Source organism: Cetorhinus maximus, chromosome 16, assembly GCF_964194155.1.
Source record: "Cetorhinus maximus chromosome 16, sCetMax3.hap1.1, whole genome shotgun sequence".
NCBI classification, from domain to species: domain Eukaryota; kingdom Metazoa; phylum Chordata; class Chondrichthyes; order Lamniformes; family Cetorhinidae; genus Cetorhinus; species Cetorhinus maximus.
This window is the reverse complement of record NC_135894.1, coordinates 63,460,619-64,614,051: the sequence shown is the minus strand read 5'-3', so window position 1 is coordinate 64,614,051 and position 1,153,433 is coordinate 63,460,619. Positions and strand designations below refer to the sequence as shown.

Below are 1,153,433 nucleotides of genomic sequence, written 5' to 3'. Positions count from 1 at the left end.
CAGCTGAGCCAAATTCTGTCCCTAGTTGATGTCACATGCAGTTTCCAGGAGGAGTCACTGGATAATTGGTTGTGTTTTTTTCCTCCCTCCTGTTCTAAGTCTAAGGGCATTCCAGCTAATTGTGTCATTACCAAGTATCCCAGATAAGATTAGCTAACTTAGCAGTAGATAGGAGACCAAATCAGGTCACATCTTGTTCTCTGTCTCAGTATTAAATGAGGTGCTATATGTATGTTCTGAGTTATCAGTTTCATATTGTATTGGTTCTTATTATAATTATATTCACACAAAGTGAGAATTAATGCTCACATTTCAAAGCTACATTGGATGTAACTGGCTGAGCATTCATTTATTAATATTTCTTAATTTCTTTCAGACAGTAAAATGACTACAGGGTAAGACTCAAGATATCAGAATGGATCAAATTAAGAAATAATTGTAGTCCAGGGATTTAGTTGTCTAATTAGAAATTATATTGTCTTAATGAAAGGAAATAGTGCTGATATACAACTAGAGGGAGTGTAATATGCTGATGGGCACGAAATTTCTCTTTACTCTGTTCATTTTAACTTTTGATATGTTTCATTTATTTTATAATTTCTGTGGAGGGGTTTCAGAATAAACATTAATTTGATACATGAAATGTGAACCGGTTCTATTAAGACTGGTTAAAAATAATTCCTCCTGTCTTTCTCTTTGTACATAGTTCCACCTGAAGACACCATGTGGTAAATTGGATCAGGAGTTTACTCTTCATTGTGAAAATGGCCTTGAGGAATCTTGGAACGACAGCAGGTTAGATTGTGTACTGTTTGAAAGGATAATGAGTTAGATTTTGCAGTGAACGGCAATCAAATGTTGGTTGAATGTGCACTTGTCAACAGACTTCCTATGGGTGTTAGCATAGCAAGTACCTGTAAGCCATCCAAAAAGAACAGTGAGACTGAGCATCTGGGACCTGTGGGAACAGGGCAAGCACCTGTGCATTTCCCTAACCAATAAGACTGGAGAATCATTAAGGAGCAATACAGAATCTGAACCAGAAAGCGTAAATTGGTTTGTTGAGTTCAAGGTCAAATTAGGTGCAGAAAATAAACTGTGGGAAAGAAAGACTGGATTAAGAGGGAGAGAGAGAAGATGTTTTAAAAAAACACTAACTACAATTATCTTCAGAGTTACAATTAAAAAGACTAACATCTCAGCAATTGAAAATAAATCTAGGCCAATGTTTTCACTAAGAATGTTTGCTATTTGTGGTTTATAGTGCTCAAGCAGTTTCATATGACATTGTGCCCAATTGAATTCTTCGTAACACTGAATTATTAGGAAGAACAAAATAGCCAATTAGAACACAGCTGTAATAATGCAGCATAGCTGCTATTTGAAACACACACGTGAGTTCCCAATCTAAGTTTTTACATAGCTCTTCAACATGAGCGAAACTACCTCCAGGATGGACCACAGCCAGTTGCGGGGAGCTATGAGGAAGATCAGGTTGAATATGACCTTTAGTTCCACGGGATCAGTCAAGCAAGAAATTCACACCACAAAGAACAGAGCCGGTTCAGGTTAGTTGCTCGAAATGTCCAGAAACATTTACCCTAACTCGCACACGTAGGAGTAGGTTGCCTCTGTTTAGTTTTTACCCAACCCTTTGGGAATAAGACCAATGGGTGTCATAGAAGGGAAAGTCTCTACGTTCCCGCAAGCTGAACTCCTTGTCCTCATCACCGGCGATTCCACTACAGAATTAATTCCAGGACCTGGAAGGGACACCAACTTCCGTTCATCATACTGCACCTGGGGATGCCAGGCTCTTGTTTAATGGTAAGCGACTTCCCTCATTGACCGTTCAATAGGGTCGAGGTACCTTGTCCCTTGGTCGCCTGGCAGCTGGGCAAAGTTCCAAAGGTGGGCGTAAAATCACTGGCTACCCCATGCCGGAGGTACGACTCTCCTATTTTTTATGACAGTTGGCAGACCTTGGGCTTCATTATGGCTATGCTCAGCCAGTCGAATCCCGAAGGTCACCACACCAAGTTCCAGCAATGTGTTGATCGACCCCCTCGGGACCATTGCCAGTCTAGGCTCGACTCACTGTGTTTCAGAACAGCCAAGGTGACCACAGCTACAGTAACTAGCTCTCAACAGCCACATGTTTTTGTAATGGGGAGGAAGCTCATTAGCAACTTCTGGCTTGAAACACCGACATAGCAAGCTCCAGGCAGCATGAGGCATTTCAGCCCTACCCCCTCACAGCTGGATGTTTAATCAGGGAATATCAAGGCCAAAAGAGACATAGGGCAGAATTCTCTGCCTGCCGGGCGGGCAGGCCCGACCCAATCTCCAGTGGGCAGGGAGCCGATCCCCGCCGGAGAAATGGGCCCTGCCTTAATTGGCCCGCCCAGCGTGACATCCGACGGGAAGCGCTATGCTTTGGATTCCCCAAAAGCGAGAGTGCGCTCTTTCACGCATGCACACGAAAGAGCGCACATCTCCCTGAAGCTAAGTGCTTTTCTGCCTTAGGGAGATTGCTGACACTCAAAACATTAAAAATCAAAGAAAAAAATATCCTTAACTTGCCCCCCTCATGTCACAATGTCACATGAGATGGGACGTGTTCATAACATACACTAAAACTTTATTAAACTTTTTAAAACCCTACATGAAACCTCATCCCGCCGGTGGATGAGGTTTCATGATTTTTCTATTGCCCGCCGGGGCTCCTGGCCTGCCCACCAACCTTAAGGTTGGACGGGCAGGTCGTTTAATTGTTTCAATGATCCTGTCAATGGCCTCAATTGGCCAGTGACAGGTCGGCGGACGCGCAGCTGATTTTGCTGTGCCCCCGCCTTCCTGAAAATTTAAATGGGGCGGGATGACATCGGGGGTTCCCCCCGACGTCATCCCACGTCATTTTACGCATCAGCGAGTGGGCCCCGCCCCTGCTCGCCAACGGCAAAATTCTGCCCATAGTTACTACCCGCTTTCTCAGCCAGTCGACTACTTACCTACATTAAACAGGGAAAAGTGCTTAGCCTAGCTTCGACTGAGATAGTGAGTGGAAATGCACCATAACAGCCAAGATAAAGGAAAATAAGATTTGATGGCATTATATAGAAGGACTGCTGGAGGATATCAAGCACTGAATATGCATAATTGAGAACACTAACAGCCACGTTCCCCAGAAGCAAAGGGTGTAGGAGGCAGAGCAGGAAGTAATCAAGGCGGTCAGTGGGTTCTCACATACCCAGCAGACATAGAAAAGAAATTAGGATGAAGATGACTGACCTTGGGATAATTATAAAGATGTGTAATTTCTATTACTGTGAATGACCTAATTGTACCATATGTAGAAATGATAAGGAGTGACTGCCAACTGTGCATGGTTAAAGAACTATGGAATGAGAGCTATTTAAAAGCTGCACAGCATTTGGCAAAAATGAAATATGTATTGTAATATGTAATATAGTTATTGGTGTCAAAATTGTCTCAGATTAAGAAGGCTCTGCCCACTTAATCTAGAACAGCAATTTTTTACTGCCTTCCCATTACAGCTTCTAGCTGTCTTTTAAAATAATTCCACTGTCCTGGAGGTGAGTTCACCTGGAATTCCAATGCAGCTTCTGTGCACTGAAATACCCCCTCATATCTACCTGTCCTAGATCACCTCTTCACACACCCAAATTTGTGCCATTTTGTCTTGCTGGCCACGAGCATTTTGGAAGACATCTTTTTTTTGGAGTTTATGTTTCTTGAAGGTTATTGTATACCTCAACAAAGACCTCTCTGAGATGTCTTTTTTTGTGTTCAATAGTCAAGCTTAACAGACATTTCACCTACTTCTTGACTTTGAAATCCAGGATCAACCTCATTGCTGTCCTTTTACACTTTTTCCAGAATTTTATGGAATACGCACAGCCTATATGAATTTGGAACAGCGCGGCATCCAATTAACTTTGTTTATTGCTGTTTCATACAAGATGTGGTCAATGATGAGTTAATTAATATTCTTTGGTCTCTTTCAACTTGGTCCTCAACAAACTCTCTCTCATCCATGGAGTAACTTTCCCCCAATTTTTACTTCTAAAATGATATACCCAGCAATTCCCTTTATTAAACTTCATTTACCACTGATCAGCCCATATGCAAAACCTCTGTTATTGTAAGATTTAAGCATCCTCCTCTGAGACCACAGTTCCACCAGATGAAGCTTGTCAATTTAGTTAATTTTCATTGAGGTTGCAATTCAAGGCTATTTACATTTAATAGGAACAGGAAAATCCCAGAATTTATCGGCCCCACCCCTCAGACCCTCCCAATCAGAGGGAGGCTATTCAGCCCATTGTATCTGTGCCAGATCTTTGGTGGAGCTATCAATTAGCCCCAATCCTTTGTTCTTCCCCCATAGCCCTGTCATTCCTTCTCCCTTTAAGTATTTATTAAACTCCCCTTTCAAAATATCATTGAATGTGCTTCCACCACCCTCTCAGTGAATTCCATATCCCAACAACTCAATGACTTTATTTTTTTTAAATCCTTGTAGCCTCACTTTAAATCTGTGTCCTCTGGTTACCAATCCTAATATCACAAATCCGTTTGTCCTAATCTCACCAATTTGAACACCTCTACCGACTATCCTATTAACTTTCTCTACTCTAAGAAGAACAGCCTCAACTTCTCCAATCTCCCCATAAAACTGCAACACCTCACTCTGGGCATCATTCTACTAATTTTCTTCTGTACAGACTCCAAGGACTCGACATCTGTTCTAAAGAATGGTGCCCCAAATCGATGATAATACTCCAGCTGAGGCCTAACCAATGTTTTATAGAGGGTTCAACTTCCGTATTTTTGTACTCTGCCAAGCCAAGGATCTCATATACTTTTTTAACAGCCTTCTCAACATGTCCTGCCACCTTCAAGGATTGTGTACATACACCCCAAGTCTCTCTGTCCCTGCACCTCCCCTTTAATATTGTACCACTTAGTTTATATTCCTCATTCTCCCTACCAAAATGTATCACTCCGCAATTCTCCATGTTAAATTTCGTCTGCCTTATGCCCATTACGTTAATCTGTCTATGTTCTGCTGAAGCCTTACTATGCCCCTCATTGTTTACTACATTTCCAAGTTTCCTGTCATCTGCAGACTTTGAAATTATACCCAAGTCCTATATAAGCCCAATGGTTCTAATATCACCCACTGGGAAATATCATTGTATACTTCCCTCCAGTCTGGAAAAGAGAAAGTTCACCATAACTCTCTGCTTTTCTGTTTCTTAGCCAAGTTTTTACCTATGCTGCCAGTGTGCCTTTAATCCTGTGGGCATTCATTATGCTAATTATGTGTATTATGTGTGGCTACTTCTTCCGCAATGTATAGTGCAAGAGCACTTTTAACTGAATCTGAAGAAGTGCAACAAATTGATTAATATGCCAAATATAAGCTTTGCTGTCCAAATGAAGGGCCAAATTTCTGAACCAAGTCCAATGAATGAAATTTATTAGTTGCTTCACACAATGCATCATTACATATCAGATACAATTTTTCTTTACTTGAAGAGCATAATTATACTTGGCACCTGAAAACGCTTGAGGCACTTCTTCAAGATGTAAGCAAAGTATAATAAGAAATAAGGCAATAAGGAAGGCAAATGGAATTTTGGCATTTATTGCTAAAGGAATATAGTATAAAAATGGGGAAGTGTTGTTGCAACTGTACAAGGCATTGGTGAGGCCGCACCTGAAGTACTGTGCACATTTTTGGTCCCCTTGCTTGAGGAAGGATGTAGTTGCACAGGAGGTGGTTCAGAGGAGGTTCACTAGATTGATTCCAGAGATGCGGGGCTTGTCTTATGAGGAGAGATTGAGCAGTTTAGGCCTATACTCGCTAGAGTTTAGAAGGATGAGAGGAGATCTAATTGAGGCATATATGATGCTAAAGGGGATAGACAAAGTAGACGTGGAGCGGATGTTTCCCCTTGTGGGGCATTCTAGAACGAGAGGCCATAGTTTTAGACTAAGGGGTGGTAGATTTAAATCAGAGATGAGGAGGAATTACTTTTCTCAAAGGGTCGTGAATCTGTGGAATTCACTACCTCAGAGTGCTGTGGATGCCGGGACGCTAAATAAATTTAAGGAGGAGATAGACAGATTTTTAATTAGTAACAGGTTGAAAGGTTATGGGGAGAGGGCAGGAAATTGGAGTTGAGGCCGAAATGAGATCAGCCATGATCGTATTGAATGGCGGGGAAAGCTCGAGGGGCTGAATTGCCTACTCCTGCTCCTAGTTCTTATGTTCTTTTGTATATAGTAGCAGCAGCAAAGGGTTTGTGCATTATGCACCAGCATTCTTTTCCTCTATGTACTCGCTGACAGCAGAAGGGTACAGGACCAATTCTGAGCTCTGAAATAGTGGATAAAAGGAGAATGCAGAATGGAATAGAAAGTTATTTGAGGCTCAATACAATGCCTACCAACCATACCAAGCCCTGAAGCTTCTGAACCATACATAACTACTCGAAGTTCTCCTAGGAACACAGAACCTATTCCCCATGCCCTGGGGAGCTCTGCAGCCAAAATCAAAGTGAGGAACAATGCTGCCAATGGAAACCAACAGCAGGGAGCTTCCTCGGGGCTTAACATTTTGCCATAGTAAGTCTCAGAAAATGGTTCACTTATGCACAACTTGGTATCTGCCAACAACCTGCCAAAATTACAGGGGTGGAGCAGGAGAAATCTTGAGGAAATTCCTAGCACAAGTCACTGCTGCACTGAATTTCTGCACCATTGGCATTTCAATGGACCCACTATAGACATGAGCAATCAGCCACTATGCAACAAGGTGGTACATTTCTAATGTGACTGCTGCTCTCGATGGAAAGGCGCACCAGTTCATCCAGGTCAGCATGGAACGGGAGCAAAGGGGTCTTTTTTCTACCAAAATCAACAAAAAGGCATTTTTAATTTCATCCACATTGCCATCCATGCATTTCATCTTAATCTAAGGCATGACATGAATAAGCAGTCATCAAATAAAAATTGTACACATCAATGCAGACTCCTCAAGCCAAAAAAGGAAATAGTAGGAGGGATGATGAGAAGCTTAGTCAAAGAGCTGGATTTTAAAGAGACTCTTAAAGGGGGAGAAAGAGGAGTTTCGGGAGAGAATTCCAATGTGAGGAATAGACTACTTAAGGCACGGCTGTCAATTGCTGGAGCAAAGGGAGGGGAAGATGCACCAAAGTCTAGAGCAAGAGGAATGGAGTGTTTGAGGGATGTTGTAGAGCTGAAGCAGATTCCAGAGATAGGGAAGATCAAGGCCATGAAGGGATTTAAATACAAGAATGTGAATTTTGCATTAGGGGAACCAGGAGCAAATGTACATCAGCAAAGACAGTAGTGATAGGTGGGTGGGACCTGGTGCAGGATAGGATTTGGGGAGAATATGTTCTATATGACCTGAAGTTCATGAAGTGTGGAAGATGAGAGGTTGACCAAGAAGCCATTGGGATAGCTGAGATAAGTGAAGTTATGAAGGTGGACGTAGGATATCTTTGTAAGGGAGAAGGTGTGTGGGGAAAAAGTTTAGTTCAAGTTTTAGAAGGATGCCAAGGTTACAAGCAGCCTGGTTTAGCCTAAAATAATGGCCATGGAAGGGGGTGGAATCAGAGGCAAGAATATGGAAGTTCACAGAAGGGACCAAAGATGCTGGCTTCAATCTTCTCAACATTTAAATGGAGGAAATTGGGTCTCCCCTGCTCCTGGCTCACAATCACAAACAATTTGACAACACAAAGTGGAGGGGTTGAGAGCAATGGTGGACAGGTAGAGCTGCGTTTCATCAGTGTCCGGTGGAAGCTGATCTTTGGGTGATGTTGCCAACAGACAGCGTGTAGAGGAGATAGCCAAAGATAAATTCTTGGAGGACTCCACAGGAAGTGGCATGGGGACAGAAAGACTAGACAACATTTGGTTGATCTGGCTACAACTGGATCATTGAGAGTGGAACCAAATGAGGGAATCCCACTGAAAGTGCCAACTGAAGTTGGAGGGGGATAGTGTGGTCAACTGGCAAAGGCTGCAGAGAATCAAGGAAAATGTGGAGAAATAATACACCACAATACAATCACAGATGATATCATGTATGAGTTTGGTTAGGGCTGTTTCAATATTTTGGCAGAGACTGAAACCTGAATGCAGAGATTCAAACATAAAGCCAAAATTGCCATATTATGTAAGTCTTAAAATAGATTAGACAGCCAATTTTTTAGGCATTGCACAGCTCTTTAAAACATCCCACATTGTTAAAGGCTAATGACAGCATATACTTGTAAGGTGAGAAATGCCATGATTGTATTGAACAAAAGCTTTTCACAGGGAGCTTCTTGATTAAATTACCCTTGTTGCATAGCTGATCACTTTGCCCAAGCCAGTAATTTAAGCCTGTCATCGTCTGTATGCGAATTTGACTCTGACCCACACCAGACTCAGTGAGCTAAGAAACACATGAAATCCAAAACTGCCAGCGCTGTGGGAACAAAACAGAAATAATCCTTCATTCCAAAAAACTGCAGTGAATAGAGGTTCACAGCTTTTATCATCCTGCAGGTCTCTCTAGACCAGATTCAGGTTTTACTGAGGTAAGCGACCGTCACTGAGAACAATATGGCTACCACAAATGCTCTTTTGAGTGATGGTAACCTTTATCCTACTGGAATATTTTTGAACCGTAGCGATACAACAGCACTTGACTTATAAGAACAATTATAATAGAGAAGTAAAAAAGGCAGCAGAAGGAGATTTTTGTATATTCTCCCTCAAAGTATTAAACTAGTTATATGTTTTGAAAGTCGTGAAGTATTACTCTAAACTTCAGAACAATACAGGTAGGACATCAGCTTTAGCTGCCCCAGCACTCTGAATCAGAAGGCTATGGTCCTGGCTTCACTCTTGAGACATGAACTCATATCGGCTGCCACTTCAGTGTAGGACTGAGGGAGTGCTGCACTATTGGAGATGACACCTTTCAGTTGAGAGGTTAAAATTAGGCTCCATCTGGCATCTCATGCAGATAGAAGCGATCCCATGGCATTTTTTGAAGAAAAGCAGGAAGTGTCCTGTCCAATATTTATCCCTCAACCAACAACTCTAATCCAGATTGTCTTATCGTTGAACTCATTGGGCAGGATTTTGCCCTTGGCAGAGGTGCCTGGCAGGGTGGGCGGGGGCAATCAGCTCCGCACCATGATTTCACGCGGGCAGGCCAATTAAGGCCCGCCCTGCGTGGATCACGAGTGGGCCTGGGGAGGAGGGAGAGCCAGGCCTAGCGCGCAGTTTGCGAATGCGCGCGAAAGATTCTGTGCTGAATATACAAAGCTATTGATCAGATAATGCTCCTGTGAAGCATTTTGCGATGTTTTTATGTTAAGTTTTTTATGTTCAAGGTGCTCTGTAAAATGTAGTTGTTGTTGTAATTAGGATAGGTGACTAACCACACGGCCAAAAACGTTTCTGGAATTCTTTCCCACAAAGAGCCCTGAGAAGGCGATGGTGTGCTTTCTCATTAAATCACTGCATTACTTGTGCTAATGGTGCTCCATAATGCTATTAAGTAGGAAATAACAAGTTTGTTAAAGAATGGTAATATATGTCCTAAGTAGGTCAGCAGTCATCCTGACATTTCTGATATTTCTGCTTTTGGCCTTCTAGAAACGCAGGTCTGGGAGCTGCTACTAAAGTAAGCTTGATGAGTTGCTGCAATGCATTCTGTGGATAGTACATGCTGCAATTGCAGTGCACCAGTGGTGCAGAGGATAGATATTGAATCTAGTAGCAGAGCACTAATCCAGCTGACTTATTGTTCTTCAGGTTCTTTGGTGTTGATGTAGCTGCACACAACCAGGCGAGTGATTGTTATTCCATCACACTATTGGTTTGAGCATTCTAGATGCTGGAGAGGAGAGGTCAGCAGCCAGTTATCACAGAGTTCTTGTAGGTATGTTGTTTGTCCTACTAAGCATTTGGCTGTTGGGGATCTCAGGTTGTTGATTTTGGTGCTTTTGAAGGTCAGAAGACAATGAATAGACTTTTCCTTGTTGAAGATGTTCATTGCACAGCACTTGTGTGGTTATTTCACACTTGTCAGATGAAGCCCTGTTGCTAATCTTGCTACAGGCCACACATTTACTAGAGAGATTATGAGCACAGTCTAATCAACATTGAACATTCCCGACCTTATGATGGGAAGTAGGTAACTAATGAAGCAATTGAAGATGGTTTGAGTTCAGGATACTGGTCTGAGAAATGTCCGCAGCAAAGTTCTGAAACTGCAATGATCATGTCCAACAACCATTTCCATCTTCTTCTGTGTAAGGCTCAACTTCAGCAGCTGTGTCATTTTCTCATTGATCTCAGTTTTGCTTCAAGTTCCTTGGCATTCAACCAGGAGAGGAACCATTTGATGTTGAAGGCAGTTACTCTCTCATCTCTTGTTCTTATTCAAATCTGTGTTTACTCAGAATTTGTTGTGTTAGTCTTGTAAACTTAATGACATCGTTATAGGGCTGATTTTGCAGGATGGCACAGAGTTACACTCAGCAAGAATGCAAGTAACAAAATCAGTCTCTTTCATCAACAATCTATGAACCACATTGCAATTGAGCACACAGCAAAAATAGGTCAACTCTTTATGCATCCTCTTTCAATGCTTCACCTCACTAACCCAGGAGGTGCAAACTTTACATGAGACTGCCTGTTCCATTGGGTCTGGGGCCAAGACTAATTGTGGGGGCAGGAGAAAAATAACAGTGTTGGATAAATGCTCCAGAGTTTCATTTAATTTGAATATCCAGGATTCATTATCCCTAATGATTGTAAAATGTATCATGTATCTATCTACATAAATATCTTGCAGCTGATACATGTGTGTCCCACTTAAAATTGTCAAAAATATTTTAAAATTAGAAGGGCAGTCACTTCTTGTGAGTTTATCCTGTCTTATAACTTGATGCATATATGCACCTGTAAATCTACATATTTCTCTCACCAACCGCAGTTAACCCCTAATTCACCTAATTGAAGGAGTTATATTTTATGGTAATAAAGGTATTCGGCACCTGGAAAGTGGGATCTGACATTTTATGTTACCTGGTGTTATTATTAAACAGGTTGTTTAACATTTCTATTCTTATCAAAATGGTTCATTCGCTGACTTAGAGAAAGGCCTTGACGAATTGTGATGCAACCTTCCTGTTTATTCAGAAGGTTCAGGGTTAAGCAGAATAACCTCTTTTGAAATAAAAGCATAGTCAAATTTTAATCATAGTACTGAGTGTTGAATCCCACAAGGTGCCAATGCATTAAAGATGACTTTAAAATTATTTTTAATGAGTTTGGTTAGTGTACCATTGGTCTCTCAAGCAATTATGTCAGCACTTCCAATCACTTTATTCCAGTGCTGAGCCTACAATTTAGAAAAAGTACTCAATCTAAGAATAATTTTCCATGGTAATAGAACATGACATGAACCAGTAGAGAAAATACATTGCAAATTAAGCTCCATGGCTTGTTTCTGCATCTATTATTAGTTACACCCAATTTTATCCAAACAGAATTGAATTGGCACTAATTATTTTTTTATACACCGATTTGTGCTTCTCCGCTAATTAAAAGCTTTTAATAAATCTGCAACATTTAAGTTTCTAACAAATGTTTTTGTTTGCAGGCTTCCATGAACACAAGTCACACCATTTTATCTTTAGCTCTTTGAACTTTTGAGACCAACAGTGTTTTCTAACTGCTTTTGAAATATTCTTACCTACAGGCTATTTTATGAATTTATGTTCTCATATTTTTTGAGATCAAACAATAAATTTTCACAATAAGCATGTGCTCAAATTTCTGATATGTGTTCCTGGCACGTGAAATTCTGGACTAGGACCACTTAAGGTGATGATTTACTCCAATAATTGTAATACTCCTTGGTTTTAGTGCCATCAGCTTTATTATTATTTAACCAAGAATCCATTTTACAGTTAATATTCATACTTTTATCATTGTGAAATAAATAGTACTATTGACTTTCAGTATTCATCACTTTTGGGAGATCTTGACTTTGTGCAGTAGTGTGAAACAGGTTGGCAGTCCGCTTTACACTTCTCCCAATTTTCTTTTTATGTCCATTTAAGTCCCTGTTTCACCATTGCACAAGGACCAGATCCACTCCTTTGTTCCAAGGACAGAGGAGTTTGGAAAGCTCTACAGTGTATTGTAGCTGTGCAGCTGCATTTCCATAACATCTAGCAAGAAAAGTTGCTCCACAAATTTAAGGCAGTGGTTACCCTAAGTCGCTTCCTGGAATTCTCTTCTGGTTAGAGTAGTGGAGGCAAAAGCTCTGGAGTACTCAAGACACTGTTGGAAGCCATGATGGAATGACCCTAAGTTTCTGTGGAACAATTGGCTTAATGGATCCTCATCTGTATTTATCCTTAAGATCTTTAAGAATCTTGCTGATACACTTGTTGGGGTGTTATTTCCCTCAGGGTAATAATTTGAATGAAAAGGTAGATGTGCGTAAGCACTTGACAATAACCAGCAGGAAGAGGTAAAATACATTTTTCAATTAATATCCTACTGTGAATCTTCCTCTCAGCCCAAAATGGGGGTTAACATATTACATGGGCAAAAAGAATTCCTCATAATGACTCAGAAAGCCTTTTGAAAGACACTGCTGAGAATATATTGTGGAATTGGAATTAAAAAATGGATGACCCATGTGGAAGAGATTAGCTATTTAGCGAAAGGCATGTCTCAAAAGTGCATGTAAAGAGTTCAACCAGTCTTTGCAACAAAATCATTATAATATTAGATATATTTTAATAACTGTGTAGTTCTCATTAAATGTTTCAAAATAATATTCATAACTGCAATGTCTATACCAGTGAGAGGTATATCAACACATATTTAACTGGACGAACATTTCGACTACGCAAATAATCCAAGCTGACATTCAAGGTATTTTCACAACTCAACTCAACATAAGAAAGGAAGAAAGTTTGCTTTATGAAAAGATAGGAAGAGGCTGATGGAGCAGGAAAGTTATTTTAATAGGCTATTTCCATTGACTGAAAATAAATTGGGAAAGCACAAGTAGTTTACAATTAAAGATTGGGTGATGTAAAGCATGACTGTTTCATGACCCAGTGTGTCAGGGAAATGGTGCTGATCTTGAACTGGTGTTTATAAACGAACTAGGCAACTTGGAGAATATGGAAGGCATGGCATCTTTTGGGGAGAGTGACCATAGAATGTTGATGTGACTTGCAAGTTCAGGAGTCAGGAATGCAGCTTTAAAAGCACTAGATTCAAAAAAGTGAGAGAGCAACTAAAGCAAATTGATCAGATGAGGTAGTGCAGAACGCTTTGATAGAGGATCTGCAAAAAGACCTTTAGAAACACAGGTTAAAAATTCTGCAGGTGTTCTCCTGCACACCTCTTGCAAATTTGATGGAAGAGCGATGGAAACTCCAGGAAAAACATTTTCCACCGTTTACGTGTCTTTGCCACACTTCAACTGGAGAAATGGGAGAACTTCCAGGAAAATGAACTCCTATCATGCAGACATTTAACACCATAAGGTTGAACTTGCTGTCTGAGTACATGCTAGCAAGCTCAGATTAAGTATGTATGAACATAAATGGATAAATAGGAAATGGTAATGAAACTAAGAGAAAACATGGCTTCTGCTGGGAAAAAGAGAAAGGGAATCCCTGGGATTTATAGGATCATGCAGAAACAAGTTAAAATGGTATTAGAGTGACCTAGAAAATAGCACAACTACAGAGACAAAGCATAATAGCAAGAAACTCTTCCAGTACTTAAAACAGTAACCAGGACATTAATAGAAACGGTAAGAATCATAAAAGGTGTGAATGCACCTGAAACAAGTAAGTATAGATAACACATATTCTGAATTACTTCTTCTAAATATTCACAAGGAAACAGATTGACATGCCCTCTCCAGACAGATGAGCTGAATAAAAATAATAACAAGAAAACCACATGGGAATGGATAGATTTCTGGGCCAGAATTTTCCCATTGGCGTGCGGGGGCAGGCAATGTTCTCCGATGCGTGCCCGCCATTAATTAATCATCCACTTAAGGCCCTTGGGGCAGCAATTGCCTGGTATTTTTCAGGGCCCATGCGATCTTCAGGACATCACACGGGCACAACGGGCAGGCGGGTAGGTCACAGTTATATAAACCTCATCCACAGGTGGGATAAGAGGGGTGACTGAGGTCACGAGTGTTATTTGGCAGACATTTAATTGTGAAAGTTACTGATACTTGCCAGTGTGAGCAGGAATACTTCAAAACTCTTCACAGCTGCTTCGACAGGAGTAACAGCCCTCAGGTCAGGACTCTTGAGTAAACATCATTTCTGGAGCCTTGCAAGGTTCAGGAAGCCTTCCCTTAGCCTGGGAATGGGAGTTGTGCTATCCACTGGAGGCACCTCCTCTGAGGAGGCAGGAAGGGCCAGAAGGGGGAGGAGACCAGGAGCCCACATTCAGCCTCCAGGGGAGCCACCTTTGGGAGGAGAAGCACAGGCACAAGGGGCGCAGGGCCAACAGGAAGTCCAAGGTGGAAGGGGCCACGGAAGATGCCACTATTCTGCTGCCAGGGTGTACAGGCAGCAAAGTAGCTACCTCAATATGTTTGATGTGCAGTGCCGAAGGAGGCTCTGTCTCTCAAGGGAGACAGTCACCTCCATCTGTCAGATAATAGGCCTTGAGATCTGCACCAACTGTGTGGGTGGACACCCCATGCCAGTGGCACTGAAGGTCACGGCTGCCCTCAAATTCTATGCCCCCAGCTCTTTCCAGGGCTCGGTGGGTGATCTTTGTGGAGTCTCCCGATCAGCTGTCCACACTTGTGTCAAGCAGGTGACAGATGCTCTGTTCAGGCGTGCATTGACTTTCATCCACTACTGTTGGGACCAGGCCAGCCAGACCGTGCAAGCCAGAGGCTTTGCATCGATTGCTGGTTTCCCCCACATCCAGGGTGCAATCGACTACACACATGTGGCCATCAAGGCATCAGTGGGTGAGCCCAGTGCCTTTGTCAACAGGAACGGCTTCCACGCCTTGAACGTGCAGATAGTGTGTGATCACAGAATACAGATTTTGCAAGTCTGTGCAAGGCACTCAGGCAGTTCCCACAATGCCTACATCCTCAGACACTCCCAGGTGCCGAGGCTCTTCAATGCTTCAGTCCGGCTGGATGGATGGCTGCTGGGCTATCCCCTCAGAAGGTGGCTCATGACGCCTCTCCACCATCCAAGAACAGAGGCTGGGCAGTGGTACAATAGGAGCCACGGCACCACAAGGGCTGTGGTGGAGAGAGCCAATGGTCTTCTCAAGATGCGCTTCCGATGCCTGAACCACTCAGGGGACGCACTCCAATATGCCTCAGATTGTTTGTCGCTGATAGTGGTTGCATGCTGCGCTCTCCACAATCTGGCGCTGGAAAGAGGCAACACAGTGGATGAGGAACACGTGGACGCAGTTGCTCCGGCTGCACACGATGAGTCCAGCAGTGAGTGCGAGGATAAGCGCGCACAGGGGAACGTGAGGGGGTAAACGCTGACCCAGGCACACTCCAGGGAGGCAGGGACACCCGGGAGGCTTTAATCCAATGAACCTTCAGCTAGCCTACCACAGAGGAACTGTCATTACAAGCCAGGCTTGCAGGCTCCATATTCGATACCTGAGTGCAAAATCTGCCTGGATAGGAACATTAACTAAGGGCCTTGTCAATAAAGCTCAATGTCACACAACTCACTCATAACTTCATGGGTAACCGTCCACCTGCAGAAGTAAGGAGTCACCCTGAGCCATGCTCACATATTAAAATTTAATGATTTAACAAAATGAAGTTCAGAAAAAAATAATGACAAAGGTGTTGCACATCACACCAAGTGGTCATGAACTAATAGTGGGGCAACATAAAAGCACCAGTGAGAAACCCGTGGTGTGCTTAAGGTGCCTTAAGTTTACACTTGTGGGTGCTACGTCTATGTGCTGTCCCCTCACTGGCAATGGAATCTGAGACAGTCTGCTAACTGTGCTGTCCTGTTGGCCTCGATGACCTTGGCGGTCGTCCTCTGGCCCGTGGAGCCTTTGATGACCCCGCCTGGAAGGGAGCAACCAGCTCCACAGCTGGCATCTCCCCAGTCGCCGCAGCCTCATTGGATGCCACGGTCACTGGCAGAGGGGCGGAGGAGCTGCTGCCCTCATCCGGAGCACCCTGAGAGGAGCCCATAGAGACAACACGCAGCTGCTGCACTGACGTGAGGTCACTTCGGACCTCCCCACTCACCGTAGATGGATGGGCACCGAGCTGGGATACTTGGTGCCCAAACCATCTCCCACACTGGTACTGACCAGCTGAGGTCAATGCCACTGTGAGGGCTTGCTGGTCCGTGCACAACCCTAGGAGGCCCTGATTGTTCACCTGGAGGAGACTCTCCATGAGAGCTGCCACTCTCTCCATGGAGGAAGCATAGTGCTCAGCCATGAGGCTCAATGCATCGATGGTGCTCCGCATAGACTCCTCCAGCACGTAGGCCATGCCACATGTACCTCCGCCAGATTCTCCTGCATACCCTGCTGTACATCCAGCGACTGCTGCCTCACAGACAACTCCAGAGGCACATCATCAGCAACCGACCGAGCATGTGCCTGATTCCTGCAGGCCTCCGACTGCCGGTGCCCTGGGCACGCTCTGTCTCTACCCACACCTCAAGCGAGTGTGAATTGCCCTCACCGCTCTGCCCTGGGACACTAGCCGATGACCTAATTACCACCGAGGTGCTAGTATCTGCGCTGGTGCCTGCCTGGCTGAGATGGTGTGATGCTGGTGAGTAGATATGTTCAGGGCCCTCAGGTGTGAGAGGTGGCCCCTCTGTCTCCTCCTCCCAGCCCTGCTCCAGTGATGCTGAAAGGAAGAACAAGGACATTTGATTAGTTAAAGTGGAGACAATATCAATGTGCATCCCTGTCCTCTGGATCATTATGCGCTCATCCTTCCATCGTCAACGGTTAACCCATGTTGCAAACTTCAATCACTGAGCATTCAGCACTGCCATGGCTGCTGGGACACGCATGGTGATCTCAGTGCTCGGCAAAACTACTTCCCCGTGGCACCCCAGCCTCACCACCACCGGTGGACCTGGGTGCATGGTGCCTCTCCAGATCCATGGCCTTCTGCTCGGATGTAGTCATGATGACCAACTGAGCCTGGCCTTCGCCAGTCCGCATCCGCTCGGTAGCACTCTGTGCAGCCTTCTCCTGGAAAGGAGAGAAGAGCATTGATTTGTCCAGCCTGTACCTGGATTCCCATCACATCCCTGCCACCCCAGCCAGAGTGGGACATTGCAGGGCTCCAGTGCCACGTCACCCTGCAGCTGCCACACACTCACACAAAGAAGCCAGGGCTGACCACCTCCCCCTTGCCCAAATGCTGCCTCCATCACATTTGGCACCACACGGTCTAACCTTGCTAAGCAAGAAGGCACAAGCACGTGGAACGCCAGGGGCAGCAGATGGATTGGTGTCCCACCACCTGGAAGCTCCCCTCCCAGCATGTCAGCACCCTGACTTTGACACATTTTGCAGTTCCAGCACTGTGCCTAGGTGCAGATCCTTGAGTTTGCCCCTGAATCTACACTCTGGATGTCAGTGTTACACATGCTGTGGGTGCAGAACCCATCTCAGCTCTGCCCTCTCAGGGTGAACTAGGCATGGGCAATATCTGCTGGCACACCCAGCAAGGGATTCAAAGCTGTAACTGCACTTAGAGTTGTTCCAGTGGTTGGCGGGGGGGGGTGGCGGGTGCTGGAGCCTTGGTGGGTAAGGCTGCCAGTTGTATTAAGTGACCTCTGTCAACATGGCACTCACCCTTCCCGTGCTCAAGAGGCCATTGAATCACTTGCAGCACTGGACCCACGTACATCACACTACGTCATGGGAGCTCAGCCACCTCCTCCCAGGCACATTTGGTCAGGTGGAGGGGCCTCCACCTCTTGTCCCTCTGAGCGAGGACCTCCCGCCGTGCTGCCACCTGCTCCAGGAGGGCAGCTAGGCACTCATCGGAAAACCAAGAGAAACACTGCCCTACTGCCCTACCCTCCAGCCTGGCCTGCTCTGCTGCCCTGTCCTCCAGCCTGGCCTGCTCCGCTGGCTACCCTCCGGCCTGGCCTGCTGTCCAGCAGCCCTCTGGTGAGCCCTTCTACTTACCATTGTGATCAGCCTTTCCAAGGCTGCCAGCGCTTCATTTAAACAGGCCATCAGATTGCCATTGGACCCAGAGGTCAGTGCACTCCCACTACCGCCCGCCCACTACCACTATCCCTGGGAGTCATGCATTACGCTGGGTGGGCCTTAATTAGCCCGTCCGCATAAAATGGCAGTGCAGACCCGATCGTGGGCAGTGATCAGCTCCATGCATGCTCCCGGCCAGCCTGCCCGACATGGGGAAAATTCTGTCCCTGGACTCTAAAGGCAGCAAAGGGTATGGGTAGAGTGCAGGAATATGGCGTTGAGATAGAGGATCAGCCATGGTCATATTGAATGGCAGAACAGGCTCGAAAGGCCCAATGACCTACTCCTGCTCCTATTTTCTATGTTTCTATGGAACTCCTAGACAGGCTAAAAGAGGTCAAAACAACCAAATCCACAGGGACAATTGGTATTTATCCCTCAGTACCAAGAAACTAGAAATCAGATTTCTGAGGCATTGTCAATCATTTATGAGGAAGTCAATGGATAATGGGGGACATCCTAGATGGAAAACAGGCTTGCATAGTGTTCACATAAAAAAGCAACAATATGGTCACATGCAATTCCAAATGCAACAGTTTTGCTTCAATTCCAAACCTCCTTCTTCAGTTACCATATGCCCCAAGTGGGTCTTGGCAACCATTGGATTGGTCCATGATTATGTTTGCCAAAGTACTGCAATAGTTTGCCATTGCCTCCTGCGGTATGGCTGACCAGGAAACACTCCCACTCTTGCCACCTGCCATCAGGATATTGATGAATTTACAGGCTGATAATCTTTTGGCCACATTATGAACACTCCTTTTGTGTTCATCAAGCCCTAAAGTGGGACTTGAACCTGGAGCTTCTGGCCCAGTGGTAGGGGCACTACCACTGCACCACAAGGCCTCCTCGATTATGTACAATGTTTTGAAATCAATTATGAAGAATAGCTGTGAGGATTATCTGTACAATAATAACCTTCTAAACAACAGTCTGGGTAGGCCCACAAGGGGGAAATTCTGCTTGACAAATCTCTTTCACTTCTTTGAGGATTTGACAATCCAATTGTAATGTGGAAACCAGATAAGCTGATGCATCGAGACTTCCAAAAGTCATTTGACATTATTCTACACGAAAAGCTGCAAGCTAAATTCCAACATTGCGGATTTGAGATGAAGTTGAGAATGGATAAGTAATTGATCGAGTAATGGAAAATAATGGGCATTTGTTAGTGGAGTTTAGTCAAGTTGGTGGTAGTAGTGTGCCCCAGGGATCAGCATTGGGGCCAATGCTAATCCTAATTTACTTTAATAATTTGGATTCAGCAGTTGAAAACAAATTGATCTAATGCAGATGATATCAAAGCAGGAAGGGCAATGGAATTGGGATAGACAGCTCAGAGATCACAGAATGAGTGAACAAAGTATGTAAGTGGGCTTGAACAATTACAGGTGAAATTTAATCCAGACAACCGTAAAATGCTGCACATCGAAAGTAAAAGTATCTAGACTCCATGACGTTTGTTGAACTAGCTACAGTTGAAGCTGAAAGAGCTGTAGAAGCCTTAATGGACTCCACTCGATCTGGTTGACCAATATGGAGTAGCCATCAGTGACTGAAATTTACAGCACAGAAGCTGGTATATGCCAGCGTTAATACTCCACAAGAGCCTCCTCCCACCTTATTATATCTCATTTCATCACAACTGTTAATAGAATGTTCAACAATGTAGCCGAAAGAGTAGAAAAACAAGTCAGAACAAATCATAATCAAACTGTCCAGTGCTCTGGCCAGACTGCACTGCACCTTGAGTATTGCTGTCAGTTCTGCTCACTGAGACACAAGGGGAACACTCGATCACTAGAGACACTAATGAACTATGTGGCTGATTCTTTAGTCTCAAAGATGCAAATTATGAAAGTCTTAAGAAATTAGGGCCATGGCTTCTTAGAAAAGAGGCATCTGGGAGAGACTTTAGTGGCATAAAGGTTAATAACATGGAAAACATAACTCTGAAAAATTATTTTTAAACAAAATTTCAGGAGCGCAACAAAGGAATACAACTTCAAACTAGTAAAAGACAATTGACCAATATCAGGGAATTCTTCATACAAAGAGAGATGAGGAATTGAGGGACTCTGATATAGAGTAGAGGAAATGAGACCTTAGAAGTATTTGAGGAACAAATGAAAGCTACAATGTGAGTCGTGTGTTATGACCAAATGACCTTTCTCATCTGCCAGTGTCTTTTGATCCTGTAAAATGTATCGTATAGTGCACAGAGTCTGTCCTTTGAATGTTGCTGGGTGAAAGGAACAATTTAGATAATTTACCTGGTTTGAAAAGGCAAAGCATCAGTGTCTAACAAGATACATGAGGGAGAAAATTGCTGAGTCTGTAGAAATGACGGGAGTTAAGTTGGCTTACTTCTGAAACAGTGTGGGGATTGCAGCACTCAACTAACTCAAATCTCTTTGTTGTGTTGCCAGAAGCATATTAAATTGGTTCTGTTGCTCCTTTAAACTTTTACTGCATACAATCAGTGCTGCCACTCTGTTTATTGACTGCACACATGAGCAGGAAGAAGTAGTGGGGAGTTTCTGAAAAGTGAACCTGGGTTGTTATACTTTGACAAATGGCTGAACATCCAAGAGAGCATCAAAGTTTTGCACTGGACATCTTGGTGGAAGAGATGGAGAGAAGAAACATCCTGTGTCCGCGGTGAAGCAGAAGACTGTCTAGACACATGCTCAGGAGACAATGGGAAGATGTGGAAGCAGAGGTCAATGCCAGAAGTGTTGCTCTAAGAACATGAAGGCAATGCAGGATGAAGTTTTATGATCTCACATAAATTATCAAGGGATTGAGTTCAGCTTAAATGACATATATGTTACGAATTGCACTAATAGCCTCATCCAGTGCTCAATTCATGATGTACCCTGCCTTCATCTACCATCAACCTCGATCAATCAGTCCTAAACCCTTTAATTCATATGCTTTACCACACCATCACACATTTAGCACTGCTGCAAACCTCACACTCAACTCCCAGCTCACACACAACAGCAACTAATTATGATAACCACATCACTAAAACATGCTGCAGGACACTCACTGTCATACTTAGGACCATAGAAGCAGGAGTAGGCCATATGGTCCTTCAAGCCTGCTCCACCATTCAATAAGAACATGGCTGATCTGGTTGTGGTCTCAGCTCCACTCTCCTGTCTGCCCCCCATTACCCTTGATTCCCTTGCCCAACAAAAATCTGTCTAACTCTGTCTTGAATAAATTCAAAGACCCAGCCTCCACCAATTTCTAGGGAAGAGAATTCCACACACCAACATCCCTTTGGGAGAAAAATTTTCTCCTTATCTCTGTCTTAAAAGGGAAATGTCTTACTTTTAAACTATGTCCCCTAGTTTTAGTCCCTCCCACAAGAAGAAGCATCCTTGGGTATCTACCTTATCAAGTCCCCTCAGAATCTAATGTGTTTCAATAAGATCACCTCTCATTCTTCTGAACTCCAATGGGTTTGGGCCTAACCTGTTTAACCTTTCTTCATAAGACAACCTTTTCATCCCAGGAATGAGTCCAGTGAATCTTCTCTGAATTACTTCTAAAGCAATTTTATCTTTTTTTTTAAATAAGGAGATCAAAACTGCACACAGCACTCCAGATGTGGTCTTACCAAGGCCCTATACAGCTGTAATAAAACTTCCCTACTTTTGGATCCAGTGCCCTTGGTTTGTTAGGGCTAAAAGATCTAGTTTGTACATGTTGTTCAGGGTGACCGAGTGAGTAAAGAGACAAAGAACACCAGGAAATCATTGTTATAATAAACACATGCTGTTTATTTACAAACTATACTTGTGTGCTCACAACATAAAACTCTGTCTTCACTCATCAGTGACTAACTCAAGACTCTCCCAAAGAGAGGTAGCCCACTCTACTCTGCTATTGTATAATGAGATCATGTGACCTTATATTACAATACTTGCCTTAAAGGTATGTTGCGTCTCAGATTACTACACCTACTTTCATATCCTGCCCCCCTTGCAATAAGTGCCAACATTCCATTTGCCTTCCCAATCACAGTTGTACCTGTGTACAAACTTTATGTGATTCATGCACCAGGACACTGAGACCCCGCTGTTCATCTCAGGTTACTACACCCCTCCCCCTTTACTGAAAAATACATTTTACAATTTTCAATACATCAAGTTATTTACACGATTCAATTATTTACAAAGTCATCTCTCTAGGGGTTTCCTTATGCGTGTAGAACATTTTGGCTCTACAGCTTCTGAAGTTTTCTTTGGAGTCTCCTTTACTGAAGCCTTCTGCACATCAGGTTCTACAGAGGTTCCTCTAAATTTGTTTCTTCGACTCTTTCAGATACAGTCGGCCCTTCAAATACATTTGAACTTTGTTGAGTTCTTTCAACAGGAAATGTTTATTCAGTCTCGAACACAGGTGGAATAATTTCTGGATTTTTGGCTTCTCCACTTCGTATGTGATCCACATGTCTTCTTATTATCCAATCTTCAACTTTCACATGGGAGGAGAGAGTTCCCGTAACAGCACTTATTTCACCGAACAACCATGCTGGTCCTTCTCTAAATTTTTCACAAACACCTTCTCTCCTATGTTAAATGTCCTGTTCCCACTGTGACAATCATGTCCCATTTTCTGATTTTCCTGCCTTATTTCTACCTTCCCTCCTAAAGTTTGGCATAATTAGGCTCAGTCTCGATTGGAGACAGCACTTCATCAACAGGTCAGCAGGTGTGACACCTGTATCGAATGAGGAGTGGTTCGATAGTGGAAAAGAAATCGTGCTAATTTAGTCGCTATTGAATCACCAGACAATTTCTTTATACCAGATTTGAACATCTGAACCGCTCTCTCGGCGAGTCTATTTGAAGAAGGGTGGTATGAAGATTTCTGTTCTCTCATCTCTGTTCTAAAAGGTCTTCCCTTTACTCTGAGGCTGTGCCCTCAGGTCCTAGTCTCTCCTACTAATGGAAACATCTTCCCCACGTCCACTCTATCCAGGCCTTTCAGTATTCTGTAAGTTTCAATCAGATCCCCCCTCATCCTTCTAAACTCCATCGAGTATAGACCCAGAGTCCTCAAACATTCCTCATATGTTAAGCCTTTCATTCCTGGGATCGTTCTCGTGAACCTCCTCTGGACCCTCTCCAGGGCCAGAACATCCTTCCTGAGATACGGGGCCCAAAATTGCTCACAATATTCTAAATGTGGTCTGACCAGAGCCTTATAAAGCCTCAGCAGCACATCCCTGCTTTTATATTCTAGTCCTCTCGAAATAAATGCCAACATTGCATTTGCCTTCCTAACTACCGACTCAACCTGCAATTTAACCTTAAGAGAATCCTGGTCTAGGACTCCCAAGTCCCTTTGCACTCCAAATTTCTGAATTCTCTCCCCATTTAGAAAATAGTCTATGCCTCTATTCTTCCTACCAAAGTGCATGACCTCACACTTCCACACGTTGTATTCCATCTGCCACTTCTTTGCCCATTCTCCTAACCTGTCCAAATCCTTCTGCAGCTTCCCCGCCTCCTCAATACTACCTGTCCCTCCACATATCAGTGATGAGTCCAGAAAGTTCAATAACAAGAGGTATTCTTGAGGAATTGGAACATCCTTGTCTTTTACCTGCGAGGGTAAATGACTGAGTGCATCTGCATTTGCAATTTGACTTCCAGTCTATGAATAAAAGTATACTCATACACTGCCAAGGTCAATGCCCATCTTTTTACTCTTGCTGAGGCTCTTGGGCGTATAGCCTTGTCTTCATCAAATAGTCCTAATAATGGCTTGTGGTCTGTTTTGATGGTGAAGTGACAGCCTTGCACATATTGATTTAACTTTTTAACACCGAAAATGATTGCCAGGCCTTCTTTTTCAATTTGTGAGTACTTTTTTTCTGCAGTACTAAGTGTTCTCAACCATAACCTATAGGTCATTCTGATCCATCATCCATTCAGTGAAAAAGCACCGCTCCAACTCCATAAGCTGATGCATCACACATTAATGTCACCTCTTTCTTTGGACCAAAATGTACTAGAAGTAGATGACTGTAATAACTTATTCACTTTTGTGAAAGCTTCTTCTTGTGGTGTTTGCCTTGACCATCTCTGATTTTTCTTGAGCAAACAATATGATGGTGCCAGTTCTGTCGATAAATTAGGCAAGAAGCTTCCATAGTAGTTAATCATCCCCAAAAATTATTTCAATTCAGATGTATTCTTTGGTTCTGGGGCTTCTTTAATAGCTTTCACTTTTTCTTCAATTGGATGTAGGCCTTGTGAATCGACCTTGTGACCTAGGTAAGTTACTTCCTTTGCCTGGAATGTGCACTTTTCCTTTCTCAATCTCACTCCAACCTGCGAAAAACATTTCAGAACTTCCTCCAGGCTCATCAAATGTTCCTTTTCTGTGAGTCCAGTCACGAGAACATCATCCAAATAAACTACAACATGGGGCAACGCCTTTAACAAACTTTCCATGGTTCTTTGGAATATGGCGTAGGCAGAAGATATGCCAAATGGTAAACAGGTGAATTGATACAATCCCTTATGTGTATTTATGGTGACAAACTTTCAGGATGCCTTCTCTAATTCCAATTGCCGGTAAGCATGACTCAAATCTAACATTGTGTAAACCTTTTCACCTGCCAAATTAATGTATAAACCTTCAATTTTAGCTAAGGGGTGTCTATTCCATTTTGCAACTTGATTGACTGTTAAGTTATAGTCCCCACATATTCTAATGCTTTGGTCAGGTTTGAGAACAGGTACAACTGGAGCTGTTCACTCTGAAAATTGTTCTGATTGTATCACTCCCAGCTTTTGTAATCTGTCCAGTTCTGTATCTACTTTATCCTGCATTGCATAAAATACTGGTCTTGCCTTCATGAATCTTGGAGTTGCCTCTAGATCTACATGAATTTTTGCTTGCAGCCCTTCAATTTTTCCAAGTTCTTCCTTGAAAACTGAGGCATTTTTCTGTAGTCGCTGTTAAAGTCCATTAGTTCTCAGCTGGAAGATTTCAATCCATTCCAATTTAATTTCTTTCAGCCAGTTTCCTCCAAGAAGACTAGGTCCCTCGCCCGCTACTACCATTAAGGGTAATCTCATTGTTTGACCTTCATAGTTAACTGTGACTTGACATACGCCTTTGACTTGTATGTTTTCTCCTGTGTAAGTCTTTAATTTTTCAACAGTTTCCTCTAAATTCAGCTTATGTTCTCCATGATTCAAGTATTGAAAAATATGCTCTCCGGTCACCATATTAGCTGCACCAGTATCCACCTCCAGTCTAATAGGCTTCTTATTCACTCTCATGGTTACATAGATAGGCTCCGTTCTTCCTACCTTTAAATTATGTAGTGAATAGATATCAGTATTTATTACTTCAGGCATTTCAATGCTGTTTATCTCATTGGGTTTTTGCTTTTCTCTGACAGTCTGCCTGATTCTATCTTTACAACTTCTCATGAGGTGTCCATATCAATGGCAGAAGAAACACTCAATCTTTTTAAATTGTGTTTCATTACAGGGCTGTCTACTTCCATCTCTGTTAGTATTATGCCAAGCTTTTGCTGCTGAGATTTCCTTTCTAATTTGTCTGCTAGCGGTAGCTGCTTCCCGCTTCAGAACAAAGCTCTGCACTTCCGTGCTCTTTTTGGTTGAAGCTCCCCGCCCTACATAGAAGACAGTGCAATTTTGCGCTCCTCGAATGGCTTCTGAGTCTTGCACTGCACCTTCTATTGCAAGAGCAATTTCTTACGCCTTCGGAAAATCCTCTGAATCGCATTTTTGTTTATACCGCACACCAACCGATCTCTAAGCATATCACGGAAGTACCGAACTCACAATATTCAGTTAATTGCTTCAGATTCGCCACCTAAGAAGCAACTGTCTCCCCCGCAGCTCTAATTCTTGAGTTGAATTTAAACCTTTGTATGGTCACTGACGGCTTGGGCTGATAATGATTCTTTACAAGGCTCAGTAAATCCTCAAAACTTTTGGCGTCTGGGGCACTGGGCGCCAACAGATTTTGAATTAATCTGTATGTCTTACTCCCACAGGTGGACAGAAGGATCGCGCGCTTCTTCTCCTCCCCGACAATGTCATTCGCCTGGAAGAAGAATGCGAGGCGAACAACATAGTGAGACCAGTCGTCCAAGGTTGCATCAAATGGCTCTACTCTTCCAAATTGCAGCATCTCTTAGGGAATTAATTCGATGCTCAGAAGGAAATGTTCTTTAACATACAGCTACCGTGCGAGGTATGGCGTGATTTCAGTTCTTCAGGTTTCCTTCGTTTTTCTCACTTTTTATCTAATTTTTCTGTGATTTTTCACGCTTTTACTCTCATTGCCAGTTTGTTGGATCCAGTGCCCTTGGTTTGTTGGGGCTAATGAATCCAGGTTGCAGGCTTTGTTCGGGGTGACCAAGTTGGTACAGAGAGAGAGAGAACATCAGGAGATCATAGTTATAATAAACACATGTTGTTTATTTACAAACTAACTCTACAACTATACTTGTGTGCTCACAACATAAAACTCTTTCTTCACTCATCAGTGACTAACTCAAGACTCTCCCAAGAGAGGTAGCCCACTCTACTCTGCTATTGTATAATGAGATCATGTGACCTTATATTACAATGCTTGCCTTAAAGGTATGTTGCGTCTCAGATTACTACACCTACTTTCATATCCTACCCCCCTTGCAATAAGTGCCAACATTCCATTTGCCTTCCCAATCACAGCTGTACCTGCATACCAACTTTATGTGATTCATGTACTAGGACACTGAGACCCCGCTGCTCAAAGGGAATTCCAGAGAGTCACAGCCATTCATCAATCTGTCTTACAACAGTAGGATTGATGAGGCACTGCGTTGGCGAGTGGTAGCAGCTCCATAGAACATGATCCAGTTGTTCTCTCTCAGGATGCCAGCATTCACATTCCTATTTTGCCATTGCCCTTGTTGTCTGTCCACCAGCCAGCCAGCCCAGTCTGCTGTAGCCTGGACCTAGATGGTGCAGCCTGAAGGCAGGCCCTCCAGTCACAGAGCTGCTCAAGGTTGCCCTCCAAGGCTATCTGCAGTCTCCCCCAATAAGAGCCCGCAGCCTTCCACCATCCACGCTGCAGCCTCTGTGAAAGTATTTCATAGGAGCATTGGGACAGGCAAAGGCACATGGAAGACAGACACAAAGGGAATATACCAAGGATGACCAGCTTATTTTTTTGTGCATTATGTAATGATTGAATTATTAAAATTGGATAGGAATGTGCATTTTCTGATGGTTTTATTTTTTGTGTTATCGGGAGGAAGATTATGTAATGGTTAGTAATAGAAGAATGTTTGAGGTTACTGGTATTGCTCATTAATTATTTGACCACAAAGGGCTCGGGCATCTTTATCTTGTAACCTCCCTTCCTCATCATGTTCCTGTTGCACTTCTGCCTTGTGCTCCTGCTCCTCGTCTGATAGGCAGGGGAAAGGGCTGTTCCCTCATAATGGTGTGGTTGTACTACATGCAGTATACTGCCACAAATCTTGATACCTACTCAGCTGAGTACTGCAGGGCTCCTTCAGAGAGGTCCAAGCGTCAGAAAAGCTTTTTAAGGATGGTTTTCATTCTAGGTCTGCTATACATGTGTATGGGGGTGCCAAACTGGAGTCACGAGCTATGTCATGAGTGGATGACCCTTGTTGCTCAGTAGCCAGCCTTTGACTTGCTATGGTCGGACAAATACAGAAGGCGGACTATCACAGATTGAAAGAATCATGGCTGCTAACAGGATAACAGCATTTAACTGCATGATGAGCTACCTGTGGCTACACACCAGCTGCACATTGAGGGAGCAGAATCCTATTCTGTTCATGAAAATGGTTGCATTCATATGAGACTTCCGCAAGGCAATGTTCAAGCAGTCAATGGCAGCTTGCACCATGAGAAAGTCTGCAATCCATTCAAACACTCATGCTCACTCATCCAGCTTTTCTCTGGCAAGGGGAATGAGATTAAACTGCTTCTCTGTACATAGATAGCCTCAGTGACATGCAATGCAGCAGTGCACTGCAAATTGTGAGATGGTTGCTTTCACCTGCAGTGCCAGCCTGGAAGGAACCAGACACAGAGAGCCAAGGTTACCTTGACAGCCATAGGCAATGCTGTGTGTGGCCTGCTTTGAAGTTGCAATTTTGCCTGCAGCAGTTGATAGATTTCATTCACAACGTATTTGTGAATCCAAGACATGTATTGGTCCTTACTGATGTTATGGTAAGAGAACTGCTCCTTAAAGACCCTCAGAGGATATTGTCTTCTGCTGAGAGGTCTTCTTTCCCACCCCCAGACCTCCTAGCAGCTTTTTCTGCTTTGTGTGGCCACTCTTCATTCTTCAGTCCGAGGAAAAAATCCAGCAACTAAACTGTAAATAGTTGATGACTCCTTTAAATAGCACTGTTGGCAGTGTGTTCAATGTTTAACATTGTGTTCAGCTGTATTAGGTATTGGGCATTGAAATGTGGAATTTGAAAATGGCAGCCCGAATGTCAAATCAGCATTCCACTATGATTGACGTCATACTCTGCATGTTGCCGGCAGTTGTTGGGTATGCGTGCACTAACACCTTCACCAAGATTATGGGCAGAATCGTCCCAGATTTGCACAAAGTGCAGTAACAGGCAGGAAACAAAACGTTTTAGCCACTGGCCGCAATGGCATCTTTTCACGCTGTATCGTTATATGCCCACCTCAATAATTATGCAGCCATAGGAAACACGCTGCCTCGCTGGTGGACGGCCTCCGATTTGCCCGCTATACTGTTAACTCACCGCTTCCTCACACAGGGCGCCATATTTAAATCACAGCTACGCACACACTTCTCAATGCTTGCAGCCCAGGAGGGCACCCCTGAAGACATGGCCCCAAAAGCCAAGAAGAGTGCACCCCCCACCCACCCCCAATTCAGTGACGCATCCCTGGGATGCCTTCTGGACATTGTGGAGGCCCCTCATGATGTCCTCTACCCCAGCTCTGGCCGCAGGAGGCCCATCAGTCTCACCACTCTGGCTTGGGAGGTGGTGGCAGACGTTGTCAGTGCCAATGCTACACACAAGAGGTCAGCCATCCAGTGCAGAAAACAGGTCAATGATTTTATCCATGATGCCAGGGTAAGGCAACAACCGTATCACTCTAAACTCACCACTCATAAGGCCATCGCACATTTACTGGCATCTCACTCACTGCCAGGTCAAGGCACATCATCACTCACTCTCTCACACAAGCCCTCAGATCACCATCTGGCCTCATCCCCTCTGGAGACTACCTCCTCAGTCCTCACTTGAAGCCACTTGCACAGATCAACATGCACCCCCACACATAGTCTGGGATACTCACCTTATCCAGTACAGCCCTCACCCTGCAGCCTCTTCCCTTGCCTGAAGCCACTTCTCCCCCTTCCCTCAGCAAGCCCTAGCCCTGCAGCCGTTGAAAAGCCACCCCCGCCTTATGGCTGGTCTGGTAGGTAGAGGCCTGCCTGTGAGCCCCCCTAAAAGTGATGTGGTGCTGCCTGTGAAGCTTGGCGCTGATGACTGCGAGCGCTTCCCAAAGCAAGGTAGGCAAACAAACCTCGAAGTCCCGAGTGAAGTGCAGCCTGCTAAGTGCAGGCCTTATATATGCTGTTGTGAAACACGTCGGCATGTTTTCCCGCTGACGTGGGTGGACGTTCCCGACATCCGACAGCAGGAAGCATGGCCCAGCATTAACGGGCAGAGCAGGTGATCGCAAACTGGTTTCACAATGGCATAAAGCTGGTTTTTGGCCTTCTTGCCATATTGCCGCTCACACCTGCCATGACGCCCGATGACAATGTGGGCGCAAAATTCCAGCCTATGTCTGGCACACTTCCCATCAGTTTTATTCACACACATCCAATTCCTGTTTCCAACAGAAAGGTTGCTGCATAGCACTTCAAATCCAGCACTACTGAGCCTAAATTAGTTGCCTTCATTTCAAGAATCCACGGAGTGTGGTTATGTGTCGGAGGACTGGAAAGTAAACACTGCCATATTCTTTTTAAAAAGGAACACAGAGTTAACCCAGATAATTTCAAGCCAGTTAGTTTTACATTTGTAGCAAGGAAAATTTATTAAGTCTATCATTATGGATAAAATTAACATTTATCTTGATAAAGAGTAAATAATGAAAAGTAATCAAAGGGGACAACCGTGCTAGACAAACTTTGTAGAGTTCTTTGTGGATGTAGCAGAATTGGTAGATGAGGGAAATTCAATGGATAAGGCACACATGGACTTTAGGAAAACCTTTCGACAAGGTACCATGTCTAACATTACAAGAGGTTAATGGTACAGAATTAGAGTGAGGATAGGAAAGTAGATTAAAATTGATTAGAAGAGAAAAGACAGAGAGTAGGAGTTAATGGCAATTATTTCGTGTGGGTGGAAGTGGAGAGTGGTGTCCCAGAGGGTTCAGTTCTGGGTCACTTTCATTGCCTGTGTGTACCAATGATTTGGATATAGGCCTAGAGGGTAAGTGCAGAAGTTTGCAGATGATACCAAAATGATGAGTATAATTACTTCTGCTGAAAACCAAAAGAAGTGGCAAAGTCATAAGATGGACAAATGGACTAAAAAATTGCAGAGGGAAATCAATGTCAGTAGGTGATAGATTGTAGTAAAAACAGCAGTAGACTCTGAATACAAGTAGGCTTGGGTGCTGTGGAAGATCAAAGGGATTAGGTTATACTGATTACATGGACGTTCAAGTCAGTTCCTTGGTAAGGCTGTGAGAAAACCTCCTAAAATTATAGCTATAATCACAACACGTAGACTATGAAGTCCAAGAAGGAATGGTGAGTTGCGAAACTGAGTAATTTGCTTCCAGCATTAGTAGTTGAAGCAGAACTATGGGTTGAATTGTGTGCCCCTGCCAGAGCAGACTGGCAGGTGAGGCAAGCAGAAAATAAAATCAGATGCCATAGAAGTGGCACCATACCCGTTGCCTATCAACCGCCACTGATATTTTACCAGTAGCAGGGGGTGGGAATGGGGTGGGGGGGTGGGGGGGCTGCAGTTGCCAGGCTTGTTGCAGTCTAGGGGGTTCCCTCCTACTGGAAGCAATTAAGAAGGCAAATGGCATTTTGACTTTAATTGCAAGGGAACTGGAGCACAAGAACAAGGAAATCTTGCTACAATTGTATAGGGTTTTGGCAAGACTGGATGCAGTTTTGATCTCCACATTTAGGGAAGGATATACTTGCATTGGAGGCGGTACAGCAAAAGTTCACTCGATTGGTTCCCATGATGAGAGGGTTGTCCTACAATGAGAGGCTGAGTAAATTTGGCCTATACTGTCTGGAATTCAGAAGAATGAGAGGTAGCCTCATTGAAATATACATGACTCTGAAAGGGCTTGGCAGGAAGTTGTATCCCTCCAGCTGGGGAATCTAGAACACTAGGGCACTGTCTCAGAGTCAGGGGTCAACTATTTAGGACTGAAATGAGGGGAAATTACTTCACTCAAAGGCTTGAGAATCTTCGAGATTCTCTATCCTGGAGGATTGTGGATGCTCTGTCGTTGAGTTTATTCAAGACTGGGATAGACAGATGTTTGATCCCAGGGAACCAAGGGATATGGGGAGTGAGCAGGAAATGCAGTTGAGGCAGAAGATCAGCCATGATCATATTGAATGGCGGAGCAGGCTCGAGGGGCCAGTTAATCTACTCCTGCTCCTATTTCTTATGACTGTAGGTACAGTTCACCTGGATGAATCAAAGCAGGATGTAACAAATTTGCAGCTTTCACCTGTTTTCCTACTTTCCCGTTCCTGAAACCTTGTATTGTCCTCTCTCCCTAGGACTTTTTGTTTATTCTTTCACGGGATATGGACATCGCTGGCTAGGCCAACATTTTTATTGCCCATCCCTAATTGCCCTTCAGAAGCTAGTGGTGAGCCACCTTCTTGAACCGCTGCAGTCCATGTACACCCACAGTGCTATTAGGGAGAGAGTTCCAGGATTTTGATCCAGTGTCAGTGAAGAAACGACAATATTGTTCCAAGTCAGGATGGTATGTGGTTTCGAGGGGAACTTCCAGGTGGTGGTATTCCCATGCATCTGCTGCCCTCGTCCTTCTAGGTGGTAGAGGTTGCAGGTTTGGAAGGTGCTGGCGAAGGAGCCTTGGTGTATTGCTGCAGTGCATCTTGTAGATGGTACACACTGCTGCCACTGTTCATCGGTGGTGGAGGGAGTGGATGTTGAAGATGGTAGATGGGGTGCCAATCAAGCCAGCTGCTTTGTCCTGGATGGTGTTGAGCTTCTTGAGTGTTGTTGGAACTGCACTCATCCAGGCAAGTGGGGAGTATTCCATAACACTCCTGATTTGTGCCTTGTAGATGATGGACAGACTTTGGGGAGTCAGGAAGTGAATTACTCTCCACAGAATTCCCAGAACTCTACCAGCCTCTGACCTGTTCTCGTAGACACAGTGTTCATATGGCTAGCCCAGTTCAGTTTCTGCTCAATGGTAATGGCCAGGATGTTGATAGTGGGGGATTCGGCGATGGTAATGCCATTGAATGTCAAAGGGAGATGGTTAGATTCTCTCTTGTTGGAGATGGTCATTGCCTGGAACTTGCTTGGTGCGAATGTTACTTTCCACTTATCAGCTTAAGCCTGACTGTTGTCCAGGTCTGGCTACATTTGGACATGGACTGCTTCATTGGCCGAGATTATCTGTGCCCACCGCCGTCAGGCTTTTTAGGTGGCGTGAGCAGACAATATGGCGAAAAAGCCAAAAATCGGTTTCATGACGTCATGAAACCAGTTTTGATCATCCGCTCTGCCTGCCGATGGTGGGCCATGTTCCCCGCCATCAGACATCAGGAATCTCATTGTAATATATCAGTATATCATTATAAGGCCAGCCCGCCGGACTCATCCCCCTCACTGGATCGTCCGCCCACGTCAGCAGGAAAACATGCCTACGTGTTTCACAACAGCATATATAAGGCCTGCACTTAGCAGGCTGCACTTCACTTGGGACTTTGAGGTGTGTTTGCCTACCTTGCTTCAGGCAGCATTCACAGTCATCAGCACCAGGCTTCACAGGCAGCACCACATTACTTTTAGGGGGGCTCATAGGCAGGTCTCTACCTACCAGATCAGCCGTATGTTGGTGGCTTTTCAATGACTGCAGGGCTAGGGCTTGTTTGGGGAAGGGGGAGAAGTGGCTTCAGGCAAGGGAAGAGGCTGCAGGATGAGAACTGTACTGGGGAAGGAGGGTATCCCAGGGTATGTGTGTGGGGCACATGTTGATCTGTGCAAGTGGCCTCAAGATGGTGAGGGCTGAAGAGATGCTGTGGTGGAATTCAAACCCATGTACCCAGAGCCTGGGTCTCTGGATTATTAATCCAATGACATTATCACAATGTCACCGCCTTCCCCTTGACAAAGCCATTATTTTGTAGAGAGCTAGATTTGGGAGTTCTCAAACTTTCTGCTGTGATGCGTTTTTTCTTGTTTCTCCAAAACAAAAATGTAAAAAGTGCTTTGCTTTGCATGAGGTGAAATTAAAGCCCAGATGTTAACAGGCAGCCCATTGAGGGGATGATGACAAATGCACACCCATGATAATTGCAGACTAATGTTCCAATCCCATGCCACAGTGGCAGGGGGGTACTAAGAAGCGGGGAGTGACCTTATGCTAGCAAAGTACAATGGCGGACTGCATGGAATATTATGACTGCAGCCCTGAGAGCAACAGACTCCCATGATTAAAAGTGCAAACTTCATTAGGGGACCAAATTTTGCCTTAGTAGTGGCCAGCCCTGTCAGCTTGTTTTTTTCTGATGGTGTGGGTCAAGGTGTCACATTATTGGATTGCACCATTAAAATGGAGTGGACAAAATTTAGCAGCAGCAGGAGGACAACAGGCAGTGGAAAGCACTTCCTTTTATGATAATAATGTGCTTGTTAACTAGTTTGGACAATGCGTTTGGCTTTTTTTCTGTTCCTGGCATTGCAATACTGCAGTTGCAATGGTTCATTTATTGTCTTTAAAAATTATTATTTAATTATTATTATTTTTCTTTCTTTTTCTTTTTCACACCTACCATTCAAGGGAGCTTATTTGGTGAACAGTGAATCTGCTCGTCATAGAGTCACAGAGTCATAGAGGTCTACAGCACCGAAAAAGGCCCTTCAGCCCATCGAGCCTGTGCCGGTCAAACAAGTACCTAACTATTCTAATCCCATTTTCCAGCACTAGACCCATAGCCTTGTATGCCATGGCATCGCAAGTGCACATCCAAATACTCCTTAAATGTTATGAGGGTTTCTGCCTCTACCACCCTTTCAGACAGTGAGTTCCAGATTCCCACCACCCTCTGGGTGAAAATATTTTTCCTCACATCCTCTCTAAACCTCCTGCCCCTTACCTTAAATCTATGCCCTCTGGTTATTGATCCCTCCACCAAGGGGAAAAGTTCCTTCCTGTCTACCCTAGCTATGCCCCTCATAAGTTTAAACACCTCAATCATGTTCCCCCTCAATCTCCTCTGCTCCAGGGAAAATAACCCCAGACATCTAATCTCTCCTCATAACTAAATCTCTCCAGCCCAGGCAACATCCTGGTAAATCTCCTCTGCACTTTCTCCAGTGCAATCACATCCTTCCTATAATGTGGATTCCAGAACTGCACACAATAGTCTAGCTGTGGCCTAACCAGCATTTTATACAGTTCCAGCATAACCTCCCTGCTCTTATATTCTGTGCCTTGGCTAATAAAGGCAAGTATCCCATATGCCTTCTTAACCACCTTATCTACCTGTCCCACTACCTTAAGCTACTTGGTGGACATGCAGACCAAGGTCCCTCTGATTCTCCGTGCTTCCCAGGGTCCTACCATTCATCGTGTATTCCTGTGTCTTGTTTGTCTTGCCCAAGTGCATCACCTCACACTTATCCGGATTAAATTCCATTTGCCACTGATCGACCTATCTGACCAGCCTGTCTATATCCTCCTGTAATCTAAGGCTATCCCCCTCACTATTTACCACCTCACCAATTTTCGTGTCATCCGCGAACTTACTGACCAACCCTCCTACATTCAAGTCTAAATTGTTTATATATACCACAAACAGCAAGGGACCCAACACTGACCCCTGAGGAACCCCACTGGATACAGGCATCCAGTCACAAAAACACCCCTTGACCATCACCCTCTGCTCCTTGCCACTCAGTCAATTCTGAATCTAATTTGCCAAATTGCCTTGGATCCCATGGGCTCTTACTTTCGTTATCAGTCTCCCATGCGGGACCTTATCAAAAGCCTTGCTGAAGTCCAAGTAGACTACAACAAATGCATTGCCTTCATCTACACACCTGGTCACCTCTTCCAAAAATTCAATCAAATTGGTCAGACATGACCTTCCCTTAACAAAACCATGCTGACTGTCGTTGATTAATCCCTGCCTCTCCAAGTGTAGATTAATTCTGTCCCTTAGAACTGCTTCCAATAGTTTCCCCACCACTGAGGTTAGACTGACTGGCCTGTAGTTCCTTGGTTTATTCCTTCCTCCCTTCTTGAATAATGGTACCACATTGGCTGTCCTCCAGTCCTCTGGCACTTCTCCTATGGCCAGAGAGGTATTGAAAATTATTGCCAGTCCCCCTGCAATCTCCTCCCTTGCCTCACTCAACAGCCTGGGATACATTTCATCCGAGCCTGGAGATTTACCTACTTTTAAGCCTACCAGACCAGTTAGAGCCTCCTCCCTTTCTATGTTAATTTCTTTAATTATATCACAGTCCTTCTGCCTGATTTTCATACCCATGTCATCCCTCTCACTTGTGACCACCGACACAAAGTATTTATTTAGAACTCTACCTACATCTTCCAGGTCCACACAAACATTACCACCATGGTCCTTAATGGGCCCTACTCTTTCCCTAGTTATCCTCTTACTATTAATGTACCTCAATCATTAACAATTCATGTTAAAATAACTTTGGATTTTCCTTTATTTTACCTGCCAATGTTTTTTCGTATCCCCTTTTTGCTCTCCTAATTTCCTTTTTAAGCTCCCCCCTACACATTCTAGACTCCTCTAGAGCTTCTGCTGTTTTGATCCCTCGGTATCTGCCATAAGCCTCCCTTTTTCTCTTTATCCAATCCCATATATCCCTCGACATCCAGGGTTCCCTGGATTTGTTGGAACTACCCTTTGTCTTTACTGGAATATGTTGGCTCTATTTCCTTCTTGAATGAGTCCCATTGCTCTGACACAGATTTACCTAAAAGTGGCTGCTCCCAGTCCACTCTGTCCAAATAATATCTGATCTTATTTTGCCATAGAAGAAAAACTAGCTGTGCTTCCCTTTAAATGGACAATACACCCCTTTAAATAGCTGCTGCAGCACTTGGAAATTCTTGTAAGATGCCCTTGTGAATTTCCAAAGGCAGTCTGCTGTGAGATCAGGACTCCACAGATCAGAAGTCCAATGGTACAACTTACCCACCCGTGGCAACTCAACCCAGAACTTGGACCGTGTTAAATTTTGGGGGTGACTTTTTCCATGAAAAATTTGAAATGTCCTTCTCTTGTTGTCCTTTAAATGACAGCATATGGTGTTAATGTACAAGTGCTCAATGTGTTTTTCCATAATTATTCTTTCCAAGGCGTTAATCCATTTATTTTAAGTAAGTGAGCAAAGAGCAGAAAGGAATACTTCACAACTTATTAGTAGTAACCTTCCGGGGTCAAGGGCAGACACCTAAATATTAATAACGTGCAGACATACCACTTGATTTAAAAAAATCTTGCACTTGGATTTATAGAACAAATCTTACCATTTGTTAATAATGTAGCTATTTTTTCCTTGCTGTGTTTACAAAAAGTTAAATTAAAGTAATTGTCTCGCAGATCATTAAAAATTGAAGTTCCAAGCAAGTTTAAAGTCTAGAATTTAATTCTTTGGTCAAACAGGGGCATAAATCTTTCAGAGATATTCCCTAAGGAAAGAGTCAATTCTTGAGATCCGAAAAGAATTACATTGTGATCTGGAATCTAAAACAGGCTATGTTGCTGGTGATTGAGAATGAAGTGGTACTTTCACAAACTTGTGCTTTCACTTCAAAGTTCATCTTAGCCTATTCCCTGGGCTAAGGTTTTTTTTATTCATTCATGGGATGTGGGCATCGCTGGCTGGGCCAGCACTTAGTGTCCATCACTAGTTGCCCTTGAGAAGGTGGTGGTGAGCTGCCTTCTTGAACCGCTGCAGCTCATGTGGCATAGGTACATCCACAGTGCAGTTAGGAAGGGAGTTCCAGGATTTTGACCCAGCGACAGTGAAGGAATGACGACATATTTCCAAGTTAGGATGGTGAGTGACTTGGAGGGGAACTTCCAGGTGGTGTTCCCATGTATCTGCTGTTCTTGTCCTTCTAGATGGTAGTGGTTGTAGGTTTGGAAGGAGCTGTCTAAGGAACCTTGGTGAATTCCTGCTGTGCATCCTGTAGATGTTACACACTGCTGCCACTGTGTGTCGGTGATGCAGAAAGTGAATGTTTATGGGATGGGATGCCAATCAAGTGGGCTGCTTTGTCTTGGATGGTGTCAAGCTTCTTGAGTGCTATCGGAGCTGCACTCATCCAGGCAAGTGGAGAGTATTCCATCACACTCCTGACTTGTGCCTTGTAAATGGTGGACAGATTTTGGGGGTCAGGAGGTGAGTTACTCCAACAGGATTCCTAGCTTCTGATATGGCTAGTTCAATTCAGTTTCTGGTCAATGGTAACCCCCAGGACGTTGATAGCGTTGGACACCGTGGCAAGAGTTCCTCAGGGTAGGTCAGAAAGGGGGATGTTTGTTGATGACTATAAAGCATTCACAACTCCTCAGTCCATGCCCAAATGCAGCAAGATCAGGATAACATTCAGACCTGGGCTGATAAATGGCAAGTGACATTCATGCCACACAAGTGCCATGCAATGACCATCTCCAACAAGAGAGCATCTAACCATTGCCCCTTGACATTCAATGGCATTACCATTGCTGAATCCCCCACTATCAACATCCTGGGGGTTACCATTGACCAGAAACTGAACTGGACCAGCTATATAAATACTGTGGCTAGAGGAGGGTCAAATGGCTGGGAATTCTGATGACAGTAACTCTTAACTCCCCAAAGCCGGTCTACCAAGTCAGGAGTGTGATGGAATACTCCCCACTTTCCTGGATGAGCTCCAACAACATTCAAAAAGCTCAACACCATTCAGGGCGAAGCAGCCCACTTGATTGGCACACCCCATCCACCACCTTAAATTCACCCTATCCACCACCAATACACAGTAGCAGCATTGTCTACCATATGCAAGATGCACTCCAGCAACTCTTCAAGTCTTCTTCAACAGCACCTTCCAAACTCATGATTTCTACTACCTGGAAGGACAAGGGCAGCAGATGCAAGGGAACACTGCCATCTGCAAGTTCCTTCAGTCACACCAGCCAGGATCTCCAGAATAATTGTGTGTTCTGTGCTCTGCGTAACATTGCTTGGAGCTGCAGGAGGAATGAGGTACAGAACTCAGATCCTCTTTGGGTGATTTTGAGAGGAAAGAGATGATGTGGAGAAAGCTGGCAACATCAATGCAGCACCAACTGCTCAGATTGCTGTCAAGATGCTCTTATTACTGCAAGGTTCAGTAAGTTGACATCACTGAACTAATGTCAGAACCACATGCAACTCTCATTGTGGCCTTGGTCTTGCTATTCTCTCATTTCTTTCATGATGGCATCCTTTATTTCCACTGCCTTTCAAGTAATCTTAAAATAGCAACTTTTCTTTTGTGTCATTTTCTAGTTCAGTTTTCTTCATCTCCCAGAACTTTCCTCTTAGGCTGAGTGTTTTCTCTTCTGAGCTCTATTACATCTGTCTTGCTATTTTTGAACTTTTGGTTTTATTATAATAACAGATCTAACCATATTGTTGTGTTTGGATCCCGGGTTCACCATCAAATGGATATCACAGCATTTGCCTTCATGTCTTGTTCGTAAGTTATGATTAAGCCTGAATTAATGAAAATCTAAGGGCTGTTATCCATATGCTACATGTGACTGTAATCGTAACTTGTGACATTGGCTTATGTAGAATATAATTTAAATCACACAACTATTCAATATCTTTCTTCTGTATGCGCGTGATGTTCTTATTGGATATTTGTCCTGTTTCTGTTGCATATGTATGACCTTTCATTGGTAAGAGTCCTTCCTTTGCTCCACATAGTGGTTTGGTGTCCTCTCCCAATACTGATATTACCCAGATCTGGGCAACCACCTCAATGACTCATTGTAAAACTTTTGTTTTGTGATTCATTGGAATGCCTTTGTTTCTGCATGCTGTGTTCACTTCTTGCGATGACTCACAGTTCAGCCTGATTTGCAACAACACTACTTTCTCAGAATTGACAGGAACTCTCACTTGTTCAAGAACCTACCACAAAGCCTTTGTTTCTCACACAGACGCGACACTCATTTTTCACAAGGACTCAGTACAATCTTTTCATCATTTGGAGGACTTTGCCACAATGCTCATGATTCTTGCCAGAGTTGAGTCATCTCCATTTGCTGCCATTTTCCTGTTACTTATAACAATTTGTCATCAGCTCACACAATCCTACTGTTTGTCACAGAGATTCAGAATGGCATTTTGCAATATGAGTTTCTGAACACTTCATGACGTGTTTGAATGATGTTCCTTTGTCCATTATTTTAATGTAGTTATTAATACATTTATTTGAAATTGCAAAGGATGAAGAAATTAGGAAGTGTGTATAAGGCAAATGGAGTTTGCCATGATGCCCTTTATATGTTCTGCAATTGTTCACTGATAGCTGATCAGCTTTTCATAATCATTTTGTTGTTCCTTTCATCTCTCACAGGAACATAAAATAACATTTTTTCATTTGTAGTTGGTGATGTTAACCCGTAATTTGCTGCAGCATTGCTATTGATGATTTCCATAAGACTGCTGTTCACACCAAGGTTCCAGCACTGAACCACATTGAGCCAAATCTTGCTGAAGTAGGGCACCTCACAGCATGTGTCTTGAGTTAGACTGTCCCCTGCACCCTTCAGCTCGAATATAATTTGCACCATAACTTGCTGGGAGTGTGAGCTGATCAATGTGCAGCAAGCTCAACAGGACATCTGGGATCTTTAGTGAATGATGGGACTAACAGTGCAATTCCTTGAGCAATGAGATATAAGGACTGAGAAAGAAACAGATGAACAACAGGAAGGAGGGTGAATTAGAGTAGGTGACTTCAATGTTAAATCAGGTGCAGAAAGAAAAATACAAAGAAAAAAGGATTAAGAAAGAGATAAAATAAGAGACAGAAAGTGAAAATCAAATAAATTGAAATTTTAAAAATTTTAAAATCCCAAAGAAGCATTTGATACATGCAAAGACTGAGAGTCAACAGTTTAAGTTGTTCCCTTTCTAGACTGGCAGGATTGATTGGCATTGCATTAACAATTAGAACAATGTGAATGGGATACTTATGTAGTTAATTATGAGTCCAACTTTCTGCATTGAGTTTAAATGCAAATAATGTTCTTCGAAATAATGGGAGGCTAATGCCAGGATGCAGTTTGCATGAGACAAGCAGCAGAGTGAAGCAAATCAAGCAGCAGTTCTGAAGGTCTGCATCTCCTCTGTTGATTTGCTGGTTGATTTGTGCATTAATAATGGTGAACATTGTAACCGCCACAGTAATGACTGTAGTAAACCAAATAGTTTGGAAATGGCTTTACCTGGGAAGTGGGTCAACTGTGTGCTCCGGACAGGGTCTTTGTGGAGCCATGGCATCTATCATTCATGGGGGGATCTGATTGTTCCTTATAATATAGAAGAAAATAGCAGACCTTTGAAATGAACTCATATTAAACTGCCTTGTGTCACCTTGAAAGTGCCTTGGCTGTTATCTCCGGCATGTTATTTATAATTGACAAATCCTCAGTGATTACTTCCAAATCACAAGTGTACTTAGAATTATCATTACTTTTCTATTATTGATTTCACATTTCTAATGGTAAATTAAAAATTAATTCTGAGCAGTAATTACTGACAAAGGCTATTATTTGCAAAGACTTAGTTGGGCATTGTCTGAACACAGTAATTCATCAATTTTAAAAACAGCTCAGGGGGAGGATATGATTTTTGTACTCTTAGATTACGTCGTTGACAGACATACAATGTTGGCAACATTTGATGACTGTATTAAGTTTCATCAGTGCATATAACCCAAAATTATCATTTGAAAAGCGGTGTTGCTCCTCCATCTGATTTATTACCTGGTGATTTAAAGCATATCTTCCAGTATGCCATAATTATCCCAATACTAACCGATTTATTGAGCCCAGTTTTGCCCTGCCTTTCTAAAATGGTGTTTTTGAAAGCGGCAATGAAACTGACCTAATGCAGCAAATTGGCCCTCACCACTGTTTTCAATGAAGGGCAGAGTTTGCATTATGATCCTTTTCAGGTTTCAGTGTTGATTACAGCAGAGTTTAAGGGCGGAGTCATCCCAGATTTGCACCAAGTGTGGTAGCGGGTGGGTAAAACAATGTTTTCACGGCGTATCATTCCAAACCCGCCACTTTACTTATGCATTCCCTGGAAACACGCCGTTTTGATGGTGGGCAGGCTCCAATTTGCCTGCCATGCCGTCAGCCCGCCGCTTTATCACACCAGGCACCCCATTTAAAGTACAGACACGCTCAGCCCAGGACTGCAGCAAAGAAGACATGGCCCCAAAACGCAAGAAGACTGCAGCCCTCAAGCACCTTTTGGATGCCTTGGAGGCCCGTTGTGATGTCCTCTAACCCTGCTCTGGCCACAAGAGGGGCAGCTACATTACCATTCCAGCTTGGTAGGCGATGGCAGTGGTGATCAGTGTCAATGCTGCACAGAAGAGGTTGGCCATCCAATGCAGATAAAGGATGAATGATCTCATCCATGCAGCCAGGGTAAGGCAACCATCTCATCACTCTAAACTCGCACACTCAAGCCCATCACACATTCACTGGCATCTCACTCACTGCCAGCTCAAGGGACATCACCACCCATTCTCTCACACATACCCTCACATCTCTTTCTGACCTCACCTCCTCTGGAGACTGCCTCCTCAGCCCTCAACATCTTGAGGCCACTTGCACAGATCAACATGTGCCCCCACAGACAACCTGGGATACCCTCCTTCCTTAATACAGCTCTCATCCTGCAGCCTCTTCCCTTGCCTGTGGCCACTTCTCCCCCTTCCCCAAGCAAGCCCTAGCCCTGCAGCTGTTGAAAAGCCACCCACATATGGCTGATCTGGTAGGTAGAGACCTGCTCGTAAACCCCCTCTAAAAGTGATGTGGTGCTGTCTGTGAAGCCTGGCGCTGGTGACTGTGAGTGCTGCCCAAAGCAAGGTAGGCAAACAAACCTTGAAGTCCTGAGTGAAGTGCAGCCTGCCAAGTGCACGCCTTATATGTGCCGTTGTGAAACACGTCGGCGCATTTCCTGCCATTGTGGGTGGACGATCCAACGGGGTGGGGGGGGTGGGGGGATAGTGGTGAGTCTCATCGGGCTACACTTGTAATGATAAGCTGATGTATCACAATGAGGTTCCCGCCGTCCAATGGTGGGGAATGTGGCCCACCATCGGCGGGTGGAGCAGACAATCACAAACTGGTTTCACAACATCGTGAAACCGATTTTTGGTCTTCTCGCCATATTGTCTCCTCACGCCACCGAACACGCCCGACGCCAGCAGGCACGGAAAATCCCGGCCTAAGCCTCAGAAAATTATCTCATTGCTATAATAGTGATTTGTTCACTAACTTCCATGGATTTTAAGAACAGTGTCTTTAAGGTCAGTGGTCAGGGACAGGAGAGTGTGACTGAGAGTGAGGTAGGTAAGGGGACTCAGAGGGCAGGAGTGCAGAAGTGTGAGCCTCTACAATTGTCCAACAGGTTTGAGGTTTTTTTCAGTTTGTTTGGATGAGAGTGGGGGCTGCAGGGTGGATGAGCTAACTGGCCATGTCACTGTGGTATACAGGAAGCCATTCAAGTGAGGGGAGAAAAAAGGAATGTAGTGGTAGTAGGGAACAGCGTAGTCAGAGGCCTTGATACCATTCTCTGCAGCAAAGAACATGCGTCCAGACGGCTGTGCTGCCTGGCCAGTGCCAGGGTGCGGGACATATGCTCAGGGATGGAGAGAAACTTGCAGTGGGAGGGAGAGGATCCAGTCATCATGGTCCAGGTTGGTACCAATGACATAGGTAGAACAAAGAAGGAGGTTCTGCCATATTCAGTGTGAGGAGCTAAGCACCAAATTATGAAGCAGAACTTCAAAGGTCTTAATCCCTGGATTATTACCTGAACCACACACAAATTGGCATAGGGCAAATCAGATTAGGGAGATGAATGTGCAGCTCAAAGACTGGTGTGGGAGAAGTGGATCCCAGTTCGTGGGACACTGGCACCAGTATTGGGGAAATTGGGATCTGTACCATTGGGACGGTCTACACCTGAACTGTGCTGGGATCGCTGTTCTAGCGAGCCGCATAACTAGGGAAGTAGAGAGGGTTTTAAGCTGAATAGTGGGGACAAGGGATCAAATTTGGGAAGATGTGGTAAACCAAAGAGTAGAGACAAGGCAAAAAAGAAAGGTATTATTACAGGAAATGAACAACAGTCCATGGCAGGAAGGGATAAGGAGTACAAATCTAACAGTAAATCAACAGATGAAACAGGAAGTTATAAAAAGAATAAAAAGATAAAACTAAAGCCTTTGTATCTGAATGCATGTAGCATTCGAAACAAAACAGGTGAACTGAGAGCACACATAAAGAAATAAATAATTACAATTTGATAACCATTACAGAGACATGGCTGCAGGAGGACATGGATTGGGACCTGAATGTTGAAGGGTACAGGATACTTAGGAAGGAGAGGAAGTGAGGAAAAGGTGGCGGGAGCCTCTTAGCACAATAGAGAGGGATGAGCTAAGTTCAGGAAACCAGGATGTGGAAATGGTTTGGGTAGAGCTGAGAAATAGTAAAGGCAAGAAGTCACTTGTGGGAGTTGTGTACAGGCCCCTAACTGAAACCACATGGTAGGGTTGAGCATAAAGGAAGAAATAATTGGAGCTTATCAGAAAGGCACGGCAATAATGATGGGAGATTTTTATTTACATATAGACTGGAAAAGTCAGATGGACAAAGATAGCCTAGGTGAGGAGTACGTTGAATGTTTTGGGGATAGCTTCTTGGGACAACATGTTGTGGAGCCAACCAGAGAGCAGGCTATACTAGAACTGCTTTTGTGCAATGAGATCAGAGTAATTAATGATTTCATGGTGAAGTGCCCCGTGATGGCAGCGGCTATAACATGATTGAATTTTACATTCAGTTTGAGGAAGAGAGGAGTGGGTCTGAGACTAAGTTTTTAAACTTAAATAAGGGCAATTATGAGGGAATGAAAGCTGAGCTGGCGAAAGAGAATTGACAAATTAGGTTAAGGGATAGGTTAATAGAGATGCAGTGGCTAATATTTAAGGGGATATTTCAGAATACACGGAATAGATACATTCCAATGAGTAAGAGAAAGTCCAAAAGACAGACACACCATCTGTGGTCAACTAGAAAGGTTAAAGATAATGTCAAATTTAAAGAGAAAGCATATAATTGTGCAAAGATAGGTGGAAGGCCAGAATATTGGACAGAATATAAGGAAAAGCAAAGAATGACTAAAAGACTAACAAGGAGGTAAAAACTACAGTATGAAAGAAAGCTAGCTAGAAATATAAAAACAGATAGCCGGAGTATTTATAAATATTTTAAAAAGAAAAGAGTTAACAAAGTGAGCGTTAGTCCTTTAGAAAGTCAGTCTGGAGAATTGATAATGGAAAACAAGGAGATGGCAGATGAAATGAAAATGTTTCTTGCATCAAATTTCACCACGGAGGATACAAGTAACATCCCAGAAGAAGCTATAAACCAGGAAATGGAAATGGGGAAGCAAGTCAGGAAAATTACAACCACCAGAGAAGTGGTATTGAGTAAATTGTTGGAGCTGCAGGCTGACTAGAGCCTGGGTCCTGATGGACCTCATCCTAGGGTCTTAAAAGAAGTGTCCAATGAGATAGCATGGGTTTTAATTTTCCACAACACTCTAGATTTGGGAAAGGTCCCATTAGATTGGAAGATAGCAAATGTAACTCCATTATTCAAAAGGGAGGGAGACAGAAAGTGGGAAACTAGCGGCCAGTTAGCTTAACATCTGTCACAGGGAAAATGTTAGAAGCTGTTATTAAAGAAGTTATAACGGGGCACTTGGATAAGCTTAAGGTCATCAGGCAGAGTCAACATGGTTTTGTGAAAGGGAAATTGTGTTTAACCAACTTATTGGAGCTCTTGAGGAAGTAACATGTGCTGTGAATAAAGGGGAACTAGCAGATGTACTGTACTTCGATTTACAGAAGGCATTTGATGAAGTGCCACATCAAAGGTTATCGCAGAAAATAAAAGCTCATGGTATACGGAGCAACATATTGGCATGGATAGAAGATTGGCTGACTAACAGGAAGCAGAGAGTAGGCATAAATGGGACTTTTTCAGGTTGGCAAGATGTAATGAGTGGCGTACCACAAAGATCAGTGCTGGGCCCTCAACTGTTTACAATTTATATAAATGACTTGGATGAAAGGATGGATGGGGTGGTTGCCAAAGTTTCTGATGACAATAAAATAATTAGGAAAGTAAGTTGTGAAGAAGACATAAGGAGGCTACAAACAAATATGGATAGGTTAAGTGAGTGGGTAAAGATCTGGCAGATGGAGTTTTAAGTGGGAAAATGTGAAATTGTCCATTTTGGCAGGAAGATTAAAAGAGAAGCATATTACCTAAATGGTGAAAGATTGCAGAGCTCTGAGGTGCAGAGGGATCAGGATGTCCTAGTGCATGAATTGCAAAAGGATAGTATGCAAATAAAGCAAGTAATAGGAAAGCTAATAGAATGTTATCATGTATTGTGAGGGGAATTGAATCCAAAAAGGTTATGCTTCAGTTGTACAGGGCATTGGTGAGACTACATTTGGAGTACTCTGTACAGTATTGGTCACCTTGTTTAAGGAATGAAGTAAATGCACTGGAAGCAATTCAGAGAACGTTTACCAGGTTAAGACCTGGAATGGGTGAGTTGTCTTATGAGGAAAGGTTGGACAGACAAGGCTTGTATCTGCTGGAGTTTAGAAGAGTAAGCGGTGACTTGATTGAAACATATAAGATTCTGAGGGGTCTTGACGGGATGGGTGTGGAGAGGATGTATCCTCTTGTGAGAGAATCTAGAACTAGAGGTCACTGTTTAAAAATAAGGGGTCGCCTAATCAATGCAGAGATGAGGCAAAATCTTTTCATTCAGAGGGTCATGACTCTTTGGAGCTCTCTTCCTGAAAAAGTGGTGGAAGCAGAGCCTTTGGATATTTTTAAGGCAGAGCTGGATAGATTCTTGGTAAACAAGGGGGTGATAGGTTATTGGCGATAGGTGGGATGCAGACATCAGGTTACTATCAGATCAGCCATGATCTTATTAAATGGTGGAGCAGGCTCGAGGGGCTGAATGGCCAACTCCTGCTCCTTGTTCGTATATTTGTATGTAGAACGATAATAATTGCATTCGTTATTGTCTTAACATTACTTTTTAAAAATCTATTCATTCATGGGATGTGGGCATCGCTGCATAGGCCAGCATTTATTGCCCATCCCTAATTGCTCTTGAGGAAGTGATGGTGAGCTGCCTCTTGAACAGCTGCAGTCCATGTATGGAGGTACACCCACATTGCTGTTAGGGAGGGAGTTCTGGGATTTTGACCCAACAGCAGTGAAGGAGCGGCGATATATTTCCAAGTCAGGATGGTGTGTGGCTTGGGGTAGAATTTAGGGTGGTGGAGATCCCATGCTACTGCTGCCCTCATCCTTCGTGGTGGTAGAGGCCACGGGTTTGGAAGATGCTGTCACAGGAGCCTTGGTGAGTTGCTGCAGTGAATCTTGTAGATGGTACACACTGTGCATCGATGGTGGAGGGAATTAATGTTTAAGGTGGTGGGTGGGGTGCCAATCAAGCGGATTGTTTTGTCCTGGATGGTGTCAAGCTTCTTGAGTGATATTGGAACTGCACTTATCCAAGCAAATGGAGACTATTCTATCACAATCCAGACTCGTGCCTTGTAGGTGATGGACAGGCTTTGGGGAGTCAGGAAATGAGTTACTCACTGCAGAATTCCCAGCCTTGTAGCCAGAATATTTATATGGCTGGTCCAGTTCAGTTTCTGGTCAGCAGTCACCCCGGGGTGTTGATAATGGGGGATTCAGCAATGGTAATGACATTGAATGTCAAGGGGCAATGGTTAGATTCTCTCTTGTAAGAGATGGTCATTGCCTGGCACTTATGTGGTGTGAATGTTACTTGCCACTTATCAGCCCAAGCCTGAATGTTGTCCCAGTCTTGCTGCATATGGTTGTGGACTGCTTCAGTATTTGAGAAGTCTCAAATGGTGCTGAACGTGGTTCTGTATCATCAGAGAACATCCTCAGTTCTGACCTTATGATGGAGGGAAGGTCATTGATGAAACAATGAAGATGGTTGGGCCAAGAACAGTACCTGGGGAGTTCCTGCAGTGATGTCCTAGAACTGAGTTGATTGACCTCCAACAACCACAACCATCTTCCTTTGTTCTAGGTATGACTCCAACATGTAAAGAGTTTTCCTCCTGATTCCCATTGACTCCAGTTTTGTTAGGGCTCCTTGATGCCACACTCGGTCAAATGCTGCCTTGATGTCAAGGGCAGTCACTCTCACCTCACCTCTGGAGTTGAGCTCTTTTGTCCATGTTTGGACCAAGGCTGTAATGAGGTCAGCAGCTGGGTGGCCTTGACCGAATCCAAACTAAGCATCAGTGAGCAGGTTATTGTTGAGTATGTGCCACTTAATAACAATGTCGATCATACATTCCATCATTTTGCTGATGATCAAGAGTAGACTGATGGGGCGGTAATTAGCCGGGTTGGATTTGTCCTGCTCTTTCTGGACAGGAATAGTTGGGCAATTTTCCATATTGCCAAGTAGATGCCATTGTTGTAGCTGTGCTGGAACAGCTTGGCTAAGGGCACAACTAGTTTTGGAGCACAAGCCTTCAGTACTATTGCCGGAGTGTTGTCAGGGCCCATAGCCTTTGCAGTATTCAGTACCTTCAGCATCTCTTGATATCATGTAGAGTGAATTGATTTGACTGAAGATGGTTACAAATGGTTTAGCCTTGTCTTTTGCACTGATGTGTTGGGCTTCCCCATCACTGGGCTCGACAGCCCAACAAATTCACAGACGTCAAAGTTAACAGCAGTACATGAAAGAAGTTATTTCAATTTCCAATTGACTACTCAACAATACATCTTGAAGTTATCAACATATTCCACAAGTTCCATATAAGAAGATTGGAGCACTAGCTGCCACCTTTTGCAATGTGCAATTTTCCACAAAGAAAATTATTTCCTGTCAAGGTACCATTCAAGATTCAGTGATGAACCATATCATGTGGAAAGCCTGTAGTTTCTTTTGTAGGATGCCCCTTTAAGAACAAAATTGGCTGGCGAGTATTTTGAAAGAAATTTAATTGGTTTCCTGATTATGGCATCATTAGTTTCCAAGACATGCCCTGGAATTGCCATCGGGCTGAACAAATAAGAAGCAAAGGGTAAATAGAAAGCTAATTGTAATGGAGTGGGGTCAGCCTGTTTTTCTGTTTGGCAGATCAGATGACTGGGAATTTGTGAAAAGAGGAAATGAGCAAGGCTGTCTCCAAATGAGACAATTTTCTGCTTGGCAGTTTTAGACCAGATCTTGATGTTCTAGTAGGTATCTAAGAATAGAGTAGTGACTGTGTTATACAGTTGGAAAGGACAGATCCCCAAAGACAGGAAGAGGGAAAGATCATAGTTTGAACAATGCCCATTGCTGCTCAAGTGATGCGACAGCCCACCAGGGCATTTAGAAGGATTGAAGAAGAGAGTCTCCAGCGATTCTGTGCCATCAGAAATCTCATGACCCATTAAGAGAGGATTCATAGACATGCACCTTGTGATTGGAAACCATATCCAGGGACTTCAGATGAAATATGGCTGCCAGTGCCAACTCAAGAGCCAAGATAGTTGGATGGGAAGTGAGGGATCTTACAAAATGAGGCTGAGTTAGAAAGACAGATTACACATGGTTCCATATTTGTGCAGGAAGTAATGTGAATACTTGTAACTATAGGCAGAGTTTTTCACTCAGTGTTCAGGCGCACGCCCAACCCGCTCGAGCGTGAAATAGCATGTGATGATGTCGGGTGAGCCTCCTGACGTCATTGTGCACTTCTGCAATCTTTCAGTTGGCAGGCACGCGAGAGAGTCGGAAGCGCACCCACCAACAATTAAGAGGCCTAGTAAGGCCATTAAAGTTGTAATTAACGGAGATTTTTTGTTGCCCACCCACCATTACAGTTGCCGGGTGAGTGAATTGGCCAGGTGGCCTTTGCACTTTTCAGGAAATCTCATCCACGGGTGGGATGAGGTGTCTGTTATTAAATAAAGAAAATAAAAATGTATGGACAGAATTTTCATCTTGTATATGTTCAGGTGAGTGACTCAGATGCATGGGCATTTTTTATGGATTTTAAAATCTGTTTTTATTGCATTTAAATTCTTCAGGCTCCCTGAGGCAGCTCTCTGCCTTCAGGGAGCTTTCATTCTGCACTCCCCCGCATCCGCACTGACTTCAGCACTCAACCTCCTCCTGCCCCCACACTGGCAGCCCTGAGCATTTCAGCGTGCGTTTCACACTGGCTGGCCATTTCTTGGCTAGCCAGCGTGAAATCACGGTCAGGGGCCGACCGTGGGCTGCGGTCCATTCTCCAGCCACTCCCGGGCCTGCCGATCACGCCCACACACCGGCCTAACAATCCTGCCTTATCTGGATCAATTATTTACACTGCAATTTACCTTTTTATTTAAAATACCCTTCACTCATTAATTAATGTTTGCATTCTGTTGACTTTTAGTTGGTTTGTTACAGTAAAAGATTTAAAAAGTGAAATCTTGTCCAATAGTTTTCTTTCTGTTGGCCTGGTGGGGATTTCTTTCTTTTTTAAAAGTGTCAGTCTCTATGGTGATCTTAACAATTCTATATTAGTCTTTTAATAACAAAACTCAGCAACAAATAATGACCCTGAAAATCTATTGCCATTTTACAGTTCCATGCTGTTTGACTGGGGAATACCAGAATGGCTGGAAATTGGGTCTCGGATATGGCAGATCCCATCCTGGCAGCAAAGGACAGAGACAATCTTCTTGGGGAGGGGGATGCCTCCACTTAACTCAAAGAAGACCATTGTCATAGGAGGAGACAGGGCTAGGGAAAGAAACTCCTTATGCCGTGAGTTCCCATGCCGCAGGATTTTCAAAGAACATACATGATCCAGAGGTGACACCCCTGGTCAGATCATCTGGATCTAACTAACAGAGGTGAACTGGGGACTATCTGAGTGCTCAAGCTTGGATTTTAAGAACACTTTAACACTAATTAACACTTTAAGAAGCAAAGTCACTACTACAGTGAGTGGGAGCCTGGGAGTGAGGTGCAGTGTGGAGTGGGATGTGGACCATATATCACCCGCCCTCCCCTAGCTAAGCCACCTCCATCAGGTTTCCTGGCTGTATACCAAAGGCAAGCACCCAGATGCCCCCATAGTGATGTAGCACCTGCTGTTGATGTTGCAGATAGGGGATCTGGTTTGGAGGATTTTAACAGGGTCAGAGGCAAATCTCACAAGTGTGTGTATTCTGAAACTCATGCCTGGGAGTGCCCCATTCAGACATGGATATTCAGGGTCGAGATACTGTTTCACTATTTGTGGGAGAAGAATGTGAAAGTGGAAACACTTCTGCTGATGAAATAGGGCAGGGCCTCCTTTTAGCTTCTTTATGCTTTGATATCTTGACTCACGAAGCACAGATGTTGCACTATAGCTTCTGATAATGGAAATTAAACAACCAACAGCATTTAACATTCATAACAAAAGCTGGGTTTTTCGAATTATTTGACTCAGTGGGTAGCCACCAACAAGCTGACAAAAGTTTTCATGGTTCAGATCAGCTAAGTGCTCTCACCACTTCCATGTAGGATATGTTTCAGGCAACTGAAAAGAAGATCTAAATCAGATTGCTTTTTCCTGTGCATCCAACATGCAGAATTACTGACGGATGGATGGACACTTGGTTAACAATGGAATCTTTGTTAGCAATTGTCGAAAATTGGCTTGACAGTATAAAATTCCAGACTCGTTGTTAATAATTAACTAGACACTGCTGTCACATCAGATCTTCTTCTCGAGTGCCAGGTTGGAGAAACTCAATGTCACCATTGTGATTTTGGAGGGTGGAATTTTAGAATGATGGAATTATGATTTTATTAGAGAAGAAGTGTTATTAACAAAGATCTGATCTTAATAAGAGTTCACCTAATGTTGGTTCCTTCACATTAAAATGGTAGAAATCATATTAAGCCAGAAAAAAAAACAGCGAATCAATAAAAATAATCGTCCTTTTATAAAGGTGCTATAATCTGTACCTTCTAATAACAGTGAAGTAGTAAGGTTTTTTTTTGCTGTTCATTCATGTATTATATTTTCCTACTGGGGCTTTAGTATCAATCAAGAATCAAAAGGACAGTCAAGGAATCTGAAGTCCCATGTTACTGATCTGACAAATTCAATAAAACACTTGAATTTTCAGGTTCAGCAGAATAGTTATTATAGTGTAATCCCATCCCATTAAAAGGATGTCACGCCTTTTGTCTTTTCCCCTATGAGACAAAGGGTAATGTGATATTTTTAACAGCTTTGAATCTTTTAATACCATTCCCCCAGTGATACCTTTTCACTTGAGGTTTATTGCACTGCTGATTCACTTACCCAGAGCTCTTCCTAAGCAGCAAGACGAGAAAAAAGCTTCCACACCTGATTTATGTTTAACCTCAATTTACAAAGCAAAACTTTAAAAAATGTTTTTGGTCACTGTTCACGGAGACATCTTCTAACGTTTTCTTTATTTTTAGACGTTTGCAACATTTAGACCTTTTCCCTATGATGCAGGATATTTCAGGAGGATTCAGGAGCCGAGTTGCTTCTTCTGCAACTGCAGACAAAATCTTCAATTACTATTCATAAGTTTGGATGTTGCACCACAGTTTCAGGACTTTGTGCTATTTTGAAAAAGATAAGCAATTGCAAATTTTCAACTTGCCAGAAAATGAAAAAAAAAAGAAAATGGTTACTACCACTCTGAGTTAGTCGACAGAATGCATGTTAAGTATGATAACAGGCAGGCTGCCATATGATCACATGGTGCAACACATCAAGGAGTCGAGATAACGTTCGATCATGAGATGAAAACCTAAGCAATCAATAAAATATTCTCTTTGCCAAAGTGTGCATTTCTTTACAAGATGTATCACTATATGATTGCATTTTTAAACTTTTCTCATTTACCGTTTCACCAATTTATAGTCTTATGGCAAAAAGTGACAGATGGAGAATTCATCAATCGAATCCCATAGGTTGATGAGCAATAATGGGCAGAATTTTCAGCCTGTTGGGCAGGCGGTGCAGGAGCAGGTGCGGACCTGTTCACCGCCCGCGATAGGGTCCACGGCGCCATTTTACACGGGCAGGCCAATTAAGGCCCGCCCAGTGTGAATCGCAGCTCCCGAGGGCAACGGGAGTGGGCGAGCGGCGGCAGGAGTGCAATGGCGACCCGGCGGCCTCTTTTCAAAAGTTGCTGCAGCCTTTCAAAGGCTGTGAATCATGGCCAATGGAAGGGCTTCCCAGAGCGCTGCTGGCAAGCAGGGGAGGTCAGGGGGACACTGTGCCTCTCGTTTTTCTGATGATTGCCTTGCTGCCCTCCTTGAGAAGGTGGCAGCACGCCTGGAAGTCCTCATACCCCAGGACAGGATGAGGAGGCCCCCCCAACATGATGAAACGTGCCTGGGAGGAGGCTGCGGAGGTGGTGAGCTCTCACGACATGGTGCAGCGCAGCTGGATCCAGTGTCGCAAGCGCTTCAATGACCTGTTGCGCTCAGGAGAGGTGAGTACCATGTTGGCATTGGTCACTTAACCCAGCAGGTAGGCATCCCCCCCCTGTTCCCACCCCCCAGGTCTGAGTGTAGTGACTGCATTGAATCATTGATGGTATGTGTCCTTCGCTGGGTGGGCCAGCAGATATTGCCCATGCCGAGGTCGCCCTGAGAGGGCGATGAAGAGATGGGTTCTGCCCCCACAGCATGTGGTACACTGAGACCCACATTACTGTTTTGGGGGCAACCTGGAGGAGCTACACCTAGGCGCAGTCCTGGAACTGCAGGACATGTCAAAGTCAGGGTGATGACATGCTTGGAGGGGAGCTTCAAGGTGGCATGGCACCGATCGATCTGCTGTCCTCTACACTCAACGTGCTCGTGCTTCCTTGCTATGGAAGGATACAGCGTGTGGTGCCTAATGTGATGTCAGCAGCATTTGGCCAAGAGAGTAGGGGGGTGGGGACAGGCCTAGCATCTTTGTGTGAGTATTTGGCAGCAGTGGGGTGAAGAGGCACTGGAGCCCTGATATGTCCCACTCTGGTTGGGGTGGGCCACCCACAAAGAGAATCCAGGTACAAGTAGCACTAATCAATGTTCTTCTCTCCTTTTCAGGAGAAGAATGCACATAATGCCACCGAGCGGGTGAGGACTGGCGGCGACCTGGCACAGTTGGCGATTCTCAGCTGCTTCGAGCAGGAGGCCCTAGATTTGGAGAGGAGCCATGCGCCCAGGTCCACTGGTGTCGGTGAGGCTGGGGTGCCACGGGCAGGTATGTTTACCCAGCAGTGAAGTCACCATTGTTCTCCCAACAGCCATGGCAGTGCTGAATGTTCAGTGATTGAAGTTTGCAACATGGCTTGACCATTGATTATGGAAGGATGAGCGCATAATGATCCGAGGGACAGGGATGCACATTGACATTGTCTCCACGTTAACTGATCCAATATTCCAATGTCCTTGTTCTTCCTTTCAGCATCAGCGGAGCAGGGCCAGGAGGAGGAGCAGCAGAGGCCCCCCTCTCACACCTGAGGGCCCTGAAGTCTCGGACTCACCAGCATCACACCACCTCTGTCAGGCAGGAACCAGCGCAGATACTAGCCCCTCTGTGGGAATTAGAACATCGGCTAGTGTCCCGGGGCACCGTGGTGAGGCCGATTCACAGTCGCTGGAGGAGCTGGCGGAGACAGAGATTGGCCATGGTGCCAGCAGCCGGAGGACTGCAGGGGACCAGGCACATGCTCAGTTGGTGCCTGATGATGTGCCTCTGGAGTCGTCCGTGACGCAGAAAATGCAGGAAATGCAGCCGGGTGTGTGGGAGCATCTGGTGGAGATACATGAGGCTATGCTTGGCTTGGTCTCCGTGGTGGAGGAGTCTACGCGGACGATCGCCAAAGCAATGAGCCTCATGGCCGAGCGCAATACGTCCTCCATGGAGAGAGAGGCGACTCTCGTGGAGCGGCTCCTGCAGGAGACCCATCAGGGCTTCCTGGGGATGCGCTCTGACCAGCAAGCCCTCACATCAGCATTGACCTCAGCTGGTCACTGCCAGTGTGGGAGATGACCTGGGCACCAAGTTTCCCAGTTCGGTGCCCATCCATCCACGGTGAGCAGGGAGGTCCGAAGCGATCTCATGTCAGTGCAGCAGCTGCCTGTCGTCTCTGCGGACTCCTCTCAGGGCGCTCCGGATGAGGGTGGCAGCTCCTCCGCCCCTCTCCCAGTGGCTGTATCATCCAGTGAGGCTGTGGGCGACTGGGGTGATGCCAGCTGTGGAACTGGCAGCTCCTTCCCAGGCGGGGCCAGCACAGGCTCCACGGGCCAGAGGACAACCGCCAAGGTCATCGAGGCCAACAGGACAGCAGAGTCAGCAGGTTGTCTCAGATGCCACTCCGAACGATGGGGCAGCACCAAGACATTGCACCCGGAAACATAAACATAAGGCACCTTAGGCACACCACAGGTTTATCACTGGTGCTTTTGTGTTGGCCCGCAATGAAGTCTTTATGAGTTGGTGTGATTTTTAACACCTTTGTCATTTTGTTTTCTTAAGTTCCTTTGGTTATAATATTAAATTTAGACATGTCACCATGGCTGAGGGTGCCTCTTTTCTTCTGCAGGTGGATGGTTTCCAAAAATGTTATGAATGTTTTGTTGGACATTCAGCTTTATTAACAAGGCCCTTAGTTAATGTTCCTATCCAGGCAGATTTTGCACTTAGGTATCAAGTATGGAGCCGGCAGCCCAGGCTTGTCCCGTAGGTCCATACGTGGTGTGCTAGCTGAAGGTTTGTTGGATTAAAACCTCCCGGGTGTCCCTGCCTCCCTGGAGTAGGCCTGGGTCAGTGTCTACCCCCTCAGCTTTTCCTTGTGCGTACTCATCCTCGGACTCACTGCTGGACTCATCGTGTGCAGCCGCAGCCACTGTGTCAACGTCTTCATCGTCCACTGCGTCCCCCCCTTTCCAGCGCAAGATTGTGGAGAGCGCAGCATGCAACCACTATCACCGAGACACGATCTGGGGGGTACTGAAGTGCGCCCCCTTAGCGGTCCAGGCATCGGAAGCGCATCTTGGGAAGACCAATGGCTCTCTCCACCACAGCCCTTGTGGTGCCGTGGCTCCTATTGTATCGCTGCTCAGCTTCTGTTCTTGGATGGCAGAGAGACGTTATGAGCCACCTTCTGAGGGGATAGCCCTTGTCACCCAGCAGCCATCCATCCAGCCAGGCTGGAGCACTGAAGAGCCCCAGCACCTGGGAGTGTCTGAGGATGTAGGATGTCCTGGGAGTTGCCTGGGTACCTTGCACAGACATGTAGAATCAGCACACTATCTGCACATTCATCGAGTGGAAGCCCTTCCTGTTTACGGAGGCACCGGGCTCACCTGCTGGCACCTTGAAGGCTACATGTGTACAGTCTATTGCACCCTGGACATGAGGGAAGCCAGCTATGGCCACGAAGCCTCTGGCTCGCTGCCTCTGGCTTGCCTGGTCCCAGCAGAAGTGGATGAAGGTCAATTCACGCCTTAACAGAGCGTCTGTAACCTGCCTGACACAAGTGTGGACAGCTGATTGGGAGACACCGCAAAGATCACCCACCGACCCCTGGAAGGAGCCAAAGGCATAGAAGTTGAGGGCAGCTGTGACCTTTAGAGCCACTGGCATGGGGTGTCCACCCACACAGTTAGCGGGGATCTCAGGCCCAATCATCTGACAGATATAGTTGACTGTCTCCCTTGAGAGTCAGAGCCTCCTTCAGCACTGCACCTCAGACATATTGAGGTAGCTGCTTCAACACCTGTATACCCTAGCAGCAGATTAGTGGCGTCTTCTGTGGCCCCTTCCGCCTTGAACTACCACTTGGCCCTACACCCCTTGTGCCTGCCCCTCTCCTCTCAAAGGGTGCTCCACTGGAGGCTGAATATGCACTCCTGACTTCCTCCCTCTTCTAGCCCTCTCTTCCTCATCAGAGGAGGTGCTTCCATTGGAGAGTTCAGCTCCCATTCCCGGGCTAAGGGAAGGCTTCCTGAAACCTGCAGGCCTAAGAAAGGTTCCTCACTGCAGAGTGCTGACCTGAAGGTTGTGATTCCAGACTAAGCAGCTGGAACGTGTTTTGAAGTATTGCAGATCACACAGGCAAGTATCAATAACTTTGAAAAAACACTATTTGACAGAGCACACTCACGACTCCACTGAGCCCTCTTATCCCACTCGTGGATGAGGTTTATATAAATGTGTCCTACCTGCCTGCCCGTTGCGCCCGTGCGCCAGCCCAAAGATTGCACAGGCGCCAAAAAATCGCTGTTGATTAGCCCCTCAAGGGCCTTAAGTGGCCTCTTAATTCATGGTGGGCGGGCCTTGGAGATCATTGCGCGCCCACCCAACAAAATATTGCGATGGTGCTTGGTGACGTCGGGACACTCGCCCGAAATCACCGCACGTCATTTTACGCGCGGGCGTGCGGGCCCGCCCCTGCACGCCGACCAGAAAATTCTGGCCAATGTTGTACTATGTGATCTGATAGATAGGAATATGTGCCATGTGATTTGTCACATCGTACTGTTGTACCATTCGATTTGATGAAGTATTAATGTCGCGTGCGATTTAATGCGGATTAATGTATCATGTTATTTGCTGAGCAGGAATATTGTACGATGTGATTTGACAAGCAGTAATATTATGCCATGTGATTTGATGTGTAATGACATCAGTTTTTTTAAATAAGTAATACAAAAGAATATTATGGTATCCATATGTTTTGCAATAAAAACAATAGCATGTATCAGGAGTTGCATGATCAGGTTGAGCACGTATTGAGCGCAAGGCTAACATTGTACCCCATTCTCTATATTAATACTTTCACGATAAAAAGCTTCACAGGTCTTGATGATAAGTTTGCAGTTTTTGGTAAATATTTGTCGTGTAACTAAGAGGCGGCAGCAGGAGGAAATGAAACATATTTGCACTTCAAGCATTCAATGTTAGCATTAAGAATAGGTCAAATGTAGAATAAAGTTCAAACTACTCTGGCTTAACATTGCACCTTACCTCTCAATGTACCACATTTTCTCAATTTGTTGATGTCACAGTGCTAATTCATTGACAATTTACTGATTTTGAAGCATCCCTTCTCTGGAGAAGAGAATTCCACAAACTAATGACGCTCTGAGATAAAAAAATTTCTCCTCATCTCAATCTTAAATGTGAGACCCTAATTTTTAAACTGTGTCCCCTCGTTCTAGATTCTTCCACAAGGGGAAACATCCTCCCAGCGTCCACCCTGTCAAGTACCCTCAGAATTTTATATGATTAGTAAGATTGCCTCTCATTCTTCTAATTTCTAATGGATACATTAGAACCTGTTTAACCTTTCCTCACAAGGTAACCCCTTCATCCCAGGAATCAGTCGAGTGAACCTTCTCTGAACAGTTTCTAATATGGGCGGCATTTTCCCCTCAGTGCACTAAGTGTGCTGGCGGATGTGAAAAGGCGCAATGGCATGTTGCCACAGGCACAGCCCACATCCTCTCTGGCCAGCTCAGTGGCTCAGTTTTTAAACTGAGAAAGGACATTGAGTTCCGGCTCTCTACCTCTGGCCTGGGACCTCTGCCTGCACTTGTGTGTGATCTTTCATGTTTTCATGCTGTATCGCCCACTTCCTGCGTCACGGGAAACAGGCCGGATCGCTGGCGGGTGGCCTCTGATTCACCCGCCCTCCCTGTGAGCTCACTGCTTCCTCACTCTGGGCACCATATTTAAAGTGCAGCCGCGCACAGCGTTCTCAATATCTGCAGCTCAGGACTGCTCCACTGAAAACGTGGCCCCGAAAGGCCAAGAAGATGGCATCTCCCAATTTCAGTGATGCCTTACTGGAACACCTTTTGGACACAGTCGAGGCCCGCCACACTGTCCTCTATCCCCGCTCTGGCCTCAAGAGGTCCAGCAAGCTCGCCAACCTGGCTTGGGAGGAGGCAGCGATGGTCAGTGCTAACACTACATAAAAAAGGTCAGGCACCCAGTGCAAAAAGAGGATGACTGACCTCATCCGTGCCACCAGAGTAAGTAAATCATCTCATCACTCTCAACTCACACACTCACAAGCCCATCACACATTCATGGCTCCCCTCACCACCCACACATCCTTGTCATCTGCCCTGGCATGTGCCATTACGGGGAGAAGGCAGGAGAATGGGTTTGAGAAACTTATCAGCCATGATTGAATGGCGGAGCAGGCTCTATGGGCATTTCTGGTCCTATGTCTTATGGTCTTATGGTCTTCTCACATTTTGTCTTATGCAGGACAAGATCACACACAAGTGCAGGCAGAGGTCCCAGGCCAGAGGTGGAGTGCCGGAACTCAATGTCCTTTCTCAGTTCAAAAACTGAGCCACTGAGCTGGCCGGAGAGGATGTGGGCTGTGCCTGTGGCAACAGTGAGGTCGGCAGCATGCACCCACATGAGGATCCTGCACCAGCTCATCCCTCAGACAACCATACTGTGAGTGCATTGTCCTATTTTAGAGTCACCTGCCATATACTAATTACCTCTACTTTCTGTCATAGGAACCTCAGCCAAACACTCGACAGCCTCAAACAGCAAGGCCCCTATCTCAAGCCGTGATGACACCTTGGATGAGGACCCTGAGGAAGCCACAGCAGAAGACCCGTCACAACGCTCACGCACACCCTCCACCAGCGCAGTGACACAGCCCTCGATGGGACTTAGTTCTAGAGCAAGCTTGGGGTCATAACCTGGTGAGCACAGCACACAATCTGATCCACAGGAGGTGGAGGCAGGGACCTCCGGAGTTGTTGACATTCAAAGGAATGCTGAAGGCTCTGATTCTGCTGTGTCTGAGTCAGATGATGAGCCTCTGGACTCAGTCCTAACTCATTGGTGGAGCAGCGGCAATCACGGGAACATCAGGAAGGGATTCAGCTGCACTCCTCAAATTGCAACAGATGATGCAGGATCCGCCGCATTCAATCTGTGGTGATAGGGTTGGCATTGCAATGCACTGAGGTCAATGCTCAATGCTGGTAGGATGATAGCTGCCATGGAGACCTTGAGATTAGTCCTGCACTGCTGTGGGAGCTGCACTCCATCACTGTAGCCATTAGTGGCATCGATCAATGACCAGGCGAGGGGGGGGGGGGGGGGGGGGGAGAGCATGTGGTAGGGCACCTTGATCTCACTCCAGCTGCCCTTTCTGCTCAAGGAGTCTGCCGAGGCCCCTTGGTCACCCATAGGGAGGCGGGCCAGCAGACAGACACCCAGGGCCATCCACCCAGGTGACTCCAGGAGCATCCAGATGATCTTAATCCGGTCCCCTCTTGCTGTGAGTCCATCATCTCCAGCTCCACAGGTCAAAGAGGATTCACCTGCCCCACAGTAAGACATCCAAAGCAGGCCGGGACTGTCCAGTTCTCAGACCTCCAGAGGACACCCGCCAAAGTCATCACAGACAACAGGTGTAGCAGTCAGCAGGCTGCCAGCACCTCTGCTGTGGATGTCGGGGATGCACCCAGACTTAGCAGTAGGGTTAGGGAAGTTAAAAAAATTTAGGAGCACAATGGTGGCACTGGTGTTCACCACATGTATGTAATGTTCACAAATGTAAATAGAATCGCACCCACTTCACATCTCCTCTTGCGTATGCCTCCTTTTTATGATGAGCTGTGCTGCTGTCAATCAGGTGTGATACTATAGTGCCTCCCCCAAATTACCGCAGATGTTGCTATCATGGGCCTCTCGTCTATGTAGTGTGCTTCCATATCACCACAGCGAGTGCCCCTTTCTCAGATCATTCTCGATATCAGTGATGCCTCAACCTTAATGTTAAGTGTGCTTGTGGAAGGAACCTTGTTCACATGCTTTTCAGGGTCATGTCATGTTTGTTTTTGGCTGCGTAAGATTGAGGCAGAGGTGTTCCCCTATCTCGTCTGCATTCTTGAAAGGCGAAGGTGTAGTGTACAAGGAGAGATATGTTTGGGTCATATGTCGTGCAACTCCATGTGCTCTCTGTCATCCGGCAGGATTTTCATGCTATAAGCCCGAACTCAGAGCTTGTGTGCACTCCCGTCTGCCAACCGCATTTCCGACTTTCTAAGTATACACATGCTAGGCTCACCAATAAGTGGGGGCACTTTGCCACCTCAAGGTGCCGAAACTCTGCCCCTCTCAGCCACATTATTGCCCTGGCGCTTGAACCTACAACCTTGAGTATTTCTCACCCTGTAATTGTCTGTATTGCGGCCACAAGGCTCTTGTCACAATGTTGGGATGTAGCATGTGTATCCCATCAGCTAAACACTCATCGAGACATGTAATGCTAATTGCAAATGGTGATATTTAGCTGCCAATAGAGCCTTTGAGCATGGTCTGGAAGCTTACATCGTAGCTTTAGACTATGTTGTGGGGAGCAATGGGACAGGAACGAGGACGTGCTGAAGCTGAGGCCTGCTCTTTATTAGCAGTGACTTGTCACCTTGAGGGCCTCATGGTGTCTGAGCATTTTGGAGTTCGCAAGGGTCAGGGCTGGCCATAAGGGCACAATGTGTGTCCTAAAGAGGAGGCATTTTAATGTCAGGCACACAAGTGATTGGACATAGTCATCCTCAGGTGGTCCACATGCACAGTAAGGTGAGGATAAAAGCAGACCAGCATCCCTAACTGAGAATGCAGGATGTTAATGTGATAGAGAAAAAGGTGACACAGAGGATTGAGTCATCTCAGAATAGAAGCACACCTGCAGAACAACCTCAGCTGTCTTGGCCCAAGCGTCACATATCAGCTTCACCATCGAGGTTACACAGAATGCATTGTCTCATTGCTGGAGATGGATCTCCTCAAGGAGCTTTGTCAGATTGAAGGCAGACAGCTACGAGCCCACTGAGGATAGAGGAACAGCTCCTGGCTCTTGTAGGCTGCTGTTGTGACTGGGATGCTGGAGAGACACTTGAAGAGGCAGCACCTTCTGACGTCTGATGCTGGGACTCCTCCTCCAGTTAGTACCTCATCTCAGCAAGGACACATGCTCCCAAGGCTTCTACATCCTTCAAAGGATCAGAAAGCGTGAGCCTGATGTGTAACTATTCACTCTCACATTGAAGTGCAAGGTTGAAATGAGAAGAATAGCAATGCTGGTATTAATGTTGGCCCATGATGGAGGGCACTTGCCCAGGAGAGTACTCACTGCAACTCATGGAATCTGGTGGTTATGAGGACTTCATATGCACGCCTGCCTCATCTGGCCCATGCTATGGCCTCTTCCCCTGTAGCCTTGACTTCCTCGAACTCAACGCCCTCATGCCCTTCGATGTCCTCCTCATCGGAGGAGACATGCAGCTCCTCCATGTTGACATTTGGTAAGTCTTCCCCCCTTTTGCTGCCTCATCCTGTGCAGCATGCAGCAAACCACTTTGACCCTCTGGGGTCTGCACTGGAGCGCTCCGCCAGATCTGTCCAGGCATCAGAACTGCATCTTTTAGATGCCTATGGTCTGATTGAACAATGCTCAGGTAGCAGCATGAGCATCGTTGTATCTTCTCTCTGCAGGATTCTGTGGCCACCACACTGGTGTCATCAGCCACATCCTTTGTAGGTACCCCTTGTCACTGAGGACCCAGCCCTGGATCCTGTGTGATCCCTTGAAGATGTTCGGGATCTGCGATCTACTCGAGATACATGAGTTGTGGATGCTTCCTAGGTACGTGGCATGAAACTGCATGTTAAGTTTCTTATGGTCACAGACCAGCTGTACATTGAGCGAGTGGAAACTGTTCCGATGAAGCTTTGCCCTACTTGCCCGGCCCCTGACAATCCCACCCTGTCTCCAAGCCCACCATCATGGGGCTGCCAAAAATCAGGCCAAAGTGAAGAGACAGAAAAAATTATAACCGTAAAGTACAATGTCAACCGCAAATTGTAGGATGGATCTGGAAGTTATATGACAGAGGAGTCTGTTGAAGATTTCAATCCCAAGCTGGCAGCTCAGCCTTTTGAACTTTGTATTTATGTGATGAGGAAATAATTTCTCAATTGGGCTAGTTGAATTAAACATCACATACTTTAAGGAATAGGGTCAGAGAAATTGTCACTCTCATCGATACCCTCTGAGCAAGGAGTCATACCACTGCTTGGGGTACTCTCCATAATGGAGCAGCAAGTCAAAAACAACAGATAGGATGACTTCAAGAAACAGCTAAGCATAGATAAATTGCTGAAACTTGAAATTATGCTTAAGGGACATTTGAAAAAAATATGCTGCTAAGTTACTTTCAAAGTTAGAAAGAGTGAACCCCAGTATTTATGTTCAAAATGAAGAAATTGAGGATTAACAAATACCAAGCTCACCAATGACAAAGCATAATATAGTAGATGTAAGACCAGTGAATTTCAATATTATTTATTATAAATTCGAACCCAGAGTGATGTGAATCAAACATCTTAATCAGTATATTGTCAAGTCTTCCAGTGAGTAAATTTGAAAAAAAAAGTAATATAGGGCAGAATTTTACATCCTGCGGGTGGGCACGCACCTGACCTGATCAGGCGTGAAAATGTGCGAGAAGATGTCGGGCGAGTGTCCTGACATCATCGCATACTCGCGTGATGTTTCGCTCGGCAGACGCATGCAAAAGTTGGAAGGGTAATTTATGTTTGAGGGCCAAAGTGGAGGCGTGCTGGGTCACAATTTTGAATTTCCCCGATGATTCCTGCCTCCCACCATTTTCGTCGGGTCAGGAATCATGGCAGTTCGTGATCCAACACTCACTTGAAGTGACAATGGTTTCACAATTTAAATCCCTGCTGGAAATTCAAAATTTCCCTACCTTTGGTATTTTCATAAATGGTTGGATTCCTGAAGGCTGTGGGAACCCTGTCAGCTAAGTCAGTTTATAAACCTTAGGGGAAGCCCGATGTGGAGTCAGGAACCTTTTGGCAGGTACATCTATAAGTTCTTGCCAATGCCTCCTCAGATTTCCCATGCCCCCTCCATTCCCCCTCATATCCCCTCCATAACACATGCCTCTTCACACCCCCATGCTCCTTCCATGTCCCCATGCATCCTCCATTTGCAGTCTCCCAATATCCAAGCATTCATAATGAGGCCATCTGGCAACCGTGTCCACAGAAGGAGAGATGGCCAGAGCCTGTTTTTCTTGGTGACGTTAATATAAATGCTTGGCTGAGCTCCAAGAATGGCTAATGGACTCAGCTCAGCAGGGGTCTGTTTATATAGCTGGTAAGGAAGGGCTAGCTTTGTTTGCTTGACATCTTATTATCTTGTGACAAGTTATTCTTTCTTTGATGTAGCTTTTCAATGTATGTTTGTTTATTTGGACAAGATTAAGAGGTGTGAAGTGGATTAAAGGATTTTCATTGTGACTATGAATGGCTGTCATTGGTTGACACTTTTGTGAGATTGTGAAAGGAGAATTTTTGTTTCAAAGGGGATTTCCAAAGACATTTTGCTGAGTGTGTCAATTTCAGGAGCTATTCAAAGACTTGTCAGACTTTAAATGGCTCAGTAGTTCTGTATATATTGGGATAGTGGATATAGAGGATGCATGGGAGGGGCATGGGGGTAATGGAAGGGGTTATAAGGGGACATGGAGTGGGCATGGAGATATGGAGAGAGCAAGGGGACATGAGGGGGAATGGAGGGATGATGGGGGCATGGACAGGTCATGTGGGTGGGTGGCTAGGGGTGCGGTGAAGGTTTGGTGGGATGTGAGGGCTAGAGGGCCTAACACTCATGAATTGAACCAGGCCTGAGTGCCAGTAAACGAAGGAGGACCTTCCAACCAGCCTGCCCCACTACAAATATGCCTCAGTTTCTGAATCGGGCCTGCCTAGGCAGGCGGTGGACCTGAATCTTGCTCGCCTATGTCTCACAGATACAAAAATACAATGGGAGTGGCATGTGATGGGTCAGGATCACGAAGTAAGGAATTGGCAGTCACCGACACTGAGGGGAATATTAGCCCTTGTCGGCTAACATCAATGATTGATTTTCTTATTGTATATCTAAAATAATTCTAAACACATCTTAAGAAAATATACTTGGGATATTAACTTGCTTCAGTTAAGATTAAAAAGCAAATATAACTATGATCTTGATATTTAGTCACAAGATCAAAAAGTCTATTGGCAGAATTCAGTTAGGGTGGCGGGGGGCTGATGTTTGCCACCAAAACTAATGGCAACCCTCTTGACTTAATCTCCAGGAGTCCCAAAGGAATTAAGACCCTAATTGGAACCCTGCCTCTCAGGCTCCCGGTTCAATGGGGGATATTTAATTCCAGGTCTTTCAGGAAATCCCACCCCCAAGAGCTGCTAGCCAATCAGAGACTGGCAGCTCTCCATTACTGGCAGTGTCACTGGGAGCAGTGGCTGCTGTCGGGAATACACTGGAGCCCTCACCAGGGATCATCACTGGATCCCTGGAGAAAGGGAAGTGAGGGCGGGATGGGAGTTGCAGGGAGAGAATCACTGATGAAGTGGGGAGGGAGTTGGACGAAGGGGCAGAGAAGCTGTGCACTCGACCAGGCTCTGAGTGCCTTTGAATGAGGGATGGCCCCTGACAAGCAAACTTGACAGAGTTTGCTTGTCAGTCTCCCTGCAGGGCAATACCCCTGTGGTGAATATCAGCTGCGGTAGGATGAGGCCCTGAAGTGGGCATTAATTGCCTCTGAACTTGCCTCCTGTTGGGTGGGGGGTAGTAAGGGGGTATTAAGTTCCTCCCCATGTCCTACATCGTCACAAGATAGATACAGGTGAGGGAAGACATTCAATCCATTTACCTGAGCCATTCAGAGAAATAAAAATTTACAACTCACATCAACTTTTAGATCCTGAATAAATTAAAGGTTTTTGTCCACTGCCCTTCCTGGTAGATGAATCCTAAATATCATCATTCTTTGTATGAAAAAATTCCTCCTGACATCCATTCTAAATTTAATTTTTGCTAGTTTTAATCTTGTTCCACTGTGACTTGCAGATTCCGATTGACAACATATTCCTTCACTTACAGATGGCATTTTCTCTCATAAATTCAGGAGGTGAATAATGGCAACGGTTTAATTTCCTTTATATACTATTTTTAGCTTAAGAAGGAAGAAAGTGATTTTGTATACCATCTTATCATGGTTCTCAGAAGGTTGCAAAGTTCAATAAATTACTTTACAATGCAATTACCGTTGCTAAGTAGATAAACACGACAGCTATATTGCACACAATGAGGCCCCACAAATAACAAAATTATTGGTTGAGGGAGGAATATTGGCAGGATACTGGGTGAACACCCTGCTCTTCTTCAAATAATACCATGGCTTCGTGGGAACAGGCAGATGGTTCAGCATTTCATCTGAAAGAAGTGTCTCTGACAATGCAGCACTCGCTCAGCACTGCAGTGAAATGTCAGTTTAGTTTATCTGTCCAAGTACTGGAGTAGGATTTGAACCTACAACTTTTTTACTCAGCTTAACTTATTCTTCATATTTCTTTAGGGTAGCTTTTAAACTTGCCACCTGTGTGTAAAACTGGCCTTGCAGATCGAACATTCATTATAGAAACCATACATTGTAGAAATGAAAAAGAGGTTGTTTCTGTAACAGGTAACTAATCCACAATGCCAATTTACCCCTAGGCAACAGGTCTTTTGTGCTCTATTGTAATCAAGTTGTTAATGCATTCATTTTAAAGACAGGAAAACATTAAATAATAGGCTAAAATAGCAAATAAGAGATTCAATCCCAAATCATTGATGTCCCTACCAAAAACCTGTCAAATGGCAGAATGTTTCAAAATAAGTGATAAACAAGTGGCTCAAACACATACTTTGATATTTAACCACACACAAAAATGTTCATTTTTTTCATACAATTTCTTTACATTCAGATTTTGTTGTGCTGATCCAGCATTCTGTCTCACCCTGCCAGCTGCTGTCAGAAATGTCTTGAATAAGATTCCCAGTACTCCCAAAAAAGATTCATTCTGTGTAAGAAATCCGAAGGATATGATTGTAACATTGTGACAGACTTGTCTTCTCTTATCTTCATTATCACCCTTGTGCTGTTACCTGGTAGCTTATGTTGTCAATAATTTGAACCTGAAATAAAACCAGCAACGCCATATTAAATTTCAAATTTCTTTTTTCTTACAAGAAAGCAATCTTACTTTTACACATGATTGCATAAAAAATATAATTCGAGTTTTTAAAATTTGCACCTTTAACATTTTCTTACAGGCGAGTCACATAATATATACATAACCAAGATTCTAGCTGAATCCAGCATGAATAGCAGAGGGAATTGGGATTATACAACTGTGCAGCCTTAAAGTTAAGTATTTTTTTTATTGAGGATAACACAAGTGTCATGAAGACATATTAATATCAACAAAGTTATTGGAAATTATTTTTTTAAAATAGAGCTCTAGTGGGATCTGTGTCTGTGTGTGTCTTAATTGAATTAAAGCCAGCTAGTCTGGCTGTTTTGACGTATAGTGGTTTTGAGATGTTAATTAGGTAAACGTAAGGAGGGTAGAACATAAAATGTAAATTTGCAGTTGTTAAAAGAAACCATTCAGGACTGCGGGTGAAATCTTACATCTAGCTAGAAGACTCTAAGTTATATGTTTATTTTTTTCAGCTTACTAATAAAATTGGTGGGATGAAAGGAGATTGTTGTTAGAAGAGGTAAAGTTAAAAGCCAAATGATAAAATGGAAAATTTACATTCAAAGAGAAATATATGTATAAAGGAGAAAGGAGATTTTGTGTAAGGTAGAGGCATTTTAAGATCCAACAAGTGTGAGAAGCCTCCAGCCTGTAAGCCTCAAATCTGTCTGCAAGGACCCAGAGCTGAAGGAAGCTCATTTTGAATGCGACTGCCCAGGGTGTGCTTTGCCAGGTGTTTGTTTAAATCTGAGATTTACTGTTGCCTTAATTGGGGCGTAACTGAGAGTCAGATTAATTATGGGATTTTGTAGTTATTATAGTGGTAATTTTGTAGACATATGTATGTATTCACAATCTTTCTTATATTAATAAATGTTTAATTTATTTTTAGAAAAACCTCTTGAAACTTGGTGGTCTTATTACTACTGAATTCAAAGTCTGCATCTTGAAACATACAAATTGCAAAAATGGGCTATGACAGTTGTTTCAAGTTTCCCTCTGGAATTTGACAGCTCAGCCTTTACCATCGGCCGTGTCATAAAAACAAGGAACACATTTCTCAACAGATAGGTTTCTTTGATCCTAAGTTGGGAAATTCAACAATTTTGTAATGCATTTCAGTGATGACTTTCATTATAGGAAATCAAAACTATTTCTTGCTTATATGACATCACTTACCACATTCCAATTTAAATAAACAACCCTATCTGAAGATTGATTAAAGTGAGGTCTGGTTTCTCCATAACTTGCTGTTTCAACATCTATTGCTTTATAGTACATTTGGGCAGCAGCAATGGATATATGGATATATATATATATATATAATTAAACATTTTGTATGTGGAATGGATTTCCTTTCATAAAGCATCACATCTTGTGACTTTTTTATATTAAAATTTATAATGGATACACCCTATGTAAACATTTATAATGAGATTTGATATGTAAATGTTTTACAGTAAGTATCCACTACAGTAGGTAGCAACCTCATTTCTGAGTCAGACACTTGTGTGTTCAAGTCCTACTCCAGAGTTTTGAGCTCGTAATCTGGGCTGACATTTAAGTGCAGAACTGAGGAACTACTGCACGTTATGTCTGATGAGACATTAAACCGAGCCACTTTTTTTGAAAAAGAGCGCAGAGCTTGCAGGGAGGTCAGTTGAAAAAGAGCATGGAGAGCGTGGGGGAGGTCATTTAAAAAAGAGCATGGAGCTTGAAGGGAGGTCAGTTGAAAAAGAGTGCGGAGACCGTGGGGGAGGTCATTTGAAAAAGAGCGCAGAGCTTGAAGGGAGGTCATTTGAAGAAGAGTGCGGAGCTTGAAGGGAGGTCAGTTGAAAGGTGTGACCACACTAATAGGGTTGTATTATAGACCACCCAATAGTCAGAGAGAATTGGAGGAGCAAATCTGTAGAGAGATAGCAGACCGATGTAAGAAACAGAAAGTTGTGATAGTAGGAGATTTTAACTTTCCACATATTGACTGAGACTCCCATACTGTAAAAGGGCTGGATGGCTTGGAGTTTGTCAAATGTGTTCAGGAAAGTTTTCTAAATCAATATATAGAGGTACCAACGAGAGAGGATGCAATACTTGATCTCCTATTAGGGAACCAGACAGGTCAGGTGACAGAAGTATGTGTAGGCGAACATTTTGGGTCCAGTGACCACAATGTCATTAGTTTTAAATTAATTATGGATAAGGATAGGTCTGGTCCTCAAGTTGAGATTCTAAATTGGAGAAAGGCCAATTTTGTGGAAATGAGAAAGGATCTAGGAAGAGTGGATTGGGATAAGTTGTTTTCTGGCAAGGATGTGTTCAGTAAGCGGAAGGCATTCAAAGGCGAAATTTTGAGAGTGCAGAGTTTGCATGTTCCTCTCAGGATTAAAGGCAAAGTTAACAGGCATAGGGAACCTTGGTTTTCAAGGGATATTGGCGATCTGGTTAAGAAGAAGAGAGAGGTGTATAGCAGGTATAGGCAACAAGGAGCAAATGAGGTACTTGTAGAGTATAGAAAATGTAAGAAAATACTAAAAAAAGGAAATCAGGAAGGCAAAAAGAAGACATGAGGTTGCTTTGGCAGATAATGTGAAGGTAAACCCGAAAGGTTTCTACAAGTATATTGAGAGTAAAAGGATAGTAAGGGACACAATTGGTCCCCTTGAAGATCAGAGTGGTCGTCTATGTGTGGAGCCTCACGAGATGGGGGAGATCTTAAACAGTTTTTTTGCATCAGTATTTACTCAGGAAACTGGCATAGTGTATAATGAAGGAAGGGAAACAAGCAGTAGTGTCATGGAACATATAGAGATTAAAGAGGAGGAGGTGCTTGCTGCCTTACAGCGAATAAAGGTAGTTAAATCCCCCGGGCCTGACATGATATTCCCTCGGACCTTGAGGGAGACTAGTGTAGAAATTGCAGGGGCCCTGGCAGAAATATTTAAAATGTCCTTAGCCATGGGTGAGGTGCCAGAGGATTGGAGGGTAGCTCATGTTGTTCCGTTGTTTAAAAAAGGCTCCAAAAGTAAACCAGGTAATTACAGGCCAGTGGGCCTGACTTCAGTAGTCGGTAAATTATTGGAAGGTGTTCTGAGAGATCGGATATATAATTATTTGGACAGCCAAGGGCTGATTAAGGATAGTCAGCATGGCTTTGTGCGTGGTAGGTCGTGTTTAACGAATCTTGTAGAGTTTTTCGAGGAGGTTACCAAGAAAGTAGATGAAGGAAAGGCTGTGGATGTTGTCTACATGGACTTTAGTAAGGCCTTTGACAAGGTCCCACATGGGAGGTTAGTTCAGAAGGTTCAGACACTTGGTATCCATGGAGAGGTTGTAAACTGGATTCGAAATTGGCTGTGTGGGAGAAGACAGAGAGTGGTAGTGGATGATTGCTTCTCAAACTGGAGGTCTGTGACTAGTGGTGTGCCTCAGTGATCTGTGCTGGGACCATTGTTGTTTGTTGTCTAAATCAATGATTTGGATGATAATGTGGTAAATTGGATCAGCAAGTTTGCTGATGACACTAAGATTGGAGGCGTTGTGGACAGCGAGGAAGGCTTTCAAAGCTTGCAGAGAGATCTGGACCAACTGGAAAAATGGATCAGAAAATGGCAGATGGAATTTAATGCGGAAAAGTGTGAGGTGTTGCATTTTGGAAGGACAAACCAAGGTAGGACATACACAGTAAATGGTAGGGCACTGAGGAGTGCGGAGGAACAAAGGGATCTGGGAGTTCAGATACATAATTCGCTGAAAGTGGCGTCACAGGTAGACAGGGTTGTAAAGAAAGCTTTTGGCATACTGGTCTTCATAAATCAAAGTATTGAGTATAGGAGTTGGGATGTTATGGTGAGGTTGTATAGGACATTGGTGACGCCAACTTTGGAGTATCGTGTGCAGTTCTGGTCGCCTAACTACAGGGAGGATATCAGTAAGATTGAGAGAGTGCAGAGAAGATTTACTAGGATGTTGCCGGGTCTTAAGGAGTTGAGTTACAGGGAAAGATTAAACAGGTTAGGACTTTATTCCTTGGAGCGTAGAAGAATGAGGGGAGATTTGATAGAAGTTTACAAAATTATGAGGGGTATAGACAGAGTGAATACGAGTAGGCTCTTTCCACTTAGATTAGGAGAGATAAACACGAGAGGACATGGCTTTAGGGTGAAAGGGGAAAAGTTTAGGGGGAACATTAGGGGGAACTTCTTCACTCAGAGCGTGGTGAGAGTGTGGAACGAGCTACCATCTGACGTGGTAAATGCGGACTCACTTTTAAGTTTTAAGAATAAATTGGATAGATACATGGATGGGAGAGGTTTGGAGGGTTATGGACTACGTGCAGGTCAATGGGACTAGCGGAATAATATTTTGACACAGACTAGAAGGGCTGAATGGCCTGTTTTCTGTGCTATAGTGTTCTATGGTTCTATGGTTCACTGTCAGCCCTCTCGAATGGACATAAAAGATACCATGGCACTTCTCAAAGAAGAGCAGCGGAGTTTTCACTGCTAGTCTTGGCAAATATTTTCCTCAAGTGACAGCACTAAAATAGATTATTTGGTTCTTATCACATTGCTATTTGTGGGACCTTGCCCTGTGCAAATAAGCTGCCAAACTTCCTGCTTTACAATGGTGACTACACTTCAAAGGTACTATATTGGCTGAAAAGTACTGTGGAACAGCCTAAAGTTGTGAAAGATGCTTTATAAATGTAAGTTCTTTACTTTCTTTTACTCTTCGTGAGTGTGCACTTGTTCCCTCAATAAATTTCAACAAACTGGGAGGAGCGAGAAAAGGGGTTAAGGAGATGTGAAGATGATGGGTAGGAGGGAAGAGGATGAGGGAGATGATCGATGCCAGAGGAGAGGTAAGAGGTCAGAGGAGAGGTAAGAGGTCAGGACAAGGGACAGATGATTGGAAAGGGAAAAAGAGCTCATATAAGTTGGTGAGAGGTAGAAAGAAACAAGCAGAAAATTCAGGGAATAAGAGAGAGAGAGAAAACACGGGAAGAAAATGGAGCATTCAAATAAAAATGAAGCTGAGAAAAATTAGTGAATTAAAATAGGTGCTTTGTGAATTTGAATCACCCTTGCACAGAATGCTGAGAAATTACACCAAGAAAAAATAAATTCAAGAAAGTTCCTCAGGATAAATGAATAAATGGTTTTAGAAAAATTAGCAAGTAAGTTGAGAAGAACATGAGAGAAATGGTAGCGGGAGATTCAAAATCACAGACTTCTGCAGACCCTAAGGTGAACACAATGGAATTACTTTTAGTGAGATATCTAACTTCCTCCAGGAAATGCACTCCCACATTACCATCCTTTGGAAAATCTTAAGCAATGCATTTAGAATTGGCATAAAGGGCTTGAGTTCAATTGAATGACAGTCACGTAACATTAGTTGGTATAATGTTATGCTCACAGCACCACCTATAGACCACAATACCATTAGAATGGTAAGCAGGGAAGTGGAGTTAGTTAGGTCTTTGGAGATTCTCTTCAGTACAGGCTGAAAAACTAGAAGGTACAAACCAAAGCACTACTGTAATGCTACTAGCAAGAGATTGTAATTACACCATGACACGTTTATATAGACAATTTCCATTATAAGTATAGATGGAAGAAGTGTGACAAAATGCAACAACATGAAGTAAGGCTTCATAAGTAGATGTGTATGCAAACATAACGGGAGTAATTTTCATCAAAACCTCCTGACAGGGAATTGATAGGTTCATGGCATCTATCTATTCCTTTCACATGGGAATTGTATTTATCTTCTTCTGTACAGCACGTATTCCTCTTACAATGCAAGCAACTCCATATTCAGGTAAAATAATTGTATTTTGATGCAAAGTCGGAGGAGAAAAATATATGCCAAATTTATTATCATAATACAGGCTATATCACATACAACATTCTCAACAACCAAAAATGTTTTGTTACAGAATGATCTCCAGGCTGCTGGTTCCGTTCAGTTAATGAGTACATCCAAATTTCTTAAAGCACCATACATCCAGATAACATCTTGGAGAACGAATGTACTAAATTGCATCACAAGTTGCATTTGAGATCTGTCCAATTAAAATGTCAGATCAAACTTCACTGAAGAACCTTGATCCTATCTCTGAATGAACGGTAATTACAATGATCATGTCTCCTTTGTTTAACAGCGCAGTTTTCATAAGTGCTGCCCACTGAAGTACATGTTAAGGATGTGGCTGATAGAAAGATTCTAAACAATTAAGAGTTTTACAAAGAATTAAACAACCCAGAGCCATCAGCTATGATAGAATAGTGAGTGATTTAGAGACAATCATAAGATAGAAAGATATATTTTACTTAAATGCCAGCTTATTTGAGATTTAATAAGACATGATTAATGTGCATCTTAGACCTGAAGCAAAGCTACATAACTTACTGAAAGCTTTGCTATAAAAATACGGATTTACTTTAGATTTTGCTACAAGTATAGCATTATATCTGTCTTGCAACCACTCTTGACGCTGATTTGATTGAAGCCATAAAGATTTGATTATGTTGTTAGTGCAGTAAAAAGGAAATCAATGACTCTTTAGTGAATTAATTACTTACAGCAGATTGAAGGACTTCGCTAAGCCCCAAGTCACCAAACCTGCACCGGCCTTCTTCTGCTTCATAAAATTTACGTGTCAAGAGGTTCAAGTAATCATTTTTACATCAGCACATAATGCACCATAATATTAGGTTGAGTCACTCTCCTAATTTGAGCTTAGATTTTAATGCACTTTTTTTCCATTAAAACAAACTCTTACTTAATACTTACACAGTTCAGCATATCATCCCTGACTCAGCAAGTAATCATCGACACCACTTATGCGCACACCTGTTAAGTTTAAAACCACAATTGCACCTCATATTTTTCTACAAAGGTGAAAAACGTCAGAGCTGGATATGGAATATGTTTCCACTTTAGTCACACAGTGGCAGCATCATTCACAGCCAGGTCAGGTGAAGCAAAGCTGGATACAGAGTACAGTTCACTCTGCCCTACCCCAATAATGTTTCACAGCCACAATCACAAAAAAAGTAACAATATGAATAATTTCCCTTGCTATTTCAGCTATTTTCCAAGAAAGATTGCCAGCTTAATACTCAGAGGGTTATTGAAGCTATCATAGTAGGCTACTGCACAGAAAACTGTGTCTGGTCACAAAATGGCACATCACATGAATCAAGCAACAGAAGCCTGCTCACCCAATCCAGACAAGCAGTGTGATGCAGCGGATTGGGTATTCAGATTTTGTGCACCAAGGATGTAATACATTGTATGCAAATATGAATCAAATTGGAACTGTGCACTATACATTGGTACAGTACATTGAGCCTTAATCCCTCCCTCTGTATCTCTCTCCTATCCCTCTGTTGCAGCCTCTCCTCAACATCTCTCCCTTCTTCTTCCTTTTTCTCTCCCTCCCTTTCACCAACCTCTTAACCGCTAAATCAGAAATCTGTCTCACTCTATATTACAAGCTTAAATTGAACCAATATTTATGTCACTCATTGGCATTCTATCTTAAAAATGAGCAGCTCAACCTGTGAAAAAATTATTCCTTTCATTAAGTTTAACTCATTTATTGTCATGTCCATGGTTTTTGTGCAAAATGTTCATTCCATCAATAGCTTCAATTATTTAAAAACTTTGGTCATGCCCAACAGTTACTTTTCTGAATGAAAAAAAAATCACCCTTGTTCTCAGAAAGGCACCGCAACTGTGCCTAAATAACATTGTTTTATTGCCCGCATCAATCAACCTGAGTGAAATTGCCAACTTCCTTCAGTTCATTGAGACAGAAGTGTAATGTTTCACACACTATACTTATGTCACTTGCCATGCCTCTTTCATTCATAGGATATGAGTGTTACTGGTTAGGCCAGCATTTTTTGCCCATCCCTAATTGCCCTTATTCAGAAGGCAGTTAAGACCCATTGCTGTGGGTCTGGAGTCACATGTAAGCCAGGCTAGGTAAGGATGGCAGATTTCTTTTCCTAAAAAAGATGCTTTGCTCTCCTCTTAGTGTATTCATTCATCGATGTGCTGCCTGAAGGCATGTCCTTGTCTGCTGATGCTTCATCCTGAGCTGTTCTTCTTGGCAGTTTTTGTCAGTGGTGGTTTGTCATTGCCTTCCACTCTCAGAGACAGGGCAAGGAGGCAGGTCCCACATCTACCATAGTTGGAACAGGAATTGAACCCATACTGATGGTGTTATTCTGAACCACACACTAGCCATCAAGCCAACTGAGCTACCCAGCCCCCTATTTGTATATATCCATCTTGAAATATAATGCACTCTGATGCTTTTTACAAAAAGCCACCACATGCTTGAAACATGTCAGCTTTTGTTTATGATTCCTGGAGTTCAGATGCTTCTACACCTGCATTTGCATATATACCAGATGGCCTTGCCTCAGGCTGCTACACGTTAGCACCTCCAAGCTCTGGCCACTTTCTGCCACACGGGAAACATTACAGGTGTGGATAGATTGGTAACAATGTGATGTCATTGTGGCGATGAGTCCCTGATTATAAGTTCAATGTCAATATGTTTGCTGGGTATTAGCACAACAATGTGGGGTGACCTAAGTTCAGGAAACCAGGATGTAGAAAAGGTTTGGGTAGAGATGAGAAATGATAAAGGCAAGAAGTCACTTGGTGGAGTAGTGTACAGGCCCTCTAATTGTAACCATATGTTAGAATAAGGTATAAAGGAGGAAATAATGGGAGCTTGTCAGAAAGGAATGGAGATAATCACGGGAGATTTTATTCTGCATACAGACTGAGAAAATAAGATGGGAAAATGTAGCCTAGATGAGGAATTCATATAATGTTTTCAGGATAGTTTATTTAAACAGTATGTTCCGGCACCAACCAGAGAGCAGGCTGTACCAGACCTGGTATTGTGCAATGAGATAGAGTTAATTGATGACCTCATAGTGAAGGTGCCTCTAGGTAGCAGAGACCATGATATAATTGAACTTTACATTCAATTTGAGAGAGAGAAGTGTTGGTCCAAGGCGAGCATTTTAAACTTAAAAAAGGGCACATTTTGAAGGCATGAAGCACAGCTCGGTAAACTGAACTGGCAAATTAAGTTAAGGGATAGGTCAATAGAGATGCAGTGGTGGACATTTAAGGGACTATTTCAGAAAACACAGAATAGATACATTCCAATGAGAAAGAAAAACTCCAAGGCAAGGGCTCACCATCTGTGGTTAACTAAAAAATAAAGATAGTATCAAACTTAAAGAAAAAAGCATATCATTGTGCAAAGATGGGCGGCAGGTCAGAAGATTGGACAGAATATAAAAAACAACAAAGAATGACCAAAAGATTGATAAGGAAGGAAAAATTACAAGAGGAAGCTAGCTAGAAATATAAAGACAGATAGCAAGAGTTCTATAGATATTTTAAAAAGAAAAGAGTTAACAAGGTGAGCGATGGTCCTATGGATAGTGAGCCTGAGGAATTAATAATGGAAAATAAGGAGATGGCAGATGAATTGAACTGGTATTTTGCATCAGTCTTCGCTATAAAGGATACAAGTAACATCCCAAAAAATAGCTGTAAATCAGGAATTGGAAGGGAGGGAACAACTTGGGAAAATTACAATCACCAGGGAAGTGGTACTGAACAAATTGTTGGAGCTGCGGGCTGACAAGTCCCTAGGTCCAGATGGTCTTCATCCTAGGTTCTTAAAAGAAGTGGCTTGTGAGATAGTCGATGCGTTGGTTTGAATTTTTCAAAATTCTCTAGATTTGGGGAAGGTTCCTTTAGATTAGAAAATAGCAAATGTAACTCCTTTACTCAAAAAGGGAGGGAGACAGCAAGCAGGAAACTACAGCCCAGTTAACATCTGTCATGGGAAAAATGTTAGAAGCTATTATTAAAGGCTTTATAGCAGGGCACTTGGAAAAATTCAGGGCAATCAGGCAGAGTCAACATGGTTTTGTGAAAGGGAAATCATGTTTAACCAATTTATTGAAGTTCTTTGAAGATGTTATATATGCTGTGGACAAAGGGGAACCAGTGGATGTGCTGTATTTAGATTTCCACAAGGCATTTGATAAGGTGCCACATCAAAGGTTATTGCAGAAAATAAAAGCTCAGGGTGTAGGGTTAACACATTGGTATGGATAGAAGATTGGTGAGCTACCAGGAAATAGAGGGTATGCATAAACGGGTCTTTTTCTGGCTGAAAAGATGTGTGTGGCACAGGGATCAATGCTGGGACCTCAGCTTTTTACAATTTATTTAAATGACTTGGATGAAGGGTCCAAAGGTATGGTTGCTAAATTTGCTGATGACACATAGATAGGTAGGTTAGTAAGATGTGAAGATGACACAAGGAGGCTACAAAGGGATATAGATAGGTTAGGTGAGTGGGAAAAGACCTGGCAAAAGGAGTATAATATGGGAAAGTGTGAAATTGTCCATTTTGGCAGGAAAAATAAAAAAGAAGCATATGATGTAAATGTTGAGATATTGCAGAGTTCTGAGATGCGGAGGGATCTAGATGTCCAAGTGCATGAATGGTTAGTATGCAGGAACAGCAAATAATTAGGAAAACTAATAGAATGTTCTTGTTTATTGCGAATTGAATAGAAAAGTAGGGAGATTATGCTTCAGTTACACAGGGCATTGGTGAGACCACATTTGGAGTACTGTGAACTGTATTGGTCTCCTTATTAAAGGAAGGATGTGAATGCATTGGAAGCGGTTCAGAGAAGGTTTACTAAACTAATACCCTGGATTTGGCAGGTTGTCTTATGAGGAAAAGTTGGACAGACTAAGCTTGTATCCTCTGAAGTTTAGAAGAATAGGAGGCGACTTGAGTGAAGCATATAAGATACTGAGGGGTCTTGACAGGGTGGATGTGGAGAGGATTTTTCCTCTTGTGGGAGAATCTGGCACTAGAGGCCACTGTTTAAATATAAGGGTTCACCCATTTAGAACAGGGACGCGGAGAAATTTTTTCTCTCAGAGGGTTGTGAGTCTTTGGAACTCTCTTCCACAAAAGGTGGTGGAAGCAGAGTCTTTGAATAGTTTTAAGGCAGAGCTAGATAGATTCTTGACAAGCAAGGGGGTGAAAGGCTATCGGGGTAGGTGGGAATGTAGAGTTGAGGTTACAATCGGATCAACCATGATCTTATTGAATGGTGGGACAGGCTCAAAAGCCCAAGTGGCCTACTCCTGCTCCTAATTCATTTGATCATAGGTCTGTACATCCCAAAACAAAAGGACTTCAGTGAAACAGCTATCGATGTTCTCTGTGTTCACCCAAGCTAATCAAACCATCTGTCCAAACACGAAGAGTCAAGTTATGATCGAGAACCCTGCTGGACCTTAAGCCTCTATCTATAACTCTCTCTCTTTTTGATAAGCAGTACAAGGAGAGACTTATACTGTTTCCCAAAGCCTTTCAGTCCGAATATTCACGAGTGATGATAAAACGAGCATGAAGCATCCCTTGCTTTTACAAATGAATCTGCAGCTGCCATTGGAGATGTCCCTCACTCCAAGGCAGACTGCATACTATGGAATCTGTGCAACTGCATCCCATGCATATAAGAATTGGACTTCTGTGCATGTGTCAGAAGCATAACACTTCCCGCAAAAAACTGCAACAAATCTTTCATGTTCAATAAGTGTTCTCCCTTTTAGGGATAGCTCAGAAGTTCCCTGGCCTCACCAACTGTGGATTGAAGCAACTTCACCCTCCGATGGAAGGTCTCCAGTTTTCCTTTTCCACTTCAATCTACTCTTGCAATTCCCCACAAACCAACCTCAAACTGATAGTCTACATCAAGGATGATATTTCTGAACTGTTTGTTGTGAGTTCAATTCAGTGACACGCCAGATGAGGTATCTGTAGGCTGCTCCTGAGTCAGCCTTCATGCACCTGCAAATACATGCAGAGGCAAGTTATGATCCAGAACTCTGCTAGATTTTATTCATAACTACTTATGGCATGCAGCTGATATGATCCAGCAAATGTTCCTTGCTGCCTATGGTTGGAGTAATGAACAATGAACTGTCTGCATTATATGCACAGCCACTTGTCCCCCTGCTTCACCATCTCCAGCCTCCCAAGGATATTCATGTCTTTGAATCTCCACTTTGAAGCCCACTTCCTATAAAATGCAGTCGTCATTAAACTGTTGCACCCTTGCCTCTTGCACCACTCCTGCTTGGAGCTCTAGGGGCCTGTGGGTCTCTTTGATCTTCCTCCTGGGGCTTCCCTTGCTTTAGCTCTTCTTTGATGAACATGTGTATGACTTTATCAATGTCAATGTTGTTCAACTTGCAATATACTACAAACACACCAATGAGCCAATTTGCTTTGACTGATACCAGTGCTATCCAAATATCAGAAACACAGAGCTGGGTTTTATGGGGCACTGTATCCCCACCCCCTGGACTAAAAAGGTTGGGGGAGCCCACACACAATCTCGATGGCTGCCCCACAGCAATTTACTGCTGAGAGCAGCATTAGTTGCTTTAAGGCAAGACTTCTGCCCGTATCAAGAGGAAGTCCCGCCTTAGAGAGATGGCAGCCACTTGGATGGCCAGCAGCTCTCTAGTTCCAGAAGTGCCAGTCAGGAGTGATGGCCACTGCTGGGACTTCAGGCAGTCCCACCACACCGAGGAGCCCAGGTAATTCTGGGGCCAGGACTTTCAGCAAGGGGGATGTGGAGGCTAGGGGCTGGGTGCAAGCGACGAAGAGGGAGGGTTAAAGAGGGGGGAATACCTTGCGGAGGGGTGCCTCCAATGGCCACAAAAGAGGACCCCCCCCCCACTTGTCCGACACCAGCTCATGCAGCTAAAGCTGCCAGACTGCCCACATGACATGGGCCTCAGCCACCGCTGATACGTAAAAACCGATGGGGGGTGGGGGGGTGGGGGGTGGGGGCATGGTTGGGGGACAAGACCTCTAAGTGACCACAAGAACGGATGGGCCAACTGATGCCTCCCCCGCACCCCCACAAAATTCCAGACAGGTCAGAGCAGGCAGGAGGTGGTGGGAAGGCCACCCACTGGATTTTACTTGCCCCATAGCCTTCAAACTCTCCAGTGGGGGAATATAAAATCCAACCCACTGTTTGGGAGGCTGGCAGACTAATCTATTTCTACCTTGAGTACGTACATTGGTATAGGTCCTTTATTTGAGGGCTGAGGGTTCCAGAGAGGTTATCATCAAGCACCTTTGGAGTGGGTCAAACAAGTCTCTTGGAAGCTGACCTACCATGCTGTCAGCTTGGTTCAGTGTCTGCAATTTCTCATCTGGTCTTTAAGTGTCAGAGATGTGGGCTGGATCCCTGCAGCCAACCTAGCTCCTATGGCTGAAAAGCTCGTCCAAAATCCTGGGGCTGATGTCATTCACTTGACTAGGGTGGGTGCAATGTGCCGCCATTCAGCTTCTGTGTCATGTGCCTTGATCCATCTCTAGAAGAAGAAACCACACAAAGCTCCACTGGGGGAAGCATCTCCAGACCAAAGGGACAAAAAGGGTAAAAGTGTCTTGTGAGGGGAGCCAAAGGTTATTTAAAAAGAGATCCTCCACAGGATTGGTTACCTTTCACTCAGGAACACCTGGGCTCTTTTCTGGAACTTCTGACCCAGGGAACTCACTCTAGCTCTCAGCCGAAGTAAATTCCAATGAGAGATCCAGAGTGTCCAAACAGCAAGTTGTCCCAAGGAAACTCAGCAAACTACCCAGGCAGAATCCCTTACTATGGCAGCTTCACAAACAGAAGGTCTACACATGGTGCCCCACTGGAATTTAAAAGGCCAGTCTAAAAAGGGCAGGATTCTTGCAAAAACAGAAAGCAGGCTTCCCCCCTCTCTCACACAGGAATTTTGGAACCTCTGCTTCAGAAGGTCGTGGAATTTAGGACCTGCTCCAGGATTTGGGAATGTAATCTATGTTGCCAATATAGTGGTGCACTGAGAGAGTGTTACATTGTCAGTGATGCTGTCTTTCAGAAGAACTGAAGCCCTGCTAAATTAAATGGTCATAAAGAGATTCTATAGCGTTTTTCAAATGGAGTTATAATGGATTAACCTCTTAAATACCTCTCCTGATTCTAGATGCCATTTATTTAAAATTACTCTCAGGATTCTCCTGATGTCCTGATCAACACTTATCTCTCCACCAACACTTAACAAAAACTGATAAATTGGTGATTCATTTCATTGGTATTTGTGATGTGACCACCACATTTTCCTACAGAAACTATTAGTAATTATAGTTCAAAAGTCAAGGGGCGGAAGCTTCCTAGATTTACACTAAGTGTGGTAGTGGGCAGAAAAGCAACGTTTTACCTGCTGGCTGCAATGATGGATTTTTGCGCCATATCTGCCCAATCCCTGCACGTCCTGCCTCATTAATTATGCATTCCCAGGAAACATGCTGGGTCACTGGCTGGGTGTCCTCAGGTTTCCCTGCTCTGCCATCACCTCAGGCCTTCAGTAATGCGGGCACCATATTTAAAGGCTGCCCCTGCACAGAGCTAGCTCTCTCCAAGGGATAGGAAGCTGCTGGGAGCTGATGGTTCCCAAAACTAGGGAAAATTCTGCCCCCAAATTTAGCGACACCTCTCTTGAGCTGTGGAGGCCCGCCGCGAAGTCCTCTAACCAGCTCTGGGCGAAGACCAGCAAGCAGGGTGACAAAGCTAGCATGGGAGACGGTGGCAGCAGTGGTCAGCGCCAATGCCCTGCAAAAGAGGACAACTACCCAGTGCCAAAAAAGGATGAATGCTCTCCTTCATTCTGCTAGGGGAAGCCACTCTTCTTATCACTCTCAATTCACACACTCACAAACCCATCGCACACCCACAGTGATCTCACTCACTGCCAGTTCAAGGGGCATCATCATTCACTCTCTCACACGCAAGTTCATCTGCCCTGCAAATCATGTCCTCATCCCATCCATGGTACCACTCACCATCCACACATGTCAGCCATCCTTATCATTTTTCCCGGCAGGTGTTCTGCTTACACTCTCTCTATCTGTTTCCATGCAGGACAAGCTGGCTCACAACAGCAGGGAGAGGTCCCAGACTGGGGTAAAGTGGCCCACATTAGATCCCTTATTCACTTTGAGGAACGTGCCATCGCACTGACTGATGAGGATGTGGACCTGCCTGAGGCCGGCGGCGAACACCCATGTATGGATCCTGTACCACATCATCCCTCTTTCAATGCAAATCTGAGCGCTCTCTTCTGTTTTTGACTCTGCTGCCATGCACTAACCATCTCTACTTTAGTTCACAGGGAGCTTTGCCAAGCGACCAACACCCTCAGCCAGCCAGTCCCTCAGCTCCATCCAGGTCCTCACCTCCAGCCAAGAGGTCTCCTCCTCCATTGAAGAGCTGGAAATAAGAAGCCTGGCAGACCCATCGCAGCGCTTACCCACACCCTCCACCAGCTCAGAGACACATACCTTGGTGGGACCTAGATCTAGAGCAGGCTCGGGTTCACAATCTGGTGGTCACTACATAGTCACGACATGTGTCCACAGCAGGAGGAGGCAGGTTCAGCCGAGCTCCCCCAACACCCGGAGGACTGCTGGGGAAGAGGCATCTGTGAGGTCTGAGTCAGATGATGAGCCTCTGGATTCAACCTTCCAACTCATCGTGGAGAGTCAGCAGAAGGCGGGGGAACATTATGCAGAGCTGTTGGAAGCCCTCAACAGAGTGACACACAAGTCGGAGGAGTGCGTCTGCCTGCTCTCTGATGAAATGGTGCTCACATGTGTGCATATGGAAGTCTCCATGGGAAGGATGGCAGATGCCATGGTGACCCTGGTCCAGCAGAATGCAGAGATGTGTGCAGACCTGTACTCCATCGTGGCAATGCGAGAGGAAAATGGGGCACCTCAAAGTCCCTCCAGATGCCCTTTCCCCTCAAGGAGTCATGCGAGGGCCCTCGGGCACCCAAAATGAGGAGGAGCTGCAGTTGTACACCCCTGGGTCATCCACTCAGCAACCTCAAAGACTGTCCATTCCCTCCAAGTCCCCTTTGCCTGTGAGCCCCCCAACGTTGTCCTCGGTCACCGCAGAGGGAGCAGCTGGCCCACAGGAGGTCGCCAAAGCAAGGCAGGCCCCTCAAGGCCTCGGCTCTCCTGAGGATGCATGCCGGATTCATCAGAGGTAACAGGGCCAACCATTGCACAGGCTGTCTCCACCCTTGCTGCGGATGTCAGGGCAGCACCTCAAAGAAGTGGTAGGCATAGAAAAGTTAAGAAATTCCGATCACAGTTGGTTTCACAGGTGAATACATTTTGTCACTTTATAATCTGAAAATATATTCACTTTCACTGAGTAATGTGTAATGTTGCTGTTTAGTTTCATTTACAGGCTTCGGGAGTGCTCCCCCTGCATCCTCCACATCCTCCCCCTTCAACTCCCTATTAACAGTTTGCTGCATGCAGCCTGACCACATCTGATTCTGGAGAGAGAAGTGTGTGTGTGTGACAGAACCTTTCAGAGCCTCATGCAAGCATTGTCCCACGCACATGGAGCTCTCCTCCATCACAATCATCTCAATATCCCGAGCGTTTTCAATGCTGCCTGCTGAGGTTCTCTTTCAGGTGTCCATCTGAGCTGCATCTCCGCCCACCCACTGATCACACTCCCATGCAGCACCTGTGCCCGTCCAACACGAGACTCCGTTCACTTTCAACTTCGACAGCAATGGTAGACGTAGAAATGGCAGACTCCCTCCTTACATCTACCTCCCCAGTTCTTGCATTCCTCCTATTACACCCTCCTCCCCCACGAACTCCCACACCCCTCCTAACCTCACCCCCGACACCTTTGTTTCCTCCCCCCTCCCAACCACACCCCCTCCTGACACCTTCATTACCCCCTCCCGACCTCACACTCCACCCCCCATTACGCCTTCCTCTCCCAGTCAAACCTAGGGCTTCGTCTCCCAACCCCCATGGCACATCTTCCTCTCCCACTCACAGCTGGATCTTCCTCTCCCCCCACCTCACTGATCACCTGTAGCAGCCCATCGCCAAGCATGTGATGCCCCAAAGCAGACCCCAGACATCAAAGGAGACCTCCCACCTTCTGTGGTGAAGGGGTGAAATTAGCTGAGGTTGAGACTTGAGCCGTATTTTTCTCAATAATCAAATCTTAAAACTGTAGTACCACAACTTATCACTAATCATTCTTAAACACCAGAACTATATTTTGGTGAAAAAAAATCAGCTATTATTTTCCTTTAAGTACAGTTCCCCAGGCACCTCCAACCCCTCACCTAAGTGGCAATCACTCAAGTGTTAGCCTTCCTGTGTACAAGTTCTGGAAGGGATGCAAGACCGGAGGAGGTTCCACAAATGGAGCAAGACAAGGCCGGGAAAGCATTTGAAGATAAAAGATGAGGACTTTAACTTCAATGCATTGGCAGGCAGGTATGCGATATACGTCAGTAAGGACAGGAGTGGTGGATGAAAGAAACTTTGTGCAAGAAAGAAGAAGAATCATTTATCTCCTGTTTGTGTGGCCTCACTGTGTGCAAAATTGGTTGCCACGTTTCCCTGTATTTCAAAAGTCATTTATTGGTTGCGAATTGCAATGGGACATCGAGAGGTTGTGAACGGCGCCATATAAATGCAAGACGATTTTCTCTTCCTGTGGATTCCCTCGTGTTCAGCTGGGGAAAAGTTTGAGTCAACAATGCCTTGATTTTGGAAATTCAGCGTAACCCCTCAGAGTCTCAGAGATTTTCTTGCAGAGCCAACAGAAGTGATACAGAGGTAGAACTACTCCATACAGAAGCTGCCCCATTTCTGCAGATGATGTCACTGAGGGGCATGTGGATGAGAAATAGGAGTAGGGAAGTTGGGAACTCTGAAGGTAACTGCAGAGGTGGGAAGAGAAGCTGGAGATCTACTGGGTGGAATCAGACAAGGAGTAAAACCATACAAAGGTAAAATCCCATGGATTTACACAAGGAAGAAAGTGCTGGAGAAGGATGATGTGGTCACCTATATCAAATACTGCCGTAAGATTGAGGCCAAGAAGGAAGGATAGTGCACTGTGATCACACTCACAGAGGATGTCATTAGTGACTTTGGCCAGGGCCATCTCATCAGAGCTGGCGTTAAACTGCACAACACAGGCTGCTCTTTTAACACGGCCAATTAAATCATGGATTCAAACTTCCCTGACCAGGAACAGGAGAATCCTGGTTGAAAGAAGAATAGTTATCAACCATACAGAAAAGTTATGTTGGTGGTAACAAGGATCAACATAAGCAATTACATAAATTAATATTCAATTATCAGTCAGGGAAGAAATGAAGAGTGAGAACAAAGGAGAAAATGAAAAGAATATAAAAGAAAGAAGAACATTTGAAGTAACCATCTGAGGAAAGAAAAATAGAAAAAGGCTGGTAGAGGGAGAAAGACAAAGGAGAGCCAGCAGAAGGAAGGAAAGGAGGAAAGATAAAGGAGCAATAAAATGGAAATTATGCAAACAACAGAAGGGACAATACAGAAAATGAAAAAATGTAGCAATATACCTTTCCACCCACCCCTGAGCTCTGCCCCGTATTACAACGGGTGGGTGAGGTGTCAGCCATCCTGTTCACCCCTACACCTATTGAGGCCCTTAACTTGTCAGTTATAAGCCAAATAAGGGCCTCTTTCCATCTCCACCGCCATAATAATGGGCGGGAAGGCAAAAGGGGATGACCAGCCTGGAACCTTTCCTACTTGGGGTAAAAGGCAGGGAGAAAGGTGGGGGAGGGGCGTGTACCTCCTCTGGGGAGGTCCCCTGTGCCCATTGAGGGCACCTCCCAAGATGGTACCCTCCCTTTGTGCTTAACCCTCAGCTGCTCAAGCCTGACCCCTAACCCATCCCCCCCACCCCCCACCACATCCCCAATCAGGGTCCCTGATTCCTCCACAACCAAAAGCCCCAGACTTACCTGTAAATCCAGCATCCATGGGCTAGAATTTTCCTGCTGGCGATATGGGGGCGGGGCCAGCTTGCCAACAGGAAAATGACACGGAATGACGTCGGGAGGTCCCTTTAAATTTTTAGGAAGGCGGGCGGCCAGCGAAATCAGGCCATTGACAGGAAATCGAGGTCATTGACAGGCTCATTAAGATCATTAAAGACCTGCCCGTCCAACCTTAAGGCTGGCGGGCAGGTGAGGAGCCCCAGTGGGCTTCTGATTATACATGAAACCTCATCCACTGGCGGGATGAGGTTTCATGTCCGTTTTTAAAAAGTTTAATAAAGTTTATGTCGTTTTTATTAACATGTCCCATCTCGTGTGACATTGTCGCATGAGGGGGACATGTTAATAATATTTTTATTTTTCTATTTTTTAACTTTTGTGCACTGTCACTAATCTCCCTGAGACAGCACTTAGTCTCAGGGAGCAGTGTGCTCTTTCGCGCGCATCGCAATAGAGTGCACTTTGACAGCTGGGGATTCCCTCCCCCCCCCGGGATTTCCTCCCCCCCTGCATAGGAAGCGCATAGCCTGCCCACTCAAAATGGCGGCGGGCCCCATTTTGGCGGCAGAGGTTAGGTGTCCGCCCACCGCTGAGCTGGTGGGGCCCGCCCGCCAACCAACGGCAAAATTCTGCCTAGGATCTTCCTTCTCAGGACTCCCTTGTCATCCTAGCAGTGGCCACTACTATGTTCTGGTGCTGCTGAGACTACTCAGCTGTCAGCCAACAAGATTGGTCGGCATCTCTCAAGGGCAGGACCTCCTGTCCCTGAGGGTTGGAAATCCACTCTCAGCTTGTTAAGGCCGCCCTCAGCATTTTATCACTGCAGGGCAGCCATTTTTAAAGTTGGTGAGCTGCCGACCAATTTTTCTACCAGGGGGTGGGGTGGCAGCAATATGCCCACGCACCCCTAAAATTCACCCCCCAGAAATCTAGAGCAGAAAATTTGTGAGAAGTTGCAGTGGTAGAAAACTGAGAAACACTGAGGGACAGAAAGTTGGAGTCAACAGGACAGAGACATCATAGGTAGGATTCATAAATGGATACAACCAAAAAACCAGGAGTCATGAATACAAGATGAGCACCAATAAATCCAATAAGGAATTCAGGAGAAACTTCTCTGCCCAGAGAGTGCTTAGAATGTGGAACTTGCTACAACATGGAGTCGCTGGGGTGAACAGTGTTGATGCATTTAAGGGGAAGTTAGTTAAGAACACAAATGACAAGGGAAGGTAGGGTTTGATGAAGTAAAGTGGGAGGAGCTTATGAAGAACATAGATCATTAGGGCCAAATGGCTTGTCTCTGTCTTGTAAACTCCATGTAATAAAGGCACACAAAGGAAGAAAATTAGTTGCAAATGAAACTTCTTTGGGCAGAATTGTCCCAGATTTGCACTAAGTGGAGTAGCAGGCGGGAAAAAGGATGTTTTATCCGCTGGCTGCAATGGCAGCTTTTCACATCATATCATCCCAATCCCTCTTCATTAATCATGCATTCCCAGGACATATGTCGCTTCGATGGTGGATGGGCTCTGATTCACCCGTGCCGCCATCACCTCACTGCTTCATCACACTGAGCGCCATATTTAAAGTGCAGCCACGCACACACCTCTCAGTGCTTCCAGCTCAGGGCTGCTGCAAAGAAGACATGGCCCTGAAAGGCAAGAAGACTGCAGCCCCCCGGTTTAGTGATATGTCACTCGAGCACCTTTTGGACACCATGGAGGCCCGCCATGATGTCCTCTACCCCCGCTCTGGCAGAGGAGGAACAGCAACCCCAGCTTGGTGGGTGATGACAGTGGTGATCAGTGCCAATGCTGCACAGGAGAGGTTGGCCATTGTCATGAAACTCACATTTTTTCATTGTATTATTGTGGTTTATTGTAAAGTTGGTTTATGGGTGAGTGCAGATGGTTCTGTCTGTGTGATTCAATGGAATTAGAGTCAGATAGACTGCAAGCTTGAAATTATCAAAAGAAGTTAGGGGTAAAAAGCAACATGGATGAGGTCTTAACATATAAGGTGTGAAGGAAATTTGTAATTTTAGATACGTTAGAGAGTTGTTTGGGTTTCAAAGGATGATAGGATATTTAAAACCAACAAGATAAGCAAGGCTAAGCAGTGTGTTTATTTTTCCCAAAGGTACTGACCATATTGGCAACATGAAAAATGTTTATATTTTGGAAAAAATAAATTTCCCATATAGAGCATATGGAATTTACAGATTGAAGAGAGAGAAACATACATAAAGAGGAATGGGGGGCCATGTTGGGGGCCATGTAAGATCTAAAGGACTGTTTAAAATAGTGTTGGGGAAGCTTCCAGCCACTTTAGCAGAAGTCTGCTGTGTCCAGTAACCAAAGGTGGAGGAAAGCATTTGGAATTCCATTGTCGAGGGGGTGCTGTGGTAAACCTGCTGGCTTGCTGTTTAAATTTAAAATCTATTTTGGACTGTTGCCTTAAAGGGGGGTGTGTAGTTGGGAGTCAGGTTAATTAGGAATTTGGGGATTTGTTACATTATTAAGTAACTGTAATCTTACGTATGTGTTTGAAATCTTTTCTTTTGTTAATAAATGTTTTAATTTAGTTTTTAAAATCTCTGAAGGTGTTAGTGGACTTATTACTTCTGAAGTCAGTGCACAAAACTTCTTATAATAAATACAAATTGCAAAACCGTTGTAATGGTGTGTGGATTTGGTCCACCTGGCACACATCATCTGCCACATTATGACACCATCTAATGCAGCAAGAGGATGAATGATCTTATCCATGCCGCCAGTGTAAGGAAACCATCTCATCACTCTAAACTCACACACTCGTGCCCATCACACATTCATTGGCATCTCACTCTCTGCCAGCTCTAAAGGACATCACCACTCACCCTGTCACACACACTCTCCCATCTCCATCTGGCCTCATCTCCTCTGGAGACTGCTTCCTTAGCCCTCACCATCTTGAGGCCACTTGCACAGATCAAAGTGTGCCCCCCACACACCCTGGGATACCCCCTTCCCCAGTACAGCCCTCACCCCGCAGCCTCTTCCCTTGCCTGAGGTCGCTTCTCCCTCTTCTCCAAGCAAGTGCTAGCCCTGCAGCCATTGAGAAGCTATTCCTACATTATGGCTAGCCTGGTAAGTAGGGACCAGCCCAAGAGCCCCCCCACAAAGTGATGTGGTGCTGCCTGTGAAGCATGGCACTGATGACTGTGATTTCTGCCCGAAGCAAGGCAGGCAAACAAACCTGGAAGTCCCGAGTGAAGTACAGCTCGCCAGGTGCATGTCATTTATGTATAGTTGTGAAACACGTCGGCATGCAATCATGCTGATGTGTTCGGGATGATTCCGGTGAGCTGGGCTTTTAATGATATGCAAATATATTACAATGAGGTTCCCGATGTCTGACGACAAAAACACAACCTGCGAGTGGATGGTCACAAACTGGTCTCACGATGTTGTGAAACCGATTTTTGGCCTTCTCACCATATTGTCTGCCCACGCTGCACCCAACACCAGCAGGCATGGAAAATTCCTCTCTTTAGTAATATCTTTTTAAATTGTATAAACACATCTTTTGACCCTTTCCACTGTCAAAACACATATTAAGAAGAGCCACTTTGTGACATAGAGAAATTTTGTGGACAAATTTCAGAATTTCAAGGGTATCATTCTTATCTGGTTTTATTTTGTGAAACGGTTATAACACAGCTTTAAAAAACACAGAATGTGCTGAAGGTTCGGAGTATATGGTGTTGAACATTCTGCAATGCATTTACCATGTCACATGACACTAAATTGACACTAAAAATAGGTAAGTGAAACAGCCCTCAATATATTTTATGCAGTAGAACATTGATGATGAGCAGCAGTCAGCACCATTACTTATTCTCACAGGGAAATCACAAATAACTGGGACAATTACTACAACTACTAAAACACTTGAATAAGTCACATAGAGCTTCATACAACCACCCTTAGCACCCAAGGTACATTACAGTAGCAGCTTTACATAATTCCCAAAATCTAACAGTGCAAAGACCTTTCCTGTTGATTTTTTCCTCCTCATGTACATGCAGTGAACTATCACTTTATCATGCCGCTGAAGGAATCACATTTGACATACTTGTCGTTAAGTATTTATTGAAGGAACTTTGAAAACACAACATAAAAAGGAAAGTAAAATGGAAGGCAAATTCTGTGGTAGTTACCAATAGTAACCTCCCCTCTTCCTCTCACCACCCTCCCTCAAGTTCCCACTGGTATTAGAAGCCAGAGTATATGAATAGTACTCCTTGAATTGGTGCAAATCTCAGCAGTGGGCTATTAAAGACAGAAGTGCTTTGACAGGAAAGTGCAGTTACGATACCATTTTCAGCCAAGCAAGTAGGAGGTGTGCAATGTGATGTGGCAATGGTTGATAAGTGAGCTTATCCCACATTAACACTCATGAGAAAAGACAGGATACTTAATGAAATAAATGCGGTCCACAAATCATTTATATTGCAGTTTCTGACACACTTTGGCAAATACATTTTGGTCACCCTCATTTTTTTTTCTTCTCCTTCCAGATTGTAAATCCTATGAACTACAATTACCGTGATGATAAAGGGTTTTGTGCGTCATCTGCCTGTGTGAATCATTATACCCAGGTAATTATCATGAGAATTATAATTTACGTGCAGGCAGTGGAAGAATAAGTGTGTGGGTGGTGTAAGTGTGAGCACAAAGTGGGAGGGATGGCACATATAGAGAATACACTGTGTATGTGTCAAGCAAGTGACTGTGCTGTCATATTCGATCTGAAAACTCTTTGAGCCATTCAGTTTATTCCCTCTTCACTCTTAACAACTAATTCCTGTATCAGTAAATGCTGCAGAATTACATTTTCTGAGTCTTTTTTAAGGGCAGTGTGAAAAGTGAAGTCATGGGGCAGAATCGTCCCAGATTTGCACTAACTGTGGTACTGGGTGGGAAAAAGGACGTTTTGCCCGTTGGCTGCAATGGCGGCTTTTTGCGCCGTATCATTCCATTCCTGGCACGTGCCGCCTCATTAATAATGCATTCCCGGGAAACACACCGGGTTGTTAGTGGGGCGGCCTCTGATTCGTCTGCCCTGCCATCAACTCAGGCCTTCAGTAACCCAGGCACCATATTTAAAGGGCACCCATGCACAGAGCTACACTCTCTAAGGGATCGGAAGCTGCTGAAAAGTCATGGCTGCCAAAGAGACGAAATATTTTGCCCCCAAATTTAGCGACGCCTCACTCGGGTGCCTACTGGACGCTTTGGAGACCTGCTGTGAGGTCCTCCATCCCTGCTCTGGGTGAAGACCAACGAGCAAGGTCACCAATACAACAAAGAGGCGGTGGCAGCAGTGGTCAGCACTAATGCCCTGCAAAGGAGGACAGCCGCCCAGTGCCGAAAGAGGATGATTGATCTCCTCCGCTCCACCAGGGTAAGTCACTCTTCTCATCACTCTCAACTCATACACTCAGGTTTCCAGGACTCGGAGGACTGCTGGAGGCCAGAAATCTGCTGAGTCCAAGTCTGTTGAGGAGCCTCTGAACTTGGTCATACCTCAGTTGCTGGAGCTTCATAGGTAAGCATGGGAACATCAGGAAGGGATGTCCGCTGCACTCTTCAGATTGCAAAACATGATGGAAGAGTCCGTCTGCCTTCAGTCTGTGGTGATAGCGCCAGCAGGCCATCGCAACCAAGGCCAACACTGGTAGATGGCAGCCAACATGGAGACCTTGGCCGAGGACATTGCTCCTGCACTGCTGCGCAGGCTAAATTCTATCACTGGCACCATTGTTGGCCTCTAACAGTGTCAAAGCGAGAGGGGTGTGGGACAGTTCGATCTCACTCCAGCTTCCCTTTCTCCTCAAGGAGTCAGCCAGGGGCCCTCAGTCACCCGTAGGGGGCAGAATCAGCAAGTGTACACCCCGGGGCCATCCACCCAGATGACTCTGGGAGTGTCCAGCCCAACCAAATCCCCTCTTCTTGTGACCCCAGCAGCTCCAGTTCCACAGGCCGAGGAGGGTCCCATGGCACACAACAGGACCCCTAAAGCAGGCCGGGACCCTCCAGGTCTCAGCCCTCCAGAGGACGCCCACCAAGGTCATCACAGACAGGGCATAGCAGTTAGCAGGCTGCCTCCACCTCCACTGTGGGCGTCGGAGAGCACCAAGACGTAGTGCCAGGGTTAGAAAGGTTAAGGAGGATTAGTTGCACAGCCTGGGCATGGGTGTTAAACATTTGTACTTAATGTTCACTATTGTAAATAAACTCCCAAGAATGTCTCCTTGCTTATGGCTCCTTGTTCTAATGAGCTGTGTTCATGTCACTTAGATGTGAAACCTTGATTCCTGCACAATAAAGGCAGGTGTCTCAGTCCAGGGCCTCTTCATTGTGCTGTGTGTAACCTTCAGACCTAAGTGATGATCCAGCTTCACACTCAGTGGACACATTGATGCCTGCACCTCGATGGTGCTTGACATTGCTGCCAGAATGTCGATGGCAGACATCACAAAGTTCCGTCATTCTCTCTGTGTGCTCTCAACGCCTTTAAGTTGGGGCTGACCTCCATCTCTTCAGCATCTGTGACCAGTGACTCTGTGCTCCTGAAGGGTCAGGTGTGGAAGACTGTCAAAGGATCAGATGCATTTAAAGTTCCATGGCTTTGTCTCCATGATATGACCCTGATCACAAAGTGCAAGCGAGCTGCCCTCAGCCAGACAGCAGTCAGACATGCACAGAGGATATGTGAAGATGTATGGAGTGTCCTCACTGCATGTCATCATCATCCTCCTGGAATCTAGGCACTATTTAGGCCTCCGCTGCATCTCCATGACATGAGCCTGAGCACTGAGGGTATGTGCGCTGCCATCAGCCACACAGGAGTCAAACATTCACAGATGCAGGGTGAGGATGACAGGTCGGTCCTCACTGCATCTCATCATCATCCTCCACAAATCCTGTGGCTATGAGGGCCTCCCGAGCGCGCCTGCCTCGCCTGGCCAGTGTGATGGCCTCATCACCGGCATCCTCATCTTCGAAGACCTCATCATCGTCAACCCTTTCGACATCCCCCTCACTGGATGATACATGCACCTCCTCCAACTCCTCCTCAGCCAGGTCCTCTGCCCATTGCAACACCAGACTGTGGAGTGCGCAGCAAGCGACAATGATGCGTGACACGCTCTGGGGACTGTATTGTAGTGCTCCACCGGATCTGTTGAGGCGCCAAAACCTCATTATCAAAACACCTATCTTTTGCTCCACCAACTTCCGGGTCGTGGCACGAGCCTCGTTGTACCGTCGCTCTGCTGCCACACGGGCATCACCAGCCACATCCTCTGTGGGTAGCCCTTATCCCTGAGGAATCAGCTCTGCAGTCACTCTGGACCCTGAGAGATGTCAGGATGTAGGAGTCATGGACTCCTAGGAATCACGTGCAGACCTGCAGGACGTGTTTGTGGTAATCGCACACCATCTGAATATTCAGCAAGTGGAAGCCCTCCGATTGACATAGTTGACTGCTTGTTGCCACGGAGATCTAAGCACCATGTGAGTGCAGTGGATGGCACCCTGCACCCATGGAAAACCTGAGGTCTGCGCAAAGCACTCTTGTTTCCTGGCTTTCCTGATCCCAGGCGAAATGCACCAAGTTCTGTGCCTTAGCGAAGATGGTATCCGTGACCTCCTGGACACACTTGCGTGTGGAGGCTTGTGAGATCCCACACAGGTCACCTGTGGAGCCCTGGAAGGAGACACTGGCGTAAAAATTGAGCACCGCTGTCACTTTCACAGCCACTGGTAGTGGATGTCCTCCGTATCCCTGTGGCGCCAAATCTTGCAACAGGAGGCATATGTGACAGACCAGTTCCTTAGACACGCGCAGTCTTAGATGACCTTGGTTCTCAGTCACCTGCAGGAATGACAGGCACTGTCTATAGACCCTGGATCTAGCGAGAAGCCTACAAACATCAGTACTCTGTGGATCCTCAGCTGCATCCGCAGCAGGCCCTGCCTCCCCTTCATCTTGAGGGAGGTGCTCCTCCCTTTGCCAAGCCAAGCACCTCTGCTGCTCTCTTCTTCTTCTCCTCTGCTCCCTGTAAGCCATGCGGCATACCACTAAATCACCAGACTCCGTGATCCTGATGTTCTCCTCCTGCAGGATCAAAGAGAGAGACGCATGGGTTAGCATGGGTGTACTAAGAACCTCTCTTAGTTAAAGTCTGAAGGCCACTTCACACATGCAGGGGAGTGCTGGCCACCACTTGGATGACCAGTGTGTAGTGCGCTCATTGGCTGTCTGAAACCCCACCCAGATCTGCCCCGCTCCATTTGGCTGATTGGCAGCAGCTTCACCCATCAAACTGCATGCTGTATTCTCAGCTCAGGTGCAGGCATTCTCCTAACCTACACTGCAAGGCTGAGCAGTTAGCTTGAAGCATGATGGATACAGGTCCAAACCTTAATAAAGACATTGCAAGGGACTGTGAGCATCTCCACCAGTGACTGCGCCATGCCCACCTTTCACAAGGGCACAACTTGCCCAGTCGGCCAATTGCTCTGCTGGCCCCTAAAACGCATATTCATTTGCAGCGTGCCTGAGGGGTGAAAAGTTCTGAAGCACTTGATGGCACTGGACAGAAATGCTTCAAAGGCCCGACTCCAAGCATCTCAATGGAGCTGCAGCTGAACGGTCTCAGCTCCAGGAGAATGTTCACTTTTGACAAGCTTTTCCAAGTACATGACCGCTTCACTCACATCTCTGCCCTCCCCCCGCACCACCCCCCCACCCCCCCACCCCAGGGCATTTGCTTGAGCCTTTCCTTCAGTCTGTCTGTCCTACCTCACACCCCACCCCACCCCACCCCATGCTCAACAACACCCCCCCCCCCCCCCCCCCACCACACCCTCACCACCCGATCTGACCCACAATGTAGTCCTTGTCTAGCACCACACTGAAACTCAGCCGGGAGAAAACAACTTGTCCATGCCCCCCGTGAACGCACAGCACCTCATCCTTGATGTTCTACGGGCGATGCTCACAACCGCTGCGCAAGGTTGTGCGAGCTCACCTCCGACTCCCCCTCGAAGTTCAGGTCACCAGATACATACCTTTTAAAGGCAGTCGTGAAGCTCGCCGTTCTGAAGTCACACCGAGGTGGGCAGTAAATTTGACGTGGGAGGATGACTCCGGCGAGCAGGGCTTAGAATTAGATGCAAATGTATGAAAACGACATTCCCGATGTCTGGTGGTGGGAAAACGCGGCTAGCCATTGATGGGTGGAGCGGATGATCGCAAGCAAGTTTCACGATGGAGTAAAACCGAATTTTGGCCATCTCGCCATATTGTCCCCCACCATGGCGCCCGACCCCAACTGAGTGGGAAAACTCCAGTCATAGATACATTGTCTGCATAAGTAGTCCTGCAATTATTTATTTCTGAATCTTTTATAATATGAGGGGTACATTGTCACTCACTATAGTCCCAGTTTCCAAATGATGACTGGCTGCTTAGTTTCTTTTGTACCTCTCTAAATTAAAGTGACCATGTGGATAATAAGCAGAGACCTGTTTCTTTTCTGCATAGTGCAGAGACATCACCGCCCTGAACACACACTACAGTTAGTATACTACCTTCCTATTAAACTGTTTGATATCATTATATTTGCTTGATGCAATGACAAAACCTTTCCTGTCAGTCATTTTTTTCCTAGTGTGTTCCTAGTTACAGGACAGCTTTTCCACAGATAGTTCTGCTGCCTCTTACATAGCATTCTTTATTGATAGCAAGTGCCTGAATTTTGGCACAAACATTTCCCTTGTCAGTCGTTGAGCACTCCAACCCTTCAGCAAATTACTGAAAATAGCTTGTAAATAAAAACCTTTCATCGTGCTGGAGACTAACATACATTAAAGTATAAATTTCCATTTTAATACTATTCAAATATTCCTTCATATTTTAAACTGGCTATTGCCACAACTAATCTTTTTCCCATTGACCTGTTATGTACAAGGTAGTGGAGACTGATGCTGAAGGTTGATATTTTTAATCAGCTATATATAGAGGCAGAGGCTAGTACAAAGGTCTTGGATTGGAAATTATGCCACCGTGTAAATAACAGTTGGGCCTAGCTGTGCAGTTTATAAGTATGCATTATTTCTGATAAGGCACATAACTGTTTAAAAGTGGTACCACACTGTAATCTTGTAATATTCTGTTTATAGCTGATCAACACTAATAAAATATAGTGTTAGATTTTTAATACTTTGTTCAAGGATAGAAAGCTTGAAGAAGTGGGAGACCTATTTTGTGCTAATGCACATCAGTGAGAAAGGATAGACAACTGGTTTGTACAGAAATTGTGCAGTTAAGATTACTGGCATTTGGATTATGAGTGGTGGGTTTGAGTGTGGCTTATGGGTGGATCTCTTATTTTTAAAGTTGTTTTGATAACCTATCTATTTCTTGAAGCTGATCTACTTTTAAAATCATTGAGCTACCCTTTTACGCTTCTTCCAAAATTTGAATGTTGCAGCATTTTTATGACGATAATACATCTGGTGAACCTCACTGCTGTCAAAAATTGTCCCATGAAAGAATGGGTTCATGTTGATGTCATTATACTGCTCATTGGGCTGTACTCAGCAAATAATAGAAAATTGACAAACCCAGTTTTATGTTTCTTAAGGAAACATTTAGTTGTGGCCCAGTGGTAGCACTGTTACCCTGAATCAGAGTGTCGTGTATTCAAGTTCTACTCCAGATATTTGAACACATAAACTAGGCTGACACTTGAGTGCAGTGCTCTACCGTGGGGGTGTACACTGTTGGGTGAGACATTAAGCCAAGATCTCATCTACCTTTTTTATGTGAAAGATCCCATGACACTATTCGAAGAAATGCAGGGATGTTCTCCCAGCATTCCAGCCAATACTTATCCCTGACCCAACATCACAAAGAAATATTAGGAGAGGGGTGAAATATATTTCACCCCTCTCCTAATATTACTCAGTTCTGTTGAAGGGTCATGAGGACTCGAAACGTCAACTATTTTCTTCTCCGCCGATGCTGCCAGACCTGCTGAGTTTTTCCAGGTAATTCTGTTTTCGTTTTGGATTTCCAGCATCCGCAGTAGTTTTTTGTTTTTATCACAAAGAAATATCTGGTTAGTTATCTCATCACCATTTGTGGGGCTTAGCTTTGTGCAAATTGAATGCACATTTCCAACATTATACCAGTGCCTACATTTCAAAAGAATACCTTCATTGATTATAAAGCACTTTAGGATATCTTGAGGTCATGGAAGAATATATATTCTTTCTTTCTTTTACACCCTGAAACATTGTACATAATTTAGAGATGGTTGACAAAAGTCAGTCTGGAGGTACATGTTACTATATTTTTCATATTCTTTGTGGTATATCCATAACCTAGCATGGCAGAATTGCCATCAGAAAATAAAAGGGTACACTTACTTATAAGCTGTGTAGGGTTTTTGAATCTCTGAATTCACAGGTAGTTTCAATATATTTCTCATCTTATAGGCATAAGAAAGCAGTGAGGGAATAAACTGTATCATTTACACATTGTGAATGAAGGTTGTGTTCATATGGGGCTGAGTGATAAGATTTCATCAACATTAATATTTACAAAATGAAAGGTGTCCATAAATATCAATGCCCACAAACAGGCACCTCAATTGCAGGCCAAAAGCTTTTCTCAAGACCATGAGTCCTGGTTATGGTGACACTGGGAATAAACTGGTATTAGGTGTTTTATTTCAGATTAAGCTTGGGCTAGACTCATTTTCAAATCTGTTCAGCTGTCTGCTATCAGCTATGATGAATTTGTGCTCCGATATTCTACAATATGTTATTAGTTTGCAATGCACAAGGCTTAATGTTCATTTATGTAGTTGAACTGTAACCATGACAACACCATTTATGAAAAATATTAGTTAAGTCTGCTGTCATATCATCTGTTCATCTGTTCAACATTGAAAGTACAGACTATGACTAATGGTGGAAAGGTGGCTTTACTTTCACAAGATTTGAAATTATGTGCTTCTCAGACCCAATTACAGATATTTTTTCATGCCAGACTTATTTTAATTTTTATTTCCATTCCTATTCATGCCCCTGCCCCATTTTACAATCTTTTTCTTCTTTACTACCCCCTTCTTCTACAACATGAATCATTCATTTGTTAAATGTGTAGGCGGCTGACCTGCTCCCGAGCCTCTGCCAATGCTGCCTTTGATCCAAGAGATGTATAAGCCTATTTCACTCTCGTCATGTGTGCAAGGATCCCCCAGTGATTGAAGAAACTCATCAGTCACAGTGGGACAGACAGCAACTGACACATTATATAATAGGTCTTGACTGTGAAAGATGGTACAACTCTCACAGCCTCCCCACTAAGCTTTGGTGCTTAGAGGCAAAACTAGAGAAAAAGCTACCTGTAAGAAGGAACACAACATAAAAAGGTGATCCTTCACATTAAACACACATAACATGCTTGCACCTGCCCTTTCTCTTCAACTGCCACATATGATCATTTGAATAGCGTTTAGTGTTTAGGGCCACCAGGATAGCCAGCCTTTTACAAGGAACTAAGAGGCAATAGGTTAGCATAACTCTGCCATATTTCCTTCCTTCCTGATTCAAATTACAACGGTCTCCTGGCATAAAGTCAAAGGAAATTTAGCCCAATGATTTTTAAAGATGATGACATGTGAAAATCACTGTTTGGGATGGGGAGTTGTAGCCTTTCAAAATATCATACTGCCCAGATATAAGGTAGGCTTTTTCACTCCAATGGAAATGCCTTTTATATGAAAGACCTCTCACAGCATAAAATCACTTTTGAACCTACTAGTTTTCTGTTCTAATACGAGAGCAATGACTACCATTGACAAACTGGAACCCACGTTGTGCACATATAAATCCAACTGGCACAGGCATGATGGACAAAATGGTCTCCTTCTGTGCCATACAATTTTATGAACTGTTCTATCAAAAAGGATTTGCTGTTTTTCAGAGGCTATAAGAAACATTACAGAAAAAGATATACTAACCACAATAGACTACTTTATTTTTTGTTTTTCAATTTGTTGTTTTAGTATCTTGCTGTGTGTTTTTACTTCTGCATTATTTCATCCGTGCATGTATTTAAGCATTTTACCCTCTATTCTTTGGTCTGAAAATCGATTATTTCTGTCTTTGAAGGTGGCAAGACAACTTTATGGGCATCTGTGTCCTTAAGTTCAGTGGGTTAGTGTGATTAAGGGTTAAGCCTCTGCAAGCTAATGTACACTAGGTGCTGAATAAAAATACAGGCTTTGGTTCTTTGGTCCTCAGATATCCAGCTGTAAATGTAAGAGCAAGTGGTGGGGGGTGGGGGGAAATCTTCAGCTAGAGCCCTTGCACTTTCTATGTTGTTTCTAATAACCTAACAAGAAGCACAGCTCATTACTGCTGAGGGATAGAATGTCAACTTTCCCTCTTCTCCACTCCACCAGCTAGAAATAGAATATCTGATTTCTTGGACAAAGCTTCATTGCTCATTCAAGTAATGAACTGAAATGGAAGAAGTTTGAGTGGCAGGTACCTATCCTGTAATTATCTTCCTTTCTCCTCCAGTTGATTTTTGTTTGAGCATTGTGGTAAGGGATAACAGATCCAAGGAAACAATATTTTGCTTTGATGCTTACATAACAATGCTAAATACTGTGACAATGCTTTACGTCCATTCAAAGGGCAGAATTTTATTTTAACAGGCTCACATGCAGTGTGGAAGCCAAAAATGGGATCAAGAACTCATTTGTTTTGTCAGTGGGCTTTGTCACGGCTCTTTAACATAGCCACAGCATTAGCATCCTGCTTCCGGGTTTCTCAACCAATTAGAGTGCGGACATGACAGAGACCCACACTCTTGTTAATGAAGGCTCTCCATTGAAAGGGACTCCATCAAGGGTCAGAATGGCTGCAAGAAACCTTGTTATGAAGATTATCGGAGATAGGGATATGGGAGGAAGACTTGGAAAGGCTGTACAGCACCCCACCCTACCCCCACCACCCCCAACCAGTTCTCAAGCTCTTCCCAGGAGGTCATGCTAGGGGCAGTGAGGGTGGGAAGGGAGGTTCTTTTCTCTGTGGATGGGTGGAAGAGGCCAGCCACCCAGATGAAGCAGCCATAGCAGGAGATAGTAGTGTAGCAGGAGTGTGGTGCCCAGGGAACAGGATTCAGTGTCGCAAGAGGTTTATTGATTTTATTAGGTCTGGCAGGGTGAGTGTCATTAAACTTTCAGGTGGTGCCATCACCCTCTAAATTCCCTAACATCCTCCTGCACAGTGCTCCTCTATTCAAACATATTGCAGTTCCACCTATTTCCTTCTCTCCAGGCACCTCCTCAGCTCTCCATCTCAACAGCCAACACTCACACCCGCCCTCATCCTATTGCCCTTTCATTCCCATCCCTCACAGTTGCCCTCCTCGAATGTTCTCATTCCATCCTCTTTCCACCTCTCACGCTCCTAGCTCCCTGACCTCTCTCGTTGCAGGAGAAGAGAGTGCACAACACCAGAAAGAGAGAGAACTGGAGAAAGACCTGCAGCTGTAGGCACTCTGACTACATTGGAGGAGGTTGCTTGGAAATCAGCAGGGTGGCACACACATTAGGCATCAGCAATGAAGAGATGGGACAGCCTGCAGAGCCAATGACAGCATTAGATATCGCATTGCTGGTTGGCACTTTACGAGTAACTCGTGTTGAATTGACGCCACCATTACTTGAAATGTCATGATATACAATATGTCGAGTTGGAACCCGTTCCCAGTGTCAGCATTAACTCATGTCTTTGATCTCCCACAGGTCTTTCACGGTTGACAGAGGAGCTGCTGCGGGGGCACCCTGAGGAGTGCTCAGAGGAGGGTGAGAGCTCTGAAGGCGGAATCGTCCCAGATTTACACTGAGTGCAGTAGCAGGCCGGAAAAAGGACGAATTACCTGCAGGCCGCAATGGCGGCTCTTCGTGTCCCATTCGCGGCATGCCCCGCCTCATTAATCATGCATTCCCGGGAAACACTACCGGGTCACTGGCGGAGTGTCATCTCATATACCCACCCCGCCGTCATCTCAGACCTTCAGTAAACCAGGCGCCATATTTAAAGGCTGTCCCTGCACAGAGTTAACATTCTTCAAGGGATAGGAAGCTGGTGGGAACTAATGGCTGCCAAATGGAGGAAACATGCTGCCCCCCAAATTTAGCGATTCCTTTCTCAAGTACCTACTGGACAGAGTGGAGGCCCGCCACAAAGTCCTCTACTGCTCTGGGAGAAGACCAGCAAGCAAGGTCACCAATCCAGCATGGTAGGTGGTGGCAGTGGTGGTCAGTGCCAACGCCCTGCAAAAGAGGACAGCCACCCATTGCTGAAAGAGGATGAATGATCTCCTCTGTTCCGCCAGGGTAAGTCACTCTTCTCATCACTCTCGACACTTTCACTCACAAACCCATCACACATCCACAGGGATTTCACTCGCTGCCTGTTCAAGGGACATCACCATTCACTCTCACACACACCTTCATCTGCCCTGCGGATCGAGTCCTTGTCCCGTTCATGGAACCACTCACCACCCACACATGCCAGGCATCCTTCTCATCTAGCCTGGCAGGTGTCCTGCTTACACTCTCTCCATCTGTATTCATGCAGGGCAAGCTGGCACACAACAAAAGGGAGAGGTCACAGGCTGGTGGAGGAATGCAGACTTTGAAAATAGAGTCATCCAGCTGGCTGGTGATGATCTGGACCGGTCTTGTGCTGATGGTGAGGTCAGCGGTGCTCAGCCAGGTAAGGATCCAGCTGTGCAACATCCATCAGACACCATGCTGTGAGTAAGTTCCCCTGTTCCGCAGTCCCCTGCCATGCACTAATTATTTCTCCTTGCTTTCGCAGGCACATCTGGGAAGCAGCCAGGTGGTCTATGATCCAAGTCCTCAACTCAAGCCCTGAAGACACCTCCGAAAAAAAATCTGGTGACATCCTAATTGAAGACCCATCACAGCGCTCACCCACACCCTCCACTAGCGCAGTGACACACACCTCGGTGGGACCTAGTTCGAGAGTAGCCTCGGGGTCACGTTGCACTGTCTGATCCACAGCAGGCAGCGACAGGGTCTTACCAGGTTTCCGGGACTCAGAGGACTGCTGGATGCCAGAAATCTGCTGAGTCCGAGACAGATGATGAACCTCTGGATTTGGTCATACCTCAGTTGCTGGAGCTGCAAAGGCAAGCTCGGCAACATCAGAAAAGGATGTCCGCTGCACTCCTCAGATTGCAAGGCACAATGGAGGTCTGCCTTCAGTCTGAGGTGATAGCGTCGGCATTGCAACACACCGAGGTCAACACTGATAGGATGGCAGCTGCCATGGAGACCTCAGTCCAGGACATTGGTCCTACGCTGCTATGCGGCTGAACTCCATCACTGATGCCATAGTTAGCCTGCAACAGTGTCAACGCGAGAGGGGTGTGGGGCAGCTCAATCCCACTCCAGCTTCCCCTTCCCCTCAAGGAATCATCCAGGGGCCCTCTGCACCCATAGCATAGAGGATCAGGAGGTGCACAGATAAACTCAGTTTGGTGAGTACTAGGGTAGAGATAGTTTGTCTCACGGTGAGACAGACATCACTTGAGTAGGTGCAGATACTGGAGACAGGGATGACAGTGGAGAAACCCCATTAGAGGGTGTAGGACTCTCCAAATCTACTCAGCTGTATGCAGATGCTGTCTGGGGGTCATCTGTGAAATGGGAACTTGTGGAGCAGCAATGAGAGATATTAATGTTTCAGTCGGTAAACCTGAGGCAGCTCACGCCCTTGGAGAGAGATTAGAGGGGTCCATCTGCAGCATGAGTGACATGATAACTCAGGCATGTGCTCTGATATCCACATCCGTGGAAAGAGTGGCCAGCTGCATGGAACATCAAACGCGGTGGGCAGCCAAGTGCATGCTGGTCCAGGTCACTGGCCTGCACACTCTGGCTGCCACATTACACAGAATGGAGTGAAGTTGCACCTCGGGTCTCACTGCTTCACTGAAATGCAGCCAAGTGTTCTCCAGCTTTATGTCAGCAGAGAGGTGCAGGTGGGCCATGAGGGGGAGGTTGGAGAAAGGGAAAATAGAAGTGTGAACTCTTCTCAACGCACCTCCGCCCATCCCTTCCCCACAGACAAAGCCCCATATGCTGCTTCCTACCCCAATGGCCAAATCTGCTCCTGCACAGGCGCATGTGGGACAGTCTTTGGCGGGGCCCTCAGGCTCTCGAAACCCAGAAGACATCTGCCATGGACATCTCATCTGTTGGAGCAGGGGAATGAGCAGCTTGCCTCCAGCTCAGCTGAATCCACAGGGATTGCACTATGTAAGAGTGCTAGAAAACATACTAGAAAGACTTACTAATTGCACAAGAGGATTCATCTGGGTGTGCAGAGCAACACTTAAGGCGTTATGTTGATGTTCATTTCAATGAATGAAACCCTTTATTTGAACACCTCGTTCTCATGGCCCTTACTTTGTTACAACCCCCATTCGTCCTGGACAGTAACCTTCAGGTGAATGGTATGAGCAGCCTTTATGAAGAGGAAGTGGGTGAATATGTTTGTTGGATTGTTGACTGTTGGAATGAATTGTTTTTGTGTGGGGGGATAATGGGGCTGGGGGGGTTGCACAGGGTTTCTGATGGCTCTGTCAGATGTCCTCACACACTCAGGTTAGGGTGAATGGGTGACTTTCTAGCAACCAGATATTCAGCTGCAGGCATCATGGCCGCATCTAGCTTGGATGCCAATCAGTGTGAAACTTGCTCTTCCTTCAGCTCCATTCCCCTCAGCAGTGTGATATTGTGAAGAGCACAGCAGACCATGACAATTTTGGAGACCCTTGATAGGGCGTACTGAAAGGCAGCTCCATATCTGTTGAGGCACCTGTAGCATATCGAGTAAACCAATAGGTTACTGTATTATTGCTCTTGCGGTGATATGGGTCATGTTGCGTCTCTCCTCTGGCTCATTAGTAGGATTCTTTATAGGAGTCAGCAGCCAGGTCTTCCCTTGTCTCTTCGGAGCCAGCCTCTTAGGCTGTGTAGAGAAGCAAACATCTACGAGAAATGTGACTGCTGCAGAATGAATGAATCATGGAAGCTCTTTGGCTGTAACACAGACATAAGCTAATATTCCACTGATCAGAAACTAACTGGATATTGAAGACGTGGAATCCTTTGTGATCGATAAATTGATAATCCTAGCTGATTGGAGACTGCCTTAATTGCCTCATGTGTGCAATTAATAACTCGCTACACCTGTGAGAACAATGCAGCAAAGTCAACAGGTCCCTGTGTGTTTGACTGCCCTCATCCATGGCAAAGTGTATATTAAGTGGCAGCCTTGGAAGACGAGGCATTGGTGACTTGTGAGCTGCATTTATTGGCAGCAGATTGTCACCAGCAGATCCCTGGGAGAAGCCAGCGACAAAGATTTTCAGGGCTGTGGCGATGTTGACGGCCACAGGTGTGTGCCCACCTGGTCCACGGGGAAGGAGGTTGTTTTATAACGGGTTGCAGATGTCAGCAATGACCTGCTGCAAAAACCTAAGCCTCTTGAGGCAACATTGATCTGTCATGTTGAGAAAGCTTACCCTTTAGCTGTAGAACTCCTTTCAGCTGCAGCTCTGTGTCCATCCCCTCTGTCACGTGTGCAGCATGTGCCTGCAGTGAAGGCAGCTGAGGTTGGTGTTGTTGCTGCTCCTGGTGTTGTTTGTGCTGCAGCTATTGATGTGGCTCTTAATGCTATTGGTATAGCTCAGGGTGCTGGAGCTGTTAGCGTGGCTGTTGCTCCTTATTAAACGTCCAGGCTAGTGCTGCAGCATAAAATGATCCTATTTTGCAGTGAAGGCTGACAGCAGGGAAGTGAGATCAGGGTGAGTAAACTCCAAAGTAGGCAAAAGCGCTTCCAAAGAGTTGAAAATAACCTACAAAACAGTGAACAAAAATTGCTGGAAAAACTCAGCAGGTCTGACAGCATCTGTGTAGAGAAAGAGTTAACGTTTCGAGTCCAGATGACTCTTCTTCAGAAGTAAAGTCAAGTAGAAACGTGGTGAAATATATACTGTATAAGGGGGGGGTGGGACAGGTGAAGCTGGATAGAGGGCCAGTGATAGGTGGAGGCAAAGGAGAGATTGCAAAAGATGTCATAAACAAAAGGTCGAAGGGATGTTGATGGTGGTGATACTGGCTAAAGAAGGTGCTAATGGTGACATTAAGAGTAGAAAGCAGAATGAGCCAGTGACAGATGGCTCTAGTGGGGGTAGGGTGGGGGGAGGGGACGGTGTGGGAGCAAGGATCAAAATAGGCTAAAAGGTGGGGATAAAACAATGAATGGAAACAAATTTTTTAAATAACAATAGAAATAGGTGGGAAAAAAATGTATATATAAAAATTTGAAAAAAGGGGGCCAAAAAGGGGTGGGGATGGAGGAGTGAGTTCATGGTCTGAAGTTGTTGAACTCAATGTTAAGTCCGGAAGGCTGTAAAGTGCCTAATCGGAAGATGAGGTGCTGTTCCTCCATTTTGCGTTGAGCTTTACTGGAACATTGCAGCAGGCCAAGGACAGATATGTGGGCATGAGAGCGGGATGGTGTGTTGAAATGGCAAGTGACAGGAAGGTCTGGGCCATGCTTGCAGACAGACCGAAGGTGTTCCGCAAGGTGGTCACCCAGTCTGCGTTTGGTCTCTCCAATGTAGAGGAGACTGCATTTGGAGCAGCGAATGCAGTAGACTAAATTGAGGGAAGTGCAAGTGAAGAGCTGCTCCACTTGAAAGGAATGTTTGGGCCCTTGGACGGTGAGGAGGGCGGAAGTAAAGGGGCAGGTGTTGCACCTTCTGCGATTGCATGGGAAGGTGCCATTGGAGGGGGTTGAGGTGTAGGGGGTGATGGAAGAGTGGACCAGAGTGTCCTGGAGGGACGGAATGCCGACAGGAGGGGTGAAGGGAAGATGTATATGGTGGTGGCATCATGCTGGAGTTGGCAGAAATGGCGGAGGGTGATCCTGTGAATTCGACCTTTTGTTTATGACATCTTTTGCAATCTCTCCTTTGCCTCTACCTATCACTGGCCTTCTATCCAGCTTCATCTGTCCCATACCCCTTATAGTGTATAAATTTCACCACATTTCTCCTTCTCTTTCGTTCTGAAGAAGAGTCACCTGGACTTGAAACGTTAACTCTTTCTCTCCACAGATGCTGTCAGACCTGCTGAGCTTTTCCAGCAATTTTTGTTTTTCTTTCAGATTTCCAGCATCCACAGTATTTTGCTTTTACAAAACAGTGAAATCAGTTTCTCAGTAGAATTCCCGTGAGCACAGCCGTTCACTAAAGCTGGCCACAAGCTTTGCAATTTCCCTTTTTAAATGCTTCCCAATGCTTAAAATTCATTAGCCAATGAATCCCTGCTCTGCTCTCACCTCATTGACCCTGGCAAGATCCAGCTCAGGAAGTTGTTCGCTGGCTGTTAAAGCCAGGATGCTGGGTTAAATTCAAAGTTAATTGACTATTTGAATATTTTAATTACTTGCCCAGCAGCTCCACAGAGGTTCTCTATTCTCCTGCAAGCCTTCCCGGGGTTAAACCCAAAAGTAGGCGGGCTCACGTAAGGTTCCCGACCCACGTTTCAGGGTTTCAAACCCCCAGCCACACCCAAACCCACCTCCCCTTGGTAGCTAAAATTCTGCCAAAGTCTCAGATTAATTTCTCATCATTGTGAAATCCTATTGATCAGTATGTAAAGGGAGCTGTTGTCTCTTGTAATATTTTATAAAGGTGCAATTTGAATTGTGGAAAGATTTATATATCCCTTGCCTGTCACAAGATCATAACACATTCTAACATTTGCCCAGCTTCCCCAAGATGGCAACGTTCAGTTGTCACTTTAGCATAGTCAGTATTTGTGTGGAGAAATTTTGTGGATAGGAACTGAATGCAGCTCCATGTAGGAAACTGCAGAAAGTTGACCAAAAGATTACTGTATCAGGATAAGGAATTTACACACCTGCATATTGAGGAGGAATGTATTCAGAACTACATAGGAAGATAATTCTCAACATTTTTAATCAGTGCCGTGGGGGACAGAGGGTGTAATACAAATGCTTTGATTTTATAATTATTTGAAAAGGAGTATCTGAACCGAAGTGGACATCATTTATTCCTTATACAAGTCCCAAGTCAAATCTGTGAAGTTTTATAGTCTTTAAATGTGGAGTCTCATCAGCAATGCATTCTACTATTGCCCAATGTGTGGTGACATCTGTGCTATGACATGAGATTACACCCAAGACACAAAACTCCATCCATGGTGTTGCTTTTGTGATTTCAAAGAGTGACAGATAAAATAAATGGCACTGTTGCTTTCTTAGCCTCAGGGTTGTAAATATTCAGCCAAGTCCTGATTTAATATGGTTCATTTTTCTCTATTTTAACAGAATAACTTCATTTTTGCATTGCTATGGAGACTACTGTACACTATTAAATACTTTCACCTAAGGTCTGTTCCCTGGCAAAATAAATCTATGAGAAATAATAATATTTACCCAGATAACAGTTTAAACTGCTAAATAACAAGTAGCAACTTGTTAGCTAATTCTTCAAAAAAAATGCCATGGCATATAAGCAACTGCTACAGGATACAGACGAAGCAAGCGTCATCAACGCAACACCAGGTCACCATGCAAACTGTGGGAAAATAGAGGCAACAGCTAGCACAATGTGTAACCTTATCATCTGGCATATCCCTCAGTGCTTGATCACCATAATCCCAAGACAATCTGATTTAATGCAGAATGTAGCAGCAGCAGTCATTTCTTAGAATGGGGTGTGAACCTAATGAAGTTACTACAGTGAACGACATGCACATAAACACCAGAGCAACAGGCTGTAAACAGAGCTTAGTGGTCTAGTAGTCAAGGAATCAAAGGAAAGCACCTCAGCTGCCTCAGTCCTAACCTTTAGAATTCCCTTTTTAACCCTCTCCAACTCTACCTTTCTCCTCCTGTGAGAAACCACATAAAACCTCTTTGGTCACCTGCCTTCATATCTCCTTATGAGGCTCAAAATCAAACATTTTGTCTGATAACAATCTTGTGAAACACCTTAGGGCGTTTTACTCCTTTAAAAGTACTATGGCAAGGCTACCATTTATTGTCCACGCCCAATTGACCTGGAGAGGATTGTGGTAGGGATGCCCACAATGCTGTTAGGCAGGGGGTTCCAGGATTTTGACCCAACGATGGTGAAGGACTGGCGATATAATTCTAAGTCAGAATAATGAGTAACTTGGAGGGGAACTTGCCGGTGGTGATGTTCCCATGCAGCTTGTCTTCTAAATGGTAGAGTTTGTGAGTTGGGAAGGTGCTGTCAAAGAAGCCTTGGCGAGTTGCTGTAGTGCATGCTTTAGATGCCGCCCACAGCAGCCAAGGTGCACCAGTGGTGGAAGTAGTGAGTGCTTAAGGTGCTGAATGGGGTGTCAATCAAGTGGGGTTGCTTTGTCCTGGATGGTGTTGAGCTTGTTGAATGTTATTGGAGCTGCACTGATCCAGGCAATTGGGCACTATTCCATCGCACTCCTGATTATTGTCTATGTTACGATTCCCATGAAGTCCAGCAACTTGTAAAAACAAATTTGAACTTCCAGTGACTGAAGGATCACTTGACAAGATTTCAAGTTTTATGACTTTTACTGTAACAAAGAAATTAAAAACAACATTTATTGAACACCAGGCAAAATTTTTACCTTGTTGGGAGGGCGGGCACCGACCACGATTTCACACTGGCTGGCCAATTAATGAAGCACAGAGCTGCCTCAGGGAGCCAAAGATTTTTCACATTAAAATTAAAAAAGGAAAACATGTCCCCTCATGTGACTGACACATGCCGCAGAATTTTGCCCTCGTCAGGCGGGCGCGGCAGATGGGCCCGGGAGTGATTAGGGTTAGGCAGGTGGGGGATGGGCATGGGTTGGGTGGGGGGGTGGCGGGGGATGGGCACAGGCTGGGGGACACACGAGCATGGGCGGGGGGGACATGAGCATGGGCGGACGGGGACACGAGCACGAGATGTGGGGGGACACGAGCATGGGCCGGGGTGGGGGTAATGAGCATGGGCGATGGGGGGGACAAGCTCGGGCGGGGGAGCATGCAGAGAGTGGCCTGTGGATTCGATGACAGCCTCTTGCAGTGCAAAAATGAGGGCAGGCATTTATGAGGGAACGGTGAGAATGACTGAGGGCACAGTGAGCCGGTAGGGTTGGTGAGGGTGTGATGGTAACGGTGGAAACGAAGGTGAGGGTGGTTTATGGGGACTCGGAGGCAGACATGGAACTTGAGGATGGGAAGGAGGAGGTCGGGGGGACAATGTGGATGGGGGTGGGATTCTCGGGAAGATAGAGGATGTACACGTTCACCTGGACATCCTGGAAAGAAACTGGTTCTGGCTGGTAGGTGACAGTGGGAAGGTGGAAGATGATGGGGGAAAGGACATGACTGACTGAGGGAGGGGAAAGGATGGGGGAGCTGAAGACATACTTAACAACCACCATGCTTCTAAAATCAAAAGAGAGAGAGGACTCTCCTGTTGGACGGGCACAGGTGCTGCATGGGAGTGTGATCAGTGGGTGGGCGGAGATGCAGCTCAGATGGACAACTGCAAGAGAACCCCAGAAGGCAGTAGTGAAAATGCTCAGGACAGTGAGATGGGTGTGATGGATAAAGGCTCCACGTGCGTGGGAGAGTGCTTGCACAAGGCTCCAAAAGGCCCTGCCACACACACACACTCCTCCTTCCAGAGTCACTCATGGTCTGGCTGCGTGCAGCTGAACTGCTAGTGGGACTGGGGGGATGCAGGGGGAGGACTCACAAAAGCTGTAAATGAAGCTGAAAGACGCCATTACACATTATTCAGTGAAAGTGAATGTATTTTCAGATTATAGAGTGGCAAAATGTGTTCACTCATGCAACCATTTGTAATCAGAATTTCTTAACTTTAAGATGGACAACTTCTTCTAGGTGCTGCCCTGACATCCACAGCAGGGGTGGAGACAGTCTATGCAATGTTTGGCCCTGTTGCCTCTGATGACTTCAGCGTGCTTCCTCTGGGGAGCTGAGGCCTTGAGGGCCCCGGCTTGCTTTGGCTGTCCTCCTGTAGGCCAGCTGCTCCCTCTGCAGTGACAGAAGACGAGGTTGAGTGGGTCACAAGCAAAGGGGACTCAGAGGGAGAGATTCCTGAGTAGATGGTCCAGGGGTGTCCAGCTGCTGCTCCTCCTCTCTTTGGGTGCCGAAGGGCCCCGGCCTGACTCCTTAAGGGGAAGGAGCACCTGGAGGGACGTCGAGGTGCCCCATTTCCCTCTTGCTTTACCACTGCAGGAAATCACCCATGGCTACCGTGATGGAGTGCAGGTCTGCGCATACTTACGCGTTTTGCTGGACCAGGGTTTCCATGGCGTTTGCCATCCTTCCCATAGAGACCTCTATACGCGCACATGTGGGGACCACTTCATCAGAGAACAGTGGACACACTCCTCTGACTCATGTGCCACCCTGTTGGGGGCTTCCAACAGCTCTGTGTGATGTTCTCACGACTTCTACTGACTCTCCACAATGAGCTGGAAGGCCAAAGTCCAGAGGCTCATCATCTGACTCCAACCTCACAGATGCCTCTTCCCCAGCAAACCTCCAAGTGCCGGGGAGCTTGGCTGAACCTGCCTCCTCCTGCTATGGACATGTGTCCATGTGGTGACCACCAGATTATGAACCCGAGCCTGCTCTAGATCTAGGTCCCACTGAGATGTGTGTCTCTGCGCTGGTGGAGGGTGTGGGTAAGCGCTTTGACAGGTCTTCCAGGCTGCTTATTTCCAGCTCTTCAATGGAGGAGGTGTCCTCTTGGCTGGAGGTGCAGACGTGGATGGAGTTGAGGGATTGGCTGGCTGAGGGTGTCGGTCACTTGGCAGAGTTCCTGTGAATCAAAGTAGAGATTATTAATGCATAGCAGCAGAGTCAAAAGCAGGAGAGAGAGCGCTCACAGTTGCATTGAGAGAGGGATGATGTGGTGCAGGATCCTCATGTGCATGTTCGCCGCTAACCTCACCATCGCCGCAGGCACGGTCCACGTCCGCACCAGCCAGTGCGGTGGCACACTCCTCAGAGTGAGTTGAAGGGCCCAGTGTGGGCCACTCCACCCCGGTCTGGGACCTCTCCCTGCTGTTTTGAGCCAGCTTCTCCTGCATGAAAACAGATGGAGAGAGTGTGAGCAGGACACGTGACACTGCGTGGAATGTTTGTGTGGCGAGTGGAGCCACAGACAGAATGAGGACGTGAGCTCGAGAAGGTGTGAGCCTGATGGAGATGTGAGGGAGTGTGTGGGAGTTAGTGGTGTTGTCCCTTGAGGTGTGAGATCCCTGTGGATGTGTGATGGGTTTGAGAGTGTCTGAGTTGAGAGTGATGAGAAGACGCTTGGTGGAATGGAGGAGATCATTCATCTTTTTTTGGCACTGGGTAGCTGTCCTCTTTTGCAGGTTGTTGGCACTGACTACCACTATCACCGCCTCCTATGCTGGATTAGTGACCTTGCTTGCTGGCCTTTGCCAAGAGTGGAGGGGTAGAGGATATCACAGCGGGCCTCCACTGCGTCCAGTTGGCACTTTTTCCTCCCTTTGGCAGCCATCAGTTCCCAGCAGCTTTCTATCCCTTGAAGACGACTAGCTCTTTGCAGGGGCGGCCTTTAAATATGGCACCCAGTTTACTGAAGGCCTGAGGTGACAGCAGGCTGGTGTGTTTCCCGGGAATGCATAATTAATGAGGCGGGAATGGTACGATATGGCACGAAAACCCGCCATTGCGGCCAGTGGATAAAACATCCTTTTTCCCACCTGCTACCGTACTTAGTGCAAATCTGGGACAATTCCGGCCAGTGTTAAGCCAATCAAATTTTCCCATTGTGACCAATATAAAGTCTTTAGTGGGTTCTGTAGGACCTTTCCCGTCTGAAAAAAAAAATCAAAACATTATACCTGCAAGTTTAAATTCTGTACATTGCTAAATTACTATATCCATAAATGAAATGACTTATGTTTTTAAATTTATTTTATTTTAGAAAAGAAATACCCCTGAATACTTTCTACTTACTTCCCTTGCCCTCTTTTCCCACTTGCTGCCTCTCCCGCTCTCCAATCCCCTGGCTGGTAATCCCTGTCCCTCCTGCTGCCTGATCCTCCTGCTCACTGCAGACCCCCCCACTGCCACCTGATGCTTGACACCTTTCCCGCTCTTGACCCTCTGGCTCACCACTGATCATGCTCCCGACCTTCCAGTTGGCTGACCCTCCTGCTCCATGATCCTCCTGCTCCCAGACTTCCCACTGCCTGATTCTCCACTCCTCACCTCTCCCGCTTCCCCGCCTCTCCAACTGGCTAGCTTTCCTGCTGGCCAACTTTCCCGCTCACTGCTTTCCCTCTCCTGAACCCTCATTGTGGGCGAGGGCTTGGGAGATGAGTGGCGAGAGGCAGGAAGCAACCTACAGAGTGATAGCAGCTTCAAGTTGCAGGGTTGCGGAGGTATACTGCAAGCTGGAGAGGTAACCAGCAGCAGTGGGGTCAGTGCTGAGTGGGAGGGTCGGGGAGAGAAAAGAGCTGCTCCAAAATGGCGCTGATCAGGTCACGATAATCTACCTCACAACTGGAACAAAACAGCATTATTATGAATCCACAGCATTATACCCGAATACTGGCCTCATTAAAAACACATTACATCAAAACAACTTAAAACAGAGCATCTTAAAGCTAGGACTTACTGTAATCCATTTTACCTTAAATTAAACAGACCGTCCCAAAACATAACAAGCTTATAAGCTTTGTATTTGTAACATCGTGTAGATGATGGAAAGGCTTTCTGACCTGCTCTTGTAGCCACAGTATCAATGTGGCTTGTCTAAATTATTGTCACTGTACTCCTACCACTTGCAGTTAAGAGTGGTAATAGACAAACTGGGCAACAAAGAGGAGGAGAAGGCACATATCCATTCTTAACCACAATAGAGCCCAACATAAACATTTGTAAGGGTCTTCATCCAAAATGATCAGTCAATTTTTTTTGACACATAATTTGTTGGAAATACAAATCTGATAACAGCGCGGTGAGGGGAGCAGGTCATCTGGAACAATACTCTTTCGAGTTATCAACAGTCACAGATTGCAACTCTTTTGAGTACAATCACAGTTCTTGGTTTCCAGGAGTGGGACATGAACCCACAACCCTCTGATTCAGAGGCGAGGGTGCTATGAACTGAGCCACAGCTGACACACAGAAGGACCATCAGTGAATCTCCCTTAACAATGTGGTCTGAGGATTAAGAAATAAACAGAGGAACAATGGGAAATTAGAATGTATGAATTCAGTATTACATCAGGTACAGAAAGAGAAATAAAGAGAGGAAACGAAAGATTAGGTTAACAATAATAGGGAAAAAAATTTTTAAAGGATTAAAAATGTCAACTTTTATGTTTTTAAATACCTAATAATTGATTACTTGCATAAATGAAATTGAACATAAATGTAAATTGCTGTTTCTGGGCCAGAGAAATTGATTGGCATTGTGTTAACAATTATCATATCATTAATAGGGTATTTAAGCTCTTAATTACTAGATTTAACATACTGCAATGTGTTTAATGGGCAATTAATGTGCAAATCTAGCAAGTTCTTAAAAACAACAGGAAGGTTTAGAGCAAGATCATGTTTGTGCAAAACAAACAGCAGAGCATTGTTAATCGATCAGCAAAATCTGGAAGTTTACAATTTTCAGCATACAAAAAGACAACAACAACTTGCATTGGTATAGCATCATCGATCTTATAAAACAGCCAAAGGTATTTCACAGGAGTGTTGAAAAGCAAAATTTGACAGAAGACACATATTTGGGCTGATGGTGGAAAACCTGGCTAAAGAGGTAGGTTTTAAGAAACGTTCAAGGAGGAGAGAGAGGCTGAGAGGCAAGGATTTCCAGAACTTAAGGCCTTGGCAGCTGAAGGCACAGCGACCAAAGGTGGAGCAATTAAAATTTGCGATTCTCAAGAGGCCAGTATTGGAGGAGTGCAGATATCTCAGAGGGTTGTGGGAGCTAGAAGGGGCTACAGAGATATGGAGGGGCAAGACATTGAAGGGATTTCAAAACAAGATGAGAATTTTAAATTCAAGGCTTTGCTCAATCAAGAGCCAATTAAGATACTTAATTCCCTGAAATCATAGGTTAATTGTGCATTAATTAATAATTAAGTTATTACCATTAAGTTATTACACACCATTATTTTTCAAACAAGATTCGGCCCTCTGGTTTCTCAAGCTGGAGTGCATCCTTTTCCTTCTCAACACCTAAGTAAATAGTAGAATGACTGGTTCCGTGGCATCGGTGCCCATGATTCTGTGGACCATCTGTTCGTGGGTGCTGAGATTTGGATTCAGGGTGGTTCTCTGCAGTCATCTGCCTCTCCCTCCTGTTGCAAGAAACCTTCTTCTACAAGAGAGAGAGAGCAGAATGTCAGTGACTGCCCCACATCAGAAATTGGGCCTCCTTCCTGGCTTTGACCTCTCTACACGGTGCTTTCAGGGTGTTGTCACTAAAGTGGGGAGCCCTTTCCTTTCTCTGGTATGCCATTCCTTGTCCATGATTGAAAAAACTCTTTACCAGCAGCATGCAACCTTGCTTCTCTTTTATAGGGACTGCACCTTTAAAAAGGGAAGGATACCCATTCCTTGCACCAAAACAAACTTGCAGTTTGAGGACCCCTTTCCTGGAAAACTCTGTTCTGAAGTGATTGTTTTATGGTGATGCTTAATTGGGTATTAACTCAATACTTACACGCTACTTCAAGAATAAAATATGGGTTTAAAAAGTTGAATATTGATTAAAAATCACACTGTACCTAGGAAAAAATGTAACACATTTATCTGACTTGTTTTGGATTACTTCAAAAATGGCCAAAGTTCACTAGCAGCTTTTTTTGCAGTCCAAATTTTTGTACCAAAAGTAACTCGATATCATCTTCCAAACTTTGTCAGTTTGACGCTTGACAGAGGAATATCTCAAGCGCCATCATGCGATTGGTTCAGTTTGCATAGTTCCTTTTTTTAAATTAAAGTGCCCATTTTTTCAAAATTTCAGAAATCCAACAACTGTCAACCCTAAAATGTTAAAGGAGCTATAATGTTTGGGTCAGGGAGTCAATGTGAAAAAAATCTTTAAGGAAACAATCCTATCAGTCTGGAGTTCCCAAGAGAGGAAAAATCAATTTGAATCTTCCAAGAGTTATTGTAAGTTAGCACTAACTACAACAGCGTAGAAAATATAACAAAAGAAAACCCTATATTTAATTGTTATTTATGTAGGTTAGCTTTGTAGTCAAATTACTTTCCTATCAAGGAATTAAGGGGAAGGATGTCTACTCTGTGTGTGTGTAAATAATAGAGTGAAAGTCAGGAAGGCTCTACAGCAGGCAGACAATTCATTCCACCAGATTACCACATAGCCAGTGAAGGTGAAAATTGCCTTCCTGAGTCTTTATTAATGTCCCTCTGATTATGTGCATATTTCTTAGAGATGCAACAGATGTGGTCACATTACACTAAATCATCCAATTCTGTTAAAAGCCTTTTTAGTGCTCAAAGAGACAGTAGTGGAGAAATTTATAGTTTCCTCATTCAGAGACATTACCTTTTGGCTTCTAAAATTATGGGCAGGCTTTTCACCTTGGCAGTCACACGATAGCTCGGTTGGCGGGCACGGGAATTGGCAGCACGCCCACCGACAATTAGGAGGCCTATTAAGGCCATTAAAGTATTAATTAACTTAAATTTTTTGCTGCCCGTTCAACCTTAGGGTTGACGATCAGGTAAAAACGCCAAGCGGCCTCTGCACTTTTTAGGAAACCTCCTCCACGGGTGGGATGAGGTTTCCAACAGCAAACAAAAATAAAATAAAAAACCTTACATCTCATTCATAACATGTCCCTGCTCACTGATAGATTTAAAAATTCTTTATTTTTGTTTTTCAGAGCTCTTATCTCCCTGAGGCAGCTCTGTTTATCAGGGAGGTTTCCCAGTGTGCACCTGCGCGCATGTGCGAAGTTCCCCATTCACCCTGCTCGCCCTCCTCCCCCGCCCACCACACAGGCAGGCTGAGCGCTGCAGCATGCACTTCATGCTGGGCAGACCTTAATTGGCCCGCCAGTATGAAATCACGGTCCAGCCCCCGATCGCAGGCGGCAGTCAGCTTCCCGACTGCCCAAGCCCTCCCCAGCCGAGCCTGCCCGACAAGGGCAAAGTTCTGCCCTATGTTGTTCCTTCGTCTATCTTGATAGTCAGTTATTGTAAAAGGCTCACAGAGAAAGCTCTAAAGTCAGCCATTAGCAGGTGAACAATACAACACTAGGATGACTCTTCCTCTTGTTTACCTTACTTCCTCGAGAAAGTTTCCATTTGGTATAAACCATCTGGAACCTCCCTGTAACTGCCTAATTAATTTAAGAAACTTATTGGGCAGGATTTTACCGTTGGCGAGCGTGGGCGGGGCCCACTTGCCGACGCATAAAATGACATGGGGTGACTTCGAGCGGAACCCCTGACGTCACCGCGCCCCATTAAAATTTTCAGGAAGGCGGGGGCGCAGCAAAATCAGCTGTCCGCCTGCCGACCTGTCAATGGCCTCAATTGGATCAATTAAGCAATTAAAGGAGCTGCCCGTCCAACCTTATGGTTAGCGAGCAGGCCAGGAGCCCCAACGGCAAATAGAAAAAACATGAAACCTCATCCACCGGCGGGATGAGGTTTCATGTAGGGTTTTAAAAATTTTAATAAAGTTGTTATGGAAATTATGAACATCTCCCAACTCATGTGACACTGTCGCATGAGGGGACATGTAAGGGAATTTTTTTTTCTATTTTTAATATTGTTGAAAGTAGAGGCATTCTCCCTGAGGCTGCATTTAGCCTCAGGGAGATGAGTGCGCTTTTTTGTGCACATGCGTGAAAGAGCGCACTCTCGATTTTAGGCATTCTCTCCCCCCCCACCCCCACACCCCAGGAGCACATAGCATTTCCCTGAGGACGTCACGCTGGGTGGGCCTTAATTGGCCTGCCCATGTAAAATGGCACCGTGTCTCTGATCGGAAGTGCGCCCGCACGCGCCTGCCCATCAATTGCCCCCAACGGGGGGAAAATTCTGCCCATTATGTGGGAAAATGCAAGGGCACATATATGACTATCATTCTATGGCACAAGACTTTAGACCTCTAAGGCACCAGCAGTTTTTTTGGGTAATAGCTCAAATGGTTCTGAATCAGTATGTTGTCTGACTAATAATGGACATTGTGAACAACTACCAATGCAAAGTCATTGAAAGATAATACATTTGTTAAAGTATTTGTAAAGTTACAGTGATATATATTTTTCTTTCTTGCTCTCATTTTTCTGTGGTATTACCAATTTTAACTATCCCCTTCTCAGTTTCCTTCAGTAGTGTTCTCTCTTCCCTCATTTCCTGCTTCTTTACTAATTTAGTTTCAAACAGGGTAGTGGAGGCAAAAACATCAGGGTTGAATTTTCAGCTTATTGTTGTTAATAGTTGAAGAACAGAAAGCTAGAATCACTCTTATTGATGTATGAATCCACCCCCAAAGTAGCATATGAGGAAACTCCCATTTTGTCCTCCACTTGACATCTTCCAATACAAAATGCAGTTGGCTGTTGGACCAAAAGATTCAGAGGTGCTGAACAGACAAGCTTTTTAGTTACCCGCCAATTTGCTACTTCTTCATACCTACCCTGAATTTGACCTGTTCTTCTCAGTAAGTGGCAAAAGCACTTGCCTGAAACTGATGGGGCCTTCTCTAAATGTACAAATTGGAGCCCAATTATATCATCTATAATTGCTATTTTTAAGATTACATAGGATATACAGAAACAGGCCATTTGGCTCAACCAGTTCATGTCGGTGTTTATGTTACACTTGAGCCCCCTCTCAACTTTTCTCATTTAAATCTATCATCATAACTATCTATTTCCTTCTCCCTCATATGTTTGTCTAGGTTTCCCCTTAACTGCGTCTATTTTATTTGCTTCAACCACTCCTTGTAGCAGAGAGTGCCTAGCTGAGGAGTCTAGAAGATGGATTCACAGTCTCAGAATTAGGACTGAAATGAAGAGAAATTCCTTCATTTAAAGGGTTGTGAATCTTTGGAATTGTCTACCCCAGATTGGTAGATTATCTACCTCAGTAGATTGAGTGATTGACACCAAGGAATCATTCGGAGCCAGGGAACCCAGAAAGGATACATTATTCCAAATGGAGTTGTGCTTTCATCTTCCGTATCAGCTACTTCTCCTTCATCATTGTCTCCCTCATTATCATCCATACATGCTGCGGTGCTCCCTATATACTTTGAGCGGTCTTTGCTTTCTTGAATAATTCCTGTAGGCCTGAGCTAAACTCGCTCTAGGCTCAAGCTGCCAACATCAGACATGTTTGGTGCTTGCTCCACTCCCTTCTGAAACTCCTCCTCCTACCCATCTCCCCCCACTTCCCCACTTCACACTTGTGTCACTTCTTCAGGAATATAAACCTGTCTGTACTGGGGTTTTCAAGCTACCATGAGATCTTTCAGCTAACTGCCTTAGTCATAGAATCTTCCTCCCTACTGCTTTATTTCAAGAGATCCTACCTACTGCTACTGATTCAAAGGATTTTCTCATTTATGTTCAGGAAGAAAGTTACTGACACAGTCTTTTTTTAAATTAATTCACAGGATGTGGGCTTCACTTGCTGGGCCAGCATTTATTGCCCAACCCTAATTGCCCTTGAGAAGGTGGTGGTAAGCTGCCTTCTTGAACCACTGCAGTCCATGTGGCGTAGGTACACCCACAGTGCTGTTAGGGAGGGAGTTCCAGGATTTTGACCCAGCAACAGTGAAGGAACGGCGACATATTTCCAAGTCAGGATGGTGTGCATGGATTCTGCATATCTAGCCATTCAAATTCAAAAAATGAATTGTCAAATAGAAGTTAAAGTAAGCTGAATGTCTGCACAAAATTGAAATGTGCTAGATTCCTTTTCAAGCCTGTTACCTCAGGAGGCTGTACCCATAAACTTTGCAACATTGTGTTTAGATAGGCCTCAGCTGGCTGCTAAACAATGATTCAGTTTTAATGTCAGCTACTGATGGAAGTAGATAACAAATACATCTGTTTTGTCATAGACAAACTGCCCTGTGTATGGAATGAGCTTGATAGGTTGCATTACTTTTTCTTGTTGCATGTTTTCTTATACTCACCTTACACGGCTACCGTTTACTTTGTAGACCCACATTGTACTTGATAAATATTGAGTATGCATATGTAACTTGCTTTTCATTCATATGCTACATAAAGAGCAGGCCTCAGTGGCTAGAGGAAGCAGGGGAAGTCTGGGGAACATTTATTCTTGTTCTGGGGAATACTACACGTTCAAGGCAGGGAGATATTAACATCTGGCCTGCAACACTTAAGCAGGGAAGGGAGATACCATTTGAAAACAAGGATGAACATTTTAAACAAAGCAGAAAATGATAAAAAAAACTCAGCAGCCTGGCAGCATCTTTGGCGAGAGAGAGGGTTAACTTTTCATGTCCGATATGAATATTCTTTGAAGAATAATCATATAGGACTTGACACGTTAACTCTGTTTCTCACTCCAATGATGCTGTCAGGCCTGTTGAGTTTTTCCAGCATTTTCTATTTTTATTTCAGGTTTCCAGCATCTGCAGTATGTTGCTTTCTGAAGACTGGGACATTGCTGATTAGGAGCTGATGTAGTTCATCAAGCAAAGGAGGAGGAGTGAAAGGAACTTGGTGAAAGTTAGGACATGAGCAGCAGAGTTACGTATGAACATACAAGTTAGGAGCAGGAATAGGCCATTCAGCCTGTCAAGTCTGCTCCGCCATTCAATAAGATCATGGCTGATCTGACTGTATCCTCCCACCCACCCCGGATAACCTTTCACCCCCTTGGTTATTAAAAATCTATCTACCTCTGCCTTGAAAACATTCAAAGATTCTGCTTCCACTGTCTTTTCAGGAAGAGAGTTCCAAAGTCTCACGACCCTCAAAAAATTTCTGCTCATCTGTCCTAAATGGGTGATCCCTTATTTTTAAACAGTGACCCCTAGTTCTAGATTCTCCCACAAGAGGAAATATCCTCTCCACATCCCCCCTGTCAAGGCCATCAGGATCTTAAAGATTTCAATCAAGTCGCCTCTTACTCTAAATTCCAGCAGATATAAGCCTAGCCTGTCCAATCTGTCTTCATAAGACAACCTGCCCATTCCTGGTATTAGTTTAGTAAACCTTCTCTGAACTGCTTCGAATGCATTTACAACCTTCCTTAAATAAGGAGACCAGTGCTGTACATAATACTCCAGATGTGGTCCCAGAAATGTCCTGTACAGCTGAAGCAATAACCTCCCTACTTTTATATTCAATTCCCCTCACAATAAATGACCACATTCTATTAGCTTCCCTAATTACTTGCTACACCTGCATACTAGCCTCTGTGATTCTTGCACTAGGACACCCAGATCACTAAATCTGAGCTCTGCAATTTCTCACCACTTAGATAATATGCTTCCTTTTTATTCTTCCTGCCAAAATGGACAATTTCACACTTTCCCACATTATACTCCATTTGCCAGATCTTTTCCCACTCACTTAGCCTATCAGTGTCCCCTTGTAGCCTTGTTATGCCCTCTTCACAGCTTACTTTCTTACTTATCTTTGTATCATCAGCAAATTTAACAACCATACCTTTGGCCCCTTCATCCAAGTCATTTATATAAATTGAAAAATTTGAGGCCCCTGCACTGATCCCTGTGACACATTCATCCAACCAGAAAAAGACCCATTTATGGCTATCCTGTTTCCTGTTAGCTAGCCAATCTTCTATCCATGCCAATATGTTACCCCCTATATCATGAGCTTTTATTTCCACAATAACCTTCAATCACCTTATCAAATGCCTTCTGGAACATCCACTGGTTCCTCTATATCCACAGCATATGTGAATCCTTCAAAGAACTCCAGTCCATTGGTTAAACATGATTTCCCTTTCACAAAACCATGTTGACTCTGCCTGATTGCCTTGAATTTTTCTAAGTGCACTGTTATAATATCTTTAATAATAGCTTCTAACATTTTCCCTATGACAGATGTTAAGCTAACTGGCCTGTAGTTTCCTGCTGTCTGTCTCCCTCCCTTTTTGAATGAAGGAGTTACATTTATTATTTTCCAATCTTATTGCACCCTCCCCGAATCCAGGGAATTTTGGAAAATTAAAACCAACACATCAACTATCTCACTAGCCACTTCTTTTAAGACTCTGGGATGAAGTCCATTAGGACCCAAGGATTTGTCAGCCCACAACTCCAACAATTTGCTTAGTGCCACATCCTTGGTGATTGTAATTTTCTTGAGTTCTTCGCACCCCTTCCTATTCCTGATTTTCAGCTATTTCTGGGATGTTACTTGTATCCTCTATAGTGAAGACTGATGCAAAGAAGCACAGGGAGAAACAGTAAAAGCAGCTGGACTGCTCGTCGATCCAGGAGACCCTGCAAGTGATTGGACATTACAGTTCTTAACACATTCCCATTTTATTCCCACTGTATTCAGTGGAATTAGTGCAGTGTGTGATTGGAATTGTCATCCTGTCACATCTGTTATTTTATCTGATTCAGTTATGGGTTTGAGGTGTATCTATCTGTAATTTAAATGATGGGTCCTTTGATGGATCACTGATCTACAGAGTAAGAAGGCTGTGGGGTCAATCCCCTCCCTGTGTGGAGCTATCTGATCTCAGACAGGATGGTCTATAGTTCTTACAGTTTGTTTTGAACCAGCATTGCTTCTTCATTAGTTTGGTAATATGACCACAAGACACTGCAGCTAAATTTAGCAAGAGCCCGAATGATTACAGCCTTGGTTCAAACATGCACAAAAGAGCTGAACTCCTGAGGTGAGGAGAGAGAGACTGCCCTTGACATCAAGGCCGCATTTGACCGAGTGTGGCATCAAAGAGCCTTAGCAGAACGAGTCAATGGGAATCAGGGGGAAATCTCTCCAATGGCTGGAGTCATACCTAGCACAAAGGAAGATGGTTGTAGTTGTTGAAGGTCAGTCATCTCAGTTCCAGGACATCACTGCAGGAGTTCCTCAGGGCAGTGTCCTCAGCCCAACCATCTTCAGCTGCTTCATCAATGACCTTCCTTCCATCATAAGGTCAGAAGTGGGGATGTTCGCTGTGATTGCACAATGTTCAGCACCATTTGCAACTCCTCAGATACTGAAGAAGTCCATGTCCAAATGCAGCAAGACCTGGACAATATCCAGGCTTGGGCTGACAAGTGGCAAGTAACATTTGTGCCACAGAAGTATCAGGCAATGACCATCTCCAACAAGAGAGAATCCAACCATCGTCCCTTGATGTTCAATGGCATTATCATCGCTGAATCCCCCACTATCAGCATCCTGAGGGTTACCATTGACCAGAAACTGAACTGGACTAGCCATATAAATACTGTGGCGATAAGAGCAGGTCAGAGGCTAGGAATCGTGTGATGAGTAACCCACCTCCTGACTCCCCAAAGCCTGTCCACCATCTACAAGGCACAAGTCAGGGGTGTGATGGAATGCTCCCCACTTCCCTGGATGAGTGCAGCTCCCACAACACTCAAGAAGCTTGACACCGTCCAGGACAAAGCAGTCTGATTGATTGGCACCACATCCACAAACATTCACACCCTCCACCACTGACACACAGTAGCAGCAGTGTGTACCATCTACAAGATGCACTGCAGGAATTCACCAAGGCTCCTTCGACTGCACCTTCCAAACCCACGACCACTACCTCTAGAAGGACAAGGGCAGCAGATAGATGGGAACACCACCAACTGGAAGCTCCCCTCCAAGTCACTCACCATCATGACTTGGAAATATATCACCATCCCTTCACTATTGCTGGGTCAAAATCCTGGAACTCCCTTCCTAACAGCACTGTGGGTGTACCAACACCACATGGACAGCAGCAGTTCAAGAAGGCAGCTCACCACCCCCTTCTCAAGGGCAACTAGGGATGGGCAATAAATGTTGGCACAGCCAGCGAAGCCCACATCCCATGAATGATTTAAAAAAAATACCTGTTCAATTCATCTGCCATCTCCTTATTTTCCATTAATAATTCCCCAAACTCACTTTCTATCGGACCAATGCTCACTTTTTTATAGATACTTAAATAAGATGAGTTAACACTCTTACTATCTGTCTTTATATTTCTTGCTAGCTTTCTCTCGCACTCTAATTTTTCCCTCCTTGTTAATCTTTTTGCTATTTTTTGCTGTTCTGTATACACTGTCCAATCTTCTTACCTTTCCCCTGCCTTTGCAATGATGTGTTTTTTCTTTAAGTTTGATACTGTGTGTAACTTTTTTATTAACCACAGGTGGTGGGTCCTCCCCTTGGAATTTATCTTTCTCGTTGGAATGTACCTATTCTGTGTATTTTTAAAGATCCCTTTCAACATCTGCCACTGCATCTCTATTGACCTATCCCTTAATCTCATTTGCCAGTTCACTTTAGCAAGCTCGGCTTTCATTCTCACATAATTATTTAAGTTTAAAATACTAATTTCGGACCCACTCTTCTCTCCCTCAAACTGAATGTAAAATTCAACCATATTATGATCACTGACATCAGGAGTGTCTTCACTCTGAGGTTATCAATTAATCATACCTCATTGCAGAATCCCAATTCTAGTATAGCCTGCTGTCTGGTTGGCTACAGAACATACTATTCTGAAAACATTCTATCAACTCCTCATCTAGGCTACCTTTGCCTATCTGATTTTTCTAGCGTATAAGTAGATTAAAATCTCCCATGGTTATCACCATACCTTTCTGAAAAGCACCCATAATCTCTTCCTTTATACTCTGTCCTACCAGGTAGTTACGATTAGGGACCTGTAAACTACTCCCGCAAATGACTTCTTGCCTTTATCACTTCTCATCTCAATCCACACCACTTCTATATCCTGGATTCCTGAAAGTAGATCATCCCTCTCTAAGGCACTAAGACTATCATTAATTAGCACCCTTCCACTTTTTCTTAGCTTCCTGTCCTTCCTAAAAGTCACATACTCTTCAATATTCTGGTCCCAATCTATGTCATCCTGTAGCCATGTCTCTGTAATGGCTATCAGATCATACTTATTTATTTCTATTTGCGTTATCAGTTCATCTGTTTTGTTTTGAATGCTAAATGCATTCAGATATAGAGCCTTTCATGTTGTCCTTTTATTATTTTTGTAACCTTTAGCTTTGACTGCTGTTTTACTCTTAGATTTATATTCTCTATCTCTTCCTGTCACGTTCTGAGTATCATTTTCCATATTAACATCTTTCTCCCTTGCCTTTTCTCTACTTTGGTTTACAACATCTTCCCAAATTTAATCCCTTGCCCCCACTATTTAATTTGAAACCTGTTCTACTTCCCTAGTTATATGGCTCACTAGAACCAGTCCCAGCACAATACAGGTGTAGACTGTCCCAAAGGTACAGATCCCACTTTTCCCAATACTGGTGCCAGTGCCCCACAAACCAGAACCCACTTCTCCCACACCAGTCTTTGAGCCACACATTCATTTCTCTAACCTTATTTGCCCTATGCCAATTTGCACTTGGCTCAGGTAATAACCTAGGGATTGTTACCTTTGAGGTTCTGCTTTTTAATTTAGTGCCAGCTCCTCATACTCTCTATGAAGAGCCTCTTTCCTAGTTCTACCTATGTCATTGGTACGTACATGGACCATAACAACTCCCCCTCCCACTGCAAGTTCCTCTCCAGCCCTGAGCAGATGTCTCAAACCCTGGCATTGGGAAGGCAACACAGCCTTCTGGACTCTCACTCTTTGCTGCAGAGAACAATGTCAATCCTCCTCACTATATTGTCCCCTACTACCATTTCCTGTGCTATAGTGTCATGGTCAGTTTGCTCATCCACCCTGCAGGCCCCACTCTCATCCAAACAAGCCAAGAAAACCTCAAACCTGTCGGACAATTGCAAAGGCTGAGGCTCCTGCACTCCTGCCCTCTGGATCCCCTTATCTGTCTCACTCACAGTTGCACCCTCCTGTCCTTGACCACAAACAAAATCAGAAGACCCTATCCTAAGTCAGGCAAGAATGGCTCCTGGTACAAAGTATTTAGATAATATTCCCCCTCCCTGATATGTCACAGTGTCTGCAGCTCAGCCTCCAGCTCAATGACTCTGAGCCAAAGCTCCTCAAGCTGCAGACACTTATTGCAGGCATTTTTGCCCTGGATCACACTGGCACCAGGAGCTCCCACCTGCTACAGCCATGACATATCACCAGTCCTGCCATCCTTCTTGTACTTTAATTAATTACTTAAATATATTATTCATTTATTTATTTTCATTTTTTAATACATTTTATTAACCTTACCACCAGCTTGTATTCTTTTGAAACCTTAGGAATAGAATACACCTTGACCAATTACCAGATACTCACAAGTTAGCTTCTACCCCTATAGTCAAGCAAGGACCAATCCCTACAGGATGGAAAAATTAGAAAGGGCAAAAGCAAAGAAGCACCTGCTTTCCCTCCTGCCCTCACTCCTTCCTCACCCAACTCCCAGCATTCTGTTCAAAGTCACACTGAAGTGGTTCTTTATATATCCTGTTGAGATTAAGCAGTGATCTGACCCCAGTTACAGAAAACCTGGTTTAAACTGTTTATTCCTTAATTAGCTATCAGCTCCCCTTATAATGGCGTCCTGAAAACCTTGCTTAAGGCTCGGAAATTTAGAAATTATACAGTAAATTTCAGTTAAATGCTAAACACAAATGAAATGTGGATCTTTACAAAGAGATTAACACTCCCTTACTCATGCAGACTGCCAGCAATCAATGAGTTTTAAATGACCTCAAGTTTACAGAGGGCGAAAGATGGGAGGCTGGCCAGGAGTATGTTGAAATTGTCAAGTCTGGAGGTTACGAAGGCATGGAAGAAGCTTTCAGCAGCAAATGACCAGAGACAGGGGAGGAGACGGAAAATGTTTTGGAAGTGGGCAGTCTTGGTGATGGAGTGGATGTGGGATCGCAGCTCAACTCAGAATCAAATGAAATGCCAAAGTTGCAAATGATCACAACATTATTTCTGAATGGCTTTACAAAACTAATATTCATGGGAAAGATCTACGTATGATCTTCTATCTGTAAACCAATGTCATCAAAAAGCAGAAAAAGTGCCTTCAGGCTTGACTTACTGGCCAAGAAAGAATTTGTATCTGTCATTATTTATTCACATTGAATGAAGTTTTAAACATGACATGTACATTGGTCAGGCGAAGTGAATGTGGTTAAGCATGTCATGTTGTATTAGATTAAATCAACCAGGTTCACCAAATTTATAAAATGTCTTTTACAGAGGGAACAAAAACAAAATTTGACAAAATGACTATGTGTGTAGGACTATGCATGCATCAATGCTAATGATAGCTGTGAGCCATGGTTCATAATTAGCAATTAACTGTTTCCTCTCTCAAGCAGGCTCAATCTCATCCTCAAAAGCATTTTTCCCTCTCCTTCTCTCATGAAGGTGTTGACTTCATTGCTGACATTCCACAGGTGTGTGGTTACCATCCTACGCATTGATTGTAGATGATATCACAGATAAACCCAATCCCAGCCTCACCCAATGTCCACATAAATACATTTCAAGCAGGTTAATAAAGGTTAGGAGCAGCAACATTTGCCAATGAATGCTTCCCTAGCAAAGATACCATTGTAGCTCCCTATTGATGCTCTGGTAAAATCAGCTTACTAGGCAAAACCAAGGATTAAACCTATGATCTTCCTATTTTGTGTGGACTTGGAGATGGTGGATGAAATAAAATATTCCATCTCACACATTTCTGGGGGTCCAAACCTTGTGCCATGATGTTAAATTCAGCATTGAGCAACCTCTGCCAATAGTGCCCCCTATGCTATTTTGGTCCAGGAACTCAATAGGCATCCACAGCATCTGCTTAGATCATGAAAACAAGAATTTGTAATATTTTTCTTTTGGTAATATCATTGTCATATTTCTTGTGTACTGGGAGACAGGCTACTGGGGATTGTAAGTATGGTAATTGGAATAAGAGACAGAGTGACTGCAAACCAACAGTAAGAAGTGGTTTTGATATATTAATAAACCAAGAGGAACTTCAATCAGAACTTTACATAAAGCAATAACAGGAGTAACTTTGATATGAGTTGTTTTAGTTCAAAAGGGGGTATATGCAGGTTGTAAAAGGTGTAAGTAATAAGGTAAAGATAGGGTAAGTTTATTTTTTTAAAAGCCTAAGAGCTAGAGTAAAGAATAAATTTAATCAATTCTGGGAAGAAAGCATTTCTGAAGAGACTGGTTGAGATGATAGAGAGATCAAAGGGAAGGAACACATTTATTTATTTAACACATACTGAAGCCTATGTGAGGGGGTAGTTCTTTAGATCTCCCAGAGGACAGCAGGATAGCTGGTCAGAATTCCTAGAAGACAATGTGAACAAGGCCAGACCTGAAGGCCCGGTTGCCGTCAGCCTCAGAGGATACCCCAAGTGAAACAACACTATGTGGTAAAAATTACTGGAATTCTATAGATTTTAAAATCTATAAGGATAGTTGTTGAGCAGAGTACAGGAAGGTTAGTTCTAAGGTAATTAAGATCTTCTGGAACCGTTTTAAAGTACGGTTTGCTGTATGAAGCCATTCTTGTGTTGAAGTGTAATTGTGGTTTTTTTCTTTATTTTTTTAAATAAACATTTACTGTGCTATAAAATCATCACAAGCAGTTGGGCACATCATTTCCTGATTCCAGAGCCTCTCCTCATAACAATACAAGTTGCGAAAACCGTTTTGGCAGCTGTTTCAAGCTTTCCTTTGAGATTTGGGCAGCTCAGCATTTACCATCAGCCATGCCATAATACCTGTAACAGATCCAGACATAACTAAAACATCATAATAAGGATCCTCCACCTGAAAGTGGACCTTCTTGTTAAAATGCCTGCCTGAGATATGTCAGTGTCAGAGTAGTGAGAAGTTTTGATCACATGCATATCATAGAGGAATAATCTTGCAAGGGTGTGAAAGCTGCCAGAGGTGTGAGGAGGTTATGGATGTAATAGCAAGGAGAGTAGCAGATGCAGAGTGTTGCAGTGGGGAGAGGAGTGAAGTGTGATGCTAAGTTTGGGGAAGAGTGCAGGTGCTTAGGGAAGAAAAAGTTATAAATACTGTGGCAACAAGTAATGCAAGACTACGTAAGCAGAGAGACTGAAGTTAAGATGCTTATATCAGCTGTCCTTGTGAGGTCATTGAACTTCTTCCTACAATGCAGCAATGCAGTCATATCCAAGGAGTGATGCTTCTGGCATTGACATGTTCTACCCCACCTCTCCCCACTCATGCCAGGCAGTTTGCCTGGATATCTTTTTGCCACCTGATGGATGGAAAATGTCACTTCTTCTGTCGACCTCCTCCAATCGAACTTCCACACAACATGAGAAACACTGGGGCGCCTTTCAGCTTCTGCTGTGTCTGCCTTTGTACAGAATCTCCATCACCTGGGCAGGCAAAGTGCACTGACCCTTTATGAGGTGCAGGCTGCCTTTAAGTAATGTCAACAATGTACAGATTTGATACCCTTGATTAGGTGAGTTGCCAATGAAGAGTACGTGTGTAGCACTGGCAGCCCACACATTTTATTTAAGTGAATGGGTAATGCCAATTTGAGGCTTTCTTTGTGGCCTTGTGATTATTTGCGCAATGCACAGGATGCCTATGTATAGAAAGTCACTTGCAGCAATTTTGATCCCAATATCTTTATGTCTAATAAACTATAATATTTTAGACAGGAAAGGCAAGTACAATACAGCTTGATCAGATATAACAGAGGTACTTTAATAATAGATTAATTTGCCTTTCATTTCCTTTTAAGTAAACAAGGTTCATAATATTACGGGGGAGGTGCCAGGGTACTAGAGAACAGCTAATGTGGTTCCGCTATTTAAGAAGGGTTGTAGAGATAAGCCAGGGAACTACAGACCAGTGAGTCTCATGTCAGTGGTAGGGAAACTATTGGAGAAAATTCTGAAGGAGAGAATCTATCTCCACTTGGAGAAGTAAGGTTTGATCAGGGATAGTCAGCATGACTTTGTCAGAGGGAGGTCATGCCTAACAAATTTGATTGAATTTTTTGAAGAGGTGACCAGGTATGTAGATGAGGGTAGTGCAGTTGATGTAGTTTATATGGATTTCAGCAAAGCCTTTGACAAGGTCCCACATGGGAGACTTATAAAGAAGGCAAATGCACATGGATACAGGGTAATTTGATAAGGTGGATTCAAAATTGGCTTAGTTGTAGGAGACAGAGGGTGATGACAGAAGGATGCTTTAGTGACTGGAAGCCAGTGTCCAGTGGCGTACCACAGGGATCTGTGCTGGGTCCCCTATTATTCATCATTTATATAAACAACATAGATGGCTATGTGAGGGGGTAGAATTAGTAAGTTTGCAGATGACACAAAGATTAGCCGAGTGGTTAACAGTGAGGTTGAGTGCCTTGGGCTACAGGAAGATATAGACGGGATGGTCAAATGGGCAGATAAGTGGCAGATGGAATTTAACCCTGAAAAGTGTGAGGTGATACACTTTGGTAGGAGTAATTTCACAAGGAAGTATTCAATGAACGGCATGACACTAGGAAGTTCTGAGGAACAAAGGGATCTTGGCATGTGTGTCCATAGATCTCTGAAGGCGGAGGGGCATTTTAGTGCGGTGGTGAAAAAGGCATATGGGACACTTGCCTTTATCAATTGAGGCATAGGTTACAAAAGTAGGGAGGTCATGTTGGAGTTATATAGAACCTTGGTGAGGCCACAGCTGGGGTACTGTGTGCAGTTCTGGTCACCACATTACAGGAAAGATGTGATTGCACTGGAGGGGGCGCAGAGGAGATTCACCAGGATGTTGCCTGGGATGAAACATTTAAGTTATGAAGAGAGGTTGGATAGACTTGGGTTGTTTTCATTGGAGCAGAGAATACTGAGGGGCGACCTGATCGAGGTGTACAAGATTATGAGGAGCATGGACAGATTGGATATGGAGCAGCTGTTCCCCTTAGTTGAAGGGTCAGTAACGAGGAGATACAAGTTCATGGTGAGTGGCAGGACGTTTAGGGGGGATGTGAGGAAAAACATTTTTACCCAGAGGGTGGTGACAGTCTGGAATGCACTGCCTGGCAGGGTGCTGGAGGTGGGTTGCCTCACATCCTTTAAAAAGTATCTGGATGAGCACTTGGCACGTCATAACATTCAAGGCTATGGGCCAAGTGCTGGTAAATGGGATTAGGTAGATAGGTCAGGTGTTTGTCACGTGTTGGTGCAGACTCGATGGGCCAAAGGGCCTCTTCTGCATTGTGTGATTCTATGATAATAAAGGAAATTATTAAGATTTACCAAGCGAAGACTTTGAAGTGTATTCACTGTTGACATGTAGGCAACAAGGTAGCCAATTTACCTAGACAAAGATCCCAGAAAAGCTTTTGCACACTGTAGCTAGAGTGAAACACTGTAGCCCTGATATTGATAGAAGTGGGTTCTATGTGCTGGGTGGATGGGTGGGGGAGGGCACAGTTTCAGTCAGACCCACTTGCTATGGAGTTTTACTTGTGCTTGTAGATGAGGGTGATGATGTCTTTCCTCATGGATTCTGACATGCTGCCAGCCAGAAGCATATTCTCGTACACTTCTAGCAGGTCTGGGCCCATCCAGTCCCACAGAGCCAAATACAACTCCGCCGGCAAGCCGTCGCTTCCTGGAGTTTTACTCTTCTCGAAGGACTCAAGGGCCTTAGTCAGTTCGTCAGGAGTTAGTGGTTTGTCCAGGCTCTCCCGTGTACTGTCGTCTAAGACCTCCGTGATAGAGGACAGGAAGGACTGGGAGGCCATGCTGTCTGTGGGCTTCACGTCATACAATCCGGCATAAAAGGATTTGCTGATCCTCAAAATGTCGGACTGCGATGACTTTACTGAGCCGTTTTCTTCCTTCAGGCTGCTGATCACAGAGCTCTCTCTGTGTACCTTTTGGAAGAAGAAACGTGAGCACGTCTCATCCTGCTCCATGGAGCGGACTCTGGACCGGAAGATGATCAGAAGGGTGTCTAATCCCCAATCCCAGGGGCTCTTTGGATAGGTGAGGGTCTGATGGCAGGGAAGAAGGTAAGCTTGAGGGGCCAGCGGGAACACTCCTGTGCCACACTGTGTCTTTTCCAGAAAGCAGTCCTCGCCTCTCTTCAACTGCTGCATTTCCTGAGGCCGTCCAAGGGCGAACCTGTAATACAGGCTTAATGTCAGGCTCCCAGCCTCATTATAATATTTATAATGGGAGTGGGCTGGTTACCTCAACCTCCATTAAACCCAAAGGGGGTGAGTTTGGAGTCAGTTTGGGGTCAGGTTTGAGATTTAAAAATTTACATCTAACCCAACCTCAACCCATCCATTTTTGGGGAGTTACAATTACCCACTTTGCAACCTTCACTCTGGTGATTTAATTTAAAAAGCAGCAAAATTCAAAGAAATAAAACAAAAGTGAGTCACTTATGCAACAATAAAGAAAAAGGAAAAATTACTGCTGCTTGTGGTCTCTAATATTGCACATAAAGCTACTGATACCAAAAGCTGGAATGCAGAATAACAGTGGTATTATAGTAGAGAAGAAAATATTAAAATATACATTAAAAAGAATTGAAATAGTCAAATAAAAATGGACAACTTCCTCAGAAAAAAGATATTTTCAGAAAAAGAAACAGGAGATAAAGAAGGAGAGAGAAATGAAATGAGCATTACTTGGGATTTGATACACATTTAGTTTAATATTGAATGTCACTGAGGCTACGCTATTGCCAACCTCAACAGTTCTTTCCTTGTATGACACAAAGGCACATTTGTGGTGCCAAGGTGAATAATATTATAATTATTCCTCTTTAGAACAGCATGGCCTTCATGAATTTGTCTTCTTGTGGGAAGGTTAGTGGTTAGGGTTTTGCAGGACTTCAGTATTCTATTAATCAAAGGTAGTCTTAGCACTTTGTCAAAGTGCTTAGCACTTAGCGTAGTCTTAGCACTGCTCTATGTAACGGTAATGTGGCCTTTCATCTTTCTCTTGGATTAGCATCGAGTTCTTCATCAATGAAATATTGTCATTTCTGAATTCACACTTCTGTTGACTTCACTGACCTCCCAAGTGCACACTGAAAGGTGATAGTTATTGTGTTTTATTGTCTGCCTATTGTAAATCTGATAACTAATACACAACTGATAGAATAGTTAATACTCTCAAGGTCATCGAATGTATAATGATGGCTATACCTTCAATTTCCACCAGATATCATTTGGAGGACTATTTCCTTGACTTCCATAAGAAACAGATAGGTTATGCCTCTGGAAAATTAGGAGTTTTTTGGTTGTGTAGGAATATCTAATTGACTTTTATTAGGTTATCCCTTTACAATTGAGAGAAGTGTTCAGAAAATGAGTATATCGGTTTTGTTATGGTCAACAGCTGGAATTCCTGTCTGTCCTCTCAGGAGTCATTACCAACTTCAACACTTACAAATTCCATAGACATGTTTCTTTTTTTGTAAAAATATACTTTATTGATAAAATATCTTAAGGAACATTACAAAAAATTTCAAAATGGCCATCACAAAAAGTGCAATCATATTCAAGTTTTCCACATAAATCATGTCACTTCCTGAGACACTTCAATGCAATTAAGGAACATTACAGACATTTCATGATGGCACAGCTTCCATAGACACATGTCACCCGACAGCCAGTTCAATCTTTATTAGAAACCCAGTTTACCTCACATCATCACTTCAAAGGGGATAATTAACCAGTCACCTTTAAGTAGGACTGACAAATGCATGCTCCTCACAAGCAGCATGACGAATAGGACAGCTCATCATAAAATTCGAGTACATTTTCAGCAACCCCTTGAACACAAAATAGGCACATAGCATGCCATATCAAACCATGGTTCCACCAGGTGGATGAAATATAAATCGTGGCGGGGAACAATACTAAGAGCACATGGATCATTGTCATGATGTTAAAGCCAAATAATGAAATTATATTATGCACTAGATGCAAATAATACTATATAGTGTATCATTTCTTTTGGCCCCAAAATGATCTCTTCAGCTTATTTACACAACATTGCAAAATGTTGATTTTATTTTTAAACTAAGCTTTTATTTAAGTATTAATAATGTATATTAGCAATGAATGGGCAGTTTTTTTTATTTATAAACTAAAACTGCACACTCCCTGCTCAAACTTGGATAAGCCTTGACCAGAATACTTTCACAATGTAATTATTTTCTGACACACATCAAATGCATATTGTGCCAATGCTGCACAACTGTAAAACTGCAGTTTCTCCAGAGTACTATATTTGAATGTATTTGAAAACTTTCATTTAAGTGCACCTTGAGAAATGTCACTGGATATTCAATTTTTTCACTCCCCAGGAATCCGCTTTTAACACAGATTACATTAAGTACATTAACTGTTTCTCTACATCATTTGTGATATTACCCTGTACATCTGAGTGCTAGAGCCTCCCAGATATCTCTAAACTTGCAATGTAATGTTTAAGGAGGCATGTGGCTTCTCAATATGGCCCACTCGCTGAAACAGCCTATGTTGGAATATGGGGCTACCAGGAACTGCATTCATATTGAACTCAGGAGAAGATTGGATGTTCACTCCATAGAAGGTAAACCCTTCACAAAAATCACTGCTATTATCCATTTCTCCCTAGTACTTGGCAATCCAGCTTGTATAACTGTTTTATGTGCTTTCCTGATTGCATGTGTTCTTGCTGGTGCCTCTCTTAATTGAGAGTGGTGATGGCTTGTGGTTTGTTGATTGTTTCTCTTTTGGTTCACTGAGATGTGACCATGTTCTCCTGGTCCTTTGGCTGCCTCTACCTCTCTTGTTCTCTCTCTCTCTGCTCTTTCTCTGATTTTTGCAGACTGACTTGTTCCTGTCAGGTTCAGTGATGTCTTGGGAAAAACTTGCAACCCGACCGTTCAATGGCTTCCTATGGACTCTTCCCCAGCCCATCTCCAGGGCCTCGTGAATTACGTGGGCCTTGGATCCAGATAGAAATGCTAATTAGCTATTCTCTGGACCCCCCAACTCCATTCTATTTTGCAATTAAATAGACAATTTAAAGTATAACAATTCCTAACACCTCCCTGTGAAACTTGGAGATTTACTGCTTGCCACAGTCATCACAGATGCCCTTGCCATTGTCCACAGATCTGAACCTTCTTTCCAGTAAGACAATCTGCCGTCCTCCACTGCTCCCCCTCCCCCCCTTTAACCTTTAACAAGCAACCCACCCAAGCTTGTTGTCAGGCAGGATACACATCACGTGATCCCCTCATTCCTCTATTTTACCCTAAATTAAAGAGATCGTCCCAAAACCTAGAAGTTTATAAGCTTTATATTTATAACACTATCTAAAGGCATGCATTTCAGCAATTTGCTGAAGCTTCTTTAGCAGCACTTTCCAGAATGTATATTGTGAGGATGACTATTGACAATAAGGTATCAACGATGGCTATATCTATGCTCTCTGACAAAAAAACAGCCTGGTGTTTCTGGACCTGGAAAAATTTATTGATTTTGCTTCCAATTTCCACACCTCCATCATTTTCACATGGTCCATCTCTGACACTTCCCTTTCCTTCCTTGACCTCTCTGTCTCAATTTCTGGTGATAGACTGTCCATCAATATTCATTACAAGCCTACCGACTCCCACAGCTACCTCGACTACAGCTCCTCACACCCCGCTTCCTGTAAAGACTCCATCCCATTCCCTCAGTTCCTTCGCCTCCGTCACATCTGTTCTGATGATGCCACTTTCAAGATGCTATACGCAGTGGCCAGTATAACCTGACAAATGAGACACTGGTTTTGTGGAGAAAAGTACCAGGGGAATCTGCTGTCTTCTAAGGGATCAACCATTTAGGACTGAGATGAGGAGGAATTTCTTCACCCAGAGGGTTGTGAATCTTTGAATTTTCTACCCCAGATGGTTAAAGATGCTCAGTCGTTGAGTATATCCAAGGCTGAGACAGAGAGGTCCTTGGACTCTAGGGGAAATCAAGAGATATGAGGGTAGAGCAGGAAAGTGAGGTTGATATTGAAGATTAGCCCTGATCTTATTGAATGGCGGAGTAGGCTCGAGAGGCTCATATGCCTACTCCTGCTCCTATTTCTTATATTCTTATGATACCTACCATTGTAAAACACATGTGTTCTGTTGAAGGATAAATTGAACTCCTTACCAGGTGGAATATTTGATTTTTGAATCAATCCTTTGCCTTACAACTTAACTTTCTTTCAAAACCAAATATTTGCCAAGATTCTTTTTAAAGTAACAAATTAATGTGACATTAATTAGTTCTGGTGAGAGTTTGTCCTGTTTATCTGCTACACCAAGTGGGGAGATGGGAAGCATTATTCTAGGAAGTTTTGAACTTCAGGGTTTAATGCAGTGTTTCTGGTCAGATTTACCGACTATAGTGGTGAAAGTTTGTGAGCCACTTTTAGGTATTCTCGAGGCTACGGGGGTTACTAAAGTGGGAGGAGCTGCCTGAAAGGACTTGGTGACAGACAATTGCACTTTATCTGGGTACAAGCAGCAGCCTAAACTACCTAAAATAATCCAAACACTTAATACAGTTTAAGCAGCGCCTTTCTAACTGACCACCAATGGGAATTAGCATCACAGGAGACTGCCCAGGATAAGCAGAGACGGTGGAGGTGGTGGAGACTGTAGGACCCCCCTTTTTGACCTGAACATGATGTTTTTGCACACCTACCTCTGCAATCTCACTGACAGCAGAGCAATGCAATGCAGAGCCAACCGCCACCCGCGATCGACAGCGCACCGTGATTTCACGCTGGCGGGTCAATTAAAGCCTGCCCAGCGTGATATGTGCTCGGCAGGGCTGAGCGCTACCTGTGTGGGCGGGGGGAGGAGAGCAAGCAGACCTAGCACGAACTTCCCGCATGCGCACGAGAGAGTGCTGAATAATCTCCCTGAGGCACAGAGCTGTGTCCAGTGCACCTTAGTGACGCTGCATCTGTTGACATCCAGTGTCTTGGGGGAGGTGGGGTGTATTGTGGGAGTGGCAGTGGTTGTTGGGGCAGACCAATATATGCCTTAACATTATTCCCCACAGCAGAAATCCTAAACTTTCAGATTTTACATCATGGCAATTACTAGTTGCAACTTTTGCTGAGAAGATTATGAAGAAACATCAGACAATAACTCAGCCTATGCAACAAGTATTCATTTTACCTCGCTTGAGGACAAAAGCAATATTGTCTCATCCAAATGGAAAAGTCAGTGCAGTGACTTGAACAGGCTGCAAATATTGTCAGAAAATATCTATCCTTTGACAAACTACGTAATCTTCATTTACAACCTCTCATGGCATTCCTTCCAGCTCAGATCCCAGTCCTTTTATCAGCCCCCAGACAGTATTTAATAGGTATAGAGAGGTGGCTCTCACATAATTTGACAATTTTCTCCTCGGTAAGGTATACACCTGACAGCCTATGCTCTGGAATTAAATTATCAGTGGTGATGAGTACAATGCTTTGAGATCTCTGCATTCCTCCAACCCTGACCTCTTGCACCTTTCCAATTTTAATCATTCCAATATTGGCAATTATATCTCTTTGACAAAGCTTTTGGTCACCCATCCTAATGCTCCTTCCATTGTTTGGTGTCAGGTATTTTTCAATAATTGCTCCAATGCCTTAGGGTGGCTGACTACATGAAAGGCACTATATAAATGGCAAATTGTTTTTGTTATTTTTGAATCGTTAACGGGAAGTTATGTCTAATTTTACATCCATTTGCATGCCAGTTTAGTTCAGATCAATTTATGCTAGAATTTTTTTGTGCAACTAATTAGGCTACACAGAGTTTAGAAAACCAGTGTGATTACAATATAATTGAAAGCTACCCTCTAGCATTGTCCCAATAACCTTTGGTTGATTACAACTATTTGTTTTCTCTTAATGATCCATATCGAAGGTACAGCTAATCTCATATTTGGTATTTATTTCTCTGGTTCATATTCACTCAGGGAAAATATAATTTTGTCAATTTCCTCCTCACCAAGCAAACCATAAAGTGTTTTCCAAGCAGAGTTTTTAAACTATTAATAGTAATGCTGACAGTTGTATTGAATTTGGAATGTCTATCACTAGTTCTGAACACCCTTAAATTCAGTTCAATGCACTTCAGTGAAATTAAGGAACCAGCAAGGAATTTTTTTGCTTAAGAAACTCTGATCATTCAGCAAAAAAGCTTCAGTCATCTTTCTTGATTTGTGAAACCCTTTGCAAAACTATCACACACAAAAGATTGTGCCCATATTTCGTAATTTTTAATAGAGCAGTCACTTGAGATTTACAATATCAGCCATACGTACCATAGTCTTAGGCAAGGATTCTGATGCTTAGTGCCCTTCGGTATCCTAAACAACTGAAACAGAGGTAAAGATCATGTGGAGTTGATGAGTGCTACTCCATAGGAATATCTTCCATTGCATTTTACCCATTTCCTCCTCCACATGTTGAGCTACTAATATCGAAATTGCTTGTCAATCCTTATGCTCCATTATGCTAAGTCATAGAGTATTCACTCAGTGTATGGTTGCAAGTACACCATGTTTCTCTCCACTTGCAATTCTTTTGTTATGATTATGAGATTTATGAGATTATTATATTTTGGGACTGTAGCTTTGAATTTAGGGTAAATGAAGAGGGTCATGTGACCTGTTCTGCAGTCTGCCTGACAGTAAGCCTGAGTGATTTGATTGTTATAGATCAGGGGAAGATTTAGCTTTTTTTACTGAGAAGAAGGTGCAAGGTGTTTACACTTAGAGACAATGGCAGTATTCTCTGAGTTTGCAATGACTAGACTCTGAGTCTCCCAAAGTCCCAGAAAGGTGGTGAAGGTATCGGGTTGTAAATAGTTGTGTTGTAAACTGTCCATTTACTTCTAAGATGAAAGATAATTGGGATCAAGGATGTCAAATTACCATTTCTACCTGGATGCAAGGTGAATGCCTTTCACGTTGCCATGCAGAAGACCGCAGAAGAAGCCGCTTTTGAAATCAGGTTACAGGTTTCACTAAAAATCAATGAATATCTCAGACAGACAGCAGTTTCTGTGAGGTCAGCAGCGAGAGGAGGCTGCTCAACTTCGTGAGCTACCACAGCCAGGTGTAGGAGGAAGATGGTCTCTAATTGAAGAGATGCATCCTGCAGCCACCTATGAATTCCAGGAGATTCAACTTGGCATGGCCAAGGGGAAGGAGAATCATTGGAACAGGCATTACTGCTGGTGCTGGATTTAAGGAGCTCTCCAAAAACTGAGGAATACGCCTGGAGACTATCACTCGATGTTACTACAAGATGAAACAAACAAGGATACAGGAACCCATTGGAAGCTGGGAGCAAGTGTGGACTGTGTGCTATAGCACTGTAATTCCATGGAGAGTCTAATGTGTGATAAATATAAAAGGGGAATGTTCCTCTTTGCAGTTTAAAATATAAGTTGCTACACAAAGAAAATAGTATTAAGTGAAGAGTGATTTTAGTCATTTGTTACAGTAAAAGTTTTGATATGTGAAATCCTGCCATATCATTCTTTCAGCTAGTAACTGAAAGTTTGAAATAAAAACCAGAAAAGTGCTGGTAAATTCAGCAGGTCTGGTAGCATCTGTAGAGAGACACACAGAGCTGACGTTTTGTGTCCATATGACTCTTCTTCAGAGTTAAAGAGAAGTAGAAATGTGATGTAATGGATTTTAAAATATGTAAGAGGGGGTAAAGCAGTTGGAGCAATATAGAAGGCCAGCGATAGTTGACAGCTAAGGAGAGATTGTCAAAGATGTCATGGACACAGGCAAAGGGGGTATTAATGGTAGTGGGAGAGAGTAAAGAAGGGACTGATAGTGGCATAAAGGTAAGATAGCAGAAGGTGTTAACAGCAGACCAAGTGCACTGTGAAAGCACAATATAGAAATAAGTGACAGATGGCCAGAGGGGTGGTGGTGGAGGATAAAAAAATAAACAAAGAAATAAAAGAATTAAGTAAAAATTAATAAATCTATAAAAATGGGATTAAAAAAGGGGTCAAGATGGAAGAGAGGGTTAATGGTCTGAAGTTAATGTTAACTCAATGTTAAGTCCGGAAGGCTGTAAAGTGCCTAATCTGAAGATGAGGTGCTGTTCCTCCAGTTTGCGTTGACCTTCACTGGAACATTGCAGCAGGCCAAGGACAGACATGTGGGCCTGAGAGCAAGATGGTGTGTTGAAATGGCAAGCGACAGGAAGGTCTGGGTCATGCTTGTGAACTGAGCAAAGATGTTCTGCAAAGCAGTCACCCAGCCTGTGTTTAGTCTCCCCAGTGTAGAGGAGGCCACATTGAGAGAAGCGAAAACAGTAGACCAAATTGAAGGAGATACAACCGGATGTTTGAATTTCTTTATAAAAGTTGCTGGTCACTACAGCAATCATAATGCACTTAGTGATTAAGCTCACGCCAGTTCCAACCTGCTAACTCAGTGACCTGTCCCGTGCTATTACAGAATTCAAAATCTAATACCATCCATCATTAAGATTGTGCCAAAGAACTGATGCCAAACAGACTGATAAAACTGTCGACACATCCTCGATGGATAATGCAATTTTTAAAATGTATTCGTTCATGGGACCCGTGCGTCCCTGGGTAGGCCAGCATTTATTGCCCATTCCTAATTGCTCTTGAGTAGGCCTTCCTAAACTGCTGCAGTCCATGTGTCTTAGGAATACCATAGTGCTGATAGGAAGGGAGTTCAAGGATTTTGACCTAGCAACAGTGAAGGAACAGCGATATATTTCTAAATCAGGGTGATGAGAGATGTCGAGGAGAACATGCAGGTGGTGGAGTTTGAATTCAATAAAAATATCTGGAATTAAAAATATAATTATTACCATGAAACCATTGTTGATTGTTGTAAAAACCCATCTAGTTCACTAATGTCATTTACAGCAGGAAATCTGTTGTCCTTACCTGGTCTGGCCTGTGACTCCAGACCCACAGCAATGTAGTTTACTCTTAAATGCCCTCTGAAATGGCCTAGCAAGACACTCAGTTGTCTCAAACCACTACAAAGTCACAAAAAAGGAATGAAACCAGACATACCCAAAATTGGGAGAGCTGTCTCACAGACTATTCAAGCAACAACCTTACACAGTCATCCTGATGGAATCATATCTTACAGATAATGTCCCAGACATCACCATCCCTGGGTATGTCCTGTCCCACCGGCTTTACAGACCCAGCAGAGGTGGTGGCACAGTGGTATACAGTTGAGAGGGAGGTGCCCTGGGACTGCTCAACATTGACTTGGAACCACATGAAGTTTCATGGCATCATCTGCTGATTACTACGTACTGCCCTCCCTCAGCTGATGAATCAGTTCAACCATGTTGAACACCACTTGGAGGAAGCAGTGGGGGTGGAAAGGGTGCAGATTGTACCCTGGATGGGGGACTTCAATGCCCATCACCAAGAGTGGCTCAGTAGCACCACTACTGACCGAGCTGGCCGAGTACTAAATGACATAGTTGCTAGACCGGGTCTGCTCAGGTGGTGAGGGAACCAACAAGGGGGAAAAACATATTTGACCTCATCCTTACCAACCTGCCTGCCCCAGATGCATCTATCCATGACAGTAGGAGTGACCACTGCACAGTCCTTGGGAGACAAAGTCCTGTCTTCACATGCCCTCCATCGTGTTGTGTGGCACTACCACCGCGCTAAATGATTTTGAACAGATCTAGCAACTCAGGACTAAGCATCTATGAGGCACTATGAGCCATCAGCAGCAGCAGAATTGAACACAATCTGTAACCTCATGGCCCAGCATATCCCCTACTCTACCATTACCATCAAGCCGGGGATCAACCATGGTTCAATGAACAGTGCAGGAGGGAATGCCAGGAGCAGCACCAAGCATACCTAAAAATGTGTCAACCTGGTGAAGCTATAACACAAGACTACTTGCATGCCAAACGGCATAGCAGCAAGTGATAGACAGAGCTAAGCGATCCTACAACCAACAGATCAGATCTAAGCACTGTAGTCCTGCCACATCCAGTTGTGAATGGTGGTGGACAATTAAACAACTCACTAGAGGAGGAAGTTCCACAAATATCCCCATCCTCAATGATGGGGGAGTCTAGCACATCAGTGCAAAAGATAAGACTTAAGCATTTGCTACAATCTTCAGCCAGAAGTGCCGAGTGGCTGATCCATCTCGGCCTCCTCTTGAGGTCCCCAGCATCACAGATGCCTGTCTTCAGCCAATTTGATTCAATCCATGTGATATCAAGAAATGGCTGAATGCACTGGATACTGCAAAGGCTATAGGCCCTGACAATGTTGCAGCAATAGTACTGAAGACTTGTGCTGCAGAACTTGCTGCACCACTAGCCAAGCTGTTCCAATACAGCCACAACACTGGCATCTACCCAGCTCTATGAAAATTGCCCAGGTATATCCTGTACACAAAAAAAAGCAGGACAAATCCAACCCGTCCAATTACCGCCCCATCAGTCTACTTTTGATAATCAGTAAAGTTATGGAAGTGGTCATCAGCAGTACTATCAAGCAGCACTTGCTTAGTAGTAACCTGCTCACTAATGCCCAGTTTGGGTTCTGCCAGGGCCACTCAGCTCCTGACCTCATTATAGCCTTAGTTCAAACATGGACAAAAGAGCTGAACTCCCTAGGTGAGGTGAGCATGACTGCCCTTGACATCAAGGCTGCATTTGACAGAGTGTGGCATCAAGGAGCCCTAGCAAAACTGGAGTCAATTGGAATCAGGGGGAAAGCTCTCCACTGGTTGGAGTCATACCTAGCAGAAAGGAAGATGGTTGTGGTTATTGGGGGTCAGTTATCTCAGTCCCAGGACACCACTGCAGGAGTTCCTCAGGGTAGTGTCCTCAGCCCAACCTGCTTCAGCTATTCATCAATGACCTTCCTTCCATCATAAGGTCAGAAGTGGGGATGTTCACTGATGATTGCACGATGTTCAGCACCATTCGCAACTCCTCAGATACTGAAGCAGTCCATGTCCAAATACAGCAAGGCCTGGACTACATCCAGGCTTGGGCTGACAAGTGGCAAGTAACATTCATGCCACACAAGTGTCAGGCAATCACCATCTCCAACAAGAGAGAATCCAATCATCGCCCCTTGATGTTCAATAGCATTACCATCACTGAATCCCCCACTATCAACATCCTAGGGGTTGCCATTGACCAGAAACTGAACTGGACTAACCATATAATTACTATGGCTACAAGAGCAGGTCAGAGGCTAGGAATCATATGACGAGTAACTCACCTCCTGACTCCCCAAAGCCTGTCCACCATCTATAAGGCACAAGTCAGGAGTGTGATGGAATACTCTCCACTTGCCTGGATCAGTGCAGCTCCCACAACACTCAAGAAGCCTGACACTGTCCAGGACAAAGCAGCCTGCTTGACTGGCACCACAACCACAAACATTCATTCCCTCCACCACTGATGCACAGTAGCAGCAGTGTGTACCATCAACAAGATGCATTGCAGGAATTCACCAAGGGTCCTTGGACAGCACCTTCCAAACCCATGACCACTACCATCTAGAAGGACAAGGGCAGAAGATAGATGAGACCACCACCATGGGCAATAAATGCTGGCCCAGCCAGCGAAGCCCACATCCCGTGAATGAAAAAAAACACTGAGCAGACACCTCCCACCTCCATTCCTCACCAGCACAAGGCAGAGCCATCACAAAGGAGCATAGCAATTTAGGAAGGATGGGGTGGGAGGGGGTAGGTGGTGAATAAAAAGCTTCCAAGGCTCCATTATATAAAAGTAGAGAGAGGCCAGGGGGATACGCTATAATAAAAGTGTGCTCAATAGAGTAACAAATGGCCCTCCAGGTCAAATCACTCCTCTCCTGAGACAAAATAACTTGTACTTTTACCCTCTAACTGCTATGAGTCAAAAGAGAAGGGAATACTTGCCTCACCAAATCACATCAAATAGTTTTGTAGCTCTGGTAAATCTTTCATTATGATTTATTTGCTGGCTTTTAATATCGTAACTCATCTTTTCTGCTCTTTTGAAAATGAATGTTAAATTACATCATATACTTAATGATGCGCTAAGGATAAAAATGCATTGATAATGTACCCAATACATCATAAATCATCACAAAATGAAACATAAATACGACATGCTACTGGAACAACATGCTTTGATGAATATTCTATGAATGAACTCAAAATGTGGTACTTTGATTCAAAATTTTGACGAACAAAGTCATTACATTAGCTCTAAATATGCTGGTCTTTTTTGATGAACTAATAGAGATCCACCAGGGAACCAAATGGATTATTGCTTTTTTCATTTACCATCATTTTATTCCCAGGTACCTGTGATATCTTGTTGGTAATATTTATAATCCTGGTAGGATATCATGATTCATTTCTAAATTGACATAACTCTACATGTTACACTGGTTTTCTGGAAATTACCTCCTCGCATTTGCAGACCAATAATTCAGCAGAATGGAAACAATGCATCTCTTATCTACAGTACCTAAAAAAACACAACAAAAGCATATAATTAATTAACAGCAAACATGGTTTACTCATTCAATGCAGTATATTTAATTCTGAAAACTGCATTAGGTGTACAGTGATGAAAAAGTAGACATGTAATCATATACAACAAAACATTAAGCTTTATTTTAAGTCTTCATCTTTAGTCAGGTATTACTTGGATTCATTCTTTATGGACCAGGACTATCTACCTGACAGTAATATAAATAAAAGTCCTAAACTCCTGATAAAAACGTTAGTGAGGTGTTAGAACCGGTTTCTGTATCATATTTTAAAGCTAGTTAACAATGGTCAGACCAACATCAGCCAATGGTTGGAGACTGTTCTTTTTGGTCTATTTGAGTGAAGGTATAAGCCAAGAAGTTTCTCTTTGTGATGTCAATACACAAATGTTAAACACATTGGTGGCACCAGCTTAATTTTAAGTGTCTCATTGAAGATCTGCAAACAGGTAAAATTAACACAAGCACACAATAAAATGTTTCATTTTATCTGGGAGCATGACCAGTTTTGTGGGCAGTACTGGCTTCTAGTGTGATTTTTGTTTTAAACTAGTGCAAAAGTTCGCAAAGCTCTTCGCACTGAATGCAATTCGCAATCATTTGCCCTGGCTTGGCTGATTTCAGGTGAATTGAATTGAAAAATAGCAGCTCCATATTCCAGACCAGAGAATGTACATTTGACGCTACGTCACTTCTTCTCCCCTTTGCTCATGGTAGTTAAGGAGGATAGCAATAATTCTTTAAGTTACACCCATTGGGACTTGCTACTGAGTAGCCTAAACCGGGATTCAAAAAGAGGCCCACCCATGAGAAATAGGAGCCATCGTACTGGACCCACAAATTACCCTCCCCTGCCACCTCAGGTCACCTTTCCTCCTTTTTACATACTGCAACTTGGTCCAATCCACAAGGAGCCACTGAATTTAGCCGTTTGTATAACATTCCCTTACGCACTACTGCAAGGTCATATTAATCTGTTTATTTGAAACTGATTAATACTGTGGCTAAAACAGTGGATGGAGTAATATATGCTAATATATTAAGTATCAAGCATTAGAGGGAAGATGGTGGTGCAGTGGTAATGTCACTGGACTCATAATTTAGAGGCTCAGGCTAATGCTCTTGGGGCACAGATTCAAATCCCCATGGTGGCTGGTGGAATTTAAATTCAATTAATAAATCTGGAATTAAAGTCTACTCCATGAAACCATTGTTGATTGTTGTAAAAACCCATATGGTTCATAATGCCCTTTAGGGGAGGAAATCTGCTGCTTGCCCTACATGTGGTCCAGACCCACGGCAATGTGGTTGCATTTTAAGTGGCCTGGCAAGCCACTCAGTTGTATCAAACTGCTACTAAACCTACAAAAACAAATTAAAATGGACAGATCACCGGACATTCCCTAGGCACCAGAAATGACAATGGCAAAACCAAGGCTGTCGACCCTGCAAAGTCCTCCTTTCTAACATCTAGGGGCTTATGTGAAAAATTGGGGGAGTTGTCCCACAGACTAGTCGAATAACTGCCTGACAAAGTCATACTTGTTGAATCATACTCTACGAACAATGCCCCAGAAACCACCATCATCATCCCTGGATATGTCCTGTCCCACCAGCAGGACAGATCCATCATAGATGGCGGCACAGTGATACACAGTCAGGAGGGAGTTGCTCCAGGAGTTCTCAACATTGCCTCCAGACCCCATGAAGTCTCATGGCATCAGGTCAAACATGAGCAAGGAAACTTCCCACTGGTTACCATCTACCATCCCCCCTCAGCTGATGAATCAGTACTTCTCTAGTTGAACACCACTTGAAAGAAGCACTGAGGGTTGCAAGGGCACAGAATGTACTCTGGTCTTCAATGTCCATCTTCAAGAGTGGCTCAGTAGCACCACTACTGATCGAGCCAGCTGAGTCCTAATGGACATAGCTGCTAGTTTTGGTCTTCGGCAGATGGCAAGAGAACCAACAAGAGGGAAAATCCTACTTGACCTCATCCTCACCAATCTACCTGTCACAGATCTATCAGTCCATGGCTGTATTGGTAGGAGTGATCACCGCACAGTGCTTGTGGAAACAAAGTCCCTTCTTCAAATTGAGGATACCCTCCACTGTGTTGCGTGGCACTACTACCGTGCTAGATGGGATAAATTTTGAATAGATATAGCAATTAAAATTTTGCATCCTTGAGGTACTGTGGGCCATCAGCAACAACAGAGCTGTACTTAACCACAATCTGCAACCTCATGGCCCAACATAGACCCCACTCTACCATTGCCGTCAAGCCTGGGGATCAGCCTGGTTCCATGAATAGTGCAGAAGGGCATGCCAGAAGCAGCACCAGGCATACCTAACAATGAGGTGTCAACCTGGTGAAGCTACAACACAGGACTACTTGCAATAGACAAAGTTAAGTGATCCCACAGCCAATGGATCAGATCTAAGTTCTTCAATCCTGCCACATCCAGTCATGAATGGTGATGGAGAATTAAACAACTCACTGGGGGAGGTGCCTCCAGAAAATTCCTCATTCTCAATGATGGGAGAGTCCAACACCAGTGCAAAAGACAAGGCTAAAGCATTTGCAACCACCTTCAGCCAGAAGTGCCAAGTGGATGATCCATCTCAGTCTTCTCCGGAGGTCCCCAGCATCACAGGTGCCAGTCTTCAGCCAATTCGATTCACTCCACGTGATATCAAGAAATGACTGAAGGAACTGGATACTGCAAAGGCTATAAGCCCTGACAATATTCCAGCAATAGTGCTAAAGATGTGCTGCAGAGTGAGTCATGCCCCTAGCCAAGCTGCTCCAGTACAGCTACATCACTGGTATCTACCTGAAAATGTGGAAAATTGCCCAGGCATGTCCTGTGCAGAAAAAGCAGGACAAATTCAACCTGGCCAATTACTGCCCCATCAGTCTACTCTAGATCATCAACAAAATGATGGAAGTGGTCATCAACGTTGCTATAAAGCTGCATTTGGTCAGCAATAACCTGCTCACTGATGCTCAGTTTGAGATCCGCCAAGGTCACTCAGCTCTTGTGCTCAAAACAGCCTTGGTTCAAACATGGACAAAAGAGGTGAGGTGAGCATGACTGCCCTTGACATCAATGTAGTATTTGACCAAGTGTGGCATCAAGGAGCCCTAGCAAAATTGCAGTCAATGGGAATCAGAGGAACAATTCTCTGCTGGTTGGCATCATACCTAGCACAAAGGAAGGTGGTTGTGGTTGTTTGAGGTCAGTCATCTCAGTTCCAGGACATTGTGGCAGGAGTTCTTCAGGGTGGTGTCCGAGGCCTAACCATGTTCAGCTGCTTCAGCAATGAAGTTCCCTCCGTAATAAGGTCAGAAGCGGGGATATTCGCTGATAATGGCACAACGTTCAGCACCATTCATGACTCCTCAGATACTGAAGCTGTGTGTGCCCAATATTCAGGCTTGGGCTGATAAGTGGCAAGTAACATTCACGTCACACAGGTGCCAGGGAATGACCATCTCCAACAAGAGAGAATCCAATGATCTCCCCTTGACATTCAATGGCATTACCATCGCTGAATTCCTCACTATCAGCATCCTAGGTGTTATCATTGACCAGAAACTGAACTGGACCAGCCATATAAATACTGTGGCTACAGAGCAGGTCAAAGGCTGGGAATTCTGCAGTGGGTAACTCACCTCCTGCTTCCCCAAAGCTTGTCGACCATCTACAAGGGGCAAATCAGGAATGTGATGGAATATTCTCCACCTGCCTGAATGAGTGCAGCTCTTATAACACTCAAGAAGCTCAACACCATCCAGGACAAAGTATCCCATTTGACTGGCATGCTATCCACCACCATAAATATCCATTCACGTCACCACCAATGCACAGTGGAAACAGTACATACACAAGATGCACCATAATAACTCACTGAGGCTCCTTTGACATTACCTTCCAAACCCAGGACCTTTACCACCTCTGAAGGACAAGGGCCTGTGATGCGTGGAAACACTACCACCCCCTCCAAACTACACACCATCCTGACTATCAACATCCTAGGGATTACTATTGATCAGAAACTGAACTGGGCTAGCCATATAAATACTGTGGCGACAAGAGCAGGTCAGAGGCTAGGAATCCTGCAGCGAGTAACTCACTTCCTGACTCCCCAAAGCCTGTCCACCATCTACAAAGCACAAGTCAGGAGTGTGTTGGAATACTCCCCACTTGCCTGGGTGAGTGCAGCTCCAACAACACTCAAGAAGCTCAACACCATCCAGGACAAAGCAGCTTTTTGAATGACACCCCATCCACAAACCTTCACTCCCTCCACCACTGACGAACAGTGGCAGCAGTGTGTACCATCTACAAGATGCACTGCAGGAACTCATCAAGGCTCCTGAGACAGCATCTTCTAAACCCAGGACCGTTACCATCTAGAAGGACACAGACAGCAGGCACATGAGAAGACGTACACCTGGAAGTTTCCCTCCAAGTCACTCACCATCCTGACTTGGAAATATGTTGCTGCTCCTTCACTGTCACTGGGTCAAAATCCTGGAACTCCCTCCCTAATAGCACTGTGGATGTGCCTACACCACAGGGACTGCAGTGGTTCAAGAAGGTAGTTCACCACCGCCTTCTCAAGGGCAATTAGGGATTGCCAATAAATGCTGGCCTAGCCAGTGACGCCCACATCCCACGAATGTCTAAATAAAACATCCTGATTTGGAACTATATTGCTGCTCCTTCACTGTTGCTGGATCAAAATCATGGAAGTCCCTTCCTAAGAGCACTGTGGGTGCACCTACACCATATAGACTGCAGCGGCTCACGAAGGCTCACCACCAACTTCTGAAGGGCAATTATGGATGCACAATAAATGCTAGTCTAGCCAGCAGTGCCCACATCTTGTGAACAAATAAATTTTTAAAATACACTAACAATGGAAAAAGCAAATTTGGGGCCATAGCCTGAACTCCATGAATACGCTCAGTGAAACAGGGCAGGTCAGTTAGATGACTACTACTTCTTCAAGGCAAAAGCATGTGGTTTTCTCTTCCATTTTTTTTTCTCTCTTACTCTAACCATTCCCCTCTCTTATATCTAAGCTCCCCATTTAAGTTTTTCAAAGCAACATGCAACCACAGATGGTATTTGTATTCCAGGAAAGTAAAACACTGTACCCATATGCATCTCCTTTACAATGCATGACTAGATAACAGTTTTATCCAATCACCTTTATATAAAAAAATGACTATGATGATGATATTACATATGTCCTAGCCAGTTACATGTAATCTTGTTTTGGCACATGAATGTTGTTATCTACCTCCATTATACTCTGACATTTTTGTCCTCAGACAGATCAGTAAAATTGAATTACTGTGTTGTGTCAAATGTAGAAAACAAGACACTTTTGAAATATTTTTTAGACTAGTATTGCAGCTTTCCACAGTAAAGTCTGAACCTATAAGCTTCATTTATAGAATGCCAAATGATCACTCTGTGTCTATGCATACTGACTTGTCTGTCTTTTATGCTTCTTCTCTGCTCTGGTCTCATGAACCAGCAGCTGTCACCTGGCCCTAATTTTAATTCCAGATGGGTTCTCAACAGGCCGATAGTGAGGCGAATTAGAAATTAACCCACTGCGTCAGAAATGGGACCAGGGCCCAACTTTATTTAGACCTAGCCAGTTAACTTTCTGCCCGGTACGGGTGCAAAGCAACTGAAAATTTTATGGCTTGGAGGTTGCCTGCCAGCACTGGGTAGGTGCTAGAATTGACTTTGGGAGACATTTCCAGAGAAATTCAACTCAGCTAATCACATAAATAAATGCTGAGCCTACTAGAGTAGAACACCTCCTGGCTCCTCGAAGCCTCTCCTCCACAACAAAATTAGTGGGACTGTTCACTGGGACAGTGGTCAGCAAAATTCTCATTTCCTCAAATAATGAAATGATCCATGCCCACACGCAGTAAAAACCTGGGCAACGTAGAACCATAGAACCATAGAAAAGTTACAGCACAGAAGGAGGCCATTCGGCCCATCCTGTCCAAGCCAGCCCAAAGACACCCAGGTGCCCTTTCTAATCCCACCTTCCTGCACCCGGCCCATAGCCCTGCAGCTTATAGCACTTTAGGTGCAGATCCAGGTACTTTTTAAAAGAATTTAAAGTTTCTGCCTCTGCCACCAACTTGGGCAGCGAATTCCAGGCACCCACTACCCTCTGCGTAAAAAAAGTACTTCCTCATGTCCCCCCTACACCTTCTGCCACTTATCTTGAATCTGTGTCCCCTGGTTCTAGAATTTTCCATCAAGGGAAACAATTTTATCCTATCCACTCTATCTATTCCCCTCATAATTTTGTACACCTCAATCAAGTCACCTCTCAGCCTTCTTTGTTCTAAGAAAAATAACCCCAACCTATCCAATCTCTCCTCGTAGCTACACTTTTCTAACCCTGGCAACATTCTTGTAAACCTCCTCTGCACTCTCTCCAGAGCTATTACGTCCTTCCTGTAATGTGATGACCAGAACTACACACAATACTCCAGTTGTGGCCTCACCAGTGTTTTATACAATTCCAACATTATATCCTTACTTTTATATTCTATACCTCTGCCAATGAAGGAGAGCATTCCATATGCCTTCTTTACAACCTTGTCTACTTGAACTGCTGCCTTCAGGGACCTGTGTACTTGTACGCCAAGATCTCTCTCTTCATCTACCCCTCATAGTATATTCCCATTTATTTTGTAATCCCTGTAACTGTTTGACCTCCCTAAATGTATGACCTCACACTTCTCTATGTTAAAATCCATCTGCCACTTTACCGCCCACTCCAACAACCCATCTATATTGTTTTGGAGATTATGGCTATCCTCTACACTATCCACTACTTGGCCAATCTTTGTGTCATCTGCTAATTTCCCAATCATGCCCCCAACGTTCACATCCAAATCGTTAATATATAACACAAACAGCAAGGGTCCCAACACCGAGCCCTGTGGAACACCACTTGAGACAACTTTCCATTCGCAAGGGCATCCACCGACCATTACCCTTTGTTTCCTGTTACAAAGCCAACCTTTTATCCATCAAAGCTTTGGCTGGTAAATGGCAAATAACATTTGTGCCAGACAAGCGCCAGGAAATGTCCATTTCCACAAAGAAAGAATACAACCACCTCCCCATTATATTCAATGACATTACCATTGCTGAAACCCCCAACATTGAAATCGGTAGAATGCATAGTTGAGTAGTTGAGGCTGCAGAGATTATATGGTGAAAGGAAGGCCTTTTTTTATTCTTTCATGGGATGTGGGCATCGCTGGCAAGGCCAGCATTTGTTGCCCATCCCTAATTGCCTTTGAACTGAATGGCTTGCTAGGCCAATGCAGAAGGCAGTTTAGCGTCAACCAAATTGCAATCGGTCTGAAGTCACAGGTAAGCAAATGCAGATAAGGACGACAGATTTCCTTCCCTAAAGGACATTAGTGAACCAGCTGGGTTTTTACAACAATCAATGATTGTTGTCACGGTCACAATTACTAAGACTAGCGTTATATTTCAGACTCATTAATTGAATTTAAATTCTTCCAGTTGCCGTGGTGGGATTTGAACCCATGTGCCCCCGGCAATAGCCTGGGCCTCTGGATTACGAGTCCAGTGACATTAACACTATGTCACCATCCCCCCATAAAGCCTAGGAAGTTGGCAGATTGAAAGTGTAACTATAAGTGACTTGGGGGGTGAAATTTGTTGAATGATACATGCAGAAGAGAGTGGGGCATAAGGGCCTAAGTGGATGTGGGTGGTGAGGGATGCAAGGAAGTGGTCAGAGGTAGTCTTGTCTGTGATCAAGGCCATGGAACTAGATAGGCCACAGAAGATGGTAATTTGAATGAGTGGTTGTGAACATGGCTGATGCCTTTATGTGGAGGAACAATTTAACAGAAGGCAGAAGTGCAATAAATTCAGAAGAAAGATATTCCTCAGCTGAGGAAGGAATGGAGGGTGAATATTGTGGTGAGAAGCCTTGGATGGGTCTTGGTCAGGACTGTGAACAAAGTTGATTTTAAAGGAGGTGTGAGAGTTGGAACAAGCTGAGATGCTCAACACAGGAGTAAATACCTGAGGAGTAGGGGGAGGAGACTAAGCTTTGACCTGGTGATGAGGTGGTTTAGGCAAGGTGGTCAGTGGTAAGTACAGATGAGCAGGTAGGCTTCCATCGAGGTGTCACAACTAATAAGCAAAGATAAGTTGCTATCAAAGCCAGGATGTTATGCAATTGTCCATAATAAGACGATGGATGGCAAGGGCCTTGTTTGTGAGTGAAATGGCATTCTGGAGGAAATGCAGAGAGGGACTGTGATTTCACTAGTAGAGTCCAAAGGGGCAGTGGTAAGTGGAGTGAAGGCCATAGGAAGGAGGATAAAAATTCTCTTTTCAGAAAACTCTTTTGGAAAATACAAAATGTACTTAGACCCTTATGCCCCATTCTCTTCTGCATGCATCACTTTCAATCTGCCACTTTCAATGTACTTTGGCTGCAATCTAGAAAGTTGACAGAGACATCGGTAATAATAATCCTCATATCACCTGCATTCTCACTAGGTAGGTGGATGGTTGCATTGCTATAGTCAAGAACATCTAGGGCATTGGCAAAATGAAGTAATTGGAAAGAATATCCTTTTAGTTGTCAGTCGCTGGTGTAGGAATATTGAGAATCTGGGTGGTAGGTGTCAGTATGATGGTTTTGTGAGCATTAGAGCAGTGACTCATCCCCTCAGCTGCTCCATATTGGCACTGAACAGCAGCGTTGTCATTAAAAGAGACAGCATTGATCTTCCTTGCTGTCACCAGCAATCTATAATTCATAGGTGTATCACATTCAAAATTACCTTAATTTTTCGCACTGTCATTAGGCCTCACTGATTGCATCTAAATCTCCATAAACTGTGTATTTCACACCAATCTATAAAATGTATGCAGTAATTTTGTCAATGGTGAACAATGGCCCCTATTTCTGTGATAAAAAAGTACCACCATTTTCTAGCAGCTCCTGCATTATTTAGTTATTTTCTGAATTGGAAGTCATTTAAGCTCACTATCATTCTTTACTCTCCTTAACAACAATAATGCGCGAACTGTCATGTTGAAACTCAATTTTGTAGCAGAACTGCACTTTCAACATTTAGGGCGGTCAGGTTTGTCAGTCTAAGGAAAAGGAGGCACATCAAAAATGCATTTTAAAAAATGGCACAAAAACGCAAAATGCATGCTGCATGCAAGAATAAAATTTAGTCCAATAACTTTTAAGGGAATAAAATGCAAAGACAGTCCAGAGAACTAACATTAGCTGGACAAAATATACTTCACTGTACAACAGCTACAGACTGGTATTAATAATAGAAAAAAAGTGCTAAAGACGGTTACTAAAGGCACATTTGCAAAGGGGGGTTGTATTTTTCACTCTGAAATTTCTTTGTTCATTCTTAGAATGTGGATGTTGCTGGCAAGACCACCATTTTTTTGCCCATCCCTAGAAGCCCTTCGCAGATAGTTTGTCTTTTCCTTGAATTGAAGCAGTTTGATTCAACTGAGGGTAGTTAAGAGTCAACTCCATTGGTGTGAGATTGGAATCAAACGTAGGTCAGACTGGGTAAGGATGGAGGTTACCTTACCCAAAGAACATTAGTGAATCAATAAGACTTCTATAAAAATTCAACAGCTCCAACTTTTTATGGATGGCAGCATTTTTACTTCCAGACACACATTTAAATGTGTGAATTTGCCACTTCACTGCTATGGCATTGTGTATAACAGATGATATAGATTTTCACTTCAAATTATCAAAAATGTGAAATATTTTAGCCCTCTGATTTGGTGAATAAGCATACCTCACAGATAGGGTTGTCAACCGTGATTAAATGCATTCCTGGAGGTTTCATCACATGACTTGCCCCCACACTCCAGCCATTAGTTGGCCAACACATCAACGTGACGCACTGCCTTCTTATGCCAATTGGAAGGGAAAAAGACTCATTACCCAATTGGATGGCACCTGACTGTCAGCCAAACAGCCTTTTTTCCCCACATTTTCAATATTTTTATATCTGGTAAAGGGAAATTTTCAAAGAAAATGACCGAAAATACCAATCCTTCTAATGTCCTGATGTCTTTGCTCCAGGATTGCACACAACATTGTCTTGGAGGTTGACCTTCAATTCCTGGAGATTCTAGGTCAATGCTGGAGGGTTGGCAACCCTATTCACAGTATCTTTCAGTCTCAGTTGTCCATAAGCGGAGCATGCAGACAGTGAGCATCAAATGGCTTTCCACAGGCAGGAAGGGGAAGGTCACTGATAAGTCACTCATTGTCTTATCACATCTTGTGGCTAATAGCTTAAGAGCAGTATTGAAGGAAAGATGGAAGCAAATCAACCGACCATTCACTTACCCAGGCGGTGATGTCTGGCCTAAAAGAAACAAAGGGTTTTTTTAAAAGGAAAGATGTTCAATATCACTAAAATACAGAGATATTTGGAGCTACTGCTTTGGGAGCAGTTTTCGATGTGGGGATAAATTGCGTCCAAAATTGTGCTAATTTTGAAAAGTCATTTACATTTCCTGAGTTTCTAACTCCTCCTCCTTACATATCACCAGACAGAAAGCCTGGCCTAAACCAGTGCAATTGGGTAAGGTTTGAGAATGAATTCTTTTAATTTTGCTTGAAAAAAATTTTCTCAGTGCCTAGTCCACCACTTGTTAGTAACTTGATTTTGAATAACTGACAATAGCCTTTAAAAAGCTATACAGAACCATTTATTAGTTTCATCGGTGTACACTAGTCAGTTTCTTATTTTTTTTAATTCAAAAGCTTTGAAAACATCTCCATGAGCTTCCTTGTCTGAAAGGTTCAGCCTAATTCTAAGAGTATCCTTGCCAGTCTGCCAGCAGATGAAGGTAATAACTGCTCTCAGTTGTGTTTAATTTAGTCTGGATGCAGGGCTGCATTGCTTCTAGTGTTATTTTTGTTTTAAGCGAGCGCAAAAGATCGCAAAACGCGCTGAATGTAATTCACAATCTTTTATGCTGGTTTGGCTGATTTCAGATAAATTACATTGAAAAAAGCAACTATATTCCAGGCTCGAGAGTGTACATTTGACACTACGTCACTTCTTTTCGCCTTTGCTCATGGCACGTCAAGGAGGATAGCGATAATTCTTTAAGTTACAGAGGAAGATTTATTCCCCCTAATTAATTTATGTACATTGCCATGGACAATTAACAATTTTACATCATTTAATTAACATATAAAATGTTATCCCTACTAACAGAATGAATTCAACTTCCAAGATTTGCACTTAACATTGCCATTGATAGAGTTCAGAAATTTTAGTCGTGTTCACAGCTATGCTTCTGTACAAGCACCAGGGGGGAAAAAAAATCATGTTCACGCTGAAAAGCAAGAGAGTGGAAAAGATAGCATGTCATATTTGATAAAATTTTCTTTGATTTTTAGCCGATCACACAGGATCTGTTCTTCAGAGAAATTCTGTTTGCTGGTGATAAGTGCAGCTAACGGGAAACAAGAAGTTGTAGTCTCATTTTGCCCACCCTACATTTCAAAAATGCAACATTTTTGTCCCAATCATTAGAATATTGACAACTTCGGGGAAATAACTGCCTCTATGAGCTGAACAATTTTCAAAAGCATTCAACTCGCTTACTGTAACACTAAAACAGGCACTAATGCTTCATCAGTAAAGCTACAGAAATATCAGGGATATCATCATTTATTTTCTGGTACTTGTTCATGGAAAAGAGCCAATGTTCACAAGGCCACATTGCACATCCGTAGTGGGTATCTTATTTGTCAGCCGCAACTAAAATTTGCATTTGAAAGCTGTAAAACTAAAATTAAAACATGCATTCATTCTGCAGATTTTGGAGCTGCTGATTACCTTCACCGGCGGGTGGCAACAGGACTGGACTGTGATGTAAATCGGGGCACAGCAGTTACTGTCCCATACTCGCTGACACTCCGGCCTCGCTGACACATCAGTTTTATGAGGGCCTTAAAATAGGCAGACGGCTACCAGAAACAGAGAGACATCTCATTAGCCCATATAAATCGGGGTGCTATTTATTTTCTTTATAGTCCAATGCAGTTTGAAGTACCGATGGACAGATCTTGCGCAGCCGTTGTTGAGGACTTGCTGTTGAGGGGCCTAACCCGTGATTAAGACCCACTCATTAGAAATAGGGGTGGGAGTAGACCATACAGTCTGTCCAGCTGTCGTATTGGACCCGCAAATTACCCTTGGGTGCTGCAAAAGCTCCTTTCGATGCATGAGCTGTGTATAATTTTACGCAAATACAGTGCCTTTGTTTACTAATTCATACTCAAACTTACAATGGTAATCAGCCTACTTTTCAACTGACTAATATTGGGGTAAAATATTTAACTTAACATTACGGAAATATTATAAATGTAAAAATCCAGTCCAAATAGTACAAGTAAAAATTCACCTCATTATCTCACTCAAATTGCACAAATCCATATTAATAATTAAGTGTATTTGTAAATATTAAGAAATTTATAACAGAACAATCATTGTATAATTTGCCATGATTCATGTAAGTGTAAGTGGATGATTATTCTTTTTTATTTTTTTTATTTTCAATTAAGTGTAAGAAAGGAGAAGATGCAGTAGCATTGATTGCATGGGGAATTGCTTTCTTTATAGTGAAGTTATATCTCATTATACATACAGATGTTAGATCTGAGTCCCTGCCAATGTAACAATTCACATCAGTACAAACACAATGGTGTGAAGCACGGTTCTTATCGTAGCCTTGGAATTCTGCCCTCGTCTTTGACCAGAACTGTCAGAGCTCCACTGTGTGACCTTCTGTCAGTCTCCTCTCTGTATTACTGTATGCCTCATCCTTCTGCAATTATTACCAGACTGGTGAAGATCTGGAAATTCAAAGATCCTGACACAGAAAACCATGGTTGTTAAAATCACCATAGGGGAACTGTAAACCAAAATCACCAAATTTACTGAGTGACACCTAATTGAAGAAATTTCCAACAGGATTTCACTTTTTGTAGCTTTTACTTTAACACAAATTAGAATCCACGTAAATTAAGCATGAATTAACAGGCAAATTGCTGTTGGCAAAAACTATAAATTACACATGGAATAGCAGATCATCTCCTAATGATTCATATCACTCACCGCACCAATGTGGCACCATGTCCAATCTCACAGTCTTTCCAACTCAGCATCCAGAACTTGGGATCTCTCACTTTTCTCACTGTATGGATTTGGTCCTCGAGTCACCTGCAGTGGTAGCTCCACTCCATCCAAGTTCCCCGGAGACAGTCATCAACAAATCAGTTCCTGCAGAACCTCCTTAGTTAGGTTTACAACAGTCTTGATGGTACAGATGCCCCTAAGGTTCCTTTGATAAATGTTATTAAACATCTGACTGGCCCTGCCAGGACAGAAGCTTATCCATAGAATTGTTCAATTCACAATCTCTGCTCTATAGCCCTGTCTTCAGCTTTTTGTCCTATTTAACTGCATTGCACACACACAGCTCCTTGTAAACATGCCTTCTCTGTTCTCTCCTCTGCTGCAGTTCCTTTGTTCTTTACACCAGTAGCTTCTTTGTCTGCCATCCACATGGCTTTTGTATGTTACTTCCTTCCTGTCTGTGCTGCTCAAAGATCAAAGGTTGCTGGTCATACAGACCAGTATTTCTTATTATTCAATAAAGTTACAATTTATCCCTTGACAATTGATGCAACCTCTTAAAAGTCCCTTTCAAACATTCTTAGAAACCATTCCAGATTGCACAAACATTTGAAAGAAATTACAAATTTTCCTCACTGTACTATTTCTGGGTCAAAGGTTGTCACAATGTGACCACTCTGATTCCCTCAAATATGTATAAGTAAATGTGAATATAACACATGAGTTGCTGTTTCTAGGAATGACAGTTGGCTTGAATTTTTTGAACTTGGGTGTTTGAAGTTATGTCATGCATCAATGTGTGTTGCCTAGTTCAGGCAAGGCTGCAGGAATCCCAGGTGATCAGCAGTCAAAGTGCAATGCTTTGAGGTGTAACATTGTGCCACAAGTGTCATATACTGTTAAAATTGATACAACTAAACCATGAAGACTTTGTGAAATTGGAAAATTCCTTCCTTATCTATCAGGATGTCTTCCTCACAAAGGACCTTACACTCTCCTGTTTGGTTATCTCTCCCAAGCATCTGAGAAACAGACTTCAAAGGACAGCACTCCACCTTTGTTGCATCTGTCAGCATCACCTCCAGGTTTCTTGAAGGAAACAGTTCTCACTTTGCTGTGGCTGCTGCTGTTTTTTCTTCTCCCCAGTCAGTTCCGTAGTGCCTTTCCAATATTAAACAGGTAGGTAATTAGCTATTGTCCACTAGGGACCGTAGGCATCTCTCTCCATGAGAGAGAGATTGGTTATATAGCTTGAGGGGCACCACTCCACAGCAAGCATGGGGCAAGGTGAGGAGGCAAGCCTCCATGAATTACCACAGTCAGTATGGGGATTGAACCTGCACTGTTAGCATCATTCTGCATGATACTCTAGTCACCTAGCCAACTGAGCTAACTGACCCCCAATATTATAGCCAACAAATGTTGCAAGGTGTGAAAATAAGCAGTTTGCCCATAAGTCATAACAACCCTTTTCTGAGGCAGCTCCATTCATCTCAGCCCCTGCAGTCCACATGCACCCAACATGTGGGTAAGTCTGCACTGGGATAACAAGGTAATATTTTCAATGAGTAGACCTCACAAATTCTCCTGAACCCTGCCAATGGCCCATGATGTAGGATGTGCTTGCAAACTTCCAGTTGTTAGGTCACTGTACTCTGATCACAAGACTGGTCTTGAATTTAATGGCAAGATATTAAACAAGCAATGCTCCCCTTTAAGATTCCTATTGCTACAGGTCTGGCCAGCCACACGTGCTGCACCAAATAGACAAACTGCTCTGCCTATTAAAAGGCAGTGAGGAGGCTGCAAGATCTAGCAAGGCATCAGTTTGCATAAAAGCTGTATGGTAAGGCTTGTACTCACCATTAATCTAGCCTCCAAAATCCAGCTTCACCACAAAATGCAACGTTTTGCAAATCAGATTAAGGAATAAGATCTCTGAGCCATATTTCTCAGCCTGCACTTGTCCCCAGCACTGGCCCACCAGTAGTATTTTGCAAACTCTGCATTTAGATGTCAGAATTGTCAATATTAGTTTAAGACCTCGTGGCAAATAAAGTGGCATTGAGCAGCCTCACTTATTGTTGAAGGAACAGTACAAGATCTCATGATTGAAGCTTAAGAAGATGTCTCAAGCCTGAAAAGAAAACCTGATAGTTATGAAATTTGGAAAGCTGAACTTATCTGGTGAAGTGCAATATTTATATTTGCCTTGACCATCCCCTTCCCACTCCCCTGGACCTATTCTTGTGCTTGTCTGTGAACCATTTTATAGTTAACTGTCCACTGATACTCATTGGCCTGTACCTGAAGAACAGGCACTCAGGCAAAGCCCATGAATCTGGCCTCCCAGCATAAACCATTTTCAGTGGGGAGAGAAGAAAAAAATTGCTCCTTAAGATTGGAATGTTTCAATCGTAAGCACTAGACAATTTGATCCAATTCATTGGAAATTTGCTTCAGGCATAATATTCAGTTGTATAAGCTTGTAATCACTTTTTTCTTATGAGTGGGTGAAGTGAAGAACTCATCTTAAAATTGCAAGGCTTCTTCCTATGGCTTTTCAATATTTCTAATGCATTCCGTTATAAGTAGGTAACATAATCTTTGGTAAATGTCCAAGTATGCAAGATTACAGTTAATAATTTGATCCACTTTTCCATGCTGACAACAAATTATGAAAATATACACTGTAGCTAAGGAAAAAGGCAGTTGGTTTGCGATTAATACAGATCATATCAAAAATCATTAAAGATATTCTTCAGAGCTGCTAATGACTTTTGACATTGTGGGTCGAGTTTTATCCAAACAGAACTGTATGCAGCTGTGACATTGGTAGCAGAAGGAACTCATTTGCAACCAAAGTGGGCTTTACTGCACCTCTTTAATTCAGCGACAGCATTAGCTTCCATGTTTCCCAAGCAATTGGGGAGTGGGGGGCCAGGGGGTGTGGTGGTGGGGAAGTGAGGAGGTGTGGGCAGGATGACACGCCAGATCTGTCTAAGGATGGACACCTAGTTAAAGGGACACCAGCCAGGGATCAGAAAGGCTGAACTGTACTTTGGCTTCAGCAACTGCAGGGAAAGGGAAGGAGACTATGAAGGCTGCTCTTGGGGGATCTGAGGGACTGAAGTACAGTGATGGACTTCAAAGATGGGAGCAAGAGGCCAGCCTCTCCAAACAAGCAGCCATAGATGGAAGAAGCCATGAAAGTCAGCAGCAGGGGTGTGGTCCCACAAACCTGGAAACAGTGGCTGAAGAAGTTTAAGAACCTCAGGAGGGCAGGAAAGCTGAGTGACAGAATACTTTCAGCTGCCAAGACCCACATTCTGGCCACGGTTTTACGGCCGCACTGTGGCGTGTCACTCTCTGGCGGATGCAGCGAGACATTTAAATCTCCATTCAGTTCAGCGGGGACCGTAATATCCTGCCGGTCAGGAGGAGCCGTAAAATCCTGGCCCCTGACTTTCCCAGCATTCTCCTGTACAGCACTCCTCAGGCTGACACATCTTGCATCTTCACTGATTCCTCTCTCACCTCCTCACATCCCTGATCTGAACAGCCAACACTCTCATTCACCTGCATCTTTGTGTCATCTCACAACCATGCTTCACTGTCAGCCTCCACAAACGTTATCTTTTCCTCCTCACCCCATGACCCATTTCCCATACACACAACTCACCGCTCTCTCTCTCGCAGGAGTGCAGCAGTTCAGAGAGATCAGAACCAGGGTGCAGGGGTGTCCAGCGATAGCAACCTTCATGGCTATTGCCAATGCATGTGTACCGAGTAGGAGGTCTTGTTCCAGGAAGCTGCAGATGTCAGCAATGACCTGCCATGACAGCCTTAACCTCCTGAGGCACTGGTGTTCACATATGTTGAGAGAGCTGATTCTCTTTCTGCAAACCCTGTATTGAGAGCCTTGCTTTCTTGAAGCTAGATCTTGGTGTCCAACCCTTCTGTCCTGTGGAATGGCATGTAGCTGAGGAGAGGGCAGCTGGTGGCATTGGTGTTGCCACTTGGTCCTCATCAGACATGCAATGTAGAGCTGCAAAAGAAACTCCTACGCCAAGGTGAACACTGACAGCTGAGAAGTACAGATTAAGGTGCATGAAGCCCAAGGCAGGTGACCTGATTTCCAAGAAGTTGGAAATCAGCCACAGAGTACTGAAAGCAATCTCTGGGAAGTGCTGTGAGAAGCAGCCCCTCACTGAGACATGTAAGCAGCTAGTCAGCTTTACTCTTTGAAGGTTTCCCAATCAGTTTCACTGAAGGACAACTCCTCATTGTGCCGCCGCCTACTTGACCTTTGCAAGTTGCAGAGAGGTCAGTAAACCCAGGCTGTTAAAGTCAGGCTGCTGGCTTAAGTTCTGAGTTAATTGCTTCTTTAAATATTTTAATGACTTGCCCAACAACTCCACAGGGGATTCCTTACTCGACTGCAAACCCTCCTGGGCCAAACATGAAAGTGGGAAGGATCATGTTGGATTCTGGCCCGACGTCAATTCTCATTGTTTTAATACCCTGCATCCACCCATATCCCCTTGGCAGATAAAATTCTGCCCTTCACCGTCAATCTGAGTTGGTTTTATCAGGGTGCAGGATCTTGTACACTGATGAGGAAGTTGGTGAGGATGTTGAGATGAATGAGGATGGTAAGGTGCTTGAAGAGTGAGTGGCACCGATGGTCTGTGTTGATGTCTGTGACAATCTAGCTGATCTCTGCCAGGTGAGCAATGTGCGAAATACAATCATCCTTCATACCCCTGGGTAAGTGAGGGAAAAAAAAATCAGTCAGGGCTTTTACTCTAACTATTATCCAGTGACTACTATTGCAAAGTATGTGCGTACTGTTGACTGATAAAACAGGATTAGGTTCAATCAAGATGACCTCCCTCACCATCGCACTCGAATAATAGCCTGGTGACATTCAGTGTCCCAGCACAAAAATGAAAAATGTCAGAGTGGTGAATCAGGGGGTGGCCAATGCCTGTGAAAAACACCTGCCTGTGAAGATTTCTGTGACCCAACCTTTCTCAGCCAGGGGTTCCAATTCCAGCTGTTGCAGCAATGGGTTAGTGCAGACATCCCTGTGGAAGATCACTGAGCATAGGAGAAGACAAGTGAAGAGAGGACATGACCCCGCCCTCCCCACCCCTTTAATAACTTACCTGAATACTGCAGCTAATTTCATAAAAGGTCTCAAGTCTTTTGGTGTGTTAGTGAGTGAGTGAATGGGCGGTGGGCAAGTGAGTGAGTGATTTGGGTGAGTCAGCGAACGGGTGGGTGGACATTGGGGTGAGAGAGTGGCCAAAAGTGGGTGAGTGGGTAGTTGGGGGGGTGTGGGGGGAGGGAATCAGGTGGGGCGGGTAGTTGGGTGGGTGAGATAGTGCGGGGTAGTCGGGTTGAGGGAGGTAGTTGTGTTGAGGAAGGTGGTTGGGTTGGGGGTTGCTTAGACAGCAGGGCCTGCGGCAGGGGTGCACATGGTGCTAACCACCGGGACTCATGCTGTATGGAGGGCCTGCCCTCATTGGCTGAGTGGCCTGTCAATCTGAATGGTCAGTGTCCAAAGCAGCAAATCTGGCATGTAGACCATCCCGATTGGCAGGCCACTTGACCAATGGTTGCTGTTTTTCTGAACAATCATTGGCCGAGTATGATGTGCCAGTTTCCCCAGTCCCCCCTTTCTTGCTCACCTAATGAGGTGAGGACTTTCCTGTTTCTGTTCTGTTAGAGCTTTCTTCATTTCAGACCTGACTGGAGTCTGCTGGAGCACAAGGAGGGGTAAAGCACTTAGTGCCTCACCTCCACCCCTAGAAGGCCCTTCCTGACCTCCTTCCTCTCGAAGGTGTGTGGCCCTGGGCCTTTTTGAGTTCACTTTAATCTTGGAGATTGAGTGGAATCCTATAGTAAGTAGAGCCCAGTTGATGTTAAGCTATTGTAAAACGTGAAATTTGAGCAGTTAATCTCTATCTATCAAGTGTTTGGTGTACTGGGACCTTTATACCTGGGCCCTTCCCGACCTAACCTCTCCTCTCTCGATGGCGTGTGGCCTCCTCCCTCTCAATGGTGTGATGTGGTCCCTTCCCCAGCTTCTTGCCAACCTCCTCTCTTAATGGTGTGACCCTGGTTCCACTTTGCCTGCCAATTGATTTATAGAGTGCCTTTCACAACCTCACAAACGTGTTTCTCTCAGGAACCTCAGCTACTGTGAAGTATGTTTGCAGTCAATGTTCTTATGTAGGGAATCCTGTCTGAGTGGGGGTAGATAGTCGGGTAGCGTTGTGGGGTGGTGATCGGTGGTGGAGGGAGGGGGGTGGGCATTGGTGGCGGTGCTCAGTTCAATTACACTAGCTAATCACTGGGCAGAAATTTCCCCCCATTAGGGGGGTTGTGCGGGGACGGGCGTGAACCTGATCAGCGCCCCCAATCGGGGCCGTGCCGCCATTTTACGTGGGCGGGCCGATTAAGGCCAGCCCAGCGTGACGCATGCCCGGAAGCGCTGAACACTCCCTGTGCGGGCGGGGGGGGGAGTTCCCTGAGTGGTTCCCCGCATGTGCGCGAAAGAGTGCAGAGATCTCCCCAAGGCACGGAGGTGCCTCAGGGAGATTTGTTTAAGTTATGGAAATTTGAATAAAGGTGGGAAAAAAATTTAGAATAACATCCCCTCATGTGAAACTGTCACATGAGCTGGGACATGTCAATTATTTATTTCAAAATTTTTTATTTGAATAATAAACCCTTCATGAAACCTCATTCCGCCCGTGGATGAGGTTTCATGAAAAATGCAAAGGCCGCCTTAAGGTTGGACGGGCAGCTCAGTTAATTATGTTAATTACTTTTTAACAGGCCTTAATAGGCCTTTGACAGTTCGGCTGCACGCCCACCGACCTGACAATCTAAATGACACGTGGTGACGTCGGGACATTTTACGGATCGACGAGCAGGCCCCGCCCCCAGCTCGCTGACCCGAAAATTCTGCCCACTGAGTTAGACTAGGTATTAACCAGCATTACATGGGTAAGCATCCAGGTAGTACCAATGTATCTGGCCCAAGTTTCTGATATAGATCTCAGAGTCGGAGATAATTGAAGAGGGTCTTGGGCAGCAGAAAATCAGTCCCTCTGAAGTTTAAATGCATAATCGTACATATAAACTGTAATAAGATCTTGTGAATTTATATACAAACTTTTTGCCAAGAGACCTCTATAGTCTAAGAACAGATTTCTTGCTATGCTTAGAAATATGACGAGTTCCATCACCCCTTCAATTAGTGTAGTTCCACATGAATGAAAGTAAAGTTTTCCGGGCAAATTACATAACATAGAATCTAAAGCACAGAAACAAACCACTCAGCTCAACTGATTTTGTCGGTGTTAATACTTTTAATTACCTCTTCCTAACCCCTTAGCCCTCAGTTCTCTTCTCTGATAAGCCTCACCTTAAATCCATCAATGATGTCCATGTGGCCTGAGCTCCACATTCTCACAGTTCTGCTTAAAGAAATTCCTCCTAAATTCTTCATTTGATTTGTGAAATAATTTTCTTACCAAAGTTCCAGTTGTTATATTCCAGAAAGCCAGTTGGAGAAGGATATAACTGAATCCCATCCTTACACACTTTTTAGAAGTATTTATTTCCACATGGACTCTCTTGTGTATACTATTAAAAGTAAGAAAATCATAATTCAGAAGTTTCTAGAATCATGTGAAGAATTATATGCCCAAATGATAGATGGCATGTGAACCTGTGTTATTTGATTGTTCCAATTCAATTGTTGAATTCCAGCCAGATTGTTAGCATTTATATCCCAATCTCAGATGTCAGTGTAATAAAAGCAAAACACTGTGGCTGCTGGAAATCTGAAACAAAGACAGAAAATGCTGGAAAAACTCAGCAGGTCTGGCAGCATCTGTGGAGAGAGAAACAGAGTTAACATTTCGAGTCCAATATGACTGTCCTTTGGAAATTGTTTTCTGTTTTTATTTCAGGTGTCAGTGTATCTGTTTTGAGACCTGCTCACAGACTGTCATATCTTCTGAGGTAGCATTTATGTTTATACTGATCTCCTCCTATTTCAGATGTACTTATTTTGCTCAGAGAGTTTCTTTGTCATACTGAAGATCTTAAAATGATGTATTACTATTTCAGTAATTAACAAATCCTTCCTGTTTTTACTGCACCTTGTGTTGCTTTATTCATCTCATCCAGCTGAAACAACACCAACCGCAACTTGCATTTCCCTATACCTTTAACAGAGCAAAGCATCCCAAGGCATTTCAGAGGTATGATTGGACAAAAATCTTTCTTTTGCACGTGTGACAAAATAACTCACACCTGTCTATGTGAGTCATTTTGATTATTATGCTACAATTCAACCTTCGATCCTGATTGATGTACATAAAATCGTACAAGAGAAAATGTACACACATTTCCAAAAATCATGACATTATATTAGATATTTTAGTGTACCATTTCCACAGAGAAAGGCAAAAAGAGAGTCTGAAATTTGGTACACATAAACTCATAATTGCTGACAAGTATAAAAAGAATATTAGGCAAACACAATATCACTTTGGAGTCTCAGTTTATGCCAGAAAGGTTAAGAAATGTTAGAGCTGATTTGAATTCCTTTTTGTTCCAAAAATATACTTTATTCATAAAATTTGTAAAGATATGTTACAATACAATTGTTGTGGCTGTGCACAAAGCAGTTCAATACAGTGCATGGCATCCACCTACATTGCTGATTGCATCTACATTTACATTATATTAAACATATAGCCCTGTGGGTTTTACACTGATGCCGACCCCTAAGTGTACAATGGCAGGAGGGCTCTAAACTATAGCCTTTTCCCACTGAGCCTTAAAGGTGGCTGCACTATGCTTTTAAGTGCATCCCCTAGCACGTAGTCATTTAAGTTGGAATGTGCCAGTCTTCAGCACTCTCTTCTTGCACTGGGAGACCAGCAAGTTTCAGGGAGACCAAAGAGTGTCTTTCACTGAGTTGATGGCCTTCCAGAGGCAGTTGACATTTTTCTCTGTGTGCATTCCTGAGAATCGTCCATGGAGCACTGAGTCCTGTGTTATGAAACTTCTCATGATGAGCCTCGATTTTAAAAAAAACTGTCTCTTTCCAGACGTTGTTTGCAAACACACATTCCAGAAAGAGATGATGCTCAAGGGCAGCCTGTGGTGATGCTGAGACGTTGGGTCTGCATAAAGGATCTGACAGGGAGAGTCCTCCACCCACCAGCCAAGCCACATCTTGGTGCTTATTTGAAAGGGCTGGCAATGAAGTGTTTAGCCACGTCTTTGACAGTCTGCTCCAGGAACCATCCGGATGGATCCACCAACCTTTTTTTATTCTTTCATGGCTAGTTCAGCATTTGTTGCCCATCCCTAATTGCCCTTGAGAAGGTGGTGGTGAGCTACCTTCTTGAACCATTACAGTCCATGTGTTGTAGGTACACCCACAGTGCTTTTAAGGAGGAAGTTCCAGGATTTTGACCCAGCAACGGTGATGGAACGGTGATATAGTCCACAGGGTCTGGAGAATGTTACGTGCAGATCGCTGTCTGATTGACTCGTGTCTTTTTGCACAAACTTTTCTACGAGGCCATGGCCCAATTTAATGGGGCATTCTGCAGCAAGGTGGCCAGATCTATTCTTCACAATACTGAAGACGGACAGAAGCTCAGTACATAGTGATACTTGGTATTTACATACTGAGCATCTATGTACAGCTTGATGTGGCTGCGCACAAAGGTGGTCATCAGGATGAGGGAAATCTTGGATATGATTTCCCCCCCTTTATATGGAGGTTGATACATGGTGTCCCTGTAGACACGATCCATTTTAGATCTCCAGCTAAAGTAAAAGATGGTTTGGGTGACTGTCACAGCACAGGAGCAAGATATAGATAGACCAGCCCTATGTCATGTACAGCAATACCCAGAGCAGAACTCACACCAAATGACGAGTTTCTTACCCAGAATCAAGAGGGAGCAGCACTCCCACATTCCCAGTTTCTGTTTCAATTTGGCTATGTGAACGGGACAGCAGCATGCAGCGTGAAAATGTTTTATCACTTACCGCTCTGTTTCTGCTGCTGTTCCAGCCGTCACCATCCTAGGTGAGGATCATGGATGGATGGTCGGTGTGCCTACCTGCTTCAGGTGGAAGATTACTTATAAAATGCAAGTGGTGGCCTTGTGACATATACATGTCCCTAATTTGCAGTTTTGAAGTGTAAAGGAGTGGTGAGTGTAGGAAACGCTTACTTTTTTTGTTGGGGCCAGCCTGTCTGAGGGTTCTTCTCACTCCCAGGTTCTTCTCTATCAGGTTCTGACTGTAAATCGGCTCAGTGCCAAAGACAGACAATTTCCCACCCTTCCAAAACCAGCGAGCTGCATCGGAGCATCAAGCTTGTGCCCCACAAACAGCAGCGTAATGTTAACGAGTCACAGGCTTCACAATGACACAGGCCTCATGCTAGCAAGAATAGATGGCCATTGTGCTCCAGTGCTTGTGAAAATCTGCCTATTTGTCAATTTCTGTGCTTGTTGCCATGGAATATTTCTTTCTCTTCTCGACTTGTATATTAATTAGCATTCAAGATACTTTTTTTTATCTTGGTGAGGAAATATAATTTTAAAAATACTGTACTACCATTTAAGCCCCACAACTTAGAAACTGTGGCACCCTTACACAGAGTTCACAAACAGTCCTTTTGTGTTTTATACTAGTCTTAGCCTGAACCCAGAATTCAGGCTTTTTACAGCCAGTAGGCAAAATTGCTCACTAGACTCAAGTCTCCTATGAACTGAAATTAGTCACCTTACACATTTTAAACAAGATTTTTTTTAAATTTACTTCCTAATACAGTTATCAGCATTACAGAATTCCAAGTATCCTATTCACTGGAGAAACAGAGAAAGAGAGGAGACTATCATAAATCACTCACCCTTCACAATTTATAAGCTACGTGCCTTTGGTATTCATTAAAGGACTGCCATAACTCACCTTCACCAGTGAGATACGCCACCTATAAACACACAGCAGCTAATACTGTTTTACAAATTATCTTTTTTTTAACATAATTGTACGTTTATGCTCATGGCGAAGGGAAAACTGCGAAGGAGCTTCCATTATCTGTGAGAAATTGCAACTTGTGGCCTGTTGCACACAAAAAAAAAAGCTTTGCCAGGATAAATTGAACTGTTGTCAAATATGTGAACTATAAACAGCTATTCAGAGCATTTGCTTGATTCAGGAGTTGAAAGTCAGTTACAGGCTCCTTCACTATTGTGCTTCCATTGCACAGGCTAATTATTATGGAATTAAAAATGTGAATCATAACTATTTTGGGGAAGTTACAGAAAAAAACTAGATTCATTATTTGCATTTTTAGTTTTAAATATCTCTGTTGAAAAGTGAGTTTTAAGGAAAGAACTTCAGTTCTTCAGTTGTGAGCATTGCTCCAGTCCTTTAAGCGCCAGAGAGATACAAGGTTCTTAGATGGCATGGTGTGATTTTTAAAAGCATCTTTGATCATGGAACTCAATGTATATTTATTATATTAGCATGTATTAAGACCCATTATATTTTACAATAGGAACATTTTTGTTTTACATTAAATTTATATAGTTTAAGAATGAACCCAGCAATTTTCCATATAGCAAATATTTTAGAAAAATAGTGCTTTGTCAGAAGGCAAAGACATGCAACAGAAGTTCTTTTTGGATATGGCTGATGGCCTTTAACCTTTGGGACCTATGTTTGAAACTAGGCCAGACTGAAGCAATGAAAGCCTCCTCTGTCTGCTGGCTGTAAGGATTTTATGTGAAATGTACTTGAGTACTTATACTCCAGTTGTAAGTGGCCAGGGACACAACAAAAAACTTATCCTAAATTACGGAGGCCATGATTTTCACAGGTGCTGGCTGTCCTCTGGTACACTGTGTCCAAGAAGACAGTCTTCATGTCTGAATCTGAACCATGAACTTTGCGAGGCCATTTTATTGCAGGATTTCACAGCTCTGCCAGTCTTATCCTCATCTGACATTCATGGTTGTGCACACACTTTTCTTTACTGGTCACTGTACAAGAATCAAGAGCAGAAACTCTGCTGTTTATTTCTCTCTCTCTAACTCAGAGACAATGAAACCAGTTGGAGAACCTCTGCTGAGCAGAACTAAATTAGCATAAAGCAAATGTTGAACCTGTGACCTCCCTGCTCTGTGTTCTGTTTTACACTGGACTGTACATTTACCAACTGAGCCAAGAAAACACCTACTATAAATGTTACACTGAATTTTAACTGTATTTTGCATTTATAATAAATCTTATTTATATATTATCTCTAAATGCATATGTACAGCTTAACATTTAAAGCCACTTCAATAGCCTGTTCTAAATATATAATCCTGGTAATCAGAAACAAAACCTGCATCAAGCACTCCTTCAGTTGTCATAGTAACGTAAAAGCATCTGCTACCATTCGACACTCCAAACTTCAATTGTCTTTGTTTATTTCATCTTTCAAAATCTCAGATTAACATGGGTAACTACAATATACTTTACATAATTAATACTGGTCAAATCAGTTATTCATGATTTTAAACACCACACCCTGTTTAATTCTCGTGAAGCTCTGCTACTTTAAATTATGCAGAATGGTAATTCATTGCATTTCTCCTCAAATGATAAACTGTTTCATAACCAAGACATTTGCATGTTTTACTTAGAGAGAGAGAAAAAATCTCCCTCCCACTCACTCCTACAGTTCCTAATAAGTTGCTGTTGAATGAATGATATATGTATACTAATAGAGGGGTTGGAGTCAGTCACAGCCGTTTGCATATTCACAGGGTTCAGGAGATGTCAAAAACAAAGATGTTGAGCATAGATTTTTTGTAAATGCCATTTGAACCCAAAGGTTATATGTGTATATCTGTGGCTAATTTTGACATTGATACCATGTGAGATGAGATGGAATTTGACTGTCTTCACTCTTGGAGGTCAGGAGTTCTGAACTTCAAGGGAGCCATTGAATCTGAACTACCATAAGAAATGTACATTCAGGCTAGCAGCTTGTGCTAGACCGTAACATTGCACCGCCCCTGCATTTGGCAATAAAGTTGGACAGTATACCTTTCAGCATATTGACATGGTTTGATATGCACCAGTGACTGACTGTACAAGAGGATTTGTTATGCAATAAAGCTAACTGTATGAGCAGGGTTTTATACTGGGGTACTTCTGGTATTTGGAGCTTTATGCCACTGTTCTGTGTTAGCAATATAGTTTTTTATATTGAAGTAAGAGTACGACTGAAGATTTGCATTTGGATACCCATTTCATGCCTGTTGCACAAACATATTGATGGCACACAGCAATAACTGGCATTAGTGTTTACTTTTGACGGATATAAGGAAGCAAGTTTTACTCTGCTTCCTCTCTTGACATAGATGTGCTTCCCAGCTGTTCAAGCCTAATGAAGTTGAATGAGTGACGTGCTTGCCAGGCTTATAATGGCGCTGAAGGATACAGGGTGTGTTATAGAACCTCTTTCAAATCCAACGAAAGTACATGGTGCTTTAATGGCTCAGTGTTGGAAAAAGCACCGAAAAGAATATTCAGGTCAAAACTTTTTCAAAGGATGACAGTCATGTGTGTGCGGCAAAATTAAAGTAATGGGCCATGAAATTCATGGAGGCCATAAAAAGGAAAGTGTGCCTTTAGGTGCCCTGCAGCTTCTGATGGGGCTGAGTTACACAGGTTCCAGTCAAGAAGAAGTCCTCAGCATAAATTGTTTAGTTTCATGGCAGGCTGACAAAATGCACCTAACCACCTCTCACAGTGGTAGCCTCACAAAAGTGACAGAATTAGGAAGGTATTATATCATCCATCCTAAACTCTGTGACCTCCACCTTCCTACCTGTCCTTGTGAATGGGTATCAGAGTTTGGCAGGATCCATCCATCAGGGTGGAAGTATTTAGTTAAAGCATCATATTTAGCCAAGGTGGAAACCTGATCATTATCATATTGCTGGATGTGGGAGTTTGCTGAGCGCAAATTAGCTGCCTTGTTTCCTACATTGTAACAGTGACTACACTTCAAAAGTACTTGATTGGCTGTAAAGTGCTTTGGGACATTTGGTGATTATGAAAAGCTCTATATATATATGTAAGTCTTTATTTTTACATCTTACGCTGCAGCTTTTGTCTATCATATACAGCCTTCCCCTTAATGTTGTGTTATCACAGCATCATCTCTCCCTGTGCCAGCAGCACTTCCAAATCAACCTCTTATCCGTTCTTAGCACTAACCATGTCAATCCCTCTTTTGAGAGACTGCTCAGACTTTTAACTGCTTGGAAGCCTTTAAGGAAGGATATCCTGCCTTTACTCTGCTAATTCACTAAATTCTCAAGACTCTGCCATTGTGTCAGACCCTCTAATAGTGAGATTCCTACCTTGTCCCATCAGCATTATTTACATTGTTTGACTCTGGAAATTCTGACAACACCACCCTTCCCCAAATTAAGCAGACACAAATTTTGCACCGCCACAATTATGCTGGTGGAATAGGGCATCATGAATTTGCAGGCCATAACTTTAAATGAAAATAGCTAGATTTTACTTCATAAATTCAGTGAAATCCATTAAGGAAGCAATTTAAACAGATTGCTGATGTTGAATATCTTGAATTCTAAAAAATGTTTGATAAAGCCCAGGATTAAAAATATCTGCATCTAAAATGATAACTATTGGAGTAAAGGATGAACTGATAAATAAAAGAAGACAACATTAATTAATGCTGGTAATAGTTCAATGATCAACAGAATGGATCGGAATCATTCCTAGGACATTCCACTGTTCGTGATATTCATAAACAATCTCAAAAGTACTTTTATGAACTAGATCAGCAAAGCAAAAGCTATGAAAAACATAACTTCGTGTTTTGTGGTCGTGTCACTCCTCAGCATATGTAAAGGGTCAGAAAATATCAAATATGTGCAGGGACTCTGCAAGATTAAAGGTGGAATTACATGCAATTTACAACACAGAGATAGGCCATTTTTGTTGTTAAGGGCTTTCAGGAGCACCTGATTCTGATGTAACTGCTGATATAATTATGATGCAATCTCACCTGATTAAGTAACTGAGTTCTGGAGGGAAGTAAAATTACAACCTTGTGTAGAGTACTGAGATGTACATAGGACTGCAATAAACAAGAATGTTTTTTACGAAAAACAGTCTATGGTAGAATTCTTAGGTTAACAGGAAAATCCTAAAGAAACCTCATCTAGACCACAAATGCAAGACATAACATGGTGGCAGCGGACAATGGACAGAACGTAAAAGATCTAAAAAGACTCCAAGTGAAGGCTGCAGACCTGAAAGACCTACAAATCATTGGGTAAAGGACAAGAAAATAAAAGATTGAAGACTCACATGAGAACTAAGAATCGTGGGTGCTGTAGATACAAGCTCACACACAGACCCAGAGTCCAGACAGCAGTGAGTATAGATCACAATCTACAAACTAAACTACTAAAGCAGAAAAGATCCAGAGCTTAGGACAAGCATGGAGTCTACATTGCCACTCCCCGAAACTTTCCAAAACACTGAAGGTTTGCAGCAGGCTCAACACTGAGACAATTGAAGAGAGAGATCCTCCAGATACAGAGTAGCTTCAGTTTTGCATATAAAGGAACAAAAGGATCAGGTCAGTGCTTTACTGTATGCAGTGGGAGCTATTGCAGACGATGTAATGGTGAGACAGGGAGTCAATGAGGCATCAAGCTCTTATGATGAAGACTCCAGGTATTTGCATACTTCAATGTTTGAAAAAATTTAATAATTGAACGAGCAAAATTTAAAAAGATGAAGCAAAAACTGGGTGAATGCATGTATTAATTCACAAATGACCTGTGCTGGCTTGCAGAAAATTGTGACTATGGGATCCTCCGAGATGAATTAATATGCAATTACATAGTAGCTGGGGTCTCGGATCAAACCCTATCAGATCTCTTGCAAGTGAGGGAAGTTTTAACTCCCACAAATAGCATGACAGACCAAGCTTAGGAAGTAAAATAGAGTAATTGTTCATGGGAAAGTGATGTCCCTTGGAAAAGAATGAACAAAGCCATTCAATATGTTGGACAGAAAAGAAAAAATGCATTGAAGCAAAAGCCTGTGAAATCAGGGAAAAGTGTGCCAACTGCCATCTTGAAATGCTGTCAGTGTGGTGGGAAACCCTGCACAAGGAGGAAGAATGCACAGCAGGGAGGGCAGAGTGACATAACTTTTGAAAGTTAGGACATTTTAAAATTGCCTGCCAATGTAAAATACAGGTAGCTCAGAGGGAGATTGAGAAAATAACAAGGCCACGTCAAATCCAAGAAGTGGAAGAGCCACTGAAATAACCTTCCTAGGATAAGTTAATGAATCAGAAAATAATTAATGGGGCATTAAATTAGAAGAATTCAAGCTAGATATTGGTGCAGCTGTTTCAGTATTATCTGGTGAAGTAAAGTGATTTAAAAATATCATGTTACAGCCATCCTCCATTCAGTTGCAAGGTTAAGGAGTTAGTTAAGAGTGAACACTTGGCAAGATTAAGATACAAGGGTAAAGAAATTAATGAACCCCTGTATGTTATACAGAACCAGGAGTCACCATTATTGAAGAGATAAGCGTGCTTGCAGTTGAGGCTGATTTACAAGGTTGATGAAATTTCTGATGAGCAGTCCAGAAATGTATTCAGAAATGAGTTTCCATCCCTAATATGGAGCTTTGGAAAACTGAAGACAGGATATCATTTAACCCTGAGGGTGGATGCTAAGCCTATATGTCACTTCACAGCAAGGGAGATCCCCCAACAACTCTTGAACAAAATCAAGAGCAAGATTGAATACATTACAACAAGGGATCATCTCTCCATTAACCATGCTGACAAAGTGGTGTTCTGGAATGGTTACAGTACCAAAGCCTAATGATTCGATTAGAAGCTGTGTGGACTTGACTCAATTAAACAAGTCAGTAGAGTGCAAGCTCCACCCAATGGCATCAATGGATGGAAGTGTCGCCAAATTAGCAAAAAGCACCCTCTTCGCAAAATCGGATGCAAACAGTGCTTTTGGTGGTTGCCTTTGGACAAAAATTCCAGAATGTTAACTACTTTTATCATTACTACTTTTATTGGTCATTATTGTTTTAACAGGTTACCATTCGGAATTGCTTCCGCACCTGAGATATTCCAAAGAATTATGTCTCAGACTCTGGAAGGCATGAAAGGAGTAGGATGCCATATGGATCACATCCTCATACAATGTTCACTGAGGGAAGAAAATGACCATTGAGTGAGAGCAGTCCTCAAGGTTCTACAAGAAGCAGGCTTGACATTGATTGACAAATGTGAATTTGCAAAGCCTATGATAAAATTCTTTGGGCACATTGTACAAGCTTCAGGAATTACTGCTGACCTGCAGAAATCCAAGGTGATTAGAGAGGTCCCATAGCCTCGAAGCATCATAGTTACAAAGATTCCTTGGGAGCCAAGTAGGCAAGTTCCTACCAAACTTGGTGGAAATCAACTAGCCATTGTGACAGCTGTTGAGACAAGGTCAACAGTGGTGATGGAATGTGGACCAATAAAATGCTTTTGACAAGATCAAAACTCTCCAATTTTCACCAGAAATTCTAGCATGCTATGATCCAGAATTGCCAACAATTGTAGCACCGGATACATATTCCACAAGCTTGGACGCAGTGCTGTTTCAAATTCAAAATGATGGACAAAGAAGAGCAGTTTATTACACCTCAAGACCTTTCATGGACACAGAGAAAAGGTATGCAACCATTGAGAAAGAAGCATTAGTAGCCACATGTTCTGTGAGAAGTTCACTGATTATGTCATGGGACTAGGTTTAAAATTGAAACCGACCACAAACCTTTGGTTTCTGCTCTAAACCTAAAGGAAATTGCAAAAATTCAGCCTAGAATTCAACGTTTTAGACTGAGATGCATGAGATACGACTCAGTTACTGAGTATGTTCAAGAGAAGTACCAGATGACAGCAGACGCATTACCAAGACTACCAGTGGATGGAGTAAAACTGGGAGATTTAAATTTTATTGAGAAAGTGGTAGCATATACTTTATGCATTATTAAATACTTACCAGCCACAGAAAATAGATTATAAGAGATTAAGCAAGTACAGTAGCAGGATAACAAAAATGCATCCAAATATAAGAATATTGCCAGAATGGCAAATTATACTCCTAACAGCCCAGTACTTCAATACTCTTGAACAGAGAAAACATCTCACAATCATTGATGATTTCTTAGGTTTTAACGACAGGCAATTCATCCCTAAAACACTTCGACTCAAAATTCTTTAGAAAATCTATCATGGTCACTTGGGAATAGCAAAATGCCTAGCAAGAGCCCAGCAGTCAGTTTGGTGGCTAGGTATCAGTCACTCCATTGAAGAGTTAATCACAAATTGTCTTGTATGTGCAGTGAATATCCAGCAGCAGAGCAAAGCACTGGCACTCTCCACTTTTCCTTTGAGGCCATGGCAGCACCTGGGAAGGGATTTATTTGAGTTTAAAGGCAAAATTTTCATCATTATCATTGATTACAATTCCAGATGGCTTAAAGTGAGTAGACTGCATAACATCACAGCGGAGACAGTCATTACACCACTAAAAAGAATCTTTGTGACACATGGCACACGGACATTGTGGTGTCAGACAATGGGCCTCAGCTTGCTAATGAGCTGTTCCATGACTGTGTTCAGGAATATGGTTTCATACATGTGACTATTTTACCTAGATATCCTCAGTCAAATAGAGAAGCAGAAAGAGGAGTTTGAACAATCTAGGCATTGATGAAAAAGAACAAAGAAGTTAACTGAGCCCTTCTTAACTACAGAATCTCACCGCTAAAAAAACGAGATCTCGCCATCAGAACTATTGATGGGAAGATGGCTGCCAACACAACTTCCAGCTCTACAACAATCACTACAATCCAACATGACCTCAGATGACCATGAGTTAGGAAGTGTGACATGCAACAAAGTGACAGTCAAGCTTGTAATTTCAACTTCAGGCAGAGTATGAGACTTGAAATTGCTACAGTAGAAAGAGCTCCACAGCCAAGATCTTATAGAATTGAGATGGACCAGAGAAATATCAGAAGGAACCAAAGAGCCTTGATATAATTGGGAAGGGAACCAATGGGACCTTGGGTAAACTATTCAGATCTGGATGGAAACAAGGAACCAGAAACCAGTAGAAACCCTTCAACCAGCAAGGTGGAAGACACTCATGTCGAACAACAAGGGAGTGCAGGTTGTCCTCAACCGCGAAATGAAATCAAGACCAAGTCAGGGAGATTGGTCAAGTCACCACAGAGACTAACCTTGTGATCTGAGATTTTTAGGGGAGAGGTAGGAAACTGTATGTAGTTGGGATAAAGTCTTCGAGGGAGTTGTAGAGTGAAGGGTTAATGTTAGGAATACCTGATACTGATGTAACTGCTGATGTAACTATGATGCAATGTCACATGATTAACTACCTGAGATCTGAAGGGAAGCAGAAGTACAGCCTTGTGTGCAGTACTAAGACGTACATCGATCTGTAAATAAACAAGAATGTTTTTACGAATAACAGTCTATAGTAGCATTCTTAGGGTAACAGGCAAACCCTAAAGAAACCCCATCTAGACCCCAAACGTAAGATGAAACATATATCTAACCCTACATCATACCTTCTATTTTTTCTCCCTCATGTACCTATCTAGCTTCCCCTTAAGCACCTCCATGCTATGTGCCACAACTACTCCAGTTGGTAGGAAATTCCACATTCTAGCCATTCTCTGAGTAATGGAATTCCTCCTGAATTCTTCATTGGATTTATTAGTGATTATCTTATATTCCTTACTCCTAGTTTTAGACTCCTCCACAAGAGAAAACATCATCCACATCTATCCTATTAAACCCCTTCATAACTTCGAAGGCCTCAGATCAGCCTTCTCTTTTCTAGAGAAAAAAGCTCTGTGTTTACAACAGCCTGCCCCCAAGAGCTACTGGCCCAATCAGAGAGCTGGCAGTTGACTGGGGCAACACCTAGAGGATGAGGCAGATCAATGGGCGTGCATCCTCACAGTCAGGTAAGTGAGGAAGTGGGGCCTAGGGATGTAACAGGCAGTCAAGCAGGCCCCTGGGATGGGAGAGGGAGAATAAAGAAGGTCACTAATGTTGTATGGGCCAAGGAGTGGCTGAGCCTTGCTAGGGGACCTCCAGGGTTTTTCCGGCAGTCTACCTTCGTGGTGGGGACCAATGGTAAAATTCATGGAAATGGGAGGATGTCCTTAATTGGCCACTTAAAAGGCTCAATTGGTTTCTGGGTGGAAAAATGACATGGCGATAGGAAAGTGTCAGGAACATCACGCAACATCTTCCCAAGTAATTTTGCCTGCTTTCCTGTTTCTGATTCCACCCTTAAAGGGCCCAGAAAATTCTGGCCCACATGTTCCGACTTTAGTCATGAGTCTACTAGTGGGTACCTTATCCAAGACATTTTGAAACTCCAAAGATATTATGTCTACTGCATTACTCTTGACTACTTTTTTCTGTTATTTCTTCAAACAATTAAATAGGTTGGTCAAGCATGAACATCCCTTTTGAAATCTATACTGACTACTCTTTATCATATTTTTGGTTTCTAGCTATTTTTTCATTACATCTTTGAGTAAAGATTCTAATACCTCTTCTACCATGGTTAACTGTCAAAAATATCAGTGAAAACAAAATCGAAACCAAACAAAACATTCTAGAGAACAATAAATAAAGTAAATCTAAAAATTATTTTAAAATGCACTTAGCTACCCTCATGGCTTAATAAGCTTAAGCAATGAGTAATTGAACTGTTCAGGCCAAAATGCTTTTGTTTGGTCACCACTTTGCCAATCCGAGACAGTACAACAGCATGGGTAACACAAATGTCTTCAGCACTCCTTGGTTTAGTTTGCAAAATATTTAGGGTTCCTACTCTAGGAAGAGGAAGTACATATACGTGGTCCTTAGGGTAGACAGGATACCTGGCAAAAGTCACTGTCAAAGTTCCCACAGAAAAATTAGTTTCTTGAGCAAGATACTAAAGTAGAATGCTGGACAATTTTCTCACCCTATCACATTGAAGTTAATTATAGCACCTCTATTGAGGCAGCAATACAATACATTCTGCAGTGCATTGATGTACAACTTGTTCAGTCTCAGGGACTGAAGTATATCCATCTCAATGCACAGAGAGTAAAACATATGATTTGCTTTATTCCAACACACAGTAAGAGTTGATCAAGATAAGTCTGTGATGATTTGCCTGTCAAATTCCCTTCCCTCTCTGTAGGAAACCATTTAACCTGAAGCTGAATCATTCCTCGATGGCAAAAATGAAATAAGACAGGAACTCACTGTGTAGAGATTTTCGAGTATGAATCGACATCCCACTGTTCAGATTTGTTGTTCATTTTATCTCTTTTTTATCACCCTGTCACACCATATCTCCCATTATCCCTCCCACACCAGCCTTTATAGCTTTCTATTTCGGAATAGTCACATTATTCAAGGAAGGCATCCTGCCTACTGCATAATGACTTTAATTATTTCAGATTGCTGCTTTATTGCACTTCAGAATGAAGTAAGTTGAATTCTTACAGCCCATATTGACCTGCTGCACACTATTTTCTACATTTCTTTCCAAGTAGAATTGATGAGATGCACTATGGCCCAGAAGTCAACAAATGATCCTTGGTCTATAAACTACATTGTTTCTCAAGAGTAGGAGGCTTGTAAAAATTGCTAGAGAAATATTAGCACCCTGTCTTCAGAAGTGGCAATACTACATTTCCTTAAATTAAATCAATTTGAAGATACAGCTCAGGCAGACCAACATTATACTGATGATGATCTATGGTGCCTATCAGAAAATCATCCATCCATAAGCCAAAAAAAGTTGTTCTTTCCCCAGAAGATATTCTCACACTCCAAACTGAAATCTATTGGCAAAGCCCAGATTGAAAATGAACAGGCCACTGAAAATAATAGCAATAAGTTGAAAACAAAATAAAATACAAGGCAAGTCAGAAAGATAGGTAACTGCATGAGCACAAATCACAAGAAATGATGCTCATAAGCAGTGTAGCAGAAAGATATGTCCAAAGCCTCAATCAAAAGTTGTTTAATTATCAATTAATTGTCAAGTTTGCAGTAATTTGATATATTTGAATGTCATTACAAACATAGGAACATACGAAATAGGAACAGAAGAAGACCATTTGGCCCCTGGAGCCTGCTCTGCCATTCAATAGGATCATGGTTGGTCTGTTTGTGTTTCGAATTCCACATTCCCATCTACCCCCAATAATCTTTGACTCCCTTGCCTAACAAGAATCCATCCATCTCCGCCTTAAAAATATTCAATGACCCCGCATCCACTGCTTTCTAAGGCAGAGTTCCAAAGTCGCACAACCTGCTGAGAGAAAAAAAATCTCCTCAACTCTGTCCTAATTTTAAAATAGTGCCCCCTAGTTCTGGACTCACCCTCAAGAGGAAACATCCTTTCCATGTCCACCTTGTCAAGACCATTAGGATCTTATATACTTCAAAGAAGTCATCGCTCACTCTTCTAATCTCCAGTGGGAACAAGCCCAGTCTGTCCAACCTTTCCTCATAAGACAACCCACTCATTCCAGGTTTCAACCTAGCAAAATTCCTCTGAACCCCCTCCAATGCATTTACATCATTCCTTAAATAAGGAGAGTAAAACTGCACACAATATTCGAGATGTGGTCTTTCCAATGCCCTGTATAACTGAGGCATAACATCCTTACTTTTATGTTCAATTCCTCTCATAATCAAGGATAACATTCCATTAGCCCCCTTAATTACTTGCTGTACCTGCATACTAACTTTTTGCGACTCATGCACTAGAACACCTAGATCCCTCTGTACCTTGGAATTCTGCAGTTGTTCTCCGATTCATTAATACTCTGCTTTTTTATTCTTCCTGCCAAAGTGAATAACTTCACATTTTCCCACATTATACTCCGCCTGCCAGATTTTTGCCCACTCACTCAATCTATCTATATCCATCTGCAACCTCCTTATGTCCTCTCCACAACATACTTTCCTACTTATCTTTCTCTCATCTGCAAATTTAGCTGCCATGCCTTCGCTCCCCTCATCTAAGTCTATGAAATAAATTGTAAAAAGTTGAGGCTCCAGCACAGACTCCACTTATCACATCCTGCTAATCAGAAAAAGACCCATTTATGCATACTCTCTGTTTTCTGCCAGCGAACCAATCTTCTATCCATGCTAATATGTTACCTGCTATACTATGAGCTTTTATTTTCCGCAATAACTTTTGATATAGCACCTTATCAGTGCCTTCCGGAAATCCAAGTAGACAGGCTGCCCTTTATCGATAGCATATGTTACTCCTTCAAAGAACTCCAATAAATTGGTTAAATATGATTTCCCTTTCGCAAAACCATGTTGACTCTTTCAGATTACTTTGAGCTTGTCTAAGTTTCCAGCTATAACCTCCTTAATGATTGATTCTAACACCTTCCCCACAACAGATGTCAAGCTAACTGGCCTATAGTTTCCTGTTTTCTGCCTCCCTCTCTTCTTGAACCTTTCCAGAATCTAGCGAATTTTGGAAAATTAACACCAATACATCTACTACTGCATTAGCCACCTCTTTTAAGACCCTACAATGAAGTCCATCAGGATCTGGAGACTTGTCAGCCCACAGCTCCATCAGTTTGCTCAGTACCACTTCCCTAGTGATTCTAATTTCACCAAGTTCTTCCCTCCCTTCCACCTACTGATTTATAGATATTACTGGAATGTTTTTTGTATCCTCTATAATGAAGAAAGAAGAAAAAATTTGTTCATTTCATCTGCCATTTCCTTAATATCTACTATTAACTCCCCATTGTCACTCTCTAGAGGACCAACATTCACTTTACTTACTGTTATCCTTTTCAAATACCTGTAGAAACTCTTGCTATACGTTTTGCATTTCTACATAGCTTCCTCTCAGACTCTAATTTCTTTCTCCTGATTAACCTTTTAGTTATTCTCTGCCGCTGTTTATATTTGACTAATCATCTGACCCGCCACTCATCTTTGCACAGTTATGTTTTTTCCTTAAGTTTGATGCTTTCCTAAACTTCATTAGTTAACCACATCTGGTGAATCCTTCCCTTAGAATTTTTCTTTATATTAAGAATATACTTATCCTGAGTATTTTGAAATATCCCCTTAAATGTCTGCTACTGCTTCTCTATTGATCTATCCTCTAGCCTAGTATCCCAGTTCACTTCAGCTAGCTCAGCTTTCATGCTGACAAATTTGCCCTTATTTAAGTTTAAAATACTAGTCTTAGACCCATTCTTCTCCCTCTAAAACTGGATGTAAGATTCAATCATATTGTGGTCGCTGCTACCGAGGGATGCCTTTACTCTGATGTCCTGTCACGTTACACAATACCAAGTCTAATATAACTTGTTCTCCTTTTGGTTCCAGAATATGCTGCTCTAAAAAACTACCTCAAAAGCATTCTATGAACTCCTCATCCAGGGTACTACTACCAATCTGATTGTTCCAGTTTATATGTAGATTAAAATCACCCATGATTATTGCCATCCCTTTACCAGAAGCACCCAATATTTCTTGTATACTTTGTCCTACATTGTGGTTACTGTTAGGGTGCCTGTAGACCACTCCCACAAGTGACTTCTTTCCACTACTATTCTTCATCTCAAACCGATCCTACATCCTGATTTCCTGAACCAAGGTCATCTCTAACCATTGCACCAATGCCACTCTTGATTAACAGTGTTATCCTTCCACCTTTACCTAGCTTCCTATTCTTCTTGAATGTCATATACCCATCAATATTCAGGACCCAATCTTGCAGCCATGTCTCCATAATGGCTATCAGATCATGTTTATTTACTTTACTGTGTGCTATCAATTCATCTACTTTGTTATGAACGCATTCAGATACAGAGCCTTTTTGTTATCTTTGCAACACCTAGCCTTGACTGTTGGTGTATTGTTAGGTTTTTTTTCTCTCTGTCCTTTCCTGCCATTCTTTGACCTTCATTTCCCATATTACTATTTTTTTCTCCTGCCTTGACTCTATCCCTTGGTTTGCTACACCTACCCATACTTGATCCCTCACCCCCCGCCCCCCACGCACCACCCCCACCCCCCCACCCCTTGTTTAGCTCAAAGCCCTCTCTACTTCCCTAGTTATGTGGCTCACCAGAACATTGGTCCCAGCATGGGTCAGGTATAGACCGTCCCAATGGTACAGCCCCCACTTTCCCCAGTACTGATGCCAGTGCCCCATGAACCAGAACCACTTCTCCCACACCAGTCTTTCAGCCACACATTCATCTCTCTAATCCTATTTATCCTATGCCAATTTGCATGTGGATCAGATAATAATCCAGAGGTTATTACTTTTGAGGTTCTGCTTCTTAATTTGGTGCCTAGCTCCTCATACTGACTATAAAGAACTGCCTTCCTCAACCTGCCTATGTTGTTGGTACCTACATGGACCATGACAACTGGATCCTCCCCCTGCCACTGCAAGTTCGCTTGACTATGTTAGAATAGTGAGTCATTAATTAGCTTTCCCTGAGACTATTGCTAAATTTAGCTCTCCTGATGTACCAGTAATAAAGCCAGTCTATAGCATCAATACGTAGAAACCATAAGCTCTCAAGTTCAGTCTCTGATATGCACGAAGTTAGCTGGTGCACAAATTGGGGCTTGACATTTGCTCTCCACATCCTCAGCTAGCTAGGAGAAAACCTGCCAAGAGGGAGTCATTTAAAATGTCAGCTAACATGGAGACAAGGAAGCCAAGTTAGTTAGCAATTTAATGGGAGTTAGGTATAAAATCAAAAAGTGGACCTCAAAAACAAAATGAGCTCAGAGAGGCCATGAGAGGAGGTTGGAAAGAAACTGAAGGAAGACAAGGCTTCCACGCTAAGGCAGGAGAGAGTCTTGGGATAAGTTTGACTTTGGGAGTAAGGGGAAAAGGTGGAAGCAGCAGAGGCAGTTGGTTGAATGGTTTCAATCATAGTAACACAGAAGTCCATGAGCTCATCTCACTTGTTGGTGCTGAGGATTGAGGGTAGTAGGGGAGGGCAGGCAGGGGTGGTTTAAGGATACATTTGCTGATAGAAAAAAGAAGCTTTCTTGTACAGAATTATCCAGGAGTAGTGAGCAGTTTTGACAGAGGAGAATGAGGTCTAATAGCACTTGATATGACTCAGCCAGATCCAGTCATTTGATTATGTGCCAGATCCATTAGGTCATTGCGCAGATGAGGGCAATATCAGGGAGAACAACTAGGTTGTGAGATAGTGGAGGCATTACTCTGGACCAGATCATCGAAGGTGCAGGAGAAGGAGAGTGTTTGAGCAGATTGTCAGTTGCAGAATATCATTGTGAATAGAGGACCAAAAGGTGAGGAAGTTGGGTGCTTGAAGCTGGAATTCATAGTTTGTTTTCTAGACTGGAGACAGAAGAAAAGTGGGCAGTGATTGTTGAGCTGCTGCAGAGACTCGTGGTGGAATTGTCCAGTCCCACTGGCATCGGGCATCATGGAGGGTGTAAGCGGACAGTATGGTGAGAATTCCAAAATTCCCTGGATTCTGGAAAGGTTCCAGTGGATTGGAAAAATGCTAATATAACACCCTTATTCAAAAAGAGGGGGAGGCGGAAAGTAGGAAACTATAGACCAGTTAGTTTAACGTCCGTTGTTGGGAAATTGTTGGAACCCATTATTAAGGAAGTAGTAATGGGGCATTTGGAAAGTCAAAATGTAATCCATCAGAGTCAGCATGGTTTTATGAAGAGTAAATCGTGTTTGACTAATTTGCTAGAGTTCTTTGAAGATGTGACAAGCAAAGTGGATAATGGGGATCCTGTAGATGTAGTATATCTGGACTTCCAGAATGCCTTTGATGAGGTGCCGCACAAAAGATTAATACACAAGATAAGATCACACAGAGTTAGGGGTAATATATTAGTTGGATAGAGGATTGGCTAACCAACAGAAAGCAGAGTGTCGTGTCTTTTTCTGGATGGCAAGCTGTAACTGGTGGGGTGCCACAGGGTTTGGTCCTTGGGCCCCAACTATTTACAATCTATATTAATGACTTGGATTCAAGGATAGAAGGTACTATAGCTAAATTTGCAGATGGCACCAAAATATGTGGGAAAGTAAGTTGCAATGAAGAAATAAGAAATTTACAAATGGATATGGACAGGTTAGGTCAATGGGCCAAAATCTGGCAGATGGAGTTTAATGTGAATAAGTGTGAGGTTATCCATTTTGGTCAGAAGAATAAAAAGGTGACTTATTATTTAAATGGAGAGAAACTTCAGAATGCTTCAGTGCAGAGGGATTTGGGTGTCCTTGTGCATGAATTGCTGAAAGCTAGTATGTAGGTACAACAGGTAATAAGGAAGGCAAATGGAATTTTTGCATTTATTGCTAAAGGAATTGAGTATAAAAATAGGGAAGTGTTGTTGCAACTGTACAAGGCATTAGTGAGACCGCACCTGGAGTACTGTGCGCAGTTTTGGTCCCCTTACTCAAGGAAGGATGTAGTTGCATTGGAGGCGGTTCAGAGGAGGTTCACTAGATTGATTCCAGAGATGCGGGGGCTTGTCTTATGAGGAGAGATTGAGCAGGTTAGGCCTATACTTGCTAGAGTTTAGAAGGATGAGAGGAGAACTAATTGAGGTATATAAGATGCTAAAGGGGATAGACAAAGTAGACGTGGAGCAGATGTTTCCTCTTCTGGGGCATTCTAGAATGAGAGGCCATAGTTTTAGGCTAAGGGGTGGTAGATTTATATCAGAGATGAGGAGGAATTACTTTTCTCAAAGGGTCGTGAATCTGTGGAATTCACTACCTCAGAGTGCAGTGGATGCCGGGATGCTGAATAAATTTAAGGAGGAGATAGACAGATTTTTAATTAGTAATGGATTGAAAGGTTATGGGGAGCGGGTGGGAAATTGGAGTTAAGGCCAAAATGAGATCAGCCATGATCGTAATGAATGGCGGGGCAGGCTCGAGGGGCTGAATTGCCTACTCCTGCTCCTAGTTCTTATGTTCTTACATAAGGCCAAAAATCAGTTTTACACCGTCATGAAACCAGTTTGCGATCGTCCGCTCCACTCGTCAATGGCGGGCTGTGTTTCCCACCACTGCACGTCGGGAACCTAATTTCAGTGCTTTAATATCCTATTCTAAGCCCTGCTCGCCGAAATCATCCCCCCACATCAAATTTACCACCACATTGGTGTGACTTCAGAAAGGCAAGCTTCACGACTGCCTTTAAAAGGCGTGCACCTGGTGACCTGAACTTCGAGGGGACCTTGGGGGTGAGCTCACACAACCTTTCGCAGCCCTCCTGAGCATTGCCTGAAGGACATCAAGGAAGACGGGAGAACAGGCAAGTCACTTTTTCCCGGTGGGGACGAGGGCTCCAGTGTGGGTCAAGCTTGGATGGCGGGGGCCAAGCAGCATAGACTGAAGGAAATGCACAGCACATGCCAGGGGCATGTGAGGAGGGGGGGGTGGTTGAGGAAAGTGGCCACACACTTGGAAAAGCTTGTCCAAAGTGAGCATTCTTCCTCAGCTCAGACTGTCAGCTGTAGCTCCATTGACATGCTTGGAGTCGGGCCTCTGAAGCATTTCTGCCCACCTAAGCAATGCAAAATCATGAAATTGTCGCCAAATGCTCCAGAACTTCCCACCCCTCGGGTACAGACTACAAATTAATGTGCATTTTAGGGGGCAGCAGAGCAATTGGCCAACTGGGCAAGTTGTACAATCCCCTTGCACAAGGTGGCCCTGGTGTAGTCACTGGCGGAGGTGCTCACAGCCCCTTGCAATGTCTTTATTAAGGTTTGGATCAGTATCCCTCATGGTTCAAGCTAACAGTGCAGCCTTGCAGTGTGGGTTAGGAGAATGCCTGCGCCTGAGCTGAGAGCACAGCATGCAGTCCAGTGGCTGAAGCTGCAGCCAATTGATCAAGTGGAATGTGGCGGAGGTGGGTGGGGTTTCAGATAGCCAATAACTGCACTGCACACTGGCCATCCAAGTGGTGGCCAGCACTCTTCTGCATGCATGCCTTCAGACATAACAAAGACATCTTCTTAGGACATATATACTAACCCACACATCTCTGGCTTTGATCCTGCAGAAGGAGAACATCAGGATAATGGAGCCTGGTGACTTAGCAGTATGCCTCATGGCTTGCAGAGAGAAAAGGAGTGCGGCAGAGACGCCGGTCTTGGAAAATGGAGGAGCACCTCCCTTAAGATGAAGGGGTGGCAAGCCTGCTGTGCATATAGACGCTTTGCTAGACCCAGGGTCTATAGACAGCGCTTGTCCCTGCAAGTGACTGAGAACCAGTGTCGCCAAAGACTGCGTGTCTTGGGAACTTGTCGGTTACATATACCACCTGTTGCAGGATTTGGCGTCATGGGGGCATGGGGGGGCATCCACTGCCATTGGCTTTGAAAGTGACTGCGGCACTCAATTTTTACCCCAGTGGCTCCTTCCAGAGTTCCATGGGTGACCTGGGTGGGATCTCGCAAGGCATGCTCGGGATGCCCTCATAGCTGCAAGATTCATGGAGGATGATGACGAGATGCTGAGTCCTTACGTCCTCACCTTGCATCCAAGAATGCTTGACTCCTGTGTGGTGGATAATAGTGCACATAAACTCAGTGCTCAGGCTCATGTCAAGGAGATGCAGCGGAGGCCTTAATAGTCGCTAGATTCCAGGAAGATGATTATGACATTCAGTGTAAACATTCCATAGATCTTCACATTGCCTCTGTGAATGTCTGACTCCTCACTTGCGCTCTGTGATCAGGGACATATCATGGCGACGCAGCCATGAAACTTTAAATGCACCTGATCCTTTATCAGCCTTCAGCACCTGTCCCCTTCAGGGTCATACTGTCACCAGTCACAGATGCTGAAGAGATGCGGTGGCCAGCCCCACCTCAAAGGTGCTGAGAGCACACAGAGAGAATGATGGAACTCTGTGACGCTTGCCCATGACATTTTGGCAGCAATGACCGGCACCATCAAGGTGCAGGCATCAATATTGTGTCCATTGAGTGCAAAGTTGGACCATTACTTTGATCTGAAGATTACACACTGCACAGGAACGAGGCCTTGGACTGAGACACCTGCCTTTATCTGGTGCAGGAACCAAGGTTTCACATCTGAGTGACATGAACATCATAACACATATATACACATGTTGCGCCTGTTTCAGCTAAACAAAATAAGTGATAGCCATTCGCTGACTCATTCCTCAGGGTAATGCCTTGACCAATTAGATTCATAGAGTCATAAAGAGTCATAGAGTTTTACAGCAGGGAAAGAGGTCCTTTGGCCCTTCATGTCCACGCCAGTCATCAAGACCCTATCTACTCTAATCCCATTTTCCAGCACTTGGCCCATAGCCTTGTATGCTATGGCATTTCAAGTGTTCATCTAAATACTTCTTCAATGTTGTGAGGGTTCCCGCCTCTACCTTTCGTGCAGTGAGTTCCAGATACCCCCACCCTCTGGGTGAAAAATGTTTTCTTCAAATCCCCTCTAAACCTCCTGCCCCTTACCTTAAATCCATGCCCCCTGGTTATTGACCCTTCCATTAAGGGGAAAATTTTAATCCTATCTACCCTATCTATGCCCTTCGTAATTTTGTATACCTCAATCAGGTCCCCCCTCAGCCTTCTCTGCTCTAAGGAAATCACCCCCAGCCTATCTAGTCTCTCTTCATAGCTGAAACGCTCCGGCCCAGGAAACATCCCGGTGAATCTCCTCTGCACCCTCTCTCCAGTGCAATCACATCCTTCCTATAGCGCAGCGACCAGAACTGCACACAGTACTCGAGATGTGCCCAAGCTAATGTTTTATACAGCTCCATCATAACCTCCCTGCTCTTATGTTCAATGCCTTGATTAATAAAGGCAAATATCCCACATGCCTTCTTAACCACATTATCTAACTGTCTTGCTGCCTTCAAGGATCTATGCACATGCACACCAAGGTCCCTCTGATCATCTGTACTTCCTAGGATCCTACCAGTCATTGTGTACTTCCTTACCTTTTTGGTCCTCCCAAAATGCATCACCTCACACTTTTCAGGATTAAATTCCATCTGGCACTGTTCTGCCCATCTGACCAGCCCGTCTATATCGTCCTGTGGTCTAAAGCTTTCCTCCTTACTATTTACCACACCACCAATTTTCGTGTAATCTGGAAACTTACTGATCATACCTCCTAATTCATGTCTAGATCATTAATGTACACCACAAACAGCAAGGGACACAGCACTGAACCCTGCAGTATGCCACTGGACACAGGCTTCCAGTCTGTTATGACACAGCCGATGGTAAATGCTGAGTTGTTCAAATCCCAAAGGGAAACCTGAAACAACTGCCACAACTGTTTTGCAGTTTGTATTTTTCGAGATTAGTGCCTTGAATTCAGTAGTAATAAGACCACCAAGTCTTATAGGTTTTACAAAACTAGATTAAACATTTATTAATAAGAGGAATGATTTTTAAATACATACATAGATCTACAAATTATAATTATGAGAACTTCTAAACTCCCCTAATCAATCTAACTCCCAGTTACAATTTCGTTAAGGCAACAATAAGACACATAGATTCTAAAAGACCCAGGCAAAGAAACATGATAACCTGAACAAGTCGAATTCAAAGTGAGTTTTCTTAACTTCAGTCCTTTGAAGACAGCAGCTTGAGGCATAGATGCTGAAGGCTTTTCATACTTGTAAGATCTTAAAATGCCTTCCCTTACAAACAACCTTCTCTCCTTTACACATATTTCCTTCTTTGAATGCAAATACCCTTTAGACTAAAGTCTTTGGATTTTATCTTTCTGATAATAAAAGCCTCTCTTAGCACTAAGTTTTACCAATAATCTTTTGGAAAAATAAACATTGTTTCTAAGCTTCACCTGACTAGGTGACACATTTCACTCCCTCTTTTGAAAACAATCTAGCCTGGTTTATTTAAAAATACATATGTTCCCTTGACCCCTGTCTTCTCATACAGTATAAAGTTGTTGCTTCCCCTGACATTGGTATTCTTGCGATTGTCCTGATGAGTGCAAGACGAAAAGCTTCAACAAAATGTTTCTTTCAGCAACACTCAAGTTCTGTACTACCAAATAACTTGTTTTTATTCATTCCTGGGATGTGGATGTTTCTGGCTAGGCCAGCATTTATTGTCTATGCCTAATTGCCCTTGAAAAGGTGGTGATGAGCTGCCTCCTTGAACTGCTGCAGTCCATATGGCTTAGGTACACTCACAGTGCTGTTATGGAGGGAGTTCCAGGATTTTGACCCAGCAACAGTGAAGGAACGGTGCTATATTTCCAAGTCAGGATGGTGAGTGGCTTGGAGGGAACTTGCAGGAAGTGATGTTCCCTTGTGTCTGCTGCCCTTGTCCTTCTAGATGGTAGCGGTCGTGGGTTTGGAAGGTGCTGTCTAAGGAGCCTTGGTGAATTCCTGCAGTGCATCTTGTAGATGGTACACACCGCGGCTACTGTTCGTCGGTGGTGGAGGGAGTGAATGTTTGTGGAAGGGGTGCCAATCAAGCGGGCTGCTTTGTCCTGGATGGTGTCAAGTTTCTCGAGCATTGCTGGAGACGTATTAAATAAATACTAGCAATAAATACAACCCCATCAGCATTTCCCACATCCCAACAACATTTCTTTTTTAAAAAGCTCACACATCTAGAAGGGTCACTCCAATGAATTAGCTGTGAGTTCCCAATGGCTGCAGAACTGTACCCCAGAAAGAATCCGTGTTTTCTGGAATGATGTGGGAAAAATTTGGGGGTAATAAGAAAGTTAAGGAAGAGGAACATGTGTAAAAACATTTGTGATGAAGAGAACTTTTATCAGAATGAAAGGGAGAAGAATATCAGAAAGATCATTTATAGGTTGCTCACCTTTGGTGTTAGCATCAGTGCAAATTCATGCAGCAATCCAGTGTAACCCATTAGTTGTTCAGTTTGAATATCTGCCTCTTCTGTGATGACATTTCATATTTGTACTGCAGGTTTTGTCAGTAGTTGTAAAATTTCTATTTGGAGTGTTTTTTTGGCCTTTTTCTACTCGTTACAAAGAAGATGCAAGATCAACAGTTATATCATAATCCATTGAATTTAGTATTGCTTTTATCTACATGTTTTTACTTAAATTGTAAGTAATGTCTCATACTCTGTTTCCATCTTATGACTGGTTCATGTTGAGTTGCTATGGAAACAGGAAAATGGCTTTTGCTGCAGTTGCTGTGGAAATGATGATACAGAATTGTTACAAGGCACCAGACGATGACATGGGAATTCAGGGTTTTGACTTTGAACATATTTTGTGGGGACATTTGTTCTGTTTTCTCTTAGTTCCTCTTATTTCTCATTAATTAAATTCAATTAATGAGAAACATCACTGAGGATAGATACACTTAATTCAAGTACTTCCCTGGGGAAAAAAAAACCTGTTGAAATGTCTATTATTCAAAAGGATCCATGTTAAGTTATTGGAAACAGTGGCAGCTTTCCGTCTCATAAGACAATAGTTTGCACAGTGAGAGCTGGAGTTCCTCTCCGGGTCAGAAGCCTGAGCAAAATTTATTGGGACTCTGGGCTACCCAAACGTCATTATCCCCTCTCTCAGCCTCCCTTGTTGAATCCAAAGGAATGCAAAGCACTATGTTTGGCACCAGCTTGGCTGTAGGGATTGCTGGAGGGATGACATGTTTGGACATCGGTCTGCTTTTGGGCTCTACTCCAGATTTGCTGTCAGGGTGTACTCCCTTTTCTTTCAACCCTCCCAAGGTATCCACAAGGCAGTGGAGCTATTCATCCATAGCTGAGAGTTTGGTTCTTGTCCAGGGCGTGTCCAAAAGCTGGGACAGCTGGACATTGCATGTCTGTCAAAGGAGGTTTAGAAACAATTAGTTAGCTACCTAACATTGCAGATTTCTTAATCAGAAATGGCCTGCTCAGATGCTCAGGAGGTTAAATTCAATAACTTCTGAAAATCAGCACAAGGAAAGTGATGCATTATTGGGCCTCACCCATTGACTGGAACAAAGGCAGTACACCAACTTTATGCCGCTTGCTGTTTCAAATCATTTTAATGAAAACTGTGCTGTAGATTGGCTGGATGCCTGACCACTTAAAGCTAGCCTGCACTGCTTACAGGGGAGGTGCATTGTGGTAGGAGCAGATAGTCATACAAAAGTGAATCTGACCTTGGAAAAATTGAGGAATGGCACAAGGTGGGAGAGAGCCAGCTCCTAGAGCTTTGGAGCCTGCATTGGAGGCCTCAGTAGCGAAGGTGGAAATGAAGAGATGTCCTAAATCTGCAGAGGGCCAGAAGGCCCTCCAGATATGCACTCAGAAAGCAGCGAAAGCAGTTAGTCATGGAGGTAATGCCAGGAGTCAAGTTCTAAGGTTCTGGATGCAGTGCCAAAAGAGTTCAATGACCTTATACAACAGGCCAAGTTCAGTAAATGCATCTTCAAATGCCAGTTCCTACCAACTGCGCTACAAGCCTCATACACTGCGCAATTTACATCACTCATCTACCAAAACTCTCTCAATCATCAATCAGGCCTCATACCTAACATTCAAATGCTCCATTTCCCCATCACACACTTATGCAAGCTCACACCCATATCTTGCAGATTGCACATAATTCCAGTGATGCAATAGTAACAGCCACATCACACACACAGATTGCACCATGCTCACTGACACAATTTCCCCTTTCTTGCAAAACAAAGTGGTGCACCGACAGAGGCAGGAGAATCTAAGTGAAGCGGCAGTGGTGTACCTACATACCCTGACTCCAAGGAGGAGATGGTGCTGTTGTTAATTGGAACACCCATTGATGTTACCATGGCTAGCAGTGGAGCTGAAACCATGGAAAATGGTAGTATCCTCACATCTAACCCTCATTCCCCACATTTCACTTAGCCTTCGTTCCACTGATTTAAAAATAAGCATGCATCTCTTACTTTCCCCCCACTCTCCACACCACAATCCTACCCTAGTTCCTTTCGGATTTCCAAGACATGCAACCTGGTCAAGTAGTGGAGGAATGACAAGAAGTCAGTGATGATTAAGATGCACATGAAATTTGCTCAATTTCACACTTGCAGCCACGAGTTCAAGTATTGAAACAGCACATGCTTCAGAGCAACGGATTCACTATGCAGCCCTCATGCTGCTTGCGGCCCTCACTTGTATGTCCTGCAGCCCACTCGCCGATCCTCCCACACCCTTCTTGCAGCACCTCTTTCGCTTGTTGAACCTCTCGCTTGCCGCTTCTTTGATCCTCCCACTTGCAGCAACTGTTGCTCCCCTGCTTGCTTTCCCTTGAGGATTCGGGATGGGGGGGTGGGGTGGAGATTAGGGGAGGGAAGCAGTGGGCAGGAGGGTCGTCACTCAGGAGGGTCAGCGAGTGGAACAGTCGGCAAGCGGTAGGGTCGGAGAGCAGGGGGGGTCGGAGAATGGGAAGGTCAGAGAGCAGGAAGGTTGTGAGAGGTGGCGAGCAGGAAGGTTGTGAGAGGTGGCGAGCAGGAAGGTTGATGAGCGGGAGAGTGGGAGTATCGGGAGAGGCAGTGAGTGGGAGGGTCAGAGAGTGGGATGGTGGGGAAAGGCAGTGTGCGGGAGGATCAGTGAGCAGGAGGGTTGGCGAACGGGATGGTAGGGAAGTTGGAAGTAAGCAGAATGAGTTAGTAAGTTATTAAGAATTAGTAAGTTATTAACAGTAAATTATTCAACACATTAGTAACTGTACACTTGATGTCCTGTGTACTGTTACTAATATGTTTATCTTTCATAATCATATTTTGTGTTTCATGTACCAAGACACCTTTTTGAAGAAATAAATCTCAATAAACCTATAAATATTTTTTAAATTCAACTTGTGGCTGATTATAATTTTCCTAGTGAAAAGCATTGCTTTAGAGGATAGCTCAGAGGCAGGGTGAGCACATGGTGAGACAGCAGACGTAATGGACCTGCAGCCAGACAGGAGACAATGGTAGAGCAGATGCCAGCCCACCAAAGGGAAAGGTCACAGAAGAGGTTTGCCGCAGAGGATTCAGAATGAGTACGACGATTGGACAGCCTACAGGACAACACTGATAGGTTTACACGTTAAAATGTTTGGTACATTTGGGAAACCCGCGAGAAAACCTGCGACTAATGTCAAGGAGCCTGGAGGAGTCTAGCACCAACTTGGCACAAGGCTTTCCACAGAACTGGGAATCCATCCCATTCAGAACGCAAGTGGTGTCCAATTCCATCAGCACACTTGTGGACCCAATCATGAGGCAATCTCTGATGGCTGATGCCTCAGTTTCCATTGTGGCACAAGCAACTTTCACCAGAAATTTGAGTGCAGCCATGGAAAGTCAGGCTGATGTCATGTAAGGTCAGCTTGCTGCAGTGCAAACTCTGACTGCTGCCATTGTGGCCATGGATTCTAAGGAAACATGCATGGTGTCACAACAGTCTGGTAATGCCCTCCAGCAATTAACTAGGATCACTGAGGCATCATCCCTGGGATGTGGCAGTGACTCTATGGAGCATAAACCTGCTGACTTTTTTTAGAAAAGCAGCACTGCGCCCCCACCCCTGCCAGCTGGCCTCACTGTTGCCTGTCACTCAGGCAGCCTAGACTGCATTTGCCATGGTTGTTCAAACACAGCTGGGAAAGCGAATTGCCGCATAATGAAAACACCGCCAGGACACCGAGCATTGACCTGCATGATTCTCTGTGTACAGTCATATGCCGGCTGGACATTCAGAGAGTGCAATCCTTTTTGACTCTGGTATAGGCAGGGGTGAAATGTATTGCCCACAAAGTGATGTGTGAGCAACCAAAGGCCCTCTGCACCATAGGGTAGCCTGCAATTCTAGTGATGCCTTGTGCTCACCCCCTTCTGTTCTCTCTGGCAAGAGAGAATGAAACATAGTTAGCCTGGAATGACTAGAGAGTGACAGTGGATGGCAAATATATTGCAAATATTTCCACCTTCCAGCCTGGAATGAGCCAGGTGCACAAAAGGTTATTGACAAGGTCACCTTCACAGCCATTGATAATTCAGTCCTCACCCCGCTCTGAGGTTGCAGTTCTGGCTACAGCAGGTGGCAGATTTCAGTGAGGGTGTATTTATTGAAGAGCAGACATCTCATAAATTATTCCTTGCTGAGGTTTATGGAGGATAATTGCTCCCTAAACACTCTGGGCAGTTATAGCCACCTGCTGAGAGTCCTTCCTACTCTTCCCATCCCACTTCCAACAGCTTGCCCTGCTCTGCATGGCCTCCGTTCATTCTCTAAGTCATGCTGTATTTCAAGGGAAATGGTGACAAGATCACGCATGTCTAGGAACAGCTAATGTGTGCAGAGGCCTTGAAGTCAGCAAAAATTCCGTCAACACCTGCTACACAACTAAATGTAGATTTTTGTAACTTGAAACAACTAGAGAAAGCATAAAACACTTGTACAGTCGAAGAAATACCCAGGTGAAATCAACCAGCAATGAAACTGTAAGCAGTTGACGATGCCTTTAAGTAGCACAGAGTCCTTTCTGCTGTTGAAGGGGCGTTCAGCTGTGTGAACTTAAGAGGATGTCGGCTGGAGCATTGAACTCCAAAATGGCACTGCTCCCATCAAATCATCACTGCATGCTGATTGATGTCATGATCTGCCTGCTTGGCATACTTCTGGCAGCTGTTCACTGCACACGAACCTATGCCCTCATCAGTATGGCATCAACTTGTCCCAAAAGCATGCAAGCACATAAAAAAGGCATTTGTAGCACCCAGGTAACATTCACCATCAATGCCAGTTTCAGGCCAGTGGTCTCTAATGGACTTGTTTCAGCCAACTGTTATTAGAATGAGGTGAATGACATCCTTCCTGCCTGGATGACTGATTCTAAATTTTTCAATGATATAGGCAAGAAAGTGTAAGGATATCATAATAGCTGTTGGAAAAAGACAGATATCCAAACGGTATTTATTAACAGGGACTGCCATAATTTTGAGTGTGCAGTGACGGATAAAAATGAAAGTATATCCTCCCAGGGAGAAAGTAATTTAAATTTATCAGGCATTATGGAGGGAGTATTTTAGATTGATAATACTTTGCTGTCCACAATGATAATCATTCTAATACGATCAGAAATATTTTTTATTTGAAAGTTTTGTTTTTAATTGTTGGTTTTGAAAGTTTAAAAATATATTGGCCAGGACTTTGCACTAAAAATAATAGTGAAGCCAACATTGTTCATGAATGTTAAACAGTAAATCAGACAGCAAGCTATGAGTACTGCACATATAGGCCAGGATTTTGTGGCCCCGCCTTGGTGTGTCCTCCCCCAGCAGAATGCAGCAAGCCATTTAAATCTCCATCCAGTTCAGCAGGATCGTAATATCCTGTCGGGTGGAAGGGGCCATAAAATCCTGGCCATACAGTTAAATGCCAAGTTGCCCTGAACCTCCAGAGTTTTCGCTATCACAGTATCTCACTAAGAGGCTGGCATTGGAACACAGAATGGTGCAATATTGTTGCACTTCTGTGGTAGATACTCACTGAACTCACCATAAAAAGTTAAGGCTTGGCCATTCAAGTGTAAAAGAATTTTTAATGTTCCAATAAGTCTAAATTACTGCCAAACAACATCTCTGGCACTGAAAAATAACTTTTAAAAGTGTGGTATCTCATTCCTGCAAATTTTAATTGTTGGACATATTAAGGAATTAATAATGTAAATAAAAATGCATTTTTCTTACTTTTTATCTTTCTGTCTCTTATTTCCCTCTCTCTCTCTTTCTCTTTATGCCATATTTCTTTCCCTCTCTTTATTTCTGCACACAATTTGTCATTTAATTAATTATTCAAGTGTACACTTCCTGGTTCAGACTCTGCTGGGATAACTTTAACATGGTGAGCACATATGTTTGTGTGCAGATGGGGTGTGACCCAGAAAAATATAAGTGCATCAGGAAACCGGGTCCAATCACACCAACTTCAGAATTGCAGTTGTGTGCGAGCAAACCCCAAGGGAGAGAGAGGTTGACAATTTCAATAAATCAATTCCTCAATTATAGCAATATTAATGTGGGTTTCGGAGTTTAACTTTAGCTCCACAGGTTTCCCAGCTTTCTGGTACTCATCAGTGAAAGCAAAGTGAAAAGAAAGTAACAATGGGGGATGCTAGAATCAATACAGGGAAATATGTAAATAAATGCAATGTATTCACGGCTGCTTTCTTACCTACTTGTGTGAAAGGGTTTGTTCACAGTACTTGGGCTGCGAGTTTACTTTACACACTATGGAGTTATCAAGTACAATTTGGAGGCTCAAAAGTCCAGTCTACACTTTAGAGCTCTGGTCTATCACAGCAATATGGATGCTTCTTATGCCATGTTGTTTTGGACCTCAGATGAGGATCAATTTCAACAGCTGTAGGTGCAGCACGAAGACCAGTGGGAGCTGCACCAGTCACAGACCTGCAGCTCCACAAGAGAGGGGGACAGCAGACAAGTGACTGATTGCTTATTTGCCATGGTCAGCAATCATGCCACCTTTGCATGTGCTGTCACCAGTCAAAATGAGCAGGCACTCAGGATTGCAACGGTGGCTACCTTCCCACAGGTGTAGGGTATTATCCACTAAACATGTGGCAATTAAGTCACCTATATGTTACCCAGGAGTATTTGTTAACTGCAAGGGCTTCCACTCCATCAACATGTAGCTGGTGTGCAACCACAGAAAGATCTTTATCCAGGTGTGCACAAGATTCCAGAGAGCTGCTGATGCTTTTGTCCTGGAGCAGTCTACCATCTCAAATGTCTGGAAGCAGCTGTCAGCTGGTTGCTTGGATGTTGCTTGCTTAATACATGACTGATGGTACCTTTCAGGAACCTGAGGAATAAGGCACAGGAATGATACCATGATTTCCCTATGCACAAAAGGCAGCAATTCACCCAATTACTGCCCCATCAAATCTACTCTCAATCATCAGCAAAGTGATGGAAGGTGTGATCAACAGGAGAAGCATCTTTTTGAAAAAGAAAGGCAGTGAAGTTTTGAATCAGTCTAACTGTACCATTTATACCAAATAATGCTCATTTATCACCTTAATCTTACATTAGGTTAAAATAGGTTAAGTCATAGTCTGATAGAGTGTATGTTATTCTGTCTACCAGAGATAAGAAGACTATATGGCAGCAATATTGAATCCAGTACAGATCTCTTGGGTCCAATAACCATGACATTATAACTGGAGAAACAATCTGCATATGGGAAAATATTATTGAAGTAAGCTATGAAATTCTCTGAGCTACGTTACAGTTATAGCAATGCACTCAAAAATAGTCAAGCGACCAACTGTTCTCACTTTCAGTTCTGATGTGGTGTTATTTGCTAGTGTGAAAGGATCTTGAAAGGAATGTTCACATTACTTTAAGTGTAGGTATTTGCTATGTGGCTCACAGCACCATCTGTTCACCAGCTACTTTAATGTTCAAATCCGTCTACTGCTTCAGGATTTTCTTCAAGGGTAAAGGCAATCCCAAATTGATCCACTCAATGACAAACCCTCCTCCTCAGACCCTCTTTCTTTACTCTTTCTGTTCAAAACTAAGTGCAAGGAGATTATTTCCAAAGTTGAAACTATCCACTTACCTGTATCAGCCTCCCTGATTCACCCAGACCGCAGTCCATTTCTCCACCATCTTCTCCAACCAACACTGGCCAGGTTGCCATTGAGAGTATTTCCTGCTCTCCCTCCAGTCCCCAAAAACCCAACTTCTGATTCCTTTGTCCCTTTCCTTATCACAATTCATGCAGATGGACACTGTTACCTTCTCTGTCAAAACTGCCTGTAATTACACCTCCTCAAAACGTGCATCCACAAACCCTTTGTTCTCTCCAATTAGTTACCCATTTCTAACTTCCATTTCCTCTATAAGTCCTTCAAAGCTCGTTGCCACCACCTAGCTCCATGCTCAGTTCACCTACCAACTCTCATCAATGCAATTTCCCAGAATGCTGAGACTCACCCTGCCTGCCTCAAGCTCAATGGAAGCATTTACATCAAAATCATCCTCCAGGCTTGTATGTCATATACAGGCTGAATCTGGAAAACCTTCTGTTATCATTTACGTTCTAGAATGTTTGTGTAATATGGTACTCATCTAATATCCTTCTCGAAGATAGCAATAGGCCATTCTTGCACATCATTCTAATAGCTTAGGTTCTACTCCCAGTAAATTCCCACACTAACAATCCCTTCAACTTTCTACACTGCAGAGCATTCTTCTTCTGCTGGTTCCACCTATTGCTTGGAGTTTTTATATGCAGTAAAGGTCACTAAAACTTTAATGGCAGGCATTAATCATTTCCATTATTCCTCAACTTTAGCAAGCTCTTATAACCAGGATTGCCAGAGTTTAGTACTTTAGCAAGCAGGAAATGAGTCTTTTGAAACCTTTAAGAAATAAATTTGCCGCCACTACAGAGGGTCTGATCAAAAATATCAGAGCTAGGAAATCAAACAGGCAGGCATGGCCACTGATCTAGTTGTGAATTTAATTGCGATATGAATTTGCCAGGAAGATGCCATTCAGCTCTGGTGCATACGCCCAGTCCACGTGAAAAAGCAAATATAAATGGAGATTTCCGTAACTGTATATTTGTATGCTCTTGTGTACATGTCCAAAATATTATATTGGAAATCATCTCAGTAGCCTAACTCAGACATCATGCCAACCTGGCTATTTTGGTTTTGACGTCTAAAATAAGCAGCCTTCAGGGATTCCTTTGCCCTGCAACACTACTACCTAGGAATGCCACTGATTCTTCTACCATTTCCTATGAACAGTCTGAGTGTCCTGTTGTCAGGTAAACAAGCTTTCACCTGTAATGCTGCACAATGTATACTTCATTTAGCATATCGTATGAGATATATGGTGGAATTGTCCCAGATTTGCACTAAGTGCAGTAATGGATGGGAAAAATTATGTTTTACCCGCCAGCCGCAATGGCGGCTTCTCACACTGTATCATCCCAATCCTGCCGTATTAATTATGCATTCCCGGGAAGAGCGCCGTTTCAAAGGCGAGCGGGCTACAATTTGCCTGCCACACTGTCACCTCGCCACTTCATTACGCCATGCACCACATTTATAGTATAGTCGCACGCACACTTCTCGATGCTTCCAGCCCAGGACTGCTGCAAAAAAGATGTGGCCCCGAAAAGCAAGAAGACTGCAGCCCCTAGGTTTAGTGACACGCCTCTCGAGCGCCTTTTGGGCACCGTGGAGGCCCACCATAATGTCCTCTACCCCCACTCTGGCTGTAGGAGGGGCAGCAACATTACCACTCTGGCTTGGTAGGCGATGGCAGTGGTGATCAGCTGCACAGAGGAGGTTGGCCATCCAATCTATATAGAGGATGAATGGTCTCATCCGTGCTGCCAGGATAAGGCACCCATCTCATCACTCTAAACTCACACACTCAAGCCCAGCACACATTCACTGGCATCTCACTCACTGCCAGCTGTGAAACATGTTGGTGTGGTGGGCGGGTGATCCAGGGTGAGGGGATGTGTCCGGCAGGCTAGCCTTATAATGATATGCAGTTGTATTACAATGAGGTTCCTGATAACTGGCGCCAGAGGGCACAGAAAATTCCGCCCATAGGTAACAGTAAGTTAACATTTCAAAGATGTTGTTGGTGGGGTTAAAGAAAAAAAGATTAGTTATGGCTGATGTTTTATTGCGTCCTATAATTGTAAGGCATGTAGTAACCTTTCTTGTAGTACTTTATTTGGTCAATGAATACATATTACCTGGTATCAACCAATCCAGTAAAATGTTATTCATTGTCAAATGAGTAATTTCTTAATTTCTTTACTGAAATGGGTGAGAATCATATTTTCCTGAACCACTGATCAGTGTGACTGCTCACTTCAATATAATTGCACTAACTGCTGCCTTTGGTCAATATTTCACCTACAACACTAGCTGTTAGTTGTAGTTTTAGACAACAGATCTGTGGGCATCTTATGCATGTGAACTTATACTTTAAAAAGAAAGTCTTCATCTTATTTTCAACACCCAGTTAGCAGACATTGAGCAACTTGTAACCTCCATCAACAATGAGTAGACATGTTGAACTATGAAGCATGGAAGTATCCAGGTGTTATTTTATTGCTGAAAAGGTTTCTGGAGTGCAATGTTTTCTCCAGTGTCCCTATGCCAAGGTAAGCAATTAGTCATTAGGTAGACATTGAGAGCAAGTTTCAAAAGGTCACAATCTTTATTAGTCTGCCAGCAGTGCAAGAGTACCCAGGGGCCAATGTGCAAGAACGGCTTCTACTCTTGGAAGCTTATATATTTGACTTACGCTTTTATTTTGAAAGAAAGAAAATGCCTTCTCCGCATTGTTGATCATTTAGATCAATATTGCCCCAAAGGTCAAAAGTATGATGAATTAATTCATTGGTTAATTCTAAATGCATAATTTTATGGCTGGAATTCTCCCATCCTGCCCGTGGCAGGTTTCATGGCGGGCAGGAGCAGAGAATCCAGCGGCAGGCAAAAAGTCGCAAATCCGCCATTCTAAAAACAGGTCGCAATTCTCCCGATGGTGTGTACATGGCGGGCTGGTTATCCCGCCGACTAGTGGCACGAGCGCCATTTGCATTCATTAGCATTTTATGAGTGCTCGTTAAAACAGCTGCTCATCAGGATCTTGCAACACCTTCCAATCTTCCCTTATGCTGGCAGGAAATTATGTTGGCCTCAAATCCATTTGATAAAGGATGGCACACTCAAGTCAGACCTCAGTTTGCAGATAACTTCAAGGCAAGTGCAACATACCTGCCAGAGCGCTGCACCAGTCTTGTTGCAATGAACGCCGCTCTGTTGAGGCTGTAGGGTTGGGCTGCTCCTCCTCTTTGCTTTCATTGTCCCGAGGAACACCACTGTGCTATGGTGCTCATGCAGGCCTCCGCTTTCAGAAACTAGCGCTTCAACCGGGAGTGGGCTGTGAGGTGAGGGTCAGGTTGATGAACACAATGGGGGCAACGGGGAGGGAAGGCATTGGGATGGCAGTGAGAGGGAAGGGCGAACATGATGAGGGCAACGACAAGCAAAGGCAATGGAATGGCAGTGATGGGGAAGTGTGAACATGAGGGGGGCCTTTCTGGGGTCACCCTCTAACCTCTTATTGCCACAGGAGCCAGCTTAGAAAGAAAGGAGGAATACCTCCTTGTGAAAAAAGCCATTTAAAGCCAATGGCTTCATTCACACTGTTAAAGGGCTACTCAGAGCTCAGTGGCTTCACATCACAGTCGCTGCATCTCAAGAGTAACACATAGGAATGTAGAATTTGGGAATGCAGCAATAGTGAAGGAGCACAGCTGCATCATATATGGCATTCCCTCAATGAGGCCTGCAACATGTTCACCAGATGTGATACTCCAAAAGGATCAAAGGGCATCCACTCATTGACCATGAGCAACTAATTGGTCATTAATTTGCCACATCAGAGATTGGAGCACAGAGCTAGGCTGGGTCACTCATCTCACTTAAACTTTAGCATCTCATGCAGGGCACAAGATGTTACACCTGTGATGCCATCTTTGTCACCTCGATGTGCGTGCTGGTGTTTCAGGGACAAGGCGGCATCAGCCACCATGCAAGTAGGGCAGGAAAACTATGGACCCGTACAGTTTCCAAATGTTTCACCTGTTGAGATTCACTTTCTTGCCCCTTAATGTCTTCAATGTTTAATTTCAGTGAGAAGGCAAAAGCAGATATGGATTCAGGGCTCAATGCTGCCTTTGCCAATGTCCTAATACAATGGAGGAGGCGAAGGAGGGAGAGGCGACTCCATGCGCAGCTCCAGCGGGAAGGACATGGCCAAGAGGAGCCACAGCATGAACAGGAGGGTCAGGAGGAGAGATTCAGACAATGAGGGAGACTCGTCAGACCTAACATTTATTATCCAAGAGTCTCCTATTTACAAATAAGTGAGAGGCAATGCTATGCACTTCTGCGTCCCTCTCGAGATCTGGTACACATGCCACATTCTTCATGAAGACCTGACACCTCGTGTAGTTGGAGGGCATCTGCTGCCAGTGGCTTTGAATGTGACCGTTGCACTTAATTTCTTTGCCTCTAAGTCTTTCCAGGGATCAGCAGGGGACCTTTGCGGCACCTCTCAGAACAAATTGATGCATAAAGGAGGTCACAGATACCCTTTACAGGAAAGCCCATCATTATGTCAGGTTTGCTTTGGATGAAGATAGCCAGGCTTCAAGATTCACCAGCTTTGCTGCCATCTCAGTCTTCCCAAGAGCGCAGGGTGCAATAGACTGCACCCATGTGGCTATACAGGCTCAAAGGCAGCAGCCCCTAATGCTTATTAACCACAAGAGCTATCATTCCATCAATGTGCAACTGATGTGTGATCACGTTTGTGCACAGTACCCTGGGAATTGCCATGATTCCTACATCCTAAGTCACTCCCAGGTGCCTGAGATTTTTGAGGGACCATTATGTCTGCAGGGATGGCTGCTTGGGGATAAGGAGTACCCACTGAAATGCTGGCTGATGACACTGGTGCATTGCCTTCAGAGTTGATCTGAGGAGAGGTATAACACTGTTCACCGCTCCACATACTACCTTGTCGAGCAGACCATAGGGCTTCTGAAGATGTACTTCAGACGCTTAGACCGCTCAGGTAGTTCACTCCAAGAAAAGAAAGGCTTGCATTTATATAGCCCCTTTTATGTAATCCCAAAGCACTTTACATCTAATGAAGTGCTTTTGCAGCAGAGACATTATTGTCATGCAGGAAACACAACCGTAAATTTGTGCACAGTCAGATTTCACAAACATCAGCATGACAGTGACCAGATAATCTTTTTTAGTAATGTTGATTGAGGGATAAATATATTCCAAAACACCAGGGAAAATTCCTTTGCTCTTATTCAAAATGTTGCCATGGGATACTTTACCTCCACCTGAGGGGGCAAATGGGGCTCAGTTTAATGTCTCATCTGAAAGATGGCATCTCCAACAGTGCAGCGCTCCCCCAGTACTGCCCTGGAGGGTCAACCTAGATTCAACGCTCAACCCACAACCTTCTCCCTTAGAGGTGAGAGTGCTGCCACTGAGTCACAACTGACAGCTGAGAAGGAAATTCAGAATCGATTGGAAAGGATGAAAGACTGTTAATTAAACATAAGTGGATGAATTTTCATTTGCTATAATCTTCCTCACATCCCCTCTAAACCTCCTGCCCCTTACTTTAAATCAATGCCTCCGAGTTATTGATCCCTCCACCAAGGGGAAAAGTTCCTTCCTGTCTACCCTATCTATGCCCCTCAATTTTATATGCCTTAATCAAGTCCCCTCTCAATCTTCTCTGCTCCAGGGAAAATAACCCCAGTCTACCCAATCTCTCCTCATAACTAAAACTCTCCAGCCCAGGTAAATCTCCTCTGTATTCTCTCTAGTGCAATCACATCCTTCCTATAATGCATATTCCAGAACTGCACGCAATACTCTAGCTGTGGCATAACCAGCATTTATACAGTTCCAGCATAACCTCCCTGCTCTTATATCCTATGCCTTGGATAATAAAGGCAAGTATCCCATATGCCTTCTTAACCACCTTATCTACCTGTCCCGCTACCTTAAGGGACCAGTGGACATGCACACCAAGGTCCCTCTGATCCTCGGTACTTCCCAGGGTCCTACCATTCATCGTATATTCCCATGTCTTGTTTATCTTTACTGGAATATGTTGGCCCTGTACTGTCCCTTTTTCCTTCTTGAATGTGTCCCACTGCTCTGATGCAGATTTACCTAAAAGTAGCTGCTCCCAGTCCACTCTGGCCAAATCATATCTGATCTTATTAAAATCAGCCTTCCCCCAATTTAGAACTCTGATTTCTGGCCCATCCTTGTCCTTTTCCATAACAACCTTGAATCTAACGGAATTATGATCACTATCTGCAAAATGCTCCCCCACTGATACCTCTACCACTTGCCTGGCTTCATTCCCTAAAATTAAGTCCAGGACCACCCCCTCTCTTGTAGGACCTTCTATGTACTGGCTTAAAAAGATTTCCTGGATGCATTTTAGGAATTCCACTCCCTCTGAACCTATCACACTATGACTAACCCAGTTAATGTTGGGGAAATTGAAATCCTTATTATTACTACCCTATTATTTTTACACTTCTCTGAAATTTGCCTACATATCTGCTCTTCTATTTCTCTCTGACTGTTTGGGAGCCTATAGTACACTCCCAGCAATGTGGTTGCTCCTTTTTTGTTTTTCAGTTCTACCTATATGGCTTCATTTGAGGAGCCTTCTAAGATGTCATCCCTCCTTACTGCTGTAATTGATTCCTTGATCAATATTGCGATACCCCCTCCTTTTTTACCTCCTTCCGTGTCTCGCCTAAAGACCCTATATCCTGGATTATTGAGCTGCCAATCCTGCCCCTCTCTCAACCATGTCTCTATGACAGCAATGAGATCATACGTCCATGTGTTGATTTGTGCCCTCAACTCATCTGCCTTATTCATCAGACTCCTTGCATTAAAATAAATACCATCCAACCTTTCCAAACTCCTCTGTCCCTTAACTGGCCTATAATTTCTATGCCTTCCAGACTCACTTGCTTTCTCTTCTAATTTTGGCTGTGGATCTCCCCCTGCTGAACCTCCTCTCAGGATCCCATCCCCCTGCCAAGTTAGTTTAAATCATCCCCAACAGCACTAGCAAACCTCCCTGCAAGGATGTTGGTCCCATCCCGGTTCAGGTGCAACCAGTCCACTTTGTACAGGTACCACCGCCCCCAGAAACAGTCCCAATGTCCCAGAAATCTAAAGCCCTCCCTCCTACACCATCTCTCCAGCCACGCATTCATCTGGACTAACCTCCTATTTCTATACTCACTAGCACATGGCACCGGAAGTAACCCAGAGATTACTACCTTTGAGGTCCTGTATTTTAATCTGTTTCCTAGCTCCATAAATTCTGCTTGCAGGACCTCATCCCTCTTTCTACCTATGTCGTTGGTACCAATGTGTACCATGATCTCTGTCTGTTTGCCCTCCCCCTTTAAAATGCCCTGCGGCCGTTCAGTGACATCCTTGACTCTGGCACCAGGGAGGCAACATACCATCCTGGAGTCACGTCAATTGCCACAGAAAACCTGTCTGTTCCCCTTACTGTTGAGTGTCCTACCACTATTTCTCTTCCCCTCTTTTTCTTTCCCCCCCCTGTGCAGCTGAGCCACTCACAGTGCCATGAGCGTGGCTGCACTCCCCAGAGGAACTGTCACTCTCACCGTTTTCCAACACAGAAAAACGATTCTTGAGTGAGATGCACCCTGAGGATTTCCTGACTACCTGCCTGACATCTTTCTTCTGACTGATGGTCACCCATTCCCTCTCTGCCTGCACTTCCATAAGATGTGGGGTGACCACATCTAAAAACGTGCTAACGAAACTCTCAGCCCCGCAGATGCACCTCAATGCCTCCAGCTGCTGCTCAAGCTCCAAAACTCGGAGCTCAAGTAGCTGCAGCTGGTGGCACTTCCTGCACACGTGGTCGGTCAGAGCGCAAGGAGTGTCTAGGACTTCCCACATGTTGCAGGCAGTACATAACACAGGACTGAGCTGCCCTGCCATGCCTCTAGCTGAAAAAACCCTTACTTTAAGTTAAATATAAGTAAAAAAGTTAAATTATTTATGTACTTTAAATAAAAACTAGAATCCTTACCTTTCCTTAGCTTGATCTATTTTAAACTGGAGAAAAACTGAAGAAAAAAACTGGAGAAAAACACTTACCAACTACTCACCAATCAGCTCTCACCTTTGTGCTGACATCACTTTTTGAAGCTCCTCCGCACTCATGCTGGTTTTGGTCTCTCCACCATTCTCTCGCACTGTCTTGTGATGTGAGTCTTGTTATTTTCAACAAGAACTGACTGCAGGACACTCTCTTCCCAGACTGCTTCACAACAATGCTGACTACAGGACACTCTTCCCAGACTCATTTCCACATCCTCACCAATCTTTGGGTAAAGAAGTTTCTTCTGATTTCCTATTGGATTTCTTGGTGATTATCTTATATTGATGGCCACTAGTTCTCCCCCACAATTGTCTCTGTATCCACTCTTATCAAAATCTTTTAAAGACCTCTATTAGGTCAGCCCTCAGCCTTCTTCTTTCAAGAGAAAAGAGACCGAACCTGTCAGTCCTTTCCTGATATTTATACCCATGTATTTCTGGTATCATCTTTGTAAATCTTCTCTGCACTCTCTACAGTGCCTCACAGAATCACAGAGTGCAGAAGAGGCCCTTTAGCCCATCGAGTCTGCGCCGACACGTGAAAAACACCTGACCTACCTACCTAATCCCATTAACCAGCACCTGGCCCATAGCCTTCAATGTTATGAAGTGCCAAGTGCTCATCCAGATACTTTTTAAAGGATGTGAGGCCTCCACCACCCTCCCAGGCAGCACATTCCAGACCGTCACCACCTTCTGGGTAAAAAAGTTTCTCCTCATATCCCCCCCTAAACCTCCTGCCCCTCACCTTGAACTTGTGTCCCCTCGTGACTGACCCTTCAACTAAGGAGAACAGCTGCTCCCTAACCACCCTGTCCATGACCCTCATAAGCTTGTAGACCTCGATCAGGTCGCCCCCTCAGTCTTCTCTGCACCAGTGAAAACAACCCAAGTCTATCCAACCTCTCTTCATAACTTAAATGTTTCATCCCAGGCAACATCCTGGTGAATCTCCTCTGCACTCCCTCCAGTGCAATCACATCCTTCCTATAATGTGGCGACCAGAACTGCACACAGTACTCCAGCTGGGGCCTCACCAAGGTTCTATACAACTCAAACATGACCTCCCTACTTTTGTAATCTATACCTCGATTGATAAAGGCAAGTGTCCTATATGCCTTTTTCACCACCTTACTAACATGCCCCTCCGCCTTCAGAGATCTATGGACACACACGCCATGGTCCCTTTGTTCCTCAGAACTTCCTAGTGTCATGCCGTTCATTGAATACTTCCTTGTCGAAATACTCCTTCCAAAGTGTATCACCTCACACTTTTCAGGGTTAAATTCCATCTGCTACTTTTCTGCCCATTTGATCATCCCGTCTATATCTTCCTGTAGCCCGACACTCAACCTCACTGTTAACCACCCGGCTAATCTTTGTGTCATCCGCAAACTTACTAATCCTACACCCCCCACACAGTTATCTATGTCGTTTATATAAATGATGAATAATAAGGGACCGAGCACCTGTGGTACGCCACTGGACACTGGCTTCCAGTCACTAAAGCAGCCTTCTGTCATCACCCTCTGTCTCCGACAACTAAGCCAATTTTGAATCCACCTTATCAAATTACCCTGTATCCCATGTGCATTTGCCTTCTTTAAAAGTCTCCCATGTGGGACCTTGTCAAAGGCTTTGCTGAAATCCATATAAATTACATCAACTGCACTACCCTCATCTGCACACCTGGTCACCTCCTCAAAAAATTCAATCAAATTTGTTAGGCATGACCTCCCTCTGACAAAGCCATGCTGTCTATCCCTGATCAAACCTTGCCTCTCCAAGTGGAGATAGATTCTCTCCTTCAGAATTTTCTCCAATGGTTTCCCTACCACTGACGTGAGACTCACTGGCCTGTAGTTCCCTGGCTTCTCTCTACAACCCTTTTTAAATAGCGGAACCACATTAGCTGTTCACCATTCCTCGGGCACCTCCCCCGTGACCAGAGAGGAATTAAAAATTTGGGTCAGAGCCCCTGTGATCTCCTCCCTTGCCTCCCTCAGCAGTCTGGGACACAAATCATCCGGACCTGGAGATTTGTCCACTTTTAAGCCTGCCAACACCTCCAATACCTTGTCACTCCTTATATCAATTTTCTCAAGAACCTCGCAGTCTCTCTCCCCGAGTTCAATACCTTCATCCTCATTCTCTTGGGTGAATGCGGATGTGAAGTATTCGTTCAACACTCTACCAATGTCCTCTGGCTCCACCCATAGATTGCCCCCTCGGTCCCTAAAGGGCCCTGCTCTTTCCCTGGTTATCCTCTTCCCATTGATATGCTTATAGAATATCTTGGGATTTTCCTCACTTTTACCAGCCAGAGCTTTCTCATATCCCCTCTTTGCTCTCCTAATTGCTTTCTTAAGCTCCACCCTGCACTTTCTGTGCTCCACTAATGCCTCCGCTGATTTGCTCCCCTTGTACCTGCTAAAAGCCTCTCTTTTCCTTTGCATTGTATCCTGAATATCCTTTTTATAATATGATGACCAGACTGCACACAATACTCCAAGTGTGACCTCACGAAGGCTTGTTACAGATTTAGCATGACTTCTCTACTCTTTAATTTTATCTTCCAAAAATAAAGCCTAATCCTTGTTTTGCTTTTTTTAAGGGCATACTAACCACAAATTTTAGTGTTTGGTGTTTTTGCACTCTGCGATCCCTCTGTTCCTCTACCCCATCTAGCCTTGCACCTTCCAAGTAATAAGTGACCTCTCTATTCTTCCTACCAAAATGTATTTGTCTATGTTGAACTTCATTTCCCAATTATTTGTCCATTATGCATGTTTATTAATGTCCTCCTGTAATTTGTTGCAGTCCTCCTCAGTATTGACTACCCCCACTGACCCCCACCCCCCCAATTTAGAGCCATCCACAAATTTAGAAATTGCATTTTGGATTCGAAAGTGCAAATTGTTAATGTAAATTGTGGACAGTAGTGGTCCCAGCACTGATCCTTGTGGAATACCACTTCCCACCTCCAGCCACTCTGAATAACCACCTTTTACTCCCACACTCTGCTTTTTGTTTTGAAGCCAGCTAGCAATCCATTTTTTGGAATCAGAGGGAGCAGCCCAGCCTCATTAAAAGTGATACCTTACAAACAATGGAGTTGAACTGTTCTAGTTCAATATGTTTGTCCATTGCTGATGAAGGTTATAGTTTTCCAATCTCTGTTGCTGATGTTGGAAATGAATAGCTGAATTTTTTTTATTACAAATTAATATATGTACCTAATACATCTCTAATTGCAACATGACTTTTATATGATTACCCAAGACAGCACAAAGGGCAGAACAGAATGCACTAAAGGATTCTTTACATAGGATGCTCAATTTAACTCACAATATTATGTATTAGAGAGGTAATAAAGTAGTATTCAATGTAGGTCATTAGGAAAAAAAAATCAAAATATAAAACTTTTCAGGTTTCCATCTCCAGCTCAATTCTTTCCCAATGCTTCATATAACTGCAATTTATTTTTAAGCATTGAGGTGGTGAACCAGAGGCAACTTGATTTTTTTAAATCAAAGTGGATGGAGAGTGGTGTGTAGAACAGATGACAACTTTCAAACCTGTGTAGCACAGCAGCCATCTCTGCCTTCTGACATTTACAAGGTGCAGTATTAAATGTCACAAGCATACTGGCTATTCTTTTTTTGAAAAAAACATTGCAAAAGAAGTTAAACTCCATTCCCAGTTATGCGATGACCTGCGCTGGGTTGTGATGGTTAGCATTCCCGTAGTCTGGTTGTGTAGAGCAAGATATAAGAACAGTAGGAGAAAATGAACTATTTTACAACACAGATATGAATATGATATGTGTGTTGTACTATCAAGTATTTCTGAATAAATAATGTTAAATAATCAAATTAATTAATAAGGAAACATTGTTTATGACTATAAAAACCAAAATTTGTATCTTCTGTGAAACGTAGAAAAGATAAGAATGTTAAAAAGATAAGCAGTGAGATGAGTATGATTATTGAGCTTCATTTTGTATGTTGGTTGCATTGATTAAAATACAGAAACCCAGAAATTTCATCTGTGAGTTTCATTGCATTTAGGTCAATGTGCCAAGCCCTGCAGTGCATTTATAGAGCTGAATCACCAGGATTCTATTTGTTATTGCATTATCTTGTTTGCTTGTCCATTGGAGGATCTGCAGTGAAAATCTCATGAAAAATTGGAGAAATGTTCTGTGGCTTCTTGGAAATTAGAGTTAAAAAGACAGTTCTGGCTGAAGACTGTAGCAACAAGTACGGAGAGCAGCAGCAAAATTAAGTGGGTTTGCTGCCAGATGACATGAGCTAGGTGGCTCATGTGTTCTTTTCAACAATGGCTTCCTCTGGCGAATAACCAAAAAAGGCACTAGAATAATGGAAAGAAGAACAGAATTTCCATGAGTTTGACCTCTGAACCTTCCTTGAATAGACTGAACACAGAAGAGACAGAATGCGGAATTTGCACGGGAGGAGACCTCAAGGAAAATTATCTCCTGCCAAGTGGAGGGAGGTAACACTGGTACTGAGTGCCAACTCTCTCACCAGCAGAACTGCTGACATGTGGTGCAATAAGTTCAATGAGCTGACTAGGGCAAAGTAATGTACAACATAAAATTGCACCAAAATATAGACATGCGAATAGACAAACTAAAAGTAATGTATTACATAAATGGAGAATAAAAAATCCCAAATGTACCATCACTCTGTTCATTCCCGAGAGGTCCAGCAATGTTGTTCCTTAATTAACACAACTCCTGTAATAGCACTTTCTTGAAGCTCCCAGGTGAATTTAACATTCATTCTGCCAACAATCTCTGGCAAGAACAAGCAAATTCCACATAATTGGTATTCTACTAAAACCACTGCTAAATTGGTAGAAGTTCTACAACAGTACTAAACTTTGACTTAATCACAAAACACCACCTTCTTCATAAGCGAGATCTAGCCTGAAAAATAACGCAGAAGAACAATAGCTCATTAAAACCAAGCAACAGTTGCTGGCATAAATATATATGTTGCAATGGGAACAAAAATGAAGGAAATGCATTGTGTTCTGCCTCACAAAGAATTCAAGGTCACTTGTGGAATACTTTCTGTTCTACAGATTAATATGCAGTGTTCTATTCATTCCTGCATATTATATAAATAATATAATTCAGTAATCTATTGAATTTGATAATCTATTAACTAATCTTGGATACAGAATGGCACATGCTAAATAATCTTTAATTGCATTTCTTGAATCAATGTATCCAGTGTAGCAAGGGTGCAGAAAATACTTGAATAATGAGAGTATTGAAACTAAAGATTTACTGTATAATCTTAAGTTTTAAACTGTAAAGCAATTATTATACATAAAATATTCTAATTGATTACTTTTATTCTTTCCAATTCCTGTCCTAAAGAAATCCAGAATTGCTGACACCTAACTTCATACCCCTTTCTTCCTACCCCTCGCATATTTCCAATATGTGGATGATACGTTTGCTATATTTAAATCTGCAGCTTTTAGCAATAATTTCCTCACATGTCTTAATGGGCTCCATTCTGCGCTCAAATTCACCTTTGAACTGGAGCAGTCAAATGAACTCCCCTTCCTTGACGTACTAGTTGACAAATCTGCAAGGGGGTTCTCAACTACGGTCTACCGCAAGCTTACCTTCAATGGTCAATACACACATTGGGATTCTTATAATTCCACACGCTATAAGATTGGTCTTATCGGCAACCTTGTAAATAGGCCCTGATCCATTTGCTCACCATGCAAGCTTTATGCTGAAATAGGGCGCATCAAAGGCATCCTGCAGGGTGATCCTCAGCCCAACCATCTTCAGCTGCTTCATCAATGACCTTCCTTCCATCATAAGGTCAGAAGTGGGATGTTCGCTGATGATTGCACAATGTTCAACACCATTTGCTACTCCTCAGATACTGAAGCAGTCCATGTCCAAATGCAGCAAGACCTGGACAATATCCAGGCTTGAGCTGGCGAGTGGCAAGTAACATTCATGCCACACAAGTGCCAGGCAATGACCATCTCCAAAAAGAGAGAATCTAACCATCGCCCCTTGACATTCAATGGCATTACTATCGCCGAATCCCCCACTATCAACATCCTGCGGGTTACCATTGACTAGAAACTGAACTGGACTAGCCATATAAATACTGTGACTACAAGAGAAGGTCAGAGTCTAGGAATCCTACGTTGAGTAACTCACCTCCTGATTCCCCAAAACCTGTCCACCATTTACAAGGCACAAGCCAGGAGTGTGATGGAAAAGTCTCCACTTGCCTGGATGAGTGCAGCTCCCACAACACTCAAGAAGCTTGACATCATCAAGGACAAAGCAGCCCACTTGATTGGCACCCCTTCCACAAACATTCACTCCCTCCACCACTGATGCACAGTGGCAACAGTGTATACCATCTACAAGATGCACTGCAGAAACTCACCAAGGCGCCTTGGACAGCACCTTCCAAACACACGACCACTAACATCTAGAAGGACAAGGGCAGCAGATACATGGGAACACCACCATCTGCAAATTCCCCTCCAAGCCACTCACCATCCTGACTTGGAAATATATCGCCGTTCCTTCACTGTCACTGGCTCAAAATTCTGGAACTCCCTCCCTAACAGCACCGTGGGTATACCTACACCACAGGGACTGCAGCGGGTCAAGAAGGCAGCTCACCACTACCTTCTCAAGGGCAATTAGGGATGGGCAATAAATGCTGGCCTAGTCAGTGATGCTACATCCCGTAAATGAATTTTTAAAAATCAGATCATTTCACGCTGTATATCATGCAAACTCATGAACAGACTGTCACTTTCGGCCTTGGAAAATTCCCAGTCTAGCTCAGATTGCATTCTGTCCATTACAGAATCTTCCCTGTTGCTGCACTCATGAAAAAGGCAATGTGATAATGATTACCTAACCAAAGGAATATATATGGGTAAAAGCAAAAAACTGCGGTTGCTGGAAATCCAAAACAAAAACAAAAATACCTGGAAAAACTCAGCAGGTCTGGCAGCATCTGCGGAGAGGAGCACAGTTCACGTTTCAAGTCCGAATGACCCTTCAACAGAACAGAAATATATATGGGATTTGAGATAAACTGTCTCATGATTCAATGCAAAGTTTATCTCCTCCTGGGCCAGTAACTGGTAATTACGATGACTCTTGTAAATATTCAATACAACTGTTCTATTCGTCCATTGCACCTGGTCTATACACTGCTTTGATTTATAGTTAGTATTTGGTACTTTGATTCCTCGGCAATACTTTTGATACCTACAGAGGAAATCCTTAAGCTGTCACATGAATCAGGATATAACAATCAGTCCTCCTAAGTAGCCTCAGTCTGAAGTTTACAGATGAGCAACAGCTTTGCTCCAGCACTACAATACAATTTCCTGCGCCTTCTCAAAAAGTGGTAGGAAAATAATTGAAGTTACCTCTCATGCTCCCTCAGAACTTTTAATTTGTAAATTGGAACACTGTAGAAGGATGCAAACATTCTCTTAGTGTGCCAAGTGTTACCACCACAGTCCTATTTAAGTACTGGTTAAACAAACCAATTGCCCTTAGTTCTTGCTAAGGCCAGTTCTAGCCATATTTGAGTGAGATGCGTGAATCTTCAGACAGATCTACTCCTGACTATCAACGTGTAAGTAAAGGCTTTGGGTATAGACAATAATGTGAAGTGATCAGCTGTCTTCTTTTGTCCACATAATGATAACACCTGTACTGATCGTTTGTGACAGGTGGTTCAGTTGAGAAAAATGTATTAACGTGTTGCCATTTTCTACAAAAGCTGGTACCGTAACAGAAATTACTTTTTTATTGTTTGTTCACAGGATGTGAGTGCTGTTGGCAAAGCCAGCATTTAAGGCCCATCCCTAATTTCCCTTAAGAAGGTGTTGCTGAGCCACCTCCTTGAACCGCTGCAGTTCGTGTGTTGAAGGTGTTCCCACAGTGCTGTTGGGTAGAGTGTTTCAGGATTTTAACATAGATGGGATGAAGCAAGGTCAATTTATTTCCAAGTCAGGATGGGTGTTACTTGGAGGGGAAATTGGAGGTGATGGTGTTCCCATGCACCTTGTACCCTTATCCTTCCAGACCATAGAGGTCATGAGTTTGAGAGATGCTGTCCTGGGTATAAGGAAGGAGCAGTTCATGAGCAGGTTCAGGCTCAAGTTGAGAGATGTGCTGTCACACTGAAGAAGACCAATAGGAATGATCTACAATGGACAGAAGACTCATTGTGGTCTTCATACACTCACAGAGGAACATTGTCCTTTGTAGAAAATCTCTGCCTTGAGAAAATCAGTGCACACAGAGCAATGGCTAAATTTTTCTGTCAAAAGACTAATGGTAGTCACTGTTATTTATGCATAAATAACACAGTAGTTTCAGGTGAGGGGCAGATGGGCAGGTAAACTCAAACATTCAGAACAAAAACAGAATTACCTGGAAAAACTCAGCAGGTCTGGCAGCATCGGTGGAGAAGAAAAGAGTTGACGTTTCGAGTCCACATGACCCTTCAACAGAAGGGTCATGTCAGTTCTGTTGAAGGGTCATGTGGACTCGAAACGTCAACTCTTTTCTTCTCCACCGATGCTGCCAGACCTGCTGAGTTTTTCCAGGTAATTCTGTTTTTGTTTTGGATTTCCAGCATCCGCAGTAGTTTTTTGTTTTTATCAAACATTCAGAAGTTGCTCTCCGAGATGCACTGCTTAGTTAATAGCTTTGTGAAAATGTCTGCCTCACCTCTGAAACACATTAAAATTTGCCCAGTGGATACAATCTAACTTTGTCACAGAAAGTTAAAGGGGTGATTTTTGACAGCTCCTTCAGTCACTAAATAGGTTGTCAGGATGGGGGTCTAAGCTCAAACGCTAGTTTAGCCCACATTTAATGCAAGACACCTTTGTGATAAAATAGTTGAAGTCAGTGCTAGGAACAGCACCCAGAGAATCGTTAAACAACTGATTGCCACTTAAATTGCCTGCTACCACTCATTAAGGAGGCATTTTGATTGCTAGCACTTGACCTAACACTCTCCTAATGGCTAAACCAGTCACTGGTGAGGATTTTCAGTGGTACTTAAAGGCATATCAGCTTTCATTGTTTACTTGCTGCTGGAGGTTTGAAGAGGACTTGGTCTGGGACATTTAGTCAAGATTTCACCAACACTCTATCACCATTTATTCCAGAGGTTATTCACCTAAAAAGAGTGCATGCTCTGCTATTCGACACCCTTTAGCACTCACCAGGAGAAAGGAAGTGGTTGATCATGAGATTCTTTAAGGGTTTTGTTTATTTTCTTTCTTTTCTTCGTCTGCAGGAGAAATGGGAGTAGGTTATGAGGTCAGGCAGAACAGCATCAGCCCTTGCAGGAGAGATAGACAAGGATTTACAGAAGCCCTACAGGCACAGGGCATCCCTCCTCCTCTGTACTTCCTCCACCAGGATCTTCGGTGACTCATCTAAGAATCTGTGCGCCCTCTCTCTCACTCCCTGCGTCATCTTGAAACCTCATGCTGTGTGCCAGCCAGTACACTCCACACTTTCAGTGGAAGTGGGTGCAAGGAGTCCACATATCCTGCTCCACAAAATTGCTTCTAATCAGCACTTGAGTACTAAACCTCATTTATTTCTTCACACATTATCTTGAGAATTCTAAGGTGTACACCTCTTATCTAGGATGTGTAATAATTTGAGTTTCATTATATTTATATCACACAAGCACACATCATACATATATGTAATATATATATTTAATATGCTCCAAAACTATTTCAAATATGCAACTTTTACATGTGATATTTCTGAATTCTCTACCTTATTTGTTGATTATAGAACTTATTTACCTCTTGCTATTTTAATTCTGATTCTAGTTATGCCCAGCTAGTTATGTCTCAGCTAATTTATCCCTGGAAATTTTGAAGTGCAGGATGATGATAAAATATTCTTAAGACATTGTCCAAATTAACATTGTTATTAACTTCTGATGTTCACTCAGTAGGTAAAAAGGACACAATCTGTTTCTTTCTTGTTAACTTCACACTATGCTGTTCCTGTCAGCCAAATTGTCAATATCCCAAGGCTCATTGTTCAATACACAAGAAAAGTTGATCTTTACAGCTCATAACCTGAGTTAGTTCTTTCATAGTTTACATTTGTTCTATTGGTTGATATTACATTTTAAAGGAGGTCAATAAACCAAAGTAAGTAAACTTTTATTATTTTGAAGATGCTTATCTTTGAAGTTAATCAAAAATGTTACAGAATAGCTCTCTTATTCAAGCCAAATCTTCAAAAAGGAAAAATCTTTCATCTTGTAAACCATTTGCCAAAACTGCATTGCAACCATGTAGCATATGGACAATGTCACATGCATACGTCAAACCATGATATGCATGAAAATGTGTTTGGCATCAGGCCTCAAAGTGGAAAAGAGAAGCTCTCATGGCTGAATTTTTATTTTATTTGCTTTTGGGATGTGTTTAACACAGGGCCTTCATTTATTGCTCATCCCTTGTTACCGTAAAGGTCTATACCACTGATTCACTTGCTAAGCCACTTCAGAAGGCATTATGGTTCAATTTGTCTAATCTAGAATGTGGATTAGAGTCAAGCATTGACCAGACAGTTAGGGGTGACAACGTCTCTTTTATAAAGGACATTGTTGAACTAGATCTGTCATTACGTCAGTCTGTCAGCATTTGCAGTAACTTTGTCTATTGCTTGCCCACAAACTGCAAAATTTATTGAAGTCAATATCACAGCTGCCATCATATGGACTTTAACCCATGACCTCTGGATTGCTTGGCCAAAATAATTGAAACTACAGCACCGAACCTTGCCACATTGCAGAAACCATGATAGTTGCACCCAGGTAGGCAACCAGGCCATATGCTAAACATTGTATTTTCCACTTCCCATTCTGTTCAGACTCTGGGGTCACTGTCTCATGGAGTTAACAGTATTCATCCACTCAGACCAAGTTAGTGTTTTTCCACAACAGCTTGGGATTGCTTTGAAGTGATTTGGATTTTTTGCTTATATTGCATTCTACTTCCCTCTTTAACACCCACTTAAGGAGTTAAGTCTTTTTGATAATCCCATGGAATTTTTGAAACCTTATTTAATCTGTAGTGCAGTATATTATCCGTGAATGCATTTGATTTTCTTTGGTTGGGTGTATTATTTTCATGTCAAGGACAGCTGTGTCCTGTACTATCACCTGGAAGTTATTCTACATTCATTAGCTAACACAGGTAACATGCCCAATTGTGCTCAGTTTGCAAATGTGAGTCATTTTTCACTAACCCATATTTTGAGAATCTCAAATTCCTGCCAGTAATAAGCCAAGGTGCTCCATTTGGAAACTTGCATGAATTTTTGCCTGCATGCTGATTGAATGCAATCACCACCTAATAGTTGTTTAAAGTACTTTAATGAAGCTAGAACCTTATCTCAAATTTACGAATATCCTTTTTTGTTTCATTCATGGGATGTGAGAGTCACTGGCAAGGCCAGCATTTATTGACCATCCCTAATTGCCCTTGAGAAGGTGGTGGTGAGCTGCCTTCTTGAGCCGCTGCAGTCCCTGTGATGTAGGTGCACCCACTGTGCTATTAGGGAGGGAGTTCCAGGATTTTAACCCATCGACAGTGAAGGAACAGCTAGTAGTTCCAAGTTAGAATGATGTATAACTCGGAGGGGAACTTGCAAGTAATATTGTTTCTATGCGTCTGCTGCCCTTGCTCTTCTAGAGAGTACAGGTTGCAGGTTTGGAAGGTGCTGTTTAAGGAGCCTTGGTGAGCTATTGCAGTGCATCTTGTAGATGGTACACACTGCTGCTACTGTGCGCTAGTGGTGGAGAAAGTGAATATTTAAGGTAGTGAATGGGGTGTTGATCAAATGGGCTACCTTGTCCTGGATGATATTGAGCTTCTCTTTCAGGCAATTGGAGAGTATTCCATCTCACTCCTGACTTGTAAATGGTGAACAAAAACTCCCAAGAAATGGCTCAGGATGAAGCATCAGAAGACAATGAACCAAGGACCTGCCTTCAGGCAGAGCACATGTGAATGAATGAAATTTATTTATTAGTAGTGTCTTTCCTTTGTTGGGGGAATGGTTGCAGTGCTTGTAATTGTCTTGGTTGCTTTGATCTGTACCCACTTCTACTATTTTTCAGCCTGTACAAAATAGGATCCTTGTACAAAATAATATACTAAATCCCTGAATGGGGCCGTCCACATCTAAGACACTAGCACATTGATGCAGTAATTTTTATTCCAATATTTCCTTTGGGAACTGCAATAAAAGAATGATGCAGTGAAGGAAGAGCCCGTTAAAATAAAGATCTGAGTTGCTTACAATTATTTAGCAAAATTAGTAATTTAACCTTTGAATTTTGGAGAACACCTTCTGAGACATATGAGTCAGAATCATCCAGAACTATAAACAGCATGTGTATACTGGAAACCACTATGATACAGATCTATTTTAGCTATTTTCTGTTTTGAAAAAATATATATGTTGGATGTAATTACGCAAATACTGCAGAATGGGAAATTTCTAAACCACGCACATAATGAATGTTTTCCATTACTTTGAATGTAATACCAAATAACATTCAAAAAAATATTTGAACAAACTGCTGCTTTTCAGACATATAGATATATCCCCTGCTGACCTGACTTGAGACCATGAAGTATGATGATTTTGGTTAGTGCAAATTATACTTTTGCTACATTATGTTCCTTTCCTTTATTTAGTTACACAACACACTGTGGTTTAAATTTATTGTATGAAGCTCTTTGAGCCACTTAACGCATCTATATAAAATATGCTGTATAAATGCAAGCATGTTTTCTTTCTTGCACCTGTTTTAGCATTTTACTGATATCAGTTTGAATTGTAAAATGTGGAGGTTTTCTCTTGATCAAAAATTAGTGCCAATATTAATGTTGCAATTCTGAAACTAGTGAAATCTAGACTGAGATTGCAAAAAGGTATGTTTGTAGCAGAAGTTATTCTGTCCATATTTGTTATAAATCAGAATATATGAATAATTTGTCCTTCATTATACAAAGGAGAAAAAAAACTTGCATTTATCTAGTGCTTTTTATGACCTTGGGATGTCCCGAAGCACTGGAGAACCAATGAAATGTAATCACTATTATATGAAAACATGGCAGCCAATATTCGCACAGCAAGGTTCCACAAACAGCGATGAGATAAATGATCAAATAATCTGTTGTTTTATACACTTGGTAGAGGGATAAATGTTGTTTGGAACACCAGGAGAACTCCATGCTCTTCTGTACATACAAATAGTCATTTGGTAGTGCAGAACTCGAGTATTGCTAAAAAAAGAGGCATGTCTAAGCTTTTTGTCTTGTACTCATCAGGACACTTGCAAGAATACCAATATAAGGGCAAGACAATAATTTTGTACTATATGCAAAGAGAGTGCTGATTGGTCAGCAAGTGGCATTGCCATGAAGAATGCACCACTGATGGTGACTGACAGTTAACTGCCAAACATTCTTTGAAATTTAGACCAGGCAGCTTGCGGCGTTGCCCTGAGGAATGAGTCAGCGAATGGCTGTCACTTATTTTGTTTGGCTGAAACAGGTGCAATGTATGTACATGTTCTTTCTGTCTGCAAAGACCAGGACCCTGTTACTTCCAGTACACGCAAATGCACCACATTGCGAGCCCGACTGACAATCTTAAATTGGTTGTCAGTGTAATTCTTAGCACATTGAGGATTATTCAGTAAATGTCCAATCATGGAATCACATCTGATGTTGGATACTGTGTTTTGAGTTTTGATATGATCCGCCAGTCTTAAACAGCATGTCCCAGCTGCTTTTCATGACAGGCAGGGTACAGACCGTACCCAACCAGCCTGTGCTTGCAAAACGCAAAACACAGTGTCCAACGTTAGATGTGATTCCATGATTGGACAACATTTGCTGAATAATCCTCAATGTGCTGAGAATTACGCTAACACCAATTTAAGATTGCCAGTCGGGCTCTCTGTGTGGCGCATTTGCATGTACTGGAATCTACATATATTACTACACAGAGCCCTGTTCTTTGCAGACAGAATGAACATGTACATATGTTGTATCTGTTTCTGCTAAACGAAATAAGTGCCAACCATTCACTGACACATTGGTCAAGGCATTGCCCTGAGCAATCAGGGTCAAGCTGCCTGGTTTAAATTTCAAACAATGCTTAGCGGTTAACTCTCAGTCACCATCAGAAGTACATTCTCCATAGCAATGCCACTTGCCAACCAATCAGCACTCTCTTCACATACACTATAAATTATTATATTCCCTTTATATTGGTATTCTTGTGAGTGTCCTGAGTGCAAGACAAAAAGCTTAGACATGTCTTTTTTTTCAGCAATATCCATGCTCTTCTATTGAATAGCACAATGGGATCCTTCACATTCGTCTGAGAGGGCAAACAGGATCTCAGTGTAACATCTCATCTGAAAGGTGGCACTTCCGGCTTGCACTACACTCTCCATGCTGCACTGATATGGTGGATTATTAGGAACACTTACAGCAGTTGAGCAAAAATTGCCCTTCATTCTGCAGTAGTCTTAGACAAAGGAGTGAATTCTCCCTGGTTTTTGCGAATTAAGGCAATAACTAGTTACTAAGCTCGTGGTCCTTAGGCTGCCTCGATCTCTGTTGTTTTCTGTGAGTTTCCTGTTCAGTTGTTACTTCTTTTGAATTGCTGAACTTAGATAAGGAACTCACCATGTGGGAAACCTTGAATATGAACAAGCATCATTCCACCCTGCAGTGAAGTAAATTGGTGCAGCAGCAGACTTAGGATGGCATTTCTAAATTTCTTTCAATTGCTTTTAACATGTTCTATGACAACCTTTGAATAAATCTGTGGCAATACATGCTATCTCTGCAACGTTTGAAACTTTAATAATCATAAAAATAATATGGAATAACCAATACCAGTTTGGTCATACTGGCAGTTAGAAAAGTAACTGAATTTTTAAAAATGACAGTATGCTTATATCTGTCTAAGCAAGCAGATCAATGTACAAGAGATTAACTTTTCACCCAGGAGGATTATCCGTCAAACTGTTATTAATTTTTATGGTGCTTTGTTCACAATAATTTTTCTGATCTTTAGAAGGTTCAAATATAAAATTTTGCTGATGTTGAATAATTTTATTGCATGTAAGGAGCTTTTGCTTATAAATGGCTCTAAATATGGAATCAGGAGAGAATTCCTTTTGTAAATCTAATGAATGTTGTGCCACATTTTAAAAACTTCCAAGGATTCTTAAAGAGAAGTAATTTGAGAGATATCTGCACACGTAGGGTGGGATTTTCCACACCCGCCCGCCACTGTGATCCTCTGGTCCCGCCATAAGTCAATGTACTTCTGGCTGGGGCGCCACCTCGCCCGTGGCGGGTCCCACCCACAACGGGGCTGGAAAATTCCAGCCATAGTTCAGAACAGCCACAAATATGAATAAATGCTGAAAGGATAACGAGGATAACACGCACTCCTTTCAACTGGGATTCAAAGCTTCGAACACATTAGAATAAAAAATTCAACAAAATACAAGAGTTTGAATGATTGTCCGGTTAATTTTTGTTTATGTTTAATGCCAGGAACTGACTTTTTTTTTGCTTTTCTAATCCATGGGTAGTGAGGATAATTGCAGTACTCAACTGCTACCCTGACTGAGATCAGTTAGTTTAGCATAGACCAAAGATTGAACTTGTGACCTTTCAGCTCTGGTTCATTTTCACAACAGGCAGTGCATTTTACCCACTAATCAATTGAGTAAACTACAACATTTTCTCGCAGGTATTTTCTTTTTACTTTTGTGTGTGTTATTTTTAAGCTTTACTCTCCTAAGTTTTCAAATTGCCACGAAATTTTAGGGTAAATGAAAAACTGCGAAGCTTGAATTACAAGACCTTATTTTTGGAAATTCTCTTCCTGGCTGACAAATTGCCATTGACAAACTGAAACCAACAGCAAGACACTAGGTTTTGAGATGGCTCTGCTATTGGTATGAGAAATATTGCATGCAGGAGTAGATTATGTTTAATGATAGAGTTGGCAGAATCTGTTTCACAGAATCACTGAATTGTTAAGGCGCAGAAGGAGGCCATTCAGCCTATTGTGTTTAAATGTTTTAATTATCTTAATATATTTAACTTAATTGCACTTGGTCATCTCCATGCTTTAAGTTATAGATTTCTAATCTGCCATACTCTCCTTCGCAACACTTAATGTTCTTGAGGTATGTTTTGAGTCCCTGTTCCCTGAATACACATTTCTAGCCATGTTCATCGATGTCATCTGTTGTGGTTGTCTCATGAAGAGGTCTAAAGGCTTGTATATCAGAACAGTAACTGTTTATTATTAACACATAACTATTTACATATGTACAGTATTCTCCTAGCTATGGTTGCCTCCTTGCGGACATCTACCCCACTCCACTGCTGAACTACTACTCCAGTCATGTGACTCCCTTCATATCACCATATGGGCCATACTGTTTCTCCAGTCCCACATTAACCCTTTCAGTCCTGATCATCCTAATACTACACCTCCCCCCCTAGTCTTTATCCAAATATATTACAAAAACATTTCCATGCCACCTCTACTCACCCCTGCACCCCCGACCCCCAACCCCGCCCCCCCCACCCCTGCCACCCCAAGCCTCTGACTTTACAGATTTAAACAGTCTGGAAGTTTGACAATTTTCCCTGATCATGTTAATTTGACGTTTGGAGGAGCTGGAGTCGGCAGCATTCATCCAGCTAGTCTTGGAACAGGACTGCCCCTAGTCCTGCTGATGAGGCATCCACTGCAATTGTGCAGGGATGGGTTGTAGTGGGCTAGGATACCTGGTGAGAGCAGCATATCTTTGATCTGATGGAATGCTTGCTTTTGGTGTGCATTCCAGCACCATGCTTGTTTCTGGGCTCTGTGACCTGTGCCAAGTTGGGCAGAAATTTCACAAACTGGTTTACCATGCCCAGGAATCTTTGGAGATCCTTGGAATGGATGATAGGGTCGGAAATTCACTGATTGCTTTAGCTTTGTGTGGGTTCACCATGATGCCTTTGCTATTCATGATATGGCCTAAAAACCAAATGGAGATCTTAGAGAACTCACACTTGCCATTCAGCATTAATCCTGCTTCCTGAAAGCATTTCAAGACAGCCTTGAGGCTCCTGTTGTGTTCTTCCATGGACCAGGACATCATCAATGTGGCAGATGACTCCTTTCAGGCCTTGTAAGATGGCTGAAAAATCTCGGGCACCGAGGGAGTGCCGAAAGGAAAACGATTGAAGCAAAATCTGCTGAATGGGGTGAAAAAAGTTGCAGCAATTTAGATTTTTCATTCAATTATACCTGCTAGAAGCCCCTGTTGGCATCAAGTTTCGAGAACACCATATTCTTGGCGAGTTTGGTCAAGCTGTAGTCCACCAAAGATATTGGGTGGATTCCCCTTGCCACTGCCTTTTTGAGTTGTGTCAGGTCGACACAGATGCGAAGGGACCTGTTTGGCTTTGGAACAGGGACCATCTCCGAGCACCATTCCATCAGCTGAGTGACGAGGTGATGACCCCATCTTGGTCATCTCATCAAATCGCTGTTGTACTTGTTTGATAAGCGAATGTGGAATTTTTGGCCTGGTTTCTCAGCATAGTGCCGTATGTTGTCCTCAGGTGCCCCAGCCCAGTGAAAAGGCTAGGAAACGTTTTTTTAAAATCAGAGCCAGATCCCTGCTGGTTAACCTCTTCGACCTTTTGTGAGGTTGAGCTGACACAGGCTTTCATGCTCAGGGAGAGAACTCCTGATTGTGAGGAACATATCAAGTTTTCCTTTTCTGTTTATACTTATATTGAAGTGTTGTTTGCAACTTACCTTTGACCTGGAGCTTGATTCCTTCTGGTCCATATAACTGTGTTGTAAGTGGCTTCAGACATTGCTTTACTAGCCATGGTTCCTTATCCTACAGGACAGTGACACTGACTCTTGTGTCTAACTTAAAATTTGTGAGGTGACCATTTAGAGCATTTCAAAATGTGAATCTAGGATCTTTAATTTCTCACAAGAAGCATTGTTGGTCATTTTCTTGGTGTGCCTTTTCTCTCTTGTTGATTCCCTTGTGATATTGCACACATCTCGAGGTTTTGGACTTGCACATCTTTCCAAAGTGCCCCAGGTGATTACAGTGAAAGCACTGACTGCACTGTGATTGCAGGATACTGCTCACGCCTGTCAGGCCTTTTAGCACCACAGTGCTGGAACTAGGCTCTGGAAGTTTTTAGCAGTGCCCCTTCCAACCAGTGCAGCGCTGTTCCTGGAGGGACTGGAGAGCTGTCGGCCAATCTGATTAGCCAGCAGCTCTCCAAGGCGGGACCTCCTCCCGTCTACTGCCAATCAACGTTTGATAGAGCATAAAATGGGGCTCTTGGAGATGGCAGGAATGTGTTCCCCACTGACTCTTCGGATGGCGGGGGCTCAGCCTTAGTCTGATGTGCAAATCAGGCTTTGTTGTTCATGTTTATACAGGTGGAAGCTACACCAGATTGCTGAATGTTTTGTAAAATGGTGAGATATTAATATCTTAAGTAGGCCAATGTAGTACTTGTGGCAATTCCTAAAGGCGGCTTTGTGACTAGGGCAGATGTAACATTGTAAAGGAATGACACATTTAAGGAGACAAAGGCATTTATTAAAAATAGTATTCCAACAATATTTTCTACAATTATTATTGTATTTGTAAATTTTGGTATGATGAGAACAATTTTTGTTTTCCCATGTATATATGAAAAGTAATGGGAAAATAATCTAAGTATGTGGCTGTAAAAGTTTCTTTTGTTATAGGTTAAAGGGGACTGAACATGCGTATAGTGTCATTATGTGTAACAGATCAAAAGTTTGAACACATAACTGAGAGTGCATAGGTACTGTAGCTAAGATTCTAATGTTGTACCAGAGAAGACCTTGTGATACTGTCTGCCTCTGATGCGAATTCTCATAATCAGGAGAGACAATGTACAGAACATAAGAGATAGGAACGGAAGACCTTACAGCCATTGATTCAATATGGTAATGGCTGATCTTGGGTTTCAACTCCATTTCCCCGCTCACTCCTCATTCCCCTTGATTTCCCGAGAGACCAAAAATCTGTCTATCTCATTGCCCCAAACTTTAAATGTTCATTATTGAAACCATGGGCAGAACTTTCTGCTCATCGGGCGGGTGCGCGTCTGACCTGAACGAGTGTAAAATAACACGCGATGATGTTGGGTGAGCGTCCCGACATCATTGCGCACTCACGTGATATTTCGGTTGGCGAGCGCGTTGTGGGAATCGGCAGTGCGCCCACCGACAATTAACAGGCTTATTAAGGTCATTAAATATCTAATTAAATGAAAATTTTCACTGCCCATCCACACTTATGGTTGTCGGGTGGGCGAAAAGGCCAAGCGGCCCTTGGATTTTTTGCAAAGCCTCCTCCACAGGTGGGATGAGGTTTCGATCAGTTATTTTTTAAAAATTAAAATTTTTCAAACTAATTTCTAACATGTTATTAACATTTTTAAAATCTTTCTTTTTGATTTTCAAAATCTTCATCTCCCTGAGGCAGCTCTGTGCCTCAGGAAGCTTTTCATGCACATACCCACGTGCATCTGCGAACTTCTGCGCTTGCCCTCCTCCCCCACCCCCACCCCCCCTACACAGGCAGCACTAAGCGCTGCAGCACTTGTTTCACGCTGGGCAGGCCTTAATTGGTCCGCCAGTGTGAAATCATGGTCATGGACCAATCGTGGGCAGTGGTTGGCTTCCTGACCGTTTTCACTCGCCCCCGCCAAGCACGCCCAATGAGGGCAAAATTCTGCCCCATCTATTGGAAGACACACGCTTTTCATCATTTAAATAAGTGCTGGTGGGATTTGATTTCGTGTTCCACTGAAATTCAACATAAGCTTGAGGAACAGCACGTCAGCTTTTGATTAGATGCTTTACAGGCTTCCAGACTCAACGCTGAGTTCAAAATTTCAGATCATAACCTCTGACCCCACTTTTTAGACAACAACTGTTAGTGATGATTCTGCTTTCCTGCTTACACATCCTCTTTTGTTTCTTTACATGTTTCATTACCATCTCCTTTTGTCTTGCACCATCATTCCTTTCACCATTTAATTTCCCCTGCCTTTTATCCTATTACGCACCTTCCCTTTTGTTCTGTCCTCCTCTCCACCCTTTCTCTGCCTCTGTACTTGCTTAAAATTTGTTTCATCTCTAAGGTTTTCCAGTTTTAATGAAAGATCATTGACCTGAAATGTTAGCTTCTCTCCCCACAAATGCTGCCAGACCCACTGAGTACTTCCAGAATTTTCTGTTTATATTTCAGATTTCCAGCAAGTGCAGATATTTGCCTTTGTAGTCATAGTAAATGACTGGACACCAGCAGAGAAAATCCCTACTTATCCACAGGGCACAATCCAGGGCTAGCTTTTCTGCCCATTGACTATGAATGAGTGGTATATCTGCTCACGGCCATTCTGACAATGTGAATTTCTTTCTGGAGAATGATTTGATTTGTAGCTCAGACAAACATGTAAATCTTTGACACTGGTGTTGATTTTCACATAGCAGCCTGATATATCACATAATATTTTACTCCTCCTCCTGGTCCACAAATATTACATATAAAAGTTAACAAAGATACCTTGGCCCATTTTGGCCATTCCATGAACTCTCGCCATGTTTGAAAGGGTCGGCATTGGGCATGTATGGGCTTCTTAAATACAGAAAGTAAAATGCCATCACATTGCTGGTGATGTCATCAGGCCATGACTTTAAGATTTAAATCCGACCCCTGGATCACTGCAGTCGGAACCTCAGCTGACATTAAAGTCGGTGAATATAAAATGTTACAGGACAGGAATGATGCAGCCTTAAATTGGAAAGAGGACGCGGATGATTTTAACCATTTGCACACACTGTTCCTGCAGAGCAAGAAGTTTAAAATTAACCCCATGCTTTTTGTATTATGTCATAAAAGTATGAAATCAAAGCGTTCAGCTGTGATTTGGGAGCATTATGATGCACCATGTTACAGAGAGAAGTAAAAGCTGAAACAAAATTAGAGGTTTACAGTAAAAACCAAATTTCTTATCGGTCCTTGCATCAGTTCTCTCTCTCTTCGAGAGACTGCTGTGAAGCTACAGGCCACTGGAAAACCATGTTATAGGTTAGGGATGCAGATTCACTGTTAAAATAGTGCTAAGGGATCTTTTTCTTCCATCTCACCTGAAAGGTGGCATCTCAGACAGTGCAGCACTCCCCAGGTATTGCACTGGATTGTTAGCCTGGATTGTGCACTCAAATCTCTGGAGTGGGGGATGAACCTAACAGCTTCCTGACTCAAATGGGAAAATGCTACCACTGAACCAAGGCCGACCGCTGAGCAACAGAGGATAAAGGAGGAAAGAACATATTTTCTTCCCTTTTAAGGGGCCAAGAAAAGCAGAATTGCTCCACAAAGCTCCACAAAAATACCTAGGCCTTTGCCTGACTCGACTCTTGCCCCCTCCTCCTCCCAAGAAATCAAGAACTCTGCAATACAGTTCTGAAACCATTCCTGACATTTACCTTGTGTACGTGGGGAGCCTCTGGGCTGTATGATTTCCTGCTGCTTCCCATGTGTTATATCAATGTGATACTAACCTTAACTTCCTTGGTTAACCATGGTTGGGTTATCCCTTTCCTGGAATCCTTGTTCCTCACTGGATATATCTTTGTTTTGAGTCATGAACTATTTTCTTAAATGTCTGCCATTGTTCATCAACTGTCTTTTATGCGAAACTCCTTTCCCAGTCCACTCCAGTCAACTCTCTCCTCATTCTTTTGTAATTGCCCTTATTTAAGTTTAGCACAGTTGTTTCCGACCCAAGTTTCTCACTCTCAAACTTAATGTTAAATTCTACCATGTTATGGTCATTGTTTCCTCATGAACCTTTTGTGCTGAGATCATTTATTAAACCTGCCTCATTACACATTACCAGATCAAAAATAGCTTGCTCCCTGGTAGGATCCACAACATATTGTTCGAGGAAACTGTCCCGAATACACTCTATGAATTCTTGCTCGTGGCTACCTCTACCAATTTGATTTTCCCAATCTACATGAAGATTAAAGTCACCCATGATTAATGCACTGCCTTTTTTACATGCCCTCATTATCTCCTGATTTGTTTTCTGTCCTACAGTATAGCTACTGTTAGGAGGCCCATAAACTACTCCCACCAGTGTCTTCTTCCGCTTGTTATTTCTTACCTCCATCCATATGGATTCTACATCTTCCGATCCAAGATCCCTGAATATTTAGTTCCCAGCTTTGATCTCCTCATAACCATGTCTCCATAATGGCTATAAGATCATACCCATTAACCTCTATTTGTGCCATTAATTCATTTATTTTGTTCCAAATACTATGTGTATTTAAGTAAAGAGCCATTAATCTTGCCTTTTTACCACTTTTCCCCTTTGACCCTATTTGCTGCTTTTTTATGTTTGTGCACTCTGTCCCTTCCTGTCATACTCTGGGTATTATTACCTAGATAGCTGCCCTGCAATGCTGTCATATCCTTTTGCTTTGTAAGCCTACGTATCCCCTCTCCAGAACCATCCCCCCTCTATTTAGTTTAAAGCCCTCTCTACAGCCCTAGGTATTGGATTCGCCAGATCACTGGTCCCAGCATGGTTCAAGTGAAGCCCGTCCCACCAGAAGTGCACCCTTCTATCCCAGTACTGGTACCAGTGCCCCATGAACTGAAACCCATTCCTCCCACACAAATCTTTGAGCCACGCATTTAACTCCTTGACTTTATTTACCCTATGCCAGTTAGTGCATGGCTCAGGTAGTAATCCTGAGATTATTACCTTGGAAGTTCAGCTTTTTAATTTAGCTCCATACTGCTCAAATTCTTTCAGCAGAGCCTCCTTTCTAGTCCTATCAAAGTTGTTGGTAGCAATGTGGACAATGACAACTGGATCCCTCCCCTCCCACTCCAAGTTCCTCTCCAGCCCCGAGGAGATGCCCTTAACCCTGGCACCGGCAGGCAACACAGCCTTCGGGACTCACACTCATAGCTGCAGAAAACAGTATCTACCCCCCTAATTATACTGTCCCCTCCCGCTACTATGTTCCTATTTCCTCCCCCAACTTGAATGGCTCTCCGCATCACGGTGCCGTGGTCAGTTCGCTCATCCTCCCTGCAGTCCCCGCTCTCATCTACACAGCTTGCAAGAACCTCATGACTGTTGGACAATTGCAGGGGCTGAGGCTCTTCGAACGCTATCCCTGGGACCCCATATCTGCTTCACCTGCAGTCACACCCACCTTTCTATGATCACAGACCAAATTTGAATTACCTAATCTGAGGGGTGTGACTGCCTCCTGGAGCAAAGTGTCCAGGTAACTTTCCCCCTCCCTGATGTGGCGCAATGTCTGCAGCTTAGACTCCAGCTCCTTAACTCGGACCCCAAGTTACTCAAGCTGCAAACAATTACTGCAGATGTGTTCGCCCTGGATCACATTGGTGTTCAGCTGGACCCACATGCTGCAGCAGCAACACATCACTCGTCCTGCCATCGTTATCATATTTTATTTAATTTATTGATTAATTACGCTAGTATCCCTGCTCTTTACATTTTATTGTAATTCATTTTTTAAACACCAGTATCGATCTTATACTTAACAAGTTATTTTTAAGAAAAAGAGAGAAAAAAAGACTAGAGACCTAAACACAAAAAGTGAAAAAAAAACCAGTGATGTCAGAGCAAAGTCATAAATTGATTGGTTGGTGAGTATCTACTGTAAAGGTCTGTGTGCAAATAGCTTTTATGAATACTTTTAGGAAAGATGTGTAAATAGCTGGATTACAGAAAAATATAAAAGCCTTACACAACCCTTAGATACCTAGAAGGCACAGGAGAAGGAGCTAACTATTGAGTAAGGATGAGTAAATCTACTTTCTAGTCTTCAGTTGAGAATGAATAGTCTGAATGTAAGCTCAATATATGCAATGTGCATCCTGTGGCATGTCGGAAGTCATTGACTCTTCACGTGGCCGAGGCAAACACATGTGGAGGAAGTGTCACCAGCTGCAGACGTTTGAGCTCTGGGTTTCAGAACTCGAGCGACAGCTGGTTTCATTGTGGTGCATCTGCAAAACTAAGAACTACATGGATAGCATGTTTAAGGGAGTGGTCACACCACAGGTTAGGTGCACGCAGCCAGAGAGGGAATGGGTGACTGTCAGATAGCCTAGGAGTACCAGACAGGTAGTGCAGGTGTCCCCTAAGTCTATCTTGCTCACTTACCAGTCTTTCATTTTGGATATTGGTGAAGGTGATTGTTCCTCAGAGGAATGCAGCAAGAGCCAGGTTCGTTGCACCATGGGTGGCTCAATTGCACAGGTGGAGAGGAAGAAGAGTGGAAGAGTAATAGTGGTAGGAGATTCGAGAGTTAGGGGAACAGACGGCGTTTCTGCAGCTGTAGATGTGACTCCAGGATGGTATGTTGCCTCCCTGGTAACCAGTTTCAGGGATGTCACTGAATGGCTGCAAGACATTCTTTTGGGGGACAGTGAACAGTCAGAGGTTGTGATCCACATTGATACCAATGACATAGGTAGAAAGAGGGATGAGGTCCTGAAAGCAGATTTCAGGGAGCTTGGAAAGAGATTGAAAAGCAAGACCTCTAAGGCTGTAATCTCAGGATTACTACCAGCACCATGTTCTTGTGAGTATAGAAATAGAAGAATAGAACAAATGAACATGTGGCTGGAGAAATTATGTAAGAGGGAGGGCTTTAGATTTCTGGGACATTTGGACCTGGTCCTGGAGCAGGTGGGACCTGTGCAAGGTGGACGGGTTATACCTTAGTAGGACTGGGACTAATATCCTTGTGGGGAGATCTGCTGGTACTGTTGGGCAGGGTTTAAACTAACTTGTTGGGGGGTGGGAACCTGAGAAGGAATTCAGATAAGAGAAAAGCAAAGCTGCTAATGGGAAGTAGAAAAGTAGTAAATGAAAGGGGAAGGCAGCAGAAGCAAATGCCAGCATCAAATCGTGTCAAAACCTGTAATAATGAAAAGCACAGAATTAAAGGACTCTGTCTGAATGCACACAGCATTCACAGCAAAGTAGGTGAATTGATAGCACAAATAAAAGTAAACAGGTATGATCTAATTGCCACTACAGAGATGGGTCTGCAGGATGACCAAGACTGGGAATTGAATATTCAAGGATATTTGACATTTAGGAAGGACAGGCAAAAAAGGAAAAGGAGGTGAGGTAGTGCTGATAATAAGAGACAAGATCAGTACATTAGTGAAAGAGAATCTTAGATTAGAAGAACGAGATGTAGAATCTGTTTGGGTGAAGCTAAGAAACAGCAAGGGCCAGCAAACATTGGTGGGAATTGTTTATCGGCCTCCAAACAGTAATGGTAATGTAGGGCTTGGTATAAATTGGGAAACTAGAGGTGCATGTAACAAGGGTAACACAGTAATCCTGGGTGACTTCAATCTATATATAGACTGGGTGAATTTAGTGAGTACTAATGCCATGGAGGCCAAATTCCTGAAATGTATACAAGATGGTTTTCTAGAGCAGTATGTTGAGGAACCAACTAGGGAACAGGCTATTTTAGATCTAATATTATGCATCGAGAAAGGACTAATTAATAACCTTGTTGTAAACACACCTTTAGGGAAGAGTGACCATAATATGATAGAATTTCCATTAAGTTTAAAAATGATGTAGTTCAATCCAAAACTAGGGTCTTAAATCTAAACAAAGGAAACTATGAACGTATGAGGGGCAAGTTGGCTGTGGTGGATTGGGAAAATACATTAAAAGCTATGATGGTAGACAGGTAATGGCTAGCATTTAAAGAATTAATACATGGCTTACAACAAATATACATTCCTTTAAGGCACAAAAACCCAACAGGAAAAGTGAGTCAACTGCACTAACAAAGGAAGTTAAAAATTGTAATAGATCTAAGGAGGAGGTTTATAAAGTTACCAAAAATGTTGTATGCCTGAGGGTTGGGAGCACTTTAGAATTAAACAAAGGAGGACCAAGAAACTGATAAAGGGTGAATATGAGTATATGAATGTAAACTGCCAAAAATCATAGAAACAGCCTGTAAAAGCTTTCTATAGGCGTGTAAAAAGGAAAAAATTAGCAAAGACAAATGTGGGTCCGTTACAGTCAGAGACTGGAAAATTCATAATGGGGAATAAGTAAATGGCAGAGAAACTAAATATATACTTCGAGTTCATCTTCACCGAGGCAAATACAAAAGACCTCCCAGAAATAATAGAGAACCAAGGGACTAGCAGGAATGTGGAACGGAAAGAAATTAGTATTAGTAATAAAGTAGTTTTGGAGAAATTAATGGGACTGAAAGTTGATAAATCTCTGGGACCCGATGATCTACATCCCAGGGTGTTGAAAGAGGTGGCTTTAGAGATAGTGGATGTATTGGTAGTCATCTTTTAAAATTCTACAGATTCTGGAAAGATTCCTGCAGATTGAAAGGTTGCAAATGGAACCACTATTTAAGAAAGGAGGGAGGGAATAACTGGGAACTACAAACCTGTTAGCCTGACATCAGTAGTAGGGAAAATACAAAAAATCTATTATAAAGGTTGTGATAAGTGGACACTTAGAAAATAATGATCTGATTGGGCAGAGTTAACATGGATTTATGAAAGGGAAATCATGTTTGACAAACCTGTTGGGAGTTTTTTGAGGATGTAACTAGCAGAATAGATATGGGGGAACCAGTGGATGTGGTGTATTTGGATTTTCAGAAGGCTCTTGATAAGGTCCCACACAGGTTATTAAACAAAATTAGAGCATGTGCGATAGGGTAATACACTGGCATTAAATGAGGATTGGTTTAAGGACAGAAAACAGAGAGTAGACATAAATGGTTCATTCTCTTGTTGGCAGGATGTGATTAGTGGGATACTGCAAAGATCATTACTTGGGCCCCAGCTATTCACAATCTATATCAATGATTTCGAAGTGGGGCCAAATGTATATTTCCAAGATTGCATATGACACAAAACTAGGCGGGAATGTGTGTTGTGAGGAGGATGCAAAGAGGCCTCAAGTGGTTTTGGACAAGCTAAGGTAGTGGACAAAAACATGACAGATGGAATATAATGTGCATAAGTTTGAAGTTATCCACTTTAGCATAAGGAATCATGGTGCAGAGTATTTCTTAAATGGTGATAGATTGGGAAGTGTTGATATTCAAAGGAGCTTGGGTGTCCTTGTTCATAAGTCACTGAAAGCTAACATGCAGGTGCAGCAGGCAGTTAGGAAGAAAAATTAATGTTGGCCTTTATCGCAAGAGAGTTTGAGTACAGAAATAAAAATGTCTTGTTTCAATTATATAGAGCCTTGGTGAGACTGCAGCTGGAACATTGTGTACAGTTTTGGTCCCCTTACGCAAGGAACGATATACTCGCCCTAGAGGGAGTGCAGCAAAGGTTCACCAGACTAATTCCTGGGATGAGGAGAGATTGAGGATACTGGGCCTGTATTCTCTAGAGTTTAGAAGAATGAGTGGTGATCTCATTGACACTTGCAAAATTCTTACAGGGTTCGACAGGGTAGATGTTGAAGCAATGTTTCCACTGGCTGGCTGGGGGGGTCTAGAACAAGGGGAGACAGTCTCAGAATAAGAGGTAGGCCATTTAGGACTGAGATGAGGAGGAATTTCTTTAATCAGAGGACAGTGAATCTTTGGAATTCTCTACCCCAGGGGGCTGTAGAAGATCAGCCATTGAGTATGTTTGAGACAGAGATTGATAGATTTCAAGATACTAATGCCATCTAGGGGAATAGCACAGGAAAATGACATTGAGGTAGATGATTAGCCATGATCTAGTTAAAGGGCAGAGCAGGCTTAAGGGGCTTAATGGCTACTCCCATACCTATGTTCCTAGCCTGGCCTCATTTCAAGCTCAGCCAGTGAGTTTCCAAATTCACCTTGCTACTGGTCTGCCCAAAATCCTTTGGCACCGAACTAAAATTGGAATTTTTTTTGAATACTTTAACAAGCTGGGATAGTTTAACTTTCCCATCTGATTGATACAATCTGGATTATCATGCTAATGAGCACAGGAAAATCAAAAAAGGGTGAAATGAATGGTGGTGAAATGTCAAATAATGTTTTCATGGGCAAGTAATCAGAAGAGCAGGCCAAATATCTGTTAACTGAATAAAGTGGGGGAAAGTTCTAGAATAGTTCCTGTGTCATGAATAGTGTATTGGAGTTAATTGTGTTGAATATTTTCAAAATGTATTCAGATGTTGAAGATTAATATTTTAGAGGTGGAAAAAGTGCCTTCCTTTTAAATGTTTATACTACTGGTGATGTCAAATAAGGAGCATTACTAACAGTGGTACAAGTGGCAAACCAATGTTAGCTGTTTGCATTGCTGTTGAACAAAAGAATTCCACACATTTGTATTCAGACACATACATGTAGTTCTGCACACTGGCTCTGACAGCCAGTCAAACTTCTTATGATAGAAAAAGCTGGTGGCTGTCATCAGCCATTCAACATTTTACTCATTCCCAACCACCAAGATACCCAACTACCCCAAACACTAGACTCAGTTCCTGGAACCACAGAGAGTCTAAAAGGAGAATGGAAATCAGGTAGGGGGGTCACTATATAACAGAAGAATAATGGAAGGGAATTTGGGAACAAATCCTAGCAAACACCAATTACAGTTGAATATGTGAGGGACAAGTCAAACTCATACACTGGGCTTCCAGCGAATGCTGGAATCTTGCTGAAACGGCCATTTGTTTATCCCTTCTGGTCCGCAACCCTGCCCTCCCCACCCCCTCTCCCTACCCTCCCCCAATCCATATCCAAACATTGTGGAAATCAATCCAAAATGCCATGTGGGCCAAGATCAGCATTGATGTCCCCATATACTCCCTTGCCTGCTAAGCTTGTCCTCAGGGGTGCATGATTCACTTAAAATCCACACAAAGGCACAGCTATTGCTGCTGCTGGCAAGTAGATATATCACCCTGCTATGGCAAATCCCTACTTGTCCCGCCACTGTTAATAATGTTTATTTAGTGATTTCTGAGGTTCCCAAATAATTGTCAATTGTGGTAACACTGGACTTACCTGTTTTCAGTGTCAGGGAATATGCTGCTATAGACTGTTGGGAGTGTCATACAGTGTAATGCTCAATGTATTATTCTGTTGATGCGGTAGATCTGTGTTCAAACCTGAGTAATTCCATTATTGTACACAATGTCTAATTGCTGTAAATAGGAACATTCAGAGGTCAATTAGAGGCCAAATAATGCTGCTCAGTGAAAATGTTTAGATTGGCAGCTTTGGTGAATTTGCAGTCCTTGCCACAAGAAGCAGCAGGAAGTGACTGGTTTTCTTCTTTGGTGCTATTTTCTAAGTACCATTTGTTCATAAAAAGGTCTCCTATCCAATCAGTTCTGATTTATTGTTGTTTTATAAATATAATATTTGAGTTCATCTTCACTCTAACCTCCATTAAAAGAAAGCAAAGAGATAATAATTCGATAAGACAAAAGCAAAATACCGCGGATGCTGGAAATCTGAAACAAAAACAGAAAATGTTGGAAAAACTCAGCAGGTCTAACAGCATCTGTGGAGGTAAAAACAGAGTTAACTTTTCAAGAGCTCTGAAGACGACTCATACAGACTCGAAACACTATCTCTCCACAGATGCTGTTAGACCTGCTGAGTTTTTCCAGCATTTTCTGTTTTTGTTTGAAATAATAATTCAGCATATGGTGAAAAGATTCTGGAATAATCCTACTGATTTAATTTTCACACAAAAATGGGTATGCTGACAGCAATACATTGTATATTACAAGCTCTAACACCACTATTCTCTTAAAAAATGTAATCTTTAACTCTGCATGAACAATTATCAGTGATCTTCAAATACATCTATGATATATATATATGTATAATATATTTATATATAATATAAAAATTTTATATCCGCATTTACATTTTCCCGTTATAAATATCCGTGTCCACATCTATAAAGGAAACTGCTTATGTGAATGTGTCACACTCTAATTACAGTATAATCTTGTGCCTGCAGTGGTGATGTAGCATTTCAATTTTGCTTCTTCCAGCTCCTCAGCCTTTACTGCAGATAATCCAACTAACGGCAATTCTTTATTTCCTAAACTGCTCAAAGTTTTGCTTTTGAACAAAAATTAAAATCTACAATTAAAAATGTATAAAAAGACAAGAACAGAAGTGGCATTAAAATGGGAATGAATTACTTCTTAATGTTCACACAACCGCATCTTCAGCTGTTTTAACAATGACCTTTCCTCCACCATAAGATCAGAAATGCAGGTGTTCGATGAAGATTGCACAATGTTCAGCACCATTTCTCAGTTGACTCCTTAGATGCTGAAGCAGTCCATGTCCATATGCAGTAAAACTTGGACAACATTCAGGCTTGGGCTGATGAGTGGCAAGTAATGTTCACACCACACAAGTGCCAGGCAATGGACACAAGTGCCAGGCAATGGCCATTTCCAACAGGAGAGAATCTAACCACCTCCTCTTGACATTTAATGGCATTGCCATCATTGAATCCCCAACTATCAATGTCCTGGGGGTTATCATTGAACAGAAACTGAACTTGACCAGCCATATATGTACTGTGGCTACAAGAGCAGGTCAGAGGCTGGGAATTCTGAGGTGAGTAGCTCACCTCCTGACTCCCCAAAGCCTGCCCGCCACCTACAAAATTAGGAGTGTGATGGAATACTCTCCACTTGTCTGGAGGAGTGCAGCTCTAACAGAACCCAAGAAGCTCAACACCATACAGGACAAAGCAGCCTGCTTGATTGCCACCCCATCCACCACCTTAAGCATTCACTCCCTCCACCACTTATGCACAGTGGCAGGAGTATGTACTATGTACAAGATGCACTGCAGCAACTCACCAATGGTCCTTTGATAGCACCTTCCAAGACAGCGACCTCGACCATCTTGAAGGACAAGGGCAGCACATGCCTGGGAACGCCACTGCCTGCAAGTTCCACTCCAAGCCACAAACTATCTTGACTTCACTGTCGCTGATCCTGGAACTCACTGCTTTAACACCACTGTGAATGTACCTACACTACATGGACTGAGTGGTTCAAGAAGGCAGCTCACCACCACCTTCTCAAGGGCAATTAGGGATGGACAATAAATGCTGGCCAACGCTCACATCTGTTAACAAATAAATAAAAAAAATGCATTTGTTTATTATCCCTGGCATTACTCACACGAAGACAATGGCCAGGATTTTTCAGTCGGTGTGTGGGGGTTGGCCCGACATGCCAACGCATAAAATGACGGGCGATGACGTCGGCACTGTCTCACGATGTTTTGTTCAGCGGGCATGCGCCAGATTCGGCTGCATGCCCGCTGATAACTGATGGGCCTATTAAGGCCATTAACGAATTAATTACTGTCATTGTTTATGCTGCCCGTCCAACCTTATGGTTCACGTTTTTTTAGGAAACCTCATCCATGAGCAGGATGAGGTTTCCTAAAGCTTTTACTACTTAAATCAAAAATTTATATGAAAAATAAAGACATGTCCCACCTCATGTGAGACAGTCACATAAGGGGACATGTCTCATTAAATTTTTATTGCCTGAAAAAATGTTTTTACAAACCGCTGCAATCTCTTTCGCGCGCATGCATGAAAGAGCGCTGGCCCTGACTCTCCTCCCTCCTCCTGCCTGAACAGGTAGCGCTGAGCACTACCGCTCGCGTCTTACGCTGGGTGGGCCTTTATTGGCCGCTCTCGCCGAGCCCGCCTGACACGGGAAAAATTCTGGCCAATAATTAATCTTGTCATTCCACCTAAAAATAGCTATGATCTTCATGTAGACTGATAACTTTTGAAAAGCAATGAATTTCCCAGAGACCAACAGAAATAACCAAAGTACAAGATTTCATGTTTTAAGACTTATACTGCCACAAACAAAGTAAAATCAACATAGATAAACATTACTTAACAGACAACTAATACCCCAAACTGAAGAAAGGGTACTTTTACATTAACTAATTAAATCAATCCAAATAGGCTGTATGGGATATTTTTACTTTATGCTATGCTTCTGCCAGATGTGTAGCAATACAAGATTAAGTACAATGTTAATCTCAGTTTTGCAGCAGGCTCATATCTCCCTGCCATGCCTGGTTGAATCCTCCACTGTCCTTCAAAAATCATTCCTCTCAGTTTGACTTAAATTTCCGACTTCCACTAGCAACACCAGCCTCGGTGAATTCATTTTCCTTAAATTTCCAAAGTTCCCGTCTGTCCTGATGTCTTCCTTTCAAACAGAAAACCAACTCTCAGCAGCATTCTACTTAGCTGTTAATGCAAAAACAGTTCCTCCTGCTCTTCACAGCAGTAGCTGCTTTTGTTTCTCTCTCTTCATGTCCGTGTCTCTGTCTCCAGAAAGCAGCTGCCCCCTTTTTTATGTCAAGGTGTGAAATCTGTCACTTGGTTTGCAGTAGATTTCAGTTCATATGAGGTGAAATAAATGCTATCACCAGTAATTTCAAGAGGGGCTGTCCCACTAATGACACCACTGAATCTCCACAATTTCCACCAGTCCACACTAAAGCCAGTGCAAAATTGGCAAGTCTTCAACTCTGCCCAAAGCCAATTCCATTACATTGCAAAAGGTAAATATTTTCAATACTGCTGTTCAGTTTATTTGATTGCACTGAAGGTTCAAATCCTCCTGTATAACACCACTGCAATAACCAATTCAACATGATCTAAATTATTGTTTAAAAAGCCACCTGGCCGATATACCACTCTCAAGTATATATTTTTCAAGGCTTATTGTAAAACATGTCACTATTGGGAGTGTATTTCTGCAGCTCTTTGTTCTTCAGAGCTACAGTTGCTTCAGCACTGAAGCCGCATGCTATGAATTCAGGCTTGAATTTTAGCTATTCCATGGACCTGAGCATATCGTAACATTGGAGTAAATAATGTGGTGGATGAGTATAGTTTGGAATCTGATGGCTGAAGGAACGTGCCAATTGACAATTATTATAAGAAGCATCTAGATGCTTAGAAATATTTTCAAATATGTTTGTTGTGTCATGAGGTTTATTTTAGTTATATGATGTAATATGTTAGGGTTGTAGAACTGGATTGAAAGCAGGTCAGTGCACCTGTGAGAAATAATAGTCTGTGTCTTCATCTGAAAAGTTGGGTACTGACTGTATGAATATGTACCTTGCATGAGTCTTTGGTGTGGTGAGATAAAGTTTTTGCATAAAATAGCAGACTACTGCTCTGTTCAGGGATTTGTGATCATATGCCCTCAAGAACAAGGGATGGATTGTGATTTTGTTTTACCTATTTGCAGCTTCTGTTATGAAAATGGAACAGTTGTGCTTGCATGAGTTCACATTGCTGCTTAGGTACTGTCCTTAGAGGATTAGGTGCTGGAATGTTGTCATACTAAAGAGGGAGAATCAGCTTGTGTCTCGGGCTTTTCTCTTTTAGATAGAATGGGAGAGGTGTAAAGTGAGAATGGATTGATACTGAATGATACTGCCAGACAAAAAAGGTAGGGAAAAATAAAAAGTTGACAGACAATAACACAGTTGAGAGCACTGAGAGTTGGACAGTGAATTAATGTGACTGCTTTCAGTCCATGATCTCATCCAGCTTTTATCCCAGGTGTCTTTCAATGGTTTTAATAGAAATCCTTGAATGCTTCAGCAAGAATGAATTTGGAATAAAACCTACACCTTCTCTTCAGAGACAGACCGGAACTTCATCAGAAACATGCGTTTTATTCCCTTTGGTCCCCGAGATTTGTCATGGGATGTTTTTCTGCAATAATATACTATCCAAATGCAACTCATTATTGATGATATTGTCAACTTGGCTACTATTTCTTCTGATTTCCTGACACAGGTATTGGACAAAAAACTGGATAAGGCCCAAAAGGTCACAGGGATTTCTTTTTTATTCATTCATGGGATGTGGTCATCGCTGACTAGGCCAGCATTTATTGCCCATCCCTAATTGCCCTTGACAAGGCGTTACTGTGCCGCCCACTTGAACCACTGCAGTCCATTTGGGGTAGGAACAACCTCGGTGTTGTTAGGAAGGGAGTTCCAGGATTTTGACCCAGCGACAATGAAGGTGCAGTGATATAGTTCCAAGTCAGGATGGTGTGTGACTTGCATGGGAATTTGCAGGTGGTAGTGTTCCCATGTGTCTGCTGCCCTTGTCCTTCGAGGTGGTAGAAGCCACAGAAGGTGCTGTCAAAGGAGCTTTGGTGAGTTGCTGCTATGCATCTTATAGTTGGTACACACTGCTGCTACATGCGTTGTTAGTGGAGGAAGTGAATGTTGAAGGTGGCGGATGGGGTGCCAATCAAGAGGCAAGTTTGTTCTGGATGGTGCTGAGCTTCTTGAGTGTTTTTGGATTTGTACTCATTCAGACAAATGGGGAGTATTCCATCACGCTCCTGACTTGTGCCTTGTAGATGGTGGACAGACTTTGGGGAATCAGGAGGTGAGTTACTTACTGCAGGATTCTTAGGCTTTGACCTGCTCTTGTAGCCACAGTATTTATATGGCTAGTCCAGTTCAGTTTCTGGTCAATGATAACCCCCAGGATGTTGATAGTGGGGGATTTGGCAATGGTCATGCCACTGAATATCAAGGGGCAATGGTTAGATTCTCCCTTGTTGGAGATGGTCATTGTCTGTCACCTGAGTGGCGCGAATGTTACTTGCCACTTGTCAGCCCAAGCCTGAATGTTGTCCAGGTCTTGCTGCATTTGGACATGGACTGCTTCAGTATCTGAGGAGTCATGAATGTGCAATCATCTGTGCATCCCCACTTCTGACCTTTTGATGGAGGGAAACTCATTGATGCAACAGCTGAAGCTGGTTGGGCATAGGACACTACCCTGAGGAATCCCTGCAGCAATGTCCCGGGACTGAGATGATTTACCTCCAACAACTGCAACCATCTTCCTTTGTTCTAGGTATAACTCCAACCAGCCGAGAGTTTTCCCTCTGATTCCCATTGACTCCAGTTTTGCTAGGGCTCCCTGATGCCACACTTGGTCAAATGCTGCATTGATGTCAAGGGCAGTCGCTCTCACTTTCACCTCTTGTTTGGACCAAGGCTGTGATGAGGTCAAGAGCTGAGTGGCCCTGGCAGAACCCAAATTGGGAATCAGTGAGCAAGTTATTGCTGAGGATGTGCTGCTAGATAGCACTGTCAAGAACACCTTTTATAACTTTGCTGATGGTCAAGAGCCGGCTGATGGGGGAGTAATTGGCCAGGCTGGATTTGTCCTGATTTTTTGTGTACAGGACATACCTGGGAAGGTTTACACATTGCCAGGTGGATGCCAGTGTTGTAGCTGTACTGAAACAGCTTGGCTAGGGGCGCAGTTAGTTCTGGAGCACAAATCTTCAGTACTATTGCTGGAATGTTCTTAGGGCCCAGAGCCTTTGCAGTATCCAGTGCCTTCAGCTGTTTCTTGATATCACATGGAATAAATCAAACTGGCTGAAGACTGGCAAAATACTGCGGATGCTGGAAATCTAAAACAAAAACAAAAAATGCTGGAAAAACTCAGCAGGTCTGACAGCATATGTGGAGAGAAAGACAGAGTTGACATTTTGAGTCCGATACGGACTTGAAATGTTAACTATTTCTTTCTCTCCACAGATGCTGTCAGACCTGCTGAATTTTTCCAGCATTTTTTGTTTTTGTTTGTGGTTGAAGACTGGCATCAGTGTTGCTGGGGATCTCAGGAGGAGGCCGAGTTAGATCATTCACTCGGCACTTCTGGCAGAAGATTATAGCAAATGCTTCAGTCTTGTCTTTTGCACTGATGTATTGGGATCCTCCATCACTGAAGATGGGGCAATTTGTAGAGCCTCCTCCTCAAGTTAGCTGTTTAATTGTCCACCACTATTCACGACCGGATGTGGCAGAACTGCAGAGCTTAGATCTGATCAATTTGTTGTGGGATCATATAGTTCTGTCTATCACTTGCTGCTTATGCTGTTTGGCATGCAAGTAGTCCTGTGTTGTAGCTTCACCAAGTTGACACCTCATTTTTAGGTGTGCCTGGTGCTGCTCCCGGTATGCCCTCCTGCACTCTTCATTGAGCCATGGTTGATCCCCTGGCTTGCTGGTCGTGGTAGAGTGGTGGACATGCTGGTAATGAGGTTACAAATTATGTACAATTCTGCTGATGCTGATGGCCCACAGCGCCTCATGGATGCCAACTTTTGTTTGAAATTTATCTCATTTAGTGTGGTGTTAATGCCACACATCATGATGGAGGGTATCCTCAATGTGAAGACAGGACTTGGTCTCCAAGATGACTGTGCAGTGGTCACTCGTACCAATACTGTCATGGACAGATGCATCTGCAACAGGTAGATTGGTGAGGATCAGGTCAAGTAGGTTTGTCCCTCTTGTTAGCTCCCTCACCGCCAGCTAGACACAATCTAGCTGTTATGTCCTTTAGGACCGGCCAACTCAGTCAGCAGTGTTGCTACCTAGCCACTCTTGGTGATGGACATTACATTTTCCCATCCAGGGTACATTTTGTCCTTGCCACCCTCCGTGCTTCCTCCAACATGGAGGAGCATTGACTCATCAGCTGAGAGGGGGTGGTAGCTGGTACCCAATGGAAGGTTTCCTTGCCCATGTTTGCCCTGATGCCATGAGATTCATGTGGTCCAGAGTCGATGTTGAGGACTCCCAGGGCAACTCCCTCCCGACTGTATACCACTATGCTGCCAGTGCTCAGGGATGGTGATGATGGTGTCTGGGGCATTGTCTGTAAGGTATGATTCAGTGAGTATAACTATATCAGGCTGTGAGACAGCTCTCTCAATTTTGGAGGGCATTGCACCGTTGGGTGTGCTGTTGTCATTTCCGGTGCCTAGGTAGATGCCGGGTGTTCTGCCTGGTTTTATTCTTTTTAGACTTTGTAGTGGTTTGATACAATTGAGTGGCTTGCTAGGCCATTTCAGAGGGCATTTAAGAGTCAACCACATTGCTGTGGGTCTGGAGTCACATGTAGGCCAGACCAGGTAAGGACAGCAAATTTCCTTCCCTGAGGGACATTAGTGAACCAGATGAGTTTTTACGACAATGGTTTCATGGTCACCATTAGACTAGCTTTTAATTCCAGATTTATTAATTGAATTTAAATTCCACCAGCTGCAGTGGGATTTGAACCTGTGTCCCCAGAGCATTAGCCTAGGCTTCTGGATTAGCTGCACTCCTTAGCAGGAAGTCCAATCATGTGAGTCTAGCACCACTTAAAACTAGCCTACGCTACTTCAAGCTAGTCTGCACCTCTTAAGGGAGATGATGGATTCTGGTGCAGTAGATGCTGCAAGTGGCTGAGGAAGACTGCTGACCTACAAGAAGAGTGAATATGACACAGTAGGATAAAGGGCATGCTTCAAGGTTGTCTGACGAAGCACTGGAGGCTTTGGGGGAAGAGCCGGACAGGAGGAGAGATTCATCGACCCACAGGATGCCAGGAGGCCATCCAGACAAGTGTTTAGAAGAGAGCAAATAGTAGTGTAACCTTAAGGAACTGGATAGAATGCAGCAAGCAGTTCAATGGTCAAGGTCAGAAATGCATCTTCAAATGCCATATCCTGTCAAATGAACTACTTGCCTCAGACATTGCACCATTCACCACCAGCATGCTTCACTCACTACGAACATTCTCTGTCATACTTCATATTCGTAGCTTCACCTCACCCTTTTATAGGTACTGCTGCTGCAAGCCTCACACCCACTTCTCACAGCTTGCACACACCGGCGTTCAGCTATGACAGGCACATCACTTAAATATATTGCACCACACTTACTGACAAACTTCCCTCTCTCTTGCAGGACAAACTGTCGCACAACTGCAGCAACAGCACCTAACTGGCAGGGAACAGGCCCAGCGGCCTGTCCTCATACCCATGGAAGAGCCTGCCATCATTGGAGTGGCTAGGACTGAGGCTGTGGCCAGTGGTGGGGGTGAAACCATTGAAGATTGCTGTATGTTCCTAAGTAATCCATCTTCTTACATCCCACTTCTCCCTCATTCCACAATCTTTCCTGATTTACAAACTGTGGGTGGTGTAAGCGTGAGCCTTTTACTTTTTGCCATTCCTTTACCCCAATACTAACCTTGTGCCTTTCTCCTTTCAGATACTCAAGAACTGCCACCTAACCTTAACCCTGGTTAGGCAGTGGCGCATCATCAAGACATGGAAGAGGAAGAAGAGACTGATGATGAAGAAGCACTGTCATTTTACCTTGCGCTTGCAGTTACGAGCTCAGATATGGGCATCGAGTGTAATCTAGAGGGTAGCACAGAGGCAGGACCTGCTTGTGGTGGCTCATCAGGAATGAGTGGCCTGCCACCAATGCAGGGAGAAAGGTCCACGCAGAAACTACGTGAGAACAATGTTTCACATGAGTTCTGCTGCAGAGAACTCAGATGAGGAAGTCAAAGGGGCAGCATACAGGACAAGGCTGTTGAGTCTGCACAATAAATTGCTTGGTGCATTGGCAGGCCTGTCAGAAAGCCCGCTGTCATTATCAAGGAGCATGGAGGAGTCCAGCACCAACTTGGCACAGGGTTTGGTGCAGATCTTGAAGCCCATCCTTTCCAGCATGGAAGGCCAAGTCCATGAGAAGACTTGCAGACCCAACTATGATGCAGTGTCTGATGGCTGTTATGTCAGCTTCTATTATAGTGGCTCAAACAAAAGCCATCCAACATCTGAGTGTTGTAGTGGACGCTCAGACTGAGGTCTAGCAATCTCAGCTTGTTGTCATGCAAGCGCAACTTACTGCCATGCAGTTTTAGACTGTTGCCATCATGGCTACGGATACCAGTGATCAAAGGGGTTTGCACAGTACAGCAGTCTAGCAATCTGTCCTCCAACAGATTAGGAAGGTTGAGGCGCCACGCCAGGGGGTGGCAATAGCCCCGTAGAACACAAATCTGTGGTCCTCTCTCAGGATGACAGCATTTGTCCTCCCACCATTGCAACTGCACCAGTTCCCCTGCTATTGCCTGTCAGCTTGCTGGCTCAGACAGCTGCCACTCAAGTCGGGGTGGTGCAATCTCAAGCTCGGCCTTCTAGGCCCAGAGCTGCTTGAGGGCATCCTACAAGGCTATCTGCTGTCTCCCTGACTGAAAATCATCAGCCTTGCACCAGCCATACTGCAGCCACTTAGGTAGCATTGTGTAGAGGCAATAGGCCTAAATGACAAGCACTAAGCAAATGCAGAAGAATGATTAATTGACTTTTGAATGGAATATTGGATGGTTTGATTGATAAAGTTGGTTTGGAATGTTAGCTTTGTACTGGTCTTTTTTTCAGCATTGTACCTAAGAGGACACTGTGATGGTTAGTGACAGAGGGAAAGTAAGTGGGACTCTTGTGGAAAGGGGAATTCAGGGTGTGTTCAATTGCAGTCACATGAGGCGATCAAGGACTGCCAGACCAGAAAAGGAGATGTATTGATTTTCTCCTCCGTTGCTCCTGCCCTTCCCCTTCCTCCTGTTCCTCTGACTTCTCAGCTGCTTGCCGTATACCTGGTGGCAAGGGATGTGCCCTCCTGAGGATAAGGCTGTACAGGATAAAGTAGATGACCACGAAACATGACACACACTGTAGCATGTTCTGCAGGGCTCCTCCAGAGCAGTCCATGCTGCGGAGGTGTTGCTTCAACTCTCCAAAAGCCAGTTCGAAGATATTTCATGTGGCAGCATTGCTTTAATTTTATGCATGCTGCCCATGTGTGCTTGGTTTGCACACCAGGCATGAGCTGGGTGATCTGTGGATAGCCTTTGTTGCCCGGCAGCCACTCTTTGGTTTGACATGGGAACATAGGAAAAGGAGTAGACCATTTAGCCCCGCAAACCATTCAATGAGATCATGGCTGATCTTCGACCTAACTCCATATAACAGCCTTTGCTCCATAACCTTTTATATCTTTGAATAACAAAAATCTATCAATCTCAGATTTAAAAGTTACATTTGACCTAGCATCAATTGCTGTTTGTGGAAGAGAGTTCCAAACTTCTACCACTCTTTGTAGAAATTTTTCCTGATATCATTAACAGAGCAGCAGGTTGGCACAGAATAAAGTAAAGATGACTGACGCCAAGATAGCAGACATTCACTTGCATGATGCGCTGAGCATGATCGCACACAAGTTGCATATTCAAGGGGTGGAATACTTTGCAGTTATGGTGCATCTCTGCATTTAAATGCGGTGCCAGCAAAGCCACGTCTGTGCAGTCAATGGGGCACCCTGCATCATAGGGAAGCCTGCTATCCTGACAAAGCCACATCCACTCTCTGCCTGCTTCACTATGGCCAGAGAGAACATAATGTGCTTGTCACCTCTGGTATACAGCAGTAGACAGCAAATTGGGAGATGTTAGAGATCTCACCTGCTCCAGCCTGAAAGGATCCCAACAGAAAAACATCACAGTCACAGGAGAACACCTTCCTTGCCCTGTTACGAGGCTGCTGATTTTTCTGAATTAGGTGGCAGACATCAGTAAGCACATCCTTTGTAAAACAGAGATGTTGCGCACACTGTTCCTGACTTGGACTGAGGTAAGAGAAATGGTCCCTGAACACCCTGGGTAGATAAGGCCTCCTGGTGAGAGCCCTTCTCCTCCTCCTCTTCTTCCGAGTAGCTTTTTCTCACCTAAATAGTCTGCTCGACCTCCCTGTCATGCTGCAGACCAGGGGAAATGAAAATTACAGTACTCATGACTGGGAGCAAGTGGTCTGTCCAGAAATCTTGAAGTCCAAACCATGGCTGTCACCATGTGTAACACAACTCCCTGTCAACTTCACCAACTTTAAGTAGCTCTAGAAACCTCACAGCACTTCTACTAACTCAGGTGAAACCAGTAGAAATTGATCAGCAAACTAACTTGAAAGCAGTTGCTGACCCCTTTAAATAATGCTGATGAGGTTCCTTTCTGCTGCTAAACTCATATTCAGCTGTGAGCGTTTAAAAGAGGGCATTAGTTGGAGCAGGCAATTTTGAAAATGGCAGTACTGGCTGACTGCCTACTCTGTGTACTCCTGGTGTACATTAAAAACACCAGTGCTAATTCCCTCACTAAAATAGCGTCTGCCACAGAATGAGCTGGAAGTGTGTGCACACAGTATGAATGTCATTTTTGTACCAAGACAGTACCTATGGCGTTGAAACCATGGATGCTATGGAGCTAAATTTAGTGGCTGTTATCTCCAACAGTGTGGGATTTCTGTTTACTCTAGCTGGACACCTTCGACTCCAGGGTCAAGAACTGAAAGGGTGGATGTGGGAATTCATCTATGAAAATAAGTGGATTTGGATGGGTTACGTTGTCCCTGTGACCCAGAGGTGGAATTTTATGGCTCTACCCACCAGCGGGATCTTCCATTCCCACCGAAGAATGGAGTTTTGAACGGCTGGCCGTATTTTTCAGTCCCGCCCCCACCACGATGGGGCCTTAAAATTCCGTGCCAGGTCTCGAAGGGGAGAGAGGTTATAGGACTGGATGTGAAAGCATGACTATAAAAGAGAGAACTTTTGGGTAAGTGGTGTACAAAAAAATGAAGTATCATTTAGCAATTTTGATCAAAGAAAAGGAAAACAAAGGCTCAGAATGCATAATTTTAATGTACAAATTCATGTGAATATAAATTGCATTTAACCCCTCTTAATTGATGCAATACCACTTTTGAGTTTTCAACATTCTTTCATGTAATTATGTACATTTTTCTCCAATAAAAGTTAAGGAATGCTATAGATATCTACAACTTAAAATGTATTGCTGAAAAAAGACATTTTGTCAAGACTTTTAATCTTGCACTCATCAGGACAATTGCAAGAATACCAATGTCAGGGGAAGAACAACTTTATACGGTACGTGAAGAGAGTGCTGATTGGTTGGCAAGTGGACTCTGATTGGTAGAGGCATTACCATGGAGAATACACCAGTTAATGGTGACTGACAGTTAACTGCCAACGGCTCTACCAATCAGAGTCCACTTGCCAAACAATCAGCACTCTCTTCTCATACAGTATAAAGTTGTTGCTTCCCCTGACATTGGTATTCTTGCAATTGTCCTGATGAGTGCAAGACGAAAAGCTTCGACAAAATGTCTTTTTTCAGCAATACTCAAGTCCTGTACTACCAAACGACCATTTGTATAACTCAAAAGGGACATGTCAAGGGGATCTTTGTGTTGCCAGCTTTTTAAGGGGCATATGAGTATTTGCTGGTTTTGCAAGTTGGCATGTATTTAATTTTTCTAAATGCATAAATATATAGAAAATTACACTTAATTTTGTAGCAATGATCAGCCTATTTTGTTCCAAATGCTTTTCAAGTTGTCCTAATGTAGGTTCTAGGCATGTCTAGGCCCTATAGGCCCTGATAATACTTCCCTAAAGTTTTCTCCACTCCTCTAAGACTCTCCTAAACCTTTGAAAAAGCTGTTGGTCACTTGTCCTAATATCTCCTTATTATATAGCTATATTATTCGAAGAGAGTTAGGAACTATATTGTTGTGCGCATGTATATCTAAAATGCCACATTGCTTACTATTGCACCACAGTCTGCGTACCAAATTAACTATGTATCGTTCTGCAGCAGGTGAAATCTGGAAAAAATATACTCTGTCAGTTGCAGTAATTTTGCCTGTAAGTATTTCAAAGTTATGGGAATCACAAGACATAACATGGTAGCAGCAGGTACTTGTGATAAAAACCAAACATTATAAAGGAGATTAATGCTGAACTATATTGAGAAAAATCAACCCGAGTTAATGCCAGAGTGAAAAAAATTGAGTGAGTCATGTATAAATAAAATGGCTACCGCTGCAGCAATGAATGTACAGCTCCAGCTCAAGGTGAATTGGATTAACAGATTGCAGATTGAAATTTAGTTTTTTTTCTAAAAGGCACTAGTGAAGAGGAAAGGGTCAGCTGCATCCTTTTGTGGGCATAGGGGAAAGGTTTAGGGCAATAGCTGGGAGATGAGTGGGGACGACAGTAAAAACCCAAACACAATTTTTGAGAACTTCAGCACATATGTCCAGCCAAAGTCAAATCATTGGAACCACTGACATGAATTTCAAAGCCTGAGGCAGGAACCAGGGGCAGAATTTTAGGTTGGCATATGGGCACAATTGGTGGGCCAGGGAGCGGCTGGGGAACAGACCATCGCCCGTGATTGGCCCCCAACCGCGATTTCACACCATCCGGCCAATTAACGGCCAGCCAGCGTGAAGCGTGCGCTGAAATGCTCAGCGCTGCGGGGGCTGGAGGAGGGTGGGTGCTGACGTAAGCGTGGGCGAGCGCTGAATGAAAGCTTCCTGAAGGTAGAGAGCTGCCTCAGGGAGCTGAAGACTTTAAAGCCACTAAATAAAGTTTTTAAAATCCGGAAAAAATGTCCATGCATCACAATCAGTCGCCTGAACATTTATGTGAGGAAAATTCTGTCCATATATTTTTATTTTTTATTTAATAACGGAAACCTCATCCCATCCTTGGGTGAGGTTTCATCCAAAATGCCAAGTCCACCTGACAGATTCACCCGTACGCCAAGCTTAAGGTTGGATGGACCACAAAAAATCAGGGATAATTGGAACTTTAACAACTTCAATTGTTGGCGGGTGCGCTTCTGACGCTCGCATGCACCCACCGACCAAAATATCACGTGAGCGCGGGATGACGTCGGAACACTCGCCCGAGGTCATCTCATATGATTTTGCATCTGATCGGGTCGGGTGCGCGCCCACACACCAACCTAAAATTCTGACCCAGGTGAACCTGTTGATATTTTCTTAACCAGATTGAGAAATGTAGCCAGCAAATGTAAATCAAAGAAATGGATGAAAGGCTATTAGATCAGCTCATCTGGGGCTCTGAACACCCTGATCTACAAAAAGCTCTGATTACAGGGGAAACTCACAATATTATAGGCTGTAGACACTGCCAGAGTACATAAAGGCTTGGGTAGACAAATGAAGATGCTGACTCCCCAAACGGCTAGCCTTAAGTTAAGTCAACAGAAAGGCAGCAGGGATGGTGCAGTGAAACAGCAACCAAAGAATGCACACCAAGCAGAGTGAAAGATGTGCAAGAACTATGGACAACCACATGAGTTCACAGTCAGAAGGAAAAGTCCTGCACATGGGTTAAACTGTGGAGCTTGTGGAAGGCCCAATTGCTGGAAAAAATGTGCAGGAAAAAGAAAGAAGATGGTAAAGGAGTTAGCAGAGGCAGAAAAACAAGGTGATTGAAAGAAAGAAAAGAAGCCAAAACAACCATACCCTGGAAGACGGTGATGAGTTTGAGGACACAATTGCCATAGGATCCAAACACTTACTTGGAATATCTGGATGCAAAATTTCGCAGAGAAAAGAAATTCACAAACCATTCAGATCAGGAAGATGGTGAGAAATAAGCTCACAATCATAAATCTGAAGCTGAAACTTGATACTGGAGCACAGAGTAACATCATTCCACTCAGCTATATCAGAAGATCTTTCCTGAAAACTTGATAGAAAATGGATACCCAAAGAAAGATGTTCTAAAACCGAGCAACATCATGCTGAGGGCATACGGTGGAACTGGGATTTGTCAGCTAGGAATGACCCAAATCAGAGGGACACACAAAGGGAAAAAACATGAAACAGATGGTCCTGCTATCCTGGGGTCAAGAAAGTTGTGAAGAGCAGCAGCTGATCTCAGTAAACCATGAGGTGAAGGAGGTGTCGCTAGAGGTTGAAGGTAGTGCACCCATTGAAAAGTGCCCTCTGATCAGAAGCAATAAAGAATTGGTCCAAATCTATCTAGAGTGTTTTGATGAGACAGTTGCATGCTTTGAAGATTTTGAGTATCAAAATCACTATTCCCCCATGAAAAAGCACCAAAGAACTGAAAGAAAAGCTTGAAGGAGAGCTCCAAGAGATGGAAAAACAGAAAGTGATTGCCAGAGCCAACAGATTGGTTAAGTTCCATCGCTGTGAGAAATAACATGCAAAGCTAAATGAAAGGGTTGCAGTCAGATATTGAAATTCTCAAGGCCAATTATTGAAAGACACAAAGAGTTCTTGACAGAATAGGAAAGACAGCTAACTCGCAAAGTTCAGGCAGATAAAGAAGATTTCCGGAATCTTACAGCATTCCAAGATGATAAGTTATTATTAGAGAATAAAGTCCCTGACCTGGGAATACTGAAGGTTCAGCATGACATAATGTGGCATGCTGAAAAGGAGCATACAGATGAGAAACTGCATGCTGTATAGTTAGCAGAGAAGGCATCCAAGAGGGAGATCCTGAACCTCAGGTGAAAGCTTCAACAGCACATGCTTGAAATAGAAGAACTTGATAAAGAAAAGAATGACTATGCTGAGTACAGACAGCAAACTAGTGAACTGCAGATGTAGCTTAACACTATATCACAGTCGAAGAATAATTAACTGGAGACCAATAACAAACTGTGAAATGCTGCAGTGTTTAAAAGAAGAAATACGAACTGCAAGAAGCCAAGCAGAACGGGCACACCAGGAAGCTGAAAAACTGCTGGAAGCCTGACACCATAGTGTGCTTTGGAATAGAAACATAAGCTGCAGAATCGTAAAACAGAATTTGAGGAGAAGTACTGCTAGGCCAAAGACCTACTGCAGTGTTTGCTTTAGCTGAGATGAAGAGGCATAACATCCTATTATCTAAGTGACACTGTGAATAATGTTTCTGAGAAAAGAAAACAAGCTATAAAGGACTCTTAAGGTGTTCAGTTTAATTTAAATGTTGATTGTTAATCTTCTTTAGTCTAGACACAATATACAAACAATAATTGGAATGGCATTATATTTTATAAAGAAACAGAGGCACGATATTGTTATATTGTTAGGAACTATATTTTGATGCACATGTATATCCAGAATGTCACATCACTCACTACTGCACTAGTCTATGTACTGAACTAACAGTGTATCACTCCGCAGCACATAATGAGATGGGGAAAAATACACTCAATCTCAGCTGCAGTATTTTTGTCTAGAAGTGTGATTATCTCCAACTTCTGGGAACCACAAGACTCCATGTGTGACTCTATGTAATTTTCTTTATGAAAATGCTCCTGTGAAGTATTTCGGGACATTTTACTACATAAGTGCAAGCTGTTGATTCAAAAAGTTATAGAAAAATACAAAATAGAGCATTGCATTTTCACTTCATTTTTAGATATGCCAAAATCATTTGTAGGCAGGCTAGTCAACTGTGGCTCAATTGGTAGCACTCTTGCCTCAAAACCACTAGGTCCTGCATTCAAGTACCACTCCAGGGTTTGAACATGTAAAAGTCAAGGCTGATGCTCCAGTGTGGTACTGAGGGACCACTGCACTGTCAGAGGTGCTTTTGGATGAATGTCAAACTGACATCATATATGCCTGTTTAGGTGGATGTAAGAGATTCCATGACACCATTTCCAAGAAGAGCAGGTGAGTTATTGTTATGTCCTGGCCAATTTCTAATCCTTAATCAACTTCACAAAATGGATTGTTTAGTCATTCTCACACTGTTAACCGTATTTGTAAGTGTTGTTGGAATATGGATGATAGTCTGTGATGCCAATACAACCAAAGCAGAAGGATCAAAGGGTGGGGAATCATACTTTCCTGTGCTAATTGAGTTCTGATAAAAGGTCATGGACCTGAAAGTTTAACTCGGCATCTCTCCTCACAGAGGCACTCAGGCCAGCAGTGTTTCCAGTATTTTCTTTCTACCATACTCTTTAGCCCAATTGTCCTGTAACGTGTCAATTTTATCAAAAGGAAAAGAAAAAAATGCGTGTACCTACATTTGCAATGCAGTAGTTCTAAATATAACGAGGAACTGCTCCTTTTCTCTAATCTCCCTCCCCAATGTATTGCCAAGCAACACCTCTTCCACCACCCACGCTGCCATTATCAACTGCGTCACGTTTAGTACATGGCTATTTACTGTGAAGCCCCTCCGGGGTCTGCTTGCAGCGATTGCACACAGTAAATGCGATTCATATTTCCTTTTGTTTCAGCCAGTAAGTGGCCCACCTTCACAACAGTCTGACTGTGTCCCCCCCCCCCCCCACTCTTTGTGTCAATGTTTCTCCCCCCTGGACGGGAACAGCTCCAGGAAAAGGGGGACGCTGCAGGTTTAATCGAGATGAAGAATTTTCCGGAACGTGTGTTATCCCCCCCACCTCCCTCCCTCCCTGAGTCCTCGGTGCGCGTCTGACCGTCATTTCCGTCAGGCGAAGTGCGTGCGGAGAGTGAGGGGTGTATGTGTGCGCGCGGGCCAGAGGAGAGCGCCGTCAGCACACGCTGCACCTCACATCGGGGCAGCAACAAGCTGGAGGCTGCGTGACAGAGACACACAAACAGAGAGAGAGAGAGACTCTCTCACACACACACTGAGAACAGAGCCGGCAGAAAGAGCGGGAGCATCCTCCACAGACACTGCATACCAACACACACACACACCGCACTTCCATTAATTCGCACAGAGAGAAAAAAAACTCTTTTAAAAAAAAAAGCAAACACCTTCATTCCCTTAAAGCCCCCCCCCCACCCCCCAAAAAAAAACACTCAATGCTAAAACTGAATTTTTAAAAAAAAAAATCTACAAGGAACGTTTTGGTGGTCATTCTGAATCCGCAATAAGCAAACTTTTTTTTTTGCGAAAGCCTCATAGAAGGCAACGAGAAAGAGAGAGAGAGAGAGAAAAGAAACGTTCAGCTGGGAAAAATCCGCGATTGACAATGTAAAACAAGAGGAATTTCACCGCTACCGGGAAGAACAAGTGTCAGAGCGCTCCGGGCTACGCTCAAAACCATCCCCGCGTCTCATTTTTATTTTATTTACTTGTTTCCCCGGGAAACGAAAGTTCTTCATGGCTCTGATCATGGAACCTGTCAGCAAATGGACCCCGAGTCAAGTGGTGGACTGGATGAAAGGTAACTGTGTATTGTAACAAGTTCTGTAGGATAGCGAGTTCTCTGCTTTTAACCAGGAGCCAGGAGTGAGTGCGGGAGCTAAATTGTTGCATTTTTCAGTCTCCGCCACAGAAAAAGTATATTTTCCCCTTCTCAGTCTGAGTTTATTTAAGAAAGTTATTTTTTTTTTGTGTCTCGTACGTTTTAGAATCAGTTCTTTAAAATGATGATGTGCATTGCGAAATGTTTACTTGAATTGTTGAGCATTTTGGGTGGCACATGTTTTAGCTGGGGTATGAACAGAATGATGTTTGCTGTTACTCGGTTTATGATTTTTTTAAAATTATTATTGGAGACTCTGTAATTTCTAATACGGGGTGGTTTAGGCTAGTCGTTCTGTCGAGCTGCGTGCCAGTGTGATAACCATGGAAACGTCGCTCCCCGCACTCCATTAGCATTGAATTAGGCAATGTGAAGGAAAGCTCTTATGGCAAAACGGTCAGATTTCTCACACAACATCGTTTTATTGGTGGTATCGGGTTTAGAAAACCCGACGCTCACTCCCACCCACCCCCCCGGAAAGCTTATCGACTTCATTTTATTCCTGAATGCTTGCTCAGGTTGGCGGTATTCTCTTTATTATCACTGACATTAAGGGATTTTGGAAACGTTGCTCCCATGGTGGACAGGTTTTGACAGATGAGATGGAGAAGATTATGGTGGGACCACTGCATTACACTGACACACGGTCAGCTTGTGTTTGAGACGACGGGGTGGCAGTGTGATGGAGCAGTTCCAAGAGGGAGCTCTGGTCTTTTGAACTGAACTCACGTCACTTTCATTCCCAGTCCAGCATCGGTCAGTTTGTGGAACGGGTTTTTGGTTGGAAAGCATGACTCTTTATCGACAACTTTTGATGCGTCGACTCCAAAAACCAAAAAAAAAATGCTCCGGAGTGTCTTCGTGCCTTAAAAACAAACTTTGGAGCCAGTCTTTCCCACCATCCTGAATTGCATTTAGGGATTTGGGTTTGTTAAACGGAGCTGGGGGATCGTGCGCTGTTTGTTTCAAGAGGAAGGGTGAATATTCATGCTTCACTTTTTCCTTTCCATCTTGGGTGGAATTATATCCCAGTAGCCAGGTGAAGAAACACCAGCACTGGTGTCAATTTTACGAGTCTACCGTTTAATGTGGACATTTAAAACAGCGGAGAAACACGGCTGATCGCTGCCAGGGTGGGCATGTTACATGTGGGCATGCTGAGCAAATGGGAGTTCTGCACTCTGGTCAAACTGCTTTACAGTTTGTCAAATTACCAAGAATTTTACAGTCCAGAAAGGAGTCATTCGGACCAATAGACCTTCACACCAGCTTCCTATCACTTCATCTCATCCGATCTACGTGTTGAGATGGAGACCACGCAAAGGTTAAGGCTAGATGATGAAAGGGATCAAAACAAACAAAACGGAATATAATGAACATTGAAGTAAAACACAAGGTGATGGAGAGAGAGAGTGCAGCAAGCACCGTCTATTCTGGTCGTTCAATGTGAGATGACCATTCAAAACACATTGAATAGCACAAATTGATTTGGCTGTTCAATGTACACTGAAAATATTTGACTAATTCTGAAAGGAAAAACAGTTTGACATTTTATACTTCTCAGAAAAGCAGGGTCTGCAAGAATACATTTAACATGAGATCTCCATGGGAGAGTAATTCACTATTAACTGGCTCATTTTTAAAAAAACCTACAGTAAAGCAACAGCATAATCATTAGCTATTTGGCATGAATGCCATCACATATTAAGGAGAGATAACACATAAAGTTACTGCTGCCAAAAATGAACATGAGCTACATTAAACAAAATGTTATAATAACATGGAATTATTTCAAAACTCTAACTGTAACTCCCTTTGGAATCCAGGTGTGAGTTATAAATCATATGCCTTTATTGCTGCCACTTGTATTAGCTGAAGGTGTCAATTTCCTCACTTCCCCACATATACCACCAACTGTTAAGTTTTAGTTTAGTTTTCTTTGTACAGTGGGTTTATTTCATCTTTCTGTAGTTTTTCTTCTGAAGTACGAGACCTAGAATGGCAGAATGACCTATGCAATAGACAGATACACCATCATACAACAATAGAACCATGGAAAAGCTACAGTGCAGAAAGAGGCCATTCAGCCCATTGTGTCTGCTCACATTGGTAATATCATCTGATGTATACACAGGAAGAACGATCTTGGTGATGGGTGAACTAGATCAACTATTTAACTGAATTGGGCATCTAAGAAACCCATGGGACAGGCAGAGTTAGCATCAGGGATTAAGTCTCCCAATCAATGCAGATACATTTCTTCCTTTTTCGATCAATTCCTGTCAGTTTTGGAATTCTCAGATGTGAAAAGTGTCAGTAGCCTGATGCCACAATCCTTGACGAGAGATGCATTAATTGTATACAACATTTTCAGTAGGTAGTTTACAAGGGCAGCTGTTCCAATGGAGACCAAAGAACACTTGATTTCAGGTGACCTGATCAGACTAACTGCAAATATAAAAAAAATGAAACAACAACTTTCAAATTCTTGAACAACACAGCAGATTTGCCCTCATCTGTGAGGCGAAGACACAATTTAATATTTTAGGGACTTCTAATGAAGGGACACCCGTGAAAATTTTACCCATCAAGTTTCTTTATTTTCTGATTAAACTTCTGCATATTTTCAGAATTTCTGCTAATGTTTACAGGTTTAAATGATTGAACTCAGTTGAATTATTTTGGTTTCCTTTATCAAAATATTTATTTTAGTTTAAAAATAAAACAAAAGGAAAGTTCTTGTGAAAGTGAAGATAAGAACAATTTTGATTAAATGGATCCCCCACATGTAAGTTACAAAGGGAATCCAAATTAAATATCTACCTCCAGTAGGTATTTGGCTGGTGGGGACGTAACTAATCTCACTTGTAGCCCTATAATATTAAAAGCATGTCTTATAAACGAGATATATGTGTTGGAGTTGGGGTGGATCTTATCAAAAACTTGAGCCTTTAATTTCACACCTGATTATGACACTTTTCCATAATGCTGTAGGAATGTATATAATATTATTGAACACCAATTCTGGTGATGCTTTATTCAAAGTCTATTGGAAGAAAGAGAAGCAAATGCTTCAGTGACCCAGAGGGACAAGAACAGACCATTCAACCCTTTGAGCCTATCCTGCCATTCAGCTGGATCATGGTTATGAATACAATCATGAATTAGGAGCAGGATTAAGCCATTCAGCCCCTCAAGCCTGCTCTGCCATTCAATAAGATCATGGCTGATCTGACTATGGCCTCAATTCCACATTCTGCCTACCCCTGATAATCTTTGGCTCCCTTGTTAGTTGAGAATCTATGTACCCCTGGCTTAAAAATATTCAGTGACCTCGCATGTGGATCCATATCTCCAGCTACTTACTTAGATTTCATATTCCTTAATACCCTTACCTAGCAAAAATCTATCAATCTCATGACCATCCCATTCACCTTGACACTGGAAAATGTAACTCTGTAGACAGGATTTCTTCACCATGCTTCATATGGTTGAAAACACTTTGCAAAGCATTCTGTTGAAGGTGATGGCACTTAAAACAATTGTGAAATGGAAAACTCTTCCAGAATTTTAGCAGTAGCATATCATGATTTGAATCAATTTTTAAACTATTTTGGCAATGTTTGGAATGTATCTTTTGATTCTTGGAGGGTTGATTTGCCTTGTACATGAATGCTTAGCATCCTATTTTTCCATTTTCAAGAAATGAAGTAAAATCAGTTTCAAAATGCAGCTTGTACAATTAGAGCAGCAAGTGGTTTTGTTTTTGAATAAAGTGTTGGGCTAGAACAAGTTGACAAGGTTTGTTTTTCAAAAAGCCCTAATTAGTTTGTTCTTATGAATACTCCCTGGCATTGAGCCAATGTTTACCCATTACACACTGTACAGTAGACACTAAATGCCAACAATTGAATAGCTCCCAGGCAGCGTATGGGCACAAATGGATACATTTGGATTGCCGATTCTTGTGTCGTTACTGATTTTGCCAAAAGGAGTTTCATCATTGTTCAGAAATTCCAGGTGCATGTTGTGGCTGAAGGATATTTGAAATCAAAACCTTTGGGTTATATACAGGCCGTTGAACTATTAAAGTTTGAGAGAACGTTCAAGTTAATTAAAATATGCACTGAATTGATGTTTTTATTTCTGAGAACTGCTAATTGGGACTAACTTTGCTTTTGTGAGAAGATGCAAAATAGTTACAGAGGTAGAGTGACATATCTGCTGTAATACCAGTAGAGTATTCAGGGGGTAAAATCCTGATTTAGTCTTTAACAGCGCTGAGGGGCCGCAAAAAAATATTAGTATGAATTGAAACAGCAAGTTGTGACAAAGAGTTGTTTAAGCAGGTATTTGTAATCACAAGAGTGGTTGGTTAAAATGTGTGAAACAATCTTGGACAATACATTCTCTACTTAAACTGCATCTAATCAGTACAGCTAGCGTTAAGAATGTATGTGTCATATATGAAATAGTAGGGAGTTGTGGGTCTCCATTTCCTTGTGCTATGAGAATTGAATTCCCATGGTTTCTGCTGCATTGTGTTTTGCTTCTGCATCAAATGAACCAACTTGTAAGTTTAACATTAAAAAATATGATCAGACATCCTGGTTTGCAATCAGCTAAAGAACCAAGCAAGATTTACCTTTATAAAAATGAAAATATGAATAAATTGCAATAGACTTTTAAAACTGCCTTTAATTAGCCTTTAAATTGACTAAACAAGTCACATGCAAATTTTTATTTTTATCTTGTAAATCATCTGAGAATTTCTTCATCAGTCACTGACATTTTACATAGATCTGAAAGTTAGTCTGGAACAGATAATTTAGAGAGGGTCTTAAAAATTTGCACCCCACCCCCCAACCCAGTGTGGTATAAGGTATTAATGGGATGTTTAGGAAATAGTAGAACCAATGATTGTGTTTATTCAATTTATTTTGAAAATCCTGTCCTAACTACACATGATTATAACTCAAATGGCAAACTGGTATTCATACCATTATTACAGTTTATCCTTTGCATAACACTTCACTTGATATAAATGACTTTTATTCTGATAAATTTTTTGCCATAATTTTCAGGCAAATGTACAGTGTTTAACAGAACTATTTGTCCTAGTGTGAAATTAGGTTTGGAATATATACAGGGCTGCAATTGAGAAACTGAAATCTAATTCTGTCTTGGGAAGTTAACAGCAAACTGTGAAACACACCTCACATTAGGGTGAGTATTTACATAGGCAAATACTGTTTTAGTTGACTGAGGTAATCCCCATTTAAATTATAACAAAACAGTACGGTTTGCAGTTTAAACATGTATTGATTTCCCTGTATACGCTGATATACTGATATCTCGTAATTAATTGTCTCCTTTCAAATGTCATTTTTCATCAAGTGTACATGTAAACTGACCTGCCGTCAAGCTAAAGTCTAAAGCACATTTTTCTTATCATGCAATACCATTAATCTTCTTGTGGTTCTGAGAGATTAAATCAAACTGTGTAATGTATCATACTATTACTATATTAATTGGATTAAATAATTTATATATTTCTAAAAATATTGGCAAGTATTGTTCTGTACATGTATAGTCGATTTAAACAGAATTCAACCAGAATTGTAGTTCTACCTCTGGAATAACTTAACCTGGTAGAAATTAATACAGATTTACAATTGCTTTCTACAGACAAGTAACTGTATTTCCAAACATGCACCATTTTATATACTTCCTGATTCCTTTCTTAAGGTTGTATTTTAAATGCAAGTATTTTGCAGTTATTTTCAGGATATTTCTTTTTTTAAATGGAGGCTGTAAAATCACAGTCATCTTGATGTGCATTGCTAAAGGATCTCTAAGTAATGGCAAATCATTCACCTGTGACATGCAATTTCTGTTCCATGGCAAAGATGAAGCAGAATCACTTCTGTCAGGCACTTAACTGCGTTACTTGATTATTGGAAAATCAGGGCCACTTTTGTAAATGTGTTTTGGCTTTGTATGTACCCTAGTGTAGTCATAAGCGTTGGCCAATCACTTTTGTAAAACAATTCCTTACATATTATCATTAAACATACTGAGTAAAACGTTAACAGCCGCTGCCATTTGGTAAAATTACAACTGCCTACCAATTTGAATAGCTATTGTGTTTTAGTAGAGGTTTTAATATTGTTTTATTCCCCTATATATTTGTGTTTAGCCTTTCTCAGCCACAGCAAAATACAGTGTTTGTGAAAAAACACTACATACAAATCTTCAATGGGATTAATTTGATAAAATTTGAGTGGCCTTAATATGTGTAATAACAGCCAAAGTAATAAGATGACCCATAAGGGGATCAGGTATTTACTTCAGCTGTACATCAGTGCTACACAGTGGAGTGAAGAGGTGTGACAGGAATTGTCAGTGGTTCTTCTGTGGAAAAAATGACCCTGTTGGTCAAGTCTGACGTAAGTGTGCACATGGTTTTTAGAGCATTTTAGATGTATTCTTGGTGTTATCACCTACACACACCAAATTCAAATTGTGAAGGAGATTGCTTGGTGGGGCAGTTGCTTGGCTTTCTATTGTGTTTTAGCTTAAATTGGAAACAGGATACACATTGGTTCAGCCTCTGGCTTTTGGTTCCTTTCAATTGATTCTTGCAAAATTGTAAGTGTTATTATAGTACATGTTTTCAAATTAATCCCATTGAAGATTTGTATGTAGTGTTGTGATTATTGAGCTGGCGAAACAATCTAGAGGTGGTGAGTTCAAATCCAACCATGAAAACTTGTGAAATTGGATTAAGTAAATTTGGTAATTTGTGGAAAAAATGACCACAAATGCTGCTGATGGATGGAAAATCCCAACTGGTAGACTTATACTCATCAGGGAAGGAAACACGCTGCCTCTAACTGCTTTGGATTAAACATGATTCTAATCCTTTGCCTAATATTCAACCATTAAGGACATGTTTGGTTTTAATGTCCTCTGAATCATGGAATGATAGAATGGCTGCAGCATAGAAGGAGGCCAGTTGGCCCATCGTGACTGTGCCAGCTCTCTGCAAATGCAACTCAGCTAGTTCCACTCCCCTGCCCTTTCCCTGTAGCACTGCATATATTTTCTCTTCAGATAAGTAGCCAATTCCCCTTTGAAAGCCATGATTGAATTTGCCTCAACCTCAGACTCAGGAAATGCATTTCCATATCCAAATCACTTATTGCGTAAAAATGTTTTTCATCCTGTTGCCATTGGTTCTTTTGCCAATCATCTTAAATCGGTGTCCTCTGATCCTCACGCCTTCCACCAATAGGAACAGTTTCTCCCTATCTACTCTGTTCAGACCCCTCATGATTTTGAACACTTCTACCAGATCTCCTTTTAGCTTTCTCTTCCCTAAGGAGAACAACACCAGTTTCTCCAGTCTATCCATGTAACTGAAGTTCCTCATCCCCGGAGCCTTTCTTGTAAATCTTATCTCCACCCTCTCTAAAGCCTTCACACCCTTACTAAAGTATGGTGCCTAGAATTGGATACATTACTTCCGTTGAGGCTGAACCAGTGTTTATAAAGGTTCATCATAATGCTCTTGCTTTTGTACTCAATTTGTAAAACCCAGGATCTTGCATGCCCTTTTAACCACTTTCTTAACCATGCCTGACACCTTCAACAATTTGTACACATACACCCGCCCTGGTCTCTCTGTTCCTGCATCTCCTTTAGAATTTTACCTTTTATTTTATATTTCTATCCTCATTCTGCCTTCCAAAATGTATCACTTCACACTTCTCTGCATTAAATTTCACTGGCCATGTGTTGGCCCATTCCACCAGCCTGCCTATGTCATCTTGACGTCTATCACTATTTTTCTCACATTTCGCTGTGCTTCTAAGTGGACTTTTGTGAAATGGCCTAGCAATCCACTAATTTGGAAATGAAACTGCAACACACTGGGGACCATCCTCACATGCTATCTAAGGATGGGCAGTAATTGTGGCTTTGCAACTGCAAAGATAACATCTCAAAAGCAACAAATCTTAGATAGCTAAGTGGTCCAGGACATTGGGCAGAAAATCATCATGTTACTTGCGTTATACATTATTTCTGTATTTCCTTTTATAGAATCATTTACGGCACAGAAGGAGGCCATTCAGTCCGTCGAATCGATACCAGCACCCTGCAAAGCGTCTCATTCCCCCACTTGGTCGCCATAGCCCTACAAGTTTATTTCTTTCAGGTGCCCATCCAATTTCCTTTTGAAATCATTGTTTGTGTACACATCCACCACCCTCAGAAGCAGAGAGTTCCAGGTCATTACCTATCACAGCAGTTCCTGTACACACTTTAGAATTGTGCCCTTATGTATATATTGTCTCTCCCCATCCCTTCTGCCAAAATGCATCACCTCACACTCCTGTGTATTAAATTCCCTCTGCAACTTGTCTACCCATTTTGCTAGCCTATCAATGCCCTGTTGCAGGCAATTTTTATCACCCTCACTGTTTGCCACTCCTTCAATGATATCCATCAAGTTGAAATCATTGGCAAATGTTGAAATCTTACTCTCTTTTCCAGGTTTAAGTCATTTATATATAGCAAAAAAATCAGTGGACCTAGTTCTGTCTCTTGGGGAACACCGACTTCTACCATCCTCCGGTGCGAAAACAACTATCAAATACGACCCGCTGCTTTCTGTCCTTAAGCCAATTTTTGGTCCAATTGCACACTGGCCTTTCTATTCCATAAGCCTCAATTTTTTAACCAGCCTTTTATGTGGTACCTTGTTAAACGCTTTTTTAAAATCCATATGGACAATATCCACTACATTCCCTTCATCAGCCTTATGTTACTTCATCAAAAAATGCAGTTAGTTTTGTCAAGCACAATCTGCCTTGTTCAAACCCATGCTGGCTCTCCTTAATTAACTCAAACCTCTCCAAGTACCTGTTGATTTTTTTCCCTGATTTTGGATTCCAAAACCTTGCCACCACTGATGTCAGACTAACTGGCCTGTCGTTGCTAGGACTGTCCTGGCACCCTTTCTTGAATTCGTTCCTCTCCAATCCTCTGGCACCTCCCACACATCTAGGGAAGCCTGAAAGATTAAGGCAAGCCCTTTTCCTGCACCCAGACCTCCTTTAAAAACCTGGAATGCAAGCCATGTGGACCAGCCAATTTATCTAGTCTAAGAGCCAGCCTTTCTAGTGCCTCTTTCTTTTCAATTTTCTCAGTATCTATTGCCTCAACCATTAACTCCTCTTCTACTGATATTCTGTCAGATTCCTCTTCCTTAGTAAACACCGATACAAAGAACTCATTAAATATTCTAGCCTTGCCCTGCACCTCTAAGTATGTGTCACCCTTTTTGTTCCTAATAGGAGCCACCTGTTACCACTCATTTACTATTTACAGGCTGGTAGAAGATTTTTGAGTTCCCTTTTATGTTGACTGCCACTCTATTCTCACACTTCCTCTTTGCCAGTCTTATTTTCCTGTTCACTTCCCCTCTCAAAACATTGTATTTGACTTGGTTTTCATTTGAAGAACTCACCTGACATCCATCATATACCCTCCTTTTTGTTTCATCATTTTCTCTATCCCCCTCATCATCTAAGGAGCCCTGTTTTTGGCTCCCTCACCTTTTGCCCTTGCTGAAATGTACCTAGCCTCTACCTGAAGCATCTCTTCCTTAAAGATCACCTATAGTTCCATTCCAGTTTTTGCTGCCAGTCTCTTGTTCCATTTTTAACCTGGCCAGGTCCCTTCTCATTGCATTGAAGTTATCCTTCTACCAACTTAGAAGTTCTAAGTTAGATTGTTCCTTGATCTTCTCCATTACTAATCTAAACGTTATGATATGATTATCACTCTTACCCAAATGTTCCCCCACACTGTGCTGTAAATTACTTCAAGACCTTCATAGTTTTGAAAGAAAAACCTAAAGCCAGTAATGCCAAATGAAGAAAATTCAGAATCTTTAATTCACTTTTCTATCAAAACCTTTTATGGACTTGTGAAGCACAACTTTTGTAGAAATATAAACTTATTGGGTCTGTTTAGGTCCTTCATCAAGGAGTGAGCAGGAATAGCATATATGATTTCTGCTCAGAACTTCCCGTCTTCCATCTGGTGGACTCAGCAGGATTGTTTGGTGCTATGGCCTCTCTTTATATGTAAACTGAGACAGTGATAACCAGTGGGCTATTGGATCATGGGAGGCAGTACAGTAGAACCAAATTTTGTCATATCGCCTGATGTTCGAACAAATATCCTTTTCAAGCAGAGGGTAGTGCAGAACAATCAGGATTGAGAATTCTGCCTCACTTTTCTTAGCTCAGGATGTTGAGGCCTATTGCAATCCTGCTACCCTGTTTCAAATTGGCAAATTCTAGAATAGATTGCAAGATGTAACCTGGGCCTATCTGATCTGTATGTTTCAGCGACACACTACACTACAGAGTGTATTCAACCACTAGGTTAAACTTACAAATGTGCTAAATTGCGTTATTTAATTATATGCACTATTTGAATTTTATTGTTCATTTTTAATTCGTATAGGCCTGTTCTTTGCAGTCAGTAGCAAAGCAAGGGTTCTTGACACTGACCTTAAAGAAAGCCTTGCTGAGAGATCTAGTGATTTATATGGCATGAACTTTACCTCCTCTTGCTGTGCAATGGATTGCGGCATTCTTTAATAGGGATTCCCTTCTGTCACCAAGCTGTTCATGCAGCCAGTCACATTAGAGAATTCTCACAGTCAAGCAAGAAATGAAACCAAATGACTTTAAAAGAATTACATAGGACAAAATAAAGTTTGGATATATAGATAAAGTAAAGGTAGAAACTGAAATATCATGAAAAAAGCTTCTAAAAAAATTAAAAGTTAATTTATAGACCTATTAATTAATCATGATGGCAACATTTACAAATATAAAATTACCGTTTTCAGGGATAGATCTGTTGGTCAACAATAGTTATTACTCAGATCACCATTAAAATTCTGGTTAACATCTGATTGAACAAGGTGTAAGCTTTTATGGAGTTTCTAACAGTTAATGAGAGTGGGTAAGGGGAAGTTCTCATCACATAATTGATTTCACTGATCACACAATACCACTGTGGTATTGAGGGTTCTGGTAGACCAGTGAATGTCAGACTGCAGCTTCAGGATTTCCACCTTAAGTCGCGCTTGCGCTAATTCCTAAAGTTGCGGTCAGTTTCACAGGGGTTGGGGGGTGGTTAATGCCAACAAGTGCTGACTGTTCACCATCAAAAAATCTCTGGGCTATCATCTAGATTTGGATCTGTTGAGAAATATGATGCTCCATAATGTGTAGAAATCCTATTGGGTGGTAACTTGGGTTCGACATGAGTTGTTAACCTCTAAGCCCAAACTGATATGATGAAAGTCCCTATATTCTAATGGGTATAAGGGACCTGTATGAAATGAGTTTGGGCAGTTCTCATCCTGTTGAACCATTCCTAATTTAGAAAGAAACAAGAAGAGTTACACTTGATTCTACATCTGGTGGATTACACCTGACCTGGGAATGCTTAATGATGATGGTGCCTTAAAATGGAAAGAATTACATTCTCTGGCACTAACATCTCTTAGCTTGATGAGCCCATTTTTATAAAAACTGTTCACGTATACTGTACAGCGCTCTTCTGTGTACAGAACATAATTCCGTTCAGAAAATAAATCCTATAAAAGGTATCTGCAGACCATGGTAAATGCAAATAATAGAATTTGCAATGGACACTTTGAAAAAAGATTAGTAAGCAGTCATATGTCCTGGTATGTTAAAGCTACAGTAAAGGTTCACGTCAGTTAAAATAGTTAGGAAGTGCTGGTAGCAACAATTCAAACTGCTGCTCTGGTTGCCACTCTTACTGAGCCACTCTTGGTAAGGGATATTGAATTTCCCCATTCCAGAGTGCATGCTGTTTCCTTGCTTACCACAGACGTTCCTCCAAATGATGTTCAGGTGAATCATTAGTTGTGAGGGTGGGGAGGGGCTGTGAACAGTAGATAATGACCAGCAAACAGTTTTCTCAACATTGTATGACCTGAGGCTATGAGACTTAATAGGATCCAGAAGCAATTTTAAGGACTCCCAGGATCACTTAGATCCCACTGCACTTCTGTGTAATGACCGCTGGTGAATCTATGCTGTTGGTGGGACAGAAATAGTGATGAAGGAATCTTGGGTTATGGCAGGAAAATAGGATTCTGTGAGTGTAGCTGTTTCAGGCTGTTTTGAATAGTCTACAGGATTGTTTTCCCAACTTGGGCACCAGTCCACAGATGTTAATTAGGACTTTGCAGTGTCAACCACAGCATCACTAACAACTTGCATTTATACTCTTTCAAGTTACCAACAGTCACAGATTGCAACTCTTTGAGTACAATCACAGTTCTTGGTTTTCCAGGAGTGGGACATGAACCCACAACCCTCTGATTCAAAGGCAAGGGTGCTATGAATTGAGCCATGCACCTTTAACGTAGTAAAATGTTCTAAGGCATTTCACAGGAGCATAATCAGCCAAAAATTGACACTGAGCCAAAGAAGGTGCATTAGGAAAGGTGTTGAAATACTTGGTCAAAGAGTAGGTTTTAAGAAGCATCATAAAGAACGGCAAGATATGTGAACAGGTTTGGGGAGGGGATTTTAGAGCTTAGAGCCTAGACAGCTGAAAGCATGGCCACTTATGATGGGGTGAAGGAAGTAGGGGTTACACAAGAGACCAGAGTTGGAGAAACATTGTTCTTGGAGAGCTGTAGGGCTAGAGGAGGTTACAGAGATGGGGAGAAGTGAGTCCATGGAGGAATTTGAACACAAGGGGCCAGGGACCTTTAAAAATGGTGGGTGGAACCCAGATCTAGAAGTCCTGCCCCAATTTCTGACAGATCCCATTTTTTCTCAGCGGGGGGGAAGAGGGCAGGACATGATTCACACAGGTAGGAAACCAAGACTCGGCAGGGCCATTTGAAATTAGTGTTGAATTGGAACAGACCCCGTTTTTGCTGTTTTAAAGGCTTTAACCCACAGTTTGGGAGTCATGAATTGATGGAATAGACAATAGCACTTGAAGGGTGGATAAGGTCTGTTTAAGTGTTGTGCTCTGAAATTTTTAAATCCTCAGCTCTATATATTTGAAACAAGAATAGGCTTAAGCTGTTAGTTAGATTTAAAAGAAAGCACCGTTTGCTGCATTGCTTTGATTGGCCATCTGGTGTAGGTTAGAAAAAAAACATGACCACTTGTTCCACAGTTTCAATAGTGTTCACAGATCGGGAGTTTTTTCCCCACTATCAAGTGTGTATGAGTAATGCCTGTATTATATTGTTAGAAGTTTAATTTTTTTCATCTCTACATGGCTCCTGAGGTCTGCCATAGCGGATAATGTGTGAGTGGCTCTGGAGGTAGCATGGGGATATGAGGGGCCAAGTGGGGTATGAGGGGGTATAGGGAGGTGAGTGGGGGGCATGAGTTGCTTGGAGGGCCCATGGCGCATGGGTGGGGGATTGATGGGGTGAGGACTAGAGGGATAACAGCTTCTAAAACAACTGGGATGAAGACCTAGGGAACTGAGGTGGGCCTTCTAACTCACGTACTTTGGCATTTGCCTGCCCTTGTGTTCTGAGGTCAGCGGGCCTGACTCTATCCCACCCCACCTCCCTGAAGTGAAAATTGAGTGTGATGAGGCCCTTAAAACCAAAGAGGGTCTGCTGAGTTGGGAAATATCCCTACTTGAGCTATTCATCTCGGTAGTGAAAATCCGGCCCAAGGACTGTGATTGGCTTAATCCTCACCTGATGAATGTCTAATTTTTTCCCCTTAATTTTGAACTTGGAAGACAAGTGGGGTGTGAGATTTTATGGAGCCTGTAAGGTCAGGAAAGCTGGCATGTGGGATGACTTAATTAGGTGGGATGGGAAATTTTGATTTCCCAGCAGCGGGTTCAGATGCACAGATAAAGTCAGTGGTGTATTTGCAGTGTGTTGAGCATTAGGCCGGCCTTTGTTGGGTTCCTAATTGTAATATATTTGCATTCTATGAATAATCGTTAGGGTAAAACTTCTTTTAGTTACATCCTATCTTCAAGATAAAGTCAGCAGCACACAAGAACCTCATGGCACCCGGTTCATGACTGTTTAAAGTTGAGATGCACCTTGTGTGTACAGTCAGCCGTTTTCCTTGTTCACCTCTATGACACAAGGGAGGGGAATAGGAGAATGGACTCTTGCATGGAGGCTCGGGCCAAGGATGAGGGGGTTTTTGGAGTGGGATCAGGGGCATGGAGGAGTGAAGAGAGATGGGCCTGGTATCCTGAGTGTGGTGGGAGGGTGGTGGTGGGGACAGTCAGTCGAGGTAAGAAAATGATGGCCCTAAAGGGCGATGTCAGTACTCTCCAAAGATGTGTCCATATCAGGATGTTGGCTGGCAGAGTCCTTAAGGGTTTGAGTTCACCTACAGCATTTCAGTTATCTCCACTGAGAGTGATCTCGGACAATGTCCTTTACAATACATAGGAGGGAGGACCAGCTGAGCCCGCAAGTTCAGCCATGTCCCACAGAGTGGCAAGAACAACAATGGACACTAACATGAACATTCAATAAAGATTGACTGAAAAAACACAACATTGTTTCTTCCACAATAAAGAAAATGCCCCATATTCTCCTGTAGCCAATCAATGTTTGCCCATCATGAGGCATACCAATGCATTTAGTTCTTGACTAGGCCGGTCTCAACAACTAATGATGATGCACACATGGCTAAAGTAAAACCAATATAATGTGAAATATTTATAAGTGAAATTTAAATTTGGTAATACACCCGTGCCACCTTTGTGCTCTCAAGTCTTATGTTAATGGCAATGTCGTTGGGCAGGAGCTGTGATGCAGAGTCTCCCTGTTTGACCAGGAGGCTCTTTAATAGGTCACCCGTATTTGCAGCATTGTCAGCTAATGGCGGGTTTCACCAATGAAAAGTTTTCCACTTCGCTAAATTGCACTTGTTTTCCATGCATGCCGCTGGCACTTAGAATTTTAATGATAATCACATGGGAAAAAGGCAAAAAAAGAGAAAGTGGAAGTGTTGCACGGTTCAGGTTATGATGTTGTGAATGACATGCTATTGACAAAATCCCAGCCAATGTATGCAACTGAGTGGCTTGCTCAGCCACTTAAGGCGGCATTAAGTCATCAACAACATAGTATGAATCTAAAACCACCAGGCCATACATAATATCACTACTTATGAATTATTTTGTTCTTTATATGCAAAACATTAATAATTATTGGAAGGAAGTTGAAATAACTGTTGCTCCCAGTATTTAAGAAAAACATGTGGATTTCTGGATTTTGATTTACAGTAACAATTACCTTGCTACCTTATAAATCCAAATCCACTGTGATCTGATTTTTGCTAAAATTAACAATTCATATTATGATTAGTTTCAATAAAATATGGCGTTACTCAGCTTGTAGGATCGTTATGTGATCAATCACAATTTCAAACTGTTCTTGAGAACAGGTCAGTCTTGCTCAGAATAGCTGACATGGTCTAGTCCTTTCTCAAAAGAAGTGCTACATATGATTTTGAATTCTTCTGCAGGCAGTATTTTGCGATGTGTCATAAAAATAAATTATGGCATTAGTTACTCATAATTAGCAAAGTATTGTGGTAATTCTGCTAAATATGATTCATTTTTCTACATTATGGTTTATTAACAAGAATGTTGGCCAAATGTGCCAAAAATCAGATGCTGTACAATTAAGAGGTGTTGTTTGTCCAAGCTGGAAACAGTAGAGACTGAGAAGAATAGTGATGAGCAGGGTTACTCCGTTGTAATGAGTGAATGAACTGGATTCCATTTTAATGTGAGATTCTAGAAATTTAACTGTTTTAAGAATGACAATCTATGATTTCATCTATATTTTGTGAAAGTACAAAACCATCATCCTTGCCTTTCATTTTTGAAGGGACTGTAGTTTCCTATGCTTCAGTTCATCTGTTTATTATGACTCAATAAGGTACATTTTATTAGATGGGAATCTGGACTTTGTGCTTTGATTGCATCTTGCATGGAAACTTCAATCCAGATCCCTTGGTGAAGGCTTGTTTATTGTCGACGACACTCAGCTTGACCTCACCACCACCTCCTCAACTGCTGCACTGTTGCTAAATTATCAGACCGCTTATTCGACATCCAGTACTTGATGAGTAGAAATTTCCTTCAGTTAAGTATTGGGAAGACCGAAGCCATTGTTTTTGGTCCCTGCTCCAAACCCTGTTCCCTAACTATCGACTCCATCCCTCTCCTTGGCAACAGTTTGAAATTAAGCCAGTCTGTTTGCACCCTTGGTGTCACATTTGATCCTGTGATGAGCTTCTGACCTCATATTCGTGCCATCTCTAAGATCGCCTTTTCCCACCTCCATAACATCACTCAACTTTGTCCCTTTCTCAGCTCATCTGCTGCTGAAACCTTCATTCACGTCCTTGTTACCTCTAGAATTGACAATTCCAATGCACTCCTGGCTGGTCTCCCACATTCTACCCTCTGTAAACTTGAGGTCATCCAAAATTCTGCCGCCCATGTCTTAACTCGCAGCAAGTTCCGTTCCCTTACCCCTGTGCTCACTGATCTTCTTTGGCTTCCGGTCAAGCAATGCCTTGATTTTAAAATTCTCATCCTTGTTTTCAAATCACTCCTTGGGCTTGCCCCTCCCTATTTCTGTAATCTCCTCCAACCCCACAACCTTCCAAGGTATCTGTGTTCCTCTAATTCCTCATGTGCATTCCCAATCGTAATTGCTCCAACATTGGTGGCCGTGCCTTCAATTGCCTTGGCTGCAAGCTCTGGAATTCCTCCCTACATCTCCGCCTCTCTACCTTGCTTTCTTCCTTTTAGATACTTCTTAAAACTTTCCTCTTTGACCAAACCTTTGGTTATCTGACCTAATATCTCCTTTTGTGACTCAGTGTCATATTCTGTTTTATAGTGCTCCTGGGGTGTTTCATTACATTAAAGGTGCTATATAAATATAAGTTGTTGTCAAGTCTGAGGAAAGGATGAGTTTGTGTAGGTGGCAGTATGTTGAGTTTTGGTGCAAGCACAGATGTTGCAGGAAGGAGGAATTTTATTTGGATGGTGCAATTTGGAGGTGTGAAGGAACAACAGAAGAGGGAAGAATGGTCAGAGCAGCTTTCAGGAAAAAGCAAGAAAGCTTGCAACAGGGAGAGAGTATACAATGCTTTTTGATTTCTTCATTTAATGGTAAGAGTTACCTGAAGTTTCACACTCAAGGCTTAGTTTAAAATAAGGTCTCCCCAGTGGTTCATTTGGTAGAGGCAGTGAATGAACTATGTATGTAGGGAATGTCCTGAGTATAAATCCCTGGAATATGCTGAGTTGACTGAGAGGTGGCAGTTAGACAGCTATAACTGCCCTAAAATGCACTGGGCTAGGGATGAGGAATAGTTCAGCCAAGGTCCCTTTTTCCTGATCTGCATGCAGTAATCTATGCTTGATGATGCACGCACTTGGATTTTGGATGAAGACAGGAAAGGTCTTAATTTTGACATTTTTAGTTCTTAGACATTTGCATAGATAAACTTCAGTAATTAGAATTTGTCCTTTTCCGTTACAGAAAGAGGTGCTGTGTTGAATGATTGGTGGCTAAATACATTTGTGGGAGAAAAGGCCAAACAAATTATGCAGCTAATCATATGTGAAAATTCCTGAGCAGTTATACATTTTCAGTAAATGTCTTTGTCTTCGTTGTGGGATTGAACTAGGAGATCGCCTTATGTTCATGAATGTTGTCTGGCAGTGGGGCCAGCGAGTGGAGTTGGGAGTGGTCTACCCCCACCAGGATCATTCCAAAGGTGACTTTGATGGACATTTGGGCCAGAAGCAATTGGGTGGCTTATTTGCAGTTAGAGTGGAGTACTTGCGCATGTGGATGAGACAAAGCAAGCTTCAGAAACTGTGTAAAACTCAAACATCTGTTCCCTGAACTTGTTGGACAAATTTCCAATCAATGGTGGAGAGTTTCACAGTCAGTTGTTTTGCACATTATTTAAGTTTTGTTACCTGATTGTAATTTTAGAAATCTGTAAAAGACTTAGTGCGATGTCAGCGGATTAGTGACCAGCAATGTACTTGTAATGCCAACCTGAATAGCCATGAACTTGAATACCTGACAAAGGTTGATTGTGGCTGAACGTATATTCGGGGGTGAAATTGTTAGCTCAAATTGGGCAATAGCAGCTTGCTTTGCATCCAGCCGCATTTTCATTTCCATTGATTTCAGAAGTTTGAAACAAGTTGCTGATTCCTTATCACTCATTTTGTGCTACGCCCCGAGACCAATTTCAACTCTTTCAGTGATCATTGATTTTCCTTTCCTTCTTGATGATATTGCTGGCTGATTGCAATTTTTTTTTAGTTTATGATTGCCTCCAACCTGCTTGTTCACTTTTAGGGTTTCTGTCCTGTCAGTGATATTTAAGATAATCATATCATTTTAATCAGTTGTAATTTTGTTTTTTTATGTAATATTTGAGCCAATGAGGAAAATGTAATATAGGTTCGAATCTTCCCAGGCATGGAGAGGCATGTGGAGTGTTAAATATATTAAAACTCACACTGGGTCACCACCCTGTCATCATCCACCCTCTTCCGAGTTTCTGTCGGTTAGGATTGAAAGTGACTGATCGGGTAAGTAATTAAGGTATTTAAAAACCCAGTTAAGAACTGTTTTACCCCTCAATTTTGGATTTCCCAACCAAGGGACCTGTTTCCTGACCTGTCAGCTATTTGCTGGGGTCACTAAGATGAGTGCACAACAAGAAGAGATTCTTCAGTGAAACTGATCAGCTGGGAAGGTTCTGATCAGTTACACTGAAGAGCTCCAGCTCTGGCCATTGAGAGATCATTCATGCGTTTGTTACCTCTACTTGACTGTTCCAGTGCACTCCTGAGAGATGGTTTTCCCATATTCAACCCATCCGTAAACTTGGGGGAGAATTTTCGCCCCCGTTGGGGGGGGGGTTGTGTGTAAGCGGGCACAAACCCGATCGGGTCCGCGCCGCCATTTTACGTGGGAGGGCCAATTAAGGCCCGCCCAGCGTAACGCATGCCCGGAAGCGCTGAGCGCTCCCTGTGCGGGCGGGGGGATTCCCTGCGTCGGGGCCTGCGCTCTTTCACACATGCACGCGAAAGAGCGCAGAAATCTCCCTGAGGCATCTCTGTGTCTCAGGGAGATTAGTTTAAGTTTTAAAAACCTTCATGAAACCTCATCCTGCCCGCTAACGAGGCTCCTTGAAAAATGCGAAGGCCGCCTGGGTTCTTCGCCTGCCCGCCAATCTTAAGGTTGGACGGATAGCTCAGTTTATTGGTTTAATTCGTTTTTAACAGGCCTTAATAGGCCTTTGACAGTTTGGCGGGCGCGCAGCCAACTCAGCTGCACGCCCACTGAACTGAAAATCTAAATGACACGCGATGACATCGGGACACCAGCCCGACCTCACCGCGCGTCATTTTACGCATCAATGGGCTGGCCCCTCCCCCGCTCGCCGACCCGAAAATTCTGTCCTTGAAGTCATTCAAATTCTGCTGCCCATGTCTTAACTCACACCATGTCCCATTTGCCTATCACCCTTTACTTCCAAAGCTACAATTGGTTCCCGGTCAAGCAACATCTTGATTTTCAAATTTTCGTCCTTGTTTTCAAAGCCCTCCAAGGCCTCATCCCTCACTATCTATGCCCCACAGCCCTCAACCCTCTGAGATTGCTTTGCTCATCTAATTTTGACTTCATGAACATCCCCAATTTTAATCGCTCCACATTGGTGGCCTTGCCGTCAGTTGCCCGGAACCTAAGTTTTGGAATTTCCTCCATACACCTCTACACCTTGCTTTCTTCCTTGAAGATACTCCTTAAAATCTATGTTTTTGACCAAGCTTTTGGGCATTTGACCTAATATCACCTTATAAGTCTCAATGTCACATTTTGTTTTATATTGCTCCTGTGAAATGCCTTGGGATGTTATGTTAAAGGTGCCATATAAATACAAGCTATTGTTGTTTTGTGAAATGAGTTTGCTTGATACTTTAAAATTGGTTCTGCCATGCATCACTTTTAATGACTGAAGTGAGATTTGCCGAGGCCAGTATCTAAAAAAAATAGCAGAGACTGTCTTTATGCTGGTTTCCTGACTATATTAGTGAAAACTCAGCTGAATCTTAAAGCAAGGATCAACACCTTTGAATGTATGGGGAGTTAGGTCACTCAGGGTTGAGTCCCAAGATTTAGGGGCAGAATTGTCTGGGGGAGAAGGTTAGAGGGAGGGGACCTCAAAATGTAACAACAAATATAATGAAACCTGTGAAGTTTAGAAACAAGACTGTCTGTTATGTGTTTAGTAGAATGAGGACTATCAGAGTCAGTGGTCTGTGACTGAATGTTCTGATGGCAGTCTGGAGATTCATGGGGAAAATGGGATTCCTTGAACCTGTGGAGGTCAGCCGATTTACATTTACTAGTGTCAGAAACAGCACACAGACTATACATGCGGATTTGCCAGCACAAGAGTTACGTAGGTGTGTCTTTTGATTGTGTATCAAAAGGGAGATGAAGACAAACTCTACTGCTCAGGCCAGATAGCATCTTCATGAACAATTGAAAGAACTGCCAAAAATAGCTCAAGTCAAGGTGTGGAATTTTTAAGTTAGCTATTATGTCTGTTTTTGTGTAGAAATCAGCAAAAACAGATTAGAGAAGAAATGATTGAAAACAGAGGGCCCTACCTTGAAGTGGTTAGGGCCTGCTCATTTCTGTTGAAAATTTGGCTTACTTGAATATTTTTATGTGTTACCTTTTTACAGTGTGATGGGGAAACCTATGATAAATTGCTTAAGTAACTGACATCTATGGAAAAACAATTCAGTGGTAATCATGCATTGTAAAGCTGTTTGAAAAATTCTAGATCTTGTACTTCAGAAGAAGTGAACTGCACAAGAGTGAAATAAACTCATTATATGTATAAAATTCAAAAATAATCTTCTTGGGCTTAGCAGTGTTTGTTGGGAAGCGAGCAACTTGACAAGTTCAGCTAATACAAGTGGCAGCTATAAAGTTCGAGCGATTTATAACTCGCACCTGGACTCCAAAGGGAGATTTCAGTTTTGAAATCATTCTATGTCATTATAACATTTTATGGTTCTTTGTGTCAGCAGTGGCTGTTGATGTTTCTTTGTCCTTACTATTTGGTGGCATTCATGCAAAATAACTAATATTTATGCTGTCATTTTACTGCAGGTTTAGCGAGATATCATGGGTGGCTTAATACAATGGATTTGTTTTCATGTGTATATCTCACATTAAGGCCTGGATGTTCATCACTGAGGCAGGTAACGGGAGTCGAGTAAATTCCTGGCTTGGCCTGCCCACCTCAGGAGAATGTGCCCTCGAAGGCGAGATCTTCATTGCCGGGGTTGGGGGCGGAGGGGGGGTGGGGGGGTGCAGGTGTGGACTGGAATCAGGCCAGCAGATTCAGGAAAGAGGGCTGCCAAGTGCAGAGGCGGGCTGTTTAAAAGTCCCACCTCAGTATTGAGGGACTTCATCCCAGTTAAATTAAAAACAGAAAGGCCCTCACCCCTCACATCCTCTCATCCCCCAAATACTCCCCATTCCCCATTCATGACCCCCACCCACCCTCCATGGCTGCTCATGTACCTATGCCAAGCTATGTACCTCCACCCACACACCTCATAGCCCATCATGCCCCCTATGTCAAAGTATGGCATCCACCCACATCCCCATGGTACCTCATTCCCTTTATGCCAATCTGTGCCCCTACCCACCTCCATGGCCCCTTATGCTCCCAATGCCAAGCTGTGGCACTTCCATGCTCATTGGCTTACTATACACTGTATAGAGCCAATGAACCCTATAGTGACAGCAGGATGTGTAAAAAAGTCATAAAAATCATTCATTAATTATTATGTTTTTTAAAAACTCATTTCGCCACAGGGCAATATATGTGTCAATACATAATTACAATATAAGCATACATAGTGAGGCTTGGCTGAGAGCTCAGACATCCATTACTCTTGTTGAAACAGCTGTGCCCCAAAGAAAACATCGCTTGATCGACAGCTCTGGCTCTCTGACCTCTGCTGTCAATTTCATAATGTTTATTTACACAAGGTAAAGTAGTTTCAAGGGCTTGTGGTTTCTGTTACTGATACTTTAAAGGGTATGGATGATTGAAACTTTTATTGCCCTGTAGTGAAATGATTTATTTTAAATAGTGGAAAGTAATCAGTGAATTACTTTTTTAAAAGCTTTTTTTAAACACAATTACTGTCACTATAGGGTTCTGTACGGTATATAGTGGGTCAATGGGCATGGAACTGCCATAGCTTGATATAAGCGGCATGAGTGGCCATGGGGGGGCGGGGGGGGTGGTGGTGGTAGAGTGCCATAGCTTGGCATCAGGGGCATGAGAACGACCTTTTGAACTCACTTTTTAAAAGTCCCTTCATGCAAGTAGGGTTCACGACTCCTCTAAGGAGCCATGCACACAACTCTTTAAAAATGTGGCCCGGCTGCATTAAAATTGTGGAGGAATAGAACATGTCTATCTCTGCAATGGAGCCAACCAGGTCAGGAGTGCTGCAAGCGGGCTTTTGGCACAAACCAGCCCGCACCCTTTAAAAGCACTCCCAAAAATCAGACAGTCATCCTGACTTGGTGAAAATCCAGCCCTAAATGTATTCTTTTTTCTGAAAAGTATAAAAAAGCCAAACTATTTTTCCTTCAGGGGTACCCGTATATGCTGTCAACACCTAGATTAAATTGTGCTATTCAATGTGCTCTGAATGATTATATCAGATTGAATGGCCAAATCCAATATTGCTTTCCCACTGAACTGTCTCTTCATCAACTTGTGTTTTACTTTTATTGTTCCGTTTATTCTGATTTCTTTTCCTGTTGTTTTGTTCCCTTCATCATCTAGCGTGACTCTTTCAGTATGTTGGGTGTTCTCTGTCTCAGTAATAGATAGGAGGAGATGAAGTGAGATGAGAGTAGGCTCATGTGAACTATAAACGCCAGCATAGACCGATTAGGCCGAGTGGCCTGTTTCTTGGCTGTAAAGTTCTGTCATTCTATAATTTTTTTTCTTTTCAACTAGTGGCCATTTTACCAATGGAAATACAAGTTGAATTGCTGCTGCTCCTCAGAAGCTGCAACATTTGCTGTGCTCCTGCTTGATTAATGTAGTATTTTAGATTAAACATTACTGTTTATTTCATCCCTACAGGCCTACATTATTATATGTAACTGTCCTTTTTTGTTTATTCTTTCATGGCATGTGGGTGTTGCTGGCAAGGTCTACATTTATTGCCCATCCCTAATTGCCCTTGAGATGGTAATGGTGAGCTGCCTTCTTGAACCGGCTTTGGGGAGTCAGGAGGTGAGTTACTCACCTCAGAATTCCAAGCATCTGACCTTGTAGCTACAGTATTTATATGGCTGGTCCAGTTCAGTCTCTGGTGAATGGTAACCCCAAGGATGTTGATAGTGGGGGATTCAATGACGGTAATGCCATTGAATGTCATGGGATGATGGTTAGATTCTCTGTTGTTGGAAATGATCATTGCCTGGCACTTGTGTGGCATGAATGTTACTTGTGATTTACCAGCCAAGCCTGAATATTGTCCATGTCTTGCTGCATATGGATACAGACTGCTTCTGTATCTGTGCAGTTGCAAATGGTGCTGAGCATTGTGCAATCATCAGTGAACTTCTGACCTGATAATGGAGGAAAGGTCATTGATGAAGATGGTTGAGCCTAGGACACTCTGAGGAACTCCTGGGACTGAGATGATTGGTTGATTGGTCTCCAACAACTACAACCATCTTCCTTTGCACTAGGTATGACTCCAACCAGTGGAGAGCTTTCCCCCGGATTCACATTGACTTCAATTTTGTCAGGGCTCCTTGACGCATCATTGGGTCAAATGTTGTCTGTCAAACCAAATTGCAATTCTAAGAGTAAACTGTATGAGCATGTTCTTAAATGTATCCAACATGAAATTCATTTTAAAGTACACAACTTACTGTTTGTTTGTCTAATGAAAATCTTACCTTTAGCACACATGGCACTTCACAGCATTATATTGGGAGGGAAAGAAATTGTAGTTGGTTGATATGAGGACCACTCTATACCTGGCATCCAATTGATTAAACATGAATATACTAAATTAGTTTCATCCAGTTGGTGAGTACAGATTGCTCAGTTTCTTTTGAAAGCCAACTACCCAAGCTAGTAATTAGGAGAAATCAGTCAAAATGCTTAAGCAATTTTGTGAACTTAATCACTATCTTTTTTTTCAATGAGCTGAAAATATGTTCATGTAACCAACACTTTGAAATAATAAACCCAGAACAAAACTAAACAATTCAGATTAACTATTATTACTACACTTACGAGAATAAGTTTGTTTTGACTCATAGAGCGGAATTTTAATGCTGGCGACAGGGGTCTCACCTACTGGCTGGAGAACCGACAGGAGCCCTGAGTCGCCTCCACTGGAATTAAGTGCCCATCAAGCAATTAACTGGTCAGTGTTGGCCCTTTCTGGGGATTTAGAACCCAAGGGACAGAAATCGTGCTCCCCAAGAGCTTCTGGCCAATTAGGGGCCAGCAATTCTCCATTGTCCATCAGCACCCCAAGGAGCGGTGTCTGCTACTAGTAATACACCCTTCAGAGGCCTAGGATTGATGAAGGACCCAGGCCACAAGTGAGTGAGGGTCGCGGAGAGGGTATCGCTGGCTAGTAGGAGGGAGGGTTGGAAAAAGCGCAGGGGGGGTGGCTCTCAGCGGGTCCCCCCCACCCCCTTTACCAATGCCTTGTCCCTTGGTCAGACACTGAGCACCTTTGAATGAGGACCACCTGGAATCCCGCAAGCAAAGTCGACAGAGTTTTGCTTTCTTGGCTCCCCGTGTTGCAACTTCTGTGCTTGCTGCTGGTTGAATACCAGCGACGGTGGAATGAAGCCCTAGAATTGGGCATTAATTGCCCACTTAAGGGCCTCAATTAGTGTCCAAGTGGGAAGGCTGTTCATGAGCCTTCCTGCTCTGCACTTAATTGGGGGGAGGTGGGAAGCCGACAGGGTCGCCGTCCTATACCCTTGTGCCTGATAAATGCCACCCCTGCCCCCCAAAAGTGTCATGGTGCCTGGAGGGGGAGGGGGGTGGTTGGGCATTAAATTTTGCCCATATACTTGCCTGTACATTTTTATACATTTCTGGAAAATGTGTTGACACAGGCTCATCCTTTGGGGACATGGGTTCAAATCCCACCACAGCTGGTGGGATTAAAATTCAATTAATAAAATCTGGGACTAGCCTCAGTAATAGTGACCATGAAACAATCATTGATTGTTGTAAACACCCATCTGGTTCAATAATGCCCTTTAGGGAATGAAACCTGTTGTCCTTACCTGGCCTGGCCTACATGTGACTCCAGACCCACAACACTGTGGCTGATTCTTAACTGTCCTTTGAAATGGCTTAGCAAGCTACTCAGTTCAAGGGCAGTTAGGAATGGGCAACAAATACTGGCCTTGCTGGAGATGCCTACATCCCATGAAATAAATAAAAGGCTATAATATTGGACATACTATCCAATTGTCTTTCTGATATTAAATCATAGGCGAGTTGAAATTTTCTTCTGGTCAGTGTCTGCAAACCAAAGCTGGCCATCCCCTTGCTGGTTGTCATCCAGTCTGAACCAAATGGTATACAACCTTAGTGATCTCCTTGATCATCTTCCATTTTAAAAAGCATGCAAAGCTGCTACTATTGGTTGGCATGTTAAGCTGTGTACCCCTTTTGTGTTAGTTTTGCTGAAATCATTGACCAAATACTTTGGGCTTATTATTCTGAAATGTGCTGAGAAAAGTAAGATTACCTTCATTTGGTTTAATTTTTAAGGCATTTTTACATACAGGCTCACAGGTCTCCTGCATTAGTTTCACTGCATAGTATAAACAAGCTCAGGTTCCAGAAACTAATGGCAACATGGGCCCATGAAAATGTTAGTCTTTGATTCTGCCTTCATTATAAGACTTTCAGTAATGTAAACATTGGGAGCTGGCCTTGAACATTTGTTCTTTGGGTCTATGCATTAACAACAGAGCTCAGCATGGCTCCTAAAACTAGCTTCCGACAGAGTCTACAACTGAAAGCAGCATATGAAGGTTACTCTTCCAAGTAGGATGATTCAAAGTTGAATCAGTTTTTCGCAAGGAGCATGAGATTTAAGTACAGATGGAAATGAGGAAGGCCCCTTGGTCTATTTATCACATGCATAAATAACTATAACTCTCCCATCAAACATTAAACTGCAACTTGAATTATATAACTCAAGGAATTAGTCACTCAGCATGAACAAGTACTTCCTGACAATCCTCTTTAACTTAAAACACACTTCTTTGGCCAAGTTACTGCTTCCCCCTCCTACATTTCCCTCTTAAGTTTGGCATCTATTTTTTCCTTCACATCGGGGTGTTTTTCCTTCTGTGTTAAAGATTGTTGCTTAACTTGTCTTTGTGTGTGTATATATATATATATATATATATATACATACATATAAATATGTCCTGAAAAAAGATATTCTAGATGAACCTTTAATGTTCCCCTTCGTATCCTGTGCTGCTGCATTAGGTCCTTTCCCACCCCTTTCAGGCATGAAGAGTCTCTGGCACTAAAGAGCAGCCTTATGGCCTGTCTTAAAGTTTACGCTACTGTCTCTTTTCTATCTGGGTGATGAGAATGGAATGTAATAGTGACAAAAACATTGTGTAGTTTCAGCATGACTGCATCAGAGTTCTTCTAGCTTACTGAGTTAGCGGTATAACTCAGTATTCTGTTTGCTTAATCGATTTGTTCTTGCCATGATGACATGGTAGATGTTACGTTTTTTATTAATTAGAGCTCCCTCTCTCCCTCAGCTGGTTCAACATATTTCCTTGAATATGTCCCCTATTTTTGTGTTGTGTAAAACATCTTGTGCTCCATTGCTGTGAACATCACCTGCTCAAGCTCTTCCCATTTGCGAATTTTGTCTAGGGCCTCAAGTTTCATTTCCTGACCATTTCAGTCGACTTGATTGCCACCCTGCTCCACTGGTATAGTGTTATGTTTGAATTTGCTATTATGTTTCTGAATTCACCTCATTCATGAAGAGCAGTATTGTTCAATTTTCTGGTAGCATGTTTTTGCTGGGATTAAAATAGACGATTATGCTTCATTCAATTTGAAAACTATATCTAACTACCCTGAAGTCACTGTCCTAATCACTACTTGATGTTCTCTTTCTCTCTCTCTCTCTCTCTCTCTCTCTCTGTCTTTCTTTCAGCCAATTCTTCACTCATTTTCAAGTTTTACCAAGGATACCTGTTGCCGTAAGCTTGTGTATTAGTCTTTCATGCAGAATTTAATCAGAAACTTTCTGGAAGTTCAGGTCCGTTACATTATAGGATATTCCAGTGTCCTTGGGATGTCGCTTCCTCAAAAAAGATTGAGAATTCCTCTTTCTGAAACAGTGAAGACAGTAATTTACTTGATTGTTTTCACACTGTGGTCCACTAGTTTATTCCTAAGGAATGATTTTATTACTTTGCCGGTTATTCCCACAAGACTGTTAATTCAAGTGTGTTTTGTTGCCTCTTATAATTTTTTAATTCATTTATGGGATGTGGCTGTCACTGGCCTGGCCAGCGTTTATTGCCCTCCCTAATTGCCCTTGAGAAGGTGGTGGTGAGCAGCCTTCTTGACCCACTGCAGTCCCTGTGGTGTAGGTACAGTGCTGTTAGGGAGAGAGTTCCAGGATTTTGACCCAGTGACAGTGAAGGAACGGCAATACATTTCCAAGTCAGGTGAGTAACTTGGAGGGGAACTTCCAGGTGGTGGTGTTCCTATGTATCTGCTGCGCTTATTCTTCTAGATGGTAGTGGTCATGGGTTTGGAAGGTGCTGCCAAAGAAGCCTTGGTGAGCATCTGCAGTGCATCTTGTAGGTGGTACACACTGCTGCCACTGTTTGTCAGTGGTGGAGGGAATGAATGTTTGTGGATGGGGTGCCAATCAAGTGGGCTGCTTTGTCTTGTATGGTGTCAAGCTTTTTGAGTGTTGCTGGAACTGCACTCACCAGGCTAGCAGAGAGTATCCCATCACACTCCTGACTTGTGCTTTGTAGCTGTTGGAGAGGCTTTGGGGAATCAGGAGGTGAGTTACTCACCACAGGATTCCTAGCCTCTGACCTGTTCTTGTAGCCACAATGTTTATATGGCTAGTCCAGTTCAATTGCTGGTCAATGGTAACCCCAGGATGTTGATAGTGGGGGATTCAGCAATGGCAATGCCATAGAACATCAAGGGACGATTGTTAGATTCTCTCTTGTTGGAGATGGTCATTGCCTGGCACTTGTGTGACGTGAATGTTACTTGTCACTTGTCAGCCCAAGCCTGGATATTGTCAAGGTCTTGCTGCATTTGGACATGACTGCTTCAATATCTGAGGAGTCGTGAATGGTGCTGAACATTGTGCAATCATCAGCGAACATCCCCACTCCTGACCTTATGGTGGAAGGAAGGAAATTGATGAAGCAGCTGAAGATGGTTGGGCTGAGGACACTAACCTGAGGAACTCCTGTAGTGATGTCCTGGAGCTGAGATGATTGACCTCCAACAACCACAACCATCTTCCTTTGTGCTAGATATGACTCCAACCAGCAGAGAATTTTCCATCGATTCCCATTGACTCCAGTTTTGCTCGGGTTCCCTGATGCCACACTCAGTCAAATGCTGCCTTGATGTCAAGGGCAGTCACACTCACCTCACCTCAACATGATGGTTTGTTTCTAATCTAAGGAGACATCCCCCATAATGATTAACTCCCTTATTCCTTATATTTGGGTATATACAATTGACCATAGGGTTTTTAAACCTATCCAGGATGTATTTGTAAACAACATCAATGTCATTACTTTCAGCTGTGATATCTGTTATGATGGGTGACCTGCTATTGCCATCTTCTCTAGTAAATACTTTGTGGAAATAACCATTTATTCATATGTTAATTATTTTTGGCCCACTCTCTGTTGGAAGCCTCTTTGCATCCTACTGGATTTCAGTTCTTCTTTCATAACCCCCTTTCTATTAATACTGGAAGAACATCTTGCTGTGCATTTTTAACTGCTGGAGCTGTCCTGATTTTAGTTCCCTCTTTGCCCTCTGATACACTTCTAAAAATAATTTTTCTGGAGATTCTAAGGTGTCTTTATTCTTCCCATTTTTAATAGCTTGTTTATAGTAATCTGCGCTTCTGTTTTCTTTTGACCCACCAGGTTCTAACAAATATTCTGGCTATCTTTGCTTTCTTTCACACTATGTGCATTCATGAAGGTTAGCCTGTCCCAAAGGGACTACATCCTTTACCTTCGAGTTGTCTCTAAAATATAGAATTATTCTACCTCCTTTTGTGTTTAGCGTGCCCTCCATGAACATTTTGAACATTATTATCTTTAACATCTTCCAGTTCTGATGAATGGTCATCAACCAGAATTTTTAACTGTTTCTCTTGCCGTAAATGCCACCACCTGACCTGTTGTTTCCAGCATTTTCTGTTTTTATTTTAAACCTGATTATGCTGCATTTGTTTCAATTATTAGAGATTAACCATGTCCCTGAGGTTCCTGTTATAATTTCCAAACACCACAGCAGTTGAAGCGCTATCATCTTGTTGCATGTTTCCAGTGTTCCAACGTATCAAGGTGCCCAAACTATGCCTGCGATCCAAATCTAGCCCGAGAACTTGGACTGCATCTAGGGAATGAATGCCACAACAGACTGGCTGAGAATTCCTGTCCCTAGCTGGCACTGTGTTAAGTCAGTTAAGAGCAGCAGCAGGGTGTGAGAGGAATTGGCAGAGTTGCTGAGGTAGAAGGAGTTGGGGGCTGTACTGAAAGCCAGCAAGAAATTTGAGGGGTAAGCGAGAAAGGGTACCCGCATGCAATTAGAGAAAGAGAGGGAAATAACAGTATCAACTTGGAGGAGGGTAAAAGGACCTGTATTGTCATGACTTTGGTGAACTGACTTACCTGAAAGGGCACAGGAATTTTCAGGAAAAGGCTGGGGATGGGAGTGAAATAATACTGCACTATTGGGGGGAGGCGGGGGGAGTGGGGGGGAGCTTCTGAGTTTCCACATAGCCAGTCCAACCCTGCTTCATGAAATTGATGAAAAGGAGGAAAAATAGTGTTAGTCGGGAATTGGAGGAAGGTGACAATGATGATGCCGGCATGAAATTTGAAGGTAAGGGAACAAAAGCACCAACATGAACAAATAAGGAAGGTGCAGAAAAGCATGAATACAATCTGAGTATGTAAGTAAAACAAGACCATCTGAAAGAAGGTTAGTTGCTGGTGTTATCATAGTAAGGTAGATTTTGACATTCATCCAGTGGGCTTCATGATGAGCATTGTATGACCCAGGAGAAAATGTTTGGATCTATAATATACCTGCATCATTGTAAATTAAGCCCATTTACCTGAAAATCTTTTCAAGGTCCTTTTCTCCTGCTTTTGAAGGTTATCCTCCACATACACAGTTCCCACCTTCTGATGTGATTCTCTCTCACCATTGATGAACAGTCCCCAGTGAATAGGCATTGTTCATCCTTTAGATTGTTTCCGTCAAAAAGAACTGAAAGTTGTTGTGTAACTGCAGTATTTGTTCAGTGTGGAGGGAGTTCAAAGGTTACAGAAAATAAAGTTTTCAGTGGTAGATTCCTACATGTACTTTATCTCTCTACCTCTGTTTTATTTATTTCATTTCTCATTTCACTTTCACCTGTTAATAATTGGTTCATTTATTTGAGAAATTTCAAATGTTTTGCCTTTAGAGATTTTTATTTTTGTTGAAATGTTTCCTGTTTACTAGTTAACTGTGCCATATTGCCACAAGTTTGATTGCTTTCTGATGCATATTTATTTTAACTTCATTCATCTTTATTTCTACTTCATTGCATCTTCAATTCTTAATAAATTGTCTTTTTTATATGCTAGTAGCATTAGATCTAATCATGTGTTCATATGTGCAATAGATAGCTGACCTCCCATTTAGGCACTGCATAAAGATCCAACACGTTTAAACAGAACCGATTGAAGATTGATGTGTTAATATTTTGTTATTAGTACATTTAGAAGTACCACATTATCTTCAGTACTTTTTTTGTAAATATCTAGGGGCAGGGCATTCTTATTGCACCAACTCCTTTTCCAAAGACTCATGACCCTCTAAGGAAAAAAAATCCTCATCTCTGCCTTAACTGAGCAACCCCTTATTTTTAAACCATGACCCCTTGTTCTAGATTCTCCCACAAGATGAGTCATCCTCTCCATATCCATCCTGTCAAGACCGCTCAGGATCTTAAAGGTTTCAATCAAGTTGCCTCTTATTCTTCTAATCTCCAGTGGATACAAGCCTAACCTGTCCAACCTTTCAACCTTTCAGATCTTCAATCTGTTCTGTCTTTTCCACTTTGATTTCATGAATTCTGTGCTTGACTCTTGGATCTGAAGATGGCCTCCAGGGTGATTGTGGGTGCACTCTAACAACACCACTGCATATGAGAGTGCAGGTGCTCAGCAATCTTGTCTGACATTCTTCACTCACTTCAGTAAAGGTGTTAACCCATTTAAAATAAATTAGTTTGTATTTACGTGGAATTAGCCGAGATGAATTTCAATTGAAAGCATTAATGTTAATCTCTAGCATTATTTTTAATCATTGTTGTACAGATGAGGGCACATTATCTCAGGGCCTCCTCTTACAGTTTATCTTATACTATTGAAGCGATTATTAAAGATATTATGGCAGGGCATTAAAAAACTGCAAGGCAAATTAGGCAGAGTCAACATGGTTTTGTGAAAGGGAAGTCATCTTTAATCATTTTATTAAAGTTCTTTGAAAGAGTCACATGTGCTGTGGATAAAGGGGAACTGGTGGATGCACTGTACTTAGATTTCCAGAAGGCATTTGATAAGGTGCCACATCAAAGGTTATTGCGGCAAATAAAAGCTCATGGTGTAGAGGGTAACATATTGGCATGGATAGAAGCTTGGCCAGCTAACAGGAAACAGAGAACTGGCATAAATGGGTCTTTTTTTCAGGTTGGCAGGATATGATAAATGATGTGCCACAGGGATCAATGCTAGGATCTCAACTTTTTACAATTTATGTAAATGATTTGGATGAAAGAACTGAAGGTATGGTTGCTAAATTTGTTGATGACACAAAGATAGATAGGAAAGTAAATTGTGAAGAGGACTTAAGGATGCTACAAAGGGATGTAGATAGGTTAAGTGAGTGGGCAAAGATCTGGCAAATGGAGTATAATGTGGGAAAATGTGAAATTGTCCATTTTGGCAGGAAAAATAAAAAGGAAGCTTATTATCTAAATGGTGAGAACTGCAGAGCTCTAAGATTCAGAGGGATCTGGATATTCTAGTACATGAATCACAAAGCAAGTAATTAGGTAAGCTAATAGAATGTTATCATTTATTGTGAGGGGAATTGAGTATAAAAGTAGGGAAGTTATGCTTTGGTTGTACAGGGCACTGGTGATATCACATCTGGAATACTGCGTACAGTACTGGCCTCCTTATTTCAGGAAATATGTAAATTCATTAGAAGCAGTTCAGAGAAGGTTTACTAGACTAATACCTGGAATGGGCGGGATGTCTAATGAGGAAAGGTTGGACAGGTTAGGCTTGTATCCACAGGAGTTTATAAGAGTAAGAGGCAACTTAATTGAGACCTTTAAGATCCTGAGCGGTCTTGACAGGGTGGATGTGGAGAGGATGTCTCATCTTGTGGGAGAATCTGGAACTAGGGGGTCATTGTTTAAAAATAAGGGGTCGCTCATTTCATTTAGACAGAGGTGAGGATTTTTCTTTTCAGAGGGTCATGAGTCTTTGGAACTCTCTTCCTCAAAAGGCAGTGGAAGCAGAGCCTTTGAATATTTTTAAGGCAGAGCTAGATAGATTCTTGATTAACAAGGGGGTAGGCAGGAATGTGAGGTTGAGGTTACAATCAGATCAGCCATGATCTTATTGAATGGCGGAGCAAGCTCAAGGGGCTCATGCTTCTAATTTGTATGTTCGTATGTTATACATAAAATGCCTGTTCCTTTACCTCCCCAATATTTCTCTGCAACTGATCATAAAGAGATGAGCAAGAGTATTCAGTGGTTCACCATCCATCCAATTTCTTGACTAGAGTTACTAACTGCCGTTTGGCCAGTCCTTAAGGTCACATGACTGAGACTGAGAACTCAGTGATTCAGTATTCAAGGACTTTAATTCATTTTCTACTCCTTTCTGTTCTGTTGTAGTGGGTTGGTCCACTTTGCTATGTTGCTTCATCATTGATTGCCTGTTTAATGGATTTTCACATAGACTTCCAAATATTCAATTGTAACTCTCAAAATGATTTTTCCAAGTTTTATCAAAGAAATATTTACTATACTAATAGGAATAACATATTGAAAAATTGCGCTAACTACATAATTAGCCTACGCTTGGTAATATCTTTGGAAAAGTTTCCTTTAAAGAATTTTCTTTACCTCACTTTTTCAATACCTCTGCCAATTGCCTTGACCACTGCCATGCTGTTCCACAAATAAGGTGCTTGAAATGCATGACAGTGGCAGGCAGCAATCTCCCTTGAGATTTTCTCTCTCTGAAGAGGAGTAAGAGGAGCCTTATGACTGTGATAAGTAACTTAATAGGTTATTGCAGTTTAGAAGCTGTGCCCTGCCTTTCACAAATTTTATTACAGAAGTTAAAATTAAACCTGAATATTAAGAAATATGTTTTTGATTCTGGACTGTCTTTTAAGGGGTCTCTGTTTCGAATGCCTCATTCACTGAGGAGGCCATCTATAATCATTCCCTGTTGCCCAGTCATTTGCCCAACCCTAAGATACCTTTGCCATCCACCTCCGAGGAAAGTCTTTGCTCGGCTCACTAATTCACTCTAAAACGCCCAACTCCTTCTACTCCGACCATTATGCCACCTCTGCTGCTATGGCCTTGCCATTCTGCATAATCTGTTCAGCATCCTCATTCTTCCCAAATCAGCAACTGACTCTTCCCCCTCCCATTCCCCACCTTTGCCCTCTCAGACAAAGAGCTACAAAGTTAAGCACTTAACTGGTCAAGTCATTTTGGCTCGACTCTGTCAAGAATGGTGTCTCTGAGTCTTGTTCTCTTCAACCAAATCAGTCCAATATTCCAGGGTCATCCTGCAGGGCAAGGGCAAACCAAGGATCTTTTCATCCATGACCAATTGGCCCTGCAACAAAAATCTGAGGAGCGCATCAATTTCTTTGTTTCCAAGTTTTAGACACCTGTGAAGCTACCTCTGCTGCTACCTCCCCTTCCTTAAGATCATTCCATCAATCCCTTCCACCCACATCCCCCCATATTTCAGCCCTAATCCCCTGCATCCCCTGTTTCTTTGCCATCTCTTCCCCCTCCCTTCGCTCCTTGAGTCTCACTGTGAGATGCCATTTCTGCCCCTTGACGTGTTCCCCACTTAATTATCCCTTAATTATTGCCCTTCTGTAGTTACATATCTACTTTCCTGAATGCAGCCTGTGCAATGGCTTTTCTTCCTGTGCATGAAATGTTTATGATCCCTTGTCAGTTATTCCATTCTCTTTCCCAACCACTGACTCACACTGAACCAAATAATTGGAAACCTAGGTGTCATATTTGACTCGGAGCTTAGCTTTTTAAATCATGTGCTCTATCTACAAGCAGAGGTACTTATGTCCACCTGTTTTCACCTCTACCTGAACCCTGCCACTGCTGAAATCTTTATCTACATATTTTTTCACCTATAATCTTATTTTCTTCAATTTTCTCATTTCTTGCCATCTTGGATTCTGTACACTCCTAAATGTTCAAAGTCCAGCCACCTGCACTAGGAATGGCATCTCTCTGTGTCCTCATCCTCGACTTTAAATTCCAAACCAGTAAGCTTGTAGAATAATTCTTAACCCTTGTACAACCATTTGATCTCTGAATTATAACTAAATATGCTGTATTTGCCTGTAATTAATTTGTTTAAATGTTCTCTTTGTTGGGCTCTAATTGCACGGGGAATCCTCTAGTATCTTGCTAAAGTGGCAATTATTCATTTATTAGCAATGAAAATGAGTGCTGGCTGGCTTTCCGACATCATCCGGGAGCCTAATTCTGTTTCCTAATGTCCAGAAAATTACTAACACCAGGTGCCACTGATTGTGATCCTCAGCAAGAAGCATTCACGTGAATTGGAGCTCTCTCTCTCTCACCGTTCAGCTGAGGGCGATTAACCCAGCATACATTGGGAAACAAGTTAATATCTTCTTGGTTTGTACAATCTAGTTCCATACTAGATAAATCCTCTCAGCCATTTTTCAGAGTTCTTGGAGTATGGTAAATTTGCAAAACCCATTCTCATTGCCTTGATTATTTGCTGTTAGCTCCCCGTTCATAAACAGGTGAAAAGGTCAGTAGTCTTAAGCTGTGCAATCTTGAAAGCTGATAGCCCTTTCTTTTAATTTGTGCTTCAGGCTCCACAATGTCATTGTGGAAATTTGAGAGGGAAACTGTAAACAGACCAGCCACTGGCAAGACTGTGCACTCTGCTATTTGAGGGTTATGCTTGGCTAATTTCTGAAGTATGGAGTGAAATCCGGATCCAGATGATATCCTAACATATACGTTGGCAATTTATGGAGTGTAATATAAGCTTTGTAATTTTGATAACTTATTTACAGAGAACCAGGTACTGGGAAGGAATTGAAAATATAATTATTGCTAAGTAGAATGACATACTTCTTGCCAGTGATTAAAGTTAGATACATTCCTAAAAAGACATCTTTTTAAATGTTGCAGAGTTTCATAACTTATTGACACTGTAAACACTGCAGTGGAAAATCAATTTATATCCTTTTAAATTTCCTCCTTCAGCAGCCCATGAGATGGAAGACCATACTTCAGGCTCTTGAGCTTCTGGTTTCATCCATGCTTTCATTAGAAGGCACGAGGCAGAAGTGAAACTTGAATCTTCCTGCAAATCTTCTTGTGCCTGCTGTGAGATAGGATTGTTGGAGGCTTGAGCGCAAGCTGCCAGGTGTCCTTTTGGCAGGGGTTGGTGTATATATTTACAGCACCAATGAGTCATTTAAGTTAGAGATTTCAAGCAGATGACAGCCCTGTTTTCTGAGAGTGCGTGGGGATTAAGGAGGAGGTGATTGACACAAATTTATGCTGTGGGAATATTTTCAACATGGTATTCATGGAGAAATAGGGTGCATTTTGCTTGGCTAATAGTAGGATGTTCATAAGGCAAAAAAGTACAGTGCTGTGATTTTTAAAAAGGAAGATTGTTGACAAATGTTGAAAATTATTTTATAGTTGCAGTTTTTCCATGTATTCTCATAAATGAAAGGAGTATTGTTTTCTGTATGCAGCAAAGCAATCGGGCATTTGAAATGAAAGAATTGGGCTTAACTATGGGATGGTTTATAATAAAATGAGTTTTCTCAATGCTATCAGTTTCCCAACACTGTGGCCCTTTGTTATTTCATCCCTCATAGCATGCTTTTCTTTACTTATTAATTCACAGGATGTGGATGTTGCTGACAAGGGGCAGGATTTTCCCCTCTGCAGATGAATTGCGTTGGCGGGCGGGAAAAACGGCGTCTCCCCTGCCGTCCGCAGTAGCAGGTTTCTGCACCTGATTTTCCACCTTCCGGCTCATTAAATATTCATCAATAGGAAACACTGTAGCACCGACGGGCAGCCTGTGATTCGCCCACCCTGCGATGATATCAATGGGTTATCTCACCAGTACCATATTTAAACCGTATCTGCACATGCATCTTTCAACGTGTGAACCCCAGGACTGCTGCAAGGCAGAGATGGCCCACAAAGGGGAGAAGCATGCAGCCCCAAAATTTGCTGATGCCTCGAAGGAACACCTGCTTGACGCAGTAGAGGCCCACCGAGACCTTCTGTACCTCTGTCATGGCCCAAATAAGGTCCCCAAAGGTAACAAACCCAGCTTGGGTTGAATTCGGTGAGCGCCAACTTCATCCAGAGGAGATCGGCCATACAGTGCCAGAAAATGCATGAATGACCTCATCCATACAACAAGGGTAAGCCAGCCTTCTCAGGACTCTCAGCTCACACTCTCACAAGCCCCTCACATTTCGCAGGATCAAGCTCACACACTGCCATCACAAGGGACTTCACCACTCACTCTTCTTCACACACCTTAACATCTCCATCTCGCCTCACATCCTGTGCAGCTCACAAACTCATCCCGAACACGGCTCCACTCAGCACACGCACAGCCATTCTTATCATCTGCCTCGGCATGCTCATGCTCACACTCTCCCCATCTCTCTCCGTTCAGGCCAAGCTCACCCGTAATAAAAGGGAGAGGTCCCAGACCGGTGGGGGCATGCAGACGTCAGGGTCCTCACCCTGACGTCTGCTCTTCACCTGGCTGGAGAGGACTGGGACCACGCCTGTAACAAAGGTGAGGTTGGTGGTGCACACCCAAGTGAGGACCCTGTACCAGCTCATCCTTCAGACTGCGAAACTGTGAGTGTGTTGTAGTGTTTTGTATTTTGATGCCACGCTGTAATTATCTCTAAACTTTTTCATAGGCCTCTCCATCAAGTTCCCTAGAGACACCGAGAGCCAGCCCCTCATCTTCAGCCCCTTGACACCTCAGATGAGGATCCTGAGGACATAACAAATGAAGACCCTTCACAGTCCTCACCCACACCTTCCAACGGCACAGAGACACACACCTCAGTGGGACCTAGATTTGAGCAGGTTCGGGATCACAATCTGGTGAGCACAGCGTAGATTCAGGTCCACAGCAGGTGGAGGCAGGGGCATCCAAGGTCACAGGCACTCAGAGGACTGCTAGGTGCCAGGATCCTGCTGAGTCTGAGTCACATGATGAGCCTCTGAATTTGGTCTGAAGGTAGATGTTGGAGCTGCAGTGAAAAACAATGGAATATCAGGCAGGGCTGTCAGATGCATTCCACAGATTGCAACGTATGATGGAGGAACCCCTCTGCGTTCAATCTGAGGTCATAGTGCCGGCATGCTAGGACACAGAGGTAAACACTGGTAGGATGGCAGCTACCATGGAGACCTTTGTCCAGGACTTAGGTCCTGCACTGCATCAGGAGTTGAACTCCATTGCTGCAGGCATTGGTGGAATCTATCAGTAGCTACACAAGAGAGGGCCAGGTGCCCCTCCTCCTCATAGAGTCAGCTGGGGGCCCTTGGGCACCCATAAGGACAAGGTCCAGCAGCTGGACATGCCGGGGCCATCTGCCTAGGTGACTTCGGGAGTGTCCTACCGATCCCAATTCCCTCTGCCTGTGACCTGATCACCTCCAGCTCCACAGACCAAGAAGGGTGCACCTGTCCCGCAGCAGGAGGCCCAAAGCAGGCCAGGACCCTCCAAGTCTCAGGCCTCCAGAGAACACCCACCAAAGTCATTACAGACGACAAGGCGTAGAAGTCAGCAGTCTGCCTGCAACTCTGCCGTGGATGTTGGAGATGCATCAAGATATAGCGGCAGGGTTAGGAAGATCAAGAAATAGTAGGAGCACAGTGGCGGCACAGGTGTTCATCACGTGTATACGCTTTCCACCCATGTAAATTCAATTGCACCCATTCCACATCTCTTGTGTATGCCTCCTCTCTGTGCCGAGTTTTGTTGTGGCCTATCAGGGGCCACACCATGTTCCCTCCCCCACTTATCGCTGATCTTGCATTATGTGCCTCTGGTCCATGTTGTGTGAAGCCATCTGATCACAGTGTGTGTCCCTTCTCAGTGCTTCTCTGACATCAATGATGTATCACCCTCTATGTAAAAGGTGTTTGTGCAAGACATCTTGATGACAAATGTTGTGGGTACAAATGATGTTCATTCTTGGCTATGTAAAATGGAGACTCATGTAGCACCCTGACTCATCTGCATTGTGGAAAGGTGAAGGTGTAGTGTACAGAAGAGATGTAGATGTGCATGGAGAAAGGTAACTTCTTCTTTATCTCCATGTACTCTCTGTCATCCCTGGGGGCTGGTGATCTAAAAGGCCATACTCCGAGGTTGTGCATGCTCCTATCTACCTTTCATTGATGCAGACAACATTAAGTGCAGCCTCCATTTTCTTCACATTCTCCTCTCTGTTGGATCATTGAAATAAAAACATGAGTTAGTAGCAATCTCCAAAGGTTCTTTTTCTGTCGCTGACTAGTGAGTGACTGTGGCTTTAAGGGCTTGCTTACAGTATAGGCATCTATTAGCCAATGCAATAATGGCCATGGCTATGAGCACTTTCAGTGTCATTCTATCCTTTCCCCCAACCAAACCACCCACCTACCTTGCCCCATGTCAGTAGACCTACTGCTATGAGATGGACTTAGCCAGGCACTTGGATGGCCTGCATTCATTCTGGTTTATATATTACTCATTCAGTGGACTGAGTGACTACATTCTTTGCATTACACATGAGGGCAGATGTTCTGTGAGGGCATGAGATTCCTTTTGGGGGCCCTGGGATTCCTCTGAACCTAGAAGCTGTGAGGTTCTGAGATGGTGTTTCCAAGAGGCTTCTCCCGCTTGCCCAGGTTCCCACATGATTTTGGAGTCACTATCGCTGAGGGTAATAACCATGATTGTTGTAGAGGGTTATTGCACAGAGATCAATAATTGGAACGAATTAGAATTAATCTCACATGATTGTGTTTTTACAATGATGGCTCATTATTGCCTCTGTTGTAACAGTGATGCTCCTAATATGTCTCAGTTGTGCATTCCTCATCATTTGAGAATACAGATTTCAGATGGGTGCTCCATGGGCCCCCTCAGTGCTGTGAGGCACTCCTCCCAGAAGCCCTAACATCCCTCCCCAGCAGCGTTATTTTTAGTTTCATTTTCCATTGCTTCAGGTTCCAAGATGGTGGTCCTCAGGTTTTATTACGAGATCAGCTTCTACTCTCCTGTGTGACCGTGGAAATCCCTCCATCATCCTGGAGGAGCATAACGTTCAGGGAGCCCTCCATGAGACCATCGAGCCCACCCCTACACTATCTGTTCCCAGTCTACAGGCTACACGTGCCTCCTGACTGTGACTGTGCCATTTGCTGCTGAGTATTATGCCAGAAACCCCGCACCGTGTGAGATGCTGACCACACCCTCCGCACAACATACTGGTTGTTACTGACAGTGGGGTGACATGCTGTTGTTCTCCCTGGTCTGCAATAAGGACAGTCATTTCTAGCTCATATCATTACTCAAGTACTTCCTTAATCGGCTGCCTTGCCATTCTGTCTGGGACTCCCTTGGGACTGCTGCCCTTGACTCTCTTTATTATCTGGCCATGAGATTTCCTTGCCCCCACTCTTCCAATACCACCCCTCCCCCCGTCATGTGTCTGCGTTCAGTATTCCCCGGTATTGCCCCCCACCAACGTCAAGCCTTTGCCCTCCAGCCCCTTCCTTTGCCTCCATCTTGACTCCCCATCTAGTCAAACCTTTAACCCATAGCACATTAGAACCCACCCCCGCCTTCCCACAGGAGGTGAGTCTTTTGCCACAGAATAAGCAGGCCTGCTGTTGTAGCCACAGTGTTTATGTGGCTGGTCCAGCTAAGTTTGTTGTTGAGGTAATTTCTTCATTATTGCTTGTTCATTTCAAAAATATGAATTCTGTGTATTTGAGAGACTTCATCCTTTCCACTCCACAGTTCAACTACTTAAATGTCGCTGTATTAGACCATAAGACGTAGGGGCAGAAATGGGCCTTTTGGCCCATTGAGTCTGCTCCGCTATTCAATGAGATAATGGCTGACCTGATAATCCTCAACTCCACTTTCCTGCCTTTTACCCATAGCCCTTGATTTCCTTACTGATTAAAAATCTGTCTATCTCAACCTTGAATATACTTAATGACCCAGCCTCTACAGCTCTCTGTGACAAAGAATTCCACAGATTCACCACCCTCTGAGAGAAGAGATTACTCCTCATCTATGTCTTAAAAGGGCGCTCCCTTACTCTGAGATTATGCCCTCTGGTCCTAGACTCTCCCACAAGGGGAAACAGCCACTCAGCATCCACCCTGTCAAGCCCCCTAAGAATCCTATGTTTCAATAAGATTGCCTCTCATTCTTCTAAACCCCAATGAATACTGGCCCAACCTACCCAACCTCCCCTCATAAGAAATCCCTCCACACCTGGGATCAACCTTTTCTGGACTGCCTCCAATGCCAGTATATATTTCCTTAGATAAGGGGACCAAAACTGTTCACAGTATTCTAGGTGTGGTCTAACTAGTGCCTTGTATAGTTTTAGCAAGACTTCCCTATTTTTATACTCCATTCCCTTTGAAATAAAGGCCAACATTTGCTTTCCCTATTACCTGCTGAACTTGTATGCTAGCTTTTTGTGATTCATGAATGAATGCAAATCCCTTTGTGCTGCAGCTTTTTGCAGTCTTTCTCCATTTAAATAATATTCAGCTCTTCTTCTTAATTTAATAAGTATTAAATTACTGTATGTGCTTGTGTAAAAGTCGATCCCATGTAAAAGTTGACCGCACGATTTTTGGATTTCACTTGAGCGCAAATCAAGCATGCATGTCAACCTCTCGAAAACATTACAATGTTAAAGTCGGCTCCATGACTTTTGGCCTAAGAAATTGGTCTCAAAAATCCAACTTTTACATGAGTATATATGGTATTTAATAATTGATTCCCTGTGGCACTGCTCACTGACAAATTAGAAGAATATTCAGTCATTGCCTTTCTGTTTTCCATTCACTTTAGTCTCTTTCTCTCTCCATCCTTGTCTCTCCATTTCTCTCTGTCCTCTGACTGCATTCATTCTTCCTCTTATCTTTGGATCAATTTTAAGCAATGATACTGTTACCCCTTTCTTTCCTTCCCAACTCTTTATGTGTGGTAGTATCTTTGTCTTCCAATGTCTTGGTCTATTTTATTTGTCACTTGATATAGGAAATTTGATCCACAGATTTAGCAAGAATCAAAAACCAATGGAAACTATATCAAAGTTGATTGTGGGAAAAATGTTAAGAGAACAAGTACGTACTGCTGGGATTAGAAGGAAATAAAGAATTTTTATTTGTGAATTTTAATTTTTGTTATATATTTCAGGCGATATTAGGGCAATATACTATTTGGCTATTAGAAATTGCTCCTAATGTCAAATGGTCGTCTCCTAGGACAACAATGATTCACTCTTGTTGAGGTGGTGATATCTTTCTTTTTAAAAAAAATAATTGCACAATACAATCTGGGATTTAGCCTTCGCAAAATGGGAACAAGAAGTGAGTAAATAATATCCACAGATCAGTCACGATGCTGTAGCCCACACTGCACTATAAATACCAGACAGGAGGATGAAATTAAATATTCGTTTTTGTCAATTATGATAATCCGTTCAACTGCATGTACGGTGGTGCTTGTTCAGGTCTTTCTGATCTTGACTTTGATTGAAAGATGTTAGGCTATTACTAATATCTACAATCTACATATTTAAACTGATTCTATTTAAGAAATAAAATATCAGCTTTCTCTAGAACACTTCAGGGAATGAAACAAAATTAAACACAGATCAGAATATATGTTAATACCTAGAGAAAAGAAGAAGAAAGATCAAGATCTTTATAAGTGCTAATTTAGCAAGATTGTTCTGATAAGTAGAATAACCTTTGATGATCCCACAAAACATTTTGAAAAATTTGGTATGATCTAAGGTACAGTATGTCCTGAGACTCCCATTCCATAGTAAATGTAAAAGCTATTGTCAATCCTTAATATAAAGAAACACAAAATGTCACTGGGGATCTTGTTTCATTCTATCTATTTGTGTATAAAAAGTTTTTTGTTCATCCTATTAAAGTCAGAAATGACATCCTATGTGTCTGTGACAATGCTAATCAACCCCTCCTTGTCCTTCTTGATCCTTCTGCAGCATTTGACAAGGCTTACCGCGCCATCCTCTTCCAACGTCTCTCCACTGTCGTCCAGCAGGGTGGGACTGCACTCACTTGGTTCCATTCTTATCTATCAAGTCATAGAGTGTCACCTGCAAAGGCTTCTCCTCCGGCTCCTGCACCATTATCTGGTGCCCAAGGATCCAGCCTTGGTCCTCTCCTATTTTTCATTTACGCCCTGCCTCTAAGCAACATCATCCGGAAACACAGCTATCAGATTCAACATGTACACTGACAACACCCAACTCTACCTCTCCACTACCTTTCTCAAACTCTCCATTGTTTTATCACCCTGTACTTGCTAACCTTCATTGGCTCCAAGTTTAGCAACACCTCCATTTTAAAATTTTCATCCTTTATTTCAGATATCTCCATAGTGTTGCACTTCCATATCTCTGTAATCTGCTCCAGCCCTAAGACCCTCTGAGAATTTGTGCTCTCCCAATTTTGGCCTCTTGAGCATCCCTGATTTTAATTGCCTTAGCTGCCAAGGCCCTAAGTTCTGGAATTCCCACTGTCCCCACACTGACCTGCACCCCCCCACCCCCACCAAAATCTCTCTGCCTCTCTTTGCTCCTTTAAGATGCTCCTTAAAACCTTTGTCTCTGACCAAGCCTTTGGTGACATGTCCCTTTTGAATACACAGAAGGAGGTCATTTGGCCCATCGTGTCCATGCCGACTCTCTACAAGAGCAACTCTCCCAGTCTCACTCTTCCTCCTTTCCTCACAGCCCTGCAAATATTTTTTTTTCACAGAGTTATCCAATACTCTTTTGAGTGTCTCAATTGAATTTGTCTGTGACTCGGTGTCAAATTTTGTTTGATAATGTTCCTGTGAAGTGCCTAGGGATGTTTTACGATGTTAAAGGTGCTATATAAATATAAGTTGTTGTCGTTATTGTTACCTTAAGCAGAATTATTGAAGTCATTTTCTTTTTGCCTTCACATCACCATTCTTCTGTCTATTTTCTTGAATCTTTCCTGCAGCAAGCAACTCTGACACTGACTTATGTTTCTCATTTCAATTCACTCTTGCAAATTATTTTCTTCTGCTGCTCAGCACAACTGCATTTTGCTGCATAGAACTAGGCAGATTATGCTGAAAAGTAAATACGAAAGAATGAGGGTAGAAGGAGCAGACGAACTACAAATTGTTTATAATATAGAAAATCTATTGTTGGGTGATGGTTCGTTCTTTTTCGTAGGTAGATAGCATCGGGTCACTATACTATAGCTGAAAAATAGGAGCAGCCGGATCACTTACAGGGACAAATGAAATTGGGCAAATGTTAGATAATTTTCAGGGGTTTTACTAATTTCATTTGATGGGACAAGCTTTCAGGTTGCACTTCGAAATGTATGAACATTACTCAGGAGGGGATAATGGTGCCCCGTGCTTGAGCCTTAACACTCACTGCCTTGGAGTGGAAGGATGCAAGTTCAGTTTCTGCCTCTGTTACATTCCATAGGTGAAGAGGACAGAAGACAGCACTGGGTTAAGGCAAGGCACCTCCCCAAAGGAGTAATGGAAACCTGTTGGACCATTGCAACATGCTTTCTTGCAGTTATCTGTGACATTGGCAGTGGCTTATGTACAGGCTGCAATTCCTCAGTTTGCAGAGGTTTTGTGCTCTGGGGAAGGAATGAGGTTGGGAAGAAAAATCATGGTCCATAAATATTTTATACAGCTTCCCCTTAAATCAATAAAATGACCTTGCGTGGTTTCTGTCAGAAATTAAACATGGGAAGAATTGTATTTTGCTTTTGAGATTTTGTTGCTGATTTTATTTTCCTGGTCAGATACAAATGACTGGGACTTTCAGAATAACTGTCCCAAATATTCAGAGGACTATCATTGTTTTCACAGGACCATAGAGTTCTATGGCACTGCCGCAATAAGCTATGTAATGGAGGTGCAATCTTCCCTTATCAGCTTTCCAGTGTAGAAATTAAGATACTTGAGCTGAAGCTTGGTGGAAAAATGAGAGAGAGGCCTGCCCATATAGAGGCAGAGATGCACTCTGAACGTCAGAACCTCAAATGGTGCTTCTAATCAAAAACATAGAGATGAGATCAAAAAGGTGTGGGCACAAACAAAATAAACTTAGATTTTCCACAGATACAGGAGTATATTTGTGTGTTCAGCAACATGATGGTTTTGAGTTTAAACCTCGTCATATAACAAATTATGCAGCTGAATTCAATAAGTCTAGTCATTTACAGAAATAATTGCTACTCATGGGTTTTAGTTCCTGATGTTGATTTTGCCTTTATGAAGTGAAGGCTAGAAGCTGTTACTGAGGTAAATAGGTGCAACCTGAAGTGAAGTGAATGGGATTTGTATTGCTCGGAATGTGTATCTGAAAGTAGCAGGAAATGGTTGGTGTTCTTTTTTATTTGGCACTTTTTTAAAGAGTGGCCCTGGCATTTTCATATGAGCCAAAGCGAGTAAGGCCACCCTATGATTAATGAAATTTAAGAAAGGCTAATAGAACTTTTAAAGTGTTTATTTTAACAAAGCATATTGAGTTGGAAGACATCCTAATCCATGAATGGAATGAGCCAAAATGCAAACTGAGGTTTCCAGGAAATTATTCTAATAAAAGTCTTTAAATGCACATTAACTCTTTTATGTAAAAGTGTGAGATGTAACGAGAGAAAGAAAGAAAAACGAAAACATTTTAAAATGACGGTAGTACAAAATGACAATCATTATACCATGAAACTTTAATTAACAATATGTTTTCCTGTCACAATGCTTTGTGTTTCTTCATCTCTAAGAATGAAGGAGATTCCCAACTGATTAGTGTAGAAGTTACTCGTACAATCATCATTTCATCCAAGCTCTACCTTTAAGCAGTACCAGTGAGATGAGTGCTTTTTGACTCTTACAGTAATTACCTGCAAAATATTTCAATCTTAGGTTGGCTGAGAGAAGCGGAACACAAACATTTTAAAGCCTGTTGGTGATTAAAGTAGGCATTTCTAGAATTCATGCACCCTCTCTTTGTTACTGCCTGCTCAATTCAGTCACTTCACCTGTATGTGTCTTGCATAATTTTCTTTGATTGTCTTGTTCTGTCTCATTTATTTGTTTTTTAATGTTATATTCCTCTTGCAACTTCCACTTTTCTTGCTGCTTCTCTTGCTATTCCTCATTCTTTTCTCCCTTCCTAATACTGAGTATCTCCCTCTGCCTCTCTTCGCTTGCTCTATCTCTAACTTGGCTTCACCTAACCATCCTGAAAGTAGTTATCTTGTCAAAAATATATTCAAAGGGTTCCAAGGTCCATGCCTGTGCTTCTTTCAAAGTCATTTGGAAAATCAAACATAATTGCTATTCTAGCCAGAAGAAAGACACTCTTAAGTAATTGCATGCTGATACATGCTGGAAATTCTCCGCACAGTGCACACTCCGGTGTTGTAGTACCGCTGTAATTGTTGATTCTCTTAGGTGTCAGTGACAACTCTGGAAGAAATAGTGACTCAAACCATAGAGTTTTCATAGATACTGAGCTCTGTGAGTAAATATAGTTTTTTAAGAAATTCAAAAATATAAAAGACAGTTCTAGAGATGTGTTTTATCCTTAGCGTGAAGGATGTCATTTTCATGGTGTTTATTATGTGGAAAACAAGTTCCAGTAGTTTATTTACCTACTCAGAAAATTAAGATTGCAGCCAAAAGGGTTTACAAAAATAGTTCAGAATGATTAAGAAATTAAGAAAATTAAGAAATCAACTAGAAAAAAATTGCATACTTGTAAATCCAGATTATAGGAACTTGCTGTGGAATTTGTTTATATTGAAGGGCAAACACCAGCAACTGTGCGTAGATTTAACTTTTTAAAGCATTAAAAACAATAAATAAAACAGATGATATGGATGCGTTCTTTTAAAAAGCAGTGATTATTGTGTATGTTTTTAAAAGCAGTGATTTCTCATCTGTGACTCAACGCTAGTAATCTTGCTTCACAATCACAAGGTTTTGGGGGTCAAGGCCCACTTCAGAGATGAGCACACAACCTAGGCTGGCACAAAGTGATAATGACCAGATAATTTGCTTTAGTAATTGAGGTTTAAATATTGTTCACAATACCAAGGATAACTCCCCTGCTCTTCTTTGAAATAGGGCCATGGAATCTTTTACATCCACCCGAGAGGACAAGGGCTGAGTTGCAGGTCTTATCCAAAAGACGATACAGCGTGCAGCACTCCCCCGGATTTTTGCCTAGATTTTGTGCACAAGTCCCTGGGGTGGGACTTGAATCCATGGCCTCCTGACTCATGACTCAAATAAGAATTTTTATTTGAGTAGCAGAAAAACCTCTCAATGCCTATGTAGTAATTTTAGTGTCGGTGCTCAGATTTAAGTTGTTAACACTGCTGCACACGTTGCAATTGCTTCGTTAGCAAGCTGTGAGAACTCAGTTCTGCCAAGACTGGTGGAGTTGGAGGGTAATTGAGGCCTGCTTACACAGAGGTGAACAAGAATAGCTGACTGTCATACCCTCCGTTTCTTTCCTACCTTCTCGTGGAGCAAATGATTGGTCTCTGCATGCACCCCTACTCAATGGCACAGCAGGATCTGGAGGCTGGGGAGCTGTTCGTTTCAGCTTCATTTTATCATGCTGTCACTTAATATCATAAAGCACAAACATATTCCCATAGTGTTGGTCTCTTTTATGCGTATAAAACTAGATTTGTTTAAAGAGTAAAATTAGGTAATTCTGATGTTACTGTGCATCATTGTGGTGGTATTTTACAGAATGACTGAGAAAGAAAAAAATGCACTGTGTAGTGCTTGAAAATGCTTTTTATAACATAGCAGAACCTGGTGGAATTTTTTCATTAAGAGAGGTGGAGCATCTATGTCTCCTCTTGCAGTACTGTAAATTTTTAATGAAGGTTATTTCAGACCCACTCACCAGTGTAAAATTCTCTTCCCACATGAATTGTCACTGAATTTCATGTCTCTTTAAGGTTATTATCTTCAGTGCTCAGTATGAAAAATATAGACTTGTAGTTTGGCTGAGACTCAGCTGACAGCAAGTGATGGTGGCTTGCTGAACACACACCACTTGCTTCTGGTGCAAAATGTCCTATATGCATCACTTAACACCTGTAATTAAACAGTGGAGGATGCTTGGAATTCTTTTTCAACCATAGAACATATAGTTTCTTTTTTAACCTTTTATGATTCAAAAGTGGGAAGCACTATAGTCGAGCAAGCTCCTGTTCTCATCTGACATTAACATGTGAACTGTCGGAACAAGTTGCTGAATAGAGATCAGGAGTGTGAACCTTGTTTACCTATCCCTTTGCTTTCTCACAGTTTATTGAGGTCTATTATGTTCCACACTGCTGCATCTACAGTATCAGCATGGATTATAGATCAAAGTTGGCAGCATTCTTGTCAGTATAGTTCAGCAGCTCACTGACCAGACACTCAGTCAGCCTGGCTTTACCTGTAACTGACCACAGTTGTTAGTGTTGTGTCTGTATTTTGGTGTTATGGATACTGGCTTGGGCAAAAGTGATGTCTGACATATAAAAAAGTTGCTGAAACCTACAGGGAGTGTTGTTGCCTTGGTTATGACTTCAAGGCTTCTGCTCAGACCACTGTCATGGTTGCAGTAGTTTCTATCCCCCTTGGCCTGCAGAATGATAGGGAGAATGAGCAGAGCTGACACAATGGAGGACGAGCTACTCAAAGAGGGAGGAGAAGAAGGGCCCTTAGCAGGAGGCCATATCTACCCAGGAGCTTCAGGGAACAATTTCCCTCTCCCAACCACAGCAAGGAACAGTGTGTCAGACACCTCCACTTCACCAAGGAGGTGCTCACTGAAATATGCCACCTGTTCCAGCCCAAATTACAGCCATGGGAGTAGAGTGAGGACAGCATTGCCGATGGCTGTGAAGGTGACCATGGTCATGAACTTTTATGCATTGGGCTTTTTCCTGCTTGGAGCAGGGAGTATTTATAACATCTCCCAGTTTGCCATTCACTGTTGCATAAGGGAAATGATTGGCGTTCTGTGCAAAGAAAACTGTAACATTTAATTCTCTCTTGTCAGAGTGAAGCAGCAGGGCGAGCACACAACTTCACCAGGATTCTAGGCTTCCCCATGGTGCAGTGTACCATTTATATAGCACACCAGTCATTTTTTAGACATCGCATGTAAGATTTTAGATGTACCACAACTAGAGGGGATCCACTCCCTCAATGTTTGCTGATGTGCCATGCAACTTATCATGCAGGTCAATGATGCTTTCATTCTATGGCAGCCTATTATTGTATCTGCTTTTGAGTCATCATGACAAACCAGGGGTTGACCACTGGGTGACAAGGGCTGTCTGCTGACCACTTGGCTGTACCTGATTGCAGAGCATACTTCATGCACGTGAGAAGCTTGCATATTCTGAAAGGCATTGAGCAGATCATTGGGGTGTTTAAAAAAAGCTTTCAATGCCTGGATAGCTCTGGAGGACTCTCAAGTACTCACCAGATCTCATTCCATGATTCTTTGTGGTTTGCTGCATTCTGGACAAACTTGCATTATGAGGGCACAATCATATGAATATACGAATTAGGAGCAGGAGTAGGCCACTCAGCCCCTCGAGCCTGCTCCGCATTTCAATAAGATCATGGCTGATCTGATTGTAACCTCAACTCCATATTCCTGCCTACCCCCGATAACTTTTCACCCCCTTGTTAATCAAGAATCTACCTAGCTCTGCCTTAAAAATATTCAAGTACTCTGCTTCCATTGCCTTTTGAGGAAGAGAGTTCCAAAGACTCATGCCCCTCTGAGAGAAAAAAATTCTCTTCATCTGGCTCAAATAAGCGACCCCTTATTTTTAAACCATGACCCCCTAGTTATAGATGCTCCCACAAGAGGAAACATCCTCTCCATATCCACCCTGTCAAGACCCTCAGGATCTTAAAGGTTTCAATTAAGTCGCCTCTTCCTCTTCTAAATTTCAACCTTTCCTCATCTGACAACCCACCCATTCCTGATATTAGTCTAGTGAACCTTCTCTGAACTGCTTCTGAGGCATTTACATCTTTCCTTAAATAAAGAGATCAGTATCGTGCACAATACTTCAGCTCTTGTCTCATCAGTGCTCTGTATAATTGAAGCATAGCCTCCCTACTTTTGCAATCAATTTCCCTCACAATAAATGATAACATTCTATTAGCTTTCCTAATTACTTTCTGTACCTACATGCTAGCCTTTTGTGATTCATGCACTAGGACACCCAGATCCCTCTGAATCTCAGAGCTCTGCAATCTCTTGCCATTTAGATAATAAGCTTTTTTATTCTTCCTGCCAAATGGACAATTTCACATTTTCCCACAATATACCATTTGCCAGATCTTTGCCCACTCACTTAACTTATCTATGTCCCTGTGCAGCCTCCTTATGTCCTCTTCACAATTTACTTTCCTTCCTATCTTTGTGTCGTCAGCAAACTTAGCAACCATTCCTTCAATGCCTTCATCAAAGTCATTTATATACATTGTAGAAAGTTGAGTCCCCAGCACTGATCCCTGTGGCACACCACTTGTCACATCCTGCCAACCAGAAAAAGACTCATTTATGCCAACTCTCTGTTTCCTGTTAGCTAGCCAACCTTCTATCCATGCCAATTACACCATGAGTTTTTTTTTACAATAATCTTTGATGTGGCACTTTACCAAATGCGTTCTGGAAACCCAAGTACAGTACATCCGTCGGTTCCCCTTTATCCACATGTGGCTCCTTCAAAGAACGCTAATAAATTGGTTAAACATGATTGCCTTTTCACAAAACCATGTTAACTCTGCCTGATTGCTTTGATTTTTTTCTAAGTGCCCTACTACAACGTCTTTAATAACAGCTAACATTTTCCCTATGACAGATGTTAGGCTAACTGGCCTGCTTTCTGTCTTCCTCCCTATTTGAATAAAGGAGTTGCATTTGCTATTTTCCAATCTAATGGAACCTTCCCCAAATCTAGGGAATTTTGAAAAATTAAAACCAGTGCACCAACTATCTCATTAGCCACTTCTTTCAAGACCTTAGGGTGAAGTCCATCCGAACCTGGGGATTTGTCAGCCCTCAGCCCCAATAATTTGCTCAGTACCACTCCCCTGGTAATTGTAATTTTCCCGAGTTCCTCCCTACCTTCCATTTCCTGATTTACAGCTATTTCTGGGATGTTACTTGTGTCCTCTATAGTGAAGGCTGAAGCAAAATACCTGTTTAATTCATCTATGTCCCCACTTTCCATTATCAATTCTCCAGATGCACTTTCTATATGACCAACACTCACTTTGTTAACTCTTTTCTTATTTAAATAGCTATAGAAACTCTGACTATCCATCTTTATATTACTAGCTAGCTTTCTCTCATACTCAATTTCTCCCTCCTTATTAATCTTTTTGTTATTCTTTGCTGTTCTTTATGTTCTTTCAAATCTCCTGACCTGCCACCTGTCTTTGGGTAATTATATGCTTTTCCTTTAAGTTTTATACTGTCTTTAACTTTTTTAGTTAACCTCGGATGGTGGGCCCTCCCATTGGAATGTATATATTCTGTGTATTCTGAAATATCTCTTTAAATATCTCCCACTGAACCTCTATTGACCTATCCCTTAACCTCATTTGCCAGTTAATTTTAGCCAGCTCTGCTTTCATGCCCTCATAATTGTCCTTATTTAAGTTTAAAATACTAGTCTTAGACGCACTCGTTGCTCCCTCAAAATGAATGTAAAATTCAATCATATTATGTTCGCTGCTACCTAGGGGTGCCTTCATTATGGGATTATCAATTACTCTTATCTCGTTGCTCAATACCAGGTCTGGTATAGCCTGCACTCTCGTTGGCTCCAGAACGTGCTGTTCTAAGAAACTATCCCAAAAACATTCTATGAACTCCTCTTCTACGCTACCTTTGTCCATCTGATTTTTCCAGTCTATATGTAAATTTAAATCCTCAATGATTATTGCTGTACCTTTCTGATAAGCTCCCATTAACTCTTCTTTTACATTCTATCCTACCATTTAGTTACAATTAGGAGGCCTGTACACCACTCCCACAAGTGACTTCTTGCCTTTATGATTTCTCATCTCAACCCAAACTGCTTCTACATCCTGGTTTCCTGAACTTAGGTCACCCCCCCACTAATGTGCTAATACCATCATTAATTAACAGAGCCAACCCTCCACCTTTCACTAACTTCCTGTTCTTCCTAAATGTCATGTACCCTTCAATATTCAGGTCCCAGTCTATGTCATCCTGTAGCTATGTCTCTGTAATGGCTATCAGATCGTACTTATTTATTTCTATTTGCGCTATCAGTTCATCTATTTTGTTTTGAATGCTGTGTGCATTTAGATTCAGAGCCTTTAGTTTTGCCCTTTTATTATTTTTGAAGCATTTAGCCTTAACTGCTGATTTACTCTTAGATTTGTATTCTTTGTCCCTTCTTGTCATGGCCTGTTTATCATTTCCCATATTAATACCTTTCTCTCTTGCCTTGACTCTACTCTTTGGCTTACCACATCTTCCTAAATTTGATCCTTTGTCTCATGATTCAGTTTAAAACTCTCTCAACTTCCCTAGTTATGCGGCTCATGAGGACACCAACCCCAGCATGGTTCAGGTGTAGACTGTCCCAACAGTACAGATCCCATTTTCCCCAATATTGATCCTAGTGCTCCACAAATCGGAATCCATTTCTCCCATACCAGTCTTTGAGCCACACATTCATTTCTCTAATCTTATTTGGCCTATGCCAATTTGCACGTGGCTCAGATAATAACCCAGAAATTATTACCTTTGATGTTCTGCTTCTTAATTTGGTGCCTAGCTCCTCATTCTGACTATGCGGAGCCCCGTTCCTCATCCTACCTATGTTGTTGCTACCTACATGGACCATGACCACTGGATCCTTCCCCTCCCACTGCAAGTTCCTCTCCAGCCCTGAGCAGATGTTCCAAACCCTGGCACTGGACAGGCAACAGCGCACTCTCGCTCTTTGCAATAGAGAACAGTTGTCAATCCCACTAAACTGTTCCCTTCTACCACTATATTCCTTTTTGCTCCCCCCACTTGAATGGCTTCCTGTACCACGGTGCCATGGTCAGTTTGCTCATCCACCCTGCAGCCCCAGCTCTCATCCAAACAAGCTGAGAGAACCTCAAACCTATTAGACAATTGCAGAGGCTCACACTCCTGCACTCTTGCCCTCTGGGTCTCTTTACCTGCCTCACTCGCAGTCAGACCCTCCTGTCCCGAACCAAATCAGAAGACCCTATCCTAAGTGGTGTGACTGCCTCCTGGTATAAAGCATCCAGGTAACTTTCCCCCTCTCTGAGGTGTAGCAGTGTCTGCAGATCAGCCTCCAGCTCAATGACTCTGAGTTGAAGTTCCTCAAGCCACAAACACTTACTGCAGACGCGTTTGCCCTGGATCACAATGTTACCCAGGAGATCCCACATGCTGCAGCCTTGACACATCACTTGTCCTGCCATTCTTAATGGGTTTTAAATAATTACTTAATTATATTAATCATTTATTTATGTTGCTTTCTTATAAATTTTATTAAGTTTCCCACCAATTTGTGTACTATTTTAAACCTTAGGGATGGAATAGAACTTACCCACTTACCAGATACTCACCAAACTGCTAGCTCTTCTCCCTGTAGTGAGGTAAGAACCAATTCCTATGTGGTGAGAAAGATAGAAAAAGGAAACAAACACCTCCTTCCCCCCACCTTCCCCCAGCTCTCCCTCTCAGTTAGCTCAGCTGCACTCCGTTTGCAGTCCTTGCCACCAGCTATATAGTGAACAGTTGAGAAGCATGAGGAGGAGGAAGGGGAAGGCAGAGGACGATCTAGAAGGCCCATTTCTTGCTGAGCTGTTCATGATCAACTCATCCAAGTGTGATACAAGTGACCATAGCCCACCTTCCCCAACTGCCCTGTTCCAATTGGTGCCCTACTGCTCCAGCAGCTTTTCCAATGCATCAAGTAGGCTAATTTGAATCCTCTGCAACAGAATCAGTGTGCACCGTCAGCTGTGGCTCAGTTCATAGCACCCTCGCCTTTGAATCAGAGGGTTGTGGGTTCATGTCCCACTCCCGGAAACCAAGAACTGTGATTGTACTCAAAAGAGTTGCAATCTGTGACTGTTGATAACTCGAAAGAGTTTCACCCTCTGGTGAGCTGACATCCTGCTCTGGCTAGAGGCCATTTGTGCCCAGCATCTCACCATGTACAGATCTCACCTCTATAATATCCTCTAAATTACACACACTATCAGAATCTGAGTTGGTGGCTGCGAGTTTGAGATTGAGTGTCTTGTTTGTCTTCATCATCACTGTCTTTTTGTTGTTTCCCCCACTCCCTGGCCAGGTTGCACTTTCTCAGTGTCTGAAAGGAGAAAAGGCACAAGGGAAAGATTATAGTGAGGCAAAGGTGATAAAATGAGACTCTGGAGTGAGGTGAGATGTGAGAATGAGGATTTGGTATGAGTTTACTGTCATTTGTGATGTTTTCAGTCCTGCCACTGGCCATGGGGTCAGCAATGGGTGTCCCAATAAAGGCCATCATCACCTCCTCCGTGAGGGTTAGGACATGCAGGTGTACTTCTCCCCAACTGGTTAGCTTCTGCTGCCTTTGATCCCGTGCCACCTTGTCTTGCAAGAGGGACTGGTGAGTGATGTAATCTGTTCGGATATTGTGGCTACCATGGTTGAATACCTGGCAGTTTGAGTGAGATGTTGGTGTGAGGCTTTCATCAGTGTTAACTATATGAGGGTGTGTTGAAGCTTATGAATGTCAGAAATGAATCTTAATTGAAGGACATTGTTGAGTGATCAGGGTGTGGTGAATTGAGTGTCAGAGTCTAGTGGTATACGTGTACTGGTGTGGCATATGGCATTTGAAGTTGTGGCCACTGACCTAGAGCACTTGTGTGAGGAGTTTGAACTCCTTCTGGCACTATATACAGGCTCTTGAAGCTTGACACCTGTTATTGACTTCTACAGAAATCTGCTCCCAATGTCTTTTGACCATGTGCCTGGAGGGCCTTCTGTCCCCTTGCAAACACAGGACATCTCTCATGCAACATGCACCCCGTCAGATCCAGCCCAGTGTTTCAGAGAGAAGCCTTGGAAGCAATTTCTGGCTTTGATGCCTAGACAGTAGTCTATGGAGTGAACTGCCCTCAAGTTGCAGAACACACCGATTATTGTTTTAGGCCCCTAAGGGCAGAGACCAGGCAGTGAAGTTAAAAATGATTCTCTTTTTATCAGATTGGAAACATCAGTGGATGAATTCCTTTAGAGTGGAAGGTAGAAAGAATAATGTAAATATCATGGGCCACAATGTCAAATATTATTGCAAAGAAGCAACGTATGGGTTTAATAGCCATTTTTTTTCCAAGCAGTAAAATGGTGAATAATGCTGGATGATTTACAAAAGTCAGAGCACTTGTCGAATATCCTAGATATTATTCTGTCTCAATCTTCCAAAAAGAGTCTTTGTCTGAGATAGATGGATCTTTCATCCAGAACGGCTTCTTTGCCACATTGTATTTCATTAGCTATCTGAATTTTTTTAGGTATCTTATTGTGCTCTTCTGTTAGTACTGCAGTGGATATCTGAGCCATGTGGACCAGGGGACTTTCCAGATTCCATCTCTAGCTAGGTAAATTGGGTGAACCTTAGGAAGATGCTGTAGACAATTCACCTCTGCTGTTCATTTAAGGAAGGGAAAATTACTGGGGATTCTAAATTCCCACTTACAGCTACCCAGTGACTATTTTAGTAGACAAAAATTTGGCAAGTTTGGGCTCAGTTGGCTGTCCCCATGGATCAAACAGCCAGTTATCACTTGCTGCCTAAGATCAAGCATGAAACATAGATGATACAGGATAGACAGAGGTCATTCAGTCTATCTTATTTGTGCTGGCACTTTCAAGAGCTATTCAATTAATCCCATTTCTCTGCTCTTTCACGATAGCCTTGCAATTTTTTCCCCTTCAAATGGTTATCAAATTTTGTTTTGAAAATTATAATTGAAGCTGCTTCCACTACCCTTCCAGGCAGCGCATTCCAGGTCAGAACAACTCGACATGCCAAAAAAATACTCATTAATATGACCTCTGGTTCATTAGCTGATTACCTTAACATTGTGTCTTCTGGCTGCTGACCATCTCTCATTGGAATCAGTTTCCCTTCATTTACTCTAAAACAAAACCCTTCAAGATTTTAAGCAAACCTATTAGATTTTCCCTTTGTTAACTGTATATTAATTATGTTTAATTGCTTTAAGGTAGTGAGCATTAACTGGGGGTTTACTCGAACCCTTATCAATAGACATTGACTAAAACAGTGGTTGTTGCAGTTAGAAAGTGTATGCTGGTAATGTGTAAGAATATAAATAAATACAAAACTGTGCAAAAATTGAGTCAGGTTCTATCCTTCGCCAACTGGCTTTCTTAGATAGAACGTGTTAATCCTTTCTGGTCTAGGGGGAATAACCCCAGTTTCTCTAGCCTCTCTACATAACTGAAGTCCCCTCATCCCTGGTGCCATTTGGATAAATCTCCTCTGCAACCTCTCTAAGACCTTGGGTTCCTTCCTAAAGTATGGTGCTCAAAATTGGACACAGTACTCCAACAGGATCTAAACTGTGATTTATGATGTTTTAATATGTCATTCTTGTTTTTTGTACTCATTGGCCTGGATTTTCTAGTCAGTAGTGAAGGAACAGCACTTGTCATTCACTGAAGAAAAAACTGCGTACACTGACTCAGCTGTTAGTTTGAATTTGGCTTGTTCTACAGGGGAGCTGTGGCGTCCGCCAAAGGACAGGCAGCAGGGAGACTACTGGCCAGAAACTTAACTGGACCAGCCATATAATTGGCGTGGCCATAAGAGTAGGTCAGTGGCTGGGTATATTGTGGTGAGTATCTTTCCCCCTCCTTCCCCAAAACCTGTCCACCATCAGCAAGGAGCAAGTCAGGAATGTGATGAAATACTCTCCACATGCCTGTTTGAGTGCATCTCCCAAAAGTACTCAAGAAGCTTGAAACCATCCAGGACTAAGCAGCCTGCATGATCGGCACCCCATCCAGCACCTAAACATTAACTTTTTCCACCACTGGCACGTCATGACAGCAGCGTGTACCATCTACAGGAGGGGTTCTCAAATTATGGGTTGTTACCCCCCCCCCACCAGTTGGGTCAGAGGACAAGCAATTGGAGTCACAAGCTCCGAGGCAGAAATGGCGGCTCTGGAGCAGAGACTCAGATTCGACAGTCCTGGCATCGGCTGCGAAGCCCCTTTAAATATGCATGATTTTTTTTTGCCTGTAGGCATGGCCTAATTCAATGAGCACAGAGGCTCGATCGCTGATACTAACAGAGCCTCCAGAATGTGCCTTAGTTGTTTTTGTGCCTGTATCCCAGCTGCTTGAACTCCCACCCCACTTACAAACTCTCTCCCATCTCTTCCCCTCTGTTTTCACTCTGGGGCCACATGAAGTGTGAAGCATTAAAGTGGGGAAAATATTTGGGATGCACTGCAGCAACTTGCCAAGGCTTCTTTGACAGCACCTCCCATCCTATGTCAGCCTAAAAGGACAAGGGCAGCAGGTGCACGGGAACACCCCACCTGCAAGTTCGTCTCCAAGCTACACACCATCCTGACTTTGAACTATAATCACCGTTCCTTCATTGTTGCTGGGTCAAAATCCTAGAACTCCCTTCAGAACAGCACTGTGGGTGTACGAACACCACATGGACTGCAGCAGTTGATGACGTGGCTCACCGCCGTCTTCTCGAGGGCAATTAGGGATGGGCAATAAATGCTGGCCGAGCCAGCGATGCTTATATCCCATCAGTGAATACAAAAAAAGCTGTTGGAATTCATAGAAATTTCTGTCAAAAATAATTGACAACTGAGAGTCAAGGAATCGTAGAGATCTTTAAATAATTACCTTTGTCACATTGCAGGTCCAGAAGGGACGTTTCACAAAACCATCTTCATTTTTTAATGTTTTGTTTTATGAGCCTTATTATTCTATGGGCAGGATTTTCGCCCTGTCGGGGGGGAAGTTGAAGTGAGGGCGCGCGGAGGCATGCCTCCGATCGGTGACCCCGATTGGGGGCGCACCGCCATTTTATGTGGGCGGGCCAATTAAGGCCAGACCAGCGTGACGTCCGCAAGGAAGTGCTATACGCTCACTGTGGATGAGGTTTCATGCTTTTTCTAATGCCCGCCAGGGCTCCTGGCCTGCCCGCCAACCTTAAGGTTGGACGGGCAGGTCCATTAATTACTTCAATGACTCTGTCAATGGCCTCAATTGGCCATTGACAGGTCGGCGGGCGCACAGCTGATTTTGCTGAGCACCTGCCTACCTGAAAATTTAAATGGGGCACGGTGATGCCGGGAGTTCCACCTGATGTCACTGCGCATCATTTTACGCATCGGCGAGCGGGCCCCGCCCCCTGTTCGCTGACAGGAAAATCCTGCCCTATGTGTTTGCCCATGGGAAGTTAAGAGCAATGGCAATCCTCAGGTCAAATGGAGCTAGACAGCTGAGCTGAGATGTTCAGGGTTGAGGGATGGTTGTGACACTTACAATGTGGAAGAGATCAGATAGGGAAGCTAGCATGGAGAGAAGGGCTGGGGGAAAAGGTGAGTGGGATTAGAACCCTAGGGGGGGAGGTGGAAGAGGACTACAGGCTGGAGAGAGTTAACACAAAGTACAATTTGGGTCAGGAGGCTGGGGCAATGGGGAGGTGAAGAAAAAGTTAAAAGTAGAGTTAGAGGCTATGTATGATGAGGGACAATTAGTCCGTCTACGCTCTTTCTTTGCAAATGTCACCCAAATGTCATCAAGTGCTTTAAATGCAGCTTTTGTGAAACTGCTTTAAATTTTATCTACCTCTGATTAAGCAACCTCAAAATACTACAAGGTGTTTTATCATAGAAAATAAAGTTATTTAGTTGGTTTTATGAATGTAACTTGGAAGCAAAGCAGAAACGGCACTTGGTCTCCTGGAATTTACTGATGTAACAGTCGGAAAGTAACAAACATGCTGATACTGCACTCAAAAGAAGTTCACAGGGGCAAAAGGCACCCCACTGTCAACTCTAGCCTCAAAAATGGAAAACAGACACCCAAAAATAAAACTCTAAGACAAAAACTGAGAATTAGTTAGCAGGTAGAAAACAGAGAGTATGAATAAGTGGGTCTTTTTCGGAGTGGCAGGCAGTAACTAGTGGGTACAGCAGCGATCAGTGCTTGGGCCCCAACTATTCACAATATCTATCAATGAGGGAACCAAATGTAATATTTTCAAGTTTGCTGATGACACAAAACTAGGTGGGAATGTGAGCGGTGAGGAGGATGTTAAGAGGCATCAAGGTGATTTAGACAAGTTGAGTGAGTGGGCAAATACATGGCAGATGCAGTATAATATGGATAAGTGTGAAGTTATCCACTTAGGTATGAAAAACAGAATGTCAGAGTATTATTTGAATGGTGATAGGTTAGGAAATATTGATGTACAAAGGGACCTGGGTGTTCTTGTACACCAGTCACTGAAAGCAAGCATGCAAGTGCAGCAAGCAGTTAGGAAGGAAAATGGTGTGTTGGCCTTCATTGCAAGAGGATTTGAGTACAGGAGCAAAGAAGTCCTTCTGTAGCTGTACAGGGCCTTGGTGGGACCACACCTGGAGTATTGTGTGCAATTTTGATCTTAACAAAGAAAGGATATACTTGCTGTCGAGGGAGTGCAGCAAAGGTTCACCAGACTGATTCTTGGGATGGCAGGATTGTCGTATGAGGAGAGATTGGGCCGACTAGGTGTGCATTCACTGGAGTTTAGAAGAATGAGAGAGGATCTCCTTGAAACGTATGAAATTCTGACGGGGCTGGACAGATTGGATGCAGAGATGATGTTTTCCATGACTGGGGGGGGCGGTCTAGAACGAGGGGTCACGGTCTCAGAATACGGGGCGGGCCATTTAGGACTGAGACGAGGAGAAATTTCTTCACTCAGAGAGTGGTGAACCTGTGGAAGTCTCTGCCACAGAAGGCTGTGGAGGCCAAGTTGCTGAATATATTTAAGAAGGAGATAGATAGATTTCTAGACACTGAATGAGTCAAGGGGTATGGGGAGAGAGTGGGAGTATGGCGCTGAGATAGAGGATCAGCCATGATCATATTGAATAGTAGAGCAGGATTGAAGGGCTGACTAGCCTACTCCTGCACCTATTTTCTATGTTTCTATGTTCTATGTTTGTATGTTTCTAAAATAATGGTTTCCTGAAAAGATTCCAAAATATTGCAGGAGACGGAAGGGATAAAGCCCTAACTCAGGGCAGCAAATCCAGTGGGAAGCTATAACTGCAAAAGATACAGTGAGGAGAATATCTACAGAAAGGTTGGGCAAAAAAAATGTAATGATTTCAAATATATAGAAATACACAGGAGCAGACGTGAAGAAAATGTTTTAAAAAGCATTCAGATGAACACTAATAGAGAAGAAACAATTAGAATGTATTCAAGTTAAAGAAGCGAAATTTACGGATTAAAAATAAGTATTTCTTTCCCATTGAAGATTACAGAAAGAGAAAGCAGCCGGATAAAACCAGTGAAATTAACTGCAACATAATAAACTACTTGCACTCAACAGTGGATAGTTCTTGAGGCATTTACTTTGGTGACTTCTTCCTTCCTGTATTAAGTTTGATGATGAACTTAACACTGTAGAGGGATGTGAAGGAGAGCCCACTGGAATCATTGCCTTCCTTATGGCTTTCTCCATTCCTTTCTTTTTGGAAAACTCCAACCATACAAAGTAATCAATGTAAGGTATGACTAAAATAAGCAACTTGTACATGGTGATTGGTTGAAAAGTAGAGCAACTTGTGCTATTGGGCAGTAATATTGAGCCATGTGTGACAGTGCTGGATTTGATGTTTCTTTGCTGTAAACTTGTAGCAATGATTCCTGGATTTGTTCATTTTCACTTCACTTTATTAATTAAATCTCAGGGATGGGCAGGGTCTATTTACTTTAGCAGAGAGGTCATTGACTCAGGGGCATACATTTAAAATGATAGATAGAAAAATTAGAGTGGAGATGAGGAATTCTTTTTCAACTAGAGGGTTGTGGGGGGTCTGGAACTCACTGCCTGAAAGGGTAGTAGAGCAGAAACCATCAACTCGTTTAAAAGGTGTCTGAATACGGACAGTGGGAGAGTGGAGCTGGAAAGTGGGAGTAGGCTGGGTGGTTTGTTTTTCGACTGGTGCAGACACGATGGGCCAAGTGCCCTACTTCTGTGCTGTAAACTTTCTATGATTCTATGATTAATTCAAAATGTTTGCAGTGTAAATAATTTATTTTTTAAAAAGGGTAGAGTACCATATTTTATAGCTTTCAAATTGCATGGCAAATATTTTTAGATATATAAAGGGTAAGAGAGAGGCAAAAGTGGACATTGGGCCACTGGAAAATGATGCTGGAGAAGTAGTAGTGGGGAACAAAGAAATGGCGGAGGAACTGAATAGGTACTTTGCGTCAGTCTTCACAGTGGAAGACACGAGTGACATCCCCAAAGTTCAAGAGAGTCGGGGGGCAAAGGTGAGTATGGTGGCCATTACCAAGGAGAAGATGCTAGGAAAACTGAAAGGTCTGAAGGTGGATAAATCACCTGGACCAGATGGATTACACCCCAGAGTTCTGAAGGAGATAGCTGAAGAGATAGTGGAGGCGTTAGTGGTGATCTTTCAGGAATCACTGGATTCAGGGAGGGTCCCAGAGGACTGGAAAATTGCTAATGTAACCCCCCTGTTTAAGAAGGGAGTGAGGCAAAAGACAGGAAATTACAGGCCGATTAGCCTGACCTCGGTCGTTGGTAAGATTTTAGAGTTCATTATTAAGGATGAGATTTCAGAATACTTGGAAGTGCATGGTAAAATCGGGCAAAGTCAGCATGGTTTCATCAAGGGGAGGTCATGCCTGACAAATCTGTTAGAATTCTTTGAGGAGGTAACGAGTAGGTTAGACAAAGGAGAGCCAATGGATGTTATCTACTTGGACTTCCAGAAGGCCTTTGACAAGGTGCCGCACAGGAGGCTGCTCAGTAAGATAAGAACCCATGGTGTTAGAGGCAAGGTACTAGCATGGATAGAAGATTGGCTGTCTGGCAGGAGGCAGAAAGTAGGGATAAGGGGGTCCTTCTCAGGATGGCGGCCGATGACTAGTGGAGTTCCACTTTATACTTTTCACTTTATACATTATTGATCTAGATGAAGGAACTGAGGGCATCCTGGCTAAGTTTGCAGATGATACAAAGATAGGTGGAGGGACAGGTAGTATTGAGGAGGCGGGGAGACTGCAGAAGGATTTGGACAGGTTGGGAGAATGGGCAAAGAAGTGGCAGATGGAATACAACGTGGGGAAGTGTGAGGTTCTGCACTTTGGTAGGAAGAATAGAGGCATAGACTATTTTCTAAATGGGGAGAGAATTCAGAAATCTGGAGTGCAAAGGGACTTGGGAGTCCTAGTCCAGGATTCTCGTAAGGTTAACTTGCAGGTTGAGTCGGTAGTTAGGAAGGCAAATGCAATGTTGGCATTTATTTCGAGAGGACTAGAGTAGAAAAGCAGGGATGTGCTGCTGAGGCTTTATAAGGCTCTGGTCAGACCACATTTAGATTACTGTGAGCAATTTTGGGCCCCGTATCTCAGGAAGGATGTGCTGGCCCTGGAGAGGGTCCAGAGGAGGTTCACAAGAATGATCCCAGGGATAAAAGGCTTAACATATGAGGAATGTTTGAGGACTCTGGGTCTATACTCAATGGAGTTTAGAAGGATGAGGGGGGATCTGATTGAAACTTACAGAATACTGAAAGGCCTGGATAGAGTGGACGTGGGGAAGATGTTTCCATTAGTAGGAGAGACTAGGACCTGAGGGCACAGCCTCAGAGTAAAGGGAAGACCTTTTAGAACAGAGATGAGGAGAAACTTCTTTAGTCAGAGAGTGGTGAATCTATGGAATTCATTGCCACAGAAGGCTGTGGAGGCCAGGTCATTGAGTGTATTTAAGACCGAGATAGATAGGTCCTTGACTGGTAAGGGGATCAAAGGTTACGGGGAGAAGGTGGGAGAATGGGGTTGAGAAACTTTATCAGCCATGATTGAATGGCAGAGCAGATTCGATGGGCCGAATGGCCTAATTTCTGCTCCTATGTTTTATGATCTTATGGTCTAAAAGCAGTCAGTGTGATCTTGCAACTTACTAGGCATTTTAAGAAGTAGTACTTGGGGAAAATGTGTTACGACCACCCCACTGTTCTGTATCATAAAACTAAAAGGCAGTCAAGTGATTTCTACAATGACTGGCAATATGGCAGTCCACCAATCTATATTTTGAGGAGATGAGGGCAGCAATTATATAATGACAATCTCTTCCAGCTGTGGTAATTACATTACTCTTTGTTGTGCATTGAGTTCCTTAAATCCCTATTTTGTTTGCACATCTGTTATGTTTTAATTTATTTATTGCACCATCATGCTATCTATTGTTGGTCCACATGGAGAATAATTGGGTGCTGGTCTTAAGCAGCAGTTGGAATGGCTAATTAAAGGCAGTTACTCACTGATGTACAAATATAATTTATCTCCAATGTAAAACATGCAAGGAGGCTGGAAACATGTCTGGTTTGAGCCTGGGGGAAAATGTGCATAATTGAGATCTAATCCATGATGTTGTTGGTACTGTACTGTGAGTGGGCTGACAAGAATAATTGGTTCAGCTTCTTTAGGGAGTAATGCCACTGTAGCAGTGTTTACCATCCATGTTTTATGATTGTTGAAACCTCCTCTGTTTAATCTCAATGTAAGTTACTTGGCTCATGGTGTGAAATAGTAACCTTCAACTGATTCTTAAATAGATTTAATTTTCCAGCAACTCTCTCCTTTGTTTCTCAATGTGAAAACTTCCTTGTAGTAACTGCATTTGATAATTCAAATTTCTATTTAATCTATTGCTGCTCCTCGTAATGCAGTTTGCCATCAGCTGATTCTTTCCAAATTTGAAAGCTGAATATGACTGTCTCAATTTGGTGGGGGTATGTTACCACACTGCTCCAGTTCAGCAACAAGAAAAAGCTGTGTTGCTGTGGATAGATCCCTTCCTTAGAAGGATGTGCAAAAATGTCTAGAGATTTATTTAATAGTCATCTAGATTGGTTAGAAATGCACTGACAAGTTAGACAAACAGAAGAACCATCTGTGCACTTTAATTATCTGTCCACTTGTCAACATGTGAAAATATATTTTTGTCTCATCTGGAGTGACAGCTGCTCCTTAAGTGCTGTGTTATGAGACTATATCGTGAAGGAGCTATGTGGTTGTTAAGTTGTGACTTTTCTCTACGTGATTGTAGATCTGCTGCAAAGCTACTTGTTATATTTTACCTTGTTTCAGTTTTTGTTCGCATACAGCTGAATAAAGTTTATGGTAGCAGAAAATGTAATAGCTGCAGGAAGTTATGTTTCCAGTTTTCTGCACTATTTCTCCTTTGGGACAACCAGTAGCATTCATGGACCAGAGTTTACTTTCAAAATAGCAGCAAGAGTAATGGCGCTCACCAGTATTTATGTATAAATTGGACAGCAACTTCAGGTGAGCACATGTGTGCAGTTAAACTTAAAGTTGCTGAAATTGTTGACCAAGAGGCCTTGCTTCTCCATAAACTACACTAGAACAGCATCCTGCCATCTCATTACCCATTCAAATATATTGAATGGTGTGAAATTCCTGTATTTGCATGGTAGATATGAGCTAAATCTGCTCAGAAATTTGGTGTTTGTCGGTTTTAGTCTAACCACTTTTTAAATTGTGCATTAAATCTTAATTACTGCCAAACCGCCCCTCTGGCACTGAAATATTATTTTTATGGGTGTGGAATCTCATCACTTCAGATTTTAATTACTGTTGGAGATCCAAAAAAATTTTGGAAGTTTACTTTTCTTTTACTTTATCTTTTAGTTTCCCTTTTCCCTCTCAAACTAATCTTTCTCCCCCTCTCTTTATTTTGCTTTCTGTGCCCGTTTTGACATTGAATTCACTATTTCAACATCAATATGACTGGCTAAGGAGAGACACAGGGCTGGATTTTATGGCCGTAAATTGTGTGAATTGCCCCATCCACACTTACATAAAATATGAGGGGATGACATGGATGATATGGAAGCCAAACGGGTGCCGAAATCTGAAGCCCACTTGCCATTTTGAAAAAAAAAATGAGCAGGCTACATTACCCACTTCATTATTCGGTAGTCGCATCATTCACATTGTATGAGGAGGTGGCACAAGGTTGGATGAAAAGGCCTGCAAATGGGACCATGGCTGCATGTAGCAACAGAGTTTGCTGCTGAAAGTGGCAGCATTTGACTGTTAGTAGACTTTGTTTCTTCACTTTTTATAGGCTGACATTACAAATATAGAGAGAATGATAGGGAAGGGGCCTGGAGACAGGACTATCCTGGTGGGTGAGGATTCCAGCAATGGAACCAGAGATCGCTGTCTCCCATGGGGATTGCACACTCTGGAGGAGGCTCCTCCAGTGAGGAGAAAATGAGGAAAAGGAGACAGCGGAGACCAGCTGTCCAGGGACAGGTGCATTCTGCGGCCCAGGCAGGGGGGGGACCTGCTGCTGTATAAGAGCCAGAACAAGACAGACAACAACAGAACCCAGCTCGTTGTAAGAGGAAACACTAACCTGTGTAGGGAGTCTACAGACAAAGGTTGAATTACCTACAGCTCTCAGAGAGCCAGTGTCTTCACAGACTGTAGGGAGACAGTGACCTTCCTTTCTGAATTGCTGGCTGGGGAAATCAGTTCAAATTGCATTGGTAGCCACCATTTGTCTGTCGTTCTCAAGATGATTGTGGCCTTGAACTTTTATGCATTAGGGTCATTCCAGGAACCAGCTGGAGACCTTTGTTGCATGCCTCAGTCTTCAGCCCAGCATTGTATAATGGTAGTCATGGATGCAATGTTTCGGTGAGCAAATGACTTTCATCTCCTTCACCACTGTTATGATGTGGCAGATGATGTGTGTCAGGTGGACCAAATCCATGAGGGAAACTTGGTCAGGCTATCACAATGGTTTTGCAATTTGTATTTATTATGCGATACATGCACTGAATTCAGAAGTAATAGGTCCACCAAGACCTTTAGAGACTTTAAAAAAATTAAATTAAAATATTTATTAGCAAAATAAAAGATTTCAAGCACCTACATAAGACTACAATTACTACTATAATAGTAACTCCTAAAATTCCTAATTAACCTGATCCCCATTAGACTTCCTTTAAGGCAATAATCCAAAATAGATTTTAGATTTAAAACCGAACCAGCAAGTTAACACAATATCCATTTGACAGTGGAATTCCAAATGGCTTTTCCCCAACTTCAATTTCACCATATAGCAGACTTATGCACAATTTGCTGGAGGCTTCATTAAAGCTATTTCACACACTACATAGCCTTCTCCTCTAACATAGCCTTTCATTCTCCTTTATATATCTTTCTCTCTTTTTAACATGTAAATTCTATTGTTCCATATGTCTTTGAAACTGTATCTTCTCCATAACATAAACACTTTCATGTTGTCAACGTTACCAGTAACCTTTGGGAAAAATAAACACATTCCTTAGTTTTGCTTATCTGGCTAGTTGTAAACAGACTAAGATCCCTTTGAAATTTAAACATCCCTTCATTTATCTAAAAATGCAAATTCCCTTCACACCTTATATGCTAAGCCAGCATATGTTTACTTATTAGCATGTCAAGCACATAGCTTCTTTTGATGATTCCAAGCTTGCAGGCTACTTGACTTCCAAATGTAATTAAATCACACATAGATCCAACTATACTTACCCCCATAAACCTACTTCACAATAAACCAGAAAAATATTATGAAATTTATATGTTAGTTGCATGACAACCACCGATGACATTAGTCAGGCCCAGAGAGCTAGAGGCTTCACATATATTGCTGGATTTCCCAGTGTTCAGGATGTGATCGATTGCATGCATGTGGCCATCAAAGCTCCATCGGAACAGCCAGTGGCATTAATCAATTGTAAAGGTTTTAATTCCATCAATGTGCAACTTTTGTGTGACCATCGTCAAAGGATTAGGCAAGTGTGTGCCTATTATCCTGGGTGTAGTCACAACTCTTACATCCATCGGTACTCTCAGGTACCACAGACGTTCTGTCCACCAGAGCCTTTGGAGGGTTGGTTTCTTGGAGCCAAGGGATACCTGCTGAAGAGATCTCATGACCCCAGTAAGCCACAACGTTTGGCCTGGTAGCTGCAAGAGGTGATGAGGATTTGAAGCAGAAAGTACTAGAAATGGGTGGTCTTTCAGCCTTTGCGAAGAAACAGAGTTAACGGATGGAATAAGGCTCTTTTTCTGAACATTTATTTTTCAGAAGGGGAATGGGACAGGTGTGCTCAGAAGTTATTTCCTCCCTGGCAAGAGTCCCGAATGTGACTATTAACATAATAGTGTACAGAATGGAAAATCACACTCTCATCTGCTGCTGCTCCACTGCTTCAGTCTCCACTATAGATGCTGCCTTCTTCAAAGAGTGCTGTCGTCAAACGTAGATTTCTCGTGAAGCTACCATCAACCCTGATGCCAGTGTGCCTTTCAGTGGGTGGCTGTGACTGATTTCCAGCTCAAGGCCTAACCCCACTCCCTCTGAATGTCATGCCCAATTGGCCGCGAAGTCCCCCTTTCAGCCCTAATTGGTGAGCCTTCCCATTAGGCAACCGCTAATTGGCCAGTCGACGCCTGATTCATTGTGTTGAAATGGCAGGGGCAGGAGCGAGTGGACGGTGCATTTCCCGTTCTGCCTCCTTCACACCGCTGGAAATTGTAAAATCCAGTCCACAGTTGCTTGCCCAGTTTGCCGCACAAAAGATTAATACACAAGGTAAGATCACACGGAGTTGGGGGTAATATATTAGTTTGGATAGAGGATTGGCTAACCATCAGAAAGCAAAGAGTCGGGATAAATGGGTCTTTTTCTGGATGGCAAGCTGTAACTAGTGGGTACCACGGAGTTCGGTTCTTGGGCCCCAACTATTTACAATCGATATTAATTGGATTCAGGGATAGAAGGTACAATAGCTAAATTTGCAGATGACACCAAAATAGGTGGGAAAGTAAGTTGCAATGAAGAAATAAGAACTTTACAAATGGATATGAACAGGTTAGGTTAATGGGCCAAAATCTGGAAGATGGAGTTTAACGTGTATAAGTGTGAGGTTATCCATTTTGGTCAGAAGAATAAAAAGGCGACTTATTATTTAAATTGCGAGAAACTTCAGAATGCTTCAGTGCAGAGGGATCTGGATGTCCTCGTGCATGAATCGCTGAAAGCTAGTATGCAGGTACAGCAGGTAATAAGGAAGGCAAATGGAATTTTGGCATTTATTGCTAAAGGAATTGAGTATAAAAATAGAGAAGTGTTGTTGCAACTGTACATGGCATTGGTGAGACCGCACCTGGAGTACTGTGCACAGTTTTGGTCCCCTTACTTGAGGAAGGATGTAGTTGCACTGGAGGCGGTTCAGAGGAGGTTCACTAAATTGATTCCAGAGATGCGGGGCTTGTCTTATGAGGAGTGATTGAGCAGTTTAGGCCTATACTCGCTAGAGTTTAGAAGGATGAGAGGAGATCTAATTGAGGTGTATAAGATGCTAAAGGGGATAGACAAAGTAGACGTGGAGCAGATGCTTCCTCTTCTGGGGCATTCTAGAATGAGAGGCCATAGTATTAGGCTAAGGGATGGTAAATTTAAATCAGAGATGAGGAGGAACTACTTTTCTCAAAGGGTCGCGAATCTGTGGAATTCACTACCTCAGAGTGTAGTGGATGCCGGGACGCTGAATAAATTTAAGGAGGAGATAGACAGATTTTTAATTAGTAATGGGTTGAAAGGTTATGGGGAGAGGGCGGGAAACTGGAGTTGAGGCCGAAATGAGATCAGCCATGATCGTAATGAATGGTAGGGCAGGCTCGAGAGGCTGAATTGCCTACTCCTGCTCCTAGTTCTTATGTTATGTTTACAAAAGTCTCCCACGTGCTCTATAGAGGGTGCTGCACCATTTCAGTCTCTAACTTTTAACAACTTTCAGTGCAAAAGATCATGGAAATTAAATGGACAAGGATAAGTCTAATGAATAATGGCTGCTGATCATTCGCTGGCTACAGTAAATTCTGGCTGGTTAAGTCTAATAAGGTGTGTAATTCAGTCTGTTTTAATATAATTCTTTGGGATTTGCACAAACAGTAAATTGTAAAGTGGAATATTATACTCAGTAAAACATTTCCAAAGGGGCCAATGGGTTTTAGAAGAGGTAGGAACCCAGACCATTTGCCTTCTGCCTTGAGTTTTGATGTGTGGCACATATAATCATTATCTAAAAGCAAAAAACTGCGGATGCTGGAAATCCAAAACAAAAACAAAAATACCTGGAAAAACTCAGCAAGTCTGGCAGCATCTGCGGAGAGGAACACAGTTAACGTTTTGAGTCTGAATGACCCTTCAACAGACCTAAGTAAAAATAGAAGGGTGAAATATAAGCTGGTTTAAGGGGGGGTGGGACAAGTAGAGCCAGTGATAGGTGGAGATAACCAAAAGATGTCACAGACAAAAGGGACAAAGAGGTGTTGAAGGTGGTGATATTATCTAAGGAATGTGCTAATTAAGGGTAGAAAGCAGGACAAGCAAGGTACAGATAGCCCTAGTGGGGGTGGGGTGGGGTGAAGGAATCGAATAAGGCTAAAAGGTAGAGATAAAACAATGGATGGAAATACATTTAAAAATAATGGGAATAGGTGGGAAAAGAAAAATCTATATAAATTATTGGATAAAAAAGGGGGAGGGATCGGAAAGGGGGTGGGGATGGAGGAGAGAGTTCATGATCTAAAATTGTTGAACTCAATATTCCAGCTCCATGAATCAGTGCTGGCTACCCAACCCTGTCTGCCCTTTCAGCTGGGTGTAAAAGATCTTATGGCACTATTTCAAAGAAGAGCAGGGGAGTTAATTACGCTTGGTGTTCTGGCCAATATTTGTCCTTCAATTAACATCAGAAAATCAGAAACAGAATATCTGGTCACAGCACTGTAGAAGTTTGCTGTGGAATTGGCTGCTGCATGTCTGACATTACAATGGTGACTAAGAAGTACTTCATTAGCTGTAAAGCACTTTGAGATGAAAGGTGCTAAATAAATACAAGTAGTTTTTTTTTTAAATAAGGGCGACATTTCTCCCTATTTTGTTTCGTTTCAAGCAATGCTCAACTGTTTACAAATTTTTTCATAAAAGGCATTTGACTTATTGCTGTATCTCTGTAGCTTTCTGTTATTTGGGCTTTTAACCGTGAAAGTGTTCGCCTTGTTGTTTGCTATTCAGTAAAAAGAGCAGGTGTTATGACTATGCTTCGGTAACAGAGTGTAGCCACTTGATACAATATGGGGTGGAGTGGGCAGGTGGTAAATCAAGTCAGACAGGAACTCATCCATTCTTGCCCAGGACACTTGGCTATCCTCCCTTGTTCTGCAGAAATATGAGGTAAAATTTTAGATTCTGCTTTAAGGAAGCTTAAAGGACTCAGACAGGAGAAGCCAAAGGTTTCAGGAAACCCAGACAACAATTTTTTTCCTCCAAAAAGATGAGGTTGGGTCAGGTTTGATCTCAAAAAGGGTGACTTTATTTTTATTGAAACGCATACACAATTGCTACCAGTTTTCAGAGCAGTCTTTTGACAGTGTTAAAACACTATTGAAGGGAAGTATAGCCACAATGTGGTCAAATCTTTAATTTTACAGACATAAATCATCAAATATTTTCCACATAAAGTAATTTTTACAAAGCTTCCAATTATTATTTTTTAAATTATAGTAGCTGCTAGTAAAGAAAGGCAATTTGACAGCTATTTTGGGCTTTGGTGTGGGTGCCAGCTTGAGAGAATGAGCAGAGATATTGTACATGGAGGAAACTGCATATAAGCAAGGTAATGACTGAATGAAGGGATGCTATTCTCAGTTGGAATTCTCATCCCACATACCTGTTTTTTATGCTGCTTCTCATTGACCTTTTGTATGGATTGCAGCATAGATAATGTTTGGAGAATTCCATTTCCATCCTATTGGACTATTTAACTATTTAGTCATGTCATCCTTTCCCACACACTATCAGTGGTCTTAACTAGCTTGCCTACCAAAATTGGCACATTATCAGTGAAACGTTTAACCTTTATCCTTTTTTAGCCATCATTAGATTGCTTCATGCAGATTGTGTTCCAATTTTCTCCTTCTTTGTGAAAATGCATTTTATTGATTGCATTCATCTATTATGCAATCTTCCATTGACTTCTATGACTTCTGCCAGTAAACTCTTGATACAGTATTTGTTCGTAAAATGTTGCTGTCTCCATGAACTACTATCCCTTCGGTTTTTGGTTAACAGATTAAAAATTATAGATTGCTTTCCAAAAGAATGGTATGTACCTGAAATAAATATCGGACTTTAGTTCAATGATGGAACGAGCTTCTTGAGATTGTGTAACCTGCTTGAACTGTGCTTCATGTTATCTAAACCATTTTGAGTTAAATTATTGCTGTATTTCTCTTCAGGTGTCTGTTACATGCAATGTATCTTTTTTGTCTGTAGAAGACCATTAAATTATAAATTTAAACAGCATTGGTGTAGTAGGCTTCTATTAGCAAGTCAGCAAATGATGCTGTCATTTGGGACAAGAAGTCAAGAGAATTATGCAATGTGGCAGTTTAGGTGTCATCACTATTTGTATTTACAGCAGTAGGTTCACAGGATGGGCTATCATTGGACTATATTTTACTGCTACAATACTCTAGCATACTTATGATTGGTCTCTTCAGCTTCATGCACTAGCTCCAGAGCTGTACCAAACTAAACTTTGGACAATGTAGAAATCTGAAGTGATGAAATGTGGAGCAAAGATCAGTCGCTTCTTCCCCCACCCTGCTAGCTACCCATTTAAATCCCCATCTTCAATGCTCCATCAATGTGATACTTGTATTTAAAAGAAAATCAAGTAGAATTAGGGAAGCTGTTTTACAGCTATGGCGGGTTCAGCAACACTGCCTATAATAGACATGCCATTGCTTTGTAAAGTTCTCAGCCTTGTTTTCAAATCTCACCATGACATCCCCCCCGCCTCCCCCTCTGCAGCCTAACAATCCCCTGTGATCTCAGCACTCCTCCAGTTTGCCCAATGCACATCCCTATTTTTAAATGTTCCACCATCAATGGCTGTGCCTTCAGCTAGAGGCCCTAAACTCTGGACTTCGCTCACTAAACTTCTCTGTCTCTCTATCTCCCTCTCCTCCTGTAAGAAACAATCCTACAAATTTGACCAAATGTTTGATCCCATGTTCTCTTGTGAAGCACCTTGAGATAGCTCACCACATTAAAGGACCTATATAAGTTGCTGTTTTATTGTACACACTGGCGACCAGGAAACCACTTTGGCGCTGACCATTCAGTTCATTTCTAGCAAGAAAATATGGGGTGAATTTTACGGCCTTTGAAGACACGGGGGGGCACATAAACTAAAGCGGGTGGCCAGGTGGGTAAGGTGCCAGGCAGCCCGCCCGTTCTTAAGCCAATGGAGACACCCTTAAGAGGCCAATTAATGGACACCTTAGACACTTAAGGACCTCATTCTGCTTCTGTCACTATAATATGTACGGCTGAGGAAGGCGGAAGGAAGGTGACCAGCCTGGCAACTTACACTGCATGGGCTAAAGGTGGGAATGAAGTGGAAGCTGGGGGGAGTGGGGTGGGGAGGTGGTGGGAATACCTCCTCTGGGGTTCCCCTAGCTCTGCCCAGTGGGGTAACCCTCTTCCCAAGTTGGTTCCCCCCTTTGTGCCTTCCCTCCAGCCTCTAAAACTTGAACCTCCCACGCTCCTCCCCCTCCTCACTGGGGTCTCCAATCGCTGCCCGACCAAAATGACCGAACTTAAGTGTGGGAGTCATTTTTGGTTCTTCTCAGGACTCCTTCACTCCAGCAGTGGCCACTGTTGTGTTCTGGTGCTGCCAGGATACAGAGCTGCCAGCCAATCAGATTGTCCAGCAGCTCTCAAGGGTGAGACTGCCTCTGCCTAAGGAGCAGAAGATCCAATCAAGTCATTATGGTCGCCCCCAGTATATTATTGCTGCAGGGCAGCCAGATTTCAAGTCAGCGAGGAGGCGATCAGCATTTTGATTGGGGTGCGAGGGGGCATTTGAATCACGACTTTAGAGGTGCTGTGCACTTCAGAGTTAATGGACCAGTCGTGCTCTATAATTTACCTGCCACCTAAGTAGGATGACTGTCAGCAAGAGCACTGTAAATGAACCCTTAGGCACACTGTAGTCACTGCATTATCTTGTAATTACACAGATCTTGGTAGCTGTGTTGAGCTTTTCTGACTAAGATAACTGTGTTGCAGGCAGAATTTCTGGTACTGTGTGCGAATTTCAAAACAGGAAGGGTGGCAGAGAATAACCGGAGTGACTGAATATGTTGCAAGATAGCCCTGAAAACCTGATAGACAATTTCAGTCTCTTTTTACTATCTGAAGTGTTGATCTAATATTTCATCAGTAGTTTTGCTTAAACGTCATTCCAATACTCTTTCCAGTAATAATTACTGTTAAAGTTTAATGATATGATCGTCATCTCACCATCCTCCCCTACCTCCTCCCATGTAAATGATAAGCAGAAGGAATGAAAGGATGCTTGATCTGAAAGGGTTATATATATACCTGCTTTTTTAATTCGGTTTTGAAGAGGGAGGAGGAAAAATTCAAAGCCTCTGGATATCGAATAAATTATTGACTGTGAATTTGAAGTTTTGTTTTGAATCTTTATTGCATACTTTCTCTCCTTTTCTCCCTTTGCTCCTAAAGGCATAGAGTCCTGAGGGACATAGCTCTCTCCATGCACACCTGTCAATCTCAGCTACTTCAACAAAATGGCCATTTGTTAGGTGTGAATCTAAGCAGAGTATTGACAGACTGCTGAACTGTTGAGGCTATCGCAATTTAAGCCTAATCCTGCCCAGGCATACTAACTGTCCAGCAGCATCACTGGATTGTGATTCAAAATACAAACCACTTTCTTTTTAGCCCTTTTAGCCACGGGCTGTTGAAGTCAGTGGTAGCAGCCATCCTGCTAAACCTTGCACTTTAGAACTGGAATCTGAATTTAATATCTTAATTGCTTAGAATATATTCCATTTTACCTGCAACTTGCTCCTTGGAATAATTTGATTGTACTGTGGACTAGACTAGAATTTTTATGGATTTTCTTATTCATTGAACATTTCAAAAACCTGTTACAGGAAAGATGGAAAAATATTGCAAAAGCAACAAGTAATTTTATGGGATAACTTCACTTATTAATTTTATTGTTTGTGAGTGAAGTTATGCTGTCATTTTCCATGTAGAAAAGGCATCTCTATTTTCTTTCAATTCTGATGAAAGGTCAACAACTTAAAACATTAACTCCACAGGTGCTGCCTAACCTTCTGAATATTTGTAGCATTTTATATTTTTATTTCAGATTTCCAGCATCTGCAGGATTTTGCTTTTGTTAGTACTAATTTTTGCTGCATCTTTATTCATGTATATTTTGATCTTGTAAGTAAAATCTGCTGTAATAGTGCAATTTTTTTTTTTACCTTTTGGAATCAAAAGAATATCGTGGACATCTCACGTAGACTGTAGTGCTTTAAACCATAATTAAGATAGAACTGTAGTATGCTATCCCACTTACAGGGAGCATAAAGTTGTAGGTTTTAGCCTCTAGGACTTGTCTGTTTATAGAAGCCAACTTTCACATGTTAGGAGAAAACCCAAACCATATTATTCAGGACTATTCTTTCTTTATAACACAACTATTCCTAAATGAAATAGCCATTCTATTTGTGTAATAAACTCTTCCTAATGTCAGTCTTGGTTTCCTTTTTATTAAGCTAAAAATTAACCTAAAATAAACTACCAGCCTTAATGCTTGCTGGATCTCAATGGCTTATCTATTTGCATGTCAGTCTTATAATTCATACCAATGAAAGCTCTTACAGTATTGTAACGCACTTCTTTCTATTCTGTGACACAAGATGGATCCTACAGGTGGAATTTTATTTTCTGTTACACTGTGTACCTTTAGATGTGTAAATTACATAGCTTATTTAACACTTCCCAGAAACTTTACAAAATTATTTTGGTTGGAGGTTAGTTTTCAATTCTGTTTGATGCATGAGTTAGACATAATAAATTTTCAGGCTTGAAGATAAATTGTTACAGGCAAACTGTCATTATTGGAGATCTTGTTCTGTGTTGTGGTTTGTATTGCAGGTAATTATTGTGCCCTGTCTGTTACATGTCAGCATATACAGTGCAGTGTGTATTACAGATGGTTGAGTTTCATTCATGCATTTACAATCTAAATCTTCATTTTTGCCTCATTAGCTTTTACAGTGGATGAACCATGAAGTCCACAACTGTGTAATTCTCTTAAATGTAAAAAGGGATGTAAAATATGAAAAGCTATGCAGATTATGACTCTATAGCAAATATAATGCATATGGACTCAATATTGGTGTTGTATTGTTATATTATTTGTAAAGAAATAGGAACTAATTTATGATAATGTACATCCGGGGTGCCACTTTTACTGTTGCCATGCTGTCATGTGTCAAATAATAATGTGTCAGTCCACCAGGCACATGGAGAGATGCAAGAAACACATTTGATGAAGGGGCAGCATTTTGAGTCTAAAGTGTGATTATTTCTAATTTATGGGAACCAAAATACATAACATGGTGGCAGTGGATGCCTGTGAGTAAAATCTCAAATATTTTAAATGGTTTAAATGTTGAATTAGATTGAAAAAAAAGCCTGAATTTGAGACAGAGAGAGAGAGAGAGAAAACTGTGTGAATCGTGCATGAACAAAATGGCCACCAGAAATATTTTTTGAAAAATTTGGCACACACCTCCTGCCAAAGTCAAATCATTGGATCTATTGACATGAATTTCAAGGTCTGAAGCAGGAATCAGGTGAGCCTGTCGACAATTTCATAACAAGATTGAAAAAGCAGCCGGAAAATGTCAACTCAAAGACACAGATGAAAGGCTACTGGGTCAGCCTATTCTGGGGCTGAAGCACTCCCTGAAGTACAAAAGGATTTAATTGGGAAGGACAAGCTCACAATAGTGCAGGGTGTAGACACTACTAGAGCACATGAAGCAATGAGTAGACAGATGAAATAGCTAGCCTTCTGTTAAGTCAAGAAAAAGGCAGCAGGGTTAATGCCGTGAAACAGAAACAAAAGGATGCACACCGGACAGTGAAAGAATTACAGGAGCTGTGGACACGAGTTCACCAACAGAAGGAAATATCCTGGATATGGATCAAACTGCAGAGCTTGTGGAAAGCCCAATCACTGGGAAAAGATGTGCAGGACAAAGAAAGAAGATGGTAAAGGAGTTAGCTGAGACAGAGCAACAGAACGATTGAGAAGTAAAAAGAAGCGAAAACACCCATACCCCAGAAGATGATGATGAGTTTGAGAAGGCAGTAGACGTAGGAATTAAACACCTAGATGAAACGTCAGGATGTGACAATTCCCAGAGAAAAGAAATTCATACAACTATTCATATCAGGAAGAAGGCGAGAAATAAGCCCACAATCTTAAATCTGAAGCTGAAGCTTGATACCGGAGCACAGCGTAACATCGTCCCACTCAGACTATATCAGAAGATCTTTCCTGAAAATTTGAAAGAAAATGGTTAGCCGAGGAAAGGTGCTCTAAAACTGAGCAATGTCATGCGAACAGCATCCAAGAAAACAGGTAGGTACAATCCAAATCAAACGGACATACAAAGGAAAATATGTTAACTATACATTCAGCGTCACTGAAACAAATGATCCTGCTAACCTAGGATGGTGCAGTTGTGAAGAGCTGCAGCTGATCTCCGTAAACCATGAGGTGAAGGAGGTAACGCTGAGAGTTGAAGGTTGTACACACATTGAAAAGTGCTCTCCGATCAGAAGCATGGAAAATCTGGTCCAAACGTATCCAGAAAATTTTGATGAGACGATTAGATGCTTTGAAGATTTTGAGTATTGCATCACTATTGATACAGCAATGAAAGCCCCTCCCCCCCACCCCCACCCCACCAAGTACCAAAAGAACAAAAAGGAAAGCTTCAAAGAGAGCTCCAAAAAATTGAAAAAAGAAAGTTATCGCCAGAATCAAGAGCCTACAGATTAGGTACATTTTGCCGTTGTGAGAGAGAAGCAGCCAAATGGATGACTAAAAATTTGCCTGAATCCCAAAGATCTTAATCAAGCAATAAAGAGGAATCACTATCATATTCCAGCACTGAAAGAAATTACACCACCAAACGTTTTCAGCAAGCTTGAAGCCAGAAATAACTGGTGGAACATGAAGCTTGATGAGGAACCTTTATTGTTGACAACATTCAACACACCCTTTGGCCTATACAAATTCCTGTGTCTACCTTTTGGCCTTAAAGTGAGCCAGGAGGTGTTCCATCAGAAAGCTGACAAGACATATAAGTGATGTAAAGGAATGGACAGCATAGTTGATGATATCCAGATCTATGGCATAGATGAAAAGACCATAATCACCATCTACATGAAGTCATGGAGAAAAGCTGGGATGAAGCTAAATGTAGACAAATGCATTGTGAAGATAACAATGTCAGTTCTTTGAAATTGTATACAAACCTGACAAAGTCAATCCAAGTCCTGAAGAAGTCTCAGCCATCTCTTAGATGGAAGCTCCAAGATACAAGAAAGACTTAAGACTTAAGCTTGATCCAGTATCTGAATTCTTTCATACTTCACATATCAGAACACACAGCAAACTTATGAGAGCTGATGAAAGAAGATGTTGAGTACCAATGGTCAAAATCACACAAGAGGATATTCATCAAACTCAAAGAAGTAGTATGCGAGGAAACAAGTCTATCATACTGCTACAGAAAGAAATCTGTCACTCTTCAAATTGATGCTTCTACAAAAGGACTGGGAGCAGCCCTGGTACAAGAGGGAAAACAGATCGCATTTGCATCCAAAGCACTAACATCAGCTGAAACCACATATGCCATATAGAAAGCTTTTGACCGTCGTGTATGGATATGAGAATTTCCATACATATCATATGGGAGAAGGTTCATAGTGGAGATGGATCATTGTCCACTGGAGCAGATCTACCTGAAAAATCTGTGTAGAGATCCTGCAAGACTACAGAGGTTACTCTGGAGGCTTCAGAGTTACGATTTCATTCTGAAATACAAGTCAGGAAGAGAAGTAGTGCTGGCAGATGTCCTATCTCGGTTGTTGCCAGAGGGGAACCATGAGATAAAAGATCTAAGTATAAAGATCCATCACCTAATAACACCATCAAAACTGAGTCAAATTAGAGATTAATCCAGCAAAGATGAGAAGTTACAGATGCTCTTGCAGCAAGTAATCAAGGGATAGCCTGATAAGCTACAGCCAGCAATACGCCAGTACTGATTGATCAGAAAAAAATGTTTCACTAGAAGATGGTGTTCTACTAGCTGGATCCGGAATAATCATACCCAAAATGATGCATAAGGAACTTCTCCAGAAGATGCGTAAAGGCCACATGGGAATTAAGAAGTGTAAGCTCAGAGCTAGATCAACGATGTACTGGATAGGCATCTACTAAACACATCAAAAGAACGGCGTCTACATGATAAGGGCATGAGATATTTTAGGTGTATTTTGCCAAGGAGCAGTATACTGTCCTTCTGAAAATTTGTGGGAAATTACACCGGTATGTGAATAATGACACCTATTACCATTTTAAAAGCCTTCAAGTAACATAAAAGGGTTTCAGTCAGCTTCAATGAAAACAGGATGTTTTATGAGCAGCAATGTTTAAGGTAGCATGAATAGCTCATGTAAAAGATTTTCCACCATGTGCAAATGCATATTTCAGTGGAAATCTTTACAAGAAGTTTCTCTGTATTCTTTTTAGGCACTTCAGCTTCATTGCACACATTCATCAAAGCAATATTCTGTAGTGAAAGGGGTTTGATTCTATGATGCTATTCTAGCTTCTGCGGTGCTTTTGGTCGAACACAGGAAAAATAAATTCCTGGTTCTAGTGATAAGAGCTCAGAGGCACACATAGATGTTTCGCTGAAGAGAAATGCAAGATTTTTTCAGGGAGAGATTGACATTATGACCGATTCATTTACAGCTTGACAGGCAAGTGAATGAATTTGAGCCATTTTGAGCCTGTGTATTGAGGTTGTATACCAGAGGTGCCCTCATTGCTGATTGCAAGATGTGTTATGCTTTCTTTCTATGGTTCGCAAGCAACTTTACAAGTGGGTTGCCTTGGTGACAGTGAGCTATTTCTTATTCAATTTGGCATGCAGTTATCTTAGAGGATTTGAATTTCATCTGCGTATAGTTTGGACCATTGATACACTTTCTGTATGGCTGTAGTTACTGTCCTTCGATATCAAAGCTGCTATTTCAAAGGGAAAAGGTTTTCATTGTTTGACTTATGATTGGCTGAGTGCCACATTTTTCCCACATGGATTTTTAGTTTTTGCCTTAAGATTGTGTTTTTTTTTTGTGCACAGGATGGCTATTCTTTTACCATCACTCTAAAGGTCAAGACCGAAAGGCAAGTTGTAGACCAGTTTGTCAGATTGTTGGCTAGGCCATGACTGGCAATGATTGTGCAGCTGTGAAGTGAGGCAGTGAACATTATGCAATAAAAAAAAACACCTGCTGGGGAAGAATGAATAACTTCAATTGTAGATTTTATTTCCTGAACAGTGGTTTTGCAGGACATAGCCACTACATGTTCAGGATCACTGATCTCTCTCTTATTTATAAACCTAAAGAATATGGCCTCTAGCTTTCTGGAATAAGTCCCAGTCATTAACAGTTTTAACCAAGGAACTTGAATATTGAAGTGCTGCATTACATAACAAATGCTTGCACAGCTGCGACTGTACAATACGTTAGAGGCGTTTGTGTTTCAGACATTTACAGAAAATGGATGAGCTGTAAAATCATGACTTCAAAATGATGGGTAGATAGACTTAATGTAAACAGGCAAACCAGCCAAAATTTCAAAACGATTTGGGGGATCAAAAGTAATTCAATGTTAGGGAGTGAGGATGGCTCAGAGGTAGCTCTTCTACCTCTTCTACCAGGGAAAGGCCTGCAGGACTTGTGGGTTATGGAAGAACCCAACCACTTGGTGCGGGCAAGCCAGCATGTGTCAGTGTCGGCCGCCAACCTGGATAAATGGGGAGAGTTAGTGGTCGGAAGATAATACGGCTGTAAAACCACCTACCAAATCCAAAAAAATGATGGTTGACATGAAGGTGGTCAACTATTATGGCGACCTCGCATAACATGGGGAAAACTGAAAGAGAAAGGAAAGGAAGGAGAAGTAATTCAATGTTGCCAGTTGTGCTATCGGGAGTAAAGGAATAAGAGACTATGGGGTAGAAATGCACCTCGGCGGTGGCGCAGAACGAGTGATATCAGATTTGCCACTCATTATATGCAGCGTCTGATATTCAGTTGCATTGCAGTAATTGGAATTAAATATCAAGGACTGCATAAAACAGGCAGGTGATCTGATACTGTGTGATTTGCGCCACTGCCTAAGGTGCATTTCTACCCCCTTGTTCCCTATTTTATTGGAAAATCTCAACTTGCATTTGGAATTTCCTTATCTATTTTGTTTCTTTTTTAAGGGAAACCTATGTGAATTGTAATCAAATTGTTGCTGTAGCATGTCCAATATATTTTAATATTCTGGCTGACATTGCAAATGGTTTCCTTTGTTTGGACACTGCTGTTCTCCACTTCAAAATTGCCACTGTCACTCTCCCCTTCTGAAGAAACCCACATTGCCAATTAACAGCCCATCTTCAACCTCGCTTTGCTCTCTGAAGTTTTGAACTTTCATTGCCTCTCAGATCATACTCATGTGAGACTGTGACCTTATTTCTTGACAATCTTTCTGCTATGCTGAATCATGTCACCATCCTCCAATGCTATCCCTTGGTCATGCAGCACCATGGGATGGCTACTATAAGAGCAAAATACTGCGGGTGCTGAAAATCTGATATAGAAACAGAAAATGCTGGCAGGTCAGACATCATCTGTGTAGAAAGAAACAGATTTAACGGGAGGCAAGTTTTGTTATACCTTTTTGGAGGTGGGTTTGGAGGCAGGCAGGACTGGAAAAATCAGGAAAAAGGCACCGTCCCATATTATTCCTACATCTTCCCGCCTCCTTCCATTTTTCCCAGGGGTGGGGTTGTGTGCACCTCAGCAGCTGCAGGAAGTCAATTGAGGTATTTAAAGAATCAATTAAGAGTCATTTTCCCAAGGCAATAGCTTTTTTACCAGCAGCACATGGGTCACAGTCAGTGTCTGCAACTTGGCCATTTAGAGGAAGTGAGCACACACTGGGAAGTCATTGAGGCCTGAAACTGACGAGCACTCGGAAAATTGAAAGCAGCAAACCTGAGGTCAGCTCTAACCGAAGGCTTTCTGTTACAGGAGTTATGCCACGGTCACTGCCACAGGGTGGTAGCACCTTAGCAATTCTCATCATCTGCTGGAGAACAGGTGGCTGTTCTTTTGTGTGAGTCTGCATGCCCCTTTGAGCTCTGCGATCCTCACATAATGGCAGTTGTTGGTACCTGGATGGCAGCACTCTGAGCCTGCATGCCAGCAGCCAGAAATCTCCTGACCTCTGTCTGAGCTTCCACTGCAGCACTGATACATCAGGTGGCCTTCGCCTGTGTCACGGTGGAAGCTGACCATGGGTCAGTCTGGCCATACTGCCATGGATCTAGGTCTACGGTGGAAAGGATGGGTTCCGGTCACTTGTGCCAAAGTGGACCTGGACTCCTCCATACATATAGCTATTGATTGTAATTTATCTGGTAGGCCTGTCAATGCACCAAACATCTCAGGATGCAATTTAATTAGCGTTTTCCTGTAGTCCGCACAACAAGGTCTTCATCTGAGCCCTCTGCAACAGAACTGGTGCGCAACCTTGCCCTCCAGAAGTTTGCACATGAACTGACTTAAGTCCTGGACCTGGCTTCAGGCGACTCCTGCCTGGTAACTCACCAAGTGCAGATCTCTGACTCAAAACTAACCTCTAAGTAAAGTGCTGTGCCTGTATCTAAGTTGGTGGCTGCAAGTGTTAAGCTGAATGATGGTGCTTCTAACTCAAAGCTCTTCTGTTCTCTTGCCTTTCCATATGTGGCTGAAGGTGCTGATGAGATGGCAGTTCGTGAATACCTGAAAGTGCAAAAGCTTAATAGGAGCGTGGGGGTGAGGTAAGTGTGGTGGGGAGGAAAGCGGGAGGTCTACGTTCACTTCATCAGCAGTTCCCATTTCAAGACATCTTTTAGAGTAAGGGTGAGGAGTCAGTAGAGAAGGTGCGTGAGGCTTCAACTTAACATCATCCAGGATGGCCTTGTCAGTGATGGTGTCATTGGCTCATTTGTGCTGGTGCCCATGTGCGAGGGCACTGAAGAGAAGGGCACTGAAGAGAAGGACTCTTGGTGGTCCTCCATTGGTCATCTGCATTTCCTATCTGTCGTGGGTGACCTTCTCCTCCAAGAGAGAGGACAGAATGTCAGTGACTGTATGTCATTGTGTTTGGTTGGTGTCCATGCTATGGATGAATAGCTGGGGGAGGGGGCTGTGAGGCTGGCAGCATTGATAGGTGTGTGAGAGTGAGCTGTAGTTTAAGGATGTTAGGGTCAGTCTTGTTTGTCAGGGTGTGCTGTTGGGTGAGTGGGAGTATTGAGCAGTGTGAGAGGCGGATAGTATGGTGGGTGAGAGATGTGATATGCTTCACTCATTTTGACTGCCTGAGGGAGTAAACCATTTGCAGCGTTGTGATGTCAGGTTCTTGGTATTCACAGCCCTCATTACCCATTCTGATTCCCTTCACAGGATTGATCTCAAGGGCTTTCTGACCTGGCTAAATACATGGTCTCCTTCCTAGCCTGGACCCCTTGACACTGTGAGTCTAATGTGGTGTCACAAAGCTTGGAGCCCTCTGCTTCCCTTGTTGTGCTATACCTTCTCCTTGAATGGTAATAAACGATTATCCAGCAGCCTGCAGTGCATTGCATAAGAGGAGTGACGATCCCAGGCAGTGGACGCACTCAGGTAAAAGCCTCCCTGTACATGGACGACGTCGCCGTCTTCTGCTCGGATCCGCTGTCGGTGCGCAGACTGATGCACATCTGCGACCAGTTCGAACTGGCCTCGGGAGCCAAGGTAAATCGTGGGAAGAGCGAGGCCATGTTCTTTGGGAACTGGGCTGACCGATCCTTTGTCCCCTTCACTGTCAGGGCTGACGGCCTGAAGGTGCTGGGGATATGGTTCGGAGGGACCGGGGCATGCGTTAGAAACTGGAAGGAGCGAGTGGCTATGGTGAAGAGGAAACTGGGCATGTGGGAGCGACGCTCCCTCTCCATTGCGGGTAAGAACCTGGTCATCAGGTGTGAGGTACTCTCGCTGTTGCTGTACGTGGCGCAGGTCTGGCCCATTCCAGACTCCTGCGCGACGGCGATCACTCGAGCCATCTTCCGCTTTATCTGGAGGTCGAAAATGGATCGTGTCCGCAGGGACGCGATGTACAAGCCTCTAGATAAAGGGGGAAAAAACGTGCCCAACATCGCCCTCATACTGATGGCCACCTTTGTGTGCGGCTGCATCAAGCGGTGCGTAGACCCTCAGTACGCAAACACCAAGTGTCACTACGTGCTGAGGTTCTACCTGTCCCCGGTGTTGCGAAGGATGGGTCTGGCCACGCTGCCGCGGAACGCTCCAAGTAGTTGGACCGTGCCGTACCACCTGTCCCTGGTGGAAAAATTTATGCAGAAAAACACCTTTGACCACAAGTCCATCAGGCAGTGGTCAGCACGTAACGTCCTAGAGGCCCTGAGGGATAAGGAGAGGGTGGACCCTGTGGGATGGTTCCCCGAGCAGACTGTCAAAGTCATTTGGCAGAATGCCTCATCGCCAGAACTTTCCAACAAGCACCAAGACGTAGCTTGGCTGGTGGTGAGAAAGGCCCTCCCCGTCAGATCCTTCCTACACGCCAGGAAGCTCACCCCCTCTGCACGTTGCCCTCGAGGTGGCTGTGGTGGGGAAGAGACCGTTGTCCACCTCCTTGTGGATTGTGCCTTTGCAAAGAAAGTCTGGAGAGAGATGCAGTGGCTGCTGTCGAGGTTCATCCCGAGCAGTTCTGTGACACAGGACTCTGTGCTCTACGGGCTGTTCCCAGGGACACACACCGAGACAAACATCAACTGCAGCTGGAGGATCATCAACTCGGTGAAAGAGGCGCTTTGGTCTGCCCGAAACTTGTTGGTCTTCCAGCACAAAGAGTTGTCCCCGACCGATTGTTGCGGACTGGCACAATCCAAAGTCCAGGACTACGTGCTGAGGGACGCACTAAAGCTTGGGGCAGCTGCCGCAAAGGCGCAATGGGGAAGGGTCGCTGTCTAAGACCTTTCTACCACAGCGCACCGAGAGACTGGGAACTGTTTAGAGCCCCTCGGGCTGTACAGATCAAAATGAAAGGCTGTAAATGATTGTAATATTGTTTGTACTGATGCACCTGGTGATACATTTTGTAAAAGTTTAACCTGGACTGTACCCTTGTAATGTTGTTTTTGAAATGGTTTTGAATGTGATTGAAGATATTTTATGAATAAAGTATATTTTTACAAAAAAAAAAGCCTGCAGTGCATTGCTACAATTTCCCTTTTATACATCAATGCTTTTCAAAAGGGAAGGCTGCCTGGACCATGTGGTTTCTCCCCAGTGCTCTTCCATCCCCTGGAGTGTGCAGAGGAAACTTGCACTGAAATGAGAATCAGGGGTGTGCGGGAGCCATGTGTGGCTATGCCACAATCATGGAAATGACAAATGTTGTGTCTTTCACCCCCCCCCCCCCCCCCCCCCACTCCTCCCCACCCCCATGTTCCCAACAGACGCAGGCATCTCGTGAATTGTGGCCTCCATGCTCACAAATTAGGGCAATTGAATTTCGTGCCCAGTAACAAGCTAAAATTAAAAACTTATACAAATGTATGGAAAGTGGAAATCAATCAGATGGACAGAGCTTCAAAAAGCAATGAAATGATACAAGGAAAATAATGAGTTTCAAAATAATAAAAACAAACTCACAAGGGACATCAAAGCTAACAGTAACAGTTTTTATAAATATATTAATAAGTAGAGTGGGAAAGGGAAAGGAAATGGCAGACTTGTTAATTGAGTATGTTATATCTGTTTTCACAGTGGAGGGAGAAAGCAAAATTATGAGCATACAAGGAAATCTAAAAATATGTTGAGGTGGTGACTTTAGTGATTTTAGTATAAGTAAACAAAATGGTAATTGAGGACATAAATAGATTTAATATAGAGAAATCTCCAAGACCAGATAGTTTACATCCAGTGCATTAAAGGAAATTGCAAAGTCATAGTTTTCAACAACCCTCTGGATTCATAAATTGTGCCTTTGAGTTGGGTAATTGCTAATGCCAGTGTTATGTAAGAAAGGTGTGGGTGGGTGGGGGGGTGGGGGGCAGAGAGTGATTTAATTAATCTGAGCAAGAGACTAATAAGAGTCAGGTTGTCTAGGGGGTTGGAAACATGAAATGGATGGAGACGTTAAGTTTGAGGTAGAAGTAAATAGATCAGATCTAACATTTGCATTTTTAGATAAATTGAAAGTTTATTTGAATATCAAAGGGGAGTTAGAGGTGCAAGAAACATGTTTGCATCTTGCACGAGTTCCATAGGTAAATAGTAGTGGGGATATTATATTTTATTGATCCAAAAGCAAAGACAAGATGGAAACATGAAAGATCTTATATTTGGAAGGGTTTGAATTTCAAAGAGGTTTGAGAACAAAGGCACTAAGATGAAAGGGAGAAAAAAATTGTATTTTAGAGTTGCTGTTGAGCTGGAGCTATGAAGATAGTTGGAGATAGCTGGAGCTGTTGAGCAATAGCTAGAGCTCTGGGCAGGGAGAGGATGCAGTTTGACTCACCCATCCAGTTTGAACAAGGGCAATTAGGGATGGGCCATAAATGCTGGCCTAGCCAGCAACACCCAAAACCTATGAATGAATATTTTTTTAAAAGCCAGAAAAGTCCTGGGTTGCAGTAAGCAGTTTTATTCTGAAGTGGATTCCACCGCAGAGTAGAAGAGGGTAAAGATCATTTGGTACACCTTTATTGAAGCTATGGCAGTTTGCCTTGTGTAATATTACTGGATTTCATAGTAGACATCTATAAGGGAGTGTTTCCTGGAAGGTGTTTACTTATGAGTTTGACCAAGTAGAGAGTTTTTGGGGGAATGTTTTGTAAGACTAACCTTAATTGTGTAACTGTAATTTTGCGCGCTTAAGTTGTTTTTTTTTTTGTTAATAAACCCTTTACTTTTAACTTTTTAAATCCCAAAAGTGGTACTAGACCTCTTACTGCTGAGACCTGTATGTTGTCTTCTCGTTTTCAGAATGCAAAAAAAAAAGGTTATGGCCCCTAAGCCAAATTTCCACCTGGGATTTGGTTTGCACAGCAATTAACACTAGCTGTGGTCATAACACATTGGTTGTTGGGAAGGAACTGAGATCTATCATCAGGAACAGTGTGACTGAGCACTTGGATGAGCATGAGCTGATCGAAGAGAGTCAGCCTGGATTTGTGCAGAGTAGATCATGTCTGTTTAATCTAGTTGAATTTTTTGACATTGGGAAGTGTCTATGGATGTTGTCTACATGGACTTCCAGAAAATTGTTGGTAAGGTTCTGCAGAATAAATTATTAGCTGAAATAAGAGTGTACAAAAAAGGAGGTAACATTGTGAAATAGGTTGGTTTTTGGTTGGGACCAGGAGACAAGCTTTGTTGTGGCTTGTGTGACAGTGGTGTCCTCTGGGATTGGTGCTGGGACATCAGCTTTTCATCATATATTTTGATGATGTCGTTGAAGGAATAGAGAGTTGTGTTTCAAAATCTGAAAATTACACTAAACTAGAAAGCACAGCAGGTTGTGTGGCTGGAAGCAGGTAATTTCAAAAGAACATGCACAACCCAAATAGTTGGAAAAACTATAGCAGGTGGAGTTCAATGTGGGGAAGTGTGAAGTCGTCCACTTTAGATCCAAAAAAGTTGAACTGGAATCTTGGTTTAATTGGGTAAGACTTGGAGCTCTGTAGAAGCATAGAAATGTGGTGCCCATGTATGCAAATCACAAAGCTACAAAAGATACGAGAAGTAATCAAAGGGGATAATAGAAGGTTGGCCTTTATCTCAAGGGAGTTGGAATTCAAGGAAATGATGCCTCATTTCTACAGAACCTTGGTCAGACCCGATCTGGAGTACTGCTTCCAGGTTTGGGCACTGAACCTCGGGAAACATTAAATTATGAGAACAAGTTGCATAAACATGTCTTGTATTCCCTTGAGGGGTGATCTAACCAGGCGGTTTCAAATTATGAAGGGATTTGATAGAGCAGATACAGAGACATTGGGCGGAATTTTCCGTGCGGTCTGGCGTTGGGCGTGTTCAGTGGTGTGAGTGAACAATATGGCAAGAAGGCCAAAAATCAGTTTACGATGTTGTGACACCAGTTTGCAGTCGTCCGCTCAGCCCGTCAGTGGCGGGCTGTGTTTCCTGCCGTCGGACTTCAGGAAGCTCATTGTAATACATCTGCATATCATTATAAGGCCAGCTCTCCGGAACCATCCCCCCACTCTGGATTATCCGCCCATCACACCGACGTGTTTCACAACTGTACATAATACGACATGTACTTAGCGAGCTGCACTTCGCTTGGGCCTTCGAGGTTTGTTTGCCTACCTTCCTTCAGGCAGCATTTGCAGTCATCAGTGCCAGTCTTCGCAGACAGCACCACATCACTTTTAGGGGAGCTCATGGGCAGGTTTCTACCTACCAGACCAGCTGTAAGGCCGGGGTGACTTCTCAATGGCTGCAGGGCGAGGGCTCTACTAGGGACAGGGGTATCCCAGGGTATGTGTGAGGATACAAGTTGATCTATGACCTCAAGATGGTGAGGGCTGAGGAGGCAGTCTCCAGAGGGGATGAGGCCAGAGGGAGATGTGAGGGTGTGTGTGAGAGAGTGAGAGGTGATATCCCTTGAGCTGGCAGTGAGTGAGTTGCCAGTGAATGTGTGATGGGCTTGAGTGTGTGAGTTTAGAGTGATGAGATGGTTGCCTTACCCCGGAGGCATGGATGAGAGAATTCATCCTCTTTCTGCATTGGATGGCTAACCTCTTCTATACAGCATTGGCACTGTCATCGCCTACGGAGCCAGAGTGATAATGTTTCTGCCCTCCTGCGGTTGGAGTGGGAGGTAGAAGATGTCACGGCGGATCTCCATGGGATGTGTCACTAAACAGGCGGGCGAGGGAGGGGGGTGGTGATTGCAGCCTTCTTGCCTTTAGGGGCCATGTCTTTTTCACAGTGACCCTGGGCTGGAAGCACTGAGAGGTGTGCATGCGACTGCGCTTTAAACATGGCGCCCGGCGTGATGAAGCAGCGAGGTGATGGTGTGGTGGGCCAATCAGAGACTGGCCGCCATCGAAACAGCATGTTTCCCGGGAATGCATGATTAATGAGGCAGGATTGCGACGATATGGAATGAGAAGTGGCCGGCAGGTAAAACATCCTTTTTCCTGCCTGCTACTGTACTTGGGCGAAATGATTTCGCCCATTATTTTCTCTTGTTGGGGAATCCACAACAAGTGGGCATAACCTTAAAATTGGAAGTTGACCATTTAGCAGTAAAGTCAAAACCCACTTTTTCAGGCAAATGGTCATGGAAATCTAGAACTCTCTGCTTCTCTTCCCTAAAATGTTGAGGATGCTGGATTAATAGAAATTTATAAGACTATGATCAGTAGGTTTTAGTTAGATAAAGTTATCAGTGAATGTGGCCAAAAGCAGGTAAGTAGAATTGATGTATAGAGCAGCTATGATTTAATTAAATGGCAGAACAGCCTGAGGGGCTGAATGGGCTACTCCAGTTTCTATGTTCCATTGCATAATCTAGTCCATGCAATTCAGCTCCAGCAATGGACTCTTTTGCCCTTCCCATTGGCTGTTATCCTGAGGCCTTCCCCTCCCCCAACCAAAGATCTATCCTTGGCCCCCTCCGTTTCCTTATTGATATGCTGCCTCTTGGTGATATCATCCAAAAAGTCAGCTTTAATCTGAGAGTTTAGGATGTCCAACCCTACCATTTCCTTTGATCTTTCTGCCTTCAAGTTGTCAAGCTGCTTATCTGACATTCAGCCTTGGATTAATCACAATGTTTCTTCAGTTCAAAATCAGGAAGGGTAAAGCTGACATATTCAGCCCCTGCCACAAACTCCAATCCCTTGTCAAAACCCTCCCCAGCTTGAACCCTCCACAGGTTGAACCCTGATTGTTACTACTTGGTGTCCTGTGTGACCCTGAGTAAGGATTTAAATGTTACATTCTATTCATCACCAAGTTCACTTACTTCTTTCTCTGTGACATTGCCTATGTCAGCCCCTCCTGTCTATTCATTGCTGAATAGCTCATTTGATCACCATGTTCCTTGTGTCCATTTGTGAAACTTGTTGGAATATTTCTTGATGTTAAAGATGTTATATAAATACAAATTGTTTTAGAGTGATGCTTAAAAAGCATACAGTGGGCAAATAAAACATCTGTATTCCATAGATTTCAGAGACTTTTAATGCAGTAGTGTTCATGGCCAAACATTTCCCTCTTCACTCATACATCTGCACAAATACTCCCAGGAGTGGTATGATACCCTTGAAGTTTTTCTAGGGAATAAGGTTTCTTTCTAATTACGTTTTCTTTGCAGCTGCTGTCCGGGAGGTAAATGTACATTATATAACGAATGCTTTATGGTGCCTTTTGTTGCAGCGGTGGCCTTCAGTTGATTAAAGTATCTGGCTGCTTCACATATTTCAATCAGTTCTCGGTCATGCAGTGTGGATTTTACGAATTTGGTCTAAATCGAGTGCTCATTGTGTAAATTTGGGTGTGCAGATCAGCAGGCTTAGAAGGATTTTCTGTTGCTTAATTTTATTCTATTTTATTTTGATGAACAGACAACTGTGCATGGCCTAATCTCTGCACTTAAATTTCTGATGTGCTGTCGTGATGATGCTGTGCATTGGAATACATATTTATCAATTCAACCCTTGTATTTCAGCATGAAACATTTTTGAATGTTTATCATAACCATGTTAATACATATTTAATTTAGTTACATAGCTTAGAAGCAGTGCTAACAAGCCAACATCTAGTTAATCCTGCTGATGGCGTTTGGATCAAAGAACAAATTCAGATATTTTTAAATGGCTTACCTTCAAAGAGGAGTGAAAAAAATGATGTATTTCAGAATGGTGGAAAACATATAAAACTTGATAGTTTTTCTTAACCTCCTTCCTACATTCAATGTGAACTCATCTTCTGTCATGCCAGTTGGTGTCTCACTTATTGTTGCCAGTGCCCTGTCTGATACTCTCATTTAGGATCAAGTTCACCTGCAGTCATTGTCATGTAAATTCGTGTGATCACTTTATTTCAGTAAATATGCTTTTTATTGAATTCCTTCCTTCCTCTCCCCTCATTCATACATACATACATCACCTGTGTAGATATCATTTTATGTTTGTCGCCTTTTACAACATTCTTATCCATAATCTTTAATATAGGTGAAATGGACATTACATTCAACTTGTGTATCAAATCCCAACTTGTTAGATCAGAGCTACTATTGATTTTGGAAAGTTAACATTTATCACTGTAAAATAAGGAATCTGTATTTTTTAAATTAAATCTCCATATCTATTAGATAGTGGTAAAACATCATCACAAATGTTATGGAATTTTTTGTCTTGTTTGTTGGTATGATATTCTTAGTAATGTTAAACTAATATGGAGTATTTACTGAGCTTGCAGAAGTCTATAAAACAGAAGCTTTATTGAGAAACATCTTACTGTGCTGGCTACATCTTACACGAGGCATGAGAAAGAGCATACCATGTGGTATTGCATCACTTCCTGTGATGATGTACACAGTACCTGATTAGCATATTACACAGTTAGAATTAACCCCTTATACTAAAATTAACAGCAGAAAATAATGAATGTAAATATTAATCATCAAAGCCAACATGCATAGGGGCCTGATTTCATTGAATACTTCAGGTGCTAAAGAGGTAACGAGGTGTACAGGAAGCGGCTTTTACTTAGCGCATCCAAAACCCCAAGACCGAGAACTTGCTTGTGGGGAAAGCTTGTGGATCCAGGCCAATACCTTATTACTTTGTGGAATAACCTGCAAGTACACTAGAGGGCTATTCTACTAGATTTTTCTGATGCAGAGCTTTATACAGCATCTCAAATTCGGCTGCCCAAAAAACTGAAGTCGTCTGAAAACCAGATATTTTTATAATGCGCCATGCATCGCTCACTCACTTTTCCAGAACCGCTTCATCCAATTCAGGGTCGCAGGAAGTCAGAGGCTATACCGACAGGCAATATATACCGCTAGGCAGGTTACACCCAGGAAGGGACCGCAGCCCATCACAGGGCACACACTCACACATACCCACACAAACAAACGCACACACTAAGGGGCAATATACCGTAGCCAATCCACCTGACCAGAACGTCTTTGGACGGTGGGAGGAAACCAGAGCACCCGGAGGAACCCCATGCAGACATGGGGAGAACTTGCAAACTCCACAAAGACAGACATCTGGGGTCAGAATCAAACCCGGGCCCCTAGAGTTGTGAGGCAGCAGCGCTAACCACTGTGCCATTGTGCTGCCCTGCATCATGCATCAATTTTAATTTAAATAACTTAGCTAGACCTGTGCTGCATTGGTACTGTGTGGCACCTTACTGGTTATCAGCTTTGCTGCTTTGCGTGCCGGTCTATTTCCACACTCCAAGTGACCCTTGACCCCACCTGATCCAGTTGATCTGAACCGCCCACGGCCCAAACTGTCCAAACTGAAATCCGGCCGGTTTTGAGACATTGACCCTGTACTGAATTTGGAGACCTTGGCTTAATTGAAGCACTCGCCTTAATGTGATTTATTTTGTTCTAGTGTTAGAGAACAAATCAATAGAGTTGTAAACATTGAATGTCAGATTTCACAGATTTATTAAATATACAGGACTCAAACATACGCTAGAAAAGCAGCACTTACAACAAGACCCTTGTTGGTTTAGTTCTGGACTCAAGTGGCATTACAGTTCTGAGCTTGGTATGCAGATTGCTCATAACTAAATTGAACCCAATGTGTTTGTTCCAGCACTGATATTTTATACTTACTGTTCAAAATCCATATGTTTCTAAAGTACATAGTATCACATCATATGTGAAGAATTTTAGTAAGCTTATCCCTTAACAGTTTAATGAGTTATTTTCCCATCAACTGGTACAACTCTCCTACTTTGTTATCTAGCGATGGTTTTACTCATGTTATATATGAATGCTATTCTACCAAGTGAAACTTCTAACTATGAGTCCATACCAATCTCCTGGGGTAGAATGTTACATTCCCCCACTGGAGGGTTTTCATTTTGGGGGAGGGAAGGTGGGGGCCGTGAAATTAATCAGATGGCCTTCCCACCAGTCTCCTGCCCGACTCGACTTCTCCGCAATTTTACTGTGGGACAGGTGAAACCTAGGCTGGCCTTTCTCCAGTTGAAGCTTTGAAGTGGCCAATTAATGACTGCTTAAAGCCTTCAATTTTCAAACTGGCAGGAGGAGTTCAGGGACAGGGGGGAGCCTGGAAAGTGACCCTGCTCAGGCATTGGGTGGGAAGCAGGTGTTGGGGGGCGGGGGTAGTTGCGAGTGAGGGGTGCCTCCCTCAGTGGACTCCTTTCAACATCTGGCGGCCCACCCCCTCCCCCCCCCCAAGGTCTTCCCCCACATCCCGCCCCTGCGCAGGTGCCCCATCCCCCTCCCAGGCTCAACATCAACACTCATACCCCTCTTCCCCCTGCCCCGAAACTCCCACACTTATCTGATCCTGGACTCCCAGGACTTGCACGCTGGGGACTGCTTGTAGCCCCAGTCCTGCCACTGCAGCTTCTGGTGCTGCTGGGAACAGGGAGCTGCCAGCCAATCAGATTGGCCAGCAGCTCTCTGAGGCAGGACTTGCTCCTCCGTAATGTTACTTGGGAGTGTTCAATGACTGCGGGGGAACCAGGAAGGGTGGCGATGCATTCTCCAGTGATTCTTGGGGTGGCGGCGTGGGATTGGCCACCCTAAAAATCCTGGCCCTGCTTCTAAAATGGATGATGTATTCACAGACGTTTTCTTCCGCAGGACTTGTGATCAACAAATTTGAAGCTCCCTGAAATATATACATGCGTACGCACCAGAATGCCTTTAAATTAGATTCACTGATTTACCAAACTGGTCATTGGTTTAAGGTCTGTCTATCAGTTTAGTGGTACTGCAACTAAATTGACTTATGCTTCCTTACTGAACAAGAAAAAGCTAAAACTTACTATTACTATAACATAAAGAGAAATTAATGGCAGTAGAACAGCAGATTTTGGAGCTGGGATGAACTCTTTCCTCACACTGGCATGATGTCTGCATCTTGGTGTAGAAGTCTGAGAAAAATCAAATTTATTCCATCGCCAATTATTTCTTCCTGCAAGGTCAACGTTACAATTGTCAACAGTTCCATTGTCCCATTAGGTCTGAGATTGAAGTATGCCAGATATACTTTTTTTCCTATCTACGAGATGGATTGATCTGTCTGTTCCATTTAAAATCTTGTTCATGTGCTAACTTCCTGTAACTATCATACATAAGAACATAAGGAATAGGAACAGGAGTGGATCATTCAGTCCCTCGAGCCTGCTCCACCATTCAATAAGATCATGGCTGATCATCCTGTGTTTCGATTTCCACATTCCCATCTACCCCCGATAACCTTTGATTCCCTTGCCTAACAAGAATCTATCTCCCTCTGCCTTAAAAATATTCAATGACCCCGCCTCCACCCCCTTCTGAGGCAGAGTGTTCCAAAGCCGCACAATCCTCAGAGAAAAATTTTCTCCTCATCTCTGTCCTAAAAGGGCGTTCCCTAATTTTAAAACAGTGCCCACTAGTTTTGGACTCACCCACAAGAGGAAACATCCTTTCCACATCCACCTTGTCAAGGCTGTTCAGGATCTTGTATACTTTAATCAAATCACCCCCACTCTTCTAAACTCCAGTGGAAACAAGCCCAGCCTGTCCAACCTTTCCTCATGAGACAACCCACTCATTCCAGGTATCAATCTAGTAAACCTCCTTTGAACTGCCTCCAATGCATTTACATTCTTCCTTAAATAAGGAAACCAAAATTGCACCCACCAATTCCCTGTATAACTGAAGCAAAACATCCTTACTTTTATCTTCAATCCCTCTCGTAATAAAGGAAAGCATTCCGTTAGCCTTCTTAATTACTTGCTGTACCTCTATACTAACTTTTTGTGACTTATGTACAAGAACACCTAGATCCCTTTGCACCTCAGAATTATGCAGCCATTCTCCACTTAAGTAATACCCTGCTTTTTTATTCTTCCTGCCAAAGTGAACAACTTTGTGTTTTCCCACATTAAATTCCATTTGCCAGATCTTTGCCCACTCACTCAACCTATCTATATCCATCTGCAGCTTCCCCATGTCCTCTTCACAACATACTTTCCTACCGATCTTTGTGTCACCTGCAAATTAGCTACCATGTCTTTGCTCCCTTCATTTAAGTCATTGATGTAAATCGTAAAAAGTTGAGACCCCAGCACAGACCCCTGTGGGACTCAATTCGTCACATCCTGCCAATCCGAAAAAGACCCATTTATGCATACTCTCTGCATTCTGCCAGCCAGCCAATCTTCTATCCATGCAACTATGTTACCCCCTACACCATGTGCTTTTATTTTCCGTAATAACCTTTGATGTTGCATCTTATCAAATGCCTTCTGGAAATCCAAGTACAGTACATCTACAGGCTCCCCTTTATCCACCACACATGTTACTCCTTCAAAAAACTCAAATAAATTTGTTAAACATGATTTTCCTTTCATAAAACTATGCTCACCTTTCCCGATTGCCTTGAGATGTTCCAAGTGCCCAGCTATAACTTCCTTCTAACAACTTCCCCACGGCAGATGTCAAGCTAACTGGCCTATAGTTTCTGTTTTCTGCCTCCTTCCCTTCTTGAATAGACGGGTTATATTTGCTATTTTCAGTCTGTTGGAACATTTCCAGAATCTAGCGAATTTTGGAAAATTAACACCAGCACATCGACTACCTCATTAGCCACTTCTTTTAAGACCCTAGGATATAGTTCATCGGGACCCGGAGACTTGCCAGTCTGCAGCTCCATCAATTTTCTCAGTACAGTTTCTCTAGTGATTTCAATTTCACCAAGTTTCTCGCACCCTTTCACCTGCTGATTTGCAGCTATTACTGGAATGTTTTTTGTATCCTCTATAGTGAACACAGAAGCAAAATGTTTGTTTGTTTCTTCCGCTATTTCCTTATTACCTACTATTGACTCCCCACTGTCACTAGGACCAACACTCAGTTTACTTACCCTTTTCCTTTTTAAATACCTGTAGAAACTTTTGCCATCCATTTTTACATTTCTAGCTAGCTTTTTCTCATACTCTAATTTCTTTCTCCTGATTAGCCATTTAGTCATTCTCTGCTGTTCTTTATATTCTGACCAATCATCTGTCTTGCCACTCATCTTTGCAGAGTTATATGCTTTTTCCTTAAGTTTACTGCTTTTCTTAACTTCTTTAGTCAACCATGGATGGTGGGTCCTCCCCTTGTAAGTTTTCTTTATAATAAGAATGTACTTATCCTGAATACTCTGAAATATCCCATTAAATGTCTGCCATTGCTTCTCTATTGATCCACCCTCTAGCCTAGTTTCCCAGTTCACTTCAGCTAGCTCAGCTTTCATCCCCACATAATTGCTCTTATTTAAGTTTAAGATACTTAACTCTTGGAGGACTGTTTCTGTCACACTTGCTTTCTACCCGACTATTTTCATGGTGATATGTTCTTATTAGTTTTACTTACTGAAGCGTGGAGGCAATGAAACTCGCCCATGCTTCCAGGTTTCAGTAGTGCCAGATGCAGCAACACCCTCATCAGTGCTGGCTGACCCCTCAACTCTTACCTGCACTCACTCCACTGGACCAACATCCGCTGCTGACAGAATTTAGGATATACTCTGGAATTCTGTGAACTTAATTTGAACATACATTACAGGCTGGCTGATGGTCCCACCTCAGGAGAAGGCAGAGGCAGCAATTCAGGAAGACATTGCTATTGTACTTGGACCGTTCAAATTATTTGGCACAGATGAATTAGTCAAACATCCCCTAATTGGTATCCTGATGATCTAAACAATCAATCATGGACAAAGTGCTTCATTTTGCTCATGAATGCTCATGTTTGGTTGTTGGTGTTTTTTGAACATCAGATATGTGGTTTTCATTTCCTGTTTCTTGCTCACTGATTTGTTGTATCCTATACCTATCATTGATTGTTGTTTTATGAGTGTGGAACTTGAAGACATATGGTGCACCTGTGGTACAGAAATTTGCAAGTGTGCGATGGCAGAGCGTGATGGACAGAACCAAGTTACCTAGGAGATATATATATAATATATACATACATACGCACACATACTTTAGGTGCATTTATTGAAAAGATAATATTGTTTCTCAGTACAACACAAATATTCAAGGTCATTTTTGTTTTAACAGGTGGCTAAGATTATATTGTGACAATATATTCCAGAACACCTGAATCTTATTGAAGTTTTAGAACTGTGATTATACTGGATTTATGTGCAACTCTGGTTCTTGCATGGCCATTGTGCTACTCTAAGACTGTGCTAAGTTCCCAGTGTTAGAAATAGGATTCAATACTGTTGGGAATGAATACATTTCCATTTTATATATTTTCATGTGAATCTGGAGATGTAGGACACTGAGGTGATTTCAAATGGAAGTAGTGATTACTGCTTTTGTTAAGCTTTCAACAAGAGCACCTCACAATATAGCACCTTTAAATGCAGAAAATGTACCAGTGGCAGAAGGCAAAAAATATGTGCCAAACCAGGGAAGGAAAAAGTGTTGTACTGTTGTTTTAGCTGTTAATTTATTTATTTTTATGAGAAGACTGACCTTGGATTAGAATTCATAGTTTTAACCTGAACTGTATTAAGTTTCTGAGGTGGTTGCCTAGGAACAGTAAAATTGAAGGGAGGGTGGGGGGGCAGAGGGACAAAAAATTGAATGAACTATTCATGAAAATACATAAGTAAACAAACCGGCTTTAGCAGTGGTTATGTAGGTCTAGATCTACTGATATACATTCACGCATACTGGCATACACATAGATTTCCATGTATTTACATTGCAGCCTTTCCCAATATTTCATGTTGTATTCCTCATTCTGTTTATGTGGCAGTTTTGCATATTTGTACATCTACATGACTATTCCAAAACTGCGAACCATTGAATAATATCAAAGAACGTAATTTAGCAACCCACTCTATCATAATGGTTTTTGATTGCGTAAATTGTTTATAAAATCATCTAGTAACTGTTGCAGGAACGGCCCCTCAGAAACATCAGAGGAGTTGTGGCTGCAGCATTCTAATAACAAAAACACAGATTGAAAAAAAAATGAGCTTATACAGAAGACACCCCTAAAATAAAAAAAGAGGCAAGCCTATGGAAATTCTGTGGCTGTGAAAGAAAAAAAAGACTGAAGAATTCAGTATTTTTGAAGGAGCTGTAACATTGAGAAAATGGTATTTAAATACCCACTGATCAATAGGAAGGCATCAGATATAGTGCATGAGTTCAAATTACTTCACCAGTGGATGGAACTGTGTTTCTGGGTCAAGAAATGAGTGAACCTGGGGCTGCAAAAATCAAGATTGCACAGGACAATGAGGGACTGCAACGGATCAGCAAGTCAGGATTGACCATTGAGGATTAGAAGGACCCTATCAGGATATGGACACTCCTGGAAGATCGATTCAAAGGAAATTTGAAGCCATCATGGCTGAGTGCCAACAGTTACAAGCATTGGGGGTGGCTATGACAATTGTGCTGATAGTCCAGGTTCAAAGAATGCTAAGCTTTGTGGTAATTGTGGTCTGACTCATGCAACTCACAACTGTCCACCATACCAGCACATTTTTATATTGTAGCTGGCCCAGTTGTCGCAGGGCTTCCAGTATGCCGAGATTTAAGGGTCGTCACACTATATGAGGTCGACACTGCTCTGAAAGGTTTGGAAGGTTGCAGCATGGAGTGAATTGAGTCAGTCAGAGAGCTGGAATTGCTCTCTCCAGACAGGTTTGACATATTTGGTGACTTCAAGGGAGATGCCATATTGAATGTAAGGGAGAATACAGTTCCTAATATCGATCCTTCAAGGAAGTGTAGCATTCAAGAGAATTGTAAGCTTCAAGGGAGGCTTAAAGTGGAGCTGGATGAGATGGAACACAATGGAGTCATCTGCTGATTGCACCAGCACTACTGATTGGTGCAGCTCCATCAGGGCATGTTATAAAAAGGTGGTAACCTCAGGGTTTGCTTAGACCCACGATGGCTGAAGTTAGCCTTCAAGCAATGTCTGTATAAGATCCTGACCTTGAGGAGCTAAACTCTAAGTTTACCAGTGCTAATTATTTTCCAAAGTTCAACACGAAGCAGGGTTATTGGTCTGTCCATCTAGCCAAAGAGCATCAGCTACTTACAAAATTTAGAACACCATTCGGAAGATTTCAGATGGTTGTCATTTGGACTGTGTGTCGGTCAAGACGTGTTCCAACAATACATAGACAGGATAACAGAAAATGTCTGGTCTGTATCTATATGGCTAATGATGTTGAGGTGATGGGGTGGATCAAGACAGTGCACAACCGAAACTTGCATTTGCTAATGCTAACTGCTCGTCCTGAGGGCCTTGTGTTTCATATCAAGAAATGTCAGGTTAACATTGGGCAGATCAACCTCTTGGGGTTGATACTCTGCCAAAGGTAAAACCAGACCCAGGCAAAATAGAGGATGTCAGAGACATGCCACTCCCCAGGACCAGGAGGACTAACAGTGCCCAGGGCTATTCAACATTTTGGTCCCGTATATCCCTACTTTTGCTGAGTGAGCAGCTCTGCTGTGCAATGATACACACTACTTGTGGCAGGAAGACCACCAGTTAAGTGTTTGAGTTTTTAAAATCAGCATTATTGCACCAGAATACCGTACTGCAATACTACCATCCCATCAAAGAGACCATTTTGGAAGCTGTTGCATCCCAGAAGGGATTAGGCGTGTCCATCCTGCAGTAATGAAAGCCAATTGCCTTTGCATTGAAGAGTTTTTCACAGACACAGTCTGACTATCCCAACATTGAGCTTGAGACCTTTGCCCTGGACTTTGGCGCAACCAGGTTTCATACCTAACTGTTCAAAAGCACTTAACCATGGAGATAGATCACAAATCATTGGAAACCATATGGCACAAGCCATTTACAAGTGCTCCCCTACAGTTGCAGAGGCTTTTGGTGAAAATTCAGGGGCACGATTGTAATGTCTGATATAAACTAGGCGGCAAAATGATCATATCGGACATTTTGAGCAGACTGCCTAACCCAATTAAAGATGCAGATACCTCACTAAATTTGCATGTCCATGGTGTTGTTACTAAGATTGAAATTGTCTTGAAGGTCATGAGTTTTGGATCTCATGAATGTGAGCAATTAAGAGATAAGATTACGCGTGATCCTATCGTTGTTGTGGAAGTTGATTATGGAATGATGGCCTGACACCATACAGGAAGTAGCCAAATGTCTACGCTGTTTTTAGTCATACCGAGTACAAGCTTTAGTATATCCTGAGAGGTGGATTTTAAAGTGAAACAAATGGTAATACCCAAACTTTGTATTCTGATATTCTAACTCAATTGCATCAAGGGCATGGGGAGATTGAACATTCCAGACATCTTGCCAGAGAGACAGTTTACCTGCTAGCAAGCAACAGTGCTGTTGAGAAAGTGGTGAAATCCTGTGAGGCATGTCAAAGTTATCAACCAAATCAACAGAAGGAACCCTTGATTCCACATGAAATGCCCTCACATCCATAGGTGAAAATTGGCAGATTACTTCACGAAATTTTGGATCATCAGGCAGCTACACAATATAGTAAGTGCAGTGGTTGCAGATGTGATCAGTGCTCTCTTCAGCTTTTTTGGCGTACCAGAAGAAATTATCTCCAATAATGTGCCACGATATGCTAGCAGACCATTTCAAGACATGTGTGCGGGGTGGGAAGTCCATCACGTAACATTGTTGCCAATTACCCAAAGTCTGATGGTGTGATTGAGTGCATGACTCATACCATCAAATTGTTCATTTTAAAGTGTAGGCAGACAGGACAAGATATTAAGGTTGCAATGCTACACCTCTAAACCACTCCTTCGGACATGGTTATACCATTGCCTGCAGAGTTGATGTTTGGAAGGCAGGTAAAAACAACCCTGCCAGTCATCTTTATAAGCCTTCGATGGTAAGAAATGTACTTCTTTCCAAACAAGAGAAAATGGAGATGTTGTATGACAGCCAAGCAGGACCAGAATTGGCTCGATTGTGAGTGGGACAGAAGGTCGTCAGAATTCTCCATCATTCATTGGGAACTTGGTAGGTCTGCAGAGGTTGCTAGGCTGCAATCAGTCTAGAGTGTATGAGATCAAGACACCCAATCATGCAATTCTCCAACAGAACTGCAAATGTCATGTCTCCAGTCCTTTAGCTAATTCAGCCCACCTGCTGTTTATGATCTTACCTTTCTAGCTGTTAATCCCAACCTTTTGAGTGCAATAAACTCCAAGCTTGTTTGAATTGCATTTACTTCAGGGTTGCTAGTACTGGCTTCTCAACAAGATACCCCAATTTTCTTCAGTTAAAACTTTACCTCCTGAAACTAAAAATTATATTTTAGATTAAATTATATGAACTAGATACTCGCATTAACTATAGTTAGCTGGCTTAAAAGTCTGATTTCTCAGCAAATATTTTGACTGGTTCCTTCTGCTACAAGTTGCTAGTTTCTTGATTGGTAGTTGGAAAAAAATATTTTTTGCTTTGTATGGGGAACTTATTTGTCATTAAAAACTTTTCCTACTTGCCTACTGATTTGTAATTGATGTGTTTCTCCATCAGTTGTGATTTAGTAAACAGCATAGCTAATATAACAGATTTAAGTTTGTTGTGCCAGTTGGGTAAAGGGAACAGATGGTTTGAAATGTGACGTCCAATTTGCAATTATGACGCCTCAAAGTGTAATATGTTCATTCCTAAGCATCAAAAACACGAGCTAGACACAAATTTTTTAATTATTAAGATAGGCTGAATCACTCACTACATCATTCATACTTTCATGACTGAGACATATAAAAATTGTTTGTGTCTCCACTCTCCATCGACATTTACAAAGAGTTACATTAAAAGTCCTTTTTCTAAAAAAAGTCAAATGTAGTTTTCTAACAATACCTACCCTTTTTTTGGAAAGTAGTTGCTCATTGCCATAAGTTTAATTTGAGATGAGGCACCTTTACTTGTGGAAGGTCTCATAATAGAATTTGTTACATCCCATCTGAATGGTAAGTGCGTGCTAGTTCCCATTGGTGCTAAAACTGTTTCCGCAGTTTGAGGATATAAATTCACTTCAATAAGATTTTCTTTTCACTTCTAGGACCTAGCTTAAAATTCAGGTCAGTGCAGTGGAAGAGAAGTTTTCTCTCTGGCTGTAAGGATCCAAACTGAAATGAAATTGACCAGTCTCACCATGGGTACTGCCCTGCACCCAAAAATAAGTCATAATTTTCCATTACGTTGCCAGTTTTATTATGAGGTTAAAAAGTATAGGAAATGAAAAGCTCACGGTGCTGCAGTGAATCTTTGGTGTCTGTCACCAGGAGAAGCAGCAGGGAAGCGTTTTGTGTGCTTGTTCCTTTTTTTTTGTTGTTATGTGCATAGCCATTACTGTGTAGTTGAGGGCTACACGCAAACTTGTGGAAGGGTCGACCCTTGGTGGTGTCATCTCTGAGCAAGGTACAGCAGTGATGATGATTTCCACCCCTCCCTACCGCCCCATGCCACAGGGCTTTTGATCAGGTGTCCAGTGCTCCTCACTTCATTCAGTGGCCACTGAGACACAAGGTTGAATTTCCTAATGATGCCCCAGCATTGCGTTTCCTGAAAAATCAAAAAAACTAAATATTTTTTATTTTTTAGAAGTGCGCAACATTGTTCTGAGGGAATGAAATTCCACACTTAAAAATATTTTTTTCAGGACCAGAGAGGTTTTTCAACTGTAATTATCACTTATTATGCAACTACTGATTCACTTACTCCTGATTGCACTAGCCCTAGCTTTTCATCTGTAGTTAATGTGAGATCAATGGGTAATTACCTTAACTGTGACAGCACAGCCTGTTAGTTGCAGGATATCACCGGCAGGAACTTCCAGAGTTCTGTGTTTATTTGATCATTTACGTATGCCAGAAGTTGCCATGAGTTTTACCCCATAATATCAGCAAGTCCTCACGGATATTAGTGCATCAATCTCAGGACCCCTTCAATCAAGCTAAAAGTTGAAAACCCAATTCTGTCTTTCCTTTTTTGGGTACCTTCCATGAGAAGGTGGAATTTAGTTTCCACAAGGACTGTGCCATGGTCACTCTTACCAATGCTGTCATGACAGATGTATCTGCAACAGGTAGATTGGTGAGGATGAGATCAATTAGGCTTTTCCCTGTTGTTGGTTCCCTCACCTCCTGCCACAGACCCAATCTAGCAGCTATGTCTTTTAGGACTCGACCAGCTCGGCCGGTCGTGGTGTGACCGAGCCACCCTTGACGTTGGACATTGAAGGCCCCCACCTAGAGTACAGAGAAATTGACAGATGGGCAGCAGCCCAGAATCATTTGTGCGGCATGAAGGTCGAAAGAATGGTGACTGGGTCAGCTGACCATTATCTGTTACGTTCACTATAGAATTATTGAATTATGCAGCATAGAAAAAGCTGGTTAGCATCTGAAGGAGAAAGGGTTTTTGGTGGCCCCCCCACTAAACCAGCTCCAGTGAAGTGTTCCAACCAAAAATTAAAGTGTTTTTCTCTTTGTGTGGGTGCCTATAGACCTGTACTTGCAGCATTCTCTGTCTATGCTAACTGTAATGTTAGCGAGACTTGTGCCATTTCTGGGGAAGGCTCGATATGAATGTCAAGCATTGTTAGGGAACTGAGGGAGGTGACTTTTCTCTGTGGTGTTTTTATTTCATCAAACCTATTGATTTTTTTTTAAAATCATTAATTTACTTTGGAACAATAACTTTTACAAACCAAAGGTAATAAATCATAAATATATTAAAGATCTAGACATATTGGGAAATGTAATGAGCTGCAGCAGAATAGTAATCCCTGGGATGAAGAATTTCCACCGTTTGCACTTTTGGATCACAAAATTTTGTCATTTTGATTTTTTTCCAACCCCCGCATGGCCCGGGGGAGCCGTCACATCCCTCTTTAATCCGCTGCCAGTTCTGACCTGGCATTGACTCACTTTTTGTGATTGTCAGATGCAGAGGTCCTGTCCCCAGTAGCTGCTGTTCCCATGTGCGGCCTGCAGAGTGCCTTTCTGCGCTGGGCCGACTTCCTGGTACCACCTCTGCTGTAGGAGTCGCTACCACTGGGAGAAGGTGGCCGGTTCTTCCCGCCCATACCAAGGCACCATTTCCAATGGAGCGACTCAGACCTGACCAACCGTAGCCCGCCACGCTGCTTCAGGCTCCGGCCCTGGGAGGGAAGGAGGGAGATTCCATCCGCTGTGGTCGCAGCCATATCCCATTCTCAGCATCAGTTGTGGCTTTGCACTGCTTCTGGCTTGGCCTGCTTGTGGCCCTGATGCTAACCAAGGTCCCAGTGATAGAATAGGCAGAATTTCACAGCCCACCTGGTTTGAGCCCCCTGGACCCGAGCTCCTATTCCCTGGGAAGGCGACTCGCCCTTCCCCAGCAGTTCAGATCCAAGTGGTGTCAGCTGGTGAGGAGTTGCAGCTAGCCTCTGTCAGGAGGGGCAGTGACAGCAACAGGGAGCCAAGTCTGTGCAAGGTATAGAAATCTAAGTGGGGAGGGAGGGAAGGGGGGAGGATGGAGAAGGAGGAGGGAATGAGTGAGAGAGTCTGGATGGGGAGGGAGAGAAGGACTGAGGGAGTGGGTGGGGAAGGAGGGAATGGTTAAGTGAGTAAGGGGCTGGGTGGGGAGAGAGATTAGATGAGTGAGAGGAGTTTTGGAAGAGGGGCTGCTGAATGAGTGGGTGAAGGGGATTTGGGAAGAGCTGATTTAGTGACTGTATAGGGGGGGAGGGATTGGAAAGGGGGGAGTGTGGGTGTGGTGGCGAGAGAGAAGCTGATTCCAATGTGTGGGGGAAGAGGTCCTTCACTCAGTCTTCTGTCACCATAGGAAATGGAAAGCTTGGCTGAAACGTACATGGGTAAATAATAAAAGTTTACAAAGTGTTTTAAAACATAGGTTTTCATATTTATATGGTAATTAACCATAGTCCACAAAGGGCCATTGGCACCTCTCTCTCTCCATTAATAAGAGACAAATGGTTATATAGCTTGGGAGGCACCACCCCATGTCAAGCATAGATCAAGGCAAGGATGCAGGCCTTCATGAAGAACCACAGTGGATATGGGGTTTGAACCTGTGCTGTTGGCCTCATTTTGCACCACACACAAGCTATATATCCAACTGAGCTAACCAATGTATTATACAATATGTTGATCCATAATACTGTCATGGATAGAGTTTGTATGTTTTATTGTTGTCTGTGATCAAAGTGTTTCAAAGTGTGAGGTTAATGTGTTTTCTTACTGAGTGGTTTGTCCCAATTTGAATGATTCCAGCAGCAAGCTTTTGTGAATTAAAAAATAAAGAACAATATTTATTAGCACACACTTGCCCCAGACATTTAAATGCACATGCTATCACACATAAGTATTAGATACAGATGAAGAAAAAAACAATACAATTACAATCTGGAATTATTTCAGTCTCTTTTGTAGTAGGCCTGTAGTTTCTTGGATGAATTGATGCTGCAGCTGGAGTTGGAGGTCTTGTAAAAGCAGAGGATTCTCAGTACACTGCAAGGCTTCTTGTAGTTGAATTGCCAGGAGGTCAGCTCTCAGATGAACTTGAAGTTGGAACACGTTGGGGAGAGAGTGCTCCCACTTTCAAAGTATAGTTGTACATTACCATGGCTGCATGGTTGTCTTATCAATGGCTTAGATGGTGTTTCTGATGCTATCTGTCTTAGAACAACTTCTGCTGTTACATTTTTAAAGGCAGGTAGCAAAGAAGGCTGCCTTACTCATGTGACTGGTTGCAAATCCAAAGTCCTTTCCCAAATAAGGTGGTGCGTTAGACCGGTATACATCCTCTGTTGTGGCTTTTCACATCCTGAGAGTTTTAGACACCAAAGGTCTTTGTGTTTGTCATGAGGAGCCATCACAATTCAATGGAAGGTCAATGAGATGCATTTCATGTTTGCCTAGCACCCATTGAATTTCCATATCCCTATAGCCCATGGTCAGTTCTATTGATGGTGCATCCTTAATAAAGGGAGTGTGAACTTCGCAAGTGGTTGCGATTGTCCATATTTTAATTAGGTATTTGTTTGAATTTCAGGACTGTCTGGAGATGGATACTGCCAAGTCACATGATATGCTGCAGCCATCTTAAACAGCTTTTGATGTCCGCTTTTAAAAATATAACTTTAAAGTTTGTAATATCTTCATGCTTGTAGTGGACATGACAAATATGTAAACTTTAATAACAACATAGCACATGTTACAATGCTGATTTATAGCTGTTTTGTTTTTGTTGGTATCTGGCATCACATGAATTTTCAAGCTTTTTTTATATTAGTTCACGGGATGTTGCCATCAGTGGCAAGGTTAGCCTTTGTTGCCCATCCCTAATTGGTCTTAAGTGTTTAATAGGTGGATATCCATTTACCGAATCAAGCAGCAGAAGGCATTCTGTGTATCACATCTGTTTTATTGTTAAAATATAGTTCAGTACAAATACCAGCTTCCACTCTTCCCTTCTGGATTCTTGCCCTGTCCAGAAGCAAAACCCCCTAATGGGGAAAAACCCAGCTCTTAAGTACAGGCTTCAATGGGCATCACCTGCTCTCAATTCACATTGAGGCTTGTCCTGCTTTATTCTTAAAAGGGACCTGCATTTCTAACATTGACACTGAAAAGGTGGTGATGAGGTAAAATGCGGTCAGTTTGGAAAATAGTTTGCAAAGCACTGCTATAGTCCTTTCTTTTGCTTCACTTCATGTGTACATAATGCAGCAAGGCTATATTTTGTTGTTAGTATGGTCTTCATCCTGTATTACATGCACTGATTGCATTGAATGCTGAAATACTGAGGTCATTTTGGTGATTTGATACATATGCATTGGTCCACAGTCTTGATGATAATAGGAGGTAAACAAAGGGAAAACTAATGTTTCTACCCATTTGAAGTCTAATAATTCCACCCATTTGCAGTGGCCTAGAAGTGTATGCATTTCACTACAAATCATAAAACGTGCTATAATTATGTAATCCCTTGTCACAAAAAAATTCAGACTTATGTGTCTTTGGCAACTTTCACTCCTGAGTACACCTCATTGATAATTACTGACATTACTGTCACTCTTCCTTTCATCAATAATATCTGGGATGTTGGACTTTATTGTAGAATGTAGCATGCTTGATCAAGGGGAACCCTATTCAGTAATGGATATAAAGTTTCTTTTTATTTGTTCATGGAATGTGGGCTGGGCCAGCATTTATTGCTCATCCTGAATTGCCCTTGTTCAGAAGGCATTTAAGAGCCAACCACATTGCAGTGGGTCTGGAGTCAAATGTAGGCCAGACCAGGTAAGGTGAACTAGATGGGTTTTTATGGCAATCATCAGACTTTTAATTTCAGATTTTTTATTGAATTCAAATTTCACCATCTGCCTTGATGGGATTTGAACCCATTTCCCCAGAACATTACCCTGGGTCTCTAGAACACTAGCCCAGTGACAATACCTCTATGCAAACTTGGCCACCACCTCCCTCCTATAAGTGTAATTTAATACACAAGTGTGTATATATTTGATTTTCTTTAACCTTTAAATCTGTGGGAGAATTAATCTTATTTTTAATCCTTCACCATATTTATAAGTACATTGTCAGATAGTGTCATCCTTTCTATCAGCACTGAGGGGGCCTGTCCAAATACAAAATGAAGATGTTAATGATTTGGCAACATCTCTTTGAATACAGCATAACAGAAATAAGAAAGAATTTGCTTTTTGCTGTTCATGACGACAGTACACCTCAAGGAGCTTTACAGCCAGTGGATCACTTTTGAAACGTAGTCCCTGTTGTATTGCAGGAAACACAGCAGCCAGTTTGCACCCAGTAAGATTTCACAAACAACAATGTTGTAATGACCCGATTAATCTGGTTTAGCAATGTTGGTTCCAGGATGAATAATGGGCAGGACACTGGGAAGTCCCCTGCTCTTCTCACCTGAACAGGAACAGCTGAGCAGAAATAGACATGGGTGTCAAGCTGATTGGTGAGGGGCTATAAACCCACGCTGACTCTCGAGGCCTTCACTTACCTGCAGTTGAGAACAGGAGCAGCTGAGCAGAAACAGACATGGGTGTCAACCTTACTGTCAGAGCTGGTTGAGTTTGAAAAAAATCGAAGTGTGACATCACAGAAAAGCCATAAGTTCATTGGTTGGTAAGAAACTGCTGTTAGAGAGTGTCTTTAAATAGCTTTAAATTGAAAAAATGTATTATTTTTAAAGAAATAGCTGCTTGGAATTAAGTAATGGAAGGGGTCATCAACAGTGCTATCAAGTGGCACTTGCTTAGCAATAACCTGCTCACTGACGCCCAGTTTGGGTTCCACCAGGGCCACTCAGCTCGTGACCTCATTACAGCCTTGGTTCAAACATGGACCAAAGAGCTGAACTCCTGAGGTGAGGTGAGAGTGACTGCCCTTGACATCAAAACAGCATTTGACTGAGTATGGCATCAAGGAGCCCTAGCAAAACTGCAATCAATGGGAATCAGGGGGAAAGCTCTTCGCTGTTTGGAGTCATACCTAGCATAAAGGAAGATGGTTGTGGTTGTTGGAGGTCAGTCCTCTCAGCTCCAAGACATCACTGCAGGAGTTCCTCAGGGTAGTGTCCTCTTCAGCTGCTTCATCAATTACCTTCTTTCCATCATAAAGTCAGAAGTGGGGATGTTCACTGATGATTGCACGATGTTCAGCACCATTTGCGACTCTTCAGATACTGAAGAAGTCCATGTCCAAATGCAGCAAGACCTGGACAATATCCAGGCTTGAGCTGACAAGTGGCAAGTAACATTCATGCCACACAAGTGCCAGGCAATGACCATCTCCAACAAGAGTGAATCCAACCATCGCCCCTTGATGTTCAATGGCATTACCATCACTGAATCCCCCACTATCAACATTCTGGGGATTGCCATTGACCAGAAATTGAACTGGACTAGCCATATAAATACTGTGGCTACAAGAGCAGGTCAGAGGCTAGGAATCGTGCAATGAATAACTTGCCTCCTGACTCCCCAAAGTCTGTCCACCATCTACAAGGCACAATTCAGGAGTATGATGGGATACTCCCCACTTGCCTGGATGAATGCAGCTCCCAAAACATTCAGGAAGCTTGGCACCATCCAGGACAAAGCAGCCCACATGATTGGCACCACATCCACAAACATCCACTCCCTCCACCACCGATGCACAGTAGCAGCAGTGTGGATCATCTACAAGATGCACTGTGGAAATTCACCAAGACTCCTTCAACAGCACCTTCCAAACCCACAACCACTGCCATCTAGAAGGACAAGGACAGCAGAAAGATAGAATCCCACCACCTGGAAGCTCCCCTTGAAGCCACTCACCATCCTGACTTGGAAATAGATCACCATTCCTTCACTGTCACTGGGTCAAAATCCTGGGGCTCCCTTCCTAACAGCACTGTGGGTGCACCAACACCACATGGACTGCAGTGGTTCAAGAAGGCAGCTCACCAGCGCCTTCTCAAGGGAAACTAGGGATGGGCAATAAATGCTGGTCCAGCCAATGAAGCTCACATCCCGAGAATGAATTTTTAAAAAGTAAGAAACACTAGGAATAAGCGGAAGTCAGAGCCAGTAAAATAAAGTAATTGAAGTAAACCAAAGTAAAGTAAAGTTAACGTAAGGGAAATAAAGTTAAGACATGGCAAGACAGCTCGGTCATGTGGAATGTATGCCCTGTAACATGTGGGCAGTCATGGACACCACCGCTGTCCTGGATGACTACATATGCAGGAAGTGTCACCAGCTGCAGAAACTTGAGCTCTGGGTTTGGAGCTCGAGCAGCAGCTGGAGTCACTATGGCACATCCACGAGGCTGAGAACCAAGTGGATAGCATGTTCAGAGAGGTGGTCACACCGCAGTTTAGGAGCCTAGAGGCAGAAAGGGAATGGGTGACTGCCAGGCATTCCAAGACAACCAGGCAGATAGTGCAGGAGACCCCTGGGGTCCTGCTCGCTAACCGGTTTTCTATTTTGGATACTGGTGAGGGCGTTGGTCCCTCAGAGGAGTGCAGACAGAGCAAAGTTTGTGGCAGCATGAGTGGCTCGGCTGTACAGGAGGGAAGGAAGGAGAAATGAAGAGCTATAGTGACGGGGTATTCATTGGTTAGGAGAACAGACAGGTGTTTCTGCGGCCTTAGACATGACTCCTGAATGGTATGGTGCCAGGGTCAAGGATGTCAGAGTGGCTGCAGGATATACTTTTGGGAGAGGGTGAACAACCAGTGGTTGTGGCCCACGTTGGTACCAATGTCTTAGGTACGAAGGGGGATGTGTTCCTGCAGCCAGAATTTAGGGAGGTAGGTAGAAAATTAGCAAGCAGGACCTCAAAAGTAGTAAACTTCAGATTACTCCTGGTACAAGTGAGTACAGAATTAGGAGGATAAGGCAGATGAATGTTGGCTGGGAAGACGGTGTAGGAAAGAGGGCTTCAGATTCGTGGGACACTGGGACTGGCTCTGGGGAAGTTGGCACCTGTACAAGCCAGACTGGTTGCACCTGAACAGAACTGGGACTGAGTTCTTTGCGGGGGAGTTTTGCTAGTGCTGTTGGGAGGGCTTTAAACTACATGACACAGATGTGGGAACCAGGAGAGAATATTAGAAAGTAATACCAAGGTGCAGAAAATACTGGGAGCGACAGAGAGCATTAGGATAGAGAATAGTAAGTTAATAGGTGGAGTCAGAGTAAGGGAGAAAGTAATGAAACCTAAATCAGGGTTACATTGCTTGTATATATAGTAAATAAGATTGGCAAGTTACAGGTGCAGATTGCCATATGGAATTATGATGTTGTGATGATAACAGAGACCTGACTCAAGGAAGGGCAGAACTGGGTGTTAAAAATTCCTGGGTACAAGGTGTTCAGAAAAGATAGGAAAGGAGGAGGGGTGGCAGTATTGATTGAGGAGAGCATTGCAGTGCTGGAGAAAGAGGTTGTCTCAGAGGCCTCAAGGACAGAATCAATTTGGCTAGAACCAAGGAACAGAAAAGTTACATTGCTCGGTGTATCTATAGACCACCAATTTGTGGGAAGCATGTAGAGGAACAAATCTGCCGGGAAATTACAGAGAGGTGCAAACATATGGAGTTGTTATAATGGGTACTTTAATTACTCAAATATAGACTGGAACATCGGTAGTGTAAAGGGCAGAGAGGGGCAAGCATCCTTAGATTGTGTTCAGGAGAGTATGTGTCCAGTCCAACAAGAAAGGAGACACTGTTGAACCTGGTTCTTGGAAATGAGGTGGGCCAAGTAGATCGAGTGTCAGTGGGGGAACATTTAGGAGACAGTGATCATTGAATCATAAGATTTAGGATGACAGCAAAAAGCGACAATGGGAAATCCAGAGTAAGAATAATTAACTGGGGGAGAGTCAAATTCAATGGGGCAAGAATGGGGTTGGGCTGGATAGACCGGAACCAAAGGTTGGCGGGATAAACTATAGCTGAACACTGGGCTACCTTCAAAAAAGAAATGGTTCAGGCACAATCAAGGAATATTCCATCGAAAGGGAAAGGTAGGCCAAAGAAATCCAAAACTCCCTGGCTGATAAAGGAGATAGAAATTAAGATAAAGAAGAAAAAGAAGTGTGCTTATGACAGGTGTCAAGTAGAAAATACAACTGAGAACCAATCGGAATACAGAAGGTGAAAAAGCAAATAAGAGAAGCAAAGGGGAATTATGAGAAAAGATTGGCAGCCAACATAAAGGGGAATCCAAAAAAGGTGGTAAAAGGAATATGGCTGATTGGAGACCAAAACGGGGATTTACGTGGGAGGGAGGGGCATGGCTGAGGTATTAAATGAATACCTTGCATCTGTCTTTACCAAGGAGGCAGATGCTACCCAGGCCATGGTGACAGAGGAGGAAACTGTCACTAGAAGGGTTCAAAATTGATAAGGAGGAGGCATTGCATAAACTGTTGGTACTTAAAGTTGACAAGGCACCGGGACGGGATGTGATGCACCCAAGGATATTGAAGGAAGTGAGAGTGGAAATTGCAGGAACACTGGCCATAATCTTTCATTCTTCCCCAGACTCAGGGGAGGTGCCAGAGGGCAAGAGAGTTGCAAACATGCCCTTGTTCAAAAAAGGTTGCAAGGATAAGCCCAGCAATTACAAACCAGTCAGTTTAATTTCAGTGGCGGGGAAGCTTCTAGAAAAAAATATTCGGGATAGAATTAATAGTCACATGGAAAAATGTGGGTTGATTAGAAAGAGCCAGCATGGATTTCTTAAGGGAAAATCATGTTTAACTAATTTGCTGGAGTTTTTTGAAGAGGTAACAGAGAAGGCTCATGAGGGTAATGCTGTTGATGTGGTGTACATGGAGTTTAAAAAGGCATTCGATACAGTGCCACACAACAGATTTGAGAAAAGTTAGAGCTCATGGAATGAAAGGGACTGTAGCAACGTGGATACAAAATTGGCTGAGTAACAGAAAACAGCAAGTGATGGTTAATGGATATTTTTTGGACTAGAGGAAGGTTTGTAGTGGAGTTCCCCAGGGGTCGGTATTGGGACCCTTGTTTTTCCTGATATGTATTAATGATCTAGATCTTGGTGTGCAGGGGATAATTTCAAAGTTTGCGGATGATACAAAACTTGGAAGCATTGTAAACTATGAGGGGGACTGTGTAGAACTTCAAAAGGACATAGACAATTTGATGGAGTGGGCAGATAGGTGGCATGTGATGTTCAAACAGAGAAGTATGAGCTGATGCATTTTGGTAGGAAGAACATGGAAAAACAGTATAAAATAAGGGCTACAACTCTAAAGGGTGTGCAGGAGCAGAGGGACGTGGGTGTAAATGTGCATAAGTCATTACGGGTGGCAGGACAGGTGGAGAGAGCAGTTAATAAAGCATACAGTATCCTAGGCTTTCGGGGCATTGAGTACAAGAGCAGGGAGGTTATGCTGAACTTGCATAAGACACTAGTTAGACCTCAGCTGGAGCATTGTGTTTAGGTCTGGGTGCCACACTTTGGGAAGGATGTGAATGCATTGGAGAGAGTGCAGAAGAGATTTACAAGAATGGTTCCAGGGATGAGAAACTTCAGTTGTGAAGATAGATTGGAGAAGTTGGGACTGTTCTCCTTGGAGAGGACAAGGCTAAGAGGGGATTTGATAGAGGTATTCCAAATGATGAGTGCTTGACAGCCTAGATAGGGAGAAACTGTTCCCTCTCATAAAAGGATCAAGCATAGATTTAAAGTGATTTGCAAAAGAAGCAAATATGATGTGAGAAAAAAACTTTTTAACACAGCGAGTAGTTCAGGTCTGGAATGCACTGCCTGAAAGCGTGGTGGAGGCAGGTTCAGTCGAGGTATTCAAGAGGGCATTAGATGATTGCCTTTTCACTGAGGTCCCAACTGCTGTGGAGTATGGCACTGTGCAGTTTTGATCTTGCACTTTCAGTAGTTTTCAGGGCAAGATAGCAACAATATGGGTGGAATTGTCCCAGATTTGCACTAAGCATGGTAGCAGGCGGGAAAAGCAACGCTTTACCGGTCGGCTGCAATGGCAGGTTTTCACACCGTATTGTCCCAAACCCACTGCATTAGTTATGCATTCCTGGGAAACACGCCATTTCAATGGTGGGTGGGCTCTCATTCATCCACCAAGCCATCACCCTGCCACTCCATCAAGCCAGGCGTCATACTTAAAGTCTAGCCACGTGTGCACATCTCAGTGCTTCCAGCCCATGACTGCTGCAGGGAAGATGTCCATGAAAGGCAAAAGGACTGCAGCCCACAGTTTAGTGACATGTCACTGAAACGCCTTTTGGATGCCATGGAGGCCCACCACGATGTTCTCTACCTACGCTCTGGCCACAGGATGGGCAGCAGACTTGGGAGGCGGTGGCAGCTGTGATCAGTGCCAATGCTACACAGAAGAAGTTGGCCATCCAATGCAGATAGAGGATGAATGATCTCATTCATGCAGCCAGTAGATGGCAACCATCTCATCACTCTAAACTCTCACACGCAAGCCCTTCACACATTCGCTGGCATCTCACTCACTGCCAGTCCAAGAGACATCACCACCATTCTCTCACACATACCCTTGCATGTCTATCTGGCCTCATTGCTTCTGGAGACTGCCTCCTCAGCTCTCATCATCTTGAGGCCACTTGCACAGATCAGCGTGTGCCCCCACACATACCCTGGGTTACCCTCCTTCCCCAGTACAGCTCTCTTCCCTTGTCTGAGGCCACTTCTCCCCCTTTGCCAAGCAAGCCTTAGCCCTGCACCCATTGAAAAGCCACTCATATGGCTGATCTGGTAGGTAGAGCCCCCCTAAAAGTGATGTGGTGCTGTCTGTGAAGCCTGGTGCTGGTGACTGCGAGTGCTGACCAAAGCAAGGTAGGCAAACAGAGCTTGAAGTCCCAAGCGAAGTGCAGCCCACCAGGTGCACACTGCTAATGTGCTGTTGTGAAACATGTTGGCATGTTTTCCCGCCAATGTGGAAAGATGATCCAGTGGGGTGTGACGATTCCGGCGGGCAGGCCTAATAATGATATGCTGACATATTACAATGAGGTTCCCAACACCCGATGGCGGAGAATGCCATTGGCGGGCTGAGAGGATGATCGCAAACTGGTTTCACATCATTGTGAAACCGATCGTGCCATATTGTTCACTCACGCCACCAAACACACCTGACGCCGGCGGGCACAGAAAATCCTGGCCAATTAAATGGTCAGGGGCAAATCTAACCAACAGTAGGTGTCATTTGCTGGTCTGCCACAATAGTTATTTAGACAAGGTATTAGAAAAATGAATTTATTTTGCTTTGTATGTGTCTAAATGGTTAGTGGGCAATTAAAGTTTTGAAAGTCAGTACTATTGCAAACATTTTTTTTTTCTTTATTTTTTCATGGGATGTGGGCATTGCTGGTAAAGCCAGCATTTGTTGCCCATTCCTAATTGCCATTAAGCTAAACTTTTCAGAGGGCTTTTAAGAGTCAGCCACATTGCTGTGGATTTGGAGTCACGTGTAGGCCAGACCAGGACAACAGATTTCCTTCAGGCAGCGAAGCAGCTACCTCAATATGACTGAGGTGCAGTGCCAAAGGAGGCTCCACCTCTCAAGGGAGACAGTCACCTATATCTGTCAGATGATTGGCCCTGAGATCTACCCTAACTGTTTGCGTGGACACCCCATGCCAGTGGCTCTGAAGCTCACAGTTGCCCTCCACTTCTATGCCTTTGGCTCCTTCCAGGGCTCAGTGGGTGATCTTTGCGGTGTCTCCCAATCAGCTGTCCACACTTGTGTCAAGCAGGTTACAGACGCTCTCTTCAGATGGGCATTGACCTTCATCCACTTCGGTTGGGACCAGGCAAGTCAGGCACAGCGAGTCAGAGGCTTCGCGGCCATAGCTGGCTTCCCCCGCGTCCAGGGTGCAATAGGCTGTACACATGTGGCCATCAAGGCGCCAACAGGTGAGCCCGGTGCCTTCGTCAACAGGAAGGGCTTCCACTCCCATGAACGTGCAGATAGTGTGTGATCACAGGATGCTGATTCTACAAGTCTGTGCAAGGTACCCAGGCAGTTCCCACGATGCCTACATCCTCAGACACTCCCAGGTGCCAGGGCTCTTCAGTGCTCCAGCTCGGCTGGATGGTTGGCTGCTGGGTGACAAGGGCTATCCCCTGTGAAGGTGGCTCATGACGCCTCTCCGCTATCCAAGAACAGAAGTTGAGGAGCGCTACAATAGGAACCAGGGCACCACAAGGGCTGTGGTGGAGAAAGCCATCGGTCTTCTCATGATGCGCTTCCGTTGCTTGGACTGCTCAGGGGGCGCACTCCAGTACCCCCCCAGATTGCATCTCTCTGATAGTGGTAGCATGCTGCGCTCTGCACAATCGTACTCTAGAAAGGGGGGATGCAGTTGATGATGAAGACCTTGACGCAGTGGATGAGGCTGCACATGATGAATCCAGCAGTGGCTCAGAGGATGAGGAAGCACAGGGTGATGATGAGAGGCACCACGCCGACCCACTACTGCACCAAGGAGGCAGGGATATCTGGGACAATTGAATCCAATGAACCTTCAGCTAGCCCCACACACATCAATCAGCAGGACCAGCATTGCCTGGCGCTTCCACACGTGGCACTTAGTTGCTAGATCTTCCACCTCATCAGCTGCAACTAAGGGCTTAGTTCAGAAACAACAATGTCCACTCGAACACTCCTGAAATGTCTGTGAAAAATACAAATGCAGCACAAAGGAAACACCCTCAGCCATGGTCAGAAAGGTGGACTTTATTCTGTCCAACATAAAACAGAAATGTCTCTATGACAAACATAAGTATTTGTTCCCTAATCTAAGGCCAACAGAAAATCACCAGTGACATACCCGTGGAGTGCCTAATGTGCCTTATGCTTACGTTTGCGGGTGCTACGTCTAGGTGCCGCCCCATCGCTTGGAGTGGCCTGTGAGACAGCCTGCTGACTCTGCTGTCCTGTTGGCCTCGATGACCTTGGTGGGCGTCCTCTGGCCCGTGGAGCCTGTGATGGCCCCGCCTGGGAGGGAGTGGCCAATTCCAGAACTGGCACCTCCCCAGTTGTCGCAGCCTCAATGGATGCAACGTTGACTGGCAGAGGGGTGGAGGAGCTGCTGCCCTCATCCGGAGCGCCCTGAGAGGAGCTCGCAGCGACAACAGGCAGCTGCTGCGCCGACGTGAGGTCGCATTGGACCTCCCTGCTCACCGCAGATGCATGGGCACCGAGCGCTGACACTTGGTGCCCAGAACATCTTCCACTTTGGGAATGACCACCCGTGGCTATTACCGCTGTGAGGTCCTGCAGGTCAAAGCGTAACCCAATCAGAAGAGTCTCCATCCGATCGAAACCCCTCTCCATGAGAGTCACCAATCTCTCAGTGGAGGAAGTGTGAAGCTCTGTCCTGAGGTTCATGCCTTCACTTACACTCTGCCTGGACTCCTCCACCGCAGAGACCAACTGAAACACACCCTCATGCAACCCTGCCAGATGCTCCTGCGAATCCTGCCGCTTGTCCTGCAGCTGCTGCATTGGTGACATCTCCAGAGTCACATCATCACTGCCGGACTCAGCATGTGCCTGGTCCCCTGCAGCCCTCCAGCTGCTGGTGCTATCGGCACTCTATGTCCCTGCCATCTCCTGCAGTGATTGCGAAGTGCCCTCTCCTATGTGCCCCAGGACACTAGCTGACGTTAGATTCCCCACCGCAGTGTTTGTATCTGTGCTGGTGTCTGGCTGGGTGAAATGATGTGCCGCAAGTTGCACGTCTTGGCCCTCAGGTGTGATGGGGGGGCTCCGGACTTGTTGGCCGCGGCCATGCGGTGGTGATGCTGAAATTAACAACAAGGACAGTGCATCAGTTAGCGTACAGTCAGTAACACCTTTCATCCCTTTCCCCTCCACGCTCACCCTTCGAGACCCTAAGGAGACGAACATTGGTGGGGTGGAAAAGAGTCAAGAGGAGGCCCAAACATTAGACGTGTATACAAACAGGCTGGTCAGATGGCCTAAGGAATGCCAGATGTCATGTTATGTGGCATTGGAGTGAGGAGAGTGCAGAGGTACCTGACCTGGATGCATGCTGGCCTGGATAGTTACGGTGCTGAGGAAACATTGCAAACACTTGCGACATTTGCTGTGGATCACAGGAGATTGACAGGTCACATTATTGACCTTCGTACCGTTTTGAGGGGCATAGAATGGGTGGGCAGATGGCAACATTTCCCCTTGGCGCAGGGATGAGTAACATGGTGGCATTTATTTAAGTTGAGTGCCATGAGGTTCACAGCTGAGGTGCTGAGGACCTTTTGGACAGAATAATGTTGGACGCACTGCCTGATAGGGTGGTGGAGGTACCAACCCTCCTAAGATGCAAAATGTCTTTGGCTGTGCTGCATCGATGCCATGGCATGTGAGGCCATGGGGATAGTGGTCACAAATGGGATAAGGCGACTTTGGAAGTTGTTGGAGACGAGCATCCTCAAGGGGCAGAGGGAGCTTTGTGTATGACCCACACATTCTCAGTCTGTGAATGAGCAGTGTTGCAGCATTAATGATTGCAGCAACCATCAGTAGTTTGGATGGTGGGGAGACAGAGTGGATGGGACTGTGGACCTCAAATACCTGGCCGCTGTACCCCAGCCTTGCCGCCATCTGCCGCCCTGGCCGCCTGCCTCCTCCCCAGCTCCATGGCCTGCTCCTTGAAGGTGGTGAGGCGCTGGAGCAGGGCGTGCCCACCACCAATCCTCTGGCGCTTCCTGAGATTGTGCTCGGTTTTTGCTTGCAGAACAGAGAAGAGGATTTATTGGGGCTGATCGCTCATGTACTCTGCACGCGCACACCGTACCCCAACCACAATGGCCCATCTGAGGCCTCCAGCGGCTCCTGTCCATACTACTGGTGATCAGTTCCCAGAAGATAGTACGGCTGGTCCCAACCCCCTCCCCCAACGGGCACCTTGGACACATTCGGTGTCCATCACTTTGAATAACACACGGGTCTTAGCGCCCATGGTAAGGAGGTGCAACTAGGTGCAGCGCCGAGGCCAGCAGATGGCTCTTGGCCACGACACCTTGAGGCTCCCCTTCCGCCATCTCATCACCGTCAATAAGATGCGTTGGAGTTCTGAGTATGTGTCTAGCTGCCTCTCCTGCAGGTTGCCCCCAGACTACTCAAATGCGACAAACACCAACATATGCTGCAGGGAGAACCCATCTTCTCCTCAACCACTAAGGCTGATGTAAGCATGGTCACTATCTGTTTGCCCACCCAGCGTACGCCAAATGCCCAATGCAGTAACGATATTAAGACGTGGGGCGGGGGGTGGGGGGCCTCAAAGGCTAAGGCTACCTGCTGGGTCAAATGGCCAAGGCTGACATGGTACTCACCCTTCCAGAGCGCAGCAAATCATTGAATCGTTTGCAGCACTATATGCCTGTGCACCGCACATCATCATGGGCACTTACTGCCTCCCCCACCTCCTCCCACGCCTGCCTAGTGATGTGGGGGGCCCTCCTCCTCCCATCCTCTGGATACAAAATATCCTGACGGCTGGACACCTCTTGGAGGAGGACAGCAAGGCATGCACTGGCCCCCCGCTGGCCTCTCCTGCAGCCTGCCCCCCTCCTCCTGCTCCTGTTCCTGTCCTCTGAGAGCAGCCTCTCTCTCTCTTCAAGTGGCCATGGTGCACTGCCTCAACAAGGCCACCTGGCCACTCTTTATACAGACTGCCGGTTCCCCATTGGAACCGGTGGTCTGAACACGCCCGCCTCCGCAATGATTTTCCCGCTCTACACGGGAGTTGCTAACCCAGTGGACGGGCCTTAATTGGCCCGCCCGCACAAACTGGCGACGTGGCCCGTTTCAGTGGTGGCAATCGGCTGCCTGCCCGCCGCCGAGTCGGTCGATCCCACCTGCCCGTCAAGGGCAAAATCCTGCCCAGCAGTTCTTTAAATTGCAGGCTAGACAAGAGTTTCAAAGGGAGGGTGAGGTGACAAATCGTGCATTCAGAAAATAACTCAGTTACTGAATGCTATCAACTTCTATTGCGATCCTGGTCAGCCAGACTTTGCCAGCCAAATTCACATGCCAATAATTTGTAGAATAGATGTGTGAATGCATCCATTTTTCTGGTCACTTATGAAGTTATTATATTCTGGGATGCTTGCAGTTTTATCCTGATATTTGGCCATCATCATAGCTTCTTACGAACAATTAGTTTCCAGCACTGGTGGGCTCTCATTCCTTTGGATCTTGCTTTACCTGAGTTGTATGGAAGTTACACTCTGATAGGATTTACGTAGCCCAAATGAGGCACTGAATTAAGTGATGAACATTTTGAGCAAATGCTTTGACCTCCCCTATCTGAAATATTGTGTTGTTAGCAGCAGTTCACAGGGTTTTTGAACAGCATATTTAATTTAGATGTGATTTGCACTAAATAAGAAGGAAAGAATTTCTGCTTGTGCAATTAACCTCAGAGCTCACTCAGAGTTTATCATTTAGGAACTCCTGCACTTTCTCCTGGATCAGAAGATTGTTAGTTTTTAAAAAAAACCTGACTCTCAATTCATCAGATGGCTATTCAAGTGGGCATCCAATACTTTTAAATGCGATGAGAGTTGCTGCCTCCATCATCTTTTCAGGCAGTGAATTCCAGGTCCCTCATCCCCCTTTTAATCCTCTGCCAATTACTTCAAATCTACGCTCCTTGGTTTTTGACCTCTGCTATGGTAAATAGGTTGTCTCTATTTGTTCTATCTAGACCCCTCATAATTTTATACACGTCCGTTAAGTCACCAGCTCAGCCCTATCTGTTCTAAGAAAAACAACCCAGCCTATACAATCTTTCCTCATAGCTAAATATTTCCAGTCCTGACAACATTCTTGTAAATCTCTGCAACTTCTCCAGTGCAATCACATCTTTTGTGATGTGACCAGAACTGTATGCAGCACTCAAGCTTTGGTTTATCTAGTGTTTTATACTGTTCTAGCATAACCTCTCTTCTCTTACATTCTATGCCTCAGTTAATAAAGGAAAGCATGCCATCTCCCTTCTTAACCTGGTCTTCATCCTTTATGGATCTGTGGACATGCATGCCAAAGGCCCTTTGTTCCTCCACACTACTCAGTATCCTTCCATTTTATTGTGTTTTTATTCCCTTGCCTTATTGCACCTCCCAAAATGCATTACTTCACACTTCTCCAGAATGAATTCTATTTTCCGCTTTCCTGCCCAACGGACCAAACCATCTATATCTTCCTGCAGTTTAAAGCTTTCCTCCTCACAGGTTTCTAACCACAGAGTGAATCTTTGTATTATCTGCAAACTTCTTTATCATATCCCCTACATTGAGTCTAAATTATTAAGATAAACTACAAAAAGCAAAGGACTGAGTAAGGAGCCCTGCGGAACCCCAGTGGTAACAGCTTTCCATTTACAAAAGCACCCAGCAACCATTACCCTTTATTTCTTGTCACTAAGCCAATTTTGAATTCAATTTGCCACTCTCACTTTGGATTCCAAGGGCCTTTACCTCTTCCTGCCATGTGGGACCTTGTAAAAAGCCTTGCTAAAATACATGTAGACCACATCCACTACAGTGCCCTCATCAACCTTACATGTCACCTCCTCAAAAAATTCAATCAAGTTAGTCAGACATGACCTTCCCTTAACAAATCCATGTTGATTGTCCTTGATTAATTTCTGAATCCCCCCTATCAACATCCTGGGGGTTACCATTGACCAGTAACTGAACTAGACTAGCCATATAAATACTGTGGCTACAAGAGCAGGTCAGAGGCTAGGAATCCTGCAGTGAATAACTCGCCTCCTGGCTCCCCAAAGCCTGTCTGCCATCTGTATGGCACAAGTCAGGAGTATGATAGAATACTCTCCACTTGTCTGGATGAGTGCAGCTCCAACAACACTCAAGAAGCTCAACACAATCCAGGACAAAGCAGCCTGCTTGATTGGCACCCCATCCACAAAAAAATCACTCCCTCCACCACCAATACAGAGTGGCAGCTGTGTGTACCATCTACAACATGTACTGCAGGAACTCACCAAGGCACCTTAGACAGCACCTTTCAAACCCACAACAGCTACCATCTAAAAGGACAAAGGCAGCAGATGCATGAGAAGACCACCACCTGGAAGTTATCCTCCAAGCCACACGTCATCCTGATTTGGAAATATACTGCCATTCCTTCACTGTCGCTGGGTCAAAATCCTGGAAATCCCTCCCTAACAGCACTGTGGGTGTACCTACACCAAAGGGAGTGCAGCGGTTCAAGAAGGTAGCTCACCACGACCTTCTCAAGGGCAATTAGAGTTCGGCAATTAATGTTGGCCTTGCCAGCGATGCCCACACCCCATAAATGGTTAGAAAAAAAAAACCCAGCTAGGATCTGCATCCTGCTAAGTTGACACACCATTGAGATGGGTATTCTGGTATTAGAAGGATGCATTGGAGAAAGTGCAAAAAAAATTGGATGACACCAAAACTGAGAGGTTGTAGCCACCAGGAAAGACTGAACAGCTGGGCTGTATTTTCAAGAAAAGAGAAGGCTGAGGGGTGACCTAATGGAGATATTTACAATTATAAAAGGGTTTGATGGGGTAGATGTGGAGAAAATATTTCCATTTGTCTGGGAGATCAAAACTAAAGATGATAATGTACGATAATCACTAATAAATCTAAACGAATTCAGGAGAAACCCCTTTATCCAATGATGGTAAGAATGTTGAACATGCTACCACAAGTGTAGTTGAGGCAAATAGCATTGATATAGTTAAGGGAAGACTAGACAAGCACATGAGAGAGAAAGGAAAAGAAAGGATACCTGAGAGGGTTAAATGAAGAGAGGTTGGAGCAATTTGTGTGGAGCATAAATACTGACATAGACCTGTTGGACTGAATGGCCTGTTTCTGTGCAGTAGACTTGATGTAAATCTGTAACAATATAAGGATGCATTAATAATGAGGAAAATAAGATCACTTGCCAGATTTTTCTCATTCTTCAAATGAATAATATTCTTCATAAACCATGATTGGCTTGGTTCCGGTTACTTCCAGATTTTGGGAGAGAGTCAATGGAAATTAGCTTTTAGACAAAATTAAATTGGCTTCTATGATGCAGGTCTTGGGGATTCAAACCAAGCAGGAGCAGGATACCATGTATCTGGCCAGCCAGCATGATATCTGAATGCAAATACTTGAGTATTCTTAACATGTGGTTTTCCTTGAACCAGACAAGGTTGACCAAGTTCCCATAGTACATGAATTATGCTATCATTCAAAGTAAGAAAAAGGCCCTCCCAAGATGGACTCTTCTGAAGAAGAGTCATACGGACTCAAAACGTTAACTCTGTCTTTCCCTTCACTGTCAGACCTGCTGAGTTTTTCCAGCAATTTTTGTTTTTTTTTCAGATTTCCAGCATCCGCAGTATTTTGCTTTTACCTCCAAGATAGGTATCGATCGTAGAATAAATAACTTTTCACAATACCATTTTGTTCATTTAAATGTATTAGGACTTAGCTGTCATGTGTCTGGATTATAAGACAGAGTAAGCATTTGAAACAGATGGATAAACATTTATAGGGTTAATAGATGCCGTTACTGGAGGCAAGTGAAGGGAAAAACACAGCTGAATAGCCAGCTGTATGTACCAAGAAGTCAAATAAATGAGTTGTTAATACTTGAGTAAAGTGAAGTTAATGGAAAAATATATAATGAACGGGAACAAAATGTCTGTAAAATGTATTGCAAGTCACAAAGCTCAAAGTACGTATTGAAGTAGAACTCCAACAAATTGAATAAAACGTCATGAGATTTTCATCTATAAGTGCTGTAGTTCAAAGGGATTATTATTTTGTTCAGTTACAAAGCAAGATGGAAGAATTTGGAATTTGCCAGTTTTTTTTTGTAAATGCAGTTTCAGCATTGGGCTATACTATAGGCTGTTTCTCCTTATTAGTTTTGCTTCTATTAGTGTATTTACAAATAAAATCTGTAGAAATGATTACAGGCAGAGCTGCAGCAAGTATGAAAACCTGCACCATTTTATTTTCTTTTTGGTGGGGTGGGGGAAGGGTAAAAACTCAGGTTTTACTATTACTAATGCAGAGAGCTATTTCTTTGCATGGTCTACATCGGCACAAATCTTCCGATCAGTGTTGGAAACTTAACTGGATCAGCCACGTAAATACTGTGTCTAGAAGAGCAGATCAGAGGCTGGTTATTCGGTGTTCTGACTCATTTCCTAACTCCCCAAAGCCTTTTTGCCATCTGCAAGGCACAAGTCAGGAGCGTGATGGAATATTGCATCGAGGACAAAGCAGCCCACTTGATTGGGAACCCGTCCACCACCTTAAACATTCACTGTCTGCACCACCAGCGTGCTGTGGCTGCAGTGTGTATAATTGACAAGGTGCACTGCAGCATCCCCTCTCAAACCCGTAACGTCTACCTCTTAGAAGGACCAGGGCAGCAGGTGCACAGGAACACCACCACCTTCAAGTTCCCCTCCATATCACACACCATCCTGATCATAGTTCCTTCATCACTGGGGCAAAATCTGGGATTCCTGACCTAACCACACTGTGGGAGTGCCTATATCACACGGGACTGCAGCAGTCAAGAAGGTGACTCATAACCAGCTTCTCAAGGGCAATTAGAGGTGGACAATAAATGGTGGCCTTGCCAGAGCTGTCCACATTCCATGAATTAATTTTAAAAATGAGACTGTACACACCAGGAATAGGAGTAATATTGCCCTGATTAATTTCACTTCCATTGTACGATTCAGCAGTTTGAGATAACAGTGGAGAAAAGACCTTGTGCTCCAACACAGTGTCACCCAGTCTTTGTGCAATCCACAGTTTTGAAGTTAAAAATAATTGTATTTTGACTCGGTGCCTCATTACGTTAGCGCTTGAACAGCAAGTTACAATTTTACACCTTCGATTTCCGAACAAATTCAGATTAAATTTCAAACACAAGAAATCCTGGAAAAACTCAGCAGGTCTGACAGCATCTGTGGAGAGCAAGACAGAGTTAACATTTCGAGTCTGTATGACTCTTCTTCAGAGCTAAAGAGATGTAGAAATGTGGTGAAATATATACTGTTTAAGGGGGGGGGTGGAACAGGTGAAGCTGGATGGAAGGCCAGCAATAGATGGAGGCAAAGACGAGATTGCGAAAGATATCATCAACAAAAGCCCAAAGGGGTGTTAATGGTGGTGGTACTTGCTAAAGGAGGTGCTAATGGTAACATTAAGAGTGGAAAGCAGAATGTGATAATGGCAGGACCAGAGTAAGCACCCTGGAAAGTGACAGATGGCCCTAGTGGGGGTGGGGTGGGGGGAGGGGACGGTGATGGGAAAAAAGATCGAAAAGACTAAAAGCTGGGGATAGAACAATGAATAAAATTGGAAACGAATTTAAAAAATAATAATGAAAATAAGTGGGGAAAAGATAAATAAAAATTTAAAAATAAAAATGAATATAGTAAAAAGGGGGGTATCAAAAAGAGGTGTGGATGGAGGAGAGAGTTCATGGTCTGAAGTTGTTGAACTCAATGTTAACTCCAGAAGGCTGTAAAGTGCCTCGTCGGAAGATGTGCTGTCCCTCCAGTTTGTGTTGAGCTTCACTGGAACATTGCAGCAGGCCAAGGACGGACATGTGGGCTTGAGAGCAGGGTGGGGTGTTGAAATGGCAAGCGACAGGAAGGTCTGGGTCATGCCTGTGGACAGACCGAAGGTGTTCCACAAAGCAGTCACCCAGCTGCGTTTGGTCTCTTCAGTGTAGAGGAGACCGCATTGGGAGTAGCAAATGCCAGAGACCAAATTAAGGGAAGTGCAAGTGAAATGCTGCTTCACTTGAAAGGAGTGTTTGGGCTCTTGGATGGTGAGGAGTGGGGAGGTAAAGGAGCAGATGTTGCACCTTCTGCGATTGCATGGGAAGGTGCCGTGGGAGGGGATTGGGAGTGATGGAGGAATGGACCAGGATGTCCCGGAGGGAACGGTCCCTACGGAATGCCGGCAGAGGCGGGGGTGAAGGGAAGATATGTTTGGTGGTGGCATCATGCTGGAGTTGACGGAAATAGCAGAGGTTGATCCTTTGAATGCGGAGGCTGGTGGGGTGAAAAGTGAGGACAAGGGGGACCCTATCATGGTTCTAGGAGGGAGAGGAAGGTGTGAGGGCAGAGGCGCGGGAGATGGGTTGGACACGGTTGAGGGCCCTGTCAACCACTGTGGGTGGGAAACCTCGGTTAAGGAAGAAGGAAGACATGTCAGAAGCACTGTTTTGGAAAGTGGCATCATCGGAACAGATGCAACAGAGGTGAAGGAACTGAGAGAATGGGATGGAGTCCTTACAGGAAGCGGGGTGTGAGGAGCTGTAGGCGAGGTAGCTGTGGAGTCGGTGGGCTTGTAATGAATATTGGTGGACAGTCTATCACCAGAAATTGAGACAGAGAGGTCAAGGAAGGGAAAGGAAGTGTCGGAGATGGACCATGTGAAAGTGACGGAGGGGTTGAAATTGGAAGCAAAGTTGATAAATTTTTCCAGGTCCAGACGAGAGCGTGAAGTGACACTGGAACAGTCATCGAAGTACCGAAACTGTACGTACACTTTACAGCCTTCGGGACTTAACATTGAGTTCAACAACTTCATACTATGAACTCTTCCTTCATCCCCACCCTTTTTTGATCCCCCCTTCTATATTCATTTTTATTTTTAAATTTTTATTTATTTTTTTCCCACTTATTTTCATTATTATTAATTTGTAAAGTTATTTCCATTTTTATTCATTGCTTTATACCCAGCTTTTAGCCTTTTCAATCTTTTTTCTCACCGCTGACCCCTCCCCCCGCCTCACCCCCACTAGGGTCATCTGTCGCTCTCCAGGGTGCTTACCCTGGTCCTGTCATGATCACATTCTGCTTTCTACTCTTAATGTTGCCAATAGTACCTCCTTTAGCCAGTATCACCACCATTAACACCCCTTTGACCTTTTGTTTGTGACATCTTTCGCAATCTTGTCTTTGCCTCCATCTATTGCTGGCCTTCTATCCAGCTTCACCTGTTCCACCCCCCCCCCCTTAAACAGTATATATTTCACCACATTTCTACTTCTCATTAGCTCCGAAGAAGAGTCATACGGACTCGAAATATTAACTCTGTCTTTCTCTCCACAGATGCTGTCAGGCCTGCTGAGTTTTTCCAGTATTTTTTGTCTTTGTTTCAGATTTCCAGCATCTGCAGTATTTTGCCTTCAGCTTACATTTCAGTTGTACATTGATGGGCAGGTAGTAAACAGAAAGCAGATGCTTTCCCAGTGCATCAAAACAAAATCACTCCCGAGTTTTTCTTGCAAGCGTATGCGTGACTTTTTTGCAGAAACCTAAGAGATGGTGAAGTGGCAAAAACGATCATAAAGTAAATGACAATGAAAATGTGATTTGGATTCCGGAGGAAAGAAATCTAGGAAGTATGGAACATAAATGAAACTTGAGTTAAATGTTACTAATGAGCAATTTATTTACGCTAGGATTGGTTACACTTTGGACAGCCACCTCGTGCAATGAATGATGAGTTAGTTGAAGCATTTGCAACAGTGATTGCTGCTGCCGGTGGATACATAAGTTCGATATTAGTAAATGCTAAAAATGTTTTGACAAACTCTGTCATTGTAATCAAGTTATCTGGTTTTATTTGCAGAACCTTATTGAAATAAACTCTACTAAAAAGTACTTTTATAAATCTTGATGAGCGACTGGTTCAGCTGGTGTGTGTGTCCAATTCTGGGCGCCACACTTTAGGTAGAATTTGAAGGTGCCGAGGGTTGAGAGAGCGTAGAGAAGATTTACGAGAATGAATCCAGGGATGAGACTTCAGTTACGTGGATAGAAATGGAGGAGCTGGGGCTGTTATCCTAGGAGGAGAGAAGGTTGAGAGCAGATTTGATAGAGGTATTCAAAATCATGTGGCGTCTGGACAGAGTAGATAAGGTGAGACAGTTCCTTTTGGCGGAAAGTTCAAGGACCAAAGGTTACCGATTTAAGCTAAATGGCAAAGAACCAAAAGTGACATGAGAAAAATGCTTTGTTACCTAGCAAACGGTTAGGATCTGGAACGCATTGCCTGAGAGTGTGGTGGAAGAGGATTCAATTGCGGCTGAATAGAAAATAATTGCATGGCTACGGGGAAAAGGCAGGGGAGTAGAACCAACTGATTTGCTCTTACAGAGAGCTGGCATGGATATGACGGACTGAATGGTATCCTGTGATTCTTTGATTCTACGGACATAATTTTTGTGACAGACTCTTGTTTGAGAGGAATTGAATTATACCATCTTTCAGACTACCAGTGTCTGAGGCCATCTAAACTTCTTTACCCAGGAATAGAAATGATTCAAAAGTCCTAGCCTAATAAAATTCAATCTCAAGACATTGTTAATGACCGAGACTTCACTGTGGTAAATGGAGAAATACATGGACATAAAGTGGGGTAAGGTCGAAAATGTTTTGTTCGTTATATTTGCAAACCACATCAGAAATGCATAGTAAGCATAACATTACAGTCTAAAAAAATCTATTTGTACACTCAACCCCTTCCCTTCTTAGCTATCTTTCCTACTTTAAGATTGTTGCATATTGTACATCCTCCCCACCATCCAAGCTCCCTCCCCTGCACACACCCACTGCAAATTGTCTTGTCTTTTAATATATATTAGTTAGCATAGTATGGATGGAGTTGGAAACAACTGCATCAGGGACAGTATCTCTCAAACTTTAATGTAGTGTGGTTTTAAGCAGAAAGATCTTGAAATAAATTGGACTCAACTGCCAACAATAAACAGGGGGGACTTTAACCACAAAAAACAGGTGAATTTGGGTCGGGAGGAGGTTAAAACTTAAAAATCAGAACCTCAACACCAACCCAGCCTCAGATTTCCCTCATTTTAATAGATACGGTAACAGACTCATTTCACGGTTCAAGCATTTGTGAATTTGATGAGTGGTGCCGGCTTAATACTTCACTTCTCTAAGTAAAAACCAAGATAATGGAATATATTTTTACTTGAAGAATCACATGATTGTAACCAACAGTGGAAGAAAATTAAGGATCAGTATTTATGTTTGTGGGAGATGGAAGAGAAGAAGAAAATAGAAGCGGAAAAAGTGAAGTGCCTGAACCATTGAATGCTGGGTGGAAGCAATGCCAAATTAATCAATATTAAATCTCCAAAATGTACTGTGCATAATACTGGTTATATTTATTATATAAAAAAAGGAAATACAAAATAAGATAAAGCTGCTCAGCTGATCAAATCTTGCTCCATCAAATCCACGTGTGATTATTCCATCATGGACCTTGTTCCTACATCCCGTTTTGTGTTAGGGGACAGTAATTTCCTTCCCTGACCACCTCCGGAAAAAACATCCAATTTTATTTTCATCGTCAGTATAACCTTCAATCCTGCTTCTCAAATATATAGTTCCAGCTAACTTTTCAAAGTGGCAATTGAGGCTGAATCAATTCTCTTCCCTATGAGTTTGTTCCACAAATTGAATATACTAAGGGGAGGAAAAAGAACCTTTTTCAAATCTGTGATTGAGGCTTGTGAATTATTTTACTTGTGTTCCATGTTTGCTGTACATGCGATAGTTTAGTTACTTTCACCTCATTTGCACTTTTCAATGATCTTGGAAGACCTGAATCATGTCTTCCTATTTTCCCTTTGGTGAAAATTAATTTAGTCACTTGAATCTTCAGTGCTTTGTCTCCAAGTGCCTGCACTTGCCCTGATCACTCATCTGTGAATTCTTTCTAATGCGCTTGCATTCACTCTGAGATCCAATGATGGAGACGCATGTTCTTTTCAAATTGGCCTTGCCATCAATCTGCATAATGTCAGTGTGACCAATGCTAGTATCCTGAATTGTCTTATTAATAACTGCCTCATTGTGACCAGATACTTCATACTTCAGAGTATGATAAGTCATTATTCCAAATCCTTTTCTTTGTGTCTCTGATAGGAGAGATAGGATTCTTTCATGTTTACTCTTTGCTTCTTTATGCTTTACCAATGTTTATATTAACAATTAAATCCATCTGCTATATTTCAGCCAATCTATGTAATTAGCTCAGATCTCTTGGAAGGTAGTCAGTGTCTCTTCTACTTGTTACCTGATCACAAAGCTCTGTGTCATCAGCAAACTTAACAGGGTGAAGTTTAGGGTGGGGGGAGGGGATGAAGTATAAAACCTGCTTAAATCAAATGTTTAGGTTCCAAATTCTCAATTTATAACAATGTGGTCCTCAATTGTGCCTGACACAACAAGCTACGAACTACCAATATTTATGAATCAAGTAAAATTTATGAAGCAAGATATTGTGTATACTTAGCAAAACACAGTGATGATAGCGCAAAAGTTTAATAAGACCATAAGACATAAGGGCAGAAGTAGGCCATTCGGCCCATGGAGCAAAATCGGCCATTCAATTAGATCATGGCTGATCTGATAAACCTCAACTCCATTTTCCAGCCTTTTCCCCATAGTCCTTGATTCCCTTACTGATTAAAATTTTGTCTATCTCAACTTTGAATATACTTAACGATCCAGACTCTACAGCCCTCTGCAGTAAAGAATTCCACAGATTCACCACTCTCTGAGAAAAGAAGTTCCTCCTCATCTCTGTCTTAACTGGGTGACCCCTTACTCTGAGATTATGCCCTCTGATCCTAGATTCGCCCAGAAAGGGAAACAACCTCTCAGCATCTACCCTGTCAAGCCCCATAAGAATCTTATATGTTTCAATAAGGTCGCCTCTCATTCTTCTAAACTCCAATGAGTATAGGTCCAACCTACTCAACCTCTCCTCATAAGAAAATCCCTCCATACCTGGGATCAACCTAATGAACCTTCTCTGGATTGCCTCCAATGCCTGTATATCTTTCCTTAGATAAGGGAACAAAAACTGTTCACAGTATTCCAGATGCGGTCTAACTAGTGCCTTGTATAGTTTTAGCAAGACTTCCCTATTTTTATACTCCATTCCCTTTGAAATAGAGGCCAACATTCTATTTGCCTTCCCTATTACCTGCTGAACTTGTATGCTAGCCTTTTGTGATTCATGCATGAGGACCCCAAATCCCCCTGTGCTGCAGATTTCTGCAGTCTTTCTCCATTTAAATAATATTCAGCTCCTCTACTCCTCCTGCCAAAGTCCGTAACCTCACATTTTCCCACATTATATTCTACTTGCCAAGCTTTTGCACACTCACTTAACCTGTCTATATCCCTCTGTAGACTCTTTGTGTCATCCTCACTGCTTGCCTTCCCACCTATTTTTGTGTCATCTGCAAACTTGGCGGTAGTACGTTCACTTCCCTCATCCAAATCATTAATATATATTGTAAATAATTGTGGCCCCAGCACTGATCCCTCTGGCACTTCACTAGTTACAGGTTGCCATCCTGAAAATGCCCCCTCCTTATCCCAACTCTCTGTCTTCTATTAGTTATCCATTCCTCCATCCAGGCTAATATCCTACCCCCAAAACCATGGGCTCTTATCTTATTAAGTAGCCTTATGTGTGGTACCTTATAGAATGCCTTTTGTAAATCCAAATATATTACATTTACTGGTTTCCTTTTATCTATCCTGCTTGTTAACTCCTCAAAGAATTCTAAAACATTTGTCAGGCATGATTTCCCTTTCATGGTGCCATGCTGATTGGTTATATTATGCATTTCTAAATGCTCTGCTATTACATCCTTTACAATAGATTCTAACATTTTCTCAATGACGGATGTTAAGCTAACTGGCCTATAGTTACCTGTTTTTTCTCTCCCTCCCTTTTTGAATAAGGGTGTTACATTGGCAGTTTTCCAATCCTCTGGGACTTTTCCAGAATCCTAGGATTCTTGAAAGATTACCACCAATGCATCCACTATCTCTGTAGCTACTTCCTTTAATATCCTAGAATGCAACCCATCAGGTCCAGGCCATAATACCCCATGCCAACTTAGTGCTAATTCATGCCAACCAATGCCCCCTGCTTACTTCACTTTCCCTTAGCCCCTCCATGCCAACTCACCCAGTATCCTTGGACAGTTCCTTGACAGCTTTGACAACTCCTGGATAGCTTTGACAGGTTTGACAACTAAATAGCTCTTTAGCAGTTCCTTGACAGCTGGACAGCTCTTTCACAGCTTGACAGTTCCAATGAGTTTGTGTGTCAAAAGTGCATAATCATGCTCACTTTTAACAATCCTAAAGGATGACTTACCTCTCCCAAAGGTGCCCCAAAACCTTCTCTAAAGGGGTACCTTACCCTGGCTATCCAAAAGCACCCACCAATTTCAGGCTTCCTCTTAAATGTTTTAATCTGCACGCTCCTGTTCTTCCAAAATACCACTTCAGTTGGGGGCAGCTGGTTATTTAAATGGACAGATGCCTCTGCAAATTGCGCATGCCCAAACCCTGTCCTGACTCCAGTCCCACCCCCGCGAAGGTGGGAAATGCCGGGTTTAGGGGCAGAACTTAGAAATTTCGGTCATTTCACAGAGAGCCTCTCAGTCATGTCGAAAATTTGTGCTTCTGAGTTTCCAACTTTTTTCCTTAATTCTTACTGTCTCATTCCTTATTAGGAAATAGTCTGAGTTAACACCTTTCATTGGCTAAGGGCAAGGGTCACCTGGTCTCACTCCACCTCTGTAACTAGAGTCATGTAGGTTGAAGACAAATGTCCATCTCTTATTTCCTGGGCCTCAGGAGTTACATTCCATTGTGAACAAATGATACATTTTCTTTAGCTACAGGAAATTAAGAGCCAATGGTGAATACTGCAATTCAAAGAACATTCCTTGAGTATGTTTAGTTTTTGATATTAATTGATCTGACTTTATGTGGGCAACGAAAACCTGCCTCAGAAGCAACATTTTCCATTTGCGGAACCCAGCGCTAGCTGCTAAACATTTCCGGAGACTTGTTCAACTTCTGTTCTGCAACTAATTACTAGAGGTTGGAATATATGAGGAATTGGAAATAAGAACATTGGTTGACTTATTCAGATAAAGTACAAAAAGTTATTTTATTTCACAACGAATAATTTTTAAAAATGCACAGTGATCCTATTTTACATCTAATTAAAGAGTAAGAAGTGAGAAAAGCAATTAAAGGTGGATATCAGGGAAGTGATATCGCTTCTGTTTTGCGTAGATAAAACAGTGGCTTTGCTTCAAAAACAAAGGTTTTGCCTATTCTTCATACTCACCCCACTATTGGTGGGTATACCTTCAGCTCCTGAATTCTCTCCGTAACCCCAGTGATCACCATATTCCTTAAAATCCACCTCTTGGACTAAGCTTTTGACCAGTGCGCCTAATAGCCCCTCTGTTAGCTTGTTATCCGTTTTTTTGGTTATATATCTTTGAATCCCCTTGGGATGTTTTTCTTCATGAAAATTATTTTCTCAATATGTTGTTGGAGGCTGCAACTTTCTGTTAAATTTGAGCCTGGTGACTGATCTTCATAGATGAGAAATGGTATGGAAAATTTTTAAACAGCACAGAACTGTCATGTATGGAAAACAAAATATATATACCTGTAAAGTTCTAGGAATTAGCACTTTGTCAATGTAGTTAGATGTTAATTGCTACTGGGTTTTTATAGGTATTGGTGTTTAACTGTTATAAATGTTAAGAAGCGCAGTGTGAGGACTGATCCTTGTGGGAGCCCATTGTTGGTTATGCGAGGGTGGCTGATTTAATCTCAAAGGTGCACACGGACTGCCAGTTGCTGATCATGGAGGTGATTAGGTGTGGGCTTTTCACATTGATGATTTTGGAGAGTGTCGACAGAGTGCCTGTGCGCCGCTCTGTGTCACAGGCACAGGATTAATCAAGAAAGGTGGTTCCTGTTTTCGGCCCTTTCTGAAAACGAGCCTGAATATGTGAGGTCAGTGACAGGATCTGCTTGGAGCAGTTGCAACCTATGCGAAAACCTGCCTATTGCTGCTTCCAGAGTGGGACTCAGTCTGTTTAGCAGGAGGTGTTCCAGTACCTTGTATGTTATTGAGAGCTGGGCGATGGGGCAGCAGCTGCGTGGATCTTCGAAAAGCTTCCCTGGATTAGCAGTGGCCACTAACTAGGATTGGCACCAGATGTTTGGAGTGGCGCATGGGCTATGGATGTTGATAAACAGCATTGCTAGCCACTTCCTTCCCTGTGATCTGATGTTCCTCGGAAATTCTGGGTTAATCCCATCAACTCCTGCTGCTTTGCCTGACTTGGTTGCCGTCAGGGCGCTGTCCACTTCCTTTCGTAATTAAGGGCTTGAGAAGTCAATCTGCTGTAGGGCAGTATTGACAGTCTGTATCAGGGCTGTTTTTACCATCAGCTTATCTTCCCCGCTGGCCAGCATGAGAGTATATTAGGAGCTGCTTTGAAGCCGTGGCATCAGCGTTGATTCTGGGCTGCTGGTGTGGCTGTTTCTTGGCTGCTTCCACGTTTTCGGCTTGAGTGCCAGTGATATACCAGTGAACCCCCACCCCAGCCATAAATTCATGGCTCTTCATGTATGTTGATGACTTGGCCCTAGCTTTCCAGGCTAAAGAACTTCTAGTATTGAGAAAACACTCAGTGAAGATCTATGTTCTCTGGAAGCCTACTTCAGAAAATGGAGACTTTGACCAAACACTGCCAAGAATGTGATTTCAGCTTTCCATCTGTGTAACTCAAAAGCCAGGAAAGAACTTCTTGTCCAGTTCTGTGACTGACCATTCACTCATGACCCAATGCCAAAGCGCCTTGACATCACGCTTGACTGTATATTAACTTACTGGCAATAGTTCCAGAACACTGGAGACAAGGTCAAGACAAGAGTGAAACTGGCAGTTGTCACCTGGGGCAGCACAGCCAACACACCAGGCACTGCTTCACTCACCCTGGTCTACTCAATAGCAGAGTACTGCTGTTCCAGCTCTCAGGAGCCGCCACACAAATGTGATAGATATCCACCTCCAGCAAGTCATGAGGATTGTTTCTGGGACATTGAGACCAACACAGCTTGAGTGGCTTCCTGTACTAGCACATATTGAACCTTCTGATATCTGCAGGGAAAACGTGCTTTTCAAAGATAACCACTAGCTAATGGCGAAAGAATCACTCTAATTGACACAGGACCTCAAGAAAACCCCACGCACTAGTCTGAAATCCCATAGCTCCTTCTAGAACATGCTCCACACCATATAAATTGACAACAGCCCCATTTCTCGATGGCACACCTCCCAGTCAACTATAAACATTACCAACCACAACCTGGTCACTGACCTGAGTGGTAAACTCCCAGGTTTCAGCCTTCCATGGAAAATCTGAAGAACCCTCAAAGCCTGTCCACCATCTACAAGGCACAAGTCAGGAGTGTAATGGAATACTCCTCACTTGCCTGGATGAGTGCGGCTCCCACAACACTCGAAGCTCAACATCATCCAGGACAAAGCAGCCTGCTTGATTGACACCACATCTACTCACTCCCTCCACCTCTGACGCACAGTAGTAGCAGTGTGTACCATCTACAAGATGCACTGCAGGAATCCACCAAGTCTCCTTCGACAGCACCTTCCAAACTCACGACCACTATCATCTAGGACAAGGACAGCAGGTAGATGGGAACACCGCCACCTGTAAGTTCCCCTCCAAGTCACTCACCACCCTGACTTGGAAATATATTGCCGTTGCTTCACTGTCGCTGGATCAAAACCCTGAAACTCCCTTCCTAACAGCACTGTGGGTGTACCTACACCACATGAACTGCAGCGGTTCAAGAAAGCGGCTCACCACCAACTTCTGAGAGGTAACTAGGGATGGGCAGTACATGCTGGCCCAGCCAGTGAAGCCCACACCCTGTGAATGAATAAAAAAAAAGCTAATATACAGTCCAGGGTGATGTAACGGTGTTATGGCATTGGGTTGCGAGTGAGTGGTCAGTCACAGAGCTGGACAAGAAGTTCGTTCCTGGCTTTTGAGTTGTTAAGATGGAAAGCTGAAATGACAGTCTTGGCAGTGTTTGGTCAAAGTCTACATTTTCTGAAGCAGGCTTCCAGAGAGCATTGATCTTCACTGAGTGTTTTCTCAATGAGGACCAACCAGCAAAGACATTGTCACTTGCTCCACAAGTTGAACATGAGGAGCAGCTGAAATTGTGACTGTGGCCATCCAAGTCAGATCATTGCCCACATCCTGAACTTCTGCCCTAAGAGATCCATTCCTGGTGGCATCAATACCATTCACTGCATCAGCTGAAGTTGTTTAATGGACTGTTAACTTTGACATCAAACTATAACTGCTTCCCTAGCCATACAAATGAAAATAAGTGTTTTATTGCTTATAATTGCCTTGTACTACCACAGGCTGTTGTATGATAATGTATGTTTTGTTTTCTAGGACAATACAATGTATAACTATTTGTTTGGTCACACTTTGTAAATAAATCATGTTTACCATTTCTAGTCTCAAAATGTCAAGAAAACAGATTTTTTTCACATTGGTTAGTACAACGTATTAATACGTACCTGGAAGTGAGACTACAAAACTGTAATAACTGAAAATGCTGAAAATATTCAGCATGAACAGCTTTCAGCAGCAGCTGTTCATAATTCTGCCTCCTCTAGACCCATCATTTGTTTCTTAACTTGTCTCAGTGCCATTCTCTTTGGCCTTGCACCATCGTCTGTTTTGTCATTTAACCTCACCCGCCTTCCACCCTATCACAGACCTCCCCTTTTTGATTCTTTTTCCCACCCACTCCCTTTCACTTGCTTAAAATTTGTTACATTTCTAACTTTTCCCAGTTCTGCTGAAATGTCACTGTCCTGAAACATTAACTCTGTTTCTCCCTCCACAGTTGCTGCCAGGTCTGCTGAGTATTTCCAGCGCTTCCTTTTTTTATTTCAGATTTCCAGCATTTGCAGTATTTTATTTATGTTTCTACAAAGCTGTACCTTTGTTTTTAAGGAATTTTATCATGTGTCACTGCCCCCTCCATGTTTTGGATTACTGCTTTGTATCTGAGAACTAGGTGTTCTCAAAGGGAGGGGATCTTAATACAGTAGGCTGATTGTTCACCAGCACTGTTATCACTCTGAGTATGAAATTGGCCTTAATTACTTCTGTAATGCACAGCATTCATACATCTTTAACACTGCGATAATTACTAAAAATGTCTTCTTTAAAAAAACAAATATTAGGTGACACACTGAAGATGTGTGTAACTTGCTGCTAATTAATCTGAATGCCATAGATTAAGGAGTGTCAGGAAACTCAGTTGAACCAAGGCTGCATAAGGACACTAGAATTAACTTTAGCTGGCCTTGGCCAGGGAGGAGAGAATCACTCCTGGTTTGAGCTCCTGATTACTGCTTGGTCACTGCTGCTGAAATGTGCATGGTTGGGTGTTAGAGGAGGTTTAGGGTTGGGATTCCCCTCCCACTTGAGTAACCTGTCTTGGCTCACATATAAATCACTTGGGTGAATGAGATACTGGAGAGTGCCAGCTGGGCACGCAGAAAACCAGAAGTCAGCACCTTTAGAAGGGAAGAAGGAAAATAGCAGGGGAAGAAGGATGAAAAATATGTAATTTCAAAGATTTGGAAGTTATCAAATTTCTCTTCAGTGATTTTACCCAACCATTAACGATTGTCTCTTTTCTGTATGGCTTATAATGTTTTTATTTTTCTAAGATGTTTCTGTTTTCCACTCACACTGTACCATATCCTGGCTAGCAAAGGGTTAAAACAAAGGTACAGTACTACCCTGTCCCTGTCGCTGTGAGTTCTTTGAGATTTACTAGGGTAACTGTCCTATTTTATTTTGCATCCTTCTACTGCCTCGCCCATCAGGGAATGTCTGACTTCTGTTAGGTACCATTCCCCTGATGACTAATAGTAACTATGAACTCATTGTTTGATAAAATTGTGAGTACAGACTCTAATTCTACTGCATGGTATACTAGGCCTCTACTGTATCACATCCTGAATTGATTGCCAATTTTAATTTTTTATAAGTTCCATCATAGTGCAAAGCCTTGTAGAATCAACACAGCAGTTTTTACAGGATGGCGAGTCAATGGCCTGGATTTTCACTGAGTTGGAATGATTTCATATCCCTTTAAATATGGCGGCGGGTCCAAAATCTGGGATTCCCGACCCCATTCCCAGGCTATCTGATTTTCGGGAGTGCCTTTAAAGGGTCCGAGCTGGTTCCTGACAAAAGTCTGCATCCAGCACTCCCAACCTGCCCTCCACAATTTTCATGGAGTTGGGCAAGGTTTTCAAAGAGATGCAATTCACGGCCGTTCAGATGAGTCATGAACCCTAGTCCACATGACGGGACCTTTTAAAAGATAAGTTCAAAAGGTCCTTCTCATGCCCCCAAGCCAATCTCTGCCCTTCCACTAACTCCCTATGGATGCTCATGCCCCCTGTTATAAGCTATGGCATTTCATTGCCCATTGACCCACTATACATTGCCTAGAACCAATGAACTCTGTAGTGACAGGAGGATGTATAAAAAGAAGCTTCAAAAAAAGTAATTCATCCATAAATTCCTCCTATGTTGAAAAAAAAAATCATTTCACTACAAGCTAATAAGTGTCAATCATCCTGACTCTTTAAAGTATCAATAACAAAACCCACAAACCCATTGAAACCACTTAATGTTGTGTAAACAAGCACTGTGAAATTGACAACACAGATAAGAGAGCCTGAGATGTCAGTCAAACAATATTTTTTCTGGGTCTCAGGTGTTTTAGCACCCTAATGGTTATCAGGGCTGTCATCCAAGCATACATAATGAGGCTTGGCTGAGTGCCCAACCACTTGTTGAAATACCTGTGTCCCAGAGAAGACATTGTCTGACTGACAGCTCAGGCTGCCTGACCTGTGCTGTCATTTTCACAATGTTTGTTTACACAACATTAAGTGGTTTCAAGGATTTGTGGTTTTTGTTATTGATACTTTAAAGGGTCTGGTTGATTGACACTTTTATTAGCTTGTAGCGAAACCACTTTTTTCAGCGTTGGAGAAAATTATGAATGAAATACTGTTTTTTTTTTAAAGCTTTTTTAAACACATCCTACTGCCACTACAGGGTTCATTGGTTCTAGAAAGTGTATTGTGGGTCAATGGGCATGGAAGTGCCAAAGCTTGACATTGGGGGAATGAGGGACCATAGAGAGTGGGTGGAAATGCAGAAGTTGGCATAAGGGGCATGAGAAACCAAGAGGAATGGGTAGAAGGGCAGAGCTTTGCATGGTGTTATCAGAAGCCATGGGTGGTGTGGGAAGGGGCATGAGGTGGCATGGATGGGGCATGGGGTGTGTTTGGAGGCTGGGTGGGTGAGAGGGTGAGGGGGATTTGGCTTGGAGGGCCTTTTTGTGTCTTTATTTTAACTGGGACAAAGTCCCACTGCACCAAGGCAGGCCTTTTAAACAGACCACCTCCACACCCAGCAGCCCCTGTGGCTGTCTCCAAATCTTTTCCCGGGTTGGCTGGCCTGACTCCAGCCCACATTCGCCACCCCAGCACCCCAACAATGAAGATCCTGCCTTTGCAGACACTTTCTTCTGAGGTAGGCAGGCCGAGCCGAGAAGTTTCCCAACACCCGCTAACTACCCCGAGGCTGAAAATCCAGGGCAATATGTCTGTTGTTTTTGCTGGCTTTTGACCTTTTTAAAACCTTTATTTTTGTGGCTATCCTTTGAAAAAGAGACTTATTTTTATATAGCACCTTTCACGGCTTCAGGATGCTTCATTGAACTTTACAATCAATGATGTACCTTTTTGAGGTGGTCACTATTATAATGAAGGAAAGACAGCAGCTAATTTACACACAGCAAGATCCCGCAAACAGTGGTGTTATAATAACTGATGATATGTTCCCAGATGTTAATTGAGGTATGAATATTGGCCAAGACATGGGGTGAACTCCCCTAGTCCTTGAATAGTGCCATCTGAGAGGGCAGGTTGGCCTATGGTTTAATGTCTCAACCAAAAGACTTCACCTCTGACAGTGCAGCATTCCCTTAGTTCTACACTGAAGTATCAACCTAGATCTTGTCTCACAACCTTCTGAGTAAGAGGCCAGAGTGCTACTATTGAACCACAGCTGGTTTAAGTGATGAAAGATTTAACATACAGTTTGAGATTCGGTTTTAAACATATGTTTTCTAACTTCCACAGTATCAGCTGTATTGCAACTGAATTTATGACCTACAAAGCAGTTATATTACTGTAGCTCAGTGGATTAAAATCTATTAGCTGTGGAGTAAGAAGTGCCACGGGGAAATTAAAACTATATAAATATTTGCAGATTTTATTTGCTGTCACACATAACTCCATATTGATTTCAGATAACTAACCTACAAGAGAAGTGTAGCTCTACTGGGACATGCCATCTATTTAAATTTATATTTTACCGTAGGTTTAATTTTTTTTTCTATTCATAACTATTAGGCCTTGATGACTGCCTGCAGCAATACATTAAGAACTTTGAGAGGGAAAAAGTCAGTGGAGATCAACTTCTGCGTATCACTCACCAGGAACTAGAAGAGCTTGGGGTCACTCGTATTGGCCACCAGGAACTTATTCTAGAGGCAGTGGACCTGTTGTGCGCTTTGGTAAGTACAACCTCTTTGCCTTTTATCAGTCTGTTTTAGGAAATGTATTTCAAACTGGTAAGCCTTCAGAAAACACAGTGTTCCATTGAAATGAAAAAAAATTGTAGGGTTATGGGGAAAGAATGGGGGAATGGGGCTAATTAGATAGATCATTCAGAGAGCCCAAATGAACTGAGGTCTCCTTCTGTGCTGTAAAATTCGATCATTATCTTGTAACATGAAGCAACAAATGGTACAGGCATGAGTAAGAAAACTTAGAAATTGAAGTCAGGAGCCATTTTTCTCTTTCCCCCAACCCTCCACTTTTTTTTTAGGCTGTGATGATGGATTGCTACATGATGAAGTGTAGGTTTACAATGTTAGGTCTTCAAGTACAATAGATTTTGGAAATTGGAAGGTTTTTCAGATTTCACAATCATTTTATCTTCTGTGTCTTAAATGCATTTTTTTAAGGTCCGGTGAGGAACATAATTTGTCAACAAGGTTGTTATGTTACTAATCTGTATTTACAAGTGCTAGCGGAAAATAGGTAAGAATTGTCCGAAATAGGTTTTAGCACGTTTTGTTCAACAATCCAATACTTAATGTGATGTTCTGTAATCCGCTCATCACCAGTTGGATCTCTTTCACAGTATTGATTTTTAAAGTCGCTCAAAGTCAAAATAACATTTCAAAATTTGCAGATGACACAAAACTTGGAAGTATTGTGAACTGTGAGAAGGATAGCAATAGACTTAGGACATAGATAGGTAGGTGGAATGGGTGGACACTAGGCAGATGAAATTTAATTCAGAGAAGTGTAAAGTGATACATTCTGGTAGGAAGAATGAGGAGAGGCAATATAAATTAAAGGGCACAATTCTAAAGGGGGTGCAGGAACACAAAGACCAGGGGTGAGGGGGATGTATGTGCACAGTTAGTCACCTTCGGGAAGATCATGGAAATGGGCAGACCTCAGAAACAATTGGGGTCGGGGCCCAGAAATGGTTCAGGCCTGCAATTAAAAACGATATCAACAACAACAACTTATATTTATATAGTGCCTTTACTGTAATGAAACATCCCAAGGCGCTTCACAGGAAAATTATAAAACAAAGCATGACACCAAGCCACAAAATAAGATGTTAGATCAAAAACTTGGTCAAAGAGGTAAGCTTTATGGAGTGTCTTATAGGAGGAATGCGAGGTGGAGAGGTGTACAGAAGGTATTTCGGAGCTGGCAGCCTAAATGGCTGAGGGCATGGCCACCAATGATGGAGCAATTGTAATTGGGAATCCACAAGAAGTCAGAATTATAGGAGCACAGATATCTCAGGGAATTGTGGGGCTGGAGGAGATGACAGAGTTAGGGATGCATAAGGCACAGAGAGATTTGAAAATAAGGATGAGAATTTCAAAATCAAGGTGCTGCTTGACAGGGAGCCAATGTAGGTCAACGAGCACAGGGGTCATGGGAATGGGATTTGGTGCGAGTTAAGACATGGGCAACAGAGTTTTAAACAACCTCAAGTTACGGAGACCAGCCAGGAGTGTGTTAGAATAGTTGACTCTAGAAGTAACGCAGGCTTGGATGAGGGTTTCAGCTGCAGATGAGTTGAGGCAGGGACAAAGCCGGGCGATTTTACGGAAGTAGAAACAGGTGGTTTTAGTGATGGCACACATACGAGGTTGGAAACTGATCTCCGGATCAAATGTCCTTTCAAACTTCACTTTAAGGAGAACCTAGCTTCTCCAATCTTTCCATGTAACTGAAGTACTCCATCCCTGGATCCAAGATTGTGAACAGACTGGCTTGATCTCAGACTGTTGCCAGGGAGATTGATGGAGTTGATAGTTAGGGAACAGAGTTTGGAATGGAGACCAAAGACAGTAGCTTCAGTCTTCCCAATATTTAATTTGAGGAAAGTTTTGCTCATCCAGTACTGGAGGAAAGCAGCCTGATAACGTTGGTAAGATTCCACCCTTAGAGTTCAAAAGCAAAGAAGTTGGTGAATCTTGATAAAACACTGATTTGCCCTCAGCTGACGTGTTGTGTCCATTTCTGGCCACCATACTCTAGGAAGGATGTAATGGCTTTAGTTAGGGTGCAGAAAAGATTTATGGGAATGGATCCAGGGATGGGAGTTACTTGGAAAGATTGGAGAAGCTGAGTTCTCCTTAAAGAGAAGGTTGAGAGGGGATTTGATAGAGGTGTTCAGAATCATGAGGGATCTATACAGAGTAGATAGAGAGAACTTATTCCCATTAGTGGAAGGGTTGAGAACCAGAGGATATTGATTTAATATATTATTGGCAAAAGAACCAATGGCTCCATTAGTAAAAGCTTTTTACACAACGAGTGGTTAGGACCTGAATGCACTGTGTGAAAGTATGGTGGAGGCTGATTCAATTATGTTTTCTAAAGGGAATTAGATATCACCTGAAGAGAAAGATTTACAGGTCTGCAGGGTCAGGGCAGGGTAGTGGGACTAGCAGAGTTGCTCTTGCAGAGAAAAGGACAAGCCAGTCGGCCCCCTGTGCTGTAACCATGCTATGATTCTATGAATATCCATCAATAATGAAGCAGCAAAATAACCTCAATATTAAGGTTCCTCCAGGTAACCATCTGAGGAATATAATATAGAAATGACAGAAAATATGAACGGCACAGCAATAAAATTAAAGGAGATGATTGACAGCATACCCTCATGGCTAAATTGAATCAATAATCCTGCAAAATTAATTTTAAAAGTTCTCATATATAACATAATTGATAAGTTACGAAGTAAGGTGCAGGCTAGATACTCAATGGGCAGAATTTTGCCCTTGGCTGCCAACGTGATCGGCCCTGCACCGCGATTTAACGCAGGCGGGCCAGTTAAGGCATGCCCTGTGTGCGAGCGGCAGCGCTGAGGGAGGAAGAGGGCGACTCGAGCCTAGTGCGCAGTTCACCCATACCCGAGAAAGAGCGCTTCAATTTCCCTGAGGCACAGGGCAGCCCCGGGGAGATTGAAGTGCTGTGTAAAAAAAAATGAAGAGAATAAAAATTTAATAAAGCATGTCCCCTCTCCTGACTTTGTCACATGAGCTGGGACGTGTTTTAAATTCAAAAATAAAAGTTTTTATTTAATGTTTATTTGCTTTAGGAAACCTCGTCCTGTTTGTGGATGAGGTTTCCTAAAAAAATATAAAGGCCGCTTGGCCTTTTCCCTGCCCGCCCCCTGTTAGGTTGGACAGGCAGCGTAAATTTGAATTTAATTAGATTGTTAATGGTCTTAATAGGCCTTTTAATTATTGGCGGGCGCATGCCCGATATCATCGTGTGTCATTTTACACTCGGGCGTGTTGGGCACGTGCCCGCATTGCCAAGCGTAATATTCTGCCCATGTGTAATAATATAAGAAAGGAAGACATGTTGGCATATCAATGATTCTACTTCGCCCTTTTAATCTTCTGAGTGAAAACTTTGTATAAATGCTCTCCTAACAACTAAGAAGTAAGAAAAAGTGCCTGAATACTTAGCCTTTTGCATATTTTATCTATTTAACTTTGGCCTGCTGCTCTCCAATTACTTTTTGAGAGAATTTGCATTGCATCAACTTCTATTACTCAGAACCTGTTCTGCCTGTCAGCCAGTTTTCTGTGCATGGTGGGGAAGGCTGTGTTTTTCTTAATCTCTAGTCCAGCTTGTGGTTTGTTATCTTTAAATCATTTCTGCGTTTATGTTCTAACTTAATTATACCCTTTGTGCTTCATAGCATTTTGACAACTTATATCGTAACCCTCAATATTTTCTCTAGTTAGAACAAGCTCCCCGGCCATCTGAACTTGGTGGGCAGCCTTTTTAGGGCACAGTTATTTTAAATTCTTTTATGATTTGGAACCTTCTGGTCATGCGTCTAGCTATAAAAAAAAAATTGCAACAGATAGTCCACTTGCATATGTAGCTGATTTTTTTGACTAACACATTAAAAATGTTACAAATAGGTGCTCTGGTTGTTGGCCCTGCCCTTACCTGTGGAGCATTCCGCATATCATGCCGTCACTGTTCTCCATTAGAAGGGAGGAAAAATCGGCAAACATCATCCGAGATTTTCCAGGATGGAGTTAAGGCACAGATTGGTGATGATCTCATTTTCCACCTGCTCCTTGCAGTCTCTAGAAAAACATCCCCTTACTTTTAGAAGTTAATTGACAAATCACGATTGCCTTTGTCAAACAGGTTATGTGTGTGGCATCCATGATGTAAGCTTTCTTAAATTCACATGTTATCCAGGAGAAATGTGCATGCATGGAGGGTTGAAACTTTGTACAGCTCAGACAGAAAAATCTGTTATACCGTATCACTGTTAGATTTTGGGTTATTTTGTGTTCTCTTTCTTTTGTAAATGATAGAAATAAAAATTGGGCAGTTCTATAATGGGCAGGCAATCCCCCTACCTGATTCACTAATTGGTGCAGAAATTGCCCATCTCTTATCAAAATTAAAGCTTTTACTTTTTATTGAATTTGTCTAGTCTGGGTCCAACAATTAATCCTGATTATTAGGTACAGGAGAGTATTTGAATAATCAGTACCTTTTCTGTCAATCCAGAACATTGAAATTTTCATTGTGACATGCCATTAGCAGAGAAAAAAATAACTGATCAGATGTAGTTACAACTAAAAAGGTTAATAAAAGATAGGAATTATATATGTTCTGAAAGGTATTAGCTTCACTTTTTCAAACTTAAGAGTTATTCTGTGAATTCTGACTAATGAAACCATAAGTGTTGCTTTCAAATTGATTACTTTCTTTTGGAATAGAACAGTTTATGTGGTGGAAAAGATTAAGTTTCCTTCTGTTCTTTGATAAACAGAATGAAGTCTTAATGTGGCTTCTTCAGAATGCGGTGATTCAAAAGTGCTCAGAGGTTGATACGTTTCAATATAAATTGTGGATGTTGATGACAGCTTAATATCTAGCAATGGTGTTGGACATTTATCTAGGTCCTCCAATATAAAAGTATTTTTCCCAAAGAGGACAAGCAAACAAACGAATTATGTTTTCATGCTTCAGTAAACTATGGTGTTGAGAGTTGTCTTATCGCTTGCTTTCCTACATCTGAGCTATCCTCAAATGTGAAACTGTAACTTAAGCTGCACAATCACCAGAGTTTTTAACTGAGCCAAGGCACGAGCAAACTGCTTTCAGCAAGTGCAAAACAGGGGACATAAGATACTCCAACTGCCCGTGTTCAGAGTTGTAGTGCCTCAAGATCCCCCATTTTTTGTGATTAATTAAGGACCTGCTGCCATTTATAATTTATTTACCTTTCCTATTTGAACCTTTTTAAAATGAAAGACCGAAATGACTGTTATTCCTAATAAATAAGTTCTTCAGATGTTTCAAAGCACTCTATACTGTGAATTGCTTTTGAAATGCTGCTATGCAAATTAGCAGCATTCTTCATCAGTAATATAGCACAGCAATGAGCTGAGTGACCAGTACTCTGTTAATTTTTGGTTGGACCTGCTGGTCAGGGCACCAAATTAACACCCTGCTGTTGTTTGAATAGTGCCAGGGGATCTTCACCTTGCATTTGAACAGACCTATTTAATATCTCATCTGAGTTTGCAGACCTCTGACAGTGCCTAGATTATGGGCTTAAGTCCCAATGTTGGACGTGAACTGAAAGCAACTGACCCAGAAGTGACGATGCACCAGTTGGCATTGGCCTGAAAGCTGCTCTGGACCAATGAAATCCTGTAAATTGAGCCACCTTAGATGTATTTATCCCAGGCCTCAGAAATGAAAACATGATATACTTATTTAGTGTACACTCATCTCTAAATAACTTCTGTAAAACCAATTGTAAAGGCAGCACATTGGAGCCCTGGTACCCTTCTTTGGAACCTGCTTCCTTTTATCTTAGCATTTAGTCAAATTCAAAGTTTGTTATAGCCACGGAAGAATTTTTAGTTTAAAATTTTATGGTCTGACTTTTTCCTTCGTCAGGCGGGCTTGGCGGGAGTGGGCGGGGGTGGTCAGGGAATCGACTGCCGCCCGCAATAGGCTCCGCACCGCTATTTCACACGGGTGGGCCAATTAAGGCCAGCCCTGTGTGGATCGCAAACGGCAGCGCTGAGCGCCACCTGTGTAGGTGGAGGGAGGAGGGAGAACGGGCCTGGCGCGCAGTTCGCGCATGCATGCGAAATAGCGCTTCAATCTCCCTGAGGCACGGAGCTGTCTCAGGGAGATTGAAGCGCTTTTTAAAAAAATAAAGACATTAAAAATTTAATGAAACATGTCTCCTCATGTGACTGTGTCACAGGAGATGGGACTTGTTTTTATTTTCATAGTAACGTTTTTATTTAATTTGTATTAGCTTTAGGAAACCTCATCCCGCTTATGAATGAGGTTTCCTAAAAAATGTAAAGGCCGCTTGGCCTTTTCGCCTGCCCGGCAACCGTTAGGTTGGATGGGCAGTGTAAACTTCAAGCTAATTAACTCATTAATGGCCTGAATAGGCCTTTCTCTTACTGGCGGACGCGCAGCCGATTCTGGCATGCGCCTGCCGAGCGAAATGTCACGTGAGTGCGCAATGACATCGGGACGCATGCCTGACATCGCGCGTCATATTACATTCGGGCATGTCGGGCGCATGCCTGCACGCCGAAGGTAAAATTCTGGCCTTTAAGTTCATTTATGAATAAGTGCATGGGGGATATTAGACTATTTTGCTGTTCCTGTGTCACTCATAAGAAAATGGCAGTGTCAGTATACAGTTTGCCAGGTTTTTTTGCTTTGTTTTGTTCACTGTACATTACATTCTGAATGTGAACGTGCTAAAATTACTTTTACGTGGAATGGCACTTAACAGCATTTTCTCTGCAACTCAATATCCATCAATTGATCATTCAAAAGAGACAGTTTACTTACCTTTCAATGTACACCTTCATAAATCATCAGTCTCATACTTTCCACATGTTTGATAGGAGCTTTGCATTAAAACATAGGGCCAGATTTTCGCAGAGTTGGGTCAATTCTGGACACTTTTAAAAATGGCAGGCAAAACCTGGAAGTCCCATCCCCATTTCCGACAGATCCAGTTTTTCTCCGAGAGGGGGAAGGTAGCAAGGCGTGAATTGCACAGGATGGAAACCTGAACTCAGCAGGGCCATTTAAGCTTAGTGTTGAGCTCAAACAGGCCCCATTTTGGCTGTTGCAAGAGCCTTAACCTACAGCATAAGAGTCACAAATTGACATGGAGGTGTAAATGCTCTTAAAGGGTAGATAAGATTTGTTTAAGTCTCAAGACTTGATTTTCAAATCCCTCGCTCTTTAAACATGAAAAAAACAGGCTTAAGCTGTCAGTGAGAGTTTTAAAAAAGGCTGCTGCTTTGATTGACAGGCCATTTGGTGTAGGTTAGAAAAAAGCATTACAATCTGTTTATGCAGTTTCAATAGAGGCTTTTATTTACATATCCCTAGGGCGATTATGATTGTGTAACTATGAATGTTTAGCTGAGTTCCAAAAGCTACCATTATCTCAGCAGGGGGTTCTGTGTTCATAGTTTTATTGATAGTTTAAAGAGGCTCTTAAAGCTTTAGCTGTCTTTGGTATGGGTACTGAATAGAAGTGTGTTTGTTTTTATAAGAGATTAACTGCTTGAGGAGATTTAAAAGCCTTGAATGGGTTTCATAAATCAGGCTTTTTTCACCATCAAGTTTGTAGGAGTGAGAGCTGTATTAGATAGTTGGTTTATTTTTTTCACTTCCTCATGGCTCCTGAGATCTGCCATCGTGGATACTGGATGAGTGGCTATGGAGGTGGCAGTGGGTGTTCGAGGAGGCATGGGGATAGGTGTGGGTATGCACTGGTATGGAGATGGCATGGAAGATATGAGGGGGCAAGGGGGTTAGATGGGGTCATTAGTTGGCATGGAGGTGGCAAGGGAATGGATGGATGAGTGATGGGCATGAGGGGTGAAAGCTGGAGGGCCTTACAGCTTCTAAGAAAATGGAACATAGTCCCAGACAATTGAGGAGGGCTTTCTAACCAGTCTGTCTCAGTACTTGGTGCCCCTGTGGCCACCTACAATCTGCTTCCAGGTTTGGCAGGCCCGACTCTAATAACAAACCCCGCCACTCACCCCTCCCTGGAATGAAAATTGGGTTAAACCGAGGCGGCACTGCCGATTCGGGAAATTTCCCAATTCGAGCTACCCGCCTTAGTAGTGAAAATCCAGTCCATAGTTTCACAAGGGTGCTGCATTACTAATTGAAAAGGCTAAGCCTCAGATCAATACTGACCTCTTTGTCACCATTCTCTCCCTATTATTAATTATGTAATGGTGTGCATTTTATTTAATAGGTCTGCTATATGTAAAAAAAAATTTGATATAGCAAGTGTAATTTTATTTTATTCTCTGTATTTCATTTGCTAGTTTGTTCTTTGTTTATGCTGAATCAAGGAGTATTATCAATATTTCAATCAGCAGAGTTAACACAGGCTGAGTCATGGAGTAATTTCATGGCACAAAATGACCACTCAGAACTAACTGCTAACACCCTTCAATAGACTTCTCATGCATGCAGTGAACTTTCCCCGACTTTCTACTGAATCAGTTTGTGGTGTAGTTAACTTAATTAAAGGATTTTTTTTTTTAAACCCACCTGTGATCAGATGCCTGTGCGATTACTCAAACCTTCCCCACATTTTCCTTTTGTTGTGCCAAATAAAATTAGTTATATTAGTGGTTGGGAATCAAATTGCAGCAGTGGGAGGCGGCTGGAATTCCTGCCAATTTCCGTTATCCAGCTGGTGAGGCGATGTTGGTTAAGGTGCCTCGCTCATGGTTGCAATCATACACTCATGCACTGCTCTCTAAAAGTAATACTGCATATGAAATATTTTAAGACGTTAAGATCGATGCCTGTTGAAAAGTATGCTTTGATGTCTTGAAAATTATTTTTGGAAGAAAATTAATTTGGTGCTGCATCTTTGATAGAAGTGTATTCTGTAATGTGTTGGTTGTATTATTTTCTAGTTGGTAATGGTAAGTAACAGCATTTTTCATTAGAGCTGTGCTTAAATGGCCGATAGAACCAGGAGAGTTAATTTGTACCTTCAAATCACTCCAAAACTTCAAAACTATAATAAAATTATTTGTGGACAGATTCTCCATATGCTTCAGTGAGACATTAAGCATGTCAAATTTGTAGGTGCACATTCAGTAACTCTTAAGATCTTAATGGTCACTTTTGGGGGACTGGTGGTACACTGGATCTGAGAGCACTTCATGGTTTTCCACAAGCCCTTTGAGAATTCTGCAACTCTATATTCATTTGCAGTCTGAAATCCTTCCCTTTACTATTTGTCAAGTATGCTTTCAGTCATATAGATAAGCTCCAAAATTCCCCCTCTACCCAACTCAGTCACTCTGCTTCCCTCTTCTCCTTTGACCTTCTTTGAAAGCCACCCATCTGACCCAACTTGTAGTCATCTCTTCTAAAATTCCCTTCCTTAGCAATCCTTAGTTGATTTTTGTCTGACTACTCTTCTGTGAAGCACCGTAGAATGTTGTTCTGCGTTAAAAGCACTATATAAATGGATGCTGTGGTTGCTAAGAGTATGTAAATTTATTATACGGTGGTGGAGGAGGAAAAAAGAACAGTAAGCTAATGCCCCAGTGTTATTGCGTTAAACAATGCTGTATTTGGCACAGTTAATAACGATGCAACAATGTACATCGTCTGTTGGACCCTCTGGTGTAAATTTCAACTTGTAATTTTTATGTACTTACTAATTCATAAATTGCAACCTCAGTTTAGCAGATGAAAAATTTCTGCATGAAGTTGTGGCCCGTGGTTCAGTTGAGTAGTGAGCCACAGCCCCATGTCAAAACCAATCAGTTTGTACCTGATGCCAAGATAGACTAATGGATTTCCTGTTTTTGCCTATTATTGTTTAGGACCCTAAGGAGACGATAGCTGCTCAGTTACGTCTCTTTAGTAAAATCTAAATTATGTTTGCACAACTTTTTTCTTTAAAAGTAAATGACCAATCTTAAAGTGTTCATGATTACTAAATAGAATACATAGGGACTTAAGCTTTAAACTTTTTTCCATATATGAACTGGAAACCGCTCAAGAGAGCAGTTGCATATATGACGTTATTTTCTGATTTTGGATATTAGTTGCAGTGTTATGTTTGAATGGTGGAACAGGGATGTACAGAAAAATACAATTTTTAAGGAGTACCATGTTTAATTGAGTGATGCTCTTAGGATCAAGTCCATACAATATTATCATGAAATCGCAGACTTACATAGAGTTATTTAGCTTTTGCTTCTTTTTCAGAACTATGGGCTTGAAACCGAGAACCTCAAAACATTATCCCACAAACTGAATGCATCTGCCAAAAATCTTCAGAATTTTATAACTGGTCGGAGGAGGAGTGGGCACTATGACGGAAGGTCCTCTAGGAGATTGCCAAATGATTTCCTGACATCAGTGGTGGATCTCATAGGTGCTGCTAAAAGCCTTCTGGCATGGCTGGACAGGTAATTCTAAGAATGCAACCGTGTCTATACTCTGAGTGTAAGACAAAATCTAAATGTGCGCGAGGTTATTAGCTTATTTGAATCAATTAAAGTTTTGTTTGCCATGATATTTAACTTTCCAATCATCCTAACTACACGTTCTGCACATCTTGCTGTGTTAACCAGTACATTTAATTACTATTTGTGAGTACAGAACTGATTTACAGATTTTTATTTGTATAAAGTTCTAGAGAAACTGTACAAAGGAGCTGACTTTCATCAAATAAAACCCCGAAAATCGCTGTAATTTTTTATCCAGGATGTATCTCAACAATAATTGAAATGTTTAGTAATTTGAACAATGTTTAAAATGCTTTATCAGCTTTTTTTTAATATTGATTGGTTTTATTGAGCTTACTTTCTCTCTCAGGTCAGCTGTTCACCATTGCACCTTCAAGCAGACAGCTTATCTCATCATGTATTTGTATTTTGCCAGAGTTTTCTTTTTCCATGAAGATGGATATAGCGATATGTAATAACGAATCTTGATGGTGAAGATGTTATCATTCCAGTATGACTTTCTGTTAAAAAAAGGCTGCAATTTTAAGATGTAGAATGTAATGAAAACGTTTGTAGGGCTTTGACAGAAATGAAAGAACATATAACAGGGGAGCATGAAGAAGTAGAAACTTTCATGAATGCTCAGAAAGTATCTAAGCATAAGCTCAAATTCCTATGGTAATTGGCACCGTCCAAACCAGAAACTCACCTCAAGAACAAAACGAGGACTAACCTGTAATATCTGGTGAAGCCTTCGGTTCTTATTGCGTGTAGGTCCTCTGCTCCTGCCTTTCTAGCAACAGGGCTGGAAAGATGCACCCCAGAGTATGAAACCCAAACTCCAGGATGGGCTTTGTTTGCTTCCAGCAGCTGGCTTGCAGATGAATTAACTTGGTCTCAACAGCAACCCTTAGTGACCATTTCCCTACGTAACAACATCACTATTGAGTGAGTAACGTTATTAATAATATTAGTTGCAAGGCCTGAGAATTTGATGGATGCTAAATAAATACAAGCTTTTTATTTGTTAGACATCTGAAGGCTTTCCATGTACCCAACATTTTCAAAGCCACAGATGCCCCCCTCAGACATGTATATATCTCAAGACAATACTTGTATATTGTTTTAATCCAGACACCAAAGCCAAATACTTCAAAAGTCCCACTTACAATTAGCCGGTCTAAAATTTCAAAATAAAAATAATTTGAGTAAATTCTGCTTGGTTGACAAAGTGCAGAATGGGTGTGGACTGCTGCTGACTGTCTTGTGATTAATTGCACTCAAGGGAAATAAATATAAATTAATTATAAGGTCAAAAATTGGGCTAAAGTATTCGATAGTTTTTGTTTTCAGTTGTGTTAATGGTTTTCAGCTTTATCCAATATTTGTCACTAGTTTTGATTGACCCACTTTTAATGAGCCTTCTGAAATGGATAAACCCTTGAAAAAAGAATTGTGTGAAGAATGTAGGTGCAGGTAATGATATGCCCATTGCTCCCAACGATAACCTTAGTGCTATTAACAGTACAATAACATTGACAGATGAAGATCAAGTTAATTTAAATGTGAGAGGTTAGCTAATTGATTGCTTGTAGTTCATCACTGATGGCAACTAAAGTTGTGACCAAAACAGTGAGTTGTTTTAGCCAGCAGATGATAAAATGATACAAACATATTTTGAATTTTGCAGTTATGTAGCTGAAGAGCATAGTATTTTATAGGAATGGTGGTGCCTTGAATGACTTGTGTTTGATATACTAACATGTTCTGTGCTTTACCTGTTCAATCGTATTCATGTTTGTAATCTTCCTAAAATCAAATTCCTTTTATATGGAAATCCAGACCTCCCCTTTTATACTATTAAATAGTTTGTGTCATGTTTCACAAATTTATTTGTTTATACGTATGCATTTACATGAAAGTGAAAAACTTCAAAGTCATTGACTGTGATCTGCCCGTATATAAGAGAAAATATATACCTTCTCCTTTGGTTTAGCTGTGTACAAGTATCTTAATTCAAATAAAAAGCCCTTGAATCATTACTATTGTGTTATATTGGGCACAGAGCCTTTTATACAGTGTGCTTTGAAGAGAGTATCTCACCTTACCTCATACTGTTTATATTTTACAGGTAGTAGAGCAGTGCATAGCTCATATGGAGTTGTGATTGCTTATTCATTTTTGGTAAAGCTATTCCTAGAACAACCAAGTCTGGTTTGTGCAATTCATTTCTCCTCTCTCCACTGAATATGCAGAATATTTTATGCTTGCCTATGAAGTATTTTTATTCCGCTAGTCAGGCAGATTGGATAATTTCTAAGTGATTTCCAAGGAGTTATAGACACCTTTTCCCACAGACAAGCATAATGTTCATGTCACAAAATGCTATTATATTTTTTAGACCCTATTTATTACTTTTTTTAAACCAAAGCAAACTACATGGTTATACCTTTAGGGCATTGCTAAGTTGCATAGTTAAAATTAAAAGCCCTGGAAAGTATTTGGACATTCGCAAAACCACAAATATGATTCAGAGCATATAGTGAAGTTTCTTTTGCTGCTTATTACTAAAAATAGGTTCCGTAATTACATAATGCAGTATATTCCACTGTCTGCTCATGGTTATCCCCATGTACTTTCCATAGTTCCCATTATTGCTTGTGTCACTTTTGGTTGTCAAATGCAGGTATGTTGATTTCTTGTTTAACTAATTGGTTCAAGTGTTATAGTTTCCTTTTCTAGAAACCAAAAGACGTTTGACCTGTAAAAGCAACTTTTGAGGTTAATTAACCTATTTTAGATGTAATTGTGGAATTTTGTACTTTTGATGGGTGTTAATTGCTGTATGCGCAGATTGCAAAGCCTCTTACACTAGATCATTACTATTGTTAAGAGGACCCGACTATAGCTACTATCTAGTGATAGTTTCAGTATGGTATTTATGATAATAGGTGTGTGTTATTCAGCTTTACTAAGGGGGAGATGGTGACGTAGTGGTAATGTCACTGGACTAGTAATGCAGGTGAATTCTCTGGGGATATGGGTTCAAATCCCACCATGGCAGCTAAATAAAATCTGGAATTAAATGCTAATCTCAGTAATGATGACCATGAAACTATAATTGATTGTCATAAAAGCCTATCTGGTTCACTAATGTCCTTCAGAAAAGGAAATCTGCCCCCCTTATCTGGTCTGGCCTACATGTGACTCCAGACCCACAGGAATGTGGTTGACTCTGAAATGGCTGAGCACTCAGAAGCCACTCAGTTCAAGGGCAATTTGGGATGGGCAACAAATGCCTTGCCAGTGAAACCCACATCTCATGAAAGAATGTACTTCTCCCCCTAGAATAAATCCTCAGGTTTTTAAAGTAATTTAAAAAATACTCCAAAATTCACAGACCTGCCAATTATAAGATTTAACAAAAGTCTTGCAATTTTTGAGAGTTGTTCAAGATTTGTTTATATGACCTCTTTCCACCTACACATGAAAGGTATCATTAAGCGTGGTCTGTTGTTTGCTATAAACTCACCTCCAGTACACCATCAAAAGTAATATCACTGGACTAGTAATCCAGATTAGATTATATGCTATAGATTATATATAGGCATAGATTAATGCTTTGGGGATTCAGTTCAAATCCCACCACAGCAGCTGGTGTAATATAAGGGGAGATGGTGGTGTAGTGGTAATGTCACTGGACTAGTAATTTTGAGGCCCAGGTTAATAGCCAGGGGGTGTGGGTTCAAATCCCACCACAGCAGCTGGTGGAATTTGAATTCAGTTGATTAATAAAACAAAAAAAAGGTTAAATGATGCAAATCATTGGAATTTCAATCTGTTGCACTTTTGCACCAGTCCGTCACATTAGAAAAATTGGCTTAAATAATCAGCTAGTCATTCTGATTTGCCGATAATACTATTGCCACCACAATTGTCAGGAATGAGGAACTGCCAAATGGCCCAATCAGGATATACCAATAGTTTCATCAATCTGTTTTTGACCACCATTCTCTTTCCTGTTTCGGGGTTAGCAAGTACAGCCGAAAGCAACATTTTTAATAGCATGAACAAGTTTTTTTAAAAATCTATCCATTAATACATTTTGAATTTCTGCAAGCATTTTCTCTGCAGTCTCGCTTGTCTCTCTGTTGCCTTTAGCCTAATTCCGATTTAACTTCTGTAGCTTGGGTGGGGGTATTCTTGTCTGAGTGCATGGTGGAGGTGTGCCACTCAGGGATAGTAATTTTCACATGATCCTGGGTAACTGTGTAATATCTAGATTTTAAAGAAATACTCCAAATTCACCACACAGGTTAGAGAGGAAAGTATTTCGGAATAACTTCTTTATACAATAAAAACATCATCTGGATTTTATTTTTTGAACTTGAAAAATTGTATTGATTATTTGTAGGTCTGGTATGTTTGCTAGAATTTTTGATTGCATTCTGATGCATATTGAAATTCTAATTGTTTTGGTTGTCACTTTGTAGGAATTTATTGCACTGACCTGTTTTAGTACCAAAATATTGGGTCATTTATACTTATGATGGTTTTATGTTGCTTGATAGCAGCAAAACCATCGTAAGATATGTTCAGAGAAAGATGAAAATTACTTGCTATTTTAATTAACTAATAGGTAAATAATATTGCATGTATTGTCAGTAAATTTTAATTTTTTGTTAATTTGAATTTTTCTTAGAGCAAAGACAACTCATATTTTCAAATTATTGAATAATTCATTTTTTCAAGTAAATATTACTTTCAATGAACTGTGGTGGTCTGTAGCTATGAAGCCGTGTATCTTTTTTTACCTCAGGATGTATTCCTAGAATACATTTTTGATGCATCAACTATTGCCCCGGACTCAGAGGCAAAGGAATGACTTTCCCTGTTCACCTTCCGTACAGTTGCCCAGAGACTTTTCGCAGACCTGCAAGCAGAGATTTCTATTAATCCGCTGTCTGATCCAGTGCAGCACCCTATACGGGGGATCCATGACGTCTAAGAGCAGCAGAGAGGTTCTTCAACTAATAAGATTTTTAAAACCCTCACCAAATTGCGTGGAATACAAATCAGGAAGTAAAAACAGCAAATGCAAATTACACTTAATCATTGTGTATGAAGCAAAATGAAGATTTGTACATAGAGATGGGATTATAGGAGATAAAAGAGAAAAACAGAAAAAATCTTTTTAAAAGACTTAAAAGAAACAGTAATTGTCTACTGAGGGAATGAGACACTTCACAAGTAAAATTAATTTTTCAGGACCACAGAGGTTGTTCATAAGTAATTATCGCTTATTATGCTGTTTAAAAACTCAAATGAATGCACTAACCCTGACCTTTTCAGTCATTTTTAGCGCAAGACTAGCGGGTAAGTATCCTAAGTTCCCGCACTTGCAGTCATTTCAATGGCAAGTGCATCAGTGAGGACTGCAATAGTGCACCCTGTGGAGGAGCAGATTATTTCTGACAGCAGCATCTGATGTTCTGCATTTAACTGCACTAGCACGTCGCTGAAAGTTGCTGTCAGGTTTACCCCGTAATAACAGTGTCTGCTCTTAGCCTCTCTTATTATTGCAGCAAATTCAGGCCACCAAGCTGTTGGGCTGCTGTGGAGCTGTGATAACATTAAGCTGCACTCTAGGTCTGGGACTGCCTGAGAATATAATTATAATAGTTATTGTTTTTATTCACAGTGTTCTCCTGACTTAATGATGATAGCTGCCAAGTTTCCTTATTGGCTTTTTGCAGATTTTTGCTAGTCTTTTTGCGGTGTCTTCTATTTTCCTTGGTCTTCCAATCTTCTTTAGCCGTTAACATGTTAGCTGCGACCTCATGTCTATAATCCAAACTGCCATTTCAATGCAGTACGAGTGTGACATTGTCAGTTGGGTAATCATTCAGATGAAAGGCTACGCTAAAGCTTCATCTCCCTATTCCAGTGATTCAGGTGGGTGTTCAAGATCTTACGGCACTATTGAATAAAGGAAATGGTATTTTCTCAGCGACCTGGGCACACTTGTTTGTCAGCTACCACCTAAACAGCAAATGGCAATTCGCTGCTGTTAGTGGAATAATACTGCGTGGAAAGTGCCTGGCACGTTTGCCTGCATCACAGCAATTACAGCATTTAAAAGTAACTAGGCACTTCGAAATGTTGCTAAGGTGATAAAGCGCTGCGTAAATTTAAGTCTTTTTAACTCTCTCCTTGCTATGCACTGTGCCACCAGCTTGATGTAATTCAGTTACGGCACATTGATATCAAATTTCAATCTGCCATTTGGGGAATTTGTTTTAACTTTCTGCATGTGTACATGTTCAGGTGGCACAACTTTTGTACTTGAATAAAATTAGAAAAATGCTTTTGTAGTGATGAATCTTTCCTTGACCATCAGCTGGAATATGAAATGTACATTTCCCCACTTCTTTACGCATCATCTGGATTTTATTTTTTGAACTTGAAAAATTGTATTCTATGAATTGATTATTTGTAGGTCTGGTATGTTTGCTAGAATTTTTGATTGCATTCTGATGCATATTGAAATTCTAATTGTTTTGGTTGTCACTTTGTAGGAATTTCTTGTACTGACCTGTTTTAGCACCAAAACATTGGGTCATTTATATTTATGATGGTTTTATGTTGCTTGACAGCAGCAAAACCATCGTAAGATATGTACATGCACTTTTGATTTTCATTACTGCTATTTATAATGAAATGTTATAATTTTCTTTTCCCATCAGATCTCCATTTGCTGCAGTGACAGACTACTCTGTCACTAGAAACAACGTAATTCAGCTCTGCCTGGAACTGACCACCATTGTACAACAAGTAAGGGAACTACTTTTCTGTTGGGAAGTTGTGTTCATTCACTAATCCTTCTATGTACTTGATGGGATATTTTCATTTATGTGTTATGGCTATCTTTGATTAGTCTGATTGAAATTACTAATTTCTGATGAATTGTGACCCCATGTGTACTTAGGTTCTGGGTCAGAACTACTCAAATTGAGCCTGCTAATCGTTTTGAGTACTCTGTTTGCAGCCCCCCCCCCTCCGAATACTAGGCAAAGGGGGCAATTTGTTTGAGCATGGTGGCCTGAATATTTGTTTAATCATCTCACTAAACAATGGTAATTATATAGAATTTCTGTATTTAAGCCAACATATTGAACTCTACAAGTTGTATTAAAAATTCAAATTTGAAAATAGATGAGATGGGAGCCACTTTTATGTTTCTGTTATTTAAAGGAGACAGGTAATATATAATACTCAGCAAGTATTGTAAGCAGAAACTGAATCTCCTTCTAAATCTGACTGAAATTATGCTTTTTTTTGTCTCTTTAATGTCCATTTTTCATTTGAACCCAATCTTATGCTAAATAAACCCCAAACAGAAGTTAGCTTGGATATAAGTTGACAAATATCAAAGATTGTTCCATTCGATTAAAACTCATGTACACATTTTGAAGTTAAAGTTGCAATGACTGCAGTAATTTACAGGGAAGAAAGTTGGTTTCATGCAGCATTTATAGAGTAGAGTACAACTTGATTTAAAAATAGAAGAATTGTACAAAGATAGTGATTAAAAATGAATATCCTGATGTTTTCTCCTGTTGTTTCCAAATATTGCTACAGATAAATGCTGACAGACAGTGTAATGGTAGTCGTCTCTGCATTTTGAATATCTGTTTCACTTTTGTAGAGTTCAAAATGCTTGCTGATGACCAAAAATCTCAAATTATAATTACTAATGATAAGTTAATGTCAATTTTTCCAAAAAAACACTGTGCTATAGTATATTATTTTGCTGTTCCAGTTTCTCAGTTGGTAGTGTCTTATGACTTAAAAGGATAATCATGTGAGAGTTAGCTCCAAATTTTCTTCGATAATGGTTAACAGTAACTCTTGGTAAGTGTGAAATTTCTGTTGTGAAGCCTACCTTTGCAGTGTAAGTGACACTAGATTGGTGAACTATGGAGAATTGAATATTAAACGTTGTTGTTTGCCATTTTTACCATTCAAACTTTTTAATTTGATTTTGAATTGTCATCTTTCATCAATCAGTTTGTTCCTAAAAAGATTATGTATACTCAGAACCATTTACTTCTTATCAGAAAAGTGAATGCTATCAGTAATGTAAAAATATTTCACTGTTAAATAATAGAGTAGGAGTTTACATCGTAATTCCCTTGCATAATGAGCTTACAATCTCAGCTAAATCCCCAGGGAGATGGTCAGCTTTGGTAGGCTACTTTACCGCTAGGATGGAAGGAGAATTGCTGAGTGATTGGCTATAGAATAAGACTGAAAAATACCTGGGAACAACTCACCACCTTAGCTGGGTGAAGACGGCAAAGAAAAAGAAATGCCAGGTTTTAAATTAAATTTCTGGGTATTTTTCTTGTGTGAGTTATGTGCGGGCCTTGAAATTTAGGCATGCACATTTTTGGATATATGGAATGCAGGGTCCGTTCCTTGTGCATGAGTGGAGATGAATATTGTTATATTGGAGCCACAATGGTGAAGCGTTGTACTGTACTGGCTGGGATAGTGTCGCAGCAACCCTTGGGTAAATGAGTTCTGGATCGGGGTTGAGTCCGGGGATCAGATTGGTCAAGCTGAGGGTTGGGGAGGCCTGGAGTTTGCAGGTACCGACAGGGGGTGCTAGTGAGTTAAATATGGGGTCAGGAGAGCATTCGTGACCCAATTTTCAGGTCACCCCATTTAAAATAATTGCCTCCTAGGCAATCCCAAGAACTGGTTTCCCTGAAACAGAATGATCCGTGTGCACATGTCTCACCTTTTTTTGTATGTTTTCAAATCCAACAACAAATACTTTTTACCTTATCTATACAACCCTCTTTCACCTTTCATAAGTGATCTTTGTTAAGCCCTGCTTGTATTTATAATTTCAGAAAGGTTGATTTCTCCTTTGGTCATCATGAATTTAAAATCTTTGTTCTCTTTACAAACCGTAACTGAAAAAACCTGAAGAAGGCCAGAAAATAAATGCTTGAGTATTTTATTGCTGTAGGCTAGAAATTAGAAGTGGTGTGACTAGACACTAATGAATAAACAAAATCTAACACCTACTTTTTACAACCCAGCACAAAAACTGAAAATAGAAGTGACATTTGTTCATCGCTATAATATTTCCAACTTACGGGTAGCCAGATGAAACCAGGGATAAAATACCTACCTCCCCACGAGATGGTTGTTGGTTTGTGCTCGAAGGTTTTCTGTCACTCAAGCCTGCTAACTTGAATGTGAATTTCAGTGGTTCCCAATGTAAGTCTTGTGTAACTGTACTAAACATTTCTTGACATAAGGCATCTCCATGTGAGTGCAGGACTGGGAACCTTGGTTAGAAACAGTCTCCAGATCCAGTGACAAATTTTCTTCCTTATCGATAGGTTTTAATCAAAAACAGTATCTTTAAGCATAATCCTCTGTGACAATTCAAACCAGCAACCACTTGGAGAAATCCTTATACCACTTGATGCGTTTTGACAAATTCACTTGCCACTCAGATATGTTTTCTATACCTGAGCCACTTGCCAAGTGCTTTGAATGAGATTATGTAGTTGTAAAAACAAAAAGCTAAAAGCTACTGCGGATGCTGGAAATCCAAAACAAAATAAAAACAGAATTACCTGGAAAAACTCAGCAAGTCTGGCAGCATCGGCGGAGAAGAAATCAGTCAACGTTTCGAGCCCTCATGGCCCTTCAGCAGAACTGAAGCATAGTTTCAACAAGGGAGAAATATAAATTGGTTTAAGGTGGGTGGGGGGGAAGAGACACATTGAGGGTGTGGTGTGAGCAGATAATCAAAAGATGTCAGAGACAAAAGGGTCAAAGAGGTGTTGAAGGTGGTGGTCTTTGTCTGAGAAAAGTGCTAATTAAGAATGCAAGACAGGATATTCAAAGTACAGCTCTAGTGGTTATGTAGTTGTAGTCGTTTTGCTCCAGGTTTCAGAGTCTTGAGGGAGTTGTGGGGGGTGGGGGAGGGTGGTGTGTGCAGGGACACAGAAATTCAATATCATTGTGCTCCTTTTTTGGGGCCATTAAAGTAAAGTAATGGTGGGAATGAATTTTGGGTTGCAATCTCCCATGCAAAATCTTAGCAGTTTGGCAGCCAGTGACCTTCAGGTGTGCAGAATGACAGTCTGAGACAGTCTTCAAGCGCACTGCATAAGGATATGTTGAGCTCCTAACACCAGTTGCAGGACCCTGATTGAAATTCATCAACATATATGTTGTATATTTTCCTCCCAGTTGTTCTGGGTCTTGAGTGATCTATCCATTGGTTCTTGAAGGGACTGCTGGAGGACATTAAAAAAAAAGGTAAAAGAAATGCTTTAATAGTTTACTTTATGTGTAGCCGGGGGAGAAGGATTCCATAGAAATACTGAAGGCTGCTTCTGGTCGAGTTTTTCCCCCTCCACTTTGTCTCCGCAAGACATACTCGGTATCAGAGCCAGCCAGAATTGATCAGCTCTGGACACCCAATCCACAGCTCACTGGCCTAATGGAAATAATGCCCAGATCCAATTTTGATGAGGGCTCAGGCTGACCTTTAAGGGCACACATTTGGATAGATACCCCCATGTATGCCAAAACTTAGTACAAGGTGAAACCACCCCCCCATACCACCTCCTCCATCTCACCGCAGTGTCCTGGAACACAACAGTTATCCCTCTATTGGCTTGAGATGTTTGTCTGCTTTTATCATTGACTTCATTGTGTCATTATGAACAAATTCTCAACTTACATGAATGTATCAGGCCAACTGTTGCAAATGCGGGTCTTTCCAAAATGGTTATGTTTTAAAATGTCTCCTTTAACTTAAGGTAAAACAGAATGTTATGAATTGGGAGGATGGTGATCATGCTAAACCTCTGCCTGGAGACAGGCCTATATGATCTGGGAGTCATGGGGAAAGAAACCCAAAACGAAACCTATTGAAAATCAAGTTTTCACACCTTGACACAGAAAAGGAACAGCTACCTTTTGGAGGCAGACACAGCAACAGAGAGAGAGAGAATGCAGCTACTGCCTTGAAGAGCAGGAAAGATGATTTTTATGTTATCAACCAAGCAGGATGCTGGTGAGAGATGGTTCTCTGCCTGAAAAGAAGAAGATGGAACAGAGAGGACTTATGGAGATTTAAGGAACAAGGAGTCATCCCTACTGAGCTCTGGCATTGCCGGGATTGCAAGAGCTGCCGGCCAATCTGATTAGTCGTCAGCTCCTGAGGGTGGGACTTGCTCCCCGTGAGGGGCGCAAGTCCCACATTTACCTTGCTGTTGCTGTCTGAAGTGTATTATTGCTGTGGGGTGAACTTTGACCGACTTTATAGCGAGGGACGATGAGGGAATCAGGTGAGCAAATCGTCCCTCAGTAAAGGCCAGCCCCAGGAATTAAAACATGAACAGAGTGGTTCAGAGTCTGGTTTAAAAAAGGCCAAACGCTGATGACACTTTAGTGTCTGACTTTAAAGAAGAACAAATGAAATTACTGAATCCAGAGGATAAGAAACATTATATGAACATTTGAATTGGGAGCAGCAGTAGGCCACTCAGCCCCTTGTTGCTTCTCTGTCATTCAATAAGATCATGACTGATCTAATTGTAACCTCAACTCCACATTCCTGCCTACCCCGATAAACTTTCACCCCTTTGTTTATCAAGAATCTATCTACCTCTGTCTTAGAAATATTCAAAGACTCTGCTTTTGACACCTTTTGGGGAGGAGAGTTCCAAAGATTCTCAACCCTCTGAAAGAAAAAAAATTCTCCATAGCTCTGTCTTAAATGGGCGGCCCCTTATTTTTAAACAGCGATCCCTAGTCCTAGATTCTCCCATCCTAGATCCTAAGAGGAAACATCCTTTTACAATAACAGGGGATTTCTTCTTGGATTACAGTTTACAGCTGCTAATATCCAGAAGCCAGATAGTTTGCCGACAGTCAGTGATGTTATTCTTTAAAAAGTTAAGCAGACCAAACAAATTGTAAAACTTTTGGGCCTATCATAAATATTATCCCCAGGCTCTAGATGGTGCACCATCCACTGTAGATTTTTAAAAAGCAATATGACAGATGCAAAACCACGGTGCAATCTTTTAATCAAAGGTATGGAAATGCCATACAGATTATGCAAAATCGAAAAGGAAATCTTTTGTGGAGGTGGAATAAAAATGGCACTCTCATTTGAAAGAGAGTTGTGACTCAGTACTTGCACAAGCTGGACTTTAAAACTTAATTGTCACATGCAATTCATTGTTATGGTTTGTTAAGCCTTGTAATATTGCCAAGACAGAATGTTTAATGGTGAAAATGTGGCAAAAAAGAGAAAGAATGCTCTCTGAACTCTGTGTAATAAGTTAGTTGTTAATGTGTTTGCAATGTGGTAGTTTGTTGTATTTTGATGGTGTTATGGAAAAATTATTGTTATGGTAATGCATTTTCATTATTAGGAGGAAGGTAGTATGAATGCAGGACTTTACAAGACAGTTATGTTCTAAAATGTTTCCTTTAACTTTTGGTGCATCAGCATATTCTGGATAAGGGGAGACGGTGGTCCTACTAAATATCTGCTTGGAGACAGGCCCATGTGATCTGGTAGCTATGGGAAATTAAACCCAAAACAAACCTGTTGAAAATCAGGTGACAGTTTCTACACCATAACACAGAAAAGGAACAGCTGTTTTTCAGAGGCAAACATAGAGAGAGGGAGAGAGAGTGAGACAATGCAGATACTGCTGTGAAGAGCAGAAAAAGACTGTTTTTGTGTTGGCAACCAAGCAGGATGTTGGTAAGAGGTGGTTCTCTATTCACAAAGAAGAAGATGGAACAGACAGGACTTTTGGTAATTTAAGGAACAAGAAATTGCCGAGCTGGGCCTTGCTGGTAGAAGTCAGTTCCGGAATACTCAGACTGAGTTGAACAAGTTTCGAAAGACACTGAAGTATTCAACCTGACGTGACAGGGAGAAGTGAACCTGTTGGAAAACTGGGAGTGATTTTGGACTTGATCTTGTGATGCAGTATATCAGCCAGAAGTGTGGTGCACCGCAAAAGGAGTTGGAAGACGTAACTTGATTGCATTAATGAGTTGATGCAAAATTACTTTTTCTTTAGTTTGGTGCATTAGTTGCCTGTTAAGTAACGTTTGACCTTAATTGATTTTAGTTTGCTTGTTACAGTAAAAGTTTTAAAATGTGCAACCATATCCTTCATTTTTTTTTCAGCCAGTTGCTGGGAAATTCACCTCTTTCTAAAATGTTCTTGGTCTCTATGGGGATCTTGGCACAACCATGAAATAGGTTTTAACCTGGGTTAATTTGGATTTGTGAATAGCACCTGCTAGTATAAATTGATAACAGATTTGATTAGATTGTTGATCTTGGATATTGATACAGTTTTGAGCATTTGCCTGTTTTGTTTCTTAATACCTGTATATTGTCCATGACATTTTTTTTTAAAATCTCTATTAAATTATATCCCCTGCTTTAAAACTGCATCCTGTTGTAGAACTGTCCAGAGACTATAGTTTACTTACCACTATGTGACAAAGGAAAAATCCTCAGTTAGTATACTTTCTGCACTAGTGATGAGACTTGTCTCCTGCGCCCCTTCAGTCCCTGCAATTATCACATATTCTCAGCTGTAGAAATGTTATATATTAATAATTTGCAATGAAGCTGATATACAAGATTGCCAAATGTAACATAAGTACTTTGCTTTTTAATTTTGCAACTTTGCTGGCATTAGGGATTTGCTTCTGACTGGTTCTGCATTTGTCAGTGTTATTCAACCAAACGCTGGAAATGTGTAGTTCTCATCAGTGTGAATTGTTAACTTACCTCCTATGAGTCATAGAGTGAGAAATTTAAATGAGCTCTTTGGGAAAAAAAGTGTTGAAAATCTACTGAATTTATTTTTTGTTTTCCTTTCAGGGAGAACTATTGCCAACATTTATAGTGTGAGTCCTCATTAGGAGAATTTTCGTTTTTAGAGACCAACACTTATGCAGAAAGCTGCAAACCATCTCACATAAAGCTGTGAGAGGTTTAATGAACTTTCTGCAATGATATTACCTACACACACACGCATATATATTATATATATATAAAAATGATGACCATTTAAATATATATATATATATATAATGATGGCCATTATATATACACACATATAAAATGATGCCCATTATGGTTTTGCCACAACTTCATTTGGTGGGAAGATATTTGAATTATGATGAGAGTGGTGTGCAGGATGCCTAAAGCAGTTCCCCTGGGAGTTTGGAAAGAAGTGAGGCCAAGCTCGATTTTAACTACCAGGCCTCATTTTAATATTTGAAATCAGTCACCCAGCTAGAAACCGGCAGAAATGATGATGAAGCCGATGGTTGAGAACGATTCCTGCTGCAAAATCATTGCTTGCAAAGTGTAGTGGAGGGAGGGCTGCGGCAGAGGCCACTCAGGAATTCCTGCACTTCTGCTTCCCCGAGCCTCTGAGGGAACTTTCCAAACATATTACTTACTATTATCTCATCTGACCACTCTGCTGCATTCCACCAGACTTCTCTGGCAGGTTTCACACTGCATTTAAGACTCTTTCCTTTAGTACTCCATCACAGCACCAACGTCATCCTTGGGCCGTAACCTTTAGTGTTAAATGAAGCACCCACCTGCCTTCACTGGGGGGAGCCTTGAACAATTTTAGAAATCAGCAAAGGGAAAATGTGCATCCTCAGATTTAGAAGTGAACTTCAATTTTAATCCCTCTCACTGTTCCCACCTGGTGGTGGTGGGAATTTAGAGTTGGTGTTATGAGCAACCAGTGTCTCGGTAATTGTAAACAATTCATCAGATAGTTTTATTCCTTCTTTCAGCTTTTCCCATGTTACATGAGATGGTGTAACAATGCTGGTTAATCACTCCTTCACATCAACCATCATTTTTTGGATTTGGTGCATGGTTTTACAGCCAGAAGTCCTACCTACCGCTACCCATTTTCATTTATCCAGGCTGGAGACCAGCACTGATACATGCTGGCTTGCCTGTGCCAGTGGCTGGGTTCTTCCGTGACCAACACATCCTGGGGTGGGCCTTGAGCCCATGGCCTTTTAGCTCAGAGTCAGGAAAGCCCTACCTACTGAGCCACTCCAGCTCCTGATTTTTCTCTCCTTCCCCCTATGGGATAGTATCTTAATTATATTATCACCCAGGCGAGACAGCTTGGCAGGTGGGCGGAGCAGTGTCCTACTTGGTCTGTACATTACTGCACCGTGCCATCTGCGCATTGCATGTCCCTTGAGGATTGCTGTGTATTGAATTTCCCTGTGATTTCCTGTACACCTTTTCCAAATGCAGAATACCTATCTGCAAATGTCATTTGGCACAGCGTCAACAAGAAATGTTCCTAAGAACATGCAAACAATTCTGTAATTTGGAAAAATGGTAAAGTTATAAACTGTTCTAAAAAAGCACCTTGGATGAAATTACAGATATTAGTCATTGAGTTATATTGGCTGCAGTATAAAAGTCGGATTCAGGTAAAGCTCATTAAACACTTGAGTGTGATGCAATATATCATTACTTTGTGCACTATTTTTAAAAGCTATTTTGTAAGTTATTTTTCTTCCCTTACAGTGTTATATAATTTATCCGATCATGCCTGAATTTTGTTCTGAAGCTTCTCCTACTTTTGAGCTGCCATTAAATTCTTGACATCGATGATTTGGACCAGGAACAGCATGAGTTCCCTTATGATAAAGTACAGCAAAAACTGCAACAGACTTTGTAAACATGATAAGAGGTGCAGTGTGCTATTTCATTTTGAAAGTAAAATCTTGGAAAAAGTGTAACAAACAGTTAAAATTAATCAGTAGGTGGCACTAGCAGCATTATCACACAGGCTGGTATTTTAGCAACACGTTGTGGATCTCACCGCAAGGCCAAATACACGCCCTCAGCTTGTGTGGGTGAATGGCGGGATCACGGAGGCGATTTTATTGGTGGCAACCAATTAAGAGGCCATTGCTGGGGCTGTCATCCCATTAAGGATGGCGGCCTGCCTCTCCTAGCTGCTGGCCCAATCAGAAGCCCTTGTAGGGCTGGGGGCCCCCTCTGTGGTCCATCAAGCATCCAGAAAGGAAGGCCCCTACCCTCCCTGGGTAGCCACTGGGAGGTTGCCTTGATGTACCTGGTGGTGTCCCCACATGGCATGGTGGGGGTGGGGGGGAGGGGGAGTGTGAGTGTTCCAACAATGGTAAAATGCTGAAGGGGTATAAAATGGTCATTAATAGGCCAGTTAATTAGATGAATTGGCCCTCATCCTGACACCTTCCACTGCCGTTTTACTAGCCTGTCTCCAGAGGGTAAAATCCTGGCCACAGTATTCCTTTAAAAGAGTTGCATCTAGCTGCATGTTAGGTTCATAAAACAGTAGAGAACCAAGCTGAATATAGAAAGTACAGACGAGATCTAAAGAAGGAAATAAGAAGGGCAAGAGAGAGTATGAGAATAGATTAGTGACTAACATAAAAGAGAACCCCAAAGTATTTTATAAACATACAAATGTGGAAAAGGGTCACCAAGGGAAGGCTGGGCCAATTAGCAACTAAAAAAAGGGATTCTTGTGGAGGTACATTGCATTTTTGCGTACTAAATGAGTACTTTGAATCTGTCTAGAGAAAAGGATGCTGCCAATATGGTGGTAAATGATGAGATGGTAGTGATATTGGACAGAGCAAAAATCGATAGAGGAGGTCCTTCAAAGGCTGACAATCCTCAAAGTGTAAAAGTCACCCAGTTTGGATGTGATGAACCCTAGATTGCTGAGTGAACTAAAGGTGGAAATTGAGGAGGCTCTGGCCACAATCTTCCAATACCCTCAGATTATGGAGGTGCCAGAGGACATGAGGATTGCAAATGTTACACTCTGTGAAAAAGAAGATAGAGATAGATCCAACAACTACAAGCCAATCAGCTTAACATCAGTGGTGGGGAAAATTTTAGAGGCCGTGATTTGGGACCAAAGTAATTGACATTTGGAAAAGTATAGCCTAATGAAGAAAAGTCAGCTCTGATTTGTTAAAGTCAAATCATGTTTGATGAAGTTAATCAAGTTCTTTGATGAAGTAACAGAGAGAGTTGATGAAGGTTGTGTGCTTGATGATATGTACATGGGGGCAGATTGTCACCTGGGTGCAGAGGTGTGTTTTGGTGCGTGAATGGCCACACTTAGGGCGGAATCGTTCCATATTTGCACTGTGCGGTAGTGGGCGGGAAAAAGGACGTTTTACCCACCAGCCGCAATGGCGGCTCTTCCCAATCCCACCTCAGTAGTTATGCATTCCCGGAAAACAGGCCATTTCAATGGCGGGTGGGGTCTCATTAGGCCGCCACACCGTCACCTCACCACTTCATCACGATGGGCACCGTATTTAAAGTGCAGCCACATGCACACCTCTCAGTGCTTCCAGCTCAGGGCTGCTGCAAAGACATGGCCCCGAAAGGCAAGAAAACTGCAGCCCCCCACCACCCCCCAGTTTATTGACCCGTCCCTCGAGTGCCTTTTGGAAGCAGTGGAGGCCCGCTTTGATGTTCTCTACCCCTGCTCTGGCCGTAGCATGGGCAGCAATATCACCAATCCAGCATGGGACGCAGTGGCAGCTGTGGTCAATGCCAATGCCCTGCAAAAGAGGACAGCCACCCAGTGCTGAAAAAGGATGAATGATCTCTTCCATTCTGCCAGGGTAAGTCATTCTTCTCACCACTCACAAACTCACAAACCCATCACACATCCACAGTGACTTCACTCACTGCTAGTTCAAGGGACAACATCATTCACTGTCTCATAGGCACCTTTGTTGTCCTCATCCCGTCCTTGGGGCCGCTTACCACCCACACATGCCAGGCATACTTATCATCTGGCCTGGCAGGCATCCTGCTTACACTCTCTCCATCTCTATTCATGCAGGACAAGCTGGCACACAACAAGAGGGAGAGGTAAAAGACTGGTAGAGGAATGCCTGAAATCAAGGTTGGCAGTGCTTTACCAAGTGAGGATCCAGCAGTGCAACATCCATCGGACACACATGCTGTGAGTGATGTGTCCTGTCCTGCAGTCCCCTGCCGTTCGCTAATTATCTCTCCTTGCTTTTGCAGGCACATCTGCCGACGGAGTCCAAGACCCAGGGCCTCCAATCAAGCCCCGAAGAAACCCCTGAAGAGGAATCTGAAGGCACCTTCATTGAAAACCCATCACAGCGCTCACCCACACTCTCCATAAGCTCAGAGACACACACCTCGGTGCGATCTAGCTTTAGAGTAGCCCCAGGAGCACATCGCACTGTCTGATCCACAGCAGGTGGTGGCACGGATTCCCCAGGCCTCTGGCACTCGGAGGACTGCTGGAGGCCAGAAATCAGCTGAGTCCAAGTTAGATGATGAGCCTCTGGACTCGGTCCTACCTCAGTTGCTGGAGCTGCAAAGGCAAGCTCGGGAACATCAGGAAGGATGTCCGCTGTACTCCTTAAATTGCAAGACATGATGGAGGAGCCCATCTGCTTTCAGGCTCAGGTGACAGCGCCGGCATGCCAATGCGCTGAGATCAACACTGGTAGTATGGCAGCTGCCATGAAGGCCATGGTGCAGGACATTGGTCCTGCACTGCTGCACGGGCTGAATTCCATCGCTAACACCATAGTTGGCCTCCAACAGCGCGTATGCAAGAGGAGTGTGGGGCAGCTCGATCTCAGTCCAGCTTCCCCTTCTCCTCAAGGAGTCAGCCAGGGGCCCTCGGGCAGCCATAGGGAGCAGGATCATCAGGTCCCAGGGCCATCCAGCTAGGTGATTCCAGGAGTGTTTGGCTCATCCGAATCCCCTCACCCTGTCACCCCAGCAGCTCCAGCTCAACAGGCCAAGGAGGGTGCCATTGCTACACAGCAGGACCCTGAAAGGAGGCTGGGGCCGTCCAGGTCTTGGCCTCCAGAGGAGGCCCACCAAGGTCATCACAGATGCTGTAGCAGTCAGCAGGCTTCCTCCACCTCTGCTGTGGATGTCCAGGGAGCACCAAGATGGAGTGACAGCATTAGGAAGGTTAAGAAGATGTAGTTGCACAGCCTGGGCACTTGTACATAATGTTTACTATTGTAAATAAACTCCCAACAATGCCTCCCTGCCTATGGCTCCTTGTTCTGATGAGCAGTGTTCATGTCACTCGGTTGTGAAACCTTTGTTCCTGATCAAGATAAAGGCAGGTGTCTCAGTCTAAGGCCTCTTCCCTATGCTTTGTGCAGCTTTCAGACCAAAGCGATGGTCCGGCCTCACTCTCCCTGGACACATTACTGATGCCTGCACCTCCACGGTATTGGTCATTGTTGCCAGAATGTAGTGGGCAGATGTCACAAAGTTCCTTCATTGTCTCTGTGTGCTCTCAGCACCTTTAAGGTGGGGCTGGCCCCCCCATCTCTTCAGCCTCTGTGACCAGTGACACTGTGCTCCTGATGGGGTCAGGTGCTGAAGGCAGACAAAGCATCAGGTGTTTTTAAAGTTTCATGACTGCGTCTCTATGATATGACCCTGATCACAGAGAGCAAGCGAGCTGCCCTCGGCCACATAGGAGTTAGACATTCACAGCGGCTATGTGAAGATCTATGGAGTATCCTCACTGCATGTCATCCTCAACCTCCTGGAATCGAGTGACTATTAGGGCCTCCACTATGTCCCCATGGCTGGAGCTTTATCACAGAGGGTTTGAGCGCTGCCATCCGACAGGTGTCAGACATTCACAGATGGAATGTGAGGATCTATGGTGTCTCCTCACTGCAAGTCGCCATCATCCTCCACAAATCAAGCAGCTATGAGGGCCTCCCGAGCGCGCCTGCCTCGTCTGGCCAGTGTGAGGGCCTCATTGCCATCATCGTCACCTTCAAGGACCTCTTCATCCTCATCAGAGGAGATATGCAGTTTCTCCATCTCCTCAGCCATTGCAGTGCCAGGTTGTAAAGTGTGCAGCAGGCAACAATGATGTCTGACACCCTCTGTGGACTACATTGGCTCAACCATACTGGTCCAGGCACCGGAACCTCATTTTCAGCATCCCGATGGCTTGCTCCACCAAGGTGCGAGTTGCAGCATTTAGCCTCATTGTACCTTAGCTCTGCAGTAGCCCTGAGGCCACCACATGAGTGTCATCAGCCACGTCCTGTGCGGGTAACCCTTGTCCCTGAGGAGCCATCCCTGCAGCCTTTGTAGACTCTGGAAGACATCAGGCATCTGTGACCAACTGAGAATGTAGGAGTTACGCACACTTCCTGGAAACCATGTGCAGACCTGCAGGATGCGTTTGTGGTGGTCGCACACCAGCGAATGGAAGCCCTTGCGGTTGTCATAGTTGACCACTTGTTGCGATGGAGATCTAAGCACCATGTGAGTGGTCGATGGCACCCTGAGCTTGTGAGAAACCTGAGATCTGGGCAAATCCAATCACTCTGGCATCCTGGCTTTCCTGCTCCTGGACAAAACGCACAAAGTTGTGTCACCTCGTGAAGATGGCCGTGACCTCATGGATGCATTTGTGGGTGGAGGTCACCTGTGGAGCCCTGAAAGGAGGCACTGGCGTAAAAGTTGAGCACCACAGTCACTTTCACGGTCCCCATGGTGCCAAATCTGCAGTAGCTGGCAAATGTGACCGACCAATTCCCTAGACATGTGCAGCCTTCGGCAACACTGGTCATCTGCAGGAATGAAAGGCGGCCATAGAGCCTGGGTCTAGCTAGGCACTGACCAGCAACAGTTTGCTGTGGTTCTTCCGTGGCTTGTGCTGGAGCCCCAGCTGCCCCTTCTTCCTGAGGTTGCGGTTCTTCCCTCTGTGCAGCCGGGCGCCTCGGTCGCTCTTTTCTCCTTCATCTCCATTCTCTGTAGACAATCAGGCATACAGCTAGTTCACCAGGCTCCATGATCCTGATGTACTCCTCCTGCAGAATGAATGAAAGAGGCATGTGGGTTAGCTCGGACGTTCTAAGAACCTGTCTTGATTAAGTCTGAAGGTTCCTTAACGCTTCCCGGAGAGTGCTGGCCACCACTTGGATGGCCAGAGTTTAGTGCGCTGCATGGCTGCCCGAAACTCCACCCACCTCCACCCCACTCCACCCGACCGATTGGTGGCAGCTTTGCCCACTGGGCCACATGCTGTGCTCTCAGCTCAGGCGCAGACATTCTCCTAACCCGCGCTGCAAGGCTGCACTGTTAGCTTGAACCATGGGGGAGACGGGTGCAAACCGGGATGATGACATTGCCACCAGTGTCTGTTCCATGGCTAGCTTTCACAGGGAGATTGTACAATGTGCGCAGTCGTCCAACTGTTCTGCAGTCAACTAAAATGCTCATCAGTTTGCAGTCTGTGCCCCACGGTAAAAAGCTCTGAAGCGCTTGGTGGAAATTTTATGCCTCTGCTTTGCTTGAGTGGGCAGAGAAGCTAGAGGCCTGATTCCAAGCATATCAACTGTCTCAGCTGCAGAGGAATGGTCACTTTATCCAAGGTTTCCCTAATGCGTGGCCATTTCCCTCCCCACCACCCCCAACCCTGCACATGTTTGTGCACCACCATCAGCCGCAGTGCAGCCCTTGCCCCACCCCACCCCACCCCACCCCCAACTTGCTTCAACTGCAGGGCAGTCCTTGCCAACCCCAACGCGCCTCAACAGCAGGGCAGCTCTTGCCCCCTCCTCACCAACGTACCTCAACCTTGAATTCCAACAGGCGACCTTAGCGAGCGCTGCGTTACTGTGATGTTACTGTGCACTCACCTCCGAGTTCCGCTTCAAAGTGCAGCCTTTCAAGTGCCTTTTATATGCTGTTGTGAAACACGTTGGAGAGCAATCACGCTGATGTGCTCGGATGATCCAGCATTGGCGGATGATTCTGGAGGGCTGGGCTTATAATGATATGCAGATGTATTACGACGACGTCCGGCGGCGGGAAACATGACCCGCCATTGACGGGCAAAGCAGATAACTGAAAACTGGTTTTACGACCTCATGAAACTGATTTTTGGCCTTCTCACCATATTGTCCACTCGTGCCGCTGAACATGCCCGATGCCAGCGGGCATGGAAAATTCCGCCTTTAGTTTTGTTTTAATTTGATTTTCTTCTGCATTCCCAGCACCACGCCATTTTACTCTGACCTTTTTCCCAGTTAGGAATGCCTAGTGTGCGAAACGCACGCCCGTCCCCATTGAGGTTGGGTTCCCATTTTAAATGGTGGCTGAAAATCAAATTTCCTTCCACACACCATGTTCTTCAGGTGGTGCGAGGTTTTGGAAGCCCATTAGAAGCAATTCATGAAAAAATGGAAAGCGTGCCAAGGAGTCTGGAACATTCTGAAGGTATGTGTAAAATGTTTCCACACCATCAAATGTTATTGTTAGATGCTGTATTGTAATGTAATGTATATTTAATGCAGTGATTTAACATAGGGATTTGTCTTTTCAAGGTATATGACCCATACATTGACCAGCCTTGTGTATTTGTTCACATGCATTACAATGCTTTTCCAATGGGAAAGCACCATAATACAGTGAAAAATGTTACAAAATGCCCTGTCGGCCTTTGCTGTCATCTTTTCACTGTGATTTAAATAGCTGTAGCTGATTAAGAAGAATGGTTTTAACATGTGAAAAGAATCTGTACTTGAAACAAATCTATCCACCAACTGTCTTACATTGATTGCCAGGCACTCTGCTTTGAAATTGAAATGTACACCTGCCGTTGTTTCCTCCCCAGAGTGTAGTCTGTTGTTTGGGCAGCTGTGGCCATTATCAATGCTTGAGTGAATTTTAAGTGCTAATGGGCTTCAGCACTGTAGGTGTTCCATTCACCTGAGAATGAATGACAGTTTCAAGAAGTTGGAATAACATATTGTCCCTTTGATGCGGTTTCTGGTTTGTTGACGCAAGCTAATGGGATTACATGTATTACAAGGTTTTTTCACCTGGCAGAATGCATTTTTTTCTGAGATCAATGATATAGAGGCTTTTATTATTAGAGGATAAGTTCATTTTTTCTCAAGGAATGTAAATTATTTCCATTGATATTGCATGGAATCTGAGGACCATGCATAGTGCAGATTGGGTGAGTGCCTATGATAGCTACATTGGGGGCATAGAGGCGGCATGAGTGAGCTGAAGGGGCATGTAGGATACATGGGGTCATAGAGGTGGCATAAGCTGGCATGGGGGTGCATGGGATATGGGGGAAGCTGGGTGAGCTTTAGGGGTTCTTTAGACACTATTGGGAGCTGGATACTGTGGTGGAGAAACAAGTCTGGGCTTTTTACCAGCCTGCCTCCACACACACACACCTCACACACTCCAGCACAGCTTGCAAATTACACTGTGAACCGCACCCCAGCGTAAAAAGACAAAAATGGCATGTGAAGTTACATATGGGTTGTGTGTGCAGTTTGCTAGCCACAAAAATGCGCAGGTCAGGTTTTCCTGAGCTCAGAGGAAGATTTGGCCCTTGTTTCCAAAATTCAAGTCAATGGGATTAAAGAGACAGTGGCAGCATGGATACAAAATTGACTAAGCAGACAGAGAGTAGTGGTGATCAGTTTGTTTTCAGACTAGAGGAAGAAGGTATACAGTAGTGCTTTCCATGGGTTGGGTATGAAGACCACTATGCTTTTTGATGTATATTAATGACCCAGACTTGTGTATACAGGGCACAACTGATGATGATAAGAAACTTAGAAATGCAGTAAACAATGAAGAGAATAGTAACAGTCTTCAGGAGGGCATGGATAGACCAGTGAACTGGGCAGACACATGGCAGATGGAACTTAATGCAGGAATGTGTGGAGGTGATACATTTTGTTAAAAAGAACGAGGAAAGACATTATGAACTAAATGGTGCAGTTTTAAATGAGGTGCAAGAACAAAGAAACCTGGGAGGCAGGTACACAAAATTTTGAAGGTGGCAAAATTATTTGAGAAGATTGGTGTAAAAGCATATGGGAATCCTGGCTTTAATAATTGAGGAATAGAGTACAAAAGCAAGGGCACTATTTTAAATCTTTATAAACATCAGTTAGGCCTCAGTTGGAGCACTGTGTTTGATTAGGGCATCGCATTTTAGGGAGGATTTCAAGGCGTTAGAAGGTACAGAAAAGAATGGTAGCAGGGACTTGAGTTACATGGAGAGACTGGAAAAGCTGGAATTGTTCTCCTTAAATCAATGAAGGTTAAAAGGAGATTTCATAGTTATTTTCAAAATCATGAAGGGTTTTGATTGAGTAAATAAGGAGAAGCTATTTCCAGTGGCAGTAGCCAGAGAACGTAGATTTAAGGCGATTGTCAAAAAAAAAAGAGGTGACAATATCATATGCAATGAGTTATTGTGAACTGGAATGCTCTGCCTGAAAGGGCCGTGGAAGAAGATTCAAGGGTAACATTCAAAAGGGAATTGGATAAATAATTGAAGGAGAAACATTTACAGGGCAATGACGAAAGAGCAAGGGAGTAAGACTAAATGAATAGATCCATCAAAAGAGCCAGTAGAGACACGTTGGATCAAATGGCTTCCTTGCGTACTACATCATTCTATGATTCTAAGATGAATTTTAATCTTTTGTTCTAGTTTGGGTTACTGCCTAGCATTCTGTGTGTTCTTGAGAAAGTTAACTTAACCTTAAGGCCACAATCAGATTAGCCATGATCTTATCAAAAGGCGGAAAAGGCTCAAAAGGCGAACTGGCCTACTCCTGCTCATAATAAGCAAGCATGAAGACAACAGCTCATCACCGAGAACAGCTAGTCACAAATTGTGAACTTGGGAATTTGAATTTCAGCTAGTACAAATATAAGTGGTCTTGCTAAGTGCACAAAGTAAGCAAGCACGAAGAAAGCACCTCATTACTGAGGACAGTTAATCACAAAGTATAACCTTGGGAATTTGGTGACTGAGGGAATTTGGTGCAGTGAGGGAGGAGGGAAACAGATATGTGATTGGTTGGTGAGTATTTTGCTGATTTATCTTACAAAGCCTTTGAAAATTATTAGTATCGTAAGATTTTATTGGTATTAATAAGGTTTACCAGCTCATTGGGAGTAGTAGTTTATTAATTATAAATTAATTAATAAAATAATAATTAATTAATTAAGCTGGCAGGACAGGTGATGTGTTGGACTGCAGAATGTGGGTATTCCTAGACAGCAGTGTGACCCAAGGGAAAACATGTCGTAGCAAGTGTCAGCGGCTTGAGGAGCTTTGATATAGAGTCATTGAGCTGGAGGCTGAGCTGGAGACACTGTGATGCATCAGGGAAGGGGAAATTAACCTGGACACTTTGTTCCAGGAGATGGTCACAGCCCTTAGGTTAGAGTCTTCTGATTTTATCAGTGGTCAGGGGCAGCAGGGTGTGACTGAAAGTGAGGTAGGCAAGGGGATTGAGAAGGTAAAAGTGGAGGAGCCTCAGCCCTTGCATTTGAACAGTAGATTTGAGGTCCTTGCAGCTTGTGGGGACGAAAGCAGGGGCTCCAGGGTAGATGAGTGAACTGACCATGGCACTGTGGTACTGGAAGCCTTTCAAGTGAGGGGGAATAATAGCAATGTAGTGGTAGAGGGGGATGGTATAGTCAAGGGATTGACACAGTTCTCTGAAGCTGAGAGAAGACTCCAGGTGGCTGTGTTTCCTGTCCGGTGTCAGGGTTCAGAACTTCTGCTCGGGGCCAGAAATTAACTTGCAATGGAAGGGGGAGGACCCAGTTGTTGTAGCCTACATTGGTACCAATGACATAGGTAGGAATAGAAAGGAAGCTTTGCTAGGGATTATGAGCAACTTGAGGCTAAACTAAAAAGCAGAACCTCAAAGCTAATAATCTCTGGATTCGTGGACTCTGGCACCAGTACTGGGGAAAGTAGGAGCTGTACTGTTGGGACAGGCTTCATATGAACCATGTTGGGACAAATGTCCTGGTGAATCATATAACTAGGGTGGTAGAGAGGGTTTGAAACTAAATAGTGGGGGAAAGGATCATGTGAGAGGAGATGTAGAAAATCGAAGGGTAACAATGAGGTACTAGAAATGAGTAAGCGATTTGGTTAAAGATAACCTGTATGTGGCAAGAAGGCACAAACTTAAGAGTACACTAGCAGATAAGGCCAGATATTGCAAAAATGGTAAAAAGAGAGATAAAGTCTCAGTATCTGAATGTGCACAGCATTTGTGACAAAATGGATGAATTATTAGTGCAGATTGAAATAAATATGCATGAACTGTTAGCCATCACAGAGACATGGGGCTGAATTTTCCCAGAATTGCACTAAGTGCGGTAGCGGGTGGGTAAAATGGAGTCCTACTCGCTGATGAAAATGGCGAGTTTTCATGCCGTATCTTCCTGATCCCACCTCATTATATATTCACTTCTGCGAAATATGCCATTTCCATGGCAGGCAGGCTCCCATTCGCCCCCTTGCCATCACCCGCTGTTGCATCACGCTGGCTGCCATCTTTAAGAGGCAGCCACCAGCAAAGCGCTCATCGCCACCAGCTCACCACCACTGCCTGGGAGACATGGCCTGCAAAGGAAAGAAGACCGCAGCCCCCGCTTCAACAATGGGTCCCCTGAACGACTCCTGGATGCCGTGGAGGCCCAACGGGATGTGCTCTACCCCCACAGTGGCCGCAGAATGGGTAGCAATGTCACCAACCAAGCTTGGGTAGCGGTGGTCAGCGCCAACGTCCTTCAGACGAGGACAGCCATCTTGTGCCACAAAAGGATGAATGATCTCCTCCTTTCTGCCCGGGTAAGTCACTCTTTTCATCACACCCAACTCACACACACACAAACCCATCAAACACCCACAGGGCCCTCACTCACTGCCAGTGCAAGGGACATTACCATTCATTCTTTCACGCACACCGTCATTGTCCTCTTCAGTCCATGGGACCACTCATCACCCACACAAGCCAGGCATACTTATCATCTGACCTGGCAGGCGTCCTGATAAACTCTCCCTTTCTCTATCCTTGCAGGACAAACTGGCTCACAACAGGAGGGAAAGGTCGCAAACAGGCGGAGGGATGCCGGAATTCAAAGTTCTGACAGAATATGAAAACAGAGCCATCCAACTGGCTGGTGATGACCGGGACTGGTCCTGTGCTGATGGTGAGGTTGGTGCTGCTCTACCAAGTGAGGATCCAGCAGTGCAATGTCCATCAGATAACCATACCATGAGTGATGTGTCCTCATTCACAGGCCACTGCCATGCACTCATTATCTCCCCATTTATTCGCAGGCACATCTGGGAAGCAGCAGACAGAGTCCACGACCCAGGGCCTCCAAGCAAGCTCCGATGAAACCTCTGAATTTTCCAATCATTTATGAAGTGCCTGAATTTTTCATTCATGAGCTGAGGGCCACTGTCGCTCATCAAAATGTCAGGACTGCCATAACGACTGAAGTGTGCGGCGAAACCTCTGAAGAGGAATCTGAAGTCACCCTTCCTGAAGTTCTGTCACAGCGCTCACCCAGACCCTCCACCAGCGCTGAGACACACACCTCGGTGGGACCTAGCTTCAGAGTAGCCTCGGGACCACAACCTGGTGAGCACATTGCACTTTCTGATCCACAGAAGGCGGAGGGAAGGGCTTCCCAGGTCCCCGGCACTCGGAGGACGGCTGGAGGCCAGAACATTGCTGAGTCCGAATCAGATGACGAGCCTCTGGACTCAGTCATGGCACAGTTGCTGGAGCTGCAAAGGCAAACTCGGGAACATCAAGAAGGGATGGCCGCTGCTCTCCTCAGATTGCAAGGCACAATGGAGGAGTCCGTCTGTCCTCAGGCTGAGGTTATAGCGCTGGCATTGCAACGCACTGAGGTCAACACTGGCAGGATGGCGGCCGCCATGGAGACCTTGTTCCAGGATATCACTCTTGCACTGCTGCGCGGGCTTAACTCAATCGCTGATGCCATAGTTGGCCTCCAACAGTGTCTACGCGAGAGGGGTGCTGGGCAGCTCAATCTCACTCCAGCTACTCCATTTCCGCTCATGGAGTCAGCCAGGGACCCATAGGGAGGAGGATCAGCTGGTGCACGCTCTGGGGCCATCCACCCCAGTGGCTCTGGGAGTGACCAGCCCATCTGACTCCCCTCTTCCTGTGACCTCTGCAGCTCCAGCTCCACAGGCCGAGGAGCATGCCACACAGCAGGACCCCAAAAGTAGGCCGGGGCCCTCCAAGTCTCAGCCCTCCAGAGGATGCCCGCCCAGGTCATCATAGTCAAGACATCACAATCAGCACGCTGCCTCCACCTCCACTGTGGATGTCCGGAGAGCACCAAACATAGTGGCAGGGTTAGAAAAGTTGAGGAGAATGAACTCTTTCTGAGTTAAGCAATTAAACTAAATTAACAAAATGAGGGATAAAATAAACACAGCCCGTAAGTCAGGTCAGCTGTAAAACCAAAATCAAAGTTTAAAGAAAACTTACAACCATCAAACCAAAATGTGATTATCAGGGTCGATAAAACACCCCAGCCCCCGCGGTGCCCACCTGGCACGGAAGGCCTCAACGGTGCTCCCTCTCCAGGGACACCCGGCCACGAACATAGCCGTGGAAGAGGGGAAGACAGTCGGGTGGGACGACCCCCTCGATCGCCCGCTGCCTGGACCTGTTAATGGCCAACTTAGCCAGGCCCAGGAGCAGGTTCACGAGGAGGTCCTCCTCCCTCCCGGCCCCCTCTGCACTGGGTGTCCGTGGATCAGGAGCGTGGGACTGAAGTGCAAACAAAACAGTAATAAAAGGTTTTTAAGAGAACTGAAAAGGGAGTGCAGCCTACAACACCCTAGATAAACATGGTCCACGGACACCACAAGACCACAAAAAGGGCAGGTATCCTGGGTTATAGGGGACTGCTGCGTGCAATACCCTCCACCCCAGGACCCCGATGGAAAGCGGGAGGACACCTCCGTAGAGGGCCCCCCAACGGGGACCTCCGCCACAGACAGCAACAAGGCACACCAGGGCATGTCCGGGCAACGGGCGAGGGCAAGGAAGTGAAAGGTGTGCACCATCAGTCCGTACAGGAAGCTCCTCCGTGCCATGCTAAATGACATGGAGGGCATTTCCTCGAGGCGGCTCATATTGCGGTGCACCCGAGGGAGGGTTCAGGGCTTGGAGCCAATGTGGAATTCCGTCCGAACAGGGGAACGTTCAGACGGAAGACCACCGTGCACCTGGGCCACCTCAAGACCCAATATAACGTCGGGGCCGAGCACGACCATCCTAAGGTCCTGAATGGCATCGGCCACGAGCCGGACGCTCACAGACGCGTGACGCGCTAACTCCTGTGGAAGCATCCAGCCCACTCCTCCTCCACCCAGCATGTCCCTGATCCTGGTCACTCCAGCAGCCACAGCCCTCCTCTCCACCAGCCACTGAAAAGGACGGAGGGGCGGATTCCTGAGCAGCGGCTCTCTGACGATAGCCGCTACTCCTGATGGGGGAGAGCTGCGTCGCGAGGCGACCATGTTCCAGACTTTGATCAGGTCCTGGTAAAAGACGGGCAACGCCTGCAAGGAGCCACTAAGGTCCCTCAGCTCTATAAACAGGAGCTGCACGTCATAATTCAGGCCGTGCACCTGGCGGAAGAAATACGTCACCAGGGCAAACCATCTCGGAGGAGGCTCAACGTAAAGATATCGCTGCAGGGCCTGAAGGTGGAAAGTCGCCACCTGCGTGCGTAGGCACACTAGCGCCTGACCGCCCTCCCTAAGCGGGAGACTCAGAACCTCAGCAGCAACCCAGTGCAATCTTTTGTCCCAGAAGAAGTCGACGAGCATTCTCTGGATTTTCGTGACAAAGTCCGGGGGAGGGGTCAAAGTGACCAGCTGGTACCACAACATGGCGGCAATCAGCTGGTTTATGACCAGAACTCGACCCCGGTAAGACAGCACTTGGAGCAGTCCTGTCCAGCGCCGCAGGCGAGTGGTGACTTTCGTCTCCAGTTCCTGCCAGTTCGCCGGCCAGGATTCCTCGGCAGGGCAGAAATGGACCCCCAGGTAGAGGAGGCTGGTCCTGCTCCAGGTGAAAGGCCTGAGCTCTTCGGGTAGGGGATCCATCTGCCACGGACCGACCAGGAGTCCAGAACATTTATCCCAGTTGATCCTAGCAGAAGAAGCGGCAGAGTAGACCTCCTGGCACTCGCGCATCCTCCGCAGGTCAACCGGGTCACTAAACATAAGGAGCACGTCATCGGGGTAAGCCAAAAGGACCACCCCGATGCCCAGCCCGCGCAGATCCAATCCCGACAACCTCCTCCGCAAGAGGCACAGGAAGGGCTCCACGCAAATAGAATACAACTGGTCAGACAGGGGGCAGCCCTGACGTACCCCTCTCCCAAAACGAAGGGGCGCCGTCAAGTTAAGGAGAATTAGTTGCACAGCCTGGCCACGGGTGTTAGTTATTTGCGCATAATGTTCACTATTGTAAATGAACTCCCAAGAATGTCTCCCTGCCTATGGCTCCTTGTTCTGATGAGCACTGTTCTTGTCACTCAGATGTGAAATCTTTCTGCACAAGATAAAAGGCAGGTGTCTCAGTCCAGGGCCTCTTCCCTGTGCTCTGTGCGGCCTTCAGACCAAAGTGATGGTCCAGCCTCACACTCCCTGGAAACATTACTGATGCCTGCACCTCGGTAGGGCTGGCCATTGCTGCCAGAATGTAGTGGGCAGGCACCACAGAGTTCACTCATACTCTCCGTGTGCTCTCAGCACCTTTAAGGTGGGGCTGGCCCCCATCACACCAGCATCTGTGACCAGTGATGCTGTGCACCAGCACCTGAAGGGCTGAGGTGCTGAAGGCAGACACAGCATCAGATGCATCTAAAGTTTCATGGCTGCGTCTCTGACATTGCCCTGATCATGGGCAAGCAAGCTGCCCTTGGCCAGACAGGAGTCAGACATTCGCAGAGGCTATGTGAAGACCTATGGAGTGTCCTCACTGCATGTTGTCATCATCCTCCTGCAATCGAGCGATTATTAGGGCCTCCACTGCATCTCCATGACAGGAGCATTCTCCCAGAGGGTGTTGGCGCTGAAATAAGCCAGACTGGAGTCAAACATTCACAACTGTGATGTGAGGATCTACGGGGATACCTCACTGAATGTTGTCATCATCCTCCACAAATCTGGCAGATATGAGGGTCTCCCAAGTCCGCCTGCCCTGTCTAGCCAGTGCGAGAACCTCATCTCCGTCGTCGTCACCACTGAGGACACCCTCATCCCCATCGGCCTCCTCCTCATCGGAGGAGACATGCAGCTCCTCTGTCGTCTCCTCAGCCAGCTCCTCTCCCCGTTGCAGTGCCAGGTTGTAAAGACCGCAGCAGACGATGACGGGCTGTACTGCAGGGCTCCACCAGACTGGTCCAGGCACCGGAACCACATCTTCAGCATCCTGATGGTCTGCTTCACCAAGTTGCGAGCTATTGCATGAGCCTCATTATAGCGTCACTCTGCTGCAGTCTGAGGCTGCCGCACGGGTGTCATCAGCCACGGCCCCTGTTCCAAAGGACCCAACTCTGCAGCCTCTGTGGACCCTGGAAGACCGCAGGGATCTGCGAGTGACTCAGGATGTAGGCGTCGTGCACACTCCCTGGAAACTGTAGCATACCTGATTCTGGTTTCTGGTGGTCACATACCAGCTGCACATTCAGTGAGTGGAAGCCCTTGTGGTTGATGAAGTCCACTGAGTGTAACGATGGAGACCTGAGCACCACATGAGTGCAGTCAGTCACACCCTGCACTTGTGATCAGGGCGAATCCAATGGCCCTTGTATCCTGGCTGTCCTGGTCCCAGGTGAAATGCACAAAGTTGTGTGCCATGGAGAAGATGGCATCTGTGGCCTCATGGATACATTTGTGGGTGGTGGAATGTGAAATCCCACAGAGGTCACCTGTGGAGCCCTGAAAGGAGCCACTGGCATAAAAATTGAGTGCCATGGTCACTTTCACAGCCACTGACAGTGGATGTCCTCCATGTCCTCTTGGTGCCAAGTCCTGCAGTAAGTGGCAGATGTGAGCCACCAGGTCCCTAGACAAGCGCCATCATCAGCGACCCTGGTTCTTAGTCATCTGCAGGAATGGCAGGTGGGGTCTATAGACCCTGGGCGTCGCTAGGTGCCAACCAGCCACGGCTCACTGTCGCTCCTGGGCAGCATGTGCGGGAGCCCCTGCTGCTCCTTCTCCATGAGGTTGCTTCTCCTGCCTTTGCGCGGCCAGGTGCCTCAGTCGCTCTCTCCTCTGTCTTCTACAGTCTCTGTAGGCCATCAGGCATACAGCTAGGTCACCAGGATCCATAATCCTAACGTGGTCCTCCTGCAGCATGAAAGAGAGAGAGAGACGTGGTCATCATGGCTGTACTTAGCACCTTTCCTGGCCCAGTGTGACTGCCCCTTAATGCTTCCCGGAGAGTGCTGGTCACCCCTCGGATGGCCAGAGATGAGGGCACTGCATGGTTGCCCTGTCAACCTGGGATATGGGGGACACTGTCCAAACCAGGATGCTGAGATTGCAAAGGGCTGTGAGCTCCTCCAGCAGTGACTGCTACATGGCCAGTGTTGGTGAGGAGATTGTACAACGTGTGCAGTCCAAATGCTCTGCGGTCCAATAAAGTGGTGGAGGACAATAAAGTCTGTGCCGGGTGTTGCGGGGGGCAGTCAGGGGGGCTAAGGTATGGAGCGCCTGGTGGCCCTTTGGTGCCACCATGATGCTTGCATGGTCGGGCAGGCTAGGAGCCTGACCCCAACCATATCACTGTGGCTGCACCTGATCTGTCTGAGTTGAAGAGGCATGGTCAGTTTATACAGGAGTCCATTATGCATGACCATTTCTGTCACTTACCCTGCCCCCCACCTCGATCACCTGTGCGCGGGATGCAGTGTCAGGGCAGCACTTGACACACCCCGCCCCCCTCCCAACCCCAGAAGCTGCCTTCGAGGCTGGCCAACACTTGCTCCCAGATACTCCCCCACCCCTCAGCAGTCGCCTGTGGGGCCAGGCATCAGTTTCCCCTGCGCCCCCCCCCCCCCCCCCCCCCCCGCCCCGGCATCTCTTTGAGGCCTGTAAATAACAGGCGAGCTGTGGAGAACGCTGCTGCTCACTCACCTCGGTTCCCCCAAAGTGAAGGACGCCAAGTGCACGTCGCCCGCGTGCTTTCCCGCCGAAGTGGACGGACGATACGGCAGGGTTCCAAGTGGGATGGCCTTTGAATTATATGCTAATTTATTACAATTAGCTCCCCGCCGACTGATGGCAGGAAACATGGCCCGCCGTTGGCGGGCTGAGCAGAAGATCGCGACCTGCCTTCACGCTGTTGTGAAATGGGTTCCACCATATTTTCCGTGCACGCCACCTATCACGCCCACCACCAGCGGGCTCGGAAAGTTTGCAGAGTGATTAAGGCTGGGAGCTGAATTTGGAAGGGTATTTAACATTTTGAAAAGATAGGAAGCTAGGAAAAGGTGGTGAGGTGGCTCTATTAGTCATTAGTACAGTAGTGAGAGATGATCTTAGCTCAAAAGAACAAGATGTAGAATCAGTTTGGATAGAGATAAGAAATAGGGAAGGTAAGAGCTCACTTGTGGGAGTAGTTTATGGGCCCCCTAACAGCAGTTAAATTGTAGGACAGTGTACAGAAAGAAATAAATGGGGTGTCAGAGAAAGATACTGCAATAATCATGGCCGATTTTAATCTACATATATATGGGATGAATCAAATTGGCAAAGGTAGCCTAGTAAATTAGGTCATAGAGTGTATGCGGGACAATTTCTTAGAGCAGTATGTCCTAGAGCCAAGCAGAGAGCAGACTATTCCAGACGTGGTAATGACAAATAGGCAGGATTTAGCAATAACTTCAGTTTAGAAGAGTAAGAGGCGATTTGATTGAAACGTATAAGATCCTGAGGGGTCCTGACAGGATGGATGTGGAGAGTGCTACGATCCCAGCTGAGGTTACCCCTGGACAAGCCTGATCCCAGAGTGGAACCCAGCTTGATAGATCCTAACTTTTATTTGTTTGTGTAGATACGTGGAGAGTAGCTACTGAACAGATTCAGCTGATGAACTTTTAACAAATGAATAAAACATTTCTTCAACAAGAAAAGATAAACTATGTTACAGATACTCCTTCACCCACAACTGTACTTTACAGATGTATACAGATTTGTAAGGATAACACAAGTTACAAAAGCTATCTTATACTTTAATATTCACAGTAAATACAGACTCCATGTACACCTATGACGACCTGTGGTCAGACACACCACACTCTGAAACCAAATAACAGATGTCACCTCAACCAGGTGCTATGGATCTCTGCTCAACTAAGCCCCCCCCGCCACCCCCAGACACTTGTCAAACCGTGAGTCAACCAGTCTCACTGAATTCCATCCTTCACACGAGGGTTTCCAATCGTCACTCTCCTAGACCTCGCCTTGGAATCTTCTCCCAAACTGATGTTTTTTCTCAGATACCTTCCGCAAGGGTTCACCTCCAGGGTTTTGTATTCTCCTTCTTTTGTTCCCCTTCCCTAGGTCACCACATGCACTCAAGCTGTCTTCCATGCACTCACTCTCACCAACTCAGCCTTAACAGTGTACCACTGCTTCACATGCCCAAAGCGAAGAATTACAGACCTTCAGTTGTCTCTTTGAACCTTCTTGCCTCTTGCAAGCTGTTCTCACTTTAAGTCTGAAGTTTGGAGCCTTTCTCTCTGCCCCTCACTCTTAACTTCACTTAACAGGACCTTTTCCCAGGTCCCTTTCCTTCCTTTAACTACAAGGTCTCCTTTGGACTTTCCCCTTTTCCACTTTCCTGGATTTTGGGGGTTTCTCTGTGCTTGGGACCTTTCTGTTCTTTTGGGAAATCAGTAGTTCCCTCTCCCAGTGCCCAGTCTTTCTGGGGTCCTGGCTTCAAATGAACTTAAAACTGCTGTTTCTTTAGTTCTATGTGTATGTCTGTGGGAGGAACCTGCCTAGCTGATCCCCTGTTGCTAGGCAACAGCACTATTTTTTCTAATCTTGTGTGTTTACTTTTACTTTATAGGGGTCGTAAACTTCTCCTTAGAAATGCAAGCAGCCCTTTAAAGTGGAACTAAAACTCCATTTGGCCTTTCCTAACACACAGATACAGAACTACAAATCAAACTTAAACTTTAAAGCTAAAGCGCATGCCTAACATCCACAAATATAAATATTACTTACTTAATCTATCTCTATTTCCTAACACCTCCCTCCCCTTAGGAGAAAAGAAAGCTTCATACAGTGAAGGTTTCTTTCCAATGGACTACCATCCTCCTCACACAAACTTAACATCATAAACCTCTAGCAATAGTTTATTATCTGTTATACATATCAGCTTTCCATTTTGTTTCATAATTAGACATGTTATATCGTACAATTATAGAAACATACTTAAAGCTAATAAATGTAATAAGACTAGCAGGATTTGTACATATTATTATCATAACTCAACCCTTATGTTTCTTTTTCCTCTTATTCCCAATCTTTAACTCAGCAAAAAGATGTTTCATTTAAGACTACAGCCCAATCATCCTTTTCGTTCGCTGTAGGCGTAATTGCATCCCCTAGCTTATCCACCGAACCCAAATGTGGTAAATTCTGATTTTGATTCAGCAAAGTCAAAATGGCATTTTTGTGTGTTAACATCTTATTTCTTCTCTGGTCAAAATCACTTCTTGCCATTTCAAGGATGTTATTGAGATGCTTTTTATGTTTATACAAAAGCATTTCATATTCCCGCTTGGTTTGATTTTTAAACTTTTTATGATATTGTTGTTTCTCCAGATCCCATTTTGAACAGATCTTTTCCACTTCTTTTTGAGCAGTGCCAATGATATTCTTTCTGTGGAGTTTCATATTTCTGACCCTTCAATTCTTTTACATAGTCCGCAAACTATATCATTCCACTGTTTTCCAGGTTTTGAATGGTCTTTTTCAAACTGTCCACTTGCCTGGATTCCAACTGCCGTATTTTGTATATTAGCACTGGTAAGCACTTGTAACTCAGTGTCTCTGGTCATTGGCTTTTCCAGGCCATTTTGTGTTTTCAGTCCTTATTGTGGCAATTCTTGATTTCAAATTCTGCATGCACATTAGCTGGTTTCATATTGTCCATTACTGAGGTTGGTACATCAGTAATTTTACTTGAATCAGTTCTTTGCTCAACTGGACCACAATTCAGCAAAGAGTTTTTATTCACAGGAACAACTTTGGAACCATGACACTCCATATCACACACCTTCTCTTTCCTGTTGTCCAGTTTGCTTCAAAGTTCGAGAATCTCGTTGCTCTTTTCCCGACGAAGTTCTAACAGTTCGTTAGTTTTGGTTTTTAATTCTGCATTCAACCAATTATTAGGATTTACCAACAATTCCTTGTTCAAGGCATTTTCCCTGATATTTCATAGCAACTATTGATGCTTGAAGTTCACCAAGTTTTAACTGAAGATTGACCTTTGTTAAACTTACTTATACAACTTTTATCATTTAGACATTTCAAGCCCTCAGCCAAGTGTCCTATATTCTACGATTGATTCTCAATTGTTCTCACCAATTCTCGTCTTTCATTAACAAACTCCTCTTTCACACATAAAGTTAGTTTTCTACATTAATCAGGCTTTCCTTCAATTGCTTGTTATGATCAATCAGTGTTTCATCTTTCCCCACAGTAGAAATCCTGAAGTTTAAGATCAACATGATCAACTGCAATATAACAGTTACCACATTACTGTTGCCACTAGCCAAGTCATTACCCAAAATGAAATCCACCCCTTCAATAGGTGATTTAGGAATAATTCCCACCGTAACAATTCTATTTACAAAGCGACTTTGTAAGTTGACTTTACATAAAAAAACAGGTTCATAAATTCCATTAATATCCCTGATTAATACCGTTTCCTTCCTAAAACTATCCAGAACACAAATTGTATCATCAGCCACCACCAGTGATTGATCTGCCCCTGTAACCCTCAAAATTTTAATCTGTTTACTTATTTTGTTGGAGGAGTAAGGGAACACTTCTCCCTTCGACACAAAACATCCAGGCCCTCTGTTAGCCTGACTTCCTTCACCAGTAATCAAAGAAGAATTTTCTGGACTATCCTGAAACATGTTTCACCTGTACTACTGCTACAGTTTTAACAACCATTTCCTTTCCTGATGTAACCTTTCCTGAGGATTCCTTTGGCACTCCTACTACTGCAATAAGTCCACCATTTAATTTCCAGCAATCTACCCTAACATGTCCCACCTTATTACAATGAAAACACTTAGGCTTTCGAATGTCACTTCCAACCTCAGCACCTTCCTTTCTGGTCTGAGGAGAAATTTCCTGAGAACCTCCAACTGCCTCTTCTCATCTGTGACTACTTGCCTTCCTTTCACCTTCCCATATTTTATCCTTCTCGGGTTTATGGGGATGATGGAAAAAAGGGTTTAGATTTATGGACCAGTTCATAATCGTCAGCCATCTCTGCTGCCTGTCTAGCTGTTTTAACTTTCTGGTCTTCAACATAGGTTCTAACTACAAGAGGAAGTGAATCTTTAAATTCTTCCAAGATAATTATTTCCCTAAGAGCTTCATATGTTGTCTCTACCTTTAATGCCCTTATTCAGTGGTCAAAGTTACTTTGCTTCACTCTTTGAAATTCATTATAAGTTTGCCCAGGCTGTTTCCTTATATTCCAAAATTTCTGCCTGTATGCCTCAGGGACTAACTCATACCCACTCAGATTAGCCTTTTTTACTGCATCATAACCCAATTATACGTCTTCTGAAAGTGAAGCATAAACCTAATGCGCTCTACCTACCAACCTAGACTGTAAAAGTAATATCCAGATTTCTTTTTATCATTTCATTTGCCTAGCTACCTTTTCAAACGAAATAAAGAATACCTCTACATCCCTTTCCTCAAACTTCGGAAAAGCTGGTACAAATTTAAAAATCTCCCCACTGGGTTCTGATGTAGAAATAAGTCCTTCCTCCCCTACTTGGTCTCTTTTTTAACTGCCAGAATTTTAAGCTAGAATTCTCTGTCTGTCTCTCTCTCTTTTTCCTTCTTTTCTATCCTCACCACTTCTAACTCCCTTTCCTGTTTTCTTTCTCTCTCCTGCCTTTCTGCCTGTTCCCTTTGGTATGCCCTTTCTCTTTCCTTTTCCTCCAGTTCAATCTTATTAATTTGCAGCTGAATTTGAGCCCATTCCAACGACCTACCCCTTGAAGAACTTGGTCTGTCAGGTATTCCTTCCAATTTTAAATGCTGTGCTATACTTTCAATTATGTCTGATTTCCTAACCCCTGCAGGTAATCCTAATTGTAATTTATCTGCCAATTCCATCATCTTACTCTTGGTTAATTTCTGTAAACCAGTCAAAGTTATATTTTCCATCTGTAAAAATGTCTTAGCAACCTCCAACGCCATTTCAAATTTCAACCTGTATAACACCTCGCAGCAACTCCAATTCCTATGTCCAGGAGCTCTTTACCTCCATTTACTTGTTAAAAGGATTCACAAATCCCACCAATGTCAAGGATTTCCAGTCCCAAGCCAACTAATATTCCGCATCCAATCAACCGCTGCCTACTTTTCAAATCCCGCAAGAGCCCCCACTTGTTACGATCCCAGCTGAGAATGACACTGGACAAGGCTGATCCCACACCATGGAACCCATCTTGATAGATCCTAACTTTTATTTGTTTGTGTAAATACGTGGAGTGTAGCTACTGAACAGAGTCAGAGGAGTCAGCTGATGAACCTTTAACAAATGAATAAAACATTTCTTCAACAAGAAAATATGAACTATGTTACAGATACTCCTTCACCTGTAACTAAAGGTTTACAAATGTATACAGATTTGTAAGTATAACACAAATTACAAAAGCTATCTTATACTTTAATGTTCACAGTAAATACACAGTCCATGTACACCTATGGAACTCTGTGGTCAGACACACCACACTCAGTAACCAAGTAACAGATGTCACCTCAACCACAGGTGTGGATCTCTCCTCAACTCCCTTCCTTCTCACATCATGAGCCAACCAGTTTCACTGAGTTCCGTCCTTCACACGAGGGTTTCCAACTTCCACTCTCCTAGACCTCGCCTTGGAATCTTGTTCCAAGCAGACGTTTTCACTCAGATACCTTCCACAAAGGTTCAGCTCCAGGGTTTTGAACTCTCCTGATTTTCCCCTTCCCTGAGTCACCACATGCATTCAAGCTGCCTTCCATGCACTCTCACTCACCAACTCAGCCTTAACAGTACACCACTGCTTCACATGCCCATAGCAAAGAATTAAAGACCTTCAGTTGTCTCTTTGAACCTTCTTGCCTCTTGCAAGCTGTTCTCACTTTAAGTCTGAACTTTGGAGCCTTTGTCTCTCCCCCTCACTCTTAAATTCATTTAACAGGACCTTTTCCCAGGTGCCTTTCCTTCCTTTGACTACAAGGTCTCCTTTGGACTTTCCCCTCTTCCACTCTCCTGGATATTTGGGGTTTCTTTGTGCTTGGGGCATCTTTGTTCTTTTGGGAAATCAGCAGTTCCCTCCCAGTGTCCAGTCTCTCTGGGGTCCTGGCTTCAACTGAACTTAAAACTGCTGTTTCATTAGTTCTGTGTGTATGTCTGTGGGAGGAGCCTGGATTTCTGCAGCCCTGTTGCTAGGCAACAGCACTATTTCTAATTTTATGTGTTTACTTTTACTTAATAGGAGTTGTAAACTTCTCATTAGAAATCAAGCAGCCTTTTAAAGTGGAACTAAAACTCCATTTGACTTTTCTTAACACACAGATACAAAACTTAAACTTTAAAGCTAAAACTCATTCCTAACACCCACAAATACAAATATAATTTACTTAAACTATCTTTATTTCCTAACAGAAAGGATGTTTGCTCCTGTGGGAGAATCTAGAACTAGGGGTCACTGTTTAAAAATAAGGAGTCGCCCTTTTAAAACAGAGATGAGCTGAAATATTTTCACTCAGAGGGTCATGAGTTTTTAGTACTCTCTTCCTGAAAAAGTGATGGAAGCAGAATGCTTGAATATTTTTAAGGCAGAGGTGTATAGATTCTTGGTAAGCAATGGGGTGATAGGTTATCAGGGGTAGGTGGGATGCAGGTTTCAGGTTATGATCTCATCAGTCATGATCTTGTTAAATGGAAGAGCAGGCTTGAGGGGCTGAATGGCCTACCCCTCCTTGTTCCTAAGTTCGTATGTAAAGGAGCCTTTAGGTGACAGCAATCATAACATGATAGAATTTTATGTTCACTTTGACGGGATGAAGTGAATAAAGTTAATTGTAATGGTATGAAGGCAGAGCTGGCTATAGTGTACTGGGAAACTAATTTAAAAGGTAGGACAGTAGAGATGCAGTGGCAGACTTTTAAGGAGATATGTAATAACTCTCAGCAAAGATTTGTCCCAATAAGAAAGAAAAACTCTGAGAAGGATGCATCTTCCATGACTCAATAAAGTAGTTAAGAATTGTATCAAATTGAAAGAAACACTGTACAATCCTGCAAAGATTAGCAATAGGTCAGAAGGTTGGTCAGATTTTAATAACCAGCGAAGAATGACTAAAAAAATAATAGAGGGAGAAAGAAGAGTATGCGAGAAAGCTAACTAGTAACATAAAAATATATAGTAAGAGTAGCTAAAGCTAGTGTTGGTCCTTGGGAGAGTTACTCTGGGGAATTGATAATGGAAAATAAAGAAATGGTGGAGGCATTTAACAGGTATTTTGTGTCTGTCTTCACTGTAGAAGAATTAGAAAACTTCCAAAAGATACTTAAAATCAAAAGGTGAACAGGAGGGAGGAACTTAAAACAGTTACCATCACTAGGAAAAAGGTACTGGGAAAGCTATCAGACCAAAAGGCTGACAAGTCCCCAGGACCTGATGGCCTGTATCCCAGGGTCTTAAAAGAAGTGGTTGTAGAGATAGTAGTTGCATTAGTTATAACTTTCTAAAATTCCTTAGATTCTGGAAGGGCCCCAGTGGATTGGAAAATAGCTAAGATAATAGCTTTATTCAAGAAAGGAGGGAGACAGAAAACAGGAAACTTACAGGCTAGTTAGCCTGACATCTATCATAGGGAAATTGCTAGAATCCATTATTAAGGAGGTTATAGCAGGATAGTTAGAATATGATCATGCAGAGTCGCATGGCTTTGTGAAAGGGATATCATGTTTAACTCATTTATTAGCTTTTTTTGCAGAAGTAACAAGCAAGGTAGATAAAGGGGAACTTGTTGGTGTGGTACACTTGGATTTCCAAAAAGTATTTCATAAGATGCCACATCAAAGGTTACCACACAAGATAAGAACTCATGATGTAGGGGATAACATATTAGCATTGATAAAGGATTGGTCAGCTAACAGGAAGCAGAGAGTGGGGATAAATGGGTCTTCTTCAGGTTAGCAAGTTGTAACTAATGAATTGCTACAGGGATTAGTGCTGGGGCCTCAACTATTTAGAATCTGCATAACTGATTTGGATGAAGGGGCTGAATGTATGGTGGCTAATCATTGCCACAGAAGGCTGTGGAGGCCAGGACATTGAGTGTATTTAAGACCGAGATAGATAGGTTCTTGATTGGTAAGGGGATCAAAGGTTAAGGGGAGAAGGTGGGAGAATGGGGTTGAGAAACTTAACAGCCATGATTGAATGGTGGAGCAGACTCAATGGGCCGAATGGCCTAATTTCTGCTCCTATATCTTATGGTCTTATGGTCTAAATTTACCAATGACACGGAGAAAGGTAGGAAAGTAAGTTGTCAAGGGAAGCTAGAATGTGCAAAGGGATATAGATAGGTTAAGTGAGTGGGCAAAAATTTGGCAGATGGCCATATAATGTGGGAAAATGTGAACTTGTCAGGAAGAATAGAAAAGCAGTACACTATTTAAATCGAGAGAGACTGCAGAACTCTGCGGTACAGAGGGATCTGGATGTTCTGGTACATGAATCACAAAAAGTTAGTATGCAGGTACAGCAAGTGATTAGGAAGGCAAATGGTATGTTGGTGTTTATTCCAAGGGGAATGGAATGTACAAGGAGGGAGATGTTCTGATGAAGAGTCATTCAGACTCGAAACGTTAACTGTATTCGTCTCCGCAGATGCTGTCAGACCTGCTGAGTTTTTCCAGGTATTTTTGTTTTTGTTCTAGATTTCCAGCATCCGCAGTATTTTGCTTTTATACAAGTAGGGAGGTTTTATTGCAGCTGTGCAGGGCATTGGTTAGACCACTTCTGCAATACTGTATACAGTTTTGGTATCCTTCTTTGAAAAAAAGACATAATTGCATTAGAAGCAGTAGAGAGAAGGTTCACTCGACTCATTCGTGAGATGAAGGGCTTATCCTACAAAGAAAGATTGAACAGGTTGGGCCTATACCCATTGGAGTTTAGAAGAATGAGATGTGATCTTATTGATACATATAAGATCCTGAGGCAACTTGAGAGAGTAGATGCCAGGAGGATGTATCTACATGTGAGGGAGACTAGACTTAGGTGACACAGCTTAAGAGGTCTCCCTTTTAAGGCTGAGATGAAGAGAATATTTTTTCTCTGAGGGTCATTAGTATGTGAATCTCTCCTCCCCAGAGACCAATGGACTTGAATTTCTTCAAGGCAAAATTAGACAGATTTTTGACAGACAGAAGATCCAAGGATTATGGGGGGCAGACAGGAAAGTGGAGTTGAGACCACAACCAGATCAGGCAGAGCAGGCTCAAAGGACTGAATGGCCTACCCCTGCTCCTAAGTGCTATGTTTTCTGTTAACCATTGCCTAGTCAAGATTTGATCCATCAATTCACAAATGCACCATTGTCTCTGAAAATACAGAAGGGGTATATTTAGTACTCCCGTCTAGTTAGCAGTTTGGAGATGTCTTGGCAAAACTTACTAGTTTCAAGACAGAAAAATTGTTTTCAATCTGTTATGAATGTACAGAATCGTATTTTATACTTTATTGAATGATTCTGCCGAAAGCATGTCTTGAAAAGCAAGGGCTGAAACTGCAAAAGGAATTGAGTTGAGATGGACCTAATGTAAATAGGAAATCTCCATGCATTTTTCTGTTGACAGTCAACAATACATGAAGCGTTACACTGTATTGAAAGATGCATGTAAGATAAATCGTCAACTTAGAAATGAACTTAGTGAAAAAAGTAGTTAGCGATTTTTTTCCCCTGTCTTACTGAATGATTAAGTTTCAACATTCCAATGCTGCTATAAAATACATTTTGCATTGAGCTGTCCTCTTTGCTCAAGAGTAATTGCTTTAGGTGTGGGTGGAAGTGACAGTAGAAGAGAATTTTAAGAATATATTGCTGCATGTATAAAGACTTTAGATTTATTTACGAGATGAAAAGCAATCTGCGCTTGACCTTTATGAAGCTTTATATGATGTACTGCTGCCTAAAGCTTTTAAAAATGGTTAGAACAACATTTAAAACACCATTATCTTTACATTTACTGGCGTGCACTGTATATAAAATTTTGTCAGTCTTGCATAATTTTCTTTTCCTTCCCCTCACCCAGACACCTTTCCACCTTACCATAATGATTTCTCAATAAGCTGCTGCATAATAGTATATTTTAAGGATATGTGATTTGTGTTGAAAGTCTGCAAAAATATTGTAACCAAGATCTCTCGAAAGATTAAAAGTGGAGAGCACTGACTAATGTTTGTTGTTTCAAAAGAAACAAAAACCCAATCAACTGCCTCACGTTGAACGCCATATCTTATGGGTGGCTATTGAGAGTTAGGTGTGAAAGCCCTTGCGTGAGTTTTTTCACTGGAAGTTACCATCCTCCGTGATAAGGAAAGGAGGGATTGAAGGAAGAGATACCAACAGCGGTGATAAATCTGGTTATAACTCTCATATATACCTTCCAAAAACTTGATGATGAAACAGAACAGTCAGATACTTGGGATAACTGGATTGTTCTTCCTCCAGCTCCATCACTCTGGTCCCGGACAGCACAACTGAGACTGGGAACTTGCTTTGTGAAAATCATGTACATTTGTGTTAAAGCGTGTCAAGTCACCAACACCCTGCTCATAATGCTATTACTTCTGCAGAATAATTTTTCAAACCTCCATTGTTCCAGGAATCTGTAAATAACATAAAGCTAATCAGGTGATAGCTCTTCTCCATGTTGTTTTTTTCACGAAAAGATTATGGGCAGAATTTTCCAAGCCCGCTGGCAGCGGGCGTGTAAAGTGGCGTGTGCGGAGAATATGTCACGACCTGCTTCATGACGGCGTGAAGGCAGGTCGCGATCTTCCGCTCAGCCCGCCAACGGCCAGATTTCCTGCCATCGGTTGGCAGGGAGCTAATTGTACTACATTAACATATAATTAAAAGGCCATCCCACCAGGCTTTTAGAACCCCACCGTATTGTCCGTCCACGTCGGCGGGAAAGCACGCCCACATGTTTCATAACAGCATGCAGGCGACGTGCACTTGGCGTCCTTCACTTTGGGAGAACTGAGGTAAGTGAGCAGCAGCGTTCTCCATAGCTCGCCCTTAGTTTACAGGCCTCAGGGGCACCAGGGGATGGGGGAAACTGATGCCTGGCCCTGGAGGTGACCGGAGAGGAGAGGTGTGGTGTTTGGGGGCAAGTGCTGGCCAGCCTTGGAGACGACTGCTGGGGTGGGGGGGTCGGAGGCGGGGGGTCAAGTGCTGTCCTGGTGCTGCATCCTGTGCACAAGCAATCAAGGTGGAGAGCAGGTTAAGCGAGAGGAAAGGCCACACAATAGGGACACCTCTATAAACTGACCATGCATCTGCAACTAAGACAGATCAGGTGCAGCCACTGTGATATGATTGGGGTCAGGGTTCTAGCCTGCCCGCCCATGCAAGCAACACAGTGCCACCAAAGGTCCACCAAGGGCTCCGTAACATACCCGACTCCCCCACCCCCGGCACAGACTTGGAGTCCACCGCCACTTTATTGGACCGTGGAGCAGTTGGACTGCACACGTTGTACAAGCTTCTCGCCAACACTGGCCATGTAACAGCCACTACTGGAGGTGCGCACAGCCCCTTGCAATCTCAGCATCCTGGTTTGGACCAGTGTCCCCTATGTCTCAGGTTGACAGGGCAGCCATGCAGTGCACTCATCTTTGGCCATCTGAGAGGTGACCAGCACTCTCTGGGAAGCATTAAGGGGCAGTCACACAGGGCCAGGAAAAGTGCTAAGTTCACCAATGATAATCACGTCTCTCTCCCTTTCATGCTGCAGGTCCATGGATCCTGGTGACCTAGCTGTACGCCTGATGGCCTACAGAGACCGTAGAAGATGGAGGAGAGAGCGACTGAGGCACCTGTCTTTTATCTTGTGCAGAAAGATTTCACATCTGAGTGACAAGAACATTGTTCATCAGAACAAGGAGTCACAGGCAGGGTGACATTCTTAGGTGTTTATTGACGATAGTGAACAGTGTGTACAAATGATCAACACCCGTGCCCAGGCTGTGCAACTACTTTTACCTAACATTCCTAACCTTGCCGCTATGTCTTGGCGCTCCCCGGACATCCACAGCAGAGGTGGAGGCAGCCTGCTGACTGTGACGCCCTGCCTGTGGTGACTTTGGTGGGCGTCCTCTGGAGGGCTGAGACTTGGAGGGCCCCGGCCTGCTTTCAGGGTCCTGCTGTGTGGCAGTGGCACCCTCCTTGGCCTGTGAAACTGGATCTGCAGAGGTCATAGGAATATAGGATTCGGATGGGCTGGTCACACCCAGAGTCAACTGGGTGGATGGCCCCGGAACGTGCACCTGCTGATCCTCCTCCCTATAGGTTCCCGACGACCCCTGGCTGACTCTGTGAGCGGAAATGGAGTAGCTGGAGTGAGATCGAGCTGCCCAGCACCCCGCTCACGTACATACTGTTGGAGGCCAACTATGGCATCAACGATGGAGTTAAGCCCATGCAGCAGTGCAGGAGTGACATCCAGAACCAAGGTCTCCATGGCGGCCGCCATCCTGCCAGTGTTGACCTCAGTGCATTGCAATGCCAGCGTTCTCACCTCAGCCTGAAGACGGACAGACTCCTCCATCGTGCCTTGCAATCTGAGTGCAGCAGACATCCCTTCCTGATGTTCCCTAGGTTGCCTTTGCAGCTCCAGCAACTGTGACATGACCGCATCTAGAGGCTTGTCATCTGACATGGACTCAGCAATGTTCCGGCCTCCAGCAGTCCTCCGAGTGCTGGGGACCTGGGAAGTCCCTGCCTCCACCTGCTGTGGTTCAGAAAATGCGATGTGCTCACCAGATTGTGATCCCAAGCCCACTCTGAATCTAGATCCCACCAGGGTGTGTGTCTGTGCGCTGGTGGAGGGTGTGGTTGAGCGCTGTGACAGGAGCTCAGGGAGGGTGCCTTCAGATTCCTCTTCAGAAGTTTCTTTGGAGCTTGATTGGAGGCCCTGAGTCATGGACCCTTTCGGCTCTTTGGCAGATGCGACTGCGAAAGCAAGGGGAGATAATTAAGTGCATGGCAGTGGCCTGTGAAAGAGGACACATCACTCACAGCATGGTTGTCTGATGGATGTTGCACTGCTGGATCCTCACTTGGTAGAGCAGCGCTGACCTCACCGTCACCTCACCTCACCTGGTCATCGCCGGCCAGCTGGATGGCTCTGTTTTCAAATTCTGCCAGAACTTTGATTTCCGGCATCCCTCCACCTGTCTGTGACCTTTCCCTCCAGTTGTGAGCCAGTTTGTCCTGCACGGATAGAGATGGGGAGAGTGTATCAGGGCTCTTGCCAGGTCAGATGATAAGTATGTCTGGCCTGTGCAGATGGTGAGTGGTTCCCTGGACGGGATGAGGACAATGACGGTGAGTGTGAAAGAGTGAATGGTGCACTGGCAGTGAGTGAGGGCCCTGTGGACGTGCAATAGGTTTGTGAGTGTGTGAGTTGGGAGTGATGAAAAGAGTGACTTATCCTAGCGGAACAGAGGAGATCATTCATCCTTTCGTGGCACTGGGTGGCTGTCCTCCTCTGCAGGGTGTTTGCGCTGACCACCGCTGCCACCACCTCCCAAGCCGGGTTGGTGACATTGCTGCCCATCCTATGGCCAGAGTGGGGGTAGAATAAATCCTGTTGGGCCTCCATGACATCCAGCAGTTGCTTAAGGGGCCCGTCGTTGAAGCAGGGGCCTGCAGTCTTTTTGCCTTTGCTGGCCATGTCTCCCGGACAGCGGTGGTGAGCTGGTGGCGATAAGTGCTTTGCTGGCGGCTGCGTTTTAAAGATGGCAGCCGGCGAGATGCAATAGCGGGGTGATGGCGAGCAAGCAATAAACATCTTTTATCAGATGCCCCACTCTGCAGGAAATGTAGATTCCTTGATGTTGGAATGATTGTTGTTGGTAGATTTAAGTAATTAGTTCCCCTCATTGTTTAAATGTTTTTCTGGCCAATTCTCTCCTCCCCCTCTCCCCAGCCATTCTCAGTTTTTTAAATTGCTTGAGGTCTGAGTCAATGGATGATGGTTGCCCTTTAGTACCTTGTCCAAATGGCCATTGTGGGAACAGTAGCATAGTGGGAAATGTTACTTGGACTAATGCTCCAAGGCAACCTGTGGAATTTAAGCTTTGCGACCGGATTATCATAAAAATCTATCTGGTTTACAAATGACCTTTAGGGAAGGAAATCTGCCATGCTTACATGTGACTCCAGACCCACAGCAATGTGGTTGACTCTTAACAGCCCTCTGAAATGGTCTAGCAAGCCACTCAGTTGTATGAAACCGCTACAGAAAAGTTAAATAAGAATGTAAAAAAGATGGACCATGTGGCATCCACCTAGGCACCAGACGGGACAAAGGCACGCCTTACCCAGTCGACTTAGCAAAGTCATCCTCTCTAACATTGGAGGACTGGCATCACAAGATGCCAGTAATTAGTGAATTTGATTCACTCCACATGATATCAAGAAATGGCTGAAAGAACTGGATACAGCAAAGTCAATGGGCTCTGACAAGATCCCGGCTGTAGTACTGAAGACTTGTTCTCCAGAACTAGCTGTGCCCCTCGCCAAGCTGTTTCAGTGATCCTACAACCCTGGAATCTATCTGGCAATTGGAAAATTGCCCAGTTATGTCCTGCCCACAAAAAGCAGGACAATCCAAAGTGTCTTTAAGTATCGCCCCATCAGTCTACTCTCAATCATCAGCAAAGTGATAGAAATTATCATCAACAGTGCTGTCAAGAGGCACTTGCTCAGCAATCACCTGTTCACTGACACTCAACTTGTGTTTCACCAGAGCCACTTGGCTCCTGACCTCATGACAGCCTTGGTCCAAACATGGACAGAAGAGATAAAGGCAAAATACTGTGGATGCTGGAAATCTGAAACAAAAACAACAAGTGCTGGAAAAAACTCAGCAGGTCGATAGCATCTGTGGAGAGAAAGACAGAGTTAACGTTTCAAGTCTGTATGACTCTTCATCAGAACTGAAGAAGTCATATGGACTCAAACTGAAGTAGAGTCATACGGACTCGAAACATTAACTCTGCCTTTCTCATGGAATGAAGAGGTGAGGTGAGAGTGACTGCCCTTGACATCGAGGCAGCATTTGACTGAGTGTGGCATCAAGGAAAATTGAAGCTGATTGGAATTAGGGGGAGAACATGGAGTTATACCAAACATAAAGAAAGATGGTTGCAAATGTTGGAAGCCAATCATCCCAGAACACTGCTGCAGAAATTCCTCAGGATACTGTCCTAGGCCCAAATATCTTCAGCTGCTTCACCTATGACCTTCCATCCAACATAAGGTCTGAAGTGGGGATGTTCACTGATGATTGCACTGTGTTCATTACCATTCGCAAGTCCTCAGACTCTGAAGCAGCCCATGTCCTTAAGCAAAAAAGGCTAGACAGCATTCAGGCTTGGGCTGATAAGTTTCAAGTAACATTTGTGCCACACAAGTGCCAGGCGCTGACCATATCCAGCAAGTGAGCATCTAAGCATCTTCCCTTGATGTTCAACAGCATTACCATTACTGAATCCCCCACCATCAACATCCTGGGGGTTTCCATTAACCAGAAACTTAACTAGATCGGTTATTTAAATACGGTTGCTACAAGAGCAGATCAGAGGCTGGGAATTCTGCGGCAAGTAGCTCACCTCCTGACTCCCCAAAGCCTGTCCACCATATACAGGGCACAAGTCATGATTGTAATGGAATACTCTTCTTTTGGTTGGAGTAGTGCAGCTTCAGCAGCACTCATGGAACTCAACACCATCCAGGACAAAGCAACCCACTTGATTGGCACCCTACCTACCACCTTAAACATTCACTCCGTCTACCATCGATGCACAGTGACAGCAGTGTGTATCATCTCCAAGATGCACTGCAGCAACTCACCAAGACCCCTTCGACAGCACCTTCCAAACCCATAACCTCTACCACCTCGGAGGATAAGGGCAGCAGACCACATAGGCTGACCACTACTTCCACGTTCCCCTCCAAGTCACACACCATCCTGACTTGGAACTATATGGTCATTCCTTCACTATTGCTGGGTCAAAATTCTGGAACTCCCTCCCTAACAGCACTGTGGGGGTATCTATACCACATGGACTGCAGCAGTTCAAGAGGGTGGCTAACCACTGCCTTCTCAAGCGCAATTAGGGATGCGCAACAAATGCTGTCCTTGCCAGTGATGTTTGTATTCCAAGAAAGAATAAAAAACATCCTTGATAAATGAGTGTTGATCTCATTTGTTTGTTCTACAGGAGCTGAGTTAGATTGTACCTTTGCATGATTTGCACATGGGACTGCTACCTGCAGAAGGTGTTGGATATGTATTTGTGTAACTTCATTACTCATTTTTCTCTTCCTAATGTGGAGTTTTGAGCAGTCATGCTTCTTTTGCTCCATAGGTTATATCATTTAATTCAGTACAGACTAAAAACTGAACCTGGGACCTTCCTGATTGTGTCTTATAACTCACTGGGTTAAACACACTGCACAAAGTGGGAATTAACATTTCCATTTTTAATTAAAAGGATCACTTTACACGATGCTTTGCTATGTAGGCATCTTAATGTTTAATTGATTAAAATATGTAAGATAATGCTACAAAGCTGCATTATGCTTTTGTGTGGGCAACAGTTTTATTTTAACTCCTCGGACCCTTCAGCTGAATTATGCTGTTTAAACACATCTGTACTTAACTTGGTCTCACAAAATGAATAATGATGAACTTTGGCAGGAATTCATTATTCATACATCATCTGAGTGCTATAATTTTCATCATACTGATAACCTGGTGCAATGATATTAGACTGATACCATATAGGGCTTTCAGTCCAATGCTAAGAATGGCTCACGCAATGGAGGCAGTGCTCACTTTCAAAATTTATTGAACATATATGTTGCATATGTACAGAAGTGTTAAACTTTTATGAATCATTGATTAGCTCTCAGCTGGAGTATGGTATACAACTCTGGGTATTGCATTTTAGGAAAGATGTCAAGCCCTTGGAGAGGGTGAGGAGAAATTTTCTGGAATACTACCAATGATGAGGGACTTGAGTTATATGAAGAGATTGGAGAAGCTGGAGTTTTCTTCTTAGTGGAGAAAAGGTTAAGGGGAGATTTAATAGACATGCTTCAAATTATGAAGGATTCTAAATACCCCGGTAAGGAGAAAAAGTTTTCTGTGACAGAAAGGTAGTGTAACTAAAGCACTCAGATTTAAGGTAATTGGCAAAAGAACCAGGGTGAGATGAAGAGAGTTATTATTTGTACAGTGCTTTGTTATGATCTAGAATGCACAGCCTGAAAGAGTGGTGGAAGCAGATTGAATTATATTTTTCAAAAAGGAACTGGATAAATAGCTGAAGTGGAAAAAAATTGCAGGGCTACGGGGAAGAACAGGGCAGTGGGTCTAATTGGATACCTCTCAGATAACTTTACAGGCACAATAGGCAAAATGACCTTCTCCACTACATCATCCTATAACTCTATGAAACCTTGCGCTATGTGCTATCCCTTTGTCTGAACCTGATTTAAAGCAGTTCTGTCCGGTTCTACACGATGGGCAGAACTTTTCACTTGGCGGGTGGGCGCATGCCTGACCTTCTTGAGCGTGAAATGACATGTGTTGATGTTGGCCGAGTGTGCCGACGTCAACGCGCAGTTGCGCAATAGTTCGTTTGGCGGGTGCGCACCAGAGCCAGTAGTGTGCCCGCCGACAATTAAAAGGCCTGTTAAAGCCATGAAGTAATCAATTAAATTAAGTTTTTCACTGTCCGTCCAAGCTAATGTTTGGCGGGCAGGTGAAAAGGCCAAGCGGCCTTTGCTTTCTTTTGGAAACCTCATCCATGGGTGGGATGAAGTTAAAGCAAATAGCAAATAAAAATGAAATAAAAGCTTTAATTTTTCATTAATAACCTGTCCCTGCTCATGCGACATTGCTAAAAATATGAAACTGGTACCTAATACACCTCAAACCTGCCCATTTTTCCGTTTTAATGGAGGTGGGACAAGGAGTAGACAACCACTTCATTCTCAGGAGGTGGATTGGTCATTGAAATTTTTAAAGGAGGCTGGTGCTTCCACTTTTACAGGATTTCCAATTTTATTCCCAGCTCGCCAGGTTCCTGGGCCTCAGGAAGCCTGACTAATAAAACGAAGTGAAAAGGTCCGCATCTATAAGAGCACTGCTTTTTGGCCATTAGGACCAGTAGTATTTCCTCCAAGCTCAGCAAGCTAACATGTAATCTACCCCACCCCCTGCAAGCGATCTGCCCCCGCCATCAGCTCCCCAACCCTGCCATGATTGCTGATCCTGCACTCCCTCTGACCCTGAACTCCACCTCCACCTCCCGACCTCTAATCCAACCAACACCTCCCCACCCCAAGTAATTATCCACCATCCACTCAACTTTGCTGCACCCACCTCCCACCCTGCAATTTCTACCCCCAATGACCAGCAAACTCACTCAATCTGTGGCTATGGCCTACTCTGGAGGCTTCTCTGCCCGACAGACAACCAAGCCTGTCGACCAAGCTGGCTTCCATGCAGGAAATCTTTTTAAGAAATAACTAAGTATGATGTGGAGATAAAATTCCATCCCATTTGGGGAAATCTGCCCCCAGGTTTCCCAGCCATTACTCCTCCAACCCTGATCTGAAATTTTGCCATGATGAATATCAGGGCCTGTTTCTCCTTTCCCTTTAGCTCCCCATACTAACATATAATGCTGTTTATTTACTCCAAGCAGTCACCCTGTTGTTTTACACACTATCTTACAAAGAGAATGGAATACTTCACACAATTTCCTTGTGAGCTTAACATGATTGAACACCCTCTATACCTGTATATAAGGGCCTACATTTAGCAGAGTCCTCAAGTCATATTTCTCTTCAAGCTGAGAGGAATTGTGCAGTGATGTGTGAGCACAAAGATTCCTTTCCCATCTATTCAGTGTAGCTTGGTAGCTCCTTGTTTTTAACCAGACATTCTGCAGAATAATTCAAATTATTTAAATTGATTTTCATGACATTTTAGGAACAAGAAAATACCATTTATCTCAATAAACCTTCCCTGTTTGATTTCAAGCTGAGTCTCCTGCCTTCTTACCATATTACTGTTATATTATTTGTCAGTCCCTCAAAACGAGAATGCCGTCTGCCAGGCTTCATGATTTGTCTGTCCTCGGGTGACTCAGCTGACCAATCCTGGAGTCACAGGTCTTCGGGCAGACAGGACAAGAGTTGCCCTGAGGAGGGTTGTTCTCAAACCAGGTTTCTGCTCTCTTTCCTTCTGCTTTTGATGCTTTTCCGCAGCCCAGTTTATACGTTCATTTTCTCACTGTGTTGCGGCTTGTTGGGTGAGGCACTATAACATGGTATGGTTTGTGGCAAGTTCCTCCCATGCATTGAGTCAATTTGTCCCCTCTTCACTGAGGCTTTCAAAGTGTCCTTAAAATGTTTTCTCTTTCCTTCCATTTGCTGACCCTCCAGCATATTCATGACTTACAAAACGTCAAGAACTGTCTGTGTAGTTGTGGCCCACACTAAGCGACATTCAGACTATCCTCAAACTCTTCAACTCCACATACAAAAGGGTTGGTCTCTCAATCAACATCAGCAAGACCAATATCCTCCACCATCCCTCCCCCAGACACACACCTACACCCCCAGCTATTGTTATTGATGAGGAGACTTGAGAAGTAATTGAACACTTCCCATATCTCAGCAGCTAACTTTCTCAAAAGGTCACATTGCAGAGGAGATCCAGCACAGAATCAACTGTGCCAGCGCAGACTTCCAAAAATTGCACAATCGGGACTTAGAGAACAAAGATCTCCATAACAGGACAAAGGCTTCAGTCTACAATGCTGTTGTTGTCAACACAGTTCTATGTGGCAGTGAGACTTGGGTCACCGACAAAAGGCACCTCCAAGCCCTGAAGAATTTCCACCATTGTTGGCTCCACAGGATACAAAACGTCAAGTGGGAAGACAAGTGAGCAAACTCCAGCATCCTCACTGAAACCAATTCTTCCAGCATCGCATCCACAGTCTTGCAAAATCAGTTCCACTGCTCTGAACACTGCATCCGCATGCTAAATAATCAGCTTCCAAAGCTGATCCTATTCTCATAACTTAAAGATGACGCCTGATCTCACATTGCTTTATTATTTCTCTAGTCTGACAACTCTCATCTCTTGAACTGATTGCCAATAATTGCTTCAATGTCCTTCCCTGATCATCTATTTCTTATGTGTTTGTTTGGAATTGTTCAATTACTTATTCTCTCCTATATTATTTATTACATTGTGCTCCCAGATTTTGAAACCTTGTGATCAATTTAGCAGGTTAACTGAGTTCACTGGTTCATAATTTTAGAAGCTTTCATTTGGTCTTAACTTGGTACTATGTTTGGTGTCTAATGTTACACCCACTCAAGGATGGTAATAACCTTCCTATGGCATGGCGACTGGTACTGAGTATAGCACCCCAAGTTGGCTACAACCAATGTCTTATACAGAATTGTACTCAACCACAATCTGTAACCTCATGGCAAGGTATATCCCCCACTCTACCGTTTCCACCAAGCCGGGGGATCAACCTTGGTTCAATGAAGAGTGCAGGAGGACAAGTCAGGAGCAGCACCAGGCATACCTAAAAATGAGGTGTCAACCTGGTGAAGATACAACACAGGACTACTTGCGTTCCAAACAGCATAAGCAGCAAGTGATAGACAGTACTAAGCAATTTCACAGACATCAGATCAAATCTATGATCTGCAATCCTGCCACATCCAGTCGTGAATGGTGGTGGACAATTAAACAACTCACTGGAGGAGGAGGCTCCACAAATATCCCCGCCCTCAATGATGGAGGAGCCCAGCGCAACAGCGAGAAGTACCGTGTGGATGATCTATCTTGGCCTCCTCGGGAGTTCCCCAACATCACAGATGCCAGTCTTCAGCCAATTCGATTCACTCCATGTGATATCAAGAAATGGCTGAAGGCACTGGATACTGCAAAGGCTATGGACCCTGACAATATTCTGGCAATAGTACTGAAGACTTGTGCTCCAGAACTTGCCGCGCCCCTAGTCAAGCTGTTCCAGTGCAGCTACAACACTGGCATCTACCCGGCAATGTGGAAAATTGCCCAGGTATGTCCTGTACACAAAAAGCAGGTCAAATCCAACCCGGCCAATTACTGTTCCATCAGTCTAGTTTCGGTCATGAGTAAAGTGATGGAAGGGGTCATCAACAGTGCTATCAAGCGGCATTTGCTTTGCTATAACCTGCTCACTGATGTTCACTTTGGGTTCCTCCAGGGTCAGTCAGCTTCTGATCTCATTACAGCCTTGGTTCAAACTTGGACAAAAGAGCTGAACTCGAGAGGTGAGGTGAGAGCAATTGCGCTTGACATCAAGACTGCATTTGACTGATCAAGGAGCCCTTGCAAAACTGAAGTCAATGGGAATCAGGGGAAAAACTCTCTGTTGGTTGGAGTCATACCTAGCACAAAGGAAGATGATTCTGGTTGTTAGAGGTCAGTCATCTCAGCTCGAGGACATCACTGCAGGAGTTCCTCAGGGCAGTGCCCTCGGCCCAACCATCTTCAGCTGCTTCATCAATGACCTTTTCATCATAAGGTTAGACGTGGGGATGTTCGCTGATGATTGCACAATGTTCAGCATCATTTGCGACTCCTCCGATACTGAAGAATCCATGTCCAAATGCAGCAAGACCTGGACAATATCCAGGCTTGGGCTGACAAGTGGCAAGTAACATTCGCACCATCCAAGTGTCAGGCAATGACCATCTCCAACAAGAGAGAATCTAACAATTGCTCTTTGACCTTCAATGGCATTACCATCGCTGAATCCCCCACTCTCAACATCGTGGGGGTTACCATTGACTAGAAACTGAACTGGACTAGCCGTATAAGTATTGTGGCTACAAGGGCAGGTCAGAGGCTAGGAATCCTGCGGCGAGTAACTCACCTCCTGACCCCCATAAGCCTCTCCACCATCTACAAGGCACAAGCCAGGAGTGTGATGGAGTACTCTCCACTTGTCTGGATGAGTGCAGCTCCAACAACATTTAAGAAGCCTGACACCATCCAGAACAAAGCAGCCTGCTTGATTGGCACTCCTTCCACAAACATTCACTCCCTCCACCACCAACGCACATTGGCAGCAGTGTGTATCATCTACAAGATGCACTGCAGAAACTTGCCAAGGCTCCTTTGACAGCACCTTCCAAACCCACGACCACCTAGAAGGACAAGGGCAGCAGATACATTGGAACACCATCACCTGGAAATTCCCCTCCAGGCAACTTACCATCCTGACTTGGAAATATACTGCCATTCCTTCAGTGAAGCTGGGTCAAAATCCTGGAACTCCCTCCCTAACAGCACTGTGAGTGTGCCTACACCACCTGGATTGCAGCGGTTCGAGAAGGCAGCTCACCACAACCTTCTCAAGGGCAATTAGGGATAGGCAATAAATGCTGGCCCTGCCTGCAATGCCCACATGCCAAAAATGAGTGAAAAAACAGCATCTCCATTTTTGACATATTCTGTATCGCTAAGCCACCCTGAAACCTTATGTAGCTTTTTAAAGATCCAGCCTTGCATTATGCTGATGGCTTCAATATTTTTTCATTGATAACCCCCAGAACTATTTTCCTTGACATTTTCAGCATTTCTTTGAACAAAGATTCCTCAGTGGGTCGCACTGTCACCTCTGAATCAGAAGGTTATGGTTTCAAGTCCCATTCCAGAAACTCGAGCACAAAATCTAGGTTGACACTTCAGTGCAGTACTGAGGGAATGCTGCATAGAGGCAGGTGCTGTATTTCAGATAATACAGGGCTCTGTCTGCCCTCTCAGGTGGATGTAAAAGATTCCAGACAATACCTCAAAGAAGAGCAGAGGCATTCTCCCCAATGTCATGACTAATTTTTATCCCTCAACTAACATAACGACACAGAATATCTGATCATTTTGGTTTGTGGGACTTTGCTGTTCCTAAATCGACTGCCATGTTTCCTACAACAATAACTACACCTCAAAAGTACTTAATTGGCTGTAAAGCTAATTGGGACCTCCTGAGGCTATGAGAGACACTATAGAAATGCATTTCTTTTCTTTTGTGGAACCTTGTGGGGTTTTTGCAAAGTAAATTATAAAACCTTGCCTGCATGCCTTTGTCTGCTACATGAGTCATACTTTCAAAAGCTGAGCCTGTTCTCTCTTTCCTGAATCAGTGTTTCCTTTTCATCAAGTTATACTGGAGTGGGTGATGCCCCAGTGGGGATTGACACTCCTATGTTTAGATTTCATTCCATAAGAGTTAGTTGACTGTGTTTTGTTGAAACTCATAAAGCATTCACAAATTCACAGGAACACGTTTCTGAAATGTGTGACTTCCTAAGAAATTGATTTTTCTTGTAAGCACTAGTGTAGCAACCAATCACAATGTACTAGCACCATTGATCCTTCACAGACAACAAGCAGGTACCTTAAATGGCACATAAGTGAGAATATGAATGAATCCACCTGTGTGGTGTGCACTTTTGGTTCAAACTGGCTCAGTTTCACTCTAGAAAAATCACATTTTACCCGTCAGCCCTGCAACTCCTAATGCACTTAGAGTTACAGAGCATTTTTTGTAGGAAATTACAGCCCTCAAAACATAAGAAGGGCACGAGCATTGTAGTGCATGACCTGTTAAAATGAACTCTGCGATGACAATTCGAAATGCAGACAAAAATGAGAAAAGTTGGATTATTTAAAGAGTAAAAAGAAAGGAATGTTACTATGGAATAAGAGCACCGGGCAGTTATATGCATCAGGGAAAATCCTACTTGCAAAATAAAAGTTGCAAAAAGAATGGAATTGTTGCAAAGGAAAGATCTGGGTAGAGTGAGTAAGGCAATGGAATTGAAAATAGAAAGATTGCACAAATTGCATTTATATCTGCCACAGTGAGAAGCTCTAAATACTTCACAAAATATCTTCCATGGACCAGATTATCATTTCTCAGGGTGCACTGTTGTGATCTTTAAATCAAAATTCGCACATAAGTGGAAGGCGCAGCACTTAATGAACCACTGCACAATAAGAAGCGTATGTATGTGGACTGAGGTACTGTTAATCTCTTTGAAGAGAGTGCTTGAAAAACGTGGGTTCTGGAGATTGGAGGATTGTATAAAACACCTGGTACACAGTGTATTAATCAGATGATCTCTAATTTGCGAATGTTACGTAAATGCCAGATTACTTACTGTGCTGTAAACCTCTTTGGTTCTATATGCTGAATTTGGATAAATTCATTGTAAAGCTTGAAAGTTTGTTAATAGGGAAACCTAGACAGCACTTGCGCACAATGTTTCCCTGATGCAGTGAACGATAATCTTCCATGCAAAGTTTGTGAAGCAGGACTTCCTTAACCAATATATACATGACAGTAACATTGGCCGACCTCAAGTTTCTTTTTATGCATACTTGCCTCTTTAATGTTAGTTTTTAAAACATTCTTGGAATTCTGGACTTAGTGCATCAGTTCAATGAAGCACACAAAATAGAATCGGCCATTATTGCACATGCGCTGCAAAATGTTAGTTAGTTCCCAAGAATTCTCAATTGGTGTACAAACAGGAAACTGGACCCCTGGTGACATATGGTTTGAAACCTTTTAATAACCAATTCTGTCATTTTCCATTTCATTTTTTGAACTCTGATGCTTCATCTGGGCAAATTCCTCATATCATTTCCTGTATAGGATTTTTAAAAATGTATTGTGAGCTGTGATTATTTAAATATCAATTTATTACTTTAGATTTTTTTGAAATTTGAAGTTTGTTCTTTTTGTATTGTTAAAATTATTTTAATGTAGCCTTCCCATCACCAGGTTCTCTGTAGTTTCAAGTACCATCTTCTCCCTTGTATGTTTCCCATCCTACTTAGCCACGTTGATGTCTGCTGATTTTGAGCTCTATTGACTTTACCGCAGCAAATTCTGATTATAGCTTTTCCACTTTTTTTTTGAATATTTTGTTTTGATGTCCAGTCAACAAAGCTGCCCTGAGGAGTCCAGTATTTTTGAGTTACTGCCTTTCCACGTATCCTTCAGGAGCATGATCATTTCAGATATGATGGTGCAGTAAATGGATCTGTGATTTGGTTAGACCCCGATTTTTAGCCATACATTTACCAAATTTAAGTTCTCAGATTCTCCCTCTGACCTTGTTGGCTGTTCATCGATTTAAGGAAATATAAGAACACTTATTACACTTCATAAACATTCATTGTGTATAGCGCATGAAGACATCTCAGTGACATAAATGCTGTGTGAATACAGGTATTTTAATTCTCTTGACTCTAGAAGCCTAGGTTTTGTATGTTGGTTAGCCTAGCTAATGTTGATGTTGATATGTTCAAAGAACAACTGGTTTATTTTATACAACTGAACTATGTACAGCTATCCATGAGTAGGTGTTACATTGCTAAAGTCATGAACATTCTTCCTCCTCTCCCTTACCCCGTCATTATGTGAGGTGGTATTTACATAGTCCCACACATTAACCCTTACAAACCCGAATGCTCTACTAGGCACTTGCTCTCTGGTACAGAATCAAAATTAAATTGTGAATAATTCCATTATAAACCCTGTCTGCTTCTGTACTTTTCAGAGGTATGCAATGTAGTAGGAATCCAATCCAGTTGTGTGAATCATTTCTCCATCAGCTGAGATCTGATTTTCCTCTAACCAAAGTTATCTTTCAACTCTATTTCTCTGAGGACAGCTTAGTGCCAAAGTTTGATCTGGCACTATGTGAGTTTCCTTTCAGGTATTACTTTGTGTGACTTTAGCATTCTAGACAGGTTGTTTGTTTCCAGCGTGACTGGAATCCTCAATTAAAATCCAGCAAGTAGACAAATGGAGATTAGGAGGTAGCTTGAGGGATATTAGCACTTCTATGTGCAGCACAATAAGCAACATGCCTGATTTGTAGCCCACATTTGAATTTCCCACTGTGTATTCCCATCATACAAGGGCAAAGTTAGAGTTTGTTTCTGCACTGTTGCTTTTCTCAGCCTCCATGAAAGGGCCTTTCATTCAACATTATCTATATGACAGCTACCTTGAGCAAATTGGATGGTTTTACTTGTCTTGATCTGATTATTCAGGTAAGTATTTCAGTATTGCAGTGTTCCAATCTGGATTATAGATTCAAAATTCAGACTATCAGGATTTCAGCTGCTTTAATATATTGTGCTTTGTATGTAATGGCGAACTAATGAGGATGAATATCAGGTCAGGTTCTTCATTCTTAGCTCCACATCAAAAGCTCTCAGTGTTTCCTACCCTCTTTTTGCAGTTGGTAATGCATGAAGATTTTCTTTCAGTGCTCATGTCTGTCTGCTAGCTTTGCTGGTGGAGAATGAACATGCAGTTCATAACTGACAGAATAAGGCTGCTCAGTGTATTTGGAACTGCACTTCAGAAAATAATATCCCATTCAAAAGAGGAGGGAAGCCAATTGATGAGCAGTTTAAAAAACCACCAAAGTCATTGTTCACTGTTGAATACTATGAAAATTCACTTTAGTCAGCTTATTAATATAAACTGACAGTCAAACTTCAGTGGTTTACAAAATCATCAGAACTAGAGAGAGAGAGAGAGAGAGAGGATAAAACTAACTAGGGATTAAATGTATTTTGCTGATTTGAAACCATTAGTGGTGATTCAAAGTTACTGTATCAGAACAGCATCTGCCTGCCCGTTCTGTTGGGACATTTCATAAATCACCTTCATAATGAGTCATGACGTTGCTGTCCTGAGGAAAGCCATTCAGCTCATGCTACCTCATCCAAACAGAAATAATTTACATTACCCAGCCATTTCATCTGTTTCTTAAATGATTCCAGAGCTTTAGTCTCCACTGTCCTTGAGAATGCATTCCATGTACTGGCCACACCTTATGTTAGGATGGATTTCCTGACAGTTCTAAATGTTTCTTTTGCTAGTTTGAATGTATGCCCAGTGGTTCCATTAGCATGGTTTAAAATGAAGCAGTGTTCTGGATTTCCATTGTCTACACTGTTTTCAAAGCTGTAAGTTCCAAATTTCACCACTGTTTCCTCAAAGCTCTGTAATGAGGATCAGTCTTTTTGGCCTTCAATGCAATGCCGTCAGATCTTGAATGTTGCTGTTTTGTTTCAATGACTAGAACAAGACAGAGTATTCCACAACAGTGGTTTTATCAGATTGTCACAGAACTGTACATAAACTGCCAACAGGTACTAGAGGTAATGGAGCATCAAAAAGCACTGACCTTCAGCTAAGTGTCTAATCACAGACAGGAAACTATACTCCTTGGCTACAAATAAAGAATATTAAGAATAACAGAAAGAATGCAAGTACCACGCAGCTGAGACACCTGATGAAGCACTGGAGAAAATACAGAAACCCCTTGGGAGAGATAAAGAAACTGAGCAAAATATTGGAGACATTATTTGGCAGATCACAGAAGCATGTTATAAAATGGAGAAACTGTGTTTGAAGGAGAAATTTGGAGAAACTGTGAAAATAGAGCATTAACCTTTCATTAAAAAATTCAAAGTATGCTGGATCCAGGGGAGGTTTTCCAGTCTCCTTAAAATGAACTGGATGAAAGAACCCATGGAATTGAAAGGTCTGCAGAGGAGTTCATGCTGAGTTAAATGTAAATTGAGACAATGGGCTAAACTTTGTCCATAGAGTTGCTTCAGTGTGGAAGAATTGTAAAAGTTCATCTTCAGGAGGTAATGGGTTTGATTTTCTGATCAGGCCTCTGTTTGAGTATTAATCAGATGGTGCATTATAAGCATTTTCTGTGCCAAAACAATTGGTACAAAACTTCCTGACCAATTAAATAGGAACAAGTGTATTGGCGGGTATGGGCAAAAACAAAAAAAGACAAGAATAGGATTCACAAATAGCACAAATATAAACCCTACACTTTGAATCTTCTTCCTTTAACAAGCCAGATGGTCATTTTAAACAGTTGAGCCAATGATTGAGCACCATGTATTGGAAAATGCATGATTCGACTCCCCACCCCCAATCTAAATAATGTCATCAGAGCCTAATTTTAATATAGTTAATTACCAAATGACAGCAGCTTTCTGCATCAGTACACAAACCAACCACAAAATTGGATGGGGTGCTAAGTGGGTGGGGAATCCAAGAAAACAGATAGCGGCCTATCTTTCTGATTGATGACATCTACGCTTGCAAAGGGTATAACAGATTGAAAAACCTACCCACCCTTCTCAAGACTTTTCATGATGTATTGTGCTGATTCAGCAGTTACCTTTTTGGGAGTAAGATCTTCAGATTATTTCCTTGAAATCATTCCCAAGTATCACCTTCTATTTAAGCCATCTTAATTTTAGAGGTAGTGATGTATGCCCTTGGAAGTCAAACTCTCCCATCCCTAATAAGTCCTGTACTGATTCCATAACAAGTTCTTGAACGTCAATTCTGTAGACTGATAATTAATTATGTTTTCGGACTTATGCTGATTGCACAACCTTACATAAACAGTAAAATTGCTGGCGCAAGTATTGAAAATGCTTCAAATATCTTTACAGCTTCAGCCTTGACCTTACCATACTGCAACTCCGGAAAGGTGCCAGAATATTGTCTCGATGTGTTTTGCTATAACTTTTAACCATATCAGTGCAATTAAATCCTGCTGAAAATATCTACAAACTAAAACATACTGAAATGTCATGCTCAATAAAATTGCTCCTTGTCTGTATTGTAAAAGAGGATTGTAAACTGGACCAGTGTTTAGTACATAATAAATCACTATTAAAGCCATCACTGCTCACTCACACGCTCAGAAACTCATGGGTTATGGAGTCTGTATCAATCACTGGTTTACTTTGCAACAATCATATGTCCCCACTGTGGATTCTCTATATAATTACTATTATTATTCACAGTTGTTAGCTGGTATAGCATATCTTTGCTTTTTTAAAACTTAGCTCAGTTGAGCGCTAGCTCCAAAATGAAACTATTCTTCTGTTGTTTTGTTTTCCTTGACCTCTCTTATCCATAATCCACTAAATGTTTTACCAATAAAAAGGGCAGAATATTGATGCTGCAAGTACTGCTCTTGGGTTGAGCCACTAAAAATTATGATTTTATGTTTCCCTTAGTTGATCTGGGCTAAACTGATCCTCTGGTGAAGTCAAATTCAGTGTCAGCAATATGATTTAAGCAACTGTCTAATTGTCAACAATCGTGTACTTCATGGCTGCAACTACTGAGTGGTCTGCAATTTTCTTTCTGCTGTGGGTTGCCTCAGGAATTGACATTGCTCAATTAAACAATAAAGACAATTTCTCAACACTGATGCCAAAATATATAAAGGATCATAGCATTAGCAACAAAAAATAAGTTGCTCAAATCCATGGTCATGTGATGAACTATCTAGCCGGAATAAATACAATAGACCAAATGGTCTCATTTTGTTCTGTAACAATTCTATGCATTGGATTAAACTCTGGTTTTTTTTTGTGTTTTGAGTCCAGGATTTAACTGATTAGTGATCATACCTCACATCACAACATATGTGCTTTTTTTTTCTTGGCAGGACTGCACTGTCTATGAAACTGAAAACAAGATTCTTCATGTGGTGAGTGTGTTACTTTTCATTTGAATTATACAAAATAAGCAGTAATATGCTGCATTTTGACAGCTCATTTAATGTATAAGCTTTTTAAAGTCCTTTATAAAGGAATGTAAAGGAGAAAAGACTCCAAGCCAGGCTTGGCGAGAATGCTTGGGGAAGGGGGTTTAAAGCTAGGATGAAAAGTTGGCTTTTGGGAAGATTTTAAAGGAGGGCAGAGCCAAAGAAAGTGAGTTCCAAAGAGTACAGATGCGATGACAGAAAGCTTTGCCAAAAACAGGACGCCAAAGTTAGAGGATGGAAGCTAGGGTACAGCAGGGAAGGTATGACTGGGGAAGGTTGCAGTGCGAGGAAGAACATGGAAGCAGACAAAGATTTTAAATGGAATGTGTTGGGGCAGGTGGTGATAGGTCTGTTGACCAGAGGCGTTAGAGGAGCAGGAATTCGTGCATCACAGGATGTCGGGAGAGGTGTTTTGGATAAAGTTAAGTTTGGGATAATGAGAGAACTGGAAGGAGAACATTGAAGTAATTGATTTTGTACGTAACCCACATGTGGGTAATATTTTCAGTAGCTGGGGGCTGAGGCAGGTGTGAAGATGGGCAGTGTTGTGGAAATGATATTGGAGATAGGATCATGATCAAGGATAATGCCCCGGTTGTACATACATTTGTATAGCCTAAGTAAGTGGTTAGGGGGGTGGCTGTTAGTGGCAAGGGAGCAGATTTTATTAATTCTGATTTCCTGAAGTGCAGCAGAAGGCACTTGTATCAACTACAAGACCTGATGACAGTCAGGCAGCGTGACAGCCTGGAAATGTGGAAATATCCTGGGTCGAATTAAGTGAAAGTGTCTTAGGTTGAATTAGGATGGAGGAGCAGAGCTGCAAATCACCAGTGTTCATGTGAAAGCTGATCCTGTGCCTTTGAATGAAATTATCAAGAGACAGAGTTTAGGTGAAGAGAAGGGGGCCTGGAGTGGATACGTGGCAGACTTCGGAGGTGATGGTGCAGGGAAAAAAGGAGGTACGAAAGCAAAATACTATAGATGCTGGAAATCTGAAATGAGAAACAAAAAATGCTGGAAGTACTCAGCAGGTCAGGCAGCATCTGAGGAGAGAAACAGAAATAACGTTTCACATCGATCAGAACTGAGGAAAGATAGAGAAAGAAGAGATATACTGATTTTGTTCATTAAGTAGGACTAGAACTATGCAAGGGCAATTCTGCAGAGTCTGATAATGAAAAAACCATTCGAGGAAGATGCCATACTCAAGTGTGTCAGATGTTACAAGGAGGTTGAGAAGGACAAACAAGGATTATGCACTTTAATTGGATTGTAGCGAAGCCTTTCATTAATTTAGCTAGATCTATTTTGGTGCTTTGTCATAGTTATAAATTATACTGGATGAATTTTAACTGGGGGATATCCAGTAAGGAGAAAGTAGGGCAGGGAGCTGTTCTGTTGGGACAGAGTTCACTTGAACTACGTTGAGGCCCATGTCCTGGAGAAGTGAACAGCTAAGGCTGTAGAGAAGGCTTTAAACTAAATATTGTGGGGGGTGGTTGGGGGAGCTTTCAGGTGAGGGACAATTTAGAAAGTTGAAGAGAAAGGAGAAGGCAGTAGTGCAGGGTAATGATATGGGTAATGAAAACTGGAGTGTGGCAGCTAGGCACAAATAGAAATAAATGGATATGATATAACCATTACAGAGCTGTGGTTGCAAGGTGAACAAGATTGGGAATAGAATGTTCAAATTTGACATTTTGAAAGGATAGAAAGAAAGGAAAAGGAGATGGGTAGTTCTGGTAATAAAGGTTGAGATCAGTACAGTAGTAAGAAAGGATCTTAGCACAGAAGATCGAGTTGTAGAATCGGTTTGGGTGGAAATAAGAAATAGGAAAGGAAAGAAGTCACAGGTGGGAGTAGCTTATAGCAGCAGCAGCAGCAGCAGCCCCCACCCCCCCCACCCCCCCACCCCCTCATCTTAACAGTAGCTACACTGTAGGACAAAGTATAAATCAAGAAATAATGGATCTTGTAAGAATGGCAGTACAATAATCATGGGTGTTAATCTTCATATCAAATGGACGAATCAAATTTACAAAGGCAGCCTGTTCAGTATATTCAGGACAGTTTCTTGGAACAGTAAATTCTGGAACCAACCGGGGAACAGGCTATTTCAGATATGGTAATGCAATGAGACAGGATTAATTAATGATCTCTCAGTAAAAGACCCTCTGGGCTAGAGTTAACCATAACATGAGAGAATTTTACATTCAGTTTGAGGGTGAGAAACTTGGGTCTGAAACTAGTATCTTTAACACAAATAAAGGCAAAGCACAGAAAGCTGGCAGTACAGAGGGACCTGGGTGCCCTCGTACATGAATCACAAAAAAATTAGCATGCAGGTGCAACAAGTCATTAGGAAGGCAAATGGAAAGTTGGCCTTTATTTCAACTGAGATGGAATATAAAAGTAAGGAAGTCTTGTTACAACTGTACAGGGCATTAGTAAGACCACACCTAGAATACTGAGTACAGTTTTCGTCTTATTTAAAGAGCAGCTATACTTGTTTTGGAGGCAGTTCAGAGAAGGTTCACTAGGTTGATACCTGGGATGAAGGTGTTGGTTTATGAGGAAAGGTTGAGCAGGTTTGGCCTATACTCATTGGAGTTTAGAAAAAAGAGAGGTGATCTCTTGAAAGGTATCAGATTCTGAGGGGGCTTGGCGGGGTTGATGCTCAAAGGATGTTTCCCCTCGAGGAGAAACCTAAAACAAAGGCTGGAATTTTCTGGCCCCTTTGGCATTGGGCATCATGGCAGGCAGGGAGGGGGGGATACAATATGGCAAGAAGGCCAAAAATCGGTTTTATGCCGTCGTGAAACCGGTTTGCAATCGTCTGCTCCATTTGTCAATGGCGGGCCCCATTTCCTGTCGCCTCATGTCGGGAATCTAATTTCAATATTTTTGCATCTCATTATAAGCCCAGCTCCCCAGAATCAACCCCACACGTCAAATTTACCGCCCATATCGGCATGACCTCAGAACGGCATGCTTCAAAACTGCCTTTAAAAGGCATTCAGCTGGTGACCTGAACTTCGAGGGGAAATCGGAGGTGAATGTACGCAATGTTGCACAGTGCTGGCGAACATTGCCCATAGGACATCAAGGAAGAGGCGCTGTGCATTCATAGGAGGCACAGGCAAATCGCTTTTTCTCAGTTGGCTTTCAGTGCAGTGCCGGGGCAAGGGTTCCGGTGTGGGTCAGACCAGGGCGGGGTAGATAGGGGGCAAGGCAGCACAGACTGAAGGAAGTACATAAGCACATGCCGGGAGGATAGGGGAGTGGAGTGGCGAGGGACGCAGCCACGCACTTGAAAAAGCTTGTCAAAAGTGACCATTTCTCAGCAGCTGAGACCATTCAGCTGCAGCTCCATTGAGATGCTTGGAGTCGGGCCTCTGAAGCTTTTCTGCCCACTCAAGCAATGCAAAAGCATGAAAGTGCCACCAAATGCCCCAGAAGGTTTCACCACTTGGGCACAGACTGCAAATTAACGTGTGTTTTAGGGGGCAGTAGAGCAATTGGCTAACTGGGCAAGTTGTACAGTCTCCTTGCGAAAGGTGGCCATGGCACAATCACTGGTGGAGACGTTCACTGCACCTTGCAATGTCTTTATTAAGCCTTGGATGAGTATCCATCATGGTTCAAGCTAACAGTGCAGCCTTGCAGTGCGGTTTAGGAGAATGCCTGCGCCTGAGCTGAGAGCACAGCATGCAGTCCAATGGCCGAAGCTGCCGCCAATCAGTCAATTGGAGTATGGCGCAGCTGGGTGGGGTTTTGGACAGCCAGTGAGTGCACGACACACTGGCCATCCAAGTGGTGGCCAGTACTCTCCTGCATGCGTGAAGGGGCCTTCAGACCTAACCAAGAAAGGTTCTTTGTGCATTTCGGCCAGGATCAGGAAAGCCAGGAAGCATGAGCACTGGCATTTGCACAGATCTCAGGTTTTCCACAGGTGCAGGGTGCCATCGACTGCACTTACGTGGCACTTAGATCTCAGTGGCAACAAGCAGTCAACTACGTCAACTACGGCTTACACTCGCTGAATGTCCAGCTGGTGTGCGACCACCACAAACATATCCTACGGGACTGTGCATGATTCCCAGGGAGCGTCCACGACTCCTACATCCTTAGCAGGTCTCAGATCTCTGACATCTTCCAGGGTCCACAGAGGGTGCAGGTTTGGCTCCTCGGGGACAAGAACTATCCACAGAGGACATGGCTGATGACGCCTGTGTGGTGGCCTCAAACTGCAGCAGAGCGACAGTATAACGAGGCTCATGCCAAGACCTGGACTTTGGTGCAGCAAATGATAGGCATATTGAAAATGAGGTTACAATACCTCGACAGGTCCGGTGGAGCACTGCAATGCAGTCCACCAAGGGGGTCGCATATCATCATCACTTGCTGTGCGCACCAAAACCTGGCACTGCAACTGGGGGAGGACCTGGCTGAGGAGGAGGTGGAAGACCTGCACATCGAAGGGGATAACGGTGATGAGGTCCTCAAAGGCGAGGATGCTGGTGATTAGGCCATTGCACCATCCAGCCAAGGCAGGCGCGCTCGGGAGGCCCTCATAGCCACAAGATTTGTGGAGGATGATGACGAGATGCAGTGAGGACAGTCCTGACATCCTCACCTTGCATCTGTGAACGTTTGACTCCTGTGTGGCTGATGGCAGCGTACATACCGTCAGTGCTCAGGCTTATGCCATGGAGACACAGCAGAGGCCATAAGAGTTGCCAGATTCCAGGAGGATGATGACGACATGCAGTGAGGACACACCATAGATTTTCACATAGCCCTTGTGAATGCCTGACTCCTGTTGGCTGAGGGCAGTTCGCTTGCACTCTGTGATAAGGGTCATGTCATGGAGATACAGCTTTGAAACTTTAAATGCACCTGATTCTTCGTCAGCCTTCAGCACCTGTCCCCTCCAGAAGCACAGCATCACCGGTCACAGATGCTGAAGAGTTGGGGGCCAGCCCCACCTTAAAGGTGCTGAGAGCACACAGAGAAAATGATGGAGCTCTGTGATGTCTGCCCACGACATTCTGGCAGCGACGACAAGCAGCATCGAGCTGCAGGCATCACTATTATGTTCAGTGAGTGTGAAGCCGGACCATCACTTTGGTCTGAAGGTTACACACTGCACAGGGAAGAGGTCCTGGACTGAGACACCTGCCTTTAGCTTGTGCAGGAACCAAGGTTTCACATCTGAGTGACATGAACAGTGCTCATCATTACAAGGAGCTGCAGACAAGGAGACATTCTTGGGAGTTTATTTACAATAGTGAACATTATGTACAAGTGATTAACACCCGTGCCCAGGCTGTGCAACTACATCTTCTTGAGGTGTCCGCTGTGGCTCAGTTCATAGCACCCTCGCCTTTGAATCAGAGGGTTGTGGGTTCATATCCCACTCCCGGAAACCAAGAACTGTGATTGTACTCGAAAGAGATGCAATCTGTGGCTGTTGATAACTCGAAAGAGTTTCCCTGGATGAGATTTAACTTGCCCTTTTTGCGGTCTTGTGGAGTCCGTGGACCATGCATATATAGGATGTCTTAGGCTGCACTCCCTTTTTAGTTATTTAAAAAATCTTTTGTTACTATTTTGTTTGCACTTCAGTCCCACGCTCCTGATCTACGGACACCCGGTGCGGAAGGGGGTCGGGAAGGAGGAGGACCTCCTCGTGAACCTGCTCCTGGGCCTGGCCAAGTTGGCCATCAACAGGTCCAGGCAGCGGGCGATCGACGGGGGAGTCCCGCCCGATTGTTTGTCCCTCTTCGGCGGCTACGTTCACGGCCGGATGTCCCTGGAAAGGGAGCACGCGGTGTCTGCCGGCACCATCGAGGCCTTCCGTGCCCGGTGGGCACCGCGGGGACTGGGGTGTTTTGTTGACCCCTTTAATCACATTTTGGTTTAATGTTTGTAAGTTTCCTTTAAACTTTGTCCTTGGTTTTACAGCTGACCTGAATTAGGGGCTGTGCTTAATTTCTCCCTTGTTATTGTTAATTTAGTTAATTGTTTTGACTCAAAAGAGTTACATCTTCTTGAGGTGTCAGCTGTGGCTCAGTTCATAGCACCCTCGCCTTTGAATCAGAAGGTTGTGGGTTCATGTCCCACTCCCGGAAACCAAGAACTGTGAATGTACTCGAAAGAGTTACAATCTGTGACTGTTAATAACTCGAAAGAGTTACATCTTCTTGAGGTGTCAACTGTGGCTCAGTTCATAGCACCCTCGCCTTTGAATCAGAAGGTTGTGGGTTCATGTCCCACTCCAGGAAACCAAGAACTGTGAATGTACTCGAAAGAGTTACAATCTGTGACTGTTGATAACTCGAAAGAGTTACATCATCTTAACCTCCCTGTCTTGGTGCTCCCCTGACATCCACAGCAGAGGCGGAGGCAGCCTGCTAACTGCTGCGCCCTGTCTGTGATGACTTTGGCGGGCATCCTCTGGAGGGCTGAGACCTGGAGGGTCCCGACCTGCTTTCGGGGTCCTGCTGTGTGGCAGTGGCACCCTCCTCAGCCTGTTGAGCTGGAGTTGCTGGGGTCACAGGAAGAGGGGATTCAGAAGGGCTGGACATTCTTGGAATCACCTGGGTGGAGGGACTTGCTGATCCTCCTCCCTTTGGGTACCCAAGGACCCCAGCTGGCACTTTGAGGAGAAAGGGAAGCTGGAGGAGATCTGGCTGCCCTGCACCCCTCTCACACTGACAGTATTGGAGGCCAGCTATGGTGTCAGCGATGGAGTTCGGCCCACGCAACAGTGTAGGACCAATGTCCTGGACCAAGGTCTCCATGACGGCTGCCATCCTACCAGTGTTGACCTCGGTGCGTTGGCGTGCCAGCGCTATCACCTAAGACTGAACGTGGATGGACACCTCCATTATGCCTTGCAACCTGAGGAGCCCAGCAGGAATCCCTTCCTGATCTTCCTGAGCTTGCCTTTGCAGCTCCAGCAACTGAGGTATGACAGAATCAACAGGCTCGTCATCTGACACAGACTCAGCAGTTTTCTGGCCTCCAGCAGTCCTCCAAGCGCAGTAAACCTGGGAAGTCCCTGCCGCCGGCTGCTGTAGATCAGACAGTGCAATGTGCTCACCAGATTGTGACCTTGAGGCTACTCTCGAACTCAGTCCCATCGAGATGTGTGTCTGCGCTGGTGGAGGGTGTGGTTGAGCACTGTGACTGATCTTCAATGAGGTGTCATCAGATTCTTCTTCTGAGGTGTCTTTGGGGCTTGAGTTGAGGACCTGGCTAGTTGACCCCATTGCCTGCCTCCCAGATGTACCTGCAAAAGCAAGGAGAGATAATTAGTGCATGGTAGGGGACAGTGGAACAGGGGAGCTGACTCAAAGCATGGTTATCTGATGGATGTAACACTGCTGGATCCATACTTGGTTGAGCACCGCCAACCTCACCATCAGAACCGGAACGGTCCAGGTCGTCGCTGGCCAGCTGGATGACTCTATTTTCAAAGTCTGTGAGGACCTTGATGTCGGGCATTCCTCTAGCAATCTGTGACTTCTCCATTTTGCTGTGTTCCAGCTTGTCCTGCATGAATAGAGATGGAGAGGATGTAAGCAGGTGCCTGCCAGGCTAGATAAGAAGGATGCCTGGCATGTGGGGGTGGTTCCATGGATGGGATGAGGACACGATCCGTAGGGCAGATGAAGGTGCATGTGGGAGAATGAACGGTGATGTCCCTTGACTGGCAATGAATGAGATCCCCGTGGATGTGTGATGGGTTTGCGAGTGTGTGAGTCGAGAGTGATGAGAAGAGTGACTTGCCCTGGCAGACCAGAGGAGATCATTTATCCTCTTTCGGCACTGGGTGGTTTTCCTGTTTTGCAGGGTGTTGGCACTGACCACTGCTGCCACAGCCTCCCATGCTGTATTGGTGACCCTCTTTGCCCAGCGCAGGGGTAGAGGACTTCACGGCGGGCCTCACTGCATCCAGTAGCGCCCGAGGGAGGTCTGGTTAAATTTGGGGGCAGCATGTTTCCTCCTTTTGGCAGCCATGACTTTCCAGCAGCTTCCTATCCCTTGAAGAGTGCTAGCTCTGTGCAGGGGCGGCCTTCAAATATGGCGCCTGGATCACTGAAGGCCTGAGGTGACGGTGTGACGGGCGAATCAGAGGCCGCCCCACCAGTGATCCGGCATGTTTCCCGGGAATGCATTATTAATGAGGCAGGTCGCGCCAGGAATGGGACGATACGGCGTAAAAACCCACCAATGCGGCCGGCGGTTATAACGTCTATTTTCCCACCCGCTACTGCACTTAGGGCAGAATCATCCCGTATTTGCACTATGTGGTGCAGTTTCAGAATAAAAGTCCTCCCATTTAAGATGGAGTTCAGAGGGAATTTTTTCTCTCAGAGTGTTGTTAAACTTTGGAATTCTCTACCCCAAAGAGCAGCAGAGGCTAAGTCATTGAAGATACTCAAGGCTGAGTTAGACAGTTTGATAAGCAAAGGGGGACATGAAGGCAATTGGAGTTGAGGCGGCAGTCAGATCAACCATGATCTTATTGAATGATGGAGCAGGCTTGAGAGGCTGAAAGGCCTACACCTGCTTCTATTTCCGACGTTTGTGTGTTCTCACTGATGGAAGTCCTGTTGGAACTCAAACTTCTGTATTTACAAGTACATAGATTTTGCAGGAAACATTTTCATTTAGATTTATCCCTATTCCTACATGACGACCTAAAGAACAATTGACATTAAGACAGGGAAGACAGCAAGGTTTTCAATAGCATGTAAAGCAATCTTAATTGAGCCGTAGAGGACTCCAAGCTGTCAGTTTCTCAATTCTATCAAGCAATTCAGCAACTGCTTTTGGAAAAAGCCACATTATTTGTGATTATAATGCTAGATTTATCTTGGCATACGGCCAGCTTACAGTGTTTTATAACAATAAAGGCCACTAGTTTAAGCAAAATAAAATCACAGTTCACTTTACAATGTGCATGCAGAAGCAATTACAGTTGAGAATTTTTCCTTAGAGACATTCTAAATACGGAACGGGAATTGTTATTTATGCTTCGTTAGTCAGCAAGTAAAACTTCCAGAAGCACATCTTTGTAAGATGTGAGTTTTCCATCGATTATTCACTATGCACACTGCATTTGAGTAATAAAAAATAGAATTTGACTTCCAGCTGACAATTACTGAAGATAAAGTACTGCCATAGCTGTACCTCCAGTGTGAAGTGTCAGCACTGATTGACAAGTTCTGAAATTTAGAGGTATTGTTGCTGTCCCTAATTTTTTTAAATAATTGAACTTGGAGCATAGGTGAACAAAAGTGCACCTGTCACCCTTTCTAGTATATATCAAAATTTATGCAAAGGTGCAGATACAAGCAATTCGATGTATTTCAGCATATAACTCACTAATCTAATGCAAAATCTTCTGGTGCAAATCATTATTAGTTGTTTGTGAAAAGTGGTATTTGCAACCGAATACTTTAATTTTCAGTTTTCAACTTCATGTCTTTTCTTTCTTTGCCTTGTAAGTAAACTTTCCGGTCTTTGAAATTCAGAAGTTGTATCTCTGGAAACTGAATTAGCCAGAGTTGTCAACGCTAGCTAAACCCTAGGTATGATATTTTTGGTTGTATTGCCCTATACCCAAAATATAAATATGGTTTAAAGCTACATTTGTCAGATGGATGACAGTCAGAGATCCTCGGTGCTTGCTGACTTAACTAACTGCGCTGATAGTCTTCAGCTGTTGTTCAAGTCACTGAGCACTATCTCCTTGTTATTACAAGAAGAGTTGTCGATAGCCATTCAACTGTTCGACATCATCTGGAAGAGGTGGCAACACAACAGGAATACTGGGCACTGTCCTGAAAGTGAAAGTACTCTTTCAAAAGTTAAAACTGTTTTTGATAGCCTGCTGAATGACTGTTCACATTTTAATGATGTAGAAATACTGACCATCTAAGAACGTCGGAACAAGAGCAGGCCATCCAGCTCCTCGAGCCCTTTCCGCCATTTAATTAGATAATTAGTGATCCGTATCCCAACTCCATTGACTCACTTCATTCCATATCCCTAAATACCCTTGACTAACAAAAATCTATCAATCTCAGTTTTGAAATTTTGAATTGATCCTGCCTCAACAGTTTTTAAGGGAGAGAGTTTCAAATTTCTACTACCCTTTTTATGAAGATGTATTCCCTAACATTACCCTTGAACAGCCTAGCTCTAATTTTAAGGTTATGGCCCCTTGTTTAGACCCCATCACCCCGTAAGCAGAGAAAACAGTTTCTCTCAACACTATCAAGCCTTTTAAGCATCATAAGCACCTCAGCCAGATCAATCTTCTAAACTGAAGTGAAATTTCTCTGCTTTAAAGTGACACTGACAGTAACCAGCATTATGTCTGACTGTGTTTCAATACCACCAGCCTGTGTTGAGAAACAGGTGGCACACCAGCCTTAAAGATTGGAGGTAACATTTACTTCAGGTTAGATGGATTTCAGCATGGGCACTCATCAAATTTTGCAGAATACTAAAAGCTTCTGTATGTCACATAATTCACAAGAGGTCATTAAGACACATAAATTAGAGGGACATTTCATTTATCCACCATTCTTCTTTTGCCAGAAAATAATGTGGAGTAAAGTTGCTTTAGAACAAGACACAGAAACATAGAAAAGTAGAAGCAAGATTCGGTCATTCGGCCCTTCAAGCCTGCTTTGCCATTCAGTATGATCATGGCTGATACTCTATCTCAACGCCATACTCCCGCTCTCTCCCCATGCCCCTTGATTCCTTTAGAGTCTAGAAATCTATCTATTTCCTCCTTAAATTTATTCAGTGACTTGGCCTCCATAGCCCTCTATGGTAGAGAATTCCACAGGTTCACCAGCCTCTGAGTGAAGAAGTTTCTCCTCATCTCAGTCCTAAATGGCCTACCCCGTATCCTGAGATTGTGACCCCTTATTCTAGACCCCCCAGCCAGAGGATACATCACCCTGGCATCCAGTCAGTCCAGCCCTGTCAGAAATTTATACACTTCAACGAGATCCCCTCTCATTCTTCTAAACTCCAGTAAATACAGGCCTATTCGGCCCAATCTCTCCTCATACAACAATCCTGTCATCCCAGGAATCAGTCTGTTGAACCTTCGCTGCACTCCCTCTGTGGCAAGTATATCCTTTCTTAGATAACGAGAACAAAACTGCACACAATACTCCAGGTATGGTCTCACCAAGGCCCTGTATAGCTGCAGGAAGGCATCCTTGCTCCTGTACACAAGTCCTCTCACAATGAAAGCCAGCATACCATTTGCCGCCTTAACTGCTTGCTGCACCTGCATACTTGCTTTCAGTGATTGGTGCAGAAGAACACCCAGGTCCCTTTGTACATCAACATTTCCCAATCTATCACCATTTAAATAATACTCTGCCATTCTGTTTTTCATCCAAAGTGGAAAACTTCACACTTATCCACATTATACTGCATCTGCCATGTATTTGCCCACATACTCAACTTGTCTAAATCACCTTGAAGCCTCTTTACATTCTCCTCACCACTCACATTCTCACCTAGTTTGGTGTTGTCAGCAAACTTGGAAATATTACATTTTGTTCCCTCATCTAAATCATTGATATATGTTGTGAATAGCTGGGGCCCAAGCATTGATCTCTGCAGTATCCCACTAGTCACTGCCTGCCATTCCGAAAAAGACCCATTTATTCCTACCCTCTGTTTCCAGTCTGCTAACCAATTCTCAGTCCATGCCAATATATTACTCCAATCCCATGTGCTTTAATTTTGCACACTAACCTGTTATGTGGAACTTTATCAAAAACTTTCTGAAAATCCAAATACACCACATACAATGGTTCTCCCTTATCTATTCTGCTAGTTATGTCCTCAAAAACACTATTGTAGGTTTGTCAAACATGATTTCCATTTCATAAATCCATGCTGACTTTGTCTAATCCCGTTGATATTTTCCAAACATCCTGTTATCACATCCTTCATGATAGCCGCTAGTATCTTCCGAACCACTGATGTTAGGCTAACTGGTCTGTAATCCCTGTTTCTTCCCTCCCTCCTTTTTTAAATAGTGGAGTTACATTACCCTTCCTCCAATCTGCTGGGACTGTTCCAGAATCTACAGAATTTTGGAGGATGACAACCAAAGAATCCACTATTTCCATGGCCACCACCTTTAGTACCCTGGGATGTAGACAATCAGGCCCTGGAGATTTAACGGCTTTCAGTCCCATTAAATTTCTCCAGCACTATTTTTTTAGTAATATTAATTTCCTTCAATTCCTCCTCACTAGACCTTTGTTTCCCTCGTACTTCTTGTAAGTTATTTGTGTCTTCTTCCATGAAGAGAGAACTAAAGCAGTAGTTACTATATCGTTTTGGATTTCCAGCATCCGCAGTAGTTTTTTGTTACTATATCCTTGTTCTCTATTATAAATTCTCCTGTTTCAGACTGTAAGACTGAAGACATTTGTCTTCACCAATCTTTTTCTTCTTACATACTTATAGAAGCTTTTACCAGTCCTCTTTTATGCGAGTCAATCTGCTCTGGCCTTGTACAAGGGGAATGACGATCAAGTGAAGTTTACAGGTCAAGAAAGGCGAATAAGCAGGAAATAAATAGACCATGATGGACAGGGAGTAAAAAACAAAAAAGGCTGGAAACACTTAGTAAATCTGGCAGCATCTGTGGAGAGAGGAACAGAGTTGATAACTTTTCATCACAGAATCGTAGAATTGTTACAGCATAGGGGGAGGCCATTCAGCCCATCATGTCTGCACTGTCTCTCTAAACAAGCAATTCACCGAGTGCCATTCCCTGCTTTCTCCCCGTAACCCTGCACATTCTTCCTTTTCGGGTAACAGCCTAATTGCCTTTTGAATGCCTCAATTGAACCTCCCTCCACCATATTCTCAGGCGGTGCATTCTAGATCTCAACCACTGCGTGAAAAAGTTTGTTGCTTTTAATTCTTTTGCCAGTTGCTTTAAACCTGTGTCCCCTCGTTCCCGATGCTTTCACGAGCAAGAATAGTTTCTCCGTCTACTCTGTCGAGATTCCTCATGATTTTTGAATACCTCTATCAAATCTCCTTCTCAGCCTTCTCCAAGGAAAACAGTGCTAACTTCTCCAATCTATCTTCATAACTGAAAATCCTCAACCCTGGAACCATTCTGCTGAATCTTTTCTGCAATTTATCCAATGCCTTCACCTCTTTCCAAAAGTGCTGCCTCCGGAGCTTAGCCAAACTGTTGTCATATGCAAGTTCAACATAACCTCCTTCCCCTTGTACTGTTTGACCCTATTAATAAAGCCTAGGATACTGTATGCTTTATTGATCACTTTCTGAACCTGTCCTGCTACCTTCAATGATTTATACACATATACTCATGCTCCTGCATCCACTTTAGAGTTTTACCCTACATTTTATATTGTCTCTCCATGTTCTTCCTACCAAAATGAATCACTTCATATTTCTCCGTATTGAACTTCATCTGTCACTTGTCCGCCCATTCCATCAGCTTGTCTATGTCCTTTTGAAGCCCTAAACTATCCTCCTCACAGTTCACAATGCTTCCAAGGTTCGTATCATCTGCAAATTTTGAAATTGTGCACGGTACATCAAGTTCTAGGTCATTAATATATATCAGGAAGAGCAAGGGTCCCAACATTGACCCCTGGGGATCCCCCCAACAAATTCCTCCAGCCCAAAAAACATCCAGTAACCATGACTCTTTGTTTCCTGTCACTCAGTCAATTTCATATTCATGTTGCTATTATCCATTTTATTCCATAAGCTATAACTTTGCTCACAAGTCTGTTGTGCGGCACTGTGCCATATGCCTTTTGGAAGTCCGTGTACACCACATCAACACCATTGCCCTCATCAACCCTCTCTGTTACCTCTTCAAAAAACCCCAGCAAGTTAAAACACAATTTTCCCTTAACAAATCCAAACTAACTTTCCTTAATTAACCCACATTTATTCATGTGACTATTAATTTAGTCCCAAATTATTGTTTCTAGAAGTTTTCCCACCACAAAGTTAAACAGATTAGCCTGTAGTTGCTGGGATTATCTTTACACTCTTTTTTGAAGAAGGGTGTAACATTTGCAATTCTCCAGTCATCCAGCACCACCCCTGAGTCTAAGGAAAAGTGGAATTGTGGCCAGTGCCTCTGCAATTTTCATTCTCATTTCCCTCAGTATCCTTGGATGCATCTCATCCAGTCCTGGTGCCTTATCAACTTTGAATTATAGACAGCTTACCTTACACCTGCTCCTTATCAATTTTAAATCCTCCTAGTGCATACGTAAACTCCTCTTTCACCATGGCCTGAATAGCATCTTCTTCCTTGGTCGAGACAAATACAAAGTGCTCATTAAATACTTCAGCCTTTCCTCTGCCTCCATGCATAAATCCCCTTTTTGGTCTCTATTCGACCCTACTCCTCCTTTTACCACCTTTTCCTATTTATATACCTATAGATGGCTTTGGGGTTCCCTTTTATGTTAGCTGCCAGTCTCTTTTCGTACTCCCTCTTTGCTTCACTTATTTGCGTTTACACTACCCCCTTGAACTTCTATATTCAGCCTGGTTATCCATTGTATTATCCACCTGACATCTGTCATAAACACACTTTTTCTTCTTCATCTTAATCTCTATCTCTTTTGTCATCCAGGGGGCTCTGGATTTGTTTGTCCTACTGTTCCATTTTGAGGAATTATACTGTACCTTGACTGTGTCTGAACTATCTCTGAATGTAGACCATTGTTCAGCTATCGATTTTCCTGCCAACCTTTGACTCCAATTTATTCAGCGCAGCTCCATTCTTACCCCACTGAAGTTGGCTTTACCCCCACTCTAGATTACACTATATTATTCTTTGTTCTTCTCCATAGCCAGTCTAAACCTTATGATACAATGATCACTGTCCCCTGTCAGAACTGAGAAAATTTAGAAATGTAACCAGTTTTAAGCAAGTGAAAGGAAGGGGGGCGGGGGGGGGAAATAATAAAATGAAGGTCTGTAATGGGAGCGGTTTGGAGAGATTAAATACAAAAGAGTTGGTGATGAAAGATCAAAGAAGTGGTAATGGGACAAGTAAGGGAAAAAAAAATTGCCTGGAGAAGGTGTGGATGACAGAATCATGAACAGCTGCCATCTAAAAGCAAAAATGGAGAACGCATTCAGATCTTATTTACCTTATGCCAATTTGCTTGTGGTTCAGATCATAATACAGAGATTATTACCTTCATGGCTCTGTTTTTTAATTTATCCACTAGTTCTCGCTCAGCAGAACCTCTTTCTTAGTGCTACCTATGTCATTGATACCTATGTGGACCACAACAGCTGGATCCTTCCCCTCCCACTCCAAGTCCCTCTCCAGCCCTGAGGAGATGTCCTTAACCCTGGCACTGGGCCAGCCAGACAGCCTTCGGGGATTCAAGCTCCAGGCTGCATAGAACAGTATCTATCTCCCTAACTACACTGTTCCATACTACGACTGCTACATTCCTTCTTACTTCCCCAACTTGAATTGCCCCCTGTACCATGGTTCTGTGGTTCATTTGCTGATCCTCTCTGCAGTTCCTGCTCTCACCCACACAGGCTGCTAGAATCTCCTACCTGTTGGACAAGTACAAGGGCTGAGTCTCCTCCAGTGTAGTCTCCTGGATCCCCATACCTGTCTCACTCATAATCACATCCTCCTGTCCTTGACCATGAATCAAACCTGAAGTACTTAACCTAAGGTGCATGACTGCCACCTGGATAAAAGTGTCCAGGTAACTTGCTCCCTCCCTGATGCATCACAATATCCAAAGCTCAGACTCCAGCTCATGATTTTTGAGCCAAGGTTCCTAAAGATGCAGACGTTTACTACAGATGTTGCTGTGGATAACAGTGGCGTCTACTAGCATCCACATGCGACAGCTACAACACATCACTTGCTCTGTGATCTCTATTCTATCTCATTTACTAATTAGGGATACAGGCTTTGAAATTTCACTCAAGGATTATTTGTTGTTATATTAAGTAGTTTAACTAATTAAGTTATAAATTTAATGCAGTACTTATACTTCCTTGGTCCACATTTACACCATGCCCTAATGTAGAGAGAAAAAAACACAAAACTCACCAGCCAATCACCTAATTAATGCCTTCTGACCTCAGTTCTCAGGTCTCACTGTCTCTCATGCTCTCTTAGACTGCTCCTCGTCCTGTTAAGGAGCAGAACAGCACCTCTTACCAAATTCCCGAGTTCTCGTTGTATTTATTCACGGGATGTTGGTGTCGCTGGCTGGGCCAGCATTTATTGCCCTTCCCTAGTTGCCCTTGAGAAAGTGGTAGCCTTCTTGAACTGCTGCAGTTCAAATGGTGTAGGTACACCCACAGTGCTGTTAGGAAAGGAGTTCCAGGATTTTGACCCAGCGACAGTGAAGGAACTGCAATATATCTCCAAGTCAGGATGGTGAGTGACTTGGAGGGGAACTTCCAGGTGGTGATGTTCCCTTCCCATCTATCTGCTGCCCTTGTCCTTCTAGATGGCAGTGGTTGTGGGTTTGGAAGGTGCTGTCGAAGGTGCCTTGGTGAATTCCTATGTACTCTTTCAAAGCTATGCTCCATCAAGTTATCCTCCATCTGAGCTCTGGATTTGTTTGCCCTACCGTTCAGTTTTGAGGGATTATACTGTACCCTGACTGTGCCTGAACATCTCTCAAGGGAATCTAGGGATGGGAAATAAACGCTGGCCCAGCCAGCAGAGCCCACATCCCGTGAATGAATTTTTAAAATAATAATTACTCTATATTGGCAAAAACATCCTGTATTTATACTAGTAAGTCAACCACAGCGAACCAGTTCTATCTAGTCATCTAATTAACTGTGCAGTTGACACTATCAGGCAGATTGTTTACCACTAATGCTGTGAAAACAACTAGTCGTCAAGGTTGAAGTTAGGTTAAATGCTACATGCAAAACTTGACTAGATGTAGGAAGAGATGAACCCTAAAAACGCTTGGATCCGAGTTTAACACTCTGTTGAAGCTATACTCTGTTGAGCTGGCATCCATGCTAGTCACTACATTGTTTCTATCAATCGATATGGAAACAGGTATTCCTATGTTATTCCAAAATCGATACGCAGCATTCTTGTTAATCTAACTCAGGTATAAATTTAAAGTAACTAAAGAAGTTATGAGAGGCAGTATTGTACTCCTGTCGCAATGGTTTACCTTCATCTATGAGTCAAAAGCAAGAGGTACAATTTTAACTCAGTTTGCTGGACCAGAATGGGAGCGATAGCAGCCCTAACATTGGAGTGCTATACTTTCCATCTCATTCCTGCTCCTAACACACCCACCAGCATTTTGCCTTGTGCCTACAAAATGCCTGAGCTAGGCAGGGACCTTATTAAGTTATGCAAATCACAGTCCACTGATGCCATTGGACCCACAAGAATAGCATCAGGCTGCTGCCAATCCATCTGTGGTCCATTTCCTCTGCCCGAGGTTCCAATTGCCAACTGGCTCAATGTAGCAATTGACTAGTTTCCTGCTCTCTCACAGGTGATCTTCAGCAGTGTATTAGTCTGGTGCACCCAGCCTGTTGGTAGAATGATAATGAGTCTCAGCCCTCTAATGAGCTTGAGTACCATTCAGAATGCCTCCCATCCATTGTCTGGCAGTAGTTAAAATTGGGTCTAATTAAGCCTGCCAGTTGGTGGAATTATAATTTTTAGCAGATACAAATGAGAAGATTGAGAATTCTATGCTTCCTCTGATGGGGCTTTACTTGGGATCCACTCAATTGGCGGGAGTTTTCACAAGCAAGGAGGGGTGGGTTAGGGTCTGCGTAGGGAGTTAAATCCCTGAAATGTGACTTCAGGTCAGGATCCTGACATCGTCCCACCCTCTTGCAGATTTCACCTGGGCGGATTTGAAGATGAGAAGTGAACAGCCTTGGAGCTGTCAGGAAGGGAATTAGATTAGGCAAACAGGCAAATAATGTATCTCTGATCCTGCATTCTGACTTCAACCATCAGCAGACCTATTTTCTGGGCTGTCAGAAATTCGCCAATGACGTCCAGGCAAGCATACATCAAGGAGAGCTTCTTCTGTGAAACTGACAGGCTGGGAAGTTTTTGATCAGTGAAACTGAAGAACCCCACCCATGGCCATGTGAGAGGCTGTTTTTCATAGCACTGCTTCTGAGAGAGTGCTTTCACTGCTTGACAAGTGCTCATCAATTTCTTTGAAGTCACTTCACCTGCCTTGCACTTCACTCACCTTCAGTGCACCTTCTCTGCTGTCAGCCTTCAGTGCTATACGGGAGCAGCATATGCAGCTCTACCTTGCACTATTAATGAAGCAAGAAGAGCAGCAACACCAACACCAGCAGCATCAGCAGCGGTAGGACCAACATCAGGACCAGCGCCCAACTGCCGCCTTCTCAGACACATGCAGCTCCTCAGGGCAGGGAAGATGGATATTGAGATCCAGCTCCAAGGAGGTGACACCACCAACGCAGGGTTCTCAGGCTCCCTTAATATGCCTGAGCACGAGCGCCTGAGGTTCAGGCTTTCACAGCTAACGCTGCTGGCGTCTGCAGCTTCCTGGAACTAGACCTCCTTCCCAGTGGAGCACAGGTGTCTGTCACTGGAGGGCCACACCTCCGTCCACTCCAGGTCTTTGACTTTCTCTGAGGTTGTGTGCTTTCTTCTCCTGAAAGGAGGGAAAGCAGAGAGTAATGTGTTAGAAATGGCTTGTGTGGACGGTGACGGTGAGGCATGGGTACAAGAGGGCAATAGGATGAGGATGAGTGTTCAGATAGGGATATGAGATGTCTGGAGAGAGAGGAATAAATGAAGCTGCAATTGTTGTTCTGAGGAACGCTAAACGTAAGAATGCAAGGAAAGGCAGAATGTGAGGCATGTCACCTGCAAGGGCTATACCAATCAGCTTAACAAAGAACAAAGAAAAGTACAGCACAGGAACAGGCCCTTCGGCCCTCCAAGCCTGCGCCGATCATATTGCCCGTCAACTAAAACATTTTGCACTTCCGGGGTCCGTATCCCTCTATTCCCATCCTATTCATGTATTTGTCAAGCTGCCTCTTAAACACCACCTTCGTACCTGCTTCCACCACCTCCTCTGGCAGCGAATTCCAGACACTTACTACCCTCTGCGTAAAAAACTTGCCCTGCACATCACCTTTATAGTTTTCTCCTCTCACCTTAAATCTATGTCCCCTAATAATTGACTCTTCCACCCTGGGAAAAAGCTTCTGACTATCTACTCTGTCCATTCCACTCATAATTTTGTAAACTTCTATCAAGTCGCCCCTCAATCTCCGTCACTCTAGTGAGAACAATCCGAGTTTCTCCAACCTCTCCTCCAGACCGGGCAGCATCCTGGTAAACCTCCTCTGCACCCTCTCCAATGCCTCCATATCCTTCTGGTAATTTGGTGACCAGAATTGCACGCAATATTCCAAGTGTGGCCTAACCAAGGTTCTATACAGCTGCAGCATGACTTCCCAGCTTTTATACTCAAAACCCCTGCTAATGAAGGCAAGCATGCCATATGCCTTCCTGACTACCTTTTCCACCTGCGTTGCCACTTTCAATGATCTGTGGACCTGTACACCCAGATCCCTCTGCCCGTCGATGCCATTTACTGTATAATTCCTACCTGTATTAGACATTCCAAAATGCATTACCTCGCATTTGTCCGGATTAAACTCCATCTGCCATTTCTCTGCCCAAGTCTCCAACCGATCTATATCCCGTTGTATCCTTTGACAATCCTTTTCACTATCTGCAACTCCTCCAATCTTGGTGTTGTCTGCAAAATTACTAATTAGCCCAGTTACATTTTCCTCCAAATCATTTATGTATACCACAAACAGCAAAGGTTCCAGCACTGATCCCGGCGGAAATCCACTAGTCACAGCTCTCCATTCAGAAAAGCACCCTTCCACTGCTACCCTCTGTCTTCTATGACCAAGCCAATTCTGTATCCATCCTGCCAGCTCACCTCTGATCCCGTGCGACTTTACCTTCTGGATAACCCTTTCAAGGTTATGGATTTTCTCGGTGCACTGTCTCATGGTTGGCAGGACCACAATCCTGCTGTTGACTTAGTTTGGCCACTTCCATCCACACCTGCTTGGTTCGAAAGGCTGTCTTCTCGCTTCCATCCTTGGAAAAAATCACCTCACTGCAGTCCCTTAGATCCTTCAGCAGGACCTCCAGGTAAGAATGAGAGACATGGGGAGCAGCCTTCCCAGGCTTCCTCCATTCCTGTGCTTGCTGCAGCCTCAAAACTCCATGTGCAGTTGAGCCTTTCTGACTCCCACCCTTTAATTAAGACTTGTTCCTTTAACAGCCCCAGCTCACCATCCCACCTGCCCTTTCTGAGTGGCCGGGAACCCAGAGATTGCAATGGTTTCCTGGCCTGCTAACGATCCCAGGCAGCAGGGAATCAGCCCATCAGAAGATTAAACTTCCAAGGCAGTTCCCACCTAGATCCGTGCATTAGGACTTCCACAGGGTCCTGATGCACATGTCCCAATGCATGTCCCATCGCCGACAATCCAGAGACCAGAAGGTTTGGGCCAATTTATCTACATCATTACAGTCCACCAATTTCAAAGTCGGGGAATATCTGATAAAATTTGAATTGAAAGGTAACAAGCAAAAGATGAAGGGACCACTAAGATGAGCCAAATTAAAGAAAAAGTAATTAAGGGTAGTAAAAATATTAAACGGATGCAATAAACAATACTGAGAGAATGGCATTGAAAAGAAAGCCTCCGGGAGAAGTAAGGTCAAAAAGAGGACAAATGAGAGAATTAAAGTAAATAAGGGATCTCTAAGAGAACTTAATTCAAAAGGGTGCGACAAGAGAAGTAAGATTAAAAGAGATGCAGGTAAGTGAAGAATAATTAAGATGTACGTTATGAGATGCATTTTTAATGTTCAAAAATTACAAAACCAGGTTTGATGGATAGACAAAGAGATGCAAAAATTATGAACTGACAATTTAAATTTAAGAAAGGGATTATGGCTTTAGAACCATGGTTTACAAACCCTTTCATCCACAAACCACTTAGGCATAACAAAAGACCCCACAAACCTACTAGCCCTATCCCACCTGCTTTCACTTACCACTGTAAAAATAAAACTCATCAGAATTAATGGGAACTTGTGAAAAATATAAATATTTCACTGCATTTTCACTACTAAGTGGAATAAATTTGTGTTACTTTTTTCAAAGTTGAATATCAGTAGGTTATTAATTCATGCCAGAAACAAAAGTGTTGACATTTTCATATTATAAATGTTAATACTACAAGAGAACATGTTTATTTGAAACATTCTAATAAGTGTTATAAGATCATCACAATAATCTTCTGAGAAACTAGTATTTATCCTACATCAATATTAACCAGATAAACTCAAGAGCAGCGTAAACCTTACTTATAAAACTACATTGTTGTTACCTGGGCTTATGACAATTTGTGCTGTGCACATGAAAGCTAATCCGGTTCTGAGAGTTCACGTGTGTGGTGGGGATGATGGTTCTGGCCCATTCTCTTGTATGGCGGCTATGGTGTTGCGCATTGGTGACTAGCATTTTGCACCAGCTTACATACTGCCCTCACAGACCATCAGTGGTCCACGGGTCCCACTTTGAACAAGCACTGCTTTAGAGTTCAAGGTACAACAGCTTAAATGCTGAGGAAGAAAATAGGGGGGGATTACTGAGTGTGAGTTGCTGTTTTTCAATTGGTATGTGAGTCATCGTGGGTCATTGAAAGACCAAGCTAGTATTTGACCCTGAAGGAGAATCATCAGAGTTTAGAGCTAGATACTTGTAAAACCAGGGTCAAGATTGTCATGAAATAGAGATAACATTGGAGGAAAACTGAATGGATTAACATTGGTAAAAGTGACAGCAAGGTTAAGAAAGCCTGTAAAGGAATTTAGATGAGTTCATAATAATAATGTGACTTACCTGCAACATGTGGGAGTTTCTGGACAACATTGTAATCCTGGATAATCACATCTGCAGTAAGTGTCTGCAACTCGAGGAACTTCAACTCAGAATCGTTGGTTTGGAGTCTGAGCTGCAGGTTTTGTGGGGCATCAGGGAACGGGAAAACTAACTGACACTTTATTCCGGAAGGCAGTCACACCCCTTAGGTTAAGTAGTACTTTAGAGTGGTCAGTACCTGGAGAAGGGAGGGTGTGATTGCAAGACTGGTAGGTAAGGGTATCCAGGATGCAGTGATGGAGGAACCTCAGCCCTTGTATTTGTCCAACAGGTACAAGGTACTTGCTGCCTGTTTGGATGAGAGAAAAGACTACAGGGAGGAGGGGCAAACTGACCATGACACCACGGTGCAGGAGGCCATTCAAATGGGGACAGTAAAAAAAATGTGGCAGTGGTAGGGGATAACATAGTCAAGGGAATGGACACTGTTCTCTGCAGCTGAGATCAGGAGTTCGGAAGATTGTGTTGCCTGCCCAGTTCCAGGGTTTGTGACATCCCCTCAAAGCTGGAGAAGAACTTGGAGTGGGAGGGGGAGGATCTAGTTGTCATGGCCTTTGTCAGAACCAACCACATAGATAGAACCATGAATGAGGTTCTGTGGAGGGAGTTTGAGTAACTGGGCTCTAAAATAATAAACAGAACCTCAAGGGTAATAATCTCTGGATTACTAAATGAGCTACATGTCAATTGGCATAGGGTCAAGGAAATTAGAGAATTAAATGCATGGTTTAAGGAGTAGTGTGAGAAGAAAGGGTTTCAATTCATAGTACACGAGCATCAATACTGGGTGTAACATCCCAGCTATTGAGAATTACAACTGACACTCTTTCACCACAAATTCAAAAGCTTTATTGCCAAAAAGTTAAATCTGAAAACAATATAGAGTGATTTAAAACAGACAGTTACCCCCTAGTTAGTCAGACTAACTGATTAGTTCTGATATGACTAGAACCAATCTGCTTCCAGCGGGTCTACTGGGGAAAGATGGAGCTGTTCCATTGTAATAGACTCTACTTACATCGGGCTGGTATCAGTGAACTGGTGAATCCTATAAACTAAAAGTTGGGGAAAAGGCAGTGGAGAGGTCAGGGGAAGGGAAATTTAGAAATCTAAAGAAAAAAGTTGAGGCAGTAGAGCAGTATAGCGATTTGAGTAAAGACAAGCAGAATGGGACAGGCAGGGACAGAGAATTTAATGGTAATAGTGTATCAGTGAATAAAGTCCATGCAAAGACTATGCTAAAATAATTGAAGGCTCTTTATCTGAATGCACAAAACATTCAGAATAAGATAGATGAACTGTGACAGAAAGAGAGATAAATGGGTTTGATCTAAGCATTATTTCAGAGACATGGTTAAAAAGTGACCAAGGTTGGGAAATAAATATTCCAGGGTACACAACATTTCAAAAAGACAGGCAAAACGGAAAAGGAGGAGGAAAGAACATATTAGGAAAGGGTGAGGTTAGTGAGAAACAATCTTGCTCAGAAAATCTGAAAGTAAAATCAGTATAGATGGAGATTTAAGAATAACAAGGGTCTGAAAACACTGTTGGGACTAGTATATAGGCTGCCTAACAGGATTGAGTGTTGAGCAATAAATAATTGGAACTTGTGACAAAGACAAAATCTGGCCCACTACGAATGATTACTTTCTCTAAGTATTTTACCATGTAGGACATGTACATCTTGCTCTTCGCAAACATAGGTAACCCAGGAAAAATTAATAACTACAATATAACTGTGATATAAGCCTTGCATAGGCTCAATGCGATCAAAATGAATAAATCCCCAAGGATAGAGAGTATTTATCCAAGAGAACTAGCAGAGAAGGGGAGAGATTTGTCAGGTAGTGACAGATTATTATGAGGGAGTCTCTGGCCGCTGAGAAAGTACCTGTAGGTTAAAAACAGACTAATATGATTCCCATTTTTAAAACGTGCAACATAACAGACACAGGCAACCACAGGCCAATTAGTCTTACTTGAACACCATGTAAGTAATAGTTTTGTAAACAGGAATCAACATGGATTCAGAAGTAGAAAATTCTTCCTGACCTGAGCAAGTGATATCCCATTGTGGAATGTAATGATGTTGTTGTATCTAGTCTTCTAAAAGTTTGTGTGAACTTCTGTTTACAAAGCTATTGCTTTACAAATCATCTTGAAAGTAACCCATGATAAATTCACATGTGGAAGGCCATTATTTAGCTCAATGCTTTGATAATTTTTGATAAATGTTGGATACAAATCAGAAATCAGATTATAGGTTAAAAAATAATGAGTACTTGTTTGAGGAGTTTTATTAGAGTGGGGTGGAAGAGAAGGTACTTGAGTGAAATACGTTAGTGATCAGCTAGGACCTACTTGTCTTTTTTTTATTCCTTCATGGAATGTAAGCACCACTGGAAAGGCCAGAATTTATTGCCCATAGTTAATTGCCCTTAGGGGGTGGTGAACTGCCTTTTTAAATTGCTGCAACTTATGTTGTGTAGATAATCTGTTAGGGAGGGGCTTTCAAATTTGCAACAGTGAAGGAATGGTGATATAGTTCCAAGGCAGGATGGTGTATGACTTGGAGTGGAGCTTACGGATGGCGGCGTTCACAAACACTTGTTGCCTTTGCATTCCAGGTGGTAGGGATCATGGGTTTGAAAGATGCTTTTTAAGGGGAACTTTCAACATCAGTGAATTTGGGCTGAATTTTTCCATGGGCTTTGGAACCCCAATGTCGGCGCCAAATGGAGAGCGGTCTTCCTCAAGGTGACGTCTTAGCAGCATGAAGCCTCCAGTTACAATGGCCTGCCTCCATTGAGCTGGCGACCTCCACATGATGTGGGGGGCTGCTCTGCTGCTGGCAAAATAATGGCAAGGCCACAAAATTGTTCCTAATTGAGGCCTTAACAATGCAACTTGGGTGCCTACTTCCATGGAGCGGGTAGCTGACCCACTTCCCAGCCTGCCCCTGGGAAAGTTCCCTGGTGGCAGGAATATGTTGGGGATCCATCCAACACAGCTTCCCACTATTTTCCCTGCACCCACTGCCATCCCCACCCCCAACCTCCAGGCCTGCACACCTGGCACATCAGGGCTAGAAAATCCATTGTTTGCACTCAGAAATACAATGCAATTTGTTCAAATAAACAGCATTCAAAATCTTCCTTTATAAAAAAAATCAGATTTTGCCTTTGATTTCTTTCACTCCCAAATTATTTTAGTTGACTTTCCTGCCTTTAAAGCATGCTGAGTTGTTTCTTTTCATATGAGGAACATTATATAAACTGTTATTTAATTCTGATCCTTCACTTTCTAGCACAAAAATTTAACAATTGTAGTTAAAATGGAAGGAAAGGTCATGCTTTTATGTTCTGTGTTTGCCATAGGAACTGAATGTGCTTACGCGTTACTCTGTATGCAAAGTGCCGTGGCTGTGATATGCACATCATTTCTACACAGTCAACTGTGCCGACATAGGGCAGAATTTTATGGCCCTGCCCGTCGCTGGGCTCATCTGGTCTTGCCAAAAGTCAATGGACTTTTGGCTGGGCCGCCACATCCCGGGCCGGAAAATCCCGGCCATAATCTCAAGGACAATCCATAGAAAATAATAAATCATACCAACTTCAGACATTGGTTTTAAGCAAGATGCAGAAAACTCTTCTGTAATCAAACCTGGAGTATGCTTTCTACATTACAACTGTGACTACATTTTAAAGATACATTGTTAATTGGGAAGCATCTTGGGATGTTCTAAGGTCATGAAAGGTGCTGCAAAATGTGATTTTTTTTTCTTTCTATTTGTATACTACAAGAGCAGGTCAGAGGCTAGGAATCGTGCGACAAGTAACTCACCTCCTGACTCCCCAAAGCCTGTCCACCATCTACAAGGCACAAATCAGGAGTATGGTGGAATACTCCCCACTTGTCTGGATGAGTGCAGCTCCCACAACACTCAAGGAGCTTGACACCATCCAGGACAAAGCAGTCTGCTTGATTGGCACCACAACCACAAACATTCACTCCCTCCACCACCAATGCACAGTAGCAGCAGTGTGTACCATCTACAAGATGCACTGCAGGAATTCGCCAAGACTCATACGACAGCACCTTCCAAACCCATGACCACTACCATCTAAAAGGACGAGGGCAGCAGGTAGTTGGGAATACCACCACCTGGAATTGCTCCTCCAAGTCACTCACCATCCTGACTTGGAATAATATCACCGTTCCTTCACTGTTGCTGGGTCAAAGTCCTGAGCCTCCCTTCCTAATAGCACTCTGGGTACCTACACCACATTGACTGCAGCGGTTCAAAAAGGCAACTCACCACCACCTTCTCAAGGGCAATTAGGAATGGACAATAAGTGCTGGCCCAGCCAGCGAAGCCCACATCCCATGAATGAATTTTAGAAAACTAAAAAAAATACATATGTGCACTAAATCAAAGTAGCTTTTTAAGTTTCTTCTGAATATTCTATGATGCATTGTGGTGTTGTTGCTGAAATTCCATAGTGTAATTAATTTCTGCAAAACTTATTCATAGTGTAATGTTTAAATAGGCAAGAGTAGATTCCCATATATTTTTTATATTCATGAAAAGTGACCCGCTGAAATTCCTAGGCTTGGAGAGAGCAGAAAGAAAGATTTCCACCCAAGGTTGGGAGGGAGCCAAAAATTTGATGTGGAACCTGAAGATGGAAATCTGCACCGTTTACAACCCCCTTTGTAGAGTACAGAAATTGGTGATTCTTTGACTCAACACCTCCTACCTCCACATCAGGGGAGCATGTTTGAGGGAGATCTTGGCTTTCGCTGGAAATTCTGCCCATTACGGCCGCAGAGAGCATCAATGATGATACAAAGATTGAAAGTGTTGTCAACTGTGATGAGGGTAGTCGTGAACTTCAAAAAGACAGACATGTTGATGGCTTGGGCAGTAAAATGGCAGATGAAGTTCAATGTAGAGAAATGTGAGGTGATTCATTTTAGTAGGAAGAATGTAGAGAGACTGTATAAAATAAAGGGAGACACTCTAAAGGAGGTGCAAGAACAGGGGGACCCTGGTGTATATATACATAGGTCATTGATGATGGCAGGGTGTGTTGAGAGAGCAGTTAATAAAGCATATAGTTTATTTTTATTCATTCACAGGATGTAGGCTTCGCTGGCTGGGCCAGCATTTATTGCCCATCCCTAGTTTCCCTTGAGAAGGTGGTGGTGAGTGCCTTCTTGAACCGCTGCAGTCCTTGTGGTGTGGGTACACCCACAGTGCTGTTAGGAAGGGAGTTCCAGGATTTTGACCTCGTGACAGTGAAGGAACCGTGATATGTTTCCAAGTCAGGATGGTGAGTGACTTGGAGGAGAATTTCCAGGTGGTGGTGTTCCCAACTATCTGCTGCCCTTGTCCTTCTAGATGGTAGTGGTCATGGGTTTGGAAGGTATTGCCGAAGGAGGCTTGGTGAGTTCCTGCAGTGCATCTTGTAGATGGTACACACTGCTGCTACTGTGTGTAGGTGGTGGAGGGAGTGAATGTTTGTGGATGTGGTGCCAATCAAGCGGACTGCTTTGTCCTGGATGGTGTCAAGTTTCTTGAGTGTTGTGGGAGCTGCACTCATCCAGACAAGTGGGGAGTATTCCATCACATTCCTGACTTGTGCCTTGTAGATGGTGGATAGGCTTTGGGGAGTCAGGAGATGTGCCACTCGTCACACTATTCCTAGCCTCTGACCTGCTCTTGTAGCCATAGTATTTATATGGCTAGTCCAGTTCAGTTTCTGGTCAATGGTAACCCCCAAGATGTTGATCGTGGGGGATTCAGTGATGGTAATGCCATTGAAAATCAAGGGACGATGGTTGGATTCTCTCTTGTTGGAGATAGTCATTGCCTGACACTTGTGTGGTGCGAATGTTATTTGCTACTTGTCAGCCCAAGCCTGGATATTGTCCAGGTCTTGCTGCATTTGGACATAGATGGCTTCAGTATCTGAGGAGTCGTGAATGGTGCTGAACATCGTACAATCATCAGCGAACATCCCCACTTCTGACCTTATGTTGGATGGAAGGTCATTGATGATGCAGCTGACGATGGTTGGGCCGAGGACACTACCCTGAGGAACTCCTGGAGTGATGTCCTGGAGATGCGATGACTGACCTCCAACAACCACAACCATCTACCTTTGTGCTGGTTATGACTCCAACCAGTGGAGAGTTTTCCCCCTGATTTCCATTGACTCCAGTTTTGCTCAGGTTCCTCAATGCCACACTCAGTCAAATGCTGCCTTGGTGCCAAGGGCAGTCATTCTCAACTCACCTCGGGAGTTCAGCTCTTTTGTCCAAGTTTGAACCAAAGCTGTAATGAGGTCAGAAGCTGAGTGGCCCTGGCGGATCCCAAACTGGGCATCACTGAGCAGGTTATTGCTAAGCAAGTGCCACTTGATAGCACTGTTGATGACCCCTCTATTACTTTACTGATGATCGAGAGTAAACTGATGGGACGGTAGTTGGTCGGGTTGGAATTGTCCTGCTTTTTGTGTACAGGACATACCTGGGCAATTTTCCACAGAGCCGGGTAGATGCCAGTGTTGTACTAAAACAACTTGGCTAGGGGCGCAGCAAGCTCTGGAGTACAGGTTTTCGGTACAATTGCTGGAATATTGTCAGGGTCCAGAGTCTTTGCAGTATCCAGTGCCTTCAGCCATTTCTTGATATCACGTGGAGTGAATCGACTTGGCTGAAGACTGGCATCTGTGATGCTGGGGACCTCCAGAGGAGGCCGAGATGGATCATCCACTCGTCACTTCTGGCTGAAGATTGTTGCAAATGCTTCAGTCTTATCTTCTGCATTAATATGCTGGGTTCCTCCATCATTGAGGATGGGGATATTTGTGATGCCTCCTCCTCCAGTGAGTTGCTTAATTGTCCATCACCATTCACGGCTGGTTGTGGCAGGACTGCAGAGCTTAGACCTGATCCGTTGGTTATGGGATCGCTTAGCTTTGTCTATCACTTGCTGCTTATGCTGTTTGGCATGCAAGTAGTCCTGTGTTATAGCTTCACCAGGTTGACCCTTCACATTTAGGTATGCCTGGTGCTGTTCCAGGCATGCCCTCCTGCACTCTTCATTGAACCAGGGTTGATAGTAATGGTAGAGTGGGGGAATATGCTAGGCCATGAGGTTACAGATTTTGTTCGAATACAGTTCTGCTGCTGCTGATGGCCCACAGTGCCTCTTGGATGCCCAGTCTTGAGTTGCTAGATCTGTTCGAAATCTATCCGATTTAGCACGGTGGTAGTACCACACAACACAATGGAGGGTATCCTCAATGTGAAGCCAGAACTTTGTCTCCACAATGACTGTGCGGTGGTCACTCCAACAATACTGTCATGGACAGATGCATCTGCGGCAGGCAGGTTGGTGAGGTCAAGTATGTTTTTCCCTCTTGTTGGTTCCCTCACCACCTGCTGCAGACCCAGTCTAGCAGTTATGTCCTTTAGGACTCGGCCAGCTCGGTCAGTAGTGGTGCTACTGAGCCACTTTCGCTAAGTACCCAGAGCACGTTCTGTGCCTTTGCCACCCTTAGTGCTTCCTCCAAGTGGTGTTCAACATGGAGGAGCACTGATTCATCAGCTCCCTCCCGACTGTATACCGCTGTGCCGCCACCTCTGCCGGTGGGACAGGATATACCCAGGCATGGTGATGGTGGTGCCTGGGACATTATCTGTAAGGTATGATTCCGTGAGGATGACTATGTCAGGCTGTTGCTTGACTAGTCTGTGAGACAGCTCTCCCAATTTTGGCACTAGCCCCCAGATGTTCATAAGGAAGACTTTGCAGAGTTGACTGGGCTGTGATTGCATTGTTGTTTCCGGTGCCTATGCCGATGCTGGGTGGTCCATCCAGTTTCATTCCTTTTTTGTGACTTTGTTACAACTGAGTGTACAGCAACAGAGGGCATTTAAGAGTCAACCGCATTGGGTCAGGAGTCATATGTAGGCCAGACCAGTTAAGATTTCCTTCCCTAAAGGGCATTAGTGAACCAGATGGGTTTTTGCAATATTAGACTTTTAATTCAAGGTTTTTATTGAATTCAAATTACACCATCTGCCGTGGCGGGATTCGAACCCGCGTCCCCAGAGCATTACCCTGGATCTTTGGATCGCTAGTCTAGTGACAGTACCACTACGCGATCACCTCTCTGTATAGTATCTTAGGCTTTATTAATAGGGGCATTGAGTACAAGAGTAAGGAGGTCATGTTGAACTTATATAAGACACTAGTTAGGCCTCATCTGGAGTACATGTCCAGTTATGAGCACCATGCTTGAGGAATGTGAAGGCATCGCAGAGAGTATGGAGGAGATTCGCAAGAATGATTCAAGGGACAAAGAACTATAGCTGTGAGGATAGATTGGAGAGGTTGGGACTGTTTTCCTTGGAGAAAAGAAGGCTGAGACTTGATAGAGGTATTCAAGGTCCTGTGGGGTATGGACAGGGTAAATAGTGAGAAACTGTTCCCTCTCAAGGGTACATCAAGAACTAGAGGGCACAGATTCAAAATAATGGACAAAAAGAGTAGAAGTGATGTGAGGAAAATTTTTACCACCCAGGAGGGTCTTTGGAGTCTGGAACAAACTTCCTGAAAGGGTGGTGGAGGCAGGTTCGATCGAGGTATTCAAAAGGGAGTTGGATTGCTATCTGAAAAGAAAGAATGTGCAAGGTGATGGGGACAAGGTAGGGGAGTGGGACTAGATAGAATGCTCTTTCAGAGAGCCAGTGCAGACTGGATGTGCTGAATGGCTTCCTTCTGCATTGTGAAGATTCTGTGAACATTGAGAGTTGTCATGAGCCCCATGGATGCATTTATGTGGTCCTAAAACTATCATTAGACTAGAACAATTGAATCTTGAAGGGCTGAGTTACCTTTAGTCTGCCAGGATAGTCGCTCTGTAGGGAGCTGAAACTCTTTTTGTTTTTCTCGTCTGCCCAGATGGATCTCGAGGTACTTCAGGTTTCACTCCACCTCATTTACACTAAGATTCGGTTTCCTGATATTTCGGAAAATTAAAGTATTTAAATTATTTAAACTTTAAATTATTAGTAGTTGTAACTTATTTATTTTGACTAAAATGTTGCACCCTTTATCATGGTGAGGCTTTAGAGAACATTTTGTAAAATAAACTGCACACTTTATTTGGGAAATCCATTGGTGATACTGATTTTCAGAACTCCTTTCTCATTATTTAAAAAATAAGGTATTCTCATTTGGCAGGTTATTAAATTGCTTTATTTATTTTTCCTACAGTTTCCTAGAAATGAATCCTTATTCTTTTATTTTCTCTTTTTGTCATAGTGTAAAACACTCTCAGGTGTTTGTGACCACATTATCTCCCTATCTTCTGATCCGCTGGTTTCACAGTCTGCTCACTTGGAGGTGGTTCAGCTGACAAACATCAAACCCAGTGAAGGATTGGTAAGATCCATGTCTTTTTTGAGTCAAAGCTCAACTCTTTGAGTTGTGGTTAAAGGCAGAAGATACATGAAGTAACTTCAAATCCACTGCAGTTGGTACATCCATCATCTACTGCAAGACATAATTCAATAAAACATGTCCCGCCTCATGGTTATCAAATATGACTTTTATGATTTCCACAATACAATATGGGCAACATTAAGTAAATCAATGGAGCTCATTGTAGCTACATATAACTATTAATACACTGTAAGTTTTTTAAAAACACATTTAAATTGCACTTTTCATGACCATAGCGTGTCTCAAACCATGTTTCAGCCAATGATGTACTTTATGAAGCGTAGTTGTTGTAATGTCAGAAACACAAGTCAAAACATTTTACACACGGCAAACTCTACAAATAGCAGCGTGATAATGATCAGATAACCTATTTTGTAATGTTATTTAAGGGATAAATATTGACCCCAGGATACAGCGATAACTCACCTGCTCTTCTTTGAAATGGTGCTATGGAAAATTTTTTTTTTACACTCATCAGAGCAGACAGATGGGGCCTTGGTTTAATGTCTCATCTGAAAAACGACACCTCCGACAGTGCAGCACACCCTCAGTGCAGCACACCCTCAGTACTGCATTGGAGAGTCAGCCTTGTCTTTTCTGCTCAAGCTCTAGAGTGGGACTTGAACGCAGAACCTTGTGATCAGATGTGCGAATGCTAACCTGAGTCACCGCTGAGCCTCACAATAATATTATAAAAAGTATACTTTCATTAATTAGGAAAATCCTGTCTTTTTTAATGCCGTAAACCCAAAATTAGTTTAATAAAATAGGTCAGGTGGAAAACCTGTATAGCTGTTGTAGGCGATTATGAAGATGAGTTACATCATTAACATTGGATGGACTCCAAAAATTAAGTAGTTGCTCCCACATGTTTCCCACAACTTTTAGGTTTGAAAGACTGAGTGCTGAAAACCAGCATTCAGTTGTCACTCTGAAAACCCTATGAGATAACCTCATGGTGAAGATAAAGGGCCAATTTTTTCCGGAAAAATATCAACAAGTTCACAACCCATGCCATTCTTATGTGAAACTCAGATTCATGGGACGAAGAGATTTGTCCTGACTTTCTGATGCCCAGAACTTAATTGCGGCCAATTTTGCTGCTCCGTCATTTACTTCATACAAACAGCACCAATCTCTCTGATACTTTTAAGGAATTGCTGGATTTTTACATGAATTGGTCATTGAACTCACCACAGAAAGTTTGGCTGATACAACCTAAGTATCCTTTTAATGATATTATAATTGTTAATGCAATACCAATCAATCTCTCCAGCCAAGAAAGAAAACAATTTAACTGATTGAATCTCATTCCTACATGTAGGAAATTGCTGTTAGAGATTTTTTAAAGGTCAAATTTAAATTTTAATAGTTCCTTCTCGCTTTTGCTTTCTGCCTCTTTATTTCTTGCTCTTAATCCAATTTTTTCCCTGTTCCCTTTATTTCTCTTTCTTTACCTGATTTGACTCTATTTCATCCTTCTTCTTCGCCACTCCCTGTTTCTTTCTCAATCCTTAAATTTCATTGGCTAAGGAAGTAGACTATTTGTCCTGTCGTTCAGTAAGGTTCCAGATACCCTATTGCCTTCAAACAGATCGCTTGTAGCAAGTTGCAGCACAAAATTTTCAAGCTAAAGAGTCAGATAAGAAGTCTAACTAATAGGGCACGCCATGAGAAAACCTGCTGCAGCAGGATTTGACCCGATGAAATTGCCCATTAAAGTCACTGCAGAAAGTTAGGACTCACATATAACAGGGTAAGTATCCTTTTAACGATGGCCCAATCAACATAATTGATGTGTCAACAAATGGATTTTGCAAAATTGGGGATTGGGCGTAATGTGTTATAAGGATTCTTCTACCTTTTATCAGCCAAATGTGTCAAATGGGATTCATATGTGTGTCACCATCCAGATGAATTCTTCAGTTCCCTTTTAAAACTAATCTTGTGGGGCATGTGGGAGCGCTTGAGTACTTATACCCACATTTTCCAGTACGTTCGGATAGCTGGACTAGAGCAACTATTATTATCTGGAGCTTGTCAATTTGTAAATATTCCTAAACTGTAAAGCTTGATCATGGCAGTTATTTGTTATGGTTCTTATTCCAATGAAACTTCAGTAAAATATTCCCCACATCAAAATATTAACCTAATCATTTTTGTCGGCATGTGATTTTTAATAACTTAGAAACTGATGATGGAATGGTCCACTTGCAGTAAGATCTGTGCTCATGTTTCCTACCTGTCAATTTGATGCCTTAGGAGGCCACATAACATCTGAGAAACAGGCAGTGTGTCATCCAGTTCAACCCCCATTGTTTTCAAGATGTCTGTGCTCTTTTGGACAGATTTGTTTGCAGCAGACCAGTTGATATGAATGAAGTCAGTTGGATTACTGGCTCATTTGGTTCCCTCATCAGTTGGTACAGGAGTGGGCTGGCCTGGCAACTGTTTTTTCCAGAACTCAGCCAGCTCAGTCAGTAGTAGCACTACTGAACCACTTGTGATGATGAATGTTGAAATTCCCTGCCGAAAGTAAGTTCTGTGCCATTGCTTCCCTCAGAGTTTCCTCCAAGTGATGTTCAAAATGGAGGAGTACTGATTTGTTACTTCAGGTGGAGTGGTAGTTATGATGAGCAGAATGAGCTCCTTTCTGTGTATTAAAAAAAGTAAAATACTGCGGATACTGGAAATCTGAAATAAAAATAGAAAATGCTTGAAGTACTCAGCAGGTTAGACAACAACTGTGGAGAGAGAAACTGTTAACATTTCAGGTTGGTGATACTTTGTCATATGGGGAGATGATGTGCAGTGACAATGTCACTGGACCAGGCTAACGTTCTGGGGATACAGGTTCAAGTCCCATCAGGGCAGCTGATGGAATTTAAATTCAATTAATAAAATCTAGAATTGAAAGCTAGTCTTAGCAGAAGTGACCATGAAACTATCATTTTTGTAAAAAAAAAAACCCATCTGGTTCACTGATGCCCTTTAGGGAAGAAAATATGCTGCTTTACCTGGTCTGGCCTACATGTGGCTCTGGGCCAAAATCAATGTGGTTGACTCTTAAATGCCCACTGAAATGGCTTAGCAAGCCACTCAATTCAAGGGCAATTAGGAAAAGGCAACAAATGCTAGCCTTCCCACATCCCGTGAAAAGATAAATAAAAAACTGGAAAAAGTTAGAAATGTAACAAGTATTAAGCAAGTACAGAGGCAACGAAAGAGGGAGAGGGGAAGAAGAGAAAAGAGAGTCTGTATAGGGTGGAAGGCAGGAGAGATTAAATGACAAAAGGGAAATGGTCCGAGGCAAAGGAAGATGATAATGGAACAAGTAAAGAAACAAAACATGGCTCTGAAGAAGGTGTAACTGGGAATAGCAGAATCACCAACAACTGCTGCCCAAAAAAATGGGAGCAAAGGTTATGATCTGAAATTGTTGAACTCAGTCTTGGGTCTGGAAGCTTATAAAGTGCCTAATCAAAAGGCGAGGTGCTGTTCTTCAAGCTTACATTGAGTTCAATTGGAATATAGAGGAAGCCAAAGGTCAGAGTGTGAGTGGGGCAGAGAATGAAAGCGGCAGGTGATCGGAAGCTTGGGGTCACACTTGCGGACTGAACGGAGATGTTCCATGAAAGGTTCATCCTATCTGCATTTTGTCTCTCCAGTGTTGAGACTACAGTATACTAAATTGAAATAAGTATGAATAAATTCCTGTTTCACCTAGAAGGAGTTTTTAGGACTAGGACTAGGACAGTGGGAGGGGGAGGGGGTAAAAGGGTAGATATTGCACAGGGAGGCGCTGTGGGAAGGCAAGGGGATGTTGGGCGTTGATTGAGGAGTGGAGGGTGTCCCAGAGGGAATAGTTCCTTCAGGGTGCTGGGCGGGGTGGGAATGTTGTGCAGAAATACTGATAATGAATATCAAAGTTTATGGAGAATCTTGTGTATCAGTAAACAACTATTCTTTTGTTGTAAAATACAAATAATTTTTTACAGCATTTTCTATCACTACTTCCATGTTCATACCTGTCGCAGCTTTTAGTTTTGGTTCTTAATGATTGCATTATTTTTAACACCTTACCAAATGGAAAGCCCAATTTCTACACACAACAAGTTGGTGGATGTTTGACAAGTAATAGTGTCAGAGTGAATTCACGACATCAATAGGTACATTTTTGCATCAGTAGAAGTTAATGTAAAGTTTGGAGCCCAACTAGCTACATGAAGAAAACACTGAATAAGATGTGGCATTTATTCAAATGTATCCAATGAGATCAGAATTGTGCTCTGTTGTGAAGAATTTCTCAGTCAAATAGCCTACCAACACATTCTAAGCTTGCAGGTAAAGAATGGCAACCTGACTGAGGTACAAATGCCTCTGGAACTGTATCAGCATCTCCAGGAAATGGGGGAGGGGGTTGTTGAGTGGGAGAAATGCCTTTTTCTAAAAATAAGATAACATTTATAATTTGAACATTCTTTCTAAACATTCAAAGAAAAAAAATAATTTTGCAATGTAAGATGTGTCAGTGCTTCTTGTATCTTAAATTGTAACTTATGTGACATATAATACATGGTAGTTTAGATATTTATGCATTTTTAAAATATAAAAATATTCTTTTGTTCAGACTTGCCAAGCCAGGTTATGTGGAACTATTCTGCTGAAGTACAACTTACTGTTACATGAAAATGCTAATATTCTTGGAATAGGAGATTTTATCAAGGTGCTCAAAATCTTGAGGAATCTTGGACAGAGTTAGATACAGAGAACCTGTTCCAATTGGCAGAAAGTTCTAGAACTAGAGCTGGCTTATCCAAACTTTTTGCTTGGGGAGCCACATTTCCATTTTTTTCTCACTCAAGGGGCCAATGAGCACATTTAGGAAAGTTAAGGTTTGGCACAATTTTAAACTGAATTTCAAAGAAAAGGCTGTGGTGCTAAGAAAATAAACAATTTGCTGAGCAAAAATGAAGCAATGTCAAAGCAATAAATTGTTAAGTTAGAAAAAGAGTAATTAATTAAAATGACCAGCTTGCACACCGACATGTTTCACAGCTGAACATAAGCGACGTGCACCTTGCAAAAGCTGCACTTTGCTCGGGACTTCGAGGTTTGTAGGCAAACCTTGCTTCGGGCGGCACTAAGTCATCAGCGCCATGCTTCACAGGCAGCACCACATCACTTTTAGGAGAGCTCATGGTCAGTTCTCTACTTACGAGGGCTGTGGCTTGCTTGGGGAAGGGGGAGAAGTGGCCCCAGGCAAGGGAAGAGGCTGCAGGGCGAAAGCTGTACAGGGGAAGTGGGGTAGCCCGGGGTGTGTGGGGACACGTGTTGATCTGTGCAAGTGGCCTCAAGAGGGTGAGGACTAAGGAGGCAGTCTCCAGAGGAGATGAGGCCAGATGGGGATGTCAGGGTGTGTGTGAGGAAGTGAGTGGTGATATCCCTTGAGCTAGCTGCCTTACCCTAGCGGCCAGAGCGGGGTACAGGACATTTTGGTGGGCTCCAACAGTGTCCCAGGGCTGCGTCACTGAATCAGGAGGTGCAGCCTTCTTGCCTTTCGGGGCTATATCTTCTGTGCAGCAGTCCTGGGCTGGAAGCAGACAGGTGTGCGTGTGGCTGCATTTCAAATATAGCGCCTGGCATGAGGAAGCAGCAAGGTGACGGCATGATGGGCAAATTGGAGGCCTCTTACCACTGAAACGGCATATTTCCTGGGAATGCATGATTAATGAGGAGGGATTGGGATGATACGACATGAAAACCTGCCATTGCGACGAGTGGGTAAAACGCCGTATTTCCTGTCGGAACCACACCTAGGGATGATTCTGCCCACTCTTTCACTCCCCCACACACAAACTCACTCTCTCACTCCCACACACACACACACACACACACTCACTCACTCACTCACTCACACACACACACACACACACACACACTCTTACTCATTCAGTCTTGCACTCACTCTCACTCACTCACTCTCGCCCTTTCACTCTTACTTTCACACAAACACACATTCACATGCATACACACTCACTCACTCTCACTCACACATACACACACAGTCACTCACTCTCAATCACTCACTCACTCGTACGCACGTACTCACTCACTGACTCCCACACACACACACAGGCACACACAGACACTCTCACTCACACAGACACACACACTCACTCACTCTCAATCTCTCACTCCCATGCACACACTCACTCACTCCCACACACACACACACACACACATATACACCCTCTCACTCCCACATGCACACACACACACTCTCTCACTCACACAGACACACACACTCAGTCACTCACTTTCAATCTCTCACTTCCACACACACACTCACTCACTCCCACATGCACACACTCTCTCTCACTCCCACACGCAGACGCACAGACACACACACACACACACACTTTCTCACTCCCCTACACACGCGCAATCAATCGTCACACTTACACATGACAGCCAGCGTCTTTCCCACCTCCTCCGACCCCAGGCTCCGCAACCTCCTTCCTGTCACCTCGGCAGCCTTTCCTTCCCGGTGCCCCAGCAGCAATCCTCTCCTTCTCAGAGCCTCAGAAGCCTCCCCTTCCCAGGGCATCGGCAGCCTCTCTTTCCCAGTGCACCAGCAGCTAGATTCTCCTTCCCAGGCCCCCAGCAGCCAACCTGTCCATTCCCAGGCAATCGGTCACCAACCTCTGCTTCCTTAGCCTCGGTCAACAGCCTCTCCTTCCCAGGTCTTAAGCACCCTCTTCTTCCCGGGTCCTCGGTCCCCAGCCTGTCCTTCCCGGGCCCTCAGCAGCCTCTCCTACCCAGCCCTCGATAGCCTCTCCTTCCCGGGGTCTCGGCAGCTTCTCCTTCCCGGGGCCTCGGTCACCAGCCTCTCCTTCCAGGCCCTCGGCAGTCTGTCCTTCCTGGGCCCTCGACAGACTCTCCTTCCCGGGCCATCATTCGCCAGCCTCTCCTTCCTGGGCCCTCGGTCATCAACCTCTCCTTCCCAGGGCCTCAGCAGTCTCTCCTTCCTGGGCCCTCGCCAGTCTCCGCTTCCCAGGCCCTCGGTCGCCAGTCTCTCCTTCTCAATTCCTCGCCAGCCTCTCCTTCCTGGGCCCTTGGCAGTCTCTCCTTCCCAATTCCTCGCCAGCCTCTCCTTCCCGGGCCCGCAGCAGTCTCTCCTTCCGGGGCCTTCTGTCGCCAGTCTCTCCTTCTCAGGCCCTCGGTTACCAGTCTCTCCTTCCCGGGCCCGCAGCAGTCCCTCCTTCCCAGGCCCTCGGTTACCAGTCTCTCCTTCCAGGGCCTTCTGTCGCCAGCCTCTCCTTCCTGAGCCCTCAGTCGCCAGTCTCTCCTTCCCAGGCCCTCAGTTACCAGCCTGTCCTTCCCAGGCCCTCGCCAGCCACTTCTTTCTGGGGCTCAGCAGCCTTTCATTCGCAGGGCCCCGGCAGCTTCTCCATCGCCGGTCCCCAGCATCCAGCCTCTCTTTCCCAGGGCCCCTGGCACTCTCACTGCCTCTGCCCCTGCCCTGCCGCCGCCACCCACCACCCCCTGCTGCGCGCCACCCACCACCCCCTGCTGCGCGCCACCCACCACCCCCTGCTGCGCGCCACCCACCACCCCCTGCTGCGCGCCACCCACCACCCCCTGCTGCGCGCCACCCACCACCCCCTGCTGCGCGCCACCCACCACCCCCTGCTGCGCGCCACCCACCACCCCCTGCTGCGCGCCACCCACCACCCCCTGCTGCGCGCCACCCACCACCCCCTGCTGCGCGCCACCCACCACCCCCTGCTGCGCGCCACCCACCACCCCCTGCTGCGCGCCACCCACCACCCCCTGCTGCGCGCCACCCACCACCCCCTGCTGCGCGCCACCCACCACCCCCTGCTGCGCGCCACCCACCACCCCCTGCTGCGCGCCACCCACCACCCCCTGCTGCGCGCCACCCACCACCCCCTGCTGCGCGCCACCCATGGCACTCTCTCTTTCTCTCTCTCTCTCTCGTCCCTCTCTCCACCCGGCCTGAAAGAAAACCTCTTTCTTCCCAGAAAACTTCCTGCCACTGGCGTTTGCTGCTTCTCCAATAACAGACTGTTTCCCTCCTGTGTTTGCTGCTGATAGGCTCACAGATAAGCCTATCAGCAGCAGACATGGGAGAGGAGTGGCCTGTGATTGGAGGAGCAGCTCCTTGCAGAATCTTCCACTCCACCTTACCTATTTGGCCACCATTTTGAAAACTGATTCCGGGGACCGCATAGAGGAACTTCGGATGCCCAGGTTGGCCAAGCCTGAACTAGAGGATATCGATTTAAGGTGATTGGAAAAAGAACCAAAAAATGACATGAGAAAAAACATTTTTAGGCAGTGAGTGTTTAGGGACTGGAATGCAGTATCTGAGAAGGTGGCCAAAGCAGATACAGTCATGGATTTCGAAAGTGAATTGGACAAGCACCTAAAGAGAAAATATTTGCAGAGAAAGGGCAAGAAAGTGTGACTAACTGAATTACACTTGCAGAGAGTTGGCACAGACATGATGGGCTGAATGGCTGCCTTCTGTGCTGTAACTATGATTCAATATGATTTTTTACTTTTGAACTACATCCAATATTCAGCGTAGCAATGCATCTTTAAACTGCTCACTAAAATAGTGTCTGCAGTATTTGGTTGATCGGTTTTCATATTTGCAAATTCAATTTAGCTGACTGAATGCCAGTATGTCGGCTGATGAACCTGTCTTCTCTGATTTAGGTACCCAAATGCATTCAATCTGTTTACACATAATAGTGTACCTTAAAGTTAGAAGAGATTTATTGACTTTGCTGTTGCAGTAAGTTTTACGACTTGCTCTTGTTTGTAGCAGTGCCCATTCTCTGACACATTCATTAAAGTGTTAGAACACAGCCACTTCTCTGGTGATTTTTGGGGAATCACTTAGTTTTATTTTGGTTTTGATGTGATGAATAGGACTGAACAATTTACAAAATGTTGGTACATGATAATATATATGATGATAAATGTGAGAATATTGCATTTCAAGACTTTCGTCACATTTCCTACTATTTTTCCTACCTTTGCATAGGAAATCTGGTTCCTGTAAACCTTGATGTATCTCAAATATTCAAAAGTAGGTTTTTAGTTAGTAGATCAAGCCAAATAAGATTAGTTCTACAAAATCAATTTCACAGTGTTGCAATAGAATCATGGAACTTTATGGCACAGAAAGGAGCCATTTGGCTCATCGTGGACATGGCAGCTGAGGAAGAGCCATCCAACCTAACCCCACTTTCCAGCTCTTGGTTTGTAGTGTTATAGGTGTGCATTTTACCTAACATACAAAAATACAAATTAGGAGCTGGTGTAGGCCATTTGGCCCCACGAGCCTGATCTGCCATTCAGTAAGATCATGGCTGATCTGATTGTGGCACAGCTCCACATCCCACCTACCTCCTACCTTCGACTCCCTTGTTAGTCAAGAATCTATCTACCACTGCCTTAAAAATATTCAATGACCCTGCCTCCACTGCTCTCTGTGGAAGAGAGTTCCAAACACTCACGACCCTCTGAGAGAAAAAAAACTCTCCTCATCCCCTCTTAAATGGGAGACCCCCTTTATTTTTAAACTGTGTCCCCTAGTTCTAGTCTCTCCCACAAGGGGAAACATCCTCTCAGCACCCACCCTGTCAAGTCCCCTCAGGATCTTATATGTTTCAACAAGATCACCTCTCAATCTTCTAAGCTTCAATGGATACAGGCCTGTCCAACCTTTCCTCATAAGATAAGCCCCCATCCCATCCCTGCAAGTCTCTGAACTGCTTCTAACACATTTATGTCCTTTCTTAAATAAGGTGACCAAAACTGTACACAGAATTCCAGATGTGGTCTCACCAATGCCTTATACAACTGTAGCAAAACATCCCTACTTTGATATTCCATTCCCCTTGTAATAAATATCAATGTTCCATTTGCCTTCCTAATCACTTGCTGTACCTACATACTAACTTTTTGTGCTTCACGTACTAGGACACTCAGATTCTGTAATCTTGCTCCATTTAGATAATATGCTGCTTTCCTATTTTTCCTGCCAAAGTAGACCGTTTCCCATTTTCCCACATTATAGTCCATCTGCCAAATTTTTGCCCACTCACTTAATCTATCTATATCCCTATGCAGATTCCTTACGTCCTCTTCACAACTTACTTTCCTACCTATCTTTGTATCATCAGCAAATTTAACAACCATATTTTCAGTCCCTTCGTTCAAGTCATTGGTATAAATTGTAAATAGTTGAGGCCCAAACACTGATCTCTGTGGCACTCCACTTGTCACATCTTGTCAACTGGAAAACGACTCATTTATGCCTACTCTCTGTTTCCTATTAGCTAGCCAATCCACTATCTATGCTAATATGGTACCCCTTACATCATGAGCTCTTATTTTCCGTAATAACCTTTGATGTGGCACCTTGTCAAATGCCTTCTGAAAATCTAAGTACATCACATCCACGGGGGTTCCCTTTATCCTTGTTGCTTGTTACTTCCTCAAGGAGCTCCAATAAATTAGTCAAACATGATTTCCCTTTCACAAATCCAGGTTGACTCTGCCTGATTGCATTACAATTTTATAAGTGCCCTGCTATACCTTCCTTAAAAATAGATTCCAGTATTTAACAGATGTTAAGCTAACTGGCCTGTAGTTTTCTGCTTGGTGGCTTCCTCTCTTGAATAGAGGAGTCACATTTGCTATTTATCAATCTGGTGGGACTTTTTCAGAATCTGGGGAATTTTGGAAAATTAAAACCAATGCATCTAATATCCCAGCAGCCACTTCTTTTAAAATTCTAGGATGATGTCTATCTGGACCTGGGGACTTGTCAGCCTTTAGTTGTAATAACCTTTTCAGTACCCTTTCCCTGGTGATTGGAATTGTTTTTAGTTCCACCCTCCCTTTCACCTTCTGCTTCACAATTATTTCTGGGATGTTACTGCTATCCTCTATAGTGAAGACAGATGCAAAATATCTGTTCAGTTCATACGCCATTTCCTTATTTTCCATTATTAATTCTCCAGATTCACTCTCTGGAGGACCATTTTGCTTACTCTTTTCCTTTTCAAATACCTGTAGAAACTCTTACTATCTGTTTTTCAACCTAGCTTTCTCTTGTAATCAAATGACTCCTTCCTTTATGCGATGAAAGTTTCTGCCCTCTTCACCCTCTGGGTGAAAAAAGTTCTCCTCAATCTCCTCTGATCCTTCCACTAATTAATTTTAAGTCCAGGTCCTGTGGTTATTAACTATTTTGCTACGGAAAACAGGTCCTTTCTATCCACTCTATCTGGACATTTCATAATTTTATACGTCACAGTTAAATCTCCCCATACCCCCTGCTGTCCCAAAGAAGACAATCCCTAATCAATCTTACCTTGTAGATAAATTGTCTAATGCTGGCAGCATCCTCATAAATCTCCTTTGTACCCTTCACAATGTAATGCTTTTGTTCTTTATTTCATAGCTTTCCTTGAACCATATAACCCATCAACTAATCACTAGGGAACCTGAATCCACCTGAAATAATTCTGTGTGGAAGTGGACTCCATCTTTCATATTTTCAGGGAGATTAAAAAATATTTACACTTTACCCAAGTGACGATGTATCATTGGTTTGATCTGGACAATTGGTGTTCGCAACAATTCAGTTATGGCTATGACCATTATATGGCCATCTCAATCCTGCCCCCAAGCGAAGGAGGAGCTGCTGTAGAACTCAGCTCCACCTTTCTGTGCCCAAATACTCAATATCCAAACCTTCATCTGGCTTACAATAGTTTAAATCTGGTGCATCTTAGTATGTATGAGTGGGCATTTAACCACAATGGGCCGGATTTTCGTGGAGGAGGGGGGAAGGTTGAGTGGGGAAACTTCCCATCTTAGCAGACCCGTCTCCTTGCAAGGGCCGCGCCTGCCATACCTTTGATCCGGGGATGCAAGGACAAGATGGAGTCAGGCCTGCTGCTTGCAGAGACAGCGCTGAGGCAGCATTGGAGGCGGGCGGATGGCTACTGGCAGGCTAGAACACCCACCTCCGTTCACTGAGACTTCAGCCTAGTTGTAGTTATGAATGTCAGGCCCTCATGCCCTCACCCTTCACCCCCACCCATTCCACAAGCCCCCTCCATGCTCCCTCATACCCCTCCATGCTCCCTCATGCCCCTCCTACCTCCTATAACCCCCATTTCTCCTCTGATCCCCCTCCCCCCAAACCCCTTCATACCCTGTATACTCCTCCATGCCCCTCATGTATCCTCCATAGTCACTCACCCAGTATCCACTATGGGCAGACCTGAGAAGCCATGTTTCTGAAATGGACATTTAAAAAGAATTAAACTTCTAGCAATCTAATAGAGCTGTCAATCAGACACACTTCAAACTGAAGTAAACTCCCATTCAAAAAAGGCCATTCAAAAAAAATTATATGTCCCCAAATGATCAGTCTGTTGTAAAACAAACAGACATCTATTCACTAACCACATCAAAGACAATTTACCTTTACTATTCTCTTAAAACTGTCAGTCAAACTGTCTACGTAGCCTCCTCTTAGGATAATTGGTTCTGGATCATTTGAAACGCAGTCCACCATTCATAATGGCACCAACTGTCAAAACAAACCTTGGAAATGCAAACAATAGAGTCTTTTGAAACTGGAAAGACAGGTGGCCCTGGTTTTTCTAAGCTACACCAGATGTTCTGTCAATCAAAGAAGTGGAGAAGCAGGTGGCTATTTTTTCCCTCCAAGTGAAAGCTACAGACTTTTTTTTCAAATTTAAAAGGCTTCGATTATTTTAATCACTTCATATCATGGTACTTTGGGCTGGATTTTAAGAGAGTCGGGAAAACTCTGCAGACCTTTAAAATGGTGGGCAGGACCCAGGTGCAGAAGTTACACCCCCATTTTCAACAGGTCAAACTTTTGCCGATAGGGGAAAAAAGGTGGGGTGTGATTCACACATGAGGGAAATACAAACTCAACAGGGTTATTTGAACTTAGCGCTGAGCTCAAACAGGCCTCATTTTGTCTGTTCCAAGGGCCTCAATCTCCAGTGTGGAAGTCATGAATTGATGGAGTAAACATAAATGCCCTTGAAGCGTGGATAAGGTCTGTATAATTGTCATGATCTGAAGTTTTTTAAATGCCCAGCTCTTTAAACTTCAAAAAAATGCAGCTGTCACTGAGAATTAAAAAAAACCTGCTAGACTGCCTTGATTGACAGGTGTAGGTTAAAAAAAGCAGTAGTATCTATCCACGCAGTTTCCATAGAGTTTGTTGTTGATATTTCCCCAAGGGCTATCATTATGTCATCATGAATGCTTGACTGAGATTCAGAAGTTACATTTATCTCAGCAAGGGGCTCTGAGTTCAGCATTTAATTGACAGTTTAAGGAATTTATTAAATGATTAGCTGTCTTTAATGTGGGGTCTAAATAGAAGTTTGTTTTTATAAGAGATTAGCCACTTGAGATTTGAATGTTTGAAGGGGCTTTACGAATGGAAGTTTTTTCAAGTGTGTAGAGGTGAGAACTTATTAAATTGTTTGAAGTTCATTGTTTTCATCTCCACTTGGTTCCTGAGGTCTGCCCATGGTGGATACTGGATGAGTGGCTATATAGTTGGCATGGAGTGTATGAGGGACCATGGGGGGTGGTGAGGTGCATAAGTTGACATTGAGTTGGCATGGAAGGCATGAGGGAAAATGGGGGGGGTGGGGTGGTGAGTGGCTGTCAGGGATGAGGGCTAGAGGGCCTAACAACTTCTAAAACAACTGGGATGAAGTCCCAGAGAACCGAGGTGGGCCTTCTAACCAGCCTGCCTCGACACCCACCTAAGCTCTGCTTCTGGGGTCGGCGGGCCCGACTTTATATCGCACCTGCACCCCACCACTCCCTACCCCCTCCCTGAGGGAAAATCAGGCATTTCAGGGTAATTTTTACTGAAGCGAGTGGGGGACTTCCCAACTCCAGCTACCCACCTTGGTGGCCAAAATCCAGCCCTTAAGAGTTCCCAAACACTCTTTTCTTCAGTTTTGAATGCACAATAGCACTTTTTCCAATGGGAAAGGTACTCTCATGCATCTCAACACTTACACAATTCTGATAAATGTAACAGTCAACTTATCTTTGCAGGATAGAACCCTATAATCAATCACTGCAGTAAAAGTTCATCTAACTTACATTACGGCATCTAACTATTGAAACTGAAAGAAAATATTTTTTTAGTATTTCAGAGCCTGTCAATGAAAGAATTCCAGGAGGAGGTAACTGTTTTTCTTTTGTTGCCCACTTGAGACAGAGGTTTCCTCGTGGCTCCTGAATCCTCTGAGGTGCCCTTACATAAGGGACACAATTCAACAAAGATTGTGGAGGGAGGGGGGGGGGGGGGTGCGAAGGCAGAGGGAGGGCGTTGGTGTTGGACAGCCATGGCGCCAGCAAGGGCGGGAGTGATGCGTACTGGTGGGCTATTCGCACCCTTATCCGCACCAGCTAAAATTGCTAAAAGGGAATGTGGGCGGGAATCTTGGAATCGGGTTCCGCCTGCTGTTCCTAAAGGGCTCTCAAATCAACCTGACTCAGCGAGAATCCACGCCAATTACTCAGCCATGGAGAAGTGTGAAGGTAGAAGCCACTGCTGTTATCATGACACTATGGCTTAAAACCCTAAATACTGGAATGTATGAGGTTGTAAAATAGAAATTAAAATAAATTTGCATAATCTTTCACAATCCTACAAAATCTCAGATTACACCAAATAAAAAATGAATGATTTCCACTCTTCTTAGTTTTGTTTGGACATTGTTTTTGAACTTTTTGTTCCATTTTCTGGCAATTGGCACAAATTAATTGGTGCCAAACAATACATTCTAAAAATAAAATGTTCCGAAGAGCTAAAAAAAAACTTGGTTTCCTTTATTGTATTTCTTCTAGTTGATGCTTTTTTGTTAAGTTGATTAGTAGCCTCAATATCTGGAATAATAATAATGTGGTTCCACACATTTTAAAAAATGTTCTAAACATTTGTAAAGCTTCTGCCCCGCTGCATGCACATTGTGGCATGTATCTTCCAAGGAGCAGGGCACGAAGATTCTCCTAACGCGATGCTGCTGAACATTTCTCCTGGGATCTTCTTATTCCAGCTGGCAAAGAAATGCAAAGCGCAGTGTACCCCAAGGAACACTGTTGTAGCTGAGCAGAGTCAGGGAAGAGAGGGCACTCCCTCTTTTAACGGCACTAGGTAAGTCTAAAGGTCCAATCTTTGAATGTGGGTTAAGGAATGGGTGAGGTGAGTGGGTGGTGAGTTGATAAGTGGGTAGATGGACAAAGTGTGTAGGTGGATGAGGTGAGTACTGGATGGGACGGGTGAGTGGCTAGTCAGGTGTTCAGGGGGTAGTCGGGCCGGTTCAGGTAGTCGGGTCCCTTCAGTAGGTGTTATCGGGTGATATTTGGGTTGGGTCAGGGCATAGTCAGGTGGTTGGGGGGAGAATTGGATCGAAGACTCAGGTCCAGTTTGGGTGGGTGAATATAGTCGGGTCCGGTCAGGGGAGTAGTTGGGTGGTTGGGAGGGGTAGTCGGATCGGCAGGGTGGGAGGCGCGGGTTGGTGGATCTGGCTGGTGGGGAGGGTAGTTGGTTCAGGTTGGGGGCTAGCCAGTTGGTTAGGGGGGTAATCATGTTGGGAGTTGGTTGGGTCAGTGGGGGATAGTGAGATCGGGTTGGGGGAAGTAGTCAGGTGGGGTCCGGGGTGTTGTTGGATATTTGGGAGTTCAGAGGTATTGATCGGGGGGTGTTCAGTTGAGTAGTTACCCAGGTGTTTGACCAGGTTTTAATCTAACATTTCCTGGGTAGCTACCAAGATAAGTTGCGCAGATCTATCCCAAGTCTCTGACTCTAGCTCAGAGTTGGAGACCTTCGTGCAGGGTCCCGGAAAGCAGGAGTTTAAATTTCCTGGGCAATTCCCACGTGGCTGCTCATGTCAGGACTTCCACAGGTTCCTGATGCGCATCTTCCGTTGTGTGCCTGGTCTCTGATGATCTGGAGACAGGAAGATTTGGGTCTGTATATGTTTCATCATTAAGTTTTAAAATTTAACATTTTTTAGGACCCACCTTGCTTCTAGATTTTGTTTTTGGAGCAAGTTAAATTATTTATCATCTGTTTTGCATTATCGTATGATGCTCTTGTAAACATTATCTGTCAGCCTGCTAATCAAGATGTACACGCCTAAAATGTTATTTTTAAACATCAAATTTGTGCAAAAGTTTACAAACAGGACGAAGCTACTATTTCCAGTTAAACTTTGGATTTAATTGGCGGAACCTTGTACACTTGCTGTCGGAATGATGGGTTCATTTTCAAGGCAGGAATCTGATTTCTGAATGGGTGGGGATTGTCGAGGCTCTTTCCCAGAACAACGGAATTAGCAACACACATCGGGACTCGCTGACCAACTAGGGAGGGCAGGTGGGCTGACGTGTCCATTCAGTCAAGGGAAGGATATCTATTTAAAGTGGCCACAACATGGGTTGCATGGGTTCACCAGCACTTGGGTTTTTGAGGCTGCAGCGGCCTCGAAAATGGAGAGACCTGTGAAGACCACTTCCCAGCTCTCTCACCCTTACGTGAAGGTCCTGCTGCAGGATCTGAGGGACTGCAATGATATGAAATTTCCCAAGGATTGGAGGAAGAGGACAACCTTTCTAACCATGCAGGTGTGGATGGAAGTGGCCGAGGAAGTCAGCAGCAGGAATATGGTACCTTCAACCTGGAGGCAGTGCACTAGGAAAATCCAGGACCTCAGGATGGCATGACCGGTGAGTGGCAAAACACTTTCAGCTGCTAATATGCAGCATTCTCCTGCATAGCACTCCTCAGAACAACACACCTTGCAGCTCCACCCAACCCTCTCTCTTTCTGCATCTCACACCCCCAACATTCACAGTCACCATCAACTTATAGTCTCATAGTCTCATGCCTCATAGTCACGCTCCACAAATGCTGTCCTTCCCTTGTCTACACATAAGGCATTACAAGCATTATGTTCGTACCTCTCTCCTTTCTCTCCATGCAGGACAGGACAGCATATAGCTTGGCGAGAGGCAGATACCTAAGGAGGCAGTGGGAATGTATGTGGTGACCCTCCAGCGACAGGAACCTTCTCATTCATTGGCAATACATGCCCACCTGCTCCCCTTGGAATGAGGTCTTGCTCCAGGAGTCTGTAGGTGTCAGCAGCAAATTGCTGTGAGAACCTGAGCCTCCTGAGGTGCTCGTGGTCACACAGGTCAAAAGACCCGATCCTCTGCTTGTAGACCCCATGTAGGCTCCTTCCAGCTGGATCTCCATCACCACTGCATCTGCCCTATTATGGAGGGGCATGCATTTGAGGAGAAGGCAGCTGGTGCTACTGCTGGTATTGCTCTGGCTGCTGCAGGAGCACTTGGCGCTGGTGTGGCCTCTGCTCTTGCCCATCAGTTAAGATGGAAATTGGAGCTGCATAATCTGCTCAATGTTGTGGTGAATGCTGGTCGGAGGCAAGTGTAGCTGAATCTAGACAGGTGTAGTGCCTGCCAAGAAGTTGGCAGAAGTCTATTAAGCATTGATGCACACTCTGAGAGAAGAAGCGCTTAGAACAGCACTCTTTCAGTGACCATGGCAGGAGTTCTTCAGTGTAAGTGGCCAAAACTTCCTAGCTTGTCAGTTTCACTCAGGAAGTTTTTCCCACTGTGCACTTACCACATTGTCCGGCAAGGTGCAGGCGCGGAATGGAACCCATGTGTTTTTGGGAAAGAAGGAATTCCTTGGGTTGGATTTTACAGCCTCCCGCTGGGCATGTTTTCACCAGGGATCACGTAAAATATGTCAGGGGGCTAGCCACTGCCTTCCCGCCTACCCCTGACTCAGTCCCCATAATACAGTGGGGGGTGGGGGGGGTAAAGCACTCACAAGCCCACCCACCCTTAGGCATATTGAAGGCTTTCAGTGGCCAATTATTGCCCACATAAAGCCCTCAATTCGTCTTCACTGCCATAAAATGCTGGGCAGTGGTAGGCGGTTGTACTTTAAACGATATTGTTGAAAATGTGGGAATGAAGGAAAGGTACATCATTCAGAGGGTACCCTGTGCACATCAGACGGTTAACCCCTTTTGTTCCTCCCTGCCTGGCCTCCAAACCACCCCGCTGCCATGACGCCTGCCCCCTCTCTAGGCTTCCTAATCCCTGCCCGTCAAAGCCCCAGACTTACTTCTCTCCGGTGGCCATTTCCTCTTCATTCCAGGGACTGCTTGCAGACACAGCAGCACCCACTACTGAGTTCTTTCAGATTGGCCGGCAGCTCTCGAGGGCAGGGCAACCTCTCACTGAGCGGTGGACATGTAACCCTCAGCTTGATTAGGCCATCCAGAGCATGTTATCACTGAGGGATGGCCGTATTTAAAGTTGGTCGATTGAATTGACTTTCCTTCTGAGGTTTGAGCAGTATGCCCCCCAACCAACCACCCTCCCTCCCAACTGTAAAATCCAGACCCTGGCTACAAAGGCTCTTAATGCTCTTTTTAAACATCTTCATTGCTTTCTTGCCAGACCCTTGAGTGTTCCCTGTAAGGCTTGGAATCTGCCTCATGAAAAAGGTGGAAGACACTGGGGTGATCCCCTCAACATGGCCTGAACCTCCTCTGGGTTGTGGATATGTCAGAGTTTGTACTTTTCCAAAGAAGATAACATTCAGTAGCCAAACCTTAGCCTGTTTCATGTCTGTTTGTTTCTTGTATAGCTCATTCCAAAAGTATTGTGCGCTTTTCATTGGAATTTCTTTCTTTACGGGAATCAATATGCTCCTTCTCTAACTTAGTGTGAAACTTTGCAGTAGCCAGGCCAGCAACAGACTCTCCATAACTATATTGTGTTGACAATAAATCCTGACTTTGTCACTCTGACATTTTACTGGCCCCACCTTTGTCCATTAGAATGTTGTCCAAGTCAAAGAGGAGTACTTGGAGTCATGTCCAGCAGTGGCCATCTCACCATCAACATCATCCAGGAGCCGGAAAAGTTGGTTTTAGGGAATATTACTGTGGAAAATGGGGAGGCCATTTTGCTCCATATTTAGCCTTTGCTGTACTTGACTGAGGAATGCTGAGAACTGTATGTGTTTTAAATACTTTGAAAAATTCAAATCTTGAGAATTTCACCCCTCTAGTGTACTTTGACAGACAGCAAAGTCGTGCTAATCCTTTCCTCAATGTACATGTCAAATTGTTGAAAGATTATAACTGTTATCTGTGTACCTATGACATAAATAGGTAACACTGCAACAGCTACCTTGACCAATTGTTATAGCACTGTTGTCAGTAGAGGTAAATTAAATGATATTAAAGTTAAGATTTAAGTTATGATCTGTCATAAAAAAACTATTCCACTTAAGATATGCTGTTTGTAAGTCTTTGAAGTGGAATTATTTTTGGAATGCTGAGGGTATGTATCAAAATTCAACCCAGCCTCTCTTATTTTAAACTAATTTAGTGTGACTTCTCTTAACTGCTATGGATCAGAATAATAAATTCTCTTGGAAGTATGGTATATATTTATTTTTCTCTTTCTTTGTTTCTCCCCTTCCCTAGGGAATGTACATCAAATCAACATATGATGGTCTACATGTAATCACTGGAACAACTGAGAATGTAAGTTGTCTTCTCCAGTAAGCCAATGACTTTTGCATTACTGATCAATAGAAGATTTCAGCTATAATTTTTATTTAGCTATGGCAACAAACTATTTTTTTGAAGTATTCAACAGTGGTGAAATGTTTGGAAGGATTCTCAGTGGAAATTAATGAGTTGCACTTTCTATTACAGTGATGCACAATTACCAATTTTTAATCTCCACCATATTTTTTAGGTGAAAGAAGTATTTAATTTAAAGGAAGAGGTGATTATTATTATTTTAAAATATTTAAAAACTATTTCACAGCCATTGTTTGGCATAAACTTTCTAAAGCACAAATAAAAAAAATATAAAGTTAAAGCTAAAATTTAGGTATAAACTGGAGCTTTAAGTTTAACACTCAGCAATACAAATATAACTTACTTAAAAGTAACTCTAGTTCCTAACAATATCACCTGTTATTTTAGCACACTATGACCCAGAACTATCCACTATCATTGCTGCAGATGCATCTTCTACAAAATTGGGAGCTGTGCTCTTTCAGATACAGATGGATGGAAAGCATAGACCAGTTTACTATGCATCCCATTCACTGACGGAGATGGAACAGAGGTATGCAGCGAAAGAGAAAGAAACATTAGCTGCTACATGGGCTTGTGAAAAGCTTGCAATTTAAGTTCTTGGTCTCCACTTCAAAATGGAGATAGATCACAAACCCTTAGTAACACTTTTAAATTCTAAGGAGTTAGCAAAATGCCTCCAAGAGTACAGCGACTCAGACTGTGAATGATGAGGTTTGATGCAAAGTATGTTCCGGGAAAACGATCAGCCATGATCGTAATGTATGGCGGGGCAGGCTCGAGGGGCTGAATTGTTTACTCCTGCTCCTAGTTCTTATGTAAATGCCGTCATGATTATTGATTTGAAAGAAGTATTCAAATTGCAAAATCTGAATTAATTTAAATTGAACAAGTGAATAGACCTTGAGAAATGGTTTTGCAGTTAGTTAGCAAGTCATCCTTCCATTCCTAAGTATTTGATTCAAACTTAAATGTGTATAAATAACCATTCTTGGCTTTAAGAATCCTGTACGTCAGATCCTACCCAAAGAGAATTGAGGCATTCTTAATCCTAGCTCACTTTTTATTTGCTGTGGACTAAAGCATAAATTTGCCAGCAATTCAGCATAAATTTGTAGTTTTACTTAAGATAGCTGATTAATGAATGAGGAGCAAAGAGACAAAAAAAATGAATATAGCAAGGGCACCTTCTGAGTTAGGACAATGTAGAGGGCATTCCATTCCACCTGACCTGTGCTATTGAACAGGTTGATGCTGCCTTATGATGAAAACCTAGATGAGTGTTTGATTCACCATCATTGATACATGTCACCCTTTAACACACACAAAAGAAAGGACACTATCTCACTATCCTGATATTTTCAAGAGCAAATAGGGATAGGCAACAAATGCTGGCCTTGGCAGTGGAGTTCACAACCCCAGAATAAATAAAATTAGAAGCACGTGTTTTATTTATATTACAAACATTTGCTTCTCTATAGTTAATTTGGTTTAAATCAAAAGATTTAGCAAAATAAAATTTCTAACAGGAATTGCTTTTTAATTTGATGCAATTTGAGTTACTGTGTATAAATTAATTACTTCTATGCTGCTATTCATCCTGATGATAGGCTGTCTGTTCTGGGGAATAAGGTGGGACTTCAGATAAAGTACCTACTTCTTTTAAATAAATCTGTGGAGCACTATGGTGAGAATTTAAATTTTCCTGACAGCAAAGCAAATCAAGTGTTGCAATAAATATTATCATTTAGCCCTTTTAAAAATCTGTAAGCGAGCATTTCTGTCAGTCAGAACAATTTATTCATGATTTTAGTGAATATTAAATTGTGCTGCAGATTCTAAATTTTTTCTTAGCTTCTTATTCCTGCGCAATTAAGGCCAGGATTTTCTGGCCCCGTCACGGGTGGGACTCGCCGCGGGTGGGACCCGCCGCAGGAGGGGCGATGCCCCAGCCAGAAGTCCATTGACTTGCAGTGGGACCGGAAGATCCCGGCAGCGGACGGGTGTGGAAAACCCCACCCAATGTATTTTAAACTGGTATAAAAGATTTATTGGTTTTCTGTTGTTTATGAAATCTATGCAGTAGTACGGTGCTGCTTAATTGCACAGGATGGGACTAGAAATTCCTGTGTAAGTAAAGGAGACATGCAAAGAAGTAATCTTATGAATAAGGAGACCTGTATCAGGATTAAAGTGCATTAAAGACACAATGTCTACAAGCTGCTGTACCTGTGTGATGCCCACACAAACCTGGCTTGCACTCCCTTGACTTTAGAAGCTTCAGGAGTGATTTGATGGATGTGATTAATATGATAAAGAGATTCAATGCTGGAAAAGTATTTCCACTGGTGGGAGAATCTAGACAAGGAGGCACAATCTTAAAATGAGAGTCAGGAGTGAAATCAGGAAGCCCTTTTTCACATAAAGAGCAGTGCAAATGTGAAATTCCCTCCCCATGTTAGGGCAATTGAATTTTTCAAGACTGAGATCCACATATTTTTATTAGCTAAGGATATCGAGGAATATGGAACAAAGGCGGGGTATATCGATTTAAGGTACAGAGCAGCCATGATACAAGTGAATGGAGAAATGAGCTTAAGGGGCTGAATGGCCTTCTCTCGCTCTGACATACTTGAAAGGTGGTGTGTTTCATTCCGCCCAAAGACATTCTTCACTTTAATCCGTATCTTAGATCTTGTGTATTTTTAGAGTAACAGGGAGGCAGTTGCGATTTTTATCATACATTTTAGTCACTGAAACCCCTGCTTTTTGATGTTAGATTTAAATCCTGATGAATTTGATCTTTAAAATAGATTAATACATAGTTTTTTTGCATAAAGTGGGTCAGTTGTAAAGTCAGGAGAACAATAACCTTATAAAAAAGAAATTGGTACCATTTGTGAGTCAGAAAAAACATGCAACAATTTTTTTAACCTTTGGTAGGAAATATCTTCAGTGGTCACTTCAGATCCATTTCTGTCATGAAGAGGAAATTGCAAAAAAATCAACTCCCTTGATGTAGGTGACAAAATGAGGAGAATCTTTCTTTGCTCAGCACATTGTTATGATTTGGAATGTACTGCCTGAAAATGTGGTGAAAGTAGAATCTGTAGTAACTTTCAAAAGGGAATTGGATAAATACTTAAAAAGGAGAACTTTGTAGAGCTCTGGGGCAAGAACAGAGAGAAGTGAGAATAATTGGTAGTTCTTTCAGAGGGATAGCACAGGCACGATGGGTCGAATGGCTTCCTTCTATGCTGTATGATTTTGTAATTCTAGCTGCCATTGACAATTATGTATACCAGCTGTGTAGAGCCTCCAGAAATGGATGTTGAGACATAGATAAACTATAATTTATTAAAATAAGATTGTCCACAAGAGCGCAAGTGTTACAGCAAACAGCATCTGTTTTCCATTAAAATTAGATTAGTCTCCAAAATATGCCCACAAGAACTGCTTGTGACAGTAATGGCTGAAATAACCTTCAAGCTCCAAATGAGGAAGTTTTAATGGGAGCTAAAAGTTTGACTCTCCAGGTTCCTCATTTACAAGTTGCCAGGAAGAAGCTTCAAACAGATAGGTAATAGAGTCATGGAATGTTTTCAGCGCCAAAGGAGGTCTTTTGGCCCTTCTTGTCCATGCCCTTCCCCTGTAGCTTTGCATACTTTTTCTCTTCAAGTTATTACCCTTTTGAACCTCCCTCCACCACATTCTTAGGAAGTGCATTCCACATCCTGACCACTCACCGTATAAAAAAGTTTTTCCTCATGTCCCCTTTTGTTCTTTTCCTATTCACCTTAAATTGGTGTCCTCTGGTTCATGACACTTCCACCAATGGGAACAATTTTTATCTATCTACTCTGTCCAGACCTTGCATGATTTTGAACACCTCTATCCAATTTCCTCTCAGCATTCTCTTCTCTAAGGAGAACAACCCTAACTTTGCCAATCTGTCCATGTAACTGAATTCCCTCATCCCTGGAGCCATTCTTGTCAATCTTTCCTGTACCCTCTCTAGGGCCTTCACAGCTTTCCTACAGTGGGGTTCCCAGAATGGGACATAATACTCCAGTTGAGACCAAACCAGTGTTTTATAAAGGTTTACCATAAAAGAAAAACCCGTCACAAAGAGTGTGAATATGTGTGCTGCCCCACTTGATGTTTTGTGTGGTGACATTATCAAATAGTGTGATGCTATTAATGCACAAACTGTCATCAGATTGTTCAATAAATGTGGAGTATCCAATTCAATGGAAGAAGAGGTAGATAATTTGTTTTGGAGGGATGATTTTGAAACAGAAAGCGCCAAATCTCATCCAGATTGAGATGCATACGATGAAGCCATAGCCAAAGTGACCAGATTGCATACGATGAACACTGCATTGGATGCCGAAGACAATGAGTTTAACAGGTTTTAAAACACTTTAATTGTGGTTAAAGGTACCTTTGTACAATTACTTTATTCAATAGCCATGCCAAATTAATTTAATATGAATTCCTGGTGTTTTCTTTTATAATTTGAAAAGGGCAACCACCCACACTAGCAGTTCACATTTTATGCTCGGCATATAAGTTGACCTCCATTTTTGGAATGGATTTTAGAGGCTTCAAACATTAACTTATACATTGACATCTGTGGTAACTGGAATGCTATTTCACCTTGGGACTTCCTTTGCACAATAGCACCCAACTCATGACAGCAGGAGTCTGAACTTCCGTGGCAGCAAGTGAGATTGCATGACCATGCCTGAGCTTCCACTAACGTACTCAGGTATTGGGTGGATGCTGCTTGTGCTACAATGGATGCTGAGACATGGCCATCAGACGCTGCATCACGGTTAGCTCCACAGATGTGTTGATGGAGATAGCCACTCTTCCATATTGGAAAGGATAGGTTCCATTTCTTCACAAAACCCTGTGCCAGGTTGGTGCTAAACTCTTCCAGGCAACTTGATATTGAACACAAGCTTTCCAGTGGACCAAGCATTTCACCTTTTGTATTGTCTAGACCACCCGAAGTCGTCTGAGTCCTCTGCAGCAGAACTGGTGTGTGATCTCATCTTCTGATGAAATGGAAACTGCGCTGCCCTTTCCCCCAGCCCTAGCAGACCCTGCTTCGAATGCTATTGTAATGAAAACTACACTTACCTCTTTGGAGAGCAGAGGTCAGGAACTCCAAACCCTGGCAGACCTCAGAGTTTCTACACATGTGCAGACCAAGAACGGGCTGCACATGCACAGTTCTGCATTTTTACGTTCTTTGGGCCCAGCTGCCTGTGCATAAAGAAAAAGGGCGCAAAATTCCAGGTCATGTGATCCGGAGCAAAGAGCCATAGAAGATGTGTCCCAGGCAGGGGACAGGAGGAGGTCCCAAAGAGAAAGGGGACAGGGAGAGGTCTCAAAGGGAGAGTCCCAGACAGGGGACAGGGACAGGAAGAGGTCCCAATTAAGTTAAAAGTAGGAAAAAGGCTGCCATTAGCAGACTTTAAGTGAACGGTGTTCAGGAGAAGCCCTGAAGATCCAAGAAAGCAGCAGAAGGTTGGTGATTCCATGCTATGGGCCGTTGAGGCAAAGGTATCCCTTTGAAGCAGTAGTGTTCAGCTCAGCATGGCCGAAGAACTGAAGTTTTGTTGCGAGTTGGTGCTTGAGTGCAGATTTGGGAATTCAGGGTAACGGAATCTCGGAAGATAAGATTGAAACCCTGCATGGTGGGCAGTTGTTCAGGGTGTCCGAGTTGGAGCGACCTTTGGAGAGGATTCCCCAGTTAGATCTTCGAAAGTGAAAGTGGGAACCCCTCATGAGAAAGATAGGGTTTCAGTGAGATTTATTGACTCAGTGTTACTGTCGCCTGGGTGGATTGTTGAGAAATCTGTACATTTTGTCTTGGTCGCATTTGCCGTTTAATATGCAGTGTGGTGTGTTTGACCAGTTTGCCTGTTAATTCACATGTACCTCATATTTACCCTGAATGTTAGAGTATAAGATAGATATTGTAAATTGTTTTATCTTTCTGAACTTGTATAGTAAAGTTTATTTTGTTTCTTCAAAATCCATGGAACCTTGTGGGCTTTATTCACTGAGCCTTGAATCTCGAACTTTGTCTACTTTAAACAAAACATTATTGGACCCTAACTGAATCTTACCAAAAACTTGGGGGTCCTGTCTAGGATCATAACACTAGTCTCTAAATTACCTGCAGTGAAAGTAACTGAGCTGATGGCTGCAACTGTAAAAACAAGTGATGGAGTCTCTTCATCTTCATATTCTTCTGTCTCTTTCTCCACTGCCTGGGTAGCATCCAGAGGTGGAATTTTTCATTCTAGAGACTACGTCCAGTGGCAGGCAGGAAAGTCAGCGTGATTCCCGCTGCGCGGTGGGATGGCTGAACACGTGATCTTCCGTTGGTCAGCTTATTAATTATGCATATGCGAGGAGCAGGAAGTCACCCGCTGTCATCTCATGGGGTTGAAGGTCCTGGTGTCATACTTAAAGGGCACCTGAACAGACATGCACTCATTGCATGCCAGGAACTCAATATTACTCTGGAGGAGTAATACTGAGTCCTTGCGGCTGCAACTCCTACTGGAGAAGCAGATGTGAGCAACCACATCCTGAGACATACAGGGATGCCTCCAGCATTGCCTTTCACTCATCTCTAGATAACAGCAGTGCTGGCGATACACCCATGGTTGGGCCAATGCTTGCCATTGCAGTGTTCCATGTTTGCCAGCATCTTGACCTTCTAGACACCCCACTGCCTCTGGCTGCACAGGCCCTTGTTCCTCCTGGCCCTGTGCCAACTGGTGACAGACTGTCCTTCTCCTCATCCGGATGAGAGCCATTACCAAGGCAGGGTTGCCTGCGGCCTGCATCATCAACGCCTCAGTGGATGTATGAACAAATTGAAGTGATACATTAAGTGAGCATGTCCTTTATAGGTTTCCCTGCATCTCAAAGTCGCATCAAGTCAGTGCTAAGCCCTTCGCCTGGCTTCTGTCTGGACATGGCATCCCCACCCAGTCTCCTCTAGGTAAGGACATCCTGGAGGACCAGAGACGGATGTGCCTCCCGTTCATTCATGACTGCACATGGAGACACTGCTCTTTGAGCAGGGTGATGAAAGCCATGTACAAGAAGCTTTCCCTGACATTATTCCGTTTGTCTCCACTACGCTAGAGACTCTACAGAGAGACCATTGCCTTGGCAGCATAGAAAGACTAACCACATGAGCCTTTGTCAGCCATGACCATTCGCTCGGGAGGACGAAGGTTTGGAGTTGCAAGTTGGCTGCTGTCCACCAGCCTTGTCCCTTGGAGGCATCCACCTCCGTCCCTCCCTTCATCCATGCCTCTGACTGCAGCCAATGGCAAATGGCACAGAATGAACGGCAGCTCCACACTCTGCTGGGATCTCAATGTTATGTGACCCATGAATCAGGAACAAACCTGCTCCAATGCGAGCTTCACCATAGAGAGGAGAACACAAGTGAGCATGGTTGACATCCAGTTGAATCATGATTATTAGAGCGTCCCTTTAGTCAGTCACTTATGCTGACCTTGAACAACCGCCCGAAAAGACCCTCCTCCCACCTCCAGGGGTCTCACTGACTGACTAACTGCATGATAAAGGTCAGATTGGAAATGGTGCGTGACACCTTTCAAACTTCCCCCACCAACTTCTATCTCCCCCGTCACCCACCAACTTCCCCCATCACCCTTGACCCACCCAATATCACCATTCCTCTCCCCTCTCTCACCCTTTAACTTCCCTCCGTTATCTGGATCCTATCACGATCCACTTTCACATGTCTTCCCTCCCATCAGAGCTGACACCCATTACCGTCCCCATGCCCCCCTCCTGTTAGCTGAGCCATGTGTCTTGTTCCCCTTCCTTGACCCCTTTGATGAGGCCTTCACCTACCGGACTGTCACCCTGGACCTGCCACTCTACCACATCCGACTCTTTCCTCTGACTGTGACTATTCTCTCCTATCACTAGTATCCTGAGTTCAGCCTCCAGGACCCCACCAGCGACAGCATCAACCCTTCCCTTGAAGACATTTAACCCTCCCCCTCCTGGACTCTCTCTCCCCCTTCCCTGGTAAGCCTGCCTCCCCTGTCCAGCCTTCACTCCACCCTTCCACCATACCCTCCCCACTTCAAGCCTTCACCTGCCTCCCGTGTCCAGCCTTGGCACAGCGTTTGTTACCAGTACTCGAGTGAAGTTATGGAGGTTCCCAAGAAGGACAAAGCAGCATCTACTGACCTCAAAGTTGTGGAAGAGGTGAAGCTCGCCAGGTGTATGCCACTTATATACAGGCATAAAACTGAACGTTCTAAATTCTCACTGACGAGGAACTTAATTTGGAGGGCAATCTTAATTCCAGCGGGGTGGCTTTTAATTAGCATGCATGAGATGCTAATGAATGCAAATGATGTTCCTGACATTGTTCAGTTATGGTCTCAGCAATGCCCCTCCCATTTCAGATGCAAATTCTCCTCCATAGAGATTAGGAATTGCAGGAATATCTGTTTCCCTGCAGTTAGTTCCTGCTGCATCTGTTTGTGCCTCACACTTCCTTCTCTCTTGCAGGAAAAAGTATCAGTGAATGTTATGAAATTTGTTTGGATGATGGGGCTATCATTGTTGAACAGTTGCCAGTGTGTGCTACTGTGAGATATGGAATAAAAGCAGAAAATGCTGGAAATACTCGGTAGGCCTTGAAGTATCTGTCAAGAAAGAAACATAAGGCGGAATTGTCCCAGATTTGCACTAAGTGCGGTAGCAGGCGGGTAAAACAACGTCTTACCCGCCAACTGCAATGGCGACTTTTCACGCTGTATCATCCTAAACCTGCCATATTAATTATGCATTCCCGGGAAACATGCTGTATCCATGGCAGGCAGACTCTCATTCACCCGCCACACCATCGCTTCATGCTTCATCATGCTGGGTGCCACATTTAAAGTACAGTCGCGCGCACACCTCTCAGTGCTTCCAGCCCAGGACTGCCACATGGAAGACAGGATAGCCCCGAAAGGCAAAAAGACCGCAGCCTCCCGCATCAGTGATGCGTCCCTTGAGTGCCTTTTGAACACCATGGAGGCCTCCCATGATGTCCTCTACCCCCGCTCTGGCCACAGGATGGGGAGCTGCATCACCAATCCAGCATGGGAGGTGGTGGCAGCGGTGGTCAGCGCCAATGTCCTGCAAAAGAGGTCAGCCACCCAGTGCCACTACGGGATGAATGATCTCATCTGTTCCACCAGTGTAAGTCAATCTTCTCATCACTCTGAACTCACACACTCACAAACCATCACACATCCACAGGGATCTCACAACTCAAGGGAAAACACCACTAACTCCCACACACACCCTCACATCTCCATCAGGCTCATATCTTCTTGAGCTCATGTCCTCATCCTGTCCATGGCTCTGCTCTCCACACAAACATTCCATGCAGTGCCATGTGCCCTGCTCAAAATCTCTCTATCTGTTTCCATGCAGGGGAAGCCTGCTCACATCAGCAGGGAATGGTCCCAGACTGAAGGTGGAGTGGCCCATATTAGAACCCACCCACTCACTTTGAGGAGTGTGCCATCATTCTGACTGGTGAGGACACGAACTGTACCTCAGTAATGGTGAGGTCGGTGGTGAACACCCTCGTGACAACCCTGCACCACATCATCCCTTGCTCAACGCAAATGTGAATGCTCTCTCTCTTGCTTTTGACTCCGCTGCCATGCACTAATTATCTCTACTTTGGTTCACAGGGAGCTCTGCCAAGTGACCGACACCCTCAGCCAGCCAGTCCCTCAACTCCATCAAGGTCCTCACCTCCAGTCAAGAAGACACCTCCTCCATTGAAGAGCTGGAACTAAGCAGCTTGGAACACCAAACACAGCGCTTACCCACAACCTCCACCAATGCAGAGACACACACCTCGGTGGGACCTAGATCCAGAGCAAGCTCGGGTTCACAAGCTGGTGGTCACCACAAGGACAAATGTCTGCAGCAAGAGGAGGCAAGTTCGGCTGAGTTCCCCGGCACTTGGAGGATTGCTGGGGAAGAGGCATCTGTGAGGTCCGCTGGCGAGCCTCTAGATTCAGCCTTCCAACTCATCTTGGAGAGTCAGGAGAAGGCATGGGAACATTACGCTGAGCTGTAGGAATCCCTCAACAGAGAGGCATGAGTCGAAGTAGTGCGTCTGCATGCTCTCTGATAAAGCGGTGTTAACGTGTGCACATGGAGGTCTCCATGGGGAGGATGGCAGATGCCATGGAGACCCTGGTCCAGCAGAATGCAGATATGTGTTCAGGCCTGCACTCCCATTGCAGGAGCCATGGGTGAGTTCCTGAAGTGGCAACGCAAAAGGGAAACCAGGCACCTCGACATCCCTCCAGGAGCTTCTTCCCCTCAAGGAGTCAGGCTGGGAGCACCCCCCCGGGTACCCGAAGGGAGGAAGAGCGGCAGCTGGACAGCCCTGGGTCATCTCCTCACGAATCTCAGAGGCTGTCCTCTCCCTCCAAGTCCCCTTTGCTTGTGAGTCCCTCAACCTTGTCCTCTGTCACCGCAGAGGGAGCAGCTGGCCAACGAGTGGAGAAGTATGTGTGTGGCAGGGTCTTTCAGAGCCTCATGCAAGCACTCTCCCACGCACGCTGATCCTTCATGTATCATACTCATCTCAATGTCCTGTGCGTTTTCAGTGCTGCCTACTGGGGTTCATTTTCAGTTGCCCATCTGAGCTGACCTGCATCTCCGCCCACCCACTGATCACACTCCCATGCAGCGCCTGATTTCGCCCACCACAACTCTCCTTTCACTTTTTATTTAGACAGCATGGTGGTGATTCAGTTATTCTTTCACTCCCCGGGGCCCCCAGTCACCCATTTCCTTTCCCCCATCACTGTTGATCCACCAGCATCACCTTCCACCTCCCCTTCTTGACCTACCAGCCACAACCCTTTTCCTTTGGGGATGTCCAGGTGAATGTACCAGTTCCCTTCCTTCCCAAAAATCCCACCCCCATCCACATTAACCTCCCTGACCTCCTCCTTCCCAGGGTCCGTGTCTGCTCCCGAGTCCCCATCAATCACCCTCACCGTTCCTCCTACCGCTACTGTCGAACCCTCACCATCCCACCCTACTGCCTCACTCTGCCCTTGGTCATTCTCACCATTCCCTCATTCCACGCCAACCATCAGTTTGCTCCCCTGGAGGCAGTCATGGATTCATCAGAGCCCTTCCTTGCACGTTCACCTGTCCTTCCCCCCCAACCCCCTCACCAGACCCCCTGTCCTTGGTCTTGCCCCCACCCACTTCAGACTCCACCCCACTTAGTCCTTCCCCCTTCCTGACTCCTTCAGACACTCTTACTTCTTCTGCCACCCTTAGTCCTTCCCGATTCCTTCCTCCAGCCTTATTCCCTCTCCTCTTCGCACTCCTTCCTCCCCACCGGACTCCCTCCCCTCCGAACGGACGGACGGAAGGACGGACTCCTTCCCCCTCCGAACTCCTTCCCTTACACCTTCCACCCCCTTATATCTACCTCCCCAGTTGCCGTCTTCTCCCCTGTTACCCCTCCTTCCCCCATACTCCCTCCCCTCTCCCAACCTCCCCCCTACACCTTTATTTCCCCCCTCCCAACCTCACCCCTTCCTGGCACCTTCATCCCTCCCTCCCAACCTCACCCCATCCTGACAGTTTCATTCCCCCCCTCTCAACCACACTCATCCCATCCTGACACCTTCATTCCCAACCTCACCACCCCTGACACATTCGTTCTCCCTCCCCACCCCTTCAATCTTAACCCCCCCCTCGACACATTCATTCCTCCCCTCCCAACCTCACCCACCGGACACCTTCGCTCTCCCCTCACAAACTCACCCACCCGACACCTTGGTTCCCCCACTTGCAACCTCACCCCTCCGACACCTTCATTCTCCCGCTCCCAACCTCACCTCCACCCTGACACCTCTTGCTCTTTCAGTCGATCTTAGGCCTTCCTCTCCCACCCCCTGGTACATCTTCCTCTCCCAAACACAGCTGGATCTTCCTCTCCACCCCCTCGACCATCATCCGTTGGGAGCAGACCCTCAACAATGACTTTCCAACTTCCGTGAGCTGCTGCGCAGCAGAGCCATGTCCATGAGAATCCACCCAGAATACCATGGACGCTCCTCCAGTGTGCTGTTGCTGTCGGGCTCCAGTATCTTCTGTTCCTCAGATGTCCGTGATATGAGCAAGTCCCTGACGGTAAGTCCCAACTTCTGCATGTCACAGTTGTCAAGACGCCGACACAGACAGGTGATCCAGCGGGGGAGGATGATTCCATCGACGGGCTGAGCGGATGATCGCAAACTGGTTTAATGACGTCATGAAACCATTTTCTGGCCTTCTCGCCATATTGTCCGCACATGCCACTGAGCATGCCCAACGCCAGCGGACACGGAAAATTCTGCCTAAAGTTAACATTTCAGATCGATGACCTTTCATCAGAACTGGGAAAAGTCAAACATCTCAAATATTTTTTGAGCACCAGAGGCAGGGAAAGGGGGAGGAGAAGGAAAAACAAAAACAAAGGTGTGTGATAGGGTAAAAAGCTGGAGAGCATAAATGATGAAATGGATGATGGCAGATGGTAGGGGATGGTAAAGGGACAAGAAAAGATACAAAAGATGACTCTAGCAGAGTTTTAATTGGAAATGGCCGAATCATTTTTAAAAAGCTGCCATCTGAAAACAGGGGCATATTTATGATCTAAAATTGTTGGGAACAGAAACTTGCATCCTTCTAGAGGACAGGGCATCCTGGAGTACGCCAAATTGCCATTCACCCCTTTTGAATCATTGATACTCCTTCCCCCATCCCCACCAAGGTGTTTGATATGCTACGTAACACTTTCACAGCTCTTTGGAATTACTGCTTCCTATTTTTATGTTATTGCCTTCAAGAAATTAAATTTTCTGCTTTGTGAAGTTAATGGACAAGAAACATCATGGGTGGATGGTGCAGAATTTCTTCTTTGCATGCATGTGCCAGTGGTGCACCATAAATGAGTTTGTGCATTATACAGTCTTTTATTACCATAAATTTTAATTTTAAAAAACTCATAAAACACTGAAAGTATTGTTTATGAAGTCCCCAAGTTTTTATATAATAAATTGTTAGGCCTTATCTCTCTGGAGAGGTTTTTTTTAACTAAGTATATATGACCAATAGAAATGGTTCTCTAAACATAAATACTTGCTCTAAAACAATCTTGTTTTCTTTGACAATCACAAACATCTTATTATTCAGTTTCTTTTATGATAAAAGCTGGTTGTGTCCACACTTGCTGAATCTGTTTTCCGGTCAGGAGTTTGTAATAGAAAAGCATAACTGTAATATACTTATCATAGATTCGTCACTTGCCTAGAGCAAAAACAATGAGAATTAAGTTTCCAGGGTCTTTAGAAGATTTTTGGAAAAACAAAGACACTTTTACATTCTCACAGGAGAAAGAGAGATACCCTTTGATCGTTCTGCACCCGTTGATGCACAGATTGCATTCTAGAAAATTCTAACCTGCTCAGAGACAATGGCATAGTGGTATTGTTGCTGGACTAGTAATCCCAGGGTAATGCTCTGGGGACCTGGGTTCGATTCCTGACATGGCAAATGGTGGAATTTGAATCTAATAAAGATCCGGAATTAAAAGTCTAATGATGACCATGATTGACAATGAGCAACATTGTCAATTGTTGTTAAAAACCCACCTGGTTCACCAATCTCCTTTAGGGAAGGCAATCTGTCGTCCTTATCTGGTCTGGCCTACATGTGACTCCAGACTTTTAAATGCCCTCTGAAATAACCACTCAGTTGTATCAGACTGTTACAAAGTCTCAAAAAAGAAATGAGACTTTGAATGAGATGGACCGCCCAGCATTGACCAAGGCACTGGAAACAAAAACGGCAAACTCAGCCTTGTCGACCCTGCAATGTCCTCCGCACAAACATCTGGGGGCTAGTGCCAAAATTGGGGAGAGCAACAGTCTGACATAATCATCCTCATGGAATATATCTTACAGATAATGGCCCAGACACCACCATCACAGTCCCTGGGTATGCCCTGTCCCACTAGCAGCAGAGGTGGCAGCACAGTGGTATACAGTTGGGAGGGAGGTGTCCTGGGAGTCCTCAACACTGACTCTGGACCCCATGAAGTCTCATAGCATCAGGCCAAACATGAGCAAGGAAACCCCCTGCTGATTACCATGTGCTGCCCTCCCTCAGCTGATGAATCTGCTCCTCCATGTTGAAAACCACTTGGAGGAAGCACTGAGGGTAGCAAGGGTGCAGAATGTACTCTGGGTGGGGGACTTCAATGTCCGTCACCAAGAGTGGCTCAGTAGTGCCACTGCTAACCGGGCTGGCCGAGTCCTAAAGGAAATAGCTGCTAGAGTGATGAGGGAAAAACAATCTTGACCTCATCTTCACCAACCTGCCTGCTGCAGGTACATCTGTCCGCGACTGTGCGGTGTTCACTCCCACCGATACTGTCGTTGTGGAGACCAAGTCCCGCCTTCACATTTTGAGGATACCTTCCATCGTGTTGTGTGGCACTACCACCGTAAATGGGATGGATTTCAAACAGATCTAGCAGCTCAAGACTGGGCATCCATGAGGCACTTTGGGCCATCAGCAGCAGCAGAATTGTACTCGAACACAATCTGTAACCTCATGGCCCAGCATGTCCCCCACTCTACCATTACCACCAAGCCAAGGGATCTCACCTAGTCTAATTTAGAGTGCAGGAGGACATGCCAGGAGCAGCAACAGGCATACCTAAAAATGAGGTGTCAACCTGGTGAAGCTATAAAACAGGACCACTTGCCAGCCAAACAGCATAAGCAGCAAGCAAAGACAGAGCTAAGCATTCCCACAACCAACAAATCAGACCTAAGCTCTGCAGTCCTGCCACACCCAGCCGTGAATGATGATGGACAATTAAACAACTCACTGGAGGAGGAGGCGCCACAAATATCCCCATCCTCAATGATGGGAGAGCCCTGCACGTCAGTGCAAAAGATAAGGCTTAAGCATTTCCTACAATCTTTAGCCAGAAGTGCCGAGTGGATGATACATTTCTGCCTCCTCCAGAAGTCCCCAGCATCACAGATGCCAGTCTTCAACCAATTCAATTAGCTCCATGTGATATCAAGTAAAAGCTGAAGGCACTGGATAGTGCAAAGGCTATGGGCCCTGACAATATTCCAGCAATAGTACTGAAGACTTATGCTCCAGAACTTGCTGCGCCCCTAGCCAAGCTGTTCCAGTACACCTACAGCACTGGCATCTACCCGGCTATGTGGAAAATTGTCCAAGTATGTCCTGTACACAAAAAGCAGGACAAATCCAATCCGGCCTATTACTGCCCCATTAGTCTACTCTCGATCATCAGTAAAGTAATGGAAGGGGTCACCAACAGTGCTAACAAGTGGTATTTGCTTAGCAATAACCTGCTCCCTGATGCCCAGTTCGGGTTACGCCAGGGTCACTCAGCTCCTGACCTCATTACAGCCTCAGTTCAAACATGGACAAAAGAGCTGAACTCCCGAGGTGAGGTGAGAGTGACTGCCCTTGACATTAAGGCTGTATTTGACTGAGTGTGGCATCAAGGAGCCCTAGCAAAACTGGAGTCAATGGGAATCAGGAGGAAAACTCTCCAGTGGTTGAAGCCATAGCTAGCACAATGGAAGATGGTTGTGGTTGTTGGAGGTCTGTCATTTCAGCTCATCACTGCCGGAGTTCCTCGGGGTACTGTCCTCAACCCAACCATCTTCAGCATTTGCGACTCCTCAAATACTGAAGCAGTCCAGGTCCAAGTGCAGTAAGACCTGGACTATTTCCAAGCTTGGGCTGACAAACGGCAAGTAACATTTGTGCCACACAAGTGTCAGGCAATGACCATCTCCAACAAGAGGGAATTTAACCATCGCCCCTTGACGTTCAATGGCATTACCATCACTGAATTCCCCACTATCAACATCCTGGGGGTTACCATTGACCAGAAACTGAACTGGACTAGCCATATAAATGCTGTGGCTACAAGAGCAGGTTAGAGGCTAGGAATCTTGCAATGGGTAACTCACTTCCTGACTCCCCAAAGCCTACCATCTACAAGGTACAAGCCAGGAGTGTGATGGAATACTCCACATTATCCTGGATGAGTGCAGCTCCCACAACACTTAAGAAGCTTGACACCGCTCAGGCCAAAGCAGTCCACTGGATTGGGACCACATCCACCAACATTCACTCACTCCACCACCGACGCAGAGTAGCAGTGTGTACCATCTACGAGATGCACTGCAGAAACTCAGTAAGGCTCCTTAGGCAGCACCTTCCAAACCTACAACCGCTATAATCTAGAGGGGCAAGGGCAGCAGATAGATGGAAATACCACTACCTGGAAGTTCCCTTCTCAGCTACACACCATCCTGACTTGGTAATATATCACTATTCCTTCATTGTCGCTGGGTCAAAATCTTGGAACTCCCTCCCTAACAGCACTTTGGTGTACTTACACCACAGGGTCTGCAGCGGTTCAAGAAGGCAGGTCGCCACCACCTCAAGGGCAACTAGTGGTGGGCATAAATGGTTGCCCAGCCAGCGAAGCCAACATCCCATGAATGAATAAAGAAAAAAAAATAGACATATAATTGAAAGCTTTCTCAACTAGCGTAGAACTATGCAGTTGAAGTTCAGACTCTTGAGAAAAGCTCAGGTCATCAAGTAAAAATGTTAAAGAAGATATGAAAAGGCAATGTAGTTGATACATTTCAGTGTGTTATTATGAAATGTATTTTTTAATATTTTAAATTTTCACTTTGTTTGGAAATCAAAGGCAGAATTTTCCCATTGGCGTGCAGGGGCAGGATCGCCATCGCGATATTTTGTTGGGCGGGCGCGCGATGATGTCCGAGGCCCACCCGCCATTAATTAACGGGCCACTTAAGGCCCTTGAGGTGTCAATTGACGGCGATTTTTCGGGGCCCGTGCAATCTTCGGATCATCACACGGGCACAACAGGCAGGCGGGTAGGAGACATTTGTATAAACCTCATCCACGGGCGGGATAAGTGGGCTCAGTGGGGTCGCCAGTGTGCTCTGTCAAATATTTAATTTTCAACGTTACTGATAATTGCCTGTGTGATCTGCAATACTTCAAAACGTGTTCCAGCTGCTTGGACTGGACTCACAACCTTCAGGTCAGCACTCTGCAGTGAAGAATCGTTTTTGGGCCTGCAGGTTTCAGGAAACCTTCCCTTAGCCTGGGAATGGGAGTTGAGCTCTCCACCGAAGGCACCTCCTCTGAGGAGGAATAGAGGGCTAGAAGGGGGAGGAGGCCAATAGTGCACATTCAGCCTCCAGGGGAGCCACCTTTGGGAGGAGAGACGCAGGCACAAGGGGTGCAGGGTCAAGAAGTATTCCAAGGCGTAAGGAGCCGCAGAAGACGCCACTATCCTGCTTCCAGGGTTTACAGGCGGTGAAGCAGCTACTTCAATATGTCTGAGGTACAGTGCTTAAGGAGGCTCCATCTCTCAAGGAAGACAGTCACCTATATCTGTCAGATAATTGGGCCTGAGATATCTGCTAACTGTGGGTGTGGGCACTCCATGCCAGTGGCTCCAAAGGTCACAGCTGCCCTCAATGTCTATGCCTCCAGCTCTTTCCAAGGGTCGGTGGGTGATCTTTGCGGTGTCTCCCAATCAGCTGTCCACACTTGTGTCAAGCAGGTTACAGACGCTCTGTTCAGATGGGCATTGACCTTCATCCACTACCGTTGGGACCAGGCAAGCCAGGCACAGCGAGCCAGAGGCTTCACAGCCATAGCTGGCTTCCCCTCTGTCCAGGGTGCTATAGACTGCACACATGTGGCCATCAAGGCGCCAGCAGGTGAGCCCGGTGCCTTCGTCAACAGGAAGGGCTTCCATTCCATGAACGTGCAGATAGTGTGTGACCACAGGATGCTGATTCTACAAGTCTGTGCAAGGTACCCAGGCAGCTCCCACAACGCCTACATCCTCAGACACTCCCAGGTGCCGAGGCTCTTCAGTGCTCCAGCCCGGCTGGATGGATGGCTACTGGGTGACAAGGGCTATCCCCTCAGAAGGTGGCTCTTGACGCCTCTCCGCCATCCAAGAACAGAAGCTGAGCAGCGGTACAATAGGAGCCATGCCTCCACAAGGGCTGTGGTGGAGAGAACCATCGGTCTTTTCAAAATGCGCTTCTGATGCCTAGACCGCTCAGGGGGCGCACTCCAGTACCCCCCAGATCGTGTCTCGATGATAGTGGTAGCATGCTGCGCTTTCCACACTCTTGCGCTGGAAAGGGGGGGACGGTGTGGACGAAGAAGATGTCGACGCAGTGGCAGCAGCTGCACACGATGAGTCCAGCAGTGAGTCCGAGGATGAGCGCGCACAGGGAAATGCTGAGAGGGTAGACGCTGACCCCGGACTACTCCAGGGAGGCAGGGACACACGGGAGGCATTAATCCAATGAACCCTCAGCTAGCACACCACAGATGGACCTCCAGGACAAGTCTGGGCTGCAGGCTCTATACTCGATACCTGAGTGCAAAATCTGTCTGGATAGGAACATTAACTAAGGGCCTTGACAATAAAGCTGAATGAATGTCCCACAAATCACTCATAACATTATTGGTAACCATCCACCTGCAGAGCAAAAGAGGCACCCTCAGCCATGGTGACATGTCTGAATTTAATATTATAACAAAAGGAACTTAAGAGAATAAAATGACAAAGGTATTAAAAATCACACCAACTCATATAGACTTCATTGCGGACCAACACAAAAGCACCAGTGATAAACCCATGGTGTGCCTAAGGTGCCTTATGTTTATGTTTTCGGGTGCTACGTCTTGGAGCTGACCCCTAGCTGGGACTGGCATCTGAGACAGCCTGCTCACTGTGCTGTCCTGTTGGCCTTGATGACCTTGGCGGCCGTCCTCTGACCCTGCCTGGGAAGGAGCTGCCAGTTCCACATATGGCATTTCCCCAGTTGTCGCAGCCTCATCGGATGCAACAGTCACTGGGAGAGGGGTGGAGGAGCTGCCACCCTCATCCAGAGCACCCTGAGAGGTGCCCGCAGAGACGACAGGCAGCTGCGGCACTGACATGAAGTGGCTTCGAACCTCCCTGCTCACCGTGGATGGATGGGCACCGAGCTGGGAAACTTGGTGCCCACACCATCTCCCACACTGGCAGTGACCAGCTGAGGTCAATGCCGCTGTGAGGGCTTGCTGGTCAGAGCGCATCCCCAGGAAGCCCTGATGGGTCTCCTGGAGGAGCCGCTCCATGAGACTCCCCACTCTCTCCATGGAGGACGCATGGCGCTCGGACATGTGGCTCATTGCATCAGTGATTGTCCGTGTAGACTCCTCCACCACGGAGACCAAGCCAAGTATAGCCTCATGTAACTCCACCAGATGCTCCCGCACACCCGGCCACATTTCCTGTATTTGCTGCGTCGCGGACGACTCCAGAGGCACATCATCAGGCACCGACTGAGCATGTGGCTGGTCCCCTGCAGTCCTCCGGCTGCTGGCGCCATGGGCACTCTCTGTCTCCGCCAGCTCCTCCAGCAACTGTGAAGTGCCCTCACCACTGTGCCCCAGGACACTAGCTGATGATCTAATTCCCACCGAGGTGCTAGTATCTGCGCTGGTGCCTGCCTGGCAGAGATGGTGTGACGCTGGTGAGACTTCAGGGCCCTTAGGTGTGAGAGGGGGCCTCTGCTGCTGCTCCTCCTTGCCCTGCTCAGCTGATGCTGAAAGGAAGAACAAGGACATTTGATCAGTTAACGTGGAGACAATGTCAATGTGCATCCCTGTCCCCTGGATCATTATGCGCTCATCCTTCCATAAGCAATGGTCAAGTCATGTTGAAAATTTCAATCACTGAACATTCAGCACTGCCATGACTATTGGGAGAACAATGGTGACCTCACCGTTGAGCTAACATACCTGCCCGGGGCACCCCAGCCTCACCAACACCAGTGGACCTGGGCGCATGGCGCCTCTCCAGATCTAGGGCCCCCTCGAACCATCTAAGCATCGCCACCTGGGCCGGCCCTCCACCAGTCCTCACCCGCTCGGTGGCATTATGTGCATTCTTCTCCTGAAAAGGAGAGAAGAGCATTGATTAGTGTTACTTGTACCTGGATTCTCTTCGCGCACGGCCCACCCCAACCAGAGTGGGACATTGCAGGGCTCCAGTGCCTCCTCACCCCGCTGCTGCTGAACACTCACACAAAGATGCCAGGCCTGTTCCCCCCACCCCCCGGCCAAATGCTGCCTACATCACATTTGGCACAGCACTGTCTAACCTTCCATAGCAAGGAGGCGCAAGCACGTGGAGCGCAGAGGGCAGCAGGTCGATCGGTGCCAACGCCACCTTGAATCTCCCCTCCCAACATGTCATCACCCTGACATTGACATGTCCTGGAGTTCCAGCACTGCGCCTAGGTGCAGCTCCTCCAGGTTGCCACCAAAACGGCAATGTGGGTCTCAGTGTACCATATGCTGCGGGTGCAGAACCCATCTCATCACTATCCTCTCAGGGTGACCTCGGCATGGGCAATATCTGCTGGCCCACCCAGTGAAGGACACATACCGTCAATGATTTAATGCAGTCACTACACTCAGACTTGGGGTGCCGGCGGTGGGGGAGGGGGCAGCAGGGGGAAAGCCTACCTGCTGGGTTAAGTGACCAATGCCAACATGGTACTCACCCTTCCCGAGCGTAAGAGGTCATTGAAGCGTTTGCGGCACTGGATCCAGGTTCGATGCACCATGTCGTGGGAGCTCACTGCCTCTGCCACCCCCTCCCAGGCATGTGGGGGTGGGGGGGGGGGGGGGGCTCCTCCTCCCATCTTGGGGTACGAGGACTTCCCGCCGTGCTGCCACCTCCTCGAGGAGGACAGCAAGGCAATCATCCGAAAAACGAGGGGCACAGTGCCCCCTCTGCTCTACCCTCCTGCCTGGTCTGCTCACCAGCAGTGCTCAGGGGAAACCTTCCAGTAGCCACGTTTGACAGCCTTTGAAAGACTGCAGCAGCTTTTTTAAAACAGGCCACCGGGTCGCCATTGGACAAGGCAGTCATCGCAGTCCCATTGCACCTGCCCACTCCCATTGTCCTCGGGAGCCATGATTCACGCTGGGTGGGCCTTAATTGGTCCGCCTGCATAAAATGGCAGCGCGGACCCGATCGTGGGCGGTGATCGTCTGCTCCCACTTCGCCCGCCCGCCAACCAGAAAATTCTAGCCCAAAGGATGACTCTTCTCTTGAGAAGAAAAATGGCATATGGTAAAAGCTCAAAGATTGGGAAATATGCTCCACACACTGCCACTAGGAGTCCAGCATGTACAACTGAAGAGTCACAAGCTGTCTTATCAATGGGAAAATTTTATGTAAAAAAAATGACCAGGCAGGGATTACCAGATGAGAACACAATGAAGATGAAAAGCCCCGTAGGCACTGTTCATGTGCTTTTTTTGAATGGAAAGTTGGCAGGACATAACATTATTAATAATATGAAAAATATTGTTGTACAAGAGGACCAGAGTCTGAGATTGGAGACAGTGGAACTAACTGCAGGGGCCAGGAACCTGGGAGGGGATTTGGGTTTGAAACTGGAAGGCTGAAATGCATGATGTTGAAATTTCATGTCCATTCGTGCTTTCCTACTGAAGAATATTAACTTCAAAACAAATTGAGATGACTCACCACAGCAGTTTAACAACTGTTATTTATTGGATATAGTTACAGACCCAGCTGTATGTAATCTGCATTCCAGTTACTACGCAAGATGGCCCAAAAAAACACCTAAACCCAGAGTACAACCTGCTATCCTACATACTTAACGTGTTGATACGTTCATTAATTGGTTGCTTTCCACACCCGGCATTTCAGGGACAAATAGCCATGTTACAAGAACTCAATTTTATTTCTTTATTGAGGCAGCAGAGTGAGACTTTACTAAGCATACAAATAGCAACCTGCTTCCTGCCAATATTAACAATCAGTTGCGCCATGCTCAAATCCTGGAAAATACCATCAGTAAGACACATTAACAGCAATGAGATCTTGGTAGCTTTTCAACAACAACAACTTGTATTTGTTTGGCACCATTAAAGTAATAAATGTCCCTGGGTGCATCACTGGAGTGTTATAAAGTACACCTTTTGACACCAAGCCACATAAGATGATATTGGCAAAGATTATCAAAAGCTTGGACAAAGTGGTAGGTTTTAAGGAGCATCTTCAAGGAGGAAAGGGATTTGGAGAGTTTTCGGGAGGTAATTCTAGGACTTGGGGTCTTGGCAGTTGAAGGCACAGCTACCAATGGTGGAGCAAATAAAATCACAATGCACAAGAGGCTAGAATCTGAGCGCAGATATCTTGGCTGGTTGTGGGGTAGGAGGATACTACGGATATAGGAAGGGATGAGGCCATGGAGGGATTTGAAAACAAGAATGAGAATTTTAAAATTGAGTCTTTACTTAGCCACGAACTACAAGGTCAGTGAGCACAGCAGTGATGGGTGAATGGGACTTGGAGCAAGTTAGGGCATGGGCAGCAGGATTTTGGATGGCCTCAAGTTTATGCAGGAGAGAATGTGTAAACCTAATCACAAAGATAGGCCACAAACCCAAGCAGAAGAATTTTGCTTAAAGTAATCTTGATGAAACAGTTAGATTTTATTTTTTCAGCTCTTATTTAGAATTACTTCTATTTATATAAATATTTGTTTAGTTGGTTACACAGGTTTCATTTTGAATATAGTCAGTGGCTTAAAAAGCAACATGGTTACTGAAAAGCTAGAATAAATTTGAGATTTTTATTGATTAAATTTATGCTACTTGATGCTGATTAATTATGCTTCCAGATTGACTTTATTACGATGAAGTTGTGATTGTTTCAGTGTTGCAGTGCTGAAAATCTAGATAATTAGTCAGCCCAATGATTTCAACATTTTGTTTTTGCTACTCAGAATCACCAGAATCTTTACAGTGCAGAAGGAGGCCATTCAGCCCATCAGGTCTGCATCGGCTCGCTGAAAGCGCAATCTACCTAACCCCACTCCCTTGCCTTATCCCCGTAACCTTGAAAATTCTTCCTTTTCAGATAGGAATCCAATTCCCTTTTGAATACCACGACCAAGCCTGCCTCCACCACCCTTTCAGGAAGTTTGTTCAAGACTCCAACCACCCTCTGGGTGCAAACATTTTTCCTCATATCACTGCTACTCCTTTTGCCCATTATTTTGAATCTATGCCCTCTAGTTCTAGATTTACTCTTGAGAGGGAAGTTTCTCACGATTTACCCTATTCATGCCACTCAGGATCTTCCATACCTCTATCAAGTCTCCTCTCAGCCTTCTTTTCTCCAAGGAAAACAGACCCAACCTGTCCAATCTATTCTCATAGCTAGCCCTGAAATCATTCTTGTGAATCTCCTCTGTACTCTCTCCAATGTCTTCACATTCTTCCTCAAGTATGGCACCCAGAACTGAAGGCAGTACTCTAGATGAGGCTTAACTAGTGTCTTAGACAAGTTTTACATGACCTCCTTGCTCTTGTACTTAATGCCCCTATTAATAAAACCTAGGATACCATATGCTTTATTAGCTGCTGTCTCAACGTGCCCTGCCACCTTCAATTCTTATGTACATGTTCACCGAGGTGCCTTTGTTCTTGCATCTCCTTTAGAGTTTCTCCCTTTATTTTATACTGTGTCTCCACATTCTTCCTACCAAAATGAATAACCTTCCACTTCTCTGCATTGAACTTCATCTGCCACTTGTCTGTCTAATCCACCAACATATCTATGTCATTTTGAAGTTCAAGACTATCCCCATCACAGTTGACAACGTTTCTAATCTTCATATCATCTACAAATTTTGAAATCATCCCCAGCACACCACAGTCTAGGTCATTAATGTGTATCAGGAAGAGCAAGGGTCCCAACACTGACCCCCAGGGAACGCCACAACAAACCTTCCTCCAAACTGAAAAACAACTATTTATCACTACTCTCTGTTTCCTGTCACTCAGCCAATTTCTTACCCAAGTGCATACCTTCCCTTTTATTCCATGACTTAGAATTTTGCTCACATGTCTGTGGCACTGTATCAAATGCCTTTTGAAAATCTATATACACCACATCAACAGCATTGTCCTTGTCAACCTTCTCTGTTGCCACCTCAAAAAACTCCAGCAAGTTAGTTAAACATGATTTTCCCTTCATGATTTCATGCTGGCTTTTCTTAGTTAACCCGCACTTGTCTGAGTGACAATTGATTTTATCCTGAACTATAGTTTCTGAAAGTTTCCCTACCACTGAAGCCAAGCTGACTGGTCTGTAGCTGTCAGCATTATCCTTGCACCCCTTTTTGAACAAGGGTGTAACATTTGCAATTCTCCAGTCCTCCGGCACCATCCCTGTGTCTCAGAAATTTCCACTCTCACCTCTTTCAGTATCCTTGGATGCACCTCATCTGGTCCTGGTACCTTATCAATTTTAAGTAAATATAGCCTTTCTAACACCTCCTCCTTCTCAATTGTAAATTACTCGAGTGTACCAGTTACTTCCTCTCTCACCTCGGCTTGGGTAGCATCCTCTTCCATTGTAAAAACAGATGCAAAGAACTCATTTAATACCTCCACTACTTCTCCTGCCTCCACAAGCAAATCTTTTTAATCCCTAATCGGCTCTACCCTTTCTTTTACCACCCTTTTATTGTTTACATGCTCATAGAAGACCTTGGCATTCCCTTTTATATTAGCTGTAAGTCTATTTTCATGCTCCCACCTTGCTTTTCTGATTGGTTTTTTCACATCCCCTCTGGTCCTTCTATATTCAGCCTGATTCTCCGTTGTATTTTATACCTGATATCTATCATACGCGTACTTCTTCCTTTTCACCTGCACCTCTCTCTCATCATCCAGGTTGTTCCATATTTATTTGTCCTACCTTTCCCCTTCAAGGGAATATGCCTTGACATTGCTTGCAATACTATCCCTTTGAAGGTAGCCCATTGCTCAGCTACCGTCTTTTCCACAAACATTTGATTCCAACTTGCTGACTCAGATGCATTCTCATCCCATCAAAGTTGGCTTTCCCCAGTTAATTACCCCAGCTCTGGATTGCTCCTTGTCCTTCTCCATGGCCAACCTAAACCTTATGATACAATGGTCACTGTCTCCTAAATGCTCTCTCACTGTTATTTGATCCACTTGGGCCAACACATTCTCCAGAACTAGGTCCAACAGTGCCTGTCCTCTCTTTGGACCAGAAACATACTGCTGCAGAAAATTATCTTGAACACACTCAAAGAACTCTCGCCCTTCTTGTTCCTTTGCACTATTCCTATCCCAGTTATTTGGATAACTGAAATCCTCCATTATATTTGCTCTATAATTCTTGCACATCTCCGTAATTTCTTTGCAAATTTGTTTCTCTACATCCCTTCCGCTAGTTGGTGATCTACATACTACACCAATTCATGTTATTGCACGTTTTTCATTCCTTATCTCTAGCCAGAGAGATTCTGTCTTTGACCCCTCTTGTACATCCTCCCTCTCCAGTGCTGTGATACCATCTTTAATCAACACTGCCCTTTTCTTCCTTTCCTGTCTCTCCTAAATACCTTGTACTCAGGAATATTTAAAGCCCAGTCCTGCCCATTTTTGAGCCAGGTCTCTATTATAGCAATAATATCCTAGTTCCATTTGTCCATCTGTGCCTGTAGTTCACCAATCCTATTAGCCACACTCTGTGCATTCACATACTTGCACATTAATCCTGATTTAGGCTTTTTAATTTTCCCCCTTGCTCTGACCCTGACTCCATCTAATGACTTACTATAGCATAGTCTAGTTCTATCAAACTCTCCAAGTATTCTATTTACTTTGATATTACTCTCTGATATATCCCCCATATCAGTTAATACTTCTCTACTTCCCACTGCCAGTTTTTCTCCTCTCCTCTCTGAATTTCCCCTCAGATTCCTATCCCCTTGCCAATCTAGTTTAAACCCCGCCCCCCCCTCCAACAGCACTAGCAAACATCCCTACGAGGACTTTAGTCCCAGTCCTGTTAAGGTGTAAACCGTCCTTCTTGTACAGGTCCCACCCACCCACCCCAGAACCAATCCCAATGCCTCAGAAATCTAAAGCCCTCCCTCTTACTCCATCTCTCCAGCCACGTATTGAACTGCTCAATCTTCCTATTCTTTTGCTCACTAGCATGTAGTACTGGGCCGAATCCTGAGATTACTGCTCTTGAGGTCCTGCTTTTCAATTTCCTTCCTAACTCATTAAAATCTGCTTTCAGGACCTCATCCCTTTTCCTGCCTATGCCATTGGTCCCAATGTGAACCATGACCTCTAGTTGCTCACCCTCCCTCAAAAGAATGTCCTGCAGCCGCTCTGTGACATCCTTGATCCTGGCACCAGGGAGGCAACATACCATCCCGGAGTCACATCTATATCTGCAGAAATGCCTGTCTGTTCCTCTAACTATGGAACCCCCTACCACTATAGCACTTTCACTCTTCCTGCCCCCCTCCTGTGCAGCTGAGCCACCTGTGGTGCCATGAACTTGGCTGTTGCTACAGTCCTCTGAGGAACCATCTTGCTCACCATTATCCAAAATGGAAAAGCGGTTAGAGAGCGAGATAGCCTCAGGGGATTCCTGCACTACCTGCCTGTTTCTCTTAGATTCTCTGGCGGTCGCCCATTCCCTTTCTGCCTGTGTACTTCTTAGCTGCGGTGTGACCACCTCTCTTAGCATGCTAACGACGTAACCTCAGCCTTGTGGATGTACCACAGTGACTCCGGCCACCAGTCCAGTTCCACAACCTGGAGCTCATGTTTCTGCAGCTGGTGACAGTTCCTGCAGATGTAGTCATTGAGGGCACTTTGTGCCTGCACGACTTTCCACTTCCCGCAGCATGCACGTTCCACATTGCTGAGCTGCACTGACATACCTTAAACTTTATATAAAGTGTTTACTCACCTGTCACTCACCAATCATCTCCTCCTCTCCCCCTCGCACCTCTTTATGAAGTCTCGCTGCTCTCTCCCTCTCATGCTCTTTTATCTCCTGAGTTCCTCTGTAGTTCCCTATGACGTCACACTTGATTTTCTCCGAATCTGGCTGGTCCACTAAGACCCAACACCAGCACCACAGTTCCTTTTGAACCCCCGCTCCTCTCGTGCTCTTTTTGAACACCCGTCTCCTCTTGTGCACTTTTATTAACTGTTCACTATTTTTCACTGTTTACTATTTTTCTTAATTTATTTATAATTAACAAATCCTACTACTCAGGATAAGCTTACTATCATGTTTAAACCTCACTGATACTAATAAAACCTTAAAATTACCAATTTGAAAGACAAACAAGCAAAGCCAATGGATACTCACCAGCCAATCACCTACCTGCTCCTCTGTGATGTTGAACATTGATTTTTGTTGTAGAATGCGGAAACTGGTTAGAGGTCACCCCCTGCCGTTCTCGCTGACTCTGAATGAACTCTCTCTCGCTCCGCACTTTTAACCTCTGCTGTTCTCTCCAACTCTGAGTGAACTCTCTCTCTTTCTCTCTCCGCGCTTTTACCACCCGCTGTTGTCTCGAACTCTCTGAGTGAACTCCTGCTCTCTCTCCCTGTGTACTTTTAGCCCCGTCTGTTCTCACCAACTCTTGGAGTAAACTCCTGCTCTCTCTCTCTCTGCGCTTTTAGCCCGCTTTGTTCTTGCCAACATTCAGAGTGAACTCCTGCTCTCTCTCCGTACTTTTAGCCCCCGCTGTTCTCACCGACTCTCAGAGCCTCCACGCTCTCTTTATATCCTCGCTGTCTCCTGTGTGTTCTGCAACCAGGTTTGCCATCTGCTTCTCTCCAGGGTAAAATCTAATTGTCATAGGGTAAAAAATTTTAAACCCCAAGCTAAACGTTGTTTTAAATTCTTTTATTGGTTACTAGAAACTGGCAAGACAACAACTGTAGGTTCCACAACAAAAGCAGAAAATGCTGGAAAAACTCAGCGGGTCTGGCAGCATCTGTGGAAAGAGAAACAAGAGTTAAGGTTTTGAGCCCTTATGACCCTTCTTCAGAACTATGAGTTCTAAATAGGTTGTAATTACAAGTATTGTCTAGAAATAAATGAAAATTTGACTGTTGTATAGGAAATGATAATGTTAACTGTACTGTCAGCATGTTTCATCAGTACCAAAGGTTACTTATCCTTGATATTTTATTAAGTTTTCTATTAATATTCATTTAAAATCTGGTATGTGATTAAAGGGAAGTGCCAAAAATGTTATTCATTAAAAACAACTCCATATGTTTTGATGGTTATTGAGTAGGATTTTCCTGTCCTGCCTGCAGTGGGAATCATTACGGACAGGATGGAAAATTTGACGGGTGGGACCAGAAAATCCTGGCCTTCATCTTTGAGATAGTTTACATTCATGAGATATATTAAAGCTGAATGAAATGGGTGAGATATAGATGTCATTTGAGCAACTTTTCAACAGCAACTGTCATTTCGGATGTACTAGATTTCTGGATGAAAAATATTAATTGCAGTTTGATGTAAATTTTCTTGTTAAAAAGTACGGTATACGCTGTACAAAGAAAAATTATCTTTCATGTAATGAAAACATGCTGGTTTGGTGCCAGACTACAGTGTTACATTGTTAAGGTACCCAAAACATAACTCTTAGTTTTCCATGATTCTAATGACCTCTATTTCCAAGCAAGATTCTGCTGGTAATGATTTTTTTCTAATGTCTTCCTGGGTTCTGTTTTTAGCTAGCTCCCATCTAAAGCAATGCATGGTGCCAGAAGTAGGATTGCATAATTGGTGGTAGAAAGTTAACCTGCTGAAACCACTTGGAATTTTTGAGCTTGGAAATTGGTATCAATGGAAATTTGTCAGGGAAACCTCATTTCTATCGATGCTGAAGAAAACAACTGAAATTTGCTGTGTCCTTTTGTTCCTAGAGAAGATGCTTTAGAAGTTTTCAATAATTTATACTTAAAGGCAAAAAAAGAATAAGCAGCTGATGTGTTCTATGAATGTTTTAAAGTCTACTGATAAGAACAAAAATGAAGGCAAAATACCGTGAATGCTGGAAATAGGAAATAAAAACAGAAAGTGCTGCAAATACTCAGCAGGTCTGGCAGTATCTGTGGAGAGAGAAACAGAGTTGAAGAAAGAGTCATATTCGAATTGAAACATTAACTCTGTTTCCCTCCACAGATGCTGCCAGACCTGCTGAGTATTTACAGCACTTTCAGTTGATAAGAACAAATTCTGAGAACCAAAAGTCGATACAAGGATCAAATGGAACTATTGACCAATATGTCACTTATCAAATATTTCTTTAAATTATATGGGTCTGGTGAATTGTGCAATAATGTAATTAGATATGAGATGGTCTGCAAAATAGAATCAGCTACAGAGACTGTTCAGTAATGCTGATTTAATGTTACATTACATTAAATGTTTGTGCAATGGTTAAGATCACCAAGGTATAACTGAAATCTGAGGAGAAGACACATTATTAGAAGTTCTTTTTGAAAAAAGGTGGATGTTGTGACAGTAGATGGAAGTTTGGGGCCAATAAGCAACCTTAACCTATTTCCAGTGTGCAAATCATCGCGAGCGTCTAGAGTATTTTCATGGACATTACTTAATCAGTAGTAATAAAGAAAAGGAGTATTTTGTGGATTCTGTTAGCTCCAACAAAACAAAGTCTTGGAATATAGATCAAGATTAATAGATTTTTGCTAGGTAAGTGTATCAAGAGATATGGATCAAAGGCAGGTAAATGGAGTTGAGGTACAGATCAGCTACGATCTGATTGAATGGGGGGAACAGGCTTTGAGGGGTTGAGTGACCACCCCTCTTCCTATCTTTCACAAGTCTTAATGGAAAAATCAGACTCTGAGGCTGGATACCTGAGCTAGTGTTACTATCATAAGGTTCAAGGACAATGAAAGCTTACACAATCATCCAAAACTGAGAACTGCATCTGGTACTATTAACTACCAAGAATGTGAATGGCTGCATTGTTGAAGTGGGTGTTGGCTGTTTTTTTTCCACAGATTTTGTTGTTTGATTGGAAAACACAGCATCAGATTGTTAGCAATGCAGTGCCAGTACTTGAACCTGGTCAAAAGGTACTACTTACTTTGAAAGATAAACTCCAAACAGAATTAAAGTGCATGTAATTACTTGACATAATTAGTGAGCCCTGTAATTGAGTTAGCTCCCCAGTGATTATGCACAAACTAAGTGGACAGATGTGTGTATCTTGACCCCTGTATTCTCAGGTCCTACAAAGAGAATGCTACAAATTAACCACACAAGAAGAAATTATGCTACCGTTTACTGCAGCTAAAGTGTTTTCCAAATTAAATTCTGCTTTTGATTTTGCCAGCAGCGCAATGATACAAGTTTGTTTCTCTGTACCTTCAGTGTATTTTTTCTTCTTTCATTTTAAAATCTCCATTGCAACTAAGGTGAGTCATTGAATCATTCACTCATTGTTTGTGCGTAGATAGCATTAGCATCAGCAGGAATATGACACCAGATTTAGGCAAGCACTAGAAAAAGGCATATAAAAGAACCTGAAATTCAACAAAGACATATGTGTTCAGTGTGAATGAGCTCACAGACCAACGTAGGAAACCTGACAAGAGGAACATGGAAGAAGGAATAGTGTGGAGAGGCCAACCACAAAAAAAACATTGATTTATTGCATCAACTAAGAAGCTACACTGTGGTTATATCTCCCAAATTAGCACTCAAAGTAGCTGAGGAGAACAAGAACCTACTTGATCATGATTACACGAGCAGGAAAAATCACATCAAGAATAGAAAATCGGTGCTTAGTTTAAATGACCCAAAAGAAAAAGCCCAGAAGAATCCAATAAACCTGAGCTAGGTGCTGTATTGCTCCAAAGAATATTGACAGCAAACTAACTGTGTGCATTTCACTCAAATGACCCTACTCTAAGCTCAGATGAAGGCTAAATAAAGAAATAAAAGCATTTATATTTCTATAATATTTTTCAAATCCTTGAGACATCTCAAAACAGAGATTCCAAGACAGATGTTGATAAATTCTTAAACACTAAAGGAATTAAGGAATATGGAGATAGGGAGGGAAGGTAAAGTTGAGGCATAAGATCAGCCATGATCATAATGAATGTCAGAGCAAATTCAAAGGGTGAAAAGGTTTACTCCTGCTCATATTTCCTATATTTAAAAACCCTTCATAGCCAATTAATTACTTTTAAAATGTATTTGCTGTTACATAGGCTAACATGGAAACAAATTTGCATACAAGGTTTCAGAAACAGCAAGGAATTGAGTGACCAGTTAATTGGTTAGTTGTGGTGCTGGCTAAAGGATAATTTTCTTCTTCTGGAGTCTCTCGGGACCAAGGATGACTTCCATCCTGGGATTGTGGGTCCTTAGGTGACCCAATGCTGGATCCGCATTCTCTGCCACAGGTGGGGCAGGTAGTGTTTGATGGGTTCAATGCTCAGATTTTGGTACACTCCTTCCACTGTTCGTGCTTGGCCTCCCACCTGAACCTGTTGGAGATGTTCAAAATGATTGGCACTTTTGCGGATGCTTCTTCTTCAGTTTAGATGGTCTCAAGCAAGAGATTCCCACAAATTGGTGGGAATGTTGCATTTTTCAAGGGAGGCTTTGAGGGCGTCCCTGAAATGTTTCCTCTGCCCTTCTGGTAGCTGCTTATCGTGATAAAACTCGGAGTAGAGAGCTTTTGGGAGTCTTGTGTCAGGTATGCAGACAATGTGGCCTGCCCAACGTAGCTGATTAGCCATAACCATTGTTAAAGGATAAATGCTAGCAAGGAACCCAGGAGATGATCTCTACTCTTCGATCGGGTCTATTTTATTCACCAGATTAGGCGGATAGGGTCTCATTCCTTCAATCACCTTCAATCATTTACTTAAGTATCAGTGTGGATTGTGTGCTCCAGTTTTGCAGTGGGATGTGGGTGGATCTGATGTTTTGCAGCCTAAACGCAGCAGTAAGTTACCCATCATTTTAATATAACAAATTTACTGAAGCATTATATGATGCTATTGACGAGAGATAAATTGTTACATACTTCATTGATGCTGAAAGATGCAAGCCTTCATAGGTACAATATTTAGAATGCTATTAGCTTAGCTCGTTACAAATATCAAGATGCCAGGAATCTTTTGTTCTTCTCCAAAACACCCTATTCTTATTTATTGACATTAGAATTGTTCTTTGCTGAATTTCCCACGGTAATCTGCACTATTTGCTTGAGATTGGAGTACTGTAGTTGCATAATATTAGGGTGAAAATCACAACTCCATGATGCATCTTGCTATGTCATGCACAGTTTACCAACAGGAGTTGGAATTCCCAGCATCCAGGCTCATATTGTGGAGTTGAAGGAACATTCAAACTCCAAGCTACAGAGAAAAGAGCATGAGAACCTTCTGGCCAGGATTTCTGACAAGCTGATTGAGATCAGCTTCAGATGAAATAAAACTGGTGCATTAGGATCAGGTCAAGGAGGGAGTCTACAGTTGGCATAGAGTTGATGGTGACAACAGACTGCTAGGAATGAACAGTTATTCTGTAGCATGGTCTGGGGACTGGGCATAGTACAGACTGTGTGGAAAAAGGCAACCCTCAGGAAAGTGGGAAGAAATTGGTTGGCTGTAGAATAAATTGTTGGTGCAATTTGAAGCATGAGTTGGGTAAATTAGGAATACTTTTCAGAATAATTTTGTTTTTTATGAGTTTCTGATATGACTCCTTAAATCAGTTGTGAAGTTTGATTGAATGCGTTTGTAGTAGTTGCTCATTGCTCATTAGTTGCTTTTTAGTGAACTGAAACTGTTTATATACAGTTTTAGTCGCTTATATAGCCTGGCACCTTCCACTTCCCCAAGACCATTGGAGAGGCAGTGTGGCTGTTATCACCATATCACACCCTGGTCTGTCCCTTTACTCCTCTGGCACTTTCCCTTCCTTGGGGCTCCTCACTTTCTCCACCCATCTCACCTCTTATTTAAAATCCTCTTTCTCCACTATCCATCCATGTAGCATTAAAAAAATCCTCATGGATATTTCGTCAGTCACTGATTTCCTTCCTTAGCCTGCCTTTGTTACCTCTAGATTTGCCTATTCCAACGCATTCTGGGCTGGCCCCCTCCATTCTACTCTCTGCAAACTTCATGTCATCCAAAACTCTGCTGCTCATACCAAGTCCCATTCACCCATCTGCCCTCTGCTCACTGACCTACATTGGCACCCCATGAAGCAATGCCTCGATTTTAAAAATCTCATTCTTGTTTTCAAATCCCTCCATGGCCTCATCACTCCCTAATTCTGTAATCATCCCCAGGCCCACAACCCTCCGAGATATCCATGCTGCTCCAATTCTGGTCTCATGCGCATCCGGGATTTTAATTACTCCACCATTGGAGTCCACAACTGTCAATGCCCTAAGCTAAAGCAAAATTAGAGCGCATGGGATTGGGAGTAATATACCGGCATGAATTGAGAATTGGTTAACGGACAGAAATCAAAGAGTAGGAATAAACTAGGTCATTCTCAGATTGGCAGGCTGAGACTAGTGGGGCACTTCAAGAATCAGTGCTTGGGCCCCAGCTATTCGCAAAGGTTTGGATGTGGGGACCAAATGTGATATTTCCAAGTTTGCTAATGACACAAAACTAGGTGGAATGTTTGTTGTGAGGAGGATGCAAAGAGGCTTTGAGGGGATTGAGACAGGCTAAGTGAGTGGGCAAAAACATGGCAGATGGAATGTAATGTGGAAAAATGTGAAGCTGTCCACTTTGGTAGGGAAAACAGAATTTTTTTAATTCACTTATGGGATATGGATTTCGCTGGCCGGGCCAGCACTTATTGCCCATCCCTAGTTGCCCTTGAGAAGGTGGTGGTGAGCTGCCTTCTTGAACCACTGCAGTCCATGTGGTGTAGGTACCCCCGCAGTGCTGTTAGGAAAGGAGTACCAGGATTTTGACCCAGCGACAGTGAAGGAACGGCGATACATATCCAAGTCAGGATGGTGAATGACTTGGAGGCGAACTTCTAGGTGGTGGTGTTCCCATCTATCTGCTGCCCTTGTCCTTCCAAAAATGCGGAGCATTTCCTAAATAGTGAGAGATTAGGGAGTGTTGATGTCCAGAAGGACCTTGGTACCCTTGTTCATGAGTCACTGAAAGTGAACATGCACGTAATGCAAGCAAGTAAGAAGGCAAATGGTTTGTTGTCCTTTACGGCAAGAGGATTTGAGTACAGGAATAAATAAGTCTTGCTGCAATTGTATAGAGCCTTGATAAGACTACCTGCAGTATTGTGTACAGTTTCAGTCTTCGTACCCAAGGAAGGATATATTTGCCATAGAGAGAGTGCAATGAAGGTTCACTAGACTGATCCCTGGGATGGTGGGATTGTCCTATGAGGAGAGATTGAAGAAATTGGGCCTGTATTGCCTATAGTTTAGAAGAATGAGTGGTGACCTCATTGAAGCATATAAATTATTACAGGGTTCAATGGGGTAGATGCAGGAAGGATTTTTCCCCTGGTTGGTGGGGGGGGGGGGGGGGGGGGGGGCCAGGGGGGTGGTGGTGGCTGCAGGGTCTAGAACCAGGGGGCACAGTCTCAGAATAAGAGGTAGGCCATTTAGGACTGAGATGAGGAATTTCTTCACTCAGAGGGTGGTGAATATTTGGAATTCTCTACCCCAGAGGACTTTGGAGGCTCAGTCATTGAGTATATTCAAGACATTGATCAATAGATTTTTAGATATTAAAGACATCAAGGAATGTGGGGATAGGGCGAGAATGGTGTCGAGTTAGAAGATCAGCCATTGTCTAGTTGAATGGTGGAGCAGACCCGAGGGGTCAAATGGCCTATTCCTGCTCCTATTTCCTATATTTCTAAAACTCTCTGCCTTGACACCTATCTTTCCTTCTGTAAGAAGCTCCTTAAAATCTGCCTCTTTGATCAATCTATGGTCATCTGTCCTCATGACGCCTTTGTAACTCGCTATCAAATTTTGCTTTATAATGCTCTTGTGAAGCACTTTGCGTTGTTTTATTATGTTCAAGATGCTATATAAATACTAGTTGTTGTTTATTTTAACCTACCAGTAGATCTCTCGTAGCATTGATCACAACATATTGGAAGTCACACTGATGTAAACGGGAGGGTAGTACAGAGTTTTGATGAAAGGATTTGGAAATATGTTTGCAGGGGTTGAGCTGAGGGACAGGAAAACAATTACTTCTTGATGGACCGCTGGAAAATGAAGTTCTTCTTTTCCCACTGCCGGTAAAGATAGAATGAATTTGCATTTATATAGTGTCTTATTACATTCACAGCATATTTCAAAGTGCTTGACAAGTGATGGTCGCTTTTTGAAATGCAGTCACTGTTGTCATGTAGTTACATGCTGCAATATAACAATGTCCCACAAATAGCGAATGAATATATAACCTGATAATCTGCATTTGGTAAGAGCGCTATTAACTCTGCCAAGCTGACAAGGTAGATGATGGGTAAATAAAATAAATTTGTTCTGCTCAAATCTGCACACGGTTCTTATGATAAGTAACTCTTTACCTAGGAGGTGATATGAGCACTCTGTCCCGTCCACCTAAATAAAAGAAGTGCAACTGTTGTAATCATTTAAAATGCACTTCAAAACATCATTAACATTAAGCCATGACAAAATGTCAATGCCAAATTTTATTTGTCACAGATGCAATTTTATCTTGAACGTAGGAAGTTAACATTTTTCCTGAAAATTTATCCCAGGAAAAAGTTGAAGAATTCATGCTTTATCTTGTCTTGGGGCTGAATTTTTTGTTTGGCAGGGGGGCAGAGCGGGAGCGGTCATGGACCCAATCACCGCCCGCGATCGGGTTCACACTGCCATTTTATGCAGGCAGGCCAATTAAGGCTGCTCGCTGTGTCAAGTGGAAGGGCTCACCAGAGGCCTTCTGGTGAGCAGGCGAGCCCGGAGGGTAGGGGGGGGGGTGGCAGTGTGCCCCTCGTTTTTCGGATGACTGCCTTGCTGCCCTCCTCGAGGAGGTGGCAGCACTGCGGGAGGTGCTGGTCCCCCAGGATGGGAGGAGGAGGCCCCCCCAACATGACGAAACGTGCCTGGGAGGAGGTGGCGGAGGTGGTGAGCTCCCGCGACATGGTGCGATGCACCTGGATCCAGTGTCGCAAGTGCTTCAATGATTTGTTGCACTCTGGTAGGGTGAGTACCTGAGAGGGTGGTGAGGAGATGTGTTTTGTCCCCGCAGCATGTGTTACACTGAGTCTTACATGACTGGTTTGCAGGCAACCTGGAGGAGTTGCACCTAGGCGCTGTGTTTGAACTCCAGGACATGCCCATGTCAGGGTGATGAGATGGTGGGAGGGGAGCTTCAAGGTGTCGTGGCAACAAACCATACGCTGTACCCTGCGTTCCGCATGCTTGTGCCTCTTTGTTATGGGAGGATACCATGTGGTGCCTAATGTGATGTAGGCAGCATGTGTCCAAGGGGTGGGGAACAGGCCCAGCATCTTTGTGTGAGTGTTTGGCAGCAGCGGGGTGAGGAGGCACTGGAGCCCTGATATGTCCCACTCTGGCTGGGGTGGGCCTTGGGCGAACAGAGTCCATGTGCATTTTTCACTAATCATTGCTCATCTCTCATTTTCAGAAGAATGCTCATAACACGGCAGAGCGTGTGAGGACTGGTGGCAGCCAGGCGCAGATCGCCATTCTTAGCCGCTTCGATCTGGAGAGGTACCATGCACCCAGGTCCACTGGTGTAGGTGAGGCTGGGTTGCCACGGCCAGGTATTTATGCCCAACAGTGAGGTCAGCATTGTCCTTCCAACAGCCATAGCACTGCTGAATGTTAATTGATTTAATTTTGCAACATAGCTTGACCATTGGTTATGGAAGGATGAGCACATAATGATCCGGGGGACAGGGATACACTTTGACATTGTCTCCACATTAACTGATCCACTGTCCTTGTTCATGCTTTCAACATCATTGGAGCAGGGCCAGGAGGAGGAGCAGCAGAGGCCCCCTCTCACACCTGAGGGGCCTGAAGTCTCACCAGCATCACACCATTTCTGCGAGGCAGGCATCAGCACTGATACTAGCACCTTGGTGGGAGTTAGAACATCAGTTAGTGTTCCAGGGCACAGTGGTGACGGCACGTCACAGTCGCTGGAGTAGCTGGCAGAGTCAGAGTGTGCCCATGGCACTAGCAGTCAGAGGACTGCAGGGAACCAGGCACATGCTCAGTCGGTGCCTGATGATGTGCCTCTGGAGTCGTCTGCGACGCAGCAGCTGCAGGAAATGCAGCCGGGTGTGCGGGAGCGTCTGGTGGAGATACAGGAGGCTGTGCTTGGCTTGGTCTCCGTGCTGGAGGAGTCTACGCGGACGATCGCCAAAGCAATGAGCCTCATGTCCGAGCGCCATGTGTCCTTCATGGAGAGAGAGGCGACTCTCGTGGAGAGGCTCCTCCAGGAGACCCGTCAGGGCCTCCTGGGGATGTGCTCTGACCAGCAAGCCCTCACATCGGCATTGACCTCAGCTGGTTAGTGCCAGTGTGGGAGATGGTTTGGGCATCAACATTCCCAGCTCAGTGCCCATCCATCCATGGTGAGCAGGGAGGTCCAAAGCGACCTCACGGTGCAGCAGCTGCCTGACGTCTCTGCTGGCACCTCTCAGGGTGCTCTGGATGAGGGCAGCAGCTCCTCCGCCCCTCTCCCAGTGACCGTATCATCCGGTGAGGCTGCAACGACTGGGGAGATGCCAACTGTGGAACAGACAGCTCCCTCCCAGGCGGGGTCAGCACAGGCTGCACGGGCCAGAGGATGACCACCAAGGTCATCGAGGCCAACAGGACAGCAGAGTGAGCAGGCTGTCTCAGATGCCGCTCGGAGCGATGGGGCAGCACCAAGACGTAGCACCCGCAAACTAAAATATAAGGCACCTTAGGCACACCGCGGGATTTTTACTGTTGCTTTTGTGTTGGCCCGAGATGAGGCCCTTATGATTTGTTTTCTTTGGTAATGTTATTCTATTTTTTTTGTAATAAGATGATTTGCGTGACAGAATAAATTCAGATATGTCACCATGGCTGAGGGCGTATCTTTACTTCTGCATGTGTATGGTTTCCAAAACTGCAATGAGGACTTTGTTGGACATTCAGCTTTATTAACAAGGTCCTTAGTGACTGTTCCTGACCTGGCAGATTTTGCACTTAGGTGTCAAATATCAAAGGTACAGCCCAGGCTTGTCCCGGAGGTCCATCTGTGTTGTGTTAGCTGAAGGTTCGTTGGATTAAAGCCTCCCGGGTGTCCCTGCCTCCCTGGAGTAGTCCCGGGTCAGTGTCTACCCCCTCAGCATTTCCCTGTGTGTGCTCATCCTCGGACTCACTGCTGGACTCATCGTGTGCAGCCGCAGCCACTATGTCGACGTCTTCACCGTCCACTGCGTCCCACCTTTCCAGCGCAAGATTGTGGAGAGCGCAGCATGCTACCACTATCACTGAGACAAGATCTGGGCGGTACTGGAGTGCGCCCCCTGAGCAGTCCAGGCATCGGAAGCGCATCTTGAGAAGACCAATGGCTCTCTCCACCGCAGCCCTTGTGGAGACGTGGCTCCTATTGTACAGCTGCTCAGCTTCTGTTCTTGGATGGCGGAGAGGCATCATGAGCCACCTTCTGAGGGAATTGTCACCCAATAGCCATCCATCCAGCCGGGATGGAGCACTGAAGAGCCCCGGCACCTGGGAGTGTCTGAGGATGTAGGCGTCGTAGGAGCTGCCTGGGTACCTTGCACAGACTTGTAGAATCAGCATCCTGTGATCGCACACTATCTGCACATTCATGGAGTGGAAGCCCTTCCTGTTGACGAAGGCGCCGGGATCACCCGCTGGCGCCTTGATGGCCACACGTGTGCAGTCGACTGTACCCTGGATGTGGGGGAAGCCAGCAATCGCTGCGAAGCCTCTGGCACACTGTGTCTGGCTTGCCTGGTCCCAGCGAAAGTGGATGAAGGTCAATGCACGCCTGAACAGAGCGTCTGTAACCTGCTTGACACAAGTGTGGACAGCTGATTGGGAGGCATTGCAAAGATCACCCACTGAGCCCTTTAAGGAGCCAGAGGCATAGAAGGTGAGGGCAGCTGTGACCTTCAGAGCCACTGGCATGGGTTGTCCACCCACACAGTTAGCGGAGATCTCAGGCCCTATCATCTGACAGACACAGTTGACTGTCTCCCTTGACAGATGGAGCCTCCTTTGGCACTGCACCTCAGACATATTGAGGTAGCTGCTTCGCTGCCTGTAAACCCTGGCAGCAGGATAGTGGTGTCTTCTGTGGCCCCTTCCCCCTTGGGCTACCTCTTGGCTCTGCGCCCCTTGTGCTTGCACCTGTCTTCCCAAAGCTTCCCTGGAGGCTGAATGTGCATTCCTGGCCTCCTCCCCCTTCTAGCCCTCCCTTCCTCCTCAGAGGAGCTGCCTCCAGTGGACAGTTCAGCTCCCATTCCCAGGCTAAGCAAAGGCTTCCTGAAACCTGCAGGCCCGGAAAGGGTTCCTCACTGCAGAGTGCTGACCCGAAGGGTAAGAGTCCAGAAAAAACAGTTGGTATGTGTTTTGAAGTACTGCAGATCACACAGGCAAGTTTCAAAAACTTTCATAAATAAATGCTTGACAATGCACACTCCCGACCCCAGTGAGAGCCCTCTTATCCCACCCGTGGATGAGGTTAATACAAATGTGTCCTACCCGCCTGACTGTTGCGTCGGGCCGAAGATCACACGGGCGTCGATTGGCACATTGTTGGCCTTAACTGGCCTGTTAATTAATGGCGGGCGCACGTCGGACATCATCGCGCGCCCGCCCAGTGAAATATCACGATGGCACGCGGTGATACCAGGACACACGTCCAACACCACCGCGCGTTATTTTACGCGCGGACGTGTGGGGCCCACCCCTGCATGCCAAATGGAAAATTCAGTCCTTGAATTTTTACACATACAAACCAGACACTTTCAGTGCACCTAAAAATAGATTTTGTGGAGTTTTTGGTGCTTCGTCCTCAGTAATTTTCTATCAATGCACAGAAATTCTGGGGTTTGCAACGAAAATGTTCCAACCTGCTCTGTGAATTGTTGGCCGCTGCCGATCATGAGTAAAATTATGCCATTTGTAGGCACAGATACATACTGAGAGCTATCTGCAATTTTGTTGAGCCACCTAACAAAAGTCTTGTATAAGGACTGTATAGCAATTTTGTTTTGTATTGGATTGTCCTAGCAGAACGTCCTAACACTCCACTTGTATCACCAGCAAACTTGCTGATAGTTCCCCAATGCTTTTCATTAATAAACATTGTGAATAAATAGCCAGTTCCACATAGAACCCCTGCTATTAATAACAACCTTCTGTCTATGAGAATGCAATCAATTCCTTATTCGACAGAGGATCTGCCCTACAATGCCATGGGTCTTTATCCTAAAAGGTAACCTATTGTATGACACTTTGTCAAAAAAAATTTGAAAATGAGTTCTGATGTTGACTGAGCTATCATCATTGACCAATCTAATAATACTTCAAAAAATGTTTGGAAGGTACCTTCTCTAGATGCAATATTTAGAATCTCTACCAACATGTTCTCTGTAAAAATGGCCATTGAGTATATCTCTAAGGATCCCCTCTAGCGTTTGCCTAGAAGCAAAGTCAAGCTATCAAGTCTGTAATTTCAAGAGTCTGATGTTGCCCCTTATGAACATTGCCTCCAAATGGATTTCACTTCATTACAGGGGAACAATGCTAAACCCTAATGAGTTGTGTGCAAGAAGCTCCAATTTCTTTGAGCACTCTCAGTAAATATCAGCAAGGCTAGCAGCCCAATCTATTTTGAGCGGTTTTATCCAAGACTATCTTTGCATCCACTTTAATGCTTACAACTGTATTATTTGTAACTTCTAGAGCGAACACTGCTGCACAGTATCCACTTAAAACCTCTACCATGTCCTTGGAGCCCATTTAGGGAACATAGGATCAGGATTAGGCCATTGGGCCTGTCATACCTGCTCTACTATTCAATTAGATCATGGCTGATCATCTACCTCAACCCCTTTTCCATGCTATCCCCATATCCCTTGATGTCATTGGTATCCAGAAATCTATTGATTTCTGACTTGAACATGCTCAATGATTGAGCTTCCGCAGGCCTCTGGGGTAGAGAATTCCAAAGATTCACCACCCTCTGAGTGAAGAAATTCCTCCTCATCTTAAGCATCCTGCCCCTTATTCTGAGACTGTGTCCCATGGTTCTAGACTCACCAGCCAGGGCAAACGTCCTATCCATACCTATCCTGTCATGCCCTGTAAATATTTTGTAAGTTTCAATGAAATCATCTCTCATTCTTTGAAACTGTAGAGAATCCAGGCGCAGTTTCCTAAATCGCTCCTAATAAGATAATCCCACCATCCCTTGGATTAGCCTGGTGAACCTCCACTGTACCCCCTCTATGGCAAGTATATCCTTCCGTAGATAAGGAGACCAAAACTGTACATAATAATCCAGGTGTGGTCTCAATAAGGCACCATACAATTTTAGCAAGACATCTTTACTCTTGTACTCAAATCCCCTTGCAGCGAAGGCCAACATACCATTTGCCTTCCCAATTGCTTGCTGCACCTGTATGCTAGCTTTCAGTGACTCATGAACAAGGACACCCAGGTCCCTTTGGATAGCAACACTTCCCAAACTCTCACCATTTAAGAAATACTCTGTCTTTGTGTTTTTTCATCCAAAGTGGATAACTTCATTTTATTCACGTTATATTCCGCCTGCCATGTTCTCACCCATTCACTTAGACTGTCCAAGTCCCCTTGAAGCCTCCTTGCATCCTCCTCACAACTCACATTCCCACCTAGTCTTGTGTCATCAGCAAATTTGGAAATATTACATTTAGATCACACACCCAAATCATTTATATAGATTGTGAACAGCTGTGGCCCCAGCATTGATCCTTGTGGTACCCCACTAGTACAGCCTGCCACCCTGATAACAACCTGTTCTGAACCTATTTGTTTTCTGTCTGTTGACTAATTCTTAATCCATACCAGTATATTACCCCCAATCCCATGTGCTCACTTTGCCCTGGAAAGTTCATTATTGGCCCAATGCAGTTCTTTGTGGTCCTCTGACTCTAAGCATAGCCCCAAAAAGATTTTGATATTGTTATGGTACAACCAATGGTAAATGCTGAGCTGCTCAAATCCCAAAGGGAAACTTGAAACAACTGCCACAACTGTTTTGCAATTTGTATATATTTTGAGGTGCGTGCCTTGAATTCAGTAGTAATAAGACTTATAGTTTTATAGGTTTCTTACAAAATTAAATTAAACCTTTATTAGTAGAAGAAATGATTTTAAGTACATACATAGATCTACAAATTACTGCTATGATAACTTCTAAAGCCCCCCAGTTAATCTAACTCCCAGTTACACTTTTGTTAAGGCAGCAGTAAGACACATAGATATTAAAAGACCCAGGCAAAGTAACACACAATACCCTGAACCAGTCGAATTCAAAGTGAGTTTTTCTCAGCTTCGGTTCCTTGCAGACAGCAGCTTGAGCCTTAGATGCTGAGAGTTTTCACACTTGTTAGATCATAGAATGCCTGCTTCCACACAGCCTTCTCTCCTTTATACATGTTTTCTCCTTTGAATGTAAATTCCCATTGTTTCACTATGTCTTTAGACTTTTACCATTCTAATAATAAAATCTATTAAAGTACTAATTTTACGATTAATCTTTGGGAAAAATAAACACACTGTTTCTTAACTTCTCCTGGCTAGGTGAAACATTTCACCCCCTCTTGGAATTCAAGGTAGCCTGGTTTATTTAAAAATGCAAATGATCCCTTTACACCTATGTTTACCTACTTAACATTTCAAACCTAGCTTATCTTTTGATACATCAAAGCCTTCAGACCAGCTGCCTTTAATTCAATTAAGTACCATACACATATACACGTACACACACATCCATAGACACAGACCCCACTATTACTCTACTTTACAATAAATTCCAATAACATTATGAAAATTATTATATCTTCCTGACAATATTGCTACTGTGGCTATCCACTATCTTCTCTAATGGCCTGTTGGCTGCTCTAATATTAACATTTGTTGTCTTAAACTGAACTCTCACTGTCCTCCTGAGAACTAATTTATTTTAGTCTTGTGTGGAGCATTATAGTTTCTTATTGAGAAGAGCCAAAGTCCACAGGCCGAGAGACCACCCCACTTATAGGGATAAAAGGGACCAGGTAAATCAAGGGGGAGAATTTTCTCCCTGTCGGGGGGAGGGGGGAGTGGGGGGAGGTCGTGTGGGGGCTGGCGCACAGCTGATCGGCACCCCCGATTGGCTGGGCGCTGCCATTTTACGTGGGTGGGCCAATTAAGGCCCGCCCAGTGTGACGCGTGCCCGGAAGCGCTGAGCGCTCCTTGTGCGGGCGGCGGAAGTAGGCTGAGTCAAGGAATGCGCTCTTTTGCACGCATGCGTGCGAAAGAGCGCAGAAATCTCTCTGAGGCGCCTCGGGAAGATTAGTTTCACGTATAAAACATTGAATAAAGGGAGAAAAACATTTTAAGGACATGTCCCCTCAGGTGAAACTGTCATATAAGCTGGGACATGTCCATTAATGTTAATAAAAAATTTTCCAACACTTTAAAAATGTTCATGAAACCTCATCCTGCCTTGGATGAGGTTCCATGAAAAATGCGAAGGCTGCCTGGGCGCTTCGCCTGCCGCCAACCTTAAGGTTGGACAGGCAGCTCAGGATAATGATTTAATTGATTGTTAAACGGCCTTAATAGGCCTTTTGACAGTTTGACGGGCACGCAGCCTAGTCAGCTGCACGCCTGCCGAACCGAAAATCTGAATGACGCACAATGACGTGGGGATGCATGCCCAATGCCACCACGCATCGTTTTACGCCTCGGCGAGCAGGCCCCACCCCCGCTCGCCGAGCCGAAGATTCTACCCAAGGGAGCAGTGATTACTGATAAAAACAAAAGATAAAAACAAAAAACTACTGCGGATGCTGGAAATCCAAAACAAAAACAGAATTACCTGGAAAAACTCAGCAGGTCTGGCAGCATCGGCGGAGAAGAAAAGAGTTGACGTTTCGAGTCCTCATGACCCTTCAACAGAACTGAGTAATATTAGGAGAGGGGTGAAATATAAGCTGGTTTAAGGTGGGGTGGGTGGGGAGCGAAGTTGAGGGGGGTGGTGGTTGTAGGGACAAGCAAGCAGTGATAGGAGCAGATAATCAAAAGATGTCACAGACAAAGGAACAAAGCGGTGTTGAAGGTTCCTCCTCATCCCTGTCTTAAACAGGTGACCCTTTACTCTGAGATTATGCCCTCTGGTCCTAGACTCTCCCACAAAGGGAAACAATCTCTCAGTATCTACCCTGTCAAGCCCCCTAAGAATCTTATATGTTCCAATAAGGTCGCCTCTCCTTCTCCTAAACTCCAACAAGTACAAGCCCAACCTACTCAATTCTCTTCATAAGAAAATCCCTCCATACCCAGGATCAACCTAGTGAACCTTCTCTGGACTGCCTCCAATGCCAATATATCTTTCCTTAGATAAGGAGACCAAAAGTGTTCACAGTATTCTAGGTGTGGTCTAATTAGTACCTTGCATAGTTTCAGCAAGACTTCCCTTTTTTATACTCCATTCCCTTTGAAATAAAGGCCAACATTCCATTTGCCTTCCCTATTACCTGCTGAATTTATATGCTAGCTTTTTGTGATTCATGCTTGAGGACCCCCAAATCCCTCTGTGCTGCAGCTTTCTGCAGTCTTTCTCCATTTCATTAATATTCAGCTCCTCTATTCTTCCTGCCAAAGTGCATAACCTCACATTTTCCCACATTATATTCCATCTGCCAAGTTTTTGCCCACTCACTTAACCTGTCTATATCCCTCTATAGACTCCTTGTGTCATCCTCACCACTTGCTTTCCCACCTATGTTTGTGTCATCTGCAAACTTGGAGATAATACATTCACTTCCCTCATCCAAGTCATTAATATATACTGTAAATAATTGTGGCCCCAGCACTGATCCCTGTGGCACTTCACTAATTACAGGTTGCCATCCTGAAAATGCTCCCCTTATCCCAACTCTATCTTCCATTAATTAGCCAATCCTCTTTCCATGCTAAATCCTACCCCCAATACCATGGGCTCCTCTCTTATTAAGTAGCCTTATGTGCAGTACCTTATCAAACACCTTTTGGAAACCCAAATATATTACATCTACTGGTTCCCTTTTACTTATTCTGCTTGTTACCTCCTCAAAGAATTCTAATAAATTTGTCAGGCATGATTTCCCCTTCATGAAGTCATGCTGACTCTGCTTGATTATGTTATGCATTTCTAAATGCTCTGTTGTAATATCTTTTATAATAGACTCTAACATTTTCCCACTGACAGATGTCATTGATGTCATGTACATGAGCTTCCAACAGGCATTTGATAACGTGCCACATAATAAGACTTGCCTGCAAAGGTGAGGCCCATGGAATAAATGGAAGAGTGGCAGCATGGGTATCAGGTTGGCTGGGTGAAAGGAAACAGAGTAGTAATAAATAGTTGTTTTTCAGACTGGAGGAAGGTATGCAGTGGGGTTCCCCGGGGGGGGTCAGTACTAGGGCACTGCTTTTCTTGATCTACATTAATGACCTAGCCTTGGATGTACAAGGCACAATTTCAAAATTTACAAATGATATTAAATTTGGAGGTATTATGAATTGTTCGGAGGATAGTGATAGACTTCTAGAGGCCATAGACAGGTTAGTGGAACGGGCAGACACATGGCAGTTGAAATCTCATGCAGAGAAATGTGAAGTGATATAGTGGTAGAAAGAATGAGGAGAGGCAATACAAAATAATGGGCGCAGTTCTAAAGAGGGTGCAGGACAGGTAGACCTGGGAGTATAGGTAGACAAGACATTGAAGGTGGCAGGGCAGGCTGAGAAAGTGATTAAAAAGGCATAGGTTTGTGGGCTTTATAAATAGAGGCAAAGAGTACAAAAGCAAGGAAGTTATGATGAGCCTTTATAAAACTCCAGTTCAGCCACAAAAGAACTATTATGTCTAATTCTGGACACCACGTTTAGGAAGGATGTGAAGGCATTAGAGAGGGTGCAGAAAAGATTTATATGAATGATTCCAGAAATAAGGGACTTCAATTAGCTGGATTGATTGGAGAAACTGGGCTTATTCTCCTCAGGGAAGAGATGGCTGAATGGAGATTTGATACAAGTGTTCAAAATCATAAGGAGTCTAGACAGAATAAATAGAGAGAAACTGTTCCCATTGGCGGAGGGTCGTGAACCAGAGGACGCTGATTTAAGGCAATTGGCAAAAGAACCAACAGCGGCATGAGGAAAAACTTTTCTTTACGCAGCAAGTGGTTAGGATCTGGAATACACTGCCTGAGGGTGCGGTGGAGGTAGATTCAATTGGGGCTTTGAAAAGGGATTTGGTTAAGCATCTGAAGCAAGAAAATTTGAAGGTCTGCGTGGAAAGGGCAGGGGAGTTGCTTTTGGGCTCAACAGGCTCTATGGCCTCCTCCTGCACTGTAACTATTCTATGATATGAGAGGAAGTAATGCACCCGTAAAAATGTTGATTGAATTATGCAACAAGCCAAAACAAAAATTAAACTTTTCAACTAACACTGAAAACTTCAAGATGACAGGCCACCCGAATAGTCATGTGGGCGAGCTGCACTATACAGGTGAGGGGGAGGCATTACATAACACTGTACATGAAATTTGGCATGGTACCAGCTTATGTAGGATTTAGAAGTGAAATCTGACTTGCACTAGTTAACAGTGCAGTCTCCAAAAAGCTTAATTCCTTCACTGTAAAATGCAGCACGCAAGTAAATTGCATGAAATTTATTCAATGATATGCTTATTTATAATTCATGAAGGCGCCTATGCAATATGTCAGTGTTTAGTATCTGTTTGAATAAAATATTGTGGTTGCTGTATAATTTAGCCCATTCCATCAAACAGGTAACTGAATGAAATTAAGTAAAGGAACCAGAAAGCACTGCATATGTTGGAAATCTGAAAGAAAAAGAAAAAAAGAGTGAATTTTTTCACCCAGAGGGTGGTGGGAATCTGGAACTCACTGCCTGAAAGGGTGGTAGAGGCAGAAACCCTCATAACATTTAAGAAGCATTTGGATGTGCACTTGTGATGCCATGGCATGCAAGGCTATGGGCCTAGTGCTGGAAAATGGGATTAGAATAGGCTTGTTTGACCGGCGCAGACTTGATGGGCCGAAGGGCCTTTTTCTGTGCTGTAGACCTCTGACTCTATGACAAAATGTTGGAAGTACATAAATGTCAAGCAGCATCTGTAAAGGCTATTGTATTTTGGGTGTGCACTCTCCATCAGTTTGTAGAGTTTTCTGTCTTTATTGAATAAAATTCCATGACCATGATTTCCCGGTCGGTGAGCGGGCCCCACTCACCAACGCATAAAATGACGCGGGATGATGTTGGGCGGAACTCCTGACGTCACCCCACCTCATTTCAATTTTCAGGTCAGCGGGGGCTCAGCAGAATCAGCCGTGCGCCCGCAGACCTGTCAATGGCCAATTGAAGCCATTGACAAAGTAGTTAAAATAATTAATGGACCTGCCTGTCCAACCTTAAGGTTGGCGTGCAGGCCGGGAGCCCTGGCGGGCTTAAGAAAAAGCATGAAACCTCATCCACAGGCGCGATGAGGTTTCATGTGGGTTTTTAAATTGCCAATAAAATTGTCAATGAAAGTGATGGACATGTCCCAACTCATGTGACGGTGTCACATGAGGGGACATGTCAGGGAAATTTATTTCTTCTGTTTTTAAAATTTTTTCAGACAGGAGCCGATCTCCCTGAGGCAGCACTTAGCCTCAGGGAGATGAGTGCACTCTTTAGTATGCGTGCGCGAAAGAGCGCACTCCCAGCTCAGAGAATCTCCCTCCACCCCCACCCGTACAGGGAGCGCATAGTGCTTCTGTGCAGATGTCACACTGGGTGGGCCTTAATTGGCCTGCCCACGTAAAATGGCGCCGCGCCCCCAATTGGGAGCGCCGATTGGAGGCATGCCTCCATGCGCCCGCTCCTAAACCTCACCCCCAACGGGGGGGAAATTCTGCCCCATGTTTTTGTTAGTGTGTAATTGAAATGCAATAGGACAAATTTTGCTTTTTAAGAGTAATAACTGATGCAATTTTTCCAAGTATGGTAGGGTAAATTTTCATCCTCACTGCATGTGTTGGAATCTGAATGAGCAGATCACCTGCCTGATTATGGAACCTGTCCAATTTTTATCCCATTCATTTCAATAAATTTGGAATCAATTTTGGGTTGAAAGTCAGGAGAGTTCTATAAAAGGTGGGTGATTGGCTCTGCCAGATTACCACTTAGATGGTGAAGATGAAAATCTACACCTATGATTTTAGTATCAATATTTTCTGAATGGTCACGAATCCTATATATTGCTAGATGTCCTTGCTGTCGCTTATGATGATTCAAAGAGACTTGCCCATAGATGTATTTGTGTCAAATCTGTGCATTCTCCCATGTGTATTTTTGCAGTTTTTTATCTGTGATCTCTTTACCTTTTGTGTTATTGATAATGCTGTCTGTCTCCTTGACATGTTTCTTTATTCAATTTGTTTTGTCTTCCTCTGCTACTGTATATTTTTTCTTTTCCTTTTTAATTCTTTCATAGAATATAGGCATTGCTGGCAAGGCCAGCATTTGTTGCTTATCCCTATCTTGTACTCATATTTTGCCCCTCACGCTTTAGTTGAATCTTGCTATTTTTAATCCATTCCTTTGATTTTCTGCATGTTCTTTGGTAATAGTCAGATTTCTTCTGAGAATATGTACTTCATTCTCCAACATGGCCTTCTGTAGCATTGACCTCTTTCTCAGGTGGTAACTGGCTAAAATGACTGGTATGACCAAAGGAAGAACAAAGGGTGTGCCAAGGCTAGGTAGGACTTAAGAAAAAGTAGGATGGGACTGGGAGTGGGGCCCAGAATAGGTTTAAATTTGAGTCTTACCTTACTTGTCCCTGTTGGCATAGACCTCCTAGGACAGCAGCAGTTCAAGACGGTAGCACACCATCACCTTCCTGGGATGACTAGGGAAGGGCAACAAATGCCAGCTTGTTAATAATGCCCACATTCTGAGAACAGGTTTTTATAAAACAATCATTAATGGCAAACAACATTATCCATAGTCCCTTTTAAAAAGAAGCAGATAAAAATTTGAAAAGGAAACATTTAAAATGTCATTGGAAAAAGACAGGGGGCAGAATCGTCCAAGATTTGCATCAAGTGCGGTAGTGGTTTTATCCGCTGGCCGCAATGTCAGGTTTTCACGCCGTACCGTCCCCTTCCTGCCTCACAAATTATGCAGTCTTGGGAAATATGCTGGATTGCTGGCGTCAGGCCTCCGATTGGCCCGCCACATCGTTACCTCGCCACTCCCTCATGCTGGCTGCCATATTTAAAATGCAGCTCCACGCACACTTCTCATTGCCTGCAGCCCAGGACTACTCCGCTGAAAATATGGCCCCAAAAGCCTGGAAGATTGCAGCCTGCCGATTCAGTGATATATCCCTGGGATACCTTCTGGATGCTGTGGAGGCCCACTGCAAAGTCCTCTACCCCCTCTGGCTGCAGGAGGCCCATCAGCCTCATTGCTCCGGCTTGGGAGGCGGCGACAGAGGTGGTCACTGCCAATGCTGCACACAAGAGGCTGGCCATCGAGTGCAGAAAACGGATGAATGATCTCATCCGTGCTGCCAGGATATGGCAACCATCTCATCAATCTCAACTCACATACTCACAAGCCCATCACACATTCACTGGTATCTCACTCACTGCCAACTCAAGGGACATCACCAATCACTCTCTCACACACACCCTCACATCTCCATCTAGCCTCATCTCCTCTGGAGACTGCCTCCTCATTCCTATCCATGGCTCCACTCAGCACACATGCACACCTGCCATCCTTCTCATTTGGCCTGGCATGCGCCTTGCTCAGACCGAGCATGGAGTGCTAGACTTTAAGGTCCTCACTCCATTCGAGAGTTGAGCTTTGGAGCTGATCGGAGAGGATGTTAACCGTTCCTGTGGCGACAGTGAGGTCAGAGGCAAACAGCCACGTGAGGATCCTCACCACATCATCCCTCTCTCAGCGCTAGTTTGAGTCCATTATTCTGTGTGTAATGTGGCTGCCAAGCACTAATAATGCTTGGCAGACACATTACACACATTTTTTTCCTAAGCACACCTGACATGTCGCCGTCAGGCAACCTTGACCCCGACCCCAACACCGAGAGCACCTATGGGATCCTATGGGCAACATCATTGAAGATCCGTCACAGTGCTCACCCACAGCCTCCACCAGCGCAGCAACACACACCTCGGTGGGACCTAAATGTGGAGTAGCCTCAGGATCACAATCTGGTAAACACACCACACAATCTATTTCACAAGAGGCAGAGGCAGGGATATCCGAGCTCTGTGCCCTTGTGGCGCTCGGAGGACTGCTGGAGGCAAGGAGTCTGCTGAGTCCAGGTCAGATGATGAGCTTCTGGACTCGGTCCTCAATCAGTTGGTGGAGCTGCAAAGGCAATCATAGAAACATTGGGAAGGGATGCCTGGTGCACCCTTAGATTGCAAGGGACGATGGAGGAGTCTGTCCGCCTTCAGCCCAGGGTGATAGTGCGGCATGCCAGTGCATCAATGTCAACACTGGCAGGCAGAATGGGGCTGCCATGGAGACCTTGGTCCAGGACTTTGGTCCTGCACTGCTTCACGGGCTGAACTCCATCGCTGATGCCATAGTTGGCCTCCAGCAGTCTCAACGCAAGAGGGGTGCCGGGCAGCTTGATCTCACTCCAGCTTCCCCTTCTCCTCAAGGAGTCAGCCAGGGACCATCAGGCAGCCTTAGGGAAGATGACCAACAGCTCAACACCCTGGGAACATCCACCCAGGTGACTCTGGGAATGTCCGGCCAATCCAAATCCCATCTTTCTGTGACCGCAGCATATCCAGCTCAACAGGCAGAGGAGGGTACAACTAGCCAACAGGAGGACACCCAAAGCAGGTCGGGGCTCTCCAGAGGATGCCCACCTAGGTCATCACAGTCAGGGCGAAGCAGTCAGCAGGCTGCCTCCGCCTCCGCTATGGATGTCGGGGGAGCACCAAGATGTAGTGGCAGTGTTAGGAAGGTTAAGAAGATGTAGTTGCACAGCCTGGGCATGGACGTTATTCACTTGTACACAATGTTCATTATTGTCAATAAACTCCCAAGAATGTCTCCTTGCCCATGGCTCCTTGTTCTGATGAACAGTGTTCGTGTCACTCAGATGTGAAACCTGCACAAGATAAAGACAGGTGTCTCAGTCCAGGACCTCTTCCCTGTGCAATGTGTAACCTTCGGACCAAAGTGATGGTGCAGCTTCACACTCACTGGACACATTAGTGATGACTGCATATCGATGGTGCTTGTCATTGCTGCCAGAATGTCGTGGGCAGGCGTCACAGAGTTCCGTCATTCTCTCTGTGTGCTCTCAACGCATTTGAGGTGGGACTCAATGCCAGTATTCTCGCCTTCGAGGACCTCATCACCATCATCGCCTTCGATTTCTTCCTCATCGAAGGAGACGTGTAGTTCTCCTCCTCAACCGGGTTGTCCTCCCATTGCAGCACCAGGTTGTGTAGCATGCAGCAAGCTAATGCACGATACCCTCTGGGGACTGTATTGCAGTGCTCCATCGGATCTGTCACTGGAACCTTGTTTTCAAAATGCCTATTGTTTGCTCCACCAAAATCTGGGTCATGGCATGAGTCTCATTATACTGTCACTCTGCTGCAGTCTAAGGCTGCTGTATAGGCGACATCAGCCATGTCCTCTGTGGGTAGCCCTTGACCCTGAGGAGCCAACCTTGCAGCCTCTGTGGACCCTGGAGGACATCAGGGATCTGAGACTTGCTAAGGATGTAGGAGTCATGGATGCTTCCTTGGAATCGTGCACACACTTGTAGGATGCGTTTGTGGTGGTCGCACACCAGCTAAACATTCAGCAAGTGGAAGCCCTTGCAGTTGATGCAGTTGACTGCTTGTTGCAAAGGAGATCTAAGCACCATGTGAGTGCAGTTGATGGCACCCTGCACCTGTGGAAAACCAGAGACCTGCGCAAATACCAGCGCTCTTGCTTTCTAACTTTCTTGATCCCGGGCAAAATGCCCAAAGTTCTGTGCTTTCACGGAGATGGCGTCTATGACCTCCTGGATACACTTGTGCATGAAAGCATGCATGATCCCGCACAGGTCACCTGTGGAGCCCCGGAAGGAGCTATTGGTGTAAAAATTGAACACCGCAGTCACTTGCACGGCCACTGGCTGTGGATGCTCTCCATGTCCCCGTGGCGCCAAATCCTGCAGCAGGTGGCATATGTGACCAACCAGTTCCCTAGACATGCGCAGTCTTCGGCAATACCGGTTCTAAGCCATCTGCAGGAATGACAAGTGCTATCTAAAGACCCTGAGTATAGCAAAGTACCTATGTGTAACAGCTTGCTGTGAATCTTCAGTTGCGTGCGCAGCAGGCCCTGCCACCCCTTCATCTTGAGGGAGGTGCTACTCCCTTTGCCGAGCCAGGCACCTCTGCTGCACAGCCCTTCCTCTCAGCTCCCTGTAAGCCATGAGGCATATCGCTTAATCACCAGGCTCCATGATCCTGATGTTCCCCTCCCGCAGTTTCAAAGAGAGAGATGCTGGGTTGGCAAATGTGTCCTAAGAACCTCTCTTGGTTAAGTATGAAGGCCCCTATTGCATGCTGGAGAGTGCTGGCCACCACATGGATGGCCAGTTTGTATTGCGCTTCATGGCTGTCCGAAACCCCACCCACCTCCTCCCCACTCCACTTGACTGATTGGTGGCAGCTTTTTCCACTGGACTGCATGTTGTGCTCTCACTCCAGGCCCAGGCATTCTGCTAAACCACACTGCAAGGCTGCGCTGTTAGCGTAAGCCATAATGGATACTGGTCTAAACCTTAATAAAGACATTACAAAGGGCCATCAGCATCTCCCCAGTGTCTGCACCATCGCCACCTTTCGCAAGGGGATTGTACTACTTGCCCAGTCAGCTAATTGCTCTGCTCCCCCATAAAACGCATATGAATTTGCAGATTTGCAGCCTGCACCTGAGGGGTCAAAACTTCTGGAGCATTTGGTAGCATTTTCATGTTTTTGTGTTGCTTGAGTGGGCAGAAAACTTTCAGAGGCCCAACTCCAAACATGTCATTGGAGCTGCAGCTGAACAATCTCAACTGAGGAAAAATGCTCAATTTTGACAAATTCTTCCCTCATCAACTCCTATGGCATGTGCTTTTGTACTTCCTTCAGTCTGCGATGTCTTGTCCCCGCACTACCGCACCAACCACACCGTGCCCCCTCACCCCTGCATACACAGCGCCTCTTCCTTGATATCCTCCGGGCAATGTTCACGAGCGCTGCCCAAGGTTGTGTGCACTCACCTCCGAGTTCCCCTCGAAGTTCAGGTTGCCAAGTGCACGCCTTTTAAAGGCAATCATGAAGCACGCCATTTTGAAGTCACGCCAACGTGGGTGGACAATTCCAGTGAGCAGGGCTTATAATGAGATGCTAAAGTATTGAAATTAGGTTCCTGACATGTGGCGGTGGGAAACGCGGTCTGCCATTGACGAGTGGAGCAGACGATCACAAACTGGTTTCCTGATGGGGTGAAACCAATTTTTGGCCTTCCTCCTCACCCGCCATGATGGCTGCCGCCAATGGGATCAGATGATTCGTGAATGGGACTCAGTGAGAGATGCTGATGTGGATACAGTGGATCAAAAGACCATTCCCTTTGTTCTGTACAGTTCGATGATGATTAATTCATGCTGATTAAGCAGCTAACAGGCCACTCACTCAGTCATTATAAATGTCAAAGTCTGTGAAATCATTTGAGGAAAATGAAGAATATGTTAAGAATGGCTCAATAATTTGTAGAAAAAGTTCAACTTATATACCAGGGTCTGAACAAGTTGTTGATTACTGTTATTATAGAAACACTAGCAGACTTTTGGTAGGGTATGACGGCCTCTAAGTTTAGCAGGCAGACTAGTGTCCTAGACTATGACTGAGAGAATCAGCAATGTGTCAATGGCATGCAAGACTTAGGAAGAATGAAGAAGTTGTACTACTTGAAGAACAGAGGTAAAGCATGAATATGGTGAATTAAGAATGCATCGTGTGTGATAGTGTGAAGGAAAGTAGTAAGTTAAAATGTCTGCCAAAAATGCCTTATTGACATAGAGCTGTTAGCAAGCATGTAGAAAGCAAAGTAATAGGAACAAATATTATAGAGCTATCAACATTTCCTGGCACATGACATAATGGACCTGGAAATGTACTACATGAAGTTCCCTGAGGCAAATTATCCAGTGTCCATCCCTGTTCTCAATGGTTTAAGGGTTATACTTACATATAATTGGAGGCGGCTGTGCAGAACAGCTGGTGTAGCCCCACATGTGACCGTTCATTACGGATGAGCAAGCTACTATAGATCTGTTCAAAAAGCAGAGCTTAGAAATAAAGGTATCTGCAGATGTTTGGGGTGAGTCCAGGTTTGTATCATATTATTGGGATGGACTATGATTGGTGTTATATCTTATGTTAGTTTGCCCCCACCTAGTGCTTGTGCGAAAGTGTATAACAGTTCATGAAATGATAATATAGTGCCAAATGTATGTAAGTGTTTTCCCTCATACTGCTGAAGAGCATTGTCATACTCTAACCAATCCTGAAGAGCAGTACTCATAGTGTCACCCCTGGCACCAGGAACCAATACAGATACACACACTACAGGAGAACTGACTCTAAACGTTATCACAGGGTGAGTCATCAAACAATGATGAGGAAGGGGTAGTGAACCAAGATCTGGCTGATGCAGCGTGAAAGTTCACCTTACTGAGCATCCCTGCTGCATTATATGGAAATACAAATGTTAGTTAACATGCTTGCAAGAGGAAACTGACCGAGGTCTAGGACCAAACTAAGGTCTTGCTAGTTCGTACACTATATTGAAGGCGTTCTGAGCAGTTTGGAGGAGTTCCAACAGCCAAATATCCAAATATGTACTGCGGTCTCCCACTTAAGGAATGTTACAGAGCAACCATTGGGTGCATTAATATTAACCAATGTGGTGGCACCAGTAGAGATCTCAGTTGTGTATCTCATGAATAACCTGGCTATTGATGTCCAACCTCCAAAATACAATCAAGTTCAGCCTCAATTTGTTTGGAGAATGCTACAGACAAACATGAGGGAGAGAATCTAAAACCTGACAGATGCCTGTTGGATTGTTGGATCTTATGAGGAGATTTCCTTCAACAGCAGCATGCATGGAGTAGCATAGAGGTCAGTGGCAACCAGATCAGCAGTATCTCTGTGCTGAAAGCATCAAAGGTCCAAAAAGCAATTCAACTACAGAGTTCTGTGTTGACCTTGTTAGTACCTGGTAGGGCCTCTGGCATTAAGTTAGGGTCAGTAGTGGATTTCACTACCACAATCCCTTGGTTTGTGAACCAAGTTTAACAACTCACCTCGGTGCTCCTCCTTTTGCTAAAGCGGCTGAATGTAGCTGCAGCTGCATATTGATGCTCAATGAACTTGATAGTAAGTCACAAGGGGAGAAATCTGTCCATGTAGTACCATTTCTAGCAGGGCTGTGCAGACATGTTGAGCTGCAGGAGCAGGTAGCCCCACAGGCCACTAATCGTGCTGTTGTTCCCCGGGGAATGAATCTAAGTCTGCGTATCCTGGTGCTATGCAAAAGTATTTCTCCCCCAAAATCTTGAATCAGGGAAAGCACAGGTCTTCCATCCCTTATTCAATCATTTGGATAAGAGGAAAGTAACCAATGTTAACTAGCATTTTAATGTTTGTTTTCTAAACACATATATTTTTCGATTACTGTTCTTTATTCCTGAAAATAAAATAAAACCAAGATCATCATGTAAAATATAACAAGGATAGTTATTGGACACATAGGAACCTGAGTAAGGACACTGCTTGTAGTGTCCCTACTCCTGGGCCAGGAGCTCTGGGTTCAAGTCCCACTTCAGGACTTGATGGGCATGGAAGATGTGTCATTATGTGGCCAAACAGGTTGATTTTCAATCTGTAAATCCTTCCAATATACCTCTGACAGGAGATAAGAGCAGGAGAGTTTCCTAGTCAGCCATCTGCAGAAGACAACTGCAAACCACTGCAGTACCTTGCCAAGCATAATCATGGGCCAATCACCGAAGTCCATGGTTGCCAACGCCCTTTCAGGGCAGGTACCTGAAGAGAGTCATTGGACGTTCCAATGAGTTATCCAAGTTGAAAAAAATGTCTTATTGGTAATTTTGTGGAACTACATTTAGCAAACAGAAAACATTGCGTGAGTGATGTAAAATTTCTGCAAGTTTGTATGTACCCTTACCAGTATTTACAATACCCAATATAAAAAAATTCTGATGTAGTTTGCTATGTTAGGAATCTTATCCAATACACTACATTTAAGTGTCCTTCTGGAATGTTGTGTAGTGCATAAACTGAAGTTGAATAGATCAAGTAATCAAGTAATACTTGGAACCAGATATACATATGCAGTACTCCAGAAGATTGCTGTCCTCTATTTTGCCACGTAAAACTGCATTTAGAAATTGAATAGCAATTAACTGAATTAAAATGTAATCAGCAGCACAAATGAAACATTAGAGGGGTAAAATATTAGTGTTATTTTCACTACTTGTTACTTTAGCAATGCCAAACATCATTTATTTGTTTGTATAAAATAAAGAGAGGAAGCAGAAATATTTAATGAAGTGAGTAAATGTTGCATATTTAACTTGATAATGATTTTATTTTTCTTCAACTGGGTTTCCCTTTTTTTCCTCCCTTCATAAAGTCTCCTGCGGATCGGTGCAAGAAAATCCACGCTGGGGATGAAGTGATTCAGGTCAATCATCAAACTGTGGTACGTGTCACAGAAAGACTTGGTGGGATGTTTTTTTGGAGGTAGGATTTGTTTTGACAGTGAAGAATGGCACTCAGCTTCTCGTTATTGATTTTTGTCAAGTTTGCATTCTTTGAAAGCTATTTCTATTAATCAATGGATGGCAGGTGCCAGGCATTGCTTGTAAGTGGGGAGAAGTTGACCAACCTTTTGTTCCTTTATGGACCTTTCTTCTGACAGCTCTGTTGCAAAATACAGTGGGTGAAATTTAACCAAACATCTAGAGTTCAAAGCAGCAGTATCAGTTTTTCAGAAAAGTCATTTATTGTATATAAATGTAGCCAAATTGAAAAACACTGCCATGGTGGCATCTTGAAAGGGTACACGACATTAAAAAGTTTTGAAGTAAAGACAAATGAAAGAATATCTTAACTTAAAGAAGGTTAAAATGAGAAATGGAGCAGAGAGGATCATAGAAATCTTGCAATGTACATCTGAAGAGATTGAAGGATTGATTCAAGTTTAGTTTGTGTAAATTGTAACGAAATAGGAAGGCAAATTGCATTGTTGACCTGATACAAGATGGTTTGATTGTGATTGCTTATTAATTGTAGGTCGTTTCTAGCTTATCCGAAGTATGCTAATCTGTTATAATTTATGAAATTAAACAGCTATGATTATGATTTTTTTTAAATCTGAAATAATTATGTGCTAGAGCAGCATTCTAGAAAGTTATGCTATGATGTGAAGCCCTGTATTGGAGCTTCACTGTACTGAACTTAAGTTAAACTTTCAACCTAAAGGAACTGGAATGCTCTGGCTTTCCTTAATTGATGACTTTTTCAGTCTTTGTTGTTTTGCCTCCTGCGATTGAGAAGAAATACAACTAGACAGGACATCCCTTTAGCTGCACACCCAGGCAATGCTAGTGATGAGATAGGAGATGTTTGTGAAGTAAACAAAACTACCTCCTGACCAAAAAAGATTGTTAATATGTGGGAGTCCATTTGGGAAGGATGAAGTAGAGGTGGGAGCAACTACAAAGCATTAAATAACAATAACTACAATTTGAAAATGTATTAGCTTTCGCATCGCCCTACCAAAAGTAAAGAAGGAATCAGGAGTGAAGCAAACATAAGCGAGTAGATCCTTACCCTATCTGAGTTAGTTTGTATTTAGTTTGAATGCGGCGTCAGAGACTTTAGAGTACTTCCCTTTACCTTTCCAAAAGTTGTCTTTGCTTTCCAAGTGAAATCCATCATTTCCATGATAACTTGTTTTTCACATATTCTGCGGCAAGTGTTAACATTAACATCTCCCTCAAAACTGTAAACTGCTTAATCCCAAGCTTCTCTTTCTAAATCATTTTCCGCCACTGCTGATAACACAAATTAAGACCAAATTGGCAAATATTCTGGTCTAAAACTGCCGACCACAAAGGTCATTTTCTTGGTTTGCATTATAAAGTATTTATAGCAGAGAAGCAGGATATTTGGCCCAATTGGTCCAAGTCATGTTAATGCTCTACATGAGCCTCCTCTGACCTTTCTTCATCCAATCCCATCAATACATCCTTCTATTCCTTCTTTCATCATGTGTTTATATACCATCCCCTTAAGTGCATCCATATTAGTCTCCTCACCTGTTGTAACGATTATACATTCTCACCATCCCTTGGGTAAAGATGTTTCTCCTTAATTCCCCATTGGATTCATTAGTGACTACCTTATATTTTTGGCACTTAGTTCTGATCTTGCCTACCTGTGGAAACATCTCTATGTCTACCCCATCAAACACTTTCATAATCTTAAAGACCTCTGTCAGATTCATCCACAGTCTTCCCCTTTGTTCAGTCTTTCCTGATAGGTACAACCCACCTAAATCTACCAACCACAACAGTCATTTTCTTGGTTTGTATTGCAAGGTAACGGTTAATTATTGGAAACTACCATGTAGGGAGAAGAAAGAACTCTGTCCACTTCAGGAGCACCTACTTAAAACTCATTGCCATTGAGTCACTGATGATATCAAATTAAGTGGCATTGCATACGGTGAGGAAGAATACAGGAGACTAGTAAGATGTTGTTTAGTTAATGGCGCAGAACAATAATTGGCAGGTGAAGTTCAATGCAAAGAACTTTGAAGCAGAACATTTTGGGAAAAAAAACTGTAAAAGGAAGAAAATGGTAATCTCTGGATTCTTAAGAGTGGAAGTATAAATAGATCCATAAATTTATCCAATAGAAAAGGTCAAAGAAAAGACAAATATATTTCTGGATTTGATATGTATGGACATTGAATACAAAAGCAATGAAGTGATCTTGAATATGTATCTTGAATTTGGGCAGTTTGGGTATTGCATGTGGTCTTGGACACGTCAAGGGTGATGTCCAACTGCCACTTGCCCTGCTTTCCAATACGAATGGGGTGGCTGGTGAAGGCAAGTGCACCATGATTTGCTGGAGTACCTCAAAATAGACAGCTAGCATTTCCAGCCAAACCATATGTGGACTTTATTAGAATATGTAAATCAGGGTCCTACGCTAGTTGCACGCACCCAGTGCTATGTTCATGTACCAATAGGTACAGCATGTGCTACACATGCTGCACTCAGTGGTACTAGGTGTTGAATGACCTAAAAGGGCCACATTACTAGTCCTCCTATCTCCTCAAAAGTTGACCCCCTCCCCTCCCCTCCCCTCCTCTCCCCACTCACCCCATCCCCCACCCAATGGATTGCCTCCTCTCCTCCTTTCCCCTAACTGCACAAGCTGGGCTTCATGCTGGAGCCAATGGATTTTCATGCCTCTCCAATCAACAAGCTGCTAAAATATGTGAGCCATTAACCAATGATATGAAAATTGGTCGGTCTACTTGCTGCAGCTATTGGGCAGGTGCGGTGGACACTCTGCCCCACTTGGCACCTGTTTTGGGTGGACTTCCAAAACTCCCCCCCACCCCCAACCCCCTTCGCCTCAATTCCCTGCAATGTAATTGTGATATGGATATTAGAGTGATAGGAGGGGTACCATGGAAATTCAGAATAATGGCAGGAATGAGAGGTTATTATCCATTGAGGAAAAAAAGGAGGTTTAATTTTTTTAATTATGAAATTTTTTTGGAGTAAATAGTGAAAGGTTGGCTTGAATCTTGCATTGATAATATCAAAAAGGCTAATAGTGCTTATCGTTGTTACAGAATAAATTGGACAAAAACTTGTGGCATCCTCACTTGCTTATTTAAACATAATAAACATGAGAATCTGCAAGTTGCTGTCAGAGGTACCTTACTGCTCCACAGGCTTCCCTATAACACTCTTCACCAACAGGCTCATTGAAATTAATGCATGAAGTTGTGGTACTTACCACTAGTTACCCACTAAACACGCCAGAAAAAGTTAGAACCTGGTGCATTCAGGAGTAAGTAGATTTTTGACTGCATGGTATAATTGATGATTACTGCCTTTCTGGCCCTGTAAATTTTATTTTACAAGTAAGGAATTTAATTCTTTCAGAATTTAAATAGCATTCGAGATTTAAAATTAATTTTTTTTTTTACTTTTTCTGAATGACTCCTTTATCTCTCCTTCTTAATCTAACCTGTCTTTCCTAATCTTTATTTTGCTTCCTATACATGATTTAAATCTAATTTATGTTTCTTGCTTTATAATTTCTGACTTTGACTCTGCAGGGGAAAAATTAGTTCACGTAGCATCGCTTCAATTGGTGCTGCCCAGGGACAGGGGGCGGGCGTTGTGAGCCACTTCCTGCACAGGTTGCGTGGGTTTCTTCATTGATATCACTGAAGAAGTTAGGGTAAGGGCCCGTGGTGCTTCCTTCTCCTGGGGAATCAATGTTGAAGAAGCACTAGCGAATGAAATTTCCACCCGCATGTCTCACTGTAGATTCATCAATGTGATTGGTGAAGAGCCACACTGTTTCTTGCCCTGCTTCTAGAAGTGGCAGAGATCCCCGAGGATGGGGCCACACTGGATAAGACACCAGATGAGAGCAAGTCTGCTCAAAAACCCATAGGAACTCTGAAGGTATTGTCAGCATTTTCTTGTATTATATACCTAGCCACCTTCTGGTAAACAGTGGTAAAACTTTCTGGCAGTCTTTCATAAACATTAACACATAAGCAAGAAGGGATATAAGAAAAAGAAATCTCTTTTATTTTTTTCAGGGTCATTAATAATAGTGCTCTTTCAGTGCAAGGATGCAGAAATGTTTCTCCCCAATTACATCAACAGTTTTATTCCAAAAAATTACAGAAATGGTCCTTTAAGTGCTCCCTTCATTTTTTTGCCTCCATCCCACTTTTACAGCTTGTTTTATTATTTTGCCCTCTACTCTGCACCATTATTGGCTGGCAGCCTCCCAACTTTCTCATGTGCTATTTTGCACCTGACTACCATGGGGTAAAATGATTCCTTTAATTAAAATTTGTAGAATGTCTGCTTTTCTCATCATTAATGATCCTCAGAAATTGAAATTGCATGGGGTGCTGATTTGAAACATTTACTTGGGCTGATATTCTGCCTGTTTGAGCTATTATGTTTTGAAGAAGTAAAGGAGAAGAAACACTGCGTAGTCTACTGATGTATGGACTGAAATAACTTTCCGTTCATGCTGCAGCCATGTGGTGAGGAATAAGCTAGGTATTACAAAAGGAAAAGTCTTGAGGGGATAATATCAGCGGAGAATCAGGATGGGTTTCTAATAAAAGAGAGGGAGTGGGAACACCAATAGCAGCTGAAGGTGACCATGACATGCAACAGCCTTGGCTTATAAACATAAATGGAGTCTGCATTTTTGATGTATATTAAAAACAAAATACTCACTTTTATAATGTTATTATGATGTCATAACCCACAGATTTATGGATTTGTTAACTATTCTATCAATTCATTATCATTTTTCTTGTATTATTTCACAACAGAATGCACCATATAACTTCAGACGTGAATAGACATTAAACACAATATCCGCTACTATTAACTGAATATACCCAAAGCTTTTCCCACGTAGCTATCCATGGCCTAGAACCTTTCAGCCTGGATTTTCACTCCTGAATCAGGAGTCGGGACATTTCCCAGCTTCGCAAATGCGACACTGGAGAAAGTGCCCCAGAAGTTGGGATTTTCATCCTGGGTTGGCGGGGTTCTCTGGGAGTCAGGCCCATCACCCCTGAAATGAGTGCAGAGGCTGCCGGGTACAGAGGCAGGCTGTGCTGAAGGCCTGCCTCTGTGCTCTGGCACTGTGTCCAAGATTTTAAAAAAGCAATAGAACATAAAACAGCCCTCCAACCCTCACCCCCCCACACCCTCCACATACACACCACATGCCCCATCCATGCCAACCCATGCCACCTCATGCCTTTTACCCACCCCCATGGCCCCTCAAATCCTCCATGCTAACATATGCCCCTCTACCCACCCTACATGATCCTTTATAGCCCCTATGCCAACTTAGTACCAATTCCTGACAACCCATGATCCCCAACCATCACCCTTTGCCCTTACTCTACCATGCCAACTCACCCAGTATTCACCATGGGCATACCTCAGGATCTATGCTGAGATTAAATGAAATAGAGTTCTAAGTGTCTATTGCAGACTTTATTTAAAAGAAAAAACTCAAATTCATAAAAAACCCATTCACTACATTTACATTCCTTCAAGTACATCCTTATAAAAACAAACATTTCATTTAAATGCTTAACTCCTTATAAAAACAAACATTGGAATACATAGTCCAACTTCGAAGAGTCTGTAAACACTTAGAGCTGTCAATCAAACTGTGAAATAGAAAGCATCCTACTTTGGTAATGGAAAGTTGTGAAATCAGTGATGCAGCTCAAATCCAGTAATGGTAGCCCTCAGCCTTATGTCAACAGATAGAAGAAACAACGAGCAATTTTTTCTTAAACACTCCATGCATTTTTTTCAAAGATTTAAGGGGTAGGAGTTTTAAATGCCTTAATAATTTGGTAGTTACATCTGAACATACATATGAATTAGGAGCAGGAGTAAGCCTTGACAGTTCATTTTGATATTTTTGACAGTTGCTTCTAACAGTTCATTTTGACACATTTGATAGTTCCAATGAGCTTGACAGTTAATGTCAAGTTATGCACTTCTTACACAGATTCATACATACTTTTAACAATCCCAAAGAGGCACCTTAACCTCTCTCAAGGGCAGTTGACTTCCCCCAAAGGGCACCTGACCTCCCCAAAGGCATCCTAGGACCCCAAAGGGGCACCTTACCTTTCTAAAAGGGTACCCCACCTCCCCACAGAACCTCACAAAGTTCAGACATGTTCCTGGCAGGTCTAACCTGTGCGAGTCACAATTCACACACATGGGTTACCAAGATGAGTGGAGGCAGCTGCCTCTGAGAAATGTGCATATGCAAATTATGACCCAGGGCCCATTCCTGCCCCTTCGAAACTGGTGAGTGCCATGTTCTGGGGCAGGACTTTCAGTTTTTGAGCTCATCTGCCATTTTCGCACTGATGGATAGGCTATCCATCATTGCAAAAATCCAGGCCTTAATCCCTTCATCTGTTACTGTATTTTGTAATTTTACTACAACTACTACTTTTCACTTCTTAATTTTGCCTTTTAAAGTGCATTTAATTCATATCCTTTTTGATTTAAGTTTTACTTCAGTCTCTGCCCTTTCTGATCTGTGTCAGCATGCTTTTATGTTACAGTTTGCTGAATAGACAGATTGAACATAATAATAGTGTTCCACCTCACATTATCTAAATTGGCATATCTTTTAATAGACTATGTTCATTAGTCTCATGGTTTAAAATGGCTTTGTTGGCTCAATGAGAGTTTTCAACAGGCTGAATCCTTGGGATTGCCGGAAGCAACCTGTGCTAAAAACTTGACTACAGTGCCATTATCAATGTACCCACTTTGGTTTTCTTTAAGTGCCTGGGCCCTTTAAATAACGTTGCACAGCCCCACACAAGCGGCAGCTTCAAGGGGCAGACTTTTGCAAGGACGGCATGAGGACCTTAAGTTTGCTGCTTGGTCATGTGGCTTAGAGGAAACATTGGCCATTATGTGAATTGCTCCATCAGGTCAACACTTAGTCAATACTTAAGCAGCTATAAACCCAACTCGGGAAAAAGTGCCCTGGATCTTCAGATTTTCGTTCTGGGGGTGGGGGGAGTGGGGTGCTAACTGGAGTCAGGTCTGCCAACCCCAGAAATAGTGCGGAGGCAGTCACAGGGGCTGCCTGGAGCTAAGGCAGGCTGGCAAAAAGTCCCGCCTCAATACTCTGGGATTTTGCCCCAGTTACAATAAAAGCAAGAAATCTTTTTTAAAAGCCCTCCAACCCTCACCCGTGCCCCCCAAACACCCTCACCACCACCACCCCCCCGCCCCTCACACTCCCCGTGCCCCTACTTTGATAGCTCATGCTACTTTATGCCCCTCTATCTGCTCCATGGGCCCTCATACCCTCCATGCAGCCTATGTCCCTCTACCCAGCCCCATGGCCCCTCATACCCTCCAGGCAACCTATGCCCCTCTACCCAGTCCCTCATGGCCTGTTATATCCTCTATACCAACTTAATGCTAACGCATGCCAACCATAACCCACCCCTAACCACCACTCTTTCCCCTCACACCCTTCATGCCAACTCACCTAGCATCCACCATGGGAAGGCGTCAGGAGCCATGGTGAAATGAAATAAAATGACGTTCTAAGTATCTTTTGCAAACTTCACAGTCATAAAAATCCATTGAATACATTAAAGTTCCTTCAATTACTTAATCCCTTATGAAAACAAACATTTGTGTTCATTGCCCCACATCAAAGACTTTATAACCACATGAAGCTGTCAATCAAACTGTGAATTTACAGGACCCCCAATTGTGATAATGGGTTGTAGAATCAGTCCTATAATGATAACCCTCAGGTTTATTTCAGCAGACAGCTAGTGAAATTGCAAACAGCCACAGCAGGCTTTTTTCAAAACATTAAAGGGATTGTGGTTTTAAATGACTTGACAATTCCACTGAGCTCATCCACTTATTTACGCACATACGGGCATACATATTAACATATGCATCAGAAGCAGGTGTAGACCATTTGGCCCCAAGAGTCTGCTCTGCCATTCAATAAGATCATGGCTGATCCGATTGTGGCTTCAACTCCAGATTCCGCCTACCCCCGATGATCTTTGACTCCCTTGTGAGTCAAGAATCTATCTACCTCTGCCTTAAAAGTATTCATTGACTCTGCTGCCACCACTGTCTGGGGAAGAAAGTTCCAAAGATTCACGACCCTTTGAGAGAAAAAAATTCTTCTCATCTCCATCTTAAATTGGAGACCCCGTAGTTTTAAACTGTGTCCCCTAGTTCTCTCTATTCTATAAGGGAAAACATCCATTCAGCATCCACCCTGTCAAGTCCTCTCTGGATCTTATGGCTTGAATTTTGCCCTCGTCGGGCAGACTCAGCGGGAGCGGCTGGAGGCAGTCAGGGAGCTGACCGCTGCTTGAGATCGGCTCTGCACCGCGATTTCATGCAGGCGGGCCAATTAAGGGCTGCCCTATGTGGATCGCGAGTGGCAGCGCTCAGCGCTGCCTATGTGGGCGGGGGGAGGAGGGAGATCCAGGCCTAGCGCACAGTTCATGCATGCGTGCGGAAGAGCACTTCAATCTCCCTGAGGCACAGTGCTGTCTGAGGGAGATTGAAGCACTTTTTAAACAAATTAATAAATACAGTAAAAATTGAATGAAACATGTCCCCTCATGTGACTGTGTCACATGAGATGGGACATGTTTTTAATGTCAAAATAAAGGTTTTATTTAATTAGTATTAGCTTTAGGAATCCTCATCCCACTCATGGTTTCCTAAAAAACAGTAAAGGCCGCTTGGCCTTTTCACGTGCCCGCCTACCGTTAGGTTGGATGGGCAACGCAAATCTCAAGTTAATTAGGCCGTTAATGGCCTTGATAGGCCTTTCAATTATCGGCCGACATGCAGCCGATTCCGGCGTGTGCCTGCCGAACGAAATGTCACACGAATGCGCGATGACGTCGGGATGCACGCCCAACATCATTGCATGTCATATTACGTTGCGGCGTGTCGGGCATGTGCCTGCACGCCGAAGGTAAAATTCGGGCCTATATGTTTCAATAAGATCACTTCTCAATCTTCTAAACTCCAATTGATACAGGCCCAACCTGCCCAACCTCTCCTCATAGGGTAACTCCCCCATCCCCAATCCCAGGTTTCAATTGAGTGAACCTTCACTGAACTGCTTCTAATGCAATTATATTGTTCCTTAAATAAGGGGGGCAAAACTGTACACAGTATTCTAGATGTTGTCTCACCAACACCCTGCACATTCCTACTTTTATATTCCATTCTCCTTGCAATAAACAATAACATTCCATTTGCCTTCCTTATCACTTGCTGTACCTGCATACTCACATTTTGTGATTCATGTACCAGGACATCCAAATCCCTCTGTACCTCAAGAGTTCTGTAATCTCTTTCCATTTCAACTCTTCTTGCTAAAGTGGATACTACATATCTACTTTTCCTACCCATCAGCAAATTTAGCAACCATACATTCGGTCCCTTCATCGAAGTCATTGATATAAATTGTATATAGTTGAAGCCCCAGCACCAATCCCTGTGGTACCCCACTGGTCACATCTTGCAAACCTGAAAATGACCCAATTTTCCCTACTCTCTGTTTCCTGTTAGCTAACCAGTCCTCTATCCATGCTAATATGTTACTCTCTAATATTCATGCCTACTCTTAACAATCCCAAAGGGCACCAAACCTCTCCCAAAGTGATACCTGGATCTCTCCAAAAAGGGTACCGTACCTCTCCAAATAACTCCAGCAGCTTTAGACTTTTTTTCCTCAAATCTCTAAACCCCACAAGCCATGGTATGCACATCAGAGTTATGAAATTGCATCTGTTTGAAGGCAGCTGCACTTTTACATGTGCAGCCACCTCCATGAACTGCAGATGTGAAAAATCCACACAACCTCCCCGCCACCGTTTCCACCCCCCACCAGTGAAAATGGTGGATACCGGATTCAGGGGCAGGACTTCCAGAATCAGGGCTCTGGCACCATTTTGGCTAAGGCGCGGAGCCCTTCCGTCTTTGCGAAAATTCGCGCCTCACTCACACTCACAGCTGCCAATTCAGATACTGGCTAAACTAGAAGAGGATGAGACATGGTGAGACACCAGGCATGAGTAGGCTGCAGCCAGGGCAAGGGGGAAAGGAAGTACCAGTGCCAGCTTGCTCTAGGGCAAGATTGCACATGGGTTCTGCTGAAGAGGACTTAGACAAGGACTTCAGTGGGTTAGTGTAGAGAAATGTTTGGTGCATTGCCAGGCATGCCAGAAAGCCTGCTGTCACTGTCAAAGAGCACTGAGAAGTCTGGCACTAGTCTTTGCCAAGGGTTTTGTACAGAGCTTCAGCCTTTCATTTCTAACGTTTAAGTGGTGGCCAACCCTATAACCACACTTGTGACCCAACTATGATGCAGCATCTGATGGCCAAAGTCTCACTTTCTATTGTAACACAGCCGAAGCCACCCAAAGTCTGAGTACTGCAGTGGAAGCTTAAACTGAAGTCATTCAATTCAGCTTGCTGCCACACTAGCTGAAACTGCTGCCATAAAGAGAGCTGCACATTGAGTTGCTGTGGACTTATCAAGACTTAGCAGTGGCATGAGAATAGGAAGACAGGGGAATAGTGGAGGCTTGGGGTAGGCATGAGGGGATTAAGTACTTGAGGAGGGGAAATAAAAGCTAGCATGGGTGAGGTGAGAGGGAGGGAAAGAGAGAAGGGACTGAGTTGAGACCTTGTTCTGTTGGATTTAATTGAGTCACAATGAGCAAGATGCATAATACCTTATTGCATCCATGTTTTTCCAGTGAAAATATTGAGTGATACCCGGTGCAATCTTTTTTGTTGCCATGAAGATCCAATATTGGCCATGGCAGCAGATAGTGATGTATAGAAGCAGAAAGGCATGTGTGTGATGTGTATATGAGACTGACAGGCAGTGGAGAAATATGAAAGGGTTGTACAGACTATGGACGAAAAGGTGTGAAAAATCAGATGGAAAGATGGACAACAGAAATGAGAGACAAATATACAATAAAGATGTGGTATTGGGGAGACAGAAAAACATCTGAAAGAACAAGTGAATGTTGTAGAAAAGGAGTGATAGTGATCTAAATATATCAACACACAAAGCAACAAACAAATAATAAAACAAAGTTTTGCAAAACTTAAAATATATGTAACGTTTATTTTTTTAAGTTCATTAAATTAAAGTTGTCAGCATTGTAGGAAAAAGTTAAATACCGTTCTTGAAACTGGAGGAGTGATAATAAAGAAAACAAGCTGGCTTGAGTTAAAACTGCAATGTAGAGGAATTACAGTCAATGTGTATTCAACTTTCATGACCATACCAACCAAATGAGGTGAAGTCTCTTTCATATTATGGGGTACTTTCTAACTTATTGATTCTGGCTATGTTTGATACATCAATTGTGTAATTAAAATAATTAATTGTGTGACCAGCATGGGCCAAGATGGAATGTTCTTTCCCTAATGGCTGAACTGGTCATTGGTAGTAAAGAGTGCGTTTATATTCTAACAGTGTTGCAATACAGTATTCAATTGCAGCAACCATAAAGTTGCAGTATAACTAGGGAATTGGGGTCCAGCCTAGTTTTGCAAAGAGCTGGAGTGAGATCCCCCTCTGGAGGAGGTAACTTCACATCCCTTCAATTTGACATTGCACAGAGTGTCACTCCAATGCAATTCCAAAATTGCTCAGGGATTCCTCAGACTCCTTGCCTGGATGCTTTTTAAATCTGCCTGGCATTGACATAAATGCCTAGGAGAGGCCATGTAGAACCTCCACATGTGCCTGCTGTTTTATTAACATTATTCTGTTCATACCAAGGCCCCTGAGATCTAGATCTAGCAGATATGGTGCATATAGTTCATGTGAATTTTCAGAAATCATTTCAGGAGGTGCCAGGCAGGAAACAATTGGAGAAGATTAAAAAGAAATGAAGTTGGGGAAGACTAGTAAATTGGATTAAAACTGGTAATAGACAGTAAGAATTAAGACATTTCCTCAGCATGGCTGGAAGTTATTAGAGATGTTCTGCTTTGAGATCGCTTCTGTTCACAGTATACATTAGTGATTTGGATGTATGGCAAGAGATGTTCAAACACAACACTAAAATAGGAGCAATTGTAAATTATTTTGAGGGGCAAAAGTAGCTGCAAAGTGATATTGATAAGATATTGGAATAGGCAAAAACTGTGACATACAAAATTCAGCATTAGTAAGTGTGAGGAAAATAAATAGGTCTAGTGTTGTGAAAGAGCAGATGGAATTAAGATTTTAGTCTCAGAGGACGTTAAAGGGAGCATCTGAGTTTAAGCCTTTCTTTCCAAAACCAGTAACCTATCTGTACCAGTCTACTTGGCACATCAATTAATTGTAACTAAAGGTAGTAAAACTATTTGTGGAAAACATTTTGACCACAATACAGTGCAAGTTGGCATGTGTGTTATATGGAGATACAACACAAAATAGAAAAAGCTCTGCGGTGATGTTCTAGTAAATTGGCTGGTCACATATCATGAATATGAACAGAATTTTGAGTATCTCCAGCATCTAGTCAACATTAGTTTAAAACGTAATTCTATGTGGCCTAATGCAACAGTGATCACAATCTTTTGTGACCTGTTTGTAATGTGTGGGCACAAAAGGCACATTGTGATTTTGTTCTTCAATTGGGGGAAAATACCTTTTATCGCCGCACAATTTAAATTTTATATTTAATAAAATGGTCTCTTGATCTGAATAAGAATTTCCAGACATAAACCATGGCATGGTAAGAAGAAAATAAATTATATACAAGACAAATATGGACCTAGAGTTAAACAATATCTGTAGCTCATAGATGATTTATAAGCACTTTAAACAACAAATTTAAAAAATGGTGGCCTCCTGACTCAAAAAGTCATACCCTTATTAGAGAAAATACGGGTGAGTTCTGCAGTGTCAAATGGGATGTTAAACTGAGACCACATTTGCTCTCAGTGGATATAAAATATCCCATTGCACCATTTCAAAATCATGAGGACTCTGGACAGAGTAGATCGGGAGAAACTGCTCGCAGTCATTGAATGATCAAGAATGAGAGGACGCAGATTTAAAGTCATTGGTAAAAAAATGTTCACACGACGGAAGTGGTTAAGACCTGGAGTGCAATGCCTGAGAGTGCAGTGGAGGCAGGTTCAATTGAAGCATTTAAAATGGAATTGGACAGTTATCTAAAATGGAAGAACGAGCAGGGTTGCAGGGAGAAGGCAGGAGAATGATGCTAAGCAGACTGTTCATTTGGAGAGCCGGTGCAGACACAATGGGCTAAAGAGCCTCCTTCTGTACCAGCTGTTACAATTCTGTGATTCCAAAGAACAGCAGAAGAAATCTCCATGGTATCTTAGCCAATATTTATTCCCTTAAAGAAAATTTTACATGTTCTTATGGTTGATTGAGGCTTTGGGGTTTGTTGAGGTCTTGATTGTTACTCACAATAAGAGGTTGTGGTGGAAGAATTATTCCAGGCTTGTCTTTTGATTCAAGCTGGTTTATTTTCAAGATAGCTCCTCAGTGCTACTGACTTCCAAGTAGCTTCCACACAAAGCGTTGCAGCTGTATCTGTTTATTCTATTTAGATGGGATAATCAATGCCCATCACCTGTTTAACTAGCAATTTTCTTTAACAAGGTGATTGCCATGCAGTATGATTATTTATACATTGACATCGATACCCACAGCTAGTTTTGTAACACATGTCCTGCTCTCTAGATCAGGTTAGCTCCAGGAAGTGATCTGGAGAAGCAGTGAGGCAGTCCACACAGTCATTTTCATGGAACGTTACAACACAAACAAGGAGGCCATTTGAAAGAGCAGTCGTGCTTAGTTCCATATCCCTGCCTTTTGTCTGTAACCCTACATGTTCCTCATCCTCAAGCACTGTCCAATTCCTTTTTAAAAATATTTATGGAAACAGCTTCCATGACTTTTTCAGGTCAAGCATTCCAAACCCGAAAATGCTGAGTGAAAAAAAATCTCCTCAACTCTGCTCTAGATCTTTTGCCAATGATTTTAAATCTATGAATTCTAGTTTTTGATTCAATCATCAGAGGGAATAGTTTTTTCTCCATCTACGGTAAAAGCTCTCATTAAAAGCCGCTATTAGGTCACCTCTTAATCTTCTCTGTTCCAAGGTGAGCAGTGCTAACTTTTTCAACCTCTCCTTGTCAGTGAAGTCCCTATCCTTGGTATATGCCTAATAAACTTCCTCTATACACTTTCTAAAGCCTTGGACAGGAATTCTCTGGCCTCACCTGCCACCGGGATCTTCTGGGGCAGAATTTTACCCTTGGAGTGCAGGCGCACGCCCAACACGCCTGTGCATGAAATAAAGTGCGTTGATGTCAGACAAGTGTCCCAACACCAACGTGCACTCTTGTGATAGTTAGGTCAGTGGGCGCGTGCTGGAGCTGGCAGCACGCCCGCCGACAATTAAAAGGCCTGTGAAGGCCATTAAGTTAATAATTGTCCTGATTTTTTTCACTGCCCGTTCAACCTAATGGTTGGCGGGCAGGCGAAAAGGCCAAGTGGCCTTTGCATTTTTTTAGGAAACCTCATCCTGCTTCCTAAAGCAAATAAAAATAACATTTAAATTTAACACTTGAATTAAAAACATGTCCTTGCTCATGTGACATAGTCACATGAGGGGACATGTTTTATGACATTTTTATTTTGTGCATTAGTTTTTTTTAAACAGCCTAATCTCCTTGAGGCAGCTCCGTGCCTCAGGGAAATCAAAGCGCTCTTCCGCGTGCATACACGAAGTTCATGCTAGGTCCGCTAGCCCTCATCCTCCCATCCGCACAGGCAGTGCTGAGCGCTGCCGCTCGTCTTCCACGCTGGGTGGGCCTTAATTGGCCCGCCCACGTAAAATCGCAGTGCGGAGCCGATCGCGGGTGGCGGCCGGCTTCCCGACTGCCCCTCCCACTCCCGCCAAGGGCAAAGCTCTGCCCCTGGTTCCGCAGAAAGTCAATAGACTTTTGGCTGGCCCGCTGTATCCCCCGCAGCGGGTTCCGCCACGGCGGGGCAGGAAAATCCCAGCCTTTATTCTATCCTGAAGTGTGGTGCCCGAGATTGTCCACGTTAGTCCAGATAAGTATTTTTATAGACTTTTTGATTGGGAACATACAATTAGGGTGTTTGCTTTCCAACAATATCCGCCTTCAAGTAGAGCTCAGGAATTGATTGACACTCCCTTCATCCATTGTCTTTCACTTGGCTCTGTTATGCTTATTCCTACAGCAATTATTATTTTTTCATTTTCAGTCTCATTAATTGTCTCCGATGGTGCAAAGACCAAGGGAAAACTGATAATGAAGCAGCGAATAGTCAAATAGATAATAAGTACTTCACACACTGCAATCATATTGCAAGGAAGAAATCCAACAGACAGCTTAAATGTCATTCCATTCATTAGATGGACGGGTTCCTGGGCACTTCTCAATCAAATTCCGATTGATAACATAAGGCTGCCGCATGGAACCATCCTCAAACATGAAACGCTACTATCTAGATTCAATTACAGCACACAACAGCATATTTGGAAAATCAGTGCTGATACCTGGGGCAGGCTTTTCCAGTCAAAGGATGTGGGGATACATTGGGCGTGCGTCCCGACGTCTCCCGGACTTTCAGTTCGGTTGGCGCGCCGCCGATTTGGCTGTGCGCCTGCCGAACTGTCAACGGCCTATTAAGGCCATTAAAAATCTAATCAACTTGATTGATGGGCCTGCCCATCCAAACTTAGGGTTGGCAGGCAGGCTGGGAGCCCAGGCGGGCCTCGGAAAAAGCATAAAACCTCAACCACGGCGGGATGAGGTTTCATGAGGGCTTTTAAATGTTTATCAAATGTTTAAATAAAAGTTAAGGACATGCCCCAACTCATGTGACAGTGTCACATGAGGGGACATGTCAGAGAAATTTTTTTATTATCTTTCTGTCAACTTTTGATTCTAAGCCAATCTCCCTGAGGCAGCACTTTGCCTCAAGGAGATCTGTGTGCTCTTTTGCGTCCATGCGTGAAAGAGCTCACTCCCGGCTGAGGGAATCCAACCCCCGCCCGCACAGGGAGGGCATAGCGCTTCCTGGCGGACGTCACGCTGGGCGAACCATAATTGGCCCTCCCACGTAAAATGGCGGAGCCCCCCCCACCAATCTGAAGGGCAGTCACTGGCGCCCACTCCCTCATTTCCCCCGCCCCCCCAACAGGGAGAAAATGTTCCCCCTGGTGTTATGGCCTCCATTCCTCCTTCCAGTAATATTGATATTCTTCCACAGTGCGCAGAGAATGCTGTGTAATGAAGAAATATAAGTAGTGTCATTGTCAATTTTCAAATGAAATACATTTCCACACACCAAATGCCCTGCATGTCCTTCAATTTTTGGAAAATTTGTTTAGCATCAGATCTAAATTAGTTGGTGCAAATGGCACAGCCAGGCCCTGGAACTTTACATTAGAATAGTGATCACGTACAGAACTGCTTATCTATGATAGCGTCACAATGTTTTTATGTGCGACTTAGCATGTGGTTCACACTCCTACAAGGTGTAGTGAATGCAGATAATTTTATGAAGGCTGTATCAGATAGCTCATCTTATTGGTAAGGAAATTTTCCCAGATTTGATTGCTTTGCCGTATTTCCAGAAGATGATGCGTCACAAGTGGCCCTCTCCGATCAATCATGTGGGAATACTGTAGAGCCTGTTGTCTTTGATACCGTGGAGAATTATCCTCTTTCAATGTCTTATTAAGCCTTAGTCCTTTCAAGTTGTTTTCAAAAATTGCAGCCATAAATGGAGGTCACATTTAAAGTCTGGGCATTGCAACTGATTGGCCCTTTGCCTCTGGGACTTAAGTTTGAATGCATCACAGATGGATGAGATATGTATTCTATATCTGTAAAGGCTTGGCTGGAAGGATCCTAAGTATAAACAAACTTGAGCAATCTCTGGTTCCTAACAGGCATAAAGTCAAAGAGAAGAAAACTGCTTATAATCGGTTGCAAAGCAACACTAAATTGGTTCATTCATTCAGAAGCCATAGGATGATTGATGTGGGAATTGAAAAATCCACATTCATACAGTGAAAGATGTTTTTCTGAAGTTGGGTTGAGGCACACTCTTATAACACTGTAAAGATAACTTTCCTCTGTGGTACCTGTTCTGGGAATGGTGGTTCTACAGAGAGCCAGAAGTAGGAAAATGTTCTATTGCCTAGCACTGATATTGCATGCCTTGATGAGAACATCAATTCACAAAAGAATAAAATCCTCTTTAAAACATTGAGTAGCTCATGAATTTTATGTGATCGTGTTTTGTTGTGTTTGAAACTGGCGCAGCATAAAACTTAATGTATCTCTTTGGCTTTATCTCCGCTAGAACGCACAGCCAGAGTTCATATTTTAGGTATAACAGTCTAGTGCTAGGCACCTTGTAAGGACATTTCTCAAATGTTACATTCAACACCCAAGGCAGTGAGTTTTCTTAGCATGGCCATTTTATAGAGAAAGCTCAAATGAAAAATGCTCCTGGTGCCATTGATGAGTTGCTTAATTGCTCCACAGATTTATTTCACACTTGTTTTAAAAATGGATATCCAGATTTAAAAGCAAATAAGGCAATCTGTTATAACAATGATCTGATATATTGTAAATTCAAGAGATAGTATTTTACCTTGAGTGACAATAATGTTGTTTGTTGCATATTTGCAACAAAAAACAAATAATGCTTTGTTGAGGAATAAATGGCACTACTAACCCCCAGATTAAATAGTATTTAAAATTAAACCATAATTTTTGTTTAATCTGTCTTGGATAACATTTTTCCCTTTGACAGTGTAAGTTATCAAATTATCATGCTTATAATTGGTTGCAAAGCAGCATTAAATTGTCAAATATATATCATATTTATAAAATGCAGTTTGTTCTTCAATTAATAAAAGAAGAAAAATACTTTATTTTTAACCTTATACTGTTCTTGTATCATTGTTTTTTGCATTTGGTTTCTCTGTAGATTTCAGCCTCCTGGAATCGTCTGATGTGATCTGCTAGAGGAATTGCATCCTAGTAGCTCTGAAAGGTCATCATTTTTAGGCTGGATGGTGGGTTGGTGCAAGGTGCAGAGGGTTGGTTGGGTATTGGCAAAAGAGTGGAGTACTGCGGCATGGACGCAGCAGAATTTCAACAGGACGGGGTTGCCTTAGCATATCCTCCAGGTAACCGAAAATACTTTGCAATCAATGGGTTACTTTTGAAGTTCTGCCCTGTTATTATCAACAAAAAAAGCTAATTTGCATATGACAAGACCCCACAAGAGGCAAATGAATGGTGAAGTAATTTTTTTTTGTTAGTGTTGGTTCAGAGATGAATGTTTGCCAGGATACATGAACTCCCCATTCATCTTTGAATAGTGCCATGGGATCTGAGAGTGCAGATGTCTCAACTAAAAGACGACACCTTCGATAATACTGAACTCCATTAGGGGACTTTCTTTTTATTTATTCATGGGATGTGGGCATCACTGGCTCAGCCAGCATTTATTGCCCATCCCTAATTGCCCTAGTTCAGAGGTCATTTAAGAGTCAACCACATTGCTGTGGGTCTGGTGTCACATGTAGGCCAGACCAGGTAAGCACAGCAGATTGCCTTCCCTAAAGGACATGAGTGAACCAGCTGGGTTTTTACAATAATTGGCAGTGGTTTCGTGGTCATCATCAGGTTTTTAACTTCAGATTTTTTATTGAATTCACTCCACTTTAGGAAACTAAAACAACAATTTAATTTTATGTGCTTTAGTGGCACATGATTTAAGACTGAAGTACTGAAATTGGCACCCCCCCCACCATTTGCCTTGAAGAGAGAATCAAATCCTTACACTCTCTCACTCCTACCATTGAACCTCAATTTGTACTGAAGCACCATGCCTTCCATCTCCTCTTCCCCTCCTCACGTCATCCACCTCTTTTCTTTCTCTTTCTATTCCAGTATAAAATCTCTCATACTCCACTTTTCTCCCTCATCCCTACTGTCCCCTATAGTCAACTTCTCCTCTCCTCAATCATTCTGTCTCCTATTCTCCTCCCATCCTCTCCACTTCTCAATTCATCCCATCCCTCCACCCACCCATTCCATCCTGTCTGACACCCAGTCCCTTCAACTCCCCTCCTGTAAAACTCCATTACCTTCAAGCCCCTGCTCTTTCTCTCCACTCTGCCATTCACTTAGCTAATCCTTCTCCTCTCCTCACCTTTTCTCCCCTGCTTGTCTCCCCATTTCTTTTTTCTTTACTTTGTCGGCTCTTTCTTCTCCCCATTCCCCCCTTTCCTTCTTTCCTTATTTTTCACTTGTCCCCTATCCTCCTTTATTATCCGTTGTTCCCACCTTTCACTTTCACTCTACTCTTTTATTGTCTGTTCTCTCCTCTCCTTCCCTCTACCCCTTTCCTCTTCTCTTCTTGCTCTATCTCTACTCTCTTCTTACTCTCTCCTTCCTCCCCTTGCCTTTTCTCTCCTTTTTTCTTTCATCCTTTCCTCTTTTTTCCCCACCACTTTTCCCTTTTCCTTCCTCATTCTCCCTTCATCTGTATTAACATGCAAGTTGTCTTAATGAACCCTCATAGACAAACCACCAAATGCACAAGAAATACAGCAATAGCAGCAAAGGATTACCAGTACCTAATGGCCTGAGGAAGTATGAAATGATTATTTGGATTATTAAACCTATTCTTTCCATTGAATATATACATTCCAGTCTATCCAAGATTATATATTGAACCCACTTAAACTATGTAAGAGAAGTTGTGTAGAATTGTTCCTCTCATTATAGATAAATTTATGGCCAGAATTGTTGACGCGTAAAATGACGCGCGGAGACGTCAGGCATGCATCATGACATCACTGCGCGTCATTCAGATCCTCAGCTCGGCAGGCGCACAGTGGAGTCAGCTGCGCACCCGTCGAACTGTCGAAGGCCTATTAAAGCCATTTAGATTCCAATAAAGATAATTAACTGAGCCCAGACGGCCTTTGCATTTATCATGAAATCTCAACCACGGGCAGGATGAGGTTTCATGAAGGATTTATAAATTAAATAAATTTTTTACTTAAGATTCACTGATGTGTCCCAGCTCATGTGACACTGTCACATGAGGGGACATGTCTTAAAATTTTTTTTTTTCTTTATTAAAATTTTTAAAAATCAAACTAATCTCCCGGAGGCAGCTCTGCGCCTCAGGGAGATTTCTGCTCTCTTTCGCGCTCATGCCTTAATTGGCCCACCCACGCAAAATGGCGATGCCCAGCCGATCGCAGGTGGCACTCCCGCCCCCACCCCCACTCAACCCCCCCCCCCCCAACCCCCCCCAATGGGGAGAAAATTCTCCCCTGTGTAACATACTTGTGGTACTATACAGTTGGATCTAGTCACTCACTATGCACTAGAAAAGTTCAATTTGTCTTATGGAATAAAAATAAACTATCAACCACAAAATTGCAAAATAAAAATGTAATCAGATGGTATTTTGAGAAAATAATATAAAATTAGGAATATTTTGCTCCATTCTGTCATCTGGCTTGCATATATTCCTTAATCTTGTCTGATCGATGTTTCTAACTTGCTTCACATTAGCCACAACAGAAGTATCACTATCATCATTGTCTAACATAACTATTTGATTTAGTATCATTTGTTTTGAGGTCTCCTTCATTTTCTTACTGGAAAAAATATTTCCATAAGCAGTGTGAGACGTTCCCTTGTTGCATTTAAAATGCTCAAACTCTCAGTCCCGGATACACTGCTCAGTTGTTTAGTGTGCCATTGAGTGGAGATTGCATTGTTAGAGGTAACAGCAGGTGGTTGCTGTAATCTAGCGGTAACACAAGCTCCACTCAACAATACCTGAAGTCTGCCAGATCAGTAATGTACCAATGCAGTAAATGCCAGTATTCAATCGCAAGAGATTGTGTGCTCCCAGGTCCGTCATTGTGCCACCAAAAATGGCAATTTTTGTGTGCAGGCAAGTCAGTAATAACAAGTGTCTTCAATAGCAGAATTTGCCAAAATGATTGAATGCATCAAGGTAAAGAAAAGCTTTCATATTAAAGGGACAGTACAGTGCAGATTTGATGTTTGGTACTCATTTTGTACTTTTCATTATGGGATGTGAGTGTTGCCAGCTGGGGCAGCATTTATTACCAGTCCTGATTTCCCTTGAGAAGGTGGTGGTGAGCGCTCTTCTTGAACCGCTGCAGTTTATGTGGTGTAGATACATGCACGGTGCTGTCCGGGAGTAAGTTCCAGGATTTCGATCCAGTCACAGTGAAGAAGTGGTGAAAGTCAGGATGATGTGTGACTTGGAAGGTAACTTGCAGGTGGTGGTGTTTCCTGCTGTCCTAGTTCTTGTAGGTTGTAGAGATCACCGTTTTGGAAGGTGTTGGCGAAGAAACCTAGCGGTGCTTGCCATAAATTGTACACACTGCTGCCACTGTGCGGCGGTGGTGGAAGGAGTAAATGTTTAAGGTGACCGATAAAGTGATGGATCAAGTGTTGGGTTTCTTGAGCGTTGATGGAGCTGCACTCATCTAGCCAAGTGGAGAGTATTCCATCACATTCCTGACTTGTGCCTTGCCGATGGTGGGCAGACTTTAGGGGGGTCAGGAGGTGAGTCAGTCACCACAGAAATCCCAGCCACTGACCTGCCCCTGTAGCCATAGTATTTATGTATCTGTTTTGGTTAGGCTTTTGTCAATGGTGACCCCAATATGGTAATGGGATAGCCAAAAGTATTCTATAGGCATTTAAGTAGTAAGAGGAGAGGTAGGGCCAATTCAGGACCAAAAGGGGATCAATGCATGGAGACAGAATATATGGATAAGTTACAAAATGACTACTTTGCATCTGTCTTTCCCAAGGAATAAGACGCTGCCACAGTCATAGTGAATGAGGATGTAGTTGAGATATTGGATGAGCTAAAAACTGATGAAGAGGCAGTGTTAGAAAGGTTGGCTGTACTTAAAGTTGATAAATCATGAGTACTGGTTGGGATGCATCTGAGATAATGACCTTAATCTCCTGAGTAACAGAGAGTGATATCAGAAACCTAGGGAATTTCGTAAGTTGCTCCCTTGTTCACAATGGATGGAAGGATAAACCCAGCAGCTACAGTCCAGTCAGTTTAACCTTGATGATGGGAAAGCTATTAGAAATGATAATTAGAGACAAAATTAAAAGTCACTTGGACAAATGTGGATTAAGTAAGGAAATCCAGCACGGATTTATTAAAGACAAATTGTGTTTGACTAACTTGGTTGAGTTTTTTGATGAGTTAACACGGAAGGTTAATGAGAATAATACAGAGAATGTGGTGTACATGGACTTCCGAAAGCCCTTGGATATAGCGCCACATAATAGGCTGACCAGCCAAGTTGAAGCCATGGAATAAAAGGAACAGGGGCAGCACAGAGACAACGTTGGCTGAGTGACAGGAAACAGAGAGTAGTAGTGAACGATTTTCAGACTGGAAGAAATTATATGGTGGGATTCCCCAGGGAACAGTGCTAGAACCACTGCTTTTCTTGAAAGCAATTAATGACCCAGACTTGGGTGTACAGGGCTCAATTTCAAAATTTGCAGGTGACTTAAACTTTTAAGTATTGTGAGCAGTGAGTGGAATAGTCATAAGCTTCAACACAACACAGACTGGTGTAATGGACAGACATGTCGCAGATGAAATTGAATGCAGAGAAATGTGAAGTAATACATTTTGGTAGGAAGAATGAGGAGAGGTAATATAAAATAAATGGTACAGTCCTCAAGTGAGTGCAGGAATAGAGAGATCTGAGGGTATATGTGCACAAATCAATAAAGGTGGCAAAGCAATTTGAGAAAGTGGTTTAAAAAAGGCATACTGTATCCTGGGCTTCTTAAATAGGGTCATAGAGTACTAAAGCAAGGTAGTTGCAATGAACCTTTATAACATACTGGTTCAGGCTCAACTGGAGTATTGTGTCCAATTCTGGGCACCACACTTTAGGAAGAATGTTAAGCTAGGGTTGTTCTGCTTAGGGAAGGGAAGATTGAGATATTGACAGAGATGTTCAAAATCCTGAGGGGTGTAGACAGTGAATAGGGAGAAACTGTTCTCAATGGTGGAAGTATCAAGAACCCGAGGACTGATTTAAAGTGAAGGAACTCATGGCGACATGAGGAAGAACGTTTTTACATAATGAATTGTTAGGATCTGGAATGCACGGCCTGAGAGTATGGTGGGGGCAGGTTCAATTGTTGCTTTCAAAAGGAAACGGGATAAAATTTAAAAAGAAAATATTTTCAGGTCTATGGGGAAAGTGAGGAAGAGTGGCACTAGCTATGTTGTTCCTGCAGAGAGCCAGCATGTACATGATGGGCTGAATGGCCTAATTCTGTGCTGTACCCAATCCATGGTTCTGTCATGGATGAATAATCTAGAGGCCCAGGCTCATGCTCTGGGGACATGGGTTCGAATCCCATCACGGCAGCTGGTGGAATTTAAATTCAGCTAATAAATCTGGAATTAAAAGCTAGTCTTGGTAATAGTGACCATGAAATCATTGTCAATTGTTCTAAAATCCCATCTCGTTCATGAATGTCCTTTAGAGAAGCCCTTACTTGGCCTGGCTTACATGTGACTCCAGACCCATAGTAATGTGGTTGACTCTTAAATGCCTATAAAATGGCCTAGCAAGCCACTCAGTTATATCAAACTGCTCCGAAGCCTTAATAAAGGAATGAAACTGAACGAGTCACTCGGCATCGAAATAGGCACCGGAAATGACAACAGCAAACTAAGTCCTGTCAACCCTGCAAAGTCCTCCTTACTAACATCTGGTGACTTGTGCCAAAATTGGAAGAGTAGTCCCACAGACTAGTCAAGCAACAGCCTGTCATAGTCATACTCATGAAATCATACCTTACAGACAATGTCCCAGACACCACCATTACCATCCATGGGACAGGACAGACCCACCAGAAGTGGTGGCAACATAGTGGCATACCATCAGGAGGCAGTTATCCTGTGAGTTCTCAACATTGACTCTGGCCCCATGAAGTCTCATGGCCTCAGGTTAAACATGGGCAAAGAAACCTCCTGCTGGTTAGCACCTACTACCTGCACTGCCCCATGGCCCCATCCCACCCCAGCTGATGAATCAGTGCTCCTCCATGTTCATTACTTGGAGGAAGCCCTGAGGATGGCTAAGGCACAGAATGTGTGGGTTTGTGTACAGGTTATACCTGGGCAAATTTTCCATATTTCCAGGTAGATACCAGTGTTGTAGCTGTACTGGAACAGCTTGGCTAAGGGCACAGCTAGTACTGGAGCACAAGTCTTCATGTTTGCCCATGTTTGACCTGATGCCATGAGACTTCAAGGGTCCAGAGTCAATGTTGAGAACTCACAGGATAACTGCCTCCTATTGGGGGATCTCAATGTCCATCACCAAGAGTGGCTCCGTAGCAGCACTTCTGAATGAGCTGGCCAAGTCCTAAAAGACATAGCAGCTAGGTTGGGCCTCCAGCAAGTGCTAAGGGAACCAACAAGAGGGAAAAACCTACTTGAACTTGTCCTCACCAACCTATCTTTGACAGATGCATCTGCCCATGACAGTATAAGTAAGAGTGAATCGTCTTAACCTTGAGGATACCCTCCATCGTGTTGTGTGGCACTACCACCGTGCTAAATGGGATAGATTTCGAACAGATCTAGCAATTCAAAACTGGGCATTCATGAGGCTCTGTGGGCCATTAGCATCAGCAGAATTGTACTCAACCACAGCCTGTAAACTCATGGCCCAACATATTTCCCCAGTCTACCGTTATCATCAAGCCGGGGGTTCAACCTTGGTTCAGTGAAGAGTGCAGGAGGGCATGCCAGGAGTAGCACCAGGTACAACTAAAAATGAGGTGTCAACCTGGTGAAGCGAAAATACAGGACCACTTGCATGCCAAACAGCAAAAACAGTGTGCATCGGACATAGCTAAGCAATCCCACAACCAACGGATCAGATCTAAGCTCTGCAGTCCTGCCGCAACCAGTCATGAATGGTGGTGGACAATTAAGCAACTAACTGGAGAGGGGCAGTCCACAAATATCCCCATCCTCAATGTTGGGAGAGCACAGCAAAAGACAAGGTTGAAGCATTTGCAACAAATTTCAGCCGGAAGTGCCGAGCGGATGGTCCATCTTGGCCTCCTCCGGAGATTCGCAACATTACAGATGCTCGTCTTCAGCCAATTCAATTCACTCCATGAGATATCAAGAAATGGCTGAAGGTATTGGATACTGCAAAGGCTATGGGCCCTGACAACATTCCGGCAATAATGCTAAAGACTTGTGCTCCAGAACTTGCCGCGCCCTTAGCCAAGCTGTTCCAGTACAGTTACAACACTGGTATCTACCTGGAAATGTGGAAAATTTGCCAGGTATAACCTGTACACAAAAAGCAGGACAAATCCAACCCAGCCAATTACCACACCATCAGTCTACTCTCGATCATCAGTAAAATAATGAAAGGGGTCATCAACAGTGCTATCAAGCGGCACTTGCTTAGCAATAACCTGCTCACTGATGCTCAGTTTGGGCTCCGCCAGGTTCACTCAGCTTCTGACCTCATTGCAGCCTTGGTCCAAACATGTACAAAAGAGCTGAACTCAAAAGGTGAGGCGAGAGTGACTGCCCTTGACATTCAAGGCAGCATTTGACCAAGTGTGGCATTAAGGAGCCCTAGCAAAACTGGAGTCAATGGGAATCAGGGGGGAAACTCTCCGTTGGCTGGAGTCATGCCTAGCACAAAGGAAGATGATTGTGGATTTTGGAGGTCAATCATCTCGGTCCCAGGACATCATTGCAGGAGTTCCTCAGGATAGTGTCCTAGGCCCAGCCATCTTCAGCTGCTTCATCAACGACTTTCTCTCCATCATAAGGTCAGAAGGTTCACTGATGATTGCACAATGTTCAGCACCATTCACGACTCCTCAGATACTGAGGTAGTCCGTGCCCATATGCAGCAAGACTTGGGCCAGGAATTTTCCTATGGCGGGCGGGCTGGGCGGGAGCTGGCAGGGGTGGGTGCGGAGCTGATCGCCTCCCGCAATTGGCTCCGTGCCGCCATTTTACACGGGCAGGCCAATTAAGGCCCACCCAGCATAATACACGGCTGGTAGCGTTCACTGCTACCTGTGCGGGCGGGAGAGGAGGGAGAGTCGGGGCCAGCACTCTTTCGTGCATGCGCGCGAAAGAGCGCAGCAATCTCCTTGAGGCACGGAGCTGCCTCAGGGAGATTGAATAGATGTTAAAATAATTAAGGAGTTGATTTAAAAATGTATTTAAACATGTCCCCTCGTTACTATGTCACATGAGTGGGGACATGTTTTTATATTTATGAAAATTAATTAATTTATTTAATAAAAGCTTCAGGAAACCTTATCTTGCTCACGCATGACGTTTCCTGAAAAACGCGAAGGTCGCTTGGGCTTTCTGCCTGCCTGCTAACCTTAAGGTTGTACAGGCAGCATTCTCAAGTGGCTCAGTTGATTTCTTAATGGATTTAATAGGCTGTTTACATTTTGGCGGGCACACAGCTGACTCCTGCCTGCGCGCGCCTGCCAAACAAAATATCGCAATGGCGTGCAATGATGTCAGGACGCATGCCTGACATCATCGCGCATCATTTTACACGGCATCATGTCGGGCCCGCCCCCGTATGCCGATCAGAAAACTCTGACCCTGGACAACATTCAGTCTTGGAATGATAAGTGGCAAGTAACATTCACGCCACACAAGTGCCACGAAATGAGCATCTCCAACAAGAGAGAATCCAACCATCTCCCCATGACATCCAGTGGCATTGCCATTGCTGAATCCCCCACTATCAACTTACTGGGGGTTGCCATTGTCCAGAAACTGAAGTGGGCTAGCCATATAAATACTGTGGCTACAAGAGCAGGTCAGAAGCTGGGAATTCTGCAGAGAGTAGCTCACCCCCAGACTTGGCAAAGCCTGTCCACCATCTACAAGGCACAAGTCAGAAGTGTGATGGAATACTCTCTACTTGCCTGGATGAGTGCAGCTCCAACAACACTCAAGAAGCTCCACACCATCCAGGACAAATCATCATGCTTCATTGGCGCCCCACCCAACACCTTCAAAATCCACTCGCTCCATCAGTGGCACACAGTGGCAGCAGTGTGTACTATCTACAAGATTCGCTGCAGAAGCTCACCAAGGCTCCTTCGACTGCACCTTCCAAACCCACGACCTCTGCCACCTAGAAGGACAAGGGCAGCAGATGCTTGTGAACACCACCATGTGCAAGCTCCCCTCCAAACCACATACCATTCTGACTTGGAACTATATCACCTTTCCTTCACTATCATTGGGTGAAAATCCTGGGACTCCCTCTCTAACAGCACTGTGAGTGTATCAACATCACTTGGACTGCAGCAGTTCAAGAAGACAGCTCACCACCACCTTCTCAAGTGCAATTAGGGATGGACAATAAAATGCTGACCCAGCCAGTGATGCCCACATCCCAGGAAAGACTTATGTAAAATTGCCTGACAATTGTGTGGCATGAATGTTACTTGCCACTTTTCAGCCTAAGTTTGAATGTTGTCCAGGCCTTGCCACAGGCAGACATATCTAAGGAGTTATGAATAGAACTGAACAGTTTGCAATCAGCAGCAAACACATCTTATGATAGAAGGAAGGTCATTGATAAAGCAGCTGAAGATGGTTGAGCTTAGGACACAGCTCTGCAGCTACGTCCTGAGGCTGAGGTTGTTGGCTTCCAACAACCACACCCATCTTCCTTTGTGATAGGCATGACTATGATCACTCATTGATTTCCGTTGACTTCAATTTTACTAAGACTCCTTGATGCCACACTCAGCCAAGTGCTGCTTGATGTCAAGGACAGTCATGCTCACCTCACCTCTGAAATTCATCTCTTTTGCCCGTGTTTGGACCAAGACTGTAATGAGATGTGGAGCTGAATGATCTTGGCGGAAACCAAATTGAACAGGGTATTGCTGACTAGGTGCCTCCTGATAGCACAGTCCATGAAAATCTTCCAAGATTTTGCCAGAATTGAGAGTAGACTGATGGGGTGGTAATTGGCCGGTTTGGATTGGTCCTCCTTTTTATGGACAGGACATACCTGGGTAATTTTGATAACTGGCTGTGTTGTATTTGTATTGGAAAAACTTGGCTAGAGGCACGGCTGGTTCTGGAGCACAAGTCTTCAGCAGTACAGGCAGAATATTCTCAGAGCCCATACCCTTTACTGTATCCGGTGCACCCAGCTGTTTCTTGACATCCGGTGGAATTAATTTAATTGGCTGAAGACCGGTTTTTGTGATGCTGGGGCTCCCAGGAGGAGGCTGAGATCTACTCGACACTTCTGGTTAATGATGGTCCATTCATGACTGGATGTGGCAGAACTTCTTTGATCGTTCATTGTAAGATTGCTTAGCTCTGTCTAGAGCATGCTTCTTCTGCTGTTTAGAGTGTTTGTAGTCTTGTGTTGTAGCTTCACCAGGTTGAAACCTCATTTTTAGGTATGCCTTGTGCAGCTCCTGGCATGCTTTCCTGCATTCCTCATTGAGCCACGGTTGATCCCCTGGATTGATGTGAATGGTCAAGTCAAGAATATTCCGGACTGTGAGATTACATAGTGGTTGAATACAATTCTGCTGCTGCTAATGGTCCATCGCATGTCATAAATGCCCAATTTTGAGCTGCTTCATCTATTCTGGATTTATCACATTTAGCACGATAGAGGGCGGCCTCAAAGTGAAGAGTGACTTTGTCTGCACTAGGACTATGTGGAGGGCATTCCTACCATTATTGTCATGGTCAGATGCATTTGCAACAGATAGATTGATGAGGATGAGGTCAAGTAGGTTTTCTCTCATGTTGGTTCTCTCACTACTTGCCACAGGCCCAATCTGGCAGATAAGTCCTTCAGGACTCAGCCAGCCCAGTCAGTACAAGCGCTAATGCGTTATCCATGGTGATTGGCTTTGAAGTCTGTTGCCTGGTGTACACCTTATACCCTTGCTAACCTCATTTCTTTTCAACTGGTGTTTAACATGGAGGAGTACTGATTCATCAGCTGAGGGAAGGTGGTAGTTGGTAATCAGCGGAAGGTTTCATTTCCCATGTTTGTGCGGGTGCCATGAGACTTCATGGAGTCCAGGGTCAATGCTGAGGATCCCCAGACTCATTCCTTCCTGACTGTATACCATTGTGCCACTACTCCTGATGGGCTTGTCCTGCCGCTGGGACAGGGCAGACTGTGCCTTTGTCTTATCTGTTACCTAGGTCAATGTCAGGTGGTCCATCTGGTTTTATTCCTATTCAAATTTTTGTAATAGGTTGATATAACTGAGTGGCTTGCTAGGCTATTTCAGAGGACCATTAGGAGTCAACCATATTGCCGTGGTCTGAAGTCACATGTAGGCCAGACTGGGTAGGAACGGCAAGTTTTCTTCCCTAAAGGACGCTAATGAACAATATGAGTTTTTATCACCATTACTCAGACTAGGACTTTTTACACCAAATGTATTTGATTAATAATTTAGTAGCTGTTTCCAAACAAATTTTCCTCCTGTACTTTTCCAATGTGTTAAACACCGTTAATTGTTTTGTTTGAGAGTAGATTCCTTGTATCCATAAATTTGTGGAGACAAACAGGCAAAATCTTCTGATCTCGAGCTTTGCTTGAGGCTAGTTAATTTTACACCAAATTCCTCTAGCTCATACTCAGAATCTGAATAACGGTCAGGCATCACTTGGAAAACTATGTCCAGTTTTGGTCTCCTCAGATAATGGGTGACGTTGATGCTCTGGAAAGCATGCAGAGCAGGGCCACTAAATTAATTTCCTGTATTAAGCATCTTAGTTATCAACATAACTAAAAAAATTGGGAGTCTACACTTGAGAGAGGGGAAGATTATAGAGTAATCTTATTGAGCTTTATAAGGTGATGAAGGGAATAGATTGTGTTTCAGTTGATATTTTGTTTCAGTAAAATAGGTTGGGGAGTACCAAGTTACAAGTCTAAGTTGTATAGGACCGATCTGGGTTAGGTATTAAAATAGTGGAACTCTGGAACAAGCTGCCATTTTATGCATTGGATGCTGTTTCATTGAATTCCTTTGTGTGAGAGTTCAACCTATTTCTGTTTGGGTGTGCATCACGTACATCTTAGAAAAGGTGGATATCTCATCAAATTCAGAACCATATTGATCTCCTAGGCTAGTTTTGATTGCCTCGATGGGTCCAAGAGGAATTTCCCAGATTTTATTCTCCCAAATTGGCCTGAGTTTTAACTGGTTTTTCACTACTGGGAAGTACATAAGATATCACAATTATGTGGACAAGCTGCATGGACCAAAGGGTCTTTACTTGTCAGTCATTGTTCATATATTCATATACTCTTCCTGAAAATAAAGCTATTTATTATCATGGCCTTAACTGGTTTGGTGTCTGCATGCCTCTGATTTCCTTTGCTCTTTTCACCCGAGTACATTTGAGGCTTGTGAATATTAAACTTGTATCTTCTAGTTCTTTCCTCACATATCAAGTTAAAAGAGTCTACCTTTACAGGCTTTTTCTATGCCTATTAAGTGATTGAAAGTTTAGAGATTAAGAATGGACTTAAAATGCAAAGGATAAATAGAGATAGAAATGAGCTGCAAAAATCCTCAGGACCATGGAGGTGCCTTATCATGGAGAGTGGCTGTTCAAAATTGAAGGAGGTAGGCTGTATGTTTAAATGTAGATATCTTCAGTTTTGCCTTGTTAGGGTCAGTTTTGCAATATATGGAGAGAAACCTTGTAACCAACTAAGCTTACTTAGTTCGTCCAAATAAAATCTTTCAACTGTAATGTTACATTATTATAAACTCCCTCTTCTTCATTTGAAATTTCTCTTGATTTCCAATAACGTTCACTCTCATAGGACAACAATTACGGCTAGATCACTTAATATTTCTGGTTCTCAAGAGCTTGATTTTCAATTCTGGGCCGGGAACCTGATATCAGGATAATTTCCAGGTCCTGACCCCATGGTGCATGTGCATCATGCACACAATGCCACCTTTAAAAGTAGGTTCCCTAATTTGCCCGAGGCAAGCACAATGCCCAGTTAGTGGCGCTGAGCATTACCAGGAGGTGGGATCTGTCTGCAGAGCACGAGTGACAAAGGCAAACAGCAGCCATGATGAAGCTTGCCATTGCCTTGCAGAAGAGAGCAGGCAGCATCTTGGATGACCAGCAGCCCCACTAAGCTCGAAAGGGGCCAAAAGGCCAAATGAAAAATTATGTGTATGATCTGACACAAGACCACACGGGTCCCAACATTTTTCACCACACAAAAAAAAAGTTAACGTCTGCCCACATTGAACCCAACAGCTGTGCACTAATGTACACCAGATGGTGCGTACTTGCCAATTTATAATTTAAAAATTGCATTCTCGCCCTCCCCTGCCCATTAACAAGCTTCTCAAAAGAGCTTAACAGGCCGTTAGTTGGAGGCAAGTGAGTTCCCGACTCCCGCCCCCCACCCCCCACTTTCAAAACTTGTGCTCATCCCAGAGATGTAGAAACCTTCTGCGAGTCTGATTTTCAGTCTGTGCCCGCACCTATTATGTTGCTATTATGTTGTTGGAAGTTTTTTTTATACAGCTCTAGACAGTGAGGACATAGATGAACAAGTTTGTGGGCAAATTTCAAAGGCGTGTAGCGAACATAGAGCAGTAATATTAGGAGACTTTAATTTACCCTAATACAGACCTGAAAAGTCACTTATTTTAATGAAACCTTTAGTTCCCTATTACTTCTAGAATGCTTTTTGTGTCTTTTATCATGAGGCCAGGTACAAATTATCTGCTATGTTCCTGCTATTTCTTTATTCCCCACATTAATTTTTCCTGTATCTACCTTTCAGAGAACCACATTTACTTTTGCTAATTTCTTTTACATAACTATATAGTTTTTACAAACCTATATAGTTTTTACAATCTGTTTTCTCTGTCTCTAGCTAGTTTACTCTCATATCCTGTTCTTTCTTAGAAACAAAAAAACTGCGGATGCTGGAAATCCAAAACAAAAAATAAAAAATACCTGGAAAAACTCAGCAGGTCTGGCAGCATCGGCGGAGAAGAGTACAGTTGACGTTTCGAGTCCTCATGACCCTTCAATAGAACTAAGTAAAAATAGGAGAGGGGTGAAATATAAGCTGGTTTAAGTGGGGAGGGGTGGGGGGTGGGGGGGAGAGAGAGAGAGAAGGTGGGGAATGGTGGTTGTTGGGACAAGCAAGCAGTGATAGAAGGAGATAACCAAAAGATGTCACAGACAAAAGAACAAAGAGGTCTTGAAGGTGGTTGACAGGGCCCTCAACCGTGTCCAGCCCATCTCCCGCGCATCCGCCCTCACGCCTTCTCCTCCCTCCCAGAAACATGTTAGGGTCCTCTTTGTCCTCACTTATCATCCCACCAGCCTCCGCATTCAAAGGATCATCCTCTGCCATTTCCGCCAACTCCAGCATGATGCCACCACCAAACACATCTTCCCTTCACCCCCCCTTGCGGCATTCCATAGGGATCATTCCCTCCGTGACACCCTGGTCCACTCCTCCATCACTCCCTACTCCTCAACCCCCTCCTACGGCACCTCTCCATGCGAACGCAAGATATGCAACACCTGCCCCTTCACTTCCTCTCTCCTCACCGTCCAAGGCCCAAACACTCCTTTCAAGTGAAGCAGCATTTCACTTGCATTTCCTTCAACTTAGTCTACTGCATTCGTTGCTCCCAATGCAGTTTCCTCTACATTGGAGAGACCAAACGCAGACTGGGTGACCACTTTGCGGAACACCTTCAGTCTGTCCGCAAGCATAACCCAGACCTCCCTGTCGCTTGCCATTTCAACACTCCACCCTGCTCTCTTTCCCACATGTCTGTCCTTGGCTTGCTGCATTGTTCCAGTGAAGCTCAACGCAAACTGGAGGAACAGCACCTCATCTTCCGACTAGGCACTTTACAGCCTTCCGGACTGAATATTGAGTTCAACAATTTTAGATCTTAAATTCCCTCCTCCATCCCCACCCCCTTTCCATTTCTTCCCCTTCCTCCTTGTTTTTTCCAGTAATTTATATAGATTTTTCTTTTCCCACCTATTTCCATTATTTTTAATGTATTCCACCGATCATTTATCTATACCTTTTATGCCCTTTTAGTCTTATTTCACCCCACCCCCACTAGAGCTACCTTGCTTGTCCTGCTATCCATTCTTAATTAGCACATTCTTTTAGATAATATCACCACCTTCAACACCTCTTTGTTCTTTTGTCTGTGACATCTTTTGGTTATTTCCTTCTATCACTGCTTGCTTGTCCCAACAACCACCACCACCACCCCCCCACTAAACCAGCTTATATTTCACCCCTCTCCTATTTTTACTTAGTTCTGTTGAAGGGTCATGAGGACTCGAAACGTCAACTGTACTCTTCTCCACCGATGCTGCCAGACCTGCTGAGTTTTTCCAGGTATTTTTTTATTTTTTGTCCTGTTCTTTCTTTATTTGTCATCCTTTGCTGAATTTTTTTAAAAACCCCAATCGTTAGGCTTATTACTCTTTTGGGGGTTTTGAATCTTTGGAATTCTCTGCCCCGGGGGTTCTGGATGCCCCATTGTTGAGTATATTCTAGGCTGAGGTAGGCTGGTTTTTGTATTCTAAGGGAATTAAGGACTGTGGGCAGTGAACAGGAAAGTGGAGTTGAAGCAGAAATCAGCCATGATTGTATTGATTAGCAGAGCAAGCCCTTGGGGCTGTAAGATCTCCTCCTGGTCCTAATTCATATCTTTTTACGTCTTTATTCCATAAACAAATGTATAATCATTGCCCAGAGATCTATTGGTTGAGAATTGACCTGCTCAGGTGCATGAAGACCCATGGCAGAAACTCTTGACACCAAGCATCATCCTCAAAACAAGGGACAGTCGATGGAATTGTTACAAATTATGAATTAATTCTTTAACTGTTTGCCTGCCTATTTACCATCATATCTTTTAATTTAGCTTATCTTAGGCAATCTACCTTAGGTAACTCGCTCCAAATACCTACATAGTTTGCTTTGTTCAGATTTACGACCCTCATTTTGTGCTTAACTAAATCACTCACTTACTGTACAATTCTTTCATGTAACAATTGCTCTTCCCTCCTGGCTCCTTTACCACAAGGTTATAAATTAACCCTTTCTCAGTGCACAAGACTAAATTTAAAATAGCTGTTCCCCAATTGGTTGCTTGATATACTGATCTAGAAGGCAATCTTGAATGCATTCCATAAATTATCCCCCCATGCTTTTAAACTGCAAATTTGAGTTGTCTAGTCCATATGAAGACTTTGAAGAAATTCAATTATCAGCCTGAATTTTATATAAATAAGCTTAGAAATAATGGGCTGAATTTAATGGCTGTAACGGTGGCCCTGCCTATTGGCCAGAGAACTAGTGACAGCCCTGCCACTGCCATTTTCCGGAGACTCGATGATGGGATTAAGTCCCAATCAGGCACCCGCCTGCCTTTTGTTGGGGTTCCCAGTATTTTCGGGATGAGGATTCCAGAAGCTGCTGGCCAATCAGAGGACTAGCAGATTTTCAGTCCCAGCAGCACCACTAGGAGTACTGGCCATTGCTGGAACGGCTGCAGGCCCGGGTCGAGAAGCAACTGTGGAGGCCTTGAAATGCAAATAACTGGAGTGGCCTCATCAGGGCCAGTCAGACAAGCCCCGGTGAGTTGGGCGTAGGGTTTGGTATGGAGAGCAGGGGTGAATCTTCCCGTGTTTGCCAGTGCCAGGGCCCTCCATTGGGCATAGGGTGCCCAAACTGGAGGGTTTCCCTCGAGGCAGACCAACTATTAAGTGGCCCTTAATTTGCCACTTAAGGGCCTCAGTTTGCTTCCAGGTGGGAAAACCGCCCTTGACATTCCCCACCCCCCAACCCACTGCTTTTGGAAGGAGGGGATGATGTGGCATTAAATACCACCCAATATTTCAGTTTTTCATGATTCTGTTAATATAGTAATATTTTAATTTGGAAAATCTCAATCTATGTTGTAAAGGCTACAGTGGGCCTACAGTTATGTTTACACTGCATCTATTTAAGTTTTCTTGTTGCCTGTATGTTCCAGCATTCTTTCAGGGATAAAGGCACTGAGATAGATAATGTGTTACATGAGGAATGTATTTCACTTTTTGTTTTTTGCTTCTGAGGGCTTTTTAAAAAAATATACTCTTCCATATATTTGGAAAATGTTTCAGTGTTTGAATTAATATGTTTTGCAATTTAGTGTTGTTTCTCCCCGCAGGAAACTATACTCTCAGAGAAAGTGACAACACCAGTGTGGATGCCAGTGAGATTTATAGCTCATAACGGTTAATTTCCATAAAGGCTGGTATTCTACTGGTGTTATCAAACTTTTGTACCGCTGTTGTGCGAAATCATTAGTCAAATTAACTTTGAGAATGTTTTGTTTAAAAATAAAATTACAAAATAAAATGTAGGCATCTCACGGCCTTAGCATTTGGATATTCCATTTACTTCAGCATGGAGGCCAAGGTTGACCATCAGATTAAGTTGCCACTCATTGCCAACCTGTCATTAGTGGTTTATTGTTTAAAGCTGCTGGATGAACTTTGTAAAAGTAGAGATATCGATCATAGGGTATTGGACAACTAATTGGTCTCAGTCGGAGAAAATATCAGCAATCATAGGCGAGTAACAACTGTAGCTTTGGGGACTTGTCCTCCAAACTGAGTTAAATACAGTAGCAGTTAAAAATAGCAGTTCAGTTCTTACCAGCGACTGGGGGAACGGGAGGAAGGATGGCAAGGCATTGGACAGAGAGCAGAAAAGATTCATGAGAATGGTTCCAGGGATGAAGATAGATAAATGGTTCAGTTATGAAGATAGATTGGAGAAGTTAGGACTGTTTTCCTTGGAGAAGAGAAGGCTGAGAGGAGATTTGACAGCGGTGTTCAAATTCATGAGGGGCCTGGATAGAGTAGATAGGAAGAAACTCTTCCCACTCGTGAAAGGATGGAGACGAAAGGGCACAGATTTAAAGTAATTGGCAAAAGAAGCAAAAGCTATATGAGAGAAACGTTTTTTACACAGCAAGTGACTAAGATCTGAATGCACTGCCTGAGAATGTGGTAGAGGCAGATTCAGTCGAAGAATTTAAAAGGGAATTGGACTGTTATTAGAAAATGTGCAGGGTTACGGAGAGAAGGCACTAAGTGAAATGTTCATTCAGAGAGCTGGTGCAGACACAATGGGCTGAATGACATCTTTCTGCACTGTAACAATTCTGTGATTCTGTGATTAATCAGATACATTATAAAGCAATCCTTCAGATTATGATCAAAAAATAAAATAGTATGACTCACTTGCCTCTGTTATACTACCAAACACAATGACTGTCTCCACACCTCCAGTTGTAACCATTTTTGATATATATAATTCAACATTTGCTTTCATGATCAGTGATATTTAATTTGTGTAGATGCTGGTAATCTGAAATTTAAAAGAAGAATATGCTAGAAATACTCAGCAGTTCAGGAAGCATCTATGGAAAGAGAGACACAGGAATCAATTTAGTGTACCTTTGTACACCCCAATATATTATAACATTATAACAAGTATATCTTTCCTTCGGTACACAGATCAAAATTCTATACTGTGTTCCAGGTGTGGCTCACCAAAGCCCTGGAAAATTGCAGCTAGAATTTTTAAATCTTGCACTCCAACCTCCTTGCAATAAAGGCTGACATATTATTTGCCTTCTGAATTGCTTGTTGTACCTGCATGTTAACTTTCTGTGTTTCATGTACAAAGACACCCAATCCCTTTGAACACCAAGGCCTGAATTTTGCACTCGACGGGTGCACAGGATCGGCGGGCCTGGAAGCAGGTGCAAAATGCGGTTCTGCTTGCAATCGGCCCCCGATCACGACTTTATGTAAGGTTAGATGGGCCATGAGAAACCACTGACAATTGGGGCATTAATGGACTTAATTGCTCACTTAATTGTCGGTGGGCGCTCTTCCGACTTTTGCGCGTGCCTGCCGAACGAAATATCACACGAGTGCATCATGAAATTAGGACGCTTGCCCGATATCATCTCGCGCAATTTCAGGCCCATTTGGGTCAGGCGCACACCCACCCATGGGGTGTAAAATTCTGGCCCAATGTTTATTAAGTTTCTCACCATTTAAAATAATTTAAAAAAATTTTTCTACCAGGTTAATAAATTAATGTTTCTCCACATTATACAGCACCTGCTACATTCTTGCCCACTGACTTAACCTGTCTCTATCTATTTGCTGATTTTTGAAGAAATTTTAACTCACTCGTCACCCATTCACTTACACGGAATTAAAATTAAGTCCTTTTGTGTCCTCGTCATTGCTGGCTTTCCCACCAAGCTTTGTATCATTAACCAACTTAGATATATTACATTTGGCCCCTTCATCTAAGTCATTGATATAGATTGTAAATAACTGAGGCCTCAGCACTGATCCTTACATTATCCTACTAGTTATAGCTGTCAACCTGAAAATGACCTGTTTATCCCCACTCTTCATTTCCCATACTTTAATCAATCCTCTATCTATGATAATACATTATCACCAATCCCATGGTCCCTTACGTTGTGTGACAGCCTTTTATGAGGCACATGATCAAATGATAATCTGAGAACAGCTTCATCTTAAAGTGTATTTTAATAAAGTAAATGCCAGCATAGGTTTATAAAGAACTCCACAATGACAACAGATTACTCCCATCTTGGGCAACATCTTGAGTAAATACTATGTTTTGAATTTTTGAGCATTGAAATTATAATATATTTATCTGAATAACTGCATGAGAAAGAGGTTGCCTGAATATAGGGGTAGAGGGAGAATGAGGTTTGGGCCATAAGATGTAGGAGCAGAAGTAGGCCATTCAGCCCATCGAGCCTGCTCCACCATTCAATGAGATCATGGCTCATCTGATAATCCTCAACTCCACTTTCCTGCCTTTTCCCCATAACCTTTGATTCCCTTACTGATTAAAAACCTGTCTATCTCAGCTTTGAATATGCTTAACGACCCAACCTCCACAACCCTCTGCGATAAAGAATTCCATAGATTCACTACCGTCTAAGAGAAGAAATTCTTCCTCATCCCTGTCTCAAATGGGTGCCCCCTTACTCTGAGATTATGCCCTCTGGTCCTAGACTCTCTCACAAAGGGAAACAACCTCTCAGCATCTACTCTGTCAAGCTCCCTAAGAATCTTATATGTTCCAATAAGGTCACCTCTCATTCTTCTACGCTCCAATAAGTACAGGCCCAACCTACTCAAAACCTCTCCTCATAGGAAAATCCCTCCATCCCCGGGATCAATCTAGTGAACCTTCTCTGTTCTGCCTCCAATGCCAGTATATCTTTCCTTAGATAAGGGGACCAAAACTGTTCACAGTATTCTGGGTGTGGTCTAACTAGTGCCTTGTATAGTTTTAGCAGGAATTTCCTATTTTTATACTCCATTCCCTTTGAAACAAAGGCCAACATTCCATTTGCCTTCCCTATTACCTGCTGAACTTGTATGTTAGCCTTTTGTAACTCATGCATGAGGACCCCCAAATCCCTCTCCGCTGCAGCTTTCTGCATTCTTTCTACATTTCATTAATATTCAGCTCCTCTATTCTTCCTGCCAAAGTGCATAACCTCACATTTTCCCACATTATATTCCATCTGCTAAGTTTTTGCCCACTCACTTAACCTGTCTATATCCCTCTGTAGACTCTTTGTGCCATCCTCACTGCTCCCTTCCCACCAATTTTTGTGTCATCTGCAAACTTGGCGATAGTACGTTCATTTCCCTCATCCAAGTTATTAATATATATTGTAAATAATTGTGGCCCCAGCACTGATCCCTGTGGCACTCCACTAGTTACAGGTGGTCATCCTGAAAATGCCCCCTCCCCCTCCATCCCAACTCTCGGGCCTGAATGTTTCAGTCAGCGTGCGGGCTCGGCGGGAGCGATCGGGGGTGGTCGCGGAGCCAACCGCTGCCCACGATCGGCTCCAATTAAGGCCCGCCCAGCATAAGACGCGAGCGGTAGCGCTCAGTGCTACCTGTGTAGGTGGGGGGGGAGGAGGGAAAGTCAGAGCCAGTGCTCTTTTGCACATGCGCGCGAAAGAATGCTTCAACCTCCCTGAGGCAGGGAGCTGCCTCAGGGAGTTTGAATCACTATCGAAATAATTAAATAAATGGGAAAAAAAATTATTTAAAAATGTCCCCTCGTGTGACTGTGCCACATGAGATGGGACATGCTTTTGTATTTCACAAAACTTTTTTATTTGATTCATAAAAGCTTTAGGAAACCTCATCCCGCTCGTGGATGAGGTTTCCTAAAAAATGTAAAGGAGGCTTGGCCTTTTCGCCTGCCCGCCAACTTTAAGGCTGGACAGGCAGTGTTAACAATGACACTAATTAATTCATTAATGGCCTTAATAGGCCTATCGGTTTTCGGCGGGCACGCAGCCGACTCCAGTGCGTGCCCACCAAACAAAACATCACGAGACAGCGGGATGACGTTGGGACGCGTGCCTGACGTCATCGCCCATCATTTTACGTGCCGGTGTGTCGGGCCCCCCCCTCCCTGCACGCTGACTGAAAAATTCAGGCCTCTGTCTTCTATTAGTTAGCCAACCTTCTCTTCATGCTAAGATACTACCCCCAATACCATGGGCTCATCTTATTAAGTAGCCTTATGTGCAGTACCTTATTGAACGCCTTTTGAAAAATCCAAATATATTACATCTACTGGTTCCCCTTTATCTATCCTGCTTGTTACCTCCTCAAAGAATTCTAGTAAATTTGTCAAGCATGATTTCCCTTTCATGAAGCCATGCTGACTTTGCTTGATTATATTATGTGCTCCTAAATGCTCCGCTATTACATCCTTTATAATAGACTCTAACATTTACTCGATGACGGATGTTAAGCTAACTGGCCAAAGTTACCTGTTTTTTGTCTCCGTCCCTTTCTGAACAAGGGCATTACATTGGCAATTTTCCAATCCTCTGGGACTTTTCCAGAATCCTAGGATTCTTGGACTATTACCACCAGTGCATCCAATATCTCTGTAGCTACTTCCTTTAATATCCTAGGATGCAACCCATCGGGTCCAAGGGACCTATCGGCCTCTTGCCACATTTGTTTCCTTAGTACTTTTTCTCTAGTGATAGTTATTGTATTTATTCCCTCCCTGCCCCCCTTTGCCACTTGATTATTTCGTATTTTTGGAATTCTATTAGTATCTTCTACCGTGAAGACTGATGCCAAGTATTTATTCAACTCCTCTGCCATTTCCAGGTTCCCCATTATTATTTCCCCAGCCTCATTCTCTAAGGGGCCTATGTTCACTATGGCCTCTCTCTTTTTATATACTTAAAGAAGCTCTTACTGTACATTTTTATATTGCTTGCTAGTTTACCCACAAAGTTTATTTTCAGGGAGGTCGCTGACACTTTTAAAAATGTTAAAAAAAGAAAACAAAAATCCTTAACATGTCCCCCTCATGTGACAATGTCACTTGAGATGGGACATGTTCATAAATTACACTAAAACTTTATTAAACTTTTTAGATCCCTACATGAAATCTCGTCCCGCCGGTGGATGAGGTTTCATTTTTTTTCTATTCCCCGCCGGGGCTCCTGGCCTGTCCACCAGCCTTAAGGCTGGACGGGCAGGTCCCTTAATTGTTTCAATGATCCTGTCAATGGCCACAATTGGCCATTGACAGGTTAGCGGGCCGAGAGCTGATTTTGGTTCCCCCCCCAGCCTTCCTGAAAATTTAAATGGAGCGTGGTGACGTCGGGGGGAACCGTGCCCCCTGCTTGCCGACAGCAAAATTCAGCCCCCGACATCACCCGGCCTCATTTAAATTTTCAGGTCGGTGGGGGCGCAGCCCAGTCAGCTTTGCGCCCGCCGACCTGTCAACGGCCAATTGACGCCATTTAAAAACTAATTGAACTAGCTAATGGACCTGCTCATCCAACCTTAAGGTTGGCGGGCAGGCCAGGAGCCCTGCGGGCTTCAGAAAAAGCATGAAACATCATCCACGGACGGGATGAGGTTTCATGTAGGTTTTTAAAAATTTAATAAAAGTTTGAATGAAAGTGATGGACATGTCCCAACACATGTGACAGTCAGGGAAATTTTAATTTTGTGCGTTGACCATTTTTAAATTTGGCGCCGATCTCCCTGAGGCAGCACTTAGCCTCAGGGAGATGAGTGCGCTCTTTTGCACGCATGCGCGAAAGAGCACACTCCCGGCTGAGGGACTCCCCCCGCCCGCACAGGGAGCGCATAGAGCTTCCTGGCAAACATCATGATGGGCAGGCCTTAATTGGCCCGCCCACGTAAAATGGCGGTGCACCCCCAATTGGGGGTGCCGATCGGAGGCGCACCTGCACGCACCCGCTCCTGCACTTCCCCCCCAACGGGGGGAGAATTCTTCCCATGAACTATTCTCTTAAATGTCTGCCATTATTCATCAGCCGTCTTTTCTGCTAAACTCCTTTCCCAGTCCAGTCAACTCTGCCCTCATTCATTTGTAATTACCCTTATTTAAGTTTAGCACAGTTGTTTCCAGCCCAAGTTTCTCACTCTCACACTGAATGCTAAATTCTGGTCACTGCTTTCTAGGGGATCTTTTATACTGAGATCATTTATTAAACCTGCCTCATTACACATTACCAGATCCAAAATAGTTTGATCCCTGGTTGGATCCACAACATATTGTTCTAGGAAAATGTCCCGAATACACTATGATTTCTTGCTCATGGCTACTTCTGTCAATTTGATTTTCCCAATCTACATGAAGATTAAAGGCACCCTTGATTAATGTACTGCCTTTTTTACATGCCCTCATTATCTCCTGCCCTACAGTATAGCTATAGTTAGGGGGCCTTTGGACTACTCTCACCAGTGTCTTCTTCCCCTTGTTATTTCTTACCTCCACCCATATGGATTCTACATCTTCCGACCCAAAATCATTTCTTGCTATCATATTTATTCCATCTCGTACTAACAAAGCTACCCTGCCACCCTTTCCTTCCTGCCTGCCCTTTCAAAAAGTCACATACCTCTGAATATTTTGTTCCCAGCTTTGATCTCCTTGTAACCATGTCTCTGTAATGGCTCTAAGATCATACCTGTTAACCTCTATTTGTGCCATTAATCCATTTATTTTGTTCCGAATACTATTTGCATTTAAGTGAAGAGCCATTAATTTTGCCTTTTTATCAATTTTTCCCCCTTTGATCCTATTTACTGCTTTTTTTAATGTTTGTACACTCTGTCCCATCCTATCAAACTCTGGGTATCATTACCTAAATAGCTTCCCTGCAATGGTGCCATATCCTTTTGCTCTGTAAGCCTATGTATCCCCTCTCCAGAACCCTCCCCCCTCTATTTAGTTTAAAGCCCTCTCTACAGCCCTAGTTATTCGATCTGCCAGGACACTGGTCTCAGCATGGATCAAGTGAAGCCCAACCCACCAGAACTGCTCCCTTCTACCCCAGTACTGGTGCCAGTGCCCCATGAACCAAAACTCATTCCCCCCACATCAATCGTTGAGCCATGCATTTAACTCCTTAACTTTATTTATCCTATGCCAGTTTGCCTGTGGCTCTGGTAGTAATGCCAAGATCATTACCTTGGAGGTTCTGCTTTTTAATTTAGCTCCTAACTGTTCAAACTCTTTCAACAGAACCTTCTTTCTAGTCCTATCAATGTCATTGGTACCAATATGGACAACGACAACTGAATCCCTCCCCTCTCACTCCAAGTTCCTCTCCAGCCCTGATGTGATGTCCTTAACCCTGGCATCGAGGGGGCAACACAGCCTTCAGGACTCACGCTCATGACTGCGGAGAACAGTATCTACCCCCCTAATTATACTGTCTCCTACCACTATTACGTTCCTATTTCCTCCCCCCACTTGAATGACTCCCTGTACCATGGAGCTGTGATCAGTTCGCTCATCCTCCCTGCAGTCCCTGCTCTCGTCCACACAGCCTGCAAGAACCTCGTAACTGTTGGACAATTGCAGGGGCCGAGGCTCCTCAAACACTACTCCCTGGGTCCCCATACCTGCCTCACCTGCAGTCACACCCTCCTGTCCCTGATCAAACCTGAATTACCTGATCTGAGGGGTGTAACCACTTCCTGGAGCAAAGTGTCCAGGTAACTTTCCCCCTCCCTGATGTGGCGCCATATCTGCAGCTCGGACTCCAGATCCTCAACTCGGATCTGAAGTTCCTTGCTCTTTAATTCTTTCAGTGGTCTTGCTCAAGCTAGTTTTTGAGACATGAAAACATTCATGCTGCTGCAGCTTAATCTTTTGGAATATATTGGTGAGGATCTGTGATGCCAAGTTTATTTCTATGTATACACTTCAAAATAATGTCATAGTTTTTATTTCACAGGGACATGTTTTGTGTTGAGTATGTAGATGATATTACCAGTGTACAAGCATTATTAAAATGCTTAGTTTGCAATTTCTCAGTGCTAACATTGCTAATCTAGAATGGCCAATCAGATATGAAGTAGAAATCAGCCATTCTCTGACATTGTCTTATCTTGGGGTCACTAAGCAATGAGAGCCATTCTATTATCTCTCTACATGCGAAGCATTTCTGACTATGCTAATTGTTTTTTATACTATGTCTCATAATTTGTGTTAATGTTTCTGTGTTCCAAGTGTCATTTAGAGTAATCCATTGTGACGCTAATGAGGTATTTTTTGCTTTCCGTTTTGTTGTAGTTTTTTTATCCCTTTTTATTTTTGCTGTTGGGTTCTAGGTAGGATGGCAGTTGAAAAACTTGGTAAATGCACTTCGAGAAGATCCCAGTGGGGTCATCTTAACCTTAAAGAAACGGCCTCAGAGCATGCTCACCTCTGCACCTGCTTTGCTTAAGAACATGAGATGGAAACCTCTTGCACTGCAGGTAAACTAAACTTCATTTTGCATGCAGCAGAATCCCTTTATTCAGGCAACTGTATTCACCAAGTTACAAGTGATTGCAATGTTTTTCTTCTTTAAAACTACTATGCTAAAATGTTCATAGTGAACATATATTGTTTCCTGTTTTGGGGATGTATTTAAATTACTGTAGAAATCAGAATCTTCATTTGTTGATTGTTAGATGTAGCCAGCTTTAGCAATGTTAACCTGCTTACTGCCCAATACTATCTCTGCGGAAACTCTCAGGTCAATTCTTGTTCCACTTCTTCTGAGGGGATATATAAATGTTGCCCTTGTCAAGGTAAAATAAGAATATCAGGATCTGTCATGTTTTCTAAAATACAATCTTTGCTAATTTTTCAAACTGCAGAATATTGTTGTTTTAACAAGTGCGGCCATCTTTGAATCATCCAATACAAGGCCTCTGAAGTATAAGCAAAGGGGCCCTTTGCTTATGACCAGGAGTTGTCTCCTCTAATATCTGCCGTGCCTATGCACCTTAAATTCCCTCTGTATCTATCTGGCTGTGGCTCAAGGCCCAAGCCATTACTTCTGTATCCCCCATTTTAAAAAAATGCAAGTTGTTGGCCAAGAGCTGGGTGAACATTTGTGAGTTTCAGCAGGAAATGTCAATGCAACAAAAGTGGTGACTGAAATTAGATTTGTTAGTTATCCACCCAAGAATGATCTCCAAGGGGCTTGGCAGTTTTGATTTCCTGTTGCCTTACATCTATTTGTAAATTTCCTCTGTATACCCTGATAAGGATAACCAAAAGCAAAACTATAATTGAAGGAAAAGGTGGTGCTAGAGCCTGGATCTTATGGACTTTGCTAATGCCCGGGAAACAAAAATATCATTTTAAAAGTATATCTTATACTGAAAGAAAAACTTCTGAAGTTGCTTAGTAATGGAGGTCCATCCTTTAATGTATCTATATCGCTGCAACTTCAAGGAGGCATTCCAGGGCAGTTATAATTCTTTCTATTACTTTGTCAACTCAGACTAACTGCTTCTCCCAACCTCAGGTAACAGACATTGTGAAGGGAGGCCACTGCTCCGTGTCTCTGCTCCACAAAATCTTCTCAAGATGCAAGAATTCCATAAACAGATATCACAAATCCAAACTGTAATTGAGGGGGAAAACTGTAGTCCATAGTGGAACCTCCAAGTACCTTTATGAAATGTAATGTTAAGGGAAAGAGCAACATTAGAGGAGTTCAGCGATTGATCCAGGCAGCGTCCTTTTTTTGATGAAGAACGCAAATGGATCTGCCCTCTTGATGGCAACTAAAGGCATGTGTGGAGTCCACCTGCTAACGCAAAGTGATGTCAGTGTAATTGCTCAGGGAACAGAGCAATGACTTTGCTTTTAAACAAATAGATTGAATTACTTGCTGTATTCTGTTTTGGGGAGAAAACACAAACCTGCAATACTGACATCACTGCTGAGCAGCAGCTGGACTTTACAGTAAGTACCTTGCTGACATTAACAAAGACTGCTAGCTAGTCTGTGGAAAGTTTGCAATTGAATGCTCATTTCTCTTGAAATAAATATACTAATAAAAGTATAACTCCCCAGAATACCTTAAAGCATGACTGCATTACATTGAGCAATATCCATGAATTTTCCTTGTTTTTTAAGCAAAGCGGCAGTTTTACACCTAGAGACACTTAGGATCAACCAACTGATCATGTGTCAACCAAATATATGCTTTCTTTGTTTTGTGTGCTTGTTCAGTAAATACTTCCTGCGGAGGAATTTAAGATTTTTGTCTTTCCACCAAAATAAGGCAAATTTGCTTGAAGAGTAAACATAATTTGTAGGTGTTTATTTCTAACCACCCAGCAGAAACTGGCAATTGAAATGGCAACTCTAGTTGGATGTATACTTGGAAGTTTCATCACATGACCTCCTGCCTCCAACTGTACCATCCCAGGTTATTTTCCCACTCTCAACTCATTGGATTTCCTCCTTGTGCAGTATTAAACTGCTCTTCTGAGTGGTTGTTAAAGGTGATCTGCCTGAAATTGGCCCGAGTCCTTCCTTAAACATGCTGGGGTAGAGTTTCCACTTTAGTCACAATCAGCAATCCTGGCACAAATTGCACTCAAAATGGTGCCAATTTTTGATTTTTTTTTTGCTAAGGTTCCCGCTCAAACTCATTTTCATATCATTGAATGTAAATCTGTCATAAACCAGTGCAATCGGCTAGGGTTTTAGTACATAATTTTTGTTTTAGTAATTTGTATTAAGAAATATTCCTTGATGCATTTCAAAGGGGTAACTGGGTGCAGTTTTATTAATAGAGCTGAAAATAGATTTATCACAAAAAAATAAGCATTTTAACCAGAGTCTCTCACCTGATTTTAAGTAACTGAAAATGACTTTTAAAAAAATGTACAGAACCATTTATTAGTTTCATTGGTGAACAGTTGTCACTTTCTTAGTAAATTGCTTTTAATGCTTAAAAGCTTTTAAAAGGGGTCCATTAGTTCCCTTGTACCTAAAAAAAAAAAATTTTTAAAGCTTCATTAAAGACCTGCAAACAGGCACAATTAGTGGAAACTCATGATAGTGATTAAATTCATCCGGGGATGTGGTCAGTTTTCTGTTCATTCCAAGGAGAACCAGAAGTGTTCCTCTTGGAAGTCATGAGAGAAGTTTAGGCCTTTCTCTGGGGAAGGGTCAGGGGTGTTACAATCCTAGAACAGATTCCCCACATGTACCTACAAGCCTGCCATCGGCCGCAAAATGGTGCTGAGGCTAGCAGTGCATCCTGGATGCTTTCCACAGGGATGGGAAGTAGATTGGCAGCATGGTCATGATGCCCAGCAGTTAAAATAGGCATGTTCTCATGCGGCCACAGGCAGGTGGTAAACTAACGATTCTCCACCAGAAACTCTCAGGGAATTGAAATCGACCCCAATATTTGCAGTTAATTTTTTTTTGCACAGGAAAAAGACTTGATTTAAGTAGGGTCTTTCATGACCGCAAAGAGATTTACAGCCAATGAAGTACTTTTGCAATGTAGTTACTGCAGTTATGTGGGAAACATGGCAGCCAATATACGAACAGTAAGCTCCCACAAACTACAATGTGGTAATGGCCAGAGAATCTGCATTTTTCTACGTCCATGGGGCTTAAATATTGGCCAGGACACCAGGAATAACTAGGAATAGGAAATATTTCAGTTTTGGATATCAATTTCTATTAAATAAATATTTAATAAAGAAAAGAGGTAGCAAAATGGTTATTCATTTAGCAAGAATTGACTGCAGTAATAATGTGTGTGGGGGTGGACGTATAATTAGCTAGGGGATTATCGGGCTCAAGGGCTTCATTTAAAGAGGTACTTTTGTTTCAGAAATTGCCTAAACCCACTCAAACTGTTTCATTTGGTTGAAAGGTTTGCAGTAGCAGCATGTCTTTGCCACTGCAAGCTAACGAATTGAAAACAGGAACGAACTACCTAAATAAAAATGTGCATTTCTCCAGTACGGTACCAATTAAACCAAGCTCTGTTTGGTTCTTAGTTCTGTTTAATCACAATGCATTATTTGCTTTTTTTTTCTTAAACAATGATTTGTTACCCTTTAATTTCTTTTTGAGGCTGTTTCTGACAACGAAAATCCTGTGTATATATTAGAAAATTCAGTTCAGAGTTGTAGCTCTGGATTTTGACTGTACTGGGAAGGAATTGTTTCCAAAATACTTAAATGTGAATGTCATTTCAGTTGAAAGGAAAGTTAATTGTTGTGAGGAAATGCTATTAATTTTAACTAATAGCTCACTTGTCTTAATACAGTGACAATAAATACATATATATATATTCCAAGGGGAATGCACTTGGCTGAAATCATCTCAGCACAGCTATTTTGCTGCTCCTCTTCTGTGGTGAGACTACTGCAGAACAGCACGGTTTTTAAATCACATGTTCCAGGTCTTGGACAATTTATGAGAAATCTCAAGGGCGATCTACTACTGACCAATATTTTTCATAAATTAGATTAATATTTTTAAACTGAAATTCAAATTAAAAGGTACGATAGATTTGCTTTAAAACCATCTAAGCAGCAAGGAAAAAATAATGTTGCAAAAAGTTGTTAAAATTATCTTTCATTAAATATGCAGCTTAAATAAATCATTAAATTGACAACTTGAATTTGTAATACCAAATGACTTCAAAATAATTCACTGTATTGTTAAACCTCTGCAATATAGGTGAAGAACACTGGCTGCTGATAGTAGGTTACCTCCTGCAGAGTTCTACATTGCAATAGCAGTGTTTTTATAAAGAGTTCTGTGCCAGAGACACACTTCACATCAGACCTCAGAGTCCCTAGCCCAATTTCAGGAGTTAACATTCATGGTAAAATATAGCTTTGGCACCAGTTTAGGAAATGTTTATATAGCCTGGAGAAAGAAGTATGAAGGCAAGTGTCTTGTCATGTGTCCCATGCACCTGAAGTGCATCTGTACAGAATAATCTACTCCAGCCTCTGCAAAGATCAATTCTTTGCCAAATTGTCATAAATAGTAAAAGTCCTTGGATAATACACCCCTCTCCTGCCCCAACCCGCCCTGCACTGCAGAATTTCACCATGGCCTGGATTTAAGGCAGTTAAGCAAGCATTGAAATTAGATGGTGAAGTACTTGACATTAAATCTTTTCCAAGCGTTTTTATGTGCATTTGAACAATGAAGAGGCTATTGATATCAAATGGTAGGAGAAAGGAAACGTAAAATTTTAGCTCTGTAGAATGCCTCAGTTCTTTATATAGCCACTGTTACAAAAAACGAAAGCTTTGCATATCTCAGCCACACATGACAATTATGTTTTAAACGTAATATAATTATGTTGTCTGTTTGGTAAGCATAATTTGGTAAGCATAATTCGGAGCAAGTATAATACACCTACATTTTAGCAGCATTGATGGTTTGTTGTCCAGAAAGAAAGCTTTGTAAACTTACTATTTGCAAGGTCATAGCTTTGAGCCCTGCTAAGGAACCTACTCGCGTTGATAGTAACACCAGGCTTAGTGGTTTCATTTCTTTTATTTTCCTCCCTCTCCTCACTGTGTCCACTTGGGAAAATCTTTCCACAGTGCACCAGCTCCTGGATGTCTGCCGATATTACTCATTAGTGTGTTCAGCAATGTCAAGTTTTTGGTCCTTTGGTATTTGATCTTTCCCTGCAGGGAGGTGCTTTCTCTCTGCTTCTGAACCAAACTACATTAAAGATTATTAACTAAATGTGAGGAATTGTGAATATAAATACCCACCCTACCTCATGCATGTTACTAAAGAACAAACATCAATTTTAAAGCAATATAGTTGGGAGATGTTTGCTGTTCTGGATGGACTAATGACCACTATATGTTCCCATTCTTGTCTGATTCAAAACAAGTAGAAGTACCTTAAATCCTCCAAGTCAGAGTTGATTCATTTTAATCTTTATATTGTTAGTAATATGGCTTTGGGATTGGATGGCATAGTGTAGTTAGCACAGAGCTTTAAACTTCCAGAACCGGAGTTCAAATCCAGTCCCAAATGAAATCATAAAGGTCCTTTTTCTATCAGCTCCATTTATCATATGTGTAATGAGATTTGGCAGTACTCAGCTCATTTTCTGTTCTAATAGACATAGGTCATTGCACAGAAATTGTTCCATATTGAATGTACAATGGCACTAAATCAGAAATCTCACTCAAAGAGCCTGCAGGGATGGTTATTGTGGAAAATGGAAAGATTGACACTGAAATATGGGTCATGTAGTGGAAATCATGTTGCTATTCTATAAAATTAATTCCTCAAGGCTTGGACAACCAGCTTCTTTCCCCATAGTGTTAATTGACTTGAATAATTTGATAGTTCCTTTCCCCTGACAAGGATTGTTGATCAAATTGACTTAAAAAAATTCAGTAGGGAAGAAAGATTTTGATCGATCTTTCGACATTCAGCTGAAGATGCCGGAGCAATGATTAAGACTGCCCTGATAGTTCAGATTTTGTAATAAGTGACCTCTTCATCAAAATATAATGGACCGTAACATCCGACTAGTGTCGGAAAGTGCTGACCCACAGAAATTAGAAGAAATAAATACCTGCTTACCTGGTCTTGAAAATTACGTTGACATTTCCGTTCACTGGAGCTGCTTGGGGCCTGCATCAAACGACTCCTCGCAGGCCCCAGTGAAGTGCAGCGTCAGCAGATTCAAGGAGGCCATGCCCCTTTTTTTACAGCACTTGCCATAAAGCAGGTCGGTTTAAAGGGCGAGGGAAATTGACAGGCCAGGGGAAGGTAAGTGTCAAAGGTAAGTGCATAGGATTTGATGAGGAGGTGGGAGTGTCCGGGGTGGGTCAGAGGTCCGAGGGCTGGTGTCAGGTTGGGGTGGCGGGTGGCGGAGTTCGGCGGGGGTGGGGGGGGTGGTGGGGTTGGTGCGTCTTGGAGGTCGGGTGGGGGGTTGTCGGGAGTCTGAGGGCAGGTGTGTGGGTGTCGGAGTCGGAGGGGTGTGGGGTGGGGGGGTCGGGTTGTCGGGGGTGTACGGGGAGACACGTGGGTTCAGTCTGGGTCTTTACAATAGTTACTCCGAAGCTAAAAGGGTTTTAATTCTTCTAACCTTTTCTGGGTAACTATTGCTATAACCCTGGCGGAACCAACCAAAATTTGCAATTTAAACCTCATTTCCAGATGGTTCCCAGTGCAGCGCAATTGTCCAGAGAAAGTGTGCACTTCTGGACAATTGCCGTGCAAACCCTTACCTGGGAACTTCCCAGAGGGATTCCCCAGTGCATCTTTGGTGTATTCCCCAAATCTGACACTGTGGGGCATGGAAGTAATGGGCCAATGTGATGGATAGTCTGCCTCCTCAAGTTTCTTTTGATACATCATCTGACTGGCTGGGAGAATCATTGAGAAAGTTATAAATTATGAAAACGATTGGCCAGAATTTTGACCTTGATGGGTGGGCGGGCAGCCGAACTCTGCCGCCGATACGGGGCCCGCCACCATTTTATATGGGGGGGTAGGGATTCCCCATCTGTCAAAGTGCACTCGTACGAAAGAGCGCACTGCTCCCTGAGACTAAGTGCTGTCTCAGGGAGAGCGCTGAATGTTTAAAAAACTTTAAAAATAAAGAAAAACATTATTAACATGCCCCCTTCATGTGACACTGTCGCACGAGATGGGACATGTTAATAAATATGAGTGAAACTTTAATAAACTTGTTAAAAACTGAGATAAAACCTCATCCCGCCAGTGGATGAGGTTTTATCTTTCTTCAGAAGGCCGCTGGGGCTTCTGGCCTGTCCGCCAGCCTTAAGGTTGGACGGGCAGGTCTTTCAGTGAGCTTAATGATCCTGTCAATGGCCTCAATTGGCCATTGACAGGTCGGTGGGCGGACAGCTGATTTTGCTGCCCGCCCGCCTTCCTAAAAGTTTAAATGGACCGGGATGACATTGGGGGTTCCTCCTGACCTCATCCCGCGTCATTTTCCCGTCGGCAAGTGGGCCCCGCCCCCAAATCGCCGACAGGAAAATCCTGCCCTAAGTCCGGATGTCTGTAAAGTGCCTAATCAGAAGATGAGGTATTGTTCCTCCAGTTTGCGTTGGGCTTCACTAGAACATTGCAGCAGGCCAAGGACGGATATGTAGGCATGAGAGCAGGGTGGAGTGTTGAAATGGCAAGCGACAGGAAGATCTGGGTCATGCTTCCGGACAGACCGAAAGTGTTCCGCAAAGCAGTCATCCAGTCTGCGTTTGGTCTCTCCAATGTAGAGGAGACTGCATGTGGATGTGTGATGGGTCTCTGAGTGTTTGAGTTGGGAGTGATGAAAAGAGTGACTTACCCTGGCAGAACAGAGGAGATTATTCATCCTTTTGTGGCACTGGGTGGTTGTCCTCCTCTGCAGAGCATTCGCACTGATCACCGCTGCCACCGCCACCCAAGCTGGGCTGGTGATATTTCTACCCATCCTGCAGCCAGAGCGAAGGTAGAGCATATCCTGGCGGGCCTCCAGCAGTCGCTCGAGGGACCCGTCATTGCAGCGAGGGGCTGCAGACTTTTTGCCTTTGCTGGCCATGTCTCCCAAGCAGTGGTTGTGAGCGCTTTGCAGGTGGCTGTCTTTTAAAGATGGCGGCTGGCCTAATGCAACAGCGGGGTGATGACAGCCCGCCCACCATGCAAATGGCGTGTTTCGCGGCAGTGAATATATAATGAAGTGGGCTCGGTAAGATACGGCATGAAAACCCGCCATTTTCATCAGTGGGTAGCACTCCCATTTTACCCGGCCACTACCGCACTTAGCACAATTCTGGGAAGATTCTGCCCCTTGTCGCTCTCACTTGCTATGATAGGCTATCCTCTTTTAGTAAAATTAAAGCTGTACATATTTGGATGAAGGAAGAAAGATCTTGCATTTATATAGCACCTTTCACAGATACAGGATGCTCAAAAGTGATTTGTGCTGAAGTGTCGAGATTGTTGTAATCTTTACACAGAATAGCTCAGCCCTTGTGTAATGTAAGATCTCTTGCTGAAATTATGAGAAGAAAACCTTGCACCCTGATTTCCTTATTATCAGCAGGGACGATTTTTATGGTAAGGAAGCCTGTTTGACTCTCTGAGCCATTAGCACATAGACAGCTGGCATTTTTCATTTTGGCAACCTTGTTCATTTTCTTTCTCACAGAACGCTGAGGTACACAATGGTACAATGGGGAGACAATGGTGTAGTGGTAATGTCACTGGATTAATAATCTAGAGGCCCAGGCTAATGATCTGGGGACATGGGTTCAAATTCCACCAAGACAGCTGGTGGAATTTAAATTCATTTAATAGTTCTGGAATATAAAGCTAGCCTCAGTAATGGTGACTATGACAACTGTCATTGATTGTCATAAAGACACATCTGGTCCACTAATGGGTGGGATCAACCCAGATTTGCACTAAGTACACTAGCGGGCGGGAAAAACAACGTTTTACCGGCCGGCCGCAATGGCAGCTTCTCACGCCACATTAAATATACGTTCCTGGGAAACACGCCATTTTGATGGCGGGCAGGCTCTCATTCACCCGCCACACCATCACCTCACCACTTCATCACGCTGGGCGCCATATTTAAAGTTCAACTACATGGACACCTCTCAGTGCTTCCAGCTCAGGACTGCTGCATGGAAAACGTGGTCCCAAAAGGCAAAAAGACCGCAGCCCCCAGGTTCAATGATGTGTCCCTCGAGTACATTTTGGACGCAGTGGAGGACTGCGTGATACCCTCTACCCCTAATGTGACCGCAAGATGGGCAGCAACATCACCAATCCGGCTTGGGAAATGGTGGCAGCTGTGGTCAGTGACAACGCCTTGCAAAAGAGGATAGCCACCCAGTGCCGCAAGAGGCTGAATGATCTCCTTCGTTCTGCCAGGGGTAAGCCACTCTTCTCATCACTCTTGACACTCGTACTCACAAACCCATCACACATCCACAGGGATCTCACTCACTGCCAGTTCAAGGGACATCACCATTCACTCTCTCATACACACCTTCATTGTCCTCATCCCATCCATGGGACCACTCACCACCTACACATGCCATGCATACTTACTATCTGGCCTGGCAGGTGCCCTGCTTACACTCTCTCCACCTCTATTCATGCAGGACAAGCTGGCAGACAACAACAGAGAGCAGTCACAGACCAGTGGAGAAGTGCCTGAAATCAAGGACCTCACAAACTTTGAAAACAGAGCCACCCAGCTGGCCGGTGAGAATCTGTATCATCCCTGTGCTGACAGTGAGGTCGGTGGTGCTCTATCAAGTGAGGATCCAGCAGTGCAACATCCATCAGACAACCATGCTGTGGGTCATGTGTCCTGATTCATAGGCCACTGCCATGCACTAGTTATCTCTACTTACTTTCGCTGGCACATCTGCGAAACAGCTGAGGGAGTCCATGCCCCCAGGGCCTCCAATCAAGCCCTGAAGAAATATCTGAAGAGGAATCTGGAGGCACAGCCCTTGAAGACCTATCACAGCGCTCACCCGCACCCTCCACCAGTGCAAAGACACACACCTCAGTGGGACCTAGCTTTAGAAAGCCTCGGGATCACAATCTGCTTTCGTACTTTCTGATCCACAGAAGGTGGAAACAGGGACTTCCCAGTTCCTTGGCACTCAGTGGACTGGTGGAGGCCAGAAATTTGCTGAGTCCAAGTCAGATGACAAGCCTCTAGACTTGGTCATGTCACAGTTGCTGGAACTGCAAAGGCAAGCTAGGGAACATCAGGAAGAGATGTCCATTGCACTCCTCAGATTGCAAGGCACAATGCAGGAGTCTGTCCATCTTCAGGCTGAGGTGATAGTGCCAGCATGACAATGCACTGAGGTCAACACTGGTAAGATGGTGGCTGCCATGGCGACCTTGGTCCAGGACGTTGCTCCTGCACTGCTGCACGGGCTCAACTCCATCACTGACGCCATAGTTGGCCTCCAACAGTGTGTACATGAGAGGGGTGCAGGAAAGCTCAATCACACACCAGCTTCCCCTTCTCCTCAAGGAGTCAGCCAGAGACCCTTGGGCACCCATAGGGAGGAGGAGCAGCAGGTGCACACCCCCGGGCCATCCACCCAGGTGACCCCAGGTGTCCGGCACATCCGCACCCCCTCTTCCTGCGACCCCAGCAGCTCCAGCTCCACAGGTCAAGGTGGTGCCTCTGCCACACAGCAGGACCCCAAAAGCAGGCCGGGGCCCTCCAGGTCTCAGCCCTCCAGAGGACACCTGCCAAGGACATCACAGACAATGTAATCAGTAGCAATCAGCAGGCTGCCTCCACCTCTGCTGTGGATGTCCGAGGAGCACCTAGACGTAGCGGCAGGTTTAGGAAAGTTCAGGAGATGTAGTTGCACAGCCTGGGCATGGGTGTTAATCACCTGTACATAATGTTCACTACTGTAAATAAACTCCCAAGAATGTCTCCCTGCCTACGGCTCCTTGTTATGAGGAGCAGTATTCGTGTCACTCAGATGTGAAACCTTTCAGCACAAGATAAAGGCAGGTGTCTCTGTCCAGGGCCTCTTCCCTGTTCTTTGTGCAGCCTTCAGACCAAAGTGATGGTCTGGCCTTACACTCATTAGACACATTAGTGATGCCTGCACCTCAACGGTGCTTGTCATTGCTGCGAAGGGGACAGGCGTCCCAGAGTTCCATCATTCTCTCTGTGTGCTCTCAGCACCTTTAAGGTGGAGCTGGCTCCCATCTCTTCAGCATATCTGACCAGTGATGCTGTGCTCCTGATGGGGTCAGGTGCTGAAGGCGGACAAAGGATCAAATGTTTTTAAAGTTTCATGGCTGCGTCTCTATGATATGACCCAATCACAGAGAGCAAGCAAGCTGCCCTCAGCCAGACAGGAGTCAGACATTCTCAGAGGCAATGTGTAGATCTATGGAGTGTCCTCACTGCATGTCGTCATCATCCTCCTGCATTAAGTAACTGTTAAGGCCTCCACTGCATCTCCATGACTGAAGCATTATCACAGAGAGTGTGCACTGCCATAAGCCAGACTGGAGTCAAACGTTCACAGATGCAATGTGAGGATCTATGGTGCCCCCTCACTGCATGTCATCATCATCCTCCACAAATCTAGCAGCTATGAGGGCTTCCCAAGCATGCCTGCCTTGTCTGGGCAGTGCGAGGCCCTCATTGCCATCATCGTCACCTTCAAGGACCTCCTCACCCTCATCCCATTGACATCCCCCTCATCGGAAGAGACGTCCAGCTCCTGCATCCCCTCTTCAGCCAGCTCCTCTCCCCGTTGCAGCATCAGGTTGTAAAAAGCGCAACAGGTGACGAAGATGCGTTACATCCTCTGTGGACTATATTGTAGGGCTCCAGCAGACTAGTCCAGGCACTGGAACCTCATTTTCAGCATCCTGATGGTTTGGTCCACTAGGGTGTGAGCTGTAGCGTGAGCCTTGTTATAGCGTCGCTCTGCTGCAGTCTGAGGCCGCTGCACAGGCGTCATCGGCCACATCCTCTGCGGGTAGCCCTTGTCCCTGAGGAACCATCCGTGCAGCTTCTGCGGACCCAGAAAGACATCAGGAATCTGTTACCGACTGAGAATGTAGGAGTCGTGGACAGTTCCTGGAAACCATGCACAGACCTGCAGGATGCGTTTGTGGTGGTTGCACACTAGCTGCACATTCAGTGAATGACCTTATGGTTGAAATAGTTGACCGCGTGTTGCAATGGAGACCTGAGCACCACGTGAGTGCAGTCGATCGCACCCTGCACCCGTGTGAAACACGTGATCTGGCCAATTGCCCTTGCATCCTGGATCTCCTGGTCCCGGGTGAAATGCACAAAGTTGTGTGCCCTCACAAAGATGGCATCCGTGACCTCATGGATGCATTGGTGGGTGGAGGCTTGCGATATCCCACACCTGTGGAGCCTTGAAAGGAGCCACTAGTGTAAAAATTGAGCACTGCAGTCACTTACATTGTCACTGGCAGTGGATGCCCTCCATGTCCCCATGACGCCAAATCCTGCAGTAGCTGGCAGACGTGTCCAAACAGTACCCTAGTCATGCGCAGTCCTTGGTGACAGCAACTGTCGATCATCTGCAGGAATGAAAGGCGGTGTCTATAGCTAGCTAGCTAGGCGCCAGCTAGCAACGGCTTGCTGTGGCTCTTCGGTGGCGTGTGTGGGAGACCCAGCTTAGTTTACCCTGAGAGGGCAGAGCTGAGATGGGTTCTGCACCCACAGCATGTGTGACACTGACACCCAGAGTATAGAACCGGGAGGGGGAAACTCAAGGATCTGTACCTAGGCATAGTGCTGGAACTGGGAAGCATGTCAAAGTCAGGGTGCTGACATGTTGGGAGGGGAGCTTCCAGGTGGCAGGGCACCAATCCATCTGCTGGCCTTTGCATTCCATGTGCTTGTGCCTCCTTGCTTTGCAAGGTTACACCTTGTGCTGCCAAATGTGATGGAGGCAGCATGTGGGCAAGGGGGGTGTGAGGGGGGTCAGCCCTGGCTTCTTTGGGTGAGTGTGCGGCAGCTGCAGGGTGACGAAGAACTGGAGCCCTGCAATGTCCCACTCTGGCTGGGGTGGCAGGGATGTGATGGGAATCCAGGTACAGGGCGGACTGATCAATGCTCTTCTCTCCTTTTCAGGAGAAGGCTGCACAGAATGCCACCGAGCGGATGCGGACTGGCGGAGGCCAGGCTCAGTTGGCCATCTTGACTCCTTTTGAACAGCAGGCCATGGATCTGGAGAGGCACCATGCACCCAGGTCCACCGGTGGCAGTGAGGCTGGGGTGCCATGGGGAGGTAGGTTTGCCGAGCACTGAGATCACCATGCGTGTCCCAGCAGCCATGGCAGTGCTGAATGCTCAGCGATTGAAGTTTGCAACATGGGTTAACCATTGATTATGGAAGGATGAGCGCATACTGATCCAGAGGACAGGGATGCACATTGACATTGTCTCCATTTAACTAATCAAATGTCCTTTTCCTTCCTTTCAGCATCTCTGGAGCAGGGCCGGGAGGAGGAGACAGAGGGGCCACCCCTCACATCCGAGGGCCCTGAACATATCGACTCATCAGCGTCAAACCATCTCAGCCAGGCAGGCACCAGCGCAGACACTAGCACCTCAGTGGGAATTAGATCATCGGCTAGTGTCCCATGGGCACAGCAGTGAGGGCACTTCATACTCGCTTGAGGTGCAGGCGGAGACAGAGATGCCCAGGGCGCCGGCAGTCAGAGGACTGCTGGGGACCAGGTACTTGCTCGGTCGGTGGCTGATGATGTGCCTCTGGAGTCATCTGTGAGGCAGCAAACACTGGAAGTGTAGCAGGGTATGCAGGAGATCTGGCAGAGATACATGAGGCTATGTGTGGCATGGTGCCCGTGCTGAAGGAGTCCACATGGAGCATCACCAATGCAATGTGTCTCATGGCCGAGTGCCATGCTTCCTCCATGGAGAGGGTCCTCCAGGAGAACAATCAGGGCCTCCTGGGGATGAGCTTGGATCTGCAAGCCCACACAGTGGCATTGACCTCAGCTGGTCAGTGCCAGCATGGGAGATGGTCTGCGCACCAAGTATCCCAGCTTGGTGCCGATCCATTTATGGTGAGCAGGGAGGTCCGAAGCAACCTCACGTCGGCGCAGCAGTTGCCTGTCGTCTCTGCGGGCTCCTCTCAGGGCGCTCCGGATGAAGGCAGCAGCTCCTCCGCCCCTCTGCCAGTGACCGTGGCATCCAATTAGGATGCGGTGACAGGGGAGATGCCAGCTGTGGAGCTGGCAGCTCCCTCCCAGGTGGGGGCAGCAACGGGCCAGAGAACGGCCACCAAGGTCATCGAGGCTAACAGGGCAGCACAGTGAGCAGGCTGTCTCAGATGCCAGTGCCAGCGAGGGGACAGCACCAGGACGTGGCACGCATAAGTGTAAATTTAAGGCACATTAGGCACACCACAGGCTTCTCACTGGTGCTTTTATGTTGCCCCACTATTAGTTCATTAAGACTTGGTGTGATTTGCAACACCTTTTCTTTTGGTTTCTGAAGTTCATTTTGTTATATCATTAAATTTTGATGTGTGAGCATGGCTCAGAGTGATTCCTTTCTTCTGCAGGTGGACGGTTACCCATGATGTTATGAGTGAGTTGTTTGACATTGAGCTTTATTGACAAGGGCCTTAGTTAATGTTCCTATCCAGGTAGATTTAGCACTCAGGTATCGAGCATGGAGCCAGCAGCTCTGGCATGTGTTGGAGGTCTATCTGTGGTGGGCTAGCTGATGGTTCTTTAGATTAAAGCCTCCCAGATGTCCCTGTCTCCCTAGAGTATGCCTGGGTCAGCGTCTACCCTCTCAGCATTCTCCTGTCCGTGCTCATCCTCGGACTCACTGCTGGACTCATCGTGCGCAGCCGGAGCAACTGCATCTACATCTTCTTCATCCACTGCATCGCCCCTTTCCAGCGCCAGATCGTGGAGAGCACAGCATCCAACCACTATCAGCAACACATGATCTGGGGGGCACTGGAGTGCGACTCCTAAGCAGTCTAGGCATCGGAAGTGCATCTTGAGAAGACCAATGGTTCTCTGCACCACAGCCCTTGTGGAGGCGTGACTCCTATTGTACCACTGCTCAGCTTCTGTTCTTGGATGGCGGAGAGACGTCATGAGCCACTTTTAGAGGGGATAGCCCTTGTCACCCAGCAGCCACCCATCCAGCCGGGCTGGAGCACTGAAGAGCCTCCGCACCTGGGAGTGCCTGAGGATGTAAACGTCATGGGAGCTGCCTGGGTACCTTGCAGAATCTGCAGCTTATGATTACACACTGTCTGCACATTCAAGGCCTCTCAGGGCGCTCTGGATGAGGGCAGCAGCTCTTCCGCCCCTCTGCCAGTGACTGTGGCATCCAATTACGATGCGGTGACTGGGGAGATGCCGGCTGTGGAACTGGCCACCCCCACATAGGCAACAGGCCAGAGAACGGCCAGGTGTTCACCTTGGACTTGCTGTTGGCCCTGCGCACCTTGCACCTGCGCCTCTCCTCCCAAAGGTGGCTCCCTTGGAGGCTGAATGTAGACTCCTGGCCTCCTCCCCCCTTCTGGCCCTCCCTTCCTGTTGACGAAGGCACCGGGCTCACCCGCTGGCGCCTTGGTGGCCACATGTGTGCAGTCGATTGCACCCTGGACACGGGGGAAGCCAGCAATCGCTGCGAAGCCTCTGGCTCGCTCTGTCTGGCTGACCTCATCCCAGCGGTAGTGGATGAATGTCAATGCACGCCTGAACAGAGCGTCTGTCACCTGCTTGATACAAGTGTGGACAGCTGACTAGGAGACTCTGCAAAGATCACTCATCGGCCCTGGAAAGCGATGGAGGCATAGAAGCTGAGGGCAGCTGTGACCTTCAGCATCACTGGCATGGGGTGCCCACCCACACATTTGGCGTAGATATCAGAGCCTAACATCTGACAAATGGAGGTGACTGTCTCCTTTGAGAGACGAAGCCTCCTTCGGCACTGCACCTCAGACATATTGAGGTAGCTGCTTCGCCGCCTATATACCTGGCAGCAGGTTAGTGGCATCTTCTGTGGCCCCTTCCACCTTGGACTTGCTGTTGGCCCTGCGCCCCTTGTGCCTGTGCCTCTCCGCACCCGCCCACCTATGTATCGCGATGGCGCGCGGTGACGTCGGGATGCTCGCCCGACATCACCGCGTGTCATTTTACGCCGTGTTATTTTGTGCACACCAACAAGAAAATTCTGGCCTATGTTTTTATTGTGCACTAATTTTCTATTAAAGCTTAGACATCAGTTAATATTAAATTCTGTTAAAATAAGGAATTTTACCTTACCTGTTAATAATTCTTTTTTTGGTGGCTCCCCTGGAGGCTGAATGTGGACTCCTGGCCTCCTCCTCCTTCTGGCCCTCCCTTCCTCCTCAGAGGAGGCGCCTCCTGTAGAGAGCACAACTCCCATTCCCAGGCTAAGGGAAGACTTCCTGAAACCTGCAGGCCCCAGAAATGATCTTTACTGTAGAGTCCTGACCTGAAGGCTGTTACTCCTGTCCAAGCAGCTGGTGTGAGTTTTGAAGTATTCCTGCTCACACAGGCAAGTAGCAGTAACTTTCACACTTAAATACCTAACAGATACCACTCACGACCCCACTCACCTCTCTTATCCCACCCGTGGATGAGGCTTATACAAATGTCTCCTACCCGCCTGCCCATTGCGCCCATGTGATGTCCTGAAGATTGCAGACAATTACTGCCTCAAGAGCCTTAAGTACCTGATTAATTAATGGCCGGCGCGTATCCGAGAACATTGTGCGCCCGCCCACCTACGTATCGCGGTGACGTCAGGACGCTCGCCCGACATCACCGCGTGTCATTTTACGCCGTGTTATTTTGTGCACACCGACAAGAAAATTCTGGCCTATGTTTTTATTGTGCACTAATTTTCTTTTAAAGCTTAGACATCAGTTAATATTAAATTCTGTTAAAATAAGGAATTTTACCTTACCTGTTAATAATTCTTTTTTCCTCTTTTTTGAAAAGCCAATTATCCCAAAAAGTCCAACTGGTAGTGTTGCCACTCCAACCGGTACTCTATGTACACCTACAAAGCGAGACAGTTCTGCACTTCAGGATCTCTTCATCCCCCCTCCTCCATCAGAACCATACACTCCCAGGTAACCATTTGCTCTCATTAATATGTTTTATGTTACAAATAGAAAGAAATCTTATGATATAAGTTCCTGTATATCATTTTTGATGAAATGCCTGATATGATGCATCAATGATTCATCTGATGCAGTTCAATTTTATTTATAGCTAATATCTTGACACAGTGTGCTCCTGTTAAATCGAGAACTGATTTTCTATAGCTTTTGTATGCATCTTTGAAATCAGAAAGTTAGGCAATATGCTGCAGTACAAAATAATTTATCGAACTGACCTGTATTTAAAGTATATGACTCTAGGAAAATTCAATGAATTAAAATGTAACCAGTGGACTAAAGTGTAATCAATATGGCAATGTGAAGTATAGGCTCCTATATTTGTAAAGGTTGGAGTGTAAAATACATTTTCGTTTCTGTACACCAAAAATAACCTTGGCCTGACTGAAAATTTTCTAAATTCAGATGGCTAATGACTTCTCATTAAAATCTATTTATTCTTAGTGTTGTCAACATTATATTGTTCCTATTTTATTTGCTTGATTACAACAAACAACATGAAAAGCAAAGCTAAGATTCAAATTAGGACACCATGAGTGCGACAGTGTAATGATAGAAGCCCAAATAACAAACAAAACTGGTGACAAAGCTGAAAGTTTGCATTCAGCGTTTCATCTTTATGGCATTTTGTGAACTCGCTCAACACTGCCAGGTCTAGTCTTGCACATCTCAGTTCTCAAGAAAGCTCCATCTACCTAGTGTTTGGATGTCATGTCAACCAGTCTGTGGCCTCCTTGCAGTAGGTTTGTCAATTCATTGCAGTGCTAAGCATTATTTTGTGTAGTGGATATGTGCCCACTCGGAACTGGGTTGAGATCTTCCAAAGCCATTACACATATGACGAAACAGGCAGAAGTAACTTCCATCTCAGCAGTTTGGAATAGATTTGAATCCATGTGTCAAATGTGAAAGATCAGCTTTCAATCCATCGTACCACACTCTACCCAATATTCAGCATTTTGCATTTCTTAATGTTATGCTGTTTGTTTAAAAAAATCATTACTTATGCAAATCTTCAAATGCTCATCAAAAAACAGAAAATGCTGGAACTACTCATCGGGTCTGGCAGCATCCGAGGCAGCATCTCTCTCCTATCCAGCATCTTCTGTTTTCATTTCAGATTTCCAGCATCCGCAATACTTTGCTTTTGCTTCAACTGCACATGTTGGATTGGAGAAACACTGTAATAGAATAGATTCCTATATAAATAAAAGAGGTTGGAACCATTTTAAAGCTTTAACCAAAAAATATATGCATTTAACAGGAGTTCACGCCTAAGTGTTGGGAATTAACTGTAGTAATTATGGTGAAAACTATGCATGATTTTAGGAAAAATTTAGCTCTTCTTCCATATACAGTGGTACCAAAAAAAACAGTTGCTAATTTCCATTGAAGTTATATATTACCAATGCACTTTAAAAAGCTACTGGTAAAAATATAAGTATGACAAAAAACAAAATTATCAGAAGATTGCCTTTAACCAGGATATAGTTAGAAACAGATTTGCTCTTTAAAAATCCACACAGCTACAATTTTGGACAGATGCTTACTTTAAAACCAATACTTGGTGATTTTGTTTTGGGGAGCCTCCTGCAGCCATTTCATCATGGAACTGTTCATCTATGTTATGTCAAACGAGTAAGCAGTGTACCTTTTATATTCCGTCGCACTTTAATTTTGAAAACATTGGTTTGGAATTTGCAGACTGGATTGACCATTTCTCAGTATGTCCTTGGCAGTGTGATTCTTAAAAGGTATATGGCTTTGGATACATGTCTTGTTGCAGAAGGAATTTTGACTACTTAAGATACAAGTATGTTGATGTTCTTGTGCAGTGTATTTCTCAACTGTGCTGCCAAACTTTGGAGCTGCCTCCACTATATTTCAAAGAGGACATCCAACTTTGATCATACAAAGCTATTATTTCTTCCATCTGTCTGTAAAGTTCATAACAAATGGATTCAGGTTTCCCAGTGTGATTTAGTAAATGCTAACTCTATTTAAATATTACTTTTCTTCAGTGTTGACCTGTGCCCCACTGCCATGTTGTAGTGCCAGACACCTTGTTTCATACTGTGTGAACATTGTTCAGGTGAATCCTTGGAGCCCTGGTTGTTTTGTCGTTTTTAGAGATTTCTCTCAGCTGTTTTCACAGTTTTCCCGCCTGTTTGAAAGGAAATGTATGACGAAACTCCATTCACCGGGTAATGCCTGGTGTCAGGTGAAAGTGGGCAAAAGCATGAAATTCAAAGCTGAATTTTAGGGTGTGGCAACAAGTGGCGATGACACTATTGAGCATCCGAATTGAACTGAAGCCCTATGCAGCTAATAAATGCTAAAGGCGTTGCTTTTGTACAGCGTGCAGTTGTTATTTAATGTCACAAAAATAACTCGCATAGTGTGGGTATTTTTTTTTTAATGTTCCAGATGTTACGTGAGTTATGTTTGTGGGTACTTTATATGTATGAATTTTTTTGCAGAAGGCTGGGAAGTTCCAGTATCTCTAGAATTAACAGGTAAGTCCCTGTGAGATGTGTCTGTTCAATAGTTGTGAACCAGTGCATTATTTAATCTCAGAACAGAAAGATATAATGTTTGCAAGCAAAAATTCACACATTGAAGCATAGGGTGAAATTTTATAGCCCCGTTGCAGCAGGGGCAAAGCCATAAAATGCGGCGAGCTGTTCAAAAATCCATTAACTACGGCGGGACCGGAAAATCCCGCTGGCAGGAGGGGCCGTAAAAATTCCGCCCATAGCCTTGTGTTTCATTGTTGTGCATTAGAAGAGATATAGACAGTGTGTAAGTTTGATTAGGTTGAAGGATATGTTCATGCATGGAGATGGCCTGGATTTTATTGTTACAAAATGAGTAAAGAGTGGAGGTTAAGATGAATTTCAAAGGCAGAGATGTCACCTTTGCTGTATTAAATATGGAGACCCTGAATTTTTCAATAATATTTGGGTGTCCAAAATTTCTTGAAGAGACTGCAAGAACATTTGGACAAACCGGGTTTCACTGAAAAACTTGGAGTCTTTGTGTTAAATACAGCAAATTGACATTTTTGTAAAGGTGACAGGTGAACTTATATTGCAGTAATACTGTAATGAAATTTTTTATTCTAGGCAAATTCTAATGAAAACTTAATACAAATTTTAATATAAAATATAGTTTTCTCCACTCTTGATGCTGCTGATTTCATATTTTGAATTTTTGAAAACCTGAAACATTGCACAACTATAATTAAGTTTTGACAAGAGAACGTCCATAAAATGTGTGAACATTTGCTCTTCTCCGTATAGGCCTCTTCCACATGGCATGAGTTCCATTCTGTTTCAGCACTCGAAACAGAAGAAACCATGCTTCTGCCCCCAAAGAATTTGTCTTGGACACTTCCTAGGTTATTTTTATGATATTAAATATGACTTTCCATACACTATATGTAAACCTGTTTCAGTAACACACCTACTCAATCTTGTTTATTTCAGCGTAGCAGTTCATGCAGTCAAAGAACATTCCATCTCATTTGATAGTTATTATCTTGCAACTTAAAATGAACAGCCTCTTTCAAAGAAAAATTTACCTAAGTGTCCGCTCGGCTCAGATGGTAGCACTTTGATCTCTCAGTCGGAAAGTTATAAGCTCAACCCTCACTCCAGTACTTGAGAACATAATCTAAGACAATGGTCAGAATTTTACCTTTGGCGTGCTGTCTCGCGATATTTCGTTCGGCATGCACGTGCCGGAGTCGGCTGCACGTCCACTGATAATTGAAAGGCCTATTAAGGCCATTAACAAACTAATTAACTTCAGATTTAAGCTGCCCGTCCAACCTAACGGGTGGTGGGCAGGCATAAAGGTCAAGCAGCCTTTCCATTTTTTAAGAAACCTCATCCTAAAGCAAATGCAAATTAAATAAAAATTTTATTTTGAAAATAAAAACATGTCCCATCTCATGTGACACAATCACATGAGGGGACATGTTTCATTAAATTTTGAATGTCATTTTTAATTTTTTTAAAAAGCACTTCAATCTCCCTGAGGCAGCTCCATGCCTCAGGGAGAATGAAGCGCTCTTTCGAACGCATGCGCGAACTGTGCGCTAGACCCGACTCTCCCACCTCCCCTTGCCCGCACAGGTAGCCAGCACTACTGCTCATGATCCACGCAGAGCGGGCCTTAATTGGCCCGCCTGCGTGAAATCACGGTGCAGAGATGATCGCAGGCTCCCGCCAAGCCCGCCCGACAAGGGAAAAATTCAGGCCAATATTTCAATGCAAAACTTTTTCATTGTCCAAGTGAATGCCTTTGAGCAAGAAAGTAAATTGAACTCTTTGTTCAGCTGTAAGTTTAAAGAATCCTACCTTAGCCAATAACAGCAAAACAAAATAGATCAATTTCATCTCATTTGCTGTTCTGGTGAAGAATGGTAATAAGGATAGCTACAGAGTGTGGTTATCAAATACTCCATGTAACATCATGACAGCTTTGTTGTCAGGGCTATAGCAATGTAACATATGGAAAACAACAGGTTATCATTGAAGCACACAACTGCTTCAATGCAGATAAACAAGACTGAGTAGATGTGGCAATAGAATAGGTTTATGCATAGTGTATTGAAAATGATGCCTGATATCATTTAAAAAAAACATAGAATAGTCCAAATACATAATTTTTTTTCTTGTGGATTCAATTTCGTGAAGAAAATTCAGAGTTTCTCCTGGTCACACCAGAGATAGCCAAGTAAAGCCTATAATATCTATCTAACCTTGCAGCCTGCATTATTCAATGATGACCTATTGTTTTCCAAAGATGGCATTGCTGTAGCCCCATAATATTTGATAGAATATTTGATCATTTCATTCTGTAACTATGGGCGGAATTGTCCGGTCTTGTTGATGGTGGGTGTCATGACGGGCATGAGCGGGCAATATGGCCAGAAGGCCAAAATCAGTTTTACACCGTCGTGAAAACAATTTGCGATCGTCCGCTCCACCTGTCAATGGTGGGCCATGTTTCCCACCACTGCATGTCGGGAACCTAATTTCAACACCTTAGCATCTTATTATAAGCCCTGCTCACTGGAATCAACCCCCCACGTTGGACACCTCAACATGATTGCATGCCGTGTTTCACAACTGTATATAAGTGACATGCACCTAGCAAGCTGCACTTTGCTCAGGACTTAAGAGGTTTGTTTGTCTACCTTGCTTCAGGCAGCACTTGCAATCATCAACACCAGGCTTCATAGGCAGCACTACATCTCTTTTAGGGACGCTCATGGACAGGTCTCTACCTACCAGACCAGCCATAAGGTGGGGGTGGCATTCAACAGTTGCAGGGCCAGGGCTAGGGAAGGGAAAGAAGTGGCCTCAAGCAAGTGAAGAGGCTGCAGGGTGAAGGCTGTACTTGGGAAGGGGGCTACCCCAGGGTGTGTGTGTGGGGGCACATGTGACCTGTGCAAGTGGCCTCAAGATGGTATGGACTGAGGAGGCAGTCTCCAGAGGAGATGAGGCCAGATGGAGATGTGAGAGTGTGTTTGAGAGTGAGTGGTGATGTCCCTTGAGCTGGCAGTGAGTGAGATACCAGTGAGTGTGTGATGGCCTAGTGAATGTGTGAGTTTGAGTGATGAGATGGTTGCCTTACCCTGGCGACATGGATGAGATCATTCATCCCCATTCTGAATAGATGGCCAACCTCTTCTGTGCAGCATTGGCACTGATCACCACTGCCACCGCCTCCCAAGCCAGAGTGGTGAGATTGCTGGACCACCCGTGGCCGGAGTGGGGGTGGATGACATCATGGCAGGCCTTCAAAAGGCATTCCAGTGATAGGCCACTGAACTCTTATTGGCTTTCACTGGAGCAGTCCTGGCTGCAAGCATTGAGAACTGTGATTGGCTATAGTTTAGATACGGCACCCAGAGTGAGGAAACGGTGAGGTAACGGCGTAATGGGTGATTCAGAGGCCGCCCCACCAGTGAGACAGCGCGTTTCCTGTGGCTACATAATTAATGTTGCGGGAAGCAGACGATACAGCACAGAAACCCGCCTTTATGGCTGGCAGGTAAAACATCCTTTTTCATGCCTGCTACCGTATTTGGTGCAAATCTGGGACGATTCGGCCCTATGGTTGGGTCGGGACAACATGCATTTATGAAAGGGAGATTATGCTTGACAAATCTGTTGGAGTTGTAATTACAGGGTAGATAAGGGGGATTCAGGGGATATACTATATTTTGATTTTCAAAAAGCAGTCATTAAGGTGCCACTCAAGAGGTCATTACATAAAATAAAAACTCACAGGATTGGAGAAAATATATTAGCATGGCTTGACGATTGGTCAACAGACACAAAACAGAGAGTCGGAAAAAATGGGTCATTCTTGGGTTGGCAGGCTGTAATTAGCCTGGTACCACAAGGATCAGTGCTTGGGTCTCAGCTATTTGCAATCTCTGTGGATGACTTAGATGAGGGGATTGAGTATCCAAAGTCTTTGCGTTTTTCAGCAAGCCTCATCCATGGGTGGGATGAGGTTCCCTGAAGCTTTCATAAAATAAATAAATTTTCCTAACTTCACAAACATGTCCCAGTTCATGCGGCACTGTCACATGAGGGGACATGTTTAAATAAATTTTTACTTTATTCATTAAAAAGTCTTGTAACGCATTCAATCTCCCTGAGGCACGGATCTGCCTCAGGGAGATTGCTGCACTCTTTCGCACGCATGCGCAAAAGAACGCAGGCCCCAACTCTCCCTCCTCCCCCCACCTGCACAGGTAGTGCTGAGCAGTACCGGCCACACATTACGCTCTGCGGGCCTTAATTGGCCCGCCCGCGTAAAATGGCGGCACGCAGCCGATCGCGGGTGGCGATCGGCTCCAGGCCAGCTCCTGCCCAACCCGCCCACCCGAGGAAAAATTCTCCCCCAAGTTTGCAGACAATGCAAAATTAGGAGAGACATTAGGAGAGGCTGCAAAAGGGTAAAGACAGTTAAGTAAGTGGGCAAGAATATAGCAGATGAACTCCAATGTGGTGAAGTGTGAAATTATCCACTTTGGTAGAAAAAATAGAAAAATAAAACATTTTATCAATGGTGAACACTGGAAAATGTTGGTATTTAGAGGGCTCTGGGTGTCCTAGTACACGAATCACAGGAAGTTAATGTGCAGGTACAGCAAATAGTACTTATTTATTACTTTATTAATAGTTAGCCTTTATTACAAAGGGATTGGAATGTAAGACTAGTCTCAGTGAAATTATATAGGGCATTGGTGCGGCTACGCCTGGAAAGCTGTTTCAAGTTCTGGTTTTCTTACCAAAGGAAGTGGGAGTGCAACAACGGTTCAGCAGGCTAATTCCTGGGATGAGGGGATTGACCTATATGGAGAGGCTGAGCAGACTAGACCTATATTCCATAGAAACTGGAGTGCGAGAAGTGATCTAATTAAAATGCATGATATTCTTAGAGGGCTTGGCAAGGTAGATGCTGAGAGATTATTTCCACTGGCTGGGGAGTCTAGAAATACGGATCACAGTCTTGAAATAAAGGGTCGACCATTCAGTATTGAGAAGAGGAGAAATTTCTTCACTCAAAGAGTTGTGAATCTTTGGAATTCTCTACCACAGAGAGCTACGATGTTCAGTCACTGAATATTTTCACAATGGAGATTAATGGGTTTTTGGATACCTAAGGAATTAAGAGATAGGGGGATAGCGCAATAAGGTGAAGTTGAGATAAAAGATCAACGATGGTCTTATTGAACATGATTGCACAATCGTTAATGTTTGTACAATGTTCAGCACCATCCTGACCCCCCAGATACTGAAGCAGCCCATGCCCAAAAGTAGCAAGACCTGGACAATATCCAAGCTTAGGCTGACAAGTGGCAAGTAACATTCACGCCACACAAGGGCCAGACAATGACCATCTTCACCTAGAGAGAATATAACCATCGCCTTTCGACATTTAATAGCATTACCATTGCTGAATCCCACAACATCAACATCCTGGGGGTTACTGTTAACCAGAAACTGAGTTGGACTAGCCATATAAATACTGTGGCTACAAGAGCTGGTCAGAAGCTATGAATCCTGTAACTCACCTCCTGACTCAAAGCTTGTCCACCGTCTACAGGGCATAAGTCAGGAGTGTGATGGAATACTCTCCACTTGCCTGGATAAGTGCAACTCCAGCACTCAAGATGCTCGACACTATCCAGGACAAAGCAGCCCGGTAGATTGGCACCCCATCCACAAATATCCACTCCCTCTGCCACCAAGGCACAGTGGCAGCAGTGTGTACCATCTACAAGATGCATTGCAGGAACTCATCAGAGCTCCTTAGACAGCACATCCCAAACCCACAATTGCTACCATCTAGAAGGACAAGGACCATCCTGACTTGGAAATATATCGCCGTTCCTTCACCGTCACTGGGTCAAAATCCTGGAACTCCCTCCCTGACAGATATTGTCCAGGTCTTGCTACATTTGGCCATGGACTGCTTCAGTGTCTGGGGAGTCAGGATGGTGCTGAACCTTGTACAATCATTCGCGATTGTGCAATCATGTTCAATAAGACCATGGTTGATCTTTTATCTCAACTCCACCTTATTGCGCTATCCCCCTATCTCTTAATTTCCTAGGTATCCAAAAATCCATTAATCTCTCTTGTGAATATACCCATGTGGGTGTACCTACACCACATGGACTGCAACGATTCAAGAAGGCAGCTCACCACATCCTTCTCAAGGGCAATCAGGGATGGACAATAAATGCTGGCCTAGTCAACGATGCTCAGATCCCATGAATGAATTTTTTAAAACTGCAGTCTTGAAGGGCTGAATAGCCTACTCTGGCTGCTATTTCTTATGTTATATTCTTATAGTTTTCAGTACTGTTCGTGACCAAACTTTTAGCTAGTTCTTTCTTAACTTAGCCCAACATTGCCTGCTTTTGCTGGGTGGTATCATACACGTCCACGACTCTGGTGGAGGTGAAAATATTCCAACCTCTAACTTCACTTAAGAGTTGATTTTGCTTTTGTGCTCAGACATTCTGAGTTCAAGACTAAGGTGCTCAAATGGCTTGCTTACATATTTCAAGAATAGGGTGATTAACTAGATTTCCTGCTCACATTATCACTGCCCTTCAATATTTTACAGGTGTAAATCACATGCCTTGTCAGTCTTTTCTCGACTGAAAGCAAAGTTGGTACAAAGTAATGCAATAACACATTGGGCCTTCACCTTTAGCACCTGGATCTCAATCAGCCTTGATTGTCTATTGATAGTGAAAGAAAACATTTTGTATAAAATGAGTCCACGCAGTTTCTAGTGGAGATGAATCCACAGACTGAATCTCCTTCCAATTTAGCAGTTTTGACTTCGAATTGAAATCTCACTAAGATTATAAACAAACTGTTGTGGAAGAATAGTAGGAAGTATCTTTCTGACACTGAGCTAATTAGCAGATCGCAACTTGTTGTGCTAACCTTACTATGAATGCGTGATGCTGACAATGGATGACAAAAGCTAAAATAATGTTCCAAGCCCTGACCCCAGCTTCACCTTATTGAGCGCAGCACCTCAATAAATTAAGGGTAGAAACCATACAGTTGCTTGATGGTACATAACTTGAATATTGCTAAAAAAAGAAAAGATTTTCATATTGCACTCATCAGGACAAACACAAGAATGCCAAATTTCAAACAATCACGACAGTTTATATTACAGGGGAAAAGGGTGCTGATTGATTGGCAGAGGCGTTGCCATGGAGAAAGCAACAGGGAATTATAGGCTCCCCAAGCTCCCTGGTAATTCAAAAAGGCGCAATTCTTGAACATATTCCTACACTATCCAACACTAATAACCAATTTAAGATAATCAGTGGAGCTCATAACTTGGCTCATTTACGCTTGCTAGAAGCAACATTCATTTATACACATGGACCCCTTCTCTTCAAACAAAAGGATGCTATGTACAATATAGTGAATTTAATCTTACGTTATGTTAATGCAAATTCTTTAAGGGACAGATCAATAGATTCTGCCTTGGGGAGTGTTAATTCTGGGTTAACTTGATTGTATGTGGAAAAATCTTGGGAAAACAAAGCTCACTTTTCTCTCTAGAAAAGTGGTTACCATGCAACCTGTCATTTAACACTGCCTATTTTACAAAGAAAAAGTGGTCTCTCAAGATAGAGACAGAAAAATTTGTTTGCATAGCATCACTTCTAACGGTGCTTTGTAGACCACACCAATTCCCCGGGGGTGGACAGGTTTTTGGAGAGTGAAAACAACAAAAGTGTTCATTTCTTTCAAATACAAATTAGGTGTGAAATGTTTCCTTGATTACCTTCTTGCTGCAAGCTGGCTTCACCAGTTTTTTAAACCATTTTCCTCTGAATAATACCCTCTAGAAAGCTGAACATGGAAACACTTCAATGCCCCTTCTAAGTCTGTGAATAGTAGATCAACATTTGAAGCTTACTGATTTTAATGCTATCTGAACCAGTCCGTGGAATTGGCAATTAGCATTTTATAGAACATGGCAAAAAAAAACTTGTTACCTCCTGCTGGGAGAGATTAACTTTATGCCATTACATAGCTCCGAGATCTCAACTCTCATTCCAGTCCAGTAGAGAGACCCACACTTTGAAAGGACCAAGAAACAGTCAAGGTCAAAAGCACAATACTGAAACGAAAATAGGTTTGTCTTATATCTGACTGCTGCATACTGCTCACACAAAACAAAGAACATTAACTTTGGGCCAATGCAAAGACTGGTTTGGTCATTATTTACAAATAAGCTTTCTGGATGCTTGTTTAACAAGTTGTCTTTCATTGGAGATCACTTGGAACAAGAATCTTTCTAGCTAAACATAAATGAAAGGTTTCACTGTACTATTTTTGGCATTCACTGCCCTGTGGTTTCTACCCTGATGTGAATAGGCTTAAACTTTGTCAGTTTGATATCTTTAAAATTATCTTTTCATGACAAGTATTTATGGCAATTCCATTTTCAGAGCATATTATCAATTAATTGAAAAGAATGATAAGTCTGCAGACTCATATGATCTATCACCACGCCATATAGGCCAAGAAGGTTCCAGCTTCAATACCTAGTATTTGCTAAAATTGGTTAATAGCATCCAGGGTAGATTTGGAGGGTTCACTTTCTCTGGATAGGAAGCTGAACAAAAGAACCAGCAGTCAAATGCCTCGCTCCTGATTGTTATCCGGCGATCTGTGATGGAAATGTCCATACAATTGAATAGTCTGCCACTACCCACCATCTCGGCCACCTATGAAGAGTGGCAATTTGCACAAGGTATAGGAGGCCGCTACCACCCACACTATTATAGGCGTGATTCCTCATTCCTGTACCCACAGGAGCTCGGGTCAAAGAGAGGGCTATGACACTTCAACTTTGACTCTCCAACCCACCATTGCTATAAACAATGCTGCAGGAGCATTGCATCTTCATTTATATCTCAGTGTGATTTACTGTCAAGAGAGGGGAGAAAATTGAGAGGAAGAATGAGTTTCTTTTAAATCAGTTAAACTGCATTAATTCGGTGGTTCTGGGTTTACTGTTGATGATTGATCTGAGAGCGGTCAGTACTCCCATAATGCTACTTAAGCTGAGATGTCAATGTTTGTTATTTAGCACATTGTACTGCTCTGACGGTGGTATTGCCAGAAGACATCAAAAATCTAACCAACTGCAATCATACTTCTTGAGTATGTTTCTTTTTCTAATCATGTCTAAAATAATTATAAGTTGTCCAATGTTAGCATTTTTTCACTCTGAAATTTATGTATTCGTACAGTGTTTTTTTAACAATTATATCAACTGTATGATTTTTTTTTGGTGCCACTGTAGATGTTCTTCTCTCTTGATCACACACTGTGAAATGTTTTTAGGATGCGTTTTCTTTCTTGGGGCTTTAATCCAATAAGGATTTTCAAGAAATATACTCATTTTTGCATCCCAGCTAATTTATTACATTTATTTTGATGACTTTTTCTGGTTCACGTTTCCCCACCCATTCCTCCACTCTCCACCTCCCATGCCGCCACCCCATCCCCCAACCGCTTCCCAAAAAAATAGGAACATTGGTATTTTCAGAGAAGAGCTCTGTTCTTTCTAACCATGGATAATTCTCTCTAACTCGCAAGTCTTGACATTAGCCACAAATCTCATAACACGGTAACCTGTGTCCAAATGTTCTTTTTTTAACCAAACAACTCTGGCAGCAAAGACTGATACAAATTAGCTGTAGAGTCATAGGATGTGTGGATAGCAGCTTCATTCTTGACAATTGATTGACAAAATAAGAACTGACTTTTCTTCTTACACAATTACTCCTCACGGGTTCTTTCTGCCTCCAGTTACCTATGGAAAGCCCAAAAAGTACACTGATTGTCACAGCAGCCTTGTTGCCTGATTTGTCATAAGGACATGATTAAATCCAACGGTTGGTGAACTGCCCGTCCTTTCTAGCTCAGAGGGAAGTAATAATATTTCAGTAGTTTGCAATTTGTGCCCTGTGCCATGATGAATGAAAAATCCCTACTAAATAGTAGTTGAAGAAGGTCTCTCTTCCCCCCTTCCCATTTTTTCTCTCTTCAGTGATCCTTATCCATGCACAGTAGAACTGGTAACTCTAGACACTGGTATTTGCAGCCTAGTGATAAATGTTGTTGGGTGAGTATGTAGTATGAATCACTTAGTTTATGTTAAGTGAAAATGTGGGTGTTTGTTTCTCAGATTCGTCAAGGAAATTGTAATATTGTCATGAGAAATAATGCTAAAATTCATTGCCCAACTATGGCAAGAATGGATTGCTTTCTTCCAACTTTTACAGGCCCCTTCTTAAAAACAGACATTTTTTCTATTGATTTTACTTAACTAGGTTTAGCTGAGGATTGCAAAACTGGGTAGCATCTTTTCTATGTCAGTCATGAGTCACTTCAATTCACTCGCAGCAGTAACAAACCTCAACATCCCATCATGATACAGTACCTAACGTACAAGATCGACTGCAAAACTGTGGTGCATATTGTTCAAGTAAATTGTCGATAGTATTTGTACATGCACAGAATGGGTGCAAAAGATCTTTATTATAACACACACAAAAACAAGCCGTGGATAGCCTTAACACTTTGGTATTTTAAAATTTACAGACCACTTATTTTTTAAAATGTCTTCTAAGGTTTCAGTGAACGTACAATCTTGGCTTCCATGACAAAATTACAAACCTGATTTGTTGATGTGTTCCACCTTTTATTAACCCACTGCTTGAGATGGCCAATGTTGGAGTGCTTGTCAAAAAGAAATGAAATTGTCTTATTTTATGCTGTGTAGAGTTCCTGTTTGCTACTGTAATCAATAATTGATACAGTTTCCAAAACCATAATCTCTTCATTAATGCCTATTGTGTAGGAGTTTACAATTGGAAATGCAAATTCAGCAAGAATACTAAATTGAAATTAAAAACTCAAAAGTATTAGCACCATATTTCATTCTATAATGCAGATATTTCAATGGAATCGTTGGCTTAACTTCTGTTTGTTTAATCAAAAAGATAAAAACAGGCTTTGAATTTTATTTTTCTCCAATTAAAAGGGATGAGAAAGGGAACCTTCCCCTTGAGGAATCCAGCAGACATGCTTTAGGCAAACCAGTGCATAAAGGATCAGAGTCACCTAATTCTTTCCTGGATCAGGAATATCGAAAACGCTTCACCGTGATTGAAGGGGATGCAATGATTCTCAGCTATGATTACGACACAAGCAGGTCAAGTGTACTAGGCAGAAGAGAAAATACTCTGACCTATGGTAATTTTAGTTTTTGTCTTAATCTATATTCAGAACTGGCCCCAATCATCTATATTCTTTAAAGATTTTTTTCTTTGTGAAAGTGTGTCCAGTTTTGTCAAGAGTCTTCAAGCAATTAAATTGCAGAACCAGAGATCCCATTACAAAACTTCAATCAATTAGATCCCAGAGCTCGTTGTCTCTTTTACCAACCAGACCCCAGAGCCATGTCACCAGTAATCAATCAGATCGTAGAACCATCTAATCTCATTTCTAATTAATTTGTAGTTTGAAAAATGATCAGTGAGGGGAGGTGCAGATGGAGGAGGACCTTCTTGCAAACCTGCTCCTGGGCCTGGCCAAGTTGGCCATCAACAGGTGCGCGCAGCGGGCAACCAAGGGGGTTGTCCGGCCCGACTGTCTGCCCTTCTTCTGCGGCTACTTTGGTGGCCGGGAGTCCCTGGAGAGGGAGTACACAGTGTCCGCAGGCACCATCGAGGCCTCCCATGCCTGGTGGGCACCGCGGGGACTGGGGTATTTTATTGACTCCTTTAATCACATTTTGATTTGATGTTCATAAGTTTCCTTTAAGATTAATTTTTCTTTTTTGCAATATCCCTTTAAGGAGCTGCTCTTTATATTGTCCCTCATTTTCTTAATATAGTTCAATTGGTTGCTCAAAAAGAGTAAAAATGATTGGTTGCTAGCCCTCCTCCCCCCAGAAGGAATTCTGTAGCATACAATTCAATTTTATTTGTTCATGGGCTGTGGGTATCACTGACAAGGCCAGCATTTATTGGCCATCCCTATTTGCCCTTGAGAAGGCGGTGGTGAGCCGCCTTGAACGACTGCAGTCCATCTGGTGCAGAAACACCCAGAGTGCTGCTGCAAAGAGAGTTCCAGGATATTGACCCAGCAATAGTGAAGGGACACGATATAGTTCCAAGTCAGGATTGTGTGACCTGGAGGGGTACTTACCTGCAGGTGGTGGTGTTTCCTTACATCTGCTGCCATTGCCCTCCTAGGTGGTAGAGGCTGTGAGTTTGCAAGGTGCTGTCAAAGGAGCCTTGATGAACTGCTACAGTGCATATTGTGGATATTATACACTGCTGCCACTGTACATTGGTGGTAAGGGAGTGAATGTTTAAGTTGTGGATTAGGTGCCAATCAAGCAGGCTGCTTTATCTTGGGTGGTGTTGAGCTTCTTGAGTGTTGTTGGAGCTGTGCTCAAGCAGGCAAGTGGAGAGTATTCCATCGCACTCCTGATTTTTGCCTTGGAGATGGTGCACAGGTTTTCCTGTAGAGACAGTTCCTTACTCCTAATCTATTCCTGAAAATAACATTCATAATTAGATTTTTTTAAATTCAACGACTCAGGAAAAAAATCACAAATTTGACCATCCCTTTTGCCCACCCTGCCAACTGCCTCAACTCATGTTAGACCTACACCCTGTACTCAAGGGCACTGCCTGGCTGGCTGAAACCCAGGATTGACAACCTATATCAGAGGCACAGTGTGCACAGCACTTGTTTGTTTTTATTTTGTATTACAATAGTGAAGTAATCAGAGCCCCAGAGACAAGAGTTCTCCTGAACCTGCCATCAGTTTAAGGGTTAACAGATACTAAGAAAATTAAACCTACAAAGACAGAGAAAGCTGTGGTTCCTGCAGTTTGTTCAAATTATCAGTGAATTTCAGCATCGAAGTAGAGTCTGAATGCAGGAATTAACCTGTAATTTTATGGTTCACATAAGCTGTCACTCTCCAGTTACAAATGACTACCTGACACCCCACCTGACTACTATTTGCTTAAGTAACTAATTCCTCATGTGAAAGAAAAAATAATTGCTCATAAGTCAAGGCGCAGATAAATCTGATCATTTGGTTTACGGCATCTGATTATATTTCCCTTGAGGTTTTGTATAAATTAACTATCTAAAGCGGAGGGGTGTGGGGTGGAGGGGAGTGGCATGGTGCAATCTAATTTAATTAAATCCTGCAATATTTAAAAATTCTGATGAGTCGAGTGGTTTTTAATAAAAACCGAGAAGTAGAGTGAAGGGCTTCTTTGAAGCATGGAACATAATGCGATTCGCTAGAATAGAACAACATAGTGTATATATATTCAATATTAGTTGCAGTAATCTGCCTCCCTCAATCTTACCACTTAACAAAATCAACTTTTAAAACGGAACTGCTGAATAGAATATGACTAATAAACTGCTTTGAAAATTCAAAGATGAAAAGAAGCAAGCAATAACAGCACACGTAAATGATTGGAAACTTATTTTATTGCTGTTTCTAGGCAAACTAAGGCCTATTTCCATGCCAGTGGAATACAGCTGGGTAGGAGAATATGAAGATTCAAATAGATCCAAAAGAGATGGAAGAAGAGGTGAGTGATTTTTTTGTTTTGAGTAGCAATAGCCAAGAACCTGATTGTAGTCGAAAATTGGCATTTACAAAACATAGATTAACTTGAACATGTTCACTAAGTGATGGGCAGCTTCTTTTTGTGTGTGTCAGTGGATCTTCCATGCTAATTCCCATGGCCAGATTTGAATTGGGAGCACAATAGTGAAGATCAGCTACTAACTTGGTGGTTCCTTTCCGGTCTTTGCTCAGATACTCCGTGTGGGATTCGGTCTTGCTTGTGGATTTATGAAATCCACTCAATGGCCTATAAAGTGCTTGTAACTTTCAAGCTGCGGTTGGAACCTCAATTTTTTTTCAAGAGAATTTGCATTGGTGATTAAGTATGGCATCTGGACTATGACAAGAGCACAATAGATGCAAGACTTAATGTGTTGGATTGCGTAATTGTGTATGCACAATAGCTCTCTGAGTTTAAGTGGATACCAGAACATACAACACTCAGTATGTGCAGCCTTCAAATGTTAGCTGTACCTGTTGGGGTTGATTTTGACTTTGGGAGCATGTCAAGAGTCAGCCCATTCTGCCAACAAAGAGGCCAGTGCTATTTTGAGGCTTAGACATCCCAATGTTGTTTGCTGGATTGAAGCTGGCACAATACTGACCCAACGGCAAGATAATTTGGGGCAGTGAGGGGAGTAGTTAGCGGTCGTCACTGTGGAGAGAAGAGGATAGCCAGGGCAACAGTGACCAAGATTACTTGTGAGACACAGAGGTGCAGTCCTGCCTTTTAAAAAATAATTTCAGATTTATCATTTCAGGACCTCTTTGGTTTTATTGTCACTGAAACTGGTTTGATTGTGCATGGCACACACTCGGCCAAGTTCTGTCCTGAGATTTTAATCAGGGCTCATTGTATGTCTAGGATTCAGATTTGCAGAATAAAAAGGATTACCGCCTGAAACAGGCTGGCACTTGGCTGACCAAAGTTGGTCCCTATTTAAGTGATGTTGGGCAGAGTGTCTACCAACCCTCTTTTGAGGCGGTTAATGCCCATTATTGCTGATTTCGCTGAGTTAGAGTTTACTCCATTATATCTACCTACCAGTGAACTATCGACCAGAATGAGGAGTAGGAGTTGTGCCAGTAGGCACCTGCAGAGTCAAAATAGGATACTTTATTGAGATGGTTCTACTATATCACTTGATTGTTGCTTGGGAGGTCTTAATGAAAGCAGTGCAACTGAAACAGTGAGAACATACTCTTTGGGCTGGATTTTCAATACTTTCTCTGGGGCTCGGGATTTTCAATATTTTCTCTGGGGCTCAGCTGTTTTAGTAGTCTAATGGTTGTCTGGGTGCGCAGCCCTGAATACATAATGAAGCTTGGCTGAGAGTCCAGAAACCCATTAGCCTGTTGAAACACCTGAGCCCCAGGGAAAACATTGCTTGATTGACAGCTCTGGCTGTCAAGTTCACAAGGTTATTTATACAAGATAAAGAGATTTCAAGGTCTTGCAGTTTCAGTTCTTGAAACTTTAAAGGGTCCAGATAATATCCCAATAAAAGTGTCAGTAGTAAAAAGGAAGCTTTTTTAATACAGTGGAAAGTTATCCATGAATGACTTTTTAATGCTCTTTTTACACAGCTTACTGTCGCTATAGGGTTCATTGGTTCTATGTAGTGTATAGTGGGTGAATGGAAATGCCATCACTTGGCATGGGGGGCGTGAGGGGCCAAAGAGAGTGAGCAGTGGATGCATACCTTGGCATGGGGGCATGAGGGTCATCAGGGGTGTGTGGAGGGTATGAGGCAGCATAGATAGGGCATAGGGAGTGTGTGGGGGTGAGGGGTGAAGGTGTGAGGTCTGGATGACTTTCCCCACTGACACTTGATCTACTTGGCCCATCTCATTTCCAAGTATCGGGTCTAGCAGTGCATCCTTTCTTGTTGGACTGGACACATACTGCTGTAGAAAATTCTCCTGAACGTACTCTAGGAACTTTTGCCCCTCTCTGCCCTTTACACTGCCACTATCCCAGCTACATTCAGGTAATTAAAGTCCCCAATTATAACTATTCCACAATATCTGCATCTCTCTGTAATTTCCCTGTAGGTTTGTTCCTTTACCTCCCCACGAGTTGGTGGTCTATAGATACACCGAGCAACGTAACCTTTCTGTTCCTTGGCTCTAGCCAAATTGATTCTGTCCTTGAACCCTCTGGGACAACCTCTTTCTCCAGCACTGCAATGCTCTCCTTAACCAATACTGCCACCCCTCCTCCTTTCCTCATTTCCTATCTTTTCTGAACACCTTGTACCCAGGAATTTTTAACACCCAGTCCTGCACTTCCTTGAGTCAGGTCTCTGTTATTGTCACAACACCATAATTCCACATGGCAATCTGTACCTGTAACTCCCCAATCTTATTTACTGTATTCCATGCATTCACATACATGCACAGTAACCCTGATTTAGACTTCATGACTTTCTCCCTTACACTGACTCCACCTGTTAGCTTACTATTCTCTATACTAGTGCTATCTGTCTCTCCCAGTACTTTGTGTACCCTGGCATTCCTCTCTAATACTCTCTCCTGGTTCCCACACCCCTGCTGAGTTAGTTTAAAGCTCCCTCAACAGCACTAGCAAAATGCCCCGCAAGGAACTCGGTCCCGGCTCTGTTCACGTGCAACCAGTCCAGCTTGTAAGTGCTATCTTCCCCAGAGCCAGTCCCAGTGGCCTAGGAATCTAAAGCCCTCCCTCCTGCACCATTGTTCCAGCCACGCACTCATCTTCCTTATCCTCCTATTTCTGTACTCACTTGCATGTGACACCGGGAGTAATCCGGAGATCACTACATTTGAAGTCCTGCTTGCCAATTTTCTACCTAGCTCCCTAAATTCTGATCGCAGGACCACATCTATCTTACTACCTAAGTCATTGGTACCAATGTGGACCACGACCTCTGGCAGATCACCCTTTCCCAGAAGAATGTCCTGCAGCCGTTCAGTGACATCATTGACCCTGGAACCAGGGAGGCAACATAACACCCTACGGCCGCAGAAACACCGGTCTGCTCCCCTAACTAATTAATCCCCTATTACTATTGCTCTTCCTTTTTTCTTCCTTCCCTCCTGTACAGCCTAGCCACTTGTGGTACCACAAACCTGGCTCTGATTGCACTCCTCCGGGGAACCAACGCCCTCACCAGTATCCAAAATGGAAAACCAATTAGCGAGTGGGATCCCAGAGGTCTCCTGCACCACTTGCCTGGTTCTCTTGGACTGCCTGGCAGTCACCCATTCCCTTTATATTTGCATGCTCCTAGCCTGTGGTGTGACCACCTCCCTGAACATGCTACCCACATATCTCTCAGCTTCACGGATGTGCCACAGTGACTCCAGTTGCCGCTTGAGCTCCAAAACCCGGAGTTCAAGTTTCTGCAGCTGGCAGCACTTCCTGCACATATGGTTGTCTCAGACACCAGCAGTGTCCACGACTTCCCACATATTACAGGACATGCATTCCACACAACTGAGATGCCCTGCTATGTCTTAAGTTTATTTCTTTTACGTTAACTTTAATTTACTATGGTTTACGTATTTTACTGGCCCTGACTTAAATTTACTCCTCTATTCCTAGTGTTTCTTACTTAAATCTAAGTAGTTACTTCTTTAAAGATAATACGCATTTCTAATTTACAGCTATTTAAAGACACTCCCTAACAGCAGTTTCTCACCAACCAAAGAACTTACAGCTTTCCTGTGATGTCACTCTTCGTTTTTTTTCTTCAAACCCGGCGTTCTAGAGCTGAAGCGGAAGCAGCTGTCTCCTGTACGATCTCGAGCCAGGTTCGCTCTCTGCCTCTCTTTCAGGCAAATGTAGGGCCGAAGCCCCACTCCCTCTTTATATCTTTGTTGTCTCCTGTGTGTTCTTCAACCAGGTTCATTCCCTGCCTCTCTCCCAGGTACATGAGGCAGGACATGCCAGGAAGGGGATGACACGACGCAAAAATCCGCCATTGCGGCCAGCAGGTGAAACGTCATTTTTCACGCCTGCTACCGCACTTAGTGAAATTCTTGAACGATTCCGCTCCATAAAACCATTGTTGATTGTCATAAAAACCCACTTGGTTCACTAATGTCCCTTAGGGAAGGGCGTCCGCAATCCTTACCTGGTCTGCCCTACATGTGATTCCAGCCCCACAGCAATGTGGTTGACTCTCAATAGCCCTCTTAAATGGCTTGACAAGCAACTCAGTTGTGACAATTAGAAACGAGCAACCAATGCTGGCTTTGCCAGTGACAACCACATCCCGTGAAAGCATATATAAAAAAAATTTGCATCACTCTCCCTCATAAATGTTGGCCATAAGGCTTTAGCTAAAAAGCTTATCAGGTTTAACTGTTTTCACCCAGTATATCCAAATCAAATGGATTGTAATGCAAGTCAATTGCCTCACCACAGGGCACACATAGCTTTTTTTCTCAGGATTTTCATATGCAGTAGAGTTGACTGTTTCACAAACTCTATTGATTATGTCCAGCAGATTATTTTATGAAATAAGTATCTGTTGCAGCAAGCTTTCCATCATGCTGTTGTTCACTCATTGGCAGCCATTTAGGCAGAAACCACTAAGAAGTTGCCCTCTAACCCTTGTATCTCCAAATGTTTGAATGATTGCTAAAGACTGTTTGAGTTCCTGATGCAGAGTATTAATGGACAACTATAATCTCCTTCCCCTAGATTCCATTGTAAATAGCAGGCACTCTAATCTGATTTTGATCTTGAAACCCCACATATTAAGTGCTAATTTTTTTTCTTGCATGCTATTAAGATTTCAGATTAATAGGACTAGTTCTTTTAAGACATGCTATAATTAGATATTTAAATGATTTCCAATTACAGAGTTCAGTGAAGGAGTTAAGTATGTAGGAATTACATATTACCTAGAGCATAGTAAAAGATGACGTAAAGCCCTGATTTTTCAAGCTTTGTATGTCATAGTCTTGCTTGATTCACAGTACACCTTATTTTGCATAGAATAAAATGTTCAGACAAATACAACCTGCACCGGTGAGCAGCAGATGCTTCAACTTAATGGTAAGGTCCGATCCCATGTCAAACGTAATATTCTTGTGGTGAGTGCTGCCTCCAGTGCTTCCCATACCTCGCAAAAAAATGGTCACAAGACTGATCCACTCGTATGCTGAAGCTGGATTTTTTTGTCAAATGCTGTTACTGAGATGAAAAAATCGCTATTAAGCTTGTAATTTGTTCCAATGAAGTATTGATGTTTGATTTCTCAAGGGCAGCTAGGGATGGGCAACAAATGCTGGCCTTGCCAGCAATGCCCACATCCCCATTAGAGGAATTTTTTAAAATTGCATTTTGCTCCTGTGTTAGTTCCTGTTGTAGAGGGCACCCTTTTTGCATTGTAAGATTATTTTCCCACCTTCCCAATATATTTCTGCAGTAATTTTTTCTCTCGTAGTATTGAACTAACAGAAAATCATTGAGAATGAACAATCCCTTTGAGGGAGGTCTCCTGTAGCATTCCACAGTTTAGTTGATAGGTGTATGAGGGGACAGCATCAATCCAAGTGCAAAGATAGTTACGTTTTACATGCACATCCACCAGGATGCCCATTTTCTTTTCTAGATTGTCCTTCTCAGAGGAGGTCTTGCTGGCATCTCCATTTCACAAAGGAACTGCCCCATAACTATTTCATCTCCTGGAAGCAGACGTTCAAATAAATTGTGCCATGGAAATTAATTTTTCATTGTCATTACAATGTTTGCAACTTATGATCCTTCCAAGCTAGTCAATGACATTTGCCAAATCAGCTATCCATGGGAGCATCGACGGGATGGGCGTAGCACAGCAGCTCTGTGACAGCACACAGAGCTTTTTCCATGTGTCTTCATGATCCCCCTTCTCCCCAGACTACTGGCGCATTAGATTGCCTCATTTAATGGATGGAGCGAGACTTTGTCAGTCTGGTGCTTTTTTCGTATGTTCATTTTTTTTTAATTCCCAGGTTATGAGTATTGCTGGTAAAGACTGGATTTTATTGTCCAACCATAATTACCCTTGAGAAGGTTCTTCTTGAACCACTATAGTCCAAGTGTTGAAGGTACTCTCACATTAGGTAGAGACTTCCTGGATTTTGACCTAGCGACTACGAAGGAAAGTTCGAGTTTTGACTTTACCAATTGGGGCCTAGACTTTCCTTCATTTGCTCCAGGAGGGTCAGGGTTAGATGTTTGCTTGCCATTAGATGGGACCCTGCTGCAGATGAGGGAAATGCTGATAATGCTGCAGTGGGATCATCACATGCAAAGAAGGTGAGACAACATTAAAGGGATGCTGGGCACTCATGAGCAGAGGGATATTTAATTGTTAGGCTTGGAGCTGAGAAGGAATATAGCAGAGATAAGAATGCACTGCCTAATAAGTGGGATAAGTAGCCACTACAGGGCTTTCTTCCCCCAATAGGTATTACCCTTCCCTTTCCTAGAAGTCCATGGGGGTAGAGGAAGGAAGCAACTGAGACAGATTGGTGGGCCCCATCTCATGTCATAACTTAACTGTGGTGAGTAGAATAAAATGTCCATTGGCTGGCCAATTGGGAAACAATCTATGTTAAGGGATGAAGGTGGCAGTGGACATTATTACCCCATTACTGTTTTGACCCAATTTGGGATAGCAAAATAAAAGCCATGTCTTGCTGTCTTTAGAACTCCAGTAACTCAGAATTGGCTCACATGACCCCAAAACGTACAAAGAACATCCAAGAAGATTCTGGAGTATATTTATTTTTACTCTTTACAAAATATAGTAAGTTGAACAAAAAGAACTCCGAAAGGGTTGCCTTTCCTTTTTGATAAAGAACATTTGAAATCACCTGCCTATCTGCAATAATTAATAATCTGGAGATGTAGGTAATTGTACTGAAGATTTACGATAGTTTATTTGCATTACCTTTAATAGGAACATGGGAACAGGAGAAGGCCATTCAGCCCATCGAGCCTGCACCACCATTCAATGCGATCATGGCTGATCAAACACTTCAATGCCTTTTACCCACACTATCCCCATAATCCTTTACGCTATTGTTAATCAGAAATCTATCAATCTCTACCTTAAACATACTCGATGACTGAGCTTCCACAGCCCCCTGGAGTAGAGAATTCCGAAGATTCACAACCCTCTGAGTAAAAAAGTGTCTCCTCATCTCGGTCCTAAGTGGCTTCCCTCATACTTTGAAATTGTGTCCTCTGGTTCTAGGCTCCCCAGCCAGGGGAAACATCTTACCTGCATCTATCCTTTAGCTTTCTGTAGGTTTCAACGAGATCACTCTCATTCTTCAAAACCCTAGAGAATAGAGGCCCAGTTTTCCCAATCTCTCTTAATAAGACTTCCCCATCACTCCATCCTTCTCTATTGGAGATATTTCACATCTGTTCAGCAACTCTGCAAACCAATCTTGCTTCAGTTCATGAACTAACAGTATGAGTCATCATGGAGGGCAACCCATGTTTTACCAAGCAGTACTGAAGATGGGACAGCTACCCAGCAGGATGTAATCATGGATAAAATTTCCCACAATTATAGTGGTTAGGAGCAGTACTGCTGATTTAAGTAACCTAATTTCTTTTCTGGCAAGAGCTATTGTAAGAATTGCTACAACCTGATTTCGATTTTCTGCAGTCTCTTGAGTGCTGGTAATTTTGAGCTACTATTGAGGAAAGCAGCACAGATACCTTTCGCTTTTGCGCTCAGTGCTATTCTTAGCAGAGAAGACCAGACAAAACCTGCCATATCAATTCTTTCAAGGTCAAAGAAGCCAGGACTACAGCCTGGAATCTGGCCTCAGTAGAATGGAATTCTAGCTGTGTAGTAAAAATGCAAACATGAATCTTGGGTGGAATTATGGTCATCATCACCTCCTTCTCCTCCTACCACACGTCTACATAATTGCCCAGAAAATGTTCAGCAAACACATGAAGATTTAACTATGTTCACCACTAAGGGAAAATTGCGAATCTTGTACATTAACTGTAATTTTTCCAATAGAACAGCAGTAGCCCTGTACAGTCGCAGAAAGATTTCCCCAATTTATATTCCATCCCCCTTGGAATAAAGACCAAAATTCCATTTGCCTTCCTAATTACTTGGGCCAGAATTTGGCGGGCCGGGGGGTGGGGGGGGCCGCTCACCGACGCGTAAAATGACGCGGGATGACGTTGGGCGGAACTCCAGACATCACCCCGCCTCATTTCAATTTTCAGGTTGGCAGGGGCGCAGCAGAATCAGCTGTGCGCCTGTCGACCTGTCAATGGCCAATTAAGGCCATTGACAAGGTAATTAAAGTACTTAATGGACCTGCCCATCCAACCTTAAGGTTGGCGGGCAGGCCGGGAGCCCTGGCAGGCATTGGAAAAAGCATGAAACCTCATCCACGGGCGGAATGAGGTTTCATGTAGGTTTTAACATTTTAGTAAAAATGCCAATGAAAGTGATGGACATGTTCCAACTCGTGACAGAATGACATGAGGGGACATGTCAGGGGATTTTTTTTTCTATTGTTAACATTTTTAAATTTGGCGCTGATCTCCCTGAGGCAGCACTTAGCCTCAGGAAGATGAGTACGCTTTATCGCACACATGCGCGAAAGAGCGCACTCTCGGTTTAGGGATTCCCCACCCCGCCCGCAAAGGGAGCGCATAGCGCTTCTTGGCGGATGTCACGATGGGCCGGCCTTAATTGGCCCGCCCACGTAAAATGGCGGTGCGCCCCCAATTGGGGGCGCCGATCAGAGGCGCGCCTTCACGTGCCTGCTCCTAAGCTTCCCCCTACCGACATGGGGAAAATTCTGCCCTTGATGTGCTTGCATACTAACTTTATGGCCTGAATTTTCCGGTTGGCAGGGGACAGAGTGGGCACAGGCGGGTGTGGACCCGATTGCCGCCCACGATTGGGTCCGCGCCACCATTTTACACGGGCGGGCCAATTAAGGCCCACCCAGCATATTTCTTGACTCCCGTGGATAGCGGGAGTGTGCAGGCGGTGGCGGGTGTGCACAGACCGCCGGGTCCAATGGCGACCTGGCAGCCTGTTTAAAAGAAGGCCTGGCAGCCTTTTGTAGGCTGTTCACAATGGCAAGTGCAAGGCCACAGCAAAGGGCCTCTAGTGAGCAGGCCAGTACGGAGGGTAGGCCAGCGGGACATGCCAGGCTGGAGGGTAGGGCAGGAGGACAGGCCAGGCCGGAGTGCAGGGTAGGGCCGGGAGGGGCCACTGTGCCCCTCGTTTTTCGGATGACTGCCTTGCTGCCCTCCTCAAGGAGGTGGCAGCACAGCGGGAGGTGCTGGTCCCCCAGGATGGGAGAAGGAGGCCCCCCCCACATGATGAAACGTGCCTGGGAGGTGGTGGCGAAGATGGTGAGCTCCCGCGACGTGGTGTGACGCACGTGGATCCAGTGTCGCAAGCGCTTCAACGACTTGTTGCGCTCTGGCAGGGTGAGTACCATGTTGGCATTGGGCATTTAACCCAGCAGACCCTGCTGCTGTCCCCCCCACCCCCATCCAAGTGTGGGTGTCGTGACTGCATTGAATCATTGATGGCATTTGTTCTTTGCTGGGTGGGCAAGCAGACATTGCCCATGCTGAGGTCAGCCTGATAGGGTGGTGAGGAGATGTGCTTAGCCCCCGCAGCATGTGTTACGCTGAGTCCCACATGACTAGTTTGGGGGCAACCTGGAGGAGCTGCGCTTAGGCTCTGTGTTAGAACTCCAAGACATGTCCTAGTCAGAGTGATGAGATGGTGGGAGGGGAGCTTCAAGGTGGCGTGACAATGAACCATCTGCTGCGCTCCATGTGCTTGTGCCTCCCTGCAATGGAAGGATATACCGTGTGGTGCCTAATGTGATGTAGGCAGCTCGTGTTCAAGTGGGGGAGTGGGGAACAGGCCTAGCATCTTTGTGTGAGTGTTCGGCAGCAGCGGGGTGAGGAGGCACTGGAGCCCTGATATGTCCCACTCTGGTTGGGGTGGGCCATGCGCAAACAGAGTTCATGTGCAACTTGCACTAATCAATGCCCTTCTCTCATTTTCAGGAGAAGAATGCTCATAACATGGCAGAGTGTGTGAGGACTGGCAGCAGCCAGGCACAGATCACCATTCTAAGCCATTTCGAGCAGGAGGCCCTGGAATCTGGAAAGGTGCCATGCACCCAGGTCCACTGGTGTCGGTGAAGCTGGGATGCCATGGCCAGGTATTTATGTCCAGCAGTGAGGTCAGCATTGCCCTACCAACAGCCATAGCAATGCAGAATATTAAATGATGTAATTTTGCAACATGGTTTGACCATTGGTTATGGAAGGACAAGGATAATGATCCAGGGGACAGGGATGCACATTGACATTGTCTCCACGCTAAGTGATCCACTGTCCTTGCTCTTCCTTTGAGCATCATCAGAGCACGGCCGGGAGGAGGAGCAGCAGAGGCCCCTTCTCACACCTGAGGGGCCTGAAGTCTCACCAGTGTCACACCATTTCTGCGAGGCAGGCATCAGCGCAGATACTAGCACCTCGGTGGGAATTTGAACAACGGCTAGTGTCCCAGGGCACAGCGGTGAGGGCACTTCACAGTTGCTGGAGGAGCTGGCAGAGACAGAGAGTGCCCATGACGCCAACAGTTGGAGGACTGCAGGGAACTAGGCACATGCTCAGTTGGTGCCTGATGATGTGCCTCTGGAGTCGTCAGCGATGCAGCAGGGGCATGAAAGGGGTGTGCGGGAGCATCTGGGGGAGAGACATGAGGCTATGCTTGGCTTGGCCTCCATGGTGGAGGAGTCCACGCGGACGCTTGCCGAAGCAATGAGCCACATGTCCGAGCACCATGCGTCATCCGTGGAGAAAGAGGTGATTCTTGTGGAGAGGCTCCTCCAGGAGACACACCCAGCAAGCCCTCACATCACCATTGACCTCAGATGGTCAGTGCCAGTGTGGGAGATGGTGTGGACATCAAGTTTCCCAGCTTGGTGCCCATCCATCCACGGTGAGCAGGGAGGTCCGAAGCGACCTCACGTCAGCGCAGCAGCTGCCTGTTGTATCCGCAAACTCCTCTCAGGGCGCTCTGGATGAGGGCGGCAGCTCCTCTGCCCCTTTCCCAGTGACCGTATCATCCGGTGAGGCTGCGACGACTGGGGAGATGCCAGCTGCGGAACTGGCAACTCCCTCTCAGCCGGGGCCAGCACAGGCTCCACAGGCCAGAGGTCGACCGCCAAGGCCATCAAGGCCAACAGGACAGCAGAGTCAGCAGGCTATCTCAGTTGCCACTCCGAGCAATGGGGCAGCACCAAGACGTAGCACCCGGAAACATAAACATAAGGTACCTTAGGCACACCACGGGTTTTTCACTGGTGCTTGTGTGTTAGCCCGAGATGAGGCCCTTATGATTTTATTTGATTTGTAACACTATTGTCTTTTTTTTGTAATTATTTGCTTTGCTTGACACATTAAATTCAGATATGTCACTATGGCTGAGGGTGCCTCATTTCTTCTGCATGTGTATGGTTTCCAAAACTGTATTAAGTGCTTTGTTGGACATTCAGCTTTATTAATAAGGCCCTTAGTTACTGTTGCTAACCTGACAGATTTTGCACTTAGGTGTCGAGTATCGAGCCGACAGCCCAGGCTTGTCCTGGTGGACCATCTGTGGTGTGCAAGCTGAAGGTGCATTGGATTAAAGCCTCCCGGGTGTCCCTGCCTCCCTGGAGTATGCCCGGGTCAGCGTCTACCCCCTCAGCATTTCTCTGTGCTTCCTCATCCTCGGACTCACTGCTGGATTCATCGTGTGCAGCCGCAGCCGCTGCGTCGATGTCTTCATCGTCCACTGCGTCCCCTCTTTCCAGCACAAGATTGTGGAGAACGCAGCATGTAACCACTATCACCGAGACAAGATCTGGGGGGTATTGGAGTGCAGTCCAGGCATCAGAAGTGCATCTTGAGAAGACCAATGGTTCTCTCCACCACAGCCCTTGTGGAGTCGTGGCTCCTATTGTAGTGCTGCTCAGCCTCTGTTCTTGGATGGCGGAGAGGTGCCATGAGGCACCTTCAGAGGGGATAGCCCTCATCACCCAGCAGCCATCCATCAAGCCAGGCTAGAGCCATGAAGAGCCTCGGCACCTGGAAGTGTCTGAGGATGTAGGCATCGTGGGAGCTGCCTGCGTACCTTGCACAGACATGTAGAATCAGCATCCTGTGATCACACACTATCTGCACGTTCATGGAGTGGAAGCCCTTCCTATTGACGAAGGCACCGGCCTCATCTGCTGGCGCCTTGATGGCCACATGTGTGCAGCCTATTGCACCCTGGACACAGGGGAAGCCAGCAATGGCCGCGAAGCCTCTGGCTCACTGTGCCTGGCTTGCCTGGTATCAACAGAAGTGGATGAAAGTCAATGCACGCCTGAATAGAGCGTCTGTAACCTGCTTGACACAAGTGTGGACTGCTGATTGGGAGACACCGCAAAGATCACCCACCGAGTCCTGGAATGAGCCAGAGGCATAGATGTTATGGGCAGATGTGACCTTTAGAACCACTGGCATGGGGTGTCCAGCCACACAGCGGAGATCTCAGGCCCGATCATCTGACAGATATAGTTGACTGTCTCCCTTGAGAGACAGAGCCTCCTTCAGCACTGCACCTCAGACATATTGAGGTAGCTGCTTCGCTTCCTGTATACCCTGAGAGCAAGATAGTGGAGCCTTCCGCGGCTCCTTCTGCCTTGGTCTACCTCTTGGCCCTGCGCCCCTTGTGCCTGCGCCAGTCCTCCCAAAGGTGGCTCCCCTGGAGGCTGAATGTGCACTCCTGGCCTCTTCCCTCTTCTAGCTCTCCCTTCCTCCTCAGAGGAGCTGCCTTCGGTGGACAGTTCAGCTCCCATACCCAGGCTAATGGAAGGTTTCCTGAAACCTGCAGGCCCAGAAAAGAATGCTCATTGCAGAGTGCTGACCTGAAGGTTAAGAGTCCAGAAAAAGCAGCTGGTATGCCTTTTGAAGTACTACAGATCACACAGGCAAGTTTGAAAAATTTTCAAAAATAAATACTTGACTGTCACATTCACAACCCCAGTGAGCCCTCTTATCCCTCTTATGAGATTAATACAAACGTGTCCGACCCGCCTGCCCATTGTACATGTGCGCCGACCCAAAGATTGTATGGGCACTGAAAAATCAGAGTCGATTGAACACTCAAGAGCCTTAAGTAGCCCGTTAATTAACAGCGGGCGCGCGTCGGACATCGTCGTGCGCCCACCCAATGAAATGTCGCGATGGCACGTGGTGACGTCAGGACGCTCGCCTGGTGTGACCGTGCGTCATTTTACGCGCTGATGTGCGGGGCCTGCCCCCGTGCGACAACAGGAAAATTCTGCCCTATGTAATTCTTGTACAAGGACGTCCAGATCTCTCTGTACTGCAGCATTCTGCAGGCTCCCTACATTTAAATAATATACTGCTTGCTTAATCTTTCTGTCAAATTGACAGCCTCACATTTTCCCAGATCATACTCCATCTGCCCACTCATTTAACTCATCTATATTGCTTTGCAGATTCTTCATATCTTCCTCACAACTTGCTTTCCTACCTATTCTCATATTGTCAGCAAATTTGACTGAAATACAGTTGGTCTCATCATCCAAGTCATTAATATTGATGGTAAATAGTTGAGCCCCAGCACTGATATCTGTGGCACTCCACTAGTTACAGTTTGCCATCATGAAAATGACCCATTTATCCTGACTTGCTGTTTCCTGTTAGGTAGCCAGGCCTCTATCAATGCTAATATATTACCTCTTATCTTGTGTATTAAAATTTCATCAAATGCCTTTTGGAAATCCAAAAACACTAGATCTACAGGTTTCCTTTTATCCACCCTGCTTGTTTCTTTATTCGTTCATGGGCTGTGGCGTCGCTGGCAAGGCCAGCACTTATTTCACATCCCTAATTGCACTTAAACTGAGTGGCTTGCCACACCATTGCAGAGGGCAGTTAAGAGTCAACCACATTACTGTGGATCTGGAGTCACATGTAGGCCAGACCAGGTAGGGATAGCAGATTTCCTTCCCTAAAGGATATTAGTGAACCAGATGGGTTTTTACAACAATCAACAGTGGTTTGATGGTCACCATTACTGAGATTAGCTTTCAATTCCAGATTAGTACTTGAATTCAAATTCCACTAGCTGCCATGGTGGGATTTGAACTCCTGTCCCCAGAACATTAGCTTGGGCTCCTGGATTACTAGTCCAGTGACATCTGCAAAGACTCTAATAAATTTGACAAACAAGATTTCTTTCTCAAGACCATGTTGATTCTGCTTAAAAGGATTATGATTTTCTAAATGTCCTGCCACTACCTCTTTAATAATGGATTCAAGCACTTTCTGAATGACAGACATTAGGCTAACTAGCCTATAATTTCCTGCTTTTGTCTCCTCCCTTTCTCAAACAGAGGTGTTACATTTTCAGTTATCCAATCCGCTGGGACCTTTCCAGAACCTAGGGAATTTTGGAAGATTACAACCAATTCATCCACTATCTCTGCAGTCACTTTTTTTTAAGACCTAGGATGCAAATCCAGGCGACATGTCAGCCTTATTAATTTACCCATTACTTTTTCTCTTTAGTGACAGTGATTGTTTTAAGTTCCTCTCTCCCTTTTGCCTCTTGATTTTCTACTAATCTTGAGATGCTTTTTGTGTCTTCTACTGTCCCCAAGGAGCTGACGACACTATGCAAATTAATTTCTCCTCCAGTGAAATTTTTATGGCTTTCTAGTGATAAGATAAGCACTGTAGCATATAAATGTTTTGTAGCGTGATTCTTTTTGAAAAGAAAACCTTCTTCCTATACAAGCCTATTGCTCATTACAAGGTTGCTTATCATGCATTATTCCTCTATACATAGAAAGTTCACTGATGAGGTACATGAGCGATGATAAGATCCCCATCATTCAAGAGGAGTATTTAGTTAAAAGAGACACAGGCAAACGATCCAGGAAGAAGAGCGACAAGTTAAGCAGCCCAAACCATCCCATCAGCCATTATGCACTGCCAACACCAGTACACCTAGACGCTGTTCGACAGGATTCCCTGAGTACACCTCTGCCAGAAAACAACACCATCACCCTATACCATGTAAGTAAATTATGGCTTTAACTTTCTCTTGAACAATCTCTGACATTAATTTAATTTTGTATTGAATAGTTCACTCAGGTATGCCTTATTTTCATGAATCAAAAACAGGGAGTACTGCATCTAGTTTCAGAAACCACTGTTTTCTTTGATAGCATCTGTGGCAACATAAAAGAAATTTTAAAATGATAATTTTTTAAAGTAACAAGAGGGGGTTATTAACGGATGAAGTGTCTCTGTTTTTCCTTCAGCACTCTCACATAATGTTTAGCAAGACCAAATGTTACTCTCAGTGAACAATTAATCTTCACTCTCCCAGAACTTTAACTTTTAACCAACAGATATATGAAAGTCTCTGAGTACAAAGTGAGAATCTGTAATTGGCAAAGTGAGGTTTGAATGCAAACTTTTCATAATTTTTTTAATATTACTTTTACTTAGTGAGTATCCTTAGTTGACATTCCTTCTAGACCATTAACAGTTTAAATGGTGAAAAGACAGAAATAAAGGCTCTTGGAATGCAGTCAGTATTTGTAAGAAAATGATCAGTTGATAGCACAAACAGACATAAATGAATATGATATGATAGCCGTTACAAAGACATGGTTGAAAAGTGACCAAGGCTGGGAACTATGCATTAAAAAGTATTTGACATTTCAGAAGGACAGGAAGAAAGGAAAGGGAGGTGTCGTAGCTCTGTTAATAAAGAATGTGATCAGTACAGTAGTGAGAAATGATCTTGTTTCAGAGGCTCAAGATGTAGAATCAGGAGATGAGAAATAGCAAGAGGAAGAAGTCACTGATGGGAGTAGTTTATAGGTCCCCTAATAGTAGCTACACTGTAGGATAGAGCATAAACCAAGAAATAATGGGGGCTTGTAAGAAAAGCACTACAATAATAGTGGGTGATTTTAATCTGCATATAGACTGGACAAAACAAATTGGCAAAGGTAGCCTTAAGGACGAGTTCATAGAGTGTATTCGAGACAGTTTCTTAGAACAGTATGTTCTGGAACCAACCAGAGAACAGGCTATTTTAGACATGGGGATGTGTAATGAGACAAGATTAATTAAGATCGCTTAGTAAAGGATCCTGTACGCAAAAATTACCAAAGCATGATAGAATTTTGCGTTCGGTTTGAAGGTGAGAAATTTGGATCTGAAATTAGTGTCTTAAACTTAAATAAAGGCAATTACAAAAGTATGAAGACAGAGTTGGCTAGAGTCGACTGTGAAAATAGGTTAAAAGGTAAGAGTAGATAAGCAGTGGCTGACATTTAAGGAGATATTTCATAACTCTCATCAAAGATGTATTCCATTGAGAAAGTAAGACTCTACAAGAAGGATGCACCATTTGTGGCTAACTGAGAAGTTAAGGGTGGTATCAAATTGAAAGTAAAGGTGTACTATGCTATGAAGATCAGTAGTTGGCAAGACGATGGGAAAAATTTTAGAAATCAGTAAAGGATAGCTTTAAAAAATAATAAAGAGGGAGAAATTAGAATTTGGGAGTAAACTAGCAAGAAATATAAAAACAAAGCTTCTGCAAGTATATAAAAAGGATGACAGAAGCTAAAGTGAATGTTGGTCCCTCAAAGGATGAGAATCGGCAATTGATAATGGGAGCAAGGAAATGGCAGAGACTTTGGACAAGCGTTAAGCATCTGTCTTCACAGTAGAAGACAAGAAAAGCTTCCCAAGTATAGTAGAAAATCATGGGGCAAAAGGGAGGGAGGAACTTAAAACAATTCAAACCCCATGAAGCCTCATGGCATCAAGTCAAACATAGGCAAGGAAACCTCCTGCTGATTATCACGTACTGCCCTCCCTCAGCTGATGAATCAATGCCATGAGGAAGCACTGAGGGTGGCAAGGGCACAGAACGTACTCTGGGTGGGGGACTTCCATGTCCGTCACCAAGAGTGGCTCGGTAGCACCACTACTGATTGAACTGGCCGAGTCCTAAATGACATAGCTGCTAGACTGGGTCTGCAGCAGGTGGTGAGGGAAACAACAAGAGGGAAAAACATACTCGACCTCATCCTCACCAACCTGCCTGCCACAGATGCATCTGTCCATGACAGTATCGGTAGGAGTGACCACTATATAGTCATTGTGAAGACAAAGCCCCACCTTCACATTGAAGGTACCATCCATCATGTTGTATAGCACTACCACTGTGCTAGATGGGACAGATTTTGAACAGATCTAGCAACTGAAGACTGGGCATCCATGAGACGCTGTGAGCCATCAGCAGCAGCAGAATTGTACTCGAACACAATCAAGTGTCCATCACCAAGAGTGGCTCGGTAGCACCACAACTGACTGAACTGGCCGAGTCCTAAATGACATAGCTGCTAGACTGGGTCAGCGGCAAGTAGTGAGGAAACCAACCTCATGGCCCAGCATATCCCCCACTCTACCATTACTATCAAGCCAAGAGATCAACACTGGTTCAATGAAAAGCGCAGGAGGGCATGCCATGAGCGCACCAGGCCTACCTAAAAATTAGGTGCCAACCTGGTGAAGCTATAACACGGGACTACTTGCGTACCAAACAGCATAAGCAGCAAGTGATAGACAGGGCTAAGCGAGCGCACAACCAACGGATCAGATCTAAGCTCTGCAATCCTGACACATCCAGTTGTGAATGGTGGTGGACAATTAAACAACTCACTAGAGGAGGAGGCTCCACAGATATTCCCATCCTCAATGATGGAGGAGCCCAGCACATCAGTGCAAAATATAAGGCTGAAGTATTTGCTACAATCTTCAGCTAGAAGTGCCGAGTGGATGATCCATCTCGGTCTCCTCCTGAGGTCCCCAGCATCACAGGTGCCAGTCTTCAGCCAATTCGATTCACTCCACGTGATATCAAGAAATGGCAGAAGGCATTGGATACTGCAAAGGCTACGGGCCCTGAAAATATTCCGGCAATAGTACTGAAGACTTGTGCTCCAGAACTTGCCGTGCCCCTAGCCAAGCTGTTCCATTACAGCTACAACACTGGCGTTAACCCGACAATGTGGAAAATTGCCTAGGTATGTCCTGTACACAAAAAGCAGGACAAATCCAACACGGCCAATTACCACCCCATCAGTCTACTCTCGATCATCAGTAAAGTAATGGAAGGGGTCTTCATCATTGCTATCAAGCAGCACTTGCTTAGAAATAACCTGCTCACTGACACCCAGTTTGGGTTCCGCCAGGGCCACTCAGCTCTGACCTCATTACAGCCTTTGTTCAAATGTGGACAAAAGAACTGAGCTCCCGAGACTGACTGCCCTTGACATCAAGGCTGCATTTGACCGAGTGTGGCATCAAGGAGCCCTAGCAAAACTGGAGTCAATGGGAATCAGGGGGAAAGCTCTCCACTGGTTGGAGTTATACCTAGCACAAAGGAAGATGGTTGTGGTTATTGGAAGTCGGTCATCTCAGCTCCAGGACATCACTGCAGGAGTTCCTCAGGGTAGTGTCCTCGGCCCAACCTGCTTCAGCTGCTTCATCAAAGACCTTCCTTCCATCATAAGGTTAGAAGTGGGGATGTTCGCTGACGACTACACAATGTTCAGATCCGTTCGCAACTCCTCAGAAGCAGTCCATGTCCAAATGCAGCAAGATCTGGACAATATTGAGGCTTGGACTGACAAGTGGCAAGTAACATTCACGCCACACAAGTATCAGACAATGACAATCTCCAACAAGAGAGAATCTAACCATCACCCCTTGATGTTCAATGTCATTACCATCACTGAATCCCCCACTATCAACATCCTGGGGGTTAACATTGACCAGAAACAGAACTGGACTAGCCATATAAATACTGTGGCTACAAGTGCATGTCTGAGGCTAGGAATCATGCAGTGAGTAACTCACCTCCTGACTCCCCAAAGTCTATCCACCATCAACAAGGCACAAGTCAGGAGTGTGATGGAATACTCCCCACTTGCCTGGATGAGTGCAGTTCCCACAATGCTCAAGATGTTTGACACCATCCAGGACAAAGTTGCCCGCTTGATTGGTACCACATCCACAAATATTCACTCCCTCCACCACTGATGCACAGTAGCAGCAGTGTGTACCATCTACAAGATGCACTGCAGGAATTCACCAAGGCTTCTTAGATAGCACTTTCCAAACCCATGACCACTACCACCTAGAAGGACAAGGGCAGCAGATAAATCGGAACACCCCTGCCTGGAAGTTCCCCTCCAAGTTACTCACCATCCTGACTTGGAAATATATCGCCGTTCCTTCAATATTGCTGGGTCAAAATCATAGAATTCCCATCCTAACAGCACTGTGGGTGTACCTACACCACATGGACTGCAGTGTTTCAAGATGGCAGCTCACAACCACCTTCTCAAGGGCAACTAGGGATGGGCAATAAATGCTGGCCCAGCTGGCGAAGCCCATATCCCCAGAATGAATTAAAATAATCACTATCACTGGAGAAAAAGTGTTTGGAAAACTAATGGGACTAAAGGCTGACAATTCCCCAGGACCTGATGACCTACATCCTCGGGTCATAAAAGATATGGTGGATGTAATACTCCAAAATTCCCTCGGTTCTGGAAAGGTCCCTGAGGATTGAAAAACCGCAAATGTAACACTTTAACTCAAGAAAGGAGGGAGGTAGAATGGAGGAAAATTTAGGCCAATTAGCTCACTATCTATCATTGAGAAAATTGTGGAATCCATTATTAAGGAAGAAGTAACAGGGTATTTAGAAAAGCAAAATACAGTCAAATGGAGTTGACATTGTTTTATGAAAGGGAAATCTTGTTTGACAAATTTATTAGAGTTCTTTAAGGATGTAGCAGGAAGGGTAGATAAAAGGAAACTAGAAAATGTAGTGTACTGTATTTTGAAAAGGCATTCAGAAAGATGCCACATAAAAGGTTACTACACAAGATAAGAGTTCATGGTGTAAGGGATAATACATTAGCTTTGATAGAAGATTAACTAACTAATGGGAAACAGAGTCAGGATAAATGTGCCATTTTCAGGTTGGCAAACATTATCAAGTGGAGATCGGTGCTAGAGCTTCAACTATGAATAATCTTTATTAATGACAATCTGCTCTTGATGAAATCTGCTCTCAATGAATTTTGACAAAACTAGAGTGTCATGAAGAATGGGAATCACTTCTTGTATGAGTATTACTGTTGGATATGTTCAGAGAAAAGGCTACAATCTATCAGATGCAGGACAAATCGGCTCCTGAACTTGTTTGCGCCTTTATCTATAAGAGATTTTAACTGGAGTTTGATGTATGGATGAGGATATGCACTCAGGGCAAGATGCACTAACTGATTATTTTAATGCATTGGAATAGTTTTTAAACACATATTTTAACTAAAGTTAGATCTCTGTGATCGGGTAATTTTCTTCCTTTTATTGTTATTATTCATTTATATGTAATCTTCTTGAGTATTGCTGAAAAAAGATTTTTTGTCAAAGCTTTTTGTCTTGCACTCATCAGGACAATTTGCAAGAATACCAATGATAAAGCGAACAACAGTTTATACAATATGAGAAGAGAGTGCTTATTGATTGGCAAATGGACTCTGCTTTGTAGCAGTGTTGTCATGGTGAATGCACCAATTGATTCTGACTGACAGTTAACGGCCAAGCATTGTTTGAAACTTAAACCAGGCAGCTTGACACTGATTGGTCAAGGCATTGCCCTGCGGAATGAACCTGCGAATGGCTGTCACATTTTATTTAGCTGAAACAGGTGCAATATGTGTAAATAATTTTTCTGTCTGCAAAAGACAGGGCCCTTTGTATTAATATATGTAGATTATTGAAAAATGTAAGATTCTGAGGAGGCTAGATGCTGAAAGGATGTTTCCTCGTGTGGGGAATCTAGAACCAAGGGGCATTGTTTCAAAATAAGGAAAATTGAGGAGGATCCACTTCTTTCAGAGGATTGTTATTCTTTGGGATTTGTACCCCAGGTGGCATAGGGGGCTGCATCATTGAACATTCTTAAGGCTGAGTTAGGCAAGATTTTTGATCTACAAGGAAGTCAAGGGTTATGGGAACCACGCAGAAAAGTAGACTTAAGGCCACAACCTGATCAGCCATGATCTTACTGAATAGTAGAGTAGGATTGAGGGGCGGAATGGCCTACTCCTGCTCCTATTTCTTATGACCATCAATTTCAAAGTTGTCAGTCACAGGATCTTATGTGCTCCTATGCTTATGTTCTTATGTAGTAGGACTTGCACAAAACCAGAGGCTCAAACAATTCCATTCCTATTCCTTGCAACTGCTTACAACATAGCTTCATCTCCAAATGGGAGTTCATATTAGAAGTCATTTTGAATTTGTATACAATTTTGTGAAATTATGAATTACAATCAATAGTAAGGACAGTAAAATTGATGGAAGAAATTCTTGATCAGTCAGTACATTAGGGACCCAAACATAACATTGCAGTGAGGAAGTCTGTGGCTAGAATAAGATGGCACTGTGGTGGAATAGAAAACCTTGAGCTTCAGTTATTGAAGCACTCTCTCTTAATAACTTGCTTTAATTCATTTTGTATTGCTGATTGCATCACCAGTATGAAACCTGCTACATCATTTGCTATAGCCTTAAGTATAACAGTTTATGTTGTTGCGCTCCCTGGTCCCAATGCTGACAAACAAAATTGCCCAAACTGCTGATAGTTGTTTCTTTTTATTTTAAAGATAAGTAGAATACATAAACTGCAGTTACATTATAATGAGTGGACCATTTTATAATTCATGCTGGCTCATGCCTGATTCATCTATTATTAATGCAGAAAGTCATTACATTGTACTGGGCTAAAATAAATTGTGGAATTAAGGAGCTGAGCACAAACATGATGTAGACAGAGTAATAGTATTGACTTATATTATGATTTGGTCTCTAAACCTGTTGGGGAACACCTAGTTGCTGATATTCCTAATTTTGCATAAGAACTTGCAACCACAAGACTAATTTAATTGGCTTTATGGAATGTGACCATAATCCCCATGAGAAGCTACATTTCACCATGCCACTTAATCAATTGTTACAGCAGTAGCAATAAACCCACCTAGCTTTTCTTTTTACTCTGGTCTGTCTATCTCATTTTCACCTTCTTTCTCTCTTGAAAAAAGACTAATACTGTATCAGCACTTAACAAAATTAAAATAGCATCAAAACGTTGAGAGGCATAGTGTTAAGCAACTGATTGGTGTAGTGTATTTGAGCATTGCCCTTCCACCTGCTTTGTCCCAGGTCATGAAAATAAGGATAGAGACAGAATAAATTTACTACAAAACCCTCAGTGCATTAAGATATGACTCCAAAGACCACAGCATGAATGACATTTGTTCTAAGCAATAACTAAGACTACAGCATAAACAGAAGAAAACGGTGCACCACTTCACAAGGTTTATTTATCCAACCAGTTAACTAAATGTCTAATTGCACTTCTGGCTTTATCGCTTCTGTTTATCAGTACATTTCCCTTCCTGAAAAGTACTGCAGTCAACAGGAACCAGATGTTTGTTCTTAAATAAGCTCCTTGAGGTGATTTGCTATGTTGCCTATCCATTGTCAAGTTAATGGCACCCCATCATGACTGGAGAAGAACTTCAAGAAGGAAGGGCAGATTGCAATTGTTGTTGTCCAGATAAGAACCAATGATATAGGGGAATGAGGTTCAGCTGAGTTAGTTTGAAGAGTTATGAATTAAAAAGCAGAACCTCAAAAGATAAAAATCTCCGAATTATTGCCTGAGCCACATGCAAATCGGCAGATGAGCAGGCAGATTAAAGGTTTAAATGTGTGCCTGGAAGAGCGGTGTGGGAGGCAGGAGTTTCATTTCACTGAACATTAGTGCCAGCATTAAGGAAAGAGGGAGCTGTTCTGTTGAGGCAGGCTCCACTTAAACCAGGTTGGGAATAGGGGCCAAGCCACTAACTAGGGTGGTAGACAGTTTTAGCTAATAAAGGGACAGAGGGCTCAGATAAAGGCAAATGTGAGACATGGTTGTGAGATGACTAAGGTTGGGAACTAAATATTTCAAGTTACATGACTTAGAAAGATAGGCAAAATGGAAAAGAATTTAATCTGGAATGTATGGCTATGTTGAGTTTTCAAACACTGCATTGAAGAAAGAAGCTTTCAATAGGTACAAAAGGAAATGAATGTGGTCAGGCATTTACTTTCATACTTTATTCTCGAAGTAGGATATGTCATCAGTAAATGTTAACTAATTTGTTACTTCATAAGAGTGAAACTCTACAAACAAAACAAAAACAAAAATAGCTGGAAAAACTCAGCAGGTCTGACAGCATCTGCGGAGAGGAACACAGTTAACGTTTCGAGTCCGTATGACTCTTCAACAGAACATGGAAAAATAGGGCCCTCTATCCAGCTCTACCTGTCCCACCCCCCCTTAAACCAGTTTATATTTCACCTCTTTTATATTTTTCCTTAGTTCTGTTGAAGAGTCATACGGACTCGAAACGTTAACTGTGTTCCTCTCCGCAGATGCTGAGTTTTTCCAGGTATTTGTGTTTTTGTTTTGGATTTCCAGCATCCGGAGTTTTTTGCTTAAAAACAAAGTTGTTCCCTTAATTCAAAAAGATATATGTAATTCATGGCTAACAATGGGGCATTTCTGTTCATTCTATGGGTTCCAGATTTATTCATGGGAATTTTAAAATATCCATTTGTGCTAATGTTTGTTTTGTAGGATTCAGTGGGCTTGCTGATACATCTATGCTGAATTTACTCAATCCTTCATTTTTTCATTCAAAGCAGTTTTTATATTCAAGCTGTTTCTGTTTGAATTCAGGAGATCCGGCATCTAGGAAGCAATTACTGGGCAGGATTTTTTGGTTTGTGGGGTTTCCTGATTTCCCCCACCAAAAAAGTCAGTGCGGAATGCATTAATTGATTGGAGACTGTACTTTCACCCTTCACTCAGGGTTGACTGGCAGCTCTGTAGTCCCAATGGCGCAACCGGGAGTGGTGGCCACTGCTAGGACTACAGGCAGACCCCAAATTCTAAGTGCCGGGAGCCCACCACAAAGTCTACAGGTCTCATGGTGGGGCCAGGAGGGGAGGCCCCTGGGGACAGAGTGGGGATCAATTTGGAAAGGTCAGTAAGTGAGGGTGCAACTGGGCAGGGCAAATCTTGTGGGAGGCCCTGATCGGGAAAGGGGGCCAGTGATGGAGGTACCCCCACCGCCCTTTCCCACATGAGGCCTGAGCAGGCTTACCTGCTGGACGTCCACCCATCCCTGACCACCTCCCGCCAGCCTCAAAATTGCGGCTGTGCTGGTAACAGCCTTAAGTGGCCAATAATTGGACATTTAGAGGCCTCCATTGTGGCGAGGGCACATACGCCACCCTAGGCCTTGCTCAATCTCCCCACGTAAGATTTCTATCAGGTCGAGGGCAGGTAGCTGGGCGGCAGACCCACTAGTGGAGGCTGTAAAATTCTGCTCCTGGTGTTTAAACCTTTGTTTTTGAAGCAGAACCTTGCGGTGTGAACCATAGGGGAGCCTTTGCCTGAGACATAACATAAAATATAAGAGCCAGCATAATAACAGCTCTAGTATCAAGGCAGTGAAATTAGTGTTCATTCCCACGGAACAACAGTTTACGGTTGCAAAAAATTAGTATTAAGAAAAACGCCTTCGTGTCTTTAAGTAAAATAAATGACACCTTAATAAGAGTGGCCTATTTTTCCTGGGAGTTTGATTCTTAAGTGATCACCAAAATCCATCATAAGCCATTAAGAAAGCATGCAGAAAAACCCAAAATAGAAGAAAATTAATTCTTCATTAACTTGAAAGCAAAGACATTAAAAATATTTAAAAATAATAAGTCTCGTTAGGCAATGTAATAAAACTGTCTGGGCCTTAAATTATATTTTAGTCCCAGGAGTAATGCTTACCATTTTTGATTTCTAAAAGAACTGCTATTAATCTTTTGGGCTGTACATTCCTTGTGCTGTAACCTATTTCCTGTCAGTTATGGTCTGCTTAGAAATAGTTAGCATTAAAAAACCATGAGATTGGACATTTTCATCAGTTGTGGTAATAACCTCAAACAGGTTAGATTTTAAAGATAGGAATCAGAGAGTGCTTTTAAACCTGAGGTTTCCAAGGCTTCACCAGATTTACCATATGGACTACAGGTGCAGGTTAAATATCAACACCTAATCTCACCAAGCTTTTATGAGGTGCTGAATATTCTGGTGGCTATTCTGAGCATGTACAGTTCATTTAAATATTTTCATACCATTGATAAAAGGCCTCGCACCAAGCTTTACACCCTTAAGTGAGGCTTTGTCCACTGCAAAAACTTCACCTATAAAAGTCAGATGTAGGAAAATCCCAGCATCCGACTGAAGCGGATTTCAGGATGGGAAATTTATGTCCTTTATGAACTTATTTTGAAGCCTTTTTATGTTTGCGCTGTTGTATTTTGCTCCATGAATTATTGGTTTTTTGCTGGGTAGTTCTCCATGTTCTTCAGCTGAAACTTTTTCAGTATTCCTGGTTACTGCTGGTTTTGACATCATATGTTACAAAGAGGTTTGGCTTGGTATTTCTTTGTGGATTCCAATGTACAACATACTGAGAGGAAAAACAAGAGTTCTTTAGGGGCAAACAAATGGAGCTGTAATGGTCCTTAAGGCATTTTGCTATACCTCTCAATCTTAGATATGCGTCCATGTCAGAGGAAACCATTCTTAGCCATTTCTGCTTCATAGGGTAGGATGCCATAGTTGGATCATCCCCTGCATAAAATCTGATTCAAGAATGACTTTTCCCGTAGAAGTGAATCTTTCACGTGACCAATGGTTGCCAAATCTAGTTGGATGCATTCCAGAGCCACCGCCTCCAACTATCCTACCCAGGCAAACAGCCTTCTGTCCCCATGGCCGATACTTTTAGAACTAACAAACAGAAGTGTTGAAATAAAGCATGTTTTTTAATACACCTATACTTCTTCCCCCAGGTTGCGCACAGCAGTGTATGGGAGATTAATCTTTAATTCCTGAAAGCTCTAGAGTAGTCCTGGAAAGTTGACAACCCTAAATACAACCAGATCCTTGCAAGCCATACCAGAAGACAGCTGCAATATCTGACAGACTACAATGCACAGGTGTATCAAGCAAGTGGCAGATGGCGGGGGGGCACATCATCATTCTCCCTCTGGAAAGGATCTATCAGTTAGTCAGGATGCCAAGCGCTACAAGGGTTGTTAGATTTAATCAAATGTGAAGTATTACAAATGGTACCTATGAGAGCTTCAGAGCCCTTCATACCAACCCCACAGCCATCATGAAAGAAAGGGTTTGCACTCAGCCAGACATTAAAGATCCTTTGGTGCTATTTAAAGAAGAACAGAGGAATTCTCCCCTGTGTCCTGGCCAGCATTTATCCCTCAACCAACACCTAAAACTGATTATCTGGTCATTATCTCATTGCTTGTGTACAAATTGGCTGCTGCATTTTCTACATTACTACACTTCAGAAATAGTTCATTGGCTGTGAAGTGCTTTGAGACATCCTGAAATTGCGAAAGGTGCCACATAAATAAAAGCTCTTCCTTTTTTTCCCTTCGATTAGTTTTCATATGATACCTAACCACAGAAACCTCTATATCAACGGTGCTTCACCAGGAAACAGGAGTGGTGTGTTCGCTTTGCAGCAAGTCCTATTATTTTAAGGAGAAGAAACATCAGGTAGATGGTTGTTAGGAGAACAAAGCTACCCTCCCTCTGCATCCATAGTTACTGGTCACACTGTAAAATCCCCTAACTGCAGAGGACCAGTATGTTTTGGGAACCATTTGCTATTCCTTGGCCAGATTTTTCAGCTTCAAAAAGCAATTTTTTCCATTACAACTTGCACACAATGAGAGGTTTGTGAACAGGGATAATGCTTCAAGTGGTGCCTCCCAATAGTTGCAGACATTCTCAATCTAATGCACCTTGATGCACCTTGGGATCTTTTATGGTGTGAAAGGTTCTCTACAAAAAGCAAGTTGTTGTCGATGGGCCAAGCAAGAAATGTGTACAAAAATGAAGATCATACTTACTTCTGTATTTCTGGCGCCAGCAAATTGTTTTCTTGTCTACACGCAGGTACAAGGGAACTTGGTGATTGCAGCTGGCACCTGTACTTTTAATTGGGAATACTTTCAGCTTCAAAGAGAGGTCACCCTAAAAGGAGTAAAGTGGTCCACCTGTACCCTGTATCATTGTGGATAACTGTTCCACTTTTCTATCCACAACATCCCCATTTGAGGCAAGCTGCAACTCCTGAAGATCTATTGCCTTATCAGATTTTACCTTGACTAAATGTGCACCAAGCAAATGCCTCTTCCCTGAGGTTCAGCACCCAAATCTGAATGTGGTGCTCTAGATAGGACCTGACCCAGGATGTGCAACTGAGGCATCACCTCCTCATTTCTGAATTCCAATCCCCTTGAAATAAAGGCCAACATTCCATTAGCCTTTTTGAGTTTTTCTCTCCCCCACTGTAAAAACAGATACAAAGTACTCATTTAACAAGTCTACTATTTTCTTTTTAGCTATTATAGTTTCACCTGCATCTGTCATTAGTGACCTCCCATTTCCCTTTACTACTCTCATTATCAATATATTGATAAAGGCATTAGATATAATCACCTCTTGCCTATTCCAGACTTGCACCTCTGATTGTAGCCCTTTGTTTTTTATAGCTCTCGCAGTCTGCTGGATGTTCACATTTGCCTTTGTGCAAGCTTTTTTTAACTTGATACTGTCTCTTATCTCGTATAATGCAATATGTTAGTGGCAGATGGTTTCCTCCTGTGCCTGGTTGGTGATTAGTTCATCTGTTCAGGGAATTGATTAAATGGTTGGAGCCTGCTGATTGCATAAAGCTAATCTTTTCTTATGCATTAAAATTAAGCTATTGGATGACAAAGCACAGAAGGTAGAATCCATGAGATGCAACATGTGTATTTTTGTCACACAGCTACTGATCATTGCAGGTTTCTTTGCAAAGCATAGACACTTGAATGAATATCACAGTAATTTAATACATTTGTAGGTACCAAGGCCATCATCAGTAATTTCAGCAAGTGCAACTACCAATTAATAACCATTATTTATATTTACATTCATAATATCTTGCAAATGGAACAAATGAAAACAATGTAACTCCATAAATGTCTCAGTACAAATAAGCTACATATTTTGTTTTAGCTATTAAATGGATCTGAAAGTGACCTTATAATAATATCTGCTCATTAATAAGTTTTTAACCCAGACTGAAACATTTGTGCATAATTTTCTCAAGAGTACTGGGGCAGTACAGATGAATTAACAGAAATGCTTACTTTATAACATGGACCCATTAAATCTCAACTGCAGCCCAGGAGAGCCAGAGCACTCCCTTCACTCAAGATGATCTGTCCCTTTTCCTCCTAAGGAGGAGGGTCACTCAGGGTGCAATTTTCCACTCCCCCCACAGCGGGTTTAATGGCGGGCGGTGGGGGGGGAGGGGAAGCAATGTGGTGGGAGCTGAAAAATCGGTTTCCCACTGGCGTGGAATGACGCCGGGAACGTGTGCTACCGAAAAATAGAGTATGGGACAGGCAAAGGATGATCATAGCTAATGCCTTTATCAACATATTGAAAAGGAGAATGGTAAAGGGAAGTGGGGGTGGTTGGGGGGGTGGGGGAGGGGTCGCCATTCCTGCCAGAGGTCGATGTTAAACCATTTTGCATCCCGTTAATGGGATGCAGTTGAAACCGCGACCGGAATATCCCCCCTGCCCAATCATCTGCACCACCAACGGGACTCCATGTCGGTCCAGAACACATCTGGACCAATATGGGGGCGGATATGTCAGCGCTCACTTGGAAGAAGGCCTGGGACAACCTGTGGAGATTGGAAGATGGAGGCCACCAGTGACCGTGGACCCAGGAACACCATGTGCAGCAGTGGGTGGGCGGAGCATCAACCGCGTGGATCTGGTGGCTGCAGCAGCTTCCAGAAGGTGAATCTTCATGCTGCAGGCGGACAGCTGCATGAGGTACTGTTGGGCAGCGATGGTCTGTGCTGGGGTGAGGGGATTTTAGCAGGGAGGAGAGGAATGAAGATGTGGAGCAGGTGTGGAGGCCCAAACGGGGAGAGGGGGGCGGGGGGAGAAGTTGGGGATGGTAGAGGAAAGGGAGAGATGCTGCGGAGATTGTGGAATGGGTGAGCCGGTGGAGGTGGGAAGGGCCGTGATGGAGTGTGGGCTTTGGGGGGGGGGTGGGGGGTGTTGTGCAGGTGTGGATGGGAATGGGGGTGGAATAAGAGGGTCAGTAGCAACGTGGATACAAAATTGACTGAGGGATAGGAAACAGAAAGTAATGGTTAATGGGTATTTTTCAGGCTGGAAGGTTTGTAGTGGAGTTCCCCAGGGGTCGGTATTAGGACCCTTGCTTTTCCTGATATATATAAATGATCTAGATCTTGGTGTGCAGGGGACAATTTCAAAGTTTATGGATGACACAAAACTTGGGAGGATTTTAAACTGTGAGGAGGACAGTGTACAACTTCAGAAGGACATTGACACATTGGTGGAGTGGGCAGACAGGTGGCAGATGAAGTTCAATGCGGAGAAGTGTGAGGTGATGCACTTTGGTACAAAAAACATGGAGAGACAGTATATACTAAAGGATACTATTCTAAAGGGTGTGCAGGAGCAGAGAGAACTGGGTGTATATGTACATAAGTCATTAAAGGTGGCAGGACAGGTAGAGAAGGCTGTTTCTAAAGCATACAGTATTCTAGGCTTCATTAATAGGAGTATAGATTATAAGAGCAGTGAGATTATGATGAACTTATATAAGACACTGGTTAGACCTCAGCTGGAGTATTGTGTACATTTCTCGGTGCCACACTGCAGGAAGTATGTGAACGCATTGGAGATAGTGCAGAAGGGGTTTACGAGAATGGTTCCAGGGATGAGACACTCCAGTTACGAGGAAAGATTGGAGAAGTTGGGACTGTTTTCCTTTGAGAGGAGCTAAGAGGAGATTTGATAGAAGTTTTCAAAATCATGAGGGGTCTGGACAAAGTAGATAGGAAGAAACTGTTCCCGCTCGTAAACGGATCGAGAACCAGAGGGCGCAGTTTTAAAATGTTTTGCAAAAGAAGTAAATGCGAAGTGAGGGAAAACTTTTTCACACAGAGAGTAGTTAGGGTTTGGGATGCACTGCCTGGAAGTGTGGCGGACGGAGGTTCAATTGAGGCATTCAAGAGGGCATTGGATGATTATTTTTAGAGGAACAGTATGCAGGGTTATGGGGAAAAGACAGGAGATTGGCACTAAATTAAAATGCTCAGAGAGCCGGTGAGATTCGCTGGGCCGAATGGCCTCCTCCTACACTGTAACAATTCTGTGATTATGTGTGAGTTATGAATGGGCATGGTGGGGTGTGCAGGTGTGAACGGGCATGGAGGGGGTTGTGCAGGTGTGATTGAGCATTAAGGGTGTTGTGCGCGTGTGAATGGACATGGAGAGTATGCAGGTATGAACAGGCATGGAGGGGATGGGGAGAAGATGGGAAAGGGGTTCAGAGGTAGGGGTCTGTGGTGTTAACTGATGAGTCCTGCGGGGCATGCTGAGGGAATCGTTGATAGGAAGGGATGGTGAGAGTTAAAGGGGGCAATGAGAGCCGGTAGGTGGGAGGGTGAGGGTTCGGCGATGATGGGTTAAGGGGTGCTGAGGGTTGTTGGAGGGGATACAGAAGGAAAAACAGACTTTAGGGGTTGTCAGAATGAGTGGGGGAGTAGATCTACTGTCACATGGGTGGGCTGCCTCGGGAAGGTAGAGGACGTGGACATTCACCTGCACAGGACAGAGGGTGATGGGGTGGGCTGAAGGGTAACCATGGGAAGGTCATGTGTGATACCTGGGGTATCAATGGTTATGGGGGGGCAGGGTGTGTCATGGGGGAGGAGTAACGGTGTTGGACTGGACATCGAACGTTACACAAACCATGGGTGCTTGCAATGATGAAGAGCCTCATGGTTGAGATCTCAAAATGCTGCATAGGAGTCGGGTCATCAAGGGTGGGCAGAGATGCAGGTCATCTTAACTGGACAACTGAAGGGGAACCTCAGCAAGTAGTACTTACAATGCTAGGGCATTAGAACAGATGAGAGTGTGAAGGGCAAAGTCTCAGTGTGCGTGGGAGACTTTTTGCACATGGCTCACAAGAGCCCTGGCAAAGACCTTTGCCTCCTTGTGCATGGATGATCCCGGGGGACATAGACTCAGTCTGGGGTGTCCCTCTGAAGATGGTGGGGCAGGGAGAGTGGGGGAGGTCGGCTTAAGGGCTGTCACTCGCGAAAAAGCCATATCAGATCTCATTAAAGTGTAAGTGTACTCCATTTACAAAAGTGTCTTTGACAATCATCATGCACCTGTGCATCCACATGCGAACTGAAAAACTTCTTAACCTTACGTTCCCTACCACTTCACCTAGGTACTTCCCCGGCATCCACAGCAGGGATGGAGGCAGCATGCTCAGCAGTTTAGATGTCCTTGGCGGCCGTCCTCTGGAGACCAGAGGTCCGGTGGGACCCAGCTTACTTTGGCTGTCCTGCGGTGGGGCAGCTGCTCTCCCTGCAGTCACAGAGGATGAAGCTGAATGGCTGACAGGCAAGGGGGTTCCAGAAGGCCGGACATCCTCAGAGAGTCTTGAGTGGAGGTCCAGGGGTGTCCAACAGCTGCTGCTCCTCCATTTGAATGCCCGAGGGCCTCTGCCTAACTCCTTGAGAGGAAGGGGCATGTGGAGGGAGGTCAAAGTGCCCCGTGCCCCTCTTGTAGCCACTGCAAAAGCTCACCCATGGCTACAGCGATGGAGTGCATGTCTGCGCACATCTCCGGCAGAAACTGGGCATTCAGCTAGACCAAGTTGTGCAAGGCGTCCTCCACCCTCCCCATGGAGATCTTGATACACACACATGTCGGCATCAATTCATCAGGCAGCAGGTAGACAGCCTCCTCCACCTCACCTCTGCCTGCCTATCGCAGTTTCCCCAGCATCTCGTGCAGGGCCCATCCCAGAGGCTCATCATCCGACTTGGATGTCGCAGATGCCTTTTCCCCAGCAGTCCTCCAAGTGCTGATGAGCTTGGCTGACCCTTCCTCCTCCTCCTGCTGCGGACATGTCTGTGTGGTGACCACCAGGATGTGACACCCTGCCTGAGCTACATCTAGTACCCACCATGGTGTCTGTCTCTGGGCTGGTGGAGGGTGCATGTGACTGCTGTGACTGCTGTGACACCTCTACAGGTGCACTTTCTTCCTCCTCCCCACTGTCCTCGGTCCTCTATGGGCTGGAGGACATTGAGTCCTTCCTGGTCAGGGCTTCCTGTTCTTCCCTTACCCTCTTCCTGCTGGCACCTGTAAGTGAGAGAGGAGAGAGCGAGTGACTGCATGAGCTGCCTCCAACATGGAGGAACGCATGACCCTTAGGTTTCTATGTGAGTACATTATGCATGGAGCCTCACTGGATGGGGGCCGCCTGCCGACCTCTCCATCCACGAAGGCTCAGTCCGGTTCCTTCCCTGCCAGCTGGGCTGCCATCTCCTCGAATTCAGTGTGGCTCTTGAAGTCAGGCTAACCCCTTCCCGTCTTCTCTTTCTCTTTCCTGTTGTGCCTCAACTTTCCCTGCGCAAAGAAAGAAAATGGGTTGGGAGTAATTGGGTTTCATGTATCTTTCTCATGCTTCCACTGTTACAAATAACCCACTGGATCGTGTACCATCTGATTGATGCACTGCAGGTTGTCCACAGGGGTTCTAGGACAGCACCTTCCAGAGTGGTGAGCCTTGCAGATAAAAAGATAAGGCTGACAAAGTCATGTCATTGGCGGTGCTTGCTGGGACCCTCAATGCCTAACCCCCTTCACTCCTTACCCGCAACCCCCAGTCAGCATCTGAGCTCTCTGTGTGGAAAGGTCAGAGACCTACAGTTGCCTCTCCACATGCAGACTAGATGGACTGCAGTGCAGCAATGAGGCATCACTTTATCACACTGAGTAGCTCTTTTATACACGGGCTGCACGGATGGTGCCCTTGCCACTGAGGTCCATGTCCCCTTTCCCATTCAGTGAGGTGAGTGTGAGCAGTTGAGAGTCCACTTACTCTGGCGTTGCAGGGCTGTCGTCTGGTGGAGGCTGTGGGCACTGACCACCATGGAGACAGCCTCCCATGCTGGGTTGGTCTGACAGCTTGGCCTCTTCCTTCTGTTCTCAGGGTAGAGGACACCCCTCCTGGCCTCCACTGCATTAGCAGCACTTCGAGGGATGCATCATTGAATGTGGGGGTGGGAGCTTCCTTTGATGGGCGAGCCATCTCCTCCTTCAACAGTGGGTAAGTTGATATCCAGGCACCTTTTAAATATGGCGTTTGGATATGACGGCGGAGCGTATGCCATGTAGCCCACCTTGCTGCGCGAAACTCCTCCTCCGACTGCATAATTAATTAGGACAGCCATTGCGCGATTCGGCATGAATTCCCACCAGCCTCCGCGGCAAGAAACGCTCCCAGTTCACGTGCTCGCCGCAGGATTTAGGCCCGGCATGGAAAATTTTGTGTAGTTTTTTTTATTACACAATTATTAAATTTTTATCGGTTTTAGATTAGAAATATAATGTTCAGAGCATTTCGTGAGATGCATGTTGTACCATCATAACTGATCAAAGGAGTTGGGGAAAAAGAATATGTTTTTTTTAAAACTGCCTTTTTTGGTTGCTTTTCAGTCAGAGAGACATTTGGAGCTTGGTAATGGAACTTTGAGCCGTGGGCTATGGCCTTCTTTCCAAGTTCTGTAAATGTTCATTAGGCACAAGCCGTCCAATGATATAATTGGATAAAGCAACTTTTTAATTGCAGTAGTTGTGGTTCAGTGCTTGTAAAACTCTGATATTATCATGTTAAACAGGCACAATCGATTAAGCCATCATTTATAAGTGTCTCTCGATTTTCATTTCCATTGAAGTCACTGGAAGGTGGTTCACTGGTTTGATTGCGTTTAATCTATGATCCAGATGATAACCTTGTGCCAGCAGGTTGTATAGTTAGGGACAGCTAGAAAATAGGAAAGATTCCTGCCACAACCTTTCCAGCATTCTGCTGTGGATCTGACCCAGGGGACAGAAATGGATTCTGTCTGAATAACAATTTTAATTTAGTCCTTTTTAAATTTAAATATTAAAACCGTATGCACTATCTCATAAATAAATTCGCACTCACCATTACAAAGGGTTTGATTAAAATCTCTAGTTGACATTCATTTTGTGCTTGTATTGTCTGGGCCTCTGAAGATAAAGAGTTTGTGCCAAGGACAAAATTGCTTGGTGTGCATTGTATGGGACATGAGAAAAGGCGGCATGTATCTAGAATTACAGGACCGGATAAACTTTTTGGAAGCATTTGAAGTCCAGCATGAATTATCATGCCTATAATGGAGATGTCATGACATATTGTAAACATGAAAGTTTTGCAAGAATTGCTCTATTCAGGTAGCCTCAATAGTGAGAAGCATCTTAAACTTGAATTTTTTGTGATCTTTCAGTGGTGAAACAAGGATGTTTGAAACAAAATTTAAACAGTGATAATTGCATTTTATGATCATTCATTTGGTTAAATTTATCTAATTAGTTTCTAATAAATTAGCAATTATCCTGAAGGCTAAGTTGAAGTGCTTACCTGTCAGTGTATTTCTGTAATTTATTGTAACTATTTTTAAAAATGTTAACTTTCATTAGCATTTTAGGCAAATCTGATCTTTTTCTGAACCAAATTCTTGATCAGTAACATGAGCTATAATCAAGAGTAGTGCAATCTGAAATTAATGGAAAAGAATGTTGAGGTTTAATTATATACTGTTAAACCTAAATTAAACTTGATTGCATCACTATGTGTGACTAAACATACTACCTACTTTTTTAAAGTTTAGTCACAAGATGTGGTCATTGCTGGCAAAGTCCACCATTTATTGTACAATCGAATTGTGCTTGAGAAAGATGGTGATGAGCCGCTTTCTTGAACCACTGCAGCACATGTGGTAAAGATACTCCCAAAGTTCTGTTAGGGAGGGAGTCCCAGAATTTTGACCAAGCGACAGTGAAAGAACAGCGATATATTTCCAACCATGTGTGACTTGGAAGGAATTTGCAGGTGGTGATGTTCCCATGTGTCTGCTGTCCTTGCACTTCGAGGTACAAGAGATCATGGGTTTGCAAGGTGCTGTGAAAGAAGCCTTGGTGAGTTGCTGCAGTGCATCTTGTAGTTGGTGCACACATGCCACTGATGGTGAAGGGAGTGAATATATAAAGTTGTTAATGCAGCCAAGGACTGCCTCATCTGAGGAGCTTTGAATGGAACTGAATACTATGCAATCATCAGCCAACATCCCTACTTCTAACCTTATGATGGAGGGAAGGTATTTTTTTTTAATTCATCATGGAATCTAGGCATTGCTGGCTAGGCCAGCATTTATTGCTCATCCCTAATTGCCCTTGCGAAGGTGGTGGTGAGCTGCCTTCTTGAACCACTGCAGTCCATGTGCTGTAGGTACACCCACAGTGCTGTTGGGGGAGGAGGGGTGTTAGTTCCACAATTTTGACCCAGTGACAGTGAAGGAATGGCGATATATTTCCAAGTCAGGATGGTGTATGGCCAGGAGAGGAACTTCAGTTGGTGATGTTCCCATGCATCTGCTGCCCTTGTCCTTCCAGATGGTAGCATTCGTGGGTTTGGAAGATGCTGTCTAAAGGAGCCTTGGTTAGTTCCTGTGTGTCAGTGCTGGAAGGGGGTAAATGTTTGTGAATGGGGTGCCAATCAAATGGGCTGCTTTGTCCTGGATAGTGTTGAGCTTCTTGAGTGTTATTGAAGATACAGTCATCCAGGCAAGTGGAGAGTATTCCATCACACTCCTGACTTGTGCCTTGTAGATGGATAGGCTTTGGGGAGTCAGGAGGTGAGTTACTTGCCACAGGATTCCGAGCCCCTGACCTGCTCTTGTAGCCACAGTATTTATACGGCTAGTCCAGTTCAGTTTCTGGTCAATGGTAACCCCCAGGATGTTTAGAGTGGGGAATTCAGTGATGGTAATGCCACTGAATGCCAAGGGGTGATAATTAGATTCTCTCTTTTTTTTAATTCATTCATTGGATGTGGGCTTCACTGGCTGGGCCAGCATTTATTGCCCATCCCTAGTTGCCCTTGAGAAGGTGTTGATGAGCTGCCTTCTTGAACTGCTGCATGCCATGTGGTGTGGGTACACCCACAGTGCTGTTAGGAAGGGAGTTCCAGGATTTTGACCCAACGACAGTGAAGGATCGACGATATATCTCCAAGTCAGGATGGTGAGTGACTTGGAGGGGAATTTCCATGTGGTGGTGTTCCCATCTATTTGCTGCCCTTGTCCTGCTAGATGGTAGTAGTCGTGGGTTTGGAAGGTGCTGTCTAAGGAGCCTTGGTGAATTCCTGCAGTGCATCTTGTAGATGGTACACACTGCCTCTACTGTGCGTCGGTAGTGGAGGGAGTGAATGTTTGTGAATGTGGTGCCAATCAAATGGGCTGCTTTGCCCTGGACGGTGTCAACTTTCTTGAGTATTGTTGGAGCTGCACTCATCCAGGCAAGTGGAGAGTCACACTTCTGACTTGTGCCTTATAGATGCTGGACAGGCTTTGGGGAGTCAGGAGGTGAGTTATTCATCGCAAGGTTCCTAGCCTCTGACCTGCTCTTATAGCCATAGTATTTAAATGGCTAGTCCAGTTCAGTTTCTGATCAATGGTAACCCTCAGGATGTTGATAGTGGGGGATTCAGTGATGGTAATGCCATTGAACATCAAGGGGCAATGGTTGGATTCTCTCTTGTTGGAGATGGTCATTGCCTGACACTTGCATGGCGCAAATGTTACTTGCCACTTGTCAGCCCAAGCCTGGATATTGTCCAGGTCTTGCTGCATTTGGACATGGACTGCTTCAGCATCTGAGGAGTCGTGAATAGTGCTGAACATTGTGCAATCATCAGCGAACATCCCCACTTCTGACCCTATGATAAAGAAAGGTCATTGATGAAGCAGCTGAAGCAGGTTGGGCCGAGGACACTACCACTATCACCCCTGCAGTGATGTCCTGGAGCTGAGATGACTGACCTCCAACAACCACAACCATCTTACTTTGTGCTAGGTATGACTCAACGAGTGGAGAGTTTAACCCCTGATTCCCATTGACTCCAGTTTTGCTAGGGCTCCTTGATGCCACACTTGGTCAAATGCTGCCTTACTGTCAAGCGCAGTCACTCTCACCTCACCTCGGGAGTTCAGCTCCTTTGCCCATGTTTGAACCAAGGCTGTAATGAGGTCAGAGCTGTGTGACTCTGGTGGAACCCAAACTGAGAGTCAGTGAGCAGGTTATTTCTAAGCAAGTGTTGCTTGATAGCACTGTTGATGATCCCTTCCATTGCTTTACTGATGATGGAGAGTAGACTGATGGGGCGGTAATTAGCTGGGTTGGATTTATCCTGCTTTTTTGTGTACAGGGCATACCTGGGCAATTCTCAGCATTTCTGGGTGATGCCAGTGTTGAAGCTTGGCTAGGGGCACGGCAAGTTCTGGAGCACAAGTCTTCAGTACTATTGCCAGAATATTGTCAAGGCCCATAGCCTTTGCAGTATCCAGTGCCTTCCGTTGTTCCTTGATATCATGTGGAGTGAATTAAATTAGCTGAAGACTGGCATCTGTGATGCTGGGGAGCTCCGGAGGAGGCCGAGATGGATCATCTGCTCCGCATTTCTAGCTGAAGATATTGCAAATGCTTCATCTTATCTTTTGCACTGATGTGCTGGGCTCCCCTATCATTGAGGATGGGGATAATTGTGGAGCCTTCTCCTCCAGTAAGTTGTTTAATTGTCCACCACCATTCACGACTGGATGTGGCAGGACTGCAGAGCTCTGATCCGTTGGTTGTGGGATCACTTAGCTCTGTTTATCACATGCTGCTTATGCTGTTTGGTACGCAAGCAGTTCTGTGTTGTTGGTTCACCAGGTTGACACCCCATTTTTAGTTATACCTGGTGCTGCTCCTGGTATGCCCTTCTGCACTCTTTATTGAACCAGTGTTGATCCCCCGGCTTGATGGTAATGGCAGAGTGGGGATTATGCTGGGTCATGAGTTTACAGATTGCGAGTGAGTACAATTCTGCAGCTGCTGATAGCCCACAGCGCCTCATGGATGCCCAGTCCTGAGTTGCTGGATCTGTTTGAATTCTATCCCATTTAGCATGGCGGTAGTACCACACATCACGATGGAGGGGATCCTCAATGTCAAGGTGGGACTTCATCTCCACAATGACTGTGAGATGGTCACTCCTACCGATACTGTCATGGAAAGATGTATCTGCAGCAGGCAGGTTGGTGAGGATGAAGTCAAGTATGTTTTTGCTTCTTGTTGGCTCCTGCACCACCTGCCGCAGGCCCAGTCTAGCAGCTATGTCACTAGTGCAACCAAGCTACTCTTGGCTATGGACATTGAAGTCCCCCACCCAGAAAGGCATGATATTGCATAAAGATGAGTGTGGAAAGTGATGGATGGACAGGGAGGAATGTGAGGAAGATGGAGAGTGATTTTTTAAAAATTCTTTTATGGATGTGGACATCACTGGGAAGGCCAGCATTTGTTGCCCATCTCTAATGGTCTTGAGGTGAACCTGCAAGATAAGTTGGTCTGAGGAGTGATGTGCTGGAGTAAAATTGAGAAGACAGAGTGAGGGTGCTGGTTTGATACACACATCAGGCTGTGTTTGAATGTATTACTGCACTAACCTTCCCTGCCCTGCTTGGATTATTAAAGCACTTTCCACATTGAATCAACAAGCTTGGTAACTCACTCCTGTTGACTTCATGGCTAATCTCCAACAATGCCTTGTTGGTTTCACCTTCCTTCAGTCAGTGGGGAACCGTTTCTCCCTATTGGCCCTTTCAGCCCTCAGTATCACATTCAATGAAGCCACTTAACCGTCATGCATCCTTTGAATATGTGCACTCCATTCTGTGAATTCATTCTGCTCTGCTCCCAAATCCAGAATCCACCAAATTTCATGTTTGGAGTGTGCCACTGAATACTGGAGTTGAAATTGACTCATGCAGGTCATCATCACTCGTACTCAAGCTAATTGGTCGGGAAACTCGGAAATAGTATGGTAATACAGTGGTTAGGTTAAGATGCCACTGATAGACACACTGCAGTTACTTCTGGACTTCCCGCGTACTACTGGAACCCCACACCCCACGCATTGGGAACTTAAAATCCAGCCCAAAGTATTTCTTCTCTGATAAGCAGACAGGAACTGAAGCCTTTTAAAGTAGACACTGCAGATCAATCAATCAGATACAATTGAAATCCAGAATAAAATAAAATACCAGTAAATTGAAGGAGCCAAAGTGAAAATCCAATGATGAACTGGGCATACTAGTGAAAGTTATTGAAATATATGAAATATTTTTGCTTTCCGTGATTCTGCACTTAGCTTGACTTTTCACTCCAGTTGCCAATTGCAGTTGCTGAATTAAAAACCTGGCTAGGTGGGTGGGTGGTGAGGGAAGGGAAGATCACGAGTGGAGTTTTGTAAGTAATTGATTGGTGGCCCATGTGTACCCTATTCATTTGTAACTTGGAGGACAATACATTTGATATTATAAAGCTTCATCACAGAATCAAACAGGTATCAAGTTTAAGTGAGAAAATATTCAAAACATGTGGGGCAATTAAACAGATGGGTTACAAAGTGGCAGATAATTTTGTCCTAAATGCATGACAAGTAATGTGTATTGAATCGAGTGACAAATGTACCTAGTGAAGGAATATCCATTAGCAATGAGTGAGAAGGAGTTGAGTGTGATCATTGGTCACGATATAAAGGTTTCCAGTCAACATAAAATTATCAATAAAGTAATCAAATACCTCTCATAAGCATTTGACTGTGTTAACAATGTTATTTTACACTGATGAGGCTGAATTTTCAAAATTGCTTAGTCCCAAAGCACTCATTTTCAAAGAAAATTCCATTCTTGCCAAGAAAAAAAGGATTTGAAATTTCTTATTACAGTAAATTCCAAAGGCTGCAGTTAAGATGGTTGAGTTATGAAGTTCAAAATTCTGACTGGCATTCCTTACTCTTGCACAGGATGTGTAGGAACTTCATTATATCTATGCAAATGAAGGTTAAATTGGCCGTGAACAATCCCATAGTTTATGATGCGCACCCGCTGTGCTCTCAGTTTGCTCATTGAAACGAGATGCTAAAGGTCAGTTACATTCTGATCTTGATGCAAGGATTTATGAAAACTGGTCTGTTCCAAATATTGAATGTTATTAATAGTCAAAGTTATAGAGATTGGATTTAGTTCTCTATTATTACTAGATTTAATGAAAATGGATAAAGACAACCAAAGAAGGAATGTCAAGGATTGCACCATAAGTGCAATGCCCACACATTTATCTCAGCACAAATGCCCCCTTCCCCAACCTTGGTTTGTGCCTTCAGGACGCCACAGGGGACATCTACAACATAAGCTAATTTACAGAATTAAGGTATCTCCAGCATGTCAGTGATGCTGTGTTCACCTGGGCCAACTTGCTTGTTACTTTTCTCTTTGAATAGGAATAGCAGTATAACAAGATTGCTCATTTTTATTGAACTGAGGACTTTCTAAAGCCCAGGGAGCCATGGGTGCCATTTAAGCCTAGGCACAATACTTTTACCTGCAGAACCAAAAGGTTGCTCCGTTAGTTGAGCAGTGATGCGCAAAACCAAAACCTGCAGGCCAGCATCCCGTTTCCCAGGCAACAATCATGGTGCTTTCATTCCACAGCAATCATTTGTGCCACGTTTATTTGAAGTGACAAGGATGGCTCTCTGAACACTGAGGTTACCCTCTTCAGAAATGGCTAATAATCTCCATGTATCACTCACTGGTACATGTTGACTGCAGGTAAACAAGGCCCATGCCCATGTTTCAGAATCCTGGATAGATGAACCTTGACAACCCCTCAATGAACTGGAGAGTTTTCCTCATTTGCTTCGAGTTACATAACTGCTTTGCAAGAATGCTTGATCATGGAGGAGAGCTGACCCATAGTTGTGATCAAAGCAGGACACAGACCCTGACCAAGTGTTAATCCTCATAATGCCAGTACAACCAAAAAAAGGTTAGACCACAAACTCACCCAAGAGACATTTAGCTAAGCGCCAAAGCTGCTCCTCTGGCACTACATCACTGAATCTGACACTTCTGTGGCTTTCATGCTCTATTAGGTTACTCTTTTAATCTGATCTTTATGACTAAATCATAGTGTTTCACCTCCTGCCTCTGTTTAGCTTGAAGAAACTGCTGCAACTCTGTTAAATACCCACAGCATGCTTCAAAATTCCAGCCCCATGCAGTTGACCTTCCATTCGTCATTACATTTAGACTGGGAGCTCACCATGAATGTGTAAGTTCAAGCAGAAATGGAAAGCGCGATTAACTGAGTGGAAGTCCTGCTACATGTCATTATTAGCCCACTAAAATCCTCTCTACAATCCAATTATTGACATGCGAAGAACTGTTCTCAGCACTGGCTTCCTCATGACCTTTCAGGAACAATAACCTCGTGTCTCAGTTTCTTGGTCAGATATACTGTCTTCAGTTTGATAAAAGGTCCAACACAGGATAGCTTGCACTGTGCTGGTCACTTTGATATTGCAGACATCCATGTACAGTACCAGGCTTGCACGTCACCTACTGCTCACCACCAATTCTTTAATAGGGGGCTTTGGAAAAAAGCTGTGCCCTTTGGGAAGCTGGGGTACTTGGTGAATGTTGTAGACCACTGTCTGCCTTCCCTACAACTGCTTCATCTTTTTGCAACAGATCTACCTTGAAGTTTGGTCCTGGCTTTTGCACATTGGCTAGAGGAGTCCCTCGTATTGCATGCTCAGGTGGTTTGAACCTTGAAAGAGAACAGTTTGGTCACAGCTTATGCACCCTGAGGTTAATCTGCTTTGACATTTTGCTGCCAATGAAGAAAGGCACAAAAGACCAAATCAACTTTTTTTGTGCGGTCACAAAGAATTGACTCCAAGCTAAATTCAGAATCTAAAGCGGCCTTTAGGTACCTATGTCAATCAACATTGGAAAAGATTCCTCCTTTCTCTGCCAATGAATACTTCTGAGATGCCCTCTGAGACTGTACCAAACCATAATAGTGCATTTGGGAGCAGCTATAACCATATCTCATTGTTTGTGATGGTGAATGGGGTGCACCAGTTCTCCAATTAAGTTTGCCAACAATTTTCCCAATCTGCTAGAACAGATTCTCCAAGTCCAATTGTTATGATGTCGCCCACACACAGTGGACAAAACTGACTCAATTCTCATTCAAGATTGGTTTAGTATTTCTTTCATCACCTTTATATGTATTGTATCTAGGAGCTGTTGTATAGATCCAGAAAATTTAAGGTTTGGCCATGTGCTCCCATAGGTTGCAGCTCTTCAAGATGACTGTATGACGAGCTGGATCAAAATCCAATTTAATACAGTTCATCTGCTTAGTTTAAGCACATCTGAGTGACCAGAATAAGACAATAGCAGGAGACTTTCTGTGCTTGGTATTTTCAAAAATTGTCTGTAGAATTGTTGGATTGATAGAATGACAAAATTATCAGTTCTATAATAACTTGGAGCAGAAATTGGAATCATTGTTGCTAGTATTTTGTGCACTATGTACACCCTTAGAGCTCCAGAATAACAACTGCGGTGAGTGTGCACTAACACACATGCTTTTTGAGTGCATTGCACCAAATGCTATACTGGTGGGGGTGTTAGTGCCCTTGCAGTAAATATGCTGAGCAGGCAAATCATGGGCTCAATCTGTGAAAAACACTGATTTGATGCCAGCGCTGTCATTTTGGAACTCAGCATTCCAGCTTACACCATCTCTTAACCTCTCACAGCTGAACATGTGTTTAGCAGAAGGAAGGACCCTTCCCACCTCATCTTCCCACCGACCCCACCACACCTGTGTTATTTAAAGGGACCATCAACTACTTACAGATCAGTTGCTAGTTTATTTCTTCTAGCCATCGTAGCAGTCTCACAAGTGTTTAGTGCTTTTTGCCATTGTTTAAAGTTGCAAGAGTCTACAGGGAGTGATGTGACAGGTGCTGAAGAGGTTTTTGCTGACTTCAAGGGCTTCTGCACAAAGAGTTGGCTTCCAGATGTTGGAATACAGCATGACTTGGAGAATCAGCAGATAGTACGCAGAGCAGGACAAGCTGCTGGCTACTTGTGCCTGATATCTCACCATGTGCAGATCCTGCCTCTAATCTAAACTCTAAATTATGTCCAGTGTCAGTATCTGAACTGATATCTGAGAGTGTAAAATCAAGTGACAGTGCATCTCAATCATCACTGTCTTCTTGCTGTTCCTCCACTGCCTGGCCAGGTTGCTTTTCCTAAGTACCTGAATAGAGAAAGGCAAAAGGATAGAGTTGTGCTGCGAATAAGTGGGGAGAATAAGTGGTGCATACTTACCCCATCTGCAGTTTGTAAATCAGAAGAGTGTGTAGGATGAGGGTGAAGTGGGATATGAAAAGGAAGATTAGGTGCAGGGATATTTTCCATTTCGATGATTTTGATGCCACTGTCCACAGCTTTAGCAATGTCTCAACAATGACCAGTGCTATCTCCTCCATGGAGTTTATAACATGCCTGTCCCCATTTTGTTAGCTCCTGTTGTTTTTGGTTATGCGCCATATTGTCCTACAAGAGAGAGGAAAGCGTGTCAGTGAGTATAATGCAATTTGTATAGGTGATTTGGTAACCATAGTTGAATAGCTGGCAGTGTGTACAACTTATGTGTCACAGGTGTAAGGGTTACAGCATGCAATGCTAAGTGTGTTGAAGGTGAGGTGAAACATAAGATTGCACAATGTTCAGCATCATTCGCAACTCCTCAGATACTGAAGCAGTCCATGTCCAAATGCAGCAAGACCTGGAAAATATCCAGACTTGAGCTGACAAGTGGAAAGTAACATTCGCGCTACACAAGTGTCAGGCAATGATCTCCAACAAGAGAGAATCTAACAATCATCCCTTGACGTTCAATGGCATTACCACCACTGAACCCCCCACTATCAACATCCCGAGGGTTACCATTGACCAGAAACTGAACTGGACTAGCTATATAAACACTGTGGCTGCAACAGCAGGTCAGAGGTTAGGAATCCTGCAACAAGTAACTCACCTCCTGACTCTCAATGCCTGTCATTTCCCTTTTTCCAGATTTTTTTTTGTTCTTTCATGAGATGCGGACATCACTGGTGAGGCCAGCATCTGTTTCCATCCCTAAATGCCCTTGAGAAGGTGGTGGTGAGCCACCTTCTTGAACCACTGTCCACCTGTTGCAGGTAAACCCAGAGGGCTGCTGGGCAGGGAGTTTCAGGGCTTTGATCTTGCGACATTGAAGGAACAGTGATATATCTTCAACTCAGGATGGTATGTGGCTTGGAGGGGATTTGCAGGTGGTGGTGTTCCCATGTGTCTCCTGTCTTTGTCCTTATAATTGGTAGAGATTGCAGGCTTGGAAGGTGCTGTTGAAGGAGCTTTGGTTGTGTATAGAATACACACTGCTGCCACTGTACAATATATATTAATGACTTGGATGAGGGAAGTGAATGTACTATCGCCAAGTTTTCAGATGACACAAAAATAGGTGGGAAGGCAAGTGATGAGGATGCCACAAAGAGTCTGCAGAGGGATATAGACAGGTTAAGTGAGTGGGCAAAACTTGACAGATGGAATATAATATGGGAAAATGTGAGGTTATGCACTTTGGCAAGAAGAATAGAGAAGGTAAATATTATTTAAAAGGAGAAAGACTGAAGAAAGCTGCAGCGGAGAGGGATTTGGGGGTCCTCGTGCATGAGTCACAAAAGGCTAGAATACAAGTTCAGCAGGGAATAGGGAAGGAAAATGGAATGTTGGCCTTTTATTTCAAAAGGAATGAATTATAAAAATAGGGAAGTCTTGCTAAACTATACAAGGCACTAGTTAGACCTCACCCAGAATACTGTGAACAGTTTTGGTCCCCTTATCTAAGGAAAGATATACTGGCATTGGAGGCAGTCCAGAGAAGGGTCATTATGTTGGTCCCAGGTATGGAGGGATTTTCTTATGAGGAGAGGTTGAGTAGCTTGGGCCTGTGCTCTTTGGAGTTTAGAAGAATGAGGGGCGACCTTACTGAAACATATAAGATTCTTAGGGGGCTCAACAGGGTAGATGCTGAGAGGTTGTTTCCCCTTGTGGGAGAGTCCAGGACCAGAGGGCATAATCTCAGAGTAAGGGGTCACCTGTTTAAGACAGGGATAAGTAGGAATTTCTTCTCTCAGAAATAGTGAATCTGTGGAATTCTTTTCCACAGAGGGCTGTAGAGGCTGGGTCGTTGAGTATATTCAAGGCTGAGATAGACAGATTTTTAATCAGTAAGGGAATCAAGGGTTATGGGTAAAAGCAAGAAAGTGGAGTTGAGGATTATCAGATCAGCCATGATCTCAGTGAATGGTGGAGCAGGCCCGATGGGTCGAATGGCCTACTTCTGCTCCTACGTCTTATGGTCTTATGACATATGTGCATTGATGATGGAGGGAGTGAATGTTTAAGTGGATGGGGTTCCAATCAAATGGCATGCTTTGTCCTGGATGGTGCTGAGCTTCTTGAGTGTTGTTGGAACAGCACTCATCCAGGCAAGTGAGGAATATTCCATCACACTCCTGACTTGTGCCTTGTAGATGGTGGACAGGCTTTGGGGACTCAGGTGGTGAGTTACTCACCTCAGAATTCACAGCCTCTGACTAGCAGCCACAGTATTTACTTGGTGGTCCATTTTAGTTTTTGGTCAATGGTAACCCCCAGAATAATGATAGTGGTGGATTCAGCAATGATTCAGCGCGCCACAGGCCCAGTCTAGTAGCTATGTCCTTTAGGACTCAGCCAGCTCAGTCAGTAGTGATGCTACCAAGTCACTCTTGGTGTTGGACATTGAAGTCCCCCACCCAGAGTACATTCTATGCCCTTGCCACCCTCAGTGTTTCCTCCAAGTGCTGTTCAACATGGAAGAGGGAGGGCGATACATGGTAACCAGCAGGAGGTTTCCTTGCCCATGTTTGGCCTGATGCCAGGAGACTTCATGGGGTCTGGCGTTAATGTTGAGGATTCCCAGAGCAACTCCCTTCCGACAGAATACCACTGTGCTGCCACCGGTGCTGGGTCTGGCCACTGGTGGGACAGGATATACCCAGAGATGGTGATAGTGGTGTCTGGGATGTTGACTGTATGGTATGATTTGGTGAATATGACTATGTCATATTACTTGACTAGTCTGTGGGACAGCTCTCCCAGTTTTGGCACAAACTCCCAGATGTCAGTAAGGAGGATTTTGCAGGGTCGACAGGGCTGGGTGTGCTGTTGTTGATTCTGATGTCTAAGTCGATGCCAAGTGGCCCATCATCCGTCAGTTTTATTCCTTTTTGACTTTCTGTAACGGTTTGGTACAACTTAGTGGCTTGCTAAGTGTCAGCAACATTGCTGTGGTTCTGGTTCTGAAGTCACATGTAGGCCAGAACAGCTGAGGATGGCAGATTTCCTTTCCTAAAGGTCATTAGTGAACTAGATGGGTTTTTTCAACAACCGATCACACCATTACTGAGACTAGATTTCCAGATTTTTTTAAAAATTGAATTAAAATTCCACCAGTTGCCATTTGAACCAGTGCCGCAAGGACTTAGCCTGGCCCTCTGGATGACTTGTCCAGTGACATAACCACTACACCACCTTCTTCCCATACAAATAGACCACATCTTCCCATACAAAAAAACTCCTGAAAATAATTATCAGGGACAGCTATTGAAATTTTAAAAATAATTTCTACAAGGCTAGAGATCTCATGGTTTCCTTGCCCACTACCTGCGCAGATACAAGTCTGAAAATGTTGATTTGTTAAATGACTTCATATGCGTTCTGTGAGATTTGCATTGTGCTTTTTATTTTTAAAGAAAATAACTTGAATTGCAAGATGCCAAAATCAAAGTCGACTTAGAATTTTCATTTTAGCTTTCATGCATAAATAACACATATATTTGTCTAATAATTTGTACAGCAGATAACATGAACTTTATATTCCAGCAGTTCATAAATAGCCTTAGTTCCTTTTTATATTTTAATGAAATAGAAAATGAAAATTTATGATGTTTCCCTGGTAATTCAAAAAGGAACAGCTGGTGACTTGGCATCATGCTGTCATTGAAATGTACTTTAAACTGGATTATTCTTGCAGTTCATGGAAGCTATCTTAAGTTACTGTAAAATCTGCTCCTTAGGTAACACCTTTGGATATGCTTTTATGCTTGTGTCCTGATGGAGAAAATAACCTCTTTAAAAGAATTGTATTTTTTATCCAAATGTCCACTGTAAAGTAGAGGCATGACAAATGCACAGGATTTTATGCTAAATATGTCACAGATGTTACAGCTCTGCACCAAGTTTGTATGCTATCATCCTGATACCTCATGATGCAGTTTGTATAAATTCTGCCCGGGAGTCTCCAGACAGCAAGTTTTTCTACCTGTTGTGCAATGCTGTGACTTTCCAAATGCTAAAAAGAATCTCAAGTCTCAGTCGTTCAGTTTCATTAGTTTTCAATTGCAACGCTCAGATGATTGCAGATGGGTTTACTGATCTGGAATGCTCCTCTTCTTAGGGGGTTCATCCATCTACAGCCCCTTCCATGTGCAATAATATGTGAATATGTGGCTGTATTCCCAACATCACCATGTCGGTCTTAAATTCCATGATATTTAGAAAATGCAAAATTAGCCTTTGGACATCTTTAAGAATCAATGACAAATCTTTCAAAGCTGCACCCACCTCTAAAAGGAAAGATTAATTAAGGAACGTCATCTTAAAATATTTGGAATACAGCTGATTGGGACATATATGATTTAAAATAAAGAGGTGAGCAAAAAGAGGATGATAGAGAGCACAGGTAAAATGTTTCAATTCATTATTTTCATTTGAAGTTGTAATTTTAATAGCTCAAGTTGAATATAGTAGTACATTTGTCCCTGCTATCAAAATAATTATTGTGACTGCTAATTGATTTTTCTCAGTGTCATAATACATGAGCTGAAAACCTATGAAGCCCTCTGGGGATACTGGAGTTTTCTTAACCTGGCAGCAGTCGAAATGTTCAAGTATCTTTTCCTTATGTGTTTTCTCCTCTTCTCTTCTCCTTTACTCCTTTGAGATATGGTTCTACACATGCCAAAGTCTTCCAATAACTTGCCCAAGAAGTTATTATTCAAATAGACTTTGTGTGAATAGATCTTTGGTTTGGTTCAAGTGACTGTAAAGCAGATGATCTCCCCCTTCCAAACGACCAACTCTCCTGGCTTCCCAGTATTGCTTTACAGTACAACAAACTAGGGAGTCAGGCTTTCCATTAGCATAAGAAGAACAGCTTCCTCGGTACTGTGTTGGATCAAGTGCTGAAATCCTGGTATGAAGTTCAAACCCACAACTTTCTGACTAAGAAATGAGAGTGTGGCCAGCTGAGCTAGATTCTCATGTGTGAGCCTGATCCTGGCTTCTTGTGACATCCATACATGCGCACATCCAGTAGAGGTTAATGGGTAACTATTAGGAGTGGGAGCATGGCAAGGTTTCGTCTCCCCGACCAAGAATTACTGAATACCTCTCCTGTAGTCTCGGCTGAAATCAACCAAGTCAACTATAATTGAAACTTTAATCAATGAGATTTAGTTTGCCCAATGAGCCAAAAAATGATCTTGTTAGATGTCTCATCACCTTGCACCTTCTTCTACCGCTGAGGCCAAGATCCTAAGTTGTTATATGCAAAAATTGCAATAATACAAAATCTTGACAGTTTAAGCCAGCTGAATACTGCAGGAAATCTTGCATTTATTCTGCGTTTGAGTTGAATTTTCTTCCAGATCTGGTTTTTGATACTTCATTATCTAAGAGACTAGTGATGATACGGTAATACAAAACTGCAGGCAACTCATGAACTTTGTAACTCATTACAAGGGAGCAAAGACAACAAGCTCCAGAAGAATCACTGGTGGCTGCATATGCATATCAGATATCTTATTCTCTCTTGCTCTCCATTGACTCCACCCCAAAGCCAGATTGAAGTGCCAGTTCATATTAAAATCACTGAAGACACAGTTGGTTGCACATGGCAATAACCTAATAACCTTTGACAGTATAGCAGCAAAATGGCAGATCTCAACACACGTATACCTTCATAATAGGTTGGTGTCATTGTGAATTTCCTCCCTTATTAAAGAAAAGATGGTGGTGGGGTGGTTGGGACAAAAGTGTACAAATCTTTTCTTAGCTTTTTATCTTCTTTAAAAGATTGGAAGGTTCATTTTTCAGCCTTGGCACAAAATTAGCTGAACCAGTGCATAACACTTACAATTCTGCAACTTGCACCACACTGACCCAAAGAACCTGTGGAACCAGCACGCATTGTCATTACCAGGTAGGTGTGCTGGGCTAGAGTACATGGTTGCTGACGTAATAGGTTTGGACAGTCCAGCTCTGGTGCCCAGCACACCTTCTTTCATCTTTTATAACTTTAGTCAAAGTTATATTTGTAGTATATCTAAACCAACCCAAATCATTCATTTTAACTTGGCTTATTGGCTGTAAAAGGACTCTAGCTCAAATGCCTTCCTCTTCCTTAAACTCTTGTGAAAGTTCGTATTGTAAGAACTTCTTTCTCATGTCCCTTTTTTTCAGCTGTTTGTGTTCTGCTGATGTCTCTTAAACACTTGGCGCTTCGCTGAATCAGCAACCAATATTTGCATAACTTGGATCTGCATAAATATTTTGCATTAGAAGAATTCTTTGAAAACCCATAAAAATTTATAAAAACCCAATAAAAATTACTAGCAAAATTACTTGTCTGTAAAACTAGACAAATTTTTAAAAAACTAACAAGTCTTGGACTCTTTAAGAATTCCATAATTCATCTGATGACCAAAATAACTGATCTGCTAAATTCCAGCCTAGCAGCTAGAAAAGTTCATTAGCCTTCATTTATCAACTTTATATAATGCCTTTAAGGTATTAAGGTGTCTCAAGATGCTCTATAGTAACATTGTAAAGTAAAATTTGACACTGAGTCACGTAAGGAGATGTTAGGGCAATCAGCCAAAAGCTTGGTCAAAGCTAGAGGTATTAAGAAGTGTCTTAAAAGAGGAAAGAGAAGTAAAGAGACAAAAAGATTTAAGGAGAGAAATCCAGAGCTTAGGATCTTAACAGCTGAAGGCATGACCATCAATGATGGAGCGATTAAAGTCAGGGATGCTCAAGAAGCCAGAATTGGAGGAGCGCAAATATCTCAGAGGGTTGTGGGGCTGTAAGAGGTTACAGAGAAAGGGCTGGGTGAGACGACAGAGTGATTTGAAAACAAGGACGAGAATTTTAAAATTGGGCTGTTGCATAACTAAGACCAAGTGAAGGTTTGTGAGCATATGGATGATGGGTGAACGGGGATTTGATGGGAGAAAGGACAGGGCAGTAGAGCTTTGGATGATCTTGAGTTTGCAGTGGTAGAACATGGGAGGACGACCAGGAAAGCATTAAAATAATCCATTCAAGAAGTAGCAAAGGCATGAATGAGGGTTTCAGCAGCCGATGAGCTCGGGCAGGGGCTTGGTCAGGTGATGCTACAGAGGCAGAGATCAGTGGTCTTGGCGGCGGTGTGAATTTGTGATTGGAAGCTCATCTCAAGATCAAATATGACACCAATGTTGTGAACAGTCTGGTTCAGCCTCAGACAGCTGCCAAGGAGAGGGATGGAAAATGTAGCTTTTCTAAAGTTTAAATGAAGCCGTAGCTCCTTTTCAGTGAGACCACTAATCTGAAACACTAAAAAAAAAATCTTGCTTTGCAGTAAAGTGACACTTGAGCCTGATTAGTGAAGTTCATGGATGAACACTGGATGCACTTGTACAATATTCCTAAGTACAGCATTTTTCCATAGACTTTAATCTGGTGCTTTAAATGGGTTGATGGCTGGGCTAAAATAATTTTCAGAGAATATACGAACATACGAATTAGGAGCAGGAATAGGCCACTCGGTCCTTCAAGCCTGTTCCGCCATTCAATAAGATCATGGCTGATCTGATTGTAACCTCAACACCACATTCCCGCTTACCCCTGATAACCTTTCACCCCCTTGCTTATCAAGAGCCTATCTATCTCTGCCTTAAAAATATTCAAAGACTCTGCTTCCAAGGCCTTTTGAGGAAAAGCGTTCCAAAGACAAACATTTCTCCTCATCTCTGTCCTAAATGGGTGTACCCTTATTTTTAAACAGAGACCCCTAGTACTAGATTCTCCCACAAGAGGAAACATCCTATCCACATCTACCCTGCCAAGACCCCTCAGGATCTTAAAGGTTTTAATTAAGTCGCTTCCTGGAGGAATCAAATATGGCCATGCAAAGCATTCAAGTGAAAAAGTTTGCCTACTTTGCACAATTAAATTCAGCAAAAACAATTTTTTTAGGAGAAAATAATTTGCCATTAGACCAGCAATACTGGTATCAAACATGTCAACGTGCATATTCCTATGTCCGTCTAAGCACATTCCACTCAGCCAATGCAGTTCACAGTAACTGACAATTATACTACAGAATCTACACACAAGTAGAATTGGCCATTTTCCACAGGTAGTTGCAGCAACAAATCCCTAGGTTGACACATGGCTATTGTCGAAATTGACTGCATTTGGAGCTGTCACTTCAATTAACCCTGACAAGTAACCTTTTCTGTGTGTCCCCTCTCCATAACACATTGTTTGGAAATGTCAATTAGCATTCTTTTAATGCGTCAATTTTTTCAATAACTGGTGTCTCAGGCTTCCATCTCTCCTATAAGAACATAAGATATAGGAACAGGAGGATACCATTCGGCCCCTCGTGCCAGCTCTGCCATTCAGTATGATAAATAGATAATCTTCCACCTCAACTCCACTTCCCTGCCTCCTCTCCATATCCCTTCATTCCCTGAGAGATCAAAAATCTATCAATCTCAGTCTTGAATATACTTGACGATGGAACATCCACAACCTTCTAGAGCAGATAATCCCAAAGATTCAGAAGCTTCTGAGTGAAGACCTTTCCCCTCATCTCAGTCCTAAGTGATTAATTCCTTATCCTGAGACTGTGCCCCATGTTCTAGATTCCCCATCCTGGAGAAACAACCTCTGAACCTCTACCCTGTCCAGTCCTTACAGAATTTTGTATGTTTCAATGAGGTCATCTCTCATTCTAAGCTCTAGAGAGTATAGGCCCAATTTACTCAGCCTGTCATCACAAGACAACACTCTCATCCCAGGAACCAATCTAGTGGACCTTTGCTGTACCACCTCCAAAGTAAGCATGTCCTTTAACTATGGAGACCAAAACTGTGCACAGTACTCCAGGTATGGTCTCACCAAAGCCCAGTACAATTGTAACAAGACTTCCTTATTCTTGTACTCTAATCCCTTTGCAATAAAAACTAACATGTCATTTCCTTCCTAATTCCTTGCTGTGCCTGCATGTTAACTTTCTGTGTTACTTATGTGAGTACACCCAAGTGTCCCTGAAGTTCACCATTTTATGAGTCATTGGAGTATGGATTCAAGGGCGGTTAAGATACAGTGGTGCCAAAATAAGCAGAAGTAACTGAACTTCTTTTGCCTTTACTGCAGCTATACTCTGTAAAATTATTGTGCTGTCTTTCCCGTCCAGGGGCCTGATGCTTGTTGATTATGTCAGTGGAATGTCCATTCCCATTAATTGTCTTCAGTATTAGTACTCTACCAAATTCATGCAGCATGTAAAATGCAGTCCCCACCACTTATGCATTCATGCAAATGCAATTTGCCTGCTATATGGGATGGCTGTTGGGAATGGGCCAATACAAAGTCAGTGCACATTTACTGTGGTACTGTTTTACTGTTTCACAATGTCTGTTCAGAAATTATTTAGTAAAAAGTGAACAATTCAGTGGTAGGAGTCAAGATAATCGTTACCAATCCACTATAGTGATATTTCTAATTTTATAAACTTATAATGTTTTTGTATTGTGTTCACTGTTCGATCCATTCTTGCCAATTGTAATAAGTGAAATCATGGAGTTATGTAATGAGAGAATGTTTTGATGAATGAACTGCCACTGGATATGGATCAGAATAGTCCTAAAATGATGAAATGGAGTATAATTTGTAGACTTTCTCCTTGTTTTGTCTATTATCAGCTGGTAGCAGCTAAGTAGAGTTTTCTTTTAAGTTCATCACTACAATTTGCATCTTCTGTTGCTTTCTGAAATTAATGGAGCATGTAAGATCCTGTGATTGACAACTTTGAAATTCATGTTCATAAGGAATAGGAGGAGTAGGCCATTCAGCCCCTCAATCCTGCTCTGCCATTCACTAAGATAATGGCTAATCAGATTTTAGCCCTAACTCTACTTTCCTGCATGGTCCCCATAACCCTTGACTCCCTTATTGATCAAAAATCTGTCTAACTCAGCCTTGAATATATTCAATGACCTGGTCTCTACTGCAACCTGGGGAGAAGAATTCCAAAGACTAACAAAGCTCTGAGAGAAGGAATTTCTCATCTCAGTTTTAAATGAGAGACCTCTTATTTGTAAACTGTGTCCCCTAGTTCTAGATTTGCTCATGAGGGGAAACATCTTCTCAGCATCTACCTTATCAAGCCCCCTCAGAACCTTATATGTTTCAATAAGATCATCTCTCATTCTTCTAAATTCCAATGAACATAGTCTCTTTTCGGTTGATATAAGTAACAACCTGTTTTAAATGTGGATCTTTTAAGTGGTGAGGACTGTGTTGCACTTAATATTCATTATTCAAGTCTTCACTTTCTAAAGACATTTAATCCTTCAGTTATTCTAAAATTTTTCAACACTATTATTTGGCTGGGCTGTTAACAGTGGTGTTAAAACAGATGTGCCCTCATCTGTAAACTAATCCACATTTGCTGAAAATATGTTCTGGTGGTTTAGAGGAGGTAAGGTTATTGTTTATGTAAGACATGTGCCTTATTTCATTTTCTTTTGCACTTTAAAATAAGTCCTGCAAGAAAACAGCTTTTGTGGAGGAAGAACAACCTTGCACAGCCGCTGCTATTCCATATGTCACCTGAAATGCTCCCCTGTTCATTTGTGCAGCAGGACCAAGCAGTGATTTATACAGCCTTGCTCACTGTTAGGAGACGAGGATATTTTTAGCATGTTTATTAACAGTGTGGGTTTATTTGTATTGAAAAACAGCGGTGGAGTTGAAAATCAAGCCATTGCAGGAACAATGGTGTTCTTTGGATCAGTGCCAGCTTCAACTTTTCACAGACACAGCACATTTGGAAAATATTTGATAAAGAGTTGGTGTCTTTAAATGAGACTCAACGACAAGTTGGACAGATTTCAAAGAACTAAGAATGGCAGAACTCAAACTTTTTCTTATAGGCAGGGAGTGCAGTATTTATTTCAGGGAAATGGTTTTCTGCTGGTGTACAGTATGAGGACCATGGTCAGTTCAAAATTATCAAAGAGTACAGGCGTGATATCTTTGATGCAAAGACATTTATTACAGCCAAGGGTGATCATGAAACAGTTTAATTGAACTATACAGATGTATTCATTGTTTCTGACTCATCAGTAATGCATCTCAGCAGTGTATTTGGATTCACAGCAGAATATTGCATTCAATTTTGTTCTGAGTGAGCCAGGGTTCAGAATGTGAAAACCATGAGTTGCCATTTTTTAATCAACCTTGGCTGAGTACCATAGACATCGAGCACTTTAAACAGCTTGTTATAATTGACCCCCTGTTCCTGGCTCTCTACGCTGAGTTGTGCAGATTCCATTCCAGATTCAAATGCTGACCACAGTCTTTCTCACGTAGAAACCTTAAACTGTAGAATTGTTCCTTCTATTTTAGAAAATTGAAATGGCATTCAATGACAATAGCTCTCTTATATTTGACAAACTGGTTTAATGTTTACCCTGTTGTACTACAATTTTCTCGATAACGTATTACATTTATAAGAGAATTATTCTTGATTCTTTTTGTTAAATTAGAATATGATTACAGGACCCTTCATCTCATCACAATTGCATTTTTTTGAAGCAGGCATTTGCATATTATTTTTAAAAAAGAGCAACAAACAAATAATCATATCCCTTTATTCCCTTTTCCTTCAATCACTTGTTTGCAACAACAACATCAGCAACAACTTGTTTATATATAGCACTCTTAACAGAGTAAAACTTCCAAGTTGCTTTACAGGAGTGTAATAAAACAAAACTTGACACTGAGACACATAACGAGATATTAGGAGAGGTGGGAGGTAGATTTTAAGGAGCGTCTTAAAGAAAGAGAGGTTGCGAGACACGAAAGGATTAGGAAGGAAATTACAGATCTTGGGGGCCAGGCAGCTGAAGGCACGGCCACTAAGGATGCAGCAATTAAAATGAGGGAGGCTCAAGAAGCCAGAATTGGAGGAGCACAGATATCTCAGAGGACGTGGGGCTGGAAGAGACTACAGAGGTAGGGAAAGTTAAGGCCATGGATTTGAAGGCAAGGATGGGAATTTTAAAATAACGAGAAGCAAATGTGGGTCATCGAGCACAGGGTTTTTGGGTAAATGGGACTTGGTGCGAGATCCAACATGGGCAGCAAGGTCAAGGTCAAAATTTGGGTGACTTCTCAAGTTTATGGAGGATAAAATGTGGAAGACCAGCCAGGAGCGCATTGGAATAGTGAAGTCTAGAGGTAACAAACACAAGGATGAGGGTTTCAGTAGCAGATGAGCTGAGGGGTGAAGGTGGGTGTTGTCACAGAGATGGAAATAGGTGGTCTTAGTGATGGCATGAATATGTGCTTGAAAGTTTATCTCAGGGTCAAAGCTGACACCAAGGCTGCAAACAGCCTCGTTCAGCCTCAGACATTTGCCAGGAGAGGAAGGGAGTCAGTGGCTACGGAACAGAGCTTGTGGTGGGGATCGTTTAGTCTTCCCACTATTTTGTTGAAGAAAACTTTTGCTCATCCAGCACTGGATGTTGGAAAAGCAGTCCAGCGGTTTAAAGCCAGCATTTGTTGCTCATACCTAATTTACCCTTGGACTGAGTAGCTTACTAGGCCATTTCAGAGGACAGTTAAGAGTCAACCATATTGCTGTGGGTGGATCTGGAGTCACATATAGGCCAGACCAGGGAAGGGCAGCAGATTTCTTTTCTTGTAGGTGGTGTAGATAAATGGGTTTTTACATGAATCAATGGTATTTGAGACAAGATTTATATTCCAGATTTTATTAATTGAATTTAAATTCCACCAGCTGCCATGGTGGGATTTGAACCCATGTCCCCAGACCATTAGCCTGGGCCTCTGGATTACTAATCCCACTGGATTAATGTCACTACATTACCACTGTTCTAGCGTCTCCTGAGGAGAGCAAATGGTTAACAATGCCAACGAACATGGAAGCCAGGAAGGGATGCTGGCTGGTCAGTAGTTCAATGGGACTAAGGTTGAGGGAGCAGAGGTGGGTCACATAAACAACATAAGCTTGGAGAGGACATGAGGGGAGATAGGAGAGAAACTAGAGAAAGGTGTGAGTTCATAGCCTGCACATGGTTAATCCTTAGATGAAGTTTGGCCCACTGGGCAAGGGAAGGTAATTGGCAGAGGCAACTGGTCAGATGGTCTTGATATTAACAATCTATTCTTAAACATTGAGTTGGGGCGAAATCATCCAGTCCCATTGGCGTTGGGTATCATGGTGGGTGGTTGGGGGAACAATATGATGAGAAGGCCAAAAATTAGTTTTGTGCCGTCGTGAAACCAGTTTGTGATCATCCGCTCCACCCATCAATGCTGGGCTGCATTTGTCGCCACCACAAGTCGGGAACTTAATTTCAATACTTTAGCATCTCATTATGAGCCCTACTCGCCGGAATTGTCCCCCCACATCAAACTTACTGCCCATGTCGGTGTGACTTCAGAATGGCGTGCTTCAGGGCTGCCTGTAAAAGGCGTGCTTCTGGCGACCTGAACTTCATGGGGAACTCAGGAGTGAGTGCACACAATGTTGCGCAGCACTTGCATCGCCCATAGGACATCAACGATTCATGGGGGACACAGGCAAGTCGCTTTTTCCCAGCTGGCTCTCAATGCAGGGGCAGGGTAAGAGCTCCAGTGCGCATCAGGCCAGGGGGGTGCAGCTGGGGGGCAAGGCAGCACAGATTGAAGCAAGTACACAAGCACATGCTGGCAGGGGGAAGGGGGTGAGGGAAGCAGCCACACACTTGGAAAAGCTTGTCAAAAGTGACCATTCCTCAGCAGCTGAGACCATTCAGCTAGATCTCCATTGACATGCTTGCAGTTGGGCCTCTAAAGCTTCTCTGCCCACTCAAGCAATGCAAAAGCATGAAAGTGCCACCAAATGCCCCAGAACATTTTACCCCTCGGGCGCAGACTGCAAATTAATGTGTGTTTTAGGGGGCAGCAGAGCAATTGGCCGACTGGGCAAGTTGTAGAATCCGCTTACGAAAGGTGGGCAGGGCACAGTCACTGGTGGAGGTGCTCATGGCCCCTTGCAATGTCTTTTATCAAGGTTTGGATCAGTATCCATCATGCTTCAAGCTAACAGTGCAGCCTTGCAGTGCGGTTTAGGAGAATGCCTGTGCCTGAGCTGAGATTACAGCATGCAGTCCAATGGCCGAAGCTGCTGCCAATCGGTCAAGTGGAGTGGGGCGGAGATGGGTGTGCTTTCTGACAGCCAAATGGTGGCCAGCACTCCCCTGCATGCGTGAAGGGGTCTTCAGACTTCACTAAGAGAGGCTCTTAGTACACCCATGCTAACCCACACATCTCTCTTTTTGATCCTGCAGGAGGAGAACATCAGGATCATGGAGTCTGGTGATTTAGCAATATGCCTCATGACTTAGAGGGAGCAGAGAAGAAGAAGAGTGCGGTGGACTGGCTTGGCAAAGGGAGGAGCACCTCCCTCAAGATTAAAGTGCGGCAGGGCCTGTTGCCATGCAGCTGAAGATCCGCGGAGCGCCGTCACTCATAGGCACTTCACTAGGCTCAGGGTCTATAGATGACGCTTGTCATTCCTGCAGATCACTCAGAACCAGTGTCTCCGAAGACTGCACATGTCTAGGGAACTGGCTGGTCACATATACCATCTGCTGCAGGATTTGGTGCCACGGGGACATGAAGGGCATCCACTGCCTGTGGCCGTGAAAGTGAGTGCGGCGCTTAATTTTTACGTCAGTGGCTCTTTCCAGGGCTCTACAAGTGACCTGTGCAGAATCTCGCAGGCCTCCACCCACAAGTGTATCCAGGAGGTCACGGCCACCATCTTCGCAGAGGCACAGAACTTTGCCCATTTTGCCTCGAATCAGTAAAGCCAGGATGCAAGAAGGCTGATATTTGTGCAGATCTCTGGTTTTTCCAGAGGTGCAAGTTGTCACCGACAGCACTCCTGTGGCGCTTAGATCCCTGTGGAAACAAGGAGTCAATTATATCAACCGCAAGGGCTTCCACTCGCCGAACGTTCAGCTGGTGTGCAAACACTACAAATGCATCCTAAAGGCCTGTCCATGATTCCCAGGGAGCATCTGAGACTCCTACATCCTTAGCAGGTCTCAGATCCCTGACATCTTCCAGGGTTCACAGAGGCCTGCAGGTTGGCTCCTTGGGCATAAGGGCCACCCACAGAGGATGTGGCTGATGATGTTCGTGCAGCAGCCTCAGACTGCAGCAGAGCAACGGTATAACGAGGTACTTACTGCAACCAGGACATTGGTGGAGCAAGTGATAGGCATTTTGAAAATGAGGTTCCAGCGCCTCGACAGGTCTGGTGGAGCACTGCAATACAGCCCCCAGAGGGTGTCGCGCATCATCATAGCTTGCTGTGTGCTCCACCATCTGGCGCTGCAACAGGGGAAGGACCTGACTGAGGCGGAGATGGACGAGCTGCACGTCTCCTCCGATGAGAAGGACGTTGAAGGGCATGTCGCTGACGAGGTCCGCAAAGGTGAGGATGCTGGTGATGAGGCCGTCGCACTGGCCAGATGAAGCAGGCGCTCGGGAGGTCCTCATAACTGCAAGATTCATGGAGGGTGATGACAGTGAGGACAATCCTGACATCCTCACCTTGCATCTGAGAATGTTTGACTCCTGTGTAGCTGATGGCAGCCCAAATACCCTCAGTGGTCAGGCTCATGGAGACGCAGTGGAGGACCTAATTTTTTTTTTGATTCATTTACGGGATCTGGGCATTGCCGGCTAGGCCAGCATTTATTACCCATCCCTAATTGCCCTGGAGAAGGTGGTGGTGAGCTGCTTTCTTGAACCACTGCAGTCCACCTGATGTAGGTACACTCACAGTGCTGTTAGCGAGGGAGTTCCAGGATTTTGACCCAGCGACAGTGAAGGAACGGTGATATATTTCCAAGTCAGGATGGTGGTGGCTTGGAGGGGAACTTCCCATGGTGTACCCATGCTGCACTTATTCTTATAGATGGTAGTGATCATGGGTGCCGTCTAAGGTGCCTTAGTGAGTTTCTGCAGCTCAACTTGTAGATGGTACCCACTGTTGCTACTGTGCATCGGTGGTGGAGTGAGTGTGTATTTGTGGATGGGGCGCCAATCAAGCAGGCTGCTTTGTCCTGGATGGTGTCAAGCTTCTTGAGTGTTGTTGGACCTGCACTCATCCAGGCAAGTGGAGAGTATTCCAACACACTTCTGACATGTGCCTTGTAGATGCTGGACAGGCTTTGGAAAGTCAGGAGGTGAGTTATTCATCACAAGGTTCCTAGCCTCTGACCTGCTCTTATAGCCACAGTATTTATATGGCTAGTCCAGTTCAGTTTCTGGTCAATGGTACCTCCCAGGATATTGATAGTGGGGATTCAGTGATGGTAATGAACAACAATGGGCGATGGTTGGATTCTCTCTCGTTGGTGATGGTCATTGCCTGACACTTGTCTGGTGCAAATGTTACTTGTCACTTGTCAGCACAAGCCTGGATGTTGTCCAGGTCTTTCTGCATTTGGACACGAACTGCTTCAGTATCTGAGGAGTCGCAAATGGTGCTGAACATTGTGCAATCATCCCCACATCTGACCTTATGATGGAGGGAAGGTCATTGATGAAGCAGCTGAAGATGGTTGGGCCTAGGACACTGAGGAACACCTGCAGTGATGTCATGGAACTGAGATGATTGACCCTCTGATTCCCATTGACTCCTGTTTTGCTAGGTCTCCTTGATGCCACACATGGTCAAGTGCTGCCTTGATGTAAAGGGCAGTCACTATCACCTCACCTCTGTAGTTCAACTCTTTTGTCCATTTTGAACCAAGGCTATAATGAGATCCGGAGCTGAGTGGCCCTGGTGGAACCCAAACTGAGCATCACTGAGCAGGTTATTGCTAAGCAAATGCTGCTTGACAGCACTGTTGTTGACCTCTTCCATCACTTTACTGATGATGGAGAGCAGACTGATGGGGGCGGTAATTGGCCGGGTTGGATTTCTCCTTTCCTTTTGTGTGCAGGATATATCTGGGCAATTTTCCACATAGCCAGGTAGATGCCAGTGTTGTAGCTGTACTGGAAAAGCTTGGAAAGAGGCACGGCAAGTTCTGGAGCACAAGTCTTCAGTACTATTGCCAGAATATTGTCAGGGCCCATAGCCTTTGCAGTATCCAGTATCTTCAGCCATTTCCTGATATCACGGGGAGTGAATTGAATTGGCTGAAGACTGGCATCTGTGATGCTGGGGACCTCCGGAGGAGGACGAGATGGATCATCCAATCGGCACTTCTGGCTGAAGATTATTGTGAATGCTTCAGCCTTATCTTTTGCACTGATGTGCTGGGCTCCCCCATCATTGAGGTTGGGAATTCTTGTGGAGCCTCCTCCTGCAGCGAGTTGTTTAATTGTCCACCACCATTCATAACTGGATGTGGCAGGACTGCAGAGCTTAGATCTGATTCGGTGGTTGTGGATTCATTTAGCTCTATCCATCACATGCCAGGCATACATAATCTGGCCTGGCAGATACTTACACTCTCGGCATCTGTCTTCACGCAGGCCAAGCTGGCACACCTTGGTGGGATCTAGTTCTAGAGTAGCCTGTGGGTCACAATCTGGTGAGCACATCGCACTGTCTGATCCACAGCAGGTGGCGGCAGGGACTTCCCAGCTGATGTGCACTTGAATGTCTGCTGGAGGCCAGAAATCTGTTGTGTCCGAGTCAGATGAGGATCCTCTGGATTCGGTCATACCTCAGTTGCTGGAGCTGCAAAGGCAAGCTCGGGAACATCAGTAAGGGATGTCTGCTGCACTCCTCAGAAGGCACGATGGAGGTGTCCGTCCGCCCACAGTCTCAGGTGATAGTGCCAGCATGCCAGCGCACCAAGGTCAATACTGGTAGGATAGCAGCCGCCATGGAGGCCTTGGTCCAGAACATCAGTCCTGCACTGCTGTGCGGGTTGAACTCCATCACTGACGCAATAGTTGGCCTCCTACACCGTCAACGTGATAGGGGTGCGGGGCAGCTCGATCTCACTCCAGCTTTCCCTTCTCCTCAAGGAGTCAGCCAGGGGCCCTCAGGCACACATAAGGAGGAGGATCAGCAGGTGCACACCCTAGGCCATCCACCCAGGAGTCTATGGGAGTGTCCGACCCATCTGAATCCCCTTTTCCTGTGATCTTAGCAGCTCCAGCTCCACAGGTCGAGGTGGGTGCCACTACCACACAGCAGGACCCCAAAAGCAGGCCAGAGCCCTCAAGTCTTGGCCTTCAAAATACACCCACCAAGGTCATCACAGACAGGGCATAGCAGTCAGCATGCTGCCCCCACCTGTGCTGTGGATGGCGGGGGGAGTACCAAGATATAACGGCAGGGTTAGGAAGATTAAGAAGATGTAGTTGCACAGCCCGGACACGAGTGTTAATCACTTGTACATAATGTTCACTATTGTAAATAAACTCCCAAGAATGTCTCCTTGCATTTGGCTCCTTGTTCTGATGAGCAGTGTTCGTATCACTCAGATGTGAAACCTTGGTTCCTGCACAAGATAAAGGCAGGTGTCTCAGTCCAGGGCCTCTTCCCTGTGCAGTGTGTAACCTTCGGACCAAAGTGATGTTCTGACCTCACACTCACTGGACACATTACTGATGACTGCACCTCGATGGTGCTTGTCATTGCTGCCAGAATGTCATGGGCAGACGTCACAGAGTTCCGTCATTCTCTCTGTGTGCTCTCAGCACCTTTGAAGTGGGGCTGGCTACCGCATCTCTTCAGCATCTCTGACCAGTGACCCTGTGTTCCTGAAGGGGACAGGTGCTGAAGGCTGACAAAGGATCAGGTGCATTTAAAGTTTCACGGCTGTGTCTCCACTATATGACCCTTATCACAGAGCTCAAGCGAGCTGCCCTTAGCTAGACAGGAGTCAGATATTCACAGAGGCCATGTGAAGATCTATGGAGTGTCCTCACTGCATGCGTTGTCATCCTCCTGGAATCTAAAGAATCTAGCGGGGAGGCTGTGGTATTGTTACTGGACTAGTAATCCAGATACCCAGGGTAATGCTCTGGGGACCCAGGTTCAAATCCCACCACGGCAGATGGTGGAATTTGAATTCAGTAAAAATCAGGAAGTAAAAGTCAATTGCCGTACAAACCCATCTGGTTCACCAATGTCCTTTTAGGGAAGGAAATCTGCTGTCCTTCCCTGATCTGGCCTACATGTGACTCCAGACCCACAGCAATGCGGTTGACTCTTAAAATGCCATCTGAAATGACCGAGTAAACCACCCAGTTGTATCCAATCACTAAAAAATCAATAAAAAGGAATGAAACTGGACGGACCACCCGGAATCGACCCATGCACCGGAAACGACAATGGCAAACCCAACCCTGCCAAGTCCTAACATCTGGGGACTTGTGACAAAATTGGGAGAGCTGTCAACGCGGTGAAGCTACAACACAGGACCACTTGTGCATCAAACAACATTATTCTCTGTCCTTCAATTGTAATGGACATAAAATCATGGGAGGTGTATGCCTGAATTCTCAGTATGGGCCTCCAGTGTTGAGGCTCCATGCAGGGAGTGGAAGCTTGCAAAATTACCCCTGCAGGTTAATATAAAACCAATTTTCAATTCTGGAAGTGCTAAATAACACCTCAATGTAACAAAATATGGTTTTTTTTAAAGTAGTCTCTAAGAGTTCTGTTTGGTAAGTTTGAACAGAATTGGTCATTGTCGGTCTAATGTGGGCGCAAGAGAGCAAGGATGCCTGACTGGAATTAAGAACCATGTGAGATATATGAAATCTATTGGGCATGAAATTAATTCATTCCCAAAAACTTTTTGTACTGATGAATTGAATTTAAAATGAAGTAAATTTCTTTTTGTTATACAGTATGTGATAAAAAAGCAAACCAAGGTCAGGAGCAGGTGCCATGATTCCAACAATGGTGCTGCATAATTAGGCTGTGATTCAGGCACTATCATCAAACATGCCGAGTATTCTCAACAACAAAGAACTGCTTTTTTAAATGGAAGAAAGAGTCTTTAAACTGAGACCCATCTGCCCTCTTCAGTGAATACAAATTATCCCCTAGCAATTTTTCGAAAAGAGCAGGGTGGTGCTGACTAGTATTTAATTTTCAGCCAACATTACTTAAAATGGATTATCTGATCATTATTTCATTGCTGTTTCTGGGGCCTTGCTGTGCCAAATTGGCTGCCATGTTTCTTACCTTGCAATGGTGAATACACTTCAAAAATATTTCATGAACTATAAAGTCTTTTTGGATGTTATAAGCTTTGGAAATAAGTCATATGCAGGTGGCAAACAATTACCAAGATACATGAAAAGCGGAGGCACTGCTTACGTAATCTTCAGTTCTGCACTTATATATTGCTACTCTATCGACTGCAAAATCCAAAGAATAATTGTACAAAGAAGCCTAGCTTTTCCATGCTTCTAATATCAGCCTAATTAAGCAATCAGGGAGATCGGTTGCATCAGGAATGCCAGTGAATTGGGGCTGATGTATTCACTGGGGGTTGGGTGGGTATTTGGGGAGGAGAAACCAGTGTACAGCTGTAGAACTTAAAAGCCTGCAATAACTTAAAGGGGCAGTCGTCTGTCAAAATGGATTGGGAGCAAGTCACATTGTATCATTACAAAAATGTCTCTGAAATCTTCAGAAATACAGTAAACCCCATATTCTCTAGTGGAGCACTCTAGGCACTGCTGGATGAAGGACGATGACTCTATTTGATGTAGGTTCCCCAAGCAGAGCTGCTTGAGGCAGTGGACAGAGTTGGCCTGGGCAATGAGTGCCAACTCCAACACTCCACGCACAGCAATCCACTGTCAAAAAAAAATCTGACCACCTCTGGCAGGGTAAGAAAAACCAAGTACATCTTCTAAGAATGTACAACACTAAGCAATTTTGCCAGTTACAGTGACCTCCCCTCTTGTTCCTTGGTCACATGTCGGTTCTGTCATCAACCTCAGCTCAGTGGTAGCACTCTTGACTGTGAATCAGAGGATTGTGCATTCATGCCCCACTCCAGAGACTTGGGGGTGCGTTTTATGGGAAAGGGATTATCCACCACCCGCCCCCCACCCCCCCCCCCTTCCCCAAAAATTGGTCAGCACCTCGCCAATGTGAAATCTGGCTGCTCCGCAACAATAATGTGCTGGACGGTGGCCTTAATTCGTGCAGAGTGGGATTTCCACCACTCAGGGACAGGATGTCCCACCTTAGAGAGCTGCTAACCAATCTGATTGGCCAACAGCTCCATAGTCCCAGAAGTGCCAGAAGAGAGTGGTGGCCATTGCTGGGACTACAGCCAGTCTCCACAAAGATGTGAAGATGTCTCCCGGACTTCAGGTAATTCAAGAACGAAAGATTGGCAGGAAAAACTGTAGCTGAACAATGGGCTACCTTCAAAAAAGAATTGGTTCAGGCAAAGCCAAAGTATATTCCATCAAAAGGGAAAAGTAGAGCAAACAAATCCAGAGCTCCCTGCATGAAAAAAATTGAAATTAAGATAAAGAAGAAAAAGTGCGCTTATGACAGGGGTCAGGTAGAAAATACAATTGAGAGCCAAGAGGAATACAGAGGGTTCAGAGGGGAGGTGAAAAAGCATATTAGAGAAGCAAAGAGGGATTATGAGAAAAGACTGGCAGCCAACATAAAGGGGAATCCCAAAGTCTTCTATAGGCATATAAATAATAAAAGGGTGGTAAAAAGGGGAGTAGGGCCAATTAGGAACCTAAAAGGGAATTTACACATGGACGAAGGGGCCATGACTGAGGTATTAAATTAATACCTTGCACCCGTCTTTACCAAGGAGGTAGATGCTACCCAGGCCATGGTGACAGATGAGGAAATTCTGTCACTAGAAGGGTTCAAAATTGATAAGGAGGAAGTGTTGAATAAACTGTTGGTACTTAAAGTTGACAAGGCACTGGGACCGGATGAGATGCATCCAAGGATATTGAAGGAAGTGAGAATAGAAATTGCAGGGGTACTGACCATAATCTTTCAGTCTTCCGTAGACTCAGGGGTGGTGCCAGAGGAGTGGAGAATTGCAAACGTTACGCCCTTGTTCAAAAAGTGTTATAAAGATAAGCCCAGCAATTACAGACCAGTCAGTTTAACTTCAGTGATGGGCAAGATTCTAGAAACAATTATTTGGGATAGAATTGGTAGTCACATGGAAAAATATGGGTTGATAAGGGAGAGTCAGCATGGATTTCTAAAGGGGAAATTGTATTCAACTAACTTGCTGGAGTTTTTTGAAGAGGTAATAGAAAAGGTCGATGAGGGTAACGCTGTTGATGTGGGGTGCATAGACTTTGAAAAGGCTTTTGATACATTGCCACACAACCGACTTGTGAGAAAAGTTATTGCTCATGGAATAAAAGGGACTGTAACAACATGAATACAAAATTAGCTTAAAATATAGGCATCAGAGGGTAATGGTCAATGGATATTATTTGGGCTGGAGGAAGGTTTGTAGCAGAGTTCCCCAGGGGTCGGTATTGGGACCCTTGCTTTTCCTGATATATATTAATGATCTAGATCTTGGTGTGCAGGGGACAATTTCAAAGTTTGCAGATGATATGAAGCTTGGGAGCATTGTGAACTGTGAGGTGGACCGTATGGAACTTCAAGAGGACATAGACAAGTTGGTGGAGTGGGCAGATAGGTAACAGATGAAGTTCAATGCGGAGAAGTGTGAGGTAATGCATTTTGGTAAGAAGAATATGGAGAGACAATATAAAATGAGGGGTGAAATTTTGAAGGGGGTGCAGGAGAAGAAAGACTTGGGTGTATATGTGCATAGATCGTTGAAAGTGGCAGGACAGGTGGAGTGAGCAGTTAATAAAGTACATAGGGCTTTATTAATAGGGGCATAGAGTACAAGAGCGGGAAGGTTATGCTGAATTTATATAAGACACTGGAATATTGTGTACAGTTCTGGGCACCATAATATAGGAAGGACGTGAACACATTGGAGCCAGAAGAGGTTTACATGAATGGTTCCAGGGTTGAGAAACTTCAGTTATGAAGATAGATTGGAGAGGCTGAGACTGTTCTCCTCAGAGAGAAGAAAACTGAGAGGAGATTTGATAGAGATGTTCAAAATCATGAGGTGGCTGGACAGAATAGATAGAGAGAAGCTGTTTCCAGGCTTAAAAGGATCAAGAATGAGAGGGCACAGATTTAAAGTGATTTGCAAAAGAAGCAAGTGTGACGTGAGAAAGGACTTTTTCACACAACGAGTGGTTCGGGTGTGAAATGCACTGCCTGCAAGTCTGGTGGAGGCAGGTTCAATCGAGGCATTCAAGAGGGCATTAGATGATTATTTGAATAGAAACAATGTGCAAGGGTACGGGGAAAAGGCAGGGCAATGGCACTAGGTCACAATGCTCATTTGGAGAGCCGGTGCAGACATGATGTGGCTTCCTCCTGTGCCATTAAGATTCTGTGATCTGGGGATTTTGGGCGGGCACGGCTGGGAGGCCCAGTGAGATGGGGGAGGGGGGCGCGGGTTGGCTCAGAGAGGGTGGGGGGTGTGGATGGACACCTTGGCGGGAGTTGCCCCCAGTGGGCATAGGGATCCCCCCCAAAGGTCATACCCTCCTCTTCTTTCCCAACAAAGCAACAAAGCTGCCTGTATTGCCTCTGCCTTCCCCTGCAGACCGAAAAATTGCGGCAAAGGCGGAATGAGGACCTTAATTGACAGCTAATTGTCCACTTAAGGGCCTTAATGGAACTAGGGATGGCAGGCTGCTTGATACCTTGCCCGCCCTCCATAATATGGGAGACAGCCAGGGGTGGGTGGGAAGTTGGTGAGCTGGCCATCTGCTTTGCTTTATGTGCCCCCATGCCCTCAAGTACGCCAGCAGGGTACTGTAAAACTCACTCCTTGAGCACATAATCTAGGCTGGCACTTTGGTGCATTACTCAAGGAGTGCTACACTGTCAGAGGTTCCATCTTTCAAATGAGACATTAAACTGAGGTCCCTTTGCTTTCTAGGTAAAAGTAAAGATCCCATGGTACTATTCAAAGAAGAGCAGGGAACTTTTCCTCGTGTCCTGTCCAACATTTCACCTTCTATGAACATCACTGATCCAGTTTAATTAGTCATTTTTCTCTTTACTGTTTGTGGGAGAAATTTGATTCTGTTTTTCTTTGCATCACAACAGTGATTCCACTTCAAAAGCTGTGAAACACTTTGGGACATCTGAGTAGTGAAAGGTGCTGCATAAATGCAAGTCCTTTCTTTCATATTTATTTATGGTGATAACCCACCAGGTCCCCCGTGGACCTTTGATGCAGCTCTAACAGCCTGGCACCTAGTTCCTCCACCACTTCCAAGGAGAAAAGAGAAAAGAAGAGCCAATGGAATTGACATTGTGCCCTGTCTGAAATGGTGTAGCAGAGAAATAGTAACTCCGCCACAAAGGGCACAAAAACATATGACAAAGCAGCTAGAAACTGCATGAATATTTTACTGCAAATGTAAAGGGCTCAGTGAAGGTCCTTTAAATTCGCCTCTGTCATATTTACAAGCCTAACAGCTTGATCATATTTATTTATACATATGAATATGAAGGAGGACAAATAATGAAAGGATGCATGACTGCACCATGTCAATACCAACTCATTTATATGTGTGCACAAGAATGAATGAGAGTTCCACCAGAAATGTCAGTGGAAAATGGGATATGTACTAAAGAGGGTGGAAATCTACTCCTTTGGATCTCCATCCCATGTCCCATAGCTGCCTACCCAGTCTGTGTCATAAAATCAGTCAGTGCCAGCAGAGGCTGTGGGCCTTATTCTTTCCTACATTACCACTTAGTGTATTGTATTGTACAGCTACTGAAAATTCAATTAAACTCTTATCACCTTAATGTACTGGTATCTTCATGGCAGCATATACATTTCTAAAATTCCCACTACCTCACTGGCGAGATAGTAGGATAAAATCCCACAAAATGTACCCTATCATTAGCCAAGTGCCAATCCTCTCTAGAAATGTCAATGATGTCAACAGTTCCACCTTCAACTGTGAAAAGATTACCAATTAATAAACAGTAAACTATCAATATATTTCAGTTTACTCGTGAGCTCCCTTCAACACTAAAGGCATTGATTATAATGCATGATTGCACTACATAAATGCAAGTTAATTTATATAATTAAAAGATTTACATCTGGTATGTGTTCGTCACACTTCAAAACATGCAACGTTTAAATTACAGATATTTAACTGGCTCAAGTATGTGCATAAAAAGGAGGAGAGCAAAGTAATTCACTGCTGGCCAAACAATGCCGAATTCCTATATATTGCTGAACAAGTGGGAATCTACCAGCGTACGTAGCATCCAATTTCAGTTTGATTGCCATGACATTCCAAAATGAGCAGCTAGGATTTTTTAAAAGTGAATTCTAAAAAAAAAACCAATGATGTTGAGAACCAAGTTATAGAGAATGCTACTGAACTCTACTGGCTTTCCATTGCTCTGGAGTATTCCTTATAGAAATGTACAGATATACCTGCAACATCATTGAAACTGTAAGCTGATGTTTCAGCAGATTCACACGGGCCTCATATAGAAGCATTTTAGAAATTGCCTGTAATTTGACAAATATGACCTTAAGACCTGCTACTAACATGCAGAATTGCTGGCGGTCAGCCAAGCCATAATCCTGACCTATATCAAGTAGTAACATGGTCCACTGTAGTTAGTACAGACATGCTTTCAGGAATGGTAATAGAGTTCCACAAGCTTAGTTATTCTCAAATGTCAGTCAGACCAACAATTACTATCCACCTTGTAGTGTAGACTCAATTTCAAAAGCAGTTCTACAAATGTAGAAAAGAAAAGGAGCACATTTGCCCTCTTAATTAGCACTAAAGTTGCTGCTGTTTAATATGTAGTATTGTGAATAATATACAGTGAGCTTTATAGCTGTATATTGTGCTGTATTCTGTATTTGGCTTGCACTGTACTCCAGCTAGAGAGCTGTTCTTGGGTTGCTAAGTAAAAAATCGCTTCACTTCAATAACTGATCAATGAAGTATTCAGGTCTTTGCTAAAATACTGCCTTATAGACTGCAGGGTAACAGGAGGAAAAGAATTAAAAAATATATTGTTAGAAGTTTAATTTTGTTGCCTTTTAGGAGAAAGAATTTTAGTACAAAGAAATGAGTTCTGTCTTCCACATTTTATTTTCCCCAAAGTAAATTATGGAAACTATCATGAGAAGAAATTGAGGATTAGAACACCAATCACATGACTGGGTTTCATGAAAGAAAATATTAAGAATTTTAACTTTGGAAGATAGTTTAATGGCACTTCATAAATGCAAAATTAGAGAACCTAACTTAATGTAAGAGCACAGCAATTCCTGTTGTCCAACCGAGAGTATTTTTGTATATGTTTTGGTGCATTGATATAACTAGTTCAATGAGAGAAAGAGCTAGAAAAGCAGGAGACAAGCATTCACCTGAGACAGAGCTTTGCTGAATTTTCAGCTGTTGAAAAGTGAGGAGGAGGGATACCGAGCTAATGTAAGAGATGAAAATCTTTAATGTCTGAGTTAATTTGAGCTTTGAAATGGTTTCCACTTCCTGCCAATCTGTATTCGACGCTGATACAAACCCAAGGCCCAGATTCAGGCCACAATATTGCAAAAACTGAACCACATATATTGGTATATAAACAATCGTGAATTGCCATTAAAGTCAAAGGTACAATTTTGCACCAATGTAAAGAAAGTTCCTTGTCACATTTTAGGATTCTGTGACCATATTTTCTGCAAAAAAGATCTTTGGTACAAACAATTTTAATATATGGTTTGGGCAGAAACTTGCCTGCAAGAAACTGGTTTACCTAGAAAATACATACTGGCTTGGTCATTCTTGGCAAAGAAGAGATGATTTAAATGTGGAATGTGGCCATTTTTTTATGCAGATGCAAAACAACGACCAATTTTCTAGTGATGTCTGGCCATTTACGAAGATACTTAGTCTTGTATGGTGTTGGTTACAGTTTGGTAGGTCTGAAAGAGTCTTCGTAGTCATACGTAGGTTAACTGTAAGTCTTTATTGACTCTTAGAACTATTTACAAATATACAGGAAAGGTTATAAGCTAAGAGATATCTCCATGCTTGCTTGTGCACACAGCTCTGTCCAAAACTAGACTGATCTTGGGTGTAGGTCATGTGCTTTCTTATTTTACTGTGTAGGCGGTGCTGTAGTCAGTCCCACAATAACCCTACATATGCCAGACCCTTGTACTATATTTAGCACCTTGATGTTGGCAGACATTTTTGATCTCTGTGGGTTAGGGGAGATGGTCTTTCAAAAGACCAGGACGCAGGCACAGTAGGTCATTGGGTCAGGAACAGGCTACAAGTGTGGAACTTTTGCTCTGTTCAGGGAAAATAGGATTGGGAATTTCCTCAGGGATTCTCCCACACTGCCAGGCATAAATGAGGTTTCTGAAAGTGATGGTGGTGGAGCAGAGGTGGGGAGTCAATGGCACAGTTGTATTGACACTGGACTGGTAATCCAGAGACCCAGGGTAATGCTCTGGGGACCTGGGTTCGAATCCCACCATCGCAGGTTGATGGTGGAATTTGAAATCAATAAAAATCTGGAATTAAAAGTCTAATAATGACCATGAAACCATTGTCGATTGTCCTAAAAACCCATCTGGTTCACTAATGCCCTTTAGGGAAGGAAATCGGCCATCCTTACCTGGTCTGGCCTACAAGTGATGCAATGTGGTTGACTCTTAAATGCCCTCTGAGCAAGGACAATTAGGCAGTAAATGCTGGCCAAGCCAGCGACGCTCACATCCCATGAACTAATAAAAAAAGACGAAGCCTTGAGGAAGTTTCCACTGATTGGATCAGTGTTCTGTTCATTTTGCCTACTGTTGAATAAAGCAGTTTACAGATTGAACCCAACAACGCATTGCCTAGTCCAACCTCTGAAAGGTTAAAGGATTGCATGTGCTTAAGACATCCAGTCCAGATCACGGGGGAATTTCTTAGCTACACTCTGAGACCTTCTATCATGCTGATGGATATGGGCCAGTGAATATCAACTTCTGTAAAAGAAAAAGTTGGCATCCAATGTTAACTTGCAGTTCTTAGGTCACCAAGGTAATCCCCATATCAGTGGAGAAAGGTACAGGTACCATATTTTTGCTGACCCTACCAGCCTCTGAGAAATTGTATTGCTGTGCCTCTGCTTGGCAGGAAATCAGGAATCACCTGATTGATATGTTCAACAATTTCTCATTCCTGCCTTGATAACAATTGTGGTATTGCATTCCTGTGCATAACATTCAGCTAATTGATAGGACTGCGAAGGAATCTACATATAAAATGTCTGTACATCATGCTCTGAAAGCAAAATGTCAAGATACTCTAGCTTGCAGATCTTACCGCAGGGTTCCAACATGTCAAGTTTCAAGAGATGGAAATCTGAAAGCCAAACCCTTTGCTCCCACCAACCCTGCCTTACCCCACAATTTCTGCAGTGAACAGTGGCCAAAGAGCTTCATGAGCTAGTTATTTTTCTTCCCTTTTCATGATGTGATAGTTTTAAGCTGGTGCAAAGAAATTGCCCATGTCCTTAATTTTCAGAATGTCCTAGAATAATGAAACTGTCTAGACCCCTCCAGTAGCACACTTGTGACTGTACTTAAGTATGCAGGACTCAGAAGTGTGCTTTTTGTCTTCTTTTTGCTTGTCGATATCAGAAAACAGTAGCCATTGTGTTTGACTGTCTGCAGTATTCACAAGACTGACCTTACGTAAAGAACCAAAATTGCTCTGTGGTTAGACCATGTGGCTTTTTTTTCGCATTTTATTGTAGACGCATTCTATAAAAGTACGTCACAAAATACTTCATTCTCATGCTGTTTTTCTGAAGAGAAACATCGCCTGTTAAATGTAGACTACCATTATATCTTGAATTAGAACAATTCTATTTCATATTTCTAAAAGTGTTTGTGAATAGTGATGGTTTATATCAATTAGCAGTTTGTGTGTCTATTTTTATTGTTCAGTACAAGAAATGTATATTTAAGTTGAGGCAACAGCCCGATTATAGATGGTGACAATGTCATATGTGGTTCGAAGCTGGATGGAACATAAATGGTAAGATCCTCAATTTATATTTTTCACAGTTCGCTTTCTTTTTCTTTGATTCTAGACATTCCAGCAATCCCTGGGGCAAAAATCCAAAAAAAGAAACAAAGGTACATAAGCTTGTTTTTATGATTTTTTTTTTCCTGTCCATTGCTTTTTTTAAGAAATTAAATTTCAAGTAAGTGGTTTTAAGCAGTGCTGAAATGTACTTGATTCAGGTTTAGTTTTTGTATAAAGTGTGATTTTAAGCCTATTGTACTGAACTTTGAAGTTTCGTAAAATGTAAATTCATAAACTGTGTAAACTCTTTGCAAGCCAGAAGCTTGCATGCTGAAGGTCTGCATTGCAATACGGCCTATAAATTGTGGTTATTTCAGTGGCTTTTATCTATTTAACACTTCTGCTTTTACTAAATGATTTTCTATTTCCAAATTTCTATTGCAGCAGATAAAAAGCGCAGATAGCAGTGCAAAAGGAAACACAGTTAATATTATATTTATTTAAGGATCTAACCTGAATAACTGCATGTGCTGGTGGAAGGGTTCACACCATCACTTTTGAGGTATAAAATGCAGGCGTTTCCGCGTGCTGCCAAAGGTTTTGTTAAAATTTTCAAATTATGTACGGGTTGTAGGCTGGGATGATTATGCGGGTCAAGGCAGAGATCAGACCAGCTCAGGGTCAGATCGGCTGCCCATCAGGAAGTGGCAGGCGGATGATTAAAAATAATTGCTGATAATCACAGGGCCTGTTAAGGCCCCATTCCCATGTTAACTGGAATTTCCAGTCGGCAGTGTGGGCAGTACAGGACCCATAATGGCCGTCAGGGCACAGCTGCAGCCACTGGCCTCTCCACGATCGTGGCCAGGCAGCTGTGGCCTTTTAAAAAGTAAAAGTAAACATACCTGGTATTCTCCCCCATCCCTCCATCTTCAGATGGGCAGTTCCCACCTCAGTTGTGGAGATGCTGATCTCAGCATGCTGGAGTGCCTCCCATTGACCCTTCAGTGCCAGGAGCCTGGAACCCACTCCCTGCCATTAATTGGCCTGCCCCTTCAAAAATCGTAGTGGGCATGCCTGGAATTTGCTGTGTGAGATCAGGACCTAGAGCTGAACGGGCAGCTGTGTCTCTGACCCAGAATTGAAAATCCAGGCCAGAGGGTTGAATTTTACGCTGCAGGTGGTGTCCCCATTTGGCCGACTCATCCCACAGTCATTTAATGGCCCAATAAGAAGGAAGACCAGCCTCCGAGAGCTGCCAGCTGGTCCATAAGACCATAAGACATAGGAGCAGAAATTAGGCCATTCGGCCCATCGAGTCTGCTTCGCCATTCAATCATGGCTGATAAGTTTCTCAACCCCATTCTCCCGCCTCCTCCCCGTAACCTTTGATCCCCTTACCAATCAAGGACCTATCTATCTCGGTCTTAAATACACTCAATGACCAGGCCTCCACAGCCTTCTGTGGCAATGAATTCCATAGATTCACCACTCTCTGGCTAAAGAAGTTTCTCCTCATCTCTGTTCTAAACGGTCTTTCCTTTACTCTGAGGCTGTGCCCTCAGGTCCTAGTCTCTCCTACTAATGGAAACATCTTCCCCACGTCCACTCTATCCAGGCCTTTCAGTATTCTGTAAGTTTCAATCAGATCCCCCCTCATCCTTCTAAACTCCATCGAGTGTAGACCCAGAGTCCCCAAATGTTCCTCATATGTTAAGCCTTTCATTCCTCGGATCATTCTCGTGAACCTCCTCCGGACCCTCTCCAGGGCCAGCACATCCTTCCTGAGATACGGGGCCCAAAATTGCTCACAATATTCTAAATGTGGTCTGACCAGAGCCTTATAAAGCCTCAGCTGCACATCCCTGCTTTTATATTCTAGTCCTCTCAAAATAAATGCCAACATTGCTTTTGTCTTCCTAACTGCCGACTCAACCTGCAAGTTCACCTTAAGAGAATCCTGGACTAGGACTGCCAAGTCCCTTTGCACTCCAGATTTCTGAATTCTCTCCCCATTTAGAAAATAGTCTATGCCTCTATTCTTCCTACCAAAGTGCATGACCTCACACTTCCCCACATTGTATTCCATCTGCCACTTCTTTGCCCATTCTCCTAACCTGTCTAAATCCTTCTGCAGCCTCCCCGCCTCCTCAATACTACCTGTCCCTCCACCTATCTTTGTATCATCTGCAAACTTAGCCAGAATGCCCTCAGTTCCTTCATCTAGATCATTAATGTATAAAGTGAAAAGTTGTGGTCCCAACACTGACCCCTGCGGAACTCCACTAGTCACCGGCCACCATCCTGCGAAAGACCCACTTATCCCCACTTTCTGCCTCCTGCCAGACAGCCAATCTTCGATCCATGCTAGTACCTTGCCTCTAACACCATGGATTCTTATCTTGCTGAGCAGCCTCCTGTGCGGCACCTCGTCAAAGGTCTTCTGGAAGTCCAAGTAGATAACATCCATTGGCTCTCCTTTGTCTAACCTACTCATTACCTCCTCAAAGAATTCTAACAGATTTGTCAGGCATGACCTCCCCTTGGTGAAACCATGCTGACTTTGCCCTATTTTACCATGCACTTCCAAGTATTCTGAAATCTCATCCTTAATAATGGACTCTAAAATCTTACCAACAACCGAGGTCAGGCTAATCGGCCTGTAATTTCCCGTCTTTTGCCTCACTCCCTTCTGAAACAGGGGGGTTACATTTGCGATTTTCCAGTCCTTGGGACCCTCCCTGACTCCAGTGATTCCTGAAAGATCACCACCAACACCTCCACTATCTCCAGCTATCTCCTTCAGAACTCTGGGGTGTAATCCATCTGGTCCAGGTGATTTATCCACCTTCAGACCTTTCATATTTCCTAGCACCTTCTCCTTGGTAATGGCCACCATACTCATCTCTGCCCCCCAACTCTCTTGAATTTTGGGGATGTTACTCGTGTCTTCCTCCGTGAAGACTGACGCAAAGTACCTATTCAGTTTCACCGCCATTTCTTTGTCCCCCATTATTACTTCTCCAGCGTCATTTTCCAGTGGCCCAGTGTCCACTTTTGCCTCTCTCTTATCCTTTATATATCTAAAAAAACTCTTGCGATCTTCTTTTATATTACTGGCTAGTATTCATATTTAATCTTCTCCCTCCTTATTTCTTTTTTAGTTGTCCTCTGTTGGTCTCTGTAGGCTTCCCAATCCCCTGGTTTCCCACTGCTCTTCGCCGCACTGTATGCTTTCTCTTTAGCTTTTATGCTGTCCCTGACTTCCCTTGTCAGCCATGGTTGCCTCGTCCTCCCTTTAGTATGCTTCTTCTTCCTAGGGATGAATTTTGGCTGTGTCTCCCAAATTACTCCCAGAAACTCCTGCCATTGCTGTTCCACTGTCTTTTCTGCCAGGATCATCTCCCAGTCAATTCTGGCCAGCTCCTCCCTCATGCCTCTGTAGTTACCTTTATTCAACTGTAATACCGTTACATCTGATTCCAGCTTTTTGCTCTCAAATTGCAGGGTAAATTCTATCATATTATGGTCACTTCCTCCTAAGGGTTCCTTCACCTTAAGCTCCCTTATCAAATCTGCCTCAGTACATCACTAAATCTAGAATTGCCTGTTCCCTAGTGGGCTTCACCACAAGCTGCTCCAAAAAGCCATCTCATGGACATTCCACAAATTCCTTTTCTTGGGATCCACTACCAACCTGATTTTCCCAGTCTACCTGCATATTGAAATCCCCCATGATCACTGTAACCTTGCCTTTCTTACACGCCTTTTCTAACTCCTGGTGTATCTTGTGTCCCACATCCTGAATATTGTTCGGAGGCCTGTACATAACTCACATTATGGTTTTTTTTACCTTTGCAGTTCCTCAACTCTACTCACACAGATTCTACATCATCTGACCCTATGTTGTTTCTTGCTATCGATTTAATTTCATTTCTTACTAACAAAGCAACCCCACCCCCTCTGCCAACCTGCCTATCTTTTCAATAAGATGTGTATCCTTGGATATTTAGCTCCCAGTCCTGATCTCCCTGCAGCCATGTCTCCGCGATGCCCACCACATCATACCTGCCAATTTCAATCTGTGCCACAAGCTCATTTACCTTATTTCGTATACTGCATGCATTCAGATACAACACCTTCAGTCCTGTATTTCCCATCCCCCTTCTCATTGTCGTCCCTTTATCTGATGTGCTTGAAGTTAGATTCCTAGCCCTTTCCAAACACTCTGTCCTATTTTGTGTTCTGGAGACTTTAATAGCCTCTCCTGGGCTCTCCTTCCTTTTCAGTTTTTTTCATAATTTTCCATGAAGTTGAATCCACTCCCCAACATGCTAACCCGCTGCTTTGTTTCCCATTAGTCATACTTCTTGGAGTTTTACCCTTCCCTTCCCCCCCACTTTCTAGTTTAAAGTCCTGTTGACCACCCTATTTACCCTTTTTGCTGGAACATTGGTCCCAGATCGGTTCAGGCTGAGACTGTCTCAACGGTACAGATCCCTCCTGTTCTAATACTGATGCCAGTGCCCCACGAAATGGAACCCCTCTTTTCCGCACCACTCCTTTAGCCACGTGTTTACTTCCCTTATTCTCACGTCCCTATGCCAATTTGCACGTGGCTCGGGTAGTAATCCGGAGATTATAACCCTTGAGGATCTGTTCTTTAATTTAGTTCCTAGTTCCTGAATATCCCCAAACAGATCCTCTTTCCTAGTCTTACCTATGTTATTTGTCCTGACTTGGACCACAACAACTGGATCCTCCCCCTCCCTCTTCAAAATCCTTTCAAGCTGGTCAGAGATGTCCCTCACCCTGGCACCGGGCAGGCAACATACCATGCGGGACTCTCGATCCTGCTTACAAAGGATGCTATCAATTCCCCTAATTATAGAATCCCCTACAACTACCACTTGTCTTTTTGCTCCCCCCTCTTGAATGGCCTCCTGTGCCACAGTGCCGTGGTCAGCTGGCTCATCCTCCCTACAGCCCTCTTCCTCATCCACACAGGGAGCAAGTACTTCATACATGTTGGACAAGGTCAAGAGCTGAGGCTCCTCTGTTCCTGAACACAGGATCCCTCTACCTGCCTCACTTGCAGTCACACCCTGCTGACCCTGACCACTGACCGAATTTGAGGTACTTAATCTACCGGGTGTGACCGCCTCCTGAAACAAAGCGTCCAGGTAACTCTCCCCCTCCCGGATGTGCCGCAGCATCCAGAGCTCGGACTCCAGCTCATCAATTCTGAGCCGGAGTTCCTCCAGCAACCAACACTTGCTGCAGATGTGGTCACTGCGGCTCGCAATGGGATCTGCCAACTCCCACATCATATAGCTACAGCACATCACCTGCCCAGCCATCTCGCCTTAGATAATTAATTTATTAATTAACTTTGCAGTGTTTGTTTTTCAAATTTGGTACAGATTTCCTACTAACCAATCAGGTCACAGCTTTCCTGTGACGTCACTTTTTCAGTTTTATCCTGTGTCTCCGCCGCTCTCCTTGTGCTCTTTTATCCTGTGTCTCTGCTCTCCTCGCGCTCTTTTATCCTGTGTCTCTGCTCTCCTCGCGCTCTTTTATCCTGTGTCTCCGCTGCTCTCCTCACGCTCTTTCATCCTGTGTCTCCGCCGCTCTCCTCGCGCTCTTTTATCCTGTGTCTCCGCCACTCTCCTCGCGCTCTTTTACCCTGTGTCTCCACCGCTCTCCTCGCGCTCTTTTATCCTGTGTCTCCGCTGCTCTCCTCACGCTCTTTTATCCTGTGTCTCCACCGCTCTCCTCGCGCTCTTTTATCCTGTGTCTCCGCTGCTCTCCTCACGCTCTTTCATCCTGTGTCTCCGCCGCTCTCCTCGCGCTCTTTTATCCTGTGTCTCCGCCGCTCTCCTCGCGCTCTTTTATCCTGTCAAGTCAAGTGGCCAGCATCTCTCAGGTCCAGCAGCGCCACTGGGAGCAGTGGTCACTGTTGTCTCTGCAGCCAGTACCAGAGAGAAGCATGCTGCGATGCAGCTGGACTTCAAGGAAAGTCTTGGGTCTCACCAGGGCAGGCTAGCAAGCCAAGCAAAGGGGTAAGGGGACCAGGATGGATAGGTGGTTAGAGGAGAAATGCAGGGGTGGGAATACCTTATGTGGGGGACTTCCAATTGGCGCAAGGAATCAAAAAAGAAGGCACCTCCCTATCTTGTTTTTTGTTTCAATGATGCACACAAGCCAGCGACTTTGTAGCTGAGCTAACTTTATGCATTTTCCTAACGTAAACACATATTTCTGCAGTAACTGAATTCTATCAAGACAGGCTCCAACATGTGCTATTGACCTTCAACTTCAGGTCAGATGACCCCTATTCCTAGCACAGAGTACCATGCAGTATCTAATACTAGGGTCCACTACCACAATCAACTATTATCGTGACATTTCCCGTTTTTTAAAAAAAACTTTTCTACAACTCAAATACACACAGTCTCTTATCTATTCTTTCTTACTCTGTTTTGATCAGTCTGTTTTATCTTTTACTCATCTCTGTATCTCTGTGATTTTTTTCACGTTTCTTCTGGTGGATACTCTGAATGGTGACAGAGGTGATTTTGAAGGACAAGGGGGCTTCTCCAGCTCTGTGATACTATCACCCCTTGGATAATTTTCAGGACTCTCAGGCTTTGTCTGGTTATCTGTTGCTTCATTGGTACATTCTGGTTTTTGATCTTCAGCTACTTGTTCTGGTTTAGAGCAGGGTTGTGTTTCATTTGTTTTCTGTAAGAATTTCCAGTTTCTCCTGTACTGTTGTTCGTTTGGAGTCTGCACTATGTAAGGACTTGGTTCTCCTGTGATTCCTGTGACAACAGCAGGATTCCAGATCCCTTCATGCTGAATCCTCACTGTCTCTCCCATGATCAGATCAGGCAGAGGTTGGGCGCCTCGATCAAAGTACTGTTTCTGCTTCTGCTGTCTCAGTTTGAGCAGGTCCTGCACACTGTAGCTCACTGGCTATGGAAATAATAGTTAGGACCCTTAGTTGCTTGGAAGACGCTTGGATGCTTAGTTCTTAGTCTTCTCCCCATCAGGAGCTGTGCTGGAGATGATCCAGTGCCCTCTAATGGAATATTCCTGAAATCCAGCAGAGCCAGGTATGGGTCTCTTCCGTCCACCTTTGCCTTCTTCAACAGGTGTTTTAAGGCCTACACAGTACGTTCCACCATTCCGTCAGATTGCAGATATTTGGGACTTGATGTAGTGTGACGAAACTCCCAGCCCTGTGCAAATTTGCAAAACTCGGTGCCTGAGAATTGTGGATCGTTACCTGAGATGAGCACGTCAGGTATGCCGTGACAAGCAAAAATTAATTTTAAATAATTTTACAGTGATGCTTTTACTATCATTTCTCAGCAGCACAGACTCGAAAAAACTTTGAGTAATAATCTACTGCTAGTAGATACTCAGTGTTGTCAAATGTGAACAAGTCCACTCCAATTTTCTGCCAGGGCCTCTCTGGAACACTGTGTGGTTGAAGTGGTTCTTTTTGTTGCGATTTACTGTACTTTTGGCACACTGCACATGCATTCACCATTTCCCCAATTTGTGCTCCCATTCCAGGCCAATACATTACATCTCAAGCTCTCCTCCTACATGTTTCTATGCATAGGTGACTTTCATGTATGTGCTGTAGCATTTCTTTCCTCAGTGTTGCGGGAATTATGATCTTTTCTCCCTTGAAAAGTATTCCTTCTGCTACATGAAATTCCTCACGAAAGTTCCAGTACTCTTGTACAGCAGAAGGGGCTCCGCTCCTATGTGTGGGCCAGCCAGTTTGTACAATCTGCTGCAGTTTCCTCAGGTTGTCATCATTCTTGGTCACTTCCTTGATCTCATCCAGTTTGGTTACAGCCACAAGTAAGTTCTTTGTCAGCATGTGAACCTGTGCTTCCGTTTCTTTATCCTCCTCCTCCGTAATGGGTAGGTATACACGTGACAGAGTGTCTGCAATGTAGGTTTCCTTGCCCAGTTTGTATTTAACTCTGACCTGGTACTTCTGCAGACACATTAATAATCTTTAGATTCTTGGTGGTGCACAGTTCAGGGGCTTTTTAAGTATAGCTTCCAGAGGCTTATGATCAGACTCTACCTGCACGTCTTTGCTATAGACAAACTGATGGAAACGTCCTAGGCCAAACACAAGCCGCTGCTGTGTTTCAGTCATTGCCTTTGAAGCGTATGCCACTGGTGCCTCATTTTGCAAGAGGACAGCTCCCAGGCCAGTCTTTGAAGCGTCCACTGAGATCTTGACCAGCTGACAGACGTCGTAATACTTTAACACTGGTGCCTGGGTCAGTGTTCTCTTCAAACTGGTCAAAGCTTCCTGATGACATTGTTCCCAATGCTATTCCACATCATTTTGTACAAGTTCTCTGAGAGGTTCTGTCAGGGTCTGACATGTTAGGAATAAATTTCCCAAGATAGATCACCATTCCCAAAAACCCCTCCAAGTCTTTCTTACATTCAGGGGGTGGAATATTCACGACTGCTTCGATTTTATTCGGATCCAGCTTCAGTCCCTCACTTGTTAGCACATGTCCCAAGTACTTTATTTCATGAAGACCTATTTTGTACTTTTCCTTCTTCAACTTGAAATTCCTTTCTCTACCTCTGGCCAGCACCTACCTCAGTCTGTGGTCATGTTCTTCTCGTGAGGCTCCCCAGACCAGCACATCGTCGATATAGGTTTCCACACCCTCTAACCCCTCGAACAACTGCTTCACTGTAATATGGAACACCTCCAGAGCTGAATTAATACCAAAAGGTAAGCATAAAAACCTGTATCACCCGTATGATGTGTTGAAGGTACAGAGATAGGAGCTGAGTCCATCCAGCTTGACCTGCCAGAAGCCTGAACTCGCATCCAAGACTGAATAGTATTTAGCAAGAGCTAGCTTACATGTGATCTCTTCTACTGTGGGAAGCTGGTAATGTTCTCTTTGTACTGCCTGGTTTAGGTCTCTGGGATCCAGACAGACTCTCAGATTCCCATCTCTGCAGTTGTAATTGGATTAACCCACTTTGTCGGTTCTTCAATTTTCTTGATGATGTGAAGTTTCTCCATTCTGTCCAACTCTGCTTTCAGTCACTCTCTCGGCATTACTGGTATTTTCCAGGACGGGTGTATTTTGGGTGTCACAGTTTCGTCAATCTTGATGGTGTGTTCTCCTTTTAGGCAACCAATCCCCTGGAACACATCTTCATAGTCCTTCAGGATATCATCAGTGGTGACAGTCATTATTCTCCTAATTAGCTTCAGGTTTTCACAAGCTTTGATTTCAAGAATGGGTTTTGCATCAGTTTTTACCACTATGAAGTGCTTGAGGCTGTTCCTTGTAGTTCACTTTAAGTGTGCACTTGCCTTCTACTGCAATTTTTTCACCTGCATAAGTAGACAGCTTCACTTTTGTTTTAGTTAGCTGTTTTTCTTTGCTTATCTTATGATATAGGCTTATGGGAATGACATTTGCTTGTGCACCTGTGTCAAGCTTGAAATGCACCATCATGTTGGCAATTTTAAAATCAACCTTCCATTCGTCTTCTTTGGAATTTGTTGTTACTGCACCAACGAAAATTTCAGTTTCAGTGCCTGTGTCAATCATGTGCACTTTCTTCGATTTACACATCTTAGCGAAGTGATTTAGTTTATCACAGTTCTTACACTGCTTTCCATAGGCTGGACAACTACGTGTTAAATGATCTGTTTCGCATCAGCTGTATTTAAATGTTTTAATAGCAGTTTTGTTTTTTTTACCTTCAAGCTGTCTATTTGTTCTTTCCTGGGGCTGTTTCTGTTTAACTGCATCTAACTGCTTGACCGTGTGCAGTTTATCATCATTTGTCATCTGTTTAATCTGGCATTTTGTTATCTCTGCCGCTCTGCAGATATTTATTGCTTTCTCCAATGTGAGATCAACTTCTCTCAAAAGCCATTCTCTCAGAGAGTCATTTCCGATTCCACAAATTATTCTATCTCGGATGAGTGATTCTTCAAACTCTCCAAATTCTCACAATTTAGCTCGTTTTCGCAGCTCAGTTTTCTACAGACTAATGTTGTCACTGCCTTGTGTGCATGTAAAAAATCAGTATCTTTCATACGTGATGTTTTCCTTAGGGCTGCTGTAGGCTTCAAATTTTTCCATTGCTTCTTTCAAGTCATTTTATTTGTCATCACTTTGAAATGCGAATGTGTTATAGACTTCTAGGGCTGCTTCCCGTGCTACATGAAGAAAGATGGAAGACTGTACCTGAGGGTCTTTTTTTATAATTTCCCGTCACTGTGAGGTACAGCTTGGATCGCTGCCAGAACCTCCTCCAGTTTTCAGCGAGATTTCCCTCCAAACTGAGCTCTGTCGGTGGTTTCAGAACCTCCTTTGTTGCATTTAGTTTACTTCTGACATCATGTCTTGTTTTTTGTTTCAATGATGCACACAAGCCGGCGACATTATAGCTGAGCTAACTTTACTGATAGCACATTTTCCTAACATAAATACATATCTCTGCAGTAATTGAATTCAATCAAGACAGGCTCCAACATGTGCTATCTTACCTTCAACTCCAGGTCAGGTGACCCCCTATTCCTAGTGCAGAGAACCCTATAGTATCTAATACTGGAGTCCACTACCATATTCAACCATTATCATGACACTCCCTCCACCCCGACCATCGGTGTGCCAAGTTTTATTAGATGGCCTGGCCTAGTGACAAAGCGTGGGCCTCCCCTACCCCTGGTAAAATCCCAGCAGCAGAGGGAAGGAGACCCTTAAGTGGCCATTAATTGGCCTACAGATGAGCAGGCCACCAGATGCCTCCCTTGCCATTTGTAAAATTGCAGTGGGAGCAGGTGGCTATACATTGGAAATGTCACTTATGGCAATTTTAGGGCCGCCCCTTCCCCACCTATCATTCCGCCCCTGGAGGGGCTGTAAAATGCCAACCATAGTGCTGTTATGAGCTGGAAATCCCCAGTATCCAAGGCCCAAGTGAAACTTTTAACTAAACCCTGAACCCTGAAGAGAAGGGAAAACCAAGCGAGGACACTTCCTGCAGGCAATTCATACATTATATGGAAAAGTTATTTGCACACTTAGTCATTTCTTTTCAGAGTTATATATATTTTTTATGTTGTAAGTATCACGTTCTTCTGTCTTCACCCCTGGAGGATACTCCCCACTTAAGTCACTTACCACTGCACTCTCAAATTCTCAAATATCTGACCTTTGGCTATCATGTGACCATGGTAAACTATCCCTCCTCATTCTTCTTAACCTATCTGCAGCCTTTGAAACAGTGTACCATAACATCCTCTCCAAATGTCTCTCTTTTGTCATCCAGCTGGGAGGAACTGCCCTTACCTGAATCTATTCATACCTATCGAATTGTACCAAGAGAATCACCTGCAATGGCTTCTTTTCCCGCTCCTGCAATGTTACCTCTGGTATCTCTCAAGGATCTATCCTTGGTTGCTTTCTATATCTCATCTACATGCTGTCCCTCTGTGACATCCAAAAACATTACATCAGTTTCAATATGTACAGTGATGACGCTCAGCTGTACCACACCATCACCTCTCTCGACCCCTCCACAGTCTCTAAATGGTCAGTCTGCTTGCCTGGCATACAGCACTGGATGAGCAGAAATTACCTCCGACTAAATATTGGAAAGACAAAAGCCATTGTCTTTGGTCGCAGCCACAAGCCCTGTTTCTTGAATATCATTTCCATCCCTTTCCCTGGCAACGATCGGAAGCTGAGCCAGGCCTTTTAAAGCCTTGGTGTTGTGTTTCATCCTGAGCTGAGCTTCAGATCACATCTCCACTCCATCAACAAGACTGCCTACTTCCATCTCCAAACTTTCACCTGACTTTGCTTATATGCTGCTGAAACCTTCATCCATGCCCTTGTTACGTTTAGACTTGACTGTTCCAATGCTCTGCTGACTGACCTCCCATCTTCCACCTTCCATAAACTTGTGCTCACTAACGTTCGGTTTGTGTTCTGCAAGGGCCATTCAGCTCCTGACCACATTACAGACTTGGTTCAAATATGGACAAAAGAGCTGAACTCCCGAGGTGAGGTGAGAGTGACTGCCCTTGAATTCAAGGCAGCATTTGACCGAGTGTGGCATCAAGGAGCCTGAGCAAAACTGGAGTCAATGAGAATCAGGGGGAAAACTCTCCGCTGGTTGGAGTCATACCCAGCACAAAGGTAGATGGTAATGATTGTTGGAGGCCAATCAACTCAATCACAGGACATCACTGCAGGAGTTCCTCATGGTAGTGCCCTAGGTCAACCATCTTCAACTGGTGCCTCAATGACCTTCCTTCCATCATAAGGCCAGAAATGGGGAAGTTCGCCGATGATTGTTCAATATTCAGTAACATTTGCAGCTCCTCTGATACTGAAGCAGTCTGTGTCCGTATACAGCAAAGCCTGGACAACATTCAGGCTTGGGCTGATAAGTGGCAAGTAACATTCACGCCACACAAGTGCCAGGCAATGAACATCTCCAACAAAAGAGAATCTAACCATCTCCCCTTGACATTCAATGGCGTTACAAATACTAAATCCCCCACTATCAACACCCTGGGGGTTACCATTGACCAGAAACTGAACTGGATAAATACTATGGCTACAAGAAATTCAACACCATCCAGGACAGAACAGCCTGCTTGATTGGTACCCCATTCACTACCTTAAACATTCACTCCCTCCACCACTGAAACACAGTGGCATCAGTGTGTATCATACACAAGGTGCATTGGAGCAACTCATCAAGCTTCCTTAGCAGATACATGGAACACCATCACCTGCAAGTTCCCCTCCAAGTCACACCCCATCCTGTCTTAGAAATATGTCGTCGTTCCTTCACTAACGCTGGATCAAAATCCTGGAACTTCCTTCCTAACAGCACTGTGGGTGTACTTACACCACATGAACTGTAGCAGTTCAAGAAGGCGGCTCACCACCATCTTCCCAAGGGCAATTAGGGATGGGCAATAAATGCTGGCAGAACCACTGATGCCCACATCCCGTGAAAGAATTCATTTTTAAAAATTGCAGCTACATATTTTTTGCAGTTTAAACTTTTTTTTTATTCATTTACGGGATGTGGGCATCGCTCGCTAGGCCAACATTTATTGCCCATCCCTGATTGCTCTTGAGGAGGTGGTGGTGAGCTGCTACCATTGCAGTCCCTGTGGTGTAGGTAAACCCACAGTGCTGTTAGAGAGAGAGTTCTAGGATTTTGACCCAGTGACAGTGAGGGAGCAGCAATATATTTCCATTAGGATGGTGAGTGGCTTGGAAGGGAACTTCCAGGTGGTGGTGTTCCTATGTATCTGCTGTCCTTGTCCTTCTAGGTGGTAACTGCCGTGGGTTTGGAAGGTGCTGTCGAAGGAGCCTTGGTGAGTTTCTGCAGTGCATCACTGCTGCCACTGTTCATGGGTGCTGGAGGGAATGAATGTTTGTGGAAGAGATGCAAATCCAGTGGGCTGCTTTGTCTTGGATGGTGTCAAGCTTCTTGAATGTTGTTGGAGCTGCACTCATCCAGGCAAGTAGAGAGTATTCCATCACATGCCTGACTTGTTCCTTGCAGATGGTGGACAGGCTTTGTGGTGTCAGGAGCTGAGTTACGCGCCACAGGATTCCTAGCCTCTGACCTGCTCTTGTAGCCACAGTAATTATGTGGCTCGTCCAGATCAGTTTCTGATCAGTGGTAACCCCCAGGATTTGTCTGTGAATGAGATGTGTATTTTATATCCTTTAAGTGAAAATATGTATAAGTGTCTGTTTGTATGTGAAGCAAAAAGCCATAGTGAATTTTGCACCTCTTCTAAAGCTTCAAAAACCAATCTCAGTTCATTTCATTTGTAAAAAGCACCATAATTGATTAGGTGGAAGTGTACCTTCATTTACATAACATACACCTTCCTGCTTTGGGAGAGGCCCCTGAACTCAGGGAGTTCATTAAAAGAAAAGGAAAGAACTTGCATTCGTATAGTGCCTTTCACAATAAGAAATTCCTAAGTACTTTATAGCCAGTTATGTACATTTGAAGTCTAGTTACTGTTGTAATGTAGGAAATGCAACAATTAATTTATGCACGGCTAAGGCCTCACAAACAGCCAATGTTCCCTCTAAGCTGCAGAAGCAACCTGTAAGTTCCCAAACAAGTCGCTCACAAGTTGGCCCTTTCAAGTTTCAGCATGTGCGTGGCCACGCGCAAAATTTAAAGAACTCAACACTTAGACAAACAACCAGCGCAATACTAAAGAACTAGTTGCAAACAGACAATATAACCTATTTTCAGTAATGTTCATTGAGAGATAAGTATTGACCAGGACACCATGAGAATGTCCCCCTACTTCTTTGAAAAGTGCCAAGGGATTTTTTACGTCCACCTGAGAGGAATCCTGTGGCGCGTAACTCAGCTCCTGACTCCACAAAGCCTGTCCACCATCTACAAGGAACAAGTCAGGCATGTGATGTAATACTCTCCACTTGCCTGGATGAGTGCCTTGTTTTAATGCCTCAGCCGAAAGATGGCACCTCCAAAAATGCAGCATTCCTTCATTGCTGCACTGAAGTGCCAGGCTGGCTTCTACCTCAAACCTCTGGACTCACAGCCATCTTGCTCAGCAAGGGATTGATACCCCTGAGTCAAGGTTAACACCTCAATATGCAATTCCTTACGAAGAGGCGAAATATATGCAGTCTGGAAAATTACTTTAGTGGTACAGTAATAATGCATATTTGTTTTAATCTTCAAAGACTACTGCTAAAAATAGAAGAAACTGGAGCACTCTGGAGATAACACTACTTTTTGGTATGTGTTTTGTGTGTAGCTGAATGTTTGAGTGCCTTGTCTTCTTCTGTCTTCTGGTAATTTCAGGTGCTGTAACAGCAATGAGCAGGAGAAGAATTTCTTGCAAGGACCTTGGTCGTGGAGACTGCGAAGGCTGGTTATGGAAGAAAAAGGATGCCAAGAGTTACTTTTCACAAAAGTGGAAGAAGTACTGGGTTGTATTAAAGGATGTCTCTCTGTACTGGTACATGAATGAAGAAGTAAGATCTGATTTAAACCCACATACTGTGTATGTATGTGTCCCTTTTGTATGGGTTCGGGTCTCAGTAAACAGGATTAAATGAGTTTTTTTAATGGAAAGAACTTGCATTTATACAGCTTCTTTCATGACCTTGGGATGCCTCAAAGTGCTTCAAAAAGTATTTCATTTGTTTAAAGCACAAAAAAAACAGCTATTGAAAATTCTGAGTAATGTAAACTGTTAAAGGAGTCAGCCATGTGGGTATTTTGCCTCAAGTGAGAAAGTATTAGTCCAGATATGCAGCTACTTTCACACAACTGAAGACAACTTTCTAAAAGAGAGGGGAAACCAATGTGTAATTGGTTTGTGAGTTGGCTGCAGTTTTCCTTCAAAGGCTATCTTTTTCTAAATTGCCTGGCAGTAAAGGAGGTTAGTTAGCTTAGTGTCTCACAGCTTGGCATGAGTTTCCCCATATGGCTAAGTTCATGATTGAACCAACAGGAGAGGAGGTGAGTGGAAATGCAAAGCTTCTGCCAAGAGGAACAGTGAAAGAAAGTGAAAGGAGAGCGTCGACCTTGCCAATGCAGTTTGTAATCTACTCTATTGTCAGGTTGTAGAATAGCTTTGGGCAGGTCACTGTAGGTCACTGTAACATTTGAAAGTACACGTGTCTAACAGGCTAATTAATAGGGAAAAGGAAAAGCATGAACAAGAAGAAAACTTGTAAAATGAAGTCAAGCAGTAAATGGCATTCTTTGAAAGTAATTGTCTGGAAGAATCTATATAATTTATATCTCTTTTACAATGTAATTAATGCTTGCAGAGCTCCAATATTTGTTTGCTTCAGATAAGTACTGAGAATTTGAAAAAAATCTCTTATATAAATTTTATAAATATTGAAGCACTGATTGACATTTTATAATTTTCCAGTACACTTCCCACATAACTTATTTTGCTAATGTTTCTGCTATAGTTTGCTACAACAAAACTTTATATCAAAATGGTAGAAAAAGTTTGTGCGTGTATGTAGTCTATCACAAATGGCACAGTAAGTTTATTTATTTTATCAGTTAAATCTTGATTCAAAGAGGACTTAAGTTGAAACTTAAATTGTTGCATTTTCAATCCTTATGATGCAATTCAATGATTAACATGAAAGCTAAACTACAGCCTGGATTATCATCCTCGAGGCAGGAATCCCAAGTCGAGCCATTCCCTGACATCAAGATCCCACCGCTTGCTCAGCAATGTCCACACACACTATTTTCATGTAAGGTGGTAGGGATGGCCTGGAGTCCGAACTGCCACCTCCCAAAGCAGGCCAGAGGTGGGAACAGAAGCGGATGGATGCCAGGGTGGGCAGGTTAGATGATCTGCCTCCATTCACTCAGACATCAGCTAATTCTGTACATGAGTATTTGACACCCTAGCCCTCACCCCTCATCCCCATCCACCCCAATGCCCCCTCCATACCCCCATACTTCCTCACATCCCCCATGTTCCCTCGTACCCCATGCCCCTCCATACTCACAAGCCCCCTTCATACCACCATTCCACCTGCATACCCTTTATGTCCACTCACCCAGTCTCCGCTGTGGACATAACTCATGTGCCCTAACATTGAAAATTCATTCAGATATCCATGGAACTGGGTATCAAAATATCAAAACATCAGAATAAACAGTCATTCACAAAACCTTAATCCTATTGACTGCTCATAAAACTGTCAATCAAAACAAAGCTCACAGTCCCCTTAACAGCAGTATCAACAACCCCTGCAGACCTGAATGCATTAGTTGTATTTGTAGCTCAGCCAACATTCATAATGGGATTCCATTGCACAGCTCTGTCAACAAAGCCTCTGGAGGTGAATACATTGAAGCCTTTTGAAGTACTGGAACACATGGACATCTGCTATACTACTTCAAAGGCTGAACAGATGGCTGAATCATCAATCGAAGAAAAAAATTAAATCTCAGGGGGAAATTGGCAGATTAAAATCTGAATTTCAATGCTGTTGAATGCAGAAGAGCATGGTATTCACTGGATAAAGTAATCTAATGCATCTGAACAATTACACAGTGCTGGTCAATTTAATGGTCACGTATTTTTTTCTAGACAAAGCACTATTATTAATCAGTTTATTAAAAACATATTTAACATATAACGTAATTAAATTATCACATGTAAAGTTGTCAGCTTCTTTAAAAGGTTCCTGACTCCAGACTAGACTTCTTCTCTTGGTTCATGACTCCTCTGAGATGCCATGAACCATGTCTCCTACCAAAATAGGACCAACTCCCTGGAAATAGCAGGAGGTCTAAAATGTCCACCCCACAATGGGGTAGGCAGGATTGCTGCATGCAGGCTCCCTACCTGTACCCTTATCCCGAGACCATAAAAATCCCACCCGATGGGAATGGGGACAGGAATCCTGGAATCGGGTCCCACCTATCATTTTTACATCCAGCCGACCTCTGTTCGAACACGGATGGAGTCAAGAAAATCTGGCTCTACATGTTTAACGCTCTCGTTTTTTACCTCATTTCTCTCAGTATGGTAAAACATGAATAAATTTGGCACATTTATCAATTGTGGCATATTGCATTGGGGTTAAATGTTGCAAAATCTGGAATTTAACTAGAAAAACTCTAAATACTAGAAATTGGAAACAGGAACAGGAAATGCTGAAAACACACAGCAGGCTAACCAACACCTGCATTAAAAAAAAGACCATTGCTTATTTTTTTGCCATTTGTCAACAAGAAAATCAGTTTTATTCCTGATCAGTTCTTCTGCTAACCTTAGCAAATTGATAAAATTATATCCCAGTAAGTCTAAAAGCCGATTAGGAGCGCCTAACTTTCAAACTAAAATTGTGTATTTTCCTTGCGATTCATCCCACATGTTCAAACAGTTGGACTCAACGCAGTAACAGCATTGCAAAAAAGATTTTTCAAAAATAGATGCTTAACACATTGAACATTTGAGCTGTTAATACAGAAATGAAAAATTATGCAACAAAAAAATGTTCAACAAGTTCTTTATGTTTTCCTCAGGATGAGAAGGCCGAGGGATTTATCTGCCTATCTGAGTTCAAAATTGATAGAGCAAGTGAATGTCGGAAAAAGTAGTAAGTATTACAGCAGTGATGTTCTGATAATCACTCTCATCCTTGACTTTATAGAGGGGAAATGAATTCAATATGATTTACTATTCAGCGAGTAATTAATGTTGGTTAATGTATCTCCTGAAGTTCATTTCACACTACGAGCTTAATAACTGCATACATTCTTTGAGTTTCACAAATGATTAATCGATGAATATTTTTGCTTTAAAAAGTAAATTAAGACTTCCTCCTGCTCTCAGTATCCTCTTCCCTCCTGGTCACTATCTTTGCTCCTTCACTCAATGTTTGCCTCCCCTCTCCCTCCCTGATATAGAATTCTCAATGTGGTCAGAATTTCCTGTACATGGGTTCTCCACTCGCGCACCCCTTCCCTCCCCCTGCAACCAAACCACCACCACCACTACTTCCTTCTGTGTTTTCTGCTGTTATTCTAGTCTATTGGGTTACATGCACATAAGTACAAACAAAGAAAAAAAAATATTATCTTATATGAACTAGCAGGCTCAAACACAATTGATGGGCACTAATATACATTGCTTTTCATCAGCAAATACAGTCACACTCCAAAATTGATAGTGTTCTGCACTAATCCAGTCCACTTTAATAACTAATAAAAGTGTATTGCCAGATTTTAGATCATCTGAAATACCAAATTGTAATGATGAAAACAAGTCTGACATTCTAAAGTATATTATTGTGCCGCAGATTACTTTTTAAGGCAATATAAAGGCAGATCTTCCAGTCTCAGGAGCGGCGCAGTACTGAGCTTAAGCCAGGACCCTGGGGAAGTTCTGACATGTACAAATGCACCGTAATTGCATGAGAAGTTTAACTTCCGATTTACACTGCCCAGGATCCTCCATGAATGTCTCTTACACTGATCTCAGTGTCGGAGACTTGGACGAGGTATGCGCTACTTACTGATACTTATCCTGGAATTGTTACACTCTGTTTAATTTCTGGTGTAACTCAATGATAAACAGCGCAACCCAACTCCCCTACCTACCGCACATACCACCTCCCCAACCCGACCCCAACCATATTGACCTGACACGACCACCCACACCACCCTGACCTGACTACCTACACCTCCCAACCCAACTATCCATTCCCATTCCTCAACCACTCACCCACCCACCCATTCACTCACTCACTCATTCACTCACCCACTCACTCATTCACTCACGCACTCATCCACCTACCCATTTACTCACTCTCACTCACTCATCCACCCACCCACTCATTCACTCACTCACCTCACTCACCTGATTTACTAACCTCACTCATTCCACTCACTCACACATCCACCCACCCCTGACCTGAATACACCAGCTGATGTCATAAAAGGGGGGCGTGTCTTCTCCGCTGCTTCTCTTCACCAATTTTCTCTTGGATTGCTGCTTGAGGTTTATAGTTTCAAACAGGATCAGAACTCCCTGCTGAAAGTGCGCGGAAAGGTGAGCACGCAATGCGTGCAGCATTTCTGTTAATTTGAATGCCTGGCCCATAATATGTATCGTATAATGCACTAAAAATATTTTTTAATATAATGTAAAGAGACCAAAAATCAATCTAAAGAAAAACTCTGAAAAAAAGACTTAGGCTTTAGCTGATGTTTGTATTTTGTTCACGCTTCTTATTTTTTGTTTGGCACTATCAGATTAGTTTGTCGGCTTTGCTTGGTTGGTCGACTCATGTTTTGAGTTAGGAGGTCATGGGGCCAACATTCAGTATTTGATCATATAAGCTGTTTATAGTGCGCTAGTAGCTCCCAATATGAAGGCTTCACAGAACTAAGTGAACTATAAAATGAACGTGCTGGATTTACTATGTTGATCTAGTTGCATGGGAGATCTGATTTAAAATAAACAGGCCTGGCTACTGGAAGCTGACAGCACTTGTGTGGGCACCTAACCATTATAAAAGCAGCTGTAATGTTGGCTGATAGTGCAATAGCAAAAAAGTGCTGCATTTTAACGGTGCTATACTTCAAATGAGAGTTCAAACCAAGGCCCAATCGCATGTTCTGGTTCAGTTGCATAGTAAAGCATCCATGGCACCACTTGAAGAGCAGGGAATTTTCCAACGTCCTGGCTAACATTTCTCCTTCAATCATAACTGGCAAAATCAGGTTGACTGGTCACTTGTTTTATTGCTGCTTCTGGGTTCTTGCTGTGCATCCATTTTCAGTCATGGGAGCAGGAGCTGCAGTTCAAAGCAGTTCATTTTCTATGAAGCGTGTTGAGATATTTTTGAGAGATGTGATGAGATTAAATCAATGCAAGCCTTTAGTTTTTCTCATGACCCAATCCCAGCTTTTCCATTTCTTTTAAATGAAAAGTCAACAGTTTGAGCCTTTCTCCCATAATATAGTAAAATGAGTCATGAGATATACTAATCATGCAGTTTGATCATTTTTAAGATTTGACTGCAGAAGCATGCCACCCATCTATGGCAGTCATTAAATATAAGCTAAAATTGAATGGAGGTTGCTTCAAGTGTAGAAATTCCAAAGAGCTCAGATGATGATATCAATATTTATGGGGCAGGATTTTCCCCTTGGGCGGGCACAGGGGCTGCTGCGAAACTGACCGCCACCGGCAATCGGGATTTCACACTGGCGGGTCAATTAAGGCCCAACCATCGTGAAATGTGGCCCCGCCCTGGCCAGGAAGGGCCGAGCGGGAACGGCGGCGGCCTGTCGGCTGCCGAGTCCAATGGTGACCTGGCGGCTGGTTTAAAAACAGCTCAGGCAGCCCCAGAAAGGCTGCAAGGGAAGGACTTCTGTCTGTCGTTCTAATGATGGACGCCAGTGCGGCTGCAAACGCCAGGCGGGTCGGGTAGGCACTTGGCCCCCCGCTTTTCTGATGATTGCCACGCTGTCCTCATGGGGGAGGTGGCTGCCAGGAGGGACACCCTTCCCCCAGGGATAGGAGGAGGAGGCCACCGCACCTCACAAAGAGGGCATGGGAGGAGGTGGCAGCCATGATGTGGTGCAGTGCACCTGGGTCCAGTGCCGGAAGCGCTTCACTGACCTGCTGTGGTCATGAAGCGTGAGTACCGTGTTGGCATGGGTCAGTGTGCAGAAGTGTTAAGGTCTGGCCATCCCCGCATGGAGTCTGAGTGCCAACTGTCAATGATACTGTAGCTGGCCAAGGGGGTGAGCCCTCGCTGCTTGGACTGAGTGGTTTGCGGCTCGAGGGCCACAACTCGGATGTGACCTGGGAGGTGTTCCTCAGCTGGCCAGACTGCAATGGCGCTGCAGGTAGAGAGTGGACTAATCAATGCTCCTCTGTCCTTTCAGGAGAAGACGATCCATAACTAAGCTGAGAGGGCACATACAGGTGGAGGCCCTCTTAACCTGCTGCCGCTCTCCCAGTTCTGGCAGGACGCCGTGGAGCTGGAGAGCCGGCACGCTCCCCGTGCAACCGGTCATGGAGAGGCGCGGGTGCCAGATGAAGGTAAGAGTGCAGAGCACAGAGGTGAGACTTTCAGATTATGCAACCATTCTAGTGCAGTCACTTCATTGATGTGAGCCTCGAACCTGGAGTCCCCACTGATCATTGGAGGACGATGGCAGATCTCCATTGTCTCACCAGAGTACCTGGCATGCACAGTGACAGTGTGATGACTTTAATTAATGACACCTCCTTCTTCTCCCTTTTAGGTTCGCCAGCAGGTGTTCAATCTGCAGACTCGGAAGGACCGCCCCTGACACTGGAGGACCGCTGGGCATCATTTTCACCTGCGTCACACCCGCTCTCTGAAACAGGCACCAGCGCAGATACCAGCACCTCAGTGGGCATTAGTTCGGTGGCTAGTATCTTGGTGCACATTGGTGAGGGCACTTCACATTCGCTTGAGGCGCAGGCGGAGGCAGAGAGTGCCCAGGATGATGGCAGTCAGAGGACTGCTGGGGACCATGACGATGCTCAGTGATGAGCCTCTGGAGTTGTCCATTAGGCGGCAGATGCTGGATGTCCAGCGGGGTTTGCGGGAGGATCTGGTGGAGATCCATGAGGGTCTGCATGCCATCGTCTCCGTGATGGAGGAGTCCATGTGGAGCATAAGCACTGCGTTGACCGTCATGGGTGAGTGCACTGCCTCCTCCATTGAGAGAGTGGCGACTCTCGTGGAGAGGTAACTCCAGGGACAGAATGAGGGGTTCCTGGGGTTGCGCTCAGACCTACAAGCCCTCACACAGGCACTGACCTAAGGTGGTCACTGTCAGTGCAGGAGATGGATGAGGCACCCAGTATCCCAGCTAGGTGCCTGTCTATCAAAGGTGAGCAGGGAGATTCACAGTGACCTCACGTTAACACACAAGTTGCCTGTCATCTCTGGAGGCTCCATGCAGGGCACTCTGGATGACAGCAGCAGCTCCTCTGCCCCTGCACCAGTGACCATGGCATCTGATGAGGCTGTAGCGACTGGGGTGATGCCAGGCGTGGCACTGGCCACTCCCTCCCAGGCGGGGCCAGCACATGTTCTACTGGCCAGAGTACGACCACCAAGGTCAGCAAGGTCAACAAGACAACAGAGTCAGCAGGCCGTCTCCAATGCCGGTGACAGCGAGGGGGAGCACCTAAACGTAGCACTCGCAAACGTAAGTTAAAGGCACCATAAGCACAAGACAGATAGGTCACGGGTGATTTTATGTTCATTTCTGTTTACTTTATCAATGCTGGTCTGGGATTGAAGACCAGAAACATTTATGTAAATAGTTTGGAATTGTCACAATGAGATAAATTTTGTTTTTGTTGTCATGGCCTGTGTATGCTTCACCTTTTTATTTTATTGGTGCAGGCTATGCCAGTATGTAATGCTGGACGGAAGTGGCTCTGAACGTTATTACATAGGCACTGAGTGTTTTTTGTGTTCAAATGAAAGGGCCCTTTCAGACATCTGGGATGGAGGAGGCAGCCCTGGCATGCGTTTGAAGCTGAACTTTGGTAACCTAGTTGAAGGAGCGATGGATCAAGGCGTCCCTGGCTCTATGCCTTCAGCATTCTCCTCACCATCCTCTTCTTTGTATTCACTACTGGAGTCATCCTCTGTGGCCTGTGCAGCTATGTCAAGATCCCCTTCCTCCAGTAGGTCCCCCTTGCCAGTGCCAGATTGTGGAGAGCGCAGCATGCAACCACGATCAGTGACACCCAATCTGGGTGGTATTGTAGTGCTCCCCCTGAACAGTCCAGGCATCAGAAGCGCATCTTGAGAAGACCAATGGTCCTCTCTACCATCATCCTTGTGGAGGCATGACTCATATTGTAACACTTCTCTGCCTCTGTTCTTGGGTGGCAGAGAGGTATCATGAGCCAACTCTTCAATGAATAGCCCTGGTCACCCCACAGCCATCCATCCAGTCGAGCTGGAGCGCTGAAGAGCCTCGGCACCTGTGTCTTTGGATGCGTCATGGGAGCTGCCACGGTACCTTGCACAGAATTGCAGAATCTGCATGCTGTGGTAATACACTCTCTAGATGTTCATGGAGTGAAATCCCTTCCTGTTGATGAAGGCACCCGGCTGACCCGCTGACGCCTGGTTGGCCACATGTGTGCTGTCGATGGCACTCTGGACGCGGGGGAACCCAGCAATCGCTGCAAAGCCTCTGGCTCGTTCAGCCTGGCTAGCCTCGTCCGTACGGTAAACAATAAAGGTCAGAATCCACCTGAACAGAGCTTCTGTCGCCAATTTGAGACAACTGTGGACATCTGATTGGGAGACTGCACAAAGATCCCCCACTGAGCCCTGGAAAGAGCCAAAGGCATAGAGGTTGAGGGCCACTGTGACTTTCAGGGCCACTGGCATGGGGTGTCCACCCACAGTGTCAGAGCTGATCTCAGGCCCAGTCACCTGGCAAATGGAGGGTCACGGTCTCCCTTGAGAGGTGGAGCCTCCTTCGGCATTGCACCTCAGACATACTGAGGTAGCTGCATCGCCGCCTGTAAGCCCTGGCAGCAGGATAGTGGTGTCTTCTGCAGCCCCTTCCACCTTGGACTACCTGCTGGCCCTGCGTCCCTTTTGCCTCTGCTTCTGCCTCTCCTCCCACAGGTCCCTCCCCTGGAAGCTGCACTGGGACACGTGGCCTCCTCCCCCTTCTGCCCCTCTCTTCCTCCTCAGAGCAGGTGCCACCAGCGGAGACCATAATCCCCATTACCAGGGTAAAAGAAGGCTGACTGATACCTGGAAGGGTCCAGATGGTCTGAATCCTCCTGGGGCATGGCAGACAGCAATGAGTCCTGAAATGAGACCTGCAAATGCTATGAATGAAACCCCGAACAGAGATGAAGCTGCCAAGTACCAATAAGCAACCAGCAGCAAACTATCTCCAAAACTGCTCACTGCTCACACGGGCAATGCTGCTGACCCTTTTTACCCCTGGTAATGGGGATGAGGTTTATGAAAATGTCGGCTGGCTGCCTGCCCATTTTGCCCGTGTGACTGAGCAGAAAATCGCATGGACAAGGTAAAATCACAGTCAATTGGACTTTTAAGGGCCTTAAGTGGCCTGTTAATTAATGGCAGGTGCTGCTCTGGCACCCGCGCACACCCGTTGAGGGAAACATCGCGTGAGTGCGGAATGACATCGGGACACTTGCCCAATGTCATTGCATGCTATTTTACTCCTAATTGGGTTGGGCACATGCCCGCCCACCGGACGAAAAATTCTGCCCTTGATTTTATTTACATCATCTGACCTCCTTGATGTTTTATTGGTTCATAACAGACTCTAACAGGTATTCTACCCAATGTATAACATAGTTATGGTGCTATGATATTAATTTTAACAGTTTATACAAGTGACCCTAGGAACAAGAGTGTGTCACTTAGCCCCTCGAGTTGCTTGTGCCATTTAATAAGATCCGTGATCTAACTTCATATATCCTGTCTTTGCCCCATATCCCATAAAGCCTTTAGTTAACAAAATACTGTTTATCTCCGATTTTAAATTCTCAATTGACCTAGTATCAACTGCCATTTGTGAAAGAGAGTTCCAAATTTATAGCACCCTCTGCACTTCAGAGGACTTTCCTAACTTCACTCCTGAAAGGTCTGTCTCTAATTTTTAGTCCAAGGCCCCTAACCTTAGACTCTCTAACTAGCAGAAATAGTTTATCTCTATCTAACCTGTGAGTGCCCATTGTATCTTGAAAACTTCCATCAAATCACACTTTAATCTTCTAAATTCCACAGAATACAGCTCTGGTTTGTGTAATCTCTTCTCATAAATTAACCATTGGAGATCCAGGTATCATTCTAGAAAACCTAAGTTCCCAGGCCAATATATCCTTCCTAAGATACGGTGCCCAGAGCTGAACTCAGTACTTCAAGTTTGGTCTAGTCAAGGCTTTGTATAGCTGCACTATGACTTATAACTCCTTGTAAACTGTCCTCTGGAAATAGCCCCTTGTAAACTGTCCTTAAGCCACTTTTGTTTTTTTTACCTGTCCGTGACATTTTAATGATCTGTGTACATGGACCCCTAAATCTCTTTGGATCTTCACTGCTTCAAGCTTTTCCACATCGAGAAAATACTCTGCTCTATCTTTTTTATGTCAAAAGTGGATGATCTCACATTTGCCTATATTCAAATCTATTTGCCACAGTTTGGGCTAGTCACTTAATCCCTTAATATTTCTTTGTATTTTAATGCTTCCATCCACACTGTTTACAGTGCTGCCTACCTTTGTGTCATTGGCAAACCTAGCAATGTGGCTCTGTATCCCAACACTTAGGTCATTAAACAGAGTGAATAGCTAAGGCCAAAGATGGGCCTCTTAGAGGTGTCACTATTTACATCCTGCCAGTTAGAGTACCTACCCATTATCCCTACTCCCTGTTCCCTGCCATACAACCAATCTCGTAGCCAGGTCAATAATTTTCCATCAGTTCCATAAGCTTCTTCTTTAGCTAGCAGTTTCTTATTAGGCATTTTATCAAATGCAAATCCATACAAATAATACCCATTCCACTGCTTTAGTCACCTCTTCAAAAGATTCAGTGAGCTGTGAGAGTCATGTGCTGGCTCTCTTCAGTTAAACACGATCAAGGTGTTCAGTCACTCCATCCTTAACTATAGGATCTAGTAATTTCCTGACAACGAATGTTATGTTAACTGGATTATAATACTGTGCTTTCCCTCTCTCGACTTTCTTGAATAGTGGAGTGATGTGCAATTTTCCAGCCTAAAGGAAGGATTTCTTAATTGAAAGAACTTTGAAAGATTTTAGTTTGGCCATCTATAATGTTCTTATCTATTTCCTTTAAAACCCTGGGATGGAAATCATCTAGTCCTGGTCATGTGTCATTCTTCAGAGCCATTATTCTATTCATTGCTGTTAACTTGCTTATGTTAATTTTGAAGAGCCTCCAACCCTGATTCAATATTCGTTTCCTTAGGATGTTCGCATATTATCCACTTCTTCAACTGCAGTTACCGAGACAAAATAATTATTTCACATGTCTACCATTACCTTATTTTCATTTATAATATAACTATTGTATGTTTTTAAGGGGCCCACATTACTCTTAACTACTCTTTCTCCAAATATAAATATTTTGTGTTGATTTTTGATGTTGCTTGTATGTTTCTTTTCATACACTCTTTATTGTAGTTCTTACTATCTGCTTCATTACTCCTTACTGTTCTGTGTGCCTGACCTATCTGCTGGAATCTATGCTATTTTTTACACTCTTGCATGCTTTTTCTTTTAGTTTTTACTCCTTACTGGTTTATGGTATTTTTGGTAAGTAGAGTTTTTGTTCATTAGGGGTATGAACTGATTCTGCGTCACATTAAATATAGATTTGCCCAATCTACTGTGGATAGATTCTATCCTATTCCACTGAAGTCCCCCTTACCTAATTCTAGAAACTTAGTAGCTATTATGCATTTTTCCCTTTCGAACATAGCATTGAACTCAATCATATTATAATCGCTGTCAGATAAATGTTCATGCACTGTTAGGCTGCCAACTTAATCTGGGCTATTGCTCATTATTAAATCTAATATGGCCTGCCTTCTTATTGGTTCTAGGACATATTATTACAGAGACTATCCTGATCACACAAGATATTTGCTGCTTTTCTGACAATCTCATCTGCTCATCTCAATTTATATAGAAGTTAAAATCCCCCATTAAATCTACTCTGCCTTTACTACAGGCTTGTCTAATCTCTGCATTCATACATTCTGCCACCTCACAGCTGCTATCAGGGGGGATATACACAACTCCCACAACTTAGTCCTTTTCTATTTCTTAATTCTACTCATAAGGCTCAACTGTCTGTTTGCCTCTCATTGTAGCCCCTTTTAACATAGAAGTAATTTCATCCTTAATATCAACTGTTGTTCAGTTGGTGGCACTCCCACCTCTACAGCACAAAGCACTGAGTTCAAGTCCCAATCCAGGACTTGATCCAGGCTGACATTCCAGCGCAGTACTGAGGGAGCACTGTACTGTCAGGGGTGCCATCTTTTCAATTACACATTAAAATGATTACGTGTCTGCCTACTCAGGTAAGTGTAAAAGAATCCATGACACTATTTCAAAGAAGAGCAGGGTAGTCCTCCTCAATATCCTAGCCAATATTTATCCCTCAATTCACACCCAAAAACAGATCTGATCATTATCACATTGCTGTTTGTGGGAGTTTGTTGTGTGCAAATTGGCTGTTGCGTTTCCTGCATTACAACAGTGACAAAACTTCAAAAGGTACCTTTTGGCTGTAAAGTACTTTGAGATGTCTCATGGTCGTGATAAGTGCTGTATAAATCCAAGTCTTTCTTTCTTTCTTTAATCAGCAAGGCTACTTCTCCCCTTCTACCAGATATCATTTTCTTCCTGTAAATCTTATAACCTGTGGATCATTTTAACATGTGGGTTAGACAGAGTCAGCAGGCTATTTGACTATGGGGGCAAGATAGCAAACCCTATTCCATCCCCACCCTTGCATTCCAGTAAGCTTAATGGATAACAGTGGGGAATACTGACCATTTCCCCTCTGCCTCTTTAGACCTGGGGCACAAAGAGAAAAATATAGTTATCCAGCAGAGAGAATCATTTAATATCAATCTTTAATGAAATATTTTCAAAAACTGAGAGTATTGAAATATTTGTATATAGAAATAACATATGAGAGTTTGTGGTTTTTAATGTGTGCATCTCTCTCTTTAACAGTGCATTCAAAGCATGCCATCCTAAGATCAAAAGCTTCTACTTTGCAGCAGATAATATGGATGATATGAACAGGTATGTACAAAATACAACAAAATAATTCACATCAGCTCCAGAGGCAATTTGGGTCAATCTTCAATAACTTGTATTTACGGCTGTTACAAGTGTTACAAGAGTTTACTGAATCATTTACTCCTCTCTCAGCAGATTCCCAAAAATGACAAAAGTTGACCATCACCCTATTTGAAATCATCTGTTTACTAGATTAAATAAAAAGTGTAGTTTCACAATTACACACAGATTCAGCAAGTGGGAGCACAATACCCTAATAATTCCTGTAAATGTTTATACCATTGCGTTATTGCAATCTGGGAGATCACAAGTACAGATCAGAGTTTTCAGAAACTACTATCACCAAAGTATTTAATTACAGTTAAATGCAAATATGAAGTATTCAGCAGGAACAAATACAAGAAGAGTTTGCAGTGAAATGATTGCAGTCACCACCATGTACACCTCCCACGAGGTGAACAGTCAAGGCTGCTAATGTGGAAGAGAGAATGGCAGCGGCAATTGCTGCATGCAAACTTTGAGCTGGTCAGCTTCGACTTTCCCAAATGCCTGCTTTTCCAAATATCTTCCAAAAATTGACACACAAGTTTCAAGCACAACAGCAACTAATAAGGCAGTGATGCAATACATGCAGTTGCTACTATGATTCTGTTAACAGCCTCTGCCCCATATCCCAGCTCAGAATGTGTGACTTAAAACTTCCAACTTATTAGACAGATATTCAGATTGCTGGATTTCAACTCATGAATGGAGGATTTATTATAGGCAGCCTGGCTATATTATAAACATCTCCATTGTTGTCTTGTTGTTGTCTCCACCATGTCAAGGGACACATGCGGCTATGGTTTTACCATCCAACACTTGTATTGGGCAAATTATGTTAATACTAACATGCCTTTTATAAATTGTGCGGATTGCACTTCTCTCAGAAACCTATTTGTAGTTAAACAGAATGTCTCCTTTAATTTTAAAGACCAGGTCTTTTAGTTATCAATACAACAGCTTTCTGGAGCCTTCTGTCTGATCTGTCAGGAGAAGCTGCGATAACTGCAGTATTTTCACCAGATAAACTGAACAATGTTATAATCACTCTTACCTGGAGGTACAGCTGTGGGTCTGAGGGGCTGCAGTGAGGTGATCTTTCCCAAGGACAGGTGGAAGAGGACAACCTCTCTATTCAAGCAGGCATGGAAGGAAGTGGCTGTGGAAGTCATCAGCTGAAGTGTGGTCCCTCCAACTTGGAAACAGTGCATCAAGAGGATTTAGGACCTCAGGAGGGCAAGAAAGGTGAGTGGTGCAACACTTTCAAATGTCAAGCTCCACACTCTGACTATCACAGCATTCTCTTGTACAGCACTACACAGAACAACGTACTTTGCAACTCCAATCATTTCTCTCTCTGCAGGCACCTCACCTACCCATTTGAATAGCCAACACTTTCACTCACCCTCAGTTTATTGTCCTCTCACAACCAAGTCTCACAGTCACTCTCCACAAACGGTGTCCTTCCCTTCTCTCCACACAAGCCATCACAACCACTCACACCTCTCTGCTTTCTCTCCTTGCAGGAGAAAAGCACACAGAACTTGATAAGAGGCAGAGACCCAGGGTGGAGGGGAGATCTGGCCCTCCAGTTTCAGGCACCTTATCAGCCATTAGTAATGAGCACCCACCAGTCCCACTGGGAAGGAGGTCTTGTCTCAGGAGTCTGCAAATATCAGCAAAGAACATCCATGAGTGCTCAGACATGTCATGAGAGCTGAACCTCTGCCTGTAGACCTTGTTTTGGGGGTCACACCTCCTTCCAGTTGGATCTTGGTGCCTATCCCACCTGCCCGGTGGAGGAATGTGTGACTGAGAAGAAGGCAGCTGGTGCTGCTGTTGGTGATGCTCCTACTGATGCTGGAGCAGTTGGTGATCGTGTGGCCTCTGCTATTCCTCCTCAGCAAAAGTGGAGCTCCATTAACTACTCTGTTGCCATATAAAAGGCTGGGAAGTGCAGCTGAATGTGAGTGAAGTGCTAGACAGATGAAGTGACTTTGAAGAAATTGGCAATCACCTGTTGTTACGGTCCCAGCTGATGTTAATGCTGGACAAGTCAGATCCCAGACCTGATAGACCCTAACTTTTATTTTTTAGTTTAGAAACTGTGGAGGGGCAGTCACTGAACACATTCACAGGAGTCCACTAGTGTACTTTTAACAATAGAACAAAACATTTATTAAACAAGAAAAGATTAACTATATTACACTACTCCTTCACTCCAACGATACCTTTACAAATATATACAAATTCGTAAAGATAACTTTACAAAATCTATTTTATAACTCTAATGTTCACGGTAAGTATGCAGTCCATGTAAATTAATAGGCAAACTTTGGTCGGACACCACACTCCAAAATCAAGTTTATATGGATTTCTCATCAACACCCTCCCGCCCCCCGCCAGACGCTTGTCACATTGTGAGCCAACTGGTGTCACTAAAACCCTGTCTTTCTCATGAAGGTTTCCAATCTTCACATTCGAAGAACTCACCTTGGAACTCTCTCCCAAATGATACTTACCCCTAGACATCTCCAACAAAGATCCACTTCCAGGGTTTCAGTCCTTCCTTGATCCTTCCCCTGGATCTCTTTGTGCATTTGAGCTTCACCTTCCACATGCACTCTCTCAGATTTCAGCCGTGCCAAGCAGAACACCACTGCTCCAAAGGCCTGTTGTAAGGAGTCAAAAACCTTTGTCTGCCTCCTCAAATCTTCTGGCTTCTCTCAAGCCCACTTTGCTTGAAGTCTGCTCCCTCGAGCTCTGTCTCTTACATTCAGAATCATTTCTTCTGCTTCTTACTTTCAGTTTCACTTAACAGGACCTGTTTCAGATTCCTGTTATTGTCCCTTGAATTGACTGTCTTCTTCAAACCTCTTTTTGTCCCACTCCTTGGTTTTGGGACTTTCTTCTTTACTTTGGGACCTGCCCCGTGCAGCTCCTGTTCTGCTCCTTCTGGCACTTTCTGTGGAATTGCGTTCCTGTGTGGAGCTACAGAAGGTCACCTAACCTTCTTTTCATGCTGTTTCACTTTCTTCCTCCTCTTTCCCTTCTGTGCAGGCAGGCAGGAACAGCTTCCATCTAAAAATATATTTTATATACACAGGGCTGTTTACCAGCCTGGAAAAAAATGCACCAACTGTGTATGTGCGGCCATTCCAAGGCTGGCGCATACGCAGAGGCCACCGGGGCCTGCTGGGAACTGTAGTTCCCAAACTCCAAGGCCCAAACTTCGATCTGAAAGGTTATTTTTTTGTCTCGTTTTTTTCTTCTTAGGTTCATTATACAGTAAAACAGTGAAAGCACTGTCTGAGAGAAGAAGTGCTTTGAACAGCAATCTCTCAATGTTTGGAGCTCTTCAGTGTAACTGATCAAAGCCTTCCCAGCTCATCAGTTTCACTGAGGAAGCTCTTCCTGCTGCCTACTCACCTTCAGGACACTGATGAGTTGGACACACCGGGAAACAGATTCCATGGCTGGGAAATCCAGGATTCAGGAATAAAGCACAACATAATTGGTTTCTTAACTACCTGAAGCACTTCTTAATTACTTACCGACAGATATAAGGATATTCTTCAATTGCATCCAATGTCACCCAGGAGAAAGCCAGAAGACGGCAGGTTCACATTGGGATCCCAGCCTGATTTCAATTCCCAGGACTGTCCCCCGCACCACCGCCTCTGGAACCCATCTCCAATGATCTTGGAAAATTCTGCCCATTATCTTTTTGAGTTAGCATTGACACTGATTTTTCAACCTCAGTTTGTTGCTCCAAATAAGTAGTCAAAGTACTTTAAAAGAAAACTTGGAGCACCAGTGAAAGGCAGCCTATCTGAGGAATTCAGAATACATATTTCAGAGTGTGTGAAGTCTTTATGTTAATAATATAGTATACATGATTTTGGAGAATGTGAAATTGTACATTTGAAAGATATGTAGGTGATAGTAATGAATACTTTGGGTGTAACTAGACAAGTATTTCATTCTTATCTGAAATCTTTATCACACTAAATGCTTACCAGCGATTTCAGTATAAAAGAAAGGTAATTATTATAGTACCTAGTTAGGAATAATCACTTTGAGGACTGCAGTTAAATTTTTCATGCAAAATGAAATAATGTGACAGCATCATTTAATCTGTCACAAGACTTAGAGTCTATTTTGGGAGCTGTACATCTTTCTGCTATTTTGCTTTATTATAATCAGGACCCCAGCAGTTAACATTTTCAACATATCAATTTAGAGTTAGGAGAATTTGAACTGGAAAGTAGATTTGGTACTTGAAGAATTAATCCAACTGCATGTATAATTTTTTGTTGTATGCAGCAAGGTAAATGCTATTTCTACGCTCCACTGATTTGGGGGGAGAAGTTGGGGGGCGGGGGAGTGGGGGAACGGGGAGGGTGGTTGTAGGGTCAAGCAAGCAGTGATAGGAGCAGATAATCAAAAGATGTCACAGACAAAAGGATCAAAGAGGTGTTGAAGGAGGTGATACTATCTAAGAGAATGTGCTAATCTAAGAGAATAGGAGAGTGTCCTGCCATCCATTCTTAATTAGCACATTCTCTTAGATAATAACACCACCTTCAACACCTCTTTGTTCCTTTGTCTGTGACATCTTTTGATTATCAGCTCCTATCACTGCTTGCTTGTCCCTACAACCAACACCCCCCCCCCCCAACTTCTCTCTCTCTCTCTCTCTCTACCACCCCACCCACCACCACCTTAAACCAGCTTATATTTCACCCCTCTCCTAATATTACTCAGTTCTGTTGAAGGGTCATGAGGACTCAAAACGTCAACTCTTTTCTTCTCCGCCGATGCTGCCAGACCTGCTGAGTTTTTCCAGGTAATTCTGTTTTTGTCTGGGATGTTTTTACCCTGTGTAGCACTATTCCACAACAGATAATGCATGCATCCACTTTACCATTGAGGGAGCCTCTGCAATCGATTATGAATTGATCATTGAGTCATGATACATGGCTGCTATGGCATTTGGCTTGTAAGCTGCATTCCTGATGGCTCAGGGAAAGAATTTAAGAGGAAACCAACAGTCAAATTGACAAGCTATAGGAAAATGAGTAATAGTAAAGCAGATGTTAAACAGATGTGAGCAAATGTATTAAATAAAATTGTCAGAACACAAGAAAGGAACAAATTCAGTGAGGAAGGAGCAGACTTGGAAGCAGAGTGAACTTTAAGCTTGGAAAGAGCAATACAATCAAACTGATCCTCATTTTGTAGTTGTTGTTTTTGTCCTTGATTTGTTCTCCTTTGGTTCAGACTGTGGGAGAATGTGGTGTGTGAGAAGCTGTTGGTTATTTTGTTTTACATTTGCTATGAAAGGGGTTTTGTGAAAAAAAAATTGCACTTGTCCAGAAATCATCAGACATTGTATCAACAAAATTATTACAATTTTCTTTAAATGACCCAGAATTTTTGGCATGCAGTGGATGAGGTGGGGACCACAAAAAATGGTCCAGCATGAGGCTCCTCAGACTTTGGACCTTTGGTCTCATTTTAATGGAACTGACATCAGAACCCTGGAGACGAAGAGGACTGCGTGATTGGCCACTGCTGGCATCACTCTGGATGCAGGGATTGAGGTTAGATCTCACAACCTAACATTGAATAGAGAAGATCCACAACCTTTTGAGTGAAGAAGTTTCTCTCATCTCAATCCTAAATGGCCAATCCCTTACTCTGAGACTGTAATCCCTAGTTTCCCCAGCTGGGTAATATCCTTTCTGCATCTACCCTTTGAGACCCCTTAAGAATTTTATATCACATCTCATTCTTCTAAACTCTAGGAAATGTTGACCTAGTCTGCTCAATCTCTTCTCATCCCAGGAATCAGTGTAGTGAACCTTTATTTCACTGCTTCTAAGGCAAATATACCCCTTCTTAGCTAATAAGACCAGAACTGTATACAGTAGTCCAGGCGTGGTCTCACCAAAGCCCTATGCAATTTCAGTAGAACTTCCTTACTCATATACTCCAAAGCCTCTGCAATAAAGGCTAACATAGCATTTGCTTTCCTAATTGCTTGCTGTACCTGCATATACACTTTATATGTTTTGTGTACTTGAACACCCAGGTCCCTCTGAATACATTTCCTGGTCTCTCACCATTTAAAAAATATTCTGCTTTTCTATATTTCCTAGTGAATAACCTCACATTTCTCCACATTAAATTCCATTGGCCACAGACTTGCCCACTTGCTTAATCTGTCTATATCCTTTTGCATCCTCCTCACAGCTAAGGGCAAACAGAGCAATGGCTTGACAAATCATTTTAATGAGACAATTAGCAGAGACTGTTTTTGAGGAACAGAAATAAAGTATTTACCATTCATCAATGTTAGAAGAGTGACAGAGCTGTTACACGGTGGTGTAGATTTTATAATAACACCATTGCATATTTTCCCAGGAGTACAGTAGAACTCTAGTAAAGGAAAATGAATTCAGCTAACCAGCCTGCGCAACAATACATTAAATATCAAACTGCCTCACAGTTGGCAAACAGTAACTACATTTAATTTGCAAGGAGAATCTTGTACTGGTGAATGCCCATGCATTTACATAATCTAAGGTATCTTTCATTGATGTATAAATAATAGATGGGAGACAGTTATAAAGCTGTAATACAGCAGTGAAATTCAGATATCATTTGCACTTCCTAATAAAGAATTGCACTATCAAATCCCATCTGTGTGTTTGTTATTTCAGGTGGTATTCTTAATATGAAAACTTAAAAATGATAATTTGCAGTAAAAGACTCTTGCATTTACGGACATCACTAATGCTGAAGGAAATTCATGAGCAATCACTCAGTTATTGTTGTGATTCAATAGAATCATCTAAGCTCTGGAATTCCCTCCCTAAAACTCTCCATCTATCTATCTTCCCTAAAGCACCCTTTCAAGCTTTTGGTCCTAATATCTCTTTTCTTTGCCTGGTGTCAGTTTTTTCTCTGATTACGCTGCTGTGTAGCACCATGGAATGTTTTACTAATTTGAAGGCACTATATAAATGTAAATTGTTGTTGATACCGAGCCATTGTTCAATCAAACATAAATCGGGACAATTTTAACCCAAATAAATGGTGGATATGAGTCAGGTGGGATGTTAAAACATGATAAAATCTCATAGCCGACCCCAACCCACCAACTTCTAGTCTTAACAGAGGCAAGACAGGGGGAACCAGACAACCAACCCATTCACAGGAGGTGGATCACTCATTTAAAGAGGCTGCATGCCCCAGATATTATCTCTCTTCCAGCCCCTGCATGGCCAACTGTGTTTTCCAGACCTCAGGGGAACCCAACAGCTAAAGGGAGGTGAGGACTGCTGCATGGAAGAGTTAAGATCTTTGCCAGTGCTGTTTGTGGGCTAGGAAAGCAGGGAGTGTTTCCTCCCAGATAGCTAAGTAAAGTTGTTTTCCACTCCATGCAACTAGACGAAACACATGCTCTGATTGCACTCTCACTCCCCTGCGGTCACTCGGCACTCCCTCCCCCCCACCGCCTCTATCCCTGATCTCTCTCCCCAATTCTCCAAACCACGTTGATTCACTAATGTCCTTCAGGGAAAGAAATCTGCTGTCTTTACCTGGTCTGGCCCAGATGTGACTCCAAACTCAAGGCAACGTGGTTAACTCTTCACTGCCCTCTGAAATGGCCCTGTGTCAAGAAAACAAGAAATTGTAATATTTTTCTCCTGTTAATAACCCTGTCATATTTCTTATATACTGGAAGACAGGCTGCTGGGGTTGTAAATATGGTACTTGGAGTAAGAGCCAGAGCGACTGCAAGAATCTAAAGCCAGCAGTAAGAAGTGGTTTTGATATGTTAATGAACCAAGAGGAACTTCAATCAGAGTTTTACATAAAGCAATAACAGGAGTAGTTTTTAATTAAGTTGTTTTAGTTCAAAGGGGGATAAATGCAGGTTGTAAAAAGGCGTAAGTAAATAAGGTAAAAGTAGGGCAAGTTTATTTTTTTAAAAGCCTAAGAGCTACAGTTAAGAAGAGTCTAATCAAGTCTGGGAAGAAAGCATTTCTAAAGCGACTCATTGAGACAATAGAGAGATCAAAGGGAAGGAACACACTTAAGGAAATACTGAAGCCTAGGTGGGGATAGCTGCTTAGATCTCCCAGAAGACGCAGGATAGCTGGTCAGACCTCCCTGAAGATACTGTGAACAAGGTGAACAACCTGAAGGTCCGGTTGCTGTCAGCCTCAGGGGACACCCCAAGAAAAAAAGGCCCTGTGTGGTAAAGATTACTGGAATTCTATAGATTTTGAAATCTATAAGGATAGTTGCTGAACAGAAAAGTGGAAGGTTAGCTCTGAATGTAGTTAAGCTAAGATCTTGTGGAACTTTTTTAAAGTACTGTTTACTGTGCAAAGCCATTCTTGTGTTTAAGTGTAATTGTGTTTTTTTCTCTATTTTCTTTTGATAAATGTTTACTTTATAATAAAATCATCAGAAGTAGTCGGGGACATCATCTCCTGATTTCAGAACCTCGCCCCATGCTATACAAATTTCAAAATCTGTTTTGGCAGCTGTTTCAAGTTTCCCTTTGGAATTTGGGCAGTTCGGCATTTACCATCAGCCACGCCATTGAACCTGGCAAACCATTCCATTGTATTCAAGAAGGCACCTGTTCAAAAACAATTAGGAATGAGCAACAAATGTTGGCCTTACACTGACACACACATCCTGTGAATGAAAAAAAATCAGGCTGGTTTTTGGGTGGGAACAATATTTTTTTAAAAAGCACGCACTTTGGGGGCGTTTGTAGGACTGTGTCTGAGTTAGCCAAGCCCTCCCCCTCTCATATTAAAATAGCAGCTAATACCTGTTATCTAGGCTCACACATCATGTATAACTATTTGGACAAGATATTTTGGAGCTGCCAGAGCCTGTGAGCTGTGTCCATAACAAGTCACTACCTTCAAAAGAAGAAGGCAAGAGAGAAAATGGATGCCTAATGATAATATGGAAGAAAAGATTTCCTTGCATATCTAAACTGTGATGTGAAAGATAGCTGAGATCCTTTGCTCAGTGCTGCAATATCATTGCATCCTTGTTTTCAGGACTCTTGCTTATATTGAAGTGTCTTCTTGAGTGATGTTTTGAAGATTTGTGTATTGTTACAGACCAGGAGAGATATAAGATAATTTTCTCCCCTTTTCTCATCTCTCACAACAATAACAACAAGACCTATTTTTAGAGAGGGAGTGTTAGAACCCCTTGAGTGGCTATGACTTTAAATTAAAGACACAAACAGGCTTTCTTGTAAGTTTAAATCAAAAGAAAGGAAAAATATTTATTTTTCACAACACCCAAAATGTAAATACAGTAAACACCCACTCCCCAAACACTCACTCTCACACAGAAGAAAAGATGATTTCTAAAGATATAACATTCATTTAGATTACTAGTAGGATAAAACAGAAACAGGTCACTTCTTTACATTGTCTTTAAGATGGTTGTTGAAAACACTGCAGGCCTAAACAATTCTCTCTTGGTTCCCAGAAGAAAAATGGAGGTTGGAAGTTTCTGACTGTTTTAGATTAAATTGTGGCTGAGCGCCTGTGGTAAAGAAATGTAATCTTGCAGGTAAAACAAATTAGCCCCTCTTCACTCCCTGAGAAAACTTCCTTCTTGGGGCAGGGTTCTTTTCCTTTGCTGGGCGAGATCTCTCCCTCTGAGCTGCTGGGCTGCCCTTGTGGATTAATAAGGTATCAACTCCCTTTGCAGCCAGTTTCAGGCATGTGATGACAATATCAATGTATTCCAATGGCCACACAGCAGGCTGAAGCCGATGTAATTGACACACAATGGGGATCATTTTGATATCCCATCCTAACTGTGATCATCCTCACTGAATAACTTTATTTGAAATCCCATCGTCGTGGGGCCGGCAGGTCTAGCAGCCATTATCGTTTTAAGTCTCTTCCATTGAAATGGTGAGGGGTAATCAATCAGCAACTGGCAAGGCCATTTACATTTTAAGTGACTTCCCAGGGATATGTTCAGAGAGGTTTGTACAGAAACCACAAAATAAATCACCTGACTTTCTGGAGTTCATTTTGTGAAGGTTCAGTGTCCATATTTCATGTTGCTTTTGAAAAGTAAGGTATCCATCTCCCGACTCATTTTATGGGAATGTAACATGACCATAACAGCATGTAATTGACAAGAAACTAATCCGCGGAGATCTAAGGTACATCTCAGTTTTCACCAGTAACATATGTAATCTGCCAGTGGAAATATTTTGGATGGAAAACATTGATGTCTATCATCATCGTGGTAGATTCAGTGATGTACAACTGGGAATGTTTGAAACATCTGTAGAATGCAAGGATGAATTCCCTTTATCTGCATGCAATATATTGTACAATAAGACAAGCATCACCAATGGAAATCATCCATAGGCACATATGGTGAAGTCTGACTGACATATAAACCAACATACAGCCAAAGTTCTCAGAAAAAGGAAATTCAGATCAGTTGATTTAAGTGTCAGCATACCACAGTTCAATTTCATGGTCATGAATTATTATCAAACAATTTTGTCTTTCTAGATGAGATGCTTCAGACAACCTCAGCAGGTATAGGCAGCATTCTGTGGAGACAAAAACAGAATTAGTGGGCAGAATTTATCCCTTGGCTGGCAGGCGGGCCCCACCGGCTCGGCGGCGGACGGGCAGCCGAACCCCGCCGCCGAAACGGGGCCCACCAGCATTTTGAGTGGGCGGGCCAATTAAGGTCCGCCCAGCAGCCTGCCCGACAGGAAGCGCTATGCGCCTCCTGTTCCGGGCGGGGGGAGGGAATTCCCAACTGTCAAAGAGCACACTGCTCCCTGAGGCAAAGTCCTGTCTCAGGGAGTTTAGTGAAAGGTAAGTAAAGTCAAAAAATAGAGACATTTTAAAATTATTAACATGTCCCCCTCATGTGACAATGTCACACGAGATGGGACGTGTTGATAACAAACTCATAAAATTTATTACATTTTTACAAAATGGTAATGAAACTTCATCCCGCCAGTAGATGAAGTGTCATGAATAATCTGGAGCCCACTGAGGCTCCTGGCCTGCCCGCCAGCCTTAAGGTTGGCCGGGCAGGGCATTTAACTATCTTAATGAGCCTATCAATGGCCTTAATTGGCCATTGACAGTTCGGCCAGCGGACAGCTGATTTTGCTGTCTGCCCGCCTTCGTGAATATTTAAAGGGACCGGGATGATGTTGGGGATTCCTCCTGACGTCATCCCTCGTCATTTCCCCCTCGGCGAGTGGGCCCCGCCCCCAAATCGCCGAGGGGAAAACCCTGGCCAATGTTTCAGGTCAATGGCTTTTCATCAGAACCCTACATGCAACTTGATATGTGTTTAAGTTGTTTTTATTGTAAAATAAGGTATATAGATGGGATTAATTATATATAATACACAGAATACTATTTTACCATCGAAACTAGTTCATTAAGAGTAAAAAGAAATGAAACTGCTGATTTTTTTTTATTTGAGGTTTTTGGGCTGAACTAATTGAATCCAGTTAGATAAGGGAATTCTGTTAGCATTAACATGTGGTTCCACATTAGTTGGTATGTAAATATACTAAATGAAGAAGCATCATACGGACCCGAAACATTAACTCTGTTTCTGTCTCCACAGATGCTGCTGGACCTGCTGAGTTTTTCCAGCATTTTCTGCTTTTGTTTCAGATTTCCAGCATCCGCAGTATTTTGCTTTTATACAATTAAATTAAGTCTTAACAAGCATTGCCACATAAATTAAACCAAAACAAAATTAGGTCACCTGGAATTTTCCTGGGAGTTGTCCCAATTTCCTGCTGTAACTTTGGCATAAGATCAACAGACACTCTGGAGAAATCTGTTTACATCATTTTTCCAGGAGTTTGTTAAAGTTAGAATGCAAACCAAAGAATTTCTACCCTGGTATGTTTTCTATGAATCATGCTGTGAGATTTATGAGATAGATGAGGATGCTTGAGTAAGATTTTGAAGGAGGCATGCACATAGTTCCTTCTCAAAGCTGTAGACAAAGGACTAAATCCATGGCATGGAGGATTGAGAAATGTAGATTACTCCAGTATAGATGAGTGATGTCCATTTCCTTTGAAAATTACTTGTCATGCATTTCCCCTGTGCATTAGATAAACAGAATCAGGTTTAGTTATTTTATTAATCAGTGCAGTCATAAACATGAATCTAAGTGCCATAGTCCCTTGACTAACCATGTACATTTGATATGGGATTGCAGTTAATTATATGAATTAAACAAAATATTGCTTAAACCACAAACAATCCAGCAACTTGAAAAAGTTGCCTTGTCTGGTAAAGTCATTAGTTCATTAATAAGTTAGTTTCATTATAGAAATAATCTTTATTTATGCTGCCACCCTTTAACTGAAAGATATTGACCGATACAGTGTGCATAAGCAGGGATGCTTTTGGGGGGTGTGGTGTGGGGGACAGGGAGGTGGTGAAGAGTTCTTGTCAGGAATCCGGGTAGTCCATGTTTCCTCACATGCTGTGGAGTTTTATGTCCCAAGTGCGCATGTTTTTAAAACAGGATCCCCATCCAGAAGCCAGCCTAATTAACAGGCTTGGTTCCCTGTTGAATGGGGAACCATAGCCACAGAGGCAGATAGGGCAGGCTGCAACTGAGTTAGTGGGAACATGGAAGGCAGAGTCTGATCCTCGATCCTGGAATGGCAGGCCTGATCCCCAATACCAGGGAGTTCCAGTCCCGGGAGAGGCTTTCCAATCCAGCACAGAGGATGTGGCGTTAGTCTTTCAGATCCTAACTGGAGATGGGGGCAGGGACAGTGGCAGGGAAAGGGGTAAGCCTCGTGGGACCGAGGCTGAACTCCTATTCCTCTTAATCCACAAGCAGTGTTGTCAAGGTACTTATCTTAAAGCTGCCCTCACTTCGTTCCAGTTGCTGGGTTTCCCCTGGCCTGGGAAACCCAACTGCCCAGTGTTAAAGCAGGAAGATAAATTAAATCTGAGGCATGCAGCTTCATTATAATATTTAAAAGGCCAACCCACACCCTGGGAGTGGATTGGTCAGCAGCCCCCTGTCCTGTCTCCATTAAACTTGAAAGTTGGTGCATTGGGGTTGGGTTTGGGATTTTTAAATTTTTCACACTTCAACTGATCCCAAACCACCTGTTTTGGGGTTAAAATTGCCCCCTTAGACTTTGTAACAATTAACATTTCCACCATCAGTTGTTTGTTTTGAAAATAGTTGTCGGATTAGCATGACTCTACAGCTCTGTAATAACAAATGATATATCTAGTAGTGAAGTACAAGTTGTGGTAAATTCAGTACATGTGTATTACTTTCATCCTTTCCATTTAATACTCATCTAAGCTCATCAAGTGCAGCCTGCACTTTAGCAATAGTGCATGACAAAAACTGAGGCAATATTGCCTCCTCTGACAATGCTCTGACGGCAATATGACAAGCTGGAGATGTCACCATGTTTTCTGCCCAGTGGGAGACTGAACAATTGAGCCAGGTCATACTGTCCACTGAAGCATATTTCCTAGCCAACCACAAGATATTTCCTCGCCTTATCAAGAAAGCCCCAGGAACCAGAAAATAATGTATTGATGTAAGGCTTTCACATCCATTACTTTGATAGTCTGGGGCAGTAGAATCTGCCATGCAAAAAACATTAGATGATTCCCGAGCACCTCGAGTATTGAGCTCTTTCATAGAACTAGTTGAACAGTGACCAATTCTGTAATATAAATGCAATATAAAATTGTGTTACGTGAAGATTGCAGCTTGGACAAGATATCAATTCCATTTGATACATTTCAATAGCACACTAGATGTAGACTGGCCAATATCTGACATGTCTACATACTGTAAACCATATGCATTTGGGCCAAGCAGTTCACTGATAAAAGCATCTAAAACTGTGTACTTGACAACCAAAAAAAAAATCACTGCAATTCATTATTTCACCTTGGAAGTAAACCTCGAGACCAAAGTGCAGAGGAGCCAAATGACCTATTTGATGTTTTGGGTTCTTTTTAAGTCCCTTTAGAAATGTTCCACCATATTCAAAGGGATAATTAATCATGAGACTTGCCTTTTTAATTATTAACAGGTGGCTGAGTCGGCTTGGCTTAGCTACAGTGGGATATGCAGAAAAAGAGCAACGACTCAGACAAGACCAAGGTACAGTAACTGATGTAACTATGTACAATAATTATATACTCAATATCAGTGAACCTTTCAACATAGATCTGACGTGTGACATTATGCTGGTAATTTTAACCTAACAGTTCATTCATCACCCTTGTGCACGCTGACCTTAATTAGCTCCCAGTCCTCAATTTTAAAATTCTCATCCATGTTTTCAAATCCCCACTCCTCCCTATCTTTGTAGCCTCTTCTAGCCCTGCACCCTTCTGAAATCTCAGCACTTCTTCAAATTTGGCATCTACTTATCCCAAATTTGAATTGCTCCAGCTTTGGTGGTCATGCATTCAGCTGCCAAGGCCATATGCTCTGGAATTTCCTTTGCTACATTTCTCTACCTGTTTTTCCTCCTTTAAGACCCTCCTTAGAACCTGTCCTAATATCTCTTCATGTGGCTCAATTCAAAATTTTGTTTGATAATGCTCTTATGAAACAAGTTGGGATGTTTTACTAGAATAAAAGTGCTATATAAATGCAGGTGGTTATTCCAGAAAAACTGAGGGGATTGAATTACACTCTGTTCATTCTTGCTTGCTAACAGTTTAAAATCTGATCCCATTAGTTTTCCATCAGATTGTTTAGGTTAAAATTAGCCCTTTATATGTTTACACAAGTATTATGGCATTGCACTCCAATGCTAGTTGAATGTCTGGTTTCTGCTTTAAAAAATGTGAATAACAATTTTGAATGATCAAAATTTGACTGGGTTATTTGACTAAAATTTGACTGAAGTTAACTAAAAGAATGATGCAGCACGTGACTTAAGAAAAATGTTCAAACAACTGCAAAAACTTTGCCTCAAGAAGTTGTTCTGAATTTTATGTTTGAAGCATAAATATATAATTTTTTAGAAAAATTTTTAACCTCTGTTTATTGTTCAAAAGAGAATATCATTTCAATGTATCATATTTTCAAAATCGCTCTCAATGCTCTAAGCACAGAAGAAGAGAAAAAGGTTACCATTTCTGTCAAGAAGTTGCTCATCTTGGATGGGATGATAGCCTGTGCTATTTTCTACTGCTGTGTAATTCACAAAAACTCTGCACAGGCCACTCAGCTTCTTAAGAACAATTGATTTTCTGTGTTTGTGTACATATAAAATTTAATACGTATAAAATGAGCTGCAAGACATTCAAAACTACAATTATATCAAGATTGGTGCTGTAATCTGACTTAACACTCAAATCAGCAATAACAGACAAGAGTTGATTTGGCCATTTAGATGCTACATCCACATAATGTGGTGTCTTTATGAGAAAAATTTGATTTCTTTTTCCTGCGTACCAGTATTATTCTGTGGGATGATGTAAGGACACTCTATGCAGCAATTCTATGGGCAAATAAGCAGAAAATGGTGAGAGCTGGAGAGTCAATCAGTTTACAGTCTATATTAGCCTGCAACCATATTGGCACCAGCATAAAATTGAAACCTGAGGAGAATTTCAAGGTAACATGATTTTAACACACTTAACTTGTCTTCTTGTGTGATTCTCGTTTTTCAGTTTAGTGAATTTGATCTGAAATTATGACCCCAATATTAACAGGAGTGGGGAAGGACTGTGTGCATGGGGGCAGTATTTCAAAAGGGAAACCTGGAAGTCCAGGTTACCCCTTATGCTATGTCCTGAATTTTCACGCCGGCGTGCGGGGGCAGGCCCAGCATGCCGACACGTAAAATGACGCGCGGTGACGTCATTCAGATCCTTCGTTCAGCGGGCACGTGCCAGAGAGGGCTCCCAAACTGTCAAAGGCCTGTTAAGGCCATTAGGAAACTAATTCAGATAATTAACAGGGTTTCCGGTCCAACCTTAAGGTTGGTGAGCAGGCGAAGAGTACAAGCGATCTTTGTGTTTTTCAGGAAACCTCATCCACGGGCGGGATGAGGTTTCCTGAAGGTTTAATAAAATCTATAAATATTTTTGAATAATTCATAAACATGTCCCAGCTCAATTGACACTGTCACATGAGGGGACACGTTGAAATAATTTTTATCTTTCTTTATTTAAAGATTTCAATATGAACTTAATCTCCCTGAGGCAGCTCCGTGCCTCAGGGAGATTTCTGCACTCTTTAGTGCGCATGCGCGAAAGAGCGCAGCCTCCGACTCTCCCTCCTCCCCCCACCCGCACAGGTAGCATGAGCGCTTCCGGCTGTGCGTCACGCTGGGTGGGCCCTTAATTGGCCCACCCATGTAAAATGGTGGCGCGGTGCCGATCGTGGCCGGCAATCGGCTCCGCGCCCACCCACGCCCGCTCCCAACTGGCCCGCCCGGCATGGGGAAAATTCCCCCCTATAGAGTTATAACTTCATAGCATGAAGCTTTGTTTTAACAGGATCCCACCCAGAGGCCAGCTTGATTGACAAGCTTGGCTTCCAGTCGAGCAGGCATCACTCCAGAACAGGCCGCTTCCCCAGGCTACAAGAAACATTGGGAGGCCAGGGCTTGATCTCTGATCACAAGATTGACTGTGTGGTCAGGGAGGGCAGGGGAGGTGGGGGTGGCACGGTGGTGCAATGGAGGGATTGGGGCGATCTGATAGGTGGGGAGTTCTAATCCAAGGCAAGGGGATAAATTTGGATTCCCAGGGAAGCACTCATCCTCCTCCTTGCTCTCAAGCAGCGTGTAATGTCACTTATTATGAAGCTATCTTCAAGCACACTTCAGCTGCCAGGTTTCCTAAGGACTGGGAAAGCTAAACCACTAGGGTTAAGCCTGAAAAGCAAGTTAAAACTAAGGCTCTCATCTCATTAACATATTGAAACTGCCAGAAGGTTGGCTGCTGCTTCTTTTAAGCCCAGAAGTGGGTGGGTCAGGGTCAGGGTCAGCTTTAAGATTTTTAAATTTTCCACACCCCACCTAAACCTAGCCCACCCATTTTTGGGGTTAAAATTCACCACTAAGTCTTCAAGCACTGGTACAAACAGGAGACTTTTGGAATTCTTCAACATGGGATGGACATGTGATAAGGACTGAAGATTAAAATAGGCATCAGAATTGCCATTTGTGTCTTCAGTTAGGGCCATCTTAGTAGTTTGTGAGGGCAGAAACCTGATGGGTTGAAAAAGGGAGTTGCAAGAGAGATGGGCATAAACGTTGGAGATAAAAACAAATTCAGTGGGTTTGGAGCAGAAAGGGAGGGTGGAGATGTGATGGTAGTTAGCAAGTTCAGAGGAGTCATAAAAATTCTTATGGAGAGAAGAACATGTTATGAAGATTGCATACGAGCAAAATGGTGAAGTAAGTAAAATTGTGGCATGATTAGACTTGCATTGAGCAAATAAGGAGCACTTTGAGGCTGGTAATAAGTTGGACAAGACATTGCCCAGGCGCAGTATACTGGTGCCACCAGTTTCGTCTAATTCAAATATAAGTCCGCCCAATTGAAAGGTGAGTGTTCTGATTCACTGTGCTCCCCAATCCCCCCTCTGGCTCCTGTCCTCTCTTCTGTTTGTACAAAAAGTGTGTTCAATTTTGCCAGAAGCTCGAGAGCTTTGGTTAGTCATCAGAAAACAATTTGCAGTAATATCTAACGGAGTTTATAATTTAGTAAGAAAATGAGACCATGTGGGATACAATACTGTGATAATGTATTTTATTATACTACTTGGTCCTAGTGACTGTGCCTTCCCTCCTCCAATCATTCCCCACTCCACGTCTTGCTCAGTGCCCAACTTTCTCCAATTATAAAACACTCAAATGGATTGCTATTTATAAATTCTCAGCCTACAATACCAAAACAGTCCAATTGGATATTAACTGTGATAATTGGTGAACAAAGGACATGTTAAAGTAACCCATTTAGAGGAACAATAAAAGGACCATTTTTTCACATGGTAAAAATAGAGAACATAATCCTTGCCTGTACTCAAAAAGTACTGCTGTAAAGTCACAACTTGTCTTGTCCCACCAATTTTAGAAAATGATCCTTTATCCTTACTCATTGTCTCCTATCTCCCAGCTAATTATCAACCCATATCACAAGATTATCTCCAATTCCATGTGCTTTTGTTTTTATTATTAACCTTGTGGGGAATCTTATCAAATGCCTTCTGGAAGTCCATATTGACGACATCCAAGGAAACTCCACTATCATATAAGTGGCAATAAAACAATGTACTGTGGATACTCGAAAATGGAAATACTCAGAAAGTCAGGCAACACTGCGGAGACTGAAACAGATTAAATGGGCTGGATTTTCATCTTGAAGGCGGTTAGTGGGGAAATTACTCAGCTCAGCGCACCTACCTCAGGAAAAATGCCTCGAACGGTGCGATTTTTGTTCTGAGGCGCAGGTGCATGCTGGGGTCAGGCCCGCTGCCCCCAGATGCAGGTTGGATGCAGCCGCAGTTGCTGCTGAGTGCCAAAGCAGCTGGTTAAAAGGACTACCTCAGGCCCCTGAGACTTTGTCCCAGTTTTTTTGTTCAATATTAAGCCCGTTAGCTCTCAGCCCTCACATCCACTTACACCGCCCATTCCCCGTGCCCCATCCATGCAAACTCATACAAAGATAAAACTAAACACATGTATGAGATAATTTCCTCATGTTTGTGAAAGCTTCAACAAATAAAATTTTGCAGCTGAAAGAATATTAAGAACATCTAACTAAAAACAGAAAATGTGCACTATAAAATTTACATTGCTCTACCATTGCCAGCTGTGTCTTCAGTTTGTAGGCCTTAAGCTGTGAAATTCCCTCCCTAAACTACTCTGCCTCTCTAACTTCCTTTAAACTGGTCTAAATTTGACTCCTTTGACCAGGTTTTTAGTCACCTGTTATAATACTTTCTTATGCAGATGATGTTAAATTTTGTTTGGTAACACTTCTATCAAGTGCATTGGGATGTTTTGACGATAATTACACCTTCCATGCCAACTTACCCGGTATCTACCACGCACAGAACTCAAGAGCCATGCTGAGTGTAAAATAAAATTCGAGGTTTCTATTACAGACTTCACTGTAGTAAAAAAAAAACTTTGATTTATGAAAGCCCATTCAATACATTTAAATCCCCTCAAGTAGTTAAACCCTTATAAAAACAAACATTTGTTTTCATAACCTCATGTCAAAGATCGTTAACCCTTCAATAATCTCTTGGAGCTGTCAATCAAACTGTGAACTTACAGCATCCCTCCCACTCCCCCCCCCCCCCCTACTGTGATAATGGCAGGTTGTGGAAGCAGGCAAGCACTAATAATGTTATAATGATAGCCCTTAAAGTTATGTCTAGTGAAACTGCTAGAACTAATTTTCTTCACTCTCAGAGAACCAGGCAGGTTGTTTTTTTAATTGGCAGGGGATATGACAGCTTGACAGTTCTACATAGCCCATCGCCCTTCATGAGCATTTACATCTCCACTATGAAGTCATGGAACACACACTGCGTGTCAAGGCCATTTCTGGAGTGAAAATTGGGTCAGAAAGCCCTGTGCACTGAGTTTAAATGGCCCAGCTGATTTGTGATTTGTGCCTGTGAGGTTCACACCCCGCCCCTTCCGCCTACCCACGAAAATGGTGCATGCCGGAAATGGGGGTGGGACATTTGTATATGGGTCACATCTGCCATTTTTAATGGTCCCCAGAGTCTCCCGACTCCATGAAAATGCAGCCAACAGCTCAGGTTGATGACCTTTAATCAGAACTGGGAAAAGTTAGAGATGTCAGGGGCAGGATATTGAGTTTGGCGAGCGAGGGGTGGGACCCACTCGCCAACGTGTAAAATGACGTGGGATGATGGGTGGAACTCCCAACATCACCCCGCGACATTTCAATTTTCAGGCTGGCGGGGCGCAGCCAAATCAGCTGTGCGCCCGCCGACCTGTCAACAGCCAACTGAGGCCATTTAAAAACTAATTGAAGTAGCTAATGGATCTGCCCGTCCAACCTTAAGGTACAGCCACAGGCAGGATGAGGTTTCATGTAGGTTTTTAAAAATTTAATGAAAGTTTAATTAAAAGTGATGGACATGTCCCAACTCATGTGACACTGTCACATGAGGGGACATGTCAGGGAAATTTGATTTTTCTATATTTCACATTTTTGAATTTGATGCTGATCTCCCTCAGCACACTTAGCCTCAGGGAAATGAGTGCACTTTTTCGCATGCATGTGCTAAAGAGCGCACTCTCGGCTTAGGGAATCTACCCCTGCACAGGGTGCGTATAGCGCTTTCTGGCGGATGTCACGCTGGGCAGGCCTAAATTGGCTCGCCCACGTAAAATGGCAGCACACCACCAATCGGGGGCGCCGATCAGAGGCGCATCTGCACACGCCCGCTCCTGAACTCTCCCCTCCCACAACCCCGACAGGGGGAAAATTCTTCCTCAGAGGTTTTAAGAAAGTTCAAAAGGGGGGAGGTGTGGGGAAAAGAACAAAAGGGAGGGTCTGAGATAGGATGGAAGATAGGAGAGGTGAAAAGACAAAAGACCTGGTGTTGCAAGGTCAAAGGGAGTGGCAATGGGACAAGTAAAGAAACAAAAGATGTATCCAGAGAAGGCGTGAATGGCCGACTCATGAACAGCTGCCGTCCAAAAGCAAAAAATAGAAAAACGAGAGTAAAACAAATCCAGCAAAAAAAAAGCCACATATCTGGCCTGTGTCCACAAGCGATGGAGTATAAGCCTGGACATGGAGCTAGTTAGTTGCCTTTGGAAACATCTTGAATAACTTAAAACATATGTCAGGGAAATATAACTGCCTGGTGCAAACTTTTTCTTCTTTTGCGTATAGTGCAGAGATTAAGGGCAGAATTTTCCGTTTGGGGGGGCAGGAGCAGGAGCGGGTGGGCACAGACTTGCAGAATCTGCATCCTGTGATCACACACTATCTGCACATTCATGGAGTGGAATCCCTTCCTGTTGACAAAGGCACCGGGCTCACCTGCTGGCACCTTGATGGCCACATGTGCAGTCTATAGCACCCTGGACGCGAGGGAAGCCAGCTATGGCCTCGAAGCCTCTGGCTCGCTGTGCCTGGCTTGCCTGGTCCCAACAGAAGTGGATGAAGGTCACTGCACGCCTGAACATAGCGCCCGTGACCTGCTTGACACAAGTGTGTACAGCTGATTAGGAGACACCATAAAGATCACCCACCGAGCCCTGGAATGAGCCAGAGGCATAGAAGTTGAGGGCAGCTGTGACCTTCAGAGCCACAGGCATGGGATGTCCGCCCGTACAATTAGGGGAGATCTCAGGCCCAATCATCTGACAGATATAGTTGACTGTCTCCCTTGATAGTCGGAGCCTCCTTCGGCACTGCACCTCAGACATATTGAGGTATCTGCTTCTCCGCCTGTATACCCGGGTAGCAGGATAGTGGCATCTTCTGAGGCCCCTTCCACCTTGGCCAACCTCTTGGCCTTGCGTCCCTTCTGCTTGCACCTGTCCTCCCAAAGGCTGGAGGCTGATTGTCCACTCCTGGCCTCCTCCTCCTTCTAGCCCTCCCTTCCTCCTCAGAGGAGCTGCCTCCAGTGGACAGATCAGATCCCATACCCAGGCTAAGGGAAGGCTTCCTGAGAGCTACAAGCCACAAAAGATTCCTCATTGCAGAGTGCTGACCTGAAGGTTAAGAGTCCAGAAAAAGCTGCTAGGATGCGTTCTGAAGTACTGCAGATCACACAGGCAAGTTTGAAATACTTTCTCCAATAAATACTTCACAGAGCAGATTCACAGCCCCACTGAGCCCTCTTATCCCGCCTGTGGATGAAGTTAATAGAAATGTCTCCTATCCACCTGCCCGTTGCGCCCATGTGCCGACCCGAAGATTGCATGGGCGCTGAAAAATTGACATTGATTGAAGGTTAAAGGTCCTTAAGTGACCCCTTAATTAATGGTGGGCGCACGTCAGACTTCATCGCGCACCCGCCCAGCAAAATATCGCGATGGCGCGCGGTGACGTCAGGACGCTCGCCTGGTGTGACTGCGAGTCATTTTACGCGTGGACGTGCGGGGCCAGTATAAAACAAATGAGAGGTTAATGTTGCATTTTGTACATATTCAGTCAAACCACTGGTTAAACAATTGTCTTACGCTAGATTGAAAGAATTTCGTTGGAAGTGTACATGTTTTATTTAGCAATTTTTTTATCATGGTAGATTATTGGAGTGAAAGTGAACAAGAGGATGCAGACACCCCATCAACCCCCAAGCAAGAGAGTCCGCCACCTCCTTATGACACCTACCCTCGAGCGCCTTCAGTGAGTTTTGTTTTGTATCTTTGGGTTTGTATTGTGGCAGGAACATCTGTTGTTTCTGCATACTTCCTGGTTGATAGTACCAGTCAGTTACAAACCTCTAAACTCACACCAGAGATATCAAAGAAACTTGATCAGATTACTAAGGTTAGAAAGTACAAACAATATGAGCTTGGAAAAAGTATTAATTTTCAATTTATTTGCACATTCACTATCTGCAGAACCCAAAAAATAACTTTGACTTTAATTAACAGTTGACAAGCAGATTTACTGGACTGTGCATATTTAGTCCATTTAAATTGATCAAATCTATTGTAGATAAAAGTAACTGTAAATTTTAGGATTGATTTTGGAATGACATCAGGCTAATATTGTAGTCAAAATGCAATATACATTAAGTATTGTTTTTTAAAACATTTAATTGTTTGGCTCATTCTGAACCTTTTACCTTCTAATTTTAAGCATAGTTTAGCAATATTTTTATTTATTTTTCCAAAAATTGGATCCTATGAATATAAAGTGTATTCCACGTATTTAATATTTATTTACTTTTTCCCTGAATTTTAAATGTTTTAAACTCTGATTTATGTTTCGCATTGTCCATTTTGCAGATGGGAGCAACTGTGTAATTTACTGTTTAACTAAAAAGGAATTCCAAGCTCGATCTATAAAATGGTGAAGAACCAAAGAATAACATGTTCAAAGAATTGATAGGTATTAGCACTAAAACTGTGTTTGTTAAGCTATGGTATAATGATAATCCTCTTTGGTAATTGATAGCAGTTACTGAGAGGTGAGAGATGTGGCCTTATTTTTTGATCATATACAAAACATAGTTTTTATATTTGTTACTGATCATAATATTATTGCTTTAAGGTGAACTGTGCTAGCCCGTACCTTGAACCTAAGCATAATAGACTCTCCTCTACGGAAACCTCTCATTCTCATTCGTCCCATGAAGAATTCCGACCAGAACATGCAGGAGGCACTGAGTCACCTGTTCGTAAACCAGGGGCTTGGGAACGACGTTCATGGCAGGATCTAATAGAAACTCCACTGACCAGTTCAGGGCTGCACTATCTCCAGACTCTCCCTCTTGAGGATTCTGTGTTTTGTGAAGCAGGCTTACCAACACCAGAACATCGGAGACAGTCAACTTTACCAGCTCAAAGGTGCCAGATACAGGATCACTATGGACCTTTCCCCTTAGCAGAGGGCAAACGGTGGCCAGGAATAAGTGGTGGTGGGGGTAAACCGCGCAGTTTCACACTACCTCGAGATGGTGGATTCACTCATTCCTGTCAGAGTTCCTCAATCTGTGTCCCTGGAGCTCAAGCCGAACTGATTCAGAAACAAGACATTAAAGAAGAAAAGCAAGGGGAAAATGGTAAGAAGTATATACCATCCTTAACAGTTCAAATTTTAAAAAGTGCAATTCCTTGAATCTCAATTCTTGTTATCCATTTAAAAACTTGCAGGATTTTAAAGGATGGAAGTTTTAACTAGAGTGTAGTCTTCAAAGCAAGTAAGACTAAATTAGATGTTCAGCCAGCAAAGAATCTGATAGATTAAATTCAGAAATGAAATTCCATTGCATTTAGCAGTAAAATCAACTGAAGTGGCTTGTTCCCTCTATACACACAGATGTGGTTCAAAGAAAAAGTTGTAAGCCCCTTTGTAGCAATTTACAATTTAGCAACACATGGCCCATACAGAGTGTTCTTTTGTGGAATCTTCTTCAGGTGCTGATGGCTAATATGGGGTAAACCAGGGAACAAAGGTACATGAAAATAGTTACTTCATCAAAATATAGAGGATAAACTAGTATAATCCAAAAAGTAATCACCACTATGGCCGGAATCCATTTGGTGAGGCGTGGGCTGGGGGGGGGAGAAGAATTGCCCACTAACTTGTTTATATGATTTCATTGCCTTGCACATGCCTCTGTCAATATGATCACTTTGGAAAAGCAGGCAAGCATACAGGATTCTTGAATGCACTAGTGCTGTGACGGCATATTTTCACTGTAGCCACACAATTATCATGCCTCTATCTCATAAGTGGTGAAGGAAGGCTGAGTAGTGGTCATAATGAACTATAACAGATACCTCCACAAGTGAAGCTGACTCAAGAACTTGGGAGCTTCAAGTGTAAAAATATTTATTGCATCTTAATTTCAGCCATTCTTCTTATGTGCCTTTGTTTAATAACAGTTTTTATTCCATCAAAAGTATGGGTTTTTTTATTGAGAAAGTGAAAGGAAGGCCTGAGCTCCTGATTTCTTTGTTCAGTAAGGTGTCTGGCATATTTGGTAATCAACAGGATTTTCCTCTGTAAATCTACCATTCAGCCGCAGTAAAGTCAGTGAAAACTCTGTTTTTATGGTCTATCGGGGTTTTCACTGCAGTCAGAGTGGCCAATCAGGACAGTGCCCCTGAGGAAATTCCCAGCAATTCTGCATAAGAATATCCATAACTACTGAGATATCATACAGATGTGACCTTATATTTTCCTAATACAAGAGTGAGCCCTTTTTCCTGAGAGGCACATCTCACTTGCTCTAAATCAAGAGTGCAGGTTGGCAACCTCCAACACTTAGGAACCCCCAAATATATACAGATGTACTACTGAGGTTTCATACGCTAATATTACAAAACAGTCATTGGACACTAGGGAGATGGTAGTTGATTGGAAACTGGCTGTGTGCCTATTTTTAGAGAAGCACATCAAAACAGACCTGGGCAGCTGCAGAACCATCAATCTTACTTCAATCCCATGTTAAAAAAAATGCAATCAATTTTTTTTATTCATTCACGGGATATGGGCGTCATTGGCTAGGCCAGCATTTATTGCTCATCCCTAACTGCCCTTGAGAAGGGCGGTAGTGAGCTGCCTTCTTGAACCGCTGCAGGTCATGTGGTTTAGGTACACCCGCAATGCTATTAGGAGAGAGTTCCAGGATTTTGACTCAGTGACAGTGAAGGAACGGTGTTATATTTCCAAGCCAAGATGTTGAGTGACTTGGAGGGGAACTTCCAGGTGGTGATGTTCCCATTGTCTGCTGCCCTTGTCCTTCTAGATGGTAGTGGTCGTGAGTTTGGAAGATGCTGCCTAAGGAGCCTTGGTGAGTTTCTGCAGTGCATCTTGTAGATGGTACACACTGCTGCCACTGTGCATCGGTGGTGGAGGGCATGAATGTTTGTGGATGGGATGCCAATCAAGCAAACTGCTTTGTCCTAGAGGATGTCAAGCTTCTTGAGTGTTATTGGAGCTGCGCTCATCCAGGCAAGTGGAGATTATTCCATCGCACTCTCAACTTGTGCCTTGTAGATGATGGACAGGCTTTGGGGAGTCAGGAGGTGAGTTACTCGCCACAAGATTCCTAGCCTCTGACCTGTTCGTGTAGGCACAGTATTTATATGGCTAGTCCAGTTCAGTTTCTGGTCAATGGTAACCCCCAGGATGTTGATAGCGGGGATTCAGCTATGGTAATGCCATTGAATGCAAAGGAGCAATGGTTAGATTCTCTCTTGTTGTAGATGGTCATTGCCTGACACTTGTGTGTCACAAATGTTACTTGCCATTTGTCAGCCCAAGCCTGGATATTGTCCAGGTCTTGCTGCAATTGAACATGAGCTGCTTCAGTGTCTAAGGAGTCACGCGAATGGTGCTTATCAGAAGTAAACTTGAGAATTATTCTGTAAAATAATATCATAGTAAACAGCAATCAATATGGATTAAGATTGGGAGGATGATGCCTACCCAATCTCCCTTTTGATGAAATATATTCCCGAGCGGGCTGTGAAAAGCCTGACTATGTGATAACTAGACTGCTGAAAAGCATTTGAAAAAGTTTCACATAAAAGGCTTTTAGTTAAGCGCACGGCGCAATTATCTGTGATTTTTCATGGCCCATCCAACCTTACAGTCGGCGGACGGGCTAATCAATCAGGCAGGCTTTACATTTTTCATGAAACCTCACCCAGGGCGGGATGAAACCTCCATTAGAAAATAGAATAAAAAGAAATATCTGGGAACAGCATTTTTGTGAGGTATGCTTTCAGGTGCTTGATTGTGTGCATGGACATTTTTTTGGAACTTTTTAGTGCTTTATTTTATTTATTTTATTATTTGCAGTTCTGCTATCTGCCTTCGGGGAGCTCTCTCAAAGTGCTCACCCGCGCCTGCGGTGACATCGTCACTTGCCCTCTTCCCAACCCCATCCCAGAGCGCTGAGTTTTTCAGCGTGCATTTCACGCTGGCTGCCCGTTAATTGGCCATCCAGTTGGGGGTCGATCATGGTTGGGGGCCGGTTTCCCAACCACTCCCGGGCCCGCCGATCACGCGCAGCCGACAAGGAAAAAATTCAAGCCAATGTTGTGGGGTTTCAGGGTAAATCTTGGGATGGATCAGGAATTGACTGAAGCATAGAAAACAATGTCATAGAAACTATGACAAGGCTGGGGAAGTGCTATGTGGAGTGCCCAGAACTCATGGATTGGAGGTAATGTATTGACACATTTAGAGGATTGGTCAACGGACAGGAAGCAAAGAGTAGGGTTAAATGGGCTGCTTTCAAGTTGGCAGACTGTGATTAAGGAGTGCCGCAAAGATCAGCGCTGGAGCCTCTGCTATTTGCAAGTTACATTAATGACTTAGACAAAGAGACCAAGGGCAGGATTTTCTGTTCATCTGGCAGACGCGGCGGGCGGGTCTGGGAGCAGCTGGGGCACCGTCCCCAGCCCGCGATCGGACTGCGACCACAAATTCACACTGGCTGGCCAATTAATGGAGGAGCGTAAGCGCAAAAGTCTGCGCATATGCAGGGGAGCGCACAGTGAAAGCTCCCTGAAGGCCAGGGAGATGCCGCAGGAAGCTGAAGAATTGTGAATTCAGAAATAAAGAGTTTAAAAATGAGAGAATCTTGTCCCAGCATGTGACTCAGTCATGTGAAGAGGAACATGTTAAAAATGATGTTAAAAATTTCTTATTGGTTTTTTTATTTACTGTTGGAAACTTCATCCCGCCTGTAGATGAGGTTCCATAAACAATGCAGAGGCTGCCTGGCCGATTCGCCCACCCGCCAACCGAACGGTTAAATGGGCAGCGAAAAGTAGATATAAATTAATTAATTAAGGGTTTAATAGGCCTCTTAATTGTCGGCGGGCATGCTGCCGACTCTCGCACATGCCCACCGACTGAAATATTGCGAGACTGCGCGGTGACGTCGGGACGCTTGCCCGACGTCATTGCGTGTGATTTTACGCACCATTGGGCTGTGCATGCGCCCGCCCACAGGACATAAAACCCTGCCCCAAGAGTAATGTATTACAGCTTGTATCATCAGTTTGCTGATGATACAAAGCTAGATGGGAATGTAAGCTGTGAGGAAGATCCAAAGAGGCTGAAAAGAGATTTAGACAAGTTAAGTGAGTGAACAACAAGGTGGCAGATGGAGTATAATATGGGGAAGTGTGAGGGTTCTCACTTTGGTAGTAAGATTAGAGATGCACAATTTTTTTTAAATGTGTGAAACTTGTAAATGTTGATATTCAGAGGGACTTGGGTATACTCATACAAGGAGCTCAGAAAGTTAACTTACAGGTACAACAAGCAATTAGGAAAGCAAATGGTTTGTTGGCCTTTACTGCAAATTGATTGGATTACAGAAATAAGTAAGTGTTGCTACAATTGTACAGGGCTTTGGTGAGTCCACACCTGGAGTACTGTGCACAGTTTTGGTCTTCATATCTAAGAAAGGATATATGTGCATTGAAGTCAGTACAGCGAAGGTTCACTAGATTGGTCCCTGGGATGCAGAGTTGTGCAATGATGAGAGGCTAAGTAAATTGTCCCAATATTTTCAGGAGTTTAGAAGAATGAGAGGCGATCTCATTGAAACATACAAGATTCTGAAGGGGCTCGACAGGGTAGGTACTGGGATATTGTTTCCCCTGATGGGGAATCTAGAACCCTAGGGCACAGTCCCAGGATAAGGGGCCATATAGGACTGAGATGAGGAGAAATTTCTTCACGCTTTGGAATTCTCCACCCGAGGGTTGTGGATGCTCCATTGTTGACTTAAGTCTGAGGAGTTAGATTTTTGGTCACTCAGGGATATGGAGAGTGGGCAGGAAAATAGAGTTGCAGTGGAAGATCAGCTTCGATTGTATTGAATGGTGTGTGGCACCGGTTCGAGGGAAGTATGGTCTCCTCCTGCTCCTATTTTTTATGTTCTTAGGGATCAGTGTTAGGACACCATTGTTTCTGATTTACAACACTTACTTTGATTCAAAAACATAACACAAATGATGATATTTGCAGATGAAACCAAATTAAGAAGATGCCCAGAAATGAGAAAAGATGACAGTGAGCAAAACGTTGTCAGGCGAAATTTAATACAGAGATTTGTAAAAATTGTAAAAACATCCCAATCCCAACTTGTTAGAAGTGTTACCAAACAAAATTTAATACCATCTGCATAAGAAGATATTATAACAGGTGACTAAAAACCTGGTCAAAGGAGTGATTTTAAAGACCAGTTCAAAGGAAGTTAGAGAGGCAGAGTAATTTAGGGTGGGAATTTCAGAGCTTAGGGCTTACATGATTGAAGGCACAGCTGGCAATGGTAGAGTGATGACAATTTTATCATGCGCATTTTCTGTTTTTAGTTAGATATTCTTAATGTTCTTTTAGCTGCAAAATTTTATTTGTTGAAGCTTTCACAAACATGAGGAAATTATCTCATACATGTGTTTAGTTTTATCTTTGCATTTCTTTTTTAAAAAGTTTTCCAAAATTATATATTGACAAACAAGTGCAACATGTTTAGATCATAGAAAGCCTCACACAGATTATTATAAACACTGAATTCTAAGGAACCATAAAAATTTTCAATCTGTAGAAATATTGCGGCAAGCTTCAGCTCATTATCTGTACTGTGCACATAGTTTCCTTACCAATTCATTTTGATATGAGACATATATTCCTAATTTTAGCTCACACGTTCCATCCACTCCAAATTCCATTAGAAGTTATGAGAATTGTCAGCTAATTACATGGAGGGTGGCAGAAGGATTGACTGTTAATAACATTTTTTAATGTAACACTCTTTTAAGAACAGTTTAAGTAAGATTGTTAAGAAAGATGGTCCATTTTCAGTAAATGTGTTTGTACTTTTAAATTGACGGATAATTTTCTAATTCTTTGATCTTTTTATGGAGCTTATTTGAACCTGCCAGCAGTTCATTACTACAGTTATGTTCTATTCAGAGCATGTGCTTGTTATCAATATTTTTCAGCATTTATTAATTCTGTTGTTTCATTGGAAAAGGGGGTGTTTTGTAAACGATCTGTCTGCAATCAGCAAAAAAAATTCCACTGAATCTTAATTAAACCCAAAAAGTGATTTAAAAAGAAAATGCTGGAAAAACTCAGCAGGTCTGGCAGCATCTGTGGAGAGATAAATAGAGTTAACGTTTCGAGTCCGCATGACTTCTTCAGAGCTAAAGAGAAGTAGAAATATGATGGATTTTATACTGTTTAAGAGGGGGTGGAGCAGGTGGAATGAGATAGAAGGTCAGGTATAGGTGATAGCTAAGGAGAGATTGACAAACTTGTCATGGACATAAGACAAAGAGAGTGTTAATGGTAGTGATAAAGAGTAAAGGAAGTGCTGATAGTGGCATAAAGGTAAGATTAAAAAGTATTAATAACAGAACAAGAGTCAGCACTCTGTGAAAGCAAAACATAGAAACAAATGACAGATGGGCATGTGGGGGAATGGTGGGGTGGGGTAAAAGGATTAAAATGAACAAATAAATAAAATTAAATTAAATTAAAAATAAATAAATGGGTATAAATAAATAAATATTGGATTTAAAAAGTGGGTCAAGATGGAGGAGAAAGTTCATGGTTTGAAGTTGTTGGGGCAGAATTTTCTGCTTGTCAGGCGGGTGCGCAACCCAAACGAGCGTAAAATGATGCATGATGACATCGGGTGAGCATCCTGACATCATCGCGTACTTGCGCGATATTTCGGGCGACAGGCACACACAAGAGTTGGCAGCATGCCTGCCGACAAGTAACAGGTCCATTAAGGCCATTAAAAATCTAATTGAATTAAATTTTTCTCCGCCCGTCCAACCTTACGGTTGGCAGGCAGGCGAAAAGGCCAAGCAGCCTTTGCATTTTCTTGTGAAAGCTCGCCCACGGCAGCATATGAGCATATGAGGTTTCAATCCGTCATTTTTAAAAAATTTTAAATTTCATACTAATTTCTAACATGTCCCTGCTCATGTGACAGATGAGGGGCCTTGTTTTTTACCATTATTAAATTCTTTAATTTTAATTTTTTATATCTTCAGCTCCCTGAGCCTCAGGGAGCTTTTCCTGCGCGCATGCGTGAAGTTTCCCACTAGCCCTCCTTCCGCCCCCCCCCCCCCTCCCCCCCAGCCCCCCCAACCCCACACAGGCAGCGCTGAGTGCTGCAGCATGAGTTTCATGCTGGGCAGGCCTTAGTTGGCCCGCCAACGTGAAAATGCAGTCGTGGCCCGATTGTGGGCAGCGGTTGGCTTCCCAACCGCTCCTGCTCGCCCCCACTGAGCCCGCCCTACGAGGGCAAGATCCTGGCCTAACTCAATGTTGAGTCTGGAAGGCTGTAAAGTGCCTAGTCGGAAGATGAGGTGCTGTTCCTCCAGTTTGCGTTGGGTTTCACTGGAACATTGCAGCAGGCCAAGGACAGGCACATGGGTATGTGAGCAGGGTGGTGTGTTGAAATAGCAAGCGACAGGAAGATCTGGGTCATGCTTGCGGACAGACTGAAGGTGTTCCACAAAGTGGTCACCCAGTCTGCATTTAGTCTCTCCAATGTAGAGGAGACCACATTGGGAGCAGCGAATGCAGTAGACCAAATTGAAGGACGTGCAAGTGAAGTGCTGCTTCACCTGAAAGGAGTGTTTGGAGCCTTGAAAGGTGAGAAGGGAGGAGGTAAGGGGGCAGGTGTTGCACCTTCTGCGATTCAATGGGAAAGGGTTGAGGAGTTGGGGGTGATGGAGGAGTGGACCAGGGTGTCACAGAGGGAACGGTCCCTACGGAATGCTGACAGGGTGAGGGGGGTGGTGAAGGGAAGATGTGTTTGCATCATGATGGAGTTGGCAGAAATGGCGGAGGATGATCCTTTGAATGCGGAGACTGGTAGGGTAAAAAGTTAGGACAAGAGAAACCCTATCATGGTCCTGGGATGGAGGGGAAGAGGTGAGAGCAGAGGTGCAGGAGATGGATCAGACATGGCTGAGGGCTCTGTCAACCACAGTGGGAGGGAAACCATAGTTAAGGAAAAAGGAAGACGTGTCAGAAGTGCCCTTTTGGAAGTTGGCATCATCGGAATAGATGCGATGGAGGTGGAGGAACTGAGAGAATGGGATGGAGTCCTTACAGGAAGCAGGGTGTGAGGCAGTGCCATCTGTCACTTGTTTCTATGTCGTGCTTTCACAAAGTGCAGACCTTGTTCTGCTATTAACACCTTCTGCTATCTCACCTTCATGCCACTATCAGCACCAACTTTATTCTTTACCACTACCATTAACACTCCCTTTGTCTTGTGTCCATGACATCTTTATCAATCTCTCCTTAGCTGTCACCCAGCTCTGACCTTCTATCTCATTCTACTGCTCCACCCCCTCTTAAACAATATAAAATCCATCACATTTCTACTTCTCTTTAGCTCTGAAGAAGAGTCATACGGACTCAAAACATTAACCCTGTTTCTCTGTCCACAGATGCTACCAGACCTGCTGAGTTTTTCCAGCATTTTCTGCTTTTATTTCAGAGTTCCAGCATCTGCAGTATTTTGCTTTTACCAAAAAGTGATTTCACCGAATTGATAATATTTAGCATTTATCTTTTCATTCAATCATCAGCAGAAAATGTTTTCATCCTTGAAAGCCACTTTACTATTTTCCTCAAGAGTTCAAGCAGAATTACCTCCATATCTCTGTTACTCTTGGATAAATTCACTGATCCAACAGTCACAACAGCAAGACATGGTTAAAGGAAGTGCAAAATCATTTTTTTAAACCACTACCTGTTGAAAAGGGGCTCCTTCTGAACAAAGAACAATATTAGTTCAATTTTCTAAAATATCTGCTAACAAGTCTATGATTTAAAGTCGGGTGTTATTAGCAAGTTAGATAACCTGTTCATGTCTTCTCTCTGAGTAGCTATAATGCTCAGCCCCTTATGTATTAACCATCAGAAACACCTTTGAGAACTGGCACTGCACTGTTACAACTATTTTCCAATCCACACTCTTTTCTAATATGATTCCCCACTGGAGGTGTAGGATTATTGAATTTACTGAGCTATATACAGCCATGAGAAGATATTGATTGAGAATAGCCCTGATTGGAGGAGATAATTTTGAGCCCAGAATAACCATCTGTTTGTTCCAGATTCTACATCAGTGCAATGCTCAATGATTGCAAGTTGAGGTAGCTAGCATGGCAGTTATCCAGAGAAAACAGAGTCTTTTGTTTATCTGTAAAGCCTTAGGCCTGAATTTTACCTTTAGTGGGCGCGTGCGATCGACAGGCCCGGGAGCAGCCGGGAAATGGACCGCCGACCGCGATTGGCCCTGACTGCGATTTCACGCTGGCTAGCCAATTAATTAGCCAGCCAGCATGAAACGCAGCTGAAAAGCTCAGCGCTGCCAGGGTGGAGGTGGGAAGAGGACAGGCGATTACATCACTGCAGGCATGGGTGAATGCTGCAAGAGAGCCCACTGAAGGCAGACAGCTGCCTCATGGAGCTGCAGACTTTCAAATAATAAAATAAAGGTTTAAAAAGCTGCAAAAAAACATCCATGCATCACAATCAAGCACCTGAAAATATACCTCATCAAAATGCTGTCCACAGACATTTTTTTATTTCATAGCGGAGATTTCATCCCGCCCTTGGATGAGGTTTGATGAAAAATGTAAACCCGTCCGCCAACAGTAAGGTTGGATGGGCCACGAAAAATTGGAGACAATTCTGCCATTAATGGGCTTAATTGCCCTCTTAATTGTCAGCAGGCATGTTTCTGACTTTCGCACGTGCTCGGTGAGTGAAATAATGCATGAGTGAGCAATGACATCAGGACGCTTGCCCAACATCATCTCGCGCAATCTTATGCCCATTGGGTCAGCGCGCACCCTCCCGCGGGACATAAAACTGGTTTTTTGTGTTCTTTTCAAAAAATTAACTGACATTGTCTTGAGTATAGAAGGAGCTCTTGTTAAATAGCCTGTTAAAAAATATTTCAAGTGAAAGCCTTTGCGCTGAAATTTTTTAATTCACTCCTGTGATGTGGGTGTTGCTGACAAGGCCAACACTTATTGTCCATCTCTAATTGCCTTTGAGAAGGTAGTCGTGAACTGTCTTCCTGAATCGCTGCAGTTTATGTGATGAAGAGACACCCACAGTGCCCTTAGGAAGGGACTTGCAGGATTTTGACCCAGTGACATTGAAGGAACGGATAGATTTTTGAGTCAAGGTGGTGTGTGAATTGGAAGGGAACTTGGTGGTATTCCTTGTCCTTCTAGATGGCAGAGATTGAGGGTTTGGGAGTTGCTGTAGAAGAAGCCTTGGCAAGTTCCTGCAGTGCATCTTGTATATGGCACACGCTGCAGCCAAGATATGCTGATGGTGGAGCAAACAAGTGTTTACAGTGGTGAATGGGGTGCTGATCAAACAGGCTACTTTGTTCTGGATGATGTCTATTTCCTTCAGTATTGTTGGAGTTGCACTCAGCCAGGCAATGGAGTATATTCCATCACACTCCAGAGTTGAGCTTTGTAGATGGTGGAAAAAGTCTGGGGAGTCAGGAGGTGAGTTACTCAACATACAAACATACCAATTAGGAGCAGGAGTAGGCCATTCGGCCACTCGAGCCAGCTCAGCCATTCAGCAAGATCATGGCTGATCTGACTATGGCGTCAACTCCAGATTCCGCCTACCGCCGATAACCTTTGACTCTATTGTTAGTCAAGAATCTATCCACCTCTTCAAATTATTCAAAGAATCTACATCCACTGCTCTCAGGGGAAAAAAGTTCCAAAGACTCAGGAGTCTCTAAGAGAAAAAAAAAATTCTCATGTCCGTCTTAAATGGGAGACTATTTATTTTTAAACTGTGTCTCCTAGTTCTGGTCTCTCCCACAAGGGGAAACATCCTCTCAGCATCCACCCTGTCAAGTCCCATCAGGATCTTATAGATTTCAATAACATCAGATCAACTCTCATTCTCAAACTCGCTGCAGAATATCCAAACTCTGACCTGTTCTTGTAGCCATAGTATTTATGTGACTGACTCAGTTAATTTTCTGATGAAAGGTGATTCAGAGGATGTTAATGGTGTGGATTCAGGGATGGTAATGCCATTGAATATTAAAGAGAGGTGGTTAGACTGTCTTGTTGGAGATGGTCATTGCTTTACAGTTCTGTGGCATGAATGTTACTTGCCACTTATCAGCCCAAGCCTGAATGTTGTCCAGGACTTGCTCCATGTAGCCACAGATAGCTTTATTAATAAGGAGTTGCAAATGGAAGTGAACACTTTGCAAATATCAGCAAATATCCCCACTTCTGAGCTTATGTAGGAGGGAAGGTTGATGATAAGGCAGCTGAATATGGTTGGGCCAAGGTCACTACCCTGAGGAACTCCTGCAACAATGTCCAGGGGCTGAGATGATTGACCTTCACAACTGCAGCCATTTTCTTTTCTGCTGGGTATGACTCCAATCATTGAACAGCTTTCCTCTCATTCCCATTGGCTTCAGTTTTGCTTGGACTTCTTGATGCCACAATCAGTCAAATACTGCCTTGATGTGAAGCACAGTCACTCTCACCTCATCTTTGACATTCAGCTCCTTTGTCCACGTTTGGACCAAAGCTGTATTAAGGTCAGGAGTTGAGTGGTCCTGAAGGAATCAACATTGAGCATCGGTGAGCAGATTAGTGCTGTTTGATAGCCCTGTCGATGACACCTTCCATCGCGTAACTGATGATTGAGATTAGACTTAGTTGGCTGGATTGGACTTGTCCTACTTTTTGTGGACAGGACATACCTGGGCAATTTTCTAATTGCCGGGTAGATGTCAGTGTTGTAGTTGTACTGGAACAGCTTGGCTAGGCAAAGCTAGTTCTGGAGCACAAATCTTCAGCACCACAGCCAGGAAGTTGTCGGGACCTGTTGTCTTTGCAGTATCCAGTGCAATCAGCTGTTTCTTGTTATCCCATATTAAATCAAATTGGCTGAAAACTGGCATTTGTGATGTTGGGGTCCTCAGGAGGAGGCCCATCATTGAGGATTGGGGATGTTTGTGGATCTTCCTTCTCCGTTTAATTCTCCACAATCATTCACTTGAGTGTGATAGGATTGCCAAGGTTTGATCTGATCCATTGGAACTGGGATTGTTTTATTCTATCTATAGCATGCTGCTCCCTATGTTTGACATGCACATGTAATGCTTTATTGTAGCTTCACCAGCTTAGCACCTCATTTTTAGTAATGCTTGATGCTGCTCCTGACATACTCTCCTACACACCTCATTGAACCAAAGCTGATACCCTGACCACATTGTAATGGTAGAGAGAGGTTATGGTGGACATTTTCCTTTAAGGGTACTAAATATATGGAACGTAGGACTAGGAATGTTCCTTGTAACCTGTATTAGGAAAGCCTAATTATCTCAAATCGTTGTACTAGTTAAGAGGTTAGGTTCCCTGAGGTTATGCCAGATCATGAAGTTACAGCTTATGATGGAATACAATCCTGCTGCTGACGAGCAATTCTGTTGGCCCATAGCACCTCATGGAAGTCCAGTTTTGTACTGCCAGATCTGTTCTGAATCTAGGCCATTTAGCATGGTGGTCATTCCACACAATGCGATAGAGGGTGTCCTCTTTGTGAAGACAGGACTTCATTTCCAGAAGGGTTGTACAGTGCCCAGTGCTACCAATACTGTCATTGACAGATGCATATGTGACAGGTGGATTGATGAGGCAAAGTTAACAATGCATGCACATTTGTTTCCTTATTCAGACAGTTTTTTTTCCTCTCATCTCATGAAAGCTCTGACACATATTGGGTACTATTACACGAGTGCTGATTGCCCTCCAGTATTTTGCCCGTTTGTCATAGGTGTGCGTACACTGAGTGCTGGTAGGCTTTTCCATTATTGGGAATGGGCGAATCAATCATTTTCTTAACACCCAGAATACAAAAAACAACTGTTCCAGCAGGGATTACTGAATCACAGCTAGAAGTAGTTTTTTTTTATATATTACTTCTACAGATGCCCCAGGTACAGTCAACCAGCTCACACAAATCGCAAATTAAACCTGAGGATCTTGCTGGTTGGTCAGGCTCAGATGTAGATTGGGCATACAATTACCATCTGGTCTATTAGGGGGAGTTTAGCACCATTTATTATTAAGATGATAGCAAAGTGTGGAGAAAGTAGTTCCAGGAGGAGCACGTGGAAGCTAAGGGAAGCAGGGTTGAGTCAGGAGAGGCTTACTTAAGCATTCCTTGTAGTGCCTGAAGTAGCATTAACGCTCCTCCTGACCCCACACCAGAAATTCTTTTAAAATGACCTGCTTGGGCCCTTCATTTTCCCGGCAGGAAGCCTGGTGGCTTTTCAGCTCAGGCCGGAATTAAAATTGTAGTCAAAACCCAATGACATCAACAGACTCCAGCTGCCTATTTAAAGAGTGATCTTGTTGGCTTTGGGTGAGTGACTTAGCTGTCCACTTAGAAGCCTACATAAGCCTCAGCTGGAGACTTGAGAGCATGTAAGTAACCTGGGAGATTTTAACTTCTGAGCAGGTAAGGTTAAAATCACCTCTTCTATCATTTGCTCCCACTGTAATGTACCTGCAGTTGCCCCTACTACTCACCCCACCTAAGTGGCTGTTGCATCAAGATAAATCTAACAAGCTCCTGGATAGAACAACCACTTTAATGCTTCCCCTTCCTCCTTGAGCTGTGGAATGTTGTGGCAGCTCTGTAGAGGCCAAATCCTTCTTACTTTAGAGTGCCATTATACTATATACCAAGATAGGGAATGTTCTCTTGTGCCCTGGGAAAGTCAGACAATGTTGATTTCCAAAGCTAATCTATTTCTTGCCCAGGCTGTTATTTCCTGTCCTAAGTTATTTCTCTTTCTGATGTGCTTACAGCAGGGGTTCCCCTCTGGTGTTCTTAATGTCTCTTCTGCCTTACTCAGCCTGCTGTAACAGATAACATTCCTGTTTAAAATAAAATCTCTGCTTCTACTGCACTTGTTTCTCTAGAAATGTTAGTGTTTTTAAATACATTGGGCCAGACCTTGCCGGAACAGGGCATCAAGCAGCATGTGCCATTAGTTGGACATTTTCCTGCCGTGGCCTTCAGCTCTAAGTATTTCATGGCATAACTTGCTGGAAATGCCACAATGGCCTGTCGAAGGCACCAGGCTATCCAGAACCTTATTGAACGACAGGGTCAACATTTATCTCCTTAACCAATGAAAATTAAGGATTGAGAAAGAAAACAGGGAAGGCGTCAAATCAAGCCCAGAAAGACAAATAAAGGGACAGAAAGAGAAAAGGAGCAGAATGGAAAACTTAGGAAAAAAATCAAACATTTAAAGTTCGATTGGAAAGATTGGCCGGGTGGTTAACAGTGAGGTTGAGTGTCTTGGCTACAGGAAGATATAGACGGGATGGTCAAATGGACAGATAAGTGGCAGATGGAATTTAACCCTGAAAAGTGTGAGGTGATATACTTTGGAAGGAGTAATTTGACAAGGAAGTATTCAATGAACGGCATGGCACGAGGAAGTTCTGAGGAACAAAGGGACCTTGGCGTGTGTGTCCATAGATCTCTGAAGGCGGAGGGGCATGTTAGTGGGGTGGTGAAAAAGTCATATGGGACACTTGCCTTTATCAATTGAGGCATATATTACAAAAGTAGGGAGGTCATGTTGGAGTTGTATAGAACCTTGGTGAGGCCACAGCTGGAGAACTGTGTGCAGTTCTGGTCGCCACATTATAGGAAGGATGTGATTGCACTGGAGGGGGTGCAGAGGAGATTCACCAGGATGTTGCCTGGGATGAAACATTTAAGTTATGAAGAGAGGCTGGATAGACTTGGGTTGTTTTCGTTGGAGCAGAGAAGACTGAGGGGCGACCTGATCGAGGTGTACAAGATTATGAGGGGCATGGACAGGGTGGATAGGTAGCAGCTGTTCCCCTTAGTTGAAGGGTCAGTCACAAGGGGGCATAAGTTCAAGGTGAGGGGCAGGAGGTTTAGGGGGGATGTGAGGAAAAACTTTTTTACCCAGAGGGTGGTGATGGTCTGGAATGCACTGCCTGGGAGGGTGGTGGAGGCGGGTTGCCTCACATCCTTTAAAAAGTACCTGGATGAGCACTTGGCATGTCATAACATTCAAGGCTATGGGCCAAGCGCTGGTAAATGGGATTAGGTAGGTAGGTCAGGTGTTTCTCACGTGTCGGTGCAGACTCGATGGGCCGAATGGCCTCTTCTGCACTGTGATTCTGTGATTTTAAATTCTCTAAAAACAATTTCCACCTGAGGGTATGAGACTCCAGGGTTTGAGTTTAAGTTGTTGTTTATTTGGGTCAGGGAGGTTGATCGGCATTGAAGGGACAAATCTCATGTCCTTAAAGGGCACACGCACTCTTAACCACCTGATATATCAATTTGTGGTGAATTTGCTGAGCAATTAAGGTGAAAATCAAGCAAGTTCTTAAGAGTAACAGAGAAGCTAATGCATTTTGTAGCCAGGTGCAGTTCGTGCAAAGTAAGCAACAGAACAGTGTAAATCAACCAGCAGGTTCTGGAGATTCATAACTCATGGCATATTTCTTCTGGCCAAGTTGTGCATTAATAACAATGTCTTTCATCAAAAATCATTACTTTTACAACAAGATGTGGCCAATTATTTTCATCCCCTCCCTTTGCCCCTCAATTTTCTCCCTGCTAGCACATTCTGTCTTAAAGATAATGACTTGGACTAGGGTATGATTCCATGGGCACAAGTCCTCCACTGCCTCACTCAACAGTGTGTGAACCTTAGTGAGTTTTGATGGACTATTTAACTCTGAGCAAATTCACAGCCAGGCCTGTTCATGCATACACACTTTCAAGCAAGAACCACTGTTTAGGAATTGGGCACAGAAGCTCTTTATTTTGCTCCTTCTGTTGAGGGTACTTAGCCTAATTACCGTGTGCCCATCTTATGTAACTGGAATTTATCTATTCAGCACAGGCTAGGGATTAAATTTGGAATCTTCCTGATCTGTAAACTCAAAGGACACATAATTACATCAAGAGACCATCCCCGCCACAACCCACACCTGCGCAACTATTTACATTTGACTCCCAGAGTTGACCTAAGGTTCAAAATAATTTTTTGAAGTTTGACACTAGAAAACATTATTTAATATTTTTTTCCTTCAATAATGCATGATTGCAGTGTCTTTTTAAATTCCTATTCCAACGCTGTTATGTTATTTAAAGGATACAAATAATGTGGTTTTTATACCTGAAAAAAGCCTTGCTGGAAATAGAGAATAAATTTTTGAACATAATTGATGGTGGAGTTCTCAGCTAATAACTCTTGCTAGGACTTCTTACCATATTGGCCTATTTCAGGCTGTAAAGAGGGGTACACAAGATGGTTTTATGTTTGTACAGCTCTCTATCATAAGCCAGGAAGTTCTGATATCCTAAGCTTACACAACCTTTGTATCAAGAAAGATAGTATATGTGAGCATACAATCATTGAAAAGATAACAAGGGCCAGGGTTTTCCATTTGGTGGTGGGGGGTGGAGAGCAGGCTCGGGCAGGCGCGGAGCCTATTGCCACCAGCGATCAGGTCCGCGCCACCATTTTACGTGGGTGGGCTAATTAAGGCCCACCCAGCGTATTTCTCGGCTCCCGTGGCTAGCGGGAGTGTGCGGGTGGCGGTGGGCGTGCACAGACCACCGGGTCCAATGGCGACCCGGCAGTCTGTTTTAAGGAAGGCCTAGCCACCTTTTGTAGGCTGCTCAGAATGGCCAGTTCCAGGCCGCAGCAGAGGGGTTTGGGTGAGCAGGCCAGACTGGAGGGTAGGCCAGCGGGGGGCCAGTGCGCTCCTCGTTTATCTGATGACTGCCTTGCTGCTCTCCTCGAGGAGGTGGCAGCACAGCGGGAGGTGTTGATCCCCCCTACATGACAGAACGTGCCTGGGAGGAGGTGGCGGAGGTGGTGAGCTCCGGCGACGCGGTGCAGCGCACCTGGATCCAGTGTCGCAATCGCTTCAACGATTTGTTGTACTTTGGCAGGGTGAGTACCATGTTGGCATTGGGCATTTAACCCAGCAGGTAGCCTAACCCTCTGAGGGCGCCCCCCCAAAGCAAGTCTTAGTGTCGTGACTGCTTTGAATCATTGAGGGCAATTTTCCTTTGCTGGGTGGCCAAGCAGATAGTGCCCATGCTGAGGTCAGCCTGAGTGGGTCATGAGGAGATGAGTTTTCCCCCGCAGCATGTGTTGATTTTAGTCCCACATGACTGGTTTGGGGGCAACCTGGAGGAGCTGCACCCAGGTGCAGACTCAGAACTCCTGGACATGTCCTAGTCAGGGTGATGGTGGAAGGGGAGCCTCAAGGTGTTGTGGCAACGAACCATCTGCTGCCCTCTACGCTGCACATGCTTGTGCCTCATTGCTATGGGAGGAAATACCGTGTGGTTCCTAATGTGATGTAGGCAGCATGTTGGGGGGTTGGGGAGCAGGCCTAGCATCTTTGTGTGAGTGATCAGCAGCAGCGGGGTGAGGAGGCACCAGAGGCCTGATATGTCCCACTCTGGTTGGGGTGGGCCGTGCGCGAACAGAGTCCATGTGCAATTTGCACTAATCAATGGTCCTCTCTCTTTTTCAGGAGGAGTGCTCACAACGCAGCCGAGCGTGTGAGGACTGGAGGTGGCCAGTTCTCCATATTAAGCCGCTTCAAGCAGGAGGCCCTTGAACTGGGGAGGCGACATGCACCCAGATCTACTGGTGTCAGTGAGGCTGGGGTGCCACGGCCAGGTATTTAAACCCAACAGTGAGGTCCGCGTTGTCCTCCCAACATCCAAAGCACTGAAGATTGTTAAATTAGTTATTGTTGCAACATTGCTGGGCCATTGGTTATGGAAGGTTGAGCGCATAATGAGCCGGGGGGACAGGGATGGACTTTGACATTGTCTCCACGCTAAGTGATCCACTGTCCTTGTTCTTCCTTTCAGCATCATCAGAGCAGGGCCAGGAGGAGGAGCAGCAGATGTCCCCTCTCACACCTGAGGGGCCTGAAGTCTCACTGGCATCACACCATTTCTGCGAGGCAGGCACCAGCGCAGATACTAGCACCTCGGTGGGAATTAGAACATCGGCTAGTGTCCCAGGGCACAACGGTGAGGACACTTCACAGTCGCTGGAGGAGCTGGCAGAGACCGAGAGTGCCAATGGTGCCAGCAGTCGGAGGACTGCAGGAGACCAGGCACATGCTCAGTCAGTGCCTGATGATGTGCCTCTGGAGTCGTCTACGATGCAGCAGCTGCAGGAAATGCGGCCGGGTGTGCGAGAGCATCTAGGGGTGATACATGAGGCTATCCTTGGTATGGTGTCCATGGTGGAGGAGTCCACCCAGACACTCACCGAAGCATTGAGCCACATGTCCAAGCGCCAAGCGTCCTCCATGGAGAAAGTGGCGACTCGTGGAGAGGCTCCTCCAGGAGACCCGCCAGGGCTTCCTGGGGATGCGCTCTGACCAGCAAGCCCTCACCTTGGCAATGATCTCAGCTGGTCACTGCCAGTGTGGGAGATGGTGTGGGCATCAAGCTTCCCAGCTTATTGCACATCCATCCACAGTGAGCAGGGAGGTCCGAAGTGATCTCACGCCAGCGCAGCAGCTGCCTGTCGTCTCTGCGAGCTCCTCTCAGGGCGCCCTGGATGAGGGCGGCAGCTCCTCCGTACCTCTCCCAGTGACTGTATCATCCAGTGAGGCTGTGATGACTGGGGAGATGCCAGCTGTGGAACAGGCAGCTCCCTCCCAGGCGGGGCCAGCACAGGCTCCACGGGCCAGAGGACGACCGCCAAGGTCATCGAGGCCAACAGGACAGCAGAATCAGCAGGCTGTCTCAGATGCCACTCCGAGCGATGGGGCAGCACCAAGACGTAGCACCTGGAATCGAAAACATAAGACACCTCAAGCACACCACGGGTTTTTCACTGGTGCTTTTGTGTTGGCCCGAGATTAGGTCCTTATGATTCCTTTTTGATTGTTTACACTATTGTTTTCTATTTGGGATAACTTCTGCTTCACACATTAAATGCCAGATGTGTGACCATGGCTGAGGGTGCCTCATTTCTTCTGCATGTGTATGTTTAAGAAAAGCGTAATGAGTGATTTGTTAGATATTCAGCTTTATGTACAAGGCCCTTAGGTTGTGCTGCTGACCTGGCAGATTTTGCACATAGGTGTCGAGTGTCGAGCCAACAGCCCAGGCTTGTCCTGGTGATCCATCTGTGTTGTGCTAGTGAAAGGTTTGTTGGATTAAAGCATCCCCGGTGTCCCTGCCTCCCTGGAGTAGTCCTGGGTCAGCGTCTACCCCCTCAGCATTTTCCTGTGTGTGTTCATTGTTGGACTCACTGCTGGACTCATCGTGTGCAGCCGCAGCCACTGCGTCGATGTCTTCATCGTCCACTGCGTCCCCCCTTTCCAGCGCAAGATTGTGGAGAGCACAGCATGCAACCGCTATCAGCGACACACGATCTGGAGGGTACTGGAATGCATCCCCTGAATGGCCCAGGCATCGGAAGCACATCTTGAGAAGACCGATGGCTCTCTCCACCACAGCCCTTGTGGTGCCGTGGCTCCTATTGTACTGCTGCTCAGCTCCTGTTCTAGGATAGTGGAGAGGCATCATGAGCCACCTTCTGAGGGGATAGCCTTGTCACCCAGCAGCCATCCATCAAGCTGGGCCGGAGCACTGAATAGCCCCGGCACCTGGGAGTGTCTGAGGATGTAGGCATCATGGGAGCTGCCTGGGTACCTTGCACAGACTTGCAGAATCTACATCCTGTGATCACACACTATCTGCACGTTCATGGAGTGGAATCCCTTCCTGTTGACAAAGGCACCGGGCTCACCTGCTGGCGCCTTGATGGCCACATGTGTGCAGTCGATTTCATCCTGGACGCGGGGGAAGCCAGCAATAGCCGCGAAGCTTCTGGCTCGCTGTGTCTGGCTTGCCTGGTTCCAACGGAAGTGGATGAAGGTCAATGCCTGTCTGAACCGAGTGTCTGTATCCTGCTTGACACAAGTGTGGACAGCTGATTGGGAGACACCGCAAAGATCACCCACCGACCCCTGGCAGGAGCCAGAGGCATAGAGATTGAGGGCGGCTGTGACCTTTGGAGCCACTGGTATGGGGTGTCCACCCACACAGTTAGGGGAGATCTCAGGCCCAATCATCTGACAGATATAGTTGACTGTCTCCCTTGACAGTTGGAGCCTCCTTCGGCACTGCACCTCAGACATATTGAGGTAGCTGCTTTGCCGCCTGTATACCCTGGCAGCAGGAAAGTGGCGTCTTCTGCGACCTCTTCCGCCTTGGACTACCTCTTGGCCCTGTGCCCCTTGTGCCTGCGCCTGTACTCCCAAAGGTGGCTCCCCTGGAGGCTGAATGTGCACCCTGACATCCTACCCCTTCTAGCCCTCCCTTCTTCCTCAGAGAAGCTGCCTCCAGTGGACAGTTCAGCTCCCATACCCAGGCTAAGGGAAGGTTTTCTGCATGAGTTATGGAAGTGAATGTTTAATGCAATTGTGTATAGTGTAGAGAGCAAAATTGACCAAGCCTGCTCATCCATTGCCTTAATGAGTGCAAAATTGACATGAATTCAGGCCTGGAAAAGATTCCTCACTGCAGAGTGCTGACCTGAAGGCTAAGAGTCCAGAAAAAGCAGCTGGGATGCGTTCTGAAGTACTGCAGATCACACAGGCAAGTTTGAAAAACTTTCACCAATAAATATTTCACAAAGCAGATTCACGACACCACTGAGCCCTCTTATCCCGCCCATGGATGAGGTTAATACAACTGTCTCCTACCTGCCTGCCCATTACGCCCGTACGCCTACCTGAAGATCGCACGGGCGCCAAAAAATCGGCGTCGATTGAAGACTAAAAGGACCTTAAGTTAATTAATGGTGGGCGTGCGTCAGACTTCATCGTGTGCCCGCCCAGCGAAATATTGCGATGGTGCGCGGTGACGTCGGGATGCTCGCCTGACATCACCGCTCGTCATTTTACACGTGGACGCCCACCCCCCGCCCATCAAATGGAAAATTCTGCCCAAGGTACATGTTCATTGTTTCCAAAAGGGATTAAATTTCAGAATAAAATAGCAGGGGAAGCATCTACAGTGACTTCTGTTAAACTCTGTATAGCCATTGCTGTATAGCCTGCATTATAACACTATCCTTAATTTGTCATGACATTCGTTAATTAAACTACAAATTGTGATTAAATAGAAATAGGGCAGGATTTTTAGTTCGGCGGGCCTGGGAGTGGCCGGGGAATGGACACCCCGACTGCGATCGGCCCCCAACCGCAATTTCACGCTGGGTGGCCAATTAACAGCCAGCCAGCGTGAAAGGCCATGCTGAAAGGCTCAGCGCTGCCAGGGGGTAGGAGGAGGGTGAGGGCTGAAGTCAGCGCGGGCGCGGGGGAGTGTGGAATGAGAGCTTCCTGAAGGCAGAGAGCTGCCTCAGGGACCTGAAGAATTCAAATGCAGAAAATAAAGATTTTAAAAACAGGGGAATAAATGCCCACGCATCAGAATCAGTCACCGACCGGAACATGTGGGTGATGAAAATTCTGTCCAAACATTTTTTTTAATTAACATCGGAAACGTCATCCTGCCCATGGATGAGGTTTCCTTAAAAATGCTAAGACTGCCTGGCCGATTCACCCGCCTGCCGACTGTAACATTGGACGGGCAATCCAATGAAAAATCTCAGTTAATTACTACTTTAGTGGCCTTAATAGGCCTCTTAATTGTCGGCAGGCACACTTCCGACCCTCGCACGTGCCCGCTGACTGAAATAGCGTGCGCTTGCGCGATGCCCTCAGGACGCTCACCCGATGTCATCACGCGCTATATTACACTCGAGTGGGTCAGATGCACACCCGCACACCAAGCAAAAAATTCTGCCCATAGAATTGTTCTAGAAGAGCATATTTAAGGGCAATTCTGCATGAGTTATGGAAGTGAATGTTTAATGCAATTGTGTACAGTGTAGAGAGCAAAATTGACCAAGCCTGCTCATCCATTGCCTTAATGAGTGCAAAATTGGCATGAATTCATAAACTTTCACTGCAAAAAAAAGCTTTGTTTATTCAGAATCTTGCCTCAGTAGTAGATATGCTTCATAAAATTATTGTATTTTACAGAGATTTGAATATTTTTCCCAACTTTAAGCTGGCATCCAATGAACAATAGGTTTCTCATACATTGCTCATTTATCACTGGTTTGGTACACTCTGCCTCTGTTAAATTTTATTGTTATAATTGGTGGTTTTATAACCAGACTGTCAGTCAGACTCTCTCTCTTGTTCTCGCACCCTTCTCCCCTGCCCTCATATTTCTGATATCACTTATACTTAGCTACATTTGTGGTCAGTTTTATTTTAAACTGTTAGCATGCAGTGTTGACTGTCAGTGCTACATCGGTTGACACATCGAGAGCTGTCTGTTTGTTTCTCTAGTGTAATGGAGAGCAGTGATAGTGGTGTGTACTGATGTAAGTAACATAGTATATTGATTTCTCCAGTGAATACTATGGGGATAAAGCAGGGACAATGCTGTAAAAAGGACACCACAATGATGATTAGGATTTTTGACTGTAAGTTATTTTTATAGAATATACCTATTGATTTAGTTTCTGGGAATTTAATCTTAACCTTCTGTGAAAATTGTTTTCTTGATGTACCTATAATTCGACTTTGCTTAGATCTTCCATTTTATTTTCAGCTTTGCTTGAATTATGTAAAGAAACATTGCAGTGCAAAATGTGTAATATGAGCAGCTGATTGGCTTGATTTACGTGAGTTATGAAATTAGAAATATTTATGCCAATATAGTGAGTAAAAATGTTCCATTGTGCATAAAATTCTGGTGATCTTCTGCAAAATATGAAAGGTAGTATGATGCCTCTTACCCACAGCTGTCAGCCATGGCTCAGTAGTAGCATTCTCATCTCTGAGTTAGAAGGTTATGGGTTCAAGACCCCTCCAGAGACCTTAGCACATAATTTAGTCTGAACCATCAGTGCAATATTGAGGGATCACTGCGTTGTCAGAGATGTCGTCTTTCAGTTGAGATACTAAATTGAGCACATGTCTGCCCTCTCAGGTGGGCATAAAAGATCCTAGGGCACTATTCAAAGAAGAGCAGGAGAGTCCTCCCTGGTGCCCTGGCCTATATTTATCCCTCACACAGCATTGTATTGCTGTTTTGGAGATCTAGTTTGTGCAAATTGGCCATTTTCTCCTGTGAATACAATGGGGATAAAGCAGGGACAATGCTGTAAAAAGGACAACACAATGATGATTAGGATTTTTGACTGTAAGTTATTTTTAAATTCTACAGTAACACTTTAAAACTAGATGTAAAAAATACTTCATTGGCTGTAAAGTGTTTTGGGACATCCTGGAGCCATGAAAGACAAACTCTTTCCTCCTTTACATTAGACCACAAAATATATTCATCAAAATATATTACGAATGGATGTTAAATGCAAAGATGAAAGATTAATTGTTCTTTTCAAACCCCACATCCAAATCCCAACTGCCGGTATACAAGTCAAATTGGCGCATGCAGCCGTATTAATTTCCAGGAAAGATGTTTACATTTTAGCAACCTAAATGTGCTTGCTGATATATGAACTGAAAGTCATATAGGTTGCAGTGCTTTTCCATAAGTTGCCTGGTACATGCATCCTCTTGTATTTCACTGAGCTGTACAAACTAGGAAAAGGTGATCTCTAGTATATGCTGGATTTACCCAGTTTCAGGCACTTTGAAACATGCAGTTTGCCTATTCATCTGTATCCTAGAGAGGGAAAAAGCAAGGTTCCTGAGACTCATGCTGGAAAGCTCATATGTGAGGTGAGATCAGGATCAAGCTCAGCTGTCACGTCCGTTCCACTTCCCCATGATCAAATAACTTACCAACACTAATAGTTCGAACATAAGCTTGATGAATGGCCATTTTGTCCTTGTCCCAGAGGGCTGCTAACATCTGTGGATCGTAACCTAGCAGAAGTAGTTGCCTTAATTACAGAAGGACAGAGATTTCGGGGAAGAGAGAAGAGGCTGGTTTGATGCAACACTTCTGGACCTAAGCAGGTATCAAATGTTTACAGGATATTCATCAATCAGTGATGGAACAGCAATTTATATCCAAATCAGGATGGTGTTTGACTTGAAAGGAAACTTAAAGGTGATGGTATAGAGAAGGGATCAAATCTGAGACTTCCTTATTCTGTACTTCTGAGTTTCCTGCATTCAATCATTTTCATCCTTAAAGGCTACCTAAAATGTCTGTACATCATGCATCTCGTTAGCACTTTTTTACTGTATCATTCAACTTGCTTAGCAGCTTTCCATAACAGGAGGAGCAAGAAGGAAGACAGTGTGAAAGATAACACCGTGTAGCAAGAGATAGGTAATTGGATCCATGTCGACTGTTGCTTTTGATTAATTCAAGTTTTCAAAGGAGGAAAACAGTCAGGGGATGCTACATTGCTGTCGCTCAACGCAGCAGATTGAGCACCAAAGCAAACAATTTTCTTCCACTGCCTATCTCAGTGAGACTCTGTGAATGCTGTTGATGAGATTTGTCTGTTGTGCAAATAGGTGGCGAAATACGATAGACTATTCATAAGATCAACACAAGCTGCCTAATCTTTAGTTTATATTGTTTGAACAATCATTTTGAACTTGTAGGTTTTGTTGGGATATTTAATTAAATTTGTTTCTTAAAATGCTTGTGTTTCCTCACAGAGGTGGTGAGATTGCCATCTAGTGTTATGCACAGGACTTTCTGGGACAATGTGCACTCAGGAAACATGCTTTGTACTCTTAGCAAGTGCACACTTCACCAGATGGAGGTTCACTGTGACTGCTTAAAGTGTTCTGCAATGATTTTTTACAGAAGCTGTGATTTCATATTTTTTTTACCAACTAGTTTTCACACCATTGATTAGTACAGCTGGAGTTCTGGTGCTGTTTTTCTTCAAAATTTGTTGTGATAATGAAAAATCGTGTAAATTGCTCAGTTTGCAATGTTTGTGTATTTTAATTTTATTCAGTAAAAAGTGGGAATGCATTGCTATTAAATGCTAATCTACCTGAGCCAGTGTTCACTTGTCAGAGATTAGAAACTGACTGACTAATATTGAAGATGGGCCATACAATATATTTTGGAACAATAATTTAGGATGGGAAATTTCTTTCCCATCTGAAGAATTGGTTGTGTTTTTGAGTTAAATGAACATTGATCTCCTGACTCAACAAGTTATTTGGTATTGGTCATAGGCATGGAAGCAAACAAAACATGGTCCTTCGTTTAGAATATCTGATCAAGGCAATTTTTCACTCCAGCACAAAATCAAATCAGCTTCCTTTTCATTTTCAGCATAGCGGAAATCATAAACCACAACAAGTCATTACGATGATCTCCCAACAGCATTAACTAGAAATACCTCTGATTTGTTGTGCCATAGAAGTAAACAGGATTGGTGTATATAGATAATTCCCTCAGATACTGGGGCGAACATGTTACATACACAATTGTTTCCTTTTCAAGCAAAGATTATTCTTTCATCAGAGTAAAGAGTCAATGGACTCCCATGACATCAGGTCAAACATGGATAAGGAAATTTCCTGCCACTTACCACCTACCACTGCTCCCCCAAACCCCTCGCCACCCCCACCCTCCCCTCAGCTGATGAATCAGTATTTCTCCACGTTAAACACGACTTGGAAGAAACACCAAGGATAGCAAGGGCATTAAATGTACTCTGGGTGGGGGACTTAGTGTCCATCACCAAGAGCCACTACAGACAGAGCTAATCTGACTCCTGAGGGACATTTCTGCTAGACTGGGCCAGCGGCAGGTGGTGAACAAACCAACAAGAGGGAAAAGCCTATTTGACTTCACCCTCCCTAATTTACTTATTGCAGATACAACCTTCCATGACAGTGTTAATAGAAGTGATCTCCACGCAGTCCTTGTGAAGACAAAGTCCATATTCACACTGAGGATACCTTCCATTGAGTTGTGTGGAACCACCACTGAGCTAAATAGGATAGATACAGAACAGATTCAGCAGCTCAAACTGGCAATCCTTGAGGTAGAGTTGTATTCAATCACTATCTGTAATCTCATAGTTCAGCATATCCCTTGCTCTACAATTACCATCAAGACAGGAAATCAACCCTGGTTCAATGAAGAATGCAGGAGAGCGTCTCAGGAGCAGCACCAGGCATGCCTAAAAATGAGGAGTCAACCTTGTGAAGCTATAATAAAGGACTACTTGTATGCCAAATAGTGGAAGCAGCATGTGAAAGATCTCAAAATCAATGGATCAGATCAAAGCTCTACAGTCCTGCCACATCCAGTCCTGAATGGTGGTGGACAATTAAACAACTAACCAGAGGTGGAGGCTCCACAAGCATCCCCATCCTCAATATTGGGAGAGCCCAGCACATCAGTGCAAAAGGCAAGACTGAAGCATTTGCAACCATCTTCAGCCAGAAGTGCTCAGTGGATGATCCATCTTGGCCTCGTCCTGAGGACCTCAACGTCACAGATGCCAGTCTTCAGCCAATTCAATTGATTCCATGTGATAGCATGACATGATTCAAAGTACTGTGTATAGCAAAGGCTATGGGCCACATTCTGACAGTGCTAAAGACTTGTGCTTCAGAACTAGCCACACCTCTAGTCAAGCTGCCCCACTACAGCAACAACACTTGCATCTACCTGGCAATATGGAAAATTGTCCAGGTATGTCCTGTCCACAAAAAGCAGAACAAATCCAACTAGGCCAGTTACCGTCTATCAGTCTACTCTTGGTCATCAGCAAAGTGATAGAAAGTATTGTCAATAGAGCTACCAAGTGGCACTTACTCACTAATAACCTGCTCACCAATGTTCATTTTGGGTTCCATGAGGACCGCTTGACTCCAGACCTCATTTCAGCTTTGGTCCAAACATGGATAAAAGAGCTGAGTTCAAGAGCTGAGGGGAGAGTGACTGCCCTTGACATCAAGACAGCATTTGACCAAATATGGCGTCAAGGGGCCCTAGCAAAATTGAAGTCAATTGGAATTGGGGAAATCTATCCACTGATTGGATCGGGTTTAGTATAAAGGAGGATGGTTGTGGTTGTTGCAGATCAATCACCTCAGTCCCAGGACATCTCTGCAGGAGTTCCTCAGGGTAGTGTCCTAGGTGCGAACATCTTCAGCTGCTTCTGATTTTCATAAGGTCAGAATTGGGGATGTTCGCTGATATCTGCACATTGTTCAGTATCATTCACAACTCCTCTGATACTGAAGCAGTCCGTGCCTACATGCAGCTAGATGTGGACAACATTCAGGCTTGGGCTGATAGCTGGCAAGTAACATTCAGAAGGTGTGCAGTCCAATAATCGCCTTCTGGCTGTGAATTTGTTTTGACTTTCAGACTTTATTTAATAACAGCCTTATTGATGAAGTGGTACAAGAATGGCATTGAAACCGTCCTTGGAAGAATTTAAAAAGAGCGCTTCGATAACCAAGAATGCTATTTGTTGAATCCACCTCATACCTTCAACAGAGCAGTACTTTCATGAGTCTTATTTGAAAGTTATAGGCTAGATCATTGAATAATTGAAATAAATCAGATGTTCATTAAAGAGCTGTTAGCATGAACTGGGCATTGTTGGTTACGTGTAAGTACAACATCCTGCACCCCTTTCTCTGCCTCGATCTGTACTGTTGGACTTCTAATGTTTTCCAGTTCTGACAAAACATCGTCAACCTGAAACATGAAATAGGCCTGACTTTAATTCACTTAAAACCCATCCACTTACACAGAATTAACTTGTTTAACAGGCCTAAACTTGTTTCTCTCTCCACATATGCTGCCTGACCTGCTGAGTAGTTCTAGCATTTCCTCTTTTTATTTCTGATTTCCAGCATTTGTAGTATTTTGCTTTTGTCCTAGAATGCAGCAGTCATATCTCAGCTGTATTTAGTCTGTATTAGTTAGCATTTAGATGTATTTAGTCTGACCTGTAAACTTAAAAGTGTATCTGCTGAACAAGCCATGTAATAGTGCACAGCAGAGTGCCACGCGCTACAGTGTCGAGTACTTGGTTGTCATTGGGGAATCTAGCAGCAAAATGTCAGTAATTCTGTTTGTGAAATTTATAAATTCTGTAGAGTAGCGCATAGACGAATGTGCTTTAAGGCAGGAACACATTAGTGGAAGTCAGCATCTATCAGATATTTGAGCACTCTCCACCAAAATACTGTGCAGCCTCTTTACTGAGCATTACCAGCTAATTTATTGGACAGTCAGTCCCTTAACAATACTCTGAGCTGTAGTTCCCAGAGTAGCCTCGATTCCTTTTCCAAGGTGGGATCTTGCGATAAAGATTGGCTAAACCGGCATTTTTGTTTAAGCCCCCTTCTTGTCCCCCTCAGAGGTTCTTTAGTGCCTAAAGGAGCAAGCAAAAATCGTTCTGCAGATTCTAAATGAGGAAGTGTAAATTAGAGTAATTCAATGTAAAATCACACCCATAAGCGAAGGAAAGATGTGATTAAGAGATAAAAGAGGCAGGAAGAGTTAAAACAAATTAATGCTTATCTTTTTTATATCACCAACAATAATTAAACACAGAATAAACTAGACTCTCCACTTGTAACATGGGGAAGAATTTGCAGGTTGGTGAGCAGGGCAGGGCCCGCTTGCCAACGCATAAAATGACACACGGTGACGTCGGGCGTGCGTCATTTAGATTGTCAGTTTGGCTCAGCTGCACGCCCGCCGAACTATCAAAGGCCTATTAAGGCCATTAAGAAAGTAATTAAAGTTGTTAAGAATGCTGCCCATCCAATCTTAAGGCTGGTGGGCAGGCGAAGAGCTCAGGCGGCCTTCACATTTTTCATGAAACCTCATCCACGGGTAGGATGAGGTTTCATGAAGGGTTTATTAATTAAATAAAAAATTTTGAAAAAATTAATGGACATGTCCCAGCTCATATGACAGTTTCACATGAGGGGACATGTCCTTACATTTTTTTTTAACCTTTCTGCAATGTTTCATAAGTGAAAGTAATCCCCCTGAGGCACAGGGAGCCAAGGCACATTCTAAACCTGTGACCGCTACCCTCTAGCACAACAAAGGCAGCAGAAGCATGGGAACACCACCACCTGCAAGTTTCCCTGCAAGGCACACACCATCCTGACTTGGAAATATGTTACCGTTACTTCATTGTTGCTGGATCAAAATCGTGGAACTCTCTCCCTAACAGCACTTTGAGTGTCCCTGCACCACAAAGATTGAAGTGGTTCAAGAAGGTAGCTCACCACCACCTTCTCAAGGGCAACTAGCGATGAACAATAAATGCTGGCCTTGTCAGCCATGCCCAAATCCCATGGACAACTAAAGAAAATGCTTGAAGTGAATCAATATCGCAATCTCTGATAATTTTTATCACTAAGTATGCCTATAAAATTCAACATGCACTCTGGAAAATTCATGGCTCTGAACATCTCACAATGTAAACTGAGCTTCTGTATTAATTGGGCCTCTGCACTTCTTTGATTTCTTATGATTACTCTTTGGAATCTGATTTGCTTTGCATTTTATAAAAAGTACTCCTCTCTATTTCCAGCAGCAGGAACTGTAAAAGGAACTGTAAAAGGAAGATGCATCAATATTTATCTTTGCGGTGTCAAATTTCAGACATTGATACTGCACAGGGTTCAGTTTGTTAATTGCCCATCAGGGTAGAACTGAGCTATACACAGACAAGGCTGGACACTGATCTGAGCAAGAGGAGAAGAGCGAGCAATGTAACCGAACTTAGCACCCCAGGGCCACAGAGAGGAGCAAACCAGCCTGAATTCCTGTTCACTATCCAATGACAGCTGCTGAAAGATACACTTATGTGCATGCCAGATTAAGCTGTAAACTCCTCATGGTAAAATGACCTATTAGTCGGTCACAAATGCAAAATAGTCACTAATAAACCCAATGAATAATGCAGGAGAAATATTTTTACCCAGGGAGTTGTTAGAATATGGAACTTGTTACCATGTGTCACAGTACGGTATTTATGTGTAGGGCTTCCATGTATTCTCTTCAAGGCAAATAGCACAGAGGCAATTAAGGGGAAGCTAGATAAGCGGATAAGAAAGAAATGAATAGAAGGCTATGCAAATCGGGTAAGATGAAGTTGGGTAGGAGGAGGCTCATGTGAAGGATACACACTGGCATAGACCTGTTGGGCCGAACGGTTTGTTTCTGTGTTGCAAATTCTATGTAACAACCATTAAACCTGAAGAATAGCCACTTCAGCAAGGTGCTGCCAGGTCAATTTCTGTCAATCTGCTTTATTAACTGGTTTCTATGAGTGGAAATATTGATTCTTTTTACTTACAGAAGAAAAATGAAAAATCCATTTCTATTGTATCAGAATTATAGAGAAAAGATTGAAGTCAAGGTACTACAGTTGGCCTCCAGCTAGATTAAACCAAGAACAGCAACTCGGATTACGCCTGTGTAGTTATGTTCCCCACACTTATCAGATTAATGAGTTATCCGAATGAGATGACTAATTTATTACCAATTTGTGGAGGGTTTTGTGTCATTGATCCAAACTCACTGGGACTAACTGAGACTGTGCAGACAGATTTCATATCCTGTCCTTATTGTCAGCCGACAGGTCAGCTCTCACTCCATCAATTCTAGAGTGAGTTTCAAACCAGACTCGTGACACCAAAAAAAACAGTTCTGAAGTGTTGCAGCAATTGGTCCCTGCACTTGTATGTTTTACTATATATATAAGTGTAAAGAAACAAATTATTAAGCATAAAAAGTTATAAAGTATTTACAATGCTGAATCAGGCCCTTCAGTCCAACAGATCCATGCCAGTGTTTGCACTCCACATAAGCCTCCTCAAAACCTTCTTCATCTAATCCCATCAACATATCCTTCTGTTCCTTTCTTCCTCATGTGCTTATTTAACTTCTCCTTAAATGCATCTCTGCTATTCACCTCAATTACTCTATGTGGTAGCAAATTCCACATTCTAACCATCCTCTGGGTTTTTTTGCATTATTCTGTGGGTGTCACTGGCAAGGCCAGCATTTGTTTCCCATCCCTAATTGTTCTTGAACTGATTGGCTTGTAGCTATTTCGGAGGGCAGTTAAGAGTCAATCACATTTCTGTGGGTCTGGAGTCACATGCAGGCCAGACCAGGTAAAGACAGCAGATTTCCTTCCCTGAAGAACATTAGTGAACCAGATGTTTTTTTACGACAATCGACATGGTTTCATGGTCACCATCACTGAGACTAGCTTTTGATTCCAGATTATTTTAAGATGTTGTTTAAAGACGTTTCTCCTGAATTCCCTATTGGATTTATTAGTGACTCTCATATTTATAGCCCAACTCTGGTCTCACGCACATGTGGACAGGTCTTCTCTATCATACCCTTTAGTAATCTTAAAAACCTTTATTAGGTCATCCCTCAGTCATTTTCCTAAAGAAAAGACTCCCAGTCTGCTCAATCTTTCCTGTTATGTTTAATCGTTCAGTTCTGGTATCATTCTACTAAATGTTTTTTGCACCTTCTCCTGTGCCTCCATGGGTGGAATTTTACAGTCTCGCCAAAATCAATGGACATTTGAAAGGCTTGCTGCATTTTATGGCCCCGTCCCCACTGCGATGGGGCCATAAAGTTCCACCCCATGTATTTTTTCTAATATGGAGATCAGAAACATTCATATTGCTCCAAGGGTAAAAGTTTTAGCTCGGCAGCGCACCCACTGACAATTAAGTGGCCTATTAAGGCCATTAAAAAGTTAATTAAAAGAAATATTTTGCTGCCCATCCAACCTTACGGTTGGCGGGCTGGCAAAAACGCCAAGCGGCCTTTGCACTTTTTAAGAAACCTCATCCATGGGCAGGATGAGGTTTCCTAAAGCAAATAAAAGTGAAATAAAAATTTTACATTTGAATTAAAAACATGTCCCTGCTCACGTGGGGACATGTTTTCTGACATTTTTATTTTGTTCATTAAGTTTTTTAAACAGCGCTTCATCACCCTGAGGCAGCTCCGTGCCTTAGGGAGATTGAAGCACTGTTTCGCGCATATGCGCGAAGTTCGCATTCGGCCCGCTAGGGCTGGTGTATTCAGGTGTAAGTGAATTTCTAATGATAATGATAATAATAGTGATCAAAGCCAAAAGAAGGTTGTGAGGAGGCTCATGTGGAGTGTAAACACTGGCATGGATCTGTTGGACTGAAAGGCCTGATTCAGCATAATAAGTACTTTATGACGTTTTTATGCTTAATAATTTGCTAACCCTAACCCTTCTTCTTCCTACCAAAATGTACTACATCACATGTCCATTCTGTAAGTTTATTAATGTCTTAAAGTATTTTATTACAGCCGCCCTCTCCATTAACTACATCAATTTGGTATCATGCACAAATTATAAATTGTACTTCCAATTTCTTAGTCTAAATTATTTATGTAAATGGTGGAAACAGTGATCCGAGATTCAATCCTTGTAGAACATCATTTCCCACCATTTGCCAATCTGAGTAACTATCTTTAAACCCTCTCTCTGGTTTTTGCTTTGTAGCCAGCTTATTATCAATTCTGCTACGTTCCTCTGTCTCCACACATTCTGGCTTTAGTCATGGGTTTAAATGCACTCCTTATTCGAGGCATCCTGGAAAAAAAGTGTACTTTAATGCTGCCTCTGCTATCTCATTTAGCATTCACAGATACTGGATGCTTTTGTAATAAACACTGTGTTAATTGGATAATTTAATACTGAAGAGTTTTAATTCATAAGTAAGGTTTGCATTTATGTGTTATCACAACTCAAAGCATTTCACATAATGTAAATCACTTGAGATGCAGTGATTGTTACAGACAAAAATGCAACCATTTTGAATATGCTCCAGATCCCAAACAGTAATGAACAACTTGCATTTCTATGACCATAGGACATCCCAAAAGTGCTTTACAATCAATAAAATACTTTGGAAGTGTTGTCAGTGAAGGAAATGTAATGAGGTAAATGATCAATTAGGGGAGTCTAGAACTAGGCAGCGTAATCTAAAACTTAGAACCAGGGTTTTACATGTGAAGTGTGGTAGAAGTTTGGAACTCTCTTCCACAACAGCAATTAATGTTAGATCAGTATCAATGCTAGATCAATTGTTAAATTTAAACTTAAGATTGAGATCTGAGATGCAGTAAAAAGGGTAGTAACTGCCTGGTTAAAACCTTCCAGCTTTGTGCATATGCAATGAAACGCATTTGCTGTGACCTCACCAGTCTGTGGCAAACGTGTTTAGGATGATGGCTTTTTGTGAGTCAGCTATTTTGCAAAAAACTTCTGTTGCCAACTTATGCCTGTTGTTTTCTTGTGCCAATTTAAATACTGTGGTATCTAGGAAATTGATGCTTTCCTTGTGTTGTGGCTCTAAGTTTAATGGAGGGGCATTGATCATTGAGGATATTGATGAATTCTACAAATTCTGCTTCTGTGTGATTCCAAATACTCCATATTTCAACACAAATAAAGACTGCATCACCTAATAAAGGAGTTAATGAGAATGAAAAAGGAGCCCCTGAAAACTAAAAAGCGGCACCTGAAAATCAATAAGTAGCCCTTGAGAAAATCTCAAGAAGAACACTCGAGAAAAAAAATATTTTGACCCCTGTGTTCAGCTGACCAACACCACTGGGACAGAACTGCCAGTGACAGTTGAATTTACCTCCCCACCTTAAACAAATATGAGTCTATTATTGCTCCAAAATCCCAGGATACCCCAAAGATAACACTTTTTTTTTCCTCTTGGGATGTCAGTTCTTCTTTCCCACTTATTTTGTGTCTATCTTTCATATTTTTGCACTCTTTGTATGGCTGATGCACATTTTTAATGTTGTGATGAATGTAACTCTCTTTGTACTCAACACTTTCTCAGTGTCCTCTGTCTCCTTAGCAATTTCTCTATATGACTCTGATACAGAGATATACTGAAGTATTCAATATCTATCTCATCTTTTTTAAAAATTAAATATGTATCATGTTGGAGATGGGTACTGAGATTAACAGGGAGAGACTATCAGAGATGTTCTGCAATTGACATGGGTAAGAAAAGTTAATGATGGATGTGATGGGCCAGGGAGATGGAATGACAATGCCAGGATTTTCAAAGTTAGTGAGGTTGTGACACGGAGCCGTTTACCCAGTCAGGCAGCAGAAGACATTCTGTGAATCACAACTGTTTTATTATTAAACTATAGCTCAGTACGAATACTAGTTTCTACCCGTCCCTTCCAGATCCTTCCCTGTCCAGAAGTAAAACCCTCCCTACCATGGCAAAACCCAGGTCTTAAGTACAGGCTTCAATGAGCATCAAAAACAAAAATTGCTGGAAAAACTCAGCAGGTCTGACAGCATCTGTGGAGAGAAAGACACGAGTTAATGTTTCGAGTCCAGATTACTCTTTTTCAGAAGAATTTCCAGCATCTGCAGTATTTTGCTTTTATTTCAATGAGCATCACCTGCTCTCAATTCACTCTGAAGCTTGTCCTGGTTTACCCTTAAAGAGACCTGTATTTCTAACATTGTCACCGTTGAGCACTTGAGCTGAGTTTATATTACACTGAGACCCATGGTAGTGAGATCAGGTACTAATACCTCTCTCATTGACTTCAGGACCTGGGGTGTGGAAGTACAGAAAATATGGTGGATGGTGGGATCACTGAATTGCACTGGGAGCACTTGGGGAACAAGATGGATTCTGGAAATGAAGGGAATACATGGAAGCACTAAGAAGTGACATTGAGCTTTGAAAGTGCTGTGAAGTGGGACTAGAAGCAGTGTAGGACAAAGGCAAAGATCCAGGAGCAATCAATCCTGCAAACAGACTGCAACTATGGGAGGAGCACAATAGGGCAAATAGATCAAAATTTATTGGATGGATTTCCAACAACGTTGGCCAATCTTACAGCTAAATTTAAATTTTTATGAATGATTTATGCTTTCATGTGCTCAGTTTATAAATCGTACTTTTCTGTCTATATAGGCAGCTAATTTTAGAAACAGCTTGGCTGCTCAAAGAAATTGAACTAAATAGCTTGAGCAATTTGATTGATTTGGTTTGTGGCATTTGCTGGTTCCTGAATGGTAACTTTGCAAAAAAAATTCGAGTGACCTAATTGGCTGGAACAAAAAGGATTTCTGCTTTGTGATTACTGGCTTAACTGACCACTGGTTGATAATTGGAAGTTTTTTTCCTACCCATCTGTGATTCAACTAATGAACAAAGTTAACTTAAAGTTGTTATTATTGAGTCAATCTTGTGACAAATGACTACACTTTGTTAGGGTGATGAGCAGTTTTATCATGCCCTATAAACACTTGCTAAACACAAGACTTGTAATTTTTTTTCCACTTATTTTCATTATTATTATTTGTTTTATCCCCAGCTTTTAGCCTATTTTTGATATTTTTTTCCCACCACCATCCCCTCCCCCCCACCCCACCCCGACTAGGGTCATCTGTCACTTTCCAGAGTGCTTACCCTGGTCCGGCCATTATGACATTCTGCCTCCCACTCTTAATGTCACCATTAGCACCTCCTTGAGCCAGTACCACCACCATTAATACCCCTTTGACCTTTTGTTGATGACATCTTTTACCGTCTCGCCTTTGCCTCCACCTATCGCTCACCTATTCCTCCCCCCTTAAACAGTATATATTTCATCACATTTCTACTTCCCTTTAACTCTGAAGAAGAGTCATACAGACTTGAAACGTTAACTCTGTCTTTCTCTCCACAGATGCTGTCAGGCCTGCTGAGTTTTTCCAGCATTTTTTGTTTTTGCTTGTAATACTGGTGAAAGATAATTATATCAAACCTTAAAACAAATTAAAAAGAGAAAATGCTGGAAATAGTCAGATAGGCAGCATCTGCGGAGAGAGAAACAGAGTTAATGTTTTGAGTAGATGACCTTTTGTCAGAAATGGAAAAGTTAGAGGTGTAACAGGTCTTAAGCAAGTACAGAGGCAGGGGAAGGGGGAGAAAGAACAAAAGGGAATGTTTGTGATAGGCTGAAAGGAAGGGGAGATTGAAGGACAAAGGGGATTATGGTGCAAGGCAAAAGGAACTGGTAATGGGACAAGTAAAGAAAGCAAAGTTATGTCCAGAGGAGGTGTAATTGGGAATAGCAGAATCATTGCCAACAGCTGCCATCAGTAAAATTAGGGCAGAGGTTATAACAAATTATGGCTGTTTACCTTTTGTGAATATATCACTCATTTACAAATGTTTAAGGAAGAAGTGTCTGTGTATCTTTCATAGAATGCTGCAGCACAAAAGGAGACTATTTGACCCACCGAGTCTGAGTCGATTCTTTTAAGAAGTTAATCCTACTCTCCAGCTCTTTCCTCAAACTCCTGCAATTTTCTTCTCTTTCAAATATTTATCAAATTCCCTTTTGTAGGCTACTATAGAATCCATATCCACCAGCCTCTCAGGCAGTGTATTCCAAATCCTAAGGATTCAGCGCATAAAACGCTATTCCTCATGTCACTTCTAGTTCTTTTGCCAGCCACCTTAAATTTGTGCTAAAATAAAAGCAAAATTCTACAGGTGCTGGAAATCTGAGATAAAAACAGAAAATACTGGAAAAACTCAGCAGATCTAGCAGCATATGTGGAGAGAGAAACAGATTTAACATTTCGAGTCCGTATGACTGTTCTCTACGGAACATACGAATATATGAATTAGGTGCATGAATAGGTCACTCGTCCTCTCGATTCTGCTTCGCCATTCAATAAAAAATGGCTGTTCTGATTGTAACTTCAACTCCACCTTCCCATCTACCCCCGATAACCTTTCAATCCCTTGCTTATCAAGAATCTATCTATCTCTGCCTTAAAAAATTTAAAGACTCAGCATCCATCGCCCTGTGAAAGAGAGCTCCAAAGATTCACGACCTTCTGAGAAAAAAATTTCTCCTCATCTATCTTAAATGGGCAACCCCTTATTTTTAAACAGTGACCCCATTAGTTCCAGATTCTACTACAGGAGGAAACATACTTTCCACATCCATCCTGTCAAGATCCCTCAGGATCTTATATCTTTCAATCAAGTCGCCTCTTACTCTTCTGACCACCAGTGGATACAAGCCTAGCCTGTCCAACCTTTCCTCATAATACAACCCTCCCAAACCAGGTATTAGTCTGGCAAACCTTCTCTGAACTGCTTCCAACACATTTACATCCTTTCTTAAATAAGGAAACCTATACTGTATACAGTACTCCAGACGTGGTCTCACCAATACCCTGTATAACTGAAGCATAGCCTGTCTACTTTTGTATTCAATTCCCCTCCAATAAGTGATAACATTCTATTAGTTTCCTAATTATTTGCTGTACCTGCATACTAACCTTTACAAATTCAGTCTTTCTGGGGGTTTCCTTATGCATGTGGAGCATCGCAGCTCTACAACTTCAGATGTTTTGTCAGGAGTTCAGGAGTTTCTGAACATCAGGTTCTTCGGGCACCTGCAAATCTGTTTCCTCACCTCTTGCAGGTACAACAGACACATCTGTACTAGGTTGAGTTCTCTCAACAGGAAACGCTGACCCGGTTGTGAACGCTGGTGGAATCATTTCTTGGTGCATTGTTTCTCTCTTCCTTAGATGATCCACATGTTTCCATATGACTCGGCCTTCCACCTTCATGTGGTAAAATAGAGGTCCAATCACTGCACTTATTTCACCCGATAACCGCTTTGGTCTTTCTCCAAAGACTTCCCTGATTCCTTTCCACCTTCGCGCCCCCCCCACCCCCGCTAAATTCAGCATTATTAAGCTCAATCTTGACCTGAGATAACATTTCATCAATAATTCAGCAGGTGTGACACCTGTTGTTGTGTGAGGGGTGGTCCTATAATGGTAAAGAAAGCGTGCTAGCTTGGTTGCAATGGAATCTCCAGTTAATTTCTTCATGCCTGACTTGAACGTTTGAACTGCTCTTTCAGCCAGTCCATTTGAGGAAGGGTGGTACGGTGAAGTTTTTACACGAATTATACTATTGAGGCTGATAAATTGTTGAAACTCAGAACTCATAAATGCCATTATCAGATACGACCACTTCTGGTAGTCCATAATGGCAAAACTTTGTCGTAGCTTCTCAATTGTAGCAGAAGTCATTGGTGACTTCACCTCATTTCTGTCCATCCATTTTGAGTGGGCATCAACAATGAGCAGAAACATTGTTCCCATGAAAGGTCCCATATAGTCAATGTGTAATCGTACCCATGGCCTTCCTGGCCACTCCCAAGGGTGTAACGGAGCTGTTGAAGGTAAGTTTTGCACTTGCAAACACTGCACACAATTCTTCACTAAACTCTCTATTTCTCCATCCATTCCAGGCCATCATAGATAGCTGCGTGCTATGATCTTCATTCGGGAAATTCCTGGATGTGCTCTATGTAGATCAATCAACAATGGCTTTCTTCCTTTGGGAGGAACAATCACTCATGCTCCCCACAATAAGATACCATCCTGGCTGGTTATTTCATGTCTTCAGTTAAAGTACGGTTTCACTTCATCAGATACAAGTTCTTGTGACCAACTATGAAAGCACTTGTTCTCGTACTTTGGATAAGACTGGATCTCAACTTGTTCAGTCTATGATCTGTTTAGCACATACTGGAGATGAATCTAAGAAATTTAACAACAAAACTAGTTCTTGTGGAACTGGGACATCCTCATCTTTTTCTTGGAAGGGCAAACGATTCAATGCATCAGCTTTTGCAATTTGATTTCCAGGCCCATGGATGAAAGTACACTCATACGCTGCCAGGATCAATGCCCATCTTTGTATTCTTTCTGAGGCCATGGGTGGTATACCCTTGTCCTTGCTAAACAATGCTAGTAATGGCTTGTGGTCTGAAACGATGGTAAAATGACGGCCGTGTATACACTGGTGAAACTTCTTGACACCAAAGGTGACTGACAGGCCTTCTTTTTCTATCTGAGAGTATCCCTTTTCTGCTGTGGTGAGCGTTCTTGATACATATCCTATAGGCAATTCCATGCCATCATCCATTCGAAGGGAGAGCGCTGCTCCCACTCCGTAGGGAGATATGTCACATGACAACACCAATTCTTTCCTCTGGTCATAATGTACTATAGGTTGGATGAGTGCAACAATTTTTTTTTACCTTTATTAAAGCTTTTTTCTGCGGTGCCTTCCAAGACCAACATTGGTTCTTCTTGAGTAGATAATACAGGAGTGCCAGTTCTGTAGACAAATTGGGTAAGAGCCGCCCATAATAATTCATCATTCCTAAGAATGATTTGAGCTCGGAGATGTTCTTTGGCGCAGGTGCTTTTCTTATGGCTCTCACTTTTTCCTCAACCGGGTGGAGGCCCTGTGAATCTACCCAGTGACCCAAATAGATCACCTCTCTCGCTTGGAACATGCAAGAAACATTTTAAGATTTCTTCTAAGTTCACCAAATGCTTCTTTTCAGTGAGTGCTGTCACCAAAACATCATCTAAACAAACTACAATGTGGGGCAGCCCCTGCAGTAAACTTTCCATTGTTCGCTGGAATATGGCGCAAGCTGAGGAGACTCCGAAAGGCAAACAGGTATAGTGGTACAACCCTTTGTGTGTATTAATTGTGACAAATGCCCAGGAGGCCTTCTCTAACTCTAATTGTTGATAAGCATGACTTATATCAAGCTTCATTGTAGGCAGTTCCACTTGCCAGCTTAGCATACAGGTCTTTGATTTTTGGTATAGGTGCCTGTCCAGCTTAGCCACTTTATTAATTGTCAGTTTGTAGTCTCCACAAATTTGAACGTTTTGGTCGGGTTTAAGGACGGACTATTGGCACTGCCCATTCTGAGAAGTGCACATGCTGCATAACGCCCAATTTCCCTAATCTGTCCAGTTCAGTGTCGACCTTTTCCTGAAGTGCATAAGGTAATGGTCTTGCTTTCATGAATTGTGGGGTTGCCTCTGGATCCACATGAATTTTTGCTTGCAGCCCCTGCGCCTTCCCAAGTTCGTCCTTGAAGATTGAGGCATATTTTTGTAGTAGCTCTGGTAACCCACTTGCTCTCAACTGAAAAATTTCAGCCTGTTCTAACTTAATCTTCTTTAGCCAGTTTCGTCCAAGGAGGCTTGGTCCCCTCGCCTGCCTCCATCAAGGGTAGTTTTACCGATTGGCTTTCATAATGGACAGTAACTCTGCTTATGCCTTTGACTTGGATATTTTCTCCTGTGTAAGTTTTTAATTTGGGATCAGTTGCTTCAAAGATTTAATTTATATTCACCATAATTCAGATATTTGAAGGTGTGTTCACCAATCACAGTAGTGGAAGCTCCTGTGTCCATTTCCATTCTAATAGGTCTGACATTTACCTTCACTGCTACATATATTGGTTCTGTCTTTCCAACCTTCAAATTAAATAACAAATAAATATCTGAATTTGTTGCTTCAGGCTCTTCTACATTGTAGATCTCTCAGGATTTTTTCTTCTGTTCGAAAGTCTGCCTGATTCTTTCCTTGCACTGTCTCATTATGTGTCCGTTTCAATGACAATAAAAACATTTGATTGTTTTAAACTGCCAATCGTTATAAGGTTGTTTGTTTACACCTCTATTGCAATTATTCCTTGTTTTTGCTGCTATGTCATTTCTTTTTAATTGTCTGCTAGCAGTAGCTGTTTCCTGCTTCTCGGCAGAGTCTTGCATTTTCACGCCCTTTTTGGCTGGAGCTTCCCGCCCAACGTGTAGTACGGCACCATTTTGCGCTCCCTACATGGCTTTTGAATCCCTTACTGTGCTTTCCACGGCCAGTGCTATCTCTAGCACCTTCTTAAAATCCAAATTTGTTTCAGACAGTAATCTTTTCTGAATCATATCCTCATTCACACCGCACACTAAACGATCTCTGAGCATGTCATTTAAAGATGTACCAACCTTGCAATGTTCTGTTAACTTTTTCAATATTGCCTCACAACAAGTTAAATCTGAATTATTGCATCGTTACCGAGGACTTTGGCTGGGAATAACCCTTTACGAGGTCCATCAATCCATCAAAACCTTTCGCATCTGGGGCACTGGGTGCCGTCAAACTTCGAATCAAGCTGTAAGCTTTAATCCCACATGTAGATAAGAGGGTCGATCGCCTCATCTCTTTCCCCGCAATGTCGTTCGCTTGGGAAAAAAAAGTGAGGTGTTCAAATATAATGAGACAAATCGTCCGTGGCTGGATCGAAAGGACCAATTCTTCTGAATTGCGGCATCCTGTGAGGGGATTACTTCGACGATTATGACGGAAATTATTCCTACAATTACCAAGCGAAGTACAGTCACATTTCGTTTCTGTTGATTTCTTTCGTTAGCCTGTTTTATTCTCGAGGCTAGTTTATTGTATCTTTGCTTTAACCTCACTTATTTCTTGCTTTATCCTCGTCGCCAATTTGTTGGGACTAATGGATCCGGGTTGCATGCTTGTTTTGGGATGCCGGAGTTAGTACAATAGGCAGAGTTGATCAGCAGACAGTTCTTAGGTGGAACACGTTCTGTTTGTTTACAAAGGTACTCAGCAGCTACACTTGTGTGCTTTCAACTCAAACCTTGTTTCCATACTTCTGACTACTATCTCAGACTACTGACTACAGAGGTAGCCCGCGCTACTCCTCTATTGGTTACATAAGATCATGTGATCTTCCTTCATAACATTCTTCTTAAAGGTATACTACATATTGGATAAAATCATAATTACCACATTAGTAAAACAAAATTTGCTGTTAACAAATTCATGCCAACTCTCCTTTATTCTTCCATGCTTGTCCAAGCGGCTATTTATGTTCCCCAGATTATTGTTTCTAAAAGCTTCCCCACCACCAACATTAAAGTGGCTGGCCTTAATTGCTAGGTCTATCCTTCTCCCCTTTTTTGAACAAGGGTGTAACATTTGCAATCTTCCAGTTTGCTGGCACCATCCCTGCATCTCAGGAGGATTGGAAGATTGTGGCCAGCACCTCCTCAATTTCTACCCTTACTTCCCTCAGCAGTTTAGGATGCATTCCATTTAGACAGGGTGACTTCTGTACTTTAAGTACAGCCAGCCTTTCTGGTACGTCCTTTTTATCTATTTTTATCTCATCCTGTATCCCGACAACGTCCTTGTTCATTGTAACCTTGACAAAGCTCTCTTCTTTGGTAAACACCAATGCAAAATACTCATTTAGTACCTCAGCCTTCTTCAATAGATCTCTATTTTGGTTTTTAATTGTCCCCACCACTCCTCTGACAGCCTTTTTACTGTTAATATGTTTATCGAAGAACTTTGGATCCCATTTATGTTAGCCATGGAAAGGGGAAGAATTTGTTGACAATCCAGACAATAAAATTTAGTCTGTTTAACATAGACACACTTTGAGCAAAGAACAAGAATTCAAATCAAATAATAATGCTTAAATAGACTAGAAAGATTTAAAAATCGGAACCAAACTGAGAACTAAAATTTAACCAGATTAGCCTATTAATTATAAAAGGTTCATTAGATCAGCAGCACTTAGTGGACCTATAAGTGAAGCAGAAATGTCATGTTACCTAAAAAGAACCCATAATACTCCAGGGGAAACTAATAAGCCATATGGTTTTTTTTTGCATATGTACGATATATGCCAGTTTAGAACTAATCTGTTCAAGCCAAAGTTACAACATCTGCCATTCGTGCAATCAGCTGTAGCGCCATTATGCACAGTGTAACAATTGTTCGTAGGATTGTCCTGTGAAAGACCTAAGATGGCTATAACATGGGTGCCTTAAAACCATGACAGGAATGGACTGTGTTGGAAGGGCAGAGTTTAATGGGCTACAGAGGACCTTACTCAGTGGCAATGCCTTTAATGGTATTTCTGAGTTTCACATTTCAAGTACCAGCATGTGACGAACCTTTTAACAAGTTATTCTTGTAATCTGAAAAATCGATCTTTCCTGTTATGTTGCACCCTATAAGGTGACTTAGTATTCGGATATACATGCATTTAACATAACTGTAAGAGTCATGGTACATGTAAAAATATATGACATTTTCCGACACATTGATTTTCCATATTCAAATGTCAAGACATATTTAGGGTTACATGACACTCATAAATATATAGACAGATTATGTTATATAGCTGTGCACATTTTAAAACCAAAATGTACAAATAAAGTTAAGGTTTGTCCTCGGCAAATGGTTCCACCTTTACCGATAGGGTGCGGGATTTGGGTGTGGTGGACAGTGGATAAGAATGCCAACATTAACGACTTCACAACTTGGTTTGTTATGGGATCTTGTTGGATAAAAGCAATCAAGTGTCTCACTGACAGTCACTTGGGGCTTAAATGGGGCTTGCAGCTATTGCCTAGTGCAGCAGAGTCAGACTCATAGAACAGGGACACACATTTTAATGCTTTTTATCACTCAGCACAGGCTAGCTTGTTTCTCATAGGCAACATTCATGGTGATACTAGGGTGTGGGTGTCGCTGGCAAGGCCAGCATTCGTTGCCCATCCCTAATTGCCCTTGAGCTGAATGGCTTGCTCAGCCTTATCGGAGGGCAATTAAAAGTCAACCACATTGCTGTGGGTCTGGACCTGCATATAGGCCAGACCAGGTATGGATGGCAGGTTTCCTTCGCTGAAGCACATTAGTGATCCAAGTGGGTTTTTATGACAATCAATAATAGTTTCATGATCACTGTTACTGAGACTAGCTTTCCATTCTAGATTTTTATATTATTTGAATTCAAATTCCACCAGCTGCCGTGGTGGGATTTGAACCCTTTTCCCTCAGAGAATTTGTCTGGGGCTCTGGATTACTAGTCCAGTGACATTACCACTATGTCACCATCTCCCCCTGAAGTCAAGAGATAAATATCCATTGTGATTTATTTAGCAAAACAGTTAATTTGGCAGCTTCCAAGCTCCATCTGAAATAAAACATTTATTTGATTCTCCATTATAAAAATTATTCTTATTTCTCAATACTATCAAACTAGCTCCTGTCTAAACAGCACCATAAATGCTGGATATTGTGTAAGAGGTCCTGACCTTAGACGTGCTGACAATCTATCTCCCATTTTTGGCACATCACCTTTTCTGTGGTGCAGCTGTTTCTCCCTGCTGACATTGACCCACATCATGTCGACTTTGATGGTTTTCTGTAACTAATGCCTGCAAATGAACAACCATCTTCTAATATTGTAACAGGCAGAGCTGAAGGCTTACATTGTATTTTGTAACCCTGGCTAAGGTTCCTCATCAATTTAAATCCTAATACCATATAATCCTTTGTCCACAGAAAATCTTTGAGCCAAAGTGTTCAATCAGGTGGGTCAGTGTGGATTTTTAACTTTAAATTTCATCAGTTACAAATTCAGCCTTATTCATTGAAAATATTTCCATTTGTGATCTGTTTTAATAGTCTCTGTGATTGCTAGTTTCCTGGAAACAAATTATTTGCTTTGCTGTACTGGGCAAAGAATGTTGTTGATCATGTGCTTGTGTAGTCACTGACTGAGCTCTGGGATTATCTTCCACTTTGACAGCTTATGTCAGGTTGCTCGCTACAGTTGTCATGTAATCACTGAGAGATGTTTAATTCTACTCAGGTTCTGTACATGCCTGGGATGATAGATGACTGATGTGTGTGTAAGTTTCCTAAATTTACAGCTCATTAATACAGCTTGACCTTGCAGGATGAGGCCTTAACCAAACAAGTTGCTTATGCTATTAGTTGCAATAGCTGGGTGAGAATTACTGGCATTTGCAACTTTCCATGTCGCCGTTTTAAAATGTGTTCTATATGGTATCCAGGATGAGGATTTTAATTAAGTCAGAAATACCTAGAAAAATGTTAGCAATATTTACAATGTTTGCCAATCTATGCAATCAGTTCCACTTTTGATCCCTTTGTCCCCAGTAAAACCTGGGTTCTTTCCCACCTTGGTGGTTCCTCTGGTGTGAACCCCTATATTTGTTCCCTCAAGTCCAAGGGGATTTGAAGCCATCATTTTTGGCCTCTGCCAAAACTCTATAACCTTGCTACTCATTCTATCCCCCTTCCTGACCGTTGTGTCAGCTTGAACCGCACACTCCGCAACCTTAGAGTCCCATTTGCTGCCTTATCTTCCCTATCATCGGCTTTCACTTCTGGAACACCATCTGCTTCTGCTCCACTTCACGTCACCAGCTGCCAAAACATTTCAACCATCTTCAGGCTCGACTATTCCAGCGGCTCTCGGTCAACTGCCCATCTTCCAAACTCTGTTTAACTCGACCAAAACTTTCCTGTCTGTATTCTATCGCACACCAAATCTGGCTCATCCATTATTTCAGTCCTTGCCGACCTACATTAAGACTTGGCCTTCAACATAAAATTATCATCCTTGTGTTTAAATTGCTTTACTGTGTCTTTTCCATCCCTATCTCTATAACCTGTCCCACAATCTCTTAGAACTCCCCTTTCCTCTGACTCTGGTAAATTCTGCAATCCTCCATCCCTTCTCTGCACCCTTTGTGGCTGTGCCTTCAGCCACGTAGGCTCAATGCTCTGGAATTCCCTCCCTATAACCCTCTGCCTCTACACCTACTCTTTTCCTTTAAGGCCCTCCTTAAAACCACATCTCTGACTGCTTTTCAGTCATTCTGCCTAATATCTCCTTTGGCAAGCCATGCATTTTTGTCTAATGTTCCTGTGAAGCTTTGTGCACTGTTCTTCTAACTTTGAGGTGCCATCTAATGCAAGTTGTTGTTGCTATCAAATAAAAATTATGGTTTTTGTTACTGTTAGGATATCCTCTCACTAGATATTGAGCATAGTTTTAAAGGAGATTGGTACTCTTTGAGGGGAGAATTACTGTGAATAAGTAGTTTTGCTTCTTCTGTTTCCAACACACAGCACAGAAAAGAATAATTTTCCTGTTTTACTTGTGATAAACCAACCTGCTGAAGATCCATCATATTGTTAGCTGCTGGATCACAAAATAATCACTTCCATGACATGTGCAACTTTTTTGTCTTAAGCTGCCTGATATGCTGAAAGGGAAGCAGCATCTGTTCGAGTCTGGGTGGTTATCCCAGTTCTGCAGTATAGTTAAAAAGTGTGATACCAGCTGAGGCTCAAAACTCGACTAAGAGTAATTGAGTTACTTAAAGACTCTGAAGCCTTCATGTGTTGCAGTTGTAACCTCGTACTGGTGCCTTTTTCCCAGTTCATGTTATCCTGGTGTTAAATACAATCTTTCTGTTTTCTCTCTGCCCATTTCTACTCGTACTGTCTTCCTTAGTCTGTTTTCCTTAGTCAGACACTCGTGCCTTGCATGCTGTGATTTTTTTTTTTCCAAATTGCTTTTTTACTTTAAAATATCTCCAGTGGTCTTCTGAGTTAAGAGTGCCAATTATATTAACCTGCTATGACTCCAGTCCTGTTCCTCAGCTAAGTAAACCATTGGCCTTAGAGAAAGTAATGGACTGATGCTGCATAGTTGCTCATTGCTTTTGAGATCATCTCCTCAGCCCTTTAAAATGGCTGTTGCCCTTTCTGTGCTGTAGCTTGTTTTCTTTTTACTAATGTAACTTCATATCGGCAAACAGACACTTGTTTGGAGGTTCCAAATGTCCCTATCAATAGGGCTGTTTACACTGTATTCCACATATTTGTCTCACTGAGAAACAATGAAAATATAATCAAGAATAGGTCTCAGGTTTGTAGTCATACATCACCAAAGAAGATAGAAGATCACAGTTAAAAAAAAATAGTAAAAGTGAAGAGGCCATGCAACCATTGATTTGATTAGTTCCCAAGCTACAAAGAAATTGCTCAGGAATGGGGCAGTCTAATGGCAGTAACTGAGGTTTCTTTTTTTAGAAAAAGGATACAGAAAGTGTGCTATAAAGTGTTAAGACGTTTTGTCGAGACTTTGTAGTGACAACTAAAAGTGGTCTTTGCCTATGAATTTATTGAATAATTCTTTGGCTAACATAGTTGGTTCCTAATTTTTGTTGTAGAGTTTCGTTGGCTCTTGAAATTCTGAATTAGCTTGTAAATTTTGTAGCTAGGTTGAAAACAATCATTTGGTCAAATCACATGATTCAGATGAATCGAAGTTAATAGGAGTCAGTTCAACGTTTCAGTACATTTTCCATGCTAAATGTGGACTGTGGACCTCATCAGGTCAAGAGACACTAGTTTTAATGGAGTCAGTGAGCTAACTCAGCATTCAGTCTCTCTTTTCTTTCAAATCAGGATTTTGTCAGACACTTTATGAAATGAGAATGCTGCTCTCAGATGTTCACTAGACTCATTGAATTTAATTCTTTACCAGAACCCACACCAGAGAAAACAGGCGACTCTTTGCAGGATTTGTACAAGGCACTGGAGAACGCCAGTGTTTCTCCATTAGGAGAGCATCGCCTTTCCACCAAACAGGAATTCAAGAGATCCTTTGTAAAGAGATGCGACAATCCAGTTATCAATGAAAAATTGCATAAGCTTAGAATTCTAAAGAGCACAATTAAGGTAGGATGTTCCCTTTTTTAAATAAATCATTATTGTAAATTAGTCAGAATTAACTGGCTGTAACTTCACTGTTTTTTTTTTCAAACCTACCCTTTCTTTCTAATGGTCTGGAATGCATCATCACCACCTAACTTGATTTCCTACTCCCATCCCTTCAATTCAGTGTTGATCCTACATTACACTGAAAACACACTGCTTAGAGTCACCAGCAATGTTCTTTATGATTTTGACCACAAAGCTTTAGGCCTCCAAGTTCTCTTGTAACTCATTGTTACTTTTGAGCCAGTCAACCATGACATCCTATTCCATGTCTCGTCTCTGTGGTTCACTGTAATACTGTCCTCATGTGGTTCTGTAACTACCTGTACTACCGAATCCAACACGTCCTGCAAAAGCATCTCCTCCCGTGCCTGCAGAATCATCTCAGCTGTTCCCCAAGGTTCCATCCTTGACACTCTCCTGTTCCTCACTGAGATGCTATTTTTGGCAGCATTATGCAGAAGCATGAGTTGTAAGCTGATGATACCCAGCTTTAACTCCAGAATGCCACCCTCTATTTCATGGCTGTCACCATGCTGACTTAAAATGGAGAATGAGCCTGAGTTTTTTTTACAGCTGAGCCAAACAGCCTGTTTCTGTGCTGTAGCAAGTTGATTCTTTGATGAGGTGCAATCCTGAACTGTGAAATGCTTTGGATGATGTTTTGCTATGTTAAGTGTACTACATAAATGTGATTTGTTATTGTTTTGCTTTACTCTGGTGTCATATTAAATCTTTGAAGGTAGGAGATCCCCAGTGACACAGCAAATGTATGCAGTAAATAGCTCAAAACTGCGCAAGTACTGAAATCGACCCTGATGTTTGACCTTGGTGCCACAAAAGATGTTGCAATTAGCTCAGGTTAGAGCAGGCAAACAATTCACAACTGGGCTAAACTCAGCAATAACAAATTACACTTGTATATCATTTCTCAGGTACCATGATCTCCTAATGTTTTGGTACGCTAAGGTTCAAAGAAAATTTAGGCATCAACTGGAATTTGGAGAGTTATGGTGAGGCCAAAGAGATCGGTTTTGAGTATTCTATTGAAGGTGAGGACAGATAAAGTAGAGCAGAGTGGAGTCTGGGATGTAGGCTTGGGGACAGTTTCAGCAGTAGAGTAGAGTGAGTCCATGGATGGATTTATAGGCAAGGACAAGGATTTTGAAGTCAATGTATTAGACAATAGCAAGCCACTAAGAATCAGGAAGGACAGTACATAATGCAGAATATGTTCCAAGTTGTCGAGTTCTGAATAGGAATGCTGTGCAGGATTGATCTCTTGAGGTTTATTGAAGAGAACTACAATAGTTTGCATTTACACAGCATCTGTAATATAGTAAAATGTCCCAGGGAGCTTCATAAGAACGTTATCAAACAAAATTTGGCACTGAGTCACATGAAGAGATACTAGTATAGGTGACCAGATCAAAGAGGTATGTTTTAAGGAGCAACTTAAAACAAGAGAAAGAGGCAGAAAGCCTTAGAGAAGGAGTTCCAGAGCTTAGGACCTAACCAGTTGAAGACATGGCTGCCATTGGTCAAGCATTTAAAAATGGGGATGCAAAAGTGGCGAGAGCCAAAAGAGCACAGAGATCTCATAGCTTTATAAGACTGGGTGAGGTTAGAGAGATATGGAGGAGAGGCCTTGGAGGAATTTGAAAACAAAGATGGCAACTTTAAAATTGAGGTGTTGACAGACCAGGAGCCCAATGTAAGTCAGTGAGCACAAGGTTAATGAGTAAGTGGGATATGGTGCAACATTTTGATTAAGCTCAGGTTTATAGGGGATGTAAGATGAGAGGCAGGCCAGAGGAGAGTTGGAACAGTCAAACGTAGGGAAACAAATGCATGGATTCGGATTTGGATTCAGCAGATGTGCTGAGGCAGGATCAAAGATGGGTGATGGTACATAGCATTGGAGAAAGTGAGAGTGGAGTTGACAAAGGCATTGGCTGAGAGTTTTAAGCAGAGGCAAGAATGAGTTAGGAGTCAAAGCTAGCAATATTGTGGAGATGGAAGTAAGATGATAGGTTGCAACACAGAGGTGCGTAAGCCTTGTCTTTAGTTCTCAACATTTTAGCTGAGAGTTTATGGCTGGTATTGGGAAGCAATTTTTCCACGAGCCTTAGGCCTATATCAGGTGCAGCAGATATGCTCTCAGCCAGATTCTTGCAAGAGTTGCAAGCCGGCAGATCAACTGATCTATTAATTGCCTGTTAATTGTGCAGCAGGAAAACCAGGCTCTGAAATAAAAGTTTTTCTGGCTGTTTCAATTCCTGCTGACCCTACAAAAATTCCCATGAACACAGATGACCAAGTAACCACTGCATTAGGTCATGGAAAACCTGGGAGTTGCTGCTGGTGACTCATTTGTGTGACAGTTTTCTGTGGCAGCACTTTGTCACCAAGTGTACAAAATGAACACAAGTTTTGTCAAAATAGAAAACGTTTACTGAATTTTTGTATTCTTCTCCCTGTTGCTTCCTTTTGACGCATTCAGGTGCGCTTTTCACTCCAGAACACTTTACTATTTGATTATACTTCTTTTAAAAGACTGAAAAATGTCGATGAGATATCCTGATCCATTTTTTTTATCATAAGTTTGCAAGTTGGAAATATTTAAAATATTATAAGATTTCTGCCTTTGGATTTGTATTTTTTGTGAATTTAGTCTTAAAAAATAATTAGGTCATTTAATATTTTCCTTCTGTGCAATATTATGATTTGGACAATCTAAGGATGTTATTACTTATCCCTAGAGCAAGTGTTTACTGACATTTATCTTTATGTTTAAAGTAAAGCAGGCTGTAGCTTGCCCAGGTCAACAGCTAACCCATTTACTGATATGTGCACCAAATACAACGTGTAATATAGAGTCCTTGAATGGATGCTCATGCTGAATGTCCAAAATATTAAATTTGTTTTGAGTGCCTACATCTCTACCTTCATGTGTAAAAAAAACTGCTCTACCCTTTAGTCAATCTTATCAAATCAATGTGAACTATTTCACTTACACTTACACTTCATTTCACCTATCTGTATAATTAAGCGCATGTCTCAGAGTCATACCTTTAAAAGACATCACTCCTCAAAGTTATCACACTTAGCTTCAAAAAAAGACATGATTGACTTGAATCTTGGGTCACATTTAATCAAGTGGCTATCTGAGTTGATCAAAAACATGCCCTTTCACATTACAGATAGAAAAAATCTACCAACCAACAGCTACCATATGACTACCCAATCAAATTGCTCATTTATTTTTCAATACAGCTGTTCACAACTCAGCAAGTATAACACATCTGACTAATCAGGCTACTAAAAATAAATTGCTCCAACTGCTTTTACTAGCCAGGTTACTTTTCAAACCACTGAGTACACAAGTCTAAAAATAAACTTAATAACATAATCGACAAAAAGGAATCAAGTAAATTTAGCCATAAACTATTTCTTTTAGCTTAGGAACCCTGTAACAATCATCGCTGACTAGGCCTGCCAATTGCCTTGGGGTTGAAATTCACAGTGTCTACAGTGTTTCTCTTACCCTTCTGCTGATATTTCCCAGGCTTTAATATATAAAATGCAATTACAATGTTAAAAATAATTCAAGTAATTATAAATTTCTACTTTTAAAAAGCAGCACAATAAAAGTCGAATGGTTTTGTTAGAAAAATATGGATGCATGTTTTACTAAACACCTGAAATCAAATAAAGTATTGTACTTTTTCTGCATAAGTATTGCTGTTGTATTTTTATTTGTGCATTTTTAATGATGTGGATTTTATTTTCTGTTTTTCACCCTCAGGCAAAAGAAGGAGAAGTAGCGATTATAGACAAGATTCTAGACAATCCCAGCTTGACATCCAAAGAGTTTCAGGGATGGAAACAAACCTATGTAGAGCTTTTCATGGATATCTGTCAGAACAATGCAGCCACGGAATCAGTAGACGGGGCAACTGAACAAGCTGCACCTACACCTACACCAACACCACCTCTGGTGCACACCCACTCGTACATTGAAACCCATGTATGAACAGTTTCTCGGCAGGCCTTGTATTAAATATAATCATTTTTTGACTGCTTACTTTATACTGGTGAGTCATGATGTAAGTATTTTCTTAGTACACTGACTCCAATTTAATTCAGATGTTAGTTGGCTTTGCATTAGATTCTGGATACAAATGGTTATCATTTGTTTGAAGGGGCGTTGTTGCCTTTGTTGGGAAAGCTTTGTCCCTCCTTATACATAGATGTCTTAATGCCACTTGAGTCATTATAACATCGTTCTGTGGCTTACGTGTGATTTTATTGTGGTGTGCCAATGATAAAAATGACACTGAGTTCTTTTCCGTACCCAGAATGGCAGCCATGCCCTTGCAAGTTGACTAATATAAATTAGCATGAAAAGAGCCAATGAAGAATTTGCGCTCATAGGTTTTATTTTGTTTTCCTTTTTCTTTTCTGCTCCCATGATGCACATGATTCTCTGCACACAGGTATAGCAGATTATGAGAAACTGCTCAAGAATGGATCTGCATTGTACCTTCATGTCCCCTATAGCTCATAGAAATTGGCCACTTGTTACAGGAAATCAGGAATTCTCCCCCCCCCCCCCCGCCCACCCCCCCCAACCCTCACCGGCCCGGCTTCCACTCTGAATGCTGGCACATCACAGCACAATGTGTCGGTGCACCAGTAGTCTCTGTCCCCAGAGCACATAAGACCTATTTTAACAAGCCCGCCCACTGAAATGAGGCATTAAAAGGACTGTGCTTCAAATGCCACCCTCAGATGCCATTTTTCCCCGGGGCTTTCACAGGAAGCTTCCCAGGTGATCCGCAGCATGGGGGAGTCTTGTGGCAGTTTGCAAATTGAGGTTCTGTGACTGCAATTACAAGGTAAAACTGGGCAGAGTCTGTCGGACACCTATTTTTTACTGGGAGATTTTTATTGCAGCCAAACCAATAAATATTAAAGTTCTCTTAAGACAAAGACTATCTTTTTTTTTTAGTATGGGGCCAGGAGGAACAGAGTGCTCTTTCTGAGCCCACAAAAAAAATGAAACGGGTTGTTGTTGGACCTTCTGAGGCTCTCAAGGATCACTTCACCACTCCACAACATGCCCCCTTCCCCTGCATCCCACCCCCAGCCTCTCATTAACAGTGATTTCCTACTCTTTGAAAATCAGCAAGATGCATCTGGGCACCCGCAGCTCACCGGCAGAATGTAAATCAGGCCTCCAAATGGCTCATGCCAGCAAGAATGGCCAGCTGTACTCCACCCGCTGCCTACCCACCCACGCTCCAACCATTGTCCACCTCCACTCCTCCAATTGTCCATCCACACTCCACCCACCGTGTGCCCAAGCTCTGCCCACTGACCTCTGGAGCTCTGCCTGCACCACCCACTTCTCACCTGTGCTCTGCCAGCTGGTCTCCTGCTCTGCGCCTGTTACCCACTCTCTACCTGCTTGCCTGCCCAAGTTCCGCCCGACGTTAAGTTGGCCTTAATGTGTTTATATTAATGATGTTCCAGACTGCCTGGAAAGAATAAGCCTCAAATAAAACTGTCTTCAAGTCTGCAATCAGATCAGCAATAAAATCATGATTGCATTATGTGAATGTGTGATTTATGTATAACGAAGAAATCTTCTGATTTTAAAACTCGCCATAATAATTTGCCAAACAATTTTGTCAAATTAGCTATTGGCACTCCTGCAAAAATATTCTAGGTGTTTCTGACTATTTTGATTGTTTATTTCTGCCCTTTTTGCACCTGCGTTCATTCAGCTCATAGGTACAACTGGTTTATCTCACCATTCAAAGCACCCTTTGTCCCATTATTTTTTAAGCAAAAATTTTTATTTAATAGAGACGTAACCCAGACTTGCAATCCATGCATAAAATAATCAATTGTGTGCAGATAATTCAGAACCGTCCAAATTTTAAGCACAATGGAACTTTTATTGGATCTAACTATTGAAAATTTACCATGTCTCAGCACAAAAATAGCTCAGCATCTTGGAATGTGGAAGTGCAGCAAGGCACAGTGTTGATTTCTCCACTTCATTGAACTCCTGGCTCACCTGGAGTACTATGTGGAAGCACTGCACAAAGGGAGAGTTGTAAGGAGTGACCAGTGAAGAATGGCTGAGACCAATGAGTAAATCAGCCAGAGTGGAAGCAGTCCTCCAAAGTAAAATGGCAGAAAGAGTAAAGGGTAATCTAATTATAGACAGTTTGTACCTTCATGCAGTACATTACAATTACATCAAATTTATGCTGTTCTTATGCTGAAAGTTTTGAACAGACTGAGCTAAACTCTGTCATGTGTGCTCTGGGTTGTGAATGGTATCATTGCAATGTATTTGTTTGTAGTCAATTGAAGGTATGAGAAGCCCATAAACCTCTCCCTGTATTCAGACAGTATGCAAGTTAGTAAGGTCATTTGTTTGCAGGACTGAGAGTAATATGGCATCCCTTTTCAAAAAAGGGTGATTACCTTCTGTCTTACTGGACTGCAAGATTATGCATTTTGGCATGTTTGTATATTCTTTACCAGATTACCCCACCTGAAAATTGCATAATTCAGTCACTGAATATCAATTCTTGATTGAATTGGACATATCAACTTGAAACTTGATATATAACAAAGTCAAAGTAGCCTTGTCATACGTAGTGTTAGAAGAAACTTCCTATCATCCAATGTAAAATAACCATCAACTTTGTAACAGTGATCATAGTCATGTCTAATGATTATATGTGACAGCCATTCAAACAATGCCATTGAGCAGTGTACATTGATCATTTCTCAGCAGCCTGGAGGACAATTCTTTGATTGACCAATGCATGCTACATTAAAGTCAAACCAGATTGTGAAAGGGCAGAATTTAAATTCTAATATTAACCATTTGAAACATCTAGGGGTGAGAAATTGAGCTTCTTTGCTCCCATTCTTTGTGCGCTACATGTGCGCTTAGTGCTCCAGAATCACATCTGTGGCGGACGCGGACATGTGGAGTGAATCAGGCTGGATGCTGTTTTGGTGCAGATATTGGCAAGGGCGCAGTGAACAACCATTGGAGGTATGGAGAGCAGGCAAATCATGATGTCAATCAACTTGCAACGTTGATTTGACACCAGCAGTGCCATTTTGGAGCTCATCGCTCCAGCCAGTGCCCACTCTTAACTTCACATAACTAAACACTGATTCAGCAGCAGGAAGGACCCAATCTCACCCTCCACTCTATCACGCTATTTAAAGAGATCAGAAACTACATGCAGGTTAGCTATGATTGATTTCTTCTCACTGTTGCTATGGTTCTGCAAGTGTTTGCTGCTTTTCATAGTTATTTCAAGTTGCATATGTCTACAGGGAGTGGAGTGGCAAATGCTGAAGGAGCTTTTGCTGACTTCAAGGATTCCGCATAAATCAGTTTCTCCCAGACATGGTTGCGCTAGTAGACATTCCCTTTAGAATACACCATGACTTGGAGAATGAACAAAGACCACACAGAGCTTTCAAAAGCATCCTTAAAATTTCCCTCTTTGACTGTGCCTTTGGTCACCTTTTCTAACTTCTTTTCTATGTCTAGTATGGTATCTACGGTTTCCCTATAACACACTTTGGAATGTTTTGTTACTGAAGGATACTATGTAAAGGTAAGGGTGCTGAGAATCCATGAGTCAGCACATTTCAGCTTAAGTTCCAACATGTGCCTGGCCCAGTTCTCCACTGCCAACCCTACAAACGTTTGTATGGTCAGTGAAATGTCCCTTAATATGTCACCTATGGGTGGACTTCTATGATGCTATGGGTGCATCTTTGGCATCTAACCTTGCAGCGGGGTTGGAAAGTCCTGTCGATGCAGCATGGCCAAGGGACTCAGAGGCCCATCTGCACAATCCCCACCTGGAGCCTGGGTGGTCCCTAGATCCACCAAGATATCATCTGACTGTTTCAGGGCGCAGGTCATAAGAGTTGGAATCTTGTACTGTCGCTGGTGGTGAGCTTGGAGGGAAGGGTATGTACTTAGGCAGGATGGTGGCAGAGCAGAACGCCGCCAGCTCCACCAGAGTTAAGTATTAACCTAGCTGCAGGTGGGCCTGTCTTCATACAGCATTCACAATAGTTAAATCTATGCATCCAGCTTGTCAACTCTGGTGTCAGCGCTGGGGGTGTGGGGGTGCTGGGGATCTATCGATCAAAAAGCACTCAATGCCCAATCGAGGGGGTGGTTGCTGTCAACTCCCCCCCCACCGCCCTGCATTCCTTTCCCTGCAACCCCTGCCCCACGAAACCACCCCCTCCGTCCCCCACCCCCCCCCCCCCCCCCCCCTCCCCCCACATGACTTACCTGTAGCTTGGGTCGCTCCACAATCCCGGGGTTCTGGTGCCTGTCCTTCCGGCAGCAGCCATGGCCTCTGCAGTGGAACTGCTGAGCACAAAAGCTGCCAGCCTCTGATTGGCAGGCAGCTCTTGGTAGGTGAGACTTCCACCCCAGGATCTTGATGCCAGGGCAAGGCCCTCCAATGACTTTGCCACTCCCTGATTGTCAAGCAGTTAGGTGGGCCTTCCCGAAAAGAGGTAGCGTGGGTCTCTCGCTGGTTCTCCAGGTGGCAGGAGATTCCGCCCAAGAACTCCTGATGTATAGGGTGTCTATCACCCCTCCACCACTCCATGACAATGTCCTTGTAAAGGCTGAGTACAGGTTCCGTCTCCACAAGAAGTCCCCAAAACAGAGGTGCAAGGCTGGCATCCAGGATATCCTATGCCCAATTTAGTTTCAACAATTCCACTAAAGTTGATGCAGGAATCTGAGTATGGCTGTGGACTTTTTGGACCAAGTCAATTGCCATGTTACAATATAACATGGTAAATTCAGAATATAAATTAAGGATCAAGGTGAAAGTAAAAGGAAAGGATTATTGTCATAGGTCATAAGAACGCACATATGCACACCACTTGTTTGAAGACTGATAGCCATATGAGAATCAGCTAAGAATATAACGGAGGCCATTGTAACCTTGATCACATGGACGAATAAACGGGCTGAGGCAGATTGCCTATCTGATTTTTATTTCCACTGAGGTCAGTGGGACAAAAGGATGTCAAAGGAAGTCAATGGATCAAAAGAATTGGTTCTGTAAAGGATGAGTAACTACACTGTCACTTTACTGCCCAAAGATGAGGGTGAAATTTACCTGCACACAGTGCAAAAATTCAGCAAGGTAAACTATTAACACTCCTTAACTTAAATCCTGTCTCTACAGCATCCAGCTCTGTTCTTTAATTTCTTCATTCTGTTTTATTGTCACTCTTTTTTGTTTTACTCTCCTTTCTATTTTTCACTTTAATTTTAAACGTGCATATTTATTTTATAATTTTATTTTCTCATCAAATTTATGAACGTAATCTATATGTAAGTTCTCAAAACAGTTCTTTACTTAATGTACATTGTTTAAAACTATTCAGACCCATTGATGGTCGGTACAGTATTCAAGGGGAGAATCCTCTCCCTGTCGAGAGCAGGCACGGGCGGGCGCAGAGCTGATTGCCGCCCGCGATCGGCTGCACACCACCATTTTACGTGGGCAAGCCAATTAAGGCCCGCCCAGTGTGACGCGCGCCCACACTACCTGTGCGGGCAGGGGGAGGAGGGAAAGTCGGGTCCTGCACTCCTTCGCGCATGCATGTGAAAGAGTGCAGAAATCTCCCTGAGGCAGCTCCATGCCTCAGGGAGATTACGTTCAGTGCAAAAGATGGTAAAAATAAAATTATTCAGACATGTCCCCTCATGTGACAGTGTCACATGAGCTGGGACATGTTTATGAATTTTAATAAAAATGTTATTTAATTAATAAACCCTTCATGAAACCTCATCCCGCCCGTGGATGAGGTTTCATGATAAATGTGAAGGCCACCTGGGCTCTTCGTCTGCCCGCCAACCTTAAGGTTGGACGGGCAGCCCTAACAATTGCTTTAATTAGTTTATTAATGACCTTAACAGGCCTTTGACAGTTCAGCGGGCGCGCAGCTGACTCCGGTGCACACCCGCCGAACGGAAGATCAGAATGACATGCGGTGATATCGGGACGCACGCCCGACGTCACCGTGCGTCATTTTACGCGAACAGAAGATCCTGCCCCAAGTTCTGTAAAAAGTACGCAAAACTCAAAAACTCAGTTATTTCACATGGAGCTTTTCCATGGTTAAAAAAAAAAACTCAGCTATAAACCTTTTCATCCATAGTTTCCTCTTCAACAGCTACCGTGAACCTTGATCAATAAGTAGCGTTTTGTTCACTGTCACTCCTGTTGTGTGAGATTTTGTACTCCACTAAGCTGGGTGCCAGGTTCAGGGCACATTTTGTTTTGGATTTGCATTCAATTTACGTGTGATGAGGACAGACTTTAGATTTCTGGGATGATTTGTTTTTTATTCATTCTTGGCCTGCGAGCTTCATTGGCAAGCCCAGAATTTATTGCTTATCCTTATTTACCCTGAGAATGTTTTGGCATTGGGCCTTTTCTTGAACCACTGGTAGAGGTTTAATGGAACTGAGTGGTTTGCTAGGCCACTCCAGAGAGCAATTCATAGTCAACCATCTTTGTGCGAGACAGGAATCACACACAGCCTAAACTAGGTAAGGACAGCAGGTTTCCTTTCCTTAGGGCATTACTGAACCAGTTGGATTTTTACAACATTCTGACAACGTCATGATCAACTAACCACATTTGTGCCTACAGTGAAATTTAATTCACCATGATGATTTCTTTTTCAATACCTATTCAAGACCATGAACACCCACAAATAGCAAAAATTTACTATCCTCACAAAAAGCTATTGTTACAATAATATACAATGAAGTTGTTTGCACATGATAATGTACCAAAGGACAAAAACAAAAATTGCACTTTCTACGTATTTGCATTAATCAATCTCACAAAGCCAGAACTAGGGAACTAAGGAACACTATTTTATATTTCAGAAGCAAACCTCACATAAAGTTACATGCAACATATACACGTAATGCATTATTGGAAATATTAGAAATTGAGCAGTATAGCAGGTAATTGGTTTGGGAAAGGCAGAGCAGCTATATACAACCCAAATTATTATGCTACATCACTGCTGATTAAGAAGGGAACTGGGACTTGGCAAGATATTAACCAATATAAATAAACCTGATACAGTATAACACAGGTTAGTTTGAGTATCTTGAAAGTGAAGTAAGGATTTTTACAATTATAGCAATTTGGTCTTGCTTTCAAAAAAAATATTAAAATTGGGTCCAAGGCAGTGAAACTAGGTTGTCTCTACAGGTTTTTTAACCTTATGTCAAATAACGACTAAGTGTATTCATGATCACAAGCTCTGCTGTTGCTGCAATTGCTGCTGCAAGCCTGCAGTTTATACTTGAGCATTGTTTGGTATTACCCCAGCACTACTGCTGAAAAAAGTAAACTATGTACTCAAATGACCACATATGCTAACAGATCTTTTCGCACATTGTATTGATCAGTTACTTGTGTATGTATGCAGGAACCTAATACTTTAAATAACAAAAAAACACACAAAAAATGCATCCTCAGCTGAAGAAGTATATACTTTCTGTGTGTGCAACGAGCTTGTTTTATAGGTTATATCTGTAACAGTGAATGGGAGGGAGGAACATTTCAAAAATTCATTTTTTGAATCAGATTATGTTGTAAAATTACTAATTCTGAACATTTTCCTAACTGCCCACTGCAAGTGAGCAGGAAAGTGGCCTTCTTTCAGAACATGGAATATAAATTCAGTCTATGAAAGACAGGCAGACTATAATACCCCTTGGTTTGGATGGATTCCAAATCAAGAATGAAATCTAAAGAGATATTTGTATAAACTGAAAATATATGTACTGCATGGGTACTGACAAATGAATTGTGAAGTTTTATATACTTGTCATTATTTCAAAGAAAAATACTTGAGTAAGGATATCAAGTTGTGGCACTTATACCAAGCGTTATGCCTCTGTTGTACTGTACATTGTGACAGATTTTTTGTAATGGACCAAAAAATAAGTGTATTGATATAAGGAAAATTATTTCTACTTTGAGTGTAGTTTACAGGCTTTAAAGATGATGTAGTTATAACCTTGTTTTGAAGAATAAGATCTGTTGCTGTGCAACAGCTTTATGGTTTGCACTTTACTTAGTAAAGAACTGCATTCAATGTTTTAAATTTTGAAAGATGTTTCTCAACAACTGCATTATTTCTAAGTGGCAAGTGTAGCATGGAGTCATTAAGTTGTCTTTCTTGTGATACAAAGATGAACCTTTCGACAATATGTATGTTATTTGTTGTGTATATTTTATTGTTCTTAGCTTAAAAGCAAAGATGATTATGAATATGGTAATCTATCGTCAAATAAAGTTCTTGAAATTTTTATATATTTTATTATTTTTCATCTAATCCACATGTGCATAGTATGCACTCAGTTAGCAGTTCAAGGGAAGTTTGTAATCTGAAAGATTCTGTGGAAATCCATGATAGATTTAGAAGATGACCAATTGTTCTAATTCAGCCCACTGTTAATTTTATGGCTAGAATGTTGAGTGTATATTGTTGAGTGTAAGAGTGCCAGCAGTAAGAGCTGTTGAACAAGAACCGGACACTTCTCCATAGGATAGGAAAAAACATTGGGGAATCATCTTTGAGTGCTCTGAAAAAAGTCCTGCCAATTAGATCAAGAGCAGCAGTGGGCTTAGAAGCCTGTCAGTCCTTTACATCAGGAAATAGCGCCTAATGAAGCAGGGGATAAAATCAAAATTAGAGTAAACGGAAATCTGAAAAACTCCTAAATTCACAACTGACTAAGCTCTTAGAGACTAAATCTTTTCTCTGTTGTACAAAATCTGGAAATTTGAAGATCTGTATCTCATCTTTCTTAGAAGAATCTTTTCTGTATTATAGTTGTAAGTAATGTGAAAAGTCACAGAGAGAAATTTCTGCTGCAGATAACATGTTTATGCAACATTTTGATCAGTCATGTGCAATGACACACAAAGAAAAAGTATCTACATTTTATATTTTAAACTGCTCCACAGTTCCTCTTTTTCTCCACTCAAGTTTAGTCTTAGTTACATACTTGAGACCATGTTTCACTGCCATGTCACAGCTAGCATTTGAATTGGACTTGATAAAGAAGAAAATTAAACAAAGTTTCGCCAACCATACAGAATTGCAACAGTAATGTTGAATTTAATTCCTAACAGTACCTCTCTCCCAGTATAATAGTTTCTAAATTTACAAAAAGGGTTGCAAAACCTACCAAGTTATGATGGTCAAGCTATATAGGCTACAAAATTACTAATCTATCTCGGCCACATTTTTTATAACAATTTCCTTGTACCTAGTTGAATGTTAATGAAAATTAGCAAATACCTTCTCTTCCTCAAGCAAGGGGACTAAAATCTATTCTCCCAATAATGAATGTAGAAGATTGGATCCATAAAATATTACAGCCCACATATAACATGTAAAAGGTTGGTCTATTTAATATAGGGCATTAAAATAACCTGGAAGCTAATGAAAATGTGGTTTGCTACAGTATCCTTAATTTGAAAGAAAAATGATGCCATTGACCAAGCACATGGTAATTTCATGTTCATGGTGTGCTACCTTGTGAGTATGTCCAGACCATGAATAATTCTGCTGTGCAAAACATTACCTCAGGTACTACATGTCTTTTTGTGGAGATGGTTTAGATTAGACGCAACCAGTTCAAACAAGCCACCATGTTCATCCTGGAGTTTAAAATAGAGGCCAACAGTAGCTTTCTGAGTCCTGGTGAATTCCAGCCCAAAATAGCAAAATTGTAGTTCTACTCCTGCCAGTGGTGTAGTGTGCCGGCTGCAGACGCTTTCCTGGCCAGGTCAGTTCCATAATTATTCACAGCTCCCAGTGCAGCTTTACCTTCTGCAGAAAGCTAACTTAATAGGCAATTGGAAAATGGGATTGGCAAAATTTGAAGGGTGTGGCCAGTTGAAGTAAAATTTCTTACAACCTTCAGAAATGTTCAAAAGGCATTTCAACCTACAGTCAGCTTTTGCCAAGACTGAAGGGCAGGAGAGGGAGAAGAAATAGGCAAAAAATAAAAGTTCAGAGAAATTCAAGATGGTAGCATGTCATGGAGTAGAGTGGGAAGTGACTGAGAAGCAGAGCATCTAATCACACCATTTCATGGCTAGTAAAATGGGAGTTCTGCTGTATAAAGTGTATGCAAGAAATGTCTGCCTTCGTTGGCACTCCAATGTATCCTGACTGCCTGCAATAAACCTGAGGTATAAAAAGTAAAGACTGAAATAAGCTTAGCAATAACTGGCAGTTCCATGTCTATTTTGCAGGATTCTTTGCAATTGATGGTAAAGCCGTGAAACTGGCTCCTTGTGGCCCTTGTTTGGTAGGCTTACGAAGACAGGAAGGTAGAGTTGTGGCACAATGCCAAATGCAACCAGTCTAAATTAGGTGCTTCTTAAACACTTTCACATGTCTTCTGTCATGTACTATTTCCCCATAATATACTATATTTTGGGTACCTCAAAACCACCCCGGACATAAACTTTACCTTATTTAGTGCCCACCCTGGGACTCTGAGGTTCACTAAGCTCCCACAAAGTGCTTAATGGAAAATTTTGTTTTCAAATACCACTTTTTAACCTGTCCCTGTTCTCTAACTGAATGATTTACTGTCTGCTTTCCCATGACTTAGGGAACAACACAAAACTTTCTTTAGGTGATGCTAAAAAACAATTTATTGCAACATATAACTAAAAATATCTCACCAAAAACTTCCAAATTCATATTGATAAATATCTTAGAAATCTTGAAAACAATATGTAATAAAAATTGTTTAAAAAGTACTGAAGGTATTGAAACAAAAACAATCCAAGATCTGTCCCCATTGAAAACTCCCATCACATTCAGAATGGGCTTTGTTGGGAAAAGATGCTGTGCCGGCACAAGAGGCAGAAATTGTGGCAGGTATTCACTTAAATGATTTTGTGCATATCGGGAACCATGATGAGGCTATGACACAAAATATGTGCAAGCATTCTCACACACAAAATGCAGCCAGATGAAAGTTATAGGCAGAAGGAATCAAATGCTATAAGTTACCACAGCACTCCAATTTTCTAAACTGCACAACTAGGGAAGATGACCAAATATTTACCATGTTTTCTCCACGTAATGCCTACATTTTTAGACATAACCAAACCACAGAGCTCTAGTCTGCCCAGGCATTAACCTTCAATTCTTTCAGTCTCGAATTAGAATGTTTCTGAAAGCTAATTAGTAGGTTAATCAATGAGATGTTAATTTTTTGATTTTTCCAATACCACCATATCAAATTTGATGGCACTTATAATACTAAGTTCTCCCTCATTGCTAGCTTACCAGCTATCTCAACTTCAGCATTAATATTCTGCTGTGGTTCTTTGTTCTAAACATTAAGAAATAGTTGTTCCATAAATCTGTATCTCATACTTGATTCTGACCTTTATACTCTCCCATAATTTAGAAAGTGCAGATTAGTTAGGGGTAGTCTGGAAAGAAAAGTAACACTATGAACAAGTGCATCAGCTCACAGAAGGAAAAAGTGTGAAGCTTATTATTTTTTCCTGAGTTTCCACAATGGGAAGCAAGTGAAAATTGTTTTGACTGTTGCTTGTTCACTTGTGATAAAGGAGCTTAACTTATATCTGACCTGATTTCAACATGTGCTTTTTAATGGTCAGCAGGTTGAAATGTCTTTTGGACATTTTTAAAGGCTGTAAGGAATTTTGTTTTAACTGGTCATACCCTATAAATTTTACCAAGAATGCCATTTTCGAGTTGCCCATTAAGTTAGCTTTCTGCAGAAGGTAAAGCTGCACTGGGAGCAGTGAATAATTACGGAAACAAGCTGGTCAGGAAAAAGTCCGCAGCCAACACACTACACCTTCAGAGATTTGAGACGGGCAGATAAACACACATGTGAATTATGCTTGCAAAGGATCCTATTGTTGCATCGCTGGAGTATAGTATCATGTAATTAGTGGGCAGTATAGGTCCACCTTGAAATGTATGACATTCCCAACACACTTACAGGATTTACAGGACAGAGCACTGTACCCAAGAGAGTATCTAAGGCTGGTAACACTAATGTTAAAGTTTTCATCATCAGTGAGTAGAGCTCCAGGTGCTTATTTGAATATGTATGCTTTTGCTCTAAGAGCGATGCAAACAGGTTAAAATCATATCACTGTAAAAACAGGAGGTTGAGTTTAACTGAATACTTAGAATAAACAGAAGATGAGTTCAGAAGACTATTCGTAGATGGAATAAACTAACCTGCTATACTTTATTATGAATTATTTTTATTTTTTTATCAAATAAGAATATAAGAAATAGGAGTAGACCATACAGCCCCTCGGGCCTGCTCTGCCATTTAATATGATCATGGATGATCTTCAGCCTCAAATCCATTTTCCTTCCTGCTCCCCATATCCCTTGATTTCCCGAGTGACTAAAAATCCATGTCTCTCTATATTGTTGCAAACATAACAGAATTCACTAAATTTTGCACAAAAGCAAAATATTACAGATGCTGGAAATCTGAAATAACAGAAAATGCTGGAAATATTCAGCAAGGCTAGCAGCATCTGTGAAGAGGGAAACAGAGTTCATGTTTCCTGTCGATGGCCTTTCTTCAAAAAAGTTAGAAATGTAATAGGTTTTGAGCATGTGAAAGTGGAGAGGGTGGGAAGAAGAGTGATTGGGTGGAGAGCAAGAGAGATTAAATGACAAAACATTTCACAGTGAAAAGCCAAAGGGAGTGGTAATGGAGAAAATAATCAAAAGATGTGACTAGAGGTGTGAATGGCAGGATAGCAGCCGTCTGACCACAAAGTAAAGGAATTTAGAAATAAACAAGAGGGGGAAAAAAAGCAAGCCAACAAAAAAAGATACAAAACAGAATGGAGGCTGAAGTTATGATGTAAAATTGTTGAATTTGCTCAAAGTTGCTTCACTTCACTTGCTCAAAACCTATTACGTTTCTAACTTTTCACTGATCTGATGAAAGGTCACCAACTTGAAATGTTAACTGTTTCTCTATCCATAGAGCCTTCCAAACCAGCTGAGTATTTCCAGCATTTTCTGTTTCTCTATAACTATACTTAGTATGACTTTAATAAGAAGTCTTGCCTGGTGAAAGTGGTCAAACTTTGTTGCATTGCTCAGATGAATCATGGAGGACGCTGTGGTTGAATGACGCAGAGGGTTCAGTATGGTAGGGTGATACATAGAAAATTATGTAAATGAAGTACAAAGGATATTTTTTCCATGCTGGGCTAGTCTCAAATATCAGCTTAGCTCAGTGATAACACTGGCACCTCTAAGTTAGGTCATTTGTTCAAACACATTGCACTTAAGCACATAGTCTAGGCTGACATTTTAGTGCAGTACAGAGGGAGTGTTGCATTTTTGGAGATGCTGAGATAGAAAAATGGACCTTCTCTTGCCTGGTTTACATCCTCAAAATGGGTGCAATATGGCATAATTTGGGGTTCCAAAGTTCTATGCCCCAAGGATTCTTTAAGAACATCCTGAAATTAGGTCAGACCATTTTTTTAGGCATCTAGTATGGACACATAAAACAGGTATTAGATTCCTTGTACATACTAATGAGGGGACTTATGTCCTTTGTAGGACCCCTCTACTAAGCATTGGTTTTGCTCTGCTCAGCTTTTCTAGATGTAGATGTGCCTTAGCCATCAGGCACCACTGTAGAAATAAAACTCCACAGCACTCTGCCAGCTCTGATCAACAGCCCCTCCCCTTCCTGCTGTCCCCTTGCCTGGTACTACAAAACTTACTGAAACGAGGCCTGGTTGGGGCATGTACTACTTGTGCAGCATCAATCTTAGAACTGAAAATGGGCGCAGACAAATTTCAGATGAGACCTTAAACCCAGGTCATCTCTGTCTCCTCAGATTAGTGCTCCCAATGATTCGACAACCAACTCTACCAAAACAAAATCACTCATTTATCTCATTGTTGTTTGTGGGGCCCTGCTGTGCAGATTGGCTACTGGATTTGCTTACATAACTGACCACAGTTCAAACGTAAAATCAGTTGTGGATGTCTTTCTTCCATAACACAGTCATGAGTTTAAATAATTTTATTCCGAAAATAGTTAATTTCCAGGCAAGTCACATTCAAACATTAACAAATACGTTGCCATTTTTTTTCTGAGAGTCCAAGATTCATGGACCCAAGTTAGTTGTTCTAAGTGCACAGTGAAAAAAAAGATAGCAACCAAATGGTGTGTGTAGACCTGTGCATTTATCGCAAGCTGCAAATTCCATGTAATCGTGAATGTCCCACAAAAGTTAATCTCACCATAGTGCTATAAAATATTGGAAAATCACTGTACTTATCATGGAGTCTTAGTTAAACTGATAACATCCCAATCAACCCGGACAACCTTCCTACATGTGATGTATTGTTGGGTTTCCTGCCTGCAACATTGGAATTGGTTCACGTGAAATCATCATGCAAGGACATTGAAATTTGGCCAAAATTCCTTTGAAATAAAATATGACCGAAACAACTTGATATCACTAACTTGACAATGCACATACAGGTGACAGCAGATAGGTGAACTAACTGTACAAATGTAATACATAATGCGGCTGACTAATATATTTAATCCTTACACATTATTAAAATTGCAACTTTTGAATTGAGTTTCATAAGCTACTTGTGAATTTTGGCATCATGTCATTTGCAGAATCTTACTTCCTATTCAGTTTGTAATTAATAAGTTCCAACATAGTGTACTGTTTGTTCTCGTTCCCCACTAGTACTTTCACCGCACTCTTGTGCTATTATATTGTGAAGTGATTTACGATGTGGAGGGGTGAAGAAAGCATATTGTACTTTGAGAGTCAAGTCAAAAAAGGCACCATTGTAAAATACCCTAGCATGCAACAGACCTGCTAGAAACATTTTAATGTAGAAAAATAGTGGAGGCTGCTACCACCCTCTCATTTAACATTTAAAGATAGCTGAGCACACAGAGAGATACAACTCACAGCATAATATGGATTTACAGGCTTCAGCACTCTTCAAATAATGCACCCCAAGATCAGATTCACATAAACCTGCAGACAAGGATTGTGAAAACATTGTGCTCAGAAATCATAGAATCATCCAGCACAGCAGGCCAATTGGCCCATCGAACCTATGCCAACTCTTTGAAAGAGATATCCAATTAGCCCCACTTCTTGGCTCATTGCCCACAGCTCTGAAAATCTTTCCTTTTTCCAAATAAATAGCTAACTCCCTTTTGAAAGTTACTATGAAATCTGCAACCACCGCCCTTTTGGGTATTGCATTCCAGTTTGTAACAACTCAGTGTAAAAAATTCTCCTCATCCCTGGTACTTTTTATCAATTATTTTCAATGTGTCCCCTGGTTGTCGATCCTCCTGACTGTGGAAACAGTTTCTCCTTTACCTAATCTTTCAAAATCCTCATACTTTTCAAAACCTCTACTAAATCCTCTTTTCATCTTCTCTAAACAGAATAATCCTAACTTCTCCAGTCTCTCCACTTAACTGAAGTCCCTGATCCCTGGCATAATTCCAGTAAATCTCCTATGCACCTTCTCCAAGGTAAATGATCCAAATCAGTCAAAAAATTTGGGGGAGGACGGTGAGCTAGATAAATGGTGTTTTCATGTGTTTTTTTTTTAAATTTCCATTTACTAACTTGTTTAGTAAATTTCAGCTATAGCAAAAAGTGACATCTGTCTCCTGGCATGCTATGGCCAACAAAACAGGCTGGGGTTATGTAGAAATGAAGGTTAACTCCATTGCCTGAATGCACCCCGTCAGTTTGTCCATCTCAAGCTGTCATTGGTTAATGGACAGAGTGCGGGGAAGCCATCCGCTTTATTCAAGGTGAGGCCTCTCTGAATGGTGTCAAAGGAATTTTCTAACTGTGCAATTCCATGTTCAGTTTGTCCTCCGCCTCGGGTAGATCCATGAGCTGCAGCACAGCGCACTGACCCCCGCAAAAGGGCAAGGGGAGCTTGCAGGCTTCCCTCCAGGTGTCGGTGCTGGTGTCGTACACGATGGCGTTCTGAGCAGCCACCTCCTGCGAGTTGTGCCACTTCTTGCCCCCGACGAGGTACACGTTTGTCTCCACGACCGCCAGGCCATAGCAGGAGCGGTCAAAGAGCAAGGGTCTGAGCCGCCGCCACTGTTGCTGCAGCGGCTGGTAGCACTCGATGTCACAGAAGGGCTCGTACATGCCGACGAAGGAGAAGATGCGGTCCCCCACCGTGGCCATCTGATGGCCGAAGCGGGCGATGCTCATGGGCGGGCACCTCTTCCACTGGGCTTCCAGGGGGTGGAAGGAGAACATTTCCTTACTGCTGTCCGCCTGGCCGTCCTGCTGGCCCCCGGAGAGGTAGATGGTGTCGTTGTGGACGGCACAGGCGTGGCCGTGCATCTTGTGCGGGAGGTTCCTCACCTTGTCCCAGCGGCCGCTGCTCAGGTCGTAGACCTCGACGGCGGCCAGGGAGGCGCCGAGGCCGCAGCGACCTCCCAGGGCGAAGATACACCCGTCCAGCACACAGCAGGCGAACTGTGCCCGGCGGCTCTGCATGTTGGCCAGCCGGCTCCAGCGGTTAAAGCGGGGGTCGTATCGCTGCAGCCCGTTGCTGATGGTCAGCCGCACACTCTTGGGGTCCTGGTCGGCCGCTTCAGGCTCTTCCCCTCCCAGGACGAAGAGGAAGTCGGCGAGGACACAGACGCAGTGATTCTGAAGCCTGGGGCACTGGCCGACTGCCCTCCACTCGCTGCTGAGCGGATTGAGTGTCCAGAGGCTGCTGACCGCTCCCTGGTGCAGGCTGACTCCCCCCACCAGCAGCAGCCGCCTCTCCCCGGCCCTCAGCCTGCTCTGCCGGCTCTGCAGCACCGGCTGCCGGCTCTCGGCCCGGTGGTAGTCCAGGGCCCCGGAGATGAGCCGCTGGACGGCCGCTCCCCTTAGCAGGCGGGGCTCCGAGGCCAGCCGGAGCAGCACCGCCCTGGGCAGGAGGCAGTACCTGATGCGGGGCAGCAGCCGGTCCGCCTGCTCCCAGCGGCGCCGGTCCCGGTGGAGCCAGTCCAGGAGCAGGGCCAGCAGCCTCTCCTCCTGCAGGCCGGGCAGCTGCTCCGACTCCAGCACCGCCGCCAGCGACTCCGGGTTCAGCTCCAGCAAGCCGCTCTCCTCGGCGCCCGCGGCCAGCAGGCGCCACAAGTGGCCGCAGATGTACCCTTCGGCCCTCCGCTGAGCCTCGGGCAGGGAGAACCTGGCGGCCACGTTGGCGGCTTGGCAGCAGCTGCCGGGGCTCAGGCTGCTGACCAGGTAGCGAGAGCAGAGCTGAACCGCCTCCAGCACCTGCAAGTACCTGGCCGTCTCCAGGGTCTGCGGCAGGGTCTCCAGCGAGAGCGCCAGGCAGGAGTTATAGATAAAGTCCAACACGTGCTGCAGCCCGGTGGCCGACACCATGTGTAAATAAACCACGCTGGCCTTCGACTCCTTGGTGTAGTCTTTAAACATCGATCTGAAGTAATCACTGGCACAGGCCAGGAGAGACCTGTGGGCGCTGAACTCGGTCCCCTCGGCCACCAGCACGATATCGCACAGCAGCTTGTCATCGCGGAGACCCTGGTACTGAGACAAGACCGACTCTCCGTGACTGGGGGAAAGCGCCAGGAAATAACCCGCGCTCTGCTCCCGTGTCGACATCAAACTCTTCACACAAAGCCCGGCCCGGCTGGCCTTTAGAAACGGTGGCTGGGGTCGAAACAGTAGGACATGTATTAACTAAAACCTTCCCTCACAATGAAACAGATGCGACCCCCTCCATCGCGCGAATCGCTGAGCTGTCCGAAAGAGCATCCTGGAAGTAACTGGCCGCCTCGCCCATCCATTTAAAAACACAAGTCCCAGTATGCAGCCTTGTAAATGAAGCGCTGACGTCTCATACTGAATCCAGGGGGGTTTTTACTGTATTAACTGTTGCCCTCTTCCAGCAGAATGACCCTCGCCACTTTCCTGTGCTCAACTTGTGACAAACATTCCCAAGGTCCGGTGGGCAGGCCCCTTACCCTCTCATTATGTTGTCAATTTGGGTCGCTCGGACCAGAATAGAAACAACAAATGAAAGAAGCCAGTGTTTAGTTTCGGGTTGTCTCTCCCTGTCCCCGCCCTCTGTTTTACACGCGGCCGTGTGAGGCTGTGTCAGCGGACACCCAGAAGGATTTGTTGATGGGATGAAATGAAGAAGGGTAGGGGGAGACTCGTGAGCAGCATAAACACCATCGTGCACCTGTGGGACCGAATGGCCTGGCCCCATGTGCTGTACATTCTATGTAAAGTAATGCTCTGGGCTGGGATGCTGGCACTAATACAGCGAAGAGGGCGCTAATGTGTACCATCCTCACACTGGGAACGGGATCCCTCAGAGAAGGTTATAAATAAGCCCGCCACCACAACTGATAATGTTCCCCCTGTAATCCAAATTATTTCTGTGCGAAAATTTGGTCTTTTCTTATATTTTATGACGGGTCCTTATTATAATTTATACGGCCATCATCGGAGGGAGGTTTTGTCTCCGCGTTGTCAGCTCCACTTACCAAGACCTGGTTTAGGATTTCGCTACTCTCAGCCGACAGGGGAATCTCCTACATGCGATAGGATATCTCCGATAGAGCCATTACGGCACAGGAGGAGGCCATACGGCTCATCGAGTCCATGCCGGCTCACTATAGAGCAATCCAGTCAGTCCCATTCCCCCAGCAAGTGAAGATTAGGCAGTAACTGCACTGAGAACGAAATAAACTTCCCGATTCCTGATCGATTATCCGCGAACCAAATCTTTACAGTTTTGTGCTGAATCTTCTCACATTAATAAAGCTCCCTGTGGATGTTCAGGATATTTTGCCAGTAAGCACGTTTTACCCTTTGCCTTTATCGTTTGACTGTTTCTTAGATGCACTTGTGGATCCCTATGGACACTACTTATCAGAGGGGAAGCATTCCATAAAGCGGGATAAAAAACAGTTGGCCAAAAAAATATTGCAGCATGAATCTGGCCTGAGTAATACAGTGGGTAAGAGCAGGGAGGTCAAAATTTTTTAAACCAATGAGTTTTCTGCATATTATTATTAGGGATGGGCAATAAAAACGCTGGCCTGGCCAGTGATGCCCACGTCCCATGAAAGAATAAAAAAAATGCAAGGCCCCGGTACGGAATCATGAGTCCCCCTTGAGCCCCCATACACAGAACTGCTGGATCTCCAATATGCACAAAGTGAGAATGCCGTCACACCCAAAGAAATTCAAGCCTCACGTAATAATTATCAAACCACCCCTTCCCCCATCTCCCACCCTCTTCCCCTCCTTTCCCACAATGAATTTGAACATTTTTAATATAATTGATGGTGCAAGTTCTCACAATTCTGAGGGTTTTTTAAAATTCTTGTAAAAACTTGCATGCTGAATTATGCATTCCATTTAATTAAAGCTGAACTCAGGCAGGCACATCACCCAAAAACACATTGCACTACACTTATTGACACACTTCCGTCTTTCTTCCAGGAGAAGGTGACCCAGAATAGAAGGCAACAGCAGCTAACCAGGGGAGGGCAGGCACGACTACATGTGCTGACCCCTACAGAGGAGACTTTACTGGGAATAATTGGGGTGGCCACCAGTGAGGCGTCGGCCATCGAAGATGACAATCTATTCCTGCCTAATGCAACTTCTCAAAACCAACTGCACCCTCATCCCACAGTCTGTGATGATGTACAAATTGCAGATGGCGTAACTCCCCACCTCTTGTTTTCCTTCCCTTCCCTCAACCCAACCCTCCCTTTCTGGATTTATGCCTTTAACTATAAATGAACTGCTGCCTGGCCAGCCAGTAGTGCAGAGGACTGAAGACGTAGAGGGAGAGCAGACTGAACGGGAAAAAACATCGTCACTTGATCTGACACTCTCATCCACCAGTTCAGGTGCTGGCACTGGGAAAACCTCAGAGGATAACATTGAGGCTGAGCCTGGACGTGGCGAGTCTGTGGCCATGGGTGGGCTGCGGCCAGGGCAGGGGGAAAGAATAGCGGGTGGTGCTGCTCAGGAATCAGATGTGGTCTTGAGTGGGCGGGGTGTGGAAAAAGGCTGATCTGTATGCACACAGAAACGTTTTGTGGCTTGACAGGCCTGCCAGGGTCTGTTGTCACTATCAAGGAGCATGTAGGTGTCTGGTTTCGAGTTGGCACAGGGCTTAGCAATAAGCTTAAGAGTCTGCCTTTCCAGTATGCAGGTTGCAGCCAATTCCATGAACATACAAATGTATCAATTAGGAACAGGCATAGGCCTTTCTTATTAGTCTGCTCCGCTGCTCAATAAGATCATGGCTGATCTGGTTGTGGCCTCAACTCCAGATTCACCTACTCCCTATAACCTTTGACTCCCTTGTTAGTCAAGAATCTATCTACCTCTGCCTTAAAAATATTCATTGACCCTGCCTCCATCACTCTCTGGGGAAGAGAGTTCCAAAGATTCACAACCCTCGAGAGAGAAAAAATTTCATCTCATCTCCGTCTTAAATGGGAGACCTTGCGGACCTAATGCCTCAGCCTCCATTGCAGCACAAGCAGAAGCAATGCAAGAAGCTCAGACCGAGGTGATGAAATTTCAGCTTGTTGCCATGGAGGCTCAGATTGCTGCTATCATGGCTATGGATCCCAGTGCTCAAAAAGGGTTTCAGGATACCACAGCAGACCAGCAATCTGTGTTCTAACAGATTACTAAGGTTGCTGGTGGCCATCCCGAGGAGTAGTAGTGGCTTCATTGTGCATAAGCTGACATTCTTCTTCCCACCGCAGTCACTCCGCCAGTGCCCTTGTTATTGCCTGTCAACCAGCTGGCTGAGACTGCTGAAGTCCGTGCCAAAGTGGTGCAATCTGAATCCACGCCTTCAAGGCTCAGAGCTGCTCAAGGTCATCCCGCAAGGCCAATTACATTCACCACTACTGAAAGTCAGCAGCCTTCTACCAGTTATGCTGCAGCCACTGGCGTAGCACTGCGTAGGAGCACTAGGCCAGGCAATGACCCATAGAATACAGGCTATAAGGGAATAGACGAGAATAATTAGTTGAGTTATGTAATGGATTGTTAAGAGTGTTGGCTGATGTTGGTATCAAATCTTGCTTTGTGGTGGCTTCTATTTCAGGATTGTGGCCAAGAGGACACTGTGATGGTCTATCACATAAGGATGGTAAGATGTAAAACTGCTGAACAATGGAGGTTTGGAGTTTTATTCAGGGGACCTGAAGTCTAATGATGCACACATGGACAGCACGCTTGTACTGGCTGCCTCCTCCCTTTCTCCTTCTCCTCTTCCTGTACTCACTGAACCCATGGTGGCAAGAGTTGTGCCCTTATGTTGACCAGGGTGTGGAGGATGCAAGAGACCACCACGAATCAGGATTTCCGCTCCAGTGAATACTGACAGGCTCCTGCACATAGCAAATGAAGCAATAGAACCATTGTTTCAGCACCCTGATGTTCTGCTTAGTGAAGTTCCCCGTGGCAGCATGGCTCTCTGAGTGCTAGCTATATGTGGTTGGGGTGTGGAGGAGTCATCAGCCAGGTGTAGAGTAAATAACCCATGACACTAAGTTGCTGGCCCTCTGGTTCAATGTGACAACTAAAAAATTGCTGGAACAGCAGACTGGCATAGGCTGAATGGATCATGAATGGTGTCACGATAGCGGGCAATTACCAGCATGGTTTTGGGGCATGGTCACACACCAGTGTTCTCTCTAAGCTGCGCTGGTGCACAGCCACGCAGCAATCGGAATTGTGCTGCGCAAGGAACAAACAGGCCATGCACAGACAACATTGCCTTTAAGATCCTCTCATGCATGGCCCAGTGTCATTCTTAAAGGGGCCATGTGCAGTGCAACAGGCTGGCCATGCACAGCAAACGGAAGTTTAAAGGGAACTTTGTTGCACACCAACTGAACATTGAGTGGATGGTAAGTACCCTTTGCGGTTTCTGTACATCTTGATATTGAGGTATAGCACCTGCAAAACCATGGGCAGAATTTTCTGCTTGACGGGCGGGGGGGACGGGCCCCACACATCAGCGCATAAAATGATGCGTGGTGACGTCGGGCGAGCGTCCCGCCATCACTGCCTGCCATCGTGATATTTCGCTGGGTGGGCACGCGATGAAGTTCGAAGCGCGCTCGCCATTAATTAACAGGCTAGTTAAGGCCATTAAAGCGGCAATCAACGCCGACTTTCAGGTGCCCGTGTGATCTTCGGCTTGGCGCACGGGCGCAACGGGCAGGCAGGTAAGCGACTTTTTAATAAAACTCATCCATGGGTGGGATAAGAGGGCTCAGTGGGGTTGTCAATCTGGTCTGTGAGTATTTATTGCAGAAAGTGTTTTAAACTTGCCTGTGTGATCAGTAGCAATTCAGAACGAATTCCAGCAGCTTTCTGTGTACTTTGAAGCTTCAGCTCAGCACTCTGCAGTCAGTAATCTTTATCGGGCCTGCAGCTTTCCGAAGGCCTCCCTTTAGCCTGGGTATGGGTTCTGACATCTCCACTGGAGGCAGCTCCTCTGAGGAGGAAGGGAGGGCTAGAATAAGGAGGAGGCCAGGAGTGGACAATCAGCCTTCAGGGGAGCTTTGGGAGGACAGGCGCAGACACAAGGGGCGCAGGGCCAAGAGGTAGTCCAAGGTGGAAGGGGCCACAGAAGATGCCACTATCCTGCTGCCAGGGTATACAGGCGGCTCATGACACCTCTCTGCCATCCAAGAAAAGAAGCTGAGCAGCAATACAATAGGAGCCATGCCTCCACAAGGACTGTGGTGGAGAGAGCCATCGGTCTTCTTAAGATGCGCTTCCGATGCCTGGATTGCTCAGGGGGCGCACTCCAGTACCCCCCAGATCGTGTCTCGGTGATAGTGGTTCCATGCTGTGCTCTCCACAATAATGCGCTGGAAAGGGGGGACACAGTGGACGATGAAGACGTTGATGCTGTGGCTGCGGCTGCACACGATGAGTCCAGCACTGATTCTGAGGATGAGGAAGCACAGGGGAATGATGAGGGGCTAAATGCTGACCCGGGACTACACCAAAGAGGCAGGGACACCCGGGACACTTTAATCCAACAAACCTTCAGTTAGCTCCACACAAATGGATCAGGAGGACCAGCCTTGCCTGGCGTTTCCATAGTCGGCCCTTAAGTGCTACATCTGTCACTTCATCAGCTGCAACTAAGGGCTTTGGACATAAACCTCAATGTCCACTCAAACACTCATGACATGTATGTAAAACATACAAATGCAGAACAAAGGAGCCACCCTCAGCCATGGTAACACATCTGGATTTAATTTTCTCCATCATAAGGTCACACAAAATGAAAGCAAAACGTTTTTCAACCATAAACAAATAATTCCCTAATCTCATGCCAACACAAAAGCACCAGTGAGAAACCCATGCTGTGCCTAAGGTGCATTGTGTTTTTGTTTCCAGGTGCTACGTCTTGGTGCTGCCCCATCGCTCAGAGTGGCATCTGAGACAGCCTGCTGACTCTGCTGTCCTGTTGGCCTCGATGACCTTGGCGGCCATCCTCTGGCCCATGGAGCCTGTGATGGCCCCGCCTGGGAGGGATCTGCCAGGTTCACAGCTGGCAGCTCCCCAGTCGTCGCAGCCTCACCAGATGAAGCGGTCACTGGGAAAGGGGCGGAGGAGCTGGTACCCTCATCCGGAGCGCCCTGAGAGGAGCTCGCAGGTACGACAGGCAGCTGCTCCGCCAATGTGAGGTCGCCCCAGATCTCCCTGCTCACCGTCAATGGATGGGCAACGAGCTGGGAAGCTTGAAGCCCACATCATCTCCCACATTGGCACTGACCAGCTGTGGCCACTGGCGCTGTGAGGGCTTGTAGGTTCGAGGGTAACCCCAGGAGGACCTGACTGTTCTCCTGGAGGCGACTCTCATGGAGAGTCGCCACTCTCTCCATGGAGGAAGCATGACGCTCTGCCATGAGGCTCATTGCATCACTGATGCTCCGCGTGGACCCCTCCACCATGGACACCAAGCGAAGCACAGCCTCATGTATCACACCCAGATGCTGCTGCACACCCGGCCGCATTTCCTGCAGATGCTGCGTCACAGACAACTCCAGAGGCACATCATCACAGTCTGACTCAGCATGTGCCTGGTCTCCTGCAGTCCTCCACCATTGTCACTCTCTGTCTCTGCCAGCTTCTCCAGCGATTGTGAAGTGCCCTCTCCACTGTGCCCTGGGACACTAGCCGATGTTGCAATTCCCACTGATGTGCTAGTATCTGCACTGGTGCCTGCCTTGCAGAAATGGTGTGACGCAGGTGACAGTTGAGGGCCCTCAGGTGTGAGAGGGGGCATCTGCAATTGCTCCTGGCGGATATGTTCTGATGATGCTGAAATTAACAAGAACAGTGGATTTGTTAGCGTTCACACAGTGACACTCTTCATCCCTTTCCCCCTGGCTCATTATGCTCTCAACCTTCCAGAACCTATGGAGATGAATATTGGTGGGGTGGCAAATAGTCAGGAGGAGACCCAAACATTACAGGCGGATACAGACGGGCTGGTCAGATGGCCTAAGGAATACCAAATGGAATGTTATGTGGATAAGTGTGAGGTGTTGCACTTGGGCAGGAGAAACAAGGTACGGGAATACACAAGGAATGGTAGGACCGTGGAAAGTAAGGAGGATCAGAGGGACCTTGCTGGGCATGTCGACAGGCCCGTTAAGGTAGCGGGACAGGTACATAAGGTGTTTAAGAAGGTAAATACCATACTTCCCTTTATTAGCCGAGACATAGATTGTAGGAGCAGGGAGGTCATGTTGCAAGTGCAGAAAATGCTGCCTAGGCCACAGCTATAGTTCTGTGTGCAGTTGTGATATGCGCTTCACAGGAGGGATGTGATTGGAGTGGAGAGAGTGCAGAGGTCGCTGACCAGGATGCTGGCTGGGCTGGAGAGTTGGAGTTATGAGGAGACATAGCATAGACTGGGGTTATTTCCCTTGGAGCAGAGGAGATTGAGGAGTGACATTATTGAGCTTTATAACATTATGAGGAGCATAGATAGGGTTGACAGAAAGGAATTTTTCCCCTTGCTGGAGGGATGAGTAGCCTGGTGGCATTGATTTAAGGTAAGGGGCATGAGGTTGACAGGTGAGGTGATGAGGAACTTTTGCACACAGTGATGTGGGATGCACTGCCTGAAAGGGTGGTGGATGCAGAAACCCTCCTAAGATGTAATAAGTATTTGGATGTGCAGCAGCGATGCCATCGCATACAAGGCAATGGGGGTAGTGGTCGGAAATGGGATAAGATGACTTTGGAAGGTGGTTGACATGCACATCTTCGAAGGTCCGAGGGACTTTTGTCTATGACCCACACCTCTGACTCTATCAGTCTGTGACTGAGCAATGTTGCTACATTAACGATTCAAACAATCATAAGTGCTTTGCATGGTGGGAAGACAGAGCGGATGTCACTGTTGACCTCAAATACCCAGCCTCACTGACACCTATGGACCTGGGCGCATGGCGCCTCTCAAGCTCCAGGGCCTCCTGCTCGAATTGGCTTAAAATCATCAGCTGGGCCTGGCTGCCTCCAGTCCGCGAACACTCACACGCATTGTGAGCATTCTTCTCCTGGAAAACAGAGAAGACCATTCATTGCGGCTAATCACACATGTACTCTGCACGCGCACACCACACCTCAACCACAGTGGCCCATATCAGGCCTCCAGTGCCTCCTGTCCATGCTACTGCTGATCAGTCACACAAAGATAGTACGTCTGCTCCCAATTGCCCCTCCCCGACCCCCCAACGGCCACCTTGGACACATTCTGCGTCCATCACTTTAGGAAACACACGGTCTTAGCTCCCATAGCAAGGAGGCGCAACTAGGTGTGGCGCCGAGGGCAGCAGATGGCTCTTGGCCACGACACCTTGAGGCTCCCCTTCCACCATCTCATCACCATGTAAAGGGCATGTATTGGAGTTCTGAGTATGCGCCTAGCTGCATCTCCTGCAGGTTGCCCCCAGACTAGTCATATGCGACTAAGAGCAACACATGGTGCAGGGGAGAACTCATCTCCTCATGAACCACACAGTCTGATCTAAGCATGGGCACTATCTGCTTGCCCACCCAGCGTATGAGTAATGCCCAACATGATTCAATGCAGTCACGACAGTAAGACTTGGGGGGGAGGGGCCTCAAAGGCTAAGGCTAACTACTGGGTTAAATGCCCAACGCCAGCATGGTACTCACCCTTCTAGAGCACAACAAATCATTGAAGCGCTTACGGCACTGGATCCAGGTGCACCGCACCGCATCGCAGGAGCTCACCACCTCCGCCACCTCCTCCCAGGTACGTTTTGTCATTTGGGGAGGCCTCCTCCTCCCATCCTGAGGAACCAGCACCTCCCACCATGCTGCCAACTCCTTGAGGAAGGCAGCAAGGCAATCATCAGAAAAACGAGGGGCACAATGGCCCCCCCGCTGGCCTACCCTGCAGCCTGCCCTGCTCCTGTGGCAGACCCTGCAGCCTGCCCTGCTCCTCTGCCGTTCCCTCTAGACTGCCCTGCTGAGCAGACCCCCTGCGGTTGGATCTTGAGATGGCCATTGTGAGCAGCCTACAGGAGGCTGCCAGGCCTTCTTTTAAACAGACTGCCGGGTCACCATTGGAACCGGCGGACTGTGCACGCTCGCTGCAGCCCACACACTCCCGCTATCCATGGGAGTCAGAAATGCGCTGGGTGGGCCTTAATTGGCCTGCCCACTCAAAATGGCGGCGCGGCCCCGATCAAGGGCGCCAATCAGGTTAGCGCCTGCCCGCGTCCGTTCCTGCTCCGCCCGCCCGCCAAACGGAAATTTTTGGCCCATGTGTGTGCAGTTGATGCCTCCCTGCACCATGGGGAGGCCTACTATTCTGGCAAAGCCACATGTGCACACTGCCTGATTCTCTGTTAGAGAGAAGACAATAAATTCCCTCATTCTGGCATATGCAGCTTCAGTCATCTCTTGGATGAAATCTTGGGCAGCGAACTGGGAGGTGTTAGTAATGACGCCTGCCCCACCCTGAAAGAATCCACGCGTGGAAAATTTCAGGGCCACAGTAACCTTGATGGCCATTGGCAGCAATTTACTGGCCCTGTTCTGAGGCCGCAGAGTTCCGAGACGTGGCAGAGTTCGGTGACCACCTCCTTGGTGAATCGCAGCCACCGAAAGCAATGCTCCTGGATTAGTTGCAGGTCAGAGGAGTGCTTTCTGAAGACCCTAAGCAGATACTGCTGAATGCCTTTCTCCCCCTCCTCCTCCCTCTGCAACTTCACAATCTGCCTGTTCTGAATGCTTGCAGTGCATGAATGTAATACACATGCTAGTGCCGCCAACAATAGTGTTTGGTGCAGACCGCACCAGAAATGGGCAAGACTGGCGAGGACACCACTTTTCTACTAAACCAGCACCAAAACTGTAAATGTTATAGAGCCAAATTTTTCTTTGGGTCCAGTGGTACTAAGTTTCCAATTAGATGGAGATAAGTAATTTTTTGATTAATTTACTCATTGATAGGATGTGGACATCACTGGCTAGGCCAGCATTTATTGCCCATCCCTAATTGCCCTGTTCGGAGGGCATTTAAGAATCAACCACAATGCTTTGGGTCTGGAGTCACATGTAGGCCAGAGACTAGGTAAGGACAGCAGATTTCCTTCCCTACAGGACATTAGTGAACCAGATGGGTTTTTACAACAATAGTTTCATGGTCATCATCAGACTTTTTAATTCCAGATATTTATTGAATTCAAATTCCACTCTGCCATGGTGGTCCCCAGAGCATTATGCTGGGTCTCTGGATTACCAGTCCAATGACAATACCATTACATACTACACCACCACCTCCCAGATTATCCCTCATGTCTATAGATCATAAAGTGTGTTGATGAGTTCATTTTTAAGACTGAAAATTTAACCAATCCAAGAATTATCTCTTGCTGTCTATTCACTAAAAAGTAACCAATCAAATCCTTGAAGAAAAATTTCAAAGTCTTCTGACTGACCAAGGCAAATGTCCCACCACCCATACCACATTCCTGGAAAATAAAAATAAAACTATTATAATCACACACAAGATTCAACAACTATGAACAAAGCATAAAACATACCCACCTATAAACGCACCCATCAAATATTCAAACTACTCCAACAAATTTCATCCACCTTGGGATTGTCCCCTGTGCAATTCCAGAGCTTGGTTTCTTCAGCTGGGTCACAGCATTTTGAGTCTTTGTACATGTGCCACCTGGATGATTCTATGTGATGCTAGACTCCTGCTCTTAGTTTCTCAAGTGTGGAATTCTACTGCCTGGACCCCCACTTCATCCCAAGACTACACACCTGTAGAAATAAACCTCAGTTAAGTGGTCTTGTAATGCCAAATTCAGTACTGAACCCCAAAAAAGAATACTCAAAAGATTTGCAGCTTCCACTTCAACTAACTAATAGTGAGCTTGACCACGTTGTCAGAACTCTAGCCTCTAAGCCAGAAGATTGTGGATTTTACCCATTTCTAGGATTTGAGCACATAATATCATCTGGTGCTTCAGTGAGCTGCTGAGTTGTCAGAGATGAAAGCTTTGAAGTGAGATGTTAAACGAGAGCCTGTCTGCCTCTGCAGGTTGGGCATTAAAGGTTCCACTGCAAGGTTCAAAAAAGAACAGGTTGTTTGGCAAACATTTCTCCCTCGATCAACAACACCATAGATAACATTTGCTATTGGTGAGATGTGTACAAACCATCATTTGTGTTTATCTACATAACAACAATGATGATTTTCAAAATAATTAATTGGCTGCACAGTAGAATGGATATCTTGAGGACATAATGAGGAGCTATGTAAATGGAAGTATTTCTTCATATAAATTCATCATGAAATCAAGAAAGAAGCTAATTTGGAATATTAAAAAAATGAGCACATGACCAACCATGGATTCCATGCTTGTGTGCATATTTTATGCAACATTTTAAATTGCAAACCAAGAAGGGGAATTTTGAGGATTATGAGAGAAATTAGTTGAATGCCTCTGGCAGCAAAATCACCTCCGGCTTCAACCCATCCCCGATACTGAGGTATCATAAACAGGCTTCAAACATGAATATCATTATTTTAAGTGGCTGTTGGCTGTTGGAGTGATTTCAGTCACAGTTAATTTGAGGAGGCTGCAAGCCATGCAATACATCAGCTCCTAATTATGCCCATGTGAGCTGAGCCAGTGTTATTTAGCAGTGGCTACATACAGAAAGTCATTTAAAGGACACATCAATGCTAAAATAAATTTCCATTAGTCATTTCTTGATTGTTTTTCTTCCTAATTTTTTCTGGAACTTAGGTTCTCATGAACCCCTGCACCAATTGTTTTTTTTTTTGCCGCTAGCATCATGACCCCATGAATAGTTTTCCAATTGAGAATCCTTCTGTCTAAACTTTTCAAAAGAAAAGAAAAAAATACAACTGATGGATGCCAGACAAGTCAGGATATATGAGCTGCTTAGTGCTCATCTCTCAGCGCTGGCAAACCCACATGTGCAGAGAGAGGTAAATACATTTTGCTGTGCTAGATGATTAATGTAGGCAGCGATTCCTATTCCCCAAAACATCTAGAGCAGCCTATGGCACCATTAAGGTTTGTGAATGTCCAAAACTTCTTCAAGAGCACCTCAATCACACAATGTCACATTGTCAGTGCCCTTACATGGATGAAGGCATGCCAGGATGATCAACAGTCAATATACACTGATTGGTCACCTACCAAAATGCTGCTAACCCTATCTGCATGGGAGGGTAGCATTGTGGTAATGCTATTGGAGTAGTAACCCAGAGGCCTGGACTAATGCTCTGGAAGCATGAGTTCAAATCCCACCATAACAGCTGAAAGAATTTAAATTTAATTAATCAATCTGGATTAAAAAGCTAGTCTAAGCAATGACGACCGTGAAACTACTGGACTGTCGGACAACTCCATCTGGTTCAAAAATATCCCTCCAGGAAGGAAATCTGCTATCCTTACCTGGTCTGGCCTAAATGTGACTCCAGACACACAGCTAAGTGGTTGATTCCTAACTGCCCTCTGCCATTCAGCTGTATCAAACCGCTACAGAAAAGTCATATAAAAATAAAACCACCTGGCTTTGACCTAGTCACTGGAACGATAACAGCACATGCTGCAAAGACCTCCTTACTAACATCAGAGGACTTGTGCCAAAATTGGGACAGCTGTCCCACAGACTGGTCAAGCAACAGGATGACATTGTCATATTCACTGACACATACATTCTAGCACATGTCCCAAACTCTTCCATCACAATCACTGAGTATGTCCTGTCCAGCAGATTGGCATCACAGTGATATACAGTCAAGACGGTGGATGTTTGCTGATAATCGTACCATGTTCTTGACATCAAGGCAGCATTTAACCGAGTGTGGCATCAAGGCGCCCTAACTGGAGTATATGGGAATCGGGGAAAACGCTCTGCTGCTTGGAGTCATACCTAGCACAAAGGAAGACAATTGTGGTTGTTGGAGGTCAATCATCTCAGTCCCAGGACATCACTACAGGAGTTCCGCAGGGTAGTGTCCTAGACCCAACCATCTTCAGCTGCTTCATCAATGACCTTCCTTCCATCATAAGGTCAGAAGTGGGGATGTTCGCTGATGATTGCACAATGTTTAGCACCATTTATGGCTCCTCAGATACTGAAGCATCCCATGTCCAAATGCAGAAAAACCTGGACAATATCCAGGCTTGAGCTGACAAGTGGCAAGTAACATTCACACCACACAAGTGTCAGGCAATGACCATCTCCATCAAGAGAGAATCTAACCATCACCTCTTGACGTTCAATGACATTATCATCGCTGAATTCCCCACTATCAACATCCTGGAGCTTATCATTGACCAGGAACTGTATTTAGCCTAGCCATGTCAATACTGTGGCTACAAGAGCAGGTCAGAGGTTAGCAATCCTGCAGCGAGTAACTCACCTCCTGATTCCCCAAAGCCTGTCCACCATCTACAGGGCACATGTCAGGAGTGTGATGGAATACTCTCCTCTTGCCTGGATGAGTGCAGCTCCAACAACACTCAAGAAGCTTGACACCATCCTGGACAAAGCAGCCCGCTTGACTGGCACACTTCCACAAACGTTCACTCCTTCCACCACCGACGCACGGTGGCAGCGGTGTGTACCATCTACAAGATGCACTGCAGGAACTCACCAAGCCTCCTTAGACAGCACCTTCCAAAAACACGACCTTTAGCATCTAGAAGGACCAGGGCAGCAGATACATGGAAATGCCACCGCCTGGAAGTTTCCGTCCAAGCCACTCACCATCCTGACTTGGAAATATTTTACTGTTCCTTCACTTTCGCTGGGTCAAAATCCTGGAACCCCCTCCCTAACAACAGTGTGGGTGTACCTACACCAGATGTACTGCAGTGACTCAAGAAGGCAGCTCACCACCACCTTCTCAAGGGCAATTAGGGATGGGGAACAATCCCAATGTGTCATGAACAAGTACAAAAAAACTTGTTGCATCTATCTGGAGACAGTCATGGCAAAATACCTTCACCAGATTCAGTTCAGCGGACAACCAGATGCAGCTCTGTGTCATCTGCTGCTCAGACACTTGCAGCTGTCATTCTGCTACTTCCTGGCACAGTTAGTCACAGTAGTTAATTGTGACCTCCAACTTGTTTCTGATTCTTTATATGCTTTTTGCTCTACTGCCCTATGGGGTGTTGCAATCGAGTAGCAGTGAGGACTAGTGTTTTTTACAAACCTCTCATACAACATCATCTCCATGCAAACATTCATCAAAAAAGGGGTTGGGGGCGGGACTGCTTCATCATTTGCCTGAGCCTTGCATTTTCTTTTCCTTCATTTTACCTGTTGATTCTAAGTCCTCCATTCTTCCATCTTGGTTAAAGCTGTACCTTTAAACTTTTCCAGTTTTTCTTGTCACTCTGTTCAGCCACTTCCCCTAAATGATATGCATCTCCTTCTATTTAATTGATGCAGTTTTCAACTCCAACCATTACTGTGTTCCCCACACACACCTATCCAAAACTGCAGTTTGAGATGTGCTCTGAGCTCGCCGTGAAGAATTGGGTGCAAACAGTATACATTTCCAATTGAATCTGTCTGAAACTTAATTCTCATCATTTGGTTTCAATCTCCACCCTTATCAGAAAACCTCAGCTGCTTCAGCGTTCTGATCTTTCTCTCGTATCTAGGTTCCAGGATTCTTCATGAATGTAATCTAATAGTTGCTAATGTTCTAAATCCAATTGCAGCAGAGTGGAATCAATGGTGTACGGTGTCAGGCACTGGTCTGAAATCACTGAACCCAGGTTTCAATCTGGCCTTCCGATGTATGTTTTGAGCACATATGATGTCTCAGTAGGTAAATGCTGAGCCTGGTGTGGTACTGATCCAAGCAGAAATAAAGGTTCCATGTTTCATTTCCCAGTCTGTGCTGCATTAAACTCCCTTTAACACATGTTTTGTCAATATCCATGCACGCAGCGTCTTACCCATCAGTGCCGGTTTTTCCTCGTATCTATGCATGTACATGTTATCGTGCGCCTCAATGTCAGCCTTTGTGCTATATGTGCATGCGCATGCCAGTACACCTGTGGCCTGATTGTAAATATTTTTCCTTTTCATGGTCAACAATCCTGTTATTGCAACTTGACTCCTGCACACCTCTCAACTGACTGCAATTTTGGTCCTTGCAGGGTCTAAGGATTGCATTACTCAAGAGACGTCTTAAAATAATGAATGCTCAGAGAGAACTGCTGCCAGCTGCAAAATATGTCTTTTTAAAGTCAGGGCAACCTCTAACAGGCAATCAGCAAAATTTCAACAAATATCTCATTATTCACTCATTAACTTTTATAATTAATTCATTAACTACATTTATTTATGAAGCTATTCATTACATTTCATCATCATGTTACTGCTTTACTTCATTGAATTATTCACTATATTTAAAAACTCCTATATTATCTATATTTAGAATTCAATGAGTTTCTCATTACAATTAATAATAATATTTCTGTTTAAATTTATTAATATATAGCTCCAGACCTGTTATTATAAACCCATACATTTTATTCATGAGAAGTTGGAGATTATTTAGTTATAATAAAATGCTTAGATATAATGTGATTAACTGTGTATGGACATAATTTTTTAAATGTCTTTATAACAAAGATAGATGATTTTTCCAAACTTTTCACATTTCATGGTATAAAAATGTCATTTTTTTCATTCATTCATAGAAAATTAAGACAAGGGAATTCAAGTGTAGAAATACAAACACTGGATTGAACTGATAGCTATTGACCAATGCAATGAGTGTTGGCGTACTTATGCCAATCTAGATTTCCTCGAAGTTCATGGGGGCATAAATTCAACTTGGGTACTAATACAAGTGATAGTGAATCAACAGCCCATTTTGCACTCCCCATTTACTTGAATAGAAAAGAAAATCAAATGGAGTGTAAAATGTGCCTTTCACAATCACCCTTTTTGCAATGGCACCTAAAAACAAATTTATACCCTACTGACCTCAGTAAGTTTACCTAGTGAATTGTGGGGGTCTACAGACCAGGGAAATGCCATGGTTCAGTCACAGTCTGTGCTGAGTTTCTTCCTTGATTTTTATCTAATGACACTTGTGTGGGCATTGAGTGACAAAAAGACCTGAGTTATACATGCTGAATCCATTCAACCCCACCATGTCAAATAGGCTGCCTGCACCCATTGTCATAATTCGCGCATGAATAAAGGCTAGTTAACATAAAGTAATCATCATTCATCAAATGGCACCTCAGTGAGGAGTCAATGCCTCAGGAGGGAAGTGGAAATGGCAAATCAAAAATATTTTAAAAGTCTATGTGTAAAAATATTTTATTCCTTCGGTCAACTATTTAATTTGCACTGTGCTTCGTTTTGTTTATTTTTCTAAGTTGTCTAACCCATGACTACTGCGTCTTGTGAAAATAATAATGTATTTGTCATATGTTATGTTTGAAAGCATAAAAGTATTTAGAGAGTTATAACAGTCTACATAGATGTGGCCAACCATACTGGAGTCTTAATAGTTGACTGTCTAAAACCATTTCCTACATTACAACAGTGACCACTTCAAAAGTAGTTCAGTGGCTGTAAAGTACTTAGGGATGTTGTGAGCTTGTGAAAGGCAGTATATAAATACAAATATCAATTTCTCTTGATTTTCAGCTGCACTCATGTTTGAAATATGTTACATTCACACCAGAGCACCTAAGAGGCAGATGCCCCCAAATGCCAAATTTAACCTCACATATTTTTCTTACTGAAAAAAGTTTATTTCATCAAAAGATACTGAATCAGATAGGGCAAGAAAACTTTTCAGTTACTTATCAGCATTCTGGAAAATAGCCTACAAGAAAAGTCTCTTTTTCAAGCTCTTTTTAAGATGACTATTCTTCCATAATTTGCCTTTGTCAAATAAAAATGTCATTTAAAATTATTTAATAAACTCAAACTTTCATCTCTTGGGCGGTAGCAGGTAAATAAGCTCCCAGAAACATTGCTGCTGCATATCACTTGATTTTCTGTCATAAATTGCACATGAAATGTTCACCAGGGCTATGATTTTCATGTATTGTATTTTATCTATTAAATAAGCACAAATGAAGGAGGCCTTTCCACCCTCATCTGTTTCGAGAAAATTACAATACCTCCCACATCAGAGCACCCAAGTACCACTTGAATGTATAGGCCTCTCACCTTTACCAGTTGCTATATAAACATCAATGAATGATAAACAAGATGCCTTGAAACATAGAGATAAAAACAAAAAACTGCAGATGCTGGAAATCCAAAACAAAAACAGAATTACCTGGAAAAACTCAGCAGGTCTGGCAGCATCGGCGGAGAAGAAAAGAGTTGACGTTTCGAGTCCTCATGACCCTTCAACAGAACTGAGTAATATTAGGAAAGGGGTGAAATATAAGCTGGTTTAAGGTGGGGGGAGAGAAGTTTCGGGGGGGGGGGGCGGTGGTGGTTGTAGGGACAAGCAAGCAGTGATAGGAGCAGATAATCAAAAGATGTCACAGACAAAGGAACAAAGAGGTGTTGAAGGTGGTGATATTATCTAAACGAATGTGCTAATTAAGAATGGACGGCAGGACACTCAAGGTACAGCTCTAGTGGGGGTGGGTTGGAAAGACTAACAGGGCATTAAAGGTATAGATTTAAAAATAATGGTTTTCATTATTAAACCAGCTTATATTTCACCCCTCTCCTAATATTACTCAGTTCTGTTGAAGGGTCATGAGGACTCGAAACGTCAACTCTTATCTCTCCGCCGATGCTGCCAGACCTGCTGAGTTTTTCCAGGTAATTCTGTGTTTGTTTTGCCTTGAAACATAGGCTGTCACACTGGGGTTAAAATTCAACTATAGTGAGGTGCAAAATGAGCACCATCAGAACAGAGACCTGGTATATACTCCACCCACATTCTGCCTAGTTGTCCCTAAAGTTGCACCAGGATCCCATGTACTTATGGGACCCTGAGTTGCATAGTTATGAGGCACCTGCCTGATTCTGGCCAACACTAGGACCACCCAGGGAAGTACCCAGTAAATAGTGAGGTGGAGTGCAATAGGGTAGTAATGGAACTAGTCAACAGTCTCTGCATGGCCGGCTGAGTTAATGTCTAAAATCTATCAGAGTTTGGAAAGCTCTAGTTCTCTGATACTAATGACCTATGGTCTAGAATGGTTATTTTACAGTTAGTAGAGCAGTTCATGTCCCTAAATAAGTGTTACTGTCGTCATATATGAAATAATCCCAGCAATCACATTAGTGATGAAGTGTTCAGTCTAGAGGGCCAGGATGTCTTGTAATATGAGTTGTGTCCACACTCATCACATTGAACAACAAACAAGTAGAAATGTAACTATAGGAGTTGGGCTTTGAGTGCAGTGTTTATTGCTGTGCCATTATTCAGTAGATTTGTATCAGAGAAACTAGTTGTGGATTGAGCAGTCAGTCCATGTGTAATATTTTAACATCCTAACTAAAACATTCACTAATCTAACACCCACACATTCTAATAAAACATGATTTATCAAACACTAAAGATTTGAATTTAACAGGATTTCTGGTTTAATAAATTGTAATTACCTTATAATATAATATTTTATAATTACATTCTTAAGAAAACAATATGAGTGGCAGGCAAACATTGATTTTACAATAATGGAGGTAATCATAGCAAAGGAAGTATTTTGTACAAATTGCTGGGTTATTCTATCATAGCCGGTAGATCTGTATAAAATGTTGGGCCATGCGAGTTATCCATTGACATTCTGCACAAGCAGCAGTGGCCCAAAGTGAAAGTCATTTAATAGACATTTCTGAAGCTGGGCCCACATCTCTTTTACTCAACCTTGGGGACAAATTTGAGCTCACTCTTGGCATCCTGAAGTTGCTTGAGGTTGACTGTAGGTCCTGGTAACTTCACTGCTCCCGGCAGCTCTTTCTTTTCCTCTGATTTACTGCACGCCCCCTGTATCAGACGAAACCATTACTAAACTTCAGAAAAGAACATAGTATTACCTTACCTCACACCCTGTTTCTTCCTGGTCTAAATGTCAATCTATTAACGATGCTTACATTTCTACTTTGGCACAGCGATAGCACTCTCACCACTGAAGGTTGTGAGTTCAAGCCTTTGCTTCCTGGAATAGTGTAAGCTTTGGCTCAGTGGTGGCACTCTCGCCTCTGAGTCATAGCAAGTGCCACTCCAGAGGTGCAAAATCCGAGCACAAAATCTAAGCTGACATTCCAGAGCAGAACTGAGGGAGTTCTGAACTGCCAGAGGTGTGGTTTTCAGATGAGATGAGATGAGATCTCTCAGCACTATTTGAAAGAAGAAATGGGGAGTTTTCCCCAGTGTCCTGGGCAATATTTATCCCTCAACTAACAAATCTGGTTTAGCCATTCACCACTAGATCTGGCTAGACCACATAAAGCATTAAAGGGTAATACTCTCACCTGCCAAAACTGTTCACTATTCCACAATCATCCTGGAATATAAAGATAATCCTGGATTTGTACGCCTACTGCCAACTGTTTTCTTAAATCTCTCCCCTCCGTTTCCTCCATCCTCACCTCAAACAAGTGCAGGAATTCATGGACTTTTTGGTCACTACAATTGAGACCATCCCATCAGCTGTCTCTACCACCTCCCTTCCTTCCCGCAGGGCCAAGCCTCTTCTAAGGCTCCACCCTGCCCTAGCCCTGAACTTGCTCCTTTCTCGAGTATCACCTCTCGTGACCTCTCTGAGTTCATCTTGTTCATGAGACCCACCTTCTCATCCTTTGACTCTATTCCCACTAAACTGATGACCAACTTCCCTTCCTGCTCTTGCTCTTCTTGGCTCATATGTTAGCTCATATTAGATATTGTTAATGATTCTTTCTCCTCAGGTACTGTCTCACTGATTCACCCTCATTCATGCCTTTGTTGCCTGTACAGTTTGATTATCCTAATGCACTCCAGGCTGACCTCCTATGTTTTGCTTTCTGTAAGCTTGAAGTCATCCAATATATTGCTGCCCTTGGCCTAATTTGCACCAAGTTCTGTTCATCCATCACTAGTGCTTGCTGACCTACATTGGCTCCCGGTTAAGTAATGTCTCAATTTTAAAAGCCTCATACTTATTTTCAAAACCCTCCATGGCCTCACCCCTCCCCATCTCCTCCAGTGCCACAACCTTCTAAAATGTCTGCTCTCTTGCCTAAGTTTCACCTCTTGAATATCCATGATTTTAATTGCTCTGCCTTTGGTGGCCATGCCTTCATCTGCCAAGGCTCTAAGCTCTGGAATTCCTTCCCTAAAATTTTCCACCTCTCCGCCTCTCTTTCCTCTTTAAAAATGCTCCTTAAAACCTATGTCTTCCACCAAGCTTATGATCATCTGCTATCATATCTCTTTATGGATACCGTGTTAAATTATGTTTTATCATGCTCCTGTGAAGGGAATTGGGACATTTAATTATATTAAAGATATTATATTAATACAAGTTGTTGTTAAAACAGATTATCTGATTGCTGTTTGTGAGAACTTGCAATGAGCAAATTGTCTGCCATGTTCCCTATATAACAATAATGATTATAATTTAAAAGTACCTCATTGGCTGTAAAGCAGTTTGAGCCCTGAGGCCATGAACAGCACTATATAAATGTGTGCCTTTCTTTCCTGTACTGGTGCACAAGTTCTCTGTACTGAAAGGATGTTTCACTTTGTAAACTGTAGCATGTTCTTGCCCAAACTTATAAAATACAGTATTTAATAAAGGGACGAGGCTTCCCTGACAAGAGCCCTGTGAGGTTAAACACAACAGTAAAATTGTTGATTAAAAAGCGAACTTCACACAATCCAGGTGTGCACCGTTCCAGTGTTCTTTCACACTGGTGAATCATAGAGTGAGGTAAAATCTTCTGGTATATTTTATTTCTTGGCATTATTTTAGCAGTCGTGGCTAATTCCAAAACACACCATTGGCAACTCCAAATTTTTCACCACTCTCTAGCTATTACTATAGCTCTACAATTAGCATTTACTTGCCAGTATGGTTCACTCAGAGCATCCTTGCCTCTGGAGTTGTGGGTTTTGGATCTTGAGCACAAAATGTAGGCTGACATTTCAGAGCAGTGCTGAGGGAGTGCTTCACTGTCATTTGGGTGAGATGATAACATGGGGCCCTGTCTCTCCTCTCAGTTGGGTGTAAAAGATCTCATAGATCCATTTGTGGAAGACCAGGGCAGTTCTCCCCAGTGTCCTGGCTAATAATTATCTGTCAACGATTATCAATTATCTGGTCATGGTCACGTTGTTATTTGTGGGACCTTGCTGCTTGTTAATTGGTGGAGTTTCCTACACTACAATAGTACAATATTTTGGGGCATCCTGAAGTGATGGAAGAAGCTAGTTATATACGAGCCGTTAAAGTGTTTTGTCTTGCACTCATCAGGACAGATTTGCAAGAATATTAATTGTAAAGGGAGCAACAATTTATACTGCATGAGAAGAGAGTGCTGATTAGACAAGTGGTCTCTTCCTTTCATTACTATTATTCACTTTCACTCACCTCATCAGGTTCTAAAGGACACTCTTTTCTTTTGCTGGGAAGTCCAGCTCCAGGCAGAAAGGCGCCCATGGGGATGTTTATGTTGGCCTGCAATTGGATCAGACGAAACAACCTGTTATTATCCACTAGCAATTGTGACAGCCTACAATGACCCCAGATAGAATAGTAAAAGATCGGGTCGTGATAATGTCACCTTTCCGCCCCTGGACACAGAATATCTGATAATATATCAACTGCCAAATTCTAAGGAATATTCGTCTCACCTGAATAGATTTGACATTGGAGCTTCGTTTGGACATTGTGTAGAGGGAAGCTTGATTTCCCGCTAGAAACGAGAAAAGACAATTAAATCCAAACATCCAGAATGTGGAAGTTGTACAGTGCTGAGCTGGAACGAACTCTATTGCTGTAACATTGTTAGTAGCCTCACTCAGGATAATCTTTCAGTGTCCATTTCAATGTTGCCTAGATACCTCTTACAGGGACACAGAACATAAACACTCAAGCCTCTGTTCGCTCAGATCTGAGTGAATCTTTAACAAACACCAAAACGATATTCTCAGTACTGTCTGAAAACATTCGAAAGTATGTTTTCCTTTATTTAAACCAGCTACAGCAACCAACGAAAACTCAAAACACACTAAATAATCCTGCTGGTTCTTTTGTGCCGATGATTGCGTGCTATTTCCACAGCTATTTCAGTAATATAAAAATAGACATTAATAAATAGGGAGGGAACAAATCCTATGGCAGTTGACATCCAGCGAACAGTGGCGTGTTATTAAAATCTCAGCTATCCCTAGATGAGGTAGGGATAATATTACCCCCTGAATGGCGTTTATTGAAATTACTGTACGAAATAGAGAAATGTGCAATTCAAATAAAACTGCCATTGACAACCTCATAGTAACTTTCACTGAATAACGTGCAATATTAACTATTCTCGCGTTAACATCCTGGGACACGGGTTGCACTGCCTAACACAGAGCAAAGGGACCAGACGGATTGATGCTCGCGGTGTTAACAACAGGAGAATCATCTCCTAAGAATAAGCATTGGAGTCCAGCGCGGATTGCATCTGGATGAGTCACGACATCAATGTTTGAAAGTTCGGGCAGTTACAGCCGGTCAGTGCTGCTGAAAGGTCAATGTCTCTTTCTTGGGACAGTCACGTCACAGTCACAGGACTGGACCTGGCGCTTCCACTATCGCCGAGCCCTTGTCCAATTCTGGAGGTAAGTCAGTCCCACAAAGACACACAAAGCCAGAGCTAGCGAGAGACAGAAAGGGTCACCTTTCTAAAAGCAGCTCCCCAGTTATAATGGTCACTCTCATGTCACCTTCTCCTTGAGCTGTGGGAGGCTCTTCCTTTTGCTCTCTCTCCCCCAACAAACGGGACACTAATCCAGTCTGATTGTTCAACTTCTCAAACATGCCACTTGACCCCCGACCACACCAATAGACAACAGCAGAATGTAGGCAAAACTTTCCAGAACCTTACCTGTAACTGGCAGTCGCTTTTTATTTTGACTGGTGCAGCCTTTTATTCTCTGTTTGTTTTCCCAAACCAACAGATGGAAGCTGGATATTATTTCCTGATGTTGGTGAAGTTGAAGGTTGAAATGACTTGGGTGTTTTTGGACAGGGCAGAAGTCGATCGAAGAAGATAGTTAGGACTGTGCATCAGTTTAGTTTGGAGGCAGCTTGTGAAAAGATTCCTGACGTGGCTGACAGTTGTTCCAACTAAAAATAGCGCCTGACAGGCAGAGGCTGCTTTTTCCATGTTAGTATTTGCCCTTTTAACTGGAAGAGTCAAATGTGCATGGGTCAAACCCCCTGAACTAGGAAACCATGTATCATCAAACCTTGCCTTTTTAAAACAAGTTATTCCAGAAAGAGTACTTTACATTGCAACCTAACTCTCTCCAAGCTTGCCTTTTTTCACACCGGGCCTTACCAGGAATGCTTTGAACAATCACAGTTGCTCGAATTAGCATGTACCCGCCCCTCAGCTGATGAATCAGTGCTCCTCCATGTTGAACACCACTTGGAGGAAGCACTGAGGGTGGCAAAGGTGCGGAATATACCCTGGGTGGGGGACTTCAATGTCCATCACCAAGAGTGGCTCGGTAGCACCACAGACTGAGCTGGCCAAGTCCTAAAGGACATAGACTGGGTCTGCGACAGGTGGTGAGGGAACCAACAAGAGGGAAAAACATACTTGACCTCATCCTCACCAACCTGCCTGCTGCAGATGCATCTGTCCATGACAGTATCAGTAGGAGTGGCCAGCGCACAGTCGTTGTGGAGACAAAGTCCCACCGTCACATTGAGGATACCCTCCATCGTGTTGTGTGGCACTACCACTGTGCTAAATGGGATAGATTTCAAACAGATCTAGCAACTCAAGACTGGGCATCCATGAGGTGCTGTGGGCCATCAGCAGCAGCAGAATTGTACTCAAGCACAATCTGTAACCTCATGACCTTGCATATCCCACACTCTACCATTACCACCAAGGCAGGGGATCAACACTGGTTCAATAAAGAGTACAGGAGGGCATGCCAAGTGCAGCACCAGACATACCTAAAAATGACATGTCAACCTGGTGTAGCTATAACACAGGACTACTTATGTGCCAAACACCATAAGCAGCAAGTGACAGACAGAGCTAAGCAATTCCACAACCAACGGATCAGATCTTAGCTCTGCAGACCTGCCTCATCCAGTCATGAATGGTGGTGGATGATTAAACAACTCACTGGAGGAGGAGGCTCCACAAATATCCCACCCTCAATGATGGAGGAGCTCAGCACAGCAGTGCAAAAGATAAGGCTGAACCACTTTCAACAATCTTCAGCCAGAAGTGCCAAGTGGATGATCCATCTCGGCCTCCTCTGGAGGTCCCCAGCATCACAGATGCCAGTCTTCAACCAAATTCAATTCACTCCATGTGATATCAAGAAATAGCTGAAGGCCCTGGATACTGCAAAGGCTAAAGGCCCTGACAACATTCTGGCAATAGTACTGAAGACTTGTGCTCCAGAGCTTATCGTGCCCCTAGCTAAGCTGTTCCAGTACAGCTACAATACTGGCATCTAACAGGCAATGTGGAAAAGTGTCCAGGAATGTCCTGTACACAAAAAGCAGGACAAATCCAACCTGGCCAATTACCACCCCATCAGTCTCCTCTCAATCATCAGTAAAGTAATGGAAGTGATCATCAACAGTGCTATCAAGCGGCACTTGCTTAGCAATAACCTGCTCACTGGCACTCAGTTTGGGTTCCGCCAGGGCTGCTCAGCTTGTGACCTCATTACAGCCTTGGTCCAAACATAGACAAAAGAGCTGAACTCAAGAGCTGAGGTGAGAGTGATTGTCTTTGACAGCAAGGCAGCATTTGACGGAGTGTGGCAAAAGGAGCCCTAGCAAAACTAGGGTCAATGGGAATCAGGGGGAAAACTCTCCAGTGGTTGGAGTCAAACCTAGCACAAAGCAAGATGGTTGTGGTTATTGGAGGTCAATCATCTCAGTCCCAGGACATCACTGCAGGAGTTCCTCAGGGTAGTGTCCTAGGCCCAGCCATATTCAACTGCTTCATCAATGACCTTCCTTCCATCATAAGGTCAGAAGTAGAGATGTTCGCTGATGATTGCACAATGTTCAGCATTATTCACGACTCCATGTCCAAATGCAGCAGGACCAGAAGAATATCCAGGCTTGGTCTGACAAGTGGCAAGTATCATTCACGCCACACAAGTGCCAGGCAATGACCATCACCAACAAGAGAGAATCTAACCATTGCCCCTTTGCATTCAGCTCCGTTGCTGAATCCCCCACTATCAACATCCTGGGGGTTACCATTAACCAGAAATTGAACTGGACTAGTCATATAAATACTGTGGCAGGTCAGAGGCTAGGAATCCTGCAGTGAGTAACTCACCCCCTGACTCCCCAAAGCCTGTCCACCATCTACAAGGCGTAAGTCAGGAGTGTGATGGAATACTGTCCACTTGCCTGGATGAGTGCAGCTCCAACAACACTCAAGAAGCTTGGTACCATCCAGGACAAAGCAGCCCATTTGATTGACACCCTATCCACAAATATTCACTCCCTCCAAAACCGACGCACAGTGGCAGCAGTGTGCACCATCTACAAAATGCACTGCAGGAACTCACCAAGCCTCCTTAGGCAGCACCTTCCAAACCCATGGCCACTACCGTCTAGAAGGACAAGGGCAGCAGATAGATGGGAACACCACCACCTGGAAGTTCCCCTCCAAGCCACTCATCATTCTGACCTGCAAATATATCGCCGTTCCTTCACTCATTGGGTCGATATCCAGGAACTCCCTTCCTAACAGCACTGTGGGTGTAACTACACCACATGGACTGCAGTGGTTCAAGAGGCAGCTCACCACCAACACCTTTTCAAGGGCAATTTGGAATGGGCAGTAAACGTTGGCGTAGTCAGCGACACCCACACCCCATGAACGAATTTAAAAGAAAACTCAGGATTCCTGCTTAACTATTCCTGTTGTTTCATTATAAATGTACAGCTATATTTTCAGTCGGGGTGATATTGGAAAATAAGAGACTGAGGATCATGAAGTGCAATGGTGATCCCGTCAATAAGAAATATAGACGAACTACCCCCAACTTTCTCGAATGTTTCAGATAACCTTCAGTAGATATTGCAGCATATGATTGTTCTGACCTACTATCGAGGTTATCGCCACCTGTGTTAGAGAGAAGTCATAAAGGGACCATGCACACTTGGTGCAGTGTGCCAGTCATAAACTGTTCTCCTTTGACATCCACTACACAAAGCTGACTATCAGCTGTTACATTATATTGCTCTACATCAGCAAAGAATTTTGAGATTGTTTGTTGTTCCATAAGGATCACATCTCTTGAATATTATAGCCTGGTATTTTTATTGTACTTCTTACCAGGACCATGCCCAGTCCCTATTGTTTCTTGTTTAAACTAGTCCCCGTACTCGCTAACCTACATGAGCTCCGGGCCTGGCAATACCTCGAATTTAAAATTCTCATCATTTTGCTCAAATTCCTTCATGGCCTCATGCCATCCTATCCCTGTAACACCCCTCCAGCTCCATAACCCTTTGGGATCTCTATTCTCCCCCCATTACGGCCTCTTTGTACATCAGTGATTTCTTTCACCTCATTATTGGCGGCTGTGTTTACAGTTGCCTGGGCCCTAAACCCTGGGATTCCCTCCCTAAGTATCTCAGCCTCTTCGACTCCCTGTGGTCCTTTACTACCCTAATACATATCACCTTCTCCGGCTTGATGTCAATTTTTGATTGAAAACGCTGCTGTGAAGTGCCTTGGGGTGTTGTACTATATTAAAGGTGATATATAAATGCAAGTTATTGTTGTTTTTATGGCATGGCACTATGTTTTTATGGAATAAGTATAGCTTAAACTAATCCTTAAAACTGATCCAATGGCCTGCCTGGAAGGAGTGTACATTTTTGGATAGAGTTCAGTGGGAACGACTGCACTTGAAAGTTTGATGATGTAAGACTGTTAGGGCAAGCTTCATATCTCTGACAGTTTTAATGTTATGATATTATGGGGGGATGCAAATGTTGAAAATCTGACATAAGAACAGAAATTTCTGGGAAGTTATATTTGGTCCATTAACATAAAAGCAAAGTACTGTGGTGCTGGAGATCTGAACGAAAAACAGGGAGTGCTGGAAAACTCAGCAGGTCTGGCAGTGGAGAGAGAAACAGAGTTAACATTTCAATTCCAGTCTGACTCTTCTTTGGAACTTTGGTCCATTAACAGCCTGACACAGAAAAGTCGGGTGAACATTCCAGGTGGAAATGGGAGTTTGCCCAAGGATTTACGTCAAAAACAATGGCCCATCAATGTTGTGCAGTTTTACAGAATAGTATCTTGTCTGCATTTCCTTCTTCCAAACTGCTCTGTCCTCTTTTACTGAAGTCAGTGACACTTATTGTGGCACAGTTCCATACCCACTGGCAACCCCTCCCCTAAATTGACCCAAGTAACATTTGTCATGTGTCAGTGTCAGTGGGCTATTCGGCTGTGTGTGCATGACTTGAGCGCAATCATATTGTGGTTGATTTTAACTGTTTTCACTGGATGAGAAACAAGTGGCAGAGACTCAGCCACCTGTTTTATACCCCACTCAATTTTCTATCCCTTGACAGTCTATCAAGGGTAGTTGAAATCAGCCTTCAAGTCCTCGCCCGACTTTCACAACAGAACATTTTCCAGCCAACTTCACTGGTTACCAAGTCTAGTTGGACCTAAGGTCTCAGAGGTCTTGTCACATGGCCTGCCACCGCCTAATGTTCTGCCCATTCAAACAGATTTTTCCAGCACATATTCAATCTTTTTATTACTAATACACTAAAGTATGCAAAGAACATTTAAAGAAGAACACATTTTTTAAAGATCCCATTGATTTTTTTTCCTGGGTCGTGTGCATCAATGTTTAAGAAATTAATAATTAATTCCTGGAAATCCCAGGATAATCCTGGAGGGTCAGCAATCTAACAGATAGTGATCAGAATCTTCAGTTGCTTCCAAAACTTTGCCGTCCCTAGCCTAAGAACATTTAGCCCAATGGTGGTGCATAAATTGTTGCCCAGCTGGGAGCAGCTAACTCAGCACAGGGATTGAATTTGACACTTTTCCAGTCTGTATTGCCCAGTACAATGTTGGGTTGTGTATGAATGACTGACTCGTTAAAGGGACTATTGCATGACAATCTGCTTCGACTGATCTCAGTCCAGTGCAGTGAACTTAATTTATTCACTGGATGTGGGTGTCGCTGGCAAGGCCAGCCCATAAAGCTCATCCCTAATTGCCCTTGAGAAGGAGGCGGTCGGCCGCTTTCTTGAATTGCTGCAGTCTGTGTGGTGACAGTACTCCCATGGTGCTGTTAGGAAGGGAGTTCCAGGATTTTGACCCCACGATGATGAAGGAACAGTGATATATTTCCAAGTCAGGACGGTGTGTGATTTGGAAATGCTCAATAGGCTAGGCAGCATCCTTGGAGAAAATTGAAAGTCTTTTAAGCATGAATCCTTCAGCAGAAATTGTCCAGGAAGGATCCATTCCCAAAATATGTTCTATCTGTTAGGTGTTGTCCAACAGGCTGAGTGTTTCTAGCCTTTTCTGTTTTTGTTTCAGATTACCAATGTTTGCAATATTTTGACTTTAGGTGCTTTTATGCTGTAGGTTTAGTTTCACTGCAAAGCTATTTTGTGTTCTGACTGATGCCAAACTGGCAATGTAAATCAAAAACCAGGGCCCAACTTAACTCCAGAGTGAAGTGGAACTGAATGTGTATAAGAGGTAGTCTGACTCTACTTTGGTTTGACACCGCAAGAAGTGTAATTCTAGTGCCTTTTCTAACCTTGGATCCTTTAGTCAAGTTTTAGAAATTCACTTCAGTCACTGTCCCCCAGGGTAAGCTTGTCAAACAGGCACTCTCCCATGCCATTCTCAGGGACTCCCAGTCTCTTCAGGTTGGTGATGTGATCTCCAAGCTTCTTGATCATCTTCACTTGCTCATCCAAGTAGTGAGTCTCCAGGAAGTCACAAAGATGAGGGTCAGTGTTCCCAGAGGAGAGTTTGTGCAGATCCAGCAGACTCGTGTTCACATTCTTCTCCATCTGCAGAGCTCTCTGCATTGCCTCCAGACCATTGCTCCACTCATCCTGCTTTGGTTTCTTGACATCCTCCAGGATGAAAAAAAATTCTCTCTTTTACATTCTCAAAATGTATTCTCAAAATAACATTTTCAATTTCCTCAGAGACAGACTCATCCATACATGTACACAGGCATGCATAGAACACTGTTAAACTGGACAGTTAATGTTCCAACCAGGCCAGAGCTGTGCAATGTAAATGGAGTACTATCTCATTGGAACCAGAACTAGAAATGTCACCTACAATTACTTTGAGTGAAAGACAGCAAAAAATTATTGAATGTACCACATCATTTGAGGCAGGGTTATTGGACCTTCACTGTTATGCAGCTGTAATTTAGACATTAACCTTATGATATGCAATTAATAAAATCCTGCCCTGGTCTGAACAACACAAAGAACCAGCACCACATACATACATACGAACATATGAATTAGGAGCAGGAGTAGGCCACTTGGCCCCTCGAGCCTGCTCCACCATTCAATAAGATCATGGCTGATCTGATTGTAACCTCAACCCCACATTCCCCGCCAACCCCTGATAACCTTTCACCCCCTTGTTAATCAAGAATCTATCTAGCTCTGCCTTAAAAATATTCAAAGACTCTGCTTCCACCGTCTCTTGAGGAAGAGAGTTCTAATGACTCACAACCCTCTGAGAGAAAATATTTCTCCCCATCTCTGTCTTAAATGAGCAACCCCTTATTTTTAAACAGTGACTCCTAGTTCTAGATTCACCCACAAAGGGAAACATCCTCTCCACATCCACCCGGTCAAGACCCCTCAGGATCATAAAGGTTTCAATTAAGTCGCCTCTTACTCTACTAAACTCCAATGGATACAAGCCTAGCCTGTCCAGCCTTTCCTCATAAGACAACCCGCCCATTCCTGGTATTAATCTAGTAAACCTTCTTTGAACTGCTTCTAATGCATTTACATCTTTCTTTAAATAAGGAGACCAGTGCTGTACACAATACTCCAGATGTGGTGTCACCAATGCCCTGTACAACTGAAGCATAACCTCCCTACTTTTGTAAACAATTCTCCTCACAATAACTGATACCATTCTATCAGCTTTCCTAATGACTTGCTGTACCTGCATACTAGCCTTTTGTGATTCATGCACTAGGACACCCAGATCCCTCTGCATCTCAGAGCTCTGAAATCTCTCACCATTTAGATAATAAGCTTCTTTCTTATTCTTCCTGCCAAAATGGACAATTTCACATTTGCCCACATTATACTCCATTTTCCAGATCTTTGCCCACTCACTTAACCTATCTATGTCACTTTGTAACCTCCTTACATCCTCTTCACAATTTACTTTCCCACCTATCTTTTGTGTCATCAGCAAATTTAGCAGCCATTTTTTCAGTCCCTTCATCCAAGTCATTTATGTAAATTGTAAAAAGTTGAGGCCCTAGCACTGACCCCTGTGGGACACACTTGTCACAGCCTGCCAACCAGAAGAGGATTCTCATTTAAGACAGAGATGGGGAGAAATTTTTTCTCTCAGAGGGTTGTGAGTCTTTGGAACTGTTTGCCTCAAAAGGCGGTGGAAGCAGAGTCTTCGAACATTTTTAAGGCAGAGCTAGATAGATTCTTGATTAACAAGGGGGTGAAAGGTTATCAGGGGTAGGCAGGAATGTGGAGTTGCAGTTACAATCAGATCAGCCATGATCTCATTATTGGTGGAACAGGCTCGAGGGGCCGAGTGGCCTACTCCTGCTCCTAATTCGTATGTTCATTGCCAGGATTTTCTCTTCAGTGTGTGGGGTCGGGCCCCACATGTCGATGCGTAAAATGATACGCAGTGATATCCGGCGTGTGTCCTGACGTCACCGCGTGTCATTCCGATCTTCCGTTCAGTGGGCGTGCACCGGAGTCAGCTGCGTGCCCGCCGAACTGTCAAAGGTCTGTTAAGACCATTAATCAACCAATTAAACAAATTGTCAGGGCTGCCTGTCCAACCCAGGCAACCTTCGCATTTTTCATGAAACCTCATCCACGGGCGGGATGAGGTTTCATGAAGGGTTTATTAATTAAATAAAAATTTTCGTTAAAATTCATAAACATGTCCCAACTCATGTGACACTGTCACATTTGGGGACAGGTCTGAATAATTTTACTTTTTATTTTTTTCAAGGTTTCACATTGAACATAATCTCCCTGAGACAGCTCCGTGCCTCAGGGAGATATCTGCACTCTTTCGTGCGCATGTGCGAAAGAGCACAGGCCCTGACTCTCCCTCCTCCCCCCCCGCCGCACAGGTAGCGCTGAGTGCTACTGGGCACGCGTCATACTGGGCGGGCCTTAATTGGCCCACTCCGCTTCCTGTTCAGTAGCCAACCTACTATCTATGCCAATATGTTACCCCTACACCATGAGCTTTTATTTTCTTCAATAACCTTTATCATTTTATCAAATGTCTTCTGGAAATCTAAGTACAGTACATCCACCGGTACCCCTTTATCCACAGCCGATGCGACTCCTTCAAAGAACTCCAATAAATTAGTTAAACATGATTTCCCTATTACAAAAGCATGTTGACTCTGCCTCTGAGTGCCTTGAATTTTTCTAAGTGTCCTGCTATAACATTTTTAATAATAGCTTCTAACATTTTCCCTATGACAGTTGTTAGGCTAACTGGCCTGTAGTTTCCTGCTGTCTGTCTCCCTGCCTTTTTGAATAAAGGAGTTATATTTGCTATTTTCCAATCTAATGGGGCCTTCCCTGAGTCTAGAGAATTTTGGAAAATTAAAACCAATGCATCAACTATCTCACTAGCCACCTGTTTCAAAACCTTAGGGTGAAGTCCATCCAGACCTAGGGATTTGTCAGCCCACAACCCCAACAATTTGCTCAATACCACTTCCCGGGTGATTGTAATTTTCCCAAGTTCCTCCCTACCTTCCATTTCCTGATTTACAGCTATTTCCGGGATGTTAATTGTGTCCTCTATAGTGAAGACCGATGCAAAATACCTGTTTATTTCATCTGCCATCTCCCTACTTTCCATTATTAATTCCCCAGACGAGCTCTCTATAGGACCAATGCTCACATTGTTACTTCTTTTCTTATTTAAATATCCATAGAAATCTTACTATCTGTCTTTATATTACTAGCTATCTTTCTCTCATATTCTATTTTTCCCTCCTTATTAATCTTTTTGTCATACTTTGCTGTTCTTTATATTCTTTTCAATCTTCTGACCTGCCACCCATCTTTGCATAATTATATGCTTTTCCTTTAAGTTTGGTACTATCTTTAACTTTTTTAGTTAACCATGGATGGTGGGCCCTCCCCTTAGAACTTTTCTTTGTCTTTGGAATGTATATATTCTGTGTATTCTGAAATATCCCTTTAAATGTCTGCCACTGAACCTCTATTGACCTATCCCTTAACCTCATTTGCCAATTCACTTTAGCCAGCTCTGCTTTCGTGCTCTCATAATTGCCCTTATTTAAGATTAAAATACTAGTCTTGGACGCACTCATTTCTCCCTCAAAATGAATGTAAAATTCAATCATATTATGATCGCTGCTACCTAGGGGTGCCTTCACTGGGAGTTTATCAATTAATCCTATCTCGTTACTGAATGCCAGGTCAAGTATAGCTGCTCTCTGGTTGGCTCCAGAACGTGCTGCTCTAAGGAACTATCCCAAAAACATTTAGAATGAAAGCTGAAATGAATGAGTAAATAAATCTTTTTGGATTATTATTATTTCTAAAAATTACCATTTGCAAATGACAAGTAATTACTTTTGATGAATAGAATTGAGATTGTGAATCCACATATTCAATGATTGGAGACTTAAAGTTGAGAGTGCCTTTAATTTCCAATCAGTAAAGATGTAAATACATGCTTTTGATTTATTCATTAGAAGTAATTATTTGTCATCTCCAAGTTGCATTTTCAGAAAGTGTATGTAGAAATTAGATTGATTTAACTAATACCTTACCCAAATAATTAACATGTTGCTGCCAGAATGCTTCCAAGTCAAAATGATCCAAAAATGTAGAATATTGACGAGAGTCAACGGGTGGTACTATGACTGTATATTTATTGCTTACAGCAATATGGGGCAGAATTTTCCTGTTGGGCGGGCCTTGCATGCCCACGCGTAAAATTACACGCGGTGATGTCAGGTGAGCGTCCTGACGTCACTGTGTGCCATCACGATATTTGGGAAGGTGGGCGCACTATACGTTTGGATGCGCGCTCGCCATCAATTAACAGGCCGGTTAAGGCAGCAATTGAATGTGATTTTTCGCAGCCCGTGCGCTATTCAGGATGTTGCACGGGCGCAACGGGCAGGCGTGTAGGAGACATCTGTATAAACCCATCCACGGGTGGAATAAGAGGGGTGAGTGGGGTTGCGAATGTGATCTTTCAGGTATTTAAGTGTGAAAGCTACTTATACTTGCCTGTGTGAGCAGGAAGACTTCAAAACCCATACCAGCTGCTAGGACAGGAGTAAAAATGTTGGTCAGGACTCTACAGTAAAGATCATTTCTGGGGCCTGCAGCTTTCAGGAAGCCTTCCCTTAGGCACCTCCTCTGAGGAAGAAGGGAGGGCCAGAAGGGGGAGGAGTCCAGGAGTCCACATTCAGCCTCCAGGGCAGCCACGTTTGGGAGTAGAGGCGCAGACACAAGGGGCGCAGGGCCAACAGGAAGTCCAAGGCGGAAGAAGCTACAGATGACGCCAATATCCTGCTGCCAGGTTATACAGGCGGCGAAGCAGCTGCCTCAATATGTCTGAGGTCCAGTGCCAAAGGAGGCTCCGTCTCTCAAGGGAGACAGTCACCTCCATCTGTCAGATGATTGGCCCTGAGATCTCCGCAAATTGTGTGGGTGGGCACCTCATGCCAATGGCTCTAAAGGTCACAGCTGCCCTCAACTTCTATGTCTCTGGCTCTTTCCAGGAGATGGCGGATTATCTTTGCAGAGTCTCCCATTCAGCTGTCCACACTTGTGTCAAGCAGGTGACAGACGCTCTGTTCAGGCGTGCATTGACTTTCATCCACTACCGTTGGGACGAGGCCAGTCAGACAGAGCGAGTCAGAGGCTTCGCAGCCATTGCTGGCTTGCCCTGCATTCAAGGTGCAATAGACTGCACACATGTGGCCATCAAGGCACCAGCGGGTGAGCCCGGTGCCTTCGTTAACAGGAAGGGCTTCCACTCCATGAACGTGCAGATAGTGTGTGACCACAGGATGCTGATTCTGCACGTCTGTGCAAGGTACCCAGGCAGCTCCCACAGTGCTTACATCTTCAGGCACTCCCAGGTGCCAGGGCTCTTCAGTGCTCCAGCCCGGCTGGATGGATGGCTGCTGGGTGAAAGGGCTATCCCCTCAGAAGGTGGCTCATGACGCCTCTCAGCCATCCAATATCAGAAGCTGAGCAGCGGTACAATATGAGCCACGCCTCCACAAGGGCTGTGGTGGAGAGAACATTGGTCTTCTCAAGATGCGCATCTGATGCCTGGACCATTCAGGGGGTGCACTCCAATACCCCCCAAATCGGGTGTCGCTGATAGGGTTGTATGCTGCGCTCTCCACAATCTGGTGCTGGAAAGAGGGGACGCAGTGGACGAGGAAGACGTAGGCGCAATTGCTGCGGATGCACACGATGATTCCAGTAGTGAGTCCGAGGATGAGCACAGGAGAACGCTGAGAGGGTAGACGCTGACCCAGACATACTCCAGAGAGGCAGGGACACCCGGGAAAGAACCTTCAGCTAGCCCACCACAGATGGACCTTCAACACACGCCATGGCTGCAGGCTCCACACTCGATACCTGAGTGCTTATTCAACCTGGATATAACATTAACTAAGGCCCATGTCAATAAAGCTCAATGTCAACCAACTCACTCATAACACCATGGGTTCCCGCCCACTTGCAGAAGTAAGGAATCACCCTGAGTCATGGCAACATGTCAAAATTTATTGAGTGAACAAATGTAACTTCATAAAGCAAAACAAAAATGGTGTTGGACATCACACCAAGTCTTTTACAAAGTCCTATGGGCCAACATAAAAGCATCAGTGAGAAACCCCTGGTGTGCCTAACATGCCTTAAATTTACGCTTACTGGTGCTACGTCTATGTGCTGTCCCTTCACTGGCAATGGAATTTGAGACAGTCTGCTCACTGTGCTGTCCTGTTGGCCTTGATGACCTTGGCGGTCGTCCTCTGACCCGTGGAGCCTTTGATGACCCTGCCTGGGAGGGAGCAACCAGCTCCACAGCTGGCATCTCCCCAGTCACCACAGCCTCATTGGATGCCATAGTCACTGGCAGAGGGTCAGAGGAGCTGCTGCCCTCATCCAGAGCAGCCTGAGAGGAGCCCGCAGAGACGACAGGCAGCTGCTGTGCTGACGTGATGTTGCTTCGGACCTCCCTGCTCAACATAGATGGATGGGCACCGAGCTGGGATACTTGGTTCCCAAACCATCTCCCACACTGTCACTGACCAATTGAGGCCAATGCCGCTGTGAAGGCTTGCAGGTCTGAGCGCAACCCCAGGAGGCCCTAATTGTTCTCCTGGAGGAGCCTCTCCACGAGAGTCACCACTCTCTCCATGGAGGAAGCATGGCGCTTAGCCATGAGGCTCATTGCATCGGTGATGCTCTGTGTGGACTCCTCAAGCACGGGTGCCATGCCACGCATAGCCTCATGTATCTTCGCCAGATCCTCCCGTATACCCTGCTGCACTTCCAGCATTCGCTGCCTCACGGATGACTCCAGGGAAACATCATCAGCCACCGACTGAGCATGTACCTGGTTCCCAGCAGTCCTCCGACTGCCGGTGCCCTGGGCACTCTTTGTCTCCGCCCGCACCTCAAGCGAGTGTGATGTGCCCTTACTGCCGTGCCCCGGGACACTAGCCGAAGATCTAATTCCCACCAAGGTGCTAGTATCTGCGCTGGTGCCTGCCTGGATGAGATGGTGTGATGCTGGTGAGTGGATTTCCTCTGGGGCCTCAGGTGTGAGAGGTGGGCCCTCTGTCTCCTCCTCCTGGCCCTGCTCCGGAGATGCTGAAAGGAAGAAAAAGGATATTTGATTAGTTACAGTGCAGACAATGTAAATTTGCATGCCGCTCCCCTGGATCATTATGCGCTCATCCTTCCATAATCAATGGTTAACCCATGGTGCTAACTTCAATCACTGAGCGTTCAGCAGTGCCATGACTTCTGGGACACACATGGTGACCTGAGTGCTCGCCAAACATACCTCTCTGTGGCACCCCAGCATCACTGCCACCGGAGAACCTGGGGGCATGGCACCTCCCCAGACCCATGGCCTGCTGCTCAGTAGCCGTTAGGATGACCAACTGGACCTGCCCTCCACCAGTCCGCATTCGCTCAAAGACATTGTGCGCGGTCTTCTCCTGAAAAGGAGAGATGAGCATTGATTAGTCCAGTCTGTACCTGAATTCCCATCACACCCCTGCCAACCCAGCCAGAGTGGGACATTGCAGGACTCCAGTTCTTCGTCACCCCGCAGCTGCCGCACACTCACTCAAACAAGCCTGGGCTGACACCCAAACCCACCCCATTGCCCAAATGCTGCCTCCTTCACATGTGGCACCACAAGGTGTCACTTTGCTAAGCAAGGAGGCACAAGCACATGGAGTGCAAAGACCAGCAATGGATTGGTGCCCCGCCAACAGGAAGCTCCCGTTCCAGCATGTTAGCACCCTGACTTGGACATGCTTCCCAGTTCCAGCCCTATGCCTAGGTGCAGCCCCTTGACTTTCAATCCTATTCTACACACTGGGTGTCAGTGTCACACATGCTGCAGATGCAGAACACATCCTAGCTCAACCCTCTCAGGGTGAACTGGGCATGGGCAATCTCTGCTGTCACACCCAGCGAGGGATCCATGCTGTGAGGGATTCAATGACGTTACTGTACTCAGAGTTACCGCGGGGGCTGGCGGGGGTGCTGTGGGGTTTGGGAGAAAGGATGACAGCTGCATTAAGTTACCTGAGGCAACATGGTACTCACCCTTCCCGAGCTCAGGAGATCGTTGAATCTTTTGCGGCACTGGACCCATGTGCGCTGCACCACATCATGGGAGCTGACACTCTCGGCCACCTCCTCCCACGCTCGTTTGGTCAGGTGGGGAGGCTTCTACCTCCCATCCCTTGGAAGAAGGACCTCCTGCCACACTGCCACCTCCTCCGGGAGGACAGCTAGGCACTCATCAGAGAAACGAGGGGCACACTGCCCCGCTGGCCTACGCACCCCCCTGGCCTGCCCCGATGGCCAACCCTCCGGACTTGCATCAGGCACATTGCCCCTCTGCAGAGCCCTTCACCCAACCCTTGTGAGCAGCCTTTCCAAGGCTGCGAGGCCTTCCTTTATACAGGCCGCCGGGTTGCCATTGGACCCGGCAATCTGAGCGTGCCCACTGCCACCTGCCCACTCCCACTATGCATGGGAGTTGTGAACTACGCTGGGCGTGCCTTAATTAGCCCGCCCATGTAAAATGGTGGCATGGACCCGATCGTGGGCAACGATCGGGTCTGTGTCCGCCCACGCCCACTCTGTACGGCCTACCCAACATGGGGAAAATGATCCCCGTGAGTTTTTTATTGTCATTGTCCCATTTTCTGAGCCCTTGAAGGTCACAGTCCTGCCCATCCTTGGTGCACATGTGCCAATGTATACTGTAGTAACTGCTGTCTATTAGGGGTTATATGATGTTCTTGGAGGCCCTGACCAATGAGCTCCAAGTGTGGGGAATTCGGAGGGGTGGGGCTTCCTGATGAGAGTCCTGATTGAGCATGTAGTATCTGAAAATCTCTCTTTAATAAAGTTTATCTCTTTCTTGTTGAAACCTGCCTGGTCCATCGAGTCATTATATTTGGCAACGAGGGTAAAATAGCTCCGACGCTGCACCTTGCCCTGTTACCCTGAATACATCGAATCTTAAGAAGAAAGAAAAGACTACTCACCAATCATGCCACTCTTTGGCAGAATTGATCTTACGATGCGACTATGGAAGACTGGAGCCAGTATGTAGAGCGCCTTGGTTTTTATTTCGCAGCGAATAAATTACCGCGGAGGAAAAGCAGAACGCAGTCCTTTTGAGCGTATGTGGCAGCAAGACATACAATCTCATTCACAGCATGATGGCCCCGAAAGCGCCCAATTCGAAGGCCTTTAATGAATCAGTGAACCTCGTGAAAATGCATTTCCAGCTGAAGCCATCAGTAATAATGCAGCGGTTTAAGTTTAATTCCAGAGTTTGAGTCCCGGGAGAGTCCGCCGCAACCTATGTAGCGAAGCTGAAGTAGTTGATAGAACCCTGCGACTTCGGGAACACACTAAATGATTTGCTGCAGGACCAATTAGTTTGTAGAGTTCAGGACAAAGCCATTCAGCGCCGTTCACTCGCAGATTCGACATTGATTTGAAGCACAACCTGGAAATGTCCATCACCATGGAAAGTGCTGCGAGAGACTTGTAGGCTTTGCAACACATACAACATGGCGCTGTTCTTCATGTGGGGCAGGAACCTACCACCAGGTGTGATGTGAAAACCAGGCCCACAACATCAAAGCGAGGTGCAATGTCTGCTGTTCAAAACATGAAGGTTTAGTAGAAACACTTCAGCAGAGACTCCTAGGTTAATTTGTTATGGATGTGGAGGTGACCACGGGCCGAACATCTGTGAATTCAAGGAGGCAGAATGTCATTACTGCCATAAGAGAAGTCACAACATAAGGCAATATAGGGAAAAGTCGAAACAGCTGTAAAGCAACAAACCAACATGATTGAATTGAAAAATACAGCAGAACCTGAAGCTGCCGATACCCATATCTTTTCCCTGTACAACATCTTCGCTGTAAAAACTGAACCTATCACTGTCACAATCCAAGTTAATGGGAAGCCACTAATAATGGAGGTAGGTAGAGGAACCTCAACCACAGTTGCGAGAGAGCTCACATTTAAATACCTAAATGAAGGTACCCAGCCACTGAATCTAGAGCAGACAACCACTAAGTTGAAGACATACACTGGAGAACCTAATCAGGTAAAGGGCATCGACACAGTACCAGTGTCTTATAGGCAACAGACAGCTCAGCTTCCAGTGATAATAGTGACAGGAGAAGGACCTAGTCTTTTGGTATGAGACTGGTTACAGAAAATCAAGCTTGACTGGTCTGAAATATTTCACCTGAAAACAAGAAGAGTTTCTGAACTGCTAAGGAAATATGACAGTGTATTTCAGGGTGAGTCAGGAAAATTGAAGGACCTTCACATGCTGCAAGGATCCCTCAGGGCAGAGTTGGTTCCTCTGGAAAATCATGAAGAGAAACAAAATGAATTTAGTGCCACTCTGAACAAACTGAAAAAACAGTTGGCAGAGAAGACTCAACAATGTTCAATGTTCCAGGAGGAAGCCAAGAGATACAAGAAAGAGACTGAAGAGCTGAAGAATCAGCTGAATGAAACAAAAGAGGCATTAGAAGGAAAAGTCATAGAACTTTCCAAGATGCAAGTGGGTAATGAAGCCATGGGTAGCTCAACTACCGGACTGAACAAAGTTGAGATTTCACAGAGAGAAACTTGGCTGACCGTGAAATCAAAATGGCAAAACTCTGTGGCAAACAGAAAAAGAAAAGACAGAAATCAGATTAGAAAAGGCTAACCCAACACTAGAGCTCAAGGAGCTAGAATGAAGAGTATTGAATGCCATAAACATACCATAAACCATCCATGAGTTTATTCAGTGAGGATAAGGCCATTCCATTAATAGCATCAGCAAGAATACAATGTTGGCTTTTGATATTATCCACATGTGAGTATACCTTTATGTACCGTCCTGGCTTACATATTGCAAATGCAGATGCTCAGTCATCTTCCATTACCAGATAGCATTGTACATGTTCCAGTGCCACAAGAAATTATGCTATTACTGAATTTCTTGGATTCTTCACCTGTGTGTGCGAAGCAAATTAGAAATTGGAAGATCAGAGATTCAATGTTGTCGTAAGTCAGAGACCTTGTTTTGCAAGGGTGGTCAAATTCACCTGTATCTGAAGAGGCGAAGCTACGCCATGCTCGGAAAACAGAGTTAAGTTGTCAAGATGGAATTTTGTTGTGGGGATCAAGAGTTGTCGTCCCTTCGCAAGGTAGAGAACCACTCTTGACAGAGCTTCACAGTGCGCATCCAGGCATATCAAAGATGAAAATGCTTGTGTGAAGCTTTGTCTTGGTCAGGCAATGATGGTGACATTGAAAGTATGGTCAAGCACTGTCTCCATTGTCAGCAACAACAGAAGTTGACTGTTTCAACTCCACTGCATCCGTGGAAGTGGCCTGGTTGACCCTGGGTTAGACTACATATTGATTATGTAGAACCATTCTTAGGTACAATGTTTTTGTTGATCGTGGATGCACATTCTAAATGGATGGACATGTACAAAGTCAAATCACCAACATCGGGCGCAACTATCGAGAAGCTGGGTCATTGTTTTAGTATTATTGGCCTACCGGAAATCATCGTTTCAGATAACGGTACAGTCTTTATCTGTACGGAGTTTCAGAGACTCATGAATTTTAATGGAATCAGACATATTAGAACAGCCCCTTACCATCCCTCATCAAATGGTTTAGCTGAGAGAGCTGTGCGTACTTTCAAATCTGGTATGAAGAGGTTATCCGAATGTTCTCTAGAAACTCGACTTTCCCGCTTTCTTCTCAGTTATCGTACAATGTCTCGTTTGACTACAGGTTCAACACCGTCTGAATTATTGATGAAAGGCCGCCTTCGTACAAGGTTAAGTCTGGTGTTTCCAAGCTTAGAGGAGAAGGAGAGAGGAATCAGAGTATTCAAAAATTGAATCACGATACTCATAGCAAAGCTTGCACATTCACTGTAGGAGACAGTATCCATGCTGAGTTTAGGAAGTCAAGTCACATGCATAGTGCAAGGGACACTGGCTTGGCTGGACATTTTAACTTTGGCCCCTAGCAATTTGTATGGTCAGAGTCACTTAAATTAATTTAACTCATATTAGTGTAACGATACAAAGTTAAAAAAAAGCCACAATAACCAGATGCCAACAAGTCATCAAACTTAAATTAAACAGAATAATCTTCCTTCTTCTTGTCCTGTAACCCAAAGGAGATTCTCTCCCTCTGCAGTCTCTTCTCCTTCTTTAACCTTGTCGCAGCACTTGTGAATTTTGGCTCAGTGTCTGAGCCCCCAGAGTCCCACTCTGGAGACTTGAGCACATGATCTAAACTGGCAAATGGCTGTAGTACTGAGGTACAGCTGCACTGTTAGATTCTTTAGGATGAGACTTTAGAGCAAGGCCCTGTCTTCTAAGGGGAGAGATTCCATTGCAGTATTTCAAAGAAGAACATGGGAGTTCTCCCTAATGTCCTTCTCCTCAGCCAATATCACTAAAACAGTGATCTTTTCATTGTTGCTTGTGGAACCTTGCTGTGCACAAGATAGCTGCCATGTTTTCTATTTTACAACACCGACCACACCTCAAAAGTACTTAACTGGCTGTAATGTGCTTTGAGATGCCCTGAAATCATGAAAGATGCTATATAAATGCAAGTTATTCATTTTGCTTTGCTGCCTAATGTACAAAATCCACGCAGCCCAGGTAAACCTATGCTGGTAAACCTATGCTATGGGGCGATGGCGGCATAGTGGTAATGTACTGGTAATCCAGAAGCCCAGAGTAATGCTCTGGGGACAAGGGTTCAAATCCCACCATAGCAGCTAGTGGAATTTAAATTCAATTAATAAAACCTGGAATTCAAAACTAGTTGCAGTAATGGTGACCACCAAACTATCATCAACTGTTGTAAAACCCAGCTGGTTCACTAATGTCCTTTAAGGAAGGAAATCTGCCATCCTTACCTGGTCTAGCCTACATTTGACTTCAGGTTCACAGCAATGTGGTTGACTCTTATCTACCCTCTGAAATGGCCTCTCGGTTCAAGGGCAATACTGGCCTTGTCAGTGATGCCCATATCCCATGAAGGAATAAATATATTCCTGGTCAATTTATCCTTTCTAAATTTTGATCCTAGAGCTGCTAATAGTGCTCCTTACCTGGTCTAACCAGTGCTTTGTATAGCTGAAACATGACTTGTATTCTAGTTCCCTAGATATAAAGACCAGCATTTCATTAGCCAGTTTATTTTCTGTACCTATTTAAGGCATTTGAATAATCTATGTACCTGGACTCTCATGTCTCTTTGGGCCTCAACAGTTTCTAGTTTTTCACCATTTAGAAAGTATCCTGGCCTTTCCTTTTTAGGCCAAAGTGGATGAATTCACATTTGCCTACATTCATATCCATTTGCCACAGTTTTGCCAATTTACTTAATCTATCAATATCTTGTTATAATTTTATACTTCCATCTACACTGCTTACAATGCAATCTTTGTGTCATTGCCAAACTTAGATATGTGGCTTTATATACCATCATCTAAATTGCTTAAAAAATAGTTGAGGCCACAGCATAGACTCTTGCAGGGCATCAATAGTCACAACTGTCAAACTGGCAATGGCAGTACCTGTCCATTAGCCACACTTCTCAGGCAATTTCCTACCAGGAAAATAATTTTCCTTCAATTCCATGAGTTTTAACTTTAGGTAATACTCTCTTATGAGGACCTTATCAAATGAATCTGGAAGTCCATATAAATAACATCCATAGACATTCCCATGTCCCCCAATTTAGTTGCTGCTTCAAAAAAATGAATTAGATTTGTCAAATATGACCTACCCTTTACAAATCCTTGCTGGCTGTCTCTTATCAGCTGAAAGTTTTCAAGGCAGTCGATCACCTTATCCTTAATTGTAGACCAGTTATTTCCCAACAACAGATGTTGGGCTAACTGGCCTTTAATTCCCTGGTTTTCCTCTCTCACCTTTCTTAAATGGCAAAGTGGCATGCACAATTTTCCAATCCAAATGAATGGGCCCCAAATTAAAAGAATTAGGAAGTTTATAGTTAGGGCATCTGCAATGTTCTCACCCACTTCCTTTAAACCCTAGGATAGAAACCAAATGATCCTGGGGATTTGTCACTCATAGTGCCATTATTTTCTTCTTTACTGTTATTTTGCTTATGTTAATTTTGGTGACTCCCTGGAATTCAATATTAGTTTCCTTGGGATATCTGGCATGTTGACCTTTTCCTCTACTGACACAAAGTGATTATTCAACATGTCCACCATTTCCTTATTTTACTTTACAATATTACCATTACCAACTGTCAAGGACCCACATTGCTCCTGACCACCTTCTATTTCCTGATATGATTGTAAAAATGTTTCTGTTGATTTTGATATCCTTTGCAAGTTCCCTTTCAGACTCCCTTTTTGTAGCTCTTACTATAACTTTGACACCCTTTGCTGTTCTGTCTTTCTTTCCCACTTACCAGGATCTGCACATTTTTGTGTGCTTTCTCTTTTAGTTTTGTGTTGTCTCTTACCTTTTTCATTGTCCAGGGCATTGTAATGTCAAGTAGAGCTTTTCCCTCTTATTCTTGTATTTTCTGAATGCTTCCTGATCTTCTCTCGTTTTACCCATTAACAACCTTGCCCAGTTTACTGTGGACAGGCTCTGTCTCATCACATCAAAGTCAGCCTTACCTAATTCAAGGACCTTAGTAATAAAAACAAAAAGTGCTGGAAAAACACAGCAGGTCTGGCAGCATCTGTAGAGAGAGAAACCGAGTTAACTTTTTCAAATCCAATATGACTCTTCTTCGGAACTGACAAGAGGTAGAAATGTGATGGGTTTCATGCTGTTGAAAAAGAGGGGAGGAGGTTCAGGGGGAACCAACTGGAAGGTCAGGGATATGTTAGAGGACGGGGGAGATTAAATACCAAAAATGTCATGGAACAAAAGGCAAAGGGAGTGCTAATGGTAGTAATAAAGAAACAAAACATTGGTGCAGAGTAAGTGTTAATAGCAGAATAAAGGTCAGCGATGTCTGAAAACAAGATATAAACTACCATTTGGAGTGGAAGAAAAATCAATATGGACGACAGAGTTCATGGTCTGAAGTTGTTAACTCAATATTGAGTCCAGAAGCTTGTAAAATGCCTAATGAGGCACTGTTCCTCCGGCATGGGCTGGGCTTCACTGGAACATTGCAGAAGGCCGAGTACAGAAATGTGAGCATGAGAGCAAGATGGTGAATTGAAATGGCAAGCAACCGGAAGATGGACTGAGCAGAATCCAAGTAGCTGTTTTGCATTTCTCTCTTTCAAACAATACATTGAGTTTGATCATAATATGATCACTATTTGATAAATGTTCACATATCATTAGACTGCTAATTAAATCTAGCTCATTGCTCATTTCTAAATCAAATATGTCATGCCCCATTGTTGGTTCTGTGACATATTGCTGCAGAAATTGCTCCTGGATAGATTGAAGAAATTCACTACTTTTGTAGTGAATTGTTAAAGTCTGCTTTTTCCAAACTATATGAAAGTTTAAACCCCCCATGAAAACCACTCTACCTTTGCTACATGCTTGTCTAATCGTTGACTTTATGTAAGCTATCACATCACAGCTTATACGTGAACATGTACAGATCGAATGAAAGTAAATGCAGAGCGAAATAGGAAATTTAGAGCTATACCGCTAAAGCCAGGAGATAAGGTGTTTGTCAAATGTGATGGTCATGTTGGAAAGCAACAACACCTATGATGAGATGAAAGATTTGTTCACCAACTGAAAATAGTTTACTTTGTAATATAATCAATTAAGCATGGTGGACATTTCTCTCATGAGTAGGATATCATTTTAGATCAAGTGTGTCTGCATCTGCTACTGCTTCTGCTTTAGTTGTGTCAGCATCACAGACTAATATCCGTATTCCACCAACATTTTTGTGGGTAGCGCTAGCTAAACTAGACATAGACCAGCAACAAGCCCTATGACACCCAGCCTTTGGTTGTGACCAATACAAAAGCATCAATGATCACTGCTAAGTATGGTTCGCAAATCATCACATGAAATGAATCATTCTTTAAAGCACTGAAAACACTACTTGTAAGCATTGGATCTGATTCCAACATCAGCATCTCAGATGAAGAACACGAGTTAAATGATACTGCACATTCAGCAGATAACATCCAAAGTAAACAGGGTTCTTGCATTTCTGAGGAGGAATTTTTGGTATTGCAACAAAAATATCAGAATTATAGTTTACCAAACGTTTGTTCATCTAATCCTGCAGTATGCAAATTGTGTGTGGGATGCTTATATCCATCACTTGAAATCTTCAAGAACCATCTTTAGATTATTTCCATTTAAACATTTTCATTATCAGGACTACCATTTCAGCAGGTCATGTCTAGTTTACCTAGCGCTACCCACAAAAACGTTGGTGGAATATGGATATTAGTCTGTGATGCTGATACAACTAAAGCAGAAGCAGTAGCAGATGCAGACAGACCTGATGTGAGATGATATCCTACTCATGAGAGAAAACGTCCACCTTGTTTAATTGATTATATTACAAAGTAAACAATTTTCAGTTGGTGAACAAATTTACATCTCATCATATATGACTGAATGCATTGTTTAATTAATACAAAAGTTAAAATATGTATTAGTGGTGAAGTTGCATGTTCAAGTTAAGCTTAAGTTTATTGCTTACCCTTTTGGAAATAGGCCACTGAAACACACTATGCTTCTGATTTCTATGCTTCTAAGAAGCAGAGGGATGTAATGTATTGAAAATTACATTGTGTACTTAGTTCACTTAAGGCTACCATACACATGGATCACCAGAGAGTGCCTAGGGGAACTCTTCAGAACAGAAATAAAACTCTCACAATCATCCTGCTTGGTTGTTAACACTAAACATTTCACCCTTCTTCTCCACAGCCATGGTTTCTTTGTTTCTATGGTTCAAATATCAGCTGTCCTTTTTCTGTGAGATGCTGTGAAAAGCTGTAAAGTTGTCACCATCCCCACCCCCTACTTCAATGGGTTTCTGTTTGAGTATCTCTCCCCATCACAACTGGATCACATGGGCCTGTCTCCAACTCAGGTGTTTATCTAGAATTCTCTGTTTTACTTTGATTCAAAGGTACATTTTGAAACATAACTGTCTTATAAAGTTCAGTGTTCATGACATCACAATCATGAACCTGTCGATCAGCTTTAATGTCTTACACATTTTTCATTTCTCCTGGCTTAATAAATTCACAATTTTCAGTTTTCCTTTTACTTATATTGCCTAAAACACAATTTCTGACTATTACTCTACTCTCTTTATTTCTGTTTGTTTTGGGAAGATAAAAAAACTGTATTGAAAATTGTTTGTTATTGAACTATTATTCACGCTATTAATTATTGTTATTAATAATAATTATTTCAGGAAGTAACAGATGGGAAATACAGTGGATGCAGTATACTTGGACTTTGGGAAAGCCTTTAATGAGGTATCAAGTGGGAGATTATTCGAGAAAATTAAAGTGTATGGCATCATTGGGAGGATACAAAACTATGAAAAATTGTTTAGAAGGGAGGAAACAGTGAGTAGGAGTTTTAAAGGTAGTTTTTCAGAATTGTTGGAAATGGGTTGAGATAACATTCAGGACTTTGTTTTGGGCCACTCTTCACTGTGTGTATCAATACACACAGGGCGTGGTAGTGAAATCTCTTCTTTAGTCATGTTAGTTCTGCAAAGTTTCTTGTGAGTGCGCATTCATGGTTGGTGCTCAAAAGCAGCAAAATATCAAATGAAAGCAATTCTGGAAGTTTTGATCTGTACTTTTCCAAGGAATTTACATATTTGGAAACCAACTGTAGCACTGACAGAGCAGCAATGTTTGCATGCTCATTAGTATACGTTATTTCATGAATACTGACAGTGAGCTATATTTCTTTGCCATAGTTTATCACTTAATAACCCTACTTAACAATCATTTAAGAATACCAGGTGCATAAATTCTTAAACACAAAGTGAAATCTAATTATAAGGAACATCAGCCATTCCATTCTGTTACCACTTCTAGCATTTTCTCAGAATACAATGATTCTTTATTACAGTTCACTCAAGCACAATTGGGACACTTGAAAATTATCAGCTCAAAAGTTCTGGCCTAATCCACAATTACCTATGGCCAGAATTTTACCTTCGGCGTGCGGACGCAGGCCCAACACGCATGAATGTAATATGACATGCGATGACGTCGGGCATGCGTCCCAACATCATCGCATACTCGCGCGATACTTCATTTGGCGGGCGTGCGCCAGAGTCGGCTGCCCTAACAGTTGGTGGGTGGACGAAAAGGCCAAGTGGCCTTTACATTTTTTAGGAAACCTCATCCACGAGTGGAATGAGTTTTCCTAAAGCTAATAAAAATTAAAACATTATTTTGAAATTAAAAACATGTCCCATCTCATGTGACACAGTCACATGAGGGGACATGTTTCATTAAGTTTTTAATGTCTTTATTTATTTTTTTAAAAAGTGCTTCAATCTCCCTGCGGCAGCTCCTGTGCCCGCTCTCCCTCCTCTCCCCACCTGCACGTCAGCACTATCGTTCGGATTCCACGCAGGGTGGGCCTTAATTGGCCCACCCGCGTGAAATCGCGGTGCGGAGCAGATCGCTGGCGGCGGTTGGCTCCTCGACTGCCCCCACCCGCTCCTGCCAAGCCCACCCGACGAGGGAAAAATTCAGGCCTATATGTTTTTTGGCATGTCTATTTTACTGGTGATTTTGTTGCCTATGTTATGCCTCAGTGGAACTTTGCTCTTGAATACTTTGGTGAAATATCTGTCATTACCTTGGATTTCTTAAGCTTAGGCATGGTCTGATTCTGCGCACTTCTAAACAAGGAAATCCTGGTAGGGCTTCCTACTAAATCTATCTTCTAATGAAAATTACTCTACTGTAAATATTAATAACATCTTTTACTCGTCATAAAACCTTAATCCCTCTTTGTTGATGGTTCCACTCTATATGTGTTATCATCCATCTAGATTGCATATTCTCACTGCATCCAACCTCTAGTCTTTTTGCAGTGCCATGTATGAATAATGGTATTTTGAAATCCTCCATGCCCTTCAATGATGCAAAGATTTTTAAAATTAATTCTTCAAGGACACAGTGGGATGGACCTTCGAATTGTCTTTCATTTTTGATAGGGTTTTATGTCTCAGCTCAAAATGACACATCTTTCTCTTTGAAGGATTCCCTGAAGATTATCAATTCTTTGAAATCTGTAAATTTTCTTATTCATTTACAGGATGTGGGTGTCACTGGCTGGGCCAGCATTTATTGCCCATCCCTAATTGCCCTTGAGAAGGCGGTGGTGAGCTGTCTTCTTTAACCACTGCAGCCCATGTGATGTAGGTACACCCAAAGTGCTGTTAGGGAGGGAGTTTCAGGATTTTAACCCAGCAACAGTGAAGGAACGGCGATATATTTCCAAGTCAGGATGCTGAGTGGCTTGGAGGGGAACTTCCAGACGGTAGTGTTCACATGTATCTGCTGCCCTTCTCTTTCTAGATGGTAGCAGTCGTGGTTTTGAAACGTGCTGTCTGAGGAACCTTGGTGAGTTCCTGCAGTGCCCCTCATAGATGGTACACACTGCTGCCACTGTTCGTCGGTGGTGGAGGGACTGAATGTTTGTAGATGGGGTGCCAATCAAGTGGGCTGTTCTGTCCTGAATGGTGTCAAGCTTCTTGAGTGTTGTTGCAACCTGGATAATTTCAGTAAGTGTGGGAGGTTCCTAAATTATAGTTTCACTTGTGATATATTATCAGAGTTCTAATTCTGAAATATTCTATGTAGAAGTCGAACACTATTATGTTACAAAGTTAGAAAGACTCTTCATCTCATGATGAAACATCAGAATTGAAGTCAGTTACAGTTGTGGATAGGTCAGGGCTGATCAACATGTGGACAGGACACATTGGAATCACATATGCATCAGATGGCCAAGACTGACCCCGTTCCAGACATTTATTGAGTGTATTAAAATATGTTCCTTGTGACAATAATTATGTTGAGTGTCACTGTGAGTTTGTACTGTGCACTGGAAAGCTGCATGCCATGTGCCACTTAATAAAACCCACAGAAATTAAAAGTAAATTGAGTGGGATTCATTTATTTGGTTCAGTCTGGTGCAAGTTAAAATCTCGATTTGTATTAAGTTGGGTGCAAGTTGTCACTGGGAATTCAATTCTAAACAGAATCTCAAAACTGGGTCTCTGCAAAATTGCCTAAATAAGCCACACTGTATTAAATATACCGCACGCCACTCAGATTTGATCATCTGTTATTAACCCTTCATGAATAAATGTGGTCTGGAGAATTTGATTGTCAGGTACAGTATATTTGTGATGGAAGATGGCACATTTATAGGAATTGTATTTTCTCCAGGCGAGATTCCTCAGTTCATTGTAATTTTTTTGGGTTACAGTTGTCAAACAACTGGTGCAGTCTATATCTACCATAATTCTGCCACCTTTCTCAAAAGCATACGGTGCCACACCAATGTCAACACAGAGATAACAACCAAGACACAAACGATTGTCTGACCAGTTGGAAGCCTGCCAGAGATTCATTCTCCTACTGGGGTTGGTGCATGTGTAAAAAAGGAATTTTAAAAACGAAAGATCAATTTTCTACACTGCTTTAAGGATAATTTTGATTACTATTTTAATTTTAGCATATATTGTTTTTCAAAATTGCACTGATGTATTTTAAATGTAAAATTTGATTAAAAATAAACTCAAATTTTGTTGAACACCATTTCAGAGATTGACAAAGGAATTTACTGGAAATAAATGTGAAAGCTGGCAGCGTACACACACAACGCCAACTCTCTTATTCTCACTTCTTTAGCCCAAGCTCCGCACGGCTCCCTCCCTCCCTTCGGCTTCAGACTCGGAAGCTGTTTGTGTGTTTGTGAAGTGTTTCTCCGGCCCTTTCACTCGCGCTCCTTGTTTCCGTGGGGGGCACATTGAGAGTCGGGACGGGGGAGGGGGTGGTGGGGAAGAACAGTTACCCAGGGCAACGGGAGAGCGCCCGGGCCTCGGGCTGTCAGGCAGCGCTGCACCGGCCGCTTCTCATTTAGACCCGGGGGAGAGAGGGAGGCCGGGTCGGGGCAGGTCAGTGGCAGCTTCAAAATGGGGGGAGGGGTGCGGGCGGAGGCAGCTCATGCTGGAGAAAAATCATAGGGGCATTAAATAGATTGTGTTTTTTTAGTTATTTTCTTTGAACATTTCTCTTCACCAGATATAAAAATATTGGGAGGGGGGGGGGGGGGGGCTGTTTGGCTGATAATCAATCCTCAGCCAATTGGGTACTGAGTCTTTTTGCTTTCCAATTGGCAGTGGAAGGCAGTGCATCACAAGGATGGATGTGTTGGCCAAACAATGGCTGGAACGTGGGGACAAGTCATGTGTCCTCCAGAAATACACTTAATCACAGTTGGCAGCTCTAGCTGGGAGGGGGCAGAGCCAAGGCTGTGGGCACCAATTGGACGGTGGAGGCCTCTCAACTGCTTGATTCTGGAGTTGGGCTCGATTCTTTTTATATCCTCGAGGTAGCCATTTTTTTTTTAACTTTAATATGTTTGGTGTTAGAGGTGTAAAGAGTCATTGAACTTGAATCTTCCTGCGTTCAGTTTGCTTTTTCCTGTGTTACATTTTGGGATAGTCGGCAGGATCCCACAACACAGGGAAAAATAAGTGCTTTTAGTCGCCAACAAGACCCAGGGCAGCAGCTCTACCCGATGCTCAACACAGGTGATGTCATTACAGCTAAACACCTTGTGTAACTCTGAACATCTTTGATCATGTCTGACGAGGTGGAAAAGCACTTGGTAGAGGTGGAGCATATTGTTGAGGAACTGAAACTGGCTATGTCATTGAAGGAGGCCGAAGCGGCTCCAGCTCTGGCGAAGGCACAGGCTTGGAGGGATGAAGTTGAGCATCTAAGGGCTCCCAATGTGCCCTCTCTTAACTCAGTAGAAGAAGGAAGGAGTATCACTTAATGCATTTTCTAACTACCAACTGAAAGGAAGCTGGATAGATTGGAAGGGAGACTAGAAAAGTCAAGCGATTCTTTGGCAGAAGACTGGATCGAGAACCCTCAGATGGCCATGGCATCCAGCTGCCTCACTGAGAGTGAGCAGGCAGCGTCCTTGATGGCGCGTCTGTTCGGAAAAGCCCATAGAGAAATTCTAGGAAAAGGTATTGATAGCCAAAAGAGTCAGAAATTGATGTTTGAAGTCCCATCAAGGGTATTTAGTGATAGCAGTAGGCTGCCACAGCTGCAGCAAAAATTCTACGGATATAAGTAGTCTGAAGGAGAGGACAAAGGCCTGGATTTTCATCCTCAAGATGGGCAGGGGAGGCGGGAAAATTCCAGGCTCAGCCCGCCCGCCTCGGGAGAGAGTGCCTACTGTGGCGGGATCTTAATGCTGGGGACCAGGTGCAAGCTGGAGTCAAGCCTTCTAACTCGGAAGGAAGTGTGGAGGCAGCCGCTGGGGCTGCGGGTGCTGAGGCAGGCTATTTAAAAGGCCTGTCTCAGTGCCATGGACTTTGTCCCAGTGGAAAAAAATAACACAAAGACCCTCCAGCCCTCACTCCTCACACTCCCTTCATCCTCAAAACACTTCCCATGCCCCATCCATCCCACCTCATGCCCTCCACCCATGCCCTCAGACCCCTCATAGGGGGCCTATGCCAGGCTCTGCCCTTCCACCCACTTCCTGTGTCCCCTTTAAAAACATACCTTTTAAAAGGTCCCCTCATGCACGCTAGAGTTCACGACTTCTTAAGGGGCTGCAAAACATGAGGCTTCAAAAACTTGGCCTGACTCCATGAAAATTGCGGAGGAGTAGGAGATACTGATCTCTGCATGGAGCCGGCCAGGTCGGGAGTGCCAGATGCAGGCTTCTGACAGGAAGCAATCTGCATCCTTTAAAGGCACTCCCAAGAACCCCACAGCCCGTGAATTGTGTTGGGAATCCCAGTATCGGGATCCGCCCACCATTTTTAAAGGGCTGTTGAGTCAACCTGACACGGTGAAAATCCAGGCCGTAGCCTCAGTATCCCTGGAGTTTGTAATCCTGTTTGAGTGAATACTCCTTCTGGATCCCTCCTTCAAACCAACAATGGAAACTCAGTTGAAAAATTGATTAGCTGAAGCAGTAAGGGATGAAAATGTCCAGATGGAGCTGAGGAGACTTATCAGTAACAAGTCCCAGCATGTGATCACATTATCAAGATTATGCTTAAAGACAGGATTACTAAAACCAGGATGGAGGCTACTATCAGAGAGGTGCCAATCAGCGCTAATGGCGAAGTAAACATCATGCTAAAGAGACAAGTGGAGCAAATTGCTACACAGCAAGCTCAGATCCAATCTTCATTGTCTTACCTCCAAAGCAAGTCTCAAGGCTGTTCATGCCCAAGAGATACTTCAAAGAGATGCTGGAATTACAATGGTGTTAGGCACTTTAAACTAGTCTGCCCTCAGCAACCACAGACCCCACAATCAATAGAAATGGAAACTCTGTCAAACACAATTACATTCCCCCTCCCTCACCAGATAAGGTGCTAGTCCGACAAAAGTAATGGAAATGCGAATGGCCTCAGCCAGAACATTGGCCATGGAAGGGAATCCACTTATGCCAGGTTAGAAGGGATTCTGCTGTTGATATGCCCATATCCAAAGCAAATGACAACATTCATGCCCCAATCCCCATGAAACTCAGGAGTGAATTGTTGAAATGTCATCAATGTGCTTGTGGATGAGATCCAAAACAGACCCTTGCACCATCTCATTTTTGCCATCTCAGCAGAGTACCTCAGGCAACTTCAACTTCATGATGCAGATCAGAAGGCTTCACTTCTACTGGAAAACTAAACATCAAACAACCCGATGCTACTTTATGAAGGAGTCTGAACAGGCACATAAACTGATGAGGTGCTGGAAAAAGATTAGGTAGGAGATGGTATTTTCTATCGATTTGTCCATGACAATGGGAGGGAGGTGAAGCAACTCATCCTGCCCAACAGTCTCAAACTGCCAATGTTGAAAGCAGTTCAGGCAGGGCACCAAGCATCAGAAAAGAGAACTATGCTGACAAGAAAGTGGTGCTACTGGCCAGGGGTGACTGCTGATATGATCAACAACTGTCAGAACTCTGTACAGTGTACTATGACCAAAGCAGGGACATGGCTTCACCCAAGTATAGGATCCCTGACATAACAGATGTCTTCAAGTTTACACAGGCAATTCCCACCCATAGTCAAAAGGCCCCAACTATAGCTTGAGTTCTAGTGCATGATTGTTTTGTTTGTTTCTATGTTTCATGCAGAATACACAGTGACCAAAGTGAACAATTTTGAGGGCAAAATAACACAAGAGCTTTGCAAGGTGTATGGTATTGCCAAGAATTGCACTACCCCCGACCATCTAGAGGATAATTGACAATGTTAATGATTCAGTCATACTCTTCATGACAGATTGCGCACCCTATGTCAACAACTAGAAAGGTAAGACCTTCAAAAAGCAGAGAGCTTGCTCTTGGCCTCGCAATGGTGCCAGTAAGTCTGGGAAGCATTGTTCTGTCTTTGTTAGAAATATAAGTTATTCATATGGTTTCCCAGAATCAAAGAAAACTTTGGAATTAGAAGGTAGTTAATTTGCATTTCTACCTGGGAACAGGTTATTTTTGTCCCATTTCCATGGAGATGGGTGGAACTTAATGAGATTCATTGCTTTGAGTTTATCTCTGTGAATGTCATTAGTGCATAGCCAACAGGCAAAACTGGTTGAGAGAGGTGACCAAGTACAGACAGCCAGCAGGAAGACTGGTTGATGTTTGGAAAGCAGCCTGAGAGGCTATGTAGCTCGTAGCTCCTTGGATGTCGAGAGATAAAGCCCACACCTGAAGTAGAGTAAATGTTAGAATGTCCAAGGGCGCAGACTGCAATTGGGAACTGGTATTCAATATAAGAGAAAGCTGTTAAGGGGAAAGAACATTGGAAGATTTCTTTAACTGGAAATTAAAGGAAGAAATCTACAGTAATCTTCTCAGTGAAAGGCAATTAATCTTGTTGCGGTTGCAGTTTTGGAAGTAATCAGCCTGGTTGCAATTGGAAACCATAACAGTGGGCTATTGAAAACCAAGAGCAGAATTTTCCTGTTGGCGTGCGGGGGTGGGCCCCGCATGCTGACGTGTAAACTGACGCGCGGTGACGTTTGGTGTGCATCCTGACGTCACCGTGCGCCATCGCGATATTTCGGAAGGCGGGCGCTATGAGTTCGGAGGCACATCTGCCATTAATTAACGGGCCAATTAAAGCCCTTGAGGCAACAACTGAATTCGATTTTTCGCAGCCCGTGCGATCTTCAGGATGTCGCACGGGCGCAACGGGCAGGCGGGTAGGAGACATTTGTATAAACCTCATCTACGGGCGGGATAAGAGGGGTGAGTGGGGTTGTGAATGTGATCTTTCAGGTATTTAAGTGTGAAAGTTACTTATACTTGCCTGTGTGAGCAAGAATACTTCAAAACTCATTCCAGCTGCTTAGACAAGAGTAAAAGCCTTGGTCAGGACTCTACAGTAAAGATCATTTCTGGGGTCTGCAGCTTTCAGGAAGCCTTCCCTTAGGGCCAGAAGGGGGAGGAGTCCACATTCAGCCTCCAGGGGAGCCACCTTTGGGAGGAGAGGTGCAGGCACAAGGGGCGCAGGGCCAACAGGAAGTCCAAGGCGGAAGGGGCAGCAGAAGATGCCATTATTCTGCTGCCAGGTTATACAGGCGGCGAAGCAGTTACCTCAATAAGCCTGAGGTCCAGTGTCGAAGGAGGCTCTGTCTCTCAAGGGAGACAGTCACCTCCATCTGTCAGATGATAGGCCCTGAGATCTCCGCAAACTGTGAGGGTGGGAATCCCATGCCAGTGGCTCTAAAAGTCACAGCTGCCCTCAACTTCTGTGCCTCTGGCTCTTTCCAGGGATCGGTGGGTGATCTCTGCGGAGTCTCCCAGTCAGCTCTGCACACTTGTGTCAAGCAGGCGACAGACGCTCTATTCAGGTGTGCATTGGCTTTCATCCACTACCGCTGGGACAAGGCTAGCCAGACAGAGCGAGCCAGAGGCTTTGCAGCAATTGCTGGCTTCCCCCGGGTCCAGTGTGCAATTGACTGCACACATATGCCCATCAAGGCGCCAGCAAGCGAGCCTGGTGCCATAGAGTCATAGTCATAGAGGTCTACAGCACAGAAAAAGGCCCTTCGGCTCATTGAGTCTGCGCCGGTCAAACAATTACCTAACTATTCTCATCCCATTTTCCAGCACTAGGCCCATAGCCCTGCATGCCATGGCATTGCAAGTGCACATCCAAATACTTCTTAAATGTTATAAGGGTTTCTGCCTCTACCACCCTTTCAGGCAGCGAGTTCCAGATTCCCACCACCCTCTGGGTGAAAAAATTCTTTCTCACATCCCCTCTAAACCTCCTGCCCCTTACCTTAAATCTATGCCCCCTGATTATTGATCCCTTCGCCAAGGGGAAAAGTTCCTTCCTGTCTACCCTATCTATACCCCTCATAATTTTATACACCTCAATCATGTCCCCGCTCAATCTCCTCTGCTCCAGGGAAAATAACTCCAGTCTATCCAATCTCTCCTCATAACTAAAACTCTCCAGTCCAGGCAGCATCCTGGTAAATCTCCTTTGCACTCTCTCTAGTGCCATCACATCCTTCCTATAACGTGAATTCCAGAACTGCATGCAATACTCTAGCTGTGGCCTAACTAGCGTTTTATACATTTCCAGCATAACCTCCCTGCTCTTATATTCTGTGCCTCGGCTAATAAAGGCAAGCATCCCATATACCTTCTTAACCACCTTATCCACCTGTCCCATTACCTTGAGTGACTGATGGACATTGCACACCAAGGTCCCACTGATCCTCGGTACTTCCCAGGGTCTTACCATGCATCGTGTATTCCCGTGGCTTGTTTGTCCTGCCCAAGTGCATCACCTCACACTTATCCGGATTAAATTCCATTTGCCACTGATCAGCCCATGTGACCAGCCCTTCTATATCCTCCTGTAATCTTAGGCTATCCTCCTCACTATTTACCACCCCACCAATTTTCGTGTCATCCGCAAACTTACTGATCAACTCTCCTATATTTAAGTCTAAATCATTTATATATACCACAAACAGCAAGGGACCCAACACTGATCCATGTGAAACCCCACTGGACACAGGCATCCAGTCACAAAAACACCCCTCGACCATCACCCTCTGCTTCCTGCCAGTCAGCCAATTCTGGATCCAATTTGCCAAATTGCCTTGGATCCCTGGGCTCGTACCTTCGTTATCAGTCTCCCATGCGGGACCTTATCAAAAGCCTTGCTGAAGTCCAAGTAGACTACGTCAAATGCATTGCCCTCATCTACACACCTGGTCACCTCTTTGAAAAATTCAATAAGCTTGGTCAGACATGACCTCCCCTTAACAAAACCATGCTGACTGTCCTTGATTAATCCCTGCCTCTCCAAGCGTAGATTAATTCTGTCCCTCAGAATTGCTTCCAGTAGTTTCCCCACCACTGACAGGCCTGTAGTTCCCTGGTTTATCCCTTCCTCCCTTCTTGAATAACGGTACCACATTGGCTGTCCTCCAGTCCTCTGGCACCTCTCCTGTGGCCAGAGAGGTATTGAAAATTATTGCCAGCGCCCCTGCTATCTCCTCCCTTGCCTCACTCAACAGCCTGGGATACATTTCATCCGGCCTAGAGATTTATCTACTTTTAAGCCTGCCAGACCACTTAGAACCTCCTCCCTTTCTATGCTAATCTTCCCCAGATTGTTGCTGACTTCACATTTCACCATCTGCCATGGTGGGATTCAAACCCAGGTACCCAGACCATTACCCTGGTTCCCTGGAATACGCGTTCAGTGACAATACCACTGTGCCACCACCTCCCCCTTTTCGGCAACAGGAAGGGATTCCACTCCTTGAACGTGCAGATAGAGTGTGATCACAAGCTGCAGATTCTGCAAGCCTGTGCAAGGTACCCAGGCAGCTTCCGCAACGCTTACATCCTCAGACACTCCCAGGTGCCGAGGCTCTTCAGTGCTCCAGCCCGGCTGGATGGATGGCTGCTGGGTGACAAGGGCTATACCCTCAAAAGGTGGCTCATGACGCCTCTCTGCCATCCAAGTACAGAGACTGAGCTGTACAATGGGAGCCACACCTCCACAAGGGCTGTGGTGGAGAGAGCCATCAGTCTTCTCAAGATGCGCTTCCAATGCCTGGAATGCTCAGGGGCCGCACTCCCAATACCCCCAGATAGTGTGTCACTGATAGTGGTTACATGCTGCACTCTCCACAATCTGGCGCTGGAATGGGGCGACGCAGTGGACGAGGAAGATGTTGACGCAGTTGCTCCGGATGCACATGATGAGTCCAGCAGTGAGTCCGAGGATGAGCATGCACAGGGGTTAGACGCTGACCTGGGCATACTCCAGGGAGGCAGGGACATCCAGGAAGCTTTAATCCAAAGGACATTCAGCTAGCCCATCACAGATGGACCTTCAACACATGCCAGGGTTGCAGGCTCCACACTCGATACCTGAGTGCTAAATCTGCCTGGATACTAACATTGACTAAGGCCCTTGTCAATAAAGCTCAATGCCAAACAACTCGCTCATAACATCATGGGTTCCCGCCCACTTGCTGAAGTAAGGAATCACTCTGAGGCATGGCAACACCCAGAAACTACTGTGGGCCAACATAAAAGCACCAGTGAGAAACCCGTGATGTGCCTAATGTGCCTTAAATTTATGTTTATGGGTGCTATGTCTAGGTGCTGTCCCCTTGCTTGCACTGGCATCTGAGACAGCCTGTTGACTGTGCTGTCCTGTTGGCCGCGATGACCTTGGTGGATGTCGTCTGGCCCATGGAGCCTTTGATGGCCCAGCCTGGGAGGGAGCGACCAATTCCAGAGCTGGCTTCTCCCCAGTCGCCGCAGCCCTATCGGATACCACGGTCACTGGCAGAGGGGCGCCCTGAGAGGAGCTCGCAGAGACAACAGGCAGCTGCTGCGCCGACCTGAGGTTGCTTTGGACCTCCCTGCTCAACGTAGATGGATGGGCACCAAGCTGGGATACTTGATGCGCAAACCATCTCCCACACTGTCATTGACCAGCTGAGGCCAATGCCGCTGTGAGGGCTTGCAGGTCCGAGCGCAACACCAGGAGGCCTTGATTGGTCTCCTGAAGGAGACTCTCCATGAGAGTCGCCACTCTCTCCATGGAGGAAACATGGTGCTCAACCATGAGGCTTATTGCATCGGTGATGCTCCACGTTGACTCCTCAAGCACGGGCACCATGCCACACATAGCCTCATGTATCTCTGCCAGATTGTTCCGTATACCCTGCTGCACTTCCAACGTTCGCTATCTCATGGACGATTTGAGAGGCACATCATCAGCCACCGTATGAGCATGTACCTGGTTCCCAGCAGTCCTCCGATTACCGGCGCCCTGGGTACTCTCTGTCTCTGTCCGCACCTCAAGCAAGTGTGAAGTGCCCTCACTGCCGTGCCCCAGTACACTAGCCGAAGATCTAATTCCCACTGAGGTACTAGTATCTGCTCTGGTGCCTGCCTGGCTGAGGTCAGGAGCCTCAGAGGTGAGGGGTGGCCCCTCTGCCTCCTCCTCCCGGCCCTGCTCCGGAGATGCTGAAAGGAAGAACAAGGGCATTTGATTAGTTACAGTGCAGACAATGTAAATTTGCGTGCCGCTCCCCCAGATCAGTATGCGCTCATCCTTCCATAATCAATGGTCAACCCATGGTGCTAACTTCAATCACTGAGCGTTCAGCAGTGCCATGACTTCTGGGACACACATGGTGACCTGAGTGCTTGCCAAACATACCTCCCCGTAGCACTCCAGCATCACCGCCACCAGTGGACCTGGGGGCATGGCACTTTTCCAGATCCGTGGCCTGCTGCTCGTAAGGTGTTAGGATGGCCAACTGGGCCTGCCCTCCGCCAGTCCGCATCCATTCTGCGGAATTGTGCGCAGTCTTCTCCTGAAAAGGAGAGAGGAGCATTGATTAGTCCAGCCTGTACTTGAATCCCATCACATCCCTGCCAACCCTGACAGAGTGGGACATTGCAGGACTCCAGTTCTTCGTCACCCCGCAGCTGCCGCACACTCACACAAAGAAGCCAGGGCTGACCCCCACCCCCCCACACTCCCAAATGCTGCTTCCTTCACATGTGGCACCACAAGGTGTTACTTTGCTAAGCAAGGAGGCACAAGCACGTGGAGTGCAAAGACCAGCAGGTGGAAGCTCCCCTCCCAGCATGTCAGCACCCTGACTTTGACATGCTTCCCAGTTCCAGCACTATGCCTAGGTGCAGATCCTTGACTTTCAAACCTATACTCTGGGTGTGAGTGTCACACATGCTGCGGATGCAGAACACATCCTAGCTCAGCCCTCTAAGGGCGAACTAGGCATGGTCAATATCTGCTGGCACACCCAGCGAGGGATATATGCTGTGAAGGATTCAATGCCATTACAGTACTCAGAGCTGCCAGTAGGGGTGGGGGGTGGGGATGGGGGGCGCGGGGTGGCTGCTGGGAGGAAAGGGTGATGGCTGCATTAAGTGACCGGAGGCAACATGGTACTCACCCTTCCTGAGTGCAGGAAGTTATTGAATCTTTTGCGGCACTGGACCCATGTGCGCTGCACCACATCATGGGAGCTGACACTCTCGGGCATCTCCTCCCATGCACGTTTGGTCAGGTGGGGAGGCCTCCGCCTCCCGTCCCTCAGAAGAAGGACCTCCTGCCACACTGCCACCTCCTCCGGGAGGGCAGCTAGGCACTCATCAGAGAAACGAGGGGCACACTGCCCCGCTGGCTTACCCTCCGGACTTGCGTCATGCACATCGCCCCTCTGATGTGCTTTTCTCCTGGCCATTGTGAGCAGCCTTGCAAAGGCTGCCAGGCCTTCATTTAAACAAGCCGCCGTGTCACCATTGGATCCGGCGGCTTGTGCACGCCCGCCGCCGCCTGCCCACTCCCACTATCCTTGGGAGTCGTGAACTATGCTGAGCGGGCCTTAATTGGCCTGCCTGCGTAAAATGGGGGCGCAGACCCGATCACCACCCTTGATCAGATCCGCGTGCGCCCGCTCCCGGTCCAACATAGGAAAATTCTCCCCCAAGGGTGCTTTCTGATGTTTTATGCCACCGTGCAGGAGTTGCAGGGAGACCTGTGATTGAGCTGTGGAATCCAGAATTGTGAGTGTTTAAGGAAAAGTTGGAGGGTCGCTTAGACCAAAAGCTAATGGAGGGACCCCCTGACATTTGTATCTTGGAGAATAGCTGGAACACTGAAGAGAAATCAGAGTGAATTCCAGAGAACTGTGACATTCCTCTTGAGTTGGTCCCAGGAAATGTGAATGAACCTTGAAAATTTTGTTTGGTAAGGAACTCTTCGGAAGTAAAAAAAGTAGAACTGAGTTGATAGCATATGTCTTAGTGGTGCTGGCTTTGTTTAATTTCACTTTATTTACAATAAGGTTTGTTTTTTGTTTAAAAATGTGAAGTCTGGTGGCGTAGTTGTGTCAGTTAATTGCTGAGTGTTTGGATTTCTTTAAACTTTGATGGTCCCTAACAGGATCGTAATACTTCTAAAGAAAGATAACAGATGAACAGCATTTAATAAAGGCCATTTATTAAGAGAAATGGGGAGGAGGGAAATGCACAGATGTGCACTCATGCACACATCATGCACACACGTTTACCCTACCAAGCTGTATCTTTTCTCGTGAACTTATAATTCTAAGTGATGAGTCATATATGTTAAAGAAAATTGAATGTTTCCAGAATCAGCTTGTGGTGAGCACTGAAGTTGAGGTAAAAAAGGTTAAATAAACACGTTGTGAATCGTGCCATTAAATGTTTAATGCTACCTGTTTCTCTCTATTGTCATTTACATCTTTCCATTTCAGGTTTATTCAATTAAGTAGAGCAAAAGATTGGAAGAATGTTCAAAGCACGAACAAGTTTACTGTGCTTGTCACAAGCATTAAAAGCAAACATGGTGCGAGAGAGAGCCATTTCAGTCTGTTTGGTGCATGAGAACAGACACAAATTAGCTTCTATCCAGGCTATCTCCAAATTTAGTGAGAAGAAGCTAAACAGTATTATTTTTCCATTCAAAGACTTGGAAAGATACTTGGTCAAAGATGTGAATAAAATGAACTTTCAAATGTTTGCTCCAAGTTTTGAGGATATTGGAAATGCAGAACTATTCTTCACGCCTTCAAATAAACACTGCATAGATTATTTCACCTCTGCTGTCAGGATTGATCACGCACCAGCAACAGCTCAACCAGAGGTTAGTGCTACTTTTCTCCATAGACAAGAAACCATGAATAAGCTAACAATCAGTTAACAAGTAACAACAACAACTTATATTTATATAGCGCCTTTAACATATTGAAAGTCCCAAGGCACTTCATGGGAGCATTAAAAAACAAAGTATGACACTGAACCACACAAGGTGATATTGGGTGAGGTGACCAAAAGCTTGATCGAAGAGGCATGTTTTAAAGGAGGAAAGTGAGGTAGAGAGCCAGGGAGGTGTAGGGAGGGAACTCCAGAGCTTAGGCTCTAGGCAGCTGAAGGCATGGCTGCCAATGGTGGATCAATTATAATTGGAAATGCACAAGAGGCCAGAATTAGAGGATGCAGCTATCTCAGAGGGTTGTTTTTCAAATAATTGTTTTTTTCTAATAGTCCAAAACAGCAGTTATGTTAATAAATACAAAGATTGGTAAATCTAAATATCCTAGTTAATTTTGTGATGTGTGAGGACTTTGTGGAGTAGTGTGTGGAAAGTGACTGTCTGTGCAGATAGTTGAAGGTTTTCTTTCTTAAAAAGATTTGCACAGGACTGTGGCTGGAATCAATTATTGCACATTAATTACTGGTGAGCGTCAATTGTATACAATATGAAAAATAAGTCAGTGATCATTAATGTTAACAATATATAGTACATTTTAACTCAGTGAAGCACCCTGGGGGGAATTGGACACCAAGCAAGATTTGGGAGTCGAATTAGGGAAGTTGACATGATCATGGTCTAAGTGGTAGGTTTGAAGGAGGCTTTTGAAGTTGGGAGGTGAAGTGAAGCGGACTGGAGTGCAAGGCTGTGATTCCTGGAAGTTCTGCAACCAAATGGTGGAAGAGAGGGAAGGTGGACATTCCAGACTCAAGTGGAAGGTGTGAGCTTCAGCAAGTTTGGAGGAAATTGAGGTGATCGGATCAAATAATGATATGGCGAAACTTCCAACATAGACACAGATTTGAAATCAATCTGCTGGGTGACCGAAAACCAGTGGATAGCGACTGGTGACAGAGACTTACTATCGGAGCATACGATACAGGTAGCAAATTTCTACATGAATTGCAGCAAGGAGAGCTCTGGAAATGTTGAGCATGGGGTTGACAAAAGCATGGATGAGGTTTTTTGCAACGGTGGGATGGGCACAGGACGAAGAAATCATTTAGGAGCTGAATCCAACAAATGATAATCAGCACTAATGAATCAGAGCTAGCTCAATGTAGGGTGAAAATTGCTAGTGGAGGAGCAGAAGGCCAGATCCTGGAATAGAGGCAATTGAGCAAAGAATGGAGTCTCAGCAGAAAGAAAAAGACACAAATGGAGGTTACAATCAAGTCCAGAGGTCAGCACAGACATGGAATTTACCCCCTGAGAAAGCAGAGGTGTTCTCCTTCTGATTGTGGCTCCCACTGGGAGTGCTGGTTCACCAAATTACCACATCTTGTATCTTTCTGTTGGTGTTGGAATTAATGCGAACTGTATCAACTTTCAGAATAGCTTCATGTATTGATTATTGATTGGGGATGAGATTAATTTTGACTAAAACCATGAAAGTGATGATCTCTGTGTAGGCAAGTTGAAACCACAAGTTCCAAGCCTCTGCATTACCCTGTACCCTATCAAAATATCAGAAATTTCAGATTTTTGACATGAACATTTTTTTTCCCCTTCCAGGTGTGTTTTATAGGCAGAAGTAACGTGGGAAAGTCTTCATTGATAAAATCCTTGTTTTCCCTGGTTCCTGGTATTGAAGTTAGAGTTTCAAAAAGTCCTGTGAGTATCTGTGCGTTTTGGACTTCGGGCATTGCACACTTACATTACCTCAGATAATCACTGTATACATATCATTATTTACTGACATTATCTATGAAGAGCTCATAAATGTCCTCACTCAAAATCAGAGGTGCTTCAGACACACCTCCTCCTCCTTCCTTAATCCCCTTCCAATCCCATACCACTCCTGCTAAATTTAACTTGTTCCCCCAATAATCTGTACCTTTTCTCCCATCTTCACTTCCTGCTGCTCACCCTCATCTCTTCCAAAAGCTCCACCTGTTGTTAGCATAATGCCCTCAAGGACTTCTTTGCCCAGGACTATGACTTTGTGGATGGCTCCCAGGCATTGTTTTTTTTCAATACTACTGTCATGACCTCTCTTCAAAAAGCACTTTGTTAACCCCTCTTTCTTCTCCAGTAAGCATTGTTACGAATGAAAGGTTTTATAAGATGATTATGTTTTGGACAGTCTACTGTCCAAAGTAATTCAAGGTAAACGAGAGTAATGAAGAGAGTTATGTGATCTGCTACGAGTTATGCCCCACCACAAGCTTGGTCACCATGAGGACCAGGGGCCCAGGTCAAACGTTATTGAAATGCATGTGCCGGGTTCAACACCCAAAAGCAAAAGCAGATTTTTAAAAAATTATTTCATGTGATGTGGGTGTCTTTGGAAAGGCCAGTATTTGTTGCCCACCCTTAATTGCCCTTAAACTGAGTGACTTGCTAGGCCATTTCAGAAGGTGATTAAGAGTCAATCACATTGCTGTGGGTCTTGAGTCACATGTAGGCCAGACAAGGTAAGGATGGCAATTTTCTTCCCTAAAGAATTGATAGCTTCATGGTCACCATTATTAGCATTTTAATTCCAGATTTTGTTTATTGAATTAAATTCCACCAGTTGCCGATTGTCTCCTGAAAATTCTGTGGAAAGCATGCTATAAAGTATATATATGTGGCATGGCATTATCGGTCATGTTAAGACATTAATAAGGGTTATCTTTTCTGAATATTAGTTGCCTACTAAGTAATATTTAGTCAACGTTGCTTTTAGTTTGTTACAGTAAAAGTCCTAAAATTTGAAATCTTGTCGTGCAATTCCTTTTAAATTGGTCACTTGGAATTCAAACATCTTTTTGAAAGTTATCAGTCTCTACAGGGATTGTAACAAATGGGGGCTTTGGTGGGGTACGAATCCAGAAGCTGGGACTAGTACACTGGAATTTGCCAGAGTTTAAATGAACATGATTGCAAAGTTATTTTTGTTCCGTGAAAAGTTAACATTGGCTACTTATATTGCTGAAGCGTTTCTCGAAAAGGAGGACCTGCCTGTGAATGGCTTGCAACTTTTAACAAAAGTTATATTTAAGGTGGGTGCAGGAAAATTAGAAATAGATTTAAAAGTAGGCGCTACAAAGGCAGAGATTGTTGAAGTGTTGGCTCAACACCTGAACCTTGAGAAAAAAAAAGAGTAATCCAGAAAACACTCAGGTTACGTTAGCCAGGATTCACTTGCAAATGAAATAACTGCAATTGGGGAAAAAATGAAAAAAATTGAATCCGAGAAAGAAAGAGAAATGCGAAAACTTGAATTCAAAGAGCAAGAAAACATAGAGTTTCAAAGAGAGAAATAGAAAATTAGAAAGGGAAAACCTTGAATTTCGGAGAGAAAAAGAAGCGAAACCATTTGACCCTGGCAGAGAAAAGCTTAGATTACCTGACAGGAGCAACAGGTAAACTTGACAATGATTCAGATTTAACTCCTAGTTTTGATTTGGCAAAGAATATTCACTCAGTGACTAAATTCAGTGAGGAAGGAGTTGAAATGCATTTTGTCATTTGGGAAAATTGCTACAAAGTTGCAATGGCTGCCGGAAAGTTGGAGAGTTTTATTGCAAAGTGTGTTAGGGGGGAAGCATTAGAAATATGCTCATTTCTTTCAGATATACAAGCTAGTGATTGTGATACAGTGAAGAATGCTGTTCTCACAGCACGGGTTGTGCCAGAAGCTTACAGGCAAAAGTGTAGAAATTTAAGGAAGAGACAGAGTCAGACTTCTGTGGAATTTGCTAGAGAAAAGGAAATGATATTTCATTGGTGGCATAGGGCTATGAAGATTGAGCAAGATTTGAAAACCTTAAGAGAGGTAGTTTGTTAATGGAAGGTTTTAAAAATTATTTCCCTTTAGGAATAAGATCTTAACTAAAACACCATTAAATTCCTAAAATAAGAGCAGCTGCTATAATGGCTAATAACTGTCTCAAAAATACATGAGTGGCAGCAGACTATTGTTTGCAAACCCAGATAGAAATTGGAGAGATAGGAGATCTGATAATTACCAGAATACTGGTTACAGTGAGGAAGATAGCAGGAAAGACAGATCCTCCTCAGAGTAGTAAGAAATTCACTGTGGAAGATAAGTATAATTCAGGGGGACCAACATATTATTTTTGTCATAACAGGGTACATGTCAAAGCAGAGTGTTGGAAATTAAGAGCCAAAACTGTCGCATTTGTGGGCTTGCATAGCATGAATGCAGAAAATATTGTACCAGTAGGTGACACTTATGGCAAATGGATAGCTTTGGATGTATTTATTATTGGAAAAGACCAGAGCATAGAGGATTATAAGAATTTTGTGTTCAAGGGCAAAATCTCCACATTTTTGTCTGATAAAGCTGGCAAACAAATTAATATTCTTAGAGGTACAAGGTCAGCTCAATCACTGATGGTGATAGATGAAGGGAAACTCCCTCCAGAAGGTATGCTATTTAAGAATGTACCAATTAAAAGTATTAATGTAGTTTAATTTCCACTATTGTAAGTGTGTGAACTGTATCAAAGTTATCTATTGATGGTGTTGATTTTATATTAGGCAGTTATCTCGCTGGAGATAAAGTGCTGCTGTTTCCAGTGATGTCAGACTTTTGAAATTGAAAATGTACAAGAGAAATCAAATAATGTACAGAAATCCAGGGCTTTCTGTAACCCTGCTATGGAAATTACTGTTTCAACTGAAGTTGTGTCCAAAGTTATGTCAAAAGCTCAGACTACTGATGTTAAAGGAATGATGAAACATCAGACTGACAACAAAGTTAATAGCAACTGGAAACGAATTGAAGCTGTCTGAATTAAACCTGTTGGAAGATCCTAAGCAAGAGGTGTCAAACAGATAGCAGTAGCACTCAAAATTGATAATGGAACAAAGGAATGCACTGCTTTAAAACCAAATGACTCAGCTGTAACTGATACTGATACCGTCGAGCTACGAGGAAGGATTTGTGTCCTTGAACCTAAATTAAAACTCCAAAATAACAAAGCAATTTCTCTTGGGAGAAAAGATTTGGAGAAAGAACGTGCTGAGTGGGAAAATGAAAAACAAAATTAATTTAAAAGAACTTATGAATTGACAAAAAAATTGTATCAAGTTTTTTTTTACCTGATCATCAAAGTAACCTTAATGAAGTTCTTAAAACAGCCAAGGAGGCAGTGTTAAACTTGCATCCCCTGGAGAAGAACACAAAGTTTTAATCATGTGAACGAACTTAAAGATAAAAATAATCCTGCATTTAAACAGGAGGAGGATAGTTAAGCTGTATGGCTAACTAAAATTTCTTTACAGATTTGGACATTAAAAGACCTGCATCCATGAAAGAGAATGGAGATCAGGAGTTAAAACTTGAACAGAGTAGTTCAAAGACGGTGTTGAAAGGCCAGCACCCTGATGACAATGTAGTGTATGATGTTAAGAACGAAGGGAATGTTGACTCCAGGAGGATGTCAGAAATCAATGATATTTCTTGACAAAGTTAACCAAACCAAACCAAGTATACAGTTTTCTAACTCAGCATATGGAAAAGCTGTAAAACCAACTTGAATTGAGAAAGCTGATTTGCTACAACGAATGATGGAAAGTGAATTGAAGATGGAAAATGAACTCTTGTTCAGAAGAAAATTGAAATTGGATTTTTTTTGTTGCCTTCCCAGCCAGAAACACTTTTAAGATTGTCAGTTTGATGGTGTGCGGAAGGAACCTGTTTCCTAATGCTCTGTGACACTGCTTTATTTTCCAATGTGCTGCACCATCACATCCATCAAATGGATGTTTTATTTACTAACACATTTTATTTGTTTAGTGGTGATCTGTATAGTTGTTTAACAGTTTCTGTAAGTCATTTCTAATTTTAGTACACAAAATTTTCTGGGCAAATAATGCCAAGTTTGTGGCACAAGCCATTGTTAGTGCATAAAAAATCCAATAATCTCTGGCGCAGGAAAATTGCTGGATGACTTGCAGCACTCCGCAATTAGCCTCAGAAAAACAGGAACTCACCATTAGTTTTCCCCATGAATTTCAAGAAATTGTTGAATTTGCATTTTAAAGCAAATTAAACTCATTGCAGAAAGTTAGGGTTGACACTTAACAGCATAATGACCCTCTTAATGATGAGATTTATGTTCTGACTGCCACTCGGCTTTGCAAGCTAGAAAGATAACAATTGAAGCTGAAGTTTCAGTTTGCAGGTAGTAAATTGTTTCTTCTTTTTAAGTTGTCTGCCTGTAGGCAGATCGGACCCACAGCGCTGTGACCTCATCGCAGACAGGACAAGGAGGCAAGTCCCAAATCCAGCCCAACAAGAACGGGGCTTGAACCCCGTGCTTTTGGCACCAATCTGATCCACACTGGCTGTCCAGCCAACTAAACCAACTGGCACCCGAAGGAGTCTGAGATATTGTGGCAAGATACACTTTTACAAGCATGCTGCAACCTGGAGCTGTGGATAGTGATTTCCTTCCATCACATGCCTGACCAGGAGTCTTTTTCTTGCAGCTGCTTCTAAGGCACCCCCACACACACACTGCCTCAGAGTTTTAAAGACTAACATGTTCAGTGAATACTTCTCTTAGGCCAGGTGTTTTTAACCAATCAGCAAGAGCCTTTGGCCTGGCAACAGCAGTTCTTTGTTAACTTAGATATACAAAGTATCTCTTCCCTCTCCAGGTGTTCCCTGCTGGACATCTATCTTGACCCACGGGTTTTTGAAGAATGACATATTCACAGCCTAAATTAATATTGCAAACTTTTAAAAAATAACTTAGGAGGAAGAATGTCCAAGATTCAGTGTCCTTCAGATTTTCCAAAAAAAAGGTTAATCACAACTGCAAAATGCTAGAAGTGCAAAAGCTGGGAGGGTGAATCAAGATATCCAACTCACGGGGCCATGCCACAGTATGTGTCACTCCAGCAAATTCTGGCCCAATAACGTTTTCATTTTCATTTCTAGTGGGTTTCAATTCAGTTCTTATGACAAATGCTTCCAAATACTTGTGATCAATTATACAAACCCCCAATTTATTTGAAAGTTAATTCATAATTTGGTGTAACATTTATTTATGTGCCTTTCCTCATTGTTTCAAGGAACTAGAAGTGATTTTTGTTTTTGCTAATCAGCACAGCACAATGTGGTTGAAACAGAACAATAACATTGAAAAACATGTTTCCTAGGTAGCTGATTCTTGACTATGTTTGTAAACTGTAAGAAAAACAATGAGCTCCAAATAATGTATCACTGCAGTAATGAGGCTTCCATTGATTCATGAGTTAACCTCTCCATGTTATCTTACTTTAGGGACACACAAAGAAGATGAATTTCTTTAAAGTAGGTAAGGCATTTACTGTCGTTGACATGCCTGGTTATGGATACAGAGCACCTTCTGATTTTGTGGAAATGGTAGAAAGCTATCTCCAGGCAAGACAGAAGTAAGTGCCAAATGGTCTCCATTTTACTCATTTTCTTTTATTCCAACTTTTGTATAATTGTTCAATATTTCAGTAATTATAAATTCTAAGCTATGTTCCAAGTAAATGTGCAGATCACTGGGTTCCTCAGGAGTCATGTACAACTTAATCAGATGTGTTCATTTTGTCCATTTGAAATAAAATGGAAAATGTTGGAAACACTCAGCAGGCCAGGTAGAATTTGCGAAGAGAGAGAAGCAGAGTTTTTCACCAGAGCTAAAAGAAATTAGTGATCAAAGTGTTTCTAACCATTTAGGGAGCTAAGAGAAAGGTTGGGTGGGGTGGGGGTCAAAGTGGAGGAAAGATCAAAAGGGAAAGCCTACGATAGGGTAAAAGGCGGGAGAAATTTAATGGTAAAAGGGATGATGGCGGAGGAAAAAGGGGATGGCGATGGGACAAGTGAAAAACAAAGTGGATGTAGAAGAGGTGTAAATGGGAATTGCAGAATCATTAGTAACAGCTGCTGTCTGAACAAAATGGGAACAGTGGTTATGACCCAAAATTTTGAATGCAGTGTTGAGTTCAGAAGACTGTGAAGTACCAAATTGAAGAATGAGGTGTTGTTCCTTACGCTGAACTTCATTAGAACAGCGCAGGAGCGAGACAGACAATTAAAATGACAGGCTTCCGGAAGCTTAGGATTACACTTTCTGACTGCATGGAGGTGTTCCATAAAGCAATCGCTCAATCTGCGTTTGATCTCACTAATGTAAAGGATACCACATTGTGAGCAGTCAGTACACTATGCTAAATTGAAAGAAGGAGTGTTTATGGCCACTAGTGATGGGAAGGGAGGAGGTGATTGTATCTCCTACCCTTGCATCGGAACGTGCCATGGGATGGGGAGGAGGTTGTTAGGAGTGATTGAAGAGTGAACCAGAATGTTGCAGAGGGAACGGTCCCTTCAGAAAGCTGAAAGGGGCGGGGAAGATGTGTTTGGTGATGGCATCACAGTGGAGGTTGCACCAGTGGAGGTTGATTCATTGAATGTGGAGGTTGGTGGCATGGATGGTGAGGGCAAGGGGAACCTTATTGTTGTTAAGGGAGGGAGGGTAAGGGGTAATCTGCTGGAAATGGACCATACATGGTAGAGGACCTGTCAATTACAGTAGAGAGGAGTATATGCGATGGAGACAGAAAAACGGGGAGAATAGAATAGAATCTAAAAAGAGAGTGCTCCCACTGAGCCAAGGCTCAGTGAGCCAATGGATAAGGAACTGGTTAGATGGTAGGAAGTATTGAACTTTTTCACCCAAAGGATCAACATCACTCATAAGCAGAATTGTTGGAAACAAAAACCCTGGAATCATTTAAGAAACAATTAGATGGTGCGGTGCAGAGATGGTAAAGTCTCTGGATGGATGAATTAAGTTGGGCCGAATGGCCTTCTGCATCTTGTGTTCTTGTTAGTTTTACTCTTCATCTAACTCAGATGTGGAAGTGTTTGCTTTTAACACTTCATAGCAGAAGTGGAAAAGATTGTTACATTATCCAGCACCTAAAAAAGTTATTAAAGTGTGAAAAATTGAATAGATCATTTGTTTCTTCCACAGCTTAAAGAGAACATTTTTGCTTTTGGATGCTTCAATAGGAATCCAAGAAGCAGATCAAATAGCAATTGAGATGTGTGAGGAATTTGGCATTCCATATGTTGTAAGTAACACATTCCTGCTGCCTAATTTGCCTGTTTTTCCCATTCTTCTTCCCTTTGGATTTCATTCACATAGCATTTCCTTAACGCAAGAACAGACCAGCTTGAAATGGCTGCTCATTGAGTACGTTTCCTCTGCAACTTGATCCTTTCTTCTATTTCTGAGCCCCCGTTCTTAATCCTCTCCAATGGATTTGGCCTGCCAGGCAATTATCTATAATTGTTGGATGTCACAATAGGTTAGCAGTTTGTCCTGTCACCTTTGGAACTCAAACCCAATCTATACTGGTGTTCTCTCTAGTGTCTATCCCTTCCATAAGAGAAGGGAGTAAAATGGAGATTCACTGTGCAGATTGGTGAGATACCATCAGCGCTCGGCTTAGTTTAACGTGAAGTTTAACCCTATGTATCTACATAACTGCGTTTGACACACCGAATCCATTCATTACATATTCCTACAGCCAGCCACAATGTCCCAGCAGTGGACATGATCAGTGCACTTGATGTGTATGTCTTAGGTCATTAACATGATCCAAGGGTATATCATAAGCATTGTCGCCCTGAGGGAAGTTCCAGGTGCACGCCCAATGCCAGCTTTTTCAGGATGCCTCTGTTTCTTGACATGCCATAGCCATGCTACAATCATAATTTTAGGAAACAGAATCAAGAGATGGCTCCCCTGCCCCACTTACTTAAACCACAGTGATGGGCTTGAGCCTTTTTAGATGCAGATTTGAACTGTGTCTGTTGGGGCAGCCATGGAAATTCATGGCCAACAACACGTGATATAATGGGTCTCTGTTCCCTTTTTTACAGCTTGGAAACCAGTGTTCTCCAGGTGAAAAAGCAGGAAAATTGAATCCTATATCTTTATTTATTGCCATCAAAGTTTTCATTGTAATAACATTTATTGCAATAAAATTTTTAGTGATCCAAAAAGTATTTTAAAGTTGCAAAAATGCTCATTAGATCACGAGCAAAACATATGTTTTTAAATTAAAATAATGCTGAAAATGGCTTAAACAAAGTGTATTAACTATTTCCCGTTCAGATGCTAGCTATGTTTAAATAATTGTTTCCTAGCAAAGCCAATACAGATTGGTTAAAGGCAAATGGTGTTTAACCAACTAGATTGAGTTTTTTGTTGAGGTAACAGAGAGGGTTGATGAGGGTAATGCGGTGATGTGATGTATATGAACTTCAAAAAGGTGTTTGATAAAGTGCCATATAGGAGACTTGCCAGCACAGTTGAAGGCCATGAAATAAAAGGGACAGTAGCAGCATGGATACGAAGTTGGCCGAGTGACAGGAAACAGAGAGTAGTGGTAAATGGCTGTTTCTTTGGACTGGAGGGAGGTATATATTGGGGTTCTCCAGGTGTCGGTACTAGGACCACTGCTTTTCTTGAAATAAATGACCAACTTAAGCTTGGATATGCAGGGATCAATTTCAAAATTTACAAATGATACATAACTTGGAAATATTGTGAACCTTAAGGAGGATAGTGATAGACTTCAAGAGGACATGGACAGGCTGGTGGAATGGGCATACATGTGGCAGGTGAAATTTAATGCAGAGAAGTGTGAAGTGATGCATTTTGATAGGAAGAACAAAGAAAGGTAATATAAACTAAAGGTGCAATTCTAAAAGGGATACAAGAACAGCAAGATCTGAGGATATATGCACAAATCATTGAAGGTGGTAGGGCAAGTTTCAAAAGTGGTTAAAAAGGCATATAGGATCAGGCTTTATAAATAGAGATGTAGAGTACAAAAACAAGGAAGTTTATAAAACACTGACTTTGCTTCAACTTCGGTATTATGTCCAAATCTGGGCACTGGAATTTAGGAAGGGTGTGAAGGCAGAGGATGCAGAAAAGATTTACGAGAGTGGTTCAAAGTATGAGTCACATGGATAGATTGGTGAAGTTGGGGCTATTCTTCTTAGAAAAAAGATTGAGAGGAGATCTGAGATTTTGTGTTCAAAATCATGAGGATTCTAGACAGAGTAGATAGAAATAAATTGTTCCCATTGATGGAATGGTTGAGAATCAGATGACACAGATTTAAGGTGAGTGGCAAAAGAACCAAAGGCGACATGAGGAAAAAACATTTTTACACAACAAGTGGTTAGGGCCTGGAGTGCAATGCCTTCGAGTGTGGTTGAAGCAAATTCACTCATAGCTGTCTAAAGGGAATTGGATAAGCAACTGAAGAGAAAAAAAATTGCAGAAAAGGACGGGGGAGTGGGATTAGCTAAATTGCTCTTGCAGAGAGCCAGCATGGACTTGACAGGCCAAGTAGCCTCCTCAGTGTTGTAACCATTCTGTGATTCTAGTTAGGCCCTTTAGATGTTCTGACACTGCTAGCAAGTGCTTAGGACGCCACGTCACACCTATGCATAGGGCTAATTTTTTTTATCAATCACAGTAATCCTTACTCTGATTTGCTGTTAATTTTGAGTCTCTAGTTAAGAAGATAACCGTTGATATGCATAATCTGTTGAAACTGTTAGGGATAGGAAGCGTTTTAATTTTAAAAGCCCTGATTTCTCCTCTCACCACCCATCTGTAAACAGAAAGGTGTTTTCACTTTGATTTCCTCCTTTATAAGCAGTGACGTATTTGCCAACCCCTCGGTTTTGATGTGATCCAATTATTATTAATAACCCCATAGCAAAGTTGAGATAGGGTAAACTCAGAGGGTTAGTTTATTTGTACACACTCAAAACACAAGGGTGGGGGGTGGTGGTGCTGTCATTACGTAGCCACCGGTGCATTCATACGATAAAAGAGGGATAGAGAAAGAAAGATTTATAGGGCAAAGACCACAAAGAGTTATTGTTTCACGTGAGTCCAGACTCCAGAATCAAAGTCCAAATGGTGTATTCCTTCACAGAGTTCGGCAGGCTGCAGACTGATGGTTGATAATTCACTTTTTCAGAAAAGATGACTTCTACGATGGAATAGGCATGTAGAGATGAATTATTCTTGTTGGTGTTGGTGCAAAAGTTCAGAAGTCCCAGTGGGAACAGTGTAGATGGAGGCCAGGCATTCACCTGGACTGAGCCCTTGTTCTGAGCTGCTGCTTGCTAAATGGAAGATGGCAGACTGAAAGGCAGTGCAGCAAGGCAGTATTTCAGGTTCCTCCAGCTAGGGGGTCATGACACATGACTCTGACCTGTCCACTTTGGTTTTGGCAAAGGATCTATATTCCTTTGTCTGGAAGCTTGAGATTGTTAATGTTTCGACCATTAAGAATTTCAAAGGAGGTTGCAGGGTCCTTTGTCCTACCAGACTGGTAGACTCCGATGGCTTATGAAATGAAGCTGGTCTTTGCAGAATTCCCTTTGAATTTGATCTCTGCAGTCACAGGTGTCATTTGCGTCTCTTCAGAGATAACGAGATGCCAGCTTCTCTGATACTGCTAGAACGTTCCTTTTGTTCAGTATTACAGGCAGATATAGCTTCAGCCTTTTTAAAGCCTTTGTCCAGTTTTTTAATGTCTTAGAAGTAACCATGCTGATATTGTATATGTATATATATATATATATATATATGTACATATTTCATAAATATATAGTGTGAGGTCTTAGCATCATTACAAAACTAAATATGCTTTTAAGTTAAATTTAGTTTTGAATCACTGTCCGAATGTTTTACTCACAATTCTAAAACATGTATGAACAAATCCAAGTGAATGAATTGTAAAAAGAAATGAATTAAAAATGAATAAAATTTAAGTACAGCTTCTTATTGTTCTGCAGCTCATCTAAGAGCTCCGTTGTAACTGTAAAGGGCCATTGAAGATAGGAAATTGAACAGCCCAACATGCCTCTCCATGACAACATTTGTTGATAAAATCTGAACATGTAACACTGGCTGTCAATATGCTTTCTGATTTTGACAGCAAGCAACATAAAAATGCAGATTTGTTTTTACTTGTGTTATAAAATTGCAGGCTTGTTTTGCAGGAAGTCATTAAAACAGACAAATTGGCAGACTGATGGGCACTTCAAAAAATCATTTTGCACATCATGTGAAATAATAATGATAGAGCTGGTAAAATTACATCCTTAGAGTAATCAGTAATTGCCTCCTTCTATTATGTTCACAACAGCTTGTATTAACGAAGATTGACAGACCTCAGCAGGGCAACCTGCTGAAGATAATTCTCGGAGTACAAGAAGTGATGGAAAAACAAACTTCAGGGTGTTTTCCTCAGCTCTTCCTTGTAAGGTATGGTAAAAATGTAATTTTCTTTTCAAACTCCATAGGAAAGTTGCAAAGATATTTGGAGGGAAGAAATAAACAAACGGTTGCGTTGTTTTCTGTTTCTTTTGCTGCAAATTATCCTTCAGTGGAGGTGGGGGAGGGGGTTGTGGGTGGCCATGTTATTTGGAATTGGCAGCATGGAAGAAAACCATTCAACCCAACAGGTCTATACGGGTGCTTATCGTCCACATGAGGCTCCTCATTCAATCAACATGCCCTTCTAGTTCTTCATCCCTTAAATACTTATCTTACATGTTGTATGGAATAACCCAATATCAGCTCCACTATTGTTATAAATTAGGTTGCTTCATGAGAAATCAGCAGAAAGTGTGATTGCTAAGTCAGATTATTTCTCCCCTTCCTCTGCCCCCTTCCAGGGCAAATCTGAAACACTCAAAAGAATGTAGAGAGGTTCATGGTAGATGGAAATATCAATCACCATTGGAACCTGCAGCTGTAACTACAGCTATGTGGAATGGTTGCTTACTTGAGTATAATGTTTGTTTATCTTTCAGTTTTTTGTTAAACCATAATCACACTGATTATAGAATTTCAGAAGCACCAATTTTTCAGAACTTTCAATAGAATTCAGCAAAATCCATTAGAACAGAGATTTTTTTGCTTTACTTCCTTTTTCACTTGTTCACTCATTTTCTCTCTTCCGTCCCAAGTAGGCATTTTTCCAGTGTGAACCTTGACAATAGACTTGGCCTATTTAGTCATGGGGGAGGGATTCGATGCTCATTCACGCTTAGTTCCAATGGGGTCTCCCAAACTCTGGGGTTAGCTGTAGAATGCCAACTGCCTCCAATTGTAGCCAGGGTATCACCTGCAATGACTTCTCTTCCCACTCCCATACTGTTAATCTCTGGTGTCATCCAGGGATCTATCCTCTCATCAGGACCTCTCATCTACTGCTTGCTGCCACTCAATGTCATCTCAAAACAGGACATAAGTCTCTATATTGTGTGCTCTACCTTATCACAGTCTCTCTCAACCCCTCCACTGTCTCTAACTTCTGAGACTGCTTGTCCGACATTGAGTACATCGAGGAGCAGATATTTCCTCCAACTAAATATTAAGAAGACCGAAGGTATTGTCTTCACTTGCTGCCACAAAGTCTGTTCCCTAACCAATGACTCCATTCCTCTCCCTGACCAATTGTTTGAGGCTGAACCAGACTGTTCACAACCTTACTGTCATATTTGACCCCGAGGTGATCTTCCACATGCACCCAAGCCATCGTGATGACTGCCTATTTCCATCTCCATGGCATTGCCCAACTCCACTTCTGCCTTAGCTCATCTGCTTCTAAAATCCTCACCTTTGTCTTTGTTACCTCTAGACTGAATTATTCCAATGTACTCCTGGTTGGCCTGTCACATTCTACCCACCATAAACTTGAAGTCATTCAAATCTTTGCTGCTCATGTCCTACTGTGCACTAATTCCTGTTCACCCACCAGCCCTGTGCTCACTGACCTACACTGGCTCCCAGTTAAGCAATGTCTCAATTTTTATATTCCCAGCGTGTTTTCAAACCCCTCCTTGGCATTTTCCTCCCAATATCTGCAATCTTATCCAGCCCTTACAGCCCTCCAAGTTACCTGTACTTGTCCAGTTCTGGTCAATTGAGCATCCTCTATTTTAATCACTTCAACATTGATCGCCTTTCCTTCAGCCGCTATGGCTCCAAGCTCTGGAATCCCCTCCCTAACTCTCTCCACGTCTCTTATTCTCTTTTCCAAAAGACGACCCTTACATCTAATTAAATCTTTGGCCAAGCTTTTGGTCATCTGCCAAAGTATCTCCCTATGTGGCTCGGTATTAGATTTTGTTTGGCACCTCGGTTAAGTACCTTGGAATCTTTTACTTTGTTAAAAGTGCTATATAAATGCAAGTTGATGTTCCTCTGGCTGTGATTAGCAAAAACAGAAGAGGGATTGAACATGGGGCCTCCTTAGCTTATAGGAGAAATGTTTTCGTATGAATGAAATACCAAGAATCACCATTCTTGGCACACTGAAACCAATTTAGATCAGTTGGACAGAAGCCATCAGGATTGTAAAATTATGAGTCTAAACTTTGAACTGTTTGCCTCTGTAGAGTGTGCTTTATTCTGTTAAACATCATGTAAAATTCAGAAAATTGGTTGCAGTGGATTTTCTGTGCTGTTGCAGCATCTGGCCAACGTTAGATCATACGGATGTGTATACAGCACTCTTTGGTTGATAAATTATGAGAACTAGCATGAAGTTTCGGACTACATATGTAATTTACATACTGTTTCATTACATTCAATGCGGTTGGGGAGAAAATATAGAATTTGCCTTAAAAAGATAATTAAACTCCTCAGTTACTCATATTTTTAAAGAAACTTCTCAATGTACCTGGAATCTCAGATACGTTTGTTAAAATTAGAGAACAATAAAACATTTCTCTTGTGCCGTTTTCAAAAGCAATACAGGGTCAAATCTTGCTAGAGTGGGGCATCACGTAGTGTACTCCGTTAGTTAGACTTTTCCGGAACCCTTCCACTTCTTGTTGGAATGTGCTGGTAGTGCAAGATGATATTGGCTTTGGAAGAACAACAGAGGATCTGAGACCTTAGTGAATGATGGGACCAAAAATGTCTCTCCTTATGCAATGAGATTTAAGAATTGGGAATGAAGCCAATAAACAGGGAAGGAAGGTAAATTATAGTAGGTGAATAAGAAACAAATTGGGTACAGAAAGGGAAAGAAAGATTGAATTAAGAGAGGAAAAAATAGACAAAGGAAAAGTAGGATAAAAACTTGGACTTTGAAATGTTTAAAACCCCTAAGAACTACTTACTACATTCAGAAATGAGATTCAACAATTTAAATTGTTTCCTTTCTGGGCCGGATGGTTGATTGAAATTGTATTAACAATTATATTATTAACTATGAACCATAATTATCTGCGGCAAGTTTAATGGGTAATTACTGTGAAAATCCAGCAATTTCTTATAATAGGGAGGCTAAGAGTGAGATGCCATTTGAATGAGGTAAATGGCAAAGCAGCATAAATCAACCAGTGTGTTCTAGAGATACTAAATTCACAGCATATCTCTTCATCCAAGGAATCTGCTGGCTGATTTGTGTATTAATAATGATGTGTATTGTTAGAGCACCATTATTTTTACAGGAAGATTTGGCACAATGTCTTTACTCTATTCATATGCCAGTTAGTTCTCAAACCTGCCTTTAAAAAGACCAGGGTAATGTTCACCCATGTGTAACATAAGAGAATACCAAATTCTTTAGAGTTACAAACTTCTGTACCTTGGTTATCACCTTATCTACGCTGGAACAAATATTTTTCCCGGTTCTGCTAGGACAACTCGACGCCAGACCTCATTATAGCCTTGCTCCAAACCATGAAGTAAAGAACTGAACTCAAGAGGTGAGGTGAGAGTGGCTGCCCTTGGCGTCAAGGAGTTTTGGCAAAATTGAAGTCAGTGGGAATCAGAAGGAAAACTCTCCACCGGCCAGAGTCATACTTAGCACTAAAGAAGGTGTCTGTAGTTGTTCAAGGCCAATCATCTCAGCCTCAGGATGTCATCGACAAAACCATTTTAACCTGAATAAACATAAAATGACAGCGAATGTCAGGGTCAAAGCTTAGGTGGAGGGGCTCAGTATCCCAGATAACAATTTAATCACTGCTGTATATGTGCTTTGCATTCTCTTCCTATGGGAGATTACCTGGTCATTAATCAGTTCCTCCCCATGGAGAGTGGTTCAGATTGGAGTTTGGTATGTGGCTAAAATTGTACTCAAGATCATTAGAGCATTAGTATGCTGGCTTGTTAGTGTGTCATCTTTATGGCTAGTGTTAACTTCAGGTTTAAAAGACATGAGGGAGAATTTTCTCCCCATCGGGTGGGCTGGGTGGGAGCGGGCGCGGGCGGGTATGCAGCCAATCGCTGCCCGCGATTGGCTGCGAGCCGCCATTTTGTGTGGGTGGGCCAATTAAGGCCTGCCAGTGTGACGTGCACCCGGAAGCGCTCAGTGCTCATGCACGCGAAAGAGTGCAGAAATCTCCCTGAGGCACGAAGCTGCCTCAGGGAGATTAATTTCATTCTCAAAAATTGAAAAAAAGAATAAATAAAATTATTCAGACATGACCTTTCATGTGTCATTGTCACATGAGCTGGGGTATGTTTATGAATTTTGTTGAAACACTTTATTGAATTTATAAACCCTTCACGAAACCTCACCCCGCCCGTGGATGAGGTTCCATGAAAAATGTGAAGGCTGCCTAGGCTCTTCGCCTGCCCACCAACCTTAAGGTTGGATGAGCAGCCCTGACAATTAGTTCAATTAGGTTATTAACAGCCTTAACAGGCCTTTGACAGTTCAGCGGGCACGCAGCCAACTCTGGTGCGCGCGTGCTGAACTGAAGATCGGAATGACATGCGGCGATGTCGGGACGCATGCCTGACGTCACCGCGTGTCATTTTACATGTCGGCGAGCGGGCCCCACCCCCGTTCACTGAACAGAAGATTCTGGCCATAGTGCCAAACTTCAGTCTAAAAACTTGAGAACATGTGTGATACAGAATTCTCTTGCAGCTTACAAAATTTAAGGAACCATTATGAAAAATAATGTGTTATTTGTTCCTACAGTTCTTTGAACTATTCTGGGATTCATCTGCTGAGATGCTTCATAGCTCACATAACTGGGAATCTTCAGATTAATGAGCAGAGCTCCAGTTCTTTAAGATCAGTGGGAAATTCTGCGAAGATATGAAAAATGATTTCAGAACAACACCATGAGTCTACAATATCAAATGCTGATTTTATTGTACTGATCCACTGAATGGAGATTACATGCAAATTAAAAGGCAAAGTTAAGTTTGACCAAATTATCATTACCTATTCATAGGAAATATTACAGACTCTATCTTTGTGTAATATCTGTGCAGACTGTATCTCTTCTGTTTAGAAAATAGATCTAGATCTGATTGATATTTAAGTAACATCACTTGGTATTGTCCCTAAATTGACTCAGCTTTGTAATTCCTAGAACCTCACTCCATTATAATTATTCAAACTCCATTGTGACATATTTTTATAAAATACTTTCGAAGCATTCAAACAGTTGAGATGTTGAAAGCTTCTTCCCAGCAAATTACCTTTTAATATGCATCAAGTAATCATGTTCACGCAGAGAAAGAAATTTATTTCCAATGGTAGGATGTTCTTAATGCACTCATTACATTCAAATGTGGAAAGGCTATTCAAATGCCAGTTATGGTAAAGCATCTTTGCAACTAGTAGTCTTTTTATGGTTGTAACATCACTTTGACTGACATTATCTTTCAGAATTATCCTGGTTTGTGTTTCTCGTAGGTATACATGTGGGTAATCTGAAAGTGACTGTAGCAAAAAAATGCAGCCACCATCTTTTGAGCGTTCTGTTTTCCTCAGCTGACCAGCCAAGTGTTCACTTAAAATTTACAGGTGCCTTATATTCCACTCTCATATATTTTTGTTTTTCATAGGAGTTGGTAAGAACATTACTGCCTTATATATAGGTCAAACAAATATGGTTACATCCCAAAAATGAATGAATAAATATATATATATTTCAGTCAAAAGAGTGCTAGTTTCAATTAAAACTTGACAAAAAGAGGAGTGAGAAGTGCTCATGTTGTTTCCTCATTTTTACATTGGGCACGACATACTGGCAAGGCAATATCCACAAATAGACCACAGTCTTAATGTACCAACAGATTTACGATTTCCATCTTGCAACCCATTGAAAACAACCAGACCTAACAAGATTCCAAGCACAGGACCCCCAGCAGGACAATACATAAACTGAAGACCTGCTTTTATAAAGTTGATTTACCATTGCATTTAAAAGATGAATGGGATTGATTTTGACTTTGTGCAGTAGTGTATTGTGAAACATTGATGAAAATAAATCATCCTGGCACAAAGTAAAGCATCTGTTTAAACCTATGTTTAGACTAATAAATTGTAGATATTTTTTCTCCTCAGGTATTCATTTCAGAGCCGACAGTTACAAAACGTTCTCCAAGTCACACACCATCCTGATTTGGAAATGTATCGCCATTCTTTCATTGTTGTTGGGTTGAAATTTTGGAACTCCTTAGCTAACTGCATTGTGGGAGTATCTTCACCACACAAACTGCAGAAAGCGGCCCACTGCCACCTTCTGAAGGGCAATTAGGGAGGGGCAAAAATAGTGGCCTTGTCAGTGATGCCCACATCCCATGAGTGAATTTAAAAGAGGAAAATGTGAATATCCACAGAACAACTGTTAGAAGTTCAACAGTAAGTAGTTCATGCTGTCACCTATAATGGCTTAACCTGTGTGTTGCCTCCTGACAGATGTAACAAAATTAGAGTGGTACTTTTGGTTTTATGCTAGGGATCTTGTCAGCTTATGGTTTTAATGGGATACATGCTGAAAGCCTGTGGATACATCAAAAAACTGATTTATTTATGGATTTTCACAGTCAGTTTAGTAATTATTTCATCCCCAATACAGACCTGCTGCTGTTGACTACGTTCAACATTTCATCAGTTGAAATGGCTGTGGTGTTCATAATAAGGGAGTATGAGATATTTCAATATATTGGATTTTGTATGTAGAAATGGATCTTATAAGCAACAAAACAATATATGGGACAGTGGTAACCTGTGATTTTCATAATTAGCAAACTCTCATTAATATAAGATTGAATCAATGTCAAAGTGTAGCATTAGTGCTGATCATCCAAGCAATAATGTTTAATATAAAGGAATGGAAGAATACAGGTTCAATCACCCAGAACCAGACAATGGCCTAGTATCAGTGTTACAGACAGTTGAGAGAGAGAAACTGAACTTCTTTATCCTCTCCCCATCTGTCTGTAAGCAGAGATGTTTTTTGATTTGTTTTAAAGTAGGCTGTGGCTTGTTTCCATGAACCCTGTTCGTGTGATCCAGTTTAATAATAGCTCACAGCAAACTCGCATTATGATTAGCTCAGAAGGTTAGCTTATTCACATTCAAACCTGGTGGGGGGTGGTTGTGTTCGCAACCTCACACTCACACACCCACACCCACACTCTCACTCACACACAGTAAGTCAGGATAGAAAAGAGGAAGATTTATAACTTTAGGAAACAATGGTAACAGAACCACAGAAATGAATATTAGTTCACATGATTTCCAGAGTCCGAGAAGTCAAAATCCAGAGGGTTCTCCCTTTGTGATGGAGATCAGTCCAGATGAGTTTCTGGTTGGAGACAACAACACGAAAATCCTTGAAACGAATGACACTACAGAAGATGGGTTTTCTATGTTTGGAAGGCTTGGCAGGCAATGATCAGAGACTTTTAAAATCAACCAGGCTTTGAGGAGTTGATAAATGGTGGCTGGCTGCTTGGTTAACCAGGCTGCTGGAGTTCTCTCCACTTGGTGTTAAAGCAGCAGCCTGAGCTGTGAGGCTAGAAATGTAATACTAAAATGATCCAAAGGGCTAGCAGCATGGGGCCATGTGATGTGGCCCATTAATGAGTTAATTGCAGCCTCACAAGCAGTTTCTGTGCTCCGGGCCAAAATCCTTAGGACCGAAATGGTGGCTGTTAACACTTCTTCAGATATAGCAAGTTTCAATGTCTCTGTCTTTGTTATTGTCCCGGCTGGGGGAGTCAGTTTGTCTGTTAGTCATCTGGTTTCGGGATTATAATGCAGTTTTACAATGGGGTGTGAGATTCCACAAGGATGGGAATGGAACTCTTGTTCTTGTAGTCTCTGTTGGAACCTTCCAGAACAGATGGTCAATCTTGTGAGCCATGTGACCTATGGCAGCCATTTTGTGGGTCAGCAGAAGTCCATTTTAAAAATAGCAAAAAAGAATAAAGTTTTGATACACACAGTTTTGGATTTCTTTTCATGTCTTATTGACATAACAGCCAGAAATATCATGGTGGATTATAAAGAAAGAAAAATTTATATTTTAATATTGTCTTTTGCAACCACATGATGTCCCAAAGTGCTTTAAAGCAATTAAATACTTTTTGAAATATGGTCACATGTAATGTAGGAAATACTATAGGCAATATGTGCACAGCAAGACCCCACAAACCACAATATGATAATGACAGGAAAACCTATTTTTGGAATGTAGTCACTATTGTAATGTAGGCAATTGATAATATGTCACACAAGAGACTTATGATGATGGCCAAAGCATGTCTCTGCAGGACATCATTTCCCACATTCCTGATGTGGAATATTTTCAAAAGTATTTAATTGCTTTAAAGCACTTTGGGACATCATGAGGTTGCAAAATGCAATATATAAATCTAAGTTTTTCTTTCTTTATAACCCGCCATGTTATTTCTAGCACTAGACCGTTGTCTGATTCTGGGTGATTGAACTGGCATCCTCCCATTTGATACAAATATTGAGGTTCATTTTTGGAAGAACAGAACACAAAAGCAGGGGTGTAATATAATTTATATAGAACCTTGGTTAGGCTAAACTTAATACTATGAACAATCCTGGTCTCCACTGCAAAAAGGATATTGAAGCATTGGAGTATTCGCAGTAAAGAATTACAAGGATATTAGCAGGGTTGAGAGGATGCAAGTATCTGAAATACAGACTGGGACTCTTTGGAAAAGAAACTGAGAGGAGATCTTATAGAAATCTTTAAAATTATGAAGGGTTCAGTAATGTGCATTTGGAGAAATTGTGTTGTGTATGGATAGGTCAAGGAGACAAGATAGCCACTAAGATCAAATAAAGAATTTAGGAGGAATTTCTTTACACAGCAAGTCGTGAGAATGTGGAAGTCGCTGCCAGATGGAGTGGTTGAAGCAGATAGCTGATGGATCTAAGAAGGGGGTGTGATGCATATATGAGGAAGGAAGGAGTAGATGAATATGCGGGATGGTGAGCAGCAGTAATTAGAGTGGGAGGAGATTCGTATATAAACCCTGGCATAGACCGGTTGGGCCGAATGGTGTGTATTTGTATTGTTGATTCAATGTGATGCTTATAATTTAGGCTCTGTTCAAATCCCAGAAACATTTAAGAACCCTCTTCTCACCTTTGACTTTTACTTGATATTTTTGTGTGTATTATTTTAATATATATGAAAATCAAATTTGCTTACAAATCTTGAGACTAAACCACAATGCATTTGTGTAGCTGAAGCCATTTCACACATTTTGTATTAGTATTTCTATGTAGAGTAACATAACACCTCCCAAGAAGATCCATGCTAAGCATTGAAACATTTTCCACATAAACAGCATGAGTTAATTTAATGTACTAGTTACAAACAAACTGCTAAACGTGGATTGATACCAGTCATCATATTTTGGATCTGACTTTTATTCTTAATCACATAAAAGAAAAATCTATTAATAAAATTAATTTATTTTATCATTTTATACCATCAGTTCATAGAATTTAAAAACACAGAAGGACCCTCGTTAGCCCATTGTACCGGTGCTGACTTTCTGAAAGAGCCATATGTTAAAAAAAATAATTAGCCACTTCCCTTTGTTTAAAAGGTTTTTCTGGATTCTGCTCCACTGCTGTTTCTGGTAGGGAATCCCATGTTCGAACAAATTAAAAAATAAGAATTCTCTTAACGTCTCCATTATTGCGCTGCTCTTAAATTTATGCCCTCTGGTTATCAACTCGCTGGCCAGTAGAAATAGTTTTTCTCTATTTATCTTACAAACATTTCTCAGAATTTTGAACACATCTATTAGCTCCCCACTTAAACCCTCTTTGTTACAATGGAAAAAGACTCAGTGGAAAGATTTGAGTTAATTCAGAAGAACCGGCGTGGATTTGTAAAAGGCAGATCATGCTTGACTGAGTGTTTTTGATGAAGTAACAGAAAAGGTCGACGAAGGGAAAGCAATGGATGTTGTCTATATGAATTTTAAATAGCATTTTAAAAAGTACATTGAAGGCTGGTTAATAAAATTGAGGCCTTGGAATAGAGGGGTCAATGTCAGCTGCGATAAAAAAATTGACTTAAGGACAGAAAACATGAAGTCCTGGTAAATGGTTGCTTTCATTCTGGTGGATGGCAAATGGTGTGTGCTCAAAATTGGCTGGTGATACCTTAAAGGTGTGGCAGATAGTAAGAATGATAACAATCGACTTTATCAGGACACAGGTAGACTAGCAGAATGGGAAATCAAGTGGCAGATGGAATTTAGTAATGAGACTTGAAAGATGATGCATTTTGGAAGAGAGAATTGGGAGAGGGAATTTAGGGCCATAACCTCCTAGCTCCCCAGCATCGGATTTGGGGGGCACCCCAAAGATGCGCTGGGGAATCCCTCTTAGAATTTCACACTTAAGGGTTTGCACAGCAATTGCCCAAAAGTACACACTTCCTCTGAACAATTGCCCTGTGCTGGGAACCATCCAAAAGCGCAGTTTAACTACAAACTTTGGATGGTTCTGCCAGGGTTACACCAATAATTACTCAGAAAAAGTTAGAAGAATGAAATCCTCTTCAAACTTCTGGGTAACTATTGTAAAGACCCAGACCGACCCCATGGGATTCCCCCCACACCGCCACATGGGACTCGCCGCACCCCCTCTGACCCCCCACCCCCTGACCTCCAACACCCCCCCAACCCCCCGACATTCAACCCCCTGCAACTTCCAACACCCCCATCCCCCCAACCTCCGATTCCCCCAGCCCCTGCCACCCCCCAAGACCTCTGACCACACTCCCCCAGCCCCCTCAGACCTCATACGTCCCCACTCCCCATGGACTTCCAACCCCCACCCACCCCAACCCCAGACCTCCGACCGACCTCTGCCCCAAACTCCATCTGCCCCCTGGCTTCCAGCCCCCACCAGCATGGACACTCCCCCAAATCCTATCCACTTACCTTAGACAGCAAGTGCCGTAAAAAAGGGGGTGTGGCCTCCTTGAATCCGCTAGTGCTGCAATTCGCTGGACCCTGCGAGGATTCTTCCAATAGTAAGTGTGCATTTATTTCTTCTAATTCCTGCGGACCAGCATTTTCCGATGCTAATTGGAAGTTATGGACCATAGACTAAATGGCACAGTTCTAAAGAGTGTACAGGGACAGAGGGACCATCGGGATCATATGCACGAAGATGGCATGACATGTTAAGAGTGTAGTTAGCAAAGCAAATGGGAGATTGAGCTTCATAAATAGAGGTATTGAGTCCAAAAGCAGGCAAATGATGTTGAACCTTTACAAAGCTCTGGTTAGGCTGCAATCAGACTATTGCATCTAATTCTGGTCACCACACTTCAGGAAGAACGTGCGAGACCTTGAAAAGATGCAGAGGAGATTTATCAGAATGGTTTCATGGATGAGGGATTTTTGCTATAAGATCAGGTTGGAGAAATGGTTTGTTCTCTTTGGAGCAGAGGAGATTGAGGGGCGATTTGATGAGCGTGTGCAAGATTATGACAGGTTTAGATAAGGTAGACGAAGAGAAGCTGTTGCCATTAGCTGATGGTGTAAGGACTAGGACTCATGTAAGATTTTGTGCAAGAGATGAAGGGATTGTGAGAAAGAACCTGTTTATGCAGTGAATGATAATGATATGGAACTCACTGCCTATGAGGGTGTTGGAAGCAGAGATGATGAAGGATTTTAAAAGGAAATTGAATGGGCACTTAAGGGAAATAAACTTGCAGGGTGAAAGGGGTAGAGTGCGGGAATGGGAGTGAGTAGATTGCTCTACAAAAAGCTGGCATGGATGATCGGCTAAATGGCCTCTTGTGTCTTTTTGACTTCATGACTGTTAGGAACCCAGCCAGTAACTCAGAAGAGAGGTACAACATGACCCACATCGCCAAAAGGGCAGGAATGGAACAAGCCATTGGGTTGCTTCAGATGCACTTCAGGTGCCTCAACAGATCTGAAAGCACCCTTCAGTATGTCCCATAGGGTCTCCAGAATGGTTGTGGACTGCTGTGCCTTTCATAGTATGTTGCAGAGAGGAGTGGAGCTGCAGCAAGAAGAAGGTGCAGGACAACTGGCATCCTTCCCTGAGGAAGTAGAGGAGGAGGAGCCAGTTGGGGCCATGGTGCCAGCATACCTGGCTGCCGAATAACCCTGTGACAGACTCATTCAGGCATGTTTTTCTTAATGTAAATGTATGAGGGCATCTGACAGGGCAACCAGAAACCCTGTGACATCCCCAAGCACAATTCATTCCAACATTCAGCTAACCATTAGCCAACCATCACATTTACTCTCCTTCCCCCTTATAAAGGCTCCTTATACCATTCACCTGAAGGCTACTGTTCAGTGTGATTGGGGGATGCAACAAATTGAGGTCAGGAGAATGAGGAGTTCAAATAAAGTGCCCTGCTACTGGCCTCCCCACTGTGTGCAGGCCCATTTCATTAAGATTCTGGGCACGGATCCTACTGTGACTTCTCATAACTAAACCCGTTCAGCTTTGTTATTGTTACAATTATGAGATTTATAAGATTATGTTTTTGAGACTGTGTCTTTAAATTTAAGGTAAAAAGAAGAGGATCATGTGCTCAGTTCTGAAGTCTGCCTGATAGTAAACCTGGGTAGTTTGATTGTTAGAGATCAAAGGAAGCCTTAGATTGTTTTACTGGGAATGAGGTGTAAGATTTTAAGCTTGGAGACAATAGCAGCAGCTTGCGTATTAACAGTGGAGACTATGAGCCTCCAAGGTCCCAGAAAAATGTTGAGAATGTCAGTTGTAAACAGTTGTGCTTTAAACTGGCCATTTAGTTCCAAGATGAAAGAGAATTGGGCTCTCAAGAATAGTTAATTGGCATTTCTACCTAGATACATGGCCCATGTGATTCATGTTGACATAGGGAAGGATGCAGATGAAAACATTGTAAAGATCAGGTTATAGGCTTTCCAAGACTATCACCGATTGTCACAGTGTGTTTAGTCTACCTAGATACAGGCGAGAGGGAGCAGATAGAGGCCAAAAAACTCTTTATGGTTCGCAATGCTGGAATGTAGGTGGAAGCTTATGCTTGGATTGAAAAGTCCAAATTCGTGGGGAGTTAAAATGTGGCTGTTAGAATTGCCTAGCTTGGGCTAGAGGGATAGTCTCCAGGGGAAAAAAAACCTCACTGTGAGGTTCTAAGATTGCAAGTTACGAGGCTGAGATAAGAGAGGAACATGACTAAACCCTCAGGAGCTGAGAATCACATTTTTGATTCTGGGAAAGTTGAATGTAAACATAAAGGACAGTGTAAGGTATACCTTTGAAATGTGTTTATCAGTTGGGTTAAGAATAAGAAGGGGGTATTCTTTGTGTAGTTAAAGTATAAGTTGCCTTCAAAAATAGTGTTTTTAATCATTTGTTACAGTTAAAATCTTAAAATGTGAAATCTTATTGTATCATTCTTTTCAGCTATTAACTGGAAGCTCGAATTTCTTCTTAAACATTATTAGTCTTCATGGGATTGTAACGGTATCATCAATGAATCTGCATAGTTTTAAGATTTAAGTTCCTATTACCTGTAAGCAGCTATTGCCTGGTTTGTATAGATATTTCATTGTTTTTTATTTGATTTCTATGCCTGCTGTTGAAATAAAGTAAATAAAAATTCAGGGGCTCGGTGTTTTTCATTAATTTGTGGAGGGACCTGTGTTTTGCTTTGTTAAAATAAGTATGGCATTCCCTTTGACAATCACAATATAAACTCCTTGACTGTTTAGTAAGAAGCAGAAATATGTATTCGATTCCTTAAACATGGAATCAGTTTTTCTGTATTGACGTTGTGGTTTTATATATTTAAACTAGCTATTGTAGACATTGCAACATCCCCATCTGGTGGCAAAAAAACATACAGGGTCTCCTCAAAGCAATCAATATCTGCGACTGAAAAAACCCAAAGAAATATAATCTCAAAGAACTTTTGTTCATGAATTGAGACATTTTTGTTCAGCCACAAAATATTATACTAACCCAAATTATTTAGGAAAGGATTTCATTAAAATCAACTTCCCTATCCTCTTTCCCATTTCGATGTAACATCTTGAAAAGTAAGCCCTGTCAATGAAAGAAAGAAAGGCTTGCATTTATATAGCCCTTTCACAGGATGTCCTAGAGGCGTTCACAGCCAATGGAGCACTCCCAATGTGTAGTCACTATTGTAATGTGGGAAACACAGCAGCCAGTTTACACACAAGGCCCCAGTGATGTTAGTTGAGTAATAGATATTGACAAGGACACCGGGAAGATGTCTGTTCTTCAGCAACCATTTCATTGGATAGTGCCATGGAATCTCTATTTTCCATGAGGGAAAACAGGGCCTTGGTTTAACATCTGAGCTAAGTAATGGCACCGTGTACAGTGCAGCACTTCTTCATTGCTGTACTGAATGTCAGCCTATGTTGTGCTCAAGTATTTGGAGTAGAACTTGAACCCACAAAACCTTCTTTGAGGTGACAATACTACCAACAGAACTATGGCTGCACTCATGTTTATGTACATCATTAACTCTCACTTATGTCTTTACATGGATTATTTAATGACATTCTACCTTCCCAGAATAATCTTATAAAGAAAGCCTCCAATAAATGCAATTGATTAGCAATTTGGTGAAAGTAGACATGTTCCACTGATGCCATACATTATTAAGATAATGAAGCATTCCCATGAGATGTATTTGGGTTCTGTTAAGCTTTCACCTTACAAATGGACTGGGAGCAGCACATTTGACATTAAGTTACGCCATTATAGAATTGCAGGGAAAGCATTGGGATACTGCATATAAGGATTTTCAGAAGGCATTTGATAAAATGTCACATGTCATTAATGCCCTTTAGGGAAGGAAATCCACCATCTTTACCTGGTCTGGCCTACATGTGACTCCAGACCACAGCAATGTGGTTGACTCTTAAATACCCTCTGAAATGGCCTAGCAGTTTTCAAGGGCAATTAGGGATGGGCAATAAATGTTGGCCCAGCCAGCAACGCCCACATCCCATGAGCAAATAAAATACAAGAAAAATATAGGATTTGTTAGAAAATGAAGGTACATGGTAGTAAAGAAAATGCAGCCACATAGAAAGTTAGCGTCCAGAGTTATGAAAGATCTAAAGAAAATAAGTAATAAAACTGTTTCAATAAAACAAAAATGCTGTGATGCTGGAGATCTGAATTAAAAACAGAAAATGCCAGAAAAACTCAGCAGCTCTGGAGAGAGAAACAGAGTTCACGTTTCAAGTCTAATATGACTCTTCATCAGTACCCTGTTATAAAACTGTTTCCACTGGTCGGTGAGTCAGCAACAGGGGCACATAGACTCAAGATTATCACTGCACCAGATAATATGGGGAGCAAACCCACGATGCATTTTACTGACCCCCATAAAGACTATTTAAAAGGAAATTGGATAAGTGTTTGAAAAGAAAGAGCATAAAAGCCCATATGAAAAGAGAAGAGGTTCGAGTGGATGGCTCCAGAGTATTTGAATGGTTGGCCGAATGGTCTTCCAATGTATGTTCAATGATTTTATAACTGGAATTAGAAATTTTTATGTGTAAGTGATGTGGTTTACTAAGCATCTATCGCATGTGTTTATGGAGTGAGATGTACACTGAAATAATCATACCAATGTGAACATTCCACCATATTGGGAATACGGCACAAATCTGCTACTTGCATTTTTAACTCTTTTAAAAATAAAGAACCATCTTCACTGGTTCTTTGTACACTCTAAATAGCATACTAGTATAATTTTATACATCATTTTCTAGTTTGTTGACTACAGTGTGCTGTGAAACAGTGCTGTGGTTGAATGTGTAGTCACTACTGACAAATGCAAGGTTTCTACTTTATGCATATTAGTTGAAGTGAAAATGTTCTTTTCCATCCTAAAGCTTTGCTTGTAACAGAATTCTACAGTTGGTTCACAAGCTGGAAATGACAAATGCTCCTCATTTCTAATTCCTTTAAATGCCACAGCTTAGTTAATACAAACAACCATTTCAGATTCTCTGAGCCTCCGGTGAGGTGTGCAATTCAAATCTCAGAATTTTCCAGAGCTTTTATGCTCTGTCAGACACCCAATTTCACCCGGACGTCAAGGGATGACTGCATTGTGTTGTTTTGCTCCTAGCAAATTTCCGCAAATCGTGGTAAAGTTATTCAACTGCCAGAGCATCGGTGTTTTCACAAGGTAGAAAATAAAAGCAAAATACTATGGATGCTGAAATCTGAAAGATAGATTGCTAGAAAACATTCAGCAGGTCAGGCAGTGTCTGTGGAGAGAAACATGATAATCTTCCATCAATTCTGGTTTGGGTGTTTTCCAGCATTTTCTGTGTTTGTTTTCTCAAGTTAAGCAATTTGTTGATAACTTCATAGTATCATTACATTAATATTTATAGCCTAAGAGTCTTATCAAAAATGAACTGTATATTGATAGCAGTTATAGGCTATTTATATTGGAAGAATATTGTAATATATTGATGAATATCAGAATTTTCCTTACAGTTTCAGTTGTCCTGAAATGCATGCATTAACAGAACGTGTTCTGAGTAATTTCTTATGATACCTTTCTATGCAAGCAAAGGAGATGCAACACCTGCCCTTTTACCTTCTCCCTTTCCACCATCCAAGGCCTCAAACATTCCTTCTAAATGAAACAGCAATTTACTTGTACTTCTTTCAATTTACTAGACTGTATCCGCTGCTTATGATGTGGTCTACGCTATATTGGGAAGACCAAATGTTGTCCAGATGACAGCTTTGCAGAACACCCCCATTCAGTACATAAGGAGATGAAGTTCATAGTGAATCTCACCACTTTACCAGAGATTGACTATATAGCCTGTCACTAGATGTTGCGACAACTTCTGCAAGATTGAAGTTTTTTTTAGACAAAGCACCATCATCCACACCTGTTTCCTGTGCCTCCTGATGCAGTTCTCCATCTGTAAGTGCCAGTGTGACGGGGAACTTATGGTAAGATGGTGGAAATGGCATCACATGTACAAAGAATAACATCTGTGGCAGAATAAGGGGCAGGAATGGAAGACCCTCACACATCCACAGAATCTTTTATTTAATTCATTCATGGGGTGGGAGCATTGCTGCAAGACCAGCAATTATTGCCTATCCCTGATTGCCTTGGAGAAGGTGGTGATGAGCCACAGTTCCTTCCACTGAGCATTCTGTGAGTCCCAGGAGTGCAAGCACCTCACTTCCCAAACAGCGTTATCCTTCAGCTGGTAATGGGGACATGGCGCAAAAACAGAAGTTACATCCAAGTCAGAAATCAGAGAGGGAAATAGACTATTTGTGAATATCTTTATTCCTTGCTGCCATTCCTCTGTTGCTAAGAGACGGAAAGCTCAGGGCAGGTGCATTCAAATGGAAGATAACAAATTTTGTGTGCAGAAAGATCATAATTCTTTGGAGCATAGTGTAAGCAAATATCCAGGTGCTAAATAGGGGTGGATATGGCCAAGGTGTACATTAATATAGGACCAATATAATCAGTTAGAACCTTGGAGCAATGGTTCCTTCACAGGCATGGTGCACAATGGATCCTCAATTTTTGAGAGCATAGATAAAGCATATGTATACTTAGTACCTGCTCATTGAACTATCTAGGCGCATTGGGTATATATTTTTTATTCATTCACGGAATGTGACCGTCGCTGGCTAGGCCAGCTTTTATTGCCATCCCTAATTGCCCTTGAAAAGGTGGTGGTGAGCTGCCTTCTTGAACCGCTGCAGTCTATCTGGTGTAGGTACATCCACAGTGCTGTTTGGCATGGAGGTCCAGGACTTTTACTCAGCAACAATGAAGTAACGGTGATATATTTCAAAGTCAGGATGGTGAGTGGCTTGGAGGGGAATTTCCAGGTGGTGGTGTTCCCATGTGTCTGCTGCCCTTGTGCATGGGGTGCCAATCAAGCGGGCTGCTTTGTCCTGGATGGTGTCAAGCTTCTTGAGTGTTGTTGGAGCTGCACCCATCCAGACAAGTGGAGAGTATTCCATCACACACCTGACCTGTGTCTTGTAGATAGTGGACAGACTTTGGGGAGTCAGGAAGTGAGTTACTCACCACAGGATTCCTAGTCTCTGACCTGCTTTTGCATGGCTAGTCCTTCTCAGTTTCTGAATGCAAGAACCAATAAAGACAATTGTCACTCTTTAACATGTGAACATATTACATCTAGCATCATCAGAGAAGCATTAATTGAATTTTCCCTTGGGAAGGGGAAGGATGTGATGTTCAACCCAACTCTTGCAAACCTCCTAGTGGACATTCAAAGAACTGGCAGAGGTATTCAGGAATGTAGCTGATTTTCAGCTGTAAAATGGTGGGCACCAAGGAAGTGGGGTTAATTATGAACAGAAACTTTTTTTAAATGAGGGAATTCAAATTTGAACACCGACAAGAACTCCTTAATTTTAAATATTGAACTTTATTGAAATGTTATCAATTGCAGAGAACATTCTGTAAAACTGTGATTTAACATTGCTAAGATGATCATTGCAAGCTATACAGAGCCTTCATTAAACTATCATAAGAATATTGTAGTTACTATAAGATTACATTCAGAAACAAACAATAATTGTAAAATACTCAATGTTAAAGCAACTTTCTCCAAGTAAATAAATCCTTCTGAACTTCTTTTTGCTTGTGAAACTTCTACAGTCTTTGAACAAACTTTGCCTTGATGCATTTCGCATTAACTTTGGCTGCCACATGCTTCCTCATTCCTTGATATTCTTCCAAGAGTTTGTATTCTTGTAGCATGCTACTCCTCTGCAGCATCTGTTTCATATGGTATGCCATCTGCTTTTCAGTCACACTGTAACATTCTTCAATACTATTTGTTCTTTGGCAGATCCCTAGGATACTAAAATTGGCACGTCAGAAGGTGCTGCAGTGTAAATGAGTGACTGATGCGTCTCCGCTGTGACTTTCCACCTAACCTACAGTATTGTTCTGATCTCAGTTTCTACATTTTGAATGGGAGGTAAGTGGCTTGAATGTGAATTGAGGAAAGAGTTATGAGAGGAGAGGTATGTCCAACAATGGACACCTGGTGAGTAGAGCATGCCATTACTGGAAAAAATGAAGGCAGCAAACAGCTGTTGAGTGTAAGTTAGCTTTTACCTCAAGAGATCTGGAATAGAAGAGGTGGAAGTTATGTTATAGTTGTATAATGCTGTGGACCGAATTTGGAGTGCTCCTTTTTCTGGACATCGGGCTTCAGGAAAGATATATTAGCCTTGGAGGGGCTGCAGTGCAGGTTCAACAAAGTGACCAGGGCTAAAAGGGTAAAATTATGAGTAAAGGTTGCATAGATCAGGCTTGTATTCCCTTAAGTATAGAAGTGTGTCTCATTTGCTAACGCTCTCACCTCCAAGTCAGAAGGTTGTGTGTTCAAGTCCTATTCCAGGACTTGAGCATAAAATCAAGGTGACACTCCTGTGTAGTGCTGTAGTGTTAGAGGTGCTGTTGATCTTGAGGATGTAAAAGTGAACCTGAGGTCCTGCCATATTCTCAGGTGGATGTAAAAGATCCCGTTATCTTATTTCAAAGAAGAGTAGGGGAGTTATCTCTGGTGTCCTGTCCAATATTTATTTCTCAATCAATATTCACAAAAATAGATTATCTGATCATGATCACAATACTGTTTATGAAAGCTTGCTGTGCACAAATTGGTTGCCATGTATCCTCAGCAGTGACTACATTTCAATGTACTTAATTGGCTGTAAAGTACTAGGGGCTTTCTGTGGTTGTGAAAGGAAGGTGCAAATCTTTCTTTATTTCTTAAGATTAAAGGGTGATCTTGTTGCAGTGTCTAAAATGATCTTAAGGATTTGATACAGTAGGGGGAGAGTAACTATTTCCTCTGGTGAGGGAGCCCAGAACAAAAGGTAATAACCTAAAATTACAATTCGGCAGTTAAGGGGTGATGCCTAGAAACACTTCTACACACAAACACTGGTGGAATTCTGGAACTCTACCCCTCAAAAAGCTGTTGAGGTCCATTAGAAAATTAAAACCGAGATGGATAAAATATAGCAAGTAGTAGTACCAAGGGACACAGAGTTAAGGTGAGTAAATGGAGTTGAGGTGCAGATCAGACATGATATGACCAAATGATGAACAGGCTTGAAGGGCTGAATGGTCTACTTCTGTTCTTATGTTCCTGGGAAAGAGCATGAGAGGGTACAGGATACTGCGGTAAGTGTTACAAATGAAAGGTTTTACAAAATGATTATATTTTGGACTGTCTCTTTAATTCAAGGTAAAATGGGAGGGAGATAGAAAGCAGGAAATCACAGGTCAGTTAGCTTAACATCTGTCATAGGGAAGCTATTATGAAAGAAGTTATAGCAGGGCACTTGGATAAGTTCAAGGTCATCAAGCAGAGTCAAAATGGTTTTGTGAACGGGAAATCATGTTTAACCAACTTATTGGAGTTCTTTGAGGAAGTAACATGTGCTGTGGATAAAGGAAGATGTACTGTGCTTAGATTTCCAGAAGGCATTTGATAAAGCGCCATATTAAAGGTTATTGCAGAAAATAAAAGCTCAAGGTATAGGGGGTATATTGGTATAGTTAGAAGATTGGCTTGGAAGGAAGATTGGTTGGTTAACAGGAAGCAGAAAGTAGGCAAAAATGGTTTTCTTCTGGTTGGCAGGATGTGACGGGTGGTGTGCCACAGCGATCAGTGCTGGGGCCTCAGCTGTTTACAGTAGTGGAGAATGGCCTACTCCTGCTCCTTGTTCATATGTTTGTATGCTATGAGTTCTGCCCAACAACAGGTGGCTTGGTTACCATGGGGACCGGGGCCCAGGTCATGTGTTATTGAAATGTATGTGCCAGGTTTAACACCTGAAAACAAAGGCAGAAGCAAATGTCCTTGTTATTGCAGACTTTCTGTCTCAGAGACTTTGAGAGGGAAATATAGAGGGAGAGGAGAGCAGTTGCTGCAGTTTGAAGAGGGAAGAGGCTGTACTCTCTGTTAGCTACCAGTCAGAATGTTGGGGAAAGCTTGTCCACTAGCTGAAGAGAAGAAATCCGCAACAATTTAAGGACACTGGAAGATTCTCCCTGGTGAGGCTGGGGGAAGGAATTACTGGAGTAGGCCTTACTGCTGAAAGTTAATTCAGGAATTCTCAGATGACTGTGGGAAAAGACCTTCAACAATCACTGGATGTTATGACTCAGGAAAATGGAGAGAGGTGAACCTGTTGGAAGCTGGGAGTGACTGTTAACTATTATTGGTTGCATTAAGACATTAATAAATATTACCTTTACTGTAGTTTAGAATATTAGTTGCCTACTAAGTAATGATTAGTCACCTTGATTTTAGTTTGTTTGTTACAGTAAAGGTCTTAAAACTTAAAATCTTGTCATGTGATTGCTTTAAGTTGGTCATTGGGAATACAAATCTGTTTTTAAATGTTATCGGTTTCTATGGAGATCACAACATAAGGAACATGCTTGCTATAATGCTGAAGGACAAGGACTGTGACCAGGTGCCATGTAAGAGAAGGAGAAAGGAGGACTGTCCTTACCTTTTCAATCCTTGTTAGGCCATTGACCCTCTTCCTCCACTGTATCCTGATCTTTGGGATGATGCTCCTATAAATCATTTCCTCTGTTCCTTCTGCCCAGCTTTTCTTAGCAAGGGTGCTGGGTAAATCGGTCCTGGCCCTGATTTATGGCAACAAAACCTCCAGGGAGGTGTCAGAAAACTTCTGGCTTTTGCATGCAATATTTCAGTCGGTGGGCACGCACAAAAGTTGGAAGCGTGCCTGCCAACAATTATGAGGGCAATTAAACCCATTAACGGCGTAATTGCCTGTCATTTTACATAGCCTGTCCAACCTTATGATTGGTGGACGGGCGAATTGGCCAGTCGGCCTTTGCATTTTTCAATAAACCCCACCCACAGACGGGATGAGCCTTCCGTGATGAAATAAAATATAAATAAATTTCTGTGGATGGTATTTTCATAAGCTAAATTTTCAGGTTATTGATTATGATGCATGGACACTTTTTTCAGCTTTTGAAACCTTTATTTTTGCCGTTTCAGGTCTTCAGCTCCCTGAGGCAGCTCTCTGCCTTCAGGGAGTTTTCTGTCAGTGTTGGCCCACGCCCGTGTTGACGTCATCACCTGCTCTCCTCCCACCCCCACCCCAGCAGCGCTGCACTTTTCAGCATGTGTTTCACGCTGGCTGACCATTAATTGGCCAGCCAGTGTGAAATCGTGGGCAGGAGCTGATTGCGGGCAAGCCGATCATGCCTGCCGCCAATCTGACCATTCAGGCCGTGGGAGACATTCAAATACAGACAGCAGTTTAGAGAAGAGCTATGTGTCAACTGTGTGAACAGATGTCAGCTATGTGTGATGAAAGTATAATAATTTTCATAATATTTTTCTGGTTTATTATGAAGTAGGTTTATGGGGATAAGTATAGTTGGGTCTGTCTGTGTGATTTAATTACATTTGGAGTCAAGTGGACTGCAAGCTTTAAATCATCAAAAGAAGCTAGGTGCTTGACATGCTAATGAGTAAACATGGATGCTGGCTTAGCTTGTAAGGCATGAAGGGAATTTGCATTTTTAGATAAATGAAGAGATTTGGATTTCAAAGGGATCTTAATCTGTTTACAACTAGCCAGATAATCAAGGCTAAGGACCGTGTTTATTATTCCCAAAGGTTACTGACAATGTCGGCAACATGAAAACTTTTGTATTATGAGGAAGATACAGTTTCAAAGACATTTGGAGCAATAGAATTTACATATTAAAAAAAGAGGAACATATATAAAGAAGAATGAAAGGCTATGTGTCAGAAGGCCATGTAAAATCTGACAGGAGTATGTGAAATAGCCTTAATGAAGCCTCCAGCCATTTGTGCATAAGTCTGCTTTATAACGAAACTAAAGTTGGGGAAAAGCCGTTTGGAATTCCACTGTCAAGTGGGTATTGTGTTAACTTGCTGGTTCTGTTTTAAATCTAAAATCTATTTTGGATTATTACCTTAAAGGGGTGTAACTGAGAGTCAGGTCAATTAGAAATTTTAGGATTTGTTACAGTAGTAATTGTAGTCTTATATATATGATGGAAAACTTTTATTTTGTTAATAAATATTTTAACTTAATTTTTAAAAATCTCTAAAGATCTTGGTGGACTTATTACTTCTGAATTCAGTGCACACATCTCGTAATAAATACAAATTGCAAAACCATTGTGAAAGCGCGATCAAGTTTCCCATATGGATTGGTCCGCCAGGCACACATCATCTGCCACGTCATAACATTCTGCTCAGTGGTACCAAACTCTTCCCTGAGTCAAAAGGTTGTGGGTTAAACTCCTGCTTCAGAAGCTGAGTATAGAATCTTAGTTGGCACTCTAGTTCAATCCTGAGGGAGTGCTGCACTGAATGGGATATTAAACTGAGCCTATCTGTCCTCTAGCTGGGCGTGTAAGATCCCATGGCACTATTACAAAAAAGAGACAGGGAATCCTCGCTGGTGTCCTGGCCAACATTTATCCCCAAACTAACATCACTAAACAGATTATCTGATCATTAACAAATTGCTGTTTCTGGAACATTGCTTTGTGCAAGCTGGCTGCCACATTTTCTACATTACAATAGCGACTACACCTCCAAATGTACTTCATTCGCTGTTTTGAGGTTGGGAAAGGCATTATATAATTGCAAGTCCTTCTTTATGATGCTGATCCTTACTATTAGAGGGTAGAAGAATGGGAAAAAAACTGAAGAAACTATTATCTTTCAAGCCCAGGTTTTCGCTCCAGGGTCAGGTGCACAGAGAAGGGAGAATTCCCGGCCCTGCGAACCTGACCTTTAAACATTGCTGCCTGGATGTTGGATTTTCAGTCCAGTGGTGCGGGCTCGAATAGGAGTCAGGGGACAACCCGGGAAGAAGTGAGGAGGCTGCCAGGTGCAGAGGCAGGCTGGCAGAAGGCCCACCTTGGGGCTCCAGCACTGCGTCCAAAACGTAAAAAATTAAAGGCGGAGTCATTCCACATTTGCACTAAGTACAGTAGCGGGTGTGAAAAAAGACGTTGACCCGCCGGCCGCAATGGTGGATCTTCGTGCAGTGACCTCAGCGCTTCCTCGCTCTGACTGAATTGTTCCAGGCGACAGGTGGCCCCAAAAGCAAAGCTGATGGCAGCTCCCAAATTTAGTGACGCCTCTCTGGGGCACCTGCTGGATGCAGTGGAAGGCTGCCGCGATGTCCTCTACACCCCACTCTGGCTGCAGGAGGTCCACCAGAGTCACCAATCTGGCATGGGAGGCGGTGGCAGTAGTGGTCAGCACCATCAGAGCCCAGAGGAGGTCAGCCATCCAGTGTAGGAAGAGGATGGATGATCTCATCTGTTCCACCAGGGTAAGTCAACCACCTCATCACTCTCAACTCATACACACACAAACCATCACACCTCAAGGGACAACACAACTAACTCTCACACACACCCTCACATCTCCAACAGGCTCATATCCTCTGGAGCTCGTGTCCTCATCCCGCTCACCACACAAACCTTCCATGCAGTGCCATACATCCTGCTCACACTGTCTCCGTCTTTCATGCAGGAGAAGCTGGCCCACAACAGCAGGGAGAGGTCCCAGACCAGGGGGGCGGTGGTGTGGCCCACAATAGGCCCCTCAATCACTTTGAGGAGTGCCATCGTGCTGGTCTGTGAGAATGTGGATTCCTGCTGCAGATGTTAGGGCAGCACCTAGAAAAGTTAAGAAATTCTGATCACAAGTGGTTGCACAGGTGAACACATTTTTTAATCTGAAAATATATTCACTTTCATTGAATAATGTGTAATGCTGTCTTTCAGCTTCATTTACAGGTTTTGCAAGTCCTCTCCCTGCACCCCCCACCCCCCCAGCCACAAGCAGTTCAGCTGCATGCAGCCGGACCACAAGTGATTCTGGAGGGAGAAGTGTGTGTGTGTGTGGCAGGGCCTTTCAGAGCCTTGTGCAAGCACTCTCCCACGCACACAGAGCCTTCCTCCATCACACTCATCTCAATATCCCGAGCATTTTCAATGCTGCCTGCTGGGGTTCACTTGCAGTTTTTCATCTAAGCTGCATCTCCGCCCACCCACTGATCACACTCCCATGCAGCACCTGTGCCCGTCCAACACGAGACTCGGCTCACTTTCGATTTGACAAACATGGTCATAGTAAAGTTTTTGATTAGCTCCCCCATCCTTTTCCCTCCCTCAGTCACCCATGTCCTTTCCCCCATCACAATGGACCCCCCCGGCATCACCTTCCACCTCCCCAACATCACCTATCAACCAGAACCATGGTCATTCCAGGATGTCCAGGTGAGCATGCACATTCCCTACCTTCCTGAAAATCCCACCCCCATCCACATTTATTTCCCCACCTCCTCCTTTCCTCCCCCAGGGTCTGTGTCTGCCTCTGAGTCCCTATCAACCACCCTCACCATCCCTTCTGCTGTTACTGACGCACCCTCACACCCTACCGGCTTCCTCTGCCCCCTCTCACACTCACCATTCCCTCCTACCATGTCCACCCTCAGTTCACTCCCCATGCAATCATTGACACCACTGACCCCTTGCACGTTCACCTGGACATCCTCCCCTTACTCCATCCACCACCCTTACCCTCTCCTCCCCTGGACACCTTCCCACTCCGAACTCCTTCCTCCCCGCTGGACACCTTTCCTGCTCCAAACTCCCTCCTCCCTGCATTGGACACTTTCCCCCCTCTGAACTCCCTCCTTCCCCCAGGGCACCTTCCCCCCTCTGAATTCCCTCCCAGCCACCTTCCCCTCTCTGAACTCTCTTCTCCACCCGGAAACCTTCCCCCCTCTGAACTCCTTCCCATACAACTTCCTCCTCCCTTACAATTACCTCCCCACTTGCAGCATTCTCCCCTGTTACACCCTCCTCCCTGCATACTCGCCCCTCCCACCATCTTTCCCCATCCCAACCTCAGCCCCCCCCCACCCCCCACTTCCGCAATCTCACCGCCCCCCGAAAGCCTTCACCCCCACCTCCCAACCTTACCCCCCTCCAACACATTTGTTCCTCCCTCCCAATCTCACCATCCCCCCCGGTACATCCTCCTCACAGCTGCACCTCCCTCTCCCATCCCCCCTTCGCTGATCATCTGTAGCAGCCCATGGCCAAGACTGTGATGTTCCGAAGCAGACCTGAAGCATCAACGGAGGCCTCCCACTTTCCGTGAGCTGCTTCATGGCAGAGACACATCCATGAGGATCCACCCAGCATATGATGCACATGTTCCTCCAGGGTCCAGTAGCTGTAGGGCTCTAGCATCTTCTTCTCCGTGGAAGTCCACGATCTGAACAAGGTCCTAAAAGTGAGTTCCGACTTCTGCACATTATACTTGTCCAGATGTGTTCTGGGCCGGTATGTTTTCCCGACGGCGTAACGGTAAATCTGGCATGTGGGGACGATTCCGGTCAGGCCTTACTTTGCATCCCATTACCGGAATGCAAATCGTGTTCACGCCTGCCTCCAGCAGGATTTGCGTTCTGCCGCGGCAGACACTATCAAATGATTCCACTGTGATTTCACGCCGGTGTGAAACTGATTTCTGCCTCTCACGCCGAATTGTTCCCTCCCCACCGCCCACCATGACACCCACCACCGCGACCGGACAATTCCACATGAAACATCCCTCCAGCCCTTACCCTCCACCTACCCTCACCCTCCCACACACACACTCCCTATGCCCCATCCATGCCAACTCATGCCCTGTACCATCCCCATGACAACCTATGCACCTGTACCCACCCCCATGGCCCCTCATACCCTCTGTGCCAACCCATTCCCCTGTAGCCACCCCTTATGGCCCTTTATAGCCCTTATGCCATTCTATGTCCTCCCACCACGCCATGGCCTTTTATAGCCCCTACGCCAACTTAGTCCCAACTTAGTGCCAACACATGCCTCAAATCCACCACCCTTTGGCCTTACACCTACCATACCAACTCACCTAGTTTCCACCATTGACAGACCTCAGGACCCATGCAGAGAAGAGATAAAATAAAGTTCTAATTGTTTATTGCAGACTTCGCTATATTGAAAAAAATACTCTCATTCATAAAAACCCATTTACTACATTTACATACCTTCAATTGCACAAAGCCTTATAACAAGAAATATTTCATTCAAGTGCACAATCCCTTATAACAAACATTGGAATTCAGTCCCACATCAAAGAGTTTATAACCATTTGTAGTTGCCAATCAAGTTTTGAAATGGAAGGCATCCTACTGTGATAATTGGCAGTTGTAAAATCAGTCATGCAGCACAAATCCAGTATTGGAAGCTCTCAGGCTTATGTGAACAGGCAGAGTGAAATAGCAAACAATTATTTTTTTAACACTCTAGACACTTTTTCAAAGATTTAAAGAGTTGGACTTTTAAATGCCTTGACAGCTCGACAACTCCCTTTGACAGGTGCTCCTGACAGTTTTGACAGTTGATTTTGGCACGTCTGTTGACAGTTCCAATGAGCTTGACAGTTATGTGTTAATGCACTTTTTATGAACATTTACTTATAACACTCCAAAGGGCAACTGACCTACCCCAAAGGGCACCTAACCTACCGCAAGGGGCAGATTACCTCTCCTGAAGGTGTCCCAAGACCAGATCCAAAGAGGTACCTTAACTCTCCAAAGGCGTACGCTGGCTATCCAAACAAATCCACAAAGTTCAGATCTGCTCTTACCTGGTCTAATCTGCACATGTCGAGTTTCATAATTCTGGCCTACCAAAATCCCACTTCAATGGAATAGAATCCCACTTCAATAGAATGATGATTTGAGATGGCCAGCTGCCTCTGTAAACCACGCATATGTGGAACATGCCCAACCCCAATTCCCACCCCTGCAAAAATCCAGTGGGAAGTGCCATGTTCTGGGGAGGGACTTCTTTTTTTCGCGTATTTCTGTTATTTTTCCCATGACGGGGAGCATCTCCTCAAAACAAAGTGTCTTAGTGGAGATCCCAAACAACTTGCACTCACAATAGCACCTTTAATGTAGAAAAACATCCCAAGATCCTTCACAAAATCTTAAATCAGACAAATATTGACAGCAAGCCAAAAAAGGTGACATTAGGAACAGTGACTAAATGTTTGATGAAAGATGTAGGTTTTAAGAAAGAGTGAGAGGTAGAGAGTTGGAGAGCTATAGGGAGGGGATTCCAGAGCTTGGTGCTGCAGGCACATTTGCCAATAGTGAGGTGAAGAGATACATAAGACAATGAACAGTATGAGAAAGATAAATACGGAAAATTACTGCAAACTAAGATTGAAACTAATAAAAAGTAAATTTAGGACTGATAACAAGAAGTTCACCTTCACAGAAAGAATGGTCAACGTATGGTCATGCACTTCTAGATATAGGCCAAGATTTTCCACTCCACATTCTTGGCGGGCACATTTGGTGCATTTCTAGATAGACTAATGAAGCATAAACTCAGGAATAATTTAAGAAACAACTGGATTTTACAATGGTGGGCGACTATAGAGTCTTTCAAGGCAGTTAGACTTAGGTCTTCATCATCTGTGACCTTGTGAATTCTAAATTGCTAAGAATAGAACAAAACAAAGTCTTATTTAACTTCAATTTTTAAAATGTACTTGCTCAATATCTGATTTCTCGTTTTGTGAGAAGAGATCTAGTCATCTCACTGAAATGAATGAAAACAACAAAAAGAACACAGAGGTGAATAATGCCAAAACTCTCAATTAGTTCCTCCAGAAAAGATTTGGGTAAATAAGTGGTGGGCGTAGCAGAAGTTAGAAGCTTTAGGCGAAATGATAAAATGGGCCAACAGACTTTCAGTACACCAAACACTGCTGGTTTTGGCTAACATGTGAATTACCAAGTACTTGAAATATAACTACTATAAATGCAACAACTGTAAAAATATGTAAACCAGTGTGTATCATTTTCTTCAAATATATATCTTTTTAAAAAAACTGTCAATCATCGTGGAACAATCTGGTCATGGCCTTTGGATGAAACATATTTGTCGTGAGTTGAAAATCACCAGCCTGCCATTGTATCCCTCTATTCTTTACTCCCTTTTATGTATCAAGCCCCTCCTTGTATGCACCAAACTATCGGCTTCAACCACTCCATGTGATATCAAGTTCCACATTCTCATGACTCTCTGTGTAAAGATTTCCTCCTAAATTCTTTATTTGATTTGTTAGTGACTATCTTATATTTGTGCTTCTTTTTATTCTGGACTCAACCACGAGAGGAAACAATTCTACGAGTGGAAACTGTTTCCTCATGTCCACCCTATTGAACTCCTCCATCAGTTCTCCAGAGAAAAGAGCTCCATCTAGCCTGCTCAATCTTTCCTGTTTATTGCATCCTCTCAATTCTGTATTTTCTCCAGTGCTTCAATATCCTTTTTGCATTCACAGGCTGGCCAGGGCTGCACACAATACTCCAAGTGAGGTGAGATTCTATATAAATGTAACATTACCTCCTTGCTTTTGTAGAATTTTTCTCTGGAAATGAACCCTAATACTTTGTTTACACTTTAATGGCCTAATAAACCTTTAAGCTATTGTTAACAAAGTATGTGCCTGTATTCCCAGATCCCTTTGCTCTACCCCATTTAGTTTCTTGCCTGCCATGAAATAAGTGATTTTCTTATTCCTCTTATCAAAATGAACCATCTCACACTTTGCTACATCAAATTTTGTCATTTATCCACCCAATCTGAAAACCTCTCTGTCAACATTTCTCAATGTTGGTGCAGTCTTCCACCCTATTTGTTGTACCCCCCCACAGTATCATCTGCAAATTTTGGCATCATAGCCACCCAGTTTCTTAATCCAGATCAATTATGCACATGGTAGACAACAGTTGTCCAGCACTGATCCCTGTAGAACATCACTTTGTACCAGTCTGAGAAACTTCTCTTAACCCTTACCTTTTTACCTGTTCTCCAGCCTTCTTTCATTCTACTCTGTAACCTGGGCCCTGGCTCCACACATCCTGAACTTTGTTGAATCTCATGGCAGCTTATTGAAGGCCCTTTGAAAGTCCACTGCATTTCCCTTGTCTACTCGTTCTGTTACTTTTTCATAGAATTCAATATGGTTGGTTAAACATCACCTTTCTTCTAGATTTCTACGTTGACTTTTTATTGCATTCTCAATCTCTGGGTGTATTGTTGTGTCACATTTTAGCAAAGACTCCAGTATCTTTTCTATTACTGATTTTAAACTAACTGGTATATAGTTCTCTGGATTAACTTATCCCCCTTTCTAGAAGATAGAAATTACATTTGCTGTTCCCCATTCCTCTGGCACTTATATCGAAGGCACCATCTTTTTTATTCATCTGGCATTATGCCTCTCTTAGCTGTCCTTCACAGCAATGGCCTTGAAGGGTGACCCCATGAAAGCTGCAGCAGTACTTACAACAATATCACATTACACATCAAATTTACAGGACAGCTGTTGATTTGATTTTACATTATAGTAGCAAGTGCTTTAAATCTACTGGGACTGTGTAAAAATGTGAAATATCCTGATGCAGCTATTTTCTAGAGTGAAGAAGATCTCCACTCCAAGGCTTGTTCTTAGCTTTGCTGCACAAAATGGTGAGTTAATTTGTTTATTCCCGACCACTACACAACATTAGCTGGAAGGTGTTAGGCTTGAGCTATGTGGTTATGCGTCATGATGACTGAAGTTGCAAACAATAACCAGCTATCTCACAGTCCATTCCAGGGTGGTGTTATTCACTTTAGCATGCTTGGTTATATGCACAGTGTTAAATCAAATTAATTTCTGGTAGAATTATAGAGTAGTTGTGACTGCTGGCATTAGACTGGTTTTTCACCGAATTATTTGTGACAATCAGATATTATTGCTGCTTGTCACACTTCTTTCCATCCAAAATCCAAACTAAATAAATCCATCAGCTGAAGGGAACAAAGAAGCCAACTGTGTGACACTCATACAAACATCACTTTCGTTAGGAAAAAATCAAAACTGACAAAATTGCTCATTAGAAAACAGAAGACAAAACCTGCAGATGCTGGAAATTTGATAAATACCAAAAAGTACTGGACACACTCAGCAGGTCAGGCAGCATTTGTGGGGAGAGAAAAACAAGAATTACTGGGCAGACTTTTCCATTTGGCAAGCGGGGGCGGGCCCAACACACCGGAACGTAAAATAACACACGATGATGTCGGGCGTGCATCCTGACGCCATCACGCTGCCTTGTGATATTTCATTTGGCAGGCGCATGCCGAAACAGGTAATTAACATGAATGTTACACTGCTCATTTAACCTAACAGTTGGCGGGCAGGTGGAAAGGCCAAGTGGCCTTTACGTTTTTAGGAAACCTCATCCACGAGTGGGATGAGGTTTCCTAAAGCTAATAATGATTATATAAAAACTTTTTCTGAAAAATAAATGCATGTCCCATTTCATGTGATACAGTCACCGGAGGGGACGTTTCATTAAATTTGATTGTTTTTAGTTATTTTTTTAAAAAAGCGCTTCTATCTCTCTGAGGCACGGAGCTGCCTCAGGGAGATTGAAGCGCTCTTTTGCGCTCATGCGTGAAAGAGCGCTGGACCTGACTCTCCCTCCTCCCCTCACCCACACAGGTAGCGCTCAGCACTACTGCTTGTGTATTACGCTGGGCCGCCCGCTAAAATGGCGGTGTGGAACTGATCACGGGCGGCGGTCGGGTTACAGACAGCCCCCGCCCACATCCACCGAGCCCACCCAACCAACGAAAAATCCTGGCCACTGTTTCAGGTCAATGGCCTTTCATCAAAGATGTTAGCGATTTAACAGCTTTTAGTTGAGTGCACAGCCAGGTAAAGGGTTGGGGCAGACAACATGGGCAGTTTTAGAGCTTCAGAATGAAGTATTTCACTGAATTAGGAAATCAGCATATCATAGTTGCAACTAACAACCTTGAGTTAATCATAAGATGGCGCTTCCACTAAGGAATTTGGACTTATAACTGGCATACCACAATTCCATTTTGTTACAGTTTATGTATGTAAGGTGAGCTTAACCACAGCTGTCAAAACTGCAAATTTCAATGACAAAAATATTCTTGAAATGATTATGTTCAGAAAATTACCATAAAAATGTGCAGAGTTTAGATTTGTAACACATTAAAACTTTGCTTTTACTCTTTACTTCTGTAGCGATTGTTTTTGTCTAAATCACTTCATCCTGCAGATTCTGTCACTGAGGCAGGCATTATGGATGATTTCGTCCCTGAGGATCTTGTCATTTATTTCCTGATGCATTGTTACTTTAACTCTTACCCGTTTTTAAAAAATTTGTTGCCTAAATTCCTTAGTAAACAGACAACATATAAGTAGTTTTTGAAATACCTACTCTTAAAAAGCTGATGCTACTCAAATAACTTTTTTCACTATCAAATTTATGTATACCTTTGCATAGTGAGTTGAAATACTGTTTTATCTCATGAAACTTTGCAGTTACATGAATTTACCACAAATTTTAAAAATAATTATTTTTGCTCATCAATGTTTGGGACATTAGGGATAGATTCACAGAATGGTTACAGCATAGAAGGAGACTATTTGGCCCGTCGTGTCTGTGCTGTCTCTCTAAAGGAGCAATTCACCTAGTGCCACTCCCCAGCCTTCTCCCTGTAACCCTGCACATTCCTCCATTTCAGATAATAATCCAATTCTCTCTTGAATGCCTTGATTGCAGCTGCCTCTACCACACTCTCAGGTAGTGTATTCAAGGTCCTAACCACTCGCTGCTTAAAACCTTTTCCACATGTTATTACTTCTTTTGCCAATTACCTTAAATCTGTGCCCTCTCATTCTCGATCCTTCCACCAATAGGAACAGTTTTTCCCCATGTACTCTATCCAGGCCTCTCAGGGTTTTGAACACCTCTATCAAATTTCCTCTCAACCTTCTCTTCTCTAAGAAAAACTGTCCCAGTTTCTCCAATCTATTTACATAACTGAAGTTCCTCATCCCTGGAACCATTCTCATGAATCTTTTCCATACCCTCCCTAATGCCTTCACTTCTTTCCTAAAGTTTGGTGCCCAGAACTGGATGCAATTCTCCAGCTGAGGTGAAACCGGTGTTTTATACAGGTTTAACATAACTCCTTGCTTTTGTACTCCATGCTTTATTTATAAAGCCCTGGGTATTGTAAGCTTTATTAACGCTCTTCCAACCTGCACTGCCACCTTCGATGACTTATGCACATATACACCCAGGTCCCTTGTATCTGCACCCCCTTTATTACTCTTTTTTTTATTTTATCTCTTTGTGTTCTTATAAAATTAATCACGTCACACTTCCTGCATTGAATTCCATCTGCCACTTGTTTATCCAATCCACCAATCTTTCAATGGCCTTTTGAAGTTCTACACTATCCCCCTCACAGTTCACAATACTTCCAAGATTTGTATCATCCACAAATTGTATTTTCCGTGATGGGGAATGGATGTTTTATTCTGAGCAATAAATGTTCTGATGAAATGATTTTGACCTGTAGACCTTTGGCCCACAGGAGAAGACTAACACCACCTCACTAAGGCTATAAATTTCAATCCTCTTTGACATTTTTTATTTGTATGGCTGGGGAAGCAGTTATTGTTCGTTGCTGAGGTTAAAAATCAGCTGACAGTGAATGGCAGGAATGCCACCAGGAATGGATCTCTCAGGGCAGAAGTTCAGTTTGTGGGCAATGGTCTAACTTGGATGGCCACAGTCACAATTTGAGTTGTTCCTCATGTTCCACTGGCCTATCCTCAAATGGTTAAGGGTTGTTCAGGTTTTCCAGAGAGGGTTGAAATCTAGGACTTCAACACACAGATCATTTAGCAGGTTACCAGGAGGGAAGCAGCAATCTTCATGTGGTCCCCCTGTCAAAGTATCTTGAAAACATATGAACTAATGCTGTCAATAAAGTGACTGAACTCCGGGCACCAGGCTCCTTGTCCAAGCAGTAAAAACCCACTAGAAAATGGATCCACCTTGACTGACGCAGATAAACATATAGGCATTTATTTTAAAACATGTACTGTCATAAGAAAATTCCCTTGTTTATAGTTATGACAAATGGAACATTTTTTGTGTGATACTGAGCAATAATTGGCAAAGTTGCTTCCTGATTCCAGATATTTTCATTCAGAGCTCATCGTTTGGCCTGCAACCTCTGTGACCAACTGCTGGAACAATAGCAGCTTCCTCCTCCTGCGCCAAAAAAAGCGCACTGCACAACCTTGTAGTTTCTAGTACAGGAACTTGGTGAACTGGTGGGTGAGATATACAGCCCTTCCACTTTTGAGTCATGACTTTGAGTATGGGCTATTTTTATAAAATAAAAATTTTCTCACACTGCCAGTGTCTTGCATGAAATATATTTCGACAGCTTCAATACAGGGCTTACTTGGGATTGGTCTATTGCCCAAAAACTGCCCGTACTATAAAATAAAGTGGTATTGAAACGGAGAACCCATATGGATGGATAGTATGGGAAATGGAAATGGCAAACTGGTACAGTGGAGACCATGGCAAATTAAAGGGACAGTCTAGTGGAAACTCTAAAATAAGCAAAATACTGCAGTTACTGGAAATCTGAAATAAAAACAGAAAGTGCTGGAAATGCTCAGCAGGTCTGGCAGCAGCTGTGGAGAGAGAAACAGAGTTAACATTTTGAGTCAAATATGACTTCTTCAGAACTAGTGGAAACTTTACCCTGCCTGTGACTGGCTGCTCTGCACATGAACTGGAAGCCCTTGATGTTAATGGTGGGCACATGACATGTTCCATTACTTCTACTCTTCAATTATTTTTTAGAAGTTTACTAACCAGTTATCACTTTAATATTTTCTGTTTCTGTCCGCCATTTCTAAAATGTGAAAAGGAAAATTTCATAATATAACATCACACAGCCAAGTTCAATGAAAAATATTGTTCTCCCCATATCACAATATTGGCACTGGTACACATGTCCCATTGCTTCCAGACTAATGCTGCACTTGTTGGTCTTGCACAGGCTTTATAAACTCCTTTTCATCCAAAACTCTTATCGCCTATATCCTTCCCTGCATTAGGACCTGTGCACATATCACTTCTTGCTGACCTCCACTGGCTCTTTTGTCCTTTTACTGAATTGAAAGCAAGATCTCCACTTTGTTTCACAAGTCACTGCACAACTTTACCTCCTTCACTGCTGTGGGGATGAATGATTTCAGTGCTGCAACTGTTAAGTGCCCTTTTGATTCTACTTCCCATTCCTCATTAATTATAATCCCCATGTCTTCCCTCTCTTTCTGCCTTGGTAGTATTGTATAATTCACCATGAGGTTGGACGGTTGCTCTTTATGCTCATCACAAATCCAATATCCTGTAGAGCAGGCATCCAAATGGCCAGTATTCCCACCATCTCAAACTCCACAAAAATGAAGTGAGCTTCTTTATGAGGAACAGAACAATGGAAGGCCTCACATTCCACACTTTGTTGCCATACTTTTCTGTTTATTGTTTTCTCTTGTGGTTTCTCATTTTTATTTAGATTGAATATGTATGGGATATAGGGGTGAGGACTTTAACAAAGTTTGATAATGATGGACTATCATCTGCAGTGTCTATTCAGAAGTGGTTTTGGTTCTGCAAGGAATGTATAGATTGGACCCACTGAAAATTTATTGCGCAGAATCCACATGGTTTTTCACAGTGTCATCCAAATATATTAGGAGCTTGGGGTACCAAAGGCCCCTTTTAAGGGTTAGTATACTGACTTTAAAATGTGCCTGTGGTCCTTATTTATGCTTCTTGAAGCACGAAAATGTGTAGCATGTTACCGGCATGCCAGGAGGGAAGGGAAAAAGAAAGTAAACTGATGGAGGTATGCTTGATTTTCAGCTTTAGGTAATTCCTCTCCATTACTTAACCAATTCAGACCCAATCTCACAGGGATATTAAGCTAATGGTGCTTTGTATCATTTGCAGAAAGTTCATGATATTTTGCAATGGTAGGTAGTAAATAGATAGTTCTTTTCTCCTTTCTTGATATGAAAAGTGAATGCATTATTTTACTTGGAATACATATCAGATTTCATTAGTACTCACACGCATATATATCCTAAATGTAAATCTTTTATATGTCAAGCTTTTACTGCAAATATTTCTCTTGTGTTCAGTGCCATAGTCCAAACTGTTGATTCCTATGGGCCAGAATATAATTTGTCAATCACAATTTGTGTCTTGTACCAATCCCCCAGGTTTGAAGAAAAGCCCTGTTACCGTAATAGCTTAATGAATCAACAAGTATTTTCTTCTGGTTTTAAGATAGCAACGAGTTACATCATTTCTAACTTATACCTCCTCTGCTTTACAAAAATGCAGCCTTTTATTCACTGTCATAATGCAAACCAAGACCATCGATATATACCAATGATAAAACTGATACAGTGGGGGTGGCTGGGAGGGTGGCAGGTGGTGTGGGTAGGTGCAGGTCTCATCTACCCACCATGCAGTCTGTACACGTCACCCCCCAAATATAGGCAATGGTGTGAGAAGAGCTGATGAACTGGGGAAGGTGGACCCATTTTTTCTATCAGAATTGCTAACACTGGATGACTGAGCTATCTGCCAAGTGAAATTGAAAGCATGAGAGCCCTCCTCATTCAGCCAGCGACAGCAAAGAGTTCATAATCAATTTGAATGAAAATACTGACAGTATGTCGTTTGCTATCAAGAAGTATTTTAGGTGATATCAACACTGATGCCTTTGCAGTTGATAGATTCATGGCAGTGGATCACAGCCAGAATTACTTACAGGCATACTGAACTTTTTGAAGAAGATGTGTTATTTAAAAAGGACATACAAGCAAAAGCTGGCTGAGACTGTAAAGTAACGGCTTTCTGGAAAATTTTGATGTGGATTATACTTGACCAACTAGGCCAGAGAGGCCCTGGAATGTCACACCTTAAAAGGTGTCAAGGCCCACTTCAGACAGAGACACTTTAAAGGGAGAGATGCAATGCAAAAGATTGAACTCATCTCCTGTGGCTGCAGATACATTGGAGACTGATTACCACATTTCAGCAGAAACCATCTCCTGTTGAGTTATGTCTCAGAATGTGAACATGATCTGAGTTGAAAGAAGGCAGATTCTGGGTGAAAGACATGTTTGTTTTTCCCTTCCAGGAATGCACAAGAAAAGGAGTTAAAAAGCCAGTTGCAAACCTGATCGATGTGTCCTAGTTCTGGCTGTGAAGATCATAGCAGAAAAACAGCAACTAGACTTCCTTGCTGCTTGCAGGTAAATGTCTTCTCTCTCTCTCTGTTGCTTGAGGCAAGTCACAAGTCAGCAAAACCACAGTCAAAAAGGAAACAGGACAACTCCTTCAGTGAACCTGCAGAGCCAAGTGTCTCCAAACCAATGTTTCACCATTACTGCTCACGGACAAGCCGAAGACTGATTCGTATCTTTATTAACTTTTATTTTTTAACTCAGCTTCTCATTTCTGAGCTATGTGTGTCTGTGTTGCATTTTTATTATTTTTCTCAGGTTTTTAGTAAGTAATCAGCTCACTCCTTCTTTGATTCAAGAAAACCTGGTTAAATTGGCTCCTTCTAAAACATAAATACATTTGGATTGGAAAAGGTATCCATGAGGGTTGTGACCAACTGAGGGGGTTGCATAAAGAAGGGAGTCAATTTATCCCTCCTCATCCGGGAGCATAATAATTTGGGGTATCTCTTCCTGAATCATAACAAATCAGAGGGCCTCACCTGGGGACCGGTCATAACAATAGATTAGCATATCATAATGTCTTGATAGCCATATTATCTGTGAAACCAGCTTTCGGTGCAGTGCATTTAAGCTACACCAGGAGTAAGTGGATTTTTCCTCACCCAGAGACACAAACGTAGCATTCAGTCATACCTCTTAGATAGATATTAGAAATAAACTTTAATGTACTCTTAAGTCTAAACAAAGTTCGATACAAGCTTAACATAACTCCCCTCCTTCTATCCCTCCAGAAATGAAGTTGTTGGCTCCCTCTATCTTGCACTTTAAGCTTAAAAAATAGCAATTTCAATCTGTTTTAAAGCTATGCTTTCTATCAAAATAACTTTATTTATTTATTGGTCTGAAACCACTGGTTCCATTTTAAAAGACTGAACAACAAAATTTCAGTGATTTAAAACAGCAGTTTCTAAGATGGCCAAACATTTGCATAACTGTACCTTACAAATTCCAAAGCCGTTAAAATGGAGTCAGGCTGTCCAGAAGAACCCATCAAAGACAACCAATCACCTCAGAGGAATGTGAATGACCACATCTTCTGACCCATTCACAAAACATGCAGACAGCACCTGTGTATTCAACTGGAAGGAGAACAAACCATTAGACATAATCACTTTGGACAATGGACTCTGGCTGAGAAAGGAACTTGTCCAGCCTTAATGTAATCATGCCTAAACCATAGACCTGGAATCAGCTTACTATTACCATGTTTGGTTAACTGGTCAGTTGGTGAGGGGATCAGGTGATGAACCAATTAACCATCTCTTGTGTCTTAATAAACTGTTTTTCTCTAGGCCAGGAAACAGAAAAGGTAAATCATCCATCAATTGCTTTAAATTGCCTAGACACAGAATCCAAAGGGACATCCAGCCCAGCCTGAAACCATCCAAGTCATCAACCTACAAGATCAGTATACCACTGACTTTTATTGGACTGTTTAAAAAAAAAACTATTTGATCTACCCTTCCATTTTGTAACTTACCTGTGTGTGCGTGAACCCTTCACAGATGTATGTAAGAGTTGGAGCATTTTCATTTAGATTAGGATTACAACAAATACTGGTCTTTTTACGACCTTACAAGGATACCCGTCTCTGTTTTTTTTTAAACAAAAACAGAATTACCTGGAAAAACTCAGCAGGTCTGGCAGCATCGGTGGAGAAGAAAAGAGTTGACGTTTCGAGTCCAATGACCCTTCTGTTGAACAGAATTGCACCGATGCTGCCAGACCTGCTGAGTTTTTCCAGGTAATTCTGTTTTTGTTTTGGATTTCCAGCATCCGCAGTAGTTTTTTGTTTTTATCTCTGTTTTTTTTTACACAGTCACGGCACTTAAACATTCACTGAGTTGGAAAACGTATTATTGAAAGAGGAACTGTTGCCGTCAAAAGGGGGTGTGGAAAAAGAGGGGAGTCAGTCTACTCACCTCCTCAACCGACTGTATTAGACGCATCAGAAACTTATGAACTTGTAAGGGCTGGGTGTATCCAGTGGCTGGGCAGCGGCAACAATTAACTACGTGGTGGAACGTACAGTAGAAGCAAGTGTCAGAAAGCGCGTGGCGGGATTGCGGAGACGCGCGCTGCGGGGGCGATTCCGGGACGAGCTCGGGGATTCGGGATCGCGCGCGTGTGCGCGCGGAGAGGGTGGAGCCCGAGCCCGAGCCCTGGCAAGTGTAGTGTTGCTGCGTGAAGCGCTTCTACAGACAGCAGAGAGAGAGAGAGAGAGACACGGAAGTGAGTGAGTGGGACCTGTTGACCCAATGCTGCAAACCTTGAGTGAGTGAAGTGGGCAGCGGAGAGGCGGCTTCTCACAGGTACATGGGCTGGGATTGAAGGGTATCCAGTGGTAGGATGTACTGTGATTTATTGTAACCTTTTAAACTGTTACGATTGACAGGCACGTCGCAAATTCAAGTTCGCCAAGTCGCAGCTAACAATTTTATTGTAAACTTAATCTTGTGAAGGGCATTTCCCAGCCCAGTTTGTGGTAAGTATTATAATGGACATTTGTTTCAGGGCAGGAGGCAAGCGGCGTGTGATGACCCTTGGAATTGTTTCCGTCATTTAAAAAGGTACACGTAATTGTGAGCAACTCTATTCTATGATGTGGGACGTTTTAATTACAGGGAGATTTAAAATCGTCCATACACGCATTGTATAGCAACTTCAGAGAAACTTCTGGAGAAAAAAAATGATTTTCCTCACTTGATAACAATGTTTGAACGATGCCTTGCTAGTTTTCATAGTAGCCAGAATTCATTTTTCTGAGACCATGGTATTTGTAAAATAATATGTACGAGATAATAAATACTGACAGTGGATGAGGGGAGACCATAGTTCAATTAGATTTTCTGAAGAAGCCCCAGCAAGTGAGAGTGATATAAGAGCTTTTAAGATTTAATTATTTCTTTCTAGCAAATGATTGGCATCTATACCTTTTGGAGCATTTAGCTTCTTAGTACAATTGGTAAATATGATGGAAGTATTTCAACGTTTATCAATTTATAGAACATGATAGCAAATGTTTAGTCTACAGAATGCTTTAGTGCAGGCTATCGGAAAATGAATGACATAGAAATGTTGAAGGTTACTTCATATTAAGGCTTTTGACATAACTTTTACGAGGGAGGCTGACAGTATATAGTAAATTTATACACAGCAACATGTTAGGATCTTACTCATATTTCAATTAATTTTTGGAGGTCCAACCCCTGTTATCTCTTTATATGTGTTATGGATGAGCAATTTGTACACTCCATGAAGGACATAGTGTGGATCACATTGGTTATGCAAATAAGAATTATATATATTGTCTGATTCAGTTGAGCCTATAATGAACAAATTAATACTGTGGTTTAATTTTCATAGTAGAAGAAAAGGCCAAAACATCAGCAATACAAAGGAAAAACTAAGTCGAGGGAGGAACTTATTGGATTGAATGCAAGGTAGACATGGGTCCATTGTGACCCAGCAGAATAGTACCCTGCCCAATGTTTTTATCCATACTGGTTGGACTTACATTATGGAGTCGGTATTGAACCTGAAACTTTCTGCTCCATATGGCTCTGGTGATATACCAGGTGGTTTCGTTATCCAGTAGGTATTTACAACATGAGTTAAATTTACTTTTGATGGACAGCGATATGCAATGGTGGTCACAAGTGTACATTTTTCTTTTTTTCAGGGTATCAAATTGTCTTTCATATTGATATAATAAAAGAGCATGCTGAGGAGTGGCCTGTTTGAAGCCTTTAAGTCGTAAAAGAGAAAAGAAAGACTTGCATTTATATAGCACTTTTCATGACCACCAGATGCCCCAAAGCACTTAGCAGCCAGTGAAGTATTTTTTGAAGTGTAATTACTGTTATAATGTAGGAAGCGCGGCAGCTAATTTGCACTCAGCAGACTCCCACAAACAGCAACATGATAATGACCAGATGATCTGTGTTTTTGTGTGATGTTGATTGATATAGATTGGTTGACTGGGAATAAGTCCACCGCTTAAATAGTGCCATCATATGCAAGGGTTTGATTAGATAGATGTGGAGGAGATGTTCCCACTTGTGGGGAATTCACACAAGTCATGAATACAAGATGATGGTCAACAAATTCAGTCGGGAATTCAGGAGAAATTTATTTACTCAGTGATTTGAATATTGAACTCAATACAACAAGAACAGTTCATGCGAATAGCATTGATGCATTTAAGGGGAAGTGCAATAGACACTGGAGGGAGAAAGGAATAACAGGTTTTGCTGCTAGACTTACATGAAGAGGGATGTGAGAAATCTTGTGTGGAGCACCAAAATCTGCATGAACCTGTGTGTCGAATGACCTGTTTCTTTGCACATTCTGTGCATAAAAAATATCTTGCCTGAGAGCAGCATGTATGACCATGTGGGGTGTTCAGTGTAGTAATGGAGCTCAAATCCTGGACTGTAACCCCCCACTTGGTGAGATATTAATTTCAGCTATGCTGTGGTAGGACATTAGAACAGAGGCTCGGAAGGAAGGGAGGTCAGGTGGCTTTATCATATTTTTCCTACCAGCTAGGTGTGGAACTTCAGCGATGGAGCCCCAGAAGTACAATTTGACCCTATCTTCTTGCATTAAGAAATATATGTCGTTGGGTGGGGTGGGGAAATAGGGGAATAAAATGATTTATTTAAAAAAAATACAGTTTGTCACAGGTATATTGAAATCCTTTAAACACTATACTCAAATAACTTTTACTAAGCCCAGCAGAACTATTATGAACTGCATTAGATTCTTGTTCTTCACTTTTTTCAAATGTGTAGTTGTGAGATTTGACTTTGTGTGCTTCACTGAAGCCATGTTCCATGGTAAATACAGTAAATACTTGGCAAGTTTCAGCTCTCAGCGATAGCACATATGTCTGGCCATGAAGGAGAATCATGTTTGAACTTTCGAGACTGTAACTGGCTGTGTACCAAAAACCTGACACCACATGGCTACTTATATGAACATTTAGGGGATTAATTTTACCTTGGAGCTCAGCGACACAGTACTTTTCGTCTTTGGATTACACTGATTTTCATAGTACTTAAAGAATCATTCAGAAACTGAGAGATATCAAAAGGGTTGCGTATAATGTTGGTAAGCTCTCTAGGAGGGGATACTTTATATTTTGCTTTGGCTTTATTGCTTTTGCCCTAGGGAAGCTAATATTTAGCCTCTCAAACTAATTTACAGTTTAGCTGACATTTGGGATCATTCTGGTCTCTAAATTTAGACTGCATATATAACAAAACAACACATCCTGTATTTGCATATATCTTCCACAAAAATATGAATTGAAAGTTTTTAATAAATGCTGAAATGTAATTATTTCAAAAATACTTTTATTTAGATTTATCTTTTTACCAATTGCAAGTTTGGCAATCCAGCCTAACTAAATTGTAATAATTTGTGAATAAGATACTTCCCTCTTTAAAGTTTTTTTATATTATTAATAGCCAGTTAATATGCAACTCAATTTTGCTTAATTTCATAGAGAATACTTTGAGGGTTTATTTGTTAAGCCATATGTAACTTTTCAATAAGGCTGATGGTGGATCTATTAAAAAAGATATGAAGTGATTTGACAGTTTTTGAATTGCACAAGTTTAATAATAAAACTCCTGCTGTAAGAATTGTTCATGATAAAGGTTTTAAATTTCATATTTATTAATGGAAAATATGTACATTTTGATTTATTGGTTACTCTTATCAATAACTGTTTTTAAAACGTGTATTACATCAGCTGTGGGATTAATTGTCGCATGCTGTACTGAGCACATGTTTTACCTGCGTCATTCGATATTGTCAATCTAGTGGTTTTAGTTGTTGGAGCTATATATTTCTTGAAAATAGTACTTTTAAGTAAACTGTAATTTGTTCAATTGCATCTTCAATGTTTAACCACACGTGTTTAATATCACCAGCCAATATGTGTGTGAAATAGAGACTGGATGTGGACTGTCAATAATCAAAAGCAAATTATTTTGTGTAGCAGAACTAATAACTGAACATTGATGCCCTTGTACAAAATCTATCCAAATCATTGTGGAGCAATGACAGGCGGTACAAAAATTGATTTTAACTAAACTAAAACAAAATATTTTGAAACATACTTATCATAAGCACTTGCTGATATCTCATCTTTCAACTTAGCTGATGTTTGGCATCATTCTTGTCTCTAAATTTAGACCGGATACATGATGACAAAAAAACATTCTGTGTTTGTTGGGTTTGTTCATGCATCTTCCACAAAAAGTTAAATTGAAAATAAGCTTTAATGAATATTGCATTTTATTTTTTAAAAAGTGCTTTTATTTAGACTTGTCTTGTTATCAATTGCAAGCTTAGCATTGCAGCTTTTTCATCTGATGACTTGTAAGCTTTGGTTCTGCGTTATTTCTGTCACCATCCTATGTTATCAGTAATGAGACTGGGGCTGGAAATGACTCAATGTCACACACTATCAAGTATATAAATTGTATTAATTTGAATCCTGTAATGTGAATTCAAGATATTTCATTGTCTTGGGTTTAGAAGATTGCCCCAAGCAAGAGCCATACCCATTTGATATCACCTGAAACCCTCCTGTCAGTATGCAACTTATAATTGCTGATCAGTTTCTGTTAACTTGATTTAATTGGTAGAATGTTTGATTACTAAAGTCAGTGCGCAGTGGCGGAACATGAGTATTTACTGTCTTAGTAATATTTGTATTGTTAAAATAGCTGTCAAAATAAATAACAATGTTAACTAGAGGTATGGTCTCTGAAATCTTCATAAATGAGCCATGCACCTTATATTCTTTCTAGTAAATTCAGTGGAAGACACTTTTCATACTGTGTGAGGCTTTGTAGGATTAATTAATTTTCTCATTTTCATCAGGTCAAGTTAGACAGATAAATTCAATACATTGATTTCTTAAAAATACTGAAAATTCTTTCATCCTTCTATGAAATATTACAGCCATACTACATTTTTTAAATTATTGGCTGAGCATAGGTGGCCAGCTTTGCAGTGCCATGCTTCAAAATGGGCATTATATATGGATTATTAACAAATAAGGAATAAATATTTACCTGTGACATGTTTTCTTTTCTCGCTCTTTGAATACATTCTACCTTCTTGCGCCCCCCCCCCACACCTGCAACCCCTTCCCCTCTGCCACTATCAAATATAGTTTCCATGATAGGATAAAGGCCCCTATCCCAAGACATTTTGAGGATAAATTACTTTGAAAAAAATGGAGGGACATAACAAAAGTGGGTAATTTTGCTTTATCTGCATGACAAAATGTATTTATATAGCGACTTTAACATCATGAAACTTCCCAAAGCGCTTCACAGGAGCATTATAAAACAAAGCCTGACAGAGCTACATAAGGAGATATTAGGTCCGATGACCAAAAGCTTTGTCAAAGAGGTAGGTTTTAAGGAGCGTCTTAAAGGAGGAAAGTGAAGTAGAGGCAGAGAGGTACCGGGAGGGTATTCCAGAGCTTGGGGCCTAGGCCACCAATAGTGGGGCAAATATGACTGGGGATGCGCCAGAGGCAGGAATTAGAGGAGCCCAGGTATCTTGCAGGGGTGTGGGCTAGAGGAGATTACAGAGATAGCAAGACCATGGAATGATTTAAAAAGAAGGTTGAGAAATTTAAAATCAAGATATTGCTTGACTGGGAGCCAATGCAAGTCAGTGAGCACAAGGGTGATAGGGGGGCTTGCTGCAAATTAAGACACAGTTTTGGATGACCTTAGGTTTATGGAGGGTAGAATGTGGGAGACCAGCAGGAGTACGATTATCAAAGGTTATTTCATTGGCTTCACTTGTCTTTATTCTCTTTTTTTATGACAGTACGTTGAGATAAATAACAAATTGGATAGAATGATATCTGTGGTCTAAGTGTGTATTATGTATTATCGCCCCTCCACATGAGAAGCTTTCCCATCCTTTGTGGATGCAGGGGGTGGGGTCCCAGGACCTCCCAGCATCCTAATTCCTTCCTAAATGACTGAAGGTTTTAACACTGTCCAAGTGTTAACTACGCCAAATCTTCATTATATGTATTTAAGAAATAGGTGATTTGCAGTGTAGTATGCCTTCAGTAATGTCATGTAACCTGAGAAATCATTTATTTTTGTTTATGCAACAAAATGTGTTAATTCAACACATTCATTTTTTTTCTGGGCAAAAAACTGCTAAATGAACAGAATCAAATAGTTCCCACCCAGTGAAAAGTATATGGTATAAACTTGAGTCTAATTCCTTGAGATGAACAGTGTATGCCCTAATGGAACATATTAAGAAAGGAAAATCAGGCTATTCAGAGTAACTGGGAATCAATCATTATTGATTTCTTAACATTGTTTTTACTGATTTGTGAATTTAGGTGTGTGAGATAAGGCAGGATGAAGAAGAAACACTCTAAGACATATGATGAGGATGGCACTCTCTGCTGCTGTGAGTACATTAATCACCATGGAGAGAAAACTCACATACTGGCCAGCTGTTGTGACTGTGTGGACCTGGATGAAGCCTGTGACAGGTCAGTGATAATCTTATTGTGTCATGTCAGGGAATAGATAATACTGGGCTAAAACAAGCGTCTTAAGTCTCTTCCTTTCACCTTTGAAGAAAGTTATGACAAGCTTGATGAGGGTGAGATCTTGCCCTGATAGCAGCTGTGGATTTCAAATACAGTAAGTTATGTAGTTAATTTGCCTTGCCTCCGTTTTGAATCCAGTCCTAAATGACTTTAAATGAACAACCTTGAGTCAGCATAATTAAAACCTAGAAAGTTATTTTATTTGATAAGTAAAGGCACTGGGTTGGTTAATAGTGTAAATGATCGCTCCCCATTTCCCTTCTTTATTGCCTGTTTGGAAATCTGACTTAAAATTAATTGTCCTAAATATTTGAAGGTATCTGAAATATGGGCCTGTCTCTAAGGATGGCTTTTACAGAGCCATGGAATGTTGTTTAATGTTTTAATATCAATTTATCCCTTTGCTATGCATTGAGAATTATATTGAGTTCACAATTTGTAACGATACCTTGTTGAAATTGAAATAGTTTCAACAATTTAACCAGAGTGCTATTGCAAGTTGTAAAATTGAATTTTTTTTAGCAATAAAATTCTCATAAATAAAAAAGGCTTGCATTTATATAGCACTAGTGATCACCACTAGTCGTTTCAAAGCACTTCACAGTCAATGAAGTATTTTTAACATGTAGCCACTGATGTAATACTGTACAGAAAAAGCAGCAGCCAATTTGCACACAACAAACTTTCACAAACAACAATGTGATAATGACTAGATAATCTCTTTTTTGTGATGTTGATTGGGGAATTAATATTGGCAGGACTCCAGGGATACCTCCCCTGCTCAACTTCAAAGTAGTGCCAGACTTTTTTTGTGTGTCCACCCAAGCAGGCAGATGGAGCTTTGGTTTAACATCTTATCCAAAATTTACCACAATGCAGCACTCCCTCAATATTGCACTAAAGTGTCAACGTAGATTTTTCTGCTCGAGCTCTGGAGTGAGATTTGAACCCGGAACCTTGTGACTCAGAGGAAAGATGCTATCAACTGAGCCATGGCTGATGGAACCTTCCTCTTACCTTTAGTGTTAAAGAAGATGCTGCAAGTTTCAAGTCAGCCTTCAGTATCCTCGGGCATAGCCATGCTTAAGTAGACTAAATGTTTTATGTTCAGCACAGTGCTCATAATGCTCAATATCTAATTATATGATAGTGTATGACTGTTAGCATACAACCTCCTTCTTTCTATGGTTCATAACAAGTTTCGAGTAAGCACAAGACACTTGATGAAGCATACTAAGAAAACAAACTATGCTGGCTTCTGTCTTGGCTCCCTCCTGTTTCTTATCAGCTGCCGCTTGGTGCTGTATTCCGAAAACACACCACTATGCATGTCTGCTGACAATGCACAGCTCCACCTCACCACCACCTCTCTCAACCCCACCACACTTTCTAAATTGGCAGACTGCTTGTCAGACATCCAGTGCTGGATAAGTAGAAATTTCCTCCAACTAAATATTGGGTAGGCTGAAGGCATTGTCCTTACTACCACAAACTCCGTTCCCTAGCCACTGACTCCATCCCACATCATAACAACTGACTGAAGCTGAACCAGACTGTTCACAACCTCAAGTGTCATATTTGACCTCCATGACCTGCTGACCATATGTGGGCGCCATCACTAAGACCACCTATTTCTACCTCCATGACATCCCTGACTTTGCCCCTCCTCATCTCATCTTCAGCTGAAACCCTCATCCATGTCTTATTTCCTTTAGACTTGACTATTCCTATGCATTGTTGGCAGGCCTCCTCTACCCTCATAAAATTGAGGTCATCTGAAACTCTGTTGCCCGTACCCTCACTCACAGCAAATCCCATTCACCCATCACCTTGAGTGCTTGCTGATCTACACTGACTCCTGGTTAAGCTGCTCTTTGATTTTAAAATTCTCATCCTTATTAGCAAATCCCTCCATGCTGTCACCCCTCCCTATCTCTGTAATCTGCAATCCTACAACCTTCTGATATCTACACTCTTCCAATTCTGATCTCTTGAGCATCCCTGATTTTAATCACTCCACCATAAACAGCTGCACCTTCAGCTGCCCAGGCCCTAAACTCTGGCGTCCAATTCGTAAACTTCTCCATCTCTTCCTCTCTTTGCTTGACTTCATTACTGTGCGGTATTTCCTTGCACCAGCACCTTTTGTATATCATACTCATATTAAAAGTAGAAAAAAACTATGCTTTAAGTCACTTTAGAAAGCCTACCTCTTTGGCTAAGCTGTCCTAGTATCTCTTTATGTGGTTTGGTTTTGTTTAGGTTTCTATGAAATGCCTTGGGATGTTTTACTGCATTAAAGGAATGGTTTAAATACAAATTGTTGTTTTTGATACTCCCAATCCATCCTGTTTATCCTGGCAAGTCAGTTGCTCCAAAAGGTATGAGGAAGGTCGATTATTAACTCTTCATTCTTCAAAGTGTCCAACATACAAATCTCCATGATGCCTAACAGTAATACAGTGTAATAATAGGATCCAAATGTTCTGAACGGAGCATTGTGTGTCTATGAGCCTTCATCTCTTTTTAAGAGAAGCCAGACATGAATTGGTAAGCTTCTTTATTTCACAGACAGTAAATTAGTATGGAGTGACAGCCAAAGCAAATTCCATTTGACTTCATCCCATTTCTTTCCTCAAAAAATTGGAAAAAGTAGTAAACCATGTATCACGACCCTTTTGTAGACTAGCTGACTTGTTCTGGTTTGCCCTTTTCTCTAGATAACTTTCAGCTGTGGGCCAAGAGTAGTACCTCACAATTCTTCTGTACTTGTCTGAATCTCAAATATATTCTTGTGGGTGTATGTGAATTGAGTCATCGCCCACACAATGGGTGTGAATGTTAGTTTGACACTTGCATCAAAATGATGACTTGCTTAACATTTCTGACTGTTCTGGTTAATGACACATGGTCCTCTGCAAAAGTTGAAAGTAAGAGAGTTGTGACGTCTCTCAAGCTGGCTGTCTGGCTTTAATACACATTCTGCAATATCTGTAGCTGGTGACTTTTCAACCTCGTATAAATTCACTTTGCTTTGAAAGATGACCCTTTAAACATGATTCAATCCCAAAATTCTTTCCACGAAGAAGAAAATGATCAAAGATCCTTCAATATGTCAGAAGGCGGGCTTTTCCTTTAGGATAATAAGACCAATTGTTCACTGGACTGGTCTCCGTTAGCAAATGTTGAGGGTCTAATCATTAACAGCTTTGTTTTTGCCATCAAGTACCGCACTCAAGTTCTATTTTCAGATTCAATTTTTGTCTAATGAAAGTGAAAACCCATTTAGAAGAAAAAAACAGACCCTTCTTCCTACAGACTCAACGTTAACTTTGTTTCTCTCTCCACAGATGCTGTCAGACCTGCTGAGTTTTTCCAGCATTTTCTGTTTTTGTTTCAGATTTCCAGCATCCGCAGTATTTTGCTTTGATCTTAAATGAAAAATTAGTTCAGAATGATCTTCCAAATGGCTTTTGACTTCAAAATGTAACAAAAGACTTTGTTCTTCTTTGTATTTCTCTAAGGAAAAATAGCTTTCTGCAATTGATGATGTAACCAGAGTATTGCACATCGTACTTTAATGCATTGCTAATCCATGGAGATACCACTATTTAAATTGAATTATTAATTCTATTTTGAAAAAGTTTTAAGTTATCAATAAATGTAGAGTAACATTCCAGGAAAGCAGATGGTTTATGTGAACATTGATTTTGGTTGTAAAATATTGCTGTCTTTTTTAGTTTAACCGTGTTAAGAACACATTAATGTGTCCCCTTTAATAAATAATGACCAACATTCATCCCATTTCCATTAAGTTGCATTCATGTACTGTTATAGGAATCTGCTGTGGATAATTCAGAGTCCTGTCTTCTACGTTATAGTAGTGAATGAGCCTGGTTTAAAAATTCCTGTACAAATTAATATCAGAGTGATTTAGCTTGAAACTTTATTTTGACTTGAAATAAGATATTTAAATTCTTCAAGTTTTACTCTCTGACTATAGTGTTGTAACTCCCCCTTTAAATAGTTAGAATACTTGGAGTGGAACCCTTTTACTTCAGAAAGTATGACATTCTTATAAAAAGAACTAGAATACTCCTCAGCGTTCTATTCATTTTAAGTGAAGCTAGGTTTTGCACAATTTGACTGGCAAGAAGCAGAGTTTTCAAATTTCCATTGTGTAAATGCATTTGTAACTTTCTGCAAGTCTTATAGACTTGAGCATGATTTAAGGATGTTTTTTGGTACAAATGTCTTGTTGCCAGCCATATATATGATTTGTCAATGCTGACTTCTGTAGGATGTGGCCTTAACAGTGGTGTACTTTACAGTCACTCAATTTCTGGAGACATTTTCAAACAAGTCGTCTAGGGAATTTTTTCAATGTATTATAAAAAGAATGGGAATTGTTATCAAGTGAAAAATAGCAAAGGATTATGTGTATGTATATTTAAAAAAAATGTCAAATCATTGTATATCATCACAGTTCTGATATCATCAGTGATTGGCAGACAAGGTTGAGTTTAAATTCCTTTTATTAAGGTGCCTGGTGAAGCTCCAATGTGAGTTTAGCACTTGAAACTCCAGCTTTAAGTTTATTTATGAGTCCTCGACTCGTATGTCTTGAACCATGAGCCGATGTGTTGCTGGGAAATTCAATCTGTGACATTCCACCTGCGGGTCATAAAACATTATTGCTTTTCCTTCCTCTGCTATGTTCTGGTCAATGTTGTAAGAGGATATGGTCTGCTGCTGTTGGAGTACCTTTTAAATCCCAGTGTTAGAATAGAAGCAGGAATTGGCCATTCAGCCTTTCGAGCCTGTACCACCAATGAATTACACCATGACTGATATGTACCTCAACTTCATTTCTGCATCCTTGATCCATATCTTTTGATATCCTTACCGAATAAAAATCCATCAATCTCCGTCTTTAAAATTTCAAATGGTTTTCGTAGCCTTTTGGGGAACCTCTTCCAGATTTCTACCACTCTTTGTATGGGAAATTGCTTCCTGATTTTACCCCTGAATGACCTGGCTCTAATTTTAACATATATCCCCTCAGCCTGGATTCTCTCTCCAGAGGAAAGTTTCTTTGCATATCTTTATTGAATCACTTAATTTTAAATACCTCAATACCCCAGACCCCATCAACCTTTTAAATTAAGGGATTCAAGCTGAGTTTATGCAATCTGTCCTCGTAATTCAATCCTTTAAGCCTTGTTATCATTCTGATGAACCTGTGTTGTACCCCTTCCAAGACCAGTATATTTTTCCTGTGATCTAGTACCCAAAACCGAACACAGTACTTCAGATGTGGTCTGACCAATGCTCTGTACAGCTGAAGCATCACTTCCTTACTTTTGACTTCCAGCTTCCTTGGGATAAAGGCCAATATTCCATTCGCTTTTTAAAATTACTTTTTGCACCTGTGCACTAATTTTCCTCCACAGCTCAGTCCCTTATCATTAAGAAAATATTCAAACATGTCTTTTTCAGATCCAAAGTGGGTGACCACTCAAGCCCCTGCATTGAATTCCATCAGCCTAAATTTTGCCCACTCAAATCATCTGTCAAGCTCCCTTTGTTAACTCTTGCTCCCATTCACAAAATTTGCTGCACTTCATAACTTAGCTGTACATCCAAGTTTGCAGATGACACTATCTATTCCTTCTTTCAAGTCATTGCTATCTAGGGTGAAAAGCTGCAGCCCCAGTACAAATCTGTGAGAACATCACTTGTCACATCCCTTCAACCCTACTCTCTGTTGCCTTTCTCTCAAATTATGTTGCAAGGTTGCCTCTAATTCAACATGTTTTAAGTTTTTGTAGTATATTGATTTGCAAGGAGTTTTCAGCTGAAGGATTATTGAAAGGACTTCCGGTGGCTACAAAATATTTTTTATAAAGTAATGGGCATAATTCAATGCAACTAGATATTTAGGCTAATGTAGTTACATTCTGATTTTGTTTTACTGTGATTGAAACTGCTTTATTCAATTTGATTACCTATTTGTATCCCAAATCAGCATGAAAATCTTCACATACATTTTGGAAAACCACTAGTATTTCCAGCATGGACTAGTTGGGCCGAATGTCCTGTTTGTATGCCATATTTCCTTTGTAAATCAAGAACCTCAGTTTTTAAACAATTTATGTTTGAATGTATAACACTTCTATCCACTACTCCCAGCAATAATTAATGTTTTGCTAATGTTCAGTTTGAAATAATATGATACATGAAATTCATTTACACCTGTACCAGGGAATCCTGTCCACTACAGAGTAAAATCGGGTTCCACTATGTTGTGTGATAATTGGATATTTTTTTAAATTAATGATTTAAGTATAAAAATAATAATTTAGCTATTTTGCCTTGATTTTTCAGGTGTTTGAAGGGAAAATCTGTCAGTTCACAGACCATTGAAAGAGTAACAGACACAATTTCTGACCGTCTGCGGATCCCATGGCTGTTTGGTACTGGTGCCAAGAAGATTGATATCACAATACTTCCGCCTCTTGTTTTCCTTCCAATCTTCCTCCATATCGCAGCCCTTCATATCTTCTTGGCGTTTATCATTTTAACGTCCTTACCAATGCTAGTGATCTGGTATTATTACATCACTCACCAGAAGAAAGGGCGCACTCTATTTTTTCTAAGTCTTGCCCTGTTTTCTCTGGGCTACATGTACTATCTATTCCTGACTGAAATAATGCCTAAAGGAAACATTAGCTTTGTACACTTAATTGTGCTCACTTGTGGTTTGGTATTGACACTCGTATGTTTAGTATATGTCAAGAAGGATCCAGGCTACCTCAGAGCAGACAACAGAAGTGCTCAAAACAATGGTGTTGAGACAAATAACATTTTGTCATACAGTTTGAATGGTATACACCAAGTTCAACAGGTGGACTGGGACAGTTCCACAAAATGGAATCAATTTGGCTATAATGGCAAGCTACAGTCAGGACATAATGAATATGGAAAGAACTGGTGTACGGTATGCAAGATTGTAAGACCACCTCGTTCAGGACATTGTCGAATCTGTGCATCTTGTGTACAAAGGCTGGACCACCATTGTGTTTGGTAGGTCCAGTATTGATTGGTTACAGCATTATTCAGCTCTCTCAGACTGTCTCAAAGTGAAAGAAATGTGAAATGAAGACATAGCAAATTACTATTAACAAGTGGCAAAGGCCTGAAATAGCTAGGAGGGAATGATTCTTGAGGGATGATTATGGTGGGGGAACCCAAGGAATAGGGTTCGTGAGATACCAGTTTTCGTTTCTGAAAAGTTATGTAACTTGCAGTCAAATGTTTCTGCAGGATATCTTTAGTGGCTTTGCAGTTTAGCATTTTGCTGCAGAGTAAAATTAATTTGTGATAATAAACTGACCCTACATTTGAGGTATGTTTAGCTTCATTCCATGATTACAGAATCTAGATATTTAACTGAAATGTTCAATATGGGAGGGGCTAGTGTGGAGGTGGAGGGAACCTTTGGTGTCAATTTGATTTTCTTTAAATGTCTTGCTTGCTTTGTAATAAAAGACAACAATAGATTATATAAGTGACCTGCTCTCAATCACGGTTCTCATCTTCTGCTTATGCTGCCTTTGTAATGGTGCCTATTTGCCTCTTCCTATTTTAGCTAGATTGAAGATACAATATATTATATTTGCACCAAATCCACCCCCACTCCATCCCATCTATTTTCGACTCTGCATTTTTTATATCTCTATTTTAAAGTGCTTAACCTTTTGATTATTTCAAACTATGAACAGATTCAGTCTGCTATAATTTTTATGATTCTTGTTATCTGCTGAAGCCCTAAAGTCAGACCTCCTCTTCCTTTGGTTTGAAATTGTGATTTCTCACACTGCATCTTAGGTTAAGTTCACACATCTGCCTGTATTCCACACTGTTGAGCACCATGTGGTATGAATCATTGATTCTAAATTAAGTTGCCAATTGAAAGTTTGCAGAATGCAAAAAATGATAAACTTTATTTATCTTGTGCTGCCCTGATTCCATCTCCACAAAATGGAATCAATCAGGCCATAATGACAAGCTGTAGTCAGGACATCATGAATTTAGAAAGAACTGGTGTACAGTATGTAAGATCACCTCGTTCAGGATATTGTCAAATCTGTGCTAAATGTACTTCAAATGTAGGGCCAGTTTATTATCATAAACTAATTTTACTCTGCAGCAAAATGCTAAACTGAAAAGCCACTAAAGATATCCTGCAGAAACATTTGACTGCAAGTTGCACAAATTTTCAGAAATGGGAATTGGTATATCAAGAACCCTATTCCTTGGGTTTCCCCCACCATAATCATGCTCGATCTCTTGGGTAAGAAACATTTTATGTAAGCATGATTGGGGTGAAAAAGTGAAGTCAATGAAAATATTGCATTTCATAAAGCTTCAGGTTACTGCTGCAATTTTTCATATCTTGTTTTTGTATTGTAATATAAATTATTAGACTTATATACAGTACATATGAAGTGCTGGAACATTAGAGTTTAGGGAAATGGTCTGCTTGGTATATCTGGTTGGGACTTTTGGCTAAAGATTTTTCACTTAATTTTAGCTAATCTCAGTTTCTTCACAATAAGTGTCATTTAAGTAATTAGAATTTATTTTTTTAGGAGGAATCAGCTCTTCTTGGGTTGCATGATGTTTGATTCAAACCATTTTAATGTATTTATCTTGTTCTATTTCCAGGATTAACAGTTGTGTAGGTGAAGCCAATCACCGTGCATTTATTCTGACCCTCTTTGTTTTCCTCCTGACCTCCATGTATGGAATCAGTCTGACTCTGGACACTATATGCAGGGGGCGAAGCATCTTCATAGCTTTATTCTATTGTCCTGGGGTCTACAATGAGCACAGGTAAGAAAAGGGACATCGCTCTTAAATGTGTTTTAGGTTTGATTAACATAGCTGATTTGGATACAATCTCAAAGTTTCTGTGGTTCATAAGTGAAATACAGTGTGAAAACTGCTCCACTCTAATCACTTCACAAGATCATAATATCAGAAGATGGGTTCATGTGAGCAAGTTCCTTCAACCCATTTGATTTCTTTCCAGAATATTATTCCATCTGTTTCCCCACTACAAGAACTAGTTCGTGTCTAATTTAATCAGATATTTTGGCCTTGGCACCATACTTGGCAATCTGTTCAAATTTTTAATTTCTTTTATGCTAATCGTCTTCTGTGTGAGGGAACAATTCCTGGCTTCTGTACAAGACTTGCCTGTCATGGCTTTTAAACTGTGCCATCTTTGTTTGCTGTGTTGATGTATCTGGAAGTATTGTTTATGGTTTATTTTAACCCTTCAAATATTTTATATGTTTCATAATGTCCAATGTGGAAGAACTTTCCTCAATTTTTTAAAAAACTAAATAGTACCACTTTAGCCAAGTCTTCCTCACAGCTCATCCCAATGTGTGGGATCAGCCTTGTCGTGGTTTTCTGCACTGCATCTAACCTGCATGTTTCCCTTATTATTGTACACAATACAATTGTTTCACCAAAACATAAACAGTCTTAGTGTGAATTCTTCAGAGTTGAATTCAATAGATATGGAAACAGACTCCATGTTCTCTTTGCCATGTTTATTGTTTCACATTATGTAGTTATGTAGACAAGAAGTAATGAGTTGGTCAATGCTGTTACATATTTCAGCTTGGCCGTTGGCATTTTCTTGCCCACTCATGGAGTACATCTGCCTCTTATTTTTACCTGCAGTATTCCGTACTTTGCAGTTGGTCACAATGAACTTCATTTACACCTGATCAGCCCAGGTGCAAATCTTATCAATCTCCGTTTGACAGAATTTCACTGCCTCCTTTGAGTCCACAATTCGCCCTGGCTTGGTTCCATCAGTAAATGTATCTTAGATGTACGTGAGTCACCCTAATGGAAACCACTTTGAAGAAATAATTTTAAATCCAAAAGCTGTTGAAGCACAGCCATGTGACCGTTTGATAACACAGTAATCCATTGCTCCATGAATAATATTAACTGGAGAGCTTCGAATGTCAACCCAGTCTCTCTATGGGATGATCGGCGGAGAAGAAATCAGTTAACGTTTCGAGCCTTCATGGCCCTTCAGCAGAACTGAAGCATGCTTCAGTTCTGCCGAAGGGCCATGAAGGCTCGAAACGTTAACTGATTTCTTCTCCGCCGATGCTGCCAGACCTGCTGAGTTTTTCCAGGTAATTCTGTTTTTGTTTTGGATTTCCAGCATCCGCAGTAGCTTTTAGCTTTTTGTTTTTATCTCTATGGGATGAGTTGCTTTTCTAGGGAGAAGAAAAATGGGATGCCAGACGACCCCTGCTGCTGTTGTACTCCATATTAGAGAGGAATCAGTTAGCCATCTGACCATGTTTTCAACTGCAGGGAATGTCTGAAAGGGGAGAGAGTGTTGCATGATTGCAACACAGCTGAACTGTGCAATGGGATGGTGCTAGGTTCAATGCTACATTAACTGATCTCAGCTGCAGTTGATGTGTTCATGGGTGAGTAGTAAATCTGTGGAACCAGCTCTGTAATTGGGCATTACTATTGGGCCCCAATTTCAAATAGCCCAAATAAGTACCACTTGGGCGAAGTACTGAAGGATTGCTGGCACGTGTGGAACTCTAATTCAACCAAGAGTTCAGAGAACAGAGTAGGTGAAAGAAGAGGAGAGGAAATAGCAATAAAAAGAGACTATATTCCAACCTTAGACCCAGATTGCATCAAAGCAGAATCCTATCAATTACTACCAATATCCTTAATATTTTTGTATTGTTTTAACATTAGCTCATTTAAACACTTGTGCTGTTGACCATTGTTTGTACTGAATGTTTTAGGGAGAATTTTTGTACTTATCAACATGGATGATGCTTGTGCCAGGAATGGAACATTTATCCACTTGATGTGCCATTCCCAGTTCTCTCACGTCGTCTCATCTCTGCCTAGATCGTTACGTGGCAGCAAATTGTTGACTGTTTTGTACTGTCAACTTGTTGCAAATAAGAGCTCAATTCACACAAGGCCCAAAGAGTGATTTGAATTGACCTTGAAGCTGTTGGGGATAAACTACAGTGTTAGAAGTGAAGGACCAATATTTAATCTGCCCTACTATCCAGTGCCTCTTGGGATTTGTTTTAAAACATAATGAGGTAAAATGGGTTTTGTTCTAACATTATCTCATGAATAGCACATATCTTCTGGGTCATTATCTTCATTAGTGAAGTACTGTCACCATCAGCATGCTTATCATTGCTTGTGGGAAGAACAACCCTCCAAGATCACTCATTTTAGCATCTGGTCAATCATTACAAACACACAGCCCAGCATGAACAGTGGATTGTTCCAACTTCATGTGCACTGAAAACAAAATTGAAAGTATTTTTGTATATCACTACATTTTCATTTAGTTTAGTGTTTTGGAAGATTTTTGCTTTGATATGAAAGTGTTTGTAATCAGATATACTATGAGATCATCACCTGCTTACCATTTTGGTGCAAGTAAGCTGAAAAATGTAATTATATATAATCAAGCTTTTACCGCCCTAGATAAACTAACAAAAAAAGCCCTCCCAAAATAACAACCCTAAGCATAGGCCAATTGGTTAAAGCAAAAGCACTGGAAGTGGAATGGGATTTGAAAGTGCAGAGCTTTGTCACAACTTGTCAGGTATATTCATCATTTATATTACAAGAAAATATCCTTTAAGTATCTGGAAATACAGTTTGCACAGACAGAGGATTTGGACATTAACAGGAGATTTCCTGGGAGCCTGGAAGCATGTCACCAGAAATCAAAGGTTTCTGGTAGAGTCCCTGTTAATTTGTATATCAGTTGTGTTTAATTATGTGCAGGTGGGAGGTATTAAGTGCGGCTTCACTTGAACAGAAATAAAGAGATGCTCACTGAAATTGGGGTGTTGTTGAGTTAGGAGGTGTGTGTTTGTAATGTTTCACTCGAAATAAATGTTAGACTGTGGTTAGGCTGTGTAAAGATTGGCTCTGGTTTTGCCCTTTGCCCACTGACTTTATTGAAAATAACGGGCCCTATCACTTAAAACACCCACGTTTAAATTGGGCAATCACTTTTATCAGTCAATTAGTTGCATTAAAACCAATTTCAAAGTTACCACTTGCAACTTGTTAAGCACACCTTCTATTTTGAGCAGAAGATGTTATTGTTTAATGTTCAGCTTCTCACCTCTCAGATCTCTTTCCTTTCACTGAGCTCTCAAGTCACCACCACTCACCCAGAACAGCTGTGGCTTCCTTCTCTCTGAGGACGCTGCTCATCTCCTGATGCCAATTTATTTCTGTCCCCATGTCAATTCTTTCCCTGTGGTTGAAATGCCTGTGTTCTTCACAAATTCCTAGCAGCTGGAATCTCAGCTGCCATGACTATGAGGCCATTGCTTTGAGAGCATTGCACAGGTCAGACAAAGTACAGATTATTTATGAACCTCGAGTGGGAACACTGGACTACCCCCAACCCCCCTACTCAAATTTTCATTCTCTATGCTTGGGAATCGCTTGCTACTGCTCGCACTTCAACACATTTAAAGAGCAAATCGCATTAACGTCAATGCATTTGCTATAAGTGGTGGGGGCTGTACTTTATTTGGTTTTAAGTTTATGAGCAAAGTCTGGAAACATTGACCACAAAGCACAATTAGATAAATTATTAGATTATCTGTTTTAGATTTTAGTTAAGGAATAAATTTGCTCTGGAGACCCAGAGAACACCCTTTTCTTTTGAGTAGAGCGACAGGATCTTTAATGTCCATCTCGAGTGCAAACAGGGTTTAACATCTCATCCGAAAGACAGAACTTCTGAACCCCAGCGCTCCCTCAGTATTGTACGAATGTGCCTGTGTGGATTGTGTACTCAAGTCTCTGTACTGAGATTTGAACCCATGACTTTCTAACTTGAGGACTAGAGTGTTATCACTGAACCAAGGCTGATACCTAACATGAAAAGAAAGTTGATTGTCCAAACTTCAGTACATTTTAACCCCAGAAGCACCTTGTTGCTTTATTAGTTACACTAAAAACAATCTGCCTGAAGTGCCTGATAGGCCTGAGTATGAGCAGTGCCAGAGTCAGGCTGCTGAAGCCCTACTAAAACTAAAAACTATTCATCTGTTTCATTGGAAGTATGAAGGTGTCAGTGTATCTACGAACAGAGAGATGCAAATCAAAGACCACAACGGTTTTTCTCTTTATTGTAGTTGGTGTTTGAAGCTTGCTGAAGCACATTGGGTTAGGAAATTTAACATATGCCTTCCTTTTTTTTAAAAGAAGGCAGTCAATTCTTAGGCGATTTCACTGGCAGGAGGTATGAAAGCAAAAGCAATTTACCAAGATGCACACTGCTTTTACTCTTGACAACATTAACAGAACTAATATTGGAAATAAAACTTGTCTCTGGGCAAGTTTGATTTCAATGTGCTTTATTAGCACATTTAATATTGAAACAGTATGATACTAATCCAGGGGAAAGTGATGGTAACTGAGCTCAGCTAGTCTCTTGATTTTTCCTTCTTCCTTTCCACTACTTTAAGCATTCCTTTCATTAATTGTCTACATTAGTTGGTGGCGTAGTGGTATCGTCACTGGACTGGTAATCCAGAGACCCAGGGTAATGCTCTGGGGACCTGGGTTTGAATCCCACAGATGGTGGAACTTGAATTCAATAAATATCTGGAATTACAAGTCTAGTGATGACCATGAAACCATGGTCAATTGTTGAATGTCCTTTCGGGAAGGAAATCTGGCCTACATGTGACTCCAGACCCACAGCAATGTGTTTGGTTGACTCATAAAAATGCCCTCTGAACAAGGGCAATTAGGGATGGGCAATAAATGCTGGCCTAGCCAGCGATGCCCACATCCCATGAATGAATTTTTTAAAATTAAACATACTACCAGTTAGATCATACATCCTGTCAAGCAGTCATTTTACTGCAATTTTTCTCTCATTTCCATATTCCATTGCAGACATTAAAAATCTCATCACTTCATTGATATTATATTAAATTCGATCCTGATTCTATTCCCAAATTTGAGAAACAAACCCTTACAGTTAGCATTTGCCATAAGAGTGCATGAGCCAACTGAAACTCCTACATTGAGCATACCACACCCAGTACAACATTTACAGATATCACCTCTTCCTGTTGAATGAAATTGGTGACAGTGTGGTGAGGCTGGCATGCTGCTGCACATCATTTGGTCTTGCTCCTGGAACCAACCATTCTGGGCACGGATCCAAGTTGCCCCAAAGAACATGATTCCCACAGACCCGCTCCACTGTGTGCTGAGCCTGATGTTGTGTGAGGATCAAACAGAAATGCACACCCTAGTGCAAGTTCCTGGCAGTGGGAAGATGCACCACCTCTCCACTGCCCCTCTCTTTCCTCTGCCCCATCCCAACCTACAATTGATTAAGTGCCTCTTGATATATGCTAGTCAGAGCAGTGATTATACCGTTTCCACAGAGGACTTGGGAATGATCCCTTTCCTGGAACTTGTACAAATCCCCTTTGCAAACCCTGCATACCACTGGAAAGGTGGGGTCGGCTGAGGCTAGACAATGAAATCACACAATATCCTGCTCCCAGATGCTCAAGAACAATGTACTAAACCAGCAATGATCTCAAAAAGACAGAGAAGGTCCATGTTTGTGTATGTATCTATTCATCCAAATTCTACGTTCCTCTGTCCCTTGAAACTTCTGAAACTACTGGATAGATATGCTGCATAACTATGGAATGAGTGTTTGCTACTGGAAAAGATAAAAATATTTACTATATCGACACCAATATGTCAATGTTAATCTTTCATCATAATTGGCAGTTCATACCTACCTTCAACCTATCAACTTGTGCAACTCCCTGTCCTAACCTTTCAGCTGGTTCCATTTTAACCTATCCAATTGTAGACCAAGAATCACCTTAAATTCTCCTCCCACTCTCACACCGTTACCTTTGAAGTCCCCCAAGGATCAGTACTTGTCCCCCTTCCTATTCATCATCAAACATGTCAGGTTCCAGGTGAATGCTTACCACATTAGGCTCTTCCCTACCGCAAGTTCTCTCAATCCCTCCACTCTGATTTGTCACACAGCTCGTCCAACATCAAGTACCCAATGAGCAGAAATTTCAATAACTAAATATTGGGAAGACAGAAACAGTCATTTGTCAGTGCCACAAAGTCTATTCCTTAAATATTGACTCCATTCCTCCCCATGACAACTGTCTTGAGACTGAACCAGACTGTCCACTACCTCACTGTCATATTTGACAATGAGATGTGCTCACAACCACATATCCAACTTCCTAACATTGCCTGACTCCGCCTCTGCCTCAGCTCATCTGCTGCTGAAACCTTTTACCCATATTTCTGTTACCTCTGGACTTGACTATTCTAGTGCTCTCCTGGTTGGCCTTCCATATTGTACACTACATAAACTTGAGCTCATCCAAAGCTTTGCTGCCCAAATCTTAACTCTAACCAAGTCCTGTTCGTCCCTGTGCTTGTAACTTACATTTTAATCCTGTCCAACAATGCCTTGATTTTAAAATTCTCACCTTGTTTTCAAATCCCACCATAAACTTGCCCTTTCCTATTTCCAACAAGTCTTCAAGATCTTTGCACTGCTCCAGTTCTGGTTTCCTGAGCAACTCAGATTTTAATCAGTCCATTGCCGGTGCCTGTGCCTTCAGCTGCCAAGGTCCAAAGCTCTGGAATTCCCTTAATAAACTTCTCCACCTTTCTACTTCCTTCTTCCTTTAAGATGTTCCTTAAAAACACTCTCTTTTTGTCAAGCTTTTGCTCATCTGTCCTGATATCTCCTCCAGTGGCTGTGTTATATTTTGATAATGCTCTTGTGAAGTGCCTTGGGTATGTTAAAGGTGCTATATAAATGTAAGTTGTTGCCTATCTACCTGCTCTGTCCATTCCTGTAACCTGTTCACTCACTTTTACCCTTCTCTTGTCTTTCTCGTGACCTGTAACCCAAGTTGTTGACTGCACAAGCAAATCTGATGAAATGTAAGTGAAAATAGATGTTCAGCAATATTCTACTGGTGCTTGAAGGGGGAATCTTTAGTATGATGGCTGACTATCTCTGAAGTAATGTGAAAGGCACACCACAAGACTGTGGGGAGTATTAAAGCACCACCTTCATTCATAGTACCCACCAAAATTAAATGCAAGTGCTTTTACAATTTTTGTTTGAACTTCTAGTATAAATAAGAGGCTATTCCAACAAAGAAGTTTCTTTTCACTGATGAAGATACCTGGCATTCATTCACAGGTAATGAAATCAAAATCAGGCCTTCATTCATGGAAATAAATTCTATAATCTCATTTACCCTTTCTCTGATGGTTAGGTATTTCTTTTAATGCCATGAAAGATGTATTGAATATTCAGGAGTAATATTCATCTAGGTCTGTACAATTTTAAAATACAAACTTGAAAGCAGGTTCATGTTGTGGTCAGTGAAGAATGTAGCAATAAAGTAGGCATTTAAGAAGACTGACTCCAACTCGTATACTGCACTGCTGAATATTTCATAACATATAGATTTTTTTTTTCAAGCATAATGTTAGTGATTTGGAGTAATTGAGCTAGGTTTTAAGGAGTGTCTTAAAGGAGGAGAATTGGAAAGGTAGAGAGGTTTAAGGAGGAAAATCTAGAGTTTGGCATCTGAGCAGCTGTAGCTGAGCAATGGTGGACTGATTAAAATCAAGGATTAAAATACATACTGCCATAATGCTCGTTACTATTAGCTAGTTATAGATCATGTATCTAATAGCTGCAGTTGGAATGGTGGCTATCTGTCTATCCAAGAACAACTCTAGGTTCTTGGTGAACTTGAGCATGTCAGAACTGTCAGATCAATGAATTGGTTGTTTCACTATCTTAAAACCCTTCATTGGACTTTGACAACTAGAATGGTTTATGTGGTAGAGTAGGCTTTTTTGTTTCAACAGCTTTCCTATTTTTCTATGCCTAATTATGAAAGGTGCAAGTCTGTGTTTTACACCAGAGACATTTAACAAAATGCAGAAAATATGTTTAAGCCTAGAACACTATTTACAATGTCATTTGCATGTTTGTCTTTTTATACATCACATCTAGATATTTTTTGTGTGAATTATTTCTAAGCTTTAGAAAAAAGTTTTTTGCTAGAACAGTGTTGTTGTAATTGGTCTTGCTGCTCTGAATATGTTGACCTGGGGTACTTACTGAATAGGTACAATGTATCTACAAGGTTGTAAATTCTGCTTTATTTATTTCACAGCACGGCACTGTCATTTACCTGTGCCTGGTATTGCACAATAGTCACTGCAGGGATGAGTTATCTGTTCCTCATCCAGCTCATCAACATCAGTTGCAACATCACAGAAAGAGAAACACGCTTTGCTTTGAGAGACAAAACTGGAGACAAGTACCTCTGCGGACTAATCATAAAAACCGACGAGTACAATCGAGGGCTCGTTAACAACTGGAAAGAGTTCCTCAAAGTTCAGCCCATTCGTGTGAAGACAGCCATTGAAGATTTTGTGTAATGTGTCTGATTTGTTTTATTCAAGGGTTTACCTATATACTCATTTATAACTCCACATGTGTCAATATGTCACAATGGTTATGTGTTAAACTCATTCTCTTCCACCAAAACAACTAATAGTTTTTGGAGTAAATTATTTAAATAGCAAATGAGTAGAAAATAAATCTGTCAAACTGGAAAAAAATGTATATTTTCCATAATGTCTATCAGGATTGGTTTCCACGTGTGGGATGTTGTTTATCCAAATTTGCATTTTACAAGCACAAGACCCCAGTATTATGTCAATCAATGTGCATTTTACTGGTTATGCAACAATCTGTTTTTCCAGTGTTGGTGATGTGATTGGGAGAGTCTGGCAGGAATGTTTTTGGAAGGTAAAAAGCCATTTGGTGGGAGAACTAAAGCAGTGTATGAGATAAAGAGAAAGAAAATGAGCATTGAATGCAATATATAATGAGTCAGTGAAAATGAAGATGACAATGTATATAGTGAAAATCGATGAGAATGAAGTGGCAGGATGGTGGTGAATGGTGGTGAATGGGTAGAAGGGTAGAACTGAAATCTAGTTAACATGCATATAAATTCTAGTCTTTGACTTTAATATTTTAAAAAAATATTGGGTACATTAAGAGCGTGAGCTTACTTTTATTAAAGTTTGTCACCCAGTGGAGAAAATCAGTTGAAATTTATAGTGAAGTTAAAATTCGAATAATACTGCTTCAGGAGTTGCACAGTTGGGTTCATGGTAGTGTAGGAGGGAAAGTGATTTAGATTAAATTCTTAATATTTTATTTGAGCTTCAACTTTTCAGATTCAAAATTTCTAAATCTTGTTTTCCTTGGGCCAATAATACTTTTCTTATATTACAATGTGAACTCAGGCTTGGAGCAGTCCAGAACACTCCATGTAGTGTAACCAAATCAAGTGTTCTTAACTATGTTAATTTAATGTAAACTCATCCAAGGATGGTATCCAGTGGTAAAGCTGTATGCTGTTAACAGCTATCTTGAGTGAATCGGTATTGATGCTGCCTCATCTGTACTTGCAGTTGGCCCTCTCAATTTTGAAGAGAACTAAGGTGCAATACTGCGCAGTGCAGCCTGCTTCATCTGCATAAGCACATGTTCAGTCAAGTTAGCTGAGAATGTGCTGGCCTAAGAGATATCAGTCCCTTTCCAATATCTGAGTTGACTGGATAACTCTAGAAGTTGTGCTGGAGCTGACAATATGAATACACAGATTTTCCCTGGCTTCAGTGTTGTGGGAAGTGGGACAAGGCATATATACAGAAGCAAATAACTATGGGTGCTGGATATCTGAAATTAAAACAGAATATTCTGGAAATACTCAGGTCAGGCAGTATCTGTGAAGAGAGAAACAGTTAACTTTTTAGGTTGTTCTTTCATCAGTACATCATCATTGATATGATACATGAACTCATGTTTCTCTCTCCACATAAGCCACGTGAACTGCTCAGCATTTTGTTGATTTAGGTATTATTACCAATGCTGGATTTACACTAATACTTGCATTAAAGCATTAAACAGCCTACATATTAAAAAAAAAATTCAAAGGAGAAAATAGTCAGTGATTGCTGTGAAGAAATCTGTATCAATTTTGTCACCAGATGTAAATATATATTTTTTAAAACATCCAGCATCTTTAATATTTCAGAAAACATTAAATATAAAATTCTCGATTTAAGACTTTCAATATTTCTGAGTGAGTAAATGTTCTGTACACAGTCTTATTGTAAATTATTGCTAGGCCCGAAAAAGATTTGTAACTTTTAGCATTACAAAAAGGTTTAAGAAATTGTTCTTTAAATATGAGTTACTATTTAAAGCAGAGTGAAAATGTACCTGTTATGTAGTTTCATTATTGTTTCAGGTTTCCTTTGCAACTTTATGCATGTGGGATTAACACTGTTGTGGTCACTGACTGTGAGAAAATGTTGGTTTAATTTAATTTTATATTTGAAAACAAAAGCGATATTCCATTCTTGCCAGCCTTAAGTTGTAAAATCTCAAACCAAAACAGGAGCTTAAATATTGCAGCTTTCTCAAAAGTTCCAAATTTAGTAAACTGGAAAAGGCTGTTCCAAGTTTTTCTAACTGTTAAAACTTTAATTGCCATTTAGTCATGATGGGACAGAAGATGGCCATTTAGCCCATTTGAGTCCTTGCTGGTTCTCTGTAGGGCAATCCAGCTAGGTCCATTCCCCCTGCTTTATCAACATAGCCCTGTAAAGTTATTTATTTCAACTACCTATCTAATTTCCTTCTGAAATCATTGATCGTCTCTGCTTCCACCACTCTTGTGGACAGTGTGTTCCAGGTCATTAACACCACTATCCTACTTCTTTTGCTCTCCTTGCCAAGTGCAGTTAACTTCCTGACAGTAATCCCCCTTGGAACTGGCATCTGAGTATCTGTGTTGCAGGCTGTGCTGATATCAGGGCAGAGACTAAAAGCACAGACAGGCCAAGGCCAAACAAAAAGATACCAATGTGCTAAAATTATAAGTGTAATATCCGCCTTTGTTTTGAAGATTGACAATATTTTAAAGTATGTTATTTATCCCTGAAATGAGAATTTGTTCTCATGATGGGGAAACACGGAAGCTGTACAATTAGTGTCAATTTTTTGAGAGTCTATTTTTAACAATATTTTTACAGAACTTTTAAGTAAATAGGATATGGTAAATGGTATGGTTGATCATTAAGCTGTGGTTGTCTCTTGGGTGAAACTATTTGTTATGTGTTGTATGTTGTTTATATTTTCTATTTATAACATCTTGATTTTTCAATTGAAAAATAATTGATTTAAATTTCACTTGAGGCCTCTCTGAAAGAGAACTTGTGTTGTTTTGTGCTGTCATACCGTTTCTTAACATTTTTACTGAAGGTGTTTCGCCTCAAATGTTGTAACTAAATTTCTTTATAATTAAGTGATAGCTAGTGTTTAAAATTGTTGGATACAATTCATCTTTTTTATAACTAAGATGAACACATCTTTTTAATCAAGTTTTCTCTGAAACTATAGCCTACATGATATTAAAAAAGGCTACTGTACTAGTCTTGGGAAGACATGCCTTAATTAATCTTGACAGATAGAAAATGGTAGTTAGTGCTCCTGTTGGCCTGCCATATGCCTCAATGTGATTTCAACTTATGTGGATTTTCTGACTCAGTGTTAATGCTGTCCATTGATGCAACCCTCAACATTTATGTTCGATGGAAACCTGACATTAAATTTTAACTGAGATGTATTGTGAATTACCATTTGGTTAAGCTTTATTTACTTTGGCGTTAATGTAGCATGCCTGTGTGGTCATCAATGCAATCTTGATTGTGTTTTACAGGAAACATTGTATTGCAAGTGATTAAGTCAGCCAAGTATTCCCAGAACAGTCTTTGGTTTGTGACTAAAATAGCCAAAAAAGCTTGTGGGAATGGACATAAGGTGTATGATCTTACTGAGTATAAAGCAGCAAGTGCTGTAATCTCACTTTGTGGTCATGATTCATGCCCAAGTGAAATTTGACATTCCAACCTATTTACCAATATAAGCAATGTTCCTTTAGCTATAGCAGGACAGCTTGCTCCAGGCAAGAGGGATAAAATTAGTGGAAATTGAAGGACTACAGAAAAATGAACATATTTTTAAGGTAATTGAATAATTACTGCACAAAAAATACAGCTTAGGATATTTATCTTCAAGCTTCAAAATTTTATAGCATGTAGGATCTTAATTTTACTATGTTAGATAAGTCTCTTGGCACCAGACAATTCCAAATCAAAGGAAACATGTTAGAGTCAAATACTGTTTACTGTGCGTAAGTCATTCTACAAGTATAAACTATAACTGGGATTTTTAGGAAATTGTAGCACTCAATAGAATTCCATAAAGGGTGATGTGTGTGTGTGTGTGTGTGTGTGTGTTGGTTCTATTAAGATTTTTGAGTGTACTTGTAGTTTCAAGTATTAACTTGTATGCATAGAAATGTCTACTGTGCAGCATTACAGATATAGATGTGAAAATTTGATACGTAGAATGCATGTCAGAAACTGAACTGAATCAACCACATAAATACTGTGGCTACAAGAGCAGGTCAGAGACTGGGAATTCTGCAGCAAGTAACTCATCTCCTGACTCCCCAAAGCCTGTCCATCATCCGTAAGGCATAAATTGAGAGTGTGATGAAATACTCTGCACTTCTCTGGATTAAAGGCAGCTCCAACACCATTCATAAAGCTTGACATCATCCAGGACAAAGCATCCCACTTGATTGGCACCCTATCCATCACTTTCAATATTCACTCCTTCCACCACCAATGCACAGTGACAGCAGTGTGTACCATCTACAAGATGCACTGAAGCAACTCACCAACACCCTTCGATAGCACCTTCTAAAGCCACTACCTCTACCACCTGGAAGGACAAGGGCAGCTGATGCATGGGAACACTGCCACCTGCAAGTTGCCCGCCAAGCCACACACCATTCTGACTTTGAACTATATCGCCGTTCCTTCACTGTCACTGGGTCAAAATCCTGGAATTCCCTCCCTAACAGCATTGTGGGTGTACCTGCACCACATGGACTGCAGCGGTTCAAGAAGGTAGCTCACCACCACTTTGTCAAGGGCAATTTAGAATGGGCAATTAATGCTGGCCTAGCCAACGACACCCTCGCCCTGTGAATGAATAATAAAAAAATTGAAAAAGCTGACCTGAATGGTTGCAAAATACTGCAGATGCTGGAAATATTCAGCAGGTCTGGCAATATCAGTGAAGAGAAACAAAGTTAACATTTCAGTCACTGACCTTCCTTGCTTTTTTTGGACCTGAAATGTTAACTCTGGTTCTTTTCACATATGCTGTCAAACCTGCTGAGTATTTCCAGCATTTTTTGTTTTTTTATTTTATGAACAATTATTAGTTTGTCATTGGTTTCTGCTTATACAACCATCCATATTCCCATCTGTGTTTAATCAGCATTGTAAGCAGGCATCTTGTGCCTTCCACTATACTAATGTGCTCTGAGCTGGCTTCTCTGCATTCACAAATCAAAACTCCTACTCCCTTAAAATAAGTCCTCTTGACCATGTTATATGAATTATGTTTTTCTCCAAATGAAGGAACTTGACAGTTTGCTAAAAACCATGGAGTGGGTTGAGCTTGCAGAACACCACCTCTTCCGATGACACATCCTACATATATATATTCTAGAAATGCTGGTAAGCTGTCAGATACTTAAAAGATTAAAAATTCTACAGGTTTAATTGAAGCTATGGGATGAAATCCTGTGTTCTCGGTGGGTGTCTCATGCACTGCCTGAAAAAGCAGTGAGACACCTGCGCTGACTGAGGAGAGAGGCCCACCGTATCGTCTCATCGGGTAGTAAAATGGACAGTGGTGGGCCTTCCTCCAGACTGAGGACCCCAGAAGACAACCTCCCACCTGCCAAGAGATGCCAGCCAATCAGAGGCCGGCAGTTCTTGCACTCAGCAGTGCCACGGAGTTGTGGTGGTTACTGCCCGAACACCACCTCCCCACCCCAGAATCCCATGACTGAGCAGCGACCCAAGAAAAAGTAAGCGCTTTTGTGGGGTGAATGGGTCTCACATGGTGCGGATTAGCATCAGCGGTCAGCCGCCTGCCCCATGCCCTTGATCGTGCACAGATTAATGCCTCCTGCTAACATGCAGCCTGCAGTTTTACCAGGTGTGCAGGCTGCATGTCAACAGGCCTACCCGGAGCTGGGAACGTTGCAACGGAGGCAGGAAGAGGCCCTTAAGTGGTCGTTAATTGGCCACTTAAGGGACTCCAAGAAGCGGGGTGGGATGGTCGACCATGGGCTTTCCTGCCCAAATTTTCTTCCGGTGGAGGCAGGAAGGCATCTGGTAGCAGGCCCGATGCCAACCCACCAAATTTTCAGGCCGCCCACCTGCTTCCTTGTCCCGTGCGGGGGCAGAAGCTTCCAGCCATTAGTTATCATAATACTTAGACCTTATGAAGCACAGTGACTTTATCTCTCGTTGGCTTGTTTAAATAGCACATTATTAACTTCTGTTGCAATGTTAGGGTGCCTGTTAACGTTTTGATGGCAAATCAGGGAATTTAGTACAACACACTTCAAAACTAACATTTGAACCACTTCACTAACTTGAAGAACTTATCAGCAACTGCTATTCAGTTCCAAATAAGTGACTAATTGAAAGTGAGCATAAATGGTTGTAATTCAGTTACTGTATCTATAAATATAAGCTATAGGATTTCACGTGCTTCTAACCACTGGGATTTGCATAATTTTTGATGTGTCCTAATTTCAGCAAATTTGGCTTTTTAATTAAATGCGATCTTGAGATTTTGATTCTCCTACATTGAAACTATTTGTAGCTTTGTTCCTTCCAATCAGATGTTTTATTTCTTATACTTCCTCATCAGACATAGTTAACCATTCTGGTGTGTTAGTTCTTTCATTATGAAAGGCTGTTGAACCATAACCATATACCCAACAGACTTTGATACCAAGGAGTCTGTTGTTTAGATAATGTCATATTGGCTGTCCCTTGATTTGAGGATATCATCTACTCAGGGTCGCAAGTTTCTGCTACGGGTCTTCGTGAGACTGAATATGAACAGGTCGATTCTAGACCCACAGATCTTGCGGCACGTGGGTGTGCAGGATTTTCTTCCTTTTCTTTGCTGTTGCTCTGTCTCATCATTAAGACATTGTGACTCAAATATGATGCAGCTTTGATGGACTAGTTGTTGCCAATTTGAACATTTGGTAGCCAGCTCCTCCCGGTCTTTTTCAGAACACCACCTCTTCAAGCTGCCACGCTTCAAGGAGAGGCTCAGAGTGTCTTTGAAGCATTCTCTCTACCCTTCCCTGGAATGTTGGCCATTTGGGAGTTGAGAAAACAGGGCCTAGCAGGGGAGACACTCTTTGGCAATCCAGACACTGTATCCAGTCCATTGTAGTTAATTTTTCAGGAGTTTTCCCTGAGTGCTTGTGGAGCTGGCTTCAAGAAGGACACTAGCATTTGTTCCATGGTTCTCCCATTGAATCCACAGGATGCAGAGGAGGCATTGCTAATGGAATTTCTCTAGTGCTATTGTGTGATGCTGGTACACAGTCCAGGTCTCACTGCAGTACAGGAGTGTGGTGGCAACAACTGCTCTGTGCACTGGGACTTATATTGACTTGCCAAGATCGTTGTCAAACACTCGCTGCCATAGCTTGTGGAAAGCTGAGCTGGCACAGCTGATCTTGTGTTGGATCTCCTTGTCAATAGCACCTTTTTGAGGGAGGTGGCCATCAATGTAAGTAAGTTCTCAACGTATTCCAGAGTCGTCTCTTCAACATATATAGGTAGAATATTTGGCTGACCAGGTGTGGGTTAATATGGGTTTTGTTAGGGTAACATTCAAGGACAGGGAATTGAAGAAATCAAGAGTGATTTGCAAAGCTGGTGCTGAGTGGGCAACAAACTGGAGATCAACTATAGATGACAATTGCTGGTTGATAATTTTTGTAATCTAATTCTCCAAAATCTTCTGCAAGATTTCCTGTCTTTGCGAAATATTTTTAAAGAAAATTGTAAAACATGATTGGAACTAGATCAGTAAAGGAGTTCTGTGGATATCTTTTGAAAATCAATAGAATTATCAGAACCAATGAAATTCTCTCACAATAAGTATGTTTACCATTTGTATCTAAGCAATAATCAACATGCAATAATTTTGTGTAAATGATGATACATATGCAAGGGCCAGAATTTGGAAAGTGATAAATTATGTGAATCTCATCGCTTAATTTTACTGATTTTTAAAAGTTATCTACAGAACTCCTTTACGGATTTACTTCCAATTTTTTTTTTTAGTTTTTTTGATTAGTTTCTGATCCTAAGTCTGTTCATATAATTAAAAAATTTAAATGATGAGGTAACTTACAAAAATAACTTTAGCATAGTTCTTCCATTTAGACCAGGATTGCAGTGAAATGTCATGGATCCCTTGCAAGGTCATTAGAACATACTACATTTAACCTATGTTTGAGTTCCCATACATTGAGCAAGTTATTTGTTTCATACTTCAAAAATGTTTTGTTAAATTTATTTTAAAGATTACAGAAAAGATTAATGTGGGAAAGCTAATCAACTTAAATGGACTTCATTCATTGTTTGCCCCTTACAGATGCAAACATTGTTTCCTTCATTTCATTTGAGATTATAAGTGGGAAGATGCAGCTTGTCATGAGATCTGCTTTAAATATTCATTAGAGAAGCGAATAATGTTGTAGAAATATTACTGAGCTCCTCCACGTTTGGGTTAATAGTAACAATTACAATACTGAACCTATTCAGAAATATGACTATATAGAAACTGGTTAAATCATTTCTAGTTATTTGCAGTGGGGATGTGTTTTGTTTTCACGTATTTGCCAAAGATCAAAATACAAAACTTGTTTTAATACGATATTCAATATTCATATGCTTTATTGTTTAAAATACATAAATGTCAATGTTCAAATTGCGCTTTTTTTAAATTAAATTAAGTCTTTTTTGTTAAGTCAGTATATTTGGACTCTACCACAAAGTATACAGGGTGCTGTTGGGATTGACCTTCCTGGTGCTTTGGATGTTCTTTCTTTTGCTCATCTAATTTCGAGAGTGAATTTGAATCTTCCAACTGTGCATTGTTCCAGTATACTGCCAAGATCCTTCTTAAAGTTTTTTAGTATTTTATTGCTATGTCTGAAAATCAGGGAGAATTTCAGCAACTTTCTTCCTGAGGTGTTGTATGCGCTCTTCCTTTTTTATCTCCTCTTTGATGAGTATTGGCAAACTCTTCCACGCTTTGAAAGCTGTCTTGACTATCCTCCTGGTGGAGAATACAAAAGAGAATTAGGGATGCAATGGAAAAGTGCAATACATACTCAGAAATTACAAGATAATTTACTAGATCAATCTGATTTCCGTAATTAATTTGGGAATATTCAAAATCCGTAGTGTGGGTTGTTAGACTTACCAAATTCAACTAGTTTACAGCTACAAAAATTATTTATTTCACTGTGATTCTACCAATTAAGCCCGTTACCTTTGATTATGTTCAGCTCCAATTCTTTCCTTTTCCCATGATGCAACTTTCTCCTCTGTCACATAACCAAACCAAGCAATAAAAGTGGATCTTCTTAGAACTGTCAGATAGTGTTGACGTGCTTTCTCTTCCATAATATTGCAATAATCTTTGCACTGAAAAAATCATATTTTAGAATCACACTCTGTATTCAAATTTTGTAGCTTAAGTGAATCTTTTATAATCTTAGCCTGCATACATGCTTGTAACTCTATGAAACTGTATTGGACTAGCCTAAACCAGTACAGATTGATTGATTAAGGTGTCTGAAGTGTGAAAATTCTCTTAGGAATGTTGTAGATTAGGAGTTAATGCCAGAGACCATTTAAAAATCAGTTACGTCTCCTGGCTATCTCAACCTATCACTGGCCCTCTATCCAGCTCTACTTGTCCCACCCCCCCCCACTTAAACCAGCTTATATTTCACCTCTCTTCTATTTTTACTTAGTTCTGTTGAAGAGTCATACAGACTTGAAACGTTAACTGTGTTCCTCTCCGCAGATGCTGCCAGACCTGCTGAGTTTTTCCAGGTATTTTTATTTTTAATTTAAAATACTATTTGTTTTCTTCCCCATAAAATGAATGACAAAACACTTTCCACACTATTTCAAATGAATTGGTTTGAAACTGTTTGTCCAGCTGTGACCACGAGGGTGAATTTACATAACAAAAACAATATGCATTTACCTTTGTACTCAAGCCTGCATTTACTTGAGTTATTAGAACTTAAGCCTTTTAGATATGGGAATTTTTATTTAACAGTATATGTTTCACTGTTTATTAATCGTCTTGAACTCCAATTTTAAATAACAGCATCTTTAATTCTAACTTAAATCAGGTACAGTGTTTAATCCCCAGGTCAGGATTTTTGTTGTTGTTATTAAGCGATATTTAATGCATAGTAAACAATTTTACATTGAATATGTGCTTCACAGTATAGGAAACAATTTGAACTCTAATTTTAAACATTGTCCAATTGCAAACTAAGAATGTTCTTGCATGAACTTAAGACTGAATTTGGTAGCTTTATAGGGGCTTGTGTAACTTTTTTTCAAGAGGAAGTATAGCTACCCTCTTCAAGAGCAGTTTTACTGTTAGGTTGAATAATCAGAGATTAAAAAGGCAACTCTTCTGTTAATGCGCACACGTGCTTAAATTTAACATGTGAATTTACAACACGCTAGCAGTATTGGCACTCAATTCTCAAGCAATTGCTCCGAAGCACCACAAGTGTCTGAGTAATGGTATGTATACACACACTTATCAACCTCTTGGATAGACATGTCTGTAGCAATTATTTCTTATTACTTTCCATTACAAGATGAATGCCATTTGGGTTATAACTTATCCTTCTATAAAGACTCCGCATAATTCTCCCATCACAGAATCTAATTGCTTCTTAAATGACTTATTACTTACAAAAGCTATCTTTACCAAGTTCATTCCACGTGTTGTTTACTCCTAAAGTTTGCCTTTTCCTAGTTTGAATGTGTCCCATTGTCTCAATAGTTTGAAGTAATTTAGTGAATCAGTTTTTCATACCATTTATTATCTTACCTCTTAACATATCAGATTTAGCACTTTTGCTCTAATGGAGTTATTTTTTTATTCCTATTTACAGGACCATACATCATCTTTTTCATATCTTATTTACCATTTGCCTGTTCAATTACAAATTGGTGAAAAGAAGCATTCAATTCCTGGTTAGGTAATGTCTACAAATTTAACCAATTTGCATTGAGTTTGTGAATCCAAGATGATAATACAATTTAAAAATAATAGAGACACACACTAGGCATCTCCCCTCACTCTGGCATGGCAGCAATTTATTATGAATTACTAAATTTTACTCAATCACTTCTTTTATCTTCAGGATAATAATACTAGCCCCTTTTTCTCCTGAAAAATCCCTAGTTATTTAAAGTAGCACAATTATTTTCACACCAGATTGCCAGCCATTTATTTCCATCCTTGATTTTACAAAATGTTGCATTAATTGCATTTTCAATCTTTGCAGTTGGAGATCATTTATTTGTGGTTGGATTTTTTACCACTATTTATTATGCTGGGGGAAAAGGGGTTCTGGGCAGTCCAGCCTGGCTGCCACAGTCCTCTGGTTTCGCCAGCACACCATCCCCCCCATCCTCCCACCCCACCCTGGTGAAGTGTGCCTTATTTCCCACCCCACGAATTGGGCACCCTGTTTATCTCCTCCTTTGCACCAGCTTCTCCAACCTAATCTTGTAACTAAATTCCCTCAGCTCTGGAACCATTCTGGCAAATATCCTCTTAATGACCTTCATAGTCTTTCTAAAGTGTGGTGATGCGATTTCAGATAAAATCCTCTGCATCTAGACAAAAAGTAAACAATTGCAGCTGCTGGAAATCTGAGACAAAACTGGAAGATGCTGGAAACACTGTCTCAATCAGCATCAGCAGAAAGTACAGACAAGTTGACATTTCAGGTAAAGAGTCCACAGCCGAAACCAGAATTTTTAAAAAAATTCATTCATGGGATGTAGGTGGCGCTGGCTAGGCCAGTATTTATTATCCATCCCTAATTGCCCTTGAGGTGGGTGGTGGTGAGCTGCCACATTGCTGTAGGTCTGGAGTCACATGTAGGCCAAACCTTAACTATTCCAGATTTCCTTCCCTAAAGGACATTAGTGAACCAGATAGGTTCTTCATCAAACTTTTAATTCCAGATTTTTATTGAATTCAAATCCCACCATCCGCCATGGTGGGATTCAAACCCAGGTCCCCAGAGCATTACCCTGGGTCTCTGGAATAACAGTCCAATAACTATACCACTCTGCCACCACCTCCCCTGTTAATGTGTCTGTTCTCTCCACAGATGCCAAATAATGAGTTTTCCAGTACATTAACTATTTCAGTAGGGGAGATGGTTGTGTAGTGATAATGTCACTGGGCTAGTATTCCAGAGTCTCAGGCCAATGCTCTGGGGTCAAAGGCTTAAATCCACCGTGGCAGCTGGTGTAAAATTTGGAAACTATCATTGATTGTTGTAAAAAACCTAGGTGGTTCACTAATGTCCTTTAGGGAAGAAAATCTGTCATCCTTACCTGGTCTGGCCTACAGATCCACAGCAACGTGGTTGACTTTAAACTGCCCTCTAAGACGGCCTAGCAACCAAAGGAATATAAGGATGAGCAATAAATAAATAAAAAGTTTCCTATTTCTAACTATCAAGGCTCTGCTTAACCCAATGTTGCTGACGTAACCAGGCTAACGTATGTGACAGATTTCTAAAATCATTTAGCATTTTAAAGCCTAAAAATAGTACATTAGCACCATATACAAGTAATTACTCTGCAGTTTTGACATTGTTGAGAACAGGTCAATTTGATTTTATTTTCAGTTCACTTCTGCTTTCTGTGGTCCCTTTCTTATGAATTTATGGGATGTGGGTGTCGCTGGCTAGGCCAGTATTTATTATCCATGCCTAATTGCCCTTGAGGTGGGTGGTGGTGAGCTGCCACCTTGAACCACTGCAGTCCATGTGGTGTAGGAACACCCACAGTGCTGTTAGGGAGGGATTCTAGGATTTTGATCTAGTGACAGCGAAGGAACAACGATATATTTCCAAGTCAGGATAGTGCCCTTGTCCTTCTAGATGGTAGCGGTCATAGGTTTGGAAGGTGCTGCCTAAAGAGCCTTGGTGAGTTCCTGCAGTGCACCTCGTAGAGGGTGCACACTGCTGTCACTGTAGGGAATGAATGTTTGTGGATGGGCTGCTTTGTCCTGGATGGTGTTGGGCTTCCTGAGTGTTGTGGGAGCTGCACTCATCCAGGCAATTGGGAAGTATTCCATCGAACTCCTGACTTGTGCCTTGCAGATGGTGGACAAGCTTTGGGGAGTCAGGAGGTAAGTTACTCACCACAGGATTCCTAGCCTCTGACCTGCTCTTGTAGTCACGGTATTTATATGCCTAGTCGAGTTCAGTTTCTGGTCAATTGTAACCCCCAGGATGTTGATAGTGGAGGATTCAGAGATGGTAATGCCGTTGAAAGTCAAGGGACGATCATTAGATTCTCTCTTGTAGGAGATGGTCATTGCCTGGCACTTGTGTGGTGTGAATGTTACTTGCCACTTAGCCCAATCCCAGATATTGTACAGATCTTGCTGTATTTGTACTTCGACTGCTTCAGTGTCTGAGGAGTTACAAATGGTGCTGAACAGTGTACAATCATCAACGAACAGCCCCACTTCTGGCCTTATGATGGAGGGAAGGTCATTGATGAAGCAGCTGAAGGTTGTTGGGTCCCAGACAATACCCTGAGGATCTCCTGCAGTGATGTCCTGAAATGAGATGATTGACCTCCAACCACAACCATCTTCATTTGTGCTAGGTATGAGTCTAACCATATATATTAATGACTTGGATTCAGGGATAGAAGGTACAATAGCTAAATTTGCAGATGACACCAAAATAGGTGGGAAAGTAAGTTGTAATGAAGAAATAAGAAAATTACAAATGGATATGGACAGATTAGGTGAATGGGCCAAAATTTGGCAGATGGAGTTTAACGTGGATAAGTGTGAGGTTATCCATTTTGATCGGAAGAATAAAAAGGCGACTTATTATTTAAATGGAGAGAAACTTCGGTGCAGAGGGATCTGGGTGTCCTTGTGCATGAATCGCCGAAAGCTAGTATGTAGGTACAACAGGTAATAAGGAAGGCAAATGGAATTTTGGCATTTATTGCTAAAGGAATAGAGTATAAAAATAGGGAAGTGTTGTTGCAACTGTACAAGGCATTGGTGAGACCACACCTGGAGTACTGTGCACAGTTTTGATCCCTTTACTTGAGGAAGGATGTAGTTGCATTGGAGGCGATTCAGAGGAGGTTCACTAGATTGATTCCAGAGATGTGGGGCTTGTCTTATGAGGAGAGATTGTGCAGTTTAGACCTGTACTTGCTAGAGTTTAGAAGGATGAGAGGAGATCTAATTGAGGTATATAAGATGCTAAAGGGAATAGACAAAGTAGACGTGGAGCGGATGTTCCCCCTTGTGGGGCATTCTAGAATGAGAGGCTATAGTTTTAGGCTAAGGGGTGGTAGATTTAATTCAGAAATGAGGAGGAATTACTTTTCTCAAAGGGTCGTGAATCTGTGGAATTCATTACCTCACAGTGCAGTGGATGCTGGGACGCTGAATAAATTTAAGGAGGAACTAGATAGATCTTAAATTAGTAACGGGTTGAAAGGTTATGGGGAGAGGGCGGGAAATTGGAGTTGAGGCCGAAATGAGATCAGCCATGATCGTATTGAATGGCAGGGCAGGCTCAAGGGGCTGAATTGCCTACTCCTGCTGCTAGTTCTTATGTTCTAACCAGTGGAAATTATTTTTCTCCTGATTCCCATTGACTCCAGTTTTGCTAGGGCTTCCTGATACCACATTTGGTCCAATGCTGCCCTTGATGTCAAGGGCAGTCACTCTCCCCTCACCTGTTTTTCTTTTGTCCATGTTTGAAACAAGGCTGTAATGAGGTCAGGAACTGAGTGACCCTGCCAGAACCCAAACTGAGCATCAAGAGCAGGTTATTGCTGAGCAAGTGCTGCTTGATAGTACTATTGATCATCTGTAAAGTGACGGAAGGGATCATAGAGAGTAGACTTATTGTAATTGGTCGGGTTGAATTGGTCCTGCTTTGTGTACAGGACATACCCGGGCAATTTTCCATATTGCTGGGTAGATGCCAGTGTTGTAGCTGTACTGAGCCCATAGCCTTTGTAGTATCCAGTGCCATCAGCCGTTTCTTGATATCACGTGAAGTGAATCGAATTGGCTGAAATCTGGCATCTGTGATGCTGGTGTAAGGGGAATACAGTAAGAATTTATTGAAAGGGAATTACTTAGAATCTCCAGGCAGACAGTGCCATCAAGCACATTAACAGTTAAGGGTTACCAGATGAACTTTGCACACCCTTAGAGCCTGCAATCACCAGAAAGACCCTGGGAACTAGACTGGAGACAGAGGATGAAAACAAGATAGATTAAGTGTGTTCGTCAACAGATAAAGAAAGGACAAATGGTCCCAGCTTAGATAGGGGGAGAAGGCTCTGCCTGGGTGAAGGGGGATGTAAGTACCTAGAACCAGAGATACCTGTTTAATGTAAACCTATATGCTGACAAGATTGGAATCTGAATAATGTTCTTGTACGTGATCAGTCTTGTATAAATAAGCTGTATACTTGTAATTTTGTAGAGTCCTACCTCAAGCTGCTTTGACGTGGTTCTCTCCTTGCAATTACTCGAATAAACGATCGTAACCTGTATCTGAGCCTCCTGTGGTTCGTTTGTCAAAGATACCAACTCACTGAGATGGCACATCTGACTGAAAATTGTTGTAAATGCCTTATCTTTTGCACTGGCATGCTGGGCTCCCCCATCATTGAAATTGGGAATATCTGTGGAGCCTCCTCCTCCAGTGAGGCTCCATTCACGGCTGGATGTGGCAGGACTGCAGAGCTTAGATTTGATTAGTTGGTTATGGAATTGCTTAGCTCTATCACTTGCTGCTTATGCTGTTTAGCACTCAAGTAGTCCTGTGTTGTAGCATCACTAGGTTGACACCTCATAGTTAGGTATGCCTGGTGCTGCTCCTGGCACATCCTCCACCACTCTTCATTGAACCAGGGTTAATCCCCTGGTTTGGTAGTAATGGTAGAGTAGGGGATTTTTTTTTATTCATTCATGGGAATGTGGGCGTCACTGGCTAGGCCAGTATTTATTGCAGATCCTAATTATCCTGGTTTAAAGGGCATTTAAGGGCATTGATGTGGGTCTGGAGTCACATGTAGGCTAGACCAGGTAAGGACAGCAGATTTTCTTCCCCAAAGGACATTAGTGAACCAGATGGATTTTTATGACGATGGACAACGGTTTCGTGGTCATCACTAGACTCTTAATTCCAGATATTTTATTGAATTCAAATTCCACCGCCTGTTGTGGTGGGATTCGAACCCAGGTCCCCAAAGCATTACCCTGGGTCTCTGGGTTACTAGTCTAGTGACAATATAACTACGCCATCAATTTTAGTACCCAAAATTCAATCTTCCATTGACTGGATTACATCTTATTCAGAGATTTCAAAAAGAATGAAACATATTATATTGACTTTTAAAGCTCTGCAAAATCAAAATTAGTTGTTTAAAATGAGATTTATTGATGTCCTGAAAAACATCTGCATATTAAAATTTAAATATCCTTTGAGAATTTTAATTTTACTAAGAAAAGCATTACATTATCAAATATACCACAATATATCAATGAAAATTTGTTTTATGATATACCCACCTTTAGCCAATTCTTGAAACATCTTTTAAGAAGAATCCCATGGTATACTTTTTCAGCTTTGAAACTCTTTTCAGCCAGTGACTCTGTTACACTCTGATGCCAGTTATGTAGACATAGGTGTAGGATTGAAGAGGTGTAATAATCTTCTGCTAACTACGTGGTCATAGAAAAAAATTGTCCTATGAGTAACAAGTTGTATTTATATAGCACCTTTAGTATAATAAAACACCCAAAGTTTTCCATGGGAGGTTTATAAAGCAAAATTTGACACGAAGCCACACAATTTGTCAAAGGAGTAGGTTTTAAGGAGACAAGAAAGGTATGGAGATTTAGGGAGGAAATACCAGACCTTGAAGCCTAGGCAGCTGAAGGCATAGCCATGCATGGAGTATTTTAAAATTGGGCTACTCAAGAGATCAAAATTAGATAAGCTTATATCTTGGAGAGTTGTGGGGCTGGACAAGATTACAGAGATAGGGAGGGGATGAGGCCATGGAGGGATTCGAAGGCAAGGATGAGAATTTTAAAATTGTGTGTTGCTTAATCAGGAGGCAGTGCAGGTCAGTGAACACAGAGCTACGGGTGAATGGTATTGGTTCATGTAAAGCATAGGCAACAGTGTTTTGGATGACCTCATATATCATGTCTGTTTACAACTTGAACAACGGAGGCACACAGGTAAGTATTCCCTCCCTCTCCTCAGGAATCAGGACCCCACTGGGGATGAAGCCCGGCGACTAGGATACATAGAACTTGGCTAAGGGCCGTGGGTTATCCTTTTGGAACAAAAAGGGGGAAGTGTGGTGACCTAGGCAACTGCAGGGAGCCCATTTGGTGCTGGAAGGGTTAATGAGAAGTTGAATTGTATGCCTAGGCCTAAGAGAAAACTACTAAAACCGTGAGAAGAATACCATCTTGTCTGACCACAGTTGTAGGATGAGCCCTGAGACATTCCATTTTGTTCTTTCTCAGGTTGAATGTAATCAGGGTTGTGATAAGCAACTGCGTTACCAAACATCTGTTGTGAGGAAAATGGAAATTTACTGGAACATGGATTGGTCAGTTAACTTATGCAAATAAGTGGATAGGTTTGTTGCAAAACTTACTGATTGGCTGTAAAAATGCATTTAACAAGTCTGCGTGTATTCTGCTATGAGAACGTACAGTAGCTCTCATTGTGTGGTCTCCCTTGTGCACAAGTAATAAATGGGGTTTCTACGTACGAAATGATGCCTCGGTGTGATTAATCTCCGACACACTGGGTAAAAGAAATAGTTTTTGGGAATGGACATCTCTTTACTCAGCAGCCACAGCAGCAGAGAAACCATCAAATCTCTGAGATTGAATCCTTTCACGGCTGTATCCCAGGGATCATCTTTGCCGATATGAATGCTGAGTAATGAGCTCCCTATTTACCTCTTGTTTGTTTACATTCAGGGGAGAGTGGCACTAAGCTCCACTGCGTAATTTCCCACCTTCGTCTCGGGTCTCTCCAGTTCTTCCTCATACCTTAGACCTTTAACGTTAGTGCCTGCAACACTTGAATGTTTCCTTGTTTCTTGGCCTTGATTGTTAAAAGATAACAGAAGTTACCTTCATGTTTTGCTTGGAGATTTCTACAAGTTTCTTCCAGGGTTCTAGGCCACGTTTTTGTAGAAGAAAATGCTGATGGTGCTTTTCTGCAGCAGACTGGAATTCTCTCTCTTTTTCCAACCTCAGCTGCTTCTCAACTTCTCTCTGCAATGACATTTGGAAAATCAGGTATACTCAGTATTATGAACTCGTACATCTTCTATTGCTTTAACTGGACTTAGTTTTGCAATTAATGTTGGATTTATCAAAGCAATTTTTCAATTTTGTGTTACTGCTTTAAGATTTTAATCAAATTATGAAAATTAATTTACTTAATTACTTTAGGTGCTTCTGAAAACAATCTACATGATCACTCATAAAACTTAAAACAAGGAAAAGAACTTACTAGTACAAAATGAACACTAGTTTTACTCCCCTCCTCATTATATTTTCCCCTCCTTCCTGGTTGTCAGTAAATAGGGGCGAATAGCATCACCCAGTTGCAGAGACAAGCCACTGCAGCTATAGAATCTCAATTCCATCTAAACATAGAGGAAATTATGATTTCAAATGTAACACTTCACAAGTGAAATCTTTTATTTTTGGGTTTTAAAGATTTTGAACTTTATGATGCAGTATGGTCTGTACTTTCTGCATGACTTCATCCAGGTAACAAATCAACCAAATTAACCAAATCAAAAGATACAAAAATAATTTGTGCATAAATTGCACATATAACTGAGATGCTCAAGTATCCAAGGCCCTTGAAGCTAATTCAACAATCCCTTCCGCTGAACCAGTCCCCACCCACAGAACTGGCTGTGGCCTAAGGTAAAAAAAGTGACTTTCCGCCAACTGCGCTCATTCAGGAGGGTTGGTCATGCTATGGCACCCATGGTCACATTAATCCACTGATGCCACAGGCCTGCATTGCTAGTGCAGATCTTAGGTCTTGTGGTTGCCAGTCTCACTCTAAAGGAGTGTTTTTTCCACACAACTTCTATACTACCCGCGTTTTCATACTGCTTTTTACCGAGCTTGCATCAAATCACCCTTCAAACTGTGCTCGCTGATCTACACTGGCTCCCGGTTAAACAATACTTCTTTAGCTGAGATCTTAACTCTCATTCCTGTTTTCAAGTCACTCCATGACCTAGTCCCTGCCTATCTCTCTAATTTCCTCCAGTCCGAACAACCTTCCAAGTTATTTGCACTCTTCTAATTCCAGCCTCTTCAACATTCCTGATTTTAATCCCTCCACTATTGTTACTTGGCCGTGCCTTTACCTTACTTGGCTCTAAACCCTGGAATTTCCAACCCCGCCCCCCCATCCTACACCTGCACACTTCTCTGCCACTCTACTTCTCTCGCTTCCAAGACACACTTTAAAACACTTTTTGACTAAGCTTATGGTCATCGGCCCCAATATCTACTTATGTGGCTTGGTGTCATATTTTGTTTTGTAATGCCTCTGAAGAACCTTGGGATGTTACAGGCGTTATAGAAATACACGTTGTTGTTGTGCCTCACCCCAGTATCTCAGAATCCCCTTTGGCCTTGTTCTGTCACACATTGATTATGTTCAATTACACTATTTAATTGTTTTGATTCAGGAGAGATTTTACATTTGGTCTTATGTTAATTAATTAACACAAACTTAGGTCTAACTTCACCTCTGCAAAACTAACGCATAGTTGGGCACAATTTGCCAACTGAGCCCTAGTGGAAACTCCAGGCATATAGTTTAAGTTTCAAATACTCTTTTTTAAAAAAAACTTAATTTGTGAATTATTAACAGAATTTTAAATGGGTTGTTTATACAAATACTTTAGAATTAATCTGGAGCAGTTTCAGCATTTCTTTCAAGGAATCCAGTTAACTATCTGACCACTACAATAAAGCAAGATGTTCTCAAGCTGCTTGTGCTTCATACTAGATTCAACTTAATCATCATCTAGTATGGGACCAGATTTAAGAAGTTCTTTGGCAATCCACTGGACTTTTGGAAATAACTAAACTTCGAATCTTTATATTACTAACAGTTTTAGTTTGTTCTGTTGGTCAGAGAATGGAATGAGCACATTATAACCTCAGAACTATTTAGTCCTACCTGGAAAGAGCACAAATGAAACATGAAACAGACAGCCTATATTGAAGTAAAATGCTGTTAACAGTCCTTCAACGTTTACATAGTGAACTCAGAAAATACATATGAAACAAACGTCTTTCCACTTAATCTGGAACCTTTCGATTATATCTAAATAAAACAGTATTTTTATTTTTCAGCAAGTACAAAAAATACACAAAATTAATTTCAGCTCTCTGCATGTTGGTTGGAATAGCAGGCATTACAAATATTCTTTTAAAATTCAAACCTGTCTTTGCAGTCTTCTCTCCTCATGCTTCTTTTCTAGAGATGCTTGTTTCTCAGCTTGCAGCTGCCTCTCCCTCTCTTCTTCTTCTGCTCTCAGGTGAGCCTTTAATCAATCAAGAAAAATAAAACATTGTGAGGCTAGTCAATTTATAGCTTCTCAAGTTCAAATTTACTGTTTTTCAAATATTTAACTGCTATTTTGAAATGCCCACAATTGGATCTTGTTTCTGTTGTCACTTGCAAGCTTTGTATTGATACATGGCTTGAGAGAGAGTCTGACGACTATAGAATCCATGATTCACTTTACAGGGCAACGTGAGGGTAAAACTTTAGAGATCTGATTGTTTTAAATATTTTCTGATGTTTATCTTAATGCTGGTCTGAGTTTTTATACAGAATTAAATTCAGCAGTGACCTTATGAGTGTGACACTTCCTTGAGATACTACAACATTAATTAGAAAGGGAACGGAGTCACCTTTGAGGAAGGGTCATACGGACTTGAAACACGTTAACTCCGTTTCTCTCTCCACAGATGCTATTACACCTGTTAAACTTTTCCAGCGTTTTCTGTTTTTGTTACAGTCACTTTTACTTGTTTTATTATTTCTGTATGCCATTGTTAATGGTACAATGTAAAGTCCTACCATCAGTAATGGGTCACCAATCATTAATATTGGAGGAGGGGGGGGAAAGGAGTGCGGGTGTGGGCGTGTGCAGGCGCGCCTCCGATTGGCGCCGCGCCACCATTTTATGTGGTTGGCCCGCCCAGTGTGACGTCCGCCAGGAAGCACTATGCGCTCCCTGTGTGTGTGTGTGTGTGTGTGTGTGTGTGGGTGGGTGGGGGGGGGGGATGGGGGGAGAGAATTCCCTAAGCCGGGAGTGCACTCTTTCGCGCATATGTGCGAAAGAACGCACTCATCTCACTGAGGCTAAGTGCTGCCTCAGGGAGATCAGCGTCAAATTTAAAAATGGTCAATGGACAAAAATAAAATTTCCCTGACATGTCCCCTCATGTGACACTGTCACATGTGTTGGAACATATCCATCACTTTTATTCAAACTTTTATTAGGTTTTTAAAAACCTTCATGAAACCTCATCCCTCCCATGGATGAGGTTTCATGCTTTTTCTGAAGTCTGCCAGGGCTCTCGGCCTGCCCGCCAACCTTAAGGTTGGACAGGCAGGTCCATTAACTACTTGAATTAGTTTTTAAATGCCTCAATTGGCCGTTGACAGGTCAGTGGGCGTACAGCTGATTCTGGGATCCTCTGAGCCCGGCTTTTCCAGAAATGCAGAGCGCAGCTTCTCTTGAGAGCTCCATCGAAGCGGAGGACAGTCAGGGTAAAGATAGGACAAATCCCCTTTTACGGCACCAGCTGCCATGTGGTAAGTTTAAATGTCCAGTTTGAATGTTAGAGAATTGGTGAGTGGATGGTAGAGTGGGGAGATGGATGGGGTAGGCTGGTCAGTGGATGGTGAGGTGGTCAGTGGTGAGGGCAAGGTGGTAGTCAGGTCTGGGGGGCTAGTCAGGGGGATTAGTGTGCATGATGGGGGGTGGTGTCAGCTTTGTAATTACCCAGATGTTAGTCTAAGTTTTAATCTGTCTAATATTTCTTGGGTAACTATCCAGGTAAGTATATCACATCTATCCGACGTCTCCATCTCTAACTCTGAGTCGGAGAAATTTGTGGAGGGTCCTGGGGAGCAGGGAAGTTGCCCATTGGAAGCTGAAACTTCCCAGGCAATTCCCACATAGGTCAGCACATCAGGCCTTCCACATCTGCCCAACATGCATCTGTCATATGTCTGGTCTCCGATGATCCAGAGATTGGAAGATTTGGGTCTCTGTTCGCTAGCTGCACTGGGACGATGCAGAATGAGCGCATTGTCATAGTAAAAGATAGGTACTCTTTTGGTCTTCACTTTATCCATTCAAACCCAGATGAACTGTATGTAGAACTGTAACTGCTTCTGGAATGTTCAGTCTTATCGGACATCACCTTCATTAGAAGTATTAATTATATTCATTTACTAGATATTCATCTTGGAGTCAGTTATACAATGCAATTATTTGCTCCATATACATGTACCTTTCTGTTCAATTAACTGTTACTTTAATGCATAGTCATACCATATACATGCTGTTAAATTAGTATTAAAATTACTGCCAGGTAAATTATCAACCTCAATCTATTAAAATTATTTGATTAATAGTCTAAACTATTAAAGAGAACGGGAAAACAAACAGTAATAAGCACAGGGATGGATGTAAATGTAAAATATTGTCATGACAATTTTCTTTTTACTCACAAGTTTCTCTTGCTCCTTTTTTCTTTTGATCTCCTCCAGTTCTTTTCTTCTTGCCAAGCGCTGTTTTGCTCGTTCCTCCATTGCTGTGATAATAATATTAGCAGTAGTAGGAAAATTAATTGTCAATCACTGTTGATTTGGTGGTCACTAGTACAACTGGTCATGACTTTATACAGTGCAGTTTGTTGCATTCAAGTTTTTTTAAGATCACATACAAAAATGCTACTGATTTAATGTACAGTACTGGATTATTGGAACTATAGAAACAGTACAGCACCAAATCAGACCATTTGACCTGGCCAGTCCACGTTGGTGACTGTCACGTGAACAGAAATCCTAATCCTGTATACTTACTAAAGAGCACCTTATTCTCAGCTAAAATGAACCATTGCTGGATTGATCATTTTCATCCAACTTTAATTTTTACTGAATCATACTAAGGCTTTTTTTGGTTTTGTCTTTATTTTGATGAGTAATTCTGCCTGCATCAGGCGTGTAATCTTTCCATGATCAACCACTTGATGTTAGAAAAATAGTGAACTAGCATCTGCTTTGGCAGACAAGATCATTCAGGGAACAGGGTATTTTAGACGGGGTAATGAGACTTTTCCCTATGCTGCTCATTGTCATTTTCTACTGGGAACTTGGGAGAGCTTTTAAGTTTCTGTCCCGTCTCCTGAAGTCATTTTTTGCCGGGTACAGTTCCAGAACTGCTGCCAACCCTTCAGTATCTTAACCTAGTAGCCATTCATCATAGGGACCCTAGACTGAGAGAACCAAAGGGCAATTCAACCGCAGCTGAGATATAACAGCTGAACCAGATACTGACTTGCTCGATGTCAACTCAGGAATGGAAAGCTTAGCAGAACATTTTCTCTCTCATTTAATCTAATGATATGGAAACCAACCATAGCATCGTTAGCTGCTTGGAAATTAATAGAGTATCATTGTTTTCCCTGATTTCGATTTAGGCCTAGATTAACTTAATAACACAACTTAGACTTAGTGTTTTCCTGTGCCTAGTGGCACATGAGACAGACAAAGCACAAGCTTATGTCTGTTTCCATGGCTAGTTTTTTTCTGGAACAGGTTGCCAGCCTGTTGCCAGAGGCTATAAGTTTGAGGGGTGTACTCCGCATCAAGAATGGTTGACCAAGAGACTCTCCCACTCTCGGTGCCTTCCATAGGCATATCAGAAGGATTTACAGGTTGATAATCAACCTGTCTGGCCATGCTATTAATGCACCTTTCATGGCCATCAAGTCCTTGAATCAGACTCAAGCCCTGAGCTTTTGGCTCTGAGGTAGGGATGCTACCCATTGCAACATAAGACCTCCTGTAGCACAACTAACTATATCACAGGAAAAAAAGTCAACTAAGACTAAATTAGATTAGACTAGATTAAATGAGAGAAAATGTTCTGCTAAGCTTTCCATTCTTGAGTGGACATCGAGCAAGTCAGTATCTGGTTCAGCTGTTATATCTCAGCTACAGTTGAATTGCCTGTTAGTTCTCTCAGTCTAGGGTCCTTAGTGTCACCATTAAATTCACAGCATGTATAGCTTGCAGGTGAGCTAAAAGAAAACATATTAAATGACTTGAAACACCAAACTACCAGCACTGGGAACCATTGCATACCTTTGACGATTGGGTGAGGTGAAATCAAGTTATGAATAGTTTTGCTATAATTGGTGCTGGTTCTGGAACAATTGGATTCCTCAGCTGATGAAGGACCGCTCAACCTAAGCAATTTCATAAATATTTTCTTTCAGTAAATTGTAAATCAGGAGACAGAAACCTCACATGTCAACATCACATTCTATCAATGCACTGAATATTCAATTAAATTTTGCATTTTACAACAGTAATGAAATTTCATATGCCAATTAAATTCCTGATTCTTAGCAGCATGCAGAAAACACTAAAATACTTTATGCAATGTGAAGCTGTTCTTCCCCACGTAGGTGCAACTAGTTTTTTTTTAAACACCTTCTAGGGGGATCTATTCATTTTTTAAATCATCCTCTGAAATTTCTCCAAATTCATGAGCCTGGAATTTGCACTGGGGTTACATACTGTCAGATCATACAGACCAATGAAGGAAGGACTAAAGGCTGCCATTTAAGCTGTTGCTTCATGTTTTACTGCTGAAGTTATGGTGGGTGATTCTCCCCTATGTGAATGAGAGATTAAAGTTCTGAATAGTGACATGTCAGGAAGAGATATTAAAGTATACAATATTATTGGAAATTATTTATTTTTAAATTGAGACTTAGCCTCTGTGTGTGTTAATTGGATTAAAGCCAACGTCTGGGTAGTTTGATGTATAATAGTTTTGAGATGTAAACAGTAAGATAAAGGGCACATTTGCATTTTTGTTGAATAGAGCATTCAAGAGTGGGAGTGAAATCTTGCACCTAGCTAGGAGACACCAAGCAATGTTTATATTAATAAAATTGGTACGAGAAAGGGGTTCAAAGGGCCCGGTGATACAATGAGAATTTACATTCAAAGAGAGAGGCTGCATAACAGAGAGTGTGTGTGCAGGTCAGAGGCATTTAAGATCTAAGCCTGTAAGCCTACCATCGTGTCTGCAAGGAACAAATTGAAAGGAACTTCATTTTGAATTTGTAAGGTGAAAATTGGTTTGCTTAGTGTCTGTTTAAGTCTATTGGTTATTGTTGCCTTACTGGAGATTAATTTGGGAATTTGTCAAAAAGTTATGATAGTAGTAATTTGTTGTAATTTAATAAATGTTTCATTTAGTTTGATATAAAAACCTCTCGAGAACTGGTGGTCTTATTTCTGAATTTCGAGCTGCAACTCAAAACATACCAATTGAAAATACAAGTTATGACAACTGTTTAAAATTTCCCTCTGGGATTTTAAATAACTCAGCCTTTGTCAAACTGCTGTGTCATAACAGAAAGTTGAATAATAATAGTTCCTCATTTACAACATTTCTACAAGCAAGAAACAGTTTTACTATATCAATATATCTATGGTTGTTGCTTTTGGAGGTATGTTTTTATTTTATGTATTAATGTAAATAAAAGTTCATACAGTGTGTAAAGATTAGGCTCCGCTTCTATCCTTCACCACCTGGATATGTAAAATTCAAATTCTACAAATCAATTTCAAGTTCCAATGGTCTTTAATATGCATCCACTTATGTAGGTGAAGTATTGTGGCTTCCATCAATATAGGTCACAGAGAGGCAATGTAGCATTTACTTAAAAGCAAAAATCTTAATATTTGTAGTTAAACATGAATAAATATTGCCTGTAAAGATAACATTACCTGGATATACGCACAGCAGTGCCTTTCATTTCAGGCTGGGCATTTCCAGATTGCCTTCTACCATGAGGACTGGCCTCAGTTTGCACCTTTTCTACTGCATTACCAATTGCTACAGTTATGGCTGATGCCAGTTTTGCCTCTTCCTGCAGTATTGTCAAGTGCTGGTTATCCTGAAGCTCTGCAATTGTTTTCTGTTGTTCCTGAAGTTGTTTTTTTTGTTTCTCAATGAGTTGCTGTTGGAATCTGTGGCGATGTTCAAAGTTGCCCTGACAATGCTGGATCATTCTCCCTGCAGTGGGTGAGTTGGGTGTTTGATTTCCCTGGTACCAGAGTGAGATTTTACTTGCATCTTGTATGTGTGCTCTTTCCTCTGAGTTCAGTGCGGCATGCTTGCGAGTAACCTGCCAAGCATATTTTGGGCTTGCAACTCTGATCTGCTGAGTTTTGCTGCTCTCTTTTACCCGAGAATTGATTGGAGAAGGGTCTTGTTTCTTCTCTTCTTCCTGTGATTATTTCGGAAGTAGTTTTAAATATATTGTGAAATTTAAAGTTTGTACAAAAGAAAAGCTTTTCAATGTATATGATTCATACTGCAAAATACCTGAAATTCCTGAAGCTCCGTGTCATTTGAAGTGCAGTGGAATGGGACACCTCCCTGTTAGTACACCCTAGCCCTGACCCTTATCCCTGGTGACAAGGCAATTGATATTTGCCACTTGTGACGTCTCGTGTATTTCTGCCCTGGCAGGGAGAAGGTGGTGGGGGATAGGGGTGAGGAATTTCGGAGAAGCACACTGATGCTGCACCAGAGGGAGGAAGTGGTCAAACTGTTCAGGGTTGAAGATTGAAGATTTTCTTTGTTTAATTATCCATTTTGGAGTACCTGCTTTTCTAATTGATGACTCTGTAGACCTTGGCGCTTTGAAAAGAGAGCAAGTAAGACGGAATACGTGGAGCCATCATCCTGCCCTTTTTTTTTGTTACGGGGAAAGCCTTTGTTTATGATTTACTCTGACTCTTTCATTATAAAGAGATAAAAGGAGCATACACAATTGTACATTGGCCTTGGCCATCATTTGTGCTTTGTGATGGTATTAGACAGCAGTACGATGACGGGTACTCATTGTTAATTCAGCAATAATGAAAATTATCTTTTCACACATGAAAACATTTTTTATCCAAGCTTGTGGAGCATTTCAGTCCATCACTGTTAAACTCTTGGCTCAAATATAGTCTAAATACAAATACCAAATTACATCACTGAACAGACTTCTAACCATTCAAATTAATAACAGTTGTAAAACATATCAAAACTGTAGTGAATTAATTTATGATGCAGCTATTCAATGAACTATAAGATCTAGTAATAGGTTCTTCAAAAACTGCAAGTAAAACTGCACAAACTTAACCCTATTTGGGTTAATTTAGTATTTCACAATAGTTTGACTTTATACAAGTGTTAAGAATTCAAGGGCTAGCTTATCCCCTTACCACTTCTTGAGCAGGATCAACCTGCTGTGTCTCACTTATGCATTTTGAAACTCTGCTGGAATCTGCTGACAATTTCCCTGAACATGCTGAGTTCAGTAGTGCGGCCATCTTTTGTTTTGTCTCCTCTTTTCTTGCCTCCAGCTCTCTCTTTTCTTTCTCAGCTTTACACCATAGTTGCCAGTTTGTGAAGCAGTAACTGAGCCTGTGTTTGCGGTTACATTCTGTTGCAAGTTGGTTTTTTCTATGAACAATAGAGAGAGTGTGTGTTAATTCTTTCAACTTCATAAATATCTAGTTTGACTTCAATAAAATGCTTTTTTTTTAAATAAAAGAGCTAAATATTTAAAACTGTTGGAGCAAGTATCAAATGGTGCTATCACCAGCCTTATGGGGTGCTGGGGAGACAGCGGTGGGGAAAGTGTTGAAGAGAGAAAAATAAATTCAAATTTAACCCAAGCTGTTTTAATGAATTAAGCACTTTAATGTGAAACAATTGATTCATCGCCTGATTGCCATTACTACTCACCAGTACGTCACCCCGGTGTTGCATTATTCAAAATGTCCTCTGAATACAACCTATTTTTTATAATTCTGCTGCTGGGGGAAATTCCATTCAAAACTGTTACATTCCTGCCATTATGCTTTACTGAAATTCTCATGGAAACATATAAAACTAAAATGCAGTAGCATAAAAATTTCAAGTGATGACATCTTAGTGAAAACATTGTAGCGTAATAAATGTTGTTATTCCTTCACTTCTGGGATGTGGCCACTAAAAAAAAATATTTTAATTCCCCCATTAAGATATTGATTCAGGTTATTTGATCATGAGGGATATCACCCCTGATTACAATCCTTTTCTGACCCAACATTCACAAAAGCACACCTTCTAGCAGGGGTTAACTAACCAAGCTGATGCAAATTATACCAAATAACCTGCTAATAACCTGCTACTCTAGCTAAAATCAGCAAACGCACATTGATTATCATGACATGAAATCTTCTTGATTCTCTCTCATTCCATTCCACCAGAATATAAATTAGCAAGACAATAGTGTGTAATTCTGAAAGCCAGTTTAAGCAGGATTCAAATACTTAAATTCCCAGGTTAGGAGTACAACATATCACTGCCAGAGTAAATTGACCACTCATTTGCTATTGTAAAAGTAACTCTCTACAGTTTGATATATTACTTCTATATTTCCAAAATAACAGGCAGACAAATAAGTGAGCAACCCCTGAACTAATTTCAAGAATGCTAAGCACCTTTTGTACTGAGAAGGCGACATTTGATGATAGAAGTACATTGCTATTTTTAAAAATTCATAATGAGGTCAGTTGAAAAGCTGTGTCACCACATCTTATTCTAGAAAATTTATAATTTCCATCTAACTCTGCTAGTTAAGTGCTGCAAGTCAAGGGTACATACTGTTATGCAATTTCTGAACTTGACACCCTGTTCAAGCATTCAGCATAGAAATTGTGGAGACGAGAACCACGACAGGTCTCCCCTAACTTGAATGATCTTCAATTGCAAGCAGGCGGCCAAGCATGTGGAAACTCATATTCTGGTTGCTAAACTATATTCAATAGTGAGTACCATTCAACTCCTCTCACCACAACATTTTATTTTCCCCCAGTCCGGATTAACAGAATCTTTAATCATGCAACCAACAATAAAATACTCTACTATAACACTGGCACTCATGTCCAGTGACTGTTTTGCAATCAGTTTGCTTTCCACTGGTTAGGCATGTAGCCACATGCAGAGTAAAAGGCTCAAACTTTTTTGTGCATATTGAAGTTCCAATGTGTACAATTATCTGTAAACCAACTTACGGATAACATGTAATCCTATTTACGTCTCAACTGATCTTGACATTGAAATCATAGAATTTTCAAGCACATAGGTTGGTCATTTAGTCCATCATGCCTGTGCCAGGTCTTTGAAAGAGCTATCCGCTTAATCTCTTCCTATTACCCCACTTTTTTTAAGACTAGTTATCCACTTCCCTTTAAAAAGTTATTATGCATGCTGATTTCACCACAGTTCCAGGTAGAGCATGCCATGTCTTTTATAACCCTCTGCGTCAAACCCTCTCCTAACCTTTCCTTTCATTCTTTACGATACTCAAATTTTGGTTTAAGTTATTGACACACCGATCAGTGCAAATAGTTTTTCATTATTTACCTTATTAACCTTTCTTGACTTTGCACAGCTCCATCAGATTTCCTCTTAATATTCTCTGTTGTAAGGAAAAGAGCAGCATTTCTACTCTCTCCTAATATCTAAAATTTCTCACCCTGATATCATCTTGGTAAATCTTTTTTCCATCCTCTCCATGGATTTGCCATCTAATGTATACGTGAGCACTGTACAATCTCATATGTACCATGAATTACCTAAGTACTGTCACGACTCACTGGGGATAGTGTGCTGCAATATCAAGCCCCACTGCACCCTGAGCCACGACAAATGTGAAAAAATTTGATCAACCCGCCTAATTGTTTAATTTAGGTTAACAGAATATGAGCACCAGGTTTGTAAACTTAAGTAAATAACTGTTTATTGAACAAATTGTCTTTAAAAAGTGGCAAAAGAAAGAAATATGAACTACTAATTTCTAACTCTATAACCTAAACTCTACTCCTTCTTAAATCCCTAAAAACACACATACAGCAGATTATAGAGATATGAGGAGAAAAAACCAGCTAGCTATTATTGTAGAATTACTGGAATCTTACACACAGGAGAGAGAGGTTTTAGGTCTTTTTCCTTTCAGGCTAGGACTATTCTGCTGCACTGCTCTCTCACAAACCCTGGTCACCTGGCCAGGAGCCAATTAAAACGTTGTTGCCAGGAAGTCCCCCATTAGACCAGACTCCTCCTCGTGACCATCCTGTCCTTCATGGCACACTCTGTTCCAGGACAGCAACACTGTATATATCCCTCACACTGTTCTAGTAGACATGTCCTTCAAACTGCAGCCATTATAATTTTAATCCACAGTCCAACAGGAATAAAAAGATATGTTCTTTACAGTACTGTATTTCTGAGTATGTAAAAGTGATTTTTAAAAAGAAAAAAATACATTAATATGAGGCGGTGTTGCCCACAACTGATTTGATTCTCAATGCTGTTCCCATTATCAAATTGGAAAAGCTTTGCCATTTTGCAATCGATTCATAGCTCATTTCCAAAACAGACCAGATCAAATTAGCAGGCATTGTTAGCTGCCACTTATCCCAAGGAATTAAATCTGAATACTATACAGTTCATACAATACAAGTCAACGGCCAACATCTTCTGGTCTCCAGATTGTCAGAGACCAGACATACAACCCAAGAAAGCAAATTGGGACCCCGTGGAAGTCCTGACGCGATGATTCTGTGGAAATTGCCCCGGGAGGTTTGAACCTGCGATGGGCAATTCCTCTGCTCCCTGAGACCCTCCGAAAAAGTCTCCAGCTTTGAGCTAGAGTCGGAGACTTTGGACATTCCCACATACTTACATTTCCTGGCTAACTATCCAGGTAAGACAGAAAATCCTAGTCTAACTCCTGGGTAACTATGCAACTGACCCCTCCAATCACACGCAATGGTCCCCCCACCCCGCAACAACCACCCATAACCCCCGAGAAGGGGGAAAGAATATGACAGGTAGAATATAATATGGAAAAGTGTAAAGTTATCCACTTTGGTAGGGAAAACAGAAATGCAGAGTATTTCATAAATGGTGAGAGATTGGCAAGTGTTGACGTCTAAAGAGTGCCCTTATTCCTAAGTCACAAAGTGTACATGCAGGTACAGCAAGCAATTAGGGAGGCAAATGAAATGTTTGGCCTGGATTGCAAGAGGATTTGAGTACAGGAGTAAAGAAGTCTTGCTGTAATTGTATACAGCCTTGGTGAGACCACACCTGGAGTAGTGTAGTTTTGGTCTCCTTACTCCATAGAGGGAGTGCAAAAGTTCACCAGACAGATCCCTAGGACGGCGGGATTGTCCTATTAGGAGACATTGAGGATTCTGGGCCTATATTCTCTAGAGTTTGGAAGAATGAGAATGTAATCTTATTGATCCATACAAAATTCTTACAGGGCTCGACAGGGTACATGTGGGAAGTGCGTTTTTCTTGGCTGGCGGGGTCTAGAACCAGGGGACAAAGTCTCAGAGTAAGAGGTAGGCTATTTAGGACTGAGTTGAGGAAGAATTTCTTTGACGGAGGGTGGCGAATCTTTGGAATTCTGTGGTGGCTCAATCAAAGAGTATATTCAAGAGAAAGATCAATAGATTTCTAGATATTAAAGCTATGATGGGATATGGGGATAGTGCGGAAAAATGGCATTGAGGTAGAACATATGAATTAGGAGCAGGAGTGAGCCACTTGGCCCCGTCAAATCTGCTCTGTCATTCAATAAGATCATGGCTGATCTGATTGTAACTTCAACTCCACATTCCCGCTTACCTGATAACTTTTCACCCCTTTGCTTATCAAGAATCCATCTATCTCTGCCTTAAAAATATTTCTTTATTTTCCATTATTAATTCCCCAGATTCACTTTCCATGGGACCAGTGCTTACTTTGTTAATTCTTTTCCTTTTTAAATATCTATACAAACTCTTGCTATCTGCTTCCACTGCCTTTTGAGAAAGAGCGGTCCAAAGACTCTCACCCCTCAGAAAAAAATTATCCTTATCTTTGTCGTAAATGAGCAACCTCATATTTTAAATAGTAACCCCTGGTTCTAGATTTTCCCTCAAAGGGAAACATCCTTTCCACATCCACCCTGTCAAGACCCCTCAGGATTTTATATGTTTCAATCAAGTCACCTCTTACCCTTCTAAACTCCAGTGGATACAAGCCTAGCCTGTCCAGCCTTTACTCATAAGACAACCTGCCCATTCCAGTTATTAGTCTAGTAAACCTTCTCTGAACTGCTTCCAATGCATTAACATCCTTCTTTAAATAAAGAGACCAATACTGTACACACTACTCCAGATGTGGTCTCACCAATGCCCTGTATAACTGAAGCATAACCTCGCTACTTTTGTGTTCAATTCCCCTTGCAATAAACAATAACCTTCTATTAGCTTTCCTAATAAGCTTATTTTCTATTTTTTCCTGCCAAAATGGACAATTTCACATTTTCCCACATTATACTCCATTTGCCAGATCTGTGCCCACTCACTTAACCTATCTATATTGCTTTGTAGCCTCCGTATGTCGGCTTTACAACTTACTTTCCTACCTATTTTTGTGTCATCAGCAAATTTAGCAACCATACCTTCGGCCCGTTCATCTAAATCATTTATAAAAATTATAAGAAGTTGAGGCCCCAGCATTGATCCCTGTGGCACGCTGCTCATTATATCTTGCCAACCAGAAAATGACTCATTTATGCCTAATCTCTGTTTCCAGTTAGCTAGCCAATCTTTCCATGCCAATGTTACCCACTTCACCATGAGCTTTCATTTTCTGCAATAACCTTTGATGTGGCACCTTATCAAATGCCTTCTGGAAATCTAAGTACAGTTCATCCACTAGTTCCCCTTTATGCATAGCATCTATTACTTCTTCAAAGAATTCCAATAAATTGGTTAAACACGAGTTCCCTTTTACAAAAACATGTTGATTCTGCCTGATTACCTTGAATTTTTCCAAGTGCCCTGCTATAACGTCCTTAATAATAGCTTCTAACGTTTTCCTTAAGACAGATGTTAAGCTAACTGGCCTGTAGTTTCCTGCTTTCTGTCTGTCTCCCTTTTTGAATAAAGGAGTTACATTCGCTATTTTCCAATCTAATGGAACCTTCCCCAAATCTAGGGAATTTTGGAAACGGAAAACCAACCCATCAAGTCTCTCATTAGCCACTTCTCTTAAGACTCAAGGATGAAGTCCATCAGGACCTGGGGACTTGTCAGCTTGCAGCTTCAACAATTTGCTCAGAACCACTTCCCTGGTAATTGTAATTTTCTTGAGTTCCTCCCTCCCTTCCATTTTCTGATTTACAGCTATTTCTGGGATGTTACTTGTAGCCTTTATAGTGAAGACCGATGCAAAATACTTGTTCAACTCATCTGCCATTTCTTTATTTTCCATTATTAATTCCCTAGATTCACTTTCCATAGGATCAGTGCTTACTTTGTTAATTCTTTTCCTTTTTAAATATCAATACAAACTCTTGCTATCTGTTTATATATTTCTAGCTAGCTTTCTCTCATATTCTGAACTTTCTCTCATCGATCTTTGTCATTCTTTACTATTTTTAATATTCTGTTCAATCTTCTGACCTGCCACCCATCTTTGCACAAGTATATACTTTTTCTTTAAGTTTGATACTTTTTTCAACTTTTTTAGTTAATTACGGATGATGGGTCCTTCCCTTGGAATTTTTCCTTTCTTGTTGGAAAGTACCTATTTATTCTGTGTATTCTAAAATATCCCCTTAAATGTCTGCCAGTGCATATCTATTGACCTATCCCTTAACCTAATTTGCCAGTTCATTTTAGCTCTGTTTTCATGCCCTCATAATTGCCCTTATTTAAGTTTAAAATAGTAGTCTTGGACACACTCTTCTCTCTCGCTCAAGCTGAATGAAAAATTCAATCATATTATGATTGCTGCTACCTAGAGGTGCCTTCACTATGAGGTCATTAACTAATCCTATATTGCACAATACCAGGTTTAGCACTGCCTGCTCTGGTTGGCTCCAGAATATGCTGCTCTAAGAAACAATCCCGAAAACATTCTATGAGCTCCTCATCTAGGCTACCTTTGCCCATGATTTTTCTAGTCTATATGTAGATTGAAAGCCCTCATGATTATCGTGATTATAAGAGTTACTCTTTCTGAAAAGTTCCAATCATCTTTTCCGTTACACTCTTGTCTCACCGTGTAGTTAGTTAGGGGTCCTATAAACCACTCCTATAAGTGACTTCTTGCCTTTATCATTTCTCATCTCTACCCAAACAGCTTCTACATCCTGTTTTCTTGAACTAAAGTTATCCCTCTCTATGGTGCTAATACCATCACTAATTAAAAGAGCCACTCGTCCACCTTTTCCCAGCTTCCTGTCCTTCCTAAATGTCATGCACCCTTCAATATTCAGGTCCCAATCTATGTCATCCTGCAGCCATGTCACTGAAATGGCTATCAGATCATACTTACTTATTTCTATCTGTGCTAGTAGTTCATCGGTTTTGTTTTGAATCCTATATGCATTCAGATACAGAGCTTTTAGTTTTGTTCTTTTATTATTTTTGTAACCTTTAGCCTTATCTGCTGAGTTACTCTTAGATTCGTACTCTCTATCCCTTCATCACGTTCTGTTTATCATTTCCTATATTAATACCTCTCTTGCTTTGTCTCTACTCTTTGATTTACCACATCTTCCCAAATTTGATCCCTTGCCCCCACTGTTTAATTTAAAACCCTCTCTACTTCCCTAGTTATGTGGATCACTAGAACACCACCCCCAGCATGGTTCAGATGTAGACATCCCAATGGTACAGCCCCCACTTTCCCCAGTACTGGTGCCAGTGACCCACGAACCAAAGATCAACCATGACCTATTTGAATGGAGATGGAGGCTGGAGGGGCCGAGTGGCTTACTCCTGGTCCTATTTCACACGTTCCAACCACACTTGGTCCCCTGAATATTCCCGCCAAACCGACCCAACTACCCTCCACAATCTGACTACTCCTCCCAACCTGACAACCCCTCCCGACCATGCTCACCTCCGACTGCCTGACCAGATTACCCTCAGACCAAACTTGTCCAACCCCCAACTTGACAACAACTCCTGACTGGACCCACCTACCCACCAGCCACTGTACCATCTCACCCACCTGCCACCCTACCAACTTACCTCACCCACCCTACCAACTTACCTCACCCACCTTACCCATTCACTCATTTACCCATTCACTAACATTCACACTGGGCATTTAAACTTATCTAATGGCAGCTAGTGCTGTAAAAAAGTGTGGCTTCTTCGTTGATTCTCTTTGCTGCTCTCTGCCTGGATTCCTGAGGGAGTTCTTCTGCATCATGGATGAGAAGCCTAGCCTTTTCAAACATATCCAGGTTAGTGGGTAAGGTTCTGACACTGACAAAGGTTCTGACGCTGATCAGAAGGTTTGGGTCATTGTGAATACAACAAATGAATGAGTCAAATACCATTTTAACTACACAGGAATTTGGAACTTTATGATTCTACATTTTTCTTGAAAACTAAACTTAAAAAGGTTGGATTTTCTACTAGGTTGCACCGGTTTTCTCAGTGTCATTCACCGGGATCAACTAAACTAACACAAAAGATTGCAGAATTTCAAGCGCAAATTATGTTTAGCGCAAATTGAATTTCTGGTATCTTTTGCTGCAGTTTAAGAAATGTTGCACTAGAAACTGGCCTGGCCCACAAAACCGAACATGAACTTAAATCAAATTAATCACCATTGGCAAGTTTTCACTAATTGTGCTTATTTGTGAGCCTTTAAGGGGGTTTTTTAAATTAAGCCGGTTCTTTTGGGTTCCAGGACACTATTAGGCATATTTGAAAAGTTTTAGAATATATATTTCATTATACTCAAAAGTTGACTGCTGTACACAATATAAAAACCAAATGGTTCTGTGCAGTTTTTAAAGTCATTTAAAAATCAGGAGACTCACAGGTGGTGGGCTAGATATTGATGATTAAACTGCACGAAGGTACCACGCTTAAATGTATCAAGGGACACTTTTTAAAGCAGAAAACTCTTTTTTAAATTACATTCTAGAGCACAACCCTGGTTCATGGCAAATTTTACATTTGGCGAAATGCAATTAGATTGGAGCGGAAACTTGAGGGAAAAAACCCTGCAAAAAAACGTCAATTCATCCAAAAGTGCCCTATTGTGATTAGTTCTTGAAGAAATAATGATTGTTTTCCCACTAAACGCCAGCAAAAAAATTCCTGTTGCACCATTAAGTGGGTTTATACTGTTTTATCAAGGCACTCTTGTTACACTGTAGAGGGTCAAATTGAGGATTTTTTCTTCCCTCTTCTCTGCCGTCTGTAGAATAAATCAGAAACAACCTTCTGAAATACAGGTATCATTCCTTTTTAGAATGGATTTCTACATAACACCTACCTTTTTTCCTCTCGTAGCTCCATTTCAGTGCGTTGTACCTCTTGCTCCAGTTTCCTTCCCCACGTATACATTCTCCAGGCCTGGAAAGCTCGAAGCTGACTCTTCCAATCAAACAAGGCCCTAGCTTTACCCATTTTAATCCTGCGTTCCAGAACCAGCTTATACCAAATTGAAAAATGTTTCTGTAAACACTAGATTGAAATGGTAAATATTAGTTCACCAACATTTCCATTAAGTTAAAAATAGCATAGTCCTTTTCAGATCATTATGTCAGATAAGGGTTTGATTCCATGTAGATGTAATGTGTTGCAGCTGTAGCATTTGGGAGCTGGTGGACACAAGCGTGATCCACAGCAATCACGTCTGTAGCTTGAGGAACTTCAGCTCAGGGTTCTTGAGCTGGAGTCCGAGCTTCAGACACTGCGATACATCAGGGAAGGTTAAAGTTATCTGGACATTTTGTTCCAGGAGGTAGTCACACTCCTTAGGGTAGGTACTTCAGGTTTGGTCCATGGTGAGGGAGAGGAGGGTGTGACTGCAAATAAGGCAGATATGGGGATCCAGAAGGTAGCACTGAAGGAGCCTCAGCCCTTGCACTTGTCCAACAGGTTTAATGTCCTTCCAGCTTGTATGGACAAGAGCAGGGACTGCAGAGAGGATGAGCAAACTGGCCACAGCAGGGGGCCATTCAAATTGGGAGAGTTAAAAGGAACATAGTAATATAGAGGACAATATAATTAAGGGGAAAGATATTTCTCTGCAGCCAAGAGCACAAATCCTGAAGGCTGTGTTGCCTGTCTGGTGTCAGGGTTAAAGACATCGCCTCAGGGCTGGAGAGGAACTTGGTATGTGACAGGAAGAATCCAGTCCATGTGGGTACCAAAGACATAGGTAGGATTAGAAGAGTCCTGCAAAGGGAGTCTGAGCAGGAAGGAGCTAAATTGAAAGGCAGAACTCAAAGCTAGTAATTTCTGGATAACTATGAGCATTGAGCAAATTGGCATGTAGTAAGTAAGATCAGAGAATTGAATGCATGGCTCAAAGACTGGTGTGGGAGAAATGGGTTTCAATTCATGGAGCACTGGCAGCAGTGCTGGGGAAAGAGGGAGCTGTACCATTGTGGCGGTATTCGTCTGAACCGTGCTGCGGCCAGAGTCCTGTCAAATCATATAACTAAGGCTGTGATAGGGCTTTACACTATATAATGGCAAAGGGGGTTCATGTGAGGGGAGATTTGGAAAGTTAAGAGAAAAGGCAAGGTAATAATACAGGATAGCAATATGAGTAATGATAACCAGATTGTTACAGGAGGGAACAGGGCATACAAACGTAAGAGTCCACCAGCAAATAAGGTCAGAGAAGGGAAAAATGGTAAAAACACAAAATTAAAAGCTCATTGTTTGCAGCATTCATAACAAAATGGATGAATTTATAGCACAAATAGAAATAAATGAGTATGATATGACAGCCATCACAGAGATGTCGTTACAAAGTGACCAAGAGTGGGACCTGAATATTCAAGGATATTTGACATTTTGGAAAGAAAGTAAGAAAAGAAGTTGGGGTAGCTCTGTTAATAAGGGATGAGATCAGTACGTTTGTGAGAAATGATCTTGATTCGGAAGATCAAGATATAGAATCGGTTTGGATGGAGATAAGAAATAGGAAAGGAAGTCACTGGTGGGAGTAGTTTAAAGGCCCCTGAACAGTAGCAACATTGTAAGACAGAGTATAAATCAATAAATAATGGGGCTTAAAAGAAAGGTCCTGCAATAATTGTGGGAAATTTTAATCTTCATAGAGATTGGACAAATTAAATTGGCAAAGGTAGCATGGAGGATGAGTTCATAGAATGTATTAGGGACAGTTTCTTAGAACAATACATTCTGGAACCAACCAACGAAAAGGTTATTTTAGCTGTACTAATATGTAATGAGACAGGATTAATTAATGACCTCACAGTAAGGGATCCTCTAGGCAAAAATGATCATAACATGTTAGAATTTCACATTTAGTTTGAGGGCGAGAAATATGGATCTAAAATTAGTGTGTTAAATTTAAATAAAGGCAATTACAAAGGTACGAAGAAAGAGTTGGCTAGATTCAACTGGGAAAATAGGTTAAAAGCTGAGACAGTATATAAGCAGTGGCAGATATTTAAGGAGATAATTCATAACTCTCAACAAGAATATATTCCACAGAGAAAGAAAGGCTCAATGAGAAGGATGCACCATCTATAGTTAATTAAGGAAGTTAAGGATAGTATCAAATTAAAAGAAAAGGCTTACAATGCTGCAAAGATTGCAGAAGTGATAGGCCAAAAAATTGGGAATTTTTTTTTTAGAAACCATGAAAGGATGACTAAGAAAATAAGAGGGAGAAATTAGGGTATGAAAGAAAACTAGCAAGAAATATAAAAATGGACAGTAGAAACTTAGACAACTATATAAAAAGGAAAAGAGTAGTTAAAGTAAGCATTGATCCCTGAGAAGATGAGACTGGGGAATGAATAGTGGGAAACAAGTAAATGGCAGAGACCTTGAACAAGTACCTGTATCTATCTTCACAGTACAAGACACAAAACATATTCCAAGAATAGCAGAAACTCAAGAGGCAAAAGGAAGAGAGGAGCTTAAAACAATCATGGTCACTAGAGAAAAAGCACTGGGTAAACTAACGAGACTAAAAGGTAACAAGTCCCCCGGACCTGATGGCCTGCATTCTGGGTCTTAAAAAAACATGGCTGCAGAGATAGCAGATGCATTGGTGGAAAGCATCCAAAATTCCCTAGATTCTGGAAAAGAATCAGCGGATTAGAAAACCACAAACACTACACCTCTATTCAAGAGAGGAAAGAGAGAGAAAGCAGGAAACTATAGGCCAGTTAGCTTAACATCTTTCATTGGGAAAGCCCATTATTAAAGATTTGTAGTAGGACATTTAAAAATTCAAAATACAATCAGGCAGAGTCAATATGATTTTGTGAAAAGGAAATCTCATTTGACAAATTTATTAGAGTTTTTTGACAAACAAGGGTAGAAAAATGGGAACCAGTAGATGTCGCATCTTTGGATTTCCCAAAGGCATTCGATAGGGTTCCACATAAAAGGTTACTGCACAAAATAAGAGGTTATGGTGGTGGGGGTGATGTATTAGCATGGATAGAAGATTGGCTAACTAAAAAGAAACAGAAAGTTGGGATAAATGCATCATTTTCAATTTGGCAGTAAAGTGCCACAGGGGTCAGTGCTAGGGCTCAATTATTTACAATTTATATTAATGACTTGGATGAAGGGAAGACTATATTGTAATCAAATTTGCTGATGATATGAAGATAGCTAGGAAAGCAAGTTGAGAGAAAGATACAAAGAGACTGCAAATAAATATGGATAAATGGTGGGCAATAATTTGACAGTTTATATGGGAAAATTGTCCACTTTGGCAGGAAGAATAGAACAGCAGAATGTTATTTAAATGGAGACAGACTACAGAATGTTGCAGTACAGAAGGATCTGGGTATACTTATACATAAATCACAAAACGTCAGCATCAGCAATTTATTAGGAAGGCAAAAGGAAGGTTGGCCTTCATTGCAAGGGGAATGGAGTATAAAAATAGGGAATTCTTGCTACAACCATACAATGCATTGGTGAGACCACACCTAGAGTACTGTGTATAATTTTGGTCACCTTACTTAAGGAGGGACATACTTTCATTGGAAGCAGTTCAGAGAAGGTTCACTAGGCTGATTCCTAGGATGACAGGTTTGTCTTATGAGGAAAAGTTGAGCAGATTGGGCTTATACTCACTGAAGTATAGAAGATTGAGAGGAGAAGAGGAAAATGTCTTTTCTGCGGGCTATTAGTCTTTGGAATTCTCCTCCACAGCGACCAGTTATTTAATGAACAGCTGGGTCATTAAATAAATTCAAGGCTGAGTTGGAACAATTTTTGATCAACAAGAGAATCATGGATTATGGGGGCAGGCAAGAAAGTGGAGTTAAAACCACAATAAGAGCAGCCATGATCTTACTAAAGAGCAGAGCAGGTTTGAGGCCTACTCCTGCTCCATTTCTTATGTATCCTGAAAGCTGAATTGGCATAAATGAGCCATAAAGTGCTGGAAGGAGATTTGATCCTTTCTTTGTGCAAGTTGGTTCATCTTAGCTGGATGGTATTAAGGAGTCTACAACTGATCATACTGCTTAGGAACATACATGAAGAGTACGTCCAGTGAGATCAACAACAGGTTTGACTGTGATGCTCAGTATCTTATGATCAATTTCCCTACCATTAATTATTTGGGCTCAAACTTAAGAATTGCCACTGAGATGGATTACTTGTACAGAGCTCAATTCTCTGGAACCTAACCCAAATTACATATGCATGCCTAAATAGTGACAGCCAACTGGTCCCTGAAAAGGCCTTCCATCAAATCTGTTCTTGTGCATACAAGTTCAGTTTGCTTCATCATAAGGTCAGAAGTGGGGATGTTCACTGATGATTGCACCACGTTCAGCACCATTCATGACTCCTCAGATATTGAATCAGTCCATGTCCAAATGCAGCAAGACCTGGCAATATCCAGGCTTAAGCTGACAAGTAGCAAGTAACATTTGCGCCACACAAGTGCCAGATAATGACCATCTTCAACAAGAGAGAATCTAATGATCGCCCCATGACATTCAATGGCATGGCCATCGCTGCATCCTCCACTATCAACATCCTGGGGATTACCATTGACCAGAAACTGAACTAGCCATATAAATACTGTGGCTACAAGAGCAGGTCAGAGACTAGGAATCCTGTGGCGAGTAACTCGCTTCCTGACTCCCCAAAGCCTGTCCACCATCTACAAGACACAAGTCAGGACTGTGATGGGATACTCTCCTCTTGCCTGAGTGAGTGCAGCTCCAACAACACAAGTAGTTTGACACCATCCAGGACAAAGCAACCCACTTAATTGACTCCTGATCCACAAACATTCACTCCCTCCACCACCAACACATAGTGGCAGCAGTGTGTACCATCTACAAGATGCACTACAGGAACTCACTAAGGCTCCTTAGACAGCACTTTCCAAAGCCCCGACCGCTACCATCTAGAAGGACAAGGGCAGCAGACACATGGAAACACCACCACCTGGAAGTTCTCCTCCAAGCCATTCACCATCCTGACTTGGAAGTATATCGCTGTTTCCTCTCCGTCACTGGATCAAAATCCTGGAACTCACTCCCTAACAGCACTGTGGGTGTACCTACACCACATGGACTGCAGCAGTTCAAGAAAGCAGTTCACCACTACCTTCTCAAGGGCAATTAGGGAAGGGCAATAAATGCTGGCCTAGCCAGTGATGCCCACATCCCATAAATGAATAAGAAAAGAATTCTACTGCTGCTGCAGACAAGATTAACTAACGATATAGGCCAGGATTAAATCTGGGGAATATATGGAAAGCCTACGTGGTCCTCCTTCTGCTGTGAGTGTGGGACAGCAAGATAGCAGAGTTAATGAGTGGCTCATAACCTGATACTGTACTGAAACACCTTGGTATATCGGTGTGAGCCTATCCTATCAAGGCTGTTGAATTTTCATTTGAGATTAACACCGATGAGAGGTTCTTTAAATTGTGCCCTCTCAGAGGTAGCCTTCAATGCTATAAACTATTTAGCCTTGAACTTAGCGATGAATTCCTATAGAAGAATATGCAGTCAAGGCGTTAACATTGGATGAATACAGACCTTTGACTTATCTAAAATTATTGTAGTGTTGCTAGGATAATAACCTGGTCCTTCAACACGCAGGGTCATATTCTTTTAGACTATTAATTTTCTCTCACCCGTAGCTGGTAAGCTTTAATCCTGGCTTCAACTTGCTGCATCATCCGAAGATGCTCAATCTTGCGACGTTCCTGGTCCTGCTGTTCCTGTAACTCCATCAATGCTTGCTTGACTTTTTCATGAATCATCAGTTTCCGTTGTTTTTCTTTATCAAGATGTTCTCGTTCACTGTAAAACAAAATCTGCACTGAATTTGATGGATAATTTTAAAGAGGTTCTTTGCTATTTTTAATGACCAAGTTGATGTAGACGTTAAACCCTTCAAGTGCTCCTGAGATATGCTATCAAAGGCTAGCACTTGCTTTTAGGTGCTGAAAAAGCCTCATGAAAGATTCCTACAGTACGTATTCTGGGTCTTGGTGAAAACCAAGCCTTGGAAGCAGGCTTACAGTTGATCGTATGCCTGGCTTCATGATGTGGGTCCCTGGATTTACCAAGGAAACAATTTTTTCATTAAAATTCTGGAATGGATTTTGCCACTTAAAAATAAAAGAACATGGAAAGGTGAGGTGAAAGAAGCAAAACATTTACTTTTTCTTAAGAATCCTTTGTGTCTCAACTCCTAACATGAGCAAATTAATTTGTTACCAAATTTTCTCCAATAATCATTAAAGGAGTGGATATAATTTCCTAATATTCTGAATGGAAAAAAAAAATCCAAACTCTAATTTCAGGAATGAATATTTTTAAAATTTAATTTCCTCCTTCCTCCAAATAAAACGGAATTAATTAAAGCGCTATAAAAACTTGATGTGGTTACTTTGACTGATTACCAACTTACAGTCGCTTTGTTTCTTCCATTATGCATCTCTTTTCCATCATTTCTTTCCGTAATTGCACCATTTCTTTTTTAATATGTTCTTCCTCTTTCTTGGCTTGTAACGCTTTTCTTCTGTCTTCTTCCCGAAGCAGCTGCTGAGCTTCAGCATGAGCAAATTTCTTCATGGCTTTCTCCTGCTTCTGTTGCTCCAACTTAGACTGCCTTTTCAGACGATTCTCTCTCACCTTTTAATTATAGATTGGTATAATTATTCCTGTGAAACTACATCACCTTAAAGATGATTCTGGTGTGTTTTTTTAAATTTAACAAAAGGAACATTTTAAGTCCCCTTAAAATCAAAAATTTAACTCACCAAAAATACTTAATAGTGTCAGTTTCATTAAAAGTATATTCAAATTAATTCCATGGGCAGAATTTTACAGCCCAGTTTCAGCGGGGACTGGGCCATAAAATGTGGCGAGCCATTATAATCCCCTTTGACTTCAGTGGGAACGTAAAATCCCGCTGCCGTAAAATTCTGCCCCGTGTGTGTGCAGTAAATGAGATGATTTGCTTGTACTTCTATAGCATATTGGCTGTGGATTTTAATTCTCCACACCAAAATGTAAGTAAAATGATGATTATAACTACAGTACTGTTCTTACAACCTGGTACACACCTGTTGGTGCCTTGCCTCCATGCTCAGACGTGGGTCTTTGTATTTTTTCTGCTGCCTTTCCTCTTCAACCCCAAGATCCTCAAGAATGCCAGACTCCACCACTTTCGTCTCTAGGAGCTGCTGTAAGAAGGTTTGTGCTGCAGCACTCTCTTTTTCCTGTTCCAAATAACTGTACAATTCTATAATGATATATGATACATATATAATGAGTAACTCTTGAATAAGGGGTGACTTTTTGTCTAAGTATATATAATATATACAAACACCCTGGTCCAAATTACGGTTAATGGCCCAATAAATGACTGGAAAATATTTCCTTGTGGCTTTCAAAACCTTTCCCTTTATTTAGAACATCAAATCACCTTTGCTCTACTGTATTGTCATGTCTATTTTCACTTGTCATCAACTTTGACTGCATTGTTCTAAAAAGCTCTATTTTGAAACAAAAGAAATATTCCAACATCTTTGATATTTTTTTTTCTCACCTGTTATTTTTAGTATTATTTGTTATTCTTCTTGTTCTTCCTATTTTTTGCTAAAATACTTTTCAAGATGCTTGTTTCTTTTTAAAACATTATCCACAGGCAGCAGTAGTCTGTAATTTATGTCTTGGCAATACCACAATCACGTTTACACATTGATACTTTCTTTGCATTGTGGGCTGCAGATAGGTTTATCAATGGTGGCCAGGCCTTTGTTTTTCTTGCATTAAACTTTCTCTCTACTGACTCATTATTAGCAAGAAGGGTCTCTGGAGCTTTCTTTACATAGAATAGATGGATTATAAGAAAAAAGTAAAATTATAGTTCAAAAAAAAGATACAAAGTAGGAAGAAAAATATAAAAATACAATATGGTACAAGTAGAATTAAGTGTTTAAATATGTTTTTAAAGTTCAACTAAAGGGTCATAACCAAAAAGTTCACCTTTCCTTTTCAGATATTGTCTGAAGCTGCTATTTGTGTCAGCACATCCTGTTTTTATATTTATTTTTTAAGGTTGGGGTTAACCTTACTGAATAAAACTACTCCCAAACCCTTATACTGGTGCTTGCTTCAGCATCATCATACGCAAATTGAAAACTTGTAGTTGTGTTTTGAATTATATGTTGTAGAATTTTGGAACCATACCCCAGCATGAGTCACTGCATTCAGAAGAGAGAAAATGTTTTAAAAAAACAGCTCTGATCATATTCCTCTCCCCATCCCCCCACCCTATATAGTTAACTTTCTTTTAACATAACTGTTCTTCCATATTGAGTTATAACTGCCTTTTGAGCAGAGAATTCAAAGGGAGATGAACTTGAATAGAAATAAATTAATAAAGGGGTGTACAAGTGTAAGCAATTACAATTCTAATGCTGAATGGCCTTCTTCTGCTCCTATGCTCCTATTTCTAACGTTATGAAATATATCCTCTAATATATATATACTTGACGTTTCAATTAAAATCCTAGTGTGTCTGAAAATTTAAAGTTCAAAGATACACAAAGCCACTCACCATCAAACTTTTCATATGCAGGCATTCTAGATGTCACCTCTGGTGAATATGTGCGCTCCTCTGAGTTATTGATATAGCTTTCTAGTTCTTCAGTTTCTTCATATTCCAATTCTAGCCTTATCTTGGAATTCATCCATTCATGGAGTAACTCTTGAGCTACATAGAAAGAACTGAAAACTGTGAAAGGCAATTTATACTGGACATTTATCGTACAATGCACACTGCTATTGCCATCAACAAATAACCATAAGCTTTAATGAGCTGCAGATCAAAAATTAAAACGGGACTTGCTACTTTAAGCTCTAATTATTTTTAGTAAATGAAGTTTCATCGTTCAACTTCATAGACATTTCTAATATTTCGATAGATGCAGTTAGATGTTCACTCAAGATCTATTAAATAAACAGACTTAAAATATTTTTGAAAAAGTTGTGGAAGAAAGAAGTAACTGAAGCAGACCCCATAATAGCTTTTAATGGCCTTCATTTTCCCCTCAACTAACAAAACCAAAATTGATTATCTGGTCAATTATCTAGATTTCTTTTTATGAGTCCTTGATCCGGAAGCTGCATTTCCCTACATTTAAAAGTAACTCTTTGGCTGTGAAGTGCTTTATGATGTCCTAAGGATATGAAAGATGTTATATAAATGCAAGTTTATTGCTTTTTGTTTCTTAAAAGTGAAGTGGACTCAAATAATTCTTTTTTTAGTTGAATGGATCTACACGGATAGTTCATTGAAAGTGCTGTCACAGTGTCTTGGGGCAAATGGTCTCTTTTTGCACTGTAGAATATGTAATCTATGAAGTGTGGGGACTCTTATATAGGTTTTCTGAAGCTCTATTGAATAGTGCTACAAGTTTCAATGCTAACGTAATTGAAAAATCAAGTCTCACAAGCCACAATTTGTCACAATAGCACCTTCTAAAATTTGTAGTTTTATAATGAAAATAATGGTCAGGAAGTTGCTGTCAGCTACACCCTAAGACTGCAAAAACAGTGCAACAACAATATTTCATCAATCAAATATAATGAAGGCCATGAGGTTTCTGCACTTAACTGGGATATACACACAAATTCACCAAAAAAGATTAGGGCTAGTCCATTCCAGTCTAAGTACCTTTTTAACACTGTGAAAAGTCTTAATTATTGTCCAAACTTTTTGGAACAGAATAAAAGCAAAATACTGCTGAGCTATTCTGCAAACCAGTCACCCAGTCTGTGTTTGGTTACCCCAATGTAAAGGAGTTTGCATAGTAAACAGCGAATACAGTATACTAAATTGAACGAAGTACAAGTAAATCACTGCTTCATCTAGGGATAGTATTTGGGGCCTTGGACAGTGAGGAAAGAGGAGGTAAAAGGGCAGGAGTTACATCTCGACTCAGTCCGCAAGCATGATCCTGACCTTCTGGTTGCTTGTCATTTTAATTTGCTATCTTGCTCTCATGCTCACAGTTCTGTCCTTGTTCAGCTGCAATGTTCCAGTGAAGTTCAACGCAAGTTTGATGAACAGCACCTCATCTTCTGATTAGGCACTTTACAGCCTTCTGGACACAACATTGAGTTCATAAACTCTTTCCTCAATGTGATTCATTTTTTTGCAACAACAATCTGTATCTTGCTTTCATGTTTTTACTTTCAGACAGAGCTGTTCATTATTCTGCCATTAACACATACTCTGGGCCATTGCTTTGTTTCTTTACTACAGCCGTTACCACTCTTTTTGCCTTTTGTTCCATGACATCTTTGTTATTTAATCTCTCCCATCCTCTATCTTATCCCAGAACTTCCTTTTGTTCTAACCCACACACCCCCCCCCACCTTCCAACAGCAAAAACTCGTCACATTTCTACCTCCCTTCAGTTCTGAATAAGTCATACTCAACTCAAAATGTTAACTCTGTTTCTCTCTGCACAGGTGCTGCCAGACTTGCTGAGTTTCTCCAGCAAGTTCTGTTTTTATTTCTGGAACAGAAAATTAGCTTCACAAGTGTGGAATCTCATTCCTTCAGGAGATTTTAAAATAGTAGAAAAGTCGATAGTTTTTTTAACTTTTCCATTCTCTTAGACCAGTAATACGTTAGTTATTGAAAATGTTTATGATGTTAAGAACTTTCTGTATTTCAAACACTGTTATAAAGAAAACTTCACTATGGTAATGTTTGAAGTAGTGGCCCGTAGGCAGTACAGTAAGGAAAATTTATAATTTCTTTACAATGTATGTGGGATCCATAATTGTTTTTAAGAATGTTTGAAAATTACTTTTAAGAGTTTGCATCAATTGTTTAGGGATCAATTGTACCTTCCTTGGAAAATAAGAAATACTGGTCCATGTGACATGATGACCCTTGACCTGGAAGCAGTACCAACAGCAAGGAAGTCAAGATATGGACACCATGTGGCCAGACACAAAGGGGAGCTACAGACACAAAGAACAGCTACAAGCAGAGGAAGTGGTGGGTGAAGGCAATCAGCACACAGTTGCAGACACAAAGAGAAAGCAGGCAGAGACAGAAAGGAGAACACAGAGTTCTTGTGAGAAGAAGCAAATCACTTACAGGAAGAGGTTGCTTTTTCTGTTTGGCAGGAAAAGGCACAAGAGCTCTTTGAAGGTGCTTTGCAAGCTGAATGAAAACATCTAAACTGTGTGAATAGCTCAGTCACGCTAAAGAGCTGGGTGTTTTCCCAGAAACAGACAAACCATGAACCAGGGTGTTATTGGTTGGTCGGCTGAAAAGGAAATTTGGAAATCTATATCATCATGACTATCGTGTCCCAAGAGGGAGCGGGTTGGTAGAAGTGCACCTTGCTGACAATCATACCCATTAAACTTGAAGGTGAAAGCTGTTATTCGATAGGACTCCTGACCCATTCTGCGTGAATAAAGAACAGTATATTGTGGAACTATGTAGTGCCACCTTTGTGCAAGGGGTGACGTGAATGCTTGTGTTTGTTTAAAATGTACTTTTATTGCATCAACTGGTTAAAGTGAAATTTACTTTAGAAGGTGCACTTCTACCAACCCTCTCTCCTTTGGGACGCCTTTTTATTTGAAGTATCATTTGCTTGTTAAATCATGTGTAATTTCCATGGGTTCTGATTCGTGTTAAAGTAAAAGTTACAAAAAGTGAAATCTTGTTGGTAATTTATTCATTTTGGGGGTGATTTCGTAGATTTGGTTATTTTGGTTTACAATTCCCTCAAGGGGATTTTAAAACTGGATACAAGGCCCATGTCATTCACTTGCCATGGAGATGTGTTTTGAGAAGTATAAATTGTTGATGCCAAAATAGGATGCATCAAAGCTATCCTGCAGGCTACCCCGATCAGATCATTGCTCACTCTGTATTGTGCATGCTTACAAATGGGCCAATGGCCACCACTTCTGGGCTTGAAAAGTGCCCAGTCTACCTGGAAGGGTAAAGTATCTCAAAAATTTGAGCAACAGGTGAAGCTAGCCGTTTCACGCTGCTACTGTGCAGTGGCAAACAAGTGCTGTTTTCCACTAATAGGATGCTGCCAAAAAGACATTCTGCCTATCACACAAATGAGTAATGCGGCAAATGAATTTCAGTGCCTGTGCGATGCCAGGGACGTAGATCATACGTCCTAATAACTTGCAGATCATATTAAACAGCACATCCTTTTGGCTGTTCACAATAGGCAGAGTACTGACCATACTCAATCAACCCGTGCTTACAAAACTGAGAACATAATGTCTAATATTAGAACGTGATTCTGCGAATGGGCAGCATTTGGTGAACAATTCTGAGTGTACTAAGAATCACACTAACAACCAATTTAAGATTATCAGTCAGGCTCACAATATAGCTCACTTATACTAGAAGCTACATCCATATACAGATCTGTAGGCAAAAGGAATATGTCCAGATATTGCACCTTGTCACAAAGATGTGTTTTATGTCAAATAATGATTTTTAATCCACCAGCTAAAAACCCAAATTGAACTTTTATAAACAGAGACTAAAGGTGACTTGGGCTTGCAGCAAAAGGTGGCTACTCAATTTGCATCACTATTCCTTCCAAATTCCAATCTATTCAGAAGATGACAATATGTCTGAAAAGAACTATCAAGGTCAATAACCAGGGGAATATGAGTGAACCACATATCCTAAACCCATTAGCAAGGCGTCAAGGCAATCACGTGAGGTACTCAACTAGTGGAGACAAACCATTAAACCTAATTGCTTGGACAATGGGACCCTGGATGAGAAGGGGGGGTGGGGTTCCCAGACATGAACTGATTAAGTTACAAGAGGGAACACACTAGTAACTATCATGTTTGTGCCACTGGATGACGGTCATGTGAAAGGCGTGTTTAAGCTTCTGCTTTCTCTGCAGTAAGATGTCAAGCAGCTGACGAGAGAAGACCTGATTGGGGTCCCTCCTTCCTCTCTCTCTCCAACCTACCGTGCAAACCCTGTTTGCTGACTGTGACCACCTAGGGATGCCCCTGCTGTAGCCAGAGGCTTCTTGAAGGGAATCAACCCCACGCTACTGCCTCCAAAAGGACAGTTAAATCAGCTGGCTATGTCTTAAATTTGCATCCACAAGGGAAACAGCAGGGCCGCCAAATTCATCCTGAAGGCCAAGTCACCAAACTATGGACCATATACTCCTTCTATTTCTGAGATTCTAATTTGATTCATCTATCTTTCCCCACTCTGTAATCTATTTGTGTGTGTGTGTGTGTGTGTGTGTGTTTTCTATTTTAAACTCTATAAAACCTGTCTGATTGGTTCTTTTATGATCACAGCGCATGAACAGTTAAACACACTGAATTGGCAGGTATATCCTTTTCACAAAAACCCTGTTACAGTCAAACGAGGAATGGGAAAAGGGGGGAACCATTCAAACCCTCCTCACCTGATCATATTATTTTTGAATAAACAAACACATGAGGAACAATAGCTTCCTGGTGCATTTACCATGGCAGCATCTCAACCAATTGCAGCCAACTTGCCAACAAATCAACACCCCTTTTTTCATGCAGTATAAATTGTTGTTCCCTCTTAAATTCTTGCATCTCTCCTGATGAGTGAAAAATGAAAGGTTTCAACAGTATGTCTCTTTTTTGAGCAAATTTGTGGTCCTGCAAAATCCGGCTAGACATGACTAGGTAAAAGTGCACTGAATTAACTGCAACATTGTGGTCTGGTCATTTCAATAATTAACAGAAGCTCACAACTCAGCTTTGGCTGAGCATCAGTGGGTAACTCGAAAGATTTATCTGTTCCGGGGCTGGGAACTGTTTAGAGCCCCTCGGGCTGTACAGATCAAAATGAAAGGCTGTAAATGATTGTAATATTGTTTGTACTGATGCACCTGGTGATACATTTTGTAAAAGTTTAACCTGGATTGTACCCTTGTAATGTTGTTTTTGAAATGGTTTTGAATGTGACTGAAGATAATTTATGAATAAAGTATATTTTTACAAAAAAAAAAAAAAAAATCAGTGGGTAGCTTAATGAGGATGCAGAAAATCTGACTTGCAGTTCAAATTTAAAGGGATGTGCCTGTATAAACATAAGTATATGGATAAAGTATTTCTGTAACCCCTATAAGGGGTAAAAATGAATTTTGACTAGTTGTCATAAAATGTCAGGACATTGGGTAGTAGAAGCTTTATGTAAAAATGAAGTGAAAAGAAATATAACAAAAGAGACGTGAAACTTGGCCTGGTAGACAAATGATGGAGTGGCATAATATCCATTTATCTGTTTGATAACGGAGGCATAATGCGCATGCTGCTACATGAGAACATGTGACACTTTTAGGCCCTTCAAGAGAAGACAAAAGTCCACCTTGCTTGTCAAGAAATGGTGTCATGCTTAACAGTCTGTACAGTGCAAAGATGCCATCTACCATGTTCTGCCCTTCTGGGAACGTTTCTGGAACCTTCCCACCCAGGGAATGTTTTGTGCCCTAGCAAGCTCATGCTTCCTTTCCATAGGGAAAGTGATAAATATGTTGCTCCTTGCAAGTACAGCATCTTTCATTTATTTGATGCATCTGTGTACATCCATAGTCATAAGCTACTGACAGCAGCTGAAATATCTGCTGGTATCAAAATTTAATATGGTAGTGTGTGACAGAATTTCACCCAGAAGCCATAACCATAAGGAAAATTTGTAATGACTTTAAAATGTTTGGGGCATCTTTAATTGTTTTTAAATGTGTTTGAAAAGACTTTTAAGATTTTGTATCAATTATAAAGGGATCAATTATAACTTCTGGATAATAAGAAATACTAGTTGTGACCTGGCGACCATTGACCTGAAAGCAGTATCAACAGGAAGAAAATTAAAACACGGAAGCTGCGTGACAGAGAAACAAAGAGAGAAGGTAAGTTGAGTCAGAGAGCTGGATTTCTGAGCAGTCTGAAAGCATGTTTAGAACTTCTGTCACTGTTTCTTTTACCTCTGAGTGATTAAATACCCACATTCAGCCATACCATGCGAAGATAAAGTTGGTCCTGGTAGAAACATGCTACCACAACCAATTGGAGCTGAGAGTTGAGAAGGTTCTGGAAGGAAGTATGCCATTATGCAGAAGATTGCATGGTGGACTCTGCTTATGTAGAAGCTGTTGCCTGTGGGAAATCGGTTATGTCCTTGAAGGAGAGGAACAGGAATTCTGCCCCAGGAAGCTCTGAGCTTAGAAGAACTGTTAAAGCTGAAATTGGTGCCATACAGGCTGAGTGGACTGCCTATAAAACCCATGAGATCTATCTTTGTTGCATCTATTATTCCATGTGCAATTTATAGTTTATACCAATTATGATTTGCTTATTTACTTATGTTTAATTTATATTGATCCATGTGCAATTTATAGTTTATACCAATTATGATTTGCTCATTTACTTATGTTTAATTTATATTGATCCTGATGTGTTAAAGTAAAAGTCACAAAAAGTGAAATTTTGTTCGATAATTTCTTCATTTGGGGGTCGTTTAGTAAATTTGGTTTGTTTGATTTACAGATTCCCACAGGGATCATAATATAGTGACTTTTATGCCCACAGAAACAACTACCAGCAGATTGGCCACCACAAACTTGTAGAATTCTACAAGAAACACCTTTATGAAGTGTAAACCTCTGAATGGGACACTTTTAACAAGCCCAGAAATAAATGCCAATAAATACACAATGTGGGTTAAGCTATAAAGTATGTAGAATAGTCACACCCGTTTTGTTCCCTCAAGAACTTTTCTTCTAAGGGTAACATGGGAACTCCCAAAGGAATTTCTATCTCATCAAGTACCAGATGGCAGTAAGAGAGTTTTAAGAAAACAGGGGTGAGAGTGGCCATAGACAAAAAGGTCTGAAATCTTTTTGTGATAAGGAATTACATAATTATAGCACCTTTATGATCTGTAGTGAAATTCAAATGCTTCTTGGCCATTTCAAATGCGTGGAATTATTAGACTTCAAGTGGGTAGAAACATTAGTTTCCCCTTTGTTTACCTTCTATCACTGACAAGACTGTGGACCAATGCATACATATTAAATCACCAAAGTGACCTCAGCATTTCAGCATTCAATGCAGTCAGTGCATGTAATACAGGATGAAGACTATACTAACAACAGAACATGACCTTACTGGATTATGTACATGTGAAGCGAAGCAAAGGACCTTTGGAAAGGTGCTTTGCAAACTATTTTCTAATGTGACCCCATTTTAACTCACCACCACTTTCTCAAGGAGAGTTAGAGGTAGGCAACAAAGGCTGGCCTTGCCAGCAATGCCCACATCCTGAATTAATTTTTAAAAACCCTTGAAAATTAACATGACCCCACTTGCCAGCAAAAACAAAATAGCAATAAAGCAGCATAGTAACATTCAGTATATAATTATTAAAGTTCGTGTAGCACATATAATAGGAGGTCTTGTGGCACAGTTGGTAATGTCCTTGCCTCTCAGCCAAAAGCTCCTAGTTCAAGTCCTACTCTAGGATCTGATGGCCAAGGAAAGCGTGTTCATAACATGGCCAAACAGATTGAGTATTAACTTGCAAATCCTTCCAACACACGCTAATGTTAGATAGTAAGACCAGGAGAGATTCCTGGTCAGCCAGAAGGAAAGAAATTGGAGCCTTTCCATCATGCAACCTGCAGAAGACAATGACAAACCACTGCAGTACCTTGCCACGGTCTCCAACACCCTCTTAGGGCATGGTACCTGAAAATGATCACACATAATACATCATATAAATATGAAAATGTTTGTTTTTAAAGTACCTTGTAAAAATATTATTTTAATATATTCATGAGGATTTCAGCCAAGCTCTCCATATTCCATGGTAACAAGATTGAGTGAAGCCCCTCTTCTGCCTCGCACACACTGTAATCAGCCCCTCTCCCTACCTAACTCATATGCCCCTCTTCCCAACCCCTCTCCTCCCCACTCACTCAGCAGCTCCTCTATCCAACACCCCTCATCCCCAATCACTCATTCAGCGTCTTTCTCCCCAACACCTACCCCTCCAACTCATTCAACAGCCCCTCTCCCCAACACCCAAACCCCCCCACTCATTCAACAGCCCCTCCCTCCCCCTCTCCACACATTCAGCAGCCCTTCTTTCAACCCCTCCCTCACTCAGCAGGCCCTCTCCTCACCCTCTTCCCCTCACTCAGCAGCCCCTCTCCCCACTCGCTCACTCACACAGCAGCCTCTCTCGCCAGTCCCCGATCCCCCCACTCAATCAGAGCAGCCCCTCTTCCTACCCTTACACACTCAGCAGAGCCTATAAAAAAACTCTCTCCTCCTCTTTGGCATGCTGTACCCCACAGTGATGCTGGCTCTGCTCCTTCCACTCCCCAGACCTGATGAACCCCATTGACACTCTGGCTCTGCTCCCAGCACACCCCTGGGCCTGCTAAACTCCATGGAGACTCTGGCTCTGCTTCCCCACTCCCCAGGTCTGCTCCTGCTGAACCCCACAGACACTCTGGCTCTGCTCCAAACCTCTGGATCCCCTGAGCCCCACGGAGACTTGGGCTCTGCTCCTTCCTCCCCAGGGCTACTGAATGCAGTGACTCCCCAAGTGATCAGCAGCGGAGCATACCCTTCCCATGAGATAAGTGGTAGCAGCTGGGTCCAGGCTGGTGTAAGGCTGAATGGCCACTCCCCTGGACCTGCTCCCCACCTTGTTACTAGTGAAGATCTTCCAGGCTGAGACTCTCTCCTCCTGGCTTTGGCTGTGCTGGAGGTGGCGGCAGCCAAGGGCAGGCAGAAGTCAGGAAAAAAATTAAAAGGGCAGAATTCCACTATCCAAAAATCAGAATTCCACCAAACGGTGGAAATTTCTCATCCCTGAAGAAAATATGTTGAAAATAAAAGGTTAGGAATGCTAAAAATTAGACCTACACAAAAGTTAAGGCACCGATCATAATGATGCTGTAGGTAAAGCAAAATTATAATCAAAAATAATCTAGCATTCCAACCAATTTATAACGATTGATCCACCATAAAGACGTCTGATACGGAAAGCTATTCATATTCTGCAACCTATCTAACAGTGCTATTGAAGAGAAACTTGATCCAAACTGGGGCCTATTCAAAACATTTTTGCAGCTTTGGTGACGCTTACACTGGTCCAAAGCCTCCAAACACCTAGCATTTTTGGAGACATAAAACGTAGCAAGCTTTAGATTGCGTGTGCAAACTGGGTTATGTGATTTTGCGGTTTCATCTCACCCTTAGGAAGGCTCCACACAACTGGTAGATCATTGAAAACTGAGACTGTAAGAAGTACTTCACAAATCTATTTCACCTTTTGTGATTTATACTTGTAGCGTGAGGATCATCGTAGAGCTAGACAATCAAAGGTGACCTTACCTTCAGTGTAGGCATCATCATGATCATGAAGCTGATCAATTGTCTCCATGGCCATAACATATCCATTGGTTTTTGGATTTATTTTTGACTTTTTTGAGGGAAATACTTCTGCTACAGCACATTCAGATGCTCTTTCCACTCTCTATTAAAAACAATGCATCTTTCAACAAATATCTTTTTTTTTTCAATTTAAGCAATTCATTAAAGTATATCTGTCATCATGAACTTAGCTGATCATACTCACTTTAATCCAGTTTTGGATATCATGAGGATCCATGTTTGGCTACAGATAAACATAACAGCATTGTCAATATCCGTACAATAATTTAATAGATAATCTGCATAAACTGCAAACCAACTGTATCTTGACCCTTTTGCAATCAATTTTAGTTCACTAATACCAAATTTTATAAAATGAAAAACTCCATTGAGTAAAAGCTCTAACATTTCAGAACTGCAATTTGACTTAACCAAGGTCAAATGTTAACAGATTAGAATATAGATGAACATTCTTTACATGTAATGCAATCTTAGATTTTGGATAGCTTTGACGTGTTGCTATGTGTGCAAAGAGGAACTGAATCACCAAAACCAAATTTTAATCCATCTTCTTCTTTGACGCCATAATGTGAAAACTTAAAGCATTTGGAGTAAAAGACCCACATCAGGCTTCATTTAATTCAAGCACTTTAATTGTTAAACTCCTTGAAGAATGTATACTGGCTGGATCTATTCTGGAATCTATGTTCTACAACTGGAAACCTGCTTAGGTGCTCTTCAAGCAATTTCAATCATGTAGTCTTCATTATTATTACGTTGAGAATGCTATATGTTAAATATTCACCTGTGCTTTCCAAGCAGTAGAATTCATTGTAAATTGTAATTGAACCTTGTAATTTTAACCAGTGTTGATAGATGTACTTTCAGCATGCCAGTAGTGCTGGTTTGAAAGATGATCTAACATCTGTGAATTAATTTCTAAAAATATTTATTTTGGCCTCGTTAAGTAAACTAAGTTCTGTGGTAAATTGTGGTTTAGGAGTGGTGTTACTATCATGGGACAAAACAGCACTGTTGCTTTTATGTTTAATTTAATGAAGCTTGATGGGCAATGCCAAACAGGAGGAAAGTGTCTTTAAAATAGCATTGTGTTTCCGGCATATTGGTGACTTTCTTGGTCTGAAGGTGTTGAAAACAAGTCAGGAAGTCTAGGTTAGCATACACTCTCACAAAAGGAAAAGGTCCAGAACCAAGACTGGGCTTGCATAAGTTTTCTGGTAACATGTGCTCTACATTTTGCAGTCCCACACCAAGTCTGTGCAGTCAGACTAGGTGTCTCAACATCAACTTGAATAAGCAATGGTAGTCTCCAACTGAACATCAGGCCCATTATTTTAGGTTGTCATGCACCTGTCACTGACATCTGCCCCCTTCCTGGACATTCACAAGCTGAATCAGACCACCTGAAATCGTGACATGCTGTTTGACCCAAACTGCTGAGCTTCAAACCACAGATTTTATTCAGCACCAAGACCAGCTATTTCCATTTGCAAAAGGTTGCTGGTCTCTGTCCCTTGATAATATCTCTGCCACTGAAAACATTATATGTATTTGATCCATCTCTAAATGTGATTTGCTCAAATGCATTCTTTCCTCACCTCCCTTTCTTCCGCAAACTTCAACTTGCCCAAAATGAAGTCACCTGTATTTGGATCTCTTGTCCATCATACTGATTCTCACTGCCCTACCCCGGCTTTCTATACCCGAAGGTATTAGATTTATCCTTTTCATCCTCATCTTATAGTCCCTCCATGGCTTGCCCCATCTCATTCCTGCAATCTCCTCCAAGCTCATACCACCCCTGCACCTCTCATTCTTGACTTTAGCTTGTGTGTGTGTCCCCTGCACTTTGCACCATGGGTTATGGCGTGTCTTCAACTCCCTCCCTAAATACTTTGCTGTTCTACTTCACTCCTTCCTTTCAAAATCTTCCTCAAATCCCGTCTTTTTGATGAAACTTTCATGTACATCCCTTCATCACACAGCATCGGTTTTCCCCATCTTCCTTACCATTTGTGAGGTTCCCTGAAACTTATTTTTATATTGTAAAAGCACTGCATAGATGAACTTCTTATGGAATGTCTTCCTGGTTCTTTATAAATTAATTTGTATTTTATCTGTACTTTTGTTTCTGTGAATCATTTAAATTTGGTCTGCAATTCCACTTGTACAAGGAGGCCTAGTATTGTGACATTTCCCCATTCTGACTGTCAGGAGACATTATGGATGTCCTCTCCAGTAAACAGTTCAGCATGTTCAGGGTTAATTATGAGAGTTCCTCAGTACACAGAGATTATAGGTGTAGGTTTCAATTTATAAGATGTGGTCAGTTTATGGAAATTATTAATACATTTGCATGAGAAGAAGATGTAAAAAGCATGAAGCACTAAGCTATGTGAGTTATGTGTTCCCTGCAGTGCTGTTGTTCTCAGTAATTACTGTTCTGCAATACTTATTCACAAATAATTGGTTGCAATCCTATCTATCTTATGAAAAAGACAGATACCTGATATCATCTGATAGCTGTCCATTTGGAATCACTATATTAGAGTGCAGTAACCATGAGACTGTTACCAGGTACCAATCAGTTCCCAGTGCTCTGTTCCCCATACGAATCCCCAAGACTTACTACCTCAAAGTCAGTTTTTCTTTTGCTTGAGCATCTTGTAACAATTCCTAGGGTGTGTTTCCTCAGATTTGAGCCTTGGCTCCAAATCCAGTATGACAGTGACCTGAAATGCCATTTGACGCATGATGTAGTACAAAGCAGGCCCCTCGTCCTGGGCTGCCCTATAACTTCCATAGCCAATTCTGTTCTTCATAATAAGGCAGGGGTGAGATAATTTCTACAGGGACGTGTAATCAGAGTCCCAAGTCTGCTTCCAGATCTCTGCAGATGAGATGATTTGGAAAAGGCAATGGAGAGAAAGGAAAAGAGGCAAAAGGCCTATAGAGAGAGGAAATAGAGGTTTTGGCAGACATAAAGTGAAAAAGTAAGACTTGCATTGATATAGCACTATTCACAACCTCAGGATGTCCCAAAGTGCTTCACAGCAAATGAAGTACCTTCGAAGTGTAGGGTACTGTTGTGATGTAGGAAATGCCGCAGTTAATTTGAGCACAGCAAAGTCCCAGGAACAGATAAATGATGTGTTTTGGTGATACTGACTGGAGTATAAATATTGGTCAGGCCACTAGGGCGAACGTTACTGTACTTTTTGGAAATCGTGCCATGGGATATTTTACAGCCACACGGGAGAACAGATTGAGCCTGGGTGGAAAAAAAAACAAGCGGAAGAGAAAGAGGAGGCAAAGGGAAGAGAAAAGCCAGCAGAGGGAACGCGAAAGAGAACAGAGATTACGGTCGGTCCTTTAATTTGGGCAGAGGAAGTTCATTGTTTTTAATGAGTTTAAACAAAGACTAACTCCATTGAAAGTCAATGTATTACTAAGAGAAAAAGAAAGGGTGCTGATGAACTACCTTGGGTCCATGTTTATTTTGAGTGAATCTCTTCCAGCGGAAAAGCTCCGAGCGGCCAAGCTCCATCTCCAACTCCAACTCCTGCACCAAGATGGCCGGCTCCGTGCCGCGCTCGGCACGCTAGGAATTGTAGTTCTCCACTCCCGGAACCCAGACGTCGCCCAACGGCGGAAAAACATCAACAACTACAACTCCCATGTGTCAGTGCGCCCAACCGCCCTGTTGTGCAGCAGAATCTGTTGTCGCCATGCAACGACCAACGGCTTCTTGGATACACCAAAAATAAAAACAAAAGTTATTAAATTTAATTCGAAAAGATTTCCATGAGACTGAACAGGAAATTGAAATATGTCGGGGATCATCAGGTTTGCTTTGAATTAATATATGCGTTATATATTATATACACTTGGATGTCAACTCTGACTCAGTGGTAGTCAACTCTGACTCAGTGGTAGCAAACTCACCGAGTGAGAAGGTTCAAGTCCAACGCCAGAGAGTTGAGCACATAATCTAAACTGACACTCCAGTGCTAATTTTCTCCATTCTAATGAATAGAATGGCAGCACATTCAAAACCCAGGACCGCTGCCATCTAGAAGGACAAGGGTAGCAGACGCATGGGAACACCACCACCTGGAAGTTCCCCTCCAAGCCACTCACCATCCTGACTTAGATAGATATCACCGTATCTTGTAATGAAAGTTTCTTATTTGGTGTTTCATCCTGGTGAATGTTATCTAGTCTCCACATGACCTTCTTATCAAAGTACAAATAAAGAATTGCAACTGGCTGGTGTCATAAACAATTTTCAATGTTAATATTTTTCTTATTTAAACGCAGGGTTAAAGATTGCTCTAGCCTACCAAATTATACTTTTGAGTCATTTAGGCGAGCAATTCACACATTAATCTACATGTTTTATTTCCCCACTTTTTAAAAATTAATTTATAGGATGTGGGTGTCGCTGGCTAAGCCAGCATTTATTGCTCATCCCTAATCGCTTTTGAGAAGGTGGTGATGAGTTGCCTTATTGAATCGCTACAGTTCATCTGGTGTAGGTACACCCACGGTGCTATTAGGGAGGGAGTTCCAGGATTTTGACCCAGTGACAGTGAAGGAACGGTGATATCTATCTAAGGTGAGTGGCTCGGAGGGGAACTTCCAGGTGGTGGTGTTCCCATGCGTCTGCTACCCTTGTCCTTCTAGATGGTAGCAGTCCTGGGTTTTGAATGTGCTGCCAAAGGAGGCTTGCTGAGTTTTTGCAGTGCATCTTGTAGATGGTACACATTGCTGCCACTGTTCATCGGTGGGTGGAGGGAGTGAATGTTTGTGGAAGGAGTGTCAATTAAGTGGGCTGCTTTGTCCTGGATGGTGTCAAGCTTCTTGAGTGTGGTTGGAGCTGCACTCATCCAGGCAAGTGGAGAGTATCCCATCATATTCCTGATCTGTGCCTTGCAGATGGTGGACAGGCTTTCGGGAGTCAGGGGGTGAGTTACACACCACAGGATTCCTAGCCTCTGACTTGCTCTTGTAGCCACAGTTTTTATTTGGCTAGTCCAGTTCAGTTTCTGGTCAATGGCAACCCCCAGGGTGTTGACAGGGTTCTCCCTTGTTGGAGATGGTCATTGCTTAGCACTTCTGTGATGTGAATGTTACTCGCCACTTGTCAGCCCGAGCCTGGATATTGTCCAGGTCTTGCTGCATTTGGACATGACTGCTTCAATATCTGAGGAGTCGTAAATGGTGCTGAGCTCCTGCAGTGATTACCTAGAATTGAGATAATTGACCTCTAACAACCACAACCATCTTCCTTTGTGCTAGGTAGGACTCCAACCAGTGGCGAGTTTTCCCCGATTCCCATTGACTCCAGTTTTGCTAGGGTCCTTGTCAAATGCTGCCTTAATATCAAGGGCAGTCACTCTCACCACACCTCCGGAGTTCAGCTCTTTCGTTTATGTTTGAACCAAGGATGTAACGAAGTCAGAAGTGGAGTGATCCTGGCGGAACCTAAACTCACTGTCAGTGAGCAGGTTATTGCTAAGCAAGTGATGATTGATAGCACTATTGATGACTCCTTCCATCACTTTACTGATGGGCGGTAATAGGCTGGGTTGGATTTGTCCTGCTTTTTGTGTACAGGGCATGCCTAGGCAATTTTCCACATTGCCAGGTAGATGGCAGTGTTGTTGCTGTACTGAAAGAGCTTGGCTCGGGATGTGGCAAGTCCTGGAACACAAGTCTTCAGTAATATCGCCGGAATATTGTCAGGGCCCATAACATTTGCAATATCCCATGCCTTAAGCCGTTTCTTGATATCATGTGGAGTGAATCGAATTGGCTGAAGACTGGCATCTGTGATGCTGGGGACCTCCGGAGGAGGCCAAGATGGATCATCCACTTGGCACTTCTGGGTGAAGATTGTTGCTAATGCTTCAGCCTTATCTTTTGTACTGATGTGCTGGCCTCCCCTATCATTGATGTTGGGGATATTTGTGGTGTTTCCTCCTCCAGTGAGTTGTTTAGTTGTCCACCACCATTCACGACTGGATGTGGCAGGACTGCGGAGCTTAGATCTGATCGTTGGTTATGGAATCGCTTAACTCTGCCTATCGCTTGCTGCTTATGCTGTTTGGCACGCAAGTAGTCCTGTTTTATAGCTTCACCAGGTTGACACCTCGTTTTTAGGTACGGCTGGTGCTGCTCCTGGCACGCCCTCCTGCACTCTTCATAGAGCCAGGATTCATCCCCTGGCTTGATGGTAATGGTAGAGTAGGGGATATACTGGGCCATGAGGTTACAGATTGTGTTTGAGTACAATTCTGCTGCTGCCGTGGCCCACAGCACCTCATGGATGCTCAGTCCTGAGTTGCTAGATCTGTTTAAAATCTATCCCATTTGGCACTCTGGTACTGCCATACAACATGATGGAGGGCATCCTCAATTTGAAGATGGGACTTCGTCTCCACAAGGACTGTGCGGTGGTCACTCCTATCGATACTGTCATGGACAGATGCACCTGTGGTAGGCAGGTTGGTGAGGATGAGATCAAGTATGTTTTTCCCTGTTGCTGGTTCCCTCACCACCTGCTGCAGACCCAGTCTAGCAGCTATGTCCTTTCGGAGTCAGCCAGTTCAACTTGGTAATGGACATTGAAGTCTGGGCCCTTGTCATCCTCAGTGCTTTCTCCAAGTGGTGTTCAACATGGAGGAGCTGATTCATCAGCCGAGGGAGATGGTACGTGGAAATCATAAGACCATAAGACATAGGAGCAGAAATTAGGCCATTCGGCCCATCGAGTCTGCTCCGCCATTCAATCATGGCTGAAAAGTTTCTCAACCCCATTCTCCCGCCTTCTCCCCGTAGCCTTTGATCCCCATACCAATCAAGAACCTATCTATCTCGGTCTTAAATACACTCAATGACCTGGCCTCCACAGCCTTCCGTGGCAATGAATTCCATAGATTCACCACTCTCTGGCTAAAGAAGTTTCTCCTCATCTCTGTTCTAAAAGGTCTTCCCTTTACTCTGAGGCTGTGCCCCCGGGTCCTAGTCTCTCCTACTAATGGAAACATCTTCCCCACGTCCACTCTATCCAGGCCTTTCAGTATTCTGTAAGTTTCAATCAGATCCCCCCTCATTCTTCTAAACTCCATCGAGTATAGACCCAGAGTCCTCAAACGTTCCTCATATGTTAAGCCTTTCATTCCTGGGATTGTTGTTGTTAACCTCCTCTGGACCCTCTCCAGGGCTAGAACATCCTTCCTGAGATACAGGGCCCAAAATTGCTCACAATATTCTAAATGTGGTCTGACCAAAGCCTTATAAAGCCTCAGCAGCACATCCCTGCTTTTATATTCCAGTCCTCTCGAAATAAATGCCAACATTGCATTTGTCTTCCTAACTATCGACTCAACCTGCAAGTTAACCTTAAGAGAATCCTGGACTAGGACTCCCAAGTCCCTTTGCACTCCAGATTTCTGAATTGTCTCCCCATTTAGAAAATAGTCTATACAATTATTCTTCGTACCAAAGTGCATGACCTCACACTTCCCCACGTTGTATTCCATCTGCCAATTCTTTGCCCATTCTCCTAACCTGTCCAAATCCTTCTGCAGCCTCCCTGCCTCCTCAATACTACCTGTCCCTCCACCTATCTTTGTATCATCTGAAAACTTAGCGAGGATGCCCTCAGTTCCTTCATCTAGATCATTAATGTATAAAATGAAAAGTTGTGGTCCCAACACTGACCCCTGCGAACTCCACTAGTCACCAACCGCCATCCTGAGAAGGACCCCCTTATCCCCACTCTCTGCCTCCTGCCAGACAGCCAATCTTCTATCCATGCTAGTACCTTGCCTCTAACCATGGGCTCTTATCTTACTGAGCAGCCTCCTGTGCGGCACCTTGTCAAAGGCCTTCTGAAAGTCCAAGTAGATAACATCCATTGGCTCTCCTTTGTCTAACCTACTTGTTACCCCCTCAAAGAATTCTAATTCAGATTTGTCAGGCATGACCTCCCCTTGATGAAACCATGTTGACTTTGCCCTATTTCACCATGCACTTCCAAGTATTCTGAAATCTTATCCTTAATAATGGACGCTAAAATCTTACCAACGACCGAGGTCAGGCTAATCGGCCTGTAATTTCCCATCTTTTGCCTCACTCCCTTCTTAAACAGGGGGGTTACATTTGCGATTTTCCAGTCCTCTGGGACCCTCCCTGACTCCAGTGATTCCTGAAAGATCACCACTAATGCCTCCACTATCTCTTCAGCTATCTCCTTCAGAACTCTGGGGTGTAATCCATCTGGTCCAGGTGATTTATCCGCCTTCAGACCTTTCAGTTTTCCTAGCACCTTCTCCTTGGTAATGGCCCCCAAACTCACCTCTGCCCCCCGACTCTCTTGAACTTCGGGGATGTTACTCGTGTCTTCCACCATGAAGACTGACGCAAAGTACCTATTCAGTTCCTCCGCTATTTCTTTGTTCCCCACTACTACTTCTCCAGCGTCATTTTCCAGCAGCCCAATGTCCACTTTTGCCTCTCTCTTACCCTTTATATATCTAAAAAAACTCTTGCAATCTTCTGTCATATTGCTGACTATTTTACCCTCATATTTAATCTTCTCCCTCCTTATATCTTTTTTAGTTGTCCTCTGTTGGTCTTTGTAGGCTTCCTAATCCCCTGGTTTCCCACTGCTCTTTGCCGCATTGTATGCTTTTTCTTTAGCTTTTATGCTGACCCTGACTTCCCTTGTCAGCCATGGTTGCCTCGTCCTCCCTTTAGTATGCTTCATCTTCCTAGAGATGAATTTTTGCTGTGTTTCCCAAATTACTCCCAAAAACTCCTGCCATTGCTGTTCCACTGTCTTTCCTGCTAGGCTCATCTCCCAGTCAATTCTGGCCAGCTCCTCCCTCATGCCTCTGTAGTTGCCTTTATTCAACTGTAATACCGTTACATCTGATTCCAGCTTTTTCCTCTCAAATTGCAGGGTAAATGCTATCATATTATGGTCACTTCCTCCTAAGGGTTCCTTCACCTTAAGCTCCCTTATCAAATCTGCCTCATTACACATCACTAAATCTAGAATTGCCTGTTCCCTAGTGGGCTCCACCACAAGCTGCTCCAAAAAGCCATCTCGTAGACATTCCACAAATTCCTTTTCTTGGGATCCACTACCAACCTGATTTTCCCAGTCTACCTACATATTGAAATCCCACCATGATCACTGTAACCTTGCCTTTCTTACACGCCTTTTCTATCTCCTGGTGTATCTTCTGCCCCACATCCTGACTACTGTTCGGAGGCCTATACATAACTCCCATTATGATTTTTTTACCTTTGCGGTTCCTCAACTCTACCCACACAGATTCTACATCATCTGACCCTACATCATTTCTTGCTATCGATTTAATTTAATTTCTTACTAACAAAGCAACCCCACCCCCTCTGACAACCTGCCTATCTTTTCGATAGGATGTATATCCTTGGATATTTAGCTCCCAAACCTGATCCCCTTGCAGCCATGTCTCCGTGATGCCCACCACATCATACCTGCCAATTTCAATCTGCGCCACAAGCTCATTTACCTTATTTCGTATACTGTGTGCATTCATATACAACACCTTCAGTCCTGTATTTCCCGTCCCCTATCTCATTGTAATCCCTTTATCTGATGTGCTTGAAGTTAGATTCCTAGCCCTTTCCAAACACTCTGTCCTATTTTGTGTTCTGGGGACTTTAACAGCCTCTCCTGGGCTCTCCTTTCTTTTCAGTTTTTTCATAATTTTCCATGAAGTTGAATCCACCCCCCCACACGCTACCCTGCTGCTTTGTTTCCCATTAGTCATACTTCTTGGAGTTTTACCCTTCCCTTCCCCCCCGCCCCACTTTCTAGTTGAAAGTCCTGTTGACCACCCTATTTACCCTTTTTGCTAGAACATTGGTTCCAGATCGGTTCAGGTGGAGACCGTCCCAACGGTACAGATCCCTCCTGTTCCAATACTGATGCCAGTGCCCCACGAAATGGAACCCCTCTTTCCCGCACCACTCCTTTAGCCACGTGTTTACTTCCCTTATTCTCACGTCCCTATGCCAATTTGCACGTGGCTTGGGTAGTAATCCGGAGATTATAACCCTTGAGGACCTGTTCTTTGATTTAGTTCCTGATAATCCCCAAACAGGTCCTCTTTCCTAGTCTTACCTACGTTATTTGTCCCGATGTGGACCACAGCAACTGTATCCTCCCCCTCCCTCTCCAATATCCTTTCAAGCCGGTCAGAGATGTCCCTCATCCTGGCACCGGGCAGGCAACATACCATGCTGAACTCTTGATCCTGCTTACAAAGGATGCTATGAATTCCCCTAATTATAGAATCCCCTACAACTACCACTTGTCTTTTTGCTCCCCCCTCTTGAATAGCCTCCTGTGTCACATTGCCGTGATCAGCTGGCTCATCCTCCCTACAGCTCTGTTCCTCATCCACACAGGGAGCAAGTGCCTCGTACCTGTTGGACAAGGTCAAGAGCTGAGGCTCCTTTGTTCCTGAAAACAGGATCCCTCTACCTGCCTCACTTGCAGTCACACCCTGCTGACCCTGACCACTGACCAAGTTTGAGGTAATTAAACTACCGGGTATGACCGCCTCCTGAAACAAAGCGTCCAGGTAACTCTCCCCTCCCGGATGTGCCGCAGCATCCAGAGCTTGGACTCCAGCTCATCAATTCTGAGCCGGAGTTCCTCCAGCAACCAACACTTGCTGCAGATGTGGTCACTGCGGCTTGCAATGGGATCTGCCAGCTCCCACATCATGCAGCTACAGCACATCACCTGCCCAGCCATCTCGACTTAGATAATTAATTTATTAATTAGCTTTGCAGTGTTTTATTTTCCAAATTTGGTGCAGATTTCCTACCAACCAATCAGGTCACAGCTTTCCTGTGACGTCACTTTTTTAGTTTTGGCTTCAGTTACTCTGTGCCCCGAGGTCACCGCTCCGGTGATCCTCCCTCCGAGTCTGCTCCCTGGAGACAAGGCCGCGAATCCCCGAGGTAAGCTAGATTTATACTCACCGCTCCGGTGCTCCTCCCTCCGAGTCTGCTCCCAGGATTTACTCACCAATCAGCTGCTTTTTCTTTAAAATCCACTTTCAGAAGAGTGTCCCTCACAGGTCTGGTGCACTCCTGAAGGCACTGCCTCTTCCTCTCTCTCTTTTTTTTAGGTTTGAGGAGGAGGGAGGGATGGAAACACTACAGCAATGTAATGTTTAGGGCTATTCCATTCTTTAACAGTGGGTCCTCCTCGATTCCCTCCTGAGTCGCGGTGGCTGCGGTGACTTCTCCCAGAATGCTTCAGTCACTTCTCACCAGCGCCCTCTGTTGGATCTAAACAGCAGAAGGTTCCTTGCCCATGCTTGACCCAATGCCATAAGACTTCATGGGGGTCGGAGTCAGTGTTGTTGACTCTCAGGGCAACTCCCTCCCGACTGTATACTACTGTGTTGCCAGGGATGGGACGTTATCTGTAAGGTATGATTCCATGAGTACAACTATGTCATGCTGGACTAGTCTGTGAGACAGCTCTCCCAATTTTGGCACAAGTCCCCAGATGTTAGGGAGGAGGGCTTTGCAGGGTTGACAGGGCTGGGTTTGCCATTGTAGTTTCCAGTGCCTGGGTCAATGTCGGTTGACTGTCCAGTTTCATTTTAGTGGTTTGATGGAACTGAGTGGCTTGCTTGGCCATTTCAGAGGGCATTTAAGAGTCAAACACATTACTGCGGATCTGGAGTCACGTGTCACTTCCCTAAAGGGGCATTGGTGAACCAGATGGATTTTTATTAGAAACAAAAACAAAAATTGCTGGAAAAGCTCAGCAGGTCTGACAGCATCTGTGGACAGAAAGACAGGATTAACGTTTTGAGTCCGTATGACTCTTCATCAGAACTAAAGAGAAGTAGAAATGTGGTGAAATATATACTGTTTAAGGGGGGTGGGACAGGTAGGGCTGGATAGAAGGCCAGTGATAGGTGGAGGCAAAGGAGAGATTGCAAAAGATGTCACAAACAAAAGGTCGAAGGGATGTTGATGGTGGTGATACTGGCTAAAGGAGGTGCTAATGGTGACATTAAGTGTAGAAAACAGGATGAGCAAGCGACAGATGGCCCTGGTGGGGTTGGTGTGGGAGAAAAGATCAAAATAGGCTAAAAGGTGGGGATAAAACAATGAATGGAAATAAATTTTAAAAATAATAATAGAAATAGGTGGGAAAAAATATATATGAAAATTAAAAAATAACTATTTGAAAAAAGGGGATCAAAAGGGGGTGAGGATGGAGGAGAGAGTTCATGATCTGAAGTTGTTGAACTTAATGTTAAGTCCGGAAGGCTGTAAAGTGCCTAGTCGGAAGATGAGGTGCTCTCCCTCCAGTTTGCATTGAGCTTCACTGGAACATTGCAGCAGGCCAAGGATGGACATATGGGCATGAGAGCAGGGCGGCGTGTTGAAATGGCAAGCGACAGGAAGGTCTGGGTCATGCCTGCGGACAGACCGAAGGTGTTCCACAAAGCGGTCACCCAGTCTACGTCTGGTCCCACCAATGTAGAGGAGACCGCATTATGAGCAGCGAATGCAGTAGACCAAATAGACCAAAGCTGCTTCACTTGAAAGGAGTGTTTGGGCCCTTGGACGGTGAGGAGGGGCGAAGTAAAGGGGCAGGTGTTGCACCTTCTGCGATTACATGGGAAGGTGCTGTGGGAGGGGGCTGAGGTGTAGGGGGTTATGGAGGAGCGGACCAGAGTGTCCCGGAGGGAACGGTCCCTACGGAATGCCGACAGGGAACGGGGTGAAGGGAAGGTGTGTTTGGTGGTGGCTTCACCTGTCCCACCCACCTCATACAGCATATATTTCACCACATTTCTACTTCTCTTTAGTTCTGAAAAAGAGTCATACTGACTTAAAATGTTAACTCTGTCTTTCTCTTCACAGATGCTGTCAGACCTGCTGAGCTTTTCCAGCAACTTTTGTTTTAGATTTCCAGCATCTGCAGTATTTTGTTTTTATCTTGGATTTTTATTAGATTTATAATTCCAGATTTAACTGGATTCAAATTCCATCTATAGTGGGATTTGAATCCTGGTCCCCAGAGCATTACCCTGGTCTCTGGATTACCAATCCAGTGACAATACCACTATGCTACCACCTGTCCCCCAACCCCCTAAAATACACAACCTGAAGTGTCAACTTTAACTACAAGTACTTAAATTAAAAAAATGGGAACTAGGTGAAATTAAGATTTACTGCCAATATCCATCCCATAGAATAGAAAAAAAGTACTGCGGATGCTGGAAATCTGAAATTGAAACAGAAAGTGCTAGAAATACTCAGCAGGCAGCATCTGTGGAGAGAGAAACAGAGTTAACGTTTCAAGTCAAATATTCGACTTGCAAATTTTTTCTTTTCGAGTGCTATCCAATTTCCCTTTGAAAATGCTGATTTTTAAAAATTCTTTCATGGGATGTGAGCATCACTGGCAAGATTTGTTGTCCATCCCTAATTGTCCTCAAGAAAGTGGTGGTTAGCAGTCTTCTTGAATTGCTGCAGTCCATGTGGTGTAGCTACACCCACAGTACTTTAATGAAGGGAATTCCAGGTTTATGGTCCATTAACAGTGAAGGCGATATAGTTAAAAGTCAGGATGTGTGTGACTTGGAGGTAAACATGCAGTTTGCGGTGTTCCTGTGCGCCTGCTTCCATTGTCCTTCCAGGTGGTAGAGATCATGAGCCGTAACCTCCGTAAAGTGCTGGCCCACAGAAATTAGAAGAAATAAATACATACTTACCTGGACTTGAAAATAACACTGCCACTTCCATTCTCTGGAGCTGCTTGGGGCCTGCATCGAAAGAATCCTCGCAGGCCCCAGCGAAGTGTAGATCCAGCATATTCAAGGAGGCCATGCTCCTTTTTTACAGCACTAGCTGTCATAAAGCAGGTAAGTTTAAAGGACCAGGGAAATTGACAGGCATGGGGAAGGTAAGTGTCTAAGGTAAGTAGGTTGGATTTGGGGGATGGGTGTGTCTGGGAGGATGTTGTGGGGGAATTGTTGGGAGGGGTGCAGTAGTCCAGGGTTTGGGGGGCAGGTGGTGGTCCGGGACTTGGAGAGGGGTGGGGGGGGGGTGGTGGTGGTGGTTGGGTTGGTGGGGGCAGTGGTTGGGGGGTCCAAGGTCGGGGGGGTGCTGGTTGTGGTTGCAGGGTGTCTGAGTTGGGGGGGGTGGGGAAATGTTGGGGGGTGTCCGAGGTTGGTGGGTGGGGCTTTAGTGAGTCCAGTGGTGGCAGGGTTCAGGGGTAGGGGGAGTCACGTGGGGTTGGTCTGGGTTTCACAATAGTTACTCAGAAGTTAGAAGCTTTAATTCCTCTAACTTTTTCTGGGTAACTAATGGTATAATCCCAGTGGTACCATCCAAAGTTTGCGATTTAAATCATATTTTCAGATAGTTCCCAGTGCAATTGTCCAGAGGAAGTGTGCACAGCTGGGTAATTGCCATGCAAACCTTACCTGGGTATTTGACAGAGGGATTCCCCAGTGCATCTTTGGGGTAACCCCCAAATCTGGCGATGGGGGGGTTATGGGCCCATGTATTTAAAAGGTGCTGTCAAAGGATTCTTGGTGAGTTGCTGAAGGGCACCTTGTAGGTGGTAGAAACTGCTCACTGTCCATTGGTGGTGGAGGGAGTGAATGTTTAAGGTGGTGGATGGTGTGCTGATCAAGCAACATGAGGAAAACATTTTTTTACGCAGCAAGTGTTTGGCTCTGGAATGCACTGCCTGAGAGTGTGTGGTGGCAGGTTTAATTGTGGTTTTCCATAGGGAATTGGATCACTATCTCAAGTGTTTGACTCTGGAATGCACTGCCTGAGAGTGTGTGGTGGCAGGTTTAATTGTGGTTTTCCATATTGGAATTGGATCACTATCTGAAGAGGAAAAATTTGCAGGGCTCTGGGGAAAAGGTAGGGGAGTGGCACTAGGTGTATTGCTCCAGCAGAAAACTGGCACAGACATGATGGGCTGAATGGCCTCCTTCTGTGCTGCAAACATTCTATGACTCTGCCTCCAACAAACTCTCAGACAGCCATGAAGTTTTTCCTCAATCGGTGTCCTCTGTTTCTTAACCCTTCCGCCAATACAAACAGTTTCTCCCTGTCCTCTTGTCTCACAGTCTTGTAGCAGCACTCTGTCTGCACACATACCCCCCATAAGATGCTACTTGGGAGGCTGCGCATTCTTCGGAACATCCACCTGCCCGATCGTCGTGCGCATGCTCCGAGGCCGTCCATTCACAAACCGCCGCTCAAAGGAACACTGGCTGTTGCGCATGCTCCGAGCCCCCCCCCCCCCAAAATTCACAGACCTCCTCGCAGGAACGCCTACTGCCGCGCATGCTCCGAGAGCTCGTTTCGCTGAACCCCAGCCCCACACACACACACACGCCCGGAACACCGGCTGCCGCGCATGCTCCAAAGGCCGATTCGGAAACGCGCGAGCCCCGGATCACGTGGCCAAAGCAGCTCCTCCCATGACGCTGGGACGCTTCCGGCCGTTTGATTGGCTGGGCCTCGGAGTGGCTGCCGGGACGTTTTGGGGTGCCATGTGCAGGTGAGGTGTCTCTTTATTAGAATGGCTGTTGCTGTTCACTTCAAAAAAGGCACTGACGCTGTTAGGCCTTTAAAAGTAGAGAGGACGTGGCATAGAAAACAGATCCACTCCCAGCGCTTCCACCCGCCCTTAATACCAGCCTAGAGCTTATTTCTGGGTGGTCAGATTGGGTGCTGACCACAGTAAGTGAAAGTCGGTGAATTTTGCTCTTTACAGCCCAGCAGAGCTCTGTATATATTGTACAGATCACTGACAAAAAAAAGCTGTGAAACAGGAGCACCGCCTCAAAGTGAGATCAACATATTTCCTAAGCGTTGTTGCTGTAACACATCGATTCATTGATATAATCAGATAGATCAGTGTTTAAGTAACTGGATAACTAATCTAGAGAACGTGAATTCGAACCCCACTGCTACACTGTGAGTTAAAAGAATCTGGAAATATAAAGTTGGCATCAGCAAAAGTGATAGTCTTCTAGTTTGCAAATGGTGTTAGAAATCTGCCAAACAGTAAATGCTGGCCTAATACCCACAATTGGAAAGAGAATTTCAGACTGTAACTAAAAGATGTTCATCAAATATGTTAAAAAGTATTTGAAAAATATTAGTTTGAAACTATTAATTATTTCCTGTAGGTACTAAAAGAAGTAGAATAGATTTCTGTCACTTGAATAATTTCCATCGTATGAGTCTAAAAAGATCTTTGTACTGGTGCACCAAACAATGAATATGATGCAACCTCAGGGACATAGGAGCTCATGGCACGCACTAGGAAAAAATTAATAGTTTACTTAGCATTATTTGTGGCCTCAAGATATCACAAAATGCTTCAGGGTCAATGCATTAATTTTGAAGATCGCAGGCAAGTGGGGAAGTTAGTTTGCACATGTCAAGGTTTCCCAAACAATGTGATAAATGACTACTCAGCCTGCTTTTGGTGGTGCTGGTTGAGGCATGATTTTGGGTACAGAAATTAGGAGAACACGAAAAGCTCTGAAGAAAGAAGAAATTTTCCAACTCCTTTTCAACTGCTTTTTCTGACTTGGGAAGTGTTAGTATTACTGCAGCTGCCCATTTGAACCCTATTTAATAATCCCATCCCTGCTTGAAGTAGTCCAGCTCGAGCTTCGGAAGAGCTACAGCTTTACAATCTACAAGTATTTGTATTCAGTAATTAGATTTTGAGTTAACTATTCAATAGTTACAGACAAGCAGTCCTATCCATACTTCTAGTATAGAATTCATGTTTGTTTTATTCACTTACGGGTTGTGGGCATCGCTGGATAGGTCAGCATTTATTGCCCATCCCTGATTGCCCTTGAGAAGGTGGTGGTGAGCTACCTTCTTAAACCGCTGCAGTCCATGTGGTGTAGGTACACCCACAGTGCTGTTAGGGAGGGAGTTCCAGGCGTTTAACCCAGCAACAATGAAGGTACGGTGATATATTTCTAAGTCAGGATGGCGAGTGACTTGGAGGGGAACTTCCAAGTTGTGGTGTTCCATATATCTGCTGTCTTTGTCCTTCTAGATGGGTTTGGAAGATGCTTCCCAAGGAGGCTTGGTGAGTTCCTACAGTGCATCTTGTAGATGGTACACACTGCTGCCACTGTGTGTCGGTGGTGGAGAGAGTGAATGTTTGTAGATGGGGTGTCAATCAAGCGGGCTGCTTTGTCTTGGATGGTGTCAAGCTCCTTGAGTGCTGTGAGAGCTGCACTCATCCAGGGAAGTGGGGAGTATTCCATCACACTCCTGACTTGTGCCTTGTAGATGGTGGACAGGCTTTGGGGAATCAGGAGGTGAGTTACTCGCTACAGGATTCCTAGCCACCTACTCACGCTTGTAGCCACAGTATTTACATGGCTAGTCCAGTTCAGTTTCTGGCCATTGGTAACCCCCCTCAGGATGTTGATAGTGGGGCCTTCAGTGTTATTAATGCCATTGAATATCAAAGGGCGGTGGTTAGATTCTCTCTTATTGGAGATGGTCATTGCCTGCCACTTGTGTGGTGTGAAAGTTACTTGCAACTTGTCAGCCTATGCCTGGATATTGTCCAGGCCTTGCTACATTTGGACGTGGACAGAAAAAGGCCTTCGGCCCATCGAGTCTGCACCAGTCAAACAAGTACCTAACTATTCTAATCCCATATTCCTGCAATAGGCCCATAGCCTTGTATCGCAAGTGCACAGCCAAATACTTCTTAAATGTTATGAGGGTTTCTCTACCACCCTTTAGGGCAGTGAGTTCCAGATTCCCACCATTCTCTGGGTGAAAAAATTCTTCCTTGCATCCCCTCTTAAACCCCCTGCCATTTACCTTAAATCTATGCCCCCTAATTATTGATCCCTACACCAAGGGGAAGAGTACCTTCCTGTCTACCTATCTATGCCCCTCATAATTTTATACACCTCAATCATGTCCCCGCTCAATCTCCTCTTCTCCAGGGAAAATAATCCCAGTCTATCCAATCTCTCCTCATAACTAAAACGCTCCAGCCCAGGTAACACCCTGATAAATCTCCTCTGTGGTCTCTCTAGTGCAATCACATCCTTCCGATAATGCGGATTCCATAACTGCACGCAGTACTCTAGCTATGGCCTAACCAGCATTTTATACAGTTCCAGCATAACCTGTCTGCTCTTATATTCTATGCCTCGGCTAATAAAGGCAAGTATCCCATATGCCTTCTTAACCACCTTATCTACTTGTCCCGCTACCTTAATGGATCAGTGGACATGCAGACCAAGGTCCCTCTGATCCTCGGCACTTCCCAGGGTCCTACCATTCATCATGTATTCCCGTACCTTGTTTGTCCTGCCCAAGTGCATTGCCTCACACTTATCCAGATTAAATTCCACATGCCTCTGATCAGCCCACCTGACCAGCCTGTCTATATCCTCCTGTAATCTAAGGCTATCCTCCTCACCATTATACCACCCCACCAATTTTCATGTTATCTGCGAACTTACTGACCAACCCTCCTACATTCTACATTCAAGTCTAAATCCTTCAGTATCTGAGGAATCGTGAATGGTGATGAACATTGTGCAATCATCAGTGAACATCCTCACTACTAACCTTACGATGGAAGGAAGGTCATTGATGAAGCAGCTGAAGATGGTTGTGGCTAGGACACGACCCTGAGGAACTCCTGTAGTGATAACCTGGAGCTGAGATGATTCATCTCCAATGACCACAATCATCTTCCTTTGTGATAGGTACGATTCCAACCAGCGGAGAGTTTTCCCCCTGACTCCCATTGACTCCAGTTCTACTTGGATACCTTGATGCCACACTCGGTCAAATGCTGCCTTGAAGTCAAGGACAGTCACTCTCACTTCACCTTGGGAGTTCAGCTCTTTTGTCTGTGTTTGAGCCAAGGCTGTAACAAGGTCAGGAACTGAGTGACCCTGGCAGGACCCAAGTTGAGCATCATTGAGCAGGTTATTGCTAAGCAAGTGCTGCTTGATAGCACTGTTGGTGACTCCTTCCATCACTTTGCTAATGCTGGAGAGTAACCTGATGGGGCGGTAATTGGCTGGGTTGGATTTGTCCTGCTTTTTGTGTACGGGACATACCTGGGCAATTTTCCACATAGCTGGGTAGATGCCAGTTTTGAAGCTGTACTGGAACAACTTGGCTAGGGGCACGCAAGTTTTGGAGCACAAGTCTTCAGTACCATTGCCTGAACATTGTCAGGGCCTATAGCCTTTGCAGTATCCAAAGCCTTCAGCCATTTTTTGATTTAAAAAAAAATTCATTTATGGGATGTGGGCATCGTTGGCTAGGCCAGCATTTATTGCTCATCTCTAATTGCCCTTGAGAAGGTGGTGATGAGCTGCCTCCTTGAACCACTCCAGTCCTTGTGGTGTAGGTACACCCACAGTGCTGTTAGGAAGGGAGTTCCAGGAACTCCCAGGAACCAGTGAAGGAAGGTGATATATTTCAAAGTCAGGATTGTGAGTGGCTTGGAGTGGAACTTCCAGCTGGTGGTGTTCCCATATATCTTCTTCCCTTGACCTTCTGGATGGTAGTGGTCATGGGTTTGGAAGGTGCTGCCTAAGGAGCAATGGTACGCACTGCTGCCAATGGTGAAGGTGGAGTGAATCAAATTGGCTGAAGACTGGCATCTGTGATGCTGGGAATCTCCAGAGGATGCCGCCATGGATCATCCACTCAGCACTTCTGGCTGAAGATTGTTACGAACGCTTAAGCCTTATCTTTTGCACTGGTGCGCTGGGCTCCTCCATCATTGAGGAAGGGGATGTTTGTGGAGCCTCCTCCTCCAGTGAGTTGTTTAATGGTTCACCACTATTCGCGACTGGATGTGGCAGTACTGCAGAACTTAGACCTAATCCGTTGGTTGCAGAATCGCTGAAATCTGTCTATCACTTGCTACTATGTTGATTGACATGTAAGTAGCCCTGTCTTGTAGCTTTACCAGACTGACACTTCGATTTTGGTAAATGCCTCGTGCTGCTCTTGGCTTGCCCTCCTGCACTCTTCTTTGAACCAAGGTTGATCCCCTGGCTTGGTGGTAATGGTAGAGTGGGGACATGCTGGGCCATGAAGATACAAATTGTGGTTGAGTACAATTCTGCTGCTGTTGATGGTTGCTAGATCTGTTGAAAATCTATCCCATTTAGAACAGTGGTAGTGCCACACAACATGATGGAGGGTATCCTCGATGTGGAGATGGGACTTTGTCTCCACAAGGACTGTGAGGTGGTCACTCCTGCCGATACTGTCAAGGACAGATGCATTTGCAGCAGGCAGGTTGGTGAGGGTGATGTTTTTTCGCTCTTGTTGGTTCCCTCACCGTCTGCCACAGACCCAGTCTAGCAGCTATGTCCTTTAGGACTTGGCCAGCTTGGTCAGTAGTGGTGCTACTGAGCCACTGTTGGTGATGGACATTGAAGTCCTTCACCCAAAGTACATTCTGCACCCTTGCCACCCTCAGTACTTCCCCCAAGTGGTGTTCAACATGGAGGAGTCATGATTGATCAGTTGAGGGGGACAGTATGTGGTAAACAGCAGGAGGCTTCCTTGCCTATGCTTACCTGATGCCATGAGACTCCATGGGGGCCAGAGTCGATGTTGAGGACTCTCTGACCAACTGCCTCCTGACTATATACCACACTGCTGCCACCACTGTTGGGCCTGTCCTGCCGGTGGGATAGGACATACCCAGTGATGGTGATGGTGTGTCTGGGACATGACCTGAAAGGTGTGATTCCGTGAGTATGACTTTGTTGGTTGACTAGTCTGTGAGACAACTTTCCCAATTTTGGCCGTAGGCCTTTTTAGCCGATCGATAGAACTGAGTGGCTTGCAAGGCCGTTTCAGTGGGCAATTAAGAGTCAATCACATTGCTGTGTGGCCTGGTGTCACATATAGGCCAGACCTGGTAGGTATGGCAGATTTCCTTCCCTAAAGGACATTGGTGAACCGACAATTGACAATGGTTTTAATTCTAGATTTTTATTGAATCCAGATTTCATGATCTGCTATGGTGGGATTTGATCCTAGGTCCCCAGAGCATTACCCTCGGTCTCTGGTTTACTAGTCCAGCAACAGTACCACTGAGCCAGTGCCTCCGCATAATGAGCATATTGTTTGGGGTTGTCAGCAGGAATTCTCATTGTATATAAATTATTTGCTGTGCTGTCAACCAAAGGCTAGGACATTCGGATTGAATTGAGAGCCACACACTATTATTTTTGTCCAGAGGGCAGATTTCTGCCAAAAGGTTTGATATGGAACTGTTATTTGCAGAAAGCAACAGTTAATGGCCAAATTTATGTGTTAGTAGAAAGCGGCTACTGCATTTGATTTCAATATTATTACACAGACAACTGTTTTATTTTAATAATGTCTGGTTAATTTGATAGGTGTTGGGTTTACTTATTGTAGCATTGAATGCGTTGCTACTGGGAATAGTTGAGATAGGTTACTAGATCTTTTAAGGGAAAAGTGAATAAATATTTGAAATAGTGCAAGATATGGAACTGTGGGATTAGTACATTGCAGTAGAGATGACAGATTTCTAAATTCCATTGACATAAAAGGACATATGGATAGTGTAGGAATAAGGCCTTGAAGTGGATGATCAGCCATGATCATACTAATGTTGGAGCAGGCTCAACGGGCTAAATGGCCTACACCTGTTCCTGTGTTCCTAAAGAACCAACACAAGACAAGGGGGGCCCAATAGACTCTTGCTTTGTACTGTAAACTCCTGATATTTGATTAAAGAACATGAAACAAGGTTAGTTCTGCAGATTTGCTTCCAAACAATTTTTTTTAATGAAAAAAAAATTATCATTGACTTCTGACGGATGATGCGGGTGCCATACATTGAACTGTTATGCTCAATGTTTTTTGCAATCCACCAAAAATTCTTGTGGTGTCTCTTTATGCAAACCAAAAGAAAATTTGTGTCTTCACAGGTTTATGCAGCCAATGGCAACTATACTTGTAAATTCACACAAGTATTCATTGTCTGAAAATTCTTATGGTCATCAAATAGCTTGCAAGTGTTTTACAATTGAAAATATCTTGTACAAGAATGAGTTGGAGGCTGATTCCTCCACTGCACGCTTGTGGTCAGCTCTATAAAACTTGCAGCTGATTTTTGAATATATGTACTTCAGGTGAATAATATAAAACCAAAAAGAAGTTGGAAGTCATAAGTAAACAAGAATTCAGTCATGCTATCAGCATTTTTCTTCATCTATCTATATTCTTGGTATCACTATCTTCTCTCAAGTGGAACTCCTACACTAACATTGATAAAACTACCTCCAAGAACCTCAGTTTGCCTCTATCATGTCAAATCCTTGTTTTCCTCTAAGCAACTTCTAACCCTCTATGAAACAACAGTTCTTTCCAAAGCTTGAATGCTAATCCTGCATCATGGGAGTGTCTTTTTATTATCTGCATCAATACTTTGGATAGTTTGTAAGAAAACCTTTTCTTACGATGGGCGATTTCCCTCTTATCTCTCACATTCAACATCCATTCCACCTTCTACTCCTTCCTCTGTTACAACTCTTGTTACAGTTCTTTATCAATATTTTTACAATTACAGTCCCCTCTTCACTCTTGGCTCTGCAGATGGCAATATACATGCTTGTTCTCCCCAGATCTCCGCTGTATTGTATTGAAGACCAGTCTCACATGATTTCTTCTCATTTTCATCATTATGCCCCTTGGCGACATCATCTGAAAACATAACATCAGGTTCAACTTATATGCTGATGACACCCTCTACCTCAGCACCACCTCTCTCGACCCCTCCACTATTTCACTGCTTCTCTGACGTCAAATACTGGATGAGCAAAAATTTCTTCCAAATAAAGAAGACTGAACCATTGTCTTTAGTCCCTGTCACAAACTTTGTTCTCTAGCCACCGACTCCATCCCTCTCCCTGGCAACTGTCTGAGGCTGAGCCAGACCATTCATAACCTTTGTGTGCTGTATTTGACCTGAGATGAGCTGCTGCCACATATCTTCTTCACCAAGACTTCCACCTCTGTAACATTGTCTGACTCCAACCCTGCATCAGGTCACCTGCTAAAACGCTCATTTCGCCTTTGTTAGCCTCTGGACTTGACTATTCCAATCTTTTCAGGCTGGCCTCCAATATTCTACCTTCCATAAACTTGAGGTAATCCAAATCTCTCCTATTTGTGTCCTAATGTCCACCATATTCTGTTCACCCATCACCCTTGTACTCGCTGTCCTACATTGGTTCCCGATTCAGCAGTGCCTCTATTTTAAATTTTTATCCTTGTTTAAAAATCCCTCCATGGCCTCACCCCACCCTATCTCTAATCTCCTCCAGTCTCACATCTCTCTGAAATATCTGTACACCCCCAATTCTGGCCTCCTGAGCATCCCTGATTTTAATTGCTCTGCCATTGGTGGACTAGGGCCTGAGCTCTCCCTAAACCTCTCTATCTTTCCTCCTTTAATAGGATCCTTAAAACCTGCCTCTTTGACCAAACTTTTGGCCATCTGTCCTAATATCTCCTTGTGTGTCTCAGTGTCAAATTTTGTTTGCTTGTGCTCCTATGAAGCACATTGAGGCATTTTACTAGTTAGAGCTGTTATGTAAATACAAACTATTGATTTTTGTGTATTGCCAGCCCTGAGGTAAACATTAACATCACTCCATCAAAGACAGATTTTAAATTTGACACCAGAATTTAATTACTTGACAAGTGATGAAGCTCCCAAAAATCAATTTCCATGCACTCAAAGCACTGCAGAAATAGTAAAACACAGACAGACAGATTTTCTCAGTGTGAAACTTTTGCAAGGTTTTTTAAAACTAATAAACTAAGATAAAGGATATTAGGCCGAGACACCACCAAGTTTACAAGAGTAAAGGTGAATTAGAAATAAATCAGAAAATAGTGTGGTGGACTTGAATTTCCAGAAATCATTTAACAAGGTGCCACATCAAAGATTACTACACAAAATACATAAGAGCTTATGGAGTAGGGGCTAACATATCAGCATAGATAGAGGATGCTCACAGGAAACAGAGAGTAAGGATAAATGGGTCGTTTTTGGGTTGGCAAGATGTAATGAATGGAGTGCCACGGGGATCAGTGCTGGGGTCTCAGCTATTTACAATCTATATCAATGATTTGGATGAAGGGACCAAACGTATGATTGCCAACTTTGCTGATGACACAAAGATAGATAGGAGAGTGAAGAGAGTGAGTTGTGAAGAGGTCGCAAGGAGTCTGCAAAGGGACATGGGTTAAGTGAGTGGCAAACAATTTTGTAGATGAAATATAATGTGGGAAAATGCGAACTTGTCCACTCGGAAGGAAGAATAGAAAAGCAGTATATAATTTAAATGGAGAGGGATTGCAGAACTCTGGTACAGAGGGATCTGGGTGTCCTAGTACATGAATCACAAAAAGTTAGTATGCAGGTATAGCAAGTGATTAGGAGGGCAAATGGAATGTTGGCATTTATTGCAAGGGGCATGGAATATAAAAGTAGATAAGTTTTGCTAAAGTTGTACAGGGTGTTGGTGGGACCACATCTAGAGTACTGTGTACAGTTTTGGTCTCCTTATTTAAGAAAGGATATAATTGCAGTGGAAAGCTGATTCCTGGGATGGAGGCGTTATCTTATGGTGAAAGGCAGGGCAGTTTGGGCCTGTAACCATTGGAATTTACAAAATTGGGAGGTGATCTTATTGAAACATATAAGATCCTGAGGGGATAAAAACAGAAAATGCTGGAAAAACTCAGCAAGTCTGACAGCATCTGTGGAGAGAGAAACAGAGTTAACGTTTCGAGCCCGTATGACCCTTCTTCAGAGCTCTGAAGAAGGGTCATAAGGACTCGAAACATTAACTCTGTTTCTCTCTCCATAGATGCTGTCAGGCCTGCTGAGTTTTTTCAGCATTTTCTGTTATTATTTCAGATTTCCAGCATCCGCAGTATTTTGCTTTTAAGATCCTGAGGGGACTTTTCAGGGTCAATATTGAAAGGATGTTTCCCTTTGTGGAAGAGACTAGGACTAGGGGACACAGTTTTAAAATAAGGGATCTACTGTCTAAGATGGAGATGAGGTGAAAATTTTTCTCTGGAGTCATTAGTCTGTGGAATTCTCTTCCCCAGAAAGCAGTGGAGGCAGGGTCATTGAATATTTTTAAGGCTGAGTTAGATAGATTCTTGATTGACAAGGGAATGAAAGGGTATAGGGGACAGACAGGAAGGCTTGGGCCACAATTAGATAAGCCATGATCTTATCAAATGGTGGAGCAGGTGCAAGGGGCTGCATGGCTTTATAAGGCTCTGGTCAGACCACATTTAGAATATTGTGAGCAATTTTGGGCTCCGTATCTCAGGAAGGATGTGCTGGCCCTGGAGAGGGTCCAGAAGAGGTTCACGAGAATGATCCCAGGAATGAAAGGCTTAACATATGAGGAACATTTGAAGTCTCTGGGTCGATACTCGATGGAGTTTAGAAGAATGAGGGGGGGATCTGATTGAAACTTACAGAATACTGAAAGGTCTGGATAGAGTGGACGTGGGGAAGATGTTTCCATTAGTAGGAGAGACTAGGACCCGAGGGCACGGCTTTAGAGTAAAGGGAAGACCTTTTAGAACAGAGATGAGGAGAAACTTCTTTAGCCAGATAGTGGTGAATCTATGGAATTCATTGCCACAGAAGGCTGTGGAGGCCAGGTCATTGAGTGTATTTAAGACCGAGATAGATAGGTTCTTGATTGGTAAGGGGATCAAAGGTTACGGGGAGAAGGCGGGAGAATGGGGTTGAGAAACTTATCAGCCATGATTTAATGGCGGAGCAGACTCGATGGGCTGAATGGCCTAATTTCTGCTCCTATGTCTTATGGTCTACTCCTGCTCCTAATGTGCATATGTGTTCATAGTGACTAGGTGACAACACATTGGATTTTACTAATCTGAAAGTTGTTGGAGGAAGTATTCTGTAGGAGATGATTCCTCATTCTTTCTTAGACCTTAGTATTTTGTTCCTCCTTCAACTGTCAGGCCTTAAAACCCAAACATGGTGTCTCCAAATTACTACCTCCAGAGCTACCTCATCCTCTCGTCAACCTTTGTAGTGTCCTACACATCCAGCCATGGCCCTTTATCATGGTTCATTAATCTTAAAAGCCTTTTAAAGGTTGCTGAGCTGTCCTGGTCCTTACTGAGTTTCTCTATGTCTAATAATTGGAAATTGATTTTGGTAGCTTCATCACTAATAGAATTTTGATGTAGCTGTTTGGTTCTAATGGAGTGCTATGAATGTTGGCGAGCTTATCTTGGGATTAGTGATTGGCATTGGGGACTGTACATCAAAAACAGACTGAGCATAGAAACAATGGTGACAAAGTAAACAGAAGGAGAAATAAATGAAATAGGTGGATAAATTTAGAGTCAAAAAAGGCAAAGAAAAAGTGAAGCAGAACAAAGCTAAAACTCAAATATTTATGAAGGATGGATGTATAAATAAAGAAAAATGAAAGAAAGGAATGGATTATTAATAATTAAAGATGATGCTCTTTGGGGGCTCCATGAGCCCATGAGATGTAGGAAAAGAAGTAGGCCATTCGGCCCATCGAGTCTGCTCCGCCATTCAATGAGATCATGGCTGATCTGATATCCCTCAACTCCACTTTCCTGCCTTTTCCACATAACCCTTGATTTCCATACAGGTTAAAAATCTGCCTGTCTCAGCCTTGAACATACTTAACGACCCAGCTTCTACAGCCCTCTGCAGTAAAGAATTCCAAAGAAGAGATTCACTACCCTCTCAGAGAAGAAATTCCTCCTCATCTCTGTCTTAAATGGGTGACCCCTTAGTGTAAGACTATTCCCTCTGGTTCTAGACTCTCCCACAAGGCGAAACAACCTCAGCATCCACCCTGTCAAGCCCCCTAAGAATCTTATATGTTTCAGTAAGGTCGCCACTCATTCTTCCAAACTCCAATGAGTAAAGGCCCAACTCAAGCTCTCCTCATAAAAAAATCCCTCCATACCTGGAATCAACCTAGTGAACCTTCTGTGGACTACCTCCAATGCCAGTACATCTTTCCTTGGGTAAGGGGACCAAAACTATTCACAGAATTCTAGGTGTGGTGCATTGTATGGTTTTAGCAAGATTTCCCTATTTTAACACTCCATTCCCCTTGAAATAAAAGCCAACGTTCCATTTGCCTTCCCTATTACCTGCTGAACTTGTATGCTAACTTTTTGTGATTCATGCATGAGGATCCCCAAACCCCTCTGTTCTGCAGCTTTCTGCAGTCTTTCTCCATTTAAATAATATTCAGCTCCTCTATTCTTCCTGCCAAAGTCCATAACCTCACATTTTCCCACATTATATTCCATCTGCCAAGTTTTTGCCCACTCACTTAACCTGTCTTTATCCCTCTGTAGACTCTTTGTGTCATCCTCACCACTTGCCTTCCCACCTATTTTTGTGTCATCCGCAAACTTGGCAATAGTACACTCACTTCCCTCATCCAAGTCATTAATATATATTGCAAATAATTGTGGCCGCAGCACTGATCATGTGGCACTCCACTAGTTACAGGTTGCCATCCTGAAAATGCCCCCCCTTATCTCAACTCTCTGTCTTCTACTAGTTAGCCAATCCTCCATCCATGCTAACAAACTACACCCAACACCATAGGCTCTTATCTTATTAAGTAGCCTTATGCGCAGTACCTTATTGAGTGCCTTTTGGAAATCCAAATATATTACATCATCTGGTTCCCCTTTATCTATCCTGCTTGTTACCTCCTCAAAGAATTCTAATAAATTTGTCAGGCATGATTCCCCCTTCATGAAGCCATGCTGACTCTGCTTGGTTATATTATGGATTTCTAAATGCTCTGTTATTATATCCTTTATAATTATTATGACACTGCCGATGGTAAGGGCTGAGTTGTTCAAATCCCAGAGAGAAACTTAAAACAACTGTCATTATCCATTTTTGCAATTTGTATGTTTCGAGATGCAGGCTTTGAATTCAGTAGTAATAAGACCACTGAGTCTCAAGAGGTTTTTTATAAAACTAAATTAAATGTTTATTAATATAAGAAAAATTGTAAGCACACACATATGTCTACAAAATTACTACTGTAATAACTACAAAAATCCCCAAATTAATCTGACTTTGAGTTATACCCCCATTAAAGCAACAGTAAAACTCATAAATTTAAAGCACATAAAGCACATTTGTCCATATGAATTCAAAATGAGGTTCCTTGCAGACATAGTTGCAGGTGTACAGGCTGGTTCAATCTTAAATGCCTCTGCCTTACACACACAAACTCCTTCCTGTTTATACCTAGCTTTTCCTTTGAATGTAAATTTCCCATTGGGTTACTAGGTTTTTAATTTTACCTCTTCCAACAATAACACCCTTTGATTCCACCAATTTTATTAGTAAAAAAAACACATTGCTTGGCATCTTTTAGCTAGGTGCAAGATTTCACCCATTCTTTTGAATGCTTTATTTAAAAATGCAAATTGCCCCTTTGACACCTGTGTTTCTAAACTTCCCCATGTTTAGCTAATTACCATTTCAAACCTACTTCTTTCTATACATCAAAACACCCAGACAAATAGGCTTTAATCCAATTAAGACACACATAGACACAGACACCACTAAACTCCATTTTAAAAAAATAATTTCCAATAGCATTATATTCCAATAGCATGAAGATTAATCCCTTCATGACAATAATAGACTCTTAACATTTTCCCACTGAAGGATGTTAAGCTAACTGGCCTATAGTTACCTGTTTTTTGTCTCCCCTTTTGAATAAGGGTGTTACATAGGCAGTTTTCCAGTCCTCTGGGATTTATCCAGAATGTAAGGATTCTCGGAAGATTACCAGTGCATCCATTATCTCTAGTTTCTTTCTCTAATATCCTGGGAAGCAACCCATCAGGTCCAGGGGACTTATCGGCCTTTAGCCCCATTAGTTTCCCTGGTACGTTTCCTCTAGTAATAGTTATTGTATTTATTTTCTCCTCCTGCCCTTTTGTCCCTTGATTATTTAGTATTTTTGGAATGCTAGTGTCTTCTACCGTGAAACTGAGAACTTGTTCAACTCCTCTGCCATTTCCTAGTTTCCCCATTATTATTAGTTCCCCAGCCTCATTCTGTAAGGGGCTTATGTTCACTTTGGCCTCTCTCTTCCTTTTTATATACTTAAAGAAGCTCTTACTGTCCATTTTTATATTACTTGCTAGTTTACCCTCAAAGTTGATCTTCTCCCTCTTTATTGTATTTTTGGCCACCTTTTGGTTTTTAAAACTTTCCCAATCCTCTGGCTTACCACCAATCTTTGCCACATTGTATGTCTTTTCTTTTAATTTGATACTATCCTTAACTTCCTTGGTTAGCCATGGTTGGTTTATCCCCTGCCTAGAATCCTTCTTCCTCACTGGGATATATCTTTGTTGCTCGGCAGTGATGGGGTTGACCTGATGATTGTTGTCAAATTGTAGGATAAACTTTCATCTCAATATGGTCAGAATAGTTTTAAATTAAATTCACTTTCTGACCAAACGATGGACAAAGCTCATAAAATTCAGAGGAGAAACACAAAAGTTGACAGCGGGGAATTGCCTGCAGTTTGGAACACCCCATGAGCATCGTGATGATTTGGGTGGGAAATGCAAACCTTCTTGCTGGTGCAAGAAGGTAAGTTTGTTCTGGTGAAATGGGAATAAAACTTTATCAGGACAGAGCAGGCAGCTTATCCTTCTCTTGGCCAGGGTGCACGTAATTTGAGGGTTCTTGGATGGCGACACAGAAAATTGCCCTGTTCCCTGGTGCTAACATCGTTTACTCATAGAGGCACAAAAATCACCACCCATCACTTGATAATTGTTGAAAATAGGGTGATAATTTTCATTTGATAATAGCAAGTATGAATTTACTCTGTATAATAGCGTATGGTAAAATACTCCTTGTTACCCTTTATCTTTTCACAGAAACTGCAACACAATTGCGTATTTCTCATGGGCTATACAAGCCATCTATTAGCCAACACATTTAACAGTCTGCCTGCATGTAGTAAAAGATCTACCAATCTGAACTGCACACATACAAGGTGTTTCAGCCAGAAAGATGAAGTTAATCCTCTCCCGTGTTATAAATGGATGTCGCCATGGTAAACTGATTGAAGTAGGACGGAATGGCAGTAAAAGCCTCGATATTCCTGGTTGTCTGCTTTATACCCGTACAGGCACAGCTCCACATCTGACTCACGACACACTCGGCCTTATAGAAGGAGTTCCTGAACCTGTGCACCTGACATTATCTACACTGTATGTGCAAGTATAAAACATTTTTTCTTTTGCCCTTGGATTATAATGCAAATATAAGTACTTGGTAAAATGTAGCAGTATTCCTTCTGTTGAATAGAAAGTATTCAAAGACCCACCTTGACCTGGGTTGGATTAATTCAAGTGTGTCCATCAAAAGAAGTTTCTTTGCCTTCAGTTATAGTGTGAGTTGTGGAGCTCTATGTATGTAGTGTGATATCAATTTTCTAATTGCTGTGTGGCAATAAATAAGTACCAGTAGTCCTGTGCCATGCTTCATTGTAACATTGGGTGGGAACACCTGCATTCTTCACTAACTTTGAAAACATTGAAAGTAAGGTGGCAGGTTCTGTCCTTTTCTCTTTATTGTTTATGTTCCTACTTTTCAAACACTTAATCAGTTCCTTTCTAAAGAGTATAGACTGCACCTCAATAGCCACTTGTATTAAAGCATTCCGTGTTCTATTACCTTTCTGTGTGGAAACAATTCTTCAAATCTAGTGATAAGTCTAAATCAATGCTGCTTGCTGATCTTTTAACCTGACGTGAACCTAAGCCGGTGTGAGAGGGAGGTCTTGTACCACTTGTGCATAGGATTGGGACCTAATTGAGTTATTCTGCCAATTCCACGTCGATGTGCACCCAAGACCACTTTATGTTGACATCAATGCGGCATTAAAACTGCAGGAATAATTTTTAAAATAAAAATAGCACAATGCTGATTATTTATTACCCTTTCTTTGTCTGCCAGTTTTGCTCCCCTTCTCTGCCAGTAACGTTTGAATTGTTACTGGCTTATAGGTCACGATCTTCCAGTAACTCACCCAAGTGAGAACGTAGACATTGGTTGTTTGCAGGCTATTCAGCAGTGGAAGCCATTACAGTGGAGCTCAATCCTGACCTTGCCTGACTTTCACACCTTCAGTTGGGCGGTGCTAGTAATTGGAGCCTGCCTAATTTTTCCCTCCTTTACTAGGAGTGTTACTGCCATATTGCCTGATCAGCTAACTCGGTGCAGAGAACAGAATTGAAACTGGGATTTTGTGATTTGTCTGACTACATAGTTTTTGAAGGCATTGTACGAGGGCAAGAAGTGCAGTGACAACTTGCAATTATATTAAAGAAGTGTTTTTCTAATATGTCCAGTGTGGACAGCATGAAGTACAATACATCGTAACTTGCATGATTGGGCTACATTATATTAGTTCTTGGAATGAACTACTTTGTAAATGACCTGCTGTAGGTAGGAAGAAGACTTCTTTTGGAGCAACACTTTCTTGGAGAAGCCCATGGCTGTACGGCCTCAGCTCCTGGATGCATGGATCAATATAATGCTTATGAAATAAATTATTGTAGAATAAAATAGATGATATGCTTCGATTAGCCCTATAGTTGCTATAATCTGTAGTAACATGAATGCATATGAGCTAGGTGCTTTCGTGAGTTAATGAATAAATTATATTTACTGTCTCGTCCACTGATTTAGTGAGTTAGTCTCTCACACACTGTGATTGAAATTGAGAGTTGAAACTGTATTGAGAATGTTGATGCAGTTTGTATGCAAGATCCTTGAAACCAGTAGACAGAGGAGGTCTTCAACTGGTTGGATTCATACCCAGGTCGCAGAGATGTATTTTGACCTGTTACACCACTCAGTTCTTGTTCTTTTATTGAATTTCTGCCATAAAACACGGCTTGATCAGTCACAGGCCATACATTGGCCCTGACAGCTATTTTGCAGTGTTTATAAACTGTGATTTTACCAAGTTTGCATTAACAAGATTGTGGCTTTACCACTGAATATTTGCTTACCAAATATCTTATTGTTGTTTATCTCTGGTATTATTCTGTGCACAAATAGTATTTGTTTATTTTTTCGCCCTCAGCGCTGAGCACCATGAAGTTCTGGAGTCGTATAAAGAAGGCATTGGAAAGTTCATAGGTATTCATTCTATTTTGTGGGCAACATATTGGGAAAAATTTTCCCCCTGTCGGGTGGGTTGTGCGGGGGCGGGCGCAAACCCAATCGGCACCCCCAATTGGGGCTGCGCTGCAGTTTTACATGGGCAGGCCAGTTAAGGCCCGCCCATTGTGATGCTCGCCTGGAAGTGCTGAGCACGCTCTGTGCAGGTGGGGGGGGGAGCCCCTGAGTCATTTTTTGCGCTCTTTTGCGCATGTGCGCGGAAGACCGCAGAAATATCCCTGAGGCACCTCCGTGCCTCAGGGAGTTTAGTTTGTTGTGTAAATTTAAATAAAGGAGAAAAAATCTTTTAAACATGTCCCCTCATGTGACACTGTCACATGAGCTGGGACATGTCAAAGAATTCATTTAAAAATTTTCATCAGATTTTAAAACACTTCATGAAACCTCATCCCGCCTGTGGATGAGTTTTCATGAAAAAAGCGAAGGCCGCCTGGGCTCTTCGCCTGCCGCCAACCTTAAGGTTGGGTGGGCAGCTCATTTAATTGAGTTAATTAGTTTTTAAATGGCCTTAATAGGCCTTTGCTGAACTGACAACCTAAATGATGCGCGGTGATGTCAAGACGCCCGCCCGACGTCACCGCACGTCATTTTACGTGTTGGTGAGCGGGCCCTGCCCCCACTCGCCGACAGGAGAATTCAGCCCATTGTTCCCAGTTTCACATTAGAATATGTTCCAGATCGTCCACGTATTATTTGTACACATCTAGTCTTGTGACAAGTGTATCATTGTATTCAGTGGTAACAAATTCTGTTTTGATGCAGGTAAACCTTGTAGTAAATAGTACTAGTTAGTTACTAATGAATCCCCTTTCATTATATATATATATAAAAAAAAATTACAACAAATTGAAAGTGAACACTGGTAAGAATGTAAGCACCAATGCTGGAAATCGGAAATAGAGAGAAATGAACTCTTGAAACACTGGACCCTCTTCTTCAAATGTGCTTTTTCTGCAAATCCATCTGGCACAGTATTGATTGTTTTAAGTCCCAATAAATATGTATATACCATATCAATTGTATTCTCTTAATTCCTCTAAGTTTCACCCATTTTAATTTTAATATTTATGCTGTTATGACGTAAAACTTTTGTTTTGGATAGAGCTTGGACATCACTAATGCCACTCTACAGATCCCAGTGCACTCATGTGATAGTGTATTTTGGTTACTGGTGGTTTCAGACTTCACTCATTTGATCAATTTGAAAGAAGTTATTTATTTCATTCTGTTTTGTGACAGGTATGCCAGAGTCGGTTCTGTACTGTTCTTTGCATGACCCTGCTAGTCCATGTCCATCAGGATACAACACAAACAAAGTAAGTTAGTCATGAATGTGGCAACAGAATTTAAGGGAAACTTGACTGTTTTTCTTGCTTTGCTTTTAATTCACTTCTTTTCTAAGCTGTCAGCAGTGCTTCTCATTATTACTATAGATTTGACTTGAGATCAGGGTGTTGCTACCTAAATCGTGGAATGTTCAAAGACAACATTCTTTTGTCAGTTATTTAAGAGTCAGAACAATTGGAGTTCCACCATAAATTTACTGCATAGGATGGTTCCTAGCTTGATATTTGCTTTGATATTGAGTGGTTGTGTAGGGACTGTAGCTTGTAAGATTGGTGTCAACACATCTGGGTGAAGGATTTCTCATATTTATGGAGCAGTACCCAAGCATGAATCGTTTCATCAAGAAGAAAGTAGAAAACTGAGGCGGGGTGGGGAGCTGGTGCTGGGAAGAAAGTAGTCACCATTAAATTGGAAATCTGATGTTACTGTAATGAGAAATGTAAAGAAGTTGAAGTCTGCACAATATCATTTTAAATTGTAGTTTTAAAAAGTAACCAGTGGCACCCTGGATTAATTTGTTAATTTTTTAAACATCCTTGTTAGTAGAGTAAAATCCTGTACAAATCCTTTTTTTTTTGGTGGCTTATGAGCTAATGCCTCCACTGTTTCTATCATTCCAACTGAAAAGACTGTATCGGTATGGGGTGGAGGTGGACGAATTGAAATACATTTGTCAAAGTTCATGGCAATGCAACAAGCCTTCAAAGCTGATTGGTACCAAAGCATGGCAGATGGAGAGCCTCTGCCTCCAGGAGCTTCAAGGAAGAGGGTAAAGAAATCAGTGGATCGTACTCTGGGCTTCTTGGATGATTGCCTCAAGGTGCATCAGAATTCAGAGGTAAGAAGACATTACAAGATCATCATCCTTAATGCATCACATCTCTAATGGAGATCTCTTCTCTGCTTTATGTATAACAAGATCAAAAGTGTTTTTATAAGACTTACAAATAGCAAATAGGAAATTTTCTTCACAGTGTAGATTTGAAAACACAGCTTTGATAATTTCTTGTGTACCTTTTCAAAATGAGTGTTTTTAAATAGAGAGAATCCGCATAAGGTGTTCCTGACAACAAATATGTATATAGGAAATGAGGAAAGGGGGCTCCACGTGACCATGACTTGAGTAATTCAGGCCTCCTCTAAACATTCAATAATGTCTTATGTGTTATCCTTCTAATACACAGACTTAGGTGGGGAGGAAAGTCCGTCTAAAAACATGAAAGCCCAATGATGCAGAAGTCCTGGTGATAGTGAAAGTAGGGCCTTGTCAACATTTTCTTCCTTTGTTTCCTGGCCAGCCTTGTCGGCAGGAATCCTGGCACCAGAGAGCCACAGCCAGTGACCCTTAGGGACTGTCCCTGGAGAGCAATAGCAATTGGGCATGGCTATGAGGTTGAGATCAGAACACGGCAGAAGACTCGAGATCAGGACTTGGTGGTGGAGAGGGGGTGCTGGTCACCAATTCCAGCAGTGAAAAGAAGCTACAATTGGCAGAAGGGATGTCAGTTGCTTCCTTGCGGGGCCAAAGGAAGTACTCCTGCTCCTGTGTCCTGGGAAAGTCAGCCAGCTACTGATAAATGTCAATCATGCTCCGAATTTTACTGTGGGAGCCTGATTTAAACATGTTAATGAACTGTCCCATGTCTTCAAACTAGAGCATTCACAAGCCACACAACCTGCTGCTCTTAAAATGGCAGCAGGTGCGTATGCAGCAGGCAGGATGTGTTCCCTAATATTTCGTTTTTCAACCAATATGCCTGTTCTGGTTGAAATAATTTTGTTAAACATTTAATTTGTTTACCTTTTAGTTGTGATGGAGGAGTTGCTATAATCAGAAATGTTGCTTGCTGGTCTTCTGGTTTTTGAGAATATCAGTTCATGGTTGAAGTATGCGAGATGGTGAACATGTGCCACATGATGTCTCTAGGCACATATGTTGTAAAAAGCAACAGTCGATTATATATTTATGAAGCTTTTCTGGGTGTATGACAAAAAAATGAGAGACCTATTGAAAAGGGTATTATACCTTTACTGATATTTGAACACAGGATAACTTTTTTGTAAGGGCAGGAATAATTCAGGATACTAATTAAAAGCCACTTTGTGACATTAGGGTAGGGTTTATAGAGCTGGTGATGCAGGTTTATTGTGTTACGGTAATTTCTTTAAGTTTCTATTTTTGGGTTTGAAATCCATCAGTGTGTTAGTTCTGGACCACGTTGTGTTTGAACACTCATTATAAGTATTAGGCACTCATGGGCCAGATGTGGTAAATGAAAGCTCCTTTTTTGCTCCAAAAGTCTGTCTTGACCCATTTGTTTAGAAAAATATTTCATACTGCACCATGATACCATTTTCTCATTTCTTACACCGATTTTAAGGACATTTGTGTCATCCATGGCAAATAGGAAAATAATTTTTGAAAAACTGATAGATTTACTCTGAGATTGCTCCTGGTTGCATGACACCCAGGCATTGGGAGCTGGCTACCCTAGTACCCTGCATGATAAACAAACACTTAGGTGGTGTCTGCTGCTTTGTAAAACAGATGGGATTAGATTAAACACTAAGATAAAAGCAAAATACTGCAGATGCTGGAAATCTGAAGTTAAAAACAGAAAATGCTGGAAAAACTCAGCAGGTCCTTCTTCAGAGGGTCATACAAACCTGTTAACTCTTTCTCTCTCTCCCGCAGCTGCTATCAGACCTGTTGAATTTTTCCAGCATTTTCTGTTTTTATTTGGGATTAGATTAAAACAGGTTACTCATAACAATGTAACTGTGTACCATAAATGAAACCAGATTGTGCATTTCATTGATTGACTGCTTTTGGTTGGTAACAGCGCACTTTTAAACTTTGACCTGAAACACTCTGCCTACAAGGGTGATGGAAGCAGAGACAATCAATAATTTCAAAAGGAAATTGGATGGGCACTTGAAGGAAATAAACTTACGGGGATGGAGTGGGAGAATGTGACTGAATGGGTTGTTCTAAAGAGAGTTGGCATTGACTCCATTGGCTTGGCCTAATGGCCTCCTCCTGTGTTCTAACATAATAATGACTCAATGACAACATTTTCATTGTAAACTATTACTCTGAAATAACTAATACGTCTCAAACTTTCAGTGAACACATTTTAAATCGAACTGCAATGAGCACTAAAAGCAAAAGGCTTTAAGCTTAAAATGTTTGAAATCTCACCTGATGAGGGACACAAATTGGCACTCGAGGGAGGCAAATGATGTAAATGGAAAAGTAATAAACATTGAAAATGCACAGCAGGCCGTTTAGCATCTGGAAAGGAAAAGGTTAATATTTCGGGCATACCCTTTCACCAAAATACAGGTGCCCATTATATATATATATATATATATATATATTTGTGGAAAAAGGATAAGTGCCAGAAGAACTGCAGTTGTACCCATTCGGCAGCGGTGAAGTTTGAAAATAGATGGGAACAAATGAAACCTCAGGCTTTGAGCTTTTTGCAGCCCTCAAAGAAATCTCCCATCAGTGAACAGAATTTGGCAAAGGTGTGTTGTCTTGGAGTTTTCAGTAAATTGTGACAAGGGCAGGAGGACAAATAGTAATTAGTGCGATGCTGCAGAAGACAATAGCTTGAATAGAGAACATCAGTGTCTTGGCTCAGGTCGAAAATGAAAGTTCAATATGACGGTTAAACTCTAAAAGCGAGCTAGCAAGCAATTGGAAATTTTTTGGGGGAGGAGGGCATTGAATGTCTTAAAATGTTTACCCACAAATGTTTCACGTTGGCATCAAATAAACAACATAGCCACGAGAATAATTATCATTAGGGTTGTTGGAGTACAAAGGGATTGTGTTTCATCCTCAGGAAACATGCAGTTAAAAACCACATTCCTTGAATTGTGATGCCATTCCTATTCCATCAATTTATACAGTAGTGAGCTTTTCTCAGCAATGAAAACCCTTTCTTTCACTGAGAAGAGCATGAAAAGAACCAAAAATATTGATTTTGTTGATGGATTGCGTTTATATAGTGCCTTGAATGTAAAGAACTGTCCTAAGCTGCTTTATGGATGGGCAAAAGTAAATGGATGACAAGCTAGGCAGAGCAACATTAGGAGGGTGACTAAAGGTTTGGTTTCAGAAGTTGATTCTCAGAAGGTTTTTAAAGGTGGAAGAAGACGCGGAGAGGTCTAAGGGAAGAACTTGCAGAAAATTATACCTGGTTAGCTGAAGACTGTGCCACCTGTGATTGAGGAAAGGAAGATAGGATGCACAGAAGACGAGTTGAAAGAACAGTGTGTTTGAGAAGCAATTATAGGGTTAAACAAAATTGCAGAGATAGTGTGAGGCACAGCTATGAAGGGATTTAAGGGCAAGGATATTTATTATGCTACAGGAAACAGGGTAGATCAGCAAGACGATGGTGAGCAGGCCTTGAGCCACATTAGCAGAGCTTCTTCAGCATTGGGATATGCAGCCATCCTCATTCTCTTCCTTACTGGAAAGAATGCCTGTTTGTCAAACTATTCCAAGATGTTATCCTTGTGTTTCATATTGGTAAATAGCCTTGATGGCAGAATCTTCCACTCCTTTGTGATGTCTGTTTTCCATTTCACGCAATGGTTTTCCACTTGCTATATCAACTTCACCATCTCTCTGATTGACAACACTTTGAACTTTCTCACAGGTTTAGCCTTACTCACAGGATTTGCATGTTCTTTCACAGGGAGATCTCAATGTCAACTGATGGCTTGCCCAGTGCTCCGTGATGTTGCGTTCTTGCGTGGTCTAGCCCCGTTCTTGTTGGCGCAGTCATATGACAAAATTATACAAGTTCAGCTAATCCGGAGTTACCAATGCGGAATTTCAGCTTATCATGGGCATTATTCTATGGGATTTGCTATTCTGCTGGTGGGAATGGTTGACAACTACGATATAACCGGAATTTCATGTCACCCAAGTTTAACTCATCATGATTTCACTGTATATCGAGTTCCCTTTTGAAAGTTACTGTTCACCTTTTCAGGCAATGCATTCCAGATCACCACAACTCATAGGAATGTAGGACCTATGAACAAGAGTCGGCCCATTTGAGCCTGCTCCGCCATTCGAGAAGATCATGACTGATCTGGTTGCGGTCTCAACCCACTTTCCTATCTGCCCCCATAACCCTTGACTTGCTTGTCTATCAAAAATCTATCTAACTCAGCCTTTAATAAATTCAGTGACCCAGCCTCTACTGCTTTCTGGGGAAGGGAATTCCAAAGATTAATCACCCTCTTGAATCTTAAATCTGTGTCCTTTTGTTACTGACCCAGGAAATAATAATTTCCCCTCATTTGCTATATCAAAAGATCCATGATTTTGAATATTTCTATCAAATCCAGGGTCAACGCAAGGGCATTTTCTGCTGTGAGAGAACCTTCAGCCTGGTGCTCACCCTCCATTAACTTAAGAAAATGAGTTACTCGTGGTTAATTGTTATCCACGGCCTGCCCTCGCTCTGGTTTCAACCTCCCACTGTTCTGCACCATGATCCCTTGATGTTGCTCACTAAGTTCCCGTTCCCACATCTTTTGCGTGACCTCAACACCCTCAGCACCATGAGATCAACCAGGAGCTTCCCGATTGGTTGAAAACATGGAACTAGCATTTTTAATTATCCGGCATCATCCATTCCCTTTGCATGCTTAATAGACAGCCAACATTTAAACAGTAAAAAAAAACTTTTAAATGAACTTTTTTGCATTCATATTACACGACTTGAGTACTAGAAATTTGGGCTTTGGGAGAGACACTAAGAGATTTACAGTCTTTATAACTCATGTGGGACATTCAAATATACAATTGACAAATACCTGTATTATTACTGAGCAGGTCGGATTAGAGCAGATGTCATAAGAAAATATTTGGTCCTTTTAAACCAGTGTTTTGATACAACTTGAATTGCTCCAACAATGATTTCTCATGCATCATCATCTTTTCGTTTATAATGCATTCAGCAACACAATTTCATTAGCATCAATCACCTAAGGTGTCCCAATTATTGCTATTAAATATGCAATTGGCTATTATTACATTTATTATTTCCGGGGTGGGAGGAATGTGTGAATTATCAAGCCCCACTGTTTCGCAGGCCATGCTATTAATTTAAATGTTTCATTTTCTCACCGAAATGGCCAATTGTGTACCTATACCTCTAGTACCCAGAAGAGAAGAGACTCTGACCAGGCTTCTTTCAAAGCTCAGAATGATTAATTTATTTTAAAACAAAACTCCTTTTAACAAGTTACAAGTACTGTTTAACACACAATTGTTACCAGTAAGTATAACTATCTATCTCTTCCTAAAAAAATTCCCCCAGCGCGCACACAGACAAACAAAGGACAAACAGAGTCTCTCTGCAGAGATGGTCTTTGGAGGATGGGCGTTATAAAATAAAGAATAAAGTCTGCAGGGTCTCAATGCTGTCAACCTTGAGTTCTCTCATGGTCCTGGTGGATGTCTGGAAGTTCTCACCACTCGTCTCAGCTTTGCAGGTCCAAATGCAACTAGTTACTGAAGTTTTCTATTACAAAATGGAAGGATTTGGCATGATCTGGACTCGTGGATGCTAACCTGGGATTTTTTTTAAAAGGTCATAAGTTCACCATGGGACTGTAAACAACTGAGGGTTCTCTGGCTACAGGTTGATAGCCATGCACAATTTTAGTCAAGGAAAAGAGAGGGTGCCAGTCAAGGTAGCTTTACTTCCTCAGCTTTTTCTCCAACAAAGCTGCCTTCAAAACAAGCAGGTTAACAACTTAAGTTTTTGTCCCTCTCTCCCATGTGACTGCCTTTTTTGTCTCCCAGCTTTTCGTAAAGTAAAGTGCTTTGCAGTTCAAACAAACAAACCACTCCTCCTCATATAGGTCAGGTGATTTCTTGGAAGAGACCTGCTTGTTTACAGTTCCAAGGTGAATTCATGACCTTTTAAGAAAAATCCCAGGTTAACATCCATGTGTCCAGATCATGCCAAATCCTTCCATTTTATAAAAGAAAACTTCAGTCTTAAAAGATATGATTCTAACACCTCTATAATATGTGAATTTACCCCAAGCATTCACTTGTGATTTTGCTTTTCGCAACCTCATTATATAGAGCATTATCTGATTGTGTACTGCCGTTTCAAAATATTTGCAACCCTAAAAGTCAATTTCTTTGACAGTGTTGAATCCTGAATTGTAACTTGAAGTTATTGATTTTGTGATTTCAAACACAAACAGTTCTGTTTCCCGTACTCAAAGTAAAGAATTCTGGCTGTTTCTCCTTTTCATACTTATATCTTAATCTCACTAATGTGACATTGTGCCAGGATTCCCAAACCTCTTTGTGATCATCTGGAACAAAAGATCCAAATGGGAAATCAACAATTATTCTAGCACAAGTAGCAAGCTGATAATGAAAGACCCTGAAATATTTGTAAATTCCAAAGTACTTCTGCCAGACTAGATTGTTGTTGCAGAAATTTTTATAAAAGAATCTTGAAGCTAGAATGTCCATAAAGAAAAATGTTACGCTGCATCATTGTCCAGCAAAGGAATATATACTGGCTGCTATGCACACCACAAATTTTAATATAGTGGTTAAACTAGATTATGGTGCAGACGGTTTATTGCCATTTAATAGGAGCTCTCAAAATATTGTATCAGACTTGCCAAGTTCCATCATCGCTGCACTAAGACAATAGCCTCTCAAAATTGAAAAGATACCTTTAAAGTTACAATTTTAAAAATATTCCTTGTCAGTTGCTAGACTTTGATTTCTTGTCAAAAAATTTAATTTAAAATATTTGAATTTCATTTCTATATGTGTTACTAAATGCAATAGCATTTGCCTCTATTGTGCTAATTTGCCCCAGCTACTTTTCCCCCCCACCCCACCCATACTACATTTTGTAACAGAAATAAAACACAAATGCTTGATTGTGTTTGATAACATAGACGCTTAAAAAGCCAATTCAGGATAGATTAAATCTTCATCAGATTATTGTATGCAATCTGCATTGCATTAACTGCTTTTCAATAGTGCATTGACTGTAACTAAAAGATGCCACGTAATTGAAGGATGGTGGGTGCACTGGTACATTGTCACAATGACCACGCTAGGTGGCCCAGCCAGTGCCATAACTCATTTTAAAAGGCTACCATGTGCCCATTTTACTGGTCTGTTTACTTCCTCCTGAATTGTTTTACTATCTTCCTCATTGTTTACTGCATCACCAACTGTCATGTCATCTGTAAACTTTGAATTTATATCCTGTAGACCCAAGTCCAAGCTATTAATATATATTAAAAAGGAGCAGTGGTCCCAAAACTGACCCCTGGGAAACTCTACTCTGTACCCCCCAGCAACCATTTTCCACTACCCTTTGCTTTCTATCCCTTAGCCAATTTTGTATCTGTGCTGTCACTGTTCCTTTAATCCTTTCGACTTCAATTTTACTAACAAATCTATTATGTGACACTTTGCCAAATGCCTTTTGAAAGCCCATATGCACAACACCAACCTCACTACCCTCATTGACCCTTTCCGTCCTGTCATCAGAGAACTCAATGAAATTTAACTTTAACAAACCTGTGCTAATTTTCATTATTAGCCCATACTTTACCAGAGGACAATTAATTTTATTCTGGATTATTGTGTCTCAAAGTTTCCTTATTGCTGACATTAGGCTGACTGGCCTGTAGTTGTCAAATTTATCCCCCTCCCCCTTTTTTGAAGACTAATGTAACATTTGCAACCCTCCAGGTCTCTGAAACCACCACCTGTATCCAAGGAGGATTGGAAGTTTGTGGCCAGAGGCTCCACAATTTTCATCCTTGCCATCCTTTACTAATCTAGGACGTATTTGATCCAGACCAGGTGACTTTTCTACTTTGAGAACTGCCAGCATTTTAAGTACATCCTCTTTGTTTTTATCCTATTCAATATCGCTACTGCCTCCTCCTTTATTGTCACATTAGCAGCATCCTTTTCCCTGGTAAAGACAGATGCAAAGTACTGATTTAGAACCCCAGCCATGCCCTCTGCCTTCAGAAGAATCTCTCTATTTTGGTCCCTAACTGCTCCATCTTTCCTTTGACTGCCCTTTCACTATTTGCTCATCTGTTCTCATCCTCTCTCTCTTTGACCCCCTTACTCCTTTTTTTATATCTCCCCTGTACTTTCTATGTTTCCAGATCGGGGAGCAGAATAGAAAGCAAGAACAGGAACGCAAGCTGATATTTTTATTCTTCGTTAAGACAGGAGTGACATTTGTAAAATGGTCCCTTTGCTGAGGGTAACGGAGGCAACTGGCAGTTTAGCAGCTTTAGGTGAAGGCAGGCAAAAACAAGGGGCCAGTCAAAGGAAACATTAGCATTATCGGTTTTGAAGTAATAAAATGTGGTTGTGTAATTTATGTTGTAATATTTCATAGAGTTGCAATGCAAAAGTTGTGTTGCAGTAAATATAAAGTAAAAGTTACTAATTTGGTTGGTGTTTGAGTTGACTGTTTATTATTTGTGCCAGGTGCTGAAGAACACGGAGATTATAGGTGTAATAGAAGGAGGAGACGTTCTGGAGGAAAGGCTGAGGTCCGTTACAGAAACTATGAAGAGGCCAGTTGGAGGTTTCCTTTTGGATGGTTTTCAGGGAAAGGACATACCCAATGACCTGAAACTGAACTTGATTTCCTCAGTCACAGGAGAACTGCCTGAACATAAACCCAGGTAGGGGAAAATACAAAATTGGGCAATCAATGTGTCTTAATTGAACAGGCATTGATAAGCATCAGTCACCAGTACTTTTATTTAAAAGCTGTTTAGAGACATCTAACAGCAGCAAAAAGATATTGGCATCTCTGTCATTCTGATAACTGGAATACTTTTCTGACTCAACATGGTTTAACCTCACATCCACTCTGCAACAGGCAGCCGAACATTTGAGGAAATATTTCATAATTTTTTCATTGGCTAGTGTTTTACCTACAAAGCTGTGCTTAAAATACAGATCCATTGTAGGAAACTTCCTTAAGTCACAGGCACATCAATTCTTCTCCATCCTGTGAGTTCTTAGATGGACCCATGAATTGGTGTCTGTTGTGGGTATTTTCACTTTAGAATTAGTATTACACCCTCTATTGTAGTTTACATCTCGTATATATTAAGTACAATGGGCCTATATTCTCTGGAGTTTTGAAGAATAAGAAGTGATCTTATTGAAACATATAAGATTCTGAGAGAGCTCAATGGGGTATTTGCTGTGAGGCTGTTTCTCCTAGCTGGAGAGGCTAGAACTAGGGGGCATAGTCTGAGGATAGGAGGTTGGCCATTTAGGTCTAAGGTGAGCAGAAGTTTCTTCACTCGGGATGTGAATCTTTGGGATGCTCAGTTGTTGCATATGTTTAAGGATTAGATTGATTGATTTTTGGGTTCTAAGAGAATCAAGGACTCTGGGCGTAGGATGGGAAAAAACAATTGAGGTAGAAGATTGGCTATGATCTTATTGAATATAAGAGCAGGCTTGAGGGGACACATGGCCTACTCTAGCTCTTATTTCTTATGTTTGATGAGTGCAGGAAACATGATGTCTAATACTGTCTGCACTGACACACACGTTTATTTCACACATCACAACTAAGACTTTACACTTTGGGCTCAATTGCCAATCTGGGTACAAATTGAGCAAAAAAGTGCAAGTTCTGCTCACTCATTTGCATATCACCAAATGTATGGAGGTAATGATGGCACAATGGTAATGTCACTGGACTAGTAATCCAGAGGCTCAGGCTAATGCTTTCGCTACATAGGTTTTTCCATGTACTTGCTACCCTTGTTCTAGGTGGTAGAGATTGCAAGTTTGGGGGTACTTCAGTTGAAGAAGCCTTAGCTAGTTGCTGCTTTCATCCCCTAGATTCTACACATTGCTGTCACTGTGTGCCAGTGGAGGATGGGATGCCAATCAAGTGAGCTGTTTTGTCCTGGATGGTGCTGAGTTTCTTGTTTACTGTTGAAGCTGCATGTATCCAGGCACTCTTCAACACAGTCAAATGCTCCCAACTGAGCAGAAACATGCCATACATGTTTTATGAACATTGCTCTTGCTTCTTTTCACTCTACGGGTCATGATCAGATTTGAAAATGGTTCTCTGTTGAGAGCACGTAGAAGATAACAAGATGAAGTAACTCCGTGCCCTTTACCAAGCTAGTTTAAAATGATTGGTTATATTATAATTAAAGAAAAAAGAAATTACCTTTACCTAGCACCTTGCACAGCATCAGGACATCTCAAAGTGCTTTACAGTTAATGGTGTACTTTTAAAGTGTAATCATTGTTGCAAAGTAGGAAAAGAAGGACTTGCTTTCAAATAGTACATATGGCATCAGATCGTTACAAAGAGTTTGCAGGCAATGTAGTCACTACTTAAGCGTGGGAAACGTAACAGCTAATTGCACACAGCAAAGTCCCCCAAACAGCAATGTAGTAATGAGCAGACAAACTGTTTTTCATGATGTTGGTTAAGGGATAAATATTGGATTAGAAAGATTGGGAGACTGCACCAACTCTTCTTTGACATTGCACTATGGATTGTTTACATCCACCTGAGAAATGTGGCTGCCAACTTGAACAAAGCGAAGTCTCACGAACTTCAGTGAGCTGGACGACTAATTAAACTGTTTTAGTGATGTTGATTGAGGAATAAATATTGGCCTGGGCACCAGGAGAATTCCCCTGCTTTTTTCAAATAATGTAATGGGATCTGCCTGTGAGGACAGGCACGTCTCAATTTAACATATCTGAAAGATGGCACCTCTGACAGTGCAGCGCTCCCTGAGAACTGCATAAGGATCTCGGCGCAATAGATGAAGATAGAGAATTGGAAAGGAAAAGCAGAGGTTCTAAAATTATTGGATTTGATTTGTCTCTTTCAGAGGAGGCTTCATGATGGTAAGTTGATGATGTGCATTAAATTTGTTAAAATAATTGTTGAATTTTCTTAAGTGAAGTTTGTTTGTTAGCAAGATTAATTAATGTAAAGTATTATGCAAGGTGTTTAACAGTACAGAGTACCTTTCAGAATTGTTTTAGTAATGTGATCCTGTCCGATCTGAGTATTTCCAATATTTCTGTTTCTATATGCTTTGAATCATAGTTCTTCAATTAAGCTAACTGGATTCTTCCAGAATGTGTGTTTTGTTGCACCTCATTGTTGTTTAATATTGTAACATTTATTCAAATTTCCCTCTCTCCTCCTTCCCTCCCCCAATATTAGGTTGATCCATGGGATTGGAAAGCCAGATGAAGTGCTGGAATGTATATCAAGAGGAGTGGATTTGTTTGAAGGGTTCTATCCCTATCTGATGACCGAACAAGGAAGAGCTCTGACGTTCAATTTTAAATACAAGATGGACCCAGAGACAGAAGGTACCAGTTATAGAATGTCAGTGTGTTGTGTTAGTATGCGACACATAACAAAGGTTGCCGTGGTCTCTATAGTAGTCCGTCCATATTATTATTATTCATGGCTTGGCATAATGTGTTCTCGCCTGCCTTGAGCACCCAGGTCAGGCTTGTGGTAGTGAGAACACCTGAGCCACATCTGACTTCCCTCATTCACCATCTTATGTGATGCAGCCTAATCAGAGATACAGTAACTAGAACCTGGAAAATAGGACTGTGTCATTTACATTACCTAACAGTTTGTTCAGCATTTGTGCAAAGGTTTGCAATCCCAACGTGACCTGATTAAATGAGCCCTGCTATATGTTGAACTAAAGATGCTGATTTTCAATTTTCAATCAATTTTCCTATATTGTATAACATTTTCATCAAAATGAGAGGTGTTAATGCTGGGCATGGAACACTTCCTATTTCAGAAACTTTGTGTTGGCATCAGTTGCTCCCAGTTCAGTATTTCCACAGTTCAACAGAGGATAAAGCTCCCTATGCTTTTTCCAACAATGTGCTTTAGCCACAGCCTCAGAGGAGCACCTCCTACTGCACAGATATGGTATTTTCTGTTTCTTGCACTAGTACTCCATATGGATGATCTAAGTTACCTGCGAAGGAGTATCCCTAAGCATTAAGTAATTGCCACAATCCCAACTAAGGATTGTGCAACTACCGATGTCTCTGACTGAACAGTATACCTTTCATGTGATATAATTAATAATTCTGTTAGCCTGGATTTTAACATTTCTAATGCAAATAGACTTCATAGTTTTTGATATCAGCTAAAGCTATTGCTAGTTGTGCAGTTGGATGCATCTAATTGTTACGGTTTAGAGATCTGTACTTTTAAAGGCACAAAGCCTCTATATTTTAAATATATAGTTATTGACATTCAGAATTTGGCAGCATTATGACAATTTTACTTTCTAGAAGTTTTGTCTGTGTTGGATGCAGACACCACATCAAAGAGTAATGAGTTACCTCTGATGAGGTAGATTGTTTAACAATGTCTTGGATAACTGCAAAAGAGAGCTGGTCAGCCCACCATCCTGGGTGGTAGGGTGGAATGCAGAGAAAACAATTTCTCTTTATATTTGTGTTGCCTGTTTCACAGCTGTAAACTTGGTGTCAGACCTGAAGCCTGTTTTTGATAACAGCATTATTTAGTAGTGAAAGCCACATATTAACATTTCTTTGTTCCGTTTTGGATTTCGAGGCAGAAAGCGGGTATAACTGTTATCGTTTATCCATGTGTTTGAAACCATTTAATTTTGGGGCCATTGGAACCGTTACAAATTTGGATTGGCTGCAGGCTATCTGTTATTGTTCAGAGGTGTCAGTCACTCTCATGTCATCTGGTTGTCATGCTCAACTTTCACATTGGGGACTTTTAAAAAAAAATTCTTTCATGGGATATTTGTTGCCCATCCCTACTTGCACTTAAGAAGGTGGTGGTGAGTCACCGCCTTGAACCGCTGCAATCCATGTGGTGCAGGTACATCCACAATGCTGTTAGGAAGGGAGTTCTGATCTAGCAATAGTGAAGGAACAGCAATACAGTTCCCAGTCAGGATGGTGTGTGCATTTAAGGGGAACTTGCAGGTGGTGGTGTTCCTATGCATCTGCTGCCCTTGTCTGTCTAGGTGGTAGAGTTTGCCAGTTTGGAAAGTCCTGTCGAAGGAGTCTTGGTGAGTTGCTGAAGGGCATCTTGTATATGGTACACACTGTTAACACGGTGCATTGATGGTGGAGGGAGTAAATGTTTACATTAGTGGATGGTGTGCCGATTCAGCAGGCTGCTTTGTCCTGGATGGTGTCGAGTTTCTTGAGTGTTGTTAGAGCTGCACTTATCCAAGCAAGTGGAGAGTATTCCATCACACTCCTGATAGGTACTTTATAGATGATGGACAGGCTTAGGAGAGTCAGGAGGTGAGTTATTCTTTCAATTTCTGCTCAAAAACAGGGTCTAAAGAATCAAAATTTGTATTTACATAACTTTCCAAACAGTATTATCCACATGCACCAATGATCGACCATTAAACTGAAATTACGGTTTACAGTTACTGCCACCCAGTACAGTTGAATCAAATTACCATGTGAGAAGTCCAGTAACTGACGCAATAACTGATTAAAGCTTTCTTTAACATCAGATTTCACCTACTGTTAACTTGTGAGGCAGGAACTGAGAACAATAAGAGAACATGGCTCTAATATGTGCTTTGAATTATATTTCAGTATTGGAAAAAAATGGCTGTGCGGATATTGAGATTAGTAACAAGGCCTTGGGCAATGAGGGCAAGATGATTCCTTTTACAACTGACCTGAGAAGTGAACAGTAAGTGTCTGAATTTTTAATAAACTGTTGTTTTTAGTACATGTAGTGGAGTATTCAGTAGAGTCTCTCTTTAAATGTTGTTTTCCTTTGTAACTTAACAAGAAATGCACTGCAGGAAAAACTGACCATTTCACCTCCAAGGGCTCCTATGGTACAGTATCTGATCAATTGTCAACTCTGTACAGTGAACTAAATGATTTGATAAATTTTGTCAGCACTGATGGTTTACTTTGGCAGTGAGTGTTGGATATCCCTGCTTTTTTTTTCTAGTTTCCCGTTGGACATTTGCTTATGTCTATAAAAAGCATAATGCCCAATATCATCAGCGAAATAGACATACTGCAGGAAGATCCCTGTGCGCTGTGTCGCTTACATGTTCATTCCAGTATTATTTTCTTCCATTCAATTAAATCACCCCTTAACCTTCTAAACTACAAGCCTGTGCCAACCATTTTACCTTTGTGGCCCCTGAAGTGTGTACACATAGACTTCCAGTGTGAGTGATGGCAGATCTGTCAGAAATGGAAGCCCTGCCCTCATTGTTTTTTCTCGGAGCCCTCCCCATCAAAGCCCCTTACCATGACCAGGTACAATCCAGCTAAGTCAGCCCAGGCCAGTGATTAGTTCAGGAGTTTTCTGCTCTGTATGATTCACTAGTGGCCATTATTTGTGCCCACTGCACCATCTGGCCATCCTGTTTGTTTTATGGGACTTATAGAACTCTCTCACTGAACACTGTAAACTGTTTTGCTTTGGAACACAGAAATGAATCCCATAGGGGATCATTCTTTACCAGCAGTTGTACCCACCTATAGAAATAGTGTCTTCTGAATTGCAGTTACTTAGTTTGCAAGGATATATAAATTACAAAAATGGCACTATTGGATAGTAAGTAACATGTTTCTGCCTCAGTGTATTAGTATTGATTAAACAGATGACTTGAAGGTGAATTCATTAAATAAAATATAGTGGCATTCTTGTAATTTTGCATTCCCTGGTTAATGTCATACACCTTCATTTTTTTGACTACCGCTAAAGTTTGTAGCTCATTGTGTATTGTTTAAGCAGTCAATGATTCCACAGTTCGTTTTGAGATACCTATTTGATGTTTGTGTGATTCTTAACATTCAGATTCCGTGGTGACTTCAGGGCCTTGCTGGAGGGCTGTTCCTGCTATTGCTGCAAGAACCACACACGTGCCTACCTCTACCACCTTCTTGTGACAAATGAGCTGCTGGCTGGAGTCCTTCTCATGATCCACAACCTCCATCACTACTTTGGATTCTTCCAGTCTATCCGTGATGCTTTGAGAGATGACAAAATGCAGCAACTTAAGGAACTCATTACAAAACAGAAGGTGGAACATGAACATGGTTAATACATGATTGACAAGGCAGGTGATGGGTATCCAACGTATATAATGGTTTTGACACAGACATTGCTTGCCGACAGATGCTGCAATGAATTATTTGGACCTACTTAAGTGTCAATCAATTACTTTGACATTTGATGATACTGTAGTCTTAACCTTGTAGTGCCCAGCATCCCCAACTCCTCCATCATGTTATGTATCATTCACATTACATTAATGTGTGATAGTTGAAACTGCACAAGGAGTTTGAAAGCTGCGCTTTGACTCATGCATGTTTTCATTAGTGAGCGCAGATTATTTTTTAAGAAAATGTTTTACTTTGAAAGTGTATGAATATAGGAAGTCTAGTAACATTCTGTTGGAATTGACAGAGCTCCGCTCTGATGTGTTGAATTTCAAAACTCACACCACTACCCCCAACAAACATGTTGAAGTGGATGACTTTTCTGATTTATTTTTTACCTTTCTGTTTTTAACATTCCTATCTAATTGTGAGTGAATGTGGCAGAGATGCTCAGAAAATACTTGACAGAATTGAATTGCTTTTAACTAAAATCTGCACTCACTGTTTTAGAATTTACATTTTGATGGTTGAATGTGCAATTTATGCATCAACAAGATCTTTGTCCTTCACTGCCACTGACGTTAAAAAGGCGGTTTTGGATGGGTGGAGAAGTTCAACTTGCAGCCGTTGGTCTTGCACCTGTGGGGTGCAGGGAGGCCAATATGGCATCAAGCTTGAGGATCAATGGCATCTAGCAAGTCCGTCCAAAGCAGGTGTATGCCTGCTTTTACTAAACAAACCTGGATCCAACACTGGCTGTAAGATCCCCATATCAGTTCCACTTCAAGCTCCCCACTTAGTTGAACCAAGACTTGAGCATCCTAACCAATGGCGTTTAAAGGAGCCACAACAATTTTTCAAAGTTACATTTTCCAGGAAGTGGGGGGAAGCAGGTGTCCTCTGCCTGGATCCACATAACCACTGCAGATCATTGCTGGCCTGGGGATGCCCCCCCACACACACCCCACATCTTCCTCTTTTTAGTCATTAATTGAGCAGAATTTTGTGCAAGTTGAATTTCTCCTCCAGTATCTATTTTTAGTGCCCCAATTTACTCAACTCTAAGGTATTATTCCGTACTCATTAGTAACAATGAGTTAATTCTCCGGATTATCAATTCACCAATTTAAATAGTTATATTATACTTCAACCTTCCTTTCACAGTTATTTTAAAAATTAAGCCTGTATGAAGCAAGAAAAGGTACCTATTTTATTTAATGCATCAAAATTGGCTGCAGACATTTTAGACTGTAAGACTTATAGAACTTCCTTTGCAATTTAAAAGCATTTGAAAATGTGAAAATTGAAAGCTGAAGTGCTACCTTTTTATTAAAGCAGGTATGCTTTATCTATTCAGATGCTCTTCTACATTATTACAACTAATGATATTTCTTACAAAGATTGGCTGATCTTTTATGATATTGCTCACAGAGTAAACATAACCATGTGATGTTCAGCTACCAAGGTGGAGCTACGTTTCATCAGGCCTGTTCCATTAAGGCTACAGGTTTGATATTGCCTATGGGAAAATAGTCGGAGAAGGTAAATTTTGATAAAATACTGCAGATGCTGCAAATCTGAAACAAAAACAGAAAATGCTAGAAAAGCTCAGCAGATCTGATAGCATCTGTGGAGAGAGAAAAACAAAGTTAATGTTTCAAGTCCATATGACCCTTCTTCAGAGACATACATTTTGAGATTGACTAGAGGCTAATTGTTGGTTGAAGCTTCTGTAGATTGGCAGCTGCTTCTAAACCCTTTCTTTTGTCCTTGGGGAGAGACTTGGTTACCAAGTGAAGGCTTTTTAAAAAAAATACCTTGACACCTTGATGTGTGACATGTATATGCTAGACCTTTTTTATACTCTTCGAATTGTTATTCAAGGTAGTTATCTTTTGCAAATCAAATTTTGTAATAAAGGGGACCATTTACAGTTAAGAGCAGGGGAATTCTCCCAATATGATTGAAACATGTAAGATCCTGAGGGGTCTTGACAGTGTGGATGTGGAAAGGATGTTTCTTCTTGTGGAAGAATCTAGAACTAAGGGTCACAGTTTAAAAATAAGGGGTAGCTCATTTAAGACCGAGATGAGGAGAATTTTTTTCTCTGAGGGTCGTAGTCTTTGGAACGCTCTTCCTCAAAAGGCTGTGGAAGCAGAGTCTTTAAATATTTTTAAGGTAGAGGTAGATAGATTCTTGATAAGCAAGGGAATGATAGGTTATCTGGGGATGCAGGAATGTGGAGTTGAGGTTACAATCAGATCAGCCATGATCTTATTGATTGGTGGAGGAGGCTCGAGGGGCTGAGTGACTTACTCCCGCTCCTAATTCATATGTTCATATGTAATATTTATCCTGGTCAATAGTTATCCTTCAAACAAAATATTGCTTTTTAAAAAAAAAATGTTATTTAGTTATTATCACGTTGCTGTTGTGGGAGCTTGCTGTGTACAAACTGACTGCCATGTTTCCTACATTATGACAGCAACCACACTTCAAAAGTACTTCATTGGCTGTAAAGCACTTCGAGATGTCCTGAGGTCATGAAAGTTGAATAAATGCAAAACTCCTGTTTTTTTTAAATCTATTGAACAAACTCTATAAAGCATTAGAACAAAGGCATTTCTAATAATAATATACTGACAGGGAAATAACATTCAACCAAGGGAGAGCTAGGTGGCAGTGTTATACAAGGTAGTTGTCTCTCTTTGGAGTAGTGAGTACCATGTTGCAGTGTTTATGTGACAAGGATAGTAATGCATCAAGTAAGGCCTTATTTATGTTATAAACATCATGTGTTGCCCGTACCAAGAAACACCAAAGACCAAATTGATGGGAAGTTTGTTTAAAAGCTGTTAAATATAGGTAAACAGAATGCATTGATTAATGTTGATAAAGTATCAAAATAAGTGCTAAAAATAGAAATGAAAATACAATGGATTTAAAAGGCAAAAAAACCCCACATCAGGCTTTCACGTTCTGAGAAAGTAAGGCAGCTGCCATTCGCCAAACTATTTTCTGACATATTAATAACAGCCATTTAAGTTCTGGCGGAGAACGCTGGTAAATTTCAGTTTTACCTAGAGTTCTCAATTCTGAGAACCCTATCCTGCATTAACATGCTGTGATGTTGAGTACATAGAAAGTCTGTGATGTAATTATTAGATGTAGCTGTTGTTATTCTCAGTGTACATTTTTCCATGTATTACTTGCTCTATCAATTGGGGGCCTAGGAATCTAGCTGCCAGCATGAGATTAGCTATTAACTTATTCAAAACTCTTAAAGAAATCTGAGGATTTAATGATGTTGTAAGCCTTTGGGCTGCATTCTTGCAATTCTGACAGCTGAATCAACACAGTGAAGCTGTGTTGTAGCTCACTCATTGATATGTATCAGTCAAGGAAGCCCATGCTAACTATTGGCCTTTGATAGGTGCAAACCACAGTTTCAAAAAATCATGATTAATATCAGAAAAATTATATTGATGAAAAAGCTGCAAAGACTAACGTGCATTTATATAGTGTGAAATTGGTTTTATGTTATCATGAAACATGCTGTTCTACGTTTAGAAATAAACCAATTGGTGTCCCATGGTGTCACTCATGAACAAAATAAAATGCCTGTATTCCTGAAACTACATTACAACAATGTGTTCCTGCATTACAACAGTGACTACACTTCAACTGTGTCTTTGGAACGTCCAGAAGTTGAGATGGCACCTATAAATGCAAGTTTTTTTTTTCTTGCTTTCTTATTATCTCTCTGCTTCTTTTCTATACCATAATTCTTCTGTATGATTTGTGCCAGTCCACCATTAGCTTCACTATGATTAGTCAAAACAACTTGTTTTTAATTTGTTCATGGGATGTGGGCGTCACTGGCTAGGCCAGCATTTATTGCCCATCCCTAATTGCCCTTGAGAAGGTGGTGGTGAGCTGCCTTCTTGTACCGCTACAGCCCATGTGTAGGTACACCCACAGTGCTGTTAGGGAGGAAGTTCCAAGATTTTGACTCAGCAACAGTGAAGGAACGGCAATATATTTCCAAGTCAGGATGGTGAGTGGCTTGGAGAACATCAAGGTGGTGGTGTTCCCATGCATCTGCTACCCTTGCCCTTCTAGACGGTAGTGGTTGTGGGTTTGGAAGGCGCTGTCTAAGGAGCCTTGGTGTGTTCCTGCAGCATCTTGTAGATGGTACACACTGTTGCCACTGCTTCAGTGGTGGAGGGAGTAAATATTTGTGGATGGGGTGCAAATCAAGTGGGCTGCTTTGTCCTGGACAGTGTCAAGCTTCTTGAGCTGCACTCATCCAGGCAAATGGAGAGTATTCCATCACATTGCTGACCTGTGCCTTGTAGTTGGTGGACAGGCTTTGGGGAGTCAGGAGGTGAGTTGCTCGCTGCAGGATTCCTAGCCTCTGACCAGCTCTTGCAGCCACCATATTTACATGTCCAGTTCAGTTTCTGGTCAATGGTAACCCCCAGGATGTTAATAGTGAGGGATTCAGCGGTGGTAATGCTATTGAATGTCAGTCCATGATCAGTGTAACCACCTGGATGGAACTGCAGTCCTTCTTTGTTTAGCCATTACCATGTTCCTATGAAAGCAGTGCAGTGGTGTACAGACTGGGTATTCTGCTGTTCTTGATCATGATGAATGAGGCTGCTGGTTTTACACTTCAAGGGTCTAAATTGCTACAGGCTGCTCCTGCCATTCAATTATTAACTTCTTAAGGACCAATGCAGAAATGTCCAAGCAAAACTCGGTTACAATGGGCCCTTCAGCTTTCTCTATCATTTTGACTGTTAATCTATTCCTTCCCTCTTTCAGTCGTTATATTTCATTTGGCTCTAATTCACTGTTTCCTTCTGCCTTATACTTTTTTTTGACTTGGTGAAGGAGATAAGTCATTGTGTATGAAGTTCACGAGGTCCCAGTTGCAACAATGACATTGCCAAGGCGTTATCAGATTCTCATTTCAACAGTTTATGGCACAAATTTAGTGTCATGTCGAGCATAAGAGTTCAATTATCATTACTTACTGCCAAACCCATCATTGCAGCAGTTTTTGCCTATTAACTATTCTCTCCCAAAACAGTGCACCTCAAAGTTGTGATGAACACTTTAGTCACAGAAAATGGTTTATCTTCAAGGACTAAGAACATTCTGGAAGAATTTGTGTCTTGAAAGACACTGTTCCTTAAAGGGTTAATGCAAGAACTCTGATTGTTTTTCTTGGAAGAGACATCCATTTACAAGAAAAGATAATTAAGCAGTTTTAAAGAAGCTGGAAACCTCTTGACCCTGGTGGACTGTGTACCAAGGGGGTCACATGGTAACTTATGGCTCTGGAAAAATAAACATGCTGAAAAAACAGTATTTAAAAGTTGGTTTTGCTTTGAGTAGAAGGAGGACCAAATGCTCGTGAAAACAAGACAGCAGCCTTTGTGTAGCCCAGAGCCAGTCCACAGCTGGAAGTGAATACTAGCTGCTCCTAAGTTGCTGTACGTGTCGGAATTGAGTATCTACAAGTGTTCCTCAAGTTCCTGAAAAGCAGAACAAGAGCCATCGATTGTTTTACAGATCAGCGCTGAGACACAAACTATATAACCTGGAGGCCATTTCAAGGACGTCACCATCTTTCCTTTTCCCTTGAACCATTGACTTTTAATCTTTGGCAGAATTCCTCTTTTTTTTAGTGTGTGTGTGCATTTGAGATTTAGGGTATCTTGAAAGAGTAATTAGTACACTTTCATATTCCATGCTGTATGGTAATAACCTTTGCCTTTCTATTCGACAAGACTAGTTTTATAATAAACTAATAAATTTGTTTATTGAGAGAAGCCTGGTTAAAGTCTCTTTTATCCTGGGTAGTAGTAGCGATGGTAAACAATTGGCTATGTTGGTGTGTGAATCAAATCTTTAAACTAATGGTGTGACCTGTGGAGCAGTAGGGCTAGTCAAACTGTGCACTCCTCCCATCCCGGGTAACAAAGTATTGTACTAAAAGGAATCATTTTATGTAACAATTGAGCTAACACATTAACTGCAATGAAAACAAAAATATTGGAAATACTCAGCAGGCCTGACAGCATCTATGGAGAGAGACATAGATTTTAAGTCTCAGGTCAGTGACCTTCCACCAGAATTAGGAAAAGCTAGAAATCAACATCTTCTTGCATGTGACATGTTGCAGCTTTACAAGTCCAGATCCAAGTTGGACAGCCAAGTCACAGACTGAGTGTTGTTAGCTGGATTGCCTTGAAACCTGCAGCAAATTTTTGTAGAACACATTCATTCACTATGTGGCAAACTGTCTGATCCAGGTGAGCACAGCTGCATGCTGAACTGCCCTTGAAATTCCATTTGTGGTGGATTTGCGATGTCTTTGCATGGAGTGTATGGATTCTCTTCAATGTAGACCAGTTTTCAGGACAGGTCGAACCTGAGGGCTTTACTGTCAGATCACTCTCCAGGTCTTTTCTGGCAATATTGGATCAGCCTAGAGATTATGCCATTTATCGTTTTAGTCAAAACCTGCATTGTTCAAAGCATTTACAGAGCTCGAGAAAGGTTCATGTGATTTGAGTCACATATTCGGTAGGTTCTGAGGGCCTTCATGGATTGGCAGTCCTGGGCTGGCTTCAATGCAGTCAAACTCTCAACGATTTTTGCCTTTCAGTGCACCTCAGAAGATGGAATATTAGACAAAACTGGGAGTCATTGTACAGATATTTCATTGTACCATTGATTATTTGCTTTTATACGTTGAGAACCGTGTTCAAGCCTTTTGTGTGGATGCTCTGTATCCACAGGGGAGCAGTATTCTGCTGAAAAGTACATAAGAGCAAGGCTAGAAGTTGAAGAATCTGGATCCCTACCTAGTGTCTCTAGTTTCCGCATAAAGTTTCCTCTGATTTTGGTGTTTTCTGTGACACTTTTCAGGTGTTTGCGTTTCATGAGGCTGCAGTCCAGGGTGACTCCAGGTACTTGGGGTATGGTTCATTCTTGACCGGTCTGCAGCAAAAGGAGACCTGGAGTTTGCTGTTAGCCAGTTGGTTGGTGAGGTGGAAAACAATGACTGTGATTTTAGCTGGGTTTGAGCAGATGCCAGTAGTTAACCTCTCCTGCCTTCCTCCCTATCATAGACTTTCTCCTTTTTCTTCCCCCCCCCCCCCCCGCCACTTTCACTTTCTCAAAAGCTATTATGTTTCTAACCTATGGTAACATATGCGGCTTGACATAAATTAAAAAGGTAATAGATTTTGCGCAAAGGGAAGTTGAGAAGAACAGCAAAAGGGAAAGCCTTTGATAGGCTGGAGGGCAGGTGAGCTTAAATGACAAGGTTTCATGGCACAAGGCCAAAGGGTGGTAATGGGACAAGTAAAGAAACAAGAAAGTGTTTAGAAGAGGTGTGAGTGGCAGATCCTGAATAACTGCTATCCAAACACAATGTAAAGGAAATGAGAGGGAGAAAAAACAAGCCAACAAAGAAACACAAAACAGAATTGGGGCAGAGGCTTTGATCTAAAATTGTTGAACCCTCAATGGTAAGTCCAGATGGCTGTAAAATACCCAATCAAAAGATGAGGTGCAGCTCCTCAAGCTTGTGCTGAGCTTCATTGGGGCACTGCTGCAGGCATATTATCTGCATTCTACTTTGGATTCAATATAACAGCAAATTGCCTGATAAAATATGCATTACACTGGAATTTGAATTTATTGGCCCGGAATTCGCTACCCAATAATCTTGCATTGTTTTAAATGTTTTATCCGCGGTAAGCAGGTCCCTGCTGCTTCATTTAAAGTAAGTGAAATGCAGCAGTATAAATTAATGTGACTGACAAGTCACTGAATATTGTATAAAGGAGTAAATAATATATTAGTAAGAAACTTCCTGTGGCGACCAGCCGAAGCTCTGTGCACCACAATTGATAATCAAACTGGTCAATGGAAAGCAAAAACAAAAATACCTGGAAAAACTCAGCAGGTCTGACAGCATCTGTGGAGAGGGACACGGTTGACGTTTCGAGTCCGAATGACTCTTCAACAGAACTAAGTAAAAATAGAAGAGAGGTGAAATATAAGCTGGTTTAAGGGGGGGGGACAGGTAGAGCTGGATAAAGGGCCAGTGATAGGTGGAGATAGCCAAAAGATGTCACAGACAAAAGGACAAAGAGGTGTTGAAGGTGGTGATATTATCTAAAGAATGTGCTAATTAAGGGTAGAAAGCAGGAGAAGCAAGGCTAGTGGGGGTGGGGTGAAGGAATCAAAAAAAGCTAAAAGGTAGAGATAAAACAATGGATGGAAATACATTTAAAAATAATGGAAATAGGTGGGAAAAGAAAAATCTATATAAATTATTGGAAAAAAAAAGGGGGGGAATCGGAAAGGGGGTGGGGATGGAGGAGAGAGTTCATGATCTAAAATTGTTGAACTCAATATTCAGTCCGGAAGGCTGTAAAGTGCCTAGTCGGAAGATGAGGTGCTGTTCCTCCAGTTTGCATTGAGCTTCACTGGAACAATGCAGCAAGCCAAGGACGGACGTGGGCATGAGAGCAGGGTGGAGTGTTGAAATGGCCAGCGACAGGGAGGTCTGGGTCATGCTTGCGGACAGACCGAAGGTGTTCTGCAAAGCGGTCACCCAGTCTGCGTTTGGTCTCTCCAATGTAGAGGAAACCGCATTGGGAGCAACGAATGCAGTAGACTAAAATGAGGGAAGTGCAAGTGAAATGTTGCTTCACTTGAAAGGAGTGTTTGGGCCCTTGGACGGTGAGGAGAGGGGAAGTAAAGGGGCAGGTGTTGTACCTTCTGCAGTTGCATGGGAAGGTGCCGTGGGAGGGGGTTGAGGTGTAGGGGGTGATGGAGGAGTGGACAAGGGTGTCCTGGAGGGTACGATCCCTGTGGAATGCCGCCGGGGGGGTGTGAAGGGAAGATGTGTTTGGTCGTGGCATCATGCTGGAGTTGGCGGAAATGGCGGAGGATGATCCTTTGAATGCGGAGGCTGGTGGGGTGATAAGTGAGGACAAGGGGGACCCTATCATGTTTCTAGGAGGGAGAGGAAGGTGTGAGGGTGGATGCGCGGGAGATGGCCCGGACACGGTTGAGGGCCCTGTCAACGACCGTGGGTGGAAAACCTCGGTTAAGGAAGAAGGAAGACATGTCAGAGGAACTGTTTTTGAAAGTGGTATCATCAGAACAGATGCGACGGAGGTGAAGGAACTGAGGGAACGGGATGGAGTCCTTACAGGAAGCGGGGTGTGAGGAGCTGTAGTCGAGGTAGCTGTGGGAGTCGGTAGGCTTGTAATGGATATTGGTGGATGGTCTATCACCAGAAATTGAGACAGAGAGGTCAAGGAAGGGAAGGGAAGAGAAGTGTTAGAGATGGACCGTGTGAAAATGATGGAGGGGTGGAAATTGGAAGCAAAATTAATAAATTTTTCCAGGTCCAGACAAGAGCATGAAGCAGCACCGAAGCAATCATCGATGTACCGGAGATAGAGTTGTGGGAGGGGGCCAGAGTAGGACTGGAACAAGGAATGTTCCACATACCCCATAAAGAGACAGGCATAGCTGGGGCCCATGCGGGTACCCATAGCCACACCTTTTATTTGGAGGAAGTGAGAGGAGTTTAAGGAGAAATTATTCAGTATGAGAACAAGTTCAGCCAGATGGAGGAGCGTAGTGGTGGATGGGGATTGTTCAGGCCTCTGTTCGAGGAAGAAGCGGAGAGCCCTCAGACCATCCCGGTGGGGGATGGAGGTGTAGAGGGATTGGACGTCCCTGGTGAAGAGGAGGCAGTTGGGGCCAGGGAACTGGAAATTGTTGATATGATGTAGGGTGTCAGAGGAATCACGGATGTAGGTGGGAAGGGACTGGACAAGGGGAGAGAGAATAGAGTCAAGATAGCAAGAAATGAGTTCCGAGGGGCAGGAACAGGCTGATACGATCGGTCTGCTGGGACCGTCCTGTTTGTGGATTTTGGGTTGGAGGTAGAAGCGGGCCGTCTGAGGTTGGGAGACTATCAGGTTGGAAGCTGTGGAAGGAAGATCTCCAGAGGAGATGAGGTCAGTAACAGTCCTGGAAACAATGGCTTGATGTTCAGTGGTGGGGTCATGGTCCAGAGGGAGGTAGGAGGAAGTGTCTGCGAGTTGACGCTCAGCCTCCGCAAGGTAGAGGTCAGTGCGCCAGACAATAACAGCACCACCCTTGTCAGCGAGTTTGATAACAATGTCAGGGTTGGACCTGAGAGAACGGAGTGCAGCAAGTTCAGAGAGAGACAGGTTAGAGTGGGTGAGAGGAGCAGAGAAATTGAGACGACTAATGTCACGCCGACAGTTCTCAATGAAAAGATCAAGAGAAGATAAGAATCCAGAGGGAGGGATCCAGGTGGAGGGAGAATATTGGAGGTGGGTAAAAGGATCCGTTGAATGGGGAGAGGACTACTGCCCAAAGGAGTGAGCACTGAGACGAAGGCGGCGGAAGAAGAGTTCAACATCGTGCCGAACCTGAAATTCATTGAGATGAGGGCGTAAGGGTATGAAACTAAGTCCTTTGCTGAGCACTGAACGTTCAGCGTCGGAGAGGGGAAGGTCAGTGGGTATGGTGAATACACGGCTGGGGCTGGGATTGGAAGATGGGGTGGGGACAGAGGGACAGGCAGGGGTGGAGGGTCCTGGATGGTATGTTGATGAGTTGTTGGAGCTTGCGTTCCTTTGCACCTGAAAGAAAGAGACAAAGTTTCTTGTTGGGGCGTCGGATGAGACAAAGAATAAAATGAAACGGGGGGCACGCGCAGCTTCGAAAAAGGGTGCGGCGGTGCTGCTGGAGGGAGAGGTTGAGTGTGTTCATATGGTGGCGCATGGCACTGAGTGTGGATCTCAGAATGCGACGAGAACAGCAGTCCGAGGAGCGTTGTATGTCCCGGAGATACCTGTAATCCTGGGTGGATTCGAAACATGAGGGATGGAACATCAGTTGAAATCCACGTGGGGTAAGTCGGAGACGGAGACAGCCACTGAGGAAGGAAATATGGCCAATGGAAATTAATGGGTGTCATCCCAATGGAACGTTCATTAAACACTGTGTGGCTGAGATCAAAACACTTTACAGTCAGTGAAATACTAGTCACTGTTGTAACATAGGAAACACAGCAGTCAGTTACACGTAGCTATGATCCACAAATAATGATGAAATAAATGACCAGGTAATGTATTGTAGTGATTTTGGTTGAGGGTCAGGACACAGGGACTCCTTTGCTCGTCTGAATGGTGCCCCTGGGCAGATGGCGTCAGTTTAACATCTCCACTGAGAGACATTGCCGCACTCCCTCAATACTATACTGAAGTGCCCAGCCTAGATAACGTGCTAGAGTCTCTGGAGTGGGGCTTGATCCCACAGCCATCTAATTCAGAGGTGAGTGTCACTAACTGATCAAGGACTAACACCCTGAATTGAAGTAGAAGGTGTTGAGAATTTTATGGGACGACTGATAATTATAGGTGTCAAAGTGATGTTACATTTATACAAATGGAGAACTGTTTCAAACTGGAACCATCAGATACTGCCAGTGGAATGAAACTTTGTCAGAACTGCTGCTGGAAGATGACTGATACTTTAAAAGCAGTGAATACATTTTAATAGACCCGCAAGTGTGGACTCACCATTTGATCCAGTTAATTCAGTTCCTGGTTTATTTAGATCATCAATACTTTGCCCTTCTAAAAACCAAAATCACAATTTTCCTGTGATTGTACCAAGTACACTGAGCCCACCAGCATCATTCTATCATGGTCTAAATAATGATCACAGTGGTGTGAATTCCGCAAACTCAATCTTGCTATGGATGATAATAAAATGCAGGGCAGTTGCTGTTCAACTTTCTCAGTGTGGGTCATTTTGGAGTAGCCCAAAATTCACACACACACATGGTGTGAGGAACGTAATGGCCTAAATCAGTCATGCCTTAATTATCTGAAACCTTTGCACGATAACAATGGTGTAAACCACAGATGTGCTGTCACTGCAGCACAAGTTTTCAGCAAGTACAGACCCATTGATTTTTGATTGGTGTTATGTTTAGTCAATGGGAGATTTGAGCCAGTTTTCACATTTTGCATTCTATGGACATTTGCATACCCATGCACACTTTCCTGACGGATAGTGTCAGACAAAACTTTTTATTGTTGCGTAAAATTCCTGTGGCATTGTTTATGGATAGCCTAGGATCTGCAGTGACCTTTCTTATGTTCATTGCAGTCCTGATGTAGCGTAAAGATGCCAGTGCCTTCTCCCTTACTCCAGTGAACAAATTTACTGAAACAAAAGATTGGGACAAGGTAAAGGTATTATCTTGAAGGCTATAAATTACATTTGTTTTGTGGCGTTTAGAAACTGCAGACCCAGATATCACAGGTGGGAAAATGCAAAAGGAAAGTAGCATGAAAGTGTTATGGCTTTAGAGAGGGGAATAAAAGAACACTTAGAAGAGCAGGTGGGGGATTATTGAAGGTGTGTGATAGTATTGAATGTGGTAAGTGAGCCTGAACAGGTCAGTGATATGGCCGACTTAGCGTTTTAAACCATGAGAGTAAGTAGTCATGAGATCAAAGAATCAGGGATCGGAACTGGAGATCAACACGATCAGAGACAGATTTACCAGGAAACTGAGTTGATTATTGATGGAAATCAAAGAAGTATGAACAAAGGTTGATATAAGTAGCAAGAAAGGTGAGCAACCCTGCAAAGTTGCCTTAGAAACAGTGAAACTAACATATTGTTAGATTGATATGAGGCAATGTCCACCATGGTAAAAGGACTATTCTTAAAGCAGTTATGGACGGCAATTGTTGGTAATGATTCTGCTTTCCCATTTACACCAGCTGTAGACACATCTTTTGTTTCCTTACTTGTCCCATTACCACCCCCTTTTGCCTTGCATCATCATTCCTTTTGTCATTTAACCTCTCCTGCCCTCCACCCTGTCATGGCCTTTCCCTTTTATTCTTGCCTCCGCCCATGCTTTTTCGTGCTTCTGTACTTGCTTAAAAACCTTGAGCTCTTTCCAGTTCTGGTGAAAGGTCATTAACTTAAAACATTGACCTTCTTTTCTCTCTCTCTTCAGCTGCTGCCAAATTTGCTGAGTATTTCTGGCACTTCTTGTTTCTATCAGTCAAGAAGAGGTGTCTAAAAACCAAAGAAAGTAGCTGGGGCAAAGTTACAGTCTGCAAATCAGTAAGATAGTGGTTGCAGAGGATTCTTTGCTCAAAAATAGAGATTAACCAGTCTGATAACATCCAGTGGTAACACCTAAAGGATGCTGAGTTATCCACTTGAACATGGAGAAGGCACAGATTATTTAGCCTTTTAAGCCTGTTTCACCATTCAATAAGACCACAGCTGACTTTGACCTAAATCCACATATCCATATGGCCCTTAATATCTTTGGCTAATAAAAACCTGGAGATAGAGCAGGACATATTGAAGAAAGGGTTAGAAGGGATATTGAAGGGGACAGGAAGGGTCCAGGGGTGGAAACCCATCTGGGAATAAACATATAGGATAGACAATACAGGGCCTTTAAGAGTCACAAAAGCAAGGATTGTCACAAAATTCAAGTATGGAGAAGTGAAGAGTAATATTATCCATGGAAACAGTGTGAGGTGTTTCCTTCAATAGCACCTTCCCAACCCGCCAACTCTTATCACCTAGAAAGACAAGGGCAGGAAATGCATGGGAACACCATCACCTGGAAGTTCCCCTCCAAGTCACACACCATCCTGACTTGGAAGTATATTGCAGTTTCTTCACTGTCGCTGGGTCAAAATCCTGGAAATCCCTCCCTAACAGCACTGTGGGTGTACCTACACGACATGAACTGCAGTGGTTCAAGAAGGTGGCTCACTGCCACTTAAGTGCATTTAGGGATGGACTATAAAAATGCTGGCTATCCAGCAACGCCCATGTCCTGTGAAAGGATTAAAAAAAAATAACAGGTGGTCAGTGTGCAATGTTAGCTTTCCACCCAGACATCAAGCTGTAAATCGATACCTGTGTTTGGGAAGCCATGAGAGTGAGTACTTATTGTGACTGGTAGTCATTAATGAGCATCAAAACATTGACAAAATTGACGTTGTGGTAGTTATGGGGGAGTGGGGACAATATACACAGAACTATTGAATTCAATACATCCCTGATTCATAAACTCCAAAGACAAGGAGCTAGGTATAAATAGGCTCTCACTGTTTATCTGCGGCTTTCTAATTCCGCAAAGCTAATCCTGCTGCCATATCTTTATTAGAAGTGTGTAAAGGAGTTCCCATTGTGCCTCTTACAAAGCTACAGCTGTGGAGCAGGAACAGCTCTGAGAAAATTCCCAGCACATGTCATGTATCTCACGGTTAACAATTCAGTCTTCTATTATTCAGTTAATACCAGATATTATATGAATTGCTACTTTTGATCTCTCCAATAAGTGGAAAAAATACTATACTTAACACCATGCATTTCAGTTTAAACTATAAAGAATGTATTACAGGAAAAGCTATATACACCAAAACAAGTTTGGCAGCAGAGAAAATTCAATGTACTCCCATAAAACCGTTTCTGAATCCATCATAACAAATGGCAAGAAAATTTGAGGGAGCTTCAGATGAAGCAGATCTTATGGTAGAGTGCTTGAAATGGGCAGCTTTCAATTGACTTAGGATTGCTAGTCGGATATAGCTGACCCAGGATGTTTGACATTGAAATACAATTGTGTACTAAAGGTCCCACCTGGCTTGCTGTAGTCATGTGACCTCTGCCATGAGGCACAGGCTGGGGGCAGCCATGTTACAGTCAGTTCTAATAAAGACTTTGTACATGAAGCACTATACTCTTTAAACTTGTAACATGGTGTCAGAAGTGGAGCTGGGATTGAGTTTTGAAGAACTGGAGAGAGGCCATAGCTACTAAAAGAGGAACACAGAAATGTGCAGAGCTGCTGAAAACTACTTAAAAAAGCCACTGTAAAGGAAAGCAGACAATCTGGGTGAATCAAAATAGCTGTTAATTTTCCTCTCCCAGCTCCTGCAGAAATGAAAGGGGATATGCAACACCAGGAGTGTTTCCACTTGCAATGGCAAAACTACGAAATTGCAAGAGATTTAATTAACAGGCCGGAGCCAATGCAAGTAGCAACACTTTTAACACTATTGGGGAGAAACTGCTACAAATTGTATTCTACCCTCAACCTCTCCAAAGAGCAGAAAAAACAGATGGCAGAAATCTTGAAAGCACACTTTGAACCCCAAGTGAATGTAACTTATGAACGCTGTGTGTTCAACATTAGGGCTTAAGGTAAATAAAAGTCTTACTGACCAGTAAGCGACTGCAGTAACACAGCTCACAGAGTCCTGTGAATCCAGGCAACTAAAGATGATCTCATTAAAGACAGGATTTTTTTTTAGATATAAGAGTTTCTGTAATGGAGCAAGTCTACTGAGAAGGAAATTTATTCTTAAGAAAGCAATTGACGTGCAGAAGCACAGAGGTTGTAAAACGTCAGCTAGAACACATGTATGGCAGAACAGAGCAGGAGATACATTATGATGATAGACATTCCAGGCCAAAAGAGCAGAACGATCACAGGAAAAGGGCAGGATGCAAATGTTGCAGAGGACATCAGAAAAAGGAAAAGAAGGTTTGTCCAATGTGGAGAAAGCAGTGTTTTAACTGCAAGAAGCCAAATAATTTTGCACAAGTGTTTGGCCAGAAAGAAGCAAAACAAACCTACACAGATGGACATTGGAGTGATATCAGCTGAAGAGTCCAACGGATCACTATACACCATTCAACAGGTTGGCTCCGTCAAGTCTATGGGTGTTAAATGGTTTGTGACTGTTAGAATGATGACTGTAGAAGCAGAGCATCAAGAGAATATGAAGTGTTAGACACTGGTGCGTCATGCAACATCATGGCATTCACAGACCTGTGCAAAGTGGCTCAACATGGAGATCTAAAAATGAAGCCCTTGAAAGTAAGGTTGAGGCTAAATGATGGCACAATACTCATACCGAGAAAACAAATTAGTCTGCGAACCCAACGCAATGGCAAGAATAAAGATCTAAATTTCCAGATCATAGACAGTAAGCAAAAGCCACTCATCTCAGCTGGAGCAAGTGTAAAGCTTGGACTGGTAACCCTAACCGTGCCATAAGAGATTTACAAGATGTCACAGCATACTAAACCATTGACTGCTGGACAGATCTAGACAAGTACAAAGATGTGTTTACAGGGTTTGAATGTCTTCCTGGTGAATATCATTTTGAAGTGGATGAGACTGAGAGACCAATTTAGAATCTGCTGAGAAGAGTTCCAGCTGCCCTCCAGTTCCGCCTAAAAAACAAGATAGAAGAGCTGGAAAAGAAGGGAGTAATCAAGAAAGTAACAACTCCTACAGACTGGATTAGCAGCATGTTAGCAGTGAAACAACCTGAGAAGCTGCGAATATGCATAGACCCAAAGGATCTAAACAAAGTATTGAAGAGATCTCACTACCCCTGCCAACCATCGAAGGAATTTTGCCACAATTGGCCATGGCAAAGATCTTTACTATTCTAGATGCGAAGGATGATTACTGGCAAGCGAAGCTGGGTGAAAGCAGCAGCTACATTCTGGATGCTGTACAGGAGATACAGATGGTTGCACATGCCACTTGGCATTTTCACTGCTCCAGAAGAGTATCAACACAGACAACATGAGATAGCCAGTGACCTTCCCGGAGTGGAAGCCATAGTGGATGATCATCTAGCCTATGAGTGTGGAGACACAATGGAAGAAGTTATTGCTGACCATGGTCAGAATCTAGTGTGACTGCCGGAGAGAGCTCCCCAGATGAACCTGAAGCTGAACAAGAAAAAGCTGCAATTGAAAATACATGAAGTCAAGTACATAGGTCATGTACTGACAGCAATAAGTCTTCGCCTGGATCCTGAAAAGGTGAGAGCTCTAGCAGCTTGCAGGTTCCAACAGATGTGAAAGCAGTGCAACAATTCATTAGATTCATGAACTATTTAGCAAAAATTTTGCCTAATTTGTCATCAGAGTGTGAACCATTATGCCAGCTCACTGCCAAAGATGTGCAGTGGTATTGGGGCACAGAACAAGAAGCAGCATTCACTAAAATGAAGTAACTAGTGACAACAACGCCAATGCTGAAGTACTATGATGTCAATGATAAAGTCTCCTTGCAGTCTGACGCCAGTGAGACAGGTCTTGGAACAACCCTAATGCAGCCAGTTACATTTGCATCAAGGGCATTAACGCAAACTAAACAACAGATCAAGAAAGAGTGCCTGGCTATAGTGTTTGCTTGTAAGCATTTTCATCAATACCAGCTTGGGAGAGACAAAGTGACAGTGGAATCCGATCATAAGCTACTTCAAAGCATTTTCCTCAAACTGCTACTATCTGCTCCAAAGCATCTGCAAAGAATGTTACTTCATTTACAGAGATATCATCTGGACGTGACATACAAACAAAGGAAACAGATGTACATTGCTGTCCTGTTGTTGAGAGTAGCACTTCCAATGAAGAAAGTTGATGCTGAAACAGAAGATGAAACCTTCCAGATTCAACCTGAGGTAGCAGCTCGATATGCTCTGGAAGTCATCAACCCAGCAGAGACATTGAATCTGACAGACAAGCATCTCGATCAAATCAAGTGAACTACCCAACAAGATACAACTCTCCACTATAAGAGGTAGTGATGAAAGGATGGCCTGAGAGCATGAAGGATGTGCATATGATCACAAGAGTGTATCGGGCATACAGAGGTTAACTGATAACCCAATATGGCATCTTATACAAAGGAGATGAGAGGAGGGATGCTGAAGTGCATCCATTCAAGCCATCAAGGAATTGAATTGAGTCTGAGGAAGAGCAAGAAAAGTGCTCTACTGGACAAACTTGAGCAATGAAATTAAGGACCACATCACTCAGTGTGGTGCTTGTAATGAGTACCAAGTTAAGCTAGCTAGAGAGCTGCTGATGATGCATGGCACACCATGGATGAAGCTGGGAGCTGACCTCTTCATTCCAGCAGGAACTGATTATCTTATCACCGTAGACTTCTATTCTGACTTTGGGAGGTAGACCTGCTGACTTTAACGATTACTGGTGAGGTTGTAGAATGTCTGAAGCACACTTCAGTCGTTACGGCGTTCCCGACAATGTGATGAGTGACAATGCCCCTCAGTTCATGAGTAAAGAATTCAGCCGCTTCACAAAGGATTAGGAAATTCAACACTGTACATCATCTACACACTATCCCCAGTTAAATGGAAAGGCTAAGGTGGCAGTGAAAATAGCCAAAGCAATCATCAAGAAGTGGAGCAAATCCAGCACAGATGTATGCAAGTCAATCCTCGAGTGGAGAAACACACCCACTGAAGTCATGGAAAGTAGTCCAGTCCAAAGATTGATGTCATGCTGCACCTAAACTACTTTTGCAATAGTGAAAAAGCTACTGAAAGAAGCAGTAACAGACGTGAGTGAAAAAAATCAAGGCGAAACAGCAGAAAGCCAACTTTCATTTTGACAAAACTGCCAAACAATTGCCAGAGTTGAGTACTGGAGAGCCAGTCAGGGTGCAAACTTTCAACGCTCTCAACAGCAGTCAGTCCAGGTGGAAACATGGGACATGCATAGAGAGGTTATCACCTCAATCATACGTGATGGACGTGAACAACCGAATGTACCGGCGCAACCGCATGCACATACGAACAACTAAAGAAGCTGTTCCTTCACAGCAGGTGGCCGATCAGGAAGATGGGATCCCACCAGTTGCACAGAGTACAGAATGACCAACACTCCCAGAGGTCCACCAGTCCCCAACAATGGAAGTGGAATAACAAGTTACCAAGGCAACAAGTGCCACGTGAACGATACCGCCCAGAGAGAGAAATTGCCCAGCTGAACAGCCAATGATAACATGCATGCATCCAGAGACCTGCACAATTTAATAACTATGTATGCAAAGCATGTGCAGAGACTGACAAGAATGATAAACAGTCTGAGATGCATGAGAACGGTGGTTATACAGTGACTAACTTGGGTAACTCACAGTTACACATTATGGTAAATGCAAATTTGTCTTTTATTCTTTATGAAAAGGGGGATGTTTGGCATTGAAATTCAATTATATATTAAAGGTCCTACCTGGCTTTCCATAATCACGTAACCTTTGCCATGAAGCACAGGCTGGGGGTCAGCCATGTTACAGTCAGTTCTAATAAAGACATTGTATGAGAAGCACTGTACTCTTTGAGTTTGTAACACATGGGGCCTCCTTACCCTCAAAAAATCATCATCTCAGTTAGGAACATGTATTTTGAAGAAAGCCTTGGATTCTTATTAAAACAACAAACAACAACTTGCCCTTATATATTGCTCCCAATGTAGTACGATGCCCCAAGGCACTTTACATGAACAGTATCAAACAAAATTTGACACAGAGGCACATCAGGAAATGTTAGCACTAGTGAGCATAAACCTGGTCAAAGAGGTGGGTTTTAAGGAGCGTCATAAAGGTGAAGAGGGCTGGGGGGGATTTCTAGAGCAGTAAACAAATTTTTAATCAGTTACTTCTTCCAGACAGATTGTGAACATCTGTCTGCAACGTATCAGTTTGATTAGCAGATCACTCATACTGGCTTGTCTCGTAGGCAATATATCTTGAATATCAGACTGCCTGATTGTTTGCAAACAGATTAATCAACATGTTTGTACTTATCATTTAAGGAACCTGAAATAATTGAAGGCTCAGAATTGATAGCTTTGTGGAAACAGTTACCACCCTGTTATCTCAAACTCCCTATCCATAACGATAGATAATTTTAGTCAGAATTGATGAATTGCTTTTATTTCATTACAGGGTGTTGCTAATAGAGCCCAGATTAAATTGCGACTTTTTAAAGCCTAGCTACAAATTCATGTGACATAACACTTTAAAAAATATTCTAAAGCAGTACAGATCTCCAGTTTCCTTCACATAATTCTGGGGAAACAGTGACTCGTTAGTGCCACTTTTTTTTGGAGCTGATGAAAATTGGTTCTCTGGCATTTTGCTCAGGTAATGTTTCCAGGACAATGTGGGCAATCTTTACTTGCAACATGTCAGACAAGCATGGAACCAGCTTGTAAGGCATGTTCCCCCATCACCTAACATCTCCACATCTTATACTCCACAGCCTTGTTCGTTTGTGGCGAAGGCCATGGTTGTTGCCTTTGTTTGCTGTTTGGACAGTTTTGTAAAGTCAGCTGTCTCTGGTGATAGTCACTGAAAACCATGAGAGGGCTTGGCAGACAGTTGCCTCTGGCTGTGTGACTGCTGATCAACAACAACCTATGTTTGCATAGTGCATTAAACATCCCAAGGCACTTCACAGGAGTATTATCAGACAGTTTGACACCGAGCCACATAAGCAGATATTAGAGGAGGAAAGTACTGTGGATGCTGGAAATACTCAGCAGGTCAGGCAGCATCTGTGGAGAGAAACAAGAGTTATCATTTCATCAGAGAGGAGATATTAGGAGCATCTTGAGGAAAGTGATGGACAGGTTTAGGGAGGGAATTTGAGAGCCTGGAGCTAGACAGGTGAAGGCAACCTCATCAGTGATGGGTTGAATAAAATAAGGAAAGCACAACAGACCAAAATTGGAGGAACATAATGTTCTTGGGTGGATTGTAGGACTAGAGACGGTTACAGTGATGGAGGGCGTGGAAGGTTGGGGGGTGATACCATGGAGGGATTTGAAGACAAGAATTCAACAGATGAAGCAATCATACTAGCCCTCTCCGCCACTGTTGTCACCTCCTCCTCAGCTGTTTCCACTGCCTGTGCTGCTGATTCGATCTCTGCCACTGTTGCTATTTCTGCCGCTGATCGTCCACTGCTGTTGCTGACTCCGCCAGGATGACCAACTCTGGGGAAACAATGTTAAGGGATGCTTCGCCAGGGGAGTGGGGGCACTGTTTAGCCCTCCTCCACTTCCAATTCTCCCCCGAACCCGCCCCCTTCCCATGCTGGCACTAGGGACTGCCTAAACCACCCAAACCTCAGGCTGGCCTGGACCCCCTCCCCTCCCCCTCAGGCCTGCTGTAAATGTACCCGCTGACAGAGTTGGACTCCCACCAACCCCAACACTCTTGCCTATTTCCGCCACTGCCGCTGTTGCCGGTTCTCCCACACGGGCCTCTTATGTCGTTGGAGTGCACCCCAACTTTCCGCCATCACTTCTGGCTCCAGCCCCACCCTCAAGCCCCGCCACCAGCAGGAAAAGCACGTTGCAATTCAAGGAGTTGTGGGGTGGGTGGGTAGGGAGGTGGGAAGGAAGAGGGTGAGGGAATGAAAGGGCTGAGGGAGGGAGACAGGTGGGGACTCGAGGGTTTGTTGGAGGGGAGAAAAGGGAGGAGGGAGAGGGGAGGGGGTGATGGAGGAGAGAGGGGAGGAGGAGTGGAGGGGGGCTGGGAAGTGCTGCAATGGGAGGAGGGAGAAGTGGTTCTGCAATTCGGGAAGGGGAGGGAGGGAAGGTGCTGCAATCTGAATGGGAACAGGAAGTTAGTGTATCTGGTTGGCCAGGCTGTATAGCCCAGAGAAATTGCAAAGCATCCGGTAGCTGCAAGGGTAAATTCAATACTGAATAATAATGGATTAAAAAAATAACAAAGTCTGTAACTGAGATCATGAAATAATCTTTTTACTGTTTTTGTGATATGGAGTATTGCAAATGTATTAGTTCACATAAACACTGAATTTATTCTCAAGAGCCAGTTAAGATCGTGTATAAATTTCAACGTGTATGAATCGCCATTGAAATTGTCACTTTTGTAATTCTTACAATTTCTGTGCACAAAAAAAATTAAAAAATTGAGACCATGAGCTTCCTCCTTAAATGGATTTTCATTAAAAGAGCACTTCCAATCACGAGAAGAAACAGAAAAAAATAAAGGTTAGGGGGTGCAGGAGCGGGTAAGGTGGAGACTGAGGGAGAGAGGCATAATGGATGGGAGGGGCGGGGAGAGAGAGAGAGACAGCTCTTGAGGGCACAGAGAGGAATGAGAGAGTGGTTTTCATTGGTGTGCTGGTTTCAGTAAAATTGACAACAGGTGAGTTGGTTCCAGCTGAAGTCGGCCAAAAAATACTGGTGCCATCTCAGCTTTTGGGAGTCCCTGCTGGATTCCTGGTGAGTCCAGTAGAATTACCAGTTAATCGGCCATGGCCAGTAGAGTCCAGCTGAGACCAGTTCAGGCCACTTCTATCCTGAACTTGTCTGAACTAGTTTTTCCTTCTGGGCCCCCATCCCTACCCTTCAGAAACTGTAACTTAAAAGCAAAATACTGCAGATGTTAGAAATTCAGAATAAAAACAGAAAATGTTGGAAAAACTCTGCAGGCCTGGCAGCATCTGTGGAGAGAGAAACAGAGTTAATGTTTCGAGTCTGTATGACTCTTCTTGAGCTCTGATCTAGCCTCCACAACTCTCTGGGGTAGGGAATTCCAGACATGCCCTACCCTCTGAGAGAAGAAATTCCTTCACATCTCAGTTTTAAATGAGTGCCCCCTTATTCTGTAACTATGTCCACTAGTTCCACTAGTGGAAAAATCTTCTCAACATCTACCCTGTCAAGCCCCTTCAGAATCTTGTACGTTTCAATAAGATCACCCTTCATTCTTCTAAACTCTAATGAATAAATGTTTAGCTGTTCTTGATAAGTCAACCCCTTCATCCTAAGAATCAGCCTAGTGAGTGTCTTTTGAACTGCCTCTGATGCCAGTATACCCTTTCTTAAATATGGGGACCAAAACTGTACACAGTACCCCAGGTGCGGCCTCACCAACACACTGTACAGTTGTAACAAGACTTCCCTATTTTTAAACTCCAACCCCCAAGCAATACAAGCCAAAATTCCATTTGCCTTCTTAATTACTTACTGCAGCTCCATGCTAACTTTTTGTGTTTCATGTAAAGAACAGCCAGATCCCTCTGTGCTGCACTTTTTTTGGAGTCTCTCTTCATTTAAATAATAGTCTGCCTTTTGATTCTTCCTACCAAAATGCATGACCTCCCACTTTCCTACATTAAACTCCATCTGCCAAGTTTTTTGCTCACTCATTCAACCTACGCTTGCAGATTCGTTATGTCCTCATCACAACATGCCCTCCCACCTATTTTTGTATCATCAAGTTTGGGTACATCACACTCTGCCCCCTCCTCCAAGTCATTAGTATAGATAGTAAATAATTGAGGGCCTAGGATCCTTGTGACACTCCACTCGTTATGTCTTTCCAACTTGAAAAAGACCCATTAATCCCAACTCTCTGTCTTCTCTGTGTTAACCAATCCTCAATCCATGCTAATACATTAATAATAACTAATAACACAGGGAGAAATACTCTTTCAGCATCCACGCTGTCATGCCCCCTAAGGATTAAAATGTTTCAATAAGATCACCTCTCATTGTTCTAAACTCCAATGGATACATGTCTAACCTTTCCTCATAAAATAATCCCCCCATTCTAGGTCAGTCGAGTGAAGCTTCTCTGAACTGCTTCTAATGTGTTTATATTATTTCTTAAATAAGGAGGCCAAAACTGTACACAGTACTCTAGATGTGGTCTCACAAATGTAGCAAAAATTCCTTACTTTAACATTCCATTCACTTTGCCATAAATGGCCACAGTCCATTTGCCTTCCTAGTCATTTGCTGTACCTGCATACTAACTTTTTATGATTCATGTACCAGGATATCCAGATCCCTCAGGACCTCAGAGTTCTGTAATCTCACCCCGTTTAAATAATATGCTGCTTTTCTATTCTTCATGAAGTGGACAATTGCATGAGTTAATTCCTCAGAGAACGCCAATAAATTAGTCCTTTCTTAAATAGAGGAGTCCGTCATGATGATGTGACTTGTGCATGAGTGATATTAATCTTTAATTTCACTGGCTGACCAAACATTTACTGAACTGTTTAAAAAGGACTTTTTTAAAGACAAGAAGAAGCACTGACTAAAGATGGCTGCCACAAGTCACCTGATATCTGGCATTGCTGGTGATAAGTTTCTGGAAAGTTCCACTATGAATTACAATTCAGACATGCCCAGAAAACCTCATGGAATTTCACACCTGAGGATGTCAAGAACTACTTCAAAGGGATTTACTGAAAAATGAACTGAACCTAACATTTACATTTCTATAAGGCTACCTCTCCAGCAGAGACAGAAAGTCTGCTAGAGAATGGACAATGACTCGTTCAAGGGATTAATGGCTGGGACACTACAGAATCTACTCACCCACTGGCCATGAAACTGTTGGTCGGACATCAGTTTAACAAACCCCCTCTGAAATCATTATGGGGAGAGGGAGGTCATGTGACTGAAGTAACCATTTTGAAATCTCTTTAATACAAGCTGCTAAAGACAGAGTCAGTAGTCTGGAAAAGCTGCCAATGAAGCAGTTGGGAGCTCATTTCTCTCTTCTCCCAAGTTTGGGCCCTATCCCTTACAGTTTAAAAAAAAATGCAGCACAGATATAGAGAATTTTCCATTGAAAGGAACCTCAGGTTCAAAACTCATTGACTTCTGGAAAAGGCGGATTATGGATTAAAAAGAAATTGTCTCCAGCAATTGCAGTTACATGGGCTACAACTCAACTCCTGGAATCTAAAGGAACTTGGAAAATTTCTGCTGCAGCCACAGTGACCAGCCAAGGACTCAAAACAACGAACTCTCAAGTTTTTTTTACCTTTCAACACTGAATGTTAATTTGGCTAAGAAAGTAACTACCTGGACTATAACTTGTAAATTTTCATGCTTGTGTGTGTGTAAATGTGGGTTGTGAAAGTTCGAGAAGCATGGGTTTACCTTTTTAAATATTTTGCTATCTTTACCTGGGTGAGTTTTTAACTCGTTAAAGACTAATCCCTTTTTGTTTTAAATCCCAAGAAAGCATGTCAGACTCATTTCTTTGCAATCAGTATGTACATGGTTAAACACAGACATTGAATAAAAATCTTTCATCCTTCTAAATTCATGAGAAAACCTGTTACGGTCAGACTTGGGGTGGTAACATAGGGGAGTCAGATTTTACCACTCCTCACGTGGCCATAACAAGTCACATTCGCTATTTTTCAATCCGATGGGACCTTTCCAGAATCTAGGGAATTTTGCGTCTACTATCCCAGCAGCCACTTCTTTTAAGACTCTAGGATGAAGTCCATCAGGATCTGGGGACTTGTCAGCCCTTAGGTCTAATCATTTTCTCAGTACCCTTTCCATGGTGATTGTAATTGTTTTTAGTTCTTCTCTACCTTTCACTTCCTGATTCAGAATTATTTCTGGCTTGTTACTTGTATCCCCTACAGTGAAGACAATGCAAAATATTTGTTCAATTCACCCACCATTTCCTTATTTTCCATTTCTCATTCCCAGACACACTCTCTAGAAGACCATTGATCACTTTGCTTACTCTTTTGCTTTTCAAATACCTGTAGAAACTCTTACCGTTTTTATATTTCTAGCTAGCCTTCTCTCCTACTCTAATTTCTCCCTCCTTGTTTATCTTTTAGTCGTTTTTTTGTTGTCCTTTATATTCTGTACAATCTTCTGACCTGTCACTCATCTTTCTGAATTTCACACTTTTCCTTTAAATTTTATACTATCTTTAACTTCCTTATATACTTCCTGATAAATCATAGATCAGCAGGGTTTGTCATTTTCATAGATTTCCCAAATAAATATGGGAGTTCACACAGTTAACAGAGTTATTATCGTCCTTCACTTCACTGACTGATCGCTTTCAGTCAGTTGCCCACTCTTAGCTGCATACGTAAATGCTTTATTCAGACAGGTTGACCCTTTTAAGAACATAAGAAATAGGAGCTGGGGTAGGCCATCCAACACCTTGAGCTTCCCCGTCATTCAGTAAATCATGACTGATCTTTGACCTCTACTCCACTTTCCCACCCAATCTCCATATTCCTTGAATCCCCTTACAGTCCAAAAAGCTATCAATCGCAGCTTTGAATGTACTCAATGATAAGCATCTACAGCCCTCTGGGGCAGAGGTTCACAATCCTGTGAGTGAAGAAATTTCTCCTTATCTCAATCTGAGACTCTGCCCCCAAGTTCTAGGCTGCAGCCAAGGGAATTGGCCTCTCAGCATCTGCACTATCATCTCTCCCAGAATCTTATATGTTTCAATGAGATCATCTCTCATTCTGCTAAACTCCAATTAGTTTAGGTCCATTCTACACAATCACTCCTCAGCCTCAACCCTCATCCCAAGAATCAATCTAGTGATCCCTTGTTGCATCCTCTTTAATGCACGTATATCCCTCCTTAGACATGAAGATCCAAACTGTACACAATATTCCAGATGTGGTCTCACCAAAGCCCTGTATAATTGCAGCATGACTTCCTTACTCTCATACTCCAACCCCTTTTGAATAAATTTACCATTTGTCTTGTTGAACCTGCACATTACGTTTCTCTGTTTTGTGCACATAGGCATCCAGATCCCTCTGAACAACAACATTTAAAAGTTTCTCATCGTTTAAAATATTCTGTTTCTTTATCCTTCCTACCAAAGTTAATAACCTCACATTTTCCCACATTATACTTCCTCTGCCACTTTCCTACCCTCTCACTTGGTCATCAATAACCCTTTGCAGAGTCATCCTCATAGCTTACTTTCCCAACTGGCTTTGCATCATCAGCAAACCTGGTTACATTACACTTGGCCCTTTCACCAAAGTCATTAATATAGATTGTAAATAACTGAGGCCCCAGCACCGATCCTTGCGACACCCCACTAATTATAGCCTGCCAATCTGAAAACGGCCCGTTTATTGCTACTTTGTTTTCTATCCCTTAATCAATCCTCTATCTGTTCTAATGTGTTACTCCAACCTCCTGAGCCTTTATCTTGTGCAGCAACCTTTCATATGGCACCTTTGGTGCGCGTTTTGAAAATCCAAATGTACTACATCCATTGGTTCCTCTTTATGCTGCTAGTTCATCCTCAAAAGTTTCTTATAGATTTGCCAAAAACAATTTCCCTTTCATAAAACAAGGTTGACTCAGCCTAATCATGTGACTGTTTTCTAAGTACTCTGTTGCCACTTCTTTAAAAATAGATTTCTGCATTTACCCAACGACAGATGTCAGGTTAACTGGCCTGTAGTATTCTGTTTTCTTACCCTCTTCCTTAATGGTAATGTTACATTTGCTACCTTCCAATCCACTGGGATTGTTCCAGAATCTGGGGAATTTTGGAAAATCACAACCAATGCATCCACTATCTGTGCAGCTATATCTTTTAGAACCTAGGCCATCGGATTCAGGGGATTTATCAGTTTTCAGTCCCATTAATCTCCAGCATTTTCCCTTTACTATTATTGCTTTAAATTTCTCACTTGAATTAGACCCTTGGTTCCCCACAATTCCTGGTATGATTTTTCTATCTTCTACTGTTTTTTGTTTGTCAAACATCTCTGCCATTTCCTTATTCCCCATTATAATTTCTACTATCTCAAGTTTCTAAGGGACCAGCATTTACTTTTGCTACTGTCTTCCTTTGTACATTCTTGTAGAAGCTCTTATAATCTTTTTTAATATTTCTTGCTGGTTTACTCTCATATTCTTTTTTCCCCCTCTTTATCATTTTTTTGTTAATCTTTGCTAGTATCTTGAGCTCTCCCAGGCCTCTGGCTTACTTTGCATGGCAATATTATAAACCTCTTCAATTTAAAATTATCCTTAACCTCTTTAGTTACACATGAATAAAATACTTTTCTTGTGGCGTTTTTATTTCTCAATGGGATGAGATTTGTTATAAATTATGAAATAATTTTAAAGAAGTTTTTCGTTGTTCATTTCTCGTCATACCTTTTAATCTAATTTCCAATCTATCACTGCTTGCTTGTCCCCACAACCACAACGCCACCGCCCCCCGCCACCACTTCTCCCCGCACACCCCCCCTGCCCCCTCTTAAACCAGCTTATATTTCACCCCTCTTCTAATATTACTCAGTTCTGTTGAAGGGTCATGAGGACTCGAAACGTCAACTCTTTTCTTCTCCGCCGATGCTGCCAGACCTGCTGAGTTTTTCCAGGTAATTCTGTTTTTGTTTTTGTTTTGGATTTCCAGCATCCGCAGTTTTTTGTTTTTATTCCGATCTACCTTAGTCAACTTGTTCCTCATATCTACGTAATTGGCTTTATTTGAATTAAATACTCTAGTTTTGGACTTATGCACATCACTCTCAAGCTCAGTATGAAATTCTAACATGTTATGAAGACTCTTTCCCAGTGGATTCCTTACTATAAGATTACTAATTAACCCTGTCTTATTATGCATAAGACCTAAAATAACCTCTTCCCTGGTTGGTTTAATTTTGTTTTGTTCTAGGAAATGGATTCAAATACATTAATTGTGTTACCCTGCTGTATACCCAAACTTCATTATTTAAACTTTAGCAGTACAAATTTAAAAAAGTAAGTTTGAAGGTTTGAAACACATGGGACCTTGTCTGCGGTCGATTTCATTCAGTGGCAGGTTTGGATATATGTCACCCTGTTTAACTGAATCTGGAAGATTGTCAATTTACAGCCTTGTTCTCATGACAGGGGAGATACTTGAAATTTAATGGAACACTTGGGAATTGCATCATAAACAGTTGAATGCCTGTAACTTTGAGTGGACAATACAACAATATTTCTGGTACTCTTGAATTAAGCTGCTCCCTCATGTTATGCTAAAGAATGTGAATGGGACTGTGGGAATACAGAAAAGGAACACATGGCGCTTGTGTAGTTAGCTGCAAGGCAGGGGTTGCCCAGCTTAGTGCTTCACTTTGCTTAATTCTACATTGTCAATGCACCTTCATTCCTTCTTTCAGATTTGTCAAATTAATTTCTTCCTTGAATGGCTCCCATATGGTTAATGTCGTGCACTTGCACAGCTCCATAGCAGAACTCACATAATACCTCCTTCTCATGAGTGCACTAATGGGCTGGTCCCTGTACACAGAAGGCAAATTTACTCAATTTCAATTGCTAATAAAATTATGTTGAGCCAACTGCCTATGGCACCATGTGACTACAAAAACAAAATTTAATTTAATCAATTATGGAAACTAAAATATACATCTCAACTGTTTGAACATTGTGTTTAGAACTTGGCACTCAAGAGTGAATTGTCCCTGCACTATCTAAATTAAATGGCAATCTACTAGAGGACCTGTCTTGTCCATTAACGCTGTTCTTGTAGTGATGTGATCTACCAGCAGCACACTTGGTGGATATTGAACTTTGCATCTGACAGTCCTGGACATTGAAACTAGTAGAGCAGTTGGAATAACAACTGATAATTAATGTCAATGGAGAATATGCCTTCTAAATACAGTTGGTGACTGTGGCTTGCACACTCATGTACTTTCACTTTTATGTGTGTGGAGGACCCTTGATAGGATAATAAGAATTGTAATAAATAGTTCTTTGTTGTGGAACTCTGCTTGTAGAACTATTTTAAGATACTTTGAGCACCCAACTATTGTAATCCGAGCAGTTTACAGGAGACAAAACAGAAAGAATTGTTGGGAAGTTTTGATAATGTACTAACCAATAAGAACATTCTATTGTCAATTATTCACATTTCTGGTTGATTATTTATTCTTTAATTGCACAAAATTTAAATGGTGTCTTAACTACCTGACTATAATACATCCCTGGAGAGATTGCCAATCTGTTCCCCATGCTTAAGAGTTTGAGCACTATCTTATACTTTCCAAGCACAAACAGAAAGGTTTGCATTTATATAATGTCTTTCACCACTTCTTTGAGATTAGGGTTAGGAGTGGGCAGAATTTTCCCAAATTTGCACTAAGTGCGGTAACGGGTGGGTAAAACGACATTTTACCTGCCGGCCACAATGGCGGGTTTTCACACCATATCGCCCCGAATCCGCCTCATTATTTATGCACTCCCGGGGAATATGCTGTTTCCTTGGCGAGCGAGCTCTCATTCACCTGCCCACCGTCACCCCGCTGCTGCATCATGCTGGGCACCATGTTTAAAGTCCAGCCGCAAGCACACATCTCAGAGCTTCCAGCTCACCACTGCTGCATGGAAGATATGGCCCTGAAACTGAAGAAGACTGCAGCCCCCAGGTTCAGCGACGCGTCTCTCGAGTGACTTTTGGATGCCGTGGAGGCCCACCGGGATGTCCTCTACCCCCACTCTGGCCGCAGGATGGGCAGCAACAGTACTAGTCCGGCTTGGGAGGCGGTGGCAGCAGTGGTCAGCGCCAACCCCCTGAAAAAGAGGACTCAAGGAACATTACTATTCACTCTTTCACACTCACCGTCATTGTCCTCATCCCATCCATGGGACCACTCAACACCCACACAGGCCAGGCATATTTGTCACCTGGCCTGGCAGGTGTCCTGCTTACTCTTTCCCTATCTCTATCCCTGCAGGACATGCTGGCACAACAAGAGGAGAGGTCATAGACCGATGGTGGAATGCCCAAAATCAAGGTCCTCACAGACTTTGAAAACAGAGCCATCCCGCTGGCTGGCGAGGATCTGGACCAGTCCTGTGCTGACGGTGAGGTTGGCGCTGCTCTACCAAGTGAGGCTCCAGCAGTGTAATACCCATCAGACAACCATGCCATGAGTGATGTGTCCTCATTCACATGACAAAGATCAGATGCTTCTAAAGTTTCATGGCTGTGTCTCTATGATGTGACCCTGATCACGGAGAGCAAAAAAGCTGCCCTCGGCCAGACAGGAGTCAGACATTCTCAGAGGCTGCGTGAAGATTTATGGAGTGTCCTCAATGCAAATCGTTATCATCCTCCTGCAACCTCGTGACTATTAGGGCCTCTACCGCATCTCCATGACAGGAGCTTTCTCACAGAGGGTATTCATACTGCCCTAAGCCAGACTGGAGTCAAACGTTAACGAATGCAATGTGAGGAACTATGGGATCACCTTACTGCATGTCGTCATCATCCTCCACAAATCTGGCAGCTATGAGGTCGTCCCAAGCGTGCCAGCCTCATCTAGCCAGTGCGGGAGCTTCATCCCCGTCATCATCAACTCCGAGGACCTCCTCAGCCTCATCTCTGTCGGCTTCCTCCTCATCGGAGGAGATGTCCAGTTCCTCCATCTCCTCCTCAGCCATCTCGTCTCCACGTTGGAGTGCCAGGTTGTAAAGGGCGCAGCAGACAGCGATGATGTGTGACACCCTCTGCGGACTGAATTGCAGGGGTCCACCAGACCGGTCCAGGCACCGAAACCTCATCTTTAGCATCCCGATGTTCTGCTCCACCAAGTTGCGAGCTGCAGCATGAGCCTCATTATAGCGCCACTCTGCAGCAGTCTGAGGCTGCTGCTCGGATGTCATCAGCCACGACCTCTGCGGGTAGCCCTTGTCCCAACAGAGGAGCCAACCCTGAAACCTCTGTGGACCCTGGAAGACTCCATGGATCTGTGACCGATTGAGGATGTAGGCATCATGCGCATTCCCTGGAAACTGTGCGCACACCTGCAGGATGCGTTTCTGGTGGCCACACACCAGCTGCACACCCAGCGAATGGAACCCCTTGTGATTGATGTAGTCCACCATGTGTTGTGACGAAGATCTGAGAACCACATGAGTGCAGTCAATTGTGCTCTGCAGCTTTGGGAAACCTGAGATTTGGGCGAATCCAATCGCTCTTGCATCCTGACTGTCCTGGTCCTGGGCCAAATGCACGAAGTTGTGTTCCCTCGTGAAGATGGCATCCGTGACCTCATGGATGCATTTTGGGTGGAGGCTTGAGGGATCCCATCCAACAGAGGGCACTGGTGAGAAGTGACTGAAGCATTCTGGGAGAAGTCACCACAGCCACTGCGACTCAGGAGGGAATCGAGGAGGACCCACTGTCCAAGAACGGAATAGCCCCAAACATTACATGACTGTAGTGTTCCCATCCCTCCCTCCTCCTGAAACCTAAAAAAAAAGAGAAAGAGGCAGTGCCTTCAGGAGTGCACCAGACCTGCGAGGGACACTCTTCTGAAAGTGGATTTTAAAGAAAAAGCAGCTGATTGTTGAGTAAATCCTGGGAGCAGACTCGGAGGGAGGAGCACCGGAGCGATGAGTATAAATCTAGCTTACCTCGGGGATTCGCGGCCTTGACTCCAGAGAGCAGACTCGGAGGGAGGAGCACCGGAGCAGTGACCTCGGGGCACAGAGTAACTGAAGCCAAAACTGAAAAAGTGACATCACAGGAAAGCTGTGACCTGATTGGTTGGTAGGAAATCTGCACCAAATTTGAAAAAAAAACACTGCAAAGCTAATTAATAAACGTCGAGATGGCTGGGCAGGTGATGTGCTGTAGCTGTATGATGTGGGAGCTGGCAGATTCCATTGCGAGCCACAGTGACCACATCTGCAGCAAGTGTTGGTTGGAGGAACTCCGGCTCAGAATTGATGAGCTGGAGTCCGAGCTCCAGATGCTGCAGCACATCCGGGAGGGGGAGAGTTACCTGGATGCTTTGTTTCAGGAGGCGGTCACACCCGGTAGATTAAGTACCTCAAGTTCGGTCAGTGGCCAGGGTCAGCAGGGTGTGACTGCAAGTGAGGCAGGTAGAGGGATCCTGTGTTCAGGAACAGAGGAGCCTCAGCTCTTGACCTTGTCCAACAGGTACGAGGTACTTGCTCCCTGTGTGGATGAGGAACAGGGCTATAGGGAGGATGAGCCAGCTGACCACGGCACTGTGGCACAGGAGGCCATTCAAGAGGGGGAGCAAAAAGACAAGTGGTAGTTGTAGGGGATTCTATAATTGGGGGAATTGATAGCATCCTTTGTAAGCAGGATCGAGAGTCCCGCATGGTATGTTGTCTGCCCGGTGCCAAGGTAAGGGACATCTCTGACCGGCTTGAAAGGATATTGGAGAGGGAGGGGGAGGATCCAGTTGTTGTGGTCCACGTTGGGACAAATAACATAGGTAAGACTAGGAAAGAGGACCTGTTTGGGGATTATCAGGAACTAGGAACTAAATTAAAGAACAGGTCCTCAAGGGTTATAATCTCCGGATTACTACCCAAGCCAGGTGCAAATTGGCATAGGGACACGAGAATAAGGGAAGTAAACACGTGGCTAAAGGACAGGTGCGGGAAAGAGGGGTTCCATTTCGTGGGGCACTGGCATCAGTATTGGAACAGGAGAGATCTGTACCGTTGGGACGGTCTCCACCTGAACCGATCTGGGACCAATGGTCTAGCGAAAAGTGTAAATAGGGTGGTCAACAGGACTTTAAAATAGAAAGTGGGGGGGAGGGAAAGGTAAAACTCCAAGAAGCATGACTAATGGGAAACAAAGCAGCAGGTGGGAAATCAGGGGATTAGGAAGCCTACAAAGACCAACAGAGGACAACTAAAAAAGAAATAAGGAGGAAGAAGATTAAATATGAGGGTAAACTAGCCAGTAATATAAAAGACGATTGCAAGAGTTTTTTTAGATATATAAAGGGTAAGTGAGAGGAAAAAATGGACATTGGGCCGCTGGAAAATGACGCTGGAGAAGTAGTAGTGGGAAACAAAGAAATGGCGGAGGAACTGAATAGATACTTTGCATCAGTCTTCACGGTGGAAGACACGAGTAACATCCCCAAAGTTCAAGAGAGTCGGGGGGCAGAGGTGAGTATGGTGGCCATTACCAAGGAGAAGGTGCTAGGAAAACTGAAAGGTCTGAAGGTGGATAAATCACCTGGACCAGATGGATTACACCCCAGAGTTCTGAAGGAGATAGCTGAAGAGATAGTGGAGGCGTTAGTGGTGATCTTTCAGGAATCACTGGAGTCAGGAAGGGTCCCAGAGGACTGGAAAAACGCAAATGCAACCCCCCCTGTTTAAGAAGGGAGTGAGGCAAAAGACGGGAAATTACAGGCCGATTAGCCTGACCTCAGTCATTGGTAAGATTTTAGAGTCCATTATTAAGGATGAGATTTCAGAATACTTGGAAATGCATGGTAAAATCGGGCAAAGTCAGCATGGTTTCATCAAGGGGAGGTCATGCCTGACAAATCTGTTAGAATTCTTTGAGGAGATAACGAGTAGGTTAGACAAAGGGGAGCCAATGGATGTTATCTACTTGGACTTCCAGAATGCCTTTGACAAGGTGCCGCACAAGAGGCTGCTCAGTAAGATAAGAGCCCATGGTGTTAGAGGCAAGGTACTAGCATGGATAGAAGATTGACTATCTGGCAGGAGGCAGAGAGTGGGGATCAGGGGGTCCTTCTCAGGATGGCGGCCCGTGACTAGCGGAGTTCCGCAGGGGTCAGTGTTGGGACCACAGCTTTTCACTTTATACATTAATGATCTGGATGAAGGAACTGAGGGAGTCCTAGCTAAGTTTGCAGATGATACAAAGATAGGTGGAGGGACAAGTAGTATTGAGGAGGCGGGGAGGCTGCAGAAGGATTTGGACAGGTTAGGAGAATGGGCAAAGAAGTGGCAGATGGAATACAACGTGGGTAAGTGTGAGGTCATGCACTTTGGTAGGAAGAATAAAGGCATAGACTATTTTCTAAATGGGGAGAGAATTCAGAAATTTGGAGTGCAAAGGGACTTGGGAGTCATAGTCCAGGATTCTCTTAAGGTTAACTTGCAGGTTGAATCGGTAGTTAGGAAGGCAAATGCAATGTTGGCATTAATTTCGAGAGGACCGGAATATAAAAGCAGGGATGTGCTGCTGAGGCTTTATAGGGTTCTGGTCAGACCACATTTAGAATATTGTGAGCAATTTTGGGCCCCGTATCTCAGGAAGGATGTTTTGGTCCTGGAGAGGGTCCAGAGGAGGTTCACGAGAACGATCCCAGGAATGAAAGGCTTAACATATGAGGAACGTTTGAGGACTCTGGGTCTATACTCGATGGAGTTTAGAAGGATGAGGGGGGATCTGATTGAAACTTACAGAATACTGAAAGGCCTGGATAGAGTGAACGTGGGGAAGATGTTTCCATTAGTAGGAGAGACTAGGACCCGGGGGCACAGCCTCAGAGTAAAGGGAAGACCTTTTAGAACAAAGATGAGGGGAAACTTCTTTAACCAGAGTGTGGTGAATCTATGGAATTCAATGCCACAGAAGGCTGTGGAGGCCAGGTCATTGAGTGTATTTAAGACCGAGATAGATAGGTTCTTGATTGGTAAGGGGATCAAAGGTTACGCGGAGAAGGCAGGAGAATGGGGTTGAGAAACTTATCAGCCATGATTGAATGGCGGAGCAGACTCGATGGGCCGAATGGCCTAATTTCTGCTCCTATGTCTTATGGTCTTATGGATCCCACAGAGGTCACCTGTGGAGCCCTGAAAGGAGCTACTGGCATAGAATTTGAGTGCCGTTGTCACTTTCACAGCCACTGGCAGTGGATGTCCTCCATGTCCCTGTGGCGTGGGGTTGGGAGTCCCGGGTGGGAGCTCTGGAGAATTTGGTGGCACTTTGAAGCCTCTGTGTTGTTTCAGTGGGCAGATAATCTAGGAGCCCGACTCCAATCATATCAATGTGGTTGCGCCTGAACTGTCTCAGTTGCAGAGGAATGATGTGGCCATTTCCCTCACCCACCCTATCCCCTCCCAACCTTGAATGCTTGTGCGCTATATTGAATGGCATGGCTGCACTTGCGCCCCCCCCCCCCCCCCCCCGCCCCCCCCTCACAAGTCACCTCAACAGCAAGGCTGGACTTGCCCCCTGCTCCCCCTCATCTCAAAAGTCGCTTCTGAGGTAGGGGGGCACCTAACCGCTACCCCCCGGCACCCCTGAAGGATGCAACGCAATAGGCATCCCTGGCGAGGTCTGCAGAACATTGCTGTGCACTCACCTCCTCATCCAAAGTGCAGGCAACCAAGTGCACATCACTTAGGTTCTGCTGTGAAACACGTCGGCGTGCTTTCCCGCCAACGGACGATCTAGCGGGGGTGCAAGAGCCTGGCGGATTGGCCTAATAATGACATGCTGATGTATTACAATGAAGTTCCCGATGACCAATGATGGGAAACGCGGCCAGCTGCCTGCGGGCTGAGCGGACAATCGTGACCTGCCTTCCCGCTGTCATGAAACTGATCACGCCATATAGTCCACTCATGCCACCTATCACTCCCGCAGTCAGTTTTGACAATGACCAGTAAGCTTTACTACATAGTTGACTGTACCATATCTGACATTTGAGTCTGACACCAAAGTGTCAAAAATAGCAACGTTCTATTCCTAAATGTTAACATTCGCTTCACATTGAACAAACTTTTTTTTATCAAAACCTAATAAGCTAAGAATTTAAACAAATACAATTCATCATTGTGTTTCGGGGAAACAATTTAGTCATTCATAATTCATGCTAAGCTCAATTTAATATGAATACATTTAGTTAGCATTAATTATTTTCTGATTTCTGTGCCTGATTCAATGGTTAATTTCACATAAGTACATGATGTAATGACTAGTGAAACAGTCATATTTCTTTTTAGATATTAGATAACAGAAAAAAGGCGCTTTATTCAGTAAACAAAACAAAAAGATAATACTGAAACTCTCCTGGCCTTAAATTAGTATTATATTGATGGAGCCATCTCTAGGTTATTTTATATTCTGCTGTGGCCTGATAAATATTTACCAGCCAATCATACATGGCTTTGTCATTTGGAAGAGACATTTGAAATTATCATGGCTGACTGGGATTCAACTGGAACAATCAGTCTAAATTTGAAACTGCCCTTTACAATCAGTCATCATCAGTATAGATTGTTTCTCAAACCCCAGAAAGCAATCTAAACCACACAGAGGAATGTTTAGACAAAATTATCTTAATGAGGACTTTGCCTTCTGCTTGAGAAATTAGCTTTATTCAAAATTTCATGTCATATATGCCTCTAGAGGACCAGGTAAAAATGTGTACTACAGAAGATGAATTATGATTTAGTGTCAACTCCTGGAAAAGAGTGAATGGCGAGTACCTTTAATACTGAATATTTTATGTTTTAAATGTGCTTTAACTGTACTTGGCTAAAATTGGATTGTACAATTTTTCGGGCATGGGTGTCATGATTCATGACCTGCTACCGCCAGTCCCTGTGGAGTTTCATGCTGCCTCCTTGTTAACATGATTGTGATGTGTGGCCAAGTGGAACACACGCTGCTGGCTGGCTGCATGCATAACTGGGTTGTAAGGGTGTGCAAGGTGATCACATGTTCCAGTTAGCCTCCAGCTCTTAAAGGCACACTGCCCTTCTTAAAAGGAAGCTGCACTGGTAAACTGAAGGCTGCAAATCACTGAAAATGCAACAGCCAAAGTGAAAGAAGTTGGAACAGCAGTCCAGGGCGAGAGCTCTAAACTCTTCCAATGTTATGCTGGAGGCACTGGTGCAGAAGTTTGCTGTGAGAGAAGAATGTTTCCACAGGATGTAGGAGGCCCTCAAACCAGACCCACCGAAGATAGTGAGGACAGATCACAAGGGAGGTCAATTCCCAGAGTCAGGTTCCAAGGACCTGTCAGCAGTGCTCCAAGAAGTAAGGAATAATGACTCACATGCATAGTCAAGGTCAGTGAATGCATCTTTACATCACCTTTCATACTCAACAGATCAACAACCTCTCACACTGTTCAGTGCAGTACAACATCATGACTCATCCAGCAGCACTTACTAGCACTCAGGACTCATGCCTACAATTCACATACAACACCTCATCCACACACGCCTTCCACTGATGTCTCCACATGCCTCCAGCTATTCAACTGTGGCAAGTATATCAACAAATCAAAGTGCCAGACAATCACTGACATTCTTCTCTCCCTCTTGCTGGATGTGGTGGCAATAACTGCAGCGAGAACCAAAGATTCAGTGGGGAGATGTCACTATTCCAACCACCCAGCACAAAGGAGGAGATAATACTCCAAATCATGGGACTGGCTGCAACAGCTCATGGTCTCTGAACTTTGAAGATGATGGTGAGTTACTCCCTTATGCTCCTTCTCCTTTCTCTCATTACCTTCATCCTGAGATCTGACATGAAGTAAAAGGTGCAGATGGTGTGACCATGAATCTCCTGCACTCCTCTCCAACTCTTCACTCAACCTAGCCTTTCCTTTCTGTTTTTATGATTTTAGGACTCCTACCTAATCAGACCCAGAAGGAAGAGAGAGAACAACCCCGAACCAGTGATTTTTCTTTATTCATTCATGGGATGTGGGCATGGTGGGCTGGGCAAGCATGTATTGCCCATCCTGAGTTGCCCTTGAGAAGGTGGTGGTGAGTTGCTTTCTTGAACCGCTGCAGACCATGTGGTGTAGCTACACTCACAGTGCTGTTAGGGAGTGAGTTCCAGGATTTTGATCCAGCCACAGTGAAGGAACGGTGATATATTTCCAAGTCAGGATGGTGAGCGACTTAAAGGGGAACTTCCAGGTGGTGGTGTTCCCATCTATCTACTTCCCTTGTCCTTCTAGATGGTAGTGGTCGTGGACTTGGAAGGTGCTGTCTAAGGAGCCCTGGTGAATTCCTGCAGTGCATCTTGTGGATGGTACACACTGCAGCTACTGTGCATTAGTGGTGGAGTGTGTGAATATTTGTGGATGTGGTGCCAATCAAGCAGACTGCTTTGTCCTGGATGGTGTCAAGCTTCATGAGTGTTTTGGGAGCTGCACTCATCCAGGCAAGTGGGGAGTATTCCATCACACTCCTGACTTGTGCCTTGTAGATGGTGGACAGGCTTTGGGGAGTCAGGAGGTGAGTTACTCTCTGCAGGATTCCTAACCTCTGACCTGCTCTTGTAGTCACAGTATTTATATGGCTAGTCCAGTTCAGTTTCTGATCAATGGTAACCCCCAGGATGTTGATAGTGGGGGCTTCAGTGTTGGTAATGCCACTGAATGTCAAAGGGCAGTGGTTAGATTCTCTCTTGTTGGAGATGGTCATTGCCTGGCACTTGTGTGGTGTGGATGTTACTTGCCACTTGTCAGTCCAAGCCTGGATATTGTCCAGGTCTTGCTGCATTTAGACATGGACGGCTTCAGTATCTGAGGAGTCACGAATGGTGCTGTGCATTGTGCAATCATCAGCGAACATCCCCACTTCTGACCTTATGATGGAAGGAAGGTAATTGATGAAACAGCTGAAGATGGTTGGGCTGAGGACACTACCCTGAGGAACTCCTGCAGCGATGCCCTGGAGCTGAGACGACTGACCTTCAACAACCACAACCATCTTCCTTTGTGCTAGGTATAACTCCAACAAGTGGAGAGTTTTCCCCCTGACTCCCATTGACTTCAATTTTGCTAGGGCTCCTTGATGCCACATTCGGTCAAATGCTGTCTTGATGTCAAGGACAGTCACTTTCACCTCACCTTGGGAGTTCAGCTCTTTTGTCCATGTTTGAACCAAGGCTGTAATGAGGTCAGGAGCTGAGTGACCCTGGCGGAACCAAAACTGGGCATCTAGGTTATTGCTAAGCAAGTACCGTTTGATAGCACTGTTGATGACCCTTTCCATTGCTTTACTGATGATGGAGAGTAGACTGATAGGGCGGTAATTGGCTGGGTTGGATTTGTCCTGCTTTTTGTGTACAGGACATAACCTGGGCAATTTTCCACATAGCCGGGTTGATGCCAGTGTTGTAGCTGTACTGGAATAGCTTGGCTAGGGGCACGGCAAGTCCTGGAGCACAAGTCTTTAGTACTATTGCCGGAATATTGTCAGAGCCTTTGCAGTATCCATTGCCTTCAGATGTTTCTTGATATCACGTGGAGTGAATCGAATTGGATGAAGACTGGCGTTTGGGATGCTGGGGACCTCTGGAGGAGGCCGAGCTTGATCACCCACAGCACTCCTGGCTGAAAATGGTAGCAAATGCTTCAGCCTTATCTTTTACACTGATGTGCTAGGCTCCCCCATCATTGAGCATGGGGATATTTTCGGAGCCTCCACCGCCAGCAAGTTTTTTAATTGTCATCCCCATTCACGACTGGATGTGGCAGGACTGCAGAGCTTAGATCTGACCCGTTGGTTATGGGATCGCTTAGCTCTATCTATCACTTGCTGCTTATGCTGCTGGTACACAAGTAGTCCTGTGCTATAGCTTCACCAGGTTGACACCTCATTTTTAGGTGCTGCTCCTGGCATGCCCTCCTGCACTCTTCATTGAAGCAGGTTGATCTCCTGGCTTGATGGTAATGGTAGAGTGGTAGAATGATGTGCCAGGCCATGAGGTTACAAATTGTGTTTGAGTACAATTCTACTGCTATTGATGGCCCACAGTGCCTAATGGATGCCCAGTCTTGAGTTTCCAGATCTGTTCGACATCTATCCCATTTAGCACAGTGGTAGTGCCACACAACAAAATGGAGGGTATCCTCAATGTGAAGGTGGTACTTCGTCTCCACAACGATTGTGCGGTGGTCACTCCTACCAATGCAGTCATGAACAGATGCATCTGTGGCAGACAGTTTGGTGAGGATGAGGTCAAGAATGCTTTTCCCTCTTGTTGGTTCCCTCACCACCTGCTGCAGACCCAGTCTAGCACTATGTCCTTTAGGACTCGGCCAGCTCGGTTAGTAGTGGTGCTACCGAGCCACTCTTGGTGATGGACATTGAAGCCCCCCACCCCGAGTACATTCTGTGCCCTTGCCACCCTGAGTGCTTCCTCCACTGGTGTTCAACATGGAGCACTGATTAATCAGCTGAGGGGGCCGGTATGTGGTAATCAGCAGGAGGTCTCCTTGCCCATGTTTGACCTGATGCCATGAGACTTCATGGGGTCCAGAATCGATGTTGAGGACTCCCAGAGCACCTCCCTCCCAACTGTATATCACTGTGCCACCACCTCTGCTGGATCTGTCCTGTCGGTGGGACAGGATTTACCCAGGGATGGTGATGGTGGTGTCTGGGACATTGACTGTAAGATATGATTTGTGAGGATGACTATGTCAGGCTGTTGCTTGACCAGTCTGTGAGACAGTTCTCCCAATTTTTGCACAAGCCTCCAGATGTTAGTAAGGAGGACTTTACGGGGTCGACAGGGCTAGGTTTGCCATTGTAGTTTCCAGTGCCTAGGTTAATGTCAAGTGGCCCGTCCTTTTTTTGAGACTTTGTAGCAGTTTGATACAACTGAGTGGTTTGCTAGGTCATTTATGAATCAACCACATTGCTGTCAGTCTGGAGTCACATGTAGGCCAGATCAGGTAAGGATGGCTGATTTCCTTCCCTAAAGGACATTGGTGAACCAGATGGGTCTTTACAACAATTGACAATGGTGTCATGGTTATCATTAGACTTTTAATTCCAGATTTATTTTATTGAATTCAAATTCCACCATCTACCGTGGCAGGATTTGAACCCGGGTCCTCATTACCCTGGGTCTCTGGATTACTGGTCCAGCAACAATACCAGTGCGTAGGAAGCACTGTCACTTGATCGGACAATTCCAGCTCAGATACTGGCACTGCACATACTTTAGATGTTACCATAGAGTTGGGATGTGCATGCGGTGAGTTATCAGGCTTGAGTGGGCTGCAGTAAGGCCAGGGTGTAAGGATAGTTTGTCTGCCAGTTCACGGAAGGGTGAGGTCTTCAATGGAGCAGCCTCCGTTGGAAAGCTGATATACATGCACACTGAGATGCTTGCTGGATTTGCAGGTCTGCCACAGAGCCTCCTGTTAATATCAAGGAGCATGAAGGAATCAAGCTCCAGTGTGGCACAGGGCATCATACAGAGTTGGAGCCCATCCTTACCACTGTGGAAGTGGTGCCAACTCTATGAGTGGACTCACTCACCCGTAATGTGGTGTCTGCTGGCTGCTGCCTCAGTTTCCATTTTAGCACATAGAAGTTCAGACCAAGGTCATGACACCCATGTTTGCGGTCATACAAGCTCAGAGTGCTACTATATGCCTGCCTATCACAGTGCTCAAAGGAGCATGCAGGCTCTCACAGCAGTCCAGCAATCTGTCTGCCACCAGATTCCTCGACTTTCAGAGGTATCATACCTTGTGAATTGGCAGTGGCACCATGGTGCATGAACCTGCTGTCCTCTCTCAGGATAACAGCATTCATGCTCCCACCACTGTCACTCTGCCAGTGCCCCTGAAGTTGCCTCTCAGCCAGCTGGACCAGAATGCTGCTATCCGTGCCAGGGTGGTATAGTCCAAAACTGGATCCTCAAGTCCTAGAGCTATTCAAGGGCATCCCTCGAGGTCATCTGCAGTCTCAACCCAGTGAAAGTCAGCAGCCTTTCACCAGCCATGCTCCAGCCACTGGGGTAGTGCAGTGTAGGAGCATTAGGACGGGGAAAGATTCATGGAATAGAGGCACTACGGAATATACAAATGTGAAAAGATATGAACTACCCTCATCTGGAGTAGACAGCCCCTGTGACTTTGCGAATGGCATATGGGCAATGTTATTGATGTTTACTGCTCTCACTTGGAAAGACCCAGAGGCGTAAATCTTGAGGGTGACAGTGGCCTTGACAGCTGTGAGGCTCCAGGTTGGGTAAAAGGAGATCATCCCCACCCCTGTTGAATCTGAGTTACCTTAGGCACTGCTCCTGGGTGAAGTAAAGATGGTAGAAGTAGTCCAGAAACAGCTTGGTGGGTGGGGCTTACTGTGTAGATTGTTCCTCTTCCCTTCTCACAAAGCTTGAGAGGGTGTTGGCAACCATGGACCTCCACCTTAATCTTGCTATAGAGGCATGGGTCATCTTCGTTAGTGGTACGTTCATTCAGTTTGCTAGACTCTTTAAAAAGACCATTCTTTGACTCCCTTGATCTTTTTTTACCATCGCTCTTTCCGATCAGCATCAGACTTTCTAAATTATGATTTCTTATTATGTGCCCAAGGAATTTGAGCTGTCTCTTCCTGATCTTGGTCAGCAGAGTTCTTTTGGTCTCAGGTTTTACTAGTATCTCTTCATTGGTAGTGTGACTTGTCCAAGATATTTTCATTATTTACCTCAAAAACTCTGTAACCTCAATTCTTCTCTGCATTGCTTCACTGATCATCCAACACTCGCTTCCGTATGTAAAATTGATGCAGCATTCCAGGGTTCTCAGCTTTGTTTACATGCCTAATTTTGAGTTGATCATAATCTTTTTCATTTTTTGAGATGCTCCTTTGGCCATTCCAATCCTTCGTATTATTTCTTGGTAGCATTTTCCATCCGAGGTAACAAAAATTTGTGGTCCCAATCTGGAAAATGAGCATCACATCAGCCAGTAGGGTGTGTGACATCATGTTCTCACCAGCTCCTTTGCTTCTGGCACATGAAAGTGTCCTGCTCAAGCCCATGTGCCTCATGGGTCTCACCAGAAGTGGCTGGCAGTGCAATGCTCACCATCAGAAAGTTGATCAACTTCAATAATGCCTCCAGTGGCATTACGAATTTTGCATCCAGTTTTGATGGCTCTACTTCTGACAGCTTCAGAGTGAAGAATGGAGTGAAGCAGGGCTGCGTTCTAGCCCTCACTCTGCTTGGTATCTTCTTCGCCATGCTCCTGACCTTCACCTTTCCTACAGATACAGAAGGAGTGTATTTGCACACTAGGTCAGGCAGCAAGCTCTGCAGTCTATCAAGACTGAAAGTGAAGACAAAACCACACTGTGTCCTTTATACTGATGATGCTATACTAGTCACCCACACAGCAACTCAACTACAAAGATTCATGGACTGTCTCTTCCATGCCTGTAGCTTGATCTCCTTGATGTTCTCCATGACTATAAACATCAAGAAAACCATGGTCATGGGACAAGATGTTGCATCTCTGCCCCCGATCACACTTCCCTGCTGGATGTGGTTAGCAAGTTCTGCTACATTATGTCCACAGTAATAGACAATCTGCCCCTTGGTGCAGAGCTCAAAGCATGCATAGGGAAAGCGGTTACCACCTTTGGCCAACTTGCAAAACGTGCATGGGATAACACTGAGCCGACCCTCAGGACCAGGCTGATGGTTTATAAGGCCTGTGTTCTCAGCACCTTGCTGCAAGGCTATGAAATATGGATGACTTACAGTTACTAGGAAAAGAAGCTCAATAATTTCCATCTGCTCTGCCTGTGGTGCATTATGGCAGGACAAAATCATGAATGTGGCAGTTCTCTCAAAGACAGAGCTCCTAAGTATGCTGGCATTAATCAAACAGAGGCCAGCTTTCTGTAGGTGAGTAGCTGGAGCCAGATGACCAGTGGGGCGCCCAAGGCTCTGCTTCAAGAGTGCGTGCAAGCATGACATGACGGCCCTAAACAGCGACTATCGCACCTGGGAGTCACTAGCTGGCGAAAGAAGAAAAAGACAACACCTCCTGTGGGCTGGTGTGAACTATCACAACTGACCAGTGGCTACAGCAACTTGGCAACAGGTGCCAATGCTTAAAATAACAGTCTGCATACCACTTGGCAGCTTCATGTGCAGTACTTGTCACAAAATCTGCCTCTCAAGGATTGGTCTTCACAACAATCAGCAAAGGTACACCAAATCAATATACCCCACCTAAATGGACTGTTTGCTGCATGTCTATCATCTCTCATAGATGGAAGGATGCCAATACACACATGTTCCATATAAGCCTCCTGCCATCCTCCATCTTATCCTCTCAGTGTATCCTTCTGTCCCTTTCTCCATCATACAGTTATCTAGCTTCCTTGCAAATGCCTCCAATTTTTGAATTTGCACCATTAATACAAATTTATTTCTTTGCAGGCATTTTGGGCTAGTAAATCATGTTGTAAGGACACTGTTAATGGCGGGCATGATGGAGTTGATGTGAAACTCAATCTTAGCAGCCAAGAAAGAGATCAATTGAAACTGTGGGGTCTCACTCCAGCAGCTATGAATTGTTCCTAGAGGTTGTGTAAATTTAAAATTTCACTTTTTTCTCACTTTTCTGTTCTCTCCGTTTTCCCCCTTGATCTCTCTGTTAATCAACTTTCACCTCTGCTCTTTGGGCTGAAATTTTCCTTTGAATCATGAACTTGATGTCAGGTTGATTTCTGGGTTGGGAATCCAGACAAGTGCATGGCAGAACATGGAGTTTGACCTTCCCAGAGGAAGCCAATTAAGAAGCTGCTATCTGGAGCATTGTCTAGTAATCCAGAGATCCAGACTAATGCTCGGGGACAAGGGTTCAAATCCCACTATGGTAGCTAGTGGAATTTAAATTTGATTAATAAAATGTGGAATTAAAAGCTAGTCTCAGAAATAGTGACCATCAAACCGTTGCTGATTGTCGTAAAAACCCATCCGGTTCACTAATGCCCTTTAGTGAAGAAACCTACCGTACTTACCTGGTCAGGTCTACATGTGACTCCAGACCCACAGCAATGTGGTTGACTCTTAACTGCCCTCTGAAATGGCCTAGCAAGCCACTCAGTTCAAGGGCAATTAGGGATGGGCAACAAATGTTGGCCTTTCTAGTGATGCCCACATCCCATGACAGGATAAATTAAAATAAATAAGATTGGCAGGCGACCTGAAGATGGGTGAAGGCCAGTCAGACCACCTGAAGGGTTGCTGACAGACCCACTATGAATGCTGTGTGCTGCTGTGAATGGAGAAAGTGGCACAAGATACTGCTGGTGGGACTGGCAGGCCATTTTTCATGCCCAGCACTATCTGGTGAATCAGCCTGCAGATGACAAGCAAATAATTGCAAGCATTTGCCTGCGGATGTCCTGACGATTGCCAGTTTTGTGTATTAAAGTGACCACTGCACATGAATCTCATGGTGCCCTGACCTCCTGCTCTGATTTTGCCTCCTAGGTGAGCCGCAGACACAGAGGAGGCCCCATGTATCACTAGCAAAATATCACAGCCTTCCAAAAATGCATATTAATTGCCTCCTTAGTTGACTTTTTGCCGCTGACTGGTGGATATCCAGTACCTGATCCAGCCCACCGCTAGAAAAAGTGCAAGGAGGCAGGAAATTGGCAGGAGACAACCCAATGCATTTTTTCAAATTTTCCCAGCCTTTCTCCCTCCAAACTTGCCTACAGGATGCTGGGAAGATTCAACCCCCACCCCCACCCCCCCTTTATTTCTCTTTATCTAATAGGAATTTAATTCACCCTACTTCCGTCTTCTTTTTATATTTACTTACAGGAGGTGGGCGGCACTGACTAGGCCACCAATTATTGCCCTTCTCTAATTGCCCTTGAGAAGGTGGTGGTGGTGAGCTACCTTCTTGAACCGCTGCATCCATGTAGTGTAGGTATGTGTTAGGAAGGGAGTTCCAGGATTTTGACCCAGCGACAGTGAAGGAACAGTGATATATTTCCAAGTCAGAATGGTGAGTACCTTGGAAGGGAGCCTCCAGCTGGTGGTGTTCCCATCTATCTGCTTCCCTCGTCTTTTTAGATGGAAGCGGTCGTGGGTTTGGAAGGTGCTGCCTAAGGAGCCTTGGAGTGCTTTGTTTCTTTTCCTTTCCTTAAATCTCATTGGTTAGGAAGATGGATGATTGGACTCAACGCTCTAAGGTACCTCTTCGACAGCGTCATTTCACTGTCAACCTGCATTCCCAGCAAATTGCAGTTAATACAATCTGAAGGCAGGGTGAGGTTAAAAAATCCTCTTCACGGCACTCACTGGGAGATGTGCCATGAGTGGTGCAATAGACTGTGATGTTCACGTGCACATCAAGGAAATCATAACAAAGGTTGATTGAACTCTATATTCCATGCTCCTGTTGCTGTGAAGTGGACTGAAATGCACACATTAAACTACTGTCGCAAAATGGGAAGTATGTATATGTACTGTGCCCCTGCTGCAAAGTACATTGAAAACCATTTGCAGCAATTTTCTTTACTTTTCATTTTATTTCTCTTTCCTGCAGCTTTTCTATTTATTTTAAAGTTTTACTTACTTTAAAGTATTTACTTATTATATAAGTATACTGGAATTTTGCCTTACATCTACTAACAACAGAAACATATAACCTGTGTCTGAAATAGTATCTAAAATCAGCAGCATCTGGAACTTAATGAGGAGGTTGTGATTTTATTGTTTAATTATTCTACTACTTGCACTTTCTACCCTTTTTATCTTAGAAACATTACATGAAAGAAAGACAGCAGCCTTGAACAGAACTGGAATTTAATAGAAAACACTGAATGATTGTGTTATTTTTAATTGCTGAGAAAATATATTCATGAGGGTGGTTTGGCAGGATGTCCAAACTGTCACCCTATACATCAAAATCAATCTGATTTGCTATAAAAAGCTTGTGGACTGTTAACTAGAGTTGAAAATCCAATTTCTGAAATACAATGACACATCTGTTCTATCCATGCTGCGGGATATCTAAACCAGGAGACTAATGTGTACAGAATTTTTGATGGACATCATCCAACATATTTTCCCTAATTCATTTAAGAGTTGGAAGTGAAGATATTGAAATAATGTTTACATCATGAACTTGCCCTGCGCATGGAAAATCCTGAAGCCATATTTTGGAGCTAATAGATTTAATTCCTGTTTATCAAATTCAGAGTTTATAAATTGGACATTCTCAGAGCTTTCCCAGCGCTTCTTTGAAAAATTTTGATCATGCATGCAGCTTAACTCTCACTGAGATACTTGACTGCAATTTGCTTCTGCAAGGTAACACAGTTCTTTTCACATTACGCTGAAGTTTCATTGAATATGGATCAACTCACCTTCCTACAACAAGAGCTTTTCATCTTTTTGCCAGTTTATTTATTTTCCATTTGTGAAATGGTTTTGGTTTGGGTATTTTATTTTTGTTTCTAATGCTACTCCCTCTGCTCATATGATTTGTCCATTGTGTCCTATCCCTTCCTGCTTTTTTAATTCTTCCTTTTCTTGAGCACCACCCTTTGGCAGAGGGTATATGAGCAATGGGTGGAATTTTACTGGCACCATGGCAACAGGCTTGAAGGAGTAGGGCCAGTAAAATGGTGGGGTACCCTGATTGTCTTCCTGCCACTGACGGATTTTCCCAGGGAGTAGAGTAGCTGGATCAGAACAGCGCAGGCTAGTGTCAGGTAGGAAAGTGAGCCTGATAAGCAGAGATTTTACTCAGGTTTACCATTTTCCATGGGGTACACGGGCTCCACCAAGTGTCAGTGGTTCACTTGCTCATAGGAGGTGAGAGCTGAGTGGCAGACAAGTGTTGGCTGAAACTAGCTGCCATTAAGTTCTGCTACATTTACAATCAGACAAGCTCAGGTCAGAGGATCAAAGGCTGCTTGGGATCTTCAGAGGGATTGCAGACATTAAGGCCATATAGTGGAGCTAGGGCTCTTAGTGGAAGGATTTTTCTAGGTACCCTGTAGCAAGTGCAAGCAACACCAGGAGAGTCAGAGCCAAAGCTAAATGGGTGCTCTGATCTCAGAGTTTGACTTCTCCAGTGAAGAGCAGAGTGGGTGCAAGGGATTGCTTCAGCCATATGGTGAGGGGCAGCAGCAGGCAGAGGAGCACCAGCTGCATGAGGTGGCGATGGGACATCACAAGGAGGGTGCATAGGTGTCTATAAGGCAGGCTAATGTCCAAAGAAGGTGTTACCCAGCTCGAGAGGCCTACAGACAAAGGCTTAGCTTCATGGTGATGTCAGAGAACCAGTATCTCTCAAGACTGTCTGTCAAGACCTATGCTGAGTGCTGGAGGAGAAGTTGAGCCCACTTGGATATGGTGGGCATCCATTGCCTGTGTCGGTGAAGGTGACCATAATGCTCAACACAGAGGCTGAGGAAACCTACAACTGATGCCATGTGGCTACAAGGGCAACCTTCAAACAGGCAATTCTGAAAATGCAATTCTGATGCCTAGACTGATCTGAGGGAGTCCTCCAGTATGGCCCATCAACGGTCTCTGGAATCTGATGGTCTGCTGCTCTCTGCACAATCTAGCACTCCAGAGGGAAATTCCACTGGAGACAGATTACCACGTTGAACATGCTACCTCCTCCTTTGAGGAGGATAAGGGGGTCGCACATCGCGACCCGGCAGCCAATGACTATTCACTTGCAAGGGATGGCCACACCTATTGACATCCGTGCAAGGGAGACTCGTCACCTGCACACAATTCTCTTGAGATTTCCTGTAACACCAGTGACAGGCCCGTGGTAGCCATAATAGCCTATTGTGAAATGTCACAAACATGTTACTGGCCTGTCGTAAGACCATTCCAAGTCCTGCACCCACCATTGGCCTACATTCAGAGCCTACCATTTCATGCCCTCCATCTAAATGCCTCAACATCAGTTCACGGCCTCCTTGGGGAGAAATAAAAATATTAGCCATCTAAATATGCATTTCCAAAATTTTAAGCTGCGCAAAGCAATATCACAGGGGCATTCAGCATTACGTATCATCCAGTGACAGCCCAAGTGTATTCAAGGTTCCTTTACACAATAGCTTTCAGTTGTTGCTATGTTGTGGTCTCTTGGCAGCTGAAGTTGATGTGGAGGCAGTGTTAAAGAACTCTAGAAACACTTCTACAATTGCAACAACAACCAGTAGAAATTAATCAGCAACTAACCTGAAAGTTGTTGTCAATCCCTTTAGATAATGCTGGTGTCCTCCTGATGCGGAACATGTGTTCAGTTGTGTAAGGTTAAGAGAGGATGCTGGTTGGACTGTTAAGCTCCAAAATGGTAATACTGGTATCTAAGCAACTTGCACACTGATTTATTATGCATACTTCCAGCAGATGCTGCCTGCATGTGTGCTAATGCCCTCAACAAAGTGGCATTCAGCATGGCTTGCACCAGAAGCCTGCGTGTGTGCCATGGACATCACTTTGGAGCCAAAATGACCCTTGAAATGCTGAAGACTGGGTGCTAAGGAATTTAGCTTTGCAGCCTGAATGTTAATGGGCTCTTCAACCGCGATCTTGCCATTACCCAACATATTCACTGCCCAACAGCGGGGCAGTGGTTACACTAAGTAGAGGGAATATTGGAGGACTGTTATTTTTAAATTCCTTAGTGCTCCAGCCAATCATAGCATTTATTTATTAATTTAGCACAAAGCAAAGCTGTATCTTTCTGATCATTATGGTTCAGCACCATACCTGCTGGTGTGTTTATGCACTGAGCTATCAAGGAGCTCTATATTTTGATTTTATTAGCTGGAAGTTTGTTCGTGCAGTGGGGGTCCCAAGGGGCCTGAAAGCAGGAGGAGATCCTGCTTCAGCCATCTGCTGAACCAAGAGCCACATTTTACAGGGATCAGGCAATCAATTGGTTACTGCCAGGATGGCTGTCTTTAAAAGGATGGTGCCACCCCAGGAGTTGCTGGCGAATTCGAGGGCTGGCAGCTCAGTAGCGACACAAACAGCAGTGGCCATTGCTGGAACTGCACCTGGATGAAGAGGCCTCCGCCCTCCTAAGCAGGGTAAATGGATTCTAGGGTTACCGGGGCCAGTCAGGCCAGCGCTGGCAAGAGGGAACCTGGTGAGGGCTGGCAAAGCTGCTGCCATGGGGGTAGCCATTGGTGCCTTGGGGCCCCTCTGTGGACTAAAAAGTGCCTGAATAGGTAGACCCTCTGAACCTGCTGGGAGGCCGCCACGGTTTACCTGGCAGTCTCCCAAGTGGTGGAGTGCCCACCAACCACTGGTAAAATGCCAGCGTTGGCAGGAAGAGGGCCTTAATTGGCCTCGGGGCAGGAGGGTTGTCCGTCACTTTCCCTGCTGCTGGTAGGGTGGCATGGCAAGAAGATGGCGAGCTCTCCACTCCCCACCTTCACACATCATTTTACAGGACCCCCTGCCACCCAACATGTTCCCAGATGGTTGGTGAAATTCAGCCCATTGAATTTCCCCCAGACTTCCTCATACCACACGGTTCATGAACATGGTGAATGATTGTGTGAAAATGTCAAAACATTTGAAGTAATACTGCAAACATAACTATCATATTCAGAATCAACTCAGGGACCTGTAGGAAGTAATGTCATAAAGAAAGGCTTCATAATCATACATTACCAGGCAGAACAGCACACAAAGGAAACAATGCAAGCTGTCTACCAGCTAAAAATGGAGGTGAGGAGGAATTTCTTCTTTCAGAGGGTTGTTAGTCTTTGGAATTCTCTTCCACAGACAGCAGTGGAGGCTGGGTCATTGAAATTATTCAAGGCTGAGTTAGACAGACTTTTGATCTCCTAGGGAACCAAGGGTTTGGGGGGGATAGGCAGGAAAATGAAGCTAAGGCTACAATCAGATCAGCCATGATCTTATTGAATGGCGGGGCAGGCTCGAAGGGCCGAATGGCCTACTCCTGCTCCTATTTCTTATGATATTATGAATAATTCTTTATTCTGAACACAACTGCAAACCTAAACTTAACAATTATCTATCCAAATATCCTGAGGTTTTCAAAGGAAATACTTTCTGTCCAGTAAAAGTAGGTTTCTGTTTGAAGAGTAATTTGGATCATTGTTTTATGAAAACTCAGTTCAACCTAAAACTGTGACAATAAGTGTAACATAGTTGAAAAGCTTCTGAACTTAGGAAAAACATTAGAGCAAACAATTCAGGGAGATGACCAGAAAAAGAGCTTTCTCTTCTGTATCTAGTTATAGTACAAAATGACCTGGTCATCGTTCTGCATTTTTATTCTTCCTGTATTGAAATCACTGCTAGTAGGTACTTGCTGCTGAGGATACACAAGCTTGGAGCATCTTGGTGCATCAAGGATCCAATGGTGTGCTTCAGTGTGTGAAGTATGTGTGGTTTCAACTTGGTGCCTTTCCATGATGACATAGCTAAAGTCAAGTTAGGGTGTTCAGAATCACTACCCTCGAATCACTTTTCAAATTTTCAGAAACACCATACCATTGAAAGAACGTTTTCCATTCATATATAAAATTCTCAATCCTCCCAGAATGACTGGGAGTTTCCTGGAATCAGAAGTTTCTCCCCTGAACACTGTTTCCTGCTGCAGTGCGCCTGGTCTTTGTGACATCACCAGCTTCTGTTCCAGAAGCTTCTGGCTCAGTGACATCACCCACACATTTTGAAACCCCATGGAAAAGGCTGAAGGATTGGGAACCAGGTGGATTTGGGCATCACAGATCTCAATTGAGGATTGTGAGCATTCAGGGGGGTCTGAAACTAGGGGTGAGGCACTCCAGAATCATGGGGGTAGCTCGAAAATTGGGGGAAGAGGGTGGTGGGGGTGATGGGAAGCTGGGGTCTGTGAAGAGGGTTTCTGAAACCCACAGGGTTCCTCGGGTTCCCCTGTATACCTGCTTGTGGTGGCCTCCAGGACCTTAGAACTTAATTGTCACACCACAGCACGCAACCACAAGCAAAAATACTCAACTACAGGGTACCCAAACTCAATAAGGTAAATACAATGTCTTTTGTAAGTGTCATTTTGATCAAATGCCACATAACCAGATGTCATATGATCAGCCATGGACATGTGGTCAAACCTCTGAGAATGCCTCCAGCTAGAGTTGACAACCCTTTTTCTTTAACATCTTTCACAACATGCTTTAGCAGTCAATAAAGCATTTTTTGAATGGTCTTGTTGTTCTAATGTAGGAAGCATGGTAGTTTATTTCAACACAAGGTCTCACAATGCAGTAATCACCAGATAATCTGTATTAGTGCTGTTGGTTGAGGATAAAATAGAAATCCTCTGTGAGAGTGTGTAGTCCTGAGCAGGTAGTTTGACACCTCATCTGAAAAGTGAAGCACTCATTTAATAGCTCACTGGAGTGGGATTTAAATTCATGAACTTCTGACTCAGAGATCAGATTGCCACCAACAAAGCCACTGCTGACACTGTGGGAACCTCTTTAAAATGCAAGAGATTATTCAAATGCCTTTGTAATTGTAGCTAATTGTTCTAGTAGAAACCCCAGTGGCTGCTCACATTTCTGCAAGTTTCACTTTAATTAGAATTCAGAACTCAAATTTGATATCGTTCCAGTTAATTGGAACAATATTGAAGTCTTGAGATTTCCTGAACCAGATGTTTTGGCAATGCCTCTGAATAATTGAAATGAAGTTTACTCTTTGTTATTAGGGAACAAAAGCAGATTTCAAGAGACAATAGTAACACATATAAATAAACACTTTCTGAGATCCACCTTTAACAACAACTTGCATTAATATAGCACCTTTAAACATCCCAAGGTGCTTCACTGGAATGTTATCAAACAAAATTTGGCACCGAGCCACATAGGGAGATATTAGGGCAGATGGTCAAAAGCTTAATGAAAGAGGTAAGCACATCTTAAAGGAGGAAAGAGAGATAGATGGAAAGGTTTAGGGAGGGAACTCCAGAGCTTAGGGCCTTGGCAGCTGAAGGCATAGCTGACAATGGCAGAACAATTAAAATCAGGTACACTCAAGGTCACAGTTAAAGTTAAGGCTGAAATCAGTTCAGTCATGATTTATTGATTGATGGAGGAGGCTCGAGATGAAGGAACAAGGATGAGAAGTTTAAAATTGGGTTCACTTAATTAATGTGAATACAGCATCCTGAACACAGGGCAATTAAACCTATATTTACAAGTGCCAAAAGTATTTACAATTTTTGTGTTACTCGGATCCACACTGGTTCGTGAAGTTCAAACAAAGGTAAGCTGCTTTCTTTGCTGGAGAGTTTATTGGCTTAGTTCACAGCCAACACTACTCCAACTTATCAGTGACCCAGCTTTCTCCATTTATAGGTGTACAAATACCCATCACCTGTTTAACAAATATGGTTGCCATTAAACCTTAACAATGCAATTAATAAGAGATTGACAAGTTGTACACTGTTCCACCTTTATGCCTTCAAAACTCCTTTATCTTTCTTTTCGTATTACTATGTCTAGGTGCTGCCCCAACATCCACAGCTGAGGTGGAGGCAGCCTGCTGACTGCTTTGCCCTGTTGACTGAGATGACTTTGGCATGTGTCCTCTGGTGGCCCAAGGCCTAGAGGGCTCCAGCTGACTAAGGGTCTCCTGCTCAGGTGCAGGTGCACCTTCCTGGGCCTAACCCGCTGAAGGTGATGGGGTCACTGGCAGAGGGGAGGTGGAGTGGCAGGGTACCGTTGGAGTATAAAAGCAAAGAACTGCGGATGCTGGAAATCCAAAACAAAAACAGAAACAGAAATACCTGGAAAAACTCAGCAGGTCTGGCAGCATCGGCAGAGAGGAGCACAGTTGATGTTTCGAGTCCTCATGACCCTTCAACAGAACTAAGTAAAAATAGGAAAGGGATGAAATATTAGCTGGTTTAAGAGGGTTGAGGGGGGGCGGTGTTGTTGGGACAAGAAGCCAGTAACAGGTGGAGATAACCAAAAGATGTCACAGACAAAAGGACAAAGAGGTGTTGAAGGGGGTGATATTATCTAAAGGAATGTGCTAATTAAGAGTAGAAAGCAGGACAGACAAGGTACAGATAGCTCTAGTGGGGGTGGGGTGAAGGAATACTAAAAAGGCTAAAGGGTAGAGATAAACAATGGGTGGAAATACATTTAAAAATAATGGAAATAGGTGGGAAAAGAAAAATCTATATAAATTATTGGAAAAAACAAAAAGGAGGGGGAAGAAATAGAAAGGGGGTGGGGATGGAGGAGAGAGTTCATGATCTAAAATTGTTGAACTCAATATTCAGTCCGGAAGGCTGTAAAGTGCCTAGTCGGAAGATGAGGTGCTGTTCCTCCAGTTTGCGTTAAGCTTCACTGGAACAATGCAGCAGGCCAAGGACGGACATGTGGGCATGAGAGCAGGGTGGAGTGTTGAAATGGCAAGCGACAGGGAGGTCTGGGTAATGTTTGCGGACAGACCGAAGGCGTTCTGCAAAGCGGTCACCCAGTCCGCGTTTGGTCTCTCCAATGTAGAGGAAACCGCATTGGGAGCAACGAATGCAGTAGACTAAGTTGAGGGAAGTGCAAGTGAAATGCTGCTTCACTTGAAAGGAGTGTTTGGGCCCTTGGACAGTGAGGAGAGAGGAAGTGAAGGGGAAGCGAAGGATACCCTTGGAGTATCCTGGGCAGAAGACCCTGGAGTGCCTGGCTGGTGCTCCTCCTCCCTGTGGAGTCTCATGGCATCTCCCTGACTCCTTTAGCAGGGAACAGATTGTGTAAAATGGGCTTGAAGAAAAGAAAGTGGCTGTCAAAAGATAAGTGGGAAGCCTTACGTAGGAATATCACACGTAGTTAAAAGGCACATGGGCTTAGTGTTAATGGTTTTCTGTTTGCATTCTAATAGGAATTCCTAATATTCCTTCCAGAAATATTGCTGCTTTTTGGTGGTGTCTTAAACCAAAACCCCAAATTTATTGCTATGTCAACTGTTTGTCAACTCATTCCGTTACATCCAAGCCATAACTAAGTGGAATTAAATTACTTTCAACAAGCTGCATGCCTGGTAGTAAATAGCTTCAGATGACTCATTGACTGGTGTTAAATCTTAAGATCTACAATTGAAACCTAGGCACTTTGGGGCAGGTTTTGTAAAGCATTTATAAAGATCTAATAAGGATATTGTGATAAATCTGTCACATTTTTTCTTTCTCAAAGTACCGAAGAATGTAATATTGGACGATGTGAATTTGTATCTTTTAAATCAAAATGATAAACGATCAGCATTTTCAAGGGTGTACAGTGTTTGAATACATACTCTTCCTATAAAACAAAACAACACAAAGGAAACATCTGTGCCATAAAATTGTAATGTTATATCTTTGGGAACCAGGAATTGGCTAAAGTAAGTTGACAGGTTCTGGTATTGAACACGTTAACATTATAAACAGGCTGATTGCCTCCATATTACTCATTCCTGGCCTGTGTCATCATATTTTCTTCTCAGCACATTTGGAAACTGATATAAACAGTGCCACCACCTGCCCTAAAACCAGCACATCCTGTGTTTGAAGTCTGTCATTGCTGGTGAACACAGCTGAGCAACAGCATTATCCATCCAAATGTTTAATTTTGGAAATCAAGACTGTCAGGGGAAACCAGGTGTTCAAGGTCTCATATCTGTGAGTCATGGTTGCACACTGTATGGTTAGAATTGTTTCGCTGTTGAAAGCACCTTTCCCTGTTCCTCACCTTCTCCACTGAGGTTCCTTCACATAGGCACCACATTCAAGCTGATGGTATAGCCCTCAGTAACTTGCTTCAGTAAATCCATGGGACCATTCCACTGGAGAAAGAGTGGTGGAGCAGAGGCACTGTCTGCCCTTGTGGCAATCAATCACTTGTAAGATGTGGGTGGGCTCAAAAGAGCGTTTTAGGGACTCTCCCTTCCTCTGACCTTTTAGGATGTGGTGGCCCTCAGCCCCAAGACCATAAATAAAAATCAACTCTTGGAGCCCTTTATCTCATAGGGTGTTGATGCTCATTTGTAACAGAGCAAGAGGAATATAAGGGGTCTTAGCACAAAATTCATTCCTGTTCTTCTCTTGCCGAACTAATTACAATATTATAAATGCCTGTTGCTTCCTAGTGGTCTCACTGGGAGAGTCAGGGAACATTACCCGGAGAATGGGCTACTTGAGACATAAAATAAAAAGTATTCCTAAAATGAGGATAGATAGAAATATCCACTCTCCCCCGAAAATATTCCTTCACTATCGCAGCAAGGGCAACAGAGCAAACCAAATATTTATAGAGGCAAATTAGTCAGGAAAAGGGCAGGAGGGAAATAAAACAAGAACAAGGTGGTGGCTAGGAGAAATGGGAATATCTGGGATGTGTCATGTATCAGAGATGTGTAAGGAAGGAGTGGTGATGGAGGTAGGTTTTAATTATATTTGTGCTGGTAGGGATTTACAGTGGGGAACAAAGAAAAGATGGACGCAAATGAGTAATCACTCTTTGGAAAATCACATGCACAGGCCTATAGTTCTGATATCATCATGTCATTAAAATGAACCAGATGAAATAATTTTTTTTGTTGATATTTGTGGGAGCTTGCTGTGCAAATTAGCTACCGCGTTCTTACATAACAATAGTGACAATACTTCAAAAGCACTTCATTGGCTGTGAAACACTTTGGGATGACCTGAGGTCATGCAAGCCGTTCATAAATGCAAGTATTTCTTTCTTTGAATAAAAGCAAAATACTGCGGATGCTGGAAATCTGAAACAAAAACAGAAAATGCTGGAAAAACTCGGCAGGTCTAACAGCATCTGTGGAGAGGGAGAGAAAACAGAGCTAACATTTTGAGTCAGTGTGACTCTTCTGAAGATGCTGTTAGACCTGCTGAGTTTTTCCAGCATTTTCTGTTCTTATTTCTTTCGTCACATTGCTTAATGTACTGCTCCTAAGCCCATCCAAGAAAAAAAATCAGATTTTGGACTTTGATCAAGATTGGCTTTCATCAGAACAGGGATGTGCCAGTTCTGAAGAAAGGTCATAACCTGAAATGGTAACGTGTCTCTCTCCAAAGATGCTGCCAGACCTGCTGAGTATTTCCAGCATTTTCTGTGTTTGTTTCAGATTCCCAGCACCTGCAGTATTTTGCTTTCAAGGAAAGTTTGTAAGACACTATTAGAGAGAGGCTTTGGTACAGAATTAAATATTTGTTAAAATCTGGGGAAAAATGTTAACCAATGATTTCATGTAGTTGCTTTGAGTTGGTTAGAAATGATCTAATTGGATTATTTTAAGTTTCCCTTATTTTGTTAGCGCCTCAAAATAATTAAGACAAGTTAGCCGTGTTGAATGTTAATTGCATTGCATTGCTGTGCATTAATTGCATTGAATCAGAGAGCACCTAGTTCTAACAGTTCAGGTATAGCACAGCACATGCGCAGTGAAGATCCTTAGCAGCTTTAAGTTGTGCCTTCACCTCAGTCTGTGTTACATTTCTGTTTCCCATACCAGCTATTCTTGTGGCCTTTCTGAATGATACTCCCAAACTTTGGTCAGCTTTGTGCATCTAGCCAATTGAGTCAGTTTAAATCCATTTAATTTAGAATTTTTATGTATGAGGAGATCAATTTTGGTTGAAATTAGAGTTGAGTCCTAGAGGTGAAAATACAATGTTCTGACCCACTGGGCTGTTCAACTCCCTCTATCCCTCATGGGTGAAAAAATGATATATCAATTAAAATGATGGTCTAATATACATGAAAAAGTGTTTTAATCTGTGAGGTCTCTTGCTGGGACCAGGTAAGTGGCAGATTGCCTGCTGGGGTTATCCGATGGGGGTGTTGGGAAACACCACGTGAACAAGTCCATGCAAGGAATGCCTCATTTTGCCTTGTGGGCCCTGGAGTTAAATTTCCTCTGGCTCCAATCCACCTCACCACTAGGTTGGTCTGACAGGAAACCCACTGCAGCTTCCTGCTCAGGCTGTTGAGTTAAAATACAGTTAGATTCCAAAATGCAAATTTAACTAAGGACCTTGCTGGTTTTGGGCAGTAGGCTTAGTCATCCATCCAGAAGCCCCAGTGGGTCAGCGCGATGTCAGCAGGATCTTGATGGGTTCCCAGCAGGTAAGTAACCCAGGCAATTTTAACTGCCCCCTGCCATGTTTCTGCTCCCAATGCCTTGTAACTGCCCCCATTGTTTTGTGGCTTGTGGCTGGGAGTTTGAAACAGAACAAAGAACAAAGAAAAGTACAGCACAGGAACAGGCCCTTCGGCCCTCCAAGCCTGCGCCGATCATATTGCCCGTCAACTAAAACATTTTGCACTTCCAGGGTCC

The 1,153,433-nt window shown here is 43.1% G+C and overlaps 7 protein-coding genes across 20 annotated transcripts; 4 read left to right on the top strand and 3 right to left on the bottom strand.

Annotated features, from left to right (window-relative positions):
* Window positions 1–254,309: 254,309 nt before the first annotated feature.
* Window positions 254,310–833,740, top strand: cnksr2a (connector enhancer of kinase suppressor of Ras 2a). The gene is made up of 24 exons (XM_078559925.1): window positions 254,310–254,883; window positions 395,196–395,359; window positions 405,684–405,886; window positions 412,672–412,759; window positions 469,162–469,203; window positions 500,689–500,808; window positions 520,530–520,589; window positions 577,884–577,952; window positions 622,082–622,228; window positions 639,303–639,436; window positions 641,965–642,000; window positions 652,121–652,195; window positions 653,117–653,328; window positions 655,614–655,703; window positions 670,651–670,880; window positions 728,862–728,907; window positions 743,714–743,886; window positions 746,927–747,000; window positions 757,182–757,253; window positions 771,445–771,515; window positions 779,631–779,731; window positions 780,605–781,115; window positions 828,521–828,714; window positions 832,562–833,740. Exons 1-24 carry the CDS (start codon window positions 254,820–254,822, stop codon window positions 832,787–832,789), a joined length of 3,204 nt encoding a protein of 1,067 aa, XP_078416051.1. The 5' UTR covers window positions 254,310–254,819; the 3' UTR covers window positions 832,790–833,740.
* A 14,013-nt stretch (window positions 833,741–847,753) lies between these two features.
* Window positions 847,754–851,778, bottom strand: klhl34 (kelch-like family member 34). Its single transcript, XM_078559926.1, has one exon. The coding sequence runs from the start codon at window positions 850,581–850,583 to the stop codon at window positions 848,784–848,786; it is 1,800 nt and encodes a 599-aa protein (XP_078416052.1). The 5' UTR covers window positions 850,584–851,778; the 3' UTR covers window positions 847,754–848,783.
* A 17,339-nt stretch (window positions 851,779–869,117) lies between these two features.
* On the bottom strand, window positions 869,118–873,849 carry smpx (small muscle protein X-linked). Of its 6 annotated transcripts, none has more exons than XM_078560530.1 (4): window positions 873,633–873,849; window positions 872,395–872,456; window positions 872,132–872,218; window positions 869,118–869,544 (listed from the first exon to the last, which is right to left on the bottom strand). In XM_078560530.1, exons 2-4 carry the CDS (start codon window positions 872,428–872,430, stop codon window positions 869,416–869,418), a joined length of 252 nt encoding a protein of 83 aa, XP_078416656.1. In that variant the 5' UTR covers window positions 872,431–872,456; window positions 873,633–873,849; the 3' UTR covers window positions 869,118–869,415. The 6 variants fall into 6 exon arrangements, with proteins under 6 accessions (XP_078416656.1, XP_078416658.1, XP_078416655.1 ...); XM_078560532.1 differs by lacking the exon at window positions 873,633–873,849 and adding an exon at window positions 873,426–873,449; XM_078560529.1 differs by lacking the exon at window positions 873,633–873,849 and adding an exon at window positions 872,956–873,148.
* A 27,444-nt stretch (window positions 873,850–901,293) lies between these two features.
* gtpbp8 (GTP binding protein 8) lies at window positions 901,294–931,398 on the top strand. Of its 2 annotated transcripts, none has more exons than XM_078559928.1 (7): window positions 901,294–901,422; window positions 911,877–912,265; window positions 913,949–914,047; window positions 919,680–919,810; window positions 921,403–921,502; window positions 925,619–925,737; window positions 930,425–931,398. In XM_078559928.1, the coding sequence occupies exons 2-7, from the start codon at window positions 911,912–911,914 to the stop codon at window positions 930,546–930,548; spliced, it is 927 nt and encodes a 308-aa protein (XP_078416054.1). In that variant the 5' UTR covers window positions 901,294–901,422; window positions 911,877–911,911; the 3' UTR covers window positions 930,549–931,398. The 2 variants fall into 2 exon arrangements, with proteins under 2 accessions (XP_078416054.1, XP_078416053.1); XM_078559927.1 differs by lacking the exon at window positions 901,294–901,422 and adding an exon at window positions 904,244–904,384.
* A 33,866-nt stretch (window positions 931,399–965,264) lies between these two features.
* On the top strand, window positions 965,265–991,179 carry zdhhc23b (zDHHC palmitoyltransferase 23b). Of its 3 annotated transcripts, XM_078559922.1 has the most exons (6): window positions 965,265–965,456; window positions 969,697–969,749; window positions 971,546–971,701; window positions 978,149–978,847; window positions 980,492–980,659; window positions 989,098–991,179. In XM_078559922.1, exons 3-6 carry the CDS (start codon window positions 971,565–971,567, stop codon window positions 989,363–989,365), a joined length of 1,272 nt encoding a protein of 423 aa, XP_078416048.1. In that variant the 5' UTR covers window positions 965,265–965,456; window positions 969,697–969,749; window positions 971,546–971,564; the 3' UTR covers window positions 989,366–991,179. The 3 variants fall into 3 exon arrangements, with proteins under 3 accessions (XP_078416048.1, XP_078416049.1, XP_078416047.1); XM_078559923.1 differs by lacking the exon at window positions 969,697–969,749 and having other exon boundaries at window positions 980,579–980,659; XM_078559921.1 differs by lacking the exon at window positions 969,697–969,749.
* A 6,657-nt stretch (window positions 991,180–997,836) lies between these two features.
* Window positions 997,837–1,056,625, bottom strand: ccdc191 (coiled-coil domain containing 191). 6 transcript variants are annotated; one of them, XM_078559915.1, is made up of 18 exons: window positions 1,055,812–1,056,625; window positions 1,048,195–1,048,460; window positions 1,044,898–1,044,936; window positions 1,044,654–1,044,795; window positions 1,034,791–1,034,946; window positions 1,033,292–1,033,470; window positions 1,032,634–1,032,857; window positions 1,031,852–1,032,020; window positions 1,026,014–1,026,204; window positions 1,016,881–1,017,121; window positions 1,015,390–1,015,892; window positions 1,013,728–1,013,831; window positions 1,012,090–1,012,172; window positions 1,009,781–1,009,882; window positions 1,007,427–1,007,570; window positions 1,005,834–1,005,986; window positions 998,472–998,626; window positions 997,837–998,255 (listed from the first exon to the last, which is right to left on the bottom strand). In XM_078559915.1, the coding sequence occupies exons 2-18, from the start codon at window positions 1,048,258–1,048,260 to the stop codon at window positions 998,123–998,125; spliced, it is 2,784 nt and encodes a 927-aa protein (XP_078416041.1). In that variant the 5' UTR covers window positions 1,048,261–1,048,460; window positions 1,055,812–1,056,625; the 3' UTR covers window positions 997,837–998,122. The 6 variants fall into 6 exon arrangements, with proteins under 6 accessions (XP_078416041.1, XP_078416042.1, XP_078416040.1 ...); XM_078559916.1 differs by lacking the exon at window positions 1,055,812–1,056,625 and adding an exon at window positions 1,045,498–1,045,617 and having other exon boundaries at window positions 1,048,195–1,048,272; XM_078559914.1 differs by lacking the exon at window positions 1,055,812–1,056,625 and having other exon boundaries at window positions 1,048,195–1,049,227.
* Window positions 1,056,626–1,060,244: 3,619 nt separating this feature from the next.
* On the top strand, window positions 1,060,245–1,096,098 carry qtrt2 (queuine tRNA-ribosyltransferase accessory subunit 2). Its single transcript, XM_078559924.1, has 9 exons — window positions 1,060,245–1,060,341; window positions 1,074,849–1,075,184; window positions 1,077,068–1,077,123; window positions 1,078,405–1,078,481; window positions 1,079,141–1,079,350; window positions 1,088,054–1,088,253; window positions 1,090,797–1,090,948; window positions 1,093,211–1,093,310; window positions 1,094,442–1,096,098. Exons 2-9 carry the CDS (start codon window positions 1,074,985–1,074,987, stop codon window positions 1,094,686–1,094,688), a joined length of 1,242 nt encoding a protein of 413 aa, XP_078416050.1. The 5' UTR covers window positions 1,060,245–1,060,341; window positions 1,074,849–1,074,984; the 3' UTR covers window positions 1,094,689–1,096,098.
* Window positions 1,096,099–1,153,433: the final 57,335 nt, after the last annotated feature.

Bases quoted from the DNA above. Each gene is read 5' to 3' on its own strand.
- gtpbp8 (XM_078559928.1), top strand. From the start codon at position 911,912: ATGTTCAAAGCACGAACAAGTTTACTGTGCTTGTCACAAGCATTAAAA. The intron at 912,266-913,948 runs GTTAGTGCTACT...TTCCCCTTCCAG, and splicing joins CAGCAACAGCTCAACCAGAG to GTGTGTTTTATAGGCAGAAG. The intron at 914,048-919,679 runs GTGAGTATCTGT...ATCTTACTTTAG, and splicing joins TTAGAGTTTCAAAAAGTCCT to GGACACACAAAGAAGATGAA.
- zdhhc23b (XM_078559921.1), top strand. From the start codon at position 971,565: ATGAAGAAGAAACACTCTAAGACATATGATGAGGATGGCACTCTCTGC. The intron at 971,702-978,148 runs GTCAGTGATAAT...TTGATTTTTCAG, and splicing joins CTGGATGAAGCCTGTGACAG to GTGTTTGAAGGGAAAATCTG. The intron at 980,660-989,097 runs GTAAGAAAAGGG...TTTATTTCACAG, and splicing joins GGGGTCTACAATGAGCACAG to CACGGCACTGTCATTTACCT.
- cnksr2a (XM_078559925.1), top strand. From the start codon at position 254,820: ATGGCTCTGATCATGGAACCTGTCAGCAAATGGACCCCGAGTCAAGTG. The intron at 469,204-500,688 runs GTGAGTGTGTTA...TTTTTGTCATAG, and splicing joins AAAACAAGATTCTTCATGTG to TGTAAAACACTCTCAGGTGT. The intron at 655,704-670,650 runs GTGAGTGATTTT...CTCTATACATAG, and splicing joins CAAAAGAGATGGAAGAAGAG to AAAGTTCACTGATGAGGTAC.
- ccdc191 (XM_078559915.1), bottom strand. From the start codon at position 1,048,260: ATGGAGCTTGGCCGCTCGGAGCTTTTCCGCTGGAAGAGATTCACTCAA. The intron at 1,034,947-1,044,653 runs GTAAGGTCACCT...CTTTCTATGTAG, and splicing joins TGATGATGCCTACACTGAAG to CTCAAGAGTTACTCCATGAA. The intron at 1,015,893-1,016,880 runs GTAAGGGGATAA...AAATAATCACAG, and splicing joins TTGATCCTGCTCAAGAAGTG to GAAGAAGAGAAGAAACAAGA.
- klhl34 (XM_078559926.1), bottom strand. From the start codon at position 850,583: ATGTCGACACGGGAGCAGAGCGCGGGTTATTTCCTGGCGCTTTCCCCC.
- qtrt2 (XM_078559924.1), top strand. From the start codon at position 1,074,985: ATGAAGTTAATCCTCTCCCGTGTTATAAATGGATGTCGCCATGGTAAA. The intron at 1,075,185-1,077,067 runs GTATGTGCAAGT...TTTCGCCCTCAG, and splicing joins CACCTGACATTATCTACACT to CGCTGAGCACCATGAAGTTC. The intron at 1,088,254-1,090,796 runs GTAGGGGAAAAT...CCCCAATATTAG, and splicing joins CTGCCTGAACATAAACCCAG to GTTGATCCATGGGATTGGAA.
- smpx (XM_078560528.1), bottom strand. From the start codon at position 872,626: ATGTTCTGTGTCCCTGTAAGAG. The intron at 872,219-872,394 runs GTGAGACGAATA...ATCCAATTGCAG, and splicing joins CCAATGTCAAATCTATTCAG to GCCAACATAAACATCCCCAT. The intron at 869,545-872,131 runs GTGAGTGAAAGT...CGTCTGATACAG, and splicing joins GTCCTTTAGAACCTGATGAG to GGGGCGTGCAGTAAATCAGA.